Genomic DNA, 1,153,193 nt, shown 5'->3' with positions numbered 1-1,153,193 from the left:
TTTGCTTTAGTCAGGCTGACTCTACCCTTGTGTGCAGTGGACAGAGGATGTCCATCATTTTGTCCGTTCACCCGACACACTGTCACCAGCGCAGGCCAGATGCTTGCTATCTACTCTTCCACCTTGATTGTGTCTTTTGTGTCCTTTGAGAACAGTGAAAGAAAACAGCAGTTTGCTGAGATTGAGGATAATGGGGTGCCTTTTGCTCCCAGCAGGCGTCTTTTGAAACAACAGCGTAAAAAAACAGGTTACCTAATTCTTTGTCAGTATTTGTCTGCTAGGCACATATTTAAAATGCACCAGCATTTGTCATGCTGAGGGACAAAGAAGGCTTTTTATAATGTACAAAACATTCACCAACAGTTAAAGCCATCAAGTGTTATTATGTGGGACTGCTGGATATTTCAGACGAATTTGAAATTCAAAATGGCACACAGTGGCTTTGACATTCACTTCACTTGATGGTTTGTGAACAATGGCAATTATTTGTGCTCACTGCAGCTGAAGAGAGAGTTAGAACTAGTAATGTTTCCAGTTTGGTTTTTCATTTCATACTGGAAAAGATTTTTATATGATCTGCCTTTATGCAGCTTGATCCATATTTAAATTAAAATTATTGAGTGGCCAAACACTCTGTGACTCTCATCTTCTCTTGATTCTTTCACTGAAATTATTGTACAACAAAGACTACTCTCGAGACTATATCGCATACAAATCATAATCACATGACACTTACAGCTGATCTTTATAAAAAACAGTTGAATTCATTCATGTTCCTGGATAAGCATGGCGTCGCTGATTCTGCAACAAAGAAGTTTAAATAAAGTCTGCGTTGTGTGATAATTGTTCCGATCACTTTAACCCTGAAATCCTGGCTGGACGGTGTCGTGTTGTGTGTAGCACATGACCGTGCGCATGGTGCTTATAAACTCTGAAGCGTATCAACAAACACAAAGTAAACGTCAGTACTGTTCAGGGCCTAATAACTTATTGTTAGCACAGGGCAGGATGTGGAGGTAGAGTGGAAGGAGGACACTCAGACAGTCTCTGACTAAATTACTACTGGACCTTTAATGTGAGTCTGTCCTGATGCTGAAGCACCGGTGGTTATAACTATGCAGTGGGGGGACATCACTAAAGAAATGAACATAGTGGAAAACATGAATCGATTATGTTCTGTCTCTGCAGTGATGAAGAGTCGACTCTTTGCGATGCGCAATGCATTGAACATACATATTATACCTTTAAGTTTGGGTGCTCAACAAGCAGCTTTCAGAAAACCAGAGTAAAAATCTGCATTGTGTGCAAACAGTGTGTGTTTCCCTACTCTGCAAGAACAAACACCTGATGTGACATCTGAATACGCTGTAGAGTTTGCTAAACCCCTTCAGGCATTTGGCGAGAGGTTTTGCAACATGAAAACTAAACAAAAGGAACATATTTGTTAGGCCGTTTAATGTGGAACCAGCTGATGTGCCTGACAACATACAACCCAAAATTATTGAGCTGCAAAGTAACAAAAAGCTCAGAGCTACAGAAGGTACGACAACATACCTCTGCTCTGTCCTGAGGGTTTCACCATGTTGAGGAGACATGCACTGAAGTTTGCTTCTCTGTTTGGGACAAACTGCAACTGTGAGCAGTTCCTCAAAAAACTGACTCTTACAAAGACTCAGTTCCACTTAAGGCTAGAGATATACTTGCTTTTAACCATGCTTACGCATCATGGCTGCCTTGCGTTTACTGCGTCCGTTCGGTGCGTCGGTTGCGCACGTCCTCAGAAATGAAAGTGACATGTACACAAGATCCAATACTCACATAAAGGTCAGGGCAGTAGTCCTCAACAGGCTCAGTGGGCATGTCATCAGCGACAGAAATGGCAAAACCACTTTGACAAAACGGGTCTGACATACCACCTAGAGTGTGTGATTGTCGCTTTTTCTGTCTTGACCTTGTCTTGAATGTCACCATCTTTGTTTATGTCTAAGAACTGACTGGCCCCAGACCACCAGTTGAGCGTATCATCATCATCACTGCCATTTGACATCAGATGGCTCTCCAGAGAGAATCAATTCCAGTCATTGCCATATATATGTGATATATTTAATCATTTAGGTCGGGCCTTAAAACTTAAAATATGTTGTGAAAAGTGAGATGACCCTCGATAGTGTCAGGCAGAGTTTTCATCTTACATCACTCCGCCAATGTTAAACATCACTCAAATCACTTGGATGTATGTGTGCCACATTATATTGCTCTAGATCTAAACTAGAGTGGTACTTATTAGAGCCCAAACCTTCACCAAGGCCCGACATTCCTCTTAAATTCAATAACGGCAACATTAACCAAATTGTACACACTCATCAGTCAGATTTATTTCATTTAGATCCATAAATTATTCCCTGGGAAATTGGTCGATACATCAACAAACATCCTATCTTGCAATGTTAAACTAAGTGGGAAATAAATCCTGGATCCACCCCCTGATCCAGATCGACACCAAAACTAATATATTCTTTCCTGTAACACGCCACCAAGTTTTGTGGCAATCTGTTGTTTTTGTGTAATCTTGCTTACAAACACACAAACCAACAAACAAATGGACAAGGGTGAAAAAATAACTTCGTTGGCAGAGGTCAGGAGCAGAATACAACATGTGCTGTAAACAGTAAATAGTTTCCATTATTTAAAATATGTAAATTCTGAGGCATAAACTTGGGAAAAATAAGGTCTAAAAAAAATTCTAATATTACAATAGGTAAAAGGTTCCTCACTCATGCTCTACAGGCTTCATAAGTTCCATTTGTGTAAACAGATTCATATGAACAGTTTTATATCTAAACATTATATTATATACCTTAGTTTGATTGCAACTTCTGCTTTGAGCAACCTGACTGACCTGACCATTCACTCAAAATCTTATACTGGTTTTGTACCAAGGTTGGAATATTTAAAAAGTGAGCGGGAAAAAGAGTTGATCTGTGTGTGTGTGTGTGTGTGTGTGTGTGTGTGTGTGTGTGTGTGTGTGTGTGTGTGTGTGTGTGTGTGTGTGTGTGTGTGTGTTTGTGTGTGTGTGTGTGTGTGGCCTGAGACGTAAGTGGTGAAGTGTGGGTGAAGTGGGAACTAAATTGCTCAGCTTGCCCATGTCACTTTGTGAAGTCTCTGGTGGTGCAGCAGGGTGCTGAGCGAGGACTGACAGCAGTTGGTCTGTGAGTACAGAGCATTGACTCTGCTACACTCAGGTATTCCTGTGCTGTCTGCGGCAGTTACAGCAGAAGTCAATCTGCACCTGCCTGTTGTCACAGCACATTGTTGCTGATCTGTGGGTGCTATACAAATAAAGTTATTATTATTATTATTAATAGGCCCTCCACCCCCGCACAATCAGCCCTGTTCTGATTGTGTTTGAACATTCTGCATCTACTTTTCTTTTCTTGACAGTCTCCTCAACATGCCAACTTTAAAATCAATGTCATGTATTTTTACATTGTCTTCACCAACATTAGGGAAATAGTATTGACATGCACATTCAACATGTACATAGCACTAAGCTCTTCACTCCAAGATACTTAAATTACCTGTAACACTACAACATATTGTGTCAGGGTTTTTAGTGTCTATCAACAACATGCTTTTCACCAGAAATGCTGTCTTTAATACGTACAAACCAAAAACAATCATTCACTGTCGTTCTCAACATATCCTGTACTAATACAAAATATGCATATGTCACCTGGTAACCACTTATATTTATTATTTCTTTGCGATAATTTTTTTATTGTACTACTTGTACAGTGTAAACATACGAAGCAGCTGATTTTCCCTCACTAGAGTCAAGTTGTACTGATTTCCCATTCTTGTATGTATTGTCTTTTGTTTACATTCTTTGTATATATATATAGTTCATTTTTTCCAGTAGTCTTAACATAATGTTTGCTGTATGTTCCTTTACAATATAAGTTAATTGAGAGCATGATTCTGATTAGAGAATTACAAACCTATTTGCTTCTTTAATTTATGACAACATTGTACCACAATAAGTATATTGAAGCAGTGAGGCGTTACCAGTGCAGTATCTACATGGCTCTCACAGCCAAAGCAGCATGTTAGTAGAGCAGCAGCAGATCAGTCCTGTATAAGATGCCACACAGGATGAGTTTAGGCTAATAATTGAGTTCAGGTCACCTGTGGTTTAAAGCGCTCAGATCCTAAATACAAACACAAAAGTAAAAACAAAAGAAAATAGAATTCTCATCAGGTTGTGGTTACACACTGTGGATTAAAATAGAAGCATATCTGTCCCCGACCATTGAAAAGCTGGAACATGAGAAGAGAAGAGAAGCATGCTAATATTTAGCACCATGTCTGTCACCAATTGTAAATGGGCAATGAACAAAACTTTGTTTCAATGAAAAGGCCATATACGAACTCTGCATTAAATATGATGTCCGCACCACAGCAGATACAAATCATCTAAAAAAAATAAAGCAGAATACAAAATAATATGCACTGGCCGCATATGCACTGAACATGAACATGAACAAGAATGAAAGCAGACACTCAATCGATGCAGTAGATGGATATTTCACTGGAATAGTGCAAACCTTGACCTGCTGGTGATACAACGAAAAAAGTCAGGGGATCACCCGAGTCAATAGGATTCATCCTCTGGGGACCATGAATGTATAATCCAATAGTATTTTTAGCCTTAACAGACGTGGTGAACTTATGTATTCACCAACATTGCTGTTTGTGACATGGAACGTAAATGTCAACTGTGTTGTATCTTTATTTGTACAGTATGAGATAATATTGTATTTCATGTAATCCCATGTGGTGGATGGACCATCTCGAGGGCACAGCACAAAAATAAAATATGTATTATTTCAGACATTCATTCATACATACACTGCTGTTACCACCTGGCTCAAGGCTGGCAACAAAAAGGGAGGTCACACACAGATTGATCAATCAAAAGTAATTTAATTTAATTAATTTTCCTGAAAACACCACTGTGCAATACTCACAGTCACACACAACTCAAACACACGTATAGACTCCTTGATTTTCACTTTTTGAGGATAAAAGTTCCTTGTCAACTTTTTATTATGCCACATAATAAAGTGTACCTGGTTACTAAGTTCACAGAACTAGCAATAGTACTAGTAGTATTTTTAACCCCTACATCTTTCCAGTACAACACTTAATTACATTTTTCAGTAGCACCAACATAAACAAATCCTCTTTGCAAATGAATCATGTTCTCCATCAGGGCTGCAGTCTGTTCATTAAGCACTGTTTCACTTCCCACTTTCCCAAACCTGGCGAGTGTGCGGTGGAATTGTCCACATCCATTACCCATGATAACATCAGAAGTGAGCGCCACCTGGCTCGAACAATGGAGACGACTCTTATTTTGGTCAAGGTTACTGCACATACTAAGAAGTCAGGAGTCCTTGACGAGCATTTGGCAATCAGCATTTACTTTGGATGGAGTCGTCTCCATTTGTGACCTTGTCTGCATACAAGAGGCGAGAGTGGGAGAGCAGATTTAGTTGAGATTCTCTCTGCTGATCGCTCAGCTTGCATTACTCACCCTCCAAAGGACAGCACGGCGCTGCTTGAATAGACCAGCTGACATGTGCATATTTAATAGACATCAGTGCTCTAAAATCAACCAATGTACATGCTGTTAAGTGGGAGGAATAAAACACAGACACCATGGATACCACTATCCATCACTCTTATTTTATATCATAGTCTTTTCTAGCATCTTTTCTTCCTCCAACAAAACATTTTCCATTTAAGTCCCAAATCCCTGGTTTTGTAAATAACATAGATGCAAAATTTACCTGACACATAATAAGTTGTACACTCACATAGACAACATATAAAATGGAAAGACGTGGGAAACACAAAAGAGCTTTTATGCATAAACCTGAAACACGACACAGACCAAAACAATAAAAGGTATCAATTTAAATGCTAACTTAGAAGGATCTGCCAGGGCTAAGACCCTATGTGAAAATGAATTTCTGCATCCGTCTGTTTATCCAGATCCGCTCCAAACTTTAATGGCTTTTTCCTTAGGTTGTGCCCCAGCCCTTCGGAAAATTTCATGGAAATTGACTAAGAGGTTTTTAAGTAATCCTACTGACAGACCGTCGGACGGACAGATTGCCAGACAGGCGGCAATGAAAACATAACTTCCTTAGTGGAGGTAAAAAAATTGAAGTAAGCACATTTATGCTTTTTACTGGATTGTAACATTATCTGCTCTTGACTGAAATAAATCTATTCCAAAATATTAATTAATGTATCTTATAGATAATGGTACATTCAAACACTTAACAAGCCTATCAAACATTATTCCAGTGGGCAGGCAATTTAAACATTTAGACAACTTCCTTACTGCTACTAAAATGTGTGATGTTGATTTATTAAAAAGGTTATATCTTATCTTATTTGACATCATCTGTTAAGAAATGTGATGTTTGCAGAGGGACTACCTGCGTGGTGTCACTGTCATGTGGTAAGCTGAAGCTGATGAGCCTCGTATTAGCTTCATGACAATGATTTTTACAAGATAATCCATTGAGCTTTTAATTTCATCAATCTGAAAAATTGGAAATCTTGAAACATGTAAACCGAACAGTGACATCTTTAAAGTCTTTCTCTCTTTTTCAGACACAGAATCACCTGACAGCTGCTTTACACATTTTGGTTCTACTTCTTTTACAGCAACAACCAAACTTGTATGTTACCGACTTGTAGCTGCATCCAAAGTAGTTGGACAGGGTTCATGCTCCCTGTTACTAAGCACTTGTCTGCACTGTTACTATGACAACCGGTAACCAATGTATATACTGTGTGAAAGCATGAATCTGGTCACCTAATACTTACAATTAGAGTGGTGGTTGGGGGTCTTTTTAAATCGCTCCTTTGAACTTGCACAGATGTCAGCTGTCTGCACAGACCAGAGATCAGCCTCACAGGGTTGGAGAGAGTGTGGTGGCTTCTGCTTGTCAGGTCACAGTGCAGTAAAACAGGATGGGTGGCTGCTCCTGACCCTCCTCTCCCACCTCTGTCTCCAAGTACCACATAACATGACAAGGGTCTCAGACTATGATGGATAAAAAAAATATATTTTTGACTTTGACTTTGATTTACTTACTTTAATTTGTGCGAGTTTACTCTATTTGCTCATCCAAGTGAAATCAAGAATTAAGAGAGCACTGTAGGCTCTGATTAAAAAATGAGCCCCATATCGTGACTGCATATTCATCTTCAGTTACAGTGACAGCTGATGCTGCAAATCCAGCTGTGTGGTCACAGGACTCTAGAGGGATTCAAAGTAAGAGGATGTTTGTGCAATAAGACAGTCCTACATATTTCTTTAGAACAAATAGTATAGTCGATGGAAACAGGGCTACATTTCGTTTTTTTATGATCTCAAGTTTCAATAAGCCAACACACTTTGCTGTAAAATTCCTTTTGGAATGATAAAGCAAATATTTTCAGTTGGTGAAGTAGAGACCGATAAGAGACCAGGGAGTTCCTGCTCAGTGTGGAAGTCACTCAGTCGCTGTTTGTTGTCACAGCACACGCAAGGCAGGGAAGTAGGGTACTGATTGCTTGAGGCCAAAGGTCAAACGCTGAAAGATACAATATGAAGTGTGACACAAATTCATGTCACTTTTTATCTGCTTGTTATCTTGAAGAGAGCAAGAACACGGATACTCTGACTTTGTAAGAGCCACTCCACAGCCCTCTGTTCTCTGCCGGATAAGATTTATTGAAATTTGTGACATTGCAAATATTGTGCCATGATATTTCATAGTCTTTTGTTCATGTTTCCAAATGAAACAGGATATTGAAAAAAAAGACAAACAATAGAAGTCAGTCACATGATCTCAGTGCAACTCAATATGTTTCACAGGCTGAAAAGCCCCTGCAAGAACATCTGAGGACACTCACTGACTGATAAGGCTTGTTGACTATAGCTGCGTCCCAATTTACAGGCTGATCCTTCAGAGAGCTGCATCTGAAGACTGATTATGTCACAGTGTAGTGACTAGGCTGTCCCATTCCAAAGGCTCCTTCAAATGCGGCTGACAAATGCATCCTTCCATTCCTGAGCAATGAAGGATCCAACAGTTGGATCCTTCTCGGGCCAAACTATCCTAGGGTTAGTTGAGTTAGCGACCTACCTACCTACGTTGAGTGCAGTAACAACAGAGGCTCAAAGTAGCATACAATGCAACACTGGGCTAACCCTTTAACCTGCACATAGCCTGACATGGTGACTCCTCTGCTGCCTCACTTGGGTGCAACTATAACAGATGAGTCTTAAGCGTAAGTTCAGTCAGGAAGACTTAACCTGCATATTGATCAGCTGATTGCAGGCGTTCCTAAATGTCCAATCAGGTCTGCCGCGGTCTCTTTCAGCCAATCATTCAGCAGCTGTCAATCTTTACAAATCCCTTCTCCTCTCTTCCGCAGTCAGCCGTCATTCAGTGAGGCTCATAACCCCTCCTCCACCCCAATCTCCTCCAGTCTTCAGCAGAATATCACCTCTTCCGGATCCCGACCTCAACTGATCGTATGTATAATCCCACATCGTGTTGGCAGCGATCATGGACCATGATGATGGGTCCCAATAGTATCAGTGGATCATGACAATGAATCGTGGATTACGGCGGCACCCGATCATGGTGACAGCTGATCGCGGACTAAAAATCTACAAGACTGCCTGACAATATACCTATTACACATGGCATCCATTGCACTTCTCTCTGTGCTGGAAGAGGGATCCCTCGCGTGCGGCTCTTCCTGAGGTTTCTACGTTTTTCCCTGTCAAAAGGTTTTTTGTAGTTTTTCCTTACTCTTGTTGAGGGTTAAGGGCAGAGGATGTCACACTTGGCCAAGTCCAATCGGACAATGCTCATGAATATGGGCCATCCAAACAATCGATTGACTGATGAAGCACCACCAGTGTCCAGACCCCGGGGGGGTATTCCTGTTCGACGCTCTGCTCCACCCCCTTCTAATCCTGATGACATCACACAGGGGTCTAAAATGCCAAAGACTTTAAACATTCACATTACTTCTGTGCATTTGTCAAAATAAACATTGTTAAATTGTGAATCAAGTCTCTCCTGATTGAACTGGTTGTTGTAGAGAAAGACAGTTGCACTGCAAATCAACAAACAGTGCCTCCACATGATGCCTCTCAGATGCTTTGGTGTCGTAATTGTTAGCTCAGGACATCTTTGTTGCTAGTGTCCTCCATTATCGTTGTCTTCTAGACTGTATATTTTGAATTTCCAACAGGTCAGTTTGAATAACCCCACATTTGAATAAATGTTCAAATTATTAAAAAAAGCTGAAAGCCCTAATGGGGAGGACAAGCTCATGACGCTAATATGAAATCGTTTGCAGACCAGAACGTCTCATTTCAATTCAGTCAACCAACGCCATGAGTGCTCTGAAAGACGCAGACCCTGAATCAGGACACAGCTTATATGAATAAAAATGAGACACATTATTGCATTGATGGTCTTTCTCTTTGCTTTCAACTCTCCACAGAGACACTCGACTACAGAGCAGCAACAAAGCACCAACAGCAGCTTGGTGAAGAGATCCTCATCTCTTGATGGAATGACAGAGAGCAGCTGAAATGTTTGGACAAGTTTGAGTTGCATCGTGACGAGATGGATGGGATCAAGTACAACTATGTTTAGAAAGACGAACGCATTTTGTATTCTGCAGAGAAAAGAACCCCTTTGCTGCATTGTGATAACGAGACATATTACTTTTTAAGGCTTAACATTTAAATTATTGAGTGGCAGTCCTGTGTCTAGCAGCACGATGGACCACCCTTCGCTTGACTGTGCTACATTCTGCCTTGTGTTGTCATTGTCGAAAAAATCTCTGCCGGTTTGTAACAAACACAAAATGTCAAAAGTGAACTCAACAACCTGACATGAGTTTTTGGAAGTCTAGATAATAATGTGATATAGATATATCATATGCAGTGCATTCACACTGTTTAACCAGCGCATAATCATGTGTCACACATCTCTCTGCTAAGTATCACAATCACTGCTAATGTCACTCTTGGCATTGAAGAGCATTGATTTGTGTTATTTAATACATATGGAGGTGTCAGTGAAGATATTCAGTTTGACGGTTTCACCCTTCTACTCTGACCAAGTAGAAGTCAGATCAGCAGCAACAAAGACATGATCCCCTGCTGACTTGTCACCATTAAAACTGAGGTATCTGACAGAGAAGAACTTCAGCTTTGTACAGACATAAAATCAGAAGCAAACTAGTGCAGTGGCTGTCCTAAACCAGCCTGTCTGTAATGGGCTGTGGTAATACTGGTTGCAGCTTTTCTTTCTGTAACTCAGTCTACAGAACCCTGAAGCCACCGCTGCTGCACAAAGAGCTGTTTATTTAAAGTTCAATGAAACCTAACTCAGAACCCTGAACCGGAGAATCAGCTTTCACTGCCATTGTGACGCCTGTTGTCCTGATCAACAATGTTGTTGATGAGTCTCAGCCTCCACTGCTACAGAGGGCTGGTCATCTAAGTATCGCATTTCCAAATCGCACATAATTCGACACTGCATTTCCCTGGGCCCTCAACGATACACATTGCAAATGTGAAGCTGATTAGACCATCGGTTCTGTAATATGCATTTCACATAGTGAAGGACAGATAGACAGAGATTTCTGAAATTATTATAAAATGAGTAAAAGTCAATTCAAGAAAGTGATAAAAAAATTGTTGTTTTTGCGAAGGTTATTTTCCATGATAAGCTTTTCTCTACCAAAGCTTGTCAATATGTTGTATATGATGCACACCATACACAATCAGCCGCAACCTTAAAACCTGTTTTTAAGGTTGTGCCTGATCAGTTTATATCAATTCATTCTACATATTTGCTGTTGCTGACTTTGTGAATAGATTAGAGGTTTTTCACTTGGGTAAAGAGCTCACTTTGATAAGTCACACACTGACTCACTACTGAATCATATCAACGGGGGATTATGACATTTATTTATAAGAAAAATAAAAAACTTGAAAAATGTATCACTCTGAAGAAAGGCACGATAAACCTTGATCTCTCACTACTACGACAACTCACTGATTCTGCTGCCACTGATATGGAGCGGTGTAAAAATGCTAAAGAGGATGACTCACACAATTGCATGAAAAAAGATAACACCTCGCCGTTTGACACCCCCAGTTTTCACACTTTGCCGTTGCATGATTTGAAAGTATCAAAGAATCCTCACAGTGGGCTTTTTGGTGTGTGCATGAGACTGCTGCTCCCTTTCAGGTCCACCATATCTGAAGTGTGAAATTAGACAAAGAATCACCAGGCGGAAGAAAAAGCCATCAGCAGGGAACGAAAATGCACCCACAGCAGAGCATATTAGAAACAGAATATTAGAAAACGGAAATGGTCAAGTAAATGAGGAGAGGAGAATATTGAAAACAAAGCTGTTAACACTAGACGTGACTCGTGATAAATTATAGGAACAAAGTGATCCCTCGATATGAATTCAATAACACCAGGAAAACTTATAGTTAATACAGGGTTTGAAATCTTGCTTTTATTCATGCATTACAACCCCAAATGTATCTATTCTTTACCCAGGAGAGCTGTAAAATAAGGTAAATGTCCGAATCAGTTGAACCGGACAATAAACAGACTTCACTCCACCACCTCTCGTAGAACGTCTGTGTAATATCTGACTGAGCCCGTGTGTGAATAGAGCAAGTCATTGCCTGGTGAATTCACAGCGAGCGAGTGGGAATGTTGATGAAGTTTCAACTATGTGACTCCCATGAAACCTAAAAAATAAAACAACGCATATCTGTAGAAGGTTTGATCTACACAAAGATCTTCAGGTCGTATGAGAAATAAGGCCTGAGTGGATTTTCTACAAACATTATTTTGTGTCTATAAAAACCTCTGTTTTACGCAAGAAAGGAATGGAAGGTCGGCTATTAAGGCTAATGGTTTTACTGAAGCTGAATAAGTGTATTTTTGGGGTTCAGGCTTTATTAATAACAGAAAGCTCTCCTGCATAACAAAGTGATATAATAAATATTAGCCACAGACATCACTTTTAAGGCCTCCACTCAGCCACTACTTTCTAAACAATGTTTGTGTTGTGCTATTTGCTCCTCAAAGCTTTGTTGGACATTGTGTTTTTGGACAAGTAGATTATGTAGCTAGACTAGTGAGAAGTCCTCCAAATGGCAAAATACTGTCAAAATAAAATAAAATAATGCTTTCAAATATGCACTGAAGTGATAAGTGTGTGAAATTGAAGACATAAACTGTTGTGGAACCTACTTTCAATAGAAAGTAGGTTCCAAAAGATGATAATTATTGCTACAAAACATAATACGTTAGGCTCTGGCATCATCTCATGGTGTTTATATAGTGCCATAGTGTCAGCAGCTTCCTTATCTGTGTGCTTCTCTCTGACTCTCTCTGCTCACATACATTATTTTAATACAGACACAGTCCCAACAAAGCTGTTTTCATTCACATGCTTTTCTTTTCAAAAAAGAAAGTTTAAAGTGTTGCCTGTAATGCAGCACATAAAGATTACGTACTAACTAGCAGTTACTCAAAAGTGCTCTTGCCTCACAGCATGAAGGTTTAAAAATAGAGTTGAAAGGAAATTCAAGTTAATGATGAAAAACAGAGAGAGAGAGATGCTGGGAATCTTTCAGTATTTACAGATATACCAGGACCACAAGCTTTCCTTAACCCTTAAAAATGAGCTGTGAGTGCCGAAACCATTATACATGGTTTAGTTTCGTGGTTTAGTTTCAATGAGTGGATGTTGTATTGCAAGAGGCAATATTCTCATGTAAACAAATATACCATGCTGTCAGTGGACATTTGGGGATATGAGCACCTAAAAGCTACCTAAGTAGCATATAAACCTAGCTGTAGGAGACAGGGTTATGTGATGGTGTTGAGTAACAGGCTATATCAAATCAGTGCCATGAGGTACAGTTTGTTTTCTACAACAAGCAGTATATAGAACAAGTGGTAGAAAGACTACAAGTGGAACGTTTTCTGATGTTGGTGCTACAGAGAAAAGTCATGGGGTCAGTAAAAAAACGTCATCGTGTACAGGAGACCATTAACATAACAATGTACTGGTTATGTAGCTACAGCCATTCAGATATGTTTGTGAGCCAAACCTCTCCAGGTATATAGTGCTTAGAACAGCCCTCATTTGTATTGTTGCCACTGTGTTGACAAGAAGGTTTGGACACTTGTGGGCTGATGAGTGCGAGTGTGAGCGGTCAACTCCATCCACTTCATACACTTGACATTATGAAACTTGTATTTCTGTACACAGCACTGACAAGGCGAAGAGCTTTGTTCTAAAACGAGACATCCTCTGCTGCGGATGAAAAAAGTGACACCTACTCTCACAGTATTCTGACTGTGAGATCACAAAAACTTTCTACAGGGTATTTCCTGCTTCTTAGAGAAACACTGATTAATATGCAGTGAAATATTTCAGGAATGAACGTGTCAGTTCGGTTTCCAGAGAAAAGCCCTCTAAGTAGCTCTGTCCCTCTTGTTGGGATCCTTAGCACTGACGCTAATTCACATTTACATCTAAGGCTCTCATTCAAAGTGACGTATAATCAGTGCTACTCAATGAGCTGCTGTAATCACTGTAGCCTTCTTTAAAAGATGAGGCCGAGGAATAAAAACAACAGCAAGGTGAGCGTTGATCACACTCCAGTAGGAGCAACAGCTGACATGTTTAAATGCAAAGGGATGATGTATTCAAAAGATACCTCCCTTTTGGGTCTAAGCAGCTCTGTTGAAAAAACTTGTGTTATTTCATGACTTGATAAGGGTTAACACCGGAGCGGAAAGATATTTAAAATCCTCCTGCCAATTGTCCTGTTCATTTTCTAAGAATGATTATATTCAAACTCACACATGAATATTCTGCTGAGGTCTCAAAGCCTAATAGGAAAACATGATTGGGGTGCACAGGCAAGGCGGCCCGAGTAACTGGAGGAGTAGATTTTTTGACACCAAATCCATCTTCTAATCACAGCTCGATGCTGCCTTTCAATACGTCCAGTATCAGCAGCCATAGACAGGAGCGTCAAAGAGTGTACATCCAATCTGGTGACAGATTAGCTTTGATTTAATCACAGACAAATTTAATGCACTATTTCTCTCTTTGTTTTGGAAACCCAGCAGTTTTGTCATTAGTCAACTAAACCATGTAAAGATAACTGTTTCTTTTTCAAAAATTCAATAAAAATTGAAATTATAGGTTCAATCAGTAAAAATCTGATTTTCAAAGTTGAACGTGAGATTGAGTGCGAGTTTTCCCATTACCCATTACAATATATTGATACATTTTGAGGGAACACATGTGCCTTGCTGCTTATCCTTTGAGGGTCACAAAAGGGCTGGAGCGAGGTCCACCCTGAAAAGGTCTATCACAGGGCCAACATACAGACACAACCATTCATACTCACATCTAATCTTTGGACAATTTGGACCATCAAACTATCTTCACCGACATGTGCTTGTACTGTGGGAGGATGCTGGAGTTCCTGCACACAGTGACAACATGCGCACAGAAAGGCACCAGTCGGCCGTAAGGTTCAAACCCAGAACCTTCTCACTGTGAGACACCAGAAACCGCTGTACCACCGTGCTGGTGAGTATGGATCATGCTCATTGAATTTTTTTCATATATATACACTGGATATTGAGGTTCACGTTCCCTGCATGTGGTTATTTTTAAGATTGGGGTAGTGCATTGGCTTTTACTACATTGTTTTCACAATACTACTTAGGTTTCTTTATCCATTTCTTTTTCTTTTTGTTACTTTTAAATGATATAATAACGTAATGATATAATTATATCTGTTGTCTTTGATTATAAATTTTATACATTTATAAAAAAAAAAAATTGTTTTGGATTTTAAATGCTACTGTATTGTTTTGATTTTTGATGTTTTGTATCATTGTTTTTATCTGCTCTCTGTTTTTATCTGATTGTTTTTTTCTAACAGCTGTTTTGAAAGGTGCTATATAAATACTGTTATTATCACTATTAGTAGAAAAAATGCCAGATGTGCTGTAAAGCTGAAATTCACCTTGAAGCTTGGCTTCAGATGGTGTTGGACTACGCACAGCTGCTCGAGTATAAACAGTCTGATCAGAATAGGGTCAGACAACAGTCTTTCCCTAACCTTTGTTGGGAATTCAGAATAAAAACTGTGCAGGCAGCTGCGCCCCTCGTGTGAAATGCTATTATTTTGTTATTCTATCCCTCCCTATATTTTTTGTTGCATACAATAGACCAGACTCCTTCTCCCATGACACATATTCAGCTCTTCTTCTGGGATCCCAAAGGGCATGTAGGAAGTGTTATTATCCCTGCACTGACAATGACCCAGGTCTTTCCTTCACTCGGACGTGTCCAGAAATTCCCCACAGGAAAGCTACTGGCAGAAATCCTGATCTGATGTGGACTCATCTCTAATGGCTCAATGTGAAGCATGTAAATCCCACATCAATCCACCTCCATCTCGGCTTCACTTTTAAGCATTTCTCTGGGATTCTTAAATTTAATCAATTCCTCTATTGGGGCAGAAACTCATTCCCAACCTAATTGGGGTATCCACCATGTTATCCTGGTGGATACTGTCATGTGTGTGCTGTCAAAGAAGCACAGATGATGAAATTTAATTTCTAGCTTTTGGAAATCATATTTCATCAGAAATAAATAAAAATGCAGAGACGAGCAGACTTTTTTCATTGATGTCACTGTAGGCCTCAGCTCTGCTCAGTGCAAAGAAGATATATGCACTTATCATCTGCGTATTTCCCAAAGGTGAAGCTTAAAAACTCTCCATAAGTGACTGAAATCACACAGCACCAACTGCACATCAATGACCCAACATGTATGAGTCAACACAGTTGCAGGCAGCACAGAGGATCCACTGTATATAGCTGCAAATTGCAACAGTAAGCAGAGCTGTGAGACCAGATTAAAAATCCTCTCTGCCAGAGTATAGTCCCACCCTGGAGACCCTGCGTGAAGAAATGTCTCGGAGGTGTGAATGTTTGATTTGTATGCCGCTGCTCCCCCCTCCCCAGCCTCCTCACTATCCTCAAGGAGAATCCAGTGGAGTGCAGCGTGAGAGCAGAGAGAGTCAGGTGGAGGGGGGAGGGGACGGATTTATTGCTGCGTGCAAATCACCTGCCTTTGTCTGACCACAAGGAAAATATAAATCATATGCAGGAAAACAAAAACAGCACTGGGAATACAAATCCAAGCTCTTAGGTTACAGTTGTATAGGTTCTGGGATGTTGACGGCCTGAAGATCTGCAGAAATCAACTATCCAAGTTTTACTTCAGCTTTACTGCCATAGAGTTGTATCTGTCTATTAATCATGCAATATGTTGCATGCCAGCTGCTGATGGTGTTGGAGGTCTTCTTTGTCTATAGATTAAGTTTCCCATCTGTTCTATCATCTACTATTTGCGGCCACTGAACAGTTATACTGTTGAGGTTGGCGGCGAGCTGCTTTGTGTGAGGAGTTGCTGAAGGACGGCAGCGTGTTCGTGTCCTTTTCCCACACAGATTTTCACAGCTACTCTGAAAATTGAAATGTGGACTTTGCCAGCTTCATTAAAAACCAACAGAGATGTTCTCAGAGCGGTCCAAGAACAATATTTTTAAATAATGTTTACTTCAAGGAATAATTTAACATTATATGAAATGAGCCAATTCCCTTTTTGCAGTCAGATGAGAAGATTGCTGTCACTCTAAAATCTCCATGTCCTGTCATATTTTCATGTTAATCTGAAAATGTTTTCACACCCATAATAACATAAAAGATATCAAGTGTTTTATGCCACTGCATCATTGTAGAGCTGTGTGGAGCACTTTATAAGCCCCTGTCACTCTCAAACACACAAACACATTGACCCGACTGTCCACTGGCATCACCGGGAGAAATCTCACCGTGTCGGTGGGCTGTTGTAAAGTGAGAAGATCGATCATTTTAATGTCGTTCTCAGCAGGGAGTCAGAAGCTGTGTGTGTTCCCGCGACAGCCATGCTTTTTTCCAGCAGGTAGACAGATGTTGACATAACACCTGCCCTTTCTGTGTACCTGCCATTCAGGTGCAGATGAGAGTGCACTATGTGCATGTTACAATCACTCTCATCGGCCTGAGTCTGTCCATTCAATACAAAGCGACAGCCAGGGCACAGTTTGGGCAAAGACTGATTGTTTTTGTAAAAAAAAGCCAAAAGTGGCAAAATTGTAAGAGCTGGCTGAGCTGAGTTGTCCCTCTTTCTTCTTTTTGCTGTCTCATACAAAAGATACTTATGACTATAGCCTCATATCAAAGACACAGTTAAAAGAGTGGTATTGATCTTCTCATACACGTCTCTGCAAGCAGATAAATAAATGTTCAAACTATTCCTTCTCAATAAATGGCCAATTTGGTTCCTTTTCTCTTTGAACAACATGCAAATGACTTCAGCAAAATTATATTTTAAAATGACAGATGGTGACAGATTTTCCAACCACACTTTTTCTTGGAATGATGCTGTGTTGTTTATTTGTTCAACCAACCATCTAAAACTCAATTGTATATAAAAAAATTAATTGACAATTTGATTTTCGGCTCCAGAGAAGAGAGTAAGGAGGTTTTTCCTGAATTGAGAGCTTCAACAACATACCACTATTAACATGGCAACATAAAGCCTGACTGGATATGAGCATAATTTTCCTAGCTACTATCGTTAGCTGTTATACAATGACTGACAATGACCACAGTCTTTATCAAAACTTGGGAGTAAGACATCTTTGCTCCTTGGTTTTACGAGCCACTGTAGTTAGCTCTCAAATAAAAAGAGATATAATTTCGCTTTTCAAATGATTACTTACACATTACATTTACTCCGTTACATGATTAGTTTTTTCAATAAATTGCACTTTTGAGAGCAGTTGTTTTGCAGAATACTTCTTACCCGTACTCAGTTACATTTATGATGAATGATAAATTGTGTGGTGGAGAGAGTAAAGAGGTTTTTCCTCTTTTATTTGTGGTGAATTTAGAACTTGATCAACACAACACTGTGCTATTAACAGGCAACATAAAGCCTTACTGGATATGAAACCACAGAAATGCATTGATTATGCAAGAGGAAATCTGAGCTCAAAACTAGACCAAGCTTTAACATCCCACATCCAGTCCCATGATGCACCTGCAGTAACACATCAGTGCTCAATGTACATAGGCCGTGCATCTGTTATCAAGTTGAACATATGGTCGGTCACCAGTTGTGTAGTCCTCTGTGTATTCACTGACCGCTGAACCAAGAGGTTAGCTGAACTTCAGTTGAAGTTAATATGCATAAATTCATGCAATTGGACAAGGCAGCGCCACTACTGAGGAAATCAATTGGATAAGCACTTATCATAGTTTGCATAAAAGCTTATGATTGGACAAGCATGAAGTGCCCGCCCAGCAGCTCTGAGTGAACAGGAAAGAGACATTTACAACTGAAAGACCAGGGCAGCAGTCTGCAGAACTGAGAGGATCATGGAATAAAAAGTATTTTCAAATGTATTTCTGAATGATATCTGCAGAATATACATGGAGAAGGTAAGCTTGTCCAGACAATACATTATGGCAACTTATTACATAATTTGAGGTATGAACACAAACATGTAGACACAGTATTAATTCCTATGTGCTATTTTCTGCTTATCATCTGTAATGACGCTTTAAAAGCAAGGATGAACAAATTCAGTCTGACTTTAAAATGAGGAAAGTGGAATATAAATATAGTTAGGATGTGGAATATGTATTTGTTTCTTTTTATGAAAATGTAATGTGCTCACCTGGACTCTCTCAGTGAAGTGGCTTTTATTCAAAAGGTTCCCTCTGTAGGGGCTCGACCCTCCACCCACATCTCTCTCCAAGGGGCCTCGCCTCAGGCTGCCAGCCCCACTCTCTGCAAACTTACTGTACAAACAATCATGAGTGCATACACAACACTCTCACTCAGAGCCGTAATTACTGTGAGGCCAGACTGTGCAGAGAAAAGAGGCCACAGCAAAGTTCCAAGTCCCTTCTACTGATGTCCCTCCAGTTCCACTTTACCCTTTTGTGACTATCCTGAAAATAATGGAATCATCCATCATGAAATAGTCCCTGAAATTCACCCTGATGAATAAGAGACAAAGTGGAATGCTGTTCCTCATTGCAGAAACTGAACATGCATGGGTCAGGAGGGTCCTTTGCTCTACACAAGTGAGCGACCTGATCGGTTTGAAGCCTCACCTGGCAACAACCCCATTTTGGCAGAGGACCCATTTCATGCATCTCCTCGATGTCACTCAGTTAAACCCTGTGTCTGTGCATGAAAAGGTTAAGGTTGTTCTTTATTTAAACTCTTGCATGAGCAAGACTAGTGGCCTCTGGCTTGTAGATGTTTGTCTCTCCACAAAGGAAATGAACTAATCTGTGCTGGTTTGCCATCTGTTGGGGACTTCATGCAGTTCGCTCTCATCTCGGTTGCAACAGAGCCAGGGTGAAAGGTACACAGAGAGTGCATGCGTTGAACCTGTGGACTGCATGCACGTTGCAAGAATGAACACAGCTACAGCTTAAATATGTTGGGCTCTGCTTGCCTGCGTGGACGGCAACAACGTCTGTGTATTTTGTCGAGGCGGTATTTCTCCCAGTGCTCCCACAGAGGGTTAGGGTTAGGGACAGTGGAAATAAGAGAAAGAGAGTAAGAGTGAGGCAAAGGGCGTTGCACACAGTTCTACAATGAAGCAATGGCATAAAACACGAAGTGAGGGAACCTTATATGTAATTATGAGAAATTATAAAAAAAATTGTTTTATTTAATAATGAAATTGGAGGGACAAACTAGACTATGTTGGTCCATTACAGACTATAGGTCAGTCATGAGGAAGACTGTGTGTGGACTCAAGGTGGACTCATGTCTGTTTCTGTTTTAACTAACACAGATGTATGTGTTACCATCAGTCAGGGGTCATTTTGTTGCAGTACATTTCCAGTTGCAAACAAAATAAAACAACATAAAAATCTTAAGCAATTCTGTGTCCTGTTAAATTCAGCAGTTTTACACAAGCACGGTGTTTCCCCCTCTCTCTCTTGGAATTAGATGTTCACATCAGTGTGACACCTACAAGAACATTTTAAAACCCTGAGATATTTTAATGTGAGTGCAGGTCAAGATCGCAAACATTTTAATGTCCTTTTACTCAAGGGATCAGAGGATAGCCCGGTGTCATTCTTTATCTTCCAATTTCAGGTCATTTCACAAGGTGCACAGCTTTTATAAATAGAGACGGTCAGAGAGTGGAGGAATTATTCAGTTGAACATGAGCCAGAAGACATAAAACCAGACCGTACACTGAAAGCTACTTGACTCACAGCTTTTCATGGAGAGGGGAAGCTCGCTGTCCCACACAGAATGAGAAACAAGGGCTGTGTCTGAAATCATTCCCTTGTTTACTCAGACTCATTTCCCTTTAAATTAGACACACAGCGTGTCACCCTGAAGCGAGCAGCAAACTGATATGTCTGACACATCGCTGCTGTGGTGTCGCACCATTACGTTTTGCATCTGCAAAGTGTGGGACATTGCATGGCGTGTTTGTCAGCAGAAGTTTAAATGCCGCTGAGGCTAGGCAGTGCTTTGTTTGTAAAGGGTGTTATATAGTGTGCGAATTCGACACTCAGAAGTCAGACACTGAATTAAAATGGCCCAGGGTAAATGTGGTGCACTGTGGCAAATAGAGAGTGATGCTAACTGAGCTCAGAGCCAAGTCAAAGCGTGAAGCTCCCGTCAGCCACAAAAGAATAGCTAAGCGAAATAAATGAATCTAAGCTCATTCAACTACAGAACAGAACATTGATACTTTTAAAGAATTAGCATATTTTATTGTTCAATGGAAGAATTTGTTCGGGGGGGTGGTGTACATGGAAATCATTATATAGGTGGACACAATGTTGGTTTCAAATCTCAAGGGACTAGTATTGAAATGACTGTTTCACATTTACACTTTGAGTTTTACAGACTCCACAACTTATGTTTTATTTTATTTACTCGCTAATTTTCAATGTGTAAAATAAATACGTTTATTTGATTTATATGGGCTAATTTACCAAATTAGTTGCAAAGTTAAAATAAATATTTAAATCATAAAATATAATATAATAATACTTGAGATAGCAGTTAGCTTGACATATGGCCTACAAAAGCATAATTTCTATGGTACTGTCAGTTGGGAAGGGACTGTCCCAAATTCTTAAAATTAGTTATGAAAATAATACTAAAATAAATTTTCTCCCATTGTTGCTTTTACAATAAAGGATATTATATGATTTACATACATATAGAGTTTAGAGAAAAATACTTATTTCACAATATTGCCAAGTCTGTCTTTGAACCAGATATGTAGAATGGCTCATAAATCTTTTTGATGTATAACGTGAACAAAACCTTTCTTTTTTATGTGACACACAGTAGACATGTGTGTGAACATGCGTATGTAAAGACTTTTATATGTGTACACACACATATCAGAGCCGACAGTGACAGGACTTTTAAGCATGAGAGGTGTGGAGTCATTTTATGGTGATGTTTTGCCCTTTAATTTACAACACAAAAACCAGGACTCTCTATTAGTCAAAGTTACAGAGTGAGGTCTATTGAATCACTGTTGTTTTATCTTCACAGCATTGGTTGCAGACAGACAGCATCGTATCTCTGACCTGACATTTATCAATCAATTTCACTGTGAAAAAACTGAAGTACAGCTCACAACAACGTTTTTAAACATCACATGTGTATCTAATGGCATCTACCCCTGCACTGTGCAGTAGGTTATACTTGCACTAAGCTGCACAACCTTCCCTTGTGGAGCAGCAGGGTGGCAGACTGAAGCAATCAAATTAATAACAACAAAGACAGGATGGATGCAAGTGGGAGGGAGGGAAAGATAGATAGACAGAAACAGCTCCTGCTGATGAGGGTGAGCCAGTAGGCCGCTGGCTGTTTGTTCCACATCAGAATGTCAAGCAGGGCAGCAGCAGCCTGCGCTGAGTCATGGAGGTGAAAATAATGTCAGGCGTTGGTGAAGACGAGTCACAAGACTCCCAGGACCCTAAAGTCATCCACAACTCAAAAGCAGCGCACACTCAGCTGAATACTACCCACACTGCATCGTCACAGGCATGAGTTTCCTCCGCCTGGAGACGTGTGTGTGGTTAGATACACTTGGAGATAACGTGACTTCACTTCTTTCTTTGTAGTCAGTGCACACTTTGAGGCTGTGCTAATGCCTTCACACCACAAAAAACACGAGGAACCAGCTGCCACATGTCATTTCAATGAAAAGAGACACATTTCCTGATGTGTGATGTTCACCCTGATTCTCTAGTGGACAGCGTGGGGAAGTTGTCAAAAGTGAACTTTCAGCTTCGCAGCAGCTGCAAATGGTAGATCTGTGTTTAGTGCGTGTTGTGGCTATTGCTGCAGCACCACTGGCGGTGCAGCTGCCTCAAATCAGCCATCCAACAGCGTGCGGCACTATGGCTGTGGGGCGGTGTGAATGTTGTCACTCCTCACTAAGTCCAGGGACCTGTGGATTTTTTTCCTTCTTCTGCGACTTCTTCTTGGTCATGACAACCGAGAGTCTCACCGCAGTTGATGGCAGGAGCGCCTCATCCATCAGACTCAACTTGTATTGATCATGCTTTTTATACTGTAGCTCGCAAAAACAGTGAGTGGAGAGATGGGGGACAAGGTGTGATAGTGTGTGTGATAGTGTGTGTTTGTTGACTAGGGTGTCAAGATGTGAGTGCAGTGTCAAGGTCCCGCTGCTGTCTCCAACAGGGACCGGCTTAACTTGTATCTGTCCACCGACGCTGGGCCACAAGAGAAAATCAGGTTTCGACGTTTTTTAGTTTTAGTTCATTTATTGTCACTTGTCAGATGTAGCTGTACCAGACCGACCAATTGCTTCAGATAAAGTCAGACATAATTCGGAAAATAAAATCAAAGGGGGAGACAGTCATTTCTGTGGTTGATCAGCCAGAACTACACATTCACTTCACCCCAAAAACATATTGCCGCTTAGTTTCCTTAATCCTCACACAGGGGGTTTGGAAGGAGGAGTGTGATTATTTCGCAGGCAGGAAGTTAATTGTGAGTCTTATGCTGTCTGCTTGTCACATACATGGAGTCTAAAATGGGAGAGCTTGGCCCAAATCTTGTTGAGGGAAGCTTTTGGTTCTCATTTCCTTTCGCAGCCCCTGAGCTTAGCGTTTGACAAAGTGCCTCCTCAGCAAAGGGCACGATTATTTCTAATATGACGTGAAGAACATTTTCTCTGCAGTGTGATTAAGTTTTCTTCAAAAGACAGGTTGTCATTAGTAATGCAGAGAGTGGACCATTTCAAATCAAAAATGTAGATAACTGTGCATGTTTTTTAGTCTTTTGATGTATAATTTTTACTTATATGTGCTTTACACCCTAAAAATACTTATATATATAAAACTGTAAAGTCACATTCAAGTTTTTGTCTACCTACTGATTCCATGGTTGTCTGTCTGCCTACCCAGACTCTAAAAAGCACCACCTTCATTTTGTTGCTGGAATGCTTTATACTGAGCTGAATTACAGGGCTTTTATTTTGAAAAGTTGTGGACTTGGGTCAGAAGATTGTGTCAATTGCTTAACAGACATTGGAAACAGCCAACATGCAATGTCGAAAAAATAACAGCAGTTATTGCAGTGGATCATGACAAAAAGAAAATCTGTTTCGTTGATCATTTATGACAATTAGACTATAAAATCTTCACTTTAGATAAACCAGGTAGGATGAACACAACGTTTTCTAACTTCACTCTGCACCATTGATTGTTTATAAAAAAGCTCTGCACAGAACGTCCAGCACACAAACTTCAAACTAAAAAGTGACAGTGTACTGTAGAACAGTTTAAAGAAGGTCACTAATGACAAGGAATAATTCTGAAGTAGCTCTGGTGCATTGATGCAGAACAAGCAAACCGCCCATTTCACACAGGCAGGCTTACAACGGGCACTGCACCAGTGATATAAGCTAGTTAAAATTAGGGTCATGTTTTTGTGATAGTAAAAATAGAGCAGCAGCAGGGTAACATGCTGATGATGTGACGGAGAACTGTACGGGACTTCATAACCCAGTTTGCATTTGGGAATATTTTTGATCATTGTCAGCAGAGCTGGCAGCACAGTAGAGCTCATACTCACTGATTTAATGTGGACTGAATATTCTTTCTGCACAGAATGCAAAGGAGGAGTGAGATTTAGGCCAAATACAGTACATTACAAAGTACAGTGTGTGGACATGAGTTTAAAATACTGATAACGATAACTGTCAATAATTAATGTCACACAGTTGTGATTCCAGATGAATTCATTAAAAGCTTTCTGCTGCTCTAAACTCTGGATGTCCGGAGGTCTCTGCAGCTCAGGATGTGTTTTTATGTTCCTTTTATATCTCGAGTAAATAATAAAAGACACAAGCTGTGTTTGTTAGAGTGACCAATGCAGACGAGACAGAAATAAGATACAGCTATATAGAGACAAACATCACGCCAGGAAATCCAGTGCAGCGATAAGTGAAGATCTTAATTCCCCGGTGTATGCATGTTTCTAATAATAACAGAGTCTGTGATATTTCATTTGAAAATACTGAACATTTCATTTAATAAGAGTAAGAGTTATAACAATGTAGCTTTTTCGCTCATGCTAGTGGCAAATACAGTATATATATACTTATATGTTGAGTGCTTGTATGACTACTTGTATATTTACTCCGGGGATCAGAGAGAAACCGCATTTCAATCCTGTCCTATGTCCAATAAAGTTGACTTTGACTTAACAAGAAATGTCCTCATGATTTTTGAATAGTATACTTTTTGTTAGCTCTTTATTTATTTTTTTCATCAGTTATTTGTCATCATTTCTTATTTGTTTCTTTGTTTTTTGTCATTAGGGTAGTCACATGACTCTTCACGCAGATATTTGTATCCTGTCACTGCTTTGTACTTTATCTGAAGATGACCTGTTTGTGGGTCACACTTGAACCAGTGTGCTGATATTTCTTGTCTTCTGGTTTTTGTTACTTGTGTCCAGCACCTTGTGCTTATCAAGTATGGACAGGGGAGCTTTCGTATACTTTCTAAAATCACAAATCACTGTTGTCCCAGTAGTTAAGGCTTGTTTACTGGAATGAGGCAGAAAGAAGTGAAAAGTGCCAGCCAAGATATTTAAATTGATATAAATCATTCGTATTACCTCTGAGGCAGCAGAATTCTGCTCAATTTATAATCATAAAGGAAAGCTAATGAAGCATAGATGTAGCCAGATGTTGTGGAAAGCCTTAAACATACTAATCCACAAAAGACAGACTTCTGAATGGGCCTTTTATCAATATTACTCATCTACAAACACAATAATCAACCTGGCTGAATCTTTCTGTCTCCCCACAAGCCATGAAAGACCCTCTTTAAAACCATGACCATGTTTCAATACTTACACCGCAGCTGTATAATGGCAAACATTTGCTAATGATGGCGAATACATATTCAGCAACCAGTGTCATAAACAAATGGAGCCCCTTCCTCTAAAATCCCTTTCAAGTGCCTGTCTGAATATTCATTAGCGAACCTCTCCACTTGAAGCTGTTCTAGAAATCCCTGTCTTACTGAGCACCGTTGTACTCACCAGGTTAAATAGCTGCATAAAAGTGCACCAACTGCTCCTCAGAATGTTAATAATAAAGATGTGAGGCGTTGTAACAACAGCTTAAACTGCACGATGGGATATAGTGCTTCTTCACCTGCAACTCATTTGTATGATCTGGACACAAGCTCTTGATCATTAAAAACTGCTGTGGTCCTAAATTGAGCTTGTTGTCAAAACATAAAGATTTTGTCATCATTTCTTTTCCGGCGCCATCAAGTCAAAGCTTTTTGTGATTTGCATAACCAACCAGCCCTGTCAAGTCATTTTCTATTCCACTATTGTCTACTTCATTCCTGCTATTCCACTGGTGAAGGTGTCGACCAGTCAGCCAACCACAGAGTCAAAGCCTCACAGGTGTTATGAAAGCAATTCACAGTCACAATCAAATGTCAAGCTTCCAGCACAGAGGGAGAAGAAAGGAAGAAAAGAAAAGGAAAGGTAATTTATAATTTTCAGTTTAAAAAAAAAAAGTTTTTAATGTCAAGAGCAAACTCTTTAGCTTTGTTGTTTTTTTGTGAAGCAAAAAACGAACAATGATCATCTATCTAATAATTCCAGAATACTCTGTCTGTCTGTCTGTCACAATAACAGCATGTTCGTGTCAACAGATGCATCCACAACAACAACTGATTCTCCAGTTCGGGGAGAACCTGCGTACTGAGTCGAGCTTCACTGAACTGTGAACAAACAGGTGAACAGCTTCAGGGTTCTGTGCACTGAGTCCTGCAGCAGGTCTCTACTTGCTGGGGCTCAATCACTGCAGGTCACTTTAATGGTTTCAGAAAGAAGGCTGCAACCAGCATCACCACAGGCCAAGAAAATGCTCCTTTCCAAACAGGCAGGTTTGGAATGAACCCTGCACTACTGACCTCACAGTGTACAACACTGCAGACAGCACATTCGAAAACATGCAGGAAGCAGTCTGCAAAAATGTATTATCAAGACATTTAGTTTTGCAGTGATTTCCAGTTTGCACAAAATGTTAAATGCAAAGAGAACCGGAATACAAATGAAGCTGAGCGGAAGTTTAGCAAGGAAGACTGTCGCACGCCTCCTAACTCACATGCACAGTTCTCGCCATCTCTAGACTCCACCAGCTCATTCACGCTCTTTTCATGCAATCACAACCTGACACGCTCACCTTGAGCCAATCACCCGCAAGCTGTCAAAGTTCAACATATTCTCCTCCCCCCTGTCATTCAGCTTTCAGTTCAGCACACCGATCAATGACCCACCTCCCCTCTGCATCTCCCTTCAACTGTCCAATCAGAGGCCTTAGTGAGACCTCCCAGGTTTGTGCTCCATTGCTTATCAGCTTCATATACTGATCACCTCCAAGTCTGCTTCATATCCAAAGCACCACGGTGTTCCACTTCCTGCTGGAGGTTATGAGCTAAAGTCTATTCCTCTGTTAACTATTAATTATTCATTTCATTCTGATTTAGCCATTTTCCTTTGTTTCTCTATAAGTTTCTGTTGATTGAACTCCAGTCGAGAGAGATTAACATTGGTGAAACTTAGACTTATCTAAAAGTATTTTAAAAAAACTTAAAATAAACCTGATGTAACTTTACATGTATTCCCCTGTGAGAAGAATTTAGATCAAGGATTGTTTTTGGAGTCTCTTTGCAGAATATTGGTTGAATTCTGTTCTATTTATAATCATGAAAGAAAGCTAATGAAGCACAGCACCAGATGTTGTTCTTTTATGAAAGAAAAAAAAAAGCCTAAAGCGGCCTGTGATTTTCAATATAATTTTGTTGTATGAATCAGGCACTAATAAATATTTGGTCGTCCCTGCTGGTATTTAAATTGAGGAACAGTGAAAAAATAGACTATGCACGAGGCAGTAACTCTTGGATATTTTACAGAAAAGGAGAAATAAATTATTCTTTTTTATGAAATGCCCTGTTGTTACTTCCATCTGTCTCCAATTGTCTTGTTTTCTTACACTCTACCAGCAGATATGCACGTTCATTCAGCAGAATTACACTGTAAATTAAAGGCTGTATTCTGAAGTGTTGATTACTAAATCTTCCTTCGGTGTCTTTATCAATCTTGTTCTATTGCTTGAGCAGGGCAGGATGCCAGACTAGCAGCTGCAGGCATAATCACATCTTTCATAGTCACATCTACAGTTCTGTAAAACTACTTCACGACAAGTTCATAAAAAGTTCTGCATTCATGTTCCCATAAAGAGCTCTTCTATAGTGCTGGGCAATAGGAGCAGAAGTTAAATCAAGACAAAAAGGTTCATATGAGTCAATATTGATAATTATCATAAGTGATTTCTTTCAAGGTTTGAAAAAGGGATTTTTGATCCTGAGTTAAGGTTGTGGTTTTAAACTCTGAGCAGAGAATGACAAACACTTGATAAACAGCTAAACATTTGGTAAATCTGAGGTCGATCAATAACATGTTATACCTCACTGCGCTGCACAATGTAGAAGCATTATATCAGTTTATATTGAACTTTTGTTCCAGTGCTATTAAAATTATAGGGCAATATTTATTTTTATTTTTACACACAGATTAATCTGTGAGAAGCATTTGAATGTTGTTGGTTGGTTGATGGAAAGGTCATGCACATTATTTTATTATTAAACAATACGTTTTTCAAAGAGATGAGTGGTGGATTAGAAGTAGAGTATCTTGAAATGGAAATAGTCAATTACCTTATAACGGCACGCAAATATGGTACTTATGGCCATAGTTATATTCCACAAAATCTATTTAATCAATTTCAACAATAACATGGGATACATTTCTTTGCTGTGTGTGAAATTTACAGAGTATATATATTGTGTAAGTGTTTAAGTGAATAAAGAAAGTCAATATAATAAATAAACTCCAAACATTAATCTCCCAATAAGAAAAGGGTTACATCAGTCTTCTGCTTATCTTATCATTATTTCAAGAATAAACATTGTTAAATAATAAATATACACATGTTAATATTGGACATGCATAAATAGCCCTTTTCATCCCAGAGCGGCTCACACATTAGCAGCACTGGCTGAGACTAATAAAAGGCGTCTTGCTGAGATACCCATGTCTCACTTCATTCAGCTCCCTCCTGTGTGGAGCCTTCAGCGGGAAGTGAGTCATTCCCTCCTGCTCCTGTGTCGGTGGTGAATAGATGAGCCGTGTGACCCCGGTGCATGATTAATTAGTGATCATTATCCCATCTCCGCTCTCTTCGGTGGCTGCTGTGCTTTTGTCCTCGCCCTTATTAGCATAGCTAGCAGCACCACCAACTGCCTTTCGACTTGACTCTGGTACGTGGGAATGCGTGTGTCACAGAGGTCTGGCAGAGGCTGTCCGAGATTCTGCTCGGATGCTTTGGTGTTGGGTTGATATTTCTTTCCCATGAAGTTGAAGAAGGGAAGCAAGTGAAGAGAGGAAGGAAGGAAATGTTCACTGGGTGACAGCAAGTGTGTCATTAAACCTCTTTCAGAGGGCCAAGAGCACCGGAGTTATTGTGCCCTAGTTAAAAACAAGTAGCTCATTCAAGGAAAAACACAACTACACAAAATTATAAATTAATATTCATCCACTCGTGGACCGGTAGTGTATCTGCGACTGTCTCGGATATTAAGAGGAAATATTGCCTTCATTAGACACTGAGGCACGCTGATGTAGAAAGTTTCCAGCAGCAGATTCCTGATGAGTCAGTGAAGATACACGTGTAATCAGTTACGAAGAGAAGGCAACCTGGGCCCTGTTGTTTGTGTGCTGATTATATTCCAGGCTGGTGGCATGATGTTGTTATTATCTGGTTGTTATTTCACTCAGTTTGCTTATTTGAATGCAGAACTAATATTGGATGCACTCTAACAGGACAGCTCTTATTTTGAAATTCAGGGAATATAAGGATGAAACCAGAGTTAGCATTTAAATAAGACACCACTGCTTAAAAGCACCTTGTTAATAGCTGAGCAGCAGTTAATTTGAAACCATTAAGAATCTAAAAACATTCAACCTTGCTAAAGCCTGTAATGAAAGGGGTAATTGAAAGAGACTTTGAAACACTCGGACTAATAATGATCACACACTGCGTGATTGCTTAAATTACAAAATATAACACATGTTTACAAAATTCAAATGTTTGAATCTCATAACGCATTTCTAGAGGATTTGTAATTTCTAAGGCAGCTATGGATTATCCAGTGTGAAATAAAATTAAGATTGTGTTACGATTGTGTTTTCCCGGCTCTTACGGTCTTTGCTTTTGCTGCATATATGGATGCAGACTTTTGGACCCCACAGTGTATATTCAACCAGCAATAGACTTATAGTGCTGAGGATCAGGATGTAGGATATTCAACTAAATCTGCTATACCACCGTGTTGCAACATACTTGCTAGTAGCAGTGCGTGTGCCTGACAGAACATATGCAGCAAATCAGTGTATAATATAGGCATTATTATTACATGTATACACAATTAACTGTAGCTGCAGTGTCATAATTCCATCTTGAGTGACACCAACACACAGAAAAAAACACACATATTCTACCTTTCTCTGCCATTTCTTCTTCTGTTTGACGGATACAGCCCAAGATGCAAAACATGGATGTATTGCCCTTTAAAAAAACACACACACACATCAGACAAAATTATAGTGTCACAGTGTTCCTTGATGGACACAGATTTCTAAGTTTCCCAAACATCTACCAGATTGCCACGAAGCAACATAACAGTCTTTACTCAAATTATTCCAGATCTTTTTAACTTCGAGAGCAGCACCGACAAACCATCTACAAGCTGGGAACACACATCTGCCTCATCTGTCAACACATCCTAACTGAGCCAATTACAAACTGTTAGCTCAGGCTGAGGTGGCAGAGAGGTCAGTCCACTGTGTGTGTGTGTGTGTGTGTGTGTGTGTGTGTGTGTGTGTGTGTGTGTGTGTGTGTGTGTGTGTGTGTGTGTGTGTGTGTGTGTGTGTGTGTGTGTGTGTGTGTGTGTGTGTGTGTGTGTGTGTGAGCTGAAGGAGGGGAGAGAGATTGTCTATTCACAGTGTGGATCTGCTCTCCAGGTCAGTGCTCCCCCAAACACCCCCCTGGGAACTGGAGCCGCGGTGGGCAACCTGAAACCCACGATGTCATCCTCAGAGAGCTAACGGCAGTTAGTGAGAAAGTGCACAAAACCCAAAGTCATCATCACACAGTTACTGGGGTTAATTGTATTTACACTTGAGCAGCTGTGATTAAGGGGTTCACCGATAAAGTACGGTACAAGTGTAAGGGGATGCAAAGAGGGAAGTTTGTGAGAGGAAAGTTGCCATGACATATATTTTACTTTCATCTTACAATTCAACACTGGCTGTTTGATATGTTTTTAGTTTTGAGTAATAAATATCTAAAGCGGTACACGGAGTGCTGAATATGGCTGAGAGTCTGCAGGATTCACTTCTAACCTACATTCAAGCTGCTTTCAGACATGCACTGAACTCCGTAGTTTCTCCAGAGGAGGTGCATGGACACAAATGTCCGAGTGAGACGCTCTCCACCTGGCCTCCTACTAATCCGATGTGTGAACACAGTAGGGGACCCCGCTGGATTCACCGCAAGCAAGTTGGGGGATTGATGATGCTTCTAACGCGTGCCAGACACAAAAATGAAAACCAAACCAAAAGGAAACTAATATCTCCCGGTGAAAATGAGGTGTCATACACGTAGAAGACACCGACGAAGATGTCAACATAGTTTGTGGTACTAAGAGCTGACGCCGGTGTCGATGTGTTTTTATGTTTTTTTCTTAATGTGTTAATCACGTGATCTCCACTGCAGAGTTAATATGTCACTTCCTGCCTCTGTCTGCTGCACCCGGCTGCTCCACCTCTCACCTGAATAGTGTGGACGATTTGATGCTGTTGTGAACGCGTCTGTGCAGAGAACCTCCTGGTGTGTTGCGCACGTGTAAAAGGCAAACTGCGTGTAAACTCCGGACCCAATTGTCAGGACAGGTCATGTATGAAAACGCCTTTAGATTTGACATTTTATTTTACTGATGAACTTGCCTTTGACCTCAGAGGAATAGTTCATCAGTTAGATCACAATGTAGTTGTGTAGTGTAGTTTCTGTCTACATAATCTTTTTTGAAAATCTGATCAGCTGATCTGAGTTGACAACTGATAAAAAATTTAAGGAAATCCCTCCGGTTGGTCTTGAAATATCAAGTTCAAGAGGTCACTGTGAACTTGCCCTTTGGCCACCAAAATCGTATCAATGAATCCATGAGTCAAAGTAAACAGGTGTCTCAAATTTGAAAGAATTCCTGTTAAAAAACAACAACCAGCCTCAGAGCGACGGCACAGTTTCTGAAACCTTGAACTGAGCAGACCACAGCCCTCACTTGTGAAGAAAACAAGCCTCCATTACAAAGACAACAGCTTCCTTTGCCGAAATGCACCCTGTGGTAAGATTCTTTTACCAATGCTCTTGGCTAGCCTGCTCTCGACTGCTATTGATTCATGTTTTGTCTAAAGCTCAACTACACATAACGTTTGTCAAGTAAATGAATCACAATTGCAACAATTTCAGAAATTGAGAAAGACAGTACTTCTAAAATATTCAGATAAAGTAAAAAAGAGAAAGAGAAAAATGGGTTTCTTGGGCAAAAATGTGCCATCACTTTTGCAGTGTCTTTAATTTATGGATTAAAAATTTAAATTGACATTGTAACATAATTAAACAAGCATGTATCTAATGCCTGATTGAAACAATTTTTTTTTACATTAAACCAAAGTTAAGCCCAAACTCAATAACCCAACACTAGTATTACACTGTGTTTGGTTTTCATGTTTGAATTTGATTTGCCGGCTGTGGTGACATGTTATTCTCTGTTGAGGTGTTTCAGGGAGTCCTATCCTTAGACTAAAGTAGATTCAACTGTAGAAATGTTAACACAACCTGAGCACATGAATACTTAACATTCAGCGTAGAACAAATCAACACCCATGGTAGGACGCTGTGCGTGAAAACCTCCCCATCAGCCTTAAATGCACCGCCTGCAAATGTAATACTTTGCAGCCAATTCATGGTCGATTAAAGACAATTTAAGACCTTCATTTCGTTGATTTTAATTTGAGACTTATTAAGGAGCTGTGGGAACCCTGGTTAAGGTGGGAGTGGAGTTTTACTCAAGAATTCCATGTATGTTTCTATTTTTCAGGCTTGTGGACCAACGCAGCTCCAGAAGATCAGAGAAGAACTGATTAAAGCCATAGCTGAGACTAAGGCTCTCAAACTTGACGCCCTGGCCGAGCTGGCTGCAAAACACCAGAAGCTCAAGAGCACTGAGGCCAGGTGTGCAACTCTGGAGGCATACGAGACGGCAAAGGCTGAGAGATGCTGGAGCAGGGCGGAGGATGTGTAAGAGGCCAATGTGGCTCTGAAGGAGGAGGTGGACCGTTTGAAAAGAGAGAGGAGCCAGCTTGAGCTTGTGATAACAAAGATCGAGGAAAGGCAAGCTCACAGCAAACAGACTAACCACAGTGACTCCATGGCTGAGGCGACTTTGAACAAGGAGCTGCAGAGCACTGAGGATGAGCGTGAGGACACACCAGAGGCGAGTGACTGGCTCAGTCTGAGGAAGAGTGCAGCAGTGAGGTGGAACAGTTGGAAATAATGAAGAATCTTAATTTACAATTGTTGCTGTGGTCACTTATGGAGAACATGAGCTGTGCCTGATTTGGGAGTGCTCTCAGTCCAAGAAGTAATGTTAATAACAGCAGCAGCGGCAGCGGCAGCAGCAGCAGCAGCACAGCCCGAAGAGCCGACCCTTCTCTTAACACCCACTCCACAGCCACACACCTTCTGATTACCTTTCATCTGGTGTGCTGCGGCCATCATACACTCCAATTACATCTGCTAATGCAGCCGTCTCTGCCAGCCTGGCCTTTCATGTAGTTAGGCGTGAGGCAGCAGAGGTCAGAGAAAAGCAGGGTAAAAGAGAAAAGCTGCACTGAGATGACTCAGGAGCACTTGTTGCTTTATAATGCCTGTTTACTGAAGTGGTCACAGGATTTCTTTTATCATCTCCAACAAGGAGGTTCGGTTTTCATCTGCATTTATTTGTTGGTTTGTTAACAGGATTACACAACAAAACTTCTTAACAGATTTTAATTAAATTGTGGAGGAGTGGGGTATGACCCAGGGGAGAACCCATTGTGTAAAGTGATGTATGAGCACATTCTGATATTTTTTCTCTATTTTTTTTTCATGTCCATTCTCTCTGTTAGTTAGCACGGCCATGCTACTGGACAAATTACCATGACAAATAGTGGAAGGATGTGAAATGGGTCAAGAAAGAAGCCATTCAACTTTCGTACAGATCCAGGATTTGTTTTTTTAAATCTCTCTTTAACGTTACATTTCTCAAGAAATCTTTATGAAAACCCATCGTTACAGTGCTAATATCTATGAACAGGTGGATATCTGTGGATCTGATTTGTGATTTAAAGACGGGTGAATTCGGGTAATCTGGGACATTCTTTGCAGTTTTATTCTGATATCTGTTTTACACATTAGATCAACATATTATACCTTTCTGTAATCAGAGGTTTTCTAACCACACCAGAAGAAAAAGCTTTTAGTGTTCTTTGTGCCAAAAAAGAAAATTCTGCCTGAATTTGATCATGTGGGACAGGTCCCTTTGTGATGTGGCACACTTGTATTAGGCTTTAAAAAAAAGCCCAAATCACTTTGCTTTGTGCATGTCAAGCTTAATATTACCCATTTTTAAGAAGCATTATGAGAAAATGACAGTAAGCTGAGAAAGAAAAAAGAAATGTGAACATTTAAAAATCCAATTGTATTCATTAAGAACCCTATCTTAAATAAAGAAACTATAATATTAACTTAAAACATTTTATTAAAGGCGTATCACATTATTAAAAAAATCAGGAGGAAACAATAACAGATTATCCCTTCTGTAATTCACCATTCTATTGGGGCTCCTCAGGGAACAAACAGTCCTTGCAGGTGAGAGACCATCATCACTGATCAGCCCATTGTCTTCTCCACATGTTTGGTGAAAAGGCTTTATCAATCAGATTTGATAAAGTGGGACAACTAAAAAATGTTAACTTACTCAAACACATTTTAAACAACTCAATGCATATCTTGTTGCTTGAATACATCACAGACATCATTTGACAACAATCAGGAGCATTTTTTAATTTATGACAGATTTATATCCATAACATTACTGATTGACATTTGCTCCGCCTCTTTATGTGACATCACCCTGATAATGTCACGTGATTTCAGTCACATGATGTCCATGCTAACCTATAGTAAAAGTCTTGTTGACTAGATTTTGTTAGAACAGGAAATAAACAGGTGTCCCACATTACCCAAATTCCCCCTAAATATAATAAGAACTGAAGTGGTTCTCAGCTGCTGGCCAACATTTCACTATAACAGATGTTTATTTTTCATTATAAAGCTTTTCCACTCAGGTGTGGGATACATCTTAACACACTTGATCCTTTATGATGTTGACTATGTTCACCTGAACAGCAATATTCTGATTATTGACCTCATTCTGAATAAGACATTCTTTCAATTATGTTTACATGAGTTGCTGATAGAATGTTGCATTCATTATCCCGTTTCCTATCACGTCCAACTGCTTGTTTGCACTCGAACCAAGGCCATGTGTCGTCAAGCAGTTTGTAACTGGTGTATGTTGATGTTGATGCAAAATGCTGTTAAAAGTATTTTCTATACCAGTGGGTTATTGGTCACAACGAGAGGAAGAAGTCAGGTTAAGCACTTCTGATGCACAGAACAAGAGCTTGCTGCAGTAACGAAAAATTCAATTAGTTCCCCTTTCCTGGAAGCAGACAGCAACTCAACATCTCTGCAGGCGACTCACTCTGAGGGGGTGCTGGTCAGCTGCGTATCTCACAGTCTCATCGTGTATCATGTCTTATTTTAGTTGGCTTTTAATGATCACCAAAAGGAGTTCTTACTATACGACCGCCCCTTGAAAGAACACAGCCTTCCCTGAGACTTTGTTTTAGTTGAAACTTCAATAAAACCCTGTGGGCCGTAAAGTCTGCAGTGATTACACAGAGCTTAGTTGATTTGTAAAGATATTTTGATGACATGTCAACACATGAATTGCATCATTTGCTGCCCCTGCTTTACAGCACCCTGGTTAAGGGTGAGTGAGGCGCCTATGGATTTTATGGTTACACTGTTATAGCCTTGACACAAATAATAAGGCGCGAGCATCATTAAAGTGTTCGAGCTCATACAGAGATCAGTCGGAGAGGTTAATGTAGGCAAGACCTTTCCTCTCCACCCAGCAGAGACAGACAGCAGGCAACCAAAGACCCAGGCCCACGGAGGCTGCAGGATCTCACACACAGGGGCATGGGACTGCACCCATGGATGATTTACCAGTGTAATCAGTGCAGTAATAAAAACCTGCACATACATATATATATTGCAATATAACCTGAAAGACAGTTACTGCACATGTTTCCTTTGTCATAAAAACTACAGTTTGTGTGTCTTTCGCACTCTCTTGGAAAATTCTACTATCAACGGCCTCATAGAAGCTTTTGGATAACTTCCAAAACACATAGTTGTTGGAGCCAAGTTTAAATGAAGCTGCGCAGCTCCTGAACGGCTGCCCTTTTTTGGAAATGGGAAGATTTCATGTAATTTTGTCTCTACAGCCAACCTAGATCTATCATATTCATGGAGACCATGGATACATATTTTATAAGTTGACAAGGCACCTCTCAATCACAGGAACATTTGTGAGAATTGAACTTGTTCGCTTTCTTGAGTTAGATGAGAGAAAGTTCTACTCTGTGTTTTAAATGAGCAATTTTTAACTGAAATACTTTCTACCTAACACCCTTACGTTCAATCATTTTTCAGTATGGGATGTCTTGTGCATTTGTCTGTGTCTTTTTTCAAATACAGGAACTGCTCTTTTTCTATATTTCTCTTTTCTCTGAGTGAATTCTCCTTTCTTTCTTTGCTGTGTTATCTGTGACTGTGACTATGTGGACTGCTGAAAATAATCTTGTTATACTATGTGCAATGGCAACAACAAGAATATACGAAACCTATTTAATTAATCTTTACATAAATATGATGCTAGAGCCGACAAACTGTTGGGAAAAAAGAAGGAAAACCTGGTGGAAACAGCTAGAAAAACTAGTGCAAAAATCAGTCTTGCTGTCAGGTTGCCAAGCAACTAATAGAGATTTTAAGAAGTCACTGCACCTGTCCAGGAAATAGTCCTGGCCCTGACATCCTGTGAAAATGTAAACTGGCATTTCTTGTGATTTTGGTACAAATTCAGAGAAATGAGATATTACATTAGTAATTGAGCTTCTAATGTGTGATTGGCCAGATTTTGTGACCTTCGTACAGTGCCAGCCAATTCTTAGTTGTTCGTTCACTAGCTGCTAGTTATGGCTTTAAAGTTAGTGTACACACACAAGCATGGACTCTCCACTTGTACCTTAGAATGTAAATAGGGAAAGATACGTCCGACCTTCTCTTACTCTGAATTTAAGATACTGTATGAAACATGGAAAAACATAGGCTGCAATATGAGTCTGTTTACACACAAATAATTCAGTATTTTCTCCATGTATGTGGGGTATTTAGCTGTTAAAAACACATTGATCCCCTGGATTAAAAAAAAAAGTCCAGAATGATCACGGTAGAGGAAAAACAAACGCTGTCCTCTCACTCTGCAGCTTCTTTCTGGGACTCGTTGAATCCCAACTGTATTTATGGCGCTTCATATGCTTACGTAATATGGCTTTGTGAGTTATCCACCCCGGCTATAAAACCCCGGGCATCGGCAGGCAACAGGATATCCTGCTGAGAGCTGCAGCAGGGATAACAGCTGCCGTGGATTTCTTTGGGCTCGCTCGATCATGTCCGATGGCACTGAGGCTTTCAGAGGACTGTCACAGAGAGTGGGGCCATTACACACTCTCTCCTATCTGATGGCAAAAAGGTTGAGACCATCAGACCAGCGCTGAGAGCTGCGGTACTGACAGACCATGGCCGGACAATCTATGTGCGCCTGAGCTCTCTGCTCCATGGGAAGCCTTTGACATCTCCAGCCAGCTGTGCTGCGAGGGAGAGCTTCTTCCATCATGTTTATCGACTGGGAGCTGTCCTCCTCTAATTGAAAATAGCTGGAATGGAGACTTTCACTTTGACTCCCTCTTCATGAATAACACATCAATAGCTTTATGAATAACTAATCAATGGTTCTGAGTCAAAGATCAGACACGCATGCTTGCAGAACTTAGATGGTGGAAACCACGCCAGACTTTGCCTCATTAAAGCCTGGAGAGTAAATATCACCTTGCCATCCGTCTGAGCTGGAGGCAACAGTTATCTGCATCACTCTCCTAAAATTCACTAGTTACACGGAGAAGTCCCAGACCACACTGTGAGAAGCCTTCCGTGCTGCTTTGTCCTCCTCAGTGCTGGTGGCTGCACGTGCAGAGAAAGGTCAACTTGTTCCGTCATGCCTCATGTTCAGGAAAGTGGGTTGCTTCTTGGGTGGAAATAACTTCTTTATCCATCGACCCCCCCCCCTAAAGACAGCTACTGTACACAGACACGCAGGTTGAATATAGCAGTGAGAGTTCTTCAGCATTACCCTGGTGTCAATGTGTCATGAATGTTAAGCAGAGGTATGCTGCCGTTAATCCCAACACCTCTGCAAGAAATTAGCTTTCAAGTATGTTTTTCATTTTCCAAAAGGATGAGAATCTTTTAGATGTTCATATATAACTTAGCCGTGGGTGAGAGTTATCCATGGTGCTAGCGTCCCGCAGGTGGGCCAGCGGCGGTAAGAAGCTATCTATTCACTCAGCAGGGAAACCACCGCAAAACTCATTTCATAGAGAAATAGGGAAAGACGTGTTTCTAACCAGACAGACTACCTCCCCTACCCCACTGTTAGACCACATACATTTGCCAACTGAAGACAGAAGAGTGTAAATTTATGATTTGAATGAGCTACTGCCAGGATGTGGACTTGTTCTTCTGCTAGGAAAACAGCCTAAATAGTGTCTCTTCAGGTTGTGATGTGTGCAGAAAAAATATTTAACGTGGGTTTAAACTGCTTGGTTTTTGTGTGTAGACTGGAGCTGGGTAAACATTTCTGATGTCCTTTTACACATTTATAAATACTATTTTTCATTAGTAGATTCTGTTAAACCCATTTGTGACAAATTTGAAGTCTGATCTCTCTCCAGAGATTATAATGAGTTAGACGATTCCAAATACAGAAGCAGTCTCCCATAAAAAACGCTTTTTGGCTGTATGAAAAATTTAAACATAACAACATATGCCTTGTTGGTAAGAAAGCCATTTGTAAAAGTGCCAAGCATACATGCATATACCAATTAAAAAATTTGAATAGGTTTGGAATAATACAGGATAAATATTAGCTAAATAGACTTATGGTTTGAAAAGGATGATATTTATTAATTTAATACAATTACACACGGAAAAAGACAAAGTGACATCCATGCTGAAATTAGACATAACGTTTTGCTGGTTGAAAAAAAGAAAACCTTTGTGTAATTGAATAATTACAGTTCAGTGTTTAACATCAGACACGTACACTTAGTTGACAGTTTAATTTACAGTAAGTGAATATGGAGAGTGTATTCATGAATTCAAGTCTCTAACTGATGAACTGCCATATGCAATATGACTCAACAGGCCGTTGAGTCATATTGCACTGGAGGGAGAGCATTTACAGGTGTTACCTTTGGAAATGTAAGCAAGACCTGCGAGCAGCGACACAGTTGCATGGTTTACATGGCAACACAGCATTTTGACCTTTAACTGTCAGCCCAGGTACTCTAATGAAGAGCAACTGATTTCTAAACATCACCCAAAGAACCAATAAGGAAGAAACCATCCAGTACGCAGGCTTCTCTATTCAATTGTCTCACCAAAATGCTACAAAACTGCTCTAAATAAAAGCAGTGTACGTTTTTCAGCCTGTGACACATGCCTCAGTGACAGGACAGTGAGGCTATAGTGCCACCACCTGGTCATGGTTGAATTACAGATATGCCCTGGATTCCAGCTCCGAGTGCATGGGAGAAAAGGTCTGCGGGAGAGCCTGGAACAGACCCACGGACACACGCTGCGACCATATGGAAAACAATCAGGCTTTTTGTACAGAGGCAGAAAAGCTTGTCACAACATCTTCCCACTGGCGGCTCATTGAGAGCGTTTTAAAAGGCCCTCCATGAAGTGGGAATAAAGGTAACTCTGATGGGTGCTGTCAAAGTAACACTGCTGTCACTTGCTGATTGATAGATTAAAACATTACATGAAAAGTCCTTTATCAAAACATTCAAAGTAAAAAACCCTGGAGCTCACTAATAATAATAATAATAATGACACAGTAAATGCGACATTAAAAAAGTCAGAGCTTTTGTATGCTTTTTGGATGGTAACAAATGGGAAGCTAAGAAGTTACAAAGCAGCATTTAACACACAAACACACCATTCAGCAGACTTTGTAACTTTACTTTACATCCTAAGTCTTGGGCTTAACTTTAACCCGACATTTCTCTCTCACTTCTTCACAAGTGATGCCCCTGCGAACAGCTGAGAGGTCAGAGAACAGTTAAGTATAAGTTTACAGCCATTTAGAGCCATAAAGATCAACACAATAAAAAGATGTGCGTGTTGTATCGCTTCCCTGTGCTTGCATCATTATATCTGTGGTTTCAATTAAAGTGATGACACTTTTACTACTTGACACATGTTCGTGTGGTTGTCTACACTTCTGGGAAATAGCTGCACTCATGCTACATTGCTATGGGCTGTTTAGACCAAACACATAGTGCGGTGATTGACTTTATGCCTAGAACTAAAGCAGTCCTGCCACAATGTACAATGACTATGAGCTGACGAATTCCCAGAGGAAGGATGTAGTGGTGTTTATCTCAGCTCCTGCCAGCCTGTTATATTTCACCTCTGGCTGCCTGACTCTGCTCTTCCTCTTCTTCATCATGTTCATATTGTGACCTGACAGCTTCCACAGCAGTGTTGACCTCATGACTACAGGCAGGAAATTGTTTACTTGAAACTACATGTAAGGGTTATCACAAAAAAAATGTTGTGATATTTTGAATTACTGCTCAGGAGCAGAAACTCATTACATGAGGAGCATCACATCAATGCAGATACAACCTCAAGCTGGCTAAATGCATCCTCTCACTTTTAAAAGCAGGGATGTGATCAAAATATAAAGAAAACCCAGCTATATATTTAAGCTTATAATTGAAAGCAAAGTGATGACATTACATTTTTTGATAACTTAAAAAAAGTCCAAACAGTGTCAGTAAATCCACCGGAGAAAGAAAACTGGTTCAGGTAAAGAAGACGACAGCAGATAAACGGAGTTGGAGTGGTTTTCAAACTGAGACTAGTACATTCATCATGCCTAATGATTAATACTTGAGTGAGTGGTTAGTGATCTTCCTGAAAGTCCATTTTTGCCAGATGTCGGTTCATTTGAAATTAGCCAACTGTGTGATGAGACTTTGGGATCAGCTGAACCATTTCAAGAACTTGGATAATATTGTTTTTAAATGATTCAAGTCCTTGAATCATTTTAAAACGACAGATTGATAGTTATCTCTAAAAAGGAAGTCATGTTTTAAATTTGTCTGTCTGTTGTCTCTGTCAGCAGAAATAGAAAAAAAAGCGATTTTTCATGACATTTTGTGGAGGGATGGAGCATGACCCAAGGAAGAAGCCATTAAATGCTGGATCGGATAAACGAGTGAATCCAGGATTTTTTCACATTTTGAAAACATGCAATATGGTGATAAAGTGACCAATCAGCCTTGGCAGAGTTATGCACTCTCCAAGTGCCCTTAAAAATCAAGCAGCAAATGTTGAAGGATGGTTACACTGATCTGGAGTCCAAACGTTGAACGTCTCCTGACTTATGAGATTCATAAACTTTATGTAAAATGCCTTGTCCTCTCCCAGACAAACTGTCCTGGTGCACTGGAGCAAGACAGTGACAGTAAATTGCTCTAGTGGAGCTGTCAGGGGTCACTAGGAGAAGACCGTGCTGTAACTGTACACGTGGTGAGGCTGTGCTGAAAATGAACATGCTCAGAACAACAACCTCTGCCGGAATAAATAAAGTTTGAGAAAGATGAATTTGATGTCCGTTAATTTGCCCAACAGCACCTCAGATATGATCGAGTCGTCTCCGCTCTGTGAGCTGGAACACACTTTGGAATAAATTTGAGAAGATAATGTTTTCCTGCCAGTGGTGCGGTGTTGGTGTTTAGTCCAGGGGAACGTCCGACGCGCTGGGTAACATGAAGACTGTGGCCCGCTTAGACTCCTTCATCTTGTCCAGGCCGAAGAGGAGGTCCAGCTGGGTGACCGGTCGCAACCTCTCCTCATCCAGAAGTCTGGAAGAAAGAGGTCAGAGGTCAAGGACAGAAGTATGCAAAAACAACAGCAACAGTAGCAATTCCATACTACACATTATACTGCTCTTTACAGTAAGTACACTGTCATTACAGTAGTATATAAATTAATCAATATACTTTGCTGGACATTTCAAACTAACACAAATCATACATCAGCTGTTGAATCAATCAAACTCCTGCTGTGTCTTAATTTGAGTACTTCCACACACATACTTGCTATTTTTAACATACATGTACATTCACACTGCAAGGTGTGGCAACATGTTGCATGGTGAACTCCAAACAGTCAAAAGGTTGAGTGTAAAATGATGGACACCTCTCACCCTCAGCGGTCGCCATCTTGGATACGTAGTGGAAAGGGAGTCACCACCAACAAATTTTCAAACTTATGAAAATGGCGCCTGAGGAAGGGCCACATGTCGGCATCATTTCCAAGAGAGTAAAATGTTCCTTTTAAAGTCAAGTGAGCAAAGCCAATAGATATTTTTTGCCGGCGATAATTGTGGTCAGATGTTGCGATAGTCATTTGTGATGAGAACTCAACAGCCACGTTTGATTTGAGACTCCACCCCGTGCAAACTCACACACTGCAGAGCACACAGTGAGCTACATATGAGAAGCATCCAATCTGAGACACAGCCCGTGGCTTCAGAATGCCACTGACAAATAATCTATAGAAAGAGACGACGAACCGCTGAACCATAAATGTAACTGTTATTTACTGTTGGGTTCCTGGAGCTGTTTCACCTCCACCAAGAATTACAATTTGTCAGTTCCTTCAACAGTCAAAGATGAATGGTTTTTAAGTTTGACTGTTTTGAGTTTACTTTCAGTAAAGGGATTTTGTCACTTTCCCAGTGTGTACACACACGCGCACGCGCACACGCACGCGTTCTTATCCTTATTTTGTCTGGCCCTAGTGCTGGTGTTATATTAAATATATTGCTTTATGTTTCTACCTGATCCTGACAAGTTGACAATGTTGGTCAAGTGTATCAGATATAAATTCCTATTTGCAACATGTGTACACAATTTCCTTCTGTTTGTTTTAATAATTCTGCTGCTGGGGAAACTTCCCAGATGGCATTTCTTATAAAACAACAACAAAAAAAAACTGCATGAAATCAGTGTATTGATCATTCAGTGATACAGCATGTTTGAAGAGAGTCTGCAGCATTTACAAGTGCATCCTATTTTTTCTTGAAACCACATGCTGACACCTGGTATCACAAGTGCACGGAGCACAACCATAAGTTTAGTGTTAGGGTATTGAAAAACCTAAAAACAGTCCAAGAAAGGACATTCTGTGTTTGCCCTGATGAAGACCTACTGTTGATATGATTTAATAGCCCTGAGGTGAGTGCCTCAGATTCCTCCAACTTGTCTTTCTGGATCCCCAAACTGAAGAGCACCAGTGGGACATACCCCACCACACCCGGGTAAGCACTCCTAGCTTGACTGAGCTGACACATGGGTTACATAGATCAGATATTTAGTCTTATGTAAAATATGAGGTGCTTTAAAAATCATCCTGATCCACCTGTAACATGAAGATCAGTTCAATGACACATTACTTTGCTATCAATATTGCAGCAGTTGCATATGAGAGAGCTCAACCTGCACTTATTTGTTATCAATGATTGTGCATTGGTGTTTTATACTGATCACTATTACTTTATAGATCTCACAGTCTAAATATTGTTTCAAAAGACATCAAAGTCAAATAATTAATTTAACAGCCAAATTTAAAGTTTGAGAGTAACAGTATGAACATATATCTTTCAAAAGCCCACAGTGGTGTAACGTCAGAGTGTTTAGGGAAGTACTGTAGTCAAACAAAGAGATGCTAGTGGACACAAGGGCATGGAAATCTTGTGGGTGTCTGAGTGAGTCATACTTTTCCTCCTCATCCTCCTCATAGTCCTGTAGCTGCTGAGCAATCTGCCTCATCTGCTCCTTGCGGACGTAGTCCCGCACCCGGTACATGGCAGCATCACGGCAAAGCTCCCGCAGGTCGCTGCCGGAGTAGCCGTCTGTCCTCTCTGCAATCTCCTTCAGATTAATGGCGTTGCTCAACTGAACAGAAAAGCCAGACAGCAATATGAGACAATTATGTACAAATTAACCTTTAGCCATGTTTGTTGCTGCCAACTGATCATGGTAGAGTGATTTGACAGGGGAAAAACTGGTGTAATTTGGTCACTAAGATCGAAAAATAGAAAGATATGGATTTAATAATTTGTTACTCAGCTGATTAGGATGAAAAGAAATCACATCTTACGTTTTCTCCGGCTAAAATCAGCCTCAGGATGTCCTGCCTTTGTCTTGGGTTCTGCAAAGACAACATAACAATGGTTTGTTAGGAAAGAGTCAGATTAATGTGCAGTGAATCAAAAAAATAAAGGACCTATCAATAAGCAATTAACAGTGTTAAACAGAGTTTAGACTTTCTAATGACACTAAGTCAATCCATCAAATTTATTTGTAGAGCCCATATTCACAAATCACAATTTTTCTCAGGTGTGACATCCTCTGTCCTTAACCCTCAACAAGAGCAAGGAAAAACTACAACAAAAAAATGTGTACACTTTTTAGAGACACATCAGTGTTTTGAAAGTGTTTCATCTCCTTTACTGTTTTCTCCTGTTTAACATCAACAGCTCACGTACAGTTACAGTGTGTCTGACGTGTAAAGAAAGTGTTCATTATACTGTATAATAAATATAGTTTTTGCTTTGGCCAGCATCCATTCGACAATCTGGGACATTCAGTTCAGTGCATTTCAGCCTATTTTTGCTTGATGTGAATTTAAAAGCACAATTAAAAGAAAAAAAAACAAAGTTTTAATTACCTGCCAATAAAGGTAAATTCTAGAGTTATTTTATTTAAATTATACAATGTTTACAAATATTTGGTTATTTATTTGAATGGGAAAGTGGACCTTTGGATACCTCTGTAAAAACGAAGTAGGAGTAAACATGATTCTTCCAACATGTTTCATACTGTATGTATTTGTATTTGTCAACTATTCTACAAACGTGAAAACTGTTGTGGTGCATGTGTCTGCATCTTACCGGGAGACCAACATGAAAAGTGGTGGGCATCCTGCGCAGAATGGCTGGATCCACATCCTGTGGCCTGTTGGTCGCTCCCATCACCATCACCTTTAACGATAGAAACCACAGCGTGAAAACATTATACTAAAATAGGCACCTGGCACCATGTAGGACAAGTGGGATGTCTTGCTTGTTTTCGTGTACACGCCAATGACAGGTCTTAAGAAACATGAGATCCGGTGTGACTCATTCTCGAGGGTATGAAACAAAAAAGAGCTCTGGTTGTGTCACCTGGGTGGTTGAGGAGGTGTCCAGACCATCCCACAGGCTCATGAATTGAGCTTTCATCATGGCTGTGGCCTCATGGTCGAGGCTGGAGCGATTCCTGAGAAAGGACTCTAACAAACAAGAGACAAGGGGCGAAATCAAACCATGAAAACAGAGTTTAAACAAAAGTCATACTAATTGACTGAAATCAACAGGTTGAAATTGGTTTGGGCTGTTCAAGGGGCATGATATAGGACTATCCTGCTTGTGATATTGCCCAAATCACTCTTAGCACGTTGTGTTATCATACGCCAGAACTGTGAGGGAGAGAAGCAAGGCAAAAATACTCTATGAGGGGGAAAAAAATGGACGCTTGCCAGTGTTTTGAAAGGAGGTGAGATATACTAGTGTGGCTGGATAATTTGGACGGCTCACAAACTATTATGGAGCCAATAAAGATACCTTAGTACTTGATTACCACAGCTCGTGCCAAAAATCCCACTCAACTAGAAGTTGTGAGATAAATGTAAACACACAAAATAAAAACTTTTTTTTAGGGTTGATTTGACTTTCACTTTGCAATGATGGACAGTTTGGACCAAAAGTCTCTCATTTACTTAAATGCGAATTTTAGACATTTGGAACCCACCAATACCTATAATGTCCATTATAAATAAAAGTCCACAAAGCCAAATAAAAAGAAAGATGCTCCTTATATTGCAGAACTTCTAGGAATCATCACATTTTTTTGTTTCCTTTAGAATCAAAGTAATTGTCTGCACATCCATGGGAACATTGCAAACAGCTACTGTTAGTAAACTTGATTCAGCATTCTCTCAAAAATGCCAATTCACCAGAATATAAACAAGTCACGATTGTGTCTGTGGGGGGTGCTCACGTGTCCAAATTCCTGACCTACACTGACATGACAGAGGACATTAGGACAATGAACAGGGGGATGGGTCTTTAAACAGTGCTATGAAACCTCACTCACTACTCTGTAACAAGCTGCTGAGCAAGAAACGAGCTGCTGAAGAAATATCTTTCTTCTGAATTTAAAGGCTGCTTTCAGCATAACAAGGACGAAATTCTGAAGGAATCCATTTGTTTTTTGGGCATGAAAACAATCATCTAAAGTCTATGACTGTCAAATTTATAAAAATCATCTCTACTTGAAAGCGTGAAGAAGAGGATAAATCACATCTGACGGTGCAATAAAGTAACATTTTCCAGGTAATAGATCCACTCACCGATCTCATCAATGAAGATGATACAGGGATGGATTTTGACAGCCAATGAGAACACAGCAGCAGTCAGCTTCTGCGACTCGCCGTACCACATGTCCGTCAGTGTGGAGGCCTGAAGGTTGATAAACTTGCACCCTGAAGCTTTGGCTGTTGCCTTGGCGATCATGGTCTTCCCACATCCGGGAGGACCAAATAATAAAACTCCTGTTAGGACAGAACATAGAGTTACTGAGATTCACTGTTGCTTTCAAGCATCTGTTTTTTTTTTCATTCTTCCTTTTCAAATTCCTAGTTCTATAAAATATTAAAGCATAACAATTAAATGAAGATTATTCACTTGATTTTCACGTTTTTTGGCTTCAATTCTGAAAGAAAATGTGATTTGCATCAACCACTGCTGAACACTGGGGAGATCTTTCTTTCCTTACATGGTGCTCTCTACTACATGTACAAACAGAGAGGATGACCCACATCTGTTCCCACAGAATAAACTTTTTAATAGATACATGACTATAAATAAAACTTGAAGTCTAGGAAAGGAAGTGTATTTCACAAAGCAGCACATTCTGGAGGCTTTGTATAAAACCAAAAGTAAAGTACTCCTCCAAGTGGTCATATTCAGACCTCTTCATATTTGTTATGTTGCAGACATCTGCTCAATTAAAAATATAATAATCTTTTCCCACCCTGCCGTGAAACCCAGACCAGTTAAGTGTTGCAATAATGGTTGTCACTCTGAGAGTTTCTCACATCTCCACACAGGATCTCTGGAGTTTGGCAAGAGTGACCATCAGGTTTTTGGTAAACTCTTTTACCGAGCTCCTCCTCCCCTGATCACTCAGTTTGAGCCGATGGCCAGCTCTACGAAAACGTTCCAAACTTCTTCTATTAAAGAATTACACTTTGGAGCCACTGTGGCTCATCATTATATTTCCGTTTGGCCTTTTTTCATTATTTTATATTTTTTATAACTTTTCTACAATTGTGTTTTTGCTTTGTCATTATGGGATGTTAAGTTTAGACTGATGATATGATTAAACATATCTTAATACAATTTAGAATAAAGTTGCAACAAAAAATGTCGAAAAAGTGAAGAGGTCTGAAAACCTTGCGAATGCGCTGTAGCTACAGATGGAAACATGATGTACTGGACGGCTGTCTGGCAATAATGAGGAGGAGAATAGCAATCTGAGAAGAATTACAGCTCTTGTGTCTGTGGTTATTCATGCAATTCAAATCAAATTATTTGTGATCGAAAGTCCACTCAGAAACTGTGAGTGATTTGATTCTTATTGTTTTGATTGTATACTCATGTGCTCGTGCACATTTTCGAAATAAATATTGACGATGTTAAAAGATGACTTTCTTCAGCACAATGAGGATCTTTAAATCCATACATAGTGAACAGTGGACATCTTTCTATACATAGTCCCACACTTCCAGGACAAGGAAGCAGGACCTTATCTTGTTGGCAATCAAGGAGTGTTTATAGCTAGACATCTAACAGTAGTCTTCAGTGGCTAAGTCTGTCTCCTGATCTCAATCCAACTTAACACACATTTCACTAACAAGCAGTCTGTTGACACAAATTCGCTAATATGAACAAGAAGTTGGCCACAGTACAAGCTTGGCAGATCCTCAATTAAGACTGAGAGCGTCTGCTGATGGTATTAGCACAATGTTTAAAGCGCACACAGCAAATTCAGAAGAGTTACATTTTCGGTGTTGGTCAAATTTTAGCAAAGGAAGAGTTAATTATACTCTGGACAGAGTCAAAACTCATATTTTTAAATCTCAGTTGGAAAATAGTTAAAAATGAAGTGTCTTTAAATCAAATCTCTAAGTGTAAATGTATCAACTCTTTACTTTCCATTTTAAACTCCTCAGGAGTCAATTTCAGTAAATTAATCCCACCCCCATCATCAGACACACAGACACACACAGAGTGAAGCAGAGACAGAGAATCCTTGACTTGTGAGAACTGCTTTGGACCGTGGATTTAACTTCACACGGTCGGTCTCACTGGCTGCGGTTGCCCCGCAGATCAGCTGTGTGTCGGTTGTCTGTTGTTCACACGCATTGTGAGTCCGCTACTGTTGGCGGGGCTGCAGGTTTATCTATTTATCCACTACATACGAGTGTTGATCAAAACTAACTCTGATTAGAGGGAAGAAGTGTTTCGTTTGAACTCCAAAAAGAGTCAATAATTACACTTAGTAAGTGTCACCGTACTAACTCTCCAAATAGAGTTAAATTAACACTCTGTGGTGTGGACCCATAGAGACACTTCAAAAGATTTGAAATCAAATCTGAGTTAATTTGGGTATGCTGATTTTGCTGTGCACCATGTTTATTATTCATTAATTATAAGAGGGAGATATTCAAGGATTTCCCGATACTTTCTTTCTTATTCTGTTAGAGATCACATCTCATATTTACTGTAAATTTCAAGATATCAATGTGACATTTCCACTCCATTAGTAAGTACATCACTCACAATTGCTGTAAGGAGTTGATCAAAGTCTATCTGAGGGAGTGAATGAATATCTATGTGTACAACTTCACCATTTCAGTTCTGTTCAGGTGACATGCTGTGGTACCTTTAGGAGGCTGAAAGAGTTTGGATCGAGCTAAGAGGTGTCGTTTCTGGAAGGGAAGGATGACAGTGTCTTGCAGTTCATTGATAACCTCATCCAGACCAGCTATGTCTCTCCAGGACACCTGGAGAAAGATAGAAGACTGTGAAACTCTGTCTTTGGCTCTTGTCAGGGAGGGTGCAGTGGAAGAGGAACATGTGTCTTTCTTCATCGACTGGACTGAGGATTACAACTGTTACCTTCATAGTTTGTGGATCGACTAGTTGAGATGCAATGTTCATCTCATAGTCAGTTAGTTTGACCCCCTCCACGCCAATCCTCTTCATCAACTGCTCTGCCTGGAGAGAGAAGCCACAGCTGATGACAGAAGGACTTAACAGACAAGAGTAAAAAATGCTGCTCCAGTCATCATTGACACTGACATCACTCTCCACCTTGACCTTGTTGTAATGAACTATTTCATGCGTATGTGATCGACGTACCCTTTTCTTGGCTTGGTTTTTCTGTTTGGAAGTAGGATCCATAGCGTCTACAACCCATTTGATGCTGTAGTACGTGGCTGCACCAAAGATGGTCAACCTCAACAACATGCCCACCACCTCATTCCGGGACAGGGGCCGCAGCAGGGCCTCCCTGGGAAGATCTTTGAACGGCATCTCTGCCAGCTGGTGTCAGACCATTGGCTGGATGAACAGGTGGGAAACAGGAATGAGAGACAGAAACAGGAAGACAACAATGACCCTAAGGAAAAGAGGGATTTACTGTACATGCAGGTCACCAGAAGCACACCCAGGGTCCACTGTGGTGTCAACTATAATCAAACATCCCTGTATTTCAGCAGAACTATTCCAGCTCTGGTTGACCAGCCAAACACACCAAGGAAGACTGTGCGTAGCTTGGGCTAAATTTAAAAAAGAATTAGTGTTAGCATAACGTAAAGCTAGTTGGATCAGATGTGTGCCGAACTGAAGAGTGGATCGGAGGGGATCCGTGACAAGTCGTAATACATGTTTCCCGTATATAAAGCTGGACATATGTGCAGTAAAGCAGTAATTTCCCAAAATGTTGAATGACGGCTCGGGTTAGGTTTGAAAAACAGTTTCCCCCAATTCAAGCTAACCTGCCAATTTATAATATCTACTACCATTACTAGAACTTAGTTGTTTATATACCCGCACAGGTTGACAACACCCACGGTTTAATACCACGGACCGGTGATTAATTTGCAAGTTAGCATCTAAAGCTAACACAACTGCAACTAGCAAGCACCAAACTGTCACTGTGGGGTCGTGACATTTTAAAATAAACCTGAGGAAGAACTAAACATGTCACTTGTGCTCGTTATCCGCGTGAACATGAACCCAGCATCACTCATTAGATACAAAGACAGAACGGTTTCACTTACTAACTACGAAGAGGAGCAGCAGCGGTGTCACCACAATGCAAAACATTAGCATTGACGCCGGTGCACCACGTATTGCAGCTCGGGTGGGAACAAACGCGTTGGTTCCGGGGTGTGATCCGAAGAGGTTCACGCAGTCAGCCACAGGATGGCAGAGTTTACACACAGATGATTCCCACACCAGCACCACGGTCTGTGAATGAGAACACAGCGGGGACATAACACAGTGGAGGACGAGTAACGTCCTCGTATTTAAGAGTTGATCAAATACCTGTGTGGGAGTTTGAGGGGCAGTGATCGGTGTAATTTGAGGTTGATAGCAGGTAAAGGTGGTGATTTTAATAGCAGGTTTGAGTAAAGTACTTCTCTATCATTCTAAATGTTCTCAATTGAAGTGTCAATGTGTCAGAGGAATACATTTAATCTATAAAGAAGTCTTAATAAAGCACATTTAAAACAACCAGAGTTGTCCACAGTGTACAGTATAGTAATAAAAAACCACGTCAGTACCCTGAGAGAATATTCAGCTCTTCAGTTTAACCTTACGAAGGGGAATCACTTAATTATAAAAGATGAGCTGTTCCAAAGTTTTGTTGCGGCAACAGTAAAAGCACAATCAACTTTAACCTTCAGCCGTGGCCAAGGGGCAGCCAGTAGCTGAGAGTTCTGAGAGAATAGAAGAATAGAAGAAGAAGGTACTGTATGTCTGCAGCTTCTAATGTTGCACAGGTGTAATCCTTAACACTGTTTTTTATTTAGGGTGGCACTGTGGAAGCTGAAAGTTCTTGGTTTGAGTCATGGTTTTTCTTTGTGTGGAGTTCTGCATGTTCTCCTGTCTGTGTGGGTTTTTCTCCGGGTACTCCAGCTTCCCCCCACGGTCCAAAGTCATGCAGATTGGGGATTAGATTGATTGGAGACTCGATACTGACCGTCAATGTGATTGTGAGTATGAGTGGTTGTTTGTGTCTGTATGTTGGCCCTATGATTGACTGGTGACCTGTTGTTCAGGGTGTACCCCGCCTCTCAGCCAGTCAACTGGGATTGTCTCCAGCCTCCCCCTGCCCCTTAAAGGAGAAGCGTTATAAAACGTGTACTTTTTATGTGTTTCCCAAATGTACTAAAAGCTATTTTAAATTCAAAACCAACTTTAGTATTTGGCTGCAGACGTCTGGGTCTGTTGATTGAACCATGATTGGACACCAAACAACCAAGCATAACCTGGGGTAGTCTCCATGCAAATGTACCCCAGTCAGCTTAAATCTAAAGGCCTAATCTGTGTTTGCTTTCCACTCATTTTCAGTGCTGTCTGATAATGGATAATTCAGTCTTCCAAACTGCAGCCTCACAGATAAGGCTGTAACAAATGGGCTTCTCCTACAAGCAATTTATCACACATGGGCCAAAGGGATTGTTAATTGTCACAGATTGCAGAGCTAAATTTAAATAATGCTGTTACAGTTTGTGCACAGACCAAGACTGGTCTCTGCATCAGGATTTTATCAATGCATCACAGACTAACGCTGTTCAGAAGAAACTGAAATATAGAAGTAAATCAAACCCACTATAACTTCATAGATTGCAACATTTTTGAATAAAATGATATAATGAATACACAGATTTAATTAGGTATGCTTTGTCCAAGACTCACAGTTCTTATGCAAAGATAAACAAAAACATTTCATTGTAAGGGAAACCTCACATGCAGGACATGGAGTACAACCTGGCCCAGTTTCCCACAGTGTTCTGGGAGCATAATTAACTGTATTGTGAACAATGGGCTAGAAAAGGGGGATTGTTTTCCTTTCTTTGTCTCACTCCTTTGTAGCCTAATTAGTCGCCCAAATTGGATGCAAAATTCCTTCCAGGACAGTTCTGGCTCCAGAGTCCAGCGTGGCTAAGTCCACCCTTGTTGTGGTAAATGGCACACAGGCTGCTATTGCTCACACCTTTGGCTGTGAAAATGCTTCATAAAAAGCTTTAATCCCCCTGTACTGCAGCAGCGAGTCCCAGGAGATAGCAGCCTGACAGGGCCATTTTGACGGGTGTGGGCATGAAAGCACAGGCCTGTGTATCTGCAAAGTGCAGCTGGGGCTCCATACTCCCACAACGCCCTGCACCTTGGCCAAACAACCACTCTCAAGCGGGTGGACGGGGGGAAAAAATGATAAAAGAACAACAACACATTGAGCTCCCAAGGCTGTCAATACCTCCACCACGCCAGACTGAAATAAAACTTGAAGGTTATATACACAGTTTTAAAGATAAATACAACAGCCATTTCCTACACAGAGTTATTGTGGGGTAATGGCGTCCTGAGCAAAGAAGTCACACTCCTTCTGCGTGTGTTGTCATCCAAGCTTCGTCATCCAAGAAAGATGGCTCCATGCTAATTACTATGCGTTCTCCACACCTCAATGTTTACAAACCACACATTTCCTAACTGAAACATCTCTCATGGAGGCTTCGACTCCACCAACCCACTGATGAGACGTCTGACTGATTCATTATTTTACCAGTCTGCATAGTAGCTACAGCTGGACTGTTTACTTTGCTGGTTTCCTGCACATTGGGTCACTTTATTGCATTGACCACGTTAACTTGGCTTTGCAACCCCCAGAGGTAACACCTTGCAGAGAATATGAAGGAAAGCTGTGGCCGACAAAGCAAAGGTTTGGTCCAAGACGATGGTGCTGGTGCGACATCTATCCTGCACATTTATATGTTTTTTTTCTTTCATACTGGTCAGTGGATATGTACTGCACGTGTTCATCTTTTTAACACTTCAGTAAATGTTGCAGTTAATTAACCTTTCAATCCTTAAGGAAGAGACATTACCTCTGGCAGGATAAAGAATCACCTGGGACTGGATTATTCATTTTCCCTGTTAGCAGGAGGAACGGAGAGGATTTAAAGAAAAAAACACTTAAGTGCTGGCATCGGAGCGCTCACATGATTATATTTGCTTTTCACCATATGTGGGCTGTCTTTTTAGTCCACTCTGTAGTAATTGAGTTCTGTCTATAAGGAAGATAGTGATCTCTTTGAGGCATGACAATGTGCTCGGTATAGGAAGTTAAGTGCAAGTGTATAAGTCTAAGTACTGGCTTTATTCATAGCTATTAAATCATTTTCATATGATTTTTATGTCAGGGATATGCGATTACTTTGATCAACATTTTCTGTTGCCAGGTGACAGGAATTCATGCTTTTCTTTTGTAGGTTGTCTTTTGGATCCTTAAATAATTTACCCTTTAGAAAAACAGGCATGGATTACATCTTTTTATTAACAGCTTATTAAGATGTACATATTGACTTATCAGGTTATTAGAAAAAGTGAAACCCTCAAAGTATATGTTAACTGATTATCAGCATTTAGAAGTGCAATATTACCAAATAAAATGGATTAAACACACAGAGGGCTCTTTCACAGCTCAACTCAACAGTTGTTCATATTAATGGCTTGTAACTGATAAAGCATTAACAAAGGCACTAGTTGCATCTTATAAACCCTGATAACTGGTGATTATCAGTCGTGCAGTTACTGTGTTTTCAAAGACGCATTAATAGTTGCAGGTATACAAACACAATGTACTGTATGCACTCTCCATACCACAACTAGACTGCTATTCTCTGTCCCTTTCTGCCCTTTTCTGGCACCGATCAGCTGCCAACTTTTCGGCGATGTAATATAAATGATTCATGTCTATTATATGTGAAATAAGCCTATAATTGTCATTTGGCAAAGATAAAAAGACAGAGGGATGAGCAGACAAGGGATGCATGAAAGAGCCAATGTCTGGGTGAGACTCGATACAGCTCAACAAAGGGATTTCACACGGTGCTGAGGCTTCCTCGGGCATCCCGCGCTCTTTGTTCATCCTGCCAAGGTAACTCACGCACGCCGACAATCCACTGACATCGCCAGAGAAAGAAGATTACAGCTGTAGACTGCAGACTGACAGCTTTCCGTATACCCACAACTTCACAAGCCTCACCATGGTTACAGAGACACTGATAATGCAAGAAAAAACAGTGTAAAAAAACCTGTGATAATTTGTTTTCTCCTTCTGCTCCATCATCCGAGACAGGTGAGAGGAAGATGTATTCCCTGTGGCTAATCCACTCGTGCAAATAGCCTGAGCTGATCTCAGACTTGTTGGTCCTGAGGAGAAAAATCATTTTGTTTGGTGAATCATCGGGTTGGAAATTTGTCGCAGATAAAAATGTTCACACTATTACAACAGAAGACATGTTTTTATACTATTTGACAGCAGGATAATAATGATGACAGCCGTGGGTAGTGTTCACTTCACTAATCAACATCTCTGAGGTCAACAATGGGAACGCAATTAGCCACTGTCATTAAAGCATATGACGTTAAACATAATAATGATGATAAGAGAGAGAAGCTAAATAATAATTATTAGAATTACATTAACTTAAATCAAAACACAATGTTACAATAGAGGTACAGGTTTCCCAGACAGAGCAACTGTCACGGTGTCAGTTTCAAAATGGTGAACATCATCCAAGAGTAGCAGTTTTCATTTCTCCAGGCTGGACACGCTGATGGCAGATGTGCAGATTGTCACATTGGATGGATCGTAAACATTTTCTTCTTCCCTACATGTAGAATGGAAACGTGTTATCGCCTGTCATCAGTGACAGACTGCTGGCCCCTCACTTTTCAACTGACATGCTCGGTGCTCGTGCTCCGGCTCACATCCACATGCTCGCAGCTGCTGTGCAAATCTCTCAGTTTGAATGTTACAGTCATTCAGAAAAGGAAAGGATGATGCTCATGCAACACGTCCTTTGACATTTAATGGGCATAGATTCAGTTTATGTCAGGTTGACTTAACAGCTTTGAGTGTTCATCATCTCTGAGGAAATTAATAGCCTGCGTCATAGATGCACTGGAGAAGGTCAAAGGCCAATTGTTCTGTATACTGCATTAATTATACATATTACCGAGTATGTGATTATTCTAACTATCATTAAATAGAGCAGCAGTAGTGGTTTGACAGATTGGATGATTCAGACGATTCATGCTGACATTCATGATCTTCACTTCTATTTTTATTCAGTCATCCAACTCTGATCTTTACTCTCTGTTACACCTCTGACAATTATGTAACCCTAACCCTATCATTGGCCTCGGATATTTTTACATAGTCTGACTTTAAAAACAGTTTTTGAACTGAGTAACTCTCAAACTCTAATTAAATCATGCACCAATGTATTAATCATCAGTGTGGAGGGAAAGAATATTAATTGTTTGATTTGTGGAAATGTCTTTGACCTCTAATGTGATAGAGTGTGTTTTTGGAATATCGTGTTGTTTTTGATAGTTTAGCATAAAGACCAAAAGAAGGGAAACAGCTAAAGCTGGCTCTGATCCAGAATCGAAAAATCTTCCCACTGACTATCCTTAAAGTTACAGAATAAAACATCACATTTTCTCTGAACTCTATAAAAACCAAAATGTATAAATAACTAAAGCACTCAGTGCATACCTCCGCCAAGGTCCAATATTCCCCTTATGAAATACTCATAAATGCACACACATAAATATCTGTCCCCTGAACATACATAATATTGTTCACCAAGATCCAGGAATTATTCTTTGAGATAATGTTGAAAAACACTGTATCTCACATGTTAAAGAAAGTGAAAAAAAACTGTCAAACTTGAATTTCATTCATGTAGCATAAACACAGTACAAGCCTGTTGAAAGCGTCAAGATTTATTAGAATATAATCATGTACAGTAAGAATTTGTCAATATGATGTCGTATAAGTTCAGAAATCTTTCAGACTGTCAAAATGAGCCTCAGCTTCAGAAGACTAACTGGCCCCTAAGCTCTCAGAAGTCCAAACAACACAGCAACAACTGCATCAGCACACACCGCCTCCACACATCCACAATGATTACGCCCTCGCCACTCACCTCAAACTCTCCCCTTGGCATAAAGCATTCGGACATGTGGACATGAAATCCAAGCAAACAGCCTGAATTCCTCAGGTAGATCCTAATGAGGAAAAGCCCCAGGGAAGTCAGGTGGAGGTGGAGGCGGCGGCGACGGCATCAATGTCTGCGTGCCTGTGAGAGGGATGGCGGCGGCTACGTGGGGCTTCACAAGAATGGCAGAGCTCCTCTGACATGGAAGACGTTTCAACTCAGAGTGTGTGAGATTTGTCCAGTTGAGTGAAAACAATTGGCCAGTTCCAGCTCCCATTCATCACGGTGACAGCACTTGGCCATATGGAAATGAACGGATAAATAAAGGAGAACACATTCAGTGTGCAGATGAAGTGGAGCCTGCTGGGTAGACGCTGTCAGAGCGCACTGTCAGTATACATATACTTCTCAGCACTTGTTGGCTGAGACACTCCTTGCATATGATTCCCTCCTCTCCGCCACACTATACATCACAAACAAACGATTTCTGACAGTGAATGTCAAATTTCAGCTCCGCTCTCCCCCTTCCGACCTCCCATCTGCTATCGTTGCCCCTCCTGGACTGCTGTCATGGCAGGCCTGTTGTCTGCGTGCTGGAAAAAGAGGAACAGTTAACCTCTAAGAACTTAAGCATATCAACATCCTTTTCTTGTCTTTGACTGTGAGATGAAGAGCATTTGTATGCACCCCATGTGGATACAGAAAACTATGCTTCACCCTCCACTACCCTGCTCTTGAGCTATGACCTGCCACATATTCATTATTGATCATTGCTTTCTGTTGCTGCTGAGTTGCCTTGGTTACCTGTAGGCATCCATGCTGGCCTACAAGCCTCCTTACATGTGCAATTCAAAAGAAATAAGACAGTCTTTGATAAGGAAGCAGTCAGCTCTGCTGAGGTTCTTCTGTAGACACATTGGGGTCATCTCGCTCGAGTCTTTGTCTCTTTTATCTTTAGAGCGAAGAAAGTTGAGGAAATCACTGGCAACACTTCCTGCTAGTCACTAATACCGTGTGAGTAATTATAGGCTGCAGCTAATGCAAGTCATTACAGTGAGACATTATGTTTCATTACTAAGTGTGAATTGTGTGCTAAAAACTGAATTCAATAAGAAATCATGCAAATTTAATGAGCTGCATTTTCAATGTTAAAACGTCCATGACCTATAGCTGAACTCTGAATCTTAGGAAACATGCTGATTAGTTTTCTTGCACAGAGTTAGTCAAGATTAAAGAGACCTGTAAACTTTCCTGTGATGAAACACATTAATGCTGGTTTTAATATTACATAAAAAAATCAACAGGCATGGGCCAAACAGGGCATGCAACGCCACCTAGTGTTTCAAACCGTCTTGGACCTTGCAGCACCAACGCTTACGTAGAGTCAACCATCTGACATCTCTACGTCATGACAATGAAAAAGTTTACAGCCTCTAATCAAAGTTGGGCGAACCCTGCCACCAGCAATGGCTCCCAAGTGTCCCTCAGACAAACACACACACAGAGACACACACACAGGCACACCGTTTGAACCGCTGGCTGACCGCTCTGTGCCAGTGGTTCATCCTGGTAACGTCCACCTGTGTTAGTGGTTGAAATGTCTCTGTGTTGGGGTGGGGTGGTGTGTCTTAACCCCGCCTCCCAGCATTGCGTTCTAAAGGAATTTTTTGAATTTCCATGGTGAGACACTTCAGCCGAAACGTAGAGGTGAAGTTATACTAGCTCAGCATAGAGAGTGGAAATTGGGGTGGTCAATTAACTCATCTTATTAATTAGCACATCTTAAACCCACCAATTAACATGTTGTTTTGCATTTGTTTACTGCTTACAAAATAAACTACAGAAGGCTGCAGGTTGTAGTTTAATATCAAACAGACAGATGAGATGACAGTGGTATAAATCGTCTTTCTCCCAAAATGCCAAAAATGTTCCTATAAATAAATGCTGTAAATTGAAATGAAAACTATTCTACAACAGAGGCCTGGAGACATTTCATCCGTATCATTTGTCATTCAGTGCCACTTTGAAAGCATTTCTCACTTCTAACTTTTTATGGAATACCTCAGATCAATCCATCATCACAATTCATAAACGAAACAGAATTGAACAGCGAGAGCAACTCTGTTTTTCCTCTGCGAGGACAAAGAAGCTCTTATTTTCGTTATGAGCTGAGCCTTCTCAGCCGTGGCGTATCATTCTCTGAGTGACACCTTCATCATAAATTACATACAGGCAGCGTGATGGCACCCATCTTTAGCCTGGGGTAAGCAGTGGGTGGTTTCAGGGAGTCTTATGTTGCTTGGCTGCACAGGGAGCCATATTGATTACCACTCATGTTTCTTTTGAATCGGTCTCCATCACCCATTGGCCATTTTCTCCATTATATTTCATTTGGGAAGACCGATGACAGAGATGGCCGGCTGCATGTATGGAGCCAGTCTGAGTCACTGTGGAGATTCCATCAGGAGATTTGGCATTGTCTCCGACGCGCCGGGATTGGCTAATGGAGGGAAGCACATCACTGTCACTGCCTGCACCCTCCCCCCCCCCCCCTCCCCACATCCTCCCTCCGTGCACCCCCTAGGGGATCCAGAGACAGCATTTACCTTGGCTGATTAAAACCGCTGCCAAATAACACCTTGGGATTAGGCGAGACGCCGTCAGTGACAGGTGATATATGGCTTTGTCTCTATATATTGATATAGAAGCATACATATTTGACGTGCTGCACAGTACATGTACAGTATAATTGCATTGTAAGAGGGATTTCTCATTTAATGTTGCCGTGTCTGCGAGTCATAAATAAGAAGCCTGGTATTGATGCTTTCCTCCTCATTTGTTATTCAATGCATCAAGTCTTTCCTGAGGCAGGTCTGAAATAATAAAACATTTTCAACGTCAATCAAAGTCCAAAAAAATAATGAATATCTTTCCATATTTCTGTTCTTTTGCTTTGACACGAAATTATATCAGAAGCTATTTTTTGCCCCCACCCCCTCGATGAAATCCATTCCTCACCATGACAATGACGACACACACCATATTTATCCTCAAATGCAATCGAACTTCTGATTATTCCTTGATAAGCCAGAGTCTCTGGACGGAGGCTCGGTGTGGAGCCGTTCTCACTCGCCCGGTGTCAGACAGATTTATTTTTTCTTCCCGGCACTAGAGCTGGGTTAGTGCTCCGCTCGGCCCAAACCTCCTGGCGCTCTCACCAATCTATCAAGTTCATCAGTGTTTCATGTAGCCTGGGGGACACTGGCTGGCAGCCCGAATGAGCTGGTGCTTCCTCCTCCTGTCCCTCTGCAACATGTCTGAGCCACAGAGGCCTGCGGATGTTTGCTGGCTGTGTGGATTTCTCTCCTCAGGTAGATCACGCAGTGTTTTTTCAAACTAAGTAAACCACTAAACTACCTACATTACCTACTTTAAAAAAAAAAAATCTAAAATGGAATAGAAAAAGTAAAGAACTGACATCCTCACTTGGTTCAGTGGTGACGACGTGTATCATAACTGCATGGTTCCTGCCTCCCTGGTGCAATTTCAGCCAGTTGAATATTATAGCCATTTCTCTTCGCTCAGCATGTTTCCTGCTGCTTCTCATCCTCCGAGGATTGTTAATGTTGCACATAACATGTTAACATAAAATTGAGCACAACATATTTTTTCCTTATTATCATTGAGATCATCAGCGTTAAGATGTGTGGTGCAATAACAGTAGCCCACAAAGATAGACATCTTTAAAGCTATACTGTTTATACTGTAATAGTGCCGTATTGTACCCTTCCAGTTTCTGTGCTGTAAACCTCCAGGTGCTGCACAATCACTAAGCCCTGTTTCCACTGGTAAAAAACCCACTAAAACCCACTGACATCTGGCATTTGTCTGCAATGGGAATGAATGGGATCTGCTTTCAATCCCCAGTCAATTGACTCAATTGAAAAGTGAGACCAGGGAAAACCTGCTAATTTCTTCTTCTTCTTCTTCTTTATTTTGGCTGATGCTGCACTTTTCCCCGGCACAACGTTATAACGTATTAAACTTAGGTGCGTACATATCTGTGATCGATTGTTTACATCTTTTGTGTACATCTTGGAACAATGTGCAACATCAATGTTTTCATCATATCGTGCAACTAGCAACACTGGCATATCAATGATCAGATGCAGAGACTACAACTTCTATTGAACAGGTTGTATTGCAGGAACCACAATATAACATTACAACATGACCAAGTTATGGTCCTCTCCTGGCTATGGTCATAAACACAGCCTACTACTCTATCTAATCCCCGGCTATGCAACTAGTATGGGAGCCCTCTACTGGCCCTGTACTGTAATAACATACCAAGAGTCGCTTCATGTCACTCTACTGGCAATGGTGAAGTAATCTAATTTTGTAAAAGATGAATTAGTTGCAACTTTATCTGCAAGATGTGGTTGCTGGTAGCCTCTGTTGCAACATCTTCGGACCAAATAGCGATATGTGATTCTTTTGTTAGTCTCAACAGTGACTTATTTTCAAACGTTCATGATCTTTGGCCAGCTCCTCTGCCCTAAAGAACTAAATTTACACAGCGATTATGCTCTCAAAAGGTCTCTCAGCTATCAAAAAGGTCACCACGTACTTGTAATCATGTATCTTGTCTAAAATCAGTGAGAAGTGGATTAGGACTCCTGATCTCCCCCCCCCCTCTCTCTCTTGTTGCTTAGTGACAGGGATTGTGGTGGAGTATACAGTCCATGGGAGGAGTTATTGTAGGAATGTGTACCACTCCCACTGCAATGCCAAACACTTAATTTATTGTTTTGGTGCCCATTTAATGCAGTTTCTTCATTAGCTCCTACAAGTGATACTTCAAACTATTTATGAATTTGAAGTAGTTCACTAGACAAATACGTGAATGAACAAGAGGCCAGCTGAATAATTCCACACACAAACGCCATTTGGGAGCAGCACTAGAATTACAAGGCGATCCAAGGCCACTTCACCACTCAGCCGTCTGGATCACATCATCAAGGCAAAACCACCAAGGACTTTCTTTAACAGCAGAGGTGCTGAGCTGCTTATGCAGAATGTACTTTGTAAAAGAAAGTTTCACCATTAAACCAACTCAACTAGATGTACCATATTAGTGAGATTCTGGGATACTAAAAGACAGAATTGTATTTTATATTTATTTAATTATTCACCTTTGTCTCAAACACTCGATTTATTTATTATACAGCACTCATGGAACAGTGCACCATATAATTCCTTACATCATTAAAAATAATAAAACCATCCATAAGTAAGGAACTAAATTGTTCTCCCCTTGGCCATTTTTCATAATATCCATCCCTCCTTTGAGTTAAACAAGTATAAATACTGCAGCTACAGAAACATAAGATGTTTGTGCTACCTTGACAGCTGAGAGAAGGATTTTCTGAGGAATGCTGGCCTGCAGAGAACAAACCTAAAAGAGTACTCAAGGGGAAATATAGGAGTAAGAAGTCAGCAACTCTAAATATAGTTTATTTCACAGCACTAAGGCCAGTGGACTCAAGGACTGTGGAATAAAGCCCAATGTGGTTTTAGCTGAAGGGCATATAAATTAATAATTATGTGTCAAATAATCTTGTATGAAGAGTAAAACTTACATACATTTTTTAAGACAAGCACCAGGAAGTAAATCTTGTGCATCCATGCACCGAAGTTTAATTACAGTTTAACCCTGCGTTAACTGGTTCTGGTTCAGATTTTTTTGACCACCTGACCAACGATGATGAGTCTTCACTCTCCTTTTAGCTCTGTTTTGTTCTCCACCAACTGGAAAAGAAATCAAAGCAGTACAGCCTGAGAACAAAGGTCTGACTCTAAAGGTAACATCGACAGGATCAACGCCTTCCTGAACGGATGCCTCAGGAAAATATGAAGAACAAATGAGGAACTTTACGAGAAGAAATTTACAAGAAGACTGAGAGCCAGAGTGTGGCGCTGAAGCTCAGACGCCAGAGCTTACAATGGCTTTAGCATGTCCAAAGAATGGACTAGATCCACATGTCAAAGATGGACACCACCTGGAAAACACAAACAAGGCAGGCCCAAAACAACATGGTGGAGAAATGTGACTGCTGAGCTGAAAGAGATGGGTCTGACATAGGGAGAGGCTGAACACGCAGCCCGGGACAGACCCAGATGGAAGCAGGTCGTCAATACCCCTCAAGGGACGAAGAGGACTAACCAGCTGGTTCCAGAAATCATGATGAAAGTACAGAATTTGTGTCTGTGGCTGCTGAAGGCTTCACTATGTTCACCTGCCACTTTCAAATGTATTCTGTCTCCTGTTCGGTGCTGTGCAGTGAGCAGGGGGATTGTTGTTGCTTTTTTACAGAAAATAGTTGCCTGCAAATATCTGATGGTGCTCTGTGTGTCAGAAAAGCACTGTTGTGTATCTGACGTACCACATTCATGCTCATGTCACCAGAGTCAGAAGATGATCTGGGTTTAATGAATCTGAAAGATGGGACGGTATGTGGAAATGGCACATGCTTTCCTCTCCTTGGGCGGTTCTTCTCCAAGCAGCAGCATGTTACCCTCTCTCCTTCTAAGCAATGAGTGTTAACTCCATCATACAACATCGTCTTTTAAGAACCAATTAGTTTACAGTTACACCAACAGGCAGAAGTGCACGTAACAACCATAAAGCTTAGTCATGGCCATCATCAGGTATTGTTCAATTTACATACATGAGCATGAGAGGAAAAGCTACAGTGTGATAGTGAGGGAAACATAAAAACTGGCTGATGCTGGAAATGTTTTCCAACCTTGTAATTATCTGTTACTGTGCAAAGCAAAAATCATCAGTGTTACATTTAAAAATGAATTTCTGGACACTGTAACAGTGAGGAAAAAAAGAATCAAGGATTCCAAGCTCTGTTTTGAACAAATGACTCAAGATTTGACCTCCTCTGTCCACTGTAAATAAACATACAGCTGAATATAGGTCCTGCTGTCCTTAATAAATAACACCTCCTCTCTGACAACCCTCATCTCTATTAATTAACTCCCTATCTCACATGGCTCTGGGTGCAGCTATACCCATCAGTTATTCTAAAGCTGATAGGAGAAGCTGAATGTTGATTATCAATGTTCCACAACTTTAATCTCCAAAAGGTTTATTAAGTGTTTTTGCCAACAACCGACTTTAATGATTATCTGTTTCCACTAATGCATTGCACAATTACTGACTGGACTAATCAGCTTTGTATCCCTGTTTCATCCACACCACTAATTTGAACTGCTGGACAGCTAAAACACAACAAATCAAATAAATCTTCAAGCAGCACTCGTTGGATGAATAGGCCTAATTCCACATTGAAGAGGAAAAATTAATCAGTTATTTAAAAATGTCACAATTCACATCTATTTTATTATTTCAGAACCAATATTCGGCCTGGCTGTTGGTAGATCTTGTATCTGCAGGACTTGTTTTATCTCCTTCAGTTAAACGTTTTTGCAGTTTTTCACCTCCACAAAGCGAAGCCGATGAGCTCATTCTGTTTGTGCTAATTAAACAGTAAGTGGAGTCTGCTATTCTCTGGCTCTGAAGAGGATTTTCTCATGCCAACTGTATTCGACCTGTGAAACCAAGAAGAAGGACAAACTGCACTGTGAGCATCAAAGACTGCTCCTCTTTGCAATGCTGGCCCAACCCCCTGTTTTTTTATCTTCCTCCATTCAAGATCAGACACTTGAAGGCAGCCCTAGTTCCAGCTTGTAAACTGTTGTAGAATTTATTTTTCAGTTGCATGTAGCACATATTTCTGCCTCTGGAGCTGTAGAGACTGGATTTGTGATGGCAAGACAATTACTGTGTATATGGTCCGGCTCAACAACCTCTGCTATAATTTTCATTGTTTTTTATTGCTTTTACTAGTCTACACATCAATGTTATTATTAGTAACGATAAGGATTCGTAGTATCTCTGTGAAATGTGCATTGTTTTATATTATTTCCTCCATCTGTTATGTGCACAGCCGTGATGAAATCATTTTTTATGCGAGTTAAATGTTTTTTGAATTATTACTGAATTACTACAGTGCTGTGAAAGCTCCTATTAATAAGTAAGGAGTGCCATATGGAAGGCTGGTGTTTTCACATCTGGACAGGACAAATGGACGGCAACAAACAACCTTTCAGACACCTGGATTACAATATGACAGGCCAGTGCTATGGCAGTACCTACTGACGAGAACGCTGTGGCACAATTATTCGGCAGTAAAAGCGGAAGAAAAGCTTGACTTCACTCAGAAATGCGGCTGCGATATTATTCTGTCACTTGGATGTTTGAGTTTCGCTGTTCAGAATGATGTATGTGCAGAGAGTGACGGCAAACCTCTGTTTCCATATTCATCTGCTGAACAGTGAAACGTCTCTGTCCTCACCTTCAATCTCAAACATGCACATAAAAGCATATGTGACATCACGATGATTGGGAAACGATTGAATTCAATATACAACTTACACAAGTGAGATGGAACATTGAGGCCTCAAGTGCACACAGACACTGAGAATGAACATTTCAGTCAAGTAGGACACAACCAGCAATTAAACTATAACAAAATATTAACATATTAATAGCCTCATTTCACAATGAGGGAGAAGGAATACATATAACAGTTTTAAACAGAACAATTTTAGGACATTTTAACAAAGGGCAGAATACAAATCAAAGACTAAGTAAAAGTTCAAATGTTTTTTTATTTGCGATTTTAATAATATTGCAGTGTGATGAAGGGTGGTGGTGGAGGTGTTGTCTGGGGAAAGCTGCAGGCTGGGGTTGATGTTTCAGGAGTGGACTTTTAGGGAAAAACAGCTGAAGCACATTGGTTTTGTAGATTGGTCGTAAACACCAGGGTGTTTTAAGGGGGAAATCTAAGTTTAATCAAAAGACGCCAGCTGATCTAACTGGTGGAACCAAAGTAAAGGTTGAGAAATCAGTAGTTGCTGAGACACATCATCTGAGAACCATGAGAGCTTGTACCGAACTGGTTAACTGCCAATCTGTTTTATAGATATTGTGATACTTAACTGGATGACTGAAATTGACCTTCTGGGACAAGGTTTCATCCTCAGGGAAAATCTAACAGTTATTGAGATATTTGAGTCAATCAGGACCAAAGTGGGAACAGATTGATGAGGATATTACTGAAGCCATCTTTACCATGGCCAAAAATTAAACCAATTCACTAGTGAAAATTTGGCACAAACAATTTAAAAGTATTTTTTTTGTCAAGGAACATCCTCTTAAACTGCACATCAGTATTCAATGGTGGAATTATCATTTGAATTATACCTTATTATTTTTCTGTGTTGTAACATTTTAAACAGCCAAATAATGTTTATAACAATAATAATGTTTATTTAGCATCAATAAAACTTTGATTTCATGCTCACAGGATGTGCTTTACGGAAATTATTGTACCAAGCAAACACTGACAACTAGAACAGAAAAAGTGAATAAAACCCAAAGTAAATCTTCATTTCCAACGAAACAACTGCAGGAGGAGAACACGACAGAGCCTGAGAGCCTTGGCCTTGTCTTGAACGGTTAGAATGAATCAAGGCCACACGGGAAGTGCAGCGAAATGCTCTTGTTCCTCCCTGACAGCGCATGCAGCCCTGCACGTTGTGTTTGTTGGCTTGTAGGTCTGGGGAATGTTTCCCCCTGTTGGAAGGTGAAAATGCTCAGTTCACATTTGAGAGCAGTGGCTGATGCTCGGTCCCTTGGGCACCGCAGCACCGTTGCTGACAAACCCTGGGGCCTGAGCTCCTTCTCTTGGAACCTCACGGATCAAACATTTAGCACAGGGCTGTCAAAACCCCTCTCATCATAGGGGGAAGAGCAGAGTGAGAGGCAGCGCCACAGTTTACCAGCTGGATACAGGGACAAAAAGGCACTTTGCTTTGACCTGTTCACTCAGCAGTTTCGTGTGTCTTCCTTGCATGGCAGCGTGTTTAGGAATGTGTCCTACTTACTGACCATGCACGAACAGCACTGAGCGAGGGAGACTTGTTACAAAACAACACATTTCATGTCCCGACATGCTCACAGCGGTCGGGAGAGTGTTACTTGCACATAATTTCTTGAAATCAAAGAGCAAAAACATGAAGCTGTGGAGACAAAGCATGACAACAACGCAGAGCGATACAGGAAAGAATAAACAGAAAACAACATGGCCCAGGGCACGGAGCAGCATCTCAGAAAGATTAATGAGTGTTCCACAGGACCCCACATTAATATAGCAACACTTTACATATCATCCTGACAAGAGATAATTAATTCCCAGCCTGCATACAATTGTTTTCAGGAACATTGGGATTACTGTACATGTGCAAAAACATAATGGCTTCCGTTAATAATATTCACTATTAACCAATGTCCTGATTGGTGGGGAAGAGGCAGTTCAAGAGATCATGGAATCCAGAGAACTGCTGGCTCTGTTACATGATCTTCAAACTGGAATGTGGAAAATAGGAATTTGTTTAGATATTTTGGAGGTAGAACGGCACCTAGCGGGAGAAAATACATTGAAGCATGCAACAAGGACAGTACTGTAGCCATTCAAGTCATGAGGACTTATAGGACAGCACAGTATCTTTAGAGCAACATGAATAAATTATGGTGTGTCTCACACAAGAGATAGAGCTCGCTAAAGAAGAGGATAGAGCGTGCTTGTTTCACCTCCTCATCAATCAAGCATGGAAAGCAATCTAAAGGCTGTCAATACAGGACGGCGAACAACATTCAGAGGACTTTGGTGAGTGGGAAGGGAAGCTATATGTGGGCATGGAGCCAACATGTAGGCTGAGATCAGAGTTAGATCTTAGAGACTCACACTAAATCTTGCTTTACCTCTTCGTAGGATTTCTTTATCATCTGAGGAGGGAAACAGGGCCGCCTGCAGGTAGGTTTTGCAGCATTTGCCACAATAAATGTGGAATTAGTGCAATTCTCTTAAAAACTATACTTCATAATTTGAAAAACAACAGTCATCTTTTCAAACAGCTTTAAAAAGCTTGAGGTAATATCCAGAAGTAGTAAATTGTGCTTCGGTATCTGACCTTGGTACCAAAGACCAGCATGTGTATCCTACCTATTACCAACAGACACTTTTCTGTGTGCTTGCATCGAATGGCTTTTCCTACCATAGCTATGCTGATGACACCCAACTAATCCTCTCTTTTCCCCAATCTGAAACACAGGTAGCAGCACAAATCTCTGCCTGTCTGACTGACATCTCTCAGTGGATGTTTGCACACCACCTGAAAATTAACCTTGACAAGACTGAACTACTTTTCCTTCCAGGGAAAGACTCTCCCACCCAAGACCTGACTATTAACTTTGACAACTCCGTGTTAACCCCCACTCAGACTGCTAGGAACCTGGGTGTGACACTCGACAGCCAACTCTCCCTTACTGCCAACATTACTGTAACAACACATTCCTGTCGATACATGCTGTACAACATCAGGAGAATACGTCCCCTTCTCACTCAGAAGGCGGTGCAGGTTCTGGTCCAGGCTCCGGTCATCTCACGCCTAGACTATTGTAACTCCCTCCTGGCAGGTCTACCTGCTAGTGCCATCCGACCTCTGCAGCTCATTCAGAATGCAGCAGCTCGACTGGTTTTTAACCTACCTAAATTCACTCACACTACTCTGCTCCTCCGCTCCCTTCACTGGTTACCAGTGGCTGCCCGCATCCGTTTCAAAACATTAGTACTTGCATACCGTGCTGCGAATGGATCGGGTCCAGTCTACATCCAGGACATGGTCAAACGTTACCCCCCAGCCCGTTCACTCCGCTCTGCTTCGGCCAATCGGCTTGTTGCTCCCTCACTGCGAGCTAAACACTCAACAAAATCACGACTGTTTGCTGTCCTGGCTCCTAAATGGTGGAATGAGCTCCCCATTGACATCCGTACATCAGAAAGTTTACACATCTTCTGCCGCAAACTAAAAACACACCTCTTCCGACTATACCTTGAATAACATTTTTAAACTAACAATTTAGTAGCACTTAAATGGCACTTACTTATAGCACTTTGTAGTTTTGCTTTTTTGAAGAAATTGTACTTTCTTGATTCTTGTTGTTCTGGGTTTGTACCCTAATGGTTGAATGCACTTATTGTAAGTCGCTTTGGATAAAAGCGTCAGCTAAATGAAATGTAATGTAATAATGTAATGAATGCTTTTCACATGCTCTAATTTTGAGACAAAATGAACGCAATACTTTCCCCCACACTGACATACACCCAGCAGAGATGCTGGCTTGGAAACAACAAGTGCTAGTTGAAACTTTCACAAATCATGGTAAAACACAAGCTGGACTGTTTGTGTTGTTGTTGTGGTTTTAAGTACTACACGTTGTGTACTGAACAGTGGACCCATCCTACATTACTCATGAAACTACTCTTGACTGTATACAGCCGTGTGTCTTGTGGTGTGTATGATCTGGAAAAAGGGGAAAAGCATGAGCCATCGTGTACTCTCTAACATGCTCCTCATGACTGTCATTAGCAATCTATTGCCATGTTTAAATAATTGTCCAGAACCACTGTGCGCTGACATTGTCCTTAGGTTGCTCCCAAAAATAAACGTTGTGAAAATCAGACCACTCATACTTTTCAAATCTCTGTCTTCAGTGCTAAATGAACTGGGCATTTCTAAATGTCAGCGCTGCCAAGAGGCAAAGGTTTAAATCATAGCAGGTTTCACAAATAGTTGAATCAGCAAGAGTTGGTTCAGTGTGCGTCTTACCCTGCCAGCGATCCATGACTTGTGACATGTGTTTCACCTTTGCTGAAACAAATATGTTCATGTTTGGAAAAGGTTGAAATGACTGTGTTAAATGAACAGTGAGTCAGTCAGTGCTGCACTGATGCTGTCATCTGTGTGTTAGTGTGTATGCATGGGGGGAAATTGAGCTATTCCAAAGCACCAATCAGAGGTTAAACGACATGTTATATCCACAGGAATGATTGTTTTAAACCTCTCTGTCATGTTGTACAGATTTTGTTTGCAAAAGTCCAACATTGTGTTGCACTGATAAGAAAGATATGGAAAAGGCCAATACATTGGATACATGATTCAGAAGCACTCTGTGGTGGCCATCATTATTTATTTCATCCACAAGCTTTATTTTCTTGCCATTTCTGTCTGAAGACAACACGACTGAAAAGCAATTGATCTTTGAGGTTGAGCGAGTGCATTTTCCAAAGCAGATACAGATGAGAATCAATTTGAAGCAAAAAGCACCGGGCGCCACAATTGTTTGTGTGTATCAAAGGCTACCCTTTTCTCTCTCATGAAACAAACAAACCATAAATCACTACTGATTGGACAGTGTGGCCGGCGCTGGCTTCACCGCAGCTGGTACAAGAAAACAAAGATTCCTATTAGTGAGGTGAATATGAAAGTAAGTAAAGCTTTGGAATGTAAATGCCAAGAATGTGGTTGTTTTCTATCATATTCAGCCGTTAAGTTATTACTCGCCAGATTTAAAAACATTTATAAATAAGCCTTACTGCACTGTGAAATCGAACAAGTTGATAGTACTTTAAAATGTCTAGGAAACCAATTGCCTTGACAAAAGTAAATCTATCTAGTTTTAAGTTGTGTTTAATTTATATCTTCTCGTTAGTTTCACTTGTGCGTCAGAATGTAGGAAACTGCCTTAGATAAAGAGTAAGAACAACAAATAAGGATTCATTCACAGAATTATAGATTATTTTAACAAATTTGCTTGTTCAGCCAATGACAATAAGAAAAATAAATTCTACAATCAAAACAATTTTGAACTTTTAAATGTGTTTAATTATTAAAATGTTCCAATCGGCAGCTCGAGCTTTGCTTTCTATGTCTTCTCTGAGGATCCTAAAGTAAGACATTTTACTTTAAGGTTGACATTGCATATCGGTTAACCAGCACACATACACACTCTCCAAACACTTATTCTGGGAGCTTACTAACCATGACCATAGCTTGACTCGTGGTATGAATCCTATAAGTACATGCCAAGTAACATTGTGTCTTAGAACATAACTGAACTTGTGTCTATTATTTTCACAACATGTTGGGAGGCTCTGCCCATCTACCCCCAACACACTACAATGCCATGCTGGATGGTTCCTGTACTGGTTGACTGTATAGTGTGGACCTGCACAAATATTTATACTTGGGCTATCAAGCCCATCTGTTTTGGAGAAAAAACTGAATGCCTGTCGGATTCAGCTTGGGCTTGGTTGGTTTTCTCTTGGTTGGGTTTGGAAAGAAAGAAAATTGCAAATCAAATAATTGCATTGTCCTTTCTAGAATAGAATCAAAAAAATATATTAGCATTTTAGATTTATGAATTTGGCACATTTTCCCCAGAGGAGAGTTTTGATGTTTACATGACGATACACTTCCCACTGATGATAATCATACGTGGCAGAGCATGGCAATGGTGATTCATTTTTTATTTTCAATCGCAAGAGGTAGCAAGTGATTCATTTTACCTCACTGTTCCCGATTACAACCATTCACAGACTGATTGGAAAGATTATCAAGTGAGTAGAATCAAAGCTCTCCTTTGTTCTGAGAGCGACCTTGGACAGATTGCCCCCCCATTTGCTAGACGACTCATTGAAATTTCTCTGGATAGTCTGAAGTTTGTTTTTATAGGGACTGCATATTGAATGCCCTTCTCTGCCCAGGTAAGGACTAGCATTGTCACGTAGGTTTTTTGTGCAAATGTCCCCTTTAGGAAGTACAGCAAGGGCATCAGCGGCTGCCTACATTTGAACAGATACAGCTGATTATTTAGACAGATAAAAAGGAGGCTCATTTGTATTCAGGGATGTGCAGAGAGAGAAGTGAGTACATTGCACTCGGGCAGGACCGAAACTTGCAAATGAAAGCTGCCCACAGGTCAAATCAATACCTTGTCTAGGATAATACTGTAAAGTGCCAAACCAAGGCCACTGCTATCTTTCATAACACTTATCCCCTCAACAATGCCGCGAAGAACCACAATGAACAGTTTGCAGAACACACACAAAAAAACACCAACCCATCACTTAACCCATCTATCTTGCGCTTCCTTATAAAAGGACAAAATGATTCAAAAGGGAATCTGGAAGGAGGAATATTTGAATAAATATTCTAAATTCACATCTGAGATGAGTCACATCTGTTGAGAATTAGTCTCTGGGCTTTCATTTCCATTTCCTCCTCAGCCAATCTCTGATTGGCATTTAAACAAAGCTTCAAGTATCCTGGAGAGGATTGACATTTACGTTGCTATTTTCTTCTTCCCCGCTCCTCTTGCATATTTGAATTGATAAACCATTCCTAGTACCACTTCTTGCCTTTTTTCATAAAATGAAAAAGAGAGCAGTAATACAATTTGAACAGGGTTCAATTCCCTGTATAGACTATGGAATGTGTGTCATGTTGTGTGTCTGTTTGCTTTTTGATATTGATGCTTTCAATACCTGGACCCAATACATGCTCATATTGACACAAGCTTGGCCTCCAGGTTCAGCTGGGAGTCTCAGCTGGTGGAATATTTTGCATATTGTCTGCTATGTAATATTAACAACACAAGTGACTCACAAATCTCTTCCTCTTCGATTTTCCTGCAGAAAATGTCTACAACTACAACAACTTCTACTGTCACATGTACTACTTCCTGTGATAATAATTCAACAAAATGGATGCTTAACAGAAATAGAAGCAAACAAGACCGACAAGATAATACTTAACAAAATGTGCTAAAGCTTCACAAAAAAGAGAAGCTGGCGTACAGAAGAGTTTGAAATTGAAAAAATCCATAATAAGTAATCATCAAATGTACAATCCAGGAAGACCATAACAATTAGGACGTGGTTACTATGTTTATTCAGGGACAACAAAGATCAATAACAAGACCTAAGAGTTCATTTTGGTGTAGTAACTTTAATTCATTGACATTCAATTAGCCATGAATTACATTCAATTCTAAAGTCCTAAAAAGCTCCATGTAGCGCTTTCTGCAGCATTTTAAAATCAATGTTTTCTCCCAAAGTAGCTTGTCTGTAAACAAAGACAGTTGACAATGAGGGAACAAACTTGATAATGACAAAACATGAAGTACCTTGAGTTTAGTTCTCTGTCTGTAAAAACTTGACCTATTGACCTATTGACTGACCTATTTGTGGCCCATAATGTAAGGTTTCAGGACCAAGGCAGGTAAGTGCAGTGAATGATATTTAATGTTGAACATACAGACACTTACAGACACTCCAGTTGTCAGATGGGCAGGCAAACAAAGTCCATACCCAACAAACACAAAGGAACTGAGCAGAAACACGACGTCACACCCGGAAGATAAACAGAAGCTCAAGGTAAAACCACTGGGACAAAGACGACTAAATACACAAAACCAAGCAAGATGTTTTTTCAAACGTAAACAGTGGTGCATTGGAGACTGTTGTGATACACAAGCATTGAACTACCGGCAGCTGAGAAGGTCATTCTTAGCGTTCTTGTGGAAGAAATCTGGGAGGTATTTAAATATGTGATTATTAATTACAAATACACTTGATGCATCAGTCTCTGCTTTTGCCGTCTGGAAAAGCAGCTTCTTATACATCTTCAACTCATGTGAACACCAAGCAGCAGCTGCTGCATTTCAAGGGGACTTTAGAGTCCATTGTGTGCACTGCCTTTTTAATATGCTGGGGTTTATATAGACGTCACTTTTGATACGGCAACTCCCCTGACACCCCACATCAAACGGGAGAAAACGTACCTTGAAGGCTGTTGCAAACCGTTTGGAGCAAATATGTCATTCAACCCGCAAACTGTAGCAAAACGATGTGAAATTGAACGTTCCCCTGGAAACTAGACAGAGACGGGAAGACAAACAACCGAGAAACAAAGTAAGAAATTTCAAAATAATTAGAGTCCAGACGTAAAAGATCACGTAAAACTCCCCAAAAAGAACTGATCTTCACACATTATCTTATGAAATTAACCCTTTTTAAAAGATTTACCAGGGCACACTGATGCAACAATTTACTTATCATCACCTCACAAAACAAATGAACACCTTTCTACTCATCCAGCAGACATGGAGCAAAATTATTTGGAGTTACATTTTTGTCCAATATATAGGTCTCAGGTAAGCAATACTTGGCTTTTTAGCTCCTAAATGCTCCACTGTGATCACCAGCTAATTTCTCACTGTGTCTGTTTGCTGTTTAGTGCTTGGCAAGTAGAATACAGTAGATTTTCTTCTAACTTTGTGTTGCTGATGGGAACAGCACTGATGAGAGCTGTGAGACTGAACTAAAGTATTGAAGTTGTGAGTGAAAACCAGAAGCATTGATGCATATAGGGCGCAAATATGTGCACTCTAAACACACTCCAATACAATTACTAACTGTCAATTTACTCAGGTAATTTGTTATGGCTAAGGTAAGTCTTTTCCCTGTTAATATAAACAAAAACTAGAGTGGCACTCAGTAGAGCTCACACGTCCACAAAGGCCCAACAGTCCCCTTCAATTCAAAAAAGCTGCACCAAATTTCACCCACTCATATATATCAGTTCAATAAATGAGGATCTCAAGATCTCAGCATTACTTTTTAAGAAATTCCATAAAATGTTGAAAAACGCCTTATGTAGCAATGTCAAACAAAAGTGATATAGAAGTTTTTGGATTCACCCCATAAAGGTTCAGTGTGTAAGATTTTGATGAAAAGGATCTATTGGCAGAAATTGAATATAAAATAATCCTAGTGATGTTCTCACTAGTTTGTTTCATCTAAATTGTACAAATTGTTGTGTTCTTTATAGAATGGGTCCTTTATATTTAAATGCTGTATATTTACATAAGGAGTGGGTCCTCTCTACAGAGTATGCCATGTTTTTTACAGTAGCCCAAAATGGACAAACTAAACATCTTTTGAGTTTTTATGACAACTGAAGGCTACCAGAGGTTCTCTTTCATGTTTGGACGGGGAGTTTGAGGGGTGTTCAGCTGCAACATGCAACTTCACCACTAGTTGTCACTAAATTCTACACACTGAACCTTTAATCGAATCTGATCCAAAAGTTAATGGGTTCTTTCTTGACTCATGTCCCACGTTCCACCAATTTTCAATATATCTGTTCAGTAGTTTTTCATAATCCTGCTGACAAACAGACAAACAGACAGAAAACTGATAAACTGCAATGAAAACACAACCCCCTTGGCTGAGGTAACCCTTTTTTGATGTGTGCGACACAATTAAGAAAACACAAAACAAAAAAAACAACAGGCACAACAGAATGTCCTCCAAAATATGCACATGAATATGAGAAAATACCTACCGGAAAAGAGAGTGTGTGTCTCCTCAAAATGTTCAGATCTGCACAAGCAAATGTTTGCATCATATACACCCCCTCTTTACGCTCCCTTGTGCATCCCACAACAGGAGAGTCATCAGAGAGCATGAGGGGGTATGAACCTGCACTGAATCTGGCACAGAGCACCGCTTTGACGAGGTGGAGCTTTTTTTTTCTCTGACAAGCACGGGAGAAATAAGAAAACACGATTTTCCACCATGTCTCCAAGCCTCTCCTGATGGAAGGAACAGCCTGTGGAAAGGTGTCGTACAGGTTATCATGGATTCATCTTTGTCTGTGTGGGCTGATATGCAAACTTGAGTTTGTCCAGGGAGTGCTTCACCAGAGATCTACAGAAGAACTGAGTGAGTGCGGGGCAAGAATACAGAGTTCAGAGAACTGAAGCTTCTCCATTCAGGAAGTAGTGCATTATCTGACAGATCACCTGATCACCTGCCTCAGCTTCATTGGCCGGCTTTTAACTCCTCTCAGCCTATCGCACACCCAGATGCATGAATGTATGAATGTCTGAATGTCCCATTACCACTACACTGTGCTGTGAGATTGATTCCATTCATCCGTGTTATTAGAGGCCTGGAGGGCGGCCAATGACGAGACAGTACAGTATGGGCCACAGCAGAGGCACGGTGACAATTCAATTAGCTGCCTCCATCTTTGCACCACCTCCACACGACCTGCATCAGTAGTTTTTGCTGACGGTCAACCTATGTAAAGCAACGGCATCCGTGACTTGTGCCGTGAATGCAAGCAACATGCTGATTGGCTGGAAAGGGCTTCTGGGTTAAGGGGATGGGCGGAGGGGGCCTCTGCTGCTATTTGCGGCTCAGAGATGGTTTCAGTGTACTCACTGGAGACAATCAGCGATGGCTCCATTTCACAATGCACAAAAGCACATTCAAATTACAGCTCTCGCCGCTATTCTCTCCAAAATGACTGGTGAGCCATCAGTGAATATAATCATTTTTCTTGCAGCTGCAGCGCTTTGCTCATAACCTGTAATTTTATTTCTGGATTTGTGCGTTACAAGATTAGTGAGCTCATTTCTGCCGGATACTGAGCAGTTTACTGCGTGCTGTGTTCAGGTGGGCGGACTGACCTTGTCTCATGAATGCACATACAGTGCATTAACCCACATTTACTCTGTCACTTATCATATTTATGTGAAACCAATTTACATTCCATTACATGTCTTTTTAGCTGACACTTTTATCCAAAGCAACATACAATTACAATTAGTGCATTCAACATCTGCTGCATGAGGGGCCATTTTTAGGGGTCAGCATCTTGCCCAAGGACACTTCGGCATAGGCTGGGATTCGAGCCGCCGACTTTCTGGTTAACAGTTTGGGGTCCCTACAACATGAGCAAACCAAACATTTGTCAGTGCTGTGAACTGCTTACGTTTAACTAATTTAAATCTCAAAATGTCGAATGTGTTTAATTCTCTGCGATTGTTGAATATGTAATGGTAATTATTCACCAACTGCCCCATTTACATAAAATACAAAGAATATTTTTGTTGCTGATATTCAATCAATCATCAATCACATTTTATTAGTATAGCCCATATTCACAAATCACAATTTTTCTCTGTCTTTAACCCTCAACAAGAGTGAGGAAAAACTACCGAAACAAAACTATTAACAGTGGGAAAAAGCGTAGCAATCACATGTGAGGGATCCCTCTCCCAGGACGGACAGAAGTGCAATAGATGACGTGTGTAAGTGAACACGTCAACAAAATTAAAATATTTACAACATTGATTAGAAGAAACAGTTTTTAGCATAATGGAAAGGTGGGTCAATGTTTAAAGTATTTATACATAAATGTCTGATAGAACATAAGAAAATGTCTCATAGATCTATAATGATCTACCAGTTGAAAAATTTAAGTCAATACAACAACAGCAGCAAAAAAAAAAGATTTCTCAAATACAGAACACGGCACTTTTAGTTGCTTATCACTGGTCTACTGGGTGTTTAATGTTTTAAACTGTTTAACAACAGTTCTCACTGCCGTTCATCTGAGTATCATGGACATGTATCTGATAGAAGAGTAAGTGCAAACGTGAACACAGTTTACATTCACCATACATACTTTCTCATAAAGATAAATACAGCAGCTGTCTGAACAAACCAGTCTTTTAAACTATAAACCTGTGATTGGACAAACACGAGCTCTTTAATGTCACCTGCTTACAAAACACTGATGGTTCATATTTCTTTCAGTTTCCTCATTGTATAACATGCTCATTATATAAGCACACAGCGCGTTTAGACGTGTTTAGTGGATCTGATACAAAAGCTTTACCCTGAAGGAAGTGGATGGGTTTGAAGTGTAGAACCAACAGGAGTTAATATGGCAGCATGAAATTAGCTTGGCAGGAGATGATCTCACCGGGTAGTGACTTCAGTGATATTGAAGTCACACAAGTGAACGATGGGGACAGTTTTCCTACAGGGGGGGAGCAGGTCTCTCGTATAAGATATGGCTGCCTCACACACCCACATAAACAGTCACGTGCTTATACGGTAGACTGACATGTGGGCTCTCACTCTTCTCTGCTTGAGGGAATTATATCAAAGTCAAACCGGACAACTTTCACAGCGTGGTTCGCTAAGCCCTGGGATCTGTTCATGTGCACACTGCTTAGTAAAACCACAGAAATACCACAGAGCAGCGCTCACACCTCACTGCTTCGCACCATGGGCCTTTGACAAGGTTTTAGGCAAGTGACATAAACACCAACCCCAATAATCCTCGGCACTGAAATCAGTCGGCGTTTGTTGATCAGTACTGACTCTAGCTGTGCGTCTCCTCCCACATCAGTGGATCCTACCCTCAACAAGAACTTATTGCACACTATGAAACTTAAAACTCTCCTTATCTTGTCTGAGCCATGAACAGGGTTTGGACTCCCATCACTCTTCAGCTGACTTTAACTTTAACTCACTTTCTGGTTGTAGAATTTAGAACAATAGTACCATGAGCTCTTTCCCTATACTGTAAAATGATAAAACATCTGTATTTCATCAATGAGCATCATAATGCACCCAGACATTTTTGCTTTGCGACTATGTTAAAGGTAAGATTGGTATATAGGTTGGTTTATATCTGAAAAAATATTAATCTTATTTGTTAAAATTCTCTTCACGTCCAGCCATCGATAGGCTAAATAAAGTCATCTTTAAAAAAAAGAAAATAGCCAGTGTGTTCCTCGCAGGACTTTAATAAACACAATCAATCATTTAATTTGGACTGAAATCATTGGTTGGCGTACCTGTCTGTCACTCACTGACCTGCCTGTCGGCCCGCACCCTGCCCGTCCTCTCACTGCACATGACCGGAGTCTTCAGCCGTGGAAGCAGAGATGATAGTGAGAATGTTAGAGAGTCACGGGAAAGTCGGCTTCTAGCAATTGTCAGGTGGTGAGCGTTTATATGTTTTGGGGACGTAGCTTCAACGTGAGGGCTGATTGCAGGGGGTCGAATTTTCTGGCCTGCTGTTGCTGTCTTTTCCAGGATTACTAACCCTAGCTTTAATAAATAAGATCTGTAATGTGAGAAACCAGAGCAGGAAACACACTGGGGGAGAACTCTGGTGGGATGAAACTGCAGAAACAGTTCAGCGCATGAGGAAACCTTGCTGTGGCAAATAACCTCAAATGCTGCTGTGGGGTAATGCATTCCCCCTCAAGTCACTGTGCTGTTTTGGGAAACAGCACCATTAAAGTCATCACTGTCTAGGACGTGGAAAGAACACAGGGATGTGGGAGCAGTGAAAAGACTGGCTGACCTTGATGGAGCTTATTAGCATACAGCAGCCCTTTGGGCCCCGCACTGGGTGGTTGTTTAATGCAGTCAGCTCTGCAAGCTGTTTCCCTTAACCTTGTATTATACAAACCTAAAGAATAAAGAGAGGATTAGGCTGCAGTGCTGTCATGTTCACTGCTGACTGTATCGACTGTTCGGAGCTGTAGAGTAACAACTTATGTATATATCTAATGAAAAAATGATTTTGATATGAATCAAATTTTCATTTCTTATTTAAAAATATTAGATAGAAACAATTCAAGTAAAACATACTATTTCAAAATCTGTTGGGTTTTTCGTTAATCACATTTCACGGCAAAGAAATTGATTTGTAAATTTAAAGCTGCATTGATTGCAAAACTAGTAAATATTCATTTCCAGAATGAAATTTTTTTAGGCTTTCATTTTACCAACTGCAGAGAAAAACACATCCGTCTCTTTAGCTGCTACAAGACTCTGTATGTTCCCTAGCTTGGTGCGAAGTTCTACGCTTGCTGCTGCAGCTGGAAAACCACGGGAACCAAGTGCAGGAATAAAAAAGAAAAACAACAGTGACCTATAAGACAGTAAAATATCTGCAGGGCCCAGGCTGAGGGGAACTACAGTCTGGTGATAGTATTCATCCATAACTTGTAAGAATGATGTACGAGTATGAGTATTAGGGCCACATTGAAGAAAAGAAACCGTGGCTTTCAAGAATAAAGTCGTAAATTTTAAAGAAAAAAAATGCAATTTTTCAAGAACAGGCTACTTGTTATGTTGCAGGGGGAATATATGGTCTAGGTCTCACATATAACTTAATACGTAATCGTGTGGCTCATCAGCACTAGATTGTCATACGTACCAGTACTTTGAAAAGATTGTGCAAGAAACTACATGTACTCTGAGGGAAGAACCACTGGGATTGGGTGAAAACTGCCACTTTTGTGGAGGAGGAAATGTTTGGTAGTTGGCAATAGCTTCTTTTCAATTATGACTTTATTCATCAAAATCTCAATTTATTTTAAAGGATGATCCATTCGCGTCACAAAAACAATTTATTTCAGTTTATTATTTATCTAAGGTTTTCTAAGAACACAGCAGGAGATCGTCCATGTCAGAATTCACATGTTTTTGTTTACAGCACATCGACACCGACGTCGCCCCTCATCAACAAAAGCTCTGGAATTTCGCCATCTTTCCTTGTTCACATCTTTGTCTTCTGTGTGCATGGCTCCCCTTTTTAATCCTAGAGCTATTTTTATTCTTTTTGTTTTTTAGCTTTGTGTCTGTCGCATAGTGGAAGAATCGTCAGTGCGCCCACTCGCTCGTGGTGAATCCTGTTTGGACATTTGCTTTCTCACACGCGGCCCCTCAGGATGATTTCAGGGGATTATGTGTGGGAGTTCAGTGCATGTCTGATAGTTTCATTAGCAGCTTAGGATAACTGCTGCCATTCTTTGAAAACTTTGCCATCTTGTGAACAGTGTATTCTCATGATTTATGTAGCCGCTTTACACCATCCAACAGCGGTGAAGATTTTGGGGATGGCTCGCTCGTAAATGTTTAAAGCTGTGGGTATATTTGTGTTGATGTTGGAATCAGAGAAGAGTTGCCCATCATTACGGCAGAGACTTAATATTTATTTGGCCAGATGCTTTCGACTTTGCATCTTGAATAAAAACTCCTCACGTATCAGACTTGCATGACAGGGACCTATAGATAAGCTCTATCAGTGATGATGTATCTTCTGGTCTTATACACTGTAGGTTATAGATTATTTAACGGGGGTCTGATGCCAGTGAATGCAACTTATGCTGTCTTTATGATCCTATAAAAAGCTGGAACACTTCATAATAACAGCTATTCTACGAGCTCCTCCACTTTTACTGTCTATCATAATAAATGAAGCCCACTAAACAGGTCAAACCTGTTTTCTATTCGCTTGCCAAATCAAGGCCTGAGGGCATCTTCAGAACTTTTTGGTTTACAGCAGTTATTTTGAACCCTGGAGCTATTTCTCAGTCTGGCTTGTTTGAGCATCACGGACAGCTGCAGTCCAAACCAACAGGGAGACTTTTCCAAACCAGCCTGGAACACTGTCTGAAGAGAGCAAAGAGATCTGATTAGCTACAGAAAGCACAGATATCGATATATAAATTTGTAACTGCACAAATGTAAAAATTTGAAAAACAAGGAAATCACTTCATATGGTCCTTTCAGAGGAAACAGGTCATCGTGTGTGGATGCTGTAGTTCAGCCGTAAAAAATGGTCAGCTATTTATCACTTTGCTAAAATTCTCAAACATGCCATATGTGCACACACACACACACACACTTCCTCCCACATGCACACACCCCTGTGCTGCCTATATACCTCTATCTTGGAGGCAGAGGAACGTTGGGCCTAATTGTGTCTTGGAGCTACTGTGCTGCTCATCTCTGGAGATCTCATTATAAGATCCACAAGCTGTTCAGGCACGTACCCGTTTCTCCTCACTCTCTCATCCCATCAGCTTGTACGTCATAACTGTCGAAAATCTCATACTGCCCCTGTGCAGTATTGACAGAATAAAGCAATTATTGTTGATTAGGAACATGCACTGTGCACCTAAAGAGAGAGATGCACAGAGACAAAGAGATAAACTGCTCAGCGAGGTGTTTGATCTCACCACTAGCTGTCAATAGTGGGTGTCTAGTTAGCGCGTCTGAGCCGAGCCATGAGAGCATTTCAAAGTCTTAGGAAAGTTTTGTCCATCTGACAGCACATGTGGCCAGAGCATTTAGCTCGGGTGCCCTCGGTATTCTCCTTTCCATCCACCAGTTCAGCATCTTCAGAAGTTTCATTTTTTTTAATCATTTGTGGACGTACTCAGCTGCTTCTTGTTCTGCACCCGCCGACCCAGGCATGTACAACTTCTCACAAACTTGCAGAGTGAACAAATTGATTCTGGTGGATTAGACATGCTCAGGTTGATAATGGAAGGAACTACGTGAGAAATAAATGAGGTTAAAAAAATGCAATTACCAGTAAGAATGATGATAGGCGAACAAACTGTCCAAGCCCACATTATCCACAGAAGAGGTCTAATAAGAAAACACCAGGGTGAATGGATGATGCTTCAAAACAGGACAGTTTCACTCTCTTTAAAGTTTTGCTTTTCTTCCATTTCATTAGCTATATTATTGAACCACACAGGAGCTGAAGCTGACAGACGACCAGGACAGGTTGCCAGTCTATCTAACACAGAGCACCAAACAACCATTCATGCTCACTCAGACCTAAGGGCAATTTATGCTGCTTTCAGACATGCACCCTTGACATTTTCCTGAAATCCTCCACAGGGCCGTCATGGTGATGATGTTGGAAACACACAATGGATGTGAAACAGCAAAAAACAAAGAAGAATACAAAGATCTCAGGATGAAAAAATGTGCGATACACGTAGAAGCCGCCGGCAAAGATGTGAACTTGGGAAGACAAGAGCTTTTTGTGATAAGGGCGGCAGCTGCGTTCTTCATGTGTAAAAGTCCAGAGAATGTCCAGACCCAATTATCCACATATTTTCAAGTCCATGTCTGAAAATGGCTTTAGTGTTGCCAATTAACCTTGTGTTTGGACTGTGGGAGGAAGCTGAAGTGGCTGGAAGCACGAGGAGAACATGCATATGACCCCCCTCTCTAAAGTTCAAAAACAGATTTACCAGTACCTCCTAAGTTGTCTCAGGTTTTAATTCATATCCAAACTGTGATATTAAGGATCATATGGGGTTTAGGCTTTTCAGTGTAAAGCCATATCATATATATGATTTCATCACAGGCTGGTTAGTGATAAGGAAATAGATTCAGTATCTTGCTCAAGAGCACTTCTGTAGAGACCAAATCTGAGACCCCCTTGTCCCAGTACCCAACGGTTCCCTGTTTTAATTTGCTGTCCTTCCCGGGCCAAGCCTCTGTGGATGGAGCTTTTATACTTTGCTCAAGTTTATTTGAGTGCCCTTTAATATTTTGTGTCTTTACAAATGGCACACTGTTAAACTAATTTCCTGTAATGTGAGCGAACACTGGCCACCTCAGATGGGGACAATATTAAAGAGGTGAAATATTGTCTGGAGAAATGATCACTTTATCTCAAGAAGGGCTCATAAAGTGTGTGATATTAATCTGTGCAGGAGTGACCCAGTCAGTCCCCATAAAGGCTGGCTGTCATCCAGACCACAGGAAAATATGTGTTTTTAAAAATCCTTATATGATCCCTATTACCAAAGGGTTATTCTGATTTTGTTAAAGCAAAAAAAGAAGGTATTTCTCCTTTTCATCAAGCAAAGTAAAGAAAATGTTTTTCATGTATATTGTTGGACCCAAACCTCTGAAGATCACTTTCACATACAGTTTTCTTTATGGTGAATTGGATTTCTATACATTGTGTGTGTGTGCTTCAAACTTTGCTCATTAAAACGTGTGAACTTTTTCCCTTATTGAGCTGCCTACCTGTTCAGATCTCTGTGCTTTCAACAGTAATTGCTGTCAGCTTCTCTGCAGATAAATAAACCTGCGATTGCTCTCCTGGCTCCCTCACAGTTATGAATATGTGCAAACAGTATCCGTCTGTGGCGGTCTGGGGAATTAGCATAGGTTTGGTCTCCAAATGGAAATGCTGCCTTTTGCAACAATTCTATGAGATGCTGTTGAAAGCAACCCACCCCCCACCCCCACCCCACAATCTCCTCCACAGCCCCAGCCCCTCTGCCCGCAGCTGTCTGAATAATGAAGTCACCTCTCCCTCTTGGCCGCGGCCCAGGCGTAAAAACAATATTGTCAGCATCACAATGAGAAAGAAAGAGGGGTCCCTGCTTGGGAGACAGATGCGGTGTCCTTGTCCATCTCACACCTCCAACCTCCAAAGCCGCCTCCCCCCCCCGCCTTCCCCATGTGACACACACCTTACCGCCAGCCTCCCATCACTCAGTGTCACCCTGTCATCCACTCTGAGGGGGAAAAAAACCCTCTAATGCTGGTTAACCTTCCCTTTCACCTCAGGCGATGAGCTCAGTGGCGATTGTCTGACGCTCAGGCATCCAGTGCTAATTCACACATGCTCACATTCTGTGCACATGCAGGTGTAGCACCAACACAGTGCAACACACACTATCCTTAATCTCTTGGTGCTAATTCACAGCCGTACCTTCAAATGATAATCCACCCAAAATGTATTTGGTTTATACTCATGTTGTGCGTCTTCACACAGAATGCAGGCTTAGATTTGAAGAATGACTTCGACTCCCATGTGATAACAGCATCTACAATGTTCAATTGGAAAATACTTCATTATAAATCTACAAAGTGATTTTCTTTCAGACTTAAAAATTAGATTTTAGGTTAAATACAACTACTCTACAATTTTAAGTCATGCATTCATAGAAACCACTCAATGTAAATTCAGTTAAAGCACATACAGTACATGCTGTAGCTCTCTGTCTGCACCACACTTCCCTGGAGGCCGCTGTAAACCGACTCAGCAGGTGAGGCTCCGCGGCACAGAGCTGCAGCCCACTGAATCCATTCATTCTATCAGGCGGGGGTAACATTATTCTGCAGGTGTTAAGTCCGAGGAAACCCATATTGCTACAATGATAATTTCCCAGTTCAGCCTATTTCCTGACACGGGGCCGTGAGACATCGCACTCTGCTTGGCACTGTGTTTGTCAACCTTGTAGGAGACCAGAATAAGATATTACTTTGGGAGGGCTGGAGAGGTCTTCGTTTGGAGGATACAGATGATGCATTGCTTATATGAAATGATTAGAGGCAAAGGAGCATGACGCGGTGGCGAGAGCAGGCAATCTCTCCGGGTAAACCAGCTGGAAACCAAATTAAAATGGGCCTTTGGAACATGCAGGTCGGACAGCATGGCTAACCCCAGTCACGAAAAGGACTTTTCAATTTCCATTGCATCCTAAAATGCACAGTATATCTGGACCTGAGGATGGTGGGGAAATAGATTGGACACAGGGAAACCGCCTGTGAACACAACAAACGGGTTCAGTGCTTTCAGGATAGGCAGCACTTTTATCCTCTGTCCTGCTTCAGTCTGATGTCTATGAAAAGTCATTTTCATATTTTGTTCTCACAACTACTGAGGAAATCTGCAGTTGCTATTACACGTGTTTCAAAGTGGGTGTTTTGGCGTTGATAATATTAAAAATGACAGCATTCCATTTCAGTGAGCTTGTTCCAGGATCCTGTTGTCATGCACACTGGTTCACTGTCATGCTTTACTGGGACAATGATGGAACTGAGACATCTTTAACAATATTGTTGTTGTGCTTCTCAAGCTATAAACTCTCTCTAAACACATTTAATAATTTTTTGCTGGAATCCTTTTCAAGAAATAAATATCTTCATCCATAAGCTCCACGACATGTTTGAAAACACCATCTCTGGCTCACGTTCTGATGTTCATTTAATAGTACTTAAAAAAACTAAAATCCTTTAAGACGGTAATTTTTTATTGGGCTGCTTATCAAACATCCATGACTTACAAAAGACTGTGCGTGTCTCTTTAACGTGTTTCGCTATTCAAGTTAACAACATCAAGAGCTCAATCATTCTTCCAGAACCGTCACATTTTTGAATGGACATGAGAAAAACTGAGTGAAACTAAAAACCGAACTAAAAGACGTAAAAGTTAAAAAAGTTTCTTTGTGAGTGTAATAAGTGGAAAGCTTTCTGAACACCAGTTATCAAGTGGGCGTTTGGAGCAATTACAGTGCACAGGGCCTGCAAGTGTCTGCAGAACAAAAGACAGGCAATTGTACTGGTGTTGTTAGCAACTGGCTTTACAAGAGTAAAATATAATAGCCTTTATGTAACACAGCCAAGTCTATTCAGAGACAAAAAATAGAATTGAATTCTTTGAATTGATAACTGAAGTAAAAGACGTAGACAGGTGGTTCATCATAAAAATGATTTTATTACCCTAATTGTTATCAGAGGACGGATATCAATATTTCACTTTTTACAATATATTACTGTCATTAGACTGTTTTATACATTATGTTTTATATATTAATAACTTTCAAATAATTTTGTACATGCTTTTTTGGGGACTGACATTCCCTGGTCAGATGAAGCAGAAAAATGAGGAAAAAGGCACATGATTGCTCCGGTCCGCAGTGAGCAACACAGTCCAAAGAAACAAAGAACTGTCGTGGTTTGTGTAAGTGACGGTGAAACGCCTCCAGATCAGGTGATGGGTAGCCCCTCTGAAGCTTGTTACATGACTTGCCAAGGCAGCACAATATGTCCAAAGCAATTTTCCAAATCACAGCCCAAAATAATCACTGTGATGTGGCGATGGACGGCAATTACATCTTTTGATTTGCTCAGATGCACTCAGAAAAGAAGACACACGCACACATACACGCGCACTCCCTCTCCCATCAGAAGTTTTACAGTTAAAAACAAAAGTATCACGAGGACTTTGAACCACCTTCAGGGGCGGCACTCAGGTGTTTCCTTACTCTGTTCTATACATGTGGCTGAATGTCAGGATCCTGGGCCGTCTCGAACAGTGCAGCTCGCTGTAAGGTCTCTGAGAACACACAGCTTTTCGTGGAACACAAGAATTGATCATATTCTTCTTTCCGTGGCCTGAGGGAAGCTCAGTGTGTGCGGTGCAGTCTGTGGTGTGAAATACCACAGACTGGCACCGGCAGTCCCTGCTCCTCTCCTCTCCGTCCACAGTTTGAGCTCCAAATGCAACTTGAAACAGTGCCCAAGCTGTCTCAGAGGTTCTTCTCTGGCTTCAGTGCCTGGGATGCTTGATCCAGTTTCGTATCATCCACTTCTGACCAGAGCATCTCTGGACCACCAGGCGAAGGCCAAAGTTGGCATCTTTGGACATTTCTACCTCCAAGCACCGACCAGTGTCCCTGCTGATGATTGGCCCATTCTGAAACAAGAAAACATAAAAATATGGCCAAATTTGCCCAAAAACCTTGAGAACAAACAGATGGCACATTCAGAGTTTAACTCCAATATTGTAATGTGTGTTGCTCTAGCACTTATGGCAGTAAACAGACATTCACTAACATGCCACATTTGGTCTTGCAGTATTTATGACCAAAGAGAAAAGGTGTGTATTTGCTTCTTTACCTGTGTGAAGTCCCACAGCCTCTGGGAAGCTCTTGAAACTACATCACATTTTTTCAGACTGGGAGAGCGTCCCCTGCCGTCATCAACCAGGCATTTCGTGTCAGGCAAGAAGGTGGTGGACCCCAGGGGTCCAAGCTGGAGGAGCCCCTCAGTCGAGTAGCGGGCCAGCTGCAACACAGAGATAACCAAAGTGTTTCCACTGTTGGACTCAAGCACTGCAGCAGAAATCACAGCTTCCAAAACACATACATGACTTTTTCTTTCAAGAGCCCCCCAATATCTGTGGGAAACACGAGCTGTAAATGTGCCTCAGTGTGAAAACTGAATGTGCTGCACAGTAATGACGCTCAGCTGCTCTGCCTCACAGACACATACAACTTAAGAAGCAGAGTAAAAAAGTTTTTAGGCTGATTTGAAAACTGCAAAACAGACAGAAAAGTTTAATGCTGTTATACAACCTGTTTAAGCTAATTATTTTAAACAAAAAAGTAATTGACATTGGATCTATAGGATAATACAAAGAAAGTGCAGACACTGCACTTTAGACAAAGTGGAAAATGCTGTATCTACTTGTATCATCAAAATGTCTTCTTTCAGCTTCACTGACCATTGAAATTAGTTTAGTTTGATAATTTACAGCCGTTGTCTTCATCTTCTATACGTCACTTACAATGAAATCCATGTGAAACATTATTTATAATACATTTGAATCTGTATTTTTATGGTGGATTAGTTGGAGAATATTGAATAATTTCAATGAAAGTCAAAAGTTAAGACTGCAGCAACTGATCTGCTAAACAAGTTACCTATAGCAACGAGTTATCTAATCATCCATAGGACACCAGTCCATTAAAAATGTACGAGAAAGGAAAACCAATAAGATAATTCAGTTGTAGCCCAGGCTAGTTGTAGCTATCTTTAACTTGACAAGTTTGCTTGTCAGAGGCCTCAGATTAATCATACCAGTTACTGCAGTTTGGCTTTTAAATGTGAAATGCTATTTTATTACAGATATTATGCATTTCTATGGCATACAAACATATTTTTATACGATAAAGGAGATGCCAAAAAGTCAGATTTAGGAAAACTTCAATGTTTGCAATTTGTAGAACAGTCCAGTGCAGAGCAGCAGTTGTATGGTTATATGGGAGGTAGAGGCAAATGCTTCGGACTCCATCCATCCAAAAGGACACCAGAAAAGAAGGGAGGAAAATAAATCGAATTGATTCACGTTTACTATTTTACATATATGTCTAAAACTAGCAGAAAACCCCCACAACAACATAACCACATAAGCTATTATAGGCCCTTTTTTGTGGGTTTCCTGCATGATCCCACTAGATTAATGTTTAATTAGAATTGCTCACGTAGTGCCATCAAAGTGGCTGCTGATGAAAGGAGCTTCTCTAAGCTTTAACTCATTAGAACCTAACTGAGATCTGCTATGGATAAAGAACATCTGAGACTTAACTTCATGAGTGTTAATCAAGTGGTCTCACAACTGTCATCTACATTGTGGTTCAGCGATACTTTTTTATGCAATGTTCACATTCGTATTATATTGGAAAATGTTTTTTTGTCTACAGTGGTTTCTTTGGTATTGTATTTTGTGCAACACCCGACTAACATTCTTTTTATATTTAGTTTTATGTCATTTTTTTCTTACTGTTTTTATTTTGTGGATGTATTATAAGACATTAAGTAAATTAGATTCCGCGAGACAGTCTGACAGGATTGGTGTACAAAGGTAAGTGTCTATGGTGGAAGGTGCATCAGCTAAAATCTTGCCTAGGGCACCAAACTGGTGAGGGCCGGCTCTGCATGGGAACCACAGTGTAGATCTCATTAATGCCACAACATTTCCCCAAACCAAAACTTGATCCCTCACTGTTTAATCCTGCACATAAAGGCTCTGCAACGATACGGATCTATTACGTAAGGATACGGTGGAGATAACATTTAATATTTATGGACGTGATCCTCTCTGAAAAACGAGAGGCCAAAGATAAAGACAGATAGAGACAATATGACAGCAGCTGCTTTGAGGGGGAGCACACGCACACACACACACACACACACACACACACACACAGTCCTGGAGGAATCAATGTCACAGAGCGAACAATGTGTCTTCCAGTGCTTATTGATGTGGAAATATGTTGTAACATCTTCTGTCTGATTGCTCTTCAGTCTTGACAAAAAGAAAATGACGAATACAAGGACATTTTCAACCCCACTAAAAAAGAAGGCCCTTGTGACGATCATGTCTACAAACCTGTAAATTAAGATTTCGCCTGCAATACTGTGAAAACATATTATTGTGGTTTACTTTTGTACTAACAGTTCGTGTTCAAGTTTATAAATCAAACATAACAAAGGTTTTTGAGGCATGTATAGAAAAACTGTGTGGGTGTTGCTCTTTGTGAGAACAGAGAATTCATGCTGGGAGTTATAATCCAATGTTTTGCTCGAGAAAACCACTCTGAACAAATAAGAAACCAATGATGCGCCACTTTGTGTGTCACTCAAGGTTCACTGGAGCTGGTCGGGCTGCGCATGGAGATGCTGGTAAGAATATATCTTTAAACTAAGGAATGGCAAAGATTTATCTGAACATATTTCAAAATCTCAAGCTAATGCGAGACAGACCATTGTGATATTCTATTTTTCACAAGATGGAGGCCTAAAGGGCCTCATAGAATAAGGAACTGTGATTTATCCATGGAGTAAACTATGGCTAAACTAAACTGGACACAAGGAAACCCCATATAATCCCCATAAATCCTGTTTACATTTCAGTCAGGCAGCCCCTTTATACGCTAAAACATTTAAAATGGGACCAAAACAAATAATTACGGCGAGGAAATGATTCTGCCAAGCCAATTAACCTGTGCCATTAGACGCTCCATTGATTTCCTGCCGTCGTAAAAGTTATCGTAAAAGCCACTTTGGAGGTCGAGCTAATCACAAGTTTCTTAATTAGCTCATTAATGGTGCAACGCTGTGACAATATAAATATAAGATGGAGTCGTTGTACATTGCATTGGGGTTCTAACACGTTCATAATCTTAAAGGGGAGATTCTGCCTCTAGGGGTCTCTAACTAAATCAAGACGGTGTTGAATCAGGGACGTTTTTCCCTTCTCCACCACTTCTGTCACTGCAGTCCAGCTTCTCCCAGTAAGAAATCCCTTCAGTGTTAATCATTCAGGAGGTTTTTACCAGGAGCCAAATTATCCACAGAGGTGTCCTCCTCTCCAAAACAAACAGATCAGGTTATTAAACCGGGTAATAACACTGAATAAAGCAGTTTCACATTAAAACTGATCCTGGAGGGGCTTCTGACTGAGCTGCTGCTAATGTTTGCCCTGCTTGTTTCTCTGATAACTTGTGATCCGCACATTCAGGAGGATTTTCACCAGGAGTCAGAACATCTGCACAAGTGTTTGCTCAGCTAGTCTCTTACGACTAAGATGTCCAATGACTAAATTCCTTTCGGATAAAATATAAAAACCCTCTGGTGTCTTGGTGCATAAATTTGCCTTTTACAGGCAAAAAAATGTGGCATTATGATACACGTGTTTTATATAATTTTTTTCAGAAAATATATATATTATTATATCATATCAAGATAGATAAATGTCTTTGTCTATACTGGGGATAAAATGTGACCTAGAGAATTTGGCTTTGAAGCTAAAACTTTGAAATGTGTTTTTAGAAATTCTTTAAATCTCTTGTGAAAATAAATTGTTATTGATATGGATGATTTGTTTTGATGCCTGAAATTGGTTCACCAAAGTCCTAGGTCCACAAAAGTAGTGGAATATATGTATGAAATAATAAATGAATGGGAAATAATAAAATAATGACTTAATACTACATATCAAGCTTCATGGGAACTCTAATCTTCACCAATCTCTTATTTTCTTTTTTTCTCACATTCTGTCAATCCAATGACAACAGACAGTGTTTTCATGGCGATGGGTATTTCCTGAGTGTTGATTGGTTGGTTTAGCACAAAGACAGGTGGACAAACCAATCCCCTAATAGTGCGAAGGTAGCAACAGATGACTCATGTGCCACTCTTTCCTCATAGGCTCGTAACTCCTGTTCTGAGTGACGCAAGATCGTTCAGAAAGATGCAAATGACAGCTGAGACAGCTGCGTTCGTGGGTTGTATTATCGCTGAGATATTAATAAAGATTTATAAATATAGATTTTTACACACAGCTTATACCCCAGAGGGTTATTAGAATCCACACAGATCTAAAATGTATTGTAAACAAGTGGCGTAAAACTGGATAAATTCCGTTTGGACCACTTCAAAAACACAGCGCTGTGACATGACGCCACTGCAACCAAATGAAATGAGCCTTGATAAAAATTATGCATTTTTCTAGGACTGAAAATTAAATGCAGTATTGTAATTACATATTATACCTTTAAGAGGCCCCTTAGCATAAGTGGTGCAGAAGCTGTCCATCAGCATCATGCACACCTGAGTACAGCACACATAGCAAGGAGTGGACTCAACAAAGAGAACACTGCACATTGCACTGCTGCACATACATGAACCAACAAAGAAGACGCATCATTCATTCTAAAAGCCAGCTGCTTAGTGTGCATGTGTATGTAAGCAGAGCATTAATCCAGACTTTGTAGCTGCTACACCAAACCATGCCTTCACTGCATTTTACTATTGAACAAAGGTGAGACATTAGCCGTGATTTGGATTTCTACTGCCGGCAGAAAGAGCCTCATTCCTCAAAGGCACAATGAAGATTTATGCTGGCCAATTATAATTCTCGATAAGTAAAAAGAGCATTGGTAAAGAGGAATGCAAAATCACAATGCCCCATGAAATTGAATTTGTCCTGCTCACAGTAATGCCGGTCATCATTGTAATCTAATGATACAAGGGCACAAAATTCATCTCCATTTGGTTTATTTTTCCTGCGGATGAGGACTAAAGGAGTCGGTGAAGCTGGACCCCCATAGACTTTCACTGGAGGAGAACGGAGGAGAGGCTGGGGAACCACTGGTGTCCTCAAAATACTCCTTCATATGACAGATGAGTGAAGAGCACACTCACCAGCAGGAGAAGCAGTGAGGAAAGGTGACTAATGTAAGAAAATAATGAGGCATGAACAGTTTTTGCATGAGTCGTCTTCAGGATTGACTTTTGTTTCACCGCACAAAAAGGAGAATAAGAACAAAAACAGGACATCAAGCTCCCGCCCACAAAGCCTTTTGTCCTGGTATCTATTCAAGTAAAGGTTATACTGAGTGCACAGTCTTTTTTTTCCAGCATCATCGAGCTCTGTATTCACATAATTACGTTCTCTCACCTGGGAGCGCCCCAGTTTTCCCCTGTTTGAGCGGCTGAATGTTATTATTAGTATTTTTATTAAGCAAGTGAAAACATTTAAATGCTTTTGAAATGAAAGCTAAACAGGAAGCAGTGGGAAGATATGTTTCATTGTTATACCGAACCGCCAAGATCAATTATGTCAGTGTCGTTGTGGAAAACATCAAGCCCACACCATGTAGCAGCATGAGAAGTAAGGATACTTTCACAATCATATCAAAAGTTTTTTTGTTTTTTTTTCTGCCAGAATCAATGTGTTGTCATCAACTCAAGTTTTCATGAATCTGCACATTTTAGTTGACTTGAAGCATTACATCATTGTCAGTGAAACCACGCAAAACAATGTGGTTAGTTGACAAGTTTTAACATCCATCTGCAGTTTAACGAGTGCATATTAACAACAGTCGTCAAACTTAATAGTTGGTATCACAGTCAATTCAATCATATAAAGCCAGGCTTTGGAGAATCAAAGAGGATTTTAAATCAGTTTTTGACAAATATATTCACACCTGTTTATATGATCCATTGAGAAATGTACTGTATCATACCTGATTCAGAGCTACTACTTCCCTCGTCACTTAGAGATGGTTTACACAACTAGCTCAAGCACAGTGCTAGTGGATGAGCTGACTGGACCCTTTTTATGTAGCTGTAATTATCGGTGTCATTGTTTTTGGTGTCGAATTGTTCCTATATACACCGCTCAAAAAAAGTAAGGGAACACTTACAGATCAATTCAAATCACACATCAGATCTTGATGAACGAATTATTCAAGTTGAAAATCTTTACTGATGTACACTGATTAAATTATAAAAACCCATTGAGGGCTGGATTCAAAACCACACCGAAAATCTATGTAAATAATTGAAATTGAAATTTCTGACAGTTTGGTCAGAAACATGCACACTAGTAGCCTGCTGGAGGTCATTTTGTAGGGCTCTGGCAGTGCTCCTGCTGTTCCTCCTCGCACAAAGGAGCAGATACCGGTCCTGCTGCTTGGTTGATGCCCTTCTACGGACCTGTCCAGCTCTCATCGTGTAACTGCCGGTCTCCTGGTATCTCCTCCATGCTCTTGAGATTGTGCTGGGAGACACAGCAAACCTTCTTGCAACTGCACGTATGGATGCGCCATCCTGGAGGACCTGGACTACCTATGCAACCTGATTGGGCTGCAGGTACCGCCTCATGCTACCAGTGGTGACAAGGACACTAGCAGAACACAAAACTAGAGAAGAATCAGTCAGGAAGGATAAGGAGAGAGCATCTGTATGTGGCTACCACATCTATAACCCTTTTTGCTTTTGCCTCTCAATTGTACCTGTCGTGAAATCAATTCACAATCATTTCTGCTTCTTTTTACCTGTGTTTATCTGTACTTGGGCTACTGTAATAGTATCAAATGATCCCATCTTATCTTGACAGAAGTTCTATAGTCTAAGGCTTTGTTCATTCAACTTTGAAATGTTGATATGAGTATTTGTTAAATGAGCACGTTGACTGATGCGTCACATCTTTAAACAAGTGCTAATGTATTATCACTGTGCATTAACGATCTGATCTCATATTCTCCAGCTGTAAAACCCTGAATCTGGTTTGAATGTTTAGTGACTCCAGGAGGATTAAGTGCTTATTAAATGAGACAGTACAGAGGCAATTAAGGGGCAGCTCTGTCGTTCTCTCTGAATGAAAAAAGATTATTTTTTCTAATTTCAAAACCTAGACCCCGAAATGATCTTTGAGTATGCTATCATACTAGATCTGCTGCTATTTTGAACTGCTATTTTACTCATCTTGTGGGTGTACATTACTTTCCATGAAGTATTTTGCACTTCTCAATCCATTCCAGTTTGCACTACTCACCTCACCGTGTGCCTTTTGACTGCATACAATGTTGGGTTCTTTTTTTTTCTGAGTACTTAACATGTTGGGCACTTGTATGTTCTGTCTACTTACTCCAGGGATGTTTACACTAGGGATCAGAGAAACATTCACATCCTCTACATATGGCAGAATTGACAATAAAGATGACTTTGACCATATGTTCAGGTTCTCTGAGTCCCCTTACATTTTGCACGTGTGATGCACATTGAATGCATAATGTTATATGGAATATATCTGTTTATATCTATTTCTTTCCTTCATTTATTTTTCAATAGTAAATCTACTACAGGACCCACACACAGGTTTAGAGGATGTATCCTGCTGAAGTGTGTTAAGTCAAGGTTTGGTTATTATGCACCTGAATAAACTGCTTTATATTTGTTTAATTTGTTGCTGTTAGCAAGCTAATTAACTAAACTACTGTATAGTTGTTGGTGAACTGAGTAGCATATTGCCATTGATAGCAACATGCTAGTTAGCTTGACATGTGGTCTGCTGATTGTTGGCTGATGATAGGAGTTACAGACAAAGTATAACATACTGTATGTCCATGAATGGATGGATGGATGGATGGATGGATGGATGGGACACCTTTGAATGTGTAAGGCTGCCTTAAGTCTGACAGTAGACCCTTTCATCATCCATGATTATATTGATGTACATCTCTGGATATTGAGCTCCTTAATATGCATCCTCAGTGAATCCACACACACGTTTCATTTATATAGCTCCTGAAGATATAAAGTTATATAAGAATAAAACTTCACAATGTTCACAATTAATTAGAACTTCTTCACAGGTCCTTTTCAGCATCATACTGTTTCTTGATTGATTCTTGCGCAAAAATGGTGGAAACATGCAAACTCCACAAGGAAATACCTCGGCTGGTGTATAACGTCCGTGGGGCACGTGTGATGGCAGAGTAATTAAGTCTGATTACTTGAGAAGTCATCAAATGTTAAAGTGCAGAATGAGTTGATTCATAAATACATTTGCAATGAGGGCATTGGAAGGAAACTTGTGATGTTATTTTGAAAGAATCAACTCCACTTGATTGACTGACAGCTTAAATCATTTGTGTGTGAGTGTGATGAACACTGAACATGAACACACAATGAACACTCTATGGGTGTGGTCTGACCTGGGAGGACATGCCGTGGCAGGGGTAGAGGATAGCTTTGTCGTCGTCCTCAGAGCCCTGGTCCAGGCAGTATCCACTGGCCTTGCTGTTCCTCACCTGAAAGACAACACACAGATACTGTCACTAGAAATGTGAAAGACACAAACACTGCAGACATCTGCGCACGGCCATGAGGATGTTGCGAAAGGTTGCTATCAAAAGAGGCACTTTAATTTCAATGTCAATTACTTGATCACAGAGTGACTTCACCACATGAAACAATTAGTTGGCATGGCTTTTAAAAGAAAGATAATTCCTTCGATGATCAATCCAATCAGAGAAAACTCTGGGGAAAGATCTGAATTTGTGCAATTACAGTATTTCGACATGAAAGTTGTCAAACCAAAGCATCCTGTACTGGGCTGATTTACTTCAACTTAGAAATGTAAGCTTGTGTCAGTCGAACCTTTGTGTAGATAAACATTTAGTTGGAACAGTTTTCTACCTCTACTTGAAGTTCTTCCTTGTTAGTGGCTGCTTGCCACAGAATTCAAAATGAAACCAAATCAATGGCCAATTGCTTTTTGTAGCTTTTCTAGTCCTTACAATCTCACCATTTTATTCCTGTGTGCATGTGCATGTTACACCCCGCTCCTGTCCTGTGTCCTGTCAATGCTGGTTTTATTGTGCCCTGTTCACACAGAGGAGTCTTAAATCATCTCAGAGCGACGGTTGGGCCATGATTGGATATTATTATGCAGTGACCAGTCCCAGTTCTATCCCTCCCTCTCCTCCAGGCGTCCAGATGGTGGTGTGCATTGAGCATGAGCTTTCGGCTCTGTGTGATTTGAATGCTTACGGCTTCATTTCCAGGTAGAGATATATCTATCATGCGCCGTTGTCAGGGAGGGTTCTACTCGGCTGCTCTGGTCAGCGTGGCCTAGCGCGGCGCTGATGCTCAGTGACGGATGAGACTCACTTCTGCTGCGGCAACACAAGGTAAGTGTTTCCCTGCCTGTCGACAGGCCTGAAATAGTGCCACTTAAGTGGCTGCCACTGCAAGGAACCCATTAGCTGACTTCGAGAGCCAAAGCCGACGGCAGGTGAAACAAATGGTGAATGTGAATGCTTTGATGAATGTAGAGGTTAATTTTGATGTATTCTGACATTGCACTTGCAGATCATATTGATTTTCCTCTGTTTTGGATTGAAAACAGTATCTGATTCTGGGTTTGTTCAGGTCTGCAAAGTGTCGTAGTCCTCCTGTCGCCCCCCACTGTGTTGAGACCGGAGCCAAGCCCAAAGCAATCAAGTTGGAAAGGAAAACTAATAAGTGTTTTTAATGAAAGCTCATTTTGAGGAAATTGTGTTTAACCCTGTGATGATGCTGCATCGCCATAACGATGAGAGTGTTTACAGTGAATTCATGTTTTTTTCTTATGTGGAGCGTGTGAGCCTGTGTGACTCTGTGCTCGATGCAGAGAGTTTAACAACAAGCTGCTGACATTTGTGTCCAAGACAAACATTTATCAATAAAGACACAAGTCACAGAAACACCCTGATAACTCACTGCACACAAATTAATAAGTTATCACCAACTCATTTTCTGCATTTATCATCTATGGAATCAAATTAGCTCTCTCACTGGACGCATCCTCTCTATCACAGCTCTGTAATAGAATTACAGATAAGAACATAGGAAAATGAAACTGCAGAGTATCGCCAATAATCCTGTTATAAAGTATCTTCCTCACCTCTCCATATGTGATGGTGTTGTTATAGATGCGCATCTCTGGGTAGACGTGCTCAAGGTACCAGCGGAAACTCCGACACTGCAGCCTCTTCCTTAAGGCCAAGCGCTCTGACACGTCTCCGAAATCCACCCCCGGGTTCTGTTAGCGAGTCATGGGGAAACAAAGGCAAATCAAATCTAAAGACTTAGCCAGCTGGTAATTTACTTAAGAAGCAAGTGAGAGTCCTAGTGGAGGAATGGAGGACGCAACAGTGTTGAGGTGCTGAGAGAATGCAACAAGCATTTAGTTAAGAGATGGATGGATGAGCCTGTCGTGTGGGACCCTCGTTGTTCTTTCATTAGACGTGATCTGTGCTGAACAAATTCTAATCAGCTGCTTAATTATGAGCCCTCACGGCCCTGTCTGCATTACGGAGGTGGCTTCTTAGATTGATTGGGGGAATGTCTAATAGCTGCACAGAGGGCTGATCCTCATGCACACATACATGTCTAACCAAATTGTGAAAGGACAATGACGGTCCCATAGAAATTGATGCAAAGGCATATGCACATGCACGTACAAACTTCACACATGATCACTAGCTGGACAGCACTGCTCTGTCAAATCTAAATTCATCTCTGCTGTAGAGTCTCAGCACAGTTTTACTGATGCAGTAAAGTGGAGTGTGGGCTTGTAATTGAAAGCTGAAACCTGTGTTCGGTAGTTTACACAGACAGTGGACAGGGGGAGATGGTGTCAGTGATCATTTCTAATTCAAATGGATTCAAAATAATAATTAATTAGCCTACTTAATAAATAATGAATCCCTAATTCACAACAATGAGGATACTAAAGTAATTTCTATCAAAATGAGTTTACTTTCATTTCCACTGTCCAAACAACACTGAAGCACATTTCACGGAGCGTTTTTAGGTTTACATCATGGTCACACGTTTGCCTCATTCATAAACACATTTTTTTCAGATTTGTATTGTGGGATGTATAAAAGACTTTAACCTTTCATGTGAAAGCATGAACAAACACATAGATAGGTAGACATTACTGTTCCCAAAGAGGATTGTTAGTGTTGATCGTGGATGCATGATCCATGCCTCTTGAACATAGATGCAGCCTTTAACAATAACCCACATAAAACAACATGAAACTGTAAAATATAGACCCACACCCACGGGCAGGAAACCTAGAAACACTTACAAAAAAAGGAAATAATAACATAGATCAAGGGATAACTGCATCAGTGGGATAACAAAAAAAAAGCTATTAATTTTTAATGTATCTGAATCTCTGAGGGGGTGAAATGAATGTCGAACAACTCACAGTCATCACTAAACTAAACTCCATAAGACAAGCTTATTGAACCTGAGAGTGTGACTTGACAGCAGCTGACAGACTTCACTAGAGAACCCACAGTCTCTACAACCCACACACTGCTAAGTACCTGTACTCAGCCTATATGGAAAACTCACGAGGGGAGGTAAGATACAGTGTTACACTCATTACATTTTTTTATTTTGTCATCTTTTGTCTAAAACTTCAACTAAATAATTGTCTAGAGTCGTCTGACATTCAGACTGAAGTGACATTTGGTTTCTGAACGTTACAATAGTTTGCATGACATGAGGGGTTTGTGGATTTTACACAGCTGCTGTTTAGGGGACTTTCGTATTGAGAGAGTGTATTTAAGAGAAATGCAGAAACCATATTTAAATGAACACTAAATGGGATTTAATTGTTAAAGTTTCATAATAAATAAAAAGTAGTTTGACAGTCCTCTTTAAAATCAGACATATATGTAAAAGGGAGTTAAATGAGCAGTGTGAATCAGTATGAAGGAGAAAGATCTGTCTTCTTGTGTCTATCCAAAGTCAGGATGGAATTGTGTTTACCTGTTGTATATTTTTGTCTTTCAGTTTTAAGAATATGCTGACTCAACAGAAAACTGTTCTGAAGGCCAGCAAAGAAAGCATCTGGAACAAGGAGAAGAAAAAGATGCAAGAGGTGATTGACTCCTGGCAAGCTAAGAAAGATGTTCAGAGCAAAGGAGCAAGAAATGAAATCCTTGACTGCTCGACTCCAAAACAAGCAGAGTGCGACCCAGGGGCTCAAGAAGGAACTGAGGCAAAAGGTGTGACCATGTGACGGAGATGGAGCTTTTATTCAAGCACAAGTCAAAGCACATCACCTTTTCAAGGATGGACGATCAGCAGTGTCACAGCTAAAAATATGGCGCTGGCAAATACAAACCATGCAGGAGCTTGTGGCAAAATTAGAATCCATCCAGACAGAGGTCCCCCAGAGAGAGAGCGACTGGTAGATGAAGGTCAACGCTCTGGAGGACAGTCTGAGATGTGAGAAGAGGAGGAGGCCAGCTCGGAGAAAATAAAAGAGCTGGACAGACTGATGGAGGTCACAGAGGAGAAGTGGCGCCCAAAGCAGCTCAACGAGGACATCAAGAGGCCTTCGTTTACGTCACATCAGCTCAGTTGGATTTGAATAAAAACTTGTTGGACTTTGAAAGAGAAAAACCCTGAGACATGTCATCTCTGTAAAGGCAAGGATAAAAAAAAAAGGAGGAAAAGAAAGCAAAGGATGAGACAGAAATAATCAAGAGTCTGAAGAAGGAGCGGAAAGAAATGAAATAGAAACATAAGGAAAAGAAGGAGATTCCCCCGAATCCCTCACTCACAAGCCAACACCTCCTAGATCCCCCCATCGCAACTCCCCCCACTCCCCTCTCCTTCCCTTCTCTCACCTGCCCTCCACCCCTTCTGTATCCTTCTGTATCATCTACCTTCTTTATAAAAGTAAAACAAAAATATTTTAAAATTATACTTTTTTTGTCACATCTTTTGTTACAAGTCTTCTTCAAAACAGCGTGATGTTCATCTAGTAAATTATGGTTCCATATACAGTAAATGATAGATAGACAGATAATGCCACCGAGGTCGCAGGTATAGGTGGATGTATAGTATCGTTGAGCTCTCTAAGTCAGACTACAACTAATATGGTTACTTCTGATATCAAAAATACAAGATGGCCCTGGAGAAAAAAGCCAAACTGGAGCCTTCAAAATGGCAGCTCAAACCAAGCAAGCCTCGTTTCATCGCTCTAATGCTGCATCATTAGACGTCAGATTTGTCAGATATGTCGATATGAAACATTGAAAAACAAATAACCAGGATTAAGTTAGAAATAAAATGGTCAGAAGAATGAGTTTCCACTTTTAATTCAGTGTTGAAAACAGATTTAACATAAGACTTTGACTAAATCTTGAAAATTGTTCAGCCGTTCAGCCACAAAGCACCGCTAACAGATGCATTCAATTTTTTGTGTGAGATGTTGTTAAGCATTTGGACTCGGTGCCGGCCAATGTGGTGCATCATCAAGCCTCCCCCAACAACGTAATTGTGCGCTCTGCGGGTACTTCAATAACAAGAATCCGTGATTGTGTGCATGGGCGGATAGGGAGGGGAGGGCAGGGGAGGGAGGGGGAAGGAAGCGGGAGCTAGATAGAATCATCGTGGCGCTACATCTTGGTACTGTGTGCACAAAATAACTCTGCACTGCCGGACAGCTCGGGTAATAACATGCCATGCTACTGTGTTTGTAATTACACAGGGGAAGGGATGTGGCTAGATTGGCCAGTTTGTCATGGCCCCCCGCAACCTCAACTCACACGTACACACACGCACGCACGCACGCACGCACGCACGCACGCACGCACGCACGCACGCACGCACGCACGCACGCACGCACGCACACACACACACACACACACACACACACACACACACACACACACACACAAAGAGACCTTCCTCAGTTGGCACCTTCGACATGCACTTAGTGGGTTGATGTAATGATGTTTGTGCCAACTTTGACAACACGCAGGCAGCAGCAGCAGCAGCATTTCAAATCAGTGTGTGACTGCTGCACAGCTGATTAGCAGTTTGGTATGAGCAGCAGCACGTTGTTTTGGACAGTGCTGTGAGGTCTCCACTGACGTCCTTCACTGACAATCATCTCATTCTGCATGGCTGAAGAGGCAATTAGGAATCAACATTAAACTATTTATTAGTGAAAGTAGCTGTATTATTTTGCAGCCCAACTCAAAAGGCCCTTGAAAGCAATTACGCTTAACTGATGTGTATGAAATCAGACTAATTAGACATGAGGCTCCTATCCCTCAGTTGGCGCAACCTCTCTCATCTGTTGGGAGTGAGACTGCACCGCTTCCTCACTCTGCCTTTGCTCCGCCGCCAGTGTGAAGGTCAAGGAATTTCTATTGACCAGTGTCTCCGGAGACCTGGGCTGCTTGTCTGAATGAGAAAGTAAGACAGGAGGAGAGAGGGGGCAAAGGGAGCTCGAGGACTGAGAGAGGACGCGACCTGAGATTGAGGAACACTTACATTCATGGGAATGTTCCAGGCCATGTAGACATGGGATTTGTATTCATCCATCCACACCTCAGCCGCGCGCAGGGCATTGCGCTTAGCGTAGTAATCGATGTCATTGTTGTAGGGCTTCTTGGTGCGCTCGATGTGGGCCACTCTGGCACATGGCAGGACCTCCATACTCCCTCCGCACTGCCACACCTAGACAGCAGCAAGAAACAGATTCAGTTAAATGTGAATTTGTACAGGAGGTTGATCACCGAGCCTTTTCTTTATTACAGACAAATATAAAAGGAATGCTGGAAGATGCTCGATTTCCACTGTTTCGTTATTGTTTGCTAAAAGAATGGGACCTTTAACATCATCAAACAAAAGAGTCTTCACAAATCTTCAGCCACACTTTTTTATTTTTAAAATGAAAATGAATCCTCCCCAGGTCCAATATAAAAAACGCTGCCTTCGAAAAGCCTTATTTTCTTACTCCTGAGGCAGTCGTCTTTGTGTGTCCATCGGCAAAAAACAAAAACATCATATTTTAGCAAAACATATGAAGCTTTACAACACATCACTGATTACTCTGCAGGCTTGGCTTAATGCGTTTCTCTGGACATATTGAGACTTTTTCTTCCTTAATGAAAACTTGCATTTGATGTGAAGTCAATTGAACACAGTCTCCATTCACTTGAGGAGAAACACGCCTGAATATTTGAAGGTAATTCTCATTTATTTACATTTCACAGTTTTGCTCTGCTTTAAAATAGTAATTCCTATCTAACACCAAATAGTACTCTATTCATTTTTATTTCAACAATATAAAATATTGTATTAAATAGCGATCAAGTGAATAAACCTGATATTTTACAAGTCCAGGGGTTTAAGGAGCAGAATGCATACACACATATTCATATCTTGCCACTACTGGGAGAAAATGTAGATTGTGTGTTGTTATTAATGTGTATTAACAGTTGCTTAAGGCTTAGAAATATAAGATGTTTGCATGGACACATACGCTGCAACTATACACACACTTTTACACAATTTAACCCCAACAACTTCTCCTAAATAGTGAGTCTTTAACATGACCCAAGGCTTAATGATGCAGTCGTTACCATCCATTGTTTCCTACTGAAGAAAGAGAAAGAGTTCATCATTTTCTCTGTGAGCCTATGACCAATAAATACAAAGAAAGTCCTCGGAGAGTTGACAACCAGAAATCTCTGATACCATGAGTGTCGCACATATGGCACGATGAATGATATATAAAGCCAGGCAGTAAATACATGTCATCTTGAAAAGCATCACGCATCGATTGATTGTCGGCTGAGGGATGTTGTGACACCCAGCTAAAATACTCAAGGTAAAGAAAAATTGTGGCAGGCAGTCACATGGTAGTAAAACTATCATTTCTCAGCTTTGAATTGTAAAAACTCTGAAATAACATCCTCCGCTGACATGCAGCAAATCTATGACATGCTGTGGGAAAGGGGCTCAGCAGCTACATACACCTCAGAATGCCACAGCATATGGTAAAGTCCTTCCAGAGGTGCAAACTGCGGAGCCTCCACCACCCACGGTCTCTTAATGATGATTGCCACGATGCCTAACAGATGTTCTGATCGAGTAACTTCTCTCTGAACTCAAAATGGTGCCCCCTGCACAGTGTAAAAGGACCAGGCTGCTGCAAAAGCATTCTCTCAATTACTGTATGTTCCAGAGCAGAGGGGAAGCCTGTTCTGAGCTGACTATGCATATTTAATGACGTCTGCATAATCCACAAACGTCTGTCTGTATCGCATATCTCGCAAACTGTTCATTTTGTCTTAATGCTTGTATGGCATGTCTTGTTAATGGCCTTAGAGAGAAAAATGGAATTAACAGGCGACCAGTGCTCTGTAGCTGTCGGTCGGGGCGGTCAGTGTACTATCAGTCAGTCTGGGGACCAAGTTGGACACGTCTCCTTCTAAATCCTCTGATAAATGATTTCTTTGTTAAACTAATAGATACTCACTACAAGCTTTTCTATGTTTTGTGAGATGATAAAAGTGTATTTACACTATCATATTAAAGTCATTAGAAGTGAATGAATTGTTCAGCTTTAACAGATTAATCCCGATCTGTGATATTCTCTATTTTAGTAACAGTGAACAAATCCCACGACCAAAACAAAAAAATTCTCAACGCTTTCTGACTTAATAACACTTTCAGTTGCTCTTACTCCAGACTGAGGATGTAAATCAGCTGAGAAGTATTAAAAAAGACTTAGTACGCATTTTGGACTGGAGTGAGTGTGAATGAGAGCACGGTGTATGTGGGATTGGCTCAAAATAAATCAGAGTGCCCATGCTGATCGTAATGATGGAGCAGTCACCCAGGGACACAGGGTTGATGTGTTTATTTTGGACAGTAATGCAGCTTTGTAGCACACAAGAATAAGACACATAAACACCAACAACACTCAACTTATATATATACGAGCAAACTACATTCTTTCCATTCAAAGTCTGTTTCAGAACTATTTATAAATCTCTGGGTCCTCATTTATAACTGTTGCGTACGCACAAAACATGGCCTGAAAGATGCGTACGCCACTACTCACCCAAACACTGGGATTTATAAAAACAAACTTGACGGTAGAATGTGCACACTTGTATGCTAACTCTGACCCATGCATGCAAACTTTTTAGAGATGTGAAAATGACGATGCAGACGTGAGGTTGTAAACTGAAGCCAGAATGTCCCAATTGTGCGGACATCCTCAGGAGTTCATGTCTGAAAACTGAGTGTATTGTTTTATGTTCTGAAATTCTTTTTTGGATTGCACTAAAATTAATGAAATGCATATTATTATTAAACTAGACTAATATTTGTTGCAATAATATTAGACTAGCGTTGATTCAGGCTTGCTCTGTTCTGTGGTCAGGCAGACTGGGCATTTGGTAAGATTGCAAAAAAAAAAATCTAAGCTGAATTAATTGGGCTCCTGTGTTTAAGAAAGATGTTTGAATCAATAAACCTTGAGCTACATGGCCAAGTGTGCATTGTTCATGGAAATAAAACAGTATCAAACACAAGTCCTATTTATTACAATTACAGAAACTACATGCTCACAGGTGTAGGGAAATTAGTTTTTAAATTGTACAATAAAAAAGGCATTTGCGGCGTCAGTCCCCTGTTATTTTCTCTTTCTCTGAAAACCCTTTACTATCTCATCTATGTCAGTGATGGAGTAGTTGACCAGGGCCTGACCTGAACTTAAATACCTCCGCTGACTGCCTGACCCCTCATCTTCTCTGCTCATGATCCACAGTGACCTTGGCCTAAAAAAAAATCCATAACTACTTTGGAGTAGGCTTTACCTGCTTTACTGCTCCTCGTGACTCATTCTGCTTTTTGACAATAGGTGCTATAGTTGTGGCTTTTATGTGGGTGTGGGTAAAATACCGAAAGTAGTTATTTCGTCATTGTTGGTTGTGTGTGTGCGGGGTTATTCCTTTTATTCTCCATACCATAAAGCTTTAAATATCAGTGTAAGTGTTAAACACATGTTGTAGTTATGGTTAAGGTTGGAGTCTCCAGGAAATGAACACATCAATGTAATATCCTCTTAAATAATGGTGACATGACTGAAACAGGTGTGTGTGTGTGTGTGTGTGTGTGTGTGTGTGTGTGTGTGTGTGTGTGTGTGTGTGTGTGTGTGTGTGTGTGTGTGTGTGTGTGTGTGTGTGTGTGTGTGTGTATCTATATCTATGTGAGTTAAGTGCTTGTGGATATGTGCACAGAGCACTCATGGATAATTGAAAACGTGTATGTGTGTAATTGCAGTTAGCAGTTAGCCCGGCACTAAAAGCAAATTAAAGATCAATATTTCCTAAACCACCATTTCCAGAAGGTCAGAAACCTAATAGCTAACTAAGCTTGTGAAACAGGCTGCTGTTTCTCTGCACCACATCAGGCTCCATGCAGTGGCAGAAGCTAAACAAGCGTTTTGTCAGTAATGAAAGAAAGACATTATTTCTCATCAGTCACAACAACAAAACCAGTAACCATTACCATTACCATTACCCAGCCAATTGTTTTTGTGGTTGATCAGTGCATGTCCATGCATTGTTAAAAATACACAATCAGGCTATACAGTAGTTAGATCATGTGTTCATTTTTTTAATTATTATATGGTAACGGTGACAGATTTCATTGTCACCACTGAACCAGCTGTTACCAGTGGCAGTCGATGGGGCTGCAATCATCTCAATAAGCATAATTTTGTTTTGATCATTTATCCCAACATGGTGTGCTGTAAATCATATGCTAAGTAAACTGCAAGAAACAATTAAGGGCAATCTCCAACAGAGATTTATTGCTATATCATCCATCAGTTCTGGTTCCTGTGGGTGCTACAGCACAGGACAAAAAAAGATAGCATGACTGACTGAACTGAGCTCCTGCAGCTCCTGCAGCTCCTGCAGCTCCTTGCACACAGTCTAAGCTCTGAATCGGTATGACGGTCTGAAATCGAAATGTGTTTTATCTAAAGCAGTTTGTCTGGTTTGTCAATATTTGTCCAGTACAGTGTGACTGATTCTGTGTGTTTGGACAATGTGTAATGCTAAGATTACATCACATCAAAGAAAGTGGATAAATAGGAAGCAATTCGACTGTCGCAGCCTGCAGGACCTCACATGTGTAGAACTAGAACCTCAGTCATCACGTCTGAGATGGCAGGGACATGGTCAAATGTAATGATGAATTGATGTGTTGACAGTATTGTATAGTCTATTAAGATTTCTCCTCTGACAGACACCAATAACAACATCAGTTCACAGGAGTGTTGAAACATGGAAACAAGCATGAACACAGCATGAACACCACAGAACTGAAAAGTCCTTTTCAGATTCCCTTGACCACTTCTTTCACAATCATGAACAAGTTCTTTCATTTAAGGGCTAGAAGCTACATGATCCAACTGTTATTTTGTAGGGAACCATTCACACCTAAAATAATCCAGAGATAGAAAAAACTAAACGGGCAGTATTGATGGATTTAATATAACCTAAAAATCCCAAGTTGAATAACCCTTTATGCAATTGTATGAAGTGTTATCAATAGCTAAAGCACTTATTAAAAATAATAATAAATTTTAAAAAAACGTCCTCTTTGCAGATGATATTTTACCTGGTTATTTTTATGAACCTGGCTGAGACACTGTCAAACTTTATTATATTTTCTATTGTTGATGGTAAAAGTAAAGGTCTTCCAGTGTAAACATCCAGGCTAAGACAATAAATAATTCAAATTAATAAATGAATTTAAATGCAGATGTGTCGTGAAATCTAATCACAAACAACAAACTATATGGCAGAATACTGTCTTCCATTAATGTAACAGCAAACAACCTGTGGGAAGACATCTGCAGAGTCAGCTCTGTCTTTGAGGTTCAGCTGATGTGACCTTCTTCAACACATGAGAAGCTGATGGTTTGAAGCAGAAACAGGTGTGTGTTTGTGTGTGTGTGTGTGTGTGTGTGTTACATACTGCTCCTGACCCTATCCTATAGTCTTCATCTTCATAACTAGGAATTCAGTCAAAGCCTTAGCGCACTACATAAGACCAAACATCAGATTTTTACCCTTAAAAAAACAAAATCACTCACACCAACGAACCTGCAGTGTTCCATACGGGACAAATGATTATCTGCTACTACTGACTTACTGAAAAGATGACTTCATTATTTATTTACACAAAAGAGCATCCAACAAAAGCCGGTGCACACGCAGAGAAAATAAACATTTGTCTTCCTGGATTGGATGGAAAATTAATCTTTGAAAAATGTTTCAATTTTAAAAAATCATTAAAATACGATTGAAAGCAAAATAGGTGCAGAGGATGGAGAGCTACAAAAAGAGGTGGCTACTGGTTGTGCCTTTAAAAATTCAATTATTATGAAAATATGAATATCAAATCTAAATACCAAATAAGATGCCCACCTCTTGTGAAAACCCACCCACGCATACTCAGGACTGTATTTTGACGACGTCCATTTGGCACTGACCCTTCATAAAATCTGAGCCTGCATCATTAAGAGGAGGCACTTAACACAGAGCACTGTGATGTAGTGGTAATGTAATTGCTGATTTAATTTAATTGTCTCTGTACATGCAGTTAGTTAATTGCAGCCGGACCATTTGTGTAAGAAGCTCCACGGGGCTGCAGAAAACATCAGCCATAAAAAGCATAAAAGCTATTAACGGCACTAAACAGGTTTCCATAAACGCCTTTTACACAATACAATCAATGAGGTGGGAAAATGCAGCATGGAGAAGCTTATGATGGGGACACTCAGAGGCTTTGGATGTATGATATTTGCTAATTTCACATGGTTAAAAATAAACATTCTTTCTTTACCATGGGGTGAGAAAAACCCTGATTAATAATTAAACAATAATAATCAGGCCTCATCAATGTGCCCCCATTAGAATGAAATGAAATTGCATGCACGTACAGAGGCAATTACTTTTAAGGTAACTGAAACGTTATTTAACCAGTCAGAACTGTTAATTAAACAGTGACATTTAAAGTAGAGTCCAGTGCTCCTCCATTATAGACAACACCTAAACCACTCCCTGCTGCTGTCTATCTTCAGCCTCACATGATTCTCAGTAGTTGTTCAGACCGCACACTCTCTACTTCCTCCCACCATCCAGCAATGAAGCCAAAAAAATCCCAGATATGAACTGTAGTGGAAAAATAACTAAGTGTGGTTGAAACCTATTTTGTAGTTGAAAAGTAAGTTTTTGCAGACCTGTCTAAATACCTTTATGACCTGAACTGTTTATGATCTGAACTTTTATGACCTGAAACCTTTATGACCTTTTATTACTTATTTACTCTCCAAAGAACTGAATTTATGTCTGCTTTATCTCCAAAGGAAACATGTAAATCAGTTTTCTGTGTTTTGATTCCTCTCTCAAACTGCACCTACAGTACAGAACCAGTCTGAACTGGCTCAGACAAACAGCCTTAGTTCTCCTATATAAGATCCTTGCATTTGACTGTTCTCCATCATCACTCTGAGATCCCTGTGACTCTCTGGTGTTCCAGCCTCTTGTATTTTCAGATCTCCATCACAGAACGCTGCGACCTTTCACATGTGGAGGTACACTCTGAGCAGTAGTGATCGGGGGATGGAAGGCGTTTCAGCCAATGCACGCATTCGACCAATCATGAGTCAGTCTCAGCTGTCAATCATGACCCTACTCCCTGTTTTTAAAGCATTAAATAACTAATAAAAAACTAACTTTCCAGGAAAATGATATGACAAGAACTACCTAAGAAATTATTTTTGAGAAGAAAAATATTTTAAATGTGTATTTTGACTTCTTAATTTGGCCCATGTCCCGACAACTAACATGGAGAAGGTTTACATTTATGACCTATAATGCAGCCAGCCACCATCATTTTTTGGGAGCAGTCATGTCGTCCATGTTTACAGTCTATTCTGATTATTGTGTTTCCTTCTGTTGACTGGAAACGCAGCAAAGGTAATGGAAGTGTGAGCGGTCCTGTGTAGATAATAATGGTCTACAAGCACTTTGTTACCTCGTTTAGATAAGTGCTGTACAAATAAAGTTATTATTATTATTATTATTATTACTACTTTAAATGAATATAGTGATGCCTTTTGAAAACACTGCTCAGAATTCTGCGCCTTTTACTAGCGATTCCAGTTGGTCCCTATCATTTATCAAAGCACACAAATAAACAGTGACAGAAAAAGATACTGTGTGAGGAATGAAAACAAGGAGTGTGTGAGACAAGTTCAAACCCTGCTTACTCTTTCACCTCTGAACAGCTGGCCAACGCAACAGGAAGTGAATGTCAGATTGTTGGTTGGATTTTTGGTTACGATGCAGTTCGAACTTCTAAAAATCACTTTTGTTGGATTACAGTAAAAACTTTAGGCCTCGGAAATTAACCCTCATTTTCAACGCCACCAGTGTAAAGTGAAACTGAAAGACTAATAGTATCAATAAGTCTTTTTCTCATCAGTGGTCAAAATGGGAAAAGGGTCAGTGAGCAACTAAAACCCAGATGAAATGATGAGAGGGTGTGCTGAGGTCATGCAGACATCGCATTATGCCTCATCTTGCTCGACAGCCTGATGCATTTGTTAGACAGGGAGGAAAATGATCCTGCAGCAACAAACAAGAGCCCCAGGTTTTTCCAAAAAACAAGCGCAGCAATAGTCCAGAGTCAACCAGAGTTCATCTCCACTTTTCACAGCTCGGCCAGAAACAGATGAGGTGTGAAGATGCATTCTGGATCTAATTTAAACATAACTGAAAGAAAGATTATCTGCAGCTTTTTTACTGTCCGCTGAAGGACTGATTGATTTAGAGGGTTTATAGATGAATGCTTTCTGATGCTTTCAGTTACACAAACATACAAAACGGTGTCCGGATGTTTCTGTGTTTTTAATCTTCTACCTTAAAGCTTTCATAGTAATTTAAGTGTATCAACAGTATCATATATTTTTCTTGAGTGACTAAAAACAATGTAATTTTCGGTTGTGCTATTTGTAACTATGTCATTATTCCTGTATTCTCTTGTCCTGTATTCGCACACCTGCATGCACAGTATGTGACATCTGCCGTTCTGCTCTAAAAACAATGCTTTAGGTAACAGTTTCTCACTTTCCACAATCACACATCCAATAATTGAAATTTTTTGGAGTCATGGTCTTGGAGACACATGAGACATCAATGCCAGTGTCTTTGTTGTAGAACTATAGAAGCATCACTTCATTTACTTAACATCTAGCAACACTGATGTGTGTCCTGTACTTATGACTGCATTTGTAACATGCATATTTCAGTCATAGTGGCCAATGACGCTTTCTTCTTTTTAAAAATGCTAAATATTTAATAAATTGATCTGTACTTTACTAATTATGGCCCAAAAAACATTTAAAAGCTATTCACACTTTAACAAAAGGTCAATGCTCTTATATCAGGTCTTATACTGTAAGGCAAAGTGAAATGTTGCAGCCTCTCCGGCATTCAATTGAATACCACTCAACCAGGTTGTTAGAAGTTTCTTCACAGAACATCATAAAAATCCATTAAATTCCTCCTCTCATTTATTTCTCTCCATATGGAGAATAAGATAATTAGTTAGTCTGTTGGTGGAATTAACTTTATATAAATCCACACTTTACTTTTAACAGCTACTTTTATTTAGTATTCCTTTCAGCTTGTGATTATGGAAATTTCAGGCAACTGTTTCTTTCTATTAAAAAAACATTATAAGTACTGCAGCTATAAGTATATCAACTTATGACTTCTTATTTAAATATTCAATAACAGGCTGGGATGTTTCAAAACCAGGGCAGACGATCATCCCGCAGTGTGACTGCTGCATTCAGAATTGATTCTGAACCTGCATTGCAAACATCAGAACTATGACTAAACTATGACTGCATGTCCTGACTGTGAAAGGAAATGGATATTGTTGCCTCTGTAGGTCAATTACATTATCTTACATCACACGCCTTCTCTACCGATGACACATGATAAAACATTAAATCTGCATTCATCAACATTCAGGCCACTTGAGGGGCAGTGCAATAATCTGTAAACACAACCCTGACATATTATAATCTTATGAAGTTAATATGGTGAAACGTGTCTGTAAACAGCTGCCATATTAGCATTCCTATGAAGTTATGTTTCTGTTCACCACATGTATGAGCGTCCAACATTCACTCTGCTCTCAACTGACTCCAGAGAGAAATATCTGGCTCTTTAGCTGCTGAACGCTAAACTATGTTCACTATACTTGCTAACTTTGATTTATCTTCTGTTTGGTCCTGAGCACATAGTGAACAGTAGGTTGAACATTGGTTTTTGGCTGCATCTGAAAATGACACTGATTCAAGCTGTGAGACTGAGGCCTTGTCTACTGAGGATACTTATAGAACGGATGATTTCCCCTCCACTACAGGGTCGACACCATCTTTTTACAAAAAGAACTAAATAAGCTCAAAGAAGTATGCTGGAACAGCAGGTGGCGATAAAGTCTACATCAATGATCCGTCAAGTACCAGACTGGACATTGTAATCCCAGTAATACTGGGGAGGCAGATGCCTGTGAATGCACTGATGTGGCACAGTTGTAATTAGACCTAGCAGTGCAACAAAACATAGCGCAACTGGTATATAGCCATTGTTGTTGTTGTTTGTAGTGCCTGCTCGGTACACAAATCGACAGTGGTCATGCACAAGGTGATTTGTGACACCATTGTTTCCCAAACACTAACAGTAAGATGGAAAACAGCACTTTGGAAGGCCTTTGTGAAGATCTCTGTTTTAGAGACTTAAAATGCAGTTTGCGTGTGAACGAGAGGCACAAACGCAGAGGAGAAAACTGTTTTGCATTAGTGAGTACAGGGCGTGAACCAAAACAGTGAGCTGAAACATGCTTAAATGGAAGAAACTTCAGATTTCCTTCACACTTCGCCACGATTTGTTACCACAAGTGACCTATTTAACATTTCACATGAGATACTTTCTTAGCATAAACTGATCTAAGCTTTATGTTCAAAAGAAAAACTAATGAAGAAGTGTTGTCACCAGGCTCCAGAGGCAGTAGACTGTAAAGACCAACACTTCAAGTATTCAGAGTAAAGTTAGGCTGAGCCACATCCAGTCACGTGACCTCACACTGAAATGCGCACAGTTAACTTGGAAAGGAGCCATCCACACACTCCCTGTATCCTCTAGAGATAATGAGTCTAGTGAGGTTAGTTGCATCTGGGGACTTGCACACGTCTATGTTTTTAATTGAAATGTTCTCTGCTCTGCAATTTCTTTACCCAAGGGATGTGTTTCTGCAGGATACTGTCCCAGAAGTTCAACCCATTTCAAAGAAATGCAAGGAAATGCTGATTAAGGGTGCAGGCAAACCACCCCGCATATTTATGTCTCCTTTTATTCTTTTTTTTACTGTTATGGAGAGAAAGACGTGACGAATTTAAAAACAAGTATCAAGTGATTTTGTGGGGCACAGTGAACACAGTGTGAAGTGTCTGCGATGTGTTGAATGGTCCTGTGCTGACAAAACTGTTATTAAACAAAGAGAAGACAGCATCTATTAAAACAAGCATGGCACGGCCCTTTTTTTCCCCTTATTTAGATTCATCTCTCGTGTCACTATGCAATGTTTATTCACACCAACACTAATTTCCAGATCTGAAAGCTGTGAATATCACTTGGTAGCAAGTCATTTTTTCAAGCTGTTGGGGGTGAGTGTATCAACAGAGAAACAGAGGCAATGTTATAATGAGTAGGACAAACACTCACACAATTCTCTCCACTACACCACTGTGACATCAGACAATTTCCAAACACTAATTCAGGTGCAGTTGGTTTTTTCTCATGAATTCTAAGAGGATCTCAGATCCTTTTCCCGAGGTGGCGCTTCCACTCCACACTGGTGTGTGAAGAGTTTAATGCACATTTAGTAATTTATGATTTATTGACCTCCATCAGCAAAGGAGGAAATGCTGCATTGACAGGTTTCTGCCACAGTTTACCGTGGTCTTTAATTGACATAAATAATAAATTCACATTTTTACAAAGACAGAAACTAGCCAACTAATTGGGACACAGCATTAACACATAACAGCTATGTAGGAGCTGAACAGTGTGTGTTGGAGCAGGATATAACCTTGCTCACTGAGTCATTGTGTTAGGAGACACAGAGCATGACCCTCAACTCTTATTCAATGCACTTGACTGAATGAGCCCGTGTTAGCCTTTTTAACGGCTGTAATCCACTTTCAAATACCTCTTTACTGAATAATATGATAATTATTTACGGATTTCCTGCGCTCCAGCTTTAGCCCTTCTCCGCACTCTGGCTGCTTTCTGTGCGCTCGTGATTCGTCTGCTCTCAGATTTCTCCTCCGCTCTTGGATTTTTTTGTGAGCAGACGATTCACGAGCACACAGAAAGCAGCCCGAGTGCGGAGAAGAACTGAAACTAGAGCACAGGAAATCTGTGCGAGCAACAATATATCTGAGTGCAAGCACACAGAAGAAGCAAATTTAAGTGGAAACAGGGGCTATTTGAGTGCAAGGGCAGGGTTTGGATTAAAAGTAATACACAACCTGAACATAAATTCAACAAGTCATGTTCTCAAACTGAAAGACCACGCTCTTGAATAAAGATAGGAAAAAAGCTCCATAATTTATCCATTTCATATGTCCAGAAAGTAACTTTGATTATCATGAAATGATAAGACAACCCCAATGACACAACAAGGTGATGTTATCAACCTGCGGGGGGGCTTATAACATTGCCCATTGCGCACGCCAACAGCGTCTTTCCCTTTTATTGTATTCTATACAGTCTCCAGAAACGTGCTAGAAACGTGCTAGTCTCCTCCCCTCCCGTCCTCTCAAGTCTTGTGTGATGATTAGTGATGATTCAAAGCGTTGGGAACTCTCCACCATTGAGAGGCTGCATATGAGCCACTCCCCGCGGCCCATCGTTTCATTTCATGCCTTATTTTCCTGCCTCTCCTCCACATACAACCATAAAATGGAGGACGCTGATGGAGAGATAGATAGATGCAGAGGCCCTTTTAAGCTCGCCTGTCAAAAGCTAATTCCATGAAGTTGCTGCCCTTCGCCTTTGATATGCCTGCTGATTTGCTGGTGCGGCCGAGTCAGCGCGTGCTAGTACTCTTCAAATGCTCTGGCCTTGTCAGATCATCTCAAGTTTTCAGCCGTGAGACGCGAGGCAGATGCAATTACGTGAACAGATTAACTACTGTCACATAATGTATGGGCGTGGGGCTGATGGGTGTGATGTGTGCTTGTTACTGTATTTCCTGGTGATGACTCTGCCCACAGACAGCTTTTGATGCTTATCCATAGAATGCATTCGTGTTGAATGGCAGAAGGATGTGAAATGCGCATCTGAAGTGCTCTTAATTACCTTGTCAAAATGTGCTCCGATGAAGGTGGGAGTATCTGCAGTCACTCCTGAAAGAGGTTTATGATGAAGTTTATGATTCACATGGATACTAGGCAAGCTGACAAGGTCTGTCTAATGACTCATCCCTCTGGCCCGCAACACTCAAACAGCGTCTCTCTCAGATACATGGATGCTCAGGAAGTTGTGTCATCGTCTATGTAGCATGTCATCGTTAAACAGAGTATATATATATATAAAACACGCTTTCCAAAAGTGCATCTGTGGAGGTGTAAATTACAGACATAGCCCGTTTTAACAGGACCTGAGCTAACAACAAGACACGGTAGGTCTTGGATTATATATGAGTAGAACGCTCTGATGCATAAATGCAAAACCATTAACATGTTTTATAATGTCAGCTGATTGAATACCAATTCCACAACAACACGCAGCATATGGAGAGCTGCTCCACCGCACCATATGTCAGCTGTAAGTCCTTCAGTCGCTGCAGTAATTCGTCTGAAACAATACCTGAGTCGTGTACACAGAACATTTTACAGCTGCATCTGTTCTCACTTGTCTCTCCTCCCCGAGACGGATGCAGGCCGGAATGTACAGTAATGAACTATGGAGTAACTAAACCTGAGTCCATTAAGCCTCAACGGATTGATTCAGCTGCTAAATAATGCAGGCATTGAAAAAGACAAATGCCCAATCAATATCCAATGCCACTGTAACCCTTACGCCTGCTCCAGTGATGAAGAGCAGGGGGTTCCTCCCATGCTGGAGCTTGACAGTGTTGTGAGAGGATGAATAAATCATGCACTGGGGATGGGTAGAGCAAACAGATTGAAGCTGTAGTTAAGTCTACGTTAGGAGAGCAAGTGCAGTTAAGAGAAAAGTAAGACTGGGATCAATGAAGCTCTGAATCAAGTCAGGACCTAGATTGCCAAAGAATCCTCCCCCGAGAACAAACTGGAACCAGAATTTACCCAGCAGCTTTTAATTTGTGTTCCTTATTTTGAAAACATGTTGAAATCACATTTACATTGAGCCAAGACTCAGCTCTCTACAACTAATAGAGTCCTGGGTCTTAAAAATATACTGATATAAACTTGGGTAAAATTGTATAAACGTGGGTGGGCAGTGGGTGGGCACCAAAGTCCCTTTCTTTCTGGAAAATTAGCAATTGAAATGATTGTGCAGTATATTTAATGTCAGCTCATATGAGGCCTATAGTCAGCTGCAAGAATAGATTGTGTTGTGAAAGCCTGCGACACACCTTTGACCCCTTCACTTCCGCTCAGATAAATGTCATTACCGACAGCGAACTTGCTAGAACATTAAATTGGATCACATGAAGACAAAAATAGCCAGTGGTAAATACTTTCTCAGTAACTGTGCTGCTTGTTAAAAGCCGCAAGCTAGGCACATGCTTGCTGAGGAAACGATGAGGGTTGCAGGAGCACAGCTGCTGCAAAAATGTAGATACTTTTCCGAGAGCACAACTCGATCACCAAAACAAGAAGGCATGCAGGACATGACCTATTAGATGAGTGTGATGGGTCACGTCGCAGGTCATATGTTAACGGGTCTGTGCAGGTCCGGATTTGACTTGGAGACAATTGCAGGTAACAGGTCCGTTTTGCAGCTGCAGGCTTGAAAAAAATATGACCCCTGCAGGAGTACAGCTCTCTAAAAGATTACATTTCCAAAGTGGTTATTTATGCAAAAGTCAATAAATAACTCTAAACCATGCTATTGTTGTATTGTGGTTATGTGAATGGTGCCTGGTCCTTGGACTGCAACAGCATTCCTTATTGTGGCATTTAACCAACAATTCTCTCTGCTTATCTGTCTCCATTTGCTAAAAAGTGTAATATCAGAGTTCCTCTGAGGCCTAAGATTAGTTCTCATCTTTGGAATGACTCAGCTTGTAGGAGAGGACTCACATATGGTGAGCGCCCACTGTCATTTGCTGCTTGATGGACATGGGCACGCTGCTGATTCTGAAGCTGCCAGAATGGCTGGTGCCCACAGATGGCTGGGGCTTAATGCCGCCACATAATGACGTCCCTGCCCTTTTCAAGGTGACTGCTCTCACAGCGGAAGGGCTGCGGGTAGGAGGTTCTGAGGTTCGGTCGCTCGTCGTGATTGGTTGAATGTCTGTAAAACTGGACAACATGATCTGACTGCTCCTGTATGGTGAATACATTAGACAACCCCTCCCCCAAAACTATACCCTGTATGATCCTGTGGAAGAGACAGAGTGGAGCCCTGCTGTACTGTCAGGATTCTGCTTCCTTTCACGAAGGTGCAATCTGAAGAATCTAACAACCTTGTGCTCGCAACATAACAAAACACCCTTTTTTCTTGGTTAATATTTATATTTATTTCAGGGTTTGCATTTCCCTGCAGCTGAGTCACTGTCATTACGCACAGGTCATCAAAAAATCTAAACACAACCTTGAATGAAGGTGAATAATTCCTATAATTACAGACCACACTTTCAGAGAGTGCACTTGAACTTTCATTCGACTTGAAGGAACATTTTCATTTCAGCACAAAATCTTTTTCTTATTTCTCATATTGTATAAATTGACTATAATAGCTGTGTTAGAAATATTCTAATAGTACAAATCCAAATTGGCTTGTGTGGTTAAACAGTTGTGTTAAAAGTGTCCAAGTTTGTATCAGTGGGGCAGCTGTTCCCAGAACAAACTGGGAAACATCAGACAAAGAAACATCAGACTCTTTCTACCAGCTGCTTTGAAGCAGCACCTGTTATTGTGCTTCCTGAAATAAAGCTCACTGACTCATCTCTGAGATGAGGCTTTTTTTTTTTCATGAAGCAAAGTTACCATCTGGAAAAAAGTGGAAGTAGTGGATGAGGCAAGCAGCAGACTGGGTTTATTGTCTGCTTGACTGGTAACTGATGCATCTTAGCCAACAAAGGTAGTTACAGTAAACACTAATCTACAGTATCTGACCATAAATAAATGTGCTTTGTTACCAAATTACATACTGTACTAGAGTAGGGATTGCAATGGATTTGGGGATGTAGATGTGGTAAATTTGCCCTGGACATCACAATACCTTCTGATGTCCAGATAAAACCAAACCAAAACAACTTCAAAAGATTGAACGTACACATAGTTCAGCCTAAGTGGTTATAAAGGCTTTTGACTCACGCACTACAGCTCTCTACTTATCTCCACCCTAAGGATGGAGGACCTGGGTGGTGTCTGAGAAGAATATTTGGGCCCTCTCTGATTGTAGTAGAAAATAGCGTGAAGGTTTGGATGTTGACAGACTCCCAGGATTTTCATGGCTTGGTGTTAGTAGGCTGATCTGAGCCTTTGACTGTACAGTCAAGTTAACCAGACTGTAGCAGGAGGCTACCATGCACTGCATGATGGGATAGAAGCTGCACTTCTCGGTACACACCAAAGGTTCTGAGCCTCTGCTGCTGCACCCTGGAGCAAATATCAGCAGGAGCCTACCTGTTCGATGGTCTGGTCATGGATGACCACTAGGGAGGACACTTGGGGTCAAAAAATCATCTCCTCTGGTTTAGTTAGCCGATAGTTGTTTAATTTTGGAATATTGGCACCATTAGAACGAAGCCGATTAAGTTTTTTCTTTTCTATTAAGTTATATTTCCAATGTCCCCATGGATGTACAGATAATACCACTGGATTTGCTTGATACTGAAAAAAACTTAAAACCATGATGTTTCTCAGGCAGGTTCTGGATTAACACGTTTATTTCTTTCAATGACTTCAAAGCAGTTTTATAGACACTATTTAGAAAGGACATTTAAAATAACAACAGCGCTTCTGCCCCTTTCACCTGACGCTTCATCTTTCCCTCACGTATAATTTTTACCCGAAACTGTAGATATACTGAACTGTTGTGCTGTAAAATGCCATTATACCACAATAACTCTGCTTGGAATACAAAGGGGACGGCGTGAAGTGTAATTATGTCCCACTCCTGTCTCGCTGCTGGTATTGCTGGAGTTTAATTAGCTCAATTCTCCTCAGTACAGAGAGATCACGACCAGATGCCTCGCGGCCAAACCCAGGTGGTTATTGAGACACGACTTCAAAGGGAAATAAATAACAGAATCATTATTTGATTCATTACTTGTGACGGGAGTTCTGAGTGAGTTTAATAAATGTCATCGAGACAAGCCGGCCACCCTGTGAGATCACAGAGTTTCTCTGACTGAGTGATTGAAGTGTTATGGCAATGAGACAGGTTTCATAAAGCAGTTTGGATAATTTCCTGATGCTTAAGTGAGCACATAGTGTGTGGGTGAAACCATGTAGACTCAGATTAGATGTTTTTTTTTCTCGGCAGAAATGAGGTTCCCATCGTGTTTTGGCTCAATGTTTATTAACCTGAATCAGTGCACATCACTGAAAGTTGTGCCAAAGTAAAATACGTACTAAAGTCGGATTAAAGGGAACAGACAGGACTTAATGTCATGATTCATGTTTTTATCTGTGATTATCGACTGTAGGTTATTAGGCTTCTTGTGGATAAAGGGTGAGATAAACATCTTCAGGCCTTTATAAAAAATCTGTTGCTGCAGTGGCACAAACATCTTTATACCTTTCTGAGTGCATGATTTACCAGGTCTGTACTCTGTATGTGCTTCCAGGGAAGAGTCATAGCCTCCCGCTCTGACTCTGCCACAGACAAAGGCTCTCGCCATCCTCCACCTCAGAATGGAAACATCCCAACTTTAAACAGCGTTACAAACTCGCCCCACGACTGTGTGAAGACGTTAAGCTTGCTCTAATGGTGCAGGTGCTGACTGACTGATATATGTTTTTCCCTCGTGGGCTCACTGCCCCCGAGGCCGTTGAGTACTACAACCGCAGCTGCACAGTTTGGCCAGACCACATGCTGCAGTGTGTTGATAGGTTACTTATAGAGCGTGTCAGAATTAATACTGGTTTTGCATATTAATTTGAATACTTTAATCTGGTCCAATTAATGTTTTATTTCCGCCACAGTCATGATGCAACATACAAATGAGTGGGTCGATTTTTGTTTACCTCCTGGAAAAAGAAAGCATACCGGGAATCAACACAATTATCATGCTGAAGTAAAACATTCAAGTAAGACACAAGATTGTTTAATTAATTATCAGTTTTCTGATGAAAGAATTGACAGGACGAGTTTGTTAGTTGCATAGTATAACTAATTTAAATCTGGAACAATATTTGCATTTACTTCATATTTAATTACGTAAATAAAATGGTTCAAATCAATGATCATTAATGTTTTTCTTGCATTTCGCCCTGCATAGGCAAACAATATATGTATAATATAAAAATAGCCTTTGACAACCTCAAGAAAAATATATAGTATAATATATTGTAAAAGTACAATCAGTCGAACCAGTTTATAATTACACACCAATGCACAGACATCAGAGATTCAAATGATTTTACCCTGCTCTATACAGAGTGATCAAGTTTTAACAGTATTGTATTTTATGTACAGAAAGGCCTCTCTCCACATCAGGTCTCAGTGGGAAGAGCAGCAGCTGCAGGGATGACCCCTGATAGATTTGATGTAGTATTATATTTGCGGAGTGAGTCTTCACAGTATAATACCAGTGCCCACAGGAACATTGGAATGAAAGCTAATGTCTCGGCCTCCTGAGATGCTATATCAGCAAAGACTCAGCAAAGCAGGAGGGGTTGGAGACACATTACGAGGTAAACTCATATTGACACTTCTAGCAGAATTTATCATTTCTGTCTCCAACCATTTTTCGATGTTTGCACACGGAGTGTGCATGTAAGCCAGACGTTCTTGCTCAGATATGACATTTACAATCATTTACCATGGTGAGGATATTACAAATGATTCTGTTCCTGCGTGTGGCAAGAGGAGATGCAATAAGAGTGAGAACACATCCACTTAGGTGTATTTTATCTTGCAATGGTATTGATGCTCACACTCAATGCAGATGTCAAACCAAGAATCCATGAGTCATCTACCCTTCACTGCATGACGCTGGGAGCATCTTTTACATATCCATTGTCTTTGTCTCCACAGCTTTATCCCCTATCTGTTCATTTCTTTTCATTTACAAGTCCTACCTTGTAAATCATTTCACACCTGAACAAACAGGAAACTGCGGCGAGTTCTATGATTTATTTTCCCTTCCCCTGGTTTCATTCTGTTCCTTTCCTCTCGGAAACAACACCACACGCAGCCCTCTGCACCGAATAATCAGCCCTGCACATCCGAGCCTTCTTTCTGCTCGTAAAAAGAGGCCAGTTCTTTGTATCCCAGCTGCCTTTCTAACCAGAGAGCGCTATAGAAGCCACATCTCTCAGTAAATAATAAATATGCCATAACCTTTCTGTGTGAACCCAGCCTTTCATCAGCCCCCTGCAGTCAGATGGTAGCGGGCAGGCTCAGCTATTGTGAGCAGCCCCGGCTAATTGTTAAACATGTTCTTGTCAATCAAGCTTATCCCAAATGGCAACTCCTCAGCCGGCACCACAATGAGCTGCCTGAGCCACGGTAGCCTTAGAGGACTAATTTTCGTCCACTCACCAGCAACCCATCTCCATTCCATTAGCGGCCGCGCTATATGAATGGTGGAAGCTGGTTGTTGACTGCGGACCTATTCAAGCTTGTGCATGTGCTGAATGGCCCCCTCTCCATGGCATGTGTTTCATTTCCACACAGACAGGTCGAACAGGAGGAGAGGTAATTGTGTTTGTGACGGCATTGTGTTCGCAGACGGAGAGGCAGATTCTCTTCACTTCATGGATCAAAAAGCTACAGTAAATATTCACAAGCGTCGATGAGGAGCACGTTTGATTGGGAACCAAAACAAGTTCGCTGTTACGCTATTTCACAAAGCTCAATAGAGTTGTTCCAACTTTATTTAGCTGCTGCAGCTGAATTGGTCTCCTCCCACGAACCTCGTCTAACTCAGTTGCATGGTTTGTTAGCTATATATAAGCAGTTCTACTGAATGACAAAGCACTGTAACCTTGGGGGAGGCCACTGGGGGCTGGCACAAAACACATAATGCTGAGTTATGACTCTTTGATAATGGCAAAACAAGCATCAGATAAAAACATGAGACTCTACACTATGAGTGTCATTATTATTATTGATTGCACAAGAAAAGCCCATGTTATTGGTGCAGGGGAAGCAGCCACTCCATGTGGAATAATAGGAGGCTCTGAAATGGTCATCAACAACTATAAATGTCTCTGGCTTCAATAAAGCACCGCAGCCATCTGTAAACTAAGATCCATTTCTCTGGCCTTCGCTCAAGTGGCTTTTTCAAAGGCGGCCGACACTTCAGAGGTGTCGTTGAAACCATCTCGAGATTCTGGAATGGATGTGGGGGATGTCGTTAAATGAAGGAGTGGGATCTCTCAAGCATTTCTCATTCCAATAAGCCCAAGGAGTGCGTTTAGATTCACAATGGTTCCACTCGGCTAGAGAGAAACATTTTCTGAATTTAAACGCTAACCAGTACTGCAGCAAGCCCCTTCGCTCACATGAAGCGTTAAATTCAACTCAAAGCAGCAGCAAAAGAGATTTACATTTTCTGTATACAGGCTTTAGAGCCTTTGGGTTTGCAGAAGATTTTGCATTAAGGAGATTTTTATTTTTCTCTCCCCAAATCCCATCTATGAAATTTTGCAAAGTTTAATCATGGCTTCTGTTTACGCCCCTGGGTTTTGTCTGTTAAGCTGTTGCCCTCCAGCTGGGAAACACAAGAACATTCCATCATAAGCTGTTCCAAAGTCTGATTACAGATTTCACAAATCATCCCAACCAGGACTGTTCATCTAAATGTTACTCCCTGAAATATGGGACTTGTAATTACGGGTTTTTTATGTGTGGCCTTCCTGGTGTACAACAGCAACACAGAACCTTCCAGCTTTAAAAGAATGCCTCATTAAAAAACTTTTTCTGACAGCAATTCTCTGAGCAATTCCACCATTGTGAGTTTTAATTCAGGTTTTAAAAAGGAGAGAAAAATTGCAGGATATCTATCAAAATCCCCTTCTGGTTTAAATCCTTTCTGTGGTCCTTACCCGCATGCCCAGCTCGATGTTCTCTCCTCCGTAGACCTCCATTCCCGGATCCAGCAGACCGATCTCACCAAAGTACTCCCGGTCCACCACGAAGGAGCAGCCAATCATAGCTGGAGTTCTGCAGGAGCAGAGAGAGAAAGTATCTTTTGAATATTATTATTCAGCCACTAAACATGTATAAACCCTCAGAGAACGCTAAAAAAAACAGATGCAATCAAAGCATCTCGGGTTTTATGAGTTTTCTCTGAATCAGAATGAGAAAACACATCAAGGATTAGTTGCAGCCTTTCATGTGTCACAGCACAGTCTTACGATTTATCAGTTCCATCAACTTAATATAAATATCCAGATATGCTGCTGTTTTAATATAAAAAGTTCCAAGGGTTTATCCATGCACCGAGTTGTTATATGTTTTTTTTTTTTAAAAGCATCTTTTAACCACTTATCAAGACTGGAAATCTCATGTAATGGAGATACAATTTGATTTGGCTGAAACTGTGGTTGATGTGCAACATAGAGGGACTAGTCTGTTTCAGTTGCTTTAGAATGGCCTGTACAGTATATACAAGGTTCAGATAGAGCTGCTATGCTGGAGAGATGATGAGGAAACACTGTGCCGTTGTTATTAACTTCTTAATATTCTTTTATGCTTTCTATTGAGAGCAGAGTGGCTACACTGTGAGTGACAAATGTTGAAATGTTAGAAGGATGCATGAATGAAAACAATCTGACGTTGTCATCAGCCCAGTTTAATTTAAAATGCAGCCACTGTAATTGAGACAGAACTGCCTTTTATTCAAAGACAATGCACCGGGAGGAACTGGATTTCTATGTATCTATCTCCTGCTTCCATTACAGGATGTCAAGTTGTAGCTCAGTGATAAAGTAGCATATTCCTGCCTTATAACCCAGCCAGACTGGTGCACCGATGCATGTTTAATTCATGTTGGGGATCTACAGTATCTGTATGGGTCAACTAACCCTCCTTCATGATCTTTTTCTCTAAGCAGATAGGGCGACTCTTGCGTTGCTTCCTGCAGGAATGGAAATTAATTAAATTACTTGCACAATTAAATGCCATTTAACTAACACACATAAAAGACATAAGAGAGGCAGCGAGAGATAAACAATGCACGAGTGGGTGATCACTCGTGCAGACAGGCCGACTAAAACTGAAACTTTTAACTGGTAAATCATTTGTTATGCTGTAATTACGTGTAATTATCAGGTTTGTAAATGAAGTGTCTGAAACTGCACTGCATCCTGCAGTCTGTGACTGCCTCATCCACCACACATCAAATATGTCATGTACGCAGGTCTGCTGCTTGAAAACTGTGTTAGGAATTTGTTTCAAAGGTTTCAGCAGACAGTCAATTACTTACCCATCCAGCAGTAATGGATCAATATTAGCATAATTTTTAAATATAGGACAAGATGGTGAATGTCCCTTGTACGTTTGAAGGTCTTCTGCTCAACTTAAGTTACCAACTACCAGTAGATGTTAGCAGGTGTTAGCGGCCACCAGCAGACGTCAGGGACAAAACTAAAGTTGTGCACCTTAGCTTCATCAAATGTTTTGATCTTGTGATCACCAATACAGGCTGAACCTGAGGATACACTGAGGCTAAAGGTAAATCTGACTGGCTGATGGCTTGTATAGCAACACTATGAAAGCCATGTGTCCCGCTCAGTAGATCAGACATCATTACCTCTATGCCTTTATAACAAAACACTGTCCCTATGTTGTAGTATGTTCGTTATCTAATCATCTGCCTACTGTATGGTGCAGTTCATGTAGTGTAAAGTTGGTTTATCAGAGCTTTTTTTTTTGCTGAAAACAGTTGCTGGAGATTTGAAGTGAAACACAACAAAGTAAAGTCAAGTTTTGGGTAACAAAACCAAAACAATTTGCTGCAAGAAGCTAAAATACTCCATATCACTGAGGGGAACTGCAGGGGTGAAGGATACAGCGATTCTTTGTGTGTTCATCATTATGAGCGTCACCTTTTGTATTAGTTCAGCTTCTGTAAATGTCAGATTTCTTACCCAATGTTTTAGCAAAAAGACCTAAAACATACAAACAAGTCAATCTGATGGAGCAAGAGAGTATGTTGTTTTCTTTTTTTGACAAAAGCCAGTGCTTACTTTCCACCTTTACTAAAAGAAATGGTCCCACTTTAGCTGCTGTCTCCCCAGGGCTGCATCTCAGTTCTATTATCTGTCAGGTCCTAAGTGCTCTGGGACAAAGCCCCTCAAAAAGCATTACATCCATACAGAGGACTTAGCTCTGTAGCTTTTTTTCTTTAAAGTGACTAATGAGTGGTTTTATTCTTCCTTCTAGAAGGACACTCAGGGTAACTTCACCATATACTATTACACGCACACACACACACACACACACACACACACACACACACACACACACACACACACACACACACACACACACACACACACACACACACACACACACACACACACACACACACACACACACACACACACACACACACACGGAGAGGCACATGTGCATCTTCCACTTCAGTTTGAGAGACAAGGCAGCGGGAAGCACTTTAGTGGGAGCTGCATTATGATCCATTGACTGTACTAAAAGGGTGCACTGAGCCATGCAGGGTGTGAAACAACAAGAAAAGTGCTTTTTAGGTTAAGAACCCATTAAAAACCCTGAGAGTTATTATTGAAAATCCTGGATCTCTACCAAACTAATAGAGATGCAGGGTGACGTGAACCCACTTCAACCAGTCATGTCAAAAATAATGTCAGGACATTTTAAAGAAACAGTGAGAACGCTTGTGTGACCTTTTGGCTTTCTGGTGATAACTGATTCAATGTTATAGCTTAACCAGCAGGCAATTAGTAGGGGGATGAGGGGGGGATGCTGTCCCCTTGAAACCAAAATACCCAAAACACCTGATGAACTGTCATTCTGCGTCCCCTCTCAGCCACCCCCCACCCCCCATCCCCTACAAGATGGCCCAGGTAGAGAATGTGTGTGAGCAGGCGAGCCTCCTATAGTTATTGTTGATAACTAAACTGCCAGATTTGCTACTTTTAAAAGTTGAAACGTAATGGCATCAAAAAGGCAGGAGGACAGACCGCCCTCTATGCCTCTCTCTCTCTCTCTCTCTCTCTCTCTCTCTCTCTCTCAAACACACTGACCATCTGTCGCAGACACATCGACCATCAGCAGCATACTCTTGCTGTACAATATTGTGTCAAATAATCATAATTCAATTGAATCTTGAATGCTAACACTCCTCGAGGTAATCGTGTAGTGCTCTCTCGTTCTCATTTCTCTGACGTCCAACAATTTGTAGTGTTGTAGTTAATTACTCTATCGCTTCTGTTCCACACTGAAAGTATCTTACATTTATCCGTGCTTGCTCTCTTATACACTCGTCCTACCTGACGTAACCTCAAACAGTCTTGTTTAAATTATAAGCTGTTGTCGGGGAGCCTTTCAAGTACCATTATTTGCACTGGCTGTGCAGATAAAAAAGACGGACACAGCACATACTCAGCCCCGCTCACCCCATCCTTTCTCCTCTCTTGACAAGTGACCTACCTCGCTCGTCTGCAAACTTTGCGCAGCCCTTTCTGAACGTTCCCTTTGGTAAGAAGAAAGAAAGAAAAAAAGCTTCCTGGCAACATAAACACTGAAGCACAGACTCAGCGCCTCAAGACAGATGCATGTGATGATGAAGATAAAAACCTTTGGCTGACCACATTGAATTATGTAACAATGCTTTTCAACACAAGATGAGCTATTATGCTGCAGAAGTAACCTCGTCACATCAGTGGTAGCAATAGCGTTTAAATGGGTTATGTATTGGTGATGTTTGGTGGAGGGAAAAAGTCAATTGCGGCACTAAGGCATGAAAAAGCAATTACCCCACTGGAGCCAATTAACTGAGGCCAATTACATGAATAATTGCAGCCAGATGTTCCTCCAAGAATTCACAAAATAGAGACGCTAAATACGACACAGGTCTACTTTTGGTTTCAATCATCAAATAGCAATGATTTCATTCCTGATTTGATGTATCACAGCGATGTTCAACTATGTACAGAGAGAAATAAGAAGAGACAGACATACCAATTTCCCAAACAGGAACTTTCAGTAGATTTTGATGCAGTGCAGCTCATTTCCTACTCTGTGTGACCCTGCCATCAGTTGTGGGTGGAACATGACACAGTCTCCAGAGGCTTCTTTGTAATATTTTGTAAGTGGAAATGACAAACTGATCCATTGTTCTCTCTCCGTCACTTCTCTCTCCTCACCTGCACCGTCGTTCTGGCCTTTTGTGCACAAAACATCACACAGCCCAAACAACACAAGGAAATTATAACCGTTTGTCACAAAATAACGTCTGGCTTGCATTAGATATCGCAGACTGATGCTGGAAATCTTCCAGTGGATTTGTCCTCTGATGCCAGTAGGTTTAGTTATTTTTAGTGTACAGATGGTTGCACCCTTTAACTTTGCCCCAGCAGGATCATTTACTTTCAGTATGCAGTATGAACATCTGATACATGGATGCAATTTGGCAAGATTAAGACTTTCATTTAGCTTTGCTTATTTTTCTCCCAGATGAGGACACCGCTGTAGAAACTTTGAAACACACATCTGTTTTTTCTGTGACCTCTCATTTAAAACTGTGCGACAGCCCAGATGTTGGTAGGAGAGAAAGTTTCAGACATATAAATGACATTTTTGGTGTAAGAATTTATTCTTTAAGGCATTTGACTAATTCCACAATATCTTGTGGGTGGATTATCAAATGAAACTATTGATTTATTCTCCCAGCATCATCAGCTGTAATTTAAAGTGCGGTAAAAACCTTTAGTTGTGTTAGATTTCTCAATGTCTTTTTCTCTGAGGGGGAATATTACACTCATTTATGGTCTCCTTGCACCATGATCTGTTCTCAAATGCAGTCTCAATTGGGACATCTTCAAGTATCTGCCAAGGAAAGATGTTTACATTGAAGTATTTCCCTCAAGGACACCCAACAATAACTGAATAGAGTGCTGCACAAAAAGATTCATATCTGATGCTCAGATTTGTCTAAAGGTGATTTAATCGCCATCATTTAAGCCATTAACAGATCAAATCGATTTTGAATTTGAGCCATCTATATCACCCATTTCCTTGTAAGAATTGGGTCATTTTGTTTGGAAATTTCAGGCTTCCTGTTCTGTCCCTCCCATAATCTCTGCAGCTGGTCTAGAAAACCTCCTTTTTTTTGTCCAATCTCTAAAATGGCAGCAATGCTCTGCAGTGTCAGAATGTGAGCTTTGTGCAGCCTTGTGCCCTTTCACCGCCTTTGTAGTGGAATATGTGCAAGCAGCCAGAAGAGGCTTTAAGACTGAGACACCGACAGGCCACAGAGCTTCTGCGGTTGATGCACAGCAAGCTTGAGGAAATAAGTGGGAGAATGATTTCCAGTAGAAATCCACACAGCCGACACACTTCAGCTGGCCCTTGAGGCGATCTGTCCATTTGCAGCAAACTGTCAACAGGGAAACACAAAGCAGTTGTGCCGTGTCGGAGGCTCTTCTCTGGTCTTTTATCTCAAGTCGAGCCATTGATGATCAATAATACATCAATTTCCTGGGGTATTTAGTTCCATAATATAAACTGTCACCACAATATTGTTCTGTATGAGACGTCCTGTATGAAATGAAAGCGTTGTTATGCAGGACCAAGCAAGTTAATGAAACTGGGCTTTGGAATTCAGTATTTGTTGTTGCCCTCGGCCAAAACACAGCGGTATGCGTGAATGTTTTAGCTTATAGTGGTTTGGAATATTACAAGACATTCTGGCAGTAAGCGTCAGTATGTTTCATGTCTGCAGCTTGGCAACAATGCATCAGCCGAGGCTTTAAGTGAAACAAATCTACCCTATTCTGACTGCAGCATCTGTTCAGTTTCGCCAGTGGGGTTAGGACTAACAGACAGAGTTTCCTACCTATTCCAAAGATTCAACTTGAAATTACTGCAGAGCTTTTGAACACCCATCAGCCGGTGTTCAGCCGCAGCTCCTCAGGCAGACGCTCCCAAAGCGATCGGGCTTTCAGCTGCAGATCCACCGTCAGAGGAGCGACACTGGCTACTTCATGAATGTGATCGCTCTCACTTTGACTCTATTTTAGCTTTATGCTTATTTATTTTTTATGCTTTGTCCTTGATGTTGTTGTTTGTTTTCTGCCCTTGTTTTGAGTTTATCAAGTTGCTTTTTATTTAAAGCTCTGAAACATTTCAGAGACCTTCGGCTGATAGTGAGATGCAGCTCTGTTGGCAAGTTTCAAGTCTCATTTATCTCAAAACGTATGCTTCCCTAACTTAACCACGTCTAGCATAGCAGATAGACAGTCTTTCCTTTTACTAGTCCGGTGCAGTGTCTGCTCTAAACCTGCCTGTATGAAATGGACTGTGTGGTTTGGCCTGTGGTAATTCGGGTTAGGGCTCAGTCCACGGAACCCTCGAGCTGCACCACCACTGCTGTACAAAGAGCTGTTTATCCAAAGTTTGGTGAAACTCAACTCTGCAAGGCAGATCCCAGAACGAGCTGTTCTCGGGAAACGTCACGTGTTTATGAGTCCCAGCGCCCTCTATAGCACTAAGGTTTATTAATAATTAAACATATCACATTTCCAAATCGCACCAAATTCAACATTGCACTTTCTTGGGACCTTTACAATACCTATAGCAGGTGAGAATCCGATAAGGTTCCTCAGATATGCGTTCCACATACAGACAGACAGAGATTTGTGGAGTTATTAGATAGATAAGTCATGGTCACTACACATCTCAGCTGCTCCACTGATATATGTCCATGCTGTCGTTGACCTCTGACCCCTCTGGACTGATAATGTTTAGTAATATTTTTTTTATTAGCCATGAGTCCTAGACACACGCTGAACGGCCTCCGGGTCCTGACACTTAAGCTCCCTATGGGCTGCCGGCCATCTTTGGGCCATCATCCAGCCTCTGTATGGCCAAGTAAAAAAGTTTAGGTTGGGTTATAATTTCTTTTAGAATTGCAAAAATATTCTAGCAAGAAAAAGTTTGCAAGGATGTTTCATCTTCAGGTCTAAAGATTTTATACCATTTGAATTGCAGTGGCAAAGCACACAGCTGCATTTGTAATCCAGTAGCACCATGAATATGGAAAAGATGAAAACCAATAGTTGAACTACTTCATGCTGTCTCTTGCTTGACCTCAAACTCTTGGCTCCTGCACTGGCCTTGACTTTGCAGCATTAAAACGTACAGCTACAGATACACTTTCTCCATCCAAAGAAATATATGAAATGTTTGATCGTTGTCCTTCAAAAGTTTCTAAATGCCCGTACCACAACACAGGTCAGTCACCACTGCTTATACATTTTCCCAGTGCTGTTTGTTTCCTGGCACGTCCCACTGAGACGGATGCATTAATGCATCTCATCAGAGGGATCAGAGCTCAGGGACAGCTCGCAGAGTTAACCCTGCACCTGGCAGACGGCTCCAATGTGTTGCTGAAGGACATTTTGATAGGCATGGCCACATTTGCTATGTGCATACACTGAAACTTATCTTTGACTGTTATTTATTCCAGACTGCAGCCCAGACAAAGATATTGAATGTGGAAGAATATCAATAAAAGACAGCACACCCATTTTTGCAGCTACCCGTCTCTTACTAATTTTTCTTTAGACATTTTCCAGTTATGGTTTTCTCTTTGTGTCTCTCCTTCATGTTCGGGCAGGCTCGGCCTGGCTGCCTTGGCAACAAAATCATTGTAATCTTCTCTGTCAAATGACTTAAGATTTTTCCTATTGTTATGGCAGGACCGACCGTTTCTGATTTGAGCATTCAAAGAGGAGATCCCGGGGGGGGGGCAGCACGCCTCAAGATCCCTTAATGTACCACATGTTGAAAATGTAGCTCCCAGACTTGTACTATTCACACTGATTAGAAAAGTTGGACAAAGCAAAAGTCTGAAACGTGCAGCTATTGCAGGGAATTATCCATTCATTATTTTAGAAGGAAATAGTGGGTGGTCTCTCTTTCTCTCTCTCTCTGACACTGCTTGACTGTTATTATTAGTGTTATAATTATTATAACTACCTATCATGATTATGACAATAATACCACTGCTATTAACTGGTGCTGCTTTCATTAATAACACTATTATTATTTCCATCATAACAACCAGTCTGACAGCTGACGGTTGCACAAATGTTCCTGGTCTCTCTCTCTCTTCTATATCCCTTCTTTTCTCTTGAATGTTTTAATTGACTGTTAAATCTGTTGTTGTCTTCATAAATTCAGTATAACTGATGTCCACTCGGTTTTTTACACTGTTAAGCTTCTGTCAAAGGACTCAAACCCTTCTGCACATATTTTTAAAAAACTCCAGGGGCTCAGAGGAAATAATCCCTTCTCCACTTTCTGGACGGGTTTTGATATGAAACATCACGTGGCTTAGCAGTGACTTAAAAAGTAGTAGTGATGGGAATTAACGGAAGAATGAGAGAAAAGTATTTCTGCTTAAAAAAGTATACTGCTTAAAAAGTTTAGGTTTAAAGGTTTTGTTTTTTAGAGTTTTGAGGACCGAAAGTATTTTTCCTATATAATATTCTTTGTATCTATCTAGTCAGTGTCATGTAGGTAGATATGTTATTGCAGATAAACGGTAACCAGAGGGTCTAACCCCATTTCCAGAGTGGATCTATTGGTTTCAGTCACAGGAGAACAGTTAGAGGTGAAGGGAACTGCTTTAACAGTGAGTTTAATGATCGCAGATAATACTTTAAACCTCACTACATGGATTCTGTAGTTAGTTCAGTGGCTTATCCTGACCAGACAGATTGGAATAGAGGACAATTTCCATGCAGCACATTTACTCCCCTGCTCTTCTCACACTATTAAAATCCAATATGATTTTACCAAGGACAAAACCAATTCAATAATTATACGGAAACATGATACAAGCCCGAGCTCTCCACCCAACAGCAGTGGTGTAATGGAACGCTCTGCTCATATTCGACACACAATTACACACGCATGACTGTGGCCTTGTGATCCTGCATCAAAATGAAGATAGTCATCACAGTCATGGTAATTAGACAGCGCTCTGTGGGGAGGCTTTATTTGTGTGTTTGGGTGGCACCCTGGACTACAGAGCACCTTAGTTTGATGGCTCCACACATGAATAAGTCATATCCCGGGGGCCTATCCATATTTCATCAAACATCCTCATCCATAATGAACGCTGTTCACCAGCCGAGGCCCTCACCTGATAGGGGCTGTCTCATCGCCCTTGTCCAGCCACTCCTGCGGCGGGATGATGTACATGCACCACAGTCCCCAGTTGTAGCCGTGGGCGGCGTTGGCGTACTGCTGCACCTCAAACGTGTTGTACTTGATGTTGTCTATGGCGGGCAGGATGATGCGGGTGTGATCCTCCTTCATCCGGGTCAGAATAGGTTCAGCCCTATGGATTTAGAAAAGAGAAAGAAGTTAAGAGAAGTTAAGTGCAGACTCTTCAACTTAAGTGCGCAGGAGCTGCAAAGCAAAGCTGCAAAAGGTGAAACAGGAACGAGAGAGGAGAATAAAGCTGCGAATATTTTAACTCTGAGGCTTGAAATACTAATATTGCAACAAGAACAATTTGGTCATGAGTGACTCAAGAGGTATTGTAACTGAATATGAACGTAAAATAAAAGAAAACCGTGAAAGTGCTTTGACAAAAAGTATGGTGCAGGAAATCCACCTTGGAAAAAATAAAATAAAAGACATTAAAAAGAAAGGCATTCACTGTTGATCCAGATTCCACGATGCCAAGAGCAGCTCTGGATGACTGCATAACATTTCTCGAGTTTTACTCTGCTGCAACATTTACACAGGTTTTCCCGCCATGAAGCAGTCTGTCAAATCAGCATTTATTCAACGCTGAAAACGATTGCCAGCAGGATCCGATCCCTTTTTGCGAAAATGAATTTTTCCTGCAACAACAAATAACATCGTATCATATTTTATCTCTCCTACTCATGAAAACGAAATGTCAAAATGTGACACTTTTCCAGCCGAGAGACGTGATAACAGGTAAAACCTGATAAAGCAAAACACATCAGGTGCCGAGAGAAGCTTTCTTTATCCACGCTCTCTCTCTCTTTTTCCATCCTCTGTGTGAAAGGTTGCATGTTAGTTTGTGAAACAGCCTTCCTCTGCACAGACATTATCTCATGGCTTTTGCTCAGGGGCTGCTTGGCCAGCACATATTCTTTTAGAGCGCATCAAATCGAGAGCAGGGGCCATATTCACAAAACATCCTGGGGCAAAGCGTGGCGACGAACAGGCCCTGTCTGTTGAGAATAAACACCTTTAGAATGAATTAGCAAAACAGTTATATTTCAAATGAAACTTGTTTTTTAGCCTGAGTACAGGAATCATTTAGCACCAGCTCTGGGGGTAGTTGAGAAGGATCATCGCTAATTACTGAGAGCGGTCAATCTATTAACCAGGTCAGTGGTGTCAAAAGATTAAAAGGCATTAACCTTTTTAAATAAATGTCTAAAACCCGTTTGAGCATGTTGATGAGTGTGCAGTGTTCTGGCTGTTAGAGAGAATTCGACTTTGCTTCAGACAGTACGCTTACTTCACAGCCCAGCGGTTCATTTCCTATAGATTTACTCCGGCTATAAACAAGGTAGCATTGTGGATGATGATAAATATGTTGACAGCAGTGGATGCAGTTGATTTCCAGTCTCCTTTCAACTGTCAACACTGATTTATTTCAAACAAATAGTTCAACATTTTGGGAGGTGTGCTTATTGCATCTTGTTGATTTAAAACCATGCACACACAGAAATGTAAAAGGAAAACAATGTGGTTTTATAGGAAGTTACTTCCTGCCACAGAGTCTCAGTCAGTGTGTCTGGCTTCAAACCTAAAGACATGAATTAATTGGGTCATTCAGTTTCTGATGTGTATGAGAAGATACGATACAATACGATAATCCTTTATCAGTCCCACTGCAGGCTAATTGGCTGTGTTAGAGCAGGAAAGGGGATAGTACAAAATTAAATCAGTAAAACTAATTAACAGATAAATATACAACATAAACAGAAATTATAGGAAAAAAATGAAATTAAGAAAATGTACATTTTAATTAGAATATAATGTAACAGGATTTCTAGACATTGAATTGCACAGATAGAAAATTTGTATTGAACAGTTAAAAGATGCTAAACCTTACTGAGTTTATAATTTATATGAAGCAGAAAACCAAATTTCTTATCCAAACGTAATCTTTAAGCTTTAAATAATATGTAGACTAATTTTCCCTACACGCAACAATGACCATGACCCTTCAGAAACATAAACCTCAGCTTGGGCAGCTAAAACCTGATATATTATTTATCTGTGCCATGGAGCTACAACTATTAAAAACACATCAGTGAGCTACATTATTGCAACGGCGACCTGTCACTTTGTTACAATGAACATGGGAGCGACTGTACTGTGCTACTGTAAACCCAGCATAAGATGGTGAAAATAGACCCACAACAAGGGCAGCACTTACTCTTGCTTTGGAAAACTATTTTAAAATGAAATTGTATGAAGCATTTGTGACTCATTTTTTAATGATTCGAGTTGAGTTAAGTTGCAAATTACAGAGAGACCTTTTTATGAGGTTTGTTGAAATTCCCAAAATTTGGAGCATCATGCTCATCCTGTAACCAAGCAACGAAAACGATGCACTAAATGGAAAAAACTACTGCTGTGTCTCTATATTGCCAATGGGATCAACAGCACAGTATGAGCAGTGTGAAACATGTTCTGTTCCAGCAGAGCTTCATTCCGTCCTCTCACCTTAAATCCACACAACTACAACAAACTGAATTTCCCCTTTTCATAAAACATGCAAGGTCGATAAATGTTTTCCGCCGTGCACCTTTTCCACAACCAATGCCAAACCCCAACACCAATCATAATGTGAAGTATCCACCAGCCCTTTCTCTCATTTCTTACAGTATCAGCTGCTCTCAGCAGTTTTCTTACTATGTCGGAAGAGGCACACGCTACAGCGCCAAGGAGCATCGTATTACTGATAAGATTAAACACTCCAGGTTTTTGGTTCTAGTGTCTTTTTGTTACTGGAGTGGTTCCCTGGCGATGCCACATACTGGGAGCTCCCTCTGCTATTCGAAGCCTTGGAGACATGGTGCTACGGTCCATATGGTAGAGCACAGAGCTGAAGCACTGCAGGCTCTGGCTACATTTGTATAAACTTCATCATGCTGAGAGATGATCTCCAACATATCTTCAAAGCGAACCTCAACGTGTTCAATTCTTCACATGATATACTTCTAAATTTAAAAAGGAGGCTGCAATTATAAAATGATAAATGTATCTCTGCAGAATACTCCCACACTCTCACAACTTTCTCTCTATCGCCCGACCCACTGACTTTCTCGCTCACGCCTGATTCCTTCCTCGGTCTCCCTCCCCCTCTTTCCTCCCCATCTACTTCTCGTGATGAAGTGAACCCATTTATCTTCCAAAAGCAAAATTACTACTTATCACATGAAGGTGGGGAACAGAGAGTATAGAGGAAACTGATACAAATGGAACTATATGGGATGATGTCACTAAAATATGAGGTAGTACCTAAAAAAGGCATAATTTATAACATGAGAGTGGCTGCTTAAAGTACTATAAAGAACTAAAGCTGCAATTCTGAGACGCAGGCAGCGAGTGCTTTCCCTCTTTACTCCAAAGCCATAGTTACTGTTGAAGAAACTATTTTGAGCGTTTTCTTCTTTAATTTGTGACATTGTTGATGGAAGCTGTGGATGAAAAAAGTGGGTAAATATAACCTCCAGTTAAAACCATGCAAACACCTCATATCATATAAATAAAGATGGCCAACATGTTTCCACTTCTCCCACTTTCCAGAAATTAAGCTAAATTTCCCAGGTACAAGCGGTGCCATCTTGAACATTTGGAGATAGAGTCTCAGGGGGTGGAGCCACAGCAGTGAGGTCCCACCCATACACATGCTCGAGCAATTGTCGGTCAGTCTCAGCTGTCAATCATGACGTTTCACCTCGATTTTAGCATCAAATAACTAATTAAAACCAAACTTACTGGAATATGAGCACTTGAACAAAGATGTTGTGTTCTTTAACTTTTTAGTTTGGTCCATGTCCCATCCACTAATATAAGTGAGGTGGGATTTATGCCAGCCAGCCACCAGGGGGCGATCAAGATATTTTGGCCTCACTATTGGGGAGTAGTCATGATGTCCATCTATACAGTATATGCAGTCTATATGCCTAATACCAATCATTAGATAAATGATGTCTATTAAGTAGACCTGTATATTTTAATGCGATTAAATAGAGTTGCTCTGCGATACATTCTACTCACTCTCTCTCTCTCTCTCTCTATACATATATATGTATAGGTTTTGAAAATTGTTGAGGTTAATGTTGGACTATATTATAATAAGAAGGTTTTTGTATCATTATGTTTCCTATCTACATACATGATTGAAGAATATTAGAAAGACTTTTGAATATAATACAGTTCAGTGCAACACCACTGTCATTGTTATTCATCTTATCTTAATTTGTTTCACTAAACTTTAAGTGTTGATTACACATATTTTATTATCCTTACTTTCTTTCATTGTTGTCTTTTATTTTCATTTTTAATACATTTTCAATGTCCTATTCTTTGCTAATCACCTGTGAAGTACCTTCAATTGATTTGTTTGAAGGCTGATATGTAAATAAAGCTGAATTGATTGATCGATTGATTGAAGTAAAATATGTTTGAAATACTGTCTGTAACTGTGTTAACCTTGAACACCATATTGCAAATGTCATAAAACTAGACTTTATGGTAGAACATATATATTGGATTGCCTTAGAGTGTAGAGCTGTACCTAATAAAGTCACCACTGAGTGTATAATAATCAAATTTCCATTGGTATCGGCTAAATGTCTTCACCTGCAAAATTGAAACAACCAGGGATCACTACAGATGAAAAAGCAGCTTGAAGTGTGCATCTGGTCTCATGCTGGCTGTGTTTGGTTCCCACTGCATGTTCCTGAATTAATTATGTGTTTAAGATTTTAATTAAATTACTTAATTGCGCTGGGAAAAAAACCTGAAAAGCAAACGTGGTAGTTTATAATCATAAGCTGGTGAGTAATGATGCCTATACGGTCACACGGGAAAAGTCTTTATAGCTGGTGAACATTCATATTCATGTTGAAAGCAACCACCACAACAAAGTTTTCCATACAGGCCACCTGTGCAATATTATAAGAATTAGAAACATCCTGTCTCAAAGGGAAGCTAAAAATGTAGTCCATGCATTTGTTACCTCTAGTCTGGACTGCTGTAATTCTTTATTGTCAGTATGTCCCAAATACCCAAAATACTACAGCGCCAGTAGTGACAGGAACTAGAAAAAGAGTTTATATTTCTACCACATTAACTCTTCTGCGCCGATGAGATCCTGCAAAATCCCTGTCCTTACGTATATAAAGCTCTTAAAGACCGAGCTCCATGGTAACATATAGGTCTCTCCTGTAAACATCACTTCACTCTCAGAATGCAGGCTTCCTAGTGATGATGCTCTTCTGTCTCTCGTTCTCTGTGTATTTATATCACACTACAGGTCCTCTATCAAACTTTGTGTCCTTTCTCTCCTGTACTTTTCCTCTCTGTCCTCATTCTGCGTAGGATTATTATTACTAGTATTAATAATTGGTGCTGTTATCATGCTGCTGTTATTACACCTATGGGTCTGTCATTAAAACTGTGCTCAACTACAACGGTTATAAAAGTGTCTCTCTTCTCTCCCCTATTCTCCTTTAAACCCAGCCTGTAACAACAGACGCCCGCCCAACCTGACTCCAATTCAGGAGGTTTCTTCCTGTGAGACAAAAGATGTTTCCCTCTGCTGTGGATAAGTGTTTGCTCATTGTCAAAGTTGGGTTCTCGATAAAATTGTCAGGTCTCAACCTTATTCTGTGAAGAGCCTTGAAAGAGACTTGGACACCAACTAAAATATTACAAGAGTCTGATATAAAAATATGCACACTTTCATTTCAATCAATAGTGCTTGCAGAGTGCATAGGCCTAAAAGTGTTTCCACTTCCTGGTTAGCTTAGCACCTGTGTGGCTACTGCGTCTTACTGTTTACAACCTTACAGCTCCCCAAAAGTGAAGTTAAAGCGTCTTGATCACCCCCATGTGGCTGTCTATAGTATAGGTAAAACCTGCTTCCTCCATGTAAACGGGTGGGACAAGGAACAATAAATAACAATGAATGTTGCTGGTTATTTTCCAGAAAAACATGGGTGAAATGTCTTGATTGACAGTTGAGACCGACCAATGATTTGCCGAGTGTATTAATGGAAAGGGTCTTATCTCCAGAACGCTCCGGTGCAAACTCTGGCTAAAAATGTGCAAGATGGCAGCGTTTATATCCTGGGTTCAAAGAAGTGGAGATGAGTCATCCATCTTTACGTACACTTATTTTTTTTTTGCTGCAGTACAATGAGTGACCAATAGAGTATACGGCCCGAATGGTGGGGCTTTATGCAGCTCTGCTAATACATCTGTGTTTACACAGCTCTTTCACATCCCTCCTTTACCGAAAGCCTGTGACAAATTCCACACTACGGTTATGAGAGTGGATAACTTCCACATTCACTGAGTACCTTCATCTGTTTGGAGTGGGAGATGTGTGACTGTAAAAATCAAATCATCCATACTCTCTGTGCTGGAATAAAGACTTTGCTTTAACCTTCCACATGGTTGTTATTGTAGCGGTGTTCCCAGCATGGTTAGTTCGACGTGGTTAGCTGAGGTTGTGCTGTCTCTGAATCTCCCTCTGCACTATAGCTAACCTTGAGAAGGTTTCTCTGCCTCCACCCCTGCACATCCTCCATCCATTTCCCTGCACCCTTGGGATCCCAGTGACACCCCTGAGCCAGCCAGCAGCTCCGGCACCTCAGGGATTCATGAGGCTGATATGACAGAGACGCTCTGGAAATTAGGACACATCTGGTCTCGACTGTCTCTCTGTGTCATTCCTCTTCATATACCTACCACTTCATCTGCATAACACTGAGAGGGTTATTCATCCACATCAATCCAAATCATACTCGGTTCCATACTACAATAGGATTTTCCCCCTTTCCAGTGATGACTCATCCAATATTGTGAATAGATGTTGACAACCTCAATTGCTGTTGGCTCCACTGCCTCATTTCTTGTAGCGTCTCAAACTGAAGCAGGTGCTCGTTTGATTTATTCACTGTCTCTTATAACATCGAGCACCTTTGTCTAGTTTCATATTAGCCTGTGAGCACATTTCACAGAATTATATAAAAAGAAAAGGCTACCACAATCCAGGATAAGAATCACTGTACTATCTCAGTTTATATCAACTTCACAACATAGCAACGTTTCACACGTAGATATAAAACCCTGCAGCTCTCTTCTTTGAGATTACATTTTTTGTATTTAAAAATCCCAGATTAATGGATCTAGAATTGTGAATGATTCTGAAGCAGAGAAATATCAGATAATGGGATTTAATGGCACTCAGAGTTATGCCCCAAGGGCATCAGGGCCCTCAGCGCCAAAAATAAGACCTGCTTTAATTCCGCATCAGACTTAAAGCAGCAGAACGTGCGAGGGAGAAAATGTAAATCTGGTACTGTGGCATTCACCGATGATTTACATGTAAAATGTGAGAAAAACAAAGGCACAGAGAAGCGCATTGGGTAGAGCAACATTTTTGGTGGAATGAAATGAGCAGAATCAGAGATATCATCTTTTCATTTTTCTTCCATGTAAAAACATGGGGCCTGCGTTTCCCCCAGAGTTAGGTGTGTTAGGATAGAATCCATGAATATATCCTTGAGCTCCTCGCCTCAAGCAGCAATGGTCGGATAAACTCACATCTAATGCAACATCCCCAGTCTTCAGACCCAACAGAAGCTGACTCGAGACATCACTTGACACAGTCTTTTGTAGCTTAAATGGCTGTACACACATTCTGCAGCACTCCCAAGACCTGTAAACAGGTTCCCTTTTAATTGTTTAACTAAAGATTAAAAATCTGTCTTTATGTTTCATTTTTCTTTCAACCATTATTGCAAATCTTGCTTGGAGCCATTTAAAGCTAGCATCTGCTGTCCTTTCATACAGTTCCTCCTCTAACTCTGTAAAACTGGATATTTCTTAACTCTACATTTGGTAATATGACAGCACAAGTTCATCTATAAATCTTTTGAATGAGTTACCATAAAATATGAAGGCTCACTTAACACTCTGGACTCTCTTAGGCTTCTTCAGAACTTCAGTAGAAACAAGAGGTTTGACTTTAGGCTAAGAAAACATCTTGATTACCTGTTTCATTATTCTTTTTTTCTGTGGCTGTTTTCTACTGCATTACAATGTCTGATACTTCTGTGTAACAATGAATGTTACTCACGATAGCGACTATTAAAGTTAAATGAGGTATGAATGGGGGGTTATGAAGCCAGTACAGATGTAACCATGATAACCAATGTTACATGTTTTATTTTTTGTGGTTTTAATAAAATGTCTTGTAAAGCAAAAAGTATAGATTGTTGTAGTGGATGTGATTTTTTTTAGATATGTGTAAGTGATCATATTGACAGTATTCAGTCTTGATATGGGGGTTGCATATGTATAGATAATAGTAATAATAGTGATTATATAATAATATCAATAATAATAATAGCTGAATTTATATTGCGCCTTTCAAGAGACCCTTTACTTGTGTCCGTGGGGGTGATACAGTAAGGGAACTTATAACAATGCATTCTTGTGGTGAGAACAGCTTTTACTGGTTAGTGTTGAGCTTTTACCACACAGAGAAGTCAATAGTTCAGCCTCATAAAGTGTTAATTCTATAACAACGTTTCCAAAAGAGCTCAAATAACACTGTGGGTTTTAATCCATTTAGACAGCAAAGTGTTACAATGAACTGTGATAGTGTTAATTTGTGTTTGCTCTGTGTGCATGAAGCAGAATCTAAGCCGGCACTGCCTCCAACCATTAAGCAGATTAAATCTCTGACTGTGAGGTCGTCCACAGTCCTCCTGCCTGGCTGCTCAGCAGAGCAGCTCCAACATGTGTGTGTGTGTGCGTGTGTGTGGACATATTAATGTTGAATATTCATTATGGTGTCAGGGCTTTTTTTTTTTTTTAAGTAGAAAGTGATGCAGAGGCATGAACTGGAAAATGATAGATCTAACACTATTTCTACATGCACTGCTCAGGACTTGGTTGATGTGCTGCAAATGTAGAGGCTGCATTAATCTCTGTCTTCTCTCTGTGGTTTCAGGGATCTGCCTGAACTGTGCACTGTGAAACCGTCAGTGTGGCTGCAGCCAAAACCACAGCCAGACACAGTGAGCAACATTACAAGACAACATTTACTTTTGTTGAAGCAAAATATCTCCTCCAGCTTCAATAACGCTAAAAGGTAATGCAATATAAAACCACTGCACCTGCGAGGCGTAACGAGCAGAGAGAGCTCCGTGATATTAACCAAGGAACTGATATCAAATATAAATGTGACAAATATTGCATATTTCATTATGACAGGGGGCGGAGGTTGGTTTTATCTGTTTATAACTTGTATAATTCCCACAGTTTGTTTTATTCGGAGATTAACTCACCAGGTCACATTGCGTTCAACATTTATCAGAGTGTTGCTTTCGGAGGCATGCATTTCATTACAGCCTCCCAGCAATGACAATCTTATCTCCTGCACACACTCAGCAGGGAGCGGCCGCTACACGGCTAATCATTAATCGTTATTAGAACCTGAGACTGCAACCGTGTAGGGGCTTCAAAAAACAAATAAATATCAATTTCCCAGCGCCTCCCTTCTGCAGCCGCGTGGCTGAAGCCAGGCGTAGAGCGGGTCCTAATTACAACACGCTCCCAGTTCCTGCCATTAATCCTGTTTATTTACGGAGCATGTAGACGGAAACGGGTCCGGGCTGAATGGACATCCTCTGTCTCAGGGATGGATGGATGGATATAAAGCCTTAGAGGAGATGGATTGCTCACATTTGGCTGATGCAATACCACATTAATGATAGGCAACAATTTCATATACTCATATTAAAGAAAAGCTAAGCTGTGGAAATCAGATTCCGCTACTCCTCCGGTGGAAACCGCTCGCTTCTTAACTCCTCGTAAGCCAACATGGTGTGAAGGGAGGGGGGGGATAGCTGTCAGGTGCACTGTACAGTACGATACAATTATCTATGCTTTAACAGTAATGCGAACCAGCAATACGTTTCAGCTGCAAATGTACAGGGCCCCTGGGGGGGCGCCATGACAGTGAAACAGGGCCGCTCTGCAGCTGACGGCTGGCAGCATTGTCTCTGCTTCAGTATGCACAGGCAGGCGGTGTGTACAAGGTCAGTGAGGGAGACTCACCACAACATCTACAGGAAGCATCCATCTCACTTATCACTGTATGTGGCACGCTGAATAATCATATTATGATAGATGGGGAGCTGCTTCCACTCTAACGAATAGATACTGTAGATACCAAAAGTGAATCTATCTGAATAAAGGTGCAGCTCCGAATGTTTGCACACCTACAGTAGATAATGAATGCATGCACTGTTTCACACACACAAAGAAATCCAAGCAAGACAAACAAGCTTCTTGAAGGTGCCTGTCATCTTCTCTATCGCTGTATCCCCCAGCTTCAACTTGGGGAGGAATCACAGGGACTCTGCTCCTCTTCTCATTGCCTCGTGGAAATAAAGCGTGTGCGAAAGCAAATCTACGAAGGTAGCAGGTTATCGGAGGGAGATGGAAGCAGGGATGTGGGTGAGGTTTTATGCGGGTATGTGTAGGGGGAGGGAACAGTAGAGGGAGAGGTGTGAAATTTGCACAATGGCAGAAGGTGAACTAACGAAAAGGAAAATTGTCAGCAAGACCTCGACTGGTACAGTGGGAGCAATAGTGAGGGGCTAAAACGAGAAGTGACTCAGAGCATCGAGGTGGATGTGTGACTTAGAAATGTGCATCTATTTTTACAGCATGCAGTGAAACATGAGGAGAGGCTCCAGTTCCTGTTCACACTCTAAAACTGTTTGGCAGGAGGCAACAATCAAGGTACATGCAATGACCTCTTTGCCAAAGTCACAGTGTGTGGTCGCTGACTCATCTACGAGAGAGTGTTTATGATTTTTACATTCTAAGAAGGATGACACACACACAGACTGGCAAGTATACATCATTGGCTAGAGTTACGACCATAACAGAGGGAGATTCGAGATTTTTCAAATTTTCTAAGGGGCCACAATTTAAACAGAGGGGTTTAACTTTAACTTAACTTAAATGTGCACCTTTCCTGATTCAGAAGGGTGCACATTTAAGTTAAGTTTACTGTTAGCTTTATAGCTTAGAGCAAAGCTAACAGTTGTTCAAGGACATTGTTTACTTTAAAAACTCTTGACAAATTGTCATATTTCTTGTTAGTAAGTGACTAGTTCATTTAAAAAAATTTAAAAAAGATGCCCATGCCCAAGCCCCTGGATCCACCCCTCGACCACAGGAAGAAGTATTTTGTAAGACATGTGGTCTAAATTATTAGAATATTTTTGTTCACATCCCTATAGTCTCTAGTGGGCCAAAATAAATGCTGAACTGCATCCTAGGAAGCTGTAAACAATCTGAAACCAAAACGTTTCTCTCCTCTCTTCTCCTCCATCCCTCCTCTGTTTGCTTCATCCCTCCTTGCTCTCCCTCCTGTCTTCTCAGTCGCCGCCCAGGAAACAAAAGATACACTTCATCCTCAAACACCGACAGCAAGAAAAAGGCTTGAATTATGTGCCAATTACATCTATTTGAATGACTTGTTTACTGGTAAAACTTGAGCAGCAGGCTCAGACATTTGACTGAGACCCCCACAAGTAATTTCGTATCGCAAAATAAGCCCTGAGCCCACAAGTAAATAATGTTCAAATGCTCAACATTTCAGCTCCTTTTTTAATTACACTCTTGCCTTTCAGTGTCTGACTCTCTCTCTCTCTCTCGTCATAAGTGTGTGTGTGTGTGTGTTGGGCAGGTAGTATCATTTAAATTGGGATTTAGTTTTATTCAGCTCGAACCAAAGCTCATTACTCACTGTTTAAAATGAAATCCAGGAGGAAAAAAAAAAAGCTTATTAAGGACAAAGCCTGACTAATAATGAGGGTCAGACTGCTGAGAAGTGCTGTGTAGTTAGAATTGGCCTGGCAGTATATCAAAATGCTCAGGGCAGACTACACTTCATATCTCCACGATAATAATAATACATGACATCCCTCTGTACTGAAAACATAAAAAGCAAACCACAAAGGCAAAGGGGAGAGAGGACAGGGAAACAGCGGAGACCTTCCCCTGTTAAGCATGACCTTCTCTTACCAGCCAGTGTTGAACTCGACATGGGCATCAAAGAAGCCGACCACAGGAGCCGTGGCGGCGTTCCAGCCGTGTATTCTGGCTCGGATCAGGCCCTCCCGCTTGCTGTTCCTCACAATCTTCACCAGGCCCGGGTAGCGTTTGTTCACATACTGGTCCAAGTTGAATTTCAGCTCCACTGAAAGGGGACAGATAAGAGAGAACCCTCTTTTAAATAACTTCCAAATGTCTGTGCGAGATCATTAACCAGGCAGCTGTAGTAAATGATAGAGTGTTTCCAAGATAACCCCGGGCTCGTGCTGAGTGGTTTTGGCCTTGCAGTTTGTGATTCAGGATCGTCATGAAAACAAATGCTCATTTTGATGTTGTTTGATTACTTTCACATTTTTATATTCAAGCATTGCAGACTAAAGGGGAACCAGTGTTGGCCATATAATAAATATCTCATTGCTTTTCATATAAAAACAGCAAAAGCAAAAAGTCATTAAATACATCATAGAGAACATTTAAATATATATTAAACAAGCAACCACCTTAAAAATTGTTTAAACAGTAGGTCCACTATAGTATCTTCCTCCCATTGAAGCTGCAGAGTTTACACACTCTACAATTTTTAATATATTGAATTGTATTAGTACGTTAGCAATCCTGCTACATGACACAACAAGTTATTTTGTTTGTTTGCTTATTAGCAGGATTATGAAAAAACTGCTGAACTAATTTGTAAGAAATGTTGTGGGGAAATGGGACATGGCTGAAGGAAGAACCCATTCAATTTAGGTGCAGATCTGAATAAAAGGGCGAATCCAGGACTCTTTTTTCCTTTCTATGCAGTGTTTCACACAGAATGAATTCACTTTGTGGCGATAGCAAGGGTGAAGGCACACAAAGGTGACTCTCTATCACCACAGATTCTGAGTGACAGGTACACAGACTAAAAATGTTACGGCAGCAATAGAGCAATACAACGAGTTAGCGATCCCTTATGTTGTTCTAAGAAGTGTAAAAAATGTATGAAACAGTGGCAGGACAAATTAGAATATGGCAGTCCACCAAAGTCTAGATAATTAATGGGAAACTCTGCTTTGACATGGATAGGACATTCTCCTTGGTGGAGGAATGCCCTCCCCAAGGATCCTTATAGTCCCATTATTAATAATATCCTCGCCCTGTGCGATGTAGAACTTGTGCATTTGGTGCCAAAGCACGAATATCAGACCAGTCTGAAGCAAACTGATGTCAGCCAGCCAACAAATCTCCCATATGACACCCAACAAGCTGGCCCACAAACTGTAAAGCAAATGGGTGTTATAACATCCATTAGCAACACATTACTGTTCCTTGCAAAGTGGTATGGCAAGGAAGTGATAAAGTTAAGGGTTAAAGCACAGCTGGTTGCTGCGCAGTGTCACCATCTGAGTATATGCACTCCTCTGCTGATGTGTTCATTGCAGCTGTAACATCGCTCCTCTGCTGTCACATATGATGTCATTCGTCACCACTGGAAAAAAAGTTGTAACAGCTAGTTGCACAAATGGCTGTGTGCGTTTCATTGGAGGATAGATGGCTGCTTGAGCTTCTCCTCTGGGTTTCTGCTGAGCGTTCCACTTTCTGAGGGAGAAATTATAAGGATGCTTGCGGCACATTGAACAGCATCCACATCTGACTTTGGCTCGCAACATAAATCAGGAAGTGAAATTTAAAAAAAAAAAAAGGCAATCGAATCCCCCGTTGACGTGACAGAGGGGACTCGGTGAGTGGAGGGATTGTCAGGATTGTTTCAGGTCTCAACATACAGCAGTGGAAGCTGCAGAGAAAGTGGCTACATGTGGAAGCAGCGACCCCCAATCCAAATGGACGTCAGCCTTTGACACTAACTAAAGAATGGAAGCCTGGATTTAGTCTTTTTCTATCTGTAGACTTGTTTTTTCCAATTAAAGTTTAAAACTACATATATTTAAATGTACTTTCCAGCTGGATACATTATTTCTGTGTGCACTTTGCATGTTCTGCTCTTGTCTGTGTGATTTTCCTCCTCTTCTTCAAAGGCACGCTGTGGTTCATTTTAATGGTGGAAAGAACATTTACTAAGGTACTTTACTTAGATAAGTACATTTGTTTAGGTATGCTACTTGTACTTGTATTTCTGTTTTAACTTCTATAAATCCATTCCATGACTTTTCTGGAAATCTGTAAAACAAATAAGCTTACATTTGCAATTTGATCTTGTCTTATAAAAAGGCAGTGCCTAGTTGTCGTGTTTCAAATATCATTTAGCAGATCCACCACAGAGTTATTTCCCACATGGATGAGACCAAACGGCTTCAGCGAGGTTCAATTATCCAATATGTTTTTTTTTCTTCTTCACTCCTGCCACATTAATAATTTCATGGACCTCATCTTAATCTTATGACCCTCTGGATCTGATCGGACCCCCATAAAAAGCCACTTGGACTTGGAATTTGGAATTTATCAGAGTATATATATATGTATATATCATACATACAAAGTGATGATTCTGAGCATTTCATCTTACACCTCTGGTGTTGGGTGTCCTCTGCCACCCACAAGAAGTTACAAATCAAAAGAAAAATATTAACACAGCTTAAACAAAAAAGTTTAAAATACTGAATGTCTAATAAAAGGCTAGTTAGTTATTCGTCCACAGAGAGCTGAACTCATCAAAGCTGGACCTTTTCTCTTTCATCCCTTTGGTTAAAAGCATTTCAGAGCAGTGGGTACAAATGAGCATGCTGTTAGCATTTAGCACTAATGTCACGTAAAATAATTAATACATATCAAGGTTCATGTTGTTGTTTTTTTTGTTTGTTTTTACCAAATTCCTGTTTGGTTCAGTCACTGTTAGAAGCGGCATTGAGCTTCTTTGAGGGACCAAAGACCTTTGCACCTCGGTTCTATTTGCACAGTTGAAGGTTTGAAACCAGTGCGCTGGGACTCCTTCATCATCAGCCTCCCCTGCAGCGACAATATGATAAAAGCTATTAGAGTGTAATAATTACTAGGCTTTGCTAGGAAGTAGAAATGTGAGGGGCCTCTCTCTAATCCCAGCAAATAAAATGTAGGACTTAATCCATGGGAGGAGAGTTATGGAGCAGGGAATACAATTTAAAGTGTGGCAGTGCAACATAGCAGAGGATAAATAACTGCCATGAATTTAAAATGGATACAGAGTGAACTGCATATGACGAGCACCATGAATTCCTCTGGTGACGTGGAAGAGTATACGTTTTGCTGTGTTAAGGTCAGATGGTTTAATTATTTAAACCTTGATAAAGCTTGGAATTCACCTACAAAGCTCAACTGTCAGGATATATATTCGTATTCAAAATAACCTGCAGGATTGTCAGGATGATCAGCATCATAATACCTGTCAGCTGTGTTTTGTTCTGTCTTGGAGGAAGAAAACATGTTTTACTTCTGCTTCACAAACCACAGGCTGCATTCTTCTAGAAGTGGATTTATAGACCTGTCTCCGACACTGATACGGGAACAGATCTGAAATTGATCGCTCTGATCAATCACAAGCAGACTAGAGGAGTTACCTAACGGGTAAAGTGGCTCACCATGAGTAATGTGATGTTCATTAAATATTGAGAAAAACTGTCGCCAAATGCAAAATGATACTCCCCCGTACTGGCAAAACAGTTTCTCAGAAATAACAAGCCATTGGTTTGGCAGTGGACCTGAGCACTGCAGAAATAATCTGTGCAGCGGCATGTCGGCAATATGTAGGGTTACCCACCTCTCACACATTTATTGGAAACAGCCCGATGGTAAATTGGTTCATGTTTTTCTGGCTCCTCAACCCTTAACCCACTCTTAACACTGTTACATCCACTCCATTTCAAATTCTGCTCTGGCATCACACGCGGGCTTTTTTCTCTGAATCACTGAAAGATACATTATGAAAACAAGCATCAGGGATACACTCTCTAACCTGAATTAAAATCTATTCATGGCCCATCTTCACTGCTTTTAATATATTCATTCTAATAGACTGTGATTTCATTACCTTATTTAGTGATATTAATAAGTGAAGCCAAAGCGCCTTGATCGTCTGGTGGCTGGCTGCAGTATAGGTCATAAACCTTACCTACTCCATGTTAATGGGTGGGACATGGACCAAACTAAAAATGTCAAAGTACACATCAAATTAATATTTCTCAAAGATGGTTTCTGTCAATTTAGATAGTTCTTTTCACACTGATCATTCATTCAAGTGCTCATTTTCTGGTAAGTTTGGCTTTAATTAGATTCTTTGATTAGAGAGTGTTAATGTCATGATATACCAAACGGTTGAGTCTGTGTAAGTATTGATGTTGTGAAACACTAGGTGGCGTTATGACTCATGTTAAAACCATGGATGTCTCCAGAAAAGTCTACGGCAGGGACTGAATGCTGAGTGTGAAGTTTTATAAGGAAACGTGTGACTGTCTCAACTGGACTGTAACTAAGACAAGCTCGTACTTACCTTTTGTTTTTTGTAATCGAACAGTAAGTCCCTAATTTTCTAGACGAAGCTCATTTGATTGAATATAAAGTCCAACAAAACGGAGCTAAACTGAAGACAAATAAAGCTGAAGTATAGGCAAAGTGTCACAGTGAGTCAGGCCCATTTCCTGCACCGTTCTGCTGAGCACACCCTCTTTAATCAGATTTAATGTATGCGATGTTTAAAGAGATTCAGCTCCACTTGAAATTAATATTACAAGCTCCACTCAGCTGGTCCTCAGTTTATATCCTGTTTTCATTATATGAATCATTAAGTTATCAATTTGGTGGCGGTATTTGCTGGAATTGAATCCTGTAGGGCTCATTAAACCTTTTTCCGTGCTGCTTACATGGTGAACAACAGTGAGCCGGAGTCGTCGCACATCTAAAGCTCATCGCTGGGAATGGGAATTTAGTTCAGACTTCTGGAACCAGTGCTGTGAATAAACCTCACAGCCACCAATAAATGTCAGCAGCTGTCCCGGTGAAGGAAATGTGTGGCAGTGACAGAGCAAACATGCTTCCTGTGAGTTATTCATTATGCCAGGAGTGAGTGTGGCTGTACCTGCACTCATCTCACTGAGCCTTGTTCAAATGAGGCGGGACAGAATGTGCCATCCAGAAAAGGTCAAGCTGTCCAGCCTGCATGTTAATTGTCTAATGTCAGAGCCGAGACACAGCTCACACATCTGCACAAATCATCATCACTGCGGGTAAACACGGAGTAAGAGCTGCTGACGGATGTGTCTGTGCAGATCGTGACCTGAAACTGACCTTTCATTAAAGACGCACAAGGCGAGCGGACACACAACATCAACACCTAGTTGTCATGTACCGGGATGTCAGCGAGCTGCACCCAGCACATTAATGTTCACTGCCGGTCTGCCACGCTTTACAGCGAAGTGCCAAGAGCTGTAACATGAGTTCAGCTTTATGTTCATGACCCGTCCTCTGCATCACGTTCAATTTGTCGCCTTTTCTGCGCTGAGGCAACTTTATTCGATTTAACAACTCTGATGACGATGAGTTTCTACGCCTCAAGTGTTATCATGGAAAAATTGGCTGAACCTCCAGGGCTTAATTAGTGGGAATGGGTTGCCAGGTATGTGATTTAAATCTCAGGATATCAGACAGTCATGGGTTGATAAAGATGGTTTCTCATTGTCAAAACTATCTGAACATTTCCAGCACAGTTTATTTATTTTTTATGCTTTTCTTTTTTGGGAACCTGCTGGAGGCAACACATTCAAACAGTAAACACAACAGCGACGCCTTATCCCCTTTAGGAAGTTGATATGATGAATGTGGTAAAAGACAGTTGCCTATGTACTGATCTGGCAGACACAGAGACACATTTGTTTTTATTGTGTTTCGACATCAATGGAAATCGTAAAACGTTTTAAGAAATGAGCTCCGGAATATGTGTGGGTCCCGACAGAGTTTTCCTTTCACATATAAATAACACAGCGGGAAATTGTCTGGATCAACAACAAAATGTCAAGAGTCAGGACATCATGGATTAAATTCCATTTCAGAAATCACCTGTGTTTTGCGTTCTCACATACAGCCCTTCTGGAACATTCCAGGAAAATATCCAGACTTAAGTGCATGTCTGAAAATAGCTAAATATTCATCTTCCTTTTATCTCTGTTTTGGTCTCCACCAAATTCTGAGCACAGTATTCAAATGGCACAGCAACAAGTCTGATGAGTGCTGTAAAGTTGCAGGCTCAACCAAAACTGAAAGATGCTAAAATATTCAACAGAGCTGAGGGGAGCTGCAGAGTCACATGGTAAATCTAACGAAGAGGAACCTCTTATCTGTTTATTTGTTAATAAAAAAAAATATTTAAAACCTACTTTTACTCAGAGCTGTTGCAAGTACTCACAGTCTAAACGCTGTTTCAGAGGCTTAAACATCCTCGCAATAATATTTTATGGGAAAGATGGTGTAAAGTATTAAAACAATACTCTCAGAAAATACTGCAGCCTTTATAGTAAGTAGGGTTGCCCTTAACAAATCTATTGAGGGACAACCCTAGTAAAAACGTGTGTGGCAGACTGACTTAATGACATAATGAGAGGAGGGGTTGTCTTTCATTTTTTGCATGCTCACAGGCTTTTAACAGGTCCCTGTCTAATGGTCGGCAGTTAGAGCCTCAGCAGGGAATGTGTGCCAGTGGTGAGTCCTTCCCGGCCTTCTCTCAGTATGTTATTTATGCACCCTCTTCCTCTGCCAGCCTGAGGGAGGCAGGCCCATTATTCAGTGCCAAGTAAAGGAGGGCCAAGTGTCGTCTGAAATCTAGTTCACTGTCCCTCCCTCTCCGAACAGGGGAGCTTTTGGGATGCGGAGCCGGGCACCTTCAGCTGCTGTGGGCGTCGCGGGGTGCAGGCAAGTTAAGCGTGTGCCCACATCGCCATGGAGACCGTAGTACACAGCAGTTTTAGAAAGGGATGAGACAAATCCCCTCCCTTCTCATCCCTCCTTTGTTAAAGCTATTTTAAAACCTGGTCTTCAAGAGTCCACCCTCAGGGGTTCTCAATCCCTTCAGCTGTTACTCACAAGCCAAACACACACACCTACGCACACACACACACACACACACACACACACACACACACACACACACACACACACACACACACACACACACACACACACACACACACACACACACACACACACACACACACACACAAAATATGCAAAAACTATAATATAAAAAGACGGACGACTGTGGCAGGAGTCCAAAAACATCACACTCGCTCATCTATGCATGACGCCTTCATTCAGGTTCCACCAGGGAGGGGAAACATGATAAATGGAGAGACTGTCTGAGCTGTTTAAGCAAACTTTCAGCATTAGACAATGATAACCTGCAGGCTCGCTTGGAGATTTACTCTGAGGGAAGAGAAACAATTAAACGTGGGAGAAATAGGATGAGATCAGATACTGGGTCAAACCTCCACAGAGGCGTGAAAGATCCTACTCACCACTATAAAGTCATGTCCAGCAGAGCATATACAGCAAGAGACCAGGGGTTAGAGAGTGGTTGAGTGGTGAGTCTCTTATTTTTCACCCGATTCAAATGAAAAGGCTGTAAAATGTCTTACCACTGTCGCTGTTGTCGTCCACCAGGATGATCTCCTTGAGCATGTGTGCTGGTGTGTGGTTGACCACGCTGTGGACAGATCGCAGGATCACCGACAGCGCCTCGTTCACGAAGATGAAGACTACAGAGATCTGAGGAAGGTCCTCTGCGTATGTCAGCTGCTTGCACCTGTCAAGATACATGCACGATTATCAGACAGTGCAGAAATATACCAGGACTTCGTCATTAGCATATCATCCCATGAGAAAAACACAGAAACAGTTTGATCATTTGATCAATACCTGACACATATTAGATAAGGCTGTTTGCTTCTGACCCCCTTCATGTCTGTCGGTAGAGTCATGAGACAGTAGCTTAGCTTTGCAACAATACTGGAAACCACAGGAAACACTGAGCCTTACTCTCTTCTCTTGGCTGTTTATATCTACATGCATTAACAGGCATGCTTAAGTCCAACATGTAAATATGCCAGATTTAGTCAGTGGTTGATGACGTTTTTAACATATGGCAGACACAAAAATGAAAAATGAAAAATAAAACAAATAACTCAGGATGAAAAAGCGATGCTTAACATATATAGGGAGCCCCCAAAGGTGAAAAGACAGTTTTTGGTGATAAGAGCCAACACTTGCTGATGCGTTAATAATTAACAAACCAATGACAATATTGTAAGACATGTGAAAACACATAGCACATGTACGGCACAAAAGTACAAATGAATAGAATGAAAAGAGTCTGAAGACACAGGTGTATCAAGTAAAAGCACATAAATGATTAAACATACAAACAACAATTAATGAACAGGGGGAAAAATAAATTTGTAAAACAACGACGTAGCCTAAACCACTGTAGCTTCCCTCTTGTCTCACAGAAAGGAGAATTGTATTGATCCTCATATCTAACTCTCAACAAGGAGCATATAATGCTATTTTCCAACATGTAGAGCCAAAGAGAGCCCCTGACAGATGTGAGACCTGAAGATTTGAAAACATAGTCAAATAAAGATATTCACAGTGTTGCTGCAGTGCTCCCTGACACCATTTATTGAAACCCCCTTAACAGACCCCAGGACACCCTTCAATAACAGCACTTTGATATCTACACACGCACCTCTGCGTCACCCTCAACCCACTTTTGACAGCAACAGCATAAACTTTTCTCCCTGCAGACATTTTGACTCATCTTCGCAGGAAAAACACAAGCGTAGCTAATAACATTAACGACGGCTCCGTCCGCATTAAAGCGTACCACTGAGCATGTGCAGTAGCAGAGCTCTGAGACTGGCTCAGTAAACTGGATGCAGAGCTAATCATTGGGATTGGTTACACCTTTTTGAAAAACCCTGAATATTCACATTGGAAGGATTATCAGATGGATGTGTGGAGTTTAAGATGCTTTTACCTGTTAAAAACTGCGTGTTGTTTCCAGTGTATTCTCATGAAACAAAGATACGTATCCCTCGATTTTTTTTTTCCCCCTCAGCATATCAAGCCAGTATGGCAAAAAATAGCACTCTTCTAGATTTCTTTTCAGTTCAGTTCCATTTGATGGTGAAGCAGCGGCTCTCAGACGAGGATGTTCTGTACCACACTGTGACTGGTGTCAGTGCTGCTGCTGGGAAGCTGCACTACTGAAACCATTTGTTGAGCAAAAAGCACATTCCTCCAAGAGTCAGGGGGAGAATGTGGAGTTTGACAGGTTAATGAATGAGTCACCCCCAGTCGCATCTATTGTGTATTTTGTCATCATCTTATATAATTCAGTGGTGATACACTGACTTTTTCGGCTGTATTTATATATTCTTATCCACTACTTTAAGTGCTTTACAGTTACATTCACCCATTCACGCACACAGTCATACAGTGCTTCTACATGCAGAGCTTTTTCTATCACCCATCTTTCATTCACAATTTGGGGATCAGTATTTTGCCCAAGGACACTTTGGAATCCAGACTGGATGAGCCGGGCATCAATCCACCCACCTTCTGTTTCCTGGACAACCCACTCTTCCACCTGAGCCACAGCTGCTCAATTTAATACGGTTAAAATTAGTTTTTTTAACCTGAATTATGAGAATCTTCTCGTCAGAAAACAAACAGATCACCAGTGACCAACATCCTGGTAAAAAATCATCCGTATATTTGCGTTCTCACATATAGCCCCTCTGGAAAAGGGTGTCGGGGGATCAGTACATGTCTGAAAGCAGCCACACTGTAACACATCTGTCTCATGAACATGTATGACCCTCTTTTTTACCTCCTTTCCTGTCTCGTCCTGCAGGAATCAAGTCTCTGAAGTATCGCTGTCTTTAAATGGGAACATTTAAAAACCTAGATAAGTGTTATCCTGGTATTCAATCAATCAACCAAATTTGATTTGTTGATCCAATAATCACAATTGGCCTCATAGGGCTTAACGATCTCTACAAGGTGCAACATCCTCTGTACTTAACCCCTTGATGCTGGTGAGGAAAAGAGTACCAAAAATAAATCCCTTTAAAGAGGTGAAAAAACTGTGAAACCTCAGGGAGAGTCACAAGTTAGGGATCCCTCTCCCAGGACGGACAGAAGCAAGGTAGATGTTGTGAGGGACTGAGCACATCAACAAAAATAACAATACTTAAAAGAGAAAATTAAATTAAAGAGAAAAGACAGTGTCTAACAGTGAGAAAGCTGAGTATATAGCTGTTGTACTCTAGCAGAAACCTGGATTGTGTGGCCTGTAAGGTCTCTGATCTCTGACTGTTAAATGCACAGCTGCAGTTATATAGCTATCGAAGTAAGCTGAAAGGAAAAGGGTCTTGACTCCAGAATTGCAGAGGACAGACTGAAGCCAAGTGTCACGCATGTGTTCTGTTATACCCTTCATTCCTTTACAGATGCTCAGGTGGAGGCAGAGCAGTAAAACACAGAAGGCAGCCACAAGTCAAACTGGGTTCATCCTCAGTCAGAGCGGAGAGGAGTGTGACAGTGTGTCTGTCTGTCAGGCCTGCACCGACACAGGAACCTGGCTATTATTAGAATCATATACAGGGATATGAACAACCCCCCTGCTCTTGGTTCCATGTAAACATGAGGACACACGCGCATCTCCTTCTCCTTCTCTTCCACCTGTTCACTCTCTCACCTCCTTTCTCAGTCTCTGCCTCCCTCTCTCGCCCTCACACATGGACTCCATGGTAACCCCCATCGTGCACGTCTGTGACTGGAATCCTCCTTCATGTTCCCCCACTTACACTGACCCAATTATTACAGTGGACTGTGATCAACACCATGCAAATGAAAATTCGCTTGTGTGCATCCGCAGATTCTCACTCACACGACTTGACTCAATCTCTGCCGCTGATCGTCTCACACCCTGTCCCTTCCAGTAGAACTCTGCATCTTAAGTGAGAAATAGGCACGGACTGGACAGACGCACTTAGCTGATTCCTATGGCAACTGCAAGCGCGCACGCACACACACACACACACACACACACACACACAACACACACATCCAGCATCTTATGAATCTTTCCGCGCTGCTCCAATTAGGAGCCGAACGCAACAGCTGACAAACACATTTCACTCACTCCTGCCTTTGTTTCCCCGTGTTTTCACATCTCTTATTCAGCAGTGCTGAGTCAAATGTGTGTGGATAATGAGGTGGTTAGGATAACTGTTGTGGCTGAATTATTTACAAGAGATTTTGACTGTGATGAAATACTTGTAATCTCATTCTGTATTAGCATATCAAATCAACATAAATCAGCGATAGTGTAAACAAATTTTCACTTCACTGAATCATGTGAACCTCTTATAGACGTCTGCTGAACATCGAGGCAGAGCGGAGGTAAAGACGCTGAAATTACATATTGCATTTGGGGGAAATATCGTTCACGATATAGAGCTAATTGATGGGAGAATATATGTATTTGTCACAATGTATGAGTCTCACATGCCATCACAGATTATTAGACATGACAGAGTCAACAAGTGAAGCTTATATTCAGTCTAGAAAATCCAATTCAAGAATAATTTGAATAACAAATAACGGCTGATACAGAAAAGACCTCAAACTTACCTATTCAACAAAATGAAGAAAACTACAGGTTAATAGTCCATTTTGCTTCAGAAGGCTCCGAGCTGAGTGAAATGACCCAGAAGTATTTCAGTGGCTGTCTTAATAAGAGCTGTTTGAATTCTTTAAAAGATAAAGAAAGGAGCTTCCATGGTTCCTATCTGATCTCCTTTCGAATAGGAACAACTGGACCATAATTTGGGGAGAATGCTGTCCCACAATTCATTATGGCAGTGAAATTTAAAGCCACAAAACCTTGTAGTTGCACCTGGACAGACCAACGCAAATATAAAAAAAAGAGAACAGCTGTTTTGTTCTAATGACACGATCCAGAACTGATGTAAATCCTCCCATGAGCTCTTTTTTTATTCTCTGTCACATCTGTCCAGTGAACAACAAGCACATTTAACGTTTTAGTCCACAATATCATCATCAGAACTAAATACAAACATAAATATCATCAGAGCTAAATGCAAAGTAATTCCCCCAATAATACTTTTTCCACTTTTCAGTTTTTTTTCTCAATTTTTGTTTTGTTTTTATTTAGAATATTTTTTGTTTTGTTTATTCCCTATGAGTTACTAATGGTCAAATGTTCCCTCTGTACAATCTGAAAACATCCTTTATTAGGAGGTGTGGTAGTGTGAGAGTCTTTTTGAGTTGTAGTCATAGATCAGAGTTTGTCTCTGTACCGTACTGTCTGTTATAAATAAAGTTGACAAAGTGGAGGTGGATTTTCTCTGCAACGCGGTTCTCCTTTCCTAACTCCTTACAGATTCTCCATCACTTCATCTTTCCTTGACCTCATGACATTTCCCATCGGGGGGCAAGGAATAGTGGTGAGTAAAGGACATTATTTTGACAGATCGCAGCCAACATTTCCAAATGAAAATGTGGCATCGCATACACCCACTGCCCACGGGAGGTAGAGACCGAATGTAGAATCTAATATCATAATGTGTTGTGCCTGCATGTCGAAGCAAAGAAAATGATAACTTTAGCTTTTCACAAATCAAAGGCTTGGTATGAAACAGCTGATTTATCACTACATTTATTCATCACTGCAAAGTCATGTTTTCAGACGCAGGAATAAGCAGTGTTTTTATCAAAGTCAAAAGGCTTGTCTGCAAGTGCTACCTTCAACATGTTTAGTTTAATGACAGCATGTTAGCTGCTCTCCCACCCTTGCTGTGAGCCATCTGAACTCTACTGGTGCTTGATGCTCCGATACCCCTGCGAACTGCCATGTCAGCTTGAGTCATCAACATCTATGGGGTCAGGGCGCGGGGGGACGGCCACACAGCAGATGGATCCCAGCGTGGTGCTAAAGTTACATCATCCTCTCTTCACCCATTGGAAACCCGCCTGATACTCATACTGCCACTGGTGTGTGTCTGTGTGTCTGTGTGTCTGTGTGTGTGTGTGTGTGTGTGTGTGTGTGCACGCAGTGGGCATGTGTTTGCAGGTTCTCACCTTTCAACAATGAGAATTGGCAAGAGAGTGACGAGCAATTATGTTGGACGCCACAACAGATGGCATCTTATTTACTTCACTTTATACATTATGTGCGTTGCCCATCACAACAACATGAGCAGACCTTTGAGTTTAAAAATGATTTCTGCTTTCAAATATGGACTTTACCTTCCATTTATTTTATACTTTGCATATTCATCTCATGCACTACAATTACATGAACAAATATATGAATTAAAGTTTTCTGATACCGTATACTGTTTAATTCCAGACTGTTAAGATGTGTCTGACTTTAAAAAAGAGTGTAATTTAGATTGTGATTATTTTGTATGAATTAAAGTATTGTATATGTTTAAAGTAACTTTTCTATTTTAAAATTATCTTGTTTTCTACAGACTACAATCTCAGTTTAGCTCACTTTTAAATGTATTGGTAGTATAATTATTCAATAATATTCAGTGTATTTATTTGAAATGTCTTCACAGAAGGTTAGTTAGCCAGTTATAGCGACAATAATAAACCTAATGTAATTGCTTTATCTGAGAATGATAATGAAAAAAGTTATGATGTGTGACTGAGAGGAAATAGGTTGTTTACAATTAATAAGGTCAATAAAAAAACAATGTATGTTGTTACAGCTTTAAGATCCAGTGTTGATAAATATAGAGTCGAGGTAAAACACAATAGAAAATATAAAAAAATGTGCAACTACGTAGTTGATGTAGAAACAACTAAATGACGAATTGTTAGCAGAGTATATTGAACCTTGTTGATAAATCTGCTGGGATTCTTGACCAATTGAAAAAAAATGTAAAATGCTAATTGTTTATTTGCTCAATGAAAATTGCCATAATATGATTTAAAACTTAACACACTGTACGATACTATTCTCTCTCTGTCCTATTCATAACCTACTGTGTGGAGGAGTGGGCCCATACCTATAGTAAACCAACACAAATTAATTGTTCATGCTACAGTAGAGAGCTATAGTAACTAGCTACTATCTAGTTGATGTTGAAATAGCAGTGATGATGTAAAATCACATCATGATTTACTTCCTCATTGTATTCAGAGTTTGTTGCATATCAGACACGGAGCGAGACTAGCATGCAGCTGGACTGTGTCTGCAGCAACTCCAACTTTAACAAGCAGCATATTTACTTTCTCCCTTTTTATTGAAGTGTCCTAACTCTGGGTGGGTAAAAAAAATTAAACATGACGCAGTGCCTGCAATAGATTCCATGGCAACTGGAAACATTCCCTCAGTGCAATGTTACACATCTTACAAATGAGAAACTGATCACTGTGAGATTACACCTGCAGTGGTGATGCAAACATGATGATGTTCCTTAAGCGTCCAGAGCCTCAATTGTTGAGAAATGTGATTATTATTCATATTAATAAACATCTATTATATATTGAGAAATGAAAGAGTGAACAATGGGCCAGTTTCAGATTGTTGGTATTGAGTTCTTGTCCACCTGAGGAATGTAAGTCTAATATTCACTCTCCTTCTACCTCTGTCTTTGGTCTCCACCACGTCCTGAGTGTGGGATCTGTAGCTGCTTAATGCGTCACTATGTTCACCAGCTTGTCACTAACTGCGTCTGTCTTCCTTTCGGTGCTGCACAGACAGTGTCCAGTGGGTTTTACGCACTTTGTTCACTGAACACAGCTGCCTGCTGTAGCCAGAGACTGTGAGAGCAGTGAGAGTGAACCAGTGCAGCTGCAAACCTAGGGCCCAAAACAATGAGCTGAAAGGAGCTATATAGGAGCTCTGGCGGATAAGAGGGAAACGTAAATCAATGCAAGGGTGATTATCTGTGGGTTCATCACAGTAATGTCATGTGATCCATCATAAGTATGAAAATATGAATGATTGCCACAATTAGCCTCCACCTCAATTTATTATGTTATAATGAGACTCCTTTAAGTCAATGCTGATATCAAATAATAATAATAGAAATTTAGTCTAAATATTCAGTTGTCTTTAGAGATCCAGGTCTACACATCCTCACTTTTAAAATTTCATCAGCAAACTTAAGATTTTCCTGAATCTCTGCTTTGTGGACATCACGCAAATAAGCACACACAGTTCAGCCTCGGGTGATGACACAGCTCTGGATTATAAAGTGGCAGCTACACTGTAGGTGCGGGTAACATACTGAGAAGCATTCAACTTTATTTATATCATTTTTTTACATGGCACTAAAACTATATAGTGGCAACTATTCATACAAAGGAGGGACGTTCTGCTGCTTAATGTTGCACTATCATGTATGACAGTACTTGCTCTTCTAGACTGGTGAGGCTTAATACCATGCACAGTTATCAATCACTTCCATTAGCACAGCCCACATGCATTTGACGGCAGAGACAACGAAAGGCAAACTAAACCATAGAGAGAGAGAGAGAGAGAGAGAGAGAGAGAGAGAGAGAGAGAGAGAGAGCTGCATACATCTGTCTACAGTGTACTCTAAGCCTGCACTCTCTTCTGAAGAGTAAATGCACAAGTGTTTTGATTGATAACCCCTCCTGTATCATTCCGGTCCTTCCTTGTGCATTTATGCTCTCCCTCAGCAGCTCCTTTGTTTCCTCTCACAGCTTTCTCTATTGCCTCTCTCAATCAGCCCTGCCAGGTCTATAAATACAAATCTGGCAGTGAGTTTGAGAGGGGAATTTTTTTGTGCTCCTTTGCAGGAGACACAGCCACAAAATGGCAACTCGGCAAAACAAAGCAACGTATATTTCAGTCTCGTTGGGTTATACGACTAGTGAAGAGGCTGTATTTAATGAATACTACCTGAGTAATATCTTGAAAATGTCCGAGGGGGCAAGGCAGCTTCATCACTTCTAGTTGAGATGTGGTGGGAGTCTGGATTTCAGTGTCGAGATCGTAAAGTGGAATTGTAGTTCCATTGCCCTAGTTACTGGATCCAATTTAGGGCATCGCTCAACCTTAAATTTGTACCTGTCTGCCATGGCGGGGAAGCCTTGTAAAGCTGTAACAGGATGAGCGATCGACTCATCTGTTTGTAATGGGACTGAGCTCACTGGCCAGTGCTCATAATTTGACCCGGAACAAGCTTTGACAGAAACAGAGCGGCAGATTAAGATATATTTCGACCACTCCTCCCCCTTTTCCCTCCTCCACCAGTCTGCTGCCCGGTTGCTCCCTCTGACTTCTTTTCCCCCCCTTTCCCCGCTTGCCAGTCTTACTCGCTGTGAAATTTCACATTAACCTCACATGACCCGCGCGGGCCAGGCAACACCAAAGCAAATTTCCAGTCGGCAAGCACACTCCTCTCAGAAAAGATAATTGTTTGCCTTGTCATTTCTCCGACCGTCCAGGAGATAAACTCCAGCGCTGGAAAAGAGCAACAATTTGCAGCAGGAGCTCCTGGACCGCGGAGACCTTACGATCCCATTCTGCTATATCAGACGCTCAGGAGATGAGCTAAGCCTGTTTCTTCAGCCTCCCTCTCTGGTTATCACCCTCCCACAGGCAGACAAACACAAGACCAAGGGTCCTCCGGGAAGCACAGCGTTCAATATAGTTTTGGGTTTAACAACTATTTTGACAAAATATAAATCAAATCTCCCACAAAGTGACAATGGTGATGGAGGTGAGATTAGCGGTAATTGAATAAGAATCCTCCTCGCCGGAGGAGAAGTGGAGAGTGAAGAAGCCGGTTTGATGCCTTGAATTGCATTTTTTTCTATTTATGACACCCGTTGCATTTTAAAATCTTTTTCTGTTTGTTTTGTGGGCAGCCGTAATCTCACCAGCTTGTCCGCCTTTACTGTTTTTTTTCTCTCCACAGCCCAATGAACTGTTATCGTACCTGAGGCGCCCAAGGACAGCGATGGCAGCCTCAGAGTCACCGTAATGTATTGCAGAGCCTACTTACGTCCGTCGGTATCTTAGCTTAGAATGTCGCTTGCAGAAGTGAAGGGCAGGGGAAAAAAAGACTCGCCAGCGCTGAACGGGGATTACAGGTTTTTTTGTGTGAGAGACAATTGCAGCTGTGATTATTATGAATTGGTTTTGCAGCAGAAAGGGGACAGACTTGATGGCTCAGTAGAGACTATGTGGACATTGCTGCCCTGTAGTCATCAGCGTCCTCTCTGCTCAGTGACTCCTGCTCAGTGGAAAGGCCACTGGACAGGAGGTGTCTGCTTCTTACATTTACCCTCACTCCAGCAGTTCTGCACACACCTCTTTCCCACAGGACACAATTACAGGATCAGGATTAGAAATCATTAATGTAAGTGTCTTTTATACTGTGTGAGGCCGATCACAGCAGATAGACACTTGCCACTGGGCCTCATGCAAGAATATTTTCATATCCTTTAACCTCTATCCCGTGTGTGTCCAAGTCGGATTCACAAAACTCTCTTTGCCGCACAGACGTATGTAAAGGGCTTGTTTCAGCCTGTTCATGAGGAGGAGCACGTTCATGAGATTTCAACATTAGCATAGTCAACACCCCGGAAAGTGCCTCGTAAGGCTGCCTGCTCCACTCGGTTTGTGAGCAAATATCAACCTGAGAGCTGAACAGAGGCCTGCAGAAAGACCCTGATGATGAGGGAGTGAGAGAACTTTGCATTTACTACTTACATTTATACATTTCTGACAAAATATGGCAATAAAGATCAGGGCGGTGGTGATGATGGAGTAAATAATCTAACCTTCACCGAGGAGGTTATGTTTTCGTTTTATCTCTTAGCAGGATTACCAAATACTGACTGGACAGATCACCATGAAACTTGGTGGAAGGATGCAGTATGGGTCACAAAAAAAACTCATCAACTTTTGCTATGAATCCAGCGTTTCCCACAGAATGAATTCAAGCTATGGTGATAGCAGGGGGTGCACATACAGTACACACACAAAAACTCATGCACAACAGGTTGTGAGTGACAGGTACACACAAACTAAAGAGTGAAAGACAAATTCTCATGTGAGAGATAACTGCATTGTTTGCCACCTGTCGGTCAGACGACAAGTACAGCTGAAACTGAGGTCTGACTGTCTGCATGGACTGTAACAACGTTATGGACCATAGCCCTAGTGAGCATGCTGCGAATAGATCTGCACGCAGCTTTGCAATGCTGCAGCCGAGCAAAACACCAAGTTACAATGAAGAAAGTACAAATTGTTGAGGTTATTATGAAACTGTGAAAGGATAAGATTAGAATATGGCAGGACGACACAGTCAAGGCTGCTTTGACAGGGAGATAGGGCATTAGACTTGGTGGCAGTATGTGCCCTCAGAGAGCCCTTCAAGTTTTATATATAGTTTGTCTTTGTTATTCATTTTATTAGAGTTAATTTTGGTTTCATATTCAGACATTCTGATCTGCTTCGAGTTTTACAAACTATCCAACAGCTGTTATCATGTTGGTAACTGTGATGCCAGACTTCACTGCACCATTCAGTATGTGTTGATTTATGTTAAATAACTGATTGTGAGACAGTGTAACTCAAACCTTTGTTTATGAATAACAATGAGCAGGAAGAGACAGGATAAAAAGGAAGTTTGTACTCTTGTTAGTCATTACTGAGTTTATATTATGAGGGCATTTGTTAACAATGTTCTTTGGTAGACTTTGAAGGGGAACTGACATGATCAGGTCATATCCCTGCACTCACACACTGACACATATATGTTGCCTCAGCTACTGAGTTGTTTTTCATAGATATGTTACTATTATACATATACGTTGCTTATACAGACTGCTTATGGGATTCCTTCTTTGACAGTTGATGATCAGATTTAATATAGATATATAGCATTTTCAATACATGCTAAATTCACATGTCTATTATCATAAAACCGTTCTGATTGCACAGGGGTTCACTTTGAAGGAAACACACTTTTACAAGGATATTCTCGGTCCAGTTTTTCTGTCAGTGCTAGAGTCTGATTAACAGCTTCCACACAAGCACACTGGGCAAATGCAGCAGGGTCCGTACGAGCCTAACAACGTTTTTGAAAGAACCTATAACCCCCCACCAGTGCCACAAGAAGACTTTCTGTTGTGCTGGTTGTAAACACATCCATTTTCTATCTGTGGACAATTCTCTTTGCTAAAAGCAGCGCTTTAATGCCTTTCCTGTTCTTAAAAATGCTGCTTCGCTGCTGTAAACAGAAAGAAAGCAAAGAAAACCATGTTTGCGCTTTGCATTGTATTGATTTCCATTGAGCAACACAACAAATGGTCTTTATCACATTGTGTACCTATTGGATATCTGTCATGGATTCAAGCTTTACCTTGTTTGACACAACATGTTTTGTTTGTACTCAATGTTTGTGCTTGTTTGTATGGACACAGAAAACATTGTGTTTTTCAGAGATTGACCCAGGATAGATTAATGCCCAAACACAGACACAGATCAACAAGAAGGAGCTGAATCCCTCTGTTTGACATATGTAGTCGGCAGTATCTAGACACAACCTGTGTCACTGTAAGTAACATAACATATAGTCGGCACTATTAATAACCAGAAACAGTCTCACTTCCCTTGTCTGGCGTCCCATTTTTTATTGACTGTGTTCTATTAAAAAAATGAATTTCCTGAAACCCTTCCATTCCAGAGGCGCTCTCTCCACTGACTTTATCAATTACCAAGCTCCTTTCAAGATGCCTTCCTCCTTCCGAATCATGTCAAATTTTTCTGGGCGTGAAAAAGAGCATCGGAACAAAGCAGATTGCGTGAAATGAATTGTTATCCCAGCTAAAGCCTTCAGGAACCTCTCTTGGCCGTTGACAGAGGAGAGGAGAAAGGATTAAGTGGAGTTAGGCTGTAAGACTGACGAAGAAGATGAAGAGTATCAAGCAGGATGTACAAGGGCATGTTTGTGAGGATGCGACTGTTGAGGGAACCATCATAACACTACTTCTACACAGAGGGCAAATTTAACACACTGGAAGAGTAAGGCCATGTTATTTGTTTAGTTTTTTTTACTAGATACTGCTTTGGGTAAATAGTATCTTAGTATCATCCTCTTCTTCCCAAGATGCAACTCAAACATCCCCACCGACACCCTCAAATATGACCAGAGGGGGCGTGGTAGAGTTGCAACCCCTGAATGATGTGGTGGAGCCTTCTTTCCTTTTCATAGTGTTTTATCATGGGAGACAGAGATGGACAAGATGGATGATTCTCAGTGTCATAAACTAACTTGAGATTGATTCCTGCAGCGCTGGTCGGGTTCTGACCTGGATGTCATCTCTCTCCCCTTTTTATACTTATCACCAAAAAAATACCTACATTTTTTTTACCTGCCATTGTGTTACAGGGGGTAGTTGTGAGTGTAAATTGGTGCAGTTGGAAAGTAACGTATACAACAGGTTTAGTGGAGTCTGCTATGTGCACTAACTGACTATTTGAAAACAAACTATAAACTCCTTAGTAGCCACAAAACAAAGTAAATACAGAAAACTACCCACAAAGAAATGAGGGTTACACACACCCTTATAAGTTATTGATAATTAACTGAAAACCACAGTAAGGATGCCCTTAATATTAGATAAGCCAACAGTTACAGAATTTCCAAACTGGAGACGTATGAGATGATAAACAGGGCGGCTTAATGTGAGAGTAGTAAAAAGATAAAAACACCAAATTAAATGATTAATTCCGAAAGTATATCTATTGGATTATTTATAACATTTCCCATTTAATTTAACATAACATTTCTCACAGGTCACGTGATCGACTACCCGCAGGTCTTCGCGGCCCCCTGAGATTCTCCCTAATGAGGAGGCGCAGAGGTGGAGCAATATCTGAGAAACAGAAAAATATTGACGAATTTGCATATTTCACATATGCACATTTCATCAGGGATGCTGGGTTACAAGAGCCGCTCCGCTGAACACCAGTGGGGTCACAAACAGATTCCACCACAGTCACTGAAAATGTTAATGTTTACATAATTAAGCAAACCATTGCAAAATAATGTCAAACATGACATGAATGCACTAATTTAAAATGTGTTATTAAGCAGGACACAAAAGGTATTCACCGTGCACTTCTCTCCGCTGGGAAACTGAGGGCAGCCGCTGCAAATTGAATGTCATAAAGCTCCAGGTGTTCAGGAATGTGCACCACTGGCAGCCATTAAATTTACAAGGATGACATTTGCATTTTGGTGTTCCATATGGAAACCAGTGTCAGGCAGTGTTTGATCCATGTGACGTTCTACACTGTACGTCCCATCATCTGGGTACTGGCTTCAATGTTTAGCATAAGAAGTCTTGAATAAAAATGAAGCCATATAAAATATGCAGCAACTTCAATTAAAATGAATGAGGAAAGCATTGTACTTAAAAGATCCAGCGACAACCTAGACCTAAAGATCTGTAGAACACGTCTCATTAGGAGCATACCTATACCATACTCTTTTTATGTCCAACCATTTACAACACTGCTGCTAGGGCTGGGTGTCATTTGGGTGGCAGAACAGATACCTCTTCTTTAAAGACGCAACGGTTGACGATAAGAGCAGCTTTTTTATTGCAATTCCAAATCAGAAGTTGAAATGTAACACGTTAACTGTTAACAGTTTAAAGTATATACTTAAATAAAAGTGTAAAACTCTTAATAAACTTGCATAACAAAATCACATTATAAATAAAACCTACAGTAATTTAACACTTAGTAATAGTGCTTAACAAAGCAAAATACTTCAGCTCCAAACTAACCATTACCTGTCTGTTGACATGAGGTCACACAACCAGTAAAACACTGAACATCCCTCTGCTTTCAAATGTACGTATCTGTGTGTCGCCAGGTGCTCCATTGAGTTTGACATGTTTCTGCCTTTACATTCAATTATTTTCAAACATTTGCTGTCGGAAAAAATTCCGCATGAAATACAGCCACACTAGCTAAGTGTAGGCTAACCTTACGTGCTGCCAGAGCCATGTAGAGAGTGTGTTACTACCACAGTTAAGTGTAAGTTAACTAGTAGACACGTGTGACGATGTTTATGTTGCCTGTAAGCAGAGCAACTATCTCAGTAGAGGGCTTGTTGAGGAATTTCCCACACATTACATCTGTACACCATTAGTAGAATAGTGTCTGTCTAATTCCACAGATACCCCCTTCTCTTTCACAATGCCCAAGGTCAGGTTATAGATAAAGGGCCAACTGGCAGTACATTGTAGTGTCTACGTTCAGGGACTTTCATATCTAACTCAGATTCCCTAGACAGAGAGGCACCAACTCTAATTCTTCGTTTCGTATTACATTAGTGGCAAGACGTTAGGACACAATTGTCCAAAATGATTTAGGAATGCATGCTTTAGGCTTAACGATCCAATAGGAAGCAAACACCTGCATGTAACATAGAGAGTGACAGCAATTCTTGCCTTTCATGGCTGTGCTGTTGGAATGGGTGATGCAAGTTGAGGAAGATATATGGGACGGCTGTGGGACGGCTGTGGGAGACATCTTCACACTTGGGGGGGACAATTACTCATGTTACTCTGTTGGCATTTGCATATTGTTCCACCTTCTGGTCTCCTTGATGCATCCAATCTCCATTAAACTCTACTGCATAAGACATCAGCTGCTGCCTGAGTTCTCCTTTCACCAGCTTCTAGAAAACTTCCATAACAGGGCTCAGACTCCGAAATCTGTGTTGTTAAACGGCATTGAACCTAAGACAGGGTGGTGACTTCATGGTTTGGCAAAAGCCTTTAAAAGCACAACTCGCCCTGCATGTTTGGCCTGAATTGAGTGCAGATTTGTTTTAGTACATTCCACTAATCCTCAACAAGAGCTCATCTTATCATCTGTGACACACCTTGCACCACAACTATGCTTCTGGTTTGTGCAAAGAAAACGTTCTGGAGAGTCACCAAAACGCCAGTAAAAACCAAGAGAAGACAATGATGAGGATAAAGAAAATGATGAAAATGCCAATTTCCTGGCAAAATATCCTCCCACACAATTTGTGCCATCATGTAAATGAAGCGCATCAACTGCTGCAGGGATTAAACTGGCAAACCTTGCAGTAGCAAGTCTGTCTAACATTATACAACCCTGCCAGAGGGGGACACAGGTGCAGAGCTGTAGCTAGAAGTGCATGAGAAGATGGAAGGAGAAAGAGGAGGTGGGCGTACTTTTTAGGCCTGTAGTCTGGGATGCTTCTGTCCAGGGAGATGCGGTCACTGAGCTGAGCGTTGTAGCCGTACTCCTCGTACTTCCCCTCTGCGTCGTGGCTGTCCTCTCCCAGAGTGGCGGCAGCTCCCCCCTGGCCGAGGCCCCCGGGCCCCTCCACCAGCCCCATGGGCTTTGCCAAACCTGCCGTGAAAATAACACAAGAGAGAGAAAGTCACGCAGATGTACGCGGCCATAAGTGGAGGCAGACACGCCGACACAGAGAACAGGCAGACAGGTGAGGAGAGAGGTCGTGCAGAGGGGAGGCTGATTGACATTCTGAAGTGGTGTGAGGAGACTGGTGTATGGCAGCTTAGAGAGCCGGCGGGGCTCATCCACGGGGCATCATTACACTGTCTGTCAATGGAAACGCTGCAAAACACCCACATGGACACAGACGTCACACAGATAAGCAGGGCAGAGCAGAAGCTGGGAGGCTCAGTGGCACACAGACCAACAATGGAGACCAGAGATAATTTATAGTGCACAGCTGTAAGTCACGTCCAGCAGAGCAGGCCTGAAAAACAGTCAGTGGGTGATCAGATGTGAAACACAATCTCCAAAATCCACTGTGAGTGGATTAGGATTGTGATCATACCTGGAGTTTGAATGCATTTAGCTTTTCCTATTTATTAATGTTATAATATATATATTTTAAAAAGTAATCGTAACAACTTTGCAGATATCAAAAGTGTATTCGTTACAAAAAATGTGATAACGATAGTAACATGAATAACCAAAATTGGGTTTTTGAGTACAAATATGCAGTAAGATGACTATATTTAATGAATAAAAACTAACTAGAACAAAATAGGAAACCTGCACATGTTATAAGCCCCTCAAAGCCCCCAGCAGGCCTGCCTGTGGCCAGCGTGTGATAATGCACAACACATACAAACAGACCCAACAGGTTCGAAGAAGGCAAAACCAAAAATGGGAAACAAACATACATGTGAAGACAGATACATACTGATATTATTCACAGGGCAAATGGAATAAATCATTACAACTGGTTATGAAAGGCGCCCATGTATGAAAAGATTTCTTCCCTGAGCCTCTCAGTGAAACTTTTATCTTCTCAAGTTTAAGAAAAAAATTCATAAAAGAAAAAAAGAGCCAATCAAAAGGCCTGACTGAGTTGTGACTGAAAACACATTTGTAGATTCCTGCACGCATCAGCAAATCTCAGCACCATTTTCAGTTTCTTTTACACGTTTACAAATCTGAATATGCACACATGAATCCAGATACAGTTGGCTGCAACACTGTCTACCCCTGAGACTCCTGAAGTGTTTTGTGGACTCAAACACTTCACTCACGTCTCCATCGGCATAGTGGTGAGTAGATTATGAGTGAATTTTCATTTTCGGGTGAACTATCCCTTTAATGATGCATTATACTGTGAATGGAGGTGTTAATAGGTAGATTATGATAATTTTACAGAGTTTATTGGGAGTAACAATCAAATTATGTCTTTCATCGTCAAAAAAAATCCTGAAAATATAAGAGTTTAACTTTATACATTATGCTACTTATCTACTAAACTACTTAGATACGACAACACTTTACTCATTACTACAATGTTGTTAGCTAGCAAGCAGATCTCGGTAGGTTTAAAAAGTAGATTCATTTCATTGCAATCATAGAGGGGGGAGGCACAGACAGGGTTCTACGGGTGCTATAACACCTCAAGGTGCCGGAGGTGTTTGTTATATTGTTACAAGTCTTTTCCTCCCAAGGTGTCACCTTCAACATCTACAGTTAGCAGCATGAGCTTTCTCAATGGTCTCCTGTGGTAACCCATTTGAAATAGTATTTTGTTTCACCAGTTTAGAACACCAATGTTCAAATGCAGTGTTCAGCCTCGACAGTGGGATATTGTCATTGATAGACACTGCCGATGAGTGAATTACATCCCATAAGCCTGTGGTTTTCTTACAGGCTGACGCACTATATTTTCATATGGTGCTGTCAAGATGTCGTTAACAGTGTGAGAAGAGCTCACACCACACTGTGCTCCAGCAGGCACTAATGTAATGGCAGCTACTGTTTCCCAGAACTGCACATTAAAGTAATGTTATGTGAAACAGCTATAAAATCTGTCGTATAATTCTGAGTGAGTTATAATAACATGTACAATTATATTTTACTTGTTTAAATATAGAATTATCTTGTACGATATAACCAAGGTGATGCTTGGGACAGTTATAATCTGGTCCATAATAAATACACCTGATCCATACAAATTTCTTACTTATCATTAACTGGGATAATAACACAAATATTTATAAGAGGTGGAACAATAATAAAATAACTGAAAAAAGGGAAATTAACTAAATTAATAAAGACTACCTGAAATTTCTCATAAAAAAATACAGAAAAAAAACAAACATTATCATTGACCTACTCCAGCATTAAAAAAAAATTCTGACCTGGCAGCTTTATATGACAGACAGACACAGATGCTTTAAAGCATCACTGCCATATAAGTTAAGTTAATTTGATTTAGTCGTTTTACGAATCACTGATGCTTACAGACACATTTAGTCCATCAAGGATCCAGCAGGTGTCCCACTGAGCTCCTCAGGGCTCTGTAAGTCTAATTATAGAGGCATCATACAAGCAGTGAGTGGCACCACTGCGACCCTGAAGAGGATATTCATACAGTGTGTGTTCCATGAAGGTTGTTTCAATCCATGAAGAATCTATACAGAGCAGCGTCAACACATATGTGGGTTCTTGCTGGTGAATGGGAGCTGGTCCCCGGTCAGCCCCGTCATGTTTCATCATTCAACACAGGATGTAATGTGTCAGACTTAAAGTACGACACTGCTCTCATCAAAGAGTCTCACAACTGTGACTCACAGTCCGTCACTTTGCGTCTGTGGCAGAGACCAGCTTCAAAAAGAAAAGGAGAAAGACGGGTCGCAGTGTCAAAAAGGAAAACGTCTTAAAAATAAAGTTCATGTTTGACTTTAAAAACACAAACATTTGAATAGTTTCTCACACCATCCCTGATTGAAAACTTTATATGTTAGTAAAACTATAATTTTAGTAAAAGCACAATGTCCAATTGCCCAATTGGACAATTGGACATTTTATTAATATAGTGGTTTTAACGATGCCAAAAGACACTTAACATCTGTAAAAAACAGAAAAGAGCAATTAAAAGCAAATAACAAGAAATATAAAATACACATCATTAATCACACATTAAAAGCAAATGGTGCAGTTTGTTTATCGAGCTCAGTTTATTTTGGAACCGAGAGCTACTACATAAATATTTAGCTGTTTTTTTTAAACCGCTGTTAATAAATAAAAGAATGGCTGCAGCTTTTTGGCTGATGGGAGCCTTTCTAATAAGTAGAACAGGTAAGGTTGTACTGAAAATGCTTATTATATAACATTACAGGTTAAATCTGTATGAAAGTGTACATTTAACCGTATAGTGGTTTTACTGTGGTGATGCAGAGTAGAAGAAAAGGCAACTGTTGGCTAAAAAAAAGGGAGAATAATGTTGAATTCCTGCAAACTATTGAGACATTAGTCGGCTAACTTTAGCTACTATAGGAAGCCCTGACAAAAAGACAATGATCCATACAGAAGCCAAGTCTTTGTCATTAAACAAACCAAACTACTGATGCTTTTTTTGCAGAAAATCTAACAATAAAACGAATGAATAGAATATAAATTGGAGCATTAAATTAAAGACCCTTCCTTAAGCAAATAGAATATAATATTTAACATGAATGACCCTCTCGGACTCTGTTTGCCTAGATTATTGTTTGACTATCTAAACTTCCACAAAACTGCAGGATAACGTCAGATAATTGCCGTTTGAGCCAAACATCCAGTGTGGCCCGCACAGAAGAGTCAAGCTGCGTCTGTTCACCGCATCAACAGATGGACACACAGACAGTAAGTAAGCAGCGTACACCGATGAAGGGCTCAGCTTCAGCCCCTCCAGGAACTGCGGAGTAATCACCATATTTGGATGGCCTCAAATCTTCGGGTGCCACGGAAGATTTGTAATTGGAGCTGAACGGTGGCAAACTGGCTCCTTCCTGCGAGTGGGATTTGCCGTGGCCCACACCAGCCCGTGTGGTGGCATTTTGACAAGTATGGGTGGGGTTCACGTCACTGATGCACCATCTGGCATAGCAGCCCATGTCACACACACACACACACACACACACACACACACACACACACACACACACACACACACACACACACACACACACACACACACACACACACACACACACACACACACACACACACACACACACACACACACACACACACACACACACACACACACACACACACACACCCTCCAGAGCCGGAGACTCGAGTCTGGAGGGCCTCTCTGTCGCTGCATGAATCTTGGAAGCAGGACAATGGCTGTCAGCTTTGTGTTATGGTCACTGTTATTTCGCTTCCCACTGGCTGCCACTTCCTCTGCCTGATTGAAATTCCATTATGGGATGAGCAACGAAGGACACTCACAGAATAAAGATTGAAAGTTGGTCATGAATCAGCTGTTTGTACATTAAAAGATTCTAAAAAGCTGATTTAATGCTGAGGAGTTAAAACAGTTCTGCAGTTCTTGAAATGTAACGTCTTAGGGATCTTTGGCAGAGATCTATTATAACGTAGGTCTTGTTAAATCCTGTTTTTGACAATACCTGGTCGATCTTTTGAGTGGTTTAATTATTCTGTCGGATATTTTATGTTTTTCCACTTCCAAAAAATGAATATGCATGAATTAATCTGCAAATGCTTTTTTACACAGCAGCTTCTTTTTTACAAACAAACAAAAATAGAAGCTTTTACTACATTTCTTGAGAGGAATAATTGGACCGTGTACATCTGAGCATAGAGCATTACTCTATAAGAACAAAGAGCTCAGTTCCTATAACTGCGTGAGTTAAAAATGTATGCACACATGATCCTGAGAGGCACTTTGTTTAAAAGCATCCAGTAAACGGGCTGTTATGTGCTAGTAAAAAGAAGAAGGATGGCAATGACTAAAAGCCCACATTGCTTTTGTATTTGTCGACACAACTTTAAAACTTCCGTGAGTTCCCTGCGAAGTGTTCTTCCGTGCGCTATTTCCGATGCGAGCTCGCCGTCTGAACACCACCGTAACATGATCCCACTGCAAAGCAATTACAGCCCAACATCTGCTTCATCCACTCAGGCTGCATTCCCCTGCAAAGCCTCAAACCGTCAGGCGACAATTTAAATCTCATTGTGTCCAGGGATACATCTGTCCTCGCAATCCATTTGTCCAAATCCCCCGGACATGACACATTTAAGTCGCAACATCTCTGCATTATACAGTAACCTTCAGAATGTGTCCGATTTGGCCTTTATAAGATAAAGCATCAAATTCAAAGATGACCCCCTACACCCCCCACCCCCCCCTCCCCTCATTTGAATGAATGATTTAAGAGCAGGAGTGGATTTATGTGTGTCCAAAGTGATGCAGCGCAGCTCTAAATATTGATGGTGAGAGGAGTACTGGGGGATTGAGAGATCTGTTCCAGACGAGAAAAATGACTCGTTCTAGAGAGGCTTCGAACCTTCAAAGGCTAAAACAAATCTATGAAATACGGGGAGCGGCTGGAAGAGCTGCATTAAAGCCAGGAGCACCACTCGGAGCGGCAGCAGGCATGTCAGGAGGATAACAGCTCTGATTTGGAAAATTGGTTGCACAAGACTCCTTAATTATCTGTAAACAACGGGATTCTGTCCTTCTGAAAAATTGAGGTCACAGGCCGAAGCTTGCTTGAAAATGCAAGAACAGCATCGTAGATACAGATTGCACAAAGAGCAGAGGCAGGACATTCATCTATTACCAGTTATCAAGTGTTATTCTTTAGTTGTGTCTCAGTAAGACTTTTCAAGGAGCTCTGTTTAACACGTTTCAGGATTCTAAACACTTTTCATGCTGTTGTTTCTTCCTGAAACCGGACTCAGCCTCATCTCTTTAACTAAATACTGCATTACTGGAGGGCCACATTAAAATCACATTAGCATGTGGTTAGTCTATAATGTTATTGTTGAATGGAAAGCATCTAAGGTCTAATATGTGTAATTACAAAGGGTGCTACTCACTCCGTTTGATAATTTAATAAAAAACATGCCTACATTCAATCTGTGCAATCAAATATTAAGAATCATCAACACCTTTGCTATGTCCTCCTGTTTTCAACTGCACTTTAAACTCTTCATATGTTTAGCTGTTCACACAATATAACATCATAGTCTAATAACACACCTTAATTAAGCAAACAGTCATATGCTATTGACAATTAATGTGCCACATTTCATTCATATTCTTTGCTCATATGGCTTAGCGTAACAAAGAGGTTATCCATGGAAATAGAAGAGGCCAGGACATACTTAGGCTACATCGAAAACTGTGATATCAAACTCGAAAGATTTGCGTCCACACCAGTGTTTTGGCTCCAAATCAGTGTCAATCGCTGTTCATACTAACACACCTGAAAACACACATCGCATGCTGGTGTACACAGGAATTGCCATGACAAGTAGTTTTTCTCCTCCATGTGTAAAAAGTTGTTCTGGAGGGGGGATCATGTGATAGGAGGCTGACGTATCAGTGAAGGCCTTGCATGAATGAAAAGACCCCATCAGCAAGTGGTTGTGAGTGTATATCCTCATTTCCAAACGTCTTTCTGCCCGTCCAGACAAAACGGTCTTGAGGTTTCAAGAAAAATGAGTATGTGTGGACGCCAGGTGTATCTGTATCAGAGTTGATCCATTTTCAAACAAAAACGTGGATGTAGCCTTAAGATGGATTGAAATTACTGAGATGAAATCCTACTGCTACTATTAGTGAAACTGTTCACAACAGCTGAGGCGATGCATTAGTCATTGACATACACTTTTAAAGTGGCTGCAGCTGGTTCTTTTACATTCATGCAAAGTTATGCATCATTCTCCAGCGTTGATACAGCCACTTATACTGGGCCAGACTTCACTGTTCAAGTGAAGGAGATTGGAGGTGTAGATAACAAACTTATTTCCCAATATTTATTTACATTTACATCAGCACCATGGAATTTTAGGCAGCATTGACTGTTACTAGTTCCTCTTTCACTGTAACTGTAATATCACAGAAGTCTGAAACTGATAACTCTGTTAATGAGGAAGATCTTGTTTTCTGTTTCTTATGTCGATCCGACTAGCTGATTAAACCTGACTGTATAATATCAAACGCCATTTACATCTGTTAAAAGTGCATCATCTGCTCATTTCTTAACAATGTGTTTGTATCTGCTTATATATCCCAGTTTATGTAAAAATCAATATGGATAAACAATCACTGCCAGAGACAAAATAAAAAACACATTTACATCATTAATGGTTGAGCCTGAGAAGCTGACCTCTACGCCCTCCTTCATCGGATGTCATCATTTAATGATGGCATTGTAATCACTGCATGACTCCAGGCCGGTGGTGTGAATAAGACGGGCGCTCGCTCCATCTGTGGCTGACTGCTGATTGTCAGGTGAGCCGCTGAATTCATTATCATCATTCCTAAAGGCTGAGAAGAATTGATTCTTATCCCTTTCTGAAACTCGTCTGTGGACAACAGCCTCATCTGCATATCATTATCGGAATATATTTCATTTCATCAGGCCTCGCCGTCCTGCGGTGCGGCGTCCCTGCAGCCGGCGTAATTACACACTGCACAACAGCATATAGTCACATGCCGATGTGTATCATTAAAAGATACAGTCTAAGCATCAAGTGTCTGTGGAGGAGAGAGAGGGAGGGAGTGTGACATTTCTCATCGAGTCTCTGCCCCAGCAGGCTTAGCATATAAACAGCGTTGGATTCTTTGCCATAATTGGGCATTACAGATAAGAAGCATATCTGGCACCGCAGCTGGGCCTGTGAGGCTGCCATCCCATCAGCACCTACGCACTGGGAAACGGCCGGGAGTGACATGCATGGCTGATGACACACGCCTCGGTGTGACCGTGAGCTGTGGGACAGCGGCGGATCTCCGACAATGACACATCCAGCAGCGGTCAGAGGGGTGTAAACCGAAGAGCGGCACATCCTCTCGCTAATAGCAATACCTGTTTTTAAGACCATTATTTTAGGAGCAGTCCTGATTGTGCCAATGAAGCCCGGGGGCGACAGGTGTCATTTCTGCCGGCAAAATCGAGGGTTGTCAGCCTGAAATAATAAGCCTGCTCATGTCTACCTGTCTGAAATCAAGGACCCACTGTTTCAATAATGACTGAGAATTTTGAGTGGAAAGTCTGCCACTGTTATTACTGCGCTGTGCATAAAGAGAAAGCCTGAGAGACGTAGCAACAGTAACGGAGGGTGTCGAGATTTAGCAGGCAGTGAACTAATTCTCTTATCGTGTTTTCTCTGCACCGACTGAACATCAGTACATTTTGTTGGATTTCAAAATGAACATATCAGCATTGACCTACAAAATCCCAATGAGTCAAGCTCTAATGTTGAAAAAAATGCATTTCTATCTCTCCCTGGATAATGGAAGCGGATCTTATTTGTGCAAGACTGTTCATTTCGGCAGGTCACTCACGAAGCTCCAGCAGGTGAGGCACAGGTGAGGAGGTATTTGCTATCTAACGCAGTACTTAGAATCCAAACGCTGCTTCATAAGCTTGTTAACAAGCTTAAAACCCCCTCATCTGATTACCCAGAGACAATGGCGTCCCCGGCAAAGCGGCGCCACTGATAACCTTCATGTTGCCTATTTCTTCGTCGAATGAGTAACTGATAAAGCTTCACTGTTGTTTTCTCAATGGGAGCCCAGTCACCATCCATCACACCACCGTGAAAGACGAATTCTCCCACTTCTTTATGTCATTCAGATCTAATTGGACCTTACTTTAGCTCCCGTTGCTCGCCATTGGTCGGCAATAAACAACAAAGGGAATGGGCAATTACTTCATATCACTGCCGGACATGGTAATAGTTATTGGCGCAGCAAGTCCTCCACTCGCCATTGCTGTCCCCAGTGGCCATAGAACACAATTTGTGGTCCGTGCGCGATTTCGAAAAAGGGGGCAGTGACCTGGGATATGAGGATATGATTAAGGATCCCATTAAAGAGCTCAAGACAAATCATGGAGGGATTGCAACAGCCAGCGAATGTTTCCAGCCTGTGTGTGTGTGCACTTCTGGACACTCATTGCCACAGTCAAGGAAATGATGTAACCGAAATTACACAGAAGGAGACTTGTACCTGTGGTTATTGTTTGTAAATGGTGGATATCAATTCTCTGTTTGTGAATGACACTGAATGTAACATCTGTCATGATATATTCCTCCACAAGCTTCTGTTGTCTTGTACACATGTGTTGACTGGAAGGCAGGAGATGGGGCCAGGTAGTGTCCCAGCAACATGGACTTATAAAGTTTTCAGTATAACAACAAATATCTCTTTCTCCTCCAGTCTATTTATTTTGGGTGACCCCTCTGAATTATTTAACTTAAGTCTACCACTTGCAAACTCTCCTCATAACCTGCTAGCTGCTTGCAGACTTGCACTGAACTTCAGGGATCGAGTGAGAGTCTCCACTTTAACCTTTAATTATTAAATATTAAATAATTATCTGATATGCATCTATACTCGAGAGATATATTTTGTTAGATCTCTGGTTGTCTAACTTCTAAACATTTGATAGAACCCTGTGTTTTTTGTATACATGTGGGCATATGAATGTACATTTGTTTGTTTTGTCTTTGTATCAATGTGTATGTACATGTCTTTATGTTGTTTCTCAAAAATGTTTATCTTAAAGGGTTTTAATTTTTCCAGGTCAATTTTACATAACCAATGTGACTAAACTAATAATCATTTAAAACACATAGACACAATAGGTTCTGACTTTTTCTAGCCCTCAAAGAGATGCATGCCTTCCAGCCAACACACAGGGGGAACATTTCAAATAGGAGTTACACTTTAGCCAACACAATTCCGCAAATGCCTGTTTTAAAGTGCAGCCACTCAAACATTGCGTGAGACAAACTGATGGAACTCAAAGACATTTCAGCTCTCACAAGTACATGTTAATAACTTTCTTTGTACTTTCATTCCTATATGAATCCTGCACAAACGCACACACTGTTTCTGTCCCACAGCAGAACCACTGTATGGGCTTGACTGACTCTATTGAATTGTCTCTATATAAAGAAAAGTGACTGAAAGGATGAATTGTGCTTTTTGAGAGGAAATGCCTGCTGGGTGGATGCCAGATGCCAAGCATAACTCAAAGTGACAGAGTGACCCTCAATAGCTGCTGAAGCTCGGGCATAATATCAAGAGCACGCAGGGCGGAAAAAATTGAAATCTGCAGCCGCACAGTTTTTGGTCCATGAAGCTGTGAAACGTCCTTCACCACTGAAGGCTGGGAAAAGAGTCAAATGGACTGTCGATCATCTTGCTTCTCACATTACACTCAGTCAGAGCAAGATACTGTCGCTTCAACTGGGAAAAAAAATGATTTTAAAGTGATTTTTTAAGTTGGAGCTGCTTTTTGGGGCGTGGAGGTTAAACTGTGGATCAAGACCTTTACTGAGGACCAGCATACAATTCCAGCACACCAGAAGAAATGGCCTCCTCTTCCACTGCCCCATCCCTCACAGTCCCCCTTCATCCTAAGCTAGTGAAGCCTGCAATTTACACCAAATGACAAAGTCACTATTTCCCAGGAGAGAACGGTGAGCTGGTAAATAGAAACCAACTTTACTGATAGATTAAAAATCAATCAGCAACACTTTGCAAAGCGGCAACATTTCACCACGGAGCACAACGGAGCAACAAAGCTGAGTCCTCGTTATTTGGCTGGAGGAGAAGACGTTATGGCTCTAACTGAAGGATGTGAGGGGTTGGCCATTTGGAATTGAAATGCCAGTGGGTGAGGAGTTTGACTCCATTAGGATGTGTTTGTGCTGTAACGTAGTAAAGCCTTTCTCTGGTATTCTCATACAACACCGCTGACATTGTCTTGAAGCTTGTCACCAAAGCAGCCGGTCACGACAGTATGAGAAAATGATGCCACTTAGCCTCAATATCCTGGCAGCTCTTGTGCAGTCCACAAACTACGACCAATTTAGAAAAGGCCTCTTTGATAAAAACAATGACCTCAGCAGGAGTAAGAGAGAGCTTATCCATGTTCTCTTCTGTCAGCTATACAGTAGATTAGTATTTTAAGTTGCATGTTATTTGCCCTTTGAACTTACATCAATAAGCATAAATGAAGTAGGAGTAGAAGGCAGTGGTACGTGGTAAAGACCTGTTTTTAAAATGTTTTATATACATACAAGACGGAAAAATTATTGTTCAGTTGATCTACCGAAATGTAAAAAAAACATTTTCAGTAATGGTCTCTGTCATTTTTCAAACAAATAAGCTTTACCATTTGCTGATTCATTGACGTAAGGATTCAAATATTATTAAAAAAAACTGTATGTGTTTAGTATTGGTGTCCAATAGCATGAAATGAAAACCACCTCTTGGGCTTTTATTTCCAATTTAGGTGATGGTAATCTTTCTAACTGGAACAGAATTATTGATAATCGAATAATCCTACGTTACACACACCCCTAAATGTCTCTCATTCAAACAATGGCTTAAAGCCTAGAGTCACCACTGATATAATGGTTGTATTGTGTAAACAGTAAATATTATTGTAATGCATGGTAGAATGATGCTTGATGTGATTCTTACAATTCTTAGGGATGTAAAAGGTTCGTTTACATCACTGATGTAATTAGACATTGATTGAATTAATGTCTTTATATTCCTAATAGTGAATAAACATTGGGTATTTCTGTTTGAGTCAATGCCAAACAAACACCAGTTTGCATCTTTGACAGTTGGATTTCCCCCAGGAGAATACCACCGTGCAGCAAGACGGAGTCATACTGGATGTAACTTGATTTTAAAGATTGCTGCTCTGCTGAGGAGACCAGAAAAAAAAATCTGCCTCACAGACTAATGGCCATGTAATGAAATACAAGTCTGTCATTCCGTTATGGAGCCATTACATTAGGCTCTCCTTCAAAACTCAGACGGCTTGTTAAATCTGATATGTTTCAGGAGCAGCGCCTTCAAAGAAATGACAGGAACGGACACGGACACGGAGAGAGAGACTTGCTCTGTGGGATCCTATGCAGAACTCACACGCATCAATACTTAAAGCTTAAAGTTTATGTGAAGTTTACAACAGGTCAATTATGGGTTAAGGGTGACACAGTCTGATAGGCTGTTAAAGTAACAGCCCAGTAAAGTCTATCAATACAAAGGGTCGAGGCACATATAAGTATTGCACTGTTATCCATCACCCTGCTTCATTTGCTCCTTAACAAGACAGGTTCGAGCTTCAGAGGCACAGTGCTCCATGTGCAAAGAGAAGCAGAGTTTAAAAACATAAATGTTCATAGAAAACCAGTCATATACTACTGGTCTATGGGAAACTGACCTGACTGAATGTACGCACCTTTTGGATTTCTCAAGCCATCACAAAGTGTCTGTAAGGGGTTTATGATACTTCTTTGCTGACTTCATCACCAGCAGGTTATAGTTTGTTTCAAGTCATATCCTACCGTTTAACTGGTTGTAGACCACATCCTCCAGCCTCTCCAGCCTCTGCAGAATAGACTGCCTGTCCACCAAGTTGGAAACTTTGCCACTCCTGGCTCGCAGCCTCTGGTCAGAGATGCGCCCCAGCTGGATGAGCTCGTCGGATCGGTCCTGGATCCTGCAGTACACCGAGAACAGGATAATCCCCACGAACACCAGGATGTTGACGGTCAGCAAAGTTTTGATTTTGCGTGCCACAGCCATGAAAGAGACTCGGCGGACGTGGCTGACTCAGTCAAGCCCAGCAGCTGTCCATGTGCGGGGTGGCCTGCTTTCTGGCACCTCGCTGCGTGATGGTGCAGGAGGCTGATTTCCCCGGCTCGGTGGAAGGGAAGGTCAACTCGCGGAGACCCGGTGCAGGTGGAGGGAAAGCGTTCAGCACCGCGGACAGCTCAGGAGGCTGCGCTCCCGCATCACGCTCCGGAGCAGGAAAGTTCAAGGTGGGGAAAAGGTTGCTGGCGGCACAATGCGCTCTGCGGACGCGTCTGCTGGGGCTTCAGTGGCCGAGAAACAGCTGCGCACTCTCCGCCGTCCCTCCAGCTACATGTTACAAGCGAGACACGACGCCACGGGAGGCATGCATCCTCTTTGAACAGCCTATGGCAGTTGCACAAACATCTCCCCCTCTGCAACGTGATAAGTCGCCAGATCCTATCAGCCCCAGAATGCCTCGTTCATCTTACAGGAGATGCACTGCAACAACCGAAGCATCCTGCTGCTATCACTGCTCTGCTGTGGGATCCCTTTTCTCGGAGGCGTTGTGGTCACTCGATCCGTGCATGGCGCGCTTGCACATATGATCCAGAGGAGCGTATGTCCACAAAATATGTGCATGCTCCAAAAACAAGGCGGCGTTTCTCTCCCTCTGTCTCTCTCTGTTTGCGCTCCGTCAGTCCATGGTCTCTGCCCTGGTCGGTGGCGCCGAGGAGCAGGACGAGTTGCCGAGAGCAGATTTGCCCTCGGACGCTGTCAGACGATGCCGATGCTCGGTGGCGCTGGGAAAGATGTGGCCGGGCTCTGGCATGCTGTCTCTCCTCCTCCTCCTCCTCCTCCTCCTCCTCCCCAGCCCCTGTGCGCGCTCTGCGAGGGAGGAAGAGCCGCCGCTGCGTCCTGACGTTCAGAGGCACAAATCATGAATATTCAGGAGCCGTATTTGGGCTCGCTTGGATAAGATATACAGCGCAGACTGTGCGAGGCAGCAAATACTTCAACCCGAGCAGCCGTCTCCCCGTATCAGTCAGTGAACTGTGAAAAATGTGAGCGGAGATGTGTATTTTTTTTTTTGCTATCTGATCCGTAACGCATGTAGGTGATCAGTTTCCACCTCACCTCTGATACCGCGGCCGGGGGCAACTTAATGCTTAAGTGCTCAACATCCATGTTACACATTGTAGTCTTTTTAATGTGCACAGCTATGTAACAGCCCCCTGCATATATACATGTGTGGTCAACCTCAGGAGGAGAAGCATCATTTCACCAATCACATGCTTGGCCAGAGTTTAAACTTCATCAGATGTGAGCTACATCAATTATAAATCACACATTTGAATCAAACCAACTGTGAAAAGAGGTAGAATGCATTGACATGTACTACAGTGCAGTGCCCCATCTCAGAATGTGTGTTTGCTTGTCCTGTGTTAATGCTCCAGACATATAGAGTTATTCCTTGTCCTCCTCAAACGGTTTTACAATGCACTGTCACTTTTTATTGTTTGTGTGCTGGATGTTGTGTGCAGAGCTTTTTATAAAGAGTATATGGTGCAAAGTGAAGTTAGAAAACTTTGTGTTCATGCTACCTGGTTTATCTTTTTTTCATAAAATAAAACAGAATTTACTAAATCACGTATTGTGTGTGGTTTACATTGAATGATTTATTGAACTGCTGTTGTTTTTTCATTGCATGTCAGCTGTTTCAAGGGTCTGTTCGGTAATCCATACAATCTTCCCACTCAAATACACACCTTTTCAAAATAAAAGCGTTGTAATTGAACTCAGTAGTGAGCATTGCAGCATCAAAACGAATGTTGTGCTTTTGCTTTGAAGACAGAATGAGCTGGTGTTGATTCTGACCCGTGGTTTGACTCAGTTGCTGACAAACTGCTGTAGTTTATCTGAGGATGAGAAGACATGTTTGACCTGGTTCACAGATTGACTGTTAGCACTGCCCCGCCCCCACTGACTGCTAAAAAGCACTAGTCACCTATTTATTCAGTTTTTATTCATATCGACCGTATCGCGTGTCCAAATGGCATCAAATTTGACACTGCACTTTATCTGGCAATTTACAAAACGTTCCATATGGTTGGTCCATTTGCGTTCCAAATACAGACGGGCAGACAGAGACAGACATTTGTGGAATAAGAAGATATTTACATACAAGAGATCTACTTCTATAACCGGAATATCCAGCTCACACTGCAACCCACACTGTTGACTGACCTCTTGCAAAGTGCAATGCAAAACACCGCCAGCTAAAAACCACGATCTTTAAGGGCACGGCTAGTGTAGACCAAAGGATTGTAGCCATCAGCAGACATGTTCAAAGCACTTGCTCAAATACTTCAAACTCCCCTCTGCTCCTCATCTCCAATTCCAAATGAATTATGACTCAAATAAATCACGAACAAGGAGATTCAGTCTCAGTGTGTACTTTCACTTGATTAAGCAAACCCAGACATGGCACAGGCTGCCTAAAGCACTTTGATCCCACTTCACACCAACCAGAGCATCTCAGATTTATACCCCTCAGTTTGTTTGCCGTTTCACTATAGACAGATGGCGGCAGTTAATTAAAAAAAATTATAATAATAATAATTAATTAGATTCATTGACAGCAGAGTTCTTTGTCAAAGGACATCTGGTGTAAGAATGTGGTCTTCTAAGTTTTCTCAGAACTGTTGATGGTTTGCTTTACGTTTAATCCCCTTGGAGATCAGTTTCAGAGTTGGAGAAGAGTGGTGCACTGCGGTGTTGGGTGTTCTCTTTAAAGAGAGGGGCCTCATCATTTCCATCAAGACACAAACAAAGCACGCACAAGAGCGCTGGGAGGTTCAGTGGTCCATATATTCCACAGTCCAACGCAAAACATGGTCATCTGTGATAATAATAAGAATATCTTGCATTTATATAGCGCCTTTCAAGAGACCCAAGGACACTTGCGGATTTATGTTCCAAACCATTAGCACTCAGTACTCATTATTACTATTTCATATATGAGTATTGCCATTCCTACATTTTTACACAAGTACTCAATCGCCATTACTACATCATGATATATACACTCAGTAGTCTTTACAACATAATTACACAAATACTTGGTAATTGTTACTACTTTTTGACACAAATACTCAATAGTCACTATTTTATTACAGAGTAGGCTGTTCAGTATCATTACTACATGAGTAGTCATCGGACGGAACTTGTGACTGTATTAAATGGTAGTGTCACGATTGTTGTATTCTGCCCACAGAATGACATTTAAACACCTTAACTCAGAACTAGCCTTGTGGTACTTCCTCCCACAGTAGGTGTCTCCAATACCACATTCTGCCGGGATAACAAACACACCCACAGACTCACAAGGTGAAAACAGTACCAGCCCCGCTGTCACAGCTGGTAATTACATGAAATCATACCCACAACCACAGCGATCATTCTCCTTTCTGTGTTGTGATGATACACTGCATTTCCTGTTATCACCCCTTTGTGTTTTAATGATAGTAGGTCATGTGCTTCCCCACCAGGCCTGCAGCTCTTGTGGTTCTCAGCTCAGTATGACAAGTACACTTCAAGTATTTGGCTTTGCATGCATTTTTTAATTAGGGTTCCCGCTGCACGAGTCCCATTACAAAATGTGCTGATTTGATTCAAGCTCTGCAGAAACAGACAGACTGTGGGGAAATCACGGTTACAGCCACCTCAGCCACCGTGCAGACCTCAGCACACCTGCTAGCAGTATCACAGCCCCGTACACTCCTCAGTTGGACTCTGTGCAAGACTCCCTGAAGACTTCAGTGCTGTTTTCTGCATTCAGCACCCTGCGTGCCTCTGTGATGGCAGACACTGGCACTAAAGGGTTTTAACCATATTAACTTGGGTCACTGCCAGCTGCACCTTAGTCAACCCACTCAGTGTTTCTACTTAAGCCACTTGAACATATTCAGTGGGAGTGTGCAGGTTGGATAAAACTGTGCATCTAGCACTGCTGCAAGACGGCCAAAAATATCTATAGCCATGTACTCATCAGATCTGCGTTCAAAGGAATTATAAAGCAGGAGCTCCCACAGTATCTCAGCTGTAAGAAAGTAGAACAAATTATGTATGAGAATCAATCTGCTATGTGTTTATCACAAATATCAGTGTGATGATGACTGTTGACCTTTAGGTATAAGTCCAACAATTAAGCCGACCCTTTTAAATAACATGTAGTAAGTAAACAATCCAAAACTCTCCTTTTATTCCACATCCATTGGATATAGAGGAACATTGGGAGCCACATTTCAGGAGACCTGATAACTGTAAGTCTGACATTCCCTCTTCTTCTACAATTTGTTGTCTAATAATGCTTAATGAAATATATGTAGCCTACAGAGCTTTTTTGACTGGAAATCAGGTTGATGAGAAAAATAGGAGGTCACCAAAACAAAGCGCAGAAAGATGCTAAGCACTGAGAAACTGCGGATGATGATTCTCTGTGGGCTCATAGATTGTATGTAAAGATGGACGACATGTAAAAAAAAGGGAGGCCAAAGCATCTTGATCGCCACCTGGTTGCTGTCTGCAATACAAGTCATAACTCCAGCCTCCTCCATGTTAGTGGATGGGACATGGACCAAACTAAAAAGTCAAGAGTTCACATAAAATATAATTTTCAGTAGTTGTTATTAAAATTTTTCTGGTGTGTTTGGTTATTTGATGCCATGAAAATGGGGTGAAAGAATTATGACTGACAGCTGAGACTGACTCATGATTGGTCGAGAGCCTGTATCAGCAGGACCTCACAATTGCGGTTCCATCTCCTGATCACTACTGTGAACACTCTGGATCCAAATGCGCAAGATGGCAGCGTTGGTATCTAAGATATTTTGGCTTCATTTCTGGATGGTGGGAGGAAGTGGAGAACACGTTGTCCGTCTATACATACAGTCTTAAGTGGGTTCGTCAATATGCCTGACACCTTTCAAGCGCAGCTCCAAATTGTTAGCACGTAAACAGACCGATGCAGTAAATACAGGTAGGTACGAGCCTAAAGAGGTCTTGGCTGCAAAGAGGATAGAAACCATTGTAAAACACAGTGTAGTAAGTGCTTTGTTGGGCACCATTTACTTTGCTACGCTCCAGTGATTTTAGTGCACTGGGCATTCTCGTCATTCGAGGCTGCTCTTCACTGGCCGTCGACGTGGCTGAACAGAGGGGGATATGTTCTGACAAGATGCTATTAAGCAAGGACAGCCAGAAGTCAGCAGATCACACGCATCTCCTACACTGCAGGACTAAATTTAACAGCAGAGTAAGAGATCAAAATAAACTTTTGCCAGCTTTTCTGTCTCTGTTTCTTTAACATTTGATCCAGGTTTCGACAAGCCACATGGCAAGTCTCTCTTTAAATCTCAGAGAATATAAAAGTGACTGTTGGGCGTTTGTTGGTTGAATATAATAAAAACCAAGATCTTGTGATTTCTTTTACAGTATTTTCTATTCAGTTAAATGCAAACTAAAATTAGAAAGCGTGAACCCAATGTGGTTTTTAAAAAGAAAACCATTAAAGCATGTCTTGACTGTGCTGCAGCTTTCATTAAAAACACAAAAGCTTGTTTGTATCTTGAGAGAAAAAAATGTGTCCTTCATCTGTGTTCACAGTGGCTAATATGCGTAACGTTTTAGCAAAAGCACAAATGATCTAAAACGCCACAAGCTACATAAAGGACAGTGTGTCCGTTGTGAAAATATGGAGGAAAAGAAAGTCACAAACAAACTGACAAACAGGGAGTAGATGAGTATTTACGCCGTGTTTGTCCCCGGATCAGCTGACACGCAGACTTGGTGTGTCGCCTTCGGAATAAAGAGCCCACTCAAAGATACTCGTTGGTCACTAATGTAATGCTGTCCCTCTGCCTGTCAGAGCTAAGTTCATGCATTATCACTTGACCCTGAGGCTAACAGCTAAGCCCCAGTTCTGTCTGCCTTAACTTCGCTCATTCACATTCCACCTCCCTCCACTTCTCCCCACTGAGCTGCTGCGGGGGCTGTTGATTTGCCTAATGCCTGAACTAAATTAGAATAATAACCCTGCAGACTAGAATATGTGGTGTTCTGCTCCGGGCAAGTTTTTACATGCTTTTTTTTTTTTTAAAACATGATGATGAGGCAACTGTGGAGGCCATGCAGCTGAATGTTTATCAGAGCTCGGGTCTCATTAAGACTGAACACGCTCCTTGACCTTGGCAGACAACTTTGGCTGCACCAGTAATGCATCACTGTGGCATCCCAATCACAAATGCAAAGTGCTTCCCCCCCCCCTCCCTCAAGTGGGGACAAGGCGACTCTTGACCCTGTTAATGAGATGGAGACAGAGGCGGACATCAGCGCTGTACACATGCTGTCAAACAAACCTGTGACAGGGCTTATCTGTGTAAGAACTACCAAAACATTCAGCTGGAGACCGAGCACATCACATATCAAAATGTCAAAATGAATGATTGGATTTATCAATATGAACATAAGCCCGGCTTCTCAATGTGTTTGTATTAATGGAGCAGGAACTCTCCAGACACCTCCAAATGTTTCTTGATTTATGGCAGAAGCAATTACATCTTGCCAGTGCACTGATGCTTGATGGGCGAATCGGTGCAGGTAATTAGAAAGAATAATGAAACAGGGAGCCGAGGGAATGAATCCCTGCATCAAAAAATCTAATCAAAGATAAATGGACTATCCATATTACCTAGTCATTATGCCGGAAAGAATATTGTTTTAAATCCCTGTGAGTGTCAGCTATGGACTCTTTCTCAAACAAAAGCCATAACTCTGCTGGCACCTCCGACTTGTTTGCCGACTGATTGATATTCCATGGCCTGTGAGCATTCCTCCAATTTATGTTTTCAATGTCTGGCTGAGACAATGGATGTGTTTTTGTCATACTGAGAAAAACAGCTGATGATAGATATACAAAAAAATGCACAAATGTTATTAAAGTGCACCCAAAAACAATACATTTAAGCTCAGACAGAGACACACACACACTGCAGACAATAACACAAAACTTTGTGTGCTGCTGGAAATTTTGTGAGAATCTCAATACTGTCATCACTTTAAAGCAGAGTCAGCTTTAATTATCTTTTGCTCAATTCTATACTCTGTTTGCATGTCCGTTTACTCCCCGGGATTCTAAACATCATTTACACCACTCATCCTTGAGGGTCGCAGGGAGGGCTGGAGCCAATCCCAGCTGACATCAGAGACAAACATACAGAGACAAACACACTTACGTCTAAAATGAACCTAAATACATTCTGCGTGTCTTTGGACTGTGGGAGGGAGTCGGAGTACCGAGAGAAAACCTGCGCACAACATGCAGGTCCACACAGTGGGCCCCGGCCAAACCGGGATTTTCAACCAGGAACCTTCTTGCTTAAGTTGCAACTATACTGGCCACTGTACCACCGCACCACCACATTTATATAAATCCTCAATATATTTTGAAAGAAATAAATGTGAAATTGGTCAAAGAAATGAGACTGGCTCAAGATTGGTCTAGCTCCATCCCCAGATCACTATAGCACAGACTCCAGCTGAAAATGCAGAAGATGGCAGCGTTTGTATGAAGGATATTTTCATTTCTGTATAGTGGGAGAGTGGAGAACTCTCATCAATCTTTATTTACAGTCTATGAGACATGACACCAGAATAAATACATTGATAGCAAAAAAGATAAAAGGTAAAAATAAATAGTTTTGGATTTAACAATGGGCAAAGTCAGTTAAATTCGGTGAACAAAAAGACAGGGAGGCAATTAGACAATTAGCCGGGTGCTGCTCGGTGTTACACAGTGACTTTAATGTGACCATGAGTTAACTTCTGAGGTGTTTGATATAAACAGCTAAGATAACCATCTGCAGGCTCAAGCTTACAAACAAGAGAATGGCATATCTCAAGCAAGATACTCAAATCCGGCATGAAACTTAATGCCAAAGAGTAAGGCATTTCTTCAACAATAGACAAAATAAATAAAACCTTAAAGAGTAACAGCGTCACTAAACTGCAGCATGGTCTGATACATTCTGAAGTGATACCAGGAGGACATCAAAGGCCCATTTCCACAAACTGACTCACATAATAGCTCTAAATGACAGCAGAGATTGCTTCAGCTTTCATTTTTGATATTTTATTTACACAACAAAGTGTCTGCTGGGATGAGTTCAGGGCATCAGGAACAGATTAGCAGGCTGACTCGTTCACTGGGTGGTGTCAGACCTGAGAGTCGCAGACTCCGTCCAGTTTCTTGTCCTGTTGTGGCCAAAAGAAACCAGCAGCCAACATCCCGGCCAATGTTTTAATCACAGACTCACAGGAGCATCACAGACCTTAGACACTAATCAGGCAACACAAACACAAACACACGAGTAAGCCTGCATGCATGTGCATACAAGCCATTGGCTGTGTTAATGCTCAACACTGTCTAATTCCCATTTCCCGTGCCAACAGGAACACACTCCAAAGAAAAAAAACAGAATATTTGTGAGTATTTAGCATGAATGTGCTCAATTTCAAAGATGCTGAATTTCACTTTGATCTAAAATAGTTTAATGTTTGTATCTAACCTCAGCATAATACAACTGTGAAGAGAGAGTATGCACATTTTAAGTGAAGAGACTCAAAATCTACAGTACAAGTGCACTGCTGCCCACACATACTAATTCCTGCTCTCAGTGTTTCCTCCAAAAGAACAAAGTCATTGTTGGCACTGGGGATCAAAGCGTGCAGATGGCCAGACTGGAGTTTACTTTCAGAGCAGAACAACACACTGGCCATTGTTAAGCTAATGGTACCGTCTGGAAACCAGCACCAGGTCCAAGCTTTTTCCAATCTGCTTTTGGACAAAGACACCGTGCTTTACATCCCATCACTGCCAGAGAGAATGTGATGGTGTGTTGTCAGAATAGGGTTGATATGGAAGCATCCTGCCGTTTGCCAGAAAAAAAGGAGCAAAAAGAGAAGTGGAGGGCCATGAGCAGAAAACATCAAAGCGACGTGTCTGGTCCCTCCTGTTAAGGCTCCCTTTTGCTCGATTGTAATTAAAGATAGAGGTGCACGGAAGCAGTATGTCTCCCAGAGAAAATAATTACGTGGCTCTGCCAGTGAAGAGGGCATGTGGGTGGGTGTAGAGAGGAGATGAGGAGGTGGTGGTGGTGGTGGGGGGCTGGTAAACGACTGTGAGGCAGTGTAGTGGCTGAGGTGAGTGTGTGGAGAGAGGGGAAGCCGAGCCACAGGGGACTGCAGCGGCTGAGGTCGAAGTGGGTGCAGAGGACTGTGGGTCATTGCTTTGCACTGTCCTCCACTCCTCCACACACACACACACACACACACACACACACACACACACACACACACACACACACACACACACACACACACACACACACACACAACACACACACACACACACACTCCCTGATGGCTGATTAGAGGGCAGACAGAGAGAGAAAAAAGGTAGAGAGAAACAGAGAGTAGGGGGTTGGGTATGTGTATAGGGGCGTCTTTCGTCAAAGTGTATAGGATGAAACTATGGTCCACTAGAAACGACTGGCAGTAACTGAAGCCGCAAATCCAAACTCCATGTGTAATATTTTCAAATTATCATCGGCGGGTATTTGAATCGTTGGCCTGGCAGCAGAGCCACCTCAATAATGTAGATTCACAACACTCAATAATGCTACTCTCATGTGTTTGTAGCTTTGATTTGTCATTGACGTTTTCGCAGCATAACAACACAGTAGTCCATGACAGTCCACATAATGAGAGATAGTGATCCATGGTAGTAACCAGCTAGCCAGGAGAGCAGGAGGGTGTTCCATCATCCACCCTAGAAATACGATACACTATAAACACACACAAAAACACAATTGCAACTGTAAAGAATAAGGGCAACTCCATAGCTACAGGATATTCAATGTAATTTTGGATGTATATATGTGAGATTGTTTCTACTTTGATTGTTATACTTTCAGAAAGGTTTATGTGTTCAGTGCACCTGTGATCAATAGTCATTTCTGCTGCATGCATCACATTGCACTTAAGGCATTGTTTGACATTTTGGGAAATAGATTTTTCTCTTTTTTCTTGCAGCTAGATGAGAAGATCAAAACCATTCTTACTTTTATAGGGCTACAGCTAGTAGCAGGGTAGTTTTGTATAAAGCATAAAGAAACAGCTATCCTGTCTCTGTCTGAAGGAAATAAAATCTGCTTACCAGCACCTAGAAACTAAATAAATGTTAAAGCCACGTCATAACTTTAAAATTTACAGGTGTGATAATGATCTGAAAGAGTCATTAGATGAACACTTGAATAAAAAGTTCTTTCAGTCACAGAGAGCCCCATTCAAATGAATGCGATTGCACATTTAAGTATTTTTAGCTTGACGTCTGGCTTGATTTTGCCATGAAAATACAAAAAAAGTTTGTAGATTTATATGTGCAGATCCTCCAGAAATGGTTATTAAAAGAGGGCTTAAATAAAAGGAAAAGACAAAGGGAGGATAATGGTTCTTCAGAAACAAAATTACAAATTATTTTCATGGGTATTGAATCATTTAATGTGCTGCCCATTGTTATGGAGAATCCTCATGAAATGAAAGCACCACTGGGGCTTCAGATAAGTCTCTTTGAAACCCAAATGAAAATCGAAGCTGCTTTGTTGTTGAGTTTTTCGACCGGCGTGACAGACCATGTTTGAACTACAGATTGCTTGCTTACTCCATTTTTCACCCGTGGCATCTATTTTATGCGGAAAGGTAAGAAAGTCAATTGAAAGTTAATTCCAATGTGCTTGATTAATGGCCACTGGAGGATGCACTCTAATCTGAGCACTGTTCGGCTACTCCATTTCAAGCCACACACACAGGTAATTATTCCCTGCTCTTTCCTGGAGTAAATGTTTTTGTTGCATCTTCACCTCCACTTACACCTGTCTTGTTTTCAGGCATCCAGGGTAAGTTACATGCCAGTGTGTTTATACTCAATCATAATGAGAAAATTGGAGCAAACTGCTGTATAAACAAATGCACAGTGCAGGTGATGCTCAATCTACAGATGGTGAGTCTGGAATGTAGAAGGAATGTGTGATAGATCAGTCCAACTCAACTAACTTCTATGTTCCATCATGAACAATTTGGAATGACTGAATTAATAATGAGCCCAACCAACCACCAACCCGCCCGACAAACCGAACATCCATCCATCATCCTTTTGAGGGTCACATGGGGGGGGCTTTAACCTTGCCCTGCTGATATTGGATGAGAGGCAGGGTACACCCAGCATATATCAAAGTCAACATACAGAGACAAGCAACCATTCACACTCACATTCACACCTCTGGACAATTCAGAGTCTCCAACTGACCTAAGCTCAATCTGCATGTCTTTTGACTTTGGTTGGAAGCAAGAGAACCTGCAGGAAACCCACACAGTCATGGGGAGAACATGCAAACTCCAAAAAGAAAAGATGCAAACAGGAACCTTCTTGCTATGAGGTGACAGTTCGAAACATGGCAGCTCCAACGTGCTGCTCTGTAATGAAATTTATACCACAGCGTATTTTAACTTTTAATATTAGAAAAGGTTACTGTAATACCAAGATCCCTTATACCATCAGTAATTTTTCAATGACAACATTACTGATCCACAAAAAACACACCTCAGCAAAATCTGAAGAGACCAGAGGGTGTTACTCTGTCTTGTGGTATTTGTTTCATCCCTGGGGGTCAAATCAGATTGATCTTCCAAACGAAGAAAAATGAAAGAGCTCCTTTTCTATTGTCTGAAATAAGTGAATCAACCAGGTTAGATGCCTTTGGTGCCTCCATATAAAATGAATTGTAGGTCGTTGGAATGTAGAGGAAAGAAAATAACAAAGTATGATATTATATAAATGAGAGACACTGAAGAAGCAAATCTCTATATGTAGACCTGCGGCCGTGCTTGGTGTGAAAATGTGAATCCTATGTTGTCGACGATAGAGTTCACTTCAGTTCACATCCTCGAGGGTGTCCTGGCTCAGCTCTCCAACGAAGCCATGTCTTTTTCACCAGTTTGCTAATCCTGTCTGCATCCCTGCCCTTGATGTTTCCACCCCAGCACTCCACTGAAAACCACAGAGCGCTGGCCAACACAGATTGCTTGAGCACGTTGAGCTGTGTGTTCGCGAAGAGCTGATGTGGACGACTGCAGCGGCAGCTTGTTGGTCGTACGAGTGAGTGACCTGAATTCTGGTTTACTCAATTCATCATTTGTCCAAATCTAGTTATAAAATGTGATTTTAAATAATAAAACACATTAGGGTGACTGATCTTTTTTTTTTTTTTATCCATACCAACTGAACTAATTGAAGTGACTCAATGAAATGATTCCCTGATTTATGCCTTTGAAGTTCAAACTGCCGCTTGAGGGGAGGATCAGGTCGGTCTCACAGAAAATATCTGCCTGTATCTGGTTCATACCACTAACCTTCCTGGCTCTTCCCATTATATTCACAGCCTGCTCTTATTGCACAAGGCTTGAGTGGCAGAACAGGGCTTGAACAGAGAACATGAGTATGAAATATTTAATAAACCAGATATAATAAGGTTGTCAATTTGCTATGGACATTGTGGGAATTTGGGAGCTTTCCACTAACTCAATTTCCTTGAGCTGCAAATCAGGAGTTCGCAAAAAACACGAAAAACCCTGGTAGCTTAAACATCCTAATACTCATATGTCTCCTGTTTCTTTAAAAATCAGAAGCCTGATGTCCTACGTTTGAATTAGCATGGTTTTATTTTAAATGTAACTACAATTTTTTACTTTTCTAACAATTATGGCTAAAATATGCTATTTATGATTGTTTTTAATTGTATTTCATTTCAGAAAATCATTGTGTGACCCATTCCCAAACCAGGGGGTCCTGGGAATAAATCATAACGTGACGTCACCTAGCGATTATTATGCATAATTTCAAACCACTATATTATCTTAACGAGCAAGTAAGAATAAGTAATTCTGCTCTAAAGTTTGGGTTTTTAACATGGCAGTCAATTGGAATTGACTCGTTCTTGGAGCCAGCCTCAAGTGGCCACTCGTTGAACTGCAAGCTATTTGCACTTCCGCACAGGCTTCATCGCTCAGCCCAGGTTGTTGCCACTTGGTCTAAATGCAACTCTAAATGTGTTGCCTAAATTGATGTGTTGACAATACACACTGTATAGTTCAGGACACAGGACATTTATAAAAAGGTTACTCTTCCATGATTACTGAGATGCACGCCTGGTACATTAAAGAAGGTGGATTCATCACTAGTGGGGCCTGTATCTTATGGATGTGCAGCATTTTTCCTGTTTTTATTCTACTCTGCACTATCTGAACACATTGGAAAACCTCAGATGACCCCCTAACATCAAGGAGGAATCAATGTAACAGGGCTGTTTCCTCTCTGCGGAAGAGTGTAGGGAGTTTAGAGGGTAGTTCTTTGTAGCAGCACTGTGAGAAAACAGAATATGTTAAAAGCAGCAGCGGTAAATAATGTGGCCTTTCAAAGCCAAAAGAAATGCTTCCTATTCTGTGATATTTTTCCCCCCTTTTAGCAAATGTAGCATTTATCTCAGCATGACCAGCTATGTTTGAATTTGATTAGCTTAAAATGTTTCTGTAGAATTAAAGCTGTGCAGCACTCTGGATAAGAGTTTCATGTATCATTGGGACAGAACCACTATTTGGAAATAATTTCATCTGCTCTGGGAACGATTGCTCAAATGAAGAAAAGAAGCAAGAAGAAAATGCACAGCCACTTAATGATCACAAATCCGAAGAAGCACAACATGACCACAAAGAGATGCAAACAACCACATAGAGAATCCAAACTGTGGAAGCTACAAGGTCAAAACAAATTGCAATGGATGTGCTTGTAATATTTAGAGCCATACTTCGGTGCAAATTTATGATGTCAGGACTCCCCAGGGGTTGTGCTTTTGCCACCTGCTCAGACAAGGTCAAACGTGTAATACAACTAACGTATTATGTCAAGTATTTATCTTTTTCTCCTTTAACTAGTATTTTACAATCTTCCATATTTGGGTTTTTCCCTACCACGTGGTGTAGTATGAACAAACTGATTTCGATATATAAACCCCTCAATTTTTCATTCAAACTATATACAGCTAAATGAGAGCATGTGAAATTGTTGGGATTGTTTAAAAATGTCAGACATGAGGGATGTTCCCTTGTTCTATCAGAACTCTGCAGCCAGTTGGCTCATCACCTAATATTAAACCTTTCCCTTCATTGGACAGTGCATCCTGTCGTCCTTGGGCCTGGAAAATAAAGTAAAGCTGTGCATTATCTCCCCCCCGGCTAATTTAAGGTGCTGTATACTATATCTGCTTGTGTTGGTGCTGCACCTCCCACACACACACACATCTGTCTCTTCTTTGGAGAAGCTTTTGAGACAGTTCTGCTCTATACTGTCTTCTCAATAAGGAAACTGTCAGGATCCTGCAGTGCTGAAATATTTTGATAGGTATTGTATTTGCTGCTAATCCTGTGCACCCACACGGTTCACTGCTGACTGAGTTTTACACCAAGCATCAAAGTGAGCCTTCTAAATGCTGGTAATAACTGTATGATATTTCAATAGAAGAAGATTATGACATTATAAATTGCCACAAGACCACAAATGAACAGTTTTTTCTGTATCCATGATAATTTATCAATATTTTTGCACATAAAATGTGGCAGAGTCCAATGTTAATGTTGAAAATATATCTTTCCATGAACATATTTAGCTTTGCAAACTGCTAGAACACATTCGGGACAAAAATAGTGGTGGATGCAGAACTAAAACAAATTACCCTGCAGCACGAATGTGTTGCAAAATTAGAATAAGCAATGGTGAACCGAGTATTGCTGAAGCAACTGTTTTTAAATCCTTTGTAACAGCACATTTTTTGTACATTGAGTTTCCTAAAAAAATACAATGTTAACATTTATATTCCTGGGTTTTGCTGCTTATGTGTTTGACAGTGCAAAATCTGAGTATGCATTGCTCTAACACACACAAACTTAAAATACTGAAAAACGGGGCAAAGGTCAAAATGTTCCTATAGTGACAATAATCCTGTGATCATAGATTGTTCAGTAAGTGAAATAAATATAAAGTATGTTTCAAAGGCGAAGGAAATGCTGGTTTGCAACAATTAGACAGAAAGACAAAAAGAAAATGACTCCAGCATTTTATCACATGTGAATGTGAAGATGAGATATAGAGTAAAATGTAATATTCATCTCAATCCCATGATTTTACAGTTAGTCACCTATGATGAAGTAAAAAAACGGAAAGAAAGATGTGAATCCATTTTGAGGCTGGGTTATTGACTAATAGATACTGTTACATACAAATGAGACTCACATCTTCTCATGCGGCTCTCAAGGGGAGAGTGCAAATAAGGCCAGTTGGGTAAGATTGTGTTACTGCAAGTTCCTCACACCTTAGAAATGCTGCTGCTGTCTTCAGTGCTCTTGTAAATTTCATAATTATTATTTGATATAAAAAAAACCCCACTTACTTTAATCAAAAATAGCTGATACAAAATATCTAAAAATTGATATCACATTTAAATTCCATGGTTAGGGTTTAGGATATAGTGAATGATGAGTCAGCTACCAAACAATGGCAATTTATATATCTAGCAGACATGAAGCAACATTAACATTGATTTGAAGTCGTGTGTCTGTCCAGACATGGAGTTCTTTAAAACATCTGTTAGTTACAGCCTGATGCTAGAAACCAGACTGACGGGTGGTGAGTGTGAGTCCAAACAGCACATTCGTGGGCTGTAAATCATAAAAAGAGCTGGCTGATATTTAGCTCTCTGCCATGGATCTCTGTTAGTTTTTTACACTACAAGCAACCCCCTTCACACAAAGCCCTTTCATCCATTGTTAATATAGAAACAATGACCTGTGTAACGTCAATTAGCTACAATAGCCCCACTAGAAAGTGTGAACACATAAAAGTTACTCAATTACAGTATAATATGGGGAACATGAGATACGAGGGGCTTAGCAGTGAGCTGGGCTTCCTACGGAGAAGTGATTCACTGCACTGTGGCAGGTCTCTCTACAGGCCACAGCTGGACAACAGCGCTCTGCCTGTCTGGGCTGCGTCTCCCACAATAGACTCCGAACACCACCAAGGTAGCAATTGAAACAGCAGTTGGTTGCCCTCTCAAGCTGATTGAGTAAAGCTCATTATCTTCAGCCGTCACAATGAATCCATTTCATCAGGCCCACAGCTCTCTGTATCAACTGTCGCAACTCATCTCATCCAATTGAATTTCACCCAGGCCCTATTATTGCTGACAACCTCAGCGTCGCCATAGTCTCTTTGAAGCAGATTAATTTAACATTCTCATGAAACCTGTTATGTCATCTCTGCTGTGGCCAGTGTAGACTGAGTGACTACAAAGAGTAAATAACACCAGCAAGCAAAGGGAAATTACCTTTGTGGGAACAGTTTACAGTATTCAATATTAATAGAATAAAAACATTAATAAAATAAAGTCACATTATTTAACCCAAACAAATTACATGATCTTTAATATATTGTAGAGATAATCTGTCTGAAATACATATTCACCCTCCATCTATTCATTTTTGTTGTATCCACAGGTCTAGGTAATAGTGGCACCCAACTAAGCAAAGCAGTGCTGACATTTGTTTTCTCCATCTCCTTCTGGTGGTTTCCACTGTGTCTCCATATACTGGAGACAGATTTCGTCTCCAGTGTGTTCTGTGTCTTCCCCGGGGGTCTCTACCCAATTTGCTGTGCCGAGCGTATCTCCACACCGAGGCATGAGGGGGACATCTTAATCAGATGCCCATGGTATCTCAACTGGTTCTTTTCAGTAAGGCTGCGGCCCCCTGCTAACTGAGCTTCTCCCACATGCTGCTCATGACAAAAAGAAAGCAAAAGAAACACATTTTAGCTGATTGTATCCAAGACTGTGATCCTTGTGGTCAGTGCACAATGCTTATTGCCATATGGTGAGAGTAGGAATACACAAAAAAAAGTATTACAGCTTCTGTGTTACTACCATATTGCACACCAACTACACACCTACAAGGACTGTGCCTGTACCCATCTGCCAAGCTGTCTGGCACTCCATTCTTATCCAAGATAGAACATGAGAATATGTGTTCATTAAACTAAACTCCCGAAACTGGGGAAGCTACTTGCTCTCAACATCGTTTCTGGGGAATGGATTTCTGGCTTCACATACAATCAAACTCCAATTTATGTTCGGTGCAATTTTAAAGACTCCATAGCTACAGTACATTGCATGCATACAGTAAAGGTACATTTCAGAGACCACTGGTGTTGACGATGTTCATTTGAAAGACACAACCATAGCATGGCTTTTGGGCCAACAAGGACATGTTTTACTCATTGCAGAGAGTGCAAACACGGCCTAGTCCCTGCATGGTAGCCACAGTATAAATCAGCCAGTTCAGAGTAAGAGCCCAGTAGTATATCAATGTGTTCTCACAAAATAATCGATACTAGGGTCTTTTGGGACATAAGGAATATGAGTAAATGATGAACTACCATGGCTAATTAACTAACAGCTTGCAACTAAGCCTGGCACGTCTCAAACAAAAGGACTCATCATAATGTCATTCAATAAAAAGGTTTCTGAAGATAGAAAAGAAGCTGTCAGATATCAATACCTCCCATTAGCTCAGTCGCTAACAAAAACAATGGCGTCTCTTTACCGCCATGCCTCAAATCATTATTTCTGATTTCTTTTAGCGTTGCTGTGCCTCAGTCAACAATAAATTGTCTTATGATGAGGAATAAACCTGCATTGCATGTGGCAACTGTCCAAAGCTGAATATGGTGTCATGGTGCTTTGACAAGCAGGATGTTGGTGTTCAAGTTTGATGTCTGCTGTAGTGTAAAATGTTCCAAAAATGTGGCCATTGAAATGAATACAACAACCATGGCTGTTGCATAGCATTTAACATGACGTCATTATATAGTCGTCCTTTCAGCTCCCCCAACTCTGACTGACTTCCAGCGTACTTTCCAAAAGCGTTATTTCTTTTCTCACTATATAGTCCTCTATATAGTGAGTAGGGGGTAGTGAATGAGTGGGTGATTCTGGACACACAGCCACTTTGACTTGCCACAGTAGGAAAGGCCCTGGTGCTCAATGGCCCAGTGGCTCGTTTCCAGTCAAGAGTCCCAGTCATGCATACGATTATTAAACCAGTGTCTCGTGTGAAAGAAGGCCTGTTAGAGTTCTGTTAAAATTTGTGGGTTTAGATCTGTTAAGACACTATATCCCATTTATATATGATGTACTATAGTTAGTGGACTTTCAGGAGACAGCACGCATGTAATGTGATTTGTATTAGTGGATATAACCCTTTAAAAGGGTGAACTGTGTCCTTGGCCACAGGAACCACTAAGTTGAAATGCTCTTTTCATAGCATCATAAACAGATAAATATTGACCTCAGGAGAAGAGTGGCCGCCCAAACCAAACTCAGACAGTGTTGCCCTTGATCGATCCCCCGAGTATCACAGTCTGCAAAGAGGTGGTTGTCTTCCCCTATCACTTTGCCTTTTCACACGGTGACATTGTCCTTACGGGAACGAGGTGGGAACATGTGGCTGCCGCCTGCCAAGACATTTGTCAAACTGAATCCAAAATCCATTCACACTTTTATACAGACATACAGTAGTGCTGCAATGCAGTGACACAGAGAAATCCACGTGTCATCATTATAAGCACTAAGACATCATTTCATATTTTCATGACTTATGTTAAATAGCAACGATCTACTCGGCTTGCGAGCTCAGAGACAGCAGACTGATGGATGTCATTGAGGTTATGACTATTTCTATAACAGTGTATGATAATTTATTGGTCTGACATTAACAGCACTCAAAATCATTTCCTAATGGAAAAGGAAGGAAGCAGAATAAATAAATCCTTGATTTCTGAAATGTCACGAATGGCCCGTACTTTTATTGCAGCAATTACCGATCCTGTGCTTGTCCCATAATATTCAAATAACCACAATAGTAACATAACTGTGCTCAGGACTTTCCCACAATTTACAATTTAAAGATATGAATTAATTTTTCTTTTCCAGAAAACAAATAATAGCTTTTTTAAGAACAACAAATCTCTTATAGTATGTTGCTTGAAGGCAGTGTCATTTATTTACCCCATCCATCTCTAGTAGTTAAATGGTCTTTACCCAACCAAATAGAAACTGGAAGCATAAGGAGAGTATGCATAATGAAAAGCAGCCTAGGATTCCTTGATAGCGGTGGAACAAATGCCCCTGCTGGGCTTGCTAATGAGTTAAACTTGAGTGCTCAGCCATTTTCTCCCCCCCATCCATATATTAATAACATGCAAATGTGTATTCACCATTGAGGCCCCTGTGAATAACAACACAACATGCTTCCTGCATTTCCAATTTCTTGTTGTCACATTCAGAGAATGGGTATTGGCTGTCCACACGTCATTTTTGCATGCAGGACACATAAGATATAAATGGACAGCCAGTTGGTTTTCATATGTTTACAGCTGCTTGACTAAAATCTGCAGAGGGCAAAACCTGACTTTTTCTTAGCCATAAAAGAATCTCAAACTGGTACATTTCAGATTCCAACATCTGCATGACCCTTCATGATCTGCTAATAATCACCAGGTAATTGATGCTTCTCAAAGAGGTAAGCAGTTCTATTCAAATCAATGTCATTTTTTTACTGAAAGCGTAGATGTGTCTCTATCTCTCTTGTAAAGCCTCTGAGCTATAGAAAGGCCTTGGCTCTTGATGGCAAGATCGATAGCCCAGGAAAGCCTATGGATTTCTGTAAGCCTCAGTGTTGTGCTGGGTTTTTGATTGGTTTGTTTTATGGGTTTAGCTGGATGAGGGGTTGTAAACTAATAGCTCCAAGCTTCTAAATATTAGAGGGGAAGGCAGAGATAAAGACTTTAAGCTCCAGAGTGCAGATTCAGCTGTGGATGGCAGGTGTCCACTCAGCACACAGGGGGGGGACGGGGACGGATGCCTTCAGCAACAATCCAGAGGAAATCATATCCATGGTTTACAACACACACGAGCCCTCACAATGTCGCTTTAGGCATAAAAACACCAACCCCCTTGTGGGATGTTGTTTCCTTCAGAGCCAGAAAAGGAAAACGTACTTCTTAATTTCTCTGAAAAATAACCACCAATCTCTAATGCATGAATATGTATTATGTATACACATTAACTGCTGGCAATGGAAGGTATAATCCTCTCGGATATTATTACATCTCTTTTACAAAAGGCATGTCTTGACAAGTCCTCACAGACAGAAAGCAATATGAGGTATTTTACCTTCACCAAGTGACTGGGTGCTGGAGCTGCTGTGCTCCCACTACAAAGAGAAGAGCACCATCATTTATTCAACTTCTCATGGGCTGCTATCACAGCCAGTTCAGAGCTGGCAGCAGGAGCTGGCAGCAGGAGCTGAGCGCAGCGCTCTGCTCTTAAAGACGTGTCGGGGGTTTGCTCTGACTCCCGGAGTTTATTCTGTTTTGCATGCAGGGTCAGAGGAGGGAGAAACTAAATTAAGCCAACAGTGATGCAATTATATAATTATTCAACATCAAACCCATACGTTTACAGAGAAAGCTTGTAAGGTTTTATTATGACTGTGAGCAATAGAACGATAAAACACATTTTTCTGTGAGTGGTTTTCACTTAAGGAGAATTATGACACCCTCCTCATGTCAGGGCCTTAAATGAGAAGCTACAGAGTCAGCAGGTGATTGACTTAGCTTAATAAAAACACCACCATGTTCAGAGCAGGGCTGATTTTAGCCTGTTAGTCGGCTTTCCTCTTTATTATAATGATACGTTTTTATATCCCCACAGAACAATTGAAATATGGCCATTAGACATTTTTGCAGAAATATGTATGGATGTCTGATCTTCAGGTCCAGATAAAACAAAAAGATAAAAGGTATTATTCAATATTGCGCTTGGTATAACTAAGTCCTTGTGTAAAAATATTTAATATCAGTTCCAAGAATATGCTCCAGCTCCCGTGGTTTTCTCCAGGTCCTGATACAGAGAGTTATTAATTCTCGCTGACTAAGTCCTCAGGAAGTATTTCTTAATAGTCTTTATAAATGCTCACTTTGCATGGATTTCTTCAGGTCCTCGTAAAACTGGTATTAATTATATTAGATTTCTGCACAATTCTGTCTATTTCTTAGATTCATAAACTCCCTCTCACAGACAGCTTCAACAAACCGCCCCTCTTGGACCATCGGCTTTCTCTGTCAGAGGCGATTTCAACAAAATGTCATGACACAAACTGAATTACATATTCAACTCTACAAACTCTTATATCAATCTTAAAACAATATTTAATGCATGCTGGTTCTTTTATAGAATTGTGGCTGAACTTAAATTATGATTATTCAAATATTGCTTACCTTTGTTGCCATTGTTTTTTTGTGATTTAATCTTTCTTAAACTAAAAGGACTAGTCGACAGAGTGTATCGTTGTTGACTAGTCCTTAATCTGTGGGTTTGGCACAGTGAAGTAATAAAGCTGTGGCATCTAAAGTAGATATGCAGCAGGGACTGTTGTTATTGACAAGTCACAGTCGTCATGCGTGACTTAAACACTGCAGCGTGGGCGCTAAAGCAGCAAGAGCAAGATCTGGAAAGAAACATGGCCGTAAGACCAGATTCTAAAGCTCGAATAAAATCAACAAACTTGTTGAAAACACTTGCAGTTGCAGGGCAAGTAAAACTGCCAGCTGCAATATATGTAAGGCTGCCTTAGAAAAATAATACCAGTGCTATGCATGACCATCTATGGCTACAGCTGCATACACTAGCAGCAGCTACTTTTGGGACTATAGTTAACAAATACTAAAATGCAGTTGTCGTGAATGCCCTAGTTCAGACCTCAACAATACAACTATATCACCTTAAAATGTCAACATTTAACATGTTAATAAACTTATAGACACCAGGATAATAGCTCAGCTCATAACCTCTCTGAAAAATAAGAACTTTACGCGATTTTGGGGAATGGCTTAAAGACAAGAAAGATATAAAATAACAAGTGTGGACAGGCAGTTTTTTTTTAACTGAACAGTGCCAGGCCAGCTTTTTCTCCTGTTTCTTATCTTTATGCTGAACTAAGCTCAACCATGGATTACAATTTGAGAGCCACTTTTCTAATCCCTCTGTATTTTTCCTGAAACGTCTACACTTCTCACCCACACCCCTTAGTTTCCAGTATCTTATGATATCGTTCTACTTCGTGCACTTTCATCCTCCTCTCCTACTTTCTGTGACACTACTCCTCTTATGCTTACAGAGCTCTGGGCACAGATGCACACACAGACACACACATTCTCATGCCCACTGGGGTATAGAGCAGACCTTATGTTCTAGATTTCCTTATTTTGGTTTGTTGGAGCTTGATGGCGACGCTACTGGTCTAACAACAAATAACACAACATAAAAAAACAACACTACAACTTCTTTGGCTCAATGAATTTTTCTTCGTGATAACAGTCCAAAGACACATTGAGAGCGCTCTCTCTCACTCACATGCACACACAAAATTTGTTATATTGTAAATTTGTTACATTTTAAACGATGAGCAAAATGCTATAAATTTTTAATAATGCCTATAGTGACATATGCGATGCATATACTGTATGTACATCTTAAAAGATTGATATGAACCTGACTATATGATTGAATTCAGTTTAGCTTTGCGCTCCTCCACTACACCTCTGCAGATGATGGACAGCACACCATCCATATCCCTCTCTACAAATATACTCCCACAGGATAAATGGGCAGCCATGGACTTGCCGCTGGACTTTGTTCAGTGGTGTGAGAATTCATTTTTGCAGCTTAGCATCAGGACGTGTTGATCGATTTCAGATGCCAATGTTGTCAAAGGCCAAGCTGTGGAGCAGTTTGACTGATACAAATACATGTTTATTGATGACACAAGCTTTGACCGCAACAGAGATTTGTAGGGAGGGATAACACACATTGTTTGTATTACATGAACTCAGCCAATCACTGGTCAATAGCAATTTTGTGGCTGATTTATCCTAATTTTTCTTTTATTGAATCTTCATAAGAATTATTAACGAGGAGTCTGTTTAGCAATTTGTCTTCAATACACAACATTCCTTTTGTTGCTGCAATGCTTTATATAGAGCTGAATTACAGAGCTCTTACTTTGAAAAGTTGTGAATTTAGACCTGAAGATTGTGTCGGTTGCTTGACCGACCTATGAAATAGCAACATGCAATGTGGATGAATACAAAGTTTTCTAACTTTTCTCTGCACCACAGACTGTAAACCACTGCACACAACATCCAGCACACAAACAATATAAAAGTGACGGTATTCTGTAGAACTGTTTGAAGAGGACTCACATACGACAAGGAATAATTCTGAAGTAACTCCACAGCCTTTACACAGGCCAATCAAACAGCCCATTCCAAACAGGCAGCTGTAGAAGTGGTACTGCACTAGTTTGTTTAAAAAGACAGTTAAACACTTTATTTTCACCTGGCTACGGACTCAGGGACCATGGACAGCTCCACAGCCCGAGGGAGAGGGCACTCAGCCCGGCCACAGCTCCACCAAGTCCTGGGCAGACACCCAGGGAGCCATGCACAGCTCCACTAAGTCCAATTACAGTGTCAATTTGGGGTCTTTTTCTACATGTTTGGACCGTGAAAAGTAATGTTTTACAGTTTTTACCAGCTCTGTCAGTAATTTACTGCTCCTCTCTGTCACTATCATTCATTCAACTGTGTCAAGCCGAACCGAGCGCGCCTAGACATCTCCCCCGCTCTCCTTACATTGACAGATACTGTTGTTTTTACTCAGTCTGTTTTCACATGTGTGACCGATCCCACAGTTTGTGTGTGTGTGTGTGTGTGTGTGTGTGTGTGTGTGTGTGTGTGTGTGTGTGTGTGTGTGTGTGTGTGTGTGTGTGTGTGTGTGTGTCTTTTCCCTCAGGTTTTGGGACTATCATAAATAAGCTTCATAATTCTTTTATATAATCAACCGCTCATATAGCCACCAAGCTACTAATTCAAGTCTGAAAAAAACATTTATTCATTCTGTGTTTTGTACTATGTTAGTTAATGTGGTCTGTCACATAAACAAATTAAAGAAATAGATTTACAGTCATTAACATAACAAAAATATATCATAATTCAATTTTAAAGCTCAAGTTTTTTGTGAACATATGGTACATGTTTTCTCTCACAGTCTATGTTTTTCAAACCTCCCCAAGCATCCCTCTGCCTCATACACAATTTCTTGTTTGCCCCCAACATGGTCCCTGGATGAGTGTGGAATAAGACAGGGAAAAAGGAGCAGTAGCAGAAGAAATACTTCCAGTTTTAACCTCCTCTTACACACCCTCTCTAGAGTGCACCTGCGGCATATAACTGTATACAAATGAGTTCAGGGTATATTTAGCATGTCACTGATCAACCATGACTACCAATCGTTTTTTTAAGATAAGACTTTATTAATCCCCCCAAAATAAATTGTGTGCCAGCTTGCTCCAAGACTTAAGTATCAACAGTATATAAAAGATTACAGTGAACAAAACAACAGATTATTAAGGGAAAAAAATATGAAAATAAAAGGATTATAAGTGTCGCAGGTTGAACTAAAAAAATCATTTGAGGTATTTGTGAAACTGTAGAAATTTGGGCTGGTGTGAATATTATTTGGGACAGCATCTCCAGATTAATAACATTGGAGCTGTTCCCCTTGATTGTCAGGTGGTTTGAACATTTTTTAAATGAACTGCAGATCCTGCAATTTAGTTAACAGCATTAACTATTGGATGTTCACCTGTTCACACAATACAGAATTCTCTCATAGGGGAAGGGGGATGGCTGAGAGGGGATGGTTGAGTGGGGATGGCAGAATTGACAGGTTGGGGATGAATCTTTGGTAATTTTGGTTTAAGGGAATTGCAACCCTCTAAAAATCCCCCACAGTGTGTAACAATGACTGCAAAACTGCACTGTCCAGTATGGTGGCCACAGAGTAAGTTTTTGTGGCCCTGGGCCGTCAGTCCCAGGGCCCCCCCCCCCCACTATCTTTTTCTCACCCTCTAATTCTTTTTCAAGGTGTTCCAGTCAATCAAGTAAAATATACTGACAAGCTAGGACACTATAAATCACTGGGGTAAACATAGAGCGTGATGAAATGAGAAAACCCAGGCACATCTAATCGATACCAAATCCAAAGCATGAATTTCTTGCTTTTGCTTTTGGGGGAAAAACAAATCATTTTGGTTCATGGAATCTATTACAAGCGTGACATGAAAAATAGATATTATTTATCCCCTGTGGCCTCTGAGGGAGTATTATAAATGACAGTGCACAATTCAGTGTGTGTATGTATTTCAATGTGAATATACAGTATTTGTGAAGGGATGCAAGATCCAAAACCATGGAGCTGACTGCATAGCCCATTATCAATTATTTAAATCAATCAGTGTGTGCACCGTGAACTAGGGCAGCAGGATATTAGGAAGATGTGTGAGATGCGATAATGTTGTTGAATGGTGCGATGACGATATGACTTGCAATAAATATTATAAAAACTATTCTTCTCCTGTCGTGGAGTGAAAAATGCAACATTCAGCCGCTTCAAAATGCAGTAATGGCAGAGCTGCTAGAATGGCACCTTTTTAATAAAATTTGAATATCAATGAATACCTTCAGGAGCTCTCTGCTATTTTTCATGCTCCTGCAGCGACTGTTTTCAACTCGTGATCGAAATTCTCATCATGGAAAATGACACATATTTCACACATTATTCTCTGAGTGCCACAGTAGCCAGGGAATACTATCAGCAGCTACACATAAAGAGTGAGGAGGGGTGTGATTCTTCGTCTCCCAGTCTGCGATGTCAGGGAGATGGAGGAGTCTTAAATGCAGGACACAATTCTTTCAGACAGCATCTGGGATTGACAGATGCCTGCTCCAGGGAACACATGACTGTGCGTGTGCAGGCACATACACAGAAAATCCATACCACTCAGGTACGTGTGCAGCCACAGATCACACCCTCATACTGGTGCACATGCACATACAGACCTGATGCCGGGACCTCCAAATGAAAGACAACATGTCTGACAAGTTTGGACAGCTGGTGACAAACACAATGGACCCTTCACGGCGACCTGGCAGTGTGAGACAGGATGTCTGGCCTCTGGGCCACTGCTCTGCAAAGAAAAGGAAACTGAAGTTGACATTTCAGCCAGACTAACTCTCACTACCGCCTTAATTCACCTGCTTTTCTGAAAGTGGCCAAAATGTCACGGCGCTAAAGTTATTTAAAGATCCCAGTTTAAAAGTTATATGAAATATTATGTGTTTGTAAAGAAATTACATTATCTTCAAATGTGACACATCCACAGTGCCTGAAAAACAGTTGCATCCTGCGTCCTCCATTTGAATGACCTGAGTAGCATTCCAGAAGTATGATACTAAGATCCTAAAAAGAACGGCACCTTCCGAACATGGATGCAGATTAGTATATCGAATACTGTATTATTATTATTAAAGTATGGAAATGAGAGCAGCATTTCAGTGTAGTTGTGTATCTAATTTGAACAGAATTATAAAGTATAAATATCCTCTGCATTAGAGGTGCAGCCCCACAACTGAGCAGCTATTTTGCATGTTTAGAGCTCTCTTCATAATTGCATGTGCACACTCAGACAAGACCTGGTTGACATGCTTCTCTCTCTTTATGCACCTGTTAGTGTCGTGCAAGCTACACTTTTATATTCCGAGTAGCATCTGGACTTGAGCGACCGGGGGCAGAAATTCAGGCTTTTTTTTCAATCTTCAGTCTGATCTAATCTTTAAAATGTCATATACTTTGTTGACCATGTTTTGAATGTAAAATTAAACTATACAAGGACCCGTTCATATTGTTAGGAGAAAAAATATAATATTTCTCACTTACTTAAGAAATATTCATGTTAGGTACTTGAGTTAATGAACTTTGTTGCCCCAGGCATCTCTGCTGCAATATTCAGCATACACAGCTTCCTCAACACACCCTCTTATTTGCTGATTTTGCTAATCTTGCCGAAACAGTAGTTCAGGAGGGGGCACTCTTTTTCCCATCAAGAAGAGCACTTCATTTTTTTATAACATCCTTTGCAGGTTGTATTTTGAATTATTTAACACGCATCGCACTAACCTCTCTGATGCCACGGAAGGAACGTCTTCTCTCTGGCGATGTGTCTGATGTCAGATGGTAGTGAGGAGCTTGATGATGATGGTTCTCACATGGTTTTTAGTCACAACATCTTGGAGAGTCAGCAATCCCTCCCTCTTGTAAAACTCAATATTAATCCCACGGACAAAAATGTGAATTAAGCTTCAAGCCAGAGAGTACAACTGGACATGTCTTGCTGTGTCCTTCATGCATTTTTGTGTATCTTATAACATATCACTGATCCATTCTACCTGGAAAATTTAACAATAAGACAATCCTTCACAAGTTATCACTATATCGGGTTTATAACAGTTTGCACTTTTCTCTTCTTTTTCTTCTCTCGGTCTACTGTCTTATCGTATACAATTTAAGGTGCATACCGCCACCTACTGTACAAGATTGTGTTACGTCATATCATTTAACACATTTCAGCCTTGTGTCTTTTAAAAAAGTAATGTGTTCCTCCTGATGTCTCTTATTCGCTCTCCTATTCCACACTGATCCCACACTGTCCCACTTTATCCTGGAAGCTTTGTCTTTCTGCTCCACAGGTTACAATGGAAGATCACATATTAAGAGTTTTCTTTAACCCCACAATTACTACATTTGTCACTGTCCCTCTTCCCAATTATAAACCAGGAGTCATTTAGTCCTGTGTGATGTAATCTTAGTCTTTTCTCTCGAAAAGCGCCACTTTTTTTTCACACCTTTCTGTTTCCCTGTTTCTGTCGGCCGCCATGACACCTGTCAGCAATGACGCAGAGAGAAGCTGCGCGTGGGTTTCCTTTCACCCTGAACGTGACCTGACAGGCACACAGCTGGAAGGCACAAACCATGGGACCACCCCACAGGACTTGTCAATCTGCTGTTTGGTTATTTTCTTCTGAGTATGTTGTGTTATTTAAACAAAGTAAAGGAAATATTAACGCAAGACACTTACTTCTAAACAGAAGCTAAAGTTTTCTCTGTGCTGTTGTTGCTGCCGGGGACCACAGGCTGCTGAAGCTAATTTAGCTAAAATGCTAAATAGCATCATCATGGCTCACTGCTTCACCTCTCAAGGTAAGCTGCTGCTACTTTATGCTAACATGCTAGGGGCTGTAACATATTTGGTGGCCGTCATTAGTTATTGGTTTAAAACTTTTCTGGGACAGTGACATTTTTGCCAGTGGTGAAATATGAAAAGTCATAACGTGAGTGTGAGTTTCTTAATTGTTCCTGTGTGTGTATTCTTGCCTCCATATTGCCCAGAGATTGTTGGCATTATATTGAGGTGTTTTCTGGTGACTCAATAAGATAAAGATAAAACTGAATTGATCCCGGGGGAAATTTACTTGATACAGCAGCAGATAGTCAGAATGAAGTAGACAAGACAATAGAGAGGCTATCTAATAAAAATAAGTTGAATAAAAATGCTTAAAATACACACATAATATACAGTCCCCTTTTACTAAAGACAGGGACATTGTTTCTAATGAAATGCACTGCACCAGGATGGAAACTGAATTTGTGCGTCAGTGTATGGAGATATTGAAATAGACTTATCCATGTAGACTATAAGTTTATAGGTAGGTATGGTATACAAAATGAATATGAGTTCAAAAAAGAAAACTGCAAATGCACATGTTTCCAGGCATATGAAGTTGAGCGTGTTAAAGCATGAGTCTAAGACACGAGTCTGAGCTATTGGTAATGTTACGTAACAGAATAATTATTCCCATCATGCTGCTTTTATGAGTAAATCTGGCTCCCATTACAGCCAGTGCCTTCCCAGCTGTCGACTGCTTGGGGACATCCAAGTCATATTATTATTCATATCTGTTGTATGTTAAAGGTGTCATTAACAAGGACAACTCCAAATGGTGTCACACTAACACATGGAAATTAACATATTTGCATAAAATAAGTAAATATGTTACGTTATTTACTCAGCACATGATGTAAATCATTAGTTGCCGTGTGTAGTGTACAAATGTTAGCAGACAACGCACAGCTTATTTTGCATTGCCTGCCATTTTTATTTGTTTAAATTGAGAATAATAACTTAATTTGGACACAAAGAATGAATAGTAAATTTCAGTTCAACAGAGGAAGCGTAGTCTCTGCCCTGATTGTCCTTTGGTTGCTGCTTTTCTCCTTGAGACTCAATGTGTAAATGCTTCAAAACCATATTAAGATAAAAATAATCTAATATACTGGACCATCACCGGGTTCACCCTGACAAAATGTTGCTTCAGGTGCTAAAAGCAAATATAATATAGTGCTGACTTTTACAGAGCAGTCTGCTCAGCCAAGTGAAATAGTGATTAAATATGCCATTAAAAAACGCCACGACCCCGATCCCTCGCTGTCCTGTAATATGAGTAGTCACTTTGTCGCCTTCTCATGCAGAGTTTTATTTTATTTTATAGTGTGCATTGACATCATGGATAGGATCGTTTGTTCCATTTCAAAAATCCTTAAATATACTGTAGGTCAGGAGTTTTGTCGGTTTTATGATGTCTGTCGTTGTGTCTTGATTTTCCTGGCACCGAGGGATCAGGAGGAAGGCCAGGTATCCAGGGAGGTGCAGTTTTGGGAAAAAGTGAGGAAGGTGGTAATGCTGTCTCACATTACATCTGTACAATTAGAATGAAATGTTTTAATTATCAGTGACACATCAGCGTTTGATTATCATCAAATTTGTGTATTATTTCTTTCCTTAAATATATTGTGTCCAAAGTGTGAATATTCATTTTACTATTCAGTAATAGTAAGCTAAATATTCAGTTTACAATTACATAAAATGGCGAAAGCAGATAATCCTCACAAGAAGCAGATAGTATTTGCAGTGTTTGCTTGAAAACTCACTGAAATAAGAGTTGATATCCAAGATCTCAAACTTATTGTTTTTCTCTCTTGCTGTGTGCAGTGCACTTTGCCGCTTTTGCTCCCTCCCTTTCTCTACCTCTCCCTCGCTCTTGCGTATAATCGGTAGTTTCCATTGAATCTGGGTCTGTTCCTGCAACGGCCATGCTGTTCTCAGCAGGCCAGCAGACCTTAGCATAATGCCTGCCCTTTCTGGGTACCTGCATGCATGCGTGTTGAATGGGCAATCACAATAATTAACGGCCCCAGGCAGACAAGCCTTAATAAAGCTTTAAAAAAGCCTTAATAAAACCCCCAAAATATGTAAGGAAATAAAGACTGCCATTGTGACTTATATTTGCAAAGACATGGTCTGAGTTTGCACTGTATGATTTACAATACATTTCACAATTTTGGCTGCTTCATTTTGGATGAACAATATATACAACAAATTGTTGGATATGAAATCACTTATATTGGGATATGAGATTTTGGTCATTTTGCAAAGCCCTGATCTGTTGTTGCTCCTTATCCACATGGCAGCATCCATCTTCTTGTCTCAGTGCACTTCACCATCCCTTCCCACTAATAAATCTCATAGCCAGGGCAGACAGCCAGTCCGCACAGACCACCGTGCTGCAGAATAAACCCCCACTTATTGATGTGGAAAGGAAATCAAGTTTTTCTAGGCCCATTGAGGGTACTGACTGTGGACGCCACCAATGGATTGCAGGTGGCAGAGGGTTGTGTTAGAGAGAAATGAAAAGTGATTTCCTGAACTGTTTGGGGGCTAACAATCTAAACAATTTATCTATTCAGTGTGCTAGGAGATGGAGCATCCTGCCAGATTCTTTTTCAAGATGAAAACAAGGTGCTCTCTCATGATTTGCTGCCTATGAATGGCATAATTCAAATGTCAAGCTGTGCTGGCTGAGGGGTCAAAGAATTAATTTGTGCAAGGGTTTAGATGCTGTATGATTCTCAAGGGCAAGCCACAGGACTAGTTCCATCTCTTCTGAATGAATCAGTTTGTCGTCAGGAAGAGGGGAAGAGAACGAAAGAGACAAAGAAAGAGGGGGGAAATAGAGATGAAAGAGGGAGTGCAGAGTCTGCAAAAGGCTTCAGTAATGGTGACAGGGTTGCAATTGTAAATCAATTTGCACTGGAATCCAATCACCTCAAAACTCTGGGCTCATAGAGCAGCAGAGAAGAGGATAGACATAATGTTTTTCATCTGTTTCACTGTCTGTGCACCATTAAAATACAGCAGCTGGTTTTACCCCTGCTGGCTTGGACTCAGGTGTCCTGAGGTGTAGGGCTGTGTGGTAAGAGTAGGAGTACGGCAGGGGACATGGGTGGGAGGTATGTGGATGGTGGTGTTGGTAACCCAGGGCAGGGGTGAAGGCACGAGTTGAGGGAAGGTTGAGCAGGTTGCAGAAAAATCCTGTTACACCTGACTGCATCAGCCGAACTGCCTCCACTCCACCCAGCTGTGTCCTTCATAGAATTGCGCATGGCAGAGAAGTGCAGCATGTGAGAGGGCTGGTGTTGTAGCAGGTGGCAGGCTCAGGAGAGACCATTTCCTATACATATATACAGTGTGTACCAGCTGTGTCATACACACAAAAGTACATAGTCAATTAAAAAAATCTGAAGAATGATGTCCCCGTAACACACTATCTTCCCATGATAAAGAAAGTGAAAGAGAAATCCTGGATCGGTCCATTTATCTGGATCAGCTCTGAAGTTTAATGGGTTCTTTTTCAGTTCATTCCCCATCCCTTCAGTATTGTAGTTTCTGAGAAGTCCTGCAAACAGACGAATATACAGTTGGTAATGAAAACATAACTTCCTTGGTGGAGGTATCTCTTTTTTGAGGGTGTAACTCTTCGAGTTATTTTCTCATTTGTATTTATTGAACTGCGATAAATGGTGTTCCATGTGCCATGCATTCACGCTCTGCATGTCAATATATTTGGCCAATCTGATGGAGCCCTACTGCAGTAGGTAATAAATTAAAGATATTCTGATCATCACGTTTGTCCTGGTCCAAATTGATGTCTAATTTGTAAACTAAGACAATGTATGGAGAGCCGGAGGAGATGACGGGCCGGGCTGTGCGCCCTTTCCCTCGGCTGTGGAGCTGTCCGTGGTCCCTGTGTCCGTAGTGAGGTGGAATTTTTTCAATGAAACCATGTTTTTGGAATGGAAATAATGCTTTTCCTTTTTTTTCAGTCTGCATAGGCTACTCAATGTATATTAGCAGTGAAACCAAAGCAGAAAGACTTTATGATTATTTATCGCAAGTCATATCGTCATTGCAACATTCAACAGCGTTATCGCATATCCCATGTTTTCCTGATATCATGCAGCCCTACTGCAGTGCGTGTTTGTAGTTGCTAAGCTATCATTTGACAGTAGTTACTCAGGGACGAGGGTTCATGACCAGTCAGTTTAACATATAATCAACATGTTATCATATCTGGTATCATTCTGAAAAAGAAGAAGACCAACATTTGTTTTGACCACTACCTGGTTACTTTATCTTCCAAGTAGTGCTAAACCTTTTTACAGGATTCCTAATTACTGGATAACCAAGGTCCTTAAGATCCTTGAAAGTTGATAAATCAAGACATTTTAAATGTTTGAAGTTGGCATTAATAGAAATGTGTCATAGAAAGTGTTTGTGTGTTCTGTGCAAAAACAGAAATGTGTGTTAATAGACTACATTTCGCAGTCTGCATGTCTCCCGTCGCCTCTCAGCTCTTCAGCTAGATAAATCTCTGTATATATCACTCAACTCACAGTCAATATATTATTTTTCTTTGCACACACACAGCACAGCAATCAAGCCCATAGATGCCTCAGCAATGGAACAAGTCAATACATAAGTTACCCCTTATTTAGTTAGGGTGAGCAAAGTTGCTTTTTGTCTTTATAAACTATGTATATCCTATTACTCAATAGAGTCCCCTCAGTCAGGTGAATATGTTTGAGCTGCATTTATCAATGAATCACACATTTTTGGGCCATCCTTTATTTGGCTCAGCCCAACGTGTCGCTGATCATTTGCCACAGAATGCTTTGGCTGTCACAATATGTTAGTCCAAACAAGTGTGTTTACAAAGGTGAGAAATTAACTGAGATCATTGAGTGAAAATGGGAGCACAGAGAGGCCAGCATATGCACCTGCATGAACCACCCACCTGAAATTAGCTTGTCAAAATGTCAAACCGATTTGTGAGTTATTTAAACAATTATGCAAACCACACATAGGGAATTAGAAATAAAGATCATCATAATTCTGCCCTGAATATTGCCCTTTTACCGTCTGCAGTTGAGGTAGATAACCAACAGCCGGTACTTGTGGAAAGCACTGAATGCAAGACTATATCATTTATATACTGTATATTGTTTGCAACCTTTTACAATTTAAGGCTACATAATGTTTTTATAATTGTGATTTCAAATAGGAAAATAGCGTTTTTTCTAATAATAATTCCCTTTCTCGATCCATTCAGTTACGTATTGTTGTTGATGTACTCTTGGTTTTCATACCACCCTCAACTTTATCTAATCTAGACTGGTGCAAATGGCAGATTTTCTCTTAATCCAAGAGGTTAAATTGCGAAAAATGTAGGATATTTGTTTTTAATTATATTTTTTCTGGGTGAGGACTTTTCCACTTTATTCAAAAAATATAATTAGACATGCTCGCATCTCCTTTTATTTATTGTCTGTGATCCTCTGTAAAGACCGATAGTTCTCATCATAAAGAGTGTTATAGTAAATATAGTTATGTTACAGTAATTGACCTTGATTCATGGCTAAATCTATGTCATGCTGGACTTTGAATTTAAGGGGATTGAGAAGGTTCTTGAAAATACCTTGATTTGATTTTTTAGGAAGGTCTGGGAATTAATTATTTAACACATACTGAATAAAACACAGATCTCTAGTAAATTGGCAAATGAAGAAATTTTCAAGACAGACATAAAACCACACGCACATCAAGTAACTGGGTCATTGTTAAGATGTGGTGATAGATTAAAAAAATTAGGAAGTAGACGCTGTGTTTATTTCATGACAGCCTGGAGCATGAAGTGTGATAGTTAAAGATATATTCCAGCTCAGCCTTCAATCAATGGGGTTGGACATCTTATCATATCTCAGGCAGAGTGCAGTTTGAAGGATGTCTCTGAGTTGCATCAGTACTGTCTGTACTGAACATGTTGCTACCAAAGCTTGAGGAGATGATGAGGACTAAGAAGTCAGCACAGCTAAGTCAAGACTGTAATTATAATAATACAAATATTACTTTTCTCAAAACACAGTTACAATACAAAGTGCTTTGCAACAGAGTGAAATGAAATCCACAGCGAAAGCAGAAAAAACAAGGTAAGGGATATAAAAACCAAGGCCAGAAACATAAAAGCAAAGCATCAAAGCAAGGCTGGAAAATATTTTTACATGAAAGGAATTCTGCTAAAGGATGTGTAGGCCTGTAGCTGCAGGGCTGTGACAGTAAATCCACCAAAATCCATTTACATGTACTCGCTGTTTTTATAAAAAATTAAGCACCTTCTTCATTCGAATCCTAATTGCTTGAGTGCATAGTTATTAAAACAAACCTGATTTGGATTCAAATTGCGAGTTGTTTGTATTATGACTTCACCGTTCTTTGAAATTACCACCATCCAGGCCTGTAGTGTTTCTGCACCTTTTTAAGGTGGTTTTCAAACATGTTATTGGCTGATTTTTCATCAGTTTTGGAAAGAGTTTTGACTCACATTTGAAATTCAGTTAATTAATTGAATATTGATTGTTGAATACTCATTAAAAGCTTATGTAATCAATGCAAAAATATGGCACTTGTGACTGTTATACTATTATATATGTTATGTATATATTTTATATATCAGATTGTTATTAAGCATATAAAGTAACACAAAATTGCAACACTCAAGTAAAGTAGTCCCTCAAATTTGGATACAGTAAGTGAGTAAATGTACTTAGTTACATTCCTCATTGTTTACCCCACACCAGTACAAATAGACAACAATAACAATTATAATCATAAAATGATATATATATATATATAAGAATGTACGATTCGATTTCAGTTGTTCTCGTCTCATAGTCTATATCTAGTCTCGTATATGGGTGACGGAAGTTTATCCACTTTTTTAAAACAGCATGCGAGAGCTGCCCGAAAATTATAGTTTGCCCACCTTTTTTTTAACCATTACAACCCTACCACCATCTCCCCAAGCGTAGAGATAAATTCACACCTCAATATTATAGATGATCAAATATAACTACTTCAATCCACACAAAAATGTAGAATGTTATCCCCTGAACAATGTTATGTGATTGAAATTCATCTTGAGATTTGAAATAATGAAATTCTCAGACTGGAGTTGCCTTTGAGTCTTTTTAATAGTAAGCTCTGCAGAGGTTACACAACAAGCACGGGTGCTCAAAGTGGAACTGCCCCAAAGTTAAAAACAGCCAGTACTTATACAAAGAGGCGTTTCAGAAAACATAACATGAAAAAAAGACATGAAATCATCATCTGTGTCTATCTGCAGTGTCCGTCCGCTGTAGCAGTTGGAAGAAAACATTACCGAATAAGGGCATACACCCTGTTTGTCATGGTCACAGCAGTTCCATCCTGTCAGGTAGACAGTATCACAGCAGTGAGACACCTGGTCAGTGGAATTTTCCATTACCCTTTAGACACCGGTCAGTGGAATTTTCCATTACAGTTACTATAGTATTTGTTAAATTATTACATTGTGTAGTTACAGCAAGGTCAGTATGGTCAAGTGTCCATGTAGTATTGATAGTCATCGGATATGTATTGAAAGTTGTCCTTGAATGTCTCTCGTTTGACATGTGGCCTTCAGGGTCTTTCAGCATGCACAAAGTAAAAACTACTAAAGCCTGTTGTTTCCAAGGTGCTGACATGAACCATCAAAATCAATCCTGTTTTATTCCCCAAAGAGAGATGGGCACTTTTGTTGCTGCTAAGTATCTATCTCACCTGAAGAGCAAAATGACAGCAAGGTTTTTCAATTTGCTGTTGCCATTGTGTTGTACTCCACTGCTGTCAAACTAGTCTGGAGAAGATTGTTCATGCTTTCTAAATGGAATATCAACTAGAGTGTGTTTAAACTTTCACTTTTAACCCCCTCCACTTTTAATTCTATGTTTTCAAAAGACTCTTGACACATCTAGAGCTAATGTTCAATACCAAGTGTGGCACTTTAGATAATATTGTGCCTCCCAATGTCACCACTGATCAATAATGGGAAGAAATAGCATTTACCTTCGCATTAAATACCTTTACAGATTAGCACCATCTTCCTGTCCTCATGTTAATGGACACTCATCCTTAATCTCAATGAGGGTAACGATTTTGTTACCCATGTGTCAGTTGTTTTTTGAGCTTAAGTTGAAAACCATCGCTTACTATCAGCACAAAAAAGTTTTGCTGCTAAAATTAAGCACAAAAGAACTAAAAATAGAAAATCACATCAGCCATTACAATTCCTGCTAAACATTATTTAACGCTATTTCATAACATAGTTCTCATTATTTTACCATTATGCCAAACTACTCCTGAACCAAATTTTGAGAAAACAAAATTATACTCCATTTGTTGTAATTTTAGAGAAGAAGGGCACATATGTTGTTGGTACAGTTGCACAGTGAGGAGGAACAACACATCATAGTTTTTTTTCATTGTCCGCCCATAAATAAGAGTTTAAAACCACATCCTTGTATGGACACATACCTGTAAATGGTCAAGACGCTCTTTTCACACTGTCTTCCAAACAGCTTGTTTAGCAGCAACATTCACTTTCCACGAACATCCCAAAATCTTGCCAAAATCCCCTCGTCTCTGTCAGAAGGTGGAAAGGCTTTCTGTTCTCAAGTTCCTTCTCTTTCACATTGCCATCATTGAAAAAGATCAATAAAGGCCTTACAGGCCTGTGATTCCTGAGGCAACTGATGAGAGCACCACTCCTGCAAAAAGCTCCTTGAGAACTTTTACCAGTCTCCCATCAAATATATGGTGATGTGCTGTCACAGTCACTTTCAGCTGAACCAGTGCAGATAGAAAAGCACTCCTCAGTGTTATCAGAACCACCCAAAAAATTGTTCAATCACGACTTCCAGCATTAGAGGGTATTTACAGCCCTCCCTGCCCGTGGAAAGACATCAGCAGTTCTAAGGATATAACCCTCGACAGCAAATACATGTCTCCAGCATTACGTTACAGATTCCTATACAGCTGCATATAAAAAAGACAGTTTTGTCCTCAGAGCTGTCACCTTCTTTAACACTCCTATAGTGTTTGTTCAGTGAAGCCAAGTCCCTATAGTTTTCACACAGGCACCTCATCTCCACTGCACCATACACCCCATCCCCATACACTCACTGTATCATCATGGATTACTGTACTACCGACAGCACTGCTAAATTGCTCTTCCTCTCATAATGGTTGTTATTGCTGCTGTGGGCTTTCTCGGCACATTGCTGCATTTATGTTCATACTGCTGGTACAGACTCATTCCAGTGAGGTCCTGTGGTGGACAGTGCTGCTAGAGTGTGAGCTAAATGTCACCCTGCTTAATTCAATTGCACATTAGATCGCTGGTTGCATCATCTCATTGTGTCTTTTATGTTCTGCTGTGTTTTTACATGCTAGTTCGGTTCAGCAATGTTAAGACAAAGACAAGGAATCTGTGCAATCTTTCTGCGCCTGTGACAGTCCTTGTACACCAAGTGTTGTGGTATCTTTTTTCTTACCTGACACAGATTGCATCAAACGTATGGCACTTTCACACCTACCTAGTTTGGTCCAGATTTTTTGACTTTTCAGTTTAGTCCACACCAAAACATCAGGTGTAAAAGGTGCCTCCAACGGACCAAAATTTAGTCAGACCAAAACAGATGGTCTTGGTAAGATCACTGAACCACCTGGTTCAGGTTGTTTGCAGTGTAAAAACACTTTTTGGGAAAGTTTGGCCTTTGGGACCATTTACAGGAAGGTGAGCCAGCACTAAGCAATTGAAGAAGAAAAAGGAAGCAGACGCAGCTCACAGGATTGCTTGCAATCTTTGACTCCGAGGATATAATGTAGTTATAATGGTACTAGTGTCGATTACTGTGCCTGAAGTTGCTGCTAGTAAAACCACATGTTATTTCAGTAGCAATGAAATTAAGGACATGAACCAGATCCTTAATTTTCTCCATTCAAACGGAAAAACAACTATCCGCTGAATCGACAACAGGCAGACGCACGCCTGTCTACAAACCAATCAATGTCAGGTATAGGTAGATGCAGCCAACTGACTGGTGCTGATAACAAGAGTTAAGGTTGCTCCCTTAATGACATAGGTACAAAATATGAAACCAAAAGTATCTGGATCAGATGGAAACAATGCAAAAAAGACAAACCTTGGTTCATACCCCGGTCCAGACTTTTAGGTGTGAAAACCTCTTCAATCTCTTCAAAGATAATAAGTGAATATGTGTATGCATGGCTGCATCAGGCTGGATTTTGTTGCCTCTGTCCTTACTTTCCTCCTTCATGTTTCCTCGCTTCCTGCCCTTCAACTCTCATCACAGCTGGCAAAACCATGACAGCCTTTTCTTTCTCTCTCTGGACACTGGATAAACGCTCAGAGTGCAGCCTCAGAGGTTGAGCCTCTTTACTGCAGGAAGTTACCAGGGAAGACTTTGTGTGTGTGCGTGCATCACAGTCGGAGCCACAGGCTTTCTTTGGTCGGATGTCACCATAGTGTCTCTAGAGACAGAAAGGTAAAAAGAAACAGTGACAGACGTAGACAAGATGACGTGGCATGTCAGAGTCTGACCGTCCATGCACGCACGCACGCACGCACGCACGCACGCACGCACGCACGCACGCACGCACGCACGCACGCACACACATTTAGCCATTAGGGTAACATATATTTCTCAGGTTCATTTTTAGCCATGCTACTGACGTGGCTTTGATATTGACTTCAGCCTGCAGCAATTGAGCCATTGTATGTACAGTAGAGACCGAATGCTGGACTCAGTCCACAGAACCCTGAAGCTGTACCTCCACTGCAGCGCAAATAGCTGTTCACCTGTTTATTCAAAGGTCAGTGAAGCTGGGCTTAGTATGCAGAACCCCAAACTGGAGAATCAGTTGTCCTGAATGCACGTGAATGACACAACTCACCTCTACCATTTTCCCTGTGTCATCTTCCCTCTACTTGTACCGACTGCGTTTCACTCACTCCTCTCCAGATTGTTGATGTCGCTCATGCCATTGCTTTCCAGACACCTGATCCTGTTACTTCCTGTATGTGACCCCAACCCAGTATACCTCTTATCTGTGTGTGACCTGCCTTTCTGCCTTGGCAATTGGATTTGTTTGTTTGGATTGTGTGATCTCCTTCACCATCATAAAAGTCCCCTAACTGCACCTGCTGACCTGAGTGTCTGCTTTTAAGATCTTCATTTTGAGCTCCATGCTCCAATCCGTGACATTGTCCCCATAACCATCATCCCGTTAATAAAACAAAGGTCTGTCTAGGATCAGTCCTCACAGCTGACACCAAATACACCACACATGCTGTTTTTTTCCCACCTCTCCCCTCTCTCCTCAAACCCATCAGCTCAGTGTAAGCCCTTCTCTAGGTTGGAGCCAAAGAGTTCAGTGATGCCAAGCTGAGTCCCTTAATAACCCCACAGCTCTCTGGCCTGTTCCCAGTGCCAACCCTGCTGCGAATGACAACTAATGTGATGGTGGGCCCCACTGAGACATGTTGTCCACCACTTTCTGTATGCCTGAAGGAGGTAGGGCTGGCCAGATGTTGCAGTCCTCCCTGTGGTGAGGAGATTCTCATGGATAAGACACTGGATGACTCTGTGTATAGGAACAGGGGAAATAATTGTTTCTATCCCCATGGCATAATAGGACTATAATACCTCTGTATATTTGAAACCATACAAGAATACAGAGGACAGTGCTTTGGATGAGTCACCAGCAAGATAACACATTTTATTTTCATGCCAAAAAATCTAAAAGCATAGGGCTGCAATTTTCCAGTGTTTTGGTCTAGGAAATGTAATCTCTGCACTTGATGTTTCTCTCACACCCCTGCTATAATTAACTGGCTTCTTCATTCATATGTTAAAATGTGAGCTTGCAGTACTGTGGCAACTGCACATTGCAGATCATAGTCAGCCAACAATTACTGTAAGGAGTTTAAGTTATGTATTTTTGGGTATTTCTACAATAAGACAATATTACATGCACCACAGCTTTCTGGGAAACCAGGGCTGGGTTATATGACTTCAAATGAATATCACGATTATTTTGTGATAAATACAAATACTTGGTTGCATGAATCTGATCCACTCTCATCACGGTCAGTCTTTTTGATAGTTTATTTTGCAAAGTAGAAAATTGTGGTGCTTGCATTAAGTGTCAGAGATATACAGATTCATTCTGTTGGCAGCATGAATTCGTTCAGTACCTTTCTGTTATATTTTGTTATTTACTCTGTAGGAAAAGTCAGGATGTCGTCAAAATGTCACAATTCAATTTAGGGACTTGTATTGTTTGCAGAAAGTTCGATGGAAATCAAATTTTGAGGTAACCTCGGACTAAAGCATTTGACAGTAATGTTATGGGAGACCGTTCCCTGTTCATCACAGGGTCGAGTATTTGAGCAATATCATGAATGCAATGAATAATTTCTTGCCATTATCTGTGTATCACCCTGTGTGTGAATGGGAGGCAAAGTGTTAAGAAAATAAAAATGCTGCATGAATGCAATCTATTAGATAAAATCTCCAAAATCCAAAATAATATTAATAATATCCAATCACTCAGGATCAAAGATGGCACAAAAATAGGAATGTGTATGAATTAATCTCTTTATAAATCCTATTGTATTCTGCATGTTTGATATGATGGCAGTTTATCCTTCACCTCAGCTAGAAACTCTTTCTTTTTACAGTTTATTGAGTGTCTGACAGTTGTGCAGGATAATTTTACTCATCATCTTCAGGGTCAGGTTCATTCTGTAAAACCTGGAATATAACCTGCCTCATCTTGCCTAGGGGCTTCAACACACTTGAAAGACAGTATTAGTATTTCTTTCCACAGATTCTTACTGTCTCGTGATTTTCTAAACGTGAAACCGATCTATTCTGACAAGAATATCAATTTAAAGTAGCATTAAACAGTTTAAAATGTAGGATATTGACTGCTGTTAAATCCTAGCTATTGATAGCTACATTAAGTAAAACAAATCTAAAATCCAATTATCTGAACTTTAGGCTGTGAAATGTGTCCAAATGTCATAAATATGATTTTGACAGGTCTTTAAATTGTTTGAATAATCTATGTTTTTGGGGTTAAAAATAATATTGTTCATAGTGTAACAAACTACTACAAGCCACTAATGGAAACTGTTCAGCCTGGTCAGATTTATTTAGAGCACATTCAGCTAGTGTGTTGAAATGTTGCATGTGAGTGATCTCCTCTCATAAATAACCCCAGCTACTTCTACAGGTAATACGTTCAAATTGTTTCTGTTCATGTTGCTTTCATCTGATATATCTCATCCTGTGAGATCTGGCTCCAGGAAAGTGCATTCAGCGCGAGGTTTCTAATCTTCCCCCATATCTTTCGTATTGTATGGACATGAAATAGATCTTACATCACAAAAGGTGTTTTTAAAGTGTAAAATGTAACTTTTTAAAACCTGCAGCAACCCTGTAAAAACACAAACCTTTGGCTCTACAGTGTAGGAGTGAGGCCGTGACTGTGTCCTCTATGTCCTCCTCCCCCCTCATCTCCCAGTAAAGCCAGCAGGGCTGCGTGGTGATGGATAAGGCCAGTGTGCCTCACAGGCTCTGCGTGGGCTGATGAATTCACCTCTCCTCCTCTGAGTCTGATCTGACCTCAGGCTCAGTGTGAACTACTGCATCTCCGCAGCTCAGAGCGCTGCAGCCGTCCACACAGCAACATGTAGCCCCGTGGTCAGTACACATACACCTCCTGAAGGATGCGCAAACTTAGTTGTTTCAGTGGAACAGTTTTTTAACCTTTGCTTAACCCAAATGTTCTGAGATCACAATTCTGCATTTCAAGCCATGCAAACCTTAAGCACACAATGTTTGTGGAAGATAAGATATGATAGTTGTTTTCAACTTTTGTGTTGTTTTTGATTCTCATCACTGAGATAAATGGAAACTTGTGCCCTTACACCATTAATATTCAAACTGAGATTCTTCAGAAAAAAAACTTATCACACAAGTTGCTGTGACTTTATAACAGTTCGAAACTTCAATGTTAAGTCTTAGTGTTGCCAACATTATTTGATCAAAGGAGATACAAATAGATTTTGGTTCATTTGTATGCCTCAGTGCCAATGGCCAGAGGTTTTATGTTTTCAGGTTGTCCATATGTATGTCCATACATCTGTCCTTCCATCCCATTCTTGTCATCTTAACATCTCAAGGGAATTTCTTCAAATTTCGTTCAAATGTTTAGTTTGACTCCAGTGTGAACAACATAGATTTGGGTGGTCAAAGATCAAAAGTCAAGGTCGTTGTGACCTCGTAAAGCAAACGTTTTGCCTTGTAATAGAATACAATATCTTAGACTAACGGAGTAACTGATTAGATTAGGATGGTCAAAGGTCAAGGTATATATATATATATATATATATATATGCTGAAGTGTTGTTCACTTCATTATCAAAGTAACTTTATTTGACTTGACACATTTTTATATTTATTGCCTTTTAAAGGTCATCATTTTTATAAACACCAGTTATACACCAGTTATTATAGTATAATATTAGAATATTCTGGTTTGCCCACCCCCATCTCCTCTAAGCAGACAGTTAATGGCTCCTTTCTTTAGGGGCCACAGAGTAGTCTCACTGGCTTCATAGGTGTCTTTTAATTAGCCGTTACTGAAGACGGAGCAGAAATGGTTCCACTGATCAGTTGTGCTCATAATGAGATCAGGGATTTTATAGCGAGAGGCAGAGGTGAGGTGGAGTGGAGAGAGAGGACAACTACATGCAAACAGACAGCTGTTGGAAGCCTATTAGCTGTCAAAAGGTGCGTATAAGTGCTTCTCTTCAGCTCTGACCGCCAGGTTCAACAAGCCGGTTTTCATTGGGGAAGCAGAACTAAATGGATCCCATTACATAACAGTGTTGTTTGTCTTTCCATTTTTTTCCCTTCCTGGCCTTGCTTCCACGCTCACTACCATCTCCATGTAATGTCTCAGCAAATCAGTTATCACATGGTATCCAGATTTTCCCATTCACACTGTGTTAGCTCATTCATGTGGAGGCCCAGCTATAACACAATGTTTCAGACCATGCCTGAAGGCAGCCATGCTCAACAGCAGTCTGCCCATTGTTGCATGATGATAGGAGAGCTCATTCAGCAGCAGAGAACAGTGAGGTGGTTAATGTAAGGAAGGCTGATACACAGGGTGGATAGATGCTGCCCCCTGCTGACCCTAGGTGACAGTTTTCTGTTTTTGTTGTAAGATTTGGCACATTCCTTTATGTAATTGATAATACTGGGAAACACAATAAGTAAGTAACAGTATAAGATATGCTGTACTGAAGTTTTGAATTATGACGGTGGTTGTCACCTTCACATATGCCGTGTTCTTCCCATTTCCCCTTAATTCCCACAGCATTTATGTCCCTTTGACATACTAGATATGAAGCCATACTGTGACGTGAAACTTGGTCTTCTACAGTAGTATTTTCTGTTTAAAACGGAAGGCTAAAATACATTTAAAAAACGGAAATATACTACACTCAATTCATTTAGACAGTATTGTATTTTTCATAGTTTTGGTTGTCAGGATCTTAAACGTAACAATAATCAATTAAGGTAAAGTGTTATACAGTGTTATTAGATTATATTTACATTCATGTTGGCTGGAGAATCGTGTGTGACTTTTCAACTGCTACAATACTCAACCAGGTGAAGTTAAGATATTGAGACAATTAAAAATGTTGTGTCTAATAACATCGTCTATTCAGCATCAGTCATTACTTACTGAAACTATTTTTTTCTTTTTCCGTTGGGAGCAGACTTAAAGCTTTACATTGTAGCTGCCGTATATATTGTTGGACGTCAGTGTCACTTGATCAAATAAGGAGGATGCAATTCTGCTGCTCATATCAGTGATGGCAGGTATCACTTTATCTTGTTGAACAGAGCTGCAGCAGAGCATGGCTCCTCACAGGATCTGCAGTGGTGCAGTCAGACTGCTGTGTAACCAAACAAACACTTGAGGTCAGCGTTTCCTCAAAAACTGCAGACGTGTTAAGAGGTCAACCTGACAGCTAATAGAAAACAGTCGCTTACATTCAGGGGATATTATAATGGATTAATAACTGAAGAAATCTTTGCTGGTTCCATCACACCTGTCGCGGTTCTCTTTAGCAAGGCATTAATCATGTGTTCACCATGGAGACTTATATGTAACCGTGGATGCTGGTTTTATTTGAGCTGAATGGTGCAATCGGTCGACAGAAACATAATTTGGCAGCAATTGATATATCGGAGTGATAGTTTGAGTGATTTTCAGGCAGAAGCTTGAAACTTGGAGTGCAATGATCTGCTTATTTTCTTTGTTCTCTCTGATGGACTCACAAGCAATACGTTTTGTGACTATTTGAAACTGTTTTCAGCATTTGTTCCTATTATCTGTTGCTGTACAGACCAAATGACAAAGCAAGAAAATAGGATAATAAATGTAGTTTTTTCAATTAAAAAATCTAAACAAGATTAAGGCTCTTCACATGACAAATTGATGTTCTACATAATTGTATATGTTTCTTTTAGTTAGAAATAAAAATATATATTTTTAATGAAACAGCATCCTAACTGTAAACATCTTCTTTCAAAATGTGTGTCACTATTTGCTCATAAGTCTTGTTTCATGAAACATATGTAATCTGCCTGGGAGGAAGATCTTGGTGTGGAGTTGACCGATGAGATGTGGAGGGAAGGGATGGAGAGGAAAAATATATTTTTTTAAAGGCACTCAACACCTTTTGGCTTTGTCCTAAGATTGTCCCCTTTTGACAGGATATGTTTTTAATGGTATTCTAAAATATATGATCTTCAGATGAACCTGACGCACTGGTTGCCCTGTTTGGCTGCTCTGGGGCCCAATTATTAGGCAGCCTATCCTCCCCGAATGACACCCTGAATTTTGCTTGATATCCAACCTGGCTATTCCTCAGCATATGCTTTATTATCTCTGAAGGATTGACTGATGTGGGCAGCTGTGGCTCAGGGGTTACAGCGGTTGTCCTCTAACCAGAAGGTTGGCTGTTCGACCCCAAATTGTGCCTTCCCATAGATACAGTGCTGCACATATATGCACTGTATGAATGGGTGTGTGAATGGGTGAATGTAAAGATGTACTGTAAAGCTTTGAGTGGTCATCAAGACTAGAAAAGCGCTGTATAAATACAGACAACTTGACCATTTTTACTGATGTAGGCTGTGACGTTGCAGTTATCTCTGTCCAGTCTAGCTTTTTTCTTTTGTAGTCATTTATGATTATTGCCTTTTATGGTTTTGTATTTTTGGACTGTACTGCATGTTTTGTTAGTGTTTTAGTGTTTTATTTTGGTCTGTGTGGTGAAAGGTAAATATAATAAAGATATACAATATAAGCTATATATATTCCAGTCACATGATCTAACCCACTCAGTATGCACATTAAATTGTCTTTTTAATATGGGTAGCCCCCTGACAAAGAAAAACAACACTGCTGTGCTCAGCGAGGATGCACGCAGCAACATAAATCCCACATAAATTCAAATTCTAACAGATGGAGCTGAGTTATAACAGAATCACCAAATGTCACTCGTCTTTAGAGCAAACCAAACAACACGTAAGAGGTGAGTAAATTATCTCTCCTGTCCTATTTGTGCGTCGGCTTGAGAGTGTTGCAGATGACGGACAGCAGGGTTGCGGATGAATTGTTTTCATTTCCAGCCTCATTAAAGTTCTCTGGAAGAATCTGCTGCACCCCGACAACACACCTCCACCAGTGCACGCCAACCACCCTCCACCCCCTGTTCCCTCCACCCACAGCCAAGCATGCAGCAGCAGAAATGTTTTATTCAGTGTCATGTACTACGGTGGAAAGATCTGCCTGCATCTCTGATGTTGAATTTGAATACGTTTGACACTGCAATCTGAATGACTTAGGTTTAAATGAGATTAGTTTTGTGATGGCGTGCATTTCTCTCTGTGTTATATTTAATGGCTATTTGTTTAACTCACCAGGGGAAAAAAGTGTTATTTCACAACTGATTTACGGGCCAGAGTGTTTTCATTTTGCCTTCGAGGGCTAGTTATGGCTTGCTTACAATGCAAATAAAGCTCGGCTCATCTTGGGCCCAAGCTGCTGCGTTCATGTGCTTTTGCTGTTGTTGTGCTTGTGCCAACATGGGCGCAGATTAACATTTTGGGATGGTGGAAATTCCCTCTTGTGCATTTTCCGGTCTGGCTTTACGTGCAGGCCTGCCAGAAAAGCCCACTTTCACAGAATCACATCAGAGTCCAAAAAACCGTACAGCAGTGATCGAGCTGCAGAGGGACCATCTGGTGTTCAGTGGCTTCCCCTTGATATTTTATATTAGAGAGGTTTAGTTACATTACCATGATGCCACAGTGTGCTCTTGTGGCCTGCGACTGCGGCATGTCCTCACATTCACGCCTCATGTTCGACTGATGTTGGCCTGTGCAACACACTGAGATACATATAGTGCATAGCATAGACAACCACATGCTCACACACATACAGAGGCTCACCCACAGCCACAGGATGTTGTCCATCCCAGTCTGTGGTGATTTCCTGGTTTCTTAAGTGCCTGTGCAGCATCTCTGCAGTGTAAAGGGACATTGGGGAGAGGGAGAGAGCGAGAGAGACATGCTCGACTTGTTCTTCCTGACGCCGCTTTTGCCGCGGTTCAAATGTAATCACGACCACGGGGAGATGGCACGGAAACACAAACAAGCAGCCACCCATGATTGGCTGGCATGATGAGGTCTGCCGCACAAAACAGCCAGCAGCTGCACTCCTGCTTGTGTTGTACAGCGTGCTGTTTGGATAATGTTCTGCAGCAAGGGCCTCAGTGGGTGCAGCCAAATAAGTGTTGGGTGTGCTGAAAGGAGAGGTGAAGCAGAAACCAGAAACTGTTCTTCCTCTCCAGCTAACACATGAATTGAATTTGCATGTTAAGTGTTTGAACAAGGTTTTTACTCAGAGCCTTTAATTCCCCAAAATAACTTGATCAGCCACACTACAAGCAGAGACTAAGTGCAAAGGCCACAGAACAAAGACCTTGTCCTCACATACTTTCCATATTCTTACATAGGTCTGCAACGGTTACTTGATAAATTTGAATTACTCGATTAAGAAAAATCCTTGATTGAAATTATTTATTCAAACCTGACTACTGCTCAGTGGTCACCGTGTTTCCCATTGAACAGTTTTCCTGCTGCACAACGCTCTTACACTATGTGGGTACACTGTCAAGTGCTTACGTGACTTGATAAGACCTTAGTAGATGGCGTGAAGGAGAATCCACAGATGGGCACAGATGTTTGTGTCCGACAGCACAACACGATTTGATGATGACAGTGACTCAGCAGATAAACTTTCTTGCAGACCCCTGGTTTAGGTGAATATGTTGTTTAGCAGAGCTTCTGACCTTTACTTGTTTTTGCAGCAGGACTATGTTGCGTCAGATTTAGCATGCTCTTATGATTATAATGAAGTGGTTTAATGAAACAAAATAATTTTTTAAACAATTATTTGAATAATTAATGGAATAATCAAAAGAATACTGGAGAAATAAAATAGCAGCCCTTTTCCTAGAATAATCACGGTCTATGCTTTTTTGAAAACTATATGTAGTTATATTTTGTTGCTATACTACGTTTATATTGTGCACTCTGCTACTCTTATGTTTCAGTTTCTTTCTACACTGAATCATGGACAGTCATATTACCTTTGTGTCAATGTCACACCGGAAACCACATTCATCATAGAATCAGGAAGTGGAAAGCAGCTTTCAGCATCCTTCTGTCTCAGAGAGGAAGTGGTTCAGACAGTACGATATGACCAGAGACTGTTTGTGGCTGCTGCTGATGCATGTATGAAACTGTTGTGTCTCCGTAAAGTTGGACAGTTTTATGTTTAGATTTAACATTTGTTTGCGTTGATTTGGTTAAAATATACCACCTAGTTTAAAGTTAATGTCACTTGCATTCCCATGATTAAAATTTTTTCTATTGTCATTCATTTTAACTTAAAATATGAGATAAATGATACGTGTCTTTAGTTTCAAGTCTTCACACCTTTTTATTATCTTATTGATAAATCTAGTTTCAGCCAGAGGGAAAGTTTCAAAGCACCGTCCTAGAGTGAGTCAAAAAATATTCAAGCCCTATTGACATCATTTTTTATGTTTTTTTTCTTTCAGTGCTCAAGTCAATGTGTACAAAATGTCCCCCCGTCTTCATACGCTATGTGCCACATGCGTGTTGGATCACAGTGTAGGCACGACAGAAAACTGGTTTAATTGAACTCGGGAGGTTTTTGTGCCTCCAGGGTTCTCCTTTTTGGAAATGGCATAAAACCTTAACCTGAAAATGGCCACATTCCTCGAAAGAAAAAAAATTCTATTCAAGTCTGTTGAATTTTATCCCGACGTATATTTTCCCTTGTATTGCATTCATTTAATTCTGTTCTCCGGTAGTGAACATTTGCCATTGCACGATGTCGCTTTTTCCTCCTCTCCACATCTCTGTCACGGAGCAAAGAGAAGTGAACAGCAGCAATTTGAGTTTCAAGGGACCGCAGCAAAGCAGAGCATATAGAGTCATCACAGCTCCAATGAATCTCTGCGCTCCAGCGGCCCTCATAGAAGAGGAGCGGCAGAGTGGAAAGGACAGCTCTTTTCTCAGCGACTGGAATACACCACGGTGCAGTGAGATGCATGACCTCCCACAATCCACTACAGCTCCATTACTTAGCCAAGAGTTTGCTGGGACACGATGTCTCCACACAGCAAGTAGACACTCTCATTCCAACCCTATAAACCAGCGGAGAGGAGTCATCAGCACACCGAGAGATTTACAATGGCCTAGCCCAGGGGCCCAGACAGTTATAGATCCCTTTACCTTTCAAGAGCAATTTCACCGCAAATAGGATTAAAACTAATGGCGTTTGACACCACCAGGTCCAGCACATTGAATCCATCGGGTTTTATCACACTGACATTTCAAAAGGTTGGCCTGTGTGTGCAGCAGCAGAGATGCGGAGCCGGGTGACATATCGAAGACCCTGGGGATCCAGGCTTTTACAGCCAGCTCTGGAGATGCGCCATCCACCTCATCCTTACACACAACAACCACCATGCGTACCACCCAACTATTTCCATTACTGCAACTTTTATAACCATCAGAACTCAAATACTACAAATTATAACACCCCAGTTCCCATTTTCTACTAGTTTGCTGAATAGAGATGTTGTTTTTCTTCTTTGTTTTCACGGGTCGGGCCCTTCTGCGTGATCATGCAGGGAATATGCAAGCAGTCCAGTCAGCGGAATGAAGCTCATTATCTCAGTTGTGGGCAAAGTAATATTCTCAATGTGTGATCTGTTTACTTCATGAAGGTAAATTAAAGCGGGGAATGATTTTCTTCATCTTTGCTGTTTAATTTCAATTTGTATAAACAAGACTCCTCAAGGTCAGTAAATGAAGCCGCCGTGTTTGGAATGTGAATGGAGTTTGTTGCCTCGGGGATCCTGCGCTATTAAAATGTGCTCATTCAGTTCCATAGTGCACTACTTGACCTGAATAACAATTTTAGCATTGCCTCACTTCATGCTACGACTGAGTGTCCTCTTCTAAGATCATCTCTTTGTACTATCAAGATTATTTGCTTTTTTAACCTCAGGAAAACAACACTTACTCATACTGAGTGTTGCGTCAGCTATTCAAATACAGTTTATGCAATTGACCACTGTACTCTGAAAGAAAATTCAGATTAATCTACTTTTTGCTTCATTGAAATGGTTCTCTCTTCGATGTCTCATGTGAAGTATTTATGCGTTTACAGATTCCAAGTGGCTGTAAAGGAGCACTAGTCACAGTATATTGAACTCAGCTCAACAGGGTTCATGCTTTACAAATGATATTGTTAATTTGGGACATTGTCTGCTGTAAAAATATCAATTGCATGGCATTCATCTCTATTATGATGCCCAGGCAGAAAGAGGGGCAAAAATCACCGGTAGAGATTGAAAAGCTAATTAAATTTACATACAGCTTTGAGGCCTCCCCCGCTCTGCTCTCACTGCTCCCATTCAAGCCTGTAAACACCACTTTTCAGAAATCATTACTTTGGCACACTAAACACTTTCCAGCCTGAGAACAAAGCGAGTCGAGAGAAGACAAAACAACAGTAATACATTAGCAATTAAAATGAGATCATAAGCAGCATTTTCAAGGTGGCTGTGAAATCACAACACATAGATGAAATATCCCTGTCTGCTGCCGAGTGTTGGGAGCTGGCAGAGCTGGCAGTTAGTCGCTGTGAATGATTGAGCTAACATTTGGGGGGTTATTAGTTCAGCTACATTTTCTTTGAGAATGAGCGGTGTGGCAGGTCCAGGATGACATGGTTTATGCCGCTGCTGGGATCTCTCAACCAGCGAGTGTTTCAAATCACAAAATCACTCAAAAACCACTCGAGTATTCGAGAGACAATTTTGCTTTTACATTTCAGACAGGACGCGGTGCAGGGCTGTGAACTCAATGAATATAAAATGATATTGGCCTAAGTATTGCTGCAGGTTCAGCGCCCCAAATATGGCGACAGCCCAAATGCATATTATCATTTCAAGTACCTCAGCACTAATACTCGTTTCCTCTCATAATCTAAATAAACAAATAAACAAATAATGACAGTTACTAAAAGTTGACTATTGTTATGAGTCTGGTGCTGATGATAAGCATTGAAAAGTTGGTACACGCAGAGTTGCCATAACCATGTTTCTGAAAAGACTGTTTATTTATTATAAGTGTAATTTTCGGTGCTTTTTTTCCCAGCTCCACTGTATTGAAGTGACTCCTTCAGAATCAGAGATGAATATTTCCAAATCTGTAAGAATAAAACCAAAAATATCTGCAGAAATCATAACCAACATGATTAAGTGAAACTTTTTAATTCACCCTTAAAAAGCACACCACATTAGAGAGGTAAAAGGCAAAGTGACCTGACAGCTACAGAAGTGTATGAAAATGCATCCCTGTGCCCCAAAAGACAAGCTAAGCCAAACATTAAACTTAATATAAAACGACAAGCCACTAGAGGGTCAACAAGAGTTTCCCAGCCTTGGTTCTCAGTTTATTCCCGGTCGTCTTGGATTTTCACATCACTAATGTTCTATACCAACTATACCACAGGTACCAAAAGATGAGTATCGAGCCAAGAAACAGGCCTCCAGCTGCTATGGCAGAGTGCCTCTCCCAGACTCTGAGGTAGCAGCAGAGGCTTTTAAGCCATTTTGCTATTAGTTTGGAAGTGCCATTAAGAGGTTCTTCTGAGATTTGCTCCCAATTTGGCTGCGAACAAACACAAACATGCTCGCTGCGCTGGAAATATGTCAGAACATGTTGCTGCCTCATCACCAGAAAAGAGCCCGATGGCTCCCTCATGGCTGCACACTGTGGGCTCCACTGAGATGTGTCGACATGAAAGAGGAGTCCTAATCCCTGAGTAATGACAAGCACTAAACACAGCCTTGTGCGTCATTATGCTGCAGCTCTGCAAATACAGCGCAGCTGTCTGATGGCATCTCGACAATGGCAACACTTCAGCCGGAGTGAGGATGTATGGGGGCCGGGCAAGCACCATTTACCATGCTCTCATATGGAAAACTATGGCTGCCACAGTTTCTCCCGGTGTACGGGCACTTTCCTGTTTCATCTAGCATAGAGGAGCGGTGCTGCTGGTAATGCATGTAGCACGTCTCTGAGAACAAATGTTCTCATTCAGCAGCATCCACTGGGAGCTTTGTTTTAACACTGGTTGTTTCACATCAGAGGAGGGTGTAGTTGATGAGATGAACACCAGGTGGCAGTCCAGGTCTTCTCTCTCCAGCCCCCCCACCTACATCTCAAACGATGATGTAATCCTTTTCATACAGTTATATCATAAGGCACAAGCAGGCTCTGCACTCCTCTCCATGTGGGTACACTTTGATTTCCACTGATTGCTGATTCTATTGTTGCCGTTATCTCCCGTTCATACGCGGCTATCTCGTATTCATAAGAGGCCTCGGTGCCTCTTTAATGAAATCAAAGTCACAGTTGATTCTGCCGTGCAGCAGAGACGAGCTCTCCCAGCTGACCGCATATCCAGCGACGTAGTTCTCTCATGGATTTTAAATATGGCTGTGACCTTAACAGTAATAAAAAGCAGTTCTCACAGCACTAATCCTCCCCTCCAGTCTCACTGGCTCTTAACCTTTTCTGCCACCGAGTAAGAGAACAGCGCTGTGAAGATGTGAATATGCACCCCCACTGTAAAAACCAGCGCTTAATAATATTGGCTCAGCGGCAGACAGATTATGGCAGGAGGTGAGCATCTGCTGTAGGGAGAAACAATACGACAGCTTCCTCCCCAGGGAGCAGTGACTGTAAAAGACAATCACGAGGGATGGAAACATCCAGGCTTTCTTGAAGAAACATGTAAGCATCATAACCACAAGTCCCAGGGGAGAGTGGAGAGTGAGAGGGGAGAGAGAGCTTTCTTTTTTCACTGGATTGTCGGCCTATGTACTTATTTAATATGTACGCCTCTTATTTACTGATGCTACCTCACAGCCTCCATGCTAATATTGCATGAGAAAGATGAGTGGAAGAACACAGAGCTGGCAAAAGGAAAAATAACAAAGCGGCTCCAAGCGTAGGTCCCAGTAGTTTACTTCAAACATTTACCAATCTAACCTCTTCTAGCCTGGCCACGATGAAAGTAGGAACACTTTAACACTGCGTAATGAAAACATTCTTCCCTTCGGCATGAATACTGCAGTGGACATTTTGATAAAAAGAGGTAAGAGCGCTTTATGTTCAGCTGCTTCATTTGAGGTGTAAGGTCAGAAGTGAGAAGACGTCTCTATTTCTTCTTGGCCTGGTGTTGGTGAGAGGATTGTATGAGGCTCCAAACCAGGGCATAATGCCAGCTGGAAATAGAGCATGTGATGTCAGAGCCACAACTCATGCTTTTACTAATGTGTGTGCATAGAGATAATGTCTGTGTGCTAAAGGTTCAGTGTGTAAGGGATCTATTTGCAGAAATTTAATATAAAATAATCCTAGTGATGTTTTCACTAGTGTGTTTCATCTAAATTGTACAAATTGTTGTGGGCCCTTTATATTTAAATACTTTCTATTTACATCAGGAGCAGGTCCTCTGTACAGAGGCCGCCATGTTTTTTACAGTTGCCCAGACGGGACAAACTAAACACCTTTTTTTTATGACAACTGAAGGCTACCACAGGTTCTCTTTCACGAAAGGGGAGGGTGAGTTGAGGGGTGTTCAGCTGCAACATGCAAATTCACCACTAGATGTCACTAAATTCTACACACTGAACCTTTAAGAGAGAGCAAAACATGGAGAATAATGGGCCCACAAAAATGAAGAGCTCATACATGCACATGTCCTAGATGCTATCAAAGTTTAGGCTAATGTCAATGTTTATGTCCTGCACTTCATTGGATTTCAAACCAATGTCATCTAATGTAGCCTACTAGTATTGTTGATAAAATCTGCCAATAACAGTTGACTGAAAGTAAGGACCAATTCATTAATTCATCACTTGTTATTGTAAACGATAAATGCTGGTTGAGAACAGAATGAGCTTTTAAAACATGGCAACAGTAATTGAAGAAGATCAGGGCTAAGCGAACGTTCAATTGTGTTATTAACAATTTTCCATTAGAGGATAATTATCCGTTCAATAATCATACTTTATTTGCCCCTACATTTTCAAGAGAATTAAACTCTAAAAGTGCACATAAAGGAAAATTAAGCTGTCGTGTAAAGCACACAATTGTAAGATATTAACTTAAAATTCTAGGTTCCTAAGTGTTTTGAATTCCTTTTACATTTATTCAATATTAAGTCGTCATATTTTTAAGCTGTCAACTATTATTAACTGTATACTTTGTGGAATGTTAAGTTTAAATCGGTATATATTTTAAGTCCAAAAAAAAAAAAATCCCTCTGCGTCTGTGTATCAATGGCTTTCCCTCTCAGTGAGACTCGCCACCCACAAAGGTTAATGAGCTTAAACATGGCTCAGAGTGAGCTCATTAAACAGACCATAGAGACTGGAGAGGAGAGGGAGGACGGCTGAGGAGGGAATAGGAGTAAGTGTGAAGGTGGATTGTTGCTGCCACTGTGGGACCTGGGGAAATGTTAATCTGTTGCTGTAAGTGATCTACAACACAGTGTTTTTTTAATGGTGCCATGAATTGATTTCTTTGTCATAAAGACTAAATTAAATGGCATTTCTCTGTCCGGATAAAACACACACTGTGGGTGGGATTCATCCTAGTAGCCAGGGGGAAACTGTCATCGGCTGAAACAGAGGCCTCTTTGATATTAGCATCCTTCCAGATGCAAATGTGTGTGTCCATAGGTCATGTGTAATAAAAGAGGCAGTGGTTTTAGGCATTTTACCCTCACCTCCTGTCTCTCCCTCTCTCATAAACACAATCTGAGCCACGTACATGAAGGTGTTTGATGAAGAGTGAATTTTTAGGTAAGTTCAGAAGCAGCGTCTGAACTCTGTTTGATAATATGAGGCAGATTTAGCCAACACTCAATCCTGGAGCCAATCCGCTATCATCTGATTACGAAATTAGCCTCTCAGCCGATATTTTGGGGCTTCTGGTGTAGACAGGGGAGATCTGGATATCTTAATCTTCTGTTTGCTGCACACTGTTTACTTTATCACACGAGTCGAACATTTCTCCACACAAAACACAAACAGTGATACTTTTTCTAGGGGCTTTAGGACCAGACTATGTTTTGGCTAACGTCTAGTAACGACTATCTGTCTATACATGCAAACAAATTACAAAGCCAATAGACAATGCATTTCAGTCAATGTGTTCTGCTTCTATTGCTCACCACACAGACTGTTTACCTACTGACAACCAAAGCCTGCTCAAACGTGAGTGGTCATAAAATCCTGTCCCTCGCCTACAGATTCTGCATTTTCACATTTAGAATCTGAAATAGAGATTAGAAAACAAAGAATTAAAGATACTAGGGTGTAGTGTCGGGTGGGATAGACATATCATGGGGTCACAGGCCCTCTTTCTTTACTTCCAGAGCACTCTTCTACCACTATCTGTACCTATGACACAACAAGCTATAAAACTATAAAGCTTTCTTTATGGAAACTAAATCAGTCTCAAAGAGGTCAAAGGACATCTGTTTTAGTCTGTAGTGTGATGTTGATACAGAAATATTAGTTTGTCAGTTTAATGTATTTAATCAATACATCAACAAAATATCATGTCCTGCCTTTTCTCAGTCATTAGTCTTACTTAAACATTTAAAAGTTTGCAAGGCTTGGTTGGTGCGATTCCATCTTTGAATGGTCTTTAGATGAGTCAATTGTTGATGCAGTGTCATAGTGCACTGTGTTTCATTATTGAAATACATTCATGTGTTGCTGGTTTAATTCTTGCAATGCAGATGTAATACATGAATTTGAATGACATTTACTGTACACATGAGGAGACTAGACACAAATCATACATTTCAGAGGACATGAAAAATAATATAGAGGAAACATAATTCATGCAGTTAGATGATGTGAAATGCTGACCCTCCCTCCCCCCCTTTGCCTCACTTCACTGTTGATGAAAACCCACCACATCTGGTGGTGGTTGTGCAGTGGAGAAAGTCAGGATTTGTAGGGTTCATCCTGGCGTCTAAGGCATTCCAGGGGGAGTTTATCAGTCAAAGGTCTACTCATTGATTCATCTGCACTTGACTTGGATGAATGCTGTACGCTCTTCTGGAAAAAAGTTTATGTCCTAAACTATAGTTTGTTCACATTTACAGTAGGTTTTCCAAATCCTGTATGAGCTGTGTGGTTTCTCTGAACAATTAATAATTATCTATTTATGGGGCTTGATTGATTTCAGCATGTTTTTTAGAGTCTTCTCGACAACAGAGTGTGGCTGCACATGTTAAATAAACACCATGGCGTTTGTCATCACTTTGGCCCTAACTGTTTGCAAGAGGCTGCTTAAATACCACGGGGAGCTGAGAAGTGTCACATTGAGCGCCACACACACAACAAGTTACACACATGCTGTGGCTGCATCTATTTGGTACACATGCGTGCCGAACCTAAAGGTCCCTGCCGGAAATGTTCAGTACAAATATGTGTACTGTTACAACCCTACTTAACAACATGAGTAATCTTCACTATGTTTTCTATAGAAAGTTTATGTTTTGTCATTAAAATCTCAAAATATGTCTGAAATTTGTAAAGCAGCTCCTGGATTTAAATTAAATCATTTTAGAAAGAGTTGAAAATAAGAAAGTAAGAAAGAACAGTATACAATGTGTACACTGTAAAATTTAATCTGTAGTCTACATGTTTCTGTAGAAGGCTGCGTGGATTGGAGCCAAAGTTAAACTGATAAAATGACACATTATCAGCTGATTCTCATTTGGAAGATTCTTTTCATGGTTTTGCTGAGCTGCAAATGAGATATTCTCCATCTGATACGATGACAGGCTGAATATAATTAATAGGATCAGGTCCTTCTGTTTGGATCATGCTGTCAAAGTGTAAAAGTATGCAAGTCTAAAAGGCTGGGAGAAGAGGAAACCTAAGTTTACAGATACATTAATCTGAACTCGGAAGAGATGATTCAATATTAACTTTTAGTGTTGTGGGTATGGTTGGGTACCATTTAAATTTTATCGATTCTGATTCTGCTTATCGATTCCTGTTCTTATCGATTCCCCATTTCGATTCCAAAATGGTTAAAAAAAGAGGTAAAATGTTTAGATTATAAAAATATCTTTATTGGACAGGACCGATGCACAGTAGCTGTTCTTCATGTTCCACCAGGGCAGCAGTGGTAACGCCTTGTGGTACAAAGGCAACATTACAAAAGAAAACCCACACAACTAATTTTAGAGCCTTATCAGACATGCTCAATGTCTTTAACCCACTTGTGTAAATTAGAAGTAACTGAGATAGAGGCAATGTTGAAACCTTTTGCCTAAAAATACTGGTGTTTAAATTAACCAAACAACACATCATCATCAACATGTCCCTGTAAAGTAATGTTACATCAATAATTGTCAACTTTAAGATATGAAATGGATATTAATCTCTCATATATTTCATAACAACTTAGTGGAAATCAGTAGCAGTTGAACCATTTGTGGATAATAACATTTTGAGCTGCTTGTTGTACGTCTTATTTATAGTAAACCTACTGACATAATTTATACAAGTCAAATAAGTTAACTTTTAGTTGAATGCCAGCGAGAACGGTGTGTCACTGCCATTTCAGCTCGCTCTCCCCCGAGCTCTATTGGAGGTGCTAGCAAGGTGCTACTGGCGCTAGCTGAAGATGACACACTCGGGCTCGGAGATCGCAGGACATTAAATGCTGTACACAACGTTTATCGCGGCTCATCTTAGCCACGTTAGCCATGCATGAAGGCTTGGCATTTTGGATTCGGTTCTAATTTGGAACCGAGTTTTCGACTCACAACCCTAGTTGTTGGTTTTACAGGGTAGTTTGTACACACGTATTTTTTCAGTGAGTCTTTGAATGTTACAGAAGTGACCCAAACAAAGACATCGTTGGGAACTGTTGGGAACTGTTGGGTTTCTTTATAAACTTAAGGTATGGACCTTGTTATGTTGTGATTTGGCTCTTAAATTGGACTGAACAGAATATACTTTATTACAATCGAATCTTAATTTTGCCATGGACTTTTGTGTGAATCACTTTGTAACCTGGTTTAGATAAGTGCTATACAAATAAAGTTATTATTATCATTATTATTAATAAAAAAGCCTTCTCTAGAACTTTTTATCCTAAACAATTTAACACTAACGATCTCTCTCACACACATACGCCATCACAGACTGTGACCTTCCAAGTGGGGGAAACAGCAGCAGGTGAAGAATTCTGCAGCTGGCGGGTGGCTGTCCGCCAGGGGTCACAAGGTCATGGTGTTTACTGATGTGTCACAGATAACTTGTGATGTGATGGCAGCTGAGGGCACCTCGCTGACACAACAATAACAAAAGAAAACACTAATGGCATGTGTCAAGCACTTTCCACTCCTGACTGTGTACTGTCGTAAAGAGCTTCCTCACTCTCAGCTCTCTACAGACAAAGAAACTTGTTCATTGACCATTGGATATTTCAAAAGCAGCACATTTTTTCATTCATACTCCATGCTGCAGGATTTGGATTTTTAAAGTCAGATTTTACACCAGTGAAATAATATAGTCTGCCCCTGAAGCTGAAGATTTAGATCATCAGTTGGAGATTCTTCAAGTCAAGGATTTTTTTTGTTACTGTTCGCTGTACTGCTGGACATCTTGGTCCCCAGAAGTAGCTGCAGAGTGAGCGCTCCTTTCTTTTAATGCTGCTCTCGAGGGTAAATCTTTCCACTATGTCAAGTCGTGATGTCCACTTGGTGAAGATGTGTGACGGGTACAGGCAGCTGTGGACCTGAACCTAGGGTAAGTCTGACTAAGACGGGGCCAGCTGCCCGATCAGGCTCTGAGATAATGTTATCTTATTCCTTCTGATTAGGATTAGTACATTTACAGCTCACTACAACATAATACAAGGAAGTCTCTTTGATATCCATTGTTCATCAAATAAAAATACGTTGTTGCAGATTTTGCCGTTTACTTGAAGGGGTCACTTGCCTGATTTACTATATAATATTAACGATTTTTATACTAAGAATTACCACAAAATAAGGCAATAATATATAAATAATATATCAAATCAACATATGGCTGCATGACGTGGTTTCAAATCAGCGAGACACGGAATGAATCAGCGAGACCTTGAATCTCTAGAAGAGCATTACTAGAATGCGCTCCATTGAGCACATGCCAAGATGGTGTATTGATAAAAGAACAGTTGAATAAGATCCTTATATTTTGGTTGTAAATATAAAGTTTAAATAACTGTCAAAGAAATCACAAACTCAAGTAGGCTACAGGGGGCATAAGATTACTGTTTATTAAAGGTTCAATAACACGTTATGTTATTAAAGTTAGGAAGTTATGACCAAGATCTTTACAATAATCCAAATTATATATAGCCTAATCCTTTAAAGTGCAGGCTACTGACAAGTCAAATTAGTTAACTTTTACTTGAATGCCAGCGAGAACGGTGTATGCTGCCATTTCAGCTCGCTCTCCCCCGAGCTCTATTGGAGGTGCTAGCAAGGTGCTACTGGCGCTAGCTGAAGATGACACACTCAGGCTCGGAGATCGCAGGACATTAAATGCTGTACACAACGTTTATCGCGGCTCATCTTAGTCACGTTAGCCTAATCCTTTAAAGTGAAGGCTACTTATCCATTGTCAAAAACCCACCTACATGCATGAAAACTAACAAACGAGAAAACACTTAACAGATAAAATTCTATTGACCATGGAAATAATGAACATAAATGACATTGTAAGTCCTGCATTTCATGGTGATGAAGCTCAATCTCAGCATTAGCCTGCACACTACTGGTAGCCTCACAAAATAGTTAGACCCTCTGCTATAACAAATTTATTACCCTAATTTGTATTACCCATTTTTTTTACTACAAAACTCTGGTGCCACTGGCTCAGATAGGGTGACTCTTTTTTTTAAGAAAAGTATTGAAAAAGTGTCGGTATCAAAACAAAAGTTTCACTACATAGGGGTGATAGCTACATGCTTATTTACTATATGACATAAACCTTTAACCTTGAGCAACCCGCCAAACCTCTTACAACGAGATGGCAAATAAATTGTGTTTTTTTTTAAACAACCAAATCTAAATTTAAATCCTTTGTTTGATATACAGCCATGATAAACAACGTAGGTCATTTTAATTCCAAAGGAACCAAGGTTGATAAAAGATAGATAAGAGCTGCTTTCCCACTTGTCCCAATCCTGCCAGTCCGGGGTTCGATCTTCCAGTTACCAGCTTACTCCTCTAACCTTTACATTCTTTCACTGGCATATTTAACCACTATTAAATTCAAACTACTTTTTCCAAATTTTAGTATCCTCTTGTCTGTGATCCAGGTACGACATCAGAGTGGGTGGCGGATGGAAAACCTTTACGTTGAGCGAAACTTTTGAAGGAAAAAAAAAACCGTACACATGTATTAGTGATCAGTCCAACATGAGCACAAAGGGCTTTTCATGACTTCATATTCCAGGCATGCTCCAGTGGGTGGAAAACAAGGAGGAATCCAACCAGGGTGCAATCAATACTGGAGCCTTTATATTTTGCCGGGGTTTTGTAGGGTAGTAATCTCTTCATGGATTCATCAGCTGTTGCCGCAAAAACAGGTCTTCCGTTGGTGCGGTGTCCACACTGTGGACGCAGTGGTGAAAAGACAAAAAGAGGCATATGGAGAAGAGGCAGATGACGATGAGGAACAAGAGGGTACTGCTATGATTGAGCTAAATGTTGCAGCACTCCCCAGCTGCAACACAAACATCAGCACTTATTCTGGGTTCAAGTCTTAGGTGGTCCAAGGAGAGCCATAACTCAAGTCTCCTCCGACAGACTTACGATGTCGACAGCGAAGGTATTTCACTCACAGACTGAAGCTGCATGTTGACTTTGCAATAGAGGGAGCCGTTAACAACCATCGACATAAGGACCACAGACTCAAAGAATCACTCCCTGGAAAGCCGCACTTAGCTCCACTTGCCCATTTTTCAAGCGCAGACGGAATTCTGTCATCTATAAATTTCCTCATAAAGGAGCGGGTGTGTGTCCGTGCGTGTGCACGCTCTGGCATTTCTAGCTACAAAGCAAAGTGTGGCTTTAACATACAGGATAATATATTCATAGTTCAATTTTACTCTCATGAATAACACAATACAGATCTTCAGGGCTTTCATTAATTAAGAGCTGCTGAACACAGGTTTTACACACACATGGTAGCATGTTCTGTAAACTGCCAGGAGAGCTCCACCAGCATTCATGTGCAGTCTAAAGAAGCTGTATGCTTTTGTTGCTGTTGGCACTGTCGAAGCTGCGGGGAGAGGGGAGTTCAAAGTTCTCTGGTCTTTGTGGGGATCAAGAGGCTGTCATGAAAGCACAGAGAGTACCTCATCCATAATGAATTCACAGAGGATGTGAAGAAAGGTTCCATCTGCAAGAAAGGTTCCATCTGCAAGCACAACTCGCAACAAATTTCAACCTTGGCCCCATTTTACTATCAATTTCCACAAAACAGGGATTTAGTCTAGCCAGAATCTCCTCTGTTGCATTGCTGTAGTCCTGCATGCCAGGGTGTGCTGCTACCAGTACAGATGGGGCGAGGCCTGTTTTGGCTCTATGTTAATGTGTGTACTTATTTATGACCATGCCACTGTAAAGAAAGCTGCACACAATCTACTGTTCACGGCCAATAAGACTTAAATAACTATGATAATGGTTCTGTTCTTATCAGGTGTCCCACTTAGACAGTGGTTGGGTTTTTATGTAATTTTGAGCTTCCAGCAAATCATCAAAAAATAAATAAATCACACCTTAGTGCACACAGGCGGGCTCATCCTAATTAACAGCTGGTTGCATTATTCCCCAGTTTGGTGGCATGAAACCATTGCAGAAAAAGAGCTGTGATATATGATGTTGTATTTCAAAGAGAGCCAACCAAGCATCAAAGGGAAAAAAATGATTTATATGTGTTTAATTGATGTGAAGAAGGTTATAGTCAACTAATTGGTCTTTTCTGATGTTTCGTCTGCATCATGATATATTCATATGTCTGTTTTCATTGCACTTTGTTGTGTTTGGGTTCCATTGATGAATCAAAGTTACCTATCAACCAACATGAACTTTTATTTCTGCAATACTGTGATTTTTGTCTGCAAATGCACATAAAAACAGGTGGATGGAAATGCACTTAGTGGTCCAGCATGCAAAATGCTAGGACATGGTAACCAAAACAACTCCATGAAGTTCAGCTATTGTTAATTCTTCATCATCATCATCATCGTCACCACCACCACCACCACTCACTGAAACACTTGCATTGCCTGAAATAGTGACTTCCTGTGCTAAATTATACAGTTTTAAAAACTATAACACGTAGGAGTAAAATAACATTCACACAACACACAATAAAACCTATGTTGTCTTTAGTGTAGACTGGCATGTAATTACAAGAATGTGGCTGCCTGAAAAAAAAAAACTAATTGCACTTTCCCCCGCCTCTCACAGTGAATATACTTTGTAAGTTAAACGAGGACGGTCTTGAACGAATCTTGATTTTGGCAAAGTATCACAAGCAGTGTTTTGAATGAATAACATGTAACGGTGGGTATGTTTGAGCATTTTGTAAATGAGAGCTCTGCCTGCAGCCTGGAGCTTGTTTTCTAATCCTGCGTTTCCACGTACAACTCCAAGGCCTCTGCCAAGCTCACTCTCCAAGCAGAGGTGCGGAGGTGTATTTGTTACCCTTATTATTTAGCCACAATTCCCCCAAAAGGTTATTATTAGCCGCAAGAAGGATGATTATGAAAATATGTTATTGTAGGGCAGGAAAGCCCTTAGGTCCTGTCAGTCAGTGGCAGGCCTGTTGCTGTGCTTGCTGGAGTGCTGCTCTGGGCCCACAGCTGTGTCGTGTGTGTGTGTGTGTGGGGGGGGGGGTATTTATGCTCCCCGGTGTGTGTATTCTTAGCACTTGTGAGTGTCTCATCACTTTCCTTGATCATGCTTGTCCTCAGCCTGAGTGTATTTATGGGTCAGTTTGTACATGGCTACATGCATTGGGTAGATTGTACATGCTTCACTCATATGTATGTGACTGTTGTATCGAAGGAATGTTTATGGGTTTTAATTCGGGTTGGTATTATTTCAGAGAGCGAGCTCACCTGATTGGCTGGTTCGGTGCTGACATCATCACAGGCACTGCCGAGCAACAAGCGTGCCAGGATTTGTCTGTGACTCATCCGCAGATAACAATCTGTAATGTGCCAGTTTACAGCACACGGTCAACAAACACAGGGCGGAGGTACAAAGGTGTGTGTGCCCATCTGCATGTGGAGCTTTGAGGTATTTCAGCATTTTGGGTGGGTAGCTTCTCTAAAAGCAGACATTTTTTCATTGGTTAGGATGAACTTCAGTGGAACCACTTGATTTGACTGCTATCAGGCCATTGAATACATAAACATACATCTGTGCCTGCTAAACTTTGTAGAAGGTTAAGGAGGCTGTTATCACCCATTTATTGAGAAGAAGGTCTGTTATCAGACATGCGCAATGCAGCTTTTTTTGGGATGGATGGATGGATGGACAGACAGAAAGAAGAGCATTGTGATGTATGAGGACTTGTTCGACTCCTGACTCAATCAACATTTTAAAAACACACCCTATCTTGCAATGCATAAGAATTTTTTTTAAATAAAAATATGTGGCTGGATCCACACTGCATCCCTGATCTATACCACATCCTTCCACCAAGTTTCGTGATAATCTGTTAATACATTTTTGCTGTAATGTTGCTAACTAACAAACAAACAAACAAACATACAAGCCAACCAACAAACAAATGGTCAGGGTTTAAACATACTCTCCTTGGTAGAATTAATAAATCCCCTAGTTCCCATATAAAGTCATAGAAACTAATTCCAGAAGTAGTTGGTTCATTTGCTTCACCTCTGACCTCCTTTGTAACGTTTTGTGGTTATCTGGCTGGTAGATAGACAGAAGATAATACTTTTCAAATCATCAGTGCTAAGTAGCTGGGTACCCCATTGGGTCTCGGTTTCTCAAAGCTGTATTGAAGCATGAAGACCTCTAATCAGAGGAATAATTAAATATCATATACAGTATAATAATATCTGGCTTGGTTGTGGCTCCCCTTCTTAGTTCAATAAAACATATTTCCAGCCTTATTCTCTAAAGGAAGCAGCCAGTGAGCTGTTTTTAGTGTCTGTGTTAAGCAAAGTTAGTCGATTGTTGGATGTATCTTGAAGACTTCTTCACTTTCTCAGTATTTATACAGATTAATAATTAGGTGTCATTTTGTAACTTTTATAGTTTGACAGTTTCAGTGAAATAATCATGTTACAGAAAAAACATTCATTAAATCTTCATTCTTTGTCGTGCAAGTAAATTAGTTTGCCCTGTACTAAAGACTGCAGATGCATCATGTCTGTTTTAAACATGTATTCATTGAAAATAAATCATAAATGACTTCTCTACCATACAGCCGATTTTCAGAAATTCCAACACTGTGATTCTTTTTTCTGGAAATCATAGTTTAATGCAACCGTTGAGATTGTTTCTCAAAAACAGCTTTGTGCCTGAAAACAACTCGGCTCTGAGAAACGTTTTGTGGTATGAAATTATTTTTAGCTTTTCATGCTGTTCACTGGAGCTCAGTATGTTTCTGTTTGTACTCCCTGCTGTACGTACTGCACCATCTGTTTGCATTCTATCAGACAACCTGTCATCTCTTGGAAACTTGGGAAGTTGCTTGGATGTCTCTGTAACTAGACAGATTCCTACACATTTGTTTTGTGCACTGAAAGCAGGAGTCTGGAGGAAACCAAATTGTGTGAAATAAATCTGTGAATCACATTATCATCGTCTTCCTCCTCCGTATGATAAATCATTTGTATATTTCCTGTCGAGAAAAACAACTTGCAACTAAATACATTTATTAAGATGTACTTCACCCCCAGTTATTCCCAAAAAAATTCATTACACAAGACTACGCAGAAAGTGTCTTTGCTTATATTTCATCATAATAAGATGTAAACACTAAGAACCAAGATGACATAAAAACCTTCAGATGCTTGAAAATCATTTATGCAGATGGCTTGCAAATGTTTTAACTGAATATCAAGCTTCATAGCTTCCTCTACCAGCTCTAATGTGCCACATAAGTAATCTGCTTCTGTGCCTTGGTGCCAAGTGAGATGATTGAGTGGCTGCAATAATTTGTTCGCATTCCACACTTAGAAGGCTTGTTAAGTAACGGCAGTAAGAAAAACAGTCAACGGTGCAAAGATTAAGATGCGTGCTACTTCACAACGATAATTTAATTTCCCTCTTTATGGCCATTATTTCAGGTATGTGTCACAGGATGTGGATTCTGTTTGTGAAGGTGCTAGTGTCAGTGTCAAGTGTGTGAGGAAATATTGTTGATGTTGTCACACTAATTCTCGGCATTCAATATCTCCAGCATACAAATTGACCTATGGATGAATACATCCTCTTTAATTTCCATTTACTTCTCAAAGAGAGTTCATATTCATTCATGGTCTGGTGGATTTTTTTCAGTCATATGCCCTAAAGCAGCAGACTACTATAAAAATACCCTTTTTGCCACTTACTAGCAGCATCGAGTGGTTACAGGTGGGTTGTGTTTTTGTGTTTTGTCAGTGTAGTCATGCACGCAGAGGGTGCATGGCTGTTGTCGTCCCTGTTGCTGTGGCTGCTGCTTTAAAATGAGCCTCTGGCACCAAGCTGCTGTCAGTCTAGCAGACGGACAGGCCTCCTCCCTGGTCACTGCTGCCTCATGCTATCTAGGTCCCTGCACTGAGGGGGAGGACAGGGATGGGCCAATGGGAGGATGTGGGCTAAGATCATACACATCCTGTGTTACTGACTGACTCACTGTTAAAACTTTTTTACTGATGGAATCTTGGTTTTCTGCAAGTCTGGATTGGACGATGGACTGTACATAAAGACGGATGACATGTCTTGACTTCCTCCCACTGTCCAGAAATGAAGCTAAAATAAGCAGAAGCGAGGTTCCAATGACACATGGGTGCAAAAACTGTCCATCTCAGCTGTCAATCATGATGTTTCAGCCCATGTTGAAGCATCAAATAACTAATTAAAACCAAACTTCCCAGGGAAAATAAAAATCAGTGTGATAAGAACTACCGGAAACTAGAATGGCACACAGTAGAGCCTGTACCTCCACCAAGGTTCTTCCCTGACTGATCCTACACCCTTCCACTATATTTGATGGTAATCTGTTGTTTTTGTGTAATCTTGCATACAAAGAAACCAACCAACAAAAATGTACATGTCTAATATGTACTGTTTATTTAGGTCTGTGTCCCATCCACAAACATGGAGAAGGCATGGTTTAAGGCCGAAAATGCTGCCAGTACCAGGGGTGAACGAAACACTAAGGCTACACTTTTGGGGAGCAGTCTTGACGTCCATCTTTATATACATATATACATCTATGGATTGGACAGGTTTATTCAGGTGTCAGATAAAAAAATTAAAAGCCAGAATTTATCTGTGATATAAAATCAGATGTGTGGCGTTCATAGTGAATCATAAAATGATTTCAGAAATTATCCAGAAGTCAACCCTTCTTTCTGTCCAAACTAACTTGGATGAGGTCTTCTGGTCCGAATAAGCCTGACTCAACTCAACTAAATGAAATTCAAAAACAATTCAACACAGTTGTCCATACTCTAAGATTTAAACATGAACCAGATCTACACGTGAACCTGAGCTTACTGAATCTGATGAACGTTGATGTTGAGTCTCGTACAGTCGACCGTGTGCTGTAGGAAGCTAAAATATTCAACTGCAGAGTGTCAGCAGTAGCCACCGATATAGTAAGCCCTGTCCTATTGACTAATAAGGCTTAAAACAACTCCATCTGTGATAATCTACCGAGTTTCACTAATGCGAACCATATGGAGCCATAAATCCCGGCTGAGATACTCTTATTAGGGACTGCATATTTGCTGACAGTGTTCTACAGCATTGACAAGACGCTCCACATCCACACGTCTCAGATCATTATGCAGCTGTGTAAACAGGCTCGTCCATGTAGAAATATTCCACAACTCGCTGACCTCAGATCTGTCATTAAACAGGGCTCTCCCTCCAAAGCAGAACCCCCACCTCTGCTTAATTATGCATGTGGGCTGAGCAATCATTCTCCTTGTATAGTACTGTACACTTTATCGTGCTGCTTCCTTGAGCTCGCAAGCTGATTATGAAGCTTTGGCAATCCAAGCACTTTGAATTATTTAAATCTCTTTTAAGCCTGCTGTACATATATCAATGGAAAAAATGGATTAGGGGTTGACATGTTTTTCCTCTGGCTTTGCCCCCCACTTGCCTCTTCCTCTGAACCTGACAAACACTCCATGCGAATCATAACACAGTGCCTTTCAAGGAAATGGCAATTTTTCTAATTCCCTATTGAAGCAATGTTTCACAGTGGATGTTGCTTTTAGCCGTATTGAGGTTGAGATTACGCTGCTGGATTAAGGATTGTTTTTTGTGCAGTGTTCTGGCTCTTTAAAACGGTCCAGTGAGAGACATGGAGAGGGCCTTTGTGCACCCTGAAGGGCCCACCCTGGAGAACCCGGGATTGGCCTTTCTCTTGGGTGGGCTGCGGAGAGGTGATGGATCCCCTATTCACACAAAACCGTGGAAGAAAGCGTACAATCAATATCCTGCTGTCTGCCTCCAGTGCCAATAAACAAAAACACAGTGGCGTAAAGAGATGAATAAATAAAGTTAGGCGCTCTTTTTTTAACATATGGGGCGGGCTTGTACACAAACCCCGAGCAGAAAGGCGACACTTGTCTGTCTGTCTCTCAGCAGGATGCTTGCTGCAAATTAATGTTTGCATCCAACACATTTGTTCACAGGGCGGAAAACAAGCAGTATTTATTCAGTGGAGCGCAAGCTGGCTTGGATTTGTATAAATGTTTCAATTAAACCTCGTGAAAATCGATGTCGCAACATTTCCTCGCCATTCTTCCAGTCTGCAGGTTTGCGGCAGCTGACAGCTGCAGCTTAGGTGTCAAGATTGGGTGTTAAATTTGTAAACAGGTCTTTTTCCTGTCAACTGACAGGAAATTACAGCGAAGGGGGAGTAATAGAACAGAGGAGCTGTCTGTCAGGTGGGGAAGAGAAGAAGAAAGCGAGGCCAGAGGAAAGCGACGTGCCCATCAGGGAGGATGAGTGACAGGGGATGAGAGAAGCTCTTCAATCCACTCTCAGGCTGCCACAGAAATGAATTCACATCTTCTCAATTGCACCATTACTGGAGAGAGAGCGACGGAAAGGCTTTCTGTGCATTTTATGCAGTCAAGGGAAACCAGAAGTGGGGCTTGTTGTGTTTTTACTAAACCTTAAGTGGTACATAATCATGATAATGTTGTGTGTGAACTCAAGTTCTAGGACTAAGCCTTTAAATGAGATATGCCTCGTGGCACAGAAAGTTTGGCAATCGCTGAATTCACACAGTCAGACCTGATTGTGGACTGACAGCCACTCTACAGTTTTAGCTCTGCAGGTTTCTCCACTTGTATGACTGCATGTATCTGCTGCTGCCAAATGCTAATTAAGAGAGAGTTAGCAGTTGATTGGATTTTCTAACATGTTGATGTGCTGTCATTTTGCAAAAGAAACACACAATTTGTTTTTACCGGGAGTCTCCCAGACACCCACCCTCCAACATTCAGAGGCAAACACAGTGTGAACAAGTAGAAGTCATTTGGTTTCTGTCGCCTCCGTTTTAGGTCCCAATTCCAGCACATAAAATGAAGTCATTTTTCTGCCATCGTTGGCAGACTGCCCAAAAGCCACTGATGGTTTTCTGTCCTTTTCTGCCACGGAGCTCTGACAAGTGACAGGTGATCTATGGCTGCTTGAAGTCTGGGATCTAAATCTGAAACGAGCTTAGCCGCGGCTCGTGAAATGAGAATTGATAATCGAATGATGCTGAATGAGGGGGCCTGTCAGTACATTGTAAGAGAGCTGACGGATTTAGTTAAGGGAGAAGGAAGGCATGGCGGATGAATTTTGGCAGGATAAAGAATTGCTCAGCACGGAGAGAGAAGCTGATCCCTCCACAGCTATTTCGGATTTTCATTGAGTGTTTACATATTGGCAGTGTTCTACATGGGTAACTGAAGGGCTGCTGAACATATTATGATCAGGTCTGCACAAGCACAACAGGATAGGATTCTTTGTTAATCTTGACTTAAGGGCTGTCTGATGAATAACTTTACAAACTTGAGTGTAGAGCAACAGCGATGACAGCCGAGAGACACAGAAAACAGAGATTTTCTGTGACCAAGGTCATGATCCAAGGCCAAACCCATCATTTATACATAAATTGTTGTTTTATAACACAGCCTTAGTGTCATTGAAGCAAATTCTGCGGACGATCTCGTCCAGTTTTCTCACTGCGGCTCCTCTAGAGTTTCTGCTGACTTTATACTGGGAGGCTGGTGGAGAAAGTCTGCAGAAACTCCGGGGCTCCCACCCGGACATTTGCGCTGACACATAGACATCTGTGGAGTTCAGTGCATGTCTGACAGCAGCATAAGTAATGCACAGTTTATATAGCTCTCTATTATTAAGTTGAGTTGTGGATTCAGATGTGGCTTTTCTTTTACATCCGTGTTTGTAAACAGTAGATCAGTAGGAGTGAGCTTTACTCTTTAAGAATTATTTTTATTTAAGAACTGAAAACAGCTTTGAGAACTGGATGACACTGACATAACTAATCACAATAGAATTATTGTTTTGTTTATCCTTATTGGTGGATGTTTGTCTTCTGATGTCATCCCTTCTTTTTTCTTACTGGTGGTTCCAGTGCTTATGAGCATGGTTGAGGACACTCTCAACCGGCTCGTGTTGCATTACAACATTTAGAAGACACTCATGACTTATGACACACTGTGGATATTATGACTTCCGAGGTGATGTGATATGACAGCTCTTGGTGCTACAGATATTCTTTGCTTTTCTTGGACGGCGTCTCGCAGAGTCTTTTGGTGCCATACTAGCTGCGCTGTAGAAAGTTCTGCAGCAACCATGGAATTAACTGGAAGATGTGTGTGCAGCTTTGTGAAATCACATTTGAATCTCGTAAAATTGCTCGATGGAGAATGGAAACTCTCTTGAAATGTGAAGAGAAGATTTCCCCCCCTCAAGTCTGTTAGAGTTTTGACCTCTCAATAAAGTATACAGGTTTCCAAATGCTCTTTTGGCAGTGAACCCCTCATTGAGGTCAGAAAATTCCCCATGAAAACAGTGTTTATACTGTGTTTGAAAGTTTTCAGTGGTTTACGGGATATTAATATAAGACTTTCAGTAATGCAGAAATCATGGTCTATCATTTCACTATTTGGAAGAGGTTTTGCTGTAGGGGCAGCCTGTGTATTGTTGTAGTTTATGCAGTTAAAATGCTGCTGGAATCAGATATCCATTTCACTGTATCAGTCAAACATAATTATTCTTATTTTATTGGGTTTGTTATATCTATTTAGTTTAGTTTATTACATCAATACAAGCCAAACTGAAATTTGAATTCCCCTCATTTTTGGCAGGCAAATGCAGCCAATATTAAGCTGCTTTCAGACATGAACTGAAGTCCATTATCCTGAAATTTCCAGAGGGGCTATTTTTGAGGACGTAAATATTGGAGTTAGTTACTCCCAACATTTTCCATAACTTTATCCTGCCAGCCCCCAGTAAAAAAGGACGCAACATGGGAGGAATTCAAATATCTGAGGATGAAGAGGAGTTACAACTATTCTTTACTTTCCATATTCCAAAAGAAGAGAGGAAGCAGTTTAAATGTACAGCTTCTGGGAGAAAGTTAGCATTGATTCCCACAAAACACTACTTTATGTTATATTCAGCTGCTCCTGAGTTATTAGTCTAGTGTTTTAATACCACGTTATAAAGTCTCTGACTAATATTAACTGCCTCTCCTTAATGGGTCGAGTTGTGGCGATGGCGAATAACCAGACTATCAGAAGTAGTTTTAGTGCCACCTGGAGAAACCTAAGTGTGGAGCATTATCACAACTGAAATATAAGTCAAATATATTGTATACCCGGACTTATTGGAAAGTGTGGTCATACTGCTCACAGAGTTCTTTAGTGCTTCAGGGCAAACTTTCTGGAGTATCATCACTAGTTTTATTACTACTGGAAGTGCTCTGAGTATGCAGTCATTCAGATTACTTTTACAACCTTTACAGCTATTTGAATCCAAAGAATGCTATAGCTCCCAAGTGTTGTAGCTATTTAAAGTAGAGCTGTGCTTTGTGCAAAACCCTTTCCTGAACAGTTAAGGGTGAAATGATAAAAGCAAATCCTTATTAATGCCACTAAAGCGAGGCCATAGATCTATATTATTGATATAATCTTCATATGAAGTGTTACCCGAGATAGTTATAATGTTCACTGCCGAGATATTGAGTTCAGTTCACTACTATTATCTCCCCCATCATCTCCCTCGCCTGAAGTACCTGCCGTTATCAGACGGCAGGATACGGTGCTGTCCTCCTCTGCAGTGTCGCTTACAGCACCCCTGCGAACGCCCGATCAATCCGACAGGGCTACGAGGCTATCCCTGCTAATGGCTAATGAAAGGTGTAATTACAGCAGGTCAGAGGAGGCATTCAGACACAGAGGAGAAAGACAGTGACGAGTTCATTTAGATCATTAGAGCTGAAATGTGTCTGCCTCATTAGACTGCAAGCCGGCCGCATTATCCCGATGATCTTCCTTTGTTTCTATTAGACTGAGTGGGTGGCATTTGATGGCGCGGTAGATTGTGGAATTATGAGTGGAGAAAGGTGAGTTGATTTAATTATAGGAAGTTAGGAGTCGAACGGCATTGAATAGAAAAGAATTAGAATTAATTTAAGAGTCATATTGATACAAGGAGTATTTTTTCAACATTACTCATTTTCCCCTTTTCTCCAGCTTGAAAAAAAAAAGCATTTATCTCCAGTGCATGTTTTTCCTGCTGATGTTGTGATACACATGTCAGGACATTAGAGCTTTCACATAATTGTACACATTTGTCACTTCGCGCTATGTCTCCAACGAGGGTGGCAGCGATTTCAAACGCCGCTAATAGCAGGAACACCTTGCCTCTGAGGGCCCCTGGAAATAGACCCGCAGCTGTATTTTTAGATGGCTATTAATACCTTCAGCTAATTCATTTCTGCTCTCCAGGCACCTAGTGTGGCCTCTCAATTATGGATGAGGGGAAAGTCATTGGATTCTCAGCGCTGAGAGGAAGCCGACAGTAGTGACAGGATGCTCTCTGCAGACACATGACAAACAAGCAGACAGCTGAAGGATGGGCGAGCGGACGAGGGGAGATCTGTGGCACAGATAAAAAAGCCTCTCTTATATCTTGATAATAATTAATATTGACCAAAACCGAGCTGCTGTTTAAAATTAGGAGAACATTACTATGATATACTGCAATAATAATACTGAAGTGCCTTAACAATAAAATAATACTAAAATTAATGTTAGATTTGTTAGAATACAAAGATTTTTCTTTGTACTTTTCACGAAACAGGCTGATGAGGGATACATATTCTGTTTGTCCTCCTGCTCACCCGAAGGCCTGCCTGCCTGCTGAGAACCGCATGCCTGCCGGGAACGTGCACAACTTAATTGGAAACAACCAATGTTATTCCAGCTTTTGCCTGCCTGTTGAGAACAGTAACTCTATCCTCATTTACACTTGTTATTTTGAATGTCTCGAAGTCAGATCAAATCCAGATGAGATTTAAGACGGTTAAATCCACACTTTGCCACGTATACAGTAGTCTTGGTTAGCTGTCCAAGGAACAACCCTCCCCCAGTCCAGAGGTTGGTGGTAAATGCATCTGAAGCTGTTTGGTAATTGCCAAATAAACTGAAAAAGAATGTCTGCACTTCAGTTAGAGTACTTCATTAAAGCAGTGCATTTAAAGATCTACCAGTTTAGTAAGCATTCGATCAAAAGTATCCTTAACTTAAAGCAAAATCATATTTAAGAACTATGAGCGAGACTCATTCCTGCCGTTCCCTTACCCGTGCAGATCTGTGCTCTCTCACCCGCACAGACCATTCAGTGGTTAACCTGATCAGGGATCAGTTAAATGCTACAGCGGCTCTGTCTCCTTTTTATTTGATCATATGTGTAGGAATCACTGAAACCAGGAAAACACCATGTTAAATTGGGGCTTCCATTGGTCTTTGTGAACAGAAAAAACATACATAATCCTCTCTAAGATATTAAATATTGAAACTCTACAGAAATAATTCATCGTGTAGAGAGTACGCACTGAATACACACGTTATGGTTAGTGATTCACTTTTCTCAGACAAAAAACAAAAGATCATTTTTTTAGTTTAGCTAAATCACAAATAAATGGGGATACAGTTTATTAGATCTAAAAATGAATATTCTACTAAAAGCATTGATTTTGCCGGTTGATTTAATGTCAGTTGGGTGCAGGAAGGTTATAGTGACAGGCCACGGATACAATGGTGCACACGACTTGCTCGACCGCTCAAAGTAGGCCATATACCATAACTGTAACCATGGGTAAATTGGTACTATGAGACTAAAGTGCCATTTGCCTAAAGTAGCATGAATCTATATGAATTGTAAATGTATGTAGCACAATCACATAGACTGTACAGTAACACACCATATTTCCCATGCCAATTTACTTTTGCCGATATCATGTAACAACAAAGCGTGAAGCTTGTTTCACTCTGTCTGCTTTTGATGAATATTTAAGCCTCCAAACTTCACAGCGGAGTTTTGTTTTTCTGTGACTACAAACCAAATCAGAGAGGGGGGGGTTATATTTTCTCCTTATTCACTTTCATCCTCTCTGCTTTATGAGCAACACAAAGGCAAAAGAGAGGAGTATGGGAAGCTAATTACAGAACAACACTGCCTCTCTTTCCCACCTGCAAAGAATCGGCCGCAGATGAACCGTGCTACATTTTTCAGAGAGACTAAATCCCTCTGAACAGTTTCTCAGCTGGGCTCCTCCTGGTTTGCCACCAATGTATTCATTACTCTTGTGAGTGACAAGGAGAGCGTGTGGGTAAATTGGGTTTAGCTCCTGACCTTTGGGGTTTGATTAATGGGCACTCTGCTCTGCAGCTCCAGCAGAGGTCCAGGGAGCGGCTGGGTGTTGTAGGGTTGAAGTGACAGGCTAAAAAACCCAGCACAGACCAATACGTCCTCCTTCCAGATATTCATCTTGGAACTGAAAGCGCCGAACCTAGTCAAGGGCCACTGAACTGATCTGAAGGATTGCCTCTGCCTTTAGAATCCATCAAACCGGCCAACAAGGTTTTGGTAGTATTTTTATACACCTATCTCCGCTTGTAATCTATGACATGTGTCAGGATGCTTATTTCTCTGTGTGATCCAGGTTTTCTGACTGACAAATCGAGCAGTGGAGCTCAAAGGCATCCCGCTCAACCGTTTCCATGGACAAACAGATTATTTTTACATCACATGTTGTCGATTTAATCTGTATTCAAAATATGTTCAGGGTGTTTATTTTTCACTCTGTGTTCACAAACATCAGAGGTTGACTGGTGCAAAAATGTGATTAGCAATAGTCCAGTTTCCAAATCATATCCACCTGGCTGCATAAAATAGAAAAAGGCAGCGGGCCTCCATAAATAATCCACCTTATCTTTAAATTGTATCTGCCACACATGAGGAGTCAGAGACAGAGAGCCAGATAATCAGGTTTGCTTCCTCTGCCCTTCTATTATGACAAATTAAACAGGTCTGGAAGCCATATTTTTCCAAGCTGCAGCTTCTTAGCTTGTTATTAGCTAACAGACTGACAAATTGATTAGTATTGATCGCAGCTAAAGCCTTGCAGCAGCCTGCCTTGTCTGTGGTATGCTGCAACGACCTGCAGGAAAGGTCACCGTTTTTCAGACGATAGAGACTAAAGGATTTCATGTGGACTTAGAGACAAGGGCAAGAATCTGAGCAAGGATGCCATTGAATATTGGCTGAAGCAGTAAGTGACAAAAAGAAGCAGTTTAAGTACAATTAATGGAGTTGGATTTTTTCGTTAAGCATCATTTTAATCAAATGTACTATTGATTTTGTGTTCAGGTTGATATTAGCTGTTCAAACAACTCAACTACAGTTTACAGCGGTGATCAGCTTGATTGCACCTTGATCATAGCATATGTCTGTCTGTGCTGTCTCTTATTTTGAAATCATACATGTGAAATGAAACCTTGGGTTATAGGGTGGATGATGGTCCAGTGGAAAGATTTATTACAGGACTTTACTATGTGGATGAGATGAAACTGGCAACAATGTGTGAGACTGTATCACAGGAAGCACATCATCAGGCACCAGAAAACAAGAACTCATAATGAGAAGCAGCAGTGTAGTCGAGTGTACACGTCTAATTTGAACACGAGCATGTGTGTTGTGCAACATTTTTCTTGTAACTGCACATGAACAATATAATTAACTCTGCTTTAAGAGCCATGGTTGTCATCACTGCATTGTGGTTCCATTGTGTTACGTTGCCTGCAATGTAAAGGGCTGAACAGACATCCACTCTTCATGAGGCAGTGGAGGCAACAGCCAATGTAATCAGGCCAATGCGAAAAAAGGAGGCAAGTAAACCTGGTGTGTTTTCATCTTGATGTGGATTTAATTTTCTGTGTAGTTATCTAGCATTGCTTTGAAATCAATAACATGGCACCTAAGCATGAAAGACAGCTATTTTCTGTCCCAAGTATATGTAACTGTGATTGTTGTCTGGTACACGCTCACAATCAAGCGTTAACACAATGCATACGTGAACCTATCTTAGGAAACAAAAGAAGTGAAGAAAGGCTAAACTTCCAGTTCTCTAGCAACAAAGCAGAGATAGTGACTCTCAGGTCAGAGAACAGTTATTTCCTCTCAGGCTGTTCCCTTAAACAATATATAACAGTGTTTCCCCTACCATTATATTAGGGGGGCGCCCCGCCCCCCCAACGGCACCCCCCCGCCCCCTGGAAGGTCAAGTAATTTTTTTTTTTTTAATATAGCGCCAGATCTCAACATAAGTCATTTAAGGTTACCTTTCCTATAAAACAGGTCTATAGCTTGCTCTTTTATTAAACAAACTAAATGGCCTTATGTTATTTATCTTATTTACACGACGGCATGTCATTTCTGTCTCTACATGGTCGCGCGTTTAGATTTCTCCTCTGCTCTCTGTATCGCGCACGGCGGAGTTCCATCCCGATGCGCACACGCGCACACACAGACACGTGCGCGCACACACACACACTGTCACGTGCACACACAGGTGAGCACAGTCCCACCAGCGGACAGAGAGCATCCATCGGAAAACATGTCGCATCAACCACCTGAAAAGCAGATAAAATATTCACGTTGGTGAACGCCAGGGTGGTGAAGATGGCAACACTCACTCTCCTGCCCCCCCAAAAGCTGTAAACCTAGGGAAAACACTGTAGCTATTTCCTTTAAATTCCTGAACGTTGATTTCAGAGTGCAGATACAAACTGGGAGTGTTTTGACGTGGAGCCTGAACACTGAACTTTCACATACACAACAACCACAACAACAAAGAGTGAGGCGGACACGCCCACCAACTCCCTGCAACAACTCCACACACTGGACCAACAGTAGCTTTCCATCCACAGACCTCTCTGCCAGTACTCATGAAGAAATGTGGGTTTGTTTTAACAGCAGCTTTTCTACTCTACTCAAACATGTGTCCATCACAACAACACACACACTTCCTGATCTCTGATCTGTTTTTTTAATTTTTATTTTAAGAAAAGTACAGCATGAAACACAACTCGTCCAGATTTACTTTCTGTTTCTCGTTGTTGTGCTTCCTTGAATTTAAGAGTTTGAGCCCAGGACCTCCTGCTGCGTTCTTCACGTGTGAAAGACTATCGCCAGAGAAAGTCCAGTCCCAACTCTTCTTCTCCTTCTTTATTCGGTTTATTGGCAGGTGACAACCAACGTCAAGGTGCATTACCGCCCTCTACTGTGTGTGTCAATATCCTACTTCCTCTTCTTCCCCATTCGGTAGCGTGTCTCTTATTACCCTTGATATTTGATAGCTTCTCCTTCGTTCAGTTGAGTGGCGGGTGACAACCTCCTGTGTTGGAGTGTATATCAGAGTTATCTAGCTCATATTAAATCAGTTTGTCCAATCCTGTTTCCCTCAGCTAATGGAACATACTCCCTATTCCAAAGGTAACTACTATTTCCAAGCTTAGTTCTTCCTCTCTGCTTTGCACTTTTCCTCTTGAGCTTTTCTCGTTCTCGAACACACTTATTAAAGTGAAGGGTTCAACACACAGTGGAAGGCGGTAATGCACCTTGACGTTGGTTGCTACCCGCCAATAAACCAAACAGAGAAGAAGAAGAGGCTCGGACATCCTCCGCAATTCATGACTGAAAACGCCCTTAAAATAACAATGTCTTTGAACAAGAGGCCGGGCTTTGTATTAGAGTCAATCTTTTTGTGGCTTTGATCTTCAACATTATTTGAGATCTTTCAAATTGTCTCTGGTTCTTTATCATGTCTCTGATGTGTCTATGACTTATGGTTGGAAGAAGATACCCTTCATGTTCCATATCAAGGGCGTTTTGTACTACCATGGTCAGCAAGTGGAAAGAAACAGATCAAATAGACCTAAACCCAGATATGGAGGAGACTGCAATACAGACACTCACCATGGATACATCTAATGCATTGGAGCTTCCCAGCATGACAGTTGAAACTATTCGCATGCAGATTGAGGATCTTTATACCAAGTTGACTGCGGACCAGTGGGAACTGTTAAAATCAGAAACACCAGACAACGTCACAAGGTTTCTGTTGGCAGAACTTCTTCTGAACATGACTTTGTCTGTGTCCTCAGACCTGATCACAGCACATGGACACAACGACTTTCCCTTTACTGCAGAGAGTGTCCAGTCCAGTCTGGGAGACGCTCTCCGTCAGAGTTTAGCACCGGGCAGCTTAAAAAAGTCTGTGAGTTTGGATCAACTCACTGAGTTGGTTGCAGAGGAGATGACAGAGAGGGTCAATTCCCGCCGGTCTGAGCGCTCCACCAGCGGATGCTCCACCAGCGGATGCTCCACCAGCGGATGCTCCACCAGACTGCCACAGTGTCACCAGACCACAGCCAACAAACTTGAGAAAATGGTCAATTGTGTTTGCAAAGTATTGAAGAAATCTGCCGGCGACATCGAGGGCTCATTCAAGCCGAAACTACCCAGCCAAAAGACATTTGAGCTGATAAACGAGTTCCCTAGGGGGAAACCAACCTCTTCACGCACTGACTCTTCATCACGCAGTTCTTGCTCTGACAGACGAACATCCTCAGAATCATCAGTCCGCAGCAGTGACTATAGGACAAGTGAGGCCGTCCAGGAAATCATCGGGAAGGAGGTGAGCGACATCATCGAGCCCTTTGTGGACGAAATGTCAGAATCTGACCTGAGTGGGCTGATATCTGAATCTTCTCTGGAGTTTAAAGCTGCTGCAGATGAAATCTATCAGATAATTAGTGAAGAGGAGAGCGTCAGATCATCTGATTCGAGTAGAGGCTCCAAATCCTCAAAGAGCAACAAGAGGTTTTGGAAAGGAGTGGGGAAGAGGATCAAGAAGCTTTTTGCAAAGTTTTTGGCCACAGCATCGATGCTCAAGATGGGGACACAAGTCAGGAAGAAGTTCAGTAAGGAGACCCAAGTCCCGAGCAGTGAGTCAGTCAAGTCTCTGATGGATAGTGTGGAGTCTCTGCTTCTGACAGAGACCAAGGACAGAGTTTCACCTGCAAACGCCCCCGTCCTTACCGATGTCCTCTATAGGTGCGTCACAACTGACATTTTAGTGGCGAGTCCAGCTGAAGGGACGAAAGTGTCTGTTCCTAAGTCCCACAAAAAGATGTACGCGGACATAAAGGAGAGAGTGATCAATTTCCTGCCATTGATGAACTGGTGGTTCTCAAAACAGGCCGGTGACTACACCAAGAGGGTGACCTCCGCTTTAATGGAGATTGAGCCCATCGTAGGATCTCCGGTCTCAGACATCAACAGTGCAACGGAACGGGCAGAGCCCCGCAAAAAGATGTATGTCAATCTCGTCATCGACCAGTTCGTCACTCGAGTGTATGCAAAGTCCAAAGTGAACTTGTGTGACGAATCAATACACCTCACTCAATACCTGTTTGAAAAAACATGGGCCGAAGTCCAAGACATTGACTTAGACATGTCCCCAGATATAATCAATGTCCTCCACAAGGCCGTGTTCAAGGACCTGTGTAAGATGTGGGACTGTCCAGAAACGCTGCTGCTTTCCATTTATCGAAAAGAACCAGAGGTCGAGAAAAGAATCGCCGCCTCTATGGAAAGCCACATGTCCAAAAAACCCGGCAGAATGTCCAGATTCTTCTCCTCTTTGAGCAGATTCTTTAAACGGTAGAAATGCTATTGCTTCAAATGAGGACGCGCATATACGTGTCTTCTACTGAAGGGGTGTGGATTCACTCTGGGAGCTCCAGTTTACCACATCCAAACAAAAAAAAAAGTCTGCATGAAATGTTTTCTGTAACCATTTTCTGTCACAACTGTTAAAAAAGAATAAAAAATAAGAAGATGAGTCGCAGAGGTTGTCCTCTTGGTGTGAAAGCAGCCAGTGTGTGAGGAGGACCATGCAGGAAAGAGGGGGGGAGAAGGGGAGCACGGGGGTCTACTTCATTAGAACCGAGCTTTGGTCCCATGAGCTCTTTTTGTGTGTGTGTGTGTGTGTGTGTGTGTGTGTGTGTGTGTGTGTGTGTGTGTGTGTGTGTGTGTGTGTGTGTGTGTGTGTGTGTGTGTGTGTGTGTGTGTGTGTGTGTGTGTGTGTGTGTGTGTGGCAAGCACACCCTCTGCCCAGTGGTCGTAGCTCAGTGTTTCCCCTACCATTATATTAGGGGGTGTCCGTGTCCGCTGCCCCCCAAAGCTGTAAACCTAGGGGAAACACTGTATAATATAATATAATGATGTGTTGTAGAGCCTGTGTGCAGTGTAGTGTTATGTCCATCTGCAGATGCTTGTTGCACAGTTTGTTTCGTGTTGACAATGTTAATTATGTAATTTGATGACATCGCTTCATAAATGCAGTTGTTGATACCCAATCAGCTTTTGTCGCTACTCGTGTTTGAGCTACACTCCATTATACTCACAGGTTATGGACAAACATCAAGAGGAACAGACTTTTGTTTCCTGAGTTTGCCCTGAAGACAGCACTTTTTCTCAGCTTTGTGCTGTTTTATGGAGTACTTACATTTCCTGTGAGGTAATGCACGCCACAACATTTGTTTATGTGTTTTCATTTTCAGCCTTTTCAGCAAATAGAGTCGTGCTGCAGTGGATATTACACAGATATCACAGCTACACACGTCTGCTTGTTGGAGACATCAGTGCGCAATGTGGCATGAAAACACAACAGATAATTTGAATGTTTACATGCAGCCAGCGTTGTGGTGATAGTGGTGTGTGAGCTAATCTGTGAAAAGCCTCTTCAGATTAAATTATTGTTAAGTTTTTGTGATATAAATGCCCCTAACAGATTTGAGAGTAACAACCATCCCTCTGATAACATACAAAAACTCCAGCTCATTTATTTTCCTGTGGGAGATTCACTGGCACATTCAGACAACACATTCTGCAGCAAAAATAGCAGTGCTGTTGCAGGTGCAGCTTTCATGGAGCTGATGAGGTTCGCTGAACAGGTAAAAAAACACAAAAATACGGGGATGCATTTTGGACGAGGTTTGGCTTCTTTTTTTCCTTTTTTAGTTTTTTTTCCCGCCCAGGTTGTCATGGTAACAGCATCGCAGGGCATTTTAGGATGCCGTCTCTGGCCAGAACAGCGTCTCCGGGGCTTGGTGTAATACAAGAGCCCAGAAGGAGGAATATTGAGACGCATAAACACACAGAGGGAAGCAGAGGGCCAACAGAGAGAGGCTAAACTACGTACAAATGGCCATTTTCTGCCATCATTACAGACGTTGTGCGTTTTATGAGCGAGCAATTGTGTCTCGTGCTGCAGTGAACGTGTGTTTGTTTGTTTATATGTGTAAGAGAGAATCACAGAGAGACAGAGGCAGTAGAGGAAATGGTGATGATAATAATAAAAAGAAGAAGGACGGACAGACACACATAAAAACTGATAACCACAGCTAATACACTACATTTGTAGAAAAGTAAAGGAAATCTTCTGCTTTCTTTAAAGTCTCCTTATTTATTCATTCAATTAAGATTTCACTTGTTTTGAGAGTACACAGCCGGCCAAGTTCGCCAGACTTGGATTATGCCAGATGGTGATTCTGGGCCAGGAAGTGAGACAGTAAGAGATCAGAGAATGAAAAAAAATACAACACAAAGTGAAAATTCTGGTTCTTCCTTCCTCAGATGAATTTTCTGTCTCTCAGTTAAAGCACGGCAGCTGCATGTAGATTTCCTCATCTAATTCAGAACATTTCTCATGTGTTCTAATATTTCCTTGTTGAGCACTTTGGGGACTAATTAGCATCGCATCAAGATTCAACAATTTAATGTTTCCTTGAACTTACAAATTTCATTCATTTTAATTTGCCCAACAGCAGCACATTTAGCTGCTGACAGAGCAACAGTACAGATCAAATGCAAAAAATGTCAGAAACTGTGACAGAGTTGTTACAGTTTCTGACAGGTTAGGGCCAGTTGGGTCAAAACGACATTACAATCAATCTCAGCTGCACTTTCTGATCGGTAAATAGTACCATACCAACATGCTACCGTGATTGTGAACATGGCAAAACATGTGAGTTTGATATTTTTAAATTTTAGCATTTAGCATTACTGTGCCGCAGCCTTACAAAGCCACGAGCATCACCGTAGTCTTTATTTTCAGTTGGGCATAAAACAGTATCAATCAGTCAGATTTATGATTCATGCAAAAAACATTTAAGAAACACAGCTTGGTGTTAAATATTAAGGTATATCAAAATTTTACACCAAATATATATATTTTTAAGGCTCTTGCATGTTTCCAACATTTGCTGAAACAGTGAGGTGTAACGTGACTGTTAACCCATGTTAACATGCTTGTTTCATGAATCACCATAAATATGGCTCGGCTGAAGTAAAGTGCCAGTGAAGGCCGTGGCTGCCATTCAGTGTCTGTGGTGTTCAAGGGGTTGCAGTGCAACTCTGCTGCCAAGGATTGGATTATTTCCACTGTGTCACGTGCCTCTTCTATATAAACCAGGTCAATGTGGTCAAATTACTCTACCACCTTCGTGACATGAGTAAAGCCTCAAAAGCTTACAAACCTCTATTTGTTGGCCAACTTTATACGATGTAATTTTCTGATATTCTTATTCAAAATGCAATAATCATAGTGGCTGCACTGTCAGTGATTATCAACCCTGCATATGATTTATGGAGTCGGTTGTATCCTCTGCAAGTGTCAGGAACTGGCTCCCTCTTATTATTCCTATCATTTATTCAGTTTGGCTCCAAGTCAAACATTACTGAACCTTTTCCTACATTCAGCAACTCTTCTACTTAAACCAGAGTCACACTGTGACTAAAAGAGTAATCTCTGCTTTTAAAAAGGAGGAGAAAGTGTTTTGTTAGATCATGATTAAAGCCAGGCCTCCCACACCGATAATGTATTCCTTCTTGTTTTCAGCTGCGCTTCTGATCTCAAAATAACCCAAAGCCACAGCACCACACTCTGTTTTCTCTGGCTATGCACCACTGATAATGGAAATACAGTAGATCCCAGTGTCAGAAAATGACCACCAACAGTGCAAGTTGCATGGGCCGCTGCAGTTCTATCATAGTACAGACCTCTAGCTGTTTCTTTGTTTTTTTTATGGATGATTTTGAAGCTTTTTGTAACCTCTCTGAAGTTCACCATCATTGATCATCAGCGTCAATTATGTTGGGACTCCTATAGGCTTTAATGCAGCAGGATAAAGAGATGAGTCATTCTACGAATTGTTGTTAAACCCTTAGGGGAGATTATCCTTTTAAATCTGTCACCCATAATACCATCACTACTCCAGGCTTGTTCTCGAACCACATCACAATAGCAAGCACAAGTAATCCTAAAACACAGAGGAAGAGTCTGTTAATCCTTATCATCACAATATTGAAATTATGGCATGCTGAGATGGATAATCTGAAGTGCGTTCCATTTTTTCCATTAGTAGAAATAATAGGGCACAGAAAATACACAACATGTAGGAATTAAGATGTGTGAAGCTGTGCACTGTAAACAGGAAGAATCCAACCTCTACATCTGACAATATAAATTGTTAAGAACGCACAACATGTATTCAAATTGAGATTATGGAAACACACATGCATCTCACATACTGAGGCATAGACCTTAAAGAAACTCAAGTTTGTGTTCTTTGTATGAAATTGTTCTTCTGAGTATTAACTTGGCAGTTTGAACAAGTCTCTCCTGATCTTAGTGATTAATTACAGAGGTCTGGGGGCTGCTAAAGAGAGTTAGTTATGATGGAGAAACTCTGAGCAGCCATGTTGATTTCACTGGGGTGTGGGACAGTTTCTGATTCATAACTCCATACCTGACATTCAAATAAAAAACATTTCACTGTAATACCTCAAACTAAACCTTTACACTCGGAGTCACTAATTGACGTATAGTAGTAGTATAATTAAGTATCATTTCATGATATCCTTAATTCAAATTGCCTAGTTAAAGGCAAGAGTTGTTCATCATTGTAGATAATAACTTAGCTCTCCAAAGATATTAGACTAGAACAGCATAAATGTGTTGTGAAAGTAAATCTTCCTTTTAATCTCATCATACTGGTTTTAGCCCACAGACCTTCAGGAAGAAAATGGCCAGAAGTGAGCATCACATAGGGAAACAAAGGTAAATACATTTTTGCCATCCACAGAAAGGCCACTATAAAAGGCGTGGAATGAGAAAATAAGGAGTTGATCACAATACCACAGAGGTCACCAGCATGACCACAGAGAGGAGGAACTCTCTGCAGGGCAGACAGAGAAACAAACGCACCTTAATAGCTCCAGCTAGTGAAGGTAGAAACTCGGGAGACTTAAAACCAGAGCGCACATTTTAACTTCAACATCACCAACACCTGACAAACTATGGACTATCTTCAACTTAAACTGCATCGCCACCGAAGTGAGTTATTTCCTCCTCCAAGTTTGGTGGAAATTGGTTCAGTAATTCTTTCGAAATTCTTACCGACTAAATAAACCAACAAACAGACACAGGTGAAAACATAACCTCCTTGGTGGAGGTAACCAGGAATTATTGATGTAAGGTGAAGCATGATTCTACTCTTCAGCTCAGATTGATTGAGAAATTAATTATAGTCACTGTTTTTCTATTCACATTGAGAGAAATGCAACCAACTGGTACAGCTTGTATGCAAAGTCCTGCTACACCACAGTAAACTAAATGAAAAGAGTCCCATTGCTTTGTCAGGCTAATTAGAAATACACCATTTTATTAGTTGATGTAATGATTATATGAAAAATAGAAATTACCACCTTTAGGAATGGAATTGCAATTTAAGGAGCTTCAACACTGTTTTGGCAAAAAAATGAATCTATATTATTAAGTAATTCCAACAGTGATCATCCTCTGGGGAGTATGATTGCGTTGGTCAGTATTTGTCACACTAACTTGCTCTGGAAACAATTAGTGGACAAACATGATCTTATGAACTGACCACAAGTCTGCCATTTTCAAAGCTGTACCCCCACACTTAAATCATACAAGTCGTCTCATATTTTACCTACAAGGCTCAGGTTTGAGCCAGTTAGTCATCTGTGACGTGAAAGCATCAGATAATCCAACAGTCGAAAGGAATAAAAGGAGTTTGTCAGAGAGAGTGATGCACAGGTTCTCATGCCAGCCATCCAATCAGGGAGGAGCAGCCTCAGTGAGGATGGATGAATAAGTGAACGTCCGCTGAGACCTCTCAAGGTCACCCACAGAACAGAGACTGAGTCACAGCTTTAAACGGAGACCAGCTGCTGCTGCTGCTCAGGACAGAACCGCACGCGTGTGTGTGTGTGCCCGCACCACTTTTTCCCATTTCCACAGCAAAATAAACAAATGTGTAGAGTCAGTTCCCAGACTAATTACATTCAATCCTAATGGTCTCCATGGGTCACAGACTATTATCTGAGTTGTTTATTGGTAACCTAATTTTTTCGTAGCACATGCTGCAAGTGTTGGGGGGCACAATCTGAGCCATACTTACAAAAAAATTAATAATCACTGAACCAGCATTTCACAAGTCATGTTTGAGTTGCTGTAAATACTAAGTCAGCATTGCCCTTTGTATTTGCTGTAGCCGTGTGTGTGAGTGAAATAGTAGCTCGCCTCTTTCCAGCTGCCTCCAGTGCATGTTTGTCTTAACCACCATTGAAATTAGTTAAATTTGTCTGTGAGGAATTAAAAGGGACAAGTGCACTGCCCTTTCTAAACCTGCCTCTTTGAAATGGACTGGTCGCTGCTGTGCGTCCACGATCAACCAGATTCAGTTTTTTTAAATGAAACAGATTTAGTTTTTTTTTACTGTTCACGTGTGTGGCTTTCATACAGATTTAAACAGTTTACTTAATTGGCGTTATTTATTAATACATTGCATGTCAACTATTTCAGAGGTCTGTAAAACAATGAAACGATCTCCAGACCCAAGTTTAAAACTTTTCAAGATAAAAGCATTGTGCTTTTACTTTGAACACAAATTTCCAAACAGGACGTGATTCTATGAATGTTGTTGCCATGATGGAGACCCAGCACCGGCGACCCCTGTGAATGTTTGTGTCAGTCTGATTTTGTGTAATAAAAATAAAAATATTATTACTTCTGATTCGGTCAGTTCTGGCCTCTGAGACGCAAGTTTCAGTTTATATGAATATTGAAAGTATTGTGTGTCTATAGCACACCAAATTCGACACTACACTTCCTTGGGCCCTTAATAACACAAATGCCAAGTGTGAAGCCGATGAGATGAACGTTCTTGAGATATATGTTCCATCTACATTCATACAGACAGACAGACAGAGGTTTGAGGAATTGGTAGGTGGATTAAAGTTCCTATGATTGAATGAAAAAGGAGAAGTCAGTGGTGAGGGGGATCTCTCTGATGAACTGATCTGTCACTTCTGTTTTTCACCAAAAACCCTGAATTTCAACACCCACAAAAAGTAAACATGACATCATTTTGGGCTTAATTAACCTTTATTGTTTACTCCAGCCAAATTAGCCTAGTAGGCTTCTTGTGGTCCATAATTAGTCTTCATTTCCATATGGGCCAGAGGCTCTCCTCGCACAAAACAAACGCACCAACAGACACTTGGGAAAGGAAAGCATCAAGGAGAGAGGCATCAGGGCCTCTGGCAATTAGCGAGGACCCTTCTAATGCACTGGATGGGCATGTTATGACAGTGCTTGATGAGACATTGCCACCACACGGAGCAATTCACCATCGAGATGCGTCCCTGTGGGCATGTACACTACCAAGACAATCAACTGGGGGCTAATTTTCCTTATTTATCATCATCACAACAATCGTGGGTCAGAGAACACCTTGTCGTCCTTGGGGAATGAGCGGTTGTAACTGAAGTAATTCAAAAACATAGGCATCAATTAGTCCTGCTCTCCTCTCTGATCTGCACCCTTGTCTCCTGCAGTGAAATAGAGCAGGGGATCCCGTGTGTGTGTGTGTGTGTGTGTGTGTGTGTGTGTGTGTGTGTGTGTGTGTGTGTGTGTGTGTGTGTGTGTGTGTGTGTGTGTGTGTGTGTGTGTGTGTGTGTGTGTGTGTGTGTGTTAGCATGCATGCTTTAACGTCTACCTACCTTGCAGCGAGCCTCTCTCTCAGCAAGGCCATATTAAACACACAGAGCCACACACACATATACTATGTCTGGTTTAATCCAAAACGGCACATCGACCCAAATGGTCGTGTTGTTGTTTCCCCGCGGCCCTCTTTGATGTTAATGTCCCTGTGAATTATTTATCTCTGTGTTCTTTTTGCCTTCTCCTCATGCTCTCTGAAGGAATAAATCAAAAGAGCGAGGCACACAGAGAGAGCCGACAGGAGGATTTATCATGGGGAGTATTGTTTACCGCGCTGACCTCCAGGCCCTGCTATATACACATATCTGTGCTTTGCAATCAAACAATCGCCTCCTCTCATGGGGCTGATACACACATACACAAACACACGTTCACACTTCTTTCTTGTGGAGAAAAAAAAAGGTTTCTATTATTTCTCTTATCTAATATCTCCATACATGGTCATTATATCGGTTATTAGTTATGGATATATTTATATATATTCTTGTATGTATAACAGAATGTGGTTTATACTCAGGGGCTGAGTTAACCATTGGAAACAACTTGGTCCTTAATGAAAGCAGCAGATTTAAATGCAGACATGCAGACGCACGTTGTCCCCATTTGACCTTTTCCATTAATATGAGCGACTGTTAAGGAAATGTATTGAACGCTGTCCCCCTGAACCGATTTCAGACATGATCATAATACTGCAAAGATGTATCTGCATGCTTTCTGTCAATCATCGGAAATATCGATGACATTGACGACAAAGTAAAACAATGCATTTTCTGATTAAACTCCCTTGGGCAATTTGTCTTACATTACTCTCCATAAATCCATAGCGATCACTGACAGTTACGTTGTGCCAGCCAATGTTTTTCACGAGCACTTTTAATAGTTTGGAGGGTTTGAGCTCCGGCATTACTCATACATTTTAGTTTTGTTCACACTAGAGAGTGTTTGCGAAACACTGAAGTTCTCTTGGTGAGTAGAAGCAGGATGGGGGACTCCTACAAGTCAGTATTAAACAGTGTTAAAAGATATAGAGCCCTGTCATTCTTGATTGGCAAGCAGAAGCAACTGCAGCGACTGATAGCGCTACTACTAATCCTCCTGCTAAGTTCACTGGCGTGTACTTCACTGTCCCAGTCAAGTGTTTTGAACATGAATTCTCAAGCTTCTCCTTTCATACCCAGAGACCATGTATTTTATCTGAAATGACAATTGTCCCAGGCAGACTTTTCCTGCTATTGCTCATAGGTTAATAGAGCTAACATTATCTCTAAATATTGGTTTTCTTGGCTCGTCTTGATATCATGCTTTGATAAGTTATGCTGCAGTCTGCCTCGTCACCTGCTGATGATCCTTGTTTAATACATGGACAGGGATTTAAGTTCTCTGTCGATTCGACCACTTTCCTTCACTGGGATTCCAGAGTGGCAATGTATGAAATCAGTGTTTATCTGTGGTAGAAACGTGAGGGGATGTTGGGTGTTGTTCTCTACTCTAGTCTCTGTCTTGCTAACTGACTAGTGTGTCCCTTGCCTGTCTGTGTTTTGCTTGCCCTGTCCTGTGACTTTGTGCCACACAAAAGTCAGAGTGAAATACAACTATTAAAAACTTTTCATAAATGCCAAAGGACAACAGCGCTTATAAACTGCAACTCATAATAAATAACCAAGTCGTGCATGAACATGTGCTCCTACTTATCTGACCGAAGTTAAACTTGAACTTCGATGGTGGGGACCAGTTTTGAAAATATATGGAGACAATGTCACCCCTCGTGCACATCATTTTAAGAACAATAACATGTTAATCTATTCTCTCAGCCAACGTTTAATTAAAGTTCTTGATTAATATGAGAAGGAAAGCAAATAATTGACATTAACAAATTATTAAATATTGATTTTAAAATGTTCCTTTGCTGCATTAGCTGCATATGGATATGACAAATTGATATCTCTTAGTGAATAATAAACATCAACTATTTACCGGAGGCATAGTTTTAAAAGTATTTATGATTTCAAAATCTATATATGAATTTTTTTTTAAATGGACCTAATGTAGCTGGTGCAGTTAATAATAGGGATTGATATCTAAATTTGGTGCTATGTTTCAGTAATGCCAATTTAAAAAATAACCCATTGATTTCTTCCCACAGTTTTAATGCTACAGAGTCAAATCATGTGTAATTATTTGCTAGACCTTTTTTTATTATTGATAACTGTCAAACTTCATATATACAGACACCCATTGCATTTATATATTCACACAGTATAAACTCCCCTGATATTTCAAAATTCTCATTGTTACATAATGATCAAACTTGCCAATTTTTCACTGGCACATTATAATACAATACAATCTGAGTTTTTATGATTTATTGATATATTTTATCTATGGAGGTCCATTCATTCCAATTGTATTTATTAGCTAATACCTATATATTTTACAAGCTTTAGTCAGAATTTACAGTAAAATTGTGACTATTACAAACTGACTGTGATAATATGCACTGTTTATAAGTTACAAACCATAATGTCTTTAAGTCTTACGCTAAAATGTTTAAAGCTCCTATTCACTACACTCCAAAAATCAAACCGGTCACCAGCAATTTGTACGGAAACCACAGAACCTTTTTTTAGGGGGGGATATGTTTTCTACCACATGATAAAGAACTGCAGTCAGTGTGATGTAAAATCTAGCGAGCTGCTGAAAGAAGGCTCAGGAGACCCAGCACAAGCAGTGTTTGATGCTCGATGCATCGAGGAGGATAACGCTGAGTGATACAAGTTAACTCTGTGTAATACCAGCCAATTATAAAAGCTGTCTTTTATAGGTGTTTAAACCCAAATCCTCACATGGCAGACGACTCACATTGTAGATCCCATTTATCTCTGCTCCACTAATTGAGTAGCCATTTTTTTGACCATAAAATACCAAGATGCTGGCTGTTTGTAATGGCTTTCTGTCTTATCAGTAACGTCAAACATGTACTAGAAACAGTGAACTATTGTTTTCCAGTACATAACATTTGATTGTGAATTGTGGACAGAAGCACGGCCTCATGCTACATAGAGACCTAAACCAGGCTGAACATTACTGGAATGAGGTGACATTTGAACACGTGTGTTCTTTTGCAAAAAGTCATCAACCAATAAGCACCAAACTTCAGACGTTGAACAGGGATGACTGCATGGAATAATTGTCATAGACCCAGTTAAAGAAAGAGATCCACAATTCTTTTAGCCAAGTTTTTTGTCAACATCCCAGGAAATAGTGTATTGATTTTGATGTTAAAAAAAGACATATTCACAGTGATAGATTTTGAGACCACTTTCTCTTTTCTTCTCCTTCCTACGTTTAGAAGAGCTGCACATACATGTGAAGGATTGTTTGTTCTTGGCGGAGGTATGTGTTCTGCAGAATTTTAGTTTTAAATATGATTGCATTTGACCTCCCCCTGGAAGGGGTGATTTAAGTTGAGCATTAGTTTTCTCTCCGTCAGTGTTTAGTGTGCTTATGAGGACATTTCGGTCCATAAGTAGCTGCACAGTGAGCCCTCCTCGCTGTCACGCTGCTCTCTGGAGTGACTATATTACATGAAAGTTGCTGTCACAATAAAACATCCCATTAAACCCCATTTTACAATCTGTCAGATCCATAAAACAGTGCTATATGAAAGAAATGAACAAATTGTCAAATATTCAAATTGAACTGCCGGATGTTTTTTGTCTGACAAAGTTCTTAGTCAGCTACAGTCCTAGTTTGCACTTGACACAAAACATAAAAGTCGTATTTTTAAAGCAGTAAGTAAAATGCAAGTAGTGGAGAGAGCGAATAGAAACATGAAATAAATTTGTTTTATATCACAGGCTAAAATCAGATACACTGATGCTACTTAGTCATTTATCTTTGCTGGCTTGAGAACAAGACTTTTCTCATTCCCTGCTGAAAAGTGTAGTGATCTTCATCACTAAGCTGGGTTTGAAAATGAGCTGCTGCTTCATGAAAGTGGCATCTGAAAGCTAACAAAGACCCTTTTCCTTTATTCTACAGTTTGTTTTATAGAGGAGGGGCAGACTGAACATTTTGCTACAGGGGACCTTTCAGACACCGCACATTTTAAATGACATAACTAGAACAGGACTCTGTGGGGTGGTGTAACTTCCAGGTCCGTGGTTCTGATGTCACCGCCTTTCCACCACCTGAGCTCAGACCAGCCAATCCCCAAAGTCAAATTGGCCTAGTTTAACGCCTGCCTTCCTGTGGTAGCCACTGTGTTGCTGTGTGCAGTTCAGCTCCTGTTGGGCACTGCTCAACTAGACCGGACATGACTCCACATGAATATAATCAGACTCGTTTATTTTCCTAATAGTAGCTCTTCTATATTATTTTTATATACAAATTATTTCAGTACATATTATTAGTTGTCTGCTTTCAGTGGCCTTTCTACCTTCCCTTTTTTTGTCATAAATAATTTGCATTTTTAGGTTTTCTGCAGGTTTCAGCAACCACCAAAAAGCTCCTAAGAGTTGAGCCTTGTATGTATGAATGAACTTTAACTGTCGCTGAAACTTTAGGTGAGACCCAGAAAAAGATGATTCTCCCCTGAGGCCCTGTGTGTGTGTGTGTGTGTGTGTGTGTGTGTGTGTGTGTGTGTGTGTGTGTGTGTTTGTGTGTGTGTGTGTGTGTGTGTGTGTGTGTGTGTGTGTGTGTGTGTGTGTGTGTGTGTGTGTGTGTGTGTGTGTGTGTGTAAACGCGGATATATATGTGTGTGTGCCATGCTCCCAGCTGCTGCTGAAGATCAGCTAGACTGCAGTAATTAGCCTGATCCTTAATGATCATTGCTTCTAGTATTTTATTAATGTCAGACTTTGCTCCATGATTCCTTAAAACACCTTTCGCCTCACAAATCAGAAATAAAAATAATGTATCTTTCTGCATGAAAAGCTGATAAAATATGAAATCAATTGATGGTTTTTAATTTAATACTTTACTTTTTGGCAATCAACTCCACTGAGGAGGTCATGTTTTCTTTGTATGTCTATAAGCAGGATTATGCAAAAAATCCATTAACTTCTTTTTTACTTTCTTTAACAATGGGAGATATGGCTATTTAGAAATGTTTGTGTATTATATAGAATTTGGTAAAGTTTGTGTGTAGGAATTTAAGGGTATAAAGGTAAATATGTACTCAACTGAGTACCTGTCTATTTGTGTTGATACTACAAAACTCATACGTGTGTAGTATCATGACATTATTAGAAATAAATAATAGTCTGGAGATAACAGTATTATAATATTCCTTTAAGTTTTTAATTATGAAAGTATTTAAATCTAAATGAAAATAAAACCAATTTGCAACACTAACAGGCACTTAAAGTGAACTGAACTTCAGCAGTGAGTCTCTACAGGGGAGGGTTAGTCTCTATAGTCCACAGTTAAAACAGGCTTACAACCTCACAGGCTATGAGTACCGAGGTTATTGTCTGATTCTGGTACTTGAGCAGGTCTGTTGAGCCTCGACTCTTTATAGAATAACCATTAACCATTCTTTAGCGTACTGGCTACAGCAAATCTGTACGAGAGCTGGTATCAGCAGCAGCAGCAGCCAGCATGAGTCAAAGTGGAGAACATGGGTTGGTACAGGTTTGTAGCACTGAACCGTGTCAGCAGCGAGCACACACAGAAACATGTACAGTTAACCCAGAGGGAAAACATGTATCATCTGTCTGGGACAACCTGCCCCGTGCACAGCAAATTGAACTTTGTCACAGTACTCAACTGAATTTGTAAAAGTATTTAAGGTTGTGATGCTTTAATTTTAAGACTGGAAGTTTGGTAGCGAGGTGGGAGAAAGGGAACAATTTGGCAAATGTCAGAATTAGTGACCAGGTTTACGACTATTTATTGTACATAAAAGTTCAAACTCGATGTGCAAAAATACACTAGGCTTAAAAACACTAGAACTTGTCTGATCAGGCTTTGGCTGCACAGGCTGTACACAGCAGGATAAAGTGTTAGTTTCAGTTTCGATTTGAGGAAAATAAGAGAAATATCACCAGGCTTGCAAAGTAAAAAAATATATGACAGTCTGTTAAGAAAACATGTTTATTACATCCACTAGCAAATGCAACCAATCATAAAAAATAGATGAGTACATCAGGTATCTGGCTAAATGGTAGTTAAATGTGTGATTTGAAGTAGCTGTAGATCAGAACACAACAAGATAGTTTTATTTTTATGTTATCACCCCACTACACCCTTTGTCCCCGCAGAAAGGCAAACTGGAGTCAGGTCAAAGACCAGGCCTGATGCCGAGGGCCAAATTGAATTACCATGATTGCTTAGTCTTTTATAATTAATTTGCAAAGGGCTTAAGGGCCTTAATAGCTGTGAGGAGCGCAGGCTTGAAGGACAAACACTAATTAAAAGTTGCCAAGGATCAGGAGTACGCCACAGTGCAGGAGGAATTTTCTGTTCAAAAGAGCTGATTATAATTCTGCACTGGGCCTCCACCAGCTCTGCTATCATGAGAGTTCACACATCCCTTCACAGACAACAGCGGATGTGTTATGAGTCAGGCTCTGAAGACGTTCAATGGGAGCAGGTCATGATGCCACTGTAGTGCAGGTTTGGCCCCATAACACTGGTGTGGAAGGATTTCAGATTCGGAGCTGGTATGTGTGATACCTCATTTGGCAGGACACTGGGTCTGTGGCATTTAGCAACATCGAGCTTGTCTTTAGATGAGGTATTTAGTAAATGCTCTTGTGCTGCTGCAATGATCCCTGTGGTAGAATTAGCATAAACTCCTGGATCACATTGACGCCAGCTAAAAGGCAGGAGTATTAACCAGGGTGACTCTTCTAAGATGTAACTGGCATGTCCTGAATGATAAACACGTGGTGGAGGAGAGGAAGCTTCCGACTGAGAAACTGCAAGGCTAAAGACCATTCTGCCTTCCTTTATGTTTGGTTACATTTGTCAGACGTATTTAAATAACAGTGGGGTAGACGACAGGTCCAAATGAATGAGAACAAACATAGACTGTACAGTGTATACACCAGAACACTGGAACCCTGCCGTATATGTATGTGAGGAATCTCTGTCTGTAAGGCCCAGTCATCTGAACTACTTCTAACTTTGTGAATTTGGTGCAATCTGGACAAAGTGCGACACGTTCATTACTAATGAATTTTGAATAAGCAGACAAACAGCTCTCCACAGTATGCGGGCTGAGACTATAGCGTAAGTGACATCATTGATCATGAGAATGGTGTGTCACAAAGATGGCTGTGCCAAGACCTAAACTGTATATATAGATCGACGACACATCCTTCTCACCAGTGGCGGCTGGTGATCAAATTTATTTTTATTGGGGGTTTGCATTTTTGTTTTTGTTTCACAAAACAACATGACATACGATTCAGGGAGATGTTTAGGTCTCGCACCCCTGTCGTCGTCCATTGTACCTCTGTGCCGACACTTTGAAACAGCAAACAGGTGAAGCAATAAAAGACATTACTTATACCACATCCAGTTAGTCACCTCTGTTTCTCATAACAACAGCGGGAGGAGCACCGGGTGTAAGGTCGTCCTCATCACTTACAGCTGAATCTGTAAATGAGGTAGGTTCAGACCAAGCTCCTTTATCCTCTTTTTTTCTTGTTGGGGTGGTTTTGTAAAGAAATCACCGGATTTGCCGCAGTTCAGCTCGCAGCTGAAGTAACTCATTGACGGCGGACAAACCTGAGACAGCGTCAATGGTCGACTAATCACATAAGATTTAAAAATACAATGTGGCACAGGGAGCTGCGTCCCGAGGAAAATCTGTACCAGCCAATTAAAGAGCAGCCTCAGGTCCCGTGGTTGCCAAACTTTCAGGACCCACATTCACATCCCCAACCCGGAAGTATTATGTATTTATACCAAATACAATTTGAAAACAACTTATATTGAATGCTCATAGGCGCTAGGACCAACCAGGGGCATTGTACCAGTAAAATATTATTCAATAATTAAATTATGTTTAACATTTTTATACAGACTTTTTTGTCTCAGGATGTTGCAGGGGGCGGCTCCCCAGCGCACGGTATTAACCACCCACCGCTGCTTCTCACCACTATCCAGAAATGGAAAAATTTATGAAAATTAAACGAACCCTGATATGAGCGCTGCCATCTTGCAGCGATGACGTCATTTGGAGCTGTATTCTGCACAGCAGCATGGAGCCGTGGTATCAAGGTACTGTCGATACTGAACTTGACCATTCAGAAGTCAGTAGGCTTCAATCATGATGGTCCACCTGATTGTTAATCATCAAATAACTAATTAAGACCAAACTTAAAAGAAAAATGAGAATTTGAATAAACATCAGTGTGATAAGAATTATTTAATGTGTCCCTAGATTTTTTTATTTTGGCCAATTTCCCACCCACTAACATGGAGGAGGTGTGATTTATGAGCTGAAACAATCAGTACCTGCTGCAGCCAGCCACCAGAGGGAATGTCTCTCACAGCATTATAGTTCAGGATTATCTATATCTATACATTATCTTACATGCTTCTGTTGTTATCAGTCACTTAAAACTGATTTTCTACGTTTCTTCATCCACACCCTGAATATTTCTGCTGTTATGGTATCGTGACATTTCACCAATCGTCACATAGTTAAATGGCCCTTTTAAATGTTTACTGTTTAGTGTAATGGTGATGTTTGATGAAAAAATGGCTTCAGCTGTTGTCTTGTTTCAGTATCAAGTGTAAAGTTGTTTCTATGAGGCTTTCTCAGAAAAGCTGCTGACTGTGTAAAAGATGTTTCAGCAGGTTCAGCAGACACAGTATTTCAAGAGAGAAAAACTGCAGAGAAAACTGATCCTTTTTTCACAGTTTCGAAAAAATATTTTCGTATACTTAAATTCTTTTAATCTTTCCAATTAGTTCGGGTGGTTTACAACCCTCTTTTCTGTTGTTTGACAAAACCTGTTTGTTGCTGCCTTACACAGACCCTGAAGATGTCAAGCCCTCAGACGATTTTCTCTTTGGCACTCAATCCTATTGTTTTCTTCCTCCCTCCATTTCCTCCTCTTGCTTTTCTCTGCCTTCACCTGTAGAGTAGCTGCTGCTGTCTCTGAGGGGAGAGCAAGGCTTATTGAGTCAATTGAAGCAAAGAGGAAATTAACAGCTACTGGCTGGCTGGTTTTATTGTTTTGTTTGGAGACAAATGCGTCTGGGAAAGGGAGGGAGTAGTTTCCCTGGGCTCTCTCTGAATTGCTTTGTGTTTTGGTTTTTTTGTACATTTCTTCCCTCCTTCAGCTTACATCTCATTCTCTAACTGCTGATGTTGCGTTTAGAGGTCAGACCTCCTGCCTTCAAAACTAAAAAGGTACAATTAGGAAATAATTTGACCACACACAATCTGGATGTAATTAAAATGCTTTACAAGTTGAGATGGGAGTGGAAAATAACTTGTAGGAACCATTTTATCCCATCGTCCTCACACTTGTGTTTGTGTGCTTGCCAAACATCACTTATCACTCATCATTGCTCGCTTGAATTAATATTGTTATTGTAGCAGCAGGAACTGGATTTACTGGTAGTTGTGTTCATGCAATTACTGCGAAGCATGCAGGATGTAAGCAGTGGGTTAGCTCCTGTGTTTTAGCACAGGGGTGTTCTCAATTTGTTGAATTAATTCATGCAAATTAATTGTTAATTTATTTAATTAATTTAACCTGCTCTGTCGATACAATCCAGAGTGTTGTTTCAGCGCTCTGTTTATTTATTATCTTCTGCACAGCCTTTAGCGATAGAAGCTCACATGCCTCTGTGTAACATGGAGCTTAACCTTATCATGAACGGTGTCAATGGGAAACTTGAGTTTGGATTTTAGCTGTTAAACACAGTAGCTATTGTTCCATTCAATGTATTTATATAGTGGATATAAATGCACCTTGTGCATTGTCTGTTAATATTAGGGGTTGGTTTGTTAAACAGCTGGTGATGCCAATTTTCCAGTTGGATGCAGTTCAACCATCACAGTAGAGGAGGGTGCAGGGAGGTGTCATGATACGAGTTCCTGTCAAATCTCAGACGGTGACAAACAATGAAGGAAACCTGATGAACCACATTCGTCATGTTGTCATAAATGCTCAGCATATCCATGCAGGTTTTTTGAAATGATGGTAACCCACTAATATTAAGTTTGGTGTCCTTTATGTTTTTACAGAAAAAAAAGATTGTTTCTCTATTGGAACTCCCTTCTTCTACTCATTTGGGTGAAAATACTTAATGTGTGTCTTTTTTTTGTGGTCTGAGGATGAGAAAATAATTCAGGCTATTTAAACAAAGTTATTGTTGCAACAGTTATCTAAAGATCTGAGAGAATTATTACAATTACCACGTATGAAACCAAGCTAAAGCTAAAAGGGTTAGTTTATATATTTGAGGTAGATTACTCAGCAAGGTAATTAATAGGCTCACGATTAAACATTTCTCCATGTCCTTTCCTTTCTTTGTCTGCTATTTTCTACTGCTGTTCTACTCTGGGGTTTTTTGCTACCCGTAGCTAAAGTTAATGCAATAAATCAATAAATCTTACTATTATTAGGCTTTTAATGTTTTTGTTGAAACTGTAAATGAGAGGAGTTTATACAACTTTGTGGTCAAGTTGGAGGTTTTTGTTTGTGTTTCCTCTGTATTGTGTTATTGTCAGAGGTGTTTTTTCTGGTAAATCTAACCAAAAAAAGTTATTTTGAAAGAGTTGGCAGCATCTCTACTTGTACAGTTTGAGAACACTTGCAGTGGTGGAATAATGGGGAATAAGTCCTTACATTCTAATAAATCTGAATTATTATCATGTGCAGCCACTTCTGCTGTGCTGAGATAAAATCAAATTCTGGTGATTCAGCATATTTTCTCACAACAGATGAATGCACACAGGGCCATCAACACAATTCAGACATTTATTGTTTACCAGCCGGCTGTTAACGTATTAATCAACATGCTTTTCATCAATATCTTTTATTCGATGTCCCTTGTCATCACTGTCATCTTAACAAGAAGAAGTGTCAGCCACAGGAAGGCTTATTCGCAGCCTAATTGACTGGAGCCAGTTGAGATCATTTGAAGCTAACCACACTTTCTCACAATGAGATTTTGATGAGCTTAAATCAATGGTGAGCAGGGGTGGGGTGGGGGAGTAGAATGTTGCATGTCGCGCTCATTAATTCAATCTTCATACATCCCAGATGCTTGAGTCGGAATAATAGGAACAGCAAAGCTATTGATCTTTCTCTGGCGAGACGGCATTTAGAGAAAACACACAATAAGGACCGTTTCATCTAAACAGTAAAATACATTTTTATTGTCTGCAGGCCTGGTTGGCTCTAAATACTGACTGCTAACTACAAACTCCACCTTATACACTGAAACTATTTGCATAACTCTGGGGAAAAGAAGCACGCACACTATTGCACAATGGGTTCAGGCCATAATTTAGATCTGGTTTGGGCTCTCAAAATAGCATACAGATGACTTCACATGCCCAGAGCCAAACCAGGAAGGCACACATACCTCTTTCTCTTAATGGGACACAGGCAGACTTAATTTTGGAAATGATACACATTTGCTTTGGGAGAAAAATCATTAATCTAAGTTCATTATTTTCTTTCGCCTTAAAATATAGGCCATCCAGACTGTGAAGGTATTAGCACTGTCTCACCCAGCTACAACAATAGATTATCTTTTCATTCTGTCCACAGCAAGCACGTCATTCTGTTGTACAATAATCTGGCTCCTCCGAGCCTTTCTTCCTGCCTCCTCACACGTCTGCACAAGGCTATGCCAACGAGTGGAGCTGTTTAATTTATCGAGTGCCTTAAGATAATATTTACATAAGCAGTGTTGAAAAGAAACCTTGCAAGCCCTAAGGTTATTAACGGTAATTATGCTTCATAAATCCATGCCCTTCCCTTGCCAAACACACTTACGGGCCCCGCAGCTCATATTTGAAGTTCGCAAGCTTGATCACAGAGAAGGGAACCATGTAGATATACAGATTAAGACTCAGCAACATCCACCCACTTACCAGTTTAAAAGAGGACAGTGTTACTGGGTGTATCAAGGCACATCAAAGCGCAGTTGTGCTATGAATGGAGTGATACATTGTCTGAGCGATGGGATGTGACAGCACAGATACAGGCTGTCGCTCACACGCTTTCCATCCTGGATTACCAGTGAGTCAGGCTGCAAGGCGTTTGCTTCTTGGCTGTGTCAGTGGAGGCAAGCCAAGCTAAAAGAACTTGCCCACCCCCTCACACTGCCATGTACTTCACTATATGTTTACTTCTCAATGCAAACGTTGGGAGTCAGGACTTGGGGAAGGCTCCTTTCCCATTACAGTTCAGGTGTCTGTACATTAAAAGGTAGTTTTGCAAAGCATGGGAGTGAGAGCCATGGATACTTAAAAACATCGATGTTATCCTTCCTCTTGGATTCCGCTTAGAAATAATCAGACCTTTACTAAGATGCATATAATTCAATATTTCTTCTGGAGAGGAAATATGCTTGAAGTCGAAGAGATTGCCTTGAGACTGATAGGACTAAACTGCACTTAATATAACCAGGACATATTTAGTTTGCCAACGTGTCGATTTGAATGTTCACCATTTTAATTTAGTGTGCTAGAGTTAAATGTCTCAACAAAATGTTGTGCCAATCCATGTCGAAGATATCAAGCTATTTCATGAATAAGTGAAAACTAGCGCAATGGTCTGTCATTTGAATTTATCCCTTAGTGACCATGACTATCTGTGGAGAATGTAATGGCATAACTGTTTGGATATTTGCCGCTCCAACAAAGAGAGAAAATCTATCTGATCTGAGATGAAAAGCAGATCATCAAAATGGGGACTGGGGACCATGAATTTTTTTACCGAATTTCAACTCCAATAGTCAAGATATTCAACCTGAACCACAAATATCATCCTGCTGGTATAGTGCTATAGAGGAAAGATCACAGGATCGCCAAAGACATTACAATTCATCCTGTGGGGACCATGAATGTCCGTACAAAATATCACGACATTCCATCCAAATGTTCATTGTAACATTTCAATGTAGACCATGGCAAACCAACTGATGTTGCCATTTTTAGAAATTTGCTGCTATAAACACTTCAAAGAAAATGTACTCAAATATTGTAACAATCAGTTGCAACCACTTCTAGGCACATTGAGGTCCAAGTGTTTTTTTTTTTACAATTCAAATTTCAAATACAAGCATGATAACACAATCTGCATCGAGGCACAGAAAGAATGCATCGGTATATCTGAGGGAGTTTGCGTGCACCTGGTTACATGCAGCTGGTCTGTGTCAACACTCTGATGAACAACAGTACAACTCACTCATTCCTTGATAGTGAACTATGAGTCACCAGCTCCACTACTGTAGATCTTTCTCTGCTGCAAGTGTAAAGCCTTGAATTGAGAGCTGATGAATAGGCAGGGGAGGCTCTTATCAGCGGCAGCTGCAGCAGTCATTTATCAGTGGAAAATAATGGAAGCGAAAGGAGATGAGTGGAGCAGTCGGCCTATTGCTCCACAGTATAATAGGCCCACATATTCTCAAATGTCCTGGAATAACTCTGTATCTCCATCTGTGTCACTGCTGGCATTGTGCACCACTTGTAGAACAGGCATCAAGAGCCAAGAATCTGCCATTAAATAAAAAAAATTACAACTCAAGGGAGAGTGTGTGAAAAGGGTAATTATACAACTCATATTGAGGATGTTGATTGGGAAATAATGAACATTTTCTAAATTCCTGACAAGTCCGAAATTCAGAAAATCTGAAATTACAGTCAGTATAGAATATGTCCAGGAATTTACCTTCCTAACACATTTACAATCCAGACCTTTATTATTATATACTTAATATAAAGATAACTTAATATAAAGTAAAAGGAAACTATTAACACTAAATTAGATTTAGAAGTACTACTTTATATTTAGTACATTGCATTCAACATTTAGTGACCGTGTGAGAGCAATGCCAACCGAAAGTTAATTTGGGATTTCCTCTAAGTAACATGTTCATGTTATACTAAAAAGCAATGCTAATAACAGCACGTGTGACAGGCAGTCAACATACAAACCAAATCCAAGGAACAGATGTAAAATGCAAATCTAAAAATTGCAAGAGGAAAATAATCCCATCCTCAGAGAAGAAAGGAGCCATAATTGACTAATAATAAACATGAAATATGATTTTGATAAATAATTTGATTAGCGTTTCAAGCGAAATCAGCAGGCAGAAAATGAATACACTTCTGCTGGATTTCTTTAAGCTGTTTTAAGATAGTTATTCTTAGATTTCTGATAAATAATTGTATTGAACAGCTCTGATGAGGATCTTCATCTAAAGTGCTGAATCCCACACACTTTTGGAGCTCTGGTCTGCTCTTACATCCGAACCATAGACTGCATTTAAAGATGGACCACATGACTTCTCCGCAAATGTGAAGCAAAGCATCTTGATCGCCACCTGGTGTTTGGCTACAGTTTATATTTTAAATCCTTTTTTAAATGTCATTGATTGATTATTAAACCCATACTGTGACATGGTCCTGCCCCACGAGCTCAGTGAGAAAAGCTTCAACATTGACTACAATGAATCAGCTCGTCCCCCAGTGATGCCAGAGCTTGTGGTTCACATCCTCTTGGTTGGCTGCACTGGAAGATCCAGCGGTTCTCTGGAAATGCAGCTGCATTCAGGTGTTCTATGGCCTCCTCGACATATTGTAAAGTGCAAAACACTTGCCATCATATTTATTCATGACAGTTAAGTCTCATGACAACACCCCACATTCATGGCTGATTAAGATGCAGCAACCAATGCAAATGCAGCCTTAATCAGTCCTCATGTTATACGTGTGCCAACGTTCTGACAAGTGTGCAAACACCTCCGAGTAAAACGTACACATCCATCGCACAACGCTGCAAATATGTCCCCTCATGAACCGTGCTTTGTGCTTTATCTGGAGAGGGAAAAAAGAGAACACTTGATCCAAAAGCTTCTTATCAGTGAACTTGCTTCCACTCATGAGTTCTTGCCTCAGTCAGGGACAGACACTATTGCTGCAAAAATAATGGCCACAGCTAAAGCTTTAGACTGACAGTATAATGACATCTCTCAGTGGCAGAGTGGAAACATGAAATAAGTGGCTTACACCTCAAGATGCACCTAGAATAACCTCGTGAAGCAGTGTGGGAAATGATGCCTCAAGCTTATGGTTTTTTTGACTGACTTTGATTAGCAATCACATGCTGCATTCACTAGACACATTTCACACTGGAGACTCAAGCAGTAAGAAATGCTGTTTGGATTTTCTGCATATAAATCGTTCAACATTACTGAAGAGTTCTTACATTTTTTTATTGAGATAACTTTAGATGTGCACAAATTCTTAACTGTGTATTTAATCAGCACTTTTAGTTTCTGCCCTGCTGCAGCTTAAATGATTAACAGAAAAGGACATGTTGTAAATGGTCTGTATTTTTTATAGCACTGTTCTAGTCTTGATGACCACTCAGCGCTTTACAGTACAGGTGATTGCCATTCACACATTCATGCACACAGTGCATCTATGGGCAGCACTTTTTTTCTATTAGGGGCAATTCAGGGTCCAGTATCTCGCCCAAAGACACTTCGGCATGTACTTGGGGAAGACTGGGATCAAACCGCCGACCCTCTGATTGTGAGGACAACCGATCTACAACCGCTCTTCCATCTCAGCCACAGCCACCCCATGTTGTGTTCATGAACCTGCAAGTTTGCACCATTACACTTGTATTTTCCTCTAGTTTGCTTAATAAAGCCTCCTCTGCCCTATGATTTAGTGGAGTGAACCGACCGAGGCCGTCTATCTAAACACCATTAATCAAGGTCCTGTGCACTAGCACGGCAACTATAAGTGATCACTTAGGCGTTTTCTATAGGAGGCAAAGAGGGCTGGGAGGTGGTCAATTATAAGGAGAAGACACAATGGTCAGCTGTATGAACACACACACACACACATGCACACACGCACACACACGCACAAAGTAACACAGCCAGACCACACTCTCTCTCTTTTAGCAGACATGATCACACAATGCATTGGGATAATGGCCTCTGGTGCTGCTGCTGGGGACCTGCCTCTTCATTGTTGCAGCCTCAGCAGCTTGTGCATGCTGGGGCCCCTCGCAGGAGCTGCCTGTCTGAAGGGTGCAGCTGTCACAGAGGCAGGGGCCCTCACAGGTCCTCACAGCCATGACCCCACTTTCTGATCAAACATGAGTCACTGAAGCTGTTACAGACATAGATTTTGTCTGTCACTTATGAAGAATGCAAAGAGATTGTTCAATAGAGTGATATCACCCAACCCCAGGTTAAGCTCCAGATTTGTTTGGTGCAAAAGGTGCCAACATCGCCTAATGCCTCTGTGTTCATGAAGACATTGGGAATGTTATATATTTTTCAATGTGTTTTAAGTAATGAATTATTTACAATAACAAATTTTGACTTGTTCAACACATACTGAAATGTGTATAACTTCAGGGATTTAGAGATGTACCCAGACGCTGGCTCTGCACTCTGCTTTTTGATGCAATGAAGATATATTTAGAGTTTTTTGTATTGTTATGCAACCACCTGCCCTCTCATCTCTCACATGTGCAAAAGCCCAAGTGCAATAATTCAGCTTGTATTGTGTTGTATCTCTTTTGATATTGTCTTTTGTCTCAGGTTTTTACTTGTACACTTTGATTAGTACAGTTTGTTGTCTTATGTGTCAGTGCACCTGTGGATTGCTACAAATTCTGCTGTACTCTGCAATGACAACAAAGGAATCTGTCAATATCTCTCTATATCTGTTGGCGCTGAATGCCAGATGTGAAGCTATGCTTTTGTGAAGTTTGTTATCTCAGGATGACAAGATAATAATTATGTGGTCACAGGGGAAGAGCTTGTTATCTGGAGACAACAAGATAATTAAGATTGTGATTGTGAGATAACAGGGTTGAGGAAATCTGTCCGACCGTGACAGCTCCTCTGCAGCTTTGAAAGGTGCAGTTTAAATCGTGTTCTCATAAAGGAGGAGGACAATGGATCACAGCTGAGCTGATGAAAGATCTTTAAGTTAAAAACAGACAGTTGAACCTTACAAGTCATCTTGAAGATATATGAGTAGGGTTCTCATTTGCAAATTGCTGTTTAAAAGCCAGAGCACTGCAGCAGGAGTGTCTGTGAATAATGTCTGCAGCACTCAGGTTAAGTATTCTTCTGTAGCTTGTTGTCTCTGAGGAGGTCGGGGCAGCATATTGTGTGTTTACTGTTATGCTTCCTTCATAACAGTAAATAGCCATCCTGTTCTCTTCTCTTATTTATATAGAGCGGAGACATTGCTTAGATGTATGTATGCACTGTGCTGCCTGCAAGCTTTCAATGCAATCATGTTGTACCGAATCAAGGGCTGCTGAATTGATGAATTAAGTGTGATCATTATTGTTTCTCTCATATAATTGGAAATTTGAGGGCAAGACCTCAGGAGTCAAACCAGTAGCGTTTTAATAGGACATTGGTCTAAAAACAATGATAATGTTAGATATAGATTGATGGGATCTTTGTTTGCCTTTATGCCTTAAGGGCATTGTGGCAAAATCCCCTGCTGCTGTGTTTTCAACACCAACCAGACGACAGGTGCTTACTGGTACCATAACCATTAACCATTAACATTAATCAACGCATCAGACATAAATCCTGTAACCCAAACATAAACTCTCCTGCACAGGAACAACTCTTGTCAACACAGTATCCGCTCAGCTCACTGTGGGCTCCAGGTGATTAGCATTAGTTGACTCCAGTTAGTTAATCACTCTCCTGCTTAAAGGTACAGTGTGTAGAATTTAGTGACATCTTGTAGTGAAGTTGCATGTTGCAGCTGAACACCCCTCACCTCACCCTCCCCTTCCAAACATGGAAGAGAACCTGTGGTAGCCTACAGTTATCATAAAAACACAAAAGGTCTTTAGTCTGCCCCATTTGGACTACTGAAAACAAACATGGTGGCCTCCATAGAGAAGACCCGCTCCCGATGGAAATATAAAGAATTTAAATACAAAGGGCCCATTCTAGGGTCAAGAAAACAAAGATTAATACAATTTAGATGATTACCCACTAATTTATATTCAATTTCTGCTAACAGATCCCTTTCACATAAATGCTACACACTGGACCTTTTAATGGGGCAGACAGATAGATTAACTAGATTAGCTAATCCCCCTCCTGCTGCAGCCGGAGCTGCTCACCTGAGCTACACCAACACCACGCCTACCCTTTCCCTCACACCTGAAAGTCTGGACTAATGTCATAAAATGGTAATTATTGCCTTTGGACCTATGTACAAACTGTCGTCATCACCTACATTGGCTGCATCTGCCTATCCTTGACATCGATTGGTTTGGAGACGGGCATGCGTCTGACGTCGACATGTTGTCAATTCGCAAGTACTTATTTCCATTTGAATGGAGAACATTTGAATTATTATCAAATAATTATTTAGTTGTAATATCATTATGTTGCATAACCAGCTTCAGGCGCAGACCTTGACACTAGTCAATATGTGTCTTTGTCGTTCAAACATTATTTCGTCAGTTGCGAAGGTTGATACTGTCTCAACTTCCTGCATTTGGTCCATGCATTCATCCGAAAACATGTTTTTACACTACAAGCGAACAAAACCATCGTTCAATTTGATCCGGACCGAGACCACCTTCTTTAGTCAGTTTAAATTTTGGTCTATTGTTCTGAGGCACCTTTCACACGAGTTACTTTGGTTCGGAGGTAACTGAAAAGTCAGAAGGTCCAGACCTAAGAAGGTAGTTGTTAAAGTGCCCTAAGATATAAGAGATGATCAACTACATCAGTCCTTCGTCCGACCTAAACATTGAATCGATCATGAATACAATAGGAACACTTCATATGAGTTGAACAAGCGTCTGTGTCCATTTACAACATGGTTCAGTCAACTGTAACAGTCACAGAGGCTGTTAGAATTCTAAAAGGTTCAACTTCATGTGGAGCTTTTTATTACTTCATTGCAACATTTTACTGAAATCACACGTTGTTACTGTTCCTCATTGAAACTGTGAATGAAGTAAATCTTTTTTCACTTTTACTGTTACCCTCTCTGAAGCTATTTTGGTTTTAACATCACATATTCCACATATTCCTGTTCAAGAGACAATAAAACACTAAGTACAAACAAAACAGAATAGGTGCAAGCAACTGGAAAAATGTAATAAAAGGAACATGGTGTAAAAAAGGTATTTGCATTACGGTGATAAAAACAAATGCAATGTGTCTTTCTGTCAGCGAGTGAAAGACCTTGTTCAGCTTTGAAAGAAACATTAAAGCCACTGTTACATGCCCGGCATGTTTCCCCCCCCCGTGTGTCTCTTTCCAGGTGCTAACAAGCTTGATCGTACTGTACCCACCCACCTGTAAAGTCTGCTATTTGGCTCCCCACACTCCCAGCTGGCCAATCAACATCCAGGGCCCTCAATATAAGGATCACACCTGAAGACTTCTGTCTCTGGAGGTCTGGCTGTCAGTGTGACCCAGGGGTGGGGAACGTCCAGCCTGCGAGGCCATTCATACATTTAAAAAAAATATTCTCACATGCTCGTACCAGTTTGCACTCACACACACAGTCCCCGCACCGGCCCACTCACTCACACAGGGAGAAACAGAAGGTGATGGGGAGATGATTGAGGAAAACTCGTTACAGTGAACGAGCGGTTGGTTTGTACCGACTCTCGGTGTGAGTGACCTCCCTCCACACTCCTGCTGACCTCACTTTACACTTTACAATAAACACAGACACTCATCATGAGTTACAGTATTAGGACCTGAGCAGTGCTGACGTTTACTGTGTGTTTGTTTGATTCGCTCCAGAGTTCACGAGACAGGTAAACACACACACACACACACACACACACACACACACACACACACACACACACACACACACACACACACACACACACAAATAGGCGAAACGCTGGAATACTAACCTAAAACAATACAGACCTAAAAAGCTCATAACCTTCTCATCCTGTTTACTGAGCTGGTAACATTTATCCTGTGCCAAATGTTTATTGTTTATTCAAGAGCTATTTTTGTTAACAGAGACGGAGTACATTTTTATTTATTGTTTTAGTTGTGTGTGTGTGTGGTTTATTATATTAAAGTTTTGTGTATTTTGGATATTTTAATATTTTTATTCTAATTGAAATGTCAGAATGAATATTCTCAAGGATTAAGTTAATTGCTCTCTGAAAGGGTGCAGCCTGCTTGCATGATCATGCTATTTCATTATCAGTGGTATAAAATGGTTTTAAAATGATAACAATAACATCATTCATCACAATATTTTCCAGGACGATATATGGTCCAACAAATTGTTAAATCAGTGGCGATACAGCTCTAATTACCAATGAATATGGGAACTGTCAAGAAAAGGTTTAATATGTGTATTATTGGATTCCAAAAAGGCACAGTGAAAGATTTTGGGTGCACCTTAATTATGTGCTGGTGCACCTAAATGAAGAAGTTTGACACACCAGTGCAACCAATGTAAAAAGTTAGTCTGGAGCCCCGGTGTGATTTATGTGTTTCTGATAAACAATAATTTAGCTTAGCCGTAAAGGATGGTATGAAAATTAAAATGGCCCTTGATAGAAACAAGGTTCTCCACCCCTGGTCTGACCTGTAATTGTGTTGGGAGGTGTTGGAGGACTTGGTTAAGTTTGGGGTGCTCTGTACATTTTGCCAGGTCACTTTTTGTTAAGAAACACTAGGTTAATTGGTTGGTGACCCTCTGGTACTGTTTTTCAGTTCAGCCTATTGTTTGCATTTTTGTTTCTAGTGGAATAATCGGTCATATTGATGTTTTGTTATATTAATTTCAGTTTATTTAGCACTCATCTTCATTTTCCTCTGACTTCATCACTTCTTGATTGTCGTATTATTGTCTCTTTAATTTGAACAGTGGACGTAACAGCCACTCTCACATTCTCATATCTGTTTGATGCAGGATAAAGCTTCTGCTGAGGCAGGCAAACAAAAACGAACAATACTCCCACTTAATGAGACTCCACACTGCTCAATATTCATGTAATTAATTTCACTTCTCAAATGTGATTTCAAATTATCCTCCTCTCCTGGACTGAGCTACTGTTTCATCTGGACCAAATTGCCGTGCTTGAACTGATGCATCTCACAAAACTGCTGCTTCTGCTCACACACACATGTGCAGCAGTCACAACTTGCTCTTTTGTTAACATGTAGCAGTGGTTGTCACTGAGACATCAGGACACCACTGTTGTACCTTCTTAATATTTGATGATGTCTCTTTGTCTGGATGTCAGGATTTTGCTGTTTTGTATTTTTACTTTTATTGCGCTGCTGTTTAAACTAGTGAACATATTTACAATTCTGATTTTGAATTAATTAAATCTGCTAAGGAGATAATGTTTTCATCGTTTCTCTGACTGTTTGCAGGATTATGAAAAAAACTCCTGAATCGGTTTTCTTGAAACTTGGTGGGAGGGTGGGGTATGGGCCAGGGAAGAGATCAAGGATTTTCTTATGCCGGCATGAAGGCATAAGAAATCCTTGATCATCAGCCAGTGGCCAGAGGCATCATGTTTTGGGGTTTTCTGTCCGTCTTATTCCTGTGAAACGCAATATCTCAAAAATGTTGTGAGTTTTTTTTTTTTTCATATTTGGTGAAAACATTCACTTGGACTGATGGATGACCTGATTAGACTTTGGGGGTCAAAGGTCAATCTGACCTCTCAAACACATTTGATACACATGTTCACTAAATGAGTAACTGATCAGATTTCGGTGGTCAAAGGTCAAGGTCACAATGAAATAAATATTGAAATATGTACATGGAAACTGCACTGGTTGGCGGAGGCATACAACCGCAGTGCGGTAATTCAAGTTTGTTTCTCTAAACATTACATAACTATATCCATTTTTGTTTGTCGGAACTGTGAGCTAGTTCATGACAGTGCCCATCTACTGTAGTTCCACGCATTTGACTGGACCATTTTTTTCTTTTGGTATCTTTTCTTTTGGTACATGCATTAGGATGCTGGCACATTACTGTTTTCCATAGCAGTAATATTATATATATGTATTTCGGTGCGACCTGATTGGATGAATATTTAAGGCACGTACCACACAGGCATACAAGCAGCAGGTCCCCTGTAGAGATATATACTGTCTCACTCACTTCATTTTTCATTTTCTCTACACTCTTCATATCACCTCATATTCTGCTCAGTTTTAGAGAAACAAAATTAACTCAGAGCACTCACTATATGACAGCTTGCTTTAGTTTCATGAATTACACCTGAAAAGCTAATGTGCTGTTTAATCTCAGCAGATCAGTAGCTGGACGACAACACTACACAACTGCACCTCAAGATTGAATTGAATTTGTCACCTTTAAGCCAAATAGAACCACGAGTCTTGTGGTTCTATTATGCATACATTATTAAAATAAGCATGTCAGCTTTGTTTTAGTCACATCTGTTGTAGTTATAAACTTTCTAAGTCAGCTGTAAAACACAATCAAGTAAACCCTCTGGCCGTCTGATGTGTCACTTTTATAAAGACACAGTGGTTTGGATGGAGAGGGGGGAGACACTCGGCACAGTGTCAGGGGGAGAAGGGACGAGCCGAGCTACTGTTCTGATCCACAAGAATAATAGACGTGCTAAACTCCCCCGCCTTCGCCTGTGCTCTTGAAGCGCTCTGATTCATGATCTCAATCATTATCATTATTGCTATCATCATCACCACTCTGCTCTGACTGAGCTGAGGAACATTCCTCACCACTTTGTCTTTCACTCTGGGAGACTTGGAGAGCTGCAGCTCTTTGGCTGACTACTGGGCAGAATACTCTGTAACTTTCGACAGCGGTACACTGAATTAGAGGCTTTCACTCCTTCCAGTATGTGCCACAGACAGAAACTCACGGACAGAAGTTGGAGATCTCTCAGTGCTGTAAAACAGACCAGCACATATACTGTCACATGACCCGAGGCCGTATGGTAGCTCTAGAGAAAAAGGATGCATGTTTTCGATTGCAGCGTGTTCAACTCTCGTGCGATGGCTCGTACATACAGCTTTGGTTATCCTGTTTCTGATTAACAGCCCTGCCACTGAGGTCACTGGAGCTGATAAGAAATAGGAAGGGGCGGAAAAAGTCCAACAGAAAATTGGCAGAGAACAAAGGCCTCCTCACTTCCTCCTCTCTGTCTCTAAAGTGGCGTCTCAAAGTGACCCATTTCTCTCTGCAGCCTCAGCTTGTCTCTTGTGAAGAGCAGCGAATATACAGCAGTGTATGAATAAAAGAGTGGCAGATAAGGAAGTGGTCCCTCTCAGACTCTCTGAGGAGCTTATCTGGAAACTACAAAACTCTGGCCCGCTCTCGCCCAGTTTTCTTTTTCTCTCCAACGGCCATTAAAACACTTCATTTGCCTTAGGGCTAATATTCTTGGACAGTCCATAAATTTTGGGACTGGAATGATGACTTTATAAAGCCTCATATAGTATTCAGGATGATTTACATGTCACTGTTTAATCTGGAGCTTTTTTATCTGCTGCCTCCTTTGAAGGACTTTGTCGCTTTAATATGTGTTTGTGGCAATTTGAGTCACCTAAAAGACAAATAATCTGCATAGTGTTCTTGTGTTTAATCTGTATGTATGTGTGAGTGTGTCTATGTGTACTACTTGTATTAATCTACTTGTATTAAAGGAATATAATAGACAAAACACCCCCATAGTCTTGAGCAACGGTCTCATGTCTTCTCTCCACTCTATTTCTCTTTTATAGATAACTCACACACACTCACACACACGGAACTGCAGTCATAAATATTTACTGCACATTGTAAACACATTTACTGTAAATAACAATGAGTGAAGTGCATGTGGCCGAGGTATACGAATATATACATATATACACACCTACAGCACAACACACCGGCATATATTTAATTAGGGTAAATACTCGTGCAAAAGCAGATTTTACGATTTTATGTGAAAACACACACGATAAATAACAGCTCCAATGAGCACTCAGCCTTCTGAGGTGAAGCCGTTTGATCGCAATGGTGCTGCATTAAATTTGCAACCGGCCAACTAATAATTCATTGGAATATTAAAGCGATATACTGCATCCCCTACTTAACCCCTCCACCCCATCGGAACTGTACACCATTACCACACCACCACCACCCTAACCCCCCCCGCCCTAACAGACGCTGTGTGTTTTCCTAAGTCATCATTTACTGTGATTAGCGCAGCTCTCAGCAGGACCACATCATGGTGATTTGCACTTAATAATTCCCCTCGCCTTTTCGTTTCAGCAGTTACACGCTCCGAGGGCTATGGTGACAGGACCGGGTGTCATTGAAAGATCGCATGACCGCTACACTGTGCTCGCCTGTCACTAGCGTCACTAGTTTTTACCATCCACAGGCATGAGTGAGTTGTCAGTATTTTTTCTGTATATTCCTGACTGATATTCCATTGATTTAGAGTGTGACAACATGAGAGACACATGCCTTAGCACTGCAGGTTTAAACACATATTCCCTCTTCGCAGTAATTTAACAGCAGGTTGGTCAGTGGGCCGAGCTGCATTTTAATGGCTCTCCAGCTGACGTTTTAAACAGTTCATACACAATGGGCCCAGTGTGACTGTAGTACACCCACAGGTTGCTATTTTTCAGTGCCAGCAGTTCTCAGAACTCTGTACATTAGGACGCGGTGTGTTACAAGATGAAATAAGGACATTTAGGTCTGCACCATTCCTACTGCATTTGTATATATTAAGCTATGCACCCACAGTGGCATAAAAAGAACCTGGAATGTGACTCAAGCAAAGCAACAAGTAGTTGGAGTGTGTACAATATATAACTGTAGATTAATTAGAAGTTAAAGTACCTTATCAATAGTTGAGCCTTGGCTCATTGTGTTTTCATAATCTCCTTCACTTTTTTATTTGTCTGTCAGCAAGATTTCAATTCAGTTTTATTTGTATGGCGCCAAATCACCACATACATTATCTCAAGGCACCTAACAAGGTCAAGACCTCTCAGTATTATAGAGATAACGACAAGCAAACACTTTGGTGACTGTGGAGAGAAAGATTTTCCATTTAGCAAGAAAAACCTCCAGAATAACCAGACTCAATCTGCCTCAACCAGGGGGAGAAAATGGGGGCAATAGGAGAGGTGGGTGGAAAAGAGGGGAGACAGAGAGAGGGAAGGGGGAATCGCTCAAAAACAACTGGATGACATTGTGTGAAGGGGTGGGGCATGAGCCCATTCTTTTTGAGCAAATACTGTTTTAAATCTCTTTCTTTAACATTGTGAAAGTGGGCATTAGATAGGATGTGAATGTTATAGTTCTGTACTTATTCACTAGAAGAGGGGACAAGCTAGTTTCAAACACCTGAATAATGCCACTCTATTTGTGTTTAGTGTGCATAAACAAATTAGCATCCATCCATCGATACTGCTTATCCTATAAAGGTCACACGGGAGCCAATTGCATACCAACACATAACTAATTACACCTGCTAAACATCAGGATGTTAACATTCAGCTCAGCAAGTAGGTCAGAGGCAAAGTCTACGTCCTGTTACCTTCTAGAATTTATCCTGCAGCATTCAATACTGTTGAATTTGTTCTGTGGCTAAAAAACAAATCTCTACACTGTGAGCTCAGCATTAAGCAGTAATTAAACAAGACAGCTTACACACTTTGGCCAACTTGGAAAGTGCAGTGCTTGATTTAATGACTTTACACACTCTTACAAATCTAGTAAGTATTTTATGAGGGTTAGCTGCACTATATTATTGTAGCGGTGTGTTGATTCCAAGAGCGTTTGTGTTGTAGCACTGCCCAGATGTCTCTACACTGAGCATATCTCACCATTAGGCATCCCGTTATAACTATGTGTTCTGGAGAACAGTGATAACAATGAATAATAAGCAGAGGGAAACTATGTTTACTTGAACTACATCTCCTCAGTTTATTTTAAAAGCAAAATACACATTTCTCACTTTATATCTGACACATCGTTTACCCTCTTCAGTCCATTATATAAGATGTAATCCTACTTAGGTAATTACACAGAAACTGCTATCTCTGGCTTTGCTTGTTGCTGCTGCTGCTCACAGCTAAACTTTAAAACAAAAAACGAATATGATCATTACTCATCCTCTAAAATCCACCAGGCTCAAAGGTCGGGGTTTGATCTCTGCCCTGGGAAAGGCTCTGCACAGTCCTACTTGTTCCTGGTACCCGAGCACTGCAGAGCATCTGCCAAGTGCCTTGCATTGGCCTCATTGTAAATATTAAGACTTAATTCCCTTGGTAAAAGGCAGCTGTAAACCATCTGCACCGCTGTTAATCACAGAGACATCGCCCCGCCAAGAATCTCCACTCGCCTCGTTCATACTGCAGCTCACAAGCCGCACGTATTCACGGGTTGCGAGCGCAGATGGACACACACACACACACACACACACACACACACACACACACACACACACACACACACACACACACACACTAGAAAGTTTAGATTCACTGCTTAATGTCTTTGGCAGGCAACAGTAGGCCACTTTCCAAGTGTGTGTGGTTTGTTTTAAAGATAGACACACACACACACACACACACACACACACACACACACACACACACACACACACACACACACACACACACACACACACACACACACACACACACACAGAAGTCAGGAGGTGTGTGTTTACGATGTGTGATTTAATTAGCTGGCTCTTAAAGCAACTTGATAATACATGGGGTTGGACTTTGGAGGCGAGAGAGAGAGAGAGAGAGATACTCGTGAGTGGGGGTGGGGTAGGGTGGAAGTCCATTGTGTCAGCATTTTATCACAGCTGAGTAACTGGAGGGTCAAAGGTCAATCCCATTCTGCTCTCAGCCCCAGTCACCTTGCCACACTGACAGACCTATCTAAAGCAACATTGACTGAATCAGCTGTCAGCCAACACTGCAGAAGCTCTTAAACGGCTAATGGAGCCGCCAGACCAGCTGGGAATCCAAAGCGATGGATTTATCGAACATTCAGCAGCAACAGCACTGCCAGTAACACAAACTCTACACACACACACTGGTTTTTAATCAGCTGTGTTCACAAGTTTCAACACTTTTTTTACATGTGTTCTGTTGGGACTAAGTAATACATTGTACTGCAAACCTGAAATATTAAAAAAAACTAACATTTCATCTCAATCATGTGTTAATTGTACTACTATTAGTACGTAGCCTGATTTTGACACACGAGGTGCTTATTAAGGCTGCGTGGGATTCTTCAAAACCTGCTGCTACTAATGGTAAAGGCGACTTTCACATATTTATATATGTGAACTGCAAAGTGACACAATTCTCTCAACATGTGAGCCTGCAGAAGTGAAGACTTTTTACCAAGCAGCTATAGTCACAGTTCTATTACATTCCCTCTTTCTCCCACCTTCTGGTGAGGAGGGTAATGTGAGAAAAATAAAGTTGTAGATTTACAAGACCAGAAACTCAAATATAAAGTTATATATTTGTCAGAAGAAACTTGGTTAACGGTTACAAATTACTCTGCAATAGGACAGATGCAAGGATATTGCTTGTTACATCTTTTATTTCCTTGCGTTTCAGAATGTTTACCTGCTTCCTAAATCCTTTGTCTCAGCAGTAAAAAACAGCTTTCACTTCACATGAACAAAATTATCACATTCACCATTGATCCAGTGAGACCAGTGTATCTGTTTACAATACAAAAAGAATGAAAAGAAAAATGAATAAATCTAAAATGAGCCCTCAAAAATAGATCTGCAGGTCTTATGCTGAATCTCTACAAATTCGATATTGACTTTTTGTCAGAAGCGCCAGAAATACTTTTGAACAGCAATGTCATTGATCCAAGACCAGTGGCACCATACTAGTATACATAATATTATTAAACCACATCTTGCACAGTACACACTCACATGCACCTCGAAACAATACACTGCAGAACACCGTATAAATCCCTCCCCTATGAAATATCCACTACTCTGTCACTGCACATAATCTTCCACTCTGTGAGCAAAACAAAAAAAATCATCACATGACACGCTGCACATGTCACTTCACATAGCACGGAGAACTATCATCATACCTGTTCCATAATGGCCTCCGTGCCTGACGCGTGAATAGGCTTTTTCCCCCCGGCTGAGGCGTCTGCGCTGTCTTTTTAAAGTACAGGACATACTCATGTTAAAGTCCCTCCAGTCCCACAATCCTGCATGAGGAGAGGACCCAGGAGTTGTCATGGCAGCTGAACCGAGGCAGGAATTTACATTACCATGCGAGAGGGAGAGAGAAATGTAGTCACATAATATCGTTTTGCTGCAGCCAGAGCTTTTCGAGTTTTAAAAATGTTTTATTGGCATGACATTAAATCATATTGGTGAGCAAATTGAGACTTTAAAGTGAAGCGAGAAAGGCAGGGAGAAGTATGACAGAGTGGGAAACACTTGAATCGACTGAACTTCGAATTGATTTTTTAATATGGTTGTTGCTTTTTGTTTAATTGGCTGCTGCTTATAAAACGACCCTGTGGAATCAAATAGTGCTGTCTCTGTAAAGCATGCAGCAGTTTAAGCTTTTCAAAAAAAAAGACAGAATCAGACTGAATTGAACTGAGCTGAGTGGGAAAAAGAGAGCAGGACAGAGAGGCAGATGGATGGTGTGAGTACACTGAGAAGTCTGTTACGCTTAGGGCTTGTGCAGGGGAGGGCTGGGGCTGTGAATGCACTGGAATGACAGGCAGGGATTAGAGGGGAGGTGGTGCCATTGAAAAGCAAGCTGATCCAGGGAGCCGAGCTGACACTTTAACACAGCCAGCTGACAAGACCAGCCAGCCCTGCTGCAGCCCTGCAGAGGCAGCTCTCCCCCTCCTCCCTCCCACGGGGTACCAGGGGAGTTTTGCATTGGTTCATTAGTCGTCACTGTAAAAACAGATGACGCAATGAAAGGGGATTAACGGCCCGTGTACGATTTATCAGTTAAAGGTTAGGATTCAGAGTTTAAATTAGAAAAATGTCAATTTTGGTGCATTACTTCTGAGGTCTCACGAGGGACATTTTTCATTTCAACAGCGTGGACTAATGACGTAAGGACGATCACAACATGGACTGCAGTGATTTGGTCCATTGAAATTCCCAATGTTTTTTTTCTCACCTTCTCACCCCGAAATTTGTAAAAAAATCGTTTTTCAATTTCCTTGAATCTTTTTTTTAAATTCATGCAAGAGGATTTTAAGTTGATGCAAGGTAGCAGAATTGATGTGGTTAATGTGTTTCCTGCTTAGACAGGATGTTTGGTTGCTGCTTGCATCAAAGGTGCCGATGTTGATTTTGCTTTTGCTGTTTTTTTATGGGGCTATTTTTTCATCAGGATCAGGTTTTTGACAGATTGTTCCAATAATGTTGCTGCATATGAAAAATCTCTGAACATGACTTCCACAAATACGACCCACTATATGCACTTCAAACTGCAGACTCTAATGTGTATACAGAAGACTATACTAAAGATTGTAGCATCATCACAACTAGATCTGGAAGAGCTTTGTCTAAGGAGGCAGCCCACTCACTAAACAGGATGTTGACAAAAGCCTGTGGTGCCTGAGGCTAACACATCTCCACGTCCTTACTTTTTACTCTGCTGCAGAAACATCACACAGGTTCCTGAATCAGCACTGAACGTTGGCGTTGGATGTACAGTGAGATGCACTGCAGAACTATTCAACTTGAATGTACTTCTGTAAGGAGGCTGGGATTAAGCAGTGTGTTTCTAAATAGGTCAGTTCAACAGGGCTTTGTATCGCTCTGTGTGAAATGAATACAGTATATTAAGGACAGGCAACTCTAGAAAGTGTTCACTGACATTATACCATCCAGGCTCTTATTCTATTCAAATCACTTAAATTCAGTTTTACTATTCTCTCGTCTACTACACAACCCTTCTCTTTTCAAAGGGGAGCCGCAGCAGGCGGTGTGATATGTTGGTAAATGGCGGGTAGGCAAGCTGTTTCAGATCTGCGAGGTTGAGATCTGTGCTGACACCTGTCACGCTCAGAGAGAGAACAGCTGTAACATGCACCAGTCACTGCATTACTTCTGAGTGTTCACACAGCCGTAATTGCTTAACAATCTGAACTCAGGGGCCTCGGCTCGGAACGCCGGCAGTACTTTAATCAAATGTGTGGCTTTTGAATGTGCGGCTCCCCACAAGGCTCGTACAAGCCTCTGCTTTACGGTAGTTTTAACTCTCGGGGAGTTTAATAATTCTGACAAGTCAGCCCATTATTATGAATTAAAGCAGCATGGCTGCATGTGTCCTATTATCTACAGAGACAGAGAGGGACATGAGACAAAGCCAGTGGCTTTTTTTCTGTGCAGGCGGCTGATCTGGAAGAAGCACAAACACAGCTCACCTCCTGCTGCGCTGAACTGGGGATTGGTTCAACACCATGTTCCAGCAGCTTCAATCACTAACACATACACACATGTACATGTTGCTGTGGAGGCCTTTGTGATGAATGAGGTTTCATGGGAATCAAAGTGGGGCTTGATTTAAAACACAGATGCCAACCATTGATGCACCATATCCACATGTGTACATTTCTTTGGTACACAGTACAGTACACCTAGAAAGTATCGAGGCCCCCTTCACTTCTTGGTATGTTGCAGCTTTTAATCTAAAAATACATTTACTCTTGTCAATCTACAACTAATGCCCCATATGGATAAGGCAAATACAGAAATGATTGCGAATGTATTAAAAATAAAAACTGAAATATCACATTAACTTAAGTATTCAGTGGTAGCAATTACAGCCTCATTTAACTAAAGAGCCAACAGCTCAACCTTGTGTCATCAGTGAAACCTTTTTCCTACTGTCTGAGTCCTTAAGTTGTTTTAACGTGTCTTTCTCTGTCTGGCCACTCAGATCAGTAGAGTGCTACAGTGATGGCTGACCTTCTGGAAGTTTCTTCCATCTCCACACAGCATCTCTGGAGCTCAGCCAGAGTCGCCATTGGGTTCTTGGTAAATCTTTGGACCCCTCTCCCCAGATTGCTCAGTTTTGCCAAGAGACAGGCTCTAGAAAGGTTGTTCCAAACATCTTCCATTCAACAATCATGGAGGCCAATGTGGCTCTTGGGAATCTTCAGTGCAGCTAAACAAAATGTCCCAAAACATTCCCCAGATCTGTGACTCGGCCTTAAAGACCAATAGGTACAGATAGTGGAGGGTTTGATGTTTTTGTGTATTCATTAAGGGCTATTTCCTTTTCTTATTTTAGCATAAGGCCTCAACATAAAAAGATTTGAAAGAGTAAAGATGTCTGAAAATATCTTAATGCAAGATACATTCACATTCCTTTTGTGTTCTGTACCTGAAGACTGCATGCATTAGCATACCTGATTTATTATTTTGGATTTACAGGTGTATGCTCATTTGCACGTGCGTGGACACACACACATAAACCCACACACAAACCCACACACACACACACACAGAACACACCAAGCACAGCTGCACTTCACTTAAAACAAGTGCAACATACAGGAAGAAAAGAGCACCTCCAATGATCCATCAATTCCCATTGGTTTGGTGAGGGGGGTATTTATTGACTGGCAGAGTAAATTCAAGGCTTACTCACTGTCAACACAACCCAAGAGGCAGTCTGCTGGAAAATCTAGTGCTGTGGTGCCAGGTCGCTCCACATAATTCCCCTGTAGGGCTGCTGTCTGTGATGAGCCATGCTCAGTGTGGTTGTGTGGCTGCTGAAAGGCCTGTCATTATAGCTGCACCCTCTGGCAAGGCAGCCACATCCAATCCAAATAAGATCCCCTCTGACAACTGGCTGCCCCACCTAAACCCAGGCTGCTCCATTTTGGTTAATATCTACAGTAAATACTTATTAAACTAGCTATCAAAGTGTCCATCAGCCTCCGCCAACACTGCACAGGAGGCTGCTCTTAGGCTCAGATTAGAAACATGACATCAGCAAACAGCTCTGTATCTCTGCTAGTCTTCAAATTAATTATTGTAACATGTGATTCATTATTTTTAAACTGTCTCGGAATGGAAGCCCGTAATTGAGCCTATAATTTACCTTGTCTTGCTGACAAGGAATTAATATCTGCTATTATTATTGTGAGTATTGTTAGTTATAGCGTTCATTCAGTATATCAATCCTGTCTTTATTGTCTGTAATAAACTGTACAATGGTGTCAGTTGAATTAGGGGCTTGTTATCCTGAAACAAATGTATTTTTCCTCATGTAGATCACATTAGTTTATCCTTCCAATACAGCGTTTGGCATTGCATGATATAATTTTGATCAGTGTCAAAATCGTTTCTGTGTGATTTGAGTTTAAAGCCCAAGTGACATCTTGAAACAACACAAACAATATTATTCATTCAAATGAGCAGCTGCAGCAGACAGAAGGCTGCTGATTTAATGCACCAAGCTGCGACCACAGCAAGCTCCCCAAATCAAACACAGCAACCGTGTTGCGTGATTAACAGGTGAATGCTAAAATGCTGACGGTGGATCCTTCAGGTGGGACTTCTACAGCCACAGTGGTGTTCACACACTTGTTATGATCAGTTGTGTGCACAGGCTACAGGCACCTGACTGGAATTTGCATGTTGCTTTCCATACCACAGGCCTTTTAGTATAGGGATGTGCTTTACTTTAATAGTTTCATCATAAATATTATATTATCAGCAGTAATATTTCCCTGAGTAAATGTAGCTTTACTTCTACTGCAGCAGATTTTATATTTATTTTACTCAAGTATACTTTTGCAGTGCACTTTCCACCCATGCCTGTTTGTGACTGATGGTCAACAGGCTTGTTACAACCATCCAATTGCTGAAGGGTGGAAAATATGTCTGTTCTGTGTGACTGAATTTGCATCCCATCTGTTGGCAAATGTAAGAATCACAAAAGGTGCATTTGCATGCAACATTACATAATCGTGTTGCCCCTTCAGCATTTCACAGGCCTTTGCTCACTATCCAAGTTTCTTTTTTGCTGCATTTACGTTCATCTCTAATCGTATTCACCAAATATTCAGCATAAAGAATCTGAGGCTGGAATTTGAAGATGAAAGTGCTGATGGATGACTGCACTGCTGACATGTACTGTACAGAGTGTGTGTGTGTGTGTGTGTGTGTGTGTGTGTGTGTGTGTGTGTGTGTGCGTGTAGGAGGCTTGAAGTACAGCTGACTCAGACTAATGTGGGGATGTGACTCACGTAAACTAACCTGATTCTCTCTTGTCTCTGTCTTTTTTCCTCTGACTCTTTTTCCTACACACTCCCTCTCTCACTGTTTGAAATTAATCAGTGATCCCCCTCTTTCCCCCCGCTGATGGATCCATTATTAACGAGGAGGCATTGCACTAAACTAAATTTAGTGCATAAACTCCACTTGGAGCACTAGAGAGCAAGATCAATAGGATGGCAGGGGCCACAGCCAGAGTCTCATTTAGCTCTTTGAAATGCCGGATGTTGAAAGGCTGACCCTGAGTGCAAATTTGCCTCCTGACTGAAAGAGAGCTCCAGAGAGCAAGCAATAAAGAGAGCAAGAGGTTGTGACAATACAAGGCAAATTTCCCTGGGTCATTACTCTCCAATTGTTACCTTGTAGCAAATCTGTGAGATAAGGGATCATTGATGGGGTGATGTTTGGTGTAATTGGGTTTGAAACAAGCTCTACGTTATTGCCTTTTCAGCACAGCACATGTGCTGCATGAATCACATCTGATTTCTCAGTTCTGGTGACATTGATGCCACTTGTCTTCTGTCAGGATGTGATTATTCTCTTTTCAGTATCATTGGACGGTTCAGTATTTAATCATAGACCCATTTGTATGGACTCATGCATAATTTTACCCCATATGATTCTTACTAAGGAAACAATCAAGTCAATATACTACTCTGATAAACAAATACAATGGCTATTAAAGCAAACACATGGGATTGAAAGAATAAAACAACAATATGCTTTATTAAAGGTGTGCAGATCCACATTTTATGACTTGTCTCAGTTGAAATCCAGCCCTCAGTCCTGGCAGTATAGTAGTAGTGCCTTGCCTGAGGTGAATGTGTGTTTGTATTGGACAGCTCCCAGGTGTTAAAGTCACTGAGTATGAAGCTGGAAATTGCTGATAAAGATGTATGCACATAATACACACATGCCTGCACAGCACGCCTGAAATCCCTGGGTAAATATAGTGTTTCAAAAACACCTTTTGAAGCATATGCTTGCACCTAACCCTATATAACCACAAATTACACAGAGGTCTTTTAAATATGCAAATATATCATCTTTAAACTGAAAACTCGCCCTCAGACCCCAAAAGGCTTTGAAAACAAAGGGCATTATCAAGATTTATGGCACGACTGTACAAGAACAACAACAACATGAAAAGCGGGAAAAAATGGCAATGACTCAGACACAAGGTAAAAACAATTTATACAAGTATAAAAAAAGCTAATATAAATGGTCTAAAAGACTTATCATAGAAATATAAACAAGATAAAGAGGAACACTGAAGTAGTCACAAAGACTGGTGGGGACCAAATACTGTGTATAAAGCTGGATGACACGTCCACTTCCTCCCACTATCCAGAAATACAGCTAAAATCCCCCAGATATCTTGTATAAGTGACGTAATTTGGAACTGGAGTCTGCACAGTAGTGATTCATGGATTCAGTGTGATGAAAACCAACTAGAATGACAGAAACCATCGTTGAGAAAAACATATTTGAGGTGTACTTTGTCTTTTTAGTTATATTCATGACCCATTCACTTACATGGAGGAGGCAGGGTTATTGACCTACACTGCAGTTGGCCACCAGGGGATGTTTTTTTCAGTACTTTGACTTAACTTTTCAGGAGCTGTTATGTCATAAATCCTTATATACTGTCCATGGTAGGGACATTGTGGAGCAGTATTTTTTAAACAAGAAACATCTATTAACTTTTCATGAAGACAACTCCATAAAATAGCGTTCTGAGGCCGAATGTAAATGCACTGCCAGCAGACTTAATAGAAAACAGTTCCAAAGCCAAGGTACAAGCACAGCAGAACCTTAATCACTGCTTAATTTTAACCTGGACTCTGGCCTGGCTCTAGTTTGGTCTTCTGGGACAGTGGGGAGTTAGCAGCTCTCTGATGTAATCCAAGACTTTGCCATTTAAATACCTGTATGTGGTTAGTAAGAGGTTAAAATGAACTCCAAGAGAAACTGGCAACCAGTCCCAAGAAAGCTAAAATCAGGGTGCTATGGGAAAAGTGTGTTCTTAGCAGCCTGGCTCCACTTTTCTGCACAGTTTGAAGCTGAGCTACAGCTCCAACAGAGGGCGAGGTGTTAAATTAGACCAGGCACAGGGGTAGTACAGTATGTTTTTTTTCTGGTATTGCTGAAGTGCTTCTTTGCTTTGTGTCAAAAATAAGTTTTCAGAAAACACTCAATTTTAGGAAACCATGAAAAAATAACAATTGCAATATAAATATGTGTAACGTGGTCTCTTTGTCGAGACTTGGAACACACTGCTCAACTGCACAGTCTGAATAGGCTCAACATGATGCACTCAATGCCAAGAATATGACAAGGAGTTTACATTGAATTTCCACATTAAATGTCTGAATGCCAAAGCTATGCCAACCTTCAATCCATCGGAAATATGAGCTTCCAACCAAGCCAAATATGGAGATTGGACAAAGGTCCATCATTTCACTTCTATCTCTGTGTTGGGATCTAAAGCCAGGTAAAGAGAACAATGGAGGGGCCTACATGTAACCACATCTGTGTTACTCTACTCCCAATGTTTCTGTAGACCTTAAATTAAAAGGAAACATCAAAGATTCAGACTCGGTCAAAAGATGTATTGAAAATAAGATCAACATGTTCCTCACTGGCAAGAGATTGAGAGTGTTTTTTTTTCAACTAAAAGTCCGGACCAAGGTCTGAACCAAGGCTCACATCTTTCTTACATTGTTTCCATTTGATCCAGTTAGTTTTGGCTTTACATTGTATTTTAAGGAAGTTTGTATGGCATACTGTTATCATCGCCTACATGGTCTGCATCTACCTTTACATTGATATATTTGTAGAGGGGCATATCTTCAATTTGGTGGGGAATAGTTTATCAGTTTAAGTGCAGAAAAATAACTTTTCATTTCATTGATTTTGTTGCATTTTGTTGTCATATCATAGTATTTCTGACGGAATCCCCAGCTTCAGGTGCAGTCTTGGACTTTAGTTCGAATTCACAGTATGAACATTCTCGTTGTCAGAGGCGAAGACTGCAAGTCATCCTGTGAGCCTGGTCAGCTTCAGCTTCTTTTTCTTCTTCTATTGTTCGATGCTGTCTCAACTTCCAAAAGTCCAAACTATCCCAAAAGGTGTTCAGTTTGATCTGGTCGGAGACAAGTTCTTTTGGTCGGACTAAATTTTGGTGCTTTGCTCCAGATTGCCGTCCAAGGCACATTTCACACTCTTAACCCATAAACTGATAAAGGAAATTAAAACTCATGTAGCGTATCTTCACGTTTGAGCAATGAAAGCAATGCATGTCATGATAAGTTTGCCCCGATGCGGGAAAGGTACGAAGAAGTGAGTGGCTTCAATGGAAAGTCTCCACTTCCACATATTCAGACATTCTCAAATGAAGTGACTGAAAGCCAATATTGCCTTCTGCCTACAGGTCTCTCTGTAATTGCAGGGGCAAATGCATTGCTCACCTTTAGCCAGGACCAAAGCATAAAACACAGCGCGCTTTACTAACAGTCAATCTTGGAAAAGGGGGATGCCTGTAGCAAATTGTAGAGAGAGACAGGGGATGACTGAGGGAGGTAGCTGGAGGGTGGTCGGGGGTGGGAGTGTAAGGAGGGGTGATGGAGGGGGAATGACGGTGCAGTAGAAGGAGAAGTGAGGACCAAAGGAAAAGATTCATTTACCCGGCAGTGTATAAAACAGACACTACACAGGGGCTGATAGTGACTGAAATATCAAAGCCAGTAGTCTGCTGGGTAGGTTGGGAAGTGGCTGCTGCTGCTCCTGCGGCTGTTTGATCCATCACACAGCCGCTTGTTTTTCTTTTTTTCCACATTTTACTAAAAGCTTTGGAGAAGCCTCTGGGTTCCAGGGAGAACTGAAGTCAGGTGGATATATCCAGTCTCTCTCTGTCAGTTTGTCTCTTTCTTTCTCTCTCTGTCATCTTGTACAAACTGTGTAAACTCCTTTAGGTACAGTGGGTTGAGAAAGTATGCGTTCCTGGGATATCATGTGTGAAAGCATTTGCTCGGTCTATGAATGTGTATCTACCTATTTTCACTTATGCTGGGATAAAACTTTGATCTTCATCTTGCTCGCTGTTTCACAAACACGATCAGCTGACAGAAAGTCGAGAAAAACATTTCTCCGTCTTTCTCCCGAGGCACATCTCCCTGGCTTGGAGGCGAACCACATCCCAGGAAAGAGAAGATCAGTGAGCAGAGCTTGCAGCGGAGCAGTCCAGCTTTGTCGGCTTGGCTGCCACTTGGACGCCCACCAAATAGACGCATCTCCAGAAACAGAGTTGTTTCCTCAATCCTTTGGGCCCCACTTGTTGACCGACTTTGAGAATTTCTTTGTTTGACGAACTCCCCAACAGTAAGAAGTCAACCTTCCCTCTATGAAACAAACTCACTAAAAGTTATTGATTTTTCTTTTGAAGTCACTTTAAATTACAGAGTGATGTTGTATATAAAGAAAAAAGACATTCTTGACTTTAAGGCTTGAGGAAACTCACACAGATTCAACAACAGGCTGCAGTTCCTTAAATGTAGAATCGTTGATGCTTTAATATCAGTCTGACTTAATGAAACCCATCAACTCCCTGCAGCTCTGTGGGTAGCCTGTGAGATATTGAGACGGAAATGTCAGAATCCTCGAGTATATTTTAGTCTGTAAGTAAACATTGAGCACGAGCCCACACACGTAAACACACACTATAACCATAATCACTTGAGTCGGTGAAGCCTTGCAAGGGTTTTGAATATTTGAACACCCCCCTGGGAGCACCAGCTGAGGGAAGCTCATCAGGCTGCAGCAGAGAGTAACTCCATTTCTCTCCTTCTCTTTCTCCCTTCATCATTTCCTGCCACCAGAGACCACTGAGAGATTAACTACAGATCAGCTGGGAGACAGCACTGCAGAGGCAGTGACTGACTAAACAGCAACAGAGAGAGAGGCAAACAGTGGATGACATATGACACTGTTTGTGTGTTGGGTATCCTATGATATGACAAAAAGGGTTTGGGAAACACACAATAAACTGCCGCACCAGAGGGTTTTGTCATTCAGAACTTTGACTTTGTTGGAAACTGTTTGGAAAGAGGAACATGCTTTCAATCGATACTTGTCAGATGATTGGATGAACCATCTGTCTATCACTGTGTCACGCTTTCTTAGACCAATCTGGAGAAGAACAAAAAGATGTTGCAAATTGAGAAAAAACATCCGTTAGGTTCTTTGCTCTTCTGTTAGTGAAGAAATACTCTCCATCTCTGACAAATCTGATGCTATTGCAGCATCTAGGCTAACCTCTGTGGTGGCCACTGTTGTTGTTAACGAACAGATGTGTCCTGCTGTCGTCACATCAAACACAAGCTAGTAGCTGCCAGTAGATCCTCCCACATAGGATGCTCATAGCTCTGTCTGTCTGTAGATAACACATGTCCATCTCCTCCTGTTATACAGTAGTATTCAGATACAGATGCCGCCATCTCGCTTGTGAGAAAGTCAGCTGCCTTGAGGTTCATTAAATAAAAATCATAATGCAGAGGGTGAAATTCAAGAAAACATTATTTTCTGCAGGTATACCTGCTACAATGGACATATTGCAAATCGCTGGAGAAATTTAATTTGTGTCACTCCACATGTCACAGAAATTATAAAAAATATATGGTTTACCCTGGCAAACTACCAAAACAGATATATGATCATGGAGATATGACAGCATTGCTAGCATATGCAGCCTTACTGCTATGGCCTAGATCACATCAGTGTAATATTACATATTTTGCAATTACACATGTTGAGAAGTGTCACACCAGCCTTTTTCTGAAAGGCCCCAGAAATTTAGATTCACTGGATTTATCATGAATTCCCTCACACTGTTCAACTAGAGATGAGATACACTGCCACTTCTGCTGGTTGCCCACCGCTCAGGCAATACATATTTAACAAGCTGTCTGCACAAATCTTGGGCTAAGGCTCTCCAAAATTCGTGTGGAAAATGGATTTAGTGGGGTGCAGAGGAAAAGTTAAACAAGCATGAAAAATGGATGAAAGGTTTTGACCATATCCTTTCCCTGTATATGTTATCATTATAGAATGACTTTCCTTTGCTCCAGGGCTATAAATTCACTTCTATTAAAAAATGAGATTCAATCATTTGAAGAGAAGTGGCATTTACTCTTAAAAAATGAGAGTAGAGCAAAATCAGCTTAGCGTCTACAGACGGGATCCTCAACATTTTAGAGGGATTAAATGATGACCTTAAAGTAATGATTTTTAATGGATGCATACATAGTATTGCAGAAGAAAATCCTTCAGTGTTATACCATCAAGCAAGAGGATAAACACTTTCTCCACATTTGCCCAAATGCATCTATATCAATTTACAAAAGAAAGCTGCTTAGCATAAACCCGCTGTTAGAAACTCCCTCCATCTGTAACGATGAAAATCTACTGTCACACATAATCAGAGATATTACATTTCAGGCTTACATAATTAATCAGCAAGTTGCTGAATAACTTATGATGCAAGTCATAAATTATATTTAACCAAGTCATTACGAGGGGTGAAGTCAAGAAGCGACTGCTTCTCTTACATGAAAGTAATAAGCTGCGTTGCCTCAGCATGTCTTCATTTATAAACCAAATTATCCATATATTCACTCACAGTTTCTCGCAGCTTATGCAGATTTTCTTGAGGTACTTTTTAATCAGCCCTTCTGTTTTATTATAAACATCTTGTCTGAGCACACACTAGCGATAAACGCTGTGGAGTGGAGTCATGTGTGCAGCTGCAGCGCTAAATGTCTTGTTTGTTTGCCTTGTACATGCCTGCAAACATTGCATGTAAACATTAAGGAATTACATAATGCATGAGTGCAAAATCCAGCTTGTGCAAATATTAATTTACAAGGCTACAGAATGCAGTCACGATTATCTAAACTTTGATTTATTATACATCTATCACTTTTGCCTCAAATGAGTAATCAACTGTGACCTGAAAAATGTGAGTACCGATAAGAAGCTAGAGTCATAAATCTATACCAAGCATGTTCCTAACAGTCACATTTCACAAAGTGAACCTGCAAAGTCACAAAATAATGACTGTACTATAAAACATGTATCAGTACTGTACATAAGTATCCACACCGACTGTTTTACTGTCAGTGTAACTTGTTAGAGGCACTAAAAATATAGTGTTGTAAGAAGAAAAGTTGACCCATAAAGACTTAAAACAAAAGAAGGAATGAGAGAGGCCTTCCTGCAGGAGGGAGCAGCATCTAAAGCACCATGTTCTCTCATTTGCCTGGAGTAGACGCGCATGCATGAAAAGCTCCCGAATCTCTTTACATGCAAATCCAGTCCGTGACTATGAGTGTGTTTTATCTCGGGGGTTGCTGTTTGCTAATCAAGAGCCTTGTGAAAGCCAGGGGAGCATTATAGGAGTATAATACGCCTGCTCACAGCCTCTCTCTCTCTCTCTTTCTATTCGAAAACACACTCATTTTACAGCCTTTTAACTTCCAATCTGCCTGGGCATCTATTTTGTGTTCTTCCCATTCCTTTGTGATTCCACAAGCCTCTCAGTTGCTGTTTAAATGTTCGTATATGCATCATATTAGCACTTGAGAAAATATATCAGCATGCCAGCGAAGTTTAATAGCATTTTTTGGGGGTTTGATTTTGTAAAGATTTGTAGCATTTGTAGCTTTGCAGCATCATTGGTTGGCATGAAAGAATAACGATGTGGTGGGCGTTATGTTTCAACTAAATATTAATCCACTTTAAAAGCTCCTTGCCTGTGTCAAGAAGAGAAATAGTACAGGGTAGTAAATTAGCTGTCTCCTCTCTCTCAACAAGTGACAGGCCATTGACTCAATGTTTAGATCCTCAACCTTCCTGGAGTTGAACAGTACATTTATCAACATGAATGTCTGACATTGACTTTGAATTCCCTATTTACTCGAAGAACATGATTGGAGAAAAAGTGGATGTTAATGTAATGCATCATTCATTCTCCTTCTACAGGTACTAATGAATGGCTGCTGAGCAATGAATTCAGCCCCTAACAACTGCTCAGTGGTCAATCCTGGATGAATGTGCTGCACCAATGGAGATTAAAAAAGGTCATTAAACTCTCCCACCAGGACTCAAACACATCTTTTGCATTAAAATTAGCCGGTATATGCTGGTTTTTCTACGCAAAAAAACAAAGATTGACTCCTCTACCATTGCCAGTACAGGAATTTGCCTTCCAGTTTTTTTTTTGGGGTGTTTTCTTTTCTTTTCCACCGTGACATGTTCAACAACGTACCGGAAATTGAGAAGCTTTTTCCTTGTATTGCACAAACATTTATTGGCACCCGGAAGTTCAATGCCCGTCATATTGGCGCACCAGAAAGGGTGGTGCGTTACCGTTTTGACTGCCAAAATAAAGGAAAAGAAAAAGAAGAAAGTAGCTCAGGGTGTTTCCTTCACTGCCTATCAGTGCTGATAAAAACAAGACCCAGGAGTGAATGCCAAGTTGTATCTCTTCCTATCCAAGATAAAAGCCAGATGTTAGTGGGTGTTAGTGGGCTTTTTGACCAGTGGAAAAAGGGGCTTTAGTTGCTCTATTAAGTGACCATGGTCCTCTGTCTATATGTTCTCCAGACCACGAGGACAGATGCAGGCTCATCAGTGCAGCTCCTTCATTACACAGAAACAACACAGACAGCCTTCACTGCTGTCTGTAGTCAGCCTGTTCGTGCTGCCTTCTCTGTTTACCCTCTCTGTTAACATTGTGCTCATTATACTGCGTAGCTGCAGAAATGCACGGGAAACAAGCTGACAGAAGTCTCTCTGTCTCTTTCTCTCTCCCTCTCTCGTCACTCGCTCACCTATTCAGGCGTTCTAACGTCTAAGTCCTGGGTGGGGAAGCCCTCCCCTGTGACAGTTTGTCACATTGTGTCAGCCTATTGAGTGTGTGACAGAGGCTTCGAGGTCGAAGTCTCTACAACTTGTGAACAGTTAAGAGGGTACATTACCACATGGCTGCATGTTGGAGAAACCCAGAGTGAGAACCATGTTATGTTGAAATGTGCCTGAGTGTGTGTGTCTGTGTGTGTGTGTGAGAGTGAGGTTTGGGGAGGTGGTTGTTTGGGGACTTGGCACAAGTGATCGCTTGAGTGTCTGGGGTTTTGGTGGCTTGGGAGCTAATTGCAGCGTGACCAGTGGGAATGCATTTCTGTCTCTCACAAAGCACCAGAGAAATGAGACGTTGCATACACAGAAGAAACCACTCACACCCCATCAGTCTTATTTAGAGAGTTCTATGCTGTAAACTGGGGTCGGGCATTAAAAGAACAACAGTTACAGTTACTCATACTATATCCGTAGCTGCCTCTCTTTTTGTGAAACTATGATACTAACTCCTGAGGGAGTACCTCCCCCTCCTTGACTCTGCTTATCAGCTTAGCCACAGGTCACACAGCAGTACCCTGTCATGCAAATCATGCAAAATATATTACAAGATACTTGAAAAAAATTATATTTTATATAATCCACTCCATTTTGCTCAGAGCAAAGTACTGACCTTTTAGCAAATGCACTTTTTTTTAATTAATTAAACTTTGATGAAATGAGTGTTGGTGCTCCAGTGGTTTCAGGATGAAGTTAAACCACAAAACTGCATAGTGCAAGGAATAGCTTGGGACCTTCTGTGAAATACACTTCTCTCTTAAAGGGCTGAGACTTTGATACCTCTGGAGAAATGTAGCAATTAGCTTAGCATTAAGAGTGTAAATAGGGTAAACAGCAAGCCTGGCTCTGTTTAAAGATTACAACAAATAAACAATGCTGCCAAAATGTTACTAATCGTAGACTCTAACTAAAGATGGCCAAAATGACTGCTCCCCAAAAGTGAAGCCAAAGCGTCTCCATAACCACCTAATGGTTTGCTGCACTGTTAGACACAAATCCCACCTCCTCCATGTTAATGGATGGGGCATAGACCAAATTAAAAAGTAAAAGTGTACGTCAACTAAATGTTTCTTAAAGATGGTGTCTATCATTGTAGATACTTCTTATCACACTGATGTATGTCCAAGGGCTCATTTTAGTTAAGTTATTTGATGCTATAAAAAAATGAGGTAAAATGATTGACAGCTGAGACTGACTCGTGATTGGTCAAGCAAGTGTATCGGCGGGACCTCGCTTCCACGGCTGCATCCACCAATCACTACTGCACAGACTCTGGCTCCAAATGTGCAACATGACAGCAAAATTATCCATGCAATAATTTTATACTTATTATACTTAATTTCTTAGTATACACCCTCACAACTGAAAGGCAATAGCCTATATGAAAGGTAACACTGCTGGACTGTATGTTGTTTCCAGGTGTGTAGTAAGTATAGCCGTCACAGTGATCAAGTCAAATGACATCCTCACTTTACCCTTCCACCAACCGGCAGAAATCGAAGCACATTTCCGGGAAAGTATCGACCGGCTTCAGGGTCTTTTATGAAAAGCTCCACTGTCCAAACATCTGTTGATGCGATGTGCAGAAGCAGAGAGCATTGTTACTTTAGTGTCAGAGAAGGCACCAGACATCAAGGATCAATAAAATCCATTACGACATTTCGCTCACACTGTTGAGCAATGCCTGGAACCAAAAACAAGAAATGTGGGAATGCTTGACTGAAGGATTCTCTGAGTGGAGAAAAAAAAGGATAGAGAGAAAAAAAAGAATGGGAACGGAAACATATCCCCTCATGGTCCTTACAATAATTCCAAGAAACAGTCTTTTATGATGACATTTAACGTGACATTTATCCACATCAATCTCTTAACTCAATTTATTTCACTAAAATAGCAGGTCACATTGCTAATTTTCCTTGAAAGATGCCTGTAATAAAAACCCTACTGCAGGTTCGAGGGCTGCCAATAAATTCAGTTCTCTCACCCACACAGCTCTGGGGCCAATCTTTCTGTTTGATTAAACTTTGCTCCCCAGTGGTATGAAATATCTTAAGGCACTTAGAATTGCAACCTACTCAGTTAAATTATTGACATCTCACTGCCTTTGCTATCAGTTTCTCCACTAATCCTGTGTAGTTACCTCACTTATTTTGGTCGGTGACTTCCATTCGACTTTGCGATTCACTCTTGATGGCAGTGGGTATGGACATGTTTACATTACACATGAAATATTCGACAGGCTCATGCTAAGTCTGCCCGTCTATAAATAATTGTCTGTGTTCAACATAAAACAAGCAGCTGTTGTCTTTGATGCACAGAGAGCTGGCTCTGTGCAGATAGAACGCTGGAAGAGAAACGAGAGGAAGAAAGGCTGAGAGAAAGACAGTGTGAGAGAATAAGAGGGCAAGAGATGAAGGGAGTGTGTAAGCAGGCTCTCAGGCAGGGAGGATGTGTAAGCTCTGTCTGCGGAGTGGGCAGGTTAATTTTTCATGCAGCGGTTTGGCACGGCCTAGGCGATCCTATAGCTGGTCACTGCTTCCCGAGAGAGAGCTTGTTGCTCGAGGCCCCCGAGCGGGTCTCTTGTTGAGTCTGCCTGTAAATTGCCACCAAACTAGTGAATTACTCCATGATGTGTCACACAGGCTGAAAGCCCTATAGGCATAAAGCCACGGACTTATGTTTTCCCTCACAGCAGTTCCTCTGTGACAGCTAGGGCAGCAAATTGAGATGTCAAAGTTAGAGTCCAACAGCTCTATATTCAAAACAGCTGGTTGCCATTGCTGCTTTGGTTTCTGATGGATTGAATAAATGAGCACGCTGCTGCTGGTTTAACAAACAGTGGCAAGTCATTTTAGGGAAAATATTGAGATAATTTGTCAGGGAAATTGCATATTCAAGACTTACATTCTACTGCGATGCCAGTGGCTCTGTGAGGCTTTTTAGATCTTGTGCACTGTGGTGCTTTGAGGTAATGCTAACGTTGGCATGATAACCATGGAAGTCTAGCGTGTCAGCATGCTTACATATGCTAATTAGCACTAATAATAACATGCACTTGAGGCTGATTGGAATGCTATTAGTGTTGTTGGTATTTGGTTAAAAACCGGGTGAACTGATGATGATGCTGAATGAAAAAGTGATAACAACCCAGTATTTGCTAACTTCAATCCAAGCCATCCAATAGTTGTTTTGACATTTCACTTAAAACATCAAATATCAACATCATAGGGGTGTTAGAGGAAAGGTCAACGGTCATCAACTATTAATCATGATGTGTTAATCGTGTCTCTACAAACCTTTCTGTCACTCAGATTTTGAGATACTTCACAGATTGAGTAAAGACTTTAACCTGTTGGTGGCGCCAGAGGAAACATTAGAGGCTAACCTGCATCCTCTGAATATTTGTACAGAATTTCACAGCAACCCTTCCAAAAGTTATCAAGACATTTTACTAATTTCAACCTGCTGATGGTGCTACAAGAATAGATAGAGGATCACCAAAGTCCATTCATCTTCTGGTGATAATGATTCCATGTTACTTAATTCAGTTGCAATCCATCAAATACCTGTTGAACTATTTCAATTTAATCTAAACTGGTAGAATGACCTATTGACCAACAGGCTGACAGTGCCAGTGTGTAGCTAAAAATGTGGATCTAATAGATGTCCAGAAAAGATTATTATTGTTATCATGGTGACCAACGTCCTATAAACCAAATTAGGTGGCTATATTAATCCATTTGCTTGTTTCCCTAACCAAGTCGATTTTTGATTTGAGCTCAAACAAACCATAACCACAGACATGTCAAAACAAGTTAAGCTGTCTTCTTTTCTGTGTTGAGACCCATGTCAAAGTAAATCAAACAAACCAGTAAACATAAAGTAGTTAAAGATCGTATTCATTGCCAGATTAAGCAGTTTGAGTCATGACAATATAATGACACGTTGTTCTACATAGACTCTATAACTGAGTTTTGTAGAAACTCCTATATGTATTGGACAATTCTGTATCTCATGCTCTGTATCTGACATGTTTGATATAACACATTTATTGACTGTAACCACAGTGTGTGCATGACCTTCAGTGTTGCATACCTCAAAGAATATATATCAACTATCATACAGTATCTTGAACATCTCACCCTGACATACTTGTCATTGACAGATATTGTAGAATGCCAGACCAGAACATTCAGAAAACGTAGGCGATGTCTGAGTTGCGAACATTTGTGAGCCCATCCAGATAAATAAAATCCACCATTTACACCATTAACATACCTTGAAAAAGCACAGATGGCTTCCTATTTGACTATAGTCCTAATGTACTGAGTGTGCACAAATTACAGCCTGTTGTGAGACCAACAGAATTTATTTTCTTTACAGCAGTGTAGGGATTTGTGTCTTACAGCTGCCTGGTGTTGTACTGTGAAATCAAGGCTTATTGATTTCTGTGGGGCTATATTCTTAAAGGATATGGTGTGTACTTGAGGACAGATCCCTTTCTATTGTTTTCTTCAGATCCCTCACCTCTCAGTCCCATGTCTGCACCACACAGCACACTCTCACAACCATCTCAACGGCAAACAGCCCTGTAGGCAAGAGGCACCTTGACCCCAGCGACATCAAATGAATCCTTATCTTGGTGGCAGAGGCAAAGAAAAACAATTGTGCTGCTTAAACATCATAAAAAGCTTGACTGACTCCCTCCCCTTAGCTTCACAGCGCAGCTGGGGCTAAGCGTTTCAAAAAGACTAGTGCTTGAATGACTGCGATGTGGGAGCTCAGAGACTGTAGCTATGGATTAACCTCACAGCAAATAGAAGCATGGAAGAAACAGAGGTAATCTCTTCCTTCTCCTCCACGGCCCTCTCACCATACCTGGTCCCCCCTTTTTTAATCTCCTTACTGAATTAGTTCTTGCAAAGCTGCTCAAACAGAGAGGGGTTTTATCATAGTGGTGACAGAGGTTAAAGGAACATGATAATGATAATGTCTCAAGCTCCCTGAAGGTCCATTCGCTCAAAGATTGATGCACTGATCCCTTGGTTATTGTTCTCCAAAGCAACATACGGATAAAATATGCCTGCTGCCATCTTTAAAGTGTTACTTCACCCATAAGTTTTGTGTGAAATGTCTCTCCCTGGAAATAAAAAAAAAAAGCCTTCAGAATGCAGTGCTGGGGGCTAAGACATTCCTACCTACGCCCCCACGTACTCACACACACACACACATATGACATACCAATTAGCTTGCTAAAGCTAAGTCATCTAGGTTTTCTATGACGTAAGTAGCAGCGCACATACTTTTGTGACAGAAATGGGTGTGAAGTAGAGTAATATAATTAAGTTGACAGCTAAAACACATTGAAGTGTGCAGTATATCTTTGAATTTGTTCCTGTGATTAAAAAGTCCAAAAAGCATTTAACAAGCTTAGCTTTAACCACAACCATATAGTTAATGTAACATTTTGATATTTGCTTATAGACTACACTACAGTGAAACCTGATGCAGCACTGTACCATAACAACTTCATAATGCTCGCTTACACTGTGCAGTCTCTGGTTAAATCACGTACAGTGCTCTGGATAATTTACCCCACAGCACACTATATTTGCATAAAGGCACTTTCATTTTGCATTTTGATGTGTTGCTTTGCAGTTTCATTGATGATTCTCATCATAAAGAAAAATTCCCACACCTGAACCACGGCGCCGACTGCCTGAATATTTCAGTTTGGCTCTCGCAGCTTTGCTTTCACTGCTTCCTGTGCTGTGGAGATCAAATCACCAGCAAGAGAATTCTTATATGAAATATTTCACACTGGCTGAATATTGTAATTTCTCCTCCGCTGCGCACGGCTTCATATGAGATCATTACCTAAGCCTCTGATATTAACTGTTCATCATTGCTGCTTCTTCCCACTCTTACTTAGAAGAACTGCAAATAGTGATGATGCACTTCATATCCGTCATTCTTATTGGATTAGCCAATAGGATAAGCTGCTGACTCAGTTTGGTTGTATTTGCATCAAACAGGGTGTGAATACACCTCATTACTTTTTATACTTTGTCATTTTTCTTTGCAATTTTCTTTGTATTTCCATAAAAGAAAGTGCCTTCTGAGGGCGTAGGCTGTGAAACATGGGTGGTCCTGAGGTTCTGCTACAGTCTGATATACCCATTAAGTCACATGCAGCGTGACAGGATACTGTATATTCTCTGGTAAAGTTAGAAATAATCTTAGCAGGAATGAAACATGGCAGACAGTGAAAGGCCGCAGGTAAGCTTCTTTCATTCAAGCTATGAGCAAGATGGCAAGTTCCAATTTAAACAAAGCACTAAACAAACAGTAACCAGGCATTTATGCAGTTGTCACTTCTCCCTTACTTCTGTCACTCAGTTTTATCATTTATATGTTATATACATACCCTGAAATGTGGGATAATGTTACAGTGATTTGTCCTATGAAGAAGAGGTATTATCATTTCCACGTATTTTGATGTATTGATTAAATTCTCTCAACACTCAATGCGAACTGTGTAATACATAGTGTGTTCGATGTGGTGGTCTTCACACTTCTGCATATAAAGGACCCCATGGATCAATACCATTTTACACCACACAAGCTTAACAGCCTCATTGAGAACACTTGTATACATTCATAAAGGGTTGCGTAAGGGTCCACATCAGTGTAGGTGGAATTCTAGGCACAGTTGGGGCAGTGGAACCTATAATTGAAATAATTGTTACACAATACAGTGATTATATAAGGCCATTGCCCTAATTTCAGCTAATCGAAATTGATAAATTAAGCTGCGCTTTACTTTGTAGAGGACTCCCATGAACTCCTAAAGGGACGTCCATACACTGCAGACTGACAAACACACTGACACTGCTCCAGGGTTTAAAAAGCTGGGGGAAGTATAGCAACTCATTTTCTCAATATTTACTCTACACTTGTGAAGGTTATCTGACTTTGAAGTTGTACACTTGTACTGCTATTGACTGTGAGGATCATTGTGTTATTTTTTTTTTATAGAACGTTGAAGTGAGGACATTTTGGGAAAGCAAAGTAGCTGTTGGGCTCGGGTTAAGTTTGAGGATCAATGCTAGTTTTGAATGGGTAAGGTCAGGGTGAGGTTTCGGGTCATGGTCAGGGGTAGGGGTTGGGTTAGGCTGTGCAACAAGGATAGCAAAGCAAATTTACTGTAGATTTTCTCAAACATGATCAGGCTCAATTGTTGAGACATTTTCGGGAGTTTGGTTGTCACATATGAAGACCACAGCCGGAGATTGTCCTGGTCAGATGCTCTCACAACCACAGGAACATTTCAGGAACATTCAGGCGAGGGGTGTCGCCTTGGTAGAGCAGCAGGAGGCAGGACATGGCGTATAAATTCCACTACAAATCCACACAAGCATCAGCCTTTATCATGAAAAGCTTCCCAAGTTGACATCTTCGTCCATGTGTAGGGCACCTTTTTCTCTCCTGTAAAATTGTATTGATATATCATTTTATATAATAATTATTATATATTAATTTTTTCATTAATGGGTCTTATGTATGATAGAAACATCATCAAGACAGCCACTTGCTCGCTGTAAACGTTTTGGAAATTTCCCTGCTGAATTCTCACTCTGACATTTTTTAAAACATTTTATTAGTTCAAAGTTCTGCAAAATGTCTGAGTTGGACATTTTTATAGTCCCAGACAGTCCCTTTGGGAAATGTCTGGACTAGTTTGAGTGTGTTTCTAGCAGTGACAGTGGGAGAGGCATGATGTGGCATCAGCTCTGGCAGACAGACAGACGAAAGTAGTGCCCGATGTGACAAAGTGTGCCCGAGAGTGAGACAGAATGATTAAAAAAAAAACAGCTTCCTTCCTATGGTAAATCGTAGGCCAGAGGTGGCGGAAATACGTCAGTTCTGTGGGTTCTCTGAAGCTTGACTGTGTCTCTTAATTTCGGAAGAAGGGAATGAGAGAGGGGGAGAGGAGATTTTAATCACTCCTGTCGCTTTAAGGACACTTATCAAAGCCTTATTATGCGAATAGAAAATACCACGAGCCGCTGAGCAACTGAGCAGCCAGGGGACGGACCGGAGTGGATTTACAGGGAAAACTCCACATGATCTGAGCTGGAATAGACCGCTTCATCGCCTCATGGAGTTTGATTACACACCGGATGGCTGTCTCACTCGGACGCTTCGGATCATTTAGGAAAATATTGTGCGTAAGTAGCTCTCAGACTTGGGATCCTCTTTGCCCCTGAAGCGCAGAGAGGAGTATGGCTTAACAAACTCAACGGGCATACTGGATTATTACCATTATTCACTCATCCGACGGCCACGACCGAGCCGTGCTTGTTCGCCAGGCGGGTTTGTTCCGGACGGATAGTCTCCGTGTGTTTGACAGCCTTGGATCATGGGCTGCTGGAAAACAACAACGGGCAGCGACATGGTTCCTCCGCGCTGTCTGCGCTATGCAGCGAGCTGAGGCTCCAACGCAGCCTGTTCCTGTGCCGATGCAACAAAAGTTACTAAGCGAGTGTAATGCGTGGATTTTCACCGTTTGGCCGTTTTGCACCTGCTTGAGCGAATTCCGCGTCGACACGGCGCCGATTCGTGACAAAATAACGCGTGGATCCGCGTCGCTTTGCTCCGTGTGTCTCGCCTCTGCGGGATACTTGAACATTTGCTTGTTGTAATGGAGATCGGGGAGGTTTATAGTCAAGGTCATTGAGTGGTGTAAGGCTCTATTTGCCTTGTTATTTGCACACACGCAGCGCTGCGTTCACGTTACAGCGCAGTCGGTCCGGTGTGTGTGTGTGTGTGTGTGTGTGTTATTTGTTATTACACGGTGCAGCGGGGCGTTTGGAGCGAGCACCTACTGTCTGTGGAGTTACATTTATATTTTCGGTTTTTTTTGACCCCGCGAGCTTCCCTCCAGCGACATGGACGGCAAACTGAAGCAGGGTCGGAGATGTCGCCCCAAGAAGCGGGAGAGGGTGCGGAGGTTGCGGGAGGCAGGGAGCAGGGACGCCCGCAGCCCCGACCCCAACTCCTCCTGCTCCGACAGGGAGGGACGCAGCCCGGGGAGGGACGCCGCCTCCCTGCCCGGTAAAAAGGCGCCGCGCCCCGCAGCCGCCGCCAGAGCCCCGCGTCCCCCCCGGCGGAAGAGACGGGAGTCCAGCTCGCAGGAGGAGGATATCATTGATGGATTTGCTATAGCCAGCTTCATCAGTCTGGATCGTCTGGAGGTAAGGCGGATCATTACCTGTGTGCGTGCGTGTGTGAGTGTGAGTGCGTGCACGCGTTGCATTCCTCATCAGTGGAGTGGCTGTCAAAGCTGGAGGGGTCCTTGAACGCCCCCTCCCTTCAACACCACGAGAACTAGTCTAATTTGTCTCTAATTCACTTGAGATGACACCAATTACAGTCTTGATGAGGATAATGTTGACTCCTGTACTCAAGTGATGGTGTAGATTCCTAGAGGTCCATCCACCCCCTCCCACCACCTGAAGGTGTCCCAGATCAATCCATGGTCTGATTCTCCTCATATGAAGCTACTGACAGCTGCTACAGGTCAACATGTCCTCTTATCGGGGCTCCAGGTCAGCCAAGTCCTCCACATGAAAGTGTTTGACAGCCATTGCTGCACCCAACTCGGTACAGCACAAGTTTGAAGGCATTGTGAATTAGATGTTAATCATTGGCAGCACATTGATTGCTGAGGAAGATAAAGAAGTGTGGCTCTGTCAGGAACAGCCCTGCCTTGTGTTGTTTTTATGTTCTGATTCACTACGAGTTGTCACAGCGCTCTTAACATTTTGCTCTTTGATAAACAGCCTTTTGCAGCGTTCATCTGTCGCGGGCTGAAATACGCCGTGTGCCGATAACTGTTTCTCTCATTACCGCGTGGTACGTCTGATGTCAGAGGAATGATTTCAGGAAGAAAAGAGCGTTCTCGTGTGACATCCTCTTATCTCTGATCTTGTCTCGTTCCAAATGACAAATAAACATAGCTCCCTGTGGGATGTTACACTGACAAGACAGGCAGCTCTGTTTTTTATTGTTTTTATTCAATGGCTCATTCTGGGAGTGGAAACTCTGCTGTTGTTTGATTATAAATCACAAGTTTTAATAAACGTAGCTCATGTATTAGATGTCCGCTAAGGTCCGAATGTATTTTAAGATGGTGACCTCATTTGAAAGCCCATGTTTCGTGCCACAGGCCGCCTCATTTCAATGAGAACCACCCATGTAGGCTTAGCAGCAGTATTAATCACTTATCATTGACACGTGCCTCCTACACAGTGCTTAGTGGGTATAATGGTTGGATGCATATATATGGTATGGAATATAATGTCCACCCTCATACACAGAATGGAAGATCATCAATTTGCCACCTTCCATCTGTTAAAAGGTTTAACCTGTCCGGGTCATCGGTTGTAAATTATATTTCTCTTCTACTTAGCTCGGCCCTTCATGGTGCTTAGAGTGGGTGTGAGAGCAGATAGAGGAGGAGAAGGGGGCGAGTTGTCAGTATGATGTGTGCATGAACACTTAACATTAAGAACTAGTGTAATCCTATTATTATCTCAAGAAACTAAACACTAACTATGTAGCTAAAGTGGATTAAAACTATCACACCTCTCAAAATCCCTACAAGGAAACCATATCTTTATAAAGCTGGACAATTCCCCAGTTGCTACCACAGAAAGGCTAGAGCAGTGCCTCCCTGAGATAAACTTGTTACGTGTTATCAAATGTGCATAAAAAGAGTGCGTCTGCCCTGTCTTGGCAATTTGCACCAGTGCAGCATGCTGTGATGTTGAGTGTGTGAGTATTTCTGCCCCTTGTGCTGCTTGGCTGCCACTTCTGACAGCTGCTGACTGTGAAAGACTTTGAAGATGTCATAGCAGCAAAGTGCTTCTTATACTGGGATCTTCTCCCAGCTTGCTGGTGTCTCCACTGCTGTCAACACAGTGTCCTGCCCCACTGACGTACAGAAGGTATTTCCCCTCTGTGAGGGACGTTGATGCAGTTAGAGGTAATTTTAGTTTCACATGTTACTGTTGTCGTCTGGTTGGTTGCTGTTTTGCAGGTTGGTTTCTAGAAAATGTTTTTCTTCAGATGCTCTATCTTAATAAAAATGATGCCTCTTTGTGTCTGAGAGGGAAATTAAGTCAGACAATTATCCTTATAATTCTTGTTTTGCACCCACCCAGCAGTAATAGTTTTCTTACTCAAGTGCTAAATCCATGTTGAATGAACACAGAGAAAACTGTGTGCTCTACATAGAGGCTTATGTTTCAAGGCTAAGCAAATGAGGCATGATACGCCTCTATGTGAAATGATACTCACATGCCAGCTACTTGGTAATTGGTCTGATTTGCATGCAAATGGACTGTGCTTATTAAATGATGTTGGTGGATCTGGTACAATTACATGAAGGGTTGTACACGGGAACAGTTTTTTTTTTTTTGTGCTTTCCCCCTTGATTTCCCAACTTGTGCTGACTGAATTGAACATGTTGACTTTTCTCTAATCTCAGATACTTGTATGCTGTAAATGAAAACAATAGTCCTACATGATTTCTGTTAATAAGCTGAGAAAACCCCAGGCTTTGAATGCCTCCTGATCAGTCATGGCTCATGCTTTCACTACTTACTGTATGCTTGAGTGGAACTCGTGACCTATGCTACCTGTGCTAATTGCTCATCAATTATGAGGTGGACACAGCAGCATTTGCCAGGGAATAGCTCTGACCTATTGCATCATGCTCTGATAAGCTCACACACCCTTGTCGGAGGGAGTGTGTGGTCCTCTTGCCCTCTCTGCAGTGACTGATGGCCAGCACGGTCGTGTTACGGTGTGAGGTTCTCGTACTCATTAGCATTCTACCAATGTCAATGCAATGTCCCATCCTCCCTTGATTCAATGAGCCCACGTGGCCAACAAACCAATATTTATCTCTATGTTGTTTTGTTTCAATCTCTAATCTAAGACTTTTGCGGTTCTTTACAGGACATCAGGATGATTAGGTTTCCTAAAATCCATGTCACCTTTGGGTTGCTGCCACTGCCGTTTGATTGTCCTATTTTAGTCTGTAACTTGTGCACAGCTGCTACAGTCTGTTCATAAGAGCCTGAGGGTTATGGGTTTCTCCCACAGCACTTTGACTCTAAACACACTCGGCCGCTTGGTGTTGTTGATATTCCAGCTCTGCGCTGATAGGATCTGGCTCCCCTGATGAGGGCTTAGGCTGTACGTTGATCTAGCCCGCTCCCCGTAACCTGTGTCATTACAGCCGAAAGCAATTTGCAGCCTCGGCCACATTTGATTACGCCGTGTTTATTCGCTTTGAATCCCCTGGTTTCTCACAGGAAAGCCGCTTACTTACCTGCTCAAATCGACTGTACAAACCCCAGCCGTCCTGCTTCGTCACGGGCACCTTATCGTGATCAGAAAACTGCCTGGGATATTTTAGCTAGATTCAAGCACTGCTGCGATTGTGGGCTGTTGAAGGAGAAAAGTGGAGGATTAAATCATCACTTCAGTTGAGAGAATGTTTCAAGTCTTGCTTGTTTCTTCGAGGTGCTACTTTAAAACTAACTATAGCGCATTTAGATTTAATATTAGAATGATTGGCATTTGGCAGCTCTCCCAGCTGCTGAAAGGTCGATTTCCTAGAGATGGAAGGTTTTCACCTGACAGCAGTGCCACAAAACAATTATCCGCTGTGGTTTAAACCCTGCAGAAGTCTCCCCCTGGGCATTGAACAAGGAAGCAGATATTAAAATGACACAATTATCCATCTGTCACAGTATTAATAAGATGTTTGATTTGCTCCATTTGCTCTGTGAGTGACGTCGGAGAGGCAAATCCCCTCTTGTTAATCCACAATCCTTCTGTTCATCTGCTTTGACATGAATTTGGATTTGTTTGGGTTTTTCGTTCCGCAGCATGAGTTTCTAAATTCACTGTAATGGGGATTTAGATTTGGTTGATTGAGTGATATTACAACAGTGTTAAGGGCAGGAAGCTAAAAGGTCAGTCAGGCAAATTGGGTTTCATATATTGAAGCTCGTGATGAGATCTAGAGTTTGTCTCTCTTTTTTCTTGTATTTGTTTTGCTGAACACATTAGCTTTTTCTCTGCATGGCCCTGTTCTCAACAGTTTTACACAGCCATCATCATCGGTTGTTGGCCACTGAACAGCTCCTGCAAAGCAATATGAGAAAATTAAGTCCCTTGCCCAAGGGGAGCTTGATAGTGGTTGTTATGGAAGCTGTGAGCTGCTGCTTCACTTTCTCCTCTTGCGATTTGCCAGCTGGTGTGTCGATCTAAGCCAGTTACAAGTTTGTGTCTTGGTATTTCATCAGTGTTCCAATGAATCCCTAAAACTGCGCAACCTCGAAGAAAGGTTTAGATTTTATTTCCTATGGTACCTCCAGCTGAAGTCCCAACACATTCATTGGGTTGCTAATTTTCTCATACGCGTCCTGTGTTGGAGTTAATGCTTTCTAGACATGAACAGGTCAGACAAAATCTTTGGTAGTTTGCAAATCCCTTCTTTTCCCTGTGGTCAGTTGTGTGCTTCTGCTCTGCAAATACAGTATCTGATTTCCAGTTGAGTAACACAGTGCAAACCGATACTGACACTCAAAGCCACAGCAGTCGTTGCTGTAGTAAGACGTCTTGCTTGCATGGTGAGGCAGCAGATTTGTTGCAGGGGTTGCAGCAATCATGCTTTGTGTTTTCTCTTTCCCCCAATGGTGATAGTGCTGTGCATCATATGCCGGCACTGACAAACAGCTCCGGCTTTAATTAACAAGGCAGCCCCCCGAGGCTCTGCTGCTCATTGGCTGACGCATCCCACGGAGAGAGCTTTCTTAATGCCAGTGGGACGTCCCCCGGCCCTGGTTCTCTCTAACTGTCACACATTGTAGGCGACAGCATGGCTGATAAATGCATGGTCACATTCTAAAAGCTGTCTCTCTCCTTCACCGACACCCACACACACAGTGTTGAACTTCTACTGTTAATCTGTTCTAGCCATTGACCAGTGACCTAAATATATCCATCTGAGGAAGGTGCATGTGTTGTTCATGTGGACGTGCTCCACTTTCTCTATTTTAACACTTGCCCTCAGGTATGGAGGATGACACACAAAGAAAATGAGAGAAAATGCTTTTGTTTAGAGTACTGATTTAGCTGATTAATGAATTGATTGCATAGTCCATCCATACAAACGTCTATAAAAAGTAGACAATACCTTTCACAATTTCCCGTAGCCCAAGCCTCGAGATCTGGGAGATGGCCTTACTGCTTGAAATGACACTATAAAACCATTTTCAGACAATGGAACATTTCCAAACCCAATTTTCCGGACGTTTCCCGGCGGTCATGTTTGGATACAGCTTTTCCTTTACAAGAACACACAGCAGGAGATCGTCTGAGTCAGATGAGTCCACAACAACAGGAAAATGTCCGGAACATTCAAGTGAGAGGTGGTGCCTGGGTAAAGCGTGCAGGGGGCAGGACAAAACATAGTCATTCTGCTGTGGAAATCACATGTTTTTGTTTACAGCACATTTACACCAGCATCCTTTTATCTGTCTTCTTCATTCTCGTTTTAAGAGTTATTGAAATTGTGATTTAAATGAGTTACTGTTTGATCAAATAATTTGATTCATAGAGTTTGGATCTGAGAACACATTCGTTGCCAGCTTTTGGTACTTGGCAGGTTTCAAAGTCCGTGGCAAGGACACACTTCAGTCAATGCTAAAAACAATATTGAAGTTTTATACCCATGCAGCCTTAGTGGAGACCAAACAGAAAAGAGATGTGTCTGTATGTTGTCGTCTTTCAGCCAGCAGCACTAGTTTAGCTTTTTGGAAGGCAGCAGGATGATTGCACGCTGGCCCTAAAGAGTTGTGCTGTCCATTGTGAATATTGAGGTATCACTCTTAACACTGAATGTACCAACACAACAAAACATGCAAATTAGAGCCTCTTTGTGTTCAGGTATCGTGAACTGTGAGGAACTGCTGAGCAGCACGACATAGCTGACACATATTAAGTGACACATATCAGCATGTGGGTCGCTTGTTGCAGGCGTACGTATATATCCATTTCCTGCTTGTCATCCCAAGCCGTCTTCCATCTTCCTGTCTCAGTGTTTTCATTCCGGTGAATGACAGGATGTAATTATGCTGTGATTAAGATGCTGTCTCTGAGCCTGCGATGGATTAGGAGCTGCACTGTTAGAACGTTCCCCCGCTAATTATCCACTACTCACTTGTCCCCCCCCCCTTTTGCCTTTCATAACCCCTTTCCGGTTCCTCAACTGCTTGATGAATGCGTGTTATTAAACAATGTTAACAAAAGACATTTCAGAGAAAAAGGATTTATTAGCGGATAACTTCATCGTAATCATATTTGATCATTCAGCTGGAGGTATTTTCCAAACCCCTTTATTTTGTTTAACATATAAGAGCGCACGCAGCAGCTCTGAATGAATGACTTGCCGACGAAAGCTGTGAAGGATTTACAGTAAAAATAATGAAACCTAAATAGAGAGGGCACCCTGTAAGTGGCTCATTAAGTAATGGCTGTTTTTCTTTTCAGTCATGTCCTTTGCTGACAGACAGCGAAGAGAAACCTCTGCGAGTCTAGCTTACTTCAACCTTCACATCACTTGAATCCCTTTTCAACAATTTGTTTGCATGCAAGGGTAGGTCATTTTTTCCAGCTCTGCAGTCTCACTCAGCACAAAGGTGCTTTGACTAGTCTTACTGAGCAGCGTGCGTGTGGGGGGGAAGTATTAATAGTCACTTGAACAATGCTCTGCTGCAAACCAAGGAGAACACTTTACAATAAAGTGGTTCGCTTGGCCATGTTACCAAAAGGGAAAAAAAAAAACATTTGTAGATGTTTGAAGTATAACTATTGTGACAACGACCCCTTTTGAAAACAAAATGTATTTTCACCACAACCTCCCTTCACCCAGTTGTGGGCTGAATCAGAGTTGTTAGCAGGCATTAGATTTTTAGATTTCAACATTATTTTGTGAGTAACTAAGCTACAAAGTGACTAATAAATGTGCATTTGAAGATAATGTCTGGACACAGGGGTGTCAATTAAAGAGTGAAATATTTATTTTTGTAATCATTTCCAGAGCTGGTGATTGCATTTTTCTGATGTTCTCAAAGACAGACACAGAGAGAGTCGGTCAGGTGACAAATAATCTTTTGTAAGATGCCTACTGGAGTTCAGCTTGGGCTTGGCCTTCATTTTCTGTCCAAACTCGGTTGAGCCTGAGTGGAAATTAGCAGAGCCAGACCCAAACCCAGTAGGCATTCTGTTTTTTGTGTGTCAAAACCAGACTTAAGCCCAATACTTTTTTTTTTTCCTGACTAAACCCACATGGAAAAAATAGTAGATAGTCCACATGGTAGTCAATGTGACAGAACCAGATCCGAACCCGAATATCATTTCAAGAAATTGGTTGAAAGCCTGAGCGTAAAGTTACTTCAAGTAACACAGGTTAAAAATACTGCCAGTTGCTGAGAAGGGAACTTTTCTGATCCTATTTTTAATCCATATGTTCTTACAATTTTGTAAAACTAAACATGTCTAAAATACAATAACATATCAATTCATGTATCATTGCAATACTTTTGTAGCCCTCAGCAAGTGTAGAGTTCCCAAACTAATGTTTCTGCTTTGATGAATCAGTGACGTCATAATCCTAATGGTCCTGTCTGACTTTCTCCAGGACAATCCTGGCTCAAACACTGGACATATCTGTGGGAATTCACTTACTGAAGTCACATTTCAACATGTTGGAAAACCTCTATATTTTTCCAGCTAGAGTGAGATAGAAGCCTCAGAATTTGAATAACATCCAAAAACAGAGGATAAAGATGCCACAGCCCTACAACTCAGTCTAAAATACAATATTCGGCTGGATTCAAGCTTTGAGTTAGATAATAAAATTCAAGACTTTTATAGACCCAGGGATAAAACTGCGTCATGGTTAATGCTGGCAAAAATCAAAAGTCATCAAAACACTGCAGATTACAAATCAGCCTCCAGTCCATGTGGTCATGTTTTTTAAGGAGGGCCTCGGTTTCAGAGGCATGACTCACACAGTCGTGACATTGCACCGGGTCTTGCTGCATGTTTGCTTAATAGATCGCTCTTGGTGCGAAAGCAATTAGCGTTAACAGTTGTCGACATGTTCTTCTTCTACCGACACTTGCTACAAACACCAGCTCTGAGGGGAATAGTCTTTATAGACCAAGTGATGCTGACAATAATTGCTCAGTGCTCAGCTCCCTGTGTAAAATAAGATACAGTGATATGTTAAGTCCGTAGTTTAGTACAGCTCTTTGTTTGTCAGCATGATGATTGCATTCGCAGCATTTAGCCTTTTCTATGTGTTTACGTTTGGGTGCGGGTGAAACCAAATAAGGACTGTTGCTTCAGTGTTTTGTGTGATAGCTTTGGCAGCCATATAACAAACCATGGCCAAGATAATAGAAGTTAGATAAAAGGTTTGTTATGCAATGTGTGTGTTTCTCTTTTTCCCATTGCCACTTCTGCTCCATTCACTGTCTGAATGATAGTTGCCTGTCAGCTCAGGGCTGAGCTGCCATGCTCAGTTTTCTCTGCTGAAATGAAACACCTTGTCACCCGTCCACACTCATGGAATCTGAATCACCGTTTGGCAGGTTGAGCGTATGAGGGGGAGTTTGTCATTTGTGACATAGCAGCTATAGATTTGTCAGAGTATCAGACTGATTATTACCCTCTCTCCCTAATGTATACATCAGCTGGTCCTGTTTATATGAGATAGGGTGTATTTTATGTAGAATATATAATTATATTTTATAGAAAATAAAAGATAGTTGGATTTATTCTCTTGTCACAGCTTTTCCTTGGAGATATCATTTGTTTTCTTCAAATATCTCACAGATGGTGTCATTAATAGTGAAGGATGGTGAAGTGGGAACAAAACCTGCATTCAAACAGATGCATTTTTGTTCCCACGGTAATATTCCACATATAAAGTTGCAAAGTGGAGGAACTAAAGCATATTTAATAAAACATTGGTTTTTTTTATGATAGAAATTGTTCTGTGGCAAATAATGAAAGCTGCGGATTCCTGCTTTTTATCACTTGTACTGTGTTTTTTCACTTTCCTGGTCAAATAATCATTGTAAGATTAACATATGCAAGATCCTAGCGCATCTGTTTCTTTGATGATTTAAGGGGAACATGTGTTTGTACGTAATAATAAGGAGATAAAAAAGGACAGAAGCTTACTACGATTCCAAAAGTGCTGTTCAGTAAGAAATATCCAATCTGATTCACACCTCTTTCTGGTGCAGTGGGTACATTTAGTCATCGAGCATGTTGGACAACTGCTGGACAAAGTGTGATTACTCAAAGACTAAGTAAATAATGAAAACCTGTATGACAGCAACATTATCTGACAGTCATGTGTTGGTTGGTGCTTTGATGATGTTAACACAGGGGAGCAAGGGATCCTCCTAACACACATGTGACTGCCAAGACAATGATAACCATTCAGTTTGGCTACTGCTTATTATCTCTGTCTGGTCTTTGAAATAGATTGTTGTATAGAATGAGCATTGTGGTGTTAATCCTCCTTCACTTCTAGTCTTAGTTGTCTTGCAGCACATTTCACAGCTACTATGAACACTACAGTGGTGTCATTTTGTTTGTGCTAATTGAAGGATCTGCCTCCTTGAGAAATGTACTTAGTAAATATTGAACCTGTAAAGCATCATTTCAAACAGGCCCAATTAGGAAAAGGCAGCTGGAGTTGGGCCATACACTCGGTGTAATGGACAATTATTTTGGGTCTGGGTCTACTCACTGAGATGAGCTTCATTTCCCAAAGTCGGAGTCGGACTCACTAACCTAAACACAAGAGATTATGGATATTGGGTGTTTCCTCTGAAAATATGAAGCTATGTGGTCAGGGCAGAGTCACAGGGTAGAATCATTGCAGTGCAGGACAACTACAACATTATCAACTAGAGAATGTTAACATATGATATGACTGTATTTAAGATGCAGTAAAGAAAACATCCAAATCTATTGCCTGATTCATACTACTATTATTTTTATAGTGGTATAAACTGTAGAAGAGGCTTTTGGTATATATGCTGTTTTAGAGGCTTGTTGACCCTGCAAAGATTATATTGCAGCAACTAAACCCTTTTGTAATTGTATGCATTTATTTGGCATACAAATATATATATTTTAAGTGAGTATAAGTGTAGTGTGTGCAAAAAGACCTTCCATAAATCTGGGTATTGGAATTCAGGTCGTTACATTGGTCAAACCTTTGCTCAGGAAGCAGATTTTACACCTCAGTCTCCCCCACAGTTTGTATCATCAGTTTTTAACAGGTTCGACCTGTTGCCATCTCAGACTCTCCTCACTTCATGAATCTGGGAAAGTAAACGCTGCAGCCTTGTGCTCAGCCGAGTGAAGAGGGGGAAAGTGTTTGAAATATAATGGGATATATAATAAGGTGTGTGTAACATAGCCGCTGCAGTAAAAACCTGCAAGGGCAAGACAAGCTCTGTCACACACAGTGAGACGAGGCTGACAGATCTGCCAAAGGAGAGGATTGTCAGAGTTTGTCTCCTCTACTCTCTGTCTCTGTCTATCTCCTCACTCTGACTGCTACCCTTTTTTTATATACTCTACAGATAGCATGGGCATCCAGTTATGTTTTCTTTTTAATCCACTGTTTCTTTTACCCTAGATCATAAGCAATAAAATGCATCTGCTCCTGCACACAGAGAGACTCATTGCAGTGAGACCACTTTGTCAGTGTGTCTGAAACCAGGACATGCACCAAGAGCCAGCAGGGCTTTACCCAATGCATGGAATGAGATCAAAATTACACACACACGTTTGCACAGCTATCCTTATTAGGACTTTACATTGACTTCCTTTCATTATGGACAATTAAACCAAAACCATATCCCCAGGTTATGACCAGTTCATTCTTAAGCCTCACCTTAACCTAACCACAATTCACATCTTAACCCTTACCTTAACCAGGAGCTCAGAAATGATTTCTTGCCTCATTCGTACCGGGCTTTGGTACCAATGAGGTCTCCTGGTCCTGAAAAGGTCCTGAACAGGTTACACACGCAGACACACACACATAAACACACGCTTGGAGCCCGAGCACAAGGCCAGTTGTTGAGTCAATAAAGAAAACAGGCAGCGTGTGAGAGTGAGGGAACATAAACAGAACTCTGCCAAGCTACTGTTTGCATTCCACATCTCTGGGCTTCATAGCACAGCAGCTGCTTTAGCTCTGTGTACCACACCATTCACAGCCACTGTGCTATTATGATTTGAATGTATGGCCTTTAATTAAGGAGTAAACACAGCCCAGTCACTGACATGAAGCAGGTTGTTTGATTCCATATTGTGCTGCCTAATCAACTCACATTGGAAACACTTGCATGGAATATATACTAAAGATAAACTGTACATTTGTATGAATAATGTATGATTATGTTAGTACCAACACTAGTGGTAGACTGGATGTATATCTGAGTCCTAAATGCATTTTCCCACTGTTGACGTTTGGGTAGGCATTGACGACAGAGTTTTGGAATTCTAATATATTGGATTTTGACAGTGTATTGATAATGCGTCCTGCAAATGTAATCATGAAAATAATGGTAAGGTGTCCATCATTTTTAAAACTGATACAGTTTAGGATTTTCATTGATGGAGACACTTGAGTGATTGCTTTTCTGGGTCAGTGTCTGCAGTGAATTAAAGCACATTTCAATGTTAATATGAAGCTTGTATCTGGTTTTGTGAATAAGGACAGACCACACTCAACTTAATTTTCATACTATAATTTCTCATTATTCAACTGAAAGGATCTGGCTCCAGAATACATCAGCATGACAGATGCTTGCCAGCACTGAGCGCGGAGCCAGGCCTGAGTATCAGCCAGGTTCACAGAGAGGAGGTTAGCCTGCAGTTGACCCTGATACCTAATCTTTGTTATTGGTCTACATATCATTTAGAGGACTTTGGCACATTCATCAGCTCAATCTCTGTTTTGCCTAGAAATTATCTCTGGTCGCTGATGGATTTTTGTGGCTTGTGTACATTACTTGTCATAGCTTCATATTATCTACAAACAAAATACCAGACTGTGGAAACTATAGCAAAGTAAATACTACACAGCCTGTTATTGTATAATATGTTTTTATATTCCCTTAAGTTTGCCCTATAGTTTTACTCATTTATAACTTTTCCTTAGTGTCTATGTTTTATCTACCCCCTTTGCTGCTGTAACCTGGCAAATTTCCCATTAGTAGGACTGATAAAGGATTATCTTATCTTATCAGCTTTATTCGACCTCAGAGTTGCTGTAAGTGTTATTTGTGTTGCTTGTAAATTGATGCAGGTTTTCTAAAGTAGTACTGCGTCCTGAATGACAAAAGCCCCAGACAGAGCTACTTTATCAACGAGAGGCAATGAGATGATTTTGATGTAATTTGAAGACATTATGTAAAGAAGAACAACGGTAAATTGCATTAAAAGGGCAATTTTGGAATCCTCTCCTCAATGACATTTTGCAGCAATTTTACAGCTTCTGTGTTAGTCTGGAGCTTTTTCAGTATGATGTTGAAGTGATGTCTCAATAGTAGTCGCTACAATTTCCGTCTCAATTTAATTAACCCCAGCTATAGCACCATCCTCCCTCTCAGTGTTTAAAGGCTTTGCTGAGTTTGCAGACTCCTGCTCAGCAGATGTAACTGTCATCACAGTGCAGGAATCTTCAATATAACATAGTAAATCTTCCTGAGTGTAATCTGTACCGGTTTTCCCGAGAGCAAAATGACTGTTGAACTTTGCTGTGTTATGGCCCCCTGACTGCTTTCAATACATTTGGTGAATGGACATTGGCTGCTATTTTTTATATCAAACTCTGAAGACAACTACTGTCTCCAACAAAGCACAAGTTTTTAAACTGCCAATGTAGTTTGTTGTGTCAGTGTGCCAGCGTTTCATTATACTATCTGAATGGCTTCATTGTGATGCCATTGTCAATCCAGTCAAGTCATCATGGAAAAGGACACACCCAGCATTAGTCCTTGCAGACCATAGATTTGTTTAAGTTAGATGCAATAAAATTATATTTGCAAAAATTCACTTGTCTTGGGTGTTTAAGGCCAAAGCTTTGCAACAAAATAAGAATAACACCACTTTTTAAGATGGAGCCACACATCCCTCAGATGATTACATTTACAATTTCTTTCTGCTCCGAGGTCACAGCGGGAAGGCGAGACAAGCTGCGCTGTCTATCTGTAGCGACACGGGAGGCGAGCCTCCGTTGGCTCCCCCCAACATAGAGTCAAATGAGATCACAACACTTCACAGCCACTTTGTTATCAGCCTTTAATGAGACACTTTGTGGGAATGAATACCTTCCCTTTCTTCCAGCTGGCCTTCCCTAAGGCTCGCCATTAGTTCTCCTACTGCGCCACCGGTGTGAAGTGAGCACCGAGCGTACAAATACAGAGAGGGGGGGAGACACAATAAGGAAGGTAAAGAGTTGGAAAGCAACAGTGTCCTGGGAAGAAAGGGAGAGCATAAGGGGTGGGTGGGGTGGGGGTATTCTAGCTTTCTGCTTAATTGCTTCCTGGCACTAGAGGTAAGCTTGTTCTAGTACATAAATCCTCCTATTTTCATTTATCTGCTCCAGGTGTTGATGAAACAATTCCCCCGCCGGATAATCATATTTCCCCTTCCCGCCTGCCAAGACGCTGAGAGGGAGATGGCGGCACCCCCCCCAACCCCCACTCCCACTGATCACACAAACCCACGCACACACCACTACCTCTCTGGGTGTGTGTGTGAATGGCTCTCCTCAGGTTTTCAATTTGCACAATAATGCATGAGGTGGAAAACGGTTACACACACTGACAGACTACACCATGGGGGTAGTGGGCGTCAGTCGGTTTTATTTTTCTTTATGCTTATACTGGGTGGTGCCTTCCAAATTGAACAGTCAGTTAATTTGTCCGAGGCTGAAATCGGTCACCACTAAGCTCGTTAGTAAATCTATCGTACAGCTTCAAATTCATCAACATCAAATTCCTACTTCCTGCTTTGTCTATCCTTCTCCTCGTCTTTTCTTTACACCCCACCCTCCCATTGATTGATATGCCATTTAACAGTGTTTTATGACTGGCAGCACAAGCCTTTATTTCTTGTAGATGCCAGTCATTTGTTAGCCTTTGGCATCGCCTTTATCACTTCTGAAGCATATAAATGTAACTGAGGGTCACATACCTCTGGAGGCCTCTCCATGCGTCTATAGCTGCAGGCAGGAATGTTAAAACCAAGGGCAGGTTCGGCAGTGTCTGTGCTGCTGCTGAATTGAGATATACTGCTGTGGATTTATAAAAAAGGTAGAGTATGCCTCCCTGCATTGCTTTATATGTGAATAAAGACATCCACATAAGTTGTGTTGAAACATAGTGGTTAGCCTTCATTGGGTTATGATATAAGGGTTTGTCAGACCATGCTGTTTGGTTTTAGGGAGAAGGTTTATCATTTCCCTCTGCCTCAGGTTGTCAACAGACAGATCAAGGTGCAGGTCCACACTTCCAACGCTGGCAGGGAGTCAGGGTCTTGCCCAAGAGCACTTCAGCACCCCACTATGCACTTGACATTATGACATTCCCTGAACTGTCATTAACAGTCCTCTCTTACTTACTGGCCTTGCAAACAGAGCCATGACTTGAATCTACGGCAGACAAAAGAGGCAAAGTGAGCTAATGTGTTGTTTTCTGGCCCTTCGGCAAAACAGCAGGCATTGTTTGCAGTGGAAGGCACAATGGTGTTTCTGTTGAGCACCAGCACAAGTGAAGGCCTGTCAAAGCAGAGGAAAGTGAGGGTGTTAAGAGGGAGGGAGGGGGGAGCACGTGCCCACAAAGCAACCTGTTAGAGCGATGCTTCTGGTTATTTAACCTCCAACGTGATACTGGCAAATCAACAGTGTGGAGTTAGAGCAGTTTTTATCCTAAGAGTTATTTATCTGACTTATATCTTATTACAATTATATTATTTGTCATATTTTCTTGCACTGTAAATCTATCTTTAGTCTAAGAAGCAGAAAACAACACTGATATACAGTATTTAGTTTGTGTTAATTAGGTTGTTGACCTCTTACTCAAAATTCTATCTGCCTGAAAGCCCTCAATCTAATACTTATTTTATACCAAAATTAACTGGCATAATTAGTTTTTTTTAAAAGCGGATGAACTCACTAAAAGAGCAGATCGACTCCTTTTTCATTATCCAGTAGAATAATTTGCCTCTCTTCATTTCTCCCCCCTCTGTGCATCAAGTTTGATCTTACAAATTGAATGAGGAGCTCTCTCACCTCGTTGTCCTGTGAAATTAGCGTGTTCACCCGGGTCTCACCTTTCCATCACTGCCAATGGGAGCCGGAGCCGATTTAAAAACCTGTGTCTACTGCAGAGTCATTTGACCAGGGAGAGAATGTAGATTGAATCCACTCACATTGCATCCAGATGTTAGTGGGAAAAGAGGCTTGGTTGAATCCTTATTTGGAACTTAGATTCCAAATAACTGTGCATTAAGCTCTCTCCTTTGTGCCTATGTTCTTTTTGCATGTAGAAGGTCAAGGACTGGAGATGCTCCCCTACTGCTGTCCTTTTCTTGCGGCTGGAGACAGTCAAAGAAATTTAGTCAAATGTTCTGAGTTTAATATAATTCCTTTAGCCATTAGTGCTGCAACTCAGCTCTGTTTCTCCTCCATATTTTCATATATCAACAAATTAACCTGGTTATTCCTTAAAAACGATATACACAGCCTTCCTACATTGTTAGGGAAAGAGCACAGACCACTGCAACTATCACCACTGCTACTGTTAGCTGGCGTACGTCTCCATCTGTTTTGTACAGCCTCAGGCACAAGCAATGCTGGAAATGTTGTTATGACCACAGGCTATCATTCATCTGCTTGTTATGCAGTAGTACAGGATCTACAGTATATTAGAGAACACTTAATATACTACGTGGAAGGTTTTGTGGAAAAGGTTAAATCCCACCTGAAACAAAGTTCAAATTCAAATGGCCCTCTTCTCATTTATGGTGTGACCTCATAATATGCCGGTGGAAATATTGATTCGATTGCAGGTTACACAGTTGTGACACATAACTTATTTGCTGCTGCTTAATATCTCAGAGTTGTTAAAGCTTGAAATTGCACAGAAAGGATTTGTTGAATTCAATCGGTTTTGCCAGCAAATAACATTTAGATGCATTCGATTCCTGCACTTGCCCAAATGAAATGCAGCTGTCATGTAACACTACTATGACTTAAGTTTCTTTAAGTGTTATTTCTGCTCTCTTGTAGTGTGATAGAACACGGATATCAGCAGGGGTTGCTGGATGTTAGTAAGTGAAATAAAGTAAACAACTTGCAATCCTTTGTCTCTGGAGATTCCTTCACCACGTGGCAACAGGCTGAGGCTGTTTTAACTGCTGTTGGATGGGTCTTTACCATACACACTCTGTTTACACACTGTACATGGCTTAAAATCACAGCTCTGCGATACCTCTTTTACACTGAAATTAGTGGGTATACACAGGTTTTTCTAAATGCGGCTAAAGCTGGCAAAAAAAGGTGGTTCGCTTCTTTTCTCATTGAAGGGAATTTTCCTTTTTGTCTTTTTTTCCCCCAGTGAGTGATGTTCGACATCACAAACTTCCCGGAAACTGAGAACCTGTCTCCCCTCGCTGTCTTGCCAGTATTGCAACTTCCACAAAACAAGCATAACATTTCTGTTGCACGTTGTTTCCAAGTTGTAAAAAAAACAACTGTTACGCAACTTTCATAGCCACAAAGTTGAATGCGCATCATAACATCATGCATAAAAAATGCAGTGTCAGCGTTTCGACTGCCAAAACAAAGACAAATAAATTATCGCCTTCACCTGGGGTTCATGTTTCCAACATTGCCAATCGGAGCTTGAGCCAATAAAAACCCATGTCCACTGCAGACTTGTTTGACCCGAGAGTGAATGCCAATTGTATCCATTCCTATTCCAGACAAAAGCCAGATGTTAGTGGGTTTTAGATGTGTTTTTGACCAGTGGAAAAGGGGCTTAAGTTAACAGGTAACACAGTCTGGATGTCTGATGAGGAGTCCTTCAGCTTTGCCTGTTCCTTGAGAAACAAACATTGTCTTCAGGAGAACATTAGACAAACCGTAACAGATACAAGTTCAATACTTTAACAGTGGTTAGATAAAATATTTAATGGCAAAATCCCCACAGAAAAAGTTGTAGACCTTCTTTCTTTCGCTCTTAAGTATCGCAGACCATATAGGTTTGTAAACCTGTTGCTAGTTGTGGCTAATTGAGTATCTAGAGCTATGTTATTAGTCATTAGAGTCTTTAGGCATGAATATAGCATGGCATCACGGTACTAACAAAGAAAATGTTCAAGAACGTATTTATCATTATAATGATTTTTTTTTTTGTTCTGGCTAGTTTTGGATTAGTTGTTAGAATCCCCCAAATGTGGACAGCAACAAGTCCAGGCTGTATGTGCAGACTCTCCTGTGGTGAAATGCTGCCTGGTGTCTTTACTGCTAGTGTTTGTGGTGGGTCTGAGAGGCAGCCTGTCAAAGTTAATCAGCCTACAACGAGCAGCTAAAAGCAGACATCCGAACTGCAGAGTGGTTCACACACAACACAGACAAAGACAGGGAAACAAACTCTCACATACATGTTGTACTCCGTGTAAAAAAGGGGAAATACCAGTTTTGCTGGCAAGTCATTAATGAAGGCTTGGTTAATGGTGACTCTGACTGAACCTGCAAAGATACAGTTCTGTGCTGCAGTCCTTCCGTGGGAGCTTTAATGTGACTGGATGCCTAAAGACATTTATTCAAACAAGATGAACTGTTGCCGCCCCCCCCACCCCCCTCTGCTTCTCCCCAGTTCTTCTTTGTAGTGCAGTGTTGTTACAAGAGGACTAAAAATGAGAAGGAGGAAGTCTTTTTCCTGTCTGGTTCTTATTACTTACACTTCCTACCAGGATAAACTGCATTCAATTCCAGTGCAAACTCAAATACAGCTTTCTAGTGAAGCTGAAAGGAAGGACATTCAAATGGATAACCACTTCTAACAAATGTATCTCCTTCAGCAAAGTCAAGCAGTGTTCTTTATGGGGAATGTGCTCCATTACTAACAATACCACTGACATGAGGTTGACATTGTCATTGAATTGTCACAGTCCTTTTAGCCATGCTAGTGATTTGTCTGTTGCACAGTCCACCACTTTAATATAAAATATCTCAACTATTGAACAGATTGCCATTTAATTTTGGACAGACATTTATTGTCTCCAGAGGATGAATATAAATGATTTTGTGATGCCCTGACTTAACCTCCAGCAGCACCACCAGAAAGATATTTAATACTTTGTGTTTATTATTGATTTAGCGAAGCATAATAGATAATGTTGTGAACAGTTGATCATTAGTATGTTTGAATTACCATTGTGAACATGATTCCATGCTAAAGTAAGCATTTCGCTCAAAATACTGCTGTGTCTTAGTACACCCTCGAAAAGCTGTTGGCATGGAGGAAGACTTATTTGGCTAAATCCACACTTATACATTTTAGTTCTCACATGCAGAATTGTTGCTACATTTCCGCCTTGTGTCCACACTACTAAAGAGTTTTCATGCCTTAAAACTAAGAGCTGCTGGTTGTATTTTAGTTTGAATACTCTGAGACATTTGGAAAGATGATGCAGTCAGCCATATTTGGTTTCTGATTGGGTTTTATCAGTCAAGACTTGACTACCTACGGGGAATGCAAAGCGTTGCTAACATTTACTTTCAGTAACAGTTTTACCTTGTTCATGCATTGTGTTTTCCACAACTTATCACCCAACTGCAAATAGACAATCTTCCTCCTGTCTGTGAGTGTTCCTATAATATGGGTTTTCAGGCATGTTAGTATGGAGGAAGATTACATCTGTTATGGAGCTAAAATGTTTGTCTGGACCGAGAGGTTTTTGCTTTTAAAACTAAAACACATTTATATGTTTATATATCCTTAGTTGTGTTGCTTTAGTTGCTGGGGATACCAGCATGTACTAAATGTCTGGTATGTAAAATATGAAGCAAGAGTGAAGCGAGGCGCATACACGTGTGTAGTATGGTGCCATTCATGACCATCATTAATCACACCTTCACCTGGACTAGGCAAAGCGTCACACTTTAAGTGGTTTTAAATCAGCTGTGGCCGCAGTGCGAGGCGACTACATAATTGTCCCCATCAGCTGGAGACTGAACAGTGCACTAGTGTGTAGCGAAGGGTGAGTCTGCTGATAGTTCGCCTGCTTGCACATAGATGTCACCATGACACGGCTGAGCAGTGCCAACAATAAGCAGATCTGAACCGAGGTCTACTGTGTTTGTATATGTAGCTGTGTGAGTTTGTGTGTGTAAAGGACCTAATCCACCAGGTCACCCTTGGCTTCACAGAAACAGCCATCCCCCACTCCTCCTTTTGAAACATCTCCTTGTGTTGCTGTTAATCAGCCTGTAATTGTTAGCAGGCCAGGCTGCAGAACACCGGCATTAGTCCACGCTCATAGAGCCATAACTGTGGATTACAGCTATGTGGTAATACCAGAAGGAGATGTTGAACCAATGTAATATGCAGATGCAGAGGCAGTAATAATGAGAGGCATCATAATAATACCCAGCAGTCACTCTGCCAAGGCTGAATAATGTTGGTGTATTTGTTTATTATTCATCATCTGGGGATTATTGTTCAACAATATATAAACATGAGCTCCATGCTGTTTAGGAGATGAGAGATCTGAAAGAACCACAAATTGAAGAAATATTTTTACTTGTTATGAATTATAGCCAAAAGTAATTTTGAGCTAAGGGTAGTCTCCACCTAATTCTACAATATTGTGCTATTACTGTGAACAGTGACACTGCCTCCCTCCAGCTTTTTCAGATGTACTGTAGAGATGTTATTTTTAATGTGCTGGTTTATAGTGAGTGAAACTCAATACATATATTTACACTAGAGTTTAGACTGTTTGTTGCCTGTGGTTTCAGATTAAGTCCTAAAGAAATTGATAGAGGGGTCCCACACGGATTAATTTGAGGCCCTCTATTATTATATCTAAACATGAATAATGTTTATTTTTAAACTGCACATTGCAATGTTTGTTTTTATGCTCACCATAACATCAAACAGGATCTGCAAACTAGGTCCTCTGCAGGTTACAGCTTGGGTTTTAAAAACTCATGACCTTGTTTACTTAACTTTGTCTGGATGGTTGCACCATCAGTGTAATATACCCTGGATTGATTTTCTTTCCATTGTGTTTGATTTTGTGTTTGTTGTACAATCGGCCACCACCTTTTTTTAATGGTAAACCCTAAGTATGAATTTAATATACATTCATTTCTAATAAACAGTATGATATCATTATACACTCAGAGAGGATAGCTGTGATCTGAATGCTGTTTCAAATAGGCAAGAATCATTTTCTGTAGAAAAACATATGCTTGTAATTTTTCGATGAGCCAATTGTCACGTTCAAAGATAATAAATAACGTTAATTTTCTGGCGCTTCAATCTAGCATCACTAATATATGTATCAACATGCACATTTTAATTTGAGTCAAGGCTACATAATCATGACAACAATTTGTTTAATACTGTTCAAAATAGTGATTTACAAAGGATGAAATAAAGTCCATTAGATGAGATGAAACTTTAATGATCGTCCCGGGGAAATTGGGTCATCACAGCAGCACAACACAGGATACAGACCAGATTAAGAAAAATATGGAGCACTAAATAGATGAGTGGTAGTTTAACAAATAACCCATGTGGAGATTAACACTGCTTAAAACACAGAAAAAATTGTCCCTTACAACATACACATGTCAGACATAAAAAAAACTGCAATAAAAGCAATGAAAACCTGCCTTTATAAGATGGAACCTGAGTGTACTGCCAGCTCTTGATCTTATTGGAATGTTTCAGTGGTTTGATTGCTGGATGTGATGTAGTGAAAGGGTCATATTGCTTTATGCTGGTACTGTGATCACCTCCACAGATATGTGGGAGATAAAGAGCAGCGGTGGTAGCACAGAACAGTTCAGTGTATGTCTTTATTATCCCTTAAGGGTAATTTGCTTTCCAGCAACAAGTCATTAACACAAAGCAGAGGTGTAACTGGTACAATACACCTCAACCCAGGAGCCAGCGCCACTATGTATTACATAAAAATGTGTGCAGTCACCGGCAGTGTCTGTCAGGAGCTGTGGGACTGCAACATTATTACCTAATGGAGGTGTCGTTGTACACACTAAATATTCAAATGATGCAGGTTTCTCATCCAGAGCTAATAATCAGATTTGTTCTGGATACTTTTGATGCAAACACCTCTGTAATTATTACGTTTGTTACGTTGTAGAAAGATTATGCAAATAACTACTGGACTTGACTCGCCACAAAACTTGGTGGAAGAATGCATTATGGGTCAGGGTGTGGATCCAAGAGTGTTTTTTTTATTGCCCAAGGAGTAATTCATGGATCTTGTTGACAGTGGAGGTCTGCGTTGTACTGACTACTATTGTAGTTGTTCTATAGTTTTAGCTAATTTAATTGTCCCTCTCTTCTTATTAACATCCAATGCAAACAAATTGCAAAATGCTGCTTTACTTTAAGTAACTATTATCTGATAATGATTGATGCTAAAGGTACTTGTGACAGAAGCACTTGTTCTAAAGTCAACAATCTGATTCAGTAATGCTTGATACACACCCATGCAGTATCTATCTAAAGCTATGTAACATAAGATAGTATTAGCATTATAAGCTACTGGTCATAGCACTGTTCTGTACTGGATTTTATTTCCTGTGAATTACACTGATATGTATGAAGAAGGTCTTAAACCCCTCATCATCTAGTATCCAGTTATCTACTTTTACTTCTCATGAAGTAGTAGTTAAGGTTGGAAACATATATTGTGTCTGTACACATGTATAATAATAATATTTATTATTATTATTACACAATGTAAAATGTAATACATTTGTCAGTTTGTTTTAACTCTTAATTGAAGCTCTATGATAATTATAATGAATGACAGATATTCTAAGGCATGTTTTTTTTAGGGTGCAACATTCCATCAAATTCATATATATCCAGTGCTTTATTTTATCCAAAGTCCCCTGACATATTTGAAAACTTAGTGCTCTTTACTAGAATACGTTTTTTATTACAATATTGTTCTGCACAGTGTAAGTTTGCTCTTACTGACCAAACACTGGTACAGTGGGGTTTTAAGATGCTTCATTATGTTGAGTTTTATTGTGCCTTTAAAATATTATGGTGTTAACTCAACGGAAAGCAGCTAATTAAATTTGTTCAGTCTGCTGCTGCCGACTCCTCAGAGCAAGCAGCTTTCAGGCTGCAGCTGTGGCGGCTCTGGGTTATTCAAGGCCTCAGTTTTATGTTCACTTGTGGCTTTAGTGGACTTTGTCATTTGCATATCCTGTGATAATAGCATCATCTCATTATTTCGCCTCATTTGTGCTTTGTGACAAAGGCAACTTTTATGTTGTTGTTGCTGCTGCTGCTGTCTTTTGTTTCCCACACTGTTGAAGCACTGTTGTTAGTGAGCAGTACTGTTTTAGATGAGGAGCTGGGAGTCAGTTTTCCAGAGCCATGCTGGTGATGTGGGTTTGTGGTTTTAGTGGTGAAACTGGAGACTGTCTTGTGTCTGTCTGGTTGACTGACAACACTCTAAAAAGTGCAGGATTAAAAATGATCCGGGTTCATAAAACACAATACACGGCATGCTTTGTCATGACACTGGAAACTTTTTAAAGCACCCCGACGAAAGAAAACCCATAAACATAACAGGAAATTTCTGTCAGGATTATTTGGGAATCATTCCAACAGATGGGAGCGAACTGTGTCAAATCTGTTTGGCTCCTGCACTGGAGACTGAAGCCAAGTGTCACCATAACAAATGTCTTTCTTCTGAATTAGTTTGTACCACATTCAATCAAAAACCTTTCAGATATGTTTTTCAACCAGCAAGATGGTGACGACTACTGTGTTTGGCCTTTTGGCATAACTTCACAAGATTTGTTGAAATGTTTTCTCTTTAGCGTTGATCAAGTTTTGTAAATCATATCAAATCAATTTAAAAATCTCTACAAAGTTATTAAAAATCTTTAGAAAACTATTTGAAACACTAATAAGTGCTAAAACTAATAAGTTATACAAGTAACTAATATGTTATAATGACTGAGAATGTGACTCCGATACTGTAGAAGTTTAGAAGAAGAAATGAGATCTGCAGTCTCAGTTGACGCCTTTTAAAAAGCAGCTGAAAACTCACTTATTCAACTGGCCTGGGGCTGCTCTTTAACACTCTAGTATTACATACTGGTGCTCATGTTTTATTGTTTGGCTGTTTTATTGCTTATTTTTAACAATCATACTTTTGTAAAGCACTTGTGACTTGACTGGGTTAAGGGTGCTTTACCAAATGAACTTCATAATGTTATGTCTTTTACACTATACGTTCCTTACGATTCCCCGTATCTCTCTGGGGGTTTGTGCTCCATATGTAGCAGATGATATTCCAATCGATCCCTGCTGTCTGTTGTTCCAGCCCCTGTTTTTATTTATCAATTTGCAGGTCATGTACCGATGTAAAGGTTGGACGTTGAATGTCAGACTCTGTCAAATTCCATCATAATCATCTTATCCTATTTTCAAGTCAACAAATAAAAAGAGAGATTTCTTGTATCCCATGCAGTGTTTAGCCACCTGATACTCGGAGACGTGACAAACTGTCCATTACTGAACTGTGGAAGCAATATATCTATATCTATATATAGCTATATAGATTTAGATATATATATATATATACTTTTCCTTTATTGCTATTGGTGAAAATAAAACTGCTATAATTGATATTGTTTTATTGCCCATCCCTAAAGTCATTTCGGGTTTTCGAAAGCACTACAGAATCATTAGCCGGACATCAGAGATCCCAACATTATTGAACTGTTGCCTCTTATATGTGCTCATCCATTAGCAGCTAAGCACGTAGAGACAGGCCTCACTGAAAGTTTTAGAAACCCTTAATTTCCCCCTGAGAATTTCTTTCCAATTGCAGGAAGACATTCTTTCCGACTTCCTCCTAAGGCTACTCACTCACTGGGGTATGAAACAAATATTTTGATATAAATCTCCTATCTGTTGAAAGGAGGCGGCGTTTGCAGCCAGCTACTCTGCTTGAAATCTTAACAAGATGTTTCATTTCTCGTCTCTGTCCCTCTCTCTCCCTCCTTCGTGGCTCTCTCTCTCTCTCTCTCTCTCTCTCTCTCTCTCTCTCTCTCTCTCTCTCTCTCTCTCTCTCTCTCTCCCCCTCCCTCTTACTTGTGCTCTCTCCCCACACTCACCCATCTTGCATTCTTCCCCCGAGCGTCCTTGTCAGTGTCAGAGTCAGCTGATGCTATGGAGAAAAGAGGCGAGGTCAATAGTTTGTCTCCCTGCCTTATAAATAATGTGACTCAGAGGCTGACAGAATGAGTTTGGATGGCAGCAGGAGGGATAAAATGGCTGGAATATTTTCTTAACACCCCCGCACCCCCCATCTCCCCAACTCCCCGCCTTGACTTGTTTAATCTAGGTGACGGAATACTTGTCTGACCTTGCTGCTGTGATTCCTTTCTGTTTGTTGTTGTTGACGGGGAGTGTTCTCCCATTCTCTTCCTGCGTCACTGCTGGCGTTTTAGCTGAGCAAGGAAGTGTTTTCCTGTCAAAGAGCCATGTAATCGCATTACCCTCCACATGTGTTTTGGTTTAGGAAGTCATGGTGTGTATGTGCATGTGCTTTGTGGGCTGCTGCGGGAATTTTAATGCAGTGGGATTACACGCATACAGAGAAAGCAGTGCACTTTACTTTTATTTGTACGTGTGTTTTGAAGCACACAGAGCAGGTATGTTAAGTGCGTGTGTGTGCTCACGCTTACCTGTGGACATTTTGCGCATACACGAATGGACAGGACTGCGAGTGTTTGTGTTTACATGGGTTGCAAACGCTCCACTGGGACTTAAACATGACAGTCCAGTAGCTCGCTGCTGCAGCCAAGCCCCAGGAGAGTTTCACTGTGCTGTCACTGTGTAGTTTAGGGAAGAGGAGCATTAGAGGAATTGGGGGTCGGAGATTCCCGATGTTGCTCATACTGCTCAGGCATTGGGTTACAGCTCAGTGCGGTGGTTGTGAACGCTTTGCCGCACATTCACCAGCAGCAGTGATTTACCTTTGCATTCATCTTAAGAACTTCAAACAGTCAGTTTAAAATTTCATGCATAGACAAATGCATGCTGCCATAAATGTACCCGTGCACACGTTATTTATGTGAGGCTGCAACCAAACTATGAATGAAAAGTGAGTTTGAATGTAGGCAGCCAAAGATCATCTGTGAGGGAAGAATCTCCACACCTTAACACCACTGTCCCCCTGTTTGTGTGTGATACATCATCTCTCTGCCTGAGTGCATCATGACATCATTTTAATATTTCTGAACCAGGACCTGTAGGATTTTGATTAGGTGAAAAATGTCATGAAAAATAAGATATGCCACATTTAAAAGTTTGCAGCCGCGTTGTCTCTGTGTCAGGCACATATTTACTCAATGTTTCAGTATTTAGAAGACTGTGATCCAACTTGTTATCAGCAGACACTGAATATTATAGGACTTAAATAGGGTACATCAATTGATAGATTGATTTCCTGAAGAAAATAGTGAAACATTCCTGTTTAAATTTTCTAGCTCCCAAAGTGACGTCTTCACGGCCATTGTTTTGTCCAACAAATGTTTCCAAAACCCAAAGACAGTTTGGAGACGATGTTCGGATCATGAAAAATTCTAGAATGATTATTTTTGACGTAATAATTATCTGCCACTTGATTCATTTATAAATCAACCTATTGTTTATAGTATCAATGTACAATGTGTTCTTGTTCTTGAGCTATGAATCCTAACTCACACAAACATGGTTGAATGATTAATTTGTGCTGGCATTTACACTAAAAAAGCCATCAGCAGGCTCAGCAGGCTCATTCAACAACCGCTCTGTTCCGCATATCGTTTTCAGCCACCGAACACCATCTCAGGGAAAGCTGCTTTGCTTTTCCGAGGAGAGCTCCCAGAGCCGAGCGTGGTGTCTGATTGAACGCCTTTTTTCCCTCCTCTCTGTAACATTTTAGTGGCAGGGTTTGAAATGCCACTCCAGCTCCAAATTGACTCTTCAGGGTTCCTCCGCTTTTCCTATCCGTCATTTAGCGTTAGGCTGAAGGAAGAAAATCAGGAGTCTTGCTGACCGCCTCGACCCTGACAAATAGAAATTGCTTCAGTGGAGCAAAGTATATGTGTCGTTTTAACCTATTTGCATGTTACTTAATGAAAGGCTTAATTCCTTAAGTAATATAGGCTATGTTGTGTGTGTGTGTGGGGGGGGTTTAGTGCTCACAGTATCAGTGGTCTCTCCTGCCTATTGAGCTTGCAGGAGCCACCTCAACTAATCACAATCATTGCTGCAGTATGGATTCCCATTATGATGATGGTAATGTGCTTTGTGCTCGAAACTGCCGGCTGCAGCTCTGGCTGCACAGTGTGTATCACGTTGCATGATTCACACGGCGCCTCATTTGATTACAGGCGCCAGAGAAGGGGGTCAGAGGCAGATCTGATGACCATGCAGTTTTGGAGGCTCTATGGTGGTTTTCCAGGACATCTGACAGAGTCTCAGTTTATGGCTCTGAGCATAATGAATGAGCCAAAGTGTGATTTAAATGGGCTAGCCCCTGATCCATCTAATTGCCCCCCACTCAGTGTAATTACAACTTTGTGTGCACTTTGCTTGGGACTTCATACTGCCAGGGCTGCTGGTGTAGCATTTTCCTGTTTATGTTTGATTTCTCCCTGTGAGCTTGGCAGGGAGACAAACATATTTTCTTATGAGGTAATAAAACTGTTGTATAAAGTGACATATTTTAATGTCTGCTTAGTTTGCTTAATCGTGCAGCTGAAACGCTGCTGATTTAGTGTCTGTAAGTGGGCCTAGTGTGCTGTTATTACCTCTGCCAAGGAGGTTGTGTTTTCACCTCTGAGCGTTTTGTTTGTTTGGTGGATGGTTTGTTTGTTAGCAGGATTATGCAAAAACCTCTTGACGCATTTCCACAGGACTTGGTGGAAGGAAGGGACATGGATCAAGAAAGAACCCAGTGAATTTGAGGGAGAATTTTGCGAGATAAGGCTTATTTTTTTAAATTTTCACCAACTTCCCAGGGAATACTGTCTGTGGTACACACTCTACTGAGTGCTATTCTAGTCTCTCTATTTTTTTGTGAAGAGTGTTGGCCCCATGCCTCTGTATTTTTCTCCTAAACCTGTCTTTCTTTCATCTTTCATCTTTGCTTGTGATCCGATTCAGAAATTTCTTTAATTACTTGTTTCAGCCTGATGAATGCACATTTTAAAGAGAATGTGCACTTTCATTGGATTTCATCATTTGCATAATCAACGTCCCTTGTTGCTTTTTAAGGGCACTTGTTCTGCTTCAGTCATGAGCAAGTTTCATGCACAGAAATGTTACCCAGGAGTAAAAAAAGTGCAACATCAATTCCTGGTGCCTGAGATCAGCAGACAGATCTAATAAGTGGTGTTAGATTGTCAGGTTGCATTGTCTCCTCTGACAGTGACCTGCAGAAAGACCCTGGGGTCTTTATTGTCGTGAATTTCAAGATTATATATGATCTTATTTGGGGGGATCCTGTACACAATTACAGGATTTATGAAGCCAATTACAATATTGATATTTTCAAGACATCATAACATTGATCAATCAGTCGATACACCACCAATAACAACAATAAACCTTACTGGTGAACAAACTATAGAACAACGATTATAAACATCTTTCCAATTTCTTTACTTCAGTGTTTGGTACTTTTTTTGAATCAGCAGTTAGCTAATATCATCCAATATATTTACATACAACAGATCTGGACCACTTGTGCTGCTTAAATGTCAGAAATAGTAGAAACATCAAAACATTCTTTGTTTGCAAGGTGACATTTTGAATTAGATTTTTCTTGGGTCTGGCCAATAATCCAGAGCCCAAAGTTTTATTCATTTTACAATTAATTCAATATAGGAAAGCAACAAACCCTCAAATATCAAAAATCCAAAATGTACAGAGAGGATTTGGCTTTTCCCCTTGAAAAGCAAAGTGATCATTAAAAATGTGTTTTTATTACCAGGTTTTCATTTCATTTCCCTCTAGTTTTATTTCAAACTGTCAAATGTGCGGATGATCATGTTCAGCACATGTGTGCCGGCTCCCCACTGTATATTCATAAGCATATGTGCTTGTCTGTGGAAGCCCAGTGATGCTGTGAGCATGTTGTGTATGTGTGTGTGTGTGTATGTTTATCCAGCTATGGATGAATGCTCCAGCAGGCAGGCCGCGTGTGTATTGTCAGCAGCCTCCCAGGAGCTTTCCTCCAGGCGAGCGCAGTGTTAGTAATAGACTGATTTACCTACATGCTGCCTAAGTTCCCTGCTGCTCCAGGGAGCTACTACTGTGTGGCTCACCGACTCTGCAGCTGCACGTGCACACACACACACAGTCACACATTCACACACTCCTTAACAAAGCAGGTGTCAAATACAAGTGGCACCTTTGTCAGTTTGTGTCACCCTCTGGAAACGGTGAGAGCGTTTAGCATATTCAGAGCAGTAGAGGCGGTGTCAAATTGCAAATTAGTTTTTAAAAAATGGCATGATTAGGATTAATTATTTTACTGCACCACCTGTTTATAGAGCAGTAACAGCACCTCAGCCAAATGTGAGCCTGCTGGCTTTTGACTTGCAAAAAAGAGAGACTGCATGTGTGTTCAGATCTGGCTTTGACTAAACCCCCCCCCACCCACCCTACGCCTCTCTCTGGCAGAGCTGCTTTTGCTACATTTGAAGTTCCTGCACACGGGGTGATGTTTGTTCTCAGATTAATCTAAGCCCGGTGGCTTTCGAGATGCCATCAGATCGTTAGCGTCGACGGTGTCATGTATTCACAGCAGGGTGGATAAAACCCGTGTCTCAATTTGTCATCGGTAGCCAGCAGCGGCTCCGACAAAGCAGCCTTTCACAGACTGAATCAATCAGGTTGTCTTATCCGATGCCCCTTCACTCAGAAGGTAAGATGGAAGTGCACAGATTTTTACGCTGAGTAAACTGATCTGTCACTACTTCAACCTTCCTCTTCATACCCTCTGTATGCGTGTCAATGATTTCACCAGTAAATTGGCTGATAGAAGATTAACCCACATTCAGATCAATCTTCATTTTCATTATAAAGAAGTGCATCAGTCGCCTTCAGCCATTTGTTAATAACTCTAATTTTGAACTGGCCGCTATAACTATCCTAAAATAATACACAGATAAATAAATAGCATGTGACTGTTATACAACAGAAGATAGGCTGCATACTGAAGAGCATCATTCTTCACTTCACTTCACAGTTTGGCACTATTCAAAACACGTTATCAGATAAAAACCCGCTCATTGACAACAGGTCAACATGGAAAACCCGCCCAGTCAGACTGGATTAACAGTGCGCTAGATGAGGCCTGTGGTATTTATTCAGCATTGCACAGACTTATCTTCTGAATGACAGCTGCTTCACCCATGAACTCCACAACTGGCAGCATTTCAGCTCTCTCAAAACCTCAGGAGATATTTTTTCTTCCAGCTGAAAAGAGGTTCTCTGTTTTGCCAAAGCACACAGAGCACACAAGTTAAAGTGTGGTTGTCAGGATGGCTTCATTTGCCATCTCCAGTATGTGGACCCACATGGCAGCTGACCTGGTGCAGATAACACGGCTGCACCTTGCAGTCGCTGGTAAGTTGCTCTCATGTTAGCGGGTGGCCCCATGGGGGAGATCGGGGCTCCATTCAGCCAAAGCAAAAGTCTCATACTCTACATCGTGAATGGAAATTGCAGTTCAGCCTTTAGCAGGAGTATCAGAATTTCCTTGTAAGATCATTACATGGGGTTTGTGTTGCTAGAGTCGAGGTCACTGTGGCTCATCAAATTTGAGCGGCTGCACTGAGGAGCGCACTGGTTCACATAGCATATGTTGGTGTGTTTGCCATATTGGATTTTTCTGGCTCTTCTAAATGGAAAAAAAGATGCAATGGGACCTGTGGAAAAAGTCTGTCTCTTGGATTCAATGGCCCCCAGACATTTATGTATTTGATTTACAGTGGAAATAGCCATTGTTCTTAATCTAGGGTGTGTATATGATATTGAATTTCCTTAAAGATACATGTCAATATGTCTGCCTTTATTTTAACTGCCTTTTTGTTGATCGCACTTGATGTGTGAAGTCATGCATTTCCCTCAACACACATCTGCCCTATATTCTTCATCAGTTTCTTCCACTCACCTTTCCCCCCTCAACACACTGGATGCCATCGTCACTAGACACAAGGAGCTGATTAGAGGTAGATTTGTGCTGAAGGCCAAGGGTGACTCAGAGGTCGAGAACCGAGCCAAACAAAGAGTGGTGAGGGCCGAGTGGAGTAGGATATGAGTAACAAGAACACAAAAGAGCCAAGAAACGAGGACAGTGTCATTAAGGGGACAGGATTTTTTTTTTATTTTCTAGAATCTTAAATAACTCATTCAGCATTGCATACATACTTGGGTGATTTGGAAAGCTTGTTTCCAATTATATTTCAATTCTGCTTAAATTTTTATTTAAAAGATAGCTAAAAATAACCCGCAATAAGTAGTAAATCAGTGTTGTTGATCCTAATGTGGAAATGCATTACGTAAATGCATAGCAATATTCTTCAAATATACAGTATACCACCCAGTCTGAGGAGCAGAGGAGTCAGCAGCCAAGTCCTGATCTGTATGTGCAGTGTTAGACAGCCCTGCTGCTCGGCTGCCTGCCCTGCAGCCCAACATCTGCTGAGCGCAGGAAGCATTTGAAGGATAATTAAAAGGACTGGCTTCCAACTCATTTCCCGCCTCCCATGGCTAAGCAGCAACATGCTGCTAAACAAGGAGAACTGCAATTATTTTGGGAATTAAGAAGAGAACTCAAATATCAAATGCAAGCAACAAGCGGTTGTCGCCGATCTCCTGTTCCAGTAATAACAGAAATTTGATTTTGTTGTTCTTTCTTCTCTTACTGGTGGGTCTTATTAGTCACCAGCCTATAGAGGCCAAAGTGAAAGCTGTGTTATTTTATATGACAGCAGGAACGCAGCATTCTTGTTTAGCTCTCTTCAAACATGCAGTTGACCCAGTCTTGATTTGTGAGTCCAGGATTAGTGGTCTGTGAAGCTGGCTGAAGCTCCTGAAGGCCGTAAAGATGTGCATTCTATACCCCTTGCTAGGGTCTTTTCAAGGAGATACTCAATAAAGCTTTCCATCAGTTTAAAGGGGTTATTAGCGCATGTAGCGAGGCAGGGGAGAAGTGAAATATCACATAACCTGTAATGAGCATTGAGTTGCCTGGATGACAATAATGAGTGGGTGTGAGTATGAAGGGCTGGCTCGCACTTAGATGTTAATGTAGTCTGGTTCAGCTAAGGCTCAAGGCTATGCTTTGTCTTCCGAGCAAATATTAATAGTAAGAGAAGGCATAAAACCGATTTCAATTTTAGAGGGAGGTTATAAAGAGGAACACGTATCACCTCCTGTCATATTTGAAAGCCAAAACAATTTATTGGATTTGAGCCATTTTCCGCAGTCATTCCATTATGTACATTCACACTGTTTGTCACTTTCAGGAGATGTTACTCCTTATTTATTAAGTATTAGATATTCACCAGAGACTTGTTAACCATTTTCTCTTATAACTTAAGATCATGCAGTTGTACTGTCACCCACGGCCCAGCTCTGTGAGTGAAATCTAGCCCAGCCTGCAGCCTTACATCCTCCCTCCTTTGTGGGACACCAGTCATGTGAATAAGACCCAGAATGGAGAGCCAGCTGTCCCTTTCCTGCCAAGTCATGTGCTCTGAAGTCACAAAGCAGCAGTGCCACTTGAAAGAGAAAGCAATAATCAATTTTGCAGAGTTAGCCAGTGAAAGGCTTGTTTTGTTCTCGGGGCCTGACGATTTAGGACCCAGCGTCCAGCAGTGGCGTTTGTCGTTTTAATGGAATACACTATGCTCAATTGTCCAGAACCCCACCAAGCCGAGCATAAAAGTCAATTTTTTGTATTTCTGTATAATCACAGCACATTGGAGAGCTCTAAATCTGCAGGCACATTATGTCTTCAGCTGTTTGGACATGTCAATGAAGTGGATTGTTTACCAACCGCTCTTCCAGGTTAAGAAAGTGAAGAAGCACTGAATGCACTCGGTCGGTCTCGTGGAGCATATATTTTCACTGGGGCAGCAGAGAGAAACCAAAGGTCTTTTGTAACGCTGGTATCTGTAAGTATTTATGGCTGCCACAATTGGCTTTTGTTGGCAAACATGGGGGGGAGTCGGGGTGATTTGCACACTGGCTTCAAAGTCTTTTGTCAGAGCCAGAAGAGAATCACTCAAGCTCTGTTACAACTGGCTGCAGTGAGTAAGATTGGGTGGAACACAGCTTTTCTATTTCCCTGGGACATTGTTTATAGAGTATGATGAGTCTAATGTCTGGGAGTAAAGAAGGACTGTCTTATGCAGTGTTAGGCAGGTACATTAAATTAGGATGTTAGAATGAAAATATTTGCATTTTTTTATAATTTATATATATTTTTTTAAGGTTTTGGTTTTGACCTGATTTTTGCATCATTGGTGGCCAAGCCGTCAAAACACTGCATTCCCTAAACCATGCTGCTAACTTGGGTAAAAACATAGACTGTATATAAAGATGGCTGCCATGATTGCTCCCCAAAAGTGAAGCCAAAGCATCGTTATCGCCCCCTTGTGGCTGTGTGTAGTATATGTCATAAACCCCGCCTCCTACATTTTAGTGGAAGCACCCAACTTGATAGTCTAAGTAGACAGATGATGGTTTCGAAGATTGTTTAGAAGACGGTTTATGACATTTTAGCTAGATCTGATGTATTTTTAAGTGTTCCTTTTCCTGGTATGTTTGGTTGTAATTAGTTATTTGATGTTATTAAAACAGGCTGAAATGTCATGGTCGACAGCCAAGTCGTTTGTACTGGTGGGACCTCACTATCACGGCTCCATCCCCTGATCGCTGCAGGCTGTAAAGTTTGGCTTCATATCTGGATTAGGGAATTGTTGGGTTTCTCTTTAGTTTTTACTATTCCTTAATGTACATGATAATGTATGTTGTGATTTGGCTCTATACAAATACAATTTATTGAATTGAAGTGGAGATGCATATTGGTATTATATTTATTAATGAAGCCACCATGCAGGGGCCAGCTATAGGAATAGTAACAATTTGCTGTTAGGTGATATCAGACTGTTGACACAACATCATCCATTTAATGCTAAATTTGAGAGAGTGTGCCCAGTAGCTAGCTGCTTAAGCTAATGTTAGCTCCAGGAGAACAGGACACACTGCTTAACATCTCTGAATCCTGTGTCGATTGAAGCTTTGAAGATGATGATGTTGTAATTTATAACAGTTGTTCATTGTGTTGATAATTGACTGAATGCTCTTTTATGCCTTTTCAGCACATTATTGTTGACAGCTGCGTGTTTGCTCTCCCCTGTCTGTGTCCACACGTTAACTGTGAAATGTTCAAACACCCATGACCAATAGCTTTTATTTAATTACCCTGATCACACATGCAGTGTCTTTGGCTTGATAATACGGCGTTCCCCAAGGAGCACGAGTGGGATCATGTAGGTCAGTGCCTCGTTGAAGGTTGTCTCGCCCCGACTTCACCCACTCCCCCAGACATATGCCCTGCCCCCAGGCCTGCTGGGTCCTGGGAAACCACAACAGACACACACACACACACACACACACACACACACACACACACACACACACACAACCACCACAATCTCAAATACTAACCCCCTCTGCTGTGTCACCCTTTTCCTTCACTCCCCTTGCCTCAATAACACTTGCAACGAGTTCAATTAGCAGAGGGTTCGACCCCCTCACCCCCAGGAGAGAGTTGGATTGTGCTCGGCTTCCTCGGACCTGATGATTTCCTCTTAGTTGGATGAAATGAGAATACACTCATCAGCCCACAATGGCTCCTTTCCAGGATGTGCCATGTACAATAAAGCTGGGCTCAGCTCAATATGATGGGCTTTGAGGAAGCCTCTTTGGAATGCAGTAATTGAGAGGAGGGGGTGTAGTGGAAAACGTTGCGATTGCGAAGTATGTTTTTTCCTGTAGCGCAACGATCCTGTTGAAAAATGGATCTGTTGACCAAAAACAAATGCTGCCAAGCAGACCACTTGTTTTCAGCCTCTCTGTGAGAGCAAGGTATTTTCAAAAGCAATTTAGCAAACACTCTTTTCACCCGTACGTTTGCTTCCTTCTCTTTGCTTTCCATTACTGGCTGACTTTCCTTTTTTTCACTGAGCACTGAGCAGACTGTTTTTGAGTATGGCTCATTCTCAGTCTCATTTGACATGTAAGTGGACGTGTTTCCACCGAATCACAGGCACAGTTCATGTGCAATGAGATTTTATTTCCACTTACTTAAACATATTTAGGCGCAGCAGAGGCTACCTATCCTCCAAATCCACTGAACCTCCTCACTGCCTGTGGATTGTCAAAAAGCAAGTCTCTAAATCTACAAAATATACGGCCCATTCCCTGAGACTCTTCCTGCCGACTGCTGATTTAGTGAAATACATATTTAGTGTCTGGTGTCGAGTGAGCTTGCTGTTCCTCATCAGGTGGAGAGGCTCAGCTGTCCCTGCTCAGTGACTCTGCTAATCCCTTAACTGCTGAGTTGACCTCTTTATAAACTCTAATAACTAATAAACTCCCTATAAATCTCTTTTCATTTCCGCAAACCTCCTTGTTGGGAATAACTCAGTGTGCCTGTACACAGAGTGCAGTAAATCTGTTGTTATACAGTAGTGTAACAGTTCAAAGTTTAATAATCTGTCATCACATCCTGATCTTGAGAAGCACTTTAAGTTGCTGTTGCTCCGGGCAAACTTTTTTACTTCCTAAAAGAGATATTCTTAAAATTTACCCTTTTTAATTTCCCTTTTTTGGTCGGAAGTAAAATATGTCTTATTTTGGTTTGGCTATCCAAGACAGGGTATCCATCTTTCACCTTTGTAACCACACAAGGGCATTTGAGGGCAAATGTAATACCATGAACATCTGTGCAGTTAGTATCCCTGGAGCCCTCGTTTTTGCCTTTTGACTTTCTATGCATAACTATATATTTTAAAATGTGCTTTCTCCACATGATGGATGGGATCCTTTTTTAATCTAGTAGAAACTTCATCTTTTCATTTTTTTTCACATTATTACTTGCAAGTAGCTCATCAGTTGCAAAGCTACGGTTTTCCAAAGCTCAACCTCTGTTTTCTCCCTTCAGTATTTCACACAGTTGAAATTCAATGTTAATTCCACACAGAAAAAAGAAACTTAAAACATACTTTAATTGGTATCAAACAGAACAATTGTGTTTGTTCAAATGAAAGTTATATAGTTACATCAACGAGGTTGATAGCTTGAATTAGACCAAACCTAATTCATTTGTGTGTTACCAATTTTTTTTATAAGGTGGTATAAAGAGTTGAATTGATAAACTCATTATGAGAAAAACCACAGCAGAAATAGCCCACTCACTGAGCTGCTGCAAAGATCTTTTTGTTTCTCGTAGCAGTAAGCATCAGCTATTACAGTCTCCAGAGCTAGTAGCGGTAGGCGTGAAAAGGAATTGTGGGACTTTTCTGCTGAATGACTCAGCACTAAGTGACCCTGCAGCAGGAAATGCTGGTGCTCTGTCAGACAGAGCAGAACAAAATGCCTCACAGGACCAGTCCCCATGTGTTTCCATTTCATCTATAAGAGTAATTGTCTTTCATCCTCATACATGTTGTAGTCAGTTGTTGAACTGTTCAGTAGAATTAGCCCTTGATCATTGATTTGTTGGAGCAGGACAAAGCACACTTCAGTTTGAGTATCATAATCATTTGTGATGACTAAAGCTCTTGTGCTGTGATGTCGCTGTGTTTTGTGTTGCCTTTTCTGAAATAGACAATTCCAAGGCTTGAGTTACACTTAACAGTTAGAAGATAGTGTATGGGCCTGCAGCAGTGATTTATGTAATACTAGAGACCTTGCTGCCTCGTACATTTAGCAGATGCTTTCATCCAGAGGGAATTAGAGCAGGTGCAAGATTAGTACAGTCTAAGTTAAAGCTATGCGTCACTGACAATGCCAACAGCCAAACTGGAGTCTTATATGTAGCTGAGGTTATGTAATAATCAAGTTTTCAGATTCAGATCAAACGTGAACACACGATAAATGTCTGATTAATCCAAAATAAATCACTACATTAACTTACAATAACGACAATAAGTATGAGTTACAGACCAAATATATATCAGTAATTTATTACTTTATTCGCACGTTTGTATTTGGGCCTTGTCACATAAATGCAAAGTTGAACTTCTTGCAAAGCAGCGCTGCGGTTTCTCTCACCACAGGAAGTAGACCTTTTACTTACCTCCTTGCTCACAAAGATTGGAAGTGAACGGAAGGTGAAGGTTTGCCACTGAAACATTTGCATACATACATCTTAAGTAGGGTCAGTAATTTATTCTGAAACACTTTTTCATCTTATTTGTTGGAATCTTCTTCACGTCCCGATAGCTATCAATAAAAAAAATCCGTCCCATTGGCCCTTTCAAAGGATGGGATGTACCGGTTGCATTGTTTTAAAGTGTAGCCTGCTCTTGCTAGATTTTCGAGGATCAACAACTTCGAAGTAAAGGAAAGGAAAGCATATGAACTCAATGGTGAGTTCACAGTTATAACAGACTCCTACAAGAGAAAGATATTAAAATATATTCCTTTTGTTCTGAGTCAACAGGTGTAGGTGTAGTGGTGTTTGCCTAGTTCTCTGTGTAGGCTTACATATCTCTCTCTCTTTTATAAGAAATGAGGCATGGCCAATATTGACATACCATCAGCTATATGAAGGGTGACTCTTATCCAGCCTCAGCCAGTCAGAAGGTGTCCTTATGGATCTGAATAAAGTGATCTGAAGAACAAAATGTTTGTACAGCCCCCTACCAGTGCACGTGCCTCGATCAGTCAGTGTGAGAAAAAAGACTATAAATACTGTTTGATGTTAAATAAGTAGAATGGGTTAAAATGTCAAAATCCTATATTAATGTGAAAAGAATAGACTTGAAGCGTAAAGATATGCTCAGGGTCACAGTCAAAATAGATCTTAAATGAGAGTCTCCAACCCACAAACACGCTGTATCAGTTAAATTAAAGATAAGTCAGAAACACATCTTAGTAAGTTCCTGAAATCCGTCTCATGTCAGGACTGTAAACGCAATGAAACGTTTCTCATTCCCACCAAGGAAGGGGGTTGTTCTCCAGCTCTTGTCTGTACTATCATGTGATCTTTGCACTTAGCTGTAGCGCCACATACTGTATATCTTGCAAATCTCAATCTCCCTGGTAAAATATCAGCCCTTGTAAGCCTGATAGAGGAGAGGGAGGAAAAATAAGACAGCTGCTGGGTGGAAAGTGTGAAGTCATTTATCATGGTTGTGGGAGGCGGAGGGGGGAGGAGGCGGTGGAGTGGAGGGGGTAAGGAGTCGTCCCCGGGGACTCCTCCTGTGGCGGCTCTGATCTTGTCTCGGAGCAGGGCTGGGTTGGGATAGTAAAACCTTAACAGCCATTAACCGAGTGAGTCACAGTGGACTCTTCCTAATGCCGGGCTTGTCTGGGGGCTCTGCAGACACGACGAGCCAGAACGAGGCTGCGGCTGGTTGCACACTGCGGCACGTCGGCCTACTCCAGCTGAGCTCCTACAGCTGTCACTCTCAGAAATAATTATTAACCTCTTGACCCCGCCTGCTGGAGTGTGCTTGTTGTACTGGCCAGGCTGCTTTGAGAGCTGTTAAGGGCTGTAGGATGTTGTAGCATCACTGGTTGAGTTACATTGCTTCAGAGTTTATATGCTGGGAAGAAATGGGGGTGTATCAGATAACATCAAGCCAGGAATGAGAACTGCTGAAGTACCAAATCTGAGATTTATATGATTTGAGATGTGGTATTTCATTTCAGTTCTAGGGTTTGGTGTATTTCTAAGTGAACGAAGAAGTTGCGTTCAAGTGTGACATTAAAGGAGTTTTGACGTTTTTTTTTGTTGCACATATCTAAGCTAAAACTGGAAGACAGAGTGGGACAAGGCTGCTCATAGTATCAAGCACAACATCACAACAACAACTGCTCTTTGTACTTCACTACCTCCAGGACAGTGACTCATCCTTTCTTTCTTCCAAGGATGCAGCCATGGTGATGTTATATGAAAACAAAAAGCTGTTTTGAGACGACGTACACAAAACCACAAGTTGCCACACTGTTGCCTTTCATGTCACTGTGGAAGTCGTGATGTGGAGAATCGTTCAGGTTGCAACTGGTTTGTCTGAAATGCAACCGCTGCAATAGCATCAGTGTTAAAATAGGTATTAAACATGGGTACAAAGTGACTACAGCCACTGCTGCCATCTGTTCGGGTTTGCCAATTAAATATCAATTCAAAGCTGTGCTGTTTTTCACTGAAATATGTTTAACTCATCTTCTCAGAGCAATAGCCTGATGACATCTACTTTACACATGTTCATTTAACACAATCCACTATTAAGGATTTCAAGGATAGTCAAATTAAGTTTGTAGTTTCTCAGTCTGCTCCTTAAACCCTTCTGTCTTTTCTTCTCATTCAGGCCAACGTAGTTTATTGACACCATAATTATATTGCATTACACTACATTAGTTAAAGTATAATTAAATACAGGCTCTGAAATGTACTCTGAAATGAAAGTATAAAAGTAAAAAGTTTCACTCTGCAGGTAATTTCATCATCTGTATCTGTGCAAAACATTTGTATCGTGTCTCATTATATGGTTCAAAGACTGTTACCTAAATTACTCTTTGAATTTGATACAAAAATTAAGACAATTCCCCTCAAATGCATTAAAACAAATGTAAAAAGCCTGTTTGAAAGAAAGTCAGATGATAGTGTTAAAATGTAGGAAGTAAGAGGTAAAAGTAATCAAATTAAGTACTGATACCTGAAATATATACTTAGGTACAGTTACAAAATATATGTAGTAAATTACTTCCTGCGATGTAAAGTAGTGGAGCTAGAGGAACAACATGCAGCACAGCTAAGTCAGCAACTGAGAGCAAATGTGTTTCACCTTGCCATTGTTATGGTTTTTAATAACAACTGTACTGCATGGTGTTGCATGTGTATGTCATACCTCAAAGATTAACAGCACTAGTCTTGCAAAATAAAATCCTTTTTTGCTGAAATGTTTGAAATTCAGATAATAGGCTAACAAAGTAAAATAAAAATCATTTTCAGTTTAGCAATGGGCCGTTCTTGTTTGCTTAACACCACCGAAAAACTGTACTGATACATTTGTTTAAACAGCACTCCTTAGTCAACAGTGTTTTTACAGCGTCTCAGTGCTGCAAGTAGATTTGACAGTGAGACTAATAAGGTATGACTTTTTCCTCTCTGGCATGTTGCCTTAAGACATGCACGTACAGTATGTTATGATAAGATCTTATCTGGCTCAATTTCTTATCACTCTCATTTCAGCTGATAATCATCTGATCTGCCACTGAGTTGTCTGTGAGGGTGCAGCCGTGTGCTAACAGTAGAGAGTTGTAATGCTGGAGACTAAAGAGAGATTTTTAAGGGAGCTTAGAGTCTCTTCTTCGAGAAGAGATCACCCTGGTGTTAACTATGGATTGCTGGATTCAGAGGGAAAGAAGGCACAGATGACGCACCTAAGAAACCTGTATTTTAGGAGAACTGGGGTTCTCATTCACATGACATGCAAGATATCAGGTTACTGCAAGAAGCTCACATAACCTAAAAATAACTGAAGCACCTGACTATCCGTAATGTGCTGAGAAAATTGCCATGATTCGCTCGGTCTGCTTAACATGCTCTTTGAGATGGTTTCCTCCCTGTTCTCTATATTTAAGGCCCCCCACATTAAATTTTAACTATACGCCTTGATTGCGCACACTGTGAAAGGCTCTCATCTCCTTCAGCAAAGATGCATTGACCAGGATATCATGTCCCTCGGTGTGAATAAGATATGGTATCGCATTAGATTGTTGAAAGTGACAGGCAATAGGTAAAGAGGATGTGGGCACCAGTGGAATTGTCAGGCTTAAGAGTTCAATTCATGAAATGACAGGAGAAAATATGCTGTGGCGAGCTTGATGACTTAATATGCTAAATATCATTCAGCGCATCTCAGCTTCCAAAGTGTCATCTGTTCTCCATCTTTCATTATAAAGCACTCATTCAAATATTTCACTCAACAGAATTTGGAGCATTGAATAAAACAGACAATATCCTGTGTGGAGAGTTTAACAGATGTGAATGTATTTTCTCTGCAGAGTATTACCTGACTCTGTGTAGATACAATCACTTCTTCTTATCGCTGTTTGATGATTAACCACGAGTCCCACAAGCACCAGAGAGGTTATAGCCTAATGTTTGCTGCCTTTAAGTACAAAAACGGTCTGTTTCAAATGATGTAGCTGTCACATACTTCCATGCATCCTTTATGTTGGCATTATGGTTAAGCAATGTATCCACTAGAGGGCAGCATAGAGTTGAGAGTTTGCGACAACAACAACCTCTTAAGAAAGAGGCAAAAGCGGACATTTTGGTAACAGCCATGGTCAAACTTACAAAGAGTCTCTCTTCAAAAAGTTCCAGTATTGTTGAAATTCCCACCTTGTTTACTATTATCGTCTCGATTGAATTATATGGCTACACTGCCCCCCACGATTTCTGGTGGTACTGCTCCATTTCGTATGTTTCTTCGGTATCTGTAAGCTTTGAGAAGAAGTGCACAAATACAAACAAGTCCATTTTTGCAAACCCGCACCCGGATAGGACCTGTTAACATATGAACCGCAATCGAAACTGTCACCCCTTATTTAACACACATGCTACATACACAGTCACTCACATCAAATTTGTTATGGCCTCCCTGTCCTCTCGTTTTGGTGGTTGAGTTGTGTTCTTGGAAAAGTATCTCGGCACGTGATCTCATGCAGCCGTCAGTGTGTTTCCTCAGCGACGACTTGCCTAGCTTTCGGCTATCCTAAGCTAATACTTTTTGGCGCTTTTTACAAGCAGCAAAGACACTGAGAACATATTTAACATTGGCGTTTTTTGTCTTTATGTGATCCATTTTGATGTACCAGCTAGTTCGCTGTCTGTAATGACAGTTATCTGAGCGGAAGTGAAGGGGTCAACGGTGGTGTCATAGACCTTCACAATAAAGCAAATCCATACCACTGACTAGGCCTCATATAAGCTGATTTAGATTTAAAAAATACTGTCCAATCATTTGGATCTCTCATTTCTCCAGATAGAAAGCGTACTTCAGTTTTCACCTACTGCCTTCCTGTGTTTAGTTTATTTTTACCCGTGTGTTACACAACTTACTACGTGTGGGTACCCATCCCAGTGCAGGACCCTGGCACACAATACAGACAGAATCCAGATATGTATATAAGGTTGAGTATAAATTACCCTTAAAGCTGTGAACTGGCTGCCATCCTGGCTGCCATCCTGGCTCTCTCGCTGTGTACAAACCAAGTGCATGTGGCTTCTTTGCCCTTTAGTTTGAAACACCATGCTGAGTTCTTTTGAACGTATTAGATCTGCTGCATTTTGCGGTTTGTTGCAAAAGCTGTTTATAAACCACTTCCTCCAGTAGTTTCATTGTTATGACTTCCTCATACTGTGGCTGCAAGCTTCACCAGACGTGATTATGCCATATTATATGCTAAGTTCAACATTGCGATCAATCAATCGATCAAAATTTATTTGTGAAGCCCATATTCACATCACACTTTGTTTCATAGTGCTCAACAAGGTACGACATCCTCTGCCCTTAACCCTCAACTACAGTGAGGAACAACTACCAAAAACACCCGTTTTAACAAGGTTAGCTAGATTTAAGCATGTGTTCACAGGTGAGATTTGACAGTAAAACTGATGTCCGGTGTCAGATTGAATTTACTATCACAATCTAACCCCACTCATTGTATATCGAACAATTATTTAAAACGGAAGTCACAGTTTTAATCCTTTTTATTAAAGAAAGGAAATGGACGTTTCATACACAGCACATCTGATGAATTTCCTGTCCCCTGTTTGTCTGAACCTCAAGTGGATATGCGCTGCCACCAGGACTGCTTCAGCCATTTCTCTCTCTCTATCCTGCTCTATCTGTTTGTCCCTCTCTGCCAGCGGCTGACAGAAATCACAGGAAGCCGCTGTCAGCTGCCTCTGGAGCAGAGTGAGCGATGCAGGAAGTGACCATCAATCCCTCCTCATTTCCTCTGCTGGCTGCTGGTTGTTTTGGACAGAGCCCTCCCCCCCCAAGCTGCACACCATCAATATGCACTAATGATAGGAATTAGCAATGAACCACTGGACGCTGACATTAGGCAGATCAACAAGATGCGTGTTCCTCTATTTAATGGCACATGGCAAGCTGCTAGGGCATAGGAGCTGCACCCTGCACAGATTAGGACCAGATTGAATTAGCTGCGGCTGGACAAGTATGAGGGAGGCCTTTAGTGGTTTGTATGGTACACCAGTCCATGTGGTAAGGCTTAGATGATTGAGGAAACTGAGTTTGCAGTGGGTTTTTAAAAAAAGCCCCGAGAGGTCTGCAATGCACATTTTTTCCATGATCCCCTCTTTGTCCTGTTTGTAACAAAGGCAGGAAACATCAGAAGATGTCTGGTATTTTACAACTGCAGAGAGGAGCCTCCATCCAAAACCTTACTCCACAGCAGATTGACATGTTAGAAGTTAGCTGGACGACACAAACACTGAGTGTCCTTCCAGAAAACAGTATGTGACTTAGTGTGGCATTATGGTTACTGATTTTGTGGGAGTGGACATAAAAACAGTAACTACAACACTGGCAACTTATCACCATTTAAGTTAGTATTAGGAACGTGTTAGCTAACATTTACTCATTAACATATAGTGCAATTGATACAGGGCACTTTTTTTACTGCAATTTTCATTCTACTTTTAGCTCCTTTTGGTGCTGGACTAATAGCTTGGAATAATAGCTTATAAGAGCGGTGATGAACCAAGACACTGAAGCTGAAGGCCATAAAATATCCAAAAATGTTAAAATCATAAAATCTGAGATGCTGTGGAAAAGTTTTTGTTATCAAAAAGTATTGAGGTTTGATTCCCAGCCGATTTGTCTGTAGAGTACTGCGTATACCAGAATACTTTTGGTAAAGATACAAAAACCTGGCAGAAGTAATGAAAAAGGGAGATTAACCTTTTTGTTTAGGAATGGATGAATGAGTTAATGATATTTTGCTTATTTAGCTTAAGTTCATGGTCGATACTGAGAAGTGCGCCGTGTATAAAGAGACATTTCTGCTCCTGGTTATCAGGTCAGCTGTCTGTCACTGAGCAGCGTTGACCCCACACTGACCTGTAGCTGCAGAGGATGTTTGTAGCCCGAGGTGAAAGACAACTGCTGCGAACAAATTCTGTGGTATTTCTTTTTATTTAGTTTGCAGGGGAAATTTCAGTAGGAGGGAGAAGCAGATGCCCTGCAGGCGAGCAGCAGAAGAGCCTGAATGTGAGAGGGAGTCAAACTTAAACAAATGGATTAGACCTGGACAGTTTTCAACCTTGAATAGAGATATGATTGTTATATCACATTTTCTGCTCCTCTTTTTTCTTTGACCGAGTTTTGTTTTGTTTTCGAAGCCCAGATGTTGACCCACCACCAGTGGCTTCAGCAGCTGGAATTCATTTCTCCCAACTGCAGCCACGTGTTATCCCGGCTCCCTCTTCCAGTACATTCTACTGAGGAGTTACTGTCTCACTGGCACTGAACGACACTCTCTTTCCCTCCTGTGATAAATATTGCAGGCTTTTGCCAGTCAAGGCCAGACATAGTCAGGATATTGCTGTGCTTTTAGCACCAGAAGGACTTCCGCTTCCTGGCCCTTTGAAACAGGCGGTGCTGGAGACAAGAGACAAGAGTGTAATTGCCAGGGTGGAATGTGCTGTGCACCAATTAATGGCTGCCTCCTTTGAAAGAGCAGTATTGTAGGGGTGGGGATGACTTTCGGCTGCCATTGTTGCCTCCTGATTAAGGCCTTTTCGAGAGAGGAAGGCAGAGCTCGTTGAAACGTCTTACAGCTGAGGCTCCACATCGTGCTGAGAACGCCAAGAGCTCCAGGCGCCGGGAGAGATGTACGCTCAATAGAGATACTCTAAAAAGATATTGCTGGCACGCTCCCTTCATTTTGACTTTCATTATTAAAATTGGACAAGATGTGATTACCCTCAGATGCTTCACCTCAAATCTTTTGACAACCTTTTATTGTTAATCAGAGGCGAGTGTGTGTGTGTGTGTGTGTGTGTGCTTTAAGAGGGAGGATTCTTTGAACCTCCTTTGTTAGTGTCTACCTTCAGCAGAGCCTTTACATCACACGCAGCTTGTTGGGTTGAGTTTACATCTCAGACCTTCAAAGTCGATGCAGACCAATTTCCTGGCGTTCTCCTGTTATAGAGAGAACGCCTGTCAGTTCTCGGCGCTGCAGTAGCCTCATGAAAGCCTCATGACCCACATCAAACAGCGAGATGGCCACAGAGAACACGCAGATTGCATTGCAAATTTGCTGGTTGCAGCATGAATGCAAAGATCGCATTGTTTCCCATTATCACACCTACACACAGCGTGTGAAGCTCGCAGGAAGTGATTTCACAGTAAAAAAAAAATCCCACAAACAGCGTGAGGATGTATGACACAAACATGATTTGTTTTCTTTGTATTCTGCGAGGTGATTGATCTCTGATTCTTTCTCAGCTGTGCAAGGCTTTATTGTGCTTTGAGTAATTCAGACCGGCTTTCATAATTCAATGACATGCATCAAACATATGTCAGAGAATCCTGTCTGCCATCTCCCATTAAACCCATCTTACCGTGAGTCAGTGGGTTATGAACCCGGCAGCAGCTTACCATGTATCAACATCACTGAATATAAAAAAACACTAATTTCACCACAAGGGAAGCGCCAAACCTGACCATTGTAGCAGGAGGCCTTTCAGTTGGAAAACCAAACATTCCTGTTGATGAATGTGGCTGCTGAGAGCATGGAGCTTTCTGAAAGAAAAAAAGAAAGAAAGAAAAAGAAAGCCCATGAGGATCAGCCTCACCATGCTTTTCACTGTGTGGGAAGAGAGGAAGAGGAATGTATGAACCCCACAACTACCTTTAGCCCGCCACGGCCTTTCATTACCCAGCCTGCCGAGGGAAAGGGGAATTGAAAGGTCTGCTCAGGAAACTCCGCCAACAGAAGGCAGACTACATGTCAAATGAGCCGCAGCTGTTTTGTAGGGCATTTGATCTGCTCTTCACGGCTTCATGAATCACTCTGCCTTCCAGCTATGATTTCAGGAGCAGAGTTGTATTTACAATTGAATGGTAATTGTAAAAAAAAAAAAGAAGAAGTTACTGTTAAAAGATTAAAGCTTCTTGCTCTGAGTTACACTAATCCAGTTCATAGTGTTACTCTCCATCACAGTCTTTAAATGGCTTATTGTTAAGTCAGCACAGGCCTAAAGCAGAATGAGAATCCACCAATAATAAGTCATTCTGTTTTCATATGATGGTGAATTGTTTGTCAGTACACAGTGAATGTTTATTGAATAAATTTACATTTAAACAAATAACCTTATTCGACCTCTTGCCGAGAGTTGTATGAGTAAATTGATCCATCTCATGTTTTTTCAGTGCCAAACTGGAGCCAGGAAATGTTAGCTTAGCATAACTACTGGAAACAGTATAGGGAACGGTTAGTCTGGTTCTACTTGTGTGAAAACAAGCTGATGAAAGTAAATAGGTTTGTCTCCCAAAGTGGAAAACTGCTCCTTTAAGACTGCGTTTGGTGGGTTGACTGCTCAGCATTCCATTCAGCGTGTTTGATTCAATTTTGTCTTAATTGTGATGTCAGCTGTGATTTTCCTACACGCGAGATAAGTTCTCTATCAATTTTATATGACTGACTGTACACAGAGAGGTGAAAACACGCTGGAGTTGCCCTGTGCAATGAAAATCAGTGGTGTGAAATTGTAAAAGTGATGATATGGGAGAGGCAGAGCAGCAGCAGCTGCAGCAGCAGCAGCAGCAGCCTGGCCACAGAGAGGTGTAGTGACAGGGCTGACAGGGATCCAGCGAAATGTAAAACTGTTGTGTGCCTCCGCTCAGGCTGCCGAGCTCAGGCATGTTCAGCGGCTGAGCTACAGCAAATCTTCAAAGGGAGGATTTGTATAAAGACATGAGCTGCACATTCAGGATGCGGGCCACTTTGTTTGACTCTTGGCCCTTTACTGGGACGGTGCCACGTCAATGCCAACACATCACTGTCTCTTAGTTTAATCAGGTAGCCCTTCTGTTTCTGAGAGGTTTGATTAAGGACATCAATTATACACAGTTTCATGATGTTAATGTGGCACGTGAACTATAATGATGTCAACATTTTATTTTTAACTTTTTGATGGATTTTTATTAGTGTTACTGTTTTCATTACTTCTATTGGGTGGCTGTGGCTTAGGGGAAAGAGCAGGTCAACTACTAACCAATGATCCCTGGCAATGTATGGATGGTTTGTAATAGAAAAAGTGTGATGTGGCTTGGGAGAGATGGGAACATTGGAGTTAAGAAAAAGAGGAGTAATACAATTATACTGTTATACCAACAAGTCATGTAACTATTTATAAAGCAATGAAATGTGAATCAATTGGAAAAAAAAAACATCAATAAAGAAACAACATGACCGTATGTGATGGATGAGACTAGAAAAGTGCCATATAAATACAGTCCATTCCTCTACTCGTCATTTTGTTCTGAGTACAGTATGCGTCACCTAGCTACAGCTGGGGATGCAAAGAGGAAGGTTGTTGTTGCCATGGAGTCAGTCAGTTGGTTGAGGGCTTGGTTTTAGTCTATATTTGTTTGAATTTTAATAAAAGTGCTCCAGAAAAAGTCCTCACTGGTTAGCTATTAGCTATTATTAACATCAATTCCATGACAACTAGCCCTAGATTTATATCAGGATTACTTTTGGGACTGAAAAAAACTGCCAATTGATAATTATCTGAAGTGAGCAATTAAGTAGACTTACATGTTTCGATCTGTAATTGACATTTAAGCTCTTACTTTTCTTTTCTTTTATGAAGCAAATTGTCTCACTCCCGTGCCATGTGCTAATCCAGTTCCTAATGACATCTCTGGAGCCATGAATAGAGGAACAAAGCTATATGTGGTATGTGACTCTACCATTAACCTAATTTCCCATCATGATCCTTGAGTGACATATAGAAATAGGAAAAGCAGCAATTAATCACATTAAGCTTGTTTCTGCTTTTTGCCAAGCCCGTGAGCTGTTATACCAGCTGCGTGCTAGCAGCACTGTGATTAAATTATATTAGTGCCAAAATCCTGCTCTTTTTAAGTTGTGTCAAACGCAGCATCTCAATGGTCTCGTATGATCTGAACAATGTCGACGTGACGCTGATTAGAGCACTCTCTGAACTGTGTGCTTTGTTGACATCCTTTTGTCATTAAAAGCTGCCTAGTTGCCTTGCTGCAGGATGATTTTCATTTCTCATCTTCTTTTATGGACTAAAATGCCTGTGGCCTATTTTCAGCTAATGTACTCTCGGGTACTGGAAGCCCATTGTGTTTCCTGTAGACAATCTTTTTAGTTACACAGCCTTTTGCGCCGATTATGCTGCCTCCACTCCGTCTGTATGATCTGCTGTCATGGCAAAGCACTCCGCTTGGTATCAACACAAAGAAAAAGACCCACAATGCACCTCAACCTGAAAGGAGAAAAACTCTTAAGGCTTGTTTGCTGTGCCAAGCATTTCACACCCCGCCAGTGTCTGAACCTATCAGTTAACATATTGGCTCCACTTCCCCTATTATGTGGCCGATGTAAACTGCCAGCCTGGCGGTGTTAGCTGTTGAAACATGTAAGAGGCTTGCTGATGGAGGAGATGAGCGTCCTAAACAGGCTGCATTATTAGGTACACAGCTGGATGCTTGCAAGCCTCTCATTTGTAGTGCTGCGATGGGAGCATAAACAACAGTGTAATCTCCCCAACTTCAATGATGTAATCAGCGGTAAAAATTGATGATAGTCTGCTCTGAATGAGTCGTCCGTGACGCTGATGCAATGCGGCTTGTTTCCATGATAGCCCTGCCGTTCACTTTGAGCGCTCAACATTGTGTGCTTTCTATGCTGTCAGTACAAGAGGGAATTTTACTCATGTTCCTCAGCCATGTGGAGCTCGGATGTATGGTAATACAACAAACACTAGATCCTCTGATCCCTGATCCTTCACTGTCACCAGGGTGTTTGGAGAGGCTTCTCTTGTTTTGGCTCCATGTCAGTATTTACAGTACCTGGGATTTTCCAGATTTGAGTCGTGTGGACAAACAGCAGAGTCTCTGAATAATAAGGGGTGAATAGCAGTCTGCAGGCCTACTACTGAGCTCATTAACCTGCCAACACACACACACACACACACACACACACACACACACACACACACACACACACACACACACACACACACACACACACACAGAGTCACATACACAGACAATTACACAATGCACAGCAACAGACTATCAGTCTGTCATGCTACAGACATTGCAGTAAAAGGATTCTGTTTTTTTTACTGGCTCAACAGAGCAAAGGCTTTTATGTCATGTAATACTTGATGTTTTCTAAATCAGTCTCTCACACAGCTTGACTCAATCCCTTTTACTGCTTCTTCTTCATTGAATGTCTATTTAAGATGAACGTGCAGGTATGTTTGAAAAGCATCCTATTTGAAAGACATGGAAACATGAACTAACAGGGTGACTGAAACAGACTGAAAATCTAAAAATTTTGCCTAAAAGTAGAGCTGGTAAATTGTTGCTGAAACACTTTTAATCTTATTTGTTGAAATCCTCTCCACAAAAACAACAACAGGTGTCTGTGGCCCTCGCAGGACTGTAATAAACATGACTAATCGTTTAATTTGGTCCAATTGACAGGAGTGGTCAGTGTACCTGTCTGTCACTTGCCTGCCCTATGTCCAACCAGCATTTCAGAAATCAGGATGTTCTGATGGGGCGGATAAAATAAACGTGATTGGCAGATTCAAATGGCACAGAATAAAGTTGACCAATTGGGTAGGCAGAGTAGGAATTTGCCCACTTGTAGATCCAGCCCTGCAAGCGAGTTAAAGAAAAGTCAGTGTACGTTCATGTGTTTCGGGGGTGGAGATTTGTTGAGGGGGCCGATAAATGAAAATATTACATATATTATTATTAGGTTTATCTAGGTCTTAATTTTGTTAATGTTAATTTAACTTTACTTTAAATATATTTATGTATTTTTTTAAGAGACATGTTTTGGTGGCACGCAAACATATTCTATAGCCGCAATGTCTCAAATATTGATGCATATAACTGCAGTACTTCACCTTACCTTTAATAATGGGGAAATGTTAGTAAGTCTGGGACTCTAACATTCATGTCTTAGTTGACATTGGTCTTAAATGTCATCCGTCATGGTCTTAAAAAGGTCTAAAATCTAGCCTGTTGAAACCTGCAGAAACCTTGATTAAAGATATATCAGTTCCAAATGAGCAAATGTCTATTTTCATTTTCTGTTCATTTTCTGTTCGGCTCAGAAAAGCTTCTGCATCAACTGCCGCAGGTATTTCTTAGATTTTCAGCTGGAAAATGTCCTGGAACACATGAAGTGATTTACCTGTTGTCTTGAGAGCTTGTTTTGCAGGAGCAGTCGTGACTGGTACAAAAAAAAAGGAAATGTACCTAAACTGAAAGTGAAACTTCATTCAGGGAAAGTCCAAAGAAAAGAAAGCAGTAATGTGAGATTTTGTTTGCTTCAAACTGAAAGGAGTTGTAGAAATCACACACACAGCACTTTTGGCATATCACTGTATAAATCTGTGGGAATTCTACGGCTGCTGATGGGTTGTGTAAATCTCAGATACACTGTATTTTAAAGTGTTTGTGTTGGACAGCTGTTGTTTTTATGGCTTCATTCTATAGTGTCGATTGCCAAATATGTGAGTGTCTTGGCTGGCGTTCAGGCTGTTTCTAGTACTCTAGCAGAGATGACACATCATTTCAATTAAATAGCGTTTGACGTGATTTGGTGCCACATAAATGTTTGGATCTCATTCAGAACTGCAGAGGAAACTTTGCGTTAAGTATATTCTGTGATATATATACGCAGAGGTTTTGTGCACAATAACAAGACAGCACTTTGCTGTAACTACAGACTGCACTGCAGTGTCAAGGTTTAGATAGTGTAGAGAGCTAAATACTTCCTCTCATCTGAGGCGCTTTGATGAACGCTGACATAAAACTTCTGCAGATCCGCCTTGTGTTAGATTCCCAAACACACACTTCAGTGTTTTGACTGTTGTGAGGATGAGTAGATAATATGACAATTTTCATTTCCAGCTCAAACTCTTTCTGTACTTTTCTCTGACAGAAACGTTTTTGTTTGGCGCTCGGCTCCTGTCAGCTAATCGACATTTGACCCGACGCTGAACCGAGCCTCTCTTCTGATGAGACTGGCTCAGGCAGCGGCACGTACCTTGGCCTTTTTTTGACTTCTCATGCTGCGTTCTTTAAAGAGACTGTGTGAAGTGCTGTTGTTTTAGTGGCGTTAAGTTGACACTGTTTTGACTGGGTCTGGACTGCACTTCATCTATCAGCTACTGTACATTACAGATGAAGTACACTGCCACATAGAGCAGCACAATTACCTAGTTTTCTCTCTATTACGTTTCCATGACAGTGGAATGCACAGACTTGGAAGGTCGCGGAGATAAGTACTACTTACCATATTCAGCGTCGTTTGAACTAGGTAATTATATTCAGCCGGAGACATCTCTCCTCCCGCTGCCCCATAATTCCTCGCTCTCTCTGTTTCTTCACGGCTAGTTTAAGCGCTGGTGTTGAGCTTTAACAAGGCCGCTTTTGTCCCAGATAAAGCTTCTAGACAGCGCTCATCAGCGCAGTGTAAGATCCCTGCCAGCCAGAGCACAGAGCGCTGCCCCGGGGGCATCTTATCACTCCGCTGGCAATCACAAATACCCACTGAGATAGATGGGCTTCTCAGTTCTCTCTGTGGGGAGTCCTTCAGCTGAGAAAGATGGCTTCTTTCTTTCTGCAAACGCGTCCGACTGGCAGCTTGGCAGACAGGCAAACATAAAAATACAGAGACAAAACAAGAGCTATTGACAGACAGATGCCTGCAACCCACACAGAGAAGTGCCGGGCTCGTTATGCACATGCACCGACTGACAGCTTGGCAGGCAAGATGGAGATGAAGGCAGACAGGAAAGCTGACATGTGCGTAGAACACACATGAAGCTTGGTTTATGCAGTTGTAAATGCACAAACACAGACACACACATGTACAAATCCCACACGGCCACATAACAGCACTGTGCTCCTGCTTTCCTGCCATATTTTTCTTGGAGCCCAACAAAAAAAAAATGGCGAGCTCCATGAGCGTATTTTTATACACCATGTTAGTGAATTGAGCTCCAGTTCCAAATGGCATCCTCGGCTCTTGAGACCAGCAGTCGTTCTCACTCACAAAATGACCACGGTGTTTCAGACAAGATGCAAATTCCTGGGGCGTGACGGCAGGTCTATAAGGACGGGGTTAAAAAAGGTTGTCAGTCACAGTAGTGACTACGGCTACAGCTTCAGAGCATGGAGACGCCTTTTGTCTGTCTTGAGTTCCATTTAATTACTATACAAGACATATGATCCTGCTCTTAAACACAGTTCCTTTATCATCCATAATGCTAGACCATCCTGACATGTGGAGATTAAAATGTAATAAGTGGCGGCCCAGTTCACTTCTGTTTGGCTTCCAGTCAATGTTTCTCAAAGGTCATCTCCCATTATGGTTACTTTCACTAATCGAGACATCACAATCCATTTGATTTGTTAGTAAAATAACTGGTGTCATGAATTACATGGACTCGGTCCGTACTGTATGATGAATGTGGACCACTTAATGCCGGGTTAGGGGGGGGGGTGTTGGGGGCAGATTGTCTGTCATTACACTGTCAATGTTTCAGGCAGAACAGACGAGCCATTTGTCTCCGTATTGTAATGAGTCAATGTTTCGTAACAGTAATTACCTTTTTCAACCGGTTGACAAATGACAAGAATAGTAGCATAGTGTCAGATGAACGTGCACACACACACACACACACACACACACACACACACACACACACACACACACACACACACCAGAATGCTAACACATAAACATCTCCACGTGCACGCTCTGCTCTGTCAGAGGTCGCTTTGACCTTTCGCTCCTGCCGTCACATCACTGTCCATTCTCTTCCTGGATCAGGCCTCATTATGGGTCTGTAGCAGTCAGCCAAAGCAGGGGCCTGCTCCCGTGTTTAAACTCAGCTGCATTACATGAAGAGAACACGCAGCTCTGGCGATTTGACTGAAATCACTTGGATTGAAAACCAGTTGTCTGATTTTTGATGATTTCACGACACATTTATTTTTGGAATATTTACAGGTGATACATAAACTGTACACTACAAAAATAACTTTTAACCTCTGCCAAGGAGATAATGTTTTCAACCCTGTCCGTTTGTATCTTGTTTTGTTTGTTTGTTTGTTTGTTTGTTTGTTTGTGACCAAGATTACACACAAATAACTGAACAGATTTACACGAAACCTGGTGGAAGAATGCTGTATGTGTCAGGGTAGAAACCATCCAATTTTGGTGCAGATCCAGGAATTCTTTTATCACTTTCTGTAACCTTGCGTGTTGGGGCGTTTTGTTACATTTACATGATTTTCCTGAGGAATAATTCATGGATCTTGATGAAAATTGGTGTGCGTAAGATTTGGTGCAGCTTGATTGGCCGGGGTATGCCCTTTACTGAGTGCCATTCTTAAACGTAGGAGGTACATAGAAAAAATGTGTTGTTATCAGACAGAATTGGATCTGTAGAAAACACTTTAAGCAAGATGATTTGCATTGGGCACTGGTTAAACTATTTTTCTTGCACTGCAAAAATGTTTACATATTGAAAGAAAATAAGACGATATGGTAATTGTTGATTCTATTTTGAGGGATTTTCAATATATTCAGATATTTAGCTGGATAAGAGTGTCTGGCATTTTATAAAGGCAATATACTGTAGCTCCCATAACATCAGCTACATGTGTGCTTATAACTGCATTGTGTGTCTCTTTTTGTTCAGTCCAAATACAATCTTGCCTGGCATGATGCCATTTGAGTTTAACGAGGCTCACGGAGAAGTGAGGCATTTTCACCGCACATCAACGCTCAGAGGAAATGGTGAAAAGACACTGTGTGTGTGACCTCCTCCTGAAAACGAGGGTAACATTTAAAGCGAGTGAGTCTGGAGAATAGAGGAGCGTTTGCTTAAAGGACGGTCAGAGAGCTGCAGCGTTTTGACTTGAGGTAAATGTCAGAGTGTCACAACTGCTTCCGATCCATGAAAAGAGGATGAGAAGGTTAAGTTGTTTTTGTTTGGGGGATTGGTGAGCGGGGGGGGGATACACCATCGGGACGAATGTGATCATTATCATCATTATTCTTTTGTAAACAAAGAAGAATAACTTGCTGAGACGGTAATTTGTGTGAGCTGTGAACTATCAGCCGGATAAAGCCGTGCTGAAGAGAGATTTTGTGTTTTTGCCATTAACTTTTGGGAAGGTCAGCCATTCACACATTTTGAGTCGGCAATGTGCGATCAATATTACATGTCTGCTCTTTTCACTGTAGGGATCCTCTGCCTTCCTTACAGAGCGTGTGGATCCTGACATCTTCAGTAGCTGCTAAATCTTTGTTGACTGTATATATCTGGTATAAAGCTCCTCTTTCACATTCTTCAGTAATACACCTTCAACTCTTAAGAACACTGCTGCCTCAGATTGCATCTTAATAAAGTCTGTGTTTGCTTTCAGCTGCTGGGGGTTTAAACAGGGTCACACGAATCATGACAAAATGAAAAATACATATTTGACATTGACATTTAAACCCTCTGTGAGGAAGATTGGATGTACTAGTCATGATAAAAAAAATAATGACTTTGATGCGATGCTTAAATATCTAAATACTGATACTGAAAAGATATCCCAAGTCTGTTGTCATTAATTGTCATTTTTAAAACTAATCAGATGAAATTGAAAACTTAAGAATGTGTTGACTGGAGGATGTCAAAGGCAAGGCATTTTTTTATATAAAGCACCTTTCATATACAGAGGTAGATTCAAGGTGCTGTCAAAAGGACAAATCACAGACTGAACCATGATCGCCCACGTATGAGAGTATTTATTTCTGGAAACTCCATTTCAAGAAGCTGCATTCATGTAGATATTTGCACATTGTCCCTGGTAGATTCCTTCTTTGATAGGAGTGAATGTATTAGATTCAGAAGAGTGTCGCATGGTGAGTTGTTAATGTTGCTAACCTGGTGAGGTTACAGAGTGACTTTCAGAATTACTGTTCTGATGGATAATGTAACGCGTGTTGTTGCCACAGAGAAAATAAATTCCTGGAAATTGAATAGAAAGTGTCTCCTGGCATCTGAGGAAATGAAGTGAGGAAGCAATCATATGTCAGACAGCCAACAAACAGGTATTCCAACAAGAATGGTAAACTGTGATGGTATTTGTAAATCACTCATATTAAAACATAACCTTAATAGGCCAGTTGTGTTCATGACAACAGGCCAGTAATAAAATAATAGGCAGATCCCCATATTTGTATAATCTGTTACAGTTGCTGCACTGTGGCTGGCCAAACCTGCCCAGCTACTCAAAGCAGTGTAAAACTAACTCCAATGATTTGACCCAGGCCTGCAAAGAAATCTGCTACATATGGAAGAATGACTTTTTCCGGCTTCAGTAATGGTGCATGAGAGCTTGGTTTAATCTGCGCAGCATTGATTTGTGGGCGGAATCTCCAGCAATAAGTCTGACAGGGGTCAACTATCCAGGTATTTATGATAAGAGCAGCAGATTGCAAGGAATGGATGACTTGCTTGCCTGTGAGAGGGGCTCTGGGGATGGGAGGCGGGGGTTACATCATTCCTGCAGAATGTGATAGGGATAAAATGAGGTGCTATTTGGCTGAGAAATGGGGCCAGGATTGGCAGCACTGGTTTTTATAAGACAGTTTGAATATTACGTTTCTGGACATAAAGGGAATAGACCTCTTAAAAGTCTGTGCCCTGGTGTCATTAACTAGGCCAAGACAGGCTGGGAGAGAATGAATGTATGAGGGTAAGAGTGGCTCCCGCAGAGAGTCAGTGAAGATATATGTTTCTTCATTTGATAGTGTTTGAGCTTAAATGTGTATGTGTGATATTCCTCTTTTTATCGAGGCTGTGAAAAGTTTTTTGTGTAAAGAGACACAAATCCGGGTCAGCTGAGGCCTGCGCTTGTACTGGCATGCCCAGACACACAGCTGCTGCCAGCTTTCCCAGTGAAAACGTAAACACACAGTCACAACTAGCACACAGCCCGCTGATCCACTGCTCTGTGCGTAATGCCCCGTGGAAAGACTGAAGAGAAACCTGGCAGTGCCAGCGATTTGGAGGCTAACGACGCATTTTGCTCCATATAAAGTGATTGCGCGGGCAGCGTTTTCACACAAAGCATTAAACTCCTGGCAGCCGGCGATGTTGGAGGGAATGTGTCACTGGATGGGTGTCACACCTCGGTGGTGAAGGAGTTGTTGGGTTGAGGCCACCTCATTCAGAACCTGCTGGGACTGGGAGCAGAGCTGGATCAGAGAATACATACAAAACACATGAGCTGCGGTTGAGGGATTGGATCTTTGTATTTTCTGGATTTTGGGAAAAACCCACATGCTTGCATTTGATCCCAGTAAGATTTGCACATCAAGCATTTAATACTAAAGTCTGCCTTTGTAACACAGCACTGTAAAAGTGATCTCACTTTCTCTCTTCACCTGAGGTTCCTGTTGCTGTCTACCATTTTCTCTCCTTCTACTCAGCCCACATTCTAAATGGAAATTCATGTCATCCAGTTAATTGACTCACAGTGTCTTTCCCTCAGCTCCGTCAGAGTTGTGAGGCAGAATCAGCTGTCAATTCCAGATTACAGCGTGTTGTTGTTGGAGAGAGGAGCCCATTGTGTTTATCTGCAGTGACAGCTGGCTGGAGGCAGCGGGGGGAATAGATCTGTCACTGTGCCTAGTTTGTCTGTGATCTGGCATCTGCCCAGACACTCCACCTTTGGCTGGGCTGACTCAAGCGTACCTCGGTTTTGTCTTCACATGCTCCTCCTTCCTTTCCGTGCCCCTCATCCCTCGCTCTGCTCCCCCCTCTCAGCGCTCTGCAGGATCTCTTGGAGGAACTTTCTCTCGCAGCAGTAGGTGTGTGGCCTTTAGATCCTGCGTTGACTGAGGGCAACTACCGTGGATATATGACGGCTCTGTGTTCACACCGTTAATTTCACATGTGCTTATTGACGGCCAGACAGAGTGACCCTAGTTGCACAGCAGGTGGGCCAGATCTCCCTTCCTGCGTGCGTTTGCCAATTACTGTTCCTTGCCTCCAGCATCCAGATTCCCAGGTGCCCCGCTGTGCAGGAGTGCCTATTCACTGTGATTATTTCATCCTGCGAGCAGTTGTGCCCAATAGAAAAATGCAGCAAGATGAATCACAGTTAGCCATCCGCTCTGATTCCACTCTTAATTTCCTCAGAGTAGGGGGTGCCCCTGTAATGAATTGCTGCCCCTGCAACAATCCTGCTCCTCTGTCACACAGGGCTTCGCAGGGCTGCCAGATGAGTTGGCAGCTGTTTCATTTCTACCCAGTTGTGAGGCCGTTTTCAGCGAGCGGTGCCGCACAGCTCTGCTTTTTGTGTCAAAGCTGATCCCGAAGCACCGGCTTGACTCAGCTCCCCATTTTAAAGCACCACGGGGCGGATAAACTAGATCCTCCACGGGTACTGAGCAAGGGTCAGCGCAGAGGAAATTCCTCTATTTGTAAACTCAAAAGGTTTGTTTGTTTTTAGCTGATTCACTAAGCGCTGGCCGTCTGTTCACACTCCTGCTGCAGCGTTTGATGTCTGTCTTTGCTACTTGTGCGGTGTTGTGTTGACATTTGACCAGAGTGCTTCTGTAATCTGTTTTTCTCTTCTCGCTGCCTGTGAGCAGGAGCTGTATAAACATGTCCTTCCTCCACAGGAGGTGAATGGATCACTCCTCATTACAGGGAAGCCAGGGAGACGAGAGGCGCACAGCCACTGCTGCTGTTTGTTCATATTGAGTGGAAGCAGGTCTGACGTAGATATACGTATGTACCATGAATCCGTCCACTTGCGCACACACTCCTTAGAGCATACACCTGGCAGAGAGTCTAGCATCTAAAGCAGGGTGCATAACAACAAAATCCTGAAGTAAAAGAAAACCAAACAGCCAAGTTTCTTGTCTTCACCCATGGGTCCCAAACTGCTGTCAGCCAAACAGCTGGTACACCTCACCTGTTACATCTCTTCATCTGCTTCCACCTCTGAACTAAGTTAACAGATGTATCTCCAATGCAGCCTTCCCTCCGTTGTCTTACCCCGGAGACGCGTTACCTGCTTCAGTCGTGTTTCACCGCACCTGAGAGCACAGAGGCCGCAGCGCCCGAGCAGGCGACATGGTAACCTGTCCTGCACCTCTGCCGTGCACCGCTGCTCTGACACCACAGCAGCTGATGGGACATCATTCAGGCCCACTGGACTCATCACACTGGGCTGCCGGTGCTGTACTTTCGCACGCCCCACTGGATGACTGACAGGCTGGTTCCTGCAGGGAGGCAGCTTATGGGGGAGCAGGGTTCACACTCAGTGTGGGGTTTCTCTCAGTGACAGAGAGTTAAGGCTTCAACCATACAACAGTGTTTTTGTTTGAATGTGCATCAACTCTGCAAGGGATACGCCTGGCATCCACGTAGAGCCGCACAAAGTTCGGAAACGTCACTGACCCTGTTTTGGCTGCATGCTTTTGGAAACTATTATGTAGACACATACAACCATTTACTGATTGGGTCTTTTGGGCACGACTGACTCGTCAAGCTCCTATGACCCAGTGTGGCACGCACCATGTATAATCATTTACAAGTGTCGCTGCCCCTGGTGTCTTTGCTAACAGCTGTTGTGCAGTTAAGTTCTGCATTTTGCAATGACACAACTGCTTACATGGGTAGGAGACGAGGTATAATGTAATAGCATCGCATGCCCAGTGTATGTGAGTGGTCATGCGATGTGCGTTTTCAGAAGTGTTAGTATGGACGGGGATTAAAACAGACAAACTGAGTTGTGTTTGTTCTTCTGTTCCTCCCTGTGCCTCTTGCCTGCTACTTGCTGCTGCTGACTTGTGCTGATTACTTCCTCCACCACGCAGCCTCCTCCCATCTGCTTTCTCATTAATCAGTCTGCTTACAATGTTATCTTTCTGCAGCGTTGTTTATGTCTCCGATGTGAATGCTGCGCTCTGGGTTGAGGTTTTGCATTTGGATCAAGCCTCCTCTCGAAGCTGTTTGGGTTCACCCAAGGGGCACCGTGTAAAGTGTAATATACCATTTAAGACAAGTGTTCACGTTTTCTTTTCCTACATAAGAGGTTCAAGTTGAAGACACAAATATTCCTCTCTGAAACCCATTAATGACACAAGTACCCAGACTGTGTTCTCTACTGTCCAAATCAGGAAAAAAACCTACAGCCTGGAATCACATTAAAAGAAGAAGTCACTTTTTTCTAATTTGTAGCTGCGAGATTCCTCTGTAATTGGAACTTTATACATTTAAAGAAGTTCCCTTCACTTTCTACTCCACAGTGCAGGGAGAGTTTTTCACATAGATTAAGATAAAGCTTTAATGATCCCTGTTGGGGAATTGGGTCATTGGAGCAGCAAAATCATTTAAATAACTTTAAGAGAGGAAGAAATAGAGAATATAAATGGAAGCTAAGCCAATGAATGTAGATTAAACATAACATAACTGTGATTTACAACACAAGGACATATTAGAAGTAAAATAAGGATAGTTAGATATATGAATAACAACATTTCTGCTCTGTGAAAAATAATTTCAAGGGACATACAGGATCTTTGGTCTTTATTAAAGATGCTATGATGGGAATTAGTTCTTTCCACATATAGATCTGGGGGTAGGTGTAGAGATGGATATGGATTCGTACTTTAAAGGGATAGTTCACCAAAAATGTAATGGTGACTACAGCTCCCATGATCCCACGCTCCCTCATGACATCATCACCCTAGGTCTTTTCTTATTGATTTGATCGAGAGACCCCCTCAGGGCCTAAGTTACATATTGTACGTTTAACAGGATTTGTCCAGAGCGAAATCCTTGTGGAAAAAATCTATGCTATGAGAACAATCTTGAAAATTGCATCATTATAATAATCAAATCTGCAATGATAACTGTTTTAGTGTAACTTCTTATTGTTATTTATATGGATTCAAAGAGCCTTATGGATTGGCTGCAGAATCAGATCCACTTTTTGTGTTTGCAGAACTGTACGTGAATCTGTACTCCCCACGAGAACCTGTTTGCCGTTGCACTGCTTCATCCAGCACGAGAGACAAGCCTGATTTAATATGAACATGAAATGCCTATATACCTTTCAAAATCTTCCCAGATGATTACATTTGCAGCAGTCTTCTTTCAAACTGTGTGAAAAATAAAAGTGAATGTTGCATAGCTACATTACTTATAAATATTTCAAGTTCAGCATACAGTAAATGGTGTCAGGGTGCATGAGACACACTAGTAGCCTTCATCCCTCTCCCTTTCTCTCATCTTCAGTAATTATTTACATCCCTCAGGAGTGAGTTGTCAGGCAGCTGTATTGCCAGCCTTGACTGTGGGGAGATCACTCTGAGTTCTCTTCTCTCCTGACACCATTTCCATATCGCTCTCCATCTTCGTCCCGGTGAAGTGGCTTGATTCCAAGGCCTTAGGTAACACCTAATAGACCCCTCCCTCTTTGCGTCTCTCTGTTGCTCTCCCCCTCAGCACTGCTCTCTACCTGTTAGACACAGAACTAAAGTGCACTCGGCAGGGTGCAATTATACAGCGAGCATTGTTAACATCCAGAGTTAAACATAGCCCTCTCTCTCTCTGCGCACTTGTCTGTAGCAGCCTGGAGGTAATTGTATTGCTGTCAGCTCTTGGTTGATGAGTTGCCAGCGTAATTGCTTTACGGTTTGACCTCTGGTTTTTCAAACAAGCGCCCTGGTCAAGGATCTGCACTGGGCAGATGAGCGATGAGCGGGCGGCTGGTGTATGCATTTGTTTCTGCTCGTGTGTGTGTGTGTGTGGTTAGTGGAGGCAGGATAAATATGTTACTCCGCTAATGCTCCGTGCTGCCCCTGTGTCCTCTGTGATTCTTTACCACACTTAGAGCGCAGTTCTCTGCCTCGTTTTAAAATCAGCATCATAGTGAATTAAATTGTCCGGTGTTTAAAACGCATAGGAATTTGTCTTGCTGCAGAAGCACAGTGACAGCAGCACATACTGATACACATAGTTCAAGGACAACAGGACATGACACGCAGCGCAGCCAGAGTGCCAGACACTATTCACATCAGACTATATTTATCTCCTGGCTGTTATTCTTAACTTGCTATTTTCATTTCTACTGCCTTTCTTCTGCCAGAAACACATTAGTTTGTAATTTGTCAGGCAGTAACTTTAAAACGTTCAACCCATTAGAAGATTCATTATGTAGTAATTACTCTCTGAAATAAAACAAATCTCTCTCTGTCTTTGTGCTAGACAAAAAGCAGGATTGCACTCATTATCAACACTGTCTTAACAAGCCTTAGAGTGAGATGTAATTATTTGGAAAGCCGACCTTTGTCAAGTGCAGAGCTGTCTTTTTTATTTATTTTGCTAATCTTTTTATAGTTTATATATATATATATGCAAACATTTATGGACAAAGAAGTATAAAAAAAAACACTAACGATAACAGCTACCATTGTTTGACAATGTTTCATCGTGGTAAAGTGGGGCAACAAAAACTTATTCCCATTTACATTGTGTATATATACCTGAACATTTGGGCTAAAACCCAATGAACTCTCCGATCCAGACTGAGAAACATTGAGTTATGATGAATGAAAAATTGTAGCAGATGCCACATCTCAGGTGTATTGTGTAGAGGTCCTGTAGTTTGCCTCCATCTGTCAAGAACAAGTTGCCTATAAACAAATATTCTTCTTATTGGCAAAGGTATTTCAAAGTATTTAGAGGTGAAGCATATTAGCAAACTCTTTGTTCCATATATGAAAATTGGGGCTTGGTTTTTCTACAGAACAAAATGCTTGGCCAAAAGGGTACAGAGAAAAATATCTAATTTCTCATAGTTGCCTCTAGATTAGAGATTAGGCTAAATATTGCCACCGTGGGGTGGAGTAATGCTTTTTTGACAGGTAATCAAATACAAGTGACCAGAAGGGTTTCAGTTTTGAACAGGAACAAAGCTATAAATGTACCTGTTTCCTCTTTCAGAAAAATGGCAGACAGTTCCTGTTCAACTCTGTTTATTACGTGTTTTTTTTATGTTTCTATAGAAAGTCATGATGGAAAGTAACTTGGACCTTAAAGCCTGATTGATGCTGAAGGATCTCATCTAACATTTAATGCTTGATTATGTGGTGTGTAGATATATAGTAGTTCCGTATTTGATGGTATCTGTGGATAATGTGTGGATGCTCAATTATGCGTCTGTTAGTGCTGTTTAATTAAGCACAATTTTATGTAAATCACAATATGGTCAAGTGCAGATCCAAATCAGAGAAGCTACAAGTTGTTGATAGGGGTATGTGTTAAAAAATACATGAAAGTGATGCATCATGATGCAACCGAGATAGCTGCAATTTTTATTCTCCAGATGTAAGTGAACCGGCTCGTTTGTTTCAGGTCGCAGCAAAATCACATCATCATTTTTTCATATGTGAATTTGAAATGCAAAAATTGCCCCATTCCCAAAATGATTGCAATATTAGTTTTTTTGCAGATTTTAAAGCTCTACATTCTGTTGTAAGTGTTGAAAGGAGACCAGACTGCCATTGTAATACAGGCCTTGTATTGTCTGGATTCTTTTCTATTCTATCGTTAAGGTTTCCCTTATTTATTTTCAAACCAGAGAGGCTTCCAAACAGCTCAGTAAGCTGAAGGAGGGGTGGGATGGATGAGCAATACATAGTGCGAAATCATCTGCAAAAATATACCGCTCATGCTCTGTGCTAAGGATTGGAACTGCTGCTATATTGACCTATGATCTAATCTGACAGGCAAGCATCCTGATAAATGTGAGAGAGATGGTGAGCAAGAGCAACTTTATCACACTTTTAAGACTAAATCTCTGTGAAAGCTCAGTACTTTAGAGAAATGCAGAATTGAATTTGGGTGTCAAAGAGTATTGCTGTCTCTTCTTTATGTTTGTGGTACATAATGTTGAAAACACTGCAGAGATTACAGTAAATATGGCGGCCTGGCAGAAAACCTGATAGCTTGGGATGGACTAGCTCTGTATTTTGAGAGTCTGTAAACCAAAGTACATCTGAAGAAGTGGGATTAAACTATAGGAGAACATTCGTGGTGGTTCTCGATCCTTTTTCAGTGTCAAAGTATTATTTGCATAACAAAGTGAATGGGAAAGCTCTCACTTTCCCTCGGCATAGTTGAAAATTCAGAGAAGTAAAGGAGCCAGACTAGACTGTTAAGGTTTATAGAATCAGGCTCGGAGGCTTTATTGTTTGGAAGTGAAGAGATGGAAGCTTTCATCTGCTCTGTAATGTGTGAATCAAAGGCCTTAGTGGCAGACTCATCTAATGAGGGTAGCTGGCAGTTTTGATGTACATACTTTAATTATTCCTAACACTACTCAAATTATTTGATAATTTCAATAGGACCATCCTTGTTTTCTCATTTATCATCAAGTGACTTGTCTGATGTCTGACCAGTAATCTGTAAAGTTTTATTTTCAAAGAACAACGATGCATGTTGCTGTGTCAGGATTGTTTAATACTCATATTATAGTTTTGTGAGATTTTCCAGGATTGCATTTTCTTCTTGTGAGTTAAAAGCACTAGCATGCCCTCTAGTTAATGCCCTCGGGGACTCCCCTCACCTGGATCATTTTCTCTTTTAAAATCTAAAGATTTGCTCTTGTATATAACCTGTTAAGTCTTCGTAGAAGTTCCATATGCTTCTGCTGTTTTTCAATTTTCCTATTTTCAGAAACCTAGAGTAGCATGATCAGATTTTGCCGTGGCGAGATATTGTGTCTTTTCTGCAGATGATTTTAGTTTAGAGTCCAGGAGAAAGAAATCAATACATGAAAACATCTTGTGATTTGGAGAAAAGAGAGTAAACTCCATCAGTAGGATGAGTGATTTTCCATATGTCCACCTGATTAAACTTAGAAAACTGCTGTCAAAGGGGATCCAGTGAGACTGAGGAGTTGAACATAACTAGCTACACATAAACTCTGGAATTAAGAGAGTTAATAACAATTATGAATCAGCCATGAGGACCTGTTTGAGTGAAGTTATGAGTAAAAGGGAAACTTGATCAAAACTGCCACATCTCCACCTTTGCCACTTAAGTCTGCTTGATATATTTGATCCAGTTTCTCCCCAATTCTGTTGGAAATGCGTGTTTCTTACAGAAAGATTACGTCAGCAGAGAGTGAGGACAGATGGCCAAATACTTTAGCTCTTTTCATTTTATGCTCTCTACACACATTAGTGCATAGGACATAACATTTGTATAGAGGACATAGAATTTGCACATTCCACTTTAAGATCCTATATGCTCCCCCATGCACCTGAGGGTCCATGTTTTATTTCACATCACTGATCAACAAGTAACATGAAACATCAAGAACAGACACAGTCAAAGTAGCCGGAAATTGCTGTGAGCAATACAGAAGTACAAATACCTCAAACCAACACATACACAGACCCTTAGCCTCAACAACTTTGACTTATGTGCATAAATGCTCTATAATGAACAGTATAACTAACCCATAACATACACCTGTTGTTGTAACAAACCACAGCAACAGAGGGTAAGGCATGAACAAATAGGGAATTATTTTAGTAATTAGAGCTGTGTTTTCTGAGTAGACAAAAAGGGGATGGAGAATTCTAAAAAAACATAGAAGCCCTGCATCTGTCACAGTAGTGGTCAAATAGTTTATCAGCATGAAGAGGACTCTCCTGTTGGTTAAAGGATGTTTCTCTCTGCTGAGCTTCAGGATTTCAGTAAAATGTGCTCTGAGTAGATGCTAGGTAAGGGGAGGAGTAAAAAAAATCAATAAAAGGAAATACAAAAACACTGTTAATTTAAGGAACATCTGAATGAACCACAAGACCTGTGATTTAATTTGTAGCCAATAATTATAATACTGGTCAGAATAATCCCAAACAGACATTTTGTTCAAGTTGTTAAGCCCTGCTGCATGCCCCCCCCCCCTGATGAGAGAACAGGAGCATGGCCTTTGTCTTCGATTACATGACACACACACACTGAGGTGGCAAGGTCGACCACCTGAAGCAGTCAAGAGGAGGAAGAGGAGAAGATGTGGGGGGAATGTCAGACTGACAGCCGAAGAGGGGAGAGATGGTGTGAGACCCTCCAGAGTGTTACATCAGTGTGTGTGTGTGTGTGTGTGTGTGTGTGTGTGTGTGTGTGTGTGTGTGTGTGTGTGTGTGTGTGTGTGTGTGTGTGTGTGTGAGTGTGAGACAGTGTCAGTGACAGACAATGACGAAAAGAGAGAGATTCACTGTGTCTGTGTATATGTTTTGTTTTCTGTCTTTGTGTAAATTCTGGCAGAAGTACTGCTGAAGTGTGCGTGTGTGGGTATGGAGGGTGCAATGAGAGGCGGTGTATAGGTGGAAGTGGAATCAGCACAGTTCACACACACATAGTGAATTTCAAAGAAAAAAGTGAACTACTGCGATAAAAAAGAGAAATACACAGACTGTGTGTGCGTGTGTGTCAGTGTGTTGGCAGTCACATAATGTGAAAGGCTGCAGAGTGTTAGTAAACATGAAGCACACGTGTGGAAGCTCACACACACATATGTGTGTGCAAACAGCGCGTCAGGCTCATTCATTGAGCGAGCAGTGTGACGGCATCAGTTCACGGCTGACTCAGTGGTTGGGGTGCGCTCTGGGGCGGCTTTTAGCACCAACTTCTTTTTGTTGACTTCGGCACAATGCCTCGCTCTGTCTGTGGCAGCTCGTTTTCCTCCCTGTCAAACAAGATCACAGTGATTTCTCTTCAGTCTGGATATTCACGTGTGTCCACATCCACTCTTATGACAGGTTGTGTTTCTTTCTTTAACAGGGAGTTTCTGAGGTAAATGATTGATCACGTTTAAGGACACATCAGAGAGTGATAAATCACTCAACAACTCAACAGTTCTTTCAGCTCAGAGAGCTACAGGGGCAATAATACAAGCTTTTACTGCCCTGCCTGTGAAGATTGATCAGGTTTATGGTTGTGTGTAGCAGACAAGATGGTGTGTTCTTCAAACTACATCGTAAAAAGTGTTTTGTTTTTAAATGCAAACACATTTCTCTGCTCCATCTGGTTTTTGTGCTTTTCCTGTGCGTGTGCGTGTGCGTGTGCGTGCTTAGGAGATAGATTGTATTCTTCCAAATAGAGAATAGTGGTGTCTTCATTCTTAATATCAGCGAAATTAACTCCTAACTGCATTGATTGCACAGACGGGACGTTCTCATCAGACAAGTAAAATAATATATGATGTAATGGAACTTTCTGAAGCATAATGTTAAATATATGCTTTTCCTACATTTTAGTTTTACCTGTGACAAAGTCGCTGTTCATTCTTACCTGCTACACCTGAGTATATCAGTGGAGAAGAAATGGGGATGAGGGCGACTCAAAAGAAAGCTAGAGTCAAGAGGAAATCAACAGATATTAAAAAAAGAAAGTTCATCAATAACACTAGAATGAACACATTACTCATTTCAGCTTTTAATTGGTTTGAATTTTAATTGTTGAGCAGGATATCTCACTTTAGAACTGATGCCATGGGAACTGACAATGTGTAATGTCATCAGTTATTGTATTATTATTATTATTATGTGACTGAGTTTTTTGATCCCTGTTCATTTGCTAACAATTATACAAACATGTTTTTTTTGGAAGAGCAGGTAGAAGAACCAGTCAGGTCAGCGTCAGAACCATGAGTGAATATTAAACACTAAAAGCTATATACAGGATGTGTGGGCTTAAACAAACAAGAAGCCAAACTTTCCTTGAGAGTAAATTGCTTCATGTTTAAAATCAGGTATTTGAATTAAATAAAATATGTAATAATGAAAATCAGCATGTGCGCTCATGTAATGTGGCATTTAACAGAACCAGAGGCACCAAATATGGACCTTTATGGTCTTTTTTTTTTTTTTTTTGGGACCCTCCTGGCTGCCTTCTTTCCCTCTTTCCTGGCTACTCCATGTCCTCATGGAAACCCCCTGGGAGATTTAGCAGGCTCAATTTTGAAAGTACCTCTCTGACATGACAGAGGAATCTAAGGTTATGCTTTTATAGAGGGGATGCCTATCAACCATCCTCCCCATCTTTCTTGTCATAGCTCATAGGTCATTGATGATACCCAGTTAAGTACTGATAGCTCAACACTTATCTCTGGAGAGTCTGTAAATCCGTGATAGTCCTGATGAACTCTCAAAAGTTACTTTAATATACCAGCAAAGTGATTCGAGATTGAAAATCATATCTGGTTTGAGCTGTTTCTCTGGGCTTTCTCGTTGTTAGGGTTAGGGTCCTCTTACTGTCACAGGGAAAACAGAGATACGGAATCTTGTGCAGTGCAAGAAGGGGTTTGTTTTAAAACAGATTTTATCAATTAACAAGACCAGGTGGTGCAGGGCCTGGACCAGAACCTGCACCGCCTTCTGAGTGAGAAGGTGGCGTATTCTCCTGATGTTGTACACCATTGTACCATTGTACACCATTTTCATGGTGTTCGCTGAATTATTTCTACCGGTCACACATCTTCCTCAGAGCTTCACAATGTGCCTCCTGGGCTGACGTGTATAGTTTGGGATTGGGTCTGAAGGGGTTTAGCTGAGGTTAGGATGGGAAAAAAAACCTTGTAACTTGAATTTCTGTTTCTAGATTTATGAAGTTTCATCATCATCAGGCTTAGAAAAGTATTTAAAGAGCGTGTGTGGCTGTGAAGTTGAAGGGTATTACATTTTGGGAGATGGGTGTTGCAGTGATACAGTGTGAGGCCGCAGGCAGAGCGGAGTTTTCTCCTCCCCCGTCAGTCGTCCTCGGCTGGGATTCCTCCGCTCTGTCAGCCTCCCGCTGGGCGAACAAAGCCGACTCCTCGCACCGGTTCAGCTCACAGCAGGACGCACTCAGAGATTCAGCTGACGTCAAAACGCTTCTGCCATCTTCTGAGTTAGTCAGCAGTGGGATGGAAACTCGTTTTGTAATTTGTATTTCTTGATTTGGCTCTCCAGTGAAAAGAGCGAGAGAGTGACTGTCAAACTGCGAGCACTGACTAATGTCGACAGGAAAAAGCGTTTGCTCGCATTCAAAAGCTCACTGTTTATTGTTCTTGAAGAGGCTTGACGTTAACGTCCCTGGTGTGTTTTTTCGCAGATTTACCCATGAAAAATACAATTAGCAGTCGATAGAGAAAATGTGTCGGGCTGATTTGTTTGACAGTGTGAGACAGACGTTGCGAATTTGTAGGAGTTTATTTGTCATTCTCCTTCGCCAATGGGAATAGCTGTTGCCGAGGCAACGCTTCCTCTCTCTGGAGAGAGTGTGAGGAAAGGAGAAACCCATGGAATGACACCCGGCTGTATATTTTGGGCTCGAGTGTGTGGGCTGAGCAGCAGAAAACAGGGAGCTTCCTGTGACAATGGGTGGGAGGTTCACAGGACATATTGGCCTCTGCAAAAAGTCTCTTTCCTGTCAGACACTTGACTTAATAGTCTCTTGAAGAGCCGGGGGTGAGACCTATGATATCTGGCAGCACATGATCTCTAATTTGAACCCTAAGAGTAAGATGTTTATATTCTCGCTTTGTAGATGATGTTTGTTATCGCTGGTATTTGTTAAGTAACAGCTTTCATCCTGACTTTCACATTGGACTCAACAGTTAAGATAGATATAAGATACAACTTTATCGATCCACACACTGGGGGAATTCACAGGGCTAATATATTCATGCCCTGTCCACACTAATGCAGATATTTTGCAAAACAGTCTTTTCTTCTGTGATAGATCCTCTCGTCCACATGCAAACGTGATAAAAGTGGGATTTTTACAAAAGCTTTCCAAAGTGCAGATTTTCTGTGTGTCCGTGTTCACGGGTGTTTGGGAAACAATGACTTCACAGCTTACGTCACGTATGCACTCTGCTTTGTGTAATGACCATACAACTGAAACAACAATGGCATTACTAGTTTCAATTTGGTTTGCACTATAGCTCTATTTTGCAGCTAAATTTAGCATCACTGAGCCACATGTCTCACAGGCGTCTGCTTCGGACAATGTTACTTGGACCGCAGTGCTCTCCTCTGGTATTTGACTGATCATTGATGGAGAATGTATCGCCACCTACTGGCCTGGCATGCTTGTTTGAGCTTTTGTGGTCATTTTGTGTTCTTGTCTGGATGGAAATAATTGGTTAAACAAAGGTAATGTGGACAGAGATGTTTATTTTAATGAATGGGAAAATATCCATTCAAATGAAAAGATTGTATATTTCTATTTTAATTGAAAGTAAATGTAAGCATGACCGTTTTTTGGGCTTGACACTATAAGAGCACCCGACCAGAAGCTATGAGATCAATACTCACAGCTGTGAGGAGACCTAAAGAAACAGAGCCACAGCTGCATGCTGGGATGTTGGCTGGATGAGAGATGCATCAGCTGCAGCAGCAGCAAAGTGATCAGCAACAGGGAGCAAGCAAGTGAATTTGACAGCTGAAATAAACTGCTCAATTGGTGGTGGCCCACTCGGGCGACACTTCAGCTGATGTGAAACATCACATGAGGTTAACACCTCAAGGCTGGTCACCAGGATTGAAGTTCAAAATTAAAACTATCAAGTGTTTCCACATCCGCACAAGGAGTACAACATTTTTCAATATTTTAGGTTTCAATGCAAAATACCGAGTATCAAATATCACAATAAAAGTTATTATATAGTATGTGACACAAAATGATCAGATTTCAATAATCAAATCAACAGCAATGTTTAATTCTTGCTTGACATACACAGAAAGTAGCCAGGTTACTATACAAACACCGTTTGTGTTGGATATGTCTCGGAGGTGTTGATTTTACTTTGTGGTAATTTTGGAAACAGTAGCTTGTATTTTGTTTACTACATGTATATTAATGAGTATCAGCTAAATTACAGAAACACCTCTGTGAAACAGGTTTTAAGAAAGGAGCATAATAACCATCATGAAGGTCAGACCCAATAGCTGTATTATACTGCATTAGATTAAGGGACATGTACCAAATAAAAAGTGCTATACCTCTAAGTAACACATATTTAATTATGTTGATATTTATTTTATGCAAGTGAAGTTTAAGACTATCACCTTGTGTTTGTATGAATGTAAGAAAAGTAATAATGACTTGTAAGCCCTTGCAGTATTTATACTGTATAAATACCACAAGTAGAGGGAAAGAGAGATGCATTGTTACAATATGCACTGTAGATGAGGCAACATTTAAAACTCTTATCCCTGCAACAGACTCCACTTCCTGTACGAGCACAAACTTGAAATGTTGAAGTATCGTGATGGAACTCCCCTCGTCTTCCTTTGTCTCACCCCCTGCTGCTTTTCCTCCTGTAATGTGGAGTGTGTGTCGCTCTGTTCTCTAGTTTCCCCGAGTGTTTGTAGGAGCTTTAAACAGATTTAAAGACGGCGTTTATTGTTCTGCTTCACCGCCCTGTTATCGCTGCATTCCCCCCATTCTTTCCCCACTCAGCACCCGCTGGCCAGATGGTGTCACTCCAGGAGCTAATTCAGCTCCTGCACGTGTGTGTTACACAAACATGCACAAGCATACTAACACGCTCATAGCAGCATAAACAATTTAGGATTTTACTTTGTTGAAATAGTTGTGCGCATGCACATTCCCATATTGACCCAATAAGTTTTTCAAGCATTATGCACAAAAACAGGAATTTTAGGCATGCACATACACAGTCCTAGGAAGATTCAGCTCTATAAACACACATTATTCATTAATTGACATGTGTATATGCACGTGGCAGGTGTATAAACATGTATACATAGTACATATTAACAAATACATAAAAACAAACAGCAGGAAACACAGCTATAAGAGCATTTAAAGGCTCATAAAACTGCAGTTCCAATTCATGTGCACACAAAAAAATACTGTAAAATGGGTGTAGAAAGCAATAGAGGAGGGGGCAGGGAATAAGAGAAGAGAGGGGGAGGGCTATCACGACCTGCACACACATACTACGCCAGTGTTGCCAGGTCAGAAGAAAATCTCCATTCCACTGCAATTAGATGCTTTGAAGTACGATCAAGCTGTAGTCAGGACTACAATCTCAAGGGAAAGGAATTGAAATGTTGCACCCAAATTATTTTGACCTCGGCAAGTACATATATAAATATATACATATATAAATTGTAGTACCTTGCGGGGCATCAATGTGGCTAATCAAAACATTGTACTTAATAGTGTATAGTATCTGGATCAGTCATTGTCTTCTTTCATACCTCTTTTTTCTTCTTTGACTATGAAAATGACAAAGTATGGGGTATTTAGGAGGAATGTTCAAAATGATCTCTGGATATAATGCTCTTTGAAGGTCATAGATTGCTCACAGGGAGTAATATATTCTCTACTGAGTTACTAACTTTGTCTTTAAACTTCCGATACCTGTGTTTACATTAGCTTCCTCAATCAAGATTATCATTGCAGAGATAAAGAGTTTTATGTCTTGAACAGTGTCAGCTTATGTCATCTTTTATTGACAGCAGTGGTTAGAGTAAGTGTGAGAATAATTATCACACTCTTAAGTAAACATCATGTTGTCGGCTTATAACTAGTGTCACAGTTTTCATGTTGATGCCTTTACCCACAAACCATTCTGACGGTTACTCTCCCACATGATTCAAACTCAGCAGCGTGTGCACTGCTGCGAACCGCAGAAAGCAGGCACGGCAGCGAAGAGAGCAGTGGCGTGTGAAGCTGAAAGAGAAGGAAGTGACAAAGTGAGGGAGATGGCCTGCTCTCAGGTTGGCTCCTGTTAGCTGAACGACTGTAGCAGCGAGCTAAAATGCCAGGGATAAACACCTCACCCCTCCTGCTCAGTCCCCTGCCCTCCCAAAACACACAGCAACACCGCCAAAAAACTAGCTTACCCTCACAAAGGATTAGGCCTTTAACCATGAAGTCAAATGAACAGGAAAAATACACCACATCGATTAACAAAAGGTGAAAAGGATGCGGTTCATTTAATCCGCGTGCTAACCAATTATGCAACATTGATCACTGTAGAAATGTGTGCTTTCTCTTGTTCACAGCCTGATAAGCTCCTTGGCTCACAATGTGCTCTCTTTTCTCTCTGCGAGGCAATAACGCTCTGATTACATGCTTTGAGAGAAACAAGGGAGCCTGGGTAAATGATTGTAGGCTCTAAGTTAATCAAAGGTGTGTTTGATGTAGCTGACAGCAGCATTACATGGAAGGTGTGCGCCCGGCTGTCTCGGCGGAGCTTCACATGCGCGGGACTATAAAAGGCAGCGAGCGCGGCATGATTAAATCAATCCAGTCTAAATCATGACAAGTCAGAGTGATTTATCTGACATGCCAAGAGCTGCGGTAATGCGTACAGAATCAGTCCATCAGCTGAGCAATAAATCTGCACAACCACACCTCAGGCAGCTTAAAAGGAGCTAAACACAGCTGAAGCAACAAATGACTGTGCTGCTTTCTTGTCAAATGGAAAGATGAAAGAGTGCAGGATTTACTTTTTGAGTATTTACCTCCTTAAATAGCTTTCCAATCAGGGTTTAATAGAAAAGACCACTCCCGTTAATTAATAAATACCACTCAAAAAAAACGACAGGAATTTGCAGATCTATCGAAAAATGCCTCTCGTTGTTGGAAAAATTGCTGGATCCATCTCTGTCATCCTTCAATGAAAGTTCAAGTTAAATTTGCTCTTCCATGGCCCAGACTCCACCCTTCCACCAAGTTACAAAAAAATGTGTTCTATAGTTTTTACATAATCATGTGTAAACTTCCAGTCCTAGCAAAAACACAACCCAGGAAGGTATGTTTTGAAATTCCTGTACATGTTTATTTCTGTACAACTCTGAATAAAAACGCCTTCTCTCTCCCACGTTTAGAGCTAAGGGTGAGATTTCACACTGTCTGTACATGACATTGCATATCTTTAGTTTAGCTGCTTCTATTCTGACCTAAATATCCCCAGGAATTTATTCAGGAACAAATTTTCCCTTTTAAAAAATGTTCATGTTTACATTTCCACCACATTTTCTTATCGTCAAGTTGAATGATGAGATGTTTATTTAATTTATTAAACCGACAGTTTTTGGATCCCTTGTCATCTCTTTGTCGCACTGGATAATTTCAAGGAAGGTGTACCCTGCACAGCTCTTTGTGTCTGCTAAATAATTACTGGCCTTAGAAAGAAGAGCGTGCAGTGGAGAAAGTGCGATGATGTGCATTAGATACCTCCATCTCTCTTTCCACACCATGTCTATTTTTCTGCGCACCAGGCTCCATTTGTGAACTCCTTTGCCTTCTGGTTTATGCATGCCTCACGGAGACCCTCCTTAGCCTTTTGCAAGCATCTTCAGGCTTTGCTGACATTCCTCTTTGCAGAATGCATGAACCTTCCTCTGGGAGGTGCATGCGCTTCCACGGTGGATCTCAAGGCCCCGGCATAACCACGGAAAGCTGTGCACTTCATTGTTTCCAGCATGGAAACCTGTGTTGGATTTTATGCACTCATACCCATATACACATGCACACTCACACACACACACTTGAGTCCCCATGCAGCCTGGAGCGGCAACAAAGCTATCCCGTGCTGTTGCTAGGGTAACGTGGTCGGGTCAAACAAGTCGAGCAGTCTCTCCTGTTCCAGGCTCTGTCCGTCCTCCTCTACCTCTCCTCTTCCCCTTCGTCCTTGTCGTCTGCCCTCATCCCCACCCCCATCCCTCAGGCTCATCCTATCTTAAACCATTTCTTCTCCACTTTTTAGTCACTGTCACATTTCTGCCCCAGGTTGATCATAGTAAAATGAGAGAGATTCACCACTCAGATCACTGTCTAATTAAGATCTGTAAAAGGGAATGGCAGTCCCATTAATACTGAAAGATAAAGACTGCTCCTGGGAAATCATGAAGAAAGATTCAAAGTTAAATGTTTTTGACCATTCAGGTTGCAGTGCCACTGAGGGTTAATAGATTACATCATGCCTTTTCCATTTAGCAGCTCTTAAATGTGGGGTAACCGATTCTGGAGGATGACTGTTGATATTTGAACTCAAAACAAATACACCCCTCCCTTCACTGCTCCCACATAATGCTCCACCACATTCATTCACGGGCGATGCTAAGCTGAACCACTGATCTCAAAAGTTGAAAGTAGCCACCACAAACATTGGCAAAGGGGAAAACATAATACTTGTTAAATGTGAGCAAAGCAACCTCTTCATCCTCTTTTATCCTTCTCTTTTGTTGATCACAGTTGAAGCAGCTCACCCTTTTATTATTTTGTTACCTTCTTCTGGTTAACTGTTGTCCGTGGTGCTTGAGTACTTAGCATTTTGAGGGCTAGTGTGAAAAGGATTATGGGTGTGACTTCCTGTGAGACAGCTGTAGAGGCAGAAAGGCATGTCCAGTGGCTAATAGTAGTTGTTCCGTTGTGAAAGTTAGCAGTGTACGTTATCTTTTTCAGGTTCTCGTCCCATCCCTTGACAGCAGAAGGTTAGATGAATGATTGTATTATCTCATTTGAGATGTGACAGGCGATGTCGCCACATGTTTTATTTATAAATCCCTTTTTATGACCCTTTCCAAGAAAATCGCTGTTTCCAGTTCATAGACTTCCATCTCACCAACACTATACCATGAATACCCTTGTTGCTGATTGGCTGGAACAGTGTTGTGCTGTTAGGATCGTCCAGCTTTCTTTGATTCCCAAATACAGAGCTAGGGCTATATACAGTATAGTATATATATATATATATATACGATTTCTATTCCAGCACACACAGAACGTACAGCTACCGAACCGTGAGGAGATATGAGCAGAATTTGACAAAAAGTGAATTGGATTAGAATCACTTACTCCAACTTTAACTGAGATCATAAACAAAGCAGTAAAGAATCTACTTTGCATCAGTATTTTTTCCTTTCATAATGATATTCCACTGAATGGGTTTATTCATGTTATGTTTTGTTGCATTAAAAAAAACTCTTGTGGCCTTTGGCATATGGAAATTATACTAAAACTAAGCTGTTGGCATACTTACAGTGATGGATTACCCCTCCTCTCCTGGAGCTATTATAGATCTGTTGTCTGTGTGGTGCACTGTGAATAAATGGAAATGACACAGATAGACAATTAAAATGTGTTTTTTTACTGAGAGAAAACAGCAGATATGAGGCAGCTATGAGATCAGGAGCAGAGATTCAAAACCGAGTCTGATTTCTTGAGCTCAGACGTGATAATAAATAGAAGCCTGGCACATACAAAACCAGCATGAGAAGCATGACACACATTCTCACACCCAGACCCACATTCTTCTCTCAACCCATATTATGCACTGTTGAACTGGCATGAACTGTAACCAGTGTTTTGTTTTAGAATTACACATGAGGTCACAGAGGGACAGCAGAACAAAAGGGACTGCACGGATGGCTCTGCTTGTAATTTTGTCACATAAAATAAGATTAGTTCAGTTTTGTCCTGAGCAGGGGTCATTTGCTGTTATTATTTCCACTTAAAAACATCAGAAGAAATTAATTATTCAGTGAACAATGTAATGCCCTAAAACATGAGAGGTGTTTAACAAAGCACATCACCTCAGTTGGCCCGTATCAAAGCTTTTTAGAGGCAATGCAGTGAAAGAACCGAAGCCCACACGCACATTATTTTAAACGGTGTACAGCTGTAGCTGGAATGAAACGCCAAGCTGATGTTAAATGGAGCTGGAGTGAGAGAAAAAAACTCCTCCAAGTACCAATCTGTAGGCTCCAACACAACCTACCCAGTTTAAATAGCTTATTTATACAAACACACCCCTGGTGTCATGTCCTATCTGTGCTTTATTAGACAGTTTAAAGTGTTGGGGGGGAACAAGTAGTAGAGTGGTGTTATGAGTGAAAGGTCACATGATTCAAACTGACTTGAGAGTGTTGTTCTCCCTTGACTGTATGTGATACTCAGATGACCCAGAGACGTTTCAGGAGCAAAACAGGTTTCACACCGATTTAGAAACCAAGATATTGTAGTTATTACATTTGTCAGTTTGGTTAAACCACAAAGACGGAACATAACTGCACCTTTAGAGACATTCAACACTTGAACCTTTAAGAGTCTGGCAGTACCATTGATTTAAAGGTGGAAGACCACAACAGCATATTTGTGGCATCACTCTTTCTGTGATTAGAGGTTTTGCACCAGAATTAACTCTCAGTGTTTGGTGGAGTTTGCTATTATATTCTGAGGGTGGCAGGGGCACTTGGGCCAATCCCAGTTGACATTTGGCGAGAGGAGTGTTGCACCCTGGACAGGTCACCATTGTGTCTGAGGGCTTACATGCGGAGACAAACAACCATTCACACCTACGGCCAATTTAGTCTCCAATCTACCCAACCCAATTTGCATGTCTTTGTACTATTGGAGAAAGCTAAAGTACCCGGAGACAACCCACTCCAAACTCAACACAGAGAGAACCCAGTCAAGCCCGGAATCGAACCAGGAACCTTCTTGCTGTTATCTGTGCTGCACTGTGCACCAATATCTAGACTACAACTGGTGATATAAGGACAAAAAAGAACCCAGTGATGTTTCATGTAGCTCACTGAGTTGTCACAAGAAATAAATGTAATACAATAGCAGACACAGATTAACTTTGTTTTTCTTTAATATTTCCATCTACAGACCATACAGGGAAATGTAATTCCAATTTGAGGTCACTATTAGTGTCATCTTTACTTTAGATAATACTAATCTTCTATGATTTCTCTATGCAAAGGCTCTAAATCATTTTCACACACAAAGCCAATGTCAGTTCTCTTTTCAAATATTAAGTTCAACTGAAGATAAGAGTGTCAAGCTGTCACATTATCTTTGTAGTCCCTGTGTGTCTGTGTGTTTTCCACCTTGGCTGAATGAGACGGGTGATAACCACAGAGACACCCACCAGAATGCTAATAAGAGCATTTCCACACACTTTGTTGATTCCACCACTCGAAGCAGGATTGCTCACAATGGCATGTTTCTATTAATAAGTGAGCAGATGGGAAATTTCAAATTCCAAAGCCTGAATGTCATCATTATTGATGGACAGTCCTCAACGTAGCTCCTTCAAAGAAAAAAAAACACCTGATACTCAGCCTCTCCTGCTGTCAGGCTGTAGCTGCTTTGTCGGTCTAACAGCTCTATGAGAAGGCTCCTCAGGTTATGAATTGGATAAGTGGCCTGTTAATAGCGTCTGGTACCTCATGAGGAATTAATGTGTTGCCCTTGTGAGGTGAGAAGAGCTGCTGTGTGATGTCAGTGTCATGACACTAAATCCTCGCGTCAAAGCGGTGTCAGCCTTTTAGCTGTGTTAGCTGAGCAGTCTTATGTCCTATGTAAAAAAAATTGATGAAATTTCAGAATGAGCTGTGGAGATGAGAGATTGCGCATGTGACATAGGCATGTGCAAGAGGATATTCTTTTTTTTAAATCAGCTTTATTTGTTGTTAGGATTCACTTTATTGTTATTCACACACACACCCACACACAGACCCACACACACAAAACCGATGCATAATTAAAATGAAATTACGTAGCATCCAGCTCACAAATGCAGTTTAAAATGCTATTGGGTTTCTAAAGTAAATAAATGAGCTCAATATGTTACAAACAGACATTAGAAAGTGGTACACAACTGAATAAAATTGCACAAATTGAATGAATAGATAATTAAGATGTAAGTAAGATGTCAGAACTCTGAGCTCAATACAAAAAAAATATATTGTTTTAGAATTAACTAGCAGTCGTTTATTATGATTATATTATAATAATGAGAGTACATGTAATTTATATAGTGCTTTGAACAATTCTCAAAGACACTTAAAATAGGTTAAAAGCTGAGAGAGCATACGACTAGAAATATGAAATGTGCATCATTGAACAGGCATTAAAAGCAGTTCTGAAGAGCTGGGTTTTGAGCAATGTTTTGAAGGTGGGCGGGTCGGTGCAGTTTCAGAGGGAGGGGGCAGCTATAGAGAAGTTGTCTGTCACGGACGGCTGTGGCTGAAGGGTAGAGCGGTCGTCCTCCAACATGAAGGTCGGCAGTTCGATCCACAGTATTCCCCATCTGCATGCCGAGGTATCCTTGGGCAAGATGCTGAACCCCGAATTGCCCCTCATAGAACAAAAAAATGCTGCTAATAGATGCACTGTATGAATGTGTGTGTGAATGGGTGAATGTAAAACTGTACTGTAAAGTGCTTTGAGTGGTCATCAAGACTAGAAAACCGCTATATAAATACAAAACCATTTACCATTTACCCCTGTATTCTGATCTGAAGTCTATAGTGAATCTTCCTACAGTCAGCTAGTGTCGTATCCAGTCTTAAATAAGTATCAAGGCGATTTGTTTCCCTCTTAAGTAGTGAGAAGTAAATCTCTTTCACAGAAACACGTGTTTCCAAACAGCTTCTCCCGGGAGCCTGGGAATTGTACCAGCGAGTAAGAGAAAAAAGACGCTCTTCAGCTCCAAACATGTTCAGTGTAGCACAAAGTAATTTATGCCAAGACTCCTGGACTAGAACATCATAATGAAGGTGTTTGTGTGGGTGGTTTTAGGATCCTTGGGCTCTTCCAATTAAAGTGTACTTACACTTAGCTTGTACTTACATTTTTTTTGTAGTGCCTGACAAGCGCTCACCTCTTGTCACAGAAGGTGTCATTCATTAGCGGTTATGTGACTAATGCTCTCAGCTAATGTGCTAGCCATCTGCTAACCTCCCACCCTCGGAGCCAATAATTTGATTATTCAAACGTAGTGCTGAGCTAGCTGTGGTCAGGCCGAGCGCTGCTGGCTGTGAACAGATGTTGACACGTGAACTAGCAGCCCTCAGCCTTGAACTCCGCACAGCTTCAAGCAGCGCAGCCGTCGTCCTCTGCCACTCAGACACACAGTGATATCCAGCGGCAGGCTTTACCAGGCAGGGGCGCGTCACCAGCTCCACTCGGGCCTGATGCGATCTGGAAATAAGACGCAGCAGAAGGCCAGAAGAAGAAGGAGGAGGAGGTTACAATTCCATCACTAGGCAGCTGGGTTTTCCACGGGATGACTGGTGTGTGTGTGTGTGTGTGTGTGTGTGTGTGTGTGTGTGTGTGTGTGTGTGTGTGTGTGTGTGTGTGTGTGTGTGTGTGTGTGTGTGTGTGTGTGTGTGTGTGTGTGTGTGTGTGTGTGTGTGTGTGTGTGTGTGTGTGTGTGTGTGCGCTCTTGTACAGCTATCTTTGTGAGGACCAGTTTGAGCCTACAACCTACGGAGTGAGGACATTTTGGGAAAGTGAGGACATTTTGGCCGGTCCTCACTTTGTGACCCCCCCCTTTAATAGACTGGTTTAATAGGGGTTAAGACTAGGTTTTAGGGTTAGGGTTAGAATTAGGTTTGGGTTAGTGTTAGGCATTTAGTTTGGATGGTTAGGGTTAGGGTAAGGGCTAGGGAATGCATTATGCCAATGAGTGTCCTCACTAAGATAGCTGTAGAAACATGAATGTGTGTGTGTGTGTGTGTGTATGTGCGTCAATTTGTTTGCGTGCCTCTTCAATATATCATGTTGTCCTTAAGTTTGCCCACACTGCCAAAGAATCTAGAGCTTGACCTCGGCTGTATGACTAATGCCACGTTCATCTGTGGGAGGATGGAATGAAGGAAGTAGTGGGAAGGATTCCCATGTTTTTGACTGTCAAGCTTTTCAGTGGAGCTGCCAGTCCAGAAGCAAAACACGAAGTAGAAAAAAAGCGAGAAAACCACACAGTCAAACCTTTAGTATGTCAAAAGTAACAAACCAGGTGCTCTGGTGTGCCTTGCTATAATTTTCCTGCCAAGGTTGTGACATGATGTGAAAGTAATGTTATAGTGTTCTGCGAACTCTGACACATTCACTGTGGGTCATGTGTCATTGAAATTGATTGAAGTTGTAGCGAAGTAGCTTGATTTAGCATCTAGTGGTCGTAAAGTGAGCTGGAGGAGAGGTATCATGCATTTCCAAATTGTGTTTGAATTCCAATAAACAAACACTAATTTCATATATAGGCTGTAACTGAAGCTTGAAAGGAATGATTAGTTAAAGGGGGAAATTGTTTGGTCATAGTGTAAGTGTACAGCAACTATGTTCTCTCTAGTGTGTGTTAAAGAAGCACTTCATATCATAAGCTCATTATATCGGAGCCATAAAGTGATTATGGGCTCCAGTCAGGCATTGTACTGCTGTTGACAGGATTAAACATTTTAGAGAGAGGGAGAGGGAGAGAGTGAGAGTGAGCGTCGCTGCTCTTTGCTCGAGTGTTTGCTTGCTTTGTATGAGCCGGTATTGAAAAGGGATGCGTGCTTGACTGTTTGCCAGCTGTGGCACAACCTCACTCCGTTCTTTTACACATTCATCTCCTGCCAGTCCGTCTGTCTGACAGATATCTGTCTGCTGCAGCAGGGTGGTTTTTCATAGACCTGGCTTCACCTGGTGTTCAATTGGTTAAATCAATCAATCGATAACACTTTACTTGTATGGCACCTTTCTTACAGGGTAGTACAGTTGACAATTGAGAGATGAGCCAAGAATGAGACAAAACAAATAAAAATGCTGACAATGACCAGCTGTAATAACAATGAAGGAACAAGTCAATAAAAGGGGATACAAACATATAATAACTAGAATGTCACTGAGTAGAGTTGGTACCTCCTCCAAGGCCCAGTAGTCCCCTTTAATTCATTTAATTAAAGAGTTAATCAAGCTCCAAATTTCACACACTCATAAATATCAGTCCTCTAAAGATGTTGTGTTTTAATCAAGATTTGTGAATTATTCTTTGAAAACGGCCACACAATGTAATTAACTAGTACCTGTAGGTGTCACATAAAGGCACTAGTTCCAAAGTATCAAGTTTAAAAGAATGGAAGTAAAGTGTAAATAGCAATGAATTTGTACTAGGTATAGTACTTGAGTCACTTTAAGACACTGAGGATTTCATAGATTGAGATTCCATAGCAGAAGGAATATACAGTACACCCAGACAGGGGGGGGAATATAACCTCCTTGGCAGAGGTAATAATATTATTAACACACTGATTTAGAAGACAACATTTAGAAGCAAGATTCAAGGAAATCCTTGAGGCTCCAAAAGCAGCAACTCTCTCTTGTCAGTGTGGTATTGATTAGTAGCTGTGTCACTGCAGCTCAAGTGCAGAATTCCTATAAGTAATGAGGGCTTTTAAAAAAATGGCCAAAGTAATGTCTGTGAGCAAAAGGTTATACAGCTTCCACTAACACTGTCTTCTTGAATTTTAATCATTTTGACTTTTATTCCAAAGACACATATCATAAGTGACTACAGTAGCAGTTTTTAGCTATTTATGCATTGGCTGCTCCACTGTATGTATCATCTGTATGTATCTGTCCATATTTATACACGCATTCTAATTTATTCATGTAGATGTCTAATCAGCTGTCTACTTCCTCCTGCAGAAGAAGACCAGGGTTGTGAAGACACAGGAGAAGAAGGAGAGGTGGAAGGAGAAAAAGGTGGCGAAGCGGCAGAAGAAGGAAGACGAGAAGGTGGTGGAAGAAGAGGAGAATGTCCAGCCCGTGCTGGATCCGCTGGAGAACGGCTTCCTCAATCACGCCCAGCGGGAGCAAGAGAGGATGAATGAGCGGCTGCTGAAGAAGACGTACTCCAAGAAGAACAAAATGGTCAGTCACATATTTACAAGTAAATCTTGTTTGGAGAAGCTCAACAAGTGTTACATGCATGGACCACTGGTTTGTGCTTCGGATAAAATTAAAGAGAAGTTGGCTTTTTGGCTTTTACACAACTATTCTTTAACAAGGAAGGACAGACTTTTTTTCCACATATATTCTTTCCATCCAGCTGACATCTGCTCCTCATTCACTGTAACGTGGAAAAAAAGATCTTTGGGGAATTTTCCAAAAGAGTTGAGCAGCATGAACAGTCTCTTACACCATCGTCAGGTGTGATTTGACATATTCTTGTGTCAGCAGGGACTTTGTACCATGGTAGTTAAGAGATAACTTCACCTCTTTGAAACCACTTGAGTAGCCTCGATCTGTGCACCATCAAACCACAGGTCAGTGTTCAGAAGAGGAGAAACTCACTTTCTTCAAATCCACCTGCTGAAGGCTGTCATGTGGAGTTTTCCCCCATTAGGAGCTGTCAAAAAATTGACTTTACATTGCCTCAGTCATTTTGAAAATGATGTGTGTCATTATGTCATTTTTTTATCAGTTATCGTTTTTTATGTTTGAAATAGAATTGGAACACCACTCGCTACTTCATCAGCAGCTAACCGTTATTACAGTGACAATAACAACCGTTATCAACCAACATTATGATATTGACACATCTGACAACTGCAGGACAGATGGGACATATTAATCTATTGATCAATACATAGTCAGTCGGCGTGTTTAGTTATTTAAATGTAACGTCAGTCATGTCCATAGAAACTTCCATAGAAATGAGCAGGGAAGTTTTTTTCAAACTTTATTTACTGGGCATGGGAGCAACAGACGTTACTCGTTACTCTCTCTCAGACTGTTTACTTGCTTGTTTTGACGGTGTGAATAGCGATTATCCTGAAACGCTTGTCACAGCGATTCAATGACATTTCCATTTGTTACTGGATTAAAGTAAGATATTCCGCTGGATTTAAACATTTTCTCATGGTTATTGTGCAAGATTTCATACTTGCATTTATGAGCATTTTACCCGCTCTGTTAGTAAAGCATTGGGGAACGTCCGTCCACTCCGTTGTTTTTAGGGGGGGTTCTGAATGCACTATGGTTGAAGGGGTGTTTGAAGGGATAGAGGGCCACTACCCCAACATTACATAGAGAATGGGACAACACTAGCTCTTCATGGCCATGCGCAAAACAAAGAGGTAGGGCCAAGTGGTAAGGCGTAGCTTTGACGAGAGGGCTGATGGGAGGGGGCGGGGTGTATCAGAGTGCAGCCTGCTCTTGCCAGCTTTTCAGGATTACCAACAGCAGCAGTTACCTTTTGCGTCATTGTATCTGGATCTTTAATAATGCTGTATTCAAAATGCATCCGTGTTAATGTACTTATTTAATTAGTGGTTCTGGAAATGAAACCTTTCCTCACTTGTTGTTTAAGGTGAAAGCTCTTTCTGTTCTTCCCCATGATTCTGCTGACTGCCACTACTATCTACTACTATCAATCAATCAATCAAATTTATTTTTTTTCATGTTCATAGATGCTGCGAGTACCTGAACACATCAACAAAACTAAAATATTGACATCATTGATAAGAAGAAATGTGATCATGCAGTCACTTGCTGAGGCCCAGTGGATTACTTGCACTTGTCTATTTACAAATGTATTTGCTTGGTGGTGACAGCACTTTGTTCTATTTTTAAGCGAAGCAAAGTTTGAATAGAGTTCAGCAAAACCCTGAGCACAGCAGTGACACTGCAGCTAATACAGTGGTGAGGACACACAACAGCAGCCTGTAACAATAGCAGCAGAGTGGTTAATACCCAGACTGTATTGTAGGTTGTTACGAGACAAACGGAACTGGCTTGCTATTATTAAATGCTAGGCCTACTTTCATTGCTCGCTCCTTCAACTAACATTTAATTCAGTCCCTGCAGTGTATGTGATTTACTTGAAACGTATGCCTCACTTACCTATGTGGAGGCAGACTGTCTGATAAGGGAGAGGTCTTCCACCAGCAGACCAGTGAACCACGACGCTGCCCATTGGGCATCCCCTTCAGCCACGCCAGGCTCCAAGCTCTGCCAGCTCCGACGCTGTCGTATGGTTTCAGTTCATAAGTGATGGGGCAGTGTCCCCGTCAGTGTAAAGTAATGTCGTGAAATAGAATCTGTGCTCTGGCTAACTGTCACCAGAGTGGTGTCTTGGCTCGAGGTCTGTTAGGTTGCCACGCGCCATCAGCTGCTGTTGCACTCCTTGGTCTCTCAGGTGTGTGTCGCTGTCAGGTGTGTTGAGTTGTCCCCTGAAAGGGGAGTTAACTCCCAAACATAGATAAACAAACCTCCTAATGAGTAAAAACAGAGGTGCACTATGGGAGTTTTAGGACTTGCTAAAAGAGAGAAACACTGTCATGGGCAAGAGTCAGTTCAACAACATTAGGGCATTACTGAGGTTGACATATTTGGGCGGATGTAGGGGAGGGTCGTCCATTATTCAGAGGGTAAGTGGTTCGACCCCTGGCTCCTCCGTTCCACGGTTAGAGGTGTCTCAGTGCAAGACACTGAACCCCAAGCTGCCCCTCACAGCTGTGGGCTGCACATAGATGCACTCTATGCATGTGTGAATGGATGAATGGCAAAACTGGACTGTAAAGCACTTTGAAGCAAAGAAAAGCACTATATAAGTACAGACCTTCTACCATTTATGACTTATGTTTGTGTTTCATGAAGGGATTGTTGTCACACTGCTTTCAGGTGGGTTCAAACTGCCACCCTACCCTTGTTTTCCTCTCCTGACTGCAGAAGTGGCTCTCTGTTTGTTTATGCAGATACAGCTCTGCCAATATCCCCAGCTTCAAGCACACTGCTGAGCCCACAGACCCAGAGTCTGTCCCAGCGAGATAGCCCATCTATGTGTTAACAGTTTGTTTAAATGGGAGGATGTTTTTATGCTCCTGTCTGAGGCCAAGATCCACCATAGTGCTGTTGAGGATAAGAGGGGGAAATGTAGCCAGGAAGCCAAACTAAATAATGAGGCTGTGTAGCCCGGAGGTCTCCTCCACAGACAAAAATATCTCTCCTGATAAGATTTCCTCAGGAAGTTAACATGGCTGAAAATGAGTTTGGCTGTGATATTTAGTTTGCTAAGCGACAGTTGGAAATTATGTATTTAGCTGAGGCTCTCATTCACATTGTAAGGGCAGCAGGCTGCAATTAATTCAAGCAGATCTACATTACATTCCAGATAATAAGTTCATTACATCAGCAAACTGCTGCTGTCATGAAAACCATAGAACTTCTGCTGAGCTGAGTCTCATATTCGACATTAACTTCCTCTGAAGATTTACTGCACATGCTCCCTATGAGATTAAAATAGAAGAGAGATTTTGAAATCAGCCCAAAACCCACGCTGTTTTGTTCTTATTTTTCTACCAAGATATTGTCCCTGGAACACATAATATGAAAGTAAAGAATCCGATACGCTTTATCTAGTGTCTTACATATGCTGTATTGTTTTTTTTTGCTTTCCAAGTAAGATTACTGCATATTGAGAAACATTATTCGCCATGTTTTAATGAGCCTTTAGTGCAGCTTGAAATAATGGGGCTGAGGCGCATCCAAAAATGCTCTTGCCTTCAGATTATACGAGAGGAATGCAATGCCAAATACTACTCGAAGTGCACAGAAGAGGTCATGGTGACAATCCAGCAGCAGTTCTCCACATGTTGCACCAGTCATGAGGTCAACACAACACAACACAGAAAAAGCTCTGTTCTGTAAATTCTACAAAAGTGCAGCTATGTGGTTTTTATGTGACAGCAGCTATATTGTCTCAGGCAGAGCCTCTGAGTGAATGAATGACTCCTCAGCTCCTCAGAGCAACATTTTACTTTGGTCAAGGCACATTGACCCCACGCGTTGTTCCAAGTCCCCTAAAAAAAAAGAAAACACCTCAGTCTTGTGATCCGTAGATAACCGGAGACATCTCCCTTCCCAACTGTCTGATCGATAAACCGCTGCTTACTTCCTCTGTCCTGGTTCTTCCCTGTTGCTCTCACTTAACGTCTCTTCTTTCCTTCTTTTATCAGTTGCTCGCTTTAATCTTCGTCTTGGTTTTAGGTGCAGAGATCAAGCACCAAAGGTATCTTTCAACCTGCCCGTGGCTTTAGTCCCCTGAATACAAGAGCTAAAATATGCCTTTAATATTTAACTACAACTCTCGATTCCCAGCTACATTATTATTATTGTTGTGAGAACCAACAATTACGCTGTGAAACAACACCATCCAGTTCCAGTCATAATCACAGTGCTGATTAATGAGGCTAATGAGATGATCGTGTTGCATAACTAATAAATTATAGATAACACAATGAATTATGAAGCAGTGGAACTGCACCTTTGAATAAGCATGTTTTACAAGCTGAATGGATCCTCTGAGTTATTGTTTTATCCCACAACCACCAGCTCTTATAACATAATAACAGGAATTTGTTACTACACGACCAAACCAACGTCTGCTGAAGGTCTTGCCGAGCCTGTTTACTAACCTGCCTCATGCAAATCCTCTGTGGGAGCTGATGATCAATACGATTGATTTTCGTCCTGTTTATCCTCACAAATACAGACGCATGTCCTCAGGTTATTGTGTTATATGGGAGGGAGGTGTTCCTAGATTCACTCTTAGTGCGTCCAGTGTCTAAAGATTGAGTGTTTGCTCACTCGCTGCTGTTTAAAAAGTGTGTACCTTTCAAAGAATTGTTACCCTGATGGCAGAGCAGCTTATGATCATCACGGCCGCTGTAAAAGTCAAACTCCAAAGCTTCATTTTATTTTTGTAAGTCTGAAGTGACTATTTAAGAGCAAGTGCTCAGAGTAAAAGAGCTTAAGAAAGATCAATGTTATAATTTCAAGCATCCTAAGTGTATCTGATAGATGTAATCGCATGCATATAAACATGTCTGTCTGCAGATGGACTGGGCTTCATTGAGGAGTGGATTTTATCGACCATAGAAAATGTCCTCGGCCGCAGCAGCAACACACTCTGTTGCAGTCATGTGTTTGTTTAATGTTCACAGTTGTGTTTGCTAGCTAGTTACTTTACGCATGGTAGTGTTGATGCACTGTTTACAAATGAAGTCCTGATGTAGATCCTTCCATGCAACAAAACAGACGTGCACACATTAAGACTGTATTCAACTGTGGACGACACAGAGCAGCCACCTGGGCTTTAAAGCGGGTGTTTATATAAAACAGTGATTTCCTCCCTAATCTGATGTGAAATCGAGGTGAGAGGGTTATTTACGGCTTTGAAAGCTCTTACAGGAACTGATATGGAGTGCATATCCATATCAGTTTTCCCTCCATATTTTTCTCTACCTTGCTGTCGCTCCAGTCAGTAGCTGTCTCCACCTCATGTCACCGCTATGATCCGCAGGCGAGGTGATGCGCTGCTCTGCTCAAAGCACCCTGGGGTGCAATGAAGCTCACCGCAGGACAGGAGCTGCTCTGTCAAGGCAGAGTTTGACACTTCTTCTTCGATAAGAAGATCGATCTTCTTATCGATCTGATAAGAAGACCTCCAGACTTGTGTGTGTGTGTGTGTGTGTGTGTGTGTGTGTGTGTGTGTGTGTGTGTGTGTGTGTGTGTGTGTGTGTGTGTGTGTGTGTGTGTGTGTGTGTGTGTGTGTGTGTGTGTGTGTGAGAAACACATGTTTTCGAAGGACGAGGAGCAGGGTTGCAGCAATACCCTGGTTTCACAGTTTACCAAGCTATAAAAATTGCTGATTACCAAACATTGTGTGTTTGCTAATTACTGGTATTCCATGTTGCAGAAAGGAAATGGCAGAGAGAAGCCATAAGCCTGGGATCACTTTGAAAACATCAGACGTTTGAGCATTCAGGGTTCATCTCTGTTGACTCTGTAACCTCTGATATATAGACACACATTGACCCTGATCTGACCCCATGAAGTAACACACACTAACTATCCTGGCTCACAGGGCTCGCAGTAATTAGTGAATGTGTGAGTCTCTTATCAGCAACTATATTGATCACAGTTTGGAACTTCTCAGTATTTTAGGTTTTTACTACTCAAATCAGAAAATAATAATAATTATAAGTTGCCAGTATTGGGTAACATTTTGTCACAAAAATGAATATATATATATAAATGAATTTGTGAAAAAAGAAGCACAGGTGAATTTTATCTTAGTATCAAGATAAAAAAACTCAACACTGACTTTCATACACATGGGTCAGTTATCCATGAAACTTCAGACACTTCCTGCTTAACTAATCGGCTGTTTGAAGGTCAGCATCAACCAAAACACAGTTAGTCGTTTGCCTCAGCCATCTTGGAAATCAACAGAAGACACACACAAACACACTCACAGCAAAAACATAATCAAAACAAGTAAATCAATATCACACGTTTGTCATTTACATTATAGGTTATTGCTTCATATAACATTTGTTAAGGTGAATAACCAAAAGAGACCACACCAGTCTGGGTGGTGGTTTGCACTGTCTCCTCACAGCAAGGTGGAACCTCTGTGGAACCTCTGTGGAACCTCTGTGGAACCTCTGGGTCTTTCTGTCTGGAGTTTGCAGATTCACCTGTCTTTACGGGTACTGGTGCTTCCTCCTACATTCTAAAAACATAAATGTTACAGTACTTGGTAATGTAAAGTAATTGGATGTTAGCCTGAGTGGCTGTGCTGGGTGTGTCCAGATGTCAGCTGGCATTGGCTCCAGCCCCATCCCCCTACCCCCATAGCTAATGGTGTAGTGGTAAAGCTAATGGATGGATAGATGGATGGCTGGATTCTCTGCTGGAGGATACCAGAAGAAAAAAAAAGCTTGCAGGATACACAGCAACATGGCTTTGACCTTCAGCATGCTTCAACTGGGAATCATGAATAACACATAATGCTGACTTGCTCAAGCGACACTGAAAGCCACACATGCACGTCACATCACCTTGCCTTGTCTGTCCATTAGTGCAGTGCTTTGCCCTGTGCAGCACACACCCCGCTAACAATGTCGTATATGTAAACACCTCTGGACACTCCACTCTATTATTCTAACCCCCCCTCAGGCAAAGCCCTCACTATCATACTGGCCTGCGGACATGGAGCCAGTGTCTTGCATGCGTCTGTCAGACTGGAGCTGCTCTGGGATTACAGCCCTGGCTTCATATCTAGGTGTGTTTATAAGCAGTAAGCCAGCCGGAGACAGATCAGATTAGGTGGGGCATTAACAGTGCACTGGAGCATAGTTCAGGGGCAGCCTCAGAGCCGCGATGCCCATCGGCAGTGGGGCGGTGGTAACGGCCAGGCGATCAGGATGACTGATAACAGCCGGCTGGTTGTTATCTGGGGACCAGCGACCCTGAGCGGTAGCAGCTCGGCTCAGGAGACGCCCAGCAGACAATATCTCTCCTGGCTAACCTTGCTTCCAGCCAATTTCAGCTGGAGATAAAGGTGAATCATCTCCACCTGGTCAAGTCACTGAGCTGCAATGTACTGCTGTTGACTTTATTTCAAGTAAAAAAAACAAAAACGTTTATTCTTCTTTTGACACAAAACCTTTAAAACAGCAAATGTCATACGTTGATAGATACATCAGAACAACTTCCCTATCAATATAGTGAAGATATAAAGATTTTCCATTTACGGTATTTGAAATCAGCCTCTTTTTTTTTTTTCTCCACCTCAAATAAATATTTACTCCACTTATTCTCCTGAGGCTTACACCCTTTGCTCAATTTGCTATAATCTGCTTTTAATGTTGTGGTTGATCTTGGAACTGAAACGCTATCTGCTGCTGCACCTGTAATGAGATCAGCACTAAAATATGAAAACCTCGATGTAATTATGTGGTTGGAAGCTTGTAAGAGGCAACGTGATAGAAGAGGCCTGTACTCCTTTCACTCAGGTGAACGCTGCAATTTAACAAAGAGCATTATTAGATGAGTGGATAATGAGGCACGCTGCAGAGGTGTCTGCAGGCATGGAATATGCAAGAGTGTGTGTGTTTGTGTAGGGGGGGGGGGTAACTTGTAATAGACCTTGACAGATCAATTAGATAGCTGCTTGAAATGAACATGCACATGATGCATGATCACATGGCAGATAATTGTCTTTACCACATCAAAGTAAGCAGAGGAACACACACACACACAAATCCCTGTGTGAGACAAAGATAAATGACAAGAGAGAGACTTTCAATAAAAACGATATCAGATTATTTATATTTCGATAAAATAAAAGAATATACACAAGCTCACGCACTTATGAGAGACTCTGAAAATCATAATTTCCCTGATGAACAATTCCCGATATTTTAGAAAATACGATTGTCTGTCTTTTGTGCATAGTTTATTCTTGACATCACAATGGGCTTCTTCTGAATTGAAACCCTTGTTTGCAGTGTTGTATAACAGAGGTGATTGTGTGTATCCTATTATATTAAGCATTATTTAAAGCAAAGTGGCCTAATTAGGCACTATATCATTTTATAGAACATTATAAAAGGCTGAACTTGTTAATTGCTCTGTACTTTGTACGTTTTTTTATTTATTTTTGTTATAGATTATGAAACCTCTTTCCTGCATGTAATTAAACACCACTGTAGTACTTTCCTGCAGGGAACCTCAACAGCAGTGGCTGATAAACTAGTATGACTTTCCTTACAAACCAACTTCCCAGTTGTACCAGGATTTGAACCAGTAACCTTATCCAGATCATATTCCCCAAATTGTTGTTTTCCTAAAGTGGTTAAAGCATCCATCCATTCATCCATCATCAATACTGCTCATCCTGTAAGGATCTCAATAGCTGACATCGGGCTAGAGGTGGGAAACACCCTGGAACGGTCGGCAGAGTATCATAGGGCCACCATTAAGAGACCAGGTTAAACCAGTGTGAATTAAAAGTAAAGTAAAAGCCAGCAGTTTAAGAACAAATAATCATATTTTGCATTGATCATATAGAACTACTAATTAGGAAAGTTTAAAATATTTTTTTTTTAGAAAGTATTCACTGATTGAATGGTATAATATAGTTAATCAAAGTGAAGTACGTTTTTGGCAAAAAGGTCAGTAGACTTTTATTCCTCCTTCCCCGGAGATGATTTTCCTGTATGAATATGTGTCTGGGAGCTTATACCTTTCTCCTGTGTGTGTTTTCAAGTTTCCTAAATGCCATCTATTTTTGCTCAGCAGACGGTCTGACCACAGTGGATTTAGTGTGAGGAGCCAAACTCGTCCCTGTTGGGTTTCCACTGGGGCAGACACTGTTGACTTTGCCCAGGATGCCAGGGGAAAGCAGTGAAAGGGATGAGGGAACAGTCCCACCGGTGTTAAAAATGGAGGCGCTGGTGGGGGGGGGCATAGATTTTGTGAGTGCTGTCAGAGAAAGGTTTGGTGTTGAACTGGATCCCAGTCTGAACTGGTCCCAGATGGTTGTATAGGTAAACTCAAAGGTAGCAGATATTGTTGTTATGACTGATCTGTCAAAATGAATCCATGCTCCAGAGATGGATAGAATGATACGCCAAATATTTTCTGAGGGCAGGATTGTAAATTTGGCTGTGATAAATGTGACCCATATAGGAGCTATCTCAACAAACCAGAATGTAGCAGAAACACCAGTGAAATGACTTTGCCAGTATGTTAAAGTGCAACCTCCAGGAATGTTCAGCTCTCTCAGGATTTCTCTTCAAGATCCATCGCCCCTCCTTCTCCCCGGCCCTGTACACAAGGAGGGAGGGAGAGAGGAGGAGAGAGAGAGAGAGAGAGAGAGAGAGAGAGAGAGAGAGAGAGAGAGAGAGAGAGAGAGAGAGAGAGAGAGAGAGAGAGAGAGAGAGAGAGAGAGAGAGAGAGAGAGAGAGAGAGAGAGAGAGAGAGAGAGAGAGAGAGAGAGAGAGAGAGATAGTTGAAAGACAGAGAGAGAGAGAGAGAGATAGTCAGTTGAAAGACAGAGAGAGACTGAAATAGAACTGGAAATAAAGGGATGAGAATGACAGAGAGCGGCCGAACCCAGACAACCTCTGCACCCGCTGTGCTTAGCCAGGTGAATATTGCATGGGACAGTGCACAGTGATTAATGTCAGGCCATGTAAGGTTCTTGGCCGGGATGCTCTATTGTAGGTCCACGCACACACACACACACACACACACACACACACATCCCCATCACTTTTAACAAGCCACAGCCATTGAGATACTGCAGGGCTACTTCAGAGCAACCACTCTGGGGACAATTAGGCCTGGGAACATTAAATTAGCAGGGATCTAGAGTCATGCTCTGCTGGAGCTGGGGCTATTGCATGCTGGGAATGGACAAGGTAACAGCGGCACAGAGAAACTCCTCCTGGATATACTGTGTGATGCTGCTGTACAGGGTAAGAGCGTTATTTCACAACAATGTTACATTTTTCTATTTACTTCCAGGTGCAGATTGTTTTTCAGTGCAGTCTTAGGGTTTTGGACTCGGGAAGCAAGCGTTTGTCATACTAAATTTGTCAGGACATTATTTCTCTGTGCTATGCTAGCTGGCTAGTTGTGATTACGTTCCTTTTTTATGTACAGTAATTTATTAAAGAGGGACCTCCCAGGCTACATCATATCCCAGTTTTGCATCTAGCAGAGAATCTGTAGCTATAGCAACAGATATATTGCCCCTGGTAGATGTTTAACTAGAGCAGACAGCAGGGAGAACCACTTTATTACACCTTGTGCTTTATGATTTACAGTATCATTGTGGTTTATATTACAGTAATGTTTAGAGAGCGGTTCAGAAATATGTGCCGCAGGAAATCTCGACTGTCTGGGGTCGTATTCCTGCTTCCTGCTAAAGCTTTCTGTAAAAGAGCTCATCGTAGTTTGAGCTGCAAGTCGTGCGAGGTCGGATTTATTGTGAAATGCTTTTTTTTTTAATCGAACAGGCCCGTCACAGAGGTTTTGTACAGATGTAAACAAGAAAGAACTAACTGTTGTGTGTGTGAAGACGTGTACAGGTGCCATCTTCTCACTGGAAGCCAAGTGTCACTTTGAACCTGAGCAGAGCTAAACACACACTCAACACAGGAAAGCAGAACAAAGAGTTAGAAAAGAGGTCGTTCGGCCCAGATTCTCACATCGTGCTGCTTTTCATGTCACTTCAGACGGGTACGTACGAGTCAGCTTATATTGGCCTTTTAGTGAACGTAAATGAAAATGAGATGTTCTGTTGAGATGTCAAAAAGTAGCTGATATGGCTACAAAGTGGAGTAGCACATTTTCCTATTGCAAATCATAACATATGAGATCTAAGTGTGTTTGCTAGTATTTCTTAATGTCTGGTTCTGTAAAATGTTTTAAATATTCCTTGTCAGTTGTGCAGCATGGTACTTAACATGACATGATTTGTTACCTTGTATATTTATTTTTGATGATGCACTCCTCCTTGTGCACCAGGTTAATCCTCTCTGGAAACAACAAAAAAGGCAACAAGTGTCGCAAATGAAAAAGCTTTAATGAAATGTGTTGAATCAGTGGCATAATGAGACATATACTAAAACTAGTGCAGTGCCCCTTTTAAACTTGCCTGTGGGCTGTATGTTCTGCATGTGGCATGTTACAGCTTTCTTTCTGAAACTGTAACAGTGACCTGCAGTGGTTGAGCCGTGGAAAGTAAAGACCGACTGCTGGACTAAGTCTGCAAAACTCTGAAATGGAGAACCAGCTGTCGTTGGCGGTGTCCTGAACGTGCTGTTCTCGTGAACGTGCTGCTGTCGTGGTCAACAACGTTTATGTGCATGAGTCCCAGCTGCCGCTGCTACTGAGAGCTGGTTGCCTGTTTATTTAAAGTGTATTATTATTGCACTAAATTCAACACTGCACTTAATAATACACATGCAGAGTGTGAAGTCGATGAGATGAACTGTTCTCCAGATATAAAACCCAGAGACAGACAGACAAAGACTGAGCAGAGTGGCGCTGTCCCTGTAGAAGAAGATGTTCAGCTCGGCCTGCAGACTGAAGGCACACTGCAGAGCCCCCCACTGCACAGCATCAAGCCACTCTTTCCCTGTTTATTCAAATTGTATTAATATTGAATGTACCCCGTGTCCAAATTGCACCAAATTCAACACTGCACTTAACAATACACATTATGAGTGTGAGAAACGGACAGACTGACAGACAGAGATTTCTGGAATTAGTAGTTTGATGGAAATAATCTGTGCCAGTGTTTCGTTTAAGCATTAGACAAATGTCGAGGGTCACAAATTTTATATGAGTGAGTTTAATGCATCATTAGTGTCTCTGCTGTTTCACAGATGATTAATACCTCCCAAGAAAAAAATTAATAGGTGCGTAACCCTTATACTGTTTAAAGATATTGAGTATCAGAGCAAAAATAATAGCTTTAATACAGAACGACGGTATAGTCCTTCAAAATCATGCATTTGTGAAACCCTAGAAACGGTACTGTATCCGAGCTCCGTCAGGGGTCATGTTTCCTGGTTACCACTGTATCCGGAGACTGGCAGCCGTCTGCTCTGCGGTGCCGCGTTACACGAGAGGCTTTAAGAACGCAGGGCTCTTGTGTTTGTCAAGGAGAATGGGAGTGGGTGGCAGTCCTGAGCCTGCACAGAAAAGAGAAGCCTCCTGTAGCTGTGAGAGGTCTTTTGTCTGGGGGGCCTGTGTGTTTTGACAGGTCTGAGAGGGGGTAAGACAATAGAGGGGCCAGGCGTCGTCCTGATGTGTTCCTGCAGTGTTCGACGGCTGCGCTCCACTCGTAGTGTTCCCTGCCGTCATTTACAAAGGACGCATTCTCTTCTTGTCACAGTTGTATCAATTTGTTTTAGATAATTAGCGCCTCAATTAGCACCTATTTAATTAGATTCCATTTAATTGTTGCTTGGCTTGCAAAATGGGTTGTTGTTTTTTTTTGCATGTGTGTTTGTCTCATTTACATGTTTCTCTTGTCTGTGTGTGTCTTCCTCTGTGTGGTCTCTTGTGTGTACATGTCCCTGTGTATTTTTAGCCATGTGGGCTCATGTGTATGTATGTGTGTGGCTGTGATTAAGTCCTCGTCCACTTGGCGGCGTCGGAGTAAGTGTCATCTTTGCCACTTTAGCCCATTAGGGTCACTACATTAATGGGATCTGCGGAGGCCCCTGCCCCTGTTTTCATAGCCGCGTGCCTGAGGGGGGCTTGGCGACTAGCAGAGCTGGACATTAACTCAGACGGATTAAATGGGATTAGTGATGTCACAGAGACAGATGTGATCTTTGCAGCCGCAGCTTTTCCCTCTCCTCCCTGTGCTTAGTTTTGCTGTGATACAACACTGACCCCTGCTGCATTACAGAGACATTGCACCCACATCACTTACTCGAGGAAGTGGCGGATGATGCTGCGTTAACCCTTTGTCAGACTGCATCGCATCGTCCATTGGGGGTCACTGTTCCCATTCGAAAAACATAGAGGGAGGGCTCTCTTCTCCTTTTCTGCCATTTTGACTGCCTAATGTAAAGCATGTTGAGGGTTTGCAATATTGAACCCAGGCGGTGGATCTTTTGCAGGTCCCATCAACATGTTTCCTGCAGCGTCTTGTAATGGATGCTTAATGTGGCTTCTTAATATTGCCATGAAAACAGCATCGCCAGAGATAATGAAATGCCGCTGTGAGCTGCGGCTCGTGTGTGGGTTGTATATGCCAGAGCCGTTTCTCATATTAGCTCATTAAAACAGAAAGCGGCGCTGCCATACAAGGTCAAATGTATTCGTATCAGTCTGCAATCTCCCCGCATCGAGCACGTCTGACAATTAGCCCAACACCAATTTAAGAGATGCTTAAACAGGATGTATTTAAGGTGTACGGGCTCCGAGTGAGGCGCTGTGCATTTTAATGGGTTGTGATTTAGGGGATATTGTTCAGACTTATATGCCTGCGACCAGGCAGCATGTGCTGGGCTCCTCTCTGATTCTTTTAAAGGCCATTCACACAGTAGCAATTGAACCAAGGGCTATAATTGTGTTTTCATGTACTATAGATCCTGTCATTAGGCCCGTGGGTCTGTAGGCAGTTATATGATGACAGCTGACAAGGGGGCGCGGCTCCTTTGAGGAAGGGTGGCGAGGGGGCACACGCACAAAAGCCACAATTACTTCCTGGATGGTCCCCAGAGCTCCGTGGTTGGAGTGTGTATGTAAAAAGATGTGGGGGAGAGGCCATTTGCAAAACAATGTGTGTGTGTGTGTGTGTGTGTGTGTGTGTGTGTGTGTGTGTGTGTGTGTGTGTGTGTGTGTGTGTGTGTGTGTGTGTGTGTGTGTGTGTGTGTGTGTGTGTGTGTGTGGATGATGGGGGCGTTAGGAATGATTGCTTTTGCACAACAGAGCATGTACACCCTGAGGCGAAGGTGGTGAGGGGGGTAGACTGGGGGGTTGACACGCCCCTGGCCGTCCCTAAGAGCTGGATCCAGATGGGGTGTGGTTCTAGTGGTTGACCCCTCCCAGAGAAGAAGGTCAGGGTTCGACCCCTGCTCCCTGAGCGGAGGAGATGGCCCAAGGGGTAGTAGGATCACTAATGTGTGGGTGTGAAGCACCTTGTATGTTCAGTCTGATGTCACAGGTTGACTTGTAGCGGGGGGCACAGGGGGCATAATTTAATAGGGTTGACATTTAGTGTTTGTAGGAGCCAAAATAAAAGTGTGTTATCTTATGTAATATTGTTAATATTTGATGTTCCTGGTGTTAATGTTTCTAGATTATTCAATTTAAAATGAAACTTTGATTTGGTAGACCTTCTTTCCGAAGCAGGACTCAGATTAAGACTCGGGAGTGTTTCAGCACACAGTGGGTAACATCAGGGTGTAATTGGAAGCTGTGACATGTGATTGAAGTCAAAAGGCCAGACTGGAGCTGTGACACCGAGCCGCAGACATAACAACATCACCAATTAGCGGTGCGTTGTTGCAATACTGATTGGATAATATCTGAGCGGTGCAGCGAGCTGTGAACACGTTCGGCAGGGTCACAAAGCTGAATTAGCCTGGTGGCTCTCAGTTTAATTAATGAGCTGGTAGTGGTAGTATAATTGCTCTTCAAAGTGGGGTCCCGTCTGACACCGGCGTGGAGCGGCACCGTACACACCCGTCTTGTTCCGAATGCCCAGGTCATCTCCCACAGGTCTCATCTCTGCCAGCGCTCCCTCACCCCCTCCATTCCAAACCGCCAACCCCGACCACCGCCGCAGCCGCAGAGGGATAAATTTGACTTGTGCTGGCGTGCATAAAATATTCAGCAGCAATTTCCCCCCACGTTTGAAATAATACCTTGAAATGTTAATGTGCTCCCACTGCTTGTTATAAGTGGAAGGCATCCCAAGGTACTGTGTTTGGACTGCGCCAGCGCAGGGGGCTCTGTGCTTAAACTGTTGTCGGCGTGAAAGTAATACACCACACTGGAGAATTACCTCAGACAGGCACTCGGGTCAAGAGGCGAATACTATTTTTAGAGGCAGCCGTCCCACCCCCAGCTCTCATAGACACATATAATCAATAATATTCATATGATTTACAGTAATTCTGCCACAATATCAGTTTTTAAGAAATAATGATAATTGTATTGTGATCGATTGTGTATCGATTTGATTAATATTGCCAAGTAAATGATTGACAAAGCACGTTAACAATAACAGCTTGTGCAATAACTTGCAGCAAAAACGTCAACTACTTCCACAGAATAGGCGTGCTCACTCTCTTTACTCCACCCTCCCCGAACAGTACATTGCAGGGACACCTCCAATTTGTAGGCAGCAAACTAATGAAAACAAGCATGCCCATAGCCCTGCAGCTCTTGTTGAAAGATGTGATTTTTTTATTTGCCGACTTGGCCGACAATCTGCAATGAACTTCACAAGGACTATCAGAATTTCACGACTGCGATAAAGGTGGAGAGTCTTAACCATGATGTCTGTAAATCTGAATGAATTTTACTATAATATAGTACTGTTGTATTATTAAACTATAATTTTGTGCTCATTGTTTCTAAAAGATGAAACTTAATATGTAGATTGAAGTCTTTAAGAGGCAATCACTTATTTCCACCATACTATCATATGTGCATTATTAACATGATTTGAATATTTCATTTTTCAAATATCTCAGTTATTTTCAATACCAGTATATCACAACATTCATATTCCACATATGTGTGAAGTACATTGAAAGACCCACATATATTCACAAATGCAGATACACATAGTACAGGTACAGCCATACACAGTGAATCAATCTCCCACACATAGACACAGACAGTGCATGCATACGCTGCGCCTCACCTCTGACATTGATTTTCATTAGGTGCACAATGGCTGGCATGTTGACAGTTTCACCAGCGTCCTCGGCTCTAAATGTGTCTATTTCCAGAGGATTACACAAGCCCTGGGTTTATACAGTGACAGGCCATGATCTGATATCGGCTGCCATTAGCCTGACCTCACCCACTAGGTGCCTCTTCAGCCTGATCCTGCCAGAGACATAGCGATGTTATCAGGCGCGATGATGCCTCCATCACCCGATACACCCCGTGGATTAGTGAGGGACTTGCCACCGGCTGTTCTGTGGTGAGAAAGCATTGCAGTGTGGCTGCGGAAGCTGACATGGCTCAGTGAAAATATTAATGCTGTGAGCTGAAGAAAAAAAAGAAAGAAAGTTCAGGTAGTGAGGTTTGTGTATCAGCCAGATCACAATTGTTGTTTTTTTATTTGTCAGGCCGACGCCCACACAAAAACAAACAGACAGACACACACACTCTTGTTCAGATTTCCCTTCCGCTCACAGTCAGATGCAGTGAGCCTTGGAGAGGAATACACACTTGGCTGCACAGTTTTCCCGTGTGCCTGTGCCCTTCAGACCTGACAGCAAGGCATTAAATATTAGTGGCGTTTTACGGCGGGTTTGTAACGTGGTTATTCCAGTCAGTGGGCTTGGCTTCCCACTGTTTGTGCCCACTGTGGGGCTTTGGTTTGACAGCACTGAGACAAAATGTTAGCTTGAGGGAGGCTAACCGGCCTGTGAGCCTTGGGCAGTGAATACCTGCACACACACACACACACACACACACGCACGCACACACACATGCACATATGCATACACACACACAGTGTTAAAATTAGCATTTGTGGCTACAAGATTCCTCATACATTGTCATTCTGCAGAAATATGTCTGTGCATGTGCACATGCCTGTATGCATACAGATGAGCATACAGCTGCTGTATATGTTAACCCACATGCTGCAACTATGCAGAAGCACATGTCACGTATATACAACACAGGACTTACAGGATGTGAGCTTAACAACAGAAAAATCTCCACAGTCAGATACAGTTTAATTCAACAGCTCTACAGCAAATGTCCCATTTTGAGGCTATAAACAGTTGCTTTCATTATATAGATTATGATTAATTAGTTTTACTGTAAAGTCAAGTCAAAGTTTGTGTCTATGGCATGTTTAAAACAAACACTATTGACTAAAGTGCTGAACAGGCTTAAGAATAAAATAAAAGTATGTTAAATATGTAAAAAGACAGAATAAATAGAAAATACAAAAGCTATAAAACGTTTAAACATCCTAATGCTATCACAAAGAAAAGCACAAGGTCCTGGTGTTCATTTAAGGCAGAAATAAAATCAGTACATCTGTCATAGTAACATTGATACCATTGATTTATTAAAAACCCTTAATGTATGTTGTCTAATTTGTTGTTTACTTGTGTCCACTATCCACTTAAAACAGCTATTTTCATATAATAGATACAATTAGTTTTATCAGTCTGACACTAGTGACCAGTTTCACTCTCCATGGTTCAGTTTTTCTGCTGGCATTTAATTACCAGCCATTAGATGAGGGTATGTACGAGGCCAGGCCGAGTCCTGGCGTGTTCGTCCAGAGACCATTGAAAACCAAGTGCAGCCACCTTTACTCTGTATCGCATGTTTTTCAATTAACGCCAACAATGGAGTCAGACGAGGCACCACAGGCAGGGGCAGCTGGGATATTAGTTAGCTATTCAGCGAGGATCACTTGCACGTCTTGCCACATGACAACCCCGCTGACATGTCTGGCCTTTGGGTGGCGCAGAGAGGTTTGTCGCAGCAAATGGCAGTGACCTCCCCAGTGCTCCGCTCCCCCCGCCGCTTCCTGGTGGAATTGATTAGGCATAATTGGAGGGAGTCAGAAGCTGAGGCAAGTGGCGCTAAATAAATTTGGGTAGTGTTAATTGTAGATTCCACAGTGTCTGCGTGTGGCAGTGTGAGGAGTAGAGAAACACTTAGCCACCGGCTGACAATGGAGGATTAATTGGACTCCTCCAATGAACATAATTAGACAGATTGTTGGGAGAGATAAAGCAAAGGTTTTATGAGTGCAGCAGCGTTGTCAGTGCTCAGAATAGTATCCCTTTTTCTCCTCATCCTTTCCAATTCCCCCTCTGTGGCGTAGTCCCATGTACAAAGTTAATGTTCCTTATTTCTCTTTTAGCTGTCAGGGAGTTGAAATCCCTGCTCACAGGGTAGGAGTGGATCACAGGTTCATGGTTACTGAGCCATACAATGATAACATCTCTTCAGGGGAACAGTCCAATCTTCTGTTCCAGCTACAGTGCAGCCCCTGTATCCAATGTCTTTCATTACATCAGTTATTGAGCTTTTATTGGTCATAAATACAAAGAGCAATAGAGTCCTCTGCCTGATGGGGGAGCTACCATACACGTGGAAGATGAGAGGAATTCTTGTCAGCCATCCAGACCATATGAATCCAATTGTAGCCGGGGTTCATTCCTGCTACAAGTGGAAATGATTTGGGAGCCCCAGAGCATTACTCAGGCTTGGCCAGAACATTCGGCAGCAACAACAGCAGTGACTTGTGGGACTCCAGGATCAATCAGAGCCCCCGTCACCACCCCAGAAACTCACTGAGCTTGAGCTGGGCTGCATGGCTCTCTAAGAGAGAGACCTCTTGGATGGTGCCCAGGTCTGAAAACGAGAAGAGGCCTCTGTAGACTGCTTCAAAGAGGAGGGCGGGGAGAGAAGAACAATACGCTTGACAAGATTCATCAGCGGAGGTTAACCACAAACAGCTACATGCTAGCTGCTACTATAAATACGACACAAGAAGATAAGATGAAGATCGAGCAAATGGAGGAATCAAAGAACACGTCAGAGGCTTTCAGAGTCTGTGCCTCGCTCTCTGCGGGATCACAGTTTGACAAGGAAGGAGCTGAATTTCCTGGAAGAAAAAAACAGGTGATGAAAGATGGTCGGAAAGCGAAATCCTAAAATTATTCTTTAAGTTTGATTAATTGGCCAGTATTCAAATCGTATGTTTACTGTTTGAAGTGAAGTACAGTATGTAGAGTACAAAGCCAGGTCAAAAATAATGTGAGGGGTCATGATTTCCATATCATGTTTTTTAAAAGGGTGAAGTTGCCCCAGGTTCTTTGACTTTGTATTTTACATGTATTGATTTCAGCGACTGTGGTGGATAATGTATTGAATTACATGCATATTACATATTTAATTCTTGCTTTTTCTGCATAAACATCTGTCTGGTTTAACATTCACTTATTCACATTGCTTAATCCATCTCTCTTTTGTGGTTAATGCATCAAAGCACTGCTGGAGCTCAGTGTCAAATATTTTCTTTATATTAAAATATTGTCGTCTCAATATCAATCATGTGCCCTCTGTTTGATTAAATCATGATTCCATCTACCCTTTTCCGCCCGAGAGGTGCAGCAGTACAGTGAAAACTGACCTTACTTGTTAAAAACATCCTCTGAATTCTTCAAAGAACTGGAAACATCTGCACAAATGTTGTTTCCATGGACACCTGTCATGTTTCTGCTTAGCTCTGAATGGGAAAGCAATGTCGGGTTTCTGACCTGAACCACAGACTAAAAAAGTCAGCAAGCCTCCCTGACTGACAAGCAGGCAGCCTGGGGGGTTGGCTGAGCAGAGCTGGGCTGCTGAGGGCTGAGGGTTGAGGACCTTGACTCCTGCACCCGTGGTGTGATGGAGAGACTTGGCCTTCCAGCGGAAAAAAAGAGACAGAGGCCTCTCCTCAAAGCCGAGGTACCTCAGGGAGACGTTTTGATGCATGATGGGTGGAATAAAATAAAATGAAATGGGATCAACCCAAGCAGCAGCAGTTATTGGTGAAGGGGAGGTGGTTGCTGTAGCCCTCTGGCAACACTCAACCTCAGGCTAGCTTTACCTTCTATCGTCTGTGTTTTACTATACAGAACTCCCACTGGTGCCCTGAGAGAAAAGGGCCTGTTTTAAGATGTTTTGAAGAAATACTAGCACATCGACATATCCGTTTTAACTCAGCTGGGCATAAAATGGGGAAGTGGCTCCCCTTTGAGGAGAACTCACTGACCTTGGCAGGAAGGCTGAAAGAATACAACCAGATTCTTGGCTTTAGTGTTTTCCTTTTTATGCCTTATTTTAAACACACATTGCCTTTTTGTCATTGACTTTTAACTTTACATCTAATAAAATGGTGTATATAAACTGTATATTTAAACAGTATGCTCATTAACCCTCCCCTGAAAGTAGATGATTTGAAACAGTGATCAAAGACCCCTCAGATTTTTCAATTGAACATACATTTTTTGGTGTGGTTTTCGTCATTTGTTTTGGTCCTCAGAGGTAGCCGTTCAGTGAGCACTCCTCTCTTTCATATTGCTCTCAGGGGTAAAATTATTGCATTACGTCAAGTTGTAGACATTGCTGAAGATGTCTACAATGGATACTGGCAGCCACTATGGACCAAGGTTGAGTCTGAGTAACGCGGCTTCCTGGTCAGGCTCCATAAAAATGTTCTCCCCTGCCTCCAGAAGTGGCACATTTTCAGCTCATGTTAACTTAAAACGTCGTTAGTGTAGTTTACACGCATCAGCATAGTTAGCATGCATAAGCTCTGGGTGAACCCTGCTTCCACCCTGACCGTCCCACTGAACCCCCCTTAAAAATCTGGCAGGTCGATAAAGCATTGCTATGAAAAAGAAATTCATCTGTTTATATATTCTTTGAACAGCCGTGTCCGACCCAAACAAAAAAAAATCTTTGTTGGATGCTCCCCTACTTTATTTCATCCAACTACTGTTGGTAGCTGCTTCTAAAACCCAGCCAAGGTAATGAATGGGGTTTGGGATGCACAGTGACAAACTCTTTTCTTCATATGTACTTTATGAACTAGCTGGCTAATGGAGGGAACTACAGTGGTGCATCAGTTCCAACTGGGCCCTGTATCTTTCATGATAGATGCTTACTCCCTGAGTGACTCTTTCCACCACACAGACTAGGGAGAGGAAAAACATTGAGACGAGTCAATCCAATGCCTTCACAAGAGAAGGCCATCTCATCGTTTTGTCTCACAAGTTGTTTTACCTTGGCCGCCGGGTGGCTCCCACCTGGCCCCAGTGGGTTTGTGACTGCTGAGGGTTGGCCGAGAAGTCATGGCCACAGATTAACTCTGCTATTTATGGCCCAAGCCCATCTAACTGCAGCCCCAGAGATGGGAAATATTGCTCACTTAGCAAGATTACTGGGTGCCGTAATGCCCCAAAGGCCTGCTTTATGGCAGGCCATAAATGTTCCCAGGGAGAGGCAGCGAGAGTCGGATTGATTAGCGCTCCGGCGGAAAGTCGATCCGTTACCCACGCCCCACTGGGGAATGCTGTGATGGATGCTTCCGGGAGGTGGAGAGAGGCACTGAAAAGGAGGGGAGGGCACTTTACTCTGCACCACGCCAGTCCTAGACATCCCCACAGTGACACAAGATGGAGGGCCCCCATTGCTTGTGGGGCCGCAGGGGGTTGTCAGCCAGTCACAAAGCTATAGCCTCCGCTATGCAGTGGCCCTTTGCCATCCCACTGGCAGACAAATCGAGAGGCGACCTTGCCACATGCTGCCATTTACCAAAGTCCCCCTTGACACCTTGCGTCCCCCAGACATCAGTCATTTCAGAGTATAGACCCCACCTACACCCCACGCCCCCTCTGGGACAATCATTTAATACAGTAGAAGGTCTGAAATCCAAGCTACAGCAGACCCTTCTGTACCTTCAATGTCTTTACTATCTTGATTCAGGAGTATGTTGAATCTAACACAGTATGTAAGGAAAAGTGTCATTGTTGAGTTTGGTTCAGAAGCAGAAGAAAGCTTCTGGTCGCAGTGGAAATGATGAGAATATAAACAGTTTTTTTTTATCTATGCTGCAAGTCCATTTTGATTGGACGGTCTAGTAAAACGTTAACCTTCAATCCCTTCAGTGTTCGAGGTGAAAATCTGAAAAGTCTGTGTATATTCATCTCAGTCATCCATGTATTGTTGTACACGTTCGAACAAGAAGTAAGATTGGCCTGTTATGTTACATTTCATTATTTGTAACATCCTCAATTCTCCAAGCTCTACTGCGAAACCAAAACTTCTCTGTGCTGAGCCAGGACTTGACATCTGCTCACCACCATCATCCCTTCAGGTGCCAGCTGAAACTGCTATGATATAGCGATAGCACTGGGAGCATCATAAAAGTGACAATGCTATCCTGAACCACTTTTCAGTAAGGCTAGATGTGCGTGACCTCCATAACACCACTTTCAAACCAGCCATCTCTGCTGTCTGAAGGGTGTAAATTATGATGCACAGTGCCTTGTCCTGTGGTCTTGTTTTGGTTCTCTTAAATGATCTACTATGTGTGGAGGTTGTATAGTCTCCCTAATATATTTTGCAGGCCTGTAGCTGCCTAATGCATTTAACAGCTGAGACAATGATGCTTCATAAACGTGGAATATGTTTGCAGCTCAGTGCAATATCTTAAAAAAAAATGTGTTCAAACTTAGTTTTATTATAGCAGGTACATTAATTTTCTGTTTATTTGCTCATTTGTGAAAAATAAAGAGGAAGATTTAGCATCAACTATAAGTTAACATTAATGTTTAGTATCTTGCAGCTCAGTTAACACAGCATGCTGCGGAACTCAGTGCCAGAGGCAATAAATACTACAAAAATAACAGCATGAAAGCTAAGTGGTAGGACATAATGTACCAGCTTTCTCTCCCCAGGTTGTGCTGATTTCTTTCAACATGGCACTATGCTCGCTACACCTCTCACCTCATCCTTCTGGCTCCCTGCTGTTCTCCAGTCTCCCTGACATGCCTACACAGTTGGACTGTAGCTGCCCTTATACAGGCATTTCACTGGCGTAGATATTTTCCAGATGTCTGACTTGGGATATTGGCTACATGTGTGCTTTTGATGATGCGATTTGCAAGAAGTGTATATGCATGTGCAGATGAGAATAATGTGCACATTTGCAAATGCAAATATATATATGCAAATTAATATACAGTACATGCATTTGTGCGAGGATACTTTTGTTGAAAAATGCAAGTGAGTGTGCCCCGGGTCTGCAGTCATTTCTCATTTTATTAGCCATGGTGGCACATGGCAGGATGAAAGGGATCATCCGAATAACCTAACTGCTGATGGAGCTGTGGTCTTAGGATTTATGTGTGCCCTTGTCTGCTGTTTCAACTAAAGCAAACGTGTGTAACGTTATTTAGGGGCCTGGAAGCTCTGGGGAGCTTGCCTTTCCTTCTGATGCAAAGACCCTATGCCTTACATCTGCTATTGGATTACCACCAGAACCACAGCGGCAGGTGTTTTTGAAAAGCACAATGTTTCAAACTGTGCTTACATGTCAGCTTTTGTCCATACAATAATGACTGAGTCCTGTGCTGGCTCCTTATATAAACTCACATTATCTCACATATACTACTTTGACAAGTTAAATTGTTGTTACTTTTTAGTGCTTATGTGTAGCCTTCCTTGTTCTCAGTAACTGACAGTCCAAGCGTATGTTCCGGGTAGGAGTCGTTTTTCTTGTATAACTTGTTAAATCACAAGAGAGAGGACAAAATGCCTGACAGATAAAGCTGATTACAGCGCTTATCAGATACATGCAGATAATTATGGTCATAATGCAAATGGAACAGCAGTCAAGATAACACACAGCCTCTCCACCATCAAAAAGCATAGCAGCTGATGAAGAGATAACGTATGGTAGAACAAATACCCAGCCACGTTTTCTTTTGGTTGAGACAAAGTAAGCATGTCATGAGTTTACAAAGCATACCACATACCAGAAATAGCTTGAGTGGCTGCTGCCGTATCTGACAGGATGTGCTAAAGGCTACTACTTATAAAACCATAACCAGTTTTGTAAGTTGATATATTTATATTGTCTCTGAAGACTAGTTTATGTTTATGTATGCATTGTTGTCTGTTAACTTACTAGTGGTAGTAATATAAAAGAAAGCCCCCTGCTGGCAGCTGTAAGCCCACAGAAGCCTCTGTAAGCTTGGGAAAGCTTCTTTCTCCTCAGCTTACAGATATGATGTATCTTTCCTCGCACTCTGAACCACTGTTATACTGCTGTTGGTGTTGTGTCATTGCGTTGACGTAGGCTGGCCTCACACTGTCACTCATCACATGCCACACCAGAAAATCAACCCAGGCCACATGAGGGGGAAGCAAACTACTGGAGGTGTGTATTTACAAGGAGGAGTTGAAAACTGGCCACAGCCATGAATGGATTGTTAAATTTAGAACTCCACCACGATACTTATGTGTCATTACTTCTGTCAACTTGATGCGGCTCAATATTTATTTTGGTGTTTGTTTGGGTTGGCACTGAACGTGGACACCTCCTACATGACATCATCTGCATTATATCACGAAAACCAGTATGGACTGGATCAGATAAGTCAATGTCCATCAGATCAAGCAATGCAGGCTCATACCAGACTTTATTTATAGAACCTATTGTTTTAATGGCGTCAGTTGGTCACGATGGTTTGACCAGTAGATGCCAGTTCAGATCAGGACAGAGGAAGTCATTCCTACGCCAGACTGTAATCTTACACAGGGCCATGGGAAAGTGAGCACTATCACTCCATCTGGTTTCTAGCCTGTTTGGTAGGTTCAACAAATAAAACAAACCCTGCACAGGTTAGTTGAGTTAAGCTCTGAACATACTGATATCATCTTTTCCATAGTTGATTTAACTTGTAGTTCACCGCTGTCACCGCTGCTCCTCGATGGCTTTAAAGCAACAACACTATGCAACGGTTTTACCTTAAAATAGCTTCAAAAAGGGTTTGATGGTACACTGACTTAGAATAGGGAGAGTCTCACCCTGATCATCTGTTCTTGCTTTCTGTAACTTTGGTGAGTGGGTACAATTTCCTGTGAGAACTGCGTAACTGACTGAGTCGCAGCTTGAATTTTCAGCACGTACTGCACATACTTGTGTTTTCAGATGACGTTGCCACACCATAAACTCATCCAACCTGATGCCACTGATTAAGGGACATACCAATAGTTACCTCATATGACAAACTCCGCCTTTTACTCAAGCACTAAGTTGAATTGAGCCAACATGTTGGAGAATATCATGAGCCAACATGCTGCATATGGTTGTTATTTTTTACAGAAACAGACACAAAACAGAAGCAAACATTTTCGTTACCTATTGATGTGTTGGAGTGTAGCCCTTTTTTGAATCTGCCTTTTTTTTCCTTTTCTTTTTTAAATCACTGCCTAAAATTGCTTTAAAATGATCTGCCCCTCTCTGATGCAGCTGCACACTTGGCTTTGCAGATTCAGACTCGTGTTTACCTCTTGTTCACTCTTGCATATTTTATAACATCATTCAAACAGTAGACAACATGTCTTACACTAGGTGGTGTTTTTCCACTGGGCTGAGCTTTTGAATGCAGTGGTTTACACATTGCCTTTGTCAGGCTTTTGGATTTCTATTGCACCACAGCTGCAGGCACCTATTGCAGCTTCTCTCCTCAGGTGGCCTTAGAAGTGTGAACTGAGTGGCCCACTGTGGCGAGCAATACTTACTCTTTACTCCTCTGTCCTCTTTTGTCGGGTATATTTTTGCAAGACTGGCTTCTAGTTCCAAAATTAAATGGAATCAAATGGAATTAACCTTTACTAATACTAACATGAAATATAATATATATATATATATTTTAAGGTGCTTAAAGCTGAATAAGGATACATTAATATAATATGAAAATACATCTTTATTGTCCACCAGGTTGAAATTTTCAATTTTTTGTATGTCAAGGTCTGGCTTAGTCAGTCACTGTGCTACATTTTGATGGTTCTTGGGATGAAAGACTTCTTAAATACATTTTTAAAGATAAAACTTTTTTTCATTGAAAAAAGCATTTGATTTTGATGATGACATATACTGGACAGCAACTCTGGGTGTCTTCCTGAAGTTACATGTCAAAAGCTAGAGAGGGAGATATCCCGACATTTTCCCTCTCACTGCAGTGTTAATGCAGCTAAGCCGGGCCTCGATGTGCCATCGATCTGACCCACACGACCAGGCGTTCACATCCCTGTAAAAACACTCCGGGGATAGAGAGGTAGAGCAATGCACCATGTCGTGTTTGCTTTGTTAGCTCCCTAAGGCCTGGCCTCCCGGCTCCATTTATCAGGAGTGTTTGCACAAGCGGGTAATTTGTAATATTCACTCAGGGCTTTAGAGATAGAGCAGTGACAAAGGGTAGGAGGGAGATCAGCAGGTTGTTTTCTTTGGTCCAAACTGTAGTGGAAGTTTTATTTCGCAGCATTATTCCATTTGGTTTATTTAGGGGTCACCCTGTCCAGTCACAAGTAAGTAAATGAAAGTCACATGGACTCACATATGGCTTCTTCACTGGACACAGATTCATACATATTGTAACTTTACATTGTTTCTGCATAGTCAACAGAAAAGTTGCTCATAAAAAACCCAGCTTTTACACTGTAATCTCAGACACAACAGACATGTCAAAATGTCCAGAGCAACTCTATCATATTTCACTAGTTTCTACTTCTTTCATACTGTTAACTACAGCACATCCATGTCACATAACTTTGTCATAGTTCCAATGGTCTGTCTGTCGTTTGATACGAAGAAACATTGCAGACAATTGGAAAGTTGAGCTCTCTATATACGTCTCTCGGCTCTTCCAGTTAGAGATGTCGTTTAATAGTGAATGGACCTGAAAAAGACTATCCTTGCTTTTCCATTTAGCACTTTACTCTGTGGGACCTGGTCCGATGGTCAGAGCGAACCCAGACATTTGTCCTTTTAGAGAGAACAGCAGCGGTGATGGTGAGTCCGGCAGTTGGTCATTACTCACTGCAGCTGAATTACTGCAGTCACTTTTACAGTTTCAGAGAAAAAGCTGCATCCAGCATAACCACAGGCCAAGCAAACAGTCCATTTCAAACAGGAAGGTTTCGAACAGGTAGTGCTCAAGTTCCCAAAAGTCTGAAAGGTTTCGACACCCTTCCCACCTCTCGCATCACTGCTGTTAAGCATAAAGCTGAGGTGAGGACTGAAGTTAGATCCGTGCATGGTGTCAGTTTTACATGTTCGCACAGCATCAGTACGCACATGTATTACCAGCCCATGTTTAATGGCCTCATTTTGAATCTCTGCTTTTAACATCCAGTACATGAAAAATGTGAATAAATGGATTCTATACTATAGAGTTTAGTGAATGCATGTGCTGTTGAAAGGCTGCAACACATTGTTGCTTGTCACTGTTGCACTGCTTCAATCTCAACAGAATAACCTACATTTACAGTGATCATATATCTACAGTGAAACTCTGGTAGTGTGATTGCTAAACAGAACACAAATGTGTACGTTTATGTGACCTGGAAATCACTCTTGTTGCATTTTCATTGAAAGGAGATTCGCAATCAAAGTAACTTTGCTGAGTGAAATGCAATGCACATATGGCCTGTGGCCTTGCAGCTGCTGCCATATAAAAGAATGGAGAGAGAATAAAAGAAAAGTGGAGGATAAAAAGCTTCTTCCATCCCTGGAAGGTCAAGGAGAGAGGCAATTTTACTATATCTCCTATCTCTGTGACAATGGTTCTGGCAGAAATTCAGTGAGCAGCAACGTGAAAGAAATCACAGAGGTAATGGTGGAGTTAGAGGAGGAGTGGGGTCTTGTGGGAGTCGTTTTCCTCACACTACGGCTGGCCTATAGATTTATGTGATTTGGCCCCTTTGATGAAATTTGATATGCGACGTATGGTGAAGTGCTCCTGAGCTTTAAGATGATTGCTGGGTGTCTCCAAAAGTGGATGAGTATCTTGAAACAGCTACGTGGTCAGAGAGCGCATTTGTCATGTTTGGCGTGAATTGTCAGTACCACTGTGGTGGTTTTGAAAAGTATCTGCATCGTGAAAATGAACTGAGATTGATTCATCTTTCTTAAATAAACCATTTGTACTGGACATAAAAAAGCATGACTAGAACCAGTGTTGTGTCTGTGATTTGGTCGTGTTGCAGCAGAGTGTTAAGGTATAAAATCCAGGGTTGAGGGTATTTGACCAAGGTTTTTATTTATTTCTTTGATTATTGACAGAGCACAGCCCAGGTAAATGTTAAGCAGAATCAGATTTCCTCGTCTGTTGCTTCCTCCTTCACCCCTTCCCTTCCTCACATCGCTGCTCTGCTATTGACTTAAGGACAGATGTGGTCTCTGTAGATAGAGGCGGGCCTGGCTTGCAGGTGGGGTTAGCTGTGATTTGAATAAAAGACAATCCCAGATCAAACAGCGACAGAAAAACCCTGGGGCGGACCAATCACACTCTGGCGTCTGAGACACAAATGTTCAAACAAATTGCAGTAGCCAAATATACGTGCCTGCTGATTTATTATAATTCCTACATAATAGACTTTATTTCCAGAGGCGCTTGTTTTGGTCTGAAAACATTCCCAGGATCCCCTTTGTTCTACCTCTGGTTCTAGTCTTAGTCTTGTCTTGTGTAAGTCAAACCAGACAGTGGGACTCATTATTATACCACAACCATTAATATGTACATAGTACATATTAACTTTACACTCCCTTCTTTTATTTGCATGTTGAATCTGCTTCCTGCTACTTCCCTATGTTTGTGTTTTGACTGTTTGAGAGCTCGATTAACAGGAGCAGTGTGAGCAGGTCTGGACCTCTGTGACCCCTCCAGGAGTGCTGGTCATGCTGGTTGTTTAGGTTGTGGTTGCACAGGGCAGATCGCGCTCTATCCACCATCTTACACCCCTCCCTCCAGCTTCTGGGTCAGGCCGAGACTTTGAAGGCTAGCTGTTGAGATTCAGCAGACAGATGCCTCCTCTGGGGAGCTGACATCATTAGAGTGGAGAGCAGTTCCCTGCTCCTCTCTAGGTTCAGCGAGGGAAAGACAGAGATGAAGAAAGAGAGAAGGATAGAGGGAGGAAGAGGGGAGGGTAAGGTTTAAGCAATGCAAGGTCAAGATCGTGGCACAATTACCCTGGCAGCATTGTGCCCTGGGAGGCCAAAGCCCCTGACTTCTCACCCTGCCAAGGTTGCCCGGGCCGCTCCTCAAGACAATTAGCCTCCTGATATCCTCCTGTCATTTCCACATTCAGCGCTCACCTCCCTCTTCCTTCCCCTGCTCCTGCACTGCCAGCTACTTCATATGCTGTGAGCCCGTGGCAGTGGTTTACATGCTGTATTTTGTACAACTTTACACGTGTGTGTTTGTGTACGTAAAAGTTGCAATGTGTTACTGCCATCAAGCGGTTCTGGGAAAGTGACTCATGTGCATGTACGTACTCTCACCAACACACACACACACATAAACTTAAAAGCCCATGTACATGAAGGTGACACATTTGAGTTTTGCTGGGTGCTGGAAATGGCAGAGTGTCAGTCTGGATACTGTAAAGAATGAGTGTTTGCTGCTGGAAGGTGGAGGAGGGTTCATGGCAAGCACAAACGGAAAATCACAACTAGCCAGTTGAGAATGTGGGCCATCTTTGGTTTTCCGCATAATGTAGGAAGTGATGTTCACTGCAAGATTTTTAAGGTAGACTGTTGTGATGTAGAGGGCAGTTAGGTTCAATTGTTGATTTGGATTTTGGCATCTAAAATGTCTATTTTAAAATACTTTTCAAAGTTAAGGTAGTTGTCAAACACAAAAGCTGCAAGACAACGGAAACCTTAAAAAGAAATCATCCAAGGCCATTCAAATCAAACTGTCAGGCACAAGACAGATGTACTGTATTATATGATGACACACCAAATACTTTAAATTTTTCCATTTCACTTGTCGCCAAACACTCTCTTGATCCATACAGGGGGAAAAACTAAACCCAGACTTGAAGGGGAATCAGTAGAGTGCATACCTCCACCAAGGCCCAACCGGCCCCATTATAAAACCACATTTAAATTAACAAGATTGAGATTTTATTTTGGATCTGCACCCATATCCTGATTCTTTTAATCAAGAGCCATGAATACTTCTTTGACATATTTTAATGAAAATGTAAAATGCTCTAGCAATGTTAAAGCAAGAGAAAGAAAATTCCTTGATCCGCCCCCTGATCTGGATCCGCACCAAAAAGGGTTTCTGACTCATACAGCATCGTTCCATCAAGTTTCATGGTAATTCGTCCAGTAGTTTTTGCGTAATCCCACTAAATAACAAACAAACACAGAAGAAAACACAACTGTCTTAGCGGAGGTAATAATTTCATTTTACAGAACCTATGAAGTAATAGCGATAGTTGTTTTTTTTATAGCACAACATCATACAGGTATAAGAGCACGTTGTAGTTTATTTTTCTATTTAACAGCCAGTGGCACAATCACACAATCCCAGATCAAGAATGTGTAGATTACGCTACACCTTTAAATTTCACAGATTTACACTTAGAATTTGTTTATCCCATTCCCATGAGTGGGAACACATGGAACGGTCCAGGGGACCGCTTCATCCGAGGGGCCTTGCCAATTAGAATGCACACTGAATCCCCCTGTAAGCTTATTAAATCTCTATTATCCCTATTAACACAATGGACATGATCCTCTTCTACCGACTGCATCCTCTTTTTATGTAGTGTACATTGTGACAAGCAGGGCCTGTCAGATCAACTAATGTTGTGAATATGCTCACGTACACACACACACACACACACACACACAAGGCGCACACACACACAGACACAATTGTGCACAGGCGCTCGCAGATAGCGAGGCAGAAAATCCCAGTGCATGTCAGCGTTTTGAGGGATCATATAGATGCAAATGCAGCCATGTAATTGCACAAGCAGTAGATCTGCGCTCTCTAGGCTGGATGCTGTCATGTCAACGGCTGATTCCATCTGCTTTTCATCGTTTCTTTTTTTTTTTCCTTTCTAAGACCTAATTTCCATACCAACCCAAAGCTTTTGCAATCCTCTCATTTTATCTGCTCTGCTCCTTCCTCCTCCTCCTCCTCCTCTTCCTCTTCCTCCTCCTGCTCGATCTCCTCCACCAGCCTTTCCTCTGGTTCAGGCAGGAGTGATGGAACTGACAACAAAGAGGCAGATGTCACAGCCAAACAACCAAATGACAGGGAGGAGGCCTCCAGTGTAGTTCTACCCTATTTATCTATCCTTGCTTACCTCATTCCAAATCTGGCACAAACTCCTTTAAAGGTTCAGTGTGTAAGATTTAAGTGAAAGGGATCTATTGGCAGAAATGAATATAAAATAACCTTAGTAATGTCCTCTTTACGGAGGCCGCCATGTTTTTTATAGTAGCCCAGACTGTACAAACTAAACACCTTTGAGTTTTTATGACAACTGAAGGCTACCACAGGTTCTCTTTCATGTTTGGGAGGTGAGGGGTGTTCAGCTGCAACATGCAACTTCACCACTAGATTTCATTAAATTCTACACAATGAACCTTTAAGTGTCAGTTTCATTTTGTGAGGAAGAATACAGTAGTTTAGTCAAATTCATTTTAAAGGGCCAGTAAAGTATCAACCCAATCGAATTTGTCAGTCTTCCCATTGGCCAGTAAAACCCTCATGGGATGCTTCCCTCCCGGCCTCATACACACCCCGTTAGATAGCCTACACTCACTAACACATAAATTAGCCAACATGTATCCACAAATTAATCAACACATGCATGGGAAGCTATCATGTTCCACCTCACAGTCAAAGAGCGCACAGGTTTATTAATGGAAGTGAATGGAGGGGATTCCTTCCCATGCAAAACTTACTGTATTAATGTTGTATTGAACCTGTGGTTAAATAATTGAAGGGATATGTTACATACTGTGTACCTGTGTGTATACCTAAGTATCATCTAGACGCCACCACTGGAAGAATGCATCATCTCTTCCCTCTACTCCCTCTATCTTCTCTGTCCTCAACTGTTCTCTCCTTCACTTCTCCTCCATTTACCCTCTGCGTCTCCTCACTGTCTCTCCTGACCTCCCATAATTCTCCCCGGCCTTCATATTTTTGCATGTCAGGTGCTCAAGCTGCACGCTCTCTGCATCAGGGGTTATAGGGATTTAAAACATTCCTTATGCAGACCCACATATGGAGGAAGATAAAAGGGAGTGTGACGGCACTGTGATACACTACCAATCTACCAATTTGCTGCAAGTCAAAAGAGCAATGATTCTTTGCTTGCGAAAAGAGAGGAATTTGACAGATGGATGTTTTAAATATTTCCATATGATTATTTTCTACCTTTTTTTCCATTTTGTAGATATAAGGACAATAAATTAGAAATGACATAAATCACAAGTGCACCAAAATTGTGCAAATCAAAAAAGAGGAAAATAGAAAGCCTGGTTGTCGCAAGCGTTAGTTGGTTTGTAGCGAGGATACACAGCAAACAGGTGGAATCTCTGTTCCCACAAACTATTCTGCTGAATTGTGTTGCTTACAGAAAGTTTTAACAACCCCAATGTCTCTAGATGTTTTTCACAGCAGATATTTTAACCTTTTATTGCAGGGAAAGCACACGTGGAACTAATATTACTCTATTAAGTGTCCCAGTAAGTCATTCTAGTAATCCAGCATGTTCAATACTCAAGGCCATGATGTGAACCAGACTTTGGCACTTTTAGATTTTCCACCTCACCACCACGTCTTTCAAGGTCAGATTTCATCTCCGCATGAACAGTGATCCAAAGGCAATCAGAAAGGGTGTTAGCATGTTAACATGTGCTAGTTAACATGCTAATACCAATATGTCAACATCCAGCAGTTGTTTACCAGCAGGTTATGTGCTAGCATAAGTGCAGGTTGACGCACTTATACCAGTTGCTTCCAAACCTCAAACAATGTCCCAAAAACCTGAAAGAGCGGTTTTAGTTGAGGACTAGACCTTATTGGAAAACTTCCCCTTACTTGTACCTGTCTTTTACCCTCTATCAGAAAATGAAATAATAATTAGTATAATGAAAGCACTGTGCAGAGAGGGTGGATGAAAGGAAAGATCATTACACAGTGTCATGGTGTCTTCAGAGTAAAACTAAAACCAAACCAAAATAGTTCAATATAACTTTAAATACATCTTTCATACACTAAAGCTGCATTTTGGTGTTTGGTAATCCAGATACCTTTGCGTTTGAGGTAAACCTCCACTTTATCTGTCATTTTTATTGTTAATATATATTATGTCAATATAAAACTTGGCGAATTTACTATAGTTTGTGTATCAGTCATTTTTTTACATTTACAGCACATTTTAACAATACCGCGATATAATATATCGTTATTATACTTATAACTGTGATCATTTTGGTCACTATAATGGTTATATACAAAATGTTTATTTACATACAGATACATGTACAATAGTACATTTGCAGATCCTGTATATGAAGCATATGAGCACATACAAATGCAGATGCAGTTCCAGTATGCGTTCAAGTGTTTTAGCACAAACAGCATGAATATATCTTCCTGCTTAAGTTTGCTAGTACACATACAGTTCAACTCCCTACCTTTTCCCCTCCTATCCCCTCCATCCCTCCCTCTCTCCCCCACATCCTACACTTCCTCCAAAATTCACTGGCACTGTGTGCTGTGCAGGCATGAGATAACGTCCCAGAAGTTTTCCAAGGGCAGGACGAGTGCTCAGACATCAGAGGGAAGCCGCGTTGAGCCGAAGCTGATTCATTACATGTGTTGCATCTGCCTCCTATTAAAAAGCCCAGAGCACTCTGTCTCTGCCGCTCTCTCTCTCTCTCTCTCTCTCTCTCTCTCTCTCTCTCTCTCTCTCTCTCTCTCTCGCTGCCTCGCTCACTGACTGCAAACTACCTCCTGACTTCTCGCCTCGACCTCATCTCTCTCTCAAAACCTCCCTCTCCCTGTCTCTTTCCTCTAAGCTCTCCCTCGGACGACATGCCTCAGCTCCCCACTATGTCCGACTGATGAGCTCCAGCATACAGTGCTACAATTTTTATGTTTGACATATAGGAGTGTCTTTACAAATAGTTTTGGATCAAAGTTTTTCCAAATATGCATGGTTCCACCAGTACTGAATATGTTTTATTTTGCCATACCGTGCCTGAATAGTCTTGAAATCCACATGGATTCACGTGTTCTTCCTTTGAATTCTATTGTCACCAGCATAAAAAAAACAACGTTCAGACATTTAAATTTAATTTTTCCCTTTTTTGTTTCATAATGATGTCGGAGTAAACTCAGAACGTTATGTGTCCCATGTGACTCGTGCTAATTAGAGTGCAATGCATGTTTTGGCGCGGCCAGTGTTATCGGCCAATTTTAATATCACAGATATATTGTTGCTGGCATATACAGTATATCAGCTGCTACGTAAAAGGCATTACACTAAAGATAATGATGTTATTTAGAAACTGTGTTGCCATTACATCATTTATCCACTGACGTGTTTATTATCCCGACCGACAAATCTTCTGTGCAGTACGTATCTCTGTCATAATTCTTTAATAACCAAATGAAAAGGATCCTTATAAATAAATAACATCAGTAAGATTATATGAGTGGTTTTGTGAGTTTTTCATTTTATTATTTGCTTAAAGCAGTCCAGTTTCCAGTGTCTGGCTCTAACAGCACATTTCTGACATTTGTTTTATGACCTTATCTTGTGGTTTAAAATCCAACGATGTAGAGAAGCTGTAGCCAAGATAACAACTACTGGAAATCAAAATTAATTAAAAAGAAACTGGCTGTAATTTGGATCTGTATTGTAATGATTCTTCCAGCTGTTACCACCTCTGTAATAACTGAAACCTGAAGTGGATTCAGATCCTTCTGTTGCCATCAAAGAAGCCGGTGTTTCTGAGACTGTCTGATCATCACTGACTGACACTGTCATTCAAACAAATGAGATTCATCAAGAAAATCGCATTAAATTGAAAGGTCTTCTTGTCCCGTTTGATCTACAAAAAAAAAAAAGAATCTACATAAATAAATGTACTTATTACTCTTTTACTCCAATTTTAGCAGGTATACGTTGGTTTTTCAATGAGAATAAACCCACTTAATAAGAGGATTGACTCCTTTGCCATTGCCAGTAGAGAACGACTGAGGCGCTCGCTCACCTCGCTGTCTTATCAAATTAGCACGTTCACCTGGGTGTCATGTTTCTATCACTGCCGGAAAAAAACCCTGTGTCTACTGCAGTCATTTGATGCTGGATTGAACACAAATTGTATCCATTCCTATTGCAGACAAAGGCCAGATCTGTACGTGGATGTTGGTTTATGGACCAGTGGAAAAGGAGTTTTACGTTCTAATGTTCCTGTTGGTCACTGGTCAGTTGGACGTTGGTCCGCACTAAAAGCAGTAGTATAAGAAACGTGTCATGATTTACAAATGTGTCACGATTTTACTCAGACTTTCCATTAAAGAGCCATTTCTGTACGTGATTGAAGAACACAGGCTAAAGTTAAGACAGATTGGAAGTTTCAGACTGTTCTTCATCTTGCGTCTTTTTTTTTTTATCACTTGCTCATTTCCTTTACCCAACAATCTCATCTTCAGTGTTTTAATTATGTCGTAGTGAATGATAGCTAGTTTTAAGGTGTGTGTGTGTGTGTGTGCGCATTTGGTGGACTTGTTAAAAGGGGCAGATCCGTCTGCTCCAGTTGATAATTATTTCAGATTACATTAGAGGAAATTAAACATTTCTTAAAGTACGTGTGAGGGTGACAAAGTTATCAAGTGTAGTCGCAGGAGAGAGTGTGAATGTTGCACTTCCCAAAACGGAATTTTTTCGACTGCTAATAACATCATTTTCAAGTGTTAAAAAATAATTAACGGTGTTATAGCATTTATACATGACTGCATTCGGTGGTCAATGAAAATAATTCATTGGTGGTGAAAAGTGTGTAAAAAAATAAAAAATAAAAAAGCAAAGTTATATGAAAGAAAGACATTCCTGTTGTTTATACAAACATGATGTGTGGAGTGTTTTAAATCAGGGTTTAGCTGATCCCAGTGGCTGGATTCCAGTGTTTGTGGTAGAGCTGTATAAAGTTCCTCACAATTATTTTGTAATGATCCAAATACTTGCTGTCAGTATTTTTATATTTCATGACCTACATCTGCATTTGCTTAATATTTACAGAGAGCCGCATTTTCTTTGATATTTAACCAACTTGTGAGTTAAACTTGTGAAAACCTCAGTGCGTAGTCAGACATTCTGTCATTTCATCGTCTGTCTGGACCGCTGATCCGTCCGGCAAACAGCCTCTTATCAGCTGATAAAGGTGTTTACGCCGGCCTTATCTCCGTCCACGTAAAGGTTAAGGAGTTGAGAGTCATAACTGATAAATCCTTTCCACATGAAACTGTTGCCGAGTCTGTGGTTGATGTAGCATACCAACACTTATTATGGTCACAGTGTTGAGTAGAGCAAAACACTCTGACCTGCAAAGGTGGAGGGAAATTTTATCTCACACATACAGACATCTGAAAGATCTAATCAGTTATTCGGTTGAAATTTTGCTACGATCACGGAAAAAAAACTGTTTTGATGCTTGAAGCTCCACCTGGAGCTGTTGTTTTTTTTATACTCTATGATAATATGTTGTAAAGTTTTCAGTGATCAATCACTGTAACTGCTTCTGACTTAATAAAATATAAACATTATCACTATTAGAACTGCCGTGATGATAGGGAGCTGCACACAGCCTCTGGTCAATTTGACCTAAATTATTTTTATTCTGTAACAGGATTTATCATTAGTGCTGTACTGTGGGTAATCTTTATAAACAGATGCATCATGTGAATATGTAGAATCTGTAGGTGAGGGACAAGATTTTGGGGCCTTCTGGTTTCTATTTCCACCGATCACATTTGAGCAGGCTTTGGTTGTCTGCAGGTAAACAGTGAAGAGCAAAGGAGGTGGAATTCAAATTGACCAAAATGCATCCGCTATAGTTTGTTTAATTTATCTATTCATATGCAGACAGCTGTTAATAAAGATTAGACAAGATGTCGTCTGGACCTGAACATGTACCAAAAGTATCACTGTTTGTGTTTTGTGTGTAGAAACGTTCGACTCGTGTGATAAAAGAAACTAGTCCGACTGCAAACAGTGTACGGGAAACGGAAATGAAGTCCCAAAATATTGGTTGTTGCCCCCAGAGGCTAATTCGTTGTCAGACAGTAGCCAATGGGCTCCAATATTGTGGAGTAGGTAACAATAGTGGCAGTTATTTGTTTGAATGACAAAGAAGTGGAATGACATGTGAGTAATGACGTTGTGTGTTAACAACATTAGCTATGAAAGAACATTATAAATCAGAAACTTTAAACTTTATTTATTTGTAGAAATGAGAAATGAAAAACATTAAGTATAATAAACCGATATTAACATACATTCGTGTGTGTGTGTGTGTGTGTGTGTGTGTGTGTTTGTGTTTTTTTTCTTTCTCTACCTTGAAAATACTCTTAGTGACTGAAAGGTCTGCTGAGATAATTATGGCACTGAGAGGTTACAGCAGCACACACTTGAAAACGAATGAATAAAATCCTTCTCTCTCTTACTCTCCAAAAGGATTTGCTCGCCACTAAGTGCAAATGTGGCATTTCCAGTGGCATGTACCACAACCTGAAGTTGTTTTACTGCGACTTTGAATGTCCCTCTCCACCCTCGTTTTTGAAAACCAAAGTGAACTTTGACTTGCAAATAATTATGTTGAGTTACAAGAAATTATACAACAAACTCCCGTGTGAACGCTATTTGAATTTTTGTTGCTAGCATGCATAAATCTTTTGCTAAACGCACTCGCTGCTTTCAACGCTAACAGTTTGTTCAGAAATCAAAGGCGTGCATTTCTTACGGAGCAACAAGAGACGAAGATCTGCATAATGTTGGCTGCAGCAATGAAGAGCAAAACGCGGATCCAGAGTTGCCCCTTGCTTTCCTTCCAATAACATCATTAGCATTTTGACATCATCGGCCTAATTGTTGTTAGTAGCTCTGAGAAATGCTTGCCTCGGAGTGGGAGTCAGGGGGGAGAGGAGGGGGTTGGGGTGTTTCTGCTGTAAGGCCTTGTGCTTATCAGTGCAGGGCAGATACTGCTCCTACGGTCCTGGCTGACAGGTGCGTGTGTGTGTGTGTGTGCGTCTGTGTGTCTGTCGGTTGCGGTTGTCAGTGGACCCCCGGGACAGGTGCTGAGGGATGGTTTCATATTTGGGAGCAGGTGCTGCCCCTCCTCTTCCTCCTCTTTTGCCTTGTTCCCTTACTCCCCCAGGAGGCATATGGTGAGAGTGATTGGAGAGACCTGGGGCCCCAAAGGGAGTGCTCCTCTCCCTAGTTCATCTGTTCCAGACAGGGCCCTGCGGGACACCCGGGCTCTCCTGAGGTCCCTGTTGGCTGGGAATCAGGCCGAGGAGGCGGTTTAGCTTTCATGTTGACTGCTTTGTTGCAGTGCTGGGCGGTCGCGGTGGCCACCCCAGTTAGTTATTACATTGTGCCGCATTCTATACTGCAATTTTTGTGCACAGGGCACATGCTGAACAACTAATAGGTCACACCCTCTAATCTGTTTTCAATGTCCCTCATTTGTACGTGTTGCTTTTAATCTGCCAACTGCTTTGTCGTGTCCTTGTGTCATTGCATGGAATAGAAACGCCATCTTGCTGCGATTTCACTGGCTCCTATTTGTAAACCAGCTCACAAATGTGATGTAGTTCTGAGTGCACCAGGAGAGAGAGTTATGGGGGCATTTTAGGCCTTGTATAATATGTGTACCCCTTTTTATGTGGTCATTTATTATCAGGCGAACTCTATGAATAATGTATGATTAAAAGGCGTAATGGATACACTGGGACTCGTCAAAATAAAAGCAAAAATCCATTTGCTCTCCCTGTAGTAAATCCACTTGCTTGTCCTTGGGCTAATTTCCAACTTGGGACTTGGTGGGGGAGTGAGTGCATGTCTTGATAGCGATTTCAAGGGAGGGAGGTGTCGGCTGTGCTGTAAGGTGAGAGAGTGAGAAAGAGGGAGAGCGAGAGAAGAGGGAGGAGGAGGAGGAAAAGTAAAATGAGACATGGATGGGGAACTAAGCCAGGAACACCTCTTTCTCTTGATGCCTCCCTCCTTCATCTCACTCTATCCCAGACTCTCTCTCTCTTTCCTTCCTTCTCTTCGTCTCTGTCTCTCAACGTCTTACAGCTCCTTCCCCCTGCCTCCAAGCAGCTGCCACTTCTGAGCCTGAAGAAAATGAAGGCAGATGAATCAATTTGGCCTGTGGCCCTAAAGTGCACTTGTCTGCACCCTAGCCAAGGTGGGGGGGATAATGAGCCGATAGATTGAGCCGGTGCCGGAGCCCGGCACTGAGCGCTATGGTGCCTCTGCCCGCCGCACCACCAGGCCCCCTTCTCTCACACACACACACGCACACACACACACACACACACACACACACACACACACACACACACACACACACACACACACACACACACACACACACACACACACACACACACACACACACACACACACACACACACACACACACACACACACACACACACTGCCGAGGCCTCCCTGAGCAGCAGTAGCAGCCTGTCGTTGGGTTAATGGGGGTGAGGGTCCTTTGCGCAGGACACTTTTCAGAACAAATTATAGGAAGGATCTGTATCCTTCCTCTTCAGCCCTCCCTTTCCTGCATTGCCTCTTGTCTCCTCCCGCCCTGTGCATGGGGGAAACCCAGAGAAGCGATCTGAGTGAGGTAGTGCAGAGCAGAAGAGCATTGAGACAGCTAGAAAAGAAAGAGCGGGCAGGGGGGACAGGGTCCAAGATCCTAGGGTAATGAGGATTGACACTGGGACAAGGCTGAAGCACAGACTCCCTGAGCGCTGTTGACAGGTGACGGCAGGCTGGGGAGAGACGAGGCAGAGAGAGAGGAGCCGGAGCAAGAAGAGGAAAAGCGGGGTCAAGACTAACAGCTTATTTTATTCAAGGAGGGAAAAGGTGGGAGACCGCACAGCTGTCCGATGCCCCCTTAAAACCTCCTGCAAGGTGAAGGAGGAGGGAGGATCAAAAGACCAAGACAACAAAGCATCACCCGCCAGCCTCCAGCCCGCTCCCTGCTGACAGGCTGCAGATTGATCAACACTGAAAGGAGAGAGAGGAGTGAAAGGAAAATGAAAGTTAGCCAAGCCTAGCATGAACTGATGTGAACCACGACCGTCTCCATCGATGCCTAGAATAGCCCTGTCTTAGCAGGGGGTCTTCACCTAGGGTTAGAGTGGTATAAATGAGCAAACCCAAGTCAACACTACTCAACTTAGGGGGGAAATTAAGATGCTGGAGGGCCCTTTGAAGATAATTAAAGAGCACAGAGCGGCAGCCTCCAGAGAGGGACTGCAGACATGTTCAATACCGAGACTAATGGAGCTAATTTCCAGTACATTATTCATGTAAAACACAGGCCCTGACTTAGCTATGTTTTTTCTATCTCTCTTCTATCTGTCATCTCAGATCAAACTGCCCCCCCCCACACACACAGATTAATCATGTTCAGCCTGATTAACCTTACCCCGATACTATATGGGTTAAACCTCCTATGTAAACAAATGTAATCCGCACCAAAAAAAAAATCCTTTTTAAAATAGCCAGGTGGACCTGCTCCCTCTGGGCTTCCCAGAGTGCTTTTCAAAGGCATTACCTCAAGGGTAGTGAAAAGGCATTATGACCTTGAACTATGTCACTAGTCGTAACCAATCACTTCTCTGCAGAGACCATTAGCCCCACCCTCAAGCACACTACCTTGTCCTTTAACATTAATGAGTCGACCAAAATGGGGAAAAAACAACACATGAAAGCTGTACAGTTGGGAGCTTAGGGCCAATTAAACACCTCCCCAGACAGGAAATTAGTCCCTGCCTTAATCACAGGCAGTCAGGGTTGTCAATCTTTTGTCAGAGTTGGTGAATTCCAGCCTAGATCAATTGTTCTCCTGTCCCGTTGAACAGCGGCTCGGGAAACGGTCCGCGCACGCTGCATCATTAACCGTAGGTGCCTAATTAGACGCTGTGCTCTGATCAATAGCCAAGTTGATTGCTGACTGGGTAATGTAGTTTCAGGCCCCAGAGGAGACGGAAACACTTTGCACGCCTTCAGGAATTTGTCAGCAACACTGATGCTGGGTAAACAAAGTAATCAACCGCTGCACTTGACGGCAACGTGACACAGACTGTACCTCAGCGTTCTCTCTCAGCCTCCATGCCCGCCTGCCTTGCCAAGGAGGAATTTTCCCTTTGTGCTCCCTCTTTGAGAGAAGGAAATCAAAAAGGGCACCGTCTATTTTGAGATTCAAGGCGTGATTAGGCTGACAGCTAGTCGAGCGAGAGCGAGGCAGAAGGAGAGGCGGGTAGAGGTGGAAGTCAAACCTGATTAGGCCCACCTGCCAGGTTTCTCTTCCTCCCATCTCCACACCGTGATTGCTTGGCGGTAGCTCCCTCCTCTTCTCCGCCACGCTCGCCCCATCCCACCCTCATTCTGTCACTGTTGACCTCAGCGCACTGCTAATGCCCCTTGGCCAATCAGCATGCTTGCCCTGGCAGTGGCAGGGTAATTAAAAGGGAATTGTGTCTACTTGGCATGAGAGCTGGTGGGCACAAGGGTAGACAAACACTCTCTCTCTGCCGCCTTGCCTCCCTCCCTCTCTCCCAGCCAGGTGGTAGCGTACAGGACCTGTCAGATTAGCTGATGACCCTTTTAATTCTAGCCCAGCCGGGGGCCATAATTGATATTTACCGGGAAAGGTTAATTGTAGCAGTGATCTGCTTAAATTACAGTGGAGATCAGGAGACCGGGGCCAGCCACCGGGGGAGCCGCTACACGCAAACTGCTAGTCAAATGGATTACACCCTGCGGCCATCGCCACTGTACTCCAAGGTGGGGAAGCAGCATGGGACATTGTGATTGGCCAGTGCTGCACCAGCGCAGACTCTTCCTTGCTGAGCTCGCCAACCTCCCATCTGGCTGGGAATTTGGATGCACGCCAACTGTGGGTTTTGATGGCCTGCAATAAAACAAGTCATCCATGTTGGCATTAGGGTTGCCGTGATGTGGGTGGCTGAACACACATACTGACATTTCTACATTTAAGCTGCTAAAAGGTGGCAGTTTGTTCCACTGTTTGATCTTTTAATTAATTAGATTTATTAAGTTGTCATGGGCAGAAAACAGAAATTAAATCGAAATGAAAGTACGGTCTTTCATTCTATAAAATGTTGCTAAAGGTGGGAAAATGTGGGACTATGTTAAGCATTGTTTGCAGTTTACAATTTCGTTGTTGGGCTTATGTAGTTTGTTAACGCTTGAGCCAAATTGTAAGGAAGTGTAGTGGATAGGGGTGTCGTACCGTATAAAGCAATGGATCTAAACTTCTTAGTTGTAATTAATGTTGCATTTCGATTGCACATCAAAGTGGCAGCTAATCGTGGATTATGATTACAGCTAGATTTCTTAGATATACAATATGCCTTCTCACATATTCTACCACCATTGACAATACCTCTATCATTACAATAGTCATTGCTGCTCCCTTCATCTCTGTCAGACTTTTCTTTTGCATAAATACTTTAACACCTCCTTATCTTAGACACTGTTGTTTCTAAAGAATGTTTTAAATATTGTTATATCCTTGACATGCTCTGCTACATGCACTTCTCTCCGTACTGGGAGAGGGATCCTTCACTTGCTACTCCCTCCCTATGTTTTTTGTTTCTGTTAGGAAACTCTTGTTGTATATTTATATATATATATATATATATATATATTAATATCCACATGAAAAATCTCTAAAGCAAAATTTATTTGCCGTATAATTGTGAAGTTTTGTATATGTATGTAAAATACAGCTATTTAGTCAAATTGCAATTAATTTATTCGTAAGATGTTCTTTGTGTTTGGTATCTGTTGATGGATTGGACAATATATTTGTGAACAAGGCAGAACAAATTAACACATTTGTAAATCTTGTTTTCATTCATAGATCCTCTAACACACATTTGTCACCATTACTTGGACTAATTTCTCTCCATGTAGTTAACAGCTGGTTTTACTGAACTGACGCTTAGCACTCCTGTTGCCGGCTGCTGTGACTAAAGCACCAGCCTGCCGAGGTTTTGGAGTTGCAGGTGTTTTTGCTACAGCCAGTTCTGCTTTGCATTTACCCAAAGCACAAACTGACATTGAGCTGTGAGGCACCACGTCGACTTTGTGTTTCCCTCGAGTTAAGAATAGAAGGACCACAGCCCATGGAACGTCAGTTGAAGCCATTTCTAGTTTTGCTTTATTGTTATGCGTAGCTGCTCGAGCTTGTGGAGTCAGTTATAGATGCTGGTGAGTGACGGGAAACAAGATGGAGCTTTAATTCGTGCCCCTTGGTTGCTACATCACAGGTTTTGTTTTTGCAGTGTGATTTATTGTCGTTACTGAATCTTTAAATTGAAAGTTCTGGTCCTCAGTATGAAACTCTTGTTATTATGTCAATAAACTTGTTTATATATCAGAGGTCATTCAAAGATTAATGCACAGTCCAAGTTCTCAATTGGTGGATTGAACAACATTCAATGAATCAGTAACTGATAGTGTACAATTATTCAATTATAGATAATTACCTAATACTATGCTCATGAATGCCACATACTGGAAAAACTTTAGTTTTTTTGTAATGAAGCTAAGACATATTTTGGAACTTTGGAGTAGATTTATACAGTAGCACCTAAACAGTAATGTAAAATCCATATCATTTGCATTAAACTGACTCTTCCTCCATGTCATTTTAAAAAGTATAAGTGATTTACAGTTATATCATACTGATGATACTGTTAGTACCATCATTTATGTCTAAAGAGGAAACAATGACTCACCTCCAGTTTGCCTAAATTGCTTTGTTCTGAGAAGTTCACGTTTTGAAGATCCTCTTTTTTTGTGTCCCCTGTAGATCAAACCTTTGGTGCTACGTCCGGTCAAAGTCAGTGAGGATGAGACGATGCAGGAGCTCACCCGACCGCAGAGGAGCAACTCCAAGGAGCAGCTCAGCGAGGTGAGCCCCTGGACAAGACCTCTCCCCTTTTCACAGACCTCCTACAGAGACGGGCTCTCTACGAGGAAGGGGACCCCTGAAGTGGGTAACAGAAAGCGGGTGGACGACAGCAACATTGAGCTGAGATCAGAGGGCAGTTAGTGCAGCAGCTCCTGCTGTTTCCAACTCTCACCTCATAAATCCCCCAGTGCATTGCAAGAAAGAAAAAACCTGGTTGGCTGGCAGCACATAGACAGGAAATGAGCATCACCTTGTTGGCCTGGCATTATTTAAAGCAATGCGTGGTTAAATGTAGACATGACCTAACGCGGATCAGCCAGGTGTGGGCTGACCTTTACGACCCCAGAGTGGAACGAGTTAAGAAACGGTTCCAATTATCGCCACGCTGGCAACCATATGCTCGCCCATTTACAGGATGAGTAGGTGGCAAAGGAAAATGGAGGCCAGGCGTTGGTTCAGCATAAGGGATGAAATAATGCAATTTAGATACAGAGGAAGTAATGAGAATTTATGCAAAAATCCCAAGTGGCTCATTTTAACTGAATGTAGAAATATGCTTCCTAACTAATGCCTGTCAAGCAGGCTTCCCAAACCTTACTAAATTCAATCAGACTATTCATTTAGCTGACGAAAGCAGGTGGAGGGAGAGAGAGAGAGAGAGAGAGAAGAGGAGGGGAAATATACAGCTATTCTCCATCAGGGGTGAAATGATAGAAAGAAAAAGATTTTAATGAACTTATTAAAAACATTGTTTTCAGCTATTCAGCTTCCCAATTGAAAATCCAGTCTGATAGGGAGAAAGAAAAAAAAGTCACCCGGCCTAATTTTTTTTCCAACTTTATCCTCTTTCTTTCCCCCCAAGTCTCGCTGCTCTGTTTCATCCGTGCACCACCCCTCCACCCCACCCCCCTGTCCCCCCTCTCTCTTGAATTTGTGTAAAAGGCTGTCTTTTAATGAAAAAGTCAGGAGGAAGAGGCGGGCTTGTCAGATAAAAGACCGACGCCGGTTGACAGCTCTGACAGGGATATACGACAAGCACGGAGAAGGAGGGAGGGCACGGATGACGGGGGGGTGGTGGAGTGAGGATAGAAGTGGTGGAGGTGGTTGTTCTTGCAGTGATGGGGGGGGGAATGAAAATTGCAGGCTGTAATCGCTGACAGTGTTAGATGTGGCATGTCTCTCTAATCTGCTGCCAAAAAAATGGTGCACAGACGCTGATCGTTGTAGCCACGCCATCCGTATCTATCCATCTCTCTCCATCTGCCCGTCTTTACCTTTTTTCTCTATCAGTCTGTGTGTCTGTCCTTCCCTCTGCCGGCTGCTGTCGTCCACCTGGACGAGGCCAGTACGCGAGACACCTGGCAAGATTCCTCACCAGCACCGTGTCATTGTCTCCCCTTATGTTGTCTTTTTTTTCCTGCTCCATGAAATCTCCGCCACCGCACTGAGAGCACTGCTAATTTTCGAAAAATACACTCCACCACATCAAAGTGGCTCCCCAGCTTTAAGAGCTCTTAACTAATGATGCCGCATCGGCAACGAGTAAAATGGATTTCTCTTGTCTTACCGCCAAAGGAAATAGAGACAAATGCGACATGCGGACGCGCCCGCCTGTAAAAACAGTCATGCATCAATTTGGAAGCAGGGGGTAAAAAAAATTGCAGGGGATGCTGTTTGTTCATTGCCATGGTTGGGTCTTTATCTGTTTATTTTGACTAGGTAATTGTGCCTGCGGTGCAGCGGGGCCCCGGCACTAAGCCACACAGGGATTAGGGAAATGCGAGGTGGTGGAGGGGGTGGGTTCCAATGCATCTGTGTCCTGCGGAGGAGAGGGAGGCAGTTGTGGTGCCGTCATGGTCTCTAACACCCTCTTGTATCCACCCACACCCACCCACATACACCCAAACCCACCCACCTACCTGACCTTCCTGCCGCAGAGGCTATACACGCTCACAGCCCTTTCCTCATAATACTCTATAGCTCCGATTGGCCTGGCTCTTGGCCTTCGTGCAACGACAAAAACCAATAGTCTGAGTTGAGAGAAGATGGACCAAACCCTCCCTTCTTGTCGCCATGTTTTTCTTTTTTCTTTCGTTTTTTTTTGTAAGTAAGGAGAGTGGAGGAGGGGGCATGGAAATGGGGAGAGGATTAGGGGGCGGATTTAGCAACATTTCTCTTCTCTGGGGCTGTTTAGTTAACCCTTAAATGCCGCCAGCATCCGCCCCATCCCTCTCACCACCAACTACCAGAACCTTTCACCACATGCACGCAGGTGCACACACAAACACAAACACACACACACACACACACACACACACACACACACACACACACACACACACACACACACACACACACACACACACACACACACACACACACACACACACACTTGTCCTCCTCTCTCCCCCACACTGCCTCTCTGGGGCGGGTTCTTAAATCCTTTTGAAGTCCTAAGCGCTGCAGAAATCCATTGAGAGCCATGTATAATGGCTTTTAAGAGAGAGTGTTTAGCTGTATGCCGACCCTATGGCTTATGAACCGCTGGCGTTTTAATGGATCCCCCCTTTCCCTCCCCTCTTTCCCTCCCTTCACCGGCACTAAATCCAATGGATTGTCCCTCATTATCATTTAAATAAGCCTCTCTTTCTGCTCAGAATGCTCCAAGTTGAATGAACTCTACATAGTAAGGCTAATTCCAAATGGCCTTGGCCTCCCACCACCTATGCACATATGCGCTGCACACACACAAACACATGTATAAGCGCACACATTTAAGTGCAGTCACAACATGAACACAGACAACAGAGCACATTCTCACTGGAACACACTTTTGGCCTTTTTCTATCCACGGATTTTGCCTTCTGTTCAGTTCCTCCCCTCCGCTGCTCTGGTCTCCTCTCTGGTTGCGTATAGGCAAGGGAGGAGAGGGTTTGAGCAGAGTGGGAATAGCCTTTTGATTCCCGCAGAGCCTGCTTTCCGGTTCGCGGCAGGGCTCCTCCCTAATCGTCACCGCGGGAACCGTCCTGCGAATCAGAGGGGCACACAGGCGTTGATGAGGGCTGAGGCCTACAGCAGGTGTGGGACAATGGATGAGGGGGCACTGGGAGGGTGCGAAACAAGGGAGGTGGTCGCGGTGAAGGTGTGGGGGAGGTCGTTTGGATTGAAGGTGGACCTACGGATGAAATTGGTCTCGCAGAAAAGTCCCCTCCAGAGACCAAGGGGGGAGAGATTGCCAATCTAGAGCGAGGAATAAAAGAAGTGAAAAGTGGAAGTGGAGGGAGGGATTCGGAGATTGGTATTCGTGCTAGGCTCTGACGGACGGAGCCAGAGCAACAAACCCTGGCCTTTTCTGTCGCCTTCCTGCTCTCTGAGAAAACAGGAGGGGTTTGAAGGACCAAAACACATCCCTGAATACTTGAAGAGATTATTATACAGAACTGCTATAACATAATGATTGTGATCACACAAAGTAATGACTATATTGATAATCAGCATTTAATTAAGTCTGCATAGACAAAGTACAATTTTTACAGTTTGGATTGTCTTTTATAATAAATGTATAAAGATGAACATAACATGACCTCATCTCTGAGAATATAAAGCAGTTTGGTTATCATGTCTGTCTTTTATATGCCTTATATTTGCATATTATATATGCATATGCTGAAATATGCTCAGTTATGGAGCCTCTTGATGCTACATTTATTCAGTCTTGTGTTTGTTTTGAGCACAAAGTAAATACTTGAAAAATTATACGATGGAATAAGAGAAACCGTCACATTCCGCTGGCAGGGTACCTGAGCTGTCACTCACACTCAAAACAACAATTTCTTTATCAAGGTGCGTTTTATCATTTCATCTACTGACGAAAGTGATGGAGTCAGCCCCGCGTGCCTACCCATTTTACACAGCACTCTGGAAGACACAGAGGAGAGTGAAGTCAAACAAATAAAAGCTGACACTTAATCTTGACCTGCACTGCAACACCTGATCTACAGCCTGTAATAAAAGCATCAGAAGTAATTATTTTGGCTGCAAGAAGTCAACAGGCAAAGATTAGAACACGTGTCATTAAACATCCAGTCGTTTTATAAGGTATCCTGTGATAGGTGTCTCAGAATTTTTCATTTTCATTTTTCATTTTACACATGCACAGTTCACGCTGTTCGTAAAATTCATTGTGCAATATTACACTACTATAATTTTACCAAATAATGAAGGTTTTTTCTGCAGTGAATTGGTATGATTGATTGCTTTTATAGCGGGTGTGGTTCATCTACCCTCGGTGGAAGGAGCCAGAATGTATGGGAGTGATGTGTGGTGGGCGGGAGTTACATGGCAGGGCGGCTAAAAGGTTAACGTGAATATTGATATTAAAGCGGCACAGCTTCATCATGTCTGTGTCAGCGAGTGAAACGCTCCTTAAAGGTCATCCCTGTTCTCCTCTCTCTCCCTACAGAGTTCCACTCACTCGCTGTCAGGCCGCGGCTACTCGGTAAGTGACATTTTCATGCTTCATAGCTTTACGGCAGAATTACAATCTCCAACGACCCGCTTTATGGCCCCAGCGCTCGACATTTTAATTATGTTAAATAGAGTAATGGAGAAATCATGATATTAGGAACATTAATTCTGGCTGACTGACTGATTAAATTGCGGGAAGGTGTCCTGTGCTACCTTGGCGAAAAGAGCCTCGTTTTATTGGCATCGATCAGCGCCGTTCGACGGCGCTGCAATTTGCCTGTCAGAGTTTTATGTCTTCCTCCAGTGACTGTCAGTGGAGGATCCATTTGCTCACATATCAGACAATATGCCTAAAAGCCTTTTAAAGGCCCCCACATCTATGCAATAAATACAATTTCTCACCACCAGAGAAACGCGTGTACATTTACACCCTCAGGAAGATTCATTGCAGTTAAACGTGTCTTATGATTTGCTGGAACTGGCTGTGCTTTAATAGGAGTCAGTGTGATGGTCTTTATCATGGAACATGTAGTGTTGTTCAAGGTAAATGTGCCCGAGAGGAATATTTAGAGATGCCTTGGAAAACGTGAGCCAAATCCCTTCAAACGTACACCAGCTCACAAATTGTCAGTGCAGGACTATTTTTATCCCGTGAAAGCATCTGTTGCCTTGCCCCAGTGCGTTTTCCAACCGTAAATTTGTGCTCTTCCCCTCCCATTGTTTCAACGACGTGTCTAGTCTCTGGGTAATAGAGACAGCGGTCGTCCTTTATGTCCTTTGCTTAAAAGGGAACTCATAAGAGGAACATTCTTTAAAGTGTGCTACTTTTAGCTGATGAGTGGCATATGGCAGTTCTTATTGCAGCTTGGAAGCAATCATCCCGACAAACAAAACAACTATAAATGGTTTGTCATCGTTAATCTGCCTCAAAGGACTGCAGTTAAAGCGCTGAACAAAGCTTAACTTCAAAAGGCATTGATCTCTGCGCGATCTTTTTTTTTTTGTCTTAATAGAACATGTCACATTCCTATTCCCCAGCGGCCGCATACTCACAGATGGATGAAAACAAACAAGACCTTCCAAAAAAGCTTGTGGAGCCCTTTGGCTCGAGCTGTCAGTTTGAGTCGGCAGGGAACAAGGCCTTCTCTTTATATGAAAAGAGGAAGGAGGGAGACGGAGAGAGAGAGGGCAGAAGTGGAGATGGAGGGGGGGGGCTTGTTGGTGGTGGTGGCGTGGGGGCAGGGGCATTGTGCAAGCGAGGTAAAGTCCAGTAACAAGGGCAGGAAGTTTCACGTTGTTTTGCTCCCTCTCCGGCTTTCCAACGGTGCTATCTGCAGCGTTTGTAGCCTCTGGGCACCTCCTGGGCGCTGAGCTTTGACTCTCAATCTGCTCTGCTGCCAGGCCCGCTTGATTTCTGGGGTCTCCTTATCTGTAAGTGCTTCAGGCTTTACAGTATGATGGTTTTGAAGCGGGGTGTGGGGGTGCAGGGTTGGGAGGCTCCAGGGAAATGCCAGGCAGAGGCTGAGCGGGCATTGGGCGGGGGGGAGGAAAGGGCTAGGGGCTGGAGATAGTGTTAAAGCAGTAACTGGCTGATCAGTGTATGTGGGTGGAGGGCTGGTTGTAACGTGGGAAGGGGGTGTAGGAGGGTCAATGAGGCAGGCACAACGGCCCAGTCGGCGCCACCGGCCACCAACAGCACAGACAGGACTATGAATGTGCTGGTGGCCCCTGGGGCTGATCCCCTCCCCACTTATAATCAAAAAAAAAAAAATCCCGAGGCTGAATAGAGGCTGGTTATCTGTCACAAGGCACTAAGAGGTAAAAAAAAGACAATCTCTCCTGACAGTTAGTTTTCTTCTTCTATGGGAGATGACGCCTCTTCGTGGTTATGCTTCCATATGTCCCCCCTCTTACTGTATGCTGCCTGCCAGGCTTGAATGGCCTCATTTGAATGGTTTACACAAGAACATAGAGAAGTTTCTTGGCTTTAGTGCCAGACTCGTGAAAAAGGGAAATTGGAGCCCTCAGAGTATATTGGACACTGCAGATCCCCTCATAGTGTGTTAAAGTGCTTGGCTGTAGTATACACAACACATTGTGTCCTGGTTTAATTTCTGATTTGTAACTAGTTGATTACAAAAGCGGTTTAAGTAATGTGTGTTTCAGCAACGTTTATTAAATGAAACTGCTCTTAATTCTTTTTTCTGAATAATACTTGTTACTTCACTTCTTGTTAAGGTGAACACAGACAAAGGAACTAAAACTATTCACATTCCCAACTTAAGGCACACGCAGTGATATAAAAGTAATAATAATGTGTTTTATTTATGGGCACATTCCAAGACACACAGTTATAACAACAATCAAAAGCAGCAAAATGTCAGGACATCAATAAAACATAATTCGATGATAGGCTAAACAATAGTTAAAACAAGACCTTATACAGGGCAGGGTCACACAGCAAAAGATAACATAAAAAGGTGGGATTTGATGGTCTGTATTACAATATATATATAAAACCCCTGGTGAAATATTGACCAGTTCCACAATAAATATAAACAAACTGCACCACACCAGAAGTTGTAAGCAATGATGTGCTGATATCAAAAATCTAAAGAAAATTAAAAAAAATCAAAATAAAGAAAAGCACATTTATAAAAGATAAGGTAAAAAATGTGTGTGTACATATCTTACCTTAATATCCCTCCTCTTCACAAAAAATGTTTTTACATTGTAAGCTAACGATTAACTATCCCTAAGTAATATATACTTTCAAAGCATGGTGTGTTGATTCAGTTGATGACATTGCAAGATGTGAAATCACTTCCAGCCACCCGCCCTCCACCCAACCCTTCATCCCCCATTCAGGGGCGAGAGCTAATCTCTGGACCGTTGAGTCCAGCAGCGATACGTAGCGGCTGCACTGAGACTCGCTATCTCGCCTTCTGTGGTAGACTGGGTATGGAATTGTTTATCAGGCAGACGCTCTCCTGTCTGCTTTGTGCAGGCTTCATTATAGCCTCAGCTATGTTTGGGAGACGATATCTTTGCCTTGTTTCCTGCGCTGCTACCTGCTTGTTGTTCCAGCGGAGATGGGCCCAGGCTCTGGCGATTTATCATCCTCTCAGGGGCTCCTTGATAAAGAACCCAGCATCCCCCTCTGCGCCTGGGAGATACGGGCTGCAAGAGATGCGGAAAATGTCAACAAAAAAAAATCTCACCGCAACTCTGCCCGTTCCGTCACGGCCCCTTGGCTGCATGTACTGTATAGAGGAGGAGACGTTCTAGCTGAGCCGAAAAAGACAACACACCTCCCTCTCCTTCCAGATGAAGTGATTGAGCCTCTGTCACCCCACTCCTCATCTTTTAACCACCCAAGGCCGACCTACGGCTGATGTTTTCACGCACGGTAAAAACACAGAGCTTTGTCTGTGACAGTATAATCAGACTGGTCTGTTTTGGGAGGGTTTATGTCGTTGATGTCAGGGAGTAAAACCTTCGCGAGAGTGTTTGGGTTGAGCGAGAGTGCTCTGAGCTCTGCGACACACCCGTTTTGCATTTCCCCTGCTCGGGCTGTCAAAATCACTTTTAACGCTAAATGACTCCACATTCTACACAGAGCAGTCTCAGAGTCATTTGTGCATTCTTAAACAGCCTTGTTTTAATTGATTTGGCATTCACGGCCTCCACATTGTGGCAAATAGACTTCCCTGTCTGAGTGATGAGGCTTTTTACAAGATCTTTATCGAATACAAGGATTATGTCACTTAATTACAATAGAAGCCATTAAAAGCTTCACGCTTTATTTAACAAAACGACACAGATTCACTGGATTAAATGCTAAACACAGCAATTGAAAGAAATGGAGTGTAAATTATATCCTATACTTTCACAGAAAACCCTGGTTTGTTCCTCTACAGTAAATGAAATCTCGTAACTGCGTCTTTCTGAGCGTCTCTCTCTCTCTCTCTCTCTCTCTCTCTCTCTCTCTCTCTCTCTGCCTCTCTCTCTCTCTCTGTTTATCTGGCTCTGGTTACTTTCGGGTGTGCAGGTGTCTCCGTACCACTAGCTCGGCACATGGTGAAAATTAGTGAAGGAAACCACCAGCCCAGTTGGAGTGGGCTGGGGGCCTGACATTGTCCTGGCCTTTGGGTGGGGCTCTGCCTGTCAGGGGCCTCTCTATGGGGGCTGTCCGCCTTGAAAAACCTATTTGTTTATCCCCGTGTGCGGTCCGGCCTCAGATCCAGGCCCTGCTGCTCTCTGCACACCAGGGACCTGGGCTGTTGCCGCTAGCAACAGATAAAAATTGCTGTTAACCACAGCAGGGCCCACAACACATCAATCAACGGGTCTGCAGATAAAGGCTGCAGGCTTCAGGGGCCCCGGCTGAATGGCATGGTTGAAAATCCTTTTCCAGTGGCTGAGCACACACAGCTCTGATGGTGGAGGCCTGCTATCATTCAGAGTCGAGGAGGCAAACTTCATTTTCAGCAATGCAGCTCAGGTTCTGTTCTAATGGAGATGCATTAGAACGGCACCAACACAAAGGGGACTCTGGGAGAAGTCATTTGAATAAAAAGGCGACACTGTGAATTAGTGTTGACCGGGCCTCAAAAAACCAGCCCCAGCATAGTTCAGTTGTTCTAAATGAACTCTTAATTGCTTTTGCCACTTGGCTTTGCTCTTAAGGCTGCTTAAAAGCTGGGACGTTCAGCTTCGCCGCATTGCACATACCCCGTTTATTAGGACTGAATTGAGATCAACGATTGGAAATAGCTAGAAGCCATGCCCCAAAGGCCCAAATTGGCATTAGTAGAAAAATATTTTTTCAGCAGAGGTGACTTAAATGGTTCATTCTCACCTTTTTTCAATCTAGTTCCACCACCCTCAAAGCAAATGTATGGTGATGACTTTGGGGCCTGGTAATGAAAAAGAACAATACTGATCTTTTCTTATATTAAATCCAGTTAATGTATTCCCAGATGGAGCTCTATGCTATCACCCACGCTGGAGTAAGTCCAAATGAAACACAGGCTCTCCTGGGTAAAAGCATTAGTTTTATCCCCCTAAGCCCTGCCTTGATTATCATCACTCTTAGTTTGTCCTGGATGCACTGTCCCCTAACTCACATTTGCCCCACTTTAAACAAATAGCCCTATAATGTTACAATCAAACAATGCTCTGAGGATTTGTTTACTGCAGGCTTTCTCCCCATTAAGTTTCACGGACACTGTAGACAAATAAAGTGGTAATTCCACTTTATCATATGTTACATATACCACAATCAAGCAGCAATTACATGCTCCTTCCATTTGTAAGGGCTCCCAGTGCCGACGTGGATGTTTTAATGAGGGCTGTAATGAACGCTCAGGGTGTTTGGCAAGTCTCCGAGATGTTGCTGGGGCTTTTATGGCTCCCCATTATAACGTACAATTTGCATCAGCAAATTACAATGCTCCATATCATTATCCTGCACCAAGGCCCGATCATAAATTAGAGCTCCAATTACAAACATCTATGTGGGAACAGGGAATGAACACGATGGCACCCACCAGAAGCAGGCAGGAGGGAGAGAAAGCCTCCTGTGGATTGTGGGACGAGACATCGATAAAGGTGTGATATTCTCATAAACCGTCCTTATGGGGAATTCATGCATCCAAAAGAAAGAGACCCTTTTCAGGGAGAAGAGAACGTCTGCTATATCTGTTTTGGCAGTTCCGTATGTCATATTTCACGGCGCGCTGCACATTGAACTTTTTGGTATTTTAATCTCCTTCCTTCTGCTAAGCACAACACCCACTGATTTCGATAGCTGACTGTTTCACACTTCTCTTTCTCATTGTGAGCTTGTCCATTCAGCTGTGCAGAGGAAGGGCCTCGTCCATTGTGTCTCAATTCAGACCAAGCAATGTCGCTGTCTCTTCCAATCTCCCTCTGTTTGACTCTCTCTCCCTCTCTTATTCAACTTGATTATACACTGGAGGGAACATGATAAATCATAGAGATTTATCATGCTGCAGCTTATTAATTCACTGCCACAAGTGTAATATTAGTCTGTGTCATTTAAAGAAGCAGCCGTTGTAGAGTTGCCAATGTCACCGAAAAGAATGCAGAGGAAGCCATTTTAGTTTTTGGCAGAACCTAATGAAAAACAGTATATTTTTGCGAGACTTGTCATTTCCCAACACGAGCGTTGCTTCTTCATAACACCCATCTCTTTCTCCGACTGGTTTGATGATCCAGTGTTGCCACAATGGTTGTGGGGTAAACAAACAGCAGTGTTCCTGTGATGGCTGTGTTACCTGTTATCTGCGACCTGTGGCCAAATCTGGCATGGAGAGTTAGAATAAAAGGCGCACGACAGCATATTGCTGCAGGCGCCAAGCAGAAACCACCTCTACCGATGAGACAAAAGGCCTGCGGGTCTCCCGCAAACCCACAAGAGCTCCCCGACACCGCGCAAACAAAGCCTGAAATTAAGAGGAGCCAGAGGCAGGCCCATTTCTGCAGCAGAGATAAAGTGTTCCTTTTTCATGGCCTCGCTGAGTTTCCCATACGGGATTGTAATGGGGAAGAGAAACGAAGCAGCGCTTTGGAATATTCAGTCACAGATTTTGAGAAAGCCGGTTTTTCAAAAATGTTTTCCTCTCCTTTCCAGCTCTTTTAACATTCACATTCCCCCCACCACCCATTCTGGGTTTAATTTTAAAGGTACTAAAACCTCCTTTTGTAGCCTTTAGAGGGTGTCAGATGATGTTTAATTCATATTTTGTTTTGCATGTTAACCTTGTGTATCTGCAGGATCAAACGCATCCATCTTTGCTTTTTGGCTGCAATGCCAGAGCACGGAGGATGACTGTGAGCTCTTTGAGTTTGAGAGGTCATAAGATGAAGAGACTTTATTTTATATTCACAAACACCCTCTAGCAGTTATTCCTGCTAGCTGTAATGTTTCTATGAATCTGTTCGGGTTAAAGCCCCCACCCACCTCTCCAACTCTACCCGCACGAGTACCTTTTCCGAAACCTGTAAAAGAAAGTTATACTAAGTAGGTCATGTTCTGCCACTCGTCTTCTAATCACTCAATGAAAAGAACACGATTTCCCTCCATCGCAGCCCCTGAGCCTTGCTCCTGGGATTTCAGTGAGCAACGCACACTCATTTGATTTTCTGGCATATGTTTTCTCCTTTTCCTTTCTCTCTCTACACCCCTCTTTTTACTTTCCTTACCTTGAATCTGACAGTACATAAGCAACACCTACCCTGCCTCCAACTGCACCACACACACACACGCACCACACACCCTCCTCTCCCCCCATCTTTCTATCTCACCGCTGTCTCTCCGTCTCTCTCGGTGGAGAAGGTGTCTGACAGTAACAGCAGGTAAGGTATAAGATTACAGGAGAAGCAGGGGCAATTATACCTCCAGCTGATGCTGGTGTGTTTATGAGGAGAGTAACTGTTAATGACAGTGTTGCGGTTTCTCCAGAGGCCGGAGCACAGCTTTGGGAAACCTGCTGTTTTTGTCAGCCTTGCTTCCTTTTCAGTGTTTTTTTTTTTTTTTCTGTCCGCCTATCAGATTTTAGTTTTTTTCTTTCTCTCCCACGCCTCGGCGACACTGAGAGCCTTCACTTTGAGCTGCCGTGCGTCTGCGTTGTTCTGCCGATGCTGTGATATTTCCTTTTGGGCAAACAGAGGCGCTAAGCAGGTAGAGATTTCCTGTTATGTGCTCAGCTAGCAGGTGCTGACTGGATTGCAAGTAACGATGGCTTCTGCAGGTCACAGCAGCTTGGCTTGTTAAAGCACATTGGTAAACATGTATACACAAACACACATACTCACATACTGATACGCATACACAGGCTGGTATTTGCAACTGCGGGTCTCATGCCAGGGTTCCGGCTGCCTTGCCACTTCCCCTCTACGTGCTTTCACACACAGCAGACAGATCGCAGCGATTTGAGAGGAGTTTGTGTTTAGATAAAGGAGCTTAATCATAATTGCATGGGGTTTCCAGTGTCGAGCAGTTGCGCTCTCCCAGTTGCTGTCCCTCTTGGTAGGTCCTGGCTGGCAGCAGGAGCAGTCCTGAGAGATACAGTGGAAATACAGTATATCATCAAATATGTCAGTGTAAGTGAAGGTAAAACTGAAATAATAACATTAGTTTGTATATTAAATACATTTAAGTTAAAATGCAACATTGTCTTGTATATTCGCATCTCTTTGTTAACCCAGTGTAGCTGTAAATGTGTTGTGCAGCCCAACCCCACACTTGTTTGTTTACCATGTTTGACCATATGTAAATCCTAATGCACTTCTCTCTGTGGCAGATGGTGCTAACACACTATTTGTCTTTCGTAGCCTCTGAGGCTGTACCTGCTGGGGTTGAGTCTACCTGTTTGACTGTATCCATTTGGCATATGTTTGACCAACCTTGTGCCCGTACCCTATTTGTTAAGATGTCATTTACACTCTCTTCAGCACTGCAGAAACCTTACAGAAGCTGTGGATCGACGTGTTAATTAATGATACGTATATTTAAAATATATTCAGTGTCACATCCACACGCGGCTGTTTCATGTGATTCTCTCTTTTATGTCCCTTATTGCTGCTGAGTTGTTTAACAATACAAAACCTCCCTTGGACCATCTACAGGGTTAGGGTTGGAGTTTAATTCTGGATATCTGTGCCCTCTCCCTGACGAGATCTTTGTTTTATGGCGGTCTTCAAAATGAATGCTGTTTCACTAATTTAAAGTCACTTTGCATAGAAGAGTCAGCTAAATGCCAGGAAATGTAAATGAATGCCAGACTCACCCTCCAGTCTTCTTCCCACAACCATCCACACTCCAGACCCGGTCCGCTGTGCCCTCAGCGTGCGCTTGGCCTTGGCCCCGATCACATCGGGGCACATGGGAGATTAACTGGGCTGGCTTACTCACTCAGCAGGCTCCCCGACTCCCCTCCACTCATCCTGGCCCAATCTGCCAGCTAGCCTCCTGCTTTGCCGAGCCATGGCAGCAGGGCACCACAAACCCGGCCCGCCTTCATTACGCCTGCCAGATGGGCTGAGAATTAGATTCGAACTCCCACCATGGAGGGAGGGTGTGTAGAGAGATTGAGGAGAGAGGTGGCAGAGGAAGAGGGAGGAGGGAAGAAAGTTGCGGGGGGAAGAAAGTAATGGTTTTTGTTTTCATTTATGTTGCAAGTTATTACATTTTAATGTAATACCCCTGGGACCTGGCAGCATTAAATGCCTGTTCTTGAATAATCGACACTAACTGCAAGCAAATGCTAGGGAGAAATGAAATTAGCGAGCACAGCAATTTGGCACAGTGATTATCGGCTCCTTGGAGGCACTTCCTGATGATTTAAGAATGCTAACATTTAAGCAAGTCAGATCTCATTACTCTTCAAGGTTAAATCGAGCTGTGTCAGAGGGGAGGCAGATGCTTGATTGGAAATAGTGCTTCCTTGTCTCTCTTCATCTCTCTTTGTTCATGCCGATGTTTCTCACTTTTGCGGCGGCTCACTGCAGGCGGTAAAGGCTCAGGGCTGAAATCTGTCAGACCCTGATGACACCTTTTGCCAGCTCTTAATTAGATCAGCAATCCTCGGTTTCAAAGGTATAATTTGTCCTCCGCCAAGGATCATCACTCGCGCTATGAGCACTGCCATGCTAACTGCCTCCGTCTCGTTCTCAATCTCAGTGCACCACACATTCTCTTCCACACAGATGTATGGCTGGGCCCGTGGATGACTAAAGGAAAATAGGGACCTCTATGAATCCACACCAAGGGGAAAGTGTTTATTACTTTTCAGAGTGCACTGCAAATGTTCTTTTATAGTGGATTTTTCTCTGTTATTCTCACTCCTTCTATGGAGGCAGAAACGATTTTCAAAGTAATTTCAGCCCTGGCATCTTCTGGACCGGTGTTTACCTCAGCCAGCCGTACACATCTGTTCTCCATACAAACTTGATCCAATTAGGTGACGCCAGACAATGGCTTACTCCTCCATAAGCCCAGCACAGCGCCAGGGGTCCCGCACAATACGGAAGTGTTTTTTTCTCCCATTACACGGCGTCAGATCCTTTTAAAGGTGTTTACCCGTCGTCAACGTGTCAGCCCCCGTTTCCAAAAGGGGGCTCAGCTGGGGAAGTGATAGGCGACGAGGATAATGATGCTAGTGGGAGCAGCGTGGCGGATGCAGATGCACTTTACCGTGCTGCGTGCGAATGAATCCCTCCCTCCGCTGCACTGCACCCCACGAAGTTGAGGGACAGATGGGTTGGACTTTTATCTCCGCTCTCTAAATGCAGGAGGAATCAAAACATTTTTCGCTGCGGTGATGAGATTTATTTAAAGCAAGGCAGGAGCAACAAAGCTACTTTGGGGAATATGTCTATTAGTTTTTCCAAGCTGTTGTTTTCTCATGCAGAGGGGGGGAAATCATTGCAAGTCAAATGTAATCATCCCGCCGTTGGGTTATACTCCGTCTCGAATAATAATAATATTAGGTTGGTCCCTTGCATAGCCTACATCAGGTTTGTAATTTGAATTTCTGAGACACAAGTAAGGAGGCTGATGTTAATCACAGCCAATCACTGGTGTTATCATTGTTTTTATTTTTTTGTCTTTGTTTATAACAGCTTTATCTTTTGGCTCATCTTGAAATTTGGCAGCCTGAATTCATTATCTGCAGTGTTTCATGTAGTCAACAAAGATGGTGTCTGTAATGTGGGAATCTGCCGCCTCCTACTAACATGCTGTGTACACCGTACCACATCTGATGTCTCTACATGTCAATTTGTCTTTGTTGTGGCCAAAAGGATTTCTGGATTGTAGCGGGGTTACCCCAGGAATGAGGAAAAAGCCTGCAAATTGTAACCAGGCATTTCCACATGAAACATTCATGCTTAAGTATGATTAGCAGAGATTAAGGTGGGTTTGTTTTGCCTCTTAGAAGGCCCCCGTGACAATTTGGAAATGGATTGAGAGCAGCTTTTGCAGGCGCAGCCTCCTTAATCTCGTGCCAGGAGTTCTCACCCACCTTTGCTGAATTATTTACGTTAAAGTTCTCAAGTCAGCTTTGGAGCCAAGGCCCAGAGATACTCTGTGTTCAAACTGCCTAAATGTCAGAGCGTTAGTAGCATGGAAGATCTTATGTTAAATTATTTCCAAGACTTTTAATGGGAGACATTTTGGAAGGGAGAGGTTTTTCAGTGCCACCTGAGGATCTATGCTGTTGATATTAGCCATCCCCCCGAAAAACTGTGTGGCAGTTCATTGAGAGTGTGCCTACTGTAACGGAGGCAGTATCTTGTACGTTTGCTATTTCCAAGTGTGACGGAATAGACAGAGATCAGATAGCGGTCCATTCTCCCATCCAGTGATGTGAATCCATCTCCCCATCCAAGCCATTCTACTATCATGTATCCCATTTCCATACCGTCTCCCTATCATGTATATGAGATGGAGCCCTCCCATGTGCTGGATGATGCGATCCCCAGATAGATTCATTCATACATAATGATAAAAGATGGGTTTGGACAGGGCTACTTATTTGACAATCATTGAAGTGCCACAGTGATGGATGACAAGGGGGACCTCCACCCCTCTCCCCTCCCACTCCGTAACCACAGCTCCCTCTTCTGATCCCACCTTATTTATTTTTCCCAGCCCAAGCTCAAGGTCTCCACTCACTTTAAAAGAGAAATATCAAATTGAATTAAAATTGCCCGCTCACCCAAAACAGAGACCCATGCGCCTTAAAATTCACACATCTGTTCCCACAATTCATTGCAAAGTCAAACTCCCTCTCTCTCTCTCTCTCTCTTTCTCTCTCTCTCTCTCTCTGGGTGCATGGTAATGTGAATTATTCATGCCAGCGGGGCCGCGGCGTGCTTCATCATGTTAAAGTGCCCATGACATTACTGATGGAGCCACTGACGCCCTCGCACTGCTAGCTATGCTAATGTATTTGGAAGGAGGAAAGGAAAGAGGTGGCAACACCTCTGGGGATCAGGAGGACATGAACAGATCACCTTTCAGAAATTAGTACTTGAAAGTCTGGCCAAGTCCCAGTTGAAAAATTCCTCTCTTACCTCCAAAATGAATCCTAAGGATGAAGGGTTGGAAACAAAAATAATGTTACTGCTCCAGGGCTTTGAATCAATCAGTTGATCGTCACAATCAAAGTTGTCAGGATACGTGTCACCTCTGTGGTTTAAGGGTTAAGACACCGGCCATGAACTGCAATGTTACTTGTTCGAGTTCTTTGCATCCACGTCATCTCTCTGCAGTCCTGATCTAATACAGGCATACAATTCCCAGAAGACAATTCAGTTTATGAACAATTAAAGACTTTTCAAAACTAGAATGTCACTCAGTAATGCGCATAATTCTACCAAGTCCCAATAGTCCCGTCATGAAAGATTTTTAGTATGTAGTATTCAATAAATATCATTCCCCTGAATTTTTTCAACTAGATCCATGAATGGTTCCCTGGGAAATTGGTGAATTTAAAAACAATATAGAAAACATTACTATGTTATACAAAAAAAAACTCCTGGGTCCAGCCCTTTGTCCAGATCCGTGCCAAAATATAAAGGGTTCTTTCTATATAGTAGAATTCCACTTCAATCTGATGACCACATGTTCGGTCATAAAAATGCTTATTCCAAAGATTTGTTTAAATTTTTTACAAGATTAAATAAATATTAAGCTGTTTCTATCACCCAACACTACTAGTCTGCACAATTCATTAGGATGCTGAGAATGTTTTCCAACATTTCGAAGATTGTTTTAAAAAATATATATTCTTAACAAACTAAGTTGAGCAAGTGAATAAGTTTCACTCGTACCCGCCCCACGCAGTTTTCCAGCTCATGCTGAGACTGAAGGTTTTTGATCACAACCTCGCTTCTCAGCTGGATTACCTTTCTGCTCACTGAGAGAGTGCGTCTCAGTAGCGCCCAGGGGATTACTTTGTGTTGCGGTGCATCCATGCTGCAAGCTCTAATGACGTACTGTATTTATCAGAACCCTGAAATTCAATAAGCCAGCTCAATTGTAGGTTCAAAGAATTAACTCTGATGGCAATATTGAATGTAGAGCATCAGTTCAGCTTGTGAAAGAATATACTTCCACTGAATGGTGCCATAGTGCGCACAATGTGGGCCCACAGGGAGAGGCCATCATTCAGCTCCATTTTAGTCCTTCAGGTGTTTGTATTCATGTATAAGAATGGTCTGATTGATAGGGATTTCTAAAACAGCAGACTATTGCATCTGGTATCTCTTCTCCAAATCTGCAGATTCAGGCAAATGGAGGTCTCTCCTCAGATGTTTTTTACTCAATGTTGTAAATTGATCTTGCAATGAGCCAGTGCAGTGTGACAGAGGTGATACACAAAGAAAACAAGTACAGAAAAGGGAGGAAGCCGAGAGAAGAGGTTGAACAGGATATGAAAGTATTTCAACTGTCGGTTTGTTTAAAGCGGCCTCCGATATGCCCTTTGTGAAGCTTTTCTCGCCTTTTCAGAAACCGCCCGCGTGTCTGTAAAGGTTCTGGGCGGCGATGAGCACAACCGATACTGTGGTTCCCACACGCTTCGCCTTCTGAAATTTCACAACCGATAGCGGTTACTGTCGGAGGGGCCCTGATACAATCTCACCTGATTAGAAAAAAGAAAGTGAGAGAGGCAGTGAGAAAGCGTTGAGGCAAGGCGAGGAAAAACTAGAGGAGATAGCGGGCCTCGTCGGGTCTCTGAGGTTGTGTCTAGGTTTCAGTTCACATATCTCTGGCTCGCCCCGAATGCACCACGCTCTCAACAAATGAGTGGGTTGTGTCAGGAATGACGGATTACAAACCACACTGGCTTTGCTTTATCATCTGATTGCAAATTTTAGGCACAGATTGTTCAAGTATCATAACAACTTTTTTCCTTTCTGATTCATTCAGTGCAAACAAGGTCAGTTTGCATTCTCACATGTGAGAATGCAGCAGCAGATTATGCAAAGGATTCACTGCGAGTCTGTTGATGACGTATCTAACACAGCAGATGCAAAACTGGAAAATAAACAAATAATACCACACATACAGAAGACACGTGATGCACTGTAAAAAGAACATGTGAAATCCGCAGCAGAATTTATCCAGGATGTCCTGTCTTCTGTCTGCTGCGCCACTTCTCACCTGGATGCCCCAGAGATTTCTATGTTGTTGAGAACATGACTGACCAGAGAATCTCCTGCTGCATTCTTTATATGTGAAAGGCAAACTCCGAAGAACTTCCTGACCAATTTGTGAGGACATTTTTTCCGAATTTCATATCTGAAAACAGGTTAAATCTTATCTCAGCGTAACCCTTTAAGCTTAATTAAAGCATACACTCTTACATACATAAACACAGCATGTGCCACCTTGACACTAGTCTCCTACAGTCACTGGCACACGGGCCTACTTCGGTCAGCCATGTGAGAACAGGGGGTACTCCAGGGGCTGAAAGATGATCCTGATCCCACGTAGGCAAGAGGGCTTGCCCCTAAAATGTCCAAGTTGCCTGGCTCCTGGGAGCTACTCTGCTGATGTTATCAACCGCTCTTGTTGCTGAGAGGAGGAAGAGGGAAGGAAGGTGGTAGATGGCATCTTTCTGTTTGTTCCTTTTCTGACTTCGCCTGGCATGTCTGCTCGTTTATTTATTTTTCCTGTTCGTCTTTGATTGAATGTGCTCCGAACGTCATCGCTGTCATTCACGAGGAGGTGAGATGACGGAGTGTCTGAGTTATTAACAAACAAACAAGCTGATCCGACTTGCCTAACAACATATGTGGGATGTGAAACGCGGCAACCCGGATTCTTTGAGTGAACATTTTTCCCAAATACAGCGCTCGGTTTGGAGAAATATTTGCATTTCACAATCGCTATAATTGGAAGATATTTTTTTGTTTAAACCTCTCAAATTTCACCAAAGTGACACATGTCACGAAGGGTATGCCCTACTCCCCCTTCCTCCTCCTATTAGTGGAGCTTGTTAGGGGAGCTGCCATAGGCCCTCGTTGCTGTGACGGCTCAGTCACAATCTATTACACTGACTGGGTGCCTGTGCATCTCTAACTGGCACCAAATATTGGTTTTGCTGATAAATTCTGGAAAAAAAACACCACATTAATAATGAGAAAAATAAACAGGCGGCTTGTCGACAGGACGTGGGTGGCTGTCCCGTGGGAAAGGAATCTTGAGGGGATATAGAAATGGTTACAGCATCACACAACAGGGGTTCCACCACCTCCCCCTCACAATCGTTCCTATACTCCCAGTGCCTCGCAGCTATCAAGGCACTTGTGTCGCTGTAGTAAGACAGCAAAGTTTTCATTTACTATCTACACAGCTCCCTCTCCGAAAGCAAGCCTTCAGGGTAATGTTAGGTCTTTTCATAAGTTACAAAGATGTAATTAGACAAATTAGCTCAGCAGACACTCAGGGTTGCCTTTTTAATGGCTGCGTGTTGCCTAGGTTGGTAATTAGCAGGCAGCCGCTGCTCCAAAATCACACATTGCACCCGAGGCCTTGCATCCGTAACCTGACAACCAGTAACAGTGCAGTAATGAAGGCTTATGTATCCCACAGGCTTGGTTTGTCTTACTTGCCAGCCAGGTTTGATGTTCGAACCCACGCTGAGCCACTGTGCAAATCTCTTGTTTATGCCCATGTATCATTTTCTTCCAGGTTGAGCGCGTACCGTCCTTTCAGCACAGTCATGTATTCAAATCACACGGATGTGTTTTTGCCTCCGAGGCGCAGACTTTCATTCCAGCCAATCACCTTTATGGTTCAATTCATCAGGGCCCTGGACTACGTGTCCAGGTCTCTTGCTGTGAGTAGCACCCGGTTAGCCGATGAGCCATTTCCACACACCCGCTCCTCTCCCACTCTTAATGACTTGCCGATGGTGATTTTCACCAAGCGCCTCTTTTTTATTGGCTCGGAATAAATTCCCCTTCTCTCTGACACCAGACATTCTCTTTAAATTGGATTGAGGGGGCTGAATGCCAAATCGGAAATGACCGAGCAAAATGCAGATTAACTTGTGAGAGAATATATTTGTCTATTTACTGTATGTGTCCATATTACATTTGTGACAGTGTTTTTCTCAAATATGAATTGGCTGCAAGCTTTTCACTGTTACAATAAGTCTTGATGTGCAGCAAGAAATTGATTTTCTCCATTTTCCATTTATTTGAGTACAACATTGAGCACTAAGCCATGTCTTTACACCTGTATATTTCATAACATTTTTCATTATCTGGAAAGACATCACATTCAGCAGCTATCATTAGGTGTATTGAATACATCATGACACTTCTTAGAGCAGAATCTACCACATGTAATTCTGTGTAAAATGGTATTTAAAATATGTTTTTATTATTATAATAATTTTATATTTAACATGTCAAACGGATAAACTGGACGTATTGAAGCTAAAGAAAATATAAAAAACACAATTAGCTGCTGCATGTAGGGAACTGCCATTTGACCTAACCTCTCGCAGGCTCTGCAGCTATCACATAGTGTCGCTCTGTCCTAGTTATGGGGGCAAGTCGGCACAATGTTCTGCCTTCCCCAACGTGGGGAAGGAGATGATTGGGAACAACATGCTGCAAGTGGATAGCAGCACACATCCACAGGAGCTTTGTGGACCAGGGAGATAAGGCTGGAGCCCACAGCGTGACAGGGGGGGAGCGGGACGACTGGGGAATGGAGGACAAGACACCGCAGCCTTAAGGCCAAAAGACTCAGCAGAGAGTAATGAGGGCCAGCTCTCACCGAGGATACTGCCAAACCCGCCGGAGAGAGCAGGGAAAGGGGAGCAGGAGAGGTGGAATAACAACCTTGGAGGGCAAATTAGCCGCCTCGCCTTAGTGGCTGACATAGTAGAATGTGGAAACAAAAGGCACAAATGACAAGGAAGAAATTCGAAGGTGGCTTTGATTTTGGGCGCAGGAATCCGTTGGGACAGGCGTAATTACACACCAGACGGGAATGCTTGAACTTTTGGTCATGAAATTAGTATATGTTGTACGCTATTATGTACTTGCGTCAAAATGATTACATGGCATCTTGGCTTTCTTATAATGTGGCGTACCACATTATGTAAAACGTAACATCAACAACTTCACTGAACAATGAAAATACAGATGTCAAAACAGAAAAAGCCATAAATTGTCCAGTGTGTTTCCAAACTGTCTTTAAGTCTTAAGTCAAATACTGTTCAGAGCTTCTTACAAATTTGGCTCAAAGATATATCTTCCCCTCCGGGTGACATTTAATCACTCTTCATCTCGCACCATCATCACGTCAAATATTTAATTTACCCAATACATCTTAAGTGTCTTAAGTCTTAAGTGAACTAAGTTTAAATTAGTAATTGTTCGCATGCTAGAGCAGTAAATTAAGATGAAGGACATGCATAATATTATACATTAAACATTTAGCACAAACCTCTTTGTCTACATATAGTTTCACAGAGGTGTCTCTGCAGACATTTTTCCAAATTGAAACCATACTGTTATACTTCTTTTCCTCCTTGGGTGGGGTTAAGCGTTGTGTTTTAAGTAAAGAGACAGTCCAGTGAAATACCTTTTTTAAAAAAAATACATTTACATACAGTATTTGTCCAGGGTCTTATTCACCTCTAAGTGAGTCTTTAGAGCATGAGTTGACACCACTATACACAACACCGGGGTCAGTCACAATCAATCAGCCGCCATCTTAATAGGGAAAACTCGCAGGGGCCATGAACATCCTCCGAGGGCACAAACTGAGTTGAAAAATACTTTTAATTTTGAGCGTCACAGTTTCTCAGGCGTGGATCATTGCCCATCCATTCTGCATGATGCCTTTAGATTCCTCTAATGGAATTTTGCACCTCTGTTGGTTTTTCTTCCTCTTTCCTTTCCCGTCCTCCTTTTCTCTCTCTGTCTTCCGCTCCCTCTCTCTGTCTCTCTCTCGCTCATGCTACACACACACACACACACAGACACACACAGACACACAGTGAGCTTCTCAGAGCGGGGCCTGCCTGTGGCACAAGACATGTTGGATCATTTGATTCCAGCTAATAACTGGAGTTTGCCCAGAGAAAGGCATAAATGAGTAGTGGCCTCCCTGGGCTCCTCCTGCTGCCTGTCTGAAGTGTGAGACGACTGGAGGCTCTCAGCCAGTCGGCTCAGTGGATGGAGGCTGATTGTGTCATAAGGGCCCAAATATGGATGTTCTCCTAGAGGGTGATGCTGCACAAGAAAAAGCTTATTGTACAACGGCAAAAAAAATATCTGTCACTCCAAGTATGTGCCACAGTTTTACTTTAAGTCTATTCTAGTTTTTTTTGTGTTTTTGCTTTGTTTGTTTAAGATTTTGACGTTGTCTCTAATTGCCTGTTAAGGAACACGAACACACGAACACACAAACACGTATATTCCTGCACATGTGCACACAAACACCTAACCACACACTGTCTATACCCCCTCCCACAGTTACACACACACATACTAGCAAAAAGCCAACACCTTCCTCCACACACACAAAGAAAACACACTCACATCTACAGTATATATTTTCAGTAAAAAAGCCAACACTTCCTTGTTGACACGTTGTAGTGCTTTGCGTTTTGATTAGCGAGGGAAGGGAAGTGGTAATGAACTGTGAACGCTCTGCTTCCTTCCATTTGGAGACTAGGCATCAGCTCATTCCTCTGCTCTCGCTGCCAAACGCCGTATTACTATTCTGTCCGTACGCCGCTCCCAATTAACTCCGGTATCGCTCTCTCATCCTGCCTTTGTTGATATCCAATGTCAGAATGACTATTTGTTCCATTTTCTCAGCACATCGGTGATGATCATACGCCTGGTTATGGACAAGCTGTGACATTATGACGCCCCTCTGCTGCTCCTGCTGCTGTTGTCTGTGGTTTTTAAGCTTTTTGTAACAAGTTGCTGTTGACCATATAGACAGCAACAGACAGACAGAGGTATCTTTATGATTTTTCGGCAGACGGCACTTTTTCCACATTTATCTCATCCAAAAAAACCCGATTAAACCTTTTTTTTTTGGTTTCACAACATTATGTGCACCTAAACATCTCTCATCCAAGACTCTTCTTTTGTTTTTACGCAACGACTCGTCATTACAGCTCTGAAAAACAAAGTGTGAAATCACATTTCCCTTCTATCTCGCCTGTAGAATCTGCAATAACAGCCCCGCCCTCGCCTTACTTGCCTGGCTTCGTGGACGCTGGGAGATGCGCTGTGTGACTTGTGTGTTTGTGTGTGAGTGTGTGTGTGTGTGTGTGAAATAGAGTGTGTATCAATCTTTTGTCATCTTTAATACCGCAGTCTTATCGGGAGAAATGACAAGCTCAAATGAGCCGGCGCGGCAATTACCGCCATGCGAATAAATGTGTGTGTGTGTGTGTGTGTGTGTGTGTGTGTGTGTGTGTGTGTGTGTGTGTGGTGTGTGTGGTGTGTGTGTGTGTGTGTGTGTTGAAGTGGGTGTGTTGGTTGGGTGGGGGCGGGAGGTGTGTGTGGTGGTGGGACCATTTACAACTTGCTGATGAGAAACCCCGCTGTTCTCCTCATCACCCCTTCCTGCTCGTCTGTCTCCCTCAACACGCCCCAAACACACACACACACACATATTCTTCCTCACACACACACACAAACACACACACACACACACACACACACACCCCAGGACACCTGTAATTACACAGTTAAGTGTCACACAAATACTAATTTTCCTGTTACTCAAATGTCCAATCTATATCTCCAATTGCTCTGGAAGCTCTTGCAACACATGTACAAATTTTGTTATTCTTATCAACATTTTTTTATGAACATATCTTAGAGCGAAAAATAAAATGTCTGAATTGCAAAGTGCGCGCACGTTTAATTTATTTATTTTGAGACTTACAAACACCAGCAGCTCTATTATCCTCTTCTTGCACCAACATTCATACATACACACAATCGAATGGATCCCCCGTCCTCTAATAGCAGCAAGGGACACATCAACGCAGCAAGAGAAGCCTGCGGAGGCCTCAACATGCGGAGGGATGTGGAGGTGTCAAACATGGAAGTGTCAAACAGTGTGCACTCACCACCCCGAACCTCTCCTCAGTATATGCTGCATGTGTGCGCGTGCGCTTGTGTGTGTCCGTGGGCGGCTGTCACCTCTAAACAGCAAAGTTTCCAAATGACAGGGCCAGGCGATGACAGTTCAGCTACTGCCACCGGGCAGGTTAGAGACTGGAGCATCCCTTCATCTAACAACCCCCCCCTCCTCTCTCTCTCTCTGTCTCTCTCTCCCTCTCTTCATGTTGTGACTGCTGTGACAGGACTTGCAGGTTTCTGGCTGTTTATTCCATGTGGTTTTCTTGCTACAACATGTCTGCATTGTGCTTTTTCTCCCTGGCATGTTCATAAATTTGACATTTTGACATGGAGCTGTTAGTGTGTGTGTGTGTGTGTGTGTGTGTGTGTGTGTGTGTGTGTGTGTGTGTGTGTGTGTGTGTGTGTGTGTGTGTGTGTGTGTGTGTGTGTGTGTTTCAAATTGTTTGTGGGTCAACTATAAACAGTCGACAATCAAAGCATCCTTATCAATGAGCCGGTTTGTTTTCACTTTTCTTATATTTGACTTCTTATCAGACAAAAAGGAGTTTGATCGATGGCTTTTGCTGTTGGGTGTAGACACTTTGAGATCATGACCTGGATTACTGAGAAGCTGCACATGCCTCTCAGTGGAAAACCGAGTTATATAGTGTAGCTCCCACCAAGTTAGTACACATGGATGTTGACCTTTGACCTTTGTGCTCTTCTTTGTGATACTGGTGGGAAAGTCTATTTCTTGTCTTGCAGTAGTGGTTGTTTTCTTCCTTCCATCTTGTTGGTAGTTTTCCACACAGTGTGTTTAAGGTTAAGAATCTCTGGATAAACCGTTAATTTAAACAAATTAATGTGTGTTTTCTCGGAGGCATTTACATTGAGAGTCCCTGCTTTTAAACTGACATTCTTTTCATGCCTCACATGTTAACATGTTGTCATGTTAAAGCCAAATTTTAACACATCTAAAAAAAATCCTCTGCTTTTAATTATATTTGGTCTGTGAGTTTTCCACCGAAAAAAGTAAAGCACAGTTCCTGGAAAAACATGAATCGACAAATATGCTAATATGTTTGGGTTCAAAAGTTGAACTGCTTCAGATGCAAGATGTGCCCTACTTCACTCAGAAGTCCAATCTGAACGTACGGAAGATTCAGGTTTCTGCTACACTATTTTTCATCTTGTATATTTTATCATGGTTGCCTTCCACACTGGTAGTGATGTGATAAATCTCACATTTAAGGTGAACACATATGGGTACATAGCATACATAGCATATTCACTTTCCGTATTTGAATGTGAAAACAGTAACACTAATACAGCACCAACACAAATTACCACTTAAATCCACGGTTAAATATTTTTTCCATCTTAACTGCTTTACTGATAAATGTTTTTAATATACTGACAATTTATAGAAATTAATAAATAATGTTATAGATGTGCAAATGTTGATATATTGACTCCTGCCTTAGAAATGCTGCTGGCAGAAGCGCTGCAATTCAGTGCATCTGACCCGGCATAAATAATGCTACATTCTTTACAAGTTAAACATCGAGCCATCAAGCTTGGTTTGCACAAATGTCGGGCCGCACAGAGATCAGTACATTAAACCTCATGGTCATTGTATTGTAGCATCTCCGCCACGTGAACTCTATGAGCCGTTCCTGTCGCTAAGAACAGGTTGTTGCTGTTTTCGACACAAGATCTTTTGTCCCTATTGGAAATGTGGGACTGTTGTGGAGCACAAGGGAGTGCGTGATCGCTTCTTTTGAAAAAGTGAATCGATAATTCATTTCATTGGCACAAAAGGACCGAGCGAGAGCGATAGTGCTTGAGAGAACGGACAAAGGTAGATGACATCCTGTACGGCATTATCCTCATCCCACGATGCTTTAAGGAACCTCGTGTTAGCTCTTGACTTGAATCACTCCCCATGTCACACTCTTTCTCCCATTGACACATACACCAATTCTTTCTCCCTCATGTTGTTTCACATGAAATACAATGACGATTTAATCAATGTAAAAAGAAGGGAGGGTTGCAAGTTGCACTGGTGCTCTTAGTTAGTAGTGTCTCCAAAAGTAATTGCAAAATGGATCAGGAGGTAGAGAGGGTTGTCCAATAACCAGAAGGTTGGCAGTTCAATCGCCCATCCCATGTGCCAATGTGTCCTTGGGCAAGATACTGAACCCTGACGGCTGTGTGTGATCTATGATAGAGAAAGTGCTGCACATAGAAGCACTGTATGAATGGGTGTGAATGGGTGAATGGCAAAACTGTTCTGTTAAGTGCTTTGAGTGATCATCAAGACTAGAAATGCTGCTATATAAATACAGACCACTTACATGATTCTGCATAGAGAAAGTCAAACATCCAAGTAATGGAACAATTACTAGAAAAATAGCTTTTTAAGTGGGGGAGGTTCCGTTTTAAATCCCTGCGTGGCCAAGGTCTTTCTGTGTGGAGTATGTTCCTTCTCTGTCTTTGTGAGTTTTCTCTGGGTGCTCCGGCTTCCTCCCACTGTCCAAAGACATAAGGATTGTGGTTAATTGGAGACTCTAAATTGTCTCCGGTGTGAACGTGTGTGTGAATGGTTGTTTGCCGGCCCTGTGCGATGCTGTGCGCAACTGAGTGCAGTTGGACTTAAATCATATAGTTTCTGAATAAACTGGTCTTTAATAAGAAATATCACTGGTGTCTTCTACATGTCATCTGCATTCACCTTTTAAAAATATTTATTTGCATGTTCTACCCTGATAGTATGTAGTCCTGTTAATTCAGGTGTTGCCTTGACTACTACAGACTTTCCCTTCATGGGGTAACTCTTCAACTAAATGAAGTACCACTACCTGCTCTGATATCACAATATGAACTGCGTGTTACCAAGTCACAGTCTTGAACCCTCATATACAAGTCTGAGATTGTGTTTTGAAATTGTGCCTTTCGGTGGCTTCATTCAAAGATGTGACTTATTGAACTAGTCCTGGGATGTGTCATCTCATGTTGAAGGAGCAATCCCTCTACCGTGGATGGGGTTCAGTTTAATTTAACGGCCTGCAACAGCTCATCGATAGTTTGTCCCACAGCACAAAGAGATGAAATTGGCAATGGCAGCATATAGAGGCTATTGTAGGTTATATCTTTATAAACAGACCCCACGCAGGAATAAATGAAAATGGATTTCAAGTGGAACACACTCTAGAGAAATACATTTGTGTCGTGTACAGGCGGCACACTGAGTGAATTTGAAAGTGTCTGATGACCTCTAAGTTAATCCTTACCAAGGGTGCCCTGAAAGCTGAGGGGGCGATAAGATTTGTGACTCAACGCCACATATTTGAATCCCCCTCATGACTGTTGTCATGTGCCTCCATATTTCTTGTGCATGTGTCTGTCTTAGGGAGCTGTCTAATAAAGCAGAACCCATTATGAGGAAGTCTGTTTACGGGCTCTTAGCCTTTTACGTACTGATTAGGGGATTGTGTGCTTGCCGATGGATTTATCTCTTTATCTTCTGATCAAACAACCGCAGTAATGTTACCCATGACAATCACAGGCTGCAGCATGTATGGTGAGCCATGAATAGTCATATTACCATACATTTACATTTCTGTGTCCAACATATGGCTTTAAATGCTTGTCAAACATAATGTAATTATGTTCTTTTCAATATTTGTATATCTTGAAAGAATCCCCTGGAGAGCTCTTCACAGAGAATCATCTCTGGCTTTTGTGCAGTCACTGACATCATTGTAGTTGTAGAGCTTGATGATGTAAGTAACTGAATTCAGTCTGAATTTATACATGGCACACAATGCACTGGATGCACTGCAGCCAAATGTGACCACGACAGAATATTCATCCGTAATTAATCGTACTTTTAGTGACTCTGAGAAATGAACGGTGTCGCGATCTTATTTTCAGTCAGACATTGATTCATTTAATCATCAGTTTATCAGACGTTAATCAAAAGTTACAGTTAAGTGACAGTTCAGCATAACTTATGGATTCATTTTATTGCGTCAAGAGCCATTACACTTGGCATCAGTCAAGTAAATCAAAAAGTTCAATTAAAAATGAAAATCATTAAACCATTGAAGATGTAGTTCAGAGACGAGTGCAGCTATAGGAATCGCCCTAGAAAATTGTCTTGGTTAAAAGTCCATCTTAGTCCCTGGTGTTCTTTCCTCTTTCGCTCCATGTTGTGTCTGTTTCAGTTCACAGAGTTACAGGTCACATTGCCCTCCGCCTGACTCCATCCTCTTATTCACACACCACCAGACACCACATACATGCTCACACATGGGCATACATACTCCAGACAAACCCGGCAGCGTCACTTCACAGCGCCCAGACAGATGGAAACCATTATTTGATTCTTAACTCGAAAGGAAATCATTTCATATCACAAAAAGCAAATTACCAGTCGTCCAAATATTTAGGGAACGAGATGAATTGGAGACCTCCTCCTTCCACACCGGCTTCCTGCACGGAAAAATAAATGTGTGGCAGTGGGGGGGAGACAGCCGTGTTGTTGACCTCTGTGACACGGCGGGGCGATTATGGAAGTGTGTTCTTTGATTTCAGAGCAGGTCTGGCTCTCTGCACAGGATGCCATGTGTCCAACAAGGACCTGGGGCCTCAGAGAGGAGGAAGCGTCTCCTCTATGGCACTCACAGTATTTGCACGATGGCCTGTGATAGGGAAGCAATCCGCCGCACGTCGTTTCTTGTTCCTCTTGTGTAATGAATCAGAGCTGGACAGTCAATCCAGCGAGTCCTATAGCTATAACATATAAAGCATTATCTGTGTGGCAAAATCTATAATATGGACATTAGTAAGATGCCAATAAGTCATTGATTAAAGGAGATTGACTTTGTGATATTAGGACCTGTGATTAATGGGGGAATATCCCGAAATCGATTGCAGAAACTTGATTTGGAAACCCTGGGTAGTCCACCTTTCTTTGTCTGAAAATAGATTTCAGATATGTCTTAAATATGTATAGCTCTTGACTTGAAGCTTGGCCAGAGGTGTATGGGGCCTGTGGTTATTTCTATCTTTCTCCCTTTGCAACAAATCAAGTTGTTCTTCTCTCCCTCCCTCCCTTCCCTCTGCTTTATCTCCCACCTTTTGACCCAGCCCATCTTTGATTATCCCTGAGAAAAATGGCTTCTTTGACTCCCAGAGCGTATAGAAACAAAAAAATGTCCTTGAGCTATTTGTCTTGCTGCTTTTGTCTTGCAGCACATCTGCACCGAGCACTGTCATTCAAAGCTTTCATTCCATTCTTCCCTTCCTTCCCTCCACGCCGCATCTCCTCCCACTGCAATGCATCAAAACAGCTGGGTGTCTGTTTGCGGTCCATTCATAATTGTGCTGGGGTAATTAAGAGCTTTCTGTAAAATGATAGCTCTGTCAGGCTTCTCAGATGTTACCAAACAAGGCAGCCTACAAAGGTGTTAGTGTCGCACATTCATCATTGTCATCTGGGGCTAATTAGCAGCCTATAAATCACTAATCCAACCTGGACCAGCCGCAGCTGAAAGGAACTACGTTTTCTTAAAGTGGATCAGGACCTCAATCCCTCCTGGCTGCTTTCTCTTGTTTCATGTATTTAAGCTTTGACTATTATTAAAATAATACACATTTTCTGTGTTATTGTCTATAATTTTTTCAGCTATAAATTAATCAAATTTATCATATTGTTTTTTGTATGATCCCTAATTTTCCCTTTTTTATCATCCAGCAAACTCATTTACAGCTAAAAGAAGCTGAATGAGATAACATTCTCTGCAGCAGGCAGGGCTGAAAGTGTCCTCGCCCTGACTTTTACAATGATAGGAAGGTTAAGTTAGCACTGTGTTAGATTTATGCCACCTTTCAAGCATCCTTCATTTCCACTTACTTACCAGATCAAGCAATCCCCAGCCAGTCTATAAAATCCCACAGCTTACTTTTCTTTAATTAAATGCCACTCGTAATGCTCCCGGTGCACCCCGTATATCTGCAGCCATAGCTGATGCTTTAAAAAGCAAAGAGCCACTTTTAATGTGGTACGCCGTCTGCAGCTCAGCTGCACCAAGGGGACAGAGCAACAAGGCATCCATCTTAACAAGGTCACACCGTTTGATTTTTAATATAACGGTCAGTGCTCAGGCCCTGCGTCCTTCTTTGAAATATTAGCGCTCATTAATGATGTGGAAGCTGCCCCTCCCCTCCTCGCAAAAACCCATCAGCAATCATTCTGTACACGAGGGTGTGCAGAGTCAGATCCATGCTCAGACCTGCTCCCACTCACTGCCAGGGGCTGGCCAAAAGCCTGCTTTATAGGCCAACTTTATGGCATTCATTATGCACACTTAACAGCCACTGTAATTCTCTCAGATGGGTTGGGGGAGTGAGGCGATTAGCTGTTAGGTCTAAACGTGGGTTGCCTGAGACTTTGACCTTTTGTTGTGGACATGAAAGATGATGTCTCTGCCTCACGCAGAGAGATTTCCTATCTGCAGTCTGGTGTCTACTTAATTGTGTTTTTCTCCTTCATATTTGCATGTTTGCTTTAAAAATTATATCCAATCATGAGGAAGTAGTCTGGGGAAAGTCTTATTGAAGATGATGTTAAGAATTATAGCCAGAGACATTGTGTTGTACTTGTTCATTTGCATGTTTGAACTTTGACCATTTTCCTAAAGGCATTTACGAGTGTTACTGCATTCTTCTTTTCTGCTAACAGAATTCCATGTGGCGTCCTGCACCACGACTATGTTGAAGCGGCTGCAAGAACTATTCACTTTCAATTGCTGCATCTCGGAGATGTGAAAAATAGGCACACAGGGTCAGGGTTGAAATGATCTCATGCTCCTACGCAAACAGCTTATTAGAAGCAAGCATTTGTTGAGGGCACAGGAAGGTTTGTGCTTGTTGTTTTTCCTTCCCACTCATTTAATGTAGTTCAGCAAGAAAATTGGACCAACATTAATGCAGTGCAGATTGCGTTTGTTGTCCAAATTCAGAGCTTCAAATCATGTCTTCAGAGACGGCTCTGAAGCATGACCAACCAGACACACTGATCCGTCTGCAGAATGCTGTGTGGTTCTTACTCTATCTCTTTTGGTTTAGTGACCAACTGCTGGGCTGAATCTTCTGTGTGAAGCGCAGCTTACGCAAGCAGTATGCCCATAACAAATTACACCAGCACCTCCTCTCAACATGACTTATCATCCTGCGTAGATGGAGATGCGAAACATCCCGTAAGTTATTGTGCTGGGTGCCGTTGGAGCTGATGGTATGTTTACACAACCCCTATTCCCCTCTGCCTCCTACTTGGCTGTGTACCCTTAGAGACATTTCCAGGTCACAATCCAAACCAACAGAAAGAGCACATTTCTCCGAGCCGCCCTGTTTGGATGCACAAAGAAACGGCCGCTGTCATGGGAAATTTAGGTTGTAAAAGCGGGAATGGTGACCTCATAAAGTGCGCTTGACCTCTAGGATGAGGAGGCTGAATGGGCCACGCACCATTAAGTTCACACACGGCATCCAGATTAGATTTCATTGCTCAAACTGTATGTAGTCAGGGGCAGTGGCAGTGCCACACCAAATCACTGACCCACACCACTGACCAAAGAGATGTGGATTTAATAGTTGGCTACAGTTTTTATTGATATTGTTTGAGGCTCCTGGAAAAGAACCCAGCTTCACATACTACTATACACAGTATACAGCACAAACTATAAACCCTAACCCTGAAAAGTGGGGGTAACTAGTATCACACTGTGGATCTCACATGAAGATTGGCTGTTCACTTAGTGACCAGATGGAGTGATATATAAACGTTAAAATAAACACAATTGTCTGTGGACATTTCTTTGTTAAAGCAGCATATATGCAGAGAAGGGATAGAATGTGTTTTTGTCTTTTAACCGCCTTTATTGCAAACAAAACAATGGAACTTTCTTTTGTGTTATATATTTTGGTGGTGGTGGTTTGATTGGAAAGGTTAAAGCAGGCCCTGGTCTACCCTGGCTTGGCGGTTTGTATTTAAGAGCCTCACTTGAGTTCTCTTTTGTGGCTCCAGATGTTTTGCGTAGCTTTTTATTTAGCTTGTAAACAGGCCGACAAAAAGCAGCCGGCATAATGATGGTGAGGGAGAACCACAGTGACATTGTTGTGGGGCATTACAAAAGATAGCTGTATGCTTAATGTGATTTAGAGCGGGGGTTTGGGGCGGGAGACTTTATTGCCTTCGAGAGGGAGGTTACCAAATTGAAATGCAAATCTTACCATTTTTGTATTCATTAGGGTTGACACGGCCCTTTGGAACAACAACTACAAAAAAGAAGAAAAAAAATCTACGTGCATTGTTGAAGGGGGAGGTCTGGGGGTTGGGGGATCAAATTCTTTCCCTGAAAGGGAATGGAAAGAAATGAGTCTGACCTTCTGACTTTGTTCATTTTATTGCGATGGGCTCCTCCTCTAATTCTTCTTGTGAATGTCGATGTCGTCAACAGGCATGATAGCTGCATAGCTTCAATTTGGAGCAGGTGGATTGTGCCCAACTGCACTCATGTCGTAGCATATGAGCACATCTGTAGCTAAGTGACATGTTAACCCCTTTAGGTATTAGCAACAGACGTTGGAGTTATGGTGACAATATGATCTGTCATAATTATCTAATATAAATGATGTCTACAGCAAACCTTGCCTCTATGTGTCTAAGTAAAACCACAAGTTGCCGTAAAAACCAGAGTAAAGTTGAGCATCTTAGGAATTATAAAGTGAAGTGAGTTTGGTGCGGAATCAGATTCCTTTTTGATGAATTCTGTTATGAAAAGCTTTTATGCTTGTTATTCTCTGACAGTTTCTATCACTCAGCTATTCTGACATTCTCACACAAACAAGCCTATGCACAAGCAACCAACACACATACACACACACACATCTTTCAGTGACGTATGGCAAGACCTGATCTGTATCTCCCACACACACTTCCCCAGAGAATTGATTAAAATCAGAGAGAGACAGGCCTTGAACATAGCTGCTTTTGTCTGAACAAACAAAGGCCGCCGGTAATTGGATTCACATTGAAAGAGGTATTTAAAACAGTCTGATAACTAACACAAGCTGCCAGCTTTTGCAAGGCACTTTGTGACCCAGTCACCATTATTGGTCTAGCCCTGCTCCAGCAGAGCACAGTTATGTCAAGCAGCTCGCTTTTAACCTCAGGGAACGTTATTACGAGAAATCCGTCAGTCAGCGTGGGTTCAGAGGTCTTTAACCTCCTTCTCCTCTATGGGTTCCTCCTTTCGGGGCACTTAAACGCACAATTAACTCACTCCAATTTGACAGCTACACGCAGTGGATTTGCAGGACATTTTGGATGAAAGTTCACTTTCTATGTTTGATGTTTGGTTAAATGCAACCCACAGATAAAGGGGCCCTGCAGGATTCTGACACGACCTATGGGAGTGTAATCAAGGTAGGCGGAATACCACAAGTAATAGATGATTAAACCAGTAGAGGTCTGATTAGATGCAGCGAGACAAGAAATCAAAGAAACATGGCTGGACAAAGTGTGCCTGATTGTTTACATACCTGGCACCCGGAGAAAAAGAAAGAGAAGGGGACAAATGACTGCCATTTTATGTCTGGGTTTGAGGTGAACAAGACAAAGATCAACTCCAGATGGCTGAAGTCAGAGAGGGCCTGGGGCTCAGGGGACGCCGCTGCCTCGCAATCCATCGCTCACCCAGACATAGACTCTCCATTACGCCGGCTCTGAACCTGGATTAAATCCCATTCCGACCCTGATTGTCTTTCCACCACTTCTCAATCCTGTTGACACTGGCCTCCCTGGGCCGAGGAGGCAGCTCTATACCTGATGGCTCGTGCTGAGTCACAGCCCAGAATGCCGGGTCCTGGAGGATTAGCCCGAGTGAGCCAAAAAGTGAGCTAAGGGGTAGATGATTGCACTAAACCCTGAGAGATCTCTAGCAGCTTTAAGTGTATTTGCACAGTTGTCCCAGCATAATGATAAAATTTGTGAAGGTTCATAATCAGCCGAGGGCTGTTGAGTAATGCTTTGCTTATATGAGTGTCTTATCTGGGTTTGGCTACACATTATACCCTCATGTGTTTACATTTTCATGTTGGAGTGTGTGTTCTAGCAATATTTACCTTTTGTGTTGGTTGTTCAAGGGCAAAGAGAGTTCACCCTTGTCTCAGTTGTACCTTGTACTTATTCTTGCTGGTATCTTATTTCACTTGAGAGATGGCCAACGTTTGTGTTTAGAAGTGTGCCAAGTTGATAGCCAGCATCTGCAACTCCGAACTGAAATAATGTTTTGGATCGCAGAATAACAATGAACAGACCAAATTGTTGTTGCACAAACAGTATGTTTGGTCTTTAAAGCAAGGGCACCTCCAGGGACAGGATGTTCTGTTGCATAAGAAACATGTCTGAGATGAATTTTCTTCATGTTTGTGGAAGAACTGTCTCAGTGAGTTTACAGTAGGTTTGGACTTTGGCAGCTCCAACAGACAGTGAGGATTAATCTAGAAACCCCTGTCACATTCTCATCAGGAAATCAAATTTCCTGTTTTTAACTAATGGATTCAACACACAACAGGGCATTTAAAAGATTCACCATTTGTAAAAAAAAAGAAGAAAAGTCTTCTCACATTAACCAGCCTGTTTTCATGGACCAAATCCAAGCCTGGCTACCCAATGGAACACAAACAGTTCAGTCACTTAAGCTTTTATTAAATGTGTTACAGCAAGAACATTGACAATATTTACTCCCCAAAGGAAAGCTAATCTTCTTAGTGACTTGTAATACAGATTAAAATCATTGGCAGGTGGATGTAAAGTCACCGACAGGGAACACAAACCATTCCAATATCAACAATGGCCCTGGATGTCTTCCTCGTCACTGAGCTGCTCCTCAGCAGCTGCCACTGGCGGACAAAAGCTACATAAGCAACAGTAACCCCACCAATCAGTAGTCCTGCTGCAGTGTAGCCTCTATCACAAGCACAGTAAGCAGTTGAATGAACAGAAACATGTTTAGATTGGTCAATTGTGCGATTGTGCAGTTGAACATGTTTGTGTGACAACACATATCTTTCTCAGGCACAATTGGAGATGAGGGATTCAGACTACAACCACACTACCATGTTTTAGTTATGTAGCTCGTTTACGCCTGCTGTTTACAAAAGCTGAAGTTCGGAGACATCGTTGTCCCTGGTTTAGTTTTAATACCACGGGGCTGCATTGTAGTCTGGACAGGTAAAAACAGAGACATTTGTAAATGATGACAGTCACCCGCATTCACTTCCTGGTGAAGCAAAAATGTTGTAAACACTGACTGACATTATCGGTCCAAGAAAAAAATCCACATTCCTTCTTCTCACCATTGTTGTTCCTTGTTCGTACAATCTGCTTCCTGTATACTCTGGCACGCATACGCAAAGGCAAACCGACTCAAATCATAATTGCTACATTCGCTACTCTTTAGAAGGCAGGAATAGAGGAATACACTCTTCTAATGTAAATCTCAGAATTTATTATGGGCAAATAGCAAATATGAATCAACTATACACTTCTAGATTACTACCAGTTTAATATGAAATATATGTGAACTGATTTCAAATGATAACAGAAATACTCCAAACGTGCACCTGATTTTGCGACACTCAAATGATAACAAGCATATAATATTAACTTATATAAACGCTTCTGTCTGGAGGTTTGTCTGTGCTCACCATACCCTATACTCACCAGAAGTACAACATGATAAATATTTATCATCTAATTATTCTATGTGCATTATTAATTGCACAAAAATACCCCTCCAAGAGGATCCCATTAGGGTTGGAAATTAGTCAAAGCTAATAACACTCAGTTGAAAAAAAGCATTTTCAAACATCATTCACGTTTCCTCTCTCATTTTGCCCGTGCTGTAGTTCATAAACTGCAGTGTGAATGCGTTCATTACAATTAGTATTTCCTCAAACCGAGTTTACTGGAGAAATTGTGTGTGATTAAATATTAGCTTGAATATAATTAGCATTTATTAGCAAACTCTGCTTATGGCCGATAATGAAAATCTTAATGAAATGCTTTGTTGAATTTTGTGTCGGGGTTTTTTATTTTTTTCTTTCCCTTTGAATTTGCAGTCAGCTTTCTTGAGCTTGAAAATACAATGTATGTGCATTTTTTATTGGGTTATAATCGAGACATAATATCCTACGATCGGGCCGTTTCACTGAGACAGCGTGTGAGTCTGTCTGCTGTGTACAACAGCTGACAGTGAGTTTAATAATCTCCTCAGTCTGGTAGAGCTATTACCAAATCCAACACAGACCATTAGCCCGCATGGGCTTAATTGCGCATTAATTGGATAATTAGTCCTGCACTTTGTTTTTCTCCCATTTCCTCAAATCTTCTCCCTCATTTTGGCAAGCGGTCGGTCATTCGCTATTTCTCTTTTGTCATTATGTATTTCAGCACAGCAAGAAAATACAGTAGGTGGTGCAGTCATACTGTGGCAGGAGATTTGTCATGGGGGGGGGGTTGCTCCACGAGGGTGTGAGGCCGAGGCTGAGAGGATTGATGGAGCCCTCGGTTGTGCTCCTCCTGTGCTGTCATGTTGACCCACAATACATGCTGTGTTTGTGTTTCTGCCAGCACAGAAACCAGGAAGAGGCATGTATAGTTAAATAGGCAACAACTCTCTCGCGAGCGAGGTGCATTATTTATGAACTTTTTAAAGAGATTTTATTCATCCCTTCCTCGTATTTCTCCCCGCCATTATTGTCTGTGCTGTAGGTGTGTGCCTCAGCACTCTCAGATTGCTGCCATTAAACCCGGGGAGTCATCTGATGGAGTTATCAAAGTAAATGTTTGGCACATTTGATAGCGTTTGAAATATCCTCCTGTAATAAAGCTCTCCGGGGAGAGAGGGGGACAGGCTTTTCATGCAAATAGCAGTTTTTTCACATGGTGTTGAAATATCCACATTTATCTCAGTGCTGTCAACAACCACACAAGCACCTCCAGATATTAAGGTGGGTGCTTGGCTACGATGTGAGACGGAGGGAAATTGTTCACCATATAACATTGGGTCAGGTGGGACTTGATGAAATCAGTATTTTAAATTTAGAAGCAATAAATCTATGGAGCTGTGATTTCAGTTCAGTGTGATTTAAGTGTTAGTATGTCAGACATGTGGGAGGAGAGAGGAGATGTGGATGTGGTTTGTATGCATGCATGAATACTGCTGTGTATTTTCAGACTGGTTGGTTGTACAAAGTGCAGATATGAGTGCAAAATGAGATTTAGTGATGGAGTGTGAGCGGCACTGCCGTAATGAGCAAAGCATTGTCGTCCTCTGCCAGACCCTGATAGGTCTCATACTGATTACACAAGTTAAAGCTCCATCCTTTATTATTCCCAGAAGGATCAACACTTGCTTTTGTCTCTGTCTAATAATAGCCATAAAGTATGATCATTCCAAAGTGTTAGAATGCTCCTTATAAACATCGGCCTGTTTTCATTTTGTTTATTATTCATCTCGTCCAATTACCATTCTAAAGGGGGAGTGTTTCTCACCAGGCGCTGAGGGAATAGGAGATTAAAAGGCAATGAGGAAACATCTGTGTCTCTGCTTTGCCACAAATCTGCATCTCATTCCTACCACTGGTATCCAAATAGACAGTGCCTACAATGCAGGGGAAAAAAGTAAAACACCGAGGCACATAGGGCTGGAGAATAGAGGGAAGGGTTACCATAGAAACACATACCTCACATGAGTTTATGGGCTGCATCCTATCACATGCTATCAGGAATTACCATAAATCTTCTGGCAGCGAGGGCGGTGGTTAAGGTGCGCCGCAGCAGTGAATGACAATGTGTTGATCTCCGCATATCTGGAGAGATGCATCCAGGCTCTTAAAATCAAGAGGAAAATGGCATCAGATTTACCTTGTGACAATAGAAAGATGGAGAGTGCCTCTAATGCGTTTCCTTTCATGAGCTTGTGTGCAAACAGATATTGAAAATCAGAATGCGGATGCTGGCTGCCTTGCCTGTATATTCATGTCATTGTGCAGATGAATGATTGCAAAATCAAAACTTAGCGGAAAACATAATGCACCACAGAGCCGTACACTTATGCTTGATAATCTTTGACTGGGTGTCATCATGCTTATTCCATTCACTTGTCGCACAGCTGTCTGCACATAAAAAGCCAGCAGTGAGAATTGTGTCAGAGCACAGTGGTACATCAGTGCAATTTCCACAAATGGCATCTTTTCCCAAGCTCCCATCCTCTCGACCTCTGGCATCGAGCGACGACGCTGAGAGCATTATCAGATGTGTTTGAGCAGCTCCCATCAGTGCGACCTCGGTGGGCGGTGCAGATATCGAGTGACCTTTTCTGCATGGCTCCCTGATATTAACGCAATCTCTTCGCCTTATTACCATGGGAACATTTCACAGAGTATTAGACTTAATAAATGGCTTTTTCCTTGGCTTCCATTTCTTCCTTGCCTTCTTTCTCCCCCATTCTCTCCTGCCCTGCTCCCCTCGTTCTCCCTGCTCCTGCGCCGATAACCCGACCTCCCCAGGGGCCCGGCCTCCATAATCGCGTCAGTTCACGGCCCTCTTATTCCAGCAGAATTGCTTAATTGGTATGTGTTCTACATAACTGTTGGAGTATTAGACTCACAAATGAAGGTTAGAACCTCAGTGCTTGTAATCGACTGAAAGAAATTGATTTGTGCTCAGCTGCCCTTCTGGGACGAGACTTTATGGTTCTCTGAAGAAATGAAGCTTTTATAATTGTGTGTTCTTTCCCCCTCTCCTCTCCTCTTCTCTCTCTTTTTCTCGTTTCCTCCCCTGCTAACCACTTTGTTGACATTCATCAAATGGCAAGATGCTGGCAGCATAGAGGTGATATGTCGGCTGTTCCATGTTACAGTGCACTTGGCACCAATTGTATAGCAGGTGTAGAGTGCTGAGGAGGGAATGTCTACATGTATATCTTTACCCCCACTGGGAAATCTAATCATAGCTTCGGTACTCCATCAATGGAAATCTGATTACATTATGTGTGATCATGCAGAAGGCGTGAAGCAGCTTCGTATTAACCAGACCTGACCAATGAAAATAAATTGTCTTATGATTGATCTTCTTAGTTTCCCTGGCGCTTAAAGGCTTTGCATCAATAGCTAAATGTGTGTGATTAACAAGGACCTTGTCTTACAGCTTTGTGGTGGAGCAAATAAAGTGGTCAGCAGGGGGAAATGCAGGAGCGCTGATCGATCCCAGTTTTAAGGGTGACACCAGGACACAGTCAGGCCCAGAGTTTCCGTTGATAAGAATGACACATATTTCCATTGTACATTTCCCTCTGTAACTGTATGTAATATGACAGGAGATATAAGAAATGACAGACTTAGCGTAGCAAAATCCCCCTCCCATCAGCGATGATGAAATGGGCTCATCAGCACAGTTTATCCTGCTGGACTGCGTTGCTGCCGCTGTCTGGCTGGTGTCTTATGCATGAAATCTGCCTCCGACTCAGGTCACCATAGATTATTCATGCCCGCTTTCCAGGTGGGCAGACTCAGATGCGCGCGGTGCAGAGGTTTGCTCAACGCTAAATCACATTTCACGCTTGCGCTAATGTCACCCGGGGAGAGTGAGAACTGGCAGGTGGTGTTTACAAATGAGAACACCCCAAACTGCAAGCTACCCTGACACCAGATGCTGATTAGATTATGGGGTGGCATGAAAGAGAGTGTGTGAACGTATGGAGCAGGCAAGGTGGTGCATTCAAAGTCGATTAAGTGAAACAGAGTGTCACGTTTATTTAGATTTTTATCCAAACTGAGGTGTCATCTTTGACACTGATGAGGGTTTTCACAGTGTGGGAGTGGTTAGATGGAGAGAGGGGGTGTGTTTACACACTGGAGTTAAATATTCTGGATGAAACTTAATTTGATGCTGTTTCCTCTTTAGGCGCATTTTCATGCAAAGCTGCTTTTTATTTTGTTTTAGTTTCAGTTGCACATTCGCTTTTGGTGCTATCTGTTTGTGTTTAGATAAGTCTTGCGGAAAATTAGCATCTTCATTAGTTCAGTTTAGTTTTATGTGTCCTTCAGTGTAATAATAACAAAAAACAAAATCCTTTTAGTGTTTAAAACATATCTGAAAGCCAAGAAGACAAATTTAGTAATCATACACTTACCGAGTACTTTATTTGGACTAAATGTGCACCTGCATATTTAGTAGTCAGCCAATCGTGTGGCAGCAGTTCAATTCATAAAATCCTGCAGATGCAAGCCAATGAGCCTCAGTGAATGTTCACATCAAACATCAGAAAGAAAACTTGTGATCTCAGTGACTGTGCCATGATTGTTGGTGCCAGTCAGGCAGCTGCGTTTCCGAACAGAGTTCTAAAAAAAAAATTCCAGTGAGCAGCAGTTATTTTGATAGAAACATCTTGTTGGTCAGAGAGGTCAGAGAAGAACAGTCAGACTGGTTGGAGCTGACAAAAGTGCTGCAGTATAACAACTCTTTACAGCTGTGGTGAGCAGAACAGCATCTCAGAATGAACAACCCGTATAACTTTGAGGTGGCTGGTGGACAGCATCAGAAGAGCACATCAGGATCCACTGCTGTCAGCCAAGAATAGAAATCTGAGGCTGCAGTGGACAAAGCTCACCAAAACTGGACATGTTCGGGTTTGATGGATGGATGAGCAGAACATGACTAAAATCTAAGAGAGAGAACAATAAAATGTTTTTTATGCTAAAGCTGAATATCTTGATCTATGATAATTTACATAATTGGCTTTTTCTCTTGTATTATATATTCAGTTTTAAAAGAAGGTTTGTTGCGTGTGGACCTCGATGACCCCTCTCACAACCAAGTGTTCTCTATATGTGAACATCTCTTACTCTTCAATCTTTGGTAATCGCCATATGATGCAAATTCGACTTTGACAGCCTTTAGCAGCAGTACCACTCAAACCTACCCCCCTAATCAACTCAGTGTGATTTAACAGTGCATCCGAAGCATTAGTATTCCAGAGCCGGATCCCTCTTGGATCCAGGCTAGGATTATCTAAGCTCTTAACATCTTAGCTAAGCTGGTTAACACCTGTTTTTATTGACATCTGAACACCATCCCCGGCGCCTCGTCTTCAGTGGTTTTAAAAGATCTTCTCTTGCTCTCTCCAGTAGGCTCGTCACTCCTCCTGCAGCTGCATAAATTACTGTTTTTCCCACCACATGTATTTATAACAGGTCAGCAGCTTCACTGAGGATATTAGGAGTTGGATCAGTGAATTTACATTTGCACAAGCATTGTTATTGCACCTTGATTATTTTTAAATCGCTACATTAAAAGAGAGTTAAGGAACTTTGATATTAATATTACTTAATATCATTTGTTAATTCTGGTGAACTCAGAGTGATGTTTTAGTTTTAATTGTCTGTATTTATTATTTATCTTACAAGGAAGATACCTTGGAGATATATCTGTTTTGCCAGGGAGTCTTGGTCAAGACAGGCTGCAAAATTAGATGAAAAAACTCCATTACAAATGGGATTAAGCCCCAACAACACATCAAGGGTTAAAAACACATGGCATATCACGGCACACGATGAAGGCAAAAACTGATTTTAAAATATGTTTTTAACTTTATGAGTAGGTCTGGGTGATATAAAATGAATATTCAATTTGATCTTTATTTGAATGATCCAGTATTGATTCATAAAATTCTTAGCTGGAAAGTTATTAATATGGATGTATTCATCTGTAACCCCGCTAGTCTCGAGTGACCCTCTGACCAGGTGAGAGTCAGTCTTAGCAGCATTTTCATAATTGAAATAATATGCAGAAAGTGAAGAAGTAGACAAACAAACCCATATGCAAGATGTGCAAAATGGAGGTAAAATACTTTGGAAATACCACAAATCTCTGAAACCCCTGAACCCAAATAGACAATCTGCGAAATGTCTGATTTGAAACGACCTCCAACATAGAAGGCATTTGCCCTGACGTTACCATCCAATTCCCTGTGTGGCCCAAAAATACCTGAGTCTGTAACTATTTTCAAGGATATGCACCCATACAGTGCTGTTGAAAAGGATGTCTTCTGAAGCCTCATTAATACACGAGGAAGCATGTTGCAACAAACATTTTTAGTGGCAATCCAAAGCTGGATGTGAAACATTGCATCGCATACACTTTTGCCGTTTCCCTTCTGATTCACACTATTCAAAGTCAAAGTCAAAGTGTCTTTATTTTCCCCGAGGGGCAATTTGTTGTAACCAGGACATATATATATATAAAAACAGACAAAAAACACAATAACCAAGTCAAAACCACAACACTCCACAGCGCACCACACAACTGTTGCTGTCTGTCGCCATTACAAGCGCCATTAATGTGCGCTAATTGTTTGTCTATCTCAAAATAGATATAATATAAAAGTTTAGACTTTTATAGACTTTTACCAACCTACCAACACTTTTGAGGATTTGTCCTTGCAGCTGTTTTTTCAACAAAGGGCTCAGTATAGTCCAGTAAATGCTTTGTAATTTGAGTAGGAGGGTTGGGTAAAAGAATTTAACTATAAAGTGCTTAGTTATTTGTTTTGCCAGGGTACTAGTCTTGACATCAGCTACAATTTCAAGAATACTATACTTTACTGTACTTCCTTGCTCACATTTCAGTAATTTAGAGAGAGTAATTTACCAGGGAAAAGAGAAAACAGGCTTTCCTTTTCTTTATTATGCCTTATATTTCCATTGGGGGCCATGTTTGCCCCAGTGTAACTGATGTAATATCCGATAAAAGCCATTTAGGCTGTTGAAACAGCCTGGGGGATTCTGGTTAGCAGTGGCTGTGCAGACCCAGTGAAATCCTCAGACTTCTCTGTGCGTGTGCGTGTGTTTCAAAGAGTCTTGCCAGGGTCAGTGGGGGAAACTTTGAAGAATGTCCCAGGATTTGTCTAAATCATGAAGTATGGATCCTCTTAAGCATGGCTGGCATGAGAGCTGAGCCCTATCAATGATTCCATTAACCTAAATTCCAAACCAGGCTTCACAACATGACCATATTAACCCCTCGGATTTCACCAAGCTCTTGATCCCTCACTATTTAGACAGACGGGAAAGAATGGTCACTCACATTTGTCTGGCTACCGGCTATGCTTCCTGCCCCAGACAGGGAATTATCTGTAATATGACCCCATGTTTATCTACGGCCTGTATGTGTCCACATGTTTTCGGGTTATTTTTTCCTTATGTAAAATTTTGACAGAAGCTGATTAGACAATGGCATTGGTGATGTTAGATGATAAGGTATTTAGAATGGACATGGGCTGAATCCCAATCTGCTGATTTTTACCTTTCCTCGATGAACAATTATCATTCCGGGCTGACAGCGCTGGTAGGAGTAGAGAACAGAAAGAAACAAGTGTCTGTTTTCATTAGGACAAAGGGAGGGTGAGCAGGAGCACGTCTGACAAGCCAGTAACGCCTCATTGTCCCTGATCTCAAGTTTCATAAATTTCCACGGCTCTCGTTAAAGGACGTGTCGCTGCTGTCACCAGGCGCTAACTCGTTATCTCCTCAGCACCGTAAAACGCTGTAATTAACATTCAACAACTGTAACAGATCCAGCATTCGTCCTCTCTAGCCGCTAATTGCCACACTATTGTGCTTTTTATAAGTGGGCCTTCAGTGTGCGTATTTGTGGGTACACATCTCTGTGCTTAATTTTAATCGTAAATAGAGGTTAGAAAGAAGTTCCGATGGATGTAAAGGTGAAGCTTAATTTCTGTTTTCATTGTGGGAGTCACAAAGTTTCTTTGCTTAAGGCAAAGACCCATCTAAAAAGTATTTTTATATTTTTGCAGACATCTGGACATTTTGAATGCTTTCTATCCAAGAGCTTTTAAATTCGAGCTTTGTCGGCGGATGCTTTTGGTCGACTCCCCATGGGTAACGCAACCTGTATTTTTGCCGTCGAAGAGCGTATTGGAGGCCCATTTGTTGAAATCACAATTACAGTAATTACAAATTTCAAGGCAATGCTGCCTGTGGCTGCGAGGACACGTTGTGTACTAGTGTTTTTAAAGAGCTGCACAGTTCTATCCACCATGCATGAGCCACCCCTCTTAAATCATATCTTCCATTGCATCAAATACAACCATTTGGGAACGTATAGCTGTCACACTGCTATCCATTTACAACACACAGAGCTCACCGCTGTTGGTGATCTGTTTTTCCCCCTTTTGAGGCATCAGATTTTCTTTCATAGTTTCCTGTAGATACCCAGCGGTGTCAACTCTGCTTTCGATGGAAATGTTTTTGTTTTCCCTTTAGCTGCACCTGCCTGACCTCACCAGAGCAGCAGCCATCACAACAAGGCCCTATGAATAATTAGTCTGGGTCAACTGATACTCTCCAGCTCTACACACCGCTGTCATTTACTCCGCCAGCGCCAGCCAATAGCCAATGAACTGTGTGCAATTCTGCTCAACTGAATCCGTTTAACTTGATGCAGCTCTTGTTATTTGAAGGTAACCGTCTGGATGTAAATTGATACAGGGGGCTACCCTTGAGGCCAAATGCAGAACAGGAGAAGGGACGTCAAATTAGCAGTGTCACAGAGGCCACGTTTGAAAACTTCTACGGTGGTCTGTCTCAGATATGCAATCAGTTGATGCCTTATCTGTATGCTGCTGGCCCTGCATTGCATTCTTTGTGGATTAGAGTGAATGCCAGGCTAAGGTTTCCCTGAGCCAAGACGACCCCATTAGGACAGACAAAACCAAATGGTTTCATAGTGTTTCTTTTCCTGGATTCTGGTTCCGGTCAGATGAGAAGGGGGCAGGTGTCTGGCGATTTAAGTGAGTATCTATGGACTAGTCTAAAAGCTTTAGAAACATAGAGTAAATGTTAATTCCTTCTTGGGTTGTTTCTTTTTTGTCTCAACTTAACTCAAAACGTTTTTGCACTACATGCAATACAAGCCTCCAAAGGAAATCATTGATCCACTGGTTGTCTGGATCATCTTAAAGACACAACTTTCATAGTTGTTGGATTTCTGTGCACTACACAACTTGGTTTTGTGTGATCACGAGTGTTGCAGTCGTTGTGAGTTGTACAGGAATGACTGGGGACAGGGGGTCACCACCGATTTTTGCCTCGATCTGGGGCTTGTGTTGGCAACTTCCAAAACTGGTTTGCGGCTGGAAAACCAGGTTTAAAATCGTGTAGTGTGACATGACTTACTGCTTACTGCTGGTGGTGGACGAGAGCACCGTCTGACATGCAACCCCTAAAACTCTCATATGTGTACGTTGGGTTGAGATCTGGTGACCACTGCGTATCATTTGATTCAGTCTTATAGTCATTCAACCATTTTATACATGTGTAGTCATTATGTTCTTCTCTTCATGTATCTTCCCGTGTCAGCAGTTACAAAACAAAACTTCAGTTTCAAAAGCCTCAGTCTGGTTTGGGCTGTGGCTTAGATGTACCTGTGCTTTTAGCAACTCACAGCATCCTTTGTGGGTTTTACATGTTTGCACAATAGTCACATGGGTTGTGGTTTTTCTCACATTTTTACAACGGCTCGCATCCAAACTGCTGTAGCTGCAGACTGTGAACTCTCGGTGCCTCTCCTCCCTCCTCCCTCTCAAAGTTCTTTGGAAATTGACACTGTCTCAGAAAATATAAATTATTCACGAGATGGTTGACATCAAGAAAGTGAAACAACTTTTAACATGCAGTTTATCTTTAACATTTGTGTTGTTGGAGCCACTAGAGTTGAGTCATTTTGCTGTGGAGGACTCAGAATAACTGGATATACTTTTATTCACATAACAAACATGTTGTGTTGTTTACCTTGTGGTAAAAAGCTTCACGCCTCATTACAAGCAGGCCCCAAACTCATGCCGTAGAAGAACGCTGCTTTCTTTTTAGGTTGTTTATTAGTGTAATATCCTTAGGCTTAATGCATTATCAGTGTCAGCTGATGTGTGGTGAGGACACAAAGACATGCCTTCATCTGCAGTGCTAACTTGTGTGCTTAATTCATTTTCATGCTCATATTGCCACTAATTGGACCTGCAACATCAACAAGACTATCTGCAGCCTCCACACTTTCTTGATTGGAAATAGATCTGGAAGAAAATGATCTCTGACTGTGATAAATTTCATAGATTGGGAGTTGCTGGCACACTAGCATAAAGATATTTTTACCAGCACCATGAACAAAGGAGAATTTATTCTCCTGGGAGGTTTGCGGAGGAGAAGATGGAAAGCATAAATGAGGCAAAGTGTCATCATATGGCTTTTTTTATTAGATTGTTAAAGATAGATCTAATTTTAATTTGGGCTAATCCGAGGAACACTATCGGCCATTGACCGACTGTGTCTTATGACTGACTTGACGTACTTCGCTCAACAGTCTTGTGCTTTTACTCTGCAGCTTCAGTTAGGAGACCAGGCCAAGTCCGGAGACAGGGTAATTTTAAAAGCTCCTGCACCCACGGTTCAGTTCATGAACTTCAACGCCCGACCTCTTTAGTTCCCTTCAGCTCCTCGAAGCACCACTATATCCGTATCTCCCAGAGAGTGTCAAGTAAGTCAGCTGCTTCTGTTTACAGGCTGTTCAATCACTATAAGTACTAGTGGCAGACTGATTTTCTTGGAAACACATTTTCCACAGTCCCCTTGTCTCCTTACATGCAAGGTATTTATCATATGAGAATTTGGCTCTGTCTGACTTGCCTGTTTTACAAGCCTGGTCCTAGAGCTGGGACTGGTAAAACATTGTAATATATGCGCTGCAGTCAAAAATGAACATAAAAATATCCCAGAATACGGTGAGATTTACTCTCTGTCAGAGGGAAGTGGTTACTTTCATAACACCGTCGCATGGAGATAACATCTCACAGCTTACAAGTAGTCGAAGGGTAAAAATGGGTCATTTATTTTTATTTGTTGTTTTAGTTGTCTATGACACAAACAGAAAACAGTTGTGTACTCTGAGCAACAAACCAGATGAAAAAAAAAGGGTCTGCCGTGTCAATTTGTTTTTAGCGCATTTAGCATAGGTAGCTCTTGGAAATACTGCAGTGTCTGTCTGTGTGTGTGTGTGTGTGTGTCTGTGTGTGCTAGTGACCTCAAACCTGGCAACAGCCCCCTACAACAGCTGGTTTTCTGCCAGTTTTTCTGCAACGCTATGAGAAAATTAGCTGAGCTGAGTGGTGGCTTGTGGCACCTTAATATAGCATTAAGCAGGGTGACCGGGCACATGCAAGATTGATGACTGTTGTCCATCTGAACACACTTTGCATCTTTAGCAAGGGACCCATGTTCTCAAGGTCACAGGTCAAAGGTCACATCCACATTAACATTTGGTCATTACAGTAGGTCAAACAGAGGCTGAAGTATTTCTGATAATGGTGCTATGTAGGTTTCTTGTTCTTGGCACAAACACTCACTTGGAATCTGGAGGTTAAAGGTCGAAAGTCAAGGTCAATGTGAACTTAAAAAAAACAATGTTTTCACAAAATTTCACGTATATGTCTGTTAGGATAAAATATTACAACTAATGATATTGTGTAACCTAAATGCCTAAGGTCAACCTCAGTCGACGTAATTTTCTACAAAAACACTTTTCTATTGCCACTATTCACTGTCATGACTGCAGAAGAGAAGGGGAGATTGTAATCATACATTTTTCGTGTGTGTGTGTGTGTGTGTGTGTGTGTGTGTGTGTGTGTGTGTGTGTGTGTGTGTGTGTGTGTGTGTGTGTGTGTGTGTGTGTGTGTGTGTGAAGCATCTATGTTTTATATTTCTAAGCTTATTTGCAGCAACAGCCTTACATCAAACATTAGCTGTGTCTTAATTGATGGACCAAAGGAGGCCGCCTGTTTGAGCCATGTAACCTGTGAAGGCCGAACCGAAATGAGTCGGTGGTCTTGCAAGGATTTCTGCAATTTGAGTCCCCAGCTTCTCTTGCCGCTGTTGCCTAGCAACAGAGCTGTAGTCGGACATGACAAGACATTTTTTATTTTTTTATTTTACTTGTATACTGTTAGTTGTTCGGTTGTATTGAAGCCTGATACTTAAATTTGTGCAGTGTAAGCATTGGGCGTTTTGGTCTCATCACTTGCTGCCTCCTTAGAAAAACAGTTTCCTCACTGAAGGGCAGTGAATCATGGTATAGGTTGGCCTGAGAAGGATCCACCCATCACAGCCGTTGTTGCTCTGAGATGAAATGACGCATTTGTAGACTGCATTTGAAGGAGACTTTGAAATTGGACAGCCTGGTTATGCCAACGTGACGCAATTGGTCTTCAGCTGTTGTCCTCTGTCACGGCTACAACTTTGTGTTCCATCAGAATCAGCTTTATTGGTCAATTTTGTTTCTCTCAATAAACTTACACACTATGCACTTACACACACAAGTCTTGACTATATGTTTGGATCGACATTGATGTAAACTGCAACTTTATAGGTTGTCAGAGGTGGTAATTCTAGGTTTAGATCTCCAGTCTCTGTCACCACGGTGTCATAATAGTAACACTGTCAACTCAAGTGATGACTGATAACTCTAATAAAGGGCCAACATGTGACACCCCACAGCACCCATGTAATAAACAACATGCAGGGGATTGTCAGGGAGTGTCAGCATGTTTTTAATCACGTCTTCTCTGTCTTCATCTCTTCCAGGCTTTGCTCTTTTCTCTTTGTCTGCCTCCCTCTGACCTGTCTATATACCCAGCAGCCCCCTCTGTAATGAGGAGCGTTCGTTCATCAGCCATGTTTAAACTGCAGGCAGGATTAGCTTGGCTAAAGACTTAATGCACATGCACAGTCACCTCATGCTCTGTTTGCCGTTTCCAGGCCGCAGATTGACAAGCAGCTCTGTCAGGCTTCCCTCTCTCGCTCATTCTCTGCCTCCCTGGGCTCCCCAGACCTCCTCCTCTTTTGTCCTCATTTCGCCTGAATTAATTGAGTTCTCATTTTTTGTGAGAAAGCTCACAGGAGGCCTGTGTGAGGAGAGAGAGGAGAGTGATAGAAGAATGAGAGAGACAGAGGGAGATCAGTGGCAGAAGCCTAGGGGGCATAGCTCTCCCAGAGGTAGGCAGTCACTAGGTTCCTTAGGGATGCCGAGGCCCTTCTGCACTGACTTATATCTTTATCCTCTCAATAGTCCCCCCTAGTACCTCAGGGAAGGCCTGTAGGCTGGTGGTCAGGGTCAGGGAGATGTGCTACTTCACTCCCCCACTCTCAAACCTGACTCCAGGGAGGTTGCCACCTAATTTAAGCTCTTTGTGTCTGTAAAGCTAAGAATAAGTTGGAAAAATGAAAATGTTTTGGTTATAACAAACGAATCACTACATCAAAAAGGACAAGTATGAGACTTTAACAAACTATCACATGTATGGCATTATGTTTGTTTTCCTGCTAGCTATGAACCTAAACAGCAAGCTCAGCAACAACCGAACAAGACAACACTAAAACCAGCTAAGCAGATTTTACTTAAGTGAGAGTACATTTCGGAAAGCACCATGCTAAGTCAACACAGCTCTCATTGTGACACGGGGGGACATGTGATGCCTTCACAAACTAAGTGCAAACCAAGCCACTAAATATGTGACCCGACGACGAGCTGGTTTATTGCTATGCAACTGTATTTGCACTCTATACAAATAGTTCAGGGGGAAATAGGAGCAATGATGTGCACACATGCACACTCTTATCTTGGCCTCAACTCTTCCAGTTATGAACCATTACAACTTCTCCCCCTGCAATATGCATGCACTGGCAGATCACTCCTTCAGATGTCTTAGGTTGCTGTAAGTTGAGATAAACACTTGCTGAGTTGTTACAGCCAATCGCCCGCCTCTGTTCCTCAATGTCACTGCCATAGCACTCAATAATTCAAAGCTTGGCTGTAATGAGCTCCCCGTAGGCCCTGTCCCCAAGGAGGCTCCCCACTGTGCCTCCACTGTAATGTAGTTATATCTCATGTCAGCTTTCAAATCAATTACATTTCTATCTGATGGCTATGTAATTGCGCCTGATTGAGTTTTTGGCACGCCAGCCAAGTGTGTGGTTTCCAAACTCAAGCCAGTCAAAACAGGAAGCTTCATCAAATGAAACTGTATTTCATCCTGATTGAGGCGGCTTGCACGATAAGCACAGCTGTAATTATGATAATAATAACAATAGCAATCTGTGTTTTCTCAGCTTTGTTGTTTTTTCCCCTCGCTCTCCAGATGAAATTTTGCCCTAAGGACTACTAACAACATTTGCTTTATTCAAGATTCAAAGGCTGATTTGATTGTTTGTAGCATGTGCAATTTAGTAGATTAAATGCAAACCATAATGCTTTTGTAAAAATATAAGTGTCTGGAGTCTAAGTTTGTTGTAATGCAGCAGACTTTTTCTGCAAGACTGCACTTTGTGCCAATAGTGATCTTAATGTGTTATGCTTAGATTTTGACGTTAGACATGTAGTGTGCCGCTGCCAACAGAAGTCATACAGCCTTTTGGCATAAGGTAATGCCCAGACATAATCTAACCTCTTACCTTGAGCATCTAGCTGACAGCTAAGGTGTGTCAGATCTTTATATTTTCACAAGGTTGGATGGTTTGATAGATGGGTGGATGGATGCATGGATGTACGGAAGGATGGACAGACGCACAGATGTATGATGGGCGGACTGACGAGCACACGGATGGATGGATGGATAGATGGCAATACAGATGGGTGGATAGATCAACACAATGCATGCCCGGATGGACAGAGGGAATACTCTAATGGAGTGGTATTGAGATAGATGAGGGGGAGGATGCTGTGGTTAGGTGCATCAGCAACTAAATAGTGATGAATTGTGGCTCCTGTCAGCAGCACTAAGTATAACAGACATAGTAAACCAAGCTGGCTCATCCATAATCAGCAGACAGAGATTGTCTTCATGCCAGAAGAGAACTTCTCTGGAAATAAAGCACTGAGAGCATCCACCAATCGGTCTTTTCCATCCTCACTTCATCATCCTTTTTCTTTTTATATCCTCATACTCTTGGTGTTCTTGCCCTTTAAATCTCTTCACTTGTATTATTCTCCCCTCATTTCTCTTCTTAAAGCCTTGCATCTCTCTCTCTCTCTCTCTCTCTCTCTCTCTCTCTCTCTCTCTCTCTCTCTCTCTCTCTCTCTCTCTCTCTCTCTTTCCGACACTGTCTTTTGTGTTAACAGCCTTCCATTTTTTTGCAGTGGGGGAGCCACTGGGTGCACATCTACAGTACAATCTTGCCTTTCATTTCATGGCTTCTGGAAATGGATGTTTTACTGCCTTCATTAAGGCATGCAGCAGTCAGCGCCGTGTTTTCCCTCTGAAGTTTAGCTCCATGAACCTCGCCATTAGAGGACATTATGGCCCCAGATTTCAGGGCACAGTGGAACACTGTATAATTTGATTAGTGTTATTAATCAAGTGGAATACCGCTCCTTTCACCCCCATCTCCCTCCCCTCCTCCTCCTCCAGCCATTTCACTCCTGCTTTCAAACCCTTCAGACATTGCCTGTCCTCTTCCTCCTCCCCTCATCCACGCACCTCTCTATCCCACTATCTCCTGCACTACAAAACACATGCAGGGGGACGTGACAAAAGGCCTTATGCCTTTGCTTTTAAAAACAATGATTTACCACTTGTTTTTTTCCCCCCCTTCACAACCTCACCCCCTCCCAGTCACCCCCTCCCCCTGTAGCCCAGGACATAAATCAATTGAGATGAAAGTTCCATAATTGTGCTTGCTGGGAGGGATTTGAGCAAAATTGCACTATGAATTTTTTAAAGGGAATTTTTACTGGCTGTTCACTGAGACTTGGGCGGCGAAGGAAGGTAAGGCCATGAGGATTTATGGGCCTGGATTCTTCATTACTGAAGTAATTTTCCTGCAAATGATAGTGCAGCACCCTGGAGGGGGGGGAGCGCTGCCCGCCTGGGAGAGTACAAACCTGCTTAATCTCTCGTGGAGAGAGAGCAGCTCAGAGCACTAATATCATCTGTAAGGGACTGAGACTCCATTTGTTCACATCTAAACCGCAACTAGTATATTTGTGATTCGTAGTAATTGATTGCCCAGATTCGTTCCAATAGCAGCTATACAAGTTGATTTCATTACCAAGGATAGTTTAGCTGGAGCTGCTCGTAAACATAAACGGTTCCAGGCTAGTTTGTAATTTACACTTTATTCACAAAATATGTCCATGTTGTCAGAAATTTTAAATTTTCAGAATGATGTCTATTTGCAAATGTTGTATAAACGATATGCACAACAGCAGCTGAGGTGTACACTGGGATAAGCATAACATACTCTAATATATCTTAAAGAAAGGAGTGGGGAAGAACAAGGAATTTAAGGATAGACAAGGTCAGTTTGGATGATGATGCTTTCTCCTTTTTCTCTGTGTGGTTGACATCCTGTCATCTATGTGTTGTGTTTTTCCATCCTCGTGCTGATTAAGACCTGCTTTTACCAAGCCTGTCATATTGCTTTTCTTTTTCAGAAAGGGTCTCCACCTTTCCCTTTACCCTTGGACTTTCCTCCCTCCTCATTTTAACCGTCCTCATTCCAATATGGTTGACGTTCTGTCTCCATCTCTTTAGGTGCAGCCAGCAGCAGTGGCCCTCCTCAAGGTTAGTGTGTCCACGATGCCAGGTCTCATTCTGTATCCTGCCTGCCGTCCACTCAATTTTACAGCTCAGTAGGTTGAGAAGCAGTGGGGGTAAATCTGCTGCAAACAGGAGAAAGAGAGAGAGGGGAGGAGGAAGGGAGTAACAAAATTATTGCGCACCCCTGTCAGCGATTGGAGTGGAACTCATTCCAGGCACACTAACAACTCAAGACAATTAGTCACTTCTCACTAGGGCAGAGCTGAAACTCGCTTGAGGACTAAATAGAGGCATGGTGTAGAGGAGCCACTAGCATGGCTAACACTGCAGTCACAGAAGTGACTCAGTGGAGAGAGAAGCAACTTAGTGTTGAAATTGCTCAGAGTTCTTCTAGAACAGATCTTCTGGGATTTTGTGCAAAACTGAGATAGAAGTAGGAGTCTGGAAAATGGGATTAATGTAGTTATGAGTCATAAAAATAGTGCACCTTCAAAAATATAAAAGGTTATTCTTTTTAAAGACATGTTACATTGCCGTTGCCAGACTCAAGCGTTGAGTACATTTTACAAAATTCAAAAAAATGTCTATATTCATCTTCTTCATCTTCCAAAGTTCCAAAGATAAAAAAGACAGCAATGTCAGTATTTCATCATCCTTCCATGGTAGTCTGCAGTCAAAAATGAGCCCTGAAGCTCCAGCCACCTCATGCTTCGAAACAAAAGTGAAGCATGACTAAGGTGGGTGGTGCATGGAAGATCAGGGGGTGGAAAGAGAGAAAAGTTTGTCCTGGGCCCTCTGCGAAGACGCAGCATGACCAATTGTGGTGAAGGGGATGAATGAGGCCATTCACTGGGCCTAATGAAAGAGCTCCTGCTGGGCCCTGAATGAGGGTGGGCGCATCTGCACCGCATAGGCGTGCACAAACCAGTGACCTCGAAAATTACCCAGGAAGCACTTTGGGACAGTAACCCCAGCAACAGGCCGGGGTTCGCATGGTAACCAGGCGCTTCAATCAGTGCCTGGCAGCTTCTTAAACAGAGCAAAGTTTTTCTCTGCATTGAAAGAACTCAGTGTGAAATCAACTTCGAGGGATACCCCCCAGTTTTTTTTTTAAAGGAGGGAGCTGCCAATGATTGTCCCTTGTGAAAACGTCCAGGAGCTCTCACCATCTCTGAGAGGTGTGGGATGCTTCCCTCAGGACTTTTCCTCTCAAGACACAAAGGCCTGTTTGTGTATATATATATATGCAGTGCTGTATTTAGATTAATTAGGTTCAGGGGATGTACAGCGGCAGGTTTAGGAGGCTGTGAAACAGATCCGATTATAGATTATAGATAAAGAGAGAAATTCCTTCAGCACCCCTGGGGACTGGACATTAAGTTTACACAAATCTTCAAGGATCTGGTTCACTGGATTTTTATCTGTGTTATTTGGTTTAATATATTCAGTCTTGATGAGCCAGAGGCATGCAGGTCATTGAAGTTCCATTCCCGTCTCCATTCCCTCACGGAACTTTTGACAGCGTGAAATGACAATCCGCCCCTGCACGCATCTCCCACGTCAAAAAGTAATGAGATTGTGCTGCTGGAAATATCACTACAAAGCATCAGGCCTGCACTCAGGTCTGACTGCACCTTCAAACAGCGCTGCCTGCCAGCTCGCCTGCCTCGCCTGCCTGCTGAAAAAGAAACGAACAAAAACAGTCAGAATCAGAGACAGAGAAACGGCAAGGGAAGCTCCCCACGCTGAGACAAACGAACACGCCAGGGCCTTTCATCCTGAGAGTGATTAGCCATCCGAAACGTTTTAAAACCCTGCTTTGAGTGTGTTCCTCAAACAAAAGAGTTCCATTGAGGAGTGGTGGTGAGATGTTTCTCGCTGGGAAGCGCCAGTGATCTAGTCTCTAATTGTGGCAACGCTGACAAGGCTGGTGTGGCTGGGAGCTTTTTAAGCGGGGCTTTTTGCTACGCTCTTGTTCCCTTCCTGTCACATCCACCACCAAAGGCACCAGGGAACAAAAAGGCCCCTCAGATTCTGTTCTTACATCCATCTGCCTATTGTTTTGTGCATAAATTCAGGCCTATTTTCACACGCTAATAGACCCCGGCGCTGGGCTAATGTGACCAAAAGTACAATCGGTGCTAGAAAATCTGTGTTTGATTGCAAATATGTTACATTATCTCACACAGTCTTCGGTCTGTGTAATGGCTGTTTTTGACTCTCGCGTGTTCTTTCATATTTCACTGATCGAAGTCTCTCAGCTTCATGGAAGATGCAAAGATTCTGACACGCTGGCAATAGCGTTACCTTTTCTTCTGCGGCATAGCAGGAACAAAGTCGTTCTGAAGGTCTTTGAGTGGGGTTCAGTGGAGCTGCTAGGAGCTCTCAGAATTTGGCACAGGAAAACTTTTCAGATGCTCCGTCGTTCATAAGCCAGGTTGTCGAAGGTTTTCGGGAATCGAAGAGAGGCAGTTTGAAGAATCAAAGGAATCAGCGACAGTGGGGGGGTAGGAGGGGGGGGTGATGCAGGGGTAGAGAAGAGAGGAAAGGAGTGAAACCCGAGCTCATAAAAATCAGTATTATAACAACATTAATTGATGCTGCTGAGTGCCATATGTGATGCCATATGGAAAAGCTGCCCCAGAGGCCTGCTATAATAGACAGCCCGCAGTGGTGCACACAACTTGGCACATTTACAAACAAGGGACGTCCCATTAATATCAGCCACGCAGACCAAGCAGGAGACGGTGAGAGAGGGAGCGAGAGAGTGTTGGAGGGAAGGAGGGGGCGAGCAAATACAGAGAGAAAACCGAGGTACCTCGTGTTTTGTTTGGTCTCCATCTGTGGTCCTCGTTCTCCGCTCTCATGATACGATCACGTCTATCCCAAAAAAGATTTACTCGACGTGCAGATCAGTGTGCATTTACATTCTGCGCTCCCCTCCTCCCACGGTTCCTTAATTACAGTAATAAATGGCCCCTCCCTTCTGGGTTGATCAGACCGCCCTCTGTCCGCCCAACTGTCACTCCCACCACAGATGCCCAGTGGTCCTTTCATCACACACACACACACACACACACACACACACACACACACACACACACACACACACAGTCCCACACACTTCAGTAGGTCAGATGATTCATGGCACCTTGACAAAGGCGGCGTGAACAAGCTCTGTTTAACCTCTTCTGTGCCTAATCACAGGGCAGCTATTATTTACTGCTGCTGTCCACAGTCTCCACTGCTTGGCTGCTCACAGCTCTGTCCCTCACTTCACACTGCATTATGTCTCCTGACATCGATTTATTGATATGGGAAAGTACTGTCACGTACTGGGTGGTTAATATTACATATACATTATTTACTATCATACTATTTTCATTTCTTTTTCAAGTCAGATTAATAAAGTGAATAATTTGTCTGAGCTTTGAAATGTATTAATATAAGTATTATATATGTATATGATTATTCCTTGTTGAATATTTTGCGATAATAATCTGTTGATTAGTGTTTTCTCACATATAAGAGGCTGAAAGTGAATATAAGACATTTTGCTTGATTAAGCTCAATTAATAGCTAAAATTAACTGTTTTAGCACCAGTGGAGTGTTAAGCTGACACTGATAATTGCGTAAGTCATGGCAGCGAGGTGGCTAAAATCATGTTTGATGTTTTTGAAGATGTTCCTTCTCGTGCAATGTGATGTCATTTAAAGTCCTGCTTGTGTCAGGGGATGTGCAGACACGCGTGTATCTGGTGTGTCTGTCCCATATCACCTGGAGTTACACACATCCACTCTCTGCGAGCCTCCTCCAGCTCGTCTGATGTGCCCAGAGCAGGCTGGGAGAAAGAGAGATCCTCGTGAAACGGAGTTGTCAGCCATTCTGTTGAGTTTCATGGAATGTGAGGCGAAACAAGAATAGCGTACAGCTGTTTCCTCCTTGACACAGAGGGAGGCAGGAGAAGAGCAAAAGAGAGAGGGAGGGGAGGAAGCGGGAGAGAGCTCTCCGCTCTGTGATGTGCACTGATGTAGCTGCAGCTCTAGGTCAAACGCTGCCAGTGTTTTGTGTTCATCTTCGTCTCGTCTCCCCAGTGCTCCTCTAAATTATTCACAGCCTGAAGATGTGCAATGTGGCTTGCCTCCTCCCTCCCTCACTCCTCCTTCACTCTACACTGCTCCCTGTCTCTGTTTCTCTGTTTCCCATCCATTCCTTTTCTCTCTTGTGTGACGGCTTGTTTCAGAGTCAATGAACAGAAGTTTCTCCTCGCAAGCTGGTAAACCCCCCACCACCCCACCCACACACACACACACACATACACACACCCCACCCTGTTCCCCATCCACTCATCTTCCATCAGCCACCCACCTTTCATCACTGACTTCATATCTCACACTCCTCCTTTCATCCCCGCTCATCCCTCGCTTCCATCTCCTGGCTGCCAGACTAGAGCCAGTTTTTTCCCCCTCTTCTTTAAGGGGGAGGCAGCCCAGCTGTTAGCATCAACTCTTCTGTAGCCCCTGCTTTTTCCTCTGCATCTCTCTACCTCCCTCTCTCTCTCATTCCATTGGATCCACAATCTAGGGGTCAGGCTGACAGGGTGTTTTTCCCCCGTCTGTGTTTTTTCTTCCTCTGGTCTCAACCCTTTAACGATTTCCAGTGACTTTGTGCTCATTTTATCTAGCCGAGTTTAGAGATAAAGCCTGAGTGCTCACCAAATCCTCAGGCCAGTTGATGGCGCTGATTAAAGATGTGTCCGTCAGTCATTTCACCTTTAACAGATTGCCAGTCCTGTGAAGATAGGGGAAGATACTAGGAACCAAGGGCATGGTCGGGCTTGGGTTAGTCAATGCTGATACGTACCATAAGATAATCGTAGATTGTCAGCCATTAGAGATTTCCAAAAATGTTTACTATATCACAATATAAGTTAAAATTGTGATATCAAATTTAATTTCTAAGTGACAGTATCCATACTCCCCAGATGGGGCGTAGCCAAATGAATAAGTGCTATCTCTGTTTTTGAGTGTGTGGGCTTATAAACAGCCTGCTTTTGTAACCAATTATTATTGTCATGTTAACGAGGAAAATACAAGTATTAAATCCCATTTGGACAGCAGGGGTTGGAGGATGAGGTGTGCCCCTTATGGCCACCTGAGGAGAGAGAGTGGAGAGAGTTGAATCCAGTTCCAGCCATTGCCACAGGACACTCATTTGTAATTCTGTACGCTGCCTTCAACAACGTTTGATCATTGCAGAGAGGGGACAGGAGGTGCAGGGAGGGGGAAGGGAGCCGAGGCTTTCTCCCTCTCATTTTACCCCCCCTGCCCAAACCCCTCTACCCGCCCTCTCGCAATTGCTGTCACCCAGTATGAATGCCCCCTCTGGCCCGATGACAAGTCTAGCGTGAAACGCTTGGCTGCCCCCTGAAATTAGCAGTAGAGCCCCCCGGCAGCACATGCTTCTCATGACCAGCACACAGTGGGCTGCCGCCAGATTCTTTTCATTATGGCTGTGGCCTGCCAGCCCCCTGACTCTACCTCCTTCTGCCTCTTCTTCCATCCCACCCTCCCTCTCCGCCTCCTTCCCCCTGTGCGCCGGCCAGAGCTTAGTAAACAGCATCTGTAGTGCTCATCACATTACTGTCGTGGGGAAGAGAAGGAAGGAAGGAGCCAGGCTCTCAGTGGGTGTTTTTTTTCTGTGTACCTTTGCGTGCATACAGTTTGTGATTTTTGTGTGAACACATATAGTATGTACATGCATGCATATGTGCTGCGTGTACACGAGTCTCTGTGTTGGCTTGACAGGATTAGTGAGAGTGCGACTAGAGCTACTAGTAGCAGTACAGAGAGCGAGAAAGAGCGAGAGAGGAGGGGAGTAGCAGTACAGAGCGATGCCTGGAGGCTCAATCTGTTCCTCACTGAGCTACATCAGTGTTAGAGACGGTGGCTCGGGCCGCGGGGAAGCCTCCACTCGCTCCATCAAACTGTCAGGCAGCCAGCGGAGCTGCACAGGGAGACTCTCAGCTGCCCCCGGGGCCACTTCAAGTCAACATCCCATTTCCTTGCCTCCTCGCCTAATTTCTCCTACGCCCCGACTTAAATTTCCAATGCCCAGTGTCTGCTGCTACAGCTCAGCCGCACTGGGCCCGGGGCCATGTCAAAACACTGGGAGGTGCTGAGGGTTGTATATGCGTGTACATATGTGTGTGTGCTCATCTCTGAAGGCAAGAGAGCGAGCTAGTTGCAGTCACACGGTCAACAGGGACAAGATGAAGCTGAAGGGAGTCTCATAAAAGAGAGATGTGAGAATAAATCAGTGGAGGTTTTTTTCTCTCTTCTCTCTTACCTATGTCTCCATTTTTCTTCCATGACTATATTCATAACACAGTTGTATATTCCCTGTCCCTTCAGGTTTTCTTCCAGTTTTCCTCTCTCTCTCTCTGAGCTGAATAAATGCTCCCTCTTCCCTCGTACATCTGCCATTACTGTCTGTTTTTCCCTCGCCCAACTCCTCCAAGGATCGCACCGGCAGCCCAGCCGGCTCTGTCACTCCCCCAGCGAGTGCTGAAGGCAAAGGTTGAGGGATTTCTTGTTGGAAAGGACAAGGCGGTCCTTTGATTTAGTGAAGAAGGGGGACAGCTCTTCAAGTTTACCCTCCACCGCTATCACCATCAATCTGTCCGTGGACCTCCTCCCCTTCCTCCTCTTCGACCTCGCCACATACTTTGCATGGAAGTGAAACAGAGTCCTGCCAGGTCCCAGTGCTGTTTACATGGACTCTGGGTAATGTTAAATTCTGCTTAGCTTGGCCCCAAGTCAGGACTATATCTTTCCTCACCCCGGCTTGATTTACATGGCCCCTGCTGACTCTTCCCTGAAGTGTGTCAGCCCTGAACCAGAGGCCTCTGTGTCTGGCTAATGCAAAGAGCATTTCTCTGAGCTTGTGTTCTCCAATCCTCCTTCACTTTCATTCTCTCTCTGTCCTCTTTCAATGGGCCGCGGTGAAAGGAGCTTTTGCCGAAGCCGTCTCTCTGTTTGCACAGCCTCCTAGGTCCCAAGCTCAAATATGGTTTTACGTGCGAGCCTGTCTCGGCTTCTCCTACTGGTCGATATCATTTCTACCCGGCAGAGCTTTTTCTCTCAATCTCATTCCCTCTAGAACCCACATCTTCACTGAGATCAATACTTTCCTAATCCAGAGCTCCTAGGCTGACCCAGGGTAATCAGCTGACTTCCCATGCTGCCTGCTGGGGAGGTCAGGGGTCAAATGGCTGTATAGATTTGTTCCTGTGATCAAATCACTTTGCTAGGTGGTGCTTTCAGATACAGCTAGTGGGGTCAAGAGCAATCACTTTTTTCTCTGTGTGGTTGAGAGAGTCATATGCAGTGGTGACATGTAAGCCATGTAAACCCTTATATTAATACAGCCCCACCACTCATACTCCAAAGGCTCTTTGCCCCAGTTATGTGCACAGTATATTTATTTCTTTATGTGGCAATTTCGATTCCAACCCACGTGCACGCTTACACACATGTAAGCACATGTACAAACACACTCCACCTCCTCAGCCTTTGTTACTCATGACTTTTGAAGTTTGTTCCGGGAAGGATGAAAACATAAGAGGAAGCAACCAACCATCTACCTAATTGATATATTAGGAAAGCTGAAGTTAAGGCAAGGCTTCAGTTTTCACCACGAGGCCAAAGCAAACTTCAGATATCCTTCTGATGTTTCAGGGCCAGACAGGAGGTCCCCCAGTGGACCTGAGGCTCCGCTTCCACGCCCCATCAGAGTGGCCACAGCACTTACGTCCCTGCACCTCATCCCAGCCTCTGCAGGAGGGAAATTGGAGGAGGAAATTGGTGTTGTTCCACTTGTAGCTGACACCGCTTTGGTCCTCGACTATCTAAATGGACCATTACCCCCTCTGTGTGCTCTCTCACTAGGAGATCTGGGGTTGTCAGTGCTTTCTCCCTTACCATCAGGGGTATCTCAGTCTACGTCCCCCGAGGGGTGTCTTCTAAACTGAAGCCATTTCTCCCCACTCAGTAGGAAGTTTTTGCATTATTGGTCCGACACCATATTCGCTTGGACAAGGAATTAAGTAAAGAAGCTGAAGTCTCACCTTTTTTTGTGGCCAATTTTCAATTCTTCATGGTGTTTTTTTTTTCTCTCACTTACAACATTTACAAAGCAATGTAAATTTGTTTCATATATCATGGTGTAGTAGCTATATCCAAAATGTTACAATATAATCTGGTGATTACACAATTTAAAATGACTTTGATTATAACCTTCTTTCTCAAATTGTATTGTCAAAACACAAATGTAATATACAAATATTTTTTCTCATCTTATTCATTTTCTTAGTTTATTTTGAGAAGGAGCTGACAGTGACATACTTTTTTTACTCCAGATATCTTGCAGCAAGTACAGGTTGGAGATCAGTATTCATACAGACAGTCGTTGCCGCCATGCCAGCATTTGCGTAGCTGGGCAAGTTCCTCCTCGGCCCCTCTCACTATCTCTCCAGGAGAATTCATGGCAGACTGTCCTCCGCGTGTGACAAGTGGAACTGTGTGATTAATTTGGCCAGTCGTTTTAATGTGCTCCGGGATGCACAACGCTTATCGTCTTCCCCTTGCACGTCTATCAGAATCTGCCAGAGAAAATATCCAGGAGAATCGAGACATCCATTCCTCCCTCCCACTGAGTTTTTTTTTTCTTCCGCCTCTTCCTCCTCACTGCTCAGCCCTGCCTCATTTCAGGGCTGAGCTACAGGGTTGTCGAGGGGGCCAGCCCAGGTCGGGGCCCGGCTCCTGCCAGGACCGCCGCTGGAATAAATCTCCAGTCTCTGAAGTGTTGAAAGCTATGTAAATGTCAAACGCATCTGTCTGATGTGCTGGCTGTGGGGAGGAGGGTTCGGAGAGAAGGTGGGGAGCCAGGAGGGAGGGTTGTGGAGCCATTCGCTGAAGCTGGTCCCCTGTTACACTTCGTAGCTGGCGGTTGCCAGGTGCAGATGTTTCTGCTTGCTCCCTGCCTCCGAAGAGCCAGGCAGTTTTCTTTTTTTCTTTTTTGGGGTTTGTGAACATCTATGAGAGAAACAAACCACAAGGGGCTTGGCTGCTGTCAGGCTGCTTAGTGAGAGCGTATCTCTACGATTTTAACAATGTCCCCTCTGACCACCAGACGTGCTGTGTAGGGAGGCTTCAGTTTGGGGTTTGATTTTCACCACTTGGTTTTCTTGTGTCGGCTCGCTGAGAGCCTTCACCCTGGTGAACATATTCGCAGAAGCATTGGGTGCTAAGTGACGTGGTCCTCCTCTAACACCCATGCACTCTTCCAATTTTGTACTTTCATAGCTTCATTGTATTCCTTTCTTTGACTCAACCAAGTGTAATAGCCCAACAGGGCAGTCACGTACAGTACTGACAAAACCTGCTCTAACACCCTTTACATCCATCCATCCCCTCATCTCTATAGCATCCCCCCTGCCTTTTCTTTCTGTTGTTTTGTTCCCCCTTTCCACCTGCCTCTCTCCCCCCTGCTGTGCTGTGTCTCTCTCTGTCTGAGCCATAGCTAGTATTCCTCTTTATGCTCCGCTGCAGTGTATGCTTCTTGTAAAAGGATAAGCACCATGCTGTGCTCTTTTGATATTATTTTTCCTCCTCGCCAGCTCCAGCCTTGTGAGGCCTCATCTCTTGTGTCATGGTTACTGCAACAACAACAAGGCCAAGCTTGCACCGGGGGAATAGAGCGAGCCAGTTGTTCATCTCCATCACCTGGGGTTTAAACTCGTCCCTAGTAATAGAGAGGAGCTCACAACCGCTGTGAATCGCTGTCATCCGTTCAGCCGCATGCTAACAATACATTTACACCGGTTTCCTGGGGGCTGGGCGAAGTGGGAGATTGGATCAATTTTCCCTTTTTTTGTCATTTGAAGATGGATCCAGATGGAGAGAAACATTATTTTGATTGTGATTCCTTTCAGATAAAATGCCAGAGTGGTAAGGGAAGAAATGGGTGGTGATTACAGGTTGTGATGTGGCCCTAACAAGCACTATAGAAATGGCTGACAATTAATTTGTCCAGGCTTTGCAGCGTGAATGGGGAATTGATTGACAAGACGCCTAAGCCACTTTCTCTTCTTAATGCCCTACACTCTGTAATGAAGGTCTTTTGACAAGCGAAATCCCAGAAATTAGGGTTTGCAAACATTCCCCAGAAGAAAAGAGACATGTTGCGTGGCCGATATTTCTAATTTCCCATTACGAGTGCATGTGGGTATTTACTTGCAGTTCAACATGGGAGAATTTTATTTCCTCATTTTATTATTATTTGTCATCAATCTATTATGGGCCAAATATTTAGATATTTTATTTTATTTTAATAGATATTGAAATAAGAAAACACTTTTAAATAGTGTTGTATGGTATTTCTAACATTTTCTTACATAACCACACATTTCATAATATTCACACATGCAAAATGCAATTTTCATACTGTTCTGGAAATCAAGAATGCAGCAGGACATAATGTATGAATACCACTGCAGAAATCAGGCATTTTTGTGTTGAGTTTATTGACCCCGGCTCTTGCTATCTTTCACTCGCGGTGGCTCCTCCGGAGAATCTCCTCTTGTGATGCCACATGGGCTCGCTTGGACATTATCCAGAGTTTTTACCTGGGAGCTGGCAGGAGAAACTCCAAACAATGTCTGCAGCAACTGACTCAGACATCTGCGTTGACACATACAGCCTCCCGGGATATTTTCAAGAGATAATCCGGACTTCAGTGCACGTCTGAAAGGAGCTTTAACAACAGTTTCTTCAGCCAGTAGAAAGCCTTATATCAAGCATCATTTCGAAAGTATTCTTCTTGTGACAGGTGCATATTCTTGTTCTCTGTCTAGTGTAAGACTGCTTCAGTGTGAACAGTGGGAGCTTAGACATTTCTTCTTCTTATTCTGCAGATAAAGATGCAAACACAACAACAAACCCCCCTAAGGGGTCGAGTCAGGGCGTTTTTACTCAGACGTTTTTGCCATGGAGGACTCCTGCTGTATCCCTTGTCTCTACGGAATGGGATGAATCATTGTGCATCGTAGCCCCCCCTCCACTCTGCTCTCCTGAGAGAACTTGGCCACTGAGCCCTTGCACTGATTACTCTCGTTACTTAATTATACATTTGGACCCACCGCACTTGCAACAAAGGGCCGCTATGCCTCCATTGACCCAGCTCCTTTTTCATTGTGCCCAGCTCTGAAAGGGAGTCAAACAAAATAAAGAGGGTCCACTTAAATATGTTGCCACAGGGACTTAATTGACAGATTGAAGGCAGTTTTTTCACCGGGGGCCTCTCCCTCTCTATGTGGCTCTTCGCTTGAATTGTTCTGCAACTCATGCATCCTGCTGGGAGGTCCAGAGGGACCGGCCTGCAGTTGGTCCACTCCTGTTTCCTAAACTTCACCAACTACTGTCTCGCGGGGGGAGAGTTACCAGCCAAGGGCAGTGCGAGAAACGGAAGCAAAGATGTCATGAGTCGGATTTAAGTGAAGGAATGCAGTGATGTGTGCATTAAATATAAAAGTAACAGTATTTCACCTTTATTCATAAAGACAAAAAAAAAGTCAATCAAGAACTCCAGGCCTGCAGTGTTATTGAATTTACCTTGACTTCACACATTCTTTTAGACTTAGTGAATGTAATTTCCAGTATGTGTGTGAGTCTAATCTTTTTCTTTATTCTTTTTCTTTTATTATTCTCTAAAAAGAGATTTCTGAAAGGCTGTGGCCCTCGGTATCTGCAGTATTCCCATCATCTGTTTGTTAGTTACAAGGTCTGACTTTATTCTCTTTTTCTAAAAGCTGAACCTCCTCTCAAGATATTTGAGCCTGATCGCTCTGTACTGTGACTTGTGAAATTTGAAGTGTTGAGAAAAAAAACATTTCACTTCTTGACTGAATACAGGGTGATTTGGCCTTTGACCGCGCAAGACAAGGCATATTTCAGCATACAACCTCTTTTGTTATTTGGTTCCTTTATCCCTGCAGAAGTCTGACATACAAATTAAAGACTAGTTTGTCACAAGGCGGGTTTGAAATGCCACACTTAATAGGCACCGTGTTGAGTATTCAAATAGACTAAGCACTCAGTGTCCTTGAGTTACTATCGTCCAATTTTAAAGCACCCTTAAAAGGCTAAATGACAAGCTCCAGCTGAATACAAAAAGTCATTGAACAGGCTCTTTATAATATATCCAGTGTATAGTATTATTCGTTTTCTAATCTTTTGTAAATTTGCAGCATTGAATTTGCCACAGAAAGACCAGAATGGCATTCTGAGCGGCTGTGTGCTGCTTTTGAAACTTGAAAAACTCTCTTAGACTACCACACTCTCCTTTCCCTCTTCATCCTCTGCCGTTTGCACTGAAAGCTGTCAGTGAATGAGAGGTTGCACACAAAAATAACATCTGCACTGATTATGAGCTACTGTGTGTGTGTGTGTGTGTGTGTGTGTGTGTGTGTGTTTGTGTGTGGTGGTGGGGGGCAAATGAATAATTCCTTATATTTCCTGTCTCTGTTTCTTTTACAGTGTGACAGCGAGAGTGACATTGACGACAAGGTAAGGCTGCTTTTCCTGTGTTTATTCACCCACCACATGAAGTGGCTGAGAATGTGAATAACAAATTTGAGCTCTCGAATAAAGGAGGGAGACAGTCATAGTGTGCTGTTAGCAGGGAAAAAAAGACGAGGGGTAAAAAGACACTCTTGCCGTCCTGATCATTTGCATCTTCCAGAGAAAGAAAGTGACAAGGAAAAGGTGGTACAGGTAGAAGCTGGTTTTTCAGTGTTAGTTTTTTGTTTTGCAGCATAACAAGATAAAGCAACATGCCACCTATTATTTTTGGAGCATTTTATGTGTGAATATGTCTTAAATCTGCCTTGTAGCCTTGATCGCAGCAGATGCAACAAACTGAGCTTCAGGCTGCATCCACACAGTTTTAAAACACCCCAGTGGTTTTGAGCGCCTAAAACGGAGAAGTTTGGAAACGCTGTTGGCCCCGATTTAGTTTGAAAAGTGTGTATTCACTGACCTGATTGGTTCTTCTAAGTTATGACTCGATTACCAGTGGTCAATGCAAAACGTAATAGATCTGGTGTGGATCATTTGTCTGTGCGTGTGTGCATGCTTGTTTATTTAATTTAATCGCTACTCACCTGTATCTGTTTGGTTCTGTCATATACTTAACAGCAATACTGTATCTCCAGTTTGACCTTGTTATCGTTTGAGTATCATCATTTGAGAGCTTTGCGATGATGATTATGTTTCAGTCACTCAACTACGTTCCTGTTTCTCTACAAAAATGAAGGTAAAATCTTGAAAACACAGCCGGTTGTTTAACAAAGTTGATTAGAAAGTGTTTTACAACACGGTTCCACAAGCTTAACCTAATCAGAGATGGAAACCAGTAGGGACAGCTGCTCACTTGTGCTGTTTCCGTTCTGGCTGAGATGAAGTAACTGAGAATCAGTTTATGAGACACTCTTTGAGGTCTATGAGCTTTGAAAGCATTTCTTAGTTTTTCTCAGTGGCTAAATGTGATTGAGTGTAATCTTAATGTTTCCTCAGAAGTCGTCAGTGGACATGGAAAATGAGAACTGCAGATTGCACCAGCACCTGCGTGTGCTTCAGAAAAAAAAAGGCATAACAGTGTTTTATGTCCTACCCGTGATGTCATCAGGAGTTAAGCTTTTGACAATTGGACAGATGTAGTCTATCAGTTTCACCTCTGTGTGTTTGTTTATCACAGACTTGGAGGTGGTTGGCTGATGGCAGCCACCTGGTTACAAGATGAAACGCCTTCGGGGAACCGTTTCCTAATTCCTCCACAGTTTAGCAATTACTCCCTGGTAAATGAATGAGATAGCATGCCTAATCTCCTGTAAGCTTAGCTCCCAGTTCTGTGGAAATGTCTGCTGCTCTTCCCTATAAATAATACATTGATAGCAGGCCCAATTTGCATTAACTGTAGCCTGGCAAGTCAATAGGCTTTAATCTCTTCATTGAAGCGGGAAGGAACCGAGGGCGCTAGCTAGCTGACACGACAGAGAGACGTAGCGGGCCTGTCAGTCACCATACGGCTCCCTGGCATCACTGTGGGGGGTAGAGAGGGAAGGAAAGCAAGAGGGAAGCTCGCGCAGTGTTTCTTTTGCAGGGCCTTGTTTTCTTTTACTGCTTTATTAGTTATCAGAGACTTGTAACATTTCTACAAAATGTCATACAATTTGACATTTAATGTGTAAAAGTTTGGTACTTTTACACTAAACAACACAACTAAAAGAAACATGAGAGAAACAAAACAAGCAATCCGCTGGCAGTTTCATGGAGACGTTGCTGTTGAGGTGTTAGCTTCACTCTCTTCAGTAAAACAGCTCCATATTTGGGGCCTGGCAGCAGCTATATTTGGCTGTTTGGGTGGACTGGGATATAGTTCAAGACATGGTGGACTATTAGACGTGGCTGCCAAGTTTTCAGATGTTTGTTGAATTTTGTACCAATTATTACACAGCCCACTGTCAAGAGCCAGATGTCTATTGAGACCCTTCTCCTCTCACACACTTAAGTCCTGAAGTGTTTTTTTTAGCTTGTCAAACACAAGTTTTACATTGTAAATATATGACAGCTTCATAAGAGTTATTGCAGTATATGCAATACATGAAAAATACCGAGGTCATGTTACTAACCCCACTTTTATTCCATGTTACTATGCATTGAGGCTGAGGGAAACATGGACTCAGTGGACTGTAAGTGAACTATTTATAATACTGTACATATGACACTTAAACCATTGATGTGAATTCCAAAAACATAGGCAGCAAAATACTATGCAAATGAAAAAGGTAATCACCAGAGCTGAGCTCTGGATAATGTCCTAACAAATGTCCGAGTCAGTTGCTGCGGATACTCTCCAGAGTTTCTCCCTCCATCCTCCTAGAACTAGTAGTTCAGAAAATGTCAGAGTGAGCCCATGTGAGAATAAAGTAGGAGATAATGCGGGGGATTCACCGCCAGCAAGTGGGCCTGTTGATGAAGTTTCTAACATGCGAAGGAAGCAAAACTGAAAAAAAGAAAACAGACATGTCAGATTGAAAAAGAAAAAGAGTGCCATAAATTTAGAAGACTGCAAAGATGTCTACTTGGAAAGACACCAAGATTCAAGAGCTTTTGGTGATGCAGGCCGATGTCGGTGTCAATGTGCTGTAGACAAAAACACGTGATCTCTGCAGTGGAATTAATAATAACGTCCTGCCTCTGCCTGCTGCAACACCCCTGGCCTGAACACTCGAGAGAGTTCTCTGTTGTTGTGAAAGCATCTGACCAGAGAATCTCCTGCCCTGTTCATCAAATGTGAAAATCAAAGTGCTGGGAAAGTCTGGACGCCATTTTGCAGACATTAACAAGAAAGATGTAACCAAGGCTACAGCCAGATAATCTGTTTCCTTAGCTACAGTGTGTAAATATACTGACTTTCACTCCTACATCCTTTACTTAGTTTTTTTTTTTGTCTCTTGAAGCTTTGCTCTCAGTTCTTAGTTTCCATTCTCAACTCTTACGTTCTAAAGCTCAGTCTTGAACCTTTTTTTGATTCAAGGCTTGAGTACAGGTCTGTAACAAATCTCAGACAAGCTAACTACAGAACTATCATAGAAAAGAAATACTGTATAGTCCCAAATATTCCTCTTAATTTGCTTAATTTATCTTCAAATCAGCAGAGCAGCATGTGACAAGACACAAACACTGGAACACAAAAACCTCAATGAAAACACTCACAAAGATTGTAAAATCATAGAAGACTTCAGAAAACCCTTTAAATAACAAATTTAGAATGCTATTTTGAAACATTATGAGAGGCAGTACAAAGCAGCCAATATGATATCACTTTCAAAATAACATCTTTAAATTCAATTGGAAACAGTGCCACACCTTACATAGCAACACGTCAACAGTCAAATGAAATGTGAACACCCTGTTTGACAGCTTATTATCAAAGTAAAAATAGATGCCCAACGGTAAGTATTAATATTTTCTATTGTTATAATGGTAGTGCTTGGCTCCCAGGAGGAGCGGTATTGAACAAAGAAAAGCTTTCGTTCGTGGCCGACAGGAAACAGGGCCGAACAACAGCACGATTCCAAAACAAGTTTCACTGTTGTGGAATTTTTGGAAAACCGCTGCACGTGTTATCTGGCAGGAGCGCGGAAAGAGAGACGGAAAAAAGAACATCTGGATAAAGGCTGAAGCGCCGCCGACCTTTTCATTTCCTCCGAAACACATATTATCATAATGAAGGTGATGAGAGTTACGAATCATCCATATCAAATTTGCGGGGGGAAACAAGAGGACTGGGGAGAAATGCTCTGACAGGCCATCACTACAGGTAGAGAGAGAGAGAGAGAGAAAGATTGGGTTCCACGAGGAGGAAGACAAACACTGTCATTTGTAATTGCCCGCACTCAGGAGAACTCGACAGCGATAATTTTCGGCAGCGTTTTTGCCGAAACAGGTGCCAGCTCCTCCCGTATCTTTCCAATGAAAACAAAGCGTCCTTTCACATCAGATTAGCAGCCACCTGAACACCCACATTGTCAGGATTTCACAGATTAACGTAATTAGAATATTGCTTCCAGGTGTGCCCTCGGGGTGCAATCAGTTACACTGTGTTTGAACAGAAGTGACGCGTCTCGCTGCGACAGCGGAGTCGCTGCAGATCGGCAGCACCTCGCGAGGCCCGCCTGTTTCAGGGCAACGCCGGAGATGGCGCGCAGTGATGTGTCTCCACAACATGTCAGACTTGAATTCTTCGGAGATTACCGGGTCACCTCCAGTTCAGCTGGAAAAAAACCGTCGGCCCCGGCCTGCAAGAAACTGGCAATGGGAATCTGGGTGCTGCGTCCTGATCGTTGGCATCTCTTCTTGGGAGGACTGTCGACTGTTGTCTGAGATTGCATGATGTCTGACAATGACAAGTATTCAGAAAGTGATTTCATTTCTAGAAGGAACAGCCTTGATTTTGCATCGTCTGCACCCTGGGGCTGTCTCTACTGTTATTGAAGCAGCACTTGGTGTGTTTGTAAATAGCCATGCTAAATGAGATGCTCATGAAGGAACTTACTTCTTGCAATACAAGGGCTGTGTCTGTTTGAGGCCATGATGCAACACTGGGAGCATCATTTATTCTTTATTCTTGATTCAAGTACTTTGAGCCACCTCATGTCTCATGTGTGACTGTCAGTTGATTCAAATGTTCTTACAAGCCCCAGATTAGGTGTGAACTGTTCAGCTCTTCACAAATATGAATGCTTGTGTAATGGTGATATCACAACTTTTTCACATATTTGTGAATACGACGTGTTATTGAATATACAGCCTGGTTCGGTATTATTCGTCTTTTGAATGTTTATTAGAGTCGATGTCAAATGTTATGGTTTAACTGCTTCAGAAGTGTGGCAACAGCTCATTCTTCTTCTTTTGGTTTATACTTGAAATTAAAGCTGATGGAAAAGAAACTGGCAACCTCAAAAGCCCAAAAAAACACGTCAACTGACTTGGTTTGTGTGAAACACAGCAAGCAAGTTGCCAACGCAGTTATCGATGTCCGAGCATGATGTGTATCAAATCACATCGAATTGTTTGGTTAACTTGCTAAACCTCTTTGAAAAGGGTCGATCTAGCGAGTCCACAACTTCACTTACACAACCAAATGTCTAGCAAGCAGAACAGCACAAGACAAAGCAAACACGTAAAGTGAAGTCTTACTTGTCCAATAACAACACCAGGTCTGTCCTGCATCCTACGGCCTCTTTCAGCTTTCTTCTTTGTTTCCTGTGACAATGTCCTCTTAGGTTTTTTTGGTGGCACTGCCCTGATTTGTTGTCTCTTATAGCTAGCTGTTAGCTCCGGCTGTTGGTGTGTGACGTATGCTGTAAACAGGTAGTAATGTTCCAGTACGATACGCCAGAGTTATTACTAAGTGCAGTTCCAGGCCTCCAGGGGATGCTGTGGCAATGACAGACCAGTTTGTTTAACGTTTAAATTATTTTGAATCTGTTATTTTATGGTATAAAAATGACCTACTGTTGGTTTAAAATTTATTTTTTTGAACTTTGGTTTTATCAGAATGTATTTTGCCCTAAAAATTCCACAATCTGTTTCATAACACCGGGAAGTATTCAAAGCATTTTATTCAGCTACTACAATTGTTGAAAATCAGCTTCCAGCCCTCCCTGCTCCACCTGTCATCTATCAACCACCCAATCCTGTCAACCTCTGACATGTCTGAGATACTCCAAGTCAAGACGGTCATTTTCTTTCATTGGAGAGGCAGAGACAGACACAGAGTGGAATTTATCTGTCCTCAGTTTGTTCATACACTCTCCTGAAGTGTCATCCTATCTCCATTAGGCCCCACTTTGCCGTCCTCGCAGGCTCATCCAGTTACCTCTATATTCTTTCTGCTGTGCAAATAATACAGTCGTGGTCTGTCTGAGCGCGAAACATTACCATGAGCCGCCTGTATTTCATGCAGCCCTTAACACGCCGGCCTCGTGTAAGGTGCATTACCACCGCCACTGCTGCATGGCGATAGCCGCAGCGGAGGACACCCAGGTCGGTTAATTCTATTGGGTCATATTTGCCAAGCAGAGTGTATCTGTCTCCGGGGGAGTCTCCGAGGACCATTACCACATCCTGTCTATGAGCTCTTTTATGGCTTGGGTCTACTCATCTGCCAGGGCAGCGCACAGGCTCTGATTGACACATTAATTCCTCCTCTACCCCCTTATCTCTCTGCTGTGTGCAGAATGAATGCCATATCACTGCGTCGGAGCGTCTCTGCCGGCTTATCGGTAATGGCTCGTCAGCTCGTGGTATCCTCCCAGCTGATGTATTGGCGGGTACGCCCTGTGAAGCCGGCAGTGCATCTGCAACAAAAAAACAAGCCTGCTGTGAAGATTTAAATGGAACCGTTAACACCACCACTCTTTTACTCTTTTAATTACTACCTGCTTTCTATCGATTAATACCAGTGTTGTCGGGCTTTGCTCCTCCTCTGTCGCATCTTGGAAAAGGAAGAAAAAATTGTCATTCATATATATATTTATTCATGTAGGTATGCCCCCACCCCTGCTACATCCCCTGCTGCTCTGAAAGATCCAGATTGGTCTCTGAGCATCATCATATTCAATAACAAACAGGCCACCCACCAGGCCGCTGACAACCCCAACGTTTTTTTTTTTTATGGACGGGAAAAATGGACGGGCTTAATGTTTCGACACAAGTGATCATCCGTCCTCATCTCTTTAATGAAATTAGATTAAGTGCACCTGGGAAAGAGCTGAGAAAGCAGAATGCCTCGCCACCTCCTTTAATCTAAAACCAATTTGCCAGTAATATTCCTTTCCCCCCAGCTTGGGATTCGTCGGCCCTGAGTCAAAATGGAGGAGGGAACGAGATGAGACCAGAGCTGACTGGTTGCATTCGGCTCCCCACAGGCACTGTGAAATTAGAACTGACACTGGCAACACAGGCCTTAATATGGAGATGTCATTTTTCTCCTCTTGCTTTTGTCTCTGTCTCTCTCTCCCTCCCTCCTTCCCTCTTTCTTTTTCTCAGTCATGGCACTTCATCTTTTTACTGCAGTTTCTGCTTTTTGGTTAAAGAAAGAACAACAGTGGGAAAAAAAGGTTGGGAAAAATTTTGAAGAAACTTACAATTTAAAAGATGAATCATTCCCACCTGATTTTGGTAACGTTCGGAAGTAAGGCCTCCAATAAGTTTCGAGGTTAAAGTCAGGTTTATGTTGTAATTACCTTTTAAAAGAAAGTAATGAGCACTTGTGGCATTCTAGATTAGCCAGAAATAAACATGTGTCCATCAGGTGTCCTTATGATGTTCTGCACATCTGCCTGTTACAATGAACCTGGAAACATTTATCCCTTTAATTTCTATTGAGCTGTTTGCAACATTTCTGGTCAGCTTCAAATTGTGTGGGAAGGCTAATGTTTTCTTCTCTTTCTTTTCATGGTCGTGAGGCCATTCATCTGTTGTACATTAAGCACACAAGTATGCGGTGTTCAGGGAGCATGTGTGGATTTGTCTCTGTAGTGAAGAAGGACGCCCTTAGTCTTAGCAGTTTGTATTGTGTGTGTTTGTGTGTGCGAGCTTGGAGGGTAGAGAGTGTAAGGGCATGTTCAGCGGTGAAACCCAGCCCCAGTGCATGTTGGGAAGAAGAGGCGTGATGACAGAGAAAGACTTGGAGCTTCTGCGGGGCCAGCCAGCAGACAGCCCACTGACATCAGCAAACACGGCTTGTCACTAGCAATGCATGTCATACCGCAAAGCAGGGACAGTCGACATCGCCGTGGCGTCATCGATGTGGCACCACAATAGCCTGGTCCAGATTCTTTCTTAAAGGTTAGCGATGATGTTGGCATGGCAGATGAAAATAGAAGGGTTGCCGCAAACACAGCCACAGCAGCCACTCAGAACAGAGGTGTGAAAACATAGCATGGCATCAACACTGTAATCTTCTTTCACTTACTGCCTCCTCTCTGCGAAGCTGTTGGTGTTGGCAGGGCCTGTTAATAAAACAAATAGTTGTCCCTTTGTTGTTAAAATCATAACACACACCCTCACCCATCTGTCTCTGAAACACCAGTGCTCTGCGAACTCTTTGAGAAAATCCTGTCACCACTCAGCCATGTTTAACAGCGTGCCATTATTGTTATTGAGGGAGTTATTGTTGCCTCGATGAACACCACGTTTCGGTATGTGTTTTTCCTCCGCCTCGACCAGATCCATTTTTAGAGGCGGCTGCCCTCAAACACTGTTTTTCTCACCTGAGAGTTTTCAGCGACGGCCAGGTGAAATGCTCGATTGCACAATTTTCTGCTCGAGAGCTCGTCACTTCAGTGATACAGTGATAGATAAAGTGTGGCGTGCCATATCAAACCGGACCATTTGAGAAGTGTAAGTGTGGTGCCACATTACATCTGACTGGTCCTGGATGTATCTGTAGAATACTGCACTGTATTGTAGACAATTATTGCACAAGTACATTTCATTATTTTCACAATATATTTGATGGTACTGCTGTAAGCGAAAGACTCTCTCTTTCTACTCTTTTTTTAATATGAACATAGAATACATTTCCTGTGTATAACATCATCTACCCTCCAAAATAACCATATCACAAAACATTAATACTAAACATAAAACGTGATTCATGTAGTCAACCTGAATTAACTTCTATGTTTTGAATGATGGACTCTGAAGGCGAATACATAGTTTTGGTGTCCGCCAGTCCACTGGGGTTGGCTGTGGATCTCGTGACGAAAATGTCGTCGTCATCCCATGTCAGTTAGATTACGCACAGACTCCGATGTTGACGTTTACGTGCAGCCCAAAATATGTGACCACGCTAACTGTACACATTGACTCCGCATGCAACACTTTCCAGCCCAGGGGTTGAAGAAGATGGGAGTTCATGAACGCTAATACTGAATAGCAAGTAAAGCATAACCCGTAACCCAGGGACTAACTGTGTGACACAAAGTTACACAGGCAAGTAAACTGATGAACCCTGTTCTCAGCGTGTGTTCACTCTGCTCCAAGGCAGCATGGCACACCATTCATTGTTTTCATGTGGCCTGTGTTTGAATAACAACCCAAGCACTATGTACATTTTTCCACATGAGTAATAAAAGTAAAATTAACTCCATATTGGGTGCATATGGTCTGTTTAAAGACGGGGGGAAAAAGACACAAATGTTTTTGTGTACGTGCAAGATGTAAGATTTGAGTGTTTCTGATTGTGTATAAACATAATGCCTAAGTGGGTTTTTATTCAATAAACATGGTTGGACTGTAATTACTTACACATTTCTTCTGGCTGGAAATGCAAGACAGACATTGTGTGCGTTTAGAGCTGGCTCACCAAGACTAGTGTCGGTCCCAGCCTTGGCTCGTCTGCTCAAGACTTCCTAATGCAAGAAGACTTGCTTTTCCTCCACAACAAATGGCATATGCAATCAGGGATAAATATAGAATTCCCTGTTGTTATTAGGAATCAGTGCCATTGTGGATAATATTTCCCTGAAGAAGCGTTGCTTCCTCTTTGGCCGTGAATACATCAGTACTAAATGGAGCTTAGGTCCACTGTGGTTGCAACACGAATGTTTAGAGAGCCTCAATTCCCTGCTCAGACAAAGAAGCCAGTCAGCAATGTAGAACACCATTCATGTTTTTTATAGAGATTTTTTTAAGGAAAATAAACACACATTAATCATGAAGTCATAGGCCTTTGTTATTTCTTGAGGCTCTGTATTTTGTCTCCATTTTCTAAAAATGCCCCACTGCAGCCAAGTTTCACAACCTTGCGTCTTTTTGGGCAGGATCATCAGCGGTGCTCATAATAGTGATGATGGACAATAAAGGAAGTGAGCTCTGAGTCTGAGCCGCTCTCCCACCCACCGAGAGAAGCATATTCCATCTTTCTTTCACTGACCACTTGAGCATCTCCAAGTCAATTTAAACATTCGGATGCCTGTGGACGGGCTTGCGACTGCCAGACCTCAAGCCTTGCAGGCCCACTTGGGCTCTGGAGGGAACTTTCCATGGGCGAATGTGTATGTGATGTGGAAAGCTGAGAACCCTGGAGAGCACGCTGAGATCAGGCCCAAACACACACACAGGGGCCAGCTGCCTTCAATTAAGCCAGAAACCCTGCCTCTGCCGTCCCTTATGCACAAAACCATCCTGCTTTGATGTGCACCAGCCAGGGGAAAAGGTACCGAGCTTGAAAGATTACAGGAGAAAAAAAATAATTATTGTATCAAAGGCTGCTTCATAAAAGTTAACAGGGGGATTTTTAGGCTCAGGGGGCAGCGGGAAGCAGGTATTAACGATGGCTGTCATTCATGTTCATTTGCCAGTTATTTTCCCTTCGTCTTTTCTGCAAGCTTTAATTAGTAGACACACCTGGCCTTTCTCCGAAGTTAACCGTGGAACTCTCCCTGCCACTTTTGTTTTTATGGGCACTGAAGATCAAGTCTGAGTCATGCGGGGCACAGTGGCACGACTGACGGTGTCATGCTTGTCAGATTCGGCCTGACACACAGAAGAAGTGCAGCAGCTCTCGGATATGTATGAGGTCTGGAACCACAGACAAAGACCAGCATTATAACTGTCCCCCTGCCAAGCACTACAGACGCGGGCGGCATGGGCATCCATTAAATTAATTTGACTTCATTAGTGCAGACCTGCTAGGCCTTGGGTGCCCACAGAGATGCCAGGGGGTGGGAGGAAGGGGGGTGGCGGTGGTTGAGTGGCATCAGCCGCTGTGCTGTGAGGAGAGCGAACACATGGCACTGACAGGCGGAATATGGCTCCAGTTCTTACACCGGGATGGCTGCCAAACAAAGGCAACATGCGTCACTGGCTTTAGGGGAGCTCAATCAACACCCGGTCGGAGCATTAACGCCATGTGCGCCACGCCACATCAGTGAGAAGGCCGCGGGTCGCCGGGCAGCCTGCAAGTCATGCGTGTGCACACAGTGAATGTGGCAGCGTGATATGATACAGAGACGGTGCCAAAGGGTTGACTCACTGCCATCACCTTTGTGACTGCTGCCAGAAACGCTCATGTTATTAGGTTACAAAGCTCGTATCTATCTCCTGTTATTGACTGGCAATAATATATGTCACAATATTTTTTAATATTAGTTATCATTGCTGAGTGACTGCTCCATGCTTCAGTCTGAGAGTGTTGTTGTGTTTGTACTTCCTGCTGGTAATGAAATCAGGTAAATCACAGGCAGACAGAAAAACATTGCATTGTGTTGAAAACATGCCACTCTAATAAGCACATTAATAGATACAATACTCCGCTTCTTAATAGGCCCGAGTGGTGCCAATTCATCCTCACAATGTTGGTGACTGCTTTGGATTGGAAATAGATGGCTGCTTCTGAGTTGAAATTTGATCGTAATCTGTTATTGTGTCTGGATCTTGAAATTGTTAAATCTAGCCCAGTTGCAGCCAGTCACCAAAAATAATACCACTACAGTCGGGGGGGGAAGTCGGACTGAGTGGCTTGGCTTTCTCCTTCTCCTTTCCTTTCAGCCATCTTCTGTCAGCTAATGTGAACTCCACTACTTATTTTGGAAAGGTTTGCTTCGCTTTGCCCAACAGCACCTTAACAGCTTTTCTAACCTGCAACCTCCACCAGTCACCAGCCCGCTTCTGTAACCTCGAGGCAACCTCTGCCAGCTTCTGGTGCTGACCCTCACTCTGCTGGGAGTGGTGCACCTGATAAATACAGAAGTGTGGAAATAAATAAATAATGAGGGGCATTAAGTCCGGATAGGGCTGGAGGGTAGCCTGAGGGTGGTAAGTGTTCTGTCTGACAGCAGCAAACACTTTGATCAGAGGGCCCCGTCTGAAGATCGCTTCCACATCTGCACAGGGGGAACGAGCTGTAAACTGCCAAGAAGCATTTTAATGACAGTTGGATTATAAAATGAAAGAGGGCTCCAGATGGCAGGCAGTGCAGCGGCTGCGGTTCGGGGGAGGCTGTTTAAACTGCTTTTTTATTGATAAAATATGGGGTGAAAAATTGCATAGGGCTTATTAGGCGTCCCGCTGTGATGTTGCTCAGCTGGCCAAGCTGTTCGCCGTGGCCCCTGTCCAAACATGCCTCCATAAATTTTTAGCTGTACCTTTAAATCTGTAAGAACCCTGCTTGTTAAGTTCACCCTTGCTCCACCAAACCCCCCACACCGTATTTGTCCTTTGAAAGACTTGCTTGTGTCCGTGTTATTTTTTATTTTTTTAGACCGTCTGGATGAAAGCAATGTTAGTAGCTCAATATAGGCCGAGGAGGGTTGGAGGGGGCTTCCCACATAGCATGCTCATTATCGTCTGCCAAGAACCAGAACTTAGCCCTTAAACAACTTAATTCCTGCATGATTTCATTAGCTTTACTCTCCCAGTGATAAAATGAGACCAGCCTTATTAATTCAAGGTTCTGCTTTCCACCTAGATCCACAGGGTACCGTTCAAGGCAGGAATACTCATCTGGGCATTGACATTTAGTAACTGGCTGCAATAGCGGCCAGAAGGGAGAAACAGTTGGACTAGCTGTGAGTCGACTACCAAGTTAAAGACCGAATTGTATGAATAGTAATCTGCAACAGAATATGCTGCAATAAGAGAGGTCATTTTAGGCCCATTGGAGAAGATGTGGCAAGACAAGGGTTTGCTCAGTAATTCCCTTGCAGAGGTGCCAGCTGGAAGCTTGAGAAACGCACATGTTAGATAGAAGTCACGATGATTCATTAAAGGAACGGGCACAATAATTACATTTTTAAGTGATTTACAGCAGTAAAATCAAGTTGTCACTTTTTGAATAACTGTCCCCCAGTTAATATTACCTCACACTAAATTGGTCTCACGCACATCTTTGATCTGGAGCTCAAATTGAATTTGCTTGAAATGTGAATAGGCCTGATTCTAAAGCTGGGAAAAAGTCATGGTCTCAATAAAAGGGATCAGTGAAAAGCCATCTTGACTCCATCAAAATCCATACATGTCACACATATGCCTCTCTCCCCACAGAGCGGGCTCCTTTCAGCTGAGATATATTGTTGGCTCTCGCTGCTCTTAGCGCTAATTTAAAATCCATTTAAGTTGATAGGCTGATTGACTAAAACGCTGTTGTGACGGCTTCACAAAAATGCCGCCCTGTGTTTTTTTTTCTTGCTCCCTTCAGCGAACAGGCAGCCCCAATTTATATTCCATAACTACCACTTCAAGGCCAACCTGCTGTCCCCTTTCCACCCTCACACCTATCAGCAGCATCAAAGACAATTACTGTCGACATCACATCAAATTACAACTGTTGGTTTGCTTGTTTGTCTCATTATGTGACTTGAAAACTGCCATCTCCCTCCCAGGAAAGGTCCCCTCCCATCTGCTCTCCTCCCGTTGCCCATCCTTCTGGGCCTACGCACACACCCACACACACACACACACACATCCCCTTCCAGCACAGAGAGGAGAAGGGACAGGCAGCCGACAGCCTAATTGACTAATTTGTAATTGTGAATGAGAAAAAGCTGAGTTGTTGGATGCGTTATGATTCAACAGAGAGTGGCAGCTCTGAGCCGGACCATGACGTTTCAACCACAAATCTCTCGCTCCCTCCTCCTTCCTGTCCCTCTCCTTGAAACGCTTTCTCTCCTCCCCTCCGTGGAGAATAGTCAGAAGGGAAGGTGATGGGAGAGATGCTTTCGGCACATTCGGCTGCTCAAAGCTCCTGGCTCTGTCATATTCCTTTTCTTTCCCTTCCACACGATCCCCTCGCATCCCTACCTCCCCTCCTTCTCTACCTTCTTTCACGTGGATCCCATAGGATGAAATAGGAAAAGTATCTCAGAGCATTCAGATGCGTTTGAAGTGCAGGACAGATGGGGGGCCCGGGGGACTGTAAAAAATGAATCGAGTCTAGTAATAGGAGAGATGTTTTGAATCCTCTCCCCATAAGTTATTTATCAGGGGCCCTTAGTGGTGAAGGAAGACTTCAGAGTGCTCCCTTAATGTAGCATCTGATGACTAGTAGGGGGGCTGTTCCAGGAAGTACTGCTGTAAAACAGGAGGGGAACATTAGCAGGGAAGTCTCTCAGGGCCCATGCAAAGGAGAGGAACGGCACACAGGGCAGCTATTTCCCAGCATGCAACTCAGGACAGAGAAGAAAGCTGCACAAGAAGACTTCTCGGAGCCTCCCAACAGCCCATGATTTCACACAAGGTACAGAGCAAGACGTTCTGTTCTACGATTCCCACCAGGTTAGGTGCGTTTGAGCAGACAAGGTAGTTCAAATAGTTGTGAAAATAAATAACATGAAGCAAAGGCAAAAAAAGAAGAATAACAGACTGCGACTGCTGCATTTTGTCATATACAATGTCATTTTTTAACGCGTAGTTAGCTATTGATTGTTAACCATAAATTGCAAGGTTAATCATCATGGCTCTCTTTGCCCACTATGTGCATATAACTTTGTTCAGGTCACAGCAACAACCAGAGCAGTGAGACAGTTAACTCAGCACATAATTCAGAGACAAAGCACTAAACTATATAAAAAAAAAGATTTTACCAACCACGACAAGTGTTGAGAGGTTTAAGTGGCAGACAGGAAAGATTTAGTGCCACAACTGTGACGATTTGCAAACAATCTTAAAATCAAAAAACCCAATAAGGCTCACTAACATCTGGCTTTTGTCTGCAATGGGAATGGATTCAATCAGCGTCCACTCCCAGGTCAAATGACTTTGTAGTAGACACAGATTTTTATCAGCTCTGACAGAAATGAGACATCCGGCTGAAAGTGGCACTTCAAAAACCTGTGTGTATCTGCTTGTTTTGGTGTAAAGGAGATTTTAGTATATGTATTTTTTTATTTATGTTATTTTGTTAAAAAAAACATGTCTTTTTAACAATATACAGCACTTTTCCACTATTAACAATCACTCAAAGCAATTTTCAGTAGAAGTCACATAATCATACAATGTTTCTATACACAGCACCTCTATCACTCACCATACACACACTGTCTAGAGCAATTTAGCGGAATGTTCCACCGACTTTGTGGTTAGTGGTCGACCCGCTCTACCTCCTGAGCCACAGCTGCTCTAAAATTATTCATCAAAAGAAAGGATGATAACAATTGGAAGCAATAAAAATGCAGCATTTCAATAAATCTAGTGATTATGCTAATACATGCCATGTGTCTATCTTTTATATGCCAGAATCATCAAAGACCAGCAATTAACGAGGAATCCAAACACTAACGTGATTTGTTATCAGCTCTCGAATGTCACCCAATATTATGATGTTCTTCGGCGTGTAATCACTAAACTGCATCACATCCATAATATCAGAAATGAGCACCAGTAACTAGCTCATTTTTGCTTTTAATGATAATCACGGGTCTCGCCACAATGAAACACTGTACACTCATGATCACAAACACCAGTAATGGGCTGAGCCAACCAGGGAAGTCTCTGATCACAGGAGACTAATGGCCTCTGAACTGATCACTGAAGCTAATAAAGACCAGCTAACGACATAGCCGCTTTGTTTGTGCTAATTGCTCTCCCTGGACCTTGCCGTGGCCCGTGTCTCCCGAGCATCTGTCACCAGGCATATTCCCCGACACAGCTCAGACCCTGGCCCCAGCCTCAGAGCCGGGCACACCGCCAGAAACAATTGTCCTCTGGTGTCCTTTTACTACAGTGAGGTGTGAAAAGACCTTGTCTAGGTATATTGTTTGTTTTGCTAGATTTACATGCCGGACCATTTGCGGATGAAGAGCTCCAACCGGGGTAGTCTAAATATAATTCAGTATTGGTATTTCACTGTCTATAGCTAATCATCATTGAAGGCAATATTGACTTTATTGGTAACCTCTGAAGACCATGCATTCTTTTATGAGTTCACCCGTAGGCATGTGCACTCATCTTCAGCACATCGATGCTCTGTGTACAGCCAAATCAATACAACTGTCGATGAAAACTAACAACAGCTACTATAGGCATAGTGAAAATAGACGGAGTAGTAGTGCGAGTATTTTTGACCCAAATATCTCACATCCACGTTTTAGAAAATTCTTATTGTTTTGTGGAAAGTATCAAAAAACTGCCGAACCAAGCCAACAATGTATTGTCTGGCGAGTTTGAATCCTGGTTCAGTTCCCAGCAATGAGTGTAGCTATTAGCTAGCTAATACTCAAAACAGTAATACTTTGAGGTGCAGACTACTGGATTTATATACAATTTATGTTGTATGTTTTTTTTATAAATACATTTAAAACTTATGTGGTATGTGTTTTACTATTGTGTACATCTGATAATGTCTATTATATGACAAAATGATATTCTCCACTTTATATCAGATGGTTTCATGCCCATAAAAGTAGATATAAGACAAAGTCAGCATTACAAAGACACACTATTGTTGGATTTCTATGCACTTTTTCAATTTCCAATTTCCAATTCAGATTTTTTTTTAATTGTGGAAACATTTTTAAGTTGTTGTTGGAATAAAGGCAAAATCTAACAAAGTCTAGTTAAAACAGACGGTAAATAAATCGTGGCGTCAATCGTCGTTCACTGAAGCTTCCACTCCACTGACGAGACTTAAAACCGAGGCAAGTATTTGTGTGGACTTTTATGTTCCCTAAATTAATACATGAAACAAACATAAATGCCATATTTCCATTGTGTTTTCTACATTGTGTTTCACTGTTTGAGGTTTGATTGGCTGGAGCTTTTTTAATTGTGCAATCTTGTTGTACACTGTTCTTCTGCAATGGTTTGAATGGCACCTGACAGTTGAATTCGCACAATCATCAGTATATCTTGATGAACCAGCTTGTCCATTCATTCATTACAGAGCCATACACTGATATAAATTCATTAATATAATCGAAATGTAAAAAACAGACAATCAATTGTGGAAAGTAATATTCGATTGCCGAGAAAAAGCAGCCCCGCTGCAGCTGTCTGCCTTACGAGTTCTGGCGTGGGACTGAGGCGCTGCACTGATTGCACTGCATGATGGACAGGAGTCACTCAATGTCACTTTCATTGATTGAAAAGTAAATGTAGGTCAAGCTGAAATGAGTGAATAATTCAACAACATCAGTGCGGTAATGATGGCAGAGGGATCACAACCCAAGTCAGAAGCAGAGAGAATGATCTGCACTCCAAGCAATTTCAAAACCCCTCTTTGGAAAATACTTTGGATATTGTTCAGTAGACGAGAAATTTGCAGACTCTGAAGGTAAAGTCATATTCAGGCTTAGTAAACTACAGTTAGCCTAGACTTCCGGCACCAGCCCATGAATTTGCATTCAACCATGAGCATGGCCTAATGTCCAGAACTCCACTCATACAACCACACCTTGACTTTTACACAGTAATCTGTAGGCACTTTTTATGTTGAAATACATATATCTATACAAGCATTGTGTCTCTTGTATTGGTTGGCCCTCTTAAGGACACCCATCCACCTATCCACCCATCCACCTATCCACCTATCCATCTATCTATCTATCTATCTATCTATCTATCTATCTATCTATCCATCCATTATCTATCCATTTATCCATTCATCTATTACCGCTACGCGTATCATGTGAGGGTCGCAGGGGAGCTGGAGGCCATCCCAGCTGACTTTGGACGAGAGGTGCGGTACACCCTGGACAGGTCGCCCGTCCATCAAAGGGCCAACATACAGAGACAAACAACCAACCACACTCACATTCACACCTATGGGCAAATTTAAGTGTCCAATTAATCAAAACTGTATGTCTTTGGACTGTGGGAGGAAGTCAGACTACCTGGAGAAAACTCAAGCAGTCGTGGGGAGAAAATGCAAACTCCACACACGCCATGATCGGCCTTCAAAATGTGCCAAAATTGATATTTGAATATTTTAAACCTACAGTTTGTGTTTTTGGGGAGGAATAATCAATCTTAATCTTTGGCCATTTTTGACACCACTAATATTCACATTATATGATGTGGGTGGAAATGTGTTAAATTGCAATTTGTTTTGCCAGATTTCTCAAAGTGGCGTTGGTTAGTGAGAGGCTCCCAGGTGCTGCAATTTGCACATATCAGTGCAATGGAGCAGGTGTGAGTGATTGACATCTCCTGATCCACTTTCCTCTGAAACGGGGCCAGTCCTGATTCTGTTTATTGAACAGATTTATGTCCTGTCAACACTAATGCTGATATTTTGCAAAACAAACGTGTTTTAAGTCACTAAAACAGAGATTTTTTCAAACGTACGTTTGTGTACGTGTGAAATTGAGCGTTGGGGAAACAATGACGTCACAGCTTAGTTTCCGCATGACCCCTGTTGCTATGTGTAATGAGCATGTGCCAGAAACAACAAAGACACTATATACCGGTTTTGCTACTTTTGGTTAGTGCGACTAAGTTAATTAAAATTTGTACATTACCGCCATTCGCAGGCATCTGCCTTGCCCGATGTTACTTGGACGACAATGTTGTCCTCTGATATTTGATGAGTCAATGATGTAGACTTCCCTACGGCCCCGGCATGCTTGTTTGAGTGTTTGTTGTTTTTTTGTGTTTAGACTGAGATATTTTGTCAAATGAAGGTCGTGTGGACAGAGGCATTTTTAAAAAAGGGGGAAATATCAGTGGTGTAGACAAGGCCTTCGAAACATTTAAAACATTTTTTAAACCGGCCACTTAGATCACACAAATATTTCCAGAAACCAGGCCGAAAGTTGGCTTATCAGAAGTAATTTGTCTCTGTGTGGTCATTAATCATTAACATACAGTATCCTATATGCATATTAGAAGTGTGGAATTACTCCCACACCAGAAATTGGTTACATTTTTTGAAGCAGAAAAGCAATATGCACACCATACTGGAGAAACAGTCATATAGCAAGAAAGTGTGCTCAATGAAGAGAGGGGATTTTAAGAAAAACTAATTTTCAGAAGTAACACAAGTCCTTTAGCCATATTGGAAATTGTAATGGTCTTACAGGGCCCAAAGTGGAAACAACTTATAAATAGAAAAAACATGGTGAATACTAAGAATATGGGCAGTTAGGGTTGCTATTGGGATATTCCACTCTCAAAGCTTGAGCTAACAGTAGTGTTACAGTAAACACTCGTCCTCTGTAGACTTTCACAAAATAACAAAAAATGATTGAAGAATACAGAGAAACTTCTCATCCGCTTGTGACCTCTGGAATTCAATGTAACCAGCTGGATTCAAGCTGAATGCAGCCACTGTTCTCCATCAGGGAGCAAAGTCCAAACCATTACACAGACATATTTCAAGTCTGTGGTGTTTAACGCTTATACAATGTGGGCAGGGTGTCACCTATACTAACACACCACTTATATACAGTATGTGAACAGTGTCTTCCAGCCCACGCCTTTGTAAATCACCTTAGTTGACGATTGCTTCTGTGCAGCTACCAGATACAGTTTGTCTCCTGATGTTGAACATATCCATCTCTGTCAAATCAAATTCAAAGTGTTTCCAGACATTTTGAGATCAGCTACATTTTCATAGGGAGCTGAGGTAGGGCACCTATATTTATTTCATTGTGCAGGACTTACGATGCAAATGCAGCAGTGGCCATTTTGAAGCACTGACACATGGTGCAGCATTACAATGGGCAGCAATTTGCATATCATTTCATGTTGGGGATATTAGATTAATGGCTTGTGACTGGTGTGATGAATACTAATTTAGCCTTAAATCATGTCACTGTTCCGACATCAACAACCTGCCCAACAGGCAGCGAAGCAGCTGAGCAGCCAGACATTTTATAAGGTCAGGTAACTTCTTTGGGCGAGCTCTTCCCGTTCTTCATTCATTCGAGCTGGTTATGGCACTTGTAAATGTTTGCTATTCCAGGGACTGTTGGCTTCACTGTTAAGAGTATATGGGCCCACCACAGGGGTTAATGTCGTCTCCATTATCCCAGCAGACAATAAAAACTACTAATAGAGTCAGGCCAGCAGTGACGGCAGCGCTGGGTCTGATGAAAATCATAAATGTTGCAGTGCCCCAAACCCTTCCCCCAGTGGCCCCAGTTTGACTTCCAGTACGTTGGTCCCTGATGTAGGCAGCTTTTGTGGCTGCAAGGTGCAATGATGTTAATGTTGTGTGAAAAGGTCACAGAGATAGGTAGGAGAGCAGCGCATTGTGCCATGTTTTAATGTCATCAGATTCTGTTGTGACTCACCACAACAGGTTGTGTAGTTAATCATCATAGAGGACGTGGATCCAAAAAAAGAAACAAAGACAGCATCACTGATTGTCCACAAGTTCACTCATGAGTTCTCTTAGATCTATGGTCTATGTTAGTTGTAGTCATATTAAGTTAACCTCATCCTTTTTTCTGAACACTGGACAGTCCAGTCTAAGAAATAAATAATTATTTTAGCCTGGTTTTAGGTGATGAAAATGCCGTTTTAGTGGAGTTAAGTTTAGTTTTTGGACCTGAGAAGTTACAATTTACATTTAACTCCTGAAATACATGCCAATCATTGGTATGAATTAATATGTATGGTATTGGTATGAAAACAACCCAACAACCCTGCAATAAATATGCTGTGCATTTTCATAACCAATCACTATTGCAAACAGACTACATGTAGCTGGCATGGGCCCAAAATCAACAAGACCTGACTATCAAATGTGCATGGCGAATAATTTGTGCATGCTTTGGCACGGGCAGCATATTAAACACACATTTGTGTTTAAAACACAAACAAAAATGCAAAAGCTTAGCCAGATTAGCTGTTGTCTGTTCAGTGGAGGTAAACCACTATGTCCCATATGCTAATACATGTTACACCACTGCCTTTAGTTATTGGCTTAGTCCTGCTTTAAAAGTATAAAAGCTTTAATATCTTTAAAGCTTTAAGTATAAAGCTTTAATAACATAACATTGTCCAAGTTTTCTGTTTGGTGCTTGTGATGTCTCGAAAGGTTTTTGATTTCTTCCCTGTGATTTATTTTCAGCCGACAGTACCATACACACACATTTTCGCTCAGTGGCATTATATTTGATGTGGGTCCAAATGTCACCCTGTTTTGTTGCCATCATTTTCCTTTCCCGTCACAATATGCTAAGCTCCTACAGCTATATCTTTGAATTGCAGGGCTAGGTCCATTGTTAGCTTTGCATTCATGTGTGTGTGAAGTCATGAGGTAAATGATTTGGGTGTGCAGCACAGCCATTAAAGGAAGATTATTTGGATTCTATTTTCAGGGGTAAATTACACAGGGTGATCTTTTCTCTTGTCTTTTTCACACACAAAAATATACCATGGTTGTGTTATAGTTTTTATCTTGAAGCTCAGTTTTATCACCTCTTTTTCATTGATAACATAATATATGTAGTTCCAGTTGTGATTTAAAGACGTCACTTTTTGCCCATCACTGTGAACTACAGAGTATAAACAGAAACATCATTGCTCTTGCTCAGTCCAAAGCCGGGCAACTGAATGTACAGCATCTCATCAGTACAACATGATTAAAAATTGCTGTAGTATACGCCAGTAATTCTAAGAAAAGATTTTTAAATCAGGCATCGTTTTAGTGGCCATCCCTAATGAGCACTTAGTCTGATGAATATTCACATTGGTTTGTCAAGAAAAGAGCCATTGTGAGATCGTAGAAGATGCAGCTATTGAACTACATAACCATACTGTTTGGTTTGCATGGTATGACTCTCAATGGTGCAATAAAGCTTGACTGTGGGTTTCAGATTTATAGTGATAATTTCATTGTTTTATTCTGCTGCAATAACCATTGCATCTATTTTGCATGAATTTCTAAATGTCGGGCTAAAGCACTTCTTTTATCAGTATGTGGAGATTTTTTTTCACTCATAGGAGTATGTGTGTGTATGTGTGTGTGTGTGTGTCACTTCATGCATTCTCCTGAGAGCGATGGCTAGCCAAGAGTATGGAGGGAGGAGATGGGAGGGTGTCCAGAGGGAGCTGTGTGATTGATGTGTTTTGGGGGTAGAGGAAGGTAGAGGGGGGGTTGAGAACGACGAGGGGATGGGAGCTTGATGTGACTGGGCGGCAGGAGGGATGCAGGGCTCTTAAGTGGGGGAGGAGGGGATGGGAGCTTTAACAAGCCCTAGATTGTTAGTGACAGGCAGATACTTCAACACTTAAAGTAGAAGGTTTGATTTAATCACAGAGCTGTCATTTGTTATTTGTCTGGCTTGCTCCACCGGGGCCACGGCTGATCAACTGCCTGGTCCCAAGAGAGCCCTTTTTCCCCCTGTAATGTCTAAATCCCCTGCACAAATTACAGGTCTGCACCACCTCCCATCCTCACCCTCCACTCCCCCTCCCCGCCTCAATCCCATGTTAAGAGACGAAAGGCCAGAATGGGGGGGGGGGGTTCTAAAGAGGGGGAAGCACATTGGAAGGATGTGAGCAAGGGCGGCAGACAGGTACAGAGAGCGAGAGAGAGGGAGATGGAATGGCCTGAGGGCCACTAAAGATCATTAATAGGACTGTCAGGGAGGTTGCCAGTTGGTTAGTGTCTCATAAATAAGAAATGAGCTCCTCCCTCCTCACCCATTCCAGTTCATTAATAATGCCTGCTGTGGTTATTTTGTTGCGTCGTGTTTTGAAGAAAGGAGAGACACAAAGATGGCGGTAAGATGAAGGGGAATTCAGGGACAGAGGGCCCCACTTCCCCACTCTCTCCAGTAATCTGATAGGATGGCCTTCCAAAGCAATGAGTCCACAACACCACAGCACAGAGTCAATTAATCCCACAACGGGTGAGAATGATCGGACACAGTGGAGGGGTTGATAACAAGACAGGGAGGATGGAGTGAGATGGACTTACCCAAGAGACCGATCTAATGCGCCTTCCTGTGACTGTTAAGCATGTTTGTTTTGCGGCCCCTGTTTCTCTTAATTTTTGGTGGAGAAATATAAATGAAAGTGTAGTTCCAGTCCACCGTATTCTCAGGACCTGGACCCAGAGGAAAAGAAATCACCAGATGGACAGATTGAAAGTGAGGAGAGGGATGGGGGGGCTGTTAAAAGAGAGAGAGGAGACAGGTTCAGAGGGGTCACCCTCCAGGTAAAGCCATTGCCTTTTAATTAGGGTGAAAGGATATGATTCTTTTATAAAGGCCAAGGGCCCGGGCACTGTTGAGGCTGATAGCAGTCAATGCTGCTCATTAACCCTCCCTCTTGCTCTCTGCTCTCGACATGACTCCATCTAAGAAGGCATAGATAAAAAGCTCAGCTGGGCCGCAAGTGACAGAAGGTTTTCTGGGTTTAGGCTCCATTTTCTCACTACTACTTTTCTTTCACTCCCCTAATTCTCTGCCTTTCATGGATTATGCTCCATTTCTCCGAGGTGAGTTGCCTTGGGGAAGCAAGGTCCACCACACGGGTTATGTTAAATTTATTCTTGTGTCTTACTTGATGGTTTCATTATGAGGAAAACTACAGATCAACCCTTCTCCACTGGCTCGTTCATTTGCTTGTTCGATGCATGCAGTATCTCAGAGGCCATTCATCTGAAGGATACATGTCACATCTGTGTTTAGGTATCGTGAATAGTGCAACTGCTACTGTAGGTCAAATGAAGTTGACATATATCTTACACATTGCTCTGTAACAGGACCCCATCATTTGCATGAGAGGCATTGTACATTTCTCTTAGCACCTCTGGTTGTTTCTAGACATCAAACCCAGTCATGAGAGTGACAGGGGAAAGAGAGAGAAAGTACAACAGAGAGACTAGCAGAAAGCCAGCAGCCGGCCAGAGAGCCATGATGTATGATTTTACTCATTCCTCCTTCCTGTTACTGATTAGGGGCCTTTAAACTGTGATCGATCAGCCCTCAGACCAGCCTCAAATCAAAGGCAGATACTGTATGTGCTGAATGAGAGGGAAACACATGGAGGCATTAGAAGCCTGTGGCTCTGAGGTGCACAGCAAGAGGTTGATTCACTTTGTGCAGACCAGCTAGGGAAAAAGAAGATGGGGAGGGGTTCGTGGGGTGATGAAAGACCTTGGCACACACTCACATGCTGATGGGTAGAAATGCACGTCTGTGCCTCAGGAGGTAGAGTGGGTCATCCACTAATCTGAAGGTAGTTGGTTAGAACTCTGGCTTCTCTACTCCACCTGTCAAAGTCCGCTTGGCCAAAGTCACCGAACCCAGATGGCTATACCATTACTGTCTGAATGGGATGTGATAGAAAAGTACTATAGAAGCAGTTTGTATCTATGTGTGTGAAAGGGTGAATATGCCTTAGCTCCCTCATCTCCTCACATCTGCTGCGACTTGCCCTAGTGTTCATGAACAGGTGGGATTTGGTGACCTTGACAGTAGAGTGCCACAAAACAACAGAAACGAGACTTGAACAAGCTTGTTCAGACGCTCCCTCTACCCAACAGCCAAACCCAGATGCTCAAACCCCCCCCCTTCCCTCAGTCTCCCATATTTTCCTTCACCTCATCCAGTCCCTCTGTATATTCTCCAACACCTCCCCTCCTCACAGTTTCCACTTGAGATGAGCCCCAGTCTTCAAAAGATGAACACATTGCAAACAATTTATGATGCCTTTCTAAGGAAGTCAGATCTGGCCTCCATACCTTGGGGACCTTTTTTCTCCCTCTCTCTCTGTTTTGCACGGCTGCCAAAAGAACATTCTGATATGTAATCTCTGGCTGGAGGAACGGCAGACAGACAGACACATGTGCACAGTGCACATTTGTTTTCCTGCTCTTGACCTACGATCGACTGTAGAGCTGCGGAGAGAGAGGGAGAGCGAGAGAAAGGCTGCCTTACAACAGATGGTTCTCCTTAAGGAGCTGAGATGAAACTCTTTGTGTTACAAGTGCTCTTTGGTCTTTTTTGAGACTCCAATCGGTTCAGGCTCGCCTGCTGGGCTTCGTTCCAAAGTACTGAGGCCAAATGAGTGCAGAGGCATGCATACATACAACACACACACACACACACACACACACACACACACACACACACACACACACACACACACACACACACACACTTGGGTATGTGATGAATGGTCTCACCTGTCTTATCGCTTTGAGTTATTGAACAAACTGAGTTCCAGTCAAGGCTAATAAATAGTCCTTGGAATTGTTCTGGAAACAGACTGTAATTATTTGTCCTGCCATTTGACATTTTAGATTTGAGAGCATTCAGGCTTTGAATTTCCCTTAAAAATTCAATATAGCACACATTAGATTAGACATACGCATTCCCAAAAAGCATTGGGTCATTTGTATCACTTTTCAAGTAAATCGTAAATGTTATGTTCTAATCGCGTGATATAGGGCACATAATCCGTATATTATCATATGTATCCAGGTTATCCAAGGTAAAATAAATAACCTTCTTTGCCCTTTGAAAGCAGATATGTTCAAAGATTTAGAAAGAGCCTACTGAGTGATGCACACAGTTATTATGGTGACTCTAATGAATGATCACTGCACACGTCTCGCCCAGCAGCTTGTTAAGACTGATATCTGGAGCCTCCAACAGATTGATGTTGAATCTGAATAGGAAATGTAGTGCGTCTAGCAGCCAAGGCCTGTCTCTGAAGAAAGGGGGTGGGGGGGGGGCGATTGCATTCCCGCTAGAGTGATGGCATCACTTCTCAAAGCGCACACGCTCGTGACAAGTAAACTGAAATCATCATTGATGTTATTTATTTTCAAATGCTCCCCGCTTGACAGGCGACATCTTGTTCGGCACGCATCCCAAGGGAGGCCGCGGTGCTCAGCGCTTCTCGGCTCCATCACGCGCAGACAGCCGCTCAGTGCTGACACCAAAGCAGTGGGACTCACTAGAGACTTGCTCTGGAATTTGTCACAATCCTGCACCACACGAAGAAAACACAAATGCACACATCCTGATCTGTCGTACTGCTTGTCTCCCGCCTCAGCATCTGCCACCAAACTAGAAAACAAGAGATTGTTTGCCCTCCAAAAAGAAAGAACGTCCGTTAAAGATTTTTATTTTTGTTTAATTTTCTTTGTGCTCGACAAATATCAACACAAGCTTAATCTGTGGAAAGGAAGTGTGATGCAAATGCCAAAGCACCAACTTCCTGTCTGTGTCTGATTTAGAAAAACAATATGCGACACATGTGAATTAATGTGTCAAATCTTTGTAAATTGCTGTTATTGTGAGTTATTTTTATCAAATATTTATCCAGATATGACAAATACTAATTTCTGCATTTTACATTAGGTTGCTTTTACATTATTCCACAATAATCAATCATAGCAGTGGTTCAAACTACATTATTCCCAAATGCTACTAACAACATCAGCCTATCAGCACTATCTCAGCACAGTCAGGCTCAGTGTCTGTGTGCTTGCACATTTGTGTGTCTTTGGTAGCCAGGCCCATCCATTCATGTGTACATGGCCTCATTATCAGCCAGTAGCTGTGTGTACTCAGGGGAGGCGGTCAGATGAAGAAGCGAGCATGGCGGTGGGCAGGTAAACCAGCCATGAGCTAACACCCAGAACCCAGATCCCCCCAGCACAGCTCTGCTAAAGGAGTCCATTTGTCAAATGTGCCTCCACCGAGGGCCGCCAGGGAGTACATTACTGGCTGGGGCCCATGCAGGGATTGGTCTTTTGACTCCCAGCCACACTCACCCACCAGGCTGGCCGCCCAAGGTGCTTCATACAGTCAGTGGCGACCAGCCCCCAGCTTGCACCCGTTCGATTGGCTCATTAATAAAACAGCCCCCACCTGAGAGCAGGGGACATGCTCCAACGCCCTGGACATCGCTCTCTCCAGCTAATGGGCCAGTCGGGAGATGCCTTTGTCTGCACCCGACTCCCTCACATCCTTCAATGTGTCAGGCGAGACAATGCAAGGAAGGATGGAGGGCTTTGACTGTGTAAAGCCCAGATCATGTTGTATGTGAGCCTGGGCTGGAGCTCAGTATTCATAGTAGACCTCAATGTGTCTTCAGTCTGGGCAACTGCCGAAGTGTTGCTCCATCAATCCCGCTTAGCCTCACTTGGCCGAACCTACTCAATTGTGTCTCCTCTCGAAATGATTATGGACTGGCTTGCATGTGTCACAACCATAAAACTATCTGTGCATTCTGCAGTGCAGCGATTCCCACCCCCATCCAACAACTCTCGTACCTCCTCCTACTTTGTTCAGCCCAGACGGTATGAAGCCAGTTTTTTCTCTTTCTCTCCCTCTTCCTGTTTTGCATGTTGAGCTCAGAGAGAAGCTGCACTGATTCACAACTGGGCTCCTGGGGGAGAAACAAGAGTTTTGTTTGTGTTGTTGTAGGATGTAAATCTAACAAGAGAGGTGAGGATGGAGCACTAAGGCTTATGGATCCCTCAGGGGTCTTACCGAGCCCCTCACTAAATAAATCTGAATCGAAAATACATATGGAGCTGTAAACCGTTTGCATAAAAGAGCGCTTGTTCTCCTCGAGGAGAGTATCAGATTTACTGGCTCCACAGTCTGTCTACCGGATCCCACCCTCAGCACATTAACACAAGGAAGACACAGTCAGTGTACATAAAGTTCATTGACTGGAATGTTTTCATTATGTATCAAAAACTATTCTGGGGGAAGTAGCTTTGACATCCATCTATGAACCTCTGCATGAGGTGGTGGTCTTCATTTTCTGGAACTCAATAGTTGGGTTTCCCCAAAATGTAATCTCCAGGGGACCTAAACCTGGGGCTGTTTAGGCAGCAATTTAGTTAACACTATTACCATAGATTTCTACTTCCTGTCTGACGGGGAGAAAGAGAGACAGCAAGTGGAAAGTGCAAAATTGCTGCCATAATGTTGCCAGACACAACTCATGGGTAGCGGTGGCTCTCGTCAATTATTAGCTTCAGGAAACAGTCTAGAGATTTATGAATATCCACAGGTGACTTAGAACAGCTCTAGTCACTTCCATATGTGACCCTGAGGCTGAGTGGTTGACAGGGCCTTTCCAGGCCGATTAGGCTCCCAAGCCCTGGCTGAGAGGCCTGCCTTGTTGGCAGCTGGGGACCAGGGGAGCACGGCCTCTTGAGCTCAATTGGTAAAGATCACAGATGTAGAGGCCCAATGAGGGTAGCCACTTGCTGGGTCACCACAGCCAGTGAGGCCCTCCTCCTTGACACTGGGTTTACTGTTACCCCCAGTCCCTTGAAGAGGAAATAACAGAGGCGCCAATTAAAGCTTTAAGACATTAAATAAAAACCCTCTGTTGTTGCCTTTAAAACATCCCAGTTAATGCTTGTTTGTCTTTACGATGGAAACCCAGTTAGCCGCCATTGCTCTGCTTCCTATTAAAGTGGGATCGAGTGGTTTTGTGTAGAGTTTTTTTTCCCTCCCCCTTCCACAGATTTTCCCTGCTTTCCAGCTCGTGGCTTGATTGCTGTATAAACAACCGTTTTTATTGCTGAAATACATACTGGTAGAGGGGAGGAAGTCCAGATTTTGTAGACTTTTGAGGTAGTAAATAGCATACCTCTGTGAACTTCTGCAGGCTATAATAAGTAAACTGTCTCTGCTGTTTAACTGATTTTGCCAATCAGAATACGTTTGCAAAGCAACCCTCTTTGATGGAGGTCTCATGATGAGCCATGAGACATCCTGATGTTTGAAGGTTTTCTTTAATGAATCAAGCCATTTCTGGAATCCCAGGAATTTGAAAAGCCTTGCTCAAATTAAATAGGCTTTAAGGGAACGAGCAGTCAAAAGCTTTAAGGTGGAAGAAAAAAGTAGATTTGAGTCGACCTTCTTAAATACTAAGACACAAAGTCCAACCAAAGATTTTGTATTTTAAAAGCTACACTGGTTTGATATATTGATTAGTTTTTTTCATAGTGAGGTGATCTATTCCTCATCAGACTAAATATGTTTTCTGTGGCTGCACAGTAAGATGTCTGCTTTACTTTTATTTTTGTTCTGTGTACATCACTCTAATGCAGAGCAGCAAGCATGCATTTAGTTGTTTGGGGATTTTTGTGCAGCTGGTTGTAGATAAACTGTAATAGAAAGTCTTACTGGACAGAGCTGCATTATCATGTCTCTGTGTGCTATGTGTTAGGGGAAGGAAGTAATTAGTTCAAATATATTAAATTATATATTACATTCATTTTATGTTTTCACAACCAATACAGTAGAATTCTTTGAGTTTATGGACCCAGTTACATGTCAGTGCATCAAATGAACCTCTGGGGAGCACGGAGTCATGATCGACACCCTTGCAGCAATTCTGCAAAGGCCCAGTGGAACAAAGGAACAAAAGACCAATATGAAACTGATGTCAAAGGCTCCCGGCTTCTGTCTCTGGAGCTGTATTGGTGTAATTAGCGAGGAAGGCCCTTGCCCTTGCACCACTCTTCTATCAACCAACCCCCCTATCCCCGCTGGGGTCTGGCATTAGGAGAGCCAGGGCAGCTCACATGGGGGGAATGGAAGGAGTGGTTGTGCAGGGTATGTCCCCATGAGGGGAGGCAAGGTCAGAAGTCATGGCAGGCCTGTGGCCAGATGAACGAGGGGGCTGTGAAGCAAAGAGGCTTTTCTGGCATCATGACTGAGCTCCCTCAGCCAATGTGCCTAATCCATATTACATGCAAAAAGGCCCCGCAGATTAGCAGACATCTTCATCAAAATGAATTAAAACTTATCAGTTTGGGGGGAGCATAAGGATCTAGAGAGAAAATGGGTTTTTACCAAGAAATGCTGAGAAGACATATCCTCTAAGGCTCTTTCTAGGTTAAGATATTCAGGTTGAGAACCTTAACCTCTGCTGTGGAAGCCATTAGTTTGGAGGGGCATAGGTCTTCGGGCTAAAAATATGGGAATTAAGGTACTGACACACACAATTACAGGCTAAAATGGAAACCATCTGACTGGAGTTAATGTCTTAACCCATTTGTGGTGACTCTTTTTCACTCAGGCTGAGGTTTGATAACTCGGAGAGCAGCAAAATGTGTTTCTTGTCTCGCTGTTACTTCCCAAAGTCCTCACATTGGAAGTCAATATTGAGTAGCAACGTGGTCTTGGGCATGGCCTCAGTTAGACTGCACTTTATCTAATAATGAGATTGAATAAAGAGAATTTTCTGGTGATGTGCCGTAAATGGTTGAAATCTTGTTTGTGTAATTTTCTTGGTCTCTTCATCATTAATTGTCATTATATAGATGCTATTCCAGAGGACTGCTCTTGCCTCCAGTATAAAGGGGGTATTCTTCAGTGCAATGCCAAGCAGAGCACAATAAGGGTAGTATATGAAGAGTGTAATGATGAATGAGGGATTCACAAGCTTGATTTGTTGGTTGATTGAATTAAACATAGTTCATGTGTGTGGTGTCAGACACTCGCGGCCTGTGAAACGGCCACAATATTCCAGCCGAGCCTCTTTGAAGATTTTCTTTAGCTCCATCTTTGGCTCATGGTTTGCCAGTGTTGGGATCCTCAGTTCACCTGACTGCAATTAGTCGACTTGTGGTTTGCTTTCCTTGAGTCTTCAAAGTAGACAGGAGTTTTGAGCAACTACGAAGTTTGCCACCAGTTAAGCAGAGGGATCAGTGTAAACAGCTGGCGTCTCAGTCCATAATTAAATTTGAAATCTACTGTTGGAAATTTTATTTTGCATGATAATGTGATATTCCTAACTCAATTTAAACTCATTTAGTTGCTGTTGATTTGGATTTCGCCGAGGGGACTTTTTCGAACCATTTTCCTTTTTGATGGAGGCTTGTTGCCCCCCTGACTTGAGTTAATATTAGATTACTTCAGATTATTGTATTTTTCTTTTTCCTTTTTCTTGTCTATGCCACACTCAGCTTCGTGGATTCTATCATGAGAATGTAATTGAAACATTACTCTGTGACAGTCTGCACCCACCACATAGTTGAAAACATTGTTTTGTAATCGCTTCATAAGACTCACTAACTTTATCAACCATCTTTAGCCCTAAGCGTCATTATTAGAAACACTCCTCTACAAGTCTGAAAATGGGCCAAGGTCACAGCCATTCAGAGTACACTGCAGCATATCATTGTTTTGTAGAAGGAGTGGGCTATACACTCCCAATGAGGAGCATAATGTTCTTGTTCTACATCGCCTATGAGACAAAACTGTAAATCAATAAAACTGCACAGTGCATAGTTAATCTACACACCACCATCTTACCCTCTTTTTGGAGCATGAGGGAAGCCGGCAGCCATTTTGTTTCCCTGTATTCCTGATGGCTCCTGTGAAAAAGCAGCCGCCTGCGCATGGAGTTAATTAAGCCATAGTTTTAGAGCCATAATTGATTGAATCATAGAGTCATAATAGAAATTGCGGGACCCCAGCAGCTGTGTCTTACTGAATTAAAACCAGTGGCATCCTCTGCTGGTGAAAGGATATGTTAATAAGGCCTTGAATGCAATCAGATTTTGTTGTTTTTGTCCTTTTTAAGTCTGGGTGCTTCTTTTTTTCCCCCAACACTTTTCCTCAAGGGGTCTTATTATACACTTCTGTAACACTGGAGAGTTAGTGTGCAACGCAGTGGGAAGCCAAAAGACCCTCCCCCAGTTCCCTTAAATCTGTCAAAGCATCTGCCTCATCCACCCTGGCAAATCCTTTGACGTGTGGGGCAAAAGAGCAGGCCTTGTATCATTCATGAATGCTGGTGGATTTCCATATCTGACACGACGCTGACTTGCTGCTGGGAGCACTTGTGTCCACATTCAATCCTCCAACCAAGAAATGTGGCAGCATATGGTGGCCGGGGAGAAGTCGCATGTGCACAACTGTGATCCAGCAGTCATGCACGACCACAAATTATGCACGCACACACACACACAAACACACACTCATCAAATTTCTTTTTTTTTTAAACATTTACTATCAAAACATGAAAGTAGAATTTGCATGGAATATATAGATGTATGTCCTCTCTTATTCATGCTGCTTCTTGCTCACACTCTCTCTGTTCTTTTTCCCTGACCGACCCCATTTCCGCAGTGCTACAGTACAGGGAGGTAATGATGAGGAATGGAGTTATAATGCCAGTTGCTAAACCCCAGGCCGCACAACAAATGTGCTTCAGAGACCCTGCATTTGTCTCTGAATGGATTAAGTCTTTGCTGTGGTAACCCTATATTTAATCTCACTCCAGTGTCTGCAGGCAACTCTGTTCCTCCTGGTAACAAATAAACTGTCATTTTCTCCCTCTTATGTTTAAACCGTTGTTGCACCTGAGCCTCGGCAAATTCTTTGTCTGCTCTCGATTATCTGTTTTTTTCTAATGCAAGAGGAATGGAGAGTAGAATACTTATTTCTAAGAGCGTCTGTTATCTCTGCAACTTGGCTGCACTAAAACAAATAAACTTGTCTGGCTGTGCAAGTTGTTCTCAGCCAGCACCTGGACATCATCGCTCACCTTGCTGTGCCTTAATGCCTTTTAAGTGGCCTCCGTTGGCCCATACATTGCCCATTTTTCTCAACACCATCCACTTATTAGTTACTTTCTGCACATTGTCATGTTTTAGAGAATGTTAATACTCCATAATAGTAGCTCAGACGATGTAGTCAATCTTTCTTTTTATTCATCACAGCTTTGTGTTATTATAATTCAAAACATTTATATGGTTATTAGAAAATCATATTCACTTACAGCTCCCAGTGTTGCCTTCAGACTGTTAGTATTTTATTTGCCAGCCCCAACCTTTGACCACCTGATCAGGCGGTAATGCCGTTTCCCTCCAAAGTGCCTCAGATGATATGGTTATTATTCTCAGAGCACAAGAGAAGTCATAGAAAGTTAATAAACTGGTGCTAGTCTGTATTAAATTATCAATGTGCATGAAAAATTCATCTCCAAACGTCTTTCACACTTTCTGAGTCGGAGCACAATTCACTTTTATCTTGTTAAAGAAATGGAAATTTTATTACAAGGGAAAATAACACCACTTGTTTTTCATTTTCCGTTTCACATCCCAAGCAGGGGATTAGACGTGAGATAGCTCTGATTACTGTGTTCACGCATAATTTGGTAGGGTTTGGTCGTCCTGTATGTAGTAGGCTCTATAACTCAGGAGCAAGTGGCATGGCTGTCCTCTCAGAATGCAACACAGCAGCGAAGCATATCAGAGGTTGTTATTGCAGGCACCCTGCTAAGTGCCCATAAATTACTTGCTAATCTCACTTCTCCAATTTCCATCTTTTTTTCTTGGTGTAAATTATACCCTGGTGGAGACAAATCAGCAACAAGACCACACAAGGCTGCGCCTTCTGTTTTCATGTTTTCTAGACAAGAGCAGCAAAGTGTAGTTTGTGCTTCCGTCAATCTTCCAAACAGCTCAGGAGGAGGGGAAATGAATGCTGTGGGTCCATAAACAATTGTGTATCAAAAGCAAGATCTAGTTTTCACATTTTCCTCTGCCAGCACTGTGAAGAAGATAAAGAATGTCAAGGTGACATGTGCATGCTTTTGGAGGGAGAATAAAGACAGCAATGTCCTTGCTGATTCTATCAGTGGGTGCCATTCTCTGCCTTGTTCACTGAAAGAGGAGGGAGTGGGGGAGGAAGGCCACGAGAGGGTGGGGGTGTAGGAGAATAAAAGCCAGAGAGAGCATAACATCCCTCCTAGAAACGCCAGTCTAACGCAACACTGTTATCAGCTCCCAACTGCTTTTCCTCCCTCATCGATCTGTGCTATTGGGCAATGCAAATGGATGCAGCTAGCCCTGGGTATTCTACCATCAATAGAGAGTAATTATCTTCGGCAACAACCAATATTGGATTGTTAAGCCTCAGGATAAGGTAGCCGGCAGAGCCTTCAAACAGTCACTCACCTCTGTGGGCTTGAAGGCTGATGGATGGATCAGCTGGGACGAGCTGCTAGAGGGGCTCCTGAGGCAAACTAGCAGAGTTACCAGCTCTCATCTCTCTCTGCCCTAGCAGCGCAGCCCTTTGAATCCCAGAGAAAATTCATTTTTAATGTGCCTGGCGGAGGGTGCTTTTTGTTCTACATCGCCTCGATCAATCAGGACGACTTTTCATGTCGAACAGGAACCTCCAGAAACATTTGCCACGAGGGCTTTGATGAGCACAACTTTCAAGATGGTTCAAAATGAGCTGCCTGACAAGCCCTATACATGCAATAGATGGAGAAATACGACTGCAAAGAGACTGCACATAAGCTAAACTCCATTACCAGTGGCGTAATGCATTCCTACATATAATCCTATGGAGTATTTTGTCTCCGTATCTTATTCAATCGCTTGTGCATCTCTAGAGCTCCTCTATTACTGTAAAGTCCTTTACTTTTAGTTGGGTCTCCTGAGAGTCATTCAAAGTGTCTGACATCCTGTGGCCTCTGTCCTCAGGAGCACTACTTGTATTCTGGAGTACGCCGGTGCTCTAAATGGATGACCTAGAAATGTTGTCCGTATTGAAAGATGGGAGTCATTGAATAAGGTGCTCATTCTCACATCGTTGGTCTATGCTACTCGAGCCCCCCATAATGAATAAATCATGGATTCTGCACGGCGCTCTCCAGATAGAAATTACAATGTACAGCAGCAGAAATAAAAGCGAATAAAACATGACTGTGTTCCGTTTTCGGTGGTGACAGTCTATGTTGTGCCTCTCCACCATCATTACTAGTAATGGTGAGGATTCAAAGTAGCGCTAGCTGAGATTCAAACTCACACTGTAGTTTTATAACTCTAGTTAGAATAACTGCCCAGTGCTGCTGTTTAACTGAACAATAAAAGGTAGGGGTTATTTTATGAACCAAATTAGCTGAGCCTATAAATACCATATGATACAGTATGAGGCCTTTCAGTTCAGTGAATGCTTCATGCTTGAGTGTTCATTCCTACAAAAAATTATTATAAAAACTATAAATAAAATATTGTAGCCTTATGAAATGCATAGACTGAATCTTTGTTTCTTAGAAATCTGAAATCAGCTGCTGAGCTAACTTGTATTTCAAAGACACATTGATTAGCTGTTACCAGCAAAATACCATCCTCCAAGATATCTTTGGTTAATAAATATATATCAGGTTTTCTCCTTGTATTCAATATTAATAGTTCCTGTCAACATCTGGTCTGGAATATTTCTGCTTACACCCCTGGCTTCTCTCTTTACATTACAGCTTTAACTCTATGTGCACCTATTTTAGGAAGGTGTTGAGGAGCAGGGTATTCTATGGCAGATGCCATTTCCACGAGGCAGATATTTTGACCAAGCCTGTAGATCCACTCAGTCAGCACAGGCTTACCTGAGATTAACTGTACTCCTGGCTGAGGCTGGCAGCATTAGCGGCCCACCACTGAATGGACGTGAAGCCGAAAGCTGGCTGTTAAAGTGCTAAAGGACAGAAAATACAGCCAACCTTTCTCCCAGGGGTGATGTAGTGGTTAGACCCCTACCTGTCGAACTGTTTGTGGCCTCTCAAGCTTAGGAATGAATCCTACTTGAGCATCTCTCATCTCCCATCACAGCTTTCAAAATAAAAGTTAAGGGTTACTTTGAAAAATCCACTCTTTACTGTGATTGTTGTCATACATCATAAGCTCCATGAATGGTGTCATTCCAACGTCTCTAAAACTGTGATACGTACGCGATGTATTCTGTGTTTCAGACGAGTAGGAATGCACAACAAGACTCTGTGGTTTACTGTGCAATTAGCTCTGTTCACTGTTCACTGACCAACAACAGCTGGGTTAAGTTACTGAGCACAGCATCTCACAAGTCCTGTGCACGTTATGTTGTTTCCAGCTTTGCAAAATGTTGCAACTCTGAGGAAAACCCAAGGAATCTCAGATGTATTGGTGAATATGCTGTAGTTAACAAGAAATAACCACTTGAAGACCTGTTAAAAGGCACGTTTTTTTGTTTCGGGAAAAAAAGGGGAAATAACTGCAGACTGTCCTTACGAAACAAAAACCGAGAATCCAATCCCAAATGTGTGCTCCAGATTTTCTTCACTGGGATGGAAGAGAGACGGGGGAATCAGATATAATATGACTCTTCGGACTGATAATGCCTTTACGGCTTAAATATCTATTCTGTCCTTCCCTAGTATCTAAATACCGGTTTCCCAGGATGCCCTGCTCATCCGACATCTGCTTTTTTGCTCCATATGTCATTCTGGAACGTTTCCCATGGTTTAACATCACATACGATGTATAGCTGCTTTTAATAAACTGTTATTTTCTTGGATTAACAAAATCACGGCCAATTGCTCAATTGACCAAGGTCCATATTAGTGGCGTCTAACTTTTCTGTGTAGAATTCCAAATGCTCCTGCACCTTTTACTCTGACCTGCGTGTGGAGCTTGGTGGGCTGATGTGTTTTTGTGTGTCTGTGTGTGTAATACCGACTGTTTTTAAGGGAAGTCTGTAGGCTCAGGGATGACCTTTAATCACAGTCAGCGGGGAAATAATTACAAGTCTTGCATTCCTGACACAAACCCACAGAGTCGGCCATAACTCTTATTGTTGTTTCATGCAAGACAGCGCCTGACCTGCAGGCAAAATGTGTAGATGCCCAGTTTGGGGTGTATTATTTATCCATCCACAATACCGTATTTATCATTCTTTATAAAAAATGGGTTTGTTACACATTACAGAGCTGCCATTCTCTCAGGGGTATCCGTGGAGTATAACGCACCATGGCAGAAAGTAAACACCAATCTTCTACTTGTCTCCAAAAAACTCCAGAGGGAGACAGAGTTGTAAAGGAGCCCTTTACTCTGCCTTGGCATTTTGCAAGCGTAAGCCTCTTTTAACCTGACTTCAAGTTAAGTTACGTTACGCAGGTCATAAGAGTGAAGAGTATAACCACAGGGCTAACTTTGTTGGAGACGTCAAAGCCCTATCCTCCTCCTCTTTAGCCTCAGAGAGTTCTCCTCTAAAGTACATTTTAAGAATAACATCTTCACTGTGAAAAAGGGAGCAGATGGATAGCCTCGCTTCGGTCAGGACTGATGCCAATCCATACTCCCTAGGCTACTCCGAGTTTTAGGGAATTGTTGCAGTCTGGAAGGGTCAATATGGGGGAATCATTGAATGCATGGTTGAAGTGTATGTTACTGCCAAGTAGTTACATCCACTTCAGTGATCATCTTCATGATCAGTTTAAAAATAGATGTTCCATACAACATATTTTCTTTTATTCCTTTAAATTTTTAAGTCCTGATACAACGAGTTTGATACCAACCCTCATGGTTGAATGCACTTATTGTAAGTCGCTTTGGATAAAAGCGTCAGCTAAATGTAATGTAATGTAATGTAATACCAGAGATTTAATACAGCAAAATGATTGATGATATGATTTGACTCATAAGTAAGATTAGTTAGGTTAACTACTGCTAATATATCACTTAGAATCAGAATCTGAGTTTATTGCCAAGTGTGTTTACACTGTGAATGCTGTGGTGCATTTGTGCATAAGCATAAATATAAAAATAGGGTTATGAATATTATAAAAAATCTGTACAATATTACGTGAATGAACGGAAATACCTCAGTCGTGTAATTTCAAATGATATTCAATTCAATCATTGTATGTGCAGTTCTTCTCCAAATGTATAGTTTAAGTATACAATTACTACAATCCTAAAAACTATGCTGAAAGAGGTCTTATCCATAATTCCTATAAAATATAATATATTCTCTTGAACATCTCGTTCAAATGAAATAAGACAATTCAACACAAAGGGGTTGAAATAGATGAGAAACCTTGGCTACGTTATGGGGAATAGTGTGAACAAATCAGATCAAGCCCTCGTACATTGATTGCTCTGGTCTCGTCCTGTCCTCATTTTCAACAGCTGCTGACACACACACACACACACTCTCTCTCTCTCTCTCGCTCACAGACACACAGACACAGACACACACACACACACACACCCTGGCTGACGCGCAGAGCAGCCCAGTCTCTCTCTCTGTTGCGCACGGAGAGCAGCTCGGAGAGGAGCGGGAGCGCACTGCGTTTTTCGGGACTTCTCGTCTTACCGAACCGGCGCCGGGATCTTGTGGATAACCGTCAGCTGATCCCCTGACGCTCGCCCCAGCAGCCGCACGGCTCGTGGATTTGTATTTCGTCGCGTTTTCTGCGTGAGGTCGACAAATACTTTGGGGGAATCTATTGTGGACGATCTGTCATCGGCGCTTTCTCCGTATCCGAGTTGGAATCCTACGAGCGGGGCTCCTGCTCGACAAAGACCCGCCGTGTTCTCTCCAGGAGCGCAAACCCCCGTTTCCTGCTGAACTTTAGCCAAGTGAAAGAAACTGCATTTTCTCACTGTTTCCTGAAGGTTTCGCCGCTTTTTCTTTCGAGAGACGAAGGAGGAAAAAAAACAACCCCTCAGTGAAGATTTATTGTTCTGGCAGGTTGAGAGTTTTCTCATCGTCCAACCCGTGAACAATCCTTTTTTATATATTGTTGTATTATTATCCAAATTGGATTTAACCGCAGTAAGGCTCGCTCACAGACCTTTATGAACGCGTGTCTGCTCCAGCCTGGCTGATTTGGATATCCTCCGCGACCGATCGCAGCGCATTTGGACTCGGTAAGCTTTCCTGAAATTCCACCGATGCTTTTGTTGCTTTCATTGTTCTTCTGCTGAAATATTCACTCAAGGTGAATTTGAAAAAATAAAACGCACAGTTCCCGTCGAAACGGGCCATTGTTACCGTGTGAATAAGCTCCTCATTGTTAGGATTTTCCTCTGGTAGCGCGTCTCCGCCGGTGGCAGGCGCATTTTCCACCGAGACGCCCCGCACGTATTGTGAGCGAAAAGGATGGAGTCATAGCGTGAATCTAATTCAAACTTATTTTACACATTTTTCCTTGTTAGATTCGCTTTTACTCACGTTTGCAGCTGGTGCGAGATAAAAAAAGCAATCCATTATGGACTTCATGGCACACTGAAACTGATGGAAGTCAGGTTATATAAAGACAAAAATAATACTACATGGAAAATATTATCAGTAATCCTCCGCTCTGTGACTCTTAATGTCCTATTATGATGTAAATAAATATATATGGATTTATTTACAATTGTATCATTTAATACAACATCACTGATTATCGTCATTATCCTTTTAAATAAGAAAACTCTGGATCTGGAGCTGTTCGCTATTCCCAGGTCTTGTTATTGCAGCAGGCTGTGTTGTGGACGGTTTCCACGCCGCGCAGGACAGCGGGCACGTCCCGTGTCTGACTTCCACAGCCACGGGAGGAGCTGTTTAATTAGGTTTGCTTCCCCCTCATCGCTCCCAACTATCTCCGCCATCAAGGTCAGACTGGATCACATGTCGCCTGTTAATATTAGTGCAACACTTGTGACACCAGCGAGTCCATCAGTCAGCTCTTGGAAATCCAAAGTGCCTTATTGTTTATTAGTCCGTCCCTTAGAGAAGAACTCACTATCCCCCGTTATAATCCTATGGAGGCTTAGACGCGCGTCCCAATTGTGAGTTTATAGTGATGTGCCCTACTTTACGCTCTCCCGGGGTATTACTATAATATTTCCATAGGGACCTGCGAGTGTTGTGTTCAGTGGTGACACTATCCCCCGTTAATCTGTGAAATGTGTATTTTTTCTCACTCTCTCTTTAATATCACTTTTAATATTCCTACAATGGTTAAAAAAAAAAACATGTCTAATAATAATTGTACACTAACACTGTGGCATTTGTATTTAATTTTAGTTTACACTCACTGATTTACGGTGGTGGTACTGTTATAAAAATCAGTTGGAATAGTATAAAATTCATTGCAACTCTCATTGCAATATATTGATAAAATAGCGATCTTTCCTATAGGGTAAATTGTTGAATATATTATATTTAGGTTATAAATAGTCAAGTTGAAATATGAGTTGTCGCTGAGGCAGATGGAGGTATAGCTTTAGTCCAAACTTGACTTCCATGCACTGTGGATAGAAAATGTAGACGAATATATATTTTTTGAATTAATCCCATTTCTGATTGCTAAACGCTCCGAACCTTTTTCCCCTGATAAGACGCACAGAAAATATGTCTGCGTATTCATTGTTATGCCTGCCAATCACTGTCGTTCACTGTGCTGCAGGCTCCAGATAGGCTTCGTTGGAAATGTCATTTTGTTCTCATCAGGGCTGGTGCAGACCCAGCAGTGTAACCGATGCGGTCAATGATGAAGTCTCCATAAAATATTCTCAGTCCATTATCTCCTGTTATTTCCTGTTAGTTCTGCTTGTCTTTGGGTTGCAGCGAATATGACATTGTAATACCAGTCGCTCCTCAACCTGATACTTCTACCACCTACATATTAAAATATGTATCTTTCGCCGCTCCCCCAGCACCTATCTGTAATCTACTGCAGATGGGTCTCTGGAATTAGCTTGCAAAAACGTCTCTTATTCCTATCTTCAAAAGCCCATTTATCTCTAGAGGAAAGCTGATAAGAGACAGGCCTGCTTGCCAAATGTGATAAGAGGGTGAAAAATCCTCCAGCTATTTGTAATGTAAGAGTTCAGGCAGATCACAGCTGGGGAAGACATGACAAACCCAGCATCATGAGACTAATGCCTTGTGCCCCCTGAAGCCTGGTTACGAGATAGAAGAAGAAATGGAGATTTATTCTGGATCCGTGCATGAACTCAGATGTGAAAAATGAGCGAAAAGACATTCAAGACAATAGCCCAAGCGTTTTGAATGCAACACCAATGTTCTCAGTAGTGATGGCAGTGTGTAAAAACCTCCGAATGTTATCAGTGTGTATTGTAAACTGAAGCCTGCTAAATTATTTTCAACAGAGTCAAGTCAAGCTCTGAATATGCAACAATCTGTGAAATCATGTTGGGGGAAAAAAGGGGGGAAAGATGTCAGTTAAATATGTTTTTGATGCACTTAGAGTTGAAGCTGTGCTTAGGGAGGAACGTGTTCTAAAAGTAAGTAAATCCCAACTGGAACCGGTCTAAAATGTGGAGCTAATCCAAATTGGCTTATACTCTGAGACTTAAGCTGCCCTCTGCAAGAAACTCTGCTAGTATGAAAGTGTGTTTTTCTGTAGAGTTGAAAAACAACGTACCAATCATTCCGTGCGTCCGTTAAGGCCCGTACCTCTGGAACAGTACTCAGTGTTTTCGTGTCTCTGCTTGGTGTTTCCTTCTGATTTACTGGAAGCAGAACAGTTTCAACCCGGGTCCTTGACAATAGCCGCTCCACTGCATTAAAAAGGATATTGTTGATGTTTCCCTGGTGCTCAATCTGATATCTGTAGATCCACTGACACAGCTTCTGCCCTAGATATTAATTTGTTTCTGCAAATAGAGTGTTCAAATTACAACAGGAACATGAACTGTATTTGTTATAATGTTTATGGCCTCTGACAAAATTCGCCGTCAGGGAAGCGAGTATTTCTCGCATTCTTAGACTTATGGGCCACAGGAGATGTGGATTGTTCCGAGGACATGTCATTACTGTATAACAGATGACACATAGCATGTGATGTTATTCATACTTCAAGGACACTCCCCGAGCTCCACCACCTGTGGGCCCACAGTGGGAGATGGAGAATTTATGCTTGTCCCTGTGGCACTTGGATCTACATCTTAATCCTGACAAGGGACTTGCCATAAAACACTCTCTCTACACCAAAAGCAGAGGGAGACTTTACAGAGGAGGAAGCTGCCGTGGAGCAAGGCGTTTGGCAGGCTTGTCTTTTAATGCACACTGCAGAGATGTCTCTGTTTTTAACGTTTAAGTTATAAATAACGCAAAGGGCTGCACAAGGCCAGTGGCTGTAAAGGGACAGGGAGGTGTTGGCCAAACAAAATGCATCTTTTTTCCTCCCCGTTTTATTGCATGGCAGCTCCTTCAGAGCTGGCTGTGTTATTAACTGCACTGGACAGCGGGGGATTTATGTGCAGGTCCAAATGGAAGTGACCAGTGACCTTTCCTGTGGCGTTAGCCAGTTCTCAAACTGCCAGACATCGGAGTGCCTTGACAATGAGCCGCAGCTCTTTGTCCCTCATTTCTTCCTATCTGATATCGTTTCCTAAATGTAGGCATTTGCTTTTAGAGAGACCTGGGGTTTGTGTCCCCGCTCATGTTTTTTTCTCCCTTTTTTAAAAATATTTTCTCTCGGCTCAAAATGTCAACTGTGTGCCTCACAAAGCAGCCATCCATGGTCTTTTGAATACCTCCAGGTGCTACTGAAGTCATAGGTCATCCAGTCACTCAGTCAGGGGGTAATATGTGTTTCATGCTCTCGGCTGAATTTGGTGAGCTGTTTGCAAGGGGCTGCTGAACAACACAGTGCCTAAGAGGTAGGAAAGTCATGTGGGTCACAACACTAGGCCACAGCGCTGTTACACGCATTCTCCTGTGATGTTGTTTTTGTTGTTCTCGCCGTCCCTCCTTACAAAGAAGTCCCTCTTCAGCTCAAACCGCTGCTAAAACCAATGCATATTTCAAAGAAGCGCTCCCTTTAATCCTCTCGGTCTTTCTACAATTAGCCATTGACAGCAGCACCAGTGCAGTCGCTGATCTAATAGAAGACGGGGAGACAAACTAGAGACCCTTTGATTCTCAGCCACAGAGCATCTCCTCCTCTCAGCCTGCTCATTGGGACCCATCTCAAGGAGAGGTGGAGACACTCGAGTGAATTCCCCCTCTTTTGAAGCTGCCGACCTGGGTCAACCTGTAATTTTGGCAGCTGGCCAGTTCTTCGTCTTCCCCTCATCTCCCTCTCTTTCCGTCTCCCTTACCGGTTTCCAAACAGTGCTTCCCCGTGAGCAAGCCATGTCTTTTGTTACCTTTATGAGGCATAATTAAATGTGCACGGCGTGGCACAGTGTTTGAGCAGGAACCCCAGGCGTGCCATTAGCCAGATGTGGCTGCTCAATCCTTAATGATAGAGGAACAGAGGCGGAGGAGACAAGCCCAGGGGTCCTTCATCACGCCATCCCGAGGTGTCGTGTGGGCCTAATTGCCCCATCGTTTTGTGCACCATGCGAGCCCCCGTGACACCTAGCTTCATGCATTCATTATGTAGTCTCCTAGTGCTACTTCAGGCTGTGGTGTTCATGTATAACTGGAGGTGGGTGGGACACTGCAGCTAGGCTTTTAGCCAGCAAGTATGATTCATGAGGGGAGTTCTTAACACCTTTGTTTTGAACATCTCATGCAAGGAGTGGGGTGATGTACTGAGTAATGCAGTGCATTAACAGTTTACAGTGTCTGACTGGAGAGGGCTTCATTGTCATGTACTGCCATCATGTGAGAGAGTGAGAGGAAGGAAAGGCACATGTTTGATATGCAGCTGCTGTAACACATCACCAAAGTTGTACATCATTATTTGTATTCCATCTCTGTTGGATCACTAAGTGTTTTTGGCATTCAGTAGAGGCTGTTGAGTTCTGTCAGTCTGTGTTGTAGTAGTTGAGAATTGATGTACAAGTCCTTGGAAGAGGGGCCAACCAGAGGAGTTGAGAAGCCACTTTTCTAGAAAACAACCTGCTTGTCTGTCTCTGCCTGGAGGCTTTGGAAGTGCTAAGGGATCAGACTGACAAACGCTGACTGATCGGCTCACATTTACACAGCGTTTCCTTCCAGCCATGCCTGGGATCTTACTATTGAGAGTTCTCATATTTCCTCCTAAGCCCTTTCACTTGCAGTCTATTAAAGCCCGCCATCCCACTCCACCCCTCTCCCCGTCTTTTAATCCAGCCCGTGTGTTTTCCCCCCTTAGTAAGCAGATTTGAGTCCTGAGCTTTAATTAGATGCATCTTCTCCGGGATGCGGATGTGTCGGGTGGTCCGCGCGCAGCCTGGGGAGCGTTGGGTGGAAATGGGCCTACATACCAAACATACGGCACCCTCGCTGGAAAGCAGGCCCCTTCGTTAGTGAGGAACTGACGAGCTGCCGCTCACATTTGGGTAATTAACACCACCACAGATTGTGGAACAGCTGTGCAATTTAGCACTGTGGCAACACCAGCGAGTCAAGAGAGACTCTGCAAACAGAGGACGGCTATGAAGTAGATTCATGGAGCACCTCACTCAGGCCTCATCCAAGCTCTCTCCAGTGGCCAAGCATAACGCATTTCCTCAGCTACTTGGCAGATTGGCACGAGAAATTATTAAAACGACATTGTTGGAGGGAATTTTTAGATGATTATTAGTTAAGCAAAACAACAGAAATCTATGATTTTAATGTGGATGATCGCAGGCTCGTGCATGCCATAAAAAAGCACATTTCTTTTTAAAGAGAAACAGTTTAGACTTTTTTTGTCAGTCAGTATATTTCAGCACCTCTCTTAAAGTCACGGCCATGCTGAACAATTTAAATCCAGTGCGGCTCCATCTGAGTCCTATACCCATGGACAATTTACAGCAAGGTTTTGGGGCTAGTCATCAGCCTTGTCTACAGCTGTGGAGAATAGATGGACCGTGTGTAAAAAGCCTCTGCACTTTCTCCCCATGTAATTTAAGTCGCTTTTCATCTTTCTTTTCTTGGCAGCGCATGGCTTGCCCCCACAAAACCAAATTACATGTGAGAAGTAATTAAAGCATCCTGGTCTCCTTTTTGTTTCTTTTTGATTATAGTTAATGCATACCATTCCATCCTCCGCTTTTATTCGCCTTGTTTTTTATCCCCACTGATCCACAACATCTGGTTTTGGGTTTAACCATCGGGGAGTGGTGAGAGTGTGGGGGGAAAAATGCTCGTACACACGCAGTTTAAGCTCAAGTATTTCACTGTCGGCTTCTACCTGATTATTACTGTAAAAACACAAACATCCTGGGATATTTGGCTCTCTGTCAAGTTGTAAGCAATTTACTGTGACAGCCCAGACATACTCATTGAACTAAGGAAGGCAACTTGTCTGTGTGTGATTAAGGCTAGTTTGTATTTGCACTATATTGGATAAAGTCAGATTTCCAAAATAACAGGGCTTTTATGGCTGGAGGCAAAGCAGCAATACGGAGCTGTATAGTTTATAGTTAAATGCAAGTGCTGTAGGGGTTGAGCCCTGTTGCCTCTCCTCTCCTCTCTCTAGCCTATCAAGAGTCTGTGACAGTGACATGCCCAGGGCTGTCAGCAGGCCATGTCCTGGCTCCGTGCTCCGTCAGAGAGTGAATGGAAAGAGCCCAGGGAACTTGTTAAATTTCTGCTAAGCTAGGCTATGCTGACTTTGACAAGAGACATTTCCTTCCAGTCTCCTCAGGTCCTCTGCCGCCATCATCAACCACAACTCAGTGAGTGAACAGGGCAACGGAGACGATGCAACGATAATAATGTGAAAAATGTCTATCTGCAGTAATGCCAGGTGAAGGCAAACGGACAGGCAGTCAGCCAGCCTCTGCAATGTATTCTGGGAGGCTGGGCCAAGCCCCAGCGGGGCTGTCATTTATTTATCTATCTGCAGTGTCTTGAGAGGTGAGGAGGGAAGAGATGGCAGAAGCTTCGTTCTACCAGAGGGGGCTGACCGGCTCTTGAGGGATAGGAAATATAATTGGGCTGCTCTCACTCTTGGCTATGGCACCAATCTGACATTTCTCCCTCCCTAACCCACCCACGTTGCTTGCAGACATATCTGAAGAGAGGAGGCAGTGCTGGCCTTTCAGGCCCTGAGCAGAGACAACCCCAAACAAGACTTGTCACTTGTGCTTACAGTGGCATTTATTTGATCGGAGGAGGTTTTTCTTCCTTCCCTCCCCCCGGCCCTTTCCTCTGCATTCTGCCGCTGCCTTTCTCTTTGGCCTGAGCTGTAATTCTGGAAACCTGAATGCAGCTTGGCTGGGGCTACCCACGACTACTGCTGTGCGAGGCAAATGACTTTGCTGTGAGGGACAGGCCACCTGTTAGTGACAGGGTGGGGGCTGAGCTGACAGAACAAGTGTAACTGTCAGGGAAGCAGATTGAAGTCTCTCCCAGCATGAGGAGGAGGGAGACAGAAGAGCTGTTTCCACCGGCCCGTCACCACTACATTGGCCCACACATGCCCCCTGCATTCCCCTGCTGTGACCCAGTACGCTGGAAGCCATGCTATGCTTGCAAACAAACGAGTGTAGAATCTGTCTGGATAGTAAGGGGGTGAACTACAAGGTTCCTGCCTGTTTTTGGTTTGTGAGCATATCTGCATGTGTATTTCTGTGTTGGGAAGCAGGGGATGTCAGGTGATTGAGTCTGAGAGCACATCTCTTTTACCTACTCTAATTACACAGAGGGTATTGATCTATTGAGGGTATGAAGTTCTTGCCTCCCCACACTGGCGTCATGGACGTGGGTGATGTCCTCAGTATTCAGAGAGCGGTCACAGGTAAAGGTCTCTAATTACATTTACAGCAGTCAAATCTTTAATTGAACTGACAGAATAAGTGTAAGGGAAAGATGCTCCAAGGGCTTCTCCTCTGGATCCTGCATGATGGGCAATCTGGTTTCAGCTGGCTATACAGTTCACCTTTTTTCATTTTGGACTGCTTACATTGGCCTCTACAGTACAACCACACACATTTTTGCCACTGACAGACGTGAAATGCAAACACACTTTTTTCTTTCTCTGCTGAATGAATAGCATGCAGTATAAAGGCCCTGGAGCCTCAACTAACTAATCCAAGGACTCTCTCAAATGTGAGAAAAGGCTGCTTGAGCACACAAGCTTCTGCTTTGACTTCATCTGTTTGCATATCTCTTATTCAAATACAGACAGGAGCCACCTGAGCCAGGCTGAGTGTTTCTGGACGTGAGGATGTTGAAATGAAGTTCAAGGAAATAGAGGTTGCCATAGAATTACCCTCGGAAAAACAAGCCCAGGTTTTTAAATGACACTGCTAATTACACCAGTTATCAGGAAAGCATTGACAGTCAGCTTCTCAACATTTAAGGGTTGGCTGAGGGGTGTAACTGTAAGGTTTGTTTTATTGACAGGAAACCGACTTGTTAAGGCAACGTGGTGGTGCAGTAATGAGCTGTTTAACCTTGCCTCTTCCCATGCATCGCAAAACAATAAATCTAATGCATTATGTACACCTACTCCAATAATATCACTGAAGCCGTATCTGAGGTGAGGAAGACTGGCCTCTGCATGTGACTCAGCGTTCTTTTTGCTCATTTAGTCCACTCATATGCTCAGAGACTCCCAAGGAAAACAAAGCTTTTAACAAGCGCTAACATATTCATTGTTGCCATCATGAACAAGACCAGAAAAGGGTATCAGTGCTCCAGGGAACATTCCTTGTCTGTTGTTTTTTCTTTCCACTTGAATAATTTAAGGAGTTGCATGTAAGACAAAGTAGCATTCACTTGCTTCATTATATTTTAATCCAGAGCAAATGATGCTCTGCATACACTTGGCATGGCCAGCAACTTTTAATAGTTCTCTCTGATTGCTCATAAATCAGCTGTAGCAATGCAAACACATCAAATGTATCTACATCCTGCTATCTCCACCATCCAGGCTTTAATGTTCAGATGGATGCCAGATCAAATTCCTCCACAGGTGCTATTATTGTTATCAGAGATAACAGCCAGTGGGTTTACACAGAGTTCACGGGGGCTCATGAGAAGAAACAAAGCTCACAAAATGGTAAATTATAACACATTAGGATGTTGCTAAATACTGAAAATGTAGATCCAGAACTCATGTTAAAAACTGTCCCCCATTCAAGTAGCTTATTGACAGGCTGTAACCACTCTGTGCGTGGCAATATAAGCCACAGATATCATCAATCTATGCAATTCATTACTCTTTCCCACGCAGATACAGTAAGCAATGATCACTGTAATGGAAAACTGCCAGCAACATGGTCGTTGTCAAGGTCAGGTCACAGTGTGATTTGCTAGAATGAAGTTACACAGTAAGTGTGAAGTCTAAAGCCATAAGCTCTCTCACAAGGCCTCTGCAGTTGTCGTGTTGGCGTTCAACTAGCTTTAGCTGGATTTCCCTAGAGGTACGCGGTTAGCTCCTCCCTTACAGAGCAAAGCTCCCGGCATGTCTCGCTGATATGTCATCATGGTTATTTATACACTCCTACCCACCCCGCATTAAGTCACACATCTGGACCGCCGCTGACAGAAGAGCTCAAGCCGTATGCCATGTCATGAAAGGGATGTAAGGGTGGGGGGGTGGGCAGAGGGCTCATAGCTCAGTTTAGAGCGACACTTTTCCGTAATAAAGAGACATGACATGCCTGAGTCAAAAGGATTTATGAGGTGAAACAAAGGTTTCAATGAGAATCAAAGTCCAAAAGATCCTTTGCTGTTACTAAACAGTGGGCGTGCTGTAGGCTGCTAGAGTCCGTCTTCTATATTTAATTATTTCTGTAACCTCAGAACACAAAATACTCAACCCACTAATATGTGAAGTAAGTAAATACTAGAAAAATAAACATGTTTCTCTTTTCTTCCAATAGCAACCGCTCCTCCCTCTCTTTGGTATTCAAATTAATAAAATTGTCCATTATAAACAGTTCCTTAGAAACAGTGACCCCGAACATCCACCACCACCGGTCGTCTCCCTTTATAACGGCAGCTGAGCACTGAAGGTATTTCTAAAGGTGACTGCCTGGGCATTGGATGTCCTGTCCAACCCTGCAGTGGGGCCCTTGGGAAAAGCTAGGGTTACAGCTGCCAGAAACTTGAGGCCCGATGTCTGCATCAAAAGTAAATTCCACTTAACGTGCCACATCCCTTTCCAACATGACCTGGGGGCTTTGGGGGTCTGAGACTCCTTTATATAGCGCATACCATGTTTGTTTGTGCTAGCAGGGTGGATAGTGTGCCTGAAAGTGACAAGGGCATGTCGGTGCAAGACCAATGGGACATTTGGCAGAAAGTGCCTGTCTTCTCAGCCCCATTTCCAGTTTCCACTCCTCCACTTGCGACCTCCTGTCCTCCTTAAATCCCCCTTTCATTCCTCCGCAGGACAAGTGGCTCTGTTGACCCTGAGAGCCTGTTTGACTTTCATGGGTGCAGCTGACACATGAGCAGGATGCACAGATGAATTCCTGAATTCCCTTTGCCTCATTTCTGCTCCTGTTGTCGTTTGGGAGAGATGCTGTTACTAGACCAGCATCAACAACTTCACACCCCCTATCACACTGATAAGTGGTGAGCTCAGCAGAGAGCCCTGCTTAAAGGTCAGGGGTCACGGGCATCTAGTGTGTGAACGGTGTAGGGTTTAGGAAGCCGTGGGATGACTGGTGTGGAGGCTGGTGTGTGGAGCCTGGATCCCCCATAGTTTCCCTAACCCAAAGTCAACCTTAAACTCCCACTGGTATTAGAACAATATTTATTTGTGTTAGAGGGTAGGTGATTCATATTACTCAAAATCACAGACATTGTACGGGTGAGCTCTGCCTTTTGCTGTGCATTTTTCCCTCTCATTAGAGGTGTCCGTGCCCAGAGGAAAAAAAACCTGATGCCTACCACACATTTCCATGTAGTGCCAGCTCTGCCTTTTCTTCTCTTTGTCTGCTGGCTTTCTCTGCAGAAGAAATTCAGCGTGTGTGGGTTGAGGCAAGGGAAAGGGTCACCAATTTTTTTTTTTTATCGCTGCATTATTTAAGATCCTGCCGAGTTTGTTTTTTTTCCCCTCTTAGCAAATTCGTCCAAGTCAAAAGCGCAGTACAATCTTAAGAGAGAGGAAGAAAGGAAGACTGTAACTTGTGTAGCCCGAGGTGGGCTATGACTCACCTAGACATTGTTCAGATGGAGTCAAAAAAACAAGTTCAATAGGAGTTTCTATTGAGCGGTGCTTAAAGCCACCTTTCTCTTAACAAGCTGCAGTGAGAGGTGGTTTGCCTACCAAGCTTGCCTGCAGCTCTCTGCAGGGCGATTATGTCATGGCGGGCCAGTCAGAATTGTGTGTATCTATCTGTTAGAAGGCTGCTCGACTGCAGCAAAGGCTCTGACTAGGAATATTATTATTATCTCCTCCAGGATCCTCTCCACAGCAACAACAGTGCCGCATTGTGAGAGCTCTGGAGAAAGCTGTTTTTGAAATAATCCGCCTGTCTGTTATCCTGCCTCTCAGACAATAACATCCAGAAAGGCTTTTTTTTTTACTTTCCACCACCCACACTGACAATGGGGTAAAGGCTTTACAACAAAAGGATATGGGGACAGTGAGTTTCCGTGACCTGTCCTATCACACCTCCTCATAGCGGCCCTGAGGGAGCCAGGATTTGGTTGTGGCCGTTGACCAGCCAATCGGGGAGCGGTGAGCCGTGTCTTAAAGGGCTATCTGCTATCTCGGCTGCCAAGAAGCCTGGAGAGCCAGGAGAAGCCACCAGTGCTCTGATCTATATCAGGGCCACAGTGTAATGACGAACAGCCCCCCTGATTCCAGCGGGAGATTACCTGCAGTCGTTATCGCTGCTGGCACACATTTTGACATTAAAAAGGAAAAGGAGGCCACACCCCGTTCCACACTCAGCTGTGCCGAGCTGAGCCGAGCAGAGCTACTGCTATCTCCTGCTTTTGTTTTCCTGTCTCCCATTGCCTTTATCTCTCTTGTCTTTCGCCCTCTTTCTCCATTTCCCTGGTCTTAAGCTGGGCTTAATCAAAGTGCAACGGCTGTGCCACACTGACCTCAAAGAGATACTCATCCTAAAAGAGATACCACTAACCTTTCTCAGGTGCAGTCCCCCACCCCCACTACTCCAATCCCCCTAAGCCTGACGAGGGAGGAGAGCCGTGCATGCTTTTAAACCACTGAGCTCAGATCTGGTGTTGCATTAATTGAGTTAAATGGATTGCGATGGTCGAGATGATTTGTCTGTCGGCTTTTATTGCTGCAATTTAGACTGTGCCTCATTGCATTATGCCACTTAATGAGAACCCTTCGCAGCCGTTTTGTCTCCGCTGGTATTAACATGCACAGGTTCACTTCACGAGAAGAAGTGAGAATGTGCTAGCTCTAATTTCCTGCAATTCCTACTTGATAATCAACTGAAAGCACTTACTCTGACTCTGTCCCGGACATTTTACAGATGGGATTTCTTTCCTTTTTTTATTCAATACTAGTTTTCATGTTCGTTCTGTTACCTTGTAATCTGTGGGGTTGAAATTGTGATTTGTGACCTCCTCCATCCTTATAACCCCCCACCACCCGCCCGCCTCCATCCTTTATCCTGGGCCCTTGCAGGGAGTTGGAGCAGGCCTGGATCCTCTCCGGTGAAATATGCCTTGTCCTTTTTCCTTCATTTCTCCTTATCTGGTTAGTGCTGGCTGTGGGCCCGCTGCGGCGTTGATTTGTGACCCTCTCTGTCTGCGGCGGCAGGAGGCTTTAATGCAATGCGTGCCTCTGCCCTTCTCCCTACTGATGAAACAGGCTCCTGCATTCCCCTGATAGACTGCTAATTTGTATACTAAACTGACAGGCAGCCATGATAAGGGCTAGCAACTGCTGCACAGCAGCACACGGAGGGGAGGTAGGAGAGGTGGTGTGGGGTGCGGTAAGCGAGACGAAGGGTAATATTTTACACAAAGCTCAAGCCCCCCCTGCTCCTCTCTTGGCATTCATTTCCCTGCGTCTGTTGCTAGGGGGAGAGGGAGCAGGAGTCGTCATCCCTGGCCCACTGTCATACACACACATGCATTATTCGTGGCTGTAAAAAAAGGATCTCAGGGCTAAGCATAAAGAGGTTTGTGTGTGTTTTGTGTGTGTGCAAGGGGAGACCACTCTATTCTACACGGTCACTATGGAATTCATTATCATCTTAATGATGCTCCAGTTGAGGCGAATATCTGCTGGTTGACAGTAGCGTGGGAGGTTTCTACTCTCTTTTCTCTTTTCCGTTCATGCTGTATATCCCATCATGCTCGCTGGGGGTTTCGCAGTCTTGCTGGCCCACACCTGTTCTGACAAGCAGGCGGTGGCAGCAGCAGCAGCAGTGGTGGGTGGGAATTGGAGGTAAGGTAGATGGTGGCTGTTCCCTGCCTTGGGAATGCATGGCACTGCTGCGGCTTATAATAAACGACCGCTCGGGAGGTCATTAAGTTTCTGGAACAACGCGAGGACAAATGCGGGGAGATAATTAATTTTGTGTCTCCCGTTGCAGCCTGGGAGCTGTAGGCCCACTGTGCAAGGCTAATGCAGCGTTTATTGCTAAAGTAGCATTAGCGGACTTCTGGGGTGAAAGGGTGACAACGGTTGAGCGCCCTGAGTGGGTGCTGATGCTGTGTTTATTGAAGCACCAAGCTACTCCCACATGAGCAGAGAAAATCAGGCCCTTGCTATCGAGTTTGCAAGATTTGTTTTTACCCACCATATGTAACCTTCTTTATGTCCTGTTCAAGATCATTGTGCGACCGTAAAAACATTCCATTTCTTTTTTTAACACAGCAACAACAACCATAAACTATAATGTAAAATCATTTGAGGACTTCCTTAAGACAATGTAACAGTAATTATGTAGTGAAACAATCCACATCATCTTCACCTGCCTGGAGAGAAAAAATATATTGGTAGTATGCAGATGTAAAACAGAGCTAAATGCTAAATTGGAAACAAGGACAGTGAAGCAGGAAGTTGACAGTGATAGAACACCCAAGTAGGGAAGCAGATTAACTGTGTGTGTGTGTGTGTGTGTGTGTGTGTGTGTGTGTGTGTGTGTGTGTGTGTGTGTGTGTGTGTGTGTGTGTGTGTGTGTGTGTGTGTGTGTGTGTGTGTGTGTGTGTGTGTGTGTGAGGCGTGGATCCACGGCCAGGGTTCAGCCAGGGTAATTGAGAGCCTGATCGTCCGTGCCAGGACACATGCCCTCCTGCCCGTGTCCCTTCTTCTCTTTCTCCTTCTCATATTTTTCTTTTTATCTCTGTCTTTCATGCTCCCTGACAAAGCCTGACTGTAACGTTATCATGTCACATCAGTACAGCACAGCACAGAGTGACCATGTATTCTTACACAGGACCTTCAAGTGTCCTCGCCTACACCGAGACATTCGAGCCACTTGTTTGGCTGTCAAGGAAGCATGCACAGTAACATACTGTGTCCCTTTGTACTGCAGGATAACATACTTCTGCAGTGTTGTCAAGCTCATTTTTATCTGTCTTGATGGATTGTTTTTTGAATGGTTTTTTTCATACTAAGCTGTGAGTGATTTATTTAGTGTTTTTTCTTTTCTCCTTTGTTTTCCTTTTTTAAGTGAAGCCAATGTGTACGAAGCTGTCTCACATTTGTTTAGTTTGTGGTATGTTGTTAAAATTTGTCGCTTTGCCTCTTCAGTCTGTCAAGAGTGTGGGATGTGCCAAATGATGCACAAGTAAATTTTAAGTATAGCCGATGGTAAACACTATGAACAGGTTTCCCTTGTTTTCATACTACAGCTGTTGTGATACCACAGCCAGTCTGTCTAAATTATATTCCCTTCAGGGACGGGAAGGGCTTTACCTGATTTGCTACAACGGGATGGGATTGCGTTACCAAATTTGGTTTTGGTTAGTTTGCGTATACCTAACCTATGGCTGCATGATTTCCTGCTGTTTGTAGATTATCTGCTCAGCTCCAAGTAATGCAGGACGTTCAATAGGAGGTAATCAAAGGTAGATGGGCAGCGCTCGGATCGTTTGATATAAAGCAGGGGGATTGGTGGGTGGGGGATTGTGGGGAGAGAAATTGGTCTCTCAGCAGTCTTAACTTAATGAGGTTAACTGAATCTGGGTAATTGCTGACTTTCCTGTCTCGTTGAAATCACAGCCTTAACTGATCAATGCCTTTCATAAATTTATGCCCGAAGGTCATCCAGTTTATTATGCCGCCCTCCCTCGCTGCCTGCATCGCCTCGCTCCGTCGGCCCATTGTGCAAAAATTAAGCGTGGAAGCTTTTTAACACTAAAAAAATGCAATTAAGCTTGTCTCAGATTTTCTAAATTAATTAGCTTGGTGTGTTGTTAAGTAAAAGTGATGTGGACATGGAAAATTTGTTAATATTTTTTCTCTGCTGTGACAGCAAATGCTTTTCGCCTCGCAGTAAATGTCTCACTTATTGCTCGCAAAGGGTTTCTGCCTCCCTGCTCTCCCTTTGCGGCTCTGCTATTATCTGGAGATTTATGCAGCCAATAAGTCATTGGTGTTCAGGGAAGTTGGGGACTTTTTAAAACAAACAGCAGTGTAATTTGTAATTTGGCATTCCCTAAATCTGGGAATTATGGTTCTGCATGTGGCTCTTTAGGGAGTTAGCACTCAGATGGTGGGTTTACTGGCCCAGCTCCCTCCCTGGCCGCCTTCTTTTTCTTTCTCCCCCTCGTTCCTTTTACGACTGCCGAGGAAACGGGAGGATTTCACAGCTGCTGAGAGCCGGGTCCCGGCTGGGCCCTATGACCTCCTTCTTGCTTTTTCCCCCCTCCCTCAGCTTCACTCCCTTTTTTCTCCCTCTCTCCAGCAGTCTCTTTCCTCAGGGAGCTCTTGTGTGGCTCAGAGGAAGCTGAATCATAAAGCATGGCTAATGAATAGAATAGGGAAGGAAAGCTGAGGCCTGCTGACGGCCCTCCAGAGATGAGGCCAGGCTCCTGAAGCCCCAGGCTCAAATAGCAGACGGCCCCCACAAAGGTCAGGCTTCCTGCGGCCTGCTCCAAGGGCTGTTGGCTCCCAGGCAATGTGGCTTGAGTTTCCCCCATTATTTTTTTAAATGGTTAAATTTCCCTGTTTCCTTTGGAAAACCTGGCCTTTGCTCCTCTTTTTTTCATTGTCTGTTTCTTTCTCTTGATACATATTTCCCCCTCTTTCTCGTCTTTCCCCGTCTGTTTTTAGTGGCACCCAGGGTTGCCTCAACAAAGAGAGTGTGAAGAATTTGTTATACATGACCTCTGCACACCACAACCGCAGGCAGCTCAGACTGCCAGCAGCACAGCCCCGTGAAAAAATGTCAACTTGACCAGCAAAACCCAGAAAGTTCTACAAAAACAACAGCAAGCCAAATCAGGGCTCTGCTTTGACATGCCTTTTTAAGAAGTGCTTTTGTAAGCCGGCCTTGTAATTGTGGATTATGTGACTGACTCATGCAGACTTGGCAGGTGCAAAACACGGCATTAAAAGCTAAATATTGGTTGCTGATGTTCCTTGGAATACGTTCGGAATATAAAACAGATCGCTGCACACTCAAAATGGCCAGGAAAGGAATAAAGAGATCTAGGTCAACACATGGTAAACTCAGCATTTTCTGTTCTCTTTCTCAGTAACATGTTATGTCTGCGCTGCTCTCTGGATAACCACTCTGGTCATAACAATTGTTTTAACTGTTATAGTGAGTTATGGCATGACCTAACCTGTCTCTTTTGCTTTTGTGACCCCGTGCCACACTGAGCGAGTCCCTGAGCCAGCTCCCGTGTCCATTTGACAAGCTTCATTTCATTCTGAGCCCATATTTTTCTTCCAGGGCCTCCAGGGCCGGGATTCAAGGCTGAGGTTGTGCTGCCGCTACGCTGAGGCTTGGTACTGGAGCGTTTAATGTCGTCCAAAGCTAACAAAGAGCCTGTGTTGTAGCCTGGCGCCCTGGTTCTGGGAGACTGAGTGAGGGCAATGCGCAACACTCTGTTTCCTCAATAGTCTTTCACCTCATCTACTGTAAGAGGAAACAGGAAGCATCTCAATTCAGCTGAGTGTTTGCCCTTCTCTGAATGTTCCTCTTGCCGAGATAAAAACTAAAGAGTTGTTATTGACCCTGTCTCACATTTGCATCGGCCATTGAACTACCTGAAACGCACTGGTTCTCTAGTCTTTCTATATATAAATCTAATAACTAACATGGCCACATATGCTCAAGCAGAAGCCAAGGCCACTGCAGAAAACTAAAGTTCATAATGTCATTTGTATCATCAGAGTTTTATACAGTTTACCTCTTAATTCTTCACCATCATTGACTTTCCGTTCACTTTAATTTGCAGTCATGTTTTAGAGTTTTATTTAGGATAATATATAATTATTGTATTTAGTTGATTGACGTGGTTCCATCTGCCTTGTATGGTTTCCTACCTGTGTTTTAAATGGCTGCTGAGAACAAAGCACATTGTTGAGTTGTCGCTTTCCCTGTTTGGCTGTTGTGATTAGAGCTGAAGCGAGACATCAAGCGCAGACAGACAAACACTGTGGAGAACTGTAACACAGTGGCAGTGAAGGAGAAATTGGGAGGTCTTGGAAAGAAGAGGACGTCCTCAAAACACTTGTGAAGAACTAACAGGGGTGCCAAGGACAGCCATCTGTGTTTACAAAATCGTTTGCTTTCTCTTTCTGTCTCTGTCTCTCACTCACTCTGATTCACTGTTCATTCTTTACATATGCTCCCTTTGTGCTGCATAAAATACAAGCGCCGCAGTTAAGGACACTCAGACCCTTTGGGTGGAACATATGTTCAGCTCTTGCAGCTTTTTTACACGTCTGCGCTGCCCAAATGAGAGGAGTTAAAAATTGAGGCTTTAAGACAAAGAAACAAAGGCCCTACATGGGCTGGTATTACAGGCTGAGGGGGATTTTTATTGTTAATATTATATCCCAAGCACACCGACCTTTTGCTACTGTGTTTTGCACAATGCTAGGTTTTGTGTGGATTTCACAGTTTTTGGGTCGTACAGTGTTTATAAATCCTGTGTGGCCAGTGAACGTGTATTTTTGTAAAAACGTATGGTTTGTTTTGATTTAGGCGGTGCCTGCCAGAATCTACATCCCATCTAAAGGAGGGAGGAGAATACCATGCAGTGTTTAGTCTAGACTCTCCACTATCACTTCATAGTCAGATGTCTTTCTGCCCCATGTATTTGACTCAACCTCTGTTTGTAGTCTACCAGGTTTCCTCTGCTCACCGTCACATCAGCCAAATCGTTGTTTTTCAGCCAGGAAATGCTGGTGTTGTTGACGGATCATCTGTTAACTTCCATTAGAGGCTCTTAATGTTTTGGGGTTTTTTTTATCAATTTGCTGAAAAATAATTATTATTTTGGAATATAACAATATTCTATTCATGCAACGTATCCATGCAAAGCTTAATATGATTTCTGAGTGGCAGCACGTAGGCAGGAGACTTTGTGCTCTAGCGCCGCAGAGCCACCTCACTGACTTCCTCTGACTTTGACAGCATTTCTTATGAGGGTTTTCAGGTGGCACAACAGTGCCACCTAATGTTACTTCACCAGTAAAAAGTCAGACAGGGACCGTCAGGTACAGCGGGAGCTCCTCCTGTTGGCTCATAGGAAGCTGTTGATTGACTCTATAATGTGTGTATGGGAGCTGGACTTGTAGCTTGTAGTCCCATTATGTGTCAGGTTCTTGTGTCAGTTTAAATAAATAGTCTTACGTTGTATTTGTAATTTTTTTAATAGGATTATCTAAAGTTCACCTCATCAGACATTTCCACTAAAGACCTGTCTTCTTGTTTTTCCAGGTGTCTGATGTAGGATCAGAGAAGCTCTTTTCCCCCACCACACCCAAAGGTAAGCAGCCACCCTGTTTTCTCTTCTCCCCCTTCACTCTCTCTCCCTCTGCCTCATTTATACACATGACAACAACTGGGTTTTTCTACGAATGAGACCAAATGTGCCCTGCTCTAATCCTGCAACTCCCATTCAGATTTAAATGTCAGCAGACATAAACAAGGTCTGGTGACTACATATGCATACATTTTTGCCTGGCTGCCCCAGTGGCGTTTCTTGGACGACCCCGCCAAAGGCTTAGCCCTCCTACATATTGGTTCATTAGAGGGGATTTAGAGCCTCCCTGCCACATGCTCCCACAAATGGGAACTTCCCCTCAGGCAATACAAGCTCTCTGACAGCAGGCCTGGAACATAATGGATGCCAAAGGAAAGAGAGAGAAAGAGCTTTGTCAGCCCCCCAGATAACACATACTCTGTGTGTCTGAATTCACATATACACAAATGTGGATTATAGGGTCTTTGCTATATGACTTTACATGATTTTTGTGCATTTTTGTGCCCAGGACTAAGTATATTTCGCATGTCACAGATACCATGCAGGTGCAGAAATTCAGCTGCACCTGTATATTCACTAAATGAAGTGTGCTTTCTTGGTTAGAACAGGGGGAAAGGTGTCAAGCTGTTTATGCAGGGAGGGAGGGGAGGGGAGGTGCTACTAGTGACAGACAGCAGCATGCAGACCACGTCCCCCCAGGGCAGGAACCAAGAAGGAGGGCTATTAACACAAGCAGAGGGAGCAGGAGGTGGAAGTGCAGAACAATGTAAAATATGGCAGTATGAGGAGGGTTTTTTTTCGAGGGGTAGGGGTCTCTGCAGGACAGATTGGATATGTAAATAAGACATTGGTGGACCACCGCTCTATTTTCGAAATTTAATGCTACATCCAAACTACTACGTTTCGTTTGAAAATGTATTAAGTCTACCACAGATACGCCTGGCGTCCACACTATTGATATGTGTGGAAACACTGCTGATTGGGTCTTATCGGTCACAACGTAGCCTTAGCTGATTTGTCAGACTTCTATCACATGACCCCTTTCCGGGGGAGAAAACACCCGGCATTAACCTTGGCTACCAGTGCAGAACACAACATGGATAATCAATTACAAGCCGTGCTGATCCTGTTGTCTTTACTAACAGTTGTCAAGCTGTTAAATTCAGCTTTTTACAATGATACAACTGTTTACATGCGTCGGAGACGAGCTATAAATAGTTCATGCATTGCTGTTTACACTGACATGCACATGCCCAGTATACGTATGATGTCATGTGATATGGGTTTCCAGGCATGTTAGTGTAAAGGGAGATTAGGACTGATATGGAGCCAAAACACTTGTGTGGACAGAGATTGTTTTAGTTTGAAATCAGAGTAACAAAGGAAAATGTACTAGTATGAATGTAGCCTATGAGAGCTGTAGCATCAGTGTAAATCCACCTCCTGCCTTTTCACAAGTAAGAGGTTTTGTTAACCTCCATTTTATTCACCTCTCGATCAGAACATCCGCTGTGAAAGCTACTGTAGAATCCCTCTTAACATATAAAGGCGTTGCTTGCTTGAGTGCAGTAGCTGTGACTGCTGAGTGGAAAAGCATGGCTGACAACGAGGAGAGAAACCAGGCCTGCCGGCTGTGTGATGTAGATGGCCTGTGACCAGAGTCGGCCTCATGAAACCAGCGTTCACAATGACAATGACTTCCAGACTTGCATGGTTTAGAAAACAACTAGACCGCGTCTGACTCCATTTATTCTCCACCGGGCTGCTGGACTACCGCTGTTGTCAGCTGTCAGAGTGTTGACTTATTTTCCCCCGCATGCCCGTACAGAACATGGCTGCATATAAACATTCACTGCCGTGGAGAGCTGATAGTACAGGCACATACACAGCCGCCGTCTCTAACACACATTCACTCAAACACTCCTTGCATGTCAGCTGGTGAACGAAGGCCTCTGTGGATCTTGCTAATGTGCACACAGGGCTGAGGATTAGGGCCTTGGAATTACATCCAGACAATCCAATCAGTCTCTTGTGATTATCACACAGATCAAGCAGATCCTGTTTGGGTAATGTAGAAGAAGGGTACCAGATTAGAATAAGAGGTTAGAAAGGGCAAAGCAGCAAAGAACTCAGCAGTTGGATGAAGTGATTTGGGGACGTGAAGAAAGAAGTTATCGCGCTACAATTGCAGAGATCCCAACATCCAGCTCTCATCTCCTATTCCAATGTTGTTGTTTTGAGCTGTAATGGATTCAGGACAGTGTTTGTTTTTGGCCTAGACTGGTTTTTCTGTGTGTACATAATGTGTGTGTGTAATACAGAGCAGCCCACAGGCTGTTTTCCTCTGGTTTAGAATGCAGCGTATGTGTCCCATTACCGGTCTCGCTCGCGGTCCTTTGGGATCAATGAAAAGCCCGCTTTCCTCTGATCACCAGGCCTGTCGAGCTGTTGGCTGGGAGACATCCAGACAGATGCACACACATATGCGCACACACACACACACACACACACACACACACACACACACACACACACACACACACACACACACACACACACACACACACACACACACACACATTATGGCACACATAAATATACAATGCTGTGATGATGTTTGGCTTGCACATTTGTCCAGATCGTCAGTGTTGTTTTATTTTATTTTACCTCTCCCTTTCTTTTCAACGTGGCGCTCTGAGCCTTATTTTAGTGAGCAGTTACGGGTACAAACAGTTGAGGTTACATCCAAATTGCACACAGGCCCGCAGTCTGTCATGTTAATGAAACGGTTCAGGGTTAATAGAGGAGAAGAAAGACCAACATGGTAATCAGTGAAGGCAGAGTGCTGTAATTATACACATACAACATGGTTTTGGGCAAAACCCAGACACCCTTGCCGTCTTTCTCTCATGTTTACTTTTCATCATCTCTGCATTGGTCTGTTGACAACCTGTTATAGATGCAAGCTAACAGCACTGATAATAGCCCGAGCTAATAGTATCTGTAATAACATGGCGCACACTGTGCAATCGACTTTGGATGTTGTTTCCCAAAAGCTTGCACAAGTTCTGCTGAATGTCTGCCTGTGTTGGTGGTTATAAGGTAGGAAGGTGCAGCAAAGGGCGAGCATTATCTAACAGTTATTGGTTTTTGTTTATTTCCTGTCTTAAGCCTCCTGCAATTATTGATTTCCTGGAGGATGGCATGTTTAAGTAAAAGCGGCTGTGAAGACTCGCGCTCCACTCAGGGCTACTCTTATTGAATTGCAGGTCAGAGTTTGCTGTTGTCACTTGCTTGAAGGCGAATGAGGAGCTAAATGTAGCTGCTGAGCAAGTACAGGGCACCTCCACGGGGCTCAGATAAACACTTAGTTCGTAGGCCTTCTTATGACATTTCACAATGCTGCGCCTATGGATGTGGTGGGGAGCTATCACTTAGCTGCCAGCAGTTAGAAATATTTCAGAGGAGCACTTTGGAATCTGCAGTGGCTATGTTGAATGTTGTATATGTGGGTTTTAGAGCAATAGGTAAATGCTTTATATACAACAAGGCACCCTGGTGCTCTGCTCTGCTCTGCTCTGCGGTTCTGTGCTATATGCTACCTGCCGTGGGATGAGAGTAAACCCATGCGGTTTGCCTACCAGCAAACCTGGGGCATCTTAGGATAGCAGGAGAAAGATTGGTAGAAAACCCATTTCTGAAGTGGATTTGTGCCCTTGTAATCCTGATTAATTTTGACCCGTTGTGCTCATTTTAAACAGAGCATTACAGTAAGCGTGAACACAGCAAGCTCCGGGGCGAAACCAGGAGCTTAGCGGCTTTGGGAGGCTTAGCTGCAGATGGCATTTTAAGCCGGACTTAATAAATTGTTTCCATTAAACTTACCGGCCCACACATACTGGATTAGACCAGTGGAACAAAGGAAGGAGAGAGCGTGCAGACGAAGAGGAGAAAAACACACGCGCACACACAACTGCCATTGTGCACGACTAACTCTGCTAACATCTCTCTGAGGCCACATGAAAGGTGAAGACAGGGTTACTGTGGTGTTCGGGGAGATAGAAGCTTTTGGACATGAATGCAAAATCCACTCACTTTAGATCCCTTGCTCGTCAGGGATGTTGGACCAATTTGCTTAATTGACATAGAAGTAAACAAACAAAAAAGATGCATAAACCATTTAGCTTGGCAGTGGATTTAGGGCTTATCCTCTAACTGTTTATATATAAACACATTACCAATGCTGTAGCTTAAGGATTTAGGATCTGGCCCTATCCTTGCATTTTTTTTTTTTATACGGGTTCTCTTTTACTTATGTATCCATCTCTGCTATTGTGGGAAATCAATTCCTTATGGTTGAACCACGCCTCTCCCCTATTCCATCCCGCTTCCACCGTACCTCATTCCCCCCATCGGCTCATGGCTCGCTTCCTAAGCTCTCATTATGTGCTACACAGTCCAGGGTCCCCGTGTCGAATCACTAATCAACCACCCTGTCTGCAGGCCCACTCTCTCAATAGGTGCTGAGTGGCCTTTGTTCCGCCACTGCTGTTTGCTATGTGTCAATAAAAGAGCTATGGCCTGCTCCACCTCCTCCTCTTCCGTTACCTGGGGCCGCCATAGCCACATGCCTCCTCCTGCAGTGCAGGCTTACAGCAAAATGAAACACACACAGTCTCACCTGCTGGATTCTGAATGCCAAAGAAGGGAGCACGGATGGTGATTGGAGAGGGAGCGGCAAGGTCAGGGGCAGGGGGGATTGAGGGCAGCTCAGGCATAGTGAAGTAGATGAGAAAGCATGTTTGTATTCGGCCAAGCAGCTCTCTTCTGGCCAGGTCAGTGTAATGTATCACTAACCTCGGCGGCCCGCCTGACTGTTTGCAGCCTCTCACCCATTAAATAATGAATGGAGGTTGACCCTCTGACCAACTAATCAGCTTTTCACCGCCGTTGAATCAGGATAGAGTGGAGGTTGATGGAGAGTGCGGCTGGCTGGCCGGCCGGCTATAGTATGACTGGAGGGCAGATATGTTGCTGGGAAAACAAAGGAGCTGCTGAGGCTTCACACAGCCAGATTAGTGAGCGCTGGAATCAGCCATCACTGCTGTGGAATCTAAGCCTGGTGAATCTCACCTCCAGCTCCCACAGTGATTTATTTGACAAAGTCCAGGCAGGTTGCAGGAAATGCTTTCTTGATCAAGAAGACCAGTGTTAGTGTATTGACACAACACTTATGGTCAAAGCTCTGCTCTTTTGAGGTTCTCATATTCGACAGGCACACTGTGTACAAAAGGGAGCTGGAGGTTAGTTTTGGATGCATAAAATATATCATCCTGCTCACACCAGCTAACTTGTTACTGAGCATGAACCCTTGCTCATTTGTTTTCCCAATTTGATTTAAATATTAAAAAGGTACAAACTCTTAGCAGAACACAGGCGGCAGATGGTTTAGTTAACACTCTAGGTTCAGGGAGAGGAAATACTTGTGAGGAATTGGAGGAAACCAAAGAAAAAGGCTTGTTTCTTTATTAATCTTGGGGTTATAACTGTTCACAGACTTGGGGCAGCTGGGTGATTTGTTTTTGGAGAAAGGGGCTGATATTAATGCTCCCTTTATTGATAGTGCTAATGCTGTTTGTGCAGCCATCCCTGTCGAAGAGATGAAAATAAATAGGGGGAGCTCAGCGGAGATAAGACATGTGTTTAATTATTAATTGAGCCATCACTGACAGAGATTGCCTTTTTCTGATTTAAAGCAGGAAGGCCTGCTTCAGGGACAGAAAAAGCAATTACAGAATTCCCAGCCTGCACCGCTGCTGCCCATCGTTTCACGATACGCTGCGAGAGAGGACTGAAAGGAGACAAAACACTACACACACACACACACACACACACACACATCCTGTTACACTGCAGTGTTCCATAAATTATTTTAATTCTTCTTCAATATTTATAGCGTTTTAAATTACGATTACAGCGTCATGTAGTATTTATGTAGAGTGGCAGACAGTCAAAGAGACCAAGCCACATTACCCACAACCCCTCTATGGGCTGGCACCTTAAAAAGCTGACAGAGGGAATTGTTTGGTTTTGTATGATTCAGGAAGTGATTTCCAACCGCACCAGCTCTTACAAGCTGCCTGTTTTCAAAGACGGCGCTGATTTTCTATGCACAGCAATTAGCTAGCTTGTAAAGTCATTGCTGATATGTCATGTTATCCCCTTGTGCACTCTGTGGCCCCTTTAGAGCACTATTATGTCCATTAGAAAAGTGTCTGTTCAGTGCAGAGGGCCCAGTGTGCATGAAATATTAACTGTTAGGAGTATTAAGTTACCCCCGGTTGAGCTTTAATCTTGAAATAGAAACTGTGTTAGATAGTCAATGTGATTCTCCCTCTTGTCTGTGTTTGCCATTAGACGTCAGAACGCTTGACACCTGTCAGTCACTCTTATCAGCGGCTGCCATCTGTGTCAGCAAGCCCATGGGTGGTGATCATCTATTGTGACAGAAAATGGGAGTCACACTGAAGGCTGTGCGATTAGGCTCCATTGTGCGGCTCAGTGTTCATTGACTGAATATGGATTTAGCTTTAGCTTCCGTGAGGGAGCAATTACAAAAATCACTACAGGCCATGAGGGAGTTTTAGGTGAAGTTGTCTGGGGCATGACCAGCATTTTGTCCACTGAACTTTCACTATAAATCTTCAGTTTACAATTGCAGAATTGTGTCATTCCTGGGCTGTTTCTGGTCAGATGTGCTCACAACAGCAAAGAAATCTCCAAAATGTTAGGGTGAGGGGTGGTGCAGCCGACAGAGGCAGGGTGTAATGTAGTTATTTCGTTGTGGAGGTTTTTGTCTACAGCACATTGACACCGGCGTCATTACAGAGTTCAAACGGAGTAGAGTGCAGCTTGGTTTCTGTCCGAACCCATCCAAGCTCTTGAGAAAACTATTCAAGTCTGACCCTAAAATGACAGGCATTCTTTCTTTGGATTCAAACCAAACCCAAGCCCAATGTTTTCCCCGATTACAGGCATGTGCAGTGTAATTTATCAAGTAGATAGCGCAGCCAACTTGAATGTACAGGAACATAACCTGAATATAGTTTCCAAAATTGTGTCCAAATGCAACTCAATACACAAAAGAGACCAGTTCTCCCCTGGGGCCTTTCAGTGCTGTCTCTCCAGCTCACTACTGCCTTTTCGATGCACACGATACCCTCACCTACTACACCTCAGCTCCCACACCAACAGCTGCAGTGCACACCACACCACAGAAAAAGCATTGGCATCTTTGACTGTAGCTCAGAGGTGACACTTGCACCTTCAGCTCATATTGCTATTTGTGAAGCTCTCAGTTGCATATGCACATTGCAGGGAGAGGGCATCCCTCAGTGTTGAAACTGAATGTAACCAAGACAAAAGGTTGAGGCAGTGTTTGATATGATGAGGTTTTTTGGCTAAGCTGCAAGGTATGCAGAGAAAAGATAATTCAATATATGACTATTGTAAGCACAGAAATCCCACTGCGTGTCGAACCCAGCCCCTCTGAGCCGCAGTGTTACTGTGGTCTAGTTGACTCCAAACCAATGTTTTAGGCATGTGTAGGAAGCTCATTCTTCACCAGTGAGTGAGGAAATAAGTAGCTTCCCGATGAGGGGAAGACTTTTTGGCAGATGATCTCCTCCCCCTGAAGTGAGAACTTGACTCCAGCGTCAGTGGTGAAAAATGGATGTAGGCTTCTTATTTTTTATTTCTTTCTTTATTTTTGTCTTATAGAGGGGATAAAGAAAAGAATTTAGAGAGGATAACTCTAGAGAGCAGCAGCAGCAGCTCTCATCACATCTTCTGTCTAATCTTAATCCTCCTCCTCCTCCAACGAAGGCCCAGCCAGCTGCAGCGTGGAAAGCATTTTCATTGTTTACTTGTGAGAATACATGACCAGCGTCTTATCTGCTGTCTGCTGTCAGGCCTGAAATGTAAAGCGTGTCGCCTGTGATCACTTGCAGGTTTTCTTGTGTTTAATCCTTTATTCCCAGCTCCAGTCATCCTGCCAGCAAGAGTGATTTTTTTTTTTCCCCCGCCCTGCGTTTGTTTGAAGATCCCAGTTTCCCTCTATGTGCATTTTAAGCTCATCTGTGTTGTGCGGTGCAGAGCCAATGTTGTTTGCAGATGAGGCTGTAACGCTCATTGACAAAGCCAGATGGTAGCCGATTGTGGCCAAACACGACACTTGGATAAAGTACAATCTCTGGCGAGGGGACAGTCGTCAGCCTAGATGGATATTACAAACATGCTTGTAATGGGTTGGACATTTTGGGAAGTATTTCACACAGGCTTATAAAGATGGGAAAACCATCGCCAGGAACAGAGCAGATGTAAAATGCCTAAGATTCCTTGATGGACAAGGAAATCCACGCATTAGAAGAATGTGCCAGAGAGGATTGTGGGGAGATGAACGCAGGAGATCCCAAGATCCCAAATCAAACAGAAAAATCAACTCCATAAAGTATTTTCCAAGTATTTCTAGATGTGTGGCCTTCCACTGTTTGTTCAGTATTTCTGAGGCCTAGATCTTTCCAGCGGTAGCATATTAGCATCCATGTTTCTATCAGTGGCTTATCAGAGACACTCTGTCTAGGAGCATTACCGCAGGCTTGGACTAGTACAGTATGTTTGACAGAGGGCTGGGTTTTGGAGAGGTTTGCAATAGAGCCTAGCTATTAGCCCTGAACTCAACACATGGTGAAAGCAGTAACCCGACACGCACTGCTGAGAAACGGCTTGTGTTTTGTCCTGAATTTCACTGGGCGTGAGATCCATTAATCGTCCCAGTGTTTGTTAACGGACAGGCAGTAATTTGCTTAGACACAGGGGCCTGCATTTTGGCCATTTTAGGGTGTGTTTTTTTTTTTTTTTTTAAGCACACACACAGTTGTGTCTCTTCCAATATTCAAGCGGTCATCTGTTTTGCTGTTGTTTTTGGCTCCTGGTGAATTCCCTGCTCTGGGCCCTGCATGGTGGGGCCCCTAATGGCCTCTGACTGACTGTAATACCCCATTCAGCAGAGCATTGGCTCCAACCTCCCTGGTTGTTAATTTAGTGCTGCTGTGTGGAGGGGTGAGCAGCAGGACTGGGATTTCACTGCTGTTTGCTTTGGGAAGGAGCGAGGGAGGCTGCTCCAAAGCCACATGACCCACGGAGGAGTGTGTACAGAGCTCCAGCAGCAATATCGTCCAGGATCTGACTGATACATTGTATTGCTGTTATTTTCTGTTTGTTCAAATATTTGTTCTACCTCTTGATAATAGTTCTATTGGTTACATTCACTTTTTATTGCAGCACTCCTCTTTAGTCTCTTTTTAAAAAACCATTAACCTACATTGGGGTATTTTGATTATAATACTTTTACTGACTGTATTAGTATTGATACTCGCAACAGGGTCAATTTTATTGTTTTAGTGCTTGTGAAATCTTTAAATACTTATAATATATAATAAATAATACACAAAAATGTAACATATAAACATATTTGGGTCAAGCCATCTCAGTACAAATGTATCACTGATATCAAAAGACCACATCTGTTGAAGCTGAATAGTTACAAATTGCATCAAAATGATAGCTCCCTGTGTTTTTTGGAAAAGATCAATATACAGACACTGCTATCACTTATGATACAGGTATTGACTCATCAGCTGTTAAGTGCGGGGCAAGCGCTGAAGTGCCCAGGGCTTCTTATCAGCTGCTGCACACCGTATTAGTGTGCCGGCCGGGCAGGCGTAGCACTGACCTAATCCTGGTAGCAGGTGCTGCTGGGGCCTAGGCAGAGTGGACATGTTTTTCAGGGAGGATGAGCCATCTGGGTCTTGATGCTTTATGGTGCTTAAAACACGCTCTCAAGTGTGACACTCCCAGCACTTACTTTTTAGCAGCACACAATAATCTAAGCACTGGCTGCTAAAGGGAGAGAGGAGGCTTTCAGGAGAATTTACAGGGTTTGATGTGGTGTGGAGCCTTCGCTTCGACATGGATTCATGAAACAGCCAGACACACTTGGCGATTTGATTTTGATTCCTCTAACTCTTTCGGTGTTGTTTTTGTCATCTGCAGTCTGAAATATGTCGAGCAGAAAGAAATGGGTGTTTGTTTTGTTTTGTTTCTCTTTTTTTTTGTTGCTTTTGTGCCAGGCTGCCTTGCTTGACACTTTTCTGGGGCCTTGTGTTGTGTTGTTGTTTTCTTGTTTTCTTTTTCCCGGTGTAGTCTGTTTCATCTCGCAAGCAATTTGGCTCGTTTCGGAGTCCAATTTTGTTTCACCACGCTCTCCCCTCTCCTCACAGACGTACTCACATTCACACATTTCCCCAAACTGACACGGCGCCTTCACACTCCAAACAAATCAATCCTTCACTTGCCACACTTGGAACGCCATAGCGAAATGCTGAAAATGTGCAGGCTGTTTTTATGTTCCTTGTCCACTAAGGCCTGAGGGGGCCAGACCCAGATTCTCGTGTGTGTGTGTGTGTGTGTGTGTGGCTACGGCTTAGAGGAGCAGACAGTGGTGTGTTTGGCAGCAGCCCCCCCCCCCACCCCACAGGTCAAGATCCAGGCCTTGTCTCCATTAGTTTACCTGACACAACTCCCTGCCCTCTGCTCTCTCTCCCCTTATTAACTAACCTCTCTCTCCCAATTTCTCCCCCAGTCTGGTCCACTTTATCCCCCCTTTCTCTGTCATGTTCTCTCTCTAATCACGAATGATGAATGGGGTGCAAGGAAGGATACTGAATGTTTGCGAACCTGATGCACCCCCCAATTGTCCCTTTTTTTGCTGCACTGGGAGAGAACATGGTGGTGAGGAGTGATTCTGAGGAGGCTTTTGTGTCTGTTTGTCTAACTAAGCTCTTTGTGAGAGCTATTTCAAACATCTCCACCTCGGTCCTCTAAGTGTGTCATCAGCCTTGACATGTAATTCATCGCACTACTCCCCAAAAAATCCTCAGACTAGTGCAAGTCCACTTTAAGATATCACAAACTCGACTGCTGTGCAAAAAACAGTCTTGTAGTTCATAAAAACACAGCTCTTTTGGCATGTAGCCATTAGAAGGGGAAAATGGCAGCTCTAGTCTAGTCTTCGACAGCTGCTGGGTCTCCATCTGTAAGCCTAATTACCCAGCAGCACCCCAGGAGCAGCTCAGCAGCAGGATCCTCCTATAGAAGAGGCATTGATTACATCAGTAGCTCTATACTGGACAGTGCGTTTCCCCGGGGGCCTACAGATATGTGAAACGTTAACCCCAAGCACTTCAATGCACACTGGGGTGCTATCTATCTTTAGACAAATAGTCCACTAAGATCTTGCTCTTGCACATCCACCCTCTCTGTGAGGCAAAATTCACATCCTCTGTAGATCTTTTAAAGATGCTCTGAGATCCTCTATCGACTTTAAAAAATGTAAAATAACAACCGTTGAAGTGGTTAAGCTATATTACCAATCAGTATGCATTTTTCCTGAATATTGATAAAATTATAAACTGAATAATCGATATGATCACGAATATAACTAGAATGTCACTGAGTACAGCTCATACCTTTGCCAAGGCAGCCACCTTAAATTCAATCATGTGACAAAATGTCACTCATAGATATCAGTCCTGTAGATATGATTTTTTTTTTCATCAAGACCCATGAATTATTCTCTGGGAAATCAGTGAAAATCGCCCAAAATACCCTATCTTACAATGTTACGGAAATTGATTTAAAAAATCCTGGATCCACCTCTTTGTCTGAATTTGCATTTAAATGTAATGATTTCTGTCTTGGCACATGTCCCATCCCTCCACCAAGTTTCTTGGAAATCAGTTCAGTAGTTTTTGTGCAACCCTGCCAAAGCAACCAACAAATGGATAAGGGTGAAAACATAACCTAATTGGAGGAGGTACTTAACACTGTTGTAATTGTTAATCAGTCAATCATTTAGGTCTTTTATCAAACAAAAATGCCGAACAAGATCTTCCCTATTGTCCGGATCCACGCCAAAAAATGGCTTGTTTCTTGGTCCATGTCCCAACCTCAGTCCGTTCAGTCGTTTTCGTCTAATCCTGATGACAAAAAACAAAATGGACAGGGGGGGGGGGATTCCTGGGTGGAGGTAATTATCACTGATTTCTTTAATCATTAAAGTCATCTTGCAAGTAAAAACATCAAACATCCACTGATTGTCGCTTCTCTAATTAAATATTTCCCTTTTTTTACATCCTTTTACATTGAATATCTTTGGATTTTGGGCTGTGCCTCAGAGTTTTGAGTACAATTGAAATTGCAATTTGAGGGATGTCATCTTTGTTAAACAAAACATTAAACAGAACCGTTTTTGGCTGAAAGTTGGAAACTAGGAAGGCTTTAGTGTTTTTGCTGCAGCTGTTTGCTAATGCTGTGGTTACAAATGGGTTGGTAACAGTGATTGCTTTGAGTTTACTATTTGCTCAGCCCTGTGCAGTGAAATTCCTGTGGCGTGCTGTAATGCACAGTGTAAGACATGGTACACTGACAGACTCTTGAATGACAAGAGAAGTAGCCCTGAGCTTTGATCGGCATGGCGAGGATCAGCAGCTCTGGCCTGTACCAACAGGACGCTTCCACGTGTAAACATGACAAGAAGAAGAAATGTGGCTGATTGATGATCCAGCTCTTAGGAAGCTTGTTGATGAATGGATATTTGATTTGAGCTGTTGCCGCTTTTGAATACCACCACTTGGAAAAGCTAGCTGCCTTAGCATTCTTGGCTATCAGCAGGTATTATATGACTTTATGAATAGGGCTGCTATATTTGCCTGACGCAGGTCAAGCAACGTCTTAGTTTAAACTACAGCTTGACCCTGTACCCATACACATGCCAACAAACCCCTGTATCTGCAAAACACTTGAGGAAATATGATACGTCTGCAAAGATGTTTGTCCTCCCTCTTTCATGGCACTAAAATGCAATGGCTGCACATGTCAAAACAGAGAATGAGGTATGGTGAACGGTTAGGAGCTGTCAGCTTCCAATTGTTGCTTTGCTTTCAGAGTGGGGTGGGTGAAAATGGAGATGGAGGAGGAGGAAAAGAAAAACATGCAGGCTCTTTCAGCCCACTGTCATGCCACTTAGGATTTGTTGAGAGATTTTCACCCAGCCATTTCCCTTCCATTGAGGAGTAATCAGTACGCCACTGAAAGATAATATTATATCCACTTAGAGACATGTGGGCTTCATGCATGTTCATACATGAAACGAAGCTGGAGAGCAGTGCCTCTGTTTACATTGCTTAGCGCTCTCCCCCTCCATCTCTGCTTGGACTTGAGGCTTCCTGGCAAAAGCTCCCTGCCTTTGTGTCTTTTATATCTCATTTTTTCTCAATCTCTCTTTCGGTGCTGCCTCCTTTCCTTCCATTCTCCGTGGATTCTCAGCCAGCTGGTGGGCTAAAAGAGGATGGTTTCCTGTGGGGCACCAAAGTGATACTGTTCAGGCATTATGCGAGCTTAAGTAAAGCTGACTCGCTGCTCAAGAACTACAGCCCACACTGAGCTCCACAGCAGCCCGTGGAGAGACTTTGAAAAGGTCTTAAAGGTATGGGAGACACGGGGAGGCTGCTACTGTCCACTCACCACTGTGCTGTGATGTGGGAAGCAGGAGTTAAGTCCTTTATTAGAAGTGGCAGGCGTTGTCTCCAGTCACCTCGATAATTGCAGCAACACGTCCACTGCCGTAATCAATTGAGACAGCTGCCACTGCGGCGTTCAAGTCCATAAGGCGGGCGTGTCATGCTAATTAATGAAATGATAAGGCTAGTGCTTGCAGTAATGCACAAATAACTCCTGAAGGCTCCCCTGCCTTTCAGCACAAAATTCATCCCTAAAGTTCAAACTCCACCTCCCTCTCTTTCTGCCTGTTGGCTGTCTTTCCACAGTGGCCTCAGGGTAAGAGGGGTTGCCAGGGTCAGTGACAGGGAAAGGGGTCAAATTCCAGGCTGGCAGGGTGGGCCATGTCAGAGGAACCATTAGACGTGATCTTTTCTGTTGAAAGTTCCAAGATGTCCCCTCCTTTTTTTTTAGGAAGGCCCGGTGGCACTGACCTTAGACGACCCGGTTGTGTTCATAAGAATCTGGGACTGATGGCTGTCCCAGAGCACATGAGCTCTGCTTGAAGCAGCTCCACAGGGGGATGGGACCCGATAGAGATTTAGGGAAGAAGGGAGAAGTGTGAGGCCTCATCCATTCTACTACATTTTTGTTTAAAAAACAGTGTTTTCAGACAAAACTATTTCTATCGGTTTTAATCCCAGTCCATACGAACACACCTGAAAACGCATATCACATGACCACTCACACTGGGCATGCTGGTGGGTGTGCTGGTGGACACAGGAAGCATTTGGTCGTTATTTAGCTACGTAAGCAGTTGTATCATTGTGAAATACAGTATTTAACTGCACAAAAGGGTCAGCATCTCTTGTATTGATTATCTATGTAGTGTTATACGTTGGTAGCCAAGGCTCATGCCAGTTGTTTTATTCCAGCAACTGGTATAGGCTCCTATCATGTGATAGGAGCCTGATGAATCAGCAAAGGCTACATCGTTACCCATAATAGCCAATTATCAAGCGGTTGTGAGTCTCATTGATTCCAAACATCTTATCTTCTGCCCGTCCAGAATAACATGCCAGAGTTTTCAAAGCTACAGACATTTCCAAGCTTCTCTGTTTTAGCAGCTCTATAACTCTGGAGTAGTGTGGACCTCAGGCGTATCCGTAGTAGAGTTGATATATTTAGAAAAGAAAACGTAGTATGGATGTAGCCTGAGTGTGGAGGCCTCTTGTTTCTCTGCAGCACATTACAGCCAACATTTGGACAATCAACATGTAGAACCCTGTCCTTTCTCACCTGAATATGTGCTCCCCAACATTCACCTACCATCCGCATCATTATCAAATGTGTCATGAGAGGTGAACAGCATGTGTCCTGCACCATATGGCTGGAGTTTGAATTAAGGTCTGATATGCACAGGAAAAACTGACTCATCTCACTGTTGAGCTGCCAGCTCTCTGAAATGAACATTAGGTTCTCGATTTATGCCTGAGCTCTGACTGTAAACGTGTGACAGCTTAACACCGCTCCCCACTGCTCTGCCGCCATCCACTCCTTTTGTCCGCTGCAGCGAAGAGACAGAGAGAAATAATTGAAACGTGCCAGCTGTCCCCACTCCTTTGCTATCTCGGCCAGCTTTCTCCTCGTCCACTTCCCCATTAACACTGAGTGATTTGCAAAAACGTCGCCTTGGCTCCCCTCGTTACCAGTTTGAAGATGCTCGAGGCAGATTAAATCATGTGAGGGAAAGCAAGCATTTGCAAATTTCTACTATGATTTTATTATCTCAGTGATTCAACACTGCTCAGCCTTTTGTTTTCCGCACGTTCAAAATCGTTTTGTTGAAATAACCGCGACTTCTATTTTTTCATGACTGAGTACCTCACGGCAATGAAGTGTTGATTGGCAAGACTGCGGTTTCCTGCCTTCTGCTAGTATCTGTTATAGCCATCTTCCGCAGTCACTCACTCGTGAGGTAAGCCTTGGCTCTGTGCAGATTGCTTGTCTAGAGAGGTACAAAAACCAAATCATTGTGAGCTCAACCGTCAAGAGCAGCGGAATATTCTGTCAACCAGAGCCAGCAGGAGACGGATCAAGGCAGCGTGCGTTCTCACATACCTTCTGCATCCTCCCAACGTCTTTCAGCAGATATGCCACGTTATTTATATATCTATCTGTCCGTGTCCTTATTTTATCAGTGCCTTGACTGTTTATGCTTTGGCAAAGCCATGAAGGGAGTGAACCGCAGTGTTTGCCTTGTAAATGAGATCATCCAGTGGCCTTAAGCTTCTCGTAGCACCCAACCTCCCCCCTGCCCTTGTCACCGAGAGAATTTACATACCCTCATATCTAATCTGAAAAAGCTTTTTGCATACAAGTTCTGCTTCTCTGGCAGTTGTATATACTGGCATCACTCTTGGCATTGAGCAAGTAATTTATGTCACACGCTGGTTTGCATGCGCAGCGTTTGTTCGCATTTTGGTTTAGTTTGAGGCCAGATGAGAATTTTCTCTTGGGCTCACGTCTCATTCATGTGGTTGTTGGGACTAGTTGCAGGTAGCCATTTGTGTGTTTAAAATGAAGCGGTTAAAGAAAAACTGATTCAACTTGAATGCTTTTTACAGGCTACAGTTTTGATCTCAAAGCACGTAAAAGTAAAATTGTACAGTGCTGTATTTCGCGGCTTCTGTATGTGATATAGCATCACTCATCAGACCATGCTTTAGAACAATATCCTGGTACTGCAAGGAGCCATTTTACCCTTTGCTTGAGTCCCCTGGGTGATGACAATTAGCCCATCATTGTCCAGCTCAGGGCCAAGCCATTCCAGACTGGGTCCAAGCCATTCCAAGCTGGGCCATCTGGCTGCATAAGGGCCACAGAGGACCAGATCTGTGCCAGCTCTCCAGATGTTCCGCAGAGACAAACAGGGTCACAAGTGAAGGATATCAGAGGCAGGAACAGCTGTGTAGTGACACTCCGTTCACCCCAGATTCTCCAGCTGGACACATCAGTCATCACCAGTCAATCCCAGCGGCCTGTTGTTCGTCTGCCACCTCAGTCCCCGTGCCCCTCCTCTCTTAGCATCTCCAATCCCCCACCTTGTATTGCTGCAAACCCAGGCACGTGCGCACGGGGAAAGGCCCAATTCCCCTGAGTAAGCAGGGCCACAGGAACAACTATAAAAAGATCAATAGTGGGATGAGATGTCATCTGGTGAGCAGACCTGCCAACACCCCCCAAGGGAACGTCCCTGTCCCCCTGGTGCACTAACCCAGCTAACGGGGAGAGGTTGGGGTGTGGTGGGGGCCACCCCCCACCACCGGGCTGCACTCCAACCTGCTTGACTCACTCACACCATCTGCTCAGGTTTGTGGGGCAAGGCTTCAGGACAGCACATTTTTTTGTACAGACACTATGGCATTTGTTTCACATGACTGCCTGTGGCTTCCCTACTGTTCTCCTCAGTGTGTGATTGCAGGCAACGTGCACTAAGGAAGAGAAGAACAAAACAATGCCAAATTTGTCAGTTTGTTGAAATGCTTGTAACTCCAGCTGACAGTTATGTGTGGTTTTGCGGCAGAGGGACGGTGTTTGTTGAAAAACAGCAGTGATTTTTTTGCTACATATAGCCCTTAGGTGACATGTGTCAGAGAGGCATTCCTGTCAACTTGTTATCGCTGTGTGTTCGTTTGCTCTCAAAATGGCTGCTGCGGCATGAATTGCGTAAGTGAGCAGGTACGATAGAGAGTGTTTTCATCACTTTTTCACTTCTCTTGACTTGCTGCATTGTGCTAAAGAAAGTGTAGTTTAAGGAGCTTTCACACAATAACTCTATATACATACTAGCACGTTGCCATAAACATGAAGCAAAGACATAATTGAGGTAAATACTTTTGGAGTAAGCAAATATTTTTGCTTTGCTGTTACTCTATAATGACGACTATATTTGTGTCTGTTTGTGATTGTGTAATGTGCCCAGAATGACAACTTAGTGTCCATCTCCTGGTCTATCCGTGTGTGTGTGTGTGTGTGAGGGATTTTAATGAGGGATGGGGTTGGTTTGAGCTGATACCTCCCTGCCTCCATTAGAGCCCATTAGAATCATCATTAAGATAACCCGCCGCTCGCTGTGGCCCTGGCTTCCCAGCATTAGTATAAGAAGCCCCTCTCTATCTTCTAGTGGTCGTAGCGAGACTTCATTCCGTAATACTCGCCTCACATTGTGTCTGGGAGAACAGGTTGCCACGGCAACATCACCCAGCGGCGACATTTTGACTGTGGATATTTGCTTCTTCGCCTCTGTTTGCCTGTCTGTGCCCGTCTCTCCGTCTTTGCCGTCATTCTTCCTTCGCTTGCAGGAGGAGAGCCTGACAGTTTAATCCAAATACCAGACCCCTATAAATCTGGAGGTCTATAGACACACAGACCCCAGAATTCATTTGAAAATCGTGACACCTTAGCCAGGCCCAGTTCTCCCATAAAACGCAGGGAGCAAGTGAGAGGGAGCTCAACAAATAAAAAAATAAAAGCTCTGCCCTGCCTTTTTATTGGTCTTTTTATGGGTGTTAGGATCCTTGAAAGATTAAGCAGGCTGTTAATAGGGACTGGATATTCCATTAGTAGGCTCCATATCGAGTTCTCACCGGCCTGACAGCGGCTCCCAGCACTTCTCAGTTTTTGTTACCGTTGAGAGTGCCCATGGAGCTTTTTTAATTGCGGCGCAAGTAAGCCTTGTGACTGAAGTACTGCTGCATCTTAGCTGTAGATTAAAGCCGCCTGGAGAGCCTCATCTGCACCAGCCTGTCTTCTCTCTTCCTCTGTCTCGATCTGTCTCCATCCGTGTGTGAACATTTTCTTTCTCTGATTTTTTTCGTGTGATGCCTCTGTGCTTAAAACGAATTCCACCACCAGCAGCTTTGATTACTTCAGAAGCTGTAGCACTGTTTTCCCTATTGTAGTTGTAGCACTGCCATCTCCTCAGACTCAATCTCTTTGTGGCTCATTTTGTTTTTCTTTTAACTCCGAGAGAAGTGGAAGATCATCGCACATCTTTTCTTTTTCATTAAGATTCATAAGTGCTTTGAGATTCTTTGTATGTGAAAGGTGTCGAGATGCTGCATTTTCTGCCACTTTCATTTTCTTGCCACAACAGCATGTAATTGCAGTCATTAAATTGCATCAGTGCAAGTATGAAAAGTCATTGTTCGGTGGAATGGTGATCATAAAAGCTTCTTGTCTTTTGAAAAGCCCCCTGATGAATGGTGAAGACAAAGTGGCCAAGTTCAGAGTGCTTTGCTGCGGTTCCCCAAATCCCCTGAAAGATCAGGAAGGGGGGGATAGAAATGCACAGTGGCAGAGAGGCCAAGATAAGAGGCCATGATCTCTCTTCACAGCAGAATTGAAACATAATTATTTCATGCCAGATTGTGTGCTCAGCAAAGCCCTGAATAGGGGCCGACATTTAACTTTAATTAGCTGTGATTTATTCATACTGACTGGATCGCGAGAAGAAATTGGATCATCTGATTATAGTCAAGCATGAAAATGACCTGATTAAACACTTAATGGAACCTAGGGAGACGGAAGCAGGAGGAACCTTAGGCAAAAGATGTGGAGACAACATTATCAAGAAGGAAAGGGAGCCATGTTTTGCTTGATCATGCACCAACATTAGAACCATTATTTTTGACTCCAACCAGGAAATTACTTGACATTTGAGATGGTCCAACTGTTTCCGATTTTCTTCTTACATTGTCTTGTTCCTTTTCTCCTCAGGTGTGCCAGCGAATGAGATTCCCGAGTCCAAGACTTGTAGCTCAGCCAAAGTATCCGGGCTCCAGCGCAGCCAGGAGCAAAGCAACAGTGAGGTGCCTTTCGCGCCTCCCGTGCCCAGCCCCACCCCGGCGTCGGCGCCCACGGGCTCCCCGGCCCCCGCTGCAGCGGCGGCCCCTCCAGAACCTCCCAGGTCGCGCCTCCCCACACCACCTCCTCTCAGCGTCAAGAAGGAGCAGCCTCTGCCCCCTGTCCCTACCCCTCCCCTGTTGAGGGCGCCACCCCATCCCCATCCCCATCCCCACTCCCACCCTCCTCACCCTCACCCTCACCCGCACCCTCACCCTCACCCTCACCCTCACCCTCACCCTCACCCTCACCCTCACTCTCACCCTCACCCTCACCCTCACCCTCACTCTCACCCTCACCCGCCTCACCCTCACCCGCACCAGGAGCCACGTGTTCTTCTGCCCCCACAGCACCACACACGGCCAGTAATCAGCCACCAGCTGCATCACCCGCTACAGTACAACAGCCTCCACGATATCAGGTATGTTGTTACAGGGGCATTTTTGGGAACAAGACAGAAGGCGCTTGTGCTTGATTAGAAATGTCTAACCACTAAGAATTAGCAGTGTAATTCAACAAGTATTCTCGTGCTATAACTATATCTTACTGATGTAAGGTTATTGGTGTATTCAGCAACATTTCAACCTCAGTCGGCCAGCGGAGGTATGTCTGTGTAAGACCACCAGAGACCTCAGAGCTGCTGACTAACAATAAGGAAGCAGATATTCAGTATCCAGGGAGCCGTCTTCACTTTCATCAGGGAGCTGTGTTTCCCCTTATGTACCAGATCAGAGTATTACATTGTCACCACAAACACTTAAACGCCTCCCTGCCTGTCTGGTGGAGACAGCAATCGACTGCAGCAATTTCCAAATTTATATAATATAATCCGATGGGACGAGATACTGTAGAGTTGATATTCTACACAATATTGACTGTTTTCAAGCAGATATTGATTTTCCGCTTCACAAACTTGCAATAAGCAGCTGTCAGATTCACTCTATTTCACTGAGCAACACTTCACTAGATACAACACATTCAGCCTCTTCCAGTTTCATTTCATTCCCTCAGATTCTGCCCTCACCTCGTTTTCTTTAGTTCAGTGTAAGAAGCTTTATTGTAAAATAATTCTCATGTCAAAGCAAAGTGTCAAACATCAATACAGCTGGACTAATACTGAGTTAGCAACGAAGCAAGTGAACACATGTATACAACACATGGAAGTTGCAGTTAGTAGTACTTTGATCAAATGTATCAAACTACTGCATTCTAACTGGATCAAATAGTATGTATTCAATCTCTTTAACACAGAACTGTATTTTTGTGTGTGTGTTTGTCTCTTTCAGCCACAGGAGCAGTCCAGTGGGTCTTCCCAAACAACACTTGCCCCCATCCCCTCACCACCACCTCAGTGGACTCCCGTCCTCGGCCCCTGCCTTGCCTTTGTCCATAGCCAATCTCTCTACCTCGCATTATTCCTCTCTACGGAGCCCGGCCCATCGCCATCCGGCCATGTTTGCAACCCCAGCCACACTGCCTCCACCACCGACCTTACCGACCAACAGTTTAGTGGTGCCTGGGCACCCCGCCGGCACCCCCTACCCAGGTAAAGCCGTGCACCTCGCATGCTGGATGGTAGCTAGCCAGTGCAGACACAGACTGCTTTGGCAAATGGTAGCTTTAAAAAAACAACACTGGATTTCAATGCTGGTTATTTATTTAATTGAAATATTTATATCACATTTGGACAAAATAATGAAATCTGCAGTGGTAGAATTTAATGTAATCATTCTTGGCATTTCTTTACACATATATCGAAGTCTGTATATATATATATACATACTCAGCGGAGGCAGAGTAAGAGTAAGAGTTTATATCATGATGTGGCCAATTAGTTCATTTGTACTGGACTTAACTGCACAGCTCTTCTAACTTTTCATGTTAGAATTACAGGTCTGAGAATAAAACTACCGTATACATGCTACAGTAACTTACTGGAAAACTAGTCTTTAACCTGATGATATGTGTTATATGGTGTTTAACTGTTCATTCATGATTTGCTGACCTGGTAAGTGCTCCTTTATTAAAAATACTGATCTTTTGTACTCCACACAGTACAATATATAAATAGACACTTTTTTATTTCTAAAAATACATGTGTTTCATCACTAAACCTATGTGGGTTTATTTTCTCCTTAATTGATTGACTTTAGACATGGAACAGACAAGGTTTAAACGGATTAACTTTATTTTTAATAACACTAAATATTGACTAGTAAATTATTATCTATTTCAAAACCAAAGTTTATGGAACAGGATATGCTAAAGCTAGACGTAAAACAAAATAAGTTTTTCCTATAAAGTCAGTCATATGGAATTACCTTTTACTGCAATTACTTCCCCAAGCTGCTCTAGGGGCTAGAAGAGTAACAACAAATAGAGAGAATAGAAAAAGGAGAATGTAAATAAATCAGATTTAAATAGTCACATGCTTTCATGCTTTTCACTGGTGACAAACATCATATATGTGTTGCTATGACACATCAGACGTTTTTAATAGTAGTAGACATTTTACAAGTGTGATGAGGTCACAGTATGAGGGCTTAGATGCATCACAGGAAAAAGGTCAGTGTGCACTGTCATCACAGCTGGAGACATCTCGAGCATATAGACAGTCACGTGTTAAAGCTTTCTGCACTCAGTCAGTAATCTGATGCAGTCTCAACAGCCATTTATAATTTCTCTTGCCAATAATATGTGATTATATGCAATTTGATAATAAGCTCAACTAGTTCATCAAAACCAGTGATTTCATGCAGCAGTAGAAGGAAGCACATGTCTCCAGCGATGATGAGTGTAGTAAAATGTCTTCTATATGCCAGTTGTGCATTGACTTTCTAATTGAGGGCAAGAGTGTGTGTGTTTTCTGCTGGGATGACTCTTGGTTCTCTCTTGTCTTTAGATACCAGCCTGTTGATATCATTCAACCAACCAATCATGTATTGCCAGCCTCATTCGGGGATTCTGATTGGCACATTGTCACAGGCAACTCTCTTACCACCACAAATGAGTCCCCACGTAGAAAACCCTCACAGCATGAGCTGGAGAAACAGAGAATGCCAGGTGACTATTTTCTTTCTCTTCTACCCTTGTTGTGAAGACTGACTGGGCGCCCGTGCCTTTTTTTTTCTTGTGTCCTTCCCTCCCCCACCCCATTTTTTTGTTTTTTTTTGTTTTTTTTTGTTTTGGTTTTCCTCGCTCTCCTTTCTTGCAGAGCATGACCTCCTGAGGCAAGAGTTGAACAACCGCTTCCTGGTTCAGAGTTCAGAGCGGGGCCGGGGGCCACCCGCCTCACCGCTGGCCCCCGTGTCGCTCCTGAGGGCCGAGTTTCACCAACACCAGCACATGCACCAGCACCAACACACCCACCAGCACACCTTCACGCCCTTTCCCGCCAGTCTGCCCCCGGCTGCCATCCTCACACCGCCCACCGCACCCCCCATGGTGCGTAACCAAGCCAGAAATGTGAGGATAAGTAAAAAACAAGAAAGCTCCCGTAACTTACCACCCACCTGCCCAGCTGTCACCCCTTCAAATCTCCTCTTCAATCAATACCTCCCTTTTTTTGCTTTACCCCAAATTCACCAAATATGTCCAGTAGCTGTAGGAACCCCTCCCTTCAAGAATGTAACACTGATTCAGTTTGAATTTTGCTTTTTGATGTCTACATATTGTCCTGCTGCCTGAGAGTCTGAGAGCATCACATCTTTTCCACTGGGACGACTGAGACGAGGACAAACGCTAGGCAGATACGACCCACTGACTGTCACCTCCCATTACACACACACATACTAACACACACACACAAGCACTAGTTCCACAAACATGCTAGTTGCTGCTGAGGTTGCTTAAACCTGATCAAGTACACATTTATTTCCATGATCTGCAACTGCTTCATCCACAGAGGAATTGCATATGAAACTGTACATCCACAATATGCTTCACTTTCCACAGAGGCCCTTGTCTGACTCATGGCATGTGTGCCAAACCAGCAAACGTTACCAAATTTCATTGAAATGATTCCTCTTCTTCTTAACTTTGACACAGATTTTGCTGCTCAGTGTTTGCTGAGGATCAAAAAAGGGGAATTGCCTGAAGGCAGGCTTCTCAATTGTTTGCAGATGGATGTGTTTTAAATGGTTCTGACTGTTTTCATTTGCCCGTTAACAAAGGCAGCGTCAAACAGATGTGCGTGTGCGTTTCTGTAGACTTGTATATTTGCGTATGTGTGTGCACACGGCTCAACAGCAACCATACTTGCCAATGACAAATTCAAAGCCAGTCAAATAACTTCGTGGCAGATGAGTGGGGGATGACATCACTGCAGTACTGTTTTGATAATGTTTCTAATTGCTTCCGTGCTTTGACTGCCATTAAGTCGGGGGGGGGATTAGTTCAGAAGAAAAAAGGTTATAACTATTCATCCATCATTATTTTAAATGCACAGCAATCGCTGACAGTCGATTCAGACGGGGGCCCCATTTGTAGCTTTTGGCATTAGTCTAATAGATCTAATCCATCATGTCATGACCTCCGATCGAGAGCCTGTGTTCCCATTAAGGCCCCTGCTCCCAAGATTATCCCCATCCTGTACATCTGAAATCAAAGCTCTGGTATTTATGGCACAGTCTCAGATAAGTGTAGAGACCATTTAGAGCGGTCCTTTAGCCGACACACATGTCGTTATCTGGTCAGCAGTCAGTTCCTGACATTGTCAGATTTATACACAGTTCACGGTCCTTCTCTTTGAAGATAAAAGGCGATTTGCCCTCATCTTGCTAATGCTGGCATTATGTAGCCCATCATGTACGTAACCCCCACTCACTCCTCTGTTGTTGTGGTGATGCAATCGGATTCTGCTCTTATTTATGTCCTCTGCTCTTTTTTGTTCCTTTTAATTGAAACTGTGTTAATACTTAACTTGTGCCTTCTCCCCTCCCTTCATCTCCTCTGTTACTATGCTGTTTTTCTTCTCCTCTGTGCTGAGCTCATAGAGCACTGGTAATGATGATGTTGTGGTTGACTTACTGTTTTGTCATGAAAAGGCAAACTATATGAGGCCTCTCTCTCTGTCTCTCTCTCTCTCTCTCTCTCTCGCTCTTTTATTTTCCCCTGCTCTCTAGATGCCCCGTGTCATTTCAACTCTATAACAGCCCTTGGCTAATGGCTGTAATTAATGAAATTATGAGACCTCTATATTTGTTTATTGTTTAACGCCCTCAAGCAGCTGGCTTGCCAAATGGCAGCATTGAGTGTCTTTGGTACCTTGCCCCTGCCTTGTCTTTGGACCAGGAATATTCTTAATTGTTATAAGATGAAATATTAATCTTTAATTAGCCAAAGCTGTTTACCATAAAACCGTGACAGGCACCATAAATTATAAGGGCAAGAGTTTTATGTTTTTTCTCCGTTTTTTTTACAAGGCCATAAAGCAGCCAAAATCCCTCTCCCAGTGTCGGACATTAAACAGGCCGCGCCTTCAGAAATGCAGAGGAGCCGTTTAATGAGCTCGGAAGCTGGATCGCCGCTTCCCCTCAATAGGCTGTCTGTCTTTGATTTGGGCCCATTATCGCCCACAGACAGGGCCGTCAACACCATCGCTGCCGCCGCTGACGTTCTGTGTGCAAATTTGAATGGCCCAGGTTCACTAAAAGGGCCCCTGACCCAAAAACCCAGCCTCCCCACCAGCAGCTTTAGCCAACCCTCCACCGGCTCCCCCTTCAACCACCCGTGTCGCAGCACACGCTCCACACAGAAACTGTGATTCATACCCACTCATTTTCTTGTTTTATGTAAACCCCAAAAAACGTCTGCGCCTGCCAAGAGAGCTTTGTGAAAACACTCGCAAAAAGTACCTGCAAATGGTTTGCGAATTTGCGGAATAGGAATAAGTTACTGTCACTTGTAATTAGCCTGTTTCAAAATAGAGAGCCAGTGAACAGACTTACAAGGCTCCTATTCATACACAGAGAAACATTCTCCGTTCTGCCTCTCCCTCCTCTGCTTCTCAGTTTACTGACTAGATTCCCATATGATCATAAACCTTCTTTTCATCAAACAACACTGCTTTTTATCTGGCAAATTCTAATTAAGATTATTCTGGTAGGCATAAGGCCCGCCACAGGATCGGTTTCCTCACATCAGTTCAGCGTTTTAAAGTTATATCAGTTTCATGCTGATCTGTCCTGAATTAGCCCCTAACCACTGCAAATTACATCTAGTTGATTCGGTTTCAGTCGTAAAAAGACGGACTGTTCACACAAGAGGTTCCATATATTATTTCCATGATTTTATGCTCAGAGAATTGGCCTGTTTTCCTGACTAAATCGCTTTAGAAGTCTGGTTTTCTAACACCCAATTCAAGCTATATGTCTCCATGTACTCCCCTCCCAGTTATACTATGGGGGATTTGTAGTTGCAAAAAAAAACGTTGCCGTCAAAGGCAATTAGATTCACATTTCTACCAATTTTCCAGTGAATAGAAACAACTGGTCTGGTTTTAAAATGGTCTGATTCCCAAAGCTGGGCCTCCACGCCCAACCTCTGTATGCTCAATTGGAAAATGATGCAGGCTGCCTTCATCTTGGCAGTCTACTAAAGCGGCTGTATTGTTAGTAATTTAACTGCCTATCTGACCATGCAGTTTAAGTAAACCCATGACCAGTGCGAGCCAGCTGCTTTACTCCAGGGCTTATTACTCTGGATCAAAATCCTGCTTATTACCAGTTACAGATGTTGATCACATGTTATGTTTTCATGATGTAAAAATAATGAGATGGTTTTATTTAAAAAGGCTTTTGCATGAAGGATTTAGGTACGGCATGTTTTGTAATTCTTTTCTCTCTTGTCTTCTCTTCCAGTTCGACAAATACGCCCCCAAACTGGACAATCCATTCATCAGACATTCAAACGTGAGTCTCTCTTTGTTATTCAAATATTTCTTTTTTCATATTTGCATTTGGCAAATCAAATATTTGACATATTTGAATGTTGCCATGACAGCATTTATCGGGGCTGTGGTTTTGTGTGTGTGTGTGTGCATACGCTTGAGTCCTTGTACGTATCTCTGTATGATTTTGTTTTGTGTCTTTCTGTGTTTCCCATCCTCCCCCCTTTTCTCCCCAGTTCTTCCCCTCCTACCCCCCACCATGCCAGGCATGCCCCCGCTGCTCCCACACTCAGGACCCTTCAGCTCGCTGCAAGGAGCCTTCCAGCCCAAGGTCAGCCCCACGTCCCCACCCTCAACCCATGATCTACAAACAGTTTAAAGTTGCATGGGCTTGTACACCATTAAAACAACAGCTCACTGATAGCACACCAAAGGCAAAACCACAATGTTAAGATGCAAGTTTACTTTTTTGTGCACGCAAGGATAAGTCAACTTTTGTCAGTTTAAAAAAGCTGTTTAAATGCCCTGCTGTATATAAAGAGTGCCAAGATTTTGCATGGGTCAAAATGTCTTCACACACTCACTGAAGGAAATTAATGAAAGGGATAATAAATAGACTCTGCACACTCTGAAGTTTTTAATCAGATGTGTAGTAACATACACTGTGTCAGTAGCTCTAAGCCATGTGGCTCTCTGAGCCAACTTCTGTAGGTTTTTATTCTCACCAAACATAGAAGCCACTATTATGGATGGTAAGCACAAATGTAACCAGAAACATGGTGCTGTAGTTTTTGATGAAAAAGCAGAATGTGCAAGTATGCTCTGCAAGTATGCTCTATATGTGTTTCATTAAAGAAATATCCTTGAAGAATATATTAATAAAAGAAATGGCAAATAAAAAACTTTATATTCATGCAGAATGAATATTTACATTACATTAGATTTGTTGATAAGAGATATACTGTCGTGAATGTGAAAAAGCAGCAAAGCTTTCTTTGCTGAAGATATCAAACAGGATTCTAATAAACCTTACCTCATCACATTTTAATCTGTTATGATAATACACTGTCAGACTTGACTGGACCTGAACCAGGGTCAGAGTGTGTGATGACCCGAGCTCTGACATTTGCCATGTCAGGGATAGGAAGGCAAAAATCTGTTCAGGAGAGCAAAGGAGAGACGATGCAGGAGAGTTAGGGACGTGAGGGATGGGAAGGAGAATGAGGGTGTTAGTCCGTCTGGCAGATGCCCAGCGGCTGTGACCCGGTGTAAGCCACTAATCAAAGCTGCCCTAAATCCGCTGGCCCTATTCCCAGCGGACTTTGTCATGGAGGGGCCCTTTTGTGGCAGGCCCTTCCAGGTGGCTCAAGGAACCATCTTATGTGTCTAAAGACCCTGCTAAGTAATCTTGGAAAGGAGCTTGGGATGTGTGTTTGTTTGTGGGGGCTGGTCACCCTGCTGGATCCTTCCAGTCTCTGATATAGGGAAGGATTAATAAGGCTGATCTAAGCACTTGTGCCCCAGCGAGTTAAAGACGAGGTGCGTTACTCTGACGCGGCTCAGCGCCTGCAGCATCACTCCTGTTTTATCTATGACATCAGCTATATAGTAGCTGTAGCTGAGGATTAGTGAGCTGTAGTGCTACTGAGGAAGGATATAAGGTTACAGTGATGCTGTCATCTCTAGCTGAAGGATCGAAGAGTTACTGGCAGAACATGGACACAAGGTTTAGTCCTTATGTTACTTATTCTTATTTACATGGAAAGAAAATAGCCTTTAGGATGCCAGACCCCTGTTTGAGGGTTATTCTATGAGGTCAACGTACTGTCTTTGAATTATTCTGCATAGAGTAGCTATGTTACAGGGATCTAAATATTCTATAAATGTGTTAACAACAGTAGATCCCCTTGATCACCATGTATGTCTTTGTCTCTCTGTCTCTCTCTCTGTCAGGCATCTAATTCCATCGACGTAGCCGCACGTCCTGGAGCAGTACCTCACACACTCCTACACAAGGATCCACGGGTAAGCACGAGGCCGATCGCGTCCCAACCAGGCTCCTGTTGCTCTGTCCCTCCCAGTGAAAGCCGCACATGTACACTGCAGCATGTGTCTCAAAGAGATGTGAATGCATGTCTCTGCATTATCACCTTTTTGAGACACTTCTCCTCGTGCCTACCTATAAACGCATTTATCCAGGTGTTATTATTTATTGATGATGGTAATGGTCGTCTGTTTATTCACACAGATAACAGATCCATTCAGGACATCTGTTAGGGTAAGTTGTTGCCATGTGTATCTTTTGTGTAACTTGTCATCTCTCTGGCCAGGCCACAAAGTCTCAACACTGCAAATTCTTCATTCACTCAAATTTCTGCAGCGTGTTGCAGCTGCACTTACAGTTAGATTCGAGGTCTCGATTGGGTTAAAGTCAGGGTTAGATTTTCTTAATCCGTTGCCTGGTTGAAAATTCGGATGAGTTCCCACTTTGTAGTTTGGCCAGAAAAATCGTGTTGCCAGAATCCACTTTTAGCTCCCCGTATCAAAGCCAGCAGGCTAACCTCAGTCTCTCTCTAAATTTTTAGAAACCTGGCAAGTGGTGTGCAGTGCATGTCCAGATCGCATGGCAGATCTACCACCACCAGCAGAAAATGAAGGTGCGTGAGATGCATATTGATGTCTTTCAGGAGTCTTGCTGTCATGTAAACCCAGATACATTATATTGTTAAGGAAATAATGCCCCAAATAACATTCTTACAGATAGGTCTTATCATGTCACAGTTGGATCTTTACCTGTTAAATAATATAATCGTGTTACTGGATTCAGAAAGATCATGTTGCTGGGAAAAGTCAGATGGCAGAAAAAGGAACAGAATGCTGTTAAAGTTAATAACGACACAAAATCCAAGAAAAATGCTGTCTCCTCTTGTTAAGTTTTCCCTAAAGCTCATTAAACGTTCTGTGCATGGCTCACTCCACCTAAAGAGAAAGGGGCAGATCATAAACCATCACATTTGCACCAGTGAGTGACAATTGAATTAATATGTGTTGACAAAAATGCAACATGTGAGCACAGACAAAAATAAAGCTTGTGTGGAAATTCTCCTCTCACTGACCGAGGATAGTGTGGCCTCGCCATGGAGATCCTCTGCTAATGCCACTGGCCCTGTGGTGTCAGCTCTTCTCGGGCTCTGAATGCCCGTTAGCAAGGATTTAGTGTCCCTAATCAGCTTACATATATTTGTTATAACACAGTTGGCCAGAATTGGAGACATGGAGCCATTGTTGATGTATCTGTCTTCCTCTGATCTCTCACCCAGCGTAGCTGAGCATAAATCCCTCTCACTCTGTTGTTGGAAATGTTTGGTACTGTTGCCTACCGACCTAATTTCCTTTGTATGTCTCCATCTCCCTTTCTCTTCCTCTCTTGACTATAGCAAATGCAGCTGGATCCTCACAAACTCGACATGAATGGGAAGCTGGACCTCTTCAGTCGACCCCCAGGTCCAGGCGTCTTTCCAGGGCTCCCGTACCCCCATGACCTGGCGCGACCCCTTTTCTCTACCACAGGTCAGTGGGGTCTCTCAGCATCCAATGCAAGGGCGATGAACCTTCCAAGACAAATCATTCAAAACACTCAAATTATTCTATTCTGCGATCCATCCAACACCGTTTCTGTCTTTATGGAGATGAGCATTTATAGCCACATGTCAAAATCGTTCCTCCACCGTTGTAACAAAATGGCATCACCCCCCAACCCCTCCTCTTGTATAATGTTCACTTAATTGTAGCAGCTTTGTAGCAAATGTTTTGCCAGTAAAGTCAGAAATGAATATGGATGACTCTCGGTTAGGTAATTGACTGATTTGCCCTGCGTTGAAGGGCAACAGAGAGGCGAACAGCCTTTGACTGGTAATTATGCAGTGGTGTGTAGGAGACACTCCTCTAATTGGTTCTTTCATTAACCATTCATGGAATGTGGGTGATGATGGTAACAGCGTTTTGTGAGAGATGCGAGCTTCTGGCAAGTGACCCCAATAAGCAGCTCTAGCTATAGCATCGCTCACTGACATGCAACAGCTGCAATAAAGTCAAAATATGAATTATCATTACTCAGCTGTGTCTATCTCATCTAGTATGGTATATCCAACACGTTAGTGATGCTGTTGCAGGAAGAAAAATACCTCTATCACAGGGGTCAGAGCTGAGATTGTCGTTGTGGAAAATACATTTAGTTCCTCCGTGCCTGAATGCCTGATTGGATCCTAATAATGCTGTTCTCCTCCTCTGATAGGCTCTGGCCACCCAGCTCCTTCCCCCTATGGCCACGCCCCACATCCCAGCGGCTTCCTGCCTCCTAGCCATTTGGCAGGTAAGTGTAAGTAACCCCACGTTTTAACATTTTGTGATACATGTATCCCCCCTTTCGCTCTTTCTCTCACTCACTTACTCACTCTGTCTCCCTTGCACCACTCTTGTTTTAAAAACCATTACAAGCCACTGGGGTGTAACGTGAAACCGAGATATTTCCAATTTTGACCTCAGATTCATTCGAGGGTTAATGTGGAATCCAGTTGGCCAGTGTCGTCAGTCGGCTGCCGCAGTAGCCATCATATAATCGGACACTATGATTCATAACGTAGCCTTAAATAACTCCTATTAAAAAGACAGCGAGCCAAGGGTTGAATCTTCAGCTGTATTCCACACCCCTCATTTGTTTGGGGGAAACTGAACTCGGTGCAGCTGCATAGATGATACTTATTTTGATTTTCTATTGGCTTGCAAAGTTTGTAATTCAAAGTTAATGTTGCTGTATTTATTTATGCATGGAATTATTTGTAGCCATTCATGTATTCACCACGACTCAATCACTGAGACCCTGTTTGGATTCAGAGTGGCAAGTTGATTTCATGAAATAAGCCCTTGAGTCAATCCATTTTGTGCCCATGAATGCACGGTGCACAGAGGAGGAAGACTTGGCAAACAACATTTTCCTGTCCGGGGAATTCACGCGTGAGGCAGAGGAGATTTCTCAATTGTTGTCTGTCCTGATACATTAACAAGCCCCACAGATGAAAATCCTTAAACCCTAATCTGCTGATACCGTCTGCATTTCCTGAAGGATTTTTGCTTAGTTAAAACAGCACGGCAAATTATTAGTTGATGAATGTTGTTTACTGACTTCTCAGGGTTGATATTCCAGTTACTATATCTCTATGGAGGCTGGGCTTTGCACCAGTTGATCCCATCAGACACCGTTTCTCCAGTTAACTCATTACACTCTGTCTAGCCTCATTTTCACAGCTTCATATTCCCCTGCCCTACCACAGTCCATTTTCAGATCTGCTCCAACAACTCAAAACTAATTTCCCCATCAAGCAATGTTGTTGCACTTGCACCCAGCAGGGTCAGAGACGCTGCACTCCGGTTAGGGGCAGTGAACCCAGCATCGAGACGGCCTGGCAGGATTATCAGGCAGGGAGCTAGGGTGGCAGCGCTAAAAAAACCACAGCTCGCTTGTAAGAGAAAAGCCGAGTGGAATGGGCTGGTGTTGGGGTGAGCACTGCTAGCCAGCCACCCCCCTTTTGCTAATCCCTGTTTGGCATTTTGCAGATCCTTTCAGTCGCTCCAGTTCCTTTGGCGGCCTCGGCAACCTTTCAAGCAGTGCCTTCGGAGGATTAGGCAACCCCTCGCTTGGTAAGCGCTGGCCCCCTCTCCTCCTCCACCGCTCCCCCCTTCAGTCTGGCCCCTGTGGACAGTGGCATAACAGAGCAGGACAGAGTTAGACCACAGGGAGAGCCCAGGAGGGGAGGAAAGAAAAAATTAAGACACTTAGCTCTAGTTTCTGTGGCAAAGCAGCCCCTAGCCCAGCGAGGCCCAACAAGGCAGCACAACACACCACAGCAGACCTCCTCCCTGCCTCCACTTCATCCACCAACCATGTCCCCAACAGCCTGGCTTTAATCTGGCTGCACTACTGCCAACAGGCACTCTCAGGTCTGTCGTTTGGTGGCAATTCATCTATTAATTATTTGACAAGCCCCTTCTGCACCACCGTGGAGGGCTTTCTCTTTTCCCCATGCATCCTCCTCTCTGTGCCTTTCTCTCCCGCTTCTATTTTTGTGTGCCAACTCCTGTTGTGAAAATGGATGTGATTGAAATAGACATGCCGTGGAATGCTAAGGTCTCCCTTTGGCTTTTCACAGCCCTCAACTCCAGAGGGCAAGTGAGTCTCCCCTTTTCATCCCGTGCAAAAAGGGGAGGGGGGGGAGAAGCCCTTTAGTCCAAAAGCAAATGAAGTATTTTCTTTCCACTGGTGGGGGGAGCCATTAACCTCTAACTCTTTCAAACAGCGTCAGTGAGAGAACCTCCAGAGACAAAGACAAAAGCAGCTTTTGTTGAGTCTTTCTCATCTTATGTGTCCTCAAGAAGGTTTTGTGCCCAATTAACTTACAGTGGGTCCCACGCCTGTCTCCCCTTTCTCTCCAGGGTCCAACAGTATGTTTGGCACCAAGGAGGGGCCGGGAGGACTGCCCACGTTTGGCAGCCCCCACCACGACACCTGGAACAGACTTCGACGCACCCCGCCTTCGTTCCCCACCCCACCGCAGTGGCCCAAGACCGCAGACACCGAGAGGAGCAACTCGGCCAACAGCCACGAAAGAGAGCGAGAGCGGGAGCGGGAAAGAGAGAGGGAGCGGGAGAGGGAGAGGGAAAGAGAGAAAAGAGACTCGTCCATCGGCAAAGAGGAGAAGGATAAAGACAGGTGAGTTTATGGTCTTTCAGCTTTTTTAGAATTATTTATAGGATTTCAGCTTTCAAATGAGTCAGTAAAAACTATTTCTCCAAAAGAGCAATTATTAAAAAAAAATTGATCTACAATTTCACTTCAGTGTGTTATTTCAAAGCATTATATGCTTCCCCCAAGAAGGAAACAACTCCTCTGGCATTAGTAATATCCTTGGAAACTGAATTAAAATGCATCCAATCGGAAGACACAAATCAAACAGGAAAAATTAAGCTATGAGGGAAGCTATCGGTCAAAAATTAATTGGAAGGATCTCCGTGGATAATTTAGAAGCAACACAAAAGAGTTTCTATCAGAATTGAGGCTTAAACCATGAACACAGGAAGATTAGAGCATGGTAACCTACATGCAACCCCTCTACATGATACTTGTTTTAACTAGCACCAACAGAATTGTCTTATATTGTCATTACAGGGATTCTGTGGATCGCAACCGACACTCCAACCGCTCATCTCCAGCCTCTGCACCAGTCGGCTACCAGATCAGCAACTTGATTCGCTCAAACAGCCAGAACTCCAGTGACTCGGGACGGCATCACAGCGGCAGCGTAGACCGGGTTCGTGAGGCGGAGAAGGAGCTGCTGGAGCGCCACAGAGAGTCGGACGTGAAGGTGAAAGAGAGCCGCTCCCCTGGGAAGGAGATGCTGGAGAGGAGAACCTCAGAAGACTCCATCAAACCTTGTCAACGTTCTCCTTCTCCATACTCCAAGGCAATGATCAACGAGCAGAACTTGAAGATGGTAGGTGGGCCCCCACCTACACTCAAGGACAGCGAGAAGAAAGAGCCCCCACCTGCAGACCTCCTCCACAAGGTGAAAAATGACATGAAGATTAAGGAGGAGAGGAAGGAGGAGCAGGAGGTCATGGTGGTGAGCTCTGAGCCGGCCCCCCACCCACCAGCCCAAAGTCTTTCTGTTCCCATGGGCCAACATATGAACCCGCACCACCACCACCCACCTTTGTCTCAGCAGACTCTTCCCTCACAGCGTGGCAGTGACATCCCAGGACCTGGGCTGCACGGTGTCCCCATGGCACACTCTCTGCCCCTGTCCATGAGTGCCATGCCCCAGATGGGCAGTCTCAACGTGCTAGACCGGGCTCGTATGGCTCCCTTTATGGGTGTGAGCCCTCTGGCAGGTAGAGAGCGCTTGCCTCACCAGGCCTTCCCTTGGGACCCTCTTAGAGAGGCCTACCGCAGCCTGGACCTGCAGCGGCGCATGGACTTCCAGCTCAGGGCAGAGCAAGGACATCGCTTCCCTAGCATGTACGAACAGGAACGGGCCTACCGCGAGAGGGAGGCTCATGACTACTCTCACCACGAGCACCTGATGGAGGTGCGCAGGGAGCACGAGAGGATGAGGCAGCAGGCGGAGGAGCGAGAGCGCCTCCACCTACGGGAGGAGCTGGACAGAGCACGCCTCCATCAGCTGCACCAGTCCCCCATGGAGGGCCATCTACCCCACATGCCCCCCTTTATGCCCCACCTCGGCGGCATGCCCTACCCTAGACTCAGCCCCTCCACAGGACACAACGGCCCTCTTAACAGAACACCCCCGACTGCCGCACTCAGTGCACCCCCACCCCTTGTGCCAGCCGGCAGTGCCAGGCCAGCCTCACCCAGGAGGACTACCCCCCTAACCAACACACAGGACCCACGGGACTACTCCCCTTCTCGCAACCCCAAAGAGGTAGAGGCTCGGTAGCTTCTTAGAAACGTGCACAAAGTCTTACTAGACGCACTCAAGAAACCCCACTCCCCTAATCTGAAATCCTCTTGTGAACAAAATGCACTGCTCTTCACCAGAGGAGAGCAAAACTCCCTAAGGGAAAGGGTATGATTGTAAAGTAAAAGTAAAGGTGTGTAGGGCCGATCAAGCACATGCCATGACTTTACTTTTAACGGACTGGAGGCTCAATAATGTCGGCAGAGAACACAAATATGTGTATGTTTATATCCGACTTAAATATTTGATAATTATTAATATATTAATCCAATATCTTTTTCAGCTTTGTGCGAAAAGAGAGGTCCTGAAATGAGTTTGTACATTTCCTATCCTTGTTCCATGTATAGATATCATTTCTATGAATTTTATGTATTTTGTGCATAAGTCACACCTTTTACAATATTTATCCCAGTTGATTGTGAGACATATCCATTATGACCCACTGTAAAGACTGGATTTTGGTTTCAACCCTCAGTAATTTAACCTCATGGTACCAGGATATCCTCAATGATGACAATGTACAATGTTACATTACCGAATTTTGTTCATTTGTTTTGCCTTTGAGATATGCAGATAAATATATATTATGAGGTCTTCGTTCAGTCTCTGTAAAGAAAACTGATGTAAATATCTTGTTGATATTCCTTCGCTGCAAAATTACCGTGTAAATTTATTAGGCTTTTTAACCATTTCTAGAAAAACAAAATTAAATGAAACATGGGGGAATCATTTCCCCATTGAATATCATGGTGACAGACAAGCCTGGCCAATGGATGGGAAGTACGACAGGAGGGTGTTGCAAGGGGGCCTACAAGGATCATCTGCAATCTATGCAAAGCAGCACACAGCACCCTAATGAAGAGATCACCTGGAGGGAGCGGACGATAGTGGAGGATACCTAGAGAAACTTGGATTAACATGTGTTTATATTTACCAATGAAATAATGACGAATTATTGAAAGACTTCCAAGTCACAAACTGGACCAGCCCCGGACAGAAAAGAAGGACACTTTTTAGTGGGCGGCAAAAGGACTTTCTCTGTCAACCTTGTGGTGTTGTGCAGTTGTTTTTCTTAGACTGTTGTATACAAAGCAAGTAGAGTTTTAGGCCTGCAAAAAATGAAAATGAACATTCATGGTTTAAAATGTACGGAATAAAGTTTGGACCTAATGTCATACATTTGCCTGTCTTTAATTCTGGTACTCATTGTCAGTGCTGACTCCCAAGAACTGAATTTGTCAGTAAGCCAAACCTACTGAGTGGAATGTTGATGTTGGGTTGATGGGTTTGCCAATAATGCTTGTGCCTCATTTTTCAGTTTTTAGAGTGTTTGCTCATCTGATATCAAGCTATTACTTTGAAATCATAAAGGCAACAGAGTTGGCCGGCAGAGTAGCCTAAGCTATCAGATCATTTGACCATAATCTGTCATACATGGGCTGCAGAGCTCTCAGAGGGGATCGATGAGACTTGGCCAAGGCAATACAGGGAGGGACTAATAGGACATTGATTTTGTATGAAAGCAGGTTTTGAGTGTTTGTGTTGCAGGTAACCGGTATTGACTGGCAGCCCAGTGGCATATTGACCCGTGGTCTGGACTCATTAAGAGGAGCAATGCCTTGGAGGCAGGCTATCGGATGGTGAGGGGAGGCTCCTCTCCCCTCTCGTACGCCTCCTCTCCTCATGCACAACACTCATCTGCTTGTCTAATGAGGCCGGAAGGCGCTCTGGTGTGGGCCACGGAGGGCGCCCTGAGGAGCCCCGTCCTAATATTGACAAGACCTCGGCTATGCCTGCCGCCTGTCCAGAGACGGCCAATTCATCTTGATAATGCCCCAACTACTCATCTCGCTGCTGTGTGCTGTGAGACCCACCAATCCTGTCCCGCGGTATCAGGCCATAATAACAGCGTGGATCAAACCGTGGCCAGGTCATTAGGGGATGTTACTGAAAATCAATGGCACGCCTCTGTCTCACACACTCCAGCTGGCTTTTTTTTAAAGGGCTTCTCGAAAAGACTGTTTTCCAGAATGGGGCTGGCGTATTGGGAAGACTTAAATCACTATCACTTTCAATTTAGCCCCCCGGTAATTGAGCCTCGTATTCCTCCAACGGGTAGCATCTGTCAGCGGCCAGCCTCACTTTATGGCTGTGTGCTTTTAGACCTAATCATCTAGTCAACAAAAGGTACTTAACCCCTGTAGTTACTGCATAGTGATTTTTCCTGTAACTATTATTTACCAAACAAGCATTGGTAGGAGAAGAACACACACCTTACATTTCCCCCCCGACTCAATCACTGTGCCTTGTGCTCTATCCATTTTACGGCGGAGTGTGGAACGGCCCTCCGGAGATGAAAAGCTCCATCAATTTCACTCATCGTCTGGCGAGGTCAATTTATTTCAACACACAGTCCATCATCAGATGGGAATCAATTGACACATTGTCTAGCATATCCAACCCAAGGTGGGTTATTACAGTGACTGCAATTGTCAGCTCTTTTCCAGGGCTATTCTTCATGTTCAGGATTTTTTTTTCTTTTTTTCCGCTGGCATTGTGTATGATTTTCTATATTTACTCATTCTTTTTTTAATACGCATTTCATGTTGGATGAAATATTGTTACTTTGACAGGGCTTCATGTAACAGCTTGTCACAAAGAAGCGACTGTGATACAAGATTGTGTTTTTTTTACACATTTCTCCTCTATAATCCCAATTAATAGGATACGGTGGTATCTGAGGTTGACATTGTTTTATTGTTCTGCTAATCCTCTTCATTTATCTGTGAGAAAACTCAGCGCTGAGGGTTCAGGATTGAATTTTCATGCTCTCAAATACTTCCAAAAAGCGCTTGGCACAGAGCTCACCCCAGATTCAGCGAACATTGGAACAAGCCTAAGGGGCTTTTATAGAGCACAATGGCTGCTAATAACACAGCGCCAAGCTAATAAGATGGGCAACAAATGAATGGTTAGGTCCAAGCTCCTTTTCTCTCTTGCTCTCTCTTCCCCCGCTGATAAAACATGTATGAAAGCGTTTTGGAGCCGCTATGTAGTGGCTCCCTAGACTTTTCCCCCAACGAGAGCTAATGCATTAGTTCCCAGTAGAAGGCTGTTTTGAAATGGAGATTGGTAATGAGACGGGAGGCCCCCGACACTATCACATTTAGATTGCTGGGGCCTCCGCTGGGCCTGGTGATTTGGGAGACTGTGGCGCTGCGTGGAGTTCAAGCCCATCTCTCTGCGGGGAGTAGCAAACCCTGACGAGAGCCCTTCTAAACCTCTAAACTATATCTGAACTGTGAACTGAGGGAGAGAGCTCCAAGTCAAGGGCTTTGGCACTGGATCCCTGTCACAGCGCTCTTTGTAGACTGCGTGTTGTTTTGACCACCTAAAAAGGCTAACGGCATACATCCTTCCATGTTGCCATCTTTTTTTAGCCCTCAATGTCAACAGAGCGGCAGCTGACAAAAACCAGGCCAGTCAGCGGTTAAGGAGCTGACTTGGAAACAGCCAAATGGTGTGAATTCCAGACCCTGGTGACAAAGTGCTGTCTAATGTCTTTGCACCTCTGGATCCATGACAAATATGCTGGCTGTCTCACACCACCACCACTACGGCTGTGCAAGGAGACCTGCCAATGCAGCCTAGGAGAAGGAATATACTGTAAATCACTCACAGAGGAACCTCAGAGAGTGTGGTGTGAGACAGGGAGGAGTAGGAGAGAATTGAGGGAGGTGGAAAAGGAGAAGGTCCAGAACAGCCACCAGCCAAAATAAGTTTTCCACTTTGATTCAATTTTGAGGATTTTTCCAGTCTTTAGTGGAACCTCACAATCTCCCACACTGGCCATATTATGTACACAAGCCATAAAAAATGAATAACATTTATGCAGCTGGGTGCATCTGGCAGCGATAGGCCTCTCATTCAGGGACCCACAGGATGGCACCGTGCCGCCACACCACCCTCTCTGTTCTATGTATGGGCACGAGACAAGAGAAGAATTAGGGGCGGGGGGTGGGTGGGGTAAAGGGAAGCACTCAAATGCTTCGAATGGGTTGAAAAAAAGAGAGAGATTTCAAGGCAAATGGAGGCCATACGTGCCTCGTCCAATTTGGCACAGCTAATGCACATGATTAGCCGTAGAGACGTTAATCAAAAGTGGCTCAGTATTTGAAGGGGTGGTGAGAGGCACTGCCAGCTGGTGACAACATGGCTTGTGTGCACGGGCCAAGAATGAAGTTTATTTGAATATGGATCTTGCCGTGACCGTATTTCTCCAGAGCTCAGTTAGCAGAGTGTTCCCTGGCTCATCACTGGGATCGCCTCAGAGCTGCTTGGCACCGGGGAAGGAGGAAGTTTTTCCAAGCCGCAGAATGAGAATTACGATTTAGTCCATCCCCTCTGGTGGTGTGGGCATATTCATAAGCATTTATTCAGTTCGACGCTGGCAGAGACGCAATACCTATTTCTTGGCGTCCATGTGTGAGGATTTCCTTTCCAATGTGAAATTATGAAATTGACAAAAAGGTTGTTTTTACAGCCTATGAATTAATAAGACATGTAAAAATAAAACATTCTATCTTTCCACATAAAACCGTGCTGTCCTTCTACTGAAAACAAAGCCCTAATATTACACTGTTGGTTCCCACAGAGCCGGGCTTTGAGACCACCAGTCATCTAAAGCAGAAACAGCCCAGACACTGGATTTAGCTGTGGGCACATTTCAGTTAGCATCTAAAGGATTCTGCATGAGTTCATATATGAAATCTCTTTGCACCACAACAAGTATAATCAAAGACAGTTGTTCCCAAGCCCTGGACCAGCAGGATAAACTTATTTCACTTAAGTAAAAAAAACATATGCATACATAAATCATGACCTACAAAGCTAACTCAACCAATGTCCAGCTAGCTACAGTTAGCGTCAGCTCAATAAATGCCTTGGCTTGTAATGGTTTTAGAGCTAATTTGTTTTTCTTTAATGTGAGTGGCTACACTCTTAGTTAGCAGGCTTTTTAAAGTTAGCATTTTAATACTAAGACTTATTTAATAATGCTGGTTATGATGAGTATATTTTATGTTGAGTCATTTCTGTCACTTGCTTTAGTGACAGAAATAGTCTAGTGATCAATTGTAACTCGCACAATGTGAAAAAAGTGACGAGATATTCCTCGTTACAATTGCCGACAGTGAACGACATTCCTAAAGTACAAAGTTTTGCAAGCTTGAGGTTGTTCAGGATTAGATAGAAGACAGTGGTGATCAATGGGGAGGCACTTAGAAGGTCACTGGTACCAAGAATTGTATTGTATTGAAAGGTATTTTTGTTAGCTTAGCATGTATCCTTTATGTTTACAGGGAGCATGTTCTCCATGTTTCTACAGTGGCCCAGAATTGCATTATTACATTAGCCTAAAACCGTAGGCTAATGTAATCTGCAGGTAAAATTTGGAGAATTGGTGACAGTTTACCCACAGTTTGCTTTTCACACATGCACAACACAGCAGGAGGTTTTCTGCGCAGATGCGTTCACAACAGCAACAAATCATCCACTTTATTCAGGCGAGAGGTGGAGCAGCCGGGTGCAGCAAACAGGAAGTGGAGTATTAACTCTGCTGCGTAGAGAAAGTCTCCAGAGACTGCGGAGCATCTCACTCAGACAATTGTGTTCACACACTCCTCCGGAGACAATACGGAGAGACTGCAGAGTTCAGTGCATGTCTGAAAGCAGCTTGAGTTTCTCAGGTTGTCAGGTGGTTGCACTCTGCAACGTCACCACTAGATACCACTAAATCCCACACACATTTCATTGATCTCATTCAATTCATAGACATGTTAAATATGCTCTTTAAGCAACACATTCGGAGTAATGTCAGCATCCAGGTTTCTTAGTAGCAACTATCATAAATCTGAGTGATGCTATTCAGTCTGTTGATTCAAATGATATTTATCTGGAAATAATTTGTCAGTCAGTGTGGCATTAGGAAACTTAACGATAGTTTGAAGCTTCCAAACATTTTAATAATATATGAAATAATCAAATGTTCTAATACTCTAAAGCTGCCGTTATTTGTTGATGAAATTATGTTGTATTATAGTATAGTGTAGTACAATGTACGCAGGTCGATCTTTGATGCATTTTGCATTCTTATTTCTTCTTTCAGCACAGTCTGAGTGTGTTCATGTCATCAACAAGTTATAACGGTCGGTTACAAAAATGCCAAATGAGGCTATGATAAGGTGGAAAAGGGCAGGGGGATCATATTCTTCATGAGACTGGCTTAAGTGGGGCTTCTCAGCATTCCACGCCTGGCTTTGCCTGCCTCCCATGCTCCTTTGGAAATTTGTCTGGCAGCAAACATGCTTTGAATGGCTCTTATCTCCTATCTGGGCAGGAGTTGCACCAAGATAACAAACCCTATCTTATCTCGCTGTGTTTGTTAATGTCACAGCTTAAGGGGCTTGTTCTTCCACTTGCAATGGGGCTTGCAGAGCGGATTGTTTGCAGATTAGTCAACACAGGCCTCTGGAGGTCTTGGAGAAAATTCAAAAATGCTTGTCTTGTCCCACAGACGTTCTTGTGTGCACACGCTGGCATATTGGCTGCCGCCTGTTTTCCTGTGTCAAATGGCTGGAGTACCACACAATGGTTGGTATGCACCATTACACACAGTAAGATCTACAGTAATACTTATCACATCAGACAAGCTCGTCGTGCAAGCCAAAACAAAAAATGAGCCACCCAAGGCCAACTATGTTGTTGAATGTTTTGGGGATGACTCGACTTGTTATTATTCTGTTGCTGATTAGCAGCAAGCTTTAATCAGTGATACATTTTGAAACAACATCTATTTGAGCTTATCAACCTAGGAAAACACTCAGGCTGCAATATTTCATGTATTCTGTCCAGTCTGTGTGGCCGGATTCATGATCGTCCCTTTGTGACACAAGAAACCCGGCAAAGCTCCATTGACTGCAGCCATCTGGCTATCTCACTCAACCCTTGGCTACACAGTGGCTCACTCAGCGATTGATTGGAGTGTTGAAGGCCAGCTATTTAACACATCAGAACAACAAGTACTGCTATCAAGCTGGCCCTTCTCATTCCTCGTTTCTGTGCCGCCCAAGAATGCCTCTTATCTCTTCCCTTCTGCTTGTTGGTTTAAGCCAGACAGCATATGCCCACATTCCCCCTGTAATACACCGTTGTGCTTTTGGTGCAACCCTGACAGACAGACCTGAGATATGATTCGGGGGGGAGTTAAGCCTTGTGTAGGTTTGTGAGAGGTGTGCCTTTTCAAAAATAAAATCTGTTTCCATATTGCAGCCTCTGGGAGGAAGGTAACACCCGCAACAAGGCAATTTCTGCTTTTTCCTTCTGTCGTTGCACCAAAAGACTGACATATGAAAATAAAGCCCTGTGTTCCATATCATTAAATCCTGCTCTCTCAGCTGATTACATTCTTATTAGTGCCTCCATTCTTCTCCCGTTATTGTTACTTCTAGTGAAACAAGCCTGATAATGTGCACTCACTCGCTAGATGCACAACCTGCTCATTCCCATCTCTTATTCTTTGTCGTCGCCGAATGGTTTTTAAATGAAAAGTGTGAGTGCGGTGTAATTATAATTCCGGGGGTATTATGAAATCAAATATCACAATGAATGTAATTTTATTTGCTTGTAATCTCTCTCACCCAGGCTAATAGGCATTTTCAAAGGGCACGCTCAGGGGGTTTAAACGGCTGACCATCTTTAAATAGAATGGCTGCTCTGCTCTCTTGCTCTCCAGCTCTGTTCTTTTGTCTTTGATATGCAGGCAAAGAGCTTGACAGTCTGGGAGACGTGGGAGATTTGTCGGCCTGTGATCTCCATGCCTCTCTGACAAATGAGCGCCTTTGGCAGGGCTGCTGGAGGTACGGCTTCTCTGCCCTGCTGGAATCCTGATGAGACCGCTCCGGAGCTGCTGGTAATGAAGTCGGGGCACAGGACCAACCTGCTGCCAGAAACGACCTTTAATCTACACACTTGCAGGTCATTTGGCAGGCAATATGCACTCAAATATGCATGAGCAACTTTGTATTTTTGTATCTAACACATTTTTCCCATGTGATTCGACAAAAATAAGCCAAACACACTAATTAATTTTCTTACAAAAATGCATTTCCACATTGTATAAGGCCTTTTATAAATTCAATCAGCTGAAGACGATTGGTTTACGCTTTACATTTCTCAACCATCGGTGATGTCTGATGTTCTGTCTGTATTCAGATTTGACTTGTGGGGTAATTTAGGACGCTCTCATATTCCAGTCAATCTTCATTACATTGGACTCAATTGCTCCACCAAGCACACAATTGCTTGACATTGATTTAGCAGATTCTCTCAGTGCATGTAATTCCTCACACAGTGTATGGTAAAGATGTTAACAAATTACAACCTAAAAATTATAATCCCCCGAGGATAACTGTTCCCATTTCAACTCAACAATGAGCAGGAAATGGCTGATATTGATTCTGGTCATTCCCATTCGACACTGAGGAATCTCAAAACCGCAACGCTCGCTCAGTCCAATCCAACATGGTGTCCTTTGATATCATCTCTAGCCTTCACCGAGTAATGATTCATAGGAAGAACAAGCACTACCCCTTGTGGCCCAATTGGCCCAATGCAGCGTGGGTAAATGGCACCTCCAGCTGCTCATGGGCCCCTCCTGATAAGTTAACCTTGTGATAACATGCTAATGCCTGATTAATGTTGCAGTAATTAGACACAGCTTTTCACACTCAGTTAAGAGGACATCCTCCAGCAATTAGCCTGCGCCGGAGAGAGATAATTTCAGAGAGCACAGCGGAATCACGTTCCTCAGCTCGCCTTCATTCCCACTTGGCAACATTAAGGTTTATTTTCTCATTATTTCATTTAATTACACGTTTGATGTTTTATACAGCTGCCACAAGTAATCTTTGATCCAATTAGGAAACGCTGATTGACAGCGTGGGTGTGGGATTCAATAAGCCGCATTCAATTTGCCGTTGTGACCTTATCAGAGGATCTGTGGAGGATTCACGGCTCACGCTGACTGCCAACTAAAAACATAATAGTATATTCTGCATGGAGGGCACACCTTTGTGTGCCGGTGTGTGTGTGTGTGCCTGTAGGTGTGAAGCTCTGTGAAGGCAGAGTGTGTGTGCGTTTTCCTCAGAACACATCATAACAATGAGGGATGAACACATTAGCGAGGAGAGGCCCCTGTGCTCACCAGCCTGCACACTGCCCATTAATAATGTACTGCCAGGGAAGAGGTGGGGGCTGGTGCTGAGATTAGTCCTGCATTAAGAACTCGTTTGCTTTTTCTATTAGGGAGACATGTTGGTCTTTCTTAAACAAGAAAGATCAGCCCACTTGTAATTGGACTGTAAAATCCTATATCAAAATTGTCAGTGGTCTAGCAAAGCCAGCTCTGTGATTCCTTTTCAATGTGAGCAGAGACTGGAGCTATACCGGGCTTTTCTATGTGGACATGGTGAAGGCATTTAGTATGAAAAATAAATATTGGTTATTATTGCTACAACTCGACACATACACATATTGAAATAAAAGCATGTCGATATATGAATGACATTTGCATTTAAAACTCTACTGACATTCAGGATGAATTACAAAATGACTTTGTGTAAACACTTGAAGCACAGTTAAGGTTCATTAGCTGACCAGCATCAGTTAATCATTGGCTCATTCATCATCTCACCAGTAACATCCAGTCTTATTTCTGTAGGTGAACAGTGTGGCTATTGTACAATTATGTGACTGACTCACTGTCCCCTCGGGACTCAAACCCTAAATCCTCACAGACTTAATGACATCAGCTGATAAGTGATTGAGAGTGAAAGACAGCAAGGACTCAGAATGTAAAATAAATTGAAGTGGGACAGCACAATGCACCATATTTAAATACGATGTTTGGGACTTTTTATTTTATGTTGTTTACTTTCTTCAGGGCCAAAGTGTTTGAGGGACCAACTGCCTGACGTCACCATGTCCGTGACTCTTGCATTACAGAGCTTAATTTGTCATTTTTAAATAACATCTGGCATCATTATGCTAAAATAAAAAAATAATTGGACAAGCAACTACATACATTCTGGATATGAAACAGCAAAAAGTGTTCATTTTGCTATGAACTGTGGGTAATTCCATTAAAGAAGGTGAGCATACATGGGCTCAGAAAGTCTGCAACCAAGCCCTCACACACTTTGTCACAGAGGGACAGTGCTGAGCCCTGAGGGACAAGCCTCAAAGTCTTTGAAGGAGGACATTGGGACTGGGCCTATTACTCTGCTGAGACACTCATCTGAACCCTGTCAAACTGCTGCGGCTCCATCCACCACCACAACCTGCTTATGTGCTACAACTTTTTTCATTGTCTAAAGTATGTGTATGAAGCGGGTCATTGGTGCTGCTGACAGAATTTGTGTTGCTGCTCTGTTTCTTTGAGAAATCTGGTCATTTGTTAAACATGGTTCGTTCTTTGATTGAAGGGTCTCTGACTGAAGTGGTGGAATAAATACTGAGATTCATTACAAGTTAAGATCTTGCTTTCACAATCTCCAATCAATCTTCATGTATAAATAGAAAGTATAAATAGAAGTATTATCGACAACTATATGTAATTATTAAGTGAAAGCACTTGTTCCACAGGAGAAGGGCTCCAATGAATCATAACCCTGGGTATGACATACAGGTGCTGCTAGTTTGAACTACTCTATACTGTGAGGTAGTTTATTCCTGTGGTACTGAAACAGGGACAGTTGAATCCAAACGGTCAGAAGATAAATCTGAGCCATATGAATAATGGGAGAGGAAAGAAGAAATACAAAGTGTATAGATTATTGGATCTTTGTGTGATCTTTTCTCTTTTTATGAACAACTCATAAACATTGAGGTAATGTATCGCAATTGTCATTCTGATCTCATCCATCTTGTTTGTAAGAGACGTGGAGTTGGCGAGGAACAGACTCGGAAGTGCTGGTAAATACGGGTTAGCCTTTAGCCTTTAGCCTAGCGCATAGCCCAGCTCACTTCCCTCGCTTCTGTTTCTCTCCCTCCGCCTAAATCTAGGCTTTTCCAGCCTTTAAAGCTGATTCATGCTTCTGCATTGCAGCTACGCCATGGGTGCGCACATCAGCCTACGCACGGGGCCGAGCATTCCTAGTTCTGCGTATGTGTGACTCACGCTGCAATTATTCCGCTAAAACGGATCGTAAATCGTTGCTCTGACTTCCTGGGTAATCAGTCCCGACCACAGACATCGACAATAGTTTATATAAAAATCCAATTTTCTTCCTGATTGTCTCATCGGCTGTTGTAGGCCATAAAGAGGCAGCAATGTTAAAATAAGACCATATCCTAACCAGTTAAAAACTAAACACCTTTAATGTGATTTGCATCATCATAAATCAATCACTTTATTGGTAACTACCACAGACTGTATATAAAGATGGACGACATGACAGCTTTTCAAAAGTGAAGCCAAAGCATCTTGATCGCCACCTGGTGTCTGGCTGGGCCTTCCCCAAGATAGTGGATGGGATATGGACCAAACAAGGTAGGTTAAAGTATGTGTTGAATGAATTTTTGTCAAAAAATTGTTTCTCTTATTTTCAGTGGGGTTTATCTCATTGATAATTGATTGATTAATTAATTAATTTGTCCGTTCAGTTTGCTTTCAATTAATTATTTGGTGAGATAAATTAAATCAGTAATACCGTTTTCTTTATTTCTGACTGCCAACCTAAACCTTGCCATTGCTTTATTCCCACCTAAATGTATTAAATTAAAAGAGAATTGGGGAAATGCGATTTCAGGGAGCTGTTGGCTGTTTTACACAACTATTGTTTTCACTGTAACAGGTGTAGCCTGAATTTTTTGGGAGTTTTGAATTCATGTGATTTCTTGCTTACATTTTCAGATTCAATCAAATTTGATTTGTATCCCACCAAATCGCAACAGACTTTACAGTAAGAAACTAACAACAGGCCATCTGGTAGAGTTGAGAGGAGAGAATTGAACATGTCTGTGTGTTGGCCCTGTGATGTGCTGTTGACCTGATCAGATTGTACAGTTCTGGGGCTTATAGTGGCATTTCCCTCAACTGGAGATGACTAATGTTTCCTGAAAACACAAAGGACTGAATTAAATGGACTTTTAATCACAATTTTAATCACAAAATTGTTGTGTTTTGTGATTTTCAGTTGTGATTTGCACCTCAGGGCCACCATACTGCCCAGTTTGGGTAAAGCCCATTTACAATGATGTGTTTCAGATTCAGTTTTGTAATATAGTTTAAACGATTCAATTTCAAATGTTGTCACTCCAACTAAATTCCAATTCACTTACTCAAGTGGAGCAGTTCAAATGAAGTTATACATGATTGAGTTCCCAGTGACACATATTTCTGCCCATAGGTGAGAGTCCAACAGTGAATCTCTGTTTCACTTTCGTTATGTCCCTGCATTAATAAAATGATGGTAGCCGACATTCGAGCCTGCAGACATGTCCTCACACACGTCGTGGTTTCAGTTTGAGTGTGAGCCATGTTTTTCGCTGGGAGGATGACATGACATGAACTTTTCTCCGCAGGCTCCGCTGCCCCTCCTCCATCAGCTGATGCGTATTGTCAGCCCTGGCAGGAAGTGCATCTGAGCGTCTCTCTGGCACATGAGGACACGAAGCTGTTTTATTCTCAGCCAACTCATCAACTAACTCGTCCTGTGACGGTAAACGAACAGTTCCTCACATGAGCGAGTGGTCACGTCAACGGGGGTTTCTCTACGCGTTCTCTTAGCTGCGAGCTACGGTGGGTTGCTAATGTTAGCTTTCGCGTTAGCTTCGTGTTATTACTGAGCGAAGTTGCGCGTGTTGACAATAACTGTTGTAATGTGACTAGAGATGAAACAGTCGACCCCACTGAGGGCCGGCAGCAGGGAGGAGCGCGGGTTTTACCAGGTGGTCTCACGGTAAAGTCCGCTACTGACGCTGGAGAGCTAGTATACCCAGAGAAGCCCGAGCTTAGCGACGTCTCGTTAGCAGATCGTGCCTCAGAGGGATCTTTACCAAACCTCGTTGGAAACTCACCCAGTTGTATGCATTCCTGTTTGTTGTGCTCGGTGTATGTGCTCAATAACTTTGCTCATAATCGTCTATGGATCCCTAAGGTGCACTCGTCAATTCGGCTCACGTTATGCATGAAATATCCTTTAGAAATTGATTTTTTAAAGCGATTTCAAACTCATAACAATCCATGTAGATGTAAAAAGTTAGACCATCTGTTTTGGCTGAAGAAACATTAAACAATAATGTTAATTACATTTTAGTGTAATGAATCTAATAGAAAAGGTTAGAATGGATTCAGGATTAAAATTTAGTAAACATTTAATGTGTAAATGTTGTTTTGACTTTGAATGTCAGAGTTGTGTAGCCAGTTTGGCATCATTCATCAGAGCCAATCTTGCAAGGCCAACACTTTCAAAACATGGCGCTGAGGATTACTTTCATTTTCTCTTTGCAGCCATCATATATAAACAAGGGCACATAATTATCAAGGAGTGTTTATTTAAACCGTCCTTTTCTCATCATTTCTTCCAGGAACAAAAGCATCAGGTGATGGACAGTTGTGGGAGAGGACGACCATGGGGGAAGCTCGTCAAAGTGGACTCCAGTGAGACGGTGCTGCTGTTCAACAGGGAATGCACAGTTGGCAGGAAAAAGGGTCAGTTACTTTGTGCATTTGATGGAATGAATAATGGAATTAACTAAAAAGATAAATAAGAATCTTGTTTTATTATAAAACATTTCACATTCTATCCTTTAAAAAAAAAAGCTCAAAATGTGGTATACCTCCTAACAAAAGACAACCCTGTCTGTGGTGCAGACATTGCTGTCAGTGTCTGGAGCCTTTAAAACCTCCCCCTTGAAAACACAAAGCTTTTTTAGTGCACCAAACTTAGACGGCCCCTTGGGATGATAACAAAAGGCGTCCATTGAGAACATGTGTGCGGAATATTAAGTAGATTTTTTCTGTATGGGTTTTGCTTAAGAAAAGGTTAGGCCTATATTTCCCCCTGTGTCTGCTTTGTTGAGGGCTTTTGGGGTCTACTTGTTTGCATTGCAAAGCACTAGTTTTAATTGGTTAGTCTATGTCTGGGCATTCATGGCTGTAAAAAAAAATCTGACGCAACACGCTTTCAGGTGAATCTTAGTAGCATGAGGTTGAATTTTCAATGTAGTGATATGGAGACGTTTGGTCAGAGATGGGAAAACAGAAATTAGTATAAAAACATGTCATGATCTTTAACGGAAACATTTATGTACCACTATACTCACAGCGAGATACAGAAGAAAAAAATATTCTGATTTAAAAAAAATAATGTATTGATATACGAGAATTAAGTCATAATTTAATGAAAAAAAAGTCGTAATATTTCAAGAATGAAGAAAGAAACATTTTTAGGAAATGAGCGACAAGGAGAACCTCGCCAGCGTTCCAATGCTTCTAAATCAAATATGTTGATTACCACTCTCATTGTTTCTCGAGAAATAGTGAAATATCTTTGAATATCATGCAGATGTAACCAAAGATAATCTCACAGGCGACCACTAACACATTTCCTCCTCCACAAAAGAGGCAACTTCCTCCAAATCTGTGTGAGTAGACACAATTTCATACTTATCCTTACTTAGGATAAGTATGGTAGTACAGTACTGGTGTGACAAAATATTTTTGACTAATATAAAAGTATTTTATTGTTGGTGAAACTTATACTAAAGTGTAGCTTCAGGAAACAGGCTGATCTTCTGATATTCCCCGTGTGACATGAAGCCTCAAATTATAACTGTATTCTCATAATATTATGATTTTATGCTTGTAATTTGCAATTTACAACTTAGATCTCTTAATATTATGAATCTATTACAATTCTGACATATATTTCTAGAAATCTCAGATTTGTTCTCCTTAAAGTGGCCCTATACTCATCATTGAGTAGCTCCTGTCTTGTAGAGCTTCAGCAACCTGTCAAATGTCCATTCTGTGTTCTCATGGTGTTTTATTGTGTTGCCAGGATGTTCTCTGTCATTTCCAGCCAGCAAGCTGGTGTCAGGGGAGCACTGCAAGATTGTGCAAGATGAAAGCTCAGGCGTGGTGTGGCTTGAAGACATGAGGTAGTGTACACTGAATGTTTACCCATCATTTCCCATAAACGGTCAGTGCAGATATTGTTGCATGTATCATGTGTTAACTCCCCCCAACAGATCACTAATTAATCAAACTGTGTGTAGAAATACTTGAAATGTTTGAAAGAGAGCTTGTATTTGTATAGCTGTTCAGGTGTGTACTTGTCCTTTCATGAAGCAAACTCAACAAACCTTTACAATGACACATGATTGCACTTCTGTTTGTGTGCAGCACGAATGGCACAGTGATCAACATGTCCAAACTGGTGAAGAAGCAAACTCACATGCTACAGAGCGGTGATGTCATCTACTTTGTCTATAGGAAAAGTGAACCAGAGCAAAGTGAGTTGTTCATATTTTTTGCCTTGATAATAATAATACGGTTTATATGAATTCATAAGAAGTTAAGTTGGACAACGTCCTCTCTATTCACCCTGTAGACATCGCCTATGTTTACCACTCAATCAAAACGGAGCAAGCTATTTCAGAACCTTGTTATGGTAAGTAGATTGATGGTTTATTTTGTCCAGGTCAACCACCTTTATTCAGCTACCTTGTGCCTCACTAGTACCCCCCTGTTTCTGTACTTAAGACGTGGAGAGACCAGCCCACAGTCCTGCTCCTGTCCCAGCTTCAGACATGTCGCTCTCCGTGGAGCCTGTGATGCTCACAAAGGCTCCTTGTGATCCGACTCAGGAGGAACCTCAACCCTCCACCTCAACTTCCCACTTCTGCATCGAGAGCCCCCTCACTTCTGGTCCCATGGCAACCGCAGCCTCTCCTGCCTCTGGTAGGTTCTCTGCTAACACAGAATTTAAATGTGGGTTGATGAGACCTTAAAATAATGTCATGATATTACAACAAATGTATTGAACTAGAATTGGAATAAATATTTTTAACTGTAAGAACAAAATGTCATCCGGTGTGGTCTGATTAGATACGTTTATATTGACAACAATATCCAAATATGAACCAGATTAAGATAATAGTCTGAAACAGTACTTTCTGATTACCTTAACCTGAATGAGGTCATACTCAGAATAAGCAATAATCAAATCAAGACGTGGAGTATTCCAAACATTGCATTAGGTAGGCGTGTTTTGGCAAAACATCGCAATGGTGATATTTTCCAAAGGGACAGACGTATGACCTAGTGGCTGTAATGTTGATTTGAGCTATAATCACACTATGCTCTATGCTCATTATAACATGGATATGACTGGAATATATAAGTCATGTAAGCCTGGAGTAATGTTGTCAATAGTCCGATTTCTTGTGTCCATGTATGTCCATGAATTCGCTGGATGTTAAAGGAGCAGACAGAGATGTGGTGTCTTTTATAAACAGTCTGTGCTCTTAGTAACTTACTGATTACAGTTACTGATGGAGATGCAGACCTGCTGATAATAGTTTGTACCTGATGAATTCTGATTTTGGAACAAGCTTTAACTCAGTGCAGGCTGTATTGCCTAAAACATGGTTAGCTGGCGTGTTATTACACTATCTTCAGCATGGCTTTTATCCTGCAGTCTGCTCATGTGCTCCGTACACTGACTTTTTCCAACCAAATCCCAACTTTGATTGTGACTTACTGAGCCAGTTACACCACCTTCCCCAACTTTTAGAAACTTAGAAAGTTTAAAAAAACCCGCTTCTCTGATTAATTGCCCACAAAGTGAACGTACAATGAGATCGAATTTGGCAGAGTCAGATCCTGGCACTCGACTGGCCTCGTGGTCAATATAGTTACTAGACGATGGAGTAAATGGCCTTTGTTGTGGGTTTTAGTGCCTCTGCTTTTTTTCTCTCAACATTGTGTTATCAAACTGCTTTCAAAGCACATAAGTAGCTTCTTTTGTGGAACTAGCACTTCCATTCACTGTCAGCATAGTGTGTTGCTGCTATACATAATCTTAATGCAAATACACAACATACATGTAACACGATTCAAATGAATAAATATTAAACTTGATGGTAGTGTTATTTTAATTGCAAGGTGGTTGTAGGTGTTGGACAGAGCAGACCAGTGCTGCTGACAGGAGTAAGGAAAATTACAAAATGAATACAAACAGGCAAAATCCGTTCCTCTATGGTGCAGATTACTGTTCTGAGATCTCACTTCCACTTTAGTGATGTTCTAATTGATGTCTGCCTTTCAGCTTTAACTGGTCAAGCACTGCTTGCGTTTATGTCCTGATGTCACACAAATGTCATGAACATTATATGAATCATTCCAAGTCTGATCTGTTTCAACTGATCTGTTGTTTCTATTTTTATCAGGCCTTGCTAAAGAAGATATGGACAATATGGAGCCAGAAAGCAAAAGGCGTAAAAAAGATGATGGTTAGTTTTTTTGGTTTTCCTTGATTTAATACCTATGCCAAGAACGTTATCTTTTCACCCCTTTGTCACCACTTTCCCTTTTTTGATTAGATGTTTTGTATTTGTTTGTAAGCCAGAATACGCAGGTTTACGGTTCACTACGAAACTTGATGGAAGGATGGAAAATGGCTCAAGAAAGAACACGTTAAATTTTGGTGCTGATCCAGATCAGGAGGCAGCACCGGAATTTTTCCTTTCCTTTCTTTATCATTGCGAGATTGCAGCCCCCCCTTTTGCAGCAATAACAGCTTCCCCTCTTCTGGGAAGGCTTTCTACAAGATTTTGGAGCGTGTCTTTGGGAGCATTTGTGAGGTCAGACGCTGATGTTGTACAAGAGGACCTGACTCGCAATCTCCATTCTAGTTCATCCCAAAGGTGTTAACCCCAGATCAGGGCTCTGTGTGGGCCAGTCAAGTTCTTCCACACCAAACTCACCCAACCATGCTTTTATCGACCTTGCTTTGTGCACTGGGGCAGAGTCATGCTGGAACAGAAAAGGGCCTTATCCAAACTGTTCCCACAAAGTTGTAAGCATAGAATTGTCCAAAATGTGGTAATCTGAAGCATTAAGATTTCCCTTCACTGGAACCAAGGGGCCTAGTCCAACCAATGGGACTGAATGAAACCCCTGAATTCGATGATGAAGATATTTGTACCAATACTTTCGTCCATATAGTGTATATCTATGAGTGTGTGCAATTTGATTGGGTTTAAGGTGACCTTGTCAGACGTATGCGCTCTGAGTGTCTTTCTAGTTAACATTAGTTTTACATATTATGAGAGCTTTCGTCAGAGATTTGTGTTCCAGCCCCAATTCTTTTCACCAGCCTTAAGCCGAGCCTGGAGGGTGTAATATACACTATTTGTGTTTACAGATAAAGGTTATGATTCACGTTCGCCACAAACCTCCAGTGCGGAAGTCATCGGTGCATCTAAGGGAAGTCATGGCCGTCTTTTACCCAAACCACCAGTGGAAGGGGCTAAAACTGACAAGATGGAGGAGACTCTGACATGTGTTATTTGCCAGGACCTGCTGCATGACTGTGTCAGGTAAGATCTCAAGGGCTGTGATACCCAAGTTTAGGGATTTTATCCCCACTTTGTGGTCTTGCAAGGTACTTTGGATACTCATGCATGTGCATCAAGTGTGAAAAGAGTTTGAGTTGAATACTCAAAGTCTTGTTTTGCTTCAGTTTGCAGCCTTGCATGCATGTCTTCTGTGCTGCCTGCTACTCGGGCTGGATGGAGCGTTCTTCCCTTTGCCCCACCTGCCGCTGCCCTGTGGAGAGGATTCGTAAGAACCACATCCTCAACAACCTTGTGGAGGCCTACCTCATCCAGCACCCAGGTTAGAACAGATCAATATACATTTTAATCGTGATACATTAGCACTTAACTGTGTGTAAGCAAGATCTACTTATTTTATTTAATTTCCCAAAAATGTGATCAGATATTGATTTGTTTGTGTTGATGTGCACCTTTCTGTCCCAAAGAGAAGTGTCGCAGTGATCTGAAGAGCATGGACAGCCGTAACAAGATAACTCAGGACATGTTGCAGCCAAAAGTTGAGCGCTCTTTCTCTGATGAGGAGGGCTCAGATTACCTCTTTGAGCTCTCTGACAACGACAGTGACTCTTCAGACTTTAGGTAAAAGGTCTTGCTGTTTGCATTTGTTGGAAACCTATATATGTATATTTCTAACAATTTTTTGAGAAAGGACATGATTAAAAATCTATAGAAAACATTGTAAGTAAAATATGTATATATATATCAGATGAAAACAGAAATAAAAACAGCAGAGGTCATAAATGGGAACTGTTGGACTCGAACTTGCTATTTACAGTCCTTTGAGATAATGATGATGTTATGATTTGGTGCTATACAAGTAAAACATTTATTTAATAACTGCAGTAGGTTTACTTAAAAAAACACTTAAATATGAAAACCATCAATGTCATAAAAACATTGTGACATGAAAGTAATCATAAGTCATCAATGGTGGAAGCCAGTTCTCTTTCATGTTTTGTTAACTTCTCTGTGTGATTATTTTCATTTTGTGTTTTTGACTCCAGTCAGCCTCTATTGATGTGCAGACAGTGTCCCGGCTACAGGAGGGAGGTCAGTCAGGTGCTGTTTGCTACAGGTTCAAACTACTGGTTCGCTGGTCTGTCCGCTCCACCACCTGTACCCGCTCCACCCAAACCAGAAAATGAAGAAGGCTCTGCAAAGCCCACAGGGGAGCAGCCCTCAACATCCTCTGATGACCCCTCTGGTGATTGTGAGCATAGATTAGATAGGAAGGTTACTAGCTAAAGTTAAACTGTTTTCTCACATTTGCAGGATATGCCACGCTGTTATAATTTTAAAACCAAAAACAAGAATTGCTGTGTGCAAATTCAAAGAAACCACTGTAGCACAACTGTAAATATCCTCCTGGCCTCCATCAGGTTCTGTCTAAAACCTTTATCTGCCCCCTTCCTGTCTGCAGCTCCTCAGGAGTACTGCTGCCCCCCTCAGGGCTGCCATTTCATCTGCACCTGCTGCCTCCAGCCAATGCCAGACAGACTGGCAGAGCTGAACAGCCAGCAGGTCGCTGCTCAACATTGTGAGTGCCTTCCGAACTTGTTAGTCCCTCTGCACAAATCTAACAGATATAAATATACTGTCAGTCAGAAAACTACATGTAAATACAGTGACAGAGGAAGGAGTTTATGTAGGAAACTAGAAATCAGTCCGTGCAGCACAGGTACACTGTAAATTGTGTCACGCTATTCAGAATAAAGATGTATTTAATTTACATACTTTGAGGTATGCAAAAATCTGAGATGGTAAAAGTATAACTTTTTTGCACAAACTCCATTCTGTAACCCTGTATGCATGATGTGTTGTGTGTTGGCAGGTGTGCTGTGCCAGCGACCCTTCTGTCACATGTACTGGGGCTGCCAGAGGATTGGCTGTCAGGGCTGTCTGGCTCGATTCAGTGGTATGTATGTGTTTGAGCAAAACAGCCCCAGGGGGATCTCAAACTCTGCCCTTATTGCTGGTTGGTAGGTTTGGAGCAGTGTGGGATTGTTTTGGCTGTTACCAATATAACTTTTAATTGAGGTGCAGATTGTGTCCTACTACATTAATCTATCATGTTGACAATTGTCATGAAATTAAAATGTCCCACAGATGTTTAACCTCAGCAGCTAGTAAAACTAATCGAACATTTTACGAGTTGCAGTTTGCTAAATGTTCTGCAGTAAAAATCCAGTGGGTTTTTTTCAGAGCTCAATTTGACAGACAAATGTTTGGATGGAGTGCTTAACAACAACAACTATGAGTCGGAGATCCTCCAGGTAAGATGGACTTCATGAGAAATATGCTCTTGTTATTCACCATTTTTGGATTTATTTGTATATTACTTGTTTAAGTCATTTGTTAATGCTATTTGTATCCTTGATGGTTGATTCAACTGCAAATAAAACGGTTATATATTTGTGCCTCATTCCTGTGCAAGGAATTTGAGATTTGAGCATGGAAAAATAAATTTTGAAAGCACAAACCTGTGCGCTTATCATTGTCCATATAAATGTGCAATAATAAAACTCTTGTGCTGCAAACTCACTCACATTGTCTCCCTCTCAACCTCTCCACTCTGTGAGCGCTCAACTGTGCCTGCACACACACTCACCCTGGCACGACATCACATTTGTGCCACAAAATTGACCAATTGTGTAAAATTCTAAATAGAAAAAATTCACACCTAATGTATCCTCCAAATCTCAAATTGCTCGCTTAAGAATGTGTAGCCACTAATATGCGTTTGCTACTGTAAGCTAAACACAATCTCCAGATGCCAAGTTTACCACCTAAAGCTTCTCCCAAAACCTGCAGAGTGCACTTACACGCTAAGACTGTAACATGCTTGAAGTACATGTCTGCACATACTGTCATACGTGGTGTTAAGATGCTTTTGTGTGTGTTTCCTTGCTTCCACCAGAACTACCTGTCCTCGCGAGGGAAGTCATGGAGAGATCTTCTTCAGGAGGCTCTGCAGGGTTTACAGCAAGCAAACTACTGTCTAACAGGTGAGCTCAACACACGCTCATTAGTAAGTAGTGGATTTTGACACAGAAACATTTGGGAGATCTACAATCTGTGTCTCATTCACTGCCACGGAGCACGCACAATGTGGCTGAAGTAGGTCCCGATTGTCATATACAAGAGACAGTGATGACTTTCTGACTTTCAGATTGCCGCATCTCTGCAAACACCGTCACGTGCTTCTGCTGCGGCCTGCGAGCGTTCAAGGAGCTGGCCTACAAGTACAGACAGAACATCACTCTTTCTGAACTGCCAGGTCAGACGCACCAAGATTACTTTTTGAAGGCTTTTTAGGAAACTTTTTTTTACGGTTGTCCTTTGTTAATTTTAAAGATTTTCACCGAAACATGTCTTACCCATATATTAACTTCTCCTGATATTTCTCCTCAGCTGCTGTAGCATCTCGCCCCGACTGTTACTGGGGGCGCAACTGTCGTACGCAGGTGAAGGCTCATCATGCAATGTGAGTCTTATTAGATACAAAACACCACATAAACGCACTCAGAGCAAATCTGCCCTCTGGTGGGTGCATAGAGCAAACGTTTAGTAACAGTGAAGCTTTATAAGTGATTTGTGTCTCCACTGCAACTTTGTGTCCTTGTTCCCTTAAGGGTTTAAAATCTTGCATTATATTCAGATATTTCAGGGTTTTGTTTTTTCCTGGGCTGAATGACTGAATCACTTTGGATTTCCTCTTTACTGTTTTATTTATTTATCAGCCGTCTCTATGCATGTAGTTTGTTCATTTTACCACTAGAGGGAGTCCTTGTATAAACATGGTCTTGTATTTTCTCATTCTGCATCTTAAAGAGCTGTGCAACGTGATTCATGTCATCGCATTTCTTTGATTTGATTCTTTGACCTAATTTGTATGGTTCCTTCTCTTTTGTTTTCATTTCAGGAAATTCAACCACATTTGTGAGCAGACACGTTTCAAGAACTGAGGCAGAAGAGTGGTTTGTCTCCTCAGTGTCAAATGTACCGATCATCTCACACATTGGACATGAGACACGATCTTGTTAGGTTTTTGTTATGTCCATCGTAGCCTTCCTGCCATTATGCAATAAATTAATGCAGAAATTACAATCAGTATACATTTACAATAGTGAAAAGTGTGAAATAATGCTATGCACAAATTCTACTTTGACAACTAAAGTTAAGTTTCAAGATGTTCAGACCTGGGTATTTGCATTTAACAGCAGCCACCATTTATACTGGGATCATGTCTCTGTGGCTCATGCATTTGTCTAATTTTCCCGGTAACAACCACTTTTTGACAGTATTTTATTTGTTAGGGTGGTTAAAGGTGATAGTGAATTGTACTTCCTGGTATGTCAGGCCTCCAGCCTGTGTGACAAAAATGTTTTCCTCTCAGATAAAGAGCGATTGAGGCAATCTGTACGGAATAAGGCCATGTGCTGTATGTACACATACAAATGTTGATATGCATGTTTTATGTTATATCTTTATTCAGCCTTAGTTATAGAGTCTTAAAGGATCTGATGCATATTTTCTATTTTACTTCAGTGTTTTAACAGGCTTAAGAGATGCGGGGCTCCAAATCGAAAGTCAACATAAACATCTGTTGCAGTAAAAGTGAAGTGAAAAATAGTATTACAGTTATAGTAATGCACTGTGGCACCACTCTGTGCAGATATGATTCTTACAAGATCATGTCTCACCTCTGATGGTCGGTTCCTGTTTTGCAAGAGCAAAAAGCCATGTCAAAGCCCCTCACACAAAGTAGGGTAGATTTATAATCCCATGTGATATTCGTGTAGGATTTCATGTCTGTGGGAAGGGGATCAATGTGTTGTAATGCAGTCAGAGGGCACGGGGGCCTCCTTTGTATGCTTTGCTCTGGATAATCATCTCCGAAGTGATTAAAGTTGTGTAGAAGGGACGTGTTCTTAGAGCCTTGTAGTAAGGGCTAAGCCTCCAGGAAATGCAGTTACTCCACGTCGACCCAGGAGTGGAAGAAAATCGGCTGCACTCTAAGCAACCACTAACAGTTAATGAGGCTGAATCTGATGGTGCTTGTTTTCATATGCAACGTGTTGCAGGTTACACAGTGCCAATACAAACACAAGAGTGTGTTTTGTCATTTGGGTTCTAGTTATATATGTTGTAACTTACCTTGCAAGCATTTTGATAGAGGTTTATTCAGATTGTGTTGAAGTTTTTGAGATTTTAGTGGATCAGAGGGTTGGGTTTAGTTTGATTTAAAATTTAAGTTAAATAGAATCATTTTCTCTGGTTCCTCAGGTCCACAGAGCTGCTGTTTTGTTGTGTTAAATGCAGGCTAACCATGTTTAATGGTCCAAGGATCTGTGTCAATGTAAAAGTCTAAGAGCTTGACATGCATGCATCAGTATTGATTTAGATTCTACAAATCAGCCTGCAGGGTTTTTCCCTTTTCTTACAGTTTTCACTTCAAGAGGCCTTATATACTGAAATACTAGGATAAATATGAGTCTTGATGGTCACCTGTTTGTTTGTTTTTTTGTTGGTAGGGTCACTGTTAGTGTGTAGAAATACTGGTGAATATGAAGAATAGAGGGAAGAGAAAATGTTCAAATAAGGCCTTGGCTTGCTTTAGTATATTATGTATAGTTTCACACATTAATGTTGGTCTTGTTTTTTTTAAATGACTTAGTTTACTTTTGCTTAATGTTTCTATATTGTACAGCTATGAGGGTATTTGCACATATTTGTCCCACACACATTTAAAGGCTTCTTTTTTAAAGTTTAAGATATGAACCCAACATCCTGGAGGAAGGGTCTGTGGTGTATGGGTTGTGAATAATCTTGCAAATAACACAAACTTTTTAATCATGAAGTGTTTCATTCCAAAATCAGATATACATCACCAAAAAGAAAAATACACATTTGAAAAATATACTTTTTTTAAAGATATCCATAACATTGTAAGAGTTTTAGAAAAGTATGTGCATTTCTGTTATAGTCTTAGTAACATCAGTCATATATGTATACAGTATGTGTTGTTTTGGAATGTAGCTCTTTATTTTCATTGCAAATCTTACATGGATTTGTGAATGGGCACTTTCCCGGCCTCTGCCTGAGCTCCTTAGTTAATTTGTGGTGTTAGCATGGCGGTGCAGGTGTATTTTGTTGTTTTGTTTCTTGGCCGCCCTCAGCCACAGTGGGTCCATATTGGCATTCCTCAGCAGCTCAGGCCCTCAGCACAAGCCTGGTCGATCCCCCCGACGGAGTGGCTAGGTTTTAATTACTCCCAACAGGAGATCTGGGCACCCTAAGCCAACAGCAGTTTCAAGCCGCTCCAATCAGGGATTGGCATTAAAGCAGCTTTGGAGGCGTGCTTTGCATTCTCCGTGGGGTCGGACGTGAGGGGTTATGTTGTATGTCGAGGCAAATATTTACTCACCTTGTGTGCAAAAGTCTGGACCAAGCTGCTCAGCAGTAACGGAAAGAGGCAGGTTTCATTCTACCTCAGCACAGCTTCCAAGAACGTGGAAGACTGAACAGGCATCAGTGTCACATCGGTTCAAAGCCGGCCGTGCATCTCACAGTGCCATGATGATGATGATGCCTGTAAACTTTGTAAACAATGCACTACGTGAACTATTAGTCCACTATAATCCAATTAAATCACTAGAGTAGCACTAGGCACATGCAGTTTGAGAATTGTTTCAGAGTTTGATCAATGTTTCTTCCGCCTGTATGTTGTATCAGCAATGCAACATTTTTCCTTGAAATGCAAATGGATCTGATCTGCTTGTCTACCATCACAAATTAAAGAGATAGCTGTCTGTAGAAATGGACTTGTTTTTGTCTGTACCTCAAACTTAATTTAAAAATGTGATTGGCTTATTTTACTTCTATTGGATGTTTGACACAAGAAAGACTTTTCCACATTCATCAGTTGGATGGAAAAAGCTTCTCTGTGCTCACCTTTTAAACCTGAGTTGTGGGTGTGAGCTGAATTTTGTGACATCACAAAGGAAGAAGCCAATCGTGATCCAAACCCACCAAGAGAAGTAGTTAAACGTGAAATGAACACTGTACAGCTTCTTAGATTTTTCTGTGAATATTCTTTGTTTTGGGGGTCTTTCATTAACAGATGCGACCTCCGGTTCAGTAGGGTCCAGTTTAATAAGGTTTGTCTCTGTAGTGTCACCTAGTGCAAGTGGTGTTCACATAAATGCAATAAATCCCAGTTTTCCTCAATTCTCTTATGTTTGTTTATTTAGTAGGATTACTCCCAAACCCCTGAACGGATTACCACTTGGTGGAAGGACGTAGTATGAGTCAGGAATCCAATTACATTTTGGGGCGGATCCATGAAAATGTTTCATTTTCTTGAAAACATGTGAGACACAGCATTTTTGTTGATTTCCCAGAGAATTTATGGATCTTGATTAAATCATCAGGCATGTTTAGGGGGCTGATATAAGTGTGCGCAATTTTGTGCAAAAATCTATCTAGTGAATTTAAATGTGGTTTCATTAGGGGACGATGGGTCTTAGAGGTTTACAGGTCTATTGAGTGCTGTTCTAGTTCGTTTGTATTTCCACTACTCGCGAAGACAATGTTGGAGTGGGGCGTGCAGATCCCAAAACTCGTCTGAGGTTCCTACTGATGGTTTAACATCTTCCATCAGATCAAGGATAAAACATGTAGATTACACAGCCTTTATTAAAACTTAACATCATTTCATAATTCATTTTAATACTATTGTGATTTCTACTTCTCTCTTCATACTACATTGTGTATTAGTGCTATATATATATACTTTTACATTATTTTGATTTCCCTTTTATAATCCAGTTTCAGTCATAGGAGTACATACTGTATGCATACACAGATGCAACATTGACATTATTGTGTGACCTATGCTCTGCAGAACACCTTGGATAATAACTATAAGCATTTATTAGCCTGTACTAAAGAACCACATGAACAAGCACATTAAAGAAAAAAGGAAATTAGACACAGGGCAATGAATGAGCTATTGAAATCAAAGTGCAACGGTTGGAGTATTAAGTCAATGAATAGCATCAAACTGGTTAATAAATCTAGTTTAAAAGTGCTCCTAAGAGTTGGGGCGGGGTTATGGAGTACTCGTGTTCACGTTTGCAATCATTCATATTTTTTCGGCACATAACACCTCAGCAGTCAGTACCTTGGCATAGTAAGCAGCATAGTATTCCATCTTTGTCCAAATACAACTTTTATAAAAACAGGTACCTACAGTGAGAAGAATATGTAGTAATTTTGTAAACGATGATTTCAGAAATGAAAGAAGTAGGTTATACATTTCAAAGTGGCACTAACAGAGTTCCTCCTCTTTCACCGTCTGGTCACATCTGGTTGGTCACACTGCACAGCGCTGTGGACTGACTGAGGCACAGCGGGCGGTCACTGACTGTGTTTGACTCGATCATGGCGGCTGGTGTGTTGGAAGGGAGTGGACCAACCCCCCCTGACACCTGGCTCCCCCATGGCCTCCACTCAGGCCTGGCCCTCTGGTTCTGCGGGCTGTGGCTGGTGCTTCTGGCTGCAGCCTGCTTCCCCTCGTACGCTCCCCTCGACAGTCCATTCATCACAGTAGAGACGGACGTCTGATCCAGGTGCTCAGCTGAGACCAGAGGCTGCCGGTCCTCCTCCTCAGAGATGGCAAACACCGGCACGCTGACGTGATCACCCTCGCCTGGGAAATCACGCCTCTTTATGGCCTGGCCGCCCTCCATCTGACACTGGGTAGAGGGAGATGAGCCGGAGCTGGGCTCTGAGGGTGATCCCTGGGACTGAGGAGCCCCAGGGGCCTTCACCGGGTCTGCTGCACCAGAGAGGAGGCCGAAGCACGGGCCCGGGAAGCGCGAGCGCCGCAGGTTGCTGGTGGAGCTGAGACGCCGCTGCCGCTGGGCAGGCTGTGTCATAGGGTAGGAGGCGTTGCTGATGGATGAGTCAGAGATGGTGCTCGTGTCTGCCTTGGCGTCCAAGTGAATGTCGGAGAAGACCTTCCTGCTGTCTTCTCCCCTGCAGTCAGCTGTCAAACTGGATGGATTCTGAAATGATAAGTTTATCAGCTGCAGTTTTTCACAATTGATATTGATTGTCACAGAATGAAGAGCACATGTGTAATAAGAGGAATTGAGGCTTCCTTGCATTGAATTTTCTCATAAGCCAACATATATAATACCAGTGTTTGTCGATTATGTAAAGCCTAAACTCTCTATATTGCAATTATGAGATCCTTAGGTCAAGCAAATAGTTCTAACAAGTTCATCTACATTGAAAATAAATTGAATTATCCCATAACAACTGCTAGTTTGTTCACAAAGTAGACTTTAAGACACACTAGCACACATGTCCTTAAAGTCTCTGGGTATGAAAACAGCAAAGCTTCTAGTACTGACGCTGTCCACGAGCTTGGTGAAGGGACTGGTGGAGTTCCAGCTGCACCACTTCTTATGCAGCTGTGGCATCGGAGGGAGGAAGTCCTGGAACGTGCGTACGCTCCAGGCTCTCGGCCTGGCACAGCCACTGCCACCGTCCTTGGCAGAACTGGCACTAGTGGGTGAGGTGGTGGAGTCTAGCGAGGGCCAATCACTTGCAGGGCTGGGACCAGTGTCACTGTGTCGCAGAAACCTCTCCCGCTGCTAAGAGACACAGAATACATGAAAATTAGAACGAGCATGAGACCCTGTATGGAGTGAGCACTAATAGAGGGTTGTTGTTGCGGGTTTCATTTTTGAAAAAATTTCAAAAACTCATAGATATTAGTTCCTTACATGTGCCTGATTTTTTTCTATAAAGATCCATAAATTATTCCCGGAGAAAACGGCAAAATAACTCGCAATGTTAAATGAGTGAAAAAAATTGTCTTGGATCTGCACCAAGATTTAATAAGTTCTTCCCTGACCCATGCCGCATCAGTCCACCAAGTCTTGTGTAAATATGTTAAGTTGTTTTAGTGTAATCTTGTTCACAAAAAAATCAACAGGGGTGAAAACATAACCTCCTTGGTGAAGGTAATTAAGACAACAACACATATGTAGCGCACATAACAGAGATGTAATAATGCACAAGCACTCTACTGCAGCAACAAGGGTCAATGAGGCTGCTTGTTTGGGTCAAACACGCATCCGTCTTTGGTTCTGAGCATTGATGGAAAAGCTGGACTCAGATGGTAACAATGCCACTGTAATATCTCACTGTGAAAACAGACAGATGGATGATTCTGTCAGGCAACATGAGACTGTGTGAATTTAGTTGTCAAGTCAAGAGACACAAGCTTTGAGAAACGACAGAAATTGATTATATATATATATCAACAAATAATTACACCTCAAACTGTAAAAAACAGTAAGAAAAGTATTGGTTGTTTCTTAACATGTAAATTAAGCTGCCGTCGATTAGAGTCCCAACTCCCCTTAGAGCAACAACACTGTCTTCAGCGCGGGGACATTGGGAACTGACAGGCTGCCAATCTGCACCTGCTACACTGCCGCCTCGCACCTGAATTCCTGCCTACGGATTGTGTTGTGTTCTTCATTAATGGATTAACAAGAAGGAACTGTGCTGATTAGCTTGGCGCGCTCAGTCGAGCAGCCAGCCAGCCGAGCATGTGTGGCTCACGTACAAATCTCAGGCGTCATTTATTAAGTATATTAAAGCTGTCAAGGGAAAGGCGGCCCGGCTTTGGAACCGTTTCAGCCATATTTTTTATGTTGCGTATGCACAACACTTAGCATATGAGGAGTACAACACATGATTAAGTAAGAGGACATTTGACTGTGCTGAGATTCATATTTGCTTGTGAAACCTGGAGGTTAGTTGTGATTGACAGGTGAGATGAGTGACGGCCACTTTATCCTTCCTGATCAGTCAGCTGCTGTTGACCAGGGGAGGAGGAAGGTTTTAGGGGTTGCACCCATCAGACACAGAGCGAGTCCAGATAATCCTTCCCACAGAGTCACTAGCAGCTAGCTTTGTCTAGACAAGAATTAGCTCGGGGTTTAAATGAAATGTTCTTTTGGTCACTAAAGCCCCACAAACACAATGGCAACTTTAAGGATTGACAAATGAGGTGAAAAATCAGCCACCCAACATGGTCGCTTGCAAACCGCGGCTCCAAAGATGGAGTGTCAAATCTATCTGTGGTCCCTGGAGAATCTCGACATTTAACAGATGAATTAAATCTCTATAAATTTCAGGCATCATGAAAGTAGAGTTCCCTTGATCTTAGCATCTTAAGTCTTCTCTCTTTCGTTCAAGTGGTCCTTTCAATCCAAGTGCTATTCAATTGGGCTTAATGCACATAAATACAGTACTTGAGGATGTGTGATGTGAATATACCATGCTAACCTAGAAAGATAACCTGGCAATTACAATGAGAAGATGCATTTGGCCATTTTCTGGGACCTTTGCCACTTTTAGCCCATTTAACATTTCTAAAACATTATTTACGTGGATGTCTGCATTGAGGACACACACAGGCAGACCACACACTGTGTGCCAAAGCGTGCATGACACACACCGACACACACACACAATCGGAGCTGGGAATCTGGCCCTGTTGATAATACTCCATTAGCCTAGGCTGCAGAAAAGCTTGCCAGTCCTTCAAAAAGCTGCCAGAGCTGTTTTATGCCAACTCTTATTCCAAGAGAATACAAAAGAGAGCAGAGAAAAAAAAAACATTGCTTCTTCCTCAATGTTCCTCCCATCTTTTAATTATCCTCTTTTCTCATTTATGTCCTCATAGTTTTCATAGCGTTACACTGTACCACGCATACGGCAATAAAAATGGTGTCAGTCTTATTAGGAACACTGCGTCGGTTCAAAGCAATGAATGCCCTGTCACCTCTGATGTTCATTGGTTCAGGGGTCATTTCCCCAGGGTGAGGGGATCACCCACAGAGTTTGGACTTGAGATGAAACAGACAATGTCACTGTCCACTGTGAAGCGTCAGGAATACTGTTGTGTAAAAGCTTTTTACCAACTGACCTGGAGAGTGAGGAGACTAGACTAAGACTAGCAGGCTGCAGTTATGCTCGCAGCTCTGGGAGCTACAGCACTTTGAGCTTAATGCCAACATCTGCATGCTACCATGCTCACAGTGACCATGCTGTTTAGCAGCTACATTAGTGTGATCACCATTTTAGATTTGTTACAACATGCGAAAATGTCAGTAGTTATGTATTTTTAAGTATTTCATCAGAAACCAAAGTAGGAAACAAGTGGAAACCACAAGGTGGTGCTATATAAAAATGTAAGGGTTGCCAAATGTCTATATACAGTCTATGGTTACCAGTCATTAGGATACATAATCTGAGAACCATGAATGTCTGGTCCTGATATTGTCCTAATGAATGAAGTAGATCTTTTAAAAATTAATAAGTGAAATTGTTGACCTGCTGGTGGTGCTACAGTCATTAAGTGTCATCCACAGACAATTGTGAAAGTACAAAATTTCGCATTAATCCAATCAATACATTTTGAGATATTTCTGTCTGAATCAACCCGCCAACACAGATGGCCACCCATAGAGCCATGCAGGTCTGTGCATGAAGTATAATTCATCTGCAGTTGTTAAAAAAATTTCACTTTAGGGGGGTTTTACCCAATTTTCTTTGTTGTGTACTGACGCAAATGTTGATGGGTGTGATCTTACTGTTCTACAGCCAATACTGTCTAAATGCAATTAATGTTTGCCTTCAGGCAGGTTTTTAGGACAACTGAGTGAAAGGCTTTGGAACTTGTAATGTCCTAACTAGGTGACATCGTAGACAACTGCGTTAGCACGAAACTGGTTCTTACCGTGTGAGGTGAGAAGGGTAGCCTGCTTGGGCTAGGGGCTGAAGATACAATGAAAACCTCATCGGCACCAAGGTCGAGTTCAGTCAACCCGCTGCAGGAAAGGTCCACCTCTGCATTCTGGGAAATGTCGATGGAAGCACTGACTACAGAACAGAAAAAGTATACACAAGATATACTGTATATTGAAAACATTCCTGTCAAAGCTGTTGATTGCTAAATAGTTGGAGATCAGAGCTTTCAGTAAAAGCTGCATTTCCGCAGTCGGTAAGAGTGTAATTATGTGTAAATTCTAATTTTGTACATTATCATAGCCTTCACCATTGAAATGTAAAAATCTGATGATTTGATTATTAATTTCATATGGCATACTGCTTTGAGTAAGGGCTGCAAGCTGCTCAGAAATAAGCAGTAGAGCTGAGGATCTTGTAGAGCCAACTATAAGTGGTTCAGTGAAACAACATGCAGAGTGGACTCCTCAGCTCCTTCCCTTTTTGTGGACTGTATGTTTTGGTGTAAACTCCTGACACCGCGACTCGGGCACACAGAGAGGGGGGGGCTGTGTTCCCCTGTTGTTCAAACTACTCCCAGGCTGCTTTGTGGGTTAAATGCCACAACCCACAAATCTCTCAGCCTGAGTTCAGTCCCACTGAGGGGGGGGAAGAGAGAGAGAGAGAGAGAGAGAGAGAGAGAGAGAGAGAGAGAGAGAGAGAGAGAGAGAGAGAGAGAGAGAGAGAGAGAGAGAGAGAGAGAGAGAGAGAGAGAGAGAGAGGCTTTGGATTGTTCCAGGATCAAGGCCGTGTGCTACTTTTCCTTTCCATTGACAACCCTACGGACCCACCTTGAGCCCTAAGCTTCTTTTTCATTGAAACTTGACAGAAAATTGATTCCACCTAAAACCAGTTTGTGTAAAGCTCTGTGTTGGATCAATCTTTACTTGGAAAACTCCTGTAAGACAGTTTTTTTTATTTTGGGAAAATCTAGTTGTAATTTGCTTGGAATAAAAATAAGGGCACCATCTAGAGACACAAACCAATCCCACTCTATTTGATTGACAAGTCATCTCCTCAAAAACAGCACAGGAATTGAGGAACATCCCCCAAACCCCAGGCAACAATTTCTAAATGAGTGCACTAAAACTTAACAGAGCTTTGCCTCGCCATGAAACTAATTAATGGCAGATTTATATTCCTGAAGGTATTATTATCATTCCTGAAAGGGTCAATATAAATCAAAATGAATGACATCCACAGTAATGCGCTGTGGGGCTTTGTGCTTGCTGCACTGCCTCTTAGTGAATGCTTGTCATGCACAGAAATAACCAGACTATAGATTTGAATAATTTAGCACTTTAACACTGTACAGAAAAATGTACATTGACAGCTTCGGAATAACATTTGTCTGTGCCTGTGCGTGTGTGTGTGTGTGTGTGTGTGTGTGTGTGTGTGTGTGTGTGTGTGTGTGTGTCCTCCTCACCTGTGTGTGGCGGGCTGTCGTTGTTGTTGCCCTGGTCTGTGGTCGTCCCCAGGTTGGTCTGATTCTCGGCCATCAGTTGCAGCTCACTGACCTCGGCCCCTGTGTTGTGGACGCCCTCTGGCACCTGCAACACAGCACGGTGCCACTCACCTTATCCACCTTTCAAATCACACATATCGTCTTTTAAGTTCACTTGGAAGTTATACTAATGCAGGCAGGTGTTGAATTAACTTTATAGCCATGTTGGAGGCTAACAGAACGCCCCTAACAACAACAAAAAATCCAATCTATTTTCATTTTGATAGGGTGAACATTTTGTATAAATCATGATCACAAAAGGTTGTTTTTTTTGCATTTGACGATTGTAATATAGATTAAATATATTAAAAGTTGCTCCTGCAATAAAAAACAGAAATATTTGCATGATTAAATACTAGTATAGCTGTAAATCAGGCTGTTTTTGTTTTAAACCAAAATATTTCCACACAAGCATATATCATTTTTTCAATTTCAAACTACGTCAAACAAACCTGATGCTGTCCCAAGTGACATCACTTGAGGCTCTTCACACAGCTTCCTCTGGAGCCATTAAGGCTTTGTCCAACTTATTTCACATATACAGTATCACTCCCAAAGACCTAAGTGTGCAAAGTTATTGAGATTCCCCTTAAAATAAACGTTTTTCTTGTTGAATCAATCTATTAATACATTATAAATATCAATATCATTAATATACAGGCTTGAGATGTAATATATAAATCTATAAAATATTTCTCCTCATTCTGAGAGCGTCATCGAAGTTAATGTCAAGGATTTGAATAACAGCAGGTTATGTTTATGTGTAAATTAAAAGTCACGATTTCACGACGGAAATCCTTGTATCTAATATGCAAAGAAAGACACCCCCCCTGTGTCATCATCACTTAGCGCGACCTTTGTTTTACACTTGTGTGACCCGAAGTGAACCTGAGGTGGTGCGGCTCTGTGGGGAGTGAAGAGGCGGTGCTACAGCAGCGGACAATGTTGGCTTGAGCAGCAAACTATATTAAAAAGAAATGTCCAGTGATCACAGCTAAAGCTCTGTTTTCAGAGGAATGTCTGACTGACAAATAAAGAAATACGAAGAGGACAGGTAGGGGAGGAGAGGGAGTGACATGTAGAGATGACAAAGAGTGAGAGAGATGGGAGGAAAGGGTGAACGGCAGCAGCGTCTGTACCTCGGAGTTGCTGGACGCGCAGGAGCTGGCTCTTTTTGGACACAGTTTGGGCCTGGAAAACATGAAGCACCACAGCAATTCAGTTTATAATTACACACATATCTGAAAGTCAGCTTTTATGAATGTCCTCAAAATGTATCTCCCACTTTTGGCAGCATGCTGGACAGTTTAACCAGAAATGTAAAATGGAACACTGTCCAATACAACTGTACTGAAGTGGGACCTTTCTGACAGTAACCACCTCACTCAGTTTGTAATAGCTCCAGCATACCTGTGGCTATTTCCCCCCTCAATAGTTGCTCTATTGTGGTGTTGAATGATGGAGCAAGATGCATTCACACACACGCCACAACTCCAGCAGTTCACACAGTGGTTGTTACTGGGATGTCATTGCTATGCATTGTTTTTTCCTGTGGGGAAGCACCGCTGTCATTTATTTGCCCATAAAAGCAAATTCGGACCATAATTCACTTACAACACTGTGTCTAAAGGAACAAAAAGTGATACATACATTCACTTTTCTTCGGGGGGTATTGATATTAGATTATTTCACAATTGAGGAGATAAAACCAATTTACCTCCTTCATGGTGGGAGTTAGGGTTAAAAATCTAATACTGTATCTGTGTGTCCATGCCTTCTGTCCTGTTCTTAAGTCCATATGAACCAGTGAACCATGCAGAAATACTTGAGCAAGTACCCACTTATTAAAAATTACTGTTACAGCTGAATGAGTTCATTACCAGCCACCGCTCAACTGACGGCGACCCCCACTGTGACTCTCGTCCACCTTTGGCCGTTTTCTGACCAGCGGGGACCTCGGGAGTTAATCTCACTGCTGCTTTAAACTTGCAAGATCTCGCCTACGGCTCTCGTTTTCCGATGATTTCTGTGAACTCGTTTAAATTAATAGGGAAAAACTTCTCAGGCTGCTCATTTATTTCATGGTAGCGCATTTCCTGGCTTCCGAATGACTTGTGTTGTTGTTCTTGCTAATTACACTTTCATTTTATTGAACACGTGTTTACAATTTCCCCGTCATTAATAGTGAGACCCTGTGGTGTCATGACAGAGACACTGACCAGAAATGAACACGTTTCGTGTTAAAGCCGAGTGCTTCTCACAGAAAGCTAAATATTTAGATTAGGAGGGTTTAGATTTTTGTCTGCAAATGTAAACCTTCCTGGATCCTGGACCATATGAATCAGTTGGGTAAAGCTCGTAAGAACAGATAGTATTACAAACCTCCAAAGTTAACCCCTCAGTTTCTGTTCATTGTCCCCTGGGATGGAAGAGGGAACAGCTTGTAAATTACACCTTTTGATTGAATGACAATGCTATCGGTACAAAACGCACATTGAGTTTTATTTCTCCTTGTTGTCCCTTCCCCCCCCCCCATTTCTCCACCCATTCACTTTCTTGCATGCCTCTTGTGTGCTAGTATTAAAGCCAGGTGCTGTACCTTGAATGCCCCGTTGTATACGGTGAGAAGGCTCCACATCAAGGAAGCCGCACAGTTGCAGCCAAACCCAACTAATCACAGAGGGTCACCACATCAGGGACTAAGGCTTCCAGCTGAGTCAACATAACAAAGGACAGACTGCGTATGTTCTGAGTGTATGTGTGTTTGCATTGAGGTTACTGACGCACCAGCCCATTTTCATTCAGGAGAAGTCAAAGATAAGACCTGTGAATTAGGATATCAGATTTATCTGAGAAAACCAGATCCTGAACATTTTTAACAAGACGAAGAGTTTGCAGCAGCTCTGTGAGGCTGTTAATTGCCACAGTCGTGATTCTCATGGTTTTTTCCCCACCCAAGGTGGATGAAAAGCCCACCCCTACTCTGCCTCTGATTGGCTAGTACCCATTGCCTTCATTGTTTGGGTTCAATGACTGTAGGGGTGAATTTGGGTAATCTGGGACATTGGGTTATGTGGGACACCTAAGCTTCACTCGGTTTATTTCCCGTTCTAACTAATTCTGGTCAACAGGACTTTTACTATAGGTTAGCATGGACATCATGTGACTGAAATCACATGACTTCATGGGGGTGATGCCACAGAAAGGGACCGGGCAAATGTAACATTAATGTTAAGGATATAAATAAAACAATGTTCCTAATTGTTATCAAATTATGTTTGTGATGTATTCAAGCAAAATAATACACATATACAATTTTTTGTAACATTTTTTAGTTGTCCCACTTTATCAAATCTGATTGATAATGTAGGACAGTCTGGGACAGACATTTAAATTCTCTGTGGGAGATATGCATTTAGTGACTGAACTAAAACAATGTAGCATATGGTCTGCAGGTGTCAGACAGGAGTTAATGGTAAACACAGTCTGTCCCTGTCGGTTTAAACTGGTTAGCTAACTAGCATATTATCAGTTAGCTCTCTCTGACAGAGATGAGCCAAAAACCACAGAAAAGTTTCTTTCCTGTGGTCTGCAGCCATTTCACCAAACATGTGGAGAAGACAATGGGCTGACCGATGATGATGGTCTCTCACCTGCAAGGACGTTTTTTTCCCTGAGGAGCCCCAATAGACCGGTGAATTACTGAAGGAATAATCTGTTATTGTTATTTTTTCCTGCTGTTGATTGAATTTTAATAATAAGAGAGTTCATACCACACGGACACATGTTCAAGTGTTAATTTTTAAGTTTTATTTAGATAATAGATAAAAATGGGGTGAGATGTCATGATTAACAGCTGATATTGACTTGATATTTGCAACTTGCAAATTGAAGCACTCCTGCAAACCCTGTTTCTGGGATATTTTGGCTTCATTATTGCACAGTGGGAGGAAGTGGAGAGGCATCAGCCATCTTTATATACAGGCATTGGTTGTGTAGATCAAATTTCGGCATTAAAACTGATGACTGGTTAGGGTAAGAATATCAGGGTAAGCCAATCAGACACAGTCTTTGCCTATCTCAAAAAAACAAAGATATTCATCATGTTGACCATCTTAGTTTAGCATATTAGTGTGCTAAGATTATTAGCATGATCATTTGCTGATAAGCAACACAGGTAACTAAGGCTGATTTCTTCAAATTTGGCACAAACATTCAGTTGGACTCAAAGATGTACTCATTACATTCTGGTGGTCAAAAGTCACTATCACTGTGACCTAATGTCTTTCCCTTTCCCTCGAGAATGTGATATCTCAGGAATATTTTTAGGGAATTTCTCTAATATTTGGACTCAAGGATGAATGGATTATATTTTAGTGGCCTAAGTGTGACCTCATGTCTGTTTCATTCTTATGAACACAATATATCAGTAACTACATATATATCTGGCAAAAACATTCATTTGGAATCATGGATGATCATGTTAGAATTTGGTGGCCAAATGTCGCAGTCACTCTGAGCTCACAAGACATGTTTCTGGCCATACTTCAAGAATTCATATGATGCTAATTATTTTTAAAATACAGTTCACAAAACTAATCAGGAAATATCTTCCAGTGAACAGGAATTTCTTAAAGTAATGGCCATCAAGTAGATGCTGAAAATGTTCCCAGGAGAATGAGAAAATAACCTGCTGGTGGGAATATGTGAAAGATCAGTAAATAATCATTAGGGCTCGTATGCTGGAATCTTTGAATACTTCTACCAGTTTTTATCTCCATCATCTGAGAGTTTTACAAACACACAAAGGCAACAGCATCAACTTGCTGGTGGCAATAGAGGAAAAGTCAGACAACAATCTAAGTCACTAGGATTTGTTTGTAAAAAAATTTACTCCATTGAGTTTTGTTTAAATGCTCATAAATGAGCATAACATATAGTATGTCCGGGGGTTGATATTCAGGAGTCGACACATGGTGGCTCATTTCTGGCTTTAAAATTACTTTCAAGTTTGTACTATTTTCTGGAGAAAATACCACCCAGGCAGCACAATTCCAGAGACGTCATAGTGTTGTTGCTATTCATTAAGGGCTAATAGAAGTCAATCAAAAACTATTGAATTGAACCGGCTATCTGATGGTCGCACTTATTGTCTTTGATACAGTCTCACTGTGTTATTTTTGTAAATTCTTTGCTTTCCTAATAAAGTTAATGGACTTCTGTTACCTGAAAATGATGCAGAGGGCACTTGTAAGTATCAGAGCGAAGAAGGCAGCTCCGCTCACAGCAGCCAGCAGAGAGTCTACCTTGCTGGCTGTAGGAGCAGAGGCACGGAGGTCCCCTCCTGGCTCAGTCAGGTTGTGGTAGTGAAAGAGCAGAGCAAAGCCACGGCCCCAGTGTGTTGTAGTGATAAGTTCCATGATGACCTCCACCATCTCCTGGTTGGAGCCGAAAACCAGCTGGCTGCTGGGAGGGCGGTTGGACCCACAGAACCTGGACGAAAAGGTGATGAGGTCTGAGATGTAGAGGACATCATGAGGGCAGGCGTCAAGCACTGACTGCTGCGTTTCGGGACTCACAGCTGGAGTGTCAGTGGTGTGTGGTGAGGCAAGGGTGGTCTCCTCCACAACTGTGCTTGGGTTAGAACTTGGGTTGGGGTCTCCCCTAAGGTGAGACAAGGAGGCAGAGTTAACGATCTTGTCTCTTGAAGGCACAGCCCCAGGTAAGAGGAGAGAGGAAGGAGGTGCTAAAGATAAGCCAGAGGAGGCATCTGCAGATCTTTTGGCAGAATTGGAGACTTTGGTAATTTCCATCTTTGTAGACTGTTCCTGGACCACTACTTGCTTGACCTCACTATCTTGGGAGGACTGTTGAGTCTTTGTGACATCCCCTTCACTCTGAAGCAAAGGATCTTTAGCTGGCGATGAAGTTTCATCTACCGCAAAGCTGCCAGGGGTGACAGTCGCCTCTTCATCTGCCTCTTCCTCTTCAAAATTAGAGATGGCTGAGTATTGTGCTGCAGAGTCATGGCTCTCAAACACATCAAAGTCAAATATCTCCAGGATAAGCTGGTAATCAACAGGTACAATGAACAGCCACACACAGTGTGTCCCAGAGGAGTAGTTGTAGGGGAAGCCAGGAGACAGAATGAGGCCTTGGACGTCCACCACATCCACCTTGGCACCACAGTCAAAGTACACCTGCAAAGTGAATTATAATAAGTCAGTTGTGTCACAAATCTAAAGCTGCTTTTAAGACACATAATTTCAACTAAGAATCGTACATTTTTATATCGGTCGTTTAATGACACCCTTTCTCAGAGTGACAATTAACATGACTCACACAGCTCAACAGGTTGAGCACAGGAAGCACTGCCAAGGTGAGGGCTTTTGATTCTCATCGGTGCCACCCAATCTAGCATTCATGGTATTCTTTGGCATTATGTTTAATAGTGTTCTGTTGGTATCATATTGCACTCTGCCTAAATTCAGAGACGAGTCAGATAATGGCCACTACGTCAATAATTTTCTATGACAAAAGTAACAACAACCATGGTAACTATCAGCAAATATCAGCAAACCCAACTCGACATAAACCGGCTTGCAACTGAACTGTTCAACCCTGCTGTTCTGCCTTTATACCAAAGCCTGTGTTTTGCCTCTATTGCCTGCTTGGGTAACCCTAAGGAGGGTATTTCTTCAAACATGCTGGCAATAATTTTTCCCAGGTGTGCAGGGATGTTAGGGGGACTTAGGCCCTAAGCAGCGGCAGATGTGTGGCTGGGTCAGGGAGCTGAGGACCAGACCTTTGTAGGGGGCCTGCGTGTTTATGAGCTTTCCTGTTGGCCTCAGTTCTGGACTGTGGGAATGACTCAGACTGGCAGACCCCCATGCCAAACAGGTAACACACCAACACCCACAGGCAACACTTGTTGTCTGGACTGGGCTAAAAGCATAGGAGATCACTTTGAGAATGCAATTTTGATGGGTGGGGGGGTACAAGGAAAGCTAAAGTCTGTGGAGCCAGACAGGCCCTCTGATTGCTCCGTGGACCATCTACCCCCATATGAATACATTCATCAAAAGCCAGTCAGTATAATTTAAGTAGCAAAATCTACATAGAATTTACAACCATGACTGGGAGTGAGGAGCACTCGCTCTGACCTCAGGTCATCACAATCAAACCAAAAGTCCCCTCCATAGTTGATACAGCTGACAATGTCACAGCCAGGCTTCAGCACATTACAGACACATGGGAGGGGAAGAGGGGCAGCAGGACCTGTGTAACTAAAGAAGTAATGTGTGTCAATGTGTATGTCGTTGGGTGTTACACGCGTGTGTGTCATCACATGAGTTATTTTGATCTCATAAGATCAAAGATCATTCAAATTAACCAACCTCAACTAACCTCAAAATGTTATATGAGAAGATAATAACATGATGACCAATTCAAGTAAATGTTTTGCCGAGTTTAACATCTCATCTATAACCTCAACAGTCCCAATGTTACGCTGTGATTCGGGAAGATGGCATTCCTCGTGCAAAACTTAGGAAGAAAGTCAAAATGTTATTTTTGGACTGTTATCAAGCAGCTGGTTGCATCTTCAAATTTTATTTTAATGATGTCCAGTGTTTACATGCAATACTTCTACAGTCTATTCCATATATATCCATATATGTACTTCTATCACGCTAGAAAAAGTCTGCTTCTCCAGTAGTGCAAGCAGCCAGGGCAACGAAACACTGGGTTTAAATGTTGGTTAAATCCCAGGTAAACATTTCATGTTTCTGTGCAGACAGCATTCTGAGAATAGGTTTGATGGTACAACAAGCTGCTGAAAAATTGACCAAACACCACTTCACATGGACAAATCACAGAGTAACATGCAGAGAGCTGAGGTGACAGATGTGGCTAATTTTCAGTACCCAGTGTTTTCCATGCACTGATGTCCTGCCACAAAATCAACATTAACCACCACATTTTGTTCTTCTATTTCATTACTCTTTCAAATCCGTAAAATTGTATTACATTTTTGAGCTGTGTGATTCATTCAGCCGCATACTTGTGCTCTCTCTCTGTCTTAAAGTCTGTAATAGTCAGCCTCAGTCAGGAGAACCAAGAGAAAGAAATCTGTAATGTTTTTACTCTCCCTGTCTGTCTTTCCACCTGCCCTCTCTGTGTAGCTTTTATTCAGGGCGTGCATTACATGCTACACTTGCACTGCCCACACACTTACTAGAAATTAATGTGCTCCAGCAAAGAATTACGTGGGTGACATTTGAACGGGCCAAATGCCATTCCTGTTCAGGAGAGGTTAGAGCGAATAAGCTGATTTGGGGTTTGCAGTGTTTGCGGTGGGGTTACGCAATGAGGGGAACCACTTCACAATATGGGGGCATAACAGGGGGAAGGGAAGGACAGTGTGTCCCCCTTTTTTAGGACAAAAATAACCAGCGATGAATAGATGTATATTTATTCATCCTGGTGCTGGTCTTTCCTCATATATTTTATCCTTTTCACCCTAAAATAAATAAATCTATTAAACTTTGAAAATGAAAAAAAAATAAATGTAGCATATAATGCTTATCTATAAATGAATAGTGATCTCCTGTGCGATGTGAATCCTGCATTTGATGAAAGAGAACTGTGTCACGGACAGAGACTGTGTCATCTCTCCCACCGAGATGAGGCAGCCGGGAGGTCCCCTGTGGGATGTGCATGCTAGACTACACATTAAAGGGCCCCAAAGTGCCACAGTGTCGAATGGAAATGGGACATTCTTATAATGCCAAACATCTCAGTTCTGTTACATCACAGGCCGCTCCACTGGCAGGCCGCTAATTATTTAAGGATGCCTTTTCTCATGGCGAAACAATTGGGCCTCAGCGCCATATTGGTGAGCCACTTCACAAAAGGGGGAAGGCAGATAATATTTTAATGAAGTGATGCTAATAAGTACAAAGCAAGTTGAAAGTTTACATAAGAGCCGGCTGGTTATTGTGCCCCAGTTGTGCCAGTGACAGGGGCTCCCCTGGACAGAAGTAGATCGACTGAGCACATAATTGTCTGAAATGACTTGTTCAGTGAAACATCAGACCAGCTCCTGTCATTACTAAGAGGCCCCTGACAAATGGTATTGTTCTTTTGTTTTCACTTTGCATTAGTACATCCTTTAAAAAATGTGTTTCAATCACATTCCACGATGAGACTCATATGTCTGTCTAATTAGCACAGAGGCAACTTTAAGTCCGCTGACGGATGTTGTGGAGCTGAGATGTTTATACATCACCATAATATTATATGTGCCATTATATAAGAATATTGTTTGTCAGAACAATTTATTGTTACAAATAATATTTTACAGAAATTATTTGAACTGCATTCCACGTATTCTGGGATATGGTCCAAAAAAGATGAGAAATAAACAAATAGAAAAATGTCACTTTTCTGTTTATTTGAGCATGGAATTAAAGCTCTGGAAACACCTTTTATTTGACAAAACTAAAGTGTGCAGTCTGACGTAAAGTTTCACTGTAACATGGACATTTTAAAACCGCCCCAGCTGACGACACCACTGTGAAAACAACACGAGCAGGCTTCTGCTGAAGTACCACACACACATACACACATGCACGCACGCATGCACGCACACACACTCTGCCTCTCATGCACAAACAGCTCCGGACTGGCTCATAAACAGGCAGGCGGGCCCCTAAAAAGGGGGCAGGAATCCTCACCAGCCCTGTTTACTGGAGGAGAAAAGTGACACTGCTTCACAGGCTAGCGCCCGGGCAGCGGCAGTCCACTGCATTACAATTGCACTCAAATTGTTCAGGTCAGGACCAATATCAACATATAGTCAGAAGGCTTTGTGGTAGTAGAATGTAGCCTGAGTTTAATTTCACAATTTTTTTTTTTTTTAAATCAAGTAGTTTGGTTTGATTTCAGGTTTCCGTGACACAAACCCAAAGACCAAACAACATTTAGAAAAATTAAATGGAGAAAATCATGCGGCTAGACATTCGTCCCTACAGCTTCATGTTAAAAAGTGAATGCTGAAATCACTGGCATGAGGCAAAATTCACCACAAATCCAATAAAAGCTGGAGCTATTTGAGTTTAACTAGATTAGAAGTGTTACTAATTCAGTTAGAATATACAAGTTTTTTTTTTTCTCAAAGTGCAACAAACATAGAGGAATTTCCCTGAGAGACACAAACATCTAACAAAGTAATGCAGTTAACACGGAGCTGCTCACACACAAGACCTCACACACTGTACAAAAGGACCGGGCTTGCAGGGTAAACAGAGTGCAGCAAAGATTAGTGACCTCCCCATGAGCTATACTGATCCGTTAGGACTGGGCAATAAAACAATATCAATAATTATTGCAATATCATTTTCATAAATAGCAATATAACAAAAATCCAACATTTATTGATGTATTGCTTGTGCATTGTCAAGCCCAGTGAAAAGGTATAACACATAATTGATCTACCTCAGACTCGTAAAATCAGGTGTTTTTCATTCTCTGCCCATAAAGAAGAGTAAATAGGTCTTTAAACTTAGAATAATGATATATTGTGACAGTTATTGTGACAGTTATTGATAGACTGATTTAAAATTTTCCACTTGATATAATTTTTGGCCATATCACCCAGCCCGATGTTAAATCTGGTTAACATACACAGATTTCCTGTATATATCAATCACAAAGACTGATTTTCAGGTAAAAAAGCAACAGACTGGAACTCACTCTGTGCAAGATCATTGCAACATGAGTTTTTAGTTTATCTACAGCTCCCTCCAAATGCACAGAAGCTCCTTAAGGTCACTCTCCGCAGCTGGGAAAAGCCACTGATACTCGATTCCAGGCTCTATCACGTTATCTCCCCCTGTGATATCAACACCTCTCCTGGTGGGCTCATGTCACTGGCTGCACGTTCGAGCCCGAGTGAGTTTACAAACAACTGGCGTGGCAGCCTGATTAAGCCCAGGCATTTCTAGGGTCTCACTTGTTGGCCACTGTGGGGCTGGCTCAGCATGTTTCCGCCATCGTGCATCATGAGTGACTTATGAAAGGCCTCTTTGAGCCCAAGCATGTTTGATCAACATTTTATGTACAGAGCCATCATGGGAACCTCGGAGTTGCCCTACATGAAAACACGCAACACTGGAAATTATTACCACTTCGGTCCTCACACTCACACCGATATGTTAGTGGGTGGGCAAACTGCTCTCGCTTTCATGTTTGTGGTGTAAAACCTATTAACATATTTCCTCTAAAAAAGAGTTGCTGTTGCTGTGGTAGCTGCTAAAGCAGGCCTGTGGAATGACCTTATCTTCAGGGTGGTTTCAACCAGTTTGGTGAAATCATTTCCAGATTTTGGAATGTGGTCCAGTGAACGCATCCATGATAATTAGTCTTTGGGCAGCACCTCAATGAGAAGCCCTATCGTGTAGACTCGGATGCACTGTACTGAATAACTGCAATCAATCTAAATGGTCTGAATGGATACAATAACATTTCCAAGTGAACCACAGAATCAAAACTGCCAGATAAGCTAATCTTTTTTTAATATAAACTCAAGCAGCACTGATGACCTCTGTACAACAGTAGGTTGTGACAATTGTTGTCAAAGTAATAAAATCCCTACTGTACGGTAAACCCTGAAATGTAGTGACTTCGCTCTTTTCTTCAGATGTCAGGTTGTTCATGTGAAGTTTTCATTAGTTTATTAGAATTGTGTATAAATAGATCTTTAAAAACACAATTACTTCAAATAATCTTAATATACTGATATATCTGCATAGACTGTACTATTCTGTCAACTATATGCAATTAAACAGATTTTATTCTATTTTTCAATTTCTGTATTTGTTTCCAACCCAGGAAGACACAAATACAAAGAAATATAGACAAACATAAGTGATAGTAAAATGCTAATTCACAGTGCTCAGTTCAAGCATGAACTTTTGTTTGGGTTAGAAAACAGTTGCTTGAAAATATTTGCTGAAAGGGAAGGATTCTGGAAATATATTTTAAACCTTTCATGGTTTTACACAAATCCATTAACAGTCTTTGAAAATTAGAAGCGTGGTAGTGTAATGTAATGTTAATGCCAGACAGGCACCAACCAGCGATGACTAAAACATTGACAGAAAAAAAGGATTTTAGATCCTAGCTCGTAAATTGTGACTAGCTTAGCAAATCATCATCATCTAATATAGCAGGTGCTTTATATAATGTACTTTTTGTATTGGTCTGAACATTACGGTGCTGTAACAACATTTCTAAGAGGAAAGTAAAACAAATGCAGTTATTGCAGCTATTGAGCCTTTAGCTTTTTGAAAAAGTATTAAAAAATGTATTTGTTTTATACTGAACAATCAACTGTATGTGCAGCACAGGAACACTCTGCCGTCCCATCGCAGCTCACAGACACTGTGATATGTTTATCTGTTGACAGGCTCTGTGCATCTGTTGTGATATAACTCATGGGAGGAATAAGGGAATTCACAGTTCCATGGGGTCCGACCCCTCGGTTCAATTAGAGATGAATGTCCCCTCTTTCCATCCCAAATAAAAACCTTGCGAAAGACGGAGCCGAGCAACAAAGCAGGGATCAAATGCACTTGTCCACAGCGCTGAATTGTGGACCAACAGACTTGGATGCCTCCCATTTTTTTCTGAGGGGGATAGAATAAATTCCAAGCTTGTTTATGCTGTTCCAAAAATCAACTTAATACAAACGGGGAGCAGAGGACAAAGCCATCATTTACCGTGCCCCCTCAGGCAGATAATTGCAAAGATAGTGAGCACCCTATGCACACAGGAACTAAAGCTGGGGAGGCTGACAATTCAATATACCAAGGGCTTTTGTTGTCTAGTTCTAAGAACTGTGCTGAACTGTTGTTGTCCGCCAGCGGAAGAGGACAGCTCTTGACAGGTGGAAGCCACAGAGATTCTCCTGGCTGTCAACGTTTGTGTGCATGTCCCATTGCCAGGGGTAATCATTTTATGTTATGACAGCAGCCACTGTTACACATGGGAAAATGATGTCGCGTCACACAAAATATGGGATCACTGAGAGGGTGACACAATTTATAATCTGGGTACTTTTTCTACAATGACTGACACATTTGGCAGGAGGGCAAATAAAATATGAAGCATCCATCCCTGTCATTTTAACAAGTCCATTAGATTAAAGATTGTATATAGAGTAAAGTGTATATTTTCTGAGCAGTGAGAGATCAGGGTTCCTTTTCTTCAAGAGCAAGTGTCAAGGCCCACCCCTGCCCCTGTCTGTGTAAACATGACTGTTCCAGGCTACTGGCAATGTGCATCAACAAGTCCTGTCATCCTCAGTCACATGCAGTGTATTTTTCTGGTGCAGGTAGCCACATAAACCAAACTACAGAATGACACCTCAAGTTATGACATCAGAACAACCTACAGGCTTCAACCAGAGACTCTTTGGGCTGGCAGGAGCTTTAGTAGAAGCCAAAACATGTCAAGCGTGAGTGACAGCCTATAACTGAAAGGAAAACACAACCCCTGACTGTTTTGTGTCACGTCCATTAGAGACATAAACTCTTGCTCGTGAACACCTTGCAACGCCAAGAGTCAGAGCTTGGGAATCTGCCTCAGTGAGTATGAGAAGAGCAACATAAGGTTAACACGCTCTCAATGTGGTTCTCATTTCTGCAGTTCGGACTCTGCATGCCATTCTCCAACTCTGTGAAGTGCACAACACCAAAACATGCCTGTGCCATCAAAACATCCATCTGAAGGCCCCAGAGGATAAAATGTGCCACATTCCAAGTTAGTCCGTTTTGAAATACTGCCCAAGACTTTCAGGGTTTTGTTGTGAATGGCAGAGGTGCACGAAAGTCCGTCGGTAAGACGTAAAGCAGAAAAAAAGTCTGGCAGTGGCTCACGTTGCAGGGTTTTGTTTTTCATGTTTTGAAAGTTTTTGGATGACAAAAAACACGTGGAATATTCTAATAAAAATCGAGAGTAAGTTTGAAACAGCATCTGAATCTACAGCAGTCTGCAGGTTATATGAGGCGGATGTGTCGGCTGAATGTTATGTACACACACCGACTGCATGACAATTTCAACAACCTAGTCATTGAATGTAGTTTGTTTCCTACGCAACTTTAACAAATTCAGTGGCAGCAGCCGCTCGCGCTTTGGGGAATGATGCGCTACGTCCCATCATGTTATCGACAAAAGTGTACGCAAAACCCAATGTAAAAAAGTGTACATTTTAAGATCATCGCCAACTACCACATTTCTCTCAGTTGAAATACAAGACATGAGAGGATTTTAGAAAAGCAATGGTATTCCAGTAAGGTCGGCGTACATTTGACCAAACAAAACGCATTTCAAGGATTTAAAACTCAACTTTTAGAAATTGTCTCACACTACGAAACGCTTCCCACTACAGTCTACTACGGTGCTTTTGGCAGCACGACAACGTGGACAGAACAGGCGAACTAGATTTAAATTCAAAAGTAGTAGATACGAGTCTTATGTTGTTGTTGAAAATGTATGCCGAAGTAAACGTTGGTAGATCATTTTTCTTAAAATAACTTGCTACGTGTCCATTGGGGTCATAATGTTTGCCGAGGAGCAAACAATAGTTAAATGACAGGATTTCCGAGCGGAGTCCGGGGCTCGGTTCTCTCCAGTAAAGTGAGCACGGCTCCCACACACACGCACACACACTGGGCTGGAGGTAAAAACTTGGTAAATGCTCACTTACTTTCTGTGCAACGCTGCCCATGACGAAGAGTAGATACGTGGTGATGAAGACATGCGGCCCGAGCGACGTGACACAAGTCATCTTCCTCCGGTCGTCCCGCACACTGTCCACACCCGCGGCCCCGCTTCCCTCTCATTCACCTGAAGTGTCGGGAGCGCGCTTCCATCGGGTCATGGGCGAACTGGAGCTCAGGATCAGACCCGAGCTCCAAACTCTGCTGTTCTCCAGCTCACCCCCGACCTATACATGCTTCTCTTCAAAGTGTCAAAGTGAACTTTACTGGGATTCAGACCTTACAAGCTCCATGTGCAAACAGAACAAGGCAAGTACACTTAAAGGTCCAGTGTGTAAGATTTAGATGAAAAGGATCTATTGGCAGAAATTGAATATATAAAATAATCCTAGTAATGTTTTCACTTGTGTGTTTCATCTAAATTGTATAAATTATTGTTTTCTTTACTCTAGAATGGACCCTTTATATTTAAATACTTTATATTTACATCGGGAGCAGTTCCTCTCTACAGAGGCCACCATGTTTTTTTTTACATTAGTCCAAACTGGACAAACCTTTTGAGTTTTTATGACAAATGAAGGCGACCACAGGTTCTCTGTCATGTTTGGAAGGGGAGTGTGAGGTGAGGGTTGTTCAGCTGCAATATGCAACCTCACCACTAGATGTCACTAAATTATACACACTGAACCTTTAACACAACAAGACATAATAGATAGCAAAGACAGACAAAAAATATACGTATACGCCTAAAGAATGAAAAATAGCACAACATTTCACAGTGGTTGGATTATTGCCGTAACAGTAAATGTAAACTTGACACTGGTGATTATTAATAAAGTTCTTGAGTACAATGAAAAATTATATTTCATCTTGTTCAAAACAATTTAATATATGAACACAAATGTGGTTTCAACCAGTCGACTGAACGTATTTCAGTAGGTGTAGCTATGATATTCCTGTATATTTTCATTAATGCTACATTTTCCTCCTTCTAAGGTAATTGTAGACCTACCTATAGTTTAATGAATTCTAAATCTAAATTCTAAATGATTTAGTGAGTAAGTGCATGAATTGATAGTCTTTCTTTCAGAATTCTACTTTAGTCTGGCTCAAGAGGTTTACAATGTAAACAAGTTTTATTGCACATACATTTATATTTTGTTCAGAGCTTCATAAGAAATGTGCCTGTTTTTTGTTTGTGTGTATGAAAAGTGTATGGCCCAAGGTTTTGTGTGGGGGGCTGCCATAGTTGTGAAACATCCTGTACCTGATTGATTCGATTTTAAAAAATATTTATTTGATAGTTCCGATTCCAAATCATTAACTTGATTGTCTGAGCTATTTCATTCTAGTGAGACCTTCTGGGATCAGAACACTTGCATATATTTCCTTCAGGACAGTAGATGTACAAAGCATAGACGTGATAGTGATGGTGCTTTGATGGGGGAAAAACACTCACTTCTAAATTGCACTGCTGCCTGTCACAGGAAGAATGTCTTCAGACCGAAGAAACACTAAAATGTCAGTTGAATGTGGCACCAACTCCTCTTCTTTAGAGGCTGCATTTTAAAGCATTATATACGATAGGTCTGCATATTCCTCTGATACACAGTAAGAGCAATCATGTCGGCACCAAATCTGCTAAATATGATTTGACCAGAACTTAACAATGTCAAATAAGGTCATTTTGGTGTAGATCAACATAGTTCAAAGTGATTCAAATCTCACAGGGGAAGAAGATACAAGGAAAAGGAGAGGGTATTAGTAGTTTAGGAGACATTCATCTCAAAAGGCTTCAGGCTACATGTCTTTCATTCAATTCTGACGGTTTAAGATTGATTTCTAGAAAAACAACAATACAATTAAGATAAAAAAGTGGCCAGTTCATTGGATGTTTTCAGCCCCTTTATTCTGTCCACTCCATCACTATGTCATTCTTAATACTACCACTAAATGGCGCCAGAGTAAAACAAATTGAAATCCTTCACTTTGCCTTTTGACAGTTCTTGTTTTTATTTAACCTTTGCATTAAAATGATCGTTTAACCCTTGACCTTATACTTGTATTTGCATTATAAAGTTTATCTGTGGGTCTCACTGCTTTGATAGAGTCTTGGATTTGATTCTTGACACTTAACACCTTAAACATGGATCCCTGCTCCCTATGTAGGTGTCAGAGTGAGCTGAACTGTGGGTCAAACCTCTAGATGGTTTAGAGTGGTTGGCATGCAATTGTCATGTATTGGATACTGGTGGCTGGGTATGAAAATGTGAATATGGCAGGGGTCTATAGACCTCTGACCAGTTCAATTATAATCTTAGAGAATAAATATTTAGGCCAAACTTTATCGACTATATATGAAATATGTAAAATCAGTTGCATCATGGTAATTTAGAGGACCATAACGTGAATATTCTCTGTTTCAATACTCATCAATATTTGTTCCTTTCTTTTTTTGTATGTGTGAGGACATCAGTGTAGGGGGCAACAAACATACCACAGCATCATCAAAAACATACTTACTGATTTTATTGATGTAATAATAGGAATTGGGACTTGTTCATATGTTCTGGTGGTCTCAATCAATCTATCAAGCCATCAGGATAGTGATGTGTTATTTTATTTTTATTATCTATTTCTGATTATAATTTCCCACCCAGAGTGAGCAAAGACCCATACGCTACTTGTAGTTGGCTTTTTTGATTTACCATAACCTGCATGGTTGAATACCTTTATTGTAAGTTGCTTTGGAGGAAAGCGCCAGGTAAATGAAATGTAATGTAGTGTAATGTAATAACCCCGAACGAAAGCAACAAGTCGTAGTTAATCTTTAAGTATGGGTAGATAATAATAATAATAATAATAATAATAATAATAATAATAATAATAATAATAATAATAATAATAATATCATCATTATCATCATCATTTTATTAATTGCAGATTTTATTTTTGAAAACTCGTGTACATTAACATACAGAGAGACACAAATGAGCTGAAGAAAAAACTAATAGCTTCAAATTTAAAATAAAATATTATCGGTCAATTAAAAAGTGTCATGTACAATTAGTTATTAAAATGTGTCTTATTCTCAACTCTTGACGCGGTGTCAGATCCTTGTGCCCCCGCAGAGGTAATGTCCGTTCATTATTATAGTTCGTGCAATGTTATGGTCGTTGCCATAAATGTGCACCATCACTATCTCATAGAAAGAACACAGTAGGGTTTGTATTTAAATTGACAGCTCGCGCGTTCACCGTAAACACTCCGCTCTCTCACAGGCTTCACTTGTTCTCTCAGATGCTAAATTGTCCGCGCCCTCTGTTTCTAGTCGGACGTTTAAGGGGACGGAAACCAAACAGCCACGTAGTAAAAGGCGAAGCTCGCAAAAAGGTGAGCATTTAATGTCTTTCATCACATTTCCCGAAACTGTCATTTGGTCATTTACACGCGGGCTTTGTAACAGGTTCACGCCACAGTGGGTAACTCGTTGAATTACTTGGAATATTTGTGAAATCGCTCCCGCACCGGCGCTGGCGTTTCCAGTTAGCATGTTAGCTCATTTAGCTTGACAGCTCCCGTCGTAAACACACCTAGCTAGCTGTCTCGCTAGCATCGCGAGCTTCATTTATATTCACCGACCGTTCAGTGTGGGCATCCTTGTCGTTAGCTGGTAGAGATGAACTGAAACCAGTCAACGCATAAGTGCAACGTAACAGCCTTAGGCTTTACGTTTATTGATGGCTGTCGCATTCTTTTTGTCCTCTGAAGCGGTTTGTCCAGCAATACGATGTTACACGGAGCCGATCGTAATTATCAATCGCGAATTTAGCAACACAGCCGCCGAGTCAAGTTATCTTTGAAAGCTAAAGACCAATAGTTTAAGATAATAGTATGACTTGAATGTCCATCTGCACGCCCCCAGTGTCAGAGTCTGAAAACCAGAAGTGCTAATCCTGCATCGCTTGTTGACAGATGCACATTTGTATGTGGGGCTTATATTTTACTGAATTGTCTGGAAGTATTTCATCATCTTATCAAAAGCTGTCAAACCGATATTCTCCACAATCTTAAATCGACATTAGAAAGCCTGACAGTGAATCGCTTGTGTGAGTCTGTGTCTGACAGTTTGGTAAAGTTGGAAACATATTCACAGATTCGAACTTCCCGGATCAATATGTCATAAGCGAAACGTTGTTAAAACACCAACACCGCCTCTTTCCCGCCGCAGTAAGGTAGACAACAGGCTACAACCCGATTTACATCCACACGAGTCGCCCTCAGAGCTGGACACAGAACATTGGTCTCTACTTATCAGCAGATTCCTACAGAGATTATATTAAATATGTTCTGATTGAGCTTTAGATGAGTTTCGATCTGTTGCATTTGTTATCACAGTTTGTATTATTCTTTCTCTGTGTGATTTTAGTGTTGCTTGCTAGTTAATCTATATTTAACTGCTCAATCTACTTAACTACCAAGCCAGCTTGTTAGCCCTTGACTCAAGCTTATGTTTAAATTGAAGCCCGTTGCCGTTCTTACATAACATTATTACTGCCACTTGTGAAGAGCCACACATTCCTCTGTGATGTATATTTATCTTCTTCTTGCGTCATATTCTCCTGTCAATTGTCTAACTGGATGTTTTCGGTCTTCAGTGCTGCCTGTGATCAGAAGCGTTGGACGTGCTCCCAGCTGGCCGGCCTCCAAAGATGGTTTTGTGAATCGTTCTTTCCAGAGGTGCACCAGCAGTGCTCTGACTGTTCAGCTTCCTAATGGATATTAAAACCAACCAGTCAGAAGCAGTACAAATGGAGGCCAGTGTTTATCAAGAAGACCAAGTTATAAAATCCAAAGACACTGAAGCCCACGCTATAGAAGGGGTAACACAATTGGACCAACAAGGACAGGATAACACACAAAACACAAAAGGGAATATTTGTAATGGTGAGTCATGATTTTGTCTTGATGGGATACAAATAAGTCTCTCGTACACAGTGATGTGTGCTGAGTCTGCCGACTGCATGTGTTAATGGAAAGAGTGTTTACAATATTTTTTTTCTTTTTTCTGTGTGAACTTATGAAAGATGCTAACTGTTGTGGGTTAGACATATATATATATATATATATATATATATATATATATATATATATATATATATATATATATATATATATATATATATATATATATATATATAATATATTTATTACATTCTTACAAGAATATAACAAAGAAGTTTGTCTTCATGCTTTGTTATACTTGTTTTGGACTCTGTACACCAATCTGCAAAGTTTTCCCCTTTAGGCCATATTACTAGGCTCTCCTTTATCCAACAACATGCATGACCTGTTTTACTGTCTACTACAAACCCTGAGGCCTTCTACTGCTCAATGTTACACGGCTCTTTTCACTAATGCATTAAATAGCTGAACTGAAGTCTAAATAATCATCATCAGAGGGTAACTAATCTTATAGCGTTTACGCTTTAAGATAAAACAAACAAACTGGAAATGTATGAATATTTCAGCTAGTTTGGGTGACACACAAAAGACGGGTAGAATAAAAATTGCCAAAATTACAGATGGTTATATCCTGACAGGTGAAATCAGACAGGTTTCTGCACAAACTTGACAAAGCCACAAATAGAACCACAAGCACATGGAAGGGTTTTCACAGGGTTTAAACAGTGCGCGCCATGTTTAGTATGTTGAATCTGTTGTTCCCCTTTAGGGAGCATGAGAACTCTTTTTTTTATTCTTAGAGACTATTGTAACAGCAATGTTTGAATTTGTACTTTAAGCCTGGATTCTAATCTTAACTATTTTTTTTACAATATTAAATATGTATTACTTAATAACAAACAGGTTTTCAAAGCCCTTAAAGCAGTTTGCCTTGCAAGGTGAGCCTGGAGTAGGTGCAGCGTAAGAGATGCTTTAGTAGCCACCTTTATAGCTGCCTATCTTTCACTAATGCAATTGAAGCTTGACAAAGTTGTCCAGCCAGTTTGCCAAGCTAATCACATCCACTTTAGTCTAGTTCTGGAGACCGTATTGTGACTTTTGTCACAATTCTCACATTCCTCTTGCAGGTCCTGTTAGTTCAGGGGTGATGTCAAATGGTGATGGACTGGCTGATGGGTTTGGTGCTGCAGAGCACACCCGTATGAACGGGTCCCTGCATCCGACAGCACCACCGCAGAGCACCAGCTCCCCTGTCAACTCCCAGACCCAAGAGGACTCCCAAGGTGTGGCTGCTTATCAACCCATGATGCTAGAGAAGTCTGAGGGGGCTAGTGCTGTGGTCACGGTTCACAAGGGTGATACATTGCAGTCCCTCAGACTCAGTATGCCTATGCAGGAGACTGAATTGTGTAAGCATAAACGTATGTGGAGTGAATCCCCCCTTTTAAAACCTCCCTGCACTTTTCTGTAGGATGTTTTGGTTTTTCGGATCGTGCAAACATTATTTTTAACTCCCTTGTGTGTATTATCTGAACAGATGGATTCAGTGGGAATGTCTTTTAGTTGTTTGAGTCCATCTTCTTTCTGCAACTCCCACAGGCATTTAATAGCCTGATTAGAATTTGATGTGGGTGCTTCAGTTGGAATAGAATGTGGACTAATGGCTGTATTTTGGAACAAATTCCTCTGTTATGTTCTCTTTTAGGTGCTATTTTAAAGCATTGCTGCTACATTCACAATACTTATATAGCATAACTAAGTTTAGCCTTAAGGTGATATTTCTGGCTTCATAACATATAATTACTATATAAACTATACAGCATCACATGAATCATATAGTATCTTTTTGATGGCACATGAACATAGCTGATGCAATTCACATTTATTCAGTGCATTTATAGAAGTCTTCATTGAATGTTACAAGCAGCTTCACTCTTCACAATATACAGCAAAGCCTCATACAAGCATTTTACAAAGTGCCTGACTAATGATGCAACATAAGGCTCAATGTCAGGAGTTCCCTTTTACAGTCATAGAAAATCAATCATGCGTAAATCATTTGCTGTGGTGAACTTCGCAGTATGTGATGATTTGATGATCATTCATTTTTTTTAGCTATAGCCAACCAGAAGCCATCACTGGAGATGGAGAATGAGGAGAAGATTCGCCTGGATGCTCGCCGGCGCCTGGAAGAGCAGCTCAAACAGTACAGAGTGCAAAGACATAAGGAGAGGGTGAGTACCTCGAGTTGCTGTTGGGTTAAAGACCGCGCTAAATTTTTATCACAACTTTAAATATAACCAGGTCAACCTTCAATTGATTCAATTTCAAAATTCTCATGTTTCCTCAGCCACCCATGTCTACCTTCCAGCATTGTTGCCTTCCAATTTTTCACCCATCTATTTGTTTTTTAGCAAAATGTTTAGCAATAAACAGATTTGGAAGAAATCTATCTATCTTAGATATTGTAGTTTATGACCCAATTTATTCATTTGTTGGGTGGGAGGTTCTGCCATTAGTGAAGATTTTTGTTTTAGTAGGAACTCAAGTGAAGTCTGTTGGTAATTGCAATCCAAAAATCATTTCCTTTTTATATATATATATATATATATATATATAGCTCTATTTTGTTGCCATGACATAATTTGATTCTTTCCTTCCATCTGTTTTCTAGTCTCACCGCACCACCACCAAGAACAGGCCCTTCAGCACACTGGATCCAGAGCTCATGCTGCATCCTGAGAGTCTGCCCCGCGCCAGCACTCTTGCCATGACGACGGAGTATTCCTTCCTGAGGACCAGTGTCCCACGTGGTCCCAAAGTGGGTAGCTTGGGAATTCCACCCTCCAAGGAGAGGAAGTCCAAGTCACCCCGTCCCAGCAAGATTCACTCCTTGGCGGACTACAAGTCTCCTGAGAATGATGATGGTGGTGGAGGAGGAGGAGGTGGAGGTGGAGGAGGTGGAGTAAGGACAACAGACAACTCAATGAGCTCCCTCCAGTCCACAATTAGCTCTGTGTCCACACTGTCTGAGGTTAGTGTGATGTCAGAGGGTAGCACCTGTGAGAAGGATACACAGCCTGGCGTTCCATTCCAAATCGGGGACAATGTCTCAGAAATTGACGGCAGCGAGTCAGGAACGAGGCCAGGGAACGATGGCAACGACAGCGACAGCTCGTCCTACAGCAGTGTGTCTACCAGGGGGACGTACGCTATGCTCTCTGCAGCAGTGGAAAGACAGCAGGGGCCCTACACAGTGGAGGGGAGGGAGATCGCTGCTGAGGCCATGGGTCAGTTCCCTTCCCTGCAGGAGGTGCTGCAGGCGGCCAGTGAAGAGCAACACCTGCTGGATCTGGAGCAGCGGAGAGAAGGGACAGCAGAGCCTCGGAGTCGCAGGGACAGTTTCTCCAGCAGGTATTTGTTAACATCAGATAGGGATCACATTACTTTAGCCAAATTCTGTAATAATTTGGTTGATGAATAACAAAACAAAACTTTAAATGTCCACTTAAAGTAATTATTGTGATAATACAAATTGTTAGTCTCTATTGACGTTTATTTCCATTTAAATTTGTTTCAGTGTCTCTTTGGAGAGTTCAGTGATGGGCCATGATGAAATGCTCCAAGTGCTCAAAGAGAAAATGAGACTCGCGGGCCAGCTGGAGTCCTTGTCATCGGAGGCCAATCAGGTTAAATAACAAATTGATTTCTATAATCGTATTTTCCACTGCCTCTGGACAAAGTATATACAGCATTATTAATTGTGTGCATGTTAGAAAGTGCTCAGGGTGCTCTTGTGCGTAAGTATAGCTTCTCAGTACCGGTGGCAGGGCTGTTTACTCTTTTAAACTTTTAAACAGTTTTTTCATGCACATAAATTTCCCCACTTTAGTGCACTAATAGGACTGTCTGTGTTTGCATAAACACAACTTGCATTCAATTATAACAACAATGTAACACCATAATAAGTACTACTAATAAATACCAATGTGTCACAGCATTGAAAAAAAGATTACATTGAGCTTACTGGCTGTTTACTTACCTGGGTATGCTGCCAAGCTAATGACACTATACTAGAATCACTGAGAATGAGTTTGTCTAAGTTCTGACCAAAGTTATCTGTCCTTCAGGCTCTCAAAGAAAAGACAGAGCTTCAGGCCCAGCTGGCTACAGTCAATGCTCAGCTGCAGGTGAAGAATGAGGAGGCTCAGGTGAGCCAGGACAGACGGAGCGCCCTCACTTCACAGGTTGGCACGCTGAGGCAGAACTGTAGCCAGCTAGAGAAAGCCATGGTGGAACTTCAGGGAAGTCTGGAAAGCAAGAATGCCAGTCTAGCGTCATTAAGCAATGACCTGAAGGTGGCTGAGGATCAATACAACAGGCTGATGGGGAAGGTGGAGGAGATGCAAAACACTGTGGTCATAAGAGATAATACAGGTGATTGATGGAGACCTGGAGAGCAGAGTTTAAAAAGATGTTGTCACCATCACCCCTGTTGTTAAAGTAGGTGTTTTGGTGTCATACTTATGCAGTTCAGGAGTTGCGTCAGCAGATGGGTGGTCTTCAGAACCAGCTGCAGCAGGTTCAGCTGGAGCGCAGCACCCTGCAGAGCAGACTGAAAACCTCACAGGCTGAGATCGACTCGCTCCAGCAGGTCAGACAGTGGTACCAGCAGCAGCTGGCACTGGCCCAGGAGGCTAGAGTACGACTGCAAGGTGAAATGGCCAACATGCAGGTGAGGGCTCTAAGCCGATGCCTTTTGGGGTTTTTTCATCATGCCACACATTAGACAGTCATGTCATGACATGTCAAAGATGAGACATCCTATATTTCCTCTTTTTTCCCCTAGGCTGGACAGATGAATCAGATTGGTACTCTGGAACATCTGAAGCTGGAGAATGTGACACTGTCTCACCAGCTCACTGAGACGCAACATCGCTCCATCAAAGAAAAAGAGCGTATCGCTGTTCAGCTGCAGAGCATTGAGGTATATTCTCCCAACATCCCTGTCTGACCTTATACCATTATTATTTTTGTTAAGTCTGTTTCCAAAACAACCCATATAAAAGTTATCATTCAGCCAGACACTTTATTTTTAAATAACCAAGTTTTTGTAAATTTACAAGAATGGATTCAAGTAGAGAAATGTTTTTTATTGAATTGAGCACATGATTTAAAACCTTTTTGATGTAGGCTGACATGCTGACCCAGGAAGCATCTTTCAAGCAAATCCAGGATGCAAAGACCATGGTGGAAGACGACCTGCAGCACAAACTGGAGGAGTTTGAGGACGAGCAAGAGCGCTTATTAAAACTGGCCAACACAGCCAGCACCCTGGAAAGGGAACTTGAGCAGGTAGTCATGCCAAATGTAACAATAACTTGTTTTCATCCTTGAGTTGTTGGATAAATTCTTTGTGAATTCTGTTCTAAATTGTCTGGCTCTTTCTTTCTAAGGTGAAGTTGAGCCTTTCCCAGAAGGACTTGCAGCTGCAGTCACTGCAGAAAGAACATCTGGAGCTGATGCGCCAGCTGACAACCACTCAGGAGAACCTGCACACCAAAGAGCAGTCCATCAACCAGCTAGAGGCCCGCTACCTGGAACTGGAGGCCCAGCTGGCTGAGCTGCAGGCAGAGGGCAACGTCAAGGACGACAACATCCAGTTCCTCCAGAACGAGAAGATTGTCCTGGAGGTAGCGCTTCAAGCAGCACGGGCCGACAAGAGTCAGCTTGACGAGGGCGCTGAGCGACTCGGAGAGGATGTTCTGGTGGCATCAGATGTCTTAGATCAGCTCAGACAGGACGTCCAGGTCAAAACCAATCAGGTATGAGAATGTGAGGTAAAATAATTAAAACTAAATACTCATGCATGGAGAAATCAGCACATGCATTACCAGTACCTGTACAACAAATATGGACATAACCCTGTGGGCTTGGTCATCATCATATTCCAATCTACAACTGTTGACACCTTGAGTTAGATATGGTTAGATACCATGGTGACCAGCAATTGTGTATGTACACATGGTAGAATGCTTGTATTATCCACATCAGTTTTGACTGGAATTCAGTAATTTAGTCATTCTAATTCAAACAGTATTGTATATGATTATTTTTCCTTATGGATTACCTCTCCACCATCATGTAGTGAATAAAGTTTTTGCTTTGTTTCAGATTGAAACTCTCCAACAAGAAAATAGTGTCCTGAAAAAACAAGCTCAGAAATTTAAGGAGCAGTTCCAACAGCAGAAGGTAAGACATCTCCATGGCTCCTACTTGAGATCATGTCCATCTCTCTCATACTATGTATCATTTGCAGAAGCCAGAAAGAAGTTTAGACTAAACATACATTTATAAAACACTTGTCAGAAATCTCTCAGCCAGCTAAGTCTTGAGCGATCGTGGGAGGATGTATTGTAGAACCAGATGGCTGTCATTTCTGAACAATGCCCAAAGTACTGGTTGACAGGGTGAATTGAGCAATGGAGGATGCTGCTCATTTTGCATTGACAGGCTGTCATAAAGTGGGTGAAGTTAATTGACAGAATGACAGAAATGTCATTCTTGTCATATAAGGTCCGAGTTTTTGGAGACCATCTTAAATATCATGGATGAACATTCAACTTTGATTCAATTCAGACTGGAATCCATGAAAAGCTAATTGCTGCAACTCTGGTACTAAACTTTCTGCATTATCAGCAAACAATTTTCTCTACATTGCATCTAAAATATTGACATAAATGAGGAGTGAAGTGGCAGACTCTGCAGCAGGACTCTTTTTTTCTGAATTGAAAGATTCAGTCCTTTTTTTCTAATCATGTTTGATATAATCAGATTTCATTATATTGTCTGTGGTACACTTATGCAGCTGTTCATACATTCATGGATTCATTACCTGACAGAAACCTCTTTTGACACAAATAATTTAAAACATGCATGTGCTCGTGGATCAGACTATTACTACTATTGTTCCTATATATTCTCAGGATGTCTGGATCGAACAGCTCATTCTTATCTGGCTGGGACACTCCAAAAACAGATTTTATTTGTTTCAGTACATTGTATAGTAGATTTTGATGAACAGGGTTATGTCCTGCTGCCTCACCCAATTTCTACTGAACTTCAGCTGGCAGACAGCCACCCTGACATTTTTATTTTTATGATGTGTTCATAATCATTTCCTTTTCGATGATGTTAAGCTGTTCAGGCCCAGGATCATAAGAACAGCCCCAAATTATGACACTCCCTCCACCCTGTTTCCCCGCTGGGATGATGATGTCATGTTCATATACAGTGCCCTCTTCACATCACACATAGAGCTGCATGTTCCTCACAACCAAGTCAACTTTAGTCTCATCAGTCCACAAAACATTTTGTCATTAGTCTTGTGTTGTTTCAAAGTGCTCTTTAGTGAAGTTCCAGTGCAAAGTGATAGAGCGGAAGCTTTGTCTGTGCTGTCCTTGGTATGGGCAAAGTGCTCCATGCAATTATGTACCATGATTTGCATATGGTAGATCTGCATATGGTCATGGCCACAGATTTTAATCAGCTCCAACAGTTCCTTAAAATCTTTAGTTGTTACCCTGTTTGTTCTATTTTTTTTTTGCCTCATTTAACATTCTGCTTTCTGCTTTTTGGAGAATGCAGTGGGCGTCCACATCTAGTGAGAGCAGCCACAGAGCTGTATCGCCTCCATTTATCGACTGTTTGTCTCACTGTGGAAAAGTCTTTTTTTATGAAGCATTGTTCACATCAGCATGTGTTTCTCATGAACAACAAATTAACTCATCCTGACTCCCGTTAGCTTTGGTTGAATCATAATTAACCTGATGCAGTTTTTATTTTTATTTATTTCATATTTTTCAGCCTACACTGAATGATGAAATCTACCTGGATATAGATTGTGTTATCAATTCAAATAGATTGTTGTGTGTCATTCATTATTATAACTTAGATCAAGAACTGACCATACACATATGTCTGAATGCATGTAATTCCTAATGCTTCACGTTCTCGCCACTGTATAGACTTTCTTCAGTAAAACGTATCTCACTCAAGCCTCCAGATGATGCAGTGTGTGTGTGTGATTCCAATCCTGTCGCAGCTCTCTCTCCTACAGTTGGCTGGGAAATTGCCTCAGTTGAGACAAACATGCGCGAGCCTACTCACTCTCTTTGAAAGGAGAAAATACTCACTTCATTTGGTTTCTGTTTTATGTAAACCCCTCATGAGACACACAATGTCATTGACTTCACAGGTGATGGTGGAAGCATACCGCCGGGACACCAGCTCCAAAGACCAGCTGATCAGTGAGCTCAAGTCCACCAAAAAGCGTCTGTTGGCGGAGGTGAAGGACCTGAAGCAGGAGCTGCTGGGCGTCGAGGGGGAGAAGCAGAAGGCAGAGTTAGAACAGGTCCGGCTGCAGAAGGAGGTGGTGAGAGTCCAGGAGCAGATGTGTAACATGGAGGCTCATCTGCAAACCATTCAGGATGAAAGGGGTCAACTAGAAATGCAGGTCCAGGTAGAGATATTTAATGTTTCCCACTGAATTTACTTTACAAACTATTTTAAAATTCAAGTTAAAAAAGAAGTCAATTTTTTGTGTTGTAATGTTAGGTTTTCTGTTTTCCTCTCATTTTAGTCTCTACAGTTTGACCAGAGTCAGCTAGCAGCAGTGACACAAGAGAACGAGGGCCTCAGGAAACAGGTGGAAGAACTGGAGGGTGTAGCCAAAAAGTGAGTCATTGTGTTGTGGAGCCTGAATGATTCCCACAGTAATGATGAATATCTCTGTAGTCATGTGCTATTTATACGCACAAATATGGGATATTGATTACACAATCCATGAGTCAGTACATGTGTGTTTTCTGTATCATCTTTATTTGTAAGTAAAATATGATTTAGATTGTACAGTCATCACACCTACATCTTGTGTCCATGTGTATGTGTGGTCTGCTGTGGGCTGTGAACATAGTACAATTTGAACTTATTTGCTTATATGCATCAAATAGGGCCATCTCAGAGCAGAAGGTGCGTGTTAAGCGGCTGGGCACGGATTTGACCAGTGCTCAGAAGGAGATGAAGGCCAAACATAAGGCCTACGAGAACGCCGTGGGCATCCTGAGCAGGAGGCTCCAAGAGGCCCTGACTGACAAGGAGGCGGCCGAGGCAGAAGTGGTCAAACTCAAGGCCCAGGTGTCTGATGGGGGAAACAGCCAGGTCTTACAGGTACTGTTCAAGCCTGCCAGACTTTCACAGTTCCTTGAAAAATTCAGAATAGCAATGTCTGGAGAATTCGCTACGCGTAACAGACTCAAAACTGAAACAAACTAAATTAATGCAAATATCTCATGAAAAAGTGGAGCCATAAATGTAGAAGAAGCCTGGAAAGACAATGGGCGACAACAACGGTTGGTCAATGAGGCCAACCGTTCTTAAAACCAACTTATAGATTCTGACATTCACCGATGTTTTCTTATCTGGGATTTCTTCATATGTAAGAACAGAATCTACGCACACTGAAGAGCACATCTTACGCACACTTGATAACTGATTGACGCTTGTGGAAAATAATTGGTTATTGTGTTTGATACAGCTTTCACTGAATGTGTAAATGCACTATATCGTATTTTGTGGTATGCTATGCAGTTTAAGAGGGTTGTATTTTTCATCCAGGATAAGATAAAGGCTCTGCAAGAGGAGCTGCAGGTTGTGTCCAACAGCAAGACTATGCTCGAAAAGGAGCTGCAGGAAGTGATCACCCTCACCTCCACAGAGCTGGAGGATTACCAGGAGAAAGTGATGGAGCTCGAGGATGAGGTGAACTACTGTAAAATAATTGTATCCGTTTATGTTAATCAGTTCATATATTTGGAACTGCTCTCTCTGGTTTATTGGGAAAGTATCATTTCCTCTTTTGAAAATTACCATGTACGTGTGAGCTCTATGTTCTTAAATCAATGCATTAATTTAGGTTGTGTTGTATTTTTGCCATTTCACAGCTTCAAGAGTCACGGTGCTTCAAGAAGCGGATCAGGAAGTTAGAAGATGCCAACAAGAAGCTAGCACTTGAGCTAGAGCATGAAAAAGGGAAATTGGTTGGATTGGCACAGTCCCACAATACTCTGCGGGAGCATTCCAACATTTTGGAGTCTGCCCTCGCTAAGAGGGAAGCAGATCTTGTCCAACTCAACTTACAGGTAAAACATTTTTTATTGTATTTTATAATGTTGTTATATATCTTTAATTAAAAAAATAAAGAAATATACCCCAAATGTATTATGAGAATGTTGATTTATTTTTGTTCATTGTTCTAGGTCCAAGCTGTTCTGAAGCGTAAAGAAGAGGAGGACCAGCAAATGAAGCAGGCAGTACATTCTCTGCAGCTTTCCTTGGAAAAAGAGAAAACCAAAGTCAAGGACCTGAAGGAACAGGTAGGAGCTCTAATAAGATGCAGGATTTTCTCCTCATTGAGTTGAAATTCAAACTCAACATCATTTGCTAGTCAAATAATTTAATGGAATCTATAATTTAAATATATTTTAATCTGAAGGAGCATCTAAAGAAACCATAAATATTAGAAAGCTGAATTTTTACATTCTTCTATAAGAAGTCAATTGCTTTTATCCGTTGTTTTAGGGTTAGGGTCCTGAATATTTGGATTTCCTGGAGTCTTTTAGGTTGTAATAATATGTTGTGTCCTTTAGGTGGCAGCAGCAAAGGCTGAGGCAGCCCACAATAGACGGCACTACAGGGCGGCCATGCTGGAGCTGTCAGAGATCAAGAAGGACCTGCAGGCCAAAGAGGACCTGGTCAAAGCTCTGCAGAGGGAATCACTCAAACTACAGTACGAACATCTGTCTCTAAAAAAATTCAATGACTTTAAATCTAATTTTATGTTGTAAAAGCTGCCGTAGTTGTATGTGTTACCAGTCATTTATCAGTGAATATGTTGTACTCTGCAGGGCTCAGGATGAACAGCATGCTCAGGAGGTTTCTAGGTTCCAGGAGGAGCTGAGTGAGGCTCATTCACAGCTCCAGATCCTCCAGAAACAATTGGGCGAGGAACTGGCCAAGCAGCCGCTCACTCACCAAGAGGTACAGATTCTGAAGCAGTCAGGCTGATATTTAATGTGTCTATTAGAAGCCATGGTCGTCTACTTCTGATATAATTGACATGATGCAGTTTGTATTTTTATATAATTTTGTATTTGTCGGAATTTAATCTTAATAGGACATTTTATTCATGCACTATTTTATCGAGAGGTTTAGGGTCCCACTGTTCTAGAAATCTGTTTCACTTCAGTTTGACCCATCACTTGTTATTGGTGATTAACTGATGACTAACGTTGACTGTTTGTTCAGGTTGAAGACCTGAAGTGGGAGGTGGAGCAGAGGCAGAGGGAGATTGAAGCTCAGCGCCAGCAGGTGGAGATGATGGAGCAGTGTCATCACAGGGAGCTGGACAACCTACAGACAGCTCTGGGGGCAAGTTCTCACTACATTTTAAGATATGGACACAAAGCTGTCAAGTGCATAACAAATAATTATTGTTGTATTTGCAAATACATACAATTATATTTACTAAAGTATAATTGGAGCCGAGAGGGAAACACAGGATGAAGTGAGCACTGTAATCACTTCTGTACTGAATTTAGGATTACCACCATCTAGCCTGTTTTGAAAATGGTTTATAATGAACAAAATGATCTGTCGGGCTCAGAACATCAAGGTGGAGCTGGAGTCAGTGCAGGAGGAGCTGAGCGGCACCAGGAAGGACAAGTTTATGCTGCAGGCCAAAGTGGGTGAACTGAGGAACAGCATGAAGACAGTCCTGTTGCAGAACCAGCAATTCAAACAGGACCTCAAACAGAGCCGCCTGAGGAAGGTAACACACTGTTTCTTCTCTTTGAAAAGTTTTCCCAAGTTTATTAGTTTGTTTTCTCAAAAGGTCTGCAGACTACAGACTGTGCAAACCTTTGAACATTTCTACTTGACTAATAAGCTTCTAAAGCTGCTTTCAGATATGTACTGAAGTTCATGGAATTTTGTGGAGGGCTCTATGTGAAAACACAAAGGTCAGAATCTGTTGCCTTGGACATTTTTTCCCAGCAGCAATGTAAAATGTCTGGAAAATTTAAGAGTGAGCCCATGTGAGAGTACAGAAGGAAAATTTCCAGAAAATTCACAGCGAGTGAGGGGGCATGTAGATGATGTTTTGAATACGTGACGGATGCGAAATTGGAAGAATACCAATATCACAGAATGACAAAGAGATGTCAGAAGATGCTGACGAAGAAGACAACTTGGAAAGACAACGAGATTCGAGAGCTTTTGTTGATTAGAGTAAAAACAATGCGTTTTCTGCTGCAGGATTAATACGTTATGTCCTGCCTCCATCATGTTGCAGAAATTATCCTGATGTTGTGAACCTCTCTGACTCACTATCTCCTGCTGCATTCTTCAAATGTGAAAGGCAAACTCCAAAAATCTCCACACATATTGCATGGAGTTCATGTCTGAAAACAGCTTTTGTAACTTAACATCATTTGAAACTCTCTATCGTTAAGTTGCTCTTTAATCGTCTTGCCATGATGGTTTTCAAATATGAGCAAAAAATCGTCAGCTGTCATCAGACACAGTTAAAGAACTTTATAACTAAAGTATGTTAGTATTTTCAGCATTTCAGCCGACAGCCACTTGCTGCTATGTAGTTACCCAAGTGGGTGTACCCCTAAATTTCTACAGCATGAGTAATGCTCACAAAGCCAAAGATTAAAAGGCCAGTGTTGTAAGTACACTGCCAAATAAGAAACGCCCGCTAAAGAAAGATGACTAAATCCACCCCTGTAATGATGTTGTTGCTGCAGCAGCGGATGGAGCTAAAGAGTGAGGGGAACCCATCCAACTCTGTGACACCAGTGAAGATCCCAGACTGCCCAGTGCCTGCCTCCCTCCTGGATGAGTTACTGAAACCATCAGCTTCTGTCAACAAGGAGCCCCTCAACAACCTGCACAACTGTCTCCGGCAGCTCAAGTAAGCCTATTGTTGTGACTGCATGACTGAACATTATCAACGTACCTTCATGAAGCATTTTGTGTTGTTCCCCAAAAGCCAGAATACATATGATGTGTTTTTTTTCCTCAGGGAGGAGATGGACAGCCTCCAGAAGCAGATGGAAGAACACACAGTGACAGTACATGAGTCAGTGAGCTCATGGACAGACACAGAACTGGGACTTCAGAACAACATCTCCAAATCATCAACACCGCAAACCAACATGGTGGTAAACAACAACAATGAAGAAGAACAGCAGCAATCATAACAGAAGAACTTTTCTCAGGCCAATAGAGGGAGAGTGGAGTTTTATCCACAAAGGCACCTTTTAGTCATAATCTTTCTCTTAACAATTGCTGCCAACATTTGGCGTTCTCCCATTGGCACAGAAGTGCTTTTGCAGAGTAATACTATATATATCATAGCTTTATTCTTTCCTTTTTTGATGGTTGTTTATATTTTTGTTTTGCTAAATTCACATTTATTTATTTAGAGTTTAAGAATTACAACTTTTCCTTTGACAGCCACTAAAAGGATCCCTCTTCGATTTCCCCTTAGTTCAGCAGTTTTACTCACTAAAAGGTATTTAGTCATTGTCCCCCTTATAAAAATAAATTGGTGGCTTTGATGCTGCTTAATAATGGCTGACATTATTTTTAAGTGTTTTTGGTGACAGAAACAGCGGTTGAGTCTGCCACCAGACTGGCAATGAACTGTTCTTCCATTTCGTTGTGCCTGTGTATGAGTGAAGTTGCCTAACTATGATTTAACTGACATGCTTACGCTTCCATGTTGTTTCTAAAAAAGCTTGTGATGAAACATCATCACCTCTTTTTCAGGAAGTTCAAAGTCATATACAGCTGTCATCTGTCTTTTTTGGTATGGCCTCTTGTTAAAATGCAGTGTTTCTTATGTTGGATGTTACCATATCACCTTGGGTTCCTACAACTCTATAAACATTAATCTCAGTTATGTATGAAGGTGTTTTGTCTAGCATGGACTGCAGTAATTCGCACGCAAAAAAGCCTTAAGCAATCTTTAATATGCTGTAAAGGACTAAGTCAGTTTGGATGAACGTATTTCTGCTGAGGGTGTGTGCAAGATGTAATGTGTTGTATTGTTTGTGTGCGCAAAGAATGGTTTATTGTATAGCAAGTGGGTCACATCAACTGACATTGCACAGTAGGTGATCAAACCTAAACTGACTGAGAGAGAAAGACATAAGACGATGCAGAAAAGTTACTTTTATCAGCAGGTGCAATCAGATGTGTTCATTTTCTGTTGTTACATTTGGTACATACTGTATTAACAAAAAATAACCCTTGAATCAGATGTTATTCTTGTGTTATGGCTGTTTCATGGGTAATGGGATAAGTTAATTGTTTCCAGAGGTTAATATATAAATACACTTCCTTTTTTGTATGATTGTAACTGTTTAATAGTGTAAAGAAGATGAAAGACAAGATATCAAATGCAAACCATGAATTGAAGCCGATAGTAATTTTGTAGAGAGGTCATTGGATGGTTTAGATTTCTGCATGCAATTGTGCTGCAGCTGCTGTGCTCATTCCCACGCTAAAGAAAACTGTTTTTGAAACACCAAATTTCCAAAGGGACAATACATATTTTGAAAATACTTGTTGGTGTTAATAACAACAAAAACATTGAAGAATGGACTGTACTCAACTTGAACTTTCACTGTAACTAATCAGTATGTAACAATAACATTTGCTGAGGCACTTGCGCTGTATGCATAAACCTGCTGTATGTTTTTTCTTCTTTTCAAAGATTGGAATCCATTCATTCCTGTTTTATCATTTGTGCTGGGAGATGTGGTTGTAACGATCATAAAATTGCACTATTCATCTGTCATCACTGCTTGTGCTCAGTTTGTGTTCCACGTTGTGTCGTGTCCCTGTGTTTAAGCGGTTATTCTGCTCAGGCACTGTGTAGGACAGACCGGGGTCCTCGCGCTCTGCATTTTGAAACCGTCGCGGTGAGAAGACACCTAGCAACAGCAGCCGGGGAGAGCGGAGGAGGTGGGAAAGCTTAAATTATAATAAGAATACTGTAAACTACTGCATATTACTGGGCTACATGTTGACAGGGAGAATACGGGAGCTTATTGGTTTTTACAACACCTGTTAGTATTAACGCATGCTACTGCTAACCGGCGGTTCCCTGCCATGCTAACTAGCTAATGGGAATTAGCATGCTTGCTAAAGTCCATGTCGTTGAGTGGATCGTGGAGTTAACGTCATTCACTTTCTATATGTCCACATTTAAAAGGCTTTGATCTCTCCAAGTATCTGCTTGACTCGCTTCTTGTGTAATTGTCTTTTGAATCGTCATATTTTGCCTGTGACTGACCTGACAAATGCCTTATTAGCAGGTTGGCTCGTCTACATGGGATTTTTGCCAATAGGAATATTCTTAAGCCTGGTGGTTTATACGAACGTGACACTAGATTTGCACAAATTCGTTCTTTTGGTAAATATGTAAACGTGTGAACGTGCTGGTGTCAAGGAAAGTCAGGACACGAGGTTACAGTTTCCTTGGATTAGTCACGTCAGCTACTGGAGAGCGTGGTGTACGCAAATAACAGAGACAGCCTAAATACAATTTCAGCAAAATGATCTTTAAATCACAGAGCACGGACGAGTAAATTATTTCTAGTGATGTTTTTATAAGAATGTTAAATCCCGACAATAAATGGCCATGACACAAAAATGATGTAGCGTAGCGGTGACCTTTTTCAGTGTAGTGCCACATCCAGGTTTCAGATCATGTGGTTCGATCATTATTTAGTGTTTTAGGGGTAAAGCGACAGTTGTCACTATACCACTCGCCTGTCACCTTCGCGTCGCCCAGTGTTGAATTTTCCCACTGCTCTGAAATGCAACGGAGCATGCGCAGAACATGTTGTAAACAATGAGACTATTCCAGACCGTCTCCAGCTTTGTGTCTGTCCAACACTTCACCTGTGTAAACTAACCGCGGGTTCCCACAGATCTGCGCCGTTTCAATGACGATGTCACTCGGTAAGTACAGGCACGCGTTCGTTACCGGATGTCATCACGCACACTTTGATGCTTATCGGCATCATCACCGCGAAGACATATCAAATTTGTTACGTTACAGCCCGAAACCCGCCGCGACTGAAGTACTTGGGCGTGACAGCGTGCGAGTGAACCGACCAGTGTTGTTTTGATTGATCCAGTTTAATGTATAATTCTGACCGTCATGACTCCAGGCCAAAATGTCCCTGGTCCAACTTTACTCCGCCAGTGTAGGTTTTCATCGGATCTGTTTCCCACATGCTAGCTTCGCCAGGGACATTCCCCGCCTGCTAAAGCGGACTTGTTGGTTAGCAGGCTAGCTAGCAGATGCTAGTCTCACATTGGTGTGGCTGGTTCCGTTCAAATACATTTGATATTGGATTAATAATGTGGGAGTATTGATCTTGAGAGGCACCTGCTATATCGCATTGCATGGACTTGTATGTTTAAAAAATCGCGTATTTTATGAGCATGCACATGACCTGTGTAACAGATCTGTGGAGCCTACATGGAAATATTTAAAAAGGGATTTGTTGGTAAAATCTCTATTTTATTCAACGGCTGATTGCTTGTTACGGTATAATATTAACATATGCGCAACACAATTAGAGGCTGTCGATTGCTTATTATCAGAAGTATAGAGGAAGGTAAAAAACAACTAAACTCACTGCATTTAATTTAGAGTTCCACTTGTTGGTTAATACAAAGATTTTAGTATTATGAGTATTGTCCAAATTGTAGTGTACAATAAATGTTACCAAACTAAATAAACTTTTTTTCAGACTGCTTCAAAATAAAGTGTATAAATAAATGCTGTATTGTGATTGTTAAATAGTAATGATAATAGCTGTAAGCAAAGGCAAAACCTGGGGACCGTCTGATTTTCATAAAACACGAATTCAATTTAGCCATGTGAAATCATGTAATCTTGTCAAAATTATACTTTACTTGAAACTAGATATGACTATATGAAATGTGACTGAATGTAACACCTGTAACTGTGGTGTAGTGGTAACAAATACATTGTATTTTATTATTCTTGATATTTTGTAACCAGAAAATCTGGAACACTATAAAAGACAAGCAGTAGGTAGTACAAGGTGGTTGTCCAGTTTATTAACAGTGGCTGGTAATGATTGCTGAAGTGTATTTTGTTGTGTTTTGCAGGGAGCTGAAGCATGGAGGCGGTTATGAGCAGGCTGAGGGGGCTAAGTGCCGATGAACTGCGTGAGGAGTTTGCCCGAGCTGGCGTGAAGTGCGGCCCCATCACAGCCACCACCCGAGCCACCTTCGAGAGGAAGTTAGCCCGAGTCCTGGCCGGGCCAGAGAGCAGTGTCACTGAATTAGACAATGGCTCTTCAGCAGGCATTTCGGGTTGTGCAGCCTCTGTTGCAGATCATGTCAACCCTGTGGCCCGTGTCACTGCTGCAGTTGCATCTACCACTGCTGCAACAAGCAGCAGCTCCTCTAATGCTGCCAGCGAAGAGATGGACTTTGGTTATGGTGTGGGTCTCAACCCTCCAGAGGAAGAGGAGATCTCAGTAAAGACCACGGCCAACAGCTCTGCTGAAGGCAGTAACTCTCAATCCAAAACAGAAACCCTTTCAAAGCTCGCACAAGTGTCCCCAACCTTTTATTATGGAGTATGTCCACTCTGGGAGGATGTTTTGTCGAGAAATGGTAAGAACGACGCTTGTTGGTCCAGTGTCATACAGATACCATTGTTCCATATTGAGAGTTAATAAAAGTCACAGCAGGAAAAGTTTCTGTAATTTGGAAAAAATTACTTTCTAAAGTCAAAACTCTTTTCACAGGGTCTGAATCTTTTAACATTCGACGCCAGTCAGTAAGACATATCAGTGGTTCTTCAAACAACAGTTTTGAATGTTCTTTTTCTCAATTAGTTAGTTTTTTCTGCTTTGACATATTTATTGATAATGTTAAATTCTGCAATGCAGCTACTACAACAGTATATTTTCAGCACATATGAAAATATAAATATAGTTTTCGTTCAAATATGAATAATGAAAACATTTTCAAAATGATTGTTTCCTCAAGCATCTTACTGTCTCCCAGTATGAAAAAACATGCAACTCCTGTGTATTTTGGCTTTTATGCTGAGCTGAGAGCTGAGTCTCCCCTCAACAGATCCTCCTGTTGCTTGTTTATCCCTGATATAGTCTGTGTTGTCTAGTTTCAGTTTTTGTTTAGGAGAACGTGCTGTTGTAGTCTGACATCTACATCTGTCTGTTAAGTGGATGAAAGCATTTGTTGCTGCTTGTGTGGTTGTGAGCAGCAGGGCATCTGGACTGCCTAACCTCTCTGGAATAGAATATTGATCTAAAATAATCTTGAGCTACTACAAAAATCAATTCCGTAAATGTTAATATGTCAGGGAGAACTTTTATAGCAACTGCATTTTGTAGAGCCTCGTCAAAATATGACTTTACAGTTCTTTATGAAATCTGTAGCTCCATTTGACTGCCACATTAACTCACTTCACTGTACAAAACAAGAAAAATTTGTTGTCCTGTGGGAAAAAAATGAAAGATAGTAGCTAATTCTGTGTCTTTTCTTTTGAAGAGGGACCACATGTATACACTGATAAGAAAGACACTCTTCAAGCTGTAAAGTTGATGAAAGGAGCACGATTCAAAGCCTTTCCCATCCGAGGGGATGCTGAGAAGTTCGCCGAGGGGATCTGCGACTATTTCCCCTCTCCCAGCAAATCTGCACCCTGTGTGTCTCCTGTCAAACCAGGCCTGGTTCTTAGTAGAGGTAACGAGATGTCTGAGACCTTTTATTATGTAAATGGATGCAATAATATCCTCTGTGATGTATTTAATCAGACATTCAGCATATGTTTGATCAAGGTTTTATTCTGAGCAGTTCTTTTTCTTCTTTCTTTAAATTTTTATTTTGTTGCCTCTGATTTGAATGCCATCTGTGAGCTAATTATTGTAATGATGCAAATATTTGATGTATAATTTCTCTACATTTTTTTCAAAGTCAGACAGTTTGACCATGGAGCACATCAGCCTTGAACTGAGTTTTTAACAGCAGTGCCCATCCTTCTCTCTCTTCTCCCTCTCCTTACTAGAAAACATGGAGGTTGATACCATCAACCGGGAGCGGGCCAACAGTTTTAAGAGCCCGCGCACCCAGGACTTGAATGCCAAACTGAGGAAAGCGGTAGAGAAAGGTGACGAGGTCGCCTTCGGCGAGCTGGTATGGAGCAACCCGCGCTATCTCATTGGCTCAGGGGATAATCCCACTATTGTGCAGGTGAGGACATTAAGTGAATCTCTATCTTCCTTACTCTGGTTGAGGGTTAAGGTCAGATGATGTGGCACTTTGTTAAGCCCTATGAGACAAATTGTGATTTGTGAATATGGGCTATACAAATAGGATTGAAGTAGCACTATTGTGGAATCCCAATCTCTGCTGAAAGTCTTTGCTATTAATAGATGTAGTATAGCCTGTCTTGAATGTTGTCATTTGTTGATATATATAAAGGTCCTTTCCACATCAGTGCCAACCTGTTCGCTGAGGCTTATGTCCTGCTTACAGTTGGCCAAGTGTAATAAATTCATTTAAATTAGTGTCTCTAAGTGCCAAGACTTTTCAGGAATGTAAAAAAAAAAAACTGTAGCTCTTTGGAGCCAAATAATAAAAAAATATTGAATGTGCAGCATGTGATGGAGATGCACGTAGTGTAGAAGTTTGGTAGATTGCAATGCTGGTTGATGAATCATGAATTTTAAAAGGGTTGTTTTCTTGGTGTTTGTTTTCCTATCTTGTTAATTTATAGTTTATCGTTAACTCCATTCATCTGGAAATAAATGGCAATTCATGCATTATATCAGTCATTGCAATATTCAGATATTCTGTGTCATAAATACCAACCCCTTGTACCTCAAAAAGTGAAATACAAGTGCATGATTAATTCATATCTTAACTAGGTGTTGCGTATTTGGGTCCTCTCCCATTAGCATGAGATTAAAGAGGATTATGTCCTGATCCATGAAGTTGTTCCCCCTGTTTTGTTTGTTTAGGAGGGCTGTCGGTACAACGTCATGCACGTGGCGGCCAAGGAGAACCAGGCGGGAATCGCCCAGTTGCTGCTGGACACCTTGGAGAACCCAGAGTTCATGCGCCTCATGTACCCAGACGACCAGGAAGTCATGCTGCAGAAACGTGTCCGCTACATTGTAGATCTTTACCTCAACACTCCAGATAAGGCTGTAAGTTAATTTAACATACCAGCTCAGCCAGGTTAGATTAGATTATTGCCAAATGTTGTGAGTTAGCTGTGTTTACATTGTATTTTACTCTGTGTGTGTTCCAGGGGTTTGAAACACCACTTCACTTTGCCTGTAAGTTTGGGTGCCCAGATGTGGTCAATGTTCTGTGTTCCCATCCTGACATCGAAAAGAACTGTAAGAACAAGGAAGGCCAGAGGCCTTGTGATGTAAGCAGCTTTATTTTTAACCCTAATTTAACCTTTCATTCTCTAGGGATTCCACAGTGTGGACATTTTCACACTCTTTAATAAACCCCTGACAACCCAGGTGTTACTGTTTGCACTGGACATTTAACAAGAAAAGACGTGGTTCAGTGTCTGTACTACATTTACTGAGTGAGATCTGCAATGTTAGATTTCACTGTGAGCAGCTTCCCTCCTCTGCTGCACGTGAAGTTGTTAACAGTGTCTAATTACCCAGACTGTGATGGTTTAATGTGCACTGTTGCACTTTTTTTGTGGCGGGTTGGGCCAGTTTCAGATAGATCAATCAAAATGGCTGTCCCGACCACTATACTCGGTTGGGCTTGGGTCGGATCAGATAGTTGAATGTGGCCTGAGTCACGCTCTACTCTTAGACACTTTAACTTTTGAACCAAACAAGTTTTATGTCTATTAAAAAATGAAACTGACGATGGGGCCAGTGGGCAAGTTATATAATCGGTATGTACCTGACCACCGATTAACACTGGTAACACCATCATGGCAGCCCTAGCGTTCACACTGAGTAACATTTAGCATAGCCTGGGTTGTAGCTGATGGGGACTAATACACAGAAAGTATTGATGAATGTGTGCACATACACATAAGCTCTGTCTGGGAGCGACTCAGGTTTACACAGTGCTTCTGAACAATGACTTCCTGCCAGTAGTTGCTGAGGGAGATACAGTTATGCTCACTCAGGTTTTAGAGCTGTGACCTTTCAGCTTGCATTTCAAATCTTTTGGCAACAGTCGCTCAGTGCACATTGTAAGCTAAAGTTAGATGAGCAAATTCTTTCCTCTGTTGATTCAGCAACAGCTATAAGACTGTACACATATCTTAAACTGTTTATTTTTCCTCTCCGCAGCTTATTTGTAGCAGAAAGAATAAAACCCAAGAAGTGAAGCAGAAGATAAGTGACTTTTTGGAGGGTAAGGACATTTATCAAAACATTAAATGTTTTTGTCACTTATCTCCTGTTGTCTTAAAGATGACACAAACAAGTGCTATTTAGTGAACCTACACTCAGAGCCCCATGGATGAATAAAAACAGCTTGGGGTTGGTGTTGTGGGGTTAGTGTGGCAGACTGTGCTTAATGCATAATGAACTACTGATAAGTCTTTTTTAGCAGAGTGGTTGGGAGATTTTGTTAAGCCCTCTGATTCTTTCTGGGGTGTGAAAAAAAACAAGATGGATAAATCTGATGGCGAAAGTCTGCAGAACGCTCAGAGGCACTCACTCCTGCGGAGAAACTTTCAGTTCTGAAAGCAGCTGTAGAGTGTAAGACTGGTACTCTGCTGAATTTGGTGTGTGAGGTTCTGCATGCTGTCTCTAATCACTGGCCTGTGCACAGCCTGACAACACCACATGCAACAGACATTAACAAAAGACAAGATTAGATTTAGTTTTGAAGCTAGATTGAGGTTTAATTCCCACTGGTGTGGAGCTGTGAATAAAAGTCATGGCCATCCAACTGCGTCATCTAAACTTAAAATTGTCTGTTGTGTCACAGATCGCTGCTACATCCCTTTGTTAAGGGCAACTGACAACACCTCTCAGCCCATCATCGGGGCTTCGTGGTCACCTGAGTCGTCAGAAAATCTCTCGCTGATCCAGAGGTACACAAGAAGCCCGAAGGATACACCGATGACTGTCACAGCCTTTGCTGGCCCACTGAGTCCGTCTAAAGCAAGTTTCTTTTAATTTTTATTTATTTATTTTTAACCTATCACTGTCTCATTCTGTGTGTTTTAGCAGATCACATCATTAAATTGTGATATTTAAAGATCAATACAGGTTAACATCATTTGAAATTTCTAACCTAAAAAAAAATATCCTTTTGCAGGCAGATGACTTTCGCCGCTCCTGGAAGACGCCGCCCCGAGACCGAGCCAACCTTTTCCACAACATCCTCAAGTCTGATCCTGACCGTGGGGCAGAGAGAGTGGGCAGGTAAATCCAACACAGTAATCTCACTACATGTATCTGATTTGTAAAACCCTGCCTGGCTCTCCATCAGTGAGAGTTAAATGAAAAACATTAAACATTGCAATGATATCATAATACTCTTGACTGGTGACAGTTCTTGGCTAATTGCTGATGATTGTGGTTCAAGAATTCACTGGAGGAAACCTTTTTTGCACCAGCAGGATAAACCTGTTTTTGGGGGATTGTGAACAAGTTGAGCCATGTGTAACACACACTGGGTTCAATCTGGTTCAATCTTTGTTCCAGGTCATCTCCACTTTTTCAGTATTTCCTTCAATCTTCACCATGTGCAACCGGCCAATTTAATCCTGGACAACAAATAAGAGTTTACATTCAAAATAAAACAATATTAATAAAATGTATACTGGAAATGACACCTAAATTTGTGGTTCTTGTGTGTCTTCATTATTAACAGTGTTAAATAGTGTTTGTAGTATAAGCAAATATTTGACATTACATAAAAAATCTGACAAATGGGTCACTGACACTGTGTTATTGTCAGACACAAACCAATCGGTCAAATTGCAGGTTAATTCAGTCTTATGCATATCTTTGAGTTGTTAAAGTAAAGTTCATGCTCCAGTAACTGAGAAAACCAGTAATTCTGATTAACACAAACAGAGACATGGTGCATTTTCATGTGTAATACTCTAACAGAGCAGTGGTCCCCTCTCTGCAGAGACTTGGCTCATGAGATGGGTCACCCATGGGCTGAGTACTGGGACTTCCTGGACAGTTTTGTGGATCTGTCATCGACAGAGGGGCTCCAAAAGCTGGAAGAGTTTCTGGGCAAGAAGGATTTCAGCCCACGAGGTCATGACGAAGCTGGAGAGAATGAGACCAGCAACAGGTTCAAAAGCCCCTCTCCAGGTATGCTCACCCTCAGGAGTCCTGAAACAAAAAATATTATATATACTTATATAAGAAAAATATAATGGTATAAACTGCTGAAATAAGAAATGTTGTGTGAACATTGCAGATCATACTCCCTGACTTAATGTGTTTTTAGGGTTGGGTATCATTTGGGTTTTTACCAAGACCAGTGCAAAATCAATTCTTTAATAACAGTGCCAGAACCAATGAAAACAAAAGCACCGAACAACATTCAAAGATAATGGCTATTTTATCTTTTGAAAGTTGAAATAAATAAAAAAAATTTTTAACAAAATCACATTAGAAATAAAACCTGCAATAATTTAACACTAAAGAACAGTTTCAGTGCTTAATAAAGGGTAAAAACACTTCATCTCCAAACTCCAAACTCTTCATCAATTGTCTCCTCACCGCCGGGGCCACAGACGCCCACACAGCCGGCTGATGTGTTTGGCATGAGGTCACGCAGCCAGTAAAACACGGAACAACCCTTCAAATGTATCTGTGCTTCCACAGGTGCTTCATTAAGTTTTTCGGGTTCCTTCCTTTACAAATATTTGCTGCAAGTCCCGGTGTCGGAGTCGGAGTCCTTTCGCGTGAAATACAGCCACACTTTTGACCAGTTAGCATGAGGCAATATGTTGTCATGTCGACTGAAGTTTGAGGAAGCTACTAGCTAACTGTAGGCTAACGTTACGTGCTGCCAGAACCATGAAGAGAGTGTTGTGCCATCAGAGTTAAGTGTAATGTTAACCAGACACGTGCTGTGATGTTTATGTTGCCTGTTAACAGGACAACTATTTCAGTACAAAGCTCAGACACCGAATTGACGCCAAGATCTGTGTGATTCGGTCTGGTAGACCGGCCATGGACTAACAGGCACTGGATTTCGGTACCCAACCCTATGTGGTACTTGGCATTGCAGGGTTTGTTATCAGGTACAGCCTCTTGTGAGATATAAAATAAAAAATGCATTTTGCAGAACTACATCATTTTCTGCTTTGACGAGTTATATGATAATATTGCACTCTAATAATAGTGAGGAGTTTCCCGTGTGTTTTGGTTATTAATCGTCCCTGGTTGCAGGTAAACCCCAAAAGTTCTGCAACTCCGTCTCTGTCGGTGCCTTCCTGGACGAGGGTGAGGACATCAGCCTGGAGGAGATTAAGAACCGGCAGAATGCAGCACTCACCAGCATCACCTCCTCTGCATCCAAGGACGGCCTGAAGGGAGCCGTGGGCGGCCATGAGTTCCACATTCTGCCCATTCCGCTGCACCACCGCGGGGCTGATCTGATCGAAACCGCGGCCGAGCAGGACCTGCTGTGCTGCTGCGACGACGCACTACTGTCGCCCGGTGTCGTCTGCAAAAATGGGGTGTGCTCCTCCTCCTCCAGAGACCAGACTCACAATGGAGACAAGGTGTCTCCCCGCACCTCTCCTTCCTCCAGCCGGCTGTCGCCCATCTCCAACCTCACGGTGGAGTTTGAGCGCATGTCACAGCAAGAGCCACTGGACAGCCTCACCAGCAGCAGGGAGAGGAGGAGCAGTGGCGGCAGCCGGCACAGGGACACCCGGGACGCCTTCAGCTCCTCCTCAGCCATAGACATGAATTCTGGGCTGAACCGCCTGTCTCTTAGTCACAGCATTCAGGACAGCGAGGCCTTGGAAGGCCCAAGCTGGAGAACAGAGGGAGTGGGGACGGAGGAGAGGCGCAGCAGCGGCAGCTCAGAGGAGTACTTTGAAGCAGAGGAGAGTTTGGAGGTACTGGGCAGGACTAGGGGGTCAGTAACTGGGGGACGCAACTTCTGTGCTAGGTCCAAGTCATGGGACCATGGGGGGAGAGACCTGAGCAGCTCTGGGTCTTCTGGGTCCTCCTATAAGTCCTTGGATAACTCCCATGAGTTCCTACCCAGGACTCCACCTCCCATTAGAAGGGGACTTTTCATTGATGGGTGAGTCTAGCTGATTTATTATAGATATGAGATTGAAGATTATTCTTAGACCAATTTCAGCAAATGTGTCCTGTAACATTTCCCCAGATGATGTGTTAATATCAAATGTCTATCTATCTTATATCAAGTATCTGATATTGTAATTGTCGATAATCAACTTCAACAATCAACGCCGTCTGTTTGTTATTTTCTTCTAGTTGAGGCACATACACTGAAAGACCAGCTAACTCAGTTAATGTCAGTCAGCCAGTTACAAAACAGCTTCATGATGTTACTCTGACGATAAGTATAAACCTGCACGTGTGATGAGGGTTCCATTTCTTCACAGGGATTCACCAACCAAGCTAGACCGAGAGGTCTTGTCAGCAATAGACAGCATAGACGTCGATCCTCAGAAGTATCCCAGCATTCATAAGTGGAAGAGCACAATGACGTCATACTCTGCATCAGACAGGCAGTGGTGAGTAAATCACAAGCTGAAATACTGTGATTAATCTGTATTGTGAAACATTTTAGTTTCAGAGAACATTTGGTCTGAGAAATGCAGGATCTCTGTTGCAGGTCTGTGATTTCATTGATGTAAACACACGTACAGTAACATCTGTACAGTCTGATACTGGCTTGATGTGATGTTCTCACTAGTGTCTTTCATCTAAATTGTACAAATTGTTGTTTTCTTTACCCTAGAATGAGCCCTTTATATTTAAATACTTCACATTTACATCAGGAGCGGGTCCTCTCTATGCAGGCCACCATGTTTTTTACAGTAGTTAAACCTGGACAAACTAAACACCTTTCAAGTTTTTATGACAACTGAAGGCTACGACAGGTTCTCTTTCATGTTGGGAAGGGGATGCTGAGGTGAGGGGTATTCAGCGGCAACATACAACTTCACCACTAGATGTCACTAAAGTCTACACAAATGGTCAACTAAGTACATGTGTGAAGGCAACCAAATGTGCCCTCAATGGGTCTTGAGATGGGAACACTCAAACTGCGTTCAGAGGTGGTCTAGGATGCAAGTAGCCACATTCCTTTCACTGTGTGAAAGCAAATATGTCCTGGGCCACATATGAAGGATTACCTACTCAGCTGAGGTCCTCAGATTTTGACACTTCTCAGTGTCCATATGTTGATATCATCACTGACCAACACAATGATTTCAGTTTCACTCGTGCCGGCACACAAACACATTGACAGCAGACTCTTTTGTAAACTCAGACTGGGTAAAAACAATATAACTTGGTCACTAACCGAAGTGACGTGCATGTTTATTTGCAAATGGAGTGGGGAGTGAGATCCAACCATGTATTCACATGAGACACATTCAGGACACACCAGGTGTGAACAGATGAACTGAGAGCTGTCCACTTGTGGTCAGAGCCCTCAGGATGGATGTCTGTACCAGGTCTGAACGGGGCCTTGATCTGTTCTAATCCACCTGTTCAGTTTTAGTAGCAAAGCATCCGTGTTGTAAGTGGAGTAGCTGATGTGTGTTGTTGTGTGTCCTCCAGCTGGCCCAGCCCTGCGGTGGTAAAACCACGACTCAGGATGCATCATCAGACTCCTGGCTCCCCAGTCAGCGACCTGATGTCTCCCAGCGGTCGCTTCAGTCCCGCCCGGCATGCAGCCTCCCCGGACTTCAGTCCCAGCCGCTACAGCCCTGTCAATGCTAGCTACATCCAGCGCATCCGCCTCAAGCACTTAAACGAGCCATCGATTTAACTGCCCACCCTGTCTCTCCCTCCACCTCCTACCACTACGGCCATAACCCCTCCCCCCACCTAACCTCCCCACCACAAACCCAGCTGCACCAAGGTGGCTACTCCACAGCTCAGAAACCACATACCTAACAGAAATATGCACAAGTGTCTGGAAAATTTGTATTAATGATGTACGGTACTACTACTATGTAATACAGGAATTCTCATCACGTTGGGTTGTGATGTACACTCAAGACTTTAAAAAGGAAAAAGTTAAACCTTGATCATTTATGTACTGTATGGGTGTGACCATGTTGCGTTGACAGTAAAGTTATTTGTGGCAAGAGTGAAGCACCTGTAGTCGACCTTTTTGAATATCACAAAGTCAGGCCGCACTCCCCAAAGTTAGTTGGTCTATAAAACCTTAGTGTGGACTCCTTAACCAGGATTCTGTCACTGAAGATGTTCTTAAAAAGAAAAAAAAAAAGTTAAATGTCAAATATTTTAAAAATTATTTTTTGTATGTTGGTCAGTAGCACAAAATTTTAATGTTTTTATCAAAGGTATTAAAACCGACTGCCATTTCCTATGTTTTTTCTCAGTTCAGGAATTGCCTTAATTTTCTGAAGTGACAGTTTGTGTCAGTCACAGATGATTACGGCAAACATGGGAAAAAGACTGAGATCTTCCATGTTTTTATTTTTGTTCTTCAATAAATGCATACAGTTTCTATCTTTTCTCAGTGGTTCCTGGACATGTCTTGACTTTTCCTTTCAGCCACTAACAGCGGCCTTAGACTGTGCAGTTTTTTTTCAAATCACATGCAACTCTGTGTTGGTATGAGTGACAACACACGCCCATCTCTAAAGTATGTTTTCATACTTTTTTTTTACCTGAGCTAATTAAGCTCAGTCTTAGAAAACCTTAAAGCTGTATTAAGCCATTTAAACCACTAGGGGGCAGAAAGACAACTCAACAGCAACAAAACGCAGATAAACTGTATATCACAGTTGACTGTGGCTGTGTTAACAAAACTGCCTTAAAGCTGTCAGACAACACACCTGATAAGCTGACAGCTGCACAGAGCTGGAGTTTTGATGCCCAGTGAGATCGGCAGTTCTCACGACCCATTTCACTTCACAAATAGTTATTTGATTCAGTGTTAATTTCTAATGTTACAACCAAGCCCAGGAGAAAATTGCTGCTTAATAGAGCTTTAACATCCAGAACAATGTCATGGATCTCAAGTTGGCGAGTGGTAAACTCATGGCAGGTCCCTCCAGTTCCCCATGTTAACATGTTTAACGAATAGTTCAAAACCTGCCGTATCAAAACTACAGTATCTTCTAACTTAGGAATAAATTCACTGCTGTACCAGTAATCAGCTACATTAAGAACAAAGAAGCCAATCATCAATATTCAGATTGCGACTAGGTTGAGAGAAACAAGTGTTCTGAATGTAAACATTTTTGTGTGAACTAATCCTTTATCTGAGAGCACAACCTCCTTCACGGAGCTGATTGTATCGTCATCCTCGTGCTCTCAGGTGACGTCGGATCAAACTCTGGTCTCTGAATGTTTCTGAATGTGGAACTTTGCAAAAATGCACCTAATCGACTTAAATCATGCTTCTTGTGCTTTTAGCATTCTGTACTTTCTTAAAGACTAATTTGTGAATTCTCTTTCTGTACGTCTAGATCTACTTTGCTTTCAACTAACCAATAAAAACATCACTCCTACTTTACTGCCGCGATTCCACGTGCTTTTCTTTTTACTTCTGTGGCATCGGCGAGAAAGGACTTGTGAAAAAAACAAGACTTCAATTTATATTTTTATTTACTTCAGCTGCACCTTACAACACAATCCTCACTTCAGTAAACTGTAATGACAAGTAAAGCTAACAGCACAACTTGCGTTTACAACAGCTATACAAATACAACTTTCATTTTCTTTTTTGGTTTTAAAAATCAATCACTCGTGTAAAAATCTTCAGTTACATTCAGGAGGAGTTGCTATGCAGCTGTTAACCACTTCTGGTATCCTATGGCACTGAAGTAACCACAACACCACCACCAGTCTCTCCTTATATGATGGTCGTTCAAATACAAAATAATAACATCAAAAGTATGTTTCAAGACACTTAAGGAGAAAATGACCCTGCGGCCGATCTGAGTCCCAGAAACTTTGCGGCGAGTGTGTGTGGGGGAGTCATCAGGTCCGCGTTAGTTTGTCTGGGGGCATGAATCCGGCATCTCCCAGAGTTCTGAGGGCCACCCTGCCACTTGGTCGGATGGTGAGCCATGTGATGCTGCCGTTGTTCAAACCCATGCGTAACCAGCCCTCAGGAGGAAACTGCAGGGCCCTGAGAGACCAGAAGAAAGATAGGAACATTTGAGTAATGAGAAAATTATATATTTACAGGGCACTTATTTATTTGTGTGTGGTTTTGTCAGATTAATAATCATTTGGAGGACATCAAACTCCTCTAAGTAATTAGGTGTAGTAATTGTAAGAGCCTGACCAATATTTTATTGATCATATCGTACAATATGAGCCTTTCACTGACTTATCTGTATCAGCGGTTTATGTTATGCTGCTGATAAGAAATCTTTCGTTTTACTGAATAAACAATGCAGAAAGGATGTGCACTTGTTTACATTTTAGGTTAAAATAAAAATTTGTGTTTTCTTTTTTGTTCTTTTTTATTATGTTTTGGTTTATGTTTAAACTGTAAACTGGGTGATCATCAAGAAAATCCGGATCACAACAGAGCTGAGTACACCTCCACGACAAGCAGAGGTGTGACACTCTATTCCTGTCAGACTCCTTTATTTTATTATTCTTATAAAGAAAGATAATTATCTTTCTTTGTCATATGGCTTTGATTACGTCATCTTAGGAATCACTGCCATTTAAACAATATTTGACATCTGCCAAAATATCAAAATCTGATTTTTTTTACTCCCTAATAATTGTATCAGCATCATCATCGAAAAATCTGTACGGTCGAGCTTCACTAAATATCCCATCGACCAGAAGCAGGGGACGAGCAGTCACCCAGAAATACACACGTCTGTGTGTAGCAGTTAGCATGTTTACATTAAACAGGGTTTTCCCTTTAGGAGCGTGACACAACTAAAGCACAAATTCAATCTAAGGATCTTATGAGGCAGAATTAACACAACAGTTAGCAAAGCAGGAGCCCACACTCTGGCCGCGGCCTGAACCGCGGCCACGTTGCCCGATGACGACACAAACCTGCAGACAAAATAACGGATGACATTGGCATGACACACGATGATCTCATAGCTGTCCTCCTTCTGCTTGGGGTCAGCCCGGTGGATGTAGCGGCGGAAGGCTGCCTCAATGCGAGCCCCGTCTTCATGGTACTGCTGGAGGACGGTAGAGAGGTTGAGAGCCAGCTTTGTCACGTGAAAAAGGTTCCGTCAGAACCCGTCAGTCAGTACATGATGCTGCTGTACACTGTGAGGAATGGAGAAAGAGCTTCTTTCCAAAATGACCAACCAGATAGAAATGCTCCTTTTTAAGTCACTGTTGATTTGTCCTGCAGACAACTGGATTGTTCTGGATCAAATTATGTCCAACAAATTTCAGGAGAGGCCTTACTGAATAACATGTTAACAAGAAATGTTTCATGTACAATCCTGTAAAAGTAAGTGTAATTGACTTGTGGCTTTCTGTCATGGTGATACCATGTTTGAAGATTTTAGTTGGAAGTTTTCCAGGATTAAAAACTCAAACTCAATGTGTCTTTTGAAGTGCCTATTTGCGTTGATCTGTACTGAACTGGCAGTGAAAACTAGATTTCCCAAGGGAAAATAAAGTTCAATATCTGAAGGTAATGGGTTTATCCAGCGTTCTCAGGGCAGTGTTTTGGGAAATATTATTATGAAATATTATTTTTTTATCTAGGAATTTTTTTAATATCTATCTGCATAAAAATGACTTATAAAGAACATGTACCGACTAAATATTTATTAGCATTTGTTGATCTAACAATGGTAGAAGATAATGAAAGTGACTCCCTGTAACGTTGGCATTTTGGAAATGAACTCTTCTTATTTCCATTCCTGTGGCATTGCACTGAATGCATTGGCTAATTTTGCAGCTGTAAGCCTGAACAGTCACTTGACAGAACGCCTGCACAGACACGTGAGAGGCACAAAGTTACTTGAACAAGGTAAAGCAAATACAGAAAATCCGGCCGACAGCCCACTCCAGCGGCAGAGTGGATGCAGCCTCTCTCACCACAGCATCAGGTTTCCAGTGAGTGACGGGTGGAACCGGCTCAATCGGTGCGCCCTCCCTCAGCAGGTCACACCTCACCAGCTCCACTCCTAGACCCGTAAGACATTCAGCACAAGGACAAAATGTAAGTATACATTTAAGATGTTCAGCGTTTCTGCACCAACTATAGTGTATGCTTTTTTTCCCCCCAACAGGGTCGTGTATTCAGAGACAACAGACAATTTCAACAACAGAATATGTCAAATGAATATAATAGTTACAGTATGGAAATGTAAAGTTTGTAATCTTAAAAGAGTAATAGCGAAACACTTGACTTTTCAAAAACCTTACAAATGATCGAAGCTATAAGGCTGAGTGAACGTCGGGTCTTTCCACTACCTGAGAGGTGTTTGCTGATGATGTTTGCCGTCTCTGTGGCCCTGGCCATGCTGGAGTGAATCAGGACATCGTACTTCAGTCCCAGCGCTGCCAACCTCTGGCCCGTCAGCTCAGCCTGTTCACGACCTGGGAGTAGAGACACAGCCATTATAACAAAGGACTTGTTTGTCAGATGTGACACCAAGATGGCCGGTAAACTTTGGTTGGAACAACAGGCAAGAGAAGAGGTATTGTCTCCCGCACAATGGGGCTGGTCCCAAACATAGACATTAACCTCTTTGACTGAAACTACTCCCCAGACCGCTGTGTGGTTCCCCACTCATGTAGGAAAAACAACTAGACCTAGTGGAGTGAGGATCCTCTCCTTGTCGCTGTTTCCACTCAGGTTGTACTGGGAGTGTCTGATGAGGAGGATGTTGCGTGTAGCTTTGGGTTTGCCGTTGTCCTGCTCGGAGCTGGGGTCCTCGGTTACACTCTCTTTCTTCTTCCCATTGGACAGTAAAGCTGGGTCTCTCCTGAACACAGTTAAGACGCAGTGATTTTCAGATTAGGCTTTGTCCGGTTGGTTTAGTGGTTACGTTGAAGCATGGAGATCTGGGTTAACACAACTATGATTTATGATGATGATCAGCATGAAACTCTGAGGAACTTCCATAAACTTAGTTTTGAAGATTCTCAACGCCAAGCTTTATTTTGAAAATGTTCTATTTATAGATGTGTGGTTTGTCAGTAGTTAGTGTAGTTCGAGGAATAAGGATCATGAATCTCACAAATCCTCTTGATCCTTCCTTAGAATCGGCATGCATCTAAAACTATTACATTTAGCAACATGTTTAGTTTAAGTTTAACAGGCCAATCATGTTATCAAGATATCAGCGGATATCAATCATTTTCACAATAAATGTTGCATTGATGTTTGTGTTACGTTTCAAGACAGAACTTTTGCTCCTGAGAGAAGGTTGTGGTTTAACCAGCTGAGGACCAAAGGTGACCGGGCCTTATCTGTCAGGGTTCGAACTCTTTAAAACAATCTCCGCTGGCAGAATCCTTGTCCTCTTGTTAATCTCTCTTAAAGACACATTTTTAAAAGGTTTCGGTTTTCTGGTTCCGATCTTACTAACTATTTCAATCATTTTCCAATGTTTTGTTTTCCCTTGTTTTTACACTTTTCTTATCGTGACATTTTATATTTTTCTATTCGTGCTCCAATGCTGTGTAGTCCTCAAATTGCTTTGTTACCTGTTGTTTGCCTTTAATATTTTACATTTATCTTGTGTAGTATCTTGCAACTGTGTTTAGATAAATATTATGATTATTACTGTTATTAAACAAAACGACAATCTGAGGTAGATCATTTATGTGTCGTATCTCCTAAATTGTATTTGCATTACATATATTTATAGGCGTTTGGCCTTTAGTTACATTCACATTGATTAAACATATATAGAGATAAATGTTTTAGATTCAGTTTTCCGAGCCAGACCATAGTAGCACAACATCTTCTTATACTGAAGCCAACCTCATTTGACCATCGCGGACAGGCGGCTACTGAACGGATATAACTGAGCTAACAATGGAGCCGGTGCACCACAACTAGCTACGCGGAAACGATCGGACACAACGCGGGTAGATCGACTCACTTGTCCCAGTTGACGTCCCAGGCGTGTCCGCTCGGGGCCGGTGTGTGGCTGGCAGGGGTCCACGCCGGCTGCGCAGCTCGGAGCACCGTCAGTCTGGACCACCGGCTGCCCGGCGCCTCCCCGCGCTGCCCCCCGAAGTACCCGCGGGAGTCGGCAGCCGCGGCCGCGAACACCAGCACGGCGGAGCCTCCGGCGACCCCGCAGATGAGCTGGAAAGTTTTCCTGTACGACATCGTCCTGCGAGCCGCCGCGGGGTTAGCACACTGCCGCTAGCTAATTAGCTGAGCTCCGACGGGTCGCTAACGAGACGCAACGCCGCCTGTCCTCAGTGTTCCGCGGCTTTGTTTGGACGAATGGCGTCCGATTGTCCGACGGGAGCAAGTGAAAGTGAAAGCTGCGGCACAGACGTCTGCGGGGTGGCGGCGCTAAGCTACAAACTAAAAATACAGTCGGCCCAACAGATAGCAAGCTAATCTAGTGTCCTACAAACAGTACGGGGGCCCGCGGAGACAAAAAAAAAGCCTCGACTTCGCTCTTCACATACATTTAATTGTGCCACAAGAGGGCGCTCTGAGCCCTAAATCTGGAGTGATAACTGCAAGAGGCACTGTAAACCCACACATGTAATAATAATAATAATGATAATGATAAATGAAAGATAGCAAGTCACATAATAAAAAATCTCAAATCAAAGACAGCAGATGAAAAATTATATCATATTTAAGTAGTAACAAAAGAAAGGATTGAAGAAACATAAGTAATATCAAAGCACTCGAGGTAGTTGTGAGGTGTGTGACCTTTTGAAAACACTGGCTCACAGTTTAAGTCTCACAAATCATCACATGATTTACTATCATTTTCAAACTTTAAAGGAGGCGGTGAGAGGAGCGAGAAGTTCATTTTAATAACCGGATTTCCATTTGAAAACGCGCTGACTGATGTGCAATGACCAAGCCGGAATGAAGAGTTGAAGAAGATATAATGTGAAATATATTATATCTGCACCGATCACGTGTGTGCACTTGTGGGTGAGCGAAGCAACGTAAAACTGGCATAACCTGAATGGAGTTTGGTGCCGGTGGCTGCGGCGACAGAAACACAGATTTAACCTCAACTTTAAAACACGTTGTAGATTCAATAAACACTGGTTTTAATAGTTGCGTGTGTATATGAAGGGGAAACTGACAAAATTTAGATGATCGTGGAATCTCGCGGGTAAAATGACTGAAGAGCGATCCATGCCTCCCGATGAAATGCAGAATAACCAGCAGCCGACATGGGCAGTTTTCCTTCGGAGACGCCTGCAGGGTTTCCAGGGAATCGAGGCTCCACCTTTTCGAGCGGTTCAGTGACCTCAGCAGTGGGTTGGACCGTGAGGGTGGGATCTCCAGGCTTCCAGAGAGAGAGAGAGAAAGAGAGCGAGAGAGAGAGAGCGAGCTCCAGCCCCGTGTGTTCCTGCCTCTCTCTCTCTCTCTCTGAGGATCTATGCGGCTTCATCGGTAGCACACACGGACTGCTTGTACCTTTCACACCCGCAGAAAAGGCCTTCCCCACCGGACCTGGACCTCCTTTATTTTCTTCCTACATGCGCCTCCAATCGGAATAATTAATAGAGGAATGTGGAAATTACAGAATGCCCACCAGCGCTGGAAAGAGATTTAAACCCACCAAATACATCCCGGTGTCCACTGCTGCCACACTGCTCGTGGGGTCCACCACTTTATTTTTCGTTTTCACGTAAGTTTTTTACGCCTCCTCTTCTCCCCTTATCATGTGCATGCACAGGGTTGTGTCTCCAGATTACACACACACACACACACACACAGGAGTGGATCTGAAGTTTGCATGGGTGGATTCACTCACTAAACTGGAGTAAGTGTTGTTTTCGGAGGAGTGTGTCTGATCCAGTTGGGAATTGGGTTTTGCAGAGAGCAGCCTCAGATGCAGCCTCTCCTCTGCAGCCCCACGCACATCATTCAGGGATTTATATCTGCAGGGCAAACTTCCAGTGTGTAAGTTTAGAAAGAAGCCACGGCCGTGCAGGAGAGGAGCACAGCTCATGGGCCTGTAGATGCTCACTTTCCATTCAAGAGACGCCGCCGGCAGTTGTTGGTACAATTAAAATGGTTGCATTGGGCCAGCAGGCGGCTGTGTGTTTGTGTGTGCGTGTAGGCGGCTGTGTTTGATTCCCACTCATTTGGGATCGTTACAGTGTCACACCACTCGTACAAGAGGCGTTAGTTATTCTAGGTGAGGGGTTGTTGGGAGAGTGGGGTCCTGCAGGGGTCCCAAAGCTATGACTCAGATAATCCCCCACCGTGCCCCACCTACCGTGTGTATATGTGTGGTCTGCTGACCCGAGAACAACAGGTCCTCCCTCTCTCCCTAAGCAGATTTCCGTTCAGCTCAAGTGTGGAGATGAGCTGGTGATAGTGCTCCATCCTCAGCAGCTGATGATTACACAGTCACACAGCTTTATCGGCTAGGGTCTCAATCACTGCCAAGGACCCCCACTCACTCCACCTGATAATAGAGGGAGATAATAATGTGACATGAATGCAGAGGTGACGCTGTAGATGACAGCAGAGAGTGAATCATCATCCTCACGTACATGCTCCTCCAGAGCTGACCCGCCCAGGTGAGCAGATTATCAGTGTAATCTACGTCATGACAAGGACACATGAGGGGGACGGAAAATCTCTATGAATGACGTCTGATCTAGACTAACTACTGTAAGAAGCATAGATCACTCACTATTCCTCCTATATAGAGTCACTGTCTGCAGAGGGATCAAACTGCAGCAGTGATTCCTCGCTCTCTGATGATTGGATGTTTGACAGTGCTTTAAAGACCATATGTCACAGTGACCAATGGGAGACATGTTGGACGCAGTGATGATTCACCAAAATGGCACCATAAGAAATCCATCTAGTTTCTAAGGCATTTTCTTCTTTACATGTCGTATGTTATGAGCTCTTGATGATCTAATGTTGTGTGTGTGAATTTTCTGGCTGTAAATCATTTATTGCTTTTTTTCACATCTGCATTACATTTTTTTCTCTCAATTGTAAAATGTAAGCAAGATGTATTCATTGCAAAATCTGGCCCACATGGACAAATGCATGAAGACATAGAGAAATGCTTTGGCTGCACTATGAGTGGTTTTGCACTCTCACTCTCAGGTCAGTGACCGAGCGAGACATATGGTGTTTGTGGGATGTGCCAGTAGGATGTATCTTTAAAAATCCCAGCCTTTCTTAGTGTACTGTCCAGGGCTTTGCTTCATCAAATCCTGATCTGTGAATCTATGAATGTATTAATTTGGGATCAGAGATTCAGTCAGAAAGGTTGCTGATAAATATCTATTGAATTATTAGTTTCAGTTCACTCTACACTTTAAGGCTCACCCCCTCAGCAGATGGTGTGAGGGTGAGGATTAAGACTGTAGTCTGTTCCTCTTCCATTTCCTCTTAAAAAAATGGCCCAGAGGATTGAGCTGTGTATAATGGAACCCCCCGGGGAGCAGTGCACGTCCAAACTAGGACATCCCTCCTCATTATCAAACGCACATCCATTCCATCCATTATCTTGGACCCAGTCTGAGGCTGCTGCTGCAGGGCTACACATAAGCACTACTAGCCGCAGAACAGTTATAGACCTTTTGTGTTACATGTACGTCTCTTAATCAGAATAACATGCACTGAGTGCAACAGTAGCAGAAATTTTAATATTCATATTGCCAGTGTGGTTTGGATGCAGACATGCAGGAGTAAAACTAAAGAGCTATATCACTACCTCATGTGCACTCATGTACAGCAGAGCGCCAGGGACACAAATCTTTTTTTATTCCCAGGCTGCAGTGTGTTAAAGGTCTCACTGCTGTCAACAGGCCACTTGGTGTCATGTGGGCAACGGAGGATGAGACCTGGGGTCAGCACTACACACACTCACACACACACACACACACACACACACACACACACACACACACACACACACACACACACACACACACACACACACAGCGTTGGGTTTGGCTTGCGGATGTCTGACAGTTTGTGTTTCCCCACAGAGATTGAATTAGGTCACATTAGTACAGAATTATTTATGTACACACAGCATGACCACTCATCACTCATCATAAAGAAATACTGAAGATAAGTTTCTAGTCCTGGTTTAGCGATCACAATATAATCCCAGTCATATCTGGATCAATAACTTGGAGCACTGACTATATATAAATCTGTCCCTGTTCCATATGGCTGCATTAAAGAAGCTTTATTCCACCTTTTAGTGCGGCGGTGCTCAGAATGGCTTAATCACTGCCCTTGACCATATGCCAAATGAATAACCTGCTCTGGAAGCAGAACAGCCAGGCTGGCCGTTCTCATTTGATGCCAAGTTTAATAGTCCACACTTCAGGGTGCGCATGGCTAGATGTATGGATCGATCCACCGATCATCTGGACAAGACCTACGTGCTCAGCAGTTTTGTGTTTGTGGCGGCTAAATAATCAGAGTGCACGGTGGCATTTGACCAGACTGAGAGCAGAGCTGTGCAGCAGAAAGAGCCTGACAGGAATCTAATCTCCAGCTTCCACATCTGTTTCCTCCTTTTCACTTCAGATCCATGGAATCAGTCTTCATTCATATCCTAAAGCATGCTTTGTTTTGTATTTGTGCTCCATTCAGAATTTCCAGCGTGTTAGTGGAGAGAGTGACAAGCTGTGAAAAGATGGGAAGAGGTTGATAGTCAATCACGATACACTGTTAAAAATGTTCCTAATCATTGGGTTCTATATGGTGGTACACATATGGTAAATGGTTTCATACGGAGCCATTTTACATGATTCATCACAGAGCAGCTGTTTTATTGTAAAATGTTTGGGGGAACCTGGAACAAAATGTTTACAGTATGACAGTGGTTCAGACATGCCCCACTTCAGGAATTTAAAAAAACTAAACACCCAACATCTCTCCACCTCAAAATGTTCATCTATCATTAACAATGTTTGGGGGAACATCTAATAACAAATGATCCAAGTGGAATTTTAATAAAGTTGCTCAATAGCACCAGCAAACCTTTGTTTATTTCCCCAGCAAAATCCTATTCATTCAACCTGATTTCACTCTCTATTTCCCCCTTGCTCATCCAGGCCTCCCCTGTAATGTCTCTATACCTCTAATCCCAGTACCAGTATAGGAGTATACTACCAAGTACATCCTAGAAGTAAAGTAGAAGTGTAGCCTTCTTCTGGTAATCGAAGATAAGATACAGAGAGAGACATGGTGCACTTAGACTAAAACTGAAACACAACAGAAAGGTTCTTCACCCTCCTTATTTAAGTCAACATTTATAGTATTTATATCATATCATGAGTTCCACAATGGCATCAGCTGTATACATCTCATTTTGAGTAGTAATAGTAAAATGAGGGATACTGCCTGTTTCGTTGGCTAATGTTAGCTAACATTAGCTAACATTAGCCAAGCTGCTTTCTTGAAATAAAATATTTTATAAAAATGAAGAGAAGGCATACTTCCACTTATACTTATTCTGCTGGGTGAGCCCCCTACTTTGTTCATAGAGGATAACACAGTTAATGCACATTTTGTTTCTTAGGTTGACATGTACATGCTAAAGAAACGTAGATGGTTAAAGTGCAAGAGAAATGTCTGAATAAAAGACAGTGCTAGCAAACTTGGTTACCGTACACTTCCTATAGTTACAACATTGCTGCCGTAACGTCAAATATGTCAGTTTTCTTCTATTTTCTGTGAGATTCTAATGTTGAACCTTGTAGCAGCAAACATTTTTTGGTTTGGTGAAATAACGCTGGGTTTAACTAACCTGTTTGTAAGCTAATTCTAAGAGGAAAGACGATTTATGTGCTTATGATGTGGACCAGGATTAGTTCACATCCCTTTTTTTTTTTCATACTGTATGTAACTTATTTTACATTCAATAATAATGTGGCCATGTCCGGTTGTGTGGGTAAACACGTTCTTAGATCTCCCACTGAGCGTACAATCTTCTTACTCCCGCTTCTCTTTGCTGTAACATCACGGTTTCCCCTTTCTATTTAATTGAAGGTCTAAAACTTTAATTGAATGTTGGTTCATTGATCCTAATCCGCGTCCTGCGTATGATTATGTATGCTGAGCTGCTGTCGTCTTTTTGTCAAGGGGTTCGGTTAACAAGCCTGTAATCATTTATGCCTCACTGCTTGGTATTAGTGTCCATTAGAGCCAGTTTTCCTTCCTCCTGTGTGACGTTAGTGGCTTCGCGGCGTCCTGTGTTTGACTATACTTCAATGAATTGTTGGTTTAACTTGTCCTGTTTATGCTCAGTGCGGGGGCCAGGCCGTCTTTGCTGCCTGTTTTAAATATTGCTCATATGGCACTGGGACTGATTTGGTTTTAGTTTGTTTATTTAAATGTGTGTTCAAGTTTGAGATGATGATGCAATGGCAGAGGATTTCTCAGGAGGGGGGAATTACTAACTCATATGTCATTGATTTACCCGAACAGCTCATTAATTGTTTGCACTCGTGAAAAAGCATCTTTCAAATCTAGAAACCAGAGAATCTTGCCCTTTTGATGTGAATTTAGTGAACAGGACTCATGGACGTGCTTGCACAACTTTAATCTCCAAGTAAGCTTTACAAAAAGATTGTCTTCAACATGTCCGACCCATTTTGCCATCAGAAGCATTCACAGAAATATTCTGTGTCCACGCTGTCACAGCTTTAGGTTTCAGCTCCTCCGCTGAGGTGGATAAGGAGCTATCCTGTCCTCATGTCACACAGGATAAAACTTTGATCATTTTGAAGAGGCCAAAAGTAGTCGATAGATGTACAAGCTCATCAGAGCTAAAACATCCCCCTTGGCCTGCATCCATGTGGTGCAGTCAGCTGGTTTGTAGAGATATCTCCTTTTTTTTCTCACTTAGGATAAAACCAGCAGCAGCTATAGGTGCGGCGTTCCTCGCTTTGTCAGATTAGATAATGATGTAATTCCCTCTTTGGGCCTTGGTCATCCATCAGCACCGTGGAGTGAGGGTCTGGCGACTGACAATCACAGTTCAGGGTTGTGTCACTTCTGCTCTCAGAAAGTACTCAAGAGGGCAGGAAATAATGAAAGCAGGAACCTTATTTCAGTTTGGGCTAATTCAGAAGATAAGGCAGGAATTATAAATTGACCCTTAGCTTTTTTTGCTTAAGTGTCTTATTGCTTTATGCCAGAATATTTTTAGCCTGTTTGGTGGTTTATGGTTAATGTTCTTTCTTATTATATGTTATGGTTTACCACAGGGCTTGGTTCCAACCTGTGGTATTATTACTCATTGACCAACACTCTGCTGCTTCACAGTGTCTAAGCTGACAGAGCAGCCACACTGTGTAGTGGTGGTTAACTCGGAGCGACTGACTCTATTAACGGTGAAGTTTCAAATAGTCCTGTCCTTGTGTCCCATCCCCCAGTTTCATCAATACAGACCTTTTTAATTCTCTCTGTCTTTGATACCATCACACAGCTTCAATCTCAGGTCTTTCTATTTAAATCCAAAAGCGTTCTGTGGTTTTCCTTTACACCGATCAGCCACAGCATTAAAACAGGTATTGGGTTTTAAAGTTGTTGCTGATTGGTGTTTTAAATGGGTTATATAAAGAACTCAGACACTAAACAGTTGCAATTACCCATATGCCACTGGTAGATCTAGCGGTTCCGGAGTGGTGCTGTGTAGAATGTGGATACCCAACCTGAACCTGTAGGGACTCAACAAGACAGGCCGGGTTAAGACAAACATTTTGAAACGATTTCAGGTTCAGGTTGGATTCGGTCACATTGGCTAGGCTATCTACAAATTGTTTACACTTCGTTGGGGAAAACGGCAGACTCGGGTCGGACACAAAAACAGATTGCCTGTCAGTTTGTGTCGGGCTCGGCTAATTTTCTTTCAGGCTCAGCTCGGTTCTAACAGAAAATAGCGTTCTAGTAACACTCTAGTGCTCTGAGGACTTAGCAGTCCTTCAGATAACTTCAGCTCAGTACCTAAATGGGAAGGTCGGTGCAGATGAATTACTTTGCACTCATCCCAGTTAGAGTACCGTGTTGTAATCAAAGGTTGCACTCACGGGCAAAACTAAAATCAACATCTTCCAATATGTTTGTCCTCGAAAACGATTTTGATCACGTCAGCTTTTTTGACTTGATGTATATCTGTTTGAACAGTATACCCACAACACAAAGCTTGGTTAATGACTGTGCTAGTGGCCTGGCTCTTTGGATTGGTTTGTCAAATATTTGGTGAATCCGTCACTCTGAATTATACAGAAATATTTGGATGGATTGCTATGAAACTTACATACAGACATTAATGGTCCCCAAAGGATCAATAGCAGTGACTTTGGTGAATTAGTGCAACGTTTCTGTCCTCATCAAGATGAATTGATAGGATTTTGATGACTGGATCCTGCAGCTTTTCTTCTAGCAGCTTTATCTGGTCTAAATTTAAATCTATCCAGTTCTGGACCTGCTCTGTTTGGTTGAGGTGAGGGGTGGTGCCTGGGTGGAGCCTGCAGGAGGAAACGGTGAAGAAAGGAGGTGAACTTATGGTGTTGTTCCAGCGGGAACTCAAGGGGCTGAATCTAGACTCTATCACTCGTGTATATATTTTTAGTCACAGTTTGACAGTAATGGGATCAAATGTGAGCTCCTGACAAATGTCTTGATCTAATCACGAACCAACAGAGTGTGGTTCTGAAGAGACCTGAATGGGCCTTTTTTTGGGCTAACCAATGCCAAACAGATAATATATCTAAATATGAACACACACACACACACACACACACACACACACACACACACACACACACACACACACACACACACACACACACACACAAACACAAACCATAGCAGGGAACTACCATATATCAGTTTGTCTGTCGAGGCATGGTATGTCCAGCTGTTGTGCCTTCTCAGAGTAAAGCTGTGGTGGAGTAGTGTTTCTCATCAGGCCAGGAGTCCATTAAATATCTCTGAATGATGCCAATGGGAGCTGCAGAAAAATAAAGTGGTTCATTTCATTTGTCCGTTATTGTTATCTCACTAATAGAATTACGTCTGGTGTGAAATATCACCTCTCCTGCTTGTGTCAGCCTGTGGTATAATTAGTGGCTCATGAAGACAAATTTAAAACACTAGAGACAAGTAATCCTGAGCTTGTCTTCCATCCTTCAGGGTTTCAAATGAGCAGCAGGCTGCTGGTTGAGCGTCCATACAGTCAAAGCAGTCCTCTATCAGTATGGATGAGTAAAAGAGACGCAGAGATAAAGACCAGGTCGTCTAATCTCTTTCCATCCCAGCCAGGTTAAGATAATGCTGACAGATCCTCTCTGGAACTGAACTATACATTGCTGGGCAGGGGAAGCGACTACACTACATTCCACAAAAACACAAACTGGTGCCAAAATAAAGTGTCATTAAGCTACATGTTGAGGCACGTTGTCCTCGTTTGGTAACTCTATCATTTTAGTCCCCATATCTGGTCGGTAATACGCCTACCTGACTCTACGTAAGAGCAACCGTTTGTTCTGGCATCAAGTAAATGTCAGTGTTCGTTTTCCCAAGTGCATCCTCCGTTTGCATTATATCACTTCTTTATCAGGTGACTTATTATAAATTGATAAAATCACAAACACCCTAATCTGCAACATCAGGTGATTAAGATTCATTATGGCGCATCATGTTCTCGCATGATTTCCCAGTAAATATTGAGCTTTAACAGAATACAGTGCTTTATAACAGAAGCCTGTTCTCGTTCTACCAAACTCTGAATGTGTCATTTGTCCTCCACATCTTTGGACCTGGAGAAACGTTTAGAGTCGTTTTTCTACTGCGACTCGTGACTGCGCTCCTTTCTCCGTGTCTATTTAAATACCTTTCTGGTTTCTCTGAAACAGTGAATTTGTGGAGCTTTGCTGCTTGCCAAAAAAGTAAATTGTGCCTTGTGATGCCATAGTTGGGCTAAATGGATCCATGTGGATTGAGTGCACAGCAGTGTGTGGGCGAAAAGTGCGGGAAAAGTGCAGCGAGGTGCTCTCTGGAGTTTGCTGTACTCCACCACCCTCCTACCAGTTGAATGAGCTGAGGCCGCCTGGAGAGTCTCCTCTTGGGGGGAACATGTGGGATTAATTTAGACCTCCAGCCTCTCCCTCCGTGGGTGACTCCACCCTGTTTCCCCTCGTGTTGTTTTGTCAGAAGGAGACCATGACTGGTCATAAGTAGAAACAGAGCTCTTGGTCTTAACACCGTCGGCTGGTGTGGCTTTCTGAGAGATCAAGAGAGTCTGCAGCAGGCAGAGGCCTCCAGTGTTTACGAGAGTGTAGCTGTGTCCATCTCTGGGTCACCGAGGAAGACGGGCAGATAGACTCTGTGATTATGAGGGCAGGTCTTCCGCATCTCTGAAGAAGTGAATTGAAGGCTGGAGATACAAAGCCACTGCTGATTCGCCTGTGCAGTACCACAGTAGTAGTAACCACAGAGATTCTGAAACCAGTGCAGATATCAACATTGTGTATGTGAACATTTTCATTGTGACTATAGTACTTTTCAAGTAATTCTGATTTAAATTTGGTAAGAACATGTGAAATTGAAATACATTAGAAAAATAGATGTGATTTTTATGTGTTCTCTATTCTACCACTGGGGCTGCTACAGTCAGAATTTTCATTTTTTATAGTAACATCAAATAATTATGTTTACTCAGGTTTGGTATTTTCTCTGTGTAAATAAGTAACAAATCTGTGAACATGTATCGAGCCTAAAGGGTTATGTTTTTTAGCTCATTTTTACTGATCCCTAGTGGCCCAAAAATTCAGTTGATGCAGGTTTTAGCCCCCAAAAAAAGTGTGTGTGTGTGTGTGTGTGTGTGTGTGTGTGTGTGTGTGTGTGTGTGTGTGTGTGTGTGTGTGTGTGTGTGTGTGTGTGTGTGTGTGTGTGTGTGTGTGTGTGTGTGTGTGTGTGTGTGTGTGTGTGTGTGTGTGTGTGTGTGTGTGTGTGTGTGTGTTAGCATGTCTATAAATACAGGGGTCTCCAGCCAGGCTTGTTTCTGTGAGACTTTTGCCCATTCCCTTTATACTTCACTGTGGAGGTGACCTTATCCCATCACGTCTGTCACATGCTATCCTGTCACACCTTTCTAGAGGGTTTATGAATAGACATCAGTTTTATATTAATATTTATTACAGCTCGACCTAACCCATGTTCCCATACATAGAAATGTTCTTTCAGCAGCCTCAGCACCAGCCCCTATTATAAAACACTTTGGTATTTTGTTCTGACATCCAGGGGATTGTGCTTTTTATATATATATACCCAAAGGCATGCACATATACATTTAATGGTTCATTGTGTCTGTTTGCCTTCCACCTTTGTAGTTTTCACCCCCTCTTCAAATACTTCATAATACAAATATGAACAGCAGCCCTGTAATGTATGCTTTATTTATTCTGGACTAAACAGGTTTGAAAACAGCTTTTAAATCCCTGCTTGTATTTTAAACTACAGCTAGAATACACATAAAGTAAAGCAGTAGTACTAGGTGGACCTTTGTGCTCCAATCACTCACTGAGTTATCTTCGTGTCATGTGTCTATTTAAAATGATGGTATCATTGACAACAGGGATATTTTTAAATGAGGTTTAATCCACAGTGGACAAATATATCAAGCCTCAGGCTTTCACTACACTGTGTGGATCCAGGTCCACTTGCTCTGAATATAATGACTTGCCTGCCACACAAATCACTCTGTGAGTCTGGAGCTTGAATCTAGCACAGTTTTCATCTGGATTCAATTGGATCTTGTGTTTTAGTGCTTGAGTTGACTTTGATTTTAGTCCCAATAATTGTTTTATTTATCAGTTGTTGCTTTTTTTCAAACCAGTAAAAGACCCACTATGACACAGTTTGACAGACGATGAAAAATGTGTTAAAATTAATACTCTCATTTTGGCGGAAGGAAGTTGTTGACCACATCTGTGACAGAGAAGGGACTCTGAACCTTGTGCTGAAGAGCAGCCAACCCGGCAGAGAGCTGTGGATTTCCTCTGCGGCGCTGCTTTGTTTGGCACCGCGTCGTGTCAAATTCTGCAGAAAAGCCGGCATGTGTTATCCATGTACAGCTGATGAAGTCGTAGTTGCTCTATCACGAGTTCACGACTGAAAAACAAGGTCAGGAAGTTTGACGTTTGATCCGTGAGTGGACAATTCTTTACTTGTCACTCGCACTTCTTCAGATACATGATCGTCAGTGACACACATACAGAATATCACATCATAGAAACGATAACAACATTGTTCCCTGGTTCTATTGAGCTGTTTTTTGGGCATGAACTCCAGAAAATGTTTGGAAAATTGGGTTCGGACATTTTCCTGAGTTTGCCTTAAAAGAATGTAGAACTCGGCAGGAGATTGTGTGAGTCAGACGCGTTCACAACAACAGCAAAATCTCAGGCGAGGGATGGCACCGGGGTAGAGCATGCAGGAGGCAGGACATGATGTATAAATTCTGCAGCGGAAATCACATTTTTGTTTACAGCACATAAACACCAGTGTTGGCCCTTATCACCAAAACCTCTCAAATCTCATTGTCTTTACAAGTTGACATCTTAGGCAGCGTCTTCTACTTATAAGAGATATTTGTATTCTTCCAGTTTTGTGTTGATCGCGTCTTAGAAACATCTTCAACACCCCTGCTCACCCGAACAAATGTCCAGTTTTTCACATGATGATGTGATGTGGGTCAGCAGAGCACTCTAACAGTGTTATCTGAATGTTAGTGTTAGGAAGTGTGCTTCAGCGGCTCTCAGGACGCCTTAGACCTTCCAGTGTGCTTTGGCTTCGTGCTGCTTTATCTCTTCCAGGGTGAGGCTGTTTTTGGTTTATTTTGCCTCTCGTCTCGAGTTTGCTCAACCTGTCTCCTGATCAGCGGTTGCAAAATCAGAGCACAAGTAAGCACAGCAGTCCTGTCAACTCTCAAAACTCTCCCTAAAATGAAGCTGTGTCTACGGGGCTGTAGTGAGGGCGATACTTGCATTTAAAGGAGGGTGGACTTTATTTATTTAATAACTTTCTAAAACCAGAAACACAAAAGCAAGTGTAAGGAATGGAGTCAACAGTGTGTTTGTCAAGATTATCATCAGTATGTCTGAAGTGAAAGTGACAAGAAGTGACGACCCCTGCAGAGATAAAACAAACTCTTCTTCAAACCTAAAATTACTTTTTATTTCAGCAGCTTATAAAAGTAAGTAAGCTGTGTGGCATGTGCTAAAGTCTGAGCGCCTCCCTGCTTGTAAAACACTCAGCACTTCATTATCTCATTAAGGCTCAATTGACTCGTTAGGACTTGTAAAGCAGGTTCAAAACTGTCATAGGGAGAGGTTAGTCGACGATAACTCAAGAACTGGTAAATTCTCTGATGCTAAGAGATGACTATAAAGCAGGGGAGGCTACAAAAAGGTATCAAATCGCTTGTTTAGCCTGAAATTCCTCTGTCCAAAATGTCACTAAGAAATGGCAGTTAAGTAGAAGTGTGGAAGTCAGGACTGTATCTGGACGGCCAAGAAAACAGCACAAAGCCTGGTTAATGGTAAATGGTCTGTATTTATATAGCGCTTTACTAGTCTTGATGACTACTCAAAGTGCTTTACAGTACAGTACTTTAGAGCTGCAGGAAGGTTTAAGTAATGCACGAGTGGTGATGCATCTTTCCACCGTTTCATTAATGCACAAACTGGGTCTACATGGAAGAGACATCAGAGGGAAACCTTACCTGCAAAGAAACATCTGGATGAACCAGAGTGGGTTTTCTTGGAAGCCAGTGCTGGGAACAGATGAAGTTCACATCGAGCTCTTTGGAGAAAAGAACACCTTCCTACTGTTTTAACATGGTGGTGGAAATATTCTGCTTTAGGATTGTGTTGCAGCCCGTGGCACAGGAAACTTGGATCGAGGAAAGAATGAGTTCATCTAAACATCAGCAAAGTCTGGATGATAATGTCCTGCAGACATTCAGGAAACCGAGAGAGATAATTTGCCCATGCATCATTACTTTTTTAAGTTAATGAAACAAAAAGTAACAGTTCGTTAACATTTGACGAAAGCTTCCTTCTTAATGTGTGTTTACCGTTACCTTAGGGGTTGTTTACTTCTTTTCACTGTAGAAATCAACTAAATATGGAATTTGCCCAGAGACGCCCAAACATTTGCATTCAGCTGTACAACACTAACAGGAGCAGAGCGCTGACTAACAAGGTTACATTTAGTTGTTATGGTTGCAGGGTATGTAAAAAAAAAAACTCATCCTGCTCCAGTGGCATATAAAGTTTAGGGTAATGTCACCTCTATTTCAGATTTTGGAAATGTTGCCTGCCAGTGTTACTGAGATTGCAAAACAACAATTAGTTAGTCCACATAGTAAAAAGCCCTTTCTATTATAGAGCTCCACTTTTAGAATGGTTCTGGTTCTGGAAGGAAATTTGCCCTTTTTTTTCTCCATTGACGTTTCCATTGAGTTTTATGTACGAGATGAATCATGACTTAAAACATTTAGAATGGTAAAGTTCTTTACTCCCGACTGCAATCACCACTCTGGCGTCTATCAAGACGTGATTTCCATGGTAACAGCGAGCTCCACCAATCAGAGATGATGCTATTAAACCTGATAATTGTGGGTAGTGTAGTACTTCTCCTTTAAAACCATAGTTCATATCGAACAGGCTTGTTGGGGCTTCTACAGGAGCATAATTTAAGAACAGTTGAAAAATATAAACGATGTATTTTAAGTGGTAGAGATGCTGCTGTTATCACTGTAAATTGCATTTCAGTCAGACAACTCACATTCAAACATTTATTGCAGCATTAGAACAGGTTTAGTGTTTGGCGTCTAGGCTCCAACTTAATCACTCCCCCATATGATTACACAGGAATGATGGGAGTGATGAGCGTGATGAGCAAATACTTGTACAGCTGTACAGGTGGATGCTGGGGTGGTGGAGGGGCTGAAGCTACTGGTAGCAATACTGCAGCAGCAGTGCGAGCAAAGGGGATGATGGGAAATTTCTCTCTGCTTAAATAGACCACCTGATGAGGTGGGTGTGTATTATAGATGGTTGTGGAGAGTGAGGTATGTCACATGATGTATGTCACATGATTGGCGCAGCGCAGCTCGAGTTGGCTGCCTGAACTAGCTCGCCGGCGTCGCTCCATATGTGCTGTGCCAGGACCGAAAGCTTTATCGGGAGGCAACAGTAACTTAGTGGGTGGAACTTAAGCGCTTTGCATCCTCCATATCTTGAAGGCCCAGGAGAGAAGCTTTATCCTGCCTCCCTCTCTGGCTGCGGATGCTTTCTGGTTGTTTTTCTGCTTCTCTTGAGTAAAAATGTCCATCTTGAGAAATCAGACCAAACCCAGAGCTTTAAACTGTTTTAAGCAGTTTAAACTGCAAGCTGAGACCTCACACATTAACTATCTACACTTGTGCTGTGTCTAATTTGTAGAACACCAACAGACCTGAAGCCAAATGAGAGGTTACTGCTGGAAGCACGGCAGTTTCACCGCCCCTCAACAGTGCCACGTTACTCCAAATTAGGATCTTAGCTGCTAATTAGTTGGCCAGTTAGGTCGTAATCCAGTGTGCACACGGCTGTGATCTACTTCACTGACCTGGTTGCACCCAGTTAGTTCAGCGGCCGAAAAGCATTTGATCAGAGCTGACATGAAGAGCAGACTGTGTTGCTCTGGAAGTCTGTTAGCCCCTGCACCCCACACCCCCCCTCTGTTACTACTGCCACCATGTGCTCTCTCTGCAGTGTGAATAATTGCTAAAGTCCTGATTAAACCGCTGTGGAACTATTAGCCGCCCAGCCAAACCCAGCTGATCCCTGCAATTGTTGTAATGCTGCTCCCTGTTGACAGCAGGGCCACCCTGCTCACAGAGACAGTGGACTGATCACCAGAATACACCGACACCTACTTACCCGCATTTTTTATTCCAATTATGTTTTCACAGTTTCCTGAAAAAATTGGTCAAATTGTCCGAAAATATTTGATGTTCAGTGTCCAGCTGATGTCAGAGTTTGACAGATCCATGATTGGGCGACGCGTCGTCTACCTACTAATTCCACAAATGTCAGTCTGTCTGAATGTATGTGTATATCTGGACAACCGTTCATCTTATCATCTTCACACTTGGCATGTGTATTGTTAATGGCCTGAGGAAGTGCAGCAATAATATCTGTCTCAAGCAGATGTAAGCACATATACCCTACATGTAATTATATTTGATTATTGCTCACTTCTCGAGCAATTTCTCAGGTAAAAGCACATTGTTCGTTTTGTTGCTGCAATGCTTCGAACCGAGCAGAGTTACAGAGCTTTTATTTTGAAGAGATGTGAACCTGGGTCTGAAGATTGTCTCGATTTAACCTCTGAAATAGCCGACATGCAATGTATGAAAAAAATAACAGTTCAGTAAATCTTCTAACTTATGTACAAACTACACACGTAAACAGTAATAGAGTAAATTCAGTTTACAGTTTCAGAAAGGAAGCCGCAACCAGTAGCACCACAGGCCAAGCAAACAGGCAAGTTGAGAAGGTGCACTGCACTAGTGTTACAAACTTGCATCACTCCCAGTGAAGGCTCTAGCTGTATGTCATGTGATGCACAGTGTCTGTGAATGTGCTGCAACAGCTAAGTTTATCAGCTCCCGAGTCCGTTGGTTGCTTTCCCTTAATCATATATAAGCACATATGTGTATTTATGATATGAGAGTTCAACAGTTCATTTGACTATATTAAAATTGTTATACAGTTGTAATGTCCCTGCAATAAAGACGATGTTTAGTCCTTGTTAATCTTTCAAATTATTGTGCCTGTATGAAACAAGTCATTGTCATACCTGCATTACCTTTGAACTGCACTGCCTGTAATTGTTTTTCGAGGTCATAACATATGATTACTCATGCTACAACCTTATCAACCTCAGTAGCACCGGTGCTGTGTGCAAACAGGTTACCATGCTGCCCTGTGTTGGGAGGCTGATTGGATTGAAAGTCCAAATTAGTGGTTTCCTGCAGGAGGAGGAGCAGGAATCAGAAAGAAACTGCAGAGCTGTCACACACTACACCTGGTCCTGGGAGGCACCAGCCACATAAACAATTGTTCAGGATGGTGCAAAGTAGCAGCAGTACAGCTGTCTCACTCCCTGAGCTAAGTAAAGACCTGAGGGAGCTCGTACGCAAGCGTAGCTCACATGTCAGTTTTCAGCCTGAACTGTAAAAAAATGTCAGCTCAGCTCTGGCAGTGACCGGCGAGGGGGGTTGACGTTGTTTTGTCTGGAGCGGCCGAAAAAAGGCCTGCATCTTAGCAGGGGGGGTGACAGGGAATGTGACAACAGCTGCCCCCTGGAGCCTGCTTTCATGTGGCATGGCTTGAGGTGTGGTGGCAGGTGGGACAGGAGAGCGCTAGCACACATACGCAGAGCTGAGGTAAAGAGGAGAAAACAGAAAGGAACAAACACTCGTCCCTGCATCAGCCTCTCGCTCGTACTGTAGATTCCCACAAAGTATTTTTAGACCAGCGCTGATATAAATCAGAGCATCTGTCTCGCGATTTCAGGGGCCTGTCATGATGTAGTCATGTTGACGTTAACAAATTCGCCAGTCGCCACTGACGGCAGTGTGTACAGTCTCAGACAATTTAATTTGTTATGGTAACACGCAGAAAGAAGCTTTTCACGTGGGAAAGACAGGAAACGTGCTATTTAAGCGGTGTTTGAAAACACACAAAAAATGACAAACAATACATAAATATAGCAGATAAACTTAAGAAATAATCTAATGTTTTACTGAAGCTCTGTGAAACATGTAGGTACTGAATCTGGAAGAAACCAGCTTGTAGTAAAACAGCAGTGAAAGGAAGGAATGGACTAAGCAAATGTTGAAAATACACAATAGTTGCAACAAAAAAAAGGTTGCCAAATGCCTCCTAAAATGATCCCTCTGTCCTCGTAGGGCAAATCTGTACCTCCTGATATCTTCAGTTTTGACAGGATTCTGAATTTACCATAACCAATGTAACAAATTGTTTTAATTACAGCAAACCACTAAGTGCTGTCACATAATTAAATTCTTGGTGCGGAGGTAAAAGCCTCTGGAATGCACACTACACCCATGCTCTGTTAAAATGACAGGACAAGGTTGGCAGCATAGTTACACACATTTGTGAACAGCACGGTAGAGTCATCTCGGACTGAGAGCTTCCCTCAGTCAGCCCGTGTAGAACTGATAAACGGTGCAGTATATGAAATCATGTCAGTCTTATCAGATGTGGCTGACTGGTGGAAAAGGTTGTAATAGAGTAGCGATATCAGTATGTATACAGCAGAGGAACATCAGCTCAGCCTGCAGCCTACCACGTGAATCAGGCGACTGGAGGGGTCCTCCCATCAGCCCCCTTGCCTGGGATGACCTTACACCTTCGTATACACACACATTTACAATGACAGAAAACCCACATACACAGACTTTTTTTGATTCAGACATGAAAAACATAATCCGACTTTTTAAAAGGTTTACACAGCCTGTGAACTTTCCGAGTGTTTTTATAGAACAACTATAGCAGCAGCAGGGACATTAAGCCCGACTGCAGGGAAAGTGCGATATACTGAGTGTGACCTGCCACGCTTCTATCCATTTCATTAGTATAATCGCTGTATAATCACGTCTCCATAGCTCGTGGGGTCAGACTCTAGTGTGACTGAGCCTGTGGGTTAGCGAGAGCAGTTAAGACTCGCTCCTGTGTGCTTCTGTCTGCGGACGTGTAGCTCTGCCCCAGAGAGCGCTGTTCAGGCCGCCGGTGCTGCCAACACATTTTTCAAGCCCTGTCACAGTGATGCCTCGTGGTGCACTTAATGAAGCACAGGCTGAACGAGTGAGGGTATTGATCTTGCCTCTAATGGGCCATACGCATAAAGCAGGGGGTAATTATTTTCTGATATAAAGACGCTGCAATGGGTGAGGTTCGTGAAGGCATAGTGGCATGAATGTGATGAGCTTTCACATCAGGAGAAAACACAAAGAGGGACATAAATGTACATTCTCTGATTTAAATGTTAAAGGCCTTGGAGGTAAACTGTGAAAGAGCAGACAACAGATCACACATATAAACAATAAGGGCTGTCAGTCGAGAAGATACCTCCGCCAGGGCTCAACAGTTCCCTTATAAAAACACTTTTAAATTCACTTGATCCAGATTATTATTTGGATCTGCACCAGATTACACAAACTCATAAACATGAGAGAAATCTTTCATCAAGATAACAAATAGACAAGTGCAGATGAAAATATAACCTCCTTGATGGAGGTAGCTATTAAAGCTTTATTCTAGTGGATTAATTGAGTACGTATGATGTGAAAGGTGTCACTCATAGTGTCAGACCCACATTTATCAAGTTAGCCATTTCCCTCAGAGGCAGTGAGACCCAAACCAGTGCAAAACTGAGAGTAAATACTTGCCTTGTTTCATTGATTGAATGGAACCTGACACAGAGTCAATAGTAATGTTGTGCCGCATCTGCTGGATGTGTAAATAAACCACTTTGTGCTAACCCATTAGTCATATCTACTTGATCCAGTATTTGTTTACAGCTTGACGCTTTGCCAAAGTGGCCCAAAAAATCCATTAATGCAGGTTTGAAGTTGATAAGACGCAGCATTGACCAGCTCTGTGAATGGCTTTGCAAACATACTGAGATTGCAGTGGAATGTGTCACTGCTGTAGAATATAATCTGCCATTCAATTTGTATTTTTTATAGATAATAATAAGGGACAAGCTGAGCTGCAGAAACTTGCAGTAACACTCTCGCCCCTGTGCCAGGCAAAGCCACACGCTGGTCAATCTGTAACCAGGTTTTGTTCACGTTTGAACGCACAACATCAGTCAAACACTGAGACGTGTCCATAGCTGCTTATCTCCAAGAGAAGAGCTAATTTTGAGTTTCAGGATGAAAATGCAACAAAGATTTTTTAGATACAGGATGTAACATCAATGTATTCAAAATCTAGAAGGCTGATTGGCCACTTAATCACCATATTGCATATGCATGTGTTGAGATCACATACATGTAACGTATTTAGAATTTTTCTGCAAACTGCTCTCATTAAAGGCAGGTAAAATATAGTTGAAAGGAATATTTGCTGCCATACAGTCACTGAATAAAGATCACTCCCCTAATAACACTTATTTTGATTCACAAAATCCAGATTATTATCCTAATATGCAAAATGTGTTACCTCTTCATAAAGGGTAGCACTCTACATATGTATGTTTTTTCCCATAAAAATCTCTCAATTTTAAATTAAAAAAAGATCCTGGATTGAATCCACTTCTACAGGTAATGTGTTCTTCCTTGGCCTTTACCGCACCTTTCCACCAAGTTTCATTAAACTCAGTCCATTCGTTTTTTCGTAATCCTGCTAAAGGTCAGACAAACATTAATGAAAACATGACCTCCTTGGCCGAGGTAACCAGTGTAGTGGCCTCACCGTACAACTTAGCACCATTTCTCCTCAGAAGCTTCCAGAGCAACAGAGGTGCCGTTGTCCTCATGTGCCGCGCGCACGGGCCCTTAATACATGATAAGTGTGTTTACTGCTCAATCGTTAGCGGTGTGCGCCGCTGCTTTACATTCAGTGTGTGTGTCGGAGCCCAGGGAGCCGGCGACAGGGGCTGCCATTCAAGCACTTCACTGTGCTCATTTACAATCTGCTCTCCACGTTGTCAGGCTAAGTGGTGACTGAGTGAGGTCTATTTTTAACTCGCCCCTGTAACTGGAGCACAGTGCTCCCTCATCAAAACGGGTAACAGGGCTAACCGGCAGGTAGCTGTCAATCCAAGACCATGGGTGGGTACTTGAAGATTATGTCCAATGCCCATTTCCTTTTTCCTATTATGTCCAGAATACATATATATTGAAAATAATAGCATGACAGTTCTGGAATCTGCTCTTTAATATAAATGTGGCTGCTGGGAGCAATTAGGAGTTTAACTTGTGTGAGAGACTGAGACATTCCCTGCGCTCACGGAGCTGGTCGCCTGCCAGCCCTCATCTTCAAACCATATCCAGAGGACATTTTTATCACGCATCCATGTGTACAAACACTTTTCAAAATCTCCTTCCACTTTAACGTTTCATCCAAATACATCGTCAGGTATTTGACTGTTGGTAGCAAAGTGCAAACATGAAAAAATCTCGGGTCTGTTGGGCACCTTGACGCAGATATCCCAAGCTGCTACGTTTGATATTCACAGACGTCTTCCTTGCATAAGGTCTGAGCACCTGGAGATCGTCAGTCTACTCGTAATGCCTGGCTGTGACTGTGACCTGCCTCCACTGGGCATGAATGGAACAGATGGGTCTGAGGCTTAAGTGGGGAAGTGACTGTGCTGATGACACCTGTGCGTTGTCGTGCTCCTGGAGACACACACACACACACACACACACACACACACACACACACACACACACACACACACACACACACACACACACTGATCTCATAATGTAAGCTGGGGTCGGATCAGTCTCGGCCAGATGGGCATAATTAGTTGATGCGACTGCATTAAGGCTGCAAGTGTTTTGCTCCGAACAGAAGTCAGAGAATTTAAGAGATATATGTCTTCTGTGCATATTTATTATCTTTCTATTTTTAGCAAGGTCAGTGGCAGAATATTAGCACAGCAATTTAGTTATCTGTTTTACATGCCTTTGCTCTCTTTTCACGATGTTAAATCTACTGTAAAATATAAGGCTCCTATAGAAAGACACTTTGTCCCGAGGCCGACGCTTCCTGCCGATGATGGAAATCTTTCATAACAGGCCACAGATGTATAGTTTCATTCATTGAAGTTTCAGTAATTTCCTTCTACTGCTGAGCTTTCAATTTGAAAAGCTTCACTCAAACAGGACTAAAGAGTGTGTCTGCCGGGGACTAATTTGAGCTGCAGCTGAGTACACACTTTGTGGCGCTCGAGTGACTGACAGTGGCACCAGGACAATGTTTTGGCAATTAGAATGAGGGAGCCCGTCATCCAGCGCAAGTGTGTGGCTCATTTATGATCCACTCTCTGATTTATAAGGGTGTCGGAGACTATATAGTGAGAGATACACACAGTATATAGAGGCCGTAAATCCATGTGACAGGGCTTAAAAGATAGACACTGCATTCTTTTCTAACAGACTAATGCGGACGTTAGAGTCAACTCTGAAACCCTCTCAACACTTTTGTCACCGGTTTGCTATAAACCTCATCTTTCCTGAGTGATGGTGGATTGGTCTGAAGTAACAGTATATTATCGATTCTGGGATGCTGGGGATTATTCTGGGATGTTTTTAAAATAAAAGACCTGTGTTGTGTTAAGAAGCTCTGACGTGGTACATACAGTGTGGTTGGTTTCCTATCTTTATTCAAGACTGTGATCTTTCACTTTAACAGCAGGACGTAATCATTTCACTTTAGATTTTTTAATGCTCTCACTCAAAACCCTGTGCTCACACTCAAATACAATCTGCTTGTGCCTTATTTCCTGTGCTCCAGCTTCCTCATGCTGCTTCTTTGCATGTGTAAAGTGTCTGATTCCTCTGCTCTTGGATTTTTGCATCTGCGCTTAGATTGTTTTTGGTCAATAGGTCAAAAATCCCCAAGGAATAGAATGTCAGGTGTAGTCTTGACAAGTAAAATCGTGTCCCGGCCTCGTTGTGGGTGTGTTAGGTTTATGTCTTTCATGGTCCCGTACGGGGGGTTACTTTAACCTGGGTTCATGCCCTTCACAGCTTACATAGGCTTCAAGTCGGTGTGCTTGAAGAAAAATTACAACAACTTCATGGAGCAGGGGTGCAGCAGTTCTCTGGTCAACATGCTGTGGTAAAATCAAGGATCAAGTCCTAATCTCAAACTGAAAGACCACGCTCTGGAATACAGATGGGAAAAAAAACATGATCTAGAATCAGTCTGAAAATTGCAGACTTCCTCATAAGGCTCCTCTTGACACCTGCTGCATTTCAGAGCGCCAACACAACTGCCAAACTCTTTGGTGCCATGTTCCCATGAGGCTCATACAGACCAGTTTGGAGTGGACCACGTCACGGTTACGTCACCTCAGCTATGATGGTAGAATAACAGCAGAAACAATGGTGAAACATGAAACAACAAATGACAAAGTGCAAATGATTTGTCTTCAGGGGGTGAGAATCAGCAAGCTTAAAACAGCAACACCCCCCCTTTGTATAGTGATGTTGACGGGGGGTTGTGAATGTTTTATTAGACTGACCCCACAGGGCAGAGGTGAGCTGTGAGGCAGGTATAGAGGAGCAGAGTCAGCGTTAAGGAGACATGCAGCGTAGTATCCGCTTTGTGCTAAACTCCAAATATAGGCATTTTAACACAAAGACGCACTGACATTTCTTCTACTGCGAAACCTAAAGGCGTGAATAGACAGAACAAACACACACAGGAGTTTAAACAACAAGCTGTTTCTACACAATGCCGGGGTAAGCGGAGGGCAAGGTACTCAACTCAGGCTTGGGCTTGTTGTGAGTTTTTTGGCTGATGCAGCTGTGAGTGTGTTTGTGCGTGTGTGTGTGTGTGAGAGAGAGAGACCTGTGGCCTGTCATCGCTAAAGAAAGGTGTGAAGTCATAGCAAGGTGAGAGTGCATGCAAGCCCCAGTTTTCCCTGACTAATCCCTGCCTGTCTCTACACAATCACAGCACACCGATTACGCTCCTCTCCCTGCCCGTTGTATCAGCACGTTCTGCTTTATACACTAACACTATTATCTGCTATTTAATGGATGCTTTTATCCAAAGCACAATATGTAGGCACCCTCTCAGTGCTTTTATCCAGAGTGCCTTCATTAGAGAGCACACTTCTTTAGTATGGTGGCTTCAGGAATAATGGAAACTTTATGATAAGATAAACACGTTCAGAGTTGGTTTACAGCATCTCAGGTCCTGAGGCTAGTTTTACCTGTGTGAGCATTTACTAAGTGGATATTATGCGTCACCAAATGAAAAGACGTAGCAGCACAGATACCAGTTCAAATGTGGAGTTCATTTTAATGTTTACAACTTCTAATTACCAGGTGTAACTTACATATCTCACTAAACCAACTGACAAAACTAGTTTGCTACTTGATCTACTATGACTGTGAGATATATAGTGGAATGTGGTCGACACTTGATCCATCCGCTGTTAATAATATGTTAACATAAAGATAAACAGCGGGATTATTGTAAATTACATTTAACAAAATAATATATCATAAATTCAGAATGATATGTAACTATGTACTAACTATACAATACAAACTGCTCCATGGATGACTACATAAATCAAATACAAAAGATTTGTAGTTATATAAATTTGATATTGCCTGGCTCCCAACACTGTTGTGAAGGTTGTGTCGTAGCTCATAATGGGACACTCAAGGAACTGCTGCTATTTAAAATGAGGGTGATGTAGCAGTCAGAGACACCTGGAGGTAACCAGAGCTTAAAGGATTCCTTCAATTGAACTGTCCAATTCGGATATTTAAGTTGTATAATCCTACAGTTTTCCCTCATATTGTTTGCTTGACTTTTTATCATTATCATACAGTATTTCTGCAGGGTCCAAATATAGGGGCTGTAACAGTGTGTCACTCTATATGAGACAACACAGGCTGCACAGTGTCATCAGTGTTTAATTAATTTGACCATTATTGACCTGCTCTGCGAGTCACACCAACAACATCAATCAATTTTTATCTGAAAGCGTTGTCGGTGGTTGAAAGTGATATCATGCACATGGGCTGATACCATCATCCGTGAACCAAAGCGCTGTTACACTGTGTAATTAAACACTTTCAAAGCCTCTCAAGCCAAACGTTCGTGACATCGAATATGACCCAACGTGAACAAAAAAAAAAAAACAGAATGGCAAACTCCTGTAGTGGCAATGGGAAAGTCAATCGCAATTTTTAATATTGATTTTACTCGCGTTTAAAAAAAACTGCATATACTCACTGATTTGGGGCGTAAAAGAGGTATTAATACTGCTATAGTGTAGTGTGTGAGGGTCACAGTACACAGGCACTGTGGTAATGTGTGTAGGTTACATATTGCTAAATGGCACGTTAGCAGTCTAACTTGGCCAGTTCCTCTTACATTTTGCAGCTATAAATATTTTACTGCCTTCAGCGGAAAACTCGTCTTTTTGGTCTGCACGGTTGAAACAAGACCAGTCTCTCCGTTAGATGGAGCAATGGCAGTGATGAGGGGCTTTGAATTTTGTATGTCTATTTTAAAAACAGGACAGTTTATGGTTTCAGGCTGAAGAAAGACAGAGGGTGGTGCATCAGGAGCCTGTCGTGTCCTCCACCAGGTCTGAAAAGTAATTTGTTTTGCTCGGTTTGGAAAGAATGGATGGGTAACTGTTAGTGGTGAAGATGGATAGCTGTGGAAGATGCCGCCCATTAAATGACGTAAATCACACACTCAGATATGATGCGGCTGGTTTTCACAGACGCAGAGTTTGGACTCGCGGGGTTGTTCTCTTTGTAGAAAATGTATCAGCTTATAGCCGCGCTCCTCAAGTCAGTGTCACCATGCTGTCTGAACGAGGAGCTGTTTCACTGAGGAGGAGAGAGAGACGTTTGAGGTGATGTCCTCCTTCTATTAAAAGCCGCGCAATTGTTCACTCACCCCTTGGCATAAATGTCTTGAGTGTGCAGGTGGGTGGAAAGTGAGCAGAGGGAGGATGGAGAAACTGTCAATATCACAGCTCCCTCCCTCACCACAGCTCCGCACTGTAGCTGCTCATTACCAGCAACTGTTGTCATGAGCACCATGTTAATGTCTTATATTGATTCTTTCACTGCATTTACAATATAGTAAGAGAGAAAAATCTCCCCCTCCTCTCTGGCTGTTAACACGACACGTCTTTGTTTAGTCATTACTGGGATACTTTAGAGACCTGGAGTGAGCATAGACTGAAAAAATATATACATCAAAGGCCACTTTTTCACTGTGAAATGCTGTCCCCAGCAAACAGTGATTGTTTGGGGAAGAAGGTGTAGTCTGTCGGGTCTCTCGGCCATGACACGACAGGAATAAATAAATCACCTATTTTGACCCTCAACAGACAAAAATATCAAGAAGACCCAGCATTAAAGAAAAATAACTTATTTTTCACTTTCTTTTTGGATTGTTGCTGGTAGGTATTTGGAAAGATGGTTTGTCTCAGAGCAGTTTAGAACACATCAAAACTTTGGCATACAGCTGAATGTATGGTAAAGACATGGAAAAGATTTATGATGGGATTATGTTGAAATGTGGGCTGAGGTTTTGATATAGCTTGAGGAGGCATACGCCATCTTATTCACTGTCGAGCTACATATTGCACTCAAGCTTTCAGTATTTTCAGCAAAGTGCTTTTGCCGCTCAGAAGAATAACTGATCACCCAAAAGGTAAGTTGTACAGGACAGCAGGTATCTTACCACATCACATGTCCATGTGTATACATGTAATTGGGGTTGGTCAGTTAATACAGAATCGCTTTTAGTCTTGTAACCCTCTTCACGTCCTGATAGCCATCAATAAATAAAGTCATCTGAAAAGAAAAAGAAAAAAAAGCTGGAGTCTGTGGCCCTTGCAGGACGGTAATAAACACAACCAATCATTTCCTTTGGACCGAATCAAATCAATTATACTTTATTGTCCCAATGGGGACATTTTTCTTGGGCCAAAGTGCTGCAGCAGCTGCAGAACAGTATATTGTGTAACAACAACAAAACTGTACACAAGGACATATCATGTAAGACCCAGAATAATAATGCAGGGTAAAAGTGAGTTGAATATTACCCCTGCCCCAAAAACACTTAAAGATAAGACACTAAATGAATGTAACACATAAAAAGATGGGGGAAATGGCATTAAAACCTAAAAAGTGTAAAATGTGCCAGACAAAGTGTGAAGGTTATTGAGATACATGGCAGAATCAACATGCTTCCTTATTGAGTAATGTGATGGACTTAGGGATGGTTGCCTGATGGTAACCGGTCCAATTCAGAGAACAGAATGTGTGACGGGTCATTAAGGATCCTGTGTGCTAGTCTGACCACAGAACTCTTATAGATGGTCTGAAGGGAAGGACAGGCTGTTTTTACCATGATCTCGATTTTTGATTTTAGCTGGTTTGCTAGAAGACTCTAATATCTAAATGTGTGTGTATGATGTGCCAGGGATGGTGGTGAATGTTTGAACTTAGACTTTAGCCTACTATTTTACTTTCAGTTATGTGTATGCACATTACCCACTTCGTTTATAGTTTTGAAACTAAAAAGTCATTTGAAGATTAGAACGATGTGGTTTGGTATCATGTGTATTTTGTGCTGTAGGGGTGTGTGTTCGGTTTGGGTTGATGTAGGGCCTCCCAGGTCCTTTTTGCCCAGGGCCCCGAAAGTTCTTTGAAACGCTCCTGATCCTCTCATTAACTTCGCCGTGTCTGCTGCAGATGGATGAATTGTATTGTATGTGAGGTGCCAGGGTATAATGAACATTTCATAGCCTCTCGAGGACTTTCATTCTGCAGCCCTTGTCTTTGGAAAGTGAGCTCAGCTCGCTCTGGGTAAGGCTGGTCTGTTGTACTGGCTCTGTATTTATACATTTATCTTCTATACATATTTTTCTCTCTCTATGAGCAGGCTCTATAGTTTAGAGAATATTGGTCTCCGTGCTGCAGCCATAACCTTTAGCCAGGCACCTACTCGACACTGTATTTCACCTCACAGTAATGGAGATCATTTCTAGCCTCTGGCCAGAGTAACAGTAAGGGTCATTCAACTAGTGTCACTGTATCACCATGAACAGAAATATCAAGTATGTCCCCGCTCAGGTCAAAGGGTGGGAGGAGCAGGAGAAGGAGGTTGCGTCGACCTTTTGTAAGCAGGCCTCTGAAAGCTTCTCCTGTCGTCTAGTGGGGGTTGATTTCACTGTTGTGGGGTAATTCCATGAAATGACCCAGAAAGAGGTAAAGGGCAAATTATTACAACCACACAGCCAGAAGAAGCACTGTTGATGTTGTCTGGGGATTTCAGGGATGTATGTTGATGCAGAGTAACTCTTGACTCAGCAAGACGTCTAATGATGTTCGTGGTGTGTAAGATTGTATACAGACAACAGACATATTAACCAGTTCTGGGATAATTATTCTGGTATAATTTTTACATTGTAGATCAGCAAACCTGTAACATGGGATCATTTCATTGGCTTTTCATGAACTCTGCATCTGCCTCAACACCTTTTGTGCATCAGCCACTGCTGCTACTCACAGCTTATACTCAGGATACATCCAAACTACTTTTGTTTTCTGCTGAGGATACGCCTGTCGTCCACACTACTTTATTTTTTGCTTTAGAGTCGGTAAAACAGAGAAGTTTGGAAACACTCCAGGGCTGTGTTTTACTCTGGACGGGCCAGACCGCTTGCTGATTGGGTCTTTTCGGTCATGACGTAGCCATTGTTTGATTAATCAGACTCCTATGACCCGCTTCAGGAACAAAACAACCAGCATTAGCATCGACTGCCAGTGTAGAGCCCCATGGATAAACAATGGCAAGTGTTGATGACGAGCTGTTATTCGAGCAAACCATGTACACGCATGCCCAGTGTACGTTAGTGGTGAGGTGATATATGTTTTCAGTTGTGTTAGCATCAACATGGATTAAAACTAATAGGAAGCCAAAGCACTCATTAGGACAGAGATCATTTTAGTTTATAAATGTAGTTGTAGGGATGTGGCCTTAATCTTTGTTCATTTAACAGTGGATCTGATTAGTATTCATCAAAATGTACCATATCACATTGTAAAAACAGTTTGACAGTTGAAAAAGAGATGTGTACCTGCTGCAGAGAATAGTCTGAGCTTCCCTTTAGGCTTTGTAGAGCTTTGTCGAAAGCTTCGGCTCAGTGTTTATCAGTCTGGACCACAACTTTACTGTTTCCGTTCACTCTCACTACTGCTGTGTTTATACCTGTAGCAGTCTAAAAAAAACCTACCTTTATAAAATACAAAAAGATCCCCGAAAGCTCCTGATCTGTGGTAAGAGAAAAATAACAGAACCAGGTCCCTCTGGTATGAGCAGGGTGATGTCTCTTGGTTCTTGAAAAATGTAGGGCTTAATTTCCACATGTGCTCTGTTGCCTGAGCTAGAACAGCAATCCCTCAATCTTGAGACAAAGCTGAACCCTGATTAACCTTGAGCCGTGAAGCCACCCTGGTTATAACTGTCCCTTAGAAACACACAAATGGCTGTGTGTAATATGGCAGCATTAGTGGTGGGACCTCTCGGCCGTGCCATCCCAGGAGCCTCCTTCTCCTACCTGCTGCTTAATCGTCATAGTTTCCACTGTAGGTTGAAGCAACAGAGCGTCCAGCCTCAATAGAGCCTCCATTCATTCATGGACATGAGGGAGGGAGGTGGAGGCTGCGCCCTGTAACGGCTGCTTCTCGCTTCTCCTCATGAATAGGTGTGGATGTAAAAGGTTTTGACTCATGAACTGTTCGTTTTATTCGTGGCTCAGGAGAGACGCGGCGCTGGTCATAATCCAGACTCCAGGGAGGTTATGTGGAATGAAACAGAGAGGCCGCATTGTTACGTGGAGAGAGACAGACCCCTCTCTGTCTGTGGTTGTTTTTAATGAGATCCTTCGTTCACGTTTGTTTACTATAAACCCGTCCAGCTAGTTAGACTGAAATGGACTGATGAGCAAGGCTGCTGAGGATCTACGAGACACGAAAATATATATAATCTTACACAATATGCACACCATGGGAATTAAAATGAGCTTTTCAGATTCCTGGTGTTGCAAATTGGTTTCATGCATATGTGATTTTGGCCCTGCACCCTTTGCCTGCCTCTCACGTTATGATTAATGGTTGTGGGATGAGATGAGTGCCTGTGGCTGACAGTGGAACAATTAATACCCCGCTCTGCAGACAGAACGAGCCTGAGCCCCCGCCCCACTATAAGCACGCAGACCCCTTTTAGTGACTGTCACAAAACTGCTCAATGCAACAACACAGGGCCGGTAAACAAGGGAAATAATCATCTAATTAAATCTTTTTTTGGGGCTGGAAAGTGGAACATTAAGTTATTTTAACAGCGCTCTATTTATAGTCTGGCAGTCCAGGTAGTGGGAACACATCAAGAATATTTTAGTTTCAAAGGCTCGGAAACGTGACATTTCTCTCTCCTTCACAGAGAGCGACTTGTGAGGGGCCACACACACACACACACACACACACACACACACACACACACACACACACACAGACCACCACTAACTCTCATAACCAAGAGACACATTGTGAAGTCTCTCCTCCACTTGGATGTCTGCCACCATCACAAATTTAATGAAATCAAAACATTTTTAAACCCACTGAAAGTTTTTACATATTTACTAATTTTTGCAATGCTTAAGGGTAATTTTAACATTCCCATCGGTATTCCAAGCGTTCGCAGCTCTTGTGATTAACCATCCACATCTGATATGAAGCCAAGAGCTGCCGCCTCACTCCAGTAAGCAGTATTTCACTTCAAGGTACAACCCTTTGCTGATTCAATCTGCTTAAATCTGCCGGAAAAACGATGTAAATTATGGCCCATTGTGCCAGGAGGTGGCTGGAGTTAGATAAACTGTTTAATGTAATGAGCTGAGAGTCTTACCAAGAGGCAATGACAGCGTTGTTTCAGCAAATGCTACGTCAAGAAAGCAAGAACTTAACAGGTACAAATATCAGAAGGAGGTGCAAAGGAAGGATGTGATGTCGAGTGATAGATGGTTTCATAAAGTGTGAGAAGTTTCAAGAGCCATGATATTAGCTGTGTCTCAATTCAGGGGCGGCTTCCTTTTTGTGCTGCACACAATGAAGGCTGAACCAAAATGTGACAGGCTGGTCTCCAGAGGATCGCTGGATCCAGATCGGCGTCATCCGCCCTTACTGCTGTCGCCTAGCAACAGAGCTGCAGTTGGACACGAAGGGAAAGTTGTAATGCCCCTTGTTTTTTTTAACGAGCGTACCGTTAGCTGATCATTTAAGTTGAAGCGTGATATTCCAGCATCGGACGTCTAGTCGCTTGCTGAAGCGCAGTGAATCCTGGAATAGGTGGGCCCGAGAAGGATCTAACCTTTGGAGCCTTTGTTTCGCTGGGATGTTAGAATGGATTTGGCCGCCTTTGAAATGGGACAGCCTATAGTTGCGCTGCTGTGATGCATTCGATCTTCAAATGCAGCTTCCAAAGGATACGGCCCCTTAATTGAGACACAGCTATTGAGATGCTCTCTGCTCTATATGGAGTGTGGGGGAAAAACAAGATAGGTGGTGTCGTGGCTGTGATGCTGCAGGGCAGAGAGAGCTGGTGAAGGTGTAGACGTAGCGGAGTACAGAGAGTGCACTCTTTGATTTCTAATGTATGCTTCGCCTCCAAGTAATAGAACTCACTCACATTTCCCACAGGTTCCTCCTCAGGTGACTGCTTCAGAGATTCAGCCGTCTGATGGAGTGTCATGGGACCGAGGGTATCAGGCCTGATGTCATGGTCACAATGAATGCGCTGTTCAGTCCGGGGCCTGTTTGGAGCAGATTTGCATGGATCTGACTCACTGTATAATTCATCGCTTGGGTTTCATGGTGGTCAAACTGAAGCAGAGTAAAGTGTTGTCCATGCAGGCCCATCAGCTGGGTCTCAGATGTCTGCAGAAAGTTACTGTGGAATTCATGGTTACGACCGAGTTTCAGAAAAATGGCTAATGTGTCCCAGATTAACTGCAGCTCATTTAGACTTTTATGGCTTCGTTCTACTGTTATTAGATTATCACAGAATGTTGACTCAGCAAACTAATGCGCTTGGATTTAATTCTCACTTGACAGTCTGCTTCATTCACTGAATCATTTGCAAATACAGAGAGAGAGAGAAAGAGACAGGAGATCATTATGCAAAGGTAAACTTATACCTTGTGTGCAGAGTGCTACATAAACAATGCTTCATCAGTATTCATCTTAATTTATATTTACTGTCATAATTCTGCTTATCTTTACTGTATATGTATATTTTTCAGCTTCCAGCAGCAAGCCTTATGGAAAAATCACAACAATAACATATTAAATTTTGATTTGCATGGCTAATCCTAGATGAAATTGTGTCATGAGTTCACAATTTCAATGTATATGACTCAATATAATAAGGCAGCGCTCGATGATGCAAAGAGAGATAATGAATAATTACCCTCAAACGCATTAAAACAAGAGTAACCAGCCTGTTTAGAAAATTTAAAGAGTAGAAAGTACAGATTTGTGTTAAAATGTTGATAGAGCCCACGATGGAGTGGTCCTACAGGAAGTGTCCGATTAGGCTGTACTGAGAGCCTGTTATGTCAGTGGGGGAATGGGGTTCATATTTTGCGTTTTTCATTAGACTTCAGTTTGGTATTTTGTATATTTTTAGCTTTGATTTACTAAAAGGGACACAGATTACCAGCTGGGATGGCTTCCTGCATTTCGGTCAGATTTTCTGACGTTTACCATTGGTCAACAGCGTAGATTTGCCTGCAAAAATTCTAAGTTGAACTAAATGTGAATGATTGACATGGTTGACTCATTTTATTGGAACATTTTAAATGCAAGTGTGATTATGTCTCTTTTTTACTATTCAGGCCTGTGGGTTTTTGACTTCTGCAATAGAGGCCCTTTATGTTGGATCATTTTGAATACTAATTAAATCATGTTGCCAGACTAGAGACGTATGGTTGTTATCAGTGGGTCAATCTTTCATATCCCACCTGAAGCGTCACGCCACTGAGATAACTGCCATGTCTGTTTCCTCTTTGCCTGGTTGTCTGCCTCTCTGTGGACGTTTGCAGGGCCTCTGTGTCACTGAAGTTCAGCACTGGGAGAGTGTGTAAGTGATTCTCTGCCAAGTCATGAAGTGAACAGCGCCACACTCTTGGGACGTGGGGATGGGTTTTGATTTTAATGGGTCCCAAATGTTCCCCTCCAGATGGCCGCCTCAACAGTCTGACACGCAGTTTAAAGGATGATTTAACCTGCGCTTCATACAATCATGTCATGAGTACTTACAGCCTCGGCACAGCTTAGCTCACTGTGTTGTTGTCATATTTTTCAATAGAATTACCGGGTGTGTTTGCTCCCATTTGTTCTTTATTGAATATCAGGTGTGTATCACGAGTTAACCATGATTCTAACATGTTTTTATTCATTTCTTAAGTCTCTCCATCGCTCTTGATTATCTCAAAGGCTATTTGATGGATTTCAGTGATAGTTGGTGTAGACACTCATGGTCTTCAGAGGATTGTAATAAATCTGGTGATCCCCTGTCTTTTCAACTTGTGCAGTGATGTACACCAGTCCACCTAGACAGCTGGGTGCCCCCGGCGCAAAAGATGCATACTCAAAAATCACAGTGGCTAAGTGAACGTTCTGGACAGAGGGCGATGTAGAGTGAATACAGTATATCTACAGTTTACTCTGCAACCATCACAATGAAAGATCATTTTACTGTTGTTTGAAGTTGTAAAATGTGTTTCTCATGGCTTTGTAAAGCATTGTGCAGTGTTTTGACATCTGGGAAGCTTTCAGATGCACGTCTTTCTTACACAAACTGAACTAACCTGGATCATATTTAACATGTCTCCACTACCTTAAGCAACACAAAAGCTGTAGTTTTATTTATGTTTCTGAAACTGGAGAATGACAATGAGAATAGAGAAGTTTTCAGAGGGGTTTTCCATCTGTGGGAGACAATGAAGACTTTTCCTTCTTGCAAGAAGACATTCAAGCCTCAATATCAAGTATTAACACATAATATCTGACATCATGAGCTTCAGCACAAAACCAGATGTGTTCATCTTCAAACTCCCAGACCAGTTCAATCCCAGTCTTCTGGGCAGCGCTCTGTCGGTGAACTCATTAGGTCAGGCCACAGAAGAAAAGCAGGGCTTTTAAGAAAGCCAGGAACACTTGTCCCTCACTCAGATACCCCCAGCCTTTTCCTTTTCTTTGTAATGTTGCTGAGCCGGTGCAGACCATGCATGACACATTGTGTCCGCAACAAAAGCCAAGACTGCACGGGCCGTATGAAATTCATATTTAGAAAGGTTGTGATTGTGCTTGTGTGAATAGCTGGCTCTCCATACTCGCCCCAGGGACCTGTCAACCTTATTCCTCCTTTAACAACATAACACATTTGGACTCCGACAATAGAATTTATGTCTGCTTGCTCCCTGGCCTTCCCACCCACTTACAGCAATAAGAGTGGAAGGATTTCTCTTTTTGCATTTTTCAAGGCCAAATCCAGACCCCACTGCTTTTTAAAAGAAATTGTTTTCATTACAGCCACAGTGCCTGAGCTGCGCTGTCAGCGTGATAGAGGAAACTTGGTCGTATTGAAAACAAGACAAATTGGTTTCTGGCCCGGGGGGGAAAATTATAATTAGCAGAGCTCAAACTCGGCCGCTTTGATGAGAGCTTTGGTTTGCCATAGTGTTCTTTCGCCATGACGATCCTGCACTCAGTGAGTGCAATCAATCTGTCTTGTGGCCGCTGTCAAAGCCAGACTCGCACCATATTGTCCAGTCACTCAGTCCCCGCCAGGTGTTACGCTGCCTGATGGGCCTCTCGGTTTTTACAAAGGTCTTTGGGTCAAAGTAAAGTAAACCTTGGACCTCTTCTCACTCCCTCCTCATCTACCCCCCTCCATCATCCTTTCCTCCTGCCTAACCCCTCTCTGTCGTCCATGTTGCCTCCAAACTCTTTTTAAGGTGTTTCCTTAGTCTGGGATCAAGAAATTTCCACTCTTTGCTGTCTGTATTGCTAATGACTTTAGCATTCATACAGTAAGAGCAGGGGTGCAAAAAACCTTTTAAACCTCAGAGAGCGCCACAAGTGAGGAATAACAAAGCACATCAACAAAATATACAGTGTAGTTAATGTCAGCCATCATGTTTAGGTTTTATAACCGACAAAATAAAGAAATATAATAAAGTGACTACCAAGAGCCAATTTAGCATTATATTGGAAGATAGTCACAACACTGTGACAATCTCTCAGGCGGAAGTGTGGAGAAAGTCGTTAACGGTTTTCCTCGTGCAGATTTCCAGATCTCATTCATGACTCAATGCTTTTGTTTCTCTACCCATAATCCAGCGAAGGCAGAACGGCAGAGGAAAAATCCTCATACAGTGGGAGAGGAGAGAGAGGGCTCAGATTCCAGGGGGGTGGATTGGAAAGGATTTGGTCCTTTTAAATAGAAGCACCTGTTCATCTGGGATTAGAAGGAAGCAGAGCTCTATTTGTGGCGATGTTTGCCCATCACGCCCTGGGTCCTAATGGCTGCCTGGGTGTGAACCAGAATCCTGGTGATTTAATTTGGGGTTGTGGCGTGTGAGTTCCTGCTGGTTGGCTCAAAACCAGGACATTGCTGGTGCAGATGCCCGGACCAACTGGGGGAAGCTCTTCCTCTCCTCAGCAAATGCCAGTAAGATGCCAGTGAACAAAAACACTGGCTGATCACTCACAGCAGATCTACTGGTCGTTTACATAACGTAATTACTCGAGCTGAAGAAGCGTGTATAATGGGATGAGCGCAGGTTAAATTAAGGGATGTGATCCGCCTCACAGAGGCTGCTCCTGCAGGGAAGGAGGGAGGCTGAAGGGCCGGGCAGCTGTTGGTTAGTGCAGATCAATATTCTCAACAGGTGACAATGAGGTCAAACGCTGTGTTAACAGTAGAATGAGCACAGTTGGGCCTGAAGTCACCTTTGATTGGGTGGAAGAAAGGCGTCTTGCTGAGAGTTAGATGAGAATATCACTCTATCTCTCGACTACAGTAAATATTAAACTACAGTACAACCAGCCGCCAGGTTAGCTTACATTAGTGGTGTTGAGATCTATGACTCTGTACAATTGGGTGCAGAGTATCAGACTACATCATTTTTGGGGTTAGGTTGACTGGAGACTCTAAAGTGACCATCAGTGTGAATGTGAGTGTGAACGGTTGTCTGTCTCCTTAGCCCTGTGATGCACTGGTGTCTTGTCAAGGGTGTACCCCATCTCTAGCTCAATGTCATCCGGGATTGGCTCCAGCTCCCCCCTGTGGTATGGATTGTTGGATGGATGGATAGATGGATGTTGGATGGATTGTTGGTTGGATGGATGGATGGATAGATGGATGGATGGATGGATGGATTGATGGATGGATGGATGGATGGATGGATGGATGGATGGATGGATGGATTGTTGGTTGGATGGATAGATGGATAGATGGATTGTTGGTTGGATGGATAGATGGATAGATGGATGGATGGATGGATGGATGGATGGAAGAGTAAGACAGATGTGTTGGATTGTTTGACCTTGTTTTGATTTGTGTACATGGACACATTCAGCACAACTTTCAAACTAATGTATTTCAATTGGAGACACTTCTTGTGAATGAATCAAGTGCCACATGCTTTCATCTGTCACAGTGACCGGGGCTCAAACCCAGAGTCCTGTCGGTGGTTAGGTTTAGGTAACAAAAGGACTTTGGTTAAGTTTAATGAAAGATAAGGGTTTTTGTTAAAATCAAATTAACACATTGTGCCTGTAGTCACAGATTGTTTACTGAAATAAATCAAACCACAATCGTTAACTAACCTAAACCCAGCGCTGTGAGTTGACATCTTACGACAAAATGAAATTCCTGTCTGCTTATGTATTGTAATAACCCCATATCCAGGCTTTAGAAAACCTTCCTCAGAGACCTGGTAAAGCGATGCACATGTGATGAGGTAGCACATATAGTACACGGACACATACATGTGCCGTCCACTTGAGACTGGAACATGAAACTGGTATTGCAACAAAATGAACAACGTGAAATTAAAATAATTCCTGAATAAAAATCTCCTATAACATAGATTTCTGATTCTTTCTTTTGAGTGCATCCAGCTGTAATTGTTCTCAGAGTACTGGTGAGCCCCACCCAGCCTACTCAAGGTTTTTTTTATTTTTGGCTGGCTTCAAACAGACTAAATCACAGATGACTGTACTCCACCTATAATTGGGTTAGCATGTGTATTTATAGATGGAATCCGTCTTTTCCAAAGGCATTAAATACAAAACAGCAGCTAGTAGCGCTAAATGGACTGAATTGTGCTCTAAGTAAACACCAGCTATTATCAGTTTTTTCTCATTAGCGTCCTGTGAAAGGAGCAGTTAGAGCATCACCCAGAATAAAACACTAATGCCGGAGCTTGTGTAATGAAGCGGAACAAAAGGAGTCTTGCTCTTCAGAGAAGTAGACTAGAAAATAAGTCTGTATCCCTCTCATCTTCCCCAGAGCTGCACTCTCATAGTAACAGGAGTTAATACAGTGAAAGAGCAAAATACATTTATCGTAATAAAAGCCATCAGTCTTCATTCCAGCCTTTCAGCCTAAGATATGCCCAGGAATCACCAAACAATTCAGTCATGAAATCCCACACATTACTGTGAATATGTTGTTATTGTAAAAGCCCAGCAGAGCTGCCCCCTCATTGAATCAGTTGTGACCTGACATCAGTGTTTATCCCCGCATATGTCTGCAGCCAGGCTCCCGCTGCTCTGATTCTCCAGCCCTTTTCCTAATGTGGCTGCAGGGAATAAGACTTCAACAGCCCTCTAAGCGGATCAGACCTTCCATATTGCTCCACAATTTCATTAAGAGTCATAATTCGCAGTGCTGTCAGCTCCATAATAAACTCCCCTGGTGCAGGAGAAGCAGATGGTGCAACCCTAGTGTCAGGGGAGAGGCATCCAGAGGAATCCCCTTAATAAAGGAAGTAGGCCAGCAGCATGCACTTCAATGGAAAACCCCCTGTCATTTCATATGATGTTCACAGGGTTGTTTGGTGTGTCGTAATCAAATTAAACTGTAAATCTTGATTTGGCTTTGCAGAGAGCCAAAGGGCAATTATTTTCATTTTCCCTGGTCAAATTGCTGTAAATCTCCCTCAGCTGTTATTATGTTACATCCTGGAATTTGCATGTAATATCTAACAATTTTCTTACTCATTGCACATTTAAAATTGCCTTTGGGTATCCTTATGTTTACTGTAAAAATTCCGTCCTGCTGTGACTAAACATGTGTTCATAAGAATATTTCCTATTGACTGGAGCCACCGTTAGTTACAGCCATGGCTGCCCCCCTAGCATGGTGCATATTGTATTTACAGGTATATTGCATTGATATTTGTTATAGATTTTATTTGAGAGCCATGTAAAAGAAAAGAAAAGTAATTGGCTACATACATGGTATTATAAATTGACTAAGGCTTTGCCCCAGGTAAAAGGTCACCATTCTCACCAGCAAATGACCTGTGTGCAGGATATGGAATTAAAAAATGTTTTTTTTATTGCAGAGTAGAGCTATAGTTTGCAGGATCAGGCAAAATGTAATCAGACTAGTGTGGTTATCTTACATGCTTACATACATAGCTATTGGACAGGCACTACAGAAGTTAGATGTGTATCCATTACATTTACCATTTTAAGTAAAAAATTTTCTTTTCATGTCACAGGACTAAAATACTTTTCCACTGTGGAATAACCAACAGGTTCAATTGAATATAATCCAGATGACAAGTTTGACTTGTGTTGCAAGAAGTAAGATAGTATGGCAACATTTGCAGGCTTATTTTAGAGCAGACACTTAAGCTTGTATGTTTGAGGTTTTTTAAAGATGCATATTCCTTGAGAAATCCGATGTTGTTCAGGTCTGCCTTTCATAGTTATGTTTAGTGCTGCATGCTATGATTGGATAAATTTACTTAAGTGAATGTCAATTATTACATGGAATAATCCATAGCTTTCCCTGTACCTGTGGAATGCCACCTCTGTGCCACTTCACATTGTCACAGGACACATTTTTAGCCTGAGCTCTCCTAAATCGTATCCATCCCTCTTGTATTTCAGTCAGCAGGTTTATAAATTCTCCCTTGGAAAGAATGGATGCTCAATTGAGACAGTGTCACAGGAGGAGCCCTTCTTTGGTTGTTGGAGCCTGGACACTGTAACTGTCCCTGTGAGCGTTTTACATCATTGCCCTATATTTACATCTGTCCACTGGCAACAGGTTTGCCAACTGAGCAATGCTCATTGGAAAGTGGCATGAGAACTGGCACTTGATGTGTAAGAACATATTGGTGGTCTCGTCAAACGCTAACACTGAAGTAACATCAAATGAGACCATCAATATGTTCTTACACATCAAGTGACAGTGGCATGAGAACTGGCACTTGATGTGTAAGAACATATTGATGGTCTCGTTAAAGGCTAACACTGATGTAACATCAATTATGCAACGGTTCAGTGTTGGTGTGAATGTGCCCAGTCATGTATGTGCCATCGTGTTTTCCTGGGCTGTGCCTGGCTGTATGCTGCAGCTACAGAGCTTGCATTGAAGACGGGTCAACCCAGTTTACTGACCCTCCCACTCTCTGTCTGCCCCTGTCTTTGTTTCCAAGTTCCCACAGAACACTGGTGGGATTCTGCCCAATGCTGCCAGCCTCTGTTGCTGAAGGGAATCATTGTCTTGTCTTGTTGCAGCGCGGTTAATCAATGGGAGTCTTTGTTCCCTCTCCACCGTGCAAGATGTGGAGCTCTGGCCCGTGCTGACGTAACGTGATAGCGGCCTGCTGAGCACAGATTTCTGATGATTATATTTGTGTGTTTACTTAGAAAGGTTGCAAGAGGAACAGCAGACAGTCACATTTCTTTCCAGTCCCTGCAGCTACTGAAACAGGGATCTGTGTTATCACAGAGCTGCCATATGAGAGCTGCCTCTCCAGAGGCCTCCCGTTCTGCTTTTCTCTCACCAAGCCACAGTGAATGAGATTTCCGCGCATTTGTAGAGGTGCGTGCGTGCGTGCGTGCGTGCGTGCGTGCGTGTGTGTGTGTGGTTGTGTGTGTGTGTGTGCATGCTTGGTCCCCCTACAGTCCTCCAGCTGATCTAGATCACCTCCCTTGTTGATAAAAAAAAAATCCCAGTTTGACAATATACAATTAAGATTCCTGCAGATGTGAAGGGGCCACTGATGAGTTCCTTCAGCAGGAGAGAGAAGAGATGTTTGGAGGAGGGGGTGGAAAGAGAAAGGCAGGAGGAGAATGAGGAGGTTGGAAGGAGGAAAGAGAGGAGGTGATGGCGGGGGAGAGCTCTTCAGGGATGTTTAGTGAAAGCACCTGCCTCAGCTCTGGGTCTCGTGATGGATGAAGAGGAACAACTGAGAAAGGGAAGACGGAGGCGGGAGTGGGGGGGGTGCTTTGAGCTTGAAGTGAAGGACATTTTGTCCTCTCGCAAATTCTTCATCGGCTTGTTCACACACATCAGTACAGTGCAGACAGAAAGACACTGAGACAGAGTTAATTCATGTTAAAAAAAACATGCAATTCAGGAAGGAGGTTCTTTTGAAAGGTCCCAAGATGGATTTAGTGTTTTCGCCCTGAAAAGCTTCACAATTCAAAGATGCTCTAATTTAATTCTGTTCAAACTTCTGTAACTCTGTTATGACTCAATTTACATTTTCAGTGGCGAGACTTTAAAGTTGCTGCTTGTATTTCCACGTCAATAAATCGTTACCACTTTCATTTTTTTGAGACGTAGACTACTCACTGCATAGAATCAAGCTGAATGGCAGCTTCTTCTGAGACTTAAGTGGGTTTTAGATGGCGTGCCAGCTGGCTGCAGCATTCTGGGAAAATTTGTTATATAGCTCGAATGTTCGTTAATGGTACAAAACTGAAATGGGGTTTTAATAGAGTGATATTGAAATTTTGGGAAACTCACTTTTGTTTATTAAAAGGCTGTTGCCAGGAGATGGTTAGATAGCTTAACCTAGCATCTGTTGGCAGATGGGACATGCACCAAACTAAAAAGTCTGAGTAGACAACACATTAAATATATTTTTCTCAGAGATGCTTTCTGTCATTTTAGGGAGTTCCTATCACACCACTGACGGTTGTTCAAGTGTTCATGTTTCTAATAAGTTTTTTTTTTTTTGATGCCATTAAAACGTGGTGAAACACCATGATCGGCAGCTGAGACTGACTCACAATTGGTCGAGTGCGTGTGTTGATGGGACCTCACCACCATGGCTCCATCTCCCGATCTCTACTGAGCTGACAAGATGACGGCATTCGTATTAGAGACATTTTGGCTTAATTTCTGGATAGTGGGAACGGGAGACATGTTGGCCACCTTTCTATCCAGTCTGTGAGCTCGCGGTTTCACCCTATTTTTAGTCTTTAGGCTAAGCCGAGCTAATGCTTTCCTGGCTTAGCTTCATATTTACTGAACAGATACTGTCACTGATCGTCTCATCCAACTGCCAGGAATGGTGACATGTATTTTGTACCTTTAAACTTTTAGAAACACATGAAGAAATTGAAGCTTCAAACATTTTTAATTTTTGTTTTTTCCAAAGAGCTCACAAGGGATTTAACAAAATATATTGAAGGCCATAATTAGCACCTTTACAATGAAATACACACATGCACTCCTACGCTAACCAGCTATTTTCCACCTCTAATGGTCGGCCCCAGATCAAGACCATAGACTGGGGAAGCACATCTGGACATCAGTGGTGGGAGAGGAGGGTCTGGTCCAAGGCCTGGTCTTTCATAATACATACAGGCATGTGGGCTGTTAAGGAGCCCAACACAACACCACAGAACACTCCCATCAGAGTTCAAAGCCATGAACTACACATGAGACACATGCACCATACTCTAAATGAAAAAAAATCATCAGCTACATTTCTAAAAGCCTGTGAGACAGCAGGTTTTCATCCACTCTCCTGAACAAAGGCTTATTGTGCTGAACAGCAAGTCTCTGTATGAAGTTCAGAGCATTTCTAAGTGCAAACAAAAAATATGGAAAAGATGTCTCTTTGTGTCAATTTTAATATGAAATGTTCGTATTATTCTGAGAAATAGTTTTGTCAGTACCCTGCAGCAGGTCTGCACCAGCCTCTCCCACAGTGCACCATGCTATTATGTGCTAAATATATATTTAGTCTGAGTGTGGATTCAATCTCTTTCCACATCTGTCAGCATCTGTATTGAATTGGAAAGTCCAGCATTATAAGCTGCATATGGACAATCGTTTAGGATTAACAATTTCATATTCCAACCCTGGCTGCTCTGAATATCCAATGACATTGTCCTTAGAGAAAGTACAATAATGACTTTTTACCATTATGTCAAATCTGTTAGAGGTGAGCGGGGTATTTCCGTGTGTGTGTGTGTGTGTGTGTGTGTGTGTGTGTGTGTGTGTGTGTGTGTGTGTGTGTGTGTGTGTGTGTGTGTGTGTGTGTGTGTGTGTGTGTGTGTGTGTGTGTGTGTGTGTGTGTGCGTTTACCAGATCGAAACGAATGTCGTCATGGATCACCGACGGTGTGTGTGTGTGTGTGTGTGTGTGTGTGTGTGTGTGTGTGTGTGTGTGTGTGTGTGTGTGTGTGTGTGTGTGTGTGTGTGTGTGTGTGTGTGTGTGTGTGTGTGTGTGTGTGTGTGTGTGTGTGTGTGATCAGTTATCATCAGCTCTTAAACCTGTATCACGAGGCTATTCATCCACAGTTCAACACACACTCATTGGTTGTATAAAGAAAAACAGTGATCTCTCATGTGAAAGTCCTGTGTTTGGTCGACAACACACATTCTGTTGCTTTTTATACAACATCCTTTTACTTTCGCCTTTGCTTAAATCATAATTACTGTGGCCACTAGAGGTCACTTAACTGTAAAATGTAACTACGGGTTCTAAAACGCTGCCAGCACAGACGACCTATAGGGTTGTTTTTCCCAGTAGGACAGGCTTGTGCCTGTGTATGTGTGTGTTTAAAGTATATATATATATAACTGTATCCCTGATTAAACTCTCCAACATCTCCACATGGTGTGTGCTGTACACTGAGAGGACTGCTATGTTTTCTGTAGAACCAGCGTGTGTGTGTGTGTGTTTATGTTTGTGTATGTTTGTGTGTGTGTGTGTGCGCGCTTGCCCATTCCAACTTGGCTTCCTGCAGGAAGTGAGAAGAGAATTGGACTGACCTCACTGGTGTGGACGGAGCGGGTTGCAGATGGCGCTTGCAGATAAAGATACAGATACATAATAGAGTTGGGGGTGTACATGGTGAGTGGACATTGTGCGGCAGTATTACAGCGTGGACATTAAGGACAGCCAAATATCTTGCTTTCTAAGACTCTGGTCAGGGTTTTATGTCTATCTGACTTTTAAATTCTGCCTTGGTGGTTGTGTGTGTGGTGTGTGTGTGTTTGTCTACCATCTGCTGTATTTCTGGAGTACCTCCTCAGGTTTCAGATCAGCTCCTCTCATTTCCTCCTCCCCTCCTCTTCCTAGAACTGCTGAGTCTGGACCAGCCTAATGCTGGTGAATGGGATTTGGCATCATCACCCTCTGCTTTGGCTGAGATTAAGTCTACATTTACAAAAGTGCACTGAACAACACAAGTGTGTTGAATGAGGAGAAGGAACATAAAACTGGAAACTGGAGTTTTTTTACTTGCAGTAATGTAAAATTGTCAAGAATTTAACTCGGGATAGAGTTCATCTTGTCCTTGGGAACATTACTTCATCAAAAATAATCACTACTCAAGGCATCTTACTAGCTTTCCCCCTGGATTGTCACCCTCTTTATCAGTGTATGGATTTGCCCAAATGTCATGGGGTTTGTTCACTGCTGTTTGGTAACTAATTCAGAGTCACGTTTGATTTTGAAATATCTTTTATAAGGTGGGACCCTTATATAACCCCTAAAATTATATTTTATTAATTCGTATTTTTGTGACTTACCTAAAGATAACATAAAAGCCCATAGCATTTCAAATAGCAACATTTTCTGTCATTTTGATTTAAACGTGGGCGACTCGCTCAGACCAATAAACTAGCAAACAAGGAGCAGAGAGTCCAAAAAAAAGGGTTTAATTAGGAAGCTATCAGCTTATTAGCTGTGTGGTATCATCCACTTTAACATTGCCTAATTTTCTCTGGCGTAGTATAAATTGCGGCATGTTTTTTTTTCTTTACCAATTTGTGTGAACTTATTTGCCTACTAGCCTACGTCACTATATGCCCACTATAGTGATGATTGGCAAAGCTAATCAGCGAAATTGCCAAACTCCCAGAATTCGTGAAGACACATTTCATTGTGTCACTTTCTGTGTTAGCAGGCATTTACTGCAACTGTTACAGGTGGACTCTTTCAATATTAACATTAACAAATAATCTTAAAAAGTAAAAAGAAAGTGGCGTCACATTTTTCATGTCAGTGTCACAGGGGCCTTTTTATATTTGTATTAACTGTACAACCCTTGTGTTCAGCACCAGACAGAAACCGACTCGGCTCGCCGCCTCATCGAGTCATACATCTTGAACTTCTTGACAGTGGCCCCACATGCAGGCCGCAGTGCTCAGGGCTTAGAATAAGAGTGACTAGGAATGTGACACAGGTCGAGCCACCTTCTCGTGGCATTGCCATGCTGCTACATACCAGCAAGGCAACTGAAGTGAGCACTCCCAGTGGTTGTTAAATGCAGGCACATCCATGTTAGCTAAATCCACCCACTCATCCCCCCCACAAAAGCCAATATCCAGATTGGGTTCTATAGAGATGCATATTTCAAACTGGCAGAGCTTAGTATGTGCACACACACTAAAGTCTCGTCGACAGAGGTGACTGTCCTTGCTACTGTGGTTCTAAATACCCACAGACACTCGTTTTAAGCCTGCGTCTTTGGCCCTGTAAGCCTCACTTATTCCATCTGACCTATGGCACTGTACCAGTTTCCAGTTTCCCGCGGGGAGCCTGACAGACAGACAGCACATGTGTCATCACCCCTTGGGGAGATTGGACTACACACCAGCACGTGCAAAACACACTGTGGTTGTGACTTCATGCACATGGTTGTGTGTTCTTCCGATTTAGTGACACATGCAAATGCAAACTGCTTTTCATCAAGAAAAGTGGTCAACATTTGTTTGTTCTGATTATAGGAGCACACAGTGTTGATTTGTTTCGAGGCTGTGAGGACACGTTTTGTAGTGCGGGGGATAAAGGGAGTGATTAACAAAGCATGTGTTTATTACGCTAAATGCTAAACTACACAGACTGTGAGTAGGAGGATGAAGAGAAGAAGGGTGGTGAGAGAAAGGTGATGCTAACCTACTCTCCTCTTGACACACTCCCACTTGCAAGCGCATGCATGACCTCATTCCTCTCCCATATGGAAGTATTTGTTTGATCACACAGTGAGATCCAAAATGTGATATCTCCTGCAAAACGCGTATAAACTCTGAAGGGAGGTTGACAGAAATCTTGCTAACCTGAATAAGATTATTTTCTCCTGATAATGGACATCAGTGTAACCACCTTGAATCTTCAAACTGTGACTTTCATGTGGATGAGTGTGCATTGTGCATTTATGAAATCCAATTTGAGATGTTTATTGAATTTCTTCATCTCACTGGCAGATAAGGTGCATTTCAGCTGTAAATATAGATTTGAATTGAAACTGTCTTTTAAACATGAGCCTCAGAGGCAGGCAGTGTTTGTAATAGTATCACTGCTCATGGTGCTTATTTATAGTGTGATGTAATTTACTGTGGTAAGCTGGTGAAACTGCATTTGTGGCTGAGGGAATAAAAATGGTTTCTTCGCGGAACAGCTTTTCTGCTTTCCTCGACAGATTATAAAAAAGGGGGTTATGAATATATAATAAGGGTGACATGTGGGGGCAAAGCATTTCATTTATTATCAAATTGGCCTCTTATGTATTATGAAAATGCAAACTACACTGTGCTCTGAGATGAACTACAGCTGGTACATAGGCTAATGCGCAGCTGCACAGTCCTGCTCTGTTGTCTAGAGTAAAATCGACCATTCCTTCAGGACTTAATCTACTTCTAATAAACAATTAAAAAACTTAAAAACCCCTCTAATCAATATGTTTTACTTAAGCCTCTTTTCCACTGGCTTTGTCTAAAATGGGAATGGATACAATCAGCATTCACTCCCGTACTAGACACGGGTTTGTATCGACTCCAGCTCCGATCGGCAGTGATGGAAACATGGCACCTGGGTGAACTTGGCAAGACAGCGAGGTGAAATTTCGGTTTGTTTGTGATGTCAAACATGACGCACTGAGAAAAAAAAAAAAGGCAAGCTCCTTGGGAGAGGAGTCAATCACCTTATTAGCAGGTTTAGCCACCTTTTTAAAAAAAAAAAAAAAAATCTGTGTATACCTACACATTTTGGTGTCAGGAAGTATTATTGCTACCATGTTTACTATACTCTAAAAATAATATAACTCTTAAATTTGAGTTTAAGACATGTACGCACAGGCAAGATTTTGTGACACAACTAGTTTGTAAGCCAGTCATGGGCATGTAAGCATCTTACACTTGTAATGGGATTGTAGTGCTTCCCTACTGTGTGTGTGTGTGTGTGTGTGTGTGTGTGTGTGTGTGTGTGTGTGTGTGTGTGTGTGTGTGTGTGTGTGTGTGTGTGTGTGTGTGTGTGTGTGTGTGTGTGTGTGTGTGTGTGTGTGTGTGTTTCTATTCCACTACATCTTAGATTGAAATGTTCTTTTTTTTTACTCCTCTACATATTTGACGAGTTATTTAACAAATTAAGTTTTTAGAGAGTTTATGAAACATACTTAAATATTGATTCCAACAATATATACTGTACTATTACATTGGCAGCTATTTCGATCATCGTTTTCAGGCAACATTTCCAAACATTTTGTGGTTCCAACTTAATAAATCATCGGAATTAGGTGCTTTTCCCTTTTAGATATCTGAGCTAATGGTTCAGACAAAACAAGCCATGTCACTTTGGGCTCTGGGAACTTGTGATCAATTGCCTACTTTCTGATATTTTCTAGACTGAAGGCTGAAGATTTAAATCACATACATACTTTCAATGTGACTTTACAACTCAACCTAAAAAAAATCCCCATAGCTGTGCAGCCTGCCGTCCCTGAGAGATAACTTAAGGGCCGGACGGAGTGAATTTCATGATACTCAATCAATCTGTGCGGCTCTGCTTCTCGCCTGACCTGCCTTGAACTGCAGCGCTCCACGCCTCCAGCAAACACCACTGCTGTCTCCACTGACAACGGGCCTGCTGCTGTGTGTGTTTGTGTGCGGAATACTAAATGTCGTGTGTGAATGCAGAGCCTCTGGGATGTGTTGGTGTTAGAGATCGGCAGGTCCCGGGGGAGCATAGGGAGTTTGTGATACTGTTCATGAATCCTACAAAGAGTACAATAAGTTTGCTGAAATCCTCTAACTGAGCCCTCACTCTCATTCCCTTGTAGAAGACGATTCCCGTTTTCTAATCAGGATGAAAATTCCTTTGCCTGCGAGGTTAAAACGACACCAGTCTTACAACATATTGTGGATCGCTGGATCTCAGCAGGGGAGCAGGCCTTCCATGTGTGTCCCACTGAGTACAGCCTTAATGAACTAATTAATGGGATGGCGTTCTTCCCGTGTGCCGACTACGTTACTGTTAGTGCTCCCAGTGGACTGACAGCATCATCTCATGTTGCAGGTGTCACTCATGCTCACCAGCATTGCAGTCGGATCATGTGTAATTTCTGATCCTGATAATAGGCGATATATTGTTCCTATAGACAACTTCTTTAACATTAAACACTGTGAATACCAAGAAAACCATAGAGGATTTTTGCAGAATACTTATTAATTAAATAATATACTTCATGTTGGACGAAGGAAAGCGTTACCCATCAGAGTCTGCTCTCTGGATTGACTCCGTTCTCTTTGATCCCCACCAATCCCCAGAGCTAGGAAAAGAACAGATAAAAGCAACTTCAAAGAGAGGCTGGCTTTTTCTGCTCTGATCCTAAAGCAGGCAAATAATGAACCAGAAGATTTGAGCATTCAAATTGTTGGGGATGTGCAGTGTGTAGTGGCCATGTAGATGGCTTTTAATGGTACATGTGATGGATTATCACAGGCCTATTTAGAGCTGTAACCGTGCCAGCAGATCAATCCTGCCACCTTTTAAAAAGCTTAAGTTCTTCATCAAACAGCTGATTACTTTACAAAGAGCGCAGTGATTTTTTTTTTCTTCCCTCCATACCTTTTCCACAGCAGTGGGATCAGAGTGTGCCTGTGTTTTTTAAAGGGGGCCTGCAATCAGCTCAGACAATTGGGTTATCATCACCAGGAAGCAGGGGGGTTTCCTTAATCCTAATACTCAGGGACAGATACCCAACACTAAGATTCTATCCCTCAGTCCCTGAGCTGACGCTGGACATGTGTATTATATGAATTAAGTGTCTGGTGTCATGATGTTCATTTTGTAAATTATGGTTCCATTTAGAGCAGAATAGACCATAAAGCACTGTATACATTGGGACATGAACACCACGTGATTGACAGCTAGTACCGTCCAATGGGTGAAGGTTGCAGGACATGCAGTGTCCTCGTCACTCCGTCAGGCTCAACCCCTACTCCTCCAAATATGGTTACTTCTGGTTTTACGGCAGGTTGCCGCTTGGATGTGAGTGATATTCTCTAATTTTTGTGAACATGAATTGTGAACCTTGTATTAGATCATGAGCACAACCGATCACCATCCACCAAAACATGTGTCATATTGAAAGCTGTGGAAATAGACTCTAGACTCATTCCCACATTAACAACACAAATTTATGAAGTCAAAGAGAAAGCTTTAGCTTTGTAGAAAGTGTCCCCTTTGCTTGCAGTCTGCCTCATATCGATCTGATCAAGGTTAGTAAGCAGATGCTGTGCTGCTCTGTCGCTCTGAGGAGCAAGCTGTAGACTGTCCCTCTTTCATCCTCATCTAAGACAGGAGATGCTTTGGGATTTTCACTTATTTTATTCATCAGCATGAATGTTATCAACTTACCACCCCCTGTTTGCAGGCATGTTATTTACCGTAGAGAATCAAACGTCTTTCTTCCACTTTGGCCGGCCTCCGGACTTAAACTTAGATAAAACCAATCTCATTACATTACTGCCCTTTTGGCAGCAAACGCCCCGTCAGCTTTATAAATTTGGTCCAAACTATTTGACGAACTGGAGGCTTTTCTATCCTCGTCAAAGTCTCATGGTTACACAAGCAGTAAAAGTGGCTTGTACACAGCGTTGATAAGCGGTCTGTGGTAACCAGCGTCTATGGCCTTAATCAGGCTTCTCTCAGTCACATCTTCCTCCTACGCTGTCTACTCCCAGCCTCTCTGTCAGCTGCACTCAAATTCTTTCCTTATCTTCCACATTGTGAGCTAAAATACATGATCCTTTGACGGGGGAGTAAATTGAGAATTTGTAAGACCATGGAGGTGCATGCTGTTTCTTTTCTTTTATCAAATTTGCAGCGTTTGTACCTAGTCGACTTGTTGCCAAAGCTGTGATGACACAGCAGGGTGCTACTCACTGCAGACTGCTGAGTAAACAGCAGTTCCACTGAAACGTACTAGCGTTGTTACCTTGCAAAAGTTAATATGTGCCATAAATACGCCACTAATACTCTGTTCACAGAATCAGCAGCACCAAAACCTAAATAACCAAACTAGTGTGAAATATATGGTTGTGTGACGTATATGGTTATTCCAAGTAGAGGCAGAGATATGCGAGGCGAATGTTTAAATAGACATTGAGACATGTCACTCTTCACTCAAGAAGTTTAATTATTTGGACAATAGTTGTTCAAATATTCCACTTTGGACCAAATTGGTGAATCGACTGTACGTTACAATTCCTCAGTCTCAGTGTTGCTTTTAAACTGTCTTTACAAAACAAAAGGTTATTATCGGCTCTAGATTCTATCAACTAACAAAATGCCTTCATAATAATATAATGGAGTTTGTAATATGCTCAATATACATAATTGAAGAATATTACAGTTTGAGCTACATTTGAGGTTAATAAAGTTAAATACAATTATAATATGCCACAATGTTATTTCCAATCTTGGAAGAATGTCTTGCCCTCACGGAGCTGAGGACAAGTCCAGACTGGTTGTGCGAGAGGCCATCTCATCTCCGTTAGCGCCCCTCTATTCTCTGTTAGTGGCTCTGTGCAGCCACAGCTCTGAATAATTCAACAAAGCAAAAGAGGGACTGGTGACGCAGAAGAAGAGATGTGGACTGAAGATGATCTGGGGGCATGGGTACCAGGAAATCGATTTTTTGAGAAGTGTACTTGAATGTGAAAGTGTGTGTGTTTTTTTTTTTTATTATGCGAGAATGGGTGGCCGTGATAGTCATGTCAGTCAAACACCTTCTCCTCTCTCCTGTGAGATGGCTCTTAATTGATAAATTCTCTCGGAGTATGTCCACCTTTCGCCGTTATCCTCATTCTGATGGCGTCTCATCTCCAGGGAGGCCTCACAAACAGTTGACTTGAATGATGGCGCCCTCGGAAGCACACGGTGTCTTGACATTTGAGTCCAGGTGACTGAGCAGGGCGTGTGGGTGTGTTTCAGGTGTCCCCACAGTTGAATATTTCACAGCGCTGACTGACTGAGTTATGACTTGCAGGCAGTGGAGAAGGTCAGTCTGGACACAAAATGTTTCCCACTGACTAATCTGAATTGAGGTGGTCGGCCTCAGTTACCTGCAGAGCAGAGTGCTAAGGGTTGGGGTGAGATGCAGAGTTAGGAGGTGTTTATACAATGAAGACTGACCCGACCTGAAAGCTCATCTGGGTTTGGTAAGCTTTATTAATAGCCATGCTAGAGGCCTGGTTGGTTCAGACTGAAATATCTTTACAACGTTATGATGAATTGCCATGTGTGGTCCACAGAGAATAAATTCAACAGACTCTGGGGATCTTGAATTTACTACTGTTCTTTATCAAAACTGCCAAAGTCTCATTCACTTGTGTTACAGTATCATGTGGTGCAGTTGTCCAATAAACCAGTTGATGCAAAATACAGTTTAACAGTGAACTAAATCTTCTATTGCATCAGCATCGCTTCAGCTCAGGCTACATGGACAGATAGGCTATAGTGGGTTTGGTATGGTTACACTGCTGATAGCAGGATTTTCTTGAAACGTGGTGGAAGGGGGGTATATGGGCCAAAGAAGAACCCATTATGTTTTGTAGCTGATTCAATGAAGGGGGTGAGATAGGGAATCTTGTTTCTTTTCGTTAGGTCACCAGTTGTGGCATCCAGGGTCAACCCTGCTGTAATTAACATAGTGTTATCTTGTTTTGCATTATGAATATTCATATCCCCTTGAAGAACCAAAATTCACAAGTGTCAAACGAACAGAGCACACATTCTAACAAACAGTGCACACATATGTCATGATCAGGGAATGATGTGGTAACTATTAATATTGTTGCAGCAGAAACGCACCTATGATCCAGATGTGATGTAAATGTATGTCAATGTAAATGTATGTGATTCATAGCGACGAAAATAATCAAATCCTAAACCTGTCTCCTCCTTTGTGTCTCTAGTTGCCCCTGGTTGACTAAGGTGATCTCTTCCGCTGTGCCTCTCTACAATGGCGTGGTCTTCCTCTTCGTTTTGGCCAACTTCAGTATGGCGACCTTCATGGACCCTGGTGTTTACCCCAGAGGTTTGTATATGCATGTGTGTGAAAATGGTTTTCACTGTCTAGACATGTGTCAACCATAGACTGTGTACAAAGATGGACGGCGCATCTCCACTTTCTCCCACTATCCATAAATAAAGCTAAAATACCCTGGATACAAACACCGCTTTTTATAGAGTCTATTGTGTCAAACATGGGCTCTATATAAAGCTGGACGACATATTGGCTCCCCAAATTGAAGCCAAAGTGTTGCGACTACACCTGGTGGCTGGCTGCAATATAGCCTCCTCCATGTCAATGGCTGGGAGATGGACCAAACTAAAAAGTCAAAGTATATGATGAATACAATTTTCCCAGAGATGGTTTTAGTCACTATAGACTAAAAATACCTATTGTAATATTTAAACACCATCTACAAATGCCCTCCCTGTTGAATCCTCATGTAGAGAATACAGCTTTAATGGCATCACATTTATCAGAGCACCCCCCCCTCCCCAGTGTTCCACTCCCCCATTATCTCCCTGTAACAGCCTGTATAGTCCACGTGCTCCACATGCAGGACAATGGTGGAGGTGATGTTATACAACCTTCTTATTGTGAGGTGTATTGAATGTCTCTCAGCCGTTAAGCAAGCGGCGTTGACTGTGTGCTCCCAATGCAGACTCCTCATCTTCAGCGCTGCCTGGGTTAAGTAATGATGATTGAACTCATCCCCAGGGATGTGTGTAATGTGCTTGTAAATGATAAGCACCTGTCTTTAGGAAGAGCTTTCTCTGCTCATAAATGGGTAATAATCATTAGGTTGTGGAAACGCTCAGGTTATCAGCCTCCCCTAAGGTGACGGTGGCCTTCTGCTGCCGCTGCCCTGACGCCTCTTATAGACTACTGAGGATGAGCTGTTTTCCAAGCTCTTCATGTTGTATCTCAGAGGCAACAGAGCTGCCAGTGAAGTTATGATTAAAAATGAAGAACTGACGTGGCCATTAAATGACATCTGCTCAGAGGATCATTCATTAAAAAAGTGAAAATGAATGGTTTTGTGTGTGCTAAGATTTGTATCCATTCAGTTTACTGACTTGTGGCTATTTTGTGCTTTGGGGAAACTGCAAAATGAACCTTGACAGGCAGATGAGACAGATGACTGGCTAATAGAGCTACACAGCTTCAAGTTAGAGTATAAGAAAATTCAGTGACATTTTCGGTAAGAAAGGTTTCCCTGTTACACAAGAGTGAAGTACTGTCCAGTCTTCCATATTACTAAAAGATTCAATACTGGGAAGAAACCAGTTCCACCAAAACACACACACACAGGTTTGCGCAGCTATTATTATTAGACTTTGCATTGACTTCCAATTATTGTGGACAGCCTAACCAAAACTTTAACCATGAGATTCATGTTAAACATTCACCTAACCACCACTCACAAATTACCACTAACCAGGCTCTCAGAAATTAGGCTTTGCCTCAGTTGGACCAGACTTTGGTCCCCATGAGGTCTACTGGTCCTGACAAGGTCAGTGTTTATGCTGGAAAAGATCATAGGCGGTAGAAATCATGTAGACTGCTAACGTTAACATAAACTACTGTTAACTTTCATTTATGTTCACCTTTAAAGAATGAAGCCCGATCCCAGAACAGGTGAATATGATCAATAAGATCCATGTTGTGTGTTGTGCATGTGGACTGGAGCCAGGTGTGCAGGCTAGAGATGCGGCTAAAACGTTCAACTCCACGATCCAACTGTGGGAATTGGTCCAGATATAAAAACAGCCTTTCCAGAGTTCTTAGAAACATTAAAAAGGAGATTGAAATCCTTTTTGGTGAGTTCAGACTCAAATACAGCACTATTCTCTTGATGGAGTCTTGGATTGAGGGCAGGAGTTTGCCTACAATGTCAGGCACTGTGGCACCAGGGAGACGGTGTGTTATGGCGTTTGCGGAGTAAACATCAAAAGTGCTGTGTGACTGTGGCTTGTTTGTTTCCGTCAGTGTAGACCAGCACTACAATTGTAACCTAGTGTGGTGACAATGTTTTAAAGTTTTATATAATTGTTTGGTGTTGATGTGTGACACAAACATCCTGATATTGATCTCAGATGATGTTAGAAAATGTTGTATTTATTCATTTCTGCGCGTTCCAATATTTTTTTATTTCAACAATAGGTAACACTAAGATAATTCGATATCAAAATATCCCCTGCTTGTGCTCAAACTGTGCACTTGCACTGTGCTTGGGCAGATTACCTGGGTTTCTCTTCTGCCATTGGGTTTTTCCTCTGTGTTTCTATTTTTTGTGCAACAGATCTTCAAAAATTCCGTTATACGCCAGGTGCAGTGGTGACAAAATAAATTTGTCCCACCAAAAGGCTAAAGTGACTACATGCAATGTAACGTAGTCGCTCGCAGTGATGAACCCACAGAGAATTCTCCCCCAACTCTGCCGCTCCGCTCTACAGAGCAGTTTGCTGTGTTTCATCGGTTTTACAGCCGGCAGCTTTACTTACTGATTTTCTTCAGTCTCACTGCTCTCATCAACCTCATTTTCCAGCTTTAGCAGGCAGCTATTTTTAGCAAAAGAAAAAACAAAACAAAACAGCAACCTGCCCAAGTATCAATGAGCAAAGCAAAGCGCTATCGCATCCTCACTCACAGTGCGGGTCGTCTCCCTCATGTCGACACACAGCTCACCCTGTCATGAAGAATGATACACATGTCAACACTTGTACATGCTGATGCTGTAGTGGAAAATAAATGAAGTAAAATCCTGCAGATATGTGATGTCCTCAGGATTCTTCTCTGGCTAAAGAATGCATGTACTTTTTTTTTTTTAAATAATGACTTATTTCTCTAAACTAAATTAATTATAAACCATAATCTCACTAAAATGACACCTGACCTTCACAGGAGCTGTTATTACACCAGGGAAGGTGGCAGCAGCTGAAATTCTTTTAATTTGAGGATTACTGACATTTAACATGAATGCTAATAACAGGATTAAGCCTGAGATATGTTTCGATAAAGATTCCAACACTACACACATATAGGCCTGATTTAAAATGAGGTGAAAGTGCCTCGCAGTGCTAAAAATAGACATCATGAACAAAATAAGCTGTTTATGCAAATCAACAACGGCGAGGGGTGAAAAAATGTACGTTTATATTGTGAATTTGTTGAACGTATTTCAGGTAAAATCTGACTGTAACTTAACTGAACTTGTCATAGTGTAAATAAATAGGCCTGTGCCTTGTCGGCTCAACACTTCTAGCTACGAGCGTGTGTAGAAAAGACGTTGTGAGAGGAGATGCAAGCAGAGCTGCTGTTTGTTTCTTCTGGTTTGGCAGGCGCTTTACCTTAAGAATCTATTTGAAGATGCTCGAGGGCCATAATGACAGAGCAATCTCCCGCTGTGGAACTGTTTATTTCTGCGCTCTACCTTTTGTTTTCTCTCTCTCTCTCTCTCTCTCTCTCGCCTTCTCTTTTTCCTCGCTCTCTCTTGAATTCTCTCTGTGTGCTCAGCTACCTGGATCTCCCTGCAGTTATTATGGCTCCGTGAAATGATTTTTCTTCTCAGGTCGGAGAATGTGCCCTTTGATCAGCAGAAGACATGTTTTATTTTTCCACAGCAGCCCCAAACCAAAAAGCTCTCAGAGGCACAGACTGCAAAGCTTCACGTAAACACTTTGATTGAGTGCAGAGACGCACCAAGGACGACAGAAACACCACTTGTACAGTCAAGCTGCAGTTTGGATGTGAGGGGATCACTTACAGGTTTAGGTCCGATAAAGCAAGGCATGAACTCTGTCGGGGTTAGAGGTTCAATTCCCATAAAAGTAAAGCACTTCATTATTTTAACTAGTGCAGTGCCTGTTTTTAAACTGCCACTTTGCTTGGCCCATTGTAATGCTGTTTGCATCTATCGAGCCACTGCAAGTAACCTGCTGAAGAACAATGAAGCTGCACCACCGCTGCTGCACAAAGAGCTGTTCATCTGTTTATTCAAAGTTCAGTGAAGCTCCACCCCTAACCCCCCTATCAACTGTTGCTGCCGTTGTCGCGAACACACCTGTTGTCGTGAAAGCGCCGTTGTCGGGATTGACACGATCACTTGCGTTGATGAGTCCCAGCCGCTTCTGCTACAGAGCGCTGGTCACCTGCTTATTCAAAGTTTATTCATATTGAATGTATCATCACCAAATTCACCACTGCGCTTCTTCCTTGGACCCTTAAAAATACACATGCCGACTACAGACAGATTTCTGCAATATACCGGTGGTATAAATTTGTATCTTAAATATACACAGTATGATTTTCAATGGCAGAGTGGCGGTGTCCCTGTAGGTTATCTGATCGTTATCGTTACTCCACAGGAAGTGAAAACACCTGTCCCTGTAGGTTATCTGAGGACGTAGAAGAAGACATGTTCAACTTGGTCCACAGACTGCAGAGTGTGTGCACACGGCAGCGCCCCAACGACTGCCAGTTTATTCTAAGATTATTGATATGTGTCCAAATCGCACCAAATCTGACACTGCACTTCCCTGGGCCCCTCACAAGAGATTTCTGGTATTATTAGATAGACGTGTGAATATCTATGAAAGAAAAGCAAACAGCTTATGGTGCACACCAGTCACAGTGTTCTCGTTAATCTGCCTTAATGTTAAAAGCAGAATGAATAGTTCATATCTATACAAATCTCTCTGTGTTTGCTGCCTCTGCACACAGCTTACAGTACAGCTCCCCAGTTGCCTCTGTCAAGCTGAATCAAAACCATTTATTTTTAGTGTGTGTGTGTGTGTGTGTGTGTGTGTGTGTGTGTGTGTGTGTGTGTGTGTGTGTGTGTGTGTGTGTGTGTGTGTGTGTGTGTGTGTGTGTGTGTGTGTGTGTGTGTGTACTATGACACACGCCACCATATGCATCTGTTCTCTAATGTTAATGTGCGCGCTCTGAGGGTAAATCTATTCTCTTCTCCACAGCCGACGAGGACGAGGACAAGGATGATGACTTCAGGGCACCGCTCTACAAGAACGTGGAGATCAAGGGCATCCAGGTCCGGATGAAGTGGTGCGCCACCTGTCACTTCTACAGGCCGCCTCGGTGCTCGCACTGCAGCGTCTGTGACAACTGTGTGGAGGTGTGTGAATACTTAATGTACAAACAGAGAAAGGTGTATATTCAGAGATTATGCAGGCAGCAACATCTAAATATGTATAAGGTTAGACTGATACAGTTTTAGCATTTTTATCAGTAATCTGATGTTGTCCCTTTAGCACAGTGAAGGTTGGATGTATTTTTATTTTGCCACTTGAATTTACTTAGAGGCTTTTCTATCCTGCCAAGAATTAAAACTGAGACTAACACTGAATATACATACAGTATATATATTTATAAATTTTTTCAAATATGTTTTTTTGGCAAGAAATCTTTAATTATTAAAGATCATAATTACTTTCAGTTTTAATCGTAAAATACTATTTTTAGGACTGGCTTTTAAATCCTCTTTTAGGTCTTAACACTTCACATATGTTATGATGTAGAAATATACAGGTTGCTTTGTCCCTTGAAAGGCGCTATATAAATGTAAGTTATTATTATTATTATTAATACTTTGTGGAGTCACAGGTTTATTATGGATCAATTATTTCATTGAAACTTTTCTCCTCATAATCAGCCAAGAACAATTTGTCAACTTCAATCAAGAAATGTAACTAGTGTCTTATCAGTGATAGGAGATTATGCATAGGTCAAAATGTATTAAACATTTACAATCAAATTTAAAGACCAAAGTCAAATTGTAGGTCACATAACTAACTACAGTGGAACTCAGTAGAGCGGATACCTCCGCCAAGGACCAACAGACAGAATTCAATCAAGCTGCACTAAAGTTTTACACACTCATAAATATCAGTCCCCTAAATAGGCCAGATTTTTCTCATCCAGATCCATCTCTGGAAAAACATTGAAAAACGCGACGTTAAAGAAAGTGAAAAAATAAAATGCTGCATCCACTTCAAAATTTGTACTCCTTGACACATACCACATCCTTTGACCAAGTTTAGTGGTTATCCATCAGGTAGGTTTGGCTAAATCTCGCTGACTAACAAACAGATGCATGGAAACACAATTTCCCTGGTGGAGAATAAAACACAAAACTCTGTTAAAGTTCTGAATTACCCATCAAGATGTCGCTCTTATTCTGCAGGCAGTTATTATTGGAGATGTAGGTAGGATATTTCATTGAACCTTTTATCCATTTCTTATAATCATATAAACCAATTCAACCAAGAACACTTTGTTGACATCAGTTGAGAGATTTTACCAGTGTATAAGAGATTATGCGTAGGTCAAATCTAAAAGTTCAGTTGTATATACTAGAAGTGTAACTCTCTCTCTCCCTCCTCAGGACTTTGACCACCACTGTCCCTGGGTGAACAACTGCATTGGACGGAGGAACTACCGCTACTTCTTCCTCTTCCTGCTCTCTCTGACCATCCACATGGTTGGAGTTTTTTCCTTCGGCCTCATCTTTGTCCTTCACCACAGAGAGAGGCTGGGAACGCTGCACACCACCGTCACGTATCCTTTCACTGATAACACCCACATCTTTTCATAAAGGGACAATCTGCTCGGTTGGTATTTAAAGGAGACATATGATGCTTTTTCAGTTTTATTTTCCTCTATAGTTCGCATTCATGTGACATCACAATGCCCCACATTTGCATACTGCCGAGCAGCTAGTCTGGCCCGCCCCTGAACAAAGCCAGGGGCCTGATTTCTCCTACACGCAGTGGAAGCAGTTGACCAATCACAACAGAGTGGGACAGCTGGCCAATCAGAGCAGCCTAGACTTCATCAGAAGGCGGGTCCTTCAAGAGACAGGAGCTAAAACAAAGTGTTTCAGACAGAGGAGCTGCAGTAATTGACAATATGAGGAAAGTGATGCGTTTTCTGAATATTAGAACATGTAAACCTTTTCGAGTAATAACCCAAATTAAAATTATGGACCTGAATATAAGCATAATATGTTTCCCTTAATTTTTCAGAATAATGTTAGAACAATAAAGCTGATGCCAGATGCTATGGGTTATTCTTACAGCACATCTATTCATGTCCTTGAGACCAGAACTGTTGTTGCTGCCCTTGACCTTTGTGTCCAGTATGGTGGTGATGTGTATAGCGGGGCTTTTCTTCATTCCAGTTATGGGGCTCACAGGCTTCCATATGGTGCTCGTGGCTCGAGGTCGAACAACCAATGAACAGGTGAGGCGACAATGGCACGGGAGCTGCTGCTACGCTTGTTCTGAGACACACACACACACAAACACACACAAAGTAACATTTATCCGATTGTAATCTAGGAATGTGAACAGAGCTTCTTCACATTCACACAGATCCCAACTTTTACACCTGGAGCTGCCTCAAGACATATTTTCTTGCTTTAGGGCACCTTTGAAATATCTTGAGAATCTTGAGAATCAGTGTAAACCTCATTTCACTGTTTCCAGCTGCACATGCTGTGGAATAATGCAGTTCAATTGTCCTGTGTGGGAGAAATAAATGGGCCTTGTTAAGGACAGTAAACACAGATGCATTAAAATGAATAACACAAATGCTAATGAACAGCACAAATATTCCCACACACACTTATTATGAGTCACCTGCTTTATATTCAAGCACTGGACCCCTGAGTCTGAATATGTGTGTGTGTGTGTGTGTGTGTGCACGTTTTACTCCTCTCCTCAGGTGACTGGAAAGTTTCGTGGAGGAGTGAATCCCTTCACCAGGGGTTGCTGTGGCAATGTGGAGTATGTCTTATGTAGTCCTCTGGCACCGAGGTGAGCTGCTCTACTATGTGTGTGTGTGTGTGTGTGTGTGTGTGTGTGTGTGTGTGTGTGTGTGTGTGTGTGTGTGTGTGTGTGTGTGTGTGTGTGTGTGTGTGTGTGTGTGTGTGTGTGTGTGTGTGTGTGTGTGTGTGTGTGTGTGTGTGTGTACAGAAGATGCTTTTCAGTGATGATTGATGAATAAATGGTTTTGTCTTTCTGCTTTGTTATCTACATACATTGAGAGACTGTGTATGTTTGAATGTGTGTGTGTTTTTGCACATGTCGCTGCAAGTCAATGCTTATCAGGACCCGTGACATCCATGCATAGCTCTAGTGCAGCATCATGCAGTGAAATGTCGATCCATCCTGTGTGTGTATGAGTCTATTCACATACTCTGAGGTGCTTGTGGAGGTTTGTATCCAGTTCTGCCTGAAAGCAAGCAGGAACCCTGGGGAAATGCAGATGGCTAAGAGAATTGATTCAGAGTGTAGAGTTAATGGGAAACCGAGCGCAGAGCTGGTCAATGTGCTTTTTACACACACACACATGCAGCATCGCTATCTGCCAGAACACCAGTTTTATATCCTATTGGGACAAGTCCCCTCCCATCAAAATCAACAGTGTGACTGCAGAGAGACAACAGCAGGTGGGGGGGAAACGCTGTGTTACCAGCTTCTGCCTTTACATTGTTTCCCTGTCCCCGATGGAGGGTGTTACATTTACTGGACCAATGACATGACTGATACTGAACGATCTTTAAAATCTGACACCAAACCACTCACATTCATTTAGTAACATGGATTTTTAAAATGTAGGAGGTTGATTACTTCACTCCCCAAGTTCCCACGCTAACCATTAAACATTAAAAGAACTCGTTAAATTATGGAGGAACCCTGGAGGACCCACTTAAATACAGATTTCTGAAGTTGTAAGAAATACTTGTTTTGAACAAACCAGAGGGGAGGATGCAGATATACAATTCATAGCGTATAATCAGTGTACTCTAAAGGCCATCATGTGTTGATAATGCAGTACAGAGTTCAGTATATGAAATAAGACAGTAGTGAAATAACAGGTTGCTGTTTCTATGTGAATAACCATGTTTTCTTTATGGATTTAAATGACTAAGTAGCACATAAATAGTTTCATATATTAGGTTATATAATGTGCAGTCTTATGTTTTTATTTGTGAGAATGACTCTTGTAATCTCACAATGTTGAAAATGAAAATGAAATGATCATACACTGTATATAAGGATGGATGACGCGTCTAAGTTTCCTGCCACCCAAAATACCCTGGATGCCAATGCTGCCATCTTGCCCCAATGTATTTTGACTTTTTAGTTCGGTTCATGTCCTATCCACTAACCAGGAAGTGGGGTTTGTGACCTACAGGGGGGCAATCAAGACACTTTGGCCTCACTATCAGAGAGCAGTCATGTCCATCTTGACACACAGTGTATGATATTGATGATGTTACATTATTTACAAAGCCCTTTTACAGAAACTAAATTTAGTTTGCAGCAATGGTTATACTTAAGTCAGGCAGACAATGCTGGTGTCCCCCTTTGGATCTGTGCTGGAAACTTTGATGTGAAGTACAATGAGTTCTGGTTTGTCCGTGTGACTGAGATGCAAACTTCTCATCCTGGCTTCTACCGATGTGGATTATCACCTAATATCTAATGGCGATGCTGGCAGACTATGCTGAAAACTGAACCCTGCCGACGTGGCCTGACACGACGAGAAAGAATCTTGTTAAAGTGTGTTGTCCATACACAGGTACACGCTGGACCCCAGAAAAAAGCCCCCCATCAAAATCCAGCCCCCGTTCATCAGACCAGATTTCTCAGACCGACAGGTAACCATTGTGGTCAGTGACAACGGCGTCCGCAGCACCATCGTCAGCTCCAAGGTGAGTTCTTTCCCTGTTATCCTATCATCCAGCTCCCATACAGTACTGTATCTCAGCTGATGTTAACCATTTCCTCACGCTTCCCCCTCATGTGTGTCATGTCACACATGTGTAACATGGTGTATCCTCAGTCTTTTACCAGTTTCTCTCAGTGCAGCAGAATGAGAGGATGTAGTAGCTAAATGAAGTCAGATATATGGAGAGTAGAATATTAATAGATACCTGACTTCAAACCAAGTGACTCACAGTAGGTGAGATATCGATTTCATACACCATGTTTCTATGTGTGAATCTAAAGTCTCTAAAAACTGTGTTAAAAAGGATTTGAGAGTTGTTTTTGGCAAATGTACATTAATAACCATTTTCTAGTATGCCTTATGTTTAAGAAGGATTTTTGAACTTTTCAATACGTTTCAATTTGTGCCATTTAGTGTTAAAAATCAATTTTCGATGTTGGGAGTAAATGTTCCACCACACTCAACTTATCAGCCTGAAGCACAAAGTGGGGCTGCAGTTAAGCAAAGCGTCCCCTTCCCTTTCAAGAGTGTAACCCTACAGGTCAAATTATTTTCTGGTGTGAAAGTTTGTTCAGGGGAAATTGTTCTGTAAACTGCGAGAGAGATCAAGTGAAAATTTAGCAAAACTCAACTTAAAATTCCCTGTAACCTAAAGGGGAGACTCCACTGATTTCATACATCAAAGTCTGTTTACAGGAAAAATGTAAATATGTATAAAACCCCCCAGAAGGAGCTGTGTGGCAGAAGTCTGATAAACTGCTTCTGCAAGTTTCCAAATGAAAAACATCTAGGGCTTTAGAGATAGAACGGAGTGAGACCTCTGTCGTCTGCTTACTGTCTCTACATGAGGCTAATGGTCAGCATAACACACTCAAATCTCTCTGGCAGAGGTCTAGTTGCATTGTGGGTAATGTAGACTCTTGGTTTTCAGAAGGAAGAAAAATAAGTGAAAACGGTTTTGTCTGAAATCACTCATCATTCACTATATAGTCACTATATACTTAGTTTGCAATTATGCAGTGTTGTCCAAATGTCTAGTGTGTTTTTTTATACCCTATACAGTGGACTCTTTGTATCCCACAATGTATTGTGAAAAGTAGTGTACAACTGATGGTCAATCAGTTTATACCATCATGCATTGCGCTCCTGCTGAATTAAAGAGAATCGGCCGAGAGACGAGAGGAGAGAGGACTGTATGATGTAAAAAACTAAATTGAGTCATGTCTGGATAAAAATAAATTAATAAAGAATCTCAATAGAAATCAGAAAAGAAAAGGAAAAGCCTGAATTAAAAAGAACTGAAACCTGCCGCAGAAACTAAATATTTTATTTTTATTCATGAAGGAAAATAAACTCTTACACCTAAAGTAATATGAATGGACTGACATAGATATGGCATGTTTTAATTGTACGACAACAGTGACTTACCAACCGGCACTTAGAAAATCCCTTGTGTCTGAAAGTATTTTTCTCAATTTCCTGATGAGCTCACTGTGTAGTCCTCAGTGAGTGAATGAGTGAGTGATTTCAGACACAAACTCTGTTGTTCTGCTCCACTGATTTTCTTTTGTGTCTAACTGGAGTCTGTCTGAGTTCTGGAAGTTAAAAGTCAGTGGACTGCTCCTTTAAGATAGAAAAATAGAAAAATAATTGTTGTCCCTATTCTGTCACCATTCCCACTCTATTAACATAAACAATTATCAATTTAAGCTCAAGCAGCTGCCTAATGAAGCTTTGCTACCGTACAACCTCCTGTGAGAGTTGTGTTGGTGCATCACTAACACCAACACAACCTCCTGTGAGAGTTGTGTTGGTGCATCACTAACACCAACACATTCTCTTCTCCATTTCATCTGCTGCTGTTCTGGATGCTTTTAACACCCTGCCCCTCCCCCTGTAGTCCAAAAGCAGCCTGGACGGCCTGGATGAAAAAGAAACCCAGCCACCGCTGCCGCCCAAAGCTGACAGGTACAACCAGCTGAAAGGCCAGATCATCTCCGGTGAAGGTACGAAACTGAAGGAAAACAGCCTCCCTGTGTTCATTATCAATCTCATTTCTCTTTCCTGCAGCAAATGACAAATCCCCAAACTCCCCCCTGTAGATCACCAGTACCCAATGTGCCACTTGGAGCTAGTTTAGCCTGATTAATGTTCGTCCCAGTGGCAGGTCCATGGCCTTTTTTTTATGCCAGGCCACAGAGCAGGCGTGATTTGCAGCGAGCAGGAAAATCCCATTTACTGAATCAGCATCAGATTTGTGTGATGATGGAGACATTTCAGACTGGATCATTGCAACATGAATCACCGCCTCTTTTTTTCTGTGGTGGTGTGCAGCATTGGAGCTCTGCCAAACGGAGGAGTGGGAGAGGAAGATGGTCTAGAACCAGTGGGAATGAATCTGTGTAAAATAGAAACAGCGATGGGTCTGGTTATGGGGGTAGTTTTACAGATGGGGGTAGTTTTACAGTTGTAACATTGTCTTTATGTTGTTGCATTCAACAGTATGAAGTGTCAGTAATATATATTGCAAGGTTTCCTCCAGAGGACCTCCTGTGTCATGGTGCATTATGTCAGGGAGTGAACACTCCCTGCTCGTTTATAGAGCAGTAGTGCAGCCTGGTGGAACGTTTAAGTACTGCAGTTGGTGTAAATGGATTGGCTGTCTATATAAAAGCGGTTTAGATGACTCACTGCTTGTGGATGTAAGAGTTTGTTGCGTCTCCCTTAGAGACACTGAGCAACTAGAAGCTCAGAAGTGCCTTTGGGCTTTTGGGCTTTGCTCAGATAGTTCAGGGATGGACAGTTGGCAGTTTCTGGACTTGAACGTGCTATAGATCAATTACAGAATGGACTCTTACTGTCTTGCTGCCCAGCAACTCCAATTCATTTCCATTTTGAGGAACAGTGATGATGTGGGTTTTAAGATCTGTCCCTCCAGCCTCTTTACTCTTTTGATGGAATTCAGCTCTAAACCTCTATAGTGCCATTTCTGTTATCTTTATTACAGCGTTAACTCTGGTTTTCCTTCTCTGTGTGTTTTGTAGAGAGTTCTCTTTCTGGTAAAACCCACCCGTCCACTCCAGCCATGTACAGATTCAGGCCGTCTTTCGGCACCATGCCGAAAGTCCACTACCACGCTGCTGGAGAGAAGGTAAGACATATGATACTGTGATAAGTAGCTTCTGCTTCAGCCAGAGGTTGTGGTGCAAAAGGTTTACTGGCAGCTGTTATAGACACTGACTTAATGTACATTCTGTTTGCTCCTCAGATTGTCATGCCAGATGATCAGAAGACATCAGCCATCTTGGAAGAGGGTGTCCGTGGTCACGACTACCGATCCGAGCCAAACCTCGACCTGCCTGAGTACACCAACACTCCCCTCCACCGCACCTTCCAGTCCTCTCCCCTCCAGCTGGACTCCGACCCCATCAACTCCCACTCGCTCAGCCTGAAGCAAGGTCACCCCCGGCCGCAGAAGGGCCAGCTCCCGGCCCTGCAGCCGCATACAGTCACATCCACCCCCTACAAGAGTGTCTTCTCACCCAACACACTCTCCAACCGTAACGGCAGTCTGTCCTACGACAGCCTGCTCAACCCCAGCATCTCCCCAGCCGCTGCCAGTGAATGCATGGCCCATCGTGGTATGCCCTCCATGGGGTTCCACTCGCCCTACCTGCCCACCAAAATGTGCCACATCCGGGAACCTGAAATGCAGAGGCAGCAGGTTGCCCCTGCCTACAGTCCAGTAATGGCACCCAGAAGGGTGGGCAGGCAATCACCTCACCCAAGGGACAGGGACAGGGACCCATCCCCTGTGCGCTATGATAACCTCTCCCAGACCATCATGGCCTCCATCCAGGAGCGAAAGGAGACAGAGGAGAGGGAGAAGCGGCAGATGCTGCATGGGCGATCCCAGACTCACATCTATGCGCAGGACTCTGGTGTGTTTGATGGGGGCTATGTTCAATCCCACAACGCTTGCTATCCAGATGGTCCTCGTGGCCCCAGTTCCAGGGGCCCAACACCCCCAGCCTATGGAGGCTCCAGGGACAACCTGATGGGGGTCGGGCTGTTGAGCTATGGCCAGCGAACCCCTGTGCTGCGCCATGCTGGCTCCACGCTGGGCCGCGCCCCTAGGACTTCCTCCACCTCCCTGCACAATGATCACAGTAGCACCAACAGCAGCCAGAGCAGGGCCACTGGCTCTGAGGGCCTCTATCGCTCCCCGGCCCACCAGCCCCACTCCCCTGCTATGCCCCGATCTCCCTCCTACGCTCATCAGAAATACTCCTTCATCGGTGCCCATGAGAGGATGGACTCACCTCGTCTGGGGGGCCCAAGGTATGAATCCTAACGACTGCATGCAGTGTACTGAGCCAATAGTGACTTGTGGGCACTAAATGTATTCCCACTGGCAAACCAGCTCCCCCTGCTGGATACAGCCAGCTACTCATGGGCACTAGTGGACTAATCCTAACTGAGGCATTGTGTAGCATTTGTTATGGTGTATGTACAACATTTTATTTATTTATGAGTTCAGTCTTATATAAGTATCATTTTTGTAATATTTCACAAATGTCAGATGAATAAAGTTGTGTCACTCCTCTCATTTCTTTTTCTTTTGCATGCTTTCACCCGCCGGTCTAACATTTGCACGCCTTGCTTCACTATCAAGTCAAATCTCAAGTAATCCTTCATACTGTCATTCTGTTGTTTATAACTCCTGACATTTAATCTGCATGTTGTCACCTTCATTCTTTGGTTGGTGTTAAATGTCCACGGCTCTTTGTGCCATTGGTAATTTTCTCTCTTCTTCTATTTCCATTCAGAGAGGCCATGAAAGTTAACGGGCAGATGGACTGCCACCCCGGTACCCAGGGTGCCAACCTCAGCCCCAGTCGCCATAGTAACGTCAAAAAGGTGACAGGCGTAGGGGGCACCACGTATGAGATATCAGTGTGAGCATGGACGCCACATCCACCTCCGACCACAACAAACAGCCACTCTGTCACAAAGAGATACTTCTTCTCTGTTACTTTTGTGTCTTGATAACAGCCAGTCAGGGGCACACAGCGCTCTGTGATTTTGGAGATATTGTCCAATCAGAGGACCTGTCTGCTCTTGTGTAGGTCTGTCTGGCCAAAATGCCTGTGTGTGTGTGTGTGTGTGTGTGTGTGTGTGTGTGTGTGTGTGTGTGTGTGTGTGTGTGTGTGTGTGTGTGTGTGTGTGTGTGTGTGTGTGTGTGTGTGTGTGTGTGTGTGTGAGTACCCGAGGGATGGGTCGTCAGTGGATACTGCTGCAGTCTGTGCTGTATGTCCAAGGAGTGTTGTCATTACATTTTTGTGGCTTGTCACCTTTGTTGTAAGAGTGGACCGTCCAATGAGATTGTCAATGTTATAACCGTTGTCTCTCAGATGAAGCATACGTGCAACAAACAAATCAATAAAACACTGACCACCTCACCACGGCCCGCTGTGAGAGGAGACTTAATGTCAACTCACCTCAAGAAGCCAAGGTGCTTCACGTTAACCTGTACTGTTCAAGTCGTCTTCAGCTCAAGGGGTGGCGCTGTGCAGCTTTGAGGACGGATGAGTTAGATTAACGAGAGATTGTGAGAAAGTATTTTTAGATCATGTCTGGTGGCTACGTTCCAAATTCACTGAGAACGGTTTCCTTCAACTGCAACTCCCACCTTTGTGCAACATAATTCTCTCAGGAATGAATGCAAGCGCAGCGGAGAGGGTGGAATATGATGTTACGTTCATGAATCATGAATGTCTTTTTCTTTGTCTCAGTCCAGTGCAGATATTGATCCCTCTTTAGGTGCAGTACATCATGGTGGGCTTCTATTAGTTTCAGTGAGGCTCAGTTAGGTGAGTTCAACGTGACACTAGAGCCAGGAAGATGTTCAGTGACGTCCAAACGTCTGAGACCACTTCCCCAAAGCTGTGTCAGACGTTTGGACGCAGATGTATGTTTTCTTCATCTAGTTCAGAGTGACTCCAGCCTTGCACCAACAAAACCACATTTCCGCTATTACATGTTTTGTGTAAAAAAAGAAAAGAAAAAAGTTTAGTATAAATGTTTGTGTTATTATAACCATAGGATTTGGAAGGGTGAAGAAAAACAAGCCATTGTCCCGTGTGGTAAACTAAAGATAACTGGTCGCCCATTCATTATTTTTTAGTTTTTTTAAATTGGTTTGTTTCCTTTTTATATACCCAACCTTGAAAAAAACTGTTTGATACATCTTTTTATACAGATACTTAAGCCTGGAATGGATGTTTTATTTTGAGTGGAGTTTCGTGTTGATAAATTATATATATATACAGTAAATAAATGAGATCATGAATAATGGGTAGAAATCCATGAAATAAAACTATAGCTTGTTATAACTTGCAGTGTAAAAAATATATATGATGAAATGTAATAAGCTATGTGACGTTGAGGTGTAAACAATCTTTGACTCGTATGTGTTGTGGACAAGTCGAGGATTGGGCTCTGAGTAAGGGCAGATTGAGACATCAGTGCCAAAAGTGGCAATGAACCACCTCAACTTCTCAAAGACGGCAAACAGGCGACATCACAACTTTGTGCAGCAGCTGTCTGGTACAGCTTCAATCCACTCAGAGTTCAAATGGAACTTGCTCTTTTTTGGCTTCCTGCTGTTATTCAGTCTCATAACATGATTTACTTTTGACCATTAAAATGAACTGATAAGTGGCAGGTTTTTATTTATGTTTTGCATCAACAGAATATATCAACACGTAGAGCGGTAGATTATTTAGTCCAGCTATGTTTGCATTAAGAATAAACCATTGTTGCCTTTTGAGAGGAAAAGCTGTTTCATACATCATGAAATGTAAGTGGTTGACACTATTGTACACGAAAGGACAATGAATTATTAGTTTTGTACTTGAGACAACAAATGGCAGAAGTGACAACTCAGACTGAGTACATTTGATGTGAGAAAGTTCTGGAAGAACAGCTAATGTACAAAGGGATTCGTGATCTAGGTTTTAGGAGAAGTCCAGTATTTTCCAACTTGGGCCCTTTGTTTCCCAATTTGGGGAAAAAGTGGATGTCCTGGACTGTCCCAGTTGGCCCATTACATTGTAGTCACGACTGCCAGTAGGGTGATGATCTACTGGACCCATTCCAAAGGTTTTTACAAGTACCATTAATTTACACACCCACTTTCTAAACAGGGCCAAGATTGAGGGGGAAAAAAAGAAAACAGAATTCCTCTTTAGATATAAAATGATTCTTCTTCCCATTTCTTATGTTAGGTTGAGTTTCTGCAGAGATCAGCGTAAAGAACGGTGAGGTGTCTTGCTTCCTGACGAGGTTGGATGTTAATGAAAACTCGCTAGTTACAACCATCTGACCTGTGCGGTCTCACCCAGCTGCCTTAACACAAATACAGTAATGTGAGATGACACATGACACTGTTCAAGTGTTAGAAAGTGGTTTCTGTTCTAAGGCTGTGGTACACAGGGCTATAACATGTGACAAATCTGATGAGCTTCAAATGGAACAGCTAACAGCAGCATCTTGAAATACCTGAATGGACCGTTAGCTGCTGCGTTGCCTGAACAGACCCCCTTACCCCGATTCCCCCCCCAGTTTGACCACATATCAAAACACTGTCGATGTCATTCCTCTTTAAGATGACTGCCATTAGTCCAATGTTCTTGTTTTAGGGATGGACATCACTGCAGGTCAGGGACCATTCCTGACAGTCTGCAATGAATCTGTTCCATCAGCCACAAGCTGATGTTTTCTGAAACTCAAATAGAAGTTAAAGATGTATTAAAAAAATATAGAATATACTATAAATGTACATGCGTTCCTATTTTTGTGAAGAGGAAATATTTCCCAATGACCTGAGCAAAGTAAATAAAGTTTTCATCTCTGAGTGAATAACATCCTTGTGAATTAAAATTATTTGATTTTAGCTACACCAGGAAACAAGTATTTGTTTTTATGAATGCATGTGAACGTGGTGTTTGACAGCTTTTATTCGAAGGTGGAGGAAACATTTCAAATCATTTGAGTGCAAATGAAAAGCAACATTTCATCCATATACATGTATTTACAGATGCACTGGCACTTGGATGCACTTTAAGAGGCAAGGTTAAGAACTTAATTAGTGGAAAGAAAAGGAGAGGGTGGTGAGCACACAGATCTGAGAGGGCACACTCTGTTACATATACTCTACATGCTTTAAACTTTGGGAATGTTATGATCTAAATGATACACACCATTTCCTGGTGTGGAACTCAAGTTGGAGCATAGCTGCGCCAAACTCTGGTGAATCGTTCACTTTAGACTTAATGGTTTAAAACAAAAAAGGGAAAGAAATAAAAAGCTTAGCTAAGTGCATCTGATCTATGAGTCAGTCAGCTATCAGTGGACACTGATGTGCAGCACGCATCTGATGCCCTTCAACTGTGTGGAGGGGATTCCTCCTCTAGTCAGTTCCCGACAGGACTGATGCAGGGAGGAACTGAGAGAGCTATTTTCTACAAGACATTCGCTGAGAAGTCTTCATCTTACTTGCTGTTGCTAACAGTGGAAGCATGGACAGTGGGTAAGAAGTGCCCACTGAGATGAATAATGGGATTTTTAGATTTATAACGCACCTCCATAATGCCTGGTCCCTGACCCTGTGCTGCTTACAAGCAGGCTACATTATCGCCTCCCTCCTTAAAACAAACTGCTTCAGAATAACAAAACAAAAAATACCCCAATGTGGGAATTATCACTATCACAAGCCTCTTTTCACAGTTTGTCAATTGTAACATTGAACTGTAGATGACAAGAATGGAAAGTGTGGCACTCCACGGTGCAAAGAGGGGAAGAGATGGGGGGGAAAGGGCGTCTTTTTTTCATAAATTCTCTTGTATTTTTTCCTCCCCAGTGGCATCAAGGACTTGTGATCTTGAGGCAAAACAGAATAAAAAAAAATACTAATAATATGCAAGTGTCCAAATTCAGTTCATTTAGAGTCTATTGTAGAAAAAGAGGAAAAACTGATAAGTTGAAGATCAGCAAAGCAAGTTCTTGGTTCTCAATTCTTCTCCTCAGCCTTCACCTCCTTTTTCTCATCTTCTTTCTTCTCAGTCTCCTTTTTGTCTCCTTTCTTCTTGTCTTCTGGTGCCTTCTCCTTTACCGAGAGCTCCTCCAGCTTCTCTGCCACCTTGTTTGGGCTATCGGAGTTGCCTGTGGTAAAACAGTGAAATGAGTGAAGAGCTAGAACGTTTGAACACAGGTCAGTTGCACATCTTCAGCCCGCCTGACATTTTGCATTTCAACTCATTGTCTTAAGAAAATTTCACATCTGCGGTCAGATTAGAACATTGTATTCAACTGTGAAAATCTGAATTGTAATGTAGCAGAACAAACATACACCAGCCTTATAAAAAACCAGTGAAGTGTTAGATTCTGCATGTTCATGTAGCAGTCAGCAAAAGTTCCAGGCTGGAGGAAGCAGCCAAGAACAGAGTGAGTCTGCATAGGCTAGTCATGAAAGTGTCATGCAAGATGAAATGTTTAAATTCAATTTAAAACAGGCCACTATAGACATTACTCAATCATGAGCACAGCTGTGAACTGCAGGGCCGGGAAAAAAATTGTGGCATGTTACAACACCCAGTGGCGTAGATTTTTTAAATACTAATTATTGAGAAGGCAGTGAAATCTCACCCTCGTTACTTAAGAGGCCAACAGACGAGTGACAACATTAAGAGTTGGGCGACCACAAGCTGCCAGTACAGTTTGTATTGCATCTTCATGTCTGTGGAACTTTACAGGAGGGATGAACACCAGTCTTAAAACCTTTGGTGTTTTGATGATGCGGAGGAGAACGCAATCTAATACAAAGATCCAGAATTGCTGAGATCTGAGGTGCAAAGGCCATTGCATATGATCACTTCATTTTCATATACAGACCCTTCATCCTGGAGGAGACCACTCCCGTCAGGATAGAAAAGTTTTACTAAAGATCGCAACTCTGAAGATCTTTGTATTGATCAGTTGTGAACCTTCCCTCTTAGGGGATAAGAGAAAACGTGATCACGTCCTGCATTGACGTTCTTACACTCAGAGGAAGAGCTGCAATTCTGTTTTCCACAAGCACCATGGTCATCAAAAGGACGCTATCAACCGCAATTTACGATCACATTTACTGACGTCTTTTCCATTTAAATGCAGATGTCTTAGATCTGTTTCTATGGAAACAGGGGCCAGTTAAGCGCCTGTCATCTGGGTCACAAGCCTCTTTCAAAGTCACTTACATCTTCTCTTGCCAAATCAGAATTAACCAGGTCTGCTTTATGTGACTGAATGTTAATTACTTTTGAACTGTACATTGCATGCGTGGAAGCATCTGCATTAATTCATTCTTCCATTTATTGAATTTTTTTTCTAAATTCCTAACATTTGTGTTTGACTTACCTGATTCCTCTAGATTTTTTCTGACCTCATCCTTGCACTCATCAAACTTCACTCTGAACTTTTGAGCATCTGGAAAGAGATCAGAGTTAATTAATGGTATTAATAAGCAGTAATACTGTTTCCCAAAGTTACCATGTCTGTCTCTGTAGTGTGATCAAGAGAATCTAAATTATACACAATTTGGGAAACCTCCTGACTGTTACATTGGATTACATGTATAGTACTTACTTTCTGCATTTAAAAAGCGTATTGCCAGGAGTTCAGGTTTAGGGCATTCGTCAGCATAATCTGCTGGTGTGTTCCACACCCATGCCCTGTCACTGCCAGCGTTGGGCTTCAGTTCCATCACAGGTATGACTGCAGTTCACAAGGAGAACATTGTTAATATATATATAGTCATATACTATAGTTTTACATAGCCATTTCAGTTTTTGAAAATTGTTATATCTACACATTTCTTACCAGATAAAATAATCATTTTTTATTGCACTCATGTGAGAAATATAAAAATGTTGGTGAATTTGTGAACAAAGTGGAATTGTAAATGGTTCAAAGTCATTAGCATAACCAACATAATTTGAGTGTGTAAAGTACAAATATATACATGTGCTTCAGAAAACGTGAGGCTTTGCTATGGAAGGAAGCCTAGAATACACGTAGGATTTAAATGCCCTTCTATGCCACACTTTAGTGCAGTTTTTTTTATAAATTCATGTTATTATAGGTGTTAGTTTGTTTTCTTCCTTTAAAATACTATTCTGTATGATGGAATTAAAGAATAATATTATATATTTGGAGACTCGACTCACTCTGATGATTGGCACAAATCTTCAAGGTTCGGTCTCTCCTCATCAGGAGGCGGATTGTGCCCTTCTCTTTGTGTTTCAGCAGCTTGACGTCACCAGTTCCTCTCTCCTTCCACTCTGGAGGGTCGTTCTCTGAGGCAAAACGATAAAGCTTGGCCCGCCTGAGTAAAAACAAACAGCATAGTTATCCGTGTGATACTTCAAGTGAAGACACCAGTATAGCAGTCAGGTGCTGGCCAGCAAAATGTGACAAATTACATGCAAAGAAATAAAAGGAAGACTATTGAAGCAGCATACATTTTGAAGAGTTCCTCCTCGTCCTCTTCTAATGTTTTCACATCCTGCTCGGGAAGGGAAACGATGGGCTCAAATTGGGGGTCATGATTAGTGTCCTCTGTGCTTTCTGCAGTGGTCTCGGGCTCCTCCTTGTCCTAGAAGAAAAAGCAGGGAATGAGTCAACCCCAGAAAAATGAAATCCATGCATCTGTGGTTAAAACGATTAGACGTGTTGCATGGCACGAGGTCAGAGTGATTCTTTAAAAGCTCTGGAACAAAGTGACTGAGCACACATGCTTCAATACAGGGATTTAAGAGCTCATTGGTGAAGTATAGCTTTTGTAAAGGGGGAACCCTTTGTTGATCACAGCTGCTGAGCCAAGCATCTTTAATGCTGTTTGGTGTTCTCACGTGTATCTGTAACACTTCATTTACATTCACATGGCGAGAACATGTATTCTTCATAAAATGGTGACAGATACAGACAGCTACCGTTAGAGAGGAGAAGGCGGCTTCAGGACTTGTGACAAAGCATAAGGTGTGAACGGAAATAAACTAATTAACATAACACACTGCGGGGGATTTTCCTGTTCTTCAAACTTAGTTCTAGCACGTTAGCGGTAACTAGCTTAAAGGAAGTACCGCTAACGTTTCTGCAGCTCAGCCATCAGATGTTAGCTACATTTAAAGACAACGCTCTCGCTCTATGGTGGATTTATTAAGATCTCCGACTTGAAAGAGTAAAAAAAATAAATGAAAAGTGAAGTCTTGGCTCTGTTACATTTGACTTCAGTAAAGTTAACAAATAGTTATTCAACTTGGTGTTTCCTGGGAAAACTCATTGTGAAGTTGCCTAGCTCGTGAGCGAGGCCTCTCGTTAGCGGGCTAACAGCGAGCCAGTGATGAGGCGTCTAGCTCCACGGTGCGTGTCGCGGAGTAAAACCATTTTATTTCAGCGTGACATTCTGCGACATGATATTTGGAGCGTGTGGCACTTCATTCAGTGTTAGCCTTGTAGCGGTTAGCTGCCAGGATACAGAGTCACTGTCTCCGGCGCCCTGCTAACACACCTAGCATTAGCCAACTCCTTTTAGCAACTGTTGTGCTTGGCAGACAAAGGCAGAGGGGCTAGCTAACCTCGTTGTCTTCGGCCTGTCGGCATCACGAACACTGTGACCTGCTCTGTTTAAAACACCACGGGAGTTCAGACTAATCATCTTGGTGTTGTGTCACTTACCTTCTTCAGTTTACGACAGGGAGCTAATGCTAACATGCTGACTGGCTGCACTACGGCTGAGCAGGTCCCCGGGTTAAACTCCTGAACTAAATGATCTACAGAGTATAAAACCCTGCAGCTGCCGGTGCACAGGACCCGGACACTTTGCACCTCACACAACTGGACACACGCACACTAGCTTCTCTAGCGTCACGACATCGCAGCATTTTCGCCAGTTCTACCCACAGCAAACTTGGACCAATTTTAACGATGTAAATACGACGTTTCCCACAAAATGCAGAGTTTACAGCGAACACCGCGCATCCGATGACCCAACATGCGAGCGCTCACCTTCGGGTCCGCCATATTAATGTAGATGTTTGTAGATTGTGGAAGTAGTTTAGGTCGATTCAAATCCCAAACTGTCCGCCGCTTCCCCTCAGATACTCTCACTTCCTGCTGCAGCTTTCGCGCGCCGATTTCCCTACGTAAGCCCGCGCCCACAGTGTGACGAGCGCGCGCCGCCTCTCTCTGCCGACTGGGACTGCGTCACAGACTAAACAATATATATACTTTAAAATACCTACAATTAAGGCAGATGTCAATTTAGTTTGCTAGCGTTACATTTGACTGTTAAAATACCATTACACATTTTAAAGATGAGAGTTAACACTGATTTCATTATAAACCTGATGATTCTCTGTGGGAAATTTCACTTCCATAAATGTAGAATGGTATTTATTCACAACACAACACAGAAAAAGAGAACTTTCATGTGAAACTCGCCAGTCTATTCTTGTTCTTAGAAATGAAGGCTATTCCATGCGAGAAATTGCGAAGAAACTGAAAATTTCCTACAACGGTGTGTACTACTCCCTTCAGAGGACAGCACAAACGGGCTCTAACCAGAGTAGAAAGAGAAGTGGGAGGCCCCGGTGCACAACTCAGCAAGAAGACAAGTATATTAGAGTCTCTAGTTTGAGAAATAGACGCCTCACAGGTCCTCAACTGGCAGCTTCTTTAAATGGTACCCGCAAAACGCCAGTGTCAACGTCTACAGTGAAGAGGCGACTCCGGGATGCTGGCCTTCTAGGCAGAGTGGCAAAGAAAAAGCCATATCTGTGACTGGCCAATAAAAAGAAAAGATTGATATGGGCAAAAGAACAAAGACATTGGACAGAGGAAGATTGGAAAAAAGTGTTATGGACAGACGAGTCAAAGTTTGAGGTGTTTGGATCACACAGAAGAACATCTGTGAGACGCAGAACAGGTGAAAAGATGCTGGAAGAGTGCCTGAAGCCATCTGTCAAGCATGGTGGAGGTAATGTGATGGTCTGGGGCTGCTTTGGTGCTGGTAAAGTGGGAGATTTGTACAAGGTAAAGGGATTTTAAATAAGGAAGGCTATCACTCCATTTTGCAACGCCATGCCATACCCTGTGGACAGCGCTTGATTGGAGCCAATTTCCTCCTACAACAGGACAATGACCCAAAGCACACCTCCAAATTATGCAAGAACTATTTAGGGAAGAAGCAGGCAGCTGGTATGCTGTCTGGAATGGAGTGGCCAGTGCAGTCACCAGATCTCAACCCCATTGAGCTGTTGTGGGAGCAGCTTGACCGTATGGTACGCAAGAAGTGCCCATCAAGCCAATCCAACTTGTGGGAGGTGCTTCAGGAAGCGTGGGCTTCAGGAATGCCAAAGGTCTGCAATGCTGTAATTGCTGCAAATGGAGCATTCTTTGACAAAAGCAAAGTTTGAAGAACAAAATTAGTATTTCAAATAAAAATCATTATTTCTAACCTTGTCAATGTCTTGACTATATTTTCTATTCATTTTGCAACTCATTTGATAAATAAAAGTGTGAGTTTTCATGGAAAACACAAAATTGTCTGGGTGACCCCAAACTTTTGAACGGTAGTGTATATATATATTACAATCTTGTTGATTTGTGTTGTGTGTTGTTTTATGTATGTGATTGTCACGTTTGTGTGTCTTTTGTGTTCCACCTGGTTTCAAGACACATTAAGACAATGAAAGAGAAGCTTTAATTTTGTTGAACAGAGATTCACAGACGACAAAGAGACTAAAACCCAATGACACAAATGACGATCGAGTCCCGGGAAGGGACTACTACCACTTTAAGAAAGTTGAAAGGTCACGGAGCACGTGGCGAAATCAACATGGCGGCGCCCTGTGTGTTTAAGTGAGTGGTGCAGCTGCATTTAACTGAGAGGAGGTAAGACGCATGTTCACTGTGGCTGATGTTTAACAGCAGAGGAAACTGTCACATTTTAACATTAGATGCTGAAGAGGCGCTGGTTTCAAATAAGAAAGAGCCGCTTCAGTAAATCTCCACTTCAGCCTGTAGCTAACGATGTATTCCTGTGTGCAGGCTTTTATTGTGACATGCACACAAAACTCACGTCCTCAAATGCAACTAGCGCATGTGCATGTCCCTGTTATAAAGTGCAGCTGTTTTCTACGTCTCATTTAAACGTATTCATGTTTTGCAGACGTGACGTCACATAAACAATGACGTTTGACTAAACTCTGTGCAGTTATCAAGTCGTTTTATTGTGAAAAGCCGTTAACAACAAACAAAAACCTCCTCTAAACTGTACAGTAGTTTACAAAAACGACATGTGATAAACTTACTGAATGTTACATTGAAATGGGAACGGGAGTTCAATATTAAAGGGGTTGGTACTGGCATTGGTCAAAACACAGACAACTACCAAGATGGAGGGATGAAGGAATTTTTTGTATGCCTCTCATAAAAACTAAACAATTTGGTTCACAGTAAATAACTGGAGGCAGTGTGTCCATTCGTCCATCTATACTGCTTATCCCATTTCTGCTCATGCATAAAAGTCCAACTGTTCTGTGACCGGGTTATTCAGATGATCCTTGAGAATGTTTTATGTCACAAGACTTCTCAGGATCCCTGGGATTTTTGTACCTGGGGTTGATACTAGATGACAACATTCTAAAGACAGACATCTATCTCTTCAACGTTTTGACACCTGGATGTAAAAAGGCCATCACAAGGAGCTGGCTGAAATGAAATCCACCAACTTCAGAGCAGTGGCTGAACATTGTGGAAAAAAGACTCAAAATTTTTATGAATCTTTCTATTATTAATTTGCCAGGCAATTTTTATTTAAAAAGCACATTTCACACAGAGGTAGATTAAACATGTTTTACAGGGACTTTAATACAACACTTCTTCCTCACACACATTTTTGAGCATATGTCACATTCTGCCTGTTTACTGTGTTGTTTATGTGTCCACCCAGCAGAGTGATGGCAGATGTAAGTGACAGCCCACTGGCTGATACGCCCCCCTCAAAGGAAGAGACACCTGATGTCCTCCCCCAGGACTCCAGCACTGATGGTGTAAAGTCTGACGTCAAAGCTGGGGAAGATGAGAGCGAGGCGGCCTCTGACGTGTACCGCTACATCAAAGAGGACCTTTTCACGTCCGAGATCTACAAAGTGGAGATCAGGAATCTGCCCAAGTTCGTCGGCTTCAACGACCTGAAGAAGTTCCTGGCCAGGCACGGCCTCAACCCGCACAAGATCAAGCTGTTTGGCAAGCACCTGTTCGCCTTCGTCACCTTTATGAACGAGGAGGAGCGTGACAAGGCCATGAAGATGGTGCACGGCATGCTGTGGAAGGGCCAAGTGCTGAGCGTCAGGCTGGCCAAACCCAAAGCTGACCCCATCCTGAAGAAGAGGAGGCAGGAGGAGGAGGGAGAGGGCGCGGGAGGGCAGCCCCCATCCAAGCGGGCAGAGGGCGACCAGGAAGAGGAGCCGCTCAGCGTCCAGATAGCCAATGTGGTGACTCCTCTGTGGAATGTGCCTTATGAGGAGCAGCTGAGGAGGAAGGAGCAGGAGGTGGTGGGGGTTCTGCAGAGGCTGGCAAAGTAGGTGGTGTCACTGGCCCTGTTAACACCTTATATTATCAGGTATAATCATCTGATCATAAGTGGACAGCTCTTAGTTCATCCGTTCACCCCCGGTATTAAAATGCTCCTAGAATGTGTCTCCTGTGACCACTTGTGATCGGATCTCACCTCCTCCTCTATATGCAAATAATCTTGTATATCGTTTGTTTTCGTGAAGACCAAATGCATTTAATGGCTTCCAACTTAACCATGTTTATAATGATATGGAAAACACAACTCCCCATACAATAAGTTATTTTGACAGTTTTATTGATGGATTTATCTATTGTACAAGTCGATTCTGCAAAAACATGATGGAGGTGAAAGAGCTCTGTGTGTCTGCAGTGGAAAATATCCACATCATACAGTTAACAACTTCAAGATAAATGTCCCACTGTTTCTTTTTCAGAGAGATTGGAAGCACCAACAAAGCCATGCTGCCGTGGCTCTTTGCACAGAAAGGGAAATACAACAAAATGTGTTGTCCCCTGGAAGCTATTCAACCATCTCCTACACAGGTGCAGTCACACGTTGGGTCTAACTTGGGTCTTACTGAACATCAGCCTCTGCACAGCTATATATATATACACCTACTTTCATGATCTCATTGAATAATGTAATCAACAAAATATAAGAAAATGTAAAAAAAAAAAGTGTTTCCCAGGGTGACGTCTTCAAATGACTCTCAGTCCAAACAGTACGAAACCCAAAGATTGTTCATTTATTAATTTACCATTAGCAGACAGAGGTCCTTCAATGTGCTGTACAGAAAGAAAAAGGCGTAGTACAGTATATAACCATAAATTATAAAATGGGTAGTCATTTACAATGGTCTGTATTTATAAAGCACTTTTCTAGTCTTGATGGCCAGTCACAGTGCTTTACAGTACAGCTCAAAGTTCTAAGTGATGTCAGTGGCTTTGTTCACTTTTACTGTTTCATAATATTTTAGTCTTATTCAATTTTAGTAGTCTAACACTTCCAATCCTGTCCACATTTCCCTGTCATGTCGTGGCAGACCGGGTACAGAAACAAGTGTGAGTTCCTCATCTCAGTCGGGGCAGACGGTGAAGACAAGACCATCGGTTTCCGTCTGGGGAAATACAAAGGAGGCTCGTGTGCTGTGGTGGGGCCGGCAGAGACGTGTCATGTCTCAGCCGAGGCCAAGAGAGTGGTCTGCGAGTTTCAAAAGTTTATTAGGTAGTTAAAATGTGTTTTAAGAACAGGAAATCTTTACAGAATGTTTCCTCTGTTGCATCAAATCTTGATTTTGCCAACAGGACAACACCGTACTCTGTGTACAGTCCTGAGACGTATGAGGGACACTGGAAGCAGCTGACTGTACGAACGACGAGGACCAAACAAGCCATGGCTGTAGTGTTCTTCAACCCACAGGTGATCACATGTTCTCAGGTCTAACTGTCTGATTAAATAAAATAAAACAATTTAACATTAGACAGATTGTTAGATTTCACCCCTTGACCTCTTTTTCTTGTTCAATGTCTCCAAGAAAATTGAAGAAGAGGAGCTCAACGCTCTGAAGAGCTCCATGAAGGAGCACTTCACCGAGGGAGAGGGGAAAGCCAGCGGCGTGACCTCTCTTTACTTTGTTAGAGAGGGTCAAAGGTAAGGGGGAGCAGTTAGAGACTTACAGTCATCAGAATAATAAGATCCATTCAGCTGAACCTGCTGTGTTGTTGGCTGTGAAGGAAATCCCCTAACCCAGAGGACTTGCCCTGTGAGCTGGTAGCTGGAGAGAGCTGCATCCATGAAGAGCTGCTGGGTCTAAAATTCAGAATATCCCCTCACTCCTTCTTCCAGGTAGGATTCACCTCAAAGGGTCTCAACCTCATGCTCTGTTTGTAGTTGTGTAAATGATGCTTCCTGCTATGGAACAGCTGTAAAGCCTCCATACACAAAGTGCACAGGCGATACACGTGTGTGTGTGTGTGTGTGTGTGTGTGTGACCTGGCAGGTGAACACAGGAGCTGCAGAGGTGCTGTACTCGACTGTGGGGGAGTGGGCCCAGCTGGACCAGGACAGCACAGTACTGGACGTGTGCTGTGGCACAGGGACCATTGGCATCTCTCTGGCGAAGGTAAAGTTTGATGCCTGAGAATGTGCTATAAAAACTAAAACTGACATTTCTGTGGTGCATGTTGGTGACGTGATTCTCTGAAATTTGAGATGATGAATGACCCTTTTAATGTTCATGACTGAATATAAACTGTCTGATTTGTGTCTCCAGAGGGTAAAGAAGGTGATTGGGATCGAGCTGTGCCAGGAAGCAGTGGAGGATGCCAAAGTCAATACAAAAGTCAATGGTAGGACACCAGCTATCATCACACTGATGGCAGTTATATGCTGTTTGAAATGTCATTATTTGATGTCAGAATGTCAACAGAATTGAAAGTATCAATAGATTATATTTTGTATAATTGCAATTGTCGAGAACTCCTCATCTTATCAGCTTCACACTTGACATGTGTATTGATAATGGTCCAGGAGAGTGCAGTGTTAAATTTGGTGCGATTTGAAAACATAAAGCAAATCCAGTTTCATTTTATTAAATACATTCACTTTAATAAACAGAAGACAATTGATCATGGACACATAACGGCTTCATTTCAGATAAACCAGGTATGATGAACACAAAGTTTTCAAACTTGATTCTCTACCATTGTCTGTTTATAAAAAGCTCTGCATACAACATACAGCACACTGTGCAGAGGCCTCACTAATGACAAGGACTAGTTCTGAAGTAGCTCCACAACATTAACACAAGAAACAGTCCATTCCTAAAAGGCAGGTTTCCAACAAGCACTGCACTAGTCTTGTTTTAAATAAAAGACAAACAAATAACTCATGACTTGTTTGTATTTCCAGGACTAAGTAATGTTGAATTTCACTGTGGTAAAGCGGAGGACGTGCTCCCCAACATTCTCAACGCTCTCGTCTCACCCAGTGTCACGGCCATCGTGGATCCACCGAGGGCGGGACTACGTGAGTAAATGACCACAAATTGAAAATGGATTCCACCCACTTTTAGTGTGTCGCATGTTCAAATAATCTGTTTTAACCAAACACAGATTCCAAGGTGATTCTTGCCATCCGTAGAGCACAGCACCTGAAGAGGCTGATTTACGTGGCGTGCAATGCAAAGGCAGCCATGGCCAACTTCATCGAGTGAGTTGTAACATTGTTCATTTCTGTTTTCAGAGCAGCTGTGTGTAAGAAAACAGGACATCACTTAGAAAGAGAGTGACTAGTTCTACAAAGTAATGACTCTTATGTTGGAACTTCCTCTTTTAGTCTGTGCAGAGCACCGTCCAACAGAGTTCATGGAGCTCCGTTCCGTCCGGTGCGAGCCTTGGCCGTGGACCTGTTCCCTCAGACCATGCACATGGAGATGATTCTGCTGCTGGAGAGAGTGGACTACGAACCCCAGAAGCAGCAGAGCAGCAGCAGCAACCAGGAACAGACTGCTTCTTAGTCTTACAGGCAGTCCATATTAGAAATGTATGCACGCACTCAGCTCTTAAAAGCATTTGAAATCCTTCAAAATTGATGCTAACATCATTTTGTTTAAATATCTGTATGACCTTATTCTTTAAAAGTCAATTTATCCAAACAATATCCTTTAACACTCACCAATGTCTCATACAGTAAAGTCTACTTATGTTACAATAAGGAATTGTCTAGTGCTTCAAATAAACAGTTTTCTTACAGTATGTATTGTACTGTATTTGCTTTACTGAGCTTCATGAGTCTCTTCGCCTGCTTTTCAGTTTGAGAATTTATTTTTATTGTCTTAATATGACCGAGTTTTAGGGCCACTTAAACGGGGGGTTGGTGATTTTGAGAATTTAAGTCATGATTTTATGCAAAGTGTCATTCAAGAGGGGAAATATCAGATCCCAGTCGCCTGTTGAAATTAGTATTTTGGAGCATCTTGTCAGAAATAAAGAAGCACTTTTATCACATCAGCACATTATCACTAGTATCAGGACTTTGAAAAGATTGAGCAAGAAATTGTTTATTCTGAAAGAACCACAAACCTAAAGGAAATTGTCTCTTGTGGAGGAGCTAATGTTTGGGAATGGGCGACTGTGGTTATCATTGGTTACATCTGTGTGATATTCAAAAGGGTTTCATAGAGCATGGGTTCTACATGTTTCCCCTTTATTTTCATAACAGGACTAATTAAATTGCATCTTGTAAAATTTGTACTTGATTCTTGAATTCAAACTCTTTGTTCAACTGTTATCCAGGACTATACAGCACAAGCGGGTACTGTGGCATAAACAGCTTTTTCCTTTAATAAACTTCCTCTTTTCTCATTTACTGACATAATAAAAAAAGCCTCTTTAGTCAGTCAAGATATTTTATTTTTGCATAACAAATATCACTGAAGTCATGGAGCTCAGATTGCAATACATCATTTTTCTAGGCAACATCTCAAACGATTCATTGGAACAACTCAACGGTAACACATATAAAAGCATTGTTTTTTTTTCCTGTCTTCTCACACTGACATACACTTGGCAAGACTACACACGCACAGAGGAGAAAGCACATTCTTAAAGCAAACTACAATATCACAACAGCCTTGTTTAAACTGATGTGTCCTCACGAAAAAAAAAAGAAAAGACAGACCCAATATTTGACAGAATGAACAGCAGTTTCTATTTTGATCCAGCAACTTATGTTTGTATTATCCTTTGTTATAAATGATTCTAATGTACAGTTTGCAACATTAACTCTTCTATAAAATGCATAAGACAGCATGGAAGCTTTGGTATACACAGTTCTCATCAGCTCCTGTTGGACTCAATGACTTGATCGCATTTTTTTCATGTCAGTGTGCCGACTACATTTTGCGAGGCTGCCATTTGAAAAATGGTTAAAAAAGTATGATCTGTTGTCATGACAATAGCAGACGTACACAAACAAAATAACACGATCCATTAAGATGAGTCTTGAAAAGAATCTGCACATACTTGTTGTATAGGCTGTCTTCTTTAAAAAAAAATACTAACTGGCTAAACGGTAAATGCTTCATCAAGTTAAGGGGGGCTTGGTCTTTCCAGTCCCTGTTGAAGGGTGTTTTAGGTCCAATGTACTGTATATACTCTAAACCCTTCATGAAATGGATTAACTAAGGCAACATGTAGCCAACTGGAGTTTTTTTTAAATGAAAAGCAACAGTAACGTGGTTATAGTGTGTGCATGGCATTAGTACAAGAAAAAGCTAGCAAGAACTAAGAGTGTAAAAGATCTTTCACCTTTTCAGTAACACTGTGGCCATGTGCTTGGGTTTACTGAAGTGTTAGGACACCGTCACACGTGTGTGTGAAAGCTAAGCAAATATCGCAGGTCAGATTTCCACGCAAACCCAACGCTGCGATTTGTTTCGCCACAAGAAGTGAGTGTTTTATTTGCGCCCTCACTCTCACAGATTGGAAGTGAACAGGAGGCGTTCACCACTGAAACATTCCTGTATGTGAGACCGGGCCCTGAGCCTGGGAAGCAGGACGTCAGTTTGTTGCATTACCAAAGCAAAAAAAGGCAAACAAATACAAGGAGTCATCTCCAAACATTCCAAAAAGCAGTTATTTCTTTACCGACAGCATGATCAGTCAACGAAAATATCCGACAGGAAACGAGTGCATGACAATAGCTCTGAAAAGAGATCACTTCAACATGTTTTTTTTTTATTTTTTAATCGTGCAAACCAAGACAGCAACTGTCTGTTCTGAGGAGAAACTACTTTTTTGTATTTCACCAAAAAATATCCAGAACACCTAGAGTTAAAATACAGTATAAACAAGTGACTTTGTTTCCCAATTAAATGAATGGTATAAATACACTAATATTAGTAGTCTTTTCCAAATACTTGAAGCACAAACAAAACTAATAAGAGGTGCGGGTATGGTAAGGTTCGCCGGCTGTTTTAAAAACACTTCAAAACAAAACCAACGGAGTAGTGGTTTTTGCAGTCAAAGAAGCATGCAGTTTTATTTTGATGTGGTTCATCTGTTGTCAAGCCATGTTAACGTCTCTGCACCCTGGGTGATTTTTCTTTTTCTCCTAGTGCCATAGCAAGGGTGCATCTAAAGAGGTAGATGATATTTGCTCTACGGTCTGTTGTGCATTTAGTCCTCACCTTCCATCTACCAGCTGATCCAAAACAACGTGAACAAAGGAAGCAAAGCAGTTCTACCAGCCTGCTCTATGTGGAACTATATTGCCATTAGATCTCAGTGATGCATAATTAAGTGATGGGTGGGGGTGTGTAGTAAGTCTGACAGTGACCGGGGTTTTCAGTGCTGTGGTTCAGTGATTCCGAGACTCAGACGTCCACTGTGCAGAGAGGTTCGCTTCCTGGCTGGGCGGACTCCATTATGGTCATCTTGGGTTTCTTTCTTGTCTCCTCCTGGAATTAAATTACAATAAAATAACCATTAACAATATTTTTAGCTGTTCTGAAATGTACAATTTTGCCAGTGGCAATGTCATTTTGTGAAGCTGGGACTGCAGGCTACACCAGTCAAGATGTCTATTGTAATGCACTCGTCTTCTACGCCTCAGGCATTAAGTTAAGCCGCAATAAGACAGAGTCCCACTAATTGAGACCCTTCAGATTTACCATTTCCCCTGAAGAAGTTCAGTGCTTCATTTGGATTAAAACTACCACCTCGTCTTTCCTTCAATGAGCTCTCTGGTGAGAACATTTCCATTGACGTACACTAAGTAAACCCTTCAGGTTCTTAGTGATGGAAGAAAGATAAACGTGTCAGAAACAAACAACCGTCGAAAAACAAAAGGACAAAAGGATTTAAGTTTTACGCTTGACAGAAAAACAATACATTATACAGTATTTTCTACACAACAGATCTCTACTCACCCTATGCGTGGCTAGTTTTGTCATTTCTTCTTGCAGTTTGTTCAAGATGTGAAGGTTTGGCTTGTTCTTTTTGGCAAACTGCTGCAGCTCGATCACACTCTTGTCAGAGTTCTCCTGCAACAAATTACTTTTTTTTTAAAATCTGAAACATATTTCACTGGCTGTTCTGTCGTGAACAATGTTCACAAGGCAATGCGGAATCAACACGCCAGTTATAAATTAAATACAATGGTGATTGATGCCATACAGATGTTTTTCCAAAGAGACAAGTAATTTGAGTGAGAGGGTTTTATGTTGAAAAGACATCTTGACAGCTTGAGTTGGCAAGCAGCAAATAAAGATGGAAAACACCAATAAAAGTAAACATTTTCCAACGACCTCAGAGGCTTTACAGTTAGTTCTGAATACAGAACCTACCTTCTTTACCATCTTATTGCTCTCTCGGCCATACATGCGCAGCAGCGAGCCCCAGTTCTTGACGTGGGGATGAAGCATCTGCAAGATCTTCTGAGACGCTAGTTGTTTGCCAACCCTCTTGTTCTTGCCTGTTGAAAAAGACAATTAAAGTGAAAAAACGTATCATTATGTGATGCTAATGTGTCTATTTGGACTGTGAAAGACTAGCAAGCATCACAAAGTCAGTCGGGGTAATTCAAATAAAAAGAGAAAACGGGCATTATAATGATTTGTTGCTTCTAGTAAGCACTTTACCTAAATGAAATGGCTTCAATTATGATATGAATGTCAAGAGTAAAACTTAGAGATGTATATTAGCATGACACTGTTTTATAAAATGTCCATTACTCCTTGAGCAATTTAAGCTATGTAATCAAATATTTTTAATTCTGCAAAATTCAAGAAAAAAAAATAAAAAAATGTATGTAATAATATCAACATGTGCAATGTGATGTGCAAGGTTTAGTTTTCAGTGATGAACCCCCCCAGTAGCCAATTCTCCGGATTTTACCCGCAGATCATGTCTGAAAAAACGGTTCGAGTGATTCGTCATCACTATGTGGTTAAAGGAGGATCTACTTACACCAGCCACGCACAGTATGTTTCCCACATGTCATCACATATTCACTCTTCTGGTTTTTTCCTGGGATCACCTCAAATTTAATGCTGGTGTCTCCCATCCCATGGTTTCTTCAGGAAAAACAAAAAAAGGACAATTTATTCATCAATATTTGCAACCTGACCTGACAGAGAGCAGGATCAGTAGAGTGGCAACTGTGAAATTGGCAGATGATTAAACTTGGTCAATATTTAGGTTGTTGTTGGTTTGAGTGTTCCACCCCTTACCTTTTAAGGCACTCATGAAGAATCTGATATGGCGAAAGTAGTCCTGCTTTGTTGGTCAGCTCATACACCCTTGAGTCTTCTATATTGATATGATTAAAATACTGTGGGGAAGAGCACATTGAATGATTGGTGTGTTACTTCTTATTTTAAAAATACATTAACTTTAAGGGAAAACAGCTTGGCAATGCCTATAATCAAAACTTGTGTTACGTGCTCAGCGTGTTGAGGTTTAGCTTCATCTATTCCATTTCACTGAATATGAAGAACATGAATTGCTTTGAAAAACAGGAAAAAGAAAAGTACCTCCAGTTCATCGCCCTCCGAAGGCTTCTCCTCCGAGGTCTGCTTCACAAAGTCAGGGATGAGGATTTCCAGTGTGGCTCGAGCTGCAGTGTACATCATAACACCAGTGAGAACAGAAGTAGCATAGCAACAAGTTACCAGTGTATCTATCTACTGTGTACAGTAAGAATTGGAGGAATATCATCATATTAATTAAGGGTATTATATAGGGCTGTACGATATTATTGTTTAATATCGCGATGAAGATATGATTTGCGATAAATAAACATAAACAGTCCCTGGCTAAGGACACAGAGACCACGGACAGCTCCACAGCCCGGCCGCAGCACCACAAAGTCGGGGCAGACACCAGGGAGCCATGCATAGCTCCACTATGTTCACCTACAGTGTTAATTTGGGTCTTTTCATACATGTTTTTTTTACAGTTTCTGTAAATGTTTTAAAATTCTCTGTTTTCTCTCTACGGAAAAATCCGTCAATGATATGAATGACTTTAATTTATCATCTAGGGCAGCAGGGCTCCATCTGATTGGCCAAATATATTGACGTGAATGCGTGGCGCATGAAACACCATTCATCGCAGTTTTTGCCGTCTTTAGTGATACATCTATCACGCTTGTTGATATTGCGATGCCGATAGAGTTTCGATATATCGTGCAGCCCTAGTAATATACATATGTTTGACACTGATCACATTGCTGAATACTGTAAATAAATAAAATTACCAGCTTTATTCTTGGCAAGCTTTTTACTGCTTGCTGTTCCTGTGCCGTAAGTCACTCCATCTATAATGACTGACGCTCCAAAGGGTTCACTTGGGTTCTCTGTGAGGCACAAAAATCTGGTTCATTTGATATGGAAATCTTGTCAAACTAAACATGTGACCTTTAATTTATAAGAAACAACAGCCAGACTTATGTCTGTACATGGGAAAACATGTAAATGCTACAGGGGGTAATGTAAATGTGCACTGGGTTGTAGATGACAATAGAATGAACATGAGTAGATTTTCAGATGATATTCAACAGAGAAACTTAGCGGATGATACTTAACAAAAGAACTTACCACATTCAAAAAAGTTGTAAACAGGTCGAACCTTGAGGACACGTTGCATATATTCGTGCAAGATGCAAACTTCAGATTTTCCATTGGGGTTTATGACAAATTCTGTTCAAAGAAAATGTATTGAAATTTGAAAATTCATCAACCAACATTACACTTATCAGAGACTTGATTTCCACCCTTTCTTAAAAAGACAGAGAGGTTAACTATTCTGTTAGTTTGCTTAAAGGAATAAAAATGATTCTTGCCCTGGTCATCATATCTACTGTATATACAGTGTGGTTCTTCTGTGTTTTAACAGTTAGAGAGCAACCATGGAGTTCTGTGGTAGAGCCATTAGTTATTATATTAGATACTATCTGTAATGAAATACAGGTAATAAAAAACAAGAACTGTGTGAATATGTAGGAGTCTGTATATGTGTTACCTTTCTTAGTGGGGGCATCTTGGACTGACAGTGTGATGAGCTTCTGGTTGGCGGGCAGGATGGGCCTCTCTGTCTCTGCCTGCTTCCTCTTCACGTCTCTGTTGAACTGCCTTCGCTCAGCCCAAGTACGAAACTTCTTTACAGTAACTTGTTCAAAGTCGAAGCATTTTTCCAGATACACACGAAACTCTTCAAGTTCTGTGAAGAGGTTTCATCAAGTTAGTTCACTTAGTGGCAAAAAGCAACAAAAACATAAGAACCTTTCAAAAGTCTTTCAGTGCCAATATACTATGACGAGCTCTTACCTACTGACTCATCCTTGCACACTTCCACTTTGGCCCTGACTTGTCCTAAGGCCCCTAGGGCAATGTCAAAAGGTCGGATCACTTTAACCTGCAGGTTGTTGTCAGTGGTACCCTCTCCATTTGGGGCAACGTCAGTCAAAATGGAGGGAGGGACATCTTCCTGCTCCTCGGCTGTAGCATCCAACATGCCGGCTCCCTCTTCACCATTAGCCTCCAGCCTGGGCTTTACCGGAGATGCCACTGCATTAGCTGCCATCTCCGCGTTCAGCTCCCTTTCCTCATGTTCCTTCATTTTCTTGTAGTGCAGGCAAGGGATACTGCTAGTGGGAGGGTCATGTTTCTGTATAAAAAAGAATCAAGAGTAGGGACAGATTGTGTCAACAGTTCCAATACATACCTGTATTTTCAACAGGGTAGACCATCTGCTACCACGAAAAATACAGTGGTGGCAATTTTCAGTTAAGCGATCGATTTGGACCCAATTTTTTTCCCAGCAGCCCAATATGGCCAGCATTGCCTAATTTCACACAAGCCCCATTGAATCTAAATTTCCCCTGACTGGAAGAACATGTCGTCAATGTAATGTCACATATCAGAATCAGATTTATTTGGCAAAGTGAGTTGGCACACACAAGGAATTTGGTTCTGGCTGATGGTGGCCTTCTACTGCTGCGGACAATAAACAGACGATATGCATATATATTTTGCATACTGGACAAATATACAAGCTAAAACAGAATTAGCAAAAAACAACAACAATATACATTGAGTACAGTGTGGTAGTGAAAACAATAATAATATGCATCATGTATAAGAATGGAATGAGATGTATGAGTATATCTGCAATATTACTTGGGCCAAGGAGATTATGTTTTCATCTGCGTTTGTTAGTTATTAAACTGATTTATGCAAAACCGACTGGAAGGGTTACCACACAACTTAATCAAAGAATGTGTTATGAGTCATGGAAGAACTCAAAAAATGTTGGTACTGATCAATGAAGTGGTTTTTTTCCTGCTTTATTTAATATAGTGAAAAGTTTTTTTTCTGAATTCTTGTGAATTTCTAAAGAAATAATACAGAGACCTTGATGAAAAATATTAGGCATATTTACGGAACTTATATCTATAGGTGTGTTTAGACTGTGTACTTTGGTATGGCTGGATTGAATTTAAGAGGACTTAAGGGCACACCAGATCTCAAAGTCCCTTTCTAGTTTGCAGATGTGAAGCAGGATGTACAGTGAGGAGAACAACTGGTGTGTGGTGTAGTAGTTGATACTGCCAACATGACGGTTTATCACCACATCATAGTGTTACTTTGGAAAGAGCTGGGTGGCCTCTACAAAACCATAGGAATAGAGATATAAGAAATACAGACATGAATAGAACAAGCATTTGTTGGCAGATCCTCAACAATGAGTCTCAGCACAAAGCCCAGAATTTTAAGGGCTACATGCTACTGGAGTCCACCTTAACTGATTTAACTGGTAGGAGGAGCAATATATAGAACCAACAATTAGGTTGAGAGAGCTGACATGGATGGGGACGCAACTAATACTATGATGAATACCCCTGCACTGTTTACATCAGGGTGATGTGTTACTTAGGCATGAAATCTGTGTAGCATCTTACCCTAATACTGCCAGTCCCGAGGAAATATGGTCTGGACCAGGTGACCACTCTAGTTTCTCTGTGTAGGTAGACTGGAATGCCTGAGTTATGGAATGTCATGATCCATCCATCAGGTAGAGGCTCAGTGGGTGGACGCCCTCGACCTAGCAAATGGAGAAATGCAAATGCAGGCACAAATTACAACATTATTACATCATGTGGTTAAGTGATGTGTCTAGTTACATGACAGGCTTGGAATTATGTTAAAACATTTTTTTTGGTTTGGTTTAAGTTTGACAATCTTGTATGGGAGTGTTAAAACCCACCTTGGAGATAACTTCTGTCACCTATGAGTTGACTCTCCACATTAAAATAAAAAATAACAAAATACACTACAAGCAGTTTATAGGATGAGAATTCACCTGTAGTTTTATTTTTCGTCATTCTTTTTTTTTCATGATACTATATCTGAGCACTACAGCACAGAACAAACGCTTACCTACTTTCGTTGTGCAGGTCTTACCACCTCTGCAAGGCAGTTTCCCGGGGGAAACCTTGTGATGTAATCTATATTGGCAGTGCACACAGCCGTAGACTATTGTTCTATTCAACTGGCTTCAAAATACACATATGTACTACATACTGAATAGAATATGTTGTGCCCCTCAGAACTGAAACTACATTCAACTGCAAGTTCGTTGATAGAGCCCAACCCTTAAACAGACAGATCCACCACTCACTCTTCAGGACAGTCTTAATCTTGGTCATCATAGGCTGAACACCTCCTTCACCATCTGATGGATGATCACTGTCCCCGCCATCTTTGTCATCAGCTGGACGCATCTTTTTTGGCACTGGCATGCCCTCCTCGAGCAGAGCGTCGACATCGTTGTCAAACTCCTCCTGGAAGAGACAGTGGTTAGGGCCGGGAGAGACGGATGGGTCACAGGTTTACAGGAATTTCTTATGTTTCAACTGAGAAGAGACTTCACCTGATGTGATGAATTAACTGAACATTGGAGGAAGAAAAAACAAAACTACACTTCAACAACAGTAAAAATTACCAGTTCTGAATTTGGAAACAAATTATATTTAAAATGTATAAACAACTAACACAAATTAAATGATGCATTTATCATTTTCTATCCCTCAATGTTACTATTGATTAACTTGCATAAAAGGAAATTCAGCATTTACTGGGGAAAATAAAAAGGTCACTGACCTCATTTGGTATCTCACTTGTCATTTTCAGTAATACAAAGCAAAGACAAAGAAAAACTCAAATGTATGTTACCTTATGGGACATTTGATCCAGATTTAATCTGTTGTATCTATTGATGCAGAACGGTTTCCCAGTGTTGCAACAGCAATTGTTGTGGAGTTTTGATTCTTTTCTTACTGGCCCATTAGGCAACATCCAATTTATATTTCTTACAATTACATAGTGACAGTTGCTGCCATTTATCCCTAGTGCCAATAACTAAACTATACACTACACTATTAAACAACAAAGCCTATATAAGTGATTTTGCAAACTTCAAGGAAAAACCTATCATGATACTTGCATCAAATACGTCACCAGAATGCTATTCTGCACTTAATATTTGGAACTATCTTGCAGTTTCACCTTGGTTAATCTCTAGAAACAGATTATGGATGTGAATATGCGGTTTCTAATTCGACTAATCATGTTTGAGCAGGCCCTGGTTGCCTGCAGGTAAACAGTGTGGAGAGAAAAAGAGGCAAAACCTATGAAGTGCAATGCATTGGCTATCTTCTTTTTAATGAATCTGTATTCATATGCAGAAATGTCAAAATGTCATGCAGACCTTTAACATTAAAAAAAAGGTTTTCTGTTTCTGTTTTGTGTGGAGAAACATTCAACCTGTGTGATAAATGAAACTAGTCGGACAGTAAAGTGTATGGTGAACAGATGATAAGAGTCCTGGCCTGGATATCTGCTGCCTACACCAGAGGTCTTACTACTTTGTTGAAAAATATTTCTCTATGTGAACACCAAGCATTACAGTGTTATGTGTTGATTTATCTATAGATACCACAACTTTGTGAACAGAAAGACTAGTGGCCGTTGAGATTTTTACCAAATGTACATTTTTTTTTAATGCTTTGAATGCCTCAATCCCAATGCCAGTGAGTTATATTGTAACTGGTTATAAAGCTGCATGGAAGCTATTTCATGGTCCTCATTGCTACATACAGGTTGGGGTGCTTTTTGATTAAAAGTGATCAACCATACATCTTCGGTACGAGACACAAAGTGTATGGCAGTCAATTCGGGAAAGCCCTGCATTGTGAGGATTGTAGTTTTCAAACTGTACATACTCTATCATTATAATGTTACTGTTTGACAGGGATGAAGAAATTGGGTGTGTAGCTGACAATGAAAAGGGATACTGCAGAAACAAGAGCAGACGTACCTCATATGAGAAAGCCACGGCCTCGTCACCTGCTTGCTCCTGCTGAGCTATGACCTCAGATTTAAAGCCGCCCTGCTCCCCATCGTCTTGATCCAGGAAGTTCTCGTAGAAGTCATCCAACTCATCCAGGACAGCATACTCTACCTTGTTTTCCAGATCTACCTCAGCCTCCTCTGACCTCCTGCATATGTTTCCTGCTCCAGAGCTTCCCTCAGCTGCCTCCTGCTCGCTAGTTGAGTCATGCAACTCACCGTTCAGGCCGTCTAAGCCATCATCACTCCCTCCCTCCTGCCCTTCACCTGTGTACAGAACCTTCCTGTCTTTACTATTGCTGCTGCTGCTGCTACTTTCAGTGAAGCTCACACGGATCTTAACATCTCTGAGCAGCTTGAGGTCTGGTAGAAACTTGGTGACCGGGGGAGCGTGACGAGCTGTTCTCGGGCACACGGGGTTGGGACCGGCCTCATCTGAGAGGTGGCTACAGAAAGTGACTGAGCCCTTGCTGAGGGGCTGCTGTGGCTGGGCTTCCTCGTCCCCTGGGGTGTATGTGTATCCATCACCACCAGAGCTAACGTCCATTACCTCTGCGTCACTGGACGTTTGCAGGGGAGGTGGTGGAGGTGCTCTGCCCTCATCTCGGCCAAAATCATCAGGTGGCTCCAAGGGGAGAGGGGGTAGAACATCATCTATCTCCATGTTCATCTGTGTTAGCCACTACAACATACACTGACTAATATAGTATATTTAAATCTGACCTGTAGAGAAACTTCCTTCTTATCTAATGCCACAATTCATGCAGAAGCACATCCCTGTATAGACCACGTACCAGAGGAGAAAATGCTAAGCTGACTACATTGTTCTTTTCATTAATGTAGACAGCTTTCAGAATCACTGTCTCAATTATTGGAAATCACAATGCATTCAGCTTAATATGGGATCTAGGCACTGATCATCCTCCACTGGGATCTTCTAGGGGCTGGAGGAGAGGACCAGAGAGAGTACATGTCAGTACAACTTTATGACCAATAGCATAATAAGACTGCGCATTGTACCTGTTACTATTCTGACGTTAACATGTAGCTGCTGACAAATGACTTTCCCCTGGGTCTCTTAGCCTGGGTATAGGATTAATGTTTAACCCGGTCCATATCACAAGCTAATTCAATGTTATATAGGAATGGCACAGCCTCTTGTCTTAGCGCATCTGCTCAGACTGCAGCTGCACAGCGGGGCCCTGGTAACGTTAACGTCCACGCTGATGTGCTAGCAAGCAGCCACCGGGATGGACAGACGTCTACGTCCGCAGAACTGCTAAGCTAGGCTAAACTCAGTCAGGTAAGACATTGAAGAAATACTCACAGATAAATATGGCACGACTGTCTCCTACTGGGCGCCTGACTACCTTTCTAAATTATTGCATTTGCGACGAGCCGCCATAAGAACTCGGTGGTAGCACCGCCATCTTGGAGAAAAAACCACATCGGAAAAGCGCCCCGTAGCCCGCCTTCCACTACCGGCTTTTTCATGATTGATGGGTCAGCAGGCCAATCACAGCGCCTCTCCGCGGCAGCTACCGGTATGGTTCTACCGATTCAACCAATCAAGCGTTTGCCGTTTTCTTAGACGAGCAGCATGTTAAGCGCCAGAATTCTTATTCTAGACATAAAGGAAACATAAAGAATTCAGATATATTTTGAATTAACAAATTATTAAATGTTTAAGTCTTCACAATATTTTAAACTAAAGAAAAACAACATAAATTTAAGTTACAATAATTGTGTGTATGTAATGTCTATAAACACTACAAACTTTTACTTTGTAGTTTGTTAAACACCACATGTGAAATGTTTAAAATTTTATCACATGCATGAACTAATTTTCTTAGTCAGCCATGTCTCTCGATGGTGCTTAAATAAAATAATCATAAATTGAGTGAAATAAGAGTGTAAGTATTTAAAAACTGTTGTTCATGTTATGTGTTGACATCTTTAATTTACAGTTAATATTTGATCTTTTATGTGACAGGTTTTAGAATATAGGATAAGATGGTGAATGTCCCTTGTACGTTTGAAGTTCTTCTGCTCAAATTAAGTTGCCAACTACCAGTAGATGTTAGCAGGTGTTAGTGGCCACCAGCAGACGTTAGCGTCATAACTTCAGTTGTGCGCCTTGGCGTCATCAAGTGTTTTGGCCTTTTGATCAACGATACAGGCTGAACCTGAGGATACACTGAGGCTAAAGGTAAATCTGACTGGCTACTGGCTTGTATGGCAACACTATGAAAGTCATGTGTCCTGCTCAGTAGATCAGACATCATTACCTCTATGCCTTTTTTAAATAAACGCTGTCCCATTTTAGAACATAGGACAAGATGGAGAATATCCCTTGTACGTTCTACCCATAGACTGCACTAATTAATGCTGACCACCAGTTCATGTTAGCAGATGTTAGTGACCACCAGCGGATGTTAGGGACATATCTCCAGTTGTGTACCTTTGTGTCATGAGGTGTTTCGGCCTTTTAATCACAAGACACCCTCTTCTAAGGCAGGCCCACCACAGGTTATCAGACCTGGGTGCATGTCCCTAGCGTCTTGGGGCCCAGTTGGGATCTTTCCTCCTGATTCAGAGCCATTGGCTGCAGGGTTCTGCAGTGTTTGATGTTTACGTTATGGTCTGGTGCAGGGGTTGTCCATGAATCCCCAGATCTTTGAGCAACCTGGTGGTGGATGTTGCAATGAAACCCCTGCAACCAACCACCACAGGGCAAACTATTGCTTTTCAGCCACGTTGTTCTGCCTCAAATGCCATGTCTGAATACCGCAGACTCTTCCTCTCATTCGCTTCATCAACAGGATCCTCCCAGGGTCCTTTCAATAGGTTGCTCTAAGCAGAGGCTTATCCTGCTGGCTTCCATTCCCCACAGATCCTTCCAGCTGATGTTCCTTTTCTCTATGCTCTCCCATCATCCACTTCCCCTGTCTTGCTTGAGTGACAGCCTTCGCACATCTTGCTGCCTCTTCCTGACGCCGGATTTCCAGGACTACCAATTTTCGCCACTATTAAGGGATTGCCTTGTTCCACAGGGGTCTACTCTGACCTAGGCACAAACCTCCTCGTCCCTGGAGCTAAATAACTAGCAGTTCAGTTAGAGGGTGATCATGAACATGGCCTGTTTCACGCTTGTCTTTTGTTCTTACCTGCCGTTAAGGTAAAGAGTCTGGCTACCTGCCATTGATCAGATTCCCTTATAAATGTGTTGAATATATGGCAAAGTCCTGAGGTGTTGGAGCAGCAGATTGCTTCAGCATCAACTGAATCACAATATCTCAATTTACCAGTTGGGGTCACTAATAGTCTTTAGTCTGAAATAACACACAGTAGCTTCACTTCACTTCTCCCCTGTAGTACATGGATGTAGCCTAATAGAACAAGGATATTGGAGATTTCTTTTTCTTTTTCTGCCATTTGTTTCTTTTTGATACAACAAGTTGGGAATAACTAGGATACGATTTGGGTAATTGGAGAGATTTTTAAAACAAGGATAAATATTTGTCTTTAATTCAGTGCAAAAGCCTCATTTATAACAATCACATCGATTTTTCTTTTTCTTTAATGAGGGATACTGACATTTTCTCAGCACACATTTAGACTTTTCATAGGAAAAAGAACAGATGATACAAATTAAAACAAGAATCATAGAATAAGTGGAAAAGACGAAGTGACTTTTGTAGAGAACAAGTCTGATGAAGTATACACCTTATGTTAACTGAGGAGGCTTCATATGTAGCTTATACGCTTCAAAACGTGACAGATGACTCATTAACTGTGGGTTGTTTAACATTCAGAGGAATCTGAATAGCGACCTTAACCCAGACGACCACTGATGAAGTGCTTCCTCACTGAAAAAACGCCTTCATGCACAAGATGGAGGAAATGTAGACCATTATGTACGCAAAGGAAAGATGGAAAGAAACAGGAAGCAGAAGTAAAACATTTCTAGTAAAAGAATAGCCAGCTGTTAAGTAAAATGCAGAACTCTGCAGACAGGTGCATGAACATGTGCAGTTACAAAAAAATTTGGTTCCTCACATTCTGAACAATTATTATACAACAAGACATGAGAGTTTGAGGGTAGTCTTTTATTGTCAAACAGCTGTAAAATGTATCACTTTACCTCGAAACTATTTGCATTTTACAATGAACTCACTGCTGTAATCAGTAGTGAGACAATAGTTGTGCAGGGTTAAGGCAGAAAACAGTAGCTGTGACTCTAATCGATGGAAATTACTGTGATTTAAAACCTGAATAAACATTCTCTAATAAAATGACAACCCTATGGAAGAGTGTAGAAAATAATATGCATTATTGATATGCATATATCTTTTAACCGTTCTAGCTAATGAAACTACAAATTGCAGTCTGGAGATTGTGTATTAGGTGTATTCACCCATGTCATGGATTTAAAGTTAAAAATCTGACACTATCAATAATAAATTAGATTGCATTCATATAATCTTGTCAACAAAAGCATTGACTGCAGTTTTAAATGATTAATGATAGAAACTGGAATTTTTCAAGCAACCCCACCCTCCTGTTTTGAGAGATGTATTTTCTAAATTATAAATGTTCTTTGGCAACTTTGCAAATTCGTACATGTGTATCAGAAGATGCATTTTAACTTAAATTATGAACAAGAAAAACACGTCATTATTGTTAATGAGGTGGATATTGCTGCCACCTGAAAGAAAAAGTGCAAATGAGAGTTCATGTTCACATACAATGGGTTTTTAAAGGTCTTTTTAACTGATTTTAACTGTGTTTTACAGTTGGAGGTGATGGGGACAGAGGGTGAGGAAAGTTAGGGTAATGCAAAAAGGCACACAGTGGGTCTCCTCCATCATGTCTTCATCCCTCCAGCTTGAATTGGAAAGAGTTGGTGCTCCATTTGCTTGTGTCGCAATTGAGCATGGTGCGTTCTGTGAAGGTCACGTTCCCTTCAGCGTCAATCAGGATTATTGTATTGGTCCTGAATGGGCAGGGACACATAAAAACAAGCAAACACATATAAATATAAAATGAATGACTGAAAATAAATCGAAATTAGACATGCAGATGGCAGGAGTAACTACGGTGGCCGAGATGCCTAACACAAGTGCATTAACGATAACACAAATGCAAAAGCCACAATACAAATGCAGCGCTGAATCAACTACAACAGCCACACAATGGAAACACAACCACAGTGGAAGTGAGTGACAGATGTTGACTGAATCGAGTTACTTCTTGCTGTCAAGTGAGCCGTTGTAAAAAAACAGATCAAGCCAAGCGGCAAACGACGGCACACTTGATCGTAGTAAGTAGCAAGTTTCATTGTCAAAATCCATTGTAGCTCACTTCCATTGTGGTAGTGCTTCCGTCTCATGGCTTTGGCATTCTTGTTGTGTAAGTAAGTAAGATCGTCGTAAGTAACAGCGTAAGTAATGCTGAGGACAAATATGATCATTAAAAGTCACATTTTCAAACTTGAGGTACTCAGCTAAACGGGGTTATCAAGACAGAGGCAGAGGCAGCAGACAGTGCCTTGAGAAAACTACACTTTGACGGCTCTGGCAAAGACTGACCAGCTGACCTTTTGGCTACAGGACAGTCTCTGTAGCTTCTAATCCACTGTGGCATCACAGTCCAGACAATCCCCTTGCTGTGGAGGATTGATTACACTGGAGGTTTTTATGTACCAACACTTCTCTTCTCTTCCGTCTATGATCCCGCAGCCTAACACAGTGCTGTCAGTGGGGGGGTGGTAGTGGTAGAGTGGGTGGAAGACACTGACCTTGTGCCATAACGAGATGAGCGAACAAACACCGCTGACAAAGCCTGGAGCATGGGCTTACTGTAGCCCTCACCCTGGTTCTCCTGAGCAGGATCAGGTGTGTTCCTGGAAAACAAACACAACACACCTCTTTAGGATCCTTTAGAGTCACATGTTTTCAGTACATCATTCTCTGCTGTACTGTCAGCAATCCCTTCACAACATATAACACTCCTGGGCTCGGGGACCAACAGTCGTCAAGTGGACAGCGTTTGTCTCTTCACACCTGGCATGCCTTTCTGCCCACCGTTCCATTCAATTCAATTTTATTTGTACAACCTAATCATAATTTATCTCAAGGCAGAAACCCAACAGTTCCCAAATGAGCAAGCACTTTGGCGACTGTGGAGAGAAAAAACTCCCTCATTAACTGGAAGAAACCTCTAGCAGGGAGACAGTTTAGTAACAGTGAAACATAATGCTACGAAAATATCAGTGATCAGTTTTTATATAAAGTTAAACATGGCCAAAAATAGTCCAGCACTTAATAACCCATCATACCACAACTTGTTGTTCAGATTGAACAAAAACAAGAGACGTGTAGATGAACTTTAGAGGTGTTAGAAGGTGAATTTTTGTGTCTTTCAGATGGAATAGGTTTAGGTTTTCCCCCCTGTTACTCTACTTTGTGTTAAAACAACAATTTACAACTTTTTACCTTAAAATAGCAGCTTCAAAATTAGTTTGATGTTACACCGACTTGGATTAGGGAAGAGTAGATGCTTTCATTCCCACTCCTCACCCTGAACGTCTGTTCTTGCGAGTGGGTACAATCTCCTGAGTGGTGTGAAGCTGACTGATGGTCGTGGTTACCAGAATCAGACCCAACAAGACCAGGAGTAGTGCCAAAGTGTAGGTAAATAAGAGAGACATAAAAACAGCAGCAGCTTTTACAGCAGCAGCTCTTCAGGTTTAGGAAGCCGGGAATCATGGGTCAGTTGTGTTTCAGCTCAGTGGGTGGGAGTACACAGTCAGAGCCACGCTCAACACAGGCTTTGTTTTTTCACCACATGAAAAACACTTACAAATCGCTCAGACAAGGAGCCCAACAGAATTAATCACCATGAGTGGCTGCAGAGGGCGCTGTTGCTCAGTAAAAGTTACATTGTGTTGCTTTAAGCTGAGCTAAGCTGAGCTAAACTGAGCTAATTAAGTTGGCAGAAGTTTATTATTAATCCTAAATACACAAGAGTGGCATTTCCTTTCTTCTCTAACCATTAGTATGAGAGTAAATAACTCTAGGTCCAAAAAGTATTCACTTAAAATTACATATTTCTGGTGAAAATACCTTCAGTGGGATATTATTAAGTCCCTAAAAAATTGTAAACCTAGAAATATTTACTAAACAGATACAAATGAAGATGATGTGTCATTAGTGGGTGTGACTCTATAGCAAGGGAATGGGTGGGTGGGTGTTCATCACTCACAGTTCCTCGTTATTGAGGACATTGAGCAGCTCTTGCACCAGCCCATCACAGGACAGGGATTGGTCGTTGACAACGCTGGTGAAGTGGCGCTTGCCTTGTAGCATTTTCCTCCACGGAGTTTCCAGCAGTGAATTACTCAATCCGTAGATTCCTGCCGAGGAGCACATGAAAGATACAGACAAATGTCCAGTGCGCTCTGTGACCTTGTGGTACATCATCCATCTGAGAGAAATATCAGCATTGAACTGTCTGAACAACAGGAACGGGCCATAGGCCGAGAGAGGAGAGTTAAATGTGAAAGGAACAGTTTCTACAGCAACCATATTAAAAACAGACCTGCTTTTAGATGGATGGGTTCAGGGCTGCCTCTGTTTCCATAGTAACACACAGTGTCTTGTTTGGCTCTACACGGGACACAGGAAGACAGAAAATTAGAGATCGCATTTAGTGATGATTAAACCTGTTCATATCCAATTATGAAAGCGGTGGTAAGAGTCATAATGTGTCTGAGAAACTCCAAATACAGCAAAGATGATGTTCTAAGGAGCACTTAGGAGGGAATGATATGAAATGAGTTCTCAGGGTGAGAGAGAATATCAATCGTGCACCACACAGTATTCTTTAATGACTGCTTTCCGGTGCAGTCCTGGAAAGCAGCATTTAAGTCTTATCCAAAAGGAACAACCGGGTAATGTTAAAACTTACAAATTAGCATTGAGAAAACACCTTTCACTACCACCACAACCAATTAGTTTAGGTGTTAGATCGCTCCTCACTTCGAGGAAATGTATTTAGTCTGAAAAATCAGTCTGAAATAGATGGCAGATCTGCTACAGGACAATGAATACCAGATCCTTTGAGTAGTAGGGAGAATACATTTTGTCATGTAAATTTTATGACATCTATCCCAGTCACATCAGTCCGTCTGAAATGTGGTGCAACACTGCATCAGCATCTGACTTGGATAGTTTCCTGGTCAAGAGCTGGCAGGACAGGAGCAGAATATGCTGCCGGTCCTGTTGCTCTGCAATAAGCTTCATTTTATGGTCTTAAATGCCAAAATACAAATCAGGCAACTGGGGTGAAGCTGTGGTCGATAACATATATCAACACAAGTGGAAAATGTTTGCCATACAACCCATTAACAAAGATTTTGTATGTGATGTAAAGAGCGGAAACAACTGATTAATTGATTAACTAGCAGTGGGCAATTAAACAATATCAATAATTATCGTGATAAAGTTTTCCTCAGTGGCAATATGAAAAAGGTTCAATATACATTGATATATCTCTCATACATTGTATAACCACAGTAAGAAGATATAACACATAAACCATCCACCTCAGATTTGTAAAGATTTTAGCTGTTTATCAAGTACTTTTCCTTTTCTCCTCATAAAGAGAAAACCACAACCTTCACTCAGGAGCAAAAATCGGTCTTTAAACTTAAAAGAAATATAATTGTGACATTTATCGTGATGATTTTCGAAATTGACTTGAATTTTTATCTTGATATAATTTTGCCCAGCTCTATTTCTCAAACATAAAGATTTAATGCTTTTTCATGGGGACTTTCTATTTTCTGTTTTAAAGGCCAAACAACGGTTTGATCAATAAGACTAATTAAGTTAGTTGCAGTCTCTGTGATGAAAAATATGAATTTCACCTACAAGTAGGTTAGTGAGTTTTAAATGTATTCTGTAAATTTGCTTTGAATTTTGATGCACAAGAAATATGTAACTTTGCTTGTGATTTGTTCCAAGACTCAAGTATAATTTGTTGATATGCTCATCAAAGCTTCACCTCACTGTGACGCACGCGTACGGTAAAATGATTATCTCTTTTTTCCTCATGATCTGTTAGGTCAACTACACAGACAGACTAATGTCAGAAGAGAAGTGACGCGACAATAAATACGCTTGAATTTAGCATCACCTGATCTCATCTGATTTGTCGGTATATTATCTTAATGGGGACATTGTTATCTCTGACTGAGGACTGAGGGATAATATGACGACACATGCACGCTTCCTTTCATAACCTGGCCACAAGTTATAAGAGATTAACACGCATTCCTAACACCAGTTGCTTCTGTTTCATTCTTAACTGTTTGCACAAGAGCTCATCTGTCTTGTGTAAAGTTCTTGGGAGAGGGTGTTTTCTAAAAGGCAGGACAATGTTTCTCCAAGAAGCTGCGAGAAAATCCTCAGAGCTGAAGTTCGACGTTACACAGTCTCTCTGGCAAAAACAAATAAAAAAACCTTAATGTTGTTGCCAGCTGAACAGTCAGAATAAAAAGCTGCCTTTTCTGTGTTCTTACGGTTCCTATGAACACAGCAGAACTGGCCAGTGTTGACTCGGGCGATAACAGTCTCCCCTCATATTTGCGTGTACACAGCCGTTGCTCAGTGGGAACCAGATGGCACTGTAATTTAAAAAGGAAATGGAGGCGTCTGTAAAGGTTTCTACTCGTTGTTAGTTCTGCTGGGGGCAAACACATTGTCTGAAACACTATATTGATACTGTGACTCAAACACTAGATCAGAAAGAGTTGGTGTCTATCTCTGTAAACACACTTTTCCTGGAATGTGCATCCAATTGACCACGGTGGTAGCAGGTGGAGGACTTCGGGAGAGATAGCTCTATTTCTTCCTATTCAAACTGGCAACACTATCGGAAGTCCCATCAGGTGCGCGGTGTGTTGATGTGAGCTGAGATGAGGGAACAGCAGGAGGTCAAGGCCAGTGGGCAGGGAGAGAACGAGGAGGGAAGAGTAGAAAAATGGCTTTTTCAGATCTCAGTCAGAAATGTAATCAGTATGCTGCCTGGGAGACGTTCTAATGAAGAGTCCTCTATACTGAGGCGGCCGAGCGGTTTCCCCCTCGCCAGCTGTGGTGTAGTTGCCTGGAGATGGCTGGAAGAGCATTCAACATCATCAGCTCAGAATGTAGATGGGCATATTGATGGGGGGGCGCCTCGGTAATGGCAACGTGAAAACTCCTATCCAATCACACACATCTGTGCATGTACACCCACATATACGGGCATTGCAGGAATGGAATGGAAATGAAAACTGAGGCTTGTCCATTTCTAATAATATCTCTCCATATTACTGAATATGGCTACATGGATTTGCTCTGTGAGTTGGTCTACTGCAGACTGAAATATCTCAAAAACTACTGGATGGGTTACCATGAAATTTGTTACAGGTATTCAGATTAGTCATAGGCTGAACTGTAATATCTCCAGTCACCATCATACGGTCAAATGTACTATTTGTCCAAAGCATAGACTGTAAAAAAAAGATGGTCTCCCACTATCCGGAAATGAATCCAAAATATTCTGGATAAAAACACTGCAATCTTTCTTGGATAATCATTTGGAGTCAGAGGCTTCACAGTTATGATTGATGGATGAAGCCGTGGGATCATAATCCCAGAAATACAGGCATTCGACCAATCACGAGTCAGTATCAGCTGTCAATTGTGACATTTCACCTCACTTTTATGATATCAAATAAGTAATTAAAACCAAACTTACTATAAAAAATGAGCACGTGAACACACGTCAGTGTGATGAGAACTACCTAATGTAACAGAAACCATTTTCAGAAATATCTATTTAACTTTTATTTTGACTTTTTAGTTTGATCTATGTCCCATTTGCTAACATGGAGGAAGCAGGGTTCATTACCTATATTGCAGCCAGCCACCAGGGGGCAAATGCATTTTGTCCATCTTTCGAAACAGGCTATGGACCAAAGCTCTACTTTATAATTAAATACCTAAAAAACTGACACTCCCATTAGTCTCAGTTGTACATTGTGTTTAGTCCTAATTAACTACAGTAATGTAGCATGCTAATATACATGTCAGCATAGTCCCTGTGAGCATGTTAACCTTTAGCTCTACTGTTCACATTTCTGTAAACTTATAGTCTTGTCATGTTGATACATAGTTAAAGCTAAAATTAGAGCATCTCAGTTATATGCATCTGCCAACTTGTGCAATTGCAGGAAATATGGTCACATGCTCATCTTCTGTTCCTGATTTATGGTGTTGAATATTGGCCAGAAAGGTGTTATTGCAGAATAACATTATGTCACAGTCAAGTTGACCTTTAACCGTTTAAAATGTAATCACTTCATTACATCTTTGTATTTTTGTGTGATGGCCAAAAAACGTGTTTTGTTAGGTGACAGTGATCTTGATCCTTGACCTTTTACCTCCAAATTCAAATCATTTCACCCTTGAATCCAAGTGAACATTTGTACCAAATTTGAAGAAAAAGGGTTTTCGGAGATATCGGATTCGCAAGAAATGGGAGGGATAGACGTCCCCCCGGCCAAAGCTGTCGTCGGCACGCAGTCATAACAATGAACTTGATTTAATCTTTATAAATTATACTGACATTTCAACATCAGATACTGTATTTGGCCTAAAGGTGACTTCTGACTTGAAAAATAAAACATAGGACCATAATGTTCTTTTAGTAATTAATAATGAAATCGTATCTAATTTGACCTAGAAAAAAGAGCCTTTATGAGATGAGACAGAATTAAACGGTTAGATAAATGTAGTGGAATTCAGATCTCCTCTCTGATTAAAAAGTATGACCCCATGCTAACAAGTAGAAAGCCCAAAATCAACAGTATTGATTTTTTGGGCAATTTTGGGGCACCTGGATTCACTCAATTACAATGAAGGCTAAATTTGAGCTAATTACTGTGAGCATCTGACAATTCTATTCAGTAGAAATTATGTTTTATTCTGCAGAAAGTGAATGTTTCTCCATTGGTAATCTTACAAGTGCCTGGAATACAAATACTCATCATAGTTCCTTTTTTTTTTTCATGTTGAGAGTTCATCCATCCCTGATACCCTGGAACGTGTGCATCTGCTGCACTGCTGTTTTTCTTTTTCAGCTCAAACTAATTTCTGCCAAGAATACACCACACGGTTGTAGACCGTGAGATTGAACCAGTGTTTTTTTTCTTCCAGCCAGAGTTGTTTTTCTAAAATAGCCACTCTCTGCTTGACTGAAAATGCATTAAAGGAGGCATTTCTTTGTAGGCAAACATCAGAGGAGATATTCATTAAAATGGATCATCTCTGGGCACTGACTTAAAAGCAGGAGTGACATAAAGTGGGATCAAAACCCGACACCATAGAAAAAGAAATGTTGGATATGGAGTCTTGAGAGCATCAAGCAGAGAATATGTGAGATGAAAATATAACTATATACAGTATGTTTATTAGCTCCACTGAGGGAAGGCTCAGTGGGATGTTTTGAAAATGCATGGCTGCCACTGACCAAACCATCCATCCACTTGTAAAACACATTTCAACACGGTTATTGATTATTTATCAAGGCGACTTTAGTTTGAAAGGTATCACAATTAAAAACAAGTCATATATAAATCATGTAAATATTTAATATCTCCCAAGTTGTGTATTAAATACACACTTCAAGTCATTTCAATGAGGGTGATCGCAAACTCAAGAACTGAGTGGAGACACGGCATGCTACAAAAATGACAGCACCACCACCACATCATAAATCATCTTCTCTGGTTACAGACGAATGAGAAATCATCCTTTATATCCACCGCATGTAGTTATTGATCTGGAAAGAAACTAGACGTCTCATTTCCTCTAACCTGCTGGGCACACTACAGTGGAAATTAATAGGCTGGTAATGATGGCAGTGAAGACGTAGCTTTTTCTGTTACTGTGTCATCACTATTTGTAGTTGAAGTGGCACCGACAGTAAGCCACCACAACATAAACACAGACCGTCTTCAACTTGGCTGGTGTCTCATGGGCGTTGTACGGCACCTTATTCATTAAAGAGGAATTTCAGTGCAGGCACAACTATAGCTCCCGCCTCTAATATGGACATTTGCATATTCTAATGGTTTCTGATCGAAAATGAAATCTAAGCAATCTATCTGCTGGGTCCTATGTGAAAAGAGATTTCAAAGGCTGAAATGAAACTCACGCTTCTTCTGAAGCTGAGACTACTTATTATTTTGTGCAGATATTGCAAACTTGGGACCTTCGTAAACTCTATCAAACAGCAACTGTCCTATTATAGTTTAGTAAGTGGAACTGGCACAGGAGGCCTGTCCAGCTTTGGGTTTCTCCCATAAGCTGTATGGTTTCTCTGCATGATAAAACAGTGCGCATGGAGGACTAGTAGGAGTAATACTGCACATGTAAACAGTATGGAGGGTGGTGTTTTCTATAATCAAAATCGAAAGAAAGACAACTGGATTTAAGAGTGGGTTTCTGTTTTCCAAAATAAACTTAACCCAATATTGAAGGCCAAGGACCATTTCATATTAGCTTTCACAATCACCCTTGTTTGGTCCGGACCTTGTGACTTTCCTCCTGACTCCTTCAGTTTAGTTCACTCCATATTAACAGGTGTGAAAGGCACTTCTGACCCCGGTCTAGACCCAAGGACCAAAACTTAGTCTGAAAGAGGTGTTCTTAGTCCAGACCAGATCTAACTGAGCCATGGTGCGTCTACAAACCGCAGCCCACGTAGGTGATGATGACAGGAGGTACGTATGTCATACAAAATTCTTTAGTGTAATCCCATCATGACAATGTTAAACCAAAACTAGACAAGAGACAGATTGTGATTTGTGAATATGGGCTATACAAATAAAATTTGATTGATTGATTGAGACAAGACAGCGAGGTGACAGAGCTCTCAGTTGTCGGTGCATCAGTCACTTTTAACATGATGCACAGGGGGATTAAACAGAGAGGCAAACTCACAATGGGAAAGGAGTCAATTGTCTTTTGTAATTGGGTTTACCCGCATTTAAAAAGCCTGCATATACCCGCAATTTTTTGTAAAAGAGGTATTTGTCTTAATGGCCTGATCTGAACATTTCTCCTCACACTTGTAATCTTAGGGACAAACTAGCTCTATACTGCAATCCAACATCAACTGGTGTTGACCTTTTTTGCAGGGACATTAAGCTTTAGTCTTTATTTTAAGTATGTAGCTATCAAGTCCATATTTAAGTTCTTCTTTACTGGCTTAACATTTAACAACAATTTGGAAACATTGACCTTTGGGAGTTAGTTTGATCATATATGCTTTGCCAGAATGTGTGTTTCTGCTCTGCCTCAGATTGAGTGCTGCTCCTGTGTGATCCTGGCTGGGTGTGATCTCCTGTTCTCTGCATCTCTCTACATGCAGTTCTTTGTGCTCAGCCAGCTCACCAAGCAGCCCAGTCTGACAATACACTATGTCCTTTGGCTTAAGGCTCACCCTGCCGCACCTTACCAGTTGTATACCAGTTGTCAGCACTTATTGTTGTAGTCAGCCCAGTCAGCACCAGCTTTGTCTTTTTGTTTTTATTTGTGCCTCTGTCTGGTTTCTGCACAGCTGACGCCTAATTCTCCTAAAACCTAAACAGTAAGATTGGCTGCAGTTTTCAACGAAATCATGAAGCTGAAAGTATAAAATATATCTGTCTAAAATATGAACGACACATGGCTTCAATGCACTACATCTTGTACAGTGCATCCTTTTGGAGGTAATGATTTGCTGACAGGTTTACACAAGTAAAAGACATTTAAGACATTTATAAGACCATAATGAAGGAAACATAAGTCCACTTCAAGTGTGACAGACATAAATGAATATCAGAGTCCCAGAGAATAAGAGAATTACTTAAACTTCCCAAAAATTTAGAGAAGGTCAAGTAGCCTGATAAAAAAATGTAACTCCAAATGCTACATTATGTCACAAACTTCATGCAGAGACAGTAGCTATCCATACGCTTTCCCACAACCAAGCTGAGTGTACTAAGATCAATTCTCACAGGGTTTTTGACTCAATTATCAGTTCCTTGTTCATCTTGTTTGTATTTTAATTACTGTGTAATAAAAGACTATCAAAATACACATTAAATACACTTTTCTCAAAGATATTTTCTGTCATTTTAGGTAGTTGTGATGGTGATGTATGTTAAAGTGATAATTTTTTCCTAGTAAGTTTGGCTTTAATAACTAAGCTGATTGACAGCTGAGCCTGACTAGAGATTGGTCGAGTGCGTTAATAGATGGGACCTCTCTACTGAAGCTCAATCCCCCAGTCACTACTGCAAAGACTGTGGCTCCAAACAGCTAGATAGATAAATGGCAGCGTTCATGTCCAGGATATTTCATCTTAATTTCTGGATAGTCGTCCATCTTTATATACAGTCTATAGCTAATATCTGGGTCTTTGAGAAAGATCTACAACATACGGAGAGATTACAAACTATGTATGCTGTCTAAACATTTCCCTTGAAAGAAAATAAAATAAATTTTGAAGGGCAACTGAAGTAGCATTAACATAATTAAGGCTTACTTAAACATATTTAGAGACCTAGTAACATTTTGACACATTTAGGCCTACAATTCAGATAATTATATTTTATTTTATTTATTTGTTTTACTTTTGAAGACCCTGTGGTAACCCTTAACCCTGTTATTAAAAAGAATCCACCATATGAACCGTATACCAGTGTAGAACTAATAGAGATGCTAACCCTGTAGGAGAAGGTATATACAAGCATAAGTAAATCCCCTTTGAGAGGGATCCTGCTTGAGGCCATGTTAAGAGGATGCACTGATCATGACACCAAACTCCAAGGTGGAAACCCTGATTTTTTCTTTCTCCCCCAGCAGGGATACAGTTTGGCAGCGATGTGTGTTGGAGCTGAACAGCCAAACTCTTGCTGGCAGAAAACCGAGATCTGCTTCGATGATTGAGGGGCCTATCTCAGAGTGCACTGATCCCGCTTAGATTTTTCTATCTTTACTTGGTCACCAAATTCAGTTATTTCAGGCCGGTGAAGCAGAGAAGGAAAAAAAAAAAGATTCTTTATTTTTAATGATGCCTAGTTTTTCTTTGTCTGAAACTCTGAAATATGTGCAGGTGTTTCTTCAGAACTTTAATGTTGGCTCTTTCACAGCTCACAGCTTTTCATGAGATGAAGATGCTGCCTCAAGGTAAGAGTGGGCCAGAACTCAGCTGAACAGAGTGACAACCTATTCTCGACAAGCTGAAAAATATTTGAGTTAAAAACCTACAGTGTGCAGGAATGTGCCGCTGTCTCTGGTGTGTCCACCATAAGAAGTCACCTCATGACACCCACACAGTCAAACAAAGAACTCGTCTTAATGTCTGACAGGCTTTAGCGGCCGTGTTACATGTTTTTCCCGCTTTAAAGAACTATTTTATACCCAAAACTTGGTGAATAGACTCCGGAAATGTTAAGAATTATTTGACCCAGCTTTATCAGTGAAAGGTCCATTTCACCACAGCCTTCACTCACTTGAACTCTGCTGTGATGAGGTTGAAGCCATTGTACAGTTGGCCTTCTGATGACACCTTCTTCAGGTAGGAGTAACTGTCCACATCCTTGTCCATAAGGTAGTTGGACACTAGAAACCCTGCAGAACAGCGGCAGTAAAAAGAAATGGTTCTTAATTCATGCACTCGATAAACCTGAAAAAATAAATACATGATCGATGTATTCAACTTTCAGAAAAATAATTTCATGGGATCCTTCAAAGTTAGGGTCAGGTACCGAACTTGTCACAGCCTCTGATGAGATTTCTAGTAGGCTATATATCTAAATGACTTGGCAACAACTACAGCCAATCACAGTGCAAGATGAGGTGATGGTGGTGAAGGTACATGTAGTGGTGAGGGGCCCCCTGACCTTTGTATATTGCTTTTATACGAGGTACTATAGAAATGAGTTTGGTCGTGGGCTAAGTTTGAGTTTGAGCCCAAAAATTAGAAAAAAGGTAAGTGTGTAATTATGGAATATTTTATTTTATAAAATACAAGTTATTTTTCCTGTTATAAAAATGCATTACACTGTTGATGGCAAAGTTGAGATCAAAGGACTTTGAAAGTCATGTAGTTGAAATTGGCATTAAGGTGCAACCCCCACGCTCAACACTGGATAAAATACAGCTAAAAAAAGAGAGCAAGATTAACATGACTATGTCGCCCCTGCAGCTTGTTCAACTCACAGTGAGTCAGTGAGTCAATGGAGAGCTTAGAGCTCTTGTCACTCTCAACACAGACAATACTCACTGCAATATTTGTGATGCAAAATAATGACATTTTAGTCATAACAGAGAAAATGAAGTACCAAAAATCTGTTACAAGTGCTGCATTAGTTGAAATGTGAAATGTACCCCACCACCAAACGGCTCTTAGATGTTAAATGGTGGATGACATCTAAATGTACAGTGCCATCTTATTCAAATTGCATGAGTATACTTAATACATTAGGAACAGTTCAATTATCAAGTAAATGGTGTGAGTGTAAGGAGGAAACTTGAGCTGTGTGAGTTAACACTGGACGTTCCTGGCAGGCTCACCTCGTCCCTGTGCATCAGGGTTGGGATGTCCTTCCAGATAGTTTGTGATTGCAGCCAGCTTGCCCTTCTTGTTGATCCCCAGCCATGATCCTCCCTCCTTACCATACTCCAGGTCCAGGCCTGTGTTACACAGAAGTAGCAATAGGTCATTGTATTGATGAAAAAAGGTGAAAACAATATATCAAATAAAAAAGATCCTAATGTCACTGCGCCGGATGAATACATGTTTCCTCCTTACTACAAACCTTTCCCACAAAATGCAACACCAAGTCACATTCCGTTCAGAAAAGTCATTATTCATGTTTTTGGGGATTTTTCCCAGTGATTTAAGAAACCTACACTACCGTTCAAAAGTTTGGGGTCACTTAGAAATTTCCTTATTTTTCAAAGAAAAGCACTGTTTTTTTCAATGAAGATAACATTAAATTAATCAGAAATACACTCTATACATTGTTAATGTGGTAAATGACTATTCTAGGTGGAAACGTCTGGTTTTTAATGAAATATCTACATAGGTGTATAGAGGCCCATTTCCAGCAACTATCACTCCAGTGTTCTAATGGTACATTGTGTTTGCTAATCGCCTTAGAAGACTAATGGATGATTAGAAAACCCTTGAAAACCCTTGTGCAATTATGTTAGCACAGCTGAAAACTGTTTTGCTGGTGAGAGAAGCTATAAAACTGGCCTTCCTTTGAGCTAGTTGAGTATCTGGAGCATCACATTTGTGGGTTCGATTATACTCTCAAAATGGCCAGAAAAAGAGAACTTTCATGTGAAACTCGCCAGTCTATTCTTGTTCTTAGAAATGAAGGCTATTCCATGCGAGAAATTGCGAAGAAACTGAAAATTTCCTACAACGGTGTGTACTCTCCTTCAGAGAACAGCACAAACAGGCTCTAACCAGAGTAGAAAGAGAAGTGGGAGGCCCCGTGCACAACTCAGCAAGAAGACAAGTATATTAGAGTCTCTAGTTTGAGAAATAGACGCCTCACAGGTCCTCAACTGGCAGCTTCTTTAAATGGTACCCGCAAAACGCCAGTGTCAACGTCTACAGTGAAGAGGCGACTCGGGATGCTGGCCTTCTAGGCAGAGTGGCAAAGAAAAGCCATATCTGAGACTGGCCAATAAAAAGAAAAGATTGATATGGGCAAAAGAACACAGACATTGGACAGAGGAAGATTGGAAAAAAGTGTTATGGACAGACGAATCAAAGTTTGAGGTGTTTGGATCACACAGAAGAACATCTGTGAGACGCAGAACAGGTGAAAAGATGCTGGAAGAGTGCCTGACGCCATCTGTCAAGCATGGTGGAGGTAATGTGATGGTCTGGGGCTGCTTTGGTGCTGGTAAAGTGGGAGATTTGTACAAGGTAAAAGGGATTTTAAATAAGGAAGGCTATCACTCCATTTTGCAACGCCATGCCATACCCTGTGGACAGCGCTTGATTGGAGCCAATTTCCTCCTACAACAGGACAATGACCCAAAGCACACCTCCAAATTATGCAAGAACTATTTAGGGAAGAAGCAGGCAGCTGGTATGCTGTCTGGAATGGAGTGGCCAGCGCAGTCACCAGATCTCAACCCCATTGAGCTGTTGTGGGAGCAGCTTGACCGTATGGTACGCAAGAAGTGCCCATCAAGCCAATCCAACTTGTGGGAGGTGCTTCAGGAAGCGTGGGGTGAAATTTCTACAGATTACCTCAACAAATTAACAGCTAGAATGCCAAAGGTCTGCAATGCTGTAATTGCTGCAAATGGAGCATTCTTTGACGAAAGCAAAGTTTGAAGAACAAAATTAATATTTCAAATAAAAATCATTATTTCTAACCTTGTCAATGTCTTGACTTTATTTTCTATTCATTTTGCAACTCATTTGATAAATAAAAGTGTGAGTTTTCATGGAAAACACGAAATTGTCTGGGTGACCCCAAACTTTTGAACGGTAGTGTACATCATGATCAACACAGGTAAGTTTCCCTATAGAATTACAGTGGGTAATTTTCATTATGTTTCTCGGAAAAACAGCTAATTTGGTGATAATTGTTGAGAATATTGTGTTGGATTGGTCGACTTTTAGTGTACAAGTAAATCAGTCTAAAAAAAAAAAAGGTTTCCAGTAATGAGGCCATAATGGTAAATTATTTTATTAGGTTTAAATAGAGATTTCCTATTTCTTTAGTATTCAGCACCATATTGCATAACTCTTTGCAAGAAACTTTATAACAAACTGGTTAAGTATTAACCCAACATTGACCTCAATCTCATAAAGTGTTTTTTTGTGTCCATTTTCTATTTCGTTGCCAAGGCCTCAGTAAGACGAACCCTCAGTCTGCAAGCTTTGAAGCAAAGCATCCTTCCTTGAACTAACAACTTGAACTATCCTACATTAAGATACATTTGATAAAATAAAAAGGTTAACAGATGATGTCAGATGTCTTCCTGGACAGTCACTCACATTAAAGCATTATATGAGGAATAAATCATTTAATATATCCTTTGATTGGAGTAGCATCATGTAGAGCTTTGGCAGTAATGAAATAAAAAAATCAATCCATCTGTAAATCAGTTGTTTTCTTCCCACTTTCCTCTTCCTCCTTTGACACAGAAAAAGAATAGCCCTGCTCGTCTGCTGCACTTCCTGCTGATCAATAGAGACGGGTCCACTTACACTGACAGTGACCAAGAGGGCCAAACGATCGTATTCCTCTGGGGGCTGGATAGAAGGCTCGCCTGATCCCACTGGGAGCTATAGCTTACTTCCCTCCTCGTCATGCTATATCTCCTCTGCCCACCTCCACCACCCACCAACCCGCCCCACATATAAGGCAGAGCCATTTATTCCTGTCACATCGCATAAAAGCAGCCATCAATTCAGGGCCCACTAGTGGAGTCCTGACCCCTCTGTTATAGAGGGGAGAGGAGACTGATGAACAACGAGGCTATCTCTACGTTTCCTCCTTCAGCAGGAAAAAGGGATGATTGATTTCCCCTGCTTGGCTATAATGTGTATTGGACATCAATCAATTAAATATAGTTTACTAAGGGTGGAGATGTCCTGTGACGCAGCGGGGGGGTGTTTTGGATTCTGAGGTGCAGGACACAGATTCTTCCTTGATTATTGAAAGGTGTTTAGCCTTGAATAAAGCTCTATTCGAACGCCACATCTGCAGCTTTTTCACACTATCACTGAGCCAAAACGGTTCATCAAGCTTAGGACACGGTCTACATTTAACACAAATCCATCGAAATCAATTAAACTGCTTATCCACTTCTTGGTTTTGTGGTGTTTTATATGCAAATTACAACTGTTTTGGTCAGGTCTCCCTTGCAATAGAGCCTTTCAACTATAATGAGACTGAACTGCTTAAAGGAGACATATGACGCTTCTTCAGTTTTTCTTTCCTCGAATGTGTTATATAGATCTTTTGTGTATGTAAAAGATCTGCGAAGTTAAAAAGCCCAACATCTGCGATAAAGGGAGCTTCTCTACTCCCCAGAGAATACTGCTACTCCCGAAATGCCTCGTCAGTAGTCCAGTTGATACTGATGTTACGTGACATGCCCCACATTCGCATAATGCACCCCTAGCGGCCAGTCTGGCACAGCCCTTAACAAAGCAAGGTAAAGCAAGAGTGGAGGCCGACATTTCCTTCATGCACTGGAAGCAGTTGACTAATCACAACACAGTGGGCCAGTTGGCCAAACAGAACAGGCCGTGCATTTTCGGGAGGGGGCTTCAGGAGACACAAGCTAACTCTACAGCTGTTTTCAGGAAAAAAATTGGGTCCAGACATTTTCCAGAGTTTAGCTTTCACATATGAAGAACACAGCAGGAGATAGTTCAGGTCAGACATGTTCACAACAACAGGGAAACATCTGGAAACATGGGTAGAGCATGCAGGAGGCAGCATAGTGTATAAAGTCAGCTGCTGAAATCATGTGCTTTTGGTTACAGCACATCGACACTGGCATCAGATTTTATGGCTAATAGCTCTCAAATCTCATTGTCTTTTCCAAGATCCAAGATCTTCGCCAGCGCCTACGTGCATGGATCGTCTTTTTCATACTTAGATATTAGTTTTTTCTGCTTGTTTGAAACATCATTGACACATCTAATTGCTCGCTGTGAATTTTCCAGACATTTTTCCTGCTGTATTCTCACATGGGCTAAGTCGGACATTTTTCGGGGGAACTGGCAGGAAAAGTTTCAGACAATATCCGGAGACTCCGAAATTTGCATTCTCACATACAGCAACTGGAAAATTTCAGGAAAATGTCCCGACTTCAGTGCATGTCTGAAAGCAGCTTGAGTGTTTCAGCGAGAGAGGCTAAAAAGTTTCAGAGGAAAGTAATGCCATTTTGAACATTAGAGCATGTAATTAGTTATGTAATATCAATTAATAACCCAAATTAAAATTATGGACCTGAATAGGAGCATATTATCTCTCCTTTAAATAGATATGAATCCTGCATAAGCACAAGTAACAGATCTTACTTTCTTTTACGTTTATTTATCTCTCGTTACAGAAGACAAATTAAATTATTCATTCAGTGCACTTCACTATGGCGAGATGGCATCAAATGTACTGACTTACCGCTGAGGATGTCACTGTTGGTTCCCCAGTAGTCTGCAGTTTTGGATGGCCTGTTGTAGAACTCATCTCTGTTTGCAGCCAAAATCAGCCTGTGGAGATGGAAAAAGAGGTTAGAGAAGCTGTTTTTATTACTGTTCCTTCTGCGAGTCGTGTTCATCTGCTCTTGAAGAAGAGTTATTACAGCGGGTCAACCGTGGTTCGAACAGGAGATCCATCACCAGCGACTTATTCATCATGAACACATACATCCCAGCCTTTACTGTATCTTCCTTCCTAGCTGACAATTTATCATATATTTGTATCAAGTTGTTCTCTCTCTCTCTCTCTCTTTCTCTTTAAAGACTATTGAGGGGTCATGAGAACATTATTCTTCCTGTTACATCTGTTGTATCTGTGCTGTATCATCAGCAATCATTTAAGCTGTTGTATTCTCGATTGTCATTAAGCACTGTGTAATTTCAAAACGTAGTGTAATTACTCATCCTTTCTAAAAGATTCCTCCTGACAGTAGGCCATTGTCTTACCGGTCACGATTTACACGGGTGATCATTAGACTGATGTTGATGTTGGACTGTAGGTTTCCCAGCTTAATAAAAGGCCTGAGATGTGTACAGATACTTTCAAAGTATCAAAGTTAAAAGTACTCCTCTAAAAACCATACCAACTGTATCTGTGCAAAGCAAACTGAGACTCATGTCACATTAAAAAAGTTCAAAAACAATTTAACTTAAATCACTCTTAGTTCAAATCAAACAAAAAACAATATACTACAAACAGGGGTTAAATATATAAATATAAAATTGATATATAAAAGATTGTCCAGGAGGAAATGGGAAGGCTACAATGGAATGAAGTATTGTTAATTTAAATAAGGCCAATGATAAGGAATGTTTTGTTGCCCTGATTTGTTGTGGACGTTGTTGATGTTATCAGATTGTTCACTTTCTTCCATGTTGTTACTCCTCGTCACGGACATATGTGCTGTGCCTCTTCTACACAGTTGAGTCTTTCTCTCCTGTCTGTTTTATCTTGATACGTCCTTTGCATTGTGTTGTGTATGTTTTGCATGATATGCACAAATGGATATACAGCAAAAAATCATCTATCATCATTATTTTCCATTCATGTTAAAATCTCTCTTGATATTGGGAAGGCAGCGCTCCACGATGCAAGAATAAATACCCTCAAATGCATTAAAACAAGAGTAACCAGCCTGTTTTGAAATTTCAAGGAGTAGAAAGTACAGATATTTGTGTGGAAGTAAAAAGTCATCAGAAAAGTTATAACTCAGGTAGAGGAAAGATATCTGAAAAATCTACTTAAGTACAGTAACAAAGTAATTGTACTTTATTACTTCCAACCTTTACATCATAAATTGACTGAGCCGGATGCAGAGGATATGAAAGGGCAAGATGAAGGAGCAGGGTGCACTTTTGATGATGACCAAAGGAAAGAGGATCAAAAAGAAAAAGTTAAATCAAAAAAGAACTTGATCCAAGTAACTTTGGTGTACTGGCCGTGTCAGTGTAATACAGCAGCTTGGTTCAGATGTTTTTTGATTTTAATGTTTAAATATACTATGACCACTTTCCACTTTTTCGTTTTAAGATCAATTAATGCCTTTACATTGTCTTCTTTATTTCAGTGTATTATGAAAAGTGAGTGATGTGGACAAGGTTAATCACATGATACTGTAACTAGTCACAGCATCAGTTCTGATGTCATGATATTAACTGAAATATTCAGGTTTGTCCAACTGAATGGTCTGATCTCATAATCAAAAACAAAACCCCCCAAATCATATCTTATAAATTCTCACATCTAAATTACTTTCAATATTATTTTCTAACCTTTTAAACCCCACTAACTGACAGGTTTATCAGGTTTAGTGGGTGACTCATGTAAAGAAGCTTGTGTTCTCTCGATGCGGCTGCAGGTTCAGTTCCAAACTAGCCATTTACCAAATGTCTTCCCTGTTGTCCCTCCCCCTTCACGCTTAAACTCAGATTGAATGGTGCAACCATAAGAAATTGTCTTGAATATTTCAGTCAGAGTAAACATCCTATAGCTTCACTTAGGAGTTAACATCAAAACAGAATGACAGTGTGGAAAAAGATAATTTGTCCAACCTTAAAGCTACTCTTTGAAAAAAAAAAAAAACACACTTTGATATAGACGATTAAAACCATATGAAATTGTTAGCAGAAACCTGTGACAGATTTAGGTAAATCAGCAAATTATCATCTCATTTTGCGAAGCCCGCAGCAATATCCCCCGCAGGTGTTATATACAACTCTAAATCGTTTTTTTATTACCAAAGCAAGGCTACAGCACAAACACTTACAGCTACAGACAAGAGTAAACAGCATACACATGAGTGTGATCTGATTTATAATAAATCACCTTGAATTTGACTCAAGTCTGACACAGTCACAGTCACGTGAGCTGTGTTCTTACTCAGGGTGTCAGTGAATACTGTATTTATGCTTAAGGCCAATAATGGCTTCAAATTACATTGTGACCTTTACCTAATACAACGCCTTTCTGCTACTGTCAGTTGTGAACCAACGATATGTAACACCAATAAGGGCAGAGGATGTCACACCATGTTAAAGCCCTATGAGACAAATTGTGATTTGTGAATATGGGCTATACAAATAAAATTTGATTGATTGATTGATTGACCAATAGGTGGCTTTACATCCTCTGTCAACATACAATAGGCTATTATTAACACAACAGCACACACACTGTATGCTTACCTAAGTTTTCATCCTGCTCTTCTCCTGTTCATCTGTTATAAAACAGAACAAACAACTATTGACTTTGCTTCGAGGAAGAGATGACCTCTCACTGTTGCATCATGTGAGCATGAATTCACGTTTCAGCAGAGTATTATGGACTTATGTACTCTATGGTGTGTAAGCATATAAAGGTATATCATAAATGATGAATGATAAATTTACCAATAGAACTAACTGATTCACATATAGGGAAGAAGAGTTTAAGGTTATTGAAGATTTAAACACTGCAGAGAGGCACTTAAAAGACCCTTTCAGAAAAGTCCACAGGGCAGAAAAAAGGGCAAATGAAATTTATTGACCTCTACAATCGCTGAGTATTTCCTCTGAGCTTGGCAATGGTCCCCCTATTAATCTTTCAGGATGCGAGTGTGGATCCTGTGTAAGAGCAAACCGATAAACTAAACTGACCTAATAGGGGTCGACCTCTGTGCGTGGAAGGATAATGGCAGCCTGTTCCCATGGTACTGAGGGACACTGCTGCTCCTGAAAACAAAGCTAACACTAATGATGCCGCACAAGCGAGAGCATCTGCAAACGGATCCTGAGGGGGAAATCACATACGCAGCTCGGATCACAGTGACAGTCAGCCAGCTGCATAATGTAAGAAGGATGGTAAGCAGCAGAGAGGTATCAAAGCTGTGCATGAATACTCAACTCTTTTTTTTTTTTACCAATCAACAAACACAGTGGCTTGTGGACTTAGCAGCAACAACTTTTGGTTTTGGATTTATCTTTTCAAGAATATTCATGATTTCCAAAGGAACATTCCTTATTTATTGGTCAACAGATCGCATTAACATCATGTCAAATTTCCATTTGATCATCCAGCTGTTCCTAGACACGGTATTTTGGAAAATACAATTTAATGAAAATATCTGCAGATAGTTATTGTCCCCAGAGGAAAAACTTTTAGGTGACCATGTGATTTTTCCTCGAGCCTAACCATTACTAAATGCCGGGATACAGTACTTTACCAAATGAGTGAGAACTATAAATGCTGCTGGTAGTGCTAGACTCAGGAAAGGTCACAAAAGTCATTCGGGTTTATCCTCTAGGAAACATGAATGTTTTAAAAATATTTATATATTTATATATATATATACAAAGGTTGTGGACCATTGCTCTCTGTAGTATAATTTATGCTGGGTACATTCATGCTCTCAGGAGGAACAAATCTTAACATTTAACACTGTCCTTGAGCTTCCTTTATGAACCATTGTGGGGCCAAAATGTCAACTTGCTTACAACATGCATCATAATTTAACTAGCAGATTTACTTTTATGGGAGAGACAGGTTTATCCCCACTGTTGCAACAGCTCCTTAAAATCGGGTTAATGTTTGCTTAGTTCAGCACTTTTGTCTTGTTGGGTGCAGTGAACATTGCAGCCTATAGGGACCGCATGTGGAGCATATCTAAATGACACTGATTTGACTAAGGGCTATAATAATACTACAATACTGGCTGGTTGACTGCAGCACAGCTCTCACCCTGACATTCTGAAAAGGGCTGGAAACTTGAGTTTGGAAAACGGGGGAATCTCAGCATGTGGTTAATCACTGATTCATTTGTGCTGAACATGCAGCCGTTTCACCCCTGAAGATACACTCTTGTCATTTTGTGCCGTGGGAGTGTAATAATTGTACTTAATGAAACTTTAATCTCCCTTCAGTCCAATTTTGTCCAAGTTTCCTACACATTTCTTTTGATTAAGACATCAACATGGCACAGGGAACCTAATTCTGCAACTAGTGGTTTATATAAAGCACTGACGTAATCACATTAGGACACAGCATGTTTCACCTTTCCCCAGGTTCAGCTCTGAGTCAGCACTCATAACACATCTCCACTGTGATATCCTCAGGCAGGGTCGGACACCCAGAGGGAAGGACAGAGATGGAGTACGACCAGGTAGAGAGCTTGGGAGATTTATATATATATATATATATAATAAGCTGGACTTACATCACTCTGCAAACCACTTTGACTGCTCGTAGTGAGATGGTCTGTGTGGTCAACTGAAAGATGTCATCCTTTACAGCAAGAGGAGCATGTGGATGTTGTAGAAAGATTTATTCAGCACTTTAAAATGTGTATATTTCAGCTAAATTTGCCTTGTTTTCTGTTTTATTATGTGGAAGATATGACAGGTGGGGCTCTGCATTGGGAGTTATGCCATTCCATTAGCAATTATGTCGCTGTCCAAAACTAGATATGGAACATCTATATCTAAAAAACTAATGATACAACTACAAAAATATTTTTCCTTTAACTCAACTGTTAATATGCTGCTGTCTGTGCCCATTTGCACATCAGCTCAGTGGCAGACTGGATATTCCTAGAATAAGATAAAACAGGGAGCATTGCAGCATTGTCAGGGAATGACAGCAGTGATGTCAAGACTTGACATGACTGGATTTAGAAACCTTACCGGTTTTCCCACATGTTTATTTTCTATTTATTTGTAAGTTTCTAAACTTTCTGTAGCCACACGTCAGCTGCATGTTCCAAAACCTCATTGAAGCTATGTGAGTGAGACATTCAAACCCAGCACTGTCTTTTATAGCAGAGTCAACAGGAAAATAAATAAAACCCGACATATTGAGCATGTTTAAAAAAAATAATCTCACAAAATGTATGCAGAATGAACGAACAGTGGCTACTTATGATTTTTAAAGATTAACATATACCTGTATACTTCTGCACTGAAATCAAAAGTGAACAGGTGCTTACGATATTTTATCCTTCTATTGGGGATTTTACACTTGCTGTCCGACTTCAGATTCAAGAAGTTAGCATAGCGGCAGAGTTGTATTTAAATTTTAATTATGACTGTGCTCTGACCTATGTGCACTAGAGAGGTTTTTTTTTGAAGATAATACAATTTTGTAACACAAAGTTTTCATCATCTGACTGATTCTGGTGAGCATTGCCTGTTCTTTGCACCTAAGCTGTAGCTACAGTACTTCAAGTTGGCTGTTAATAAACTTAAGCTAGATTTTCTGAACACAATCTAATGCATTTCCTGGTCTTTCTGGAGCATGATCTTCTATATTTTTCCTTGTAAGTGCTTTCTTTTTGAATTCCCTTTATTCTACTCCATGGCGGACATTGCATGTGCTGTAGCACAATTACTCTCAACATATAATCAAAGGGTTAATTGTCCTACCTGTAGGCATTTTTGGAAGCAGGCCGGGGGTCAAACTTCAAGAAAATTATACACATCGATGTACCGGGAGATTGCCGACAGGGTTTTCAGTCAGTCCGCATCTGCCTCCAAATCTCAGTCACATCTGGCAAAGAGAAGCAATCAGAAAAAGAAAAGAGTAAAAACCTGTGTTCACTGGTGTTGTAAGAAGGCGGCAGCATGGGGGTGTTGGTGATAGAAATTATATCAGATGTTAAACATTATCATGAGACCAAGTTGGGTCTGTTCAAATCGTATTATATACAGATGGAGATCTAACAGCCGTTGGAGTCATTCATGTAATATTGTTACAAAAGGTTTTTCTGACATGCTTGATTTGATACGAATCAGCAGTTACACATTTGCTTTGCATCTTGTGGCTTGAGTGGGACCAATTGACACTGCAGTCAGTCTTGGCTTTTGATTGGCTGAATGGTTAATGTGCTGCCTGTGTTTGTTTAGTTAGTCTTTGGTTGAAGCTACGTTGAAGTGGAGAGCACACTAGTCTTTGACTGTGCTCATATTCCCATCCATTCTCATCTGTATGCTGGGACTCTATAGCTTGAGTGGGCTCTTCAAGAAATAGAAGGAGACACACTAACAGCAGCTAAATGCGTTTTTCATTGGGCGATCTGACAATTGTATATTGTGATCAATCTTAAAGACATCCATGATCTGCTGTTCAAGTAAACTACAGAGATTGTTACATTGTATGATGTTTACTCTCTATCTAACCTAATTACATAGATCCACATTACAAGAGAGATGCGTACAACTTTTGGTCCATCAGCACAGCCATCTAGGCTATTTGAAAAAACACAATGTGAGCTGGGGGAGACGAAAAGCTAACAGGACTTGACGTAGGTAGTGTAGAGGTTCCGGTATGCACAGATATTTCTCAAAACTGTAAACTATGAAGACCAAGGACAGCACTTCCAAAGGTTATACAACAAATCTGTTCAACCACCTTAAAATGAAGCATCTGGCAGAAAATGTACAACAGCACAGTCTGTATTTCATGAGGTCCTGTAACAGTTGTCACAGACTGACAAATTAGAGCAGTCGAAAAACTGTGATAAATGCAGCAAACAGATGGGAAGAGGTGCGTGATGCTGTCACATTCTATCAGCTGAGGATATGGAACCTTTGATGCAATAATGAGTTTCAAATGGTTGGAACAGCTAAGTTCACAGGCTGCTTTGTGTCTGGATATTCTCGAGAGAACATTTCAAAACTGTGACGAAGGATTGCAATTCAGATCGGGGATCGTCACTGTGTTAAAAAGATTTTGAATGACAGCACTGATGTCAAGACTTGACATGACTGGATTTAGAAACCTTACCGGTTTTCGCACATGTTTATTTTCTATTTATTTTTTAAGTTTCTAAACTTTCTGTAGCCACAGGTCAGCTGCATGTTCCAAAACCTCATTGAAGCTATGTGAGTGAGACATTCAAACCCAGCACTGTCTTTTATAGCAGAGTCAACAGGAAAATAAATAAGACCTGACATATTGAGTATGTTTTAAAAAAACAATCTCACAAAATGTATGCAGAAGGAACGAACAGTCGCTACTTATGAATTTTAAAAATTAACATATACCAGCAAACAGATGGGAAGAGGTGCGTGATGCTGTCACAATCTATCACGTGAGGATATGGAACCTTTGATGCAATAATGAGTTTCAAATGGTTGGAACAGCTAAGTTCACAGGCTGCTTGGAGTCTGGATATTCTCGAGAGAACATTTCAAAACTGGGACGAAAGATTGCAATTCAGATCGGGGATCGTCACTGTGTTAAAAAGATTTCGAAATTTTGGGAAGGTCGGCCCTCTACCACTTCCCAGAAAGTCTGTCAGGCGGGGAAGTACTTGACAATTTTACTAAACACACTGTACGTACTTGGCTGTAGGACAATCACATGAATCATCAGGGTGTATGTTGTGTGAGAACAGGGTCAGAATGGCAGTTGTTGAACATAGAATCACATGGTTTCATTTTATCTTTATTGTAACTGGGACGAGTACAAAGGTAGAAATGAAGTAACAGCAGCTCAGGGGCTCAGCCACTGGTCACCATGTCATTTCACGATGTGCTAGGCAGGGTGCAATAACCATGTGATGGGAGCAGCCTGCTAGATTAACACAGCAACAGTTAGAACACTGAGTTCCACAATTGAGTAGCTTTGTAGCCAGCTATTCTTAGATGCTAGCTAAAGAGCATGACCACTGTGTGTTATGTACGAGGCTGGGAGAGATGGGAGTTGACCTGCAGACCGACATGAGGTGAAAAAAAAAGAAAAGCAGGTTCACCGACACCTGGTTCTAACTCTACCAGCAAACTTGTGTCAGCAGAACTTGGTCACCTGCTCAATAACTAGCTCACGTTAGCATTGCTGCAGTCAGTCATGTAAAGGTGAGGAAAGAGAAGTGAAGAGTCTTACCTAGCTGCGGTTATGCCCGCCACAATAAACTGTAGATGATGTTAGATGAGCTGCTGGCTCAGCTGTTCTCTGACTGGCTGAACTTCCTGTCTCTCTGCACTGTTGTTGACAAAGGAAGTGTTCAAACAGGGAGTCATCTCGATTTGTATCTCTGGTCAAGCCTCTTCAGAGCGTGTGGGGTTTATCTTTACTGCGGTGTCCTCAATCCCGCCCACCCCGGCACTACAAATGATTAAACCGAGTGCTCTTCCCACAGGGCTCTGAGGTCCACTGTGATAGGTCGGATTGGGGTACTGATTTTAACAGAGAACACTTTAACTTCCGGTCGATTGTTTGCTTTCACAATAAAAGCGGCAATAAATAAACGTGTTTTTAAAAAGATATATATTTCAACCAACTCGCTGGTTGGTTGAGGCTAGATGATTATCTCAGATAATGATAATGTGATTGCATTAACTTACACTGTGGCTTTTACAAATAGTATGACTGCGGCCATGAGGTTGAAGCACCAGATTCAATGTTATATGTTTATCACAGTACTCATTCAGGGCCTAGATGACAACTGACGATCAAACAACTTGCTGACTGAGTAAGTCTGCACAGAGAGTTGAATTTAAGTTATTTGGTATTCCCGTGTAGACTGCTGGTGCTCGTGTTGCTACTGAAAAGTTTTACTTTGAAAAACCAGACGTTTCCTTTTATGTTTATGCTGACTTGACAATGCACCTTGCCGGTAAATTATTATAACAATAGATATGTTGAGAATAAACCGGTAAAAGGGACGGAAGACAGTCAAATTAAATAAATAAAATAAAATAATGTAACTTAGTCATGTGAATAACAATCATATCGCAGGTTTGTGGCATTTAATTAGCATTTATAGAATAATACTTATAATACAATCCAAGAATTAAATATTAACCACATCAGAACAAGACTAAAGTAATACTTTATTATATATACTAATAGTCCAGATAAACAAGCATATAATCCTGTACCGGTTTCTTCCGGTGCTGATGATGGGGCGGAGACGCTTGTGTGTGACGGACAGCATCCAGCAGCTCTGTGGCGGTGGATGAGAGAGATAAAGGCAGCTCTGCCCCTCACACAGCAGCAGTCACTAACTAGTAACCACCACTAACTAACCAACCACTGCAGCTCCCAGTGCACGTGGTAACTTTTTTGTTTTATTTCATTCAAATCACTTCAGGATACTTTGGGTTTTTTGCGCGTGGCGCGGACCGCAGGGAGCGCGAGCCCGAACAACTATCCAGTGTGAGCTCGTGGAACAGTCCAGTGTCCCTGCGGCAGCCAAGTTACGCACACACACACACACACAGTAACGTTGTACCGGACTACCGCTACACCGCCGCGCACTCACACCGGGGGAGAGTCCTCGTCTGCGGGAACAAGGATGAACCGGAGACACTGAGGTAAATATCACGGCAGCGCTTTGCTTTACAGAGGGAATCCATGCGGTGATTATCTACGCCAAGTTTTAGCCTGTGCCATCACAACTCAGGTGGAGGAGTGTGTGTGTGTGTGTGTGTGTGTGTGTGGGGGGGACAGTAATGTAATAGCCGAACAATAATGTAGCTTAATAATAATAAGAATGATGATAATAACAATAACAACACCAGTGGAGGAGCTGATGAATAAAGCGCGCTCTGTGCTCGCACCGGAGCGCGCAGGTGAAGCGTATTGATCAGGAGGTGTTGAAGCCTTTGATTCAAAGCACGTTGGTGGTTTTAAACGTGCCACAGAGATTAAGCGGGATACTTAGCATTTAGCACCAGCTACGTTTGTAAACCAGCACATATACGCGTGTTGTCGGAAGCGCTCATCGCCAACGGACGGTCAGAGGCGAGCGAGCCGCAACGATGTGTCAATCATCTCACGTTCCATTGTCTTTGCCCCGCCTGTTTGTGAGCGAGTTGCCATGGAGAGTCTTCCGGTGTCCCTGGCCTTATTTGGAGAATGGGGATGTCTGTGTTCCAGTGATTCTGGACTGATTGCTTGGGTTATCAGTGTTATTATTATACCCACAGCTTGGTTGAATTTCCTTTTGTGACGTGTTCTTTAAAACTTGGAAAAACGCTCAACACTGATTCAACTGTGTGGAAAGGTGCCCACCCCAAATGTCTAATTGGTCTGTGTCTGTGTTCCACGTCCCATGTGAGGAGCAGCCGCCAGAATGACTGAGTGCTTCAGAACAACAACCTGAGCTCAGGCCATTAAAGAGGCCTCAGATGAAGGTCTCACACCCAGCTGGCTCTGTAAAGGTCTCTGGACATGGCCGCACGCAATTAAAGCAATTAATTGCGAGCTTGTGCCAATAATTAGCATTTTCTTGGGACATGTATTTGAACGTGATCCATACAAAGCGACTGAAATCCCTCACTCACACACTTTTGCTTTTAGAGGCTTCTCGTTACAGTACATTTAATTTAGTTTATGTATCCACTGTGGCAAATGTACTTAGAGGAGGGAAGTGGCACATACTGGGGAATAACCCAACTGTGCAGTAAACAACTTCATTGACATTAATGAGACAATATATATAATTAACATTTTTATATTTAACAATAGTTTTTTTCTAAACCCGGTAACATGTCCTCTTGTGCCCTTTTTATTATAAAAAATTTTGAGAGAAATAAGCTGTCAGCACCATGACTGAGTATTTCCACCTTAACACTGCAGTAAACAAATGCCAGTCTGAAAAAACAAACAGATTCTGAGAGCCAGGGTTTGTGATGTCACAAACCTAAGAAACCAATCCCGTGGGTGGGGCTCAGGCGCTGGAAAAGGATCCTCAAATGCAGGTGAACTGTGAGGGTGGGGAGGCAGGAACAAGAGCGCAGCCGTATTAGCATATTCGTAAGTAGCATATTCACATGATGTTAAAACCCTGCTCGCGAGGCCCTGCAATGCAAAAATGTGTGTTTTTTACACGAAATTTATACATTAACATGATGTGTTGGCCAGTAGTGTAGTGTATCTGTGTGTACGTGCAAGCTGTTGTGTGGCATGTTGTGAAGTACGGAACAAAGCAGCTAAGCAAACCTAGAAAAAATGTTGCAGGTGCAGGAAAAGGCAAAGATCCACATAATTCACAGGGGGGCTATGTGGTAGTGAACGTTTATGCCAGGTGCTCAGGATTCTGTCGGCTGATTAAATGAGGGGACTCCATGATACACATATGCACGATATAATGTGGTTGTTTAATGAGGAAACAGTTCTGATGTAGAGATCTCAAGATATCTGCCAAGGATTTGCACTCAGGACCAGATACAAACCTGAGAGTTTCAATCCACATTACTTCATTGTTTTGTTAATTGCCTTAGGGTGCCTTAGAGCCAAATTACTTTCAGAAGCTGATGAGATGTTTAATGCATGTTTCAAGGTGTAACTGTAGCACATGCTGTACTGCTCAAAATGGACAAACGTATTTTAAATTCTGTCTTGCCCACAGCAGAATGAATACTTCACTCTAACTGCAGCTTTTATTTTGTTGTACAAGTTTGTAGGATCTTGCTCATCTGAAAGACCAGTCAAATCTGAACTGGTGTAATGTATTAATAATAATATGGTGTTGGCACATCCAGGTTGTGGCTCATTTGGAAAACAAAATATTTGCAACACAAACACAGTGCAGTCTCTGGACAATGTGCTGAAAAATACCCAGTAACGGGGTAAACAAGAACACGTTCGATTAATGCAAATGATAGAAAATACTACAAAAATAATTGTATTGGTTTCCTGCATAAGTTATCAGATACGCTAAAGTATGCTGACACAATACAGTAGATTATCTTTTTTGTGTCCTATAGATTCTGTTTCTCTTAAAAGAAAAAGCACAGTTCGATTGCACTGCCATTTAAAAAAAATCCTTGCATTTATAAATATTGCCTGCTTACTTATTACTTTACACTGTAAAACCTAACAGTACATCTTACTAAATGAAGTAAGTTACAATAACTCAATTCTCAAAAAAAGTTGAGGCCACTAATTATCAATAATTTAACATAACTCAAAAGTAAATTATTGAAGTAATAACTTAGTTATTTTGAGTGCGCTTAAATTCGTAGATCATTTTAAGTACTGGTGACATAATTCAATTTGTTTCATTGACTCGTTTTCTTTAAGTTGATTTTATACTATTACAAAAAATGCAATTCCCATGGGCTGCTATTTTCCTATGTCTTAGGATTTTAAATTGTATTTTTTTTTTTATAAATCATCATATTGTGGATAAGTATGCATCCAGATCATCTTTAATAATCCTCCAAAGTGGAACCTAAGTGAGGATGTTAATTACATTACGTACAAGCAGGTATTTTTAACAACTTGATTGACAGAAAATGAATTGCCAACTAATATGATACGTGATTCATCGTGTAGCATATGTACATTTGAAAGTATAAATGACAATTGTTTCATAAATTCAGCTTCTCAACTATGAGAATATATTGTTTTATTTTCCTTGTCTTATAAATCTTTTAATATTTTGGAGTGTTGAAGGATGGGGCGATTACATCACTGTGGGGTCAACTTCTGTTTGTGATTTCTAAACGATTTTCCAGCCCAAATCATTATCATATTTTATAGTCCGGACCATATTTCCTGCGTGTCACGGCTGCGGGTTCCTAGTATTTCCTCGAATAAAAGCACGGATCTATACGCAAGAAAACGTCAAGACTCTACGTTATGAGTCCGTGCATCTTCCGCTCCTGCAACAATAAAACCTTATTAAAATAAATGAATCGATTCAGTCAACAGAAACGCGAGAGTGCTTTTACTCTGAAGCGGGCACAGGAAAAAGTGAGTGCTTTAACCTGATGACCTGGCGCTGAGGTAAAGCGGATCTACGGCCAATTTACACCAGTAACGCAGACAGCGAGGCCCGGGGGTAAACTGTGTCAGATATTTAGAAAAGCTATTTGAGCTTTTACAGACTCATTCAACTTTCTGCGTCAACTTCACGTAAGTCTGCTCACAACCGGTAACCGTTCACCTGCTGTCGCACACGGTACCGAGGGGGACGGAGGGCGGAACCGGTTCGAACCGGTCAGCACCAGGTTTGCACTCGGCACCGGAGTGATGGAAAAGATCGGCGCGAAGAGTTTTTTGCTGGACAAACTTCACTGCTGACCGAGAACCCCGCGACGATACTTCTTCCACGCAAGGTAACGTTGTTCCTTTATTGCTTGGTTTTTTAAATATACAAGAACAATGTCTGACCGCTGAAACTTGCTAATGAGTTCGGTAAACGGCGCTAGCTTGAAGCGCGGCCAATTCCCGCTTCTGAAAAACGTTCAAAAGTTAACGGTCAAACGTCGTGTAGCTAAAGTTGGCAGTTGTTGAGTTAACATTAGTAAGTTTGTGAAAGTCAGTCAAGCTCCAGTTATAGTTCGCTAAGTTCGGTAACGTTAAGGTAATAACTGTTCAACTATTTTAAAAGCACAGAATGAGAAAGAGAATGGCGGTGGAAACATGTTAGCTTGGCATGGTGCTTTCAGGCTCCACCCTGTTAACGGTCATTGTGGAAAAGTGGCAGGTGCGTGAAGGCTACAACCAAAATCAAAGTTTCTGCCGAGACTTAGAGTTCTACTGTCTAAAGGTCAGTTGTTTTAAGGAGAGCAAACCATGTGGAAATGTAAATTGTGTGATTTTTCTACTGCCCTACAAATACAGTTATTGAGACATTACAGACTGTATCATGGCCAGTATTCCACAATTTCACCTTTACCGTGCCTGTATAACAACTGTTTGTGTACATTTAGTACTTTTAATTCACTAAAGGTACATTTGTCAAGAACACATTCAGAGAAAAAAGTGGTAGGTGAAGACGGTATTCAGAGGGCATTTCATTGCCCTGTGTGTGATTTTAAGCAACCATTTGTTGAGAGGGACATGTTTATACACCTAAGGGGGCATTTAAGACGGAAAGAAATAGTGCCATGTCCTTTCAGGGCCTGCAAGTTTAAAACAAATGTTTACTCCACATATAATGCCCACAAATGCAGAGAACACCAACATGTGTCAGACTACAATGTAGAAGTTGTGGTGGAAACTGTTTCAAATGTTTGTCAGTATAGTGACATTGAACAGGATCCAGTTCAGTTTTCAGATGAAAATGAAACTGCCACTGTGTCAGACAGAAGCAATGAAGGGTTAGCAGAGCAGTTACAGTACAACCTGGCTGCCTTCTTCTTGAAAATGCAAACCATTCTCCATGTATCACAGAGGGCAACACAGGAAATCATTGAGCATATGGATCAGTTGTTTTCACTTTCAGAACCTGTTATCAGAAAATCGGTAACAAAGATATTAGAAAAACATAACTGCCCTGTTACTGACACACTTGTAAATGACATTGTGCAGGCAGTTTCAGATAGTAATGTTTTGCACAAATCAGTTACATCTGAAGGACCACTGTCCACAGCCAAGAGACGAAAATCATATTATGAGGAGAAGTTTCCATTTGTTAAGCCTGTAGAGTACCTTATTGAGTCGTCCCAGCATACCTTTATGTATGTGCCCATTCTCACATCTTTGCAGCAGTTGTTGAAAAACAGATGTACTTGAGAAAGTCAAAGAAACTACTGCACAGTTGCCTGGGCATTATTCATCATACTGTGATGGCTCATACTACAAGGAAAATCTGCTTCTTTCTGATGAGGGTCAGAAATTATCAATAATTCTCTATGTTGATGATTTTGAAATTGCAAACCCTCTAGGAACATCAAAAAAAATACACAAAGTCTGTGCAGTTTATTGGACATTAGCTAACCTGCCAGTAAAGTACCGCTCAGCCCTCCACACTACTCAACTGGCTCTATTGTGCAATTCAAATGATGTAAGGAAGTTTGATATGTATGCAAAACATTTGCACCCTCTTGAGTGACCTAAAAACTCTTGAAGAAGCTGGTGTCTACATTGAAACATTTGGTGACTGCCTCAAAGGCACAGTCTACTCTGTTGTGGCTGATAACCTTGCTGCCCATGGGCTAGCTGGTTTCAGTGAGTGTTTCAGGTCTACATATTTCTGCAGGTTTTGTCTTGCCACCCAGACAGAATTGCAAATGTCAGATGCAGTCTCTGGTAGTTTTGAGATGAGAACCAAAGATCTGCATGATAACCATGTTCAAGAAATACAGAACAATGACAATGGAGACAGTTGCGGTGTAAAACGCAGTTGTGTTCTCTCTGACCATCTCTCTTATTTCCATCCTGTCACTGGATTTCCACCTGACATCCTACATGACCTGTTTGAGGGTGTGGTTCCTGTGGAGTTGGCACATTGTTTGAAAGGTTTGATCACAAAAAAATACTTCACTTTGGAAGAGTTGAATAGGGCAATACTGTCCTTTCCCTTCCAACATTCTGACAAGGTTGACCGCCCTCACCCGATTCCTCAAAATTTTGCTAAGAGAGGAACAGTTGGGGGGAATGGGCATGAGAATCACACTCTGATTCGATTGCTTCCTATTCTCATTGGCTCCAGAGTCCCAGAAGGGGACAAATTCTGGGAAGTGCTAATGGACTTAAAAGATATTGTTGAGCTTGCTATGTCTCATAATTTCAGTGATGATACTATTCAGTACTTGGCGTGTAAGATTTCAGATCACAGGCAGCTGCTTCAGGAAGTCCTTCCTAGCTTACGATTACGCCCAAAGCATCATTACATAGAGCATTATCCTCATCTCATTAAGTGCTTTGGTCCTCTGGTGCATCTCTGACAATGAGATTTGAGGGGAAGCACAAAGGTTTCTCAAGAAGAAAGTTATTCATGACACTCATAACTACAAAAATGTGTTGAAAACTTTGGCAGAGAGACACCAAAACATGATGGCATTCTATTTGGCATCTCCAAGGTTTTTCAAGCCACAAGTACAAACTTCAAAAGTGGAGTCTATCTATGTTGAGTCACTGCCTACTGATACACATGCATTAATATCGAGCATCACAGACAGCAGCAGTGTATACGGCACAAAACAGGTAACCATTGAAGGCACAACTTTTGTGGCGAGCATGTTTGTTTGCACTGGGACACATGCCGCATTGCCTGAGTTTAAAGAGATCAGAAACATATTACTAATCAGAAATAACATCTTCTTTCTTCTGAAAGACTATGAGACCTGGTATATTGAACATTTACGGTCCTATGAGCTAACAGATCATAAAAGCATGGAGGGCCATACAGTGAAATCTGTGTGTCAGCTAACTGATCAAATGCCACAGGTTGCCTACAAAGTTTCAGGCAAGCTTATTCTGACAACTAAACATTTCATTCCAGTGTCTGAGTAAAGGAGCAGCACAACGGCAAGCAGCCTTCCTCAGCCATTTTTCCGGTAAGGTACTATGTGTTGGAGTATATCATTACTGTATAATGGTTAGTTATATTTGTGAATAAGTTGAATAATTAGCTTAAGATTGCATTGTTCCAATTATACCATGCTCTGTTGTAAAATATTTAACCAGTCCATTTTCAATATTTTGGGAAAGTTAAATTGAAGAGCAGCAGAAAAGTGAGCAGCTAATGTACAGATTCTTGTGGGTGGTCTATTCAGCTAGTAAAAAACAGAGAGCCAGGTACAAGTAACTATTTGTGTTTTGTGTTACAGGTCTTCCTAATACAGCGTAAATGGATCCGAATGCTGTCCTAAAACTAAGGGTCATCCTAGATGATATCAACGCTGAAAGGCTTATTTTGCCCTCTCGTCCTGAGACTGTAAATGCCCTCATATTGGAGGTGAAAAACAAGTTGAACTTGGCCTATGACTTTCGCCTTCAGTTCCAAGACCCAGAGTTTGACAATGCTCTCTGTAATTTAGTTAAAATAGAGGACCTTCCATCCAAGGCAACCATTAAGATAGTTAGATTTGTTGATTTAGATATTAGTTCAACCAGCACAGATGACACAGTGTTCCTGTCTGATAACACAGATTCACCAGAGCGTCTTTGTCGATGGCCAGAGATATTTGTTGTTCCAACATTCTCATATGAGGTGGAGTATGCTCTAAGAGAGGGCAACTCTGCATATGTGCAGGAGGGAAAAACTCTCAGGTTGATCAGGATCAAAAACACATATTAGATGTAATGGCTGCTGAAATATATAAACATAAAGCATATCCTAGTACCAAAGAGATAGTCAAGGCTGCTGAGGCTCTGGTGAGCAAACACCCCTGTCTGAAAGAAAATGGTTCCAAAACGGGGTACGAGGGTTGGAAGAACAGTTTGCGCTTCAAAATGGGCAACTACAGGACAAAACTGAGCAGGGCTGGCATAAAGGAAGTGGCTATGAATGCAGGAAAGCGCAGCAGGTCTAATCTAGAGGGTGCAGCATCCAGGGCCAACATCAAAAGACCCAGAAGAGGGGAAGTCAACTTCCTTCCTAATTATCCACTGGGAGAAACTAAGGACACATTGGAGACCATGAGGCTTGAGATGGTGGAGCAGTTCAAGAGGACATCGATTGAAAGAGACACGGTTCTCATCCACCAACTCATGCAGCGTACCTTTGCACTAAGGCGCGAAGAAATTGTGAATTCAGGTCCTCCCATTGCTGAACTAAAAGACAGATGGCCTGGACTCTTTTCTGAAGCCCAAGTGAGTAAACAATTAAAAAAAGAGCAATTAATTGACAAAACACTACTTGATCTGGAAAAATGAGCTTGAGTTGTTTAATATAATATGTCTATTTGTCTGTCCTATGCTGTTGTTTTCCATGCAGCTCTACACTGAATTCCACAGGATCACCAATCAAAATCTGCCACATTCCTTCTATGCTGCCCTTGACAAGTACACACCACTGCTGCTAAAGCTCTACAAAAGAAGAAGACTGGAAGTTTTGCCGAGAAGATGGAAGAGGTTATAATGGCATATAATGTTCAGGTAAAATATTTTTGTATTACATAATGTTGAATGTGAACAGGATGCCCCAACATCCATCTATGCATAACCTGTGTATGTTTGTTCAACAGGACAAGAACAACATCACTGCAGCTCGAACGACAGCCCTGGCCGGCCTACCACTCTACTTAAAGGAGGATTCATCAGAGGTCTTCAAAACTTGCAAGGTATGTTTGAATTCTTTTCCATTTCCACAGCTTTTTCACCAAAACCTCATTATCTACTCACCACTATGCCGATGGAGGGGTGGTGAAGTGTTTAGTCCGGAAAACACTTTAGGAGTTTCAGGGGAAACAGTGTTGCAGCTAAATCCAACACAATTGAAGTAACTGGTGATCAGTTCTTCAAATGTAAAAAAAAACCTTAACATGCCTCCATACTATGCGTGTGGTGTCATCCAAGTGTCCATAAGCCCGTACATTCAAATTTGATTTGAAACGGCTTCATTTAAACCATGTTTTTAGCCTAAATGTCCATGATATCCTCTTTTGGAGCCGTGTTCACGTTTGCAAGCAAACACTGCACACAAGCTAACAGCCAAAGGGTATGCACGGGGTGCGCGTTAGCATCACTACCTCCAGAAAACAAGGTGTAAATGACGCCGTCTCGACTTGAATTTGAATGTCCGGGCTTACGGACACTTGGATGACCCCACAGGAGCATTATGGAGGCATTTCAGTTTTTTTTCTGTTTGAGTTACTTCAATTGTGTTGGAATTGGCTGCAACGCTGTTTACCCCTAAAACACAAGGTTTGTTTTGGACTCAAAACTTCACCCACCCCGCCATCAGCATAGTGGTGAGTAGATAATGAGTGAATTTTAACTTAATAATATTTTAATATCTTCATCTATTTCCAAAGATTTTTTTGTATTTGTTCAGTCATAACATATGCCCTAGCCAGGCAGTGCAGTATGCAGGAGGAATGATTACATACACCAACTTTTAAAAAGAACATAATATGTGAGTCATTTTTTGATAGCTATCATTCAGGGGTTGGGTTCAGGTAACAGAAATCTTAAAAAATTTGCTTAAAAATCACATGTCATCAAGTACAGAAACTAATTTAACAGATTATCTGCTCCCAAGTTTGGGATACAAATTTGTAAAATAAGATTTGGCTCCTTACTCATCCCTTCTCATCTCTGTGGATGGTGTATTTTTGTGCTTCTCTAATTCACAAATGTCAAAGTGGTTACGTCTTGAAACTTTATCTGTAACTAATGACTTAATCAGCTATTTTGAGCAAAATATAAGCAACAAATTCATACCCAATCCAGAACTCTGCCCTCACTATATATACAACTCAAAGGTAATGATCCACCTAAAAAATCTTGCACTCATGGAAGGTATTGGTGCACCACATAGAAGAACTAATGAATTAACCTTTTTCACAGCAATCATATTATATGGTTTGTAAAAGTACACTCAACCACACTGGACATGTATTCCCTTTTCAGGATGAGTTGGAGGCAACCCAGGAGGGAGCAGTGGCTCTGGTGGCAGTGGTGGATGAAGCGGAGGTGCCTGCAGGAGTTCCCTTTGAAACTCACCATGTGTCAATCGTCCGAAGATCAGGTTGTAATGTCTCACAGATCTTGGACTGATTCACTGGTAATTTTGTTTGGACTGATCTATGCTCTACATTTGAGCTACCCTGAGAAGCTGAGTGGCTTCTTTGAGTTCATCCAGGTTGTCCTGCTAAATCTTGATGATGGGAGAAAGCAGCTCAAACCTAAGTTACAGTCCTTGAGAAATGAGCTGGAGTAGGTTGTCAGTAGCTTTTAATGTTGAATGTCAGCATTGTTTTTGCTTGCATGCCAAATACTGGTAGCTAATGACATGTATATACAGTAAACTATGGCACCTCTGATTTGTGTGTTAAAATAGGTCATATTCTTGGATTGCTTCTGTGGTGTTCTCACTTCTCTTTACCACATGGAAATATGTTGAATTTTTATTTATATGCTTTTTATATGAGCCTCATTTTCATTGTTAATTCCAGCATATAAATGTTAATGTATACGACATTTAATTCAACAGCTTCATTGTAAAACAATATTGGCACGGAATCCAAGGGAATCCAAATGTTGACGTTAAAAATGTTTTCTTTTGTCAGCTACTGACACTTTGGGTGAACTATACCTTTAAACTGTTAACTTAAAATATGCCCTGCTTTATGTTATACAGTTGATCGTTATGGGCATAAGAATGTGCTTAGTCTGCTGTAGCCTTTAAGATTGCATATGTGAAAAATCTGAGAGATATTTCTTTGAATTTCAGCAGCTGGTTGCATTGAGATGTGAACAACAAAATAAATTGCTCAAGCTGAGTCATGTGGGTGTTTTTATTTTGAGTTAATAGAGCTTAACAGGTTTAAGGCAATCAGTTTCATCAAATGAACTGAGTAGCCATAATAAAGTTTTAAGTTATCACAACTACAATGTAATACTTTTCTTAAATGGAAGACAACTAAGTCAATTTAACTTAAGTGGTAACATTTGTATAAAGAAGGTTCATTTAAGTTAGTCTTACTTAATTCACTAACATTCTGTCAACACATTGTAAATAAGTTTGGGTAAATACTGCATATGACTATAGAATACTAAATAGACTTAAGTTCAGGTAACTTATAGGGATTGGCAATATTAACTTTATTTACCCAAGTTGCCTCATCAATAAATATTTGAGTTACTTTTGCTTAAATCAAATAATTTGTAGATTTTAAATTGTTTGAGTTAATAAACTTAAATGGTACAAGGCAATCAGTTTCAGCAAACAGTTTGAGTTGACCTAACTTGTCAGGTTTTACAGTGTACTGATGTCTACTTTTTGACTTTGCGTTATGTTGCTGTAATACAGCAAATGTCCCTGTTGTGGGACTAATGAAGGATTTTCTTATCCTTTTCTTGTCTTATCATAATCATCAGTGAACAGGCAAATTAATGATAAAAAAAGTTTATTCTGGAGGATTTGAGGTGTATTTATTTACAGGTTGAAGTAGACAAAACCACCTGCAGTTTTGACCCTGGCTTTAAAATAGAACAAACTCTTGTAGCACCACCTGAAGATCTTAAAGTTTAAAATGAAATTTAGCTAATGGACTTGACAAGATCTGAGGTCAGCTTGAGTCTCAGGAGCAGTTCATGCTCCGATGCACTAATTTATTAGGAAGTACGATGTCTGAAGAAGACATATTCCTCATCGTCTGCCCTGCAGCACGTTGGCTATTTGGATATATAAACGGAGAGGGTGGATACTGTCAGATCGTGTACAAGTCCCTGGTTTGAACATCATCTCTTCACTGCATCCATGGACATGGTACACAGCTTATTCAGGATTGTCTGCGGATACTGGTCCTGCTCACTTGTGTGAAATTTCCCTGATTGAGTCAGAGGGACATGCAAGACAGAAACTTCAAGAGAAGGTGGTTAAATGTGATGAGGGTTAAAAAGCTCTGCATTTTTCCCAGTTGCGTGTGTTTGAAGGCTGATATCTACTGTATATGTCTGTGTCTAAACAGAAATTGCCTGAAGCTTATTATTGTTTACGTCAGAAGTCTTCATGGTACTTGAAAAAGTACTGTGGTAAACAAGAGGAAAAATGTCTTCATGGATTAATTGGGTTTGCAATACTCTGCAATATTAGTTGCAATTATTGCAACAGGCTGTTTAAAGGCAGAAACTTCCAGGGATTTAATATTTAATTTTTCCCACATTATTTTAGTCTGTAGATCATAAAATGCAATACATGTGTCTCTGAACATTAGAGGTGGATGATGCTTCAGAGAGATTTGATCTAGCTGTTAATTTACATTTTATTTAGAAACAGAATGTTTGAGACAGAGTGAATATGTAGCTCAGTGATGTGGAGTCTCAAGTAATTTGGTGGTTTCCTCAGATTTATTACCTCGCCCACGGAATTATTCCTCTTGCAGTACACGGAAACAGGGTTATGGGGCTTAAACTTTAAAATTGGCCGACAACAAAAAGTTGTGATTTTGATTGAAAACTTACATGGAAAGTAGAAAAATCGTGATTCAGTTGGCGTTCTCCACAGTAGACCATCACAGTGGGAAGAGCACAGATGTAACAAGTTCCAGTAAAAGTACAGGGAGAGTTAAATTATTTTCATATTATTAACACCTGTCCTTTTCCTGTAATCACATGTCTAAATGTGTGCTGTGAAAAAGGCCTTTGTTTGTAGGTTTTTCCAATTAATATTCATGGTGGCTACACACACATACACACACGTGTTAACACTTATCCTAGCTGATTAGACCTCTGCTCAGGGTGAAGTTGGGGAGTAGCTCTGTTGGAGTTACACTTTGTCACCAAACCGCACAAACCAGTAACAATTAACAAAAAAAAACACTTAGCAGCAAAAACTAACCAGAGGGTCAGAGCAATTGGAATCAGCACAGTGTGAGAGATCTAATCAGCAGCGTGGTAAGAGAAAAAACCTGTGGGACGATCAGTATTTCACACAGTCGCTTGATAGAAAGTACACTTTATAGATTTTTAAGCAGTTTAGTTTGTCAGTTATGACCCTGTACCCCCTCTTTCTACTGTATAGAGGATAGTAGAGGTATTATGTACAAATTGTGTAATGTGTTTGTCAGGTCAGGTAGGTTGTGCGTTCACATGGCTTCTCAAGTCAGAATAGCTTAGGAAGTCGGCAAATATTCTGGAACGTGAGTTGCTGACGTCATCACTTATAAACCAATGAACATCATTTTTCAGTCAGCTTTAATTAGCAGCTTTTAATGTGAACTTGTCAAATGTTACACTCGCCTAGCTTTGTCTTTGCTCTTCGGTATCATGTCAATGTTAGAAAGAGGTCAAGCTGTTGTTTATACGCTGTAAACATACACATTTTGTCTACATGTGTACTTGTCCATGTGTTTTTTTTCCTACATTGCTACTTTAAAGTACATGAATACACCAAAGTCGGAACAACTATTTCACAACTCGGGAAATAGGACCCTCCGAGGAGCGCATGAATGCACAAAGAGTGCAACACGATCTTTGGTGCTTAATGCAAAGTTGAAGTCATGTTCAAAATGTATGCTGTCACTGAGTCAAAATGAAATGCCCATTTATTATTACAAGTGACAGAGGTTTTCACGTACTCTTGCAGAGACTGTAATGGTTGCGATTCAGTCCCTCTGCTGTGATGGATCATGCAGGAGCTGTGTTTTGTGGCTGTTGTGAGCTGACTGAAGCGCTCTCTAATAGCGAGTGGTCAGAGTAAAGCCAGTCTGGACCTAAAGTGAATGGTCCTTTGTGGGACAGACACCTGCAGAGCTCTGCCTCCTGCTCCTGAAGTGATTAACATGCACCTCCAACCTCCCCGGCCTTCCCACTGCCCACTCCCTCCCTGCACACCCATCCTGGCACTGCTCTGTTGTCTTGGCACCTGTTCTACATGGCCCATCCTGCAAAGGCTATAACTCTTGTCTTTGTCTGGGCTGTGATAACACAGCGTGACTACAGAATTGTGTTCGGATTACCAATCGCCTCTGTCGATGGGTTAAAATCGTCAGGTTTGTGTGAGGTAGATGGTGTGGCTCTGTTTGAGCAGGGGATTTTACATCATGAATGCTGTGACTCTCAATCATACGTCCATATTAAGTTCATCATAGTGGGGCTTTAATATTCTGATAAAGAGCATGAACTTTGTTTTTATCAGGATTCAGTTTCAGTCAATATTTTTAAGACCATCCTGCACAGCGTTAAAAGAACACTTGAAGTCAGCAACATAATACAAAACTGTGTGATCCTCTTACATATACAGCCTGTCAATGATGAGACAGTATTGATATGAATAGTGAAAACTGAACCTAAAATTGTAAACACTTTTGGTTATTGATACAATCTTAGAATCCCGTCTTGCTTAATTTAACAGATCATTTTCTCACCGATTAGTAGTTCTTGAACAAATTACATTTATTGATAGTAGATCCAATATTGCTCAGCCTCTGCAGGAGAAGACGGTGGTTTATGGTATTAGATGTAGATAAGTCAACACAAAGTGCTGCACAGTGTTTTTTTTTATCTAAAGCTGATACAGGATTTTTAGTATCAGCAGGTGTGGTGCTGTGCCCCAACCTCAAACCACTGAAATGATGTAAGATGGAGGCTCTGCACAGAAATACCTGCAGTTTATCATTAAAAGGGCCTTTGCATCAGACAGTGATTCAATAAAATTCAGTGACACTGACAACATAAGACTTACCATTTTCTTTTCGTTTATTAGTGTTTATATTTTCTAAGATATAATTTAGCATCTCCAACACGGTGACATTACTTTCATGTTACCCAATGACAACCAGGTTTGTGTATTTATCAGTCTGCATTTGCCTGTTCTTGTTCTCTGTTTTATTGTTTTAACCAAGACAACATATGTCCTCAAACTTTTCAAGATAATTAGCTTATTCACTGTACATATTCTAACTAAAACCATGACCTTCCTCTAATTCTAATCTTTTCTGCCTAAACCTAACCACAGCTTCACCACAACATGATCACATCATGATTGGGTCTGTTATTTATTTTTCAACCATGATATTTAACAGTTTATTTTCCTGAAGAAGATTACGTCCCAGTTAAGTGAAAGGTTTGTCAGTTGTAACTGAGCGGAATGAAGAATGAATGGCTCTACCTACTTGACCTCCATAACTCCACCTTTATCATCCAACCATAGCTTTCACATCACATTATTATTTTGATTTGGTCAATACAAACCAATTTATAATTAAAAAACGCACGATTATGAAGAGCTATATTATAATTCTTCAGTTTTCCCCCATCACAACCTTTTCTTTTAATCCCAGCAGAGGTATTTTCAGTCAACAGAGATATCATTATGAGTCATATTATCCGCAGGTTATTTTTTTTAGTCTGATGCTGTACTTTGTCCTTAAATGCTGGGGTCAGCGCAGGTAGCTCAGTGCTGCCAGACACGATGACCCATGTGTCAAAATTGGTTTTAAATCAGATTTCCGTGGCATCATCTCTCCACCCAATTGTTGGGCCCTCGGTTGTCATTGTTATTAGAACATCAGCCGGCCTGTGCTCTGTAACATGTTGACTCACTGATAATCCACTCCCCTGTCTCACGCCGTCACTGTGTCGTGGACTCTGCATTATCATAGAGCTCTGATTGAAATCCTTCCTTCCCAAACCTGTCTACCTCCTTTATTCCAACCTCTCCTCCTCTGTCAGTGGATTAACATGGCCTTACATCTTTATTTTCCCTCTACACACACACCCCCATAAATATGAAGGACAAAAAAATAACATAAATATTAATACATTTGTATATGCAGATGTAAATAATCAAATACACAGATGGATTTTTATGTAATTCTATATTTATTTATTTACAGATTTTTTTATTCATCCATTACTACATTTAGTCATTTATTTATTTCTGTGTTTCTATATTTATAAATTTATTTATTTCTACATTTATTTATGTACTTATTTTATCCATCATAAATGTAGACATGCATAAATAGTTAAATACATATAGGCAGAAATAAATAAATAAATAATGTAAACATTTATAAATAGCCTTTTTTCTCGCAAACTGTATTTATTTACTTATTTATTTATTTATACTTAGGTCATTTCTTGTCCTCATTCATGGTGACTTGCGATGGTGACCAAACAGAACTTGTATGTGTCTGTTTATCTTTACTCTGTGCCCCCTCCTCCCTGACCCACTCCCAGACTTGAGTGGAGGAGGATTAACTCCACCCTCCACATTCTGGCCTGCCTTGATTATGTCCAGGGATAAGAGCTGCTTAATTGTAATCACTGGAGCCGCCCTGGGCAGTGTAAACACAGGAGGCTACGGACCAGCTCACTCCACACACTGAAGCTCAGTTCACAGCAGAACGTGGTGAAGCAACATTAACACACCTCCTTAATATATTCCAACAGGACCACGTCTTCTCACTAATTGACTGTCTCTGCAGAGGAGAGAAAAACAATAAAGAAAAACAATGGTGTTTGATGTGTTTATTCATTTAGGTACAACAATGTCAGTGTGACAAAGAGTCACAATTCATACGTGTATTTAGTAAATAAAACCAAAGTTAGACGACACATTAACTCCAAATATAAAAGCAATTATTATTGTGTTTTACAAAGGTAACTTTATAGCAACTTAATAAACTGAACAAACATCATGTCATTGGTGATGAGTAAGACTTCATTTTAGATTTAATATTTATAATTTTGTAAAACCTCTATAATCACAGAGAAATTCTCCTAAACCTGCAGAATTGTTTATTATGTGTCTTGTGATAACACTTCTTAGTATTTTATCTTAATAAAAACAAAGATTTTCGAAGAACGCAAATTTTACTTAAACTAAAGCTAACTTTAATTTTACAAAGAAAGATCACTGTTCACATTTACCTGTTTCCAAGTACGACTTTCTTCACATGCCTACATTTATACACAACAGTGCAACCACAGTCTATGCAGCAGTTGATGGTTCAATGCCTTGCCCATGAGCACCTCAGCAGGAGCTGTAGTAAGCTCAAATCATCTAGATTTACTGGAATCTACTGTACCAATTTCCCCTTTGATACCCTAATAATCAAAGCAATACACATTTACATATAACGTAGACACAAATTTTGAAAATGATAATTTGCCCGCAGCCTTTCTCATTGATAATTTGTAGCCTTCCTATTTGATGTTTGCGATGGAGCTTGAAAGTGTGAAATGAAGTTGCCACATCATTAGATGGTTCTGGGGGGGGGGTGGTCGCCAAACTGTCGGACATGACACAGAGGCATAAAGCCCATCATTTCAGGTGTTGAATTCCTTATTCCATATTAGAAGTATTATTGAATCACTCTATCAATAATGAGAGTGGTCTCTTGGTTGGTGTTGGACTTTGCCAAAGCTCTTTGGGATTTTCATGGTTAAAAACTCTAACTACTGTAAAGAGCTTTGAATGGTCATCAAGACTAGAAAAGCGCTATGTACATGTACACAGACAACTTACCATTTTACCATTTAACTTCAGCTAAGGGGTGTAAAGTGTCAGTTTAGGCATCTCTGTATTTTTTTCTCCTGTTGCCTGCATTGGACTAGATTAGCAGCAAAAACAAATCATGGGTTGGTCTGTATGAGATGCAGTGTGGGAAAAACCCTGTCCTATTGAACTTTCCACTGAGCGAAGGCCCAACCCTCTGGAGAGTACAGCTTTAATGTCTGTCCCACTGACAAGGACATCTTTATGCCAAAAACGCCTCCCAATGAAGATTTTTAGCTGAACAAGTGAATTAAGGAAAGTCTCGTGTTGAAGGGGCTCTAGCGGAACAGGTGGCCATCTGGTACTTGAGTCATGTCAGAGCGGAGGTCAAATCTCAGGCGACCTGTCGTTGGTGCAACGACAACATCAGAGCCAATTACTGCCCTCACACAATCCCCCTCGAAAACACTTTGTCCCCTTTTCCACGACAGTCACTGGATGTTAATAGTGGGAAGAGGTTACAATGGCTAGAATATGATATGTATTGATTATGTTTTTGTTATCTCCCCCTCAATGTACAGTAATGAGTTTAAGTTCAACATTTTGGGAAAAACATTTATTTGCTTTATTGCTGACAACTAGAAGAGAAGATTGGCACTAATCCCATGTCCGCAGTCTACATGAGAATATTATCTTAGCATGAATTAGATCAGTTATACTGGCTCTGATGTTTAAAATAATAATACTGTACCTACAAAGGTCACAAATTATTAGGTTATCTCTTGTTTGCTAATAGCCTACCATAGGTTTTCATAATAACAAACAAAGTTGTGGTTTTACACATAGACTGATGGACGACACGATTGGGCCCCAAATGTGAAAACAAAATGTCTCAAACCCAATTAAAAATCAAAATACATGTCAAATACGTTTTCTCAAAGATGCGCTGCCATTTTAGGAAGTTCTCATCTCACTGATGTTTGTTCAAGTGTAAATGTTTCTGGTAAAGTTTGGTTTTAATTAGTTATTTGACGCAATGAAAACAGGATGAACAGTCATGATTGAAAGGATATTTAGGCTTCATTTCTGGACAATGAGAGGAAGTGGAGATGTATCGTCCTCATGTCTTACGGTTTTATAGTGTTAACATCTTGGAGTCAACAAATTTGTACACTTTAGATCAAACTAATTAGATATAATGTACCTTGTTAATTACATTTGGACAGAACTGTTTCTTCTCTTTTTCGTCATACAAGTAAAATCCCATAAAGTAATTTGTAAGAAGTCTTTTCATTCTAGTTTACACAAGAAATGGAAGACCACACAACTTTCACCACTAGTAACATTAATCTGAGCTTTAAAGATAAACATTATGAATATGGTCAGCTGAAAACATACAGGCACACAGCCCACTGACAACATGGGATTCCTGTAACTAGATTTGAAAGGACTCACAGAGAAGCAGTCGGAAGCACTTTTAGTTTAGAGTAAATCCTGAGGGGTGTAAATGTATGCAGATATGCAGAAACCTCATTAGAGATTTAGATGTAGTCCTTTGCTCTGACTGCAGCGATGTTTGCTCTCCTGCTGTGCTGCTTAACTGCTCGGTTTTCCTGAGCATTCACACGACATGTAATTGTGCTGTGGAAGGTACGAGAATATACACATTCATTTTGAGGGATGTAATTGAAAATCATAGCAAGATTACGATACCGATTTAACAAAGTAATGAGTTTTAACGAAGCTTCAACAAAGTTATTGTTCACGTTCAGAATTTCCTTTTCAAATGATTAATGAGTTAAGTCTTACTTGTAATGAGCTACATAGACATCCATTTATTAGATACCCTTGTTTTCTCACTGATCACCAGAATGTTCACTCAATGACAGGTTCTTTTGATTTAGGTTCATCACATTAATTTTCATACATACACAGTAAAATATATATATAATTTTACATTCTTTTCTAAGGATAGTTGAACTTTGGGGAAATTTAATAATACCTCAGAGTAGTTTATGGTTTTAGTTAACAATTTAATTCACTCTCTTTCTGAGAGTCAGATGAGAAGATTAGACTTCCATATCACTTAAACACAAAGCGAGAGACTGCTATCAATTAGCTTAGCATAGACTGAAAACAGTGGGAAACAGCTAGCCTTTCTATTTACACAGGTAAGAAAATCTGCACCTCCGATCTGGTGTTACTGATTACATCACATATTTCATAAGAAAATACATTTGTGGCTCAATATCTGTTTGTCTAGAGGTGGTTCCTGACCTAAGGAAGAACTCATTATATATAGGTGTGGAGCTGGATCAGGGGGCAGGTCCAGGAATCCCCCCCCCCCCGCTTTGTTATCACATCACATTTTCATTGATGTCTCAAAGTATAATTCATGCTGCATTTGATGAGCAATTTGGTTCAGATCCAAATACAAATCTGAATATAGCCAGAAAAAAATAAAATTAGACTACCTAAGAGTGTAATTTCATTTTAGCTTGCACAGTTGCCCATGGCATTTGTAACAAAACTGAATAACATCCTGTCTTTGGAGAAGCCAGTGAAAGTAATATTTTTAGAAACACATTTTTTATGTCCTTCACCATGTTTGTTGCTCTGGCCGAGCAGCAGCTAATTTATGTGGAGGTCATGTGAGATGGCCCCATGAAGAGGCTGTCATATAAAGACAGGAAAATGTTTTTCTCCCCTACTTAAGAGCTGGCAGCCGATATAAAGAGACACTGTCAGAACATGAATGTGGCGGAGGAGATGCCAACGCATTCATCAATACCAGGCTTTATGTGTGGGAGGGTTTTTGATGTGCACGGCTCGCGCTGCAGTGGTCCTCTGTGCAGGGTGGAAGCCAGGAGCTTTGCCCAGCTGGGACGGCACGATGGTGGATGCGAGCTCTCTTTCCTGCCTCCTAAAGCGGAACAGTTCTCGAGGACTTGGAGAGGAATGACTGCAGCGTGGAGAGTAGAAGCGTGCCATCCTGTAATGAAGAATTTTGGTGATTGGTATTGACTCATCTTAAGTTCATGACAGCTGGATTGGGAACCTCTCTTAAGTGCTTTTTGGGTGCTGGCTCATTAATAAAGCATGTTTTCTCTCTTCATGTCTCTTTCTCCATTTGAAGTGTAGATTTCTCAGATGCAGAGCTCTGTGTACCATGGAGGAGCACTGCAAACGAGTCTCTATTCCACCCAATGCTGTGGTTGTGATGAAATCAATTCTGGATGCTGCAGAGCTTTGCATCAGAGAGGGCAGTGCTGCAGTGTGTATACGGCTCTTTCAACCATGCGAACCATACTATATGTACTGCAATGTACATGCTACACACGCATACAAAGTAAAAGACTGGGCATGTGAGAGTATAGGACAAAACAAGCTAACTCAGCACTATAGGATCCACATAATTGGCCTAAATTCAATGGTTGATAATTCTTCAACAGGAAGAGCTTAGCCAGGCTTTTTTGTGCCCTACTTTGACAAGAGTGTTGAGGAAACCCAACCTCCTCGTATGTCCTCCGTTGTTGTTGTTGTTGTGGTGTCTACACTAACTTGTCATCATCATATTTGCGGGAAACACGATAATCCTCTTATACAGCCAGTTACCCGATCGCTAAACTAGAATTCTGTCAGGCTCTGGCCACACTCTGTGCGAGCTTCTATTTGTGTTGAGGTGTCAGGCTTGCAGTACCTCTGCGCTTCAGCAAGTTCACTGAAGTCATCCCGAGGCAGCACTACCATACAGCAACATGGGAGCCCGCAGGCAAGCACCATGGCATGAAATGATGTGGATCGATCAGCGCAAGCCAAATGTGCATCTCCTTCATGCCTGCGTGGAAATCAGAGCCCCAGCAACTGAGCTGTTCCCGCAGACAGCCTCCTCTTCCATTTCAGCAGAGCACTTTGATAGTGCTGCAGGCCCGCGGGTGGCTGCTGCTGGATGGGTGATGGGTGTTCACTCTGCAACTCCAAGCCAGCTGCACCGAAACTCAGCAGGAGACCTCAGCTACTTCAAGTCCATAGAGATGGAGGGAACGAGTGGGGGAGCAGGGATGGAGAGGAATAGAGAGAATACTTGGCATCACTGGAGCTCGAATTGATTTAATCATTCAGAGCATTCATTGGAGTATGTGTGTGTTTGTGAATGTGTGTGTGTTGGATGGGTGCACAGGTGGGAGAGCTAGCTTTGGGAAATATAGCTTCACTAATAATGATGAGAGAAGTGGTCAGCAGTCTCTGCCTCTGTGGTAATAAAACCTATAACTTTGGCAGAGTTAGTGCTGTGGTCTTTCTACTTCAATGCAACATGGCTTTATAAGCTTTAACTATGACTCAGCCAGTGTTCTAGATTGTCACGACCCTTCATATTCTAATTTGTACTGCCGCAGTTTCAGAAAAAATATTCCGCTGGTCTCTTAACATAAGAGACCTCTAAGTTGTTGTTTTGCCCCGTTGGTTTCCTGTCTGCAGCGTTATTTAGAAACAGTTTTTAAATGTGTGACGAATTATTATTATTATTTTTTTTTAAACTATGTAAAGTGCTTTTGAGCTTTGTTAAAAGTCCTTTGTAAATCAAATGTATTATTATTATTTTCATTATATGCGCTTGGTTTCTCCCCCTCTTGCATGCTTGCACTATCGTCCATTAAGTTTTACAGTCTCGCAGACAGCTGTGTACGTGCCCACAAGTGGCATGCAATGCAGTTCTCTCACATGTGACAACTTCTCTCTCACCCTCTAGTCTGTGCACCTGTCACTCAGATTCTGTAGCATGACACTGTGTGTGCGTGCAGAGACCTGAACAGGAAATCCATTGTACGATTCTCACATGTCTTGAATTATCAAAGTCCAGTGAGCAGAATTTTTTTAGGTTCAATATGCATTTTTGTTCTTAATTTAAGCATACGATGATGTTACTGTGATGACCATACTCTATATACTGCACTAACGGAAATATGGTTCATGTTGGAGAATTTGGGGGAAAGCAAAACAAGTCAGGCAATAATTGGCAACTGTCAACAAAAGAGTTGGTTACCTCGCTGAGAAGTTGGAGGTGTGTAGCATGTGTCCTTCAGCTCTTCTAAATATTCAGTGTATTTCCTCCTTGTTCCATTACTCACTGGAATATTTATTTTTCTTTCATATTATACCGTCCAAAATGCAGTAAATAAGTATTGTCTGATTACATTGATGCAATTTTGATGAATGATGGTGGGTATTACTGTGCTCAGTTTATTGCATTTCCTATAGCTATTTCATAATAAAAGTCAACTTTTGTTTTGCCAAATGCTTTTAATGTGAAGTTGCAGCAGTAGAAAATGTTTGATTTACATTAGCAGAAACAACTTTTAATCTAGAGAGAGTAATGTCATCACACACATCATATCTGTAATACTGCAAATATTTATCCAATTAGGGCTGTAGTAAACCAAAGACAATCTTGGTTGACTGATTACTACTCTTCATTATCTTGATTATTTGCCAATTGTGAAATGTTCACATAAAGCCTGAAGCCTTAAACACAGAGGTTGTTGATGCATCCTAAATATATGAGCTAGCCTTGTGTTTGGACATCAAAATTCAAAGTAAAAAAATAAATAAATGGTTTCTCAAAGAAATATTAGCGTTCATTTATAATTGTCAAAAATCAGGACGGAAACATTATGTTGCCAGCCAACTCTCTACGAGCAGCCACTTTCACATTATTGAGATGGCCATTTCAAGCCAAAATACCATTTTGCCACCACTGCATGCATACACACACAGAGACAGAGAGCAGGTTTATAAATGTCCATACTTGACTTGTGATATGGTTGTTCATGGCAGAATTTGCCCTGCATCCTTTGTTTCCACAAACTTTTTGGCAGCTGTAGCAGTTTTGGGCTTTTCATGCTTCTCTTCTTTTTGTCTTTTTTTAAATCTTACTCTCTTTTTGTTAAATGGTGGCGCTGGCAAACTGCAGGCAGTATAATGCAACACTTACAAACCAGTCACTGGTAAAAACAAGAAAATAGTTGCATAAACCAATAAACTCTTTTGTAAAATTGAAAAATAGTAATAATCCTTACCTATTCCTTGTATTAATCTGATGCATTGTTGATGCAGAGTTATTGATTAGTGCTAATTTAACTTTGTGTCTCATAGAACTGTGGCATTATGATAAAAAAAAAGATTGAAATGTGTAACTAAGATGAATATTTCAGGCTGTATGAAAATAACCATGCCTAGTAATGAGATTGATTTCACAGCACTGACGTACTCATCCACTATACACTTATATCAATACACAATGTCACTCTGTCACAAACACCGTCTCCACCCCACCCCCCTATTTCCTATCACTGAATCACTTCAAACACAGGCATGCAACTGTGGATGGCAGCACAGCGAGTAAAGGAAGGAGTGGAGGCAGATGTGGGGGAGGGATGGATGGAGAGGCTGATGGGATTGAATGGTAACTGATCCCTCGGTGTTGCTGGCATGGCATTGCTGAGGACGAAGCCATCTCTCACAGGGACCCAGTTAGCCCAAAGCATTTGTCACGGTGAATGATGTAATGGGCTTTGTTAAAGGATTGAGCGTGTTGATTTATTTGTGAATGTGAACCGGCATACGGCATATGCCCAAGCTCCTTTCCTTTAGAATATGAGATCACATCGCCGTGCGTGCTGGCTCCGGCTGAATTAATAATATCTCTCGCTGTATCTCCACTCTTGCTTCCATCTCCTTGCATTGCTGATCACGTTACGTGCCGGATCTGCATATCTGGTCTATGAGAAGTCATCAAAATCCGTTCAGACCTGTCAGTTAAATCAAACATCATGAACTGGATGGGAAGAGTTGTGTGTAACCACAGCTTTTTAAGCCTGTGAAGATGACATTACATCGTGAGAAAATCCCTTTTCTCATATTCACTGATTTTAATGAGATTTCACTCCCTCTGTTTTTGTGTGTTTTGAGATTCTCTTAAGTACGATGAGCCATCTGTGGCCACAAAATCTGTCTGAAACACATCATATTTTTAGGCTTCAAAATAAAACATAGCAGCTCAGAGAGTTACTCTTTCCTCCCATTAGTATTGATCACATGGCCAGCTCCAGTTTAGTGGTCAATGTTTCTGTTTTAACACTGGTTCAAGTCCGCACATTTTCCTGAAAGGAGGGGCTTTAAGTGAGAATGCAAATGTCTGATCCCATGTGAGAATAGAGCAGGAAAATGTTTATAACAATCACGGCAAGCAAGTGGGCGTGTTGATGATGTTTCTAGCACACTGTGGATGCAACACTGAAAGAATAGAAATTTCTCAGAATGAAGAAGAGGAGCCATCCTAGTAGAAGATGCAACAAAGATATCAACTTGGAAAGAAAGCAAGATTTAAGAGCTTTTCGCGATAAAGGCTGATGCCTGTGTCAATTTACCAGAAACAAAACCATTGTGCTTTTCCAACATAAGTGTAATGCAGATGGTGTGACTATCACCCAAATCGGAAGTTCTCCTCATCTCAAGTGTTTTTATCATCTTTCGGCTAATAGTTGTGGTTTTATTGCGTCCAACTTTACTCGTTTGGTATATTTCCATTCATCAGTTCAACAGAAACAGACACAGACTCCGAATGAATGTTAATGTTGCACTTTGTCTGCTGGATGTGTAAATAGACAACAGTTTGCTCACACATTAGCCATAAAAAACTTTGTAAGGTCATAAAAAGCCAATTTAGTGTTTAACAAATTGGCTCGTTAGCTCTTTCGGCTCATTGTTTGTCATTTGCAAACTGTAACTTTACTGTTTTGGTTCACTCTCACTGCTCTAATAATCCTTGTTTCCAGCTGTTGCAGGCAGCTGTTGGAGTTGTGAGTAAAGTGAGTGTAAAAAAGCTCTGATGTGCGCTACCTGCCCAGCATTAAACAGCAGACTGGAAATGTTTGCCACTAGCTCGAGTATTTATGTTTCAGGTTTCAGTTAATGAAATTTGACAGGACAGGAGGTTGTAGCTGTGAATTCTGAGTTGTGTCAAGACTAAAAGCTCCTCATCATTAAAAAAAAAAACATGATAAGAAAGAATATAGAGTATAAAGGAATTCCTGTTTTTTTTTATTCATAAGCAGAAGCAGTTTAAAATATATTACCTTCAGGAGTTGAGGGAGTTTTGGGGAGTGAGTCTTCCACTGAAATATACTTGTGGCCACACACACAACTTTAAATTGATGCTAATACTGTTTTACGTCTGCTAGATGTGTAAATACGATGTGTCACTGTTGTGTTTACAGTTTGTTCCACTGCCCCGTGTGATCAAAAATTATTTTATGCAGGTGTAGTAGGATAAACCATAGTAGTACTAGTAAGATTAGTAATTCACTGACAGGGAAGGTGATCTACTTTGGGAAGCTGATTTTATTTAAGGCTACAATAAAGAGTTATTTCTTAACAACTATGGTATATCCATCAAAACAACGTGTGCTTTCAATTTGTATTCAACACTTTTAAAATTAAACTCTCTGTAAGTAGAAAATTATGAACATTTCTTAATAATTTTATTCAGCTCTTTCATTTTTCTCCCTATTGCAGAGCTATCATAACTGAGATCTTAACTCCTGACCCTTTCAACACTTTGCAGAGTGTAGAGATTACAATAAAGATGAAGATTTTCACATGAATGCACCCCTGATTGACCTTTGGGGCTGCATTCATTTAAACTCCACAGCCCAAATGTAATAAGCCTTCCCCATATGCTGAGATCATACTAACCTCTAGCACAAACATACACTTCACCTCGTCACAATTAAACCCCCAGATGTTCCTCTTCCCAGCTCTGTTTAATATGCAGAAAGAATCTGAAAATAATTAAACTCAACGACAAGTGATATGACCTCAATTATCCCGCTCTAAGTGTAGTAGCAGCGTGAACACGAGTACTGCATCGCACTGTAAGGTTTGAGCACAGCGAATGTCAAGAACTTTGCAGAATCACAGCATGTTTTCTCTGATGAGGATTAGATGCATTCGGGCACACAAGGTGTAAACAGCTCATTAGATGAAAGACAGTGAATTAGCTCTTTTGATGCACCGCTGTTTGTCCATCTTATATTGCCCTGCAGAGATTGTATCTGGAGTGCAAGATGGTGTAGATTAAGCTAATTCTCTGAAATTACAGTGCAGTCAAGTGTTGAAAATAGTTTCTAAATACAGAGTAATCCTGTAGACTGTGTCTGTGTAAAAAGGTTTCAGGCAAGAAAGGTCACAGCTTGAAGTGGCCTCAAATAATCTCCCAAACTAAATATAATGGAGTATGGTAATCTGTTGTTTCCCATCCCCTCTCTGTGTATATTAAACAGCTCACAAATAACCAACTCTGGTTGCCCTAGAGGGATTTCACAGCTCTGCAAATCAATTGAATGTCCGCAGGCAACACAGATATCCAAGTGCAGTTTGACACCAAATCCAAATGCCATGCCATCTACTCGCACGTCTCTTCCCTTTTTGTAACTGTTCCCGCCGGGTGTGCAGGCGGCATTCAGCTGTTTGGGACAGGATATGAATATTCTGAGCAGGTCTTTTGCATACACAGCAGAGCAAAGCAAACCAACTCCCCTCCCCTCCCCAAAAGATTCTTGTAAATCGTGGCATTTGCTAAAAGATGCCGAGAGGCAGCCAGTTGTCAGAGCTCACTGTGCAAGGCCCACATTGCGTACCCATGTCGAATCCCCACCCAGGGACCATGTCTCTGCGCATGTATGACTGACAGGGCTTCAGCTCTCTACCAGCTTTACCATGTTGCATATTTGTGTTAAAAAAATCGCCCCCGTCGTCCTCCCCGTCCTCTCCTCCTCCTTCCTGTTCCATCCTAATCTGCTCTTATGGGTCTCAGCCCGTGGCGTCTTAAACCCCTCCGTCTCCAACAGCTGCTGAGGACAGGGAGGTATAGAGAGATTAAATGAGTCTCTGCAGCCCCCTGAAGGACTCCCACATGCCTCTCTGCCTCCAGCCCCTGCTAGTGTCTTTGATCCGCTGTGTTTTCCAACCCAGTCGAGTCCCATTGGGTGCAAGAGGGTTCCTACACATGCCAGCCTACATACAGACCTCTTTAGACTCCATGGTGGCTGCTCAGCTTATCAGTGTTGTTTAGTTCAAGGCAGATAAAAGGCTTGGCTGCTTTAAAACTCATACTGCAGTAGGACACCAGTGCACTGAGAGCTCCTCACTTGTGCTCCATATGTACGGAGAGTTCTGTCCTCCTCTTTCACTGTAGTATGGACGTGGTTATGGACTCACCACTCATGGATGGACTCCCATTTCTTATTTTCTTTCACACATAGTCCTCCCTGCAGCCTTGGATACCGGTGGGGCGGATGTGTGTAAAGCAGAAGAAATAAGTGAGATCCAGTGTCGTCGGGGATGGATCAGAAATGATGAGCAACCTCCTGGGACTCCCAGCCACTTTCTATTAGCCGTTTCAAATTAATGGCTGTGATGGTCCTGGATGATGCACAGCCAAATAAATGAGCATGGCAGTTCCGTGCGTCACCTTGTCGTACAAGGGGAAACCACAGACCTGTTAACAGAGCAGATATATTTTAGCACTCTCATTTCTGTGGCTTCCCTCCTGCCTTTAATCCAACCTCTTCATTCACTGTTGTCTGCACATAGATGCGTACAATTTGAAAACCTAACTCATATAAGCATGAAAATGAGCTTTAATTACACCAAACAAAAGTGAAACATATTTCTACAATTGTTGGTCTGGGTGACGTGATGTTAGCTCTAGCTAGCAGGTAATATTCTGCATTCACCTCTGTTTTGTGGAGACTATATTTAATCACACTAGGGAACTAATGTCTCCTACATTTACGTAGAGCAAAGCCTCACCGGCACACATGACAATGGAAGCGATGCATGTGTAATATCTCAGGGCTGCTGTAACCCTGGTAACGTTCAGAGGGAATTTGGAGGATGGGATAGATTATTCTCAGTGAGCATCCACTGAGCTAATAAAGTCTATCCCTCAAGTGTGTGCAGTTTTCACATTTGGTCCCTGCACAAGCCTCCTGTGGCTTTTAATTTCACTACTGAAGTGTGCCTAGAAAGATATAGCAATTCACTAGTCGGTGTGTTGCAAAATACTGCAGGTTAGGCCTGACTGTAGCGTACATCTCATACTACTTCCAATATGTTTTATATATATATATATATATATATATATATATATACAGTATATATAATGTGTTTTCACCTTTCATGTCAGCCTTCCTTACTACTTTTTATATGTATTATCAATCTTTAATTTCTGAATAATTTGTTCATATTTTAATGTCAGTGCTGGTACAGCTCTTTAAAAACACATTCCTCCTACATGTACAAGAATGATGCTCTTCCTTGTGTTGCGTGGGTTTACATGTGTAAACACACACACTACATGGTTATGGTTATACCTAGGGGAACAGTAAGGCAGTCGGCAGTGTTACCCATCTATTGCATGTATGTTGCCTCTTAACATTTTCTCAACTAAACCTATAGACCTAAAAAAATTACCTTTTAAGTGTTGCATAATGGTCTCAATGAGGATTTTTCTTAGCAGGCAAATATTGTTTCTTTTAATTTTGTTATCTGCAAATGTTTGTATTGTTTATATTAACGGTGTATGATGAAAGGTATTAAATGTATCAAGCTCCTGTATTGGCATTACCCTCTAGCATCAAGCACCATTTTGAAGGGCACACTCTACTCTTGTCTTCTTTTCCACACAATGTTTAGTGTTAAAGACACTGAATGTTTAAACTGATTTCTCTAGAAATGACATTGAAAAGACAAAAATACTAATATATATAGTATATATATTGTGTGTGTGTATATATATACACACATTCATGTACTTTTTTTAAACCCAACATATATGTCCGGCATAGAGGACATTTACTCTGATAGTTTCCATCTGCTTCAGAAGTCATTATTAATGCATGTAGGAAGACAAGGGTTTTGTCCTCTCTGTCCACCGGTAATGTCACCATTCACTGTACATTTTCTTGTTTGAATATTAAGATTTTAAACAATGCTTGAGTAGTGATCTTTACATGTTCTGGACCGTTTAAAGTAGCCTGCCAAGGAGTATTTTCTGCATTGTAGCTCGTAGGATTTCCTTCTCTCGAGGATTATATGCAGGTAAAGCTTCCATTCATCTGTCTGCACTCTCTTTGTCACTATATCCTGTGAGTTAGTAGGTCACACAAACCCCTGACCTCAAGGTGCTTTCCATTTTATGACTCCCTTCGTCTGCCTTTGGACAACAGAGCCCCATTGGCCTGAGCCATCGTGACCATCATTACACTGAGTGCAAAAATACACGAGCTCTTACTAGGAGCCACTAAGCTCACACCCATCTGCTGCTAGCAGGGGATTAATTAAATGATTCTGCCTGGCCTATTAACTCGTTATATCTTTTGTCATCTGTTTGGCCAGGACAGCCAAATATCAGGCTGATTTTCTGAATATCTGTGTTGCTATGGGTTGCATGTATCTCCGATGATCAGTTTATAGCCCATTTTTAGCTTGTGCCTGAACAGTCAAATGAATACAAGGCACATGGGAAACCATTACTGAAGGATGCAGTGTGATTTAAAAGGTGCAGCCATTCATTATGATTTGCTGTTATGACAGAGACCTTATGGATGTCAGTTACAATCCTGCTTTATATGCGAGTACATTACAGGCTCCATGTTGTCTCAGTGTGCTCTGTGCTTTGTTGAAATCATATTGTAAGGGATGCAATCAGTCATCATAATGTGCAGCAGCCATGTTATGCTCAGTGCAAGATTGCATTATCCCAGCAGCGGTGCTTGTTTACGGCTTCGTATCTGTTCTCCAGCAAGTGTAGCTAGTGCTTATTCTAAGGGTTGACACAGCACAATTACAAGCAGAGCTTATGAGGAAAGGTCACACTACAAATCAAACTCTACTAGCCGGCTACAACTTTGGTAGAGTTTTGCTTAAGACATTTTCATTTGAGAGTTTGTTCTAGAGCTGATACCACTCAGTAAGTTCAAGCCTGCAGCTGGTTAGCTTAGCTTAGCATTAAAAAGACTGGAAGTCAGGGAAAACGGCTCACCTGCCTCTGTCTAATGGCCCAGTCACACATACGTGAATGCGGAGTGAATCTCGCTGGTCAAAGTTCACCAAAGGTGAACTCCATGCGAAGCCACTCCGCGATTGCAGAGCTTGCAGTTATCACTCCTCAGGCTAAGCTACGCAAAGCTATCCAGCTGCTCCAAAATGTTCTTGGAACACGACTGATATTCAGTGTTCAATCTAACGGCAGTTGGCGGACCATTAAATAATATGTCATGTTTGTTCACACATGGTCAAATGAGCAGAAAGAAATTACATCTTAGGACTCAGAAGCTGCTTTAAACAGTGTGTCCCTGCAGCTTTAACGTCAAGACATGAGGCTGCACGGCTGAAACAGGACGGCTGACAGTGATCAGCAGGACAGAGGGGATCCTGGTGAATTTCAGCTCAGATCACCACTTAGCACAGAGCCTTTCGTTTTGAAATCTTGTGATCAGATAATTGCTCTTTGTGACTGCAGTCATTTGGTCAGAATGAAGATGATTCCAGAGACGAGGCCCATATTATATTTGCTGCACTCTCTGTGATTGTGGGTGTTCTTGAAGCGCAAGGATTGAAAAGCGGATTGGCACCAGTCCTATAGAACATAATGGTTTTATTTTTGAGCACATCATTTCTTTTACATTTAAATGGTCAGACCAAAGGGAAAGCAGTGCTCTTCTGGGGGGATGTGCTTTGAGGAGTGCAGAGCACAATTTTACAGTGATGGAGCTCAGTATTTAGATCCACTGAATCAGAATGCAAGCGTGCAATTCTAATTTGGAGTTAATTTGATTTGCATTCGTTTGGAAGTCCCACTTCTCCCCAGTGACCATGTTACTGAGCTGCCATTTAGCCATAGGATGCTTGCTGCTCCTGTAGTCCTCAGAAGATCCATTCGCCTTTCAAGGAAACTAATTAAATTATGGACTGGTAGATTCATTGATTTATTTTATTTCATGTACCTTGGTTAAATGGATTCATTTTGAGTGCATTTTCTTTATAGTTTTTCTTCTAATGAAGGCAGCTCAGTGTCGTAGGAATTGCACACATTAGAAAAGAATCCATCTGACATACAGTATGTCAGATGTACAACATTCACTGCCAATGGAAGGTGGAGTGGTACAAGGGAAACGTATTTATCTGAAATGCTGATTGTATCTGATTGAGAGATTGATTGTAGAGAAGCTGGGTGTGCTGCTGGAGAGGCATCTCAAGTTTGTATGGACATTAATATATTGACTTTGAGGAGGAGTATGAAATCCTGTTATACTTAAAGTAAATGAGATGCTTGTGTTCGCCACATGCACACATGCACGGCATCATTGTGTGTGTGTGTGTGTGTGTGTGTGTGTGTGTGTGTGTGTGTGTGTGTGTGTGTGTGTAGTGTGTGTGTGTGTGTGTGTGTGTGTGTGTGTGTGTGTGTGTGTGTGTGTGTGTGTGTGTGTGTGGGTGGTTATGTGTGAGAGAGAGAGAGACTGTGATCTGGGCATTGAGTGCAGGTCCCAGTCTGCTATAATTAGCTCTCTTTTCATTAAACCGATTAATCTGTAACACTTGGACAGCAGCTCTCACCACACACACACACACACACACACACACACACACACACACTCACACACTCACACACGCACACACACACGGACACACACAGACACACAGACACACACACACAAACAGTCTCATACATATTGTAGGCTACATGTTAATATAGATTAAATTAAATAAATAATAGGGATGTGCAAGCTTGCTCTAATGTGTTGCTGTGTGAGTCACACTGAAAACCAACAATTCCAGCCAACTGTATCAGAAATTGTTAACTGGAAGAAAAGCAATAGTTTGCTTATTGTTTGCTCCATGTGCTTATTTAGTCTGTTGTGATGGCCTGTCTGGCCTTTATACTCCCTGGAGTCCGTGTTGCCATTTGTGTTCTTAACTCAAGCCTCCACAGATCAACACTCCCCTCGTATTGGCTCAATAACACACAAAAAAAGATTTATTAAGCTCCTTGATAAAATACATTGATAGAGTGTTACTGGGGTGCTATTGAGGTAGTCTTTAAAAATGTGGGTTACAGTAGAAATCACTCCCAATAGGGAATAAATGTCTGAAATATGTATGTTAGGGTAGACATTTTATTTAAAAAGAAGCTTTGGGAGCCAGACTCAGTGTGTGCAATTACTCCTTTCTTTTTATCACTACTGGACTCCATCTTTCTGACGTCTGCAATCCTAAAGCTGTTGATCAATCTCCAGCAAGGCATAAAAACCCTCTTCTTCTCCCGGGCCCCTGGTGCCAAGTCGTTTAACAACTCTGACTCCGACCACAGTCCCCTGTTTGCCCAGCAGCCGTCGATGTGGCCTGTCTGGAAATATTGAGGTCAGACTAAGCCAGTCTGCAGCGGTTTCTAGGGCACAACACATATCAGAACTGCGGTGGAGTTGAAATCTGGCTCAAACAGCAGCTGGGGGAGGCAGGGGAGGTATGTGACGTCAGCCAAGCTCCCCAAGTATGAACTGAACAGGGATCACCCTGGTGGGGTCGTTTCCTCAAACGTACCGGTCAGTTTGACCTGCAGGAGCCTGTAAGCAGGTTTCGTGGATAGTGGACGAAGCAGTACTGTGGTGGGACTGAACTTTTCACTGTGTTTTTTGACTGTACCTATGAGTGCATGGAAATAAAAGCGAGCAGCCGGTCTGAACCCTCTTCTGATCCGAATATGGACAAAATGTAGCGTATCTCTGAGCATTAGCCACTCTGATTGTTCGCCGATTAAAGCTCCTTATGTCCCGGCCCACATTTTTTATCCTACACTAAGACTTTGGTTTTTAAATAACACAAAATCTGCTTATTTTTTCAAAGTTCTTACTCTTGTCAGCCTTTTTTTAGTGACAAAAGGTGTTATGTAAGAAACTTGACTACAAGAAAAATGGTCTTCTTCCAACTACCGTTGCCGTTTTTATGAGAAAATGAAATGTTCCTCCGAGCCACAGGTGAAAATGGAGAACACACATTGTGGTGTTTTCCCTCCTCCTCTGTCTGACAGGCCTTAAGGGACATCATCTCACAGGTTGTTATCACCCTGTGAAAGGTTAGAAATCAATACTTGTCATTATAAAGTCCTCTTTTTTTTAAGCACAGCTCTGCTGTAAAATGAAAATCTTTAATCTCTTCCTCCTCTCCTCCTCTTCCTTCATAGCTTATAATAATAACACAATCCTCTGACACAGAGTTTGGGTGTTTTTTCTGTCTTTTTTGATACAGTATGTGGATTTTCTTCAGGGATTTGTGATATAACTACCGTCTGGGTACAACATAAGCAGGATCTGTCTAGTTATCAGTGAATCCTTTATCCGACAGTATTCAGAAGATTGCGGCAGCGTCATTGAAATTCAGCACTGGATACAATTTAGACAGTGATCATTTAATAAACATGTTTCATCGATTTTAATTAGGAAGGACAGTCAGAGTTCTGAAGTTGGTATTTCTCTGAGGGTTTTCTTTGCTATGAAAAGCTTCACTCCCCTCAGATCATATTAGGGCTGCATTTCTATATTTAATAGTTTAATCTATAAATTGTCAGATGGTGAAAAATGTCCATCACTAAAGCCCCAGATCAACTTCAAATTTCTTATTTTGTGCGACCAACTGTCAAAAACCCAAATATATTTCATTTGCTGTCACATAATACACGGTACAACAGGCATATTCAAACTCTTTAAGCTCAATTTTGGATGTAGCTCGTGCTGAGCAATTACAAGGATTTACATGTAATGACATTATAGAGTTACATATGTATGTACGTTCAAAGCAGAAGATGTTCTAATCATTTTTAGTAGTAGATCAGATGACTATGCATAACGGAACGGGGTCACCTGTAATGAGGGGGAACTGTCACTCAACGGTTCCACCAAAATTGTATCAGAGCGATATGTTTACTCTCATGCCTCTCGTGTCGTTGTGCAGACACATGGATGCGATCATACACAACAAAACGAAAGGTTAAAAGCTTAAATTCCATGGCAGAAGTAAATCCCCCTTTTAAGTACGATAGATAGCACCAACTATTTATAGACTTCAATATTTCAAAGAAAAAGATCCAGAAAATGCAAAAGCACAAAGTAGTATTATCATGATTAATAGGCTCTTGTTGTATGAGCACAAGCGCAGTACAAGTCAGTTTCTGATTTTGTTGTTGTTTGCTCCATAGCCTGTTCTCACATTTTTCATTGCACCTTGGTCTGTTGGATGTGAGACTCAAGAGACAATGAGTTTCATCATCAAGATTTTGGATCCAAGAGCAGTGGAACAAAAGTGATGGGTTTGGTTGCTGCTTATTTCTGAGATGACTTTTTCCCCCATTAAGTTAAGTCACAACTTAATTCTCATAATATTATGACTTTTTCTCAGTTAAATTATGATTTAATTCTCCTAAAATTATGACAATATTCTGGAAATCTTTTTCATCATATGGCCCTAATATTCTGTAGTACTTTAATACAGTGTATATCACAGGGAATCATATCATATGTCTTTTTGTTATGTATCTTTGCACTGTACTGAGATTTGAAGCAGTATTTTTCAGTGTCTTTCTCATTTTAATAGTTTCTTCTGTTTTATCATGCCTCTTATTGTATTGTACTCAACTATACTGTGTTTTTTTGTTTTGTTCTACCATACTGTGTCCAACTCATTTTTTAGTCCCTTCATGTTCACGTTAGATTAATCAACAGCCACACACTAAGCCAATCATCTGCCAGAAGATATCTTTTTTCACTCACTGGGATATGTGCTGAAATTGCTCTCTAACTGTGCAAAGAGCAACAATTTCACTCCTGAGCCTTTTACTATTCCCATGTCAGTCATCTCACCTTCATCTTGCTGTACCTCGGCCGCTCTCTTCCTCTCAACCTTGTGTTACCATAGCCACACTATTAAGTGTGCATGAGCTTTCATGAAACAGGGAAGGGGATCACGCACAAGGATTTTCCTCTCAACACAGTGCAAAGCTTTGGTGGCCTTTAGAATAGATAGTATTTCCATTTCACTGTAGCACTTCACATTTCCTATTCAGAGAAGATAGAGATTTTCTGGACAGTGTTACTTCCCCGCTCAGTAGGTGTTTTTGAGGCTCTGCGATATGTTTTGATGTAAGGATAAATACTGAGCCGAGCTGGTTGCAAAAAGTAGGATCAGATATCTCAAACAAAAGGAATAAACGTTCTTTTAAAAGGTACTTGGCTTAATTTCGAGATAATTTATTTTGGTAACTAGTTCTCCAGTTTCTTTTAATCTTTAACATTTTCTTGAGTAATTGCCTTTCCTGGGGAAGTCTGACGATTACTGCATCGCTGCTCGGCTCAGAGCCCAGGCCAAACGGACAGGTGTAGGACTGTTAGCAGGGCCTTTGTGGAGTTAATTTGGATTAACTGCCTTGGCACTGAACAGGAGGCGTTTTCACGGAGGACTTTATCTTCAGCCGAGACCTTCACGCAGGATTCAGGCTTCCCTCGTGTATCTTAGGAAACGTCAGACATGGGCACCTCATGCCTCCGCTGCTTCTTGCACCTCTCCCCTGACTGACATAAGTTGAGGTTTGATGTTGTGAAGCTGTGACGGTAACAAGGTCACTGATGGGAGCAGCCATACGTATCCATGGTTTTTTGTGAGTGACAGGCAAACACGGTGGGCTGACACCACCTGAACTCATCTTTATGCATAATGTGTATATTGATTTTTTACATTGCACTTTATCATTTATCTAGCATGTTCTCATACCCTATATGGACAAATGAACCTACCTGCCAAGAAATCAACAAAACCCCACACAAAATAAGTGAAGCTTTCTCTTTTTTCTTCACTTGCATTGGACCAGGTAAAGTCCCAGCAGCACCTCGGCCCTGAACCTCCACCCATCCATAGCTAATGAGGTAGAGTGAACGAGGCTGGCAGTCGCAGCAGCGTCTGACTCACTTCACTTGTATCCACTCCCATGAAATGCCCACAGTTACTTCCACCTGCATTCCTGTTGGCCGCGTGCCTGTTTGAATATGGTGATGCATGGGCTTGTTTATGGGCCGCTATTTTAGGAGGTGCCTCCCTGAATTCATCTTTCTGGATCAGTGCGGAACTTCAGCTTCATGCAGTTTAAAATGCCACTTTGCAATCAGTTAAACCTGCATTCATTTGCATGATTTCTAGCCTCTAGGGAGAAATGGAACAAGATGAATCTATTACCATACAAACTTGTCATGGTGGATGCGCTGCCTATTTACACATCCAGGACACACGGAGCAACATTAGCATTCATTTGGAGCTGTGTGTCTAGCAATGCAAGGGATGTACTAATAACACAGCCTTCACCTCTGTATTTTGGTCTGTTTGATCTCCTGACAGTTATATCTGGATGTTAATCTGTCGAATGCTTCACTATGTTCAACACTAACCACCACCATCACCACCACCACCACAGTCACTAGCTTGGTTTGTCTGCCATGTTGACCGTTTGACAGGAAGCCTTCTTCTTTGTTCTTAGGGTATGATCAGACATAAATTGAATCTTCAACCAGTCCACAGAACCTTGAACTGGAGAATCAGTTGTATTTGCCGTCGTAGTGAAGGTTCCCATCGAGAACGTGATGTGCAACTGTAACGATTGACAATGTCATTTATGTTGAAAATTGCAGCTGCAACAGAGCGCTGGTCACCGGTTTGTTCAAAGTTTCCAAATCGCACCACATTCAACACCACCAATTGCTACTTCAATTGCTCTGGCTCCGAATGGGTTTTAGACTATAAAAAACACCATGATACACGTAGACAATTCATTCCTTGTTATATCAAATATTGATTAATGCACTTTTCAGATTACAGGCTTTGTATGGACATGAGCAGCAGTGATTTATTAAATTTTACAGTCAGCATCAAATAAAGTGTACAAGAGGTGCCTTTCCAATTAGATTCAACATCTCAGCCAAAGCTGCCCGTCCCATTAACTGCTTGATTGAAATGGTCACATGGTTTACAAGCAATTATATGTGAAGCCTAAACAGAGTGATTCATACCATGCTGACTCATTTTTCATTGAATCTGAATAGAAGTCAGTATTTAGTAGTTAGTATTTATTCTTCTCCTCCGATTTGCTTGGCCCCCCTGCTCCTGTGTACTCTGATAAACAGCGGGGCACTGCAATCCTGCTTTACATGCCCACGACATCTGGCAGTTAAACACGTTTTAACCCATATCCACTGTGTACTATGTGACGCTAAATTGCCTTATCATAAGTGATTCTTTCATGCGTTTAGCACTAATATCTTTTTTTCCTGGGCCAAATTTTCTTTGCATGTTGGAGCAGGATTTGGCAAACAGGTTGCAAATCATTCACATTTTCAGCATTAGTGTTGGGAAATCACTCATGATCTCTGCCATCTGGAGGAAATTAGTCAATACCAAGGATCCTCGTTTACAAAAATATGATAGAGCATTTGCAATATTATAGTTCAGGTGCGTAACAGGTGATCACAGGGTTTTATTATAAAGACGGATCCGATATCCGCAGATAAAGATATGGGAGACAGTAAATAAGGAGAAGACCAGCGGCCCAAAAGTAGTGTGTGAAGTTATTATTAAAAACATTAACCCTGATATTTTTGGCTTTCTATTGGAATTTGTAGGAATAATTAAAGCTTGGTAAATAAGTAGTTGACATAATTTTTTTTTGAGAATTTACTGCTTAGAAAGATTAGTGGTCATTTTACATATTGTTGGTATCAAATCAAAGATGCAGAAATGCAAATCAACATCTCTTATGAGGAAATACAGTGTTTCCCCCAACATTAATAAAATGTATGGCGGTAGAGGGGATGCTCTTGAGCGCAACAGATTCAGAGTGACAGGTACACAGACTAAAGAGTGAAAGATTCATTCTTGCATGAGAGAAAGAACTACATTGCATGTCACAGCTGAAACTATGAGGTCTGACTGTCTGCGTGGATGGTAACAACTTTATGGATGATAGCATGTTGGAAATAGCTCTGCACAGAGCTATACAATGCAGTGACTCAGCAAAACAACAAGTTAGGGATCTTTTATGTTAAATGAGAAATGTAAACTACCATGACAAACATTTTTTGGTTCATTATGAAATTAGAACATGATGGGCTGCCACACACAGATAATCAATGGGAAAGACTCAAATATTTACAGATAACGTTAAAATGTGAGATATTATGATCCACAGCGTTGCTCTGTTGAACACTGCAGTCTGTTTTAGGTTTATCCTTCTTAACATTTAGACATTTTTGGGATCCATTATAATGTCAAATAGCTTTCATACGCATGGGATCCAAATAGTCACACAGACACAAGTTATGAAACATGAGAATGTAAAAAAAACATGTGGTTTTAGTGGCGAAGAAGAGGCAAAAATATTTGCAGGATGACTGCTCTGACCCCTTCAAACCAGATATTCTAGCTGTTGTTCTAGCCACTGGTTTCCTCTGAGGATATACTCTCACTGTTGAACTTGGAGCAGGCCTCTGCATATTTCTGTAGGAAAAATACAGTAAATTAGATGTAGATGTTTTCTTAGACGTAATGCAGCGTAGGCCACTGTGCTCTGACTTAAAACCCTGGTTTATGTGGATTTTATATATGCGTAACATTATGTATGTTTACATTTTTATGATATGTCAGTAATTTAAAAAGCAATGTTGTGGTAAGTGCTTCTACATATTTAAAAAAGAAAGCTTTTCCCCCCGTCGTATTTAATACTGGATGATGGTAATGGAGACAAGGCAGCAATAAACATCGACCACAAGTGATGCATTCACACGCTGGGCTGTTTTTCAAGGAACTCAAATGGGACTCATGTGGTGAACGCAGTGAAACAAATGAAATATCACTGAAACTGTCTATGTTGAATTACTTATAAATATTATGCCACTTCAAACCCATTCAGTATTTTTTTGGGAAAAGCCTCATGCATCTGGTTGTATCACAATGTAGTCAGACGTGACAGAAAGGATGGACTACCCATATATCCTGGATGTTAAAGAGACGTTAACTCCCATGAGGGAAATACTGCTTTATTCTGTCTTTGCCTGGATGTCTGTTTCAATACAAAGACTGAAACAGTCTGATAGTATATGATGAGAATAAAACATCTAACACAAATGATCCTTGCATCCTTGGAAAATGGTACATTCCAGCATCAGTGGTAACACGATACAGTAATCTTAACAGTAAGAGAAGGACTATAAATATATTTAATGGAGTACGTGAAGCTGTGGAAAGTTTTACAATTGTTATGTTTTCATCCAACTGGCCTGTTCAAAGTGAACCCCCCCCCCCGCCTCTGTGGGCCATGTTCCCATCCACGTACTTGTCACTCATCTTGATGAGTTGTATATTGCAACAGCGCGTCGCCAAGGGCTGATGTAACCTGTATAAATAACAGGCACTGAAGCCAGCACTGAAACTGCACTAAAAACAAATAAATCAATGCTCCTTGTATTTTCAAATAGAGTAGATTCTTCTTTCTTCACTTTCATCACTGCCTGTGCAATGGCCATTAACTTCACCTTAAAGAATAAGTGAATATTCTATATTTTTCTTGTTGTCAACAAAAACTATGAAGACCAAAAACTAAATATTGATTTTGGATCATATGTCTGATATATATCTTATTTACCTGTGCCAAGGAACTCCACTGCTGCCGGAAAACACACACACACACACACACACACACACACACACACACACACACACACACACACACACACACACACACACACACACACACACACACACACACACACACCGAGGAGCCACACTGCTGCACTGTTGTCCCTTCATTAAAGTGAACTAAAGCACTGCACTGTGATTTAAGTTTATGCTACTCAACAGTATTGTTCCACTGCTGTATGCTGGACTCACTGGAGCATTGATTCCTCAAATGGGGGTCTGTGGACTCTCAGGGGACCATGGCACAGTGCCAGGTGGTCTCTGGAAAGTTTCCACATTCATCCATTATCCATGGGTATTCTTTGTTGACATGGTGAAAATAGTTTGACGTTGTTATTTCACATAACAAAGTAGAAGTGTAAAAAATGGGCAATGTCAAATGATTCCAAGGGACTTACATTGGGGGATCCCCTTAATATTAGAAAAATGTGAACCTCTGCACCAAATATGTATTCTTAGCAAAGTACTTTGTCCTTTTTCCTCCTTTTTATTTTGTCTTCATTGATACAGTTTATTCATTATGTCCATGATGATTTGTTGTTGATTTACATTAGCTGTTGACATTTTTGACAAAAGCAAAAACAAATCTCCAGTCTTGCTCTTTAAAACTCCAAAAAACAACCAGCTCAGGTGTATAAGCACTGCAAAAAGTACTATTCTACAGTATAGTCCACATTGAATATTAATACTCAGAAACTTAAATGCCAATGGTGTGTGGTGGTGATTTAACAGTTCATATGTAGTGTCACCTTTATTAAAGGCTCCGAACAACATTGAGTTTTACTCCTATGCGTTTTTTTTAGAGTTGTCAAATATTGTCACACATATGCATTTACACATGCTGTGTTGTTTTTCTGGGTGTTTTCTTGTTTTTATTTTGGATCCCTATTTAGGAAAAGGGGATATAGACTATGTGCTTGAATGTGTGTTGTGTCTGTGGGTGAGTGAATGAGAGAAATGTTGAACGAGTGCACGACTGAGCGAGCTTGTGAATGAGCAAATGAGCGAGCAAGGGACTTACACAAGTGTGTGGGTGAGCGACTGAGCAAAACGAGAAGAAGAGTGTTTGAATGAGTGTGTGAGTGAGTGATTCATTGTCATTATTGTTACAGTGTGTTTTCTCTGTGTTGCTTTTTGCGCTAAACGTGTTTAATGTTGTCTGGCAGCCAAAGGTCCACAGTCCAGTATAATAACAGAGCATGTTGGTGCAGCAAGGGTTGTAACAGTCGGAGTGGCTGCTCTGCCCACAGCTCTTAGCCTCGCTCTACGCTGCAGTGATCTCTGCTCACTTTTCCTCCGCTCACTTCAGAGGCGCTCGGCTCCTCTCTGGCCTCTGGTAGATGTTGGCCACGGATGACGGGGCAGGAGCAGCAGCAGCCAGCAAAGGGCCTTGTTCCATTACCTGACTCCTGCATCTCTAATAAGGGAGTGTATGCAGACTTCCTCACACTGGCAAAGGCAATCAGCTTAACCTTCGCTCTGTTTGAGATGAAATGTCAAAGTGCAAAGATGAATCTTGTAGGTTCCCAATGAAAGAAGCCCTAGACTGTGGCGACTCCCCTCCTGTTAGTCCACATAGAACAATCCACAGGACTAATGTTAACTGATGACAAATGACATACACAGCAACACGTCTCCTGGATCTCCAGAGGTGACTGTCGTGCAGTGGAGAAGCCGCTTGACTCTGAAATATGAACTGTGGCCTCCACTGACTCTTTAAAGCTCAGTCAGTGTACTCACTTTTTTTGTCTAGGTCCGCGCTCTAAAATCACCACAGCAGTCCCCAGTGTTTACAGCTTGTTTTTGATTGCTTGTGTCGTCTGCACTTGGCACAGTGAAGACAAAGACAAACACAAAGACAAACTTGGCATTCTGTAGTGGCCATTAGCACAAAAGATGAAGTGTACGCACGTCAGGCGCCTCACGTTCTAAGCCGGGAAAAATATGTTGTACCGCAGTGAGAAATCCTCTTTATTTTTCTTCCACGCTGCCGGAGCGGCGTCTGATGTCTCTGCAACATTAGTAGGATAAGCCGACTAATTAGTGTTAAACACCTGTGCTCCAACAATAGCACCTCTCTGTGTCTTCCAGCCTTAATGAAGCAGCAGCAGAAATCAGAGCCGCCTCTCTGCCAGGGTGCTGCATTGTTTTCACACCCATAGGGGGCAGCTGTGCTCTCCACAAGTTCCTCCCTGACTAATAGGGTCTCCCACACACACACACACACACACACACACACACACACACACACACACACACACACACACACACACACACACACACACACACACACACACACACAGAGAGAGAGATATAACACAACTTATCTAAAGAGGTCTTGGGCATTCCTGTGTGACTGCCCTGGCACACTCATATAGTGCTCTGAAAAAGTCAGTTTCTCCTGCGTTGTGTATGGCTGCAGCCCGTTGAAGTGTTTGTGTGAAGCAGCCTGCGAGTCCCTAATGAAGTCAGACATCTGCCAGAGACAATACGAGCGCTTGTTTTGATGCTGAGCTTTCTTATACTTACTTTATATCTCCCTCCGTGTCTCTTCATCTGATTCTCTCCAACTTAAAAGCTTGTTAAAAGCCGCTATCATGACTGAGATCGCAACACAGAAGAGACGCCATTGATTGTCACTGCCTTAAATGACTGGGGGGGGTAATGAATTATAGCACGGTGCATGGTCGCCTCATCCCACAGAGGCTGACAAAAAGGAAAAAGGTATGGTGTAACCGTCGAGCAGTGAAGTGAGAAAAGGAGAGAGAGGGAGCGAGTGCTGGCACAAAGTCAGCTCTCTGTAGTCAGGGTCCTGGCAGACACTGGACTGTAATAAACCAAACAATATTACATTAACGCTGATGGTCCGCCTTTAATGGGGCTTTGACAGTGCAGCAGACAAATATTGAAAATACACACACATGTGCACACACAAACACACACACACACACACACACAAGTGCACGTTCCCACTGTCTCTCTACTGACTATTTAATTCTGTGGCTGATGATTATAATTGTTATCTGTTGCCTCTGAAAAATTATTGAGCTTGTCAGTGCCCATTAATTTGCTCTGTATCATAAATTAAGTGGTGCGGGCTGCCTTTTATCCTCTTTCTGGAGTAAATGGAGGCCGTTTTTTCCAGGGGGCTCAAGTCTGCTTCACTGTACTGTACGTCACACATGACAGACTTTTTGTTCTGCTCCCCGCTTGTTTAAAAGCCTGGAGAAAATGAGTCGGAGATAAATTAGCCACAGTCGAGTGTGTGCACTTTCACTGGAAGGAGGACGTGTCATCCAGGCCTGAGCTGTGGGTTTACATGCAAATGAACAATTCACTTTGTAACCATTCATATATGACTCCAGAGACCCATAGCTGGAAGGCTGCTTTACGATCTATGTCCTGGAAAATGTCAGTTTATGTGAACTATTCCAAACCCTTTTAACCAAGTGATGGAGCAGAAACGCTGTCGTCCAAATCTGAGCGACAGGCGGCGTTCATCAGAAACCAATTACACACTGCCGTCGCCATATGTCCCGCCTGTTGCTGCAACATGATTGGTACACAAGCTTAAAATGAATGATGTGCCTCTGATCAGCCAGTGAACAGCAGCAGAACCATGTGGCCCCCAGCAGGGTAGAAAAACACGACTTCTGCTCCCTCATTGTGTATTGTGTACTCAGGCGCTGCATTGTGCGTCCACATCCGTCTCCTGGAGTGGTTGTCAATCAAAATGATAATGCTCGCTTCCTGTAAAGGCACAATGTCTCTGATGGGGAGGGCACGACAATAGTGGCCTTTTTTAACCTCATGAAATGTCCAAATGGTTCTGTGTGTGCTGAGTGTATCATGTTTTCACACAGGACAAGACACATTTCAGGGAGGTTGTTAATTCCACAATATTTCAGATAATGAACGGCAGCTTCATGTTTCCCTTCACCTGCAACATGGAGGTCAGGGCTCAGTTGTTAAAACACACACAGATGTATGAACAAGTTAGATGCTTTTAGATGTATTACGTGGAGAGATGGCGTCTAAATACTGTTCTAGCTCTCAGATTGCCTTTTATAAAAAATATATTCTTTATAAAACAATAAGTATTCTCTTATCGGTTTGTATACTGAACTATATTTTCAGTAAACAGACTCACAATAAATACCAATGCTATTTCTTCTTTTGGAAAAAATGAAATTCAAATATATTTTCAGCTGTAAAACATCTTGTTTAGTACATGTCATGGACGCATTCATTTTGTATCAGTTGAGATAAGTTGGGCTTTACTACAAACCCAACACACTAACAATCTAACTGTGCCGGTGTGACTCAATCTGTCTTTAAAGCAGCCTCCGAAGGATGTGGACACTGGATACACAGAAGTAACAGCTATTGTGTGACCAGGCGAGGCAGATAGAGTCTGATTCTAAAGGTTTCTCATTCATAATTAACTTATCCAATCCTCATCTCGTCCGCACTGTCAATGCTCACATTTGTTGAGGTGACGTTCAACTTGGGCAGGTGACCAGTCTCATACAGGGCAGAGACCTTCAGTAAGAGCTCTCCCGCTCTTGCCAACACACAGACTCGCACAAACACATTGACAGTGGACACATCTGTAAACTGAGTCTTTGTGAACACAAATGATGTGCCTGATGATTTGCATATTGAGCGGTGAAGTGAGATCCAGTCACAAGTGGTCACAGGAGACACATTCATTATCATGCCAGGTGTGAACAGACAAAGTAAAAGCTGTCCGCCTGTGATCAGGACAGATGTTAATAGCAGGTCTGAGCAGGGCCATGAGACAGACACAGGCGATCTGGGGTTATTACATGACCAACTAAAACATTAGGACTGAAATATTTTCCATATTAAATGCAAACATGTCAGCACATAAGCAAAAGTAATAAATATCATGGTAATGTTTCCACATTCCACACTAGTATGTCACATACTGGCCCGTTCCAATAAATAATGGAATGAGCTCATTTGATTTATTATTATATATTAAACGTTTCTCAAAGGACTGTTTCTCCGCACCAACTGCATTTTAACTGATGTGCCGATTGATCTAATATTTTACTTCTGCTATCAACTCGCACTGTCCTCTCCAGCATCATAGCTATAGACTGTTTAACAATCCAACATGTTTCTTTTGACTGCGCTTCATGTGGCTCGACAGTGAGAGAGCGGATCTGCAGGATTTTATGGATTTACGACCCCGGCTCTTGTGCAGAAGGAGAACGCTGATGCTGTTTGACAGCAGCACAGACAGACTGCCACGAAACTCCCTCATGAGGGAGAACCCCGAGATGTGGAAGTCCACCTCTGCTCTTCATCCTCCATCATCCCTATTTCATATCCTTCGTGTCCTTTTGCTGTTTCTCTCCCCACTGACTCTCTTTCTGTCTTTCTCCTGTCTCTCATCTTGGATTCCTTCTCCTGGCAGGCTGCAGACGCCATTCAAATTAGATGTAGCTTGTGTTGGCTGATGTGACACCAACAAAAAATGTGAAAGACGGGATATTTATTTCTCTGCCTGCAAACAGACAAGCGTGTCACATTGTGGCTGTGGTATAGGGAGATGTCTGGCTGTTAGTGAGCTGCGTGAATATAATAAATAGGACGGGTGTGTGTGTGTGTGTGTGTGTGTGTGTCTACGTGCTAGTGTGGTCTTTTTTCCAAACTTGTGAAGCTCATTAGTTGTGTGCTATGATTTCTGGGGGAAAAAAGGTCTGGCAGCTATTGCAAGACATCATCTACCACACATTACGCTACAGTTTGGTCTCTTGCTACCACGGTGAAGGTTCGTGCTGAAAGACGAAAAACTTTACAGCTCGCTTTGAGCTGCGTGGCCCACTTTCTGTCTACCTGTGCTGTCTTATCTTCCTGCTCTCACTTTATGCCTTCATCTCAACACCTTTTGTTCTGTCCTCCAACACAAAGATTAATGATTTGAGACACATTATTACACCATTTGATGAGCTGAGCAGCCTTTCATTCATCCACCTGCTGCCGCTCAGACCTGGTATGATTCGGCACAGTGTTGTTTGTTTACCTTTATGTAATAGTTTGGACTATTTATGCAGCTTCAACTTTGGAAGCTGCCACTCTGAATACCAATCTGCTCTGTTGTGTTGCAATGCTGCTGCTGCCTGTACACGGGTATTTACCGCTCCTGGATGGGTGCCAGACTAAGATATATGGCTGAAGGCTTTAAATAGATGTCAGAAAGGTCTGCACTTGCACTTTCTATTGGGAGAATTCAATATACTGTAACTTTGTTGGGCGTGAAAGGAGAGCTGAGTTAGGTCCGAGGGTATAAATGGACTGAAATGCACTGAATGTGCAAAATATTTGGGACATGATATTGAGTTGCTGCCCCTCTTTGTGGAATTCTAAAAATCTAACTTGTCTGCTTCTCTTTCGCAAGGAAAATCAGGAGGGAATAATGTCTTTTACCTGGATTCACCTCATCTTTCTACTACTATTATGCACATATTAATATCTGAGTCAGATTTTGAAAGTTTTCGTTCATCGGGGTGACAGGGCAATTAAATATTGAATCTTAATATAGAACGCCAGGCAGACTGAGCAAAAGGAGGGGTGGTTTGTTTGTATGTGTGTATGTATGTATGTATGTATATGTGTGTGTGTGCCTGTTTTTGTTACCTCTTAAGGACCTATTCCAGCATAAAAACAGACTTTATCAGGACCAATAGACCTTATGGGGACCTAAACTCGGTCCTATTATTGCAAGACTTTTGAGAGCTTGGTTAAGGTTAGGGGTAAGATGTCAAACGTGGTCAGGTTAAGTTTAGGATTGGGCATGATTTGGTTATAGTCAAGTTCGGGGATAGGGTTTTGGTTAAGCTGTCCACAATAAATGATAATAAATTCAAAGTCTTAATAAGGATAGCTGCACAAACCTGTGTGTGTGTTAAAAACTCGGGGACATTTTTCAGTGCTATAGAGAGAGTGTCAGGGAGAGTGAAGACATTCTGCAGTGCACTAAGTCTGTCTGAATGGGTTTTCACTGCCATTGCATGCGTTGCTCCAGTTTTCATAACAGCATTGAATCACCATTTCCATTCCTCTAATTCTTTCCATCTTTTGTTGCAGGCAGCAGACTTGGCAACTATTGTTTGACACATTGCTTGTGCCAAAAAAAGCTGTGTGTGTGTGTGTGTGTGTGTGTGTGTGTGTGTGTGTGTGTGTGTGTGTTTGTGTATGTGTGTGTACCTGTACAGATATCTTTGTGAGGACCATTTCGAGTCTACAACCTACAGAGTGAGGACATTTTGGCCAGTCCTCACTTTCTGACCAACTTTTAATGGGCTGTTTGATGGTTAAGACTTGGTTTCAGGGTTAGGGTTAGAATTAGGGTTAGGGTTAGGCATTGAGCTGTGAACGTTAGGGTTAAGGGACTAGGGAATGCATTATGCCAATGAATGTCCTCACTAGGATAGATGTAAAATGTCTGTGTGTTTACTGGCTAATTCATAAACCTTAATAGGATACTATAGCTTTTAGTGCCATATCAAGTGGAAGTGTCTTTGCACATTTCTGTCTGGGAGCATCTAATTTTCAAACTCTCAGAGGTGAGAGTGGAAGTTGCTGCTTCTTTAGCTGCTGTTTGATTGTTTCAAAAAGGAAAAAACATTTTTCAGATTGACAGTCATGTATTTTGGGTTTTTTATTATGTGTCTGGCTTTGTGAGACCCTAGAGTAGGAAATTATCAATATAAATCTATCTCACTATGAGAACAAAAAATTTAAATTTGTGCTTTGAGGATTTTCTGCAACCGCAGCAATAACCTTCTTATTAATCCACATGCCCAAGATAGCTGAATATTTTATGACCGAAGATGGAGCAAAGAGACAATAGGTCATAAAGTCAAACACACCTGTATTAAATCTGTTCCATAGTTTTAAGATTAGACCCGCTGTCTGCAGAGAGTCGTTTTTACACCAAAGGGAAACTTCACAGCCATTGAATCCAGCCTTTGAGGCACTTTTTACTAGTTCCCATTATTCCTCGGTAGAATTATTTTTTGAGGAAAATCTATTCTGTCAAGGTGAGCTTTGGAAGAGTTTCTCCAGTATTAACAATCATAAGAATGAATCAATCAGCCAGCCACTCTGAGTGAGTAAAGAGACGAGGGAGAAAAGTCCTGATGGTTTTTTCTCTTTCTGCTGTGGGGCTTTAATTTTGGTTCTTTCTTGTCACCGAAATCCAGTAAGACCCTCCACCGCCTCCACTCCCCCACCCCCACTATCCCCTGATCCCATTAGCAGCACACTCCTGGGACCTCTGATCAACCATGCAAGGTCACTCAGCCATTGACCAAAGACACCGGTTAGAGCATTCGATTATGGCCTTAAAGGTCCAGTAGCCTTTAAATAAATGATAGTATGAATGAAGTTCAATCTGTGGCCTCATTGGCAGCCAAATAATGCAAAGTTAAGGGAAGATGGTGGAGAAGAGAATTTATTGCTCAGATTTGGATGTGTGCTTAATATGATGCATTTGACATAGATTATACTTACCCTACATATGAAACAAACAAGCTATAATGTATTAATCTAGGGTTGGTAATCCTGGCAAAGCCAGCAAAAGCAGGTTACACTTTGAAACCGATACATCCCTCCCCCTCCCATCAGCCATTTTGTCAAAGCTATGCCCCCAAAACACATGCAAATGCACTGACAACAAGCTAGTAGCCAGCTTTTCTGTGACTATCACTAACCTCTGTCTGTCGTCTGTGCTTCAGAGGTGTATGTCTCTCCAGCTGGAGACTCTGGTCATGCGCAGTAAGAGCCCAGGCAGTGTGCATGCAGGCTGACAGGTCGGTTAGGGATGGACACTTACGCCAACCAATCATTTCATTCAGGCCAAATGTTTGTTACAGTTCTTTGAGGGCCACAGACCTGTATCAGGATGATTATATATAATATAAAAAGTGTTTCAGAAACAAATGAACAACTCTATATATAACTCTTAATCAGAAAATTGTCTTCTGGTTGTAGTGATAACAGTCTTCTTGTCTAAGTCTTGGAAACAAATCAGGTTTGCAGTTAAAAGTGTCTAACTATAGCTTTAATTCTGTCTTCTGATCATATGATGATAAGTGATTAAAGTAGGCTATCTAAAAACATTTAAAATGAAACATGATAAGTATTACATTTGTATTACAAATACTTTCAAAAGGTCATTTCCATTATTTACAACTTCAGGTTTCATTTAGTTATAATCCGATTTACATTGAATGTGGGAATAAACCTTCTGGACAGACTCACATCTGCTAACTGCCTCCCTCCTGTCAGTGTGTATGTTGGTTAGTGTCATTGATAAAGAAGCAAGATCACCCCGCAAATGACTTCCACACTACGTCATGTGTCAGCATCAATTAACCTCCAGCCACCGAGTCTGCAGAGGTCTGCAGCCAAACTCTGCTGAAGCCAAGAGCCACAGACAGTGAAGATAACCGGAGGATGTGTTGCAGAAGGGCTGAAACAGTAGAGACACCGCAGGCTTGAGTCTCGTGTCTTGTAGGAAAGCCAATGCAGTGAATCTGATGAAAGACATGAGCAGCTCTGTGTAGTAGCTTAATAAGTTCAAAGAGTTTTTTTGACCCAAATGTAAAATTTTCTTTAAATGACTGCACTTTATGTGATTGAGCGAGGTTCAGGTGAAAAAACAATGAAGTTATCCACAGCTCAGTATGTTTTCTCCACCGTTCCTTGTGTTCCTGTATGGTAACAGAGAGTGTGCTCCCTAACATTTCAAAATAGTGTTTATCTTTCAGCTCTGTCTATTATATGTTTTTGGAACCCCTGCTGATGCACATGGATCTGAAACTGATACAATCCAATGCGTGTTTCACATCCATAGCTATGAAAACATTTTAACTCAACTGTTCACAATCTTGAATGTCTTTTTTTATAGTTCATTATCAGTGACAGTAGGATCACCAATTTCCCAAAGTGCACTTCCACACATGTAGCCAAACTGTGAGGCCTGGAACCATATGGTCCTGTCCTCCCCTCCTACCATTGTCTCTTCACCACAGCCTCTTTCCCCAGCAGGTGATCAGACACACTCGCGGCATGTTCAGGGCCAGGGGTTACGCTGCAGCTATTAACTCTGTCTCTGTACCTCACATAGTGCACGTGCAGGAATTTGCAGTATGACTGCGACTTTTGAATATTTTCTTTATCTACTGGCTACAAGAAAAGAATCAGCGTATCCTTATGTTTGGAGAGTTGGAACCAGAATGTATAGTATTTTCTTTGCCAAATAGATTTTCTCTGGACGGATGAAATAAGTGACGTATTGATTATTTCAGCTCTCATTCCTGGTGCTGTGAAACTGTTTGGCATATGTCGGAAGAAAAGTTACTTTGGAACCTTTTCTTTAAATTAGTGGTGGAATTAGTCGATGTAATGGATTACATTACAATTTAGAACAATTTAATTAAACTGAGCTAGAACTGTAACTGTTAGCTCCTTTAAATAGCAGTGTAAAGGAAGGTTTTGCCAAAACAACACCAAAATAGGTTGTGCTTGGCTGAAGTGGAAAAGTTCTAATCAAATCAATCATGATCTACATGAAGTATATGACTTAAACATCTGCTGATGAGAAAACTAGCAGCAGATGAAATCATCTATGTGCAGCGACAATGAGACTATTACTTTTCTCATATTAATACATGAAGTGTTCTGTGACATCTTCTTCTGCAACGGTTCAGTGGAACCCAACAGGAGAGGCTCCTCCAGCTGTTTATCTCAATGAGCTAACTTCTAATATTTGCATAATGACAGTGGATAGAGACGTGCAGTCATCCACATTTCCTTTGCTGATTATCTTGAAATTGTCTTGAAATTTGTGTTACACTTATTGAGGGCCTGGAATCTTGACCCAAACAGATCAGCTGACACTTGTCTTACCAGGTAGACTTCCTCAGGTAATCTCCCCCAGGATTTCAGCTCTTGCATGTCGTGGGGTCTTCCTCAAAGTGTAAAGCTACTCAGTCAGACTGAGTTCAGGTCATTGACTCGACCAGTCGAGGAAATCCCACATCCTCACCTTGAACTGCTCTTTGGCTGCTTTGGCAGTACGCTGTAGATCCTTGTCCTTGTCCTGCTGAGTGATGAAATGTGGTCCATTGAGTTTTGATGCATGTGGCTGAATCGGATCACAGATCATGCTCCTGTATCCCTCTGCATTCATCTTGTTGCTTCTGTCAGCAGTGAAATCATCCATCAATAAAAGCCAGTGTGTCTGTTCCATTGGAGTCGTACATGCCTGAGCAGTGACAGACTGCCATGATTGACTGATGAGGTGGTGGCTTTGGGTCATGAGCTGCTCCTTTTTTCTCCTCACTTTCATCGTGGGTTAATAATTTTTTATAATTTCAGAGAACTTTGATTTAGTGATTCTGGCCTGTGTGTTTTTATGCCTCCGTGCATCTTGCCTTGAGAGAATCATTTTAAATCCTTCTAATTTCAGTCGTCGAAGGTAAAGGTTATGGTGACCTTCTATGAATTTATGTACCTACATTCTGGATTGTGCTCTTGACTGCTCTGTCGTTAAAAAGGATATTCCTTCTCCATGCTTACGATTCTTCATGCATCCACAACACTGCTTTTCTGTCTGCTAGTTCTGTTGCCAACATCAACTGTTGGGTACACTCTTTAAAAATGCAGGTGTGAAGTGAAACTAGAAAACATCAAATCAACTAACTTTGATGTCACTCTGATAGATTTTTTTGACGTCATTATTTTCCTCTTCACTTCATTGATCGTCATTCTGATAAACAACTCCACTTCAGTTCAAATGGAAACTCTCAGCTCTTGAACACTGAAACCACACACAGCTGCCCAAGAAACATTTAGACGCCAAGTATCCAGTTACTTTTGAACCATTGCAATTTGGGCACTGTGTGTTCAAGAGGCTATATTTGTATATACAAGTCTAACACGAGGACATCTTCAAAAATGTAGACCCCACATTGGTATGTGCAGTAGCTGTTGTACAGTCTGGTGTTGCTCCAGTGAACCTTGACAGAATATACTGAATCGAATTCTTGCCTTGTCTGAGTTTCCTCTGTGCAGTGTTCTGTTCCTGTTTGTCTTAACCTGCCGTCACGCCTTTATTTAAGCTTTCTCAAGTCCTCTGTATGTTGGAACAAAGTCTAGATTTTCTGTCAGACCAGCGAGGGCTGCCTGGACGTTTCTGCCTGGTCGCTCTGCAAGTGCCCAGCAGACTGTGACCGGGGCTCTGGCTTGGGAGTGGGGAGGGGCACTGGGTCTGGCAGCCATAGATGGAGGGAGCAGGTGGGGCGGGCCGGCTCCTCCGACCCCTCAAAGCTCCATCTGGACTGTGGGGATGGGAGGTGGGGGGGTTGTCATTTAGGAATGCAGGGCCAGAGCAGAGGAGCAAATTGCTTTTTAATCGATCATATTCCCAGTAAAAGCCACTCCCAGAAGCCACTTGCCTACTTTCCATTCTATTTATGGACGCTGCCCACCTCTGACCACTGTGTGTGTGTGTGTGTGTGTGTGTGTGTGTGTGTGTGTGTGTGTGTGTGTGTGTGTGTGTGTGTGTGTGTGTGTGTGTGTGTGTGCGTGTGCATGTATGTGTGTGTGAGTGAGGGAAAGAGGAGAAAAAGAAGACGCTGGCAGTGAGCTTCATTGACCACTTCAAGTCAGTAAAAACAGAATTACGTTTTTTCCACTCGTCTTAAGTCAAAGCCTGTGTGGGATGTGTTTTTCTCATACAAATCAGAGAGCTACACGGACCTTTTAATAGTCAGGTGGTTACAGAAGACATGAAGGCCGATAACAAGCTGTTTGATATCAAGCTGTTCCCTTGTATCTGTAGCATGCGATGATTCTAGGGCAATGAAACGTGAGCATTGACAACAAAAGGGAAAACCCTCCCCACTATTAGCCACCACAGAGCTCCACTCAAAACATGTCATCTGCCTTAATAGAAGCCCAACAATGCTGTAATGTGATCGTTTTCCGAGCTCCAGTTTCTTGCAACTATTTGGAGTCTGATGCCCAGTGTTGAGTCTGACACCAACAGGCGCTACTGTGCAGTGTGCACCCGCAATAAATTATGACTCAGCCCAAAGCTGCCACTGATTGTTGGATGTATTTTCTAAGATGCCTTTGTTTCAAACTAATCTGCCCCTGGGGGCTGTTGAAAAGAAAGTTTAAGTCTGTGTTTGCTTGCTCTGTAGAACACATCTTTTTTTGTTCTTTTCATAAAGCATTGAATCACCCCTTTGTAAAAACAATACCAAAAAACCCCCAAAAAAACCCTTCAGCTGTAATGGTGTCACATAAGAGATCCTGCAAAATGAGCAATACCAGTGAATGAGGCGGCCGCTTGCAAGCACTTCTGTCACTTTTCCCTCGCAAGCCTCCCAGGAATTGTAAATGTCGTCCCATTCTCAACAAAGCAGGGTTTTTTATGCTTTTTACTGAAAATCTGTTTTTTGAGAACGTACGGCTGCATATGACTCTGTAGTTGTAGAAGGTGCAAAGAAAGAACCTAAATTAGTTTAGAAAATCTCTTGTCACGATTATTTGGAGCTTCATCTGTTTCCTTCGCGGCAGCTCTAGGGGGCTTAGCGCAGACACAACACAACCTCAGAAAACATCTTCACCAAAGGGACAAAGATTTCACAGATAAAACTGAATCAGTGCAAGCAAATAAGCAATGCAGTGGAATCAGTGCGTCTGCATTTGGTTGTGTTTTCTGTATTCATAGCCGAACAAAAATGTTGATGATTGGGGAGGACTTCATTTAAATGTGTTTTATTTATCTGCTTGTGCTTCATTTAGTTGCAGCCATCACAGTCTTTTATTTAGAAACTGTGGATATATACAACGTGTGACATTTTCACATGTGGCGGCCAGGATGTAACTAAGTACATTTTCTTTGTTACTGTACTTCAGTAAACTTTTCATGCATCTGTACTTTACCTAAGAAGATTTGTTTTCAGTTAGTTTTCACTTTTACCCTACTGTCACTTTTTACAAAACTAAAAGCACTAAAGTTTAAAGACTTGGTCGACTTCAAAATGGGTCAAATCATGTATAAAGCAAGAAATCAGTTATTACCCAGCGGTATTTAGCTGCTGTTTCAAATGAGAAGTCATCACAATTTGAGAGAAATGTATATGTTCAAGAAACAATTAGTGAGGACTGGAACAAAAAGTCTTTGTTTAACAGTGAAAGGTTTTGCTCCATGGAACAGCTGATGTTTAAACCCAATATACTGAACACATGAAATGGATAAGAGTGGAGGTGAAGTAGCACAATGAAAAAGAGAATAGGATGTGAAAAGGCTTATTTTTGCTCTAAAGTTTTATCTGCTCTCTCGTTGAGTCATGAACGTTTATGTTTGCTGATTGTGATTAAGCTGTTTATGATGAATGTTTGAATAGTGAGGCATTTTTTGGACATGATTTATTTATTTTGACTATGTGTTGTAAATCTAATAAATATTTTTGTTTTATTTATTTATTAAGAACATGTCCGAAATATAAAGCTAACCTAGAACCTACATATATCTTTGCTTTCTACACTTCTACATTTTTACAATGCATTTCATATTATTGCACCTTAGATGGATTCAGAAGAGAATTAATTAATATAACGATACAAATATTTTCAGCAGCATCATCTGCAGCATTCTTTATTAATATACCAGAGTCTGAACTATTCTAGTATTAAACAAAATACAAAGTAAACAGAGTTAATGATGTAGTAGACATGAGGGAATAGGCTACACTCGCAAGTTGTTACTTTTGATACATATAATATATTTAAAAGCAAGTACTTTTACTCAAGTAGAAAAGTAATTTTGGTACTTTTACTTCAGTACATTTTTGTCTATTTATGTTGCAAATGTTTCCTCCACGGGTATCAGCAGTGCTCAGCTAACTGTTACTGGAGGAGACAGAGAGAGAACAGAGTCAGTTAAAGAGCTCAGAGAGAGAAGAGGGAGGGATGATGGAGATGGAGGTCAAGTGCTCAGCTGGAGGTCCTGTATTCTCTCGCCCCCTGACCAAACAGGACAGCAGCCTCGCCACCTCATGCTGCCGTCCTCAAGTAACACTCCCAGCCTTTTATTCACGTTGTTCACCCCTTCACCACTTGTTCACAAAGGTTCTCCAGCATCTCATTCAGACCAGTGTTAGACTGATAGAGTCAATGATGATTTTAAATTATAAATGTAATAGCTGCCAGTCATTACTGTCAGCTGCTGATGTGCTTCTTTCACCACAGGAAGTCAATCTTCCCTTATTAATGTTAATGGAATTAATTAAATGATTAAGGACTATTCCAGACTCAGGTAGTGTCAGGATATGAGTCTGTGTATGAGGTTCTGAGGGAAACCTGCCTCACTCTGCCTTGTTCTTGGCTGGATCACAACAAGAGGTCACTTACTGACTGACTGACATTATTAGTATCCTCATTGGCTGTTGCTCTTTCAAAATTAAAAGTTTCTATTATGTAATCAGGGGGCATTTACAGGCAATGTTGCCAACTTAGTGCCTGCTGCTAGATTTACTGACTTTTCAGACCTCTTCACTGCCTTATTTAGATAGAAATCGTGTGATTTTTTGTTGGGGGGGCAAAGCTTAATAACTTACTGTAGAAAAGAGTCACCAGCACAGACCAACAAGGTTGGGCTCTCCCTCCGCACTCCACTTCTCTTTATGTGTGTGGACATTTCTCTTCTTCTGGTTTTCATCAATTCTGTCCAGCACCTGGACAGTGTGGATGTGCGTGCTTTTGTCTACTTTCTGAACAACTCTTTAGTGACCACGCAGCAGCTGACATACTCAATAATGAGCTCCTAACTTCCTCTCTGAGTGATCATCTTAACAAGTACAAAGAGCGACATCACAGCACTGTTGTCTTTGATTTTATCAGATGATGTTGTGGTTTTAAAATCCAGATTTTGGCCGTTCAGTTGGAACTGGTTTTGAAGTGACTAGTCATAAAGCTGTTGTCTTAATGGGCCATGTTTAAGTCAATATTTTATCACCTGCTTTGGTTTGACTTTAAATAAAATGTTGGGGCCATAGGTAGCACTGATTAAAAATGATTTTCTCATACAGGCCTCTTTGTCGAATAAAAAACATTGGAATATACGCTCATAAGCTTTCTTGCACTTAGTTCGTTAAACACTTTTTTGTGTCTTAAATACATTTCATTGGCCTTTATAAATATGTTCAACTGTTTACCAAAGTGCGAAACGTGTTATTTAAAGCTTAACACAGAAATCTCATATATCTTTTTCTCTGTTTTTCAGGTGTAGCGTCTCAAGTGTCGTGACTCTGGAGTGATAAATGTTAACCTCGCCTGATTTTTGTATGGGTCATTCTCCTCAAACAAAGGTGAGTTCAACCTCCTTTCAAACTGTTGTACTGTGGTTTACTAAACTGAATTTATATAACTGCTATCAAAATCATTTAAATACACTGAAGGTCCCCCAAAAGATATAAAAGACAACACACAGTCAGAATGATAGACTGCCGGTGTGACGTTGTCTGGTAGCGGGCTCGTAAACCTTCAGGTTGAGGATTTGATGACGCTGATGTCATGTTTTATTATAGTTAGTCCAGAGTGAATTTCAAAACACTTGCGATGTAGCGGATTTCTGGGATTATTTAAGTAGATGATACCATCTTTGGTACAATGGATCCCAGTCTACCATTCGGAATAAAGGCCCATATATATTCACAAGTAGAAACAACCTTCACTGTTGTATCCTGTTCTGGATTTCTTACACAGACCCTAAGTAACTGCTGTACTGTCTGTTCCCAACTTCTTTTTAGTGACATTCTCGGGCTGCCCTTGCTTTCACTGTTTTCCAAAGTGCTGATGTTCTTATGTCAAAGAGGCAGAATCCTGTTCTGTTGCCACCTGACAAACAATTCAGGCCTAGATGTTGGTTGGTTGCCTGGGAGCTGTAAACTGAAGTTGAACCTCTCTGTGGAAGAATAGAAGAAAAAGAAAGTTCAGCAAAGTGGTCAGCCTTTTCTTTCGTCACTTTGACAAAAGGACTCTCTTTAGTCGTTGATTTAGAAGAAGTCGCTACAGTATGCTGTTTCTTTTTTCAGCGGAGAAAATCTTAATCTTGTTCCTGGCAGCTCAAAGCAGTCGTTTGGTGACGTGGCTAGTGACAAAAAGCTGATCCAGACTCCAGGTCATGTTTTGTTTCTGTCATGGTCTTGTACTCTTTCTTTAAAGGGAGTGAGCTACTGCGCTGGCAGATTTTGAGGAACCAGTGCATCACCAGAGTTGTGTCTGTGCAACTGAACCAGGAGCTGCAGCCTGGCCTCAGATGAGATATCTGTTCAGAGACTTGACATTAGGGATTAGATTTAAAGACAGGGAAAAAACATTTCACTTGATTTGACGGTTCGTTGATGTACACTGTATCGCCGCCAACTCACACAGCCTCCTTGTTCGAGCTCTTGGATGGAGATTATTTTAAAAACGAGGGTGAAATATCTGTTCCAAAAAATATCTGAAATAGTGTAGCTTTATTTTAAGATGAGTACACCTTATACAATTGATGTTTTAAATGTAAGCATTATCCTCTTTGACTTTTTTATGAACAAGCAGAGCAATGACATTTTGTTGTTTATTTTATTTCATTTCTGCAGCATATTCACCTTTGTTACTTCAGGTTGTCCAGGCTAAACACTTTATTTTACATTTGCATAGCAACCGCAAACAAAAGTGCCACTCTTCACGATCTTTTACCTCCTTGTTTTGTTACAAGATGCAGACAAATAGCTGCTCTTTGCATTCAGCTGTTGTATGCGTGATCACAGCTGGATGGAACCATTACAAACATTTTTCTTTTTAAACACTATGTTCATTGTGACCTTTCTTTGTAAAACTTCAGAAGCTGCTTCAGCATGTACAAATATATAAAACCACCCTTTGGTGTACCTGCAGAAATCTTCTGGGGTACACAGGTTCAGCTTGTGAGTAAAGGCTGGTCAGGGGAGGTTAAGTGCAGTGACATAAGGACGCAGCAGTTATCCATCCAGGAGCACCACTTCTCAAACCAAGGTCATATTATCCTTAAATCCCACACCCTTTCAAAATGTCATTGGTTTAATTAAGTCTCTGGAGCCTCACTGAGAAAAGGCAATTTTAATAATGTGGAAATACATAGTATTCAAGTGGCAAGATGCCAATTATGTCTGTCACTGACTGCATGTGTCGAGTGAACCAATATGACTTTTAACTCTTGTTCTGAAAGGTTTTATGGAACAGGACTTCAAGCAAAGCAACTTGTTAAATATCATTAATGAAGATACTTCAGTCATCTCAGTTAATTTATGTTGTCAATGTATAGTTTTAATATATGTTACATGGCAGCACAGAGGCCTTTTAATGATGGTACCAAACAGAATTCAATCCTCTAACTTATTCTATTGTTTGTAACCCAGAAGGGAAGGAAAATTCCAACTGTGGGTTAACAATGTGAAATTTACTTAATAAGGATTTATGGCTTGTGAATGTTGAACTGAACTGTGGGTTCATTTGTAACAGAGTCTGTATAGTGTGTGATACCACCCACCATTAATACACATGTTGGTGTAGTGACTAAATAACAAAATAAAATAGCCAGTGTCTGTGGCCCTCACAAGAAAAAAACAAACACAACAGGCTGGTTTACTTCTCTGTCACCGACCGACCTGCCTGCCTGCGCACAACCCTGCCCATGCTCTCACTGCGCATGACCCGAGTGTTCAGCCAGAGAGACCTAAACCACTGTATCAGAGACCATAGTCAGAGGTTGGTGAGCAAGTCACGGTAAACTCCGCCTCCACCAGTTTTAAATCAGTGCATGTTCATGTGTTTTGGGGGCGGAGCTTTGACTAGAGGGCTGAGGGGAGGGGCTGGGATGGATTGGTTTTTCAAAGTGTAGCCTGCTCTTGCTTGCTTTTCTAAGATTATCAACCTTAGCTTTAATAGACAAAATCATGAATCCTTTATTCAATAATCGATGAACCAATTATGGATGGTGATGGTGGATCCTGATCATGGACAGTGGTGTTGGTTGATGATGGTGGATTGTCGGTCGTGGTGGTGGATCGTGATTGTGGTGGCAGCTGATCGTGGACTATGATTATAACAAGATTGCTTGATATACAATATGCCTACTCACATATTCTACCATTACTGACAATAACTTACTCTTGTTGAGGGTTAAGGACAGAGGACGTCGCACCTTGTTAAGCCCTATGAGACAAATTATGATTTGTTGATATGGGCTTTTCAAATAAAACTTGATTGTTTGATTGATTGTAGTCTAATATAATAATATATCTTGCATCCATGTTCGTGTTGTGACTTGATGCATCCACAGAACAACAAAATAAGCTATCTTATTTTGAAGCTAGAAAAACTGTGTTGATCTGACAGTGTGCTGGGAGTGAGATGCTGGGTGTGAGATGCTGGGTGTGAGTTGGGTGACAAGCCAACGGCATGACTAACCAGTCCATACAGTACAGTATATTCTGTTTCTCTCCATGTATATATGTCCCATGTTCAGTTGTATCATTTTACTGTGTAACTTGGTCACTTCAGGAGAGATATGCCAGAGTCAATAAATAGCAGCACATTAATAGCAGCAAGCCTCTCGTCCGTCATCCCTTCACACAACACAAGACAGTTTGAGTGTTTCAGTGTCTGACTGAGCTCAGTTACATCAAGTCTGTCTGTCCACATGGAAATTGTGACATTAACAGTAGGTAGCCAGTAGCTAGCTGATTGGACTTTCAGTTCCCACGCAGTGAACACGCAGTTTTAATAAGGCAGCTTCAGCCAGGACTACTTCATTTTTTCTCCATCCCTCTGTTTGTCTCTCACTGACACCTCTGAGAAGCCGGTGTTTTGTTTTCATTTGAAGGAAGAGGCACCGCTGGCCCTCGGCCCACTGAACAGCAGCAGCATGGCCTGTTTTCCACATAATTTAGATAGAAGAGGATTTATTAAAGTTAATCATACTTTTTATGGTGCAGATACACACTCATTCAATTTTATTTTTGGTGCCTTCCCTGCCTCTTTCAAGCCACATTTTTACATGATTAATAAGAACAATTCCACAGGAGAATTTCTACTCCAAGTGACATTTAGGCCAATGTCGCCTTCAGAATGATTTCTTGTCAGCCGGTCCCTCCGCTTCAGGAAGTGTTCAAACACTGGTTATTAGTCATTTTGATTCATTCAATTTCAGAATGAGCCTGAGGATGCTGTTTATCATTTTCTGCACTGAGGGCATGTTAATGGGCCAGGGAAAAACGACTTTAATAAGTAAATGTACACCAAGTGAGAGGAGCTGTTTTACGACTGGATCCAGCTCCATGAATCGGTTGAGACAGGATGAAATGGGTTTGTTGCCATGCAGTCAACATCCGCCCACAGTCCAATATGCAATCTTTTTTAGGAAATTGCAGGTTGTAATGATGAAGCCCTCAAGTTATTCCTGTCTGCGTTTACTACAGCAATGAGTGTAACGGTGCTTAGCACATGCCATTTCCAACACCTCATGTGAGGCAAAGCACCTATAGAGTAGGGAAAAAAGAATCCTTAAAAGATTACATGTTTGGCTTCAGAAAGTGTGGATCAGGAGATGTGGCTGGGGTAAAGATGATATTTCCAGAGGCTCCAGACGTGAATGTGGTCGGGTTCAGTTGTAAATCCGAACCAAGGTTCATGTGTAAATGCTGCACAGTCAACCTGCCACTGCCGCAACTAAATATACTCCTGTTCTGTCACACTTTAATAAGACTATAGAAATGCTTTGAGACCAGCTGCTCCTTTCCAGTGGAAGTGTTTGAATAGCATTGAAGCAAAGTGTATGTTTACAGCTTCTCTCAGTAATAATTACATCCCCTTCAGCAGAGCAAAGAGAACATGCACTTAGCTCCAGCAGGCCTTGCGTTGCGGGGGATGATTGTGGGTGTTTTATTAAATGGTCACAAATTACGGTCCCACCCCCAGGGGGATTGCCGTCTTCAGTTTGTGACTCGCCACACTTTCTTTTTTATTTGTGTTGCAGTGAAGAGTGGCAGTGTTTCCCCTGAGCTGTGCCTCTGTCGTATTGGTATGAAGAGGTTGGACTCTTGCTCTGGTGGCAGAAAAGGTCACCGTCCACCACCAGACTATGTTTCCAATTTCTTGTCTCTTTAGGGCATGTTTGTTGCATTTCCACAATCCCTCCTGCAAGCAGTGAGGTGAAATATAGTGTGTCGGGTTCTCAGAGTAAAGATGTTTCATTACAACCTGGTAAAAGGTAGACTGGACTTTTAGAGTCTAAAGCCACTGCTCTTGGGACCATGCCCCTATAACCTTGGAATCGACCCATAGTTGGGTACCAGGGACAGGCGTACTGGACTGTTGTCATGGTGAGGAGAATAAACTGTAAGCTGTAAGTCCAGATAATTATCCGGAGGGGCGAATGAAGTACGAATGAAAATATCCGTGTCAGAGGCTCTGGAGTTTCTGAGCTCACATAGGAGACAGGAGATTATTCACTGCAGTGGGTTGGTGAGTTGATAATGTTTTCGAACACGTGACAGACACAAAACAAAAAAGATTATAAATATCTCAAGGCAGACGCCGGTGTAGATGTGCTGTAAACAAAAACATGTCCTGCGCCACCCCTCACCTGAACACTCCGGAGATTTCTGTGTTGTCGTGAACACGTCTGAGCAGAGAATCTCCTGCTGCGTTCCTCATATGTGAAAGGCAAACTCCGGAGAAAGTCCGGACCCCATTGTGCTGACAGTCTCTGGAGTTCATGTCTCAAAACGGCTTATAGTACACAGTGATGAAATGGTTATGATGGGAATTTTACCAGGGCCACATTTGCATTACCTTGCAATACATTTGCATTCCTTTTTTATCCACAGAGGGAAACTGAGCTTTATTATGCTATGATATTATGATTTATACATGAGTTACAGTCACTGTGTCACATTGGGAGTAGGTGCACCCCCTCGGTGTGACTCGGTATTCCTGCAGCTCATTAGCAGCAGAGAATAGTTACTCTTGAATTCCTGAGATATATTGATACTGATTGAAGTACCAGGTCCTAATCCTGACTTTCTGGCCTTACGTTGCCTTACACCCAACACATTTGCACATGTACCAAAACCATATCAATTTTCACAGCAGCCCCCACAGCCTTTAAGGGTTGTAGTCACAGCTGTGGTCAGAACCAGTGGCTGTAGTGTATACTGTCAGAGCATGAGTTTTGTAAAGGAGCAATGCAAAGTGTCAGATCATCTCTCCTTTCTGTAGTGGCTGCAGCGCGTAGCACTTAGCTGGCAGTGTATTATAATTCTCTTGAAGATTGGCCCAATAACTAAGCATATTGTAAAGTAATGCCTTGGAAAAAAAAATCTCACTGTGACCTTTCATGCCCCTGGAGTGCAGGGTGTTAAATAGTGTTTTAAAGTGATTCATTCTAAACTCATATGGTCCTTTTCAAACCATATCATTAATGATAGGGATTTAAAAAAATCTCCATAACCATGCCCATCAAAATTAAAATGCATTTACATGACCCAGTATGACATCTGCCACATACTGCCAACTGTACTTCACACACATTGGTTGCTATGTTATTGGTAACAGTAATTAGCTTTGACCACATGCTGGTTTATTTCCAGTGGGCGCATTCTGTATGATGGTGGGTAGTGCAGCGTTGTCCTGGTGTTGTGGTGTTTTGAGACTGTATTTGGATGCGTGGTGAAGATGCAGCAGAGAGTGGCGGCGGCAGAGGACCAGCGAGCAGAACTAATCCAGGGATCTCCTGTGTGATGTGTACGGCTGGCTGTCCTTCACGCCTCACACCTCACCGATGGGGACCGCACACCCACGGCCTCACACGTAAATGGGGCGGGTTAGAGCCTCGCATACCGATCTCAATCCATTATCGCCACATATTGTGTAGTTTAGACTTTCCTTAAGGGGCCCAGCAGGTAACATATGAAGTCTGAGATTGTTTTTTATAATAGGTACGGTTAGATTTTCTTTGAATTGGATATTTTGTGATCATTGTTATCTATAATAGCCACTACAAAAGAAATAAAAGACAGAACCATTGTTACTTCCACTCATGGGAATGCGGTGGACTTAGATAGGGGAAATCTTTGCTGCTCTGATTTCAACAAAAATATAATGTTCTTATAAGAATATTGGAGATTATCCCAAAGGCTTCAGTTATAATACTGATATTTTTTATGTGTCATCTTATAGAGCCTGTAACTTTCCACTTCACTTTATATGAAGTCCTTGTTAGAGCTACAGCCCTTCAGAGACCTGCTAATTCGGTTTTAATATTTCAGCTTCATTTCGCCTGTCATTACAAAACTTACAAAATGATACACGAGGACACTGAACAAAGCCTCGTCCTCTTAACTGCCAAAGGAGAGAAATTGGGGGATGAACAGTGCCTTTGTATTAATGGGATTGCTGTGTTCTTTTTCAGCTACAATGAGGGGAAGCTCCCTGCTTCTGATTGCCTCCCAACTGATTTCAGCTCCTCCATATTTTATACCAGTGTGTTACTACAAATACTCACACAAAAGACAAGTAACAAAGAACCAAGACTCACTTAATATCCATCATGTCACCTACGATCCTGAAATCTTTTGTGTCTGAATCACTTTGGTCACGTTATTTTGTTAATATACTGTACACATTATAACCATAAACCTTTAAAACCTATTTATCTGCCTTCTTCTGAGTAAATGAAAACACTTGAAAAGTGAAGTGCTCCTCAAAAAGACAGGAACAAAACCTTATACATGATCTCATTTGAATTTTAATCAGAAATCACATGGACAACCAGTGCAAATAGTTATTTATCCAATCTACATTGAGTGTTTTTTCTTTTGGCTACCAGACATATTTGGAGCTCTTCATCTAGCTCTGATTTGGTCTCCACCAGCTGCCTCCTCAGCTACTAAATGCATCAATTTGTTCACCAGCCATTTGTTTGTTTATCTGCTGTCTGGTGCTGCACGAGTGATTTTATCAGAGGTTTTTTGCTTGAAACAGTTTCAGACCGACAATGGATCAAATTAGGTGAACAAAAAAATGACAAGAAACTATGACCAAAAAAGATGCTAAAATAGTCATATATTTAAGAGGAACTGGAGTGATTATTCTTACTCTCTGGGTTTGTACCTTTGAGTGCCCCCTTTCACATTACACATCATCATTTCCTTCATGTTTAATATTAGAATATAAGTTGTAAAGGCTTAAACCGTCTATAGATAACAAAAACATTGTGTCCATCATACCAGTTGTAGATCATACTGACTACTGAATTATTTGATGAAATGCCAATACTGTCCTATATGTTAGTCAGCCATGTACTTTAATGCTTGAGGAATACAATGTACCAATTCTCAAAATAAGTTTTGGTAAAACTTTTTGTAACTGATTGAGGTTGTTGCTTCTTCTTGGAAGCAAGGCTCTTTTCTAAGTCGTAACAATAAGACCAGAGTCCATCTGTTTCTCTTTTTCACATGTTTGTTCGTGGACGGATCGACCCAGTGAAGCCCGGCCAGAATAAACCTCTCAGTGCTGACTTTGCCCATACCGCTCAAAATACAGCCTACTACTTCATTCTTCTTTTATTTGAAACCCAAGTATTACTTTATTCTGTCAGCAAAACACACTGTGCTTTCGTCTCTCACAACAGCCTGTGTGTGTGTGTGTGTGTGTGCGTGTGTGTGTGCTCTTGTACAGCTTTGTGAGGACCAGTTTGAGTCTACAACCTACGGAGTGAGGACATTTTGGGAAAGTGAGGACCTTTTGGCCGGTCCTCACTTTGTGACCCCCCTTTAATGGACTTTTTGGGGGTTAAGACTTGGTTTTAGGGTTAGGATTTGAATTAGGTTAAGGGTTAGGGTTAGGGTTAGGCATTTAGTTTGGATGGTTAGGGTTAGGGTAGGGGGCTAGGGAACGCATTGTGCGCATCAGTGTCCTCACTAAGACAGCTGTACAAACGTGTGTGTGTGTGTGTGTGTGTGTGTGTGTGTGTGTGTGTGTGTGTGTGTGTGTGTGTGTGTGTGTGTGTGTGTGGGTGCGTGAGGAAGGAAGTTCAGCCTCCAGTTCTGCAAAAACACTGCACTGGAATGTTAATTGGTATGAGTGGTCTGCCTCTCAGATAAGACACAAGGCTGCTTTTAATAAACCAAAGATCAGGATGTCCCACTGCCTCGCCCTCTGAGACAAGCTGGGAGAGGAAGAGGGTGTGTGTGTGTGTGTGTGTGTGTGTGTGTGTGTGTGTGTGTGTGTGTGTGTGTGTGTGTGTGTGTGTGTGCACAAAGAGTTTGCTGCCCTGCCCCTCTCCCACTCAGCTCCACATTTGCCTCATAACAAATAGAACAACAGAAATATCACTGAGTGTGAGGTGATTCATGGGGAGACTCAGAGCGCATGTATTATTAAGACTGGAGTAGCAAGGTTTTGAAGTTATGCTAATGAGGAACCCTTTGGTGCTACAAATCTAACCGTTATTTGAATAATTTCTCTGCTGGTCCCGCCTCTTCTTACCTCTTTCTCACCCGTACCTTCTCTTTTCCATCTCCTTTTCATTCCGCTACAGTCACACATTCAAGGACACCGAGTTGGCATGAAGCTGTGTTCATGCTGTTTAAGGGAGGTGATGGTAGATTAGATAGCAGCTACAGAAAACTCAGCACAGACTTCTGACGGCAGGCTTCTACCCCCACGTGCAACCTATAATAAAGAGCTCATTTTATGTTAATCTCCTGCTTCCTTACATACTCCATATACATGTCGCTGCAGAACACATGGAATAAATTAGAATAAACCACATGTACAATATATTTATGTATGCATACATATGCAGTGCACACATAACCCCACACAATCATCCCTCAGTGCTTCAATAGAAGAGAATCACAGGATATAATCATAAAAACACAAACTGAATATCACAGAATGATGAGCTTTGATAATCTTTATTATTATGTGACGTCCTTACAGTCAAGCAGTAAAGTAGTGATCAGATGAAACAACTGCATTATAAGTCAATACTGACTGGTTGGAACTTTAGGAGTCAGTCAGTAGTCGGTTCTAAAGCCAATAGGTAGAAATACAGGTATGTCAGGATCAGTGAAACATGTCCTCGTCTTTGTTCCCTGGTTAGGACCCTGGTGGCCGAGTTTTGAATTAGTTGCAGATGGATTGGTGCAAAGAAATACTGCCTTTTTACACCTAAAACACTTTTCTCACCTTCTCTGCTGCCGAAACCCTGATCCTTGCCTTCATCGCATCCACAATCAACTATTGCAATAGCATTCTTTATGGTACATCTGCCTCAAAGACATGCTCCACCACCACACCACTTACGCAGCCTTCGCTCCTCTGATGCCAAGCTCCTCTCCATTCCACACATGACCAAGCTTTGGATCTGTCCAAATCTCTCCCTCTGGAACTCTCTCGCCCAACACATCAGAGACTGCACCGACCCGTCCACTTTCAAACCCCTACTCAAACATCAAAACTCTTCAGAACTGCTTTCTATGTATAATTGTGTTACGTGTATGAGGCAAGAATTAGGTTGTTATATTTTCTCATTTGTTCTAATATTATTCTAAGAAGATATTCCCTTTAAGTTGTAGCTTTTGGATATTTGAAATATTTACAGGTAACTAATCACAATAGATAAGTATGTATTTAATTGTTTTACCTAATTGGACTTTAATTTTAACATGTTGTTGTACATATGTCAAGAAATTGTGTAATGGTCCTTTATTGATGTGTGGCTTTAACAGAGCACAGACTGCGGCATGTTTGATTGAGCCGCGGCATCAGTGGAAGCTTGACCAGCTGCGGACTCACAAGGTTTTCATAACATGTCCTGTCTTAGTTATAGTGTTTTATACAGCAAAGACGATTCCGTGGATTAACACCTGTTTATGACACTTGTGGAATCAATTTTGTGTTTGTGTTTTTTACAACTTTGACTAACAGCTAGGACATGGTTTGGCCTTAACTTAGTGTTTCTTAGTATCTTTTTTTCCCATGTCTTTCTTTTAAATTCCATGTCAAGTGTCTTTTAGTTCCATGGAACACACCATACAAATAAAATAAATAACAAATACTAATGAGACTGTGCAAAGTCCGCTGGGATCCCTTCCCCCTGCAACCCTCAAAGGTTAACCCGTTTTGTTAAAAAATGGATGTCTGGGTTTATTAGTAGTGTTTCTGGTTTATTACAATTTAACTGAAGGAAATGTTTTAGATGTTGAATGGTGAGAGACAGTTTTGAAGTGATATAACACTTCAAATAAATGTGGTTGTTTCTACTTGCAAGAACCGGTAATAACCGGTCATATACTGGGTATGTCATTGATCAGGCCTTTCATAACTTCCTTTTAACTGTTTATTTTTAAATATCAGTTTTTGCAGATAATGAAGTCTATGTAAAAGCAAATCTACCTTTTACACAAACAAACACACACACACACACACACACACACACACACACACACACACACACACACACACACACACACACACACACACACACACACACACACACACACACACACACACACACACTTGTCTCTATAGTTGTGAGGACACTTACTGGCCTAATGCATTTCCTAACCCCTTACCCTAACTTTAACCATCACAACTAAATGACTAACCTAAACCTAATTCTAACCCTAAAACTAAGTCTTAACCTTTAAACCACCCTTTGAATTTGTGAGGACCAGCCAACGTTAAATGTCCTCATATTGATGGCATTGAACCAAAAATCGACCTAACTTTAGATAGACATGTGCGCATACACACAAACACACACATACACACAAACACACACATAACTAGCCCGAGCTTCAGTATTTAGGCTGTGGTTATGGCGGTTAATCTATCATTACGCTTCAAATTGTGTAACTCTCTCTACACCCTGAGGCCGAGTGCAATGAGTTGAAATAACAACCAATGAAACAGTGTTTGGACTCTGCAACCTTCCCGAGCTTGCAGTGTCAATATGCTCTCCCACATTTGATTTGGTGGAATCCACAATAATTTTGGAGCAGCTGCACTCTGACTGCTGCTATTGACTTATGTGAAATAGGGCCAGAGATTATTGTGTTGTAGAGGCAGTGTTAAGTCAAGATGGTGGATGAGGCACGTCTTGATTGCAAGTAATAACTAAAAATTGCCGGAGTGTGTTCACAGACACTGCGATTTTTTGTGTTTTGTGTTCATGTAGCAGGGTCTCTCCCACAAATCTGATTATAAAAATTGCAAGTCATTTAAATATTGAGAGAGTCTGCAATTTCAATCCATAAATCACAAAATGAAAAACCCTCTCCAATATTATATAGCTTTTAACCCATTCCACATGTTACTTGGACTTAAGGATGGACTGACTGGATTGTTGTGGTCAAAGGTCACTATGACCCCATGTCCCATTCAATTTTTGTGAAGGTTAAAGCTCAGGACCACCCAAAGGAATTTCATTGCATCAGGCACAAACAGAAAAATTTGCACGAATTAAACACAAAACACAAATAAAATTGATAAAAAAATGATGATTTTAAATGAAAATTATCAAAGGTCAACTTCACAAGTAATGTAACATCATTTCACTTTTCAACACTGTAACTCAGGGAAGAGAATATTGTGATCATTTATCCTGAAACTTGACTGATTAGTAGAAGCATACAACCTCGAGGAGTTGATTCTAGTCCGTCTTCACCTTTGTTAGGGACTGTATTTATTTCAGACTGAATTAATATTTAATCATTTTGGGAAACTGCTTATGCTTATAAATGCTTATCTGTGAGTTAGATGAGAAGACTGATCCCACTCTCCTGTCTACATGCTAAATATAAGGCTCCAGCCAGTTAGTTAAGCTTAACATAAGCACTATAAAAAGTTAACCTGGCTCTGTGCAAAATTAAAAATAACCTTAAAAATACCTTACCTGTTTAATCTATGTAAACACTGAAGTGTAAAAACATTTGTGATTTTTAGAGTTGCTGTTTCTTGACCAGATACAATAACTTCCCTTTAAATCAAAGCCCGAATTAATTAATATTGATTTTACCTAATTGTAGTTGTTATCGGGAGGTCATGCTTATGTTTCTGTTTTATTTTTTTTCTATGAATGTTTACGTCCGTGTTTTTTATTTTTAAGCACAAAGTAACTGTTTTGAGAAGTGCTATATAAATTAGAATAATATTATTATTATTTCATATGCTGGTTGTATGTTCCTACCTGTTTGCAGTCTGTGCCCACTGCTGAGCTAAGCTAATCAGGCTGCTTACCATAGCCTCAGATTCAGCATGGGATGTGAGAGTTGTATCAATTTTTATATCCAACTTTTGTCAATAAAGCAAATGAGCTTTTTTCTCCAAATGCGGAACAATTTTAAACAGAAATTGTTAGGACTGCAACAGTTTGAACTTCGGGGAAGTGAAGATACGTCAGGCAACAAGAATCTGCGTGTAAATATACAGGTGTGTGAGTGTGTGTATTTGTGAAATGTCAGATATGCGGTACTTTGCCATCCTCTCACAGCTGTAATGGGACAGAACAGGCAGGGAGCACCACTCAATGAGCTCTAATTTCCACTAGGTCTACGCTGAAGTGACCTGCAAATGAAGAGCACTTTGGATATGAAGGGTGCTCACTTGGGTCAAGCAGGACTCGTACTGTTGTGATGATGCATCATGTGACTTGCAGCACGTTGAGTATGCACCTGAAAATATCAAATCTTGATAGTTATTCATCTTAAGGAGTGCGCTTAAGTGTTTTTCTAGTTTTTTGTCTTTCACAAAGTGCGTAGATGAATGGCACCTTGTCAACAGATGCCAAAGTTTAGCAAGTAACTGACAAGTGAGGATCAAAACACGGCACTTTGTTAAAATGACAGTGACAGAAATGTAGGAATATAATTTTCATGAATAAGTCAAAGCAAAACAATAAACAGCCATTAATACACAATGAAATGGTCCAGAACTGTCTGATGCAACATAGAAGACATTTTTTAGAACAAAAACCAGAAATACTTGAATGTGGTACAGAAGGATGTTTACATTGACACGCAAAAAAATCCACAAGGTATTCATCACACTATCTGATTGTCTGACTGAGATTGCAACCAAGATTTTATTCGACCTTTCTCACACAGTGTGACAGGCAGTGAACCTGCAAGATTGCTGTTATCACACAGTCCATAGGAGCCTATCTGAGAGTGAGTGTCTATAAACTTGCGTTAAGCCTTAAATGATGAAGGCAGCACATGGTCAGATTGTCTAGTGACCGAGCAATGAATTGTAGTTCATCCAACTAGGATTGAGTGATATTGTTTTGCTTCTCCTTTATCCACAGTTTCTACGTCAGTGAACTTTATTGCATTTCACCTTGTACATTTTTGAAGGGGTACTCCAAGCTCTGAGGATTTAGTTTTGAGAAAAAAGTTGGTTGCAATTGTTTTTGGCATATTCTCTTTGTATGAGTCACGCTCATACTTTGTTTGTGCCATAGGTTTTCTATACATTTTTTTATAAAAATGCCATCAGGGTTATTTTGTCAGACATTTTCTGACGACACTACACCAACTGTTTTCACAACCATTACAAACACAGAAGGAATTCCCAAAGACATGCATTGTTATTTTGTAATATATCCATGGTGATGTACTGTATGTAAACAGGTCATCTGATATACATGAGTCTAGTCTACACATAGCTAGATAATATGGTAGCATGACTTTCTGCCGGAAAACAGGTTTAGGGGAAGTGGCTGCCCCACTTGAAGAAATTTAAATCTCTTGGGGGAAGATGGAGTGAAAGATGTAGGCTACAGGTAGGTAGATGCAGCATCAGCAGTATTGTGGGCGTTGGACCAGACCCTTGTGGTCAGGAAGGAGCTGAGTTGCAAGGCAAAGCTTTCGATTTACTGGTCTACGTTCCAACCCTGACCAATAGTCACAAGCTCTAGGTAGTGACCGAAAGAACGAGGTCGCGATTAACTGGCCGACATTGTTTTTCTCTGTTGGGTGGCTGGGCTCATCCTTAGAGAAAGGTTGAGGATTTCAGACATCTGGAGGAAGCTCAGAGTAGAACCCTGCTCCCTGATGTCGAAAGGGGACAGTTGAGGTGGTTCAGGCATCTAGCTGGGATGCCTCCTGGGCATCTTTCCGTGGTAGTTTTACCAGACACGCCCAACCAGGAATAGACCCCGGCGTTGACCCAGAACTTGCTTGAGGGACTACATATATAATTTTGCCCAGGAATGCCTCAGGATCCTCCAGGAGGAGCTGGAAAGTGTGGCTAGGGAGAGGGACGTCTGGGATACCCTACTTGGCCAACTACCTCTGTGACCTGAATCCAGATTTGACAATGGATGGATGTGTGAACTTTCTGATCTGAGTAAAACAGAGTGAAAACGCTCCTCCGTCTTTCGCCCTCCTGCACTCTTCTTCTGAATGAGGGCAGTGGAGTCGGACCAGGAATGACCACTCCCTCTGTTCTCCCTAACCTTCATTGTCTTCCCTTTATTCTCCCCCTTAACACCCTGTGTTCTCTCCTGCTCCAAAAGAGTCAATGGGGGCCGCTGAATGGCCGTGGCATCAAAAGAAGAGGAAAACAAAGTTCGGAAGTGTTAGTGTTACTTCCCCTCATCTCCTGGGATACAGAATGAGAATCAATAGTTTTTCATTAACCTGTCTTCCTCCCTGTAAACAACTAGGTCTACTAGCCTCTGGTGCCAGTAAATGCTCCAGCAGTGATAGTGTTGGAGGATACCTCTCTCTCTCTCTTTAATACTCACTTGTGCATTTGGACTGTATTTTCCAAGTCAAACCAAAGCATTAAAGAAAATGTACACTTTCAGTCTTAGCAACTGGCATTTATACATTCCTTACATACCTTATTAAGGTCATACATTTATGAATTAATATGTTTGCATTAATCATCAAGATCTAAAAGGCTTGATTTCAGAATTGGAAGGGACTCTGGGGTTGGGCTACTACCTGTCAACAAGACAGGTGTCTGCTTACAGGATGATCACTAAAACTTCCTTTTTGACCTAAATGTGGACAATACCAGTACTCTAGGAATAAAGGAATAATGTAATCAAATAAGACAACTTTAATGTAATAGAAAATGAGTAACCACATGTATTACATAAAATCCGCTGCATCCTTCCCTTTATACTCTAGAATCTATTTTCCTACATTAATAATTTCATATGTTAAATAATTAGTTTTAGAGTAATGTTTCAGTCAGGACATTAGCGCTGTAACGATTCTCAAACCGAAAGAGAAATCGCTGTCCAAATGTACACGGTTCACGATACACAAGCCTGTTGCGTGTGTGCGTATGTGTCCAATCACGCTCCAATCACAACCCTGCGTAATCTGAACCAACATACAGAAGTGACTTCAGAACAATGAGTGCGGAGGTCGGATCAGATTGTCTGTTTTACCTTTACAAAAGTGTGTTGTAAAGTCTGGGTGTGGTCGCTGTGGGGAAGGAGACGCCTCTTCTCTAAAGTCAAAGTCAGGAGGAAATCATCTGGTGCATTGTTTGTTCCCTATGGAGTTTCCCTGGAGCTGCGGCCTTAATGTCTGACCAACTGACTGACCTACTTTACCATCCACGTGCCGTGAGTGCCCTGAACATATTGTATATAGGAACGCTCTTGTTATTGAAGCAACATGGACACTTCTCTTTCTGTGTACTCTCCTGAGTTGTTGGTTTATGAAGATCTGTGGTAAAACCCAGAACAGATTACTTTTGTTGTATCTGTTTTTCCTTGTTTAAAATACAGATTGAACTCAGACAGTGGGAGACACACACAAACACACACCCTCACTTCTTTACAGTTTTTTGGTTATGTTTTGTTTACGGAGTTCTATGTGAAGTCAAGTCCAACATGTTTTTTAGTTTAGATTTAGAGACAGCCCTATTGGACATGCATTTAAACACAAGCTTGCTTTGAGTTGTGTGTGTGTGTGTGTGTGTGTGTGTGTGTGTGTGTGTGTGTGTGTGTGTGTGTGTGTGTGTGTGTGTGTGGGGGACAGCATAAACACTGACCCTTTCAGGACCTGTAGACCTCATGGATATAAATGAGGTAAAACGTCATTTCTGAGGTGCTGGTTAAGCTTAGAGGTAAGATGTGAGTTGTAGTTAGGTTAAGGTTAGGGTTAGGCATAGTGGGGTTAGGCATAGATCATTGTTGAGGTTAGGGATAAGGTTTTAGTGAAGCTGTCCACAATGAATGGAAGACAATGCCTACTAAGTCCGAGTAAGGTTTGCAACATAAACCTGTGATAAACTAAGCGATGAGTAACTGGGCTTTGACATAACATACAACATGATCTGAGACCGGTATAAGATGATGATGGTGTGTCTGTGTGTGTGTGTGTGTGTGTGTGTGTGTGTGTGTGTGTGTGTGTGTGTGTGTGTGTGTGTGTGTGTGTGTGCGCATGTGTGTTAAATGTTTTACCACATGTAACACATGTACTGGCTATGCTGTGTGTGTTAGTGTGTATTCTTTGAGAACTCCATGTAGCTCAATCTACTGAAACCTGAGCAGATGGTAGGTTCCGGTTAGGTAATGGCACAGTCGCACTGAATTCCCCACTGGGTAATTTACTCACGTAGCGTGCACTAAACAAGGAGAGGACTGGAAATAGCTTGGGCAAGGTTGTTAACATAAACTGTACGGTAGCATGCCTAGAGTGCTAAAAACAGCAATCTGTCAAACTACAGCATTTTATCAAACACTCAACTTCATTTACGTTCTGAAATAATGTGTGGTGGTGCTACGATATTTACGAACTGCAACCCGAAGCTCTTAATCTGATTCTCTTCATTCTAATTTAGCATCCTTCTCTCGCCACAAAACTGCGTATGGCTCCAGAATCATATGTATTAATACGTTCAAACAAACTCAACAGGCTTTATTTTACAATGTATCATAACAATTTATTGTTATATTCCTCTTATTCCTGCTCATTTGCCAGTTTGATGGTTACAAATAGAAATAGAGAAACTGACTTTCCAATTGTGAGTAATGAGGTTGATCAACCCTGATTATTTGTCCTGCGTGTGTGTTTGTGTTTGTGTGTGTGCGTGTGTGTAACATTGTGAGATAAAATGATACGGGCAGGCAAATAATGTAGAACTAAAAAACACCACAAGTGTAGTGCAGATGATGAATAATTAGCAACTGTGGGCAAGATACATGCTATTTGACTGCAACTAAACTCCAACGCTGATTGTAAATTGGTCATTTTTATCATCTGATAATAAATTGACTTTTGATCTGAGATCACAAGTAAGTTAGCCATGTTGGTATCTCAATCAGCAAGAAAGGAAAAATGGAAAACCTGGATGTATTTCTTGCAGTGTGGATCACATGCATCATGGCCAGGCACAAGGTAGAAGGCTGCTTATGTTAAATTGAGTCAGACACAAACTTTTATTTTGATACTTTGTGAATCAACGTTCACTTGTTAAAGCAATCAGAAATTAATTATTATTATTATTATTATTGTATTGTTGTCATAATTAATATATAGATTAGACCAAATGTAAAAAAGTAAAGAAACATTGTTTGTCTTCTGTTGCTGTGCTGTGTTGCTATGAATAGTGGCAAACTAAATGAATCACACTGATTTGTTTCACTCCAACACTGTGTTAATTGATCAGGGCCATGAATCCTGTAACATATTTACAACATTCACATCATTAAAATATTTATAATATTGTACAAAGGGGGAACGGGGAGGGGTTTGTTTTGAGGAGTAGGAAAAGGGTGAGGGAGGCGGGGCCAAGGAGGGAAGGAGTGGGAGAGGTAAGAATGGGTCAAGGCAAACGTCTAATCATCCCTCTCTTCTTTGAGCACTGATTTGCCTTTTTCTCCTTCTCCACCTCTTCTCTCTGCTCCAGCTCATCTGGGCCTCCATCTTTCTGCAGCTCAGTCCCATAGTTGGAGTCGTCTCCTCCTGCTTCACCTCCAGCCCCGACTCTTCCTATGCTCCTTTTCTTTTGTAGTGCGCAAGCCCGGGCAGCCGATGTAGGGAGTTTTTGGTTTCGCATGTGATGAGCTGGTTCTTGTTAATGAGCTTAACCATCGCCTCCTCTGTCTGACCTCCAGCAGGTTGACCTGCCCCTTCGGAGCCTGTTTTTCCTTGTCGACCTCCACCTCTCTGCTCCAGCTTGTCTCAGGCTGAGGTGGCTCCTGGTGCAGACTTGCCTCCATACTCTTGGACTTGGCCTGACACTCAGTGAGCTCGGCCATGCAGTCAATGTAGGCCCCCAAGCAAGCACGTCGTTTCGTGGTCTCTTTCTTTATGAGACCATCTTTGTCATTCAACTGATGTTGCAGCTGCTCCACCTGCTCCTTCAGAGCCTGGATCTCCTTCTCCTTCTCCTTCTCCTTCTCCTTCTCCTTCACCTTCTCCTTCTCCACCTCCACCTCTCTGCTCCAGCTTGTCTCAGGCTGAGGTGGCTCCTGGTGCAGACTTGCCTCCATACTCCTAGCCTTGGCCTGACACTCAGTGAGCTCGGCCATGCAGACAATGTAGGCCCTGAGGCGAGCACGCCGTTTCTTGGTCTCCTTCTTTATGAGACCATCTTTGTCTTTTAGCTGGTGTTCCAGCTGCTCCACCTGCTCCTTCAGAGACAAGTTTCCATTTTTAAGAGCCATAATCTCCCTGTTGGCTCGGAGGAGTTCGGCTCTCAGGCTCAACACAATGTGTGGTTGCTGCATGTTTACAACAGAGAGCAGATCTATTTGTTGATGAAGCTCTTGGAACAGTTGATGCTCTATTTTCTCTTATCTGCTGAGTAGTTTGTTGTCTTTATGTTGGTTTGTGGTCGTCGAGGATCGTTCTCACAAGAAGTTTCCGTTCTCGTCTGGATCTAGAAGTCAAATGACGTTTTCTCTGCAGGTGACAGGAAGAAATAGTGTGTAAGATTTAGGTGAAATTGATCTATTGACAAACATTCAATATAAAACAATTGACACAGAGAGAGACACACAGAGAGACCCAGAGAGAGACACGCAGAGAGAAGGAGCGAGAGGGAGAGAGACAGACTGGCTGGTTTAAGCGAGAGTGAGACATACAGAGACACCCAGAGAGTGAGACACAGAGAGATAGAGAGAGACAGACTGGCTGGTTTAAGAGAGTGAGTCACAGAAAGAGTGAGACACACAGAGAGACACAGAGAGAGAGACACACAGAGAGACCCAGAGAGTGAGAGAGACACAGAGACACCCAGAGAGTGAGACACAGAGAGAGAGAAAGACAGAGAGACCCAGAGAGTGAGCGAGACACAGAGACACCCAGAGAGTGAGACACAGAGAGAGAGAAAGACTGGCTGGTTTAAGAGAGAGAGAGAGAGAGAGAGCGAGAGAGCGAAGAGAGAGAGAGAGAGACTCCCTCCTGCTATGTGTGTATCTGGTTGCCATGGAAACTCAACTGAATGCACCTGTTCTCTCCCCACTGGGAAGAGACAAATCTAAATACTGAGTGCAGCACTCAAACAACTATAATTAAAAAACTATAAGTCCTATCTGTGAAATAAAGACACCGTGAGAATCCCAAGACGTTACGAACACACAGATATATTTGGGATTTGTGAGAGTAAAAAAAAAACCTTGTGTAATGTGCTCCTAGCATTAGCTTAAGCTCCCGTCAACTTGTCCTTCCTACACATTCAAACTCCCCATAAACCAATTAAAACTCACCAGTAAAAAAAAAGCATTTTCTGAAATAAATGACTGGGAAAACTTCCCTCATCAATCACCATGGCAACCAGATGCTTTGATATGAATTTGAATCTGAATTTGATTGGCAGTGATAACGCTACTTAGCATCACGCTATCACGTATCACTCATTCATTATCATGTATCACAACATAAAATGACAAGAATACCACAGGAATCAAAGATAAGCAGCAGAAAACACAAAACAAGCCAGCAACAATATTTCCACATTTGTCATAGAAGCAACAGAAACCAGCACAGAAACCAGCACATTATCAACATTTAACAGCAGCAGGTAACAGCAGCAACTTCATATTATACAGTGGTCTCATTTCAAACTTAAATTATGAGCCTGAATTGTATCGGTTAGCATGCTGGGTAAATACAGAGAGAGAGTGAGACATGACTTACTTCAGTCAAGGTCAGAGTGCAATAGAAACTGTCTTAAACTTTAACAGTATTTAAGGCAATCAACAGCCAATCAGGGGTCTCCTATCAAAATTGTCCAATCAAAATCATCCTGTTGTCACAGCAACAATGGGGGTATTGAGGGAGTGTCCCTGTCAATCAAAATCAGCTTCTATTTCAAATCTTAGCATCTGGTTGCTATGGTGATGAAAACACCTACTGATGACGAAGTTTTGCGATCATTTATTTCAGTAAATACTTTTTTTCTTACTTAGATATTTTGATGACTATATTTGATTTACATTTGAAATAATAATGTTATGAATAATAACTAAATATTATATAATGTTATTAATGCTATTTAATTATATGTTTAAAACTCTTTAAAACTCACTAACTGAATGCACCTGTTCTCTCCCTACTGGGAAGAGACAAATCTAATATAATAATAATAAATAACAACACAGTGGAATGTTAGTCAGCTTTCCCTTGAATGCCAGCGAGAACGGTGTGTCGCGGCTCGCTCTTCCTAGCTCTACTGGAGGTGCTAGCGAGGGGCTACTAGCGCTAGCTGAAGATGACACACTCGGGCTCGGAGACCGCAGGACATTAAACGCTGTACAGTCTTTCAGATCCATTGTGTGGAGACATAGCACAGAAGCATGTATAATTAAAGCCCTCAAAAAGCCAATTCATTTGCCTGAAAAAATAAAAATAATAATCCTTACAATTTCAATAGGGCCTCCCACTGTCTCCTACTGTTCGGTGCTCGGGCCCTAATTAAATCAATGCCAATCGGGTCTGTCTCTCGAGTCCGAGTCGAATTTGGGAAGAACATTCCTGGGTCTCTTTTTGGACCCATGAAGAATTCTACTCCCAAGTCTGCACAGATAATAAAAAATATATAATAACTCAAACCATTAAACCTACACTGGACTTCTGTGTGTTTCCTTCTTTCTCTCCCTGACGGATCAACAATATCTCACAACTCTCTCACCAAACACAATGGTGCCAGTGTTGGGGAATGACCTTGCACAGTGCCAGCCTCCCTTCTGTAGTAAATTAATCTCTCTTTCCTGTGTGGACTTGCACATTGTGTCCCATGAGTGGCAAACACAAGGTGAAACTGTGCAGCTTTATATTTGCTGTTAATGTTGTTTGTTTCACTCAATGCTCTCTGAGGACTGGAGGTAGTGGCACGTGCTGGGGGGGAAGTGGTGTGTTTTGTTCACCAACACCTGCCACAGTTGTTGCAGCTGGCACCATCAACAAGTGCTGTAGTGAGTGAGTTGCAGAAGAATTGGTTTTTAACTGGGAATGCATGGCTTTTCCTGTCACATACCTCATTTAAGAATGTCTCCATTGATGCCATACACACTGCTGCTGAATAGGAAGGAAGATGATTCCCTTGTCTGATACATTAATTTTTAAAACATTACATTTCACTGCAATGAGAAGCTAAACACGGAAGCTCAATCATTTCTCACTGCGAACAACTGGTGAAACAATGAGTTCAAATTATACAAGATGGAGAACTGATTCAGAGGAGGTGATTATCACAACCAATGAAGGCTGAAATTGGGCAAATGATTGGGAATGAATGCATTGTTAATGCTCATACGTGTGTGTGTGTGTGTGTGTGTGTGTGTGTGTGTGTGTGTGTGTGTGTGTGTGTGTGTGTGTTACAGGGAGGTATGCTGCTCATGCAAAGCGTCTGTCTCAGACCATAATTGCAAATAGCAATCACAACAACTAGACATCAGGAAACCTGCTATGACATGAAGCCCACAGGCCGGTGAAGTAAAGAGGCCACATTAACTTGTCAAAATCCACCCAAAAACCCATAGTGTGTAAACCGACCACATTTCAGAGTAGAGGACCTCTGAATCCGGTTGATGACCTGCCAAAGTGCTTGCTAGAGCAGACAGATTTACTGCTCGCTTCCAGAATTTATCAGCATTTGGCTGGTGGTAATTTGCTGCCCTGAAGGGGGAGATGGAGGCAGGATGACTGCCATGGTGTCGCCTGGATCCAGATGGCTCAAGACAGAAGGGGATGGATGCGAGCACTTTATCAGCCGCCTATGTTCCATAAGGCACTCAACGGCTCAAGTACAAACAGAGGCAACTATATGTTGCTTTGCCAAGGTTTAGCTATTCAATTCAGTCTATGCTCTAGTCTACTGCCTGTGTGACTATTAGGAAGTCACTGTTGAATGGTTAGGCAGTGTTGCAAACTTTGTCTGCTGTCATCTTCTGCTGGTGGAGAAATGAACTTTAAATCAGAGATACATCGTTTGTCCTTTATATGACTTATATGGACACTTTGGGAGATTTTATTGAACAATAAAATGACACATTGGCCAGCGATGCAATATTAGGGTCATGTTCAAGAAAAGAATCCTGAGACTTCGAGAATAAATCCGTAATTTTACAAGAAAAAGTCCTAAAATTACATTAATGAATTAATATTATAAGAATAAAGGAAAGTAAAGTAAAGATCAATTCTAGGTTTCATTTTACAGAGGGAATATTTCAAGATCAGCCTGTCGTCTGTGTTAAAATGAGGAATGTGGAGCGTGTGGTTTGTTTTTTCACAAATAACAAAATACTTTATATTTTGTCACATCAGCACCACATTGTCATAAGTATCAGGACTTTGAAAAGATTGGGGAAGAAACTGAGTCTAATCTGAGGAAAGAAACAAACAGGTTGTCCTTGGTGTTTCTCACAATGAGATTGGTTCAAGACATTGGATCCAGAGGGAGTAAAACTCTGGTTCTCCATCCTAGTTCCTATATGTTCTTTTTCCATCTCAAATTATTACAAATTTTTCATAGAATTGCAACATTTTGTCTTTTTTATCGTAAATGAAGACTTTATTCTCGTAAAATCACAAATTTTTTCTTTATCCTTGAAATCTCTAATTAATTGTCTTCAACACAGCCCTAGTACTCCTGCGTATTGGTCAGACTATATTGGCTATAAACTAATTTGTACTTCTGGTTAACTTCAGTCATCACCTTCTCATTTCTCCCTGGTGAAATCTGGGAATAGTGTAGTTTGGGGCTGGTTTCTTACCACATTTACAGTCCATCTCTCTTCCCCGATTATATTTGTTTTTATATATTTCATGTTGACACAATGATTTGGTTTGGCTGGCATTTTCTCTACTGCTAGTACCAAGATTTCCTGTGATTCCAGATCATAAACTACTTTTTTGCTCACCCACAACACTTCAGAGAATTCCACATACTCATAGACCATCAGTGCTTAACAGTGACCTATAGGGGCCACTACTCAAATCTCTACATGTATATTTGAAATCTTTAGTAATAAAAAACAAGTTAAATCTGTAAGAATTTTAAAATTTGAAGTAATTTCTGAACTCTGTGCAATGCAGGAAAGACTTTCCAATTATTCATGTATGGTTTGTCATTTCTCAAGCCCTTTATGAACGATCAAGGCAGAGCAGATTTATTTTAATAGCACTTTTCATGGAAAAGGCTTTTCAAGGGGTCTTACATAACACATAAAAGGGCATTTAAGATGAAATAAAGCCTGAAGTAGAGAAATTAAATAGCACATGAGAAATACAGGCCAAAGTGCAACTAAGGGTTGGCTGCAGTTTTAGTGAAACACTAAAGGATAGAAAAGTTTTTAACATGCATTTAGTTGCATGTTGCATCTAGTTTGGGGGGCAAGTGTCAGATGTGATCAAAGTTTAAATTCTAAAGCACAAAAGAAGATGAGGAGCTGTTCAAATCAAAAGCACTGACTTCTTAACTCACTTTAATACTCACTGTGTTTCTTGAAAGACGAGCTGTGACGGAAACATCACTTGCTTTAATCGTGTTTATCATATTATTGTTAGAGTTTAATGCCAATCTGATCCTTTCAATTGTTTCATCATAGAACAAAGCAAACCAATGTCTGTTTTACAACTTAAGAACCTGTTCATTTCTGACATTGTCCTAAGGTCAGTGGTGGTACAAATTTTCTCATCATCCAGGAATTCCCCAGTTTGGGATCAATAAATCACATCTATCTATCTAACTCTCCACAAGTAGCCCAAGTAGTATATTTACTCTACATGAAATTCAATTTAATGGATTAAAAAGTTCAATATTCTCCATGATTGTTTTAATCAGGAGTGACTGGAGTGATTAGTAAATTAGAATGAAATTGAATCCTCATCCTTATGCAAAGTAATTAAAGCAACAATATACTACAATTTTACTTAATAACAGCTTCAAACTCATTTTAATGGTTCACGTCTGATAGGGACAATGGTTCCTCTCTCATCGCTTCAGCGTCTGTTCTGTCTCCCGCAAGAAGTGCTAAACTGAATGATGGTCAGCTGCTGCTCAGCAACATTTACATAATGTTGCTGTAAGCAGATAAATCAGATGTGAGGCGCTGTTGTCTGTGTCTGCAGGGGCTAGAGCTGTAATTTCCCCAAATTTGCATTGCAGCACCTTTAAAACATTTGAGGTACAATTATGTGTTGCACAATGAAAAAGCATATATCAATATATTTCAATCAGGACAGACTTCGATTCAACATTTCAACAACATTTATTGACATGTGCACAGAAAGTGATGTGAATGTTATAGTCTCCTGGTGTTTTAGACCCCTATGTGATGATGAATTCGATGGGGGTGGAGCAGAAAGTAGTACAGGAATCCCCCCCGGGGTCTAGACACTGGTGGTTGTTGAGCATCCAGATGAGGTGAAGATGATTCTGCTGAAGACTGGAGGAGATTATGGTGGAGGTGGGTTATGCGTGTCACTGAATGACAGCTGACTGCAAAAGAGAGGAGAAGGGACTTAAAGTTTAACAGCAGTCACATGATTGGCTGGAGGAGACTGTGGCAGAATCTGATTGGCCATCTAGAAATGCCCACAATCAGCTGATCAATAAGCGAAGAGAGAGTGAGAAATTTGAGATTGATTGAATCGGTGCAAAGTCTTCCTGAGCTTCATATTGCATTTTTGTTATATTGCTATGGATGAAAATTATGATCTAAACATTTTAACCACATATCCTTTATGATTACTGTGCTTTGGTGTTAGATTTAGAATCTGATTTAATGCATTGTGGACAAGCACAGTCTCCTTGTTTTGAGATATTTTGTCAGTAAGAAGGGCTGGGAAATAAAACAATATCACTAATTATCTCAATATAATTTTTGTTGATTGCTCTATAACAAAAGTGTAATATATATCGATGTATGGGTTTTTCATTGTGCAGGCACAGTGAGGAGCTATAACACAAATTTTGTACCTCAAATGATTTTAAAAGTGTTGCATTAATTCATTTTCAAACTGAAAATAGTGAATAACACTTATCGTGATAATCAGCGATATTGACTAATGTTAAAATGTTTATCTCAGTGTCATTTATCTCAAGTTTGGAAACGCTGCTGCCCGACTCAGGGGCTGCCAGAAGCGGAGATAGTTGGAAACGTTGACGCAGATGCTCACAAACGCTTGCTGATTGGGTCTTTTTCAGTCATGACATAGCGTTCGCTGATTCGGCTCCTATCACATGACCCTCGTCCGGAAGAAAGACTGACATTAGCCTCAGTGGCCAGTGTAGAACACAACATGGATCATCAATTACGTGTTGTCTTTGCTAACAGCTGTTCTACATTCTGCATTTTACAATGATATAACTGCTTACATGAATAGTAGATGAGCTATTATTTAAGCAATTTTGTATTGTAGTATGGACGTAGTAGTATGGATGTGGCCTTAGAGCTGCATGACTCAGTGGGACAACCTGGGGGACCACGTGCAGCATGAACTCACCCTGCAGCCACCTGAGGGATGAATCTGTGTGAAGCAGAATGCAGATCAGTCTGAGCTGCAGTCATGCACCTCGTTGCTCTGTGCTCGGCCCCGGTGGATGCCCCATAATAAGTTGCCCGATTGTGGAAAACAAAAACAAGCGATGGTGTCGACATAACTGCGACTCATGACTGACAGATTGAAGCTCGCTCGGAAGCTGACGGAGAAACCGCAACCTCCGCCACTTCACACACTCTCTGTGATCTTAGCGCTAATTTGGATTTCTTTGTTTGGGATTTAGGCAGACTGAGAAGCCTGTTGCAGATTTAACTGTCAGCGCTTTGATCAAAGTGATTAGAATGAGGCCTCACGTCGAAGTAAACACACGCTCGCACTCTCTCCCAGCTACAACACAAGCCTAATTTATGTTGTGTTTCTTTGGTGAAACCCTGCAGCTGCTGGCTGTGAACCAGCTGAAGAGCCCTGCAGTAACAGACCATTCTCGCGCTGATAAGGAGGCTGCACATGCATCATTTTCCAGCTGGATGACCACGTCCTTAGTTTTCCTTTATGGTTATTCCTAGACATATTTGCAATTACCAACATAGTCTCTGATTCCTGGGCAGCTATGTGCTATTGACTCCATGTCAGGAATAATTTGGCTCATTTACTCTGCAAAACAATACAATCCCATGATCCAGAGTAAATTGTCCATCTGGTGTTTTTGAAAGCAAGGAGCACATCTGTCTTTATTCATTGTGCAAATATGCTACAGGGATGAAAGCTGATATCCATTTAAAAATCTGTCTTTGAACTTTATCTTTGTTATCAAAAGCGCGATGGAGCTCCTGTGAATGGATTTGTATTGAATGTCGTGTTATCTCTGCTCTGTTGGACCAATCTCACGTCCATTTGCACCACATAGAAATCCCTGTTTGCTAATCAATACTCTACTTTGTGTGTGTGATCACGTTTCTCGTTAAACAGAGGAAAAGAAGTTTCCCATTCCAAATGTGGCAAATGGATTCTGTCCAAACCCTAATGGGCCGGTTCAGTGTAAATCTTTAACTTTATTTTTATTTTTTGTTCTGCTGGTTTGTTCTCTGTGTTTGTCTTTGTTTCGCAGGCGTTGCTATGGATGCGTTGCTTGTTGCCATTGTGACGGATTGTCCACAAATGTGTGACACGTTTTTCTTTTTTATGAATGAGTCCGGACACACACCTGCTCAATCAATGCCACTTACGTCTCGGCTCATTTCTTCCTCCTCCTCATCCTCCTGAGGGGTTTTCACCTCGGCCTCCTCCTGCATGTGATGAATAACAGTAGCTTTGCTCACACACACACACACACACACACACACACACACACACACACACACACACACACACACACACACACACACACACACACACACACACACACACACACACACACACACACACACACACACAGCATAATCCAGCTACTGGCCATACTTCAGTGAGGGTCTTATTTGGATTAAGCTGTTTACACATATCTTTGATACTGTGTGATTGACTCTCACCGCTGCCATGAATAAACCAATTACTGGAGTGTTGCCGACCACTCCTCCTGCTCGGACTGTGCTGTGGTTTACCTGTAATACACGGAGAATAAGTAATCATGTTTATCCTCCCTGAGACGTGCACTGCAAGCCACACGCGTTCAAGCAGTTCTCCTTTTGGGCTTCATTTGGAAATTCAGTCCCAGGTGTTTTGTGCGTGTATCTTTCGCAGCCTGCCTCGGAACGTGTCTGAACACAGCAACACTCTCAGTAAGGGCACAGGGTCACGATCGACTCTATTGGTTTGTGTGTAATGTGTGAGACTCAGTCAACAGAAAGTAAAGCTTTGATGAAGGTCATTTTGGAGGATACACTTGCTACAGCGCTACAACGGCGACATGCTGTAATTAGCAAACCTGTCGCCAAGCAATTATGTTTACTTACGATTAATATCTAATGCCCCCCAGATTACAACGTTCACTCACAGCTCATTTGTCACTTGTTTTCCCATAAATATGCTTTTGCACCACAGCATTAGTAGAAACTGACAAATAATGACTATTGTTATAGTTATGTTCAGCCACTCACAGCCCTTGGTAAAGAGTAGAGAAAGATTGTGATCTTGGTCTCCAACAAACGATTATTTTCTCAGCTTCAGTGCCAACCCTACACACAGGGCTGGGTCTTTTGATATCTTTAATATTGTGTTTGACATATATGTACACATATTTGAAAGCGGTTCAAATATTGCGTTATGATTCATTCACAAGAAACCTTAACTTCATATTAGAATTATGAAAGTTAAACAGCAGTTGCTTTAAAAACAGATGATCGCAGAAATATGATCGATTTGTTTTATAATTTTTGCAAGATTTTTGACAAGAAATATAATTCTAACACAATTTGCATAGAAAGTGGAAGCAGTATCTTATCATGGCACAGACAGCAGTTAGGGAAAGTAAAGACCAAACAATGCTCCTGTCTGCAGTGCTTTTAGGTGGAGTCTGCATTTGTGTTAATTTTTTCACTTCAACAGTTATGCGTCCTAAAATGTCACCTCTTTCTGCAGTGTGTGTGTGTGTTTGTGTGTGTGTGTGTGTGTGTGTGTGTGTATTTGAGTATGTTGCCAGGGCCTCAACACAGTGCTGTTGAAAAGGGCAGCGGTACATTTGATCCCAGGTGGGGGCAGTGCGCTGACCCCAGAGGGGAGTGGAGGCAGTGCAGGGTCAATGGAGATGTACCGCCTCAGCTGCACAATCTGACAGACCTAATGCAGCTATTTGTAATGGGACTCTCTCTCCCCTCAGCTCCGCCACTGTGGCTGAGGCCAGCGCATCACTACATCACTCCCCCAGTGTCTTCATGGTGTCACAGAATGCACTGTGGCTGTGACGCTAAGATCATTTGATACAACCCCAAATGGATAATAATAAACAATAGACAATAATGGAAACATGCATTTTTGTTACTTCTCTTACATTAAAACATAAATACACCAAATGGTGCCTAATAATCATCAGTATATCAAACTCTTACTGAGCTTACTTTAAAGAAGAGAGATAAATAAAATATAATAAATAATGATACAAGGACTTTTTTTAAGTATGAACAAAAGATACAGTGAGATTATTTTAATAGTTTTACGGCATGAAATATTAGTTATTTCAAACAATAGACCGCAACTGCTGCAGTTTTTAGCTTTTACTTTTTCTCTGATAGGATTATGAGGAGCAAAGACTCATAAAAAGGATACACATTCATCGAGAAGGTACATAGCAGCAAATTGTAAAGTAAATACCGTGACAAAGTTTGTTAAAGAAACATTTACCATTAGCGATTATATATAAACCTTTCTTTAAGCTGCTGAGAAAATAAAGTTTAAATATTTTTTATGAGGTTGCACGTTTGTTGTGTGTTGTGGCAAGTGGAGGACTTTGTATTTCTAAGACCTATTCTGGCACCTTTATACCTGCTCCTGATGAAAACTTCAAAGCCCAGACCTAATAACTGCAGCAGCGCCTCTGTCCTAACCCAACACTTGTTCTGTTTGAAATATAAGTGGGTTTTTCTGACAATTTCTGGCATCAAGAAACAATTAGCCGGTCTCAACGTCAACAGTAAACTCATGTAGCACTTAATATTGACCAGTTGATGATGCTTTCTTTGGCACATGAGGACCGTGGCTCAATCGGCAAACACTTACATATCTTATAATGCTGACGTGCTAATTGTGTCAGCAGCAGACACCTATTTACCCACCCAGCCGCCTCGGAACAACATTAACATTCATTTATTGTCATTTTTCTGGCAAACTGCTGGATGCAAGTCCAACACTTACTCTTCTGTCTGCCTTGTTTTGTACCCTGCCTGCTCCTGGGGGAAATACCTGAGCCTTTAGCTATTAAATGCTTTATTATGTTCCCCAGCTAACTGTGTCTGTCTGCCCTTTGGTGCGGGCAGAGCATGCAGTGGATTTATCAGAGCTTTTTCTCTCAAAACAACTTCTGCTGGAAGCCATTCTGATGGAAACAGTGTGACTGAAGCAAAGCTGTAAAGTTGTGTAGGTATTGTATGGGCGACTGCAACACATTAAACGTAATCATTTCATGAATTGTTCATATAAATAATGAAAATATTGCACTGGTTATACAGACCTGAAAGAACTCAGCTTCAACTGTTGCCATCACCAATGTTGAATCAAACAGATCAGCCCTAAAAGATGATTTGCTCTCCTACGCTAAAGGATTTGTAGAACATAACTTATATGTGCCGGTTGCTCAGGAACTATTGATTCACATTAACCTTCAGTTGTGAACAAGGTTTTGGATAAAATGTCATATTCAGTTGATTTTTGCAGAGAAAACAAAACAAAACCCTGCAGCAAACATAGACTTACATTCTGTCCATACTACTGTGGATGTTTTACAGAACAGACTTGTCCCTCTGGGTTTGAGCCTCTCATCCACACGCAAACAGTGTATCAATGGAGATTCTTACAAACGCCTTACAAAGTGCAGATTTTCAACCCCCCCATGTGCAAAAGTTAGTATCGAGGACTATTTCCCTCCCTGGCAGATACCCCTTCTTCACCTTTTCTCTTTTTTAGCAGCTTAGTCTTTCACCCGCTTCAAGTTCTCCCATTTTTTTTACACTGTCCTGCACATGTTCGAGTGACAGGATCCTGGGGATGGTTCCAAAAGCTTCAGCTAATGTTTCTCTAAGTAGTTCATTTTATATTTTCAGGTCTGCTTTCGATCATTGTCGTGTTGTTGAAACCAAACTCTTTTCAGTCTCAGTTTCTTGACAGACTGCAGCACATTTGCTCCCACACTTTGCAGATATTTAGAGAAATCCACTCTTTCCTCTGACTGTGCAATGCTTTCTTTGCCACTGTTTCAATTTTTTAAGATTGTGGAATAAAGAATAAGTTTATATCAATATTTGAACAAGGTCTTATTTCGAAATGTTTTCTGTCAATGTTTATATGACTTCTTTTCACTTCAAAAATCAACAAAATATGGAATTTGCACACAAGCCTATCATCTCTTGCTCACCTATCAAGACAGTGTGTGATCTGCAGCATGTCTGTATGATTGATGACTACATTTTAGGTATTCGATTTCTTTTTCCTGCGAGGTTCACCTTCTCAACATCCTGCTTATCTGTGAGATATACAATTCAGCTCACTGGCCTCCTGCTCCACCCCATTGTAGCCGAGGAAGTTCTGTTTAATCACCCAGATGCAGCCGAGAGATTCTTCCAGGCTTTTAAAAAATTAAGAGGACATTAAATGAGGGCGTGAGCTCCTTTCCTCTGTGGTTTCTCCTCCGCTGTGCTAACAGGTGAGCCTGCAGATTTGCTATGAGGCAGTTTCTTGGTACAAAGACGACAAACAGCCTCACCTCATGTTTATTACTTTGCCTTTGTGGTGTAATGATTGTCTGCTCAGGATGGCTTGGCTTTTAACCGTCGACTTATAATGGCATCCATAGACGATGCGTTTCAACCTACTCCTACTATCCAAACATGAAGCCTAAATATTTCAGACATGAATGCAGCCATTTGACACATTTGAAGCCAGAGTCTCTGCAGTGGCAATTGGCGGATGGAGCCACAGTAGTAGGTCCCACTGATATTCGATAGCCAGTGGCCGGAGGCATTATGTTTTCGGGTCGTCCAACCGTCCGTCTGTCCATCTCATTCCCGTGACCGCACAAAGTAATTTCATGTTTTTCTTGAAATTATCTTGACCTTAAAATCAGCTTAAGGGAATGTCTTCAAATTTAGTACAAATGTTCTCTTGGACTCAAAGATGAGCTGCTTAGATTTTGGTGCATGTAGGTCAAAGGTCAAGGTCACAGTGACCTCACATTCCTGTGATATATTAGATATATTAGGACTGCCCATAGGGAATTTCATTACATCTGTTACAATTCACCTGGACTAACTGATTCGACTTCGGTGGCCAAAGGTCAAGGTCATGGTGACCTCAAATAACATGTTTTTGGCCTTTTTGAATGTGATATCTCAAGAGTGCTTGAGGGAATTTTGGTTCAGTTGTAACTTGGACTCAAAGATAAATTGATTGTGTTTCAGTGGTTGAAGGTCAAAGGTCACAGACCTTGTATGAATCTGGGGGAAAAGTAAGTAGAAATATGTACACAGAAATTGCACTGGCTCATATTCAGTGGAGGAGGTGGGATTTATGACTTATACTACAGCCAGAAACCACGTATAGATCAAGATGCTTTGGCTTCACTTTTGGGGAACAGTCAAGTCGTCCATCTTTATATACAGTCTATGATTTATTAGATTAGGTGCCTTGCTCAAGGGATCATCTGCCAGCCGTAGTCAAGACAGGAGCGTTGCAGTAAAAAATGTGACGCCTCCTTCACAGCGAGTTGAAAAGAACTGTTCTCATAACAAAGTAAGTTGTTTTTGATCTCGTATTCTGACAAACTCCCTGATACACCTCCTCTGACATTTTTTCTGTCATGTCGATTTGTTTTTTTGACAACTGTTAAATGTATTATGTACTTCTGTCATGCTCTCACGCTCAAAGTTTTTTGTCAGAACACAGGAGGTAACTCCAGGTCTTTCTCATCAATGTCAGTGGGTGTTGGCAACAGGAATTACTGCCGCCCCCCCCTCCACTTACTCTCTCTCTCTCTGTTACTGACTTCTCTTTGCCTCTCGATCTCTCTCCTCTTTTATGGTCAGTTGTTTGTCACTGCTGATGCATGTTTGTCACATGATGCCTATCGCGCAGCAGCAGCCAGTTTTCCATCCGGCCACAAATAAAGCTGCAATCACCAGCCAGAGAGCACAACAAAGGAAGGATGCAAATCTTTACAAAGGGCAGTTTCAGATTGGTCTCTCTGTCTCTGGTAAACACGATCAACAGCGGATTTTTTTTCTTGACAAAATGTCCGGTAGTCGAGCTTTACCAGAACAACCGCGTGGTTTTTGTTTCCAGAACAGTTAATAATTCATGTGGGTAAACAGGGATATGATTGTCTCGCAGTGTGCAAAGCTCTGACATTTGATGTTAAATTATAGCGATAAAACTCTGGGCAACGCTGGAGCGCACCTCTGTGCCAAGCTGGCATAGACTGTGGGACCTGTTTTATTCAAATCTGGACTGGACAGAGGTAAGGCACAAATAGTCACATTGCTCTCAGACATCTCAGAGGAGAAGAGCGTGTCACTTGCATTGGTTTTGATCTTCTGAGCTCGAGGTTTATGGTTTAGCCTGAGAAACATGAAAAACCTGCAGTACTGTACTCAGTGCAAAGACAGAATCGATCATTTTTATTCGAGAAAAACCAACATCACCTTTGTTTGACAGCGCTGACATTTAGATCCAGCTGAATCTGGGTTGGATTGATTTGAGTTATGACTCTGCAAACACAGCCGAGGGTAGGAGAGGGGGTAGATGCAGGGTTTTGGTCTGAGAGTTTTTCTATAATGAAGGAGCAGAGCAGAGCAGAGCTGAAGAGTGAGGAGTGATGGATTGAGGCTCCTCGGAGTGACGGCTGCAGAGACAGTGTGCGTTACCCCTCTGTCGGCCCCGCTCTCTCCTCGGCCCTTCTGCTTCCTGCCACTGCATCAGCCGGCACATTGTGAAAGAATATCGATACAATATTAACGAGACATTTTTTGGTCTCACCTCTCCAAGATGCAGCTAACTCCTCTGCTGTCTCGCAGAAGCCACAAGGTAAAGGCTTGTGAAACTGACGCTTACAGGCGGATGTGAGGGTGATCAACGTGAATATTTTATGAAGCATTTCTCATCAAGCCTTCAGATGGGAGAGCTCAGTTTTCAGCCAGAGATGCTTTATATTGTATTTCTACGTCATACTACCTTTTACTCCTACACTCGTAAAACGTGTGGCGCAATGAATAAGTCAGTGGTTTCCAAACCTTTCTTTTTGATTTGTGACCCCTTTATAAAACTGCACAGTTGAGGTGGGACACCTTGTCACATTTCAGATGACAGTTCCACCAAAGAGATCTCAGATGATTCACTCTAGCTAAGATAAGAGGAAAGACAAAGATAAGAGGAAGGCTCCAAAGCATTAATACAGATTTATTTAGCGGACATTTTGTAGTTGTTCTTCTTTAATTTACAATTAAAGAGATAGTTTTGGGAAAAACACATTCATGTCGATAGCACTCGCCTCTATCTATACAATATAAAGCTACAGACAGCAGCCTGTTAGCTTAGCTTAGCCTCAAGACTGGAGAGGGGGAGAAACAGCGAGTCGGACTCTGTCCAAATATTGGAGAACAAAACCGTTTGTGACGCACAATGTGTTTTTGTTCACTTTGGGTTTTGTACAGATGAAACAAATGGTAGTGAATGTTAGAGGTGCTTTATGGATTTCTTTCTTTTGGACTGGTACGAATCCACAACACTGACTGTTTATATGGAGTTAAATCTAACTCCACATTGATCAGCTACAGTAAAATGAGACATGGGATAAATCTGTGATAACAATCATAGTGTCATATGTAATCATAGTAATAATAATAATAATCACAGGGGCAGTTTTTCTGTTCAGTTACTTTTACATTTGTTACTTTATATAAAGTCTGCTGCTAATGCTGCTAATGATTTAACTTCTAGGATAAGTTCAGCATCAACATTGTCCCAAGGCCCGATCACACATGAATGTGAAGTCAATATTGTCGGTTAAAGTTCAACAAAGTAGAATTCCAGGTGAAGCCAGGCTGCAGACTGCCTTGCCACAGGAAGCCAATGTTTTATTCGCCTCCTTGCTTGCACAGATTGAAAGTAAACGAGAGGCAAAGGTTAACCACTGATATTTTGCATATGTGTGGAAGGGCCCTTAATTGCTAAGAGTGATATTAGTGAAGATTGGTAAAACTCTTGTGTCTATATAGTAAATGTGAGGCAACAGTTAGTAGCTGCTGAACTGAGCTCAAGCACAAAGACTGCAAACAACCTTCTAGCTATTCTAAGACAGAAGTGTAAAGAGTGGTGTCAGTCCTATCGATCCTTTTGTCCTATGCTTATATGATTGGAGTGCTTCAGGAGGTAGAGGTAGAGCTATTTCTATCTGCGGGAATGAAAGGCTTGTGTCACTTGCCGTGTGTAGTCATATGTGACTCAAAAACAGAGAAGGGCCCCTTGTGAGAGGCTTCAGCCGATACGTTGGTATGTTCTCCTAGTCTCCAGTGGCTGGTTTCAGTCCAGTTGAGCTGCCTTTTCGTGTCCAGGTCAGGAAATTGGGCATTATACTTGTGTTTCTAAAAATAGAAGCTTTATTGTACCAGAAATGTGGTGGTGGCCAATTACATCTGGCTGAATTCCCTTTCTGCCCTGGGGGGGAAGTGCAGTCGTATGAGGGGCCGAACCATCACTCAGAGGACTGATTAGTAATTGCATTCTGGGTGCAGAGCTTTGTGAAGTTTGTCAGATGTAGATTTTGTACTTTGAGATGCAATTACCACTTCCTTTTTGGGGAGGAAAAGAAGTTAATTATCAAGGCTGACAGAAGATGTCACTGTCAGTGTCTGTGCACCAGTGGCGACCTTCGTGCTGACACACACACACACACACACACGCACACACGCACACACACACACACACACACACACACACACACACACACACACACACACACACACACACACACACACACACACACACACAAGCTCGAGACACAAGTACACACATGCACACACACACACAGAGGCAGTTTCAAGCCTCTCTCCTCATGAATGGCTGTGTTGTTGTTGTTGTTGTGCTTTTTCACCAGTTAACTGCAATTAGACTTAGGTTTGTCAACAATTAATCTGTTGTTCTCCCCTGGAGTTTTTATCCGCTTGCTACAATATGTCCTTTTTAATTACACAGTAATCAGCATAAACAAAGTGTTTATGGTTGTGTAATGAACTGTGGCTCATAGCGGGGAGGAAATAAATCAGGAAAAGGAGACAGACAAGGAAGAACCTCTGCCACTTTTTAAAAACATGTACATGCACTGAATAAACCTTCGGTCAATATTTGGTCTTTTTTATTCACTGAATATTTTAGGCCGAGATAAATGTTATAATAAACGTTTATACTGTATAAACAGTATGAATTTACTTTCTATTAGTCAGGGTCTGATGAGGAAAGCTCCTGCAAATGAAATTCTTTTCCGATTTATGTCCAGATCAGTCTTTGTTTTATGATGACAGTCCATTGTTTACCCACTTTTTTTAATGTGCACATTATGAGACTATGGCTATATCCATTCTTCTATGTTTAAGTCTGAAAAAAGTATTTTCAAACAAAAACAATCTCTCTCCACATTAGTGTTCCTGCTAAGTATATCAGTTTTAATGCCCTGTCCCAATTCATCACTTGGCCCTACCCGTTTGTTTTGTGCGTGGCTGTGAAGGTGTAGTTGTATCTCATTTCTCTATGTGATGTAGGGGTAGTGGCCATCTAGCCCTTCAAACACCCCTTCAACCGTAATGTATTCAGGACCCCCCCTAAAAACGAAGTGTTAAATTCAGTAACGCTTGACAAACGCACAAAGCGAATTAACATGGCGTCCGCTGCCGGTAAAATGCTCATAAATGTAAGTATAAAATCTTGCAAAAAAAATGTTTTAATTGAGAGGAATATCTTATTTTTATCCAGTAGTAAATGAAAATGTAATTAATTAGCTATAACAAGCGCTATTCACGCCTTCAAAACAAGCATGTTAACAGTGTTACTCAGTGTGGACGCCATTCGTATCAGCAGCATTTAAACAAAAGCATAGTAATGTGGATGTAGCCGGTGACGGTGCTTCTCCTCACCAGTGCAGCAAACAGAGGCAGCTGATAATGTCCCAGAGCAATGTTTGATCTTGTGACGTGTTCGACGTCCCCCCCCCCCACACTCACACCTGGCTCCCTCCTCACCCTCCTCACCCTCCTCACCCCCTACTTCCCTCCCTCCCTTTCTCCCACTTCTTATTCTCTGATCCCCCTCAGATAAAGTCTCCTCCTGTCTTTGCGGATAGTGATGAGAGGCGATTATTTCGTCAGGACTGCGGTGGTATACGCATTACATAATTGACGAGTACAGGGTTGCGGAGTGGGGGTGTCTGCCATTATGCGCAGATCTTTTATTCAAAGGAGTAAGGTGTAAATCAAGAAAAAAATCCTCCGGGCCAGGTTCTCTTGTTCCATCAGGAAGACTGATCCTCCATATGTTTCATGCAATGCTGAGGGTGATGGTGTTGAATTCAAAATCACACTACCTGGGCTGTACACACACACACACACACACATACACAAAGACATATACCCACACACTCACTCACACCAAAAAGAGTGAAAAATAAATCTATATTCTGTGCATTAATCAATCATTGCCTGAATCTTATCAGTCAATCCTTCTAAAACCAAGATTATCCGATATGTTTGAGGGTCAATCATTCACGTCACCAGTGACAGATGTTACTACTGTAAGCACTATTCTTACCTGAGCTACCTCTCACAATAACAAATGAATGCTCATGTAAAGTAGATTAAGACTTACTTCCAAACTCAGCTGGCAGATCTAATTCAGACGTTTGTCCTTCAGTCAAACGAGATGAGTGGACTGGAGCAGCAAACTTATTATCTCCTCTGCACCAACCAGGCCATCAGCACCTGCTGAGACGAGCCTGAGAGCCAGACAGTTATATTTATATATAGTAGGTTATTACTTTTAATGCTTTGTTTTACCAGAACAAATGACCTACACTAAACTGAACATTTTGTTCAGTGTAGTCTTGTCAGGTATCTTTGCTTCTGTTGTAGTTATTGTCACCAGCACAGTTATAAAACACCTAGATGTAGTAAACATAAATTGAAAACATACTGTAGCTAATATTATCCAATAAGTTATTCAGTCCGGACAGATAGAAAATATGGCCACATTATAAAAAACATATAAAATGACTCAAATATTGTTATCTTTCATAAACAAAAAAATAAAATTGAATAAGCAGTTTTAGATACTTGATTTAGAAATCAACAAATTGAACCATTTCAGATGATCAGAATTGTGGAATACTATCACTTTATGGTTGGATGAAATGCTGTAAATATTGTATAATTATCTCTGCATGACTTATTTCACTGAGATCACAGTATGATAAGATAATGCTGCCAATGCAGGGAGAAAACACGAAAATGAAGTTAGTTAAGATCACATACTTAAAACTCATACACATTCCTTGTCAATTCCAACAGCTGCTGCAGTGAAAACCAGAAGTTGTGAAATGCCTCCTCATCGTATTGTAACCAGCCGTGCTCCTTAGAATCTGTCAAATGATGGATCTGTTAGTCAAACTGGGCTGCCCGTCTCCTACTTCATCACTTCAACTCAGAACTGAAGCAACGTGCACCACACTGACAGAGCTGCTTGCATGCATTAATGCTGTGATGTTTGTTGTTTGAATCCCTGCAAAGCTGCATGTGCAAAACAAAAAGTTTTATATCGATACTCTAGATTTAACCGAGTGAGAGAGGACTTCTTCCGTCACTTGCAGCAATGTATAAAGACTTCATTTACTTTTGATTGTTAGATTGCAGATAGTGGATGGATGAAAGGGGCTGTGTAAAATCACATCAGACTGACTTTTCTTGCACCAGGCTACATAAGTATATTATTATTACTTTATATTAAATTTGCTGGTGCATTAATAGCATCAAAACTTCAAATTTGACTCAAAACAGCCTCTTTTACACCATGTTTTAGCCTAAATGTCCTCTGATGCTCTCATCCGGAGATGTGTTTGCATGTGGATCACAAGGTGTCCTTGTGTTTGTTTTCTAAAAAACAATCAATGCATGTTTTTACTTTGGAGAATCTGTTATCAACTACAGTCCCAAGGTCACACACTAACATTACAGCAGGATGTTTTATGATACCTGAGTAATCCTCTGGTGGTGATGCGATGCTTATGGGTTGTATTACTGATTGCAGTCATGAAAATAAAACGTTTAAAGTAATGTGGTGAAATATGTAAGAAAACCGAAGACCGTGCACAGTCCAAAGAACAAACAAACCAATCAATGTCTCCTCCCTCTACCCTTCAAGCTTCTCTGTGAGCTCTGCTACTTTACTTTGGCAGGACATCTTTCTCGCTCTGCCAGGTTTTTTTCCATCGCTCTTTATTTACATCTTGAGAGGCGCTAAGCTCTGATGAGGCAGAATCATTTCTTTCTGTCTTAAATTAAACAAGTGTTAGCCAAGGTCAGCTCTCCAGGACGAGCACAGTTCTAAAAACCAAAACACCCTCTTCTTCTTCATGTGATGCAAGCCTGCCATGTTTGACCAAATGAAAGATGTGTATAATAAAAGTCACTGCTCTCTGCAGACACGTCCATGCACACACCAGATGAGCATTTACAGTAGAAAGTGTCTTCAGCTGAACAGTTAACTGGAAATTCAGTGTTGTCATAATAATAATAATAATAATAATAATAATAATAATAATAATAATAATAATAACTTTATTTGTATAGCACTTATCTAAGCAAGGTTACAAAGTGCTTCCGTGGCAATGGCAAAATGAGTAAAAATAAAAGGTATTCAATTCAGTTTAATTTTAAGCGCCAAATCATAATATATTTAGGTCAAGACCATAAATAATATAGAAGATATAATATATATAATAAAGACCCAACGGTTCCTACAACAGTTTAGACTATACACTGCGGAGAAATAGAAGAGAGGACCAAAGCATGAAGAAGAGAGAGAATGGATGACATGGAGTAGGAGTCATAGGTAAACATGAGGCACAGCAATACTCCTTCCCCTGGCGTTTGCTACAGAGATGTGTCCACATATCAAAGTGTGAGGACGTGTGTGGACAGTGGGTCTCATATGGTGCGCAGGAAGATGCCAAGTTGCTTTTGCACACAACCTCTGAATCCCCACCAGCTCTTGTTTTTTGTATTCTTACATATCCAAGAAAAATAAAAGAACCTTTCAGGTAAATTTTCTTTTGTACTGTTGTCCTTCATAGCTAGAGTCATTGTTGTATTTGTTGCAGTGCTTAAGTAGATTTTCAGGTATTGTTCTGTACTCTATTTGAGTATCTATTTTTCTGATGACTTTTTACTTTTACTTCCTACATTCTAACACAAGTTTATATACTTTTCTACTCTTTACATTTTCAAAACAGGCTCGTTAGTTTTGTTTTAATACATTTCAAGGAAATTATCTTGTTTTTTTTAAATTTTGCATCATAAAGCGCCTCCTTTTCCACATCCAGACAGATCTTAGCCTAAATAGACAATAACACAGAAAAGATGATTCCGTGTTGTTATCTATCAGCGCACCCATGACAAATACGTCACACGGCTTTAAAGACGCATCAAGACAAAACAGACAAGAGAGGGAGACTCACATATCTCCATGACAAGGAGTAACAACGGAAAAGAAAGTGCAAGAAGCAGATCAACAAAACATTCCCCATCCTTTGCCTTAATTGAGTTTCATCGTACTTTTATACTTACACCTACATTTCAGAGCCCGTATAAGTGGTTGGATAAGTACTAACTTATTAGTTATTTTTAACACAAGTATCTGTACTTCAACTTGAGTAAAGAATGTGTACTTTTGCCACCTTTGGCAAATAATGTGGTGATTGGGTATTAGCTTTTACAGTATATTAGGAGTGTATTTGCATTACCACGACGATATGAACTTGAGTCTGTTTTCCACAGAGAAACATCAGCATGTTCTGAGAAGAAATGGGAAAAAAAAGGCAGAGGCATAGTGTGACATTGTTGTACTTCAAAACCACTTTGAAGGCAGGCAGGGTGGATTGTTTGGCATACCAAGCATAAGACCCTTCTACTGTATGCCCTCTTTCACCAGCAGTCAATGCTGGTTTCTTTCAAAAAGAAGAGTTTGACATTTTTGGGAAATACACTGATTCACTTTCTAGCAGAGGATTAGACAAGAAAATCAATATAACTCTCTCTTTGTCTGTGTGCTATGTAAAACCAGGAGGTGACGGCAACAATCTTTTCTTCTCCTTTCAGTACAATGTCTGTTTCGAACTAACGACCAATGCTGTTGTTTCTCTGTTGAAAACAATATTTAGGTGAAATCGCAAATCTGGCAAATATACTTTATTGTGGCATTGTACATTTTGGGCTCAGATTACATAAACATGTAATGTAATAATGTTGATTATTAAATTAGATTTTTTGAATTTGGGAAAGAAGCAGGATAAGCATTTCATTCTGCTTTCATTGTTTGTGCTAAGCAAAGCTAATCATCACCTAGATACATCTCAGTACATAACTCCAAAAAATGACTGAGGTACAACTAACAATTAAAAACACATCTGTTTTTACTATCTACCCCTCACTGATTTAGCTTTTATTCTCTCTTGTGTTAACATTTGATGCACTGTGAGGTGATTTTGCCTCTAACCTGATTTTAATCTTAGGTATCTTAAGTTATTTTCTTACATGAGTTGTGCTTTGCATCTCTTAATCTGATGAACACTTGGTTTTACTTTAATTATTCATGATAATTTATGCTATATCGTATTCTTCTTCTTCTTCTTCTTATTACTATCGATCTTCTCATCAAATCAGCTCCTAGCCTTGTATGTGATTTTAGCCATGTCAACAATCTCCCTGTACTTAAAATAAACTGTTTTTGTTTCCCAAACTAAATTCATAAAGGTTGCAGAGTCCATATTTAAATTTGTTGTGCTGGTTTTGGAAGGCGATAACACATGTCGGCATCCCAATGATAGCAGCACTATATCAAACACACTTGCACAGGCTGTTTTGTCTGTTTTGTCACTTTGGTTGGTGGACTTGTTGGAGATTAACCCATATGCACAGCACTTTTACATAATTGATGTTCCCGCTTACATTTTAATTTTCACATTCACATTTTGCATTTCATTTACATAGTTGCCCAGTTTGTCGGGTTGTTTGCTGCATTCACAAGTGTACACAAAATGCACAGACACACACACAGACAGTGTCTGCTGCTTATTCCCTCGGCCATTTATACATGACTGCAGTGTAAGCTTGCAGATGCACTGACAGCTGAGGAAAGGCCTTGATCAGGGTAGCGTTCCCCAGACAGTCAGCACTTCAGTCAGTCAGTCAGCTATAGCTAACCCTCACTCTGCATTCATTATTAATCACAGAATTACACCGGGGCGCTCTCCAAACGGGTTGGGTTGAAGGGGGAAGAGTCGTGATAGAATATGCAATTGTCTGCATAACGCACAGCAGGTGACGTATCAGGCGCCGATGTGAAGCAGAAATATTGCATGGTGATTCTGCAGTTATTACTGTCGAATCATGGAACAACACAATTTTTTTATTTCTTAATTTTCCAGTAAAAGCTCCTCACAGCTGCACAGTGCATGTCTATGAAGCATTGTGACCTCTAATACTGGAGATGAATCCATGACAGCCGCCCAGAATAATCAGTCTCCTACTATTGACTTCTGATCAGCTCCGCAGAGTCAGCTGGGAGGTTAAGTGCCATTATTTGAGTCAAGCAAGAGCATCTTTCATCCATTTATCAGGCCATCAATTCCCTCATTGCCAAACCGGCTTGTTGTGCTGCTGCCAACAAGAGGAAAGAGTCACTTACAAGAACATCATGTTAAGTCAGATGAAGTGCATGTTAATCAAAGTGCTGCTGTGAGGTGTGACTGTGTGTGTCGAGATAATCTCCATTCAGGAGTGATGTAAGGTCCAGTCCCGAATCCGGAGAGAGAAAGACGGAGAGAGACGAGGCGATAACTAATGCGACTGGGCTTAGCTTTACCTTTGATGTTTGTAGCAGAAATCCATGCACCGAGTCTCTCTGTCCTTGAAATGAACAGACCCAGGAATCCCTGGAGAGGGAGAGATATTCTAATCCCAGAGGCTGCTAAAACCTGTCGAGGAGAGTTGACTTTGTATCAACCTTTTTTTTCTAACTCGCCGTGTGTCTTCTGATCTTAGCTAATAAAGCATTGTGTGGCTTCACTGCTCACTGACACATTTACGTGTGGAGAGGTGCCTATACATAAAAGGTGAAACTACTAGTTCATATTTCTGATTCTAAGCATGAATTTATGCAGTTCAAACTCATACAAGGTCTTAATGGTCCAGTTTTCACAGGGATCTTGTCTCATATTCAGTAAAGATAAACTGTGCAACAAATGTCCAAATATAACCTTTAAATTAAAAAAACTGATGCTGCATCAAAAACAACTTTGGATGGTTCGCATTTTATCAACTTCATAGACTAATAACTTTGCCCTTTTCTAAAGGTTGCATCTAAACCAGCTAATATTTGAGATGAACTATTGATGAACTCAGTTTGGGAAATGGGATTTGGGGATATTTGTTTTCATGTTGCATCAGAGGAAACTGTTGCTACAAGTATGAGGATTTTTTTTTTAGCAACCATTACATCCTATTAAAGCCATAGTCATGAAATGAAATTTGGCCTGTGAGGAAGCGTGCAGAAGGGAAGGTTTGATTTCATCATCAGTGACATGTTCAAGGGTGCAGTCGATCCAGCAGTTTTGCTGCCAGGCTTTTGTTTCCTCAGTCATCAAAGGCAGTGTAGCCTCAGGACAGGTTGGGCTGTATGGCAGAGTGATTCATCCCATGGTATCAAGCATCAAAACCAATTGCAGTAGTCAACACATGGTCTTTTTCTTTCTGTGTGCCTGTCTGTATTTCGGATGTGGTGCAGTGAGAATACTAAAATCAAGCTGGCATATTGGTTTGTTGGAAGTATCAAGTAAGTGTTGCCTCATTATTAGAAATCAGATATTGGCCAGACAACCTTCTGCCTCACAGGTTTAGTCAAGGATTGATTAGTGGACTAGATCGTTCTTCTTTATTCTCATTCCAGTAGCAGCAGTACAACTTGTTGCATGTAATTGCATACTTGTATAATTATTACCCTGGGTTTCCTTGAAGAATATTAGTGTGTGTGAAGAAATATTGATTAAATGACTTGTACCTAACATCTTAGGGAAATGACTCTCTGAAGAACCATATCTTAAGAAGGTTGAAAAAGAAAAACTTTCTCTCGCAAGTAATTGCGATTGGAGCATCTACAGCAAATGTGTGATTTATTTTGGGGCCCATTTAGCCTTGAACAGTATCGGAAAACTTTTAGATCAATTCCAAAATGAACTGTGGGCCAATAAATGGTAAAGGGAGGGGTGATATGATCATACTACTATAGATGTGACTCTTGCTGACAAATCAAGAGCATGAACTAGTCAAATAAACAGGAGTTACATTAGTTCAAGGAGATTCTAAATAGAAACATAGACAACTTTCTCCAGATCAGCAGAGCATTGAAAATGTTTTTTGAAAAGACATGAGCAGGACCATACAGCCAATTTGTGATGATGAAAACTGAAGTTTGAGTAAAATAAGATTCCCAGATTTCTAGCCATAAGTTTAACATATATTGTCAGGCTGCCAAGATTATTACAGATACTGAATTTCCCAGTGAGTATTAGTGCTGGGCCTCCTCTGTGCTGTCTGAAGTCACTGCTGTGTCAGGCAACTTAACCTCTGGACAGAATTATGGTGAACCACTGAGATAACTCTGGACTTTAGCCAGGAAAGACTGTGATTTTTCTTCCAACTCTATAACTTAAAATGTGATTAATTCACCTGTCACTTTCTAAACATACACATGCTATAAACGCCTCAGGCCATATGTCCTGGTTATGAAATCCTAATCAATAAATGAGCTATCTTACATTTTCTCAGCCTATAAAAATACGATTGGATAACTTTGTTTTTATCATCTTTGGACAAAAACTTACATTTCTTAATCAAACTTGATCAAAAATTTTGTTAAAATAGATAGAGGCCACAATTTGAGGAAAGTTGATAATGTATAGAGAGTTGGGAGATAAATCCATAACTTTTTAAAATAGTTAATGAGAGTGACAAACTGCTATTACCACAGGTGGTATGCGTACATATACTGTATCTGGGTCTTGTCTGCATAAAATTAAGACAGTACAGTAGATGACCTGAAAATGAGCCTTGTGGCACACCATAAGCAGCATGTGGGCCTTGATGATGTTCCATGGTCAAGAGTAGAGCACAGCTCAGAATACAGTTGTGAACCTGGCTTGATCATATTGTCAATACTGTACTGTACCGTGGTTGTGTTTTTGCTCCATGTTAACTAAGAGGTGTAAGTGGGTTTGCTGAATTCTTATTTTTTACAGCATTGTATTTCTTTATCCACAGATCTCCCCTGGCGAACTGAACAAACGAGTCGACTCTAACAGAGCTTCTCCCGTCCTCAGTCTACTTGTGGTCTGACTGCACTCACTGACTTCAAAGGTAACCCTTCCTCTCGCTTTACACCTCCAGCCTGCTTTAATCACTTTGTTCAGCTCGTCATTGCAGTAATTACATTTCTACATTCCTGGCAGTTTTTTTTTTTTGGAGGGGCTTGAAAATCCAAGACATAACTTTCTCTGTTATCTCTTGAGGGAGCTTCACTTCATTTCCGTTGAGGTACCTTGTACGATTTTTATTTCAATGCATTCAAGAGCTTCTTCCTCCAGGAAATGTGCTCTCGTTTCAATAATTCACACAGTAGAAACAGCTGAGGTAAATGCCAGTTGAAAAACGGTTTTAGTTCTCTTCAAAGATTTGGGCATGTTTTAGAGTCGACGTTTGTTCAGTCCAGTTTCCAAAGGCAGACTCAACGGTGTAATTGAGTCTTTGAAGTCTATCACCTGGAGTTAGATACACCCTGAAACACTTAATTGCAATTTTGATGTCAAATGTGCTGCAAAAGCTCTTCTTTGCATGTGTTTGCTTCAAAATCTCGGAGACACTCTTTTTTTGCCTTTTCTATCTTGAGGTTTAAGACAGATTATATTTGGTCTGATTGAAATACTCAATCAAGGCTTTGTGCATTGTTTCAAGTGTGTTCAAAGTGACCTTTGGTTGCTTCTTTTAATCGTTTTTTCTTCTCAAAATTAAAAACTGATTTTTATCTCACAAATGTGTAGATGCTTCCTGACTCTGGACCTTGACCTTCTTACTGTTAGATGCTTATAATGTAGGACCTGAAGATTATTCTTTGGAATCAATTCAAGAACGAGAGAAAAACTTTTAAAATTTGGCATGAAAGGGAAAACATTTAATTCAGCTTAGAAGCTTATTGCACAGCCTTTAGTATTCTGTAGCATGTTTCTGTAGTGATAAAGTATGAATCTATAAGTCTTTATAAACTGTTGTCCCTTCTAAGACACTGACAAAGAACAGCATTTGCATTAAAAAGTATTTTCTGTGTAGAGTTGCATGTGTGTGTTTGTCAGTATTTTTTCTGGTCTGAAATCCTCCGCGTAGCGAGGTGGTTCAAAGAAACAGGATGAAATGAAATATGGAGGGTAAACAACAGATGGATTTCTTTCTGTCTCGCTGTGAACGTGATCAGCTATGGACTCCACGCACCTCGCTAAAGCTTTGCTTATTCTGGCATCGCTAGGCAATATCCCTCTGGGCAAACCACTTACTTTAATGTTTGCCAAAGCAACACTGACTGGAATCCTAAACTGAAGGGAGGAATCGTTTCTGGTGACACTGCATTTCTGTTTACATCTTCTTACTGTCACTAACGTCACTTACTGCTTCAGTCCAGTGTTTCCTACTTGAATGTGACACACTTACTTGAAATTACAATCATCTCAAAGTAACCATTCATTAAACAGCTATCTCAGTTGTGCATTGTGTTGATATATTGAAACCAACTAACTGATTCATGACACGTGTCGTTCATCTGGGGACAGCTGAGGTGAAAACATTTTGATAATTAGAAACACGTCATTACATTCAGTTGCCATGTCTGGCATTCAGTGATAAATAAAAGCTGTGTTGTTCATCACAACAAGGATCAATTTAAACTGACTTTCATATTGACAAATAACACTTTTCAAAACTCACTCAGCATAAAAGCTTGGATGTATTGGAAAGATTTGCTAAGGAGAAAAAAATCTCTGAAGAGGCTGAGGTTAGGGGCTCTGAAATGTTCAAGTTGGAACTAGACCCCCTAATGTCAGATAAACACACACACACACGGAAATAAAATAGGAGGAGCAGGTGTTTTTGAATACCCAGTTGTGCCACTGAGAGCTGCATCCTCAGATGGGCATCAGATGGGTTTAGACAAGGAATTAATCTGAGCTGCAATTACAGTCTCTAGAAAGGGGCAAATTGGTCATGAGGGGGGAGGAAGGAACCCACCACCCACCTAGTCCCTAATCAAGTGAATGTCTCTAACTTAATATCAGGCACTGATGGTCACACTCAATTATCCTCATCTTTTACCTCCCAATCTGTTCCCCCATCCACTTAATAACCCCCTATCCAAACCCCTCAGGACATGCGCACTGCATGCTGCTTCTCTGTGCCGCCTCCTCAGTAGCTCCACATCTTCTGTGTCTCTGCTTTGATTCTTGAAGAAGACAAAATTTAACTGTTAGACAGTTTGGAAAATATGGTAATTGGCTTTCTTGCTGAGACCCAGATGAGAAGAAGAAGAAGACTGATACAGCCCCCTAAATAGGAGGACGGGCACATGAAAGGTTTTACACCAAGTCCTCAGTGGAATGACAGCTTCTTTTTACAGAAGCAGGGTGGCCTTGTGGGGAAAGCTGTACTTGGCAACTTTCCACATTGGCGGTTTCAAATGGCATAGAGAGGAAAAAGCTAGAATACAATATCACCAGCCATAAATCCTGTTGTATAATGTCAATCAGTCAATGCACACCCGTACCAACTGTCCCAGTTTGGGATTCTTTTCAATCACAGGAAACCAGAGGCGTAGGATCAAATGTCTGGATTCCAGCTTGATCTGACCATAGCAAGAACAAGAATTTCATCTTGTAGTGAGAAAATCATCAATGTTTCACTGCAGCCAGATTCTATATTGTTCTCCCTCGAAGCCCTATTTTTATGATTTAGCTGTAGTGTCATATAGTCAGATAACCAGACCTCTAGCAGCATTTAAAGTTGTTCTTGAGAATAACATCAGTTAAATGCTTTCTAGTCTACTACAGAGTGGGATTTGATGGCAAAGGGCCTTGTCATTAGATGATTTGTTGTGGGGGAGTCCAATAGACCTAATGAATAAGGTGCCAAGGATTTATTCCAGCAGACCTTTGACGTGAGTGACCGCTGGATCTCATCTGCAGATCCATGCTCAAAATTGTAGCTGCACGCGTGTGGATATATTTATTGGGTGGCTATTTTTAGAACAGAGGGTTTGTGCTGAAGTGCATTATCCTTGAGGAAAAGCCTTGCAACAGCACAAGTGAAGCTTGTAGCGAGACACCGCATCAACTCCACACATGGAATACAAGTCTATTTTTCCCTTTTGATTAAAGATGTTTACACCTTAAGAATAGTCAAATCTAACACACTTCCCTTTGTGGAATTAATTAAACAGTTTCCATTTTTTTAAAATCCCATCTCTTTGATTAGTAATTCTCTCCTCCACTCATAAACTTCCAGTAGTGACGTCCACAAATGACTTTCCTGCCCTTGGATTTGTTCTTTGATATGTTTCCATTACATAAAGCTGGGACTAAGTAGGGCGTGTGTAATTGAGTTTGGGGTTAAACGTGCAGACCTTGGCTGTGTTTTTTCCCCTCTGACCCAGGCCATTAGCACACATCTGCTGAACCAAAGATTTAAAAAAAAAACAGGGCTGTCATGTGGGCATCTTCAAATGCCCCTCCCTGTGCATTCTGGGCTATTTTAAGTAGACCCAGAAGTCGGTGTTTAATGATAAGCTGTGGGGTGTAGCTGACATGCCTGCCATATTATTCCCTTTATGACTCAGGAAGCAGCGGCTATATTTGCCCCACTCCCATTCAACCCTTTAGGGTTGTGAATCATTAGAGTCCGTCATCAAGTATGACCAATCAACATGGCTTATGTCACCCTATTGCTGTCTGTTATCTTAAGGAGTAGACAGCTTTGAAAACTGATAAGGATGCTATTTTTTGCAAGGAGTCAACCTTGCCCAGCAATGTTTCCATAACGGTACTAACTTACCAGCTGATGACTGGAAACACCAGGGATGAATATTTTAGTGAGAACAGTGTTTTAAAGACTTCTTTCACATGGATGTGGAGTTAATCTTGACAACACACGCTCCTCAACGCGTATTGCTTTGTGAGGAAGAGTGAAGGAAGAGTCGTGTCAGACGAGACTCCGCTCCAGATAAATAAATAATCAGCACGCAACAAACATCAAAAGAGGGATTGTGCTCTTCAAAGGGAATAAGGGCCTCACACTCACCAGGTCCTATAATGACGATGAATCTTGTTTATGTGCGCACACATTCAAAGACACAATTTTTGTTGCATCTGCATTCATGGTCCCCTGCTGAGGCAAAACACCCCGCCTCGATCTCTGTCTGTGTCAGTGGCAGGATCGGCTTCAAAATACCAAAACATCTTTCACGCTCTCTCTTTCTAGTAGAAACTCCAGAAGATTATGTCACAGCCACATACCAAAGATATAGTGCTTGTGGTGGAGCTGTGAAAATAATTATTTGTAAAATGTTATGAAGATGAACTGTTCTGTAAAATATTGTTGGATTGGCCCTCTTGCAGAGTCCTCCAGAATTCTCCAAAATCACCATTTTGTCTTGCATCAAGTTTGCAAAATGAGATAGTAATGCTGGACCCAGCAAAAGGGCCTCATCAATCAAATGATCACTACTCAACTGACAAACAGTGAACTTTGGGATTTGGGGAATTTTGGGGGTTGGGTCCTTGGGAAGCTGTTGATCTGCCAGACTGATGATCCAGTCAAGAAAGTACACATGTACACTGATTAATGAAGATTATATAAACAGTTAAAATATTACTCTTGAAGAATATATGAACAAACTAATTTACCTGTTTCAGAAAATTTACATCAAACACAACTCAGACTGAAGAACATATGCTGTTTATTGCTTTTCATTCCTCTTTTAACCTCTGGCTTCTTCTCTTTTGTCTTCCCTTTGTTTTTCCCCCTTTTCCCCTCAGTTCTCTGTTCTTCTTGCTGTCTCATCCCTCTGAGTGGGGGATGTCTTTTTTCTAACACCTCTCGGCCTGCTTATCTATTCGGTCTGTATTGCAGTGGAATGGTTTTTCCAAGCCCATTTGTTTTTGTGTTGTCAAACCCCCTTGATATCACGCCATCAGTTATGGATATCAGTGTGTGTGTGTGTGTGTGTGTGTGTGTGTGTGTGTGTGTGTGTGTGTGTGTGTGTGTGTGTGTGTGTGTGTGTGTGTGTGTGTGTGTGTGTGTGTGTGTGTGTGTGTGTGTGTGACAGTGATATCACTATCGCTTGCAACTGTTATCTGGAAGTCATGATTGTTTATGATAGCAAGTGTGTGTGTGTGTGTTTGTTCGTGTGTGATACCAGGCCGGGGTTGTCTGTTTGGTTGGCTGTGGTAAAGCTTGCATGTGTTGGATTTGTGCCTGCATCACTGCTTGTGCGTCACAATGCATTATGGCTTGGTGCATGAATGTATGCGATGACAGCGCCATTTCTCCATGCTGGCTGTTGTTCATTTGCAGGGATGTGATCATTCCTCTCCACCTTTAGGCTGCACAGAAACAAGAATCTTTGTTTTTGTGCCCTGTGCTGTTTCATTCTCTTGAAATTGGCGGATCATGTTTTCATCTTACAGTGCTGATGCTCTAGCAAACTGCATTGAGTTCTATATGTGGTGCCATGATTACAATTTTAAGAAAGGATCAAACTTCTGAAAGAAAAGTATTTTCTAAAAGATAAGACTTTCACGTGCGGTCTTTCTTTTTAGAAGGTTGTTCCTTCAGGGTATTAACTCAAGTAACGAGTCTAAAGTTAACCAATTTGATTTTAATGCCCATGCCCCTCCAATCACCCAGCTCCTTGAATTGCTCCATTTCAATGTGTCTTGTTGATCATTTATGGCTTTTGCTGAATGCCAAATCATCAATGTCATATCTTGGCCAGTAAATAAGTCATGTACTTGACTCTGAATTTGAGCCATGAGTCCACCTGTTGATGCCACTCACCCAGCTTGTTGGGTCTGGGTGTCTTTAATGACCTGGTGCCCCCTCCTCCCCCTTCTCTTCCCTCCCTTACCAACTTGGAAGATCGGTACAACTGCGACCAACACTGAACATGGAGGACTATGACGTTCGCTCAGCCGCCAGCATCCTGGCCTCAGTGAAAGAACAGGAGGCGCGTTTTGAGCAGCTGACCCGAGCCCTTGAGGAGGAGCGTCGAAACGTCACCCTGCAGCTAGAGCGCGCCAACCTGCCTCCCAACGCCACCGCCAGCCAACCGCTGGCATGGCAGCAGGTGGTGATGCAGGTAAATGACGCCAGCATGCTGGCCAACCACCCCTTGTCTTTTTCAACCACCAGCTTGACCTACCATGTGTCTGCCTGCGTGCTTACCTCAGTCAAGTCGCATTCGCCTCTCATGCTCCCTCCTTCCATCAGCAAGTTCATTCCATCATCACGTCTGCTCACGGCCATTGCTTTTAATCACTGGTTGAACTCCGTAATCTCTCTGTTCAATTTCCCTCTGATCTGGGACACTTGTTCCTATTGTCTGGACCCACTGTCCTGGATGTTGTACAATAATCTGCTCTGTGGTGACTCATCTTTAAAGCGAGCTGATGAGATTCAAACTCTCATTATGTCTTCCTTCACATCCCTCCCTCTACGCCACTGCCTGCCATACAAATCCCATCTTCTTTCGCCCACTGGTCTTTGATATTGTCTGGTGGTGCTGCTGATTGGATGTGGCCTTTTGCTCAACTCTGGCCAGTGTGTGGGGGATATTAGAGTCCTGGCCAGGGATCCTGTCAATGCTGGCTGACTGTGCAGGAGCAGGAAATGTGAGATGTAGAAATGAGACAGCTGTAATCCCCTAAAAAATGTCAGCAGGCACAACAACCCATTGATTCACGCACATCAAACTGAGGTAAAATGTTACAGTTAGCGCTTCTTGTCTTAGCAACTCCCAAGGTCAGGAAATGTAACTTAATATTCAGGTTCTTTTCGGCTTTTGAAGGGCTGTCTGATGCACGTGCTTCTGTTGTGCTAATATCCTCACAGCACTTTACCCTGGTTTTACTCTTGCATATGTCATTTCTGTGAAGAAACTGTACACGTTGTACAAACGGAAATTTGAAAGCACGACTTGGTGATGCTGCATCTGTAGCACTTAGATGCATCACCTTTAATCACAGTAAAGGAGGCTGTCTCATGTTTTATTGATACAGCAAAACCTAAAGCGCTGGAACAGGTTTGCATACATTTGCCTGTGGATGTGTTTGTCTGGTGTCTGTGTTCATCTTTAAAGGGCTAGCTGCCAATTTGGCTTTGTGAAGTGAAATGAAGATGATGCAGAGAAAGTATGGTACGGTTAAGTGTGTGTGTGTGTGTGCGTGCGTGCGTGCGTGCGTGCGTGCGTGTGTGTGTAAAAGAGAGACAAATACCCTCTTCATAAACTTGTCAATGATTTACTGGACAGTGTTTAACATGACAGGCTCTGAATTAATATGCTTTTTCACACTATCACTCACAGATTAGACTGACAGAGAATTGTGTGTGTGTGTGTGTGTCTGTCTGTGTGTGTGTGTGTGTGTGTGTGTGTGTGTGTGTGTGTGTGTGTGTGTGTGTGTGTGTGTGTGTGTGTGTGTGTGTGTGTGTGTGTGTGTGTGTGTCTGTCTGTGTGTGTGTGTGTGTGTGTGTGTGTGTGTGTCTGTCTGTCTGTCTGTCTGTCTGTCTGTCTGTCTTTCTGTCTTTCTGTCTCTCTGTGTGTGTGTGTGTGTGTGTGTGTGTGTGTGTGTGTGTGTCTTCTGTTTCTGTGTGTGTGTGTGTGTGTGTGTGTGTGTGTGTGTGTGTGTGTGTGTGTGTGTGTGTGTGTGTGTGTGTGTGTGTGTGTGTGTGTGTGTGTGTGTGTGTGTGTCTGTATGTGAGCTTCACCTCCGACCCACTCCATTCACCCAATGAGGTGGTATGAGTGATGAGGAATGCACCAGGTTGTTCTCTTTCACTCTATCTCATCTTTGCTTTGTTTCTCCACCCACACACACTCACATACAATCCCCGGGCTGCTTGATGAATGGAAATGGAGCATGGATCAGTATCTTAGGGTTCAGACTCACAACCTCAAGGTCAGACTCGGTGAGCCTGCCATTGTTCAAAGCTAGGGTGAAAAAAAAAATGTGGATGACAGTGGAAACCAACTGATCAAGAGGGACTTGGATACACATTGCTCACCTTGGAACAGATTGGTCCTAATAATCAGTCTTCATCGTTTGAGCTTGGTTGCAGGTTACTTCACATGCTCATCAGCAGAGTCCTGTATGATTAGTCACTTCAAACTGTGCATGGAGAATGTCAATACTGCCCAACCCCACTTTGTTGCTTTTAACACAGCGGGCTCCTCTGTCCAGTCCAGTCTGGATGTGGAGTGAGGCATGGCCTCTGGACAGCAGCCAAATGGCTCAAATAAATAACACAGCACTGGTTTGACAGCGTTATGAGGATATATAGCAGTCATTTCCTCCACAGATTTAAAGTGTAGAAGATTTACTGCTGTTCTACTTTTGTGACAAATCTTTTGGATAATGCTCATGTGAACGTAAAAATATTTGCATGATGGGGAAGAGTTTTTAGCAACTCCGTCAGTGTGGTTCTAAGGCTGGTATAGCGTTGGTTTGTAGGTCTGTCCACCACACAGTTCAGGGTGATATAGTTCAACAACTATTGTGTGTTGTATATTGCACACATATGGATGGTCCTATGAGATCTTCTGACATTGATGGTGCCTTGACTTATCCAACACAAGGTTGACTTTTTTGTGTTTTAATGGACTGCATGTGACATTTTATCCATACATTTCATACTTTAATGATCCTATGACTGTTTCTCTAGTAGCCCCATGATGCCTATAGCCCAAAGGATACAAGATGTTGTTAAGCCAATACTTATATGAACGTGTTTTGAAAATCTGACAAATGCTCCATTAGCCTATATTGGCGAATAATGATTTAATAAAAAAAAAAAAATTTACTTTACCTCATTTAAAACATTTTTTTAATCTTCTTTGAAACAATTGTTACCAGAAAATCTATAGAGAATGTTTCAGATCTATTTTATCTGCTAAATGTCAGCATGGAAGCATTGGCGAAATAAGTAGTGATTTAAGCATGCTGATATCAGCGTTTAGCTAAAAGCATGACTGGGTACAACTTTACTGAACCACTAGCACCTAAGATAGAGTCTTGGCCTTGTTTAACCAAAAAGAAAAATTGTGAGTGAAGTCGAAACCTTCAAGCATTTCATGTTGTTTTTGTTGGCTAAAAACGCTACATACCACACATTGTTTTTCTTCTAGGATCTTAGTCTGTCCTGTAGAGAATCACTCTCTGATATTAACACCCTGTGTGTAAGACTGAATAGGATTAAAGAATCTTGTGATTCAACATGTTTAAATATTATTATAATGTTATTATTTGGCCCTACTTTATCTCAACACTGGGTAAAGGAAGGTAGATCACCACAAGATGCTTTGATTGGAACATTGTCTGTGGGAAAAGGTTCTTCTGAACCGCACTGTCCTACTTTCTCAGACCTTTCTAATTGAATCCTGATCCTCACTCACTTCAATATAACACTTTATGAATTGCTGCCAAGGAGGAGAATTAGTGTTTATGCTGCACGGTCCTATGCGGAAAATCATAACAATGATGTTGGCCACTCCATTAGCTTTCCTGATGAAATTATCAGAAGATTCACTGATGCGGACTGAGTGGCCTTACAATCCACATTCATCAACAGCCCCAACATGTGAGCACTTACATGCTAAGATCATACGCTGTCTTCATTTGAAATCACTTTTCCCTTTGGTAATTGATTTTTGCCTGAAGGAGCATTATCACCAAGGCTCTGAAAGGTCAAGTGTTGCATGGTGACTGTTCAATGTGTGGAGAAAGGCAGACAGCACTCAGACAACCATGTCTGTCTGGAGCTAAGGGAGAAGGTGACCTCATTTCATATACACCAGACGCCTAATCTACCCACGGCCGCTGCCTGACGCATGCATAGTTCCCATCTCGCACTGCATACAATCACCCAGCTTTGAAAAGGCAGGGCTCCACATGAAAGCTTGTCTGCATGTCTGGGACAAGTGGAGTGTTTGTAGGGCAAGTGGAAGAGAAATTTCATAAACAACAAATACAGTTTGATCGTATTATGTGCCACTGACTCACTACATGACTTTTTAGATAAATAAACAACTGTTCTGAGACGAATGCACTTTTTCCCTCTTATATATCCATTTCAGAAAGCCATAATTGACCAATCAGCAGTCACTCCAAATATCCCGCAGCTTAGGAATCACTTACAGTTCAAACATTCAGTGGAACAGTGGCTGCGATGTTCCTTCAGGCTCCGCAGCCTGGCCAAGTGTCAGGAAAAGCCCCAAGAAGAAGAAACGTTACAACTCAACCATACAAGTCAACGAGAGAACGAAGATTTGTGAACGGTAACTGTGTGCACACACACAGACAGAGAAATCTTTTCTTCAGCTTTATAAAGCCTTGAGCTTCAGTTTCACTTCAACAATTAACCACAAATGAATGTGAAAACGCTGTCACATGTGACCATTACGTACGACTGTGGCTAATTCTTTACCACTAATTCATCACCCATACCCAAACTATCATCATGATAATATCTCAATCATTATTAAATGTCAGAGGGATAAACATTGATAATCATTTGAAGCTCACATTGAGAAAGACTTGCTTTGCAATTCAGCATGACATATAAAGGTCATTAGCAAGGACGTAATGGCTTGAATGTAAAATAATGACGAATAAATAATTTCAAAGTTTATAAATATGCCTCAGTGACATTTTATATAAGGCCAGGTAGAATGGCGCATACTAATGCCAATGTTAAATGACAAACAGCTTTTTATTGTAGCCACATTAATAAAATTCATAAATTAAATAATTTACTGTTGACGTAGTTTGTATGCTTTCAACTGTTTGTTCATCTGAACTCTGCATTTTCAAACAATTGATAAAAGTTAATTACTGTAATTATTACAAGTATGTTTTTTTCTTTGTGTCTTTATTAGATAGTGAAAGTGGAGAGAGAGGAGATGTGGGCGAGAGAGGGGGTATGGACATGCAGTTAGTGGTCTAGCAGGCTGGGAGGTCCTGAGGACCTGCTGCTCAGAGCATGTATGTCCATGTGGTATATGCATCCTGACCATTCGGCTATGTGGTCACCCCAATTATTTTTATTTCACCCGTACAAGTAACTTTTGTTCCTGGACGAGTGAAAGGTAAATTTGAATAATTGTCGAGCCCTGAAAGGAAACTACATAATTTCTCTCACTGTGGATATCATAAAATACTGCCATTTGGTATTCCGATACTACATTCTGCAGGCGTCCAGCATTGCAGAGGCATACCATCCCTTGTGCAAATGTTGTGGGAAGTTTTCAAAGGCTTGTGAGCTTTAAAGAGAGGGAACAGTGCAGCCTTTGATCTGTGGTGAAGATGTACAGGCTCCGGCCCTGCGATGGCACCACAGCACTCAACCAACAATCGCTTCAGCTGCCCTCCACCCACTTTCATCCCCACAGCCCCCCCTCAAGCCCTGTCTAGGCACAATGGATACAAAGGGCTAAGGGTGCTATAGCGACAGAAGATCTATCCTTCCACTGGCAAGGCTCAGGAGCTCCTGTACCCTCATAAATCACCTGCCTAACAATGAGCCTTAGTGTGCCCCCTCCCTTCCTCTGTCTTCCCTTGTCTTCATTCCTCGCTGTGCCATCAAGAACTTTCTCGCCTCCCATAAACACCCTAATTACCTCGGTGTGAAAGTGCCTCCTTTGTTTATTTTTGTATACCACACTGTTCCCGTGGCCCTCCTACACTTATTCCCTTTCAATTTATAGGTTCATGTTGTAGCCTGCAGAAAAGTCACATGTAAATCCTTTAATAACATTTCTGTGTGTTTTCCATGTTTCCGTATGAAACAGTTAATCATATCTCACACAGTTTAAAGGTTACCTGGTCGACTGGTTGTGACCTTTTCACTAATATTTCTAAATAATCTTCAGAGAAAAATGCAAATAGAGACAAATAGAGCAGCGGCACTATACAACGTTATGGTGGAAGGATTGTTCAGTAATCTCAATGCTGAGGATACAATTCCTCATTTAGGCATGGTGACATCTAAAGCTGTGGTTCCCAAAGGTTCCCAATGGTTCTCAATCCTCAACTATGAGATGCGTTACCCTGACATTTGAATCGCTATGAATCGCTGAGTTTATGAACCAGGGGTAAGATAGATGGATGGAAGGATGGATAGATGGATAGATGAATAGATGGATAGATGGATAGATGGATAGATGGATAGATGGAAGGATATTACAGCAACGCAAGTAAAAAAGGTATTGTTATAAAAACAATAATGAATTAAATAGAACTATAGAAATACAATTAGACACAAGTTCAGTCCATCCACTAGTGATTTGCCTGAATTAGTTGTGTAAAACTATTTCAAATTAACATTAATGTTCAAAGTAGTAGCAATGAATCAGATAAGACGTGTACAATAATATTAAATATAATCTTTAATTACATATTCAACAGTACAGCAGTGTGGCTCGGTATTATATAATATATATAATAAATATAGTACGCACAAAATCTAAGGGGTTCTAAAGGCAATGTGATCCATTTGCACTTCTAATAAATGTATTTTACATTTGCGTCACAAAGACTTTCCCACTAAACAGCTCAGCCTTCAGTAAAAATGCAGAGCGATTGTGCTTTTACATTCAAGATCATCTTTTATTCATTCCCTCTTCAAAATTATTTGTCACGTTCGAGGTGATGACCCGTGAATCACGCTGCTAACCACTCGTGAAGGGGGGGGGGGCAAGTCCTTTTTGTGTCTCAGCGCGGCACAGGGGCTGACATGCAAAGACAAGAACTTTTAGAGAGACTGGGGTTGTGCATATTCCTCTTGTTCAGATGAACAGGGCGAGAGAGAGGTTTCAAAGGTAGAGCAGCGGAAAAACCTTTTGTACTGTGGGCTATTTATGTTCCCCCGAGGCGGCTCAGACCTCCATCCTTCAAACCGGCCCCAACAACGGTGGACTTAATGCCTGTCCTGGTGCACCTCCCTGTCATTTGATCACAATCCATTAAACCATTATGCTCACTAAAAGCTCTTAGAGTGGTATCTGAAAACTACTCCCACTTCCTCTACCACACATCCTCACTTACTGGCAAAGGTGAACAGGCAAGTTAAATATCTTTTGAGGGCGATGCCTCGGCCTGAGACTTTCTGGAGAGCGTGGAGGTCTTCTTGTGTACGTGAAGATGACCATGGGCTTGACCGTTGAGTTCAGACACTTAACTGTTTCGCCCATGTGTTTGAAATAAATCCCCTCTCCTTCACGGGACACCAATGCTACCTGAGGAATGTGACCTCAGTGTCCAGCAGGGTATCCAAACAAGGCTGGAGGCTGACCCCTAAATTGAAAACAGTTTGAGAACTTGGTAGCTGGGTTGGTGGTGTTCCCCAAAGTCTTGATTTAATTATCATCATGAGTTTAACGTACTGCTGCGACATTTTTACAACATGACTTACAAGCATGTAAATAGCCACCAAATGAGGACCAGAAGCTGCACTCAGCCTTGTGTTGGAAGGTTTGCAGGAGTAAATTTGCACTTTATTGGACAGAGCATTCCTTAAGACTACAGATGCTTTAGTAGCGAAAAAGGGACTTGAGCTAACTTTTATTTTCAATTTCACCCCAGTGTGTTCTTTAATAAAGGCTAATGTGGATATTGAGTTCTATTGCCAAGTAAACAGTGTCTTCTGCTTTATTGCTCCTCGGCAAATACATTTGTGTAAACTGTCCTTGGGAAGTAATGTGAAGTAGAAGACTCAAATGAACTTTTGTTAAAAGTGTTCCCTGTAAAACCTTTCACGTTTCCTGGAAAGAGGCACAAAAGGAGCTCGGCTGAACTGACAAATGAAGTCAGGCAAAAAATCTCCAGAGCAGATGAATGAACTCTCAGGTGGTGCTTTACCTGGAATTAGTCCAGAATCTCAATTCTGTTTAATGTTAACAAAGGCAAACCTCTTGGTGTTTGCCAGTAAATCATCTTTCTCCCACCTGCCAGGCGGTTATCAGCATGTGAATCCATAGCAACGGCAGGGGTGTGTATGTGCAGTAACCGTAATCTATAGTTAGTATTCCATCAGATTATAGCGATAAAGTCAGAGCCACACATACATCTATTGGCTTTGCCAGTGCAAACTGACTATATGAGTTCTGGCGTTGCCTCAGGGGTAGACACACTACCTAGCTGGGCAGACTATAAAAAGACTGGACATCACAGAGTCTGGAATTTGTAGACTGCTGCTGTTTTGTGTCACAGAGCTGCTCACACACACACACACACACACACACACACACACACACACACACACACACTTGGTTTAAAAACCATGTTATTTGTCTCAAGTTGAAGCCAGGCTGTGGGGCCCTCTTTATATGATGGTGTATTTGAAAAGGGTGAAGTTGAAGGAGGGCGGGCTTGGTATGTGAACTGTCTCAGTGTCGGGGAGCGATGGTCGTGAGGCAGGAATGTGTGAAAAGATGGGCACTACTCTTCTCCACGAGCCTCATTCAAACCGATCATTCTGTGCTGAGTAAGTGCATATAGCAAGCACAAATTCCATGTATAGAGAGGAAAGTAATTTTCCTTTCTCCCAAGCTGCTACCAGACATGATCTCAGGAAAATGTCTGGAGAGTTGACATTTGACTCACATGACTCCTCATTTTCTGGAGTTTGGCTTTCACACATGAAGAACGTAGCAGGAGATCAGATGCGTTCACAACAACAGGAAAGTGTCTGGAACATTCAGGCGAGGAGTGGCGCCTGGTTAGAGCATGCAGGAGGCAGGAAATGACGGAAATGTTTTTGTTTTCCTGCAACTTTTTGGGTAATTTCAGCGTCTGCCCTTATCGCCAAAAGGTCTCAAATCTCTTTGTCTTTCCAAGTTGACATCTTTGTCTGTGTCTACTACGTGTATGGCTCCTCTTTTTCATCCTCAGATATATTAAATCCAGTAATGTTTCCGCTGTTTTCTCACATGAGCTCACTCTGACTTTTACAGACATTTTACTAGGGGCTGGCAGGAAAAGTTGTGAAAAATGTCTAGAGTAGCCGACTCAAATATTTGCATTCTTACATACTGCCCCTGAAGAAAATTTCAGGGAAATGTCTGCAGTTCAGTGCCGGTCTGACAACAGCTACAGTTCTAAATGCAGCTGACCTTGATCACTGAAGGAGCCAGTTGAAACCTGCCAAGAAGCTGCTGCTCATTATCTTACATGTTAACGTATAACAAGGCATATGAGAAATTGAATTAGTACTATGACATTTTCATCTAAAACAATAGTTCTTGACCTTTTCGAGTTGTGTCCCACGAGTATAATCGGGCTGGTGAACATGTCTGATCAGATGGGGAAGCTAAGATGTGTTTTTCTGCACTGCAGACTGCCACACCATAATTCTTAACCCTTTTATTAGATTGTGCTCAACTTTGACTGTTTTATGAGCGTTTTCCCACTTTTAGAGCAAATATGCACTCACAGCATCTGAAGAGGTGGAAAGAGGAGGAAAATATTTAGTTTTGGCCAAGCAGTATCTCATGTGCACACAGACTTTGACTCTCACAAACACACCGAAAAACATCAATTCTAAAGCATATCTTATCCCTGATACAGATACAGATTTGATGTAAAAACTATTTCCAGTCTAAAATATTACATTTTATTTTGAATATATATATATATATATATATATATATTTATATTTTCCCACTCAACCATCTGGTGACCCCCGCAGGTTGAGACTCTCTGATCTACCCACACTTTTGTGGGTATAAGTTGCTGATTTTGCTGCATGTCAGCCTCAAACTGCTTCATATTCTGTTGTTTGTGCTGCATTCTGTGTCCCAATTACACATTGCAGGATGGGAAACTAGGAAAAGCCTAATCCTGTTATAGTTGTATTTCAGTCTCGCTGTACTGTTGCAGAAAGTAGAACCTTTTCATCTGAAGTGATGTCATTTAGACAGAACTTTATTTCCCTAAGTGAAAGGAAAATTGCCTTTTTGCGAGACAAAAGTCCCAAATAGATTGGACTCTAATCCTCTGCATCGCTGAGTAGCCATTTTTCAAGGGGAGAATAAAACATGATAGTACAAGTCATTAGATAAGGACTTTTTTGCAAGCTGTGCCATTGTTGGAATAAACAGCAAGCAGCCTGTAGCAGCAGATCATCTTGGCCCTGTACACTCACACACTCATATTATTTTCTTATCAGGCTCCTGCATTGTCCAGTGATTGTTATAAAGTACTTAGAGCAGCAAAGTCAGTATTATCTTAACTCTCATTTTGAATGCATTTGTTTTTTCAGACCTGCTTTGTGAAAGGAGATATTTGGCTGAACTTACCTTTTTGGTAAAGTCGGAAGGTAAACTTAAAAAACTTTTAAAGTACTTGTCACAATTAGATATCAGGAAAGTCTCATCTGAAATTTGAAATGATACAGCGCAATTCTTTGCAATAAAATACCATATATGTTCTCAAGTTACTTGTTGTTCCGTCTACGTTCCGCATCTGCTTTCACTTCTGTGTCTTCTTGAATTGAAACAAAATCCCTGATTTTAACAGAAGAATCCTCACTGGAGGTGTCTGCCTGTCAGAGCTTTGCTGCACATCAACCTTTCTACCATCTGTTTCACAAGTACGTCCTGACAGAGTATCGCTGACTTCAGGAGGTTTGATTACAGCTCCTGGATTATTCATACACCTTGTACTTGTATTTTACAAGGCCCAGACACGGGTTGACTACAGTCAAGAGAAGAGAGCTTTTGTCTGACAGTAGCAGGCATCCTGGTATCATATGTGCTGTATCACCTACCTGAAAACATTACAGGAGTCAATTTGAAGTGAAGCATTCCATTTACTTTTTTGTAGTTTATCTCTTCCTGTCTTGTCAATTTTCTTTATATCCTGGAACAGAATGCTTATTGATACCCCAGTCCAGCAATGCGTTGTACCTTTTGATTTGCGTAAAGAGCAGCAGCATTTTCCAGCCATGCTAGCGACATGGTTCTATAGCATTGTCCCCATTTGTCATTAATGACCCCTTTACCTTAAAATTTGAACAAACATAAGATTGACATTTTGTGGTATTTCAATAAGGAAAGCCTTCATTTGACAAGTGAACAAAACGTAGTGTACAAAAAGGGGAAAGTCTCCATGTGATGTCATCATTATTGAAAGCTGGTGAGGTTATTTGTATAAATCCTGATGGGATGGAGAGATTCTGATGATCTCAATGAGATGAGGAGTGGACTCAGTTGGGCTCGACCAGGGCACTGGAGGCTGCAGGAGATCGGAGAGGAGGAGGGCTGCAGCGAATCACTGAGATGACAGCTGACAGCGAGAGTGTGACAGCAATGACATGATTGGCTGATTGGGATTGTCACAAAATCGGATTGGATTACCAAAAACACCTACAGCCAGCTGATTAGAAAAGGCACAGAGAGATCATTGTGAATAAATGTGTCACTGTGCGGTGACATCAAATTTGTTAAGCTGACTGCTGTTTCCTCAAGTCACGTCCCTGCTGGTGTTCATTTTTTTCCTTTTTCGTGACCAGAAAGATGGTGTCCCTTCATCCTCTTATCAAAGTTGTGAACATTGACACCACCTTTGACTCAAGGGGGAGGCAGTGCCCTTTTGCAATTCACAGGGCCCTAATGCAACTAAACGTATAGGGCTGCTCTGCTCTGAGTGATTTATTCTGATTTGAGATATACCACCAATCCCCGCCTCTAAATGGACATTTCTTATCCTTATAACATTAACTTTGACTCACACATACAAAGCTTCTTTACTCATCTGCCCCCATGAGCCTTCCAGAGCACTAAATGGATTTAAACAAGGTTATGAAAACACTCAACATTTAAATGGCTTTAATGGAATGTGATGTTGCAAATCACATAAGAGCAGCCAATGTTGAAGGTAGAGATATTTTTATGGCTGCTTTTTGAATGTAATGTTGCATGAATTCTTAATCATATTGTTGAGCATAAATAGGTCTCGCTGTAATGGCGCATGGTGGGCCAGGTCTTTCATTAAGAACAAATGGAGCAGTAACATTCAGGGAGATGAAATAACACTGCCAAGCTTGTGGAATGCAAAACCTCAGCCATTTCCGCTCCGTTTGGGATTTCTTCTTTTTTTCTGTTTTCAGTTTTTTAGTCCAGTCATCCTTTTTTCTCTTCTCCTGTTCAGACTTCACTCAAAGTCGTCCTTAGTTAAGCTTCTCTCGACGTTATTAGATTAACATTCCTATTCAGTCTTGGTCACAGTCATAGACGTTTGAATGTGAATTCTTTCACGTACGTCCCACCCCTCCCTTATATCAAGTGCACTGAGGGGAATGGGACAAAGAGTTAGAGAAAAGAAGCTGTGTGTGTGTGTGTCTGTGTATAGGGTGTAAAAATTTGCAGAGTATGGGGTGCCTTTGCTTCAGTAGGGGCAACTTTTGTTTTGCGTGTGAGCCCCTGTTCCCCCCGTCCTGCTCCTACTCCTCGCCTCTCTGTCTATGCCAACGAGGAGGAGGGGTAGACAGGCTGACAGACAGATGCAGCTGGAGCGTATGGAGGGAGCTGGTCCCACCCCAGTAAGATGCCAGAGATAGAGTGAGAGACACTGACCTAATGAGAGGAAATGGAGGAGAGAGAGAGAGAGAGGAGGAGAGAGAGAGGAGGAGGAGGAGGAGGAGGAGGAGGAGGAGAGAGAGCTCCTGCACAGCTCCGGCTGCCTGTCTGGGAATCCTCCTTTCTATTAACACACCTCCTCTTTCCCCAATTTTTTCTCAGCCTAAGAGGTTTTTGTTCTCTACTGCGAACTCGTGTGTGCATGTGTGTGTGTGTGTGTGTGTGTGTGTGTGTGTGTGTGTGTGTGTGTGTGTGTGTGTGTGTGTGTGTGTGTGTGTGTGTGTGTGTGTGTGTGTGTGTGTATGTAAGTTCAGCTCCATTCCTTTTCTTGAATTCCTGCTTTCGATACAGAGAGGGGGGTTGTGCAAAGCAACGCCATCTCCCCATCTCTCTCCATCCCATACATCCATAGAGCATCTCTGCAAAGAAGAAAGCAGAGTCCTTTATTCACATGTGTCAAACATGCTTGACATAGCCAGAATTTCACTGGATGTGAAGGGATTTTTGCTTTCAAAATAAAAGCACTAGTTTTTCCAGAAAAGATGACCCTTGCAACTCATAATTATCAATCATTCTGATTTCATGTCCTCTGAAAACAATTAGGCTCTCTGCTGGATTTTAATGATCGGCCCTTGTGCCACTGTGTTGTCATGAATCCATATTCTTTTTACCTAGTATATGCAATATTGTCATATTTTCCTGTCGTCAAATACAGCAAACATACAATATAAGGTATTACAAATGCATTTCTCTCGGGGGACTGCATTACTAGGCCTACTGTATGACTTGACCTCTAATAGGGCCGTCAGAAATCCATCATTTTTTGGAAACTGTCTGTCTGTGGATGTGAGGAAATAGTGGTCATACCAGATACTCAATACCCCAGGATGTGAAACTGTAGTTCAGTGAGTGGTAAAGATCATTCTTCAAGATGAACTGCATATTATAGAGTCTGCCTTTTATTGTGACCAGTCTAATAATGCTTTATAATCAGTATCTTTTGGTATGTGACATGTGTCAGGTGGATGGATTATCTTTGCGAAGGTGAGGAGCTCACTTTGCACAGAGGAAATCTTACATCTTTCACTTGAATTCATGAGAAATGGGATCGAGAACAAAAGTGTTGAGTTTCTATTTTATGTGTTTATATATAGCCTCTTCGCCATGTTTACCTGCATCCTGTGACAAACACATGGAATCAACATTTTTCTCAATATCTTATTTCTCTTGTTGACAGGACGGTGTAGACCTACATCTTTAATGGTCAGCAGTTTTCTGGGGTGGTTTCAAACTTACTCATTCTTTTGTCGTTTTGAATCGAGACACGAGTAAAGCTGCAGCGTGTTTTGCGAGTGCTTTATTGTGAAAGGGCCGCCGGCTGGCTTCCCGTGCTGCTCCGCCTCAGTGCGTGTGTGTGGACGCAGCTGAGCAGAGGATGGCTGCCTGCGTCTGAGCCGCAGCTCTGCGCGCACACAGGCAACACTCCGCGTACACACGAGAGGAGCCCGTGAGGGGAGGAGAGGAGGCGCAGGATAACTTTTCCCCAGAGGAGGAGGTAGTTGTCACACGTTTTCCCCGGGAGCGTTTTATTTTTGCGGGAACGAAAGGTGGCGAGATTTGGACCATCATGCCGGCTGAAGTGAAGCAGGTTAGTGTTGCTGTGGTGTCTCTCTCTCTCTCTCTCTCTCTCCCCGTATCTTCTCCAGCCTGTCTCTCTCTTCTCGTCTGTCTCCTCCTCCGACCTGGCTCCTCATTGTTGGATTGTGTTGAATATTTTCTGTTCTACTCCACACCAACACTCTTTGTGTCCTGTGTGGAGCTTTGCCTTCATCCATCCTTCAGCAGGAATGTGTGTGTGTGTGTGTGTGTGTGTGTGTGTGTGAAATCTGTCTGCACGCATGGATGTGTAGTCTGTGTGCATATGCGTGGTATGCAGGCTGCTGCATGACATCAGATACACTGAGGACTATGTACTTACACCTCTTAGTGACCATTTCATGCTGTAAATAGTCATGACCATGAGTTATGCATAGTGGTGGTCCTGTATGTGTGTGTGTGTGTGTGTGTGTGTGTGTGTGTGTGTGTGTGTGTGTGTGTGTGTGTGTGTGTGTGTGTGTGTGTGTGTGCGCAGTGCTGTGACTTATGACCTGCCTGACACATTCATGGGCTCCGACCTGTCCGTACCATCCTACGGAATGATGAGGTGTGATCACGGGACAAGCAGTGAAGTATTGAAAGTTTGTCCCTGATCATCGCCTCTGAATGAGCCTGTGACAGGATTTATAGCCTGAGCTGCGGTGCCAGTTTTGTGCGAGAGATATGGCTCTAAACCCTTTTGTCTTGAACTTGCTCAGATACCCGCAGGAATGTGCTTTTGTTAGCTCTTGCGAGTGTGTTACTGTGTCTGTGTGGGTGCGTATGTACCTACCAATGCATGATGTGCATACGTTATTGGAAGTATTCCCTGTGTTTGAAGTGCATCCGCAGGCAGCCCGCACCATCACCACACTGTTTTCCCCGCTGAGCTTGGCAGCCCTCACATGCACAAAAAAGGAAGAAAGATGTCCAAAAAAAAGAGGGAAAGTAGAGGGGAAAAAATCAGATTGAATAAGGTCAACTTCTCATCAGCGTTGCTCTCCTCCGCTGGGCTGAGAGGGGTGGAGTTACCCAAACCCCTGTCTGGCAGACAAAAACATTCTGTCAGCTCGCCACCTTGCTCTGATAACAATACGCTAACAACTGCCCCCCTGGGACGGTGCCACTCGATAACTCGAGGAGCCAGAAAGAGATACCTGTATTTCTCCCTCACACACTCACTCTTTGGTTTTGATAAGTTTGAGAGCTGTACTCCAAGTGCGCGTTGATGGATCGAAAGCAGGACAAATGTTGCCTGCTGGAATCCGTTGGCCTGGATTATGGGAATGCGATGAAATGCATGTCCACAACTTGAGAGTATGTCCTCTCCAAATGCATCCCGAAGTGGGTCAAAGCCCATGACCCCCCATGACTGAGATAGTTGGCATACTTCAGAGCCGGCCGGCATCATGGCGTGACCTTTTCAACCCTGCATTCAACATTCCACAGCAAGGAAGCACCTGCTTGGGCAGCGTTGAAGGAGACGAGGGGTCAACATGTGTCCAAGTCACACTTAAGCCATAGATGGATCAATTTCAGCGTCCATGTATTGGTTTTCAGTCTCCTTGCTTTCGCTCAGATATGGCTTTCAGGTATTCTACAACATTAGGAATTGAGTTGTCATTTTAACCCTTTACAGCTGCCTCTTTTAGCAGTGATGCTTTATACTGTCGTCTGTTTGTCCTGCTTTTTTTTTAATACTCTTTTTAAATGCTAAGAACGTAGAAAGCAAGGGGAAATGAGAGAGATGCTGCTCTGCCTTGACCCCATCTTAATGCTGCAGCACAGCTTACAGTAAGTAAATGCAGATTACTGCATCCCTCAATTAGTGGGGGAGCCCGAACCAGACCACGTCTGAGTTAAATATAAATCGGCCTTTATTTAAGAACTTTGCTCCAGCAGGGTTGTGCCCTTATCTTATGAATTTAGTTGCAGAGGCTGTAGCGTCTTGCGCTCGTGAAAAATAGAAGAACAGATTTGTCGTGAAGGAGAAAGGAAAACATTATGAATAATCCAGTAGTCATCATCTTGCCAAGGTCTATCAGAAACCCGACTTTGCTTTTGCTCCGCAAGCTAGAAGGACCTGTCTGAATAACAGAATAATTCAGTGATTCAGCCAAAGACTAAAGAAGGTCTCATCTTCAGACTGCGGGTTACTGCCAGCTGCCTGACAGCTAGAAAGGCTTTCAGCCACTGCAACCCAGCATTCCCCTCCTCTCGGATGCTGTCTGATGTCTTACCGAAATTAAAAAGCCGTCAAACTAAAGATTTTTCTTCTGCAGTGTTTTAGTATATGAAAACTGAACCCTCCTTGTGTATTATTTCCCATTCCTTTCCTCAGGCTCCCCTTGTGTGACAGCAGAAGAAAGTGTGCAGATCAATATTTGGAGACATGTAGAGCATGAGGAGGAGCATTGTTTTGGGGAGTGGAGGTCGTACAAGAATAATGCCAATGACCGGAAACATATGAGCCGGTCAATAGCTGTGGAGAGTGCATCAGTGTAAGGGCCATTTACTATGGGGGGTTGGGCGCTGGATGAGTGTAGGGCGGTTATGAGTGCTGCTGTGACTTGAAGGAGAGATGGCCTTGGAAGGGGTGTGATCATATGGTGATACGTGCCCGGTGACTGGTGATACCAGATGGTCTTCCAGTCACACAGCCTGTCCATACTGGCCATTCTCCCCATGTTTCTCCCCATGCTCTCATGGCTGCTCATGACCCAGGGCATGACACAACATGGCAACGAGTACCAAACAGATAAATGCTGGCGAAAAAACTTTACTTGGCATCTATAAATAATCAGAATTCGTCATATTCGATATCAAGTGTTTTATCACCTCCGTAGGCTTATGATGGTTTTTCATTTGAAAGCAATACCACTATCCTCAGGTAGTCAAACAAACATAACAAACATTTGTTGGTTCCAGCTTTTCATATGCCGATTTTCTGTTCTCCTCTTGTTTTTATAATTATGAATGAAATATATTTGGACTAATCATCCAACAAAACAAGCAATTTCAAGTATAACATTGGGCTCTGGAAACTTTTCTATTTTAGACCATTTAAAGTGTTTGGGGCTACAGTGTATAAATTCACACTGCTCGTTTAGTCAACAGTCCTCAACTGACATTAATTAATTATTCATGATCTTTTTTTGTGTTTTCATTCTCTGTTAGTTGACTAGTTGATTAAATTGCGTGAAGACTAAGCAGTGACACTTTGCTTGATCGCTGCCTTCAGTTGTTTAGACGTCTTGTTCGGTTGAGCACATTAGCTACACAATTGACTCATTGATTTGTCAACTATTGTCTAGATCTAAATAAAAAATGTAAACTGATTAAATAATAATGAATATAAAAATGTCACCTCTACTTTTTGCTGTGTATAGTGAAGTGATTTTTTTATATATTATCCCTCTAAGATATCATGTTGTTCATTTGCTGTGGTGATTTTATCAAAGATAGTAACTTTTTCTGAAATCTCCCAATGCAACACAAAAACCAGACATCTGGTCTTAAACAAACACTGAGAAATATGTGTAAACGCTATTTGACCCCAGCAATATGACACTGCACTATACATAGTACAGCACGTTTTTTCTGCTGTGGATCATATGAACATACCCTCAAGTTTTTGGTGTTTACTCTGTGGTTGTATGCCACTCAACCCTTGGCACTACAGACTTCCCCCTTTCTTCGGTCCTAACACACTTAGATGGCTGACAGTGCGACCGAGGCAGGTCTGCACTCGTTCACTCACTGTCTGACCACTGGCGAGGACCATAATGCTCTCTCAGCTTTCATCATCACGCTGATAGAATTAAAAAAAAAAGGTGAGTGGCAGCAAATTGGAAGGCTGGAGGGGGGTGCTGGAGATGGATGCTCTCATACTGCTATGTTTGGAAACAGCGCCGGGGAAGACGAAGCTGTGCATTAATGAGATGGCAGCTTATCATCTTGCTGGAGCAGTTTTTTTTTCTTACATATTCAGCTTTACAACGTACCTGCTGTCAAAAATGTGTGCAGGCTGCATACAGTATGAAGCCTCTATACATTTTCGGATTTAATACACATCTTTCAAAAGCATTGGGTTTCCCTCGGTTACATTCTGTTCTGTTAACTTCCAATAACTTGTGAATGATGTCTTGGCTAAGGGTAAATGTTTTGTGTTTTTCCTGCCACTAAATACAGTAAATCCTCCCGAGGTGAGGTGTAGGCACAGTGTCAGACCATTCCCCTCTCAGCACACAAATACACACACAGGGCTCCAGAGGAACATCAGTTGGATTCCTGGTTTATTTACTCACTCTTTGTCTGCAGGGCACAGACAGGGCATCCCTGTTTATAAGGGAGTGGGATTCGTTTCCCTGTGTCCAATAAACACCTTTATATCTGTGCGGCTGGAAGCCAGCAGCACAAGTCATGTTTATGATAACAAAAGCCATTTGCCTCAGAGAAAGCAGAGGAATATCCTTCACATTTCTCTTGAACATAACATAGGACTGTCAATGAAGACTCTGTTGTAGACGTTGTTTTTCCCACTCTTCAAGAGCTTCATGCAGGGGACATTGCTGTCATCCAGACAGACCCTCAATCGAAGAGGGATCTAGTTCTGGGGCCTTTATCAAAGCACCGGTACTTCTTTGACAGTTATGTATAGTTCATATAGGCTCCTCCTGCTCTGTCCTGCAGCTGAGGACCTCTTAGAGGGGCCCGCAGGGGGAAGGTCAAAGTCCTCATAAAGCTTCCCTCAACCAGAAACTCAGGAACAAATGCCTCCCTACTTCTCCCTTTCTCTTTTTAACCCCCTCCAGTACCATCCACATTGTACTAGGCAGCAGTGCGGCCGTGGGGGCTGGGGGTGCGGCTCCTCTTGCGTGTTTAGTCTGGAAGTTTCTTTTGAGGGATTATCCCACTTCCTGCCTCTGGGCCGGCCGCTGGAAGCAGTTGGGATGGCAGAGAGCATCGATCCTCCATCATCGTACCATCTGTCTCATGCTGCCTTTTGGGATTAAGGATTCCCTCTGCCAGCTCTTTACTACGGCTCCATCAGTGTCCACTGACCATTCAGATTACACTGACATGTGGCAATCCGAGGAGTTTGCTTGACACATCCTCAGTTTATTTAGTTCTGCTGTGAGGAGTCACCACAGTCATTGGGGCTTTGGAAAGCCAGCCGAAGCCAAACAAACACGTTTTTTGATTGAAGTTACCAACTTTGCAAATGTAAAGTGGAGAAAAATTGCAACCTAAATCTACATGTTTTCTCAAACTCCATTGTAAATTCCCCCATATGTGTGGCTCAGAATCTGAGAATGGTTGGATGAAGCTCTCACCAGCTGACCAGCTGCGTATTCACTAACTTTGAGTTTTATCAAACGTTCAGTTTGTTCAGTACTGTAATTTTGTCACAAACATAAGCTATGATTCTTTTGTCAGGCTTCTCTCTCTTCTTTTTGCAAAAGGATCGTATTGGCACATTACATCTGAAAGAACAGTGTGTCAATCGTTTTGCTCACTCAAAGCTCAGTAACAAAGCTTGTAGGGAATTTTAAGTGAGGACTGGCCGTTACTGACCCACTGACGGTTGAAGTACGTTGATGAGGTCCAACCATTTATTAGAATGTCGGTCTGAACCTTGCAACACATAATAGTTGCTGTATAACTGCTGATGGCTGTGGTCCAGCGAGAAAGATAAAAGAGAGGAGGAAAGACTGAGAGGGAAAGTCCAAACCACTGTAAACTGACCGACTTTCGGGCCACAACGGCCTTTGTTACGTGCAGCCACGGTTGGCCATGTTCTGGCCCCTGCCGAGCTTGCACACAAACATTATCGTAACCAGTGGCAAGAGTTCAGCCAAACCAGGAACAGGACCTCTTAAAATTGGAAAGTTAAACAAGTTCCTAGCATTCTGAGGACTGCTGCCAATTCTCCTCATGGACAACAATGTCTACAGTTCAGTGGTTTCTACAACGGCAGCATCCAGACACTGGGCTGGTTGTCATGTGCCATTACATTTGATAGCACAGTATTGTTACTCATCTCCTCAACTTCTTTTAATTTGTGCTTAGCCCATTCCCAGAGGAGCCACTGGGGAACAATGGAGTGATGCGTCTCCTCGCACATTCCACATGGCTCTATTGAGTTGTCTAATGAACCTCTACTGCATGCGTGGCCTGCGCTGGCTGCTGGGGCTCCACAAAATACTATCTCGGCCCATCACACCCCCTCATATTTAATTTGTTTGGAATGTGTAATAGGCTGTGAAGTGGAGCGTGGTGCAGTGTTGATCTGTGCCAGCCAGGTCTGCGGATATGGAGGGACAGGTGCCAGCCATCAGTGGAAGGTGCTGTACTTAACACTGTGTGCTGAATTGGAGAGTGTACAATCCTGGCACTCTTGTGAGGGCTTTTAGAGCTGCCAGTATCCTGTTGCTCAGGCCAAGCAAGCTTTTAGTTTGGTAATAGGACATCGTAGCCGTGTGTTCTTTTTCTGGAGTGTGGGCAGCAGAAAGTTGGAGAGAAAAGGTTGTGTCATAGAGTTGCCGGTACATGAAACAGGGTACAAATTACTGTCTTTATGGTGTGACTCAATCCTGCAGGATCAGACGGAAATCATAATGGGATCCACAGACTGAGCACATAGAAAGCAATACAAAATAAACCAATTTTCTCAATATTGGTCCAATTTGTCACAGATATTATATTCTGCTTTCAGTATTAATTTGTACATTATATTTTGATGAAATATTTAACATGTAGCAGCCTAAATGACAATTTTGCTTTATTTGGGAACAATGCAGTGAGAGAGTGTTTCTGTCTGAGAGAAACAGAGAATTTTCTAACATTATTTGAGCTTTTACGTGTTTTAAAAAAGACAGATGGTGAAATAAATAGCTCCAATCTGCTGCTGCAGTGGTTTCATCTTTGCTTGTACACATCAGGAAAGAAATCGTACGTTCTGGAGATTTATACAGCAAGTATAATGCTTCTATAAAACTCAACTCTAAAGAATCACAGCCTTACTGGTTATTTGGCCACCATAACCACGACACTGTATGCATGTTTATTTCCCCATGGCTGTTCTTCTAAATTGCCATTGGTTACCAAACTATTTTCCTGTATCCGTAGAGATTCAGTGGGGGCCTAAATTTAATACCCTGGTTGATCAGGAACTATACTAAGGCATGTGTTCCTTTCTTTCTTACCTCGCCAGATTTAGAATGTGTGGAAAAGAGTGCACTAAACCCTAAAAAGTTTTCAGAGTAAAGCAAACAAGGCCTGTTGACACAGACCTCCTTGAATTCTTTCCATCATATTCTAGTACAGTTAAGAGAGGCTTAATCCAATAAAACCCATTCTTCGTCTGTTTTGTGCTCTGTCCCTCTTGAATCTGCCTCTGTGTGTGTTTTGAGGGTGGGGTGGGGGGGTAAGTTCCTCTGAAGGAGTGGCCAGCTGCAGCCTCTGTTGTTCAGGCCACAAGGGAGCACAGGGAGTGTTTTTGGGGTCACAGAGCAGCTACATTCCAAAGTCGAATTCTCAGATGGGAGCACTCATTCCTCACTCTGCTCCAAAGCCATAACCCACCTCCTCTGTTTTCCCCCTGTCACTTATCCACGGTCCTTTAAGCACAATGTCCCTGAAACACTGGCGCATATTAGGCTGCTAGTGTCTGTAACTGGCCAGCAGGACACGTATCAATGCCGTTCCTGTGCAATGCAGAAGCATCACTTACCGTTAAACGAGAAGTCATGGGCGAACAGATTGAGTGCATCCTTTCCTTGATCTGCCATGTTCTCATGCCGCTCATGTTTTGACTTTAGCAAGGCCTTGTGATGGGCTTGTACTGCTAATAGTGATAAAAGTGAAGTGTGCTGAGTGCTTTACTTCCTTCTGCAATTCCCCGCAGAAATGAACTTAGATGGTTCGCGAGAGGGAAAAACGTTTTGGCATATCCTGACACACAAACATGTAAGTGTACACCCTGTACATGCTACACACTGCCCATGTCCCATTTCAGTGAATAGCTGTCCAAACACAAAGGTACCTGCATTTGATGGCTGACAACCCATCAAACCCTGAGAACTAGTATCATTAGTAGCCCCATGTTATCCTTTTAGGCCAGAGGCCAACCAGGCGTCATGGGTTTCTGCTCACTAGGTACTCAGTTGGTTGGTCACCTTTCAGAAATGGGTTTGATCCAGGGATGTTGCAAATTCTCAGGAAATTGGTATTAGATAAAATAATCAGAAGTTGATGAATTGGCTTGATCAAATACCTGAGAAAACAAATGGATCTTCGACGCAGAATCCTGTAACATTACCACTGGTTGTCACATAGACTTCAATGTCTTAACACAAACTCTAAAGGGATAACTAACTCTAATTTGAAAAAAATAGCCCTTTTACCTATGGGATTGTAAATGCATTATTATTTACAAAAGTTAGATAGTATCAGCAATGTGTGATTCTCCAAAACAAATAAATCAATCAGTGTTTCACCAATGATTTAATTCTGATATATATCTCAGTGGAGTTCTGCCCTATAAGTAATTCATAACTGCTTTATTTTCTGTTGTGCCACAAATGATGAATATGCAAATATGTTCATGTTCTGCTATATTAGCGATGACAAATTGCCTCTATTCTCCAAAGAGTCAAAAATTATTCTAACCAATCTCTCTGAAATATGGTCAGCGCAGCATGGGCTTAGAGTTGGATACAAAATATTTGGGACAGTCTTCAAAGGGAAAGCTATTGTGTCCCCTGCCACATTGTGGTGTGGAAATCACAGTGGGCACGTGCACAGAGGCCGATCTGAAATTACAGGCCTCCGTCCACGCTCTGCAATTGCAATCTGAGGCTTGCAGGCACCAGGACTGGCACAATGTCCTCCGACCCTGGATCCCTGAAGCCACACACGGCTGCTGCTGTTGTGCGGTACTCCAGTCTCTGTGGGAAACAAGTCTCCTGTCTTGTCTCTCCAACACACACCAACAAATCTAATTAACTTTCCCTCTCGGCCGAGCGCTCCTGCCTCTGCTCTGCCACAGCTGTGCACTCTGAAAAGTCCTCACTACTTTGAATACGCTTCCTTCCTGAGTGCATGGATTCCCAAACCTTGGTAATAAAGTGCCACTTGGTAGCACCTGATCTCTCTGAGATTTGTTTTAAAGTCAAACTTAGGCATATAGCTGAGGCTTAGCTTTCATGTTTCGGGGTTCAAGCAGTGTAGCGGTCTGCAGTGTCTAGAGCAGGTGCTGCAGAGGTAAACTTTCTCTCCATTTTCACTGCAGATAACCTCTCCAGAGAGGAGATGAAGTCTGCAGGATGGAGTTTAAAGCTACGTTTCTCTGATATGTTCACAATGCAGAGTCTGTGTGTGCCTGTGTTCATGCACAGCGTGGATGCCGATTGAATGTCACAGATGCCTTTGTGTGTGTATTCTATGTGTATTTGGAAGAGTTTGTGAACTTTGCTGGCGGCAGCTCTGCAGTATTGTGCAGTAAGGATTTGAAGTCTGTTAGTGTCTCTGTAGTGTTAAAGCTCCCGTTCACTCTCAGAGGAGCTCATGACTTCAGGAGAAATCTGCCAAAGGCGGACTTTACATCTCTGTGACTGGACACATTTATGTCCCCTGTCGATATGGAAAAGCTAAAAAAATATATTTAGGATACCTTCATCCGTCTGTGATTTTTTAGGAACTTATCCATGTGACTTTGCCATGCACATTCAAAAGCTGGATGTGTCCTATCCTAGTTCCCCCTTACTCACTGGTAGACAAGGATGAAGTTATTATAAATGTGCAGCGGAGTCACTGTTGTCAATATGATTTTTATATTTATTTTGATATGGATAATTTCTCCTCCAGAAGTTCTATCTTTCTGCTTGAGGTCACAGCTTGGCTGCTTTGAATGATGAGCACATGTCCTTCCCATGGTTCTTTCAGTCTTCCCTGGCAGGCAGAGTCTCCTTAATTGTTGCATGCCTCTGGAACGTGTCTCACTAATGGGGCTGTTGAAGCCCGAATCTGTCACTATGTTTTTCTTTCTATAATCTCGCTGCTTGAATGAGCAGGGTTAGCCTTGATGATGCAACAAACTGCTTTGGTTTGGTGACAGCACTCAGAAGGCTGTGGCCCGAAGGACTGATATCTTTCTTGCCTCTCTCAGGCTGTCTGATGTCAAACTGGGATCCGGCAGAGATGATGTTTCATGTTAATGTCTGGTGTGTGTGTGTGTGTGTGTGTGTGTGTGTGTGTGTGTGTGTGTGTGTGTGTGTGTGTGTGTGTGTGTGTGTGTGTGTGTGTGTGTGTGTGTGTGTGTGTGTGTGTGTGTGTGTGTGTGTGTGTGTGTGTGTGTGTGTGTGTGTCTCTCAACGGGTCAGAGTGTGGAGTGTGACACCCTTTTTCAAGGATGGATGTGCAGAGAATCTGTTTTGATGTTGTTCCAGAAAACCTCAATGGCATTTGCTTTGTTAACGCCATTACTGATGCTGCTACTCTCTCGTATTCACGCTCAGTAAAAACTATAGCAGCTAATTGTCTTTGACAGTTCTGGTTAACCCTTATGCAGGTAAGAGGTCCTGTTAAGATTGCAGTGAGTTTGGGGCTTTTCCTGTAAAACTCCAGAGATTTGCATAATATTGGAGTATACTTCTTTTTCTCTGGATTCGTTGCGGATTGAGCCAATAATTCCACCATTCATTGAAAGTGGCCAAAGCTTGACTCACTGTGTGTTGTCCCTGAAGTCTATAAAAGTAATTGGGGGGACTTGAACAAAAGTGGTCTAATACCTCAAATGACTCATGATCCATGTGGTCTAATACCTCAAATGACTCATGATCCATGTGATTCCCCCCTTAAACTCCCCCCCACACACCCCTCTCCATCCTCCATTACTTCCTTACACAGCCTGAGGCCTACCCCTGCAGCAGCTGATGAGAGGAGGTTTAACCACTCAGGCCAAAATGAGCATCATTTCACTGCACACTACTTGGCCTTCTCTTCACTCCCCTCTGTTGCTTAATCTTTATTTGGCTTTCAAACAAGGGCTGCAACTCCTGGCAAGAAAAACAAACCTCCAATAGAGGGAGATGTGAGCACCTTGTCACCATATGGAGCTTAGAGTTCCACCGAATTGCTCTCTAATCTCCGCAACATGTTAGGAATTTGAAGCCCTTGTTTTTCAGCTGAAAATAGCAGTCCGCGCCCCACGTGGCTTCTCTTTTTTGGCATGCAGTGTAAACGTGCCATTTGTAGCACCCCTGTAGCTGTTTGACCTTTGAAACACACTGTTACACACATACAGGAAACCATCATGTGTTGTTGATCACGGGACACTCCTCTTAAGATGTGTGGAAGGGTAGATGTGGACAGGGTGGAGTTAAGGCTCATTTATGTCGCCTGTTTCGAACAATGTTGTTGGATAATACATCCACTAAAGGGCAGCACTAAATCGAGTGTCTGACAACAAACATGTTGATGTCGGTAGAGGTTGTAGTAAAGTACAACTTACCAGCTTATAAATTCTCCCTTCAAAAAGTTCCACCACTGTTGAAACTGTGTCCTTTGATTCTCGCTCTTGAGCTATTAGCTGCCCCCCACAATTTCCTGGGGTACCCCTCAGTTTCGTCTCTTTGGTCCATATCCATAAACAAGACGTGCACAAATACGGATAAAGTGAACGCACAGTACGGACAGAAGGCTCCATCCATATATGTATCTAACGTTAGGCATAATTTGGCCTTAAGGCTTTGGGCCTTGATTTAAACCTAACCCTTATCTCCAAGTTGACCAACACTGAGAGAGATTTCAGTTCCAGAGCAGCTTATCAGAGTTAAGTCCAGTCAATTTTGTTCAGTTTGAATTGATTGTTGTTTTAATAAAACTCACCGTCAATGAAGCTGTGATACTAGACTACGATTCACCACAGCAACGGGTAAACCAAGAGCCTCCATTTTAATCCAGTGGAGAAATATGTAATATTTAACAATATATATAACAATGGACATTCATTTCTTTTAAACAGCAGCAGCTGTGAAAGAGCCCAACAAGCAGAAGAGAATCAATAACTACATATTATGACATTTTGTTCAGTGTTTTCCACTCATTCATTGTTAAGCAGACTTTAATGGATGATACAGCTTGAATCTTGTTTGTTAGATTAAATATTTAAATATATTTAAACATGTTTATTTAGTTTAGCCTGATGGGTACAAAGTGTTGGCAGCAGAGGATTAGAAGACACAAGTTCAATTATAGACGCATGGGTGTAACCTAGAGTCTGACCCAGTAACATCCCAACGATTTTGGTGATTTGCAAATTTAAAAGTGTTATGGTTAAATGTGAGTCAGATTTTTTTTATGTCTATTTAACATTATAAAAATACAGCTTTTTTGATTGACTCTATAGATCATTTAAACATAGTAACAGAAATGATGTAAAATATGTGATGAATCCATGTCCTGTCTGTCCTCACACTAATTACTGATGAATTATAACAGTGGTCACATTAGTAGACAAAGAGAAAGATGCTCCAGTCAGCAGGTTCAGTTCAGGTAATGTGAGTTATAACATTTGGAACGGGACACTCAAGAGTTTCTCTCGTCTCAGGATTAACAAACTCAGGAGTTCTCACCTGATTCCTGGAATACACCCAAGGTGTCGGCAGTGATGAAGTAAAGCAGTCATGTGCCAGATATCATTGCGCCGTTCCTGTGCTGTGATGGATTGCCAGGCAGCAAAGCAGTTTAAGCAGCTTTGCTGTTGTTCTGAGCAGCCCTTCACTGACTCGCTAAATAGCTGCTGATGATTCAGGAGTGTCTCCCAGACGAACTGAGGCCCTCGTTGCTAGTTTGGCTTCTCTTTTGTCAGCTGGTGACTGTGACTGAAATTTTAAGTGGTGTGGAATGGGTCCGAAAAAAACATTCGGTTACTCGTCATTTTCAAGTTGACATAAATAGTGCAGTTTTTAGTTTTCCTGTAAAATGTGTTCCCTTTACACTATCTAAGTTTATATGTGTTATTATATATTTTTATGGATCACATTGTTATTCGAATTTGCATATACATTAAAACTGGAGTTTTGAGAGTGAACATATGTTAAGTTAATTGTGTTTGGATGCAAATATGTAACAATGTGCTAAAGCTGTTTACATTACAGTGTTGCTTTCATATGGAACAGTATGGCCTCTGTTTGCATTAGCACAGATGACAACAGTTTGATACAGTGTCACTCTTGTCATGAGCTGCTCGTGCGGGCATCAAATCTGGAAAGAATATTTCTTGGGGGTAGTTGGCTCAACATAGTGAGTAATGAGTAAACAGTGAGAGTCATCGTTTTTTCTTTCCCAGTGTGTTGAGAATCATTTGTTGGGTAGAGTTCCTCGTTGCATCCTTGGATCATAATGCTGAACAGACTGTTCCCTGTTTGAAACATTCCACAGATTTAGCAGAGGTCTTCAGATATCATCCTTCTTCAGTCTTCGTTCACTACATCAGTGGCCTGAAATATTTTTGTTCATCATTTTTTAAATATTGCCTAGTGCCTTCCTGAGGCCAGTGGACTAATGGGCTTTGGTCTGTGGAATCCACTCCACTGTTTTCTCCCTCATTGGGCCATTTGCTGAGGCCCCAGTGGGGTAGGCAACAATAGGCTTCATATGAAATATTCACTATGACTGGGGCATTCCAGCGAGCAGTTGATCTGCACGCAGCAGTTTAGCGATTAGATAAAAATCAGCTCCGATTGAAGAGACAAACACAACCCCAGTGCTTCCAGGGATCCAAAATAAAATAGAGTGTTCATTTTGTTATTGGATGGTGCCTGTCTGCTGTCTACATAACCATTCACTGGCACGCAGTGCTCAAGGCCCTGTCTTGTCTCTCTTTGTCTATGTCAGAATTTCAGCCTAATGAAATGAGTGAGCATCCGCAGTGCTGATTTAGGAGTGAAACAATTGTTACACATCTTATTTATTTACTGAAATTGCTCTCGCAGTGGGACCTGGGCTCACAGCTCTGCCAGTCTTACTGAGAGGACCATGCTCCACAGTGCTCAGGTGTTCCCAGCCTGGATAGTGCACAGATACTCACAGTAATTGCAGTAAAATCAGATGATGTCTGGGGTCAGGGAGATGGTGTGTGTCCCTGTGGCATCAGGCTTGTCTCTCTCGTTCTCTCTCTATTTTCCAAACTCAGCTGTCAAACATGAACATGTTCTGATTATCGAAGCGCCTGCTCGGCCAAGCTGATACGAGAAAGAGACGTCAGGTGTTGAGCCAATAGCTTGACTGCCGGCTTTGTTGGCAAACCCTCTTGCTCATGTGGCTGTGAAGGGTTTGGACGTGAATTGACTTTCAAAGAAATCAGCACAATGGCATGTCCAGATAAATATTTCAAGATGTAAACAGTCGAAAATCCAAGACAAGAATTCAGTGTTTAGTTTTGGGCTCTGTATAGAAACCCTCTGAGCCACAATCATCATATGTTTTTTAAGAAACCTCTAAGCAGTCATTTTGTTGGTTTATAGCTAGTTGCTTCAGTTCGAAACACAGAAATGTTCTGTATGTAAGCTGTTTAAATACAATGTTTAACAGAGACCATCTTTGTGAATGAAGTTCACATTCCTGCTGAAGCATAAAGGAAAAGATCAAAATGCTAAAGACACAAAAGCACAGGATGTCAGTGCGTGATGTAGTTCATGATGTTGGTGTCAGTCCAGCCCTGCAAGTCAGTTCCTACGCAGTGCTTTTGTAACCTTTGCAATCCTGTATGAAAAGCTGACAAGGACCTTTTGTAGAAACTTGCATATCTGGCTCCATTCTGGCAGTGTAAAGCTGACAAAAAGCCCTGTGGTGAAACTCTGTTTTCCCAGAGAAAGATTTGCTTTCGATTGTGTGCCTGCTTTCCGTTGCCAAAGATGGCTTCATACAGCTCTTTCTCCTTTAGGATTATTGGTAAAGGCTGTCACCATCCAGTATTGACTTGCAAATAAAAGGACCATGTGTACAGTATGTGTTGCGACTCAACTTGCATTGTGATGTGTTTGAGAGAAACGTGAAATACCCGCTGTGCCCGGTGTGTTAGCCAATATATTAAGACTTTTGTTAAAAGTTAGGTATTGGCCATTCAGCCTTGTACAACTCTGATGAGAGGGACATTCCCCTGTAACCACAGCTAGTGAATGTTCTTGATTATAATCATAGTCATGAACAGCCTTGTCTTACTGGGCAAATTATTCCAGTATGGTGTGATTTTACACAGCAGCTTGAGGAGTCTGTAAAACCTGCAGTGAAAGCTGCCTCATTCTGTTTTAAGGAGCTGCTAACACCTGAAACGGTTTCATGATTCCTGCTGTGTTAGTGACTGAACATAAATGCTGTTTTGAAAAGTTTTTCATGCCACTCCTCTAACTATAAAGAAGTTGTGTGTATTTGCATCGACACAGTACATGTATCTGGATAAGACATTGTAGTGAGTTATTTTCAGGCCCCGCTAACATGCTGAGAGTTGTTGAGTTCAACACCCTCCTCCTCCCAAACCCACCTCCTGACAAAAGCTCTCCACAAACTCAGTCTGGCTGCAGTCATCTCACACCCTCTACTCTATTTTAAGCCTTCAGACAGAGGCCCGCTCCCCCTTGAGTGGACCCCACTCTCTCTGTGTGGGCCAGAGCATGGGCCTCTGCTAACCCAAGACTTTTACACACACACACACACACAAAGTCACTCCTGCCAGCTGGTGCAGAGGTAATAGCAGAGGTAACCTCCAGGATGTTGCAGCCTCGCTAAACCTCTGCCCGGCTACTCACAGAAAGTCAGAGGAGGGTGCTCATTAAAGTTTGCTTTCTTACAGTAGAGCTGATGTGTTTGTCAGGTTTGTCCAACTGGGTCAGCACACAACACTGCTATACTCTCAGGAGTTTACTGACTTCTCACAGTCTCTGGATTCGTAATGAACCATTGGCTAAATTGGAACAGTAGCAGATTGATGTGTTTTCAGACCATCACTAGTTTTCTGAGACTAAGCAATTTTAAATTCCTAAGGAGAACCTTATATCATACCAAATATACCAAATTTCACATACCTTTAAACAGGTAAAAGCACAAATGCGATACAACTCTTGATACCGATTATAATTTCTAGTAAATAGAAACTGCAAATCATAAACAAAAAAAACCTTAAAACAAAACATGATTGTCTATGGGACACACCCTGGGACTCGATCAACCCTGGGGGGCCCTCCTTACGTGAACGTGTGTAGTAATAATGGATGAAATATAATTTTATCCTTCACTGTTCACTACTGACGATGTGTCCTAAAATTAAGATAAAGATAAACCTAAAGCCAGGATAGCCGAACTTCTACCAAAATGTACATAATAAAACTGAATATACTCCAAATGGAAACGCACAAAGCCATGTTTAAAACCAAATGTATGCGATTAAACAGGATATGAAGGGATATTCACCATCTTCTCCTATTTATTAAGATTCAAATGTCTTTTCTAGACATAAAAAACAATGGATATAATAATGATGAGAATGCAAGTCTTGTATAAGATTTGCTGAACTGCACTAGTTAGCTTTCTTTATGGATTCAGACTGCCAGGGTGGGGTTGGATTCCAGAGTGGTCAGACAGCAGGAAAGTGACAACCACCCAGGCTTCCTTCCCGTCTGTGTTTAGTTTGCCCAGCTCCTCCACTATTTATAATGTTGTGCCAGCAATACGCCACTAACCATTGGAATAAGATACACACATACCTGAGGTTAAGGACTTTGTCTATCCCCACACTGTGGACATTAGTCATATCTTTCTGACTTGGTATAATAAAGAGTTTCACATTCACAGCGGTGTTCCATATTTGTTCACTGTGCCTTTTGGATGATGTTTATCTGATACAAATGTTAGGTTAAGCGTGTCAGAACAAAAGTGCATTACGGGAACTTTGGTATATGATATGAATTTTAAAGTACCCATACAACAACAGGCTATTTCCTGGTTTCAGGCTTCATCGGATTTGCTAAACATACGTGTTCATCATCTCTGGAAAATACACGACTTTTTGTCAATTATTTGAGGGAAATGAGGCTAAACTGATTTAGGGTGGCAGCATGGTTTTGGAATTGTGGGTAATCAGATGGCTGGCTCGCAGCGGACATCCTCTGTCTGACTGAGACAAAAACACACAAGCTCCTTAGTGTTCCTGATAATGACAGTTGTAGACAGGGAGGCGCAGGGCCTCTATCTGCTGCCTGTTGCCGTTGCTTCTTCAGGTCATGGACTTGCCCGAAGCACCACTCAGTGAAGTGTGCCATAATGATTGTTGTTCTTTGCATAATTAATATTATATTGTACATGGTCCCCTGGGTTAAAGTGGTGTGAGTGTATCACAAAATGGAGTGTGAGGATCCCCTAAGGTCCTTTAGGAAGATGAACAGTGGTTTGTTTTATTTCTTTACTGCAAACAATCCACCGTCGAGTGTGTGTAAGTGAGACTGTTATAATCACGTGTTTCACTTTTTACAACATCTCCGAACAGACAGTGTGCAAACGTCGGCTCCTTATTTATAATGTATGGTGAGCTCTTAGCAGAATACAGAGCTGTCGTTCTATCATGAACTTCAACCACCTTTAGTTTAATCTACAATACGTCACACATCTCAATTAGAGCTTTAATCATTAATTGATTGCTTCAATCAAAAGCAAATTAAATGGCGGCTATTGATTGATTATTCATTTCAGTTATTGAAGCAAAAAAGGCGAAATCATTTGATGGTGTCAGCTTCTCAAGTTAGCTGCTTGTCTTAGTAAATGGAATATCTTTGGACTATAGATTTTTCCCTGTTTTATAATGTTTAATGACAATAATTAATTCATTCTAGACAATGAATCAGTTAATCAAGAAAGTAATGCAAAAAGTAATTTGCATATAAATAAACCAACACATTGTTTCATTTTGACAACTGAATGTTATTTGAGAGGAGAAATGTTCTCATCCTTTTCAGTATATTTCTAGTTTATTACAACTTCAATGTTTTTTCATAGTTTTTGGCTATTGATTTTTTTCTTATGGTTCTCATCAGAATAATTACAGTCTTTGCTTATATCTGGGAACACATCGAGATTTTCTGAATTGTTTCATTTGTTTCAAACAGAGTTACTGCTACTGAAATGTTGACTATAGTCCCACATGAAAACTCTGTGCGTGTGTGCGTGTGTGCGTGTGTGTGCGTGTGTGCGTGTGCGTGTGCGTGTGCGTTGCGTGTGTGCGTGTGTGTGTGTGTGTGTGTGTGTGTGTGTGTGTGTGTGTGTGTGTGTGTGTGTGTGTGTGTGTGTGTGTGTGTGTGTGTGTGTGTGTGTGTGCCTGGCAAATAAAATTGGTACAGGTTGAGCCAATACGTGTATAGACCATAATAGCAATAATTTAGCTGTTGGCTTGATTGTTTTGTCCAGATAAGTCTTAATAACCTCAGCCTTGTTTTAGTCTGACTATTTATGTCTCCTGTCCTGTCAAGCATCTGTTAATCAATAATGATGCATTCCACACAACTCACTCAGCTGACTTGATAAGTGTAATGCTATTATTACCAACATGAATGAAAATACCGTCTGAGTTGTTAAATATAAATCCATAGTGAGTAGGGGAAGGTCGTATCTAGAGGCTGACTGACTGTGGATCTGTGTGGGTGTAGGATTAGAAGCAGCTCTGGCCGGTGTCCCAGAGGACTCTGAAGGGTTGGGCTGCGATTTCCTTCCTGAAAGGAGTCATGTCTTCACCAGGGGTTTGGATGATATCTGTCATCCAAACTACCCTGACCTATCTCTTAATAGGGCACTTCTGTGGGTTGTCATTACTCCTCTTTCAGCCAACAGCTCTTTTGGGTCAAGATCCTGTTTACTAGATACCAACAGTAAATCTTCAGAAGCCAGCATTTCCTGTTGCACAGAACAGCCGCAGCTGATACAGGAGTGGGGGGAGATGGATAGAGTTGTGTGTGTGTGTGTGTTTGTGTGTGTTTGCTTGATTAAAGGCTGGGCGGGGGGTTAGCAGACAGATGCTAGGCCTGCAGCTGGCTGGCTGAGTGGGAGGGGAGCTACATTGAAAAGCAGCGGTGCCAGCAAAGTGGGGCTTAGCCAGACACTGAGAGGAGATAATCCATATTTCATCTGCATCCTCCTCCTAACCACCTGCAGAGCAACACAACACAGACCCAGAGCATGAATAGTGCATGACAGAGAAGTAAAAGAGAAGTAAGCGCTAACACTTGACAAGAAGAAAAAGAGATGCCCTTTCATTACCAACACCTTGGGGAACTTGGGAATGACTCTATTAGACAATGAGTAGACAGTGAGACTCAAAGTTGCCCCACCCGCCAAAGAAATTGCCTCCACCCACCTGCCCATCCTTATGCAGCAGTGCAGCAGCACCTTTTCATTTTGCATCCGGCCAAAAGGCTTTACTCTGCATTCACCTATACTCTCTGGAGTGCGCTCCTAATCATTCAAAATGCCGTTTTTCTGATATTTTTTAATTCACATGACAAATGCTTGGAATGAAAACCACACTTCACAGTAAATGAGCCACAGCTTAAAAGACGCTATATATTTTTATACCCTGGATCTTGCTAAAAGATTTACTCCCTGGTAATTTAGCATGCAAAAAACGGAGAGAAAAAAAAGTCACGGTACCAAAACTATATTTCAGATATCTGCCTAGTTTTAAATATTCATGATCAGCTTGCAGCTTTGAAAGTGAGCTTAAAAGACTCTCTCTTGCTCGCTCAGCCTCACACACAGATTTGTGCATGCACACACAGGCACACAGCACCAGAATGAGGGCCGCGTCTATTGTCTCCCTGCATTTTTATCTCCTACTAAATATTCACAGGAAATCAGGTGAACTTGTTTCCATTAACTTGTAAATGAGGTGTTGTTTTTTTGTGGCGCGATTAATCTCTTCTTAAAAATCTTAACTGCAACACAATGTCATCTGTATCAAACCAATACAGATTCTGTTCAGATCCAATTTAGCCCTGTTTACCTCCTACTAGAGCCAGTGGAATACATTATGTGCACAAATGGTGGCCTTGCCTGTCCCTTATTGTGTTTATTGCTATTATGAGCCGTATCATATCAATGCTCTTTGTGCAGAATCAGACTCAAATGTTTTTCAACATTGTGGGGTGAGAAGGAGCTCTGTCGTTGTTTTGGAGTGATGTGGAGGGCATGGTGTCTGCGTACTCTGGTTGACCCACGAATTTCAGATCTGTGGTTGTGTTTAACAGTAAGCGCTGCTCCGGCTCCAACTTCCTCAGACTCCGAGGGACTGTTTGGAGGACTGCTCCATCTAACTGATCCCACTGTCTTTGTGCAGGGTAGTGTTTTCTGTTAACATCCAGCTAATATTTAACGTTAGAATATCAGCCAAGTAAGGACTTTAAGACTGATGTCAGTGATGAAACAATTAGTTTATAATTAGTTTGTAAAATTGGAAACATTTGATGATTCTCTTAAGTGATTCAGCAAAAATGCCAGAATGTGACTGATTCCATCTTCTGAAATATGGATTCTTTATAAATTGTATATTTGGGGGTTTCTTCAGGTTTGATTTCAATTAAAGTATTATTTGGCTTGTCAGCATGGTGTACTTCAAAATAGACTACATTCTTTACTATAATGTTTGAAAGATGGGTATTTTGTAGTGGAATTCGCAAAGAGTCACAAGGTGCATTACAGAAATTTAACAGCAGGTTGTTTAAAGAGGTACATACAGGTGACTGTTTCTGTCAGTCAGTGCTGAAAATATGTTCTTGAAAATGTGTCTTGTCCACATGGAAGCATTCAGAATGACAGGACACTGCACTGAACTTATGTATGCTCTCTTCTACACATAAGTAATTACAGACTTACACACACATGCTCCACTAAACGTCTTCTGAGCAAAATAGGGTGGACTAGATGTTATATCACGATTATTTTCATCTGACAGAACGGAGAATAATAAATAAAGTTACTGGGCCTTGGCTTAAGCCCCTTGATAGATGTATCCAACTGCACAATCGCTCCTTTATGAGACACATATACATCCGGCTTCACCTTATCTCACATCCCGTTGAAGGTTAGTAGTAAATTGGCTGGGATTTTTCCATCGGACAGTTCTTGCGACCTGTCCTCCGCCTCTGGCTCTGACGCCATGCCATTGCCATTGCCCACAAAATGAGCCCAATCCTTTACCAGGCGGTTGGCACATGGCCGTAAAAATGTCCCCAGAGGGGGGGTTAATCATGTTTGACTGAGTACATATTTGAAAAGCAGTCGCAGTTATTGTGATGAACTGCATTAGCTCTGCAAGGTGTTATCTATGTGTGCAAGAACTATTTTCAGAGCGGATTTCTGCTGATGGCCAAGGTGCCTTGGGATGCTGGGGCTCTTTCAGTAGGTTATGGGGGCCTTCATGTCAAGATGAGGAGTAGTTTAATTTATTCCAAATGTCTTAGCCATAGAATGCATTTCTTGAATGCACTCATATTTTTTACTTCACTTCTATTAACTCCTGAGGGGCAGCATAGACATCTATGGAGTATGGACGTAGATCAGTAAGAGCACAGATTATGGCAAACAAGTTCATAGGCCCTGTCTGTATTTCGTGACATAACTCAGTTTGAGAACACTGTTTTTATGACATCCTGCCCTCCTATTGTGGAGACTCCTCTGCACACCCCTCCTTCCCAGTCCCAAAGGAGGACATTTCGTATCTTTCCTAAAACAGTGAGAGCTCCCTGCCAAGCCCATCAGTATCCTCCATTATAACTGCCCCAGGCTTTACCAATTCCTAAACAAGAGAGACGGGAAGCAAGACGGAGAGAGTGAGGAGGGGGTACATTTCTGTTAAATGGGAGACCCTGCGGCTGCACATGCCGACAGTTTTTGGAGAAAGAGTGTCAGGGGGAACAATAAGTGTTGCGCTGGTAGCCTGACAGGAAGTGGAACATATGTTCCCTTTCCACCTCCCTAAATCTCCAGTAGACCTCACATGAACTGAGCTTCTGGCAAAGTCTGTCTCACAGCCTCCTCCATGCTCTGCAATCCACCACTCCAATCACCAGTCCCCTGACAGAGTCATGCTGACAGTGATCCAGTGGTCGAGGGGAGGGGCACTGCAAAGAACCCACCCTTCGGGAACGCTGGTAAAACCACCCGCCCTGCTACCCGCCCCCCACCACCCGTCGACCATGGCCTGCTACCGCTAATCTTCCTCATGAATTCCTCTTTTTCTCTCTCACGGCCGCACCCACTGTCTAAATAATCAAACCCCAGCCATTAGAGTGCCCCCTCTCCAAAGCTATTTAGTTCTACTTTACCGGCTCCAAAGTTGTTTCGCCACCGTTTGTTTTTTATTTATTATCCTCTTCTACCTCTCTATGTAATGAAAATCTTAATGTTGAGTGACTTTCTGCATGTTTGCGCCCTTAACTGACTCCATGCCTTGAGTTGCGAGGAAAACATTTGTGGCATGTGACTCCATGTGCGCAACCGTGTTTGGGTTTATAATTGACAGCATATGTAAGAAATTACACAACATTTCAAAACATCTCCCGGCCAATTTGAATGGGAATATCAGTCTTTCCTGAGATCAAGGTGGTGTTGAGTGTTGCAGAGGGTCGACTGGGGGTTTCCATCTGTCGCTAGATAGTGGGTTTGCAGTGATGTGGTCCCGATGCCCTGTTGGGAAGCAATCAAGCTTTAGCTGCAGGGTTTATTTGGCTGAGCAGTTGGTTGTGAGATTTTCCCGAGGTGGCCTCAGTCTTTGACAGTTGGAGCCTGTCAAGTGCGCTGACTAACCCGAATGTTGTCCCGTCTCTAGGCGCTGGTGCAAAGGAACAAAAGGGCACAGAGGCAGAGTGTTTGTGTGTGTGTGTGTGTGTGTGTGTGTGTGTGTGTGGGAGTGGGGGGGCTTCTGGGAAGGGGTAGAAAGGCAGGACCAGGGTGGGAAATGATGAAGGCATCTGAAACCAGGAGGCCAAGCGTGAAAGAGATGAGAGAGGGAGAGAAGCCCAGATTTGGCCCGGGATCAGTCGCCAGAGACGGAGAGATTAAGGTCCCATCATTCCCATCTGCATCATGAAGGCTTTGGCCCTCTCCCCTTCAGTTATTTGTGTGTGTTTGTGTGTGCGTTCCTCCCTTCATACTGTTGACTGGAGGAATATTTACAATTGAAGCATGCACATACACAAAGATCGTCACCATGCACCGCAGCGCCAGGTCAGTTGGATTTCCAATCATTCCAGTGTGGGGACTTCTCCCCCGGCTGTAACTGAGATGAGGCCTGCCTGTTTGGCCTTGGATGTGACTGAATAACCCCTCCTTCTTTTTTACCCTGGGGGAGCATGCTGTGTTGGGACTTTGCCATGCATTGTCAGCCTCTCCAGTTCCCCTTCCTCTACTTGACTTCCCTTTGCCTCTGCTTTATCCCACAAACAAGCCTTGTTTTGGATGGATGTTTTCGATCACATGGTCACAGTTTGCTGTTTAAAAAAAGAAAAATGATGGGTCACACTGGGTCATACTAGTGCATGCTCCCTCTCTCCCTCACTCTCTTTTGAATTTCATCATATGATTCTTCACTGTGTAGGGCTGCCGAGAGAGCAGCTAGTAGAGGCAGAAGGGGCTGATGGGAAATTGGACGACCCAAGGTTAGCCAGACGATCTTTGCTGGAGGATTAATTGTGCAAGAGCCATGTAATGATTGCTGGCATGTCTCTGCAGTGAAATCCTGTTAGTCCCTGCACAGGTCAGACTAAGACGGAGCATGTCGTGTTTGTGTGTATCAGGAAGGAAGGTGACTCTGATCATGCTGGAATGCATGACCAGGTGGCGATCTGACAGCTTCTGTTGTCTCAGCCTGAAAGTAACTCAAGACTCCCACCCACTGTGTTCAGACTGAGACTTACTGATCTCATTTCTGCTCACTGAGGTTGTGTAGGAGTGAGTGGGAGACTTGTCCTCATGTACACCTGCAATAATTGACACAAGGAAAAATGTTCATAGGAATCACTTCTTGTAGATAATATGCTCTTTTGCTTTTCGTTGTCACATGTGAGTGCCTTGTCAAAAGTTAAGCTCAGTTAAAAATATCTAAGTTGACATTTTCTACACAGAGACTGGTCCTAATTATTACTATCCTGCATATGACACTGGATTATTGAAGCTCAGCTTTGTTTTTGCTGCCGACTGAAAGGGTTTTATAGCACCACGCAAATGATTGAATCGATTCCTGCTGTATTTTGATACATTTTTTGATCAAAATATTCCAGATATATGTAATGATTTTACCATTTGTTGACTGGATTTTGATTTCAGTCACACAGGTGTGCAGGCTCCGACTTCATCAGTCCTGAAACAAACCCTGCACAGCAGAGAGCAGGGAGTGACGATGATAACTTCCCAAGGGGAACTTGTGCTCAGAATTTACAGGTGGATGCAGGGCTGGGAATTGCCGTATAGCAGCAGTTGTATCAAATGACAGCATTGACAGCATCAGACCTTTGACAACTTTCACATCTTTTGTCAAATAGGAAGGAACTTGCAGAAAACACATTCATATTCCTAAGTATTAATAGTATTCAAAAATCTGTTTTTGTATTGATATAGAAATTAGGCATTATATTGAAAATTTGAAATATCATATATGTATACATTTGAAAAGGTTGCCCATAAAATACAGGCATTTCAGTGCATATGGTGTTTCTGATACAGTAGTATGAGAATATATGATTCATTTGAACTCTTATTAGATACATCATTAGATAGTGACAGGGTTAGGGACACAAACAGGAAAACATAGGGCAGTAAGACAGGGGCAGGGACACAGAACTAAGGACGTTACAGTTATATCATGTGCATCTTAACCACTAGGCCACCAGGGTGCATCACATTTCTAAAATGTAACCTGCTCCATGACTTGAATGTTTTCCCAAAATTAAAAGTATATGTTAAGTTTGAAAAGTTGATGCACAGTAGATCAGATAATATTGGTAAAATATTAATATTAACAGCACTCAGCCTCCAGTCTGTACCCTCATTATTTGCTTCATGTAACTACACTAGAACATCAATAACACGTGTACCTTTTGTACTCTACACCTTGTAAACCTACTGCAGTGATGACTCATTCTCCTTAACTCCAACTGAAGTTTTCTCTGTCCTCGGAGGAAAGGGACGTCTCTTATCTGAGTAGACTTTACACTTCCATCGTTTTACTCTATCTCTCTATCCTCAGACTGCACTGAGCATCTTATTGAACACTGATGATGAATGGGTGTGGATTGATGGGAGATAGTAGGCCACCGCTAATTGACACTGCTCTATCACTTCATCTCCTGCTTTTGTATTCCACTTACTCCTCCTTCTTTTCTCTTCTCAGTACAACGATCCATTACAGTTGAGATTAGTCGCTATTAAGGAGCTGTGTGTCCCTGCGTGATCTATTGTAATGAAATATAATCCAGAGAAGATTGTTTAAGGGCTTTTGTCAAGGGTATTGTTTGTTAGAGGCATTGATCGCATCGTTGAGGTATGGACAAGCTTGAGTGCTTAAGTCTCCTCTCATTCTTTTGTGGATATATCGATAATGCTTTACTGTAGTTTAATATAATGTTGCAACAGTAGCAACGGTAAACTTTTTTAAAATTCATGTACAAGTACAATCACATTTCTAATCTGATCCATTGAGACAATGATTGTCTTTGTCACAGATCTGAAAGGTGAGGTTTCATTATCCTCCAAACTCTCTTCTTTACAGTCTGTGCCAAACACATCGGACAGGATAAAGTGCAGCTTGTACAAATCCGTAGGTCAATGTCAGAGGCAAATCCCTGTCAGACACCTCAGCCTCTCTGATACGACTGGACCAACAGAAGTGACATGACAGGACAAGCTTTAGAGCAGTTTTCTCCTCATCACAAGTTGGGTTGTCCGGCTTTCTGGTTTGGCAAGAAGACAACTGTCCTTTGGGTTCAGTAGCCTAAAGGTGTATGTTTTTTTTCGATCTTTACAAGACAGAGTCTTGCCTTGGTTCATAATTTATGCTTACCTCCGCCAAAGATGCTATGTATTCATCAGCGTTTTTATATCTATTAGCATGTACAATGTGTGGCTTGGTGGAATTTAAGGGGACTGTTGGGCCTTGGCGAAGGTATGCACTCTTCTGAGTGCTAGTTTTAGTTTCCTGCCTTCTTGAAATGATCAGCTTTACATATCATTGATCCCTGTACTTTTGCGCTGAGAAAGACCTTTCCCTTGTTACCCTGATCCAGCTGATCAGACAATTTTATTCTGAGCCATAAGATCATGAACTCACCAATCTAACCTTGAGATTACCTCTATTCATCTGGCTAATTCAAACTATTTCCAAAAGATACTGCCTCCCCCTCCATCACACTCTCTCTTGTACCCCTCTTCCACTTTATCATTCATCTCTCTGAAATTAGCCATTAACTCACTGCGCGTCACTTCTCCTGCCCTTGACTAAAGGGTATTCTTGACCGAGTGTCCTGGACACTGAATCAGCCGCCTATCCCCCCTGGGACCAGCAGGCAGGCGCGCAAGCTTATGGCCAGACGGCTTTTAATCATTTATTTAGGGGCTGTAACGTTGAGTTCAACTCCACTCTCTCACTTAGTGCACACAGAGGCACAGGGGGGAGAGAGCGGAGAGGAAGGAAGTGAATGAGCGACACCACATTAAGCTTGGATCAAGAAGCTGGTTTGTCAGCAAGCCTCTAAGGATCCCCACTTCCTCTCTGTCAAGTGCTTTACCAAGTACTATGTATTTTAAACAAGTGTAGGAGAGGGCTGCACAATTATGGCCAAAATTACTATCGCAATTATTTTCATCATTATCCACAAAACATGTTTTGATCACACTTTCTCATTGAAATGAACAGAGCACTGCTTTCCCTTCCATTTTGTGCTTCATTCCTGCCAATGTTCAAAATCTTTGCATCAAAATAGGACTGGTCCTTCATCACAGTGCATCTCCTGGCAGCAAAAATGATAGTAAAATTCTACCCAAAATATAGGCTCACTAAAAATAAATATGTTAATCTGCTCTCTTGTTACTCCGAACCGCTGCTGCAGTGGGGCGACAGTTTCCCAAATGTGAAACCAAAACAGCTCAATTTACCTGGTGACTGGCTGTTAGTTCAGGAAACGCTTTGCATTTGATATGCAGCAGAGTGTTCTACGAGCAGAGCACGCATTTTAAACATCAATACAACAGATGATAGTGTTCATTTGACTGTGGGAATGCAAGAAATGTGATCAATATTAATGTCCGATTAATTAAGCAGTGTTAGTGTAGGATGTTGCCGGTACTATTACATATTGCTGTTTGAATAGCATGGTCGCATATTGAGCTTTCGTATGAGGTATGATGCATTGTTGTTTTCAGCACTGAGTTAATTCACATTTACATTTTGGTAGAACAAGGTGACTAATCACCACTGACATTTTCTGTATACCATTTGAAAGGCCCTTCCCAGCAGAGTCAGGCTGTTTAGCTTGAGGTCAGTTGTAAAAAATGTGTTTTCCACAGCTCACCAGTGGTCAGGCATAGATAGATCTACCTCTTTCTATGCAGGACATAGCCTTTCTTGTCATTAACCCCAATAATGAGCCCTCTTTCCAAGTGTAATGACCTAACTCAGCTCAGTTCAGAGTGCTAATTGACTCTTAGTCAGAGGATAGAGTGGAGCAGGTAAATAGAGAAGGTTTTCATGCTCTTTGTGCTGCTGAAGGAGCTGAGGCATGAACGCTTAACACAAGAGACCAGGTCTTTTTCCCAGCAGGGATATAGAGAGGCCGAAGAGTTGACGGATTAGGGTGGAAAAGATCCTCAACATAAGAAGTGAAAACTTTTGACTGATCAGCAAGAAGGAGCTAAGATCAATGAGGATTTTGCGGGGCTTTGAAACTTGAGATGAGCTGGCCAATCAATGGAGAATTGTTCACTTGTTAGCTTCTTCAAAGACATGAAGAAAAGAGGCAGGCTTTCCTCCATGAGGCATCTCTTGTAGTATTTTAAGAAAACACAGCAGAGTACAACACTGGCACTTTTCCTTTTGCTCACTCATTGGCCTTGACTTTGTCTCACTGAGTCCGACATCTGGTCTAATTGGTCGGACAGAAAGATGTGATTGCTTTTACCGTTTTTCTACGTGAGGAAAGTTTGTTACGATAATGGGAGGGAGCACTGCAGAATCATAGCAAGTTTAAAAGGGCATTATGAAGATCTATGTCTTGTTGTTTTGTCACATTTAGGAATTAATTGATACTTTCTCCAGGCAGTTGAAGTAGCAGGAAGTTAACACAATGAAAATTCCAAACAAAAAAATCTCTAAGGTCAGTCACAGCAACCTGGATGATGAATATACAGCCCCCTTGTTTGTCCTTCTTCCCCTCTTTCCACTACACCATCCTATTCCAGCTGTTTCCCTCTCTGCCCTCTCCATTACTTTCGAATTCCTCTCCCTCTCCTGGCTCCATGCTGTTCTGGTTATCAAAGATTGCCTCATGTGCTTTCCTTCCCCTCTCAGTTACGAGGGCTGTAATTTTGTCACACTCACGCAGAGCAGCGCGCCACGCCATGGCATTGCACCTCCAACCATGGACTTCATATCATTTTACATCAGCAGGAAATGCAGAGAGAAGCACATTTTTCTCACGAATTCACACATGGTCAGGTGGAGTTGGTTTGGGGCTGCACCCTCACTTTCATCCTTAGCCCATGGACACTTTTTCTTCGAATTCATGGTCTCGCAATGAAACATGAATCAAAAACAGTCCTCCAGCCTTTTACTTGCCTTGAAAGAAGCTTTAACTCAATTTGAAGTCTCAAGAGCTGAGGAATTGTAGCTACCCTGCATTGCAGTGTTTGGATATAATATTAGAGCCAAATAAATCATGGACTGTCAGCACTAGAAACAAACTAAGAAAACTATAGCTTTATAGTTTCCTACCTGTGTGTGATACAGGCGTTAAGAGTGTGTGAACTTACAACTGCTTTATTTTAGGGGCTTTTATATGCTTTGCTCTGTGGAACCTAGTCAAGGTGATGGGGTATGGGATGGGTTTGTATTGTTTCCCACTTCGAATCCAGATGACTGTGTTTAAACTTTATAATCAGATTCTGCATGTGAAAATGGAGAATATTGGTAAAGGACATGATTTTGGAGTCGGACACCTTCTAGTTTCTGTTTTAGTTTGACCAATCACGTTTGAGCAGGCTTTGGTTACCTGCAGGTCAACAGTCTGTGTGGAGAGCAAAAGAGGTGTGTTTGTGTGGGGAAACATTTAACTTGTGTGATAAAAGAAACTAGTCAGACTGTAAACAGTGAACAGAATATGGAGTCTTGCCCCAGATATACGCTGTCTACATCTGAAGTCTCATAATATTGGCCATTGCCCCCAGAAACTAATTCATCTTCAATTGTTAGCCAATAGGCTCCTTCAACCATAACCACGATTTTCCCCTCCACTGACAAGATCGGCTCTTGAGCAACTTAACTGTCTTTGTGGCAAATAAACTTTGGTTTATTTGCCACAAAGACAGTTTTGTGAAGTCTTAGTTGCCTAACCTTGAATAAAACATCCCTTAAGATAGTAATAATATATGTAGCATGTGCACTTTGAAATTATGTTAATGACCGTAGATTATTTTAACAGTTAATGTTTAAAAAAATGTTAATATGTAATAAAACTTTTTTTTCTCAGAACTTTCCAATATTTACTGTTCTGTCTGTTGTTCTGCCCAAACACCACCTCTGCATGTACTGTGATCTTTCCTGGAGGTGTACACATTTAGTAAAATCTTTCATTGATTGCATAACTTTGACGAAGTGAATCCTTTTAAAGGGCAGTTGTACGCAATTTTATATCGTATTATATTTGATTACATATTTTTGCACATACTTCTATGCCTATTTTTATATTATAAACACTTTTCAGTCCTCTCCTTGCCTCAGTATACTTTATTTTCAACACATTAGTCGTGTTCTGAGTTTCACATTTTCAATCCACTAGCTGAAGCTCAAGTGTCTCAGTGGAAATTATAGATGGCATCATGTTTAATTCCCTTAATTTGCACTGTTCTTATTCCTGCTCTATTTGTCTCCGCTGTATTCAAATATCATTTGTTGCTGCAGTGGCCCATTTAACGTTTCATCTCACTGTTTATCTGATGGAGGATTACCTGGATGTTTTGCAGATATTTTTCCTTGTTGTGTAAGAACTGAACGTCTTGCAGTGTTGTATAACTAGTTTTCTCCCTTCATCTGTGCAGGAGCAGAGCCCCAGCAACGCCACATCCCTGGCTATGATGCAGGAGCCGCAGGAGGTGGTGGAGGAGACGGTCACCATAGAGGAGGACCCTGGCACCCCCACCTCCCACGTCTCGGTGGTCACATCTGACGATGGCACCACACGACGCACAGAAACCAAGGTAACCGCAAAGGTGCTCTCAGCTTAGTTTCAGTGCATTGACAGACAGATCAATGTGTTGAATACTAGAAAAAAAGCACATACATTTGCTGGCTTCAAGACAAATGGTATAAAACCCCATTTGCATATGGTTTTGATGTAGGACAATGCTTGCAGTTTGCCAGCAAGTCTGAGAAATACATGGGAAGTTATTGTATATCTGATGTGCAGGTAAAACTGATGGTGTCTTCGTTATTGCACTTTATGAAGTCAATTCAACCTGGTTCCTACTATCACACATTAGCAGGACACTGCAGAGCAGTTGCATTGTTGAGGCACACGATTTCCAAAGCGAGCTTAGCTGCAAAAACCCAGAAATCCCCTTTGATCTATTTTAATATTGCTTCAAAATATGGCTATAGATACCTGTTTCCCAGACGCAGAGTTTCTGTTCCTCTACTTCCAGACTTCCATCGTAAAGAACGCTAAATCCCATATTCCCACAGCCCAAAGTGGTTTCATCTCCCTCTCATCGCTTTTTTTATTTGATTATTCTGTTATTATGAGTCAGTTCCTTAGTTTTCTGCTTCTTTGATTCTCCTTTGTTGATTTTTGTCCTCTACTATGTTCTGTTGTTTTTCTGTAAGGATATGTCAGCTAACGTGAAGGTGAGTGGATTTTTATACCAGTATGGCTTCGCCCACCGCGCCACCATTTTGTGTTTGCCCATACAGGCTGCAGCAGCAGTGCACAACACAGTCTGCTTCATCACAAGCCAAATAATGCTACAGTCTTATACTTTAAAGTACAAGTCACTGCTTGCTGCTTCCACCTCCTGGGGTGAGGCTCATTCTCTGTGTTCCTCTTTCTTTTGCATGGTCTTTTCTCTCTCTCTGTCTCTCTATTTTCCATCCTTTGAATTTTTTCTTTCATCATCCCTCAATGACATTGTCGGAAGTACAAAAAATAACCACACAAGAACACTTCTTAGCACCAATAACACAGTATAAATTCTCACTGTAGTGTTATGATATGAGATTAAAAAGGGTTTCTATTTATGGTATAACTTTACAATTGAAGCATGAGGACACGGAAAATCCCTGTGAAAGGAAATACAATGCCAGTGACTTAAAAAAAATGAATTCAGGTTTGTTTTTGTATTGCTGGGTGTTTTTTTTTGCCGTTTTATGGCCATAAATTGATGCTCATTTCAAAACATATAAATAGAAGCTGCAACATTTACTCCCCTGAATGACTTGCTAGCATTTTGACTACTGGGTATAAAGTCTTTCAATGTAAACTGTGAATATAAGCCTGCTGTTGGGTACCTATCTGTGGTGACATTCTCTCTTTTGTTTTTTTGGGGCTGGGAATATCCCATTTTAATGACTCTGATCACATCTTAACGTGTAAGTGTGCCACAAAACCAAATTCCCCTCCAACTCTTTTGTGCAGGAGCTCCTTCACTGCTTCATGGGCTTAGCACCACCCAAGAGAATTGTGATTGGTTTGAGGAATACAAACTATTTCCGTTTCTTCCCCTATAGCAGAATGATTCTCCAGCACTGACGCAGCGTTGTAGAGATAAGTCTGGCTATGTGATACAACTCCAATACTGAGAAATGATCCCATCTGATATCACTAATCTGCGCCCTCATCGGAGCAGCGTGTGCTTGTACATTGCTTTTTGAAAACACTGTTTTCACTTCTATTTTTGAATGCATCGCTCTTTGTGCACGGAGAAGAACTCCCTCCAGAGTATATGGCAGATCTACATTTGAAAAACTCGACAAAACTCCGGGAAATCTACGACAACTTGGAAATGAGGATGGTGTTTTACGCGCCAACTTTTTGCCACTGCACTCTGAGACATATCCTAAAAGATAATCTAATATTGCAATATTTTGCTTGGGATTCGAATGCAGCTACTGTCAATCACTGCTGCTGCTGTTGAAGGCTTCCAGAGGAATGAGGAGCGCTGTGTGGAGTTTCTACACTAGAGACTTAAAGTCTTTAATTAAAAAGCCTGGTCTAATCCCTCATCAGGAAGGGCCCATTGCCCTCCAGCCTGTTTACTGCAAGGGGATTGGCCACACACACAAACACACACACATTCATATGATTTTAGAAGTTGTTAGGAGTAACACACATTCAGGAAAACACTAAAACATCACACTAATCAACGACTTTGCTGCCAAGGAAGGAAAGAGGAAGGACATTCATTTTAAGGAGCCACTGTCCTGCTGGGAGGAGGGATCGGCGGTTTTCCTGAAGCCACTTTGAGGAGAAAAGCAGATTAATGTTCAGGGTGAACTTTTGGAAGCCAACGTCTCGGTGTCGGCAAATGGATCCCGACCCAGTTGAGAATATATACAAAGAAAACCCCTCCACGTGTCTTCCTTAGTTTCCCTTTCTCTTCTTTTCCTCTCTGTATCTCTTCTCTCTGACTCATTCTCACGTGTCACACCCCCCACGTCCTTCTCCCTTTCTATCTCTCTCATCATTTTGCAGCAGCTCACAGTTTTATTTATGTGCTTATCTGTTCTTCAGAACCAAACTCTTGGCACACTGTCTAATGCTAACGCACACTCCTTTCCCTTGATGGTTATCCCCTATCTGACTGCTGGAAGATGAAACACAGAAGCTTCTCCCATCTGCCTGATTTGCAGGCAAAAATGTTGTACACATGTTTCTAGCTGATTTAGTATGAGCAATATTACTAGTTAGACTGTTGGTGAAGAGGGAGGTGTGTGTTTTTGAAGAGGGTTGAGGTAAGTTTCATTATGAATGGCGTTTCAATTGCATATTGACCGCTGGTTCTATTTAAGTTTTCAATCAATTTCTCTCAAAGGGAATTACCCGGGCCACTTCACTGTGTGCTTGTACGGGTGTGTTTGTGTGTGAGTCCGAGCACATGTACGCACTCAATTAGATTCACGTCCATCCTCCTGTCCCAGCATGCCATGCTGTCCTCTGGCGAGCATCCAGCCCTCGTTTCCTGCTGGCAGACACACTGAATGTAACGTCAGTCATGTCGGAGGAAGAGCTCAGCTGGGCCAATAAAAGCGGCATTCCTCGGATATGAGCTATTGATAGTCCAAGCACAGACCACACCGACAAATAAAAGCACTTTAGTGACCCGGCTCCGACTGGGGAGCCGACCTTGTTCAGGCAGGAGTTCCTTATTAACTTTTCCAAAAAGCCAAATGGTAGTTACATCCGGTACAACTTTCCTGAGAAATGAAGAGTCACTGTTAACCAGATAAGAAGAAAGAATATAAACTTATTCTCACAAGGACCTTTTTTAAAAAAAATTGGATTTCAAATAATAGCTTCTGGAGCGCAGCAAGAGCTTTTTAACCTCGAACCGCAAACAGCTACATGCAGCTTCAATGTGTGCAAGGCTGTGTCATTACTTCCAAGCCATTATAGAGGAAATGCAACAGGGCGGATGTTACATCCATGCAATATGTCATCTACAGCAGTGCTGAAAGCTCTATCCACCCATCCCCTCAGCTCCAGGTTACAAAAACCAATCACCCGCTGAATCTACCACCCACTGATGGTGACTGACAGGCCTGCCACCTGCCCCCACCTTCATCTCAGCCCCCACCCCACTTATACTTTGCTTTCATTATGGAAAAACTACAAATTTCTACTTGCGTCATCATCGCTAATTCCACTGGTGGCAGGCTTCACAATCACAGGTAGCCTAAAAAATATGATTTACTCCCTCATCCTTTGCCAGTAACCTCTGGCCACCGTACCCATTTAAGCTCTCAATAAAGTGAATGCCACAGAGGCTGTGAAACCTCTTACGGTGCTGTAAAGTGGTCCCTTTGACGCCTGCTGCCTCCATTTTTACCAGCTTGGTAAACAATTAAATCCTGTGTATAACGGCCTGTGGTTGTTCCTTTTCTGCCTGCACACTCTCCAGTGCAGTCGTGATTCGCCACTCATGTGCACACACGCGCGTACAGACAGTCACATGCTCACACTCTCCACCATCTTACCAATTCTCTTTTAGCCCTGTTTACCCAGCTTCAGCATATTTTAGAGGGTCCGCTCACACACCACCCCCAACCCCCCCCAGCTTTCCCTTACTTGATGGTTTAATGCCTTGTGAACTTGAGCGTACATCAAAGAGTGTTTGAAACCTGTGTGATGGTTCTCTCTGCAGCCCTTGCAAATCGCCCAAAAAGCTGTGTGCGTACAAGGCAGCTGGGCATATCAAGACTGGAAAGCTGCAGCAGTCGCCGGGCTGCTCTCAGCTCCTGCAGCCAGAACTGAATAGGATATGTGACAATATAAGTATGATGATACTTTACTATTCTCACATCACTCTCCCTCTGGAATGGGGGAGTCAGAGTCCCGTAAGGGTTGATTACATTTCTATGGCCATACCCATAAATTTATATCAATATATTTTTTACCTGTTACACAACTTTTTTGCAGGTTACATGCCGGGTACCAGACTAAATTGCCCAGAGAAATCCATAAAAAAACAAAGTAGAAATATAATTTCTTAAATGACAGTAGTTATGTTGATGGAATGGCTTCACAAAGGGTCTGACATTCGGCTGTTGCAGTCCCGCTGAGGCCCAGAGTTACTATCAGGGCCCAACATCAGAACAGCCTAGTTCGGGTTCTGCTGCAGCTCATCACTATGAATCCGAGGGATGGAAGTGAGTGTGTTATTCTGAGGTCATACGTAGGCTTTAGCTAATGTGAATCAAGCAAATTAGCTCTTTCTTTTTAACTGTGCAAAGCCGAGGCAGAATGGCATCAGAAACAAATGTAAATTACTCGGTAATTACTCTGAACATGGAAATGAACCTTGGCGTTCCTGAAATAGCCTTTGTTATGTAGCACACAGTCGGGGCGTAATCAAGAAACAAGGACAGTGATGATTTCTCTTTGTTTTATCCAAGTTAATGAGGATGCCGTTGTGAAACATGTGGTATGTGGTTTGTGCTTTTGCTCTCGACACCCTCGTCTCTCGTGATGGTAAAAGCTTTGTTGTGGTTTGTCGATATTGTTACATGCCTTCGTTCGCTTCAATTATAGCCTTGATGGGAAAATTAAGAAGGCATATTACAATGAAGATGGCTGGTGTTGAAAATTAAACCCATCAGAAACAAGGAATGAGCAGAATGATTTTTAAGATTTTCATAGTTTATTTTTATTTTGGTTCTACAAGAAATTCAGACTGTCGGTCAAGTGGGAATGAACCTCTCTGCAGCACCTTGTCAGGCGCAACACGAACCCCATCAGACCTGCACCCCTGCTGATGACGATTCATTTTCATCAACCTCATTAATTTTGAAGATGAATTTATAGCAGCGGACAAAATAGTCAATTATCGGCCACAGCAGAATTCACTGCGCAGCAAATTGGTTTCTGTATGGGCGGAGAGCCCAGGGAGGGAGGGGAGTTGCTGTCTGCAATTCTCAAGTCCAAGTCAGCAGAGGAAGAGTTGCTTGGTTTTCGGATGAAGTGGGCGTGAAGGATAAAAACATGCAGGTGTGGTCATCACAGTCCTCCAGCTCTAGAGTGTGATGCCTCCCTGCTGTGCTCCCACAGAGGATTTAAGGTCCAGTGGAGCGTCAGTGCTTCAAGATGGCTCCGTTACAGCACAACAGTTTCTGTGTATATGCAACATCATGAGTTTAGAGTTGCCTTACAACCATGTTTTTCATAATCAAACAGATTATAGTATGTGTTCTAATATTTCACACTTTCAGGTTCAGTAGAGTACAGCTGCACCTTTCCATTATTTTTTTACCGATTAATCGAACAGTACTTTTTTCGGTTAATTGATTAATCTAATGATTTATTTTTATTACTCGATTAATATAATAATGAAAATCTTGTGTCATTTATATTTATTTAATCATCTCTTAAATACAAACACATATGACAACAAACAAAGTATGCACTGCAAGGCATTATTCCACAACAACAGTCTGAACTGCTAATCAGCCTTTTACAGTCCCATACAAAGTCTCTCCAAAATACAATTAGTGCAAGAGCTTGTTCCAAAAACCTAAGTAAAATTCAAGTAACTTTCAGGAGGAAAATCCAAACACTGTAACTTCAAGTTTAGCAGTCAATCAAAAAATCATCTTATGGTCAAATTTGTGCAAATTGAGTAACACTGAAACTTTGAACTGTATTTACACTGTACTTTTTTAATTCATCTCTCAGTAACAAACATCCCCCCCCCCCTTAACTCTTCTCTCCTCCTCCCTCCCTTCTACAACTATCTCCCCTCGTCCTTTCTGCTTCTCTCATCCTCTCATCCTCTCTCTCCCTCCCTCCATATTTGCCCGTGCATAGCAGTTGTGATGCTGCGATAAGCCATTTCTGATTTGCAGAGCTTACAGAGCACCATGCTGTCCGGTCTCTGACTAAAAACTCCCACACTTTAGATCAGGGGTATTTGAAAAAATTTAAAGAGGTCCAGTTAAAGAAATAATAATAAAAAATATGTTCTTTTCTCGTTTCAAGTAAAATAACTTATGCTTTAGGTGATCGTGGGCGATTTTCTTCGCTTCAGCTTGCTCTTCGGGTGAATCCATGCTTTGATTAGGCTCAGCTACTTCCTGCTCCCTAACCAGCCAGTATATGTTTTTGTAGAATTTAAACTTTGATCATGGATTGTAATTAGTCCCTATCAACTTCAGTCTTAAAAACACTGTATATGCTTGAGTCATCAAGAGCCTGGGGTTAAATCATCATTTTACTGCATTATAATCCTCCACAATTCTCTCTATGGTGAAAAATGAAGGTTAATTAATGATTTGTTAATATAATTGAGCCTTTTAGTTTGTGCAATTCTGACACAATGTCATGATTATTAAGCACATATCTTTGTGTATTGTTTATGGTTTTCTATGTGTGTGCTGCCTGAATATGACATGTCCACATGCCAGTTGGATCCAAACTAACAGGTGTATCTGTTCCCCTCTCCAGGTGACTAAGATGGTGAAGACGGTGACCACACGGACAGTGCGTCAGGTGCCCCTTGGCCCAGATGGCTTGCCCCTCCCCGAGGGCTCGTCTCCACTGGGCAGCTACACCGACTCCATCGACAGGCGCTACATGAAGAATGGAGGCGACCGCTTCATCACGCCTCAAGCAACCTCCACCCTGACACGCTCCTACAACAACTCCTACAATGATTCATATGGCGAGGCACCTGAGAGCCAGTACGTTCGCCATTATGGCCTGCATGATGGCTACACCGATCTGACAGACAACTACGGCAGCCTGTCACGTGGCATCAACTTCCGGCCGCCGCGCTACCCCTACATGCCAAACAGCTACCGGCCTGAGAACAGCTACACTCTCCCTATTCGTAAGGATGATTATGGCCATGTTGCCCAGCCCCAGGTTCCTATGGGTAGCAGCACTGTGGATCTGAACCGCTCGCAGCCCGAGCGCTTCCAGGCTGAGCCGTACGGCCTGGAGGACGATCGTCGCAGCTTGGGCCCTGAAGAGGAGGAGCCATATGAGCTGGAACCCGACTACTCCACTGCCAACCGACGCACCCTGCAGGGGGCCAACCGGGGTCGCACCCACCGGGAACCTCTCCGTGATGGGCCCAGAGTCAGGTGAGGAAAAATACAAAATTTACCCATGAAACTCCAACTCAGACACTTCACCCACCCCTCCATCGGCATAGTGGTTAGTAGATAATGAGTGTATGTTCACTTTTGGGTGAACTGTCCCTTTAAGAGATAAAACACAGGAATATATGGTCTGCTGATTTACCTCAAAGCAAAGGTATTACACAGATATATGTGCCTTATAGTTGTTGTTTTTTACATCAGTATCAGGAGTTATTTCTTATAAACCCGACAGATTGTGTTAAGGCTGATGGTTTCGGCCAACTGGAGCTTGTAAGAGATAATTCATTTTTGAAGGTGTGTAAGTGCATGTAGCAGACATATTTTTATTTTCATGTTGGACAGAGAGTTCTTGTTCATATGCATGAGTGCAGACTTTGCCTTGACACGAGAGGAGATCATGCTCGTTCAAAATACTTTCCTTGTTCTTTCCATAAAAAAAGACTACGTTACACTTTGCACAAGTAAACAGATGTCCCCTCTCATCTTTCTTGCTTGACAAAGGATCTAAGTTAAAATAATAATAAAAAGTATTTGGGGGCTGTTTTCCTGCAAATAGATAGTGACCATGTGTTTGTGTCATCGGTAAAAAATGATCGGAGAATGCTTGACGATCTGAATATTGGGGGAAGGAGCGATAGAAGGAACGGGAGGAGAGTGGACAGGAAGATTTTATCTACAATCTCAGAGCCTATATCCATTTCTTTATGCAGCCTTTGTTGAGGGTAGTATCAGCCCCTGGCTCCAGCATGCAGTAAGCCTGTGAGCCTCCAACAGTTAGATCCCAAAATGGACTCTTGACTCCTAATAGCTTCCAATCATTTTGTTGCTGCCCAAATGTCACAACACATGTCCACCCTCAAGTAAATTAAACCAGGGGTTTGAAGTCGAGTTGGTGGGAAGTGTGTTTTTTAAGACTTATTTTTGACCAGTGATCTGTGGCAGATTGATATTTTCATGTTCTCTGCACTTTTCTTCAAATCTGAGGGGTAAAAATGTTTGGGCCCAAAGATAGATCTAAAGGAATAGAGCTAAGGAGGTCGAGAGGCAGGCAGACTGGGAAGAACGTGTATGTGTGCTTTGTTTTTTTTGTCTGAATTTCGGAGCCTTCTTAATTAAGGTTATATTCGCAACCAGCTGGATTTAAAGGCCCTTCCACTGATGTGTACAAGGCACGGAAAAGCAGAAGCCTAATCAGACTGTGTCTTTACACACTTTTGACTTCGCTTTGACACACACGCGCACACGCACACGCACACACACACACACACACACACACACACACACACACACACACACACACACACACACACACACACACAGTCAATAAGAAGCTGCATCTTTAGAAAATGAGTCACTCCCCCATCCGCCAAGTAAGAGGCACTTGCTGTGACAGGCAATTTGTAGCCTGCCTTACATGTGTCACAACACAGCCCTAACAGCCACATATACCCCTTCAGAAACCCACACACACACATGCACAGGCTGACAGCTGCTCACGTGAATGCCCATCCACAATCCCGCACGACTGCTGCCTGACTAATTGCAGCAGAAAATAAATCACAAATGTTTCTCCTGTATCAGCTGACATCAAAACACTAAAACATCACTATACTATAAGCATGTGTAAGGTGATAGTCAGCCCTCCCAGAGTGTCAAGGCTCCACTGCACGCTCAAACCCGCGATTAGCAGGGGCTCCAGAGTGCAACCATTTGTGAAGTGCAGCAAAAAATGTTCCTTGATCGCACTGGTGCGCCAAACATTAAACTGGTGTGTCTCTGTGTTTGATCAAGTGGTTTCTCTTCCTCATCTCATCTCCTCTGCAGAGATTACACTCACACTTGCACTTTATCAATAAACACTAACTCTAATCACAAGTTATTAAGTCCTGAACAGTACTGACGTTTACTTTGTGTTGGTTTGATTCACGAGACATGAATTTACACACATTAAAAAACATGTGTTTGCAGAGCCGGAGAGCCGCTGCTCCCCACCGTTTCAGATCCACAAACTTTGAATAGAAGACAAGAAAAAAATACATATATACATTTTATATATGATTTAAATAATGTTGGCTGCCTTGATAGAGTTGGGTTCTCTTGGTTTTTTCGTGTATGCGTATGTTGAACTGTGGTTCCATGACTCGCTCATGTGTACGCCTGGAACGGTGGGGGCTCTCTTGCTCTGCAGGAGGAAGTTTCTCACAATTTGCGCGCACTCTCTGCTACACACAACACAAGAGCACACAGCCAGGACATCCGGGTTAAACGATCTGGATTCATGATCTGACACCATCGACTAATAACTAAATAAATGTGAATGTCTTTGTGAAGAGCAACAGACTCGAGCAGACACAAACACACACATAAACACACCGGTCCTAGAGGAAGCACTGGAATAATGTCCTAATACAATACAGACCTAAAAGCTCATCTAAACCGTCCCATCCTGTTTACTGAGCTGGTAACATATATCCTGAGCAAATGTGTAATATTTATTCAAGACCATTTTTTTGTTAACAGAGCCAGAGAGTCCATTTCAGTTATTGTTTTGGTTGTTTGTGTTTTATGTTTTATTTATTTACTAAATTTTTAATAATTTTCATTCTAATTCAAAATTCAGATTAAGTTAATTACTCTTTGAAAGGGTGTACTTGCATGATTATGTTATTATCATGATACCATCATCCAACTAAATTTGTTATCATGACAGGCCTACCTTAATATGTTCAATAATTCACCAAGTTAGAGGTTTCCTTGCACTTTTTGCAGCTTTAGTTCTCCGAGAATTTCTTTCATATCCAAGCAAAAAGTACAATGACATATCCAGAACTGAATCGATATTGAATCGGAAATCAAATGTTGAGCTTGCGAATCACAATTGAATTGATTTGGGAAATCAGTTGCGATACCCCAGCCCTAGTTCAGAAATTACCAATTTATGATGGAACTGTCAAGAAAAGGTATAATAGGTGTATGATTGCTGTACCAAAATGTGCAGTGAAAAATCTTGGGTGCACCTAAATTATGTGCTGGTGCACCGGTGCAACCAATGTAAAAAGTGAGTCTGGAGCTCTGATTAGTATTCCTCCGAGAAGGAAAGAGTCCAAAGTGCTGTAATGAATTTGGGAATTAAAGCGGTTTAATTACAGTTTATCATTGAATCTCAAGCCCTCAATTATCAGCCGACGAAAAGGAAGATGTTCAGTGCAAAATCGGCTTCCTGAATCGGCGCCAGGCAATCATTTTGTCGCCGCCGCTGTGGAGTCCATTGTGTGTTCACATATGCATTGGAATGATGATGTATTTCTTGCCAAAGTTCTGAGGTTACTGTTGCAACAGAGGGAGGAACAGGCATCTTTCTTCCATCCGTCCCTGTTTTTGCAGATAATGCAAGTCTGTCTCCTCTCTCTCTCTCTCTCTCTCTCTCTCTCTCTCTCTCTCTCTCTCTCTCTCTCTCTCTCTCTCTCCCTGTGTGTCAGTGTGTGTGTCCTCGCGCCATTATGATTAATAGCTGCTTTTGAACTCTGCTGGACTACAGGGGTGTCTTAAAGCTTTAAAGCTCTAATGGCTCATCTCTCTTTGGGCGACCCAGCTCCGCTTCACCTGCCCACGTTTATCCGGGGTCACCATACACACACACACACACACACACGCACACACTTATAGACATGTACATACACACATACAAAGTCACATTCATCCTTTGCTTAATTGAGAGGGAGGGGTCTCTTTCTAATCCAGTGGTGTCTGTAGAGAGCAGGCTGTGAAAGGGATGTGACTCTAGCCAGCTCAGCCCTCCTCCATCCTGCCAAGAGTCTTTCACTGGAGCCATTATACTTCCCTTATGTCATGTTTGAGGTTTCTCAGAAGTGCCTCCTAAATTATAGAAGGAAATTCTAAGCGATGTCACTATCCTTTTAATTGAATGAAAACAAGCAGTGGTGGCAGTGAATAATGCCGTCAAAGCAGCCTGAGAAATTAGAAAGTGGCAAGACGTAAACACAGTTTTTTCCCTCATCTTTCTTCTCTCTCCCACAAAGAGTCTTTAGTGTCATAAAACAATTATTGCCGATAATTCAAAGTCAGCAGTCTGCTTGGCAGGGGCTGTCAGTGAAGTGCTCATAAACTCTGCAGGGATGTAAAGTGTACATATGAGATGCAAACATCTTTCTCTTAGTCTCTAATCCTTTTCAGTTTATCTTCATTTATGGGCCTACTGAAGAAGAGGGTCAGGCACTGCCGCGATTGTAGGATGATGAAAGTAACTGACAGAAGGAGAGGGAGATGAAGAATAGTGAGAGTGTGACAAAGCCCAGATGAGCAAATTAATGCGGAAGTTTGTGGACATGCATACATCTCATATCAATTGTATCTGTTTATCTTTTGTTCTGTTCTTTTGTGCCTTAGAACAAAACAAGCGCACCCACGCATCCGCAGACGAGCGATACGCAGAAACACAGAAATAGCCCTGGACATTCAGCAGCTCAATTAAAATGAGGAGAGTGATCTGCTGTAATCATGCTCGGAGCATCGCGTCTGGCGTTGGAGAGCCCTTTCACATCCTATGAATACACCCCTCCCTGTACACACAATGGCGCCAATTTAAATGCAAATCCTGACATTCCCTTCACTCAGCCTCGCAACGCCTGCTTTACCAAAACCCCCCGTCCCATCGGCCCAGATCTAAATAAGCCACGATCTACACAACTGTACATCTCATCTGTGTGTGTGTGTGTGTGTGTGTGTGTGTGTGTGTGTGTGTGTGTGTGTGTGTGTGTGTGTGTGTGTGTGTGTGTGTGTGTGTGTGTGTGAGAGACACAGTGTGCGACAAACACAGTGTGACAGATAATGAATGGGAAAGCTAAAGAGAGAGCGACTTTGTGTTTGGAAGAGATGGGGGTTATATACTGTATATGATTGTATATAACACAGACAGATATGATGCCGATGTTGTGTACTGCCCTTCCTTTAAGAGGGTTATTCCTGCCTCCCATTGCCTTGTCATGTCCAATGTGCCACAGCATTTGAAAACTGGATGATGACATCTGAGTAAAAGTTTGTTTTTAGATCTCGTGCACAAGGAAGCATTTAGTAACCACCAGCATGTGCACACATGCACACGTACTCGCAAGTTTCCCTCTTTTCCGTAGAGTCTGTCATGCACTAAAGTGTTTTTGCCAGACCTCAGAGAAGCAGTCCTTCTCCAAATGACGTCCTGTGATCAGGCTCATGATTGGCCCCTTCTTCCTTACTGTGGTAACTTGCAGCCTGTAGAGGTTTGTGGCCGTCCAACATGTTCCTCAAAGCTGATACAGTGACGATACTCCAGATCCTCTTTAGCTTAGTTTAGTTGTGTCAGATGATTTTTGTTATTGACCTGTGCCCATGACACCCAGTGGTTGGCCCGCAAAGTTGGCCACAGCCATATGCCACAGTGGTTCTTTTAACTTGGTACATGCTGCTTTCAGGGCAGTACTCGAATGCTAAGGTGCCTCACTGGGTCTCTATCAATCCTATTTCCATACATCTGACCTGGGGATTTAGATACTTGTTACATTGCTTGAGAAGGAGTTTTTCTCCCAGTTAAATTACCCCAGCATGCATGGGAAGAACTGTTAAAACACATAATTAACAGAAAACTCATTGAAATTAGAGCAAGATTTGGAAATCCCTGCCAACCACCATCTTTGGCCACCATTCTGTTGCACCACCAACCGCCATACATCAAAGATGGCGAGAGGAGACCAGCTGGAATTTGTAACGAGGGTAAACAAGTCTCAAGCTGAGGGGTGGGTGTGAGGAATGGCTGCGCATAAGGACACAACCCTAATTAAATTCCTCTCCCCATGTCGTAACTTTCCCTACCAAACATTCTCCCATCCCTTCAGACAACCCAGTGGTTATGTGTTCAAAAGGAAGTTTCGGAAAATATTCTGTGCACTTTCTGACATTGTAAAATATGAGTCCCCTGACTCCATATTAGGAGTTGGCCGTGTAAGTGAAAAATCGTTCCTGTGATTAAAGAGCCTTAAGTAATATAAGTACCCTGCACTCCAGCAACAAATGATCTGTCATTGGAATTGAATGCCTATATTTTCAACCCATGTTCCGATAGAGAATTGATGAGGGTGAGTGTGGAGTAAAGAACACTAGAGAGTGTAGATCATAGAGTCTGAGAGGCTTGGGAAGTAGAGATTTCTTGGGGGGGGGGGACCATGAACCCTCAAAAGCTCCTTTCCTTTTCCTGTACCCAGTGGACAACAGCTATTTTCATCATTGAAATTGAGTAGAGCTCAATACTGTCCTAACAGACAGAGTGACAATGATACTAATGCTAGCAGCGATGTCTGGAAGGGATCGTGATTAACATTTTAGCAACTACATGCTAGTGTTTGGCACTTTGAGTAAAGGGATACTTGGAGGGGATCATTGGGGCTCATAGTCCTCCCTGCAGGGACAGCACAGCACTGTACCATGTCCCCTGAAGGAAAAGTCATCGAATCCCATCTCTACTGTACATGTTGGTTTCTTTTAAACTTCACAGGACTTTCCTTCAGAGTTTTTTCTTTGGTTTTGCCTTTTTCTCTCTTTCTCTGTGAACTACCTAGTTTTTCTTTGTGCAATATCTTTCTGTCTCTCAGTCACTCTCTCTAAGACTTTATGTTTGTTGAAGTCGGCCATGTTTGTTGCTACCACCTCACAGGGAGGAAGAATCAGGAGGATGCTGCTTACTGTGGCACCACAGTCCTTTAGCTATACCTGTTATAAACAAACTACACATCACCATGTCTCCCTTCACTCTTTGTCCTGCACTCCTTCCTTTTTTCCCTTCATCACCCAAATCTTATCACCTCTCACTCACCCTCTCCTCTGCTTTCCCTTTTCCCCTCATTAGTCAGTGGCTCTCACCTCAGTTGGCTTCTCTCATAGTCTTTCCCGAGGCTAACTAATTCTTCCCTCAGACAAATCTTTCTGAGTCACCCTCCATTTGCCTCATCCATCTCCCCCGTCCTCACCGTCCTCTCTTCTCTTGTCTTCCAGAGGGTACCCAGATGAACCCATCGAGACAGAGCTGATCGATGAGCGCCACCCTTATATCCATGGCATGTATTCAGCACCGCTGGCCCAGCCAGAGAGGGGGAGCATGGCCAGTCTGGACCGCATGGGTGGCCGGCGTTCACCCTCCATCGACAGCATCCGCAAGGACCCACGCTGGCGTGATCCAGACCTCCCTGAGGTCATTGCCATGCTTGGCCACCCCATCGACCCAGTCAAATCCAATGCAGCTGCCTACCTGCAGCACCTGTGTTATGAAAACGACAAGATTAAAAAAGACGTGCGTCAGCTGAAGGGGATTCCCGTTCTTTCGGGGCTTCTGGACCACCCCAAATCTGAAGTCCACCGCAAAGCGTGTGGTGCCCTGCGCAACATCTCCTACGGCAAGGACAATGACAACAAGGTGGCCATCAAGAACTGCGATGGCATCCCGGCTCTCGTCCGCCTGCTGAGGAAGACCAATGACATGGAGGTTCGAGAGCTCATCACCGGTAAGGACAAGAGACACACAAAATCATGTGATGAGGCTGATGCAGGACAACATACTGAAAATACAACAAATTAAATACCTAATCAGCAGGAAACAAAGGTTTGGATGGAGGGTCGAGGGTAGAGACAGACAACCCTTCACATTCACACCGTGAGGCAGGTTTTTTTGTGTTGGTTCGATGTTTCAGGAGAAAGCCTGGCTGGCAATACTAAAAACATATATGCACATGTGATGTTTATAGTTTATAGACCTACATGCATACATACAATATCCGAATCTCCAGGTGTCCAGCTTCACTTAATCTCCTGCCCTGTCGCAACCCAGGCTTCGTTCTCTGCTTTGCTGAACTCCCCTGCTCGCAGCTCAACATTCTCTGGCTCCATCACTCAAATCGTCATTCCCTCTTTGCCCCCAGTGAACGGCTGCCAGATTCCTCTTCTCCCCAATAAATCGTCACTTTTTTTCTTGTAGCTGTTTCCTGCATTTAGGTTCACCCATTCAAACGAAACTGATCCTGATCGAATTACAGTGTGCGGGTGGTTCCATGACAAAAAGTTTTTTCCTGTAAATTAGTGGCTTCTATCGCAGAATCTTTTACTTAGTTTTTTTGTAAATTCATTACTTTATTGTTGAACAGTCAAGTTTTTTTTTCACAATCTCACCTCCTCCCCCAGCTCTATAATTATCTCTTACTTAAAACATCTTTAACAAATGCCCCATCCACAGGTAAAGGGTTCAATGTTGCAGCCAAGCCTGTTGGCAGTCTCCTCCACTAAATGTAGTTTTCCTTCCTGTGTCCGCCTAATTAGTCTCAAAACTCTTCCTTGCATAGTAAGTATGAAAGTGCTGCTCTTAAGCTGATATGATAGCTCCTTGATATGCCAGTCATTTCCAATCACCGGCTCCATGCTCCACTTATATATTCTATCCAAGAATATACTGGCTTTGTTGTCATAATCCTATACTCTGCATAGTAATGCAAGGCTTTAAGCAATACTGTACAAAGATGATTGAATTGCAGCTGTCACATTGTTGCCTATATGAAAGAAAATGATCAGATGCTATTTCCTTATCTATTATTATATATGATTTGTTTTTATCCCGGGCATCTCTCTCTGCTAATCCCCTCCCCGACTGACCTGATACACTTTGGCTGATAAGCAGGCTTTGCAATCTGAGAAGGGGCTTTTGTTGTCACGGCAACACGTGTGTAAAAATGGGAATACCTGAAAAGTGATACACTCGACCTTTGTGAAGTTTCCGGGAAGTATAAATTACAGTTCACGCATTACCTGAGACTGAAGCAAGGTTACATGTTAGGTCATTTCACAGTATAGCTGAAGTAACTGTTCTCCAGCTGTGCTGTGGCAGCTGTCAATGGTTTATCAATGGGTGTAGTGTTGTGAGGCTGCGGCCCCAAAGACTGGGAATCAGTACTAGATACTGGCTATTGACAACTCCAATTCAAAGATATTGACAGTGATATCGGTTCTAAAATTCCTGCTGTTGTTGATCAGTATTGTGCATGCAAGTGCGTGTGTGTGTGTCTGTGTTTCCTTTGCTGTGACAGAGATGTCATGGTGAGCGATGACTCTGCCACAGCAGAAATGATTGCCTTTACAGCATCGTGTTGCTCCACATCATAGCTAAAAATAACCCTGCACCGCAAGACAAGGAGGACAGAACAGAGGGAGCTTCTTAATTCTTTTCCTCTTCTTTCCCTCTCTCACTCATTATCTACCCTCTTTCACTCAGTCAAATTCTTTTTCTCTCCTTCATTCATCTGCACTCTCACTGTTTCTCTGCCTCTCTCTCTCTCTCTCTCTCTCTCTCTCTGTCTCTCTCTGTCTCCAGCTTCAGGTTTCCATTTGCCGGTCCTCTGGCCCCAGTGAAAACAGGCCAGTCACAATGCAAGCTCAGCTTACAGCCTGGGCCATGTGGCTAGAATTGGCCATGCTTTTCTACAATTAAATATAATTGGAGGTTTTTAAATAGAGGGCCCTTTTCTTAGTCCATGTGTTTAAAGAGTTTGCTGTTGGAGTATGTGCCGTCCCTGTGAAACCACAGAGAGCTCTGTTTTCTGCGGGGGAAGCGGGTGACGTGGAAGGAACCAAATGCTTTTATTTTCCAACACACAAGACAGACAGACCAGTGGTTCATATTTTTAGAGCTTTGTACCGTTCAGAGTAATTCTATTTTCTCTCTCGGTAGGCTCTGGGCTGTTTGTGCCCTGAAGCAATTCCCACTGTGGAAATGTAGATTATTAAGCGGATTTGTCTCCTTTTGTTCCTGCAGGAGATGTCTAAGTCTGGTGGACTGCCAGTCAAGACAGGTGCCTGCTGCACACCTTCATCGTTTGGATGAAAAATGCACATAGTGCAAGTTGGCAGAGTGATGGTGTCTAGACACATGTCTATGTCTGTCTCTAGGTTTTATGTTTTTTTCTTAGTTGCTGAGCAACAAGCAAATGGTATTATGTACCCAGCTCAGATCATTTTAAAATTACCTCTCTGAAATCTGCATCATTTGATGTTTTTCACCACTTGGGCGAAGCACAACAGGACGGAAACACAACCTTATCATTTTATTGCCAGGTGTTCGTAAACAGTGTCCTTACACAAGGAGCAGATGCTATGTTAGAATGAATCTGCAGACTTGATTGTGGTCTCACACTGAACTTAAATCCAGTCTTCTCCCTGCCTTTAGCTCATCTTAGGTCTATTTTCATTTCGTACAAAAATAGCAAAATGTTCCACAGTGTTCACAAGTTAGTCTGCAGCTTTATCTGTTTGAGGTTTGTGAGGTCATGTTCAGTTGGACTGTTGGGGCTTTTTCTGCTAAGCTAGAAACAAGACTAATGAGAGAAGCAGGACCGACATTTCAGTTGTGCAAAACCAGAACAATATATGCAACATTAAAACACTGCAGAGCTTTATACTAATCGTTTGTGATCCCTATCACATAATTATTGCATCCATTGTTGATATAAAAATATATTGATCAGTGTAGCCTTAAGTATTACTGACATTTATAATATCAAACATTGAAACATAGAGTTGTGCATAGATTTTGCATGTATGTTTTTACAGCAGTAGAGGTAAATACTTGTTTGTCATTATAACTCTACTGGTGTAATCATTGCAGACCAAACCCTCTCTATCACCTCTATAGAAACAGACAATAGATCTTTTTCACGCAGTCACAGCAGGAAAAGCAAATGTTTAATTAATAACTTTATTCAGTAATTACTAATGACCTCTGATGTTTTCCCTGCAGGCTCTCTTGAATGTCTCACTGAAACACTTACTCAGTCTTATTGTTAGCATTATTAATGACGTCTATGACAAGTCAAAATATCAGACGAGAAAAGGGTTTATCTAACACATTTGTGAATCTCAAGGCAGATGTGATAATGTTTTTTTGAGTTCAAGTCTAAGTGGACAGAAATAAACCCAATAAAAGATACTGATTTTGTCACATTTTTCATTTGACCCAGAAATGCTCTAAAAAGCGAGCAGGCTTTTCTTGCCCACTTGACAGGATGCTTGTTGGAAGTTGCTAAATTTGTGGATGTGGAGCAGCAGACCCAGCCTTCACTTGTAAATCACCACTTAGCTGTTGGCAGTGTTTTCTTACAGGGCATTGCAAGGACAGGGAAGAACAGTGATTACTGTACTTACATCTAAATCTCAGAACTCTACAATACAAATTTTAATTAAATAAAAATTAGCCTCCTCTATTATACTCTGCTTTCTGTGGATTGACCTCAGGCTCTTGCCTGGTAGTCCCCAACACACACACACACACACACACACACACACACACACACACACACACACACACACACACACACACACACACACACACACACACACACACACACACACACACACACACACACACACACACACATTAATTACATCTTACTAGTGGACGTTTGCTGTAGAGTCAGTCCACTTACTGAGACCTCGCCCCTCTCTTCCTCCTTTTGTGTCTCTCAAATGCAACATTTTTATTCACAAACCATCTTACCCTTTGTCTTTACCACTGGGAGTGTGATGGATGGCATAAGGGGTTAGAAGGAGAAGGAGAGAAGGGAGGAGGAGAACGGTAATGGGCAGAACTAAGTTAATAGCCCTGCTTGAAGAGCAACATGCTTGCCAGTGTTGCCTGGAAAATTTAATTAGCCATAGGCACAGCTCCGGAGCTGTTCCCAGTCCCTGTCCCAGTCCCTCCAGCGCTCACATCAGGTATCAGAGAGAGGGAGGATGTCAGGGAAAAGGAGTAAATAGAAAAACAGAATGTAAGATGTGGTTTACACTCACATCTTGTGTCATTTACTTTGACAAGTACACACACACACGGTTTTGATCTGAGCATTGTTAGGTTAAGTCTCTTAGCAGCTCTGACAAAAATCTGATGAATCAAATCTTTGTGGCAGTAAATGATTGAAGAGGAAGGTAATAATAATGTTCAACTTGCCCTGCGTCTGAATCGGATGTAAGACAAAGAAACAAAAAGCAAATCACAGTAAAACGAGTGTTGCTACACACATATCAGATCAAAATGTTTTCCTCTCTACAAATTCCCCTTCTTATGTAAATTTGGGCTTAGAGGGATATATTTTTATAGCTGAATGGGTTCTGTTTACAGGAATATATCACAATATATTTCACCATTTGTTTCGCAGATTTATTTCATTACACGCAGCTCTTTTAGACTGTTTCCTTACGATCAGCTCAAGCAGACTGTTTACCCCTTCACAACTTTTCTCAGCTGATAAACAACATTAATAAACCAGAGAGGAAGAAACTTTTTCAGATACTGGGGGCAGCTACGCTTAGTTATGGAAGGTCTTGGAATTCGGTATTTATGGCCCTGCTGAGAATCTTGACCTTATTAGATAACAAACTTGGAAGTTAGCAAACCTGGAGATAAAAAAATGAAACAATGCCATAACACAGAGCAACACATTTTCCACCTTGAACGCACACCCTGACACAGGCGGGCCACTTTCATTAAATTAGGAAATAAGAAAACAAGGGAAATGGTTTTGATTTGGAATAAGAAAGCAGATTCACCAGTGAGCAGCTGTTAACAGGGACAACTCTTGCACTGGTGCTACTTTACGCTTTGGTGTTTTCATAGACACATAAATATGTAAAGCTTGTTAACACAAACCTGCACCTGGTTCTCAAGTTTTCCAAGTTTCTGACCTTTTTCCTTTACATCCATTTCTGTTGTATTGGTCTAACCATGGTCTTTTTTTGATTTTATTATTTCCTACATAACCTAACCATGCATTATAGACCCACATTTGGAGAAAAATAACCATGTATCTCAGTTATTCTTGTAAGATTTTTATATATCCATATCCCTCTTTATCAGTCTATATTTAGAGGTGTGGTTCCACAGCAAATGGCTGCCATTTATCTATTTGGTGACTGATTTTAATTTCTAACAGAGCTGTGTAGTAGTGGACTTTTAAAGTAGGGCTGAACGATATGGCAAAAATTATACAGAGATAGAAATGTTTACATCATTCATTAATTCAATAATTACTATGATAAATGTCACATTATTATTTTGTGTAAAGACAGATTTCTTTTGTACTTGATGGATTGCAGCTATGGCAAAGTAGCTTATCACCTCAGTGATCAGTGGAGAGCTGAGTGCTTCCCCCAGCCTGAGCAGTGTTTCAGCCGGAGTACTGGAGGTAATGGTAGACAGCCCAGAGGGACGGAAGAGGAGGGGCTGTGTGTCAGTGCTCAGGTGTCTTCTGTTACAGCGGAGTACTGAGGGTTACACTGTAAACAGATTTTTCTTTTATGCGCTGGCCTTGACAAGACAAGTCATAGATGGAGGCTTTTATGTGTTATATTCAGAAATCCATTTCCAGCCATGCTTAAGATATTATTTTTTGTCAAACTTTATCTCACACAACTGAATGAGGAGTTATTTTGTGTTTTATTAATGCGCTGTTTATTTCTCTGTCCTCTGCAGAAAATATGCTGCACTCAAAAGCTCATCAATTATTTCCTATGTGCTGAATATTTCCAACTCAGTGTACGACGAAAAAACATTTCAGTTTCTACTTTATGCATTGCTTATCTTCCCTTAAGCTCACACTGCTAACTTCCTCCGTGTGTGTTTACTGCGTGTTTGAATGTTGCTTGTCACATATGAAAGTGATGCCAATGACGGCGTCAGTGGGGGTAATCAAGCTGTCAGCCTGGCGGGCAGGCGTGGATGTTAGCTGGCTGTCATCGTACCAGAGGGCACACACACACCACAAGAGCACATTTGTCGTTAATGAGATTCATGATACTTACTCTCACTCGCTCTCATGCATTTGGTTGCAATGAATGACAAAATTGACCTTGTGAAGTAAAAGAGGGTGGAAGAAATATGCGCCATAGATGAGGCGGATGATTTACTAAGAGATACAATTTGTGAGAGCTGAATCTCATAAAAGATTTTAGAAAAACCACTGTGGTAAATTAAATTCAGATGGGGGGGCGATAAGTGCCAAAGATGTGTTTTTCCTCCTAAAATAGATATTTTGCTCTTATGAACGAATCCATTATCTATACCACTTATACTTTGGGGGCACAGGAGCCAATCCCAGCGGACATTGGATGAGAGGCGGGGCACACCCTGGAGAGGTCGCCAGCATATCACAGGGCAGACATATCAATACACAAGAAAACAAGAAAACCTCAGAAAACCTCGGAAAACTTCAGAGAGAGCCACGTATATATTTACAACATTGATGAGAAAAGACCAGCGTTTAACATAAATGCGAGAAGTTCTATGTGTCATGCATCCCCCGACAATCCAGGCCCATAGCATCAGAACTAAGTAACATTTACACCAACGGGCAATTTCCAATCAATCAAATCTGCATGTCTTTGGAGTGTGGGAGGACATCGGAGTACTCAGAGAAAACTCAAACAGACGTGGGGAGAACATGCAGCTCCACATTGTAAAACCCCAGCTGTTTGAACCCAGAGCCTTCTTGCAATGAGTCAACAGTGCTTACCACTGTACCACTGTGCCACCCTCGCTCCTTTGAACAAAACCATCACATATTATTAACTTTCTACTTGAGAATAATTGGGCTGAGTAGTTCTTTAGCATTAAATTAGAAAGTGTCACACTGTGTCTCTCTTCTGCTGAAATGAATATACATTGAATGTGCTACTGCTACATTTTCACACATCAAGTTTAATTATGTCTTTAATTGCTACTAGAACTTGTTTTTAAATCCAATATTAATGATTCGTGTAATTTTTTCTTATTTCATAGCGCATTATACGATTTGTATGAAAACTGTCGTTAGAGCAATACAGCTTAACACAACTTCATAATTGGACTATTCTTATAGTATTCAGTGGAATGCTTGTGTGAGCTGCCTTTTATTTTCAACCAAAAGCACCTACATGTGCAAAAAGTAGACATGATATTGTAAGGTCTACATGAAGCTAACACAAGCTTTATCGCAAACAGAAATAAAATCTATACACAGAAACACGTGGGTTAAACCATAAGTACAGGACAATATGCAATATAGGCAGAAAACTGCTGTAATGTCTTTAGTCAGAGTTTTTGTCCAATTTATGCCTCTAAATAAAGAAATCAATTTTAAATTTAGAAATTTACAGCAAACTCCCGAAGCACAAAATCAAAGCCGCCTTCATTCAACAATGTAATTACCTGAATATTGGTTGCTTTGTGCTTTGGGGACATTTTGCTGGGAAAGTAGTCTGTGAGGCAGCATTTTCTCTCAGGACAAAAAACAAGCTCTGAGAATCAGGTGCAGTGAGCGGTAGACATCTGTAAGAAATACAAGGATTTAGTAACATTACAGCAGAACATCCACACTGTCTAAAATATTTCATCACTCCCCGCACAAGCGCTTTTAAAGTCCCATAAATATGATGTGTTTGCCCTGAGGCTTCAGAGTCTCTTCAATATCCTGCATCACACCTGGGATTTGTGTGTGCATGTGGCCTCGCAGCTCAGCTCACACATGTAACAGCCTTCCACTGAGATGCTGGTCGCCTTGTTTTCTCAGGACGCTGCTCGAGTCGCCAACACAGAGGGAATGGAGGTGATTAGTTTGATATTTCACTCACAGCAGAGATGTGATGAAGAAACGACATAAACCGCATCCAGACAGAATATAACACAGTTTGCGGATTAGTCTAATGAGTTTTTTTTTCTTTCTTTTTGCCAATGCTTGGCGTAGGAAACCAGTTTTCTCCAGGCACAAACACACCAGAAGGACTGGAGTTATTTTTAGAGCGGGCCTGTCTGCTGAGACTTTTTTGTGTGTGCAGAGAGCATGATTTTACAGAGGAAATATTGACCGTCTGGAAAATGTACAGAAACCGTTTTAAAGAACAGAGTGAGGAAGAATGACAGTTTCACTGCTCCGCTAATGGTCTGTTATTGTCTGGCGAGTGGGAATCACAGACCGTGGGTGTCTGTACATGTGTGCGCACCAGCGCATTTTTTAAATATGCACAGTGCATGTGTCTCTCAGTACTTAAGTGTGGTCATGCCGATGTGAATGTGTGCGTGGAAAATCTGCTCCAGCTGCTGGTTGTTTTTACTTTAGACCAGGCACTCCACCAAGGGGAGCATGGGAGAGTTGAAGGGATGCGTTGGGGGTGAGGGAGTATGCTGGTGGTCTAAAGACACTGGAGAGTTATAGAAGTTCGGCCCACTGACTCAAACACAGTCCACAGCTACAGACAGCACTAGTGTATCAGACACACAGCTCATGGAGGCAATTATGGTAGTTTAAATAAGAAATATAAAATAAAAACACCCAATTACCACAATTTGCCTCAAATACTCCTTGAGTCAAAACCTAATCAAATCAGAGCACATAGATATGATGCACATATTTTTTTAATTCTGTGAGACACTTTCTCACGATGTAATTAACTCTGATGTTCATGACGGGTACACCTCTAGAAAGGGCCTGAAAAGGCATTAGAAACAGAATGCTTCTTGTAAATCCAGAACCAGTGTGAGAATCATCATGTCTTTAAGTTTCTTTCACCATCAAAGTAATCCAGTGAATGTGTTCTTCACATCCAGGGTTACTATTAATTTGAATGGTGCCATTTGACCAAAATATAAGTTGTAGCCCTCAGCATACCTCACAGAAGAATCCACAGCAACATTATACTTCCTGTATGCATCCCCCAGAACTTCTGCTGTAATTATTAACTAAATAGAACTAAGAGAGACAATTTAAGTCCCAAGTCTTTCAACATAAACTCTGAGAGTATCATCCTGACTTACCCTATAAACCTGCCAGCTGATTATTACCCACAACAGTCCATGTCAGCGGGAGGTTCGGTTGAGACAAAACACAGGACTTTGGCACGAGTGACTGCTGTTCATTTCCTGTGTGAAACCGATAGTCCATGTTAGCGGGAGGTTTGGGGTTATTGGTTGTGAAACTGATACTCCATGTTGTTTTCTTAACCATGTGTTTATTATTGTAACCATGACAACGACGGTCCCATAACCTTTAGGAAGTAGGTTTTAACCCAAACAGGATCTTTTTGTAAACCAAACCAAACCATGACCTTAACAGGGTGTTTTAATATCCGTGTGTGTGTGTGTGTGTGTGTGTGTGTGTGTGTGTGTGTGTGTGTGTGTGTGTGTGTGTGTGTGTGTGTGTGTGTGTGTGTGTGTGTGTGTGTGTGTGTGTGTGTGTGTGTGTGTGTGTGTGTGTGTGTGTGTGCGTGTGCTCTTGTAGTGAGGACATTTTGGGAAAGTGAGGACATTTTGGCCGGTCCTCACATTGTGACCCCTTTAATGGACTGTTTGGGGGTTAAGACTTGGTTTAAGGGTTAGGGTTAGAAATAGGTTTAGGTCAGGTTAAGGGTTAGGGTTAGCATTTAGTTTGGATGGTTAGGGTAGGGTGGCTAGGGAATGCATTATGCCAATGAATGTCCTAGCTGTACAAACGTGTGTGTGTGTGTGTGTGTGTGTGTGTGTGTGTGTGTGTGTGTGTGTGTGTGTGTGTGTGTGTGTGTGTGTGTGTGTGTGTGTGTGTGTGTGTGTGTGTGTGTGTGTGTGTGTGTGTGTGTGTGTGTGTGTTTCGGGTCGACCAAGACCGGTAGAAAGAGAGCGAGCAGAGCCAGGAGGTATTGAATGAATGAATGCAAGTCATTCTGTGGTGTCCAGTGTTTATATTGTGGCACTGACCACAAAAAAATAAACACATAGGCCACAGAGAACTGTAGATTGATTTGATTGTGAAACTGTAGCAGGTCGGAGACGACAGCTGAGGAGACAGTCCTTTGTATATGTCCCCCAGGATGCATTTGTGTCGACACAGCGAAAAGAATGTGGCCACATACGTTCCAGACGACCTCTGAATGTGGTTTTTGTGAGCAGATCTCTGGATGCATTCAGGACACATTTGGGTCTCAGACACCCGGGGGATGTGTTAATAAAGGCAGAAACTTTTTTTTGTAATTATTGCTGTGACAGTTTACTTTCTCCTCTGACTGGAAGTCTCGCTCCACAGCCTCTGAGTCCCAGATCATCTGATGCTGATGCTTTAACGCAGCATTTCATTTTTGTTTGGGTCGGCTACGCTGCCTGAAATGGCCTCCTCTCTGCTTAGTCTGTCTCCCTGCCTCTCTCTTTGTGAATCCTCAGGATACACACACGCAGCTCAGTTTGGATTACCTGTTGTTTTTTTTGCAGAAATATAAAATAGGCTGCCCGTTTTAGAGAGGTGCAGGTAAAGAGAAAATGTTCTTTCTTCTGCTTGGGTTGTTTGGGAGAGAATTGAGTTGTGTTGTTTATGTTAACAGAAAAGCTGTTATAGTTACAGTTGCATTGATCCTATACACGCACACAGTGTATCTACAGAATTTAAATGTTATGTTACTGCATCCATTGATAAAAGACAAAGCATCATAAGAGTAATGTAACCTCACTGTCCCTCTGGCATTATTATGCTCACAGTCATATGGCTGATATAAAGTCAGTATTGATTACAACACAGTGCTGCTCAGTTCCGCTCTCTTGGGAGGATAATAAAAGTATTACAATGATGTTCTGTATGTCTAGTTCATATCGTGTCTGGCAAATCAACAACCAATTTTGCTCCATTTTCTTTTTCAAATTTGGTTTAGTGCCAGTCTAAAATGGTTTTATTACAGTCTGTGCTACAATATGTTTGGCTGCTGTACAGCTGCCATTATATTTTATCAATATCACTTTCATTCTCTTCCCATTCCTTGTGTTTACTGCCGGTTTCTTTCTTCTCATCACGATCGTCTGAATTGAACTATAATTCTTGTTCCACCTCTGTTTCCCGACAGGAACCCTGTGGAATCTGTCGTCCTATGAACCCTTGAAGATGGTGATCATCAACCACGGCCTGCAGACCGTGACCAATGAGGTCATTATTCCCCACTCCGGGTGGGAGCACGAGCCAAACGAGGACTCGAAGCCGCGCGATGCAGAGTGGACCACCGTCTTCAAGAACACCTCTGGCTGCCTCAGGTTGGTTTAGTTAAAACATATCTTATAAATCTGTTAATAGAGTCTTAACTTGGTGGAAAGTTAAGACCCACATTATTTTTCACTTTTTTTAACATGGCGAGATATGGTGTAAGCCTTGGTGGAGGTATACTGTCTCCAAGCAACCAGTCTAGTTTAGAACTGTATTTCGGTTCAAGTCTTACATTAAGTAAATGGATTTGATTACTTTTTGGCATAATTAAAAATTAGGTCTACATCTCTGGATTGATTGTTGGATTAAAACTATTTGAAGATTTCACATTTTTATTATTCAGCCAAATTGATTAACTGAATGATTAAAACTCTTGGGTTTCTGTCTTTGATGTTCTAAGGTCCTGTCCTGACTCTGTAAAGTACCTTGAGGAAAAGAATATTACGATTTGGATCGTAATATATGTGTGTAAAATTGACAGAATAAATGATCATGAAAATAATCATTAGTCTCAGCCCTGCACAGACTGTGCCCTGATTATGAAAGTCTACAGCAGGAATTTCAACAAAAAAGCAAATAAATGATAAATTTACACAAGAAGTACAACATATATCTTTAAATAACAGGTATTAGGAATTATTTGCTGCCTTTATTACATAGATGGAAGCCTGTATACTGGACCTCACACTGTTGGACAAAGCAACTTTTAAAACAGGAAGGACCCAGATATTAGGCTAGATTGTGGAGACAGGTGGCAGATTTATTTCGGTTAAAGTGTATTCTAGCTTACAGAGATCATCCTGGAGTTTAAAGTTGAGACCTTAACCACACACATGGTCTTTAAAGATTGTTTTCACTGTGATAGCAGTTGTAGCTTGGGACAGGTGTGACATATATGAGACTGTTTCTGTCAACCCTGAGCCAGTGTCAGATTTCTGGCAGATGCTGAGTTCTTTCTGTCATGGTCTGTATGTGTGGCAGGTTTTCTGGATGACTCGTAAAACTGTTTATGACATACTACTACTGTAGTTTGGGAATTCGTAAAAGTCTCTCTGCGTTACTTTGTGACCACTCCATCATGGGGCCAATGAGCAACATTAGCTGCAAACTAATTGAGTTACAATTAAATAATCACACAAATGAATTCAGTCTCAGGCTTGTTGAGGGCAAGTGAAGATAATTTGAGTCCACGGAGCAAATTATTGCCTCATGACTAGTCAGTATATTTGTTTAGTATTTTAGGAAATTACTCTTCTTCTTCTTGTTGCTATGACAACATCCAAACACTAACTGGGATGAGAATCATTAACCTCTGTGTGAGCTAGAGTCATCCCATCACTGAACCTCAAATGACTGTGTCACACTCTTCTGTTCTCAACGACAGTATCTAAAACTTTCAGTTGTGCTTAGGTCAGACATCCACAATGGTGTTAACCTCTCCATTTCCACATCGACATACCTCGCTGTTAAAGTGGTGTGACTCGCGTGGCCCTTAAGCCGACCCTTTCCGGTCCATTTATTTTAAAAACTGAAGGTCTGCTGAAGGGCTATAGTCTGAGATAAAAGCTGGAATGGACCTTCGTCTAAACCCCTTACATACACTTACTGTGGAAGAAGACGGCAATTGTTCAGGCCCTGATGCTCTTTGCAAACCAGTCACACTGCACTTGGCTGAAATAAGAGAGGAACCGTACATGATGATTGTTCGGCCTGAACCTGCCCTGCTGCAGTATCCTGCCCTACAGAGGACATCAGCATATACTATTAGGTCCATCCGTATCAGTACAAACAGTTCCAAATAAGGAAGAGTGGCTAACTGAATGATACAAATAATAAAACTTTATTTTTATAGCACTGATCTATACAAGGTTACAAAGTGCTTTGCAAAATATATGGCAATAACAGAAGAAAACAAAACAAAAAGATGACTTGTCTTACATTAAAAAAAATGTAAGACAATGTTTATGCAATGTTTTAAAAAAAAAAATAAGAAAGTAGTCACAAGTCTATTCTGCTTAGGCAAGGGATTCCAGAGCCTCTGTGTCTTGGTTGCAAAAGCCTGGTCACCCTGAGTTACCAACTTAGAATTAGGACAGATACCAGCAAGTGTTTTTTGGAATTAGAATTCTGTAATATACTGAATATACTATCTATCACAACAGTTTCAATGCCCATCTGTCAAATATGTCACAAAATATTTGCAACACTTCCGGTACCCTTTCAAAGTAAAAGCCATCTTGCATTTCTGTTGACTAAATCCATTTGTATGTTTAAACAAGGTTGTTGCAGGGCCGAAAGATTCATGGTTTCATACCATAGATTCCTGGCACTACGCTGCGTGTATAGCAATACTTCTATTGAAGGAAATTCAGTAATCATACCAGAATCCTCACATTGCAGCTCTGCTGCAGCAGCAGACGTGCTCCCTGTGTTAACAACAGACGACCACGACATGCAGCATATCTGGGGTGCAGTTGTCATGCACCACTCTTGCAGGCAGTGTGGCCTGGATGAAAGGAAGCTGCATAGGATCAAACGTCCTTTCCTCTATTTATCTGTAAATGACGTTTCTTTTCTTCCAATACCATCAGGACAGTTCAATGTTCCCCTGTTCGTGCTGTGAGTTTACCCATGAGAACCACTGAGCTCTCAAAGCATCTGTGACTATGTTAATGAGGCTTCATTTAGACTTTGTGTGGTCACTTTATTTTGTTTATGTCCAAAAAACAAATACTTTTGTGATGATAGGTTTGCAATGTGCAGAATTTCATCCATCCATTCGTTATCTATGCCGCTTATCCTTTTAGGGTCAATTTTATGAGCCAATTATAAGACATTTTGGGCTAGAGGCGGGGTTCAGTCTGGACAGGTCGCCAGCGTATCACAGGCCCAACATACAGAGACAAACAACCATACACACTCAAATTCACAGCCACAAAAGTGGGGAAATGTGCTTGTAATTTTAGAAAATTTTCTGCTGAGTTGAAGATCAGCATTAACGAACCAAGAGGGAATATTTGATAACGCTCTGATATAACTGAGGAAAGTCAAAGGGAAGTCATGGAATTATACATCAGGGCCACAGTGGGAAGCCTCCTTCTCCTTGTTTCTCTCATGTTGTCTTTCATTATCTGTCATATTCCCCATCTTTCCTTTTCAACGGGATGTTTTTCACCTATATCCCCCCCAAATACTGAATCCAAACCTCATCACCTCTGGAGACTCATCTCAGTGCTGTCGCACATCACAAAATCTCCCCATTGCTCTCATCCCCTCAACCCTTGATGCAGACACTGCTGACGAGAGTGCGTCTCCATGGTAACTGCAACCAAGCCCGCTGTTGCCTAGACGCAGAGTTTGGTTTGTGCGCTGGGGAGAAAGCGCTGATGCCAGAGAGAATCTGTTTACTTGTGCCAACAGAGACACAGCTTACACCTCAATAAAGGCATGGATAGTTTCATTATAAAAGTCTCCACTATTTACAGTGTTTACCCTGTGGGCTTAGTGGAAGGGAAGCTGTGTGTGTGTGCGTGTGTGCGCGTGTGTGCGTGCATGCGTGAGTGCGTGCGTGCTTTGGGATGGAGGTGAACACCCAGGTTGGGTATCAGGAGCTTACATTTTTGATAAATGTGCTGTGACTCAATTATTAACTGCTGGGTTTCCATGTGCATCACTAATAATTTAGTGACATTAAGTCACTGCACAAAGATGATATAATTCAATAGGAGAGGGAATCTATCGCAACATGACAGGAAAGTCCTTCTTAATAGTCTCAATGCTACAGAATCACCTATTATCACATGTTAAGACGTCCAACAGCAAACACATGTGGATGGAAACACAGCAGCTGCTTTCAGACATGCACTGAAGTCTGGACAGTGGCCAGAGGCATTATGTTTTCTGTTTGTCCGTCTGTCCCATTCCTTTGAATGCAATATCCCAAGATCGCCTTGTGGTAATTTCTTCAAAATCGATACAAATATTCACCTGGACTCAAGGATGAACTGATTCGATTTTGGTGGTCAAATGTAAAGGTCATGGGGAAAATGTTCAGACCGAAATTTGCGGACATTTTCCAGAGTTCATGTAGTATTATGTTGGTTCACAATAGATTATAATTGTGACCCAGGGGAAGGCAATGTTGATCTTTCTGTCGATGACATTTGGTACAAATATCCAGTTTACTGTGTGATCCCCTGACGTCTCTTAGAGCACTGCCAGCAGGCCACTTTTTTATTCAGCCACTTGTGTTTGAGAAAAAAAAACATTTTCTTTTTTCACACACAAGGATCTGAACAAGAATAAGAAATGAAGGCAGAATCAATACCAACCCCTTGGGTAAGCATATGGTCTCTCGGAGTTGCCGTTGACCTTGCTGTGCGATAGCAGAGGTCAGCCACGTCTCCATCCATCTCCATCAGTCTCCATCAGTCCTGCTCCAGTCTATTCCACCCAGCTGCTCTATTGTCCTCTGATGGCCACATGACTCAGAGTGACCTTCACACCCACACCTCATCTGATAAAGCAGACACACTATAGACACATCCAGATCACAGTGACAGGCTGTTAGTGTTCGTGCAGATACAGACGGACCTCTGAATGTGCAACTGCGCTTATTCTCTTTCGAATAATAAAATGCACCTCTCAACCGTCGCTAGTCCAAAAATAATGAGGCAAGAAATGTTGTAAAGCCACAAAAAAATGGGTTTTAGTTAGTTTCTCTTTCTGTCATTAGAGATAAGGACACAAGCACAGCACAGTGACAATTGTCTAAAAACTTTTTCTTTTACAAAGATCTAACTATTTGCTGGTTAATGATAAAAGTACATGTGCTTTCAAGGAAATGTGTCCCTCTTCTGTTTCTGCACTTGGTTACCACAGAAAAGAGAATGCCCTTGTTTCTCTTAAAACTGCAGTACCTTTTGGGGGGTATTTTGTCATTGTATTATTTCCCCAATCAAAATATTAGTACACATACTTACCTATTACCTAGTGAATTTACATTTGGTCTCATAAAGGGACTGTTCCACCTTGGCAGAGGTGTGCGCTCTCCTAAGTCACATTCTAGTTTTGTCAGTAATGTCATGGGTAGCAAAGTTATCTGCTGTTTTTGAAATGGCTCAATATATTGAACAGTTGGAGACAGTGAAGTACTGGAGATGTTAGCCTGAATGGTCGAATCAGATAAATGACAGAGGAGTCACTTGGTAACACAATACTTAAAGAAACACTAGGTGGGTAACACAATCACTGCATGATGTGCTGTGAGTGTGTCTTTGGACCATCATTACAAAAGAAACAATCTGATTTATCCAATTTGCACAATTATCCTTGCTCACCTGCACATCCGCATAACCTCATACTGCAGACTTCTTTTTCACGTGCTTTAAGACACATGATTTGCCTTGATGTAATAAGATAAGAATGCAAACAGCTCAGGTCTCCATGTTTGATAACATTAGCAGTTTACTCTCCTGGAGAGGAAGTGCAGTATTACAACAACAGATGGTACACTGCTGGTGTATCAGTAATCATCAGTATCTATAGACCTCAGCCAACACTAGAAGCTGAATATTACACCATCAGATAACACAACCGCTGCTTCCCTAAGTGTCTGCACTGACAGACACACCATCCATAAACCCTCCACCAAGACAACTGCTCCCCTGAAATGAAACAGCTGACAATAAAATTCTTCTGTCAGTCTGCCCCCGTAACACATCCTGTCAAATAAATCCAAGGCGGCGCTCCTCTGGATCACTTTAAAGGGAAGGTGGTGACCGTTTTTCCAACAGCTGAAGACGGATGGGTTTGGTTTATGAGTGTGTGCAGATGGCCTGTGCCGTCTGCCAGGTCTCCACCGAATATGAGTTTTAATTAGCAGGAGTTGTAGGTTGGTTATATTCCACTAGTCAAACTGATATGGATTTTTTGGGGGCTGATGCTGATAACATTTCTGATACACACAGATAAGCTCATATATAAATTGGCAATGATTCTCAAGATGTTATTATCAAACCCTCATGGAAAAGAAATGTAAGCTTAGCCGTGAACTTTCTCATAAATAACTATAAATGAAAGGAGGACAAATGCAACAAAATATATTGAACTTGACTTAAGAAGATCAATATTTTATCTGTAAAATGTAAACATAGATAGATACACATCTTTACTGCATCGTTTCTTTGGTAAAATATACATTTTCCTATCTGTGCATATCTACAAATATAAATGTTTATACTGATATGTCGTTTAGCATATTTTTATCAGCCAACCGAGATATTGATCTGGCTCTAGTCTCTTCATAGAGAAAAGACAGAAATACTTCTACCAAGAAGATGACAAGATGTTAAGTAAGAGAGATACGGTATTTCTGTGTGTAGTTAGAGTTTTATTCGTCAATAGGTGGCCTTGTATGTCCCTTCGAATTTGTTAAATAATAATTAGAGCACACAGAAGGATTATTCTAATGTTATTTTGGTTTAGTGCAGTATGGTCGTGCAGTTGTGCGCTTTGTTGTTGAAGCGAGTCATCCACGTGTGTGACATTGTTGGATGTGATATGTGTTGCAGTCCACACAGCTACACAGTACTATGCTTACCTCTGCAAGGCTGCCACTCTTCCACGGGACTAACTGGGGGTCGGCTAATGGGATTATGTGGGTTGGAAGCCCTCATAAATGAAGTCCCTGGTGAGGAGCGGGCCGCCCCAGCTTTCCCTTAACCCTCTTTAAAGCCTCGCCTTTCACAGTCAGTCAGGCAGCCGCACTAAGACTGCACCAGCTCTGCTGTGCTCAGGGCGCTGGCTGATGTAACACACATGGCATTTCCCTTCATACCGAAGATGAAATTTATGTTCATCATTTTCCTCTTAAGATTATTTCTAAAGTAGTCAGGATTTCTTACATAATACTTAAAAGGTAAAAAAAACAGGAGGATACAGGACATGGGTCACATGCAAACCCACAAAATCACTTGTTGGGTTTAAACTGATATCTGACTTTTTTTTATCTGCCATTCAATTTCATCTGTTCTATACACTTGCCATATTACTCTTGCTTTTCTTGAGAATCACTAAACCTGAGATGATACTAATGTAACATACAAATTATCATATTTCATTGATTTTATACCTTGTTCCTGACATTTAATCACAATACTTTTATGATTGTAATGACTAAATTACCTTGAACTTAAAATAAATTGCCACTATGCATAAATTAATAGTAACCGTGGTTGTTGTAGGAACAATAATACTACTCAGATTCATTGTAATATGAGTGGCAAATGGAGATTATCAGCAGTTTGTCAGATTTTAAAAGGTTTTAGTGTTTAAATGTAAGGTAATGTCTCGAATACTGACTTTTGACAACTGCAGTTAAAAACATCAATATCAACTAACACACATCAGTATATTTTACTGTGTATATATGTTGCTGCATCTTTTGTTTTTTATTAATTTGATTGCTTGGTATTATCGTGTAATATTTGCTCCTGTTGTTATTTGCCTTTTTTTTTTGTTTCTTTACTTTGTCATGAAGCACATTGAACTGCACCCTCATATAAAAGCTGCTATATTATTACATTTGTTGTTATATTATTATTAATGTTATTGTATATTGGGCACAAGTCAGAATGGTAAATACCACTAAACGTCCCTCAAAGTCTTCCTAAAATTGTTATGTTTTGCATCACATTAGCTCCTGAACGTCTGATCAACACTTTAGGCCTGCTGATGACCCCCATGCTCACTAATGCACTGTGTGTGTGTGACTTCTCTAGAAATGTCAGCTCAGACGGAGCAGAGGCTCGGCGCAGACTGAGGGAATGTGACGGATTGGTGGACGCCCTGCTGCACGCTCTCCAATCAGCTGTAGGGAAGAAAGACATGGACAATAAGGTAAGACAACGTACGATTCATCCAATAAAACAGATGACAGTTAATATTAATGCTGCTTACAGCTGTACAGTTCATGGCCTCAGTACATGGAGTCTTTTACATAGAAATCACTGACCTCATTTTACACACATGCAGTTTTACTTTAACTTCCCTGCGTCTTTTTTCTCCTAGTCCGTGGAGAACTGTGTTTGTATTATGAGGAACTTGTCCTACCACGTCCACAAAGAGGTGCCGGGCGCTGAAAAATTCCTGGACCCATCAGCACCGCAGGCCCCCGGCTCAGCGGGACCCCAGAGGAAGAAGAAGGATGATGCCGGCTGCTTCGGAGGCAAGAAGGCCAAAGGTGGGATTGAGTGAGGAGGGAGACACAAGAAACAGAATCACCACTATTCAGAATCAAACGTTTATAAAACTCCAAAGTGAGATGTCTGTCTCTCCAATAAAACACATTCTCTTTTACAGTAGTAGAAATGTTTAAATGGTGAATTTTAATTGTGCAACAGGCAACTTAGCCACAATATAAGTTGATGGTTGTTTTATTTTCATTGTTCTCATTTTCCTCGTTGAAATTTTTGATGACGGTAAAATGTAAAAAGAAATTACGGACAGCAGAGCGATATTGAAACAGCGACTACAGAGACATTAGGGCAGGGCGAAATGACTTCAAATCAATATCACGATTATTTCAAACTTTTACCTTCGATTACGATTAATGAACGATTATTTTATTGCTCAAGCTCACTGAGTACGCTCTCAATGTTCCTCTCTAGTATTTTACAGATAATTGATGTATCGCCACCTCGTGGTCCGGCATGCTTGTTTGAGCAATTGCAGTCGTTTTTGTGTTCTTGTCTAGATGGAGATATTTTGTAAAGCCAAGGTTGAGTGGACAGATATGTTTTTTTAAAAAGGAGGGGAAAACATCTGTTCAAAAAATATCTGCAGTAGTGTACACATTACTGTTCTAGTGATTGAGACAAAACATTTGACTAAATTTATTATTAAATCATCACAATAGCATATTTATTCAAAAACAACTTTATATTGCCCCTGGTGACACTTGGTTTGTGAACATGATGTAAAACACACAAAATCGTGAGAAAAGGCTTCACACAGAGACACCAACTCAAAATCAAAGCCATCAAGACACTGGAATTTCGATAGGTGTGAAAAAAGGGGGATTTAATGATATATAATCTTTATAATCTACAAGCTCCCTCTCTTTCAGAGCACAGTGAAGCTTCATCTCAGATTGTTTTGCGTGTGCAGACAATAAAGATGAGGCAGTCCACTGTGTAACTGTGACCTCTCACCTTCAATATGTTGTTAAATTACTTACATAATTGATGAATATCAAGGCGCCGTCTGCCGCGTTTGTCGTGGCCCACTCTACTTAACAGATGTGCCGTGTACGTATGTGCCGTTAGCTGCGTCTTAATCGGCATCCTCCCAGGCTGCTCGCTAAACGACACTGTTATCGCCCCGCTGTAAAACAATAATGGCTGCTATTAATCAGTCAGCCAATGAGGTGGGACTACCCGCCATTGACCCTTGACTTCCAACGTCTCACTGGAGAATCCTTGGGTTCAGGGGGTCAGGGACAACACAGGAGCTTACATGTATACAGATTTATAAAGAACCCAATTAACCGCGTGAATACTCATACACACTCGGAGCTGTGTTTAGCTGCTGCACACCCTGAAGGTATTCTGAGGAAAGACGCTCAGGTATAGAAACATTAAACGCAGCTATAAAGGAGCGTGGAGGCGGGTAGTTAAGCAACACTGTCGGCAGTAGCCTGGGTAATTTGTTACCTTAAGTAGGCTATGTTTGGCCTGCTCCTCAGTTTAATGTCAGTATAAAGCACAACATTATGATCAACACACGCTTAGCAGCTCACGCTTTGTTTTACCTAATAAACAGTCTGACTCTTGGCTTGTTTTTCTCTTTGAGCACATCTCTTCCCACACAGTAATCTTAATGAAGCACTTACATAAACACAAGTCATTTCCACTTGAATGTTTCACTGTTCCTCACTGTTCTGCCCCTCCACCACTCTTTTTCAGTCTTTCCCTTATTTCTTATTTCTACTCTTTTTTTATTCTCCTTCCTTCTCCCTTACTGGCCTCTCTTCATATTTCTGACTGTTCTTCCGTTCTCTCGTAAAAAATCCATTCAATTGATGCCAACTCTTTGAACATGCCTCTCAGAAAACACCTATGGACTGCTAATGGCTTCCTATCTCGTCTCTTCTCCATCTCAAAAGTACTCTTTTCCTTTCTTTGCTCTCTCCTTCTCTCTCTGTCGGCCTTTTTCTCCTTTCCCTTCACCCTTTCCACCCCTCCATATTCGGTAAAATATGATTCTCTTGTGGATAACTCTTCACATATATTGCACAGCTTCTTCTTTAGCACACACATCTTTTTTCACCATGCCTCTTCTCTCTTCTCCCTGCTTTGTGTTTTTTGGCATTGCTGCTGCTTCCTTGGCTAACTATAGAGGAATGGTTTAATCAAGGTGAGTGGACCTCCTTCAACCCTTCTCACTTCAGTTCTCCTCCTCTTCATCCTTCCTCCCCTCTCTCCGCCTCCTCCTCCTCTACCCCTGCTGTAGAATATAGTTAGAAGTAGGTTTGGGTGTCCTCCAAAAACCTGAAAAACTTGCAAGGACTTCAGAAAATTGGGGTTTTTCACTCATTCCACATGCATTCCCTCACCATACCCACCTACTGTACCGTAGCACTGAGAGATTATAGACTCCCACATCTCCAATCTTCACAGTTCATTAGTGCTAGTTGTTCCTCAGTCTTTGAAAATAGGTGAAGGGTAAAGAGTGCTTGGTAAAAGAGGTAAGTCCATTTGTCAGGATGTAAGTAGAGCTTGACTAATCAAACCAATCAAATATGTAGTAATAGAATTGAAATTAAAACTTGAACACAAAAGTTGTTTTTGTCTGACTCTGTGTGATTGAACTGAGACTTTTAGACTGAAGATAAAACTAATCCCAAACAGTGATGAAAAACTGCTGCTGACTGTTTCCAGCCAGAGCCCCTTCATCTCTGATCCCTTTGTGTTGTATTAAAGCATAAATGTCAAGCTCTGCTGCAGGCCCTGCCTGTGTGTGTGTGTGTGTGTGTGTGTGTGTGTGTGTGTGTGTGTGTGTGTGTGTGTGTGTGTGTGTGTGTGTGTGTGCACCTCAATATCCTCAAAATGTATGGTTTTCCCTGCAAACATTCAAAGTTTCTAAGTTTTATACTCAACATAAAGTTCTTCACTAGTTGAAAAGGTCCTTTAGTGAATTGGGAAATCCTCTGAAGTGCTCGTTCTTCATGAAAGTTGGATGAACACTTTTTTCACTCATCTTAGTGTGTGCATTACCAATAAATCTAAGTCTGAAGCTAATTAGCTTCTCTTAGCCTACATCCATACTACATTTTAATTTTAAAACCCATCCACTCTGTTACAGACTTGCCCGGCGTCCACACTGCTTCCCAGTTTTAGAATCGCTTAAACAGAGAAGTTTGGAAACGCCACTGGCCCATTTTAGTTTGAAAACTCTGGTACAGTGTTTGAGTCTGGATGGACAGAAACAGAGATGTTTAGAAACAATGACATATAGACACTCAGCTGATTGGGTCTTTTTGGTCATGACGTAGCCTTTGCTGATTCGTTAGGCTCCTTTCACATGACCCGCTTCAGGAAGAAAACAACTAGCATTAGTGTCAGTGTAGAACACAACATGGATCATCAATTACAAGTGTTGCTGACATTGTTGTCTTTGCTGACAGCTGTTTTACAATAATACAACTATTTACATGAGTAGGAAACAAGCTAATATTTGAGGAACCGCTCACAATCCCTGTGTATGTTAGTGGTCACATGATAAGCGTTTTCAGGCGTTTTAGTATGAACGGGGATTAGAGCCAAAACACTCATATAGACAGAGATTGTTTTAAAAACCAAATGTAGTGGTATGGATGTAGTCTAAAGATTGGAGGGGGTAGGAGCAGCTGTCCTGAGGCCCAATGGACAGCTGTGGACTTGCACATGTTACTTGTGGACAGAGTCAGAGTAGCTGTTCCCTCCTGCCTCAACGCTTCCAGACTTTGTGCTTGTTCAGGTTGTACTCAAACCTCCTCTTCATTTGTTTGCTTCTTTTGGTCCTGCACCTGTACCTAACTGAGGCTGGAAGCACACCTGATAAAATGTTTTACCAGTAAAACTAGCTCCTGCACAGTTTATTATTATTGTTTTGTTCTGCTTGTTAGAGTAGTGGTATCTGCTTTCTGACCATGGGAAGGCAAAACCCTCCTTGGAGGCCCATATAGCGTCTAACCTATGAGAACCCCCCAAAAAATAAATAAAGCAAAATAAACAAAGTAGAATGATTCCTAATTCAGATTGAGCTTCCCATAATATTAATGTAACATTGATCCATTATATATCTTTTCACAGGAGGACAGCACTGATGAACTGATATCAAACTTCACATTAAAAAACCAATTATTCTCCAACCTTGATTCAGCCAACCTAAATGTATATGTTTGTTTCCTGAAGGGAAGTGGTGGCTAACAAAGGGCTTCATCACTTCCTCTTCCCTCAACTTCAGTGGAGACAAGTTTCACATCTGTCTCGTTGAGGACTCGGCCTTTATGTCTGTGTACCTCTTTACTGTCCCGTGGGAATGTTCATGTAAGATGACCATTAGCTGCTGGTGCTCCAGTCAACCCACCTTCCCCCGTTCCATTTAGCCTCAGACAGTCACTGCATTATTCAAGGTATTTGATCCGTCATAGACATTATAAAAGTGTATGTATGATTGTGGAGAGAAAGTGTGTGTATTTATACTGTATGTGTATGGTCTTTTTTTTTTTTTTATCCCCAGGGCAGAAGATGGTGTGTTTTCTATGTGTGTTTGTACATGCCATGTTTCAGCATAAACATTTGTATGTGTACACAACACAGACAGCTATGTTGTGTATACATACAAACGTTTATGCTTTATTGTTGATTAATGTGTAGTACAGTTCCGGATTAGACCGATATGTAAAATTCATAATTTTCCACAACCACATTTGAAATCTGCCTCACCTTGATCAGCTGGAATCAATCTATATATAGTTTTATTTGTGATATTGATGCTATTTGAGATACCAATATTTTTTTTATTTAGCATAAAGAAAATACAGTTACGATTCAAAGACAATGACATCAGCCTTCTAAATCCATGTCGGTCTAACCCCCGGTATCTACCACACTCTGCCTTATAATCCAGTTGTCTCACAAAACAACACTGACATCGTCTTCCCTGCTCTCTCTCTCTTACCCAGGCAAAAAGAATGGTGAGAACGACAAAAACTACGACACGTTGGATCTGCCCAAGCGCACAGAGCCGTCAAAAGGTAGGTGCTCGTCTGGCAGGCAACACGTCGCCCTGTTAACGCTCTCCCTGCTGGGTGAGGATGTTATAGAGGAGAGTGAGTCAGGAAGTGACTCCAGTGATTTAGATGTCATGCTGTAGAGGAGGTGGAGACAAGAGTGTGATGTGTTTCATTGAGACTCAGCTGTGTTGGTGTGGGAGGCCTTTGACAGAAGAACAGGTTTCTTCATTTAGCTTTGTTTGATGATAGTGTTTCTGTTTAAGCCATTGTGAGTTGATTACTCCTCATTTAGACTGCGGGTTGCACAAAACAAAATATGTCAGGGTGCTTGGGTGATATTTAGAAGATTTGCACGATGTTCTGATATTTTATGAACTAAACATTAAAGGAAAAGTCTTATAGTGGCTAACCTGTCATAGCAGATGCTGTGAAAAAGAGAAAACAGCAAACCAGACTTATTCTTCGAGCACCTCTACAGCTCATCATATCTATTGTATTAAGAGGCATACACACCAGACAATTCAGTTAAGATGCAGGAACACACACTTAGTGTTTATTGTTTATATTAAACGAGGGACTTTGATCTCATGAAACTACAGAAGATGGGTGATCAGATGTGACTTCAGAGCCAAATGTATATGTATATATGTATAATAATATATAACATTTAATTGATTTTATTAAGTTTATAAACCCAAATCTTTAAAAAAAATTGTTTCTTAGTAAACGTGTTCTATTTTGGGGGTTTTCTCAACTGACATATTTTAAATTTAAATAATTTAGGTTGTAGTGTATTGAACATAAAATATAGCTGCTGCCTCTTCAGTAAAAATTCTCTCCTCTAAATCTCCGCGAGAATGTGATTTCCCAGAATGTTAAACTGTTCCTTTAAAAGATAGTAGTTAGTTAGTTACAGCCCCAGGTGGAATATTGATAGACATCTTGATGGAGTGAAGTTTCTGTAAATGGAGAAGACAAAATCTTCCGACAGTGTTTATTCAGTATGGATTAACTAGAAAGGGCTGTTTGTATTTGGCTTATTTTGTTACAAATGAATGTATCGCAACACATTGATTTAAAAATCCTACAAATATAATTATCCCACAATGACTGCTAATCGATTTTTGTTCTTTACATTGCAAAGATTAGACATAGAGAGCTTGGTGTGAAAAAATAGAAATAAATCACATTGAAAATGCACATCATCTCACAGCATTTGGTTTATTGTCATATTGCACAACATCCATAGGGCTGTATCTGCAGCACTGATTTTATTATGTTACATTATGATGTAGCAGAGACACAGAAACCTCTCCTCTCTTCTCCTCTCCTCTCTTCTATTCTCCTGTCCTTTCCTACATCGTCTCCTCTCCTCTCCTGTCGTCCCCTACATCGTCTCCTCTACTCTCTTCTCCTTTCCTCTCCTACATCGTCTCCTACATCGTCTCCTCCCCTCTCCCCTCTTCTATTCTCTTGTCTTCTCCTACATCGTCTCCTCTCCTCTCTTCTCCTGTCCTCTCCTACATCGTCTCCTCTCCTGTCCTCTCCTCTCTTTTATTCTCCTGTCTTCTCATACATCCTCTCCTCTCCTGTCCTCTCCTACATCGTCTCCTCCCCTCTCCTCTCTTCTCTTCTCCTGTCCTCTCCTACATCGTCTCCTACATCGTCTCCTCTCCTCTCCTGTCCTCTTCTACTTCGTCTCCTCCCCTCCCCTCTCCTCTCTTCTCTTCTCCTGCATCATCTACTCTCTTCTCGTCTCCTCTCCTACATTGCCTCCTACATCGTCTCCTCTCCTGTCCTCTCTTGGTGGGGGTTTAAAGAGTATTAACGTGTCACTAGACTCAGCAGCCGCTTCCAGCCACAGTGTGTGCTCACTCATATTCTCTTTGCTTCTGCTTTTTGGCCCCGACGGGCAGTTGTAGCAGTAATGAGAGCAAGTTAGTATGCAGCACATACTGAAGTGCATCCGTATGGTAATAGAATGTGTATTTGCTTTGCTTGTACTTTCCTCTGAGGTGTGTGTGTGTGTGTGTGTGTGTGTGTGTGTGTGTGTGTGTGTGTGTGTGTGTGTGTGTGTGTGTGTGTGTGTGTGTGTGTGTGTGTGTGTGTGTGTGTGTGTGTGTTGTCCATCTCTCGTGGTGTCTCTGGAATTTGCCTGCACTTGTTACACACTCTTACGTGGTATTTACACATCAGCACCTTCATCAGTGTCTAGTGGCAGCCACTCAAAGTCAATATCACTTCCTCTTTGCCTGTTAATTAGCCACATTAACATGGCAAAGTGGGCTGTCATTAAACTAGATCACAATTAATTGCTGTGCTTTTCCAAGTTAAGCCGATTTTGCTTTTTTCCTTTCATTCCTAAAGGGAAGCAGACAAGCTCCAAGGATGATAATTAATATTTTCCACTCACTGGGTTTTCATGGACAAAAGCCAAGCTGGCATGCAGATCTATAGCAGTTACAACTGTGGTACGATTACGTTACACAATGTGCAAACAGTACCCTTCGGAGTTTAGAATGCAGAGCAAACAATTATTGTTATAGGCCTAAATGTCATGCACATTGAAATATGTGTGTGGGTTCACGGTCTAGAGAGCATTCTGCGTTTTCCTGCTCGCAGACTGACAAATCATATTCTACATTAGCTCCACACGCAGGTGAATCACAACAGTGAGGTTGCACGGATAATAAGCTTAATCATCAGAGCACATTGACTTTTAAAGCACATTTATCACTGTTTCCTCTTCAGGACACATCAGAATCATCTGGGTGCTGTTTGTTTGTCTATGAAAATTTATGTTTGTGTGGGTTCTTGCACGTACTCCACCCTCCACCACCGTGCCCCCTCAGTCATCTGTGCAGAGTTTGCAGAGAGAGAGAGAGAGAGCAGCTCTCATTGGGTGGCGATGGCTAAGGGAGATATGGGAGATTACATGTGTATCCTGGTCCTGATCTGATGTCAGACAGAGCGAGGTGAACACTAGGACCAGGCTGGACCTCACAGTGGGCAGTGATTAATCTTGTGTGTGTATTTGTTTGTGTGTGTGTATGTGTGTTTGCAGAAACATAGAGAGAATCAGGCTTTGTGGCTATTTTCAGTTTCCCAACAGTTTTGTGTACATTGATGCTTTTGTCGGTTGAAATTTATTATTTTTACAGTTTAGAATTTCTCAGTCTTTATCTTGTTTTGTGTCACATGGGTCAAACAAGAGGAACAAGCTGTGAACACAAGATTGAGAGAACTTCTTGTTTCTGGCCAATTAAAAAAGTTCTCTTAAGTTCTTAGTCTCCAACATCCCCTTAGAGGAATATGCACCTGTTCAGCTGCTAAATGCTCCAGAATGTTCAACAGCTATAGTCCTTAACTTTGTCTGTAGAGCTAAGGACAACTGCAGGGTGGGATGATCAATTTCCGTATGTTTGTGAAAAAGATTTCACTCCACACATGGTCATATAAGTTGTTATTCTAAAAGTATCTGTGGGTTCTTCAAAAAGCATTCATTTTATTGATAAAACACTAAAACTTCATTTAAAACCGAGATCAATGACATTTTCCTGATGTTTACAGCAAACATATATTTCAACAGTTTTGGAAATACAGCGATTCACTTTTTCAAAAGTTAGCAAAAATAATCCTCATCAGTCCTGTGTCTTGTTAAATATGCTACTAAACCAGCAACTCTAAAGCTGACTAATTAACATTAACAAATAATAACATGTCATATGTTGTTTAATTAATTTACACAAAAATATAATTGTAAAATCAACAGTTTATATATCATCACACAATAACCCATGTAGCTCATTGTCTAATAGAATGCACAGCTAGTGAATGTTTTTTATGGTGCCTCCTGCACACTCCACTCCCAGCGGCTGTGAATCTCCAGTTTTGTGCTGCATGTGTGAAACAGCAGCTCTGGACAATGTCCCGAAATTCTAAACTTTGTCATATGTGAAAACGTCTTCATTACATAGTGTGAGAAATTGTTGGTTTAGTTCAGTTGGTTTTACAATTGATACACCAGTCAAATTTCATTTCAAAATACAACTCCAATATCGTACATATAGACCATAGATCATTAATAGCCAAATATCAATGTCAATGACAATGAGAAGTCCAGAGTTAGTGATGGTACGTTATTCATAAGCAGAGAGAAGAGAGGGGTGGCCGGATGAAAAGTAATTTCAATGTGTGAAAAGACACCTTTTATTAAAGAGTCTGTGAAACCTTGAAAAAATGAAACATTTCCAGCAGATAATTGAAACCACAACATAAACCTTTAGATTTGAGGAAGGTCAGGTGACGGGAGGAGGGAGGGTGAGACTGTTGTTTGGTAGGAATAAAAAAAAAATAGCATCATTAAAAACTGAAAGTTAGGAGGTTTTGTTTTTGCTGAGGTTTCCTCTAACCTGAGTTGGAAGAGGCGAGTGTGTTGGCTGCCCCGAGAACATCATGGAAGCCCAAATTAATTATTCTTTACTTTTTATGCAGCCTCTGTCACCATTCATCTGCTTTGTCTTACTCTCTTTCTGCTGTACTGTCGCGATGCGGGAAAGGGCCTTTCTGAGCACCAAAGCTAATGAGTACAAGTGCTCACTTCCCAGCAGAACTAAGACGCCAGTGATTTGACCTTGACAGATGAGGAAGATGGGCTCTGCTCTGGCTGTGGTACATGTGACCGCTCGGCTTATAAAAGCTGTTTCAGATTAGTTATTTGTTGACTGAAGCTTTGGACATACTTCAGTACTGATGCACAAAGCTGCAGACATGCTTCATGCTACAATCTGGGACATATTCCACTTAGATGGCAACCCTTCCTTCGTTGCTTCCATAGCAACAAGAAGAAAAAATAAAAATAAAAATTTAACAAAATACAGTACATGCAAGTTAGTTCTCTTGTAGTGGGTACAGTTCGGCCTTTGTGGACTTGAGCAGATAAATATTAATGTCACACGGACACACGCTACATGGATGCAGAAACCATGAATAAGCCAGAAGAGTCTGCAACCAAACATGCTCATTTTTACAATGTTTGTCATGTCTACAATCTCAGTTTGTCGTGTTACCAAACATTAGCTCAATATCAATAGAGACAAAGTATCGCTAAAGCTGGAAGAAAAATATTATTTTATTTTTATATTTTATTTTTGTCACATTTCACCTCACACTAGATGAAAAGTCAAATGTCAAAAGTCAGATTACAATTCATGCTGAAGGAAACATACACTTTTGTGTCAAGCTGTATTTCCCATAAATTATCTAGACTATTCTAATTTGCCCTTCCACAGTTTCAAAATAACCCCCCAAAAATATGAATACTTAATAATAATTAATGATAATAAAAGACATCTCTTTTGCATCTTGCATGCTCACGCTGTCAATCTACCGCGTGCTGGCGCCATGGCCCATAATGTTTTTACAGTCCGTGCAGACAGTGAAAACCTCAAAGATTCAGCTGCAGTAGTGGCATCAATGTGATGTCATAAGATCCCTAAACTCAGTAGGATATATCCTCTGGGGAGCATGCATCTGTCATTGAGATATTAACATATACGTTGTTGAGATTATAAACTATGAGACATTATAATAAAGTATCAAATGTGAGTTGTAATAAATATTTCGCTCTGACTAAAGGAACTTTTCGGTGGCATTATGGTGAATCTAAAGTATTTATACATTGTTAATTTGAAAAATCCATATCAGCTAACCCTGATTGCATTTTCCCTCTAGGCTACAGTGTGCACCGCAGTCGTATATTCTTATTATAGGAAATAACTGGAAACCCCTGTTTCTGTTGGCAGAGCTTATTCGCAGCCAATGAATCTTTGTGTCAAACTGCTTGTAGTTTACAGTGAGGCTGATTGATCACAGCTTCATCAGGTAGTGCCGATTAGTCACATCTGGCACAGAGAGCAATCTGACTAAGCAGTTAAGACCTTGAGGAGCCTCAGTGCTTTCCACGAGCTCGCCCTCTTTATTTCTCTTTCTGCCTCACTTGCTGATTCTCTTTTTCTCTCGCTCTCTGCCACTTCAGTGCTCTCTCCAGCCCTGGGAGATTTATTGTGCTTCCCTCGCTGCACAAACACACATTGAGATATAGAGAAAACAGCAGCGTTTACCAAGACGACATCTGTGTCACATGTCTCGCCGCTTTGTCTTGCAAGCCGAGCGTTTAATTTGTGGAAGGAACTTAGTGTTGACAAACAACAATGGTGCAAGCTGTTTTGTATTGCATTGTATTACCCTCTTTGATATCTTCCCACTGGAGATCTCTATTTGTACTATAATGAACACCGACTGTTTCGCTATCGGAGTCGTCTCTTTCTCTGATGCGTCTGAGCTCTTGAAAAGTCACGGGCTCAATTGAATTACGGAGAACAGAGCTACACTTTTGGTGTTTGTCTCTGCTGTCGTTGCTACACATGCAGGAGAAATATTTCACTTAATGGGTCTGTGGCACATATCACATTCTTTTAATCCTCACTGTTATATCTTCATGCCTTAGAAGCTGCGGCAAGAAAATATTACGTTTTTCCCAAAGGCACAATAAACGTCCTGCCACACTGAGCAAATACGATTTTTCAAGATAAAGCTTCTTTTGTGTCATTAACTGCTGCTTCAGAGGAGCACGACTCTGATGGGAGGGAAAGTTCTGGCCTGTTCTGTGTCTACTTTACACCCAAACTTAAAGCGGAATATCATGAATAATTTGTTCTATATTGCAAATTCCGAGCTGCGGTCTCATGTGGGTGCTCTCCGTCTTTATTGCTGAGATATTTAACACCCGGGTAGTGAACGCTGAATCCTCGCCTTGCTGACCTCTTGCTAGCACACAGTCAGGCAACCACTGGGGTGAGTCAGTCCTTTTTGTTCAGAATAAACACACTGCTCAGTTTCCCTCTCCTCCACCTCCTCCTCCTGACTTCCTGCTGTCATATTTCACAGCAAAGTGAGACCCCAAATGATGACGGATAACGACCTCATGAACCGACAGACGCACACAGACTGAATGTCACATATCAAGGGCGTGCACAAGGCTGGGGCTGAAGTTGCCATGTTTGGCTGAGCTCGCTGCACTGGAGAAAAGTTTTTATGTTTTTGCTCAGGCTGTATATACAAGTCGCCCATAACAGAGAGCGGTTAAAATACTAAACTTGGTATTGGTGTTGTTGTGTGAGGACTGTGGGGGAGTCTTTTGAAGTTGCTGTAATAACGACAGATGTTATGATCTGTTTGTATCACATTTTGTAGTATTGTCTTATATTATCATGAAACACTCATTGCTAGATAGCTAGCCGGCTAAGATAGGTAGATGTATGAAAGCTGTTTAGCTTCGTTCCAAAAGTATGACACTTCAATATAGAGAAACAGCTGAGGGAGGTAGATAAGGGCAGAGACGCTATGAAGACCTTGAACTTAGCAATATGGCCGAATTAACAATTCAGTTGATATTGATCTGTGATATTATCACAATAAATGTCACATTATTATTTGTTTATATTTTCTAAAGTTAAAGACTGAGTTTTGCTTCTGAGTGAAGGTTGTGGTTTTAAACTCTTCTTTATGGACAGACAATGACATTTGATAAACAGCAAAACATTTTACAAATCTTAAGTTAATCAATTATGGGTTATACAGCCTCACAGTTCTTACACAATACATAAGCAATATATTGATGTATATCTGTTATATTGCTTTATACTTTATTGAGGGGGGAAATTGTTACATACAACATAATGTTAAAGATAGAGCTTTTCTACAAGGTTTGAATTTCACATATATATATAACCCCTTTTTTCAGCCCTTCAAAATGTGCAAGTCCCTGTAACATTTACATAGCAACAAAAATAAACACATAACACTTGCTCAGACAAATTCACACATACTTTCTCACCCTCAGCTTCTCTGCTATCTTGACACATAGGGTCCACTCCACACAGGGTTGGATCCTGACCGTCTGGCACCTTATATCACTCTCTCAGTCTTTGTGGCCTCATTACATTTCCCTCGGCAATACACCTAGCGAATGCCAAATATTCAGAGGGTTACTTTGCCTCTGAAGCTTTTTTATACTGGATTCTGTCACGTCCAGAGGAAGTGGATGCTCCAATAAGAAAAGGAGGCCAGTGTATCACGAGGTGTGATGAGTGACTTAATAGTTTTATAGTTTTGTTCTCTTTCAGCTGTAGCCGTCTAATGGGGAGATAAAGCTAAATGGGGTACAAACAACACCAAAGTCATGTATCTCAGGAGAGTTCCTAGTAAAATAAAGGATAAATAGATATTAACAACAACCTTGAACCAAAAACATCCGATATAATCTCGCTTTACTGGGTTTTCCATCCAAATTTTATTTAATATTCTTCTCATTAACAGTTTGTGGCTCTAAACTACGCAAGGTGGCTGCAGGAGATAATTGATGCTGTATCATCACATTTACACATTTAGCACTAAATTCATCTTTGGTAGTATAAGTTTTACTTAAGTAAAAGTATAAATAAATAGACCAAATTTTACTCAATTTATAAAAAAGTAATAAATGAACTTCTCTTCCGAGTGTAGCCTTTTGCTCAATGCAAAATGAATTGCATCTTTAACTGTGCCTGTTTGATACAGGATTAGTACAGCCTCTGTCATCTATTGCACTTCTGTCCATCCTGGGAGAGGGATCCGTCACCATCGACTCTCCCTGAGGTCCACACCTTATTTTTCCCCTGGAAGAAATGTTTTTCTGGTAGTTTTCTCCTCATCCTTGTCGAGGGTTAAGAACAAAGTCTGTCACACCTTGTTAACACTTATGAGGCAAATTGTGATTGATGCTGCTGCAGGTGCATTTGGCTCTCGTTGCAGGAGGTGGTACGATGTTAACTGATGTTACCTGTCCGCACTGATTGGATAAGTGGACCATGTCCCCATTTGTTAATATTACTTTTAAATAAATATATATATTAAAAAAATGTGAACATGTAACACAATGTACTGTTAACTTAACATGTAGTGGAATAGGAAGTACAAATATTTGCTGATGTATGTGGTGGTTTAGAACTAGTTTGATGTTCAGTTGCCAACCAGATATTAGCGAGCACCGGCAGATATTAGGGACATATTATTAGTTGTGTACCTTGGAGCACCCTGGTGTAGTACAGTAAATCTACTAAAGTACAGGTACATGAATAATGTACTTAAGTACTGTAACAAGATAAATGCACGTTGTTACATACATCCCATCATTGATCCTTGGTGGGTTGGATGTTTTTCTGATATTGAATAAAGCAATTGGAAATGCAGCCAAGAAGCATTTTCAGATGCAATTCAGTCTTTTTTGGGGGGGCGAATTGGCAATCGTAACTCTGTCCAACTCTTAACTGTGGCAGTAAGTCGTCTGCATTTTAAGGACCTGGCTGCAGTAATAATGACTGCTAAAAAAAAATTCAACAGAAATTGATCATCCTTCCCCCTGTGATGCAACCATTGAACCAGTGCCATCCATGCATTATAGGCTGAACTGTATTATTCTGTTTCAGACATTTATTTGGCAGCTGACATTTTTTGGCTGCTTCAGGTGCCACCACCCTCTGAGCCAACACAGTGGTGCCAGGACCAAGTTTGAGACATGAAATCTGGTTAACGGAGACACGTAAATAAGTGTGAACTGTATTAATTTATATCTAATTATCGCCTGGATAGTTGAAAAGTCAGGTGTAATTTGGGCCTTTTACTAAGTATGAAGTAACTGGACCTAACTTTCCTTCTTAGTTCCAGGTTGGATGTGTTGATGGTAGAAGATCATCTTTTACTTTGACCAGATGGAGAACAACAGACAAGTTTATGAAACTAAGATAACGCAGGGACACGGCAGGGCAACAACACTCTGTAGATATGTATTTGTCTGAAAAGTATAACGTCATGTGTTAGTGCTGTATGTACTGCCAACAAGTTAAAAGCTCACTCCAGATGTGAAATGTTCCGCTCACCCCTCCCCACCTCACCTGGGATTAAAACGGAATCCCACTCTGCTCCACCAGCTGCTGGGAGCGCCCGTCGCCATCCATTTAGCCTGCTCAGCTGGCGAAGGCTAACCTGAGACTGCTCACATACCTCCTCCTCTGTTGATAATAAAACAAACACAACAAAGAGGGAAAAAAGGACTAATTATGGGAATAGCCAGTGGCTTGCCGTTGACATTTTAGTGACTGAAATCCCCCCACCGCCCCTTTCACTCCTCTCCTCTCAAGCAATTTCTCACAGGCAGTGATGAAAAGGAGCGATAATAAAGCGAGGATCAGTAAAGGAAATATGAGGGGAGCAAGGTTTATTGAAGTGGGACCACCTTGTGTTTTGTTGGAAATACAAAGAGGTTTGCATAATAATGCTATTCCTAGGAGGTCGTGTAGAGAGTGACTGTTCTACACATCATTAGCAGAATGAAGTCCTTGCAGATTGGATTGTGTGTACGCGTGCTTTGATGCATGGCAGCATTTACCCACCTGTGTTTGGCAAAGGATAGTGGGGCGTCTCTAATTCCCAGCACTTCCTCTGTGGCGGTGCATAAACTCTACAGCACTTTACACACACAAACACAGCAGTGATCAACTGTTTCTCAACTTCTTTAAACTTTCTTTACCCCCCCCAAAAAACTCACTGCCCTCGATCAGTGTTTCTCGTCCTGCTGGGCTCTGTGGGATTCTAAAAAAGTGCTGGGAATCCATGCTAGCCGGCAGCAGAGTCAGGCTCTTCAGATGATTAACCGTGTCATTCGCCACCCCCATCTCCCCCAAACCTGAGCAGTTGGAGCAAAGTGATAATTATGAGACAAGAATGAGGGAGTGCAGGGAGATTTAGTTGCCAAATGGAGACTCTGCTTGGCCCCGTTCGTGGCACAAGAGCGCTGCTTCCTGTTTTTGCGGGAGATGCTTTAATCTAATTAAAAGCAGATTATTGATGTGCAGACTGACATCACTGGAGCTACAAACAGACTCAACGTGGGGGTAAAAAAACGCCTCCCTCCAGAATTCACCACTCTCCTGTTACTGCTCAACACTAAATGAAATATTGGTCGTAAACAGTCTAGACTGTTGTAAACAGGAGGACCTAAGTGCACCGTAAGGACTGCTGTCCTTGCATACAATCGAAGGAGAGGGTCAGATGGGGCAGAGAAAGAGTCGAGCACTGGCAGTTGTCCAATCAAAGGATTTTACTCCAGAGCATAAAATCAACTAGAGCCACACCGTATATGATGCTCTACATTACATTTATGCTATTTAACTGACGCTTTAATCCTGCGCTACATCAAGTTTGTGCACTGCTCGCAACCGAGATAGCAGAGGCTATGAAAAACCAAGGTCCCAGTGCAGTACCACACAATATTCCTGTGACTACACAACAGTCGAGAAAGAAATGAATAGAAGAAGGGGAAGTATAAACAGTCCAAGGACAAAGATGTAAGTGTCTGTATATGTGAGAGATTGAGAGGAGTGAGTGGGAAGAGGCTGACATGAAAACACTTTTTAGTGGTTAGTTTTTCAGTGTCCACAGCCAATCGTTTTGATCGGCCCATAATGAGAAGTATTTTGGATTTTAATGTGCGTTTGATTTGACGATGGGTTCATTTAAACCGGCGGGAACAGCTCATCTCATCCTCACTGCCTTTCATGTGTCTCTAATAAGCCCACATGCACATACACACAAACTCGTGCACACACACAAATTCTAATTCAGACAGCTGTCTCTCTCTCTCTCTCTCTCTCTCTCTGTCACACACACACACACACACACACACACACACACACACACACACACACACACACACACACACACACACACACACACACACACACACACACACACACACGTGAACAGGACAGTGCACTGTGCCCTTGACCAAGAGTGTGATATTATGTGGCTATTAGAGGTGGTGTTGTTTGTCAGGGTGTTTGAGAGAGAGAGAGAATATTAGCTGGGAAAATTGACCACAGCAGTGTGTGTGTGTGTGTGTGTGTGTGTGTGTGTGTGTGTGTGTGTGTGTGTGTGTGTGTGTGTGTGTGTGTGTGTGTGTGTGTGTGTGTGTGTGTGTGTGTGTGTGTGTGTGTGTGTGTGTGTGTGTGCGCGCGTACGGGGAGAAAAGCATATAGACTGCCCTCCTCCAAGGCGAGAGTTAATCCAGAGTATCCATCACACTTCAGCGTGCCATCTCCCAGAGGGGAGGGCCGGCGAGGCTGGAGGAAGCGCTAAATGAGAGATGGATGCTGACACCGACACAGACACAGGAAATCCCTCCGCTGTCGAACACCATCACAGCCCACATCCTGCATCCCTGATGAAGAGTCGAGCCCGAGACAGTGTGCACTTTCTGTAGGGACGACTGGTCCCCCTCCTTTTTAATTTGTCTGAATTTAAGGTGAAATACAACCAGCAGCAAAACCAGGACTCATATATGTTGCCTCATATAGCGTGTTGTTTTATTGGGCTTCACAGCATTTAAATCAGCAGCTCCCCACCTCTTCCTCAATTTGTCACATAAAGGCATAGATGTATTTTACCATTGCTGCTGGTTTACAGTTATTGCCTCTAAAAGCAGACTCACATTCTCCTGATGTTACTGAATCAAAGACGGAACCCGGGCCAGAGCCACACAGGTGTTTTCAGTTAGCACAGGTCCATCATTTCAGAAAGAGCTGGACTACAGCACGCGTCTCATTTCTAAGCAGCAGCAGTCGGAAAGCTAGCTGGAGAGTAACTGCTAATCCAACAGAAGATGAAGAAACTTACAACAACAGCGTATCTCTCTAACTAAATTACCAAGGAGAAAATAAATAAACAGAAACAGTAGCCCATCACTTCTTTTTATCAAGGTTACAAACTCAGTGATTAACAATTGTTTGGTGTGTGGCTAGTTGGTCGTTGAAGGAGGATGGAAAGGTGTGTGCATTCGTCTGTCACCCAGCTTCGCCATCTTGGTTTGTTATATCTCCCAGGCAGCTGGCAGCCAATCACCATCGAGCAGGAAACTGGTCCACCATCCACATCCTTTTACCTGCACACAATATTTGCTTTTGAGAATGGAACCACACTAGATGTGTGCGCAGTGATGACGGCTGCGTTGCTGATCTGTTGTGTTGGGGGATTGCTCTGCTTCCTGTCAGCTGTGGAGCTTTTGCACAAAGTTTCTGGTAGGACTAATGTATTTCTTGGAATAAAAATATGTACTCAACTAAAAACCAGGACTCTACGGGATGAGCCGTGCATCTTCCAGTCCTGTGAGATAAAAGTCAGTCAACAGAACACTAGGGTGTTTTTACTTTGAAGCAGGTACAGAAATGGTTTCAGATAATTGTTTGTAACATATTCAACAGATATGGACATTGAAACTATGGTGAAATATCTATTTAGCTGTGAACCGTGTGCGGCACATGGAGTAAATAGGCGAGCCGTTGAACCTCAAGAAGAGAAGCACTGCTGACGAGCACACAAAAAAGAATATGACTGCAGTTATGATATCAGTAAGGTAGTTTCATTTTACCCTGTTTGATTGCTTAGTTTATGTCATTTGCACAATGTACATTTTCACCTTGGAGACAAAAGGCTTTTAGGATTAAGAGAATCAGGTAATGCTGTCTAATGCTAGGTCACCGTGCACCTCCTAAGAGTCTTCAGTCTAAGGCCTTTATCTCTAGTCTTCATTACAGTCATTGCCATATCACACATACACACACACACACACACACACACACACACACACACACACACACACACACACACACACACACACACACACACACACACACACACACACACACACACACACACACACACACACACTCGCCATCAGGCCACAAGATTATCTGAGCTTATTCCCAAAGACTTCACACCTGAGGACAACCTCGCTACCCCCTCCCCAAACTACTGAGCGTATCATTCAGCTTGTGCTGCATTGCATCAGTTTTTCTCAGGGTAGACTGTAGATGGCTTTGTTTCTTTTCTCTTCTTTCTTTCCTCGTGTTCACTGTCTGGTTTCCCTGACATGATCCAGTCATCTCTGTGGACTATTTACCAGACAGCTGTCCTATACACCGTACAACCCTCATAGCTCAAATCCACTCAGTCACGATTCCCTCCTTCTGTCTCCCTTTGACTCCTTCCATTTCATCCTTTCCCTCTCTCTCACCAACTGTATTATTCTTTACTTCCCTGCTCCCTGGTCACCAGCTTTTCTATCTCTGTCACTTTGTTTTTGTCCTCTTGTCTTCCTCTTAATTCTCCTCACCCTCCTACCACCCCTCTCCTCTCCTCTCCTCTCCTCTCCTCTCCTCTCCTCTCAGTTGTGAAGAGGACATGTAGCATTTTGGAAATCAACTGTAAGTTGGAATTTGTGGAGTACGACACCATCCTGACAACTTAAGCTCGTTTTTCAGCCTCTCAGGCTCAGGTGAACAACTATACTGCCAAACAGGAAATAGGAAACGCTGTCTGCCGCCCACAACAGCTTTTCTCTGTGAGCTCCCCCCTCTCTCTTTCTCTTTGTTTCTCTATCGCTCTTTATCCTTCTCTCTATCTCTCTGTACTTCTGCCCGTCTATCTCTTTCTCTGGCAGCTTCTTGCTGTTGCCTTGCCTGAGCTTCTAGTTTCGTTTGTGTCTGGATGAGGACGTGACTTGCCTGAGTAAAGAGAGCAGGCACTCAAGGTGATGCCGAAACACTCCTCCCTCTCGCTCTCTCTCTCTCACACACTCACTCACTCACACACGTCTCTCCGCTGAGTGTCTCAGGAAGCTGCTGCTAAACACAAACCTACACGGGGCATAAGCAGGGCTTGGCCACTAATTGCAGCCTCCAGGCCAGCTTTTTGGCCAGCTGCTGTGGAATTATGGGAATTGTACTTAAGGATGAGAAAGGTCTGTATTTACATACATTGTCATCTAAATGAACAAGTTATAGTATAGTATATATTGTGCAGATGGGAAAGCATTATGTTCCCTTTCCTTGTTTGGCTGTTGCCGGTCCAACTGTCTCATAAGAACATTGAATGATTTAGAGGTGATGGAGAGTGGGTTTCCATAGCAACCCCTAGTGTTACCATCATGTACTCTTTCATCTCTACATATTCAGTAGGCAGATAGATCGGTTTTGGTGGAGATATGGGAGGTTATGAGAGGGACACAGGAATAAAAGATAGCTCGAGAAAGCAAGAAAGGGGAGACGCAAGAAAGAGAAAGGGAAAGAAGAAAATAAATGTAATCAGTAGAGGAGCAGGCTCCATCTGCAGCCAAATTAATGGTCCAGACATGTATCTGCAATCGGTCTGTGTGGTTTAGCCTGACTCCTCCTCTCTGACTCTCCTGCAGCTTCATGGCTGAGTTTGTGAACTGTTGACCAGTCTGATGTAGATTCTGAAGCTGGATTCACATCTTGTGTGATGGGAAACATTTTCATGTTTATAACTTGAGTGATTTCACATCACGGGCAGCCGAAGATGACACCTGCCCGTCTAATGCCGATTCATATGAGACCATTTCACAGGTTTATCTGGAGCTGTCGCTGATAGCAGATACCAAAGCGATTCAGATTTGAGTGCACATGAACAGTCCAACAAAGTGGTAAATAAAATAGACCTGGAAGTATAGCAGCACGTGGTCACAGTATAAACTGTGAGACGGAGCTTGTACATCACGAGTCCCCTGTGTGGCAGCATGCACAGACAGGAGCTCTGTTCTATCCGACAACTGTGTCGAAACATTAGGCGACATTAACTTTGAAAGCCATTTGTTGAACAGCAGCAAAGATGACAGGCTTTTTCACACACCACACAACGTGAAAAGTGACATATGTTGTCAATATGTTTTCTCACCCAAAGGGAAATAATATCTTCAGCTGACACCTGAGATTCTAATATAAACCAACACCTCCACCTCAGGCCCTGGAACACTATCACATTAGCAGTAGGAACAAACAACCGGAGCATTATTCCTGTTGATCCACTGAGAGGCTGGATAGCTGCGAGGCACATTCTTGAGCCAGCCACAGAAAAACCTAATACAACTGGGGCTCAACACTGAGAGACCCACTGGCTCTGTTTTTCCATCCAAAGTTCAGGGGTTGTTCAGGGGACTTTGTTAAAGGAGCGCTTGGACAGACAATTCAGTGTCACTTTGACGGCATGTTTTTTTGCTACCGGTGTTGATTCGTCCTGTCTGGACTAAAAGCCCACAGCAGGACTTCGCTGGCTTGTCAGCACAGGAAAGAGGAAGCACTCCCCTGTCACTGCAGAGGCAGCTCGCTGAAAAGGCTCCTATTGTGCTAAACGGTAGGAAACAAGCTTTCATTGGCCAGACATTCGGTTGTGCCGGAGCAGGACCCCTGTCGTGAAATGGCAAAGATGGAAGGACAGAAGCTCCTGTGCTGCATATTCCCTTTGTGCCATCTGTGCCATGTTTCTTTCACCATCTCCCTCTCGCCACTCTCCATCCACCCCATCACATGGTATGCTGTCCAAGAGAAGGGCCAGCCAGTTGCCACCTTCTGCCTCCCTTTTTCAATATCCAACAAACTAAGGCCAATACACCGTGAGGGTATGCTAATGTGTGCTGCCCCGGGGCTACTCATAGAGATGCCAATGTGTGGCATGGGCCAACTGAGGATGAGAAGAGAGAATGAAGCTCTGACTCCTGAACCCTGTCAGTGTGGCGGGGTGAATGGAGGGTGAACAGCCTTTGCAGCCTGGCAGTGCTCTCTGTTTTGGCTCTGGTCGAAATCTATCAGGAGGGCTGTGCAGAGAATGGGGAGTGAGCCTCCATCACATGTTCTCTGAGAATGAGGACACTTGCATGTTTTAAATCAACTAAACGTGGGTCAAATTCTATTTGCAAAGCATGTTAGTTTTCTGTGTGACCTTTAAGGAGGAGTAGATTTTCACAATGGATTCGCCACAACAGAAATTACACCAGGTGGAGCGGCGGAAAGAGAATTTCAATTAAGTGTACTTTTCTGTGATTTATACTCGGCATTAACATGCAACTCATAACTGACCCTGATTCACACCTGATTTAAAATGCATCTCTAGCATAGAAATGGAATTCAAACGTCTCATTCGCTGGTTGATCCTCTCCCAGCTGTACTCACACTGTAGAATGGACATCAAACATCAATTGCATCCAACCCTGTGGATATTTGCATGCATACAATAACCCTTCAGCAAAATCTATGTAAATGTGTTTCCCCCAGAAGAGACGAATCATAACACAGCAGTAGTAATAAAAACGTGTCATTTCTCGATCAATTTGCAGCTATTTTATAAACGTGGACAAATGAAGCTTTTCATTTGAGCATTTACTCGTCGCTCTTCTGATTAGAAACATAATGTGACCCAGTGAGCTACTCCGGAGTGAATTGAATGCACTGGCCCTGTTTTTGAACTCAATCCATCTGGTACTCTTCCAAGCAGCATTAGCGCACACACACAAATACATACCACACACACACAGAGGGCCCCCGCTAACCCCTGCCAATTTACTTGTTTTGTTTGTGTGGCTCTATCGCTCACCTTTTGGTTTTTAATGAAGCTGAAAGAGTCATGACCATTATTACAACAGTGGCACACTACTTTTAATGATGTGCTTTTTTAGCCATCGCCCTGCTGTGTCTGTGCCCCGCAAAAAGTCTTCATTAGCACTGTAGCACTCTTCCCATGTGTCTGTGTGTACTTACATAAAGACACTCCTACATGAAAAGGGGGCTGGCAGGGTTAAATGAGCATGAGTTTCAGATGTGGAATGAGACTGAAGACTTGACGACACCAGACCTTCCCAACGGAATGGACTCATTTACTTTATTTATGCAGCCTCTTTTTGGAAGAGAATGTAACCCTCTGGTCAGCACTGCTCTAAAAGTATTTGTATTCTCTTTTTTGTACTTAGCTTTCCATGAATCTGTCTTACCTGGAAAGTTCAACAATCATGCACAAAGTCTTTTTGCCCTCATTCCAAGAAATATAATTCCCCAAATAAGCTGATTGTGCATCTCTAATATGACAATGTACATTCCACTAATGTTCCTGTTTACATGCAGCCATACATACAGCACTCTGATGAACAGAAAATGACCCCCTCATGTACTGCAACTACACCTTTTTTAATGTTAATGCCCTGTGGAGAAAGACCATGCATCTCTGTTGTGTAGTTGGTTTATGCCGGACGCACACAGATGAGGCAAGAGGCAGCGTCTTCCTTAAAAGTCCAAACTGAGACGTATGTGCTGTAAACATGTCCAAAGAATGCTCCTGAATGACATCAGTATATCCTACACATTGAGTCCAAAAAATTTAGAAATTCTGAATAAATTCAAATTAAGACTATCCAAATTTTACATTACAGCATCAAACTCTAAATTACGTAATTATTTCAGCTGTTTTTTTATTTTTACATATGCCATTCTCTTTATCTTCCTACATCTCTCTCTCCAGTCCTCTTATGTTTCTGTAAAAGTCCCCTATGAGTTGTAGAAAGTGATACGCCATCATGTACCCTTGATTCCATGGAAGTGCTGTATGATGTAAGTGTCCTGGAAAGGGAGCACCGACTAAATGGAGAAAGTGCAACACTTGTTTAGAGGCAGGAAGAGACCCTGGACGTGATGTAGGCATACGGGATCGATGAACATCACTTTTTGACATGCTTGGGCCAGGGTGGTGTGTGTGTGTGTGTGTGTATGTATGTGTATCCAGTTCCGCATGAATGCAGCCAACTATTCTGGAGTAAGACTGAGAGGTGTGTGTGTGTGTGTGTGTGTGTGTGTGTGTGTGTGTGTGTGTGTGTGTGTGTGTGTGTGTGTGTGTGTGTGTGTGTGTGTGTGTGTGTGTGTGTGTGTGTGTGTGTGTGTGTGTGTGTGTCCCTTCCTCACCCATCAGGTAATCTGTATCATTTATCAGCCTGTTACATTACTACACATTGTCTTTAATTGCAGTCAATAATGAAGCTGCTTGAGGCGTATTCATTCTTTAGCTCTGTGCTGAGCATCACTCAATCGCTTCAACATAACTTTGTTTTTAACCCAGTTTCCATTTACTGCAGCGCCACAAAGCCTCGTCTCTTCAGCGCGCGGGCGCTAATTGCGGGAGTCGTCACCGTCGTCTTCTGCTTTGAAGAATAACCCGCTGCCCCTCCCCTCTCACCTCATTTAGGGATGAGCTTAGATCTCCAGAGCATTTTGTGCATATGTTAGTGAATGTGCCTATTTGTATTTGTGTGTGTGTGTGTGTGTGTGTGTGTGTGTGTGTGTGTGTGTGTGTGTGTCTATCCCTCCATACTAGTTATGAAGCAGAGCTCAGCAGGAGTCCTTAAACGAGGCCACAGTGCTGTATGATGTTTGCCACCAATATTCAGTGTGAGCAGGGGAAATAGACGCGCTGGGCTGAGCTCAATGGGAGTTTATTTACACTTTAATGTATTGACTCATAGATTATATTTATCATTGTGTTTGTGTATGTTTGAGGTGGTTGGAGGCCGTTTGCTCATTCATGCAGAAGTTTATGACAGTGATGGATCATAACTAAATAATACATTTACTGTATTTTACTAATTGCTGTGTTTTGAATATTTACATTATTGGGGAACTAGTGTGAAGTTAACATTCATTTTGCACGTTCACATGGGTTTTCTTTGGGTACACAGTCCAAAGACATGTAAGGTTAAGTGAAGACTCTACATTGACTGTAGGTGTGAATGTGAGTGTAAATGGTTGTTTGTATCTGTATGTTGGCCCTGTGTTATGCTGGCAACCTGTTTCGGGTGTAGCCCACCTCTCGCCCAATCCCAGCTGGAATGGGCTCCCTCTCCACAAGCAAAAGTCAATGGATAAGCAGTAAAGGAGATGATGAGTGTAGTGAGAGTGAACCAGCTTTAAGTCAATGCTGCAAATTTTACTAAAGCAAAAAATGTCAAATACAGGACTTTTACTTATAATTATGTCAACTTTGGTAGATAAATACTATTCCATCACCATATAGCACTCTAGCAATGATAGTTCAGAAGTGGGCAGCTGTTGTGCTCTATTCTCACCGAAGCCCACTCACAAACCCTCCGTACCACACTGCCTGATACATCCGTATTTACGTAATCTCAGCTTGTTTGCAGTCTGTCACAGAATATAGGGCTGCCCTGAGCAAAGCAAAGGTCATGTCACACTGACAGCTCATCTCCTCCTCTGAATTGTAAATCTGCCTAACAAACAGGAAACTACTGGACCAAAAATTCTAACAGATAACGACATCAACAACACAAGGGCATGTGCTTGCTTTACCTGGCCAGTGCTATTAGGGGGGATTTGAGGCATTCAGAGCCTCAGTTATAAGGACGCTGAGTGAAAGCTGTGGTAGAGATATTCTCTGGCACCAGGGAGAAATATCAGTAAGGATACTGGAATAAGGTTAAAGGCCCAGTGAATATCCCTCCAATCCCGTCCTCCTTAGTTGAGCAGAACAGATCTTTTTTTTGTCTTAGGTTGCTCATTTGTAAAAGGCCAATGGTCATAAGTTGCTTTAGTTGGTTGTCAAACTAAAACCCCAGGAATTACAAGATGAAAAATTGGGCTTTGCTGATAGAGACGAAATAGACTTAGAGTCTTGGAGCGCATGCAGGCAAACTTGGCAAACAAAGGTTCAACATTTGGTGCAGACAGAATCTGCCCTGGAGATAAATTGTGTATCAACAGGACTGTGTGCAGGATGGTCTGTAGTTTGCTGAGTGTGCACCCAGTAGGCCCAGAAATCTGAGCAGCGTGCAGAATGTTGCTGAGTGTCTGGTTTGCAGACTCTCCCCTCTTGCGTCATCCCTGAGAAAACCTATTGATGTGAGTCATGTTTTTACATATGGTTACAACCAGGAGCTTGTGCATGACGACTCCTGCCTCTGCTGCTTCTTTGTAAACAGAAGATCTCTCAAGCAGCACAGTCACATCCTCCCGGCCTGGCGGTTCCTCCCACACGCATTCTAAAGCAGGCTTGGCGTGATCTGGAGGGTAAACGCCACGGGGATGTAAACCGGCCCTTTGGAGTGTTAACAACTATGTTGCTGTGTCTGAATCTGGCAATCGCAGAGTGCACCCAGGCTTTGGCTCTCTGTAAATTATGGGCGTGAGATGTGGAGTTGGAGACACAACTGTCAGTTTGTGTGTTTCAGTTGTATTTCCCAACCTCAAAAATGTTCCCTCCTCCACTGTTTTCTTTTATGGAAAAAGTAAGTCGATAAAAAAGCAGCTCTTACCCTTAGGATTGCCTCTCAGGGGTTTTTATTTACACTTTTATATTCAGACCCAAGTCACACTTATATTAAAAAAGATTCTCTGTTTCAACATCTCAAAAATGCAGTTAGGGCCTCGTCAGCCCTTGTGCATCAATCAAACAGTGTTACCATGTATCCTTCCCCACATAATACAGGAGTTTTCAAATAGAACCTTGGAAATACTGGCCTCAGAAGATATGGGAAGAAACAGTGGGATATATTTTCTTTAATTTGAGCCTAGATGGATAGAAAAAGGATCTTGTAGAGGATAGGGAGGAAGCTGTTGGTAAAATGGTATTTCTGTAAAAGACCGTTTTAGCCACTAGTTTCAAAGCATCAGCTAAGTTGTGATCCAGGCAGCAGACGAATTTTAAAGCCTAAGTGAGTAATAGAGAACTGTGCCGCTGTTGAAGCCTTAACTCTGGCTTCGTTTCCATAACTGAAGCTCGTGTTATACTTATCACATTTTCAAGTACACAAGGGTACATGTAACCTTCAATTTGTTCACACAGCTACTATACAAGAAGGCCACCAACTGTGCAGGCACTCCTCCAAGAGGTCTCCAAAGAAGTATAACTAGAAGTCTAATGTCGGCCTTACTCTAAAGACATACTTTACGTTGTGCTGTCGAACTTTACGTGTGCACTAGTATCCCAGTTACAATGCGGTTTTGGAATTATAACGTTTCCTTAATGACATAAACGTCCCATCATGGAAATATCCCAATTTCACAATCCTGGATAAGCTCTTATTCATATTATTCTTATCATTTTGAGAAATAAGATTTTTTAAACCAGGATACTTATGCATGTATACATCTTTTCCTGGTTTCTGACCTCTGCCGACTTCCTGCCCAGGAGTGGCTTCAGCCATGTGATGAAGCATTAACACAAACAATGTTGGTTCCTCCTGTCTCATGAACGGTTCAACTGTGATACACAGCCAGTAATAGGATGCACTCTTCTTACGGTCATTTTCTCTCCATTCGGTGTCACTGAACCGTGCATCTTCATCCACTGTGTCTTGGTTCTGACTCGTGGCTTTGACAGCACAACATTAGCCAAAGTGGTGGATAAGTTTAATATCGTACGCATGTTAACTCAGTCAGTGCCTATTCAATAATATTTCTCAGCATTGATGTAAAAGAGAACCTGAACACTAAAACACCATCAAAATGTGCCTTTGTAGATCATCACAGTCGTGGGGTAGCTCCTGAAATCTGAGACGTCCTTGCTTCCTGTGGGGTGATGCATCCCTCCATAAAAAATGTACAAGTCCCTCCAGATATGTGACCAGCAGAAAATGACCTTAACAGAAGAAATATCCATGCTCTGACCTTTTTAATTGAATTCCTGTTGATCCCTTAAAAAAGCACTTAGTGACACACCTGTCTGTACAAAACACAAATGAATGAATATGATCTGTTGAGATGTGACGCCTCCATCTCTCCCTGCGTCTGCACTGTCTAATGGCTGATAATGTAATTACATTTCCATTAGAGGGAGGCCTACTGATTGACTGTGGGGGAATGTTCTTGGTGCTCATGAGATAAACCTCCTCATAAAACACTCTGGGATTGGTCAGAGCTGTTGGATCCAACACGTCTCCCTCTTGTGTTCACCTCGTTCATAATGCTTCAGTATTACTATGCAGAAACATACTAGACAATGCTTCAGTATTTTGTATTAAAGGTGTTGCAGACTACTGTGGAACCAGTGGACACCACCAGCTCTCCATACAGTCAAATTGTGTGCGATTCCACTGAAACTGGTAGAAATTTTGTGGCGCGAGTCATGGTCGTCCGCAGTTATCAGACCCAAGCTTCTTAACAGTTTCTTCGTGCTGAAGAACTCTCCCCACGGTCTGAGAAACCTTGGCCCTGTACTGTCCGAATGTTCACACAGCCTAATTGGCCTGTCTGTCTTGCCAGGGAGTCTAACAAGTAGCTGTGTGTGTGTGTGTGTGTGTGTGTGTGTGTGTGTGTCTCTGTGTATTCCCCTGCAGGCTTTGAGCTGCTGTATCAGCCGGAAGTGGTGAGGCTGTACCTGTCTCTGCTGACGGAGAGCCAGAACTACAACACCTTGGAGGCCGCTGCCGGGGCTCTGCAAAATCTCAGCGCTGGACAGTGGACTGTGAGTCTTACAGGGCTGTTTTTTAAATTTTTTATGAATATATTGCATTGTGTTTGCTTCCGTCCTCATCATTCAGATATTTGGATTAATTCGAAACAAAAGTACCTGGACTCAAGTAGGATTAGAACAACAAGAACTACCTGCAGAGGTTCTTAGAGTCATTGCCACAAGGTGTAAATCGACTGTGTTTCTACAAACCATGTTGCAACTGTTTAAGGAGAAGTAAATTCAAGACAGAGGCACAAATGAACCAGACAGCAGCTCGCTCACATAGTAAAGTCCATCAAAAACCTATTGCTAGGATGGTTGGGGACTGAAAAATGAAAAATGCTCTGCCAATATTAGAAGATCATAACAGCCAGATATCAGCAAAGGAAAGCAATATTCTGACTATTGACCTTAATTCTGAATAAGAAATTATTTAGATTTTGGTGTTTACATTAATTGGTAATAAAATATTCCATTCATATTCCTGTTTAAGATGAATTAAGAAGTAGGAGTTGGTTCAAAATAATCCATATGTCTTAAAGGTTGGGTTGGTTAGTTATATTACTTGAGGAAACTGCTTCACACCCCAATAGCCATCAAAAAATGTATTTGCCTGAAAAAAAATCTAGTGTCCTCGCAGGACTGTAGTCAACATTCAGTCGGAATGAAATGATCAACTGTCGTACGTGTCCATCACTAACTGACCTGCCTGCCCGTGCTCTCACTGCGCATGACTGGAGCCTTCAGCCGGAGAGACCTACACCGCTGATGCAGAGATGATAGCCAGACGTTCCTGAGGTGGTCAAGGAAAACTCAGCTTCTAGTACCTGTCAGGCAGTGCAAGTTCCTGTCGGCATAGCTTTGACACGTTGGGAAGGGGTGGGATGTATCGTCTGCATATTGTAACCTGCTCTTGCTAGCTTTACCAGTATTACCGACCCTAGCTTTAATTTGATGATACTGTTTACATGGCAGTGTCTTATTCAGACTATTGACTTAAATGGGTTAACATTGGTATTGGAATATTGGTGTCCATGTAAAGATAGTAATTGAGCACTTTGAAAATGAAATGATTGAAAGAGAATTAGAAATATCTAGATGGACGTATAGTCGATACAGTCTGTTTATCTATAATACATTTCTTGGTTAGGACCTTCCATCTGTGTGGGATTCCATAACTAGATAAGGGCTTGATAACTAATATACACCAAACTCATCTCTTGCCTCTGATGATGGATGATGTGAGAACCTCTCCAGCCAGGTACAGACATTTATTCCAATTAGAGAGGCTGTGGAGTTGCTGAGAGGCTGTCTGGCTCGCAGGCAACAGTGAATTATCAACAGGGAAAGTTAGTTGTCAGACGCGCAGCACCTCAGGCAAGAGCGGTCACTTATGTTTTTCAGCGGACTGGCTATATTCAGCCCACGGCAGCATTATCGCGGTAACGCTTCTCTTAACACCCATGTGTCAGACTGTAAACACATCCCTCAGCCGTGTGAATTCGTCAGCAGCACCAGGCCTCGCTAGCTGGAACTCTTTTGATTTTTTTTAAGTTTCATGAGTTACCGTCCAGCCCCGTGTCTCACATTTACTGTTGTGAATAATTCAAGAGTAGTGATTTCCAGCTAAGGTGAGCATTTTGAGGAAAAATCCTTCTCTTCCTTTTATTTATTTATTTTTTTCCATGTTGAAGCTGATCAGAATTCTTGGCCCAGCTCAGGAACCTGCACAGCCACGAACCCATCCTCACACTGTCACATGTGCTGGCTGGACAAAGCATGTCCCTGCTGCTTGGGAGGATAGTGGAGCTTCTTGTTTTAATCCTCCTCATTCTTTGCTTTGGCTCTTATCACAGGATTGAACTGTTTTCCAAGGCTTACCACTGCCACCTGGTGGTTCAGCTGTGCCCGTCCTCTGCTTAATGACATCTCTGGGGCATCAGTACTTAGAGGAGAGACCCTTTTATGTCAAACTTAATGTTTCATGTCACAAAAAAATGAGAAGTAAAAATCTACTGATGTTTAAATTAAGACAAATTATGTCACATGTCCATTCAGAGCCCCACTGTGTAATGTTGTGAATTAGTCAAGACCAAGGAGCAGAGCTGAGCTATCGTGAAGTTGCCAAGTGAAGGAATAAAAAATAAAATGTACTGCCCGCACTGTTGCAGAGGTGACCTGCCTCCTCCAGTGGAGTGTGGTCATACTGGGCAGCTCCCAGGTGGGAGTCTGTATGTCTACATGAATGTCAAACAGGATGCCCTGCGCTCACTCAGCCTACACATGAGGTTTAAGGTTGACGTTATAAAAAAAAGAGTCACAACATAACAGTCCTTCTGCCCTCCAGTGGTCCAACTACATCCGAGCCACGGTGCGTAAGGAGAAGGGTCTTCCCATCCTGGTGGAGCTGCTGCGCTCTGACTCGGACAAGGTGGTCCGAGCTGTGTCCATCGCCCTGCGCAACCTGTCCATCGACCGCCGCAACAAGGACCTGATCGGTACGAACCATCAGCCATTAATACAACACAAACATCAGAGATCGTTTTTGATTCAAACTATCACAAATATAGTGAAAATCACGATTGTTTTTTATTTGGCCATTGTAAAACCAACAAGAGTAAAGATAAAGAGTAAACCAGGGTATGGCTTCTTAAATCACAAAGGTTCAGTCTTCTTTAAGTCTGACTTAAACAAAACTCTCATGGTCTGATATACAGATTTACACAGATTGAATAATTAAGCCTATAAAACCATATTATCTCAGCCCTCTCACCTACTTTACAAAACTTCACCTTACAGGAAGCTATGCCATGCGAGACTTGGTGAGCAACCTGCCCAGCGGTCAGCAGCGACCAGCTAAGAACCTGGAGGAGGACACCGTGGTCGCCATCCTCAACACCATCCACGAGATCGTCACCGACAGCTCGGAAAACGCCCGCTCCCTCATCCAGGCCCAGGCCATAGAGAAGCTGGTGGCCATCAACAGGACCAGGTAAGACTGTGTTTTCAGTAGATCACATATTGTACCAAAAATGCAATCAATGTCGCTTACAACCATTTCTATAGAGTGGTAAATTGTCTTTGAATTAAAATAAGGTTGTAAATTGATTTTTTGGGGGATTAAATTGCAGATTTTTACACATGAGTTAACACATTTAAACACTCAACACTGGCAGAACTCCTTTTTATAATAAGGTGCTGAACAAATGCCTACTTCACCCAAATACTCACTGTGTCAAGTGAAGTGTAGTCGATTGCCCTTTTTCTTGTAGCCCAGCATCACCAGTGAATCTCGAAACTCTCATTTCATTTAAATTTCAAGGGGCTCGATGCCAAAATTCCTCTGGATAGACAATGGGATAGATGATCAGATCAATGAAATCAAATCTACAAACACTGTAAGTGCAGTATACTGCTATCTGTTCATTTAATACTGTCAAAATAGCAGATTCAACACAACTCTCCACACAAGCGGCAAACATATTGGTTATATTGTTAACGAAACTGCTTCTATGTTGGTCATCATACGCAACCTGCCCCACTTTAGATAGAGTGATTGGATCCAGCAGTTTCATTGTGGCTCAGAATCAGGCCACGGCCACACATTCGTGAATGTAGCCGTGACAAACCTTTTCCTCATTTCACTTCCAATCTGTGTGAGCGAGGGGGCGAATAAAACATTTGCTTCTTGTGGCGAAGCAAATCCGCAGCGTGGCTTCGCAGGCAGTTCTACTTTGGGGAAATCTGACAAATATTTGCTTCACATTTGCAGATGTGTGACCGTGCCCTCAGTGTGATGGGGTGAAGATGAATAAACCTGAGCTTATTGATTGGTCGGGTTTCCAGCCAGGCCACTTCCCTTGTGTGTCTTTACAGTAGTCACTCATATCACCTACTGTACCGTAGGTCAGACAGTCTGTGTTACTGTCAGTGAACCAAACAGAAACAATGAGTTCATATTCATGTACACTGTGGCAGAAGTGTAGGATGGAGACATTATACACATACAGTACAGATAATTACAGTGTGACCTTGAAAGCAATTTGCATCATGAGCCTTTATATTAGTATTCATGAAGGATAATGAAGTGTGCTTCTAATGGGCCGAGCTCGACGACCACAACACTACACTCTAACAAGCCCGAGCCCACACACACCGCTACCCACCACACATTAATTAACAGGCTTTCAGAACTGGAGGGCATTGTTATACAGGGCGCCTCTGAAGCGGCTGCTTATACAAGTAAGTGATTAGTCATTCCTCGAAGTTCTCCTCAACAACCCGATAATGAAAACTAACAGACACTGTTTCGAGAGGTGTCTTATATTATCATAATGTTAGCCATTCCAAAATGAAGTGAGGTCGCACAACAGCAAGCTACTCATTTAAGATTAAGAGCCCTTTTCAAAGGCTCGTCACTTTGTGGTGGAGTATTAATCATACAGAGTCAGGTCTAACTAGCATGAATATACATAGTTCATCCACAGTCCAAATAGCTGTGATTTCTCTCAGCCCTATGAGATCAACGTACTTTGAAGTGAGCCCCCACCCCCCCTGTAATTAATACTGGTGGCTCAGAGGTAGCTAATGAAGGGAAATACACGCTCATCTGGCTATGAATTAAAAACTAGACCCTGGAGCCACTCAGGGGACTTAAAGGCTTTGAATAAAGAGATTGATAGCAGGAGCCGCGGCGTGCTACTATCGCTCACTCAGCCCTCAGAGTTCAGGGGGTAGATGGGGCATCTGATTTGAATTGCTCTAGTTATTCCTTCATTTATTTCTAACTTCTTCTTCTTTTTTTTTAAGCCAATCAGCTCGTGAAACAAAGGCAGCGTCCCATGTGCTGCAGACGGTGTGGAGCTATAAGGAGCTAAGAAACGCTTTGACTAAGGACGGCTGGAACAAGAGCCACTTCCAGGTACAGAACTGTGCTCTCGTGGACGATTGTTGTTGACATATATGTTGGTCTAGAGAATTTTTATTGTGATTTCAGGCCCCTGAAATATTATTTTTGAGAAGAGTCACTTCTCTATTACAGTAATGGAGGTTCCCAATAAGATAATATGACAAAAATGATTAGTTGTGTCACTGGGTAAGATAATTATAGATCAGTCTCCATTGACACACATTTGTAAATACAGCATGTGTATGGAACAAGGTGATAAACACATACTGCTCCATGATGTTTACATGCGGTTTGCTCTGTCGCTTCTCTCAGCCCACAGTGACAACCACTCCTAAAGCAATCAAGAACGGCAAACCAGGATATGACGACACCACTCTACCCCTGATGGAGAAGAACCAAGGTCAGTTTAAGTGTGTTGGGGTTTGTCTAGAGGACAAATGGGTGGGATGAGGTAGGGAAAACCACTGAGACCCTCAACAGAATGAGGAACAATTAAATGCACAAATGGACTATTTCAAAATGTGGTAATTTAAAGTACAAGGCTGGTAATTTATGTTATTGTCAACAAATCCCATGAAAATACGAAAACCAACTTTTTTGTCTTTCAGTACTTTTCAACTTCACCGCCCTGTCTCTTGTACCAAATAGTCCGAAACGTTACATTTCCTACCAAACACATTTCTGAATCATGAACATTAAAAGACATTTTTGCAAATGTCACTCAAACTGAATGTTTTGGCAGGACAATTTTCAGTAGTGGATGAATACACATTGGTGTATTTTCAAAAGCAGTGTGGTTTATGTTTATGTGGAGCTAATTAAAAATGAAGAACTGTCGTGTTCACATCAATATTGTCTTTCTTTGTTTTTATACAACAATTGAGCTCAACAGAAGATATAAATAAATATCAGACTACACAGAGTTTTGACAATCAGAGCAATGAAACGTGATGTAGCAATATTTATTTATTGACAATGGTAAAAAAATGTGACAATACTTGACCTGTGTATGCAGGTTAACACAAAATATAAACTACCTGTATTTTCCTGCCAGTTTCCTGACATGTAGTATCCCACCTGTATTGTCCTTTTTAAACAAAATACTATCAGATACTATAAAACAGCATTTAGCTCAGTGTGTGTCCAGTTGCTGAGGACATCAGTGTTTTTACATTGAAGCATCATGCTTACCACATTATTACTCATCCCCTGTGTGGGGGGGCTGTGGTGCGTGATGTGTTGCAACAGAGCCACATTCAAAGGAGTTAAAAACAAAGCTCGTTACATGGGAGATGGAGTTTTGAGCGTCATTATTGCTGCTGTTAAACTGAAAACCTGTCACTCTCAGAAAAGTTAACAAGCACAAAGAAATGTTGTTGAATGTTTTTTTTTTTTTTAATCTTGGGTTTTAAATTGATGTAATAAGGTCAGGGATGATGAGAATTTCTCCTCCCGCATGCACTGAAAGACTATAGCCGTATCCAATCAAACACAGAAGGTAAGAAAAGAGGTTTCTAGAATAGCAGCAGTATGTGTGGGGGAGAGAGGGAGGGAGGAAGGGAGGGAGGGAGACGTGTGCAGAACATTGGCCCAACAACAAACATCTCTTCGACAGAGGAGTCTGTAGCATAGCAGCACATTTCTGTCCTGACTTTTTTTTTTTTGCATCCATACGCATGCGGCGCTCATGCCTGCCCACTCTCAGTTTGCATTATTCAATCACTGGCTGAGAACCATTACCCTGAAAAGTAGCGGCAGTTTTGGCTCAGTGACTCGGTGTATGAGTGTGTGTGTGTGTGTGTGTGCCGCTTTTGAACAAATGGCATATGAATGCTTTTCAGGCACCAGGAAATGTGGCAGTGGTGATATGATACCTATGGATGAGCTGGGTCCAGGTAAGAGCCAGACTGCATGATTGTCCTCAGCCAAAGACGAGCTCGCTCTCCTCTAATCTGTCTCCAGTGTCCCATAAATTCCACATCTCTTCCACTAGACCTTCAACCGTGGCCAATATGTTTTTTTTTTCTTAAAAGTGAAAATTCAAACCTCTGAACTCTCTAATCTTGGTATGATGGCTTTGGACTGAGCTTCAGACAAGTCGCTCTTTGATGCTGCGTGCAAGACCTCTCTCTCGACAAGATGTTTGTACAAATCTGGGCCTTCATTAGAAGCTTGACACCAAAAGATGTGGGTGGTTATCCGCTTAATACATAATGAATACATGCTCAATATGTCAGAGGACAGATTTCCTCTGCTGTACCCACTTCAGAGTCAATTATTCTGCAACTCTGAAGCTCTGCCTTTTCTTATGTGAACAAACTCAATCCTCTTGTGAATCATTTGGAAAGATAGAATAAGACTGAAGAAGAGTTCTTGCCATGAAGAATTAACCATTTAGAGGTATGTTTTATTTATCCATTAGGATATTAATAGAGCATCCAACAGAATGAATCTAAAACTAAAAACATTTAGATGTTTTACCTCCACCAAGAAAGTTATGTTTTAATTCCTCTCCTTGTTTGTTGGTTGGTTTGTTTGTAAGATAACACAAACACAACCAAACTGTTTTACAGAAAACCGATGTGGTTTGGGTTGGTGAAGAATATTTAAATGTTGCTGCCGATTTACAGGATTTAACATTTGTAGTATTTTTAAACCTTGTCTCTGTTTTCCCAGGGAACAATTCAAGGATCATGATGAAAACAACACTGATATTTAGGGAACTGATATCTATGAGTGTGACATGTGTTGCAGCTTGATTGAGTTTAAGGGGAATGTTGGGCCTTGACGGAAGTTTGTGCCATTCTACTTTAGAACGTTTTTTACAGCTACTTTTAACAAGGACAAGCATAACTCCGGGGACGGTGTGACACAAAGTAAAGACTATGATGATGAAGAGCAGTTTCCTGACAGCTGGTGATCAAATTTAAAAAATGCAGAAAAAGTCTTTGTCTAGGTTTTGTATGAAAAAATAATATTAAGAAAATTCTTAAATGATATAACTGTGGATGCAGCGTAGTTACTGGAAGCCAATTGTGCAGCTTAATAAATGTATATAAAGTTATATAAAGATAAGACCTTCAGTATACTCGACATCCCTATCCAATCACATTGTTTAAGTGCACTGTTTACTTCAGCATATATGCATTGCTCCGCTATGAGCAGTTTTAATGAATAAATGAATGAATGAATGAATAGATAACCTTGTGATTTGTATGAATGTACTTTATGCTGAGTGGTGCAGAAGTGATTTATGACATCACCAGTCATGATCGTTTGTAAATATTGGCTGCGATAGGAGAAATGTTCTCGGCTGAACTCGCATAAATACATTATACATCCCTCGATTTCCACAGATTTCCGTCTCTGAAATGCTTGATAAATAGTGGCCCTGAGCCAGAATATGGGAGAGCTCATTTTTTTAGACAGTTATGAGGGCAGGGTCAAATTCCACTTGCAGGGAAGTGGTAAATAGCATGTGAGTGCCAGAGAGAGAAAATGAGCATTAGTATGAATGTGGAGGCATCTTTAGTCTATTTTCCTGTGCCCAACAACTTATCTGGCTCTGTGGTGACTAATCAGGTGCAGAAAACCATTCTGCCGTTCAATACAGGTGGGAAACACTTCAAAGTGTAAAAAATACCTTTGATTCATTATGGAATTGTCGTGGGCCAGTGGATGTCAGTTGAGAATGTGGTCTTTCATTGTGGACTGTGTTCACGCTGCTAAAAGAATGTGGCCACATGCATCCCACCACCTCTGAGACTCCGTTTAGCCCGGATATTAACGTCGTCTTTAGAGATCCCATCACAATAGCCACATTCAGAGGTGGTCTGGGACCAGTCTTTGTCTGGGACGCATGGGGCAACATTTTTTTTTGCTGTATCAACGCAAAAGCATCCTGGGCCACACCACCTACTAAGCTAGCCATATATATTCTTTGGTCTTTACGAACAGAAATGACATGTATGTTTATGTGCACATCGAGTCAGGAAGTACGATCACAACTGGTCTCAGGAGACACAGTCAGGACACATTTTAAGGTGGGAATAGACGAACTTGACCACTGTGCTGACCACTTGTGACCGAATCACTCAGGAAGGATGTTAATACCAGGTCCGAGCAGTCTATGAATTATCAAGGGTGCAGAAGAATTAACTGACCATTGTTCTCTAACCTCATTAGATGGCTACTCCACCATTGACCAGAGGGACAAGGACTGCAAATACAAGGCAGTTGATGGCTCAGTGGACCTGACAGAACAGGAGCCATTAAAGGTACACTCACACCTCTCCTGGTCTCCTGGGAGGACCCGGGGCTGAAATAATGATGTCTCATTTGAAATATTATCACATCCTACCCTGATGTACTGTATCTCTCTGTTCCTGTAGTGGTCCTTATTAGAGGGTGTTAATCCTATAGATTCTTTATAAAGGCAGGAAGTTGTCATTCTCTAATGTCGCCTGCCACAGCTCAGCACTGTGGCCAGCCTCAGATCGCGGGCCATCAGTTAATTGAGTGTAAGCTTTTGGCATCTCTAAAGTAATTAATCTGAGACTGATTAAAGAAACGCCAACAAGGGCTCCTCGTGGAGATGACCTTTGCCTTGGCAATGGACAGACTGCTGCATTATCAGGTGGTTGTCTTCCGATTACACGGCCGACTCGCACGGCAGCCAAAGATTGTTTATTGTGGAGCTGATTGGAAATCCACCCTCAACAGGAGGATGTCATATGTGTCAGAGGACATGATGGGATTTTAAAATAACCACAAAAAGAGTCACTAAAGTTAGAATATGTCAAGGTACATGGTCATAAACAGTATCTGTTTCTCCTTGCAGGTTAAAACTGACTTAAAAATCTTTCCCAGGCAAAATTTGGGGAGTAATATAATGGATCTGCAGTGTTTGTTATCTTTTCAAATTTCTGTCAGTAAAAGAAATTGCCATTGGTAGGCAGTTATTCATGTTTTATTAAAACTCTGGTGTAGTTTGATTTGATAGATTAGGTTTATTAAAGAAGTAGTGTTACAGTGTTGATTTAAATGTATAGAGGAAAAAACTTATTTCATTGTTGATTTACATTTGAATGGATGTCTTTACTATTTTGACATTTTGTCATAATGGCTGTTTGTGTTTAGCAAGAAAGTTCAATGGAATTATCAATTAGCTCCTTTCATCCATTAATGATAACATTTATACATAATCTAGGTGTTAAAGATCTGGATTGGAGGCATCTTATTGACTAATTTAGAGAAATCAAGAGGATTCTACTCAGAGGTGTTCATTTGTAAAAAACCTGCAATGTACAGTAACCCACTCATTGACGCAACTTCAACATTTTGATTTGTGAATTTTTTGTTCAAAGTTTCAGTTTCACATGATGACTTATAGCTGTTCAAAAGGTTTTTACACCAGAGTTTAGACAAACTAAAGATAAAATAAAGCAGCTACCATTAGAAAAGTTACAGCGTCAGTATTGACCTCATCTGTTTTACCAGTCAGAGCTGAAGCTAAACGGTCACATCTCAAGGGCAGACGCTTTTACCAGCGCTGAAGCCACTGATCGGAGTAATCACAGCATGTTTGCCTTCAGATTGTACAGTTCTGTCTGTAGTGTTACTCCAGAGCTGTCCTCTAAATCTGCCGTCTGTACTTCCCAGAGGTGTTCTGCCCGCTTTGAATGCAACCAGCCTGTGAATCTGCTCTCCTTCTCTTTCATTTGCATGTGTTGGTATGCTGTATGTAATCACTATGACTTCTTTCCCAGCTCACCTCAAGACAGGGAACTAACACTGGCTTCTCTGATCCTGGACTGATCTGCATGTGTATGTGTGAGTGGGTGTGTGAGTGTATTTCTGAAATGTATTGACCTCTTTTTGTTTTGCTTTGTGTTTTTTGTAACCCGTCCTCCTGTGGCCACAGAATGACACAAATAGGAAACACTATATCAGGAGTAACAGGCCTGCGGTCAGTCTGGTGGACGCTTGTGATGTTAAGCCCCAGCCTGTTGACTCCTGGGTCTAAATGCATGCATGGTAGGTCTGAAAAATAAAAGCACATCAAAAGAATAACACCCTTCACCCATTGAGTTGGATCATAGCACCCTTTATCACCCGTGTTTGTTCATGGTTTCCTCCTGTTCTCCTCTCATCCTCACACTGTATCACGTAGACCCGCTGTCACCCGGCACCCAGAGCAGTCAGTTTGCACACAGTGCAATAGAAAATCTATTGTGATCTTATGTAGAATTTCATATTCACACTGTAATTGAGCTCTTTATATTTGCACACACTTGCCTGTCTAGATTGAAGGAAATGTTATGTTCCAAACAAATTAAATAACAGGATTGTTCACAGAAAAGAAAATGTCTGAAATGCACGAGTAAATACAACCTGATGTTGTCGCAGTGTAACAGAATGCCAGGGTGGTTTTTCATTAAAACATAACTCATTTGTTCAAATCTAATTGACAGTTTACATAACTTTTCCCTCAAAGGGGGATTTCAGGCGTAGCTTAGCAACAGTAACCAGGCGTTCACAGCGTGTGTTCACAGCGTGTGTTCACAGCGTGAGTACCTGCTCAAGCTTAAGCTGCGATCAATGACGTGCACATCCATTGTTGCTGCCTTCATCTGCAACTTGTGAGCTTGTGGTTACAACATTAAAAGTCATGAACAAGTGGCACCATGGAGGCTGCAGAGGCTTACAATTTAGCAAGCTAGCAGGCAGGTTATGTAATGTAGGAAATACAAAGGCGAGATGTCAGAGGGAAAAGACGAGGCCGTTGGGAATATCAATATTTTCATCAGATGTCATTTAAATTACAAAGACAAACTCTATATGGGACTAAAATTACAATTTCAGACTCAAAATCTGAATCAACTATGTTGGCCAAACCTTTTTCCACATACGAGGAATTAGACTCCGGTTTAGTGATGCTCTCCGTCTACTTACACATATTGATATACAGCTAGGAACGTGGACAACAATAACTGAACAAATAAGTAGTAAATAGTAAATACTGGATAAATATGCATATGTTGGATAGATGAATTTATTTTGTACGTATAGACAGTAGTGGTATTTATATTGAGAAGTTGATATAGATGAACTATGAGTTTTTAGAAAATTCTGTGAATACCACAAGAGAGGGGCACTCATATGGACCCTTCTTCCAAATCACGACAAACACGACATCATCTACTCTCTTCACAAACACTCAGACTCCCAAAAGCTTGTTGTGGTGGGAATTTGCATTTAATTCCCTGCTGAGGAAATAAACATTGACACTGAATAATTGAAATCAAGGTATTTAATACTAATCAAAGCAAAATTAGAGTATATTGAACACAAACAAAGTTAGAGTGTTACTATTTGGCCAAATAGGGACAGAGTTCTCAAAGCCACTGAAGGCATCAACAATCTGAAGATGAGCTGGCTTCACAAAGTCAGGGACACACAGCTGTTCTCAGTCACGTCACCATCGATCCGTGCTCACGCGTCCTGCAACCTGCTGCATGGTGGAAGAGGTGGTCATTGCTCTCTCTTTCCTAAATGTACAGACACTGCATATTTGACAGTTCACCGGTTCATCCAACTCACAGCACACTAACGCTTCCCCGGTATTACACCCAAGCAAACATTCCTAGCAGAGCTTGATGCTGATTCAGGCCATTTTAACTGAACTCACTAAGCATATTCAGGTCAAACAGTTAGATCTAAAAATTTCCATTACACATGAAAACATTTGATTTGTTAGCAAGCCATAGCAGTTAATCAGGATTAGGTTTTTTTTCTCATAATACTAAAACTTACTAGCTCTAGACTGCAAGGAAAGATTTTTATTTATTTATGTCTAGCCATGGATCACCCCCAAGGGTGCTGACTATTTCCTGGCAATATATCCTGGCACATGCATCTTTAACCTGTTTTTTATCGTTTTGACCCCTTTTTATGATTAAAACGAGTCAGCTGAAAATACAATAAAAGTTCTCCCCATAACTTTTAAATGACACCTGGAATCAAACAGTAGCTTACTTAGCTAGCTACAGCTGAAAAAACAAATCAAGCAGAGGTCAATTTAATTTTAGCGGTGGTAGCTGTCTTAAAAATGTGAAGCCTTAAATCAAACAGTTGTTTTGTCAAATGGTCACAAGTGATAGATATGGCCGTGATGTTATTATTATAGTCAGTGAGCTACGAAGGCATAGCAACAGTAACTAAGGGAGGCTGGGGTTAGTGAAGAGTCAGTTTATGCTCCAAGCTTTTGTCACTGCAGCATCCAAACTCATCAACAAGCCATTGTGAGAGAACAAAACCCCAAAGAGACTTCTCTCCTCTGTAATACATGAAACCAGCAGACAGGCCTTGGTCTGTGTTTACAATTCAGCTCCACCTGTCTGATTAAAATGTGCACGTAGATTCACCCGCTGCCTTCCCTGACAGCCTTTACTGAAACTGGTGGCAAATGATGAAGGAGAATCAATCCTCTGCTCTCAACATGGATGCTGCAGAGACTCTGTTCCCCTAATGAAAAGCAGGAGGGAGACAGAAAATGACACACACACACACACACACACACACATATACACATTCTCCTCTAGATTGTTGTAGACACCAGTCCTTCATTTCCTGGGTCAAACCAAGACAATCTCAGATTAATAATTCATATAAGATGATGGTAGCTGCCGTATACTCTATAGCAGGAGCACACACACTCACATTATCCACTCACACACTGTAATGTGAAATCATGTGAGGTTGAGCTGACATGAATTCAATTTACATACATTTTGATTCTGAAGCAGTCGATTTAAATGGGTTCTATTTAAATTCATGCTATAAAATCACCAAGTGGATTCTTATGTAACTTAGATGCTCCAGTTATGTCATGGAAAGAAAGAAATCTATCTTCTCTGTGTCTTTTTTTAGTTATAGAGAGAATCAAGTGCATTTCTGCAGAAAGATTTTAATCAGTTTCAGCGAATAGAGCTCAAATTAAAAGACTAAAATCTATAATGAAAAACTTTCTGTAGAAACAGTTTTTCTCCAGTAAAGATAACATTTTGTTAGAGAATCTCTCCACCACCCAGACCAGGTGAATATTTCTTAAGCTGCTTTCAGACATGCACTGAACTCCAGATAACCTCCTGACATTCTCCGAAGGGGCTGTATGTGAGAGCACAAATATCGTCTAGGAGAAACTCTGGACATTCTACTGAGTCTCCAGCCCCCAAGTGAAAACTATGGATAATGTCCGAATAGGCTCATGTGAGAACACAGCACGAGATCCTCCAGAGAATTCACAGAGAGCGAGTGGGTGTGTTGATGACGTCTCCATCACACGATAGAGGCAAAAATGAAAAAGGCACAAATATCTCAGGATGAGAAAGCGGTGCCGTACATGTAGAAGACAGGGGCAACACTGTCAACACTGCAGCAGAATTAATACGTTACATTGTGCCTGCTGCACCACCCCTCACCTGAACCCTCCGGACATTTCTGTCTTTTTGTGCATGCGACTGAGCAGAGAACCTCCTGCCACGTTCACATGTGAAAAACAAACTCCAGAGAAAGGCTGGACCTAATTGTGCGAACATTCTCAAGAGTACACGTCTAAAAACTGTAGTTTTCCTCAATTTATCATATTCTGTCACAAGAAATTAAAACTCATCTAAAATAATACTAATGTCCTCATACCTGCACATTTTTTCTGTACAGTGCATTACTGACTGTTGTTGGTGCTTGAATGAATTCCCAAACCTGACCCACTATTTACTGTCCAACTAAATGACTTGTGCAGGGCTGCCAAATGATCTGGGTGAGCTTCAGTATTTGTCATTGTTGTATCAGCAGCATTTCTCTCTCTCTTCCTGCCTCCTCCTCACCACTCGTGTCCTCTCCTCCTGTGCCAGAGGCCTCCTGTCATCTTCCTCTCTCAGTCATCTTTGTCAGGGGCCATCTGTTCCATTCTTTCATCTCCATCTATTACATTGTCACAGGAAATTCATCACAGGATGACTCTTGAGAGATTAGATGACTTTTTGGTATTCATTGTGATTTTGTCACTTCAGTAAACAGCCAGGTACAGGTAATAGTGAGAATGAAGCATCAGGTAAGTCATTCTCACTCAGCACATGCAGGATTTCATCTAGCACACTCAGCGGCATCTGTTTCGCCGTCTCTTGCCTCCATTTGCCATCTGTACTGTCATGATTGAAGTGTTTGTTGACACTGACGAGATTTGTCAAGTGCTGTGATAATGTCGAGTGATTGTCTAGCTGTGTTACATAAGCAGAATTAAACTGGAGAGTTTCATTCCAAATCCACTGATGGAAAAATGTGATGCCAAGCCTGAAAAACGACAGTTTTTATGACATTTCAAGGGATAAAGCTCATTTTTCTTCTTGTCAACAAATCCCATGAAAAGACCAAAACCCACAAGTGTTGTCTGTGTAACAAACCGCTTTACCTAGAAACATACCAGTTTTGTGTTGATGTGCAGTTAAAATAGAGTCAAACTAATACATTACTGACCACTGCTGGAGAAAAATATTTCTTATTAATATGTTGCAGGAGACAGGTAAAGTGTTGCATGTAAGAGAAAGAAATATAATATTGCCTGCCTGTGTTGTACCTCCTCAGGCCACGTGGGGGCAGCACAACAAGCTGTTACAACAACACTGAAGCATTTAGACACATAAGAACTTAGTTGACACAACAAAGAAACTGTAAAGAAACTATTTTCTATTAATAGATCCACCACATACAGAGTGACAGTCATTTGAAGTCCTGCTTCTGACCAACTGGTAAATGTAAACTCAAACCAAACCATTCACTCTTCTCTTAGCTCCGTATGGGGGAATAGCTGGTTCTTTAGCTGCTAAGTGCTCTGCTCCAGGTAGCATACAATGGTTTGAGCAGTGCATGGAAACAAAGTTGTCAGAAACCAAAACAAAGAGCTGAAGGGTGATTAAATGCTCCTTAGAGCCGAGCTGAGCTGCAGTTGGTTGTTAATTATCTGTGGGTTTGTTCATGCAGGCACTGCTTTCACAATACATTTAGTTTTATTTCTCCACTATTCACATGAAAATGTTTCGGCTTTAAAGCTTTATGTATTCAGAGGAAATAAGTGGGGCTGGGGATGAATGCCACAGTAAGGGTAGGGACATTTTGAAGGTTAATAAGTGTTGTTTCTTGTTCTGATGTTGGTCTTTTCATGGAATTTGTAAAAGAAATGTCCTTCTTAATCATCTAACTTGCTACACAGTGTTTGTATAGTTATTTGTAATTAGGGATGTCATTTTAAGTGAATTTAATATATTGGACTGAAACTCTTCCGTTATTGTTATTGTAAATTCAAGAGATGCTTCCTCTAATATGTTTCTATCTTGTCCGTGTGCTTCAGGCTTAAAATGAGAAGGGAGCGACGCCCCAGCTCGAGGAGGATCTCTCATATCACCACTGCCATTTCACATGGAGCTTACCTTTGAAGTTGGACTTTGTACAGAAAAGAGGATTAGAAAACAAAAAATAATAATGATCACAACAGCGACTACCCAGCAGCAGCCAGCATTCTCATGCTTTTCAGAGAACATTTTTAAAAGAAGAAAAAGTGACTACTCCTACTACTTTCTCATATCTACATTCCCACTGGATATCGTGTGATTTTTACAGTGTTGACTCTTGTTGAGCTCTACTGGCGACAAGAAACAGACAGAGGCCGGTGCTGAAGGAATGGAAATGTAGCAGGTCGACGAAGTGAAATGAAAAAAATGAATTGTGAAACGAATGTGAGATGGACGGAAATCGGTAGGAGAAGAGAAGGAAAAGGGATGTTTTTAAATTTCAGTTTTCACATCTGAGAAGATTGTGTCCTGAATTTTGTGGGTTTTGAAGAATTTTCAGTTTGTCGTCGAGCATTGGTATTTTGATGGGAGACAGGTTTGGATTGGTTTGTTTGAAGGTCACTGAATGTTTGTTTTCAGAACAGCGGGATGGACACGAGAAAGTAAAAGTAAAGAGAGAGAGCGAGCCTGAGAAGAGATGTAGCATAGTGGATAAACATGTGCTCCCAGCAGCCTGCTCTCATAGATTTACAATCCATTTGGTTCACTGTGTTTTTTCAAAAAACTAAAAAGAGAAAAAAAAAAAAGAAGTGCACTGAGATGCTTTGAAATCAAACATGGTTAACAGGGGATTGATTTTATATAATGAAGAGTCTGAAGAGAAGTTGTGGTTCGGAGAAAGGAAAGTGACAACGTGTGTGCAGCTGACGGAGAAACAGTTTTTGTTAACACTGCAAACATGAGCTAAAATGGAGAGACCTTCTGTTTCATTGTGGTCAACATGTATGAGCCAAGGGACATGTTGACCTTCACTCACAGAGCTGCGGTTACACGTGTAACCGCTCACGTCCTGAAGCAACGTGGTACGTCGAGTTTCCTGGTCGCCTGCTCTTTGTCCATGATGTGTATTAAAGAGGATATAAGGCATTTTTGTTTATAAAGGATTTGTGTTTCTGAAAAGAGAGACAGAGGATTGTTCTCTTGTTGAAAGGATAGATCTAAAAGATTCTTTTTTTTTGTTTTTTGTTGGTTTTATGTAAATGTATATTAGGGTCAAAACAAAAAAAATGGTAAAATGAAGGAAAAAAACAAACAAAAAATGGTGGACTTCTTAGTTGTATGTTAATATCACATTGTTTGGAAAGCACATCTCATTTGATAAAGGCTCACCATGTTTGTAAGCAAGAAATAACCACGTAACTTAAATGTGTGTCAAATATTGTCGAGTTATGCTGACGATCACCTATTTATATTTTGTATTTGTCAAAAAAAAGGTTACAGAGAAAATAAGTTTATCTGCAGTGTTCTTTCTAAAGGCAATGAATACATATGTCAAAGCAGACAGTGCTATTGAGGGGTCAGACAGAGGGAATAAGACAAGAGGTGACAGTGTTAATAAAAGTCCCTTCATTTTCTTTCCGATGCATTCAGACCGAGTTACCACCGGCCCTCCTTCTTCACACGTGCATCTTAAAGAGAAATATTCAGTCGTGAGCATGAAGAAAATCTGTACAGATGTTTATATTATGTTCTTTCCAAGTGCCAGTTTTTTTGTGGTGTCATTTGGATATTAACTAATTCATTTGTGTGCAGGAAGAGAGTACAGACGGACGAGTGGATCTGGATATTCTAGGCAAAATTTAAAAAAAAAAAGTTGCATCACACTGTATAAATTAAAACATCGAGTTTGGTCATATAGTATATATTTTTACAACGCTATAGGGTGAGCAGTTGAGATGCAGAAAAGCAGAGAGATACAGAAACTTATTGCCATTTCTTCCTCTCGCTTGATGAGCCTGCACTCACACTCCAGTGGTTTACGTGTACGCTGTCCTCTCCAGCTCGAACAGGAGACAGGAAAACGAGAGTCCAATCCAAGTTGGTATCACTCACGCGTCATCGAGTTGAACGGCATGTGCCTGCATTGAAGTCTGATTTTTCTTTGTGACGTATGTGACTTTATAAAGCTTGCATATTTTACACAGTGTTTACAAAGATGTACGTTGTGGTAAATATCAATAAACTACAAAAAAATCTTACTGTATAAATTTTAATTTCAAAGGTTACAAATAGTTATGATACCCAGCGTCCCTTTCGTGTGTCCTCAGAAGTGTGTGCTCTCATTGGACGATGCTGAACCCTCACAACATTATAGACCCACATGACTGTCTATTCCTGACTGCACTAAGCGGTACCACAGCCAAAGGATCCGGAGGTGTATTTGCATGCATTCAAAATAGAAAAAAATTGGTTTTGTGGATGTGCAGCACATTGTACATTTGCAAAATTTAAAAATCTAGGCCACTGTGCTGTAAAATAAAAGCAGGACATGGACACACATGGAATCAAAGAAATCTACCTGTGTAGATAACTGATTCAAGACCGATCAAAACAAAGTAACTGTACTACTCAGTAGCAGATGTGTTTGTACCTATCATGTGCCTTAACCTTTTCCATGGTATATAAAGATAAGTGTGTTTTATATAACTTTTTTCCTCCCTCTCGGCTGTCATCTCTCCATCACCTCGCCCCCTTTCTCCACCTGTGTCAAACCCGGCCTCCCCTTTTTCCCTCCACTCAACTCACTCATTCATTGTTTGTTCTGCAACCCCCCCACCCCCCCTTCCCCAAGACCTGAGTAGTTTAGACTGTTGGTGGGTTTCTGCCTTGTATGACATTGTATTATAAACTTTTAAAAGAGATAGAGTCATTCAAAAAAAATGGTTTTGATTTCCTAGAGGAGTGAAGTTGTTAATGCTTTGGTAGCGAGCAGAAGCTATGCCACAGTGACAGAATGTATTATGTTCATTTTACTAATACCCAGAGGCAAATATTACGCTTGTTAAACATAACGGAAAAATACTGGTTTGTAGAGTATAAATTTGGTGTGTTTTCAATAAATCATGCCTGGAAAGAAACTGTTGCCTGCCCCTGTGTCTTTTTTGATGAGGTTTCTGTTGAGACTCAAGGTGTAAGGTCATTATAGCGCCCCTTAGAGTCTGAAATTTTAATAACAAGCCGCTACAGGAGGGTCAGTCCCCCCAAATTACAAAAGTGAAAATGTGTTTATTTGTGATGTTCATAGTAAACTGTCCATATTAGATATTTGTTTTACCTTCAGGCACTAAATGGAAAAATAAATGGATTATAATAACACAAGTGAACATTTTCATATATGTTCTGTATAGATTATATGCAAATAGATGTGTATTAAATATCAGGGTTTTTTTTCAAGATATTAATTTAAATTGTATCAAACAACCTAATTGAACATTTTTAGTTTTTAGACGATTACCTATGACCCTGTGTGACTTTGTGAGCCATTTTTGTTCAGGCAAATATGTAACCACCACCTCAGCAGTCTGGGGTCCTTTCACAATAACAACATGGCTGCCTTGTGCAGAGGCAGACACCGGTGGAAAAGGACCAAGTGGTTTCATGTCCTAACAAGGACACTGACAGGTAAAGCAACAGGCTGCGTAGTTCTTATATTATCTGTAGATGCAGAGAACACACCGGGCTCAGGTTAAATGAGCGGAGGTGTTGCTGTTAGCATGAAGCTAACTCAAAAGAACAGCTCCTGCTAACTGTCTGTTATCATGTCCGTTCATGTAAACACCACTGATGTGATACACGACCACATTAGAAAACGCATCTCTCTGCGCTGTGTGGTGTAACTGTCCTGTTTGGCTCTGTCCGAGTCAGTATCAGCTGACATGAACCTCTGCTAAAGTCATTCAAAATAAACAGCATGTGGATGCTGCTTCCTGATGTTTGTCTCTACACCTGCTGCTCATTGAGTGTTTTTAAACTCTAGACACTGTTGTGTGTGAAAGTCCCGGAGATCATCAGTTTCAGACCAGTAACCAGCCTGTCTGGCTCCAACCATCATGACCCTCAGATCACTGGTGTTGCTGTTTGCTTGATATGATTTGATACCTTGCATCAGTGTTATATGATTGGCTGATTGGATAACTGCACCAATCAGCAGGTACTTAGGTGTTCCTAATAAATCGCTGTGTGTGTAGAGGTCATACTTACATATGACCAGCAGACCAACAAACTGCCCCAGCTCAAACAAAGCATCTACTGGTGGGATAATATGGTGGGAATAATCGATTGTATAAGACAAGTGTTAGTGTACATAAGGTGAGTTATAATATATAAGATATAGATGTATATAAGAGCACTTCTGAAAGTGTTAGTCTTGCTAGGTTATTGTGTAATATCCCTCTGTAGTTAGATCATATTAAATTGCCACATGTTTGCATGGTGTTATATGAAGAGCCCAACCAATATGGATTTTTGGTCACTGAAACCAATATTCGATAGTAAAAAAAATTGGTTAATTATTTATTATTTACATAATTGCTACTTTGTTATTAATCATCCATTCCGCTCATACAGAGAGGTCTGACTATGACCTGGTGGTTATTGGTGGTGGTTCTGGAGGGCTGGCCTGCTCCAAAGAAGGTAATATCGCTCATTCCCATTATTTCTTAATGTTCAGGTATCTGTGCCTCCTGATGCACTATGAACAGAAATTTCTATCTAATTTATTATGACATATCCTCTGTTTACAGCGGCACAGTTGGGACAGAGAGTTGCAGTTTTAGATTATGTGGAGCCATCTGCAAAAGGTAAAACTTAATTTGTTGTTGCAGTTAATTACAAAATTAAAGTTTGTTGTTTGAAGATTTAAACAGGTCATTAAGTCCTCTGGAAATACTTTTTAAAATAGGTACCAAGTGGGGTCTTGGTGGTACGTGTGTTAACGTTGGCTGCATTCCTAAGAAGCTGATGCACCAGGCCGCTCTACTTGGCACTGCAGTAAAAGATGCTAAGAAGTTCGGCTGGCAGATCACAGGGCCGGTGTGCCATGACTGGTGAGTCCAACTCAAGTTCAATGTGATGTATCTTAATGTTTCTCAGGCTCAAGGGAGAAGTCATCGTCATTCTGATATTCAATGTTTTCTAATTCTAATTTCTGAGAATTAGTAGCTGAACAGCACCATCTAGTGATCGCATTACAGTAAGACAGCGTCCAGGGTAGAAAATGATTGAGATTACATTATGCTGCAGCTACACACAGTCTTTTACGTTCTGTTGGAAAACAACATACATTGGATTGGATGTTCTTTTCTAAGAATAAAAACAGTCGCAGAAAATACTTTCAAAGTCTTAAATCAATTGAAAAAAAGAACAAAAGCCAAAGTTGAGAATAACATTTGAAGTGTGTTAAAGATTTAGTGAGTTGTTTTTTTTCCCATAAATAAAAATAACTTTATTAACTGTTCCTCTGAGGACACACACACAAACGCAGGCATATAAAGAGCTTCTTGTGTGCACTGTTAGTTTGTCTATGAATGCATGTTTCTAGTGTATTTATCACATTATGATGTGTTTTCAGGGCCACCATGGCAGAGGCTATCCAAAACCATGTGAGGTCTCTGAACTGGGGTCACAGAGTTCAGTTACAGGACAAGTAAGTGAGATCACATGTGCTCACTGTAGTTTTATTTGGTTCTTTCAGCGATGATGTTTTATTTAATTGATTGATTCATTTAAATGTGGTGATATTGGATGAACAGGAGATAATAAATAATAATTCCCAGTTTTTGTCTCCCATCATAGTTTTAATGTTTTAAAACTAAAACAGTCTCACAGCCGTACAACGGATATGATGTATTGCGTGTGCACAGCTGAATGACTCTTAGTCAGCAACTACATGTTGATTGAGTTACTGCCTGGAAGGCAAACAGATGTTCCCACTATTCCAACTATACATTACAGTTCAGTGTTTTCAAATTACTTTGTCCACATAGCAGCAGCACAGCTTGATTTATGATTTTAAAAAACCAGGACAAACAGATACAAAAATATTATAATTTAATTTTAGAAATTCTTCTGGCTCTTATCTCTCACTGTCAACTCCTGCAAACTAGAACATTTGCTGTGATATTGTTTTTGGTTTTCTTCTAAAAACAAAACTGAGGCTAAATCTTGCAACACAAACAAAACACAACAGGTAACAAATAATGAATTATCTTTCTGTACAACTAAATCTTGTTTTTAATATCTTTGTAAGTTTAAATTTTCTTGGTAAATGATTATTGTAGAGAAGAAGTAGTGGGAATACGTAGGAAATAAGTTGGGAGTGATAATGGGATGGTTATGAGTAAATTTGCAACAGTTAGTTACTGGTCTTTATTACTGTAGATAAATGCACCACTGTGAGAAACCTGTTTGTTTTCTGTTTTGCAGGAAGGTGAAGTATCTGAACATGAAAGGGAGTCTGGTGGATGAACACACTGTTAAAGGATTAACTAAAGCAGGAAAAGAGGTCAGCTACTCATTCACATTTCTTTCAATTTCTCAATTTCTTTACACAGTTTCAGTTTAGCCACCACTTGTATTTTTATCCTTTTCTTATAAATTTGCATCTAGATGAATTTAATGCTCTTTTAGCTTCTTAATAAAAATGAAGTGCAAAATCTAAATCCAAACCAACTTTGTGATCCTAACTTTCTATATATATGTACAACTTCATACTGACTGACAGTGCTGCTTGTCTCAGTGATTTCAGAGTGTTTCCATCGTCACCTGAATGTACAATACTGTGGAGACCACTTTCTGTCATTGGACATTTCCTTGTTTTCTAAAGGATATGAACAGAGACTTTTTCATGTCATTTCCCTCCTCTGTCCTACAGACCATCCTCACTGCCAAGAACGTCGTGATCGCCACAGGTGGACGGCCTAAGTACCCCACAAGTGTAAGTATCATCTTTATTATGATTTCTCTGCCAGTACGTTGTTGTTTGGTTGGTTGGATACCAGGTAGACGAGTGAGACAGAGAGGGAGAGAGAAGCAGACAAAACAACCGGAGTGAGGTTTGGTAGCATTCCATGATGGCACATAGAGTGCACAAGTCTCAACACACCGTAGATCGTAGGTTTTTGGGAGCCATCAATTATTGATAGATATGTTGATAGGTGACTGATAGGTTGATGGTTATGTTCACTGCTTTAACTCTTATTACAGATCCCTGGAGCAATGGAGCATGGCATCACCAGTGATGACATATTCTGGCTGAAAAAATCGCCCGGAAAAACGTGAGGAAGCTTTGTCTCAAAACACCCACCCACTCCCACCTGGCTACACGCTTGTATTAAACTCTCGTACTGAGGAGATATTAACAAGTCGGTGCCGTGTGATGGTGGTCAAATTGCAGACATTTTTCATTATTCCAGCAGCATTATAATATTTTATATAAAGCTTGTTGGCATCTTTCTCTATACATAGAGGAACAAGGGAAACAGCCTCTAACCTCTGTAATGTTAATGTCTCGCTCTACCCAGGCGATGCATTGCTCGCTGACACACCATGTCCTACTGTCACGCACTGTAATCACTCATCGGTGACATGCAGTTTGTTTTTCTCCCTTCCTGTCAGCCTGTCCTCGCCTCATGATTCAGATTAGCGGCGTGCATCCTGACCTTTACAGAACAAGCCCTTTAATCCAACCATTTAGCTCCTGTCATCACCTGGTTAATTGGTCCTTCCCTGACGTTTCCTCTTGGCACCACATGCAGACGGTGATTGGTGGTTGTGGTTGTGGTATTACATGGGTTGTGTCGATTGTTTGTCTCGTGGAGACGGATAAGCAGAAATTATATTTTTCGATGTACAAGCTTCATGTGTGCCTTGGCTGTTCATCTGGGGCCTCGAGATTTTAATTGTTTTTTTATTTAAAAAAATGTTATCTAGATTTTATTTGGTTTGTCTGATGAGTAGGGCTCGTACATTTTTTTGTAGTTGAAATGCTCCTTTTTATTCCCTTTTTCTATTGTTCAGGTTCAACAGTTCCTGTATGATTTTATTCTCAAATGTGAGAGGTGCCAAAAAAGTGTGCTATTCTGCTTTTTAACCACTTGGTGGCAACACAAAATCATTTACAGTCAACAAATCAGTGTGAACTGTCCTTTAACAATTACCACTGTAGCATTCACCCATTCAACAAAACACCCGTGTATAGGAAGCAGAATTATCCTCTCAGAGAGAACACTTGAGTTCAGGAAGTCCTTTCATGTAGGTGTGTGTGACAGTTAGTGCGGTCCTCTACGTCCCTGCAGGCTTCAAGGGGTAAGATGTGGGTTAGCATTAGCTCCATGAGCTGGAGCTGTTGTGCTGCAGAGCTGTCAGCTGTGCAGGTGAGGTCCAAGTGGCTGTTTCTGCTGGTAGGGCTGGTGTGGGAGGGGGGGTCCTAGCGAGTGATGGGTGTCTAATGGGCCTTGGAGCACACACACAGCTAAATGACAGATTTGGCCCCAGGGCCGAATCCCAGAGCCGGCTGCCATCATCACGCTACTGGGAGAATGCACTAAGCACGTGCCAGCAGGACTCTGATACTGGTCGAGATGGACCAGTTAGAGCCGTGTGTTGAGTTGTGTTGGGGATGATGCTATTTAAATTTACAATGCAACATATTTATTCTCATAAAAATATATTAACTAGACTTGAGGAAGAGTAGGGAAATAAAAGCAGGAAAATATAACACCATTGTTTCAGTGCACCTGATCATATCCATCCCTATGCTAAAACCACATAGGATGTTACATAGACTTACAATGAATCAGAAAGGACAACAAATATAAACTGAACAGTTAAGTTATTTGCATCAGATAGATGATATCATATGTTGCAAATTGCAACATGTTTTGTATAAGTGATTATCAATGAAAAATAATGTTAGCCTATCAGAAGTTCTTTTAAAAATCTGTAATATTGCCTCATTTCACTTTTCCAACAAAAATGGAACCTATTCAAATTTGTCTTGAAGTTTCAGATTTTCTCCACAGCTTATCAATCCTGACAAAATGAGAAATGCTTTCAGGATATGAAAGGAACAGTGAATGAAAATGTCCAAACTGGTCTCGTATCAAATGCTTCGTTTGCAGCAAGACACAGAGGAGTATCCAAATCTGTGTTTCTATTATCACTGCCGAGGAACTGTCTGAGGTTAACAAACAGTCACACGATCAGCAGAAAACCTCCTTTCTCAAGACTTGTGGGTTCAGTTGAAGCCTTGTGGCTACAAGTTTGACCCCCCAGTGCTGCAACAGAGCCAAGCCTCAGTATTTTTATATAGTTTGTTGTGTGGCTCCTTGTCCAGTTTGTTACCTCAGGCGAAAGTCCAGTGTAAAATGAGAAATGAACCATGTGGGGACGAGACGGCCTCGCCCTTTCTCACTTTGGCAGCATTTCATTATATTAAACATATTAACTGTTTTGACTGTTTTCAGTAATCTAGCATGGCGGTTTTGTCTCAAACATCGATAACAATCTAAGTGGGGAGCGGGAAACAGATTCATGTTACTAAACTTTTGTGCAGCTGGCCACACGTCGATACGCCGAACAGACTTTCACTGTAAAACTTTTAAATGAAACTGTTAGGGACTGTCAGAGATTAAATTTCCCATAAGCCGCGGCCAAGAGTCAATGCTTTCATACCCTATGCATTTGTGGTTCATTAGATGGAAATATTTTTTAAATACTCATTTAGTCAATTCATTAAAAATACAAAGACACTATGTTTCTACTCGCTCTTGAATCTTTTTGTCTTTCCAAGTACACACATCTCTGTCAGAGTCCTCTACGTGTATGGCACCTCTTTTTTATCCAGGGTTATTTGTTTCCTTCCAGTTTTGGAAGAGTTAGGATTAGGGTTAGGGGGCTAACCCTAACTCACTGTCTGGACATCTACTTGCCATTTTACTAGTGGGACTAGCAGGAAAAGTTCTGGAAAATGTCCAGAGCAACTGACTCAGACATTTTGCGTTCTCACATACAGCCCCTCCAGAAAATTTGAGGGAAATGTTCAGCACATGTCTGAAAGCAGCTTAAGTTTCTTTGTATTCAGATAATCCCTCACTTGTAACTCTCCTTGAGGTTTCTGGGGAGGGGGGGTTCTCCCATGTTAAAAGGGTTTTTGTTAAGCCTAATTAGGCAAATTGTGATTTGTGAATATGGGCTATAGAAATATAATTTGGGACGGTGAGCATTCACTGAGTCCATTTCCCAAATGACCCCATTGTAGAAAATGGTTGTAAAGATTCTAATCAGCATCATCTCTTAGATGTGTATCAGATCTGTACAGACCAGTATTAAAATACAACCAGAAGCAGTAGGTGAGAAGCAGGGTTAGGAGAAAGGACACAGTTTCTCAGTGATGAAAGTGTAGAATCAAGCTAAAGCTCTTTGCCTAATCTTCTTTAAGCCACTTCACAATACGTGCTAAGCGCAGCGGTGCGTTACACAGACGTGGGGGAAATGGGCACTGGGGCTTTTAGTGGTTAGTGTGAGCATGGACGAGGGCAGGAAGTGCTGCAGGCACCCAGAGCTGTCAGGTGGAGCAGACCTAAAGGGAAGCAGGTCTGAGCCGAAGTGGGTTAAAACAAGGGAGAGAGGCCTCATCCATGCGGGTGACTGGCTTCACTCAGCAGACTGATGTGCGGACTTGAGCCATGAACATGGCACACCCCATCCGCAGGGATTAGCCTAAATGCTAGAAATTAGCCCTCCTCAACCAACAGATGTCAGTGCTGGATTAGACTTGTGATTCACCTGGACCACACACACGCACACCTTCACAGACACACACACACACACACATTGCTTTTCTGTCCCCTTCTTGTACATTTTCTTCACACCTCTTGACTTCCCTCTCAGGTGGTAAAGTTCTGTAATTCATCGCCTCTCTAATTCCAGGATTTAAAGTAAACATTTTCAACTTTGGACCTGCTTTGTTTTATTTGGCCAAAAGTGTGCTGCGCAAATGATGAAATGTATTTTTATTGTATTATTAGTTTAGCTGAGAGCTTCTCTTTATTTGTTTTTTGCAGACTTGTGGTTGGAGCCAGTTGTATCCTTTGTCTGCCAGAGAGCTGGTGAATGGAGCCAGCGCAGAAATCCCCCGGTGATCAGTTGAGAGAGTGTTAAGTTATTGATTCGATAAAATATCAGTTTCAAATTCCATTACTACCTTGAGACTGGTCCCAAAAAGTTTTTACATTACTGTATTTACACTTCATTTAGTAAACCATGATAAAATAAACATTACGAAATTTTTTTTAAAACAGTAAAAGCAACTTTGTGAAATGACTGTGACTTTTTAAGCTTCATTCTTAACGGTGCTCTCTGTAAATGTAAATCAAGCACTTGAATCCTTAACCTGGTGTTGCTCAGATGTGGCCCTGGAGTGCGCAGGGTTCCTCACAGGCATCGGCTTGGACACCACAGTGATGGTTCGCAGTATCGCCCTCCGGGGGTTTGATCAGGTATTGCTCTCTGCCCTACAGCATCACCATCTGATTATCATGATGGTGATTTCATCATGTGTGAATGTGAGTATTCTCTCTTTCTTATGCAGCAAATAGCAGGTCTAGTGACAGACTACATGGAGACGTATGGGACCAAGTTTGCATGGAAGTGTGTCCCAAAGAGAGTGGACAAACTGTCCTCAGGAGCCTTGCAGGTAACCTGGACCGACACCCAGACAGGCAATGAGCACAAGGACTCCTACGACTCCGTGTTGTGGGCAGTGGGTGAGTCTGTGTGTCATCTTGATTGTGCGTGTGTGTGTCACTTCTTAACGACAGTTCATCAAAATCAAAAACTAGAATGGCCCTCAGTAGAGGCCCAACAGTCCCCTTATGAAACCCAATTTAGATTCACTAGATACAGATTGTTATCGGGATCCACACCAAATTCCACACACTCATAAATATCAGTCCCTGATGTCCCTGTTTTTTTTTTTCATCAAGACCCATGAATTATTGAGAAATGAAAATGACAAAATACACCCTATCATCACACATATCACATCCCTCCACCATGTTTTGTGGTATTCATCCAGTATTTTTGCGATGTCCTGCTAACTAACCGACGAACCAACAAGCACAGATGAAAACATTACCTCCGGAGGTACCTAATGAGGGAGGTAATATAAGCAATATGCTTGATGAACCCTCTTCTCCTCCACATGAAGATCAGAGCAGTCGTTCAAATACAGACAACATCCCTGAAGTGGTCGTGGCTCATTGTGTTGGTTGTAGAAACATCAAAGCTGTAGGCTTGAGACTAATGTCACAAAAATGACGGCACAGGACATGACAGCATAGCCTCGCACCTTGAATATAATACATTGACGCTGTGTTTAAAGGAAAACTCACTTGATATACTAAAGACTTGTGACTTGACGTGAAATTTGTTGTGATTGACTCGACTTGATTTGCACTTGACTTTCGACTTGTGTTGGACTTGACTCAGTGAACAAAAGCCTTTCCTTTGAGGTGCTAACTGGGGTTTAAATCAGCCTTGGATTGACTAATCTAATTGATATGGAGTTGAGAAACATGGTTTAGATGAACTCGAAACGTGTCTTGTCTCAAGTGATTTGATTATGAAGTCAACTTGCAACAACGTGATCAGATATTAAAACACCTTTGCTATGAAATGAGTTAAATCATTAGTGAGTGCAGTTCATAGTACAGTGATTAACCCCTTATCCCCTATTTTCCAAACTTATCTTGGGACGGCATGTTAATCTACACCTGTATTGTTTCCCTGCAATGTAATAATAGATCCCTGACATAAAACCAGGCTATGACTGTGTTCCCCCGCCACCATCAATTTCATTGTCATCCTCAATAGAGTGCAGTGTCAGCAGATAGAAGAAGAATCAAGGCTGAAAACAAAGTAATAAAGCCTGAGCGATGGGAATGGTCAGGGGAAGTGTTAATCACCCAAAGCTGGCTCTCGGGTAGGAGAGGGGCAGGACGGGGCAGGATGCACCCAGGCACAGGGTCACCACATTCCCCTCTTTGTTCTCCCTCTCTGCGCCTTCCTGCCCGTGCCAGCCCTGCGGAAACCAACCCTGCATCTGTCACTGCCATCCCTGCCCACGGCCCTCTGCCTGCCATTACCACCAGCTCTATGCCTCCCCTCTCTCGTCTATACATTCTCTGTTCCATCATTTCACTTGTGCCATTCCACAAGCAGTGTGAGTAACAATGGAGGGGACTTCCATCAGAGCCGCAGCCGTCAGTTTATTTGTGTTGAGCGCTTTCAAAGACGACGCCGTGCTTCCGAAAATCTGACTTCCAGGTTTCTTGCTTTATGAGCGTGTGTGTGAGTGTGAGGGAAACAGCATCCTTTTGCTCCATGCGTGTGACAGTGACAAGGATGTGCGTGACCCCTCAGCTGAAATGACGTTCGTTCTTCTCGCCCGCGGCGGAATTCCCACATGGTCTCGCCATGAGGCTGCTGGTGAAAATGCTATATGCAGTGAGTGCATGTTGGGTTGGTGTTTGTCATTACATGCGTGAGATGCTGCAGTGAGTGAGAGTTCACACCAAAACTCTGCCAAGAACTTGACATTTTGAAACCCCCTCCAAAAATATTTTTGTCCTAATTCACAGAAACTCTTCAAGCCTTTTAGTTTTGTTTGTAGCCTCTTTCACATCGTATTTTTTATCATCTGCTGCTAAATCTTAATCACCACAACTTAAATTTCCATCACATTAAATCAAACCTTTCTACTCATCAAAAGTTTGTCCAGAAATTGTGAAAATACCAGTAGCAGTTTCCTCTTATTCCTTTTATACCTTTACTACATTCACTGTATATCCATGACGGCTTTAGTTCCCATACAGTTCAGTGAGAACCAGTAAGAGCCTGGTCTCTGCTCTTTGATGTGTGCAAGCAGGAGTTATGAGTACAAGGCCACTTCCCTTTACGCTGACCTTACACTAGGGCCAGGCAGTGTCCCAGGCCTCTGCGGAGTTATTAAAGGCCAGAGGGGAGAGGGGGACAGTATCACCAGCGTCTGCTACATCCTTCTCCACGGCCCTGCCTGCCTCCACCTTTCCCCTGCTCCTTCCTGGCCTCATGGCCGCTCCCCTGTCCAGGTGTGCCCACAGAAACACATCAGGAAACAGAACATTTCCATTCTTCCTGTCTGGTTGCAGATAGTGGACACATTCGTCATCCTCCTCACTTTGCTCTACAGTACTCGAGGATGTCATTTACAAACAGTTTTTAAAGCACATTTGCCTCTTGACGATCAAGTTCCTGATCTAATGTTGCTCTTCTGTCTACATCTTTCTGTATTATCAAAAATATAGATAATCATACAAATGAATCAGACCAAGAGGGGACTGTGTATATTGTTCATTACTCAATCATATTACATAGATGGTTTCTGGGCAAGAGCGTGATTACTGTGATTCACAGACCATAGTATGGAATCACACATCTCATTTCTGGACACTGGTAATTAACACTCACCCAATGGATTTTTTTGTTTCATTTTCCTTTCCCTTGATTTTATTATTATCCACAGACAACAACTATTTCTTCAGCCAGTTAGATCTTAATCTATTTGCATTATGAAATAAAACAAATTTGGTCTTAAATGGATTTTGGGCAGCCTGTGCAATCTCTTCTCCCAAGAACAACACCTCCCCTTCACTTTGCTCTCCCTTTTGTCTTTGTTCATTTGATTGATCAGATAAGCGTCCAGCTCTCATTTCAGCTTTGTTGTGGCTATTTAGCGTAGCGGTCTGTAGGCTTCCTCTTAATGTCCAAACAGGCTTTGTTCAGGTCGGCCCATGTGTTTGACCACAGTCTGTGTGTGTCCCAGCTCATACCAAGTCCCTTATCAGCCACCTCACTGTTGTTGTGTTGTCGCCGTACAATGGAGATGTTTTCAGTGCCACAGTTCAGCACTGAGTGGAATTACAGACAGGAACGCCTCATATGGACAGAGAAAGTTTGAACACAGCAGTCAGATTCTACTGATAAAGATCTTTGTAGGCCCATACTGTTAATCTCACTGTAACTGAAGCTGAAATGTAATATTTTCAAAGCAGAAAAATCTCAAGTATAAAGTGTTTCAGCTGCGGCAGCTGTCAGAGAGGTAAGCCCTCCACAGGATGTAGACCTTAATGGACACAAATCCCCCACACCCTTTGAGCATCTATAGGTTATATAAAAATACATACAATGCAGATCTAATTTACATCTAATGTTTGTGCTGTGAACTGGGTTAAATATTCATCATTATATTTGTTTTTGTATTTCTTGGAAGATCATCTTCTTCTATGAAAGGGCTTCTGTATCTGTTATAAACTGGCAACTGTAACTGATGTAGAAACAGGTAACGAATGATTGATGACTCAATGTAATCAAACACAGTAATCATATATAATGATATATGATTACCAGATCTTTTGTGTCATATAAAGCATTCATTAGTGTGTTTATACACATTTACAAATCATTTACGAATAGGTTTAAAATAGTTTACGATGACATGTTAAACTAGAGTTTGAAGGGAAACCTCACCAACTGTCACACTAGGGGCACTAGAGGGTAGTTGCACGTAGTTAGATGAACTGCCCCAAATGATGTCACTTGAGTCCACATTGGAGTTGTGAGTTAGAAAGAAGTGCGCTGACCAGATCTCTGTAGCCTGCTCCTCATCTCCGCTTGAGGCTGCTCCTCATCTGTGCTGTTGAGTGTAACACACCTGAACTTCTTAACCAGGCTGTCAGCAGTTATATTTTGGGACTTATATTAGGTTCCAGATTTTTAAATAAATGTACAGTAGCTGTCCACAGTAATTATATAAATATTAATTGCTGGAGTACTGTTGACCATACATCTATCAGTTCAATCTAAAATTCCCAAAAACTCAAGATCTACTTACTAAGTTTCTGTTTTCAGCTGTTTCTCATGGCCTTCAACAGATAGTTTGATTACTTGATGAGGAAAGTGAGGAAAGTATTAATATATAAACAAATAATATGCTATATGGCTACAGACGTTATGTCATCAATCATTCACTGATTTACATTGTTTATACACCAGTTACAGATGTGTTTTTAAGTTACAATTGATGACAAATACTGATGGATGGATGGTTGGAATGATGGAATCTGTTTACAAAAAAACTGAAACTGTTGTAAATAAATTATAACATTTTTAATATTTTTATACTTCTCCTAAATGAAAATGCTTGGTATGAGTATTGAGTCTTTTGCCAGAAACGTAAAAATGGAAATAAGAAAATCTGATTGGATTGTGAGAACATACTTTCCTTAGGAAGCTATACGTATAATACTAAAGTTTACACCAACTAGAGAGTAACATGGACTATTCCAGTGTTGTGGCAATAGACGACAAGAAAATATTTACAAGTGCTGCTTTTGGGAAATGGTCATGACTGGCCCACTTCCTGTCCGTCCTCCTCATCTGTGCTCTCTATTCCATTCAACCACCCATGCTGCAGAGCACTAGACAGGTCCCTGTAGCCCACTGGTCTGAGAAGAGGGGGAGCGCGTTGTTCTCCGGCTCCAGTCAGGAAAAAGGGTCTCGGCGGTTTGTTGTTTTTGCCGTCCGATAGAATCTACATGGGTACCTCGGGGCCGGGTGTTTATTATGCTACCCAGGCAGGTTATGAGGAGCTATGGAGAAGGCCGAGGAGGCAGTGGTTCATGCTCCATCACCATGGAGACTCCGTGTCGACAGCATCAGTCAACCGTCTCCCAGGAAGTGTCAGAAATCGCACCTCTGTGTGTCCCATGGGATCGATGGGATAAGCGATTCCCAGCTGCTCATCATTTCTCCTCCTCTGGAGCTTTTAGCTGTCCAGATGTTTTAGTTAATTGCATGTTTTGTCCAACTACTTGTCCAAACCCCAGAGATATTCAATTTGCAATGATACAAAACTGAGAAAAAGCAGGAAATCACACTTTGTACCAGCCAGTGTTTGTCAGCATCATCATGGCAGCAATGGCTCTAGGGTTGTGACAGTCAACCACAAATGTCTCTACTCGTAGGATGAACCCTAATAAGTTTTATCTTCTGTCATTTCCTGCACGTTCAGTTCAAAGTTTGAATAGCTTGAACTTTCCTATATGGATAGGCACTTTGTATGTATAGTTATGGTTTTCAGACGATGTAGTCTAATAGCTTTGGTGATCCCACGACTTTTCATCTAGTCCTTTCATCAGGTCAATTATTTTTTAACTTGCCCAGTACTTCTATCAGTCTGCTCTCAGATTTGTGCTGAGTGCTAATAGGAAAATGTTAGAATGCTAACCGGTCAAACTAAGATGATGATCATGGTAAACATATGTGTGTTATTAATGTTAAGCATCAGCATGTTAGCATTTTCATTGAGGCTATGTTAGCATGCTGATGTCAGCGTTTAGCTCAAAGCAACATTGTGCCAAAATACAGTTTGTAGAGATGCTAGCATGGTTGTAGACTCTTAGTCTTGTTGGTTTATAAATGAGCTATTATTGGAATTATTAAGAAGTTGATAGTTAATGATTATGATTAACTATTTATTTCAGCAGTTGATTTTCTCTTATTTCATTAGAAGACATCATATAACTAATTTCTAAAGGTAGAGCTTCATAATACAAAATATTGCACATCGTCGCCCCCTGAAGGTGAATCAGAGGAAAACCACAATCCTGTTTGTTTTACACAACCTTATAGTTTTAGAAAGCCCTCTCTCATTAGTGTTTGAGCTGCAGATAGCCTCCCTCTGTATAAGCTATCTTAAGGTTTTTGATTAGTAATATTCACAAATTTCTGTGTAGGATGGGGCTTAAGGTCGTGCCTGAAAACCTGAACATAGAATGTTATGATCACTATAGAGCGCCTGTCTCCTCTTCCACACCTCCCTTTATAATTGTAATGTAATATACTCTTCTTGTGTTGTTTCCTCAGGTAGAGCCCCTGAAACCAAGGCACTGGGCCTCGACAAGCTCAGCGTGCGCCTCAACAAGGAGACGGGGAAAATAGTTTTGGGTGCTGACGAGTCGACCTCGGTGCCAAACATCTATGCTTTCGGTGACATTGGTGAGGTAGGTTTTGTCAGCACTTGCCACACTGATGGAAGAAACAACGCTGATAACATTCGGCAATAGGAAAACACAGCGCAAGTCTGCAGTCTTAAATGGAAATCCACACTGTTCAAAGTTACTGGAAGTCCACACCCACGTCAGTTATGGCTCGTCCAAAAGTCTGTCATCACTAAGTGAAATGTGGAATCAATCACCTACAGATAACAGCTCTGGAAAATTTCTATCATTACAGTAAATACAGAATCATCCCTCTAAGTTATTTTCACATCAATACCTAATTAATACTGGTTATAAACTAATACTATTACATTATTCAAATGTGAACAGAAAGTCCACTCTGAACACATCCACATTTTTTGTTGCTTTACCTGAAACATCCTACTGCTTGTTCACACTGAGTAATGCATGAGTCAAATTAAAGAAAACATGTTACATGTAGCAAGACTCTGACACAATCTCCAGTGTCCACGAATGTTGATAAATCAAGACAAATCGTATTCATTAAAACTTCAGATCTTGGCATATAATTATCAGACTCAAACTTTTTCTTCAGTCAACCACGTTGTTCTTGTCCATAGTTGTTTGTACAACAGGAACAGGAACTGCTGCAGCATTAGGTCTTAAGATGCAGATTAATTCAAATGTTGTTTAAAAATGAGCTCAAACTCAGATGTAGATAATTTTAATTTAAGCCTCGTCTTTAATAACGTTTTACAAGTCTTCACCAGAATTTGTTGGGCAGGGTCAGATTTTTGTCAAGTGTTTTCATCAACACTATAGACCAACTCTATTTTCTAGCCAGTTGCAGGCCCATCCATTTTAAATTATTCAGTAAAAATCAGATTAGCTTTTAGGGCCTGTTTTTATTGCTTTCTCATTTTATATTTTTGGCAGTTTCAGTCGAACTTTACTTTACATGCATATGAGCCTCCTCTTATTACACACACAACCTCCAGCTATTAGACAAAGATTGTGCAGGATGGTTCAGGGCAACTCTGACTTGTATTTTATTTCCCCAAAGTTAAAATCTCTCATTTGGTTTCCACTACTCATTTCCACCAAGACCTGTAAAAATACCTTTTTTTTTAACTTATTTTTATTTTATTTCATTTATATACATGTGTATGTATGTGTGTATGTATATTTACATACATACACATGTATTTGTCCATACTATAAATTAATTAGGTTTCTAGGATGTCTGATATAAAAAGGGATAACCTCTAGTTAAGAGCTAAAATCAATAACAAAATACAATCAATCAGAGTTACAGTGAGATGAGACAAAAATTCAAAATTCATGATTATGATCTCACAGGTAGAACATTATTTTGTGCACATATATAAAAGAAAGATTTTCCAGCAGTGGGCACTTGGCAGAAGACTGAATACAAAGTGAAGCCAGTGGCACTGTGTGTTCAGAGCGGCTCCAGCCATGTTAATACTAGTTCTACCTGCTCAATGTAACGTCAGTGTTGTGTTTTCATCACCACCAGCTGTGCGCTTCCTTCCTGCCTCCCAGGCCTCATGACACACACACAGAATTGCTGAGCGTCTTTTTGATTGACAGCTGGCTTTGATGAGTCGTGATTCACCCCAATCTGTCTGTCAACTTTTCACGGCAGCGGGGAGGATTTATTTTCTTTTTTTTTTTTAAAACCGAGATGGTTTATATATCTCTCTATTTGTCCATCGCTGTTATTCTTGATTTCAGGAAAGAGTGCCAACAAATGCATTATAATGACGAATGCTGTGTGGTGTGTAAACAGTTACTGGAATACCAGAGCGCACATCCACATACATGCAGAGGTGCAGGAGGTGTTTTGGACAACAGGATGTGCGATGGTAATTTAACAGGTTTAAGTCATGCCTTTAGAATTGCCCCGCAGCCCTACTGTTTCCTGTACCATTCAGTGTGTGTGTGTGTTTTGGCAGACATCCAGGACAATAAAGTCAAAAACATAGAAGCAGAGATTTGTGTTAGATAGTTTGAATGTTTTAACTCTCACCACTTGTGTCAGTCAGTCACTCACGCTTCACCAAGTGTTTGTATTTACACTATTTCTGGGCTGTATGCTTTTAAAAAGGAACAAGCTAAGTCAGATATTTCATTTCAAATAATTTGTGATTACATGTTTACAGATGAATAAATGAGCATTTCTCCTGTTTTAGGGTCGTCCTGAATTGACACCGACAGCAATTAAAGCAGGAAAACTTCTTGCCCACAGACTGGTCGGTCAGAGCACGGAGCTCATGAACTACGACAATGTAAGACACGCACACACACACACACACACTGACAAGCAGCTATTTTTCCTCCAATTTCTCCCGGGTTTGTGTCTTTGTGGCCTTTTGAGCTCCTTGTTTTATGTTGCACTAGACGTAAATAACAATATAATACGTTCTGGAACTTTTTAGTTTGAGTATCATATGCACCCAAACCCCCATCTGACTAAACCCCCAACTTTTCTGCAGGATAAGTTTAGAATAAACATACAACATTTTTCAATATATCATCATTCTTCATCATCTTATATACACAGAAATTCATCATTCACCAAGTCTTAATGGATGTTTGAATATAGTGTTGAGTTTCCCTACCTACATATAATGGGAATTTCTAAGACTGATATACTGATGATCTGTTTGATGTAGTTTTGGATTAAAATAAATAAGTTAAAATATGTCAGTATTTTGGATATGTTAGTATTCATAAAAGTGAAAGTATTCCTGAGAGGACAACTGGAGTTAATATTCCTGTGTGTTTGTGGGACAGGTGCCCACCACAGTATTCACCCCTCTGGAGTACGGCTGTGTAGGTCTGTCTGAGGAGGACGCAGAGAGGAGACATGGAAAAGACGGCATTGAGGTAACATAGATGTGTCTTTATAATACTTTTATCAGCAGTGAATTTACAACTGTAAATAATTCCAGAATGTATTTCATTTTAAATAAAACCCTCTATATGTCCACATTTCAATTTAAATTACAATAAAAAGTAATTTTTCATAATGACTTATTCAAATTTGAAAAATACGTTTTACCACTATATATACTAAAAGAATTATGTGCATGACTTAATTACACATGAGGATTAGAGGAGGTGAGCCCTGAACCCTTAACTAGCAGTCTTTAATGTAGCGGTACAAGTGGCCACAATGTATTGAAATGCCACTTAATATAAAACATTATCATTTATCATATACATATGTTTTTATGTTAATAATGTGAACAGCAGTGCTTTGCTGAAGAATTGAAAATGGAATTTCAAAATACTTTTACAATTAAATTTGTGTTTCTGACGCAGAAATAGCTTTTTATTACAACACCATTGTAACTGTAACTTTGTTGCATTATGAGATTTGTATCTTTACCAATAAATGATCGGCCACATGCTACACATGCACAAAAGTACAAAGTCATGCTTCAACTGGTAACAACCTGTATAAGAAATACATGTACCATTAGCCAGCCATAAACCCAGACACACACACACATACAATGCAAAAATAAGCAGCTCTGTGTTTTACCTGCTTGTGTACGCACATGCTGTGCCAGATACTAGCTAACACCTGCAGGAGGCTGTAGATAAACGGTTTAGCGGGCGAGGTGGGGCTCCCGGCTGTGACTGACAGGCGAGCAGGAGGCCTGATTGAGGTGTGTATGGGGTGATGACAGGCGCGCTGAGATCTGAGGAGGAGCTGCAGCACCAGGACCCCGACAGCTGCACGGCCCTCACAACCTGTGTCGGCACGTTTTGCCCCGTAGAATAAAACGCACTCGACGTACGTCATAGTCAGGACTTTTGAAATCTCTCGGCATCGTGAGCAAGCACCGAGATTTTGATTTAGCGTTTACACAGATTGTATCAGGGTGCAAGAATCAGTGCGTACAAGGATCCGCTGTATTTTAATCATAGTCGTCTTAATCAGCATGTAGTGATGAAACATAATACACAGGATGTAAGGAATGAAGCTATGACCTGATACGACATTCAATGAATACTTTTTTTCTTTTTCTATTGTAAAATAGAACTTTCAAATAGTAGTGAGATATTAACTGACTTGTAATGCATCACAGTGCAATTCAAGTGCCTCCTTTTTCACAATGTCAGTAACCGTATGTTTTTACTCTTATTTTACTCTGTCACTGTACAAAACACACAAGACTCCCTCAGTGTTTTTGTTTTAGCTAGTGAGCTTTGCTGGTTTAAATAAAAGTCTGCAAGAGGTTATTTTAATCACTGTAAATACTGATTAGCTGAAGGCAGAACACAAAATATAACAATAATACATGCTATATCATTTAATTTCTGTTTATATTACTTGTCCTCTCTGTTTGTCTGTGTAGGTCTACCATGCTTTCTACAAGCCTCTGGAATTCACTGTCGCCGAGCGTGATGCCAGCCAGTGTTACATAAAGGTAAGTTTGACCTGCAGACACATTATGAGTTGTTCTATGTGATATTTTGAAGCAGATTTTTTTTTATTTTGTATTTTATATGCTATGCAATTAGTTTTTTTTGCTATAAGTTTGTGCGAGACACACTCAAGTGTGAATGCATTTATTGGAGGACAGGAGCAGTACAAAGTGTTGCCTCCTGCAGCAGGGTAGTGGGATTCAGACTGCCCACATTGTACGAGGGATCAATACAAACCTCTGAGTACATCTGTGGCCTAGTGAATCAGATTTAGGATCCACTTTTCCTGGTCTACCTACTACAAAGATGAAAATAATGTGCAACGTGCAAATATGGTTAGTTAGACAGGAGGACAACAACCACTAACACCTTGCTGGCTTCACCCCCTTGCCTAAACTTTGTGTTTTTACTTCCTCAGGTGGTGTGTGAGCGAGGTGGAGATCAGAAGATCCTGGGTCTGCACTTTACTGGTCCCAATGCAGGAGAAGTCACACAGGGCTTTGCTCTGGGCTTCCAGTAAGTCTAGATTACATTTGTGGGCACATTCCGTGTTTTTGCTGCATTTTGTGTCCAATGGATCAACTATCAGTTATGGTGTTGAGTTTATGTATTTTAGCTTTAGAGTCAAGTTGATGATCAGGACGGAATATTTTCCGGCTTGGTTTGATCTGGCTGTACATCTTTCCACAGTCACCACTCGTCAATCTAAATAGTGATACATGTCAGACTACAGCAATAACTTTTATATACTGTATATGTGTTATACATTTTTCAGAAGATATAGAAGTGAAAAAATTGTTACTTCTGTAATTTTTATTTGAAATTGTACATCTGACTAATATTACAAAGGGCAGGTAAAGTAAGAGTTTGGTGGATCATTGCTACTCATTTACTTTAAAGAGGTATAAACAACAGTCTGCCTCAGTGAATCTCTACAACACATCACTGATACAGTTTAAAGGTGGCTCCTCTCCGAGCTCTTCAGTAGACACAAGCTTTGTTTCAAAATAAGTTACACACCATGTGGAGGACAAGCACGCTCTTACAAAATGACTGATGGCACAAAATTACAAGACTCATTAAAGCATAGATCACTTACACAGTTGTCAGTCATGATACAGTGTGAGTAACAGCAGCTTGAATTAACTCTGTGTGTGTGTCTGTGTGTGTCTCAGGTGCGGGGCAACATATTCCCACCTGTTGCAGACAGTAGGCATCCACCCAACCTGTGCAGAGGAGGTGGTCAAGGTCAACATCACCAAGCGCTCCGGCCTGGACGCCACTGTCACCGGCTGCTGAGGTTAAGCCCCTCGGTCTCTGACCACTGGTGAGCACACAGGGTCCCTCAGTGACAGTAGAAAGAACTTAGCCTGGGTTTATCGCGCTCTCTCTCTTTGTCCCTCTCTGGCTGTAATATGGCCCCAAAATGGCCCCAATTTTCACAGTGCTTTGTCAGATTTATGACGTCCCTCCTGTGCAGTAGGATCTCATTTTAGGACAGGCATGGATGTAATCCCTGGCTGCACAGGTTATTGTCATTGACATGTCATGCCTTAACCAAGACTATGCTTATCCCATATACATGCATGTTATATGTATGCTGTAGAAATGCATTGGTTATAGATCAGGTTATCGAGGCCACAGAGTGAGCTTCTTTTAAATAAACAGGCTCATCAATCAGGATTAAGGCCCGTGCTCAGGGTTGTGTTGAAACCATAGGAGAAACCTGGACTGAGCCCTAACGTTTTTCTGAATATATATTCTGCAAATATTGTTGTTTCTCTGGCTGTACTTCCTGTCCATTAGTCTTAGAGGTGACACATACCACACACCCCCACCCCCTCCTCATCCCCCGTGACACTGATGGATGGCCCCAGAGCCGTCGCTGCAGCGACACCGCCCCATTTCCCATGGACACACACAAACAGTTGGCAGGCCGCCTGTCCGTCAGCCAGCAGAGAGCCTGGCCTAGGGAGCCCCAGCTTGTTTAGGGCCCAGCAGAGTCCAACAGCAGACCCCGGGACTCTTTCTCTTCCTCCCATGCCCTCCTTCCTCCCAAGTCATGCAGGAATGTAGATGAACCACAAGCATGTGCTGTCAAAAGCTGTGTGGATGCCACAGCCCAGGCCCAGTGCAACCCTATCTATTGATAACAGAACTGTGAGAGCTCTATTACAGCTGCACTACTCAGCCCCGCCCAAAGGTGGCACTATTGCCCTCCAGTTCTCCCCTATATTTCTGAGCCAAAAGAGGAAGGAGGGATAAAGTAGTCAGTGGATAAAATATAAGTCTGAATACATTCAAGTTGCACATTTAATCCCCTTAATCCCTTAAAAAGATGTGTGTTTTGGGTGAAGCTGGGAAGCAGGTTGGCTTTATTGGTGCCAAACTGATAAGGGTTATCTGTTGTGTATTTACATGGGTGACAGGTTAGGCCTCAAGAGTCCTCACTATCAAAGATAAGGGGAGTTGTTTATGTCAATAAAGCAGTGATAGACCCCCAGAGTTTGCCAAAGTGTTTAAATGTTCCTCCAGCTGCCTGTACTGGACATCTTGGGTCTATTAAGCAGAGGAGGAGGAGAACTGTCAATAAGGATGTCTGCTGCAGGAATCGGGGCAGCTAAGAGTAGGTTGGTGGTTGTAGTTTATTTTTATTTGAAGTCTAATCTGCCCAGTCTGATTAATGATTTCGATGAGGGGAGTGACAGCGTGCCAGGAGATGGAGAGAGGAAAAAGAGAGAGAGGGCTACCAGGTTTATTTGGACCGGGGCTGGAGGAGAGAGCTGAGTTTCAGCCCTGGTTAGGGAGGGAAGGGGGATTCCTGTGTGCTCTATTCAGGGCCGAGGTGCTGACTGAAGGACCCTGACCTCCGCTCAGCAGGAACAGCTTGACTCTATCACTCGGAGCACAGAGGGCTCACATACTGCGGTGCCACGCAGCAGGGGCCTGGGGGGGGGGCTCGGGTTGAAGGGACGTTTGGATGGCCTGGGGACGGACGGAACCAAACAACCAGCCAACCCACACAACACCGAGCGGTAGCGGCGTGTTTGCCCAGGGTAATTGAGTCTATGTTCCTGAGCTTAACGAGCCACTTCAGAGACCCCAGGGTGGGCCCAAGGCTGCGTGAGGGAAGTCATTGAGGCCGTTGGTGGAACTGTAATGTCTGTTTGCTTTTTACCCTCCACTTCCCCTCTGCTTTGTCTCATCTGCTCTGTTATTTTATACACAGTCCAACTCCTCACCAGCATTAAAGGAAATTGTATATTTTTTTTCATTTTTCAAGACAGAACTTTAAAACACAAATGATTTCTTTATTTGTTGGTGATGGTTTACTCCGGGCCCAAACTTCCACACCAGTTCACCTCACCTGTGTCCTGCTGAGCGGGGTCATCTTTCAGGTCGGCCAGATAATGATGACCTGCACTAAAACCCAGAGCTGGGGAGTGCAGGCCTGATGTCACCTGGCTGACAACTTTAGTAGATGTAAATAGAGAAGTGTAATTTTCCATTAAAGCTTTGTAATACATAATTTATATGTGAATTAATAAGTCATTGGAATGCAAAGTGTCACCATTAAAGTAATGATGCCCATTGATTGACTGATCACTGTTCTATATTACTCATCTGTATTGTGGATTAATGTGCATGAATGTGCACGCGTATACATTGTAATAGAGTGCATGTGTGTATATAATGAGTTCTTTTTCACTGGGATGAAACAAAGAGCTTTGTAACAGAGAGAAGAAAAAGCGGTTCACAGATTATTTTTGGAAATACAGCATCTTTTCTTTCTTGCTGAGTTTGAAAGGGAAGATTGATATCACGCTCATGTCTATTCGCTAAATATGAGGTTACAGCCCGCAGCCAGTTAGTTTAACATAAAGACTTGGAACAGAAGGAAACGGCTAGACTTTGGTTATGTGCAGAAGCACTTTTTTCACAGGTTCAGTCAGTACATGTGGTCCAAAAGAAAAATCCAGAGAACCCCTGATGGAGTACATGTATATATGTTCCTGTGTGGATCTGGACGCAGCTATCCTAAACTTTGCTATAAGGCTCCGTCTTAATATTAAGCAGTGTCACACGGGGTGGTCACATGTTGACCCTGAGTCGTCTCTGCTGACAGGCAGCTCTGCTATGCAGCCCTGTCACTCAACCCTCTGCACCAACAATGGCAGAAATTCCACTGTGTTTGTTTGGTTAAGGACAGAGCTCTCTGAAACCCCTGAACCTCCTCGGGATCCACAGCAGCCTCACTCACCCTGAGAGGAGAGTGAAGCTGGTGTCAGTCCGAACCCAGACAGTGGGAGTAAAGTTCACCCGCCGCCTCAAGAATACCTAGCCCCATTTAGCAATTGTGTTTCTTCTGTCCCTCCACAATGGAGCAAACAGGCATAATCCACCTTGAAATGCACTTAGTAGAACATGTCAACATGTCAGGGTGCGCTCGGTTCTATGTTCAGTCTTAATCCAGCCCTATTGAACGCTGACAGTTGTCTGTGAGTCAGACATTCACAGGGCCTTTGTCACTTCAGGTCTTGAGCTCTAGCAGCCGTGCAGAAAAGGAAGAGCAGAACCTTCAGACACACGTTAAAACACATATGCAGGGTACACAGCCCCTCTGCCTTAGGAGGAGGAGAAACCAATACATACCTTGTGTAAACATTGGTGAAAAAATGACACTAGGAATAGAAAAGGCTCAGCCTCGGTGAGGATTATCCCTGAGAAATGAATGGGGCCAATTATGACTGCTCTGTTGTACTGCCAGTATCTGGCTCAAAACTGTCAGCCTGAGATGCCTGCAGGGTCTGGATGGGGCGCGGTGGCTGGGGAAGAGATCCTCTGGAGGCTGGATGTAGTAGGGGCCCTCAGACTGATAAGCCAAGGTGAGTTTTCTAAACTGGTTTTGGAGATTTTGGTGCTTTCTCCCTCATCTGGCCTCCCAAGTTCAAGACAATAAGGTCAAAGCGCCCACTGAAGCCATGCACCAAACCTCTTAGTAGGCTCAGAAACACTAAGGTGTTGAGACGAGGCTGTGTCCTTTCACCGTCATCCGCTGTCCAACTTAAAGCAGCTCAGACGCTGCTTCCCTCTGCAGGGTCTCATCAGAACAAAGACGTTCACTCAGGATTGTGAGTGAGCTCAGTCGGAGCACTCCCCCATCAGCAATGTCAAGGTCGGTTTGTTTCACACATCTAAGGGCTGCGTGTTTGATTTTGCAACAACTGTAACTCGTGGAGAGAGTCTGTGGAGTCGCCTCTGTCCTTGACTTCTCATTCAACCGGAGACACTGAGAAAAAGTAGATGAGGTCAGCTCTTGTCAGACTGGGGTTCTGTTGGTAGCCCAGCAGAGGTGAGGGCCTGTGAAATGAGCTTATCTGACCCCCTGATAAGAGCAGGGTACCCCCAGGAACGCTCTAAATTCAATACACATGGCTGCTTCAGCCGCCTTTATCTGACAGGATGTGGCTGTTTGAAAAGGAGCTAGATGTTGCACTGCGGTCGGGTTTGTCCTATCTATGGCCGATCCAGCAGACCACAGCCTCACGCAGAATACTAGTGCCTGTGGGCAACAGTTAAAAAAAAAAAAACGGGTGCTTCAGTGTCAGTTTGTGGTTCGGATCACTAGACATCACCAAGAGAGCAATTATCATGTGCAGCCTCAACTCTTAAATCATTTAGTCAGGTCTGTTGCCACAAAGGAAGTCGTCTCATTACCTCTGGGAGCTGAGATTTACTGAGCTGCTGTTTGATGACGGAGCACAACAAAGGAACAATGTTTGTGTGTGTGTGTGTGTGTACATGCCAAAACCACGTCAATTAGGACACAAGCAGTCTGCATGCAGAGAGCAACACATCTCGTGTTTTGATACACACAAGACATGTCTGGCACTCTGGTACAACTTGAAGGGAGTCTGAGGATGTTGCACCTCCAACAAGTTCTTAGTCACTTTATTTATTCTAAGCCGATGACAATGATTTAATTGCTCAATTAATTTCAAAATAGTTAATCATTTTACTGCTTTGTAGTTATAAACAGGCACAGAGGGATGGAGCAAGATTGCAGCAGAGCTTTGTGAAAATCGTGTTTTGAAATAGCGGTTTCATAAAGCCAACTTAAGTCTTATGCCTGAGATGGGTCATAACATTTTATAGCATGAAAATGAGGAATTATATTTCTGTATGATTTTGCTGTTTGGTTTGTAAAAGAGCTGTAACAGCTTCTATAAGGTGTGAAAACGGTCATCTTCAGGAGTTGTACAAATGTATGGAGGCAACTGGACTTGCTTGTGACATTTCACTTCTCATCCAAGAGGCTTCTTCAGTTCTAACTGCTTCAGTTACAACTTTTAGTTACAACTACTGAAGATACCTGGATGACTGGGAATCTTCACAGATATGTTGCTACACAATTTGGAACAAATTCCTTTTGACTCATACGGGAGTATGAGTGGACTTGTAATAAACTTGCAGACTCCTCTATGTAGTTTAAGCCATTCTAGCAGCAGGGCTGCAGTGAGGGCATTGTCAGTCAATTCACAGACTAGAAACATCCCAGTGACGTGTTGGCATGACATTTTGTACAGGTATCCATTATCCACAGAAGATGAATCCTAATGACTTACAGGTCATCCTCTCTTCTTATGGCACCACCAGGAAGTTGAGATCTGTGGTTCTTGGTGAAATGTGATGGAATATCATGAAGTTCATACATGACATTCATGTTGCTCAAAATCTATTTTTATCATTAAATACATTTAAATTTGTCCAATATTAGACAACTCATTTAAATACTTAATGGCATCTTTATCATACTGAGCTGTGGCTGTATTCTATGTTTAGTAAAACATGAGCCAATGCTGACACACAGATAGTAAACATGCTAACATCAGCATCTGAGCATTGTGAGCATGCTGTCAGAGCTTATTTTGTTGTCCCACTGTTCATAAGTCCAGCCTGGCAGAGCTGCTTGGCTGCAGTACTTGTTCAAAACTCCCCATGCTCAGTATAGATGATCACATGCTGATTGGCAGCAGGAAAATCTTGAGTGAAGATCAAAATTCCACTTCACTGTGAATTAATTTCAGTGTTTAGTGGTTAATTTTGAAATATATAATTGTCATTAAATGTGGCCTCGCATTTGCTAATGACAGAAATAGAGTGCATAAACAACAGTGTGTCAAATTGAGACGAGTCAGATTCCGCTTGGTCCTGCAGAATAAAAGCATTTATGATGAAACCGCAGGGAGCCTTTTTCAGTAGAAGTAAAAAATAAAGAAAACCTTCAAATCCTGCTTTGATCAAACACCGGTATCCATGGAGATAATCAACTTCCCTCTGCACAGAATATAAGAAGCTGAGACATTATATTTAAACAGTTGCAGGACCAGACAGAGCCTCAGTATCAAAAATCAACCTGACAGCTTCCTCTCTGAATCTGCTTTGGGCCTCTATCAGTCTGAGTCACATCACATTAATCTAAGTTCCTCTCAGGGCCATGACGGCTTTCCCACTCTGCAGCCTGCACGTCTGGCTGGAGATCTGAGGAAGCTCTTGAGCCAGAGAATATACTGAATCAGACACCGATCATTATTCCTGCTGATGGCCATAAGCATGTAACACACAGAGGCCGAGCTGCAGAGATGCTTGTTCCGTGATGCAGAGGGACGGCGTGCAGGGCTTCACCCTCCAGCTGCTGTCAGTGCCTCTGTGATTGATTCTGTCTTTCCTGTTTACCCAATAAAAGTTCTGTGTGGTGGGATGAGCTGCTTGTGAATGAATCATACACGCATGATTGTACTTCTACCTTTGTGAGGACACTCATTGAACACTAAACCCAAGTCATTCCCTAGCCCCTTACTCTAACCCTAACTACCCCGAACCTAAACCTTTTTATCCAATCAATAATGTTTTTTAATGAGGTACTTTTTATATGTTTTTAACACTTATGGTCCCCGTGTGCCGCTCATAGCACTCAATCAGTACCTTACTTTAACCTACTTTAGGGGGTACAGGGTTTTACTTCTGCTCTGACCAGCAAATAGGCAAGACCAGCTCTGTTCAGACTCACAGCGAAGGTTTCTCTTTTCTGTGTGTTTGACCTACTCATTTTATTTTAATCTGTTTTTGTTTTACTTTGTTTTATTTCATTAACAACTTATATAACACATTTTTTTTACTTTCAAATCATTTAAAACAAATTTTCTTTTTCATTTTTAGTGCTATTGATAAATAACAAAAGGCAAAACCAGACAGATTAAAAACACACAAATAAATATAATAAACTCCGTCCCTAACCCTGATGAGGGGGTGGACCACTGTGTGCTACTGGGAGCAGGAAGAAGGGGCACCTCCTGAGGAGGACACTGCACCTACCGTGTCCTTCCAGAGCTCTAACCCTAAATTTAACCTAAACCTAACACTAACATAAACCTAAATATAACCTAAATATAACCTCAACCTAACACTTTCCTAAAACTAAATTTAACCTGAACCTCAACCTAAACCTAAATCTAATCCGAACCTAAACTAGCCATTTGAACGTGTGCCAGAAAGTGAGGTACAACTTTCTAACTTTCCAACTTTCCAACGTTCCCAAAATGTCCACTGGTCTGAAACCCAAACTGGACCTTACAACGTATAGCCACAAGTTCACACATTCACCCACATTCTGCATGTAGTGGGAATCTGTTCGCTTCCCCTCTGGAGCTCACAGTTATGCCTGTGTGTGTTTATTTGTTGGTCAGTGGTCTGATGAGAGAAGGCTTGCGTGGTATGTTTTGTGTGTGTGTGTGTGTGTGTGCGTGTGCGTGTGTGTGTGATGTCGGGGGTAAGGGGGGAAATTTGGACGTGGTGTGTCAGTAACGTGATCTCTCTTGTGTGTGACCTGTATTTGTGCGTCCACACTTAACTGCATGCATGGCATGATGTGGGTCTACTGTAAGAGCCTGCATTCAGTACACGTGAACGTCCTCTAAATATAAAGCTGTGGGGAGCTACAGTGTACCTCTGCTCTGTGTTTCCAAAACAAGATCAACATTTTCAGACGCTTCTATAACAGGAGTGTCACTGTCACAGCCAAACTATGGTACACACACACGCACCATGAGCCCCGTGTATATATAACCTGCTCAGTAATTAGCCCTCGCAGAGTAACCTTTAGCCTTAATGTCATCCTGTATGACAAATGAAGTAGCAGCAGCAGCAACATGAAGAGTGGTCATTACTGTGTTGAGGCGTCTCCTGGAGGAGGAGACATGGCATGCGTCTCGGCTCGGCTCACTGATCTGGGTTCTGTCCACCCAGAGGCATTTTAAGACCATCGTTATCTTTGTTCTTTTTGCTTCCCAATGGAAAAAAGATGTCTTCGGACGATAATAACAAACTGCTGTAACAGGCCAAAACTATAATAATCTTCTTGAACTTTAAGAGTTTCAATTCTAAAAAATGAATCATCAATCAAGAATTACATCGAAACTTGATTCTAAAACCTTTTAAACTACTGAATTATTTTTGCGTAAGAATTCAATATTTTGGGAAATAGGTAAGTTCTATGTCTGTGCACTGAATATGAAGCTCAAATGAAATAAAATAAAACTATGTGTTCATTATTTTGTGACATCCAATTGTCTATAGATTTCCTTTAACCACAGCTCAGTACCACTATCAAAACTGAATCAAATTCTACAATCACCATGGACCCACTTTACAATAGAGTATACAGGTGCATATGGCTCTATCCAATGAATAGGCAGCTGTAAGCTTTAGAATAAAAGACAGTGTGTTAAAGGAGGACCAACATTAGAATCCATTGTCCTTAGTGCAACATTGAGGGTCAGAAATCACACTTTGCCTTACATGCTGCTCTGGATGTGACCATGAGAAACAGCTCCATCATGAAAGAGGAGTTTCAAAAAGAACTGATAAGAATATTGAATTTAGAGACTGGGTTCCTCCCCCTTCTTCTCCACCATTCCAAGGGAGGATGGCTCAGCGGTGCAGATAGTGCCCGTGCATCAGCTCTCTCCTTCCTGCTACATACTGGTTCATTAAAGCTGTGTTTTGTTCTATTCCTCAAAGTGACAGGCAGTCCAGTCACTCCTCGCCCTCCCTGAGATCTCTCCATTCACACCTGCTCAGATGCCCAACGAAAACATGAGGCAGGGAGGCCTCGCCATCGCATCTTATGATACCTGCACGTCCAGCACACACTCCCATGTGCTGTATCTTCTCCCTCTGTTCTGATAACTTAATGCAGACTCATCATACCCTGACATGTGGAGCACACACACACACACACACACACACACACACACACACACACACACACACACACACACACACACACACACACACACACACACACACACACGCAAAGGGTAGTTAATCCAATTTCGCTTATTGCTGGTGTATTTTCTGATTCCTGCTGATAACTTGGAAAAAAAAACATGGAAAATTGCCTCACATCTGAAATGTTTCAAAGGTGACTTGTTTAAGATATGTTTTCACTTTATTAGAAACAGTAACTTTCAGATTTTTGCTCTCGATCCACAAAAGAATTAAAGATGTAATTAGATATATTATTTTCAGACATTCTACCAACAGTTTGTTGACTTGTCAGAAGCTCTTTTCTCTTGGTGGTGAAGTCGCTGTAAGAATTCTAATACCTCCGACTCAGAATTACAACTAGGAGCCTGGCATGACCAGTATTCCCAGCTTGGCTGACTGGGCACACTGTTTAAATGATGTTGGCTGGTGAAAGTGAGCCATCATGCACAACAGCAGTCCCCTGAAACCAAAGCAGATCAACTGACTTCAGCCATCCTTCATTTCATTATATAAACTTTGGACTCCTGTTGTGACAGTGAGTCGATGAATAAACCTTAAAAACAGTTCATCATTAACAGGAACTTGCTGTGATGTCATGCAGTTCAATGTTACTGTAGTTAGCCTGTATTGCTACAATTGTCTTTGTTGCTGAGCGTGAGCTGTTTAGACTGTTACCACTCTTATGTCTGTCCAGTCAACATGAACTTCAGCCATCATGGCTCCGTCTACAGGGAGTCTCAACAGATAACGTTTTCTGATACTTTGTCTCTGACGGTGGCCTGGAAACGTCACAGTGTTGACTCGACTCAGTTTGTCGTTTTCACATGTTTTTTTTATGTACATATCTAATTAATGAATACTCAGTAAGATTTAAAGTTATTAGTAGAAATGTTTTATTACTTAGAACAAATAGGCTAGATGCTTGCACTTGATTCTTCCTCCTGCTCATCAGTCTCTTGGTACTAACCCTAACTCTACTCTCTGTGTCCACATTATGTATCTAAAACTTGTCTGTGGGGACTTAAAGCAGTCTGTAGTTCCTCCCTGGAGTTTTGCCTCCACTGTGTTCAATACATTCCTCTGCCTCTCCATGATGGAAGAGCAGCTTGGTGAATAAGTGCCAGCAGACTGAGTCGTAGCACTCCCATCTATTTCTATCTCTCTGTGGTCTGGCTGCTGCTAGACTGACCCGCAGCCTTTCTAATTTGGTGATGAGCTGTAAAGTGACCTGCCTGCCCCCGCAGCCGGGCGGCCGCAGTGAGAGTGGGATTCCAGGGATTTCCTTACCCGGCGGTCTCTCGGGTTGGACGGACGTTACTGTATACACACCCCAGCCATGTCACACACCTCCACCCTTTCCTCCTGGGACCCATGGTGAGACTAAGGTACTATAGCTCTCAAGTGCACCCTGGCATTGTCCCCCACACCCACTGTGCCCCTGGGTAAACTGAGATGCCAGGAATAATTGATGACAATGTAGGCCATGGTATCTGGCCATGATATCTGCACACACTCTCCCCCACCTCCCGCTGAGGGTAACGTCGTGCCATCTCCATTTGCACTAATTGGTTTGAACCCACTGCTGACTTACCCTTTTTATGCATGTCATTAAGTGCTTATATATTTGATATATCTCATTAGTGGAATAAATACACCGGTAATCCTCTGCCACTCTCAGTCCAAAATATTGTGTGTCATTTATTATAATTTGAGTACCATATGCATGGGAGGTGAGAATGTTTTTGAGAGGTTTCACATAAATGGCTGTCTCCCCAAATATTTTTATGGAGTTGCGCAAAAAAAAAAAAAAAAGAGGCATAGAGATGTTTTCCCTCCCTATTTTTTTAAGTGATGTGAATGTTGTTTTCAAAATTTGGGGGCTTTCTTGCTTGGACAAATCCATAATTTAGGTTTCAAACCCACTGTGCTCTACATGCTCTGCACCCTCTCCCGTTGATCCACCTGTACGCCTTATTGTTTCATTTCACAGTGCAGGGGGACTGTCTGAATCTAATCCACGGTCACAGAAGAGGTTTAAAACACTCTGGTTTCATCTAATCTCTCAGCTCAGACCCAGCCGAGCTTGAAACCCGCTTTCTCCATGATAGGAATGGACAAATAAAGGTTTCTCCCAGCACTGGCATGAAAGGGCTCTGTGTGCTCTGTGGATTAGGACCCTGTGTTTTCTCTGTCTCTTTTTCTCAATTAGACTGAAAAGGCTGAAAAAATAAAGACACTTCTGTTCATGCCGTATCACAAGGCTTTGCAAGTTTTGTACTGATGATATTTTTTAATGAAGTTAGAATGTTTTGTAGCCCGCTGTAGACGTATAGGAATTCTCTTCTGTTGTATTAAATAGAAAACAGACATTTAGACTACAAGCTGAGGAAAGAGGAAACAAAAAACTCATGGCAGCTGAAGGAAGACAGAACATGTGGTTAGTGTGCGACAGGTGAGGGTGAGACAGGGATGGACTTCCTCCTAAATGTACATCACTCAATAAAATAAGAAACCTTTACTTAAATCAGTGAAATTCTGTTGTTCTGAATTTCAGTGACATCTAACATTTTTAAATACTTGTAGGACAGGGGAAAATGTCAGAATCATGCTGCCTTATGTGTAGTGACAAGCAATCCTGTCACTCCTCGCCCCACCTGACATCTCTCCATTCACCCCTGCTCAGATACACAAGGACAACTTGAGCCTGTGAGACCCCACATCACATCTTATGATACGTGGACATTCAACACACACACACACACACACACACATGCACGTCTCTCTATAGTTGTGAGGACACTCATTGACATAATGCCTAGCCCCTTACCCTAACCTTAACCATCACAACCAAATACCTAACCCTAACCCAAACCTACTTCTAACCTACAACCAAGTCTTAACCCTCAAACAAGCCTTTGGAATCGTGAGGACCAGCCACAATGTCCTCACAATGATGGTATTGAACCAAAATTGGCCCTCATAACTATTGACAGACGTCCACGCGCACACACACACACACACACACACACACACACACACACACACACACACACACACACACACACACACACACACACACACACGCATGTGGTATACTGTAATTAGGGCCCGAGCACCAATGGTGGGAGGCCCTATTGAATTTCGAATGATTATTATTATTATTATTTTTCATTATATAATTGACATATTAATCTTAATGTTCTTTTATTATTTTCTTAATTTTTGAATAATGAATCTAGAGAGAGAGAGAGAAAGAGAGAGTGAGAGGTTTCTGTACAGGCACTTGGTTGGGCAGCTCCTCAGTAGTAAACAGAGGTCCTTGCAGCCCGGCGCACGCCTGGTCTCCTCCTCTGCTGAGCTGCTCTTCCTGACACTGTCATCGCTCCGTGTTTCACTGAACTGGTATTTTGTCAAGTCTTGTTCCAGCCAACGTGACTGTAGTGACTTTATTTGACTCTGCGGGAGCAACCTGACCGTGTTGTGGTACAGAGGCCGCTCTGTGGGGTTCTATTTGAGGTAGTTGCTAGCTCGTTGCTAACCCTCTTCTTGTAAATGACAGCATGGAGCTGACAGTGTGAGCTTCATATATCCCTTCTCTTTTCAGCCCAACGTTTTAATGAACGCTTTGGTTTCAAAGTGAAACACTAACTGTCCCTGATAACATCCAGTGTCATGGAGGGGCGAGCAAACCAAACTCCATTCAAAGTCCGTGTTATTTAACGGTCCACCGTCCTGGTCGTTCTCAGTCCCGCTTCTACTGTGTTCTTTCTGACCCCTTGTGTTCCGTGTCCAGTTAGTTTATAGAACGGCAGCATCAGTTATCATATCCGACTTACAACCAAAATTTAAAAAGTAATGTTACGATAGTTTTATGAATTGTCGTCTCATACTCTTGAAAGTACTCTACATGAGAAGGTATTTCAAATTTCATTAGAATGAAAGCTTAAAACTTCAAATGGATCATATGAATGAAGTTTTTTTGTGATTGAGTTTTTCATATCAAATAAACTTGTCCTACAGGTAGTTCCCGGACTTGTATGAACTTATCTATGAACCGTCACACCAAAGTTCATAATACAGTCTGTTCTCTTTCTGTGCTTTGTAATAGAAGATACAGTACATGATGTGCAGTTGGGTACAAAGGTGTGGACATCCTTGTGCAAATATATTGTTGATTTTGGAAGTGCAAAGAAGGAAATAGTACCTGCAGCCAAAAGAAGCCTTCAAATGTTATTTCACTGTAACATTTTATTTCATGGATTAATAATATTTTATATAAAACGGCACTTTTGGCAGGTGCTATAACCAGTATTTAGGCGTCAGTGTTTCTTGGAGTAGTTTATGATGGATATTGACGTCTGCTCAGGATCAGGGTCCTGTGATGAATGCATCCTTTTTGCTTTCTGCTGCAGGACATTACAGTCAGTCAGGAAACTGCTGTATATGTGTAATTTACCTTCATTTTCAGATCCTCAATCTTTACCTTAGATTTATCCCAATAGTTAATTTGTGTAGAACATTTCAACAAAGCAATTCAAAGTGCTTTACATAAAATCAAAAAGTTTACCACAAGGTAGGAGGACTAAGATGATTTATCATTAGCATCATATGGCAATTCTTAATGCAGGAAAATAAGGCCTAATGACAGAATGAAGTTCAGAGTGCCCAAACCTTTACACACAAACTGCACCGTTTTTGAGGTCAGGTGTGACTGTTCAAGGATGAGCTCATAAAATGGTGTGTGGAAGAACTGACAGCATATACAAAACAATTGAATTAATTTCCCCACATTAAATGAAGCAAGATTAAGCTTAAACATATCTCGACTTTCTGCACACACTGAAATTGTACATTGACTTCCTGTATCCAGCTCACTGCGCCTTTACCAATATTGCATAAATGCACAACTTGGATTTTGGTTTGGTTTTGTTCAGTTTGCATGCTCATAGGAGCATTTTTATATTTGTTCGGAGAGTTGACATCTCTGGAAGCTGTTCACCTTGTAGAAATAGTTATCACTCTGTCAACCTTTGTACTGTTTATTGATCAGTACTCGTGCTGTCACTCATCACACCCCTGCAGAAGGCTGACAGCTTTAACACTGGGGCCTGTGTTGTTTTGACAAAGTGTAACCTCTTATTGTTTTCCTTGTTCTATATCCCCTGTTGCATGATGTCCTTTTAGGATCACAGCAACTTGTTGTCATGTCTTTGCTGTATGGACAGGTCCAAAAGCCCATCACAGCCAAAATGTGTGGAGATGCATGATGACACTCGAGCTGTCGACCCTCTTGTGTTCCTTTATCCTCTAGTGTCCAGGCAAATGACCTCACAGAGGAAATGGCTGATAATGCAAACAGATAAGGCTCCTGGTACCTGTTGACCACAGTCAGGACCTCCTAAATCAGGACCCTCCTACACAGTGCTCCATCAGTGCCTGCCTCAATGACAGCCACAAGGCATTGAGCTCTTATCTGCAGTGGCCCCTGCTTAGCATTCACGCCATTCACGCGAACAATGCCACCTCTTCCCGCTCACTGGATCTGTGACTGACAGTGGGTGTTGGTGCACTTGTGTCTGACTTCAGCCTCTATCTGACACTGAACTGTTTATGCAGTCCAGATACCCCCTCCAAGACACAATAAAGGGTGTGTGTCTTCCTCGCCACTTCCTATGTTGTTTGTCTAACTGGACTTTTATAATGGACCTCGCTCTCTATTTGGCACGTTGGCTTCCTCCTCAGGAGGGATCGGAGGTTTGGGCAGAAGGGCTGACTAATGGTTGCAGGGCCAGCTCACCACCCACCCTCCGGCCAGCCAGCACGTTGGAAGTTGCCTCCTTGGCGAGACTGTGAAAAGCAGGGAAACAGCAGATAAGACCACAGCCTGTGATAAACAGCAGAATGACTAATAGCTGAAGTATTATGTATGGACGGAAAGAAATGGACGGATTTAGCATCTTTCTCTGAAACACTCATAGTTAAAGTCTGCTGTAAAAGATGTTTGAGAAAAAACTTCTATTGGCCCAATAGGTAATAAAGTTGGCTTTTCAGTGTGGGAGCTATCTAGAATGCAGCTTTTGAGCTATGTGTAATCTACTTTCAGTTTTCATCATGCAGCTCAGATCTCATATTTGACGAGGCTGGTATCAGCAGGGGATCTTGGGATCCCATGCCTCCATAATGGCTCCTGTGAAGCTGGGGCTTTATAAAGCTTCTATAATAAACCCCTGTGATCTGTATATCCCTCCCTCCCTGCTCTTATTTATGAATGGCAGAATTTGACAAGGGGACAGCTCAGGTGGGTAGCTGCCGATCACATGATACCAAAGAGCTAAGAGAGGAATGTGGGCAGGACTCCCTCTCACTCACTCACAACTCGGGGGAAAAAAACTTTGATGCCCCATATCATAACGAATACCCTATCTGCCCCCTCCCTCCTCAAGCCCTCATATGTGCAGCGATGCCGAGGAGGGGAACGGGTGCTGCAGTGGAAGAGGCTGGGGGGGGCACAGATAGTGGCTGCGTTTGATCTGAAGGTCGCCAGCCCCTTGCTGGTGTTGAGAGATCCTTGGCGGACGAGGCTGGCTCTTATTTAATAACATGAAGGGGAAGCGGACCTTTCTCTCATAATTAGGCCTAATTACCCAGTAGGTGTGGACAGACGGCCCAAGAAGAGACAAACTGCCTTTATCCACGGACTTAGAGTCAGATTACCCAGAGCTGTCTTATCTGTTGCAGGGCCAGCAGGAGCCTCCATCCTCCTCTCCTGCCTCTTCCCACTGGCTCCCATGTCCAGCTCAGGTATATTAATCAGTCACAGTGATTTATTATACCCTGACCACGACTCACAGGTTTAATTAGGCCTAGCTTGTTACCATCATGGTGTCAAATCTGAGATTTTTCCTGTGAATATGATTAATGAGAAAGTTGGCTGACCTATAGGGTATTTGCTATCTATTGCTCTGTCACGTGCTAGATTCACAGTGAGGGAGTGGGTGTGTTGAAGACGTTTCCAGGACACACAGATTCTGTGTTGTTGTGAACACGTCTGAGCAGAGAATCTCCTGCTGCGTTGTTCATGCGTGAAAGGCAAACTCCGGAGAAAGTCCAGACTCAATTGTGCAGACAACCTCAAGAGTTCATGTCTGAAAATGGCTTATGAATAGTTCATTAAACTGCAGGTTGCTGAGATCAATGGGGGGATGTTAAACCTGAGGATCACCAGCTTCGATGTATCCAGCTTCCTGCTGTTGCTTCTCCATCTGGCTAGAGATGTGTTATTATGTCAAACATACAAGCTTGACATGTGACAGGCTTGATTGTTTGTTCGGCCGCCTCTCTGTTAGCAGGGAACAATTTGAGGGCCCTTGCAAACTGGTTTGAGTGACATCCTGCCACCGTGTTGTTTGTTTACAGTATCTGTCTCTCCCTTCCTGAGCTGCCTGCATGTTTGTATTTGGGTTTGTGGGTGACTCACTTGTAGCCACCACAACAGAGCCATTGTCGGGGGCAGTTCAGCGCCTGGAAATTCTGACGCAGAGAAAACAGAAGGAATGGTTTGCTGAGGAAGCGATAGCCGAGGTAGAGTGGCCCTTATTCTCATCTTTCAGATGCAGGTTTGGTTTGGAAGTCCCCGAGTCCTGTGAAGAGACATCTCCGTCACTGTCCCCGAGAATTGTCTTTGATTGACAGCGAGGTGTGATTAGCAGTGGAAAGTTTTACTGCCCCTGTTATTGAGGCAGTGAAAACAGCCAGTCTCAGGCTGCTGTGTCCGTGACTCACAGTGTCATGCAGGGCCTGCTGCTCGAGGACAATAAGGAACGCTTAATCCACCTGTTATCAGGGTGAGCTTCCTCCTGTCACACACTCACACAGGCGCAGGACTGTGGCTCAGGAATGCAGCCATACCCACCCAGTCACAGGAGGAGAAGCTTAACTGATGGACCCTCACAAAAACTCTGTTGATGGTTTGTTGCCATTTTCTTCATACCACAGATAAACAAGTTTGCTCAGTTGTTGGCCGAAGGGCTTCCTGTTGGTTTGGTTCAGAGATCTGTGTGATGTGTGTTGGTCAACGTCCTATGCAAAGAACCGTATGCTTGTACCATTGTACCAATTATAAGCCTTTTTTGTCATTTTATGTATTATGTAAATTATTAGTACAATCTTTCTATGGTGAGCATGAAAAAGCTTAATTCGTCTCCTGCAAACACATAATGTGTCTCCCCATAATGAAGCTGGGTTAGCTGAGTCCCATAGACTCCAATGAGGTGTCCTTAATTAGGCAGGCTGGTCAGAGGTCCGTCTCTCCGCTTCACAGGTTCACATGGACAATTTAACCACTAACCTCCTGAAATGAGCTGCCCCTGAATGCCTCAGGCTCCAGTTTCAGTTTCTACTGATTGCAGGGAGCAGAGGTTATAATAAGTAAAAGTAGAGTTGGATGGGTGGGGTGGGGGGTCAGGGGTGAAGATGTGCTTAGTATCTGCTGCAAGTAGATCTATACCATGCTAGAGTCTTTATGATTGAATTTTCTTGTTTAAAGTCAGAGTTTCGCCCTAGAATTCACTGTTGATCTTCAAGGCCTGAAAATCACATGGACAGCAAAAAACATTTAAAAAAGCAGGTTTTTGATAGTTTTATATTCTTCTTGCCTCTGCATGCCTCTATGCCCAGGGGATCACTACAGTACAAGATGTAAGATATTTCAGTTGGGACCAAAGTGGTGGATCAACAGACATTGACGTCTTTAAAAACTTTGCTCCATATGACTACAAATGGTCAGAGACATTTAAGGTAAAGCTGGCCTCATAACCTCAGTGTTGTGTTCCACTTAAGTTCTTGAGAGTTGTGGCTGGGGTGACGTTCTGTGTAGGATTTGTTCTTGTGTTGGCATGGTGAACATGTCATTGCAGATAACTGGGTAAAGAAATGTTTTCAGTGTGCCAAGAGAGGAAGTTACTCACGAGCCTCAAGGGCGTCAGACAGTCAGTAAAATCCACAAGCCTTTTTATTTGAATATTTATCTTAATTATTCACTTTTGTTTGAATGGGTTGTTATTTTCAAAGTATTGTTGTTTCTGATAACACTGTTAGTAGGTGGGCTGCGTTATCCTGAATTCTCCTTTTCTCGATTTATATGTTCTAACTTCAACTTAATTAATATTTATCAAACCTCTTGTGGTGTTGAGCAGGATAAGAAGTTTAGAAAGTGTATAAAGAGATGGATATTAGTTATCTCGAGCCAAACACTTGCATTTAATTAAACTGCAATTTAATGTTGATGGATTATTTCCTTGGAACACACCTGCGGTCGGTTGAGTTTCCTCAGCTCCCCGGCCTACAAACGACATAAAAGTCCTGAGCTCTAAACTCTGCCTTTGAGACAACGGCTGTTGATCGCAAGAGGAGTGAGAAGTTTGGATCTCCGTCTGTTTACTTTAATTAGGCTGTCAGAGTTTGTGATTTATGACGTATTGAGTAAGAGGTGTTATCATGAAGACTGGAAAGAGGAGGACGGAGAGACAGAGAGAGAGAGGCAGAGAGCCACAGGGTTTTTAGCTACTAACAATAGAGAAAACAGACAGTGCATTAAACACAACTGTCTGCTGTGTCGCCACCTTCTCACTCAGAAGGCGGTGCAGGTTCTGGTCCAGGCCCTGGTCATCTCACGCCTAGACTATTGTAACTCCCTCCTGGCAGGTCTACCTGCTAGTGCCATCCGACCTCTGCAGCTCATTCAGAATGCAGCAGCTCGACTCGTCTTTAACCTAAATTCACTCACACTACTCTGCTCCTCCGCTCCCTTCACTGGTTACCGGTGGCTGCCCGCATCCATTTCAAAACATTAGTACTTGCGTACCGTGCTGCGAACGGATCGGGTCCAGTCTACATCCAGGACATGGTCAAACGTTACCCCCCAGCCCGTTCACTCCGCTCTGCTTCGGCCAATCGGCTTGTTGCTCCCTCACTGCGAGCTAAACACTCAACAAAATCACGACTGTTTGCTGTCCTGGCTCCTAAATGGTGGAATGAGCTCCCCATTGACATCCGTACATCAGAAAGTTTACACATCTTCCGCCGCAAACTAAAAACACACCTCTTCCATCTATACCTTGAATAACATTTTTAAAACTAACAATTTAGTAGCACTTAAAATGGCACTTACTTATAGCACTTTGTAGTTTTGCTTTTTTTTGAAGAAATTGTACTTTCTCTATTCTTGTTGTTCTGGGTTTGTAGCCTCGTGGTTGAATGCACTTATTGTAAGTCGCTTTGGATAAAAGCGTCAGCTAAATGAAATGTAATATCTGTGTGGAGAAAGGCTTCAAGGCTAAGTGGAGCCTCTCTCTGAATGTGTTCAATGTTTGTGCGAAAACAATTTTTTTTTATGCAGATATTATTTGTCAGATTTATACTTATTCTACTTTGCTCTATTCTTCTGAAAAAGCCAAACTAACCCAATGGTAATGCAGGCAGGTTTTTGTTGGGATGAGTCTGAGTTGACCTCAATCATTGTTACCCGCATTTCCAACTCTTGGAATCAGTCACCAAAATAACTCATACCTTCACGAATTTTCTTGTCTGTTTCCAGTAGCTGTAAGGTTGGGGTCTCCTATTATCCACACATTGATCACATGAACCAGGGATGTCTCGTCCCGCTCCGTCCCCCATCTACACCCTGAGGGGGGCTGGTGGGCCACTCAACACCCTGCACTTTAGCTGCCTTGGAGGGGACACTCCCCTTCTATTTTCTGGGTGAGTCATGTTTCTCAATATCTGTTAATTTGACTCTTCATCTTCCTCAAACACTAAAGAATTACTTAAATCTCCTCCTCTTTTAAGAAATGTTACTAATTTCGTGCTTCATAAAGTCCATCATAAGAAACATATACACGTCGAGGGGCTTGTTTAATTGCGAGTGATAAGAAGATGCCAGCCAACATTCACTTCAGGTGCAGGGTGTGGATGAAGCACAGTGACATGTTTTAAAGATCCACACATCAAAGGTCTTGATGTTCTGGTATTTGTTTGGACCATAGACTGTATATAAAGATGAATGACATGTCTCCACTTCCTCCCACTATTCAGAAATGTAGCTAAAATATCATGACTCCAAAGGCTGCCATTTAACACCGATGATGTCATTTGGAGCCAAATTCTGCGCAGTAGTGATCAGGGGATGGAGCCAAGGTATTGAGGTTCTAGTGAAACACTCAATCGACCAATCCCGATTCAGTCTCAGCTGTCAATAATGATGCTTGGCTCTATTTTTAAAACATCAAAAAACAATTTAAAACCAAACTTTACAGAAAATGAACACTTTGTCACATCAGTGTGAAAATAAGTAGCTAAAATGACAGAAACCATCTAAACCACTAACACGGAGGAGGCAGGGTTTATGACCTGCAGCTCGCCACCAGGTAGCGATCAAGGCACTTTTGGCTTTACTTTTAGGGAGTTGTCATGTCGTCCATCTTTACATACAGTCTATGGTTTGGACAAGAGGGAATCTGACCTCTTTGGTATTTTCTTTGTATCTGTGAGATCAGATATGTTGTATATACTGTGTGAATAATATAATAATATGTTGTATATACTGTGTGAATAATATAATACAATTCTGTATATACTGTGAATACACTGTGTGAATAATATATTACTATTTTGTATACTGTGTGAGTAATATATGTTGTATATAGTGTGTGAATAATATAATAATATGTTGTATATACTGTGTGAGTAATATAATGACGTGTTGCATATAGTGTGTGAGTGATATAAACAGACTACATAAAGCATCCTGTTGGGTTCTGCAGGTCAGGGAGTGGTGCCATCCATATCTGGAACCTGAACAGCAGGAGGGCTGAGAAGATTGTAGAAGGTCATTCTGGTAGCTCGGTCATTTGGGTCAACTCTCTGCAGTCGAAAGATGCCCTCATCAGGTCAGGATAAACAATGCCTTGGTTGTAGCTTCTGTTAAGGTTCCTAACTTAATGTAGATTCTCAGCAAGCACATGTACTTATTGTTATATAAAGTTCCTGTTCCTTTGTTTCTGTTGGCAGTCAGGGACGGGACATGCAGGTGTGTTTGTGGGACCTGGGAGAAGGTCGCAGTGAGCTAGTGGACTCGGTGTGGACCGACAGCGTTGGATTCTGTCAGTGCTCCCTGTTGGAGTCGAGCCCTGGAAACTACCTGCTGGCGTTTGCTGGAAAACAGACAGAAGAGGTTAGACATGGGGGCACTGAAATCTGTCTATAAAGTATGAATGTGTCTGTGGAATGATCAATCCATTCCCTGTGTCTGTCAGTTTGCTTGTTCTTTAGTTTGTTCTTTAGTTTGTTGGTTTATTTGTCAGGAGGATTACACAAAAATTACGGGCAATTTCCACCAAACTTTGTGGAGGGATGATGCCTGGGCCCTAGAAGAACACATAAAATTATTATGGGTTCATATCGAGGATCTTTTATATTTCATGTTCAGGATTGTTCCTCCTTGGTGGAGGTACATGCTCTTAGGGCCATTTTAGTTTAGTTAATTAGTTTGTCCCACAGAAAGAGTTGTTATTTATTGCCATGTCATCTTTTCCCATTGTCTCAATGCTGTGACCTTTTGCATGAAATTTGATCCATAAATGTTTTAAATCAATTTTTTGAAGATGATATCTTTAGCCTTTCATCAGTGAATGTGTCATGAGTCAATGTGACATGTGAGTATTCAGCTTGCAGCCAGAAGCTGTCAAACAGTCAAACAGCAATCTAAGCAGCATCATTAACAAACTAGCGTGCTCATTGCAAGGATCAGATTTTAATACCAGCTACCAGCTAAGTGTTGCTTCATTTTGACTGTGGCTAGTAAAATACCGTTCACTGAATGCTTTTGTCTAAATCAGTGCTGTGACGGCTTGAGAGAGCCAGTGGAATAGTGCATTTTAGAGAGTAATTCGCTTTGAAAACTCTTAACTGATAAAATACTTTGAGTGACTTGTTACTACTTTAACTGTAGATTTAGAGAGAGAATTCCCAGGCTTGATCAGATTATGCACTGGAATGACATCACGTTCGGTCCGTCTCGTAGTTAATGTTCAACACCCACAAAGTCTATATAGCTTTGTGTGGAGCCAGTGTGTGAACGGTGCAGCAGGATGGGGAGAGGGTAGCCAGCGATTCAGCCATCTTTTATTGCCTCCAGATTCATGTTACTTGTTCCACCGCGGAGGAGCCACACTTGAAAGGGACAGAGCTGTCACCTGATCCAGCCAAACGTGCCTTTGCTAACCCCAGACCAGCAAGCCAGGCATCAGGGCGCCTGTGACTCCCAGCACCTCAATAATGCCATTGTCCCAACAGACACAGGCAGACAGAAACACACACACACACACACACCCATAAAAGCTAGACCAAAACAGGCCACAGCCGATTTTGTCATTTTGTCTCCCCACCCCATTCCACAGGCATAACTGGCCAAGACAGATGCTTATCATGTGTCTGCAAATCAAACGCCCACATAATTGAATTCCCCCAAGAGACAATACATAGGCACTTGCCACAAAACCCCCACAATGGTACAAGCAGTGAGCAGGTAGGTCAATATTTAGACATGTAATGAAGAAAACAGACAACAGTTTCCTTCTGAGCCTTTTCAGGTGGTTTTGCTGTTTACTGCTCATAGTCAGATCCCTGCCAGCAGACTGCTGGCATGGCAGGAACATTAATTAATAGTGTGGGTGTTTTATTTATGGGCAGTGTGATGCCACACAAGAACAGCGATCACCTGAGGCACAGGGAAGTCCTTGATGGCCCGCTTTGTCAGGCACGCAGAGGTAAACATGCAGGACAGATGTGGCCTCGTGCTAAAATACAGATCACTCCCTTAAAGGGCTGTTTAATCTGAAGTCTAATGAGGATGAATATGTGGATCATCAGCGCAGAGGAAGTCAAAGTAATGAGTTTTGGTAGTGATGTGGGTACACACACACATACATACACACACTCTTCTCTGGCTTCATTAGGCTGTGTATTTTATCAGAATCAGTGCCAGTGTGTACAGGAAAACACCATTCATGTCGCTGGGTCAGACTTTAGCAGGATTTATTATAGACAGGGGGGCGGCTGCACAGCACTAATGGATGGTTCTGTACTGTGGGTTGGAGGCGCTGCAATCTGCAGCAGTCCTGAATATTCAGAGGACAAGCAAATGATAAGTTTGAAGACAGACTGTTTATACGGACAACTGCAATATGTGTGTGGTTGTAACTGGGTCTCAATAATGAAAACATACATTGGAACAGAAATACTCTGATATATAACGGGTTAAAGTGGAAAAATGGTCTTTATTACAGTGTTCCAGTTTATGTCTAGGTAGACCACTCAAGGTGAGAGAGTTGGGGGGGCATAGGATCAATCAAACACGTCTTAAACACGGAACCATGATAAGTCACAGAAACTGAAACTCTGAAAAGCAGTTTAGCTACAATATATATCTCAACGACCTAGATAGACTGCCATGCAATTTAATACAGAAATCTGTGGCTCGTGAAGCCATTGTTCATTTTGTGAAATAAAAAAGAAGAAGAAATAAAAACTGCTTTGGTAAGAATGACTCTCAGGAGAGCACATACATCTGCCTTGACCCAACAGTCCTCTTGAATTCTCATTAAGATCCATATGTTGTTTCCTGCGATATCAGTGAATTTTTTTTTTTTTTTTTAAAGCACAGGATCCTGCTAATATATTAGCATGCTGAAACACCAAACTATTGATCAAGGTGAACATTGTACCTGTTTATTATTAGCATGTTAGCCTCGTCATTGTGAGCATGTTAGCACACTTACGTTCAGCTGGCTGAAAGCACTGCTGTGCCTTGTTACACAGATCAGCTAGCGTAGCTGTAGAGAAAGAACAGGTTCTGTTGTCTCTAGTGAGTTTTCAGAGTTTTAATTGTCATGTGTTCTCTGCAGATAAAGATTATTGAGCTGCCCAGTAAGACTCCAGTCTGCACCCTGGTCCCAGACGCTAAGCTGGGGATGGTCATGTGTATCAAACTGTGGCAGGTAAGCACCAGACACCCTCACCTGTCATTTTAAAAGACACTGTTGCACTGTTATTTTTAACCCTGAACAGCAGCCTTGCATCTGTCTGTAACTACATGTCAAGTTCAATGATTTTACTCTGGCAGTCATTGTCAAAAGCAGTTCTCTATCTTTTCTTGACTGTTTGTTTTATTGTATGTTTTATAAACTTACCTGCCTTATTCTGATTGGCCGGCAGCCCATAAAAAGACGTAATAACGGAAAAGTCAACAACAATGCACATTTGAGACGTGGCACATGATTTACAGCCCAACAACTTGTCCAGATCCATCTTTCCAAACGTTTCTTCTTAGCTGGCAGCAAGTCCCAACACTGTAATTAGAGCATTTGGAAGGGCCGGGGGTTCACAGCCATATATCAGCCTGCAGCTGTACATCCAATCTGATTCCCAGTAAAAAAAAGTTTGCGTTCTGTTTGTAAACGCTGTCGAAAGTTTTATTTTCCAGCCATTAACGAGAGCCTGTAATTATTTTCTTGGCTAATTATTAACTCTTTGGGTTTGGGGTTTAGGAGGGAAGAGGCAGATGAGGGTTTTTAGACTTATGCAAGACTGTGGATGGTTCAGCTAAATTTTATGGGCTGTGCAGTTTACGGGCAACGGAAATCAAAACACAACTTATCATTTGAAAACCAGAGTGAGGCAAGTTACTGGCCTGGACACATTCGGTCCTGTATCCCTTTTCTACCAATTAGAGTTACTTTAATAAGTCAAATTTAAGGGCCATAAAGATGATGTAGTGTTTGTGATATTATTATAGAGACATGTAGACAAGCTCGAGAGTCTCCCTGTGCCTGCTGACACGCTGTTTGTGTTTTTCTTCCTTTCCCTTTGATTTCACTGTTACAACCACCTTTCATCATCTGATTTATGAACCAATGCTGCTTCAGTGTTGAGTGCCAGGAAACATAATGATCAATTATATCATTATAAATTATATAATATCAATGTAATACAGCACAGGCAGCTGTCTGACTTCAAAGCCGAAGGGCCCAGGTGATTCTAAATCATTTCAGGCTGATTCCTTTCAAGGCTGAGGCTTGTTCATCTGTTACACTCACTGAGCTGCTTGAGAGACAACGAAGACAGAGTTAGACTCAATTCCCCCACACACACACGTACACACGTACACATGCACATACACATGCACACATACATCAATACACAAAAGCTGGACTTACTCTGGAGTTTGCGTTTCACGTATGAAGAACACAGCAGGAAAGTTTTTTGGGTCAAACGCGTTCTCAACAACGCAGAAATCTCCGGAGCGTTCATGTGTAGAATGGTGCAGGACGCAACGTATTTATTCTGCTGCAGGAGCTCACATGTTTTTGTCTACAGCACATCGACACCGACCCTCATCAACAAAAACTGTTGAATCTCGTTGTCTTTCCAGGTTGACAACTGCGTCTGCGTCTGAGACATTTGTATTGTTTTTGTATTTTTAAGTTTTGCCTCTGTCATGTGTGAGAACATCATCCACACACCCAATCACTGAGGTGAATCCTCTGGACATTTCCCTGCTCTACTCACACATGGGCTCATTTGGACAATGTGTAGAGTTTTTCCTGCCAGCTCCCTAGTAAAAACTTGGAGCCTCTGACTCGGACGTTATGTTCTCACATACAGCACCTTCGAATAATTACAGAACTGTATCCAGAGTTCAGTGCATGTCTGAAAGTAGCTATATATACTGTTAGTGCAGTTCGGGAACACTTCATGTCAGTCAGATGTAAAAAAATAAAATAAAAGACGCATCTTTCATGAAATGCCCACATGCTACCTACTGTTTCCCTCACCAAACACAGCAGGAGGCAACAGCCGACACTGTCATCCCCTCTCTCCAGCCAGCCTGACTCTCTGTCACACACACTCCAGGAAGAAGCTTCTGACAGTTAACTCCTCTCGCCGTTTTTCTTCTCACCATCCCTCCCTCTTTTCTTCCCACCTTTGAGACGAGAGGAGATTATTTTCCAAGACGGACTCACCAACAGATTTATTGTCGGCCTGTAAGCCCTCTCTGATGGATTTTATGGAGAGGATTAAATGCAGTGTTTAACTTCACTTTCTTCTCAATGCCACTTCCCTTCAGGAAAATCCTCACAGTCAGGAAAATCCCTCACAGTCTTTAGTTCTAATGCTGAGCTCTTGCTCTGTCTAAAAGGTGATGGGGCTCGCTGTCTGATTTCTCTGGATGGAAGCAGGGTACAACACAGCAGACATGGAGGCAGAAAGTAGCTCCACATGTGGGTTTGACTCGTGTATGGATGGAGGGGGACAGTATTGATGTATGATGTGCAAGGCTTTTAATGTGAACAGAGGCTGGCGGGGAAAAGGAAATGTTCCTATACAGATATCCATCACTCTCAGCTCATCACCTTGCTGCCTCGTGGCCATGACATCATGGCGGGCCGGGACAAAAAACGAAAGGAACGATTGGTTCCTTATGTTGAGGCAGTGCCTGCCTGGGGCCTTTGGCGGCCACATTGGCAGAGGAATTTTTGAGGAAGGATGTCCCACACACATTTCTCTGTAATTATATTTCGATTGTATGTATTTATGTATTTACTCTTCTTTGTGATAGTTTATTTGACCTGCACAGTGTTTATCGATCAAATGAAGAAATAAAACTGTAAGTCAGTCAGGATCTCACTGAAGCCAAGTATTCAGCTGCTGTTCTTAGGCAGATCTTAGAATGCATCCTAGAAATAGAATAAATTACATATTTTAGATTAACATCTACAATATAATATACATAAAATAGCACAACACACCTATATATATATAATGTCACAGCAGTCAGTTGTGATGACTGGTACTTGACTTAAGTTTGTCTAGTTTTGTGGCATTTTTGAGCATTTAATTTATTTATTTAACTGCTCTAAATAAATACAGGGCTGCTATAACAAAAATAATAATAAAATGATTTGAGCCATAGAAAAAAAATCTTTGTCATACAGAACATGACAAATAACTTTTACCGGACTTCACTTTTAGTTGCTTCCCTCAACTTGTTTAGAGGTTGCTCATGATAAAATCATAGTGACACATTTAATTTCATAATAACCCCCTAACCCAGAGTCAAGGTGCATGTCATCAGAAAGACAGTAATAAGACTGGGGTCGGTCAAGTTGGAAAATACCCAATTTATATGTATCAAGTCAGTCTCAAAGTTAGAAAATTATTATACTTAGGGGCTGATCAGTTCATGGAATTAGAAATAGTAAAGAAACATGGATTTGTGTTAAAGGTGGGGCTGGTAAGTTGTTTCTGAAACATCTGATTTGTTGAAATCCTCTTCACGTCCTGATATCCATCAAAGAATAAAGTTTTCTAGGATACATCAGTTGCAAGTGTAGCCTGCTCTTGCTTGCTTCTCCAGGATAACAACACTAGCTTTAATCTAAAAATGTAAGTAAATTATTATTAATTTGTAATAATATGATTTATTAAGTAAAGGGAAATTGCTTTAAAAAATGCTAGTTCTAACTTCTGAATGTTCTTTGTCTTGCATGATACTGAACATCTTAAGGATTTAAACTATTGTACAGATAGAGAAAGCAATTTGTAGAAAACACCTTGATCTGACATTTTAAAGACCAAACAATTAATAAAATAATTGACAATAGTTGTTAGTAACAATTGTAGTGACAGTGGCTGTGCTCTAGATATGTGTTTACAAGTTGGATCACAATTTGGATCTAATGTTTCACCAGTTATTATTATGCTGTGTCTATTTGTTAGGTAGGCTATCTCTTTGCATTTTTCTTACCACAGCAAAAGCAGGGAGATGCCAAGCATCCCAACTGAATGTGGTTGTTGTAGAAGAAAAAGGATTTAACAAAAGACAATATAGACTCTATAGAAGAGTCTTGACTCCTCTAAAGAACATGTTGATCCTTTAATTGGACTGTGTGGTCTGAAGTAGCTTCCTGAGTTACCAGCAGACTGGACACATTTAAAAAAAAACGCCACAGGACTGAAATGATTGAATTATTACCTCTGCCAAAGAGGTTATGTTTTCATGTGTCTTTGTTTGTTAGTTAGCAGGATTACTGGATGGATTATAATGAAAATTGGAGTAAGGATGTGGTATGGATCAGGAAAGAACCCGAGAAGAATTCATGGATCTTGAATTTAAGGGGACTGTGTGGCCTTGGCCTGTATGTGCTCCTGTATGAGTGTCATTCCAGTTAATGATACTGATGTTTACAGGATAAAGTACTTTGCCCGTAATTCTTTACAAGACATTTGAACACACATTCTGTGCACATTGTCCTGGTTGCACTTCAGTGTGTTCCATCAATACAACTGTGAAAAATGGCAGCGGTCACATGACTGCTAACAGCCATGCTAGAGAAGACCTAGCTTCACTGCTCTCTCGGCTGCTCCTGCCTCGACAACCAGCTCCATCTGTCTTTCCAGCTGTTGTGTGGTGATGAATCTCCTCCCAGGGCCCCGGCCCCACTCCAGCAGAGAGCCCTCTTGTAGAAAGGCCTGTGGAGGATATAATGAATTAGGTGTCTACCCAGGGTTCCCTGACCTCCGACCCATGACATCATCAATCAAGGAGGTCCTTCACTTAAGTGAAACGGTGGGCCCCAAGCCTGGAACGCTTTGCTCGGGCCCTGCCGGCAAGCAGGGGCCACTGATTTTCAGTTGTTTTTATTTGTTTTCATAATCCCTTAGTGTTCGTCCTCACTGATGTGTTTGGAAGGAATACACAACTCTGTCTATAATTTATTTAAAGCTGAAAGAAGAGAAGTATGGAGCGTTAAGTGAGAAGAGGACTTAAAGATGGATGAAATTCTGGCAGACGTGGCCCCCGCGCACATATGGAAAACATTTCTCTGACTCCTTTGCGTCTACATGGCACCGTGCTTTAAAGCAAAAGCACGGATCGGCACAAAGTGCACCGTGTTGCTTTGCTCTGAATTCATAGGTCCTTCAAAGCAAAAGGCAGGTACGCAGAGGAATGGATGAATTGTACATCAACAAGTTGTCCTTCTCTCCCTCTTCCTTACCTCCTTCACTCCTTCCTTTCTTCCCTCCAGCTGTGTAAAGATATATGAAGCCTCCAGTTTTTATCACTTCACTTATGTTCTTGTTCGCTGAAGTGACCTCCACACAATCTGATTGCACACACTCATGTAGAGGAAGCTGACAGGCACTGAGAGGTTATCTTTGAACAGTGAGGTGCGGCTTGTTCATTCTTTTCTATATTCATATATCTACATCTACATCGCTTTATACTGTTTTTTTGTAAAGGTAACGGTGGAAATATGGTTTAGATTTTGTGTCTTATGTGTCTTATGCCCTACTGTGCACCTGCTTTAATTTCAAGTTAGTTATTTACTCGAATGGACTCACCTATAATAAACACTTGACCTTCAGTGTTCTGGGCTTAAATGTAGATGAATCAAGACTGAAGTCTGTTTTTGTATGTTAGTTTGTGAGTGTCTGAGCATTTATAAAGTGTGTAGAGCTGAAACAATTGGTTTATTTATCAATTGTTTCAATTGTGTTTCAAGCCTTCTACAGTGTGAGGATCTTCTGCTTTACTTTGTTTTATGTGATTGTCAATCAATTATTTTCGTGGGGGGGGGGGGATTATTAATCTAGGAATAATTGATTATTATGGACACTATTATGACTCTATTAAGAATTGAATAATCTAATGTAATAATATAAATACAAAATAATATAATAATCGATGAAAATAAACTGGTTATGTTGCTGTAGCCCTCATAATGTCAGTAAATGGGAGATGATATATTTCAAAACATTCTTTGTGTTTTTATTTTGTTTTTGTCAAATTTACATTAAGATAAAATTAAGGATAATTTGCCTTTTCAGAAATTAAGAAATGAAACAGGTCTGTAAAATAATAGAGGTAGAACATTGAAATGTTAAAGAAGAATGGGTTAAAAAAACTAATATATGAAGCATGGAAAAAAAATCTGAATCAAAACTCCACTTGAGTAGAAACAGTGTTTTGCAGTATTTCAATTCACTATATTTATCGTTGCCGGCAGCGATCTCTGTGGCTCAGTAATACAGATGAGGAGCAAAGTGAGGAGTGGTGTAATGGAGTGCTGGAAAGACAGAGCAGCAGGCTGACGAATGGAGCCCACAGAGTCTCGCCGAGTGTCAGCGGGAGCTTCCAGGACGATAACCTCTGCTCTGCTCAGCTTCCAGCATCACACAGCGGTTTCTGTGGTTTTGACTACACAGCTCTCATCTCACGTCTTACCTCACTCTGCTCTTTGTGCTCTTACTTCCCATTTTGTGGTCCCTCCTCCTCTCCCTTATCATTCTCCTTTTTCCTGCAGCCAGAATCGGGTCCCGGACCTCTCCTGTTGGCTGGATACGAGGACGGCTCCCTGTTGCTGTGGGACGTAACCCAGAGGTCTAAGCTGAGCCAAGCCAAAGCCCACCCTGAACCCGTCATGTGCCTGACCTTTGACACCAAGCGTCTGAGAGGCATATCAGGCTCCTCTGAGAAGAAGCTCACTTCCTGGACGCTGGACACACAGACCAACCTGCAGGTCAGAGGATGAGCTTATAGAGGGACGTAGTGTGTAGTGGTCCCCTACCTTTTTGTCTGATGAACGCCTACACCCCTGTCAGACGAACTGAAGTACCTCTTTATCTGCACCACCCATCACCTTCCAAACACTTGAATTCACATTAAATTGGGTGTTGCTTAACTCAAACAAAACATAAATATGACAGTCATTAAGACACAGTAGTGAGAATTTCTATGCATGCATAATAATAGTAGATAGTGTTACAATAATAATTTTAAATAATAAAAATATGAGTGTTTAGGTTGTTTGAAGTGGCTGAATTTGGAAATTTCAAACATTTATAAATTACTTTGAGTTTCTTTTCAATCATTTGTCCATTATTATAATTTATTTGAAGTATTACTACAAGATAAGTTTTGAACAGTTTTATCTGGATTTCAATTAGTTATTTCTAGAGATGTTCCAATACCATTTTTCCAGCTGATAATGAGTACCGATCTGATACCAGTGCATTTAAAAAACGTATATAACGTACTTATAGCTGTATGCTACTAACCCTGCATGGAAGTGATGATTGCTTACAGTCGTAAGGCCTGGCTCAGGTTAAACCAGTTGAAAAAAACATTGCGTACAGGGAAAGAATATCATAGAACTTCTTTTAATATATAGTTTGACAGTCATCACTGAAAAAGAACACAAATAATTAAATAAATCCAGGAATACACAACAATGATCTCGACAAATTTGTCAGTTATCTTTCTTGCTGTAGGGCTGCCTTTGGCAAACGTATTGTGATGTTTTTGATGCGGTTTGCAAAGTTTCCTGCTGCAGTTCCTCCTTTTTTCCCGCTTAACCTCCAAGATCTCCATGTGCTCTTTCGTGTGATGGTTCACTAGTGTTGTGATTAGTAGCACTAGTGCCACCCCTCAAAACTGAAGTCCTGCCTACAGTACAGGTTACCATTTTTCCTCGTGGGACTTTCCAGCATGAAGTATTACCAAATTGCTGCCATTTAATAAATAAATAGCAATGGCTAACGTTACACTAACTGAAACCACTTCTTTGACGTTCTTACTAGTGGCAGTATAGCGCAACTGGTGTTTTGGTGCGCCAAAGAAGAAGTGATTTCTGGGAAAAGAAAATTACATCAAAATCTGTTTTAACTGATTTGTATTGTTTTGATCAAATCATAATACCTATGATGACAGGGTAATTTGATTAATATTTGTACAGCTGGATGGTTGCAAAAGTACGCTGGGGGGGTAACAAGTGCTCTGGTTGGGCTACTGATGATGATGTTAATATGGCCGACTGAAGTGTCTCTGGTTAAAGGCCTAAACCCCAAATTCTGCAAAATGCCATCAACTTTTACTTTAAAAAAGGTAATGGAGGAGATGGAAGGAGAGGAGTGTTGCGTTTCTCTGGGCTCTTTTGGAAAACATCAGGGGCCAAAGAGGAAGAGGCTCAGCGGGGCTCCAGGGGCCATAAATCAGCTGCTGGTTACACAGTGTTGGCAGGGCCAGGGGCCAAGGGCTGGGCAGGGCCTGTCACTCCAGAGTCTCGCCACCCATGTTCAAAGCGACACATAGTCACACATTAGGTCAGGGTGATATCTGTAGTTCCGGATTAAAAACATTTTACCTATTATTACATGGTAATAAATAGGATTGGTGTCTTTATACACTGTGTATCTCATTCAGCAGTTTTAAAAAAGCAACTAATGCAACTTTCCTCTTGACACTGATGAAATGCACAACATGTTCTCTCACACACATAAGTTCTTGGAAGTGGTCTAAACAGTCTTCTACCACAGCAAAGGGGATCAGCTTTGAACCATAATTCATTTTACATAACAGCCAATGCTTCAGAGACTCAACGCCTCATTTCAGCCTATATTTTCTCTTGATTTCATGAGCAAAAGGGAATGCTCCTATTTTTCATCCAACCCTCATGAATCAGAGCCGAGGGGAACCTCAAGCTGATATAGGACAAACCTGTATTATTCTTTCCAGGGCTTTTTACAAATGAATGCTTGAATTAGAAATATTTGCAAAGCCATTTTTTTCCACCCTGAAAACGCGTCTAGAAAAACACTGAGAAGGATTTGATTCAAAATACCAAAAGCAGAAGGAAGGTGGTTATTTGGTTTATTTTGCTCAAGCAACAAAATATTGATTCAGCATGTAATCCAGGATGAGGACGACAGGAAAAAAGCACAAGGAGAGGGAAAGGATCCAACAGGGGCTTTTAAATTATCCTGAAGTGCAGCTCAGTGTGACGTCCAGACAGCTATCCTCAGTTCTTCCCACAAAAGTATTTTTGTGTGGCAGCAGTAAGGGGGGGCGGGGGAGAGAGCCGGGTGGCAGACCCAGGCCCTGGGTCCTGACGGATGACCCGTGAGAGGTAATAAAAATATCAAAACCTCGGAGGCCCCTTAACCAAACAAAAAACACATCTGCAGTAAAGGGAACAGTAGTTCACAGTGGGAGGCTGCAATAAAGGCTGAGGAGGCTATAAGTGCCACAGCATCCCACTTCCCACAAATTACCGCTGCGATACAGTCCAGTGCAGTGGAACTGGCTGGCAAGGCAGATAGATGCTTTTTGAGAAATGGAGGGGAAACTGAATGTGACACAACACAGTGCAGTTATGATTTAGTGAAGCAGAAGGGCTGTGAAGTGAGCTTATCAAGGCCAGATAAAGACAGATAGCCTCAGGAATGGAGGTTAATGTAATACACATGGCTCCCAGAGGCCTTTATCTGCTGTTTGAACCGGCTGGCCTGATATCGTTCCAGAGAAGCGAGGCATCATCCTCAGCCCTTTATTCCACTTTCCTTTTAGCGCGCGTCTTTGGAAACGTGTCAGAGTGCGACTATGAGGGCGCAGGTGTTGGGGTTTACAAGCTGTTAAGCCAGATGGACATGTATTTAGGCGGCCACTCAAATGTATTGACATGTGCAGTGACAGGCTGCTCCAGGAGAAAGAAAAAGACGAGAGGTCACGGGCTGGAAGAAGAGAAAACAAGTAAAGACAGAGGAAGATGAGCAGTGCAAATCAAGCATAGCTGACAGCGAGCTATTTCTGAGACTGATGACAGTTTACTGCAGGTGAAACTCCTGATCTTCATGTTCACTACAATGTAAAAATATCCACACTCATCTCCCTCAGTATTCACCTGCATGGCATCTTCTGTCGACCAGTTCTGATGTGACCCGACTTATGCGTCAGGTCACATCAGGCCCAGACCCAGTCCTGCTATTGGACTGATGTATGTCCAAGCTGGCTGTCATAAAAATGATGGCTCTTTCTACTGAGTGATCCCAAGCCCCTCTTTTCTGAATGGGACCGCTCACCTGTTTGACACGTCCATCTCCTGTCAGCCAGAGCCAGGCTCTGACAGGCAAGGTGACAAAAGGCTGTAATCTCCCTGCTGCCGAGTGTGATTCTGGGACAGGGCGTGTCAGAAATACCTGCGAAAAGCCTCCCAGCTGCTCGGCTCCAGTGAGTGAGCGATGATGGGACGTTTCAGTAGATCAGCGTGAACGCCGAGATCTTTGCCAAGACTGGCGCGAAAGACGAGGGAGGAAAAGTGAAGCGGGGCTTGAGTGAGGTCTGCCAAGTGGGCCGCTCCTTTTGAACGTCTCCTCTGTCGGTGACATGCTACAAAAGAGGATCTTGAAGTGTGAGTTTGTGTTGGATCCATCACAGACCCACAGCGAGTCTTGTGGACCCAGCTGCTGAGCAGAGCTGGTAGCATGTGTGTGTGTGTGTGTGTGTGTGTGTGTGTGTGTGTGTGTGTGTGTGTGTGTGTGTGTGTGTGTGTGTGTGTGTGTGTGTGTGTGTGTGTGTGTGTGTGTGTGTGTGTGTGTGTGTGTGCTGAGAAAGGAGTGTTCAGACAACAAAAACATGAATGATGAAGCCCTGAGAGGGATCCTGTCTCCGATGAAGGAAGCAATAAGAAGAAATATAGACTCTCTGTTCAGAACCAGACCTGGTTAATATAATTATTTTTTCCCCTTTTAAGAAAGAGAATTAATATTACACTACAACCAATTTTTATTACCATCCATTAATCCTGTGATTATTTTCTGAATTACTAGTCACAAATTTGAAATAATCAATTTACTATCATATTACTAACACTTAAACAAGCAACTATTCCCATTTGGAAACCTGGAACCAATATATTTTTACATGTCTGCTTGTGCTTTGCTCTCTTGACCTTCTCACCCCTCTTTCGTCGGTCTATGAAGGAGCTTAGCATCAAGACTGGAAAACAGAAAACGGGCAGCCCTGGCTTTGTCCAAATTTTTTAAAAACTTTTTTTAATCAGCTAATTGATTTGTCTGATAATTCCAACTCTGTCATTGCACTATATCCAAAGCTGACCAAAACTTAAAGACTCCTACATATTTCCGGAACTATGAGAATAGGATTGAGGCGGTCCTGAATCAGCAAGTGTCAAAGATCAGCTCTGTATATATATATATATATATATTCTGAAGGTGCTATAGTAATATTTGGTTGAGGTTTTGTTCAAGAAATTACAAAAGGCTTCATCAAAAGCAATGATTTAATTTCAGAATTTCTGATTATCTATGATCAAATTATTAAACAATCAACTTGTTTAAGCACTGTTACTATGGAGCACCACAGCCACATGAAATCTCATGAAATCTCACCACTGATCGCTCAGGAACCAGCGTAGCTTCACCCGAGCATCATTCATTTTAAATCACAGGACCCTTTTTCTCACCACTTTTCCCTTCTGCTTTCTCAGACTGTGGAAAGTAAAAACAATTGTACGGGTCGTCCTGCTGAATGAGCATTACTACATCATTAGCCAGTTACTGCTTACATTTGACCCTTTAATGAAACAAATGCCTTTTCCTGACACAAACTATGGGAAGCAAAACAAACAAAAACAGACACTTAAACCCATCATTATCAGGCCTCTAATGCAAACCAGATGCAGCGAGGTAGGGGCATACCAGATTCTTGAGGTAATAACAAAGCTCCAAACAATCTGTCACCCCCCCGGGTTTCTTTGTATCAGTGTATCTGGTTTGTTTGGTATGACCAGTCACTGTTTCATACCAGTGGTTCTGTAGGGATCTTGGTTTTAAAAAAAGAAAGGGAGAAAGAAATCCCATCATTGCTTTTTGTGGACTTTGTTGCTCTGTTTTGATCAATGACATTCCTCCCTGCTCTCTCTCTCTCTCTCTCCCACTTGGGCTGCGAGTACCTGGCTTATATTTTCCACATGCAGCCCGTGGATGGTTCCTGCCCGGAACAGGAGCACGCAGATAAATTCCCCTCCGTCTCCTCCCATCCAAGGCCATTCGTCTCTCTAGACACGACTTATGAAGTCAATTTTACGCTGTCCAGTTTGATTTTGGCTCCCATATCCAGATGTTTGTGTCCCATCTAGCCGTCCAGCAGGGATCCCTACGCTGCGGGAAGAGCACGTTCGCTCCGCAGGAATGCCCACCACAGCAGGCCCTTTAGATGGTGATCTGAGCCGCCATTCATTATAATATGTCTGAAAGTTGCCCCTTTAGAGAGATTGATACAGTCCTTGGGACACTGTAGATCACGGGGAGAGCAGGCCGTGGCTAATCTTTAGCAGGCAGATGTTACAACAGTGTATTTATCGGGTCTTTTCTCCCGCTGACCGGACCTTTCATTGCCGATGTAATTCATCAGAGGTGCTTAAAGTAACAAGGCCTCTGCAAACAAGTGTTTCAGCGAGATGGTCTATCTCTCTTTTCTCGCAAAACTAAGACAAAGGTAACTCAAAGCCCCGTCGTGCTTCCAGATCAGGCCTCCCTAACTCCAATCCAAATAGAGGGACGCAGAGAGATTTGCTTGTGGCCCTCGTGCCGTAATGTTTTGCGGCCGATGATTGAGTCCCACTAGTCTACGGCCAGGTTCAACACACATCCAGCCCCACACTCGGACCTCAGTCATCAGATCAGCTGATAGTCTCCCCCAGTCAGTGTTTTTGTTGGCCTCAGTTTCTTACGTGGCAGTGATTAATCGACTTACTGACCTATTTAGTATGTCTGATCATTTCTCTTTGGTTTTTAAATTTCTCCAACAAATGCCACTAAGAATCTACTACACACCGTCCTTGGACTTTGCAGAGTAAAAGCTGTGGCAGTGCTTGTAATACCTGCAAAGTACCTCAGATGCATGTTTGATACATGGTTCTAACACCTGCATGTATCTTCTTCTCCATAACCATTTACAGCTCCAGGACTGTGTGACGCTGGTGAACCCTGGGGTTTCCCACCTGTGCATCAGGGACGACGGCAAGCTTCTGGCGTCAGCGGGCTGGGACACCAGAGTGCGGGTCTTTGGCTGGAAGAAGCTGCGGCCGCTGGCAGTGCTTCAATACCACACTGACATGGTGTTGAGCGTGGCCTTCTCAAACCACCAGGATCCCAGACAGAGACTGCTGGCTGCTGGATCCAAGGACCAGAGGATCAGCCTGTGGTCAATATACAACGAAGGAGCTGACAACAGCTGAACCTCTGACACCTGGGAGGACACACAGACTTTCTCTCAAACCTTCTTATCTGGCGTCTGCCCTGATGCAATGTGATGCAACGGCTGCTCCATATTTTCGACATTCTTGTAGTCAAAACTCTTTCTGCTTCATGGTAAAAACCTGTTTCCCAACTTGCACCACAAAGAGGACTTTTCTGTTATTCACCCTCATTGATAGAAAAGGGGTGGAGTTCAATGCAACAACACCACATCTCTTTAATACTGCTTTATAAAATTCAATCTGAACATTAAACCCTTCATGAAGTTAGGATTTAAAGCAGATCTATATTATACTGCGTTAGATTTTTTCACGGTCATCTAATCAACTGATAAATAACTTCTGGGAGCAACGGATAACATTTTGAGGTGTCCGGTGTAGAGAGTGGATATCCGGTCCAAGACGGCTGTACACTGTTTACAGTCTGATGAGTCCACAGGAGTTGAACGTTTCTCCACACCAAACCAAATTAAATAACTTTTTGTAGATGTTTTAAAGAACCAGACAACCTTTTGGCAAATCTCAATTAACAACTACCTGCATATGAATGCAGATAAATTAAAAAGCTGATGCATTTCAGTCGATGTTTTTCGCCTCTTTTACCTTTGGGCAACCAAAGCCTGCTCAAATGTGATTGGTCAAACTAGACACAGAAACCAGAAGGCTTCTGGACCATAAATCACCTACAGTTTGTTCATATAAGCAGAATCTGTTTATAGAGATCATATAAACTGGTAACTGTCTTTGAAAGATGCATTGTGATTAGGCAGTAAACATGAAGTTGTAAAAATGAAGACTGCATTCTATATCAAGGCTGTATCGTGTCATAATCCAGTATTTTACATTTAAATTTAGCCTTTTACAGCTGCACATCCATTCTTGTGTTGTTAATCCTGTTGAAACGGCTGCGGTCTTTTCAAATAGTTAATTAGGCTCCTGCAAAGTTGTTCAGCCCACTGTTTTCTAAAGGCTGATGCGATGCCCTGTGCAGCTAAAGTGATTGTGTTGACTTATCTGATGGGAGATTTGCTCCAGTGGACTTGAATTTGAGGTGTACAACGCACCTGAGCGGCTATGTAATCCCGTGTTGTTATTCTAGCAGGTCTTAGTTTAACACACAGGCGCTGCAGCCTGACCTGAGCTGTATTTGTTTAACAAGGTTAATCACAGCAGGGGTAGAGAATAGAGGGATGTTGTTTTAGTAAAGGTGCTCATCTGCAGTTGGTGTTATCTGTTTATGAGCTGATTTGTTTTTTTTATTTACTTTATAAATCTTTTAAAAAATTTGAAAAACAGAGAAGAATGTACTCCTAACTTTCCACAAGTGACATGTGGAAGAATCTGTATTTTAACATATTTTATTGTAGACTGGTCGGACTCTATCAATATGCTGGATAATGATGCATTTACTATACATGTTATGCCAAATACAGATGTCTTTTTAAGAAACGGACGTTTGTCAAGAAAGAGGCCAGGGGTCTTGTTATGAAAGTCCCAGAGAAATATAGAGGTGATGTTTTTCTGTCCACTGTCTCTGATAATATCTCTGTGAGTCGATGATCAGCATGGGAGCTCATGTGTTACCACACGGGGCCGGGAGGCCGAGGGGGCCGGGGCTTCAAACGCCCAACGTTCTGCTTCATAAAGGCTTTTTCTCCTGGGATAACCCCAAAATTGATAAGCTCATCATTCTGTACAGGAAAGGCCTGAGAAATCAAAGAGGGCCCGACATAATGGCCACGAATCATTAGCGAACAGAGGAAAGACGAGGTCATCTGCTCGACAAGCCCCCTCGCTGTCATGGAAAACAGTGTGTAACTGCAGCTCTGGGTTTTCTTGCTTGTGTTCAGTGTAAAGTTCTAAAACCATTTTTTTTTTTTTGTATTTTGTTGAAAACCCTTTATCATTTAAAAAATACTTGGACTGAAAACTCTTTTTTTTTTTTTCTCCCTTATCTGCCTGGTTTTAATGACATGTTTTCCTTGTTTCCTCGTCTATACCTTTTGTGTCTGACCCCTATGGTGACATCTCGCCTTCATAATAGCTTCCTAACTCTCCTGTTGGCTTTGAACAAACACTAGAGGTGGCGTGGGCCAGCTTCCGTCCATTCTCTGATAAATCAAATGCTACGTCCATTGGTGCAGATGTCTGCTGAATGGAGCAGACAGCCACCCACCGGCCTTAGAAGTGGCTGGTGGACGTCGTAAATCACTTCATAATGGATCATTAAGGAAGTCAATAAATGGACAGGGAAGCTGTCAGCACAACGGGCCCTGTGCTTCACTTATCAACAAATGTGTGTCTTCCTTGGTCTTTAAGGTCAGAGGTCAGCCTGGCTTTGGGATGGGACATAATCCGTTGGATTGTGTTGGTGTGGCAGTGTGTGTGTGTGGGTTTAATATTGGCACTGGCTGACCTCTCGGTGTATTCATGGATAATATTACCTGCTAAGACGTCACACTGAGCCTGATTATTTAGGAAATATAAATGGTAAAAAAGAGTGATTATAAGAAAATAATTCCTCTCCGTTGAAGCCGCGGCCAAAGTTTCACCAAGTTGCTTTTATTTATTTTTCCAAATGTGAATTAATACAAACGTATCGAGACTCTTGCCTTGTGACGGTGATGTGTTTTGATGGGCCGCATAAAATGTCTGTCAGCAGCCTCATGCGCACCATAAACCGTAGCACCTTTTGTATTAACTGCGAGGCCCGAGTGGGGGAAATGTGAAACATGTGTTCTGTTGTTTAGGTGGATGTCTGGTTGCCTTACCTGTCTTGTTTTTAATAACTGTCCAAGTGAGGCTTTTCAGCAGAAATGTACACGGTGAAGGGGACGCATCGAGACCCTGATAGGCCTGTCATAACAGATGTTCCAGATGCAGCTGAGTGTCAGATGATGCCTCAGGTCCCATTATCATCCATCCTCTGCATGCCTCAGTGGCGAGTCCTTGGCACAGAGTCTCCTGGAGCCTGAGATCTGGGCACACAAACCTTAATGCAGTGTAAGTGGGTCTGAGAAAGTTGCTGTTATCCTCCGTGCAAAATGAACGATACATCAAAGTATTGGGCTTGAAAATGGCCTGAACCTGTTGAAAGCAGGCCAGAGCCCATTTAAGCGCTTGGGTAGAAATCTAATGCAGAGAATGTTTTCCAGCCCAGGCTCCATGCTGATGAGATTGATTGGTATTGAGGTGCAATGCATTCTAATTCCTCCAGTAGGCGCAATTTCTCTGATTTGTCTCTGCTTGCATGAAAACTAATTTATTTGGTATTGCAAGGATCAAAGATATCAATAATGTCAGTCTGTCAAATAGGATCTCAGGTCAGTACAATTAAACCTCGCGACAGTACTTTAGACTAGTAATAGGGATAGAATAATCTCCTGTGTTTCCAATTTTTATAAACTTTTGCAGGCTCCTTCAGAATGCAGGTCAGGGTTAGAAAATGAGATCAGGGTCAGGTCTACTCAAACATCATGGATTCTCAGAGTGTGACCAGCATTACCTCTCTGGATATTTGGGTTTTAAACAACGCGTTAGCTGTTACAGTGGTGTAAAGTAACTATGTGCATTATCTAAGTAATGTACTGAAATATTGATTCTGAGATACCCGTACTTTACTTGAGTATTTACATAGATAACTCTGAGGCAAATATTGTACCTGATTCCATGAGACAACTTTAGTTGATACTTTACAAGTTGTCATAACAAAATAAAAAGGAAAATTTGATTTTATATTTAGGGATATTTTCAATGCAGGATTTTTATCTGAATTTTGTATTTATTTATTATAAATTAAAGTTTTTGTTTTTTTTAAAAGACATTGCATCTACTCTATAACCGTTACGGCCTCCATCTGTGCTTTGTGTCCTAACTGTTGATTAACCACTCAATTAAAACCCTTTAACAACAGTGGACCTTCAGCTTCTTGGACACTGGCAGACACAGTAATAAAGTGTTTGAACTCATTGAGGCTTATTTGACCTCTGCATCAGGTTAGCTCACATTTTCCCCACCTCACCTCACCCCCACCCCTGGAGATAAACCTGCTGTCACCTTGTGTGCACATATAAATGTCTCACTCCTTATTCAGACTGACTCCATTGAATCCGACCTGTTCGTGTTTCGTGCGTAATGAAACCTATAATTAGTCCGAGTCATGTTTTGAACCTGGTTGCCCCTGGTTACTCTCTCCACGTGCACGAGCCACGGCGGTGCTTCCTCCGATCACAGCGGCTGACCGGAGCACCTGAGGCCGCCGCCGGCTCACTCCAGGCGGCTTCAGTGTCCACTCCTCCGCCTCCGGTCCACAACACACGGGAGCGAATATCTTTCTGTAAGTTTTGATATTATGCTTCATTATGACTGAACAAGGTTAATAGAGATAATGATATATATATATATATATTTAACTAGGCCTCCATCTGAATTATAGATTAATTATTAAACCTATTAGACATAAGGTCATTGATTATTTGGCCAAAATCAATTGAATTTGACATTTTTATTGTCAAACTATCAGCTAACTGAGCCAACACAGATCGTTCAGCCTTGGATAAAATCACATTGTCCATATTGGCTTCATGATAAAGTCCCATTGTCAGGTACATAGTGTGTCTACCAGAGCTTTAGTCACCATGCAAACAAACAAAGAAACAATTACACGACCAATTAGTCTGCGTTTAAATGCGTGGAAACATTATTTAACCTCTGACACCTTTACAAGCCATTAAACAGTCAGAGGTCAGGAGCCCTGAGGCTTCCTCTTCCCCCTCTGCTCTGCGCCCAATGGCAGCTGGTTCAAGGAGAAAAATACTACATTATTGAAATGAATCATTAGGTAACGTTTCCCTTTGTATCGTGACAGGCACAAATCCCAAAGTAGGACCCCCCCCACACCCCCAGCCCCAAACTAGATTAACCTTGACAGCAAAGCATTCCTCATAGGACTTCAAATAGGAGATGGAAATGGCTGCACAGATAGGAGGGGGCAGGCATTCTTAAAATATCAGCCAACTGTCCCATTAAATATGAGCAATGATATCCTTTTGGGGGGAGAGAGGGGAAATGTAAGTGCTGTGTCTTTTCCACTTTGTCATGAAATGTTTCTGTGAAATCATCGCTTGAAAACACACATCTCTGAATTTACATACTTTTTTAAAACAAATTATTAGAACAATATGATTTTTGTTGAATATTATAATGTACAAAATAATTTATATTTACTTTATTTGAAATGATTTTAAATTTTAAATTATTATGATCACTTTTAAGTTTTTAAAAGACAATTATCTTAGAAGTCTTCACTACAATAATACAGTTTTGAACATCCTCTTACAATAAATTATTTTCTTTAGTCAGTTTCGAACATTAAACTACAGTCTGTAATGCCACAGAACTCAGTATAGCTGCCCACATTTTGTATCAAAACTAAGAGGTGTGTGTAGAAGTAGGAAGTGTAGTCAGTGACTCATTGTGCGGGTGTGTGTGCTTTTTCTTTCCTAAATTCAGATGCCGATTTCCACATTGGAACTACAGTGCAGCGTAATGTTTTGACAGCTTCCAGCTCCTGATTCCAAATGACTGCAGGAGCAGCGGACACCTCAACCTGATTCAACAGGGCAAATCCCCACGGAGAAACCTGAACAATAAGGTCAGTGAGGTAAGCTTTCTTTTCTTTGCATCTCTCTCCCCTGTAGCGCTGCAGCAGCAGATGGGACTTTGACTGGAAGACTGGCACAAAGAACAAACCTCTTTATGAATTACAAGAATTAAATGTTTATTTTACAGATACAGAACAGTCATTCTGCTTCATTTATTTACTTTGTATTGCTGCAAGTCAGTGCCATGGTGCAAGCTTCTCAGAGCGGCTCAAAAAGGTTCAAGATGTTTCTAAATCAATTTTTTTTTTCCTCAAACAAAAACATTTGATGTGTTTCGACACCGTCTCTGATGAGCTCAACATGCAAACATCTCGTCTACCTACAAGGTTGATGGACTATATAACATATGGCTTTTTTGAAAGCAATAAAAACAAGGCAAATCAAAAAGTGCATCCAACACAAAGAAAAAAATCAGTTCCAGTCTGTGATGAAAAGTATTGTCTGGGATAAGGAGAGGTCCCTCCTGTCTCCTCTGTTTGCTGGCTCAATGTCCGCACCGCTCAGGTATGACCTTACCTGGTGTGGAGCTGTTGTCTTTGGGGTTCAAAGGTCAAATCAGACCCCTTCAAGGGCTCAGAGCAGGTGCCCATGTTTACCCCAAAGATGCATTTCCTTTAAATAAATACGGCAGGGTTTTATCCAGCAGAGAGGAGTTTCAGCCTGGAAACGCACCCACAGGTTGCGTAAGCCACTAATAGACAGAACTGTGTCACCTTTCCTGCCTTTTCCATCCCCACAGTGCTGCGTGCTGTTAGCCCCAGTGGGCAGCAGTCATTATCTGGGCCCGTAGTCGTAGTTAGAGGGGCCACTTGTGGCTGAGTACATATTAGCTGTAGCTGGGTTCATGTGGTGATGGTATGTGTGTCCTCTGATGCCGGGTAAAGGGTAGGGCGACGGCCGGGTCTTGGCGCCCAGGTAGTGTTCATAGGTGGTGGGGTACTTGTAAGGGTGGTGGTGCAGGGTGTCCGGGGGTAAGGAGTGGGGGTCTGACCGAAGGTCATGGGGAGGGCTGGGCCGGCCACTGGTGAGCGGGACGGCGTGGAGGCCTCCTGGGACGGGCAGGGCAGGGCTTAGGACCCGGGACATCAGTTGGTGAGCCGGGTCAGCGTGTATGGGCGTGCCGCTGGGGTCTCGATCATATTCCCGTCTACTGTCTTCTGTGGAGGGAGAGACGTGAGGACAGTCAGACACAGCCAGAGACAGATGACATATGAATACTCAGTACCAGCAGGGTGTGTATATTGTCTTACACAATGAGTGTGTTCAGTGATACACCCTGAGCTGCAGTGTGTTTTGACATGTACAGGGTTTTGAAGACTTGTACTGACACTAGTGTGTTTGGGTGGAAGCCAGGAACAGTTTACATTGTGTCCTGATATGTAATAAAACCTCATTTCACTTATTATTATTCACATGGCAAAAGCTGTGTTGAGATCACTATACAGTAGAAGGCTGAACTTAAAATACTTACTATCTGTTAGAACCAGTAAAATGTTCCATTGGAATAAATATAAATCATCATTATAGAATTATTTCAGACGGATTAGAAGCTTTTAACAGGTGTAACCCTCAATTTAACATCAACTGATCAAATTGTTTTTATTGAACTGATAAATAATATCCTCATTATGTCAGGATAGTTTTCGATGCAGGTTTTTCTTGACAGTGAAGCCAATTATACAATATCACAGGACATGTATTTTATCAGCAGTGACTGACATTGACTGGCTGATATTTGATGTTTAATTAAAAAGCCAATATTGACCTGATTCTGCAAATGCACTGTGCTTAGAGAATGAGCTAAATTTGCCAGCAACTGAAAGACAAAATGTTCTTCTGAAAGCTTGATATGCAAAGATGACTGTGTTGAATGTTTGATAGCAGACATGAGGTTTTTATTTATTTATTTTTGATGAAACACGGAGCGGGCTGCAGACCTTTCTCTATGCCGTTCTGCTGAGGTGGAGATGACATTGGGTTTCTTGTTCTGGCAAAGGCACTCATTATTGGCAGAGAGCCTGGCCTGTGATTCCTGGGCCTGGAGCGGGGAGAATGGATTCAGTTTCATACTCATTTAATGAATGTCAAGGGCACATTTTCTTAATTATATATTAAAATGATGAATGCACATTTTAAGAGTTTACACTGATGCATGTAATGATCATTTGCACATTGACGTGCCGCTAATTTACAGTGACTGAAATGTGAAGAGACATTTTTACAAGTATCAGATTAGTCTGCTTTATATAAAACAATCAAAAATCCCCATAAAATGCATCAGTAAATGCTATAAAAAAGACATTTGAAGTGCTAGACAAGGAGCATTTGAAAAACGAGTTTTTGTTTGTTTCAACTGCCTGTTTATCCTTAGTGGGTGCAGTTTACTCCATTGTGACAATTAAGGAGCGTTTGGTCATTTGTCAATGACAGAAAAGCTCAGATGATTGACTTTCAAACAATATCCAGTGATTACGAAACATCAGGCCACTCATTATCTTCCCTTTTGTGGAAAACTACACCCATCTGTCACCTTTGTGGAATAAAGCAAACAGGAAAAACTGTTTTACAAATGCTCTCTAGCGTGGACAGCTCTGATGTAAATTTCTACCTCATGTGGAAATGAATTAGTTCTTCTCTGTCATAAACACTCACCAGTCCTCTGGGTCACAGTCTCTGAAGCCCTTTGCAAACGGGTTGCTGGCTATCTTCAGCTGTGTGATCTGAAATCCAGAGCACATCAAATAAACCTCAGTGCTGCACACATGGTATTATACACAATACATTTTTTTATTTTCTAATACTGATTGCATTTCTGTTAGAAAGAAAGAACCAGACCTAGAATTTCCGGTAAAAGATCAGCTCTGTCATTGAAGAAGAAATGGCACTGCTGTCTTTAATAAAACATGTAAATAAGCGTCTGTTGTTCAGGGCTGCAGAATCATGTCCCTTCAGTTTTATTTAAAACAAAGTTAATTTGTCGAACTGACTTCAGAGTTGTCAATACAGAGCTAATCATACAACTACAGAACTTATCTTGTTATTGACTATGTTGATGTTTGAACTGATAACAGCTGCATAGCTTCTCGTTCGTATATCAGACACAGCAGTCCCATCGTAAGACACGAATATGTTTCTCATCATCATTATTTAATGATGATTAAAATTGAATTCTGCTCGTCTGTATCATTTTATCATGAGTCACATCATAAAAACGATAATTTACCCCCTGCAACTGTGATTGTAAAAAGCATGAACCCTTTCTGTGACATTTAATCTGAAACAGAACTGTTATTTTATTCGATATATCGCCTGTTCACGGGAACATTGCGCTCGCCGCAGTGCACCGACTCTCACACATTTCACCATCACTCGCACACTGCTGATAGGAGCTGAACTTCATTCTTATGTTTCACTCGCCACGTTTCGCTCTGAAGAAGTCATGAATGTGCTGGTGTGTGAATCTAAACAGACGCAGCAGAGACTGATAGAAACCAGAGCAGGGAGGACGCAGAAAGGGGGGCCACTGTTGTGCGTAAAGAGCAAATACGCACAATTTACGCACAGAGAACGCGCCATGAAAACTCGCTTATATGCTACCAAATATTAAATAATAATGACAAATATCTACTTATTTTTTCCATACCCTGTGTCATTATCGACAATTAGTTAAAATGAACTTGCAGTGGGCTCTAAACTAACCCATGGAAACATTTTAGGTTGTTTTTTTGCGATAATATTCAATAAAAAAATCCACTTTATGCTTACTTGAATAATTATATATGAGAATTGAGTCACAAAAATGTACATTCCTGCACATCACAGTCTCACGCAGGTTCAGGGGGGAGAAGCGTCTTACCCGGTGGTTCTGATAAGCTGTGACCGCCGTGAATCGCGTTTCCTCGAACACAAAGGTCTTGAAATTCTCCTCTGCGTATTTCTCGCTGTCCTTGCGGGGATCCACGTACACAACATGAAACCTGGGCTGGTAGCGATGCATAGAGTTCAGAATGATCTGTGAAAGACAAAGGATGGATCAGCACTCATGCACAATTATTACCCAACACTGTAATAAAGGTTAACTCCGCAGGTCAGAGTGTTTTCTATGTTCGAGGCAGGTTTATAAAGTTGAATATAGCGAAATGAAATAATAAATATAAAAAATATCGTTTAGATGGAATAAATAAACGTTCATGTTATTAAATGTCATTAAACGCAGAAAAAACCTGACGCTCCTGTTCATTTAACTGAGCCATTTAAATATGTGCACACATCTGATTAAATAAAGGCTGGCTGAGAATATTTATCAGAATAATTCTAATTTAAAAAGTCTAAACATGGAGCAGGAATCATGCTCGATAACTGATTTCTGAATATTATGTGTCCTCATTCCCATACTGCAGTCCTGTGTCTATCTCACTCCTTTACCGTCACTATTTTCTAGAATACTGCTCTCTTTTCCTTCGCTGATTTCAATCACAACTAATGAGATGACGCACGGAAACACGCGGGAAAGACTGGATTCCAGCGGTGAAATATCCCACATCCTTGCGGAGTTAAAGCCTGATGCGTATCTGTCATTTCTGTGAAAATCTGTTCTCGGACTATAAATCAAAAACACTGAGGTTTAATTACTTGTATCAGTCAGCAGGAGGCGAATAGAAAATACTCCTTCTCCTTATAATAATCTTCCTTCGTGGACGTGGTGAGTTTACTGTTACCAGTAGTTTATCATATTTAATAATTTTGTCGCTAAATAATCTTCTTATCGGGACTATCAGCTAAATCACTGCAGCATATTTTTTACTAATGAGTTTACATAGTGATCCCTGAAGCCGATGCTTGTTGCACTGCGGTAGAAAGAAACTTTGGGTCTATACACATCAAAATGCGTATTGTGGTCAAACTGCAGTCTGTTGTACGTGCCCCCAGCTCCCCGTGGAGCAGGTTACTCACATGTCCGTTGTCATCCAGCAGGTTGTTGGTGAGCTTGAGTTTGTCGAAAGAGACGATCTGCTTCATCCACTGTGCGCCTTTGGCCGGAGAGTCCGGGTGGTAGTGGACCCTGCCCGGCGTGGCGGGGTCAGCTTTGCCCGCCACTAACCACGAGGAGCTGTGGAAAGCATACCTGCAAGACCGAAAACCACAAAGTAAGTAAGACACGAGGTTTTAAAAGTGCCACAAATAGTCACAAAAAAATATAAGTCAGACATGTGGGGAGACATGGGGATATAAAGAAAAGACAATTATCTCCTTGGTAAGAGAAAAGTAACACTGAATGTAAGTTAGATGCTCAGCATAGTCACCAACACACCTCTGGCACAATTTGGTTCATTGCGGAAATATTTATAAATGTTAGTCTGAATTTAGGTATAGACTAAAATGAATACGTTAAATAAACTATGTATATTTTTCTTTGACTCGTGCATTTGTGATGCACTTTTTTCTTTTGGAATGCGAATACTCATTCAAAATGTGGATTGCGCGCAACAGTTAAAACCAACGAATTTGCGCAATGGTTTACGGTCCAGAGATGTCCACAAACTAGTACCTGTAACGTTTGTCGTCCACAGGCAGGAAGTCCATCAGGAGCATGTAGTCCGACATCGGATCCATCCCAAATATTTTCACTTGGAAAGTTGGAAACATTCTCCTGGCAAAGTAAAAAAACAACATAACTGTTAACTCCAGTCTTTAAAATGTTACTACTGCTGCTGCACATTTTGTCCTATTAAACAAAGAAAATACTGGACCATGTGTGGAGTCGTGGACGGTGGTGTTCAAATGATTTGGAATTCGTCCGAGGAGCCAGCAAATGGTTTTGCTAGAGTATTTCCTATTGTTATTTTTATTATTATTTTAGGCCATGCGTGTTTGCACTGTACAGCTGCTCCCAGGCCAACAGGGCTCCGGCTACAAGAAGACACAGACTTCAAACTATTGGAAATGACGTGATTGAGCCCGTGCGTAACCGGCTAAAACTCCCGCTGATCTGAATTGAGCTTCTGCAGTGTTGTCTTTTGTGACTCCGCGCTTGTAACTTCTGGCAAAGCGCTTTAACGTCGTCTCCTTCCTCTGCTTCTCTGATAAATTCCAGACCCATGAAGGCCAACACACATGAAGTGGACAGAACACACGCGTGCATTGACTTTTTGCGCACATTTTACGTATGCGTAAAGACACTAAAAGCAGGTTTGATAGGAGGGAAACGTCCAGAATGTTCTTAGTGTGAAATAAAGAGGTGGTTCCCCGTGCATGATTATATTTTGTAGACCTCTTGAAATGTATTAACAATTAATATAATTTTCCTCATGTATACGTCGCTTTGAGAGGTTTTGGGACGCAGTGGCCCAGTCAGTGGCCACGCACACAAACATTAGTTTTCTCCCCCCCCCCTCCACCTCCAGCTCGTTTAGGTTAGGTTACAGATCCATATCCCCCCCAACAACATCAGCTGAAAGTTGAGTAATCCGCGGAGTCAGTGAAAGGGATCCTAAAAATCAACGCTCAATTAACGTCAGTGTTGTGGCTAGGTGAGGCTGAAGGAGCTTTTAAAGTGCTCTGCTGCAGATCTGCTTTCTTCTGTCAGCCTGCGCAGGCGGGGAGGCTCAGCACGGACCCTCGCAATTAAATCAATTATCTCACGTCTCTTTATATTACGGGGGAAAACTCAGACACTTCAATATTTGGTGTGTAGTGTGTGGGGGAAAAAATATGCTGAGTGTTGGTGGGCTCACAAGGGTCAGAGGTCAACTTTGGTCAGAACGCATGTAGGATAAGGTAGAAATTATTATTATTAATAAAATCTACCAATTAGCTATTTTTATATTTCCCTAATCTGTTTTCGTTTTAATTATTAATAACTAAATCAAAACCAGCTTTGAATGTGTTCAAACAACAATTTTTGTTTGACTGAGGAGAGAGTGACTCACTCCTGCAAATAGGAAATAAAGGAAAGTGAACTATGTGCTGAGGCCCGAGTTAAACCAGATCGTGCGACAGCTTCTACACGAGCTCATCTTCACTCACACGTGTAAAGACTCTCAGGTTAGAGGCCGTAATGTTGTAATGTTGCATTGTAACGGGGCTGAATAAACATCATCCTTATTGGATCTATAAAAGCAGGAGCACATCACACACACACACACACGCACGCACAAAGCCTCCATGCGTTTGACCTTCTCTTTTACGTGACTTTTTATAATCCCTCCAGCCTCAGGCCTCAACTTCTCCCCTGCACAACTTTACATAAAATATATTTTATAAGCTTATGTCAATGTTGGTACATTTAATCAGTTCGCTTTTAGCTATACAAACATGTCGGGCCTTAATATGCAGGACGCAAAAATTTTCCTATTAAATGTTACTATCATGCCGAACGTATTAAAATCATGTCTGGAGCCATAAACGAAGAAAGAGAAACCACATGCGCTTAACTGGTGAAACAGAATCAGAGTCATTATAAACTCGAGAGGAGAAAAAAAAAATCATATTTTCTTGATTAAACTAATTTATCCTCATTTGATTTGATAATATTAGCAATCATATATTTTTTATTCAAGTACTGATTAATTAAATCGATCACAGCTTTATACCGCATGTGAGATTTATTTTGGATTCAACAGCAAAGCTTTCTATAATAAACTGGGAATAGAAGTGTGAAAATTCCAGTTTTTGTTGTGCCAGTGTTTCCCTAAAGGTGGTGTGTGTATATATTATCAGATGTGATGAAAGCCCACTCCGCTGTGCGTCCTGCTCACCTGCCGGCCTTGGTGACGATCATCTCCGTGCCCAGCTGATTAAACTCGTCCCATAAAGCCTTCATCTCCAGCTGCACGTTAATGTTGGCCACCTTCGGGTTCTTCTTCACCATAGCTTTGCTGTTCGGTGTGGAGCTGGAGGAAGACGACGAGCAGTTGGGAGTCCCGCTGTCGCTCGGCGGGGCCTGGCCCGGGTTAGAGCCCGGGTAGTTGTAGTTGTGCTGGGCGGCCGGGCAGGGCTCGAAGTGGGCCTCATGCTGGATGTAGGGGTCCCCGGGGGACGGGGAGAGGTGGTAGCCCCCCGGCGTGTTGAGGCTGCTCAGGCTGCTCGTCGTGAAGGCTGCAACATCGCAAAAATGGGACAGCTGCGTCAGCCACGGACTGGATATGGCTGAAATCATCCCAAAAAAGACTGGATTTACTCAATATGCCTCACAGACGTGCCTCGGTTAGAACACAGAGTGAAAAACACACGCAGGAGTCAGTGAGCTCCAAATGGGGATGTGAGGCGCAAACGCAGCCCAGCTCGGTTTAAAAGTTTCCGTCTCGGCTGCGCGTTAATCCCTGAGGTTGCATCCACTGCCAGCATGCTACAGTCTGCCTCAGCTAGCGCGCAAAGCGTCCGAAATGTCTCCAAAACCCGCGGACTCTCTCAACTAATGGCACCAGCGAAACTCGAGCGCGCGTGTATTATAGTTTTAGCCGTGGATTGATTGCGCTCTGCTGTGCGCTCCTGTTGCTCCTGCTCCTGCTCCTGCGGCTGCTTGTGTGCGTGTGTGTGTGTGTGAGTGTGTGTGTGTGTGTCACAGCGCAACCCCGTCTCCGCTCTTATCTGTCGCAGAGGGCCTCCCCTTTGCGATAAAACTGGTTCTTATTTCTATTTAGATAAGGAGCTGCAGGTAATGTGCCTTTTCCTCGCCTTGGGACGAGACTGATTGACAGAGGAGTGCGCCCCTTTTTAATGGGCTTTCCGGCACCCATTCAACTGTGTGGATAAGGGTGTCGCCCACATCAGCCCCGTTAACAAACAATAGGGGATGTGACCGACGGTTTACAAGGTAAACACACGTTGATTTGCATGAACAAACAAACAGGCAGCAGGTGACTGTTGCTTTCTCGTTATTGGACAAATGGACGCAGAGGCCCGTGGAGTGGATGTATACCCTCCTCCGCGCTGGATACGCTTTTTATGGTCTGTTTTTACCATTACGCACAGGGTGCCCGTGTTAGCGCTCCTCCTGGCTTCGTTGTCAATGTATGTGATCCTGTCCGCGAATTAAACTTGACTCTTTGTGCAACGCTTCGGGATTTTGGAATAGCGATTCCCCCACACACACTCTAGCCGCTTTGTATGCACGCTTCTCCCGAATGCTTATTACTTGCACTGAAACTGCATTGTTTTTGATATCATGCAAACTGTGTCCGAATTTATGTTTTACGCTAATTTCACTCATGCATTCAAAGCAACGCACCCATATGCAGCCTTGCGCATCGGTCTCCGCAGCGCGTTTTGGAAAATGTCGGTTAACCGAGCACATGCACGAGTGTACAGTGTAGTTTCGGGTGTGATGTAAACATGCTACAGCGGCTCTATGGGCATCAACAAACAGCTTTACCTTCCATTTCCCGGGTCACTGTGCTGTAGTGCATTTTAAAGGAACTGTGGTTATGCAGGTCTGGCTTGTCTAGGCCGGTTCTCTGTTTGTCGAACGCTGCGTTTCCTGCTTGCTCTGCAGCCGAAATCAGAGAGGCAATACTGAAAGCATTTGCCTTTGGAGAGAGGGGACCGCCGTCGTCCATAGGCAAGGGATCGAGTCGGGGGAAAAGACGTCCCTCCTCCTCCCCCGCTTTCCAGAAAGCAGGAGAAGGCAGCGCACAATGGAGAGGAACATGCGCCAAAATGAGGTTTTCACATTCCGCCACCGGCGCTCGGTGGGTGTCAGAGTCTGAGGCGGCGGGCTGTTCTCAAAGTATTCCCACTGCTACTGTGAACACTCGAGAGGTTTCCGCGGTGCTCTAACTCATCTGGTGAAGCCCCGAACACGTCCCGGTGTCAAAACATAGTTCATCCGCCGCGAAGACAGAGAGAGAATGAGCTTCCCTTGTTTCTCCGCCGGTCGGTGGCGGGGTGGTGTCATCTGAGTCCTGCCTTGAGGAGAAGCTACTGCTGCTACGAGAATGTCAAAGTGAGCAAGATCCACGCCTCCCCCTGCACCAGCAGGAAAAAAGTGTCTGCGCGCTGCACTGGATGTTTTATTTCTATAAGACCTCGTCAGTCATTTGAATTCAACACCAACGTCACTGCAATGTCTTAATGTCACTTAAGAGTGCTCCACTTTTCCAGTAAATTGCGGGACTATATATATATATGCGTGTGTATATTTAAGCTGCCAATGAATCTCATATAGAGCAGCTCAGTCTTGGAAGTTGAGTCTGGAACATCAAGGGGACGCAATGCAAATATATTGACATTCATGAGACTTTTACGCACCAGCCCAGTGTGGAAATACACTTTCCTTACACAAGGTTGCAACAGGTTTCTAAGTACACACAGAAATATGAATATTTATTTCAGTTCCAGGTGAAAAGGTTTGATAGAAAAACATGGCTTTAATTGAAGGGTGGCAGATATTTCACTTCATCTAGGACACTGTCTCGTTTTTCGACTCATGTGTGTGCCACTAGAGAAAGAGTTGTTTTACGCATTCAATGCACCAGCCATCCCATTCACCTAGTTGTTGTGGACTAGTTGTTCTGCTTTTGTGAACTAGTAGTTTTAGACTAGTTGCTGTGGACTAGTCGACTCAGTGGAATTACCCTGTCCACTGTCCCCCAAGGCGAATAAACACACGTGGCACCCGAGGCCGGAGCTGGACTTGACCTCCCCGCCTCGCGCCTCCAGCATCGCCTCGTTGCCTCTGCAGCTTATCGAGGTTCAGCTTTTAATGTGCAACAACCGAATGGATGCGTGTTGTTGTGCAGCCGCAGCGATAGCGACCGGATCGAGACTTAATTTACACCGGAGTCAGTGGAATACGTGTGAAGGCAGCAGCAGGGTTCTAATGGGATAACGCATTTAGAGGATTAGTCCTGTTTGTTTTGGATGTTCCTCCATGGGAGGGAGGGTGCATAAATAAACCTCTGCAACGGGTGGTGTATCGGACAAATATTTAGATATAGATAGGCAGGTAGATAAACAGGTAAAGGAAATCAAACATGGCACAGTAAGAGCCAGCCGTCGCCCTCATGATGTATTCCTCCGCTCTTTTTTATCTGATATGATGCCATCGATTCAGAATCACTTCATCATCTCCAAGTCGGAAGCCTCCTTTGTAAATACTCAGGTGATAACAGACAAAATACAGGAGAGGATGAAAATAGGAAGAGAGTGTGTTGGAATTCACTCGAAGGCCTCAGGAGCGGACAGAGCACTCACCACTGCTCCCATGAACAGAAAGACGGGAAATGTACAGGTGGAATTTCAGCAGGAAAAAGCCGTTTGAAAATGATTCACGATAAATAAACTATATATTTTTTTAAACAGTGTTGCTCGACTAAGTGGCAGAGCATAATTTAAATAGAAAGCTTGCAATAAATAAAAGTAATGTGTAGACGTATTGATTATAGCTTCACATGGAATAATTGTTTAAGTGTAAAAGACATTTGAACGCACAGTTTAAACGAATAGCTAAGTTAACACCACGGTGCCATGTGCGTTATTCAAGCAGCTTTAACAGGAGGATTTTCAATGAGGTAAAACATTTTCTTTATGGATTTGTCATCGCACATCTTTGACTTCCTTTGAAATAAAGAACGTGTGAACATTATCTTAAAGAGTTCAGGGCCTGACAACAATCAGACAAAGTGAGTGAAGTGTGTGAGCAGGCCTCACTAAGCAGAGGATGGATACAGAGGAGTGGACTATCCGCAGCCGCTGCTATTTAATAATGAGAAAAGTGCATATGAGACAGCAGTTGGATGAAGTTCTTTGGGACTAGTTTGTCAAGTGTGACTCTGATTAAATTCAGCAATTCGGTAAAAGTTAAGAGAACAACCTTAATTTAAAGAAAGGTAACTTTCAGGATACTTGAATTGTCTTTATGGCGCCAATGACTGCGTTTCCTGTGGACGTGGATTCATTTAATTTATTTATTCAAAACTGCATCCGCAAAATCATATTTCGGTGTTTGTGGAGTGCGCTGAAAGTAGGCTACACTTTACCTGTAATATTACATCTACAAAAACAAGATGGAACTTTCACCCGCAGCTTTACATTTTTTTAGCCGAGTTTATAGAAGGATATACAGTGCATATATCTTAATTAATGATTTAAACATTTTTATAACTTTTCTCATTTTATTTATTTTACTCAGGAAATTCTTATCGCGTAATTTCAGTTTTGTTGTTGTTTATCTTTTGCCTCTGCACAGTGAGACAGTGCATGTGACTAACAGGTAGCCGCACACATGTGACCAGAGTCAACAGAAACAAACCTGGCCAACGCCCGTGCCACTTGGCGCGCACCTTTACGCACTGGAATAATAGGAACAATGATGAAAATAATAAAAAGACAACGAAAGCTTAGGAGTACAGTAGACACATCGGCCTGAATGTATAGTTCTGTGTCAGTAACAGTGGTTTGACACGCACGCAAACCCAAATACACGCACACACTCATACACACGCACGCAAACACTCCCTGGTGTTGTAGGCTGCCTTCCTGTTGTCTTTTACAGGAGGATCGGAGGCCTCTGCTCCTCGGGCACCGCAGCAGAGGCCTGTGGGGTCCCGGGTGTCTTGTTGTGGTTACATGACAAATCACCGAACACCCCCTACCCCTCTAAAAAAAACAATACACCAGCATCCACGCACAGATCTACTAAACTGTTATTTTGTTGTTATTAAATAGAGATGTGATTATCATCGGTTTATCAGGAAACCCCCCCCCCACACACACACACACAGACACATAAATAAACCTTCCTTGATGTTTTTACGCATGCGTTGCGTCTTTAATTTAACGAGGTTGCCATGCGCCACAATCTGCTTCATAAAAATCTGAATGACATAACATCATTTAACAGATAATAAATTACAACTAGTAAAAAAAACAATTATCTTTCACGTCCGCGTTGGACCTCGGAGGCTGCAGTGAGGAGGAGGAGGAGGAGGAGGAGGAGGCGCACAGCGAGTATAAAACCTTATCCTGTCTAAATATTGGTCTAAATCTCTGAGTGTATGAGGGAGAGGAAGTGAGCAGTTGACCGCTGACAGCACGGGGCCCTGCCCCGGGGTGTCCCCTCTCTCCGCGGGGCTTTATAGGAAACGCACGGACAGATGAAGGTATGCAGGAGGAAAAATTCGGAGGAGCCTCAGTTGTATCAGGTCCTGCGGCAGGTCCCCATCATGAGGAGAAAATGAAAGAAAACCCCATAGAAATAACTATTAGATAGTTGAAGCGCCTGGAAAAAAACACTGTCCTCTAGTTACAAATTAGGTCAGAATGTACACCTCATGAATAACCTTTATTAACAAATAAAAGAAAGCGCATTTTAAGCGATTTTAATTTTATAATTTGTGCATTATTTATTTATGTGTTTAACGACTAAATGAAAAAGTATTAGAGCCTAATTTGTCTATAATAAACATGGAGTTCTGGTGGTCAGCTGTGAACTCAATAGACCATTGAAATAAAGATAAGAAATAATAATAATAATAAAAAGAAGAAGAAATAGATAAGATTATTATTATTATTATTATTATTATTATTATTATTATTATTATTATACTGTCTCTGAAGTATTAACATTTTTCTGAATTCCATTTCTTAACAAGTTAATCGTCAGAAGAGAATTCAACTGTGTTTATAGATCTTCTGACGGTTAAAACTAAAATGTGCAGTCTCTCAGGAACACTAAGACGCAGTCTGTAGCACTGCGCCAGTTAGAAAATAGAAAATAAAAACATTTTCCCGGAATGAGAAGTCCTCATCAGCGCAAACACGAATTGATCCTTTTCATTGAAAACTTCCAAACATTTCCACCGTGTGATGGATATTTATCCGAAGTCTTTCATTATTTATTATTCGATATTTGTCATTTCATTTCTAACATCTGTCATTGGGCCCCGTGGCCTTGATTGGTTGCTTTGAATCAAAACAATTTAAAAGGCCGCGTTGATGTTGTATAAACTTTTTATTATGTATACAAATATTCCTTGTATATTATTTCATTACAGTGTGTGTGTGTCTGCGTGTTCGTGTTTGAAGCAGCGTCGGTTGTAAATACCGACGAGAGTTTGTGCTCACATTGTGTTGCAGGTGTTTGCAGATCTACGTCGTCCTTCAATAGGCCTCCAGTCATGCGTAAAGGTGACCACACTGCGCTAATCCCTCAGTCAATTCCACTAGATACAGTGGACTAATAATACAAATATCACTGTTAACAAATTTAGGATTATACATAATTTTGTACGACAGGTATAATTGTTTGACTTCTGCGTTAGTGTGCAGCTTTAAGGGTGTTTAAACTTATTTTATTTTATTACAGGGAATTCCTCCTTTTCTCAAAGAAAAAAAGGGCTCAAATGAGTCCAAACACATTTCCTTGTTGGCATATAAATGCTGTTTTCCTGTTCAGCCCTGTTCTCTTTGTATTTTGGGGGTCATCATAAAAGGACATGTGCATAAAAGCACAATGGACATGAACACAATGGCTGAGCAAAGGTGAAAATCATGGTTCCCTGGTGTCCGTCTCAGGCAAATTCCAACATATATTCCCACATTCATAAAACACAGAAAAAAAATAGCGTGTATATAGCTTAAAATAATTATTCATATAAAAACCTAACAGGATGCAGGTTAATGTTTCAGAAACAACCCTGCTTTATCCCTATCATGTAATGTCGTGTTTTTAAGTCACATTATACCAAGACTTGAGAGATACATTTTCTTGGAAATGTATTTATTTTTGTTTCTTTCAGTTGGTTTATCCATTAAAGTAAAACATCTGATTTGTGCAGACACTTGCTGCGTCCGAATATTTATGGCTTCTGAGGCTTTCGATTTGTCGAGTGGCCATGCCTAAGTAAAAACGAGACGGAGGACGAAAAGCCCAATCTTCACTTTCTCCCTCCTCCTTTGCAGTTGTCTGGGAAGATGTGTGCCACCACTGTTTGTTTATTTTGGGAATAGGAAGGTCCTCTTCTCTGCATGTCTCATTGGAGTCAACAGACAGGCCCGACAGCTGCCAACTGTGCCCTTTAGCAGCCTGGTGGACGCAGGCCGGCCTCGACTCTCTGCTCTCTGCAGCCCCACCACACCTGAAGCAACACTGTGAGCGAGAAACAGGCGAACAGTCAGTTAGTCCAACTAGGAGATTACTGTAAGAAACAGTCTAATGTGGCAGAAAAGTTTATTTCATTACTGTTTTCATGTGTTTGAATGGACTGTTATGCTCAGAGGGGTGATCAGTTGGATTTCTCATGGAGAGACTAAAAGAGAGCAAAAACAGTTTGGAATGTCCGTGTAGGACATATAGGACGTTTGGGGGCGTGTGTGTGTGTGTGTGTGTGTGTGTGTGTGGGGGGGTTACTTGGAGTCAGATCCCTTTTCAAAATCACTTCTTCTCTTTCCCTCCCGTCTTTGTTTTAAAACTGGGAAGCTTTTAGCTTTTGAAAAGTATCCTTTTCCTATCTGTTGCGCGGCCGCCCCAGTCGTCATCACCTCGCCTCTCCCTGCCGCCCTATTGGAGCGCCGGTAAATAGCTGGCATTCCTGCCACAAAGAACCGATGATGTGGGCCCGGGGCCTCCGTGATCTCCCCAAATTAATTAAGGCCTTTCTTCTAACCGAGCAGGATCTGCAGCCTTTGTCTCTCTAATACGTCTTAAGCCTGGTATTAAATGCAAGGGCAGAGTCTACGCTCATTATAAATCTGTCACTGCCTGCTTTGCTCCTCGCGGCCCGGCCCGTGATCCTAAATAGGCCTCAGTGTAGCAGAGAAGCCATCCTGCTCCAGTCTGGCTCTTGCCCCTTGCCTCCTCCTTATCTGCCGCCCCTCCCTGCTCCCCACTGGCTTGGTATTTATTTGAATATGAGAGGGGCTGCTTGTTGTTTCTGGCAGAGGGGGCTCAAGACCCCCGTCCCACCACCAGCATCTCATGCCCCTCAAACCCCCAACTTCTTCCATCCCTCTATCCCCAGTCTGCTCTCCCTGTCTGCCCCTCTACAGCCACCGTGGACTGTTCACTCCTCTGCTACTTTCTTTAACTTCAACCACAGGCCTGTAGTTAAAAGCTTACAAACAGGTCCACTGTTCATGTTGGAGTTCATTTGTGCATGTCCCATTAACTACTCTCCGTCCCTTGGTGAAATTAATAACTGTTTTGGCACAGTGGGGTGAGCAGACTCGGTTTCTTTTCCTCCCAAAACTCAGCTGAGTGAGTGTTACCTTTCGAGTCACTGCAGACAGTAAATGAACACTGGAAGTCTCCAAACCCCAGGGGTCGGTAAGACGATGACTCCTGGTCCGTCTCCGATTCGAAACGCTGATGGTGTTTAGTGCGATTTTAACGTGGAAATTCGTTCTGTGACAGCGGGATCAAGATGGCCTCTTACCGGCAGCAGGAAGTGGATAACATGTCCATTAGAGAGACCCCCCCCACATTACACTAACTCTAGACAGTGAAATTAGGGGATCAGAGGCGTGCAGAGATTTGACCTTGAGGAATGCCAACACCACAACCCCCGGTTGGAAATACACAGCGGAGGAGACAGGAAAATGAGCTACAATGTGGCTTTTTGTTTGGGCAAACATGGAGATCTGAGTTGGGGGGGGGGGCATATTGGGCCTTCCTGTGCTCCTCTTCCAAGATGAAGAAGCAGGAAGTCGCACAGAAGGTAAACAATGTGCAGAATGGAGCCGATACCAAGGCCTGGAATTTACATCATCCCTGTTGGCATGGCTCCGAGCCAGTTGATAATGGACATGGCGCCCAGCGAGCACTCGACCGGCCTCCATGTTTCAAATATTTCTTCAACTCAAAAACGTCAAATTTGCCGTAGCTCGGTGTGAAATTGACCTGCGGACTTCTCTTGATGTGGTTCTGCTCGGATCAGTCACATCTCAGGTCACAGATCTTGGCTTTGTGAGTCTTGTCACTGAGTCACTCAGAGAAAGTGGTCTTCACCAATCAGAGCGAGCGCTGGGCCGTCTGATGTTGATTACAGCGATTCATCATGTCGGCCGCTCCCTGCCACCACATGTTTGTTATGATCTCTTCCTGGGCAGCACGGTGACAGTGAAAGATGAGGGACCATGTGGCCGAGCCGCACCGTGCCACGGAAACCAGAGGCACAAAGCAGAAGCTCCAGGCCCCTGCACGGAGCTCTGCGCACTGGCTGCGGCCCCAGCTCGGAGCTCCGTGTCACGGCTCGGAAAGAGGCAGCTCAATGGGGCGTAGGGAGGATTTGGCCCGCCGGCTGATTGCAGACCCAAAAGTGTAACTCTAGGTGATGGGGGGGTTAAGGCATGTTGACTTGTGTTCACTAGGGGGCTAAACTGACACTCGGCTCCCCCAGAGCGGACAGTTCTCGAAACCCACTGGAGTTGGCTGGGGGGTCTGGGTCACATTAAGGGGGTACTGTGTGGCTTGCTCGGGCAGACCACATGACCAGCTCCTCTAAAACAAGCACTGCTGTGTCCATAATGTCAAACACTTCCTCCATCTGCATCCATTAGCCGGCTCTGGAGGTGGCGAGGAACATTTGAGAGCCAAAGAAAAACAAAGGGTCCAGAGATTACGTGGCCCTGGTGTAATGAAAAGGTTCCCTCACCTATTGTACTGAGGCAGGAACTAGACCTACTCCAGGAATCCATTTATTTTGGACACATTGATAGGATTGTCTCTTTGTAGTGTTTTTTCATTGTTTGAAATTAGATTATTTGATTATGTTGTAATTATAATTTATTAAACATCATTCAGGAGAGTTTATTTTAATCAGATAAACATTGTTGGCTGTATTTAAAACACAATTATACACCCACATTGTTTAATGGGAATTTGTCACATTTACTTTAATAAAAATAAAAATGTATAAAACTTTATATAGAGTAGTACAGTAAATGTAACCTTTTAAACTTTACAGTAAAGCTAATTTTAAATACATTTTCCCATCAAAATTATACAAAAATATTGCACTTTCAAAGTTTGTTATTATAATGTGTCTTTTAGAGGGAAAATTCAGTTCACATTAATAACTTAAATTGTATGGAATTATTTGTAGTTATGTTTTATTTTATAAAACTGGTTGTTATAAACTACTTTTGTAGAAGATGTGTAAATAATAGGTTATTACATCTAACTAAATCACAAAACATTACTTTAAAATAATATATATAAATAAACATTTTATTTATGGAGCTGGTACATTAAAAAAAAGGGCATAATGTTGATAATTTAGCACTGGAAAGGAGCCATAGATCCATGGAAATTACAATGAGCAAAAAACATTGTATATTTTATTATGAAAATGTCTTTCTAGGGGTCTCTTGTGTCCCAATATAAAATTTAGTAAGTACCATTTGGATCATCTTAATCCCTTGAGTTTGATTTACATGCCCATATTTACATTGGGTTTGAATACCTTTATTTACACTGATATTCCACTGCTGTATTCACACTTTCCTATAGGTATTCCTCAGGCCCCTATCGTCCTGTCCCACACTGTAAAATATAGATGGACCCTCTGACAGATGAGCTAAGCAACACAGGCGAGCAGAAAAGCTTGGTGTTGTAGCAACCTCCCATGCGGCTCGTACTGAGACGGCCTAAACACTGGAGCAAGCTGGATGTGGAAAGAAACAGCCCTTGTGTTTGGGTCTGATTTCTCAGCTCATTAATCTTGACTGTAGTCCTACTGGCATATTTTCAGCCAGGCTGAATGTAATGATATTTATAAGAACATGTCCTCGCTTGCTGTTCGTTTCTTACCGTATCTGACATCATTGTCCTAGATACCGAGCTGTGTTTACATATGACTAAGAGGAAGAGGGTTGGACTAACCCTAACCCTCTTTTTATTTTTATCTCCCTTTGAAAATAATTTTATTATAATTCAACCTTTTTTTGGTTGAAACCTTAAATCTTTTTGCCAACATGCCCCCAAAAACAACATAATCAGACTTGTTTAAAGTAAAAAAAACAACTAAGACCAAAACTAAATCTAAATTAATGATGTGATTAAGCTTTATCTTTTTCACACGGAATACTGAACTACACTTTAGAAAATATAATGAAACAGTTTATTTCTGATGAAAATCTTTGTTGCAGACCAACCTATGAAAACACGAGATCATTTTTTTAAGTAGCTTTTTAAATTGTAGCTATGCTCGTAAGTAAATTTAAAATTAATATTTCCAAAGTTACATTATTGGTTAGGATATATTCAAAATATATGAGGACTTATATGTTATATTTATGGGATACAAATGGGGTTTAGGCAAGATAGTATAAGTTTATAATATAGTTTATTGATAGTTCAGTTGCAGACAGTTCATTTGCTGTTTTGAGACCCAACATCCATTCCTGTCACAGGTTAACTTATTATAACCAGAAGACGGCAATCCGAAAAAGAAAAAAAAAAAGACATTAAACAAGAGATGTTATACTATATGAAAAATGTTCTCTTGTACTGGCTGCAAAGAAAAATCTCAGCCTCTCAGCTGCTCATCTGGGATGAACACTGTGCTGCAGGTTGACTGAAGGGAATGTTTGAGTGACTGCCCCCCCCTTCTCTCTCTTTCTGTGCATGTGTGTGCGTGTGTGTGTGTGTGTGTGTGTGTGTGTGTGTGTGTGTGTGTGTGTGTGTGTGTGTGTGTGTGTGTGTCTTTGTGTGTCTCTGTTGCAGACCTTGGAAAAAGCAGTAGCTCCCCTGTGTGGTTTGCCGGTGTAAGAGCACCTGGCACCACAGGGGGAGAGGTGGTGGGCATTTGGGTACGTGGACATAACGTGCACAGCTCCACTGGGCACAGCAGCAGGTAGGTCTTTGGCTCCTGATACAATATTAAATACGATAACTCTACTGTGTTGTGCCTGAACAGAAGCAGCCACTTAATTGGAGGTAAATCGTAATCCAGTCGGCTGCAATGAGTTGGCATCAAGATAGTACACACAACTTCCTCCACTGTGTTTCACCCTCGGCCTGTTGTGGAAAACAAACCATGAAAAGCCTCTGTCATCACTCCATCACTCCGTCAAGTGACATATGACAACAAGCCTCCACAGTACGCACACATGCACACATGCCTGCATGCATACAGGAAATAAAAGAGCTGAAAAACAATTACTCAACTTCTGGTTGCTGAAAAGCCCCCACCGGCTGGCAAAATCCTATTTTTTATGTTAGCTAACATGATGTACGTGTATAATATGCACATGCAAATTCAGCTGCTTGCTCATATATATATATAAAGTCACTCAGGTCATCTGGCTGGAGGCCCTTGTTTGGGGTGAGCCACGATGTTGCTCAGCTTCAGAGGCGGCCTGAAGCAGGATCAGGTGTCTCCGTCCGTATCGGATGCCTGCTTGGAGTGGATGGATAGCTTCAGATGGCATGTGCCCTCTCTGGACGCTGGACTCTTCATCGCCGCCCCCTCCCCTACGCTCCAAATATTTACCTGACATGTCTCCATGGATGGCGGCCCATCTAAAGAAACATGTATACACACATTCACATTGATGGATGTTTTTAAGCATACAGATATACACACCAGGGTTCGTGTTATGAAAGCCGATATAGATGCTGTTTGGGCTCGACCAGTTTTTTCTGATAATATCGAGAAAATTAAACAAAACAAATCCTCCACTGGCAACCTGTGTTGTGCTGATGATATAATGTCTCAGATAGGTATTCCCTCATTTAAACCGAATACACACACACACACACACACACACGCACACACACACACACACACACACACATGTGCATACCTGCACACATGCCTAAACGGCGAGTGCATTCCCGTGTCAGGCCTCATTGGTGTCACCACTTTGATGTCGTCGGATGCTTGTTTACTGATGCAAATTAGCCGGCAGGCGGCCTTCAGAGGAGCAGAGAGCGTGGCCGCCTTCGTGGGTGGTGGGTCCTTCTTCTATCACCTCACCCCAACTCATCTTCATCCATCCACTCCCCCCACCACACCTCTACTCCTCTTCTTAGTGGAGGAATGCTTTCAGCTGGACTCACCTGGTGGAAGGGACTGGGCATCAGAGGATCCTCTGAAAATGTGTTGCAACGGGGTTAAAAGGACCTAAAACATCCAACTGTTGTTGATGAACCCTGTTTTCTCCAAAAATTGAGGAGATACATTGATTTCATGGGGCTTCAATGAAAGATACTTTTATACTAATCCATCCTTTTTGCTTGCAATTAACTTCCTATTGCTGCTATACTATGCAATGTCATTTAGAGGCTCTATTAAGAATACATTGAAATTTGAGGTATATTCACCTTTATGATTTATCCATTTTACACCTCAAATTCACTGTTCAAATGAGTATCATCCTAATAAGAGTGAAAGAAATAATTTTATTTCCATACATTTCTAAAAAAAACATTATTTTGCACTTGATACAATGCAGAACACAAATATTATAGAGGTAAAAAGGAGTTAAATCATGGCCAATTGTATTCTTCATGTTATTACACTGGAGTTACCACATCATCAGATGCAATTACACATATTAAACATATCGTATTTCAGGTACTGTGGTTTGGTGGTTGTGCCGAGCCGAAACAGGAAGTGGGAAAGGCCTTAACACTGGAACAAAGAGACGTCAGCTTCACCAAATAAGAAGAGTAAACGTCAGTGAGTCCGCTGGGATCCCTGCTGCTGCTGCGTTCAATGGTGAGAACGCCACACTCCACCTCTTCCCAGTTCCTTACTCAGACACACTGCAATGCCATGTACAGCTTGTGTGTGTGAGAATGCTGAATGCTGAAGTGCATTATAGTTCTGCAGAAAAATAATTTCTAATGAAATTATGTATGTATGGGTTTGTGTGTGTGCAGCTATCTTGTGTAGAAAAGATAATGACGATGATGGTGACAAATGATCTGTAGAAATGTCACCACAGCCAAAACAAACAAAAAATCGTAACCAGTGAATAATGAGATGTGTCATTCTATCACATTTTGCTTATGCACAGTCCATGGCATAGATTTTACAGTGTGTGACTTAAACAAATATCGTAGCCCCCCCCTTTAGGTCAGTTGGTGTAGAATTGGAAAAAGTTGAAATGTGCAGCACATCACTCCTCGGGTTGTGTCAAACTCCAATTAGCAACTTGCAGGAAGTGACGGTCAGGTTTTCTGATATCAAACTGTCATGTGTGTGCTATGGATCCAGGATGTGTGTGTGTGTGCGTGCGTGTGTGTGTGTATGGATGGAGGAGACTTTGCTTTGAAGGCAGCTCATTACTGTGGACGGGGATTATCTGCACACATCCACCCCCACCCCCCCTCACCCCAGTGGCTTGTGACAGCCGTCAGTGTCAGTCACTTAGTGCAGTGTGTGTGTGTGCCTGTAGGATTGTTTGCATTAGGTTGGGCTGAGTAAACAGGGCTCAGGTTACCTCTGAAGACTTTTATCATATCATTCATTCCATTTAAAATAGAAAAATGTCCCATGGGGAGTACATTACATGGTAACACCCGGTCACATTTGCTTTCAAGCACAACGAGGGGTCAGATCACATGTTGGCATTTGATGAAACTCGTATTACATCCGTGGATGAAGGTCAATCTGCTGTGTGGGTCTTTTGATGAGTTTTCATATGAGCTTTAATGATCCAATGAATGTGAGACTGCTACTTGTATTTGACCCTTTTTACCCACATTGAATCAAAGACACAGAAAATGTCTTCTGTCCACACTCATCTATTCAGGAAGATGTTAATCATGCTCCTTATATTTGACAAAAACTTGAACTGTTACTTTTGTTTATGATTATTTGGTAGTAGTGTCTTAGATGAGTTAGGTCATCTCCCTGTGTTTCTGTTTTGATGCAATTTAAATATTGTTTTGAAGAGGACTCATACATGATACCTGCTAAGTGGTGCTGATGGTAAATCCTGAGAGGCAACACTGAGACACGGACGTTTTCCACAACAGAAAGTTACTCCATCTAGTAGATAATCATTTCCCCTGTGTTTGTTTGTTCATTAGCAGGATTACGCAAAAACAACCAAATGGATTACCTTAAAACTTGGTAAAAGGGTGTCGGTCAAAAAGAAGCCATTGAATTTTGGGGTGGATGCAGGATCTTTTTTTTCACCTTCCTAAACATTGGGAAATTGTCTATCTTTTCATGATTTTCCCTTAAATTTTGATTATAAATGTTTGGGGGACTGATATTTATGAATGTGTGCAATTTGGATCAGATCCAAATAAATATCAGGACCAAGTGAATATAAATATGGTTTCATAAGAGACTGTTGGGCCTTGGTGGAAGTAAACACTCATTTCATCCACCCAATTGGTTTTTGGAAGTGGCCCTCTGCACGTGTGTGTGTGTGTGTGTGTGAGAGAGTGAGTGAGAAAGCTTTGATTAATTTCAAAACCTACCTAAACTCAAACTCTTTCTCATATTTTTTGTATATTTATTAAGGGGAGTTAAGAACTTTTGGTTGAGTGAAAATCAAAACATTTAGTAACGCTTTAGTTATTCTGCTACTGAATTCTTTCAAGCCATTTGATTTTATTCCATTTCAAAACTGACCGAATACATTTCCTTACATGTCATGTCATTTAGGTGACGCTTTTATCCAAAGCGACTTCCAGTTCGTGCATTCAACATCTACGAGGGGCCATTCAGGGTTCAGCATCTTGCCCAAGGACACTTCGGCATGGGCTGGGATTCGAGCCGCCGAACCTCTCAGCCACAGCCGCCCATGAGAATAACATCACAACAGTTTGTACAGCATCACATTTTTCCATGGTGTCTTAGATGTCTGGACCCTGTCAGCTCTGTGATTATCACCAAGACACCTGTGAGACACACGCACACACACACAAACACACACACACACACACACACACACACACACACACACACACACACACACACACACACACACACACACACACACACACACACACACATTAAGAGCATGTGAGATCCCCCTGGCTATGTAATGTGCTTCCTCTCTGTACGTTGAGACATTCCTGAACGTTCACTGTTGCAGCCGGAGTCACTGGGTTTGTGTCTGTGTGAGTGATGTGTAAGGTAGGAAGCCAAAGATCAACTGTTTAAAGACCTAATGCTGTTTATCATAACCTTCAGTTTCTGGATTCAACTACAGCAATACAATTACTACACATGAAACCCAAGATGTATGATAAACACTCTGATTGGTTCTTTATTTTTCTAATTGACACAGTTCACCAGTTGACAACAGGATTGTCTGTATTGCGACATTTTGATCCGATTCTCAGGTTCTTGTGTGTCACTGTTTTTTGTGAACCTAGCAAGGATATTGCACCATTACAACATTATTCAAGTTAACATTGTGCACACATGGTGCAATAGTCTGAATAAATATGTGTGTGGGAGTCAATTAAACTGTGCTCCATCTACTCATGATCACTTACTTCACCAATGGTCATGGCCTAAGTTCTGCTTTCAGATGATACAACTGTACAACTTATTATAATGCTCTCATTTCACTTTCTTCTCTCTGCTGTCTTTGGCTTCCATCTCACCTTTTCTCCATTTCCTTGTCTCTTTATATGTCTCCCACCTTCCCACCCACCACCTCTCTCTCTGTCTCTGTCTCTCTCCCACTCTCACTCTTACTCTTACTCTCACTCGCTCTCTCCCCCGTCAGTTGATTTATCCCCTGCTCTGTTTTCCCTGGACCACATGGTCCGGCAGTTTGCCCCAGCCCCACTCATCCAGAACTGATGTCATTCAGATCCAGTTAAATAAATGGCCCTATAAATTTCCTCCAATAATAAGCGGGGTTGCTGCTGGAATGTTGGGGACAGGACGGGTTTCGGGATGGTGGGCCTGGGTGGTTGGGGGTCAGTGTGAGAAAGCGTGGATGCTGTGTGGATGGGTTGTGAAAGTGTGCGTGAGGGTGAGGGTGAGGGGAGAGGGGGAGTGGGTGGGGGATTCCAGGCCCCTGTCTGTCTTTCTACCTGGAACGAGACCTCAGGGACACTTTAAATCAGCCCACCCAGCGACAGAGACACCAATCTGGCCTCTGTCAGACCTGGCTACATCTAGTCAAGTCAAGTGCGCTCGTGTGTGCATATGTGCACATGTGTATCTACACGTGTGCCGAAGAATGTATGTAAGTGACTCCAGCTAACTCGTCTACAAGCCTGGATTTATAATCACCACCACACTCATCATCACACAGCCTCTCCTTTGAGTCTAAACTGGTTTCTAAAAAATCAAAAAAACTGAATGAACGCATGAACAAATGAAATGGTGAAACCTGGAAAATGTTGACAGACAAATAAATTAGAAATAAAGTGCTGCTTAGTGTTTGTGTGGATGCAAACACACAAGTGGTAAATGTTTGTGGTGAGTCATCTTCCCATTAAAGAGCAGAAAGGAGGAACTGGACCATTAAACTGCAGCTTCGACTTGTTATTCCAGTTCCATTGTTTTTCTCCTGGATTAAAACTTAAACATGGCTCACGACTGGTTATGTAACTTCCAATTATACACTCTCAGAAATGTTTTCTTGTTTGTTTGACAATATGATCGTCTCTCCATGAGAGCAGACACGTGGCCACTCTCTAGGTCGTCCCACTGGAGAACATATTGCATGATGTTGGTCCTGCTGAACCACAAAAACACTCACAATCGTAGAGTTTCTTCTCGAATAACTGATATTTTTGGCAGAATACGGACACCTGCCTGCAGAGAGCAGATTAAACAAAGGGTGGCCAAAAAGTTGAGTCTTTTCCTTACGCAATAAAAGGTCATTAGCTACAACTGATATTACGCAATGATGGTGGGATTTTTCATTTTTATTGGACCAAGTGAAAACGGGGGAAGGGGACGACGACGACTGCTGAGAATCCAGCTGCCGGTTATGTACTGTGCTCTTTACTATAAAAACAAAAGATAACAAAAGAACAGAATTCTCTTATAATCACAGTTTAGTTACAAACACTATATCAAGATGTCTGTCCTCTAAATCTGTTTTCTTTCATCAAAATCTAAATTAAAATGTTTAACAAACCCCTTGCAATGTTAAAGAAAGGGGGAAGCGGGGGATCGTTGCAGCCTCCCCCTTAATTAAATCTGCTCCAAAGGTTAATGGGTTCTTCTTTGGTGCATTCCACACAGTTCCACACAGTTCCAGTAAAAAAAAATCATTACTTTTTGTGTAATCCTGCCAACAGACAGACAAAAAAACAATCTAGATCTGGATTTTATCTTGGATCTGCACCAAAATGTACATACATCACCAACCCCATAAATGTGTCAGAATTCTCACATCAAGATCTATGAATTATTCCCTGGGAAATCAAATGTCAAAATACGCCCATTCTCACATTGTAAAAGACTATGGAAAAAAATATTAGATAAATAGGTTCTTTCCTAACCCATACCGCATCCCTCCACCAAGTTTCGTGATAATCCTTCCAGTAGTTTTTGTGAAATCCTGCAAACAAACAAACAAACAAACAAACAAACAAACAAACACAGATGAAAACACAACCTCTTTGGCGGAAGTAATTATCTACTCACTTAAAACCGTTATCGTCACTTGAAGTTTGACCTTATTATCCAATCCATAAACCACTTTACAGAGGGTGATCTCTGCCGTCTCTGTTGTTCTTTTTCACTCAGTCACAATCTGTGTGTTTACCTTCTGCTGATTTATCGGCCTTAACTGCAGTAGCAGCCTGGCAGCACATGAGAAAAATGTCTGACCCCTGGACCGTCCAGCCGCTACAAGTCTCTGTGGGAAACGGGGAAACTCAATATTATTTCTCCCACCAACAGAGGGATGCGCTTAACACATGGGAGGGTGGCAGCTTTATGTGGTTTGTTCATTTCACACCACAGCTGCAGCAGCAGAGTTGGAGGAAAATTGAGCACATCGAAGCGTCAAAGTGCTCCCACGCACCTCCTCCAGCGTCATCTACCAATGTGTTGCACTGAGCTGAGCCTGCCCTTCATGCACCACGGCACAAACAACATAACCTGGCACTGTAAAACAAACATACCCGGCTTGGCTTTGAACCAAAGGAACTGCATTTTTAAGAAGGGTGAGCTACCATTGCCACCGGCCTCCAGGTTCTGGAGGGGAGTGGCGGCTGGGTGACCATCTATCACCCCCGTCTCCACACTCCACACTCCCTGACTCCATCCTGTTCCCGCTACCTTGTCCAGTTGTGGAGCTGAGTGACTGGCCCACTGTGCGATGCCAGTGACCCGAAACCCGTTTACTGCCTTAAATCGCTGCCCCTGTCCTCCACCCCCTCGCCTCCGCCTCCCTCCAAAGCCACACTGCCACCCTCCTGTCTGTCACCTCCACAGGATGACTAATCAGCCCCTTCTCCTTAAATGGGACTGAGACCCCGTGTGGCCCCTGGTCACCCCCCCTCCACAGCCTGCCGTGTCTGCTTAGAGAGGAGATTCCTCACCTTGGAATGAGGCAGTAGACCTGGGCAGCCCCACACTACCCCCCACCCCCCTCCACCCACGAGAGCTCCAGCTTATATCTATGTGTTTATCAAATCTACATGGAGAAAATAAACAATGTTTGAGCGTGATGTTGACAGATTTGGCTGGAAATATGAACGTCAGCCATAGAGGAAAGAAGTGGGCATTTATCACCAGGAGAAAGGATACTGTTTCGTGTGTGTGTGTGTGTGTTTGCATGTCTGTTTCTGTGTAGTTCATGTTTGCATACCTGCTGCATGAACTGATCTCTGTGTGTATGCATGCAGCTGTGTGTGTGTGTGTGTGTGTGTGTGTGTGTGTGTGTGTGTGTGTGTGTGTGTGTGTGTGCGCGCCCACTCTACATCACCGTCTGGCTCCCATGTGAGGCAGTAAATCTATCATTCCCGCTGCGTTTACCTACCACTTCACAGAGCTGTATGTCCAGTGTAAACAACGTTTATCACTTTATGCAAATGAGCCTGTAAGCTGCACGTATCCACAAAGCCTCCATTCACTCCCGGCGTGCTGTTTTACCAGTACGTTGAATCCGATACCCCAGATTACACGCTTATTCCCAGGCACCGTGAGCTGCTCGACTGTCACTCACTCTCAACAATAGCTCCCTCCAAACAGCGTTTTAGAAATGCTCTAGAGCTATTACTGGAGTTATGGCCAATACTAGTGCACATAAATGTCAGGTTTCAACCTTGACAGGCCGGCAGTGAACACAAGAGACAAGATTTATCTCCTCTCCATCCTCTTCTCCTCCCTTTTTCACCTTATATTTCCTCTTCTTGTAACTCCTCTCTACCTCACCCCACCTTTGTTTTTTCTCCTTTCCCTGCATCAGCTCACGGAGGTGGTGGCATGTGTTGATTATAGTAATTTTACCGGTGCGGTGCACTTTGCTCTTCTTCCCTTGGGAAACTGCAGCAAAGTTCAAACTAATATACCTGTTGAGGCCAATGGTCTGTATTTAAAGGGACTGTATTTATATAGTGTTTTACAGTACCGTTTTACATTCACCCACTCACACACACATTCATGCAGTCCATCTATGGGCAGCACCGTTTCTATATCTTATTTTTATTTATTAAAACCCCTATCTGATTCAGTTACTGTTATTAACTGGAAGTGGAACAACTGTGGCCTCTAAACATGTTTTAATGTCCCATGATGGTCTCCTCAGTTCTGGCATGAAGGTAAAGCTGGCTATCGGCCCTCAGACACTCACACTGGCTGAAGCCTGAACATCAGCAGCACGTGTTGCTGTAAATTACGACCTAGGGCCCCACTGGGAGGTAGAAAAGATTTATGGGCCACTAATAAGCACTATCTCCTCAGCAGATCTCACTGCATGACACTGTCTGTGTGTGTGTGAGAGAGATGAACGAAGACATGTGCACACTTACAGACACACGGTGTATGGTTTAAAATAATAATATGAAACTTTAAGGATTTCATATGAGGAGACTGGAATGTGTAAGAGTAAAATGAAAACATACACAAAGAAAAAGTGTTATATGGACTATGGGTGATGTATAACCCAAATACCTCGACAACAAATAAATGAATAACACAGAAAAAATATAACTGTATTATGATGGTGTGTAGTGTGAAAGCAACAAAGAATAAAAAGCAGGGGTGATACCCTACTCAGGCTGCATAGACCCCAATCAGCCAATGATGTATGTATGTTTTTTATATTGTAAAAATGACTTCATTCATACCATATGATGACAGATAATTGGTAAATCCACATAAGTAAATTGTGTCTCTATTTTTTAAGTTGATGCATCACTGTCACGTCATTTTCTGACTTCATAGTGCTGTCACAATGATGTCACATGATGATGACCAATCGGCTCCAAAAGTTCCTCATCTGTAGATATCCTGAATTGATCTAAATGGTAAATATGTACGTTCACTGTTGAAACATAATGTTTCTATATTAGATGACAGTAGGCAAATAACTGACTGTTAGATGAAACGTTAATATTTTGATTTTGATTACTTAATGTGGGTGTACTTGCCTCTGAAACCACAGATACAACAGTCAATATTTGGATTGTATAAGAGAGAATATGGGATTATATGTGAGAGCAGAAAGTAGGGAGACATGTACACACTCACCACACACAGTTCTTCTCCAGAGACTTCATAAGCCTTCCCTAAGGTCTTTTGACAGATCCCACATTTCTGCCCTGAGCCCGGACACTTACTCACAGAGAAACAGCCATGATAAAGAAACAGCTAAAATGCTTTCATATTCTGGCTCTATGTATATGTGTGTGTGTGCACATGTGTGAGCAGCGTCTGACGTTAAGACATGTTCCCTCTCAGCACTGCTTTTAAGAGCTGCCTTTGACAGAGCAACAATAGCATCAAATCTGACTGAAGAAAGTGTCACACACAAAGAGAGAAAGAGAGCTAATATGTCGCTGTGTGTGTGTGTGAAGGCCCACATAATCACCTGTTTGCCCTTATTTGTTGTGTGAGTGTCCCTGTCTATCTGTGTGTGTGTTCACCTGTGACTGGGGCTATTCATTCGGCAGAGATGAGCTCATGAGGGTGGGTCCGACAGAGGGATTGGTGAGTGTATGGGCCTGCTGCCCGTTTCAAATCCAAGGTTAATCCTGGCCTTTCACACTGGTGAGTGTAGTTCACAGAGCGTGGTGGGTGGGAATGAGGTGACGGAAGGCTAAGGTACGATTGGATGGTATATGTTTGAAAACATGCGAAAGGTTTGACAATATAAACTTTTGGTGTTTGAAAATCTGCATTTTATAAACAAAACTGGCTTCAAGCCTATAAAACGATGGGAAATACGAAAAGCCGCATTTATTTTGAAAGGTGAATTCTCAATTGAAAGTTTCCTTCTAATGCTATTCTGCTCCACAGCTTCTAATTGATAATCTATTAATTCAAGAGATAATATTTCAGCTTCAGCTACATATATGGGAAATCGTTTTTTTATGTCCGTTTAAAGTGGCACATTCATGTTTTGTTGTTGCACATAGGAACAAAACACTGTCAGAGTATAAATGTGTCCAGATTTAAACATTTTACTTAACACTTCACTCTTTTCCTTAAACCTGCATTTATCATTGTTTTGGCCACGTGGGGACGGCACAACAAACTGTTAATACAATAAAGATGTATTGTAAAGTTAATATGACAAATGTGTTGCTTCTCCATGAGAACTGCTTGTCACATTGTTGTATAGCGTCAGAAAACCTCTCAGCACACACCCTTCCTGACATTGGAATTAGGGAGGCTGCATCTGTCCATCTGTGTAACTTTCGGAAACCAAGCTGAGCGACTGGCCAGATGTATGGAGGTGAGAAAGTATGAGAAAGCCACAGTTTTCAACTTATCTTTCCAGCTCTGTTTTTTTCATTTGTTACTCAACTACAATGGCACTCAGTGGAGCACATAACTCCCATATGGACCATCAGTCCCCTAAATATGCTTGATATTTTTAATAAAGATCCATGTCTGGGAAATCAGTGAAAACTTATGAAAATCTAACAAACAAACAAAACACCCGATCTCGCAATCTTAGAAAAAGGGATACAATTCTGAATCCACCTCTTTGTCTGGCTCTGCCCCAACATTTTACATTCAGTAGTTTTTGTGTAATCCTGCTGCAAACCCCACCAACCAGCCAACAGACAGACAGACAGACAGACAGGGGGCATAACCTCCTGGCAGAGAAAAGTGTGGCTCTTTAACATCAAGATATTCCCTCTCCTGTTTCTTCACCAGCTAGTTAGTTGCAGACTTTTCTCTCTGCTCTTTTATGCTTGTTTGGTATTTGTACAAAGGTGGATGAGAGCAGTGAGACAGAAAACACTATATCTGTGAACTAAAAAGCAAAAACCATCACCTGAATGCCACTAAAACTGAAATGGACAGAAAAGATCTGCCGTGTAATAAAGTGCCTTGTAGTGACAGCGTTTTATTTATTTTTTTTATGTGTCATTCTTTACCTAAGCCTCAGAATTGCTTCAGCAGTCAGTCATCTAACACTGTCTATGCCAGAGATTAACACGGATTTTACCTCTGGATCCTCCTACACCCGGAACACGTCCTCCTGTTGCAACTCCGCTGAACTAAAATAGGGTAAGTAGGTGTGAAGAGACTTGGACGGATGGTAGATGGTCATTGTGCATGTGTGTGCAACTGTAACTGTAACTTTACACTATTTTATGCACATGCAACCACAGTACTAACAATGGTTCCCGTAACACACAGACCCCTCAAAAAAATATCTATACACGCATGCACACACACTCACACATGTCGTGCCACTTTCCCCAAACCCTCAAGCACACACTCCCTTTCTGGATTCATATGTGCTTCTTGGCAGCAGCTGCAGCCCTTTATACTGTGGGGTTAGCAGTTCATGATTCACTGTATATATATGTGTGTCTGTGTCTCTCTGTGTGTGTGTGTGTGTGTGTGTGTGTGTGTGTGTGTGTGTGTGTGTGTGTGTGTGTGTGTGTGTGTGTGTGTGTGTGTGTGTGTGTGTGTGTGTTTTCTTTCCCACTGGCACAGCTGACACGGCATTAAAGCACTCGGAGCAGCATGTAGCCACTGGCATGTAGCCTGCAGGGGATTTAGAGGGCAGACAAAGTCACTATGTTTTTCCCCTCGGTTGCCCCACACACACTTTCTTTCTTTAATGTGGGTGTCACTCCCTTTACTGTTCTCAGACATGTGCGCACACACACTGAGACGCTTTAAAAAGGTGAAATCCATTGCGAATGATGAAATCCATCCTTTGAGGTTTACTTTCGTGCTTCCCGGAGTCTCTTTCTTTCTCTCGCCTGATTGATTGTTTCGCCCTGTTTTCGTCAACAGAGAATTCCACAGGAAACGACGGTAATTAAGAAATATTGATGCTGGATACATCTATTTGCTTTTCCAAAATGATCATTAGCAAAGTTCGGCCGCAGTCGTTCATCACTGTACAGAGGCACTTGGCATCAGACACACTCGCTCGCTGCGGGCCTATCCCAGCATTTCTCTCGGCGATGACTTCATTAGAGCTCGATTTGGTGTCCTGTAAACATGTGTCTCACAGGGAGATATGATATAATGACTGGAATAACTGCTCATATGTCTTCCATACATGTGGTAAAGCACAACACCCCTAAAGGAAACAAGGGGATGGACAAAATGTCAGAAACCAACTGAAGAAATTTGTAATTGGACAATCACTTTATGATAATTCAAGAAACCATCTTTGAAAAGACGTGTATTTAAAGTTGGCGTATTTTGACTTTTTAGCCTGGCCAATTTCCTATCTGCTAACATGGAGGAGGCAGGGTTTATGACCTATTCTGCAGCCAGTCACCATGGGAGGATTGAGAAGCTTTGGCTTCACTTGTGGGGAGCTGTCATGTCGTCCATCTTTATATACAGTCTATGTTGTAGCCCATCAACAATTATACACTTTCCCATGTCCCATGACAACATTCAGCGTTGACCGGTCATGCTCTGTAGTTTCACTTGGAAAATCAAGCAAGTTAGGCCAACTAATTTGGGAAAGCTATCGAGCCTGAATTACTAATGTTAGCACCTTTTCCCACAAGTCACTGTGGTTTTTAAACACCTGCTCGGTCACTGGCAGCCTTTACAGACTCAGTAGTGAACAACTAAGAAGTACAACTGTAACTTCAATAACCTGTATATTATGTAGTGATTCCAATCACAAATAGCAGGAGTAACATATGGAGTCACGGAGGAATAAAGGGCGCTTCAAAAGCACAGACAGGACTAATTTGGTAAGACTGATTTCTTCATTTGATTGAATGTGTGCTGTCCTTGCTTAGTTTTAATTGGTTACTTCCCATCATTAATAATGTATTGGTTATCCATGCATCTTGTGACTATGTTGACTGACAGTGTGGATGTGCTCTATATAAGTATTATATTACCCCCAAATAAAGTGGCTTAGATCATCTGTCTCAAACTCCTCCTTCCTGCCCATCTGATCGTAAGACTGCTTGTGTATTTTGCTCCATCAGACTTTGTTGTGGTGTTGTTGCCATGTTCCCAGATCTCAGCAGTTACTTTGGTGAGTAGCTTATTATTATAAATAGAAATCGTGGCAAAACCTCCAAGAACAAGAGCCAAATTGTTTCCCTTTAAAGTACGGTCTAGAGAATAACCATAAAATTTAATTAACACCTCTGAGACAATATGTTCGTCACTCACGTTCAAAACAGATTCCATCCAAGGCCACACAGAAGCTTAATCAGTCAGGCGGAGCACTAACCCTGCAGCTCTGGAAAATATAATATAATTACATATTTTCCATGTATTCAGACCGGTTTATCTTTAGAGGAACCCAAAGGAAACTTTCAAAGTGTAATACCTGTTGCCAATCATTAAACACTGATGATCCGTGAAGATGTGGCAGCTGTCCACTGGGCCTCAGCAGGTCTGGTGAGTGCTCTACAGGGATGAACAGTCATGTAGTACAGAGCTGACAGCCTGCAGGGGTTCACCCTGGCCAACAACCTGCAGCAGGTGATTTCTGCTTCTTGTCAGGTTATTCTAATCCTCAAGATCACATGACTAAAACCTGAAATAATCACAAGAGTTCCTTAAACTTGCAATATTTTGCACACTTTTTTGATGATTTCTTCATATATATATTTACGGTAACTAGTGCAGTACCCGTTCCAAACCTGTCTGTTGGAATGGTCGGTTCTCTTGTCGTGTGTTATTGCTCCGGAGCAACTTCATAATTATTCCTTGTCGTTAGTAATTCCTCCTCAAACAGTTCTAGAGTATATTGTCACTTTTGAATGTTTGTATGCTGCACGTTGTGTGCAGAGCTTTTTATAAACAGTCTATGGTGCACAGTGAAGTTAGAGTTCATCCTACCTGGTTTATCTGCGATGAAGATTTTATAGTCAATGTTTCTCATAAAATGAATTTTCCTTCATTACGGTCCACGTGTAAGTTAAAAATGACTTATGTGACTGGTGTTATTTTTTCTCACATTGCATGATAGCTATCTCAGAGGTCTGATAAGCAACCAATACAATCTTCAGACCCAAGTTAACAACTTTTCAAAATAAAAGCTCTGTAACGCAGCTCAATATAAAGCATTGCAGCAAAAAATGTACATTATGCTTTTACTTTGAAGACTAATTGCCATACAGAAAGAGATTCTATGAATACTGCTGCAATGACGGGCATCAGCACCCACGATGCCATTGAATGTCTCTGTCTCAATCCAATATGACAAAATTAAAAGAATCAGATTATCGAAATGATCTGGCAGCGATTTTGGCCCACGGTTTGACTCAGTTGTTGACCACTGCTGTAGTTTATACAAGGACATAGAAGATCTATTCAACTGGGTTATATTTATGATAATAAACTATGATAAGTTAAAAGGATACTGTACAATCAATACAATGTAGCACACAAAAGCAGGAAATCTGGCACATGAAACACATGGCAACACGGTCAAAACAGATACAAACAGGCCAAGAACCAGATTAACATGCCCTGGGCTGCAGCATGCCTTCTGAAATTACTAGAGTAACAATAGTCAGTGGTGTTGGCACATCTAAAAGTCTTTTGACCCATCTGTATAAGTTATTTGTATTGATTTATTACCACGTCTCCTCTGCCTCACACACACACGCACACACTCACACACACCCTTTTCATTTGGCTGAGTGAACTGATTTACAGTCTGCAGAGGTGGTGTGTGAGAATGGTGGGGGTGGACTTCAACAGGCTGATCAGTGGAGGTTCCAGAGTGTGTGTTCATAGAGTTTGATTTATTCAGACACACACACAGACACACAGACACACACACACACAAGACACCATACTTTGCTGCCGTTTAACTCTGAACTCTGATCTGAGAACACAGCAGGACCTCCCCATAAATTACCCATCATTTAAAGGCCAAAGTCTGTGTGCACACAACATTGTGAAAGTGAGTTATGCCTTTCCAGTCAGTTTTCTTATATTCACCAAATCCTCAGGATGCTTTTGCAATCAAAGCTGTGCTCATGAAACAATAACATAATCTGTTGCCTGACCAGCCTCAATGTGCCTGTTGTCCAGCTGACCCTGACCTCTAATCTCCCAGGAGGCATAAAAGATGTGGTTCCACTTGAACAAACATTTAGAGGTTTACAGATTTCACTAAGGATGAATCAAGGTTGTAGGCAGAAGTAGAATAGCTGCTTACTAACAGCAGTGGCACCTCAATTGTGAACCCCCCTATAACACTGTGCAATGTTTTTGCCAATAAGTTTGTCCAGGTGTTCTTATAGATATTTTACTAAAATAATGCCACTTATATGCTTGAGCAGGTGATTTATCAGTCCTCTGCAGCGGACACAGGTTTGGTTCGGACTACTTGTTTTGCTGCACGTCTTCCTTGCTCCCTGTCCTCCATTCACATTTAAATTCCGTCCTATTAATAACAGCCAACATGTCCAAAAATATCTATAAAAACTTAAAATTTACAGTTTATAAAAAAATTCTGTTCCTGGTTTTTATCCAATGTTGCATTTCTCCTGATTCAAATCATAAAATTCCTTGATTTGATGATTAACATCATAAACAAGTAACTCCAGCAAACTCTTGTTGTCATATTCAGAATGTGGAGTCTGCACGTCAGTGATATACATTTTATTTTTTTGTCATAACCAGTTTCAGACGAGCACTTTGAGACAGTAACTTTGTCGTCCACTAACTTTGATACGTCTGTGCTTCCACTGTGCAAATATGCTTAGTTTGACTCTGCCACCCATGAACAGCAGCAGCACCTGAGAATGCAACAAATACTCAGCAGCCAAGTTCAAACAGAGACAAAAACAATGAGAATAAAATGTTAATTATTTTTGTATATGTGCCAACGTTAAAATTACCTATAGTATAATGTTTTTTAATTTGAAATCGGATAGCTACAACCAGAGCTCAAGTATATCCAACTTGCTCTGAGACGATTTCCTCTTTTAAATAATTCATGCATGTTTATCCTCCTGAGGATGCACATGTGAGGCTCACTGGTCCACAGGGTCTCATCTCAGTTTCCAGAGGTTAACCTGATGTCCTGTGTGACCCCGACAGGAACACTGTTGGAAGGGGTTCCTCTCTGTGTGCTTTACACCCCACTTCCCCCTCCAACATCTCAGGAGGTCCAGCCGGGCCTGGCAGCCGCTCAAAGACGCCCTTCTTTTGCCCTGCACCCCTCGGGAGGGCAGCCCCCCCCAACATTTATGCAAAAAGTCAACAAGCCCTAATTGTAGGATCGGCTTACAAGCTAAATTCTTCTTGAGCCCATTAACAACTGCAGTTAATTATAAGTCAAGCAGAGGGGTGTTTGACGGTGTGTGAGTGACAGCGAGAAGGGGCGATGTAGGAACCCAGCGGAAAGCCGGAAAAAAAAGAAACTGGAAACATTTCAAGTTATATCACAGATACAATACACACACACACACACACACACTCATGTATGCACACAGGCCCATTAGCCTTTTTAGGCAGACCTCCCAGACTTCACTAAATCTCTTCTTCATTGGTCTTTAGGGCAGGGATTTGCTCTAATGAAGGAGCGGATCAGAGCAGTGACTCACACATTGTCAAAGTCACAATTCGACCGATTTTCCCGCAGCTTCAACGTGTCAGCTTGACAGTGGGATCTATCTGCCCTCTAATTACACTCTTGGACAGCTGAGCGCACAGTAAGCTAATAATAAGACTGGTAAAAGGAAGTGAGCCATCAACTGTGGCAAAATCAGGTTCAATGGGCAAAAGCTGACAGGATGGTGTGGTGGTTATTACTCTTCCTGGTAGAAGCTGTGCAGAAGACTGCAGGAGAGGCAGATCCAGGATTTCTCTAAATCCAGGGGAAAGAAAGTGGCCACAACAAAGAGGGGTCAATCATATGTCCACATCCATGAACAATCCCTGATTCAGTGAGGTGCACATTTAGGTCACTCCTTGTTTACTGTTAGCTCTACAGATTTGAGCAAAGCCGCACATCATTGAAAAGTTTACCTTGTTCAACCACATTGTTACGGGGACCCTGAGAGCTCAACGCACTGCAACTTAAGAAAACACATGCAAGTGGACAAAACACAAGCAAAGTAAGAAAACATCTTCATCAATTTGACAACACAACACAACACATTACAGAAACGCACTGCAAATACAGAAAACGACAATGTAAGTGTTTCCAGAGGACAGCTAAAAGTGATGGACACATTCGGTTGTTGTTGCTGCCGCAGTTTGGAGTTGTTAAAGTCGGTGTCCGTCAGTGATCTTGGAAAATTAGCTAAACTGTAATCGTTTTTGGCTTATTTTAATAAATAATCAACTTTATTACTGCAGATGTATCCTGTTAACCCTCTGAGACCCACTGGGCCGTATACGATCTCAAATATCATGTTGTCTTTAGAGCGTCATGACTCCTCAACGGTCTGAGCTAGAGACATGCCGCTAACAAGCAAGCCGCTGTTTGTGAGTAATTTACAGCACTAAGCATTCACATTCTTCCTTTTCTCCAGGCAATGTATTGTCCGTATTGTGGAACCGAATTTGTTGGACGTATTGGACGTTTTTGTGGCTCCTGTGGCAGCAGTGTCCATCACTTTTAGGTGTCCCCTGGAAACACTTACGTTGTCGTTTTCTGTATTTGCAGCGCGTTTTTGTAATGTGGTGTGGTATGCGTAATGTGTGGTGTTGTGCGTAATGTGTGGTGTTGTGTTGTCAAATTGATGAAGATGTTTTCTTACTTTGCTTGTGTTTTGTCCACTTGCATGTGTTGTCTTAAGTTGCAGTGCGTTGAGCTCTCAGGGCCACCGTACATTGTGGACTTAAAAAAAGCTGAGAAAATAAAAATTCTTAACAAATTGTCATATTAATTCTTAGTAAGTGACCTTTTATAAGACGTCTGACAGGACAGGGGCACTTCAGCTGGGGCCAATGCCCCCTGGCCCTGCCCCTGC

The 1,153,193-nt window shown here is 41.8% G+C and overlaps 17 protein-coding genes and 1 non-coding gene across 44 annotated transcripts; 9 read left to right on the top strand and 9 right to left on the bottom strand.

Moving 5' to 3' along the window:
- Positions 1 to 39,355: 39,355 nt before the first annotated feature.
- Positions 39,356 to 51,017, bottom strand: atad1a (ATPase family AAA domain containing 1a). Its single transcript, XM_035166006.2, has 10 exons — positions 50,951 to 51,017; positions 50,028 to 50,228; positions 49,785 to 49,883; positions 49,549 to 49,669; positions 46,952 to 47,152; positions 45,726 to 45,832; positions 45,453 to 45,542; positions 44,660 to 44,710; positions 44,276 to 44,454; positions 39,356 to 42,357 (listed from the first exon to the last, which is right to left on the bottom strand). The coding sequence occupies exons 2-10, from the start codon at positions 50,199 to 50,201 to the stop codon at positions 42,228 to 42,230; spliced, it is 1,152 nt and encodes a 383-aa protein (XP_035021897.1). The 5' UTR covers positions 50,202 to 50,228; positions 50,951 to 51,017; the 3' UTR covers positions 39,356 to 42,227.
- A 35,058-nt stretch (positions 51,018 to 86,075) lies between these two features.
- Positions 86,076 to 180,995, bottom strand: galnt9 (polypeptide N-acetylgalactosaminyltransferase 9). 2 transcript variants are annotated; one of them, XM_035166771.2, is made up of 11 exons: positions 180,340 to 180,995; positions 167,670 to 167,850; positions 152,000 to 152,166; positions 144,378 to 144,552; positions 132,175 to 132,372; positions 122,867 to 122,984; positions 101,812 to 101,997; positions 97,403 to 97,540; positions 95,670 to 95,765; positions 87,280 to 87,447; positions 86,076 to 87,076 (listed from the first exon to the last, which is right to left on the bottom strand). In XM_035166771.2, exons 1-11 carry the CDS (start codon positions 180,578 to 180,580, stop codon positions 86,930 to 86,932), a joined length of 1,815 nt encoding a protein of 604 aa, XP_035022662.1. In that variant the 5' UTR covers positions 180,581 to 180,995; the 3' UTR covers positions 86,076 to 86,929. The 2 variants fall into 2 exon arrangements, with proteins under 2 accessions (XP_035022662.1, XP_035022664.1); XM_035166773.2 differs by lacking the exons at positions 167,670 to 167,850; positions 180,340 to 180,995 and adding an exon at positions 160,336 to 160,632.
- Positions 180,996 to 318,283: 137,288 nt separating this feature from the next.
- On the top strand, positions 318,284 to 605,183 carry fbrsl1 (fibrosin-like 1). The gene is given in 21 exon segments (XM_035165724.2): positions 318,284 to 319,617; positions 400,961 to 401,185; positions 445,545 to 445,646; positions 450,109 to 450,144; positions 498,995 to 499,024; positions 511,598 to 511,627; positions 569,019 to 569,067; positions 588,463 to 589,009; positions 589,875 to 590,134; positions 591,491 to 591,651; positions 595,449 to 595,499; positions 595,714 to 595,732; positions 595,735 to 595,808; positions 597,431 to 597,502; positions 597,726 to 597,755; positions 598,063 to 598,134; positions 598,915 to 599,047; positions 599,772 to 599,855; positions 601,091 to 601,174; positions 601,967 to 602,243; positions 602,700 to 605,183. Coding segments are annotated over 21 exon segments (3,930 nt in total). The 5' UTR covers positions 318,284 to 319,311; the 3' UTR covers positions 603,988 to 605,183.
- An 11,418-nt stretch (positions 605,184 to 616,601) lies between these two features.
- Positions 616,602 to 629,922, top strand: chfr (checkpoint with forkhead and ring finger domains, E3 ubiquitin protein ligase). Of its 3 annotated transcripts, none has more exons than XM_035166000.2 (18): positions 616,602 to 616,787; positions 617,656 to 617,779; positions 619,131 to 619,230; positions 619,475 to 619,584; positions 619,683 to 619,742; positions 619,835 to 620,032; positions 621,523 to 621,585; positions 622,500 to 622,674; positions 622,818 to 622,972; positions 623,118 to 623,271; positions 623,697 to 623,902; positions 624,113 to 624,229; positions 624,524 to 624,607; positions 624,895 to 624,965; positions 625,610 to 625,697; positions 625,862 to 625,969; positions 626,104 to 626,176; positions 626,615 to 629,922. In XM_035166000.2, exons 2-18 carry the CDS (start codon positions 617,674 to 617,676, stop codon positions 626,655 to 626,657), a joined length of 1,911 nt encoding a protein of 636 aa, XP_035021891.1. In that variant the 5' UTR covers positions 616,602 to 616,787; positions 617,656 to 617,673; the 3' UTR covers positions 626,658 to 629,922. The 3 variants fall into 3 exon arrangements, with proteins under 3 accessions (XP_035021891.1, XP_035021892.1, XP_035021890.1); XM_035166001.2 differs by having other exon boundaries at positions 616,603 to 616,867; positions 623,697 to 623,896; XM_035165999.2 differs by having other exon boundaries at positions 616,603 to 616,867.
- Positions 629,923 to 630,372: 450 nt separating this feature from the next.
- Positions 630,373 to 652,096, bottom strand: si:dkey-112e17.1. Its single transcript, XM_035165998.2, has 7 exons — positions 651,843 to 652,096; positions 642,299 to 643,272; positions 638,212 to 638,263; positions 636,995 to 637,118; positions 635,522 to 635,664; positions 632,115 to 632,357; positions 630,373 to 631,763 (listed from the first exon to the last, which is right to left on the bottom strand). Exons 1-7 carry the CDS (start codon positions 651,921 to 651,923, stop codon positions 631,056 to 631,058), a joined length of 2,325 nt encoding a protein of 774 aa, XP_035021889.1. The 5' UTR covers positions 651,924 to 652,096; the 3' UTR covers positions 630,373 to 631,055.
- Positions 652,097 to 655,146: 3,050 nt separating this feature from the next.
- golga3 (golgin A3) lies at positions 655,147 to 671,749 on the top strand. Of its 4 annotated transcripts, none has more exons than XM_035165171.2 (24): positions 655,147 to 655,248; positions 656,514 to 656,802; positions 657,948 to 658,103; positions 658,936 to 659,054; positions 659,495 to 660,234; positions 660,401 to 660,509; positions 660,951 to 661,257; positions 661,353 to 661,555; positions 661,670 to 661,807; positions 662,014 to 662,175; positions 662,277 to 662,645; positions 662,995 to 663,072; positions 665,078 to 665,341; positions 665,462 to 665,556; positions 665,832 to 666,048; positions 666,496 to 666,639; positions 666,822 to 667,019; positions 667,137 to 667,253; positions 667,527 to 667,666; positions 667,785 to 667,917; positions 668,185 to 668,307; positions 668,543 to 668,707; positions 669,690 to 669,856; positions 669,968 to 671,749. In XM_035165171.2, exons 2-24 carry the CDS (start codon positions 656,631 to 656,633, stop codon positions 670,143 to 670,145), a joined length of 4,494 nt encoding a protein of 1,497 aa, XP_035021062.2. In that variant the 5' UTR covers positions 655,147 to 655,248; positions 656,514 to 656,630; the 3' UTR covers positions 670,146 to 671,749. The 4 variants fall into 4 exon arrangements, with proteins under 4 accessions (XP_035021062.2, XP_035021061.2, XP_035021060.2 ...); XM_035165170.2 differs by having other exon boundaries at positions 657,948 to 658,229; positions 669,693 to 669,856; XM_035165169.2 differs by having other exon boundaries at positions 657,948 to 658,229.
- A 29-nt stretch (positions 671,750 to 671,778) lies between these two features.
- ankle2 (ankyrin repeat and LEM domain containing 2) lies at positions 671,779 to 684,690 on the top strand. 3 transcript variants are annotated; one of them, XM_035165176.2, is made up of 14 exons: positions 672,768 to 672,918; positions 674,104 to 674,477; positions 674,556 to 674,616; positions 675,520 to 675,714; positions 676,037 to 676,221; positions 676,992 to 677,180; positions 677,285 to 677,407; positions 678,309 to 678,372; positions 678,955 to 679,130; positions 679,288 to 679,394; positions 680,110 to 680,300; positions 681,390 to 682,257; positions 682,586 to 682,717; positions 683,772 to 684,690. In XM_035165176.2, exons 2-14 carry the CDS (start codon positions 674,115 to 674,117, stop codon positions 683,980 to 683,982), a joined length of 2,865 nt encoding a protein of 954 aa, XP_035021067.1. In that variant the 5' UTR covers positions 672,768 to 672,918; positions 674,104 to 674,114; the 3' UTR covers positions 683,983 to 684,690. The 3 variants fall into 3 exon arrangements, with proteins under 3 accessions (XP_035021065.1, XP_035021067.1, XP_035021064.1); XM_035165174.2 differs by lacking the exon at positions 672,768 to 672,918 and adding an exon at positions 671,779 to 671,916 and having other exon boundaries at positions 674,104 to 674,616; XM_035165173.2 differs by having other exon boundaries at positions 674,104 to 674,616.
- Positions 684,691 to 685,778: 1,088 nt separating this feature from the next.
- Positions 685,779 to 690,772, bottom strand: pgam5 (PGAM family member 5, serine/threonine protein phosphatase, mitochondrial). Of its 4 annotated transcripts, none has more exons than XM_035165178.2 (6): positions 690,248 to 690,772; positions 688,950 to 689,122; positions 688,608 to 688,733; positions 688,230 to 688,324; positions 687,219 to 687,352; positions 685,779 to 686,322 (listed from the first exon to the last, which is right to left on the bottom strand). In XM_035165178.2, exons 1-6 carry the CDS (start codon positions 690,478 to 690,480, stop codon positions 686,172 to 686,174), a joined length of 912 nt encoding a protein of 303 aa, XP_035021069.2. In that variant the 5' UTR covers positions 690,481 to 690,772; the 3' UTR covers positions 685,779 to 686,171. The 4 variants fall into 4 exon arrangements, with proteins under 4 accessions (XP_035021069.2, XP_035021070.2, XP_035021071.2 ...); XM_035165179.2 differs by having other exon boundaries at positions 687,219 to 687,349; XM_035165180.2 differs by having other exon boundaries at positions 688,230 to 688,318.
- A 135-nt stretch (positions 690,773 to 690,907) lies between these two features.
- zdhhc8b (zinc finger DHHC-type palmitoyltransferase 8b) lies at positions 690,908 to 759,699 on the top strand. Its single transcript, XM_035165177.2, has 11 exons — positions 690,908 to 691,984; positions 741,923 to 742,044; positions 746,994 to 747,151; positions 748,421 to 748,593; positions 749,175 to 749,277; positions 749,761 to 749,852; positions 751,624 to 751,756; positions 753,674 to 753,779; positions 754,818 to 754,924; positions 755,042 to 756,114; positions 756,603 to 759,699. The coding sequence occupies exons 1-11, from the start codon at positions 691,881 to 691,883 to the stop codon at positions 756,733 to 756,735; spliced, it is 2,304 nt and encodes a 767-aa protein (XP_035021068.2). The 5' UTR covers positions 690,908 to 691,880; the 3' UTR covers positions 756,736 to 759,699.
- A 77-nt stretch (positions 759,700 to 759,776) lies between these two features.
- ranbp1 (RAN binding protein 1) lies at positions 759,777 to 765,066 on the bottom strand. 2 transcript variants are annotated; one of them, XM_035165183.2, is made up of 6 exons: positions 764,881 to 765,066; positions 763,335 to 763,468; positions 763,041 to 763,198; positions 762,460 to 762,588; positions 762,232 to 762,300; positions 759,777 to 760,998 (listed from the first exon to the last, which is right to left on the bottom strand). In XM_035165183.2, the coding sequence occupies exons 1-6, from the start codon at positions 764,893 to 764,895 to the stop codon at positions 760,847 to 760,849; spliced, it is 657 nt and encodes a 218-aa protein (XP_035021074.1). In that variant the 5' UTR covers positions 764,896 to 765,066; the 3' UTR covers positions 759,777 to 760,846. The 2 variants fall into 2 exon arrangements, with proteins under 2 accessions (XP_035021074.1, XP_035021073.1); XM_035165182.2 differs by lacking the exon at positions 764,881 to 765,066 and adding an exon at positions 764,551 to 764,688.
- Positions 761,162 to 761,290, bottom strand: LOC118115703. The gene has a single exon (XR_004697598.1). It is a non-coding gene; the product is annotated as a small nucleolar RNA SNORA77 (small nucleolar RNA).
- A 1,596-nt stretch (positions 765,067 to 766,662) lies between the features above and the next one.
- On the top strand, positions 766,663 to 772,242 carry trmt2a (tRNA methyltransferase 2 homolog A). The gene is made up of 12 exons (XM_035165699.1): positions 766,663 to 766,767; positions 767,828 to 768,457; positions 768,888 to 768,996; positions 769,497 to 769,678; positions 769,759 to 769,873; positions 769,989 to 770,104; positions 770,188 to 770,299; positions 770,454 to 770,576; positions 770,727 to 770,802; positions 771,365 to 771,481; positions 771,568 to 771,664; positions 771,791 to 772,242. The coding sequence occupies exons 2-12, from the start codon at positions 767,835 to 767,837 to the stop codon at positions 771,969 to 771,971; spliced, it is 1,851 nt and encodes a 616-aa protein (XP_035021590.1). The 5' UTR covers positions 766,663 to 766,767; positions 767,828 to 767,834; the 3' UTR covers positions 771,972 to 772,242.
- Positions 772,243 to 772,844: 602 nt separating this feature from the next.
- dgcr8 (DGCR8 microprocessor complex subunit) lies at positions 772,845 to 784,338 on the bottom strand. The gene is made up of 14 exons (XM_035165698.2): positions 784,195 to 784,338; positions 782,836 to 783,811; positions 781,138 to 781,300; positions 780,419 to 780,561; positions 778,785 to 779,124; positions 778,480 to 778,677; positions 778,056 to 778,157; positions 777,716 to 777,814; positions 776,991 to 777,073; positions 776,688 to 776,788; positions 776,425 to 776,531; positions 775,803 to 775,930; positions 775,386 to 775,499; positions 772,845 to 774,914 (listed from the first exon to the last, which is right to left on the bottom strand). The coding sequence occupies exons 2-14, from the start codon at positions 783,535 to 783,537 to the stop codon at positions 774,831 to 774,833; spliced, it is 2,364 nt and encodes a 787-aa protein (XP_035021589.1). The 5' UTR covers positions 783,538 to 783,811; positions 784,195 to 784,338; the 3' UTR covers positions 772,845 to 774,830.
- Positions 784,339 to 786,958: 2,620 nt separating this feature from the next.
- tango2 (transport and golgi organization 2 homolog (Drosophila)) lies at positions 786,959 to 813,753 on the bottom strand. The gene is made up of 9 exons (XM_035166510.2): positions 813,574 to 813,753; positions 811,113 to 811,236; positions 805,141 to 805,229; positions 800,543 to 800,662; positions 799,480 to 799,597; positions 790,470 to 790,537; positions 790,134 to 790,284; positions 788,668 to 788,772; positions 786,959 to 787,863 (listed from the first exon to the last, which is right to left on the bottom strand). Exons 2-9 carry the CDS (start codon positions 811,166 to 811,168, stop codon positions 787,743 to 787,745), a joined length of 828 nt encoding a protein of 275 aa, XP_035022401.1. The 5' UTR covers positions 811,169 to 811,236; positions 813,574 to 813,753; the 3' UTR covers positions 786,959 to 787,742.
- An 871-nt stretch (positions 813,754 to 814,624) lies between these two features.
- arvcfb (ARVCF delta catenin family member b) lies at positions 814,625 to 1,051,143 on the top strand. 8 transcript variants are annotated; one of them, XM_047341125.1, is made up of 21 exons: positions 814,625 to 815,006; positions 871,668 to 871,752; positions 917,667 to 917,762; positions 923,577 to 923,796; positions 968,266 to 968,424; positions 969,050 to 969,070; positions 975,378 to 976,018; positions 983,078 to 983,583; positions 994,946 to 995,129; positions 1,002,861 to 1,002,978; positions 1,003,150 to 1,003,321; positions 1,005,478 to 1,005,495; positions 1,008,308 to 1,008,379; positions 1,031,634 to 1,031,761; positions 1,034,097 to 1,034,247; positions 1,034,549 to 1,034,741; positions 1,036,559 to 1,036,670; positions 1,036,971 to 1,037,058; positions 1,040,844 to 1,040,935; positions 1,042,582 to 1,042,694; positions 1,048,066 to 1,051,143. In XM_047341125.1, the coding sequence occupies exons 4-20, from the start codon at positions 923,605 to 923,607 to the stop codon at positions 1,042,681 to 1,042,683; spliced, it is 2,949 nt and encodes a 982-aa protein (XP_047197081.1). In that variant the 5' UTR covers positions 814,625 to 815,006; positions 871,668 to 871,752; positions 917,667 to 917,762; positions 923,577 to 923,604; the 3' UTR covers positions 1,042,684 to 1,042,694; positions 1,048,066 to 1,051,143. The 8 variants fall into 8 exon arrangements, with proteins under 8 accessions (XP_047197081.1, XP_047197087.1, XP_047197083.1 ...); XM_047341131.1 differs by lacking the exon at positions 923,577 to 923,796; XM_047341127.1 differs by lacking the exon at positions 969,050 to 969,070.
- Positions 1,051,144 to 1,051,586: 443 nt separating this feature from the next.
- txnrd2.2 (thioredoxin reductase 2, tandem duplicate 2) lies at positions 1,051,587 to 1,074,181 on the top strand. The gene is made up of 17 exons (XM_035166377.2): positions 1,051,587 to 1,051,687; positions 1,052,633 to 1,052,698; positions 1,052,809 to 1,052,865; positions 1,052,967 to 1,053,111; positions 1,053,636 to 1,053,710; positions 1,054,490 to 1,054,568; positions 1,054,938 to 1,055,000; positions 1,055,270 to 1,055,340; positions 1,059,130 to 1,059,149; positions 1,059,473 to 1,059,564; positions 1,059,657 to 1,059,831; positions 1,066,031 to 1,066,167; positions 1,068,339 to 1,068,434; positions 1,068,943 to 1,069,035; positions 1,070,517 to 1,070,588; positions 1,071,005 to 1,071,102; positions 1,071,762 to 1,074,181. The coding sequence occupies exons 1-17, from the start codon at positions 1,051,612 to 1,051,614 to the stop codon at positions 1,071,883 to 1,071,885; spliced, it is 1,539 nt and encodes a 512-aa protein (XP_035022268.2). The 5' UTR covers positions 1,051,587 to 1,051,611; the 3' UTR covers positions 1,071,886 to 1,074,181.
- A 10,049-nt stretch (positions 1,074,182 to 1,084,230) lies between these two features.
- Positions 1,084,231 to 1,110,613, top strand: gnb1l (guanine nucleotide binding protein (G protein), beta polypeptide 1-like). Of its 5 annotated transcripts, none has more exons than XM_035166356.2 (7): positions 1,084,231 to 1,084,317; positions 1,091,510 to 1,091,673; positions 1,092,735 to 1,092,860; positions 1,092,982 to 1,093,144; positions 1,095,876 to 1,095,968; positions 1,102,338 to 1,102,553; positions 1,108,791 to 1,110,613. In XM_035166356.2, the coding sequence occupies exons 2-7, from the start codon at positions 1,091,564 to 1,091,566 to the stop codon at positions 1,109,067 to 1,109,069; spliced, it is 987 nt and encodes a 328-aa protein (XP_035022247.2). In that variant the 5' UTR covers positions 1,084,231 to 1,084,317; positions 1,091,510 to 1,091,563; the 3' UTR covers positions 1,109,070 to 1,110,613. The 5 variants fall into 5 exon arrangements, with proteins under 5 accessions (XP_035022247.2, XP_035022249.2, XP_035022246.2 ...); XM_035166358.2 differs by having other exon boundaries at positions 1,084,234 to 1,084,317; positions 1,091,513 to 1,091,673; XM_035166355.2 differs by having other exon boundaries at positions 1,084,246 to 1,084,431.
- Positions 1,110,614 to 1,114,845: 4,232 nt separating this feature from the next.
- On the bottom strand, positions 1,114,846 to 1,124,692 carry tbx1 (T-box transcription factor 1). 4 transcript variants are annotated; one of them, XM_035166352.2, is made up of 8 exons: positions 1,124,124 to 1,124,692; positions 1,122,508 to 1,122,898; positions 1,120,299 to 1,120,400; positions 1,119,704 to 1,119,875; positions 1,118,607 to 1,118,762; positions 1,117,403 to 1,117,470; positions 1,116,688 to 1,116,788; positions 1,114,846 to 1,115,904 (listed from the first exon to the last, which is right to left on the bottom strand). In XM_035166352.2, exons 1-8 carry the CDS (start codon positions 1,124,305 to 1,124,307, stop codon positions 1,115,525 to 1,115,527), a joined length of 1,554 nt encoding a protein of 517 aa, XP_035022243.1. In that variant the 5' UTR covers positions 1,124,308 to 1,124,692; the 3' UTR covers positions 1,114,846 to 1,115,524. The 4 variants fall into 4 exon arrangements, with proteins under 4 accessions (XP_035022243.1, XP_035022245.1, XP_035022242.1 ...); XM_035166354.2 differs by having other exon boundaries at positions 1,122,508 to 1,122,847; XM_035166351.2 differs by having other exon boundaries at positions 1,114,846 to 1,115,907; positions 1,124,124 to 1,124,691.
- Positions 1,124,693 to 1,153,193: the final 28,501 nt, after the last annotated feature.

The sequence above is a fragment of the Hippoglossus stenolepis genome, chromosome 9, assembly GCF_022539355.2.
Source record: "Hippoglossus stenolepis isolate QCI-W04-F060 chromosome 9, HSTE1.2, whole genome shotgun sequence".
Taxonomy (NCBI): Eukaryota; Metazoa; Chordata; class Actinopteri; order Pleuronectiformes; family Pleuronectidae; genus Hippoglossus; species Hippoglossus stenolepis.
The sequence above is the reverse complement of the archived record's forward strand: the minus strand, read 5'-3'. Positions and strand labels throughout refer to the sequence as shown.

Coding starts and splice junctions, on each gene's coding strand:
- atad1a (XM_035166006.2), bottom strand. CDS start 50,201: ATGCCGTTCAAAGATCTTCCCAGGGAGGCCCTGCTGCGGCCCCTGTCC. Junction 44,711..45,452: donor CTTTTCATGTTGGTCTCCCG/GTAAGATGCAGA, acceptor TTGTCTTTGCAG/AACCCAAGACAAAGGCAGGA. Junction 44,455..44,659: donor TGATTTTAGCCGGAGAAAAC/GTAAGATGTGAT, acceptor TTTTCTGTTCAG/TTGAGCAACGCCATTAATCT.
- galnt9 (XM_035166771.2), bottom strand. CDS start 180,580: ATGGCTGTGGCACGCAAAATCAAAACTTTGCTGACCGTCAACATCCTG. Junction 97,541..101,811: donor CCTGGAACATTCCCATGAAT/GTAAGTGTTCCT, acceptor ACTCGCTAACAG/AACCCGGGGGTGGATTTCGG. Junction 95,766..97,402: donor ACACCATCACATATGGAGAG/GTGAGGAAGATA, acceptor GTTGTCTTTCAG/GTGAGGAACAGCAAGGCCAG.
- chfr (XM_035166000.2), top strand. CDS start 617,674: ATGGACAGTTGTGGGAGAGGACGACCATGGGGGAAGCTCGTCAAAGTG. Junction 623,903..624,112: donor TGATGACCCCTCTGGTGATT/GTGAGCATAGAT, acceptor TCCTGTCTGCAG/CTCCTCAGGAGTACTGCTGC. Junction 625,970..626,103: donor CACTCTTTCTGAACTGCCAG/GTCAGACGCACC, acceptor ATTTCTCCTCAG/CTGCTGTAGCATCTCGCCCC.
- si:dkey-112e17.1 (XM_035165998.2), bottom strand. CDS start 651,923: ATGACTTGTGTCACGTCGCTCGGGCCGCATGTCTTCATCACCACGTAT. Junction 643,273..651,842: donor TGGGCAGCGTTGCACAGAAA/GTAAGTGAGCAT, acceptor TTCACTTTGCAG/GTGTACTTTGACTGTGGTGC. Junction 637,119..638,211: donor GCGCGTCCAGCAACTCCGAG/GTACAGACGCTG, acceptor GCTGTGTTGCAG/GTGCCAGAGGGCGTCCACAA.
- golga3 (XM_035165169.2), top strand. CDS start 656,631: ATGGATATTAAAACCAACCAGTCAGAAGCAGTACAAATGGAGGCCAGT. Junction 661,808..662,013: donor TTCAGCTGCAGAGCATTGAG/GTATATTCTCCC, acceptor TTTTTGATGTAG/GCTGACATGCTGACCCAGGA. Junction 668,708..669,689: donor AACAGAGCCGCCTGAGGAAG/GTAACACACTGT, acceptor TTGTTGCTGCAG/CAGCGGATGGAGCTAAAGAG.
- ankle2 (XM_035165174.2), top strand. CDS start 674,115: ATGGAGGCGGTTATGAGCAGGCTGAGGGGGCTAAGTGCCGATGAACTG. Junction 678,373..678,954: donor GATAAGTGACTTTTTGGAGG/GTAAGGACATTT, acceptor GTTGTGTCACAG/ATCGCTGCTACATCCCTTTG. Junction 680,301..681,389: donor GTTCAAAAGCCCCTCTCCAG/GTATGCTCACCC, acceptor CCCTGGTTGCAG/GTAAACCCCAAAAGTTCTGC.
- pgam5 (XM_035165178.2), bottom strand. CDS start 690,480: ATGTCGTACAGGAAAACTTTCCAGCTCATCTGCGGGGTCGCCGGAGGC. Junction 689,123..690,247: donor TGGGACGTCAACTGGGACAA/GTGAGTCGATCT, acceptor AACTGTGTTCAG/GAGAGACCCAGCTTTACTGT. Junction 688,325..688,607: donor CATCAGCAAACACCTCTCAG/GTAGTGGAAAGA, acceptor AATGTCTTACGG/GTCTAGGAGTGGAGCTGGTG.
- zdhhc8b (XM_035165177.2), top strand. CDS start 691,881: ATGCCCACCAGCGCTGGAAAGAGATTTAAACCCACCAAATACATCCCG. Junction 691,985..741,922: donor ACTTTATTTTTCGTTTTCAC/GTAAGTTTTTTA, acceptor TTGTGTCTCTAG/TTGCCCCTGGTTGACTAAGG. Junction 751,757..753,673: donor GCACCATCGTCAGCTCCAAG/GTGAGTTCTTTC, acceptor CTCCCCCTGTAG/TCCAAAAGCAGCCTGGACGG.
- ranbp1 (XM_035165182.2), bottom strand. CDS start 764,586: ATGTTAGCATTAGCTCCCTGTCGTAAACTGAAGAAG. Junction 763,469..764,550: donor CCTGTCGTAAACTGAAGAAG/GTAAGTGACACA, acceptor TTTTTCTTCTAG/GACAAGGAGGAGCCCGAGAC. Junction 763,199..763,334: donor GAGGAGGAACTCTTCAAAAT/GTATGCTGCTTC, acceptor GTTTTTACTCAG/GCGGGCCAAGCTTTATCGTT.
- trmt2a (XM_035165699.1), top strand. CDS start 767,835: ATGGCAGATGTAAGTGACAGCCCACTGGCTGATACGCCCCCCTCAAAG. Junction 770,105..770,187: donor TTTGTTAGAGAGGGTCAAAG/GTAAGGGGGAGC, acceptor TTGGCTGTGAAG/GAAATCCCCTAACCCAGAGG. Junction 770,300..770,453: donor CCCCTCACTCCTTCTTCCAG/GTAGGATTCACC, acceptor GTGACCTGGCAG/GTGAACACAGGAGCTGCAGA.
- dgcr8 (XM_035165698.2), bottom strand. CDS start 783,537: ATGAACATGGAGATAGATGATGTTCTACCCCCTCTCCCCTTGGAGCCA. Junction 776,789..776,990: donor CGGAGGGCGATGAACTGGAG/GTACTTTTCTTT, acceptor TCTTCCCCACAG/TATTTTAATCATATCAATAT. Junction 775,931..776,424: donor ACATACTGTGCGTGGCTGGT/GTAAGTAGATCC, acceptor CTTTTTCAACAG/GCAAGAACAAGAGGGTTGGC.
- tango2 (XM_035166510.2), bottom strand. CDS start 811,168: ATGTGTATAATTTTCTTGAAGTTTGACCCCCGGCCTGCTTCCAAAAAT. Junction 799,598..800,542: donor CCCTGATGCACAGGGACGAG/GTGAGCCTGCCA, acceptor GCTGTTCTGCAG/GGTTTCTAGTGTCCAACTAC. Junction 790,538..799,479: donor CTCATCACAGCAGAGTTCAA/GTGAGTGAAGGC, acceptor TGTCCCGTGTAG/AGCCAAACAAGACACTGTGT.
- arvcfb (XM_047341125.1), top strand. CDS start 923,605: ATGGAGGACTATGACGTTCGCTCAGCCGCCAGCATCCTGGCCTCAGTG. Junction 969,071..975,377: donor ATATGTCAGCTAACGTGAAG/GTGAGTGGATTT, acceptor TCCCCTCTCCAG/GTGACTAAGATGGTGAAGAC. Junction 976,019..983,077: donor CGTGATGGGCCCAGAGTCAG/GTGAGGAAAAAT, acceptor CTTGTCTTCCAG/AGGGTACCCAGATGAACCCA.
- txnrd2.2 (XM_035166377.2), top strand. CDS start 1,051,612: ATGGCTGCCTTGTGCAGAGGCAGACACCGGTGGAAAAGGACCAAGTGG. Junction 1,059,565..1,059,656: donor CCCTCCGGGGGTTTGATCAG/GTATTGCTCTCT, acceptor TTTCTTATGCAG/CAAATAGCAGGTCTAGTGAC. Junction 1,071,103..1,071,761: donor GGCTTTGCTCTGGGCTTCCA/GTAAGTCTAGAT, acceptor TGTGTGTCTCAG/GTGCGGGGCAACATATTCCC.
- gnb1l (XM_035166356.2), top strand. CDS start 1,091,564: ATGTCTCGTCCCGCTCCGTCCCCCATCTACACCCTGAGGGGGGCTGGT. Junction 1,091,674..1,092,734: donor ACTCCCCTTCTATTTTCTGG/GTGAGTCATGTT, acceptor TGGGTTCTGCAG/GTCAGGGAGTGGTGCCATCC. Junction 1,092,861..1,092,981: donor TCGAAAGATGCCCTCATCAG/GTCAGGATAAAC, acceptor TTCTGTTGGCAG/TCAGGGACGGGACATGCAGG.
- tbx1 (XM_035166351.2), bottom strand. CDS start 1,124,307: ATGGACGACGGCGGTCCCCTCTCTCCAAAGGCAAATGCTTTCAGTATT. Junction 1,122,899..1,124,123: donor AGTGACCCGGGAAATGGAAG/GTAAAGCTGTTT, acceptor GGATGATTTCAG/CCATATCCAGTCCGTGGCTG. Junction 1,116,789..1,117,402: donor GACTGTGACCCAGAGGACTG/GTGAGTGTTTAT, acceptor TCCCCGCTCCAG/GCCCAGGAATCACAGGCCAG.